This window comes from Lissotriton helveticus, chromosome 2_2 (genome assembly GCF_964261635.1).
Source record: "Lissotriton helveticus chromosome 2_2, aLisHel1.1, whole genome shotgun sequence".
Taxonomy (NCBI): Eukaryota; Metazoa; Chordata; class Amphibia; order Caudata; family Salamandridae; genus Lissotriton; species Lissotriton helveticus.
This window is the reverse complement of record NC_136060.1, coordinates 71,656,631-72,810,063: the sequence shown is the minus strand read 5'-3', so window position 1 is coordinate 72,810,063 and position 1,153,433 is coordinate 71,656,631. Positions and strand designations below refer to the sequence as shown.

At 45.9% G+C, this 1,153,433-nt stretch overlaps 2 protein-coding genes and 1 pseudogene across 3 annotated transcripts; 1 reads left to right on the top strand and 2 right to left on the bottom strand.

Moving 5' to 3' along the window:
• Window positions 1–40,170: 40,170 nt before the first annotated feature.
• FRG1 (FSHD region gene 1) lies at window positions 40,171–213,769 on the bottom strand. The gene is made up of 10 exons (XM_078678936.1): window positions 213,551–213,769; window positions 184,899–184,995; window positions 166,229–166,296; window positions 117,570–117,692; window positions 106,329–106,386; window positions 105,483–105,597; window positions 79,106–79,210; window positions 77,792–77,883; window positions 50,173–50,283; window positions 40,171–40,314 (listed from the first exon to the last, which is right to left on the bottom strand). The coding sequence occupies exons 2-10, from the start codon at window positions 184,958–184,960 to the stop codon at window positions 40,278–40,280; spliced, it is 771 nt and encodes a 256-aa protein (XP_078535062.1). The 5' UTR covers window positions 184,961–184,995; window positions 213,551–213,769; the 3' UTR covers window positions 40,171–40,277.
• A 208,755-nt stretch (window positions 213,770–422,524) lies between these two features.
• LOC144821270 (uncharacterized) lies at window positions 422,525–1,138,384 on the top strand. 2 transcript variants are annotated; one of them, XM_078678100.1, is made up of 9 exons: window positions 422,525–422,617; window positions 670,001–670,408; window positions 800,478–800,843; window positions 870,982–871,347; window positions 944,184–944,273; window positions 950,262–950,289; window positions 1,065,393–1,065,454; window positions 1,065,575–1,065,627; window positions 1,136,658–1,138,382. In XM_078678100.1, the coding sequence occupies exons 1-9, from the start codon at window positions 422,575–422,577 to the stop codon at window positions 1,136,772–1,136,774; spliced, it is 1,533 nt and encodes a 510-aa protein (XP_078534226.1). In that variant the 5' UTR covers window positions 422,525–422,574; the 3' UTR covers window positions 1,136,775–1,138,382. The 2 variants fall into 2 exon arrangements, with proteins under 2 accessions (XP_078534226.1, XP_078534227.1); XM_078678101.1 differs by lacking the exon at window positions 944,184–944,273 and having other exon boundaries at window positions 1,136,658–1,138,384.
• LOC144821731 (thioredoxin-related transmembrane protein 2 pseudogene) lies at window positions 453,480–454,191 on the bottom strand (annotated as a pseudogene).
• Window positions 1,138,385–1,153,433: the final 15,049 nt, after the last annotated feature.

The following is a 1,153,433-nucleotide window of genomic DNA, read 5'->3' as shown; positions in this document are numbered from 1 at the left end:
ATTGGTGAGATAATCCGACTACATTCTGAACGTTCCACCAATCTTTTTTTTTCCCCAGTAACACTGATCCTTTACCAACCTTGAGTAACTTTAGTAGGAGAAGAGAAGATGGAATCCCCCTTTCGCACCATAACTGTTTTTTTGATCAACACAATCTCCAATTTTGAGACCTGTGACATTATTACAAGGATTGTGTTTGTTTATAGACATCTTAAATTGTTTCATCTGAACTCTTGGTAAGACTTTTTCCTTAACAGTCAACTTAACATCTGGTTCTTTGTCACCTAGCTGATCTTTTAATTAATTAGGAAACAATGCGGAGTGAGGTTTTCTTCCTCTTAACATAAGAAATGGGGTAACTCCTGTGGTGCAATGTGGAGAAGAGTTCTATTCCCAGATTTTCTCTTTAAACGCAATTTGACATCAAAACAGGCAAAAATGGCCGTTTGTATACCTTCTTTTATCACCTTGATTCCTCTCTCAACAAGACCATTGGAGGATGGTGAATATAGCGCAACTCGCAAGTGTTTGAAGTCTTGATTAGCCAGAAATTGATGCATCTGATCAAACAGAAAGTATGTCCCATTGTCAGTAACTAAAGACCCAGGAGAACCTTCTATAGAACAAACTTGTTCTAAAAATGTGATAGTTGAGTCAGAAGAGGCAGAGTTTGTGAAAGAAAAATACAACCATTTCAAAAAATAATCCACTAACAGGATAACATATTTCATCTCCCCAGTAAGATTTACATAGGGTCCTGAGAGTCAAAACCCAACTTGTCCCAAGGAGTCTCAGGAAGAGCAACTGGGTGTAGAATACCTTTACTCAGTTTCCAGTGTTAACCTGATACCAGACACTCAGGACAATTGTCAAATGTGAGCTTTACCCGATTTTCCAAAGGCAACCACCAATTGTGTTCTTTGAAGCGCATACATGTCTTGGTTGTCCCAAGATGCCCTTTCTGTGCTTTGGCAATAATAGAAGGGCGCATTTGTGAAGGAGGAACATGCATGTCACCTCCCATAATCAAATCTTTAACCACAGAAAGTTCACTGGGAACCTGTGCAAACGTTTTCAATTAATTGTGTAAGCATCGAACAAGAGGCCAACCCACAGTAATGTATGTACCTAATTGTTTCACTATTTCATCTTCTGGATACGCTCTGTTCCACTCCTCAGCAGAGAAAATAACATCCTCATCTTGCAAAGCAACAATGTCATCAACGCTTACTACACATTCAATGTCATACAATTCACTTTCATCATCGAAATCAGATAAAGGCATGTCCGAAAGACAATCGGCTCTAAAGTTCCTACAGCCTGACACATGACCAATAGTAAATGTATATACATGTAGTTTGGATACAAGCCTGTCCAATCTAGCTAATCCTGTAAAAATAGAGACTAAAGGTTTGTGATCTGAGTGAAGTTCAAACCACCTGCCCCACACATACATTTTAAACTTCTGCACAGCCCAAAGGCATGCTAGAGCCTCACGTTCAATCGTGCTGCATTGCTTCTCAAAATTCCGAAGTGATCGAAGTGATCGAAGTGCCCTAAATACTTTAACTCTTGGGTAGCAAATTTACATTTCTCTCTTCTGACAGTCATACCGTTTTGCATGAGTATTGACAGTACGTTGTCCAAGATGACATTGCGTTCCTCCAAGGAATTGGTAGGCTTGTACACCTTGCATGTCAGCAAATAAGACACCCATGAGTTTCTAGAAAATGCTGGCATCTGGAGCCAACCCAAAAGGTAATCTAAGGTACTTGTAGGCACCAAATGGGGGTGACTAAAGCGGTCAGTTCTTGAGACTTGGGATTCAAACAATTTGGTGGTATACAACTGAAAACCATTTAGCTCCACCTAAATTAGCCAGCATTTCATATATTCTTGGCAGTGGATGCCATGAGGCACAGGGTCAAGACTGATTTGCATATGGCTGGGTTGAAACTGGAATGGCATGGTGAGCAAACAAATGATGGATTTAGGCCCACATCTCTGTACTGGGGTGAATGTATGACATTGTTCTGCATTCTGTCCATCAACTGTTGTTTTTGCAATCAATTAAAATGCTGGCATTAAGAGACCTCAAGTCGGCACATAGATGGATCTTGCCTGATTTTTTGTGTGTGACCACAATCGTGGTGGTCCATTGAGAAGATTCAAGAGGTTCTAGGATACCTTGAGCACATAAGTCTTTAAGTAGTTGTTTTAATTCCTCTGACAGATCACGGAACTTGGCGAACCTTGTGCACAAAAGGTTTGGGATTGGGTTTAAGTTTGATTTGATGGACAAAACCCTTGACAGTCCCAACTTAGTGCCTATCTAAAATTTCATTCAGTGGTGTAGTATTCTGATTTTATGGTTTTTCTCCTATGTTATCTTGTCCCTAGCTGCTCAGCCTGTGTGAGTGTTCTGAGTAGATTGTTGGTGTGTGGGCTATGGGTGGAACGCCTGGTTGACTGGATGAGTGATGACAGTTGGTGAGAGGGGCTGAGGAGCAAGCAGGCTGCTCCTGGTGGGGCTGTTAATGATGACTTAAAGGCTGCCCTACAGGACTTATATACCTCTTGATAAGGACTTACAGAGGATTTATACTACCTGTCTACTTACCTGAATAAACCTACTTGGATTACATCTTACCAGTGTGTCATCTTTACTACATACATTTTGGCGACGAGTTGGAGACCTCGCCACGCTGTACAGTTGGTACAAGTAGCCTGAAGAGACTTCAAGATGCCTTCCACAACATGTTGGGTAGAAGCTACTACATGGAAGAGACGACAGGCACACGCAACAGTAACAGGAGCAAGACTCTACAAAAAGGAGCCACAAGAGGCCTTACAAAGGGGACAAATGAAACCGGTACAACAAAAGCGCTGAGCAGCCCCACCAGTGTCCATTACATTGGACAGCCCCCACACAAGCGTGCTGTACCCTGTCTCAAGAGGCTACTTCAACCGGATACTTCATGGATGCTGCGCTGAGAGAGCTTTTGAGTACAGTAAGCAACTTCTGATACTTAGTGACACCGCGCATGGAAAGTTGTTTAGTGTGTTATGCTGCACAAACTCAAGCATGTTGTACTATGCGGACAGCCCCAACAATAGCGTGCTCTACTGTGTGTTTGTACATACACCTACGAGTCCTGCGCCATCAAGGGAAGCTTGCTCATTGAAAATGACTTTCTACATGTGTACACAATGCTTGGATGCAGCACATTTCATGATCTACATGCCCATCTGTCCTGCGCTTGGTCTATCTATTTCAAGATGTGGGCGCTACTTTGGAGGTGCCTGAAAAATGATTTTCGGGAGGTGTCTGCATATGTTTCCTCTTGCTTTTACACATCTACAAGAGCATACATATCTGCACTGGATTCCTACACAGAAACGTTTGCTTGAAATTTCCAAGCTCTAGGTAGCTGAGAACATTTTGTACTTTGTTGCTTCAAATGAAGTTGGCAGTGTGTTGAGGCCGTTTTGGCAAAGATCACGTTCTGGCCATCCACTCAACATGTACAGAGGCATGGAGTAGTTTGGCCACAAATAGTGAATTTGTGTCGGAGCATTGGATTGACCTTTGGAGGTAAGCCGTTTTCGTCTATTATTATGGCATCTTCTGAGCCACTTTTGAGCCAGCGCCAGTTTAACCGCTTCACACATATTCAAAAGAGTGACACGTGTCGCAACCAGCGTGCACACCTACCTGCATGCTGAGGACGCGCTGATGGCTCGAGGCGCCTTCAGTGAGGCTGAGTGCTGCTGTACGGGTGTTCTGCAGCACGGGTGTGCAGGGAGCCACCCGGTGCGACGTGACCTGCATGCAGCCATTTTAGTGTTGCCGTTCATTTCTAATCTATTGCATGTGCTCGGCCTCGACTTTGCCAATCACGTCTCTATCAGGTGTGGCATTTTTGTTGAAGTATTCAAGCCAACGAACGGCATCGTGGGCAGATGTTCTAAACAATGTTTCAGGTACTTTTTCTCTTTTCTCCATGTCAAAGGCAATCACTTATAGGACCTACATGTGGACAGTGTTCATTCTGCCAGAACGTTGAAACCTCATTGGAATGCTGCTTTGAAGGTTTTGGCTACACTTTTTTTTATTGTTTGCCTCCAGTCTTATCCAGGAAGCAAGTATCATGCAGGTACTTTACATTATTTGAGCATTTCTCCATTGGTAAACCTGCTATGAAAAGGAACTTTCGAAGCATGTCTAGTAAGACTTTGTTTGCACATATGTCCCTGATGAGAAGCAGTTTGTGGACACTGTACAACACTTAGGGGTCAATTAGGATGGCGGACGGATCGCCACCGCCATGCAGGCGGTCAGTGGACGCTGGTGACATTTGAAAGAGGTGGGGCGTAAAAGTCACAGGCAGTGCAATGTGGCGAGGGAGCGAGCTCTACCCTCCCCCCCCCCCCCCGAGAAAAATGTGAAAAAAGAACAGGCAAATGGTGCATTTTCAAGCACATTTCATACAGCAAGAAGGTTAATAAACCATTCTATATATTCGCACCTTTCATCTCCTTCCATCATTATCTTTCATTCTTTCCGTCATCACTCTTACTCCTACCCTTAACCCTGCACTTAATCCTAATTACGCTTAATCATATTTCACATATCTATTTACTCTTAGTCCTACAGTTACTTCTACTTACTTCTACTTACTCATACTTACAAAAATTTGCACCTACTCAGTCCTATTTACACCAAATCATACTTCCAATAAGTCCTACACTTCTTGCTCCTTTTCTTGCTTATTCCTGTTCTTACTAATATGCTGAAGCTTCACCTCGAATACATAATGTTATAGCAGTGAAGGCTCGCAAATTATACCAAATCTAAACTGTGACTGTCCAACTAGATAGGTACGGACTGGATGTAACCCGACTGAGGCAGAATCCAACGTTTATGCTTGAGGCAGGCACAGCATATCTTATTACTAGAAAAACAAGTTTTGTGAACATAATAAACTGTTTTAAAACTAAGAAGCAAGCCACTCTTGCTTCCAAAACGGAATGTAAATTAATGACATCCTGTTTTGGAATCAAGAGTGATTGTGCTTCTTTTAAAACAGTTTCTTATGTTCATCAAATTTGTTTTTTTAGTAATATGATGCGCAGTGGCAGTGCCAAATTTGATGAACAACATAAATTGTTTTAAAAGAAGCACAATCCCGTTTTGGTAGCAAGAGTGATTGTGCTTCTTTTAAAACAGTTTATCAACTGAGGCCAGGCCCAGGGGGGGGGTCGAGTGCTTCTGTAAAGGGCCTGGTGCATCCTGAGCAATCAAGAGGGGTATTATAAACAACGAGTCGTTTTATATGGGACTCTTCTGCCTCTGTTTTTCGTCACATTCAATTTGGCATTCACTGTATTTGTTGCTAGAAATCCGAGCTGCAATGTGAAGGGCATGCTAAAAAAATATGATCTAGTGAGGAGGAGAATGGGAAATTCTGGATGCGACCGAGTACATAGCGTTAACTGAGCCCACACGTCACTGCATAAGTAAATGTGCTGGATTTGTAAATGTGCTGGATTTGTAAAGCGCACGGCTGCCCGTGAGCGTCCCGGCGCTTGCTTAGGGAACCCGTCCTGGTATTCCCCTGTGAGAAACCCTGGCAGGGTGTCCACAAGGTGAAAGCCAGGCATCCCGCCGCGAGGGGCCGTAGTGGAGATTAAGCAAGCTATTGCCCAGAGTCGCAGAGTGTGACCCCGTGAGTTGAGTAGGCACCAGAGCGAGAATTGTCGAGTCCGTGGAATTTTTGAGCCGAGACCCGCCGGGGCGGGGAATCGAACCCTGGTCCACGGTCGATCTCAGCTTTCGGGTCTGCCGCCTCTAACCACTGAGCCACGCTTCTCCATAAGGATTCCAGTACGTTTCCACAGATATTTATTTTAACATTTGGCAAAATGCCTTGGCATGCGGCAACAAAAAATCAAAACTAGTTTCAACACAGTCATAAACTCTGCACAAAACCTTGCCTTGCAGTGCGCTCTGCTGTTGAATTAACCTGCCATTTTTTTTACCTTAAAAATGTCGTGTGTTTCGATCTAAAGCAGTTTGCATTGATATCTAAACTATCGAGACCTTTGTTCCCTTCATATGAAAGTTCTAAAAACAAACGCAACTACCTTTTTGAAATGGTCGAGCGAGTACAAACGTGTAGTCAATGCCAGCAACATCACTTATCATTTAAATGAGGAGATGCAGAGAAAACGATTACACGCCAGAAGCCACAACGGTCAAATGGTAGAAAGGCTGCGCATGCAACATACATCCACACACACTTATCTTCACGAAATCGAAATTACCTTTACCTCCGCTCCGAAAACATAATTACTGTCGAAGGCTTTTATTGAAAATGTCTTTTTTGATTTTTATACGTATTATAACTAACTCACATTAAAATCACAGCACAAAAGTAATTGTAAAACTTAACTTCCCGCCTTTAAGTTGGTTCCGACGAGACTCCAGACTCCCCAGACTCCCGCCATCTGCCTTTCGAATTCCCAGGGTGCTGCTCGTCAACAGGAAGGCTGCAGGGCAGCCTCCCTCCCCTCCACCGCGGCGTCTTTGATTGGTGCGGCCGGCTGCCCCACCCGCGGTATTTCTCTCTGTATGCTGCAGCATACAGAGAGAACAGGGAGAGTGGGAGGTGTTACTCGAGGGCAGGGGGGAGCGGCTTGCCCACTGTTAATACTGTCTGTTTGGGCAGCCTGACGCCGCCCAAACAGTATTAACAACAGTGTGCAAGCCGCTCCCCCTGCCCTCGAGTAACACCGCCCACTCTCTCAACCAGGAACTTCTGCTTTCTCATCGTGCGAGAAGGCAGAAACAAATGGTAGTTATTACGGTAATAACTACCATTTGTTTCTGCCTTCTCGCACGGCGAGAAAGCAGTGGGGGCGGCGCCCAAACGCCCCTATGGACGAGTCGCCACTGCAGGCAGTGGCGATCCGTCCGCCATCCTTGCCCATCCGCCACCTATTTCCCCCCGCCATATTACAATGGCGGGGGGGGGCGTGGCGGATGGGAAGACCGTCCGTCGTTTTTCCGCCGTGGACGCCTTGTGACCGCGGCGGAAAGGCTCTAATATGGTGGCGGTGTCTATCAAACACTGCCAGCCATATTAGGATGTGCTGGGGGCTATGCCTTTCCGTGGCGGCAATGCCGCCACGACAAGGCATACAGTCCTTGCTTTAGGGGCCCGTTGCGGGCCCCCAGGGTGAAGGGGGTGCACATGGGGGGTGCACATGGGTGGTACCTATGGTACCCCCCTGCGTTTCAAAATACAACATGGCAGGCACCGCGCGGTGCCTGTCATGTTGTGCTTTGAAACGCACAACATGCATTTTTAACACCGCCGCAATGTTAAAAATGCGGGTGCACCCGCCACTGTGGCGGGTGCATCCTAATTCCACGGAGGGGACCTCCGACCCTGTGGCGGACGGTCCCGTCCTCAGACAGGATGGATCCTAATTGACCCCAAAGTTTGAAAAACGACAGTAATGTATTTGTATGAGTTGTTTACAGCTGTTCCCTACCCCAGATGTCACATGGTGGGAGTGTTGCCACAAGTCTTACATAGGGGGTTTGTGTAATTGACTTTGACCTGGTTTAACTTGTTTTATAGATTGTTTCAGGGTTTTTTACAGTATGTAGTTTACAGTTTGGAGTAATTTTTACATACATGTAGATTGGTCACTTAATCACATTGTCCTGTGAACTGTATCCACTCTGTCCCTTACATGAGGGTTGGTTTGAGGTCACTGTCCCGTCGCTACTTTTTTACATTTTAGTTTTTTTTCTTCACATTTACATTACATTTAACCCTTCCGCAGGGTTGGTTTGTATGGGTTATGTCCCATTACATTATGTTATGGGTCATGGTCCCATTTACGCTAAACATGTTGCAAGGAGACACTTTCCTTGCGTGCGTAAGACACCTTGTGCCGCACAATCAATTTTGATGCAGGGTTGGATTCCCTGTGTACATAAGACACCTTGTGCTGCACGTTTTTTTTTGTGCAGGGTTTTGTCCATGTGTGCCTCCTCACACGGAGAACATTTACGTTAATGGTGGTGACGGGACTTGGGTTTTAGTCCCTTTAGTTCACTTGACTCGTCTCTCTACATGGAGAGCACGTACTTAACATTGTTGTCCGTTGTTAAGTTGGGGGCAGGATATTGAGTTTTAGTCCCTTTGGTCCACATGACTAGTCTCCTTTCATGGAGAACTTACATTTTGACATTTATTTTTCAAAATTGGAGGAGGGGGATGGGTATTCTGTATCCATCTTTCCTTCGTCTCTTTAGATCCTTACCCTCTCGTGATGCGGTGTTCCCGTCATCCCTGGGTCAGGGCTTTTGACTCTTATTTTAATAGTTAATTTCCACTTTATGATGCGGGCTGTGTTTCCTTCATCCCTGGTTTGTGGACTATTTACTATTGCTGTATTTTTTTGTTTATAGTTTAATGCATTGGTTTTGTTTATTCTTCTGTTCAAAAGAGAAAAAGTAATGTAGTATTCTGATGTTATGGGTTTTCTCCTAGGTTATCTTGTCCCTAGCAGCTCAGCCTGTGTGTGTGTTCTAAGTGGAATGTTGGTGTGTGGGCTATGGGTGAAATGCCTGTGTGAATGGATGAGTGATGACAGTAGGTGAGCGGGGCTGATCAGCTAGCGGGCTGATCAGCTAGCAGGCTGCTCCTGGTGGGGCTTTTTATGATGACTTACAGGCTGCCCTACAGGACTTATATACCTGTTGATAAGGTCTTACTGAGGATTTATACTACCTGTCTACTTACCTGAATAAACCTACTTGGATTACATCTTACCAGTGTGTCATCTTTACTACAAATGGTTCCTCAATGTTACTTACAGTTATGTCTGGAAGTTCTCCCACTCTAATAGGATTTTCTGAACCAGGAACCAAGTATAATCTCACTGTGGCTAAATCCTGCCAACCAATGATATTCTTACCTTTGAGGGCAACATAAACCTTAGTAGGTGATTCCCTACCTAAACATTGCACATTTGCATTGTAAAAGCCTAGCATGCCAATGGGTTTTTCACCAAATGCCAAAGGATTAACGTCAGGTGCCTACGGTGCCTTATTATTGCCCCACAACTCAAAGAATGTTGTGTCACGTAAAATGGTAATGGGTGAACCGGAGTCTGCCATGACCTGCAAAGGAAATTCATAAATTAATATTTCACAATTCGGACATGGAAGCTAAAATTCTGAGAGACGATATATATTTTTGAATTACTTCACCTGGAAGTTGTTTTAGTTTGACAAAGTTATTATTCCTTTCTAAAATCAGGCTTGGTACCTCAGTGAATTTTTTTCGTAATCTTTCAACAGCTTCCAAAAAAACATTCTAAGGATTATCCTCAGATTGACCGTGGGGTTCTACTGCAGGAGGCAGATTATCAAAATTTGTTGCACAGCGAAACTTAAACTGCCATACAAAAGTGCCAATTTACGTTCTGGAAAATAACCACCCGCATCAATAGCTACAATGTGGTTCTCAAATAAATGGAACAAATGTGCCCATTTTATGCATGGTTCCAAAGTGAGGACAAGAAAGGCGGAGTTTGTAATTTGATGAGAGGCAGCCATTCAAAAAAATTAACTTTAGACAGTGTGAAATGTAAAGAAACATCCAAGTGAAAATACTATTAACACAAGTACCAGTATAGATCCAGACTCTGCTTCAAAACTCACTTTAACTGTATTCGTTGCAAGCTACTTTACACAATAGCTTGTGCCATGTGGGGGAAAAAACTGCTTTAGAAGAAGAACCAGCAATTGCTTATGAACTGTGACTGACGTTGACTAGGGGCAGTCTGAAAATGCTTGCAATTTGGATTGGCTCTAAGCGCGGTTGACGTGAAGGGGAAGTCAGTGGAGCTGCAAAGGGCGATAGGGTGAGCCTCCAGAAGCGTTCCTTAATGTATCAAACAGCCCCAAGTGCTGACGCGAAGAAGAGGAAAAACGCACAGGGAATCGCACCCGACACAAAACCGCCACACCTCTGTAATCCATGAAGTGTCACTCTTTGAAGGAGACCCCTGAAGCAGGCAAGCTTAGCATACCCTGCAGACAGCGAAGATGAAGCGTTCCTAAACCAGGACGGGCCAGGCAGCCGAGGAGTCAGAAAGATGTGAAAATTAGATCATCAAAAGATGGGCTTGTCCGTCAGTGAAGAAGCCTCAATCGCCAAATGTGGTAAGAAGCACCAGAAACTTGAGGTTGAATGATATGAATTAATTCAGATAAATGGCTTCGCCCACGACGAGGTGCAACCGGCAGGCTGGGAGTGTAGAGTCAACTGACCCAGCAAGTGAAAACCCGCTCACCGCTGCCACAGGCTGAATACAAACATATCTGAAACATAGCAACACTGAATATAAACATGTTATGGTGGTGTGTCTCGAAGTGGAGCTCCCGAGGAAGAGCGCGAGCATGCTGCGAGACACACCACGGCCACGCAGTATACCACAAGTTGCATACACAATAGCAGATATGACAGTTCCACCTGGACCTTACACCCCTGGTCACCCTACTGGGCTTTTCAGCCCCTGAAAGGAGTGTGAAGATTCATTCAGATAGCTCTCCTGCTGGCGAAGAGATGCGTAGCAATGTGCTGGCGAAGTCTAAGGGTGCTGGATTATATTGGAGATCTGGTGCATTTCAATACCCAATGTGTGATCTACACACAGTTACAGCCCCCGTCTTCCCAGCCAAGAAATCTGGTGCCCCTTGACAAGGCCTGAACTAGTAATTCAGATACCCATTTCAGGATGTACGATGACAAGAAGTCAGCCCTTCCCTCGCCCTCTGACACTGCTAACCCATCACCTTAGCATAAAGCCTACACTTTTTATTGTTACTTCGCCTATGACTGTCCTGGAGAGATTACTTTTTTGAGACTACTAGAATTGAGCTCGGATAAGGTCTTATATTACCTTGTCGCTGAGAACTCATCTGTGGTTTTCTACTAAACATCTGCTCATTAGAACTCCCCGACAGTTCCGAAGACCTGAAAGATGCACAATCTGAAGGGAAAGGTTCCTTGTCAAGAGCCAGTGCTGAGTCACTTGAGCTTCAATTGATAGATTTCTGGATCTGGTGCTGCCCTGCTTGGTGTGGTAGTGCATTATGATCAAGTGGTCATGCCTTGAGAACCAGACCGACTGCTTTCAACTCTAGAACATTGATGTAATAAAGACGTTCATTGTCCGACAACAACCCCTAAACAATCAGGCTCTGGAGAGGAGCCCCCAACACACAAAAAAAATCTGATCAGCAGTAGGAAAAGGAGTTTTCTGAAGATGAAGGCATTTTTGAAAAATAGTAGACATTTTCTTCTCCCAAAGGCACATTTGGCCACATTCTGTGTTTAACACTGTTCCTAGACAGTCGCGTATTTGGACAGGAGTGAACAATGACTCCTGGAAGTGGTCTTGAAGGCTCAAAAGTTGCAGCGAAGTAATGGTATTGAATTCCTGAAGGGTCTTCCCTGCTGTGTAGGTTTTAATAAACCAATGGTTGACACAAGGGTAAATGTATTTCCTGTTTGCGGACATGAGCAGCGACCACTGATAGGCACTTTGACTTGGCTCAAAGAGCAGATTTTAAGAGGCGAGGCCTGTGTGCTGGTAATGGGAATTTGTTACTGCGGACTCAGGAAGGGCTTGTACTTCTTGGTCACTGGAATGTAAAACTAAACATCTTTTAAGTCCATACTAAAACGAAAATATGGTACTTAACTGGTTAAATTCCAGCCTGAGCAGTGACTAAGTCAAGTTGGGGTAAAAAAGCTCAGGTCAACAGCAGAAATGTCAGTATGTTTTCTGATGGAGGCCACATAGCTAAAAACAAAACTACACACACACACACACACACACACACAATATTCCTACCTTTTGGTGACTCAGTATTGCTATTTAGAATCTCACAAAATCTTGTACGTTGTTGCTGCGGATATCAAAACTTCAGTTTACGATGTCAGTGCATAGTTACAAGATCCATCAATGCATTTCCATCAGAGATAGTTTCAAAAGGGGTCTGGGGGAGGGGCCCCCCTCCCCTCCACCTATGCAAGTTTAAATTGCCAGAGAGGGGACTACAGTCTTTCTGCCTCCCTGGGGAGGGCCACTTAGAGACCCTTCCCAATCGCCCTCCTGGAGGATTAGAAAGCCCATTAGACACCTGATTTGGTTGGTATATTATTTTTAGGTCTCGCGCCTAGCGTTGCACTGCACAGCAGTGCTCACGCAGCGCGAGACATTTAGTAGGTGAAAAACGGGGATGTGAGGCTGCCCTAGGAATGGCACACGCACAAGCGTATGCCTTTCTTTCTGTGGCATGTTATTGGCCTTTGCGTGCGTAGTTTTTTGAAAGCCAGCACGCAATAGGCCAAAGGCGGGCGCGTTGTTCCTCCCACGGCCTATTTCTGTCTAATACGCGCTTGGTACACGCGATAGACACCAATAGGCCATGTGGTTTCAATTATCGTGCCCAGACACAGGCGCGATAATTGAAACCGAAACGATGGCTCGCTGTTGCGCGAGCCCACCATTCGCGGGCTGCTTTCGAAGGCTTTCACTTCCGCTTGTTCTATTAGGGTGTCAGCCTGCTGAAGACCGACCCGCAGAGGGGCTTGCTAGTGCTGCTGTACGGAGCTGTCCCACGGGGGTTGGCGGCCGCCGCGGCAGTGTCTGCGGTGCTGCTGGCCGCCCTGCTGTGCCTGAGCCTGGGGTGGCCGCCGCTGCAACCCGTCCTGCTAAGCCTGGTGCACACGGCCAGCCCCCTCTTCAGCACTGGCTGCGCCTTCTTCTTCCTTAGCGGCTGGCTGTCCCGGGAGCGGCAAGGCGGCGCGGGCCGTCTTGGACTCCTTGCGCCGCAGGAGGTCCAGCTGTGTGTCTCCAGGGAGACCTCCAGCACCTACTACAACAGTGGGAAGATGCCCCGGAGACCGTCTCTGCCTATTTTGCACCTCTAGACAGCAGCACTTTTAACTCATTCACTCACGGAAATACAGTGTATTTATTTCTAGATGGCAGCACTTTTTTTTTTTGTCAACATCTGTGTTATTAAGCTACCATACAGGGGAATGCACATGAAAAGGTGACACTTACATAGCGTTAAGCCTACAACCCCCAAGGGGCCGGCCGCGACACAACACTTGATGTACAATAGCTGCTTGTGTATGCAGGACCCGTAATTCTTTCGGTCGCATAGTCAACGTCCTGCTGGCGATCAGCTCGGGCAGCCATATGAAAAGAGCAGTACGTGCAATCGATCATGCCCAATTGTCACCACGCTTTAAACGCAGCCCAGAGGGATGAGCAACAACAAGTGGGGCAAACAGGGCCAAACAACAGACCAAGGCGGTCCAACACACAACCAGAGACTAGAGGAAGACAACAGAGAAAGTTGAGACAGAGTCCAGGGATAGCAGAGAGAAAGGTGGGAAAGAGGTAGTCAAGCTAGGGGGAGCGATAGGACCCAAGGAGTAACAGTCATCGGGACTCACAGTCACATCTCCATGTCGGGTTCACAGGCCATCAGTCTAGGGCGTTACGGGGAGTAAAGGGAAGCACAGCATCATCCACTAATCGCAGCGCTCGCAGCCTGGGGGGCATGTTTCTAGCATGTTCGCTTTTGCATAGATACAGCACTAGGGGCCGCCAAACTTTCTCAAAGCGTGTAGTGCGGGACTGTAGTCTCGCTGAAAGCATCTCCATAGTGATGACCTGCCAGAGTCTCCCAAACCATGCGGCAAGGGGGGGGGGGGGGAGTCTCCGCCTTTTTCCAGTAGAAGGCAATAAGTTGATTGGCAACGCCCAGCATTTGTAACGCTACACTCCATTCATTACGGGTCAGGGCTAGCAAATTGGCAGGTTTGATTCCCAGCAACGCTGTACTGGCTGCATCAGGCAAGGGAAACCCCAGAACCCCCCTTATGTGGCTCAGTACCTCTTTCCAGAAGATAGCGATCAGAGGGCAGGTCCACCATATGCGCAGGAAATCCCCAGGCACATGTTGGCACCTCCAACAACCGGGAGAGGAAGAGGGGAACATTCTGTGTAGACGCTGTGGTGTGTAATACCATTGTGTCATTACTTTGTACGCGTTTTCTTGCTGCGGTATGCTGTGGTATACTTTGGGGATGTCTCCCCAGAGGCGGGCCCATTGCGTCGGCAGAATATCCTCACCCAGCGTCGTATTCCATTTTTGCTGATACTGCTGGCAAGGGGGAGCTGGGGGGTGTTGCAGAATGTGGTAAATTCGAGAGATCAGGCCCTTCGTGTCGGTGCAAGAGCGTGCAAGACGCTCAAACTGGGTAAAGGTCCTAGTGGCCCCTGGATATATCGCGTCCGACAAGGCCCAATGACGCAATTGGAGAAATTGTAGTTCAGCTTCCAGCGGGAGTCGGAATTTCTCTCGACAATGGGCAAAAGTCTTAAGGGTGCCCCCATCGAAGAGATCTGTAAGGACCCGACAGTCACCTTGCGACCATTTACGAAAGGCAGTAGTGTGGTTAGCCGGAGGGAACCACGGGTTATCCTCGATAGGAGTGTGCGGTGAGGGGAAAGTCGTGAGACCTCTCCGTACCGCTGTCCTGTCCCACACATTCAAAACTGTTTTCGTAGGCACCGCCAAATACGCACTAGGGGACCGCCCCGCTTTATGAGTCCAGGCCAGATTCCAGACGGTGCGGCCCGTGACTGCCATGTCCATATGGAGCCACCCCTTCTCACTCCTCCTGGTGCCCCACTCAATCACAAACCGCAAGTGGGCGGCCCAGTAATAGTCCACAAAATTAGGGCACGCAAGGCTACCACGGTCTCGCGGGGCCAAAAGAAGTGCCTGAGAAAAGCGGGGTCTCTTACCTCCCCATATAAATTTAGTGCAGTCATTTTGCAGGGCTCGAATGTTCGGTAAGGGGATAGGCGTGGGAAGGCATTGGAACAAATACAGGAGCTTGGGCAGAATAGACATTTTGATAGCGTTCAGCCGTCCCAGCCACGAGGGATTAAGTGGTTTCCAGCGTCTCAGGTCCTCAAGGATGGTCTTACGGCAAGCTGCCCAATTAAGTGCCGACCAATCCTCCAGGGAGGGGGTCAGGGATAGGCCAAGGTATCGAATATGGCGAGCAGTCCAGCGATAGGGGCACAACTGTTCCAGCGAGGGGACGTCGGCTGGAGGGATCGTAAGGTTAAGTACCCACGATTTATCATGATTAATTTTCAGGCCGGAGGCGCCCTCAAAGGAGCGGAGCGCTGCATGGAGTGCTGGCAGGGTCTGTCGGGGTTCCGTGAGGGTAAGGATGAGATCATCGGCATATAGTGCCACTTTATGGACTTGTCCACCCAACGGAATGCCGTGGATGCCCGGGTCACGCCTGATCATATCCGCCAGAGGTTCGACCGCCAGGGCGACCAGCAGGGGCGAGAGGGGGCAGCCCTGTCTCGTTCCTCTTCCGATGTCAATTGGATCTGTCAATCCTCCGTTCACACGGACCCTAGCCTTAGGCGCAGCATAAGGTGCCATGATCCGAGCAACCATCAGTGGACCGAGTCCCATTTTACAAAGGACCGCTCGGAGAAATGACCAGTCCACGCGGTCAAACGCTTTCTCAGCATCCAACGAGAGGAGGCACGCCGGGATACGCCAATGGCTCGCCTTCCCCACCAAATGAGCAACTTTCCGTACATTGTCAGCCCCTTGGCGGCCACGAATGAAGCCCACCTGATCCGGGTGCACGAGGTCAGGCATGTGGGGATCCAATCTTTTGGCCAGCATCTTGGTGTATATTTTAAAGTCGGTATTAAGCAGCGCAATCGGGCGATACGACGAGCATAGCGCAGGGTCTTTCCCAGGTTTCGGGATCAAGGCTATTTCCGCCATCCCCATGTCCGGGGAGGGGCCTTGACCGGCATCAAAAGAGGCAAAAAGTCGGAGTAGGTACGGATTCAGCTGAGCCTGGAATAGTCGATAGAAGGAGAGCGGCAAGCCATCAGGTCCCGGCGTCTTCCCCAGATTTAGCTCCTTAATGGCCGAGGTCACCTCCTCCAGAGTTAGCGGCTCCTCCAAACATTCAGCCGTAAGGGGGTCCAGCCGCGTCCCGCTATAGTGCTCCAACACGGCCTCCGACATGGCGGGTGCCGGTGGGTCCGCCGTGTAGAGTGAGGTGTAATAGTCGTGAAACGCTCCCAGCTTATCCCCCGCCGTCGTCGCCCGAGACCCATCGGGGAGCTTCACGTTCGCTATGTGGGATCTGGCCGCTTTGACCCTCAGTCGCCTCGCCAATAGCTTCCCCACCTTGTCCCCTCCGTCGAAATGCAGCTGCTTCAGGGCCAAAAGGGAGCCCTCGGCCCTATTTGCACGTAATAGTCGCAGCTGGCCCAGCATATTTGCCAGGTGTCGCCGCGTCTTCAAGGTGGACCCCTCCTGATCTCACGTCACCGCCTCCCGCAAGTCCCTCACCAAGCCATCCTCCACCGCCCTTCCCTCTCGTGCCCTCGCAATCGCGAGGGAGGTAATGTGGCCCCGGATCGTGGCCTTAAAGGCGTCCCAGACCACCTGAAAAGGCGTCTCTGGTAGGTCATTGAACTCAAAATAGGAGGTAATGTCCTCTACAGACGCCGCATCTCTAAGGAGGTGCGGGGGTAGATGCCACTTCCGCTCTCTGGGGGGACCATTCCGTGGATCCCTGAGAAGTAGCTCCACATGAGCATGGTCCGAGATGGATATGTCCGACATCCCAGCATCAACCACATCATGAAGCAAATCATGGGACAGGAAGACATGATCAATGCGGAGTAAGAGCGGTGGGCGCTCGAGTAAAAAGAGTATTCTCTTTTATCCGGGGAGAAGTATCGCCATGCATCAAATAAACCTAGGTCGTCTATCTGCTTGCGAAGGGCCAGAGACATCGCCCCCGCCCCATGAAAGGAGCCCTCACTCCGGTCCATCTTTGGGCACCACACCAAATTAAAATCCCCCCCGAGGATAACAGAGGGCCCACCCCGAAGCACCTGGTCTCGCAAGAGATCTCGGAGGAAACGATCCTGTGCCTGATTAGGGGCGTACACATTGCATAGCGTAATGCGTCGAATTCCCACCTCGACAGTCACCTTGAGGAAACGGCCATCACCACTTCGAAAGAGCCTATCGGTACCTCGCCTGATGCCAGCTTTGGAGTAGTTTCTGTCCTGTAACTCCAGTTCTGTAGTAGGGGTATCTCTGTTATAGTCATAATCTAGTGAATAGTCCCGCCCATGTGCGTGGACCCCGGAGCAATCAAAAATAATCTCTTATAGTGTCAAAAAATGCAGAAATGCATAGACACTTAAGAGAGAATTTAAAGACAGATAATGCAGCCTAAAAAGGCTACACTGTCCAGTACTTCAACTAGAAATTCCACCATAAAATCCACAAAACAGCAAAGCCTGTACAGATTTCCCTTGCTTTACCAGCAAAATCTCTCAGGAATGATAGAGAGAAGAACCTGGACAGACAAGCCACATAGGCTGCCATTATGTGGCTCAAAACAGGATACTGTGCCTTTAAGAGAATCTTCCAGAACCTTCTCCCAGTATCCCAGAATGCATAGCAGGTCCAACTGACTTCAGTTCTTTTTGAAGGCGTAACACGCCAGACCTGTAGCATTCCATAAAGGAATATGTCTCTCTCCACCGGGGAGGAGGGAGGGCGCTTATGACTATAACAGAGATACCCCTACTACAGAACTGGAGTTACAGGACAGAAACTACTCCTTCTGTAGTAGGGGATCTCTGTGTATAGTCATAATCTAGTGAATAGAATGGCAAGCCCATCCCCACACCAAAGCGGCGGTGGAGAAAAGAGAATTAACGCCACTACAGTGCGAACAGATTTCGCAGCGAAGCCAGCCCAACCTGAGCGTCTGCCCTGGCATCAGAGTCCAGGCAGTAATGCTTAGCAAAGGTATGAACCGACTTCCAAGTGGCCGCCTTGCAGATTTCTGCAATCGGAACATTACGGAGCAATGCTGTCGTGGCAACCTTGCCCCTGGTGGAATGAGCCTTAGGCTTACCTCCTAAGATCTTATTAGCTTTTTGGTAACACAGCTGTATGCAGGACACAATCCACCTAGAGATAGACTGCTTAGAGGTCGCAAGACCCATCCTGACTGATCCATAATTGATGAACAATTGGTCTGACCTACGAATATCACTGGGTTTATCCAGATAAAATTTCAGCACCCTCCTAACATCCAGGGAATGCAAAGACCTTTCCGCTGGAGATGAAGGATTCTGAAAGAACGTAGGTAGAGTTATAGCCTGGTTGATATGAAAATCAGAAACAACCTTGGGAAGAAACTTAGGGTGAGTACGCATAACAACCTTAGCAGCATGAAATACAGTATAAGGTTCTTGGCAACACAACGCCTGAATTTCACTCACCCTGCGGGCCGATGTAATGGCCACGAGGAACGCCGCCTTCCAGGACAGGTGCTGCAACGAAGCCTTATGAATAGGTTCAAAAGGCTCCTTCATCAATCTGGACAGCACCACATTCAAGTCCCACGAAGGCGAAGGAAGCCTGACAGGAGGGAACACTTTCTTCAAGCCTTCCAAAAAATCTTTGATCACAGGGATCTGAAAGAAGGAAGTCTGTGAAGGGCATTTCCTGTAGGCAGTCAAAGCAGCCAGATGAACCTTAATGGAATGAACATTAAGGCCAGACTGCGCCAGATGAAGCAGATATGGAAGGATGACATCTTCCTTGCATGTAGTCGGGTCATAGTTCTTAGACTTGCACCAGATGCAAAACCTCTTCCACTTGTAAGCATAAGAAGTCCTAGTGGAAGGTCGTTTAGCCTCCTTCAGTATGTCCATACAATCCTCAGGGAGATTCAGATGGCCATATTGTACTATTTCAGGAGCCATGCCGCCAAACTCAAAGACGAGAGGTTGGGGTGCACCATCCGCCCCCAGAACTTCGTGAGAAGGTCCGGCCTGCACGGCAGCTTCATGTGAGGCAGGAGAGACCGGTGAAGCAGGTCCGTGAACCACCACTGTCTGGGCCATTCCGGGGCAATCAGTATCATCCGCGCCCTGGACTGGGACAGCTTGATGAGAACCGTCGGAATCAGGGGAATGGGTGGAAAAGCGTACAGAAAGCTGCTCGACCAGTTTATTTATTTATTCAAAGTTTTATATAGCGCGAACAAGATCCTTACAGATATCAGAGCGCTTCACAATGACAGGGTAGGGGCAGTAGAAATGAACAGAGGTAATGGGAGCAATGTAGTAGTCACTAACATGAAAGGATAATAATAAAATACATCAAACAAATCAATATACAGTCAGGTAAACAGGTAATATAACGGCACAAGTCATTGATCCCATTACAGAGGTGTTCAGGTACACCTTGGGTGTGTGGCAGGCTTATACCAGTGTTTTAGTATAGAGAGCGCACTGAGTGAGGGCATCGGGAGGGTGAATCAGTGACCCAATGTGTCTCATATATTGGTCGGTAGGAAGAAAGTAGCGTAGTAGTGTCACCATCAAGTAGAGGTATAGTGCCAAAGGACAAGGTGAGCATTGATACAAGGCAATGTAGAGTCTCTGATCCACCACCTATAAGGTTCAGGAGATCTTGGCCAGAAGGATGGTTTTCACCTCTTTCTTGAAGAGTGCAGCGGAGGAGATACGCCTAGTTTCAGGCGGGAGCGCATTCCAGATCCTGGGTGCCATTCCTGAGAAGGAGCGCTTGTAGGTTTTCTCTTTCCTGAATCTACGGGGTTTCAGGAGTAGATTTTTTGAGCTTCTATTGGACCTCGAACCTCCTGATATGGACAATTTTTGAGCGAGGTAGTTGGGTGCATTGTGGTGCACGGCCGCGTGTGTCATAACTGCAATTTTTAGTTGTATTCTGGCTTCAAAAGGCAGCCATTTTAGGGACTTTAAATCTGGGGAAATATGCGAATGTTTTCTTGAGCCAGTAATGAGTCTTGCGGCAGCGTTCAGGGAGGCTCTTAAGGGTGCTGTTGTGGATAGCGGGAGTTCGCTGAGGGTCACAATTCCGTAGTCGATTCGAGGGATGACTAACGCTTGTACAGCAGTTTGGAAGTCTTCAGTCGGGAGGAAGGGTTTGATTTTCCTCAGTGTGTTGATTTGGAAATTAGCTGCTTTTGTGGCTTTGCTGATGTGTTGCTGCATGTTGAGCTTGGCGTCCAGTGTGATGCCTAGGGATTTCGCTGAGTCCACGATGGTGGGTTGGACATTGAGTGCTGTTCGGTTGTTGAGCCATGTTTGGGTGGTGGAAATTTATTCATAGATTCAAGGTAGTGGTCAGTCAGTGATTGAACATCCGAGGCACCTGAAGGGGGAAGGAGGAGATTGCCGATGTGGGGAGGCAGAGTAGAGGCGTTGAGATTCTTCATGTCCCTTTTTCATGTTTTGGATTTGATTGGTTGAGCCGGGTTAGGTTTAACTTTTTCATTGATAAAGAAGGTGATAATGTGGTGATCTGACCAGTCGCAGGGTAGAATCGTCTCCAGTTGTGTACAATTCTCTTTGGCAATGATGAGATCAAGTATCGCGCCTTTGTCGTGTGTTGGTCTATCGCATATTTGGGTGAGGTCAAGTGCATTAAGGAAAGTTTTGAGACTATTCACCACTGTGTCTTTCTGGTCGTTCCAGTGGAGATTGAAGTCACCCAGGTAGACTTGGGTGGTCTGCCGACCGGCATTGGAAGTGATCATGTCCATGAGTTGTTGGGTGATTATGAGATTGTCACCAGGCGGGTGATAGATAAGATGTAGAGCACAAACTTGTTTGCCCTCGCTGGTAATGTCGAGGCAGAGGAGTTCACAGGAGGAGAGGGAGGGGGAGGTGACTTTAGTAACGGAGAGGTTGCTTTTAAAAATGCATGCAATTCCCCCGCCCGTCTTGTCTGAAGACCTGTCTAACCTAATGATGTGATAGTTGGGGGGGACTAGTATGTTCATAATCGGGGTAGAGGCTTCAGTGAGCCAAGTTTCTGTTAGAATGGCTAGGTCCAGATCCCTAGCTGAGACGAGATCTGCGATGTCGGAGGAGTGTCTCTGGGCCGATCTGCAGTTGAGTAGGATGCATTTGAGTTTGGGAGAGAGAGGGGTGGTCGAGCTTTCTAGAGTGAGGGGAACTTTTCTGAGGTTGTTAGGGACGGAACCTCTGTTGTTGAGTGTTGGGAGCCTCAGAGGGTATGTAAGGATTGTGGGTATGGGGATGTGTGTGCTGGGTATGTGTTTTACCGGACCCGAGCCATAAGAGCGTAGTAGTGAGCATAGGTCGCGGTCCGACAGTGGGTTGAGGACACGGCGGGGGCGGTGGGAGTTGTTGCGAACGGGGATAGTCGGCCAGCGCGGATGTCGTTGGAGGCGAGGGTATGTAGGGCGGGTGCGTCCTTTGTAGGGTAGAGGGATGATGGGAGGAGGACTGGGCTGTGATGAGAGCAGGTCTTTGATTGCGCGGACATCTTTTTTGATTTGTAGAATATCCTCTTTGACTTGTTGGAGGGTGGGTAAAGTCTGGTCAGGGCGAGCATTGGGGATGGCGAAGGTGGTGGGAGCCATTGGTGAGAGGTTGTGTAGTGAACTGGAAAGCGGGCAGGGAATCGAAGGGGGGGATATAATGGCGTTGTTGGCGGGGGGTGTGAGTGAAGCAGGCGGTGATGGCGGTGGGTGGGAGGCATAGGTAGTGCCGCCAGTGGGAGAGGGAGCCGGTGAGTGGAAGAGTGAGTGAAGGCCGAAGACAGTGGGGGAGACCGGAGGGTAGTGAGGGCTGAGAGTAGGAGGTGGGAGAGAGGGGGATGCTAAGGTAGGAGAGGTGGTATGTTCTGTGTGTGTTGTTGGGAGGGTGCGAGTGTTGTGGGTGGGAGTGGGGAGGGGCCTGGGGGGCGAAAGGTGTCCGCCGTGGGGGGTATGGGAGGGGGGGGTGGATAGGCTTCGAGTGGTGATGTTATCAGATGGTGGCGTGTTGTGGGTGAGAGTTGTTTTGTCAGGTGTGAGAGTGTCGCGGGTGAGAGTGGGGAGGGAGCTGGGGAGGGGGGGCGTCTGTCGTGGGGGGGATGGGAGGGGGGGTGGATAAACTCCGAGCGGTGGTGTGTACAGGTGGCGTGTTGCGGGTGTGGGTTATGTCAGGGAGGAGAGGGATAGGGGGGATGTGAGTGGGGGTAAAAGGGATCACGTTAGAGGGGCGGTTAGTATAAGAGGTGGCGGCGTTTGTGTTAGTCACAGCAAGTGGGCCATTTACTGGGGTGCTGGGGGAGTCTGTCCTTGGGGAATGTGGGGTGTTAACAGCGGGTGGGCTATTTACTGGGGTGCTGGGGGTAGAGGTGTTGTAGGTGGGGGCTGCGACGTCAGGGGTGATGGTGCTGGTGGAGATCAGGGTGGGGGTCCGCGGATTGGAGAGGTGCTCTTTGAACTTGGGGAACAGGTTGTCTAGTAGTTCCAGGTTCTTGTCCGTGGATTGAATAAGGACAATCCCGTTGTTATAGATAGTAATGGTAGTCCTGCCAGGGAAGAGGTGGGAAGGTGTGATAGAGAGAGTTAGGCCATGAGTTGTTTTCCTGGTGGAGGAGACGGTAAGTAGGGTTAGGAACGCTTTTCTCCATTGGGCTCTGCGTGAGGTGTGGAAGATGATATCGGTATTCAGGGCTCCATTGCCCGGTGAAAAGTAGGTGTCGGCAAAGGGTGTTTCAGGGTGCGACCTCATGAAGTTATGTTTAAAACGTTTAGTGGCTTTTTTGGTGAGGGTGGAGGGGTAGTTAATTCTAAAAGTGTGCTTGCCGCTGCGCTCCATTTTAGAGGCTGTAAAGTTGGGTGTAGGAGCTAGGGCGTTATAAGTGACACTAGTGAGCATCCAAAAGGGATATGAGGTAGCGTCCAAGAAAAGATATGAGGTAGCATGTATCTAAATCTAAATCACTGTATCTAAATACAATAATCACTATCAGATTCAGCAGTCGTTGTAAACATGGTCAGAATCAAAATCTAAATACAATAAACACAATCAGACTCAAAATACAACGAAAACAGGAAGTAGGAGATGTTAATTGGTGCAGTCCAAGGAGCGGAGTGGAATGAGTTCACCTTACCGCACAGGATGGAGACAGAAATATGTGAAGGGAGACGACGTAGCATAGGTATAAACACACTAATAGTAATAATACAGGTATGAGGTAGCATAGTAATAGTAGTAATAAGAGTATGAGGTAGCAGTCGGTGCAGTACTAGGATAGAGGAAGAAGGGTACAGCTTATAACAGTGGATAGTCTAGAGGTGTAATATTAGTGCTACACTGGAACAAGATACACGTATACAGAGTGAGGAGATATGTAGTTTTTAGAGATATGAGGTAGTTAACAGTGCAATACTATATTGAAAGTGCGAGGGGTGTAATATATATAAAGGAGTATAATATTAATGATATACTAGGTCAGAGTATATATACATAATAGATGTGCAAAGGAAAAGCAGCAGGAGTCAGAGAAGCCCCTAGTGAGCAGCCAGAAGTATATGAGGTATCCGTTAGTGCATTAGGTACATGTAGAGGTATAATACTGCAATAAACGGTAGATACTCGGTAATTGAGATTAGGAGAGATGGGAGATAGGGTGAGACCACTTCAAAATGGCCGCCAAAGTAGAGGAGATAGCTACGGCAGTCCTCTGTTAGTTTCTGTTGCTTTAGGCACAGGGAGGGTGGAGTCAGATTCTAGACTCTGTTTGAGCAAGACCAGATCCTCTCTTGCTGGGAGGGAGTCTTATCAGTAATATGGTATGTGTGGGGGAGTCAGAGTCAGACCTGGGAGCCTCGTGGGCCTCTTCACTGCATGAGTCGATTTATTGCTGCCCTTTTATGGCCACAGCCATTTTGAAAAAGGCACAAAGGAAAGAGGGGAAATGTGTGCAGGGTCAATAAATACCTTCTTAAAGTTCTGTCCATACAGACCCACGATGTTGCCAGCGGAGTGGTGCCAAGTGACACCTTTTTTCTGATCTAGAAATGGGGAAAGGACACACACCGCTGTTGCACCGCCTTCTGGTTGATGTGTGTGCGCAGCGTGTGTTTTCCCTACTGCCCCAGGTCTCAGGAGACAGCCATCTCCTCCGTCAGTGGTGGGAACAATAACTCTGCTTCACTTCACCTCACCTCAGTTCCCCGTGCAGAGGGGTAGGCTCTGGTCGGGCCGTTTTCCGATGTTTCCCACTGACCCGCGTGCATCATAGCTCCATTCCTGCTGTTCTCACCTCCGGTCACCTTCGGCTCCCGTCGTAGGGGCAGCACAGGCTCCCGCTATGCGTCGCTGCTCGTCCGGATCCCGCGCGTCCCGGGGCTCCCCTCAAGCTGTTCCTGTGGCAGCGCCGGCATTCGCTTTCTGGGCTCTGTGTCTCTGTGTTGTCCCTCCAGATCACCTCCGCCTCTGGCCAGTAGGTCGGACACCTCCGATGCGCCGCCAGCCAGCTCCTCTCGCAGGCATTCACGGACAGGCACAGCGCGCATCCGCCATCCGCCGCGTGAACCAGGCAGGAGTCACCACAGTCTTCCGTCCCTCACTGACCCGCAGCAGCCAGTCGAGGAGGGGGAAGGGGAGGCTCCAGGCGACGCACGACCCATCCGGGCGTCTGTGCTATCCTCCGGCAGGCTCCGTCCATCCGACTCGGACACCGCCTGAGTCCAGAGCCTCAGCAGCCTCAGCAATCTCCGGCGGACTCCTACCCGCTGTCCCGGTCTCCGCGAGCGTCCAGAAGCAGCCCGGTGGAGGAGTGGGTGCTCACAGGACTCTGCAGGACCTCCGAGAGTAGGTAAGTGTAGTCCAGTAATTGAGTCCAGTTACTTGCAGAGGTTCTGTACAGTTCAGTTCTCCATGCAGTTTTCGTCTTCTGTCCATGCACCGATAGCAGTCACAGGGGTCCCAGCCGCCGGCGCCGCAGGTCGGGTGTCTGGCACGATGTTAATTTTCACTCCAGTTACTTTTAGGACAAATCCAGTTACTCTGTATCATAATCCAGTTACTCGTGTTTTATTGTGTGAGCAGAGATGGGTGCTTTTGGGGATAAATCCAAGATAGGGATCCCGAGCACTGGGAGCTCCGGGCAGGGGCTCCTACCGGGCGGCCATCTTGCAGTTGATCCATAACGCGTTCCCCAGCGTCCCCTGCTGGTAGTACCTGGAGGCGAAGTCTCGGCATGTGCTGTTTTCGGCGGTGGCGAACAGATCTACGTCTGGCGTTCCCCACCTTGCGAAGACTTCTCCTAGTACTTCGTCGTTTATGACCCATTCGTGGTTTTCCTGAATCAGTCTGCTCAGTTCGTCTGCCTGAACATTCTGCACACCTGGCAGATGCGTGGCCGTTATCAACAGTCCTCGAGCCAGAAGCCAGTGCCAGATCGCCTGCGCCTCCTGTGACAGAGTGCGTGATCTCGAGCCCCCCTGCTTGTTGAGGTAATACATCGTTGTCGTGTTGTCCGTCTGAACAAGCAGAGAGTTGGTCTGAAAGGACGGATGAAAGGCCTTCAGTGCCAAGTGAACAGCTCTGAGTTCCAGGAAATTGATGTGGTACGTGGACTCCGTCGGGGACCACGTCCCTTGAATCTGTAGGTCTCCGGAGTGCGCTCCCCAACCCTGGAGAGAAGCATCCGTCACGATAGTCTGAGTGGGAATGTCGTTGTGGAAGGGAACCCCTCTGAGGAGATTCTCCGCTGAACACCACCACTTCAGAGACTGAAGAGCATGTAGAGACAGTCGTATCTTGTCGTCCCAAGATCCTCTCCTCTGGTCCCATTGATCTTCTAAGCACTCTTGCAGCGGTCTCATGTGCAGCCGTGCATGCGGCGTCAGGAAGATACAAGAGGCCATCGATCCCAGTAGAGACGACACCGTCCTCACTGTTGGAGATGGAGCGGCCATAAGAGCCTGAGCCTTCCGAAGGAGTGATAATCGTCCTCCTCCGAAGGAGACCCGCTTGCTGACAGCGTATCGATGGAGGCTCCCAAGTACTGGATGCACTGGACCGGAGTCGGGACAGACTTGGACATGTTGATGTGCAACCCCAGCTTGTTCAATAGAACGCACGTCTTCTGGAAGTGTGCTTGAGCTTCCGAGAAGGAGGAGGCCTTGATCAACCAATCGTCCCGGTACGGGTAGACAAACACCTTGTTCTTCCTCAGGTGTGCCGCTACCACTGCCATGCACTTCGAGAATGTCCTGGGCGCAGACTTCAGCCCGAATGGAAGTACCGTGTACTGATAGTGATTGGTGCCGACTTGAAATCGCAGAAACTTCCTGTGCTTGCATGCAATGGGTACTTGGAAGTATGCATCCTGTAGGTCTATGGCACACATCCAATCTCCTCGTTGCAACTGAGGGTAGATCTGATGCAACAACAGCATGCGAAACTTTTCTCTGCGAATCCACTTGTTTGCCTGTCGCAAGTCCAGAATGGGCCTGAACTCGTTCTTGTCCTTCTTGCGGACCAGAAAGAACCGGGAGTACAGGCCTCTTCCTCTTTGAGACAGAGGTACGTCCTCTATCGCCCTTTTCCTTAACAGGATATCGGCCTCCGCCTGGAGCTCGCGCAGCTGATACTGCGAGCTGACCGGGGGAATCGATGGAGGAGGGCTGGTGAACCGAAGACTGTATCCATTGCAAACAATATTCAGCAACCACTTGTCCTGAGTAATTTTTCTCCACTCTGCCAGAAAAAATTGAACGCTTCCCCCCACCGGAGCGGGTAACGGACGAAGGGGAAGTAACCACTCAGGGTCGAGACCCAGCCGGGCCCTTGTTCGCGGTAGAGGACTGCTGTCCACCTCTACCCCTCTGACATTTCTGGAAGGGCCTTCTGTACTGCTGCTGTTGTTGCTGCTGCTGTTGCCCAGAAGACTGTCCCCTTCCTCTACCCTGTGACCCGAACCGTCGTTGGAACTGGCGGTAGGGTTTCTTCTCTTTGGGCTTCTCCAAGCCCACAGCCGTCAGGGTTTCAGCCTCGACCTTCATTCTGGCCATTTCGTCATCTGCGTGTTCCCCGAAGAGGGTATCGCCGGAAAACGGCAGATTTGCCACTCGTTGTTGCGCTTCAGGCTTGAGCGACGTCAGCCGGAGCCAAGCATGGCGTCTCTGATTGATACCATGGCAGTATCCATGCGCGGCCAACAGGGAGATATCCGCCGCGGCGCTGATGGCCTGGTTCGAAACCAGCATCCCTTCTTGGACGATCGCCATGAAGTCCTCTCTCCTGTCACGCGGGACAAGATCCGCAAACTGTTCCCTGGAGTCCCACAGTGCACGGTCATACCGCCCCAACAACGCCGAGTCGCTGGAGGCCTTCATCGTCGTGGAAGACGTCCCACACGCCTTCCGTCCAGCCGAGTCAATCCAGCGGCTCTCCTTATCCGGAGGCACAGTGGAGGACGGGGAGGTAGCATGCAGTTTCCGAGCCGCCGTCACAATCACCGAATCAGGTACTGGGTCCTTCCGTAAGAAGGCCGGGTCCGACTCTGGAGCCCGGTACTTCTTGACAAGCCTGTAGGGAGCGGCTCTCACCACCGCCGGCGTAAGGAAGAGCTGTTCAGCAGGCTCGACCAATCCTGGCACCAAAGGCAGTAGGGGATGAGACAGGTGCTTCGTGTGCAAAGTCTCGAAGATCACAGAAGTCGTGGGCGTAGGGGCCGTCACCTTGATCCCCAACTTCGCAGCCCCTCTCAGGAGAACCTCCTGGAACATGCCAATGTCATCTATCGGAGACACCCTCGTCTCCGGTGAATCCGACAATGTAGGTGAATACGAACGGGTCCCAGAGGCCGAACGAGACCTGGACCTATGTCTCCTATGGCGATGTCTGGATCTCGAGGAGGATCCGTGTCCACTCCTAGATCTATCTCTCCTCCCTGAGCGAGACCTCGATCTCCTGGGTCTGGGACGCTCCGCCGGCTTCCCCGGCTCGGACGTCTTGGGCTTAGGAGGAACCTTCGACTTAGGAGTCTACTTCGGAGGTGTCGGAAGTCTGGGCATCGACACCGATCTCGGTGGAACCGGAGGAGGAACACCCGGTACCGGGGCCTGCGGTCCGGAAGGACGAGCAGGCAGAGGAGGCAATGGAGGAGGAGTCGGAGCCCTCGGAGGAGGGCCCCTAGGCAAAGGAGGAGGAGGTGTAATAGTCTTCTTAGGGGTATACACCTCTGAGTACGCCGTTCCCGGCGAGCCACCATCCCGTCCTGACTGAGGGGAGCCCCCTACAGTCTTCGGCCTGTCCTTACGACCCCCTGACGTCGAAGACCGGTGTTCAGACGTCGAACGTGGTCCCCTCGACGTCGAGCGGCCCTTCGGCGTCGTCCGGCTTCTATGCCTCGACGTCGATCCTGACCAGATAGACGATCCTCGAAACCTCGACGACGATCGCTTGTGCCTCGGCGTCGACCGCCTCGACCTCTTCGACTGCCTCGACGGCGACCTCGATCGCCTCGACGTCGTCTTCTTCTTCGCCGGAGACCCTTTCTGCCTCGACGGCGATCTCTTCCGCTTCGACGGCGGCCTTGACGACGAGGATCCCCTCGACGACGATGATGTCCTTGACGGCGAACGGCGGTGTCGCCTCGACGGCGAGCACCGACGCCTGGTCCGTCGATGCCGTCCACTCGACGTCGACGACGAAGAAACCGTCACTGGGTTCGACGGCGGCCGGTGTAAGCTCCTCGACGTCAACGGGCGACGTTTTCTCGACCCAGAGCCCTGTGGAGACTGGGAACTGGCCGTGGACCTTCCTCTCGACGTCGTGGTCGGAGCCACCGATCCAGACGGAGAAATAGGACATTTGCTGGACTTCCTGCCCCTGGGGAGCCCCCCAGAGGCCTCAGCATGAGCAGATGAAGCCCCAGCAGACCCACCTTGAGCCTTCAGCCTCCTTTCCTCGAGGCCCTGAAGTCTGATCTTCCTCCTGTCTTTCAGGGTCCTGCCAGAGAAGCCTTTACAGATCTCACACTTCTCTGGAACATGGGAAGAGGGCAGGCAGAGGATACACACCTCATGAGGGTCTGACTTAGCCATCTTCCTGGAGCACTCAGGGCATTTGTTGAATAAAGAAGGCATATTCGACAAAAAAAGAGTGCAAACACCAAGAAGAAAAGTCACAAAGTACTTTAAAAGTACTCAAAAACGAAATTTCAATGAAAAAACACCTAACAGCCCTAAAAAGGGAGAGCTCAATGCTCCAGGGTCCTGCTTGCAGGAGCCGGAAAAAAGAACTGAAGTCAGTTGGACCTGCTATGCATTCTGGGATACTGGGAGAAGGTTCTGGAAGATTCTCTTAAAGGCACAGTATCCTGTTTTGAGCCACATAATGGCAGCCTATGGGGCTTGTCTGTCCAGGTTCTTCTCTCTATCATTCCTGAGGGATTTTGCTGGTAAAGCAAGGGAAATCTGTACAGGCTTTGCTGTTTTGTGGATTTTATGGTGGAATTTCTAGTTGAAGTACTGGACAGTCTAGCCTTTTTAGGCTGCATTATCTGTCTTTAAATTCTCTCTTAAGTGTCTATGCATTTCTGCATTTTTTGACACTATAAGAGATTATTTTTGATTGCTCCGGGGTCCACGCACATGGGCGGGACTATTCACTAGATTATGACTATACACAGAGATCCCCTACTACAGAAGCACAGAATCGCCACCCCTGCTGTTTTCGTGGTTGCCGCCGCCCAATATTGGAGAGGGTATCTGGGGTGCGCCATGCGCCCAGTATCTGCCTGAAGAAGATGGGTCTCTTGCAAGAAAACGATATCTGGGTCATGCCGCAAGATATAATGCCATATCTGCCTGCGCTTGTTGGGCGAATTAAGGCCCTTAACGTTAAGGGACAAGATCTTAAGGGGTCTATCCACCTTACTCGCCATGGCAAGGAGCACTAGGATACGCAAGCATCACCAACCTCAACACATCACATACCACCCATACACCCCCGGCAAGGATCCCACCCTCCCCGACCTCACCCGTCCCTACGCCCACCCTCCCAGGTCCCATATAGAAGAGAAGAGAAGAGAAGAGAAGGAAGAAAAGAGAGAAAGAGGGGAAGAAAGAGAGTCGAACACAAAAACCAAACAGTCCACAGCCGTTGAGGCTGGAAGTATGAACCAGGAAGGTGTGGCCAACAGGGCCAGAGTTCGCTGTCCCCAGAATAGGGCATCCTACACCCTCGGGTTCGAATGTCCATCGGGATGTCACTCCCCAGGGGGCAGCTCCAGAGGGACATGGCTGACATAAAGTACTAGGAGGTATGGAGCCCCCACCCTCCTAGGCCCAGCATTGAGGGATCAGGAGCCCACCCGGGCCCTCCCCCCAACTGACAACCCCCGGCCCGCTGGTGGAGCATAGGACAACAGTACCTCGAGCGGAGTGCAGTAAGTGTCTCGCCATCATCACGGCGCAGGGGGACGCTCCTTGGGGGAGCGCTCCTCAGGGTCAGTTTCTGCTTCCTCCAAAGCTCTAATGTGGGCTATAACTTCCTGCCTAGCTTGGCTGTTCGTAGGCACATCAGCAGGTGGTGTGCGTCGTCTCCGCGGCACCGTGGTCCAATCCGGCCCAGACGGCGTTCTCTTGCGGGATGAGTGCTTAGAAGGACTCTCTGGAGGAGAGCCCGAGAGTTTGAGAAGTCTCGCCGCCTCATCATACGATCGCAGAGCTTTGCGTCTCCCCTCTCACTGGAAGATAAGTGCGAATGGATGGCCCCATTGGTACGGAATGTTCATGTTTCGCAGCTTCTCCGTCACCGGGCGGAAAGCACGTCGCCGCTTCAGGGTATTGGGCGCCAGGTCCTGAAAAATTTGGATCTTATGTCCCTGGTATTGCAAGTCCGGCTTGTCCCTGGCGCATTTCCAGATCTCTTCTTTCTCCACAAACCCTCGTGAGAATATCCGGGAGGAGGCCCGACCTCCCAGCAGGGGCCGCCACCCGATGTGCACGGTCAAGAGTGGGGGGCGACACGTCCTCGTCACCCCGCAAAGTAGCTGCGCCACATATTCCATCACGTCCTTCCCTTCCGCTCCGAGTGGCACGCCGCGAATACGGAGGTTGTTGCGCCGGCCCCAGTTCTCCAAATCTTCCTGCTTGATCTGGAGTTCAATGTTCTGCTCTTCCAGGGCTGACAGGCGTTGCCACAACTGTTCCTGGTCCTCCGTGCGTGTGTCCATAGTCCTTTCCAGGCTATCCACTCGATCTCCCAGCTCCGTGACCTCCCGCTTGAGTTCTGTGACGCACAATTGTACCTCCGTTCTCAGGGAGCCAATCTCTGCCTTGAGTTCAGACATAAAGGTGGCCATGAACGCCTGCGTAACTGGTGGGGAGTCCACCGTTCCCCTGGATGGGCCCTCTCCAGCTGCCGGCGCCCCCGTCTTGCCCCACATGGCTGTCACAGGATTATCTTTGGGGGCCGTCGTCTGATCTGCCCTAGTGCCCCTGTTCGTGCGCGTCATCGTCCACGCAGGCCAGGGGAGGTCGTCTCAGGCCGCAGAGCGTCACTGTGGGTTGAGGTTCCCGTCTGAAGTAGCTTGTGGGAGCAAGGCCAGGAGGGGGGGCCAAACTCAGTCGTGAAGCTCCGAGGGTAGCCCACACCTCAGATATCCGCGGGTTCAAGACCCCGTTCACTCGACTCCTGCAACGGCGAGGCCCAGCGCACCCTCCGCAGGACCCACCTGGCAACAGCACCCTATAGCCAATCACACTGTTTTAGAATGAGGCCTCCACTCCAGCCCCACAGTCCGGGGTCCGCGCTGAGGGAGTAGCCCAAGTCCTCAGTGCACCACTCCGGCAGAGCAACAGGCACCCCACACTGACAGGGCCCCGTGCACTACCTCTACCAGTCCCTCGCCGGTGGAAACGGAGGGGGAGGTCGCCGATGTCCTGGTCCCTCGAGAGGCAGCAGGGCCAGCAGGGGGGAAGATCGTCCCCGGGCAGCGCTAAGAGCAGCAGCTCACCTTCACCGCTCCCCGCCGCGCAAACCAGCTGGGCCGCCGTAGAACCGGTGTACCACTATGCGGATTCAGAAAATGGCGGGCGCCGTCCGCTTCGAGAAGTGCCCCGGGGGCACTGCCTGTTCCTGAGCGCCGTCCAGACCCCAGCCGTGGCGCAACTCCTCAACACCGGAGCGCAGCGGGGGACGGGAGCTCCCAAATGCAGGTCCGGACTGCGGGTCTCGTGCCTCCGCTCCGATGCCTTGAGAAGGCGGATGCCGAATGCGCCAGGCGTACGGAGCTACCGAGGAGTGTAGCCAGAGTGCCCTCCCTCTCGCAGGTCCGCAGAGACAGCGTCCAGCAGCCTCACCTCGCCGTGTGTGCAGAGAAGGGGTCGGCAGGAGTCCGTAGGCGCACCCGATGTGTCCCCAGGCTCGGCAGCAAGCCGCCTCCGCAGCAGCCCAAGATGGCGGACAGGTAGGCTGCATTCGCGCCAAGCCGGTCACTCGCCCCACAGGGTCTCCCCGGTCACTGCTGCACCGCCGATGGTCCCAAAAACGCCGCCTCAGCCAGCCAGCATACAGGGGCGTCGCAGGGGGGGCCCGGTCGCCCCTAGATCCGCCTTGAAGGCATATGAAAAGGCCAGCGGCGGCAGGAGCTCCGCGAGAGCGCGTCTGCTCACATCGCCAGTCTAGCCACGCCCCCGATGGCAGGACTTTTAATGCATTCACTCACGAACAAGCAATGTATTTATTTTTATTATACTCGTGTTATCATACGTATTCTGTTACCACCAGCGATGTCCCACAGCATATCTACTCGTTTATTGCCAGCGGCAGAATAACACCAACGTTATAAAAATGCTCAAATAACAACTGAACAGCCGCCCGCCGGACCCCAGCATTTAAACTGCATTGGAGTAAATGTGATTTAGGGTATTACCGTGTACCCTGCTATATGAACAGCAACAACCAAAAAAACTGCAGCTGTGCTCACTTCGGTTCACCCATTCATTATGCTATGCTCATGGAAGGGCTCGTATTTCTATACTTCACCTGTAACTTATTACACATTCTCATGGGCAGGGAGGCCTCGTTTTCGTAGCAAGTAGGGCACGATGCAAACGTAAAAAATGTGTCGCTTCCCATATCGAGATGGCCTGTGAGGTAGGCCTAGTGACAGGTGGGTGCGGCATAGTGGCCAGAGCAGCACCCTTTAGAGCCGGGAAACCAGGCTCGAGTCTTGTTGGCTCAACATCTTGTGATTCTGGGCATATCACTTAATCTCCTCCTGCGTAACAAAAATGAATGTGTCCATGTTTAATGAACCCGGTGCTCATATAAAGCTGTCCAATACCTTCGGGTCGAGTTTGCGTTATATAAAAATGTGCCAAAGCTTGGGTTCTATATGCGCCATTATGTCCCATTGGACCGGAAATGGGCAGGCTGCACTAGCTTATCTGCCATTCCATTAAATCCTGGTTTCTGTAAATCCGGGTGAAACATCAACCCCCCTCCATCTCCTTCGCGGGGACGCAGAAACTATTGCCCAGTAAGTGCCCCGCTATCAGGGTAAGTGGCGGGGGGCTCTTCCAGCCCCTTTTGTCCCCGCACAGCCAGAGGGTGCGGCGTGAAGAGCTGATAATGGGGTAGTGGAAGCGGCTTCAGGGGTCAGAAGAGGCCCATCAGCTGACAACGACTCAGACCACGGGGGCAGGGCAGGCCGTGGGTTCCATGGTGGTGGGGGCATGGCAGGCCGTGGGGGCAACCGGTGAGGACTCTGGAAAACATCCAGTGTGCGCAGAAGATGGCCGCACGTGGGAAGATAAACTTTAGAGTTCATAACACACAAGTATCATCCCCAAGTGTATTCCATCACTAAAGACTCATTAAGTCCAGCACTTGCTTTATAGTGCTGAGGAATTAATGAACTTCAGTATTTATGGTATCCTCATTTCACTTTTAATGCAGTCATATAATTTATGCCTCTGCTATAATTTCTCAGTAATGTTTCAAACACTCCTCAAAATCAAATGCGCACCACTGCTGTGGTTTGTGCTTTCTAATGACCCCTGATCGCTAGTTAGTACTTTGGGGAAACTCTACACATTATTTGTAAACCACTTGTTCCTACTCTTTTCTTATATGTGGCAACAACACTACGCTAACAGCGAACCTGTCCCAGCCTTGTTCTAAAAGACTGCACGCAATTGGCCCGAGGCGGGCGCATTGCTCCTCCCAAGGCCTATTGGTGTATTACGTGCTTGGTGCGCGTAATAGACTCCAATAGGCCATGGCTCGCAGTGGCGAGCGCACCACTCGCGGGCTTGTTCCCTGCTGGTTTCGTCGTCGCAGAGCGGGTGCTGTACGTGCCTAGCTTGGGCTTCTGCATTTTGGTTGAGCACGGCTGGAGGAGGCTGTCCAGCAACAGGTGCGTATTCTTTTACACTTTGAAAGAAACAAATGACCTTTTGAGCATGGACTGTTACGTTGCACATTGGCACCGGTACAGAGCATTGTTTGTCACCTCCCGGAAGGCCTGTCAGTGATGAGGGGGCGAGGGCGGGGGCTCATTCATTCAGGTTGATTTTGTGGCACTTTAAGTGCTGGTCTCTTTCAGTCTGTACTTGTTTTATTAACTTGCCTCCCAACGCGACTTAACATACTTAACAGATCACTCTCCGTCATAGGCGACTGCACTGAGAGCGCGGCTGGCTGACATCACTTTCATTTTTAACTAGTTACTTTCACTGCCTTGCTCCGCTATATAATTCTTGCCCCAGCACAGCACCGTCTCCACTACAGCCGCGCAGGGCTTTAGTTTTACTTAATGATTACACAGGCAGCACCTGTGCTGCCTCAATCACAACAGCACCAATAAAAATTAATAGCAGGCCCTCTCACCAATTCATCCTGATGGAAGCGAAAGGTGATCAAGCGTCTTACACATTAGTTCGACTGCCTAAGCTTAAAAGCAGATGTTACATCCAAACCGCAAAAAGAGTAACGTTTGCAGTAAACAACCACTGAAAGATCTCTTGTGCATAAATGCATTCCTACACCATGCATTTTCATTACGCTGGCAGCTTTCAAAGCTCGCAAACGATCTTTATTTTATTTACCAATGAAGTTTGACGAAACATCTGCATGAACCCGTTGTCTTTCCTGCGGGAAACAAGTACCTGCATTTTGTATCCGCAAAATGTTCCTCCCACCTCTTCCCTTTCCATTCTGTCCTGGCCTCGCCCGAGTACCCCTCAGGGAGTTCCAAACGGGTGTTTCCTACCACTGTCAATCCTGCAGCCCCAGAAGATAAAATGGGGGTTGGAGCAGGTCACCGGTGCAGTAGTTGTAAAGGGTTGGGTTCAGGAGCCTGCTGCGAAGCAGTAACCCTGTAAATGTAAATGTTTTTGAGCTTGTAAAGCGCACTGCTACCCGACCATAGGTCTCCTGGCGCTGTATAACTCTGGGGAACCCGTCCTGGCTTTCCCTGTGGGATGGTCCCTTGCTGGGAGTCCCCAAGGTGGAGCCAGGCATCCCTGGAATTGGTGGGGCCGTTGTGGAGATTAGGCAAGCTAATGCCCAGAGTTGCCGAGTGGAACCCCTGATTAGAGTAAGCACGAATCGAGAATTATCGAGTCCGCTGACCAAGGTCCACGACCCTGCCGCGTCGGGAATTGAACCCTGGTCCCTGGCCGACTTCTGCTCTAGGGTCTGCCGCCTCTAACCAGTGAGCCACAACCCTCATTCATCAGCACCCTATGCTGCCAGTGAGTAGGGGACACACAGTTTTGCCCTCTGGAATGACAGTGTGAGCGATGCAGACAAATGCAATCTAGAGCCTTATAAACTATAGTGCGCTCGAGTGCACAGTATTTTATTAACATGTGCCCGTTATTGTGTTGATTTTGCCCTGTCTTATGTGCTAGCTGTGCCTTTGGTTGTCAGCAGGAAAGTTCCCCTGCTAATGGTAGTAACCATGGCTGATGTGGGGAAGGAGTCAATCGTGGTTGCTGTTGCAGTGTGTGTACTCTGGCTACTATACAAACGCTGGGTCTGCATAATCTGAGTGCAATACTGTGTTGTGGTGTCTTGTAATGCTATGTGTGCACGCGAATTGCAGCGTTAGTTATGTTTTAGCTGTAGTGTTGTAGCACACGCTCATGAACAAAATGCAGACCACACCTTTTATAACAAGCAGAGCATTTATTTAACAGCTCTTCATAACACCTCTGAAAATAAGATTACCTTTCCCCTTGTTCTCTACATGCTGGTTCTCCTCCTTCCTCTGTACCTTTCCCACCACCATCTCTGCCGGAGTCTACCTCTTTCATTACCTTGCTGTTCAGTTTGATCCGTTCTTTCTTTCTTCCCCTCTTCCTTCATTTCTTTCTTTCTTCCCCCACTGTTGGTTCCTCTTGCTGACTTACTTCTACAATCTTTCAAAAATGTGCTAATTTCATACCCTTAAAGCCACTACATTTCACATTTCTGGTAAGTTTCCACTAGCGTGTTAAAGTGTTTGGTCTTGGAACTCTTTTCTTTTTTCCCTGCTCATGTTGAACATGTATGTTTTGTTTGCAGCTCCTCCTTGCTTAGGTCTAAAATTAAAGAGACCGTTGTGCATTTCTGAATTTTTTTTGTCAAAGCAACGAGTTTTAATTTTGTGTGAAGGCCACATTTTTTTGGAATTATATTTTCATCATTTCTAAAATTGGTAATACAATCCAAACAAATACACTCCTCACCATGCAATATAATTCTAATCAGCATAATTTCACCCAACGCCACACAATTCAACTCTACACATTTCCATTACATTACATAACATTTGATAACAAACCACATAATTAAACTCATCACAATTACACAACACACTGCATACATCCAATCCACACAACAGATTTCAACATCATGCCACAAAATTCAACAGCACACCACATAATTAAAGTCCACTACGTACCACAACACAACATACCATTCCACATTATTACACACCATAACAGACAATCCCACTCCACATAATTCCAGTACTCAATACCACATAATTACTGTCCACATAATTCCACTGCACATATGCCACATAATTCCACTCCACACATCCAATCCATACCACAAAATTCCACCACACACAATTCAACTAACAATTCCAATCCAACCCCATTTTTTTACATTACACAGGGCAACATACCAAACCAGAGCACCACCTTTCCCATTTAAAATATACCGGCACTTGGCGCCATGCTGCTGCCATGCTGCCGGACGAAATAATGAGCTAATCCTTCACTTTTATATAGGGAAAGGTAGATTAGCAGGGATGCTTTAGCTTTAAACGTGTTTGCTTAGAGCACACATTTACAGCAAAATACTTGTTGAAGCTCAGAGATATTTTTCCTCCTTGTAAATAGAGGCTCACTAAAAGTTATTTCGGTACTCTGCGCATTTAATAGCACATGTTAATATTACTACTCCCAACTGTACTGGTTTTATCACCGTAAACAGGATAATGATCTGAGTGAGTCCTGGGAGATTAACTGATTTGCCCACAATCACAGATAGTCAACAGATGCTGTAAATCAATCTGATTCTCAGTTCCAAAGTCGGCAGCTTTGGGAGTGTGGCCTATATGAATTACTAACTTATCAGAAGATGAGGGCTCACCTATATTGTCGATAATATAGGGATGGCAACCTGGCCATTGCTTAGCCCTTTGTTGGAATCTTTGTCATTCTGCTTTATTACATCCTAAATGCCCACCAGATCCCATGTGTCACTTCCATCCCTTTCTCTGGCTCAGGGAGCAGGCACAGATTCATTACATGTAATTGTTGTCCATTCACGTGCGCCTTAATTCAAGTGCTATTTAATTAAAGTGCAATTTTTTTACATGAGTTGCTGCTTTCCTCTCTCACCCACCACTTTCCATGTAGCTGATCGCTTCGCCCCACACCTCTGGTCTGGCTTGTTTTGCTTTCATTGGGATTGTTACACCACACAGAATTCCACAACTAACAATTGCAATCCAACCCACACACATCCACTCCACACCAAACTGCATAAAAAAAGCACATTGCCATTTACGACAATAGCTCCAACTCTCACAAATGCTAGACCTATTGCATTGCACATGCTTGTTTTAACATATAATGGGTGGGGAAAGACCAGCTTGTCCAGGCATCGTAATGTACTTCCATCCCTAAAGTACAAACAGTCTTTCTTCCTACAGGTGGCAGACTGGGGTATTTGTCCCCAATCTGTACTCCTGGGGAGGGGGCAGCTGAAAACCCAACAGAAACCAGGGCTGTATTTATTCATAAAAAAAAAAAAAAAAGTGGCGCTGGCCTGTTGAGGCATCAAGCCATAGCTCCCAACCCTAAAGCATTAACAGTTTTCACCATCCAATCAGTCCTTCAAGGGGAGGGGGGGATAGAGCGAAAGCAAACTAGACACCAGGGCTGTCTTATTGAAGGACATATTTTTTTTTTAAGTGGGTATTGAACCGGCTTAGCCTGGCATCAGGACATAACCCCTGCTCCTGAAGCCTCAACATTCTTTCTGCCGACCTAGTTGGCAAATTTATATATTTATCCCCAAGTCTGCTTAACACCATGGAGGTTTTTCTTCACATTAAAAAATGGGTCAGGCAGACCCATCTTAGCATCCAGCAGTATCTTTGGAAAGACCATGAGCGATCTACACGGATGTATGACGTTACAACGCAGGCTATTACAACGCCTGCCTTTACAACGCGGTTTTTACATCGCAAACCTTTACAACGCATAGCGCTTAGAGGTGCTGGATAGTGGTAAGTATAATTTTCTATTCCAACTCCAGTCCCCTAGGACACTATGGAAGGTGTTGGATAGAAAATTAAACTTATTCCCTATCCTAGAGCGCCCCTCAGCGCAATGCGTTGTAATGGTTTGCGTTGTAATGACCGCGTTGTAATGGTAGTGCGTTGTAATAGTTTCGTTGTAAAGGTTGTTCACCGATCTACACAAATTCTGTCTACCTTTAAGAAATGTATAGCTTTTTGGATTCATCAATGAGTTTTACACCCGCTTCTTCTACAAACTGCAAATAGGCAGACACTAGAAAAATAGGAATAATTAACAATCACTTCTAAAATTGGAAATCCATGCTATATTGTTTTTCACTCTGCATATTCCTGAAAGCGGAGTAGAGGGTGATCTTAGCACTGCAAACCTTTTGTTAATCTCATTCTTAGGATTAAAAAAACACATACTTTCTTGATAGTACATCGTCCCCATTTTTCCAAAAAACGAACAAAAACAAATAACATTTTCACTATATTCTTGGTTACCTTGAGGGGAATCTACAAGCACTGAAAGGTGTTAAAGCCACAACATGTGTAAAAGATATTTATGCTTAAGCGCAAACTGGCTCAAGCATCAAATACAAGGCACAGCAAGAGGGAGGTGGGTGGCTGAAACTTACATCAGCACCTAAGGGGTTTATGTCTGGAGGTGTGTATTTGAGAACCCCTTAATGATCTTCTAGGGAGGTCACAGGTGATTTATCATTAACTGTTTAATTCAGGCACACCAACACAGTGCCATTCTAGTTGTGTACTCACAAAAATCCACACAACAATCTCTCTACAGTGGAAGCCTATTACACTTTTTTGCTTAACTGATCGGCTTTCTTGATACTATCACACGTTACACCCATCTCTATATTTCCTAAAACACTCTCCAAATTGGACAAATACTGTTTAATAACATCCTAGCCCCACATCTTGTTTCAATACGTATGCCTTTAAACACTACTTTAAAGGTCTACTATAAAGTCTTCACGTTCTGTACAGAACGCCCATTGTTTCTGAAGCAATCAATCACAGTTCTCTTTGTAGTTTCCTTATACAATGGATCTAGTATGTCTGTAGTTGTAACTTCCAGGATGGAATTTGTGTCAGTGAACCTATCCTTGAAGCTCGTGTACAATTATAATTGTTTCCTCTGGATAGCAGGTTTTTTGTTGGCCAAGGGAATGGTAAACAATGATTGGGACGGGCACAACCACTAAAAAAAAGATGGCAGGGCTCATACATGCACATTTACTTTTCTGGTTAATTTTAAGTAACTCTCTCCCTCTTCACTTCAAAGCTCAGAAGAGGCTGCCCATCTGGAAGACACACTCAAAGAATCCAGGCAGAAAGAAAAACATTTATTAAAAGAAAAAAAGTATATGGCTTAATGCGTACTATTTACAGTTTCAGTTTGAAAGTTCATGACAAGATGGATCTTCTCTTTTCATTTGCAATATCTATCTGCTTTCAGTTTAGCTCGCCTGTAGAAAAAATAATAAATATGTTTATCAGAAAAATTTGAGACTACATGCAATCTTCATTTTAACAAGAACTTAATCTGCACCTTTCAACTAAAGTTTAAGATTACATACAGAGCAAGACTGGATTTCCTTGTGAGTCCACATTAATATCTAAGTCTGTATCAGATGTATTTAAGATTTTCAAGACATGTGAATGTATTCCTACTTTTTGTCAAGAATCACAAAATTGTGAATTACTTCTTTTCTCTGCCTCTCACCCATAATACACACTTCACGTCTGCGTGTTTATAGAGAAAGTATCATAATAATAAGAACAATAATACCAGTAAGTATAAATCACAGCAACTTGTCATCTTGGGCTCACAAAGCTCACCATGAAAAAAGTCAACATTGCTCCCAGTTGGTTTGTAAGGAACACGTTTATTAAGCTATGAAAGTTTTGATAGGAGTGGTGGATAAGTTCACATAAAGGTAAAACAATATTATTTAGATTAGGTGAGGGATTCCTGGTTTACCCTTGGTAAAGTGGCAGACACAATTATGCCGCCCTCATAGAAAATTCCAAATTGTGCATGTGATGCATATGTAGTGAGGAAAATATATTAGTTACATTTTCTAAGCAAAATCTGTTAAAACAAAATTAATGTAATGATTAATATAGCCATCTAGCCCGCTGTAGAGGGCTATACCGGCTACTAAAGGCCCTCTCCAGCGTTAAATGCCCGAGCCGAAGGCGAGGGACTTTAATAGCCGGTATAGAACAGGTACGAAGGGCTATAAGGCAATTAGAACATTCTGCCACTAGAGGGCAGAATGTTCTAACAAAAAAGAACAAAGTCTTATGGGAGCGTGAGGGGATTGGAATCCCCTCAGGCTCCTTGAAGCCTTTGTTCACATCCAGAGCTGTGAACAAAAACATTGGAATGTTGGCGCTCCAGGCTTATACCAGCCATTATAAGCCCGGAGCACTCCATTGTTTTCAATGGAGCTCCCAACATTCCAATGTTCTAAAATAACATAAAATTCTAATGTAAGTATCAGGAGGTATTTTTTCAAATGTCCCACACTAAACAATGGGAATTCATAATAAATGTAAATGGGATATGCAACACTCTCACCTAAGCACACTCTAAAGTAAACTGGTGGTAGTTAGATGCATGTTGCTGGTTCACCCTCATCAAAAAACATGGAGGGATAGATCTTAGGCACCCTTTGTGGCTGGCGAGTAATGGGAGCACAGTTGGTGAACACTTAGTGCTTCATGCTGCTAAAATGTTATAGCTGGAGACTGTTCTGAAGGTAAAAACTATTATGCAGTGAAAAGAGGATGGTATATACTGGTCAAATACTACTATTTCACGGTGCTGCAGTAGCATCAAACTTAATGGTCATATGGTCCAAAAGGGAAACCGCCAAAACATAGCAATCAAGATTGCATCTTTTGAAAGCAGCCTAGGCACCAGACCCAATCCCAACTTTTGGAAACTGTTTAGTAACTCCTTCTATGATGTTCCGGAAGTCTCTATACCTTCAGGAAAGTCTTCAACACCAGGCCACATGCCTATGATGTGGGAAAACGTCCAAAATTCCTATCAGTTCCACAAACAAAATGTTTGTGGAAGGGAGCAAATAATGGCCACAAAACCATTAGCCTGAGACATTTGGCTTGCAAAAGAAGGGTACACAGATTCATCCTTCAGCCAGACACTACCAAAGTGTCTGACAAGGTAGTGAGTATCTTCGTGATGGAGGACCTTGTCAAGTTCAACACTGGATGAAAATAAGGGTACAACGGGAGGAAAACTTTGTAAGATTACTGTTTTACGCTCAACTATTGTGTGAGTTTAACTTACCCTGCACTGAAAAGCATGTGAACACTTTGAAGGATAAGTTACTTACCTTTAATCCTAGTTCTCTTCCAGGGGTATCCTCATCAAAGTCATAAGCACTGAATATTCCCGCCCATGTGCGGGACCCCGGAAACAATATAAAAATATATATGTAAAAACACATATATCTCGCTCCACATATATGTACGTACATATATTATTTTTCTCACATCAATGCAGCCCCAAAAACTGAGGCTAAACAATGTAAACACATGTACATGTACTGCAATTAGTAATGAAGCAAAAAACACATTAGGTCAAATATACCTTAAACTTTGTGTTTTAATGAGTAAAACCACTCATAAATCCTGAAAATTGCTAATAAATAGACATTGTTAGCCCTCAGGCTGCATTGTAAAACAATAGCATAGAAAATGAAACAATTTTCAACAAAAACTGGCACCGTGCCTTTAAGGCAGCCATGACCCCAGGCTTCCCATCATGCCTCAGGGTTGACAGTTAGGTCAGTTGTTCTTTGCATAACCCTGAAGACAGGGCTCAACCATAGGATTGTAATAGTACCAAATCTCATTTACCTGGGGAGGCGGGTGGGTTGCTTATGACTTTGATGAGGATACCCCTGGAAGAGAACTAGGATTATAGGTAAGTAACTTATCCTTCTCTTCCAGGGGATCCTGATCAATAGTCATAAGCACTGAATAGAATAGCAAGCCCATCAACCACCTGCAGGTAAATGAGAAGTACATGACCCAACCATATCATAACAGCCAATAACTCAGCTGCTAAACAGATTCCTCAGGGAGGCCTGACCCACCTGGGTATCTGCTTTCGTGTCAGAATCTAGACAGTAATGTCTGGTAAATGTATGGACAGACCTCCAGGTCGCCGCTTTGCAAATCTCAGACATGGGCACATTATGCAGGAAAGCCGCCATTGCAGCTCTACCTCTAGTGGAATGCGCTTTAGGGGTAACCCCCAGAGGTTTTTGTGCAAATTGGTAAGCAAGTTTGATACACGAAACGATCCATCTGGAAATGGAACGTTTCGACGCTGCATGGCCAGTTCTGATCGATCCATAGTTAATAAATAACTGATCAGAATAGACTTGGACCGGTCTAGATAGAATTTTAAAACCCTTTTCAGGTCCAAAGAGTGTAAAGCCCTCTCAGCTGGAGTAGAGGGATTGGGAAAGAAAGTGGGCAGAGAAATCGATTGATTAACATGAAAATCTAATACCACTTTCGGCAGGAACGAAGGGTGCGTTCTCAGCACCACTCTATTCAAATGAAACACTGTATATGGTTCCTTGGTACAGAGAGCTTGAATTTCGCTCACCCTACGGGCTGACGTAATCGCTACAAAAAAAAGCCGCTTTACAGGAAATATGCTGTAAAGTAGCTTTATGAATGGGCTCAAAAGGAGGGCCCATCAACTTTGATAGTACTAGGTACAGCTCCCAGGGAGGAGAAAGAGGACGTACTGGAGGGTACACCTTTTTCAGACCCTGCAGGAAATCCTTTACCGCTGGCAACTGGAAAAAAGAGGTTTGTGAAGGTGATCGCCTATAAGCTGTTATAGCAGCTAAATGCACCTTAATGGAATTAAACTTCAACCCTGCTTTAGCCAGGTACAACAAGTAGGGAAGAACCGCTTCTTCCTGACCCTTCACCGGATTATGACCAGTCTGCATGCACCACATATAGAACCGCTTCCACTTGCATGCGTAAGAGTGTCTTGTGGAAGGACGTCTTGCTTCTCTCAGAATGGACATGCAGTCTTGTGGCAGTCCTAGATGGCCGTACTGAATGACCTCAGAAGCCATGCTGCCAAGCTCAGTGACGGATGGTTGGGATGATGAATCCTCCCGTTCATCTTCGATAACCGGTCTGGCCTGCATGGAAGCCTCTTGTGAGGAGATACTGACAGGTGAAGCAGGTCCGTGTACCAGGTCCGTGTACCACCATTATCTCGGCCAGTCGGGGGCAATCAGGATCATTGTTGTGCACGATTGGTTCAGCTTGCTCACCACCTTCGGGATCAGCGGAAGGGGTGGAAAGGCATACACAAATTCCCCTGACCAGTCGATCAAAAGAGCATTCCCTCTCGTTCCTGGTCGGTAGAACCTCGAGGCGAAGCTTGGGCATTTGCTGTTTACGTCGTCCGCGAAAAGGTCTAAGGAAGGACGACCCCAAGACTGGAAAATACCTTCCAGCACTTCGTCGTTGAGAACCCAGTCCTCTCTGTCTTCGAAGTGTCGACTTAGAGCGTACGCCCTCACATTCTGCTCTCCTGGGAGGTGGACTGCTTGAACAGACAACTTGCGAGCCAGAAGCCAATGCCAGATGCGCTGAGCTTCTAGTGATAGAGTCCTTGAGCGTGTTCCTCCCTGCTTGTTCAAGTAGTACATCGTGGTGGTGTTGTCTGTTTGTACTAGAACCGCTGCCTCCTGAAGCGAGGGAAGGAACGCTTTGAGGGCCAGGTGGACTGCTCTCAATTCCAGCAAGTTGATGTGGTAGGTGCTTTCTTTGGAAGACCATAGACCCTGCACTTGGAGAGGCCCCATGTGCGCTCCCCAGCCTTGTAAAGACGCGTCTGTGATTATCGTTTGTGCAGGAGGAGGTTGATAGAAGAGAACTCCCACCTGCATGTTCTGCTTCTTTGTCCACCACGGGATGGAAGCTCGAGCAACCTCTGACAAAGTGATCTGATCGTTCCAGCGAGCTGATTGCTGGTCCCATTTGTCCTCCAGATCCTGCTGAAGAGGACGCATCCGAAGTCTGGCATTCGGTACTAAGAAGATGCATGAGGCCATCGACCCTAAGAGGGAGGCTATTTTTTGCACTTTCTGAGTCCTGCTGCGAAGAACTTGCTGGCGTTTGAGCATTAAAGAAAACCGTCTCTCCTCCGAAGGAAACACTTTTCCTACTTCGGAGTCTAGCAGAGCTCCTAGGAAGTGAATCTTCTGAGTGGGTTGGGAGACAGACTTGCTGTAGTGGACATGTAGGCCTAGCCGCTGACAGAGCTCTATGCAGGTCTGGAATTGGTTCCTTACGTTGTCTGGGGAAGGACCTCTCAACAGCCAATCGTCTAGGTATGGGTATATGAAGACCCCCCTGTGGCGTAGAGCTGCCGCCACCACTGCGACACACTTCTTGAACACCCTGGGGGCCGACTTCAACCCAAACGGTAGGACTTTGAACTGGTAGTGGGAGGTCCCCACCCGGTACCGAAGGAATCTCCTGTGATCGAGCCATATCGGGACATGAAAGTATGCATCTTGAAGGTCCAGCGAACACATCCAATCCCCCTTCCTGAGATGTAGATATATTTGATGAAGCGCTAACATGCAAAACTTTTCTTTTCTGACATGTAGATTGAGTGTTCTCAGGTCCAGAATGGGCCTGTACTCCGCCTCCTGGCCCTTTTTTCGGACCAGAAAATACCTTGAATAGACTCCTTTGCCCCTTTGAGCCACCGGCACCCTCTCGATGGCTGATTTTTCGAGGAGTGTGGCTACGTCTTTCTTTAGCAGTTGTAGCTGGTGGCTCGACGTTGGCATCGGAGGAACGGATGGAGGTAGACGATGAAAACGAAGACAGTACCCATTCTGCAGCGTAGACAACACCCATTGATCTTTTGTAATGGCCTGCCACTCTGTCCGGTGATGTGCAATGCTTCCCCCCCACTGGAGTGGACAACGGCACTGGAGGAAGTGAAGACTCATTGTTTCTGCTGAGGCTTATTGAAGTTGTTGCCTTGGCGCTGATTCCCACTTCCTTTGGAATTGCGCTTGCCTCTATATTGCGATTTTTGTTGGCCTTGCTGGTTCTGGCCCTTCTGCCAGTGAGGGGTTTGAACCCTCTGCTTCGGAGAGCCCTTGTTGTCAGAACGGAACTTCTTCCGGAATTCCTTTTTCTTTTCAAGCCCCACGGCTTTAAGGGTGTCTAATTCCGTTTTCATCCGTTGCATCTCTTCATCAGCACTCGCCCCAAAGAGAGATGTGCCTGAAAAAGGAAGGTTTAGGATTCTGGCTTGAGCCTCAGGTTTTAATGCTGTTAGGCGCAACCATGAGTATCTCCTCGCTGTGATTCCATGCGCATATACATGCACAGCCAGAGTAGCTCCATCTGTCGCCACCCCTATAATCTGATTGGAGACCTGACTGCCCTCCATCAGAATCTCCTCAAAGTCCTTTCTATTTTCCTGAGGAAGTTTTGCAGAAAACCTCTGAAGCGAGTCCCACAGAGATCTATCGTATCTGCCCAGCAGAGCTTCCGCATTGGCGACCTTGAGGAAAGAGGCTGAGGTGTTACACACTCTTCTCCCCCATGAGTCTTGTAACTTGCTGTCCTTATCCGGTAGTACCGTGGGTGAGGAGGCCACCGCATTGGATTTTTTAGCCGCCGCAATGATAACTGAATCTGGTGGCGGGTCGGACTTGAGGAACAGGGGATCCTCTTCCGGAGAGCGATATTTCTTAAGAATCCTTGCTGGAACTGACTTCACCGTAGCCGGAGTCAGGAAGACCTCATTCACCGGATCCATGGTTTGGCTGCCGATCTGTGCTGCAGGGTTTCAAAGATGATCGTCGTCTTGACCTGCGGAGCTGTCATAGGAACTCCCAGCTTCAGGGGTCCCCTGCCCAAGAGGTCTTGGAACGAGAAAATATCCTCAGTTGGAGATATTCTCGATTGTGGGCTGTCTGTTAGAGTCGGAGAGTAATCCCTGTGAGAGGGTGACCTCGAAGAACTTGAAGATCTATGAGTCCGCCTTCCGCTCCTGGACCTAGATCTTCTCCTACTTGAGCGCACTCTAGAACGAGACCGCTCCCTGTGGCTAGATCTTCTCTTACTTGAGCGCACTCTAGAGCGAGACCGCTCTTTGTGGCGGGAGGCTTGTTCTCGATAAGCCCTCAAACGGTCCGCCGTCTCCTTGTCCTTGGCCCAGTGGTGAAGAGGTCTGTACCACCTTGGGGAAAGACGAACAGAAGGAGACTTCAGGGTGCGATCTCTCACTGGCGAATGTGTCGGAGGAGGTTGATCCGCTTGTTCCTGCTGCGACCTTGCAGGAGACTTGGACCTCTCCCTGTCCGAGGAGCTGACTTCCCCATCCGAAGATCTGTCACTGCGAGATGCCGAGGAGGATGAGGACAGGCTCACCAGAGACCGTCTAGAGCAAGACCTCGACCGACCTCTCGCATCCGAGACCCTTCTACTTTTGCTGGGAGGATCCTGTATCGGGGATTGTTCCACCTCCGCAGCCGATGCTGATCTTGGTGAACCCTGCTGAGACATCATGGCCTGAGGCTGGTCCAATGATTGACTCTCCCTCAAGGGTGATCTTCCCTGTGTTCTTGTAGGGGAGACATTCCCTGAATTCGAGTCACCCCATTCCCTGGATCTCTGCTGACCGGTCGACGGTGGCTGCTTCGACGCCGAACGCCGAGTAGATGAATGCCCTCTCGACGTCGACCGTGATCTCCTCGACGCCGATCTCCTGTGTGACGGCGGAGGATGCTCCGACGTCGAGTGCCGCTGCTCTGACGTCGAATGTTCCCTCAACCTCGAGTGCCGGTAACTGTCTCTCGACGGAGAACGTCTCGACGTTGAAGGTTGTCTGCCAGATGACGACGGAGGCTGCTTCGACGTCGAACGCCGAAGATCTGGCGACGACAGAGGATGCCTCGACGTCGAATGCTGCTGGGCTGATTGCGACGGAGGCTGCCTCGAGGTCGAACGCCTTTGACTAGTCGTCGACGGAGGTTGTCTCTACGCCGAACGCCGGTGTCCAGGCGTCGACGGAGAATGCCTCGACGTCAAAGCATGCAGATGCTGCTTCGAAGCCGGTTGGTCCGCCGTCGAGCTCCTCTGCTTCAACGGTGACCGACCCCTCAACGCTGTCTGTAGCGGAGGTACCTTGCTTTTCGACGCTGAAGACGTCTTCTTCGTCGCCGCCGACTACTTCTTCGACGCCGATCCCGACGCCGAAGGCGAACAAGTCGGGATTCCTCTCGACGTCGACCGCGTCCTGCGACTTTTCTGCTTCTTGGGATATCTTCCTCTCTCAGAAAGTCCATAAACACTAATTCTCTCTCTGTCTTAGAGAGTTCTGGTCGATAAAACCTGGCAGTGTTCACAGGATTTTGAAGAATGAGAGTCTGGTAGGCATAGGATACACACTGGATGAGTGTCAGTCTTGGCCATTTTCCTTCCACATGAAGGGCATTTGTCAAAGAGGGAAGGCATTTTGACAAAAAAATTACCTTTTTTAAGCCTAAAAAAGATAGCAGTAACACCCTAAGTCCAAAAGACGTCGAGTGAAATAAAAAAATGTAGATAAACTGGTATATTTTTTGACAGAAAGTCAAAAAGAAAGGGAGCTGTTTCACCAGGGTCCTGACTGAAGGAGCCGGAAAGAACAACTGCCTAACTGTCAACCCTGAGGCATGATAGGAAGCCTGGGGTCATGGCTGCCTTAAAGGCACGGTGCCAGTTTTTATTGAAAATGGTTTCATTTTCTATGCTATTGTTTTACAATGCAGCCTGAGGGCTAACAATGTCTATTTATTAGCAATTTTCAGGATTTATGAGTGGTTTTACTCATTAAAACACAAAGTTTAAGGTATATTTGACCTAATGTGTTTTTTGCTTCCTTACTAATTGCAGTACATGTACATGTGTTTACATTGTTTAGCCTCAGTTTTTGAGGGTTGCATTGATGTGAGAAAAATAATATATGTACGTACATATATGTGGAGCGAGATATATGTGTTTTTACATATATATGTTTATATTGATTCCGGGGTCCCTCACATGGGCGGGAATATTCAGTGCTTATGACTTAGATGAGGATCCCCTGGAAGAGAATCTTTGTATTTTACTTATGAAATCAAAATACTTTTAGAGGGAAAAAAGTTAGTAGACAGATAAATAGTATGCTAAATAGATTGCAAAGCAACTATTTAAATGAGTATTTTAAATTATATATCAAAAGGCAGCAAAGGTCTAAGCATGAAATTACACAAACATGGTTTTAGAAAAGCGAAGGCGTGGGAATAACACGCACTGCCGAGATTGCAAACAATTAAGGACCTGATTTAGAGTTTGGCAGAATGGTTACTCCATCACCAACATGACTGATATATCATCTGCTGTATTACAAGTGCATTATATTTAAAGGTGCTTGCAATACGGGTGACGAGATAGCGGTCACGTTTGTGATGCAGTTACCTGTTCTCTGAACTCTACACCAGGCCCTAAGTGCCAAACTTAAATGTTTGACACAGCTGAAAATGAGAGAGAAATAAAAGGTAACAAGATGAACTGTACAGGCAGGCGGGAATTAGGGGCCACATGCATCAAAAAAGAATTTTGTTATTACCAAATAACAATTTTTAACAAATCGCTATTTGGTAATCTCAAAATGCTATGTATGCAAGGAATCGCCAAAGATTTAGAGATTCCTTAATATTAACAAATAGCGGTTCACTAAATAGATAATCGCTATTAGGTAATGCTACTCTATTCGTTCCTATGGGCCTGGAGTGGTTTTGCATTAGCTAATTTGTCACTAAGTAATTGGTAATCACAAATTAGGAAATGCAAAGCCAAAAGGTGCCCAAGGGCCTAAGGCCCCCTGAAAACTTTTGTACTAGTACAATAAATAAGACAGATGGCACAGAAACAAGTATCTCCATCCTGCCCATTATAAATTGCATCTGGAGAGGGATTCGTTCTGTGAACTGTACATTGTAGGAAAACAGGTTGGAAACTGGAGGCTGGCATTTCAAGTTTGGACAACATTCCAGGGACTAGCATATGAAAACCTATGAATTAATGCATGCTAATATATCTTAAGAGTCCTCTTTTTGAGAAGTTTTTTTATGAGCCTGCACAAATGTGGTGAGTAACATACAACGTTTATTTCTGGACCAAAACTGCGTCCCATTTCCTTTACTTGATGAGCATCACACTTATTTGGGTAGATTTCAGTTTTAAAAGCACATTACCTGTCCAGCAATGTTTCATGGAAACTGCCTTCTTTCCTGGCTTTTTTAAGTTCCTTGCTGTCTTCTTTGCTCACTTTAAGCTTGCGGTCCTGAAAGCTTTGAAACTTCTTTCTGAAAAGTAATTGCAGCAAATTAAACTTTCTAAACTGATTGAGGTGCAATTATTAAAATAATGGCAGTGTATCAAGCGGCAGAATCTAGAGCTGTGGACTGTGTCTCAGTGTTTTTTTTTTTTTTTTTTTTAAACCTTTATTGTGCACAAAAGAGAGAACAAATACGGGCCTACAACCATCAGGCCGGCCACGAAACTTTAAGCACAGGTGCGAGCAACGCGGTCCCACAGCGGCATCAGGCAAGATAGCAGCAATCAGTAGCAGTTGCATTGAATAGAGTCATGTCGCCAAGGAAAAGGAGTATTGAAGGTTAAATTTTAAAAGTTGTGAAGAAATATAAATCAGTGAAGAATAAAATCAAGAAGATCTGAGTCCAGACATTAGTTACACAAACATGAGCAGGCAGCATCAATTTGAACAACATTAGGAAGAACACCCCGTCATTATGGCAGTACCATACAAAACAATAAGAGCTGCAGTCCACAGTTACGTACTACCCTCAGCGCCACCCACTCCCTACTAACCTCTAATGCAGACCCAGAACAGAAACCAGAACAAGAAAGCGCAGAAATTAGAAAAATAAGGCCCATAGAAACTAAAAAGGAAAATTAAATCTACCCCCCCACCCTGCAACAATCCGGAGGCTACGGCCTACCCCCCCCCCCCCCGGCAAAGTGCCTGTCGCCCAGTAAAGAAACCCGAAATACAGAGAAAGAATAGAAAAGAAGAAGAAAAGATAAGAAAAGAAAGCTATCACACTTGAAGCATCGGGAGGAAGAAAAGAACAAGCTAGTCTATCACTCCCGAAAAGAAAGGAAACGGGGGAGGAGGAGCCCCAACATTAACAAACTCTCGGTCCCCCAGCCATGTATAGCCCCCAGCATCAAGTGAAGCAATAATATCAAAAAATACACCACCAAATGAAGAATTGAAACAGATGCACCCCGGACCCCGAGCCAGTACTTGAATGATCACCCCGTCCATATGGGCCATAGCAGGATACACCCAGTCACACCCCACGTGCGAAATCACCAGAATGAGCAACAGTAGAAGAACAGACGTGGGGAGCCACGACCACTACATTCGCCAGAGAGGAGGCACAGTACGAAACATAACAGTAGTCCAACAAGAGTGAAGCCCCGGAGACCTCCATCTTTAAACCGGTCGCGAGCGACCACTACACTATGACGCCCAGCAAAAGCCCTCCCCAGTCAGGACAAAGGGACAAGATGGCCGCCGTAATGAGAGTGCAGACAAAGGAGAGCAAGATGGACGCTACCCTATACAAATAACCCCCATGTCACAATAAGCTTCCAGGACCAGCCAACAGGAACCAGAGAAACGTGGCGGAGCCGATATCCAGCAATAAATCAGGGTAGCCAGTGTATGACGCCGACTGTGCCATTGACAAAGGTCGCAACACCCGAAGGATGCCTTGATTGGAAAGCAAAACAACCACTAACTATAATAGAGACAGACGGGGGAAAACAATCTACATTGTAAATATAAGCCAAGCAGCCAGTACGTACCACATTCTAACCCCAATCCCCACCCGGCAAGACAGTGACACAACCAGGAACCCGCCCAACCCTGTACCGATTGTACACGCTCGGATACCGCCGACCCATTAAACATCCTACACCCCAATATCAATTACCAGAGAACTTCACCCGAGATATAATCATTGGGGAGAGACAGCAAAGAATACCCAGTGTCCCACACACATATCAAGTCTGTCTTAGCCTCCACCCGCCAGTATATGAATGCGATCAGGGGATCGTCTAGCCCTGGCCCGATCTAGGAGGCACTTTGGAACCCAACCAACTTGGCAGTTCACTGCAGTCCGCCTCGACGTGAAAACATGGCCGCCTCGAGGATGGGGGAGGCGCACCATCGTTGAGGGAGCTTCGCCTGTCCCCCGTAGATAGTAGTCCAACAACAAAATGTACTTCCAGAGCGTATAGATGACAAAAGTCACTGAACGACGAGACGGAACTAGTCAAGGAAGGAGCAGGGGACAGGGCAGGAGAACAGGCTAGCGATGCACTGCGCAGCCAGGCCGGTACACGAGGCAGACAGCCAGTCGAAGAACAAAGGGGAAACACTGTTGCAACAGCAGTGTCGACGAGCGGCAACAAATCTTCAAAGGCTCCAGCATTCGTTCCATCGGTTGACACAATAGTAACAGGAGGTAGCGAGGGGCTGGCAAGCTGCAACGAAGTCAGACCTGGGTCCTGTCGGGAGTGAACCCCTTGCGGTCGGCTCTCAGCAGGGATACATGCCTCAAGTTTCTCAAGCAGCACAGCATAGGTACGCCGCATCTCCGACCGTACCTCATTCAGGATATTCAACACCTCCCTGTAGGTGCAGTCCGGCTGCGATACTCGAGGTTCTCCAGCCTCAGTGGAGGGCTCAAACACGGTTCCCCGTACCAATGCACACGTGCCACCCCAGGAAGAGGTCCCAGCGCCATCTCCACCCCGTTGGTGATCAGGCATCGCCATCTTAGCAGCAGTCCACGGGGTGTTGGGAGGGGGGAGAGACGGGGGTCACAGTCCCCGACAGGGAAGTGGATGTTTGCCCTACAACACTCTACACCCCCTCCCGTGCGCTGCATAAGCAAGGGGCATCCGATGGTGCGGCGGGCAGCCAGGGCAGTTCGAGCTCACCGGCTATCAGCGCAGCTGAGAAGAAAGCAGACCGGCATCATGGCGGCCACAAACAAAGGAATCCGTGCGAGCCCTCACATATGCGTGCCGGAGCTGCTCCGTGCGATCTCGGCAGGACAGTGAGCGCAGGGCACGGGCCAGGCTGTAGACGGGCGAAAACACTCCTTCAGTACAGGCAGCCACCGCAACAGAGTATCTCTTCAAGACTGGCGAGGTCCGGCAGGCTCCAGGGAGCGGGCGGAGGTCCGGGGCAAAGACGATCCTCCCAGAGCTCGAGACTCCGGGCGGGCTGAGAGGCCAGAGGGACACCGTCAGGATCAGCTCCGTGTCCCGCGTATGTCGGGCGAAAGAAACCCCAGGATTACAGGCAGGATGTAGGCGCGGGTCTTCAGGGCCGGTGGAGCCGAGCAACCACACGTCCATTCAGGTCGCCATCTTGGCTCCTCCTCTGTGTCTCAGTGTTAATCAACATTATACACATGGTAAATGATGGAAAACACCCGAATGGTGTGATGTTGTTCTAAGGGTAAAACAATTAGTATTGCTTGGTTCACATTTAACAGCTGAGCAAAGTTTGAACATAGGGTCAAATCCATCCATAATAAGGAAGGCCTTGCCCAGTTCTTTTGCCAAGCTCCACATTTTGTAAACAATGTGTGTGATTTTTTTTTTCTTGAATTTTTCTTAATAGGAGAAACCTGATTTTTATTCAGTGCAACCTGTTCAACACGCTCTGGAAATACAATAAAAGCCAAAGGAAATAAAATAATCAGCCACACGCCACATCAGTAAAGTACATTTTATTTATATATTACATCAGCGGTATTGCTTCTGTCCCTCATCAAGTGATATGCAGTAATATCTGCACAAATTAAGTTTTGCACAAGCGTATTTATTTTTCTTGATTTTGGAAGGCTCTCAGGCAACACGGGGACATACTAGAGCAATTCACAGTACGCATCCTGTAATTAAAATAAGCAATTTCCATTAACCACTACCCAACGTGGATGGAAGCATTTAGAGCAAACAATAGCTATTTTACCTATATTGGCCAAAGACCAAAGTGCAACTGGATGCATCTATAAGAGATCTAGCAGCCATTTCAGACCAAATGTTAATGTGTGCAGAAGGTATCTAAGCCAGGTGTCTCCAACCCATCGATCGCAAGCTATCAGTAGCTCGCAGCCAGCTTCAGAGTAGCTTGCAGCATTAAGTTAATTTTTAGACAAGCACAGTGTCACAGTTTCCTTTTAAAGGGAAGGCTGTGTTTATTTACTCAAGTATCATCAAGCTGAAGATAGCAGGGCCTGATATTAGGCAGGACTCAGTCAGATTCATGACCCAGGGTGGGGCACAGAGGCGAAGAATTGAAGCACCAAGGAATTTTACTCTGAAATAAAAGTGCTCACCAACTGAATCTTGGAGCATTAGAACAAAATAATGTTTCTGAATACTTTCAAATGGAAGAAAATTAAAATGAGTTAATTTAAATAACTTCTCATTTTATTTTTCTCTTTTCTTCCATTTCGAAGTGTGGCATTTACAAAATGCAGGCATATTGCTCTCAGAGGCTAGTAGACACTGTGCCGTATTTGTGACTGAAACATACAGTCATGTGTTTTTAAATGGGAGAAATTTAGAATCGGCTTTAAAACAATTCAAAGATGGCTGCCGTGTCTACGTGGGATGCGGTGGACTAAGTGGCAGCCGGAGCCCTATAGCACTGCTTGACATTGACAGCCAATAGGTCTCCCCTTTGGGACCTTATAAGTGTTTAGTTGTCCAGTACAATATCCTTGGTGCAACAACATCAAGTGTTGCATGGCTAAACACTTATAAGGTCCCAAAGGCGAGACCTATTGGCTATGCCACTGCTTGTTTAGAATTGAGATGATAATGTTTTTCCTAGGTAGGTCATAAAAACTACAAAACATTACAAATGGAGCATATCCTGTGGAGACTTACCGTCGCAGCCACAGGGCAGAAGCCTCTGACCCTTACTCTGCCCCCTTGGATAGGCAAGACAGAGATGAAAGAGGTCAAACCGGTACCTAGCCAGTAGAAAACAGTCATAAGAGCTTACAAGCCCTAATAAAGAAGGTTCAGTAAGCTGCGTAGTTCTAAACATAATGAAACTACATACACTGGGCTTCATTAGCTCCTGGTCCTCCTTGGCTGCTGACTGCTGTCCAAAATAGGCCTCCTTTATCTGACCCAGATCCTTCATGCTACTTGATTCCGGATTTTAAAAAAAGGCCTGCTCTGACCAGACTACGAAGGCACTCCTCATTATATTTGAGCCACAGGATATGGGAGGGACGAAGGGCCATGCAATACTTTAAAAAACTATTTAATGTGGTCCCATTGCAGAGGCAGGTTTTCATTCATAATAAAAGGGGGCGAAAGGCCAACAGGTCGGCGAGATAGGCCATACCAAGTTCTTCATGGACGACAAAGGTTACAGTACCCTGAGGTGCAGCATGGAGCCGCCTTAAGAAGATATTTTGCGCTATTTGTCTTTATGAGCAATATAACCCCAGATTTCACTACATTACAACACCTTGGCAATACACTTGGCCCTATAAATCTTCAAGAGTGGCCCAACAGTCTCTTGCCCAATCTAGAGGCAAAGTTAAAGTCGGATGCGTTTTCCCGTGTAAAATACCCTTACTTTTGGCTTTTTAAAGGTCCCCAGTTGATCTTGGCATCCAGCGAAAACCCCAAGTAAGAAAAAACACTAGTCTTGGGGACCGGCGTGAACCCAACCATAAAGGTGTAGGACTTGCTCAAACGAGAGCCCACCTGCATCACGTAGGATTTAGAGTTGTTAGCCAACAAGTCGTGATCTTCAACAATTTTGACATAGGAGTTGGGCAGCCTTTGTAGCCCCCTCTCGGTCCGTGACATCAGGACGGAGTCGTCTACGTACAGTAGAACAGGCAGGCTGCGCTGTCCCACCTGATGATAGTCCACCTTAGACTCTACTAATACCTTCTCTAGGTTGATAATATACAGGTGAAACAAGGGGCCAAGATACAAACCTGTCGGACCCCTATCAGTATAGAAAACGGAGGAGTGACCTTGACGTCTTTAGTATACCGGACTTCCGCCTTCGTGTCTCCATGGAGATCTTGTAAAAAGAGAACAATGTCCCCAATTGAAAGCAAGATCTGCCACAGCTTCCTTGTGGAGCAGGAAAAGGGAAATCCGCCCTACTTGTTTCTCCAGAGCGCAGTTAACAGAAATCAGAAAACAGAGGGGGGAGGCTGCCCTTGGAAGGTGCAGGGAATCCAGCAGCGGCTCCTCCTTCTTGGCTGGGCGGTCTGGAACATGGAGCCCCCACTCAATGCAGCCTTTACCAAAAATAATGCAGAATCGAGTCCTGCGGCAAGTGAACTGTGCTTTTCAACGCACGCGGCGCGGAACATCTAGCAGAGGCTACTCCTCCTTGATTGGGCTGTCTGGGACATGGAGTCCGCCACTCAATGCAGCCTTCACCAAAAACAATGCAGAATCACGATATTGCATCATTGTAACAACAAGTGCTACAAGTCGTATACAATAGAAAAATTCATAAGGTCAGCAATCTGCAGGAAGTATCCGTCAGACATACAGCAACAGGAGACTCTCTAAGAGAAATGGCTCAAGGCCTATCATTCTCAGAACCAGCTTGTCAAGGGGTTTTACTAGGAACTGCAAGAGAACCACTTTTTTCTCTCTCATTAAGCAAACACATATGAGAAACTTTGCTGGAGCATGATCCACCTCAAGAACCGTGGCATGGATATAGCTTTTTTGGTGCCATGTTCCTTTTACAGTTACTCATTGCCAGACAAATGGTCTTGTGAGCTTTGGTTGGGTGAAAATCTCTTGCTGACCCTAGTATCATAGCAGGTGTTTGATACAGTAGGCGTCCAATGTCTGAAGTGTAGGATTACCTCGCTAAAGGAGTTTCTGTAGGACAGAGGTCCTGGATGTGCAGCAACAGAATTTTCCAGACACCATTCTGAAATAGAGGTTAATAGCCTTGAGATAGCTATGACTAAATGCCCAGTTCTTGAACACAGTACCTGGTGCGCACCAACCCTATAACAAACTACAAACAAAATAATGTCAAACAACCTCCTGCACCATGGATTACACAAAATACAGTCATTGGTCCTGCAGCACAGGTTCTTGCCCGTAAAGTGGTTGAAATTCAGTAAATTACAGAGAAAGCATGTAAGAATGGGGACCTAAGCCACACACATCATAATATTAGGAAAACAGGTGTTACAATCCAAGAGATGAATCAAGTTGTAGAAATGCCGCGGTTTAGAATGTCTAAGAACCTCCATGACCCAGGTACACCTCAATGTTATAGAGGCGAAAACGCACAATTGGAAAAAATCTACAAAAGTTGTACCTCTGAAGAATACTACTATTCATAATTCACATATTGTTGCCATTGTCGATTGCTGCCCTAAAGGAGGGATGCCACAAGAACATCACTGTTGATTGAGTCGGTTATTTGCATGCTCTACAAAATTATAAAATCTGTTCTGGCACTAAACAGGACTGAACACTATGGAGAGGCAAATAAAACAAGCATTTACAATGCAACGGTCTCGCCTTTGCAAAAGTTAGAGGTATTGGCATTGTAAATGACAAAATTTGTATTTATGTGTTGGTTTTGAAAACAGATAAATAAATGGCATTGTCCTTTACAATGCCCTTTACAATGCTAATAGCTTAATCTCTCGCAAATACCCCCCCCCACACACACTGCCACACAGAGCCACACACACTGCCACACAGAGCCACACACAGAGCCACACACAGAGCCACACACACACACACACAGAGCCACACACACAGAGCCACACACACACACACACAGAGCCACACACACACACAGAGCCACACACACACACACACAGAGCCACACACACACACACACACACACACAGAGCCACACACACACATACAGAGCCACACACACACATACAGAGCCACACACACACACAGAGCCACACACACACACACACAGAGCCACACACACACAGAGCCACACACACACAGAGCATAATTCCAAGAGCCAATTTAGTTAAAAAATTACTTGTGAAGAAGCATCCGGGGCACCGTGGGGACGCTAACAGCTCATTTGCTTACGTGCCCCCTCCCCCAATGATTTAATACGCTCAGCCTCCTGGTCCAACCAGTCATGGCCCACAGCCACTTTCTATCACAGTCTACTCCAACCAGTCATGGCCCACAGCCACTATCTATCAAAGTTAGCGCAGACAGACATGAACAGGGAATGTTTCGATCGATCTACAGACTGGTATTGCACATTCCTGGGTGGATCTTGTGCACTGGCACACAGGCGGGAGCAGGGACCCCGCGTAGACATGAAGAGGGAACGTGTGCTCTCCAGACATCTACTCATAGACACACCAAGTGATATAAACACACGGTAGCTAGTGACACACAAACAGACATCTACTCACAGACACATCAAGTGAGTGATACAAACCACACAGTACCTGTTGATACACAACTAGCAAGCACTGACCCACAGACTACTCTACCTTATACTGACACAGTCGGCGCCTACTAGACACAATCTACTCAGACACATCTAACGGTGCAAACGCTGTGCCTGGTGACCCCCTCGGAATCTTCTGACAAGGACACGTGTGCATGGGCGAACACAACCCTCAATACACCAATGTGGCGGTGTTGTGTCGGGAATTGTGGCGACTCGTGGTTGTGATGCTTTAGTTCATGAATATGGTATCTATCAGTAGACTTGTAATATAGCGCGTGGTGCCACTGCTCGGCAGTACTGCTGCTAGGCGCTGCACAGCCTGCTCAGGGTCACAGTGGCACGCGGGCTCGTTAGCCTGTACCCTGGGGCGTTGCACGAGTGTGTGCATGAGAAGAGCATATGTGTTGAGTGAGAGAGATGCGTGCGTTCGCCGTGACCCCTGCCGGAGCCTGCAGTTTTTCTCCCCAGCCCCCGGTACCCGCACCGACTAATGCCCCCCACCTATCCCCCTTTGCCCCCCCATACCTGGCACCTTGTCGGATGCACACATAATGTGAGCCGGAGTTAAGCGTCGCACATTACATGTTCGTGTCACCGTTGTCTGCTACAATGTTTCCAAAGCGCTAAGAAGTGGAGCCGAGGCATTAGGTGTATATATTAAAACAGACATTAATGGGTGCCTAATCTTTTGATATTCGGGGGACAACTTAGAAGAGTCTGTCTGGCATAGGGGTGTACATGGGGTCTACATGTCGCTCAGACCGCCACCCTGCCCGCCCCAGCCCTGCATGCATTTTTCTAGCGTCAAGGTTCTTACTCAAAATCGCAGTTTCTGCTCCGAACGCTATAAAAGTTCAAAAGGAAAATACAAAAATATGTCCTCTAAATCTTAAGACACGATTGTGGAAGCGTTGTAAATATGACTTGTCAGCTCGCCCGAACAGAGCTCAGAACACAAATAAAAGACACAAGGTACACGTCAGTAATTTAAACGATATAACATTGAAAACAGCGACAATGTTAAATACTCACCTTCATACATATTATTGCATATAGAATTATCAAACAAAACAGTGTGCCTAAAACTACTGCTCGAATGGCAAATAATTGTACGCAAGTCATCAATATATTCAAAGGCAAACTTTACCTTCTACGGAATGGCCATAACATCGGTGGAAGGCATTTATTTTATTCTTTTCGCAAATTTAATTGAATACTTAATAGCTTTTGATGAATAAATTTACAACGAGCGTCGCAGGGTATCTTTAAAAAAAAAATAGCACCATGCACAGAATTTAAAATGTTGGGCACAACTGCTATTTTAATTCCCGACGATTCTTATTTACTTTAATAAATAAAAAAGATGATTGCTATCTGCGTGGGTGTCTTTCTATCTATATATCTATTAGTGTGTGTCTGTCTATGTGTGTATTTATCTATGTGTGTATTTATCTGTGTGTATCTATCTGTCTGTGTCTATATACAAGTATGTGCGTGTGTTTATATATACCATAACGTCGGAGTCTTTGAAGAGCGTGTGGCACTCGCCGTGTTTACTCGCCCGCCGCTGCGCCTCCCCGGCTCCAGCACCGTTTCGCAGGTGGGTAATTGGCAAGTTAAATATTTGCCCTGCCTCCCTGGCAGGGGTCCCCAGGCCCCCTTGCTCGCTGCTGCTACTATCAGGTATCTGCAGTTGATCTCAGATCAAAGCGCCTCTCTGGCTAATAGTTGATGCCTTCCCATTGATCCGGCTTCGATGCAGGCGAGTTCTGCCCTAACACGAGCCGGGGGGCCCTGTGCACAGACATCCTCACAGCCCCCCCCCCGAAACCCCCCACAAGAATATGAAACAATGCGCCGAGGCTCGGAGAGCTGGGAAAAAAATGCATACCCTTTCAACTTCAGCAAACGCTGCCTCCAGATATCTAAATCGATAATTAATGACAGTGAATAATTTAAAATATCGATTTAACTTGCAACATATCCTTTCAGATTGAACAGATCTACCTCTGCGCCTGCTCACAAAGTCCCCCCTCTCCGCGTTTCGGGGCAGAATTAGCATTTTAAACGAAGGAGGTGCATTTTTTGTGTGTGTTGGTTCAGTGTTTGTTTACCTGCGGACTCCGCAGCGCTGTCGGATTTTGGGGATGAAATGAAGCCTCTCTGGTCAGGTGTATATTTTAAACAATATGGCTATGCAGCCAGTATTACTAACAAAATGTAATCAATACCACTAATTCATGCATCTTTTCCAACAGCACAGGGGAGCCATTTGCTCCCGATATGTAAAGTGCACTTATCATAGGCTCCAATTTCAGAAACAGCTAAGGGATGGACGTGTCCAACCTTCCAAAGTCAATCAGCCCAATGAATGAAGTATCAACAACAATCAGTCGTCGAAGTGGGGAAAAAAAAGTAGGGGAACTGTGGGTGGAGAATCGGGGGGCGGGAATAACTGAAGATTGAGTCAGTGGGCGGAGTCAGGGGTGTGTCTAGAAATAGCAAAACATACCAATTTTTAGTACGTTTAGCATTTCACTGACCAGTTACAGCTTATAACATTATTTAATTAAAACAATGGATAAACATGTTTATTTGAGGTTTAATTCAGGAAAAAGCAAACACTCATAGCGAATACAGGTTTATGTAAAGCGTGTGAAATATAAGCAGGAACAACATGTTACCTTAATGCTTTTACTCTCATTGATCAGAAATCCATGATTATTTTTTGTCTCAAACATTGAGGTCATGAATACAGGGCTCCTCCTGTACACATGTGTTAATCTGGGCTCAGAAGAGAAAGGGACTTTTCAGGAGAATCTAGACTCACGGAAACCCACAAAGGCTCCTTCATATTCATGTCAGCCAGCTAGCTGCTCAATCAGAATATAGCAAAAAGAACAACTGGTGGACAGAATGCAGAACAATATCATACATTCACCCCAGTACAGAGATCCAGGCCTAAATCCATTGTTTCTTTGCTAACCATGCCATTCCAGTTTGGAGCCAGCCATATGCAAATCAGCCTTGATCCTGCACCCAATGGGAACAGTCCAGCCCGAACTGCCAGGCCAGGTCCTCCCTGGACTGGAAACAAGCATCCTAGGACCGGTTTCGGGCTTTCAGCCTTCATCAGCCAGGATAGCTTGAGTCCAGTGGCATGGAGAGCACGGGACTCATGTCTGAGCATACCTGTCACATTCGGAGTGACAAATGCAAAAAGAACAATTGATGGGCAGAATGCAGAACAAGGTCATACATTCACCCCAGTACAGAGATCTAGGCCTAAATCCATTGTTTTTTGGCTCACCATGCCATTCCAGTTTGGACCCAGCCATATGCAAATCAGTCTTGATCCTGCGCCCAATGTGAACAGTCCAGCCAGAACTGCCAGGCCATATGTATTCAGGTGTCATTTCATTCGGGAAGTGAACACAAAGCAGTACCCACTGAACTATGCACATAACATATTGCTCTTTGATATGCATGGTACATGTTCTTGCAGCAGGCATATTACCCCTCTGCGCTACCTTAGATGAGTAAAACAGCCACTAGACAAAACATGCTCCCATCTCTCTCCAGCAGGTACATTGATCACCAAAGTTATCTTGGCACTTGTATTGTTAACCGAAACATGATGAATATACAAAGAACTTTGCAGTGTTTTTAAAACTCCTGCACTTATACAAAACCGGTCCCCCCAAACTAAACTGGCCCCCTACCCTTCCAGTCGCCCTGGGAAATGCCTGCTCCTGCCCTTCCACTGCTCCTGCTCGATCAACACTCCTGCTTCGTCAATTCCCCTGCCCCCTCCCTTCTCCTGGCCCGTCACTTCTCCTGCCCCGTTCACTACTCCCGCCCCGTTCACTGCTCCCGCCCCGTTCACTGCTCCCGCCCCGCTCACTGCTCCCGCCCCGCTCACTGCTCCTGCCCCGCTCACTGCTCCTGCCCCGCTCACTGCTCCTGCCCCGTTCACTGCTCCTGCCCCTTTCACTGCTCCTGCCCCTTTCACTGCTCCTGCCCCTTTCACTGCTCCTGCCCCTTTCACTGCTCCTGCCCGGTTACCACTCCTGCTCATGCCTAATCACCACTTCTGCCCCAATACTTCTACTGCTTCTCACTTCTCCTGCCCCGTCACCTCTCCTGCCCCGTCACCTCTCCTGCCCAATTACGTCTCCTGCGCCGTCACCTCTCCTGCCCAGTTACCTCTCCTGCCCCGTCACCTCTCCTGCCCAGTTACCTCTCCTGCCCAGTCACCTCTCCTTTCCTGTTGCCTCTCCTGCCCAGTCACTGGTCCTAGCCCGTCACTTTTCCTGCCTCGTCACATTTCCTACCCCGTCACTTTTCCTGCCCCGTCACCGCTCCTGTCTGTTCACTGCTCCTGCCCGTTCACTGCTCCTGTCCGGTCAGCACACCTGCCCGATCACCGCTCTAACCCCATCACTTCTCCTGTCCCATCACTTCTCCTGCCCCGTTCACTGCTCTTATCCGTTCACTGCCCCTATCACTGTTCCTGCCGGTTACCGCTCCTGCCCATGCCTAATAACCGCTCCTGCCCCTTCACTTCTCCTGCCCCTTCACTTCTCCTGCCCCATCAGTTCTCCTGCCCAGTCACCTCTCTTTTCCTGTCACCTCTCCTGGCCATAGTTTCTAAAGAATCGCTATGTAAAGTAATCAACATGAAGAGGATCAATGACCCAAAGCGGCACCTTGGTTAATCAATGATCCTTGCGTTACCAGCCCCATGTGCAGCATGTGAGGTGATGACCAAACTGAAGAATTCAAAATAATCTTTGTAAATAAAATTTGTTCAAAATAAATATTTATGTAAAGCGCCCACTATAATTTGTGCTGGTCTGGCTGGAATGATCTTCTATGGGTAGACATTTCCCCATTGTGGTCCTGCTTCATTTGCCTTCGGCCACTGAAATATTAAACCTAACATTTTATTAGAATAGAGAGGGAAGTTTCCCTTCCTGATACCTGTTCACTCAAGTGGTACTTCTCACACTGCTCCCCGAAAGTTTCGTTAGGCATATTTACTTTCAGTGTTACTTTGCACTGAGGAGCACAAAAGAGTCACCAGTGAGCAATCCAATTTAATGTTCTTGTGCCCTCAGATTCTTTGGTGATAACATTGTCTGTTGCAAACTATTTCAGTGCAGATGCCATCCAGCTGTATTTTATGGTCTCTAAATATTATGCTGCCTTTCTCATTGGAAAATACCGGTAGTGGAGGGGCAAGGAGTTTGTACTTGAATACCATTTTGTGCAAAACCGTTGTATTTTTGTTTAACAATGCAATTCAGACTCTGCTTGCTTTAGTAATCATTTATTATTGCTTTACACAGCTCGAATATATTTGAAATTATTTATTTTCGTACTCGTTGCTTAAAGGGTATATATTAGAGGGAAGAATACGAACCTAAACTGATACAACATGGTTCTTTTGTTTGGGGAAAGCTCCTCTGTAATCGCCAATTCCGATGTCGCTGACACTTGATATGCTAAAGGCAGAGGGCGGCGCATTGTCATTCGAAAGGGGTTAATCTGCCTCAATCGGAATGACAATGGGCCTGCCCTGGGTCTGTGCGAGCTCATGGAGGGGCTGCTGCAGCCTCGGAGTTCACAGAGAAGTGCGAGCAGCCCCTGAAAGCTGAAAGAAAAAAGTTATTGTTTATTTATTTATTTATTCAAAGTTTTATATAGCGCGAACAAGATCTTTACAGATATCAGAGCGCTTCACAGAGACAGGGGTAGGGGCAACAGAACTGAACAGACATAATGGGAGCAGTATAATAGTCACTAACATAATAGGATAACAGTAATGTACAGAAAACATACCGATATACAATCAGGTAACAAATAATATAAGACGGCGCAAGTCATTGATCCCGCTACAATAGAGTTCAGGTAAACATTGGATGTAGGGATGGCTTATAACAATTTCTTAGGATAGAGAGAGCACGGGGTGTGGGCATCGGGAGGGTGATTCAACCACCTAAAGTGTATCATATATTGGCCGGTAGTAGGAGAGTAGCATAGTAGTGTCACAATCAGGTAAGAATATAGTGCCAAGAAACAATCAGGTGAACAATAATACAGAGCGATGCAGAGTCTCTGGTCCAACATCTATAAAGTTCAGGAGATCTTGGCCAGAAGGATGGTTTTCACCTCTTCCTTGAAGAGTGCAGTGGAGGAGATAAGCCTGGTTTCAGGAGGGAGCGCATTCCAGATCCTAGGTGCCATTCCTGAGAAAGAGCGCTTGTATGTTTTTTCTTTCCGGAATCTACGAGGTTTCAGGAGTAGATTTTTTGTACTTCTGTTGGATCTCGAACCTCCCGATATAGACAACTTTTGAGCGAGGTAGTTGGGTGCCTTGTGGTGCACGGCAGAGTGTGTCATAACGGCAATTTTTAGCTGTATTCTGGCTTCAAAAGGCAGCCATTTTAGAGATTTTAAGTCTGGGGATATATGCGAATGTTTTCTTGAGCCAGTAATGAGTCTCGCGACAGCGTTCAGGGAGGCTCTTAGGGGTGCTGTTGTGGATAGCGGGAGTCCGCTGAGGGCCACAATTCCATAGTCTATGCGAGGGATGATTAAAGCTTGTACAGCAGTTTGGAAGTCTTTGGCTGGGAGGAAGGGTTTAAGTTTCCTCAGTGTGTTGATTTGGAAATTAGCTCCTTTTGTGGCTTTGCTAACGTCCTGTTGCATGTTGAGCTTGGCGTCGAGTGTGATGCCTAAGGATTTCGCAGAATCCACGATGGTCGGTTGGACATGGAGTGCTGTTAGGTTATTGAGCCAGGTTTGGGTGGTGGTAATTTTCGCCGGAGGTGAGATGAGTAGGAACTCAGTTTTCAGAGCATTTAGTTTGAGGTGATTATCGGCCAACCAAGATTGAGTGTTACTAAGTGTGGAATTCAGAAGTTTGACATCTTCCGGGGATCGTAGCTTTAGGTAAAGTTGTGTGTCATCGGCGTACATATGGAATTGAACATTGGATGCTTGGAGCAAGGCGGCGAGCCGTTCCATGACGAGGTTGAACAGTGTGGGGGAGAGGGAAGATCCTTGCGGAACACCTAGATCTGCTGGCACAGGTGTAGATAGCACATTGTCGATCTTGAACTTCTGAGACCGGTTATGAAGGAAGAAGGTAAACCATTTGAGAACAGTTCCCGATAGACCCATTCTAGTGCTTAGCAGCTCCAGTAAGTTCTCGTGTTTGACCGTGTCAAATGCTGAAGAGAGGTCAAGAAGGATGAGGAGGCAGGACTCATTGCGATCAAGGATTTGGATGGCGTCATCAATTATGTGTGTCATAGCTGTTTCCGTGCTATGTTTCGCTCGGAAGTCTGATTGAGGAGGGTTGAGGAGGTCAAATTGATCAATGTGTTTTGTTAGTTGGAGTTGGACACATTTTTCCAGCAGTTTGGCCAGGGTGGGGATATTGGTGATAGGGCGGTAATTGTTCAGGTCAGACGGGTCAGCTGTAGGTTTCTTGAGAATAGGCGTGACTTGCCCCACCTTGAGGGAGTCTGGGATGAGACCTTGTTGAAGGGAGCTGTTGATGATTTTGGTCCAAAGTGGGAGGAGCAGTGGGATGAAGTCTTTTACAGCATTAGCAGGTAGGGGGTCTATGAGGTGATTAGAGGGCTTCAAGGTGCAGAGCAGTTTGTGTATTGCTTCTTCCGAGTAGGTGTCGAAGGACAACCATGATGCATGATTTTTAGGTTGAGTGTTAGACATTCTGGTGTGGCTGGGGAATCGGCTTACATCCATGATGAGGTCATTTCTTATGTTGTCGGTCTTTAGCTTAAAGAATGCAGAGAAGGCTTCACAGTGTGGGGTGTCGCTTGTTGTGCTGTTTGATTGTAAGGGTTGTGACTTTGTTTGAGTTTTGATTAGTTCGAACAGCTTTTTTGGCCTGTTTTTAGCTTGGTCCACCTAGCGGCTAAAGAAGTCAGACTTTGCGCGCTTTATTTTCCTAAAGTAGGCATTTCTCTTGTTCTTAAGCGTTTTGAGATGCAGTGATGTGGGGTCAGATCTCCAGGTGCGCTCTGCCATTCGCATAGCACGCCTGTCATCATTGAGTCTGCCGTCATACCAAGGGTTAGAGATCTTGGTGGAGACTCTCTTCAGTTGCAATTTATTTATTTATTTTTATTTTGAGAGTTTTATATAGCGCGAACAAGATCTTTGCAGATAACAGAGCGCTTTACAAAGGCAGGTGGAGGGTAGGGGAACAAGGGGGCATAGTAGGGAGGTAGATCAACAAGATCATGTACATAGCACCAATATAGTATATAACATAGTACCAATATAACGTATAGTACAGGTATGAGGTAGCAGGCATAGTTGGAGCGTAGGTCATCAACAAGTTCATGTACATAGCACCAATATAGTATATAACATAGTACCAATATAACGTATAGTTACAGGTATGAGGTAGCAGGCATAGTTGGAGCGTCGGCCATCAACACGCTGTAAATAATACAGAGTAATATTATTATAAAAACTAGTACGTATAGTACGCATAGTACAGGTATGAGGTAGCAGTGCATAGTTGGAGCGAAGGCCATCAAAACGCTGTAAAAATAAAGAAGGACTAAAATACGTCAAAACACACGTGCATAGGAATATATAGGCAATATCATAACACAATACTGGTAATACTGTTCTTAATGTAAATCAAACGAATTTGTTCAAGTGTATTTAGCCATAAGGATACTTTTGACTTCTTTCTTAAAAAGAAGGGAGGAAGAGATGAGCCTCGTTTCAGGAGGAAGTGCGTTCCAGATCCTGGGCGCCATACCAGAGAAGGAGCGTTTGTAGGTTTTTTCCTTCCGGAATCTTCGCGGTTTCAGCAGAAGATTGTTCGTGCTCCTGGTAGTTCTGGACCCACCAGAGATTGTCAACTTATGAGTGAGGTAGCTGGGTGATTTCAAGTGTATAGCCTTGTGCGTCATGCAGGCAATTTTCAGCTGAATTCTGGCTTCCAGAGGCAGCCAGTTCAAGGCTTTGAAGTCAGGAGAGATATGCGAATGCTTTTTTGATCCAGTGATGAGTCTTGCAGCCGCATTTAGTGACGCTCTTAGGGGTGCAGTTGTCGTTAGGGGGAGGCCGCAGAGGGCCACGCTGCCATAGTCTATGCGAGGGATGACTAGAGCTTGTACTGCTGTTTGGAAGTCTTTTGCTGGGAGGAAGGGTTTCAGTTTTCTCAAGGTGTTTATTTGGAAGTTCGCCCCCTTAGTAGCCTTGCTGATATGCTGCTGCATGCTGAGGTTGGTGTCTAGTGTTATGCCTAGGGATTTAGTTGAGTCCACGATGGTCGGTTGGACATTGAGTGCTGTTAGTTGCTTAAGCCATGTTTGTGCGGAAGATATTTTCGTGGGAGGTGAGATTAGGAGGAACTCAGTCTTCATAGCATTGAGTTTGAGGTGGTTGTCAGCCAACCAAGATTGGGTGCTTCTGATTGTTGAATTCAGACTCAGGATGTCTTTGGGGGATTGTAACTTGAGGTATATTTGAGTGTCATCGGCGTACATGTGAAAGTGTACATTGGATGCTTGTAGCAGAGTGGTGAGAGGTTCCATAACTAGGTTGAACAAAGTAGGGGATAGGCAGGATCCTTGAGGGACGCCTAACGATACCGGTACTGGGGAAGACATTAGGTTTTTGCTCTTGAATTTTTGAGATCTGTTGTGTAGAAAGGAAGTGAACCAACAAAGCACATTCCCAGATAGGCCCATTCTTGATTTTAGGAGTTCGAGTAAGCTCTTATGTTTCACTGTGTCGAATGCTGAAGAGAGATCAAGAAGGATGAGGAGGCAGGTATTGTTTTGATCTAAGATTTGGATGGCGTCGTCAATAATGTGAGTCATAGCGGTTTCAGTACTGTGCCCTGCTCGGAAGCCTGATTGGTGTGGGTTGAGGAGATCAAACTGTTCTATGTGCTTTGTCATTTGCAGTTGGACGCATTTTTCTAGCAGCTTGGCGAGAGTGGGAATGTTGGTATTCGGACGGTAGTTGTTTAGATCAGTGGGGTCGGCTGTTGGTTTCTTCAGTAAAGGTGTAACTTGTCCAACTTTGAGGGAGTCCGGGATGGTTCCTTGTTGTAGTGAACTATTGATAATTTTAGTCCAGAGTGGGAGTAGCAGAGGGATGAAGTCTTTTACAGCGTTAGCAGGAAGAGGGTCAGTGAGGTGATTGGATGGTTTTAGGGTGCTGAGTATTCTGCCAATTTCTTCTTCAGAGTAGGTGTCAAAGGATGACCATGTCGCATTGTTTTTTAGTTTAATGGGTGTTATGCAGTTGGGTATTGAGTACAGGCTTGCGTCATTGAGGAGGTCGCTCCTTATATTGTCAGTTTTTTTGTTAAAGAAAGCTGCGAAATCTTCACAAGAAGGGGTAGTGCTGATAATGTCGACAGCTGGGGGTTGTTCCTTAGATTGAGATCGGATTAGTTCGAACAATTTACTTGGACGGTTTTTTGCTTGGTCTAGCTGGATTCTGAAGAACTCTGACTTTGAGCGTTTTATTTTCCTGAAGTATGCATTTCTCTTTTTCCTAAGAGTTTTGAGATGCAATGTCGAGGGAATTGATCTCCAGGTACGCTCTGCCGATCGCATAGCCCGTCTCTCTTCATTGAGACTCCCGTTGTACCAGGGGTTGGATATCTTCGTGGATACTCTTTTCAATTGCATTGGAGCGGCCTCATTGATTATTGTGGCCATGGAGTTGAGATAGTGGTCAGTTAGGACCTGAACGTCAGAAGTGTCGGTAGGGGGGAGTAGGAGATTGCAGCTGTTGGGGGGCAGAGAGTTTGGATTGAGTTTCCTCATGTCTCTTTTCCAGACTGTGGGCATGGCGTATTGCACCGGGATGAGTTTTACTTTTTCCTTGATGATGAATGTTATAATATGGTGGTCTGACCAGTCACAAGGTTGTATTGAGTCGAGTTGAGTGGTGCCTTCTTTGGAAATGACCAGGTCGAGGATCGAGCCTTTGTCGTGTGTCGGAGTGTTGCAAATTTGAGTGAGGTCAGAAGCGGTAAGGAAACTTTTGAGGCTATTAACTACTGCGTCACTGCAATCATTCCAATGGAGATTGTAGTCACCAAGGTAAATTTGTGTGTGTAGCCGTCCTGCGTTGATTGATATTGTGTCCATGAGTTGTTGGGAGAAGACGAGGTTGTCCCCCGGGGGGTGGTACATGATGTGTAACGAGCATACAGGTTTATTCTCACTGGTGACATCAAGGCAGAAGTATTCACAGGAGGTAAGAGAAGGGGCGGTGACTTTATTAATAGAGAGGTTGCTCTTGTAAATGCAGGCGATTCCGCCACCTGTCTTGTTGGGCCTGTCAAGTCTAGTGATGTAGTAGTTGGGGGGGACTAGGATATCCATGATAGGATTGGAGGATTCGGTTAACCATGTTTCAGTTAGTATGGCCAGGTCAAGGTTCCTAGACAGGATGAGGTCAGCGACCTCCGTCGAGTGTTTTTGGGCCGATCTACAGTTGAGAAGTGTGCATTTGAGACTGGGGGTGCAGGGGGAGGTGGAGGGTTCCGTAGTGAGAGGGACTTTAGTGAGGTTGTTGGGAACAGAGCCTCTGTTGCTATACGTGGGGTGCCTACTGGGGTTGGAGAGAATCGTAGAAATGGACCTGTGCGTGTTGGTTAAGCTGTTTTGGGTTGCCGGGACATATGTGCTGAGTAGGGTGTGTATGTCGCGGTCCGAGAGAGTCTTGATTGCGCGCTGGGGGCGGTTGGCGGTATTGCGAGAGGGGATAGAGGTCCAATGCAAGGAGCGATTAGGATGTGTCTTGATAGTGCGCTTAGGCCTGTAGGAGGTAATGCGAGAGGGGATAGAAGTCCCATGTAGGGGGTGCCTAGGATGTGGGGGGGAGTTGAAAATTCGTTGAGACGTGGTGGTGAGGGGGGGGATGGTCGGTGTGCGTGAGGAGTAACCCTTTGAGCGAGTGGAGCTCTTCTTTCACTTGGAGGAGGGTGGTCATGATTGTGTCCAGCGTGCCGTTGGGGATGGGGTTAGGGTCATTGGAAGGGTAATCAGTGACAGGAGGAGTGATACAGCTGCGGGACGAGTGGAGACTGGTCGTTGCAGGAGGGCAGGTGTAGTAATGGGGAGTGAGAGGGGGGGGGGGGGGGAGATGTTGAGGGGGGAGTGGGGTCCAGGAGTGGAGGGGGAGCTAAGGGTGGGGAGTGAACTGTTGAGGGAGGAGTGGAGTCTTGGAGTAGCGGGGGTGCAGGGGGGCGATGTTGAGGGTGGGGTGTAGGTCTGGACAGGATTGAGTGCCGAGAATAGGGGGGGCGCAGTTGAGGGAGGGGGGAAGGCTAGGCGTGGCGGGAGTGCACGGAGTGGGGGGAGATGTTGCGGAAGGAGTGTATGACAGGAGTCGTTTGAGTGGGGGTGAGGGGGGAGATGTTGAGGGAGGGGTGTAGGTCTGGAGTGGGTTGAGCGCCGAGAATGGGGGGAGCGCTGTTTAGGGAGGAGTGAAGGCTAAGAGTGGCGGGAGAGCACGGAGTGGGGGGGGATATGTTGAGGGAGGAGTGTATGACAGGAGTTGTATGAGTGCAGAGAGTAGGGGGGAGATGTTGAGGGTGTGGTGGGGGCCAGGAGGGGGGGGCAGGGAGTGGGGGGGGAGAGGTCATGGCTAGAGGGGGAGCTAGGTGCGGCGGGAGTGTAGGTAGTGGTGGGGATGGAGAGATTTGGGGGGTGTTTGGGATGGCATAGCGTCGGGTTGTGCGGGTCAGCGGCGGTGGGTCGTTCTGGGACGTTGGTTGGAGGTGAGGAGTTCTGGTTCAGTTGGATTGGGGTATGTGTGGAGGGCCGACGATTGGAGAGGTGCTCTTTGAAAGTGGGGAACAGGTTGTCGAGTAATTCCAGGTTCCTGTCTGTGGATTGCATTAGAATAGTCCCGTTGTTGTAAATAGTAATGGCTGTGCTGCCCGGGAAGAGCTTGGATAGTGCGATGGAAAGTGAGAGTCCATGGGCGGATTTCCTGGTGGTGGAGACGTTGAGTAGGGCAAGGAAAGCTTTTCTCCATTGAGCTCTGCGTGCGGTGTGGAAGATAATATCAGTGTTCAGGGATCCATTTACCGGTGAGAAGTAGGTATCGGCAAAGGGTGTTTCAGGGTGGGACCTCAGGAAGTTGTGTTTGAAGCGTTTAGCGGCTTTTTTTGTGAGTGTGGGAGGGTAGATTATTTTATATGTGTGCTTGCCGCAGTGATCCATGTTAGGAAGGCGTAGGGTGGGTGTGGGAGAGTGAGCAGAAGAGATGTGCCGGATCGCAGATAGATGCAGACAAAATGTTATAAAGATCCGTAGAAAGTAAGGCGTAGGGTGGGTGTGGGAGAGTGAGCAGAAGAGATGTGCCGGATCGCAGATAGATGCAAGCGTATAATACTACCAAAATAGTGTAACACAATACATATGCCCACAGCAAGTTAGTGCGTCAAGTGACCCTAATGCGCAGCCAGAAATAAATGAATGAGGTGGCAATCGGTGCAGGGTGAGTTAGATGCAGGTAGAAATATCCCAGGTACACTTAGAAGTATAATACTGCGATAAAGGCATACACTCCCAGGTACACGTAGGAGTATAGTACTGCAATAAAGGCATACACTCTATCACCAGGGGGATTAGGTGCATAGATATGTAAAAGTGCGCTGTGAATGACATTAGTCTCAAAGAGTCCCGCTCTTAGTGTAGGGTAACAGATGAGGTAAACAATGCACTCGAGTGTGGTGGTGTAAATACCTTTTTTTTGCTATTTCTGCTGCTGTTCAAGATGGCTGCCAAAATAGACTATAAGGCAGTATTGTTAGTCCTTTGTCCCTTTCCCTTTCTGCTGAGGGCGAGATAGTCCTATTTCTGTGTTGCTGCTTCCTAGTTGCTGCTTGGAGGGAAGGAAGAGACTTATCTTCCTTTTAGTACCCCTTGAACTCGTTGGAATGCATCCTCGCGTCCGAAGTAGGGGCGGTGGTGTGATTTATTACTTATTTGTTGCTCCTTTTATGGCCCCGCCATTTTGCACAAAGGAGACAATGGCGATGCACTCCAGCCAGCAAAAATCGTTAAAACTGGGAAATCCGGGCAGCGTGAGAGAGAGCCGACAAAGGTGCAGGGAGAGCAGCCTTCTGTGCACAACCCCCTATCAAAAGACTGGTGGCCGATCACAGCGTTCCTGGACCTGCTGCAGCTCCGTTCCCGCTAGCATCCTGTGGCAATGGGGCGACTTCGTTGACTATTGAATTCATAGAGTCAAGGTAGTGATTGGTCAGCGATAGAACATCCGAGGCACCTGAAGGGTGAAGGAGGAGACTGCCGATGTGGGGAGGCAGGGTATTGGGGTTAAGATTCTTCATGTCCCTTTTCCAGGTCTTGGATTTGGTAGGTTGAGCCGGGTTAAGTTTAACTTTTTCGTTGATAAAGAAGGTGATAATGTGGTGGTCTGACCAGTCACAGGGTTGGATCGCCTCCAGTTGGGTAGAGTCCTCTTCGGCGATGATGAGATCGAGTATCGAGCCTTTGTCGTGTGTTGGTCTATCGCATATTTGGGTGAGGTCAAGCGCATTAAGGAAAGTTTTGAGACTATTCACCACTGCGTCTTTCTGATCGTTCCAGTGGAGATTAAAGTCACCCAGGTAGACTTGGGTGGTCTGCCGACCGGCATTGGATGTGATCGTGTCCATGAATTGTTGAGTGAATGTGAGGTTGTCACCAGGCGGGTGATAGATGAGATGTAAAGCACAAACTTGTTTGCCCTCGCTGGTGATATCGAGGCAGAGGAGTTCACAGGAAGTAAGGGAGGGGGAGGTGGCTTTAGTAACGGAGAGGTTGCTCCTAAAAATGCATGCAATTCCCCCGCCCGTCTTGCCAGGAGGCATGTCCAGTCTAATGATGTGATAATTGGGGGGGACTAGTATGTCCATTATCGGTGTAGAGGCTTCAGTAAGCCACGTTTCAGTCAGAATTGCTAGGTCCAGATCCATTGTTGAGACGAGATCAGCGATGTCGGAGGAGTGTTTCTGGGCCGATCTGCAATTGAGTAGGATGCATTTGAGTTTGGGAGTGAGAAGGGTGGTCGAGCCTTCTAGAGAGAGGGGGACTTTTCTGAGGTTGTTAGGGACGGAACCACTGTTGCTAAGGGTTGGGAGCCTCAGGGGATTTGTGAGAATTGTGGGTATGGGGATGTGTGTGATGGCTATGTGTTTTACCGGACCTGGGCCATAAGAGCGAAGGAGGGAGCATAAGTCGCGGTCCGACAGGGAGTTGAGGACACGACGGGGGCGGTGGGAGTTATTGCGAGCGGGGATAGTCGGCCAGCGCGGGGGTCGTTGAAGGCGAAGGTATGTGGGGAGGGTGCGTCGTTTGTTTTGTAGTGGAATGGTGGGAGGTTGACTGGGCTGTGAGAAGAGAAGTTCTTTGATTGCGTGGAGGTCTTTTTTGACTAGTAGGAGATCCTCTTTGACTTGTTGGAGGGTGGATAAAGTCAGGTCCAGAGGTGTATTGGGGATGGGGTTGGTGATGAGAGCCGTTGGCGAGTGGTTGAGTAGTGAGCTGGAAAGCGTGCAGGGTACCGGGGGGGGATATGTTAGCGTTATTGGAGGGTTCTACGGTGATATTAGGTGGGATGGCATTCGATGTGTGGGAGAATTTGTGGGCGAGGGGTGTGGGCTTGGTAGGGGGAATGTGGGAGGCATAGGTAGAGACGTCGGTGGGAGACTGTGCCGATGAATTGAAGAGTGTGTGAAGGCTGGAGACAACGGGGGTGGCAGGAAGGTAGTGGGGGCTGAGAATGGGAGGGGAGAGAGGGGGGGATGCTACGGTACGGTGTTTTAAGTAGGATCATTGTTGCCGTCCCGGGATGCTTTTTTAAAAAGTAAGAAGTAGGGGAACGGACTGAAATAATTTTTAGAAGTAAGGGCACGCCGTGCCCTTCCGTCCCCGCCCACTTCTACCACTGACAACAATGCCATGTTGGTGTGAACAGCCCCTGACTGCACTCGTGCCTAGTCTTCACAGGCACGATCGCGCAAGTGCGACTCTACAGTCTACAAATATACGAGCGCCTTTTCTTTAATTTACCAATCCGAAAATGGTCTTGAAATTAAAACAAAAGTAAATAGTGAGCAAGTGAACTTACACACACACACACACACACACACACACACACACACACACATTTATATATAAATATAATTATAAAATAGGACTTCGGGGGGCGCCGTGTAATGGATGTCATTAAGGATAGGACACAATCGGTAGTACAGGGAGCCCTGGGAGATGAGCATTTGGGTGAAAGGAACTGAGGCACACACGCGAGGAGGAGCAACACGGAGCACAATGGAGAGCAATACAATGCGCAGGGAAAAGAAGTACAAGCGACAAAGCAACAGCATGGCATGATGGGTGCATACAGATGGGAGAGCAAAATACAGAGCAGAGAGAAGCAAGAGTGAGACAACTAAAAAACATGCGCTATCACGGGGTTCTTAAGAAAATATATATTTTTTTAAAGCAGCTCCCTAAAAGCTAGCAGTGAAGGACACGCACAAGTTACGCTTAGGGGAAAGGACAATGCAAGCTATCGAATAGAAGGCAAACGAGTGTGAAAATAAAGTCAACCGGTGATGGGCAACGGGTGGGCTTTCAAAGTTCTTGGTAATCTGACAATAGGTCTTTTTCAGACAGCTGGTGCTGTCTTGTAGGCTCGACCGAAGATAATGTGCGGCGTTGGGACAGCTGCTTGCAGTTTACAATGCAGCATTGAAAATGAAGTCTAGCTCCAAGGTACGGAGGACTATAGCCTCCAAGAAAATAGTATTTTAGCAAGTTGCACCCCCTATTCAAGTGCTATGTGCACATATGCAGCTCTGTATTTTGGCCAGGGGTGTGGGGGAAAACGGGGGGGGGGGGGGTGTTTGCACAGTTGTTGAAGCAAATCTATCTCCTGCTCTCGATTCTGACATATAGGATCACTTACCAGGAATAAGCACAACAAGCACACCATCGTGGATCATGGACCATGGACCATGGGGAGGCAGGGTGTCCCACCATTCTTGACAGGGCCGGTAGATTAAGTCGTAGATTGGGCGGGGGAAGCCTTCAGAGCTGAATGGGCTACCAAGACCCCCAACTAATCAGGAGCTCTTAGTGAAGGACTGCTTCAAATTATTTCCCCCCATGAACGATTCTCGTCCGACTCAACGATGCACAATGTCACCGATTATATTTCACTTGGAGGCGGGTGCTGATCTGCAGGTAGCCCGTCTAAGTACACTCCAATGACGACTATCCGTTTCTCTCTCTCGTCATAGAGGACTGGAGCTCGCTCACCATCGTGAGACTCCGGCCTGAAATTAATTACTAATCACAGTACTTAATAGGCAGGTCAAACATTTTATATACGCCATGAAGGATTGCGAAGTTCCCCATCCAATTCTTCTGTGTTAAAACTGGCAGTTCCTCAAAAATATGAACGGGAAAGGTGGGGTACGACGCTGTCAGGCACCCAGGAGGAGATAACTCACCGTCAAGTAGGTCTAGGGGAGGCATTTTTCAGGTGGATCACTTACCGTTAATGAATCCTTCCTGTTAAAAGCTGTGTGGTATTTAAGAAGAAAGGTGGTCACTTACCATCAGATGATGTCATGCGTGGCATTTCTAGAAAGTGGGCACATTATGGGCTCACCAGGGAGTCACTCACCGTCAGGTAGGTCCTCCATACACTCGAAAGTTATCTCGAACTGGAAAGGGTTGGCGAAAGGACACGGGTTATCCAGCACCACTACGTCTGGATCTGTACCTTGGCCATGACCGGAAAATGAACAAGTGTTCTAGCCCGGGAAACACCTACTGATGCCCGCGCAGCGCTAAGTAACTGCACTAATGTCGCGTATATTTGACCCGGTATAAATCTGCCGGGAACAACACGGTATTCTGGGGGGGTTAATCTGTGACCAGCAACGCAATTAACAAACAGGCTACGAGAACAGAGAAAGAATCTTCACCGCGCGCCAAAACCCCGAATACAAATAACAGACAAGCAGGGAGTGATGAGGAACACTTTCTGACTCCAGGAAGAGAGGGGGCCCGTGGAGAAAAATCCGGCATCTACAGAAAAGGCAGACTGGGGATCTGTGATGCCTACTCCCCTGAAGTGAGCAGCTTCCTAGAAGCATTTAAGGGAATCAGGGAACTTCCCCATAACGATCAAGATCAGCGAGAAGGCATCGGACTGGGAGGAGGGTGGAAGGGACGGGGAGAAATGCCGCGGCTGCGTGTCATCGGCTCTGGCAGGGCAGGGAAAGGCTGCAGGAGGTTCCTGACGGGAAACAAGCATTACGTGAACCTACCGCTCGCCCTAGCTCCTAGAAAAAAATGGCGGCCGCAAACATCCTGGGGGAAAAAAAATAAGACAACACCCACCGCCGCAATGACGGCAACAAAGGGGCGGGATGAGTAAAAATCGCCGGAACGCCCACAAATCTGCTCCCACAATGACTGACGCATCTTTGTTCCAATGGCTAGCCTCCATTTATGGAGCTAGCCAATGGAACAGAGAGGTGGGACAAAGCCCTAGACTACTTCTCAAAAGATTTCGCCTGCGCGAACTCTGCTGCGCAGCGGACGCCAGGCGAAACCTAAAAAGATGTGGCCACTAGCTTGCAATGGCCAAAACCTTCAGGAGTTTCCTGCATGTCATCTGATCAGAAGCACCTGAAAGGGAGCAGATTCCATTGCTGAGTGGCTAACACTGAGAAAGTTCGCTCTCCCAAATCAATACTTAGGTACTGCTAATAGGCTGGCATTGCTGTATTACTGGAAATGGCAGGTGCAAAACTTCCTCTCGTATTTGCAGGAGCATTGTATTTTTTGTGGTTATACAGTGCTTTCCATAACCCTTCAAAGGTCTAAAACACTTTAGATTGATAAGTAGCTACTCCTTATGAATAACCAGTATGGCGCTTTGTTAACTCCTATAGTACTACTTAAGTGTCACCCTGGGAAAAGCACGCATTGCTGTGAAATCAATAGCACCCTGGGATTCTCATTCGAGATTAAGGATTCGTCAACAATAGGCCCTTTTTTAGGAAGTTACATCTCCAAAGGCATACCATAGAAAAGAGAGGAGAAGCTGTCAAGGTTTTTCGTTTTCTGTCCCATCGAAATAGGCATTGTGGTTTGTGACATCCAAATCAATGAAGGAAAGTATTCATTGCCGCAATGAAAGTATGGACTAAACGTCTGTAACTTTGTCTACAATAATAGCACGATACTTACACATAATTGATTTCACACTGCTTAACGTTTCCTTTGTCTTCTTCTGGAAGATCATCCTTGGTTTTCATCTCTCTCTCAGTACAAGATCGAATCTAGGAATAAACAAAGTTTTGTAAGCACCATCTCTCTATGTACTTCTTAGCAACGTACCAACAGGAAGTGAGTGCAAAAAAAAGGTGACCCTTATTACTTACATTTCTGTAATGTGCATCTTAAAATCACATTTTCCATTCCTCTCGCTATCCTATGCACATCCTATCCAATTAATTATCCTACTGTGTTAGTGCAATATATTTTTGCAGTCATTTATAACGGTACAGTTAAATGCCGCCAGACCCTTTGCGATACACTCTTCAACTATTTAAGGACCACTTTCACTTGCCTTCTAATAAATGTAGTTTGTGTACTAAGTATGTTTCTACTTTAAGGAATTCAATCTGCGAAGACCGTTTTCTAGATAGCTACGGTCTACAAGAGCACCGATTATCTTTCAGAGCTACTTTTTTCACATTCAAATGTTAATTTCTCACTGAGGTGATTTAAGTAAAACAGCCTTTAATGTGGAAACTTAACAAATTTACTTTTATTTATAGAGTTAAAAAGGTTGAGTACTTTTTTAAAGTAAAGAGAGATAATTTGCCAGGTATTTATTAATTTGTTTGTAAAACACTGATAAGCAATGGGTCTCATCTGGTGGAGCCTTTCGAATCAATTGATAACCAAACAAGGAGCAAACAAATATGACGAAGAGCTCCTTTGACTGCACAAGGAGCCTACGAAAACTTCAAAATGTATACTACAACTATATGCAATGCAGTTCTACGTATAATAACTGAGATGGCATGGTGTGTAGAATAACGATGAACTGGGATGTCACGCAAAGTAATTGCCAGTGGCGAAGATTAATTCAAACTTTCCATCTATCACTTTGTGTACTTCATTATGTTGTCCTACGTACGATGGAACCCTTCCCTTTTGCACTCAGAGTTCACCTGACAAAAAAAAGCCATGAGGTAGAGATGTAGTTGTCTTTGCGCTGCCATGCAAAAAGAGGATAACCCCTGAATTCAACAATTTTCTGATTCAGGATGACACGCCCAAAGAGGACTTGGAAGATTTACTAGAAAAAAGCTCCAAATGTAAGTTCTACACGAATATTCAAACAGGTTTTCCACACGAAACCTTGATCCAAACTGAAAACCATATTTGGCAACATTGAATGCTGTGCACCATTCAGTGATTCGGAGTGCCTTTTCAGAAATAACTGGATGAAGCTCTTCATTTGTAAACATAAACGCTAGACATAAATATTACCTTGATCATTTCTTCTTCACCTGCAGTCCGACTTAGCGCCACAATATCTCCTTCTTCGTTGTAGCTGATAAAACAGCTGTTTGAGGCCATTAGAGCAATTTTACCCTGCATAAAACAGTGTACACGTAAGACAGATTTCACGAGCATTTTGGTACATGCATTTTAAAAGGAATCCCAAATTAAGATCGAAGAAGACTTCAAATTGAATGAAAAGGAGATGTGCCAATTCACAGTACAACAGGGAAAGTATTTAGCGTTTGACCTCCAAGAGTGCCTCTTGGTGCTACGAACAGGTAAGGGATGCTTACTGTGTATAAAAAAACAACAGTTATCAGTAGAAACTCTTTCATATGCCACAAAGGCGGAGTGAAATGTTGGGATTGGAACCTGTGACCATGAAATAAAACAAAGATTCGCAGTGGATGCATTACGCCACAGACCTAGGTAGATTGTTCAGTTAATACCCCATCTATAAAGACAGTGAAGGTAAAATAATTATCAAAATACTGCTAAACCTAAACCGTAGGAGCCGGAGAAAAGATTGTTCAGCAACTCAGCAACAGCTGGCAAAAAATGAGACCTTAAGATTTGAATAGAATTTTGGGAAGATGACAAACAGCTACACATAGTGCAGCTTAAAATACGAAACAAAACATTCAGTGAGTGAAGATGCCTGCAATTAACATTTTAAAAGTGAAATTCAACATATGGTAATATAGAAAGTTGGGAGTGCCTAAAAAGTGAAGGGTTTAATATTCAGGAGGGTGTCCCTTTATTAACTACCCAAAATGGTCAGTATCCAGGAACAACAAGAAACAATTGAATAAAGTAAAACGAAGCCAGAAACGGTACCTCATCTAATCAATTTTATTTAGTGGTTAAGCGAGTGAGAGAAAAATATGTACCTGCAACTTTTTGCCAACTTTAATATTTTTCATAGATACATAATTGAATATTCTCAGTTTTAAGGTTGGGAATCCTTGGTAGTCAATAATTACTTAGAAGAGAGTATACACTCAAAAAACACTGAAAACAGCCACATGCTATAGGCAACAAATTTACCTCAGTGTCTCATCTGAACTTTGGAAAAAAAGGTGAAAGGACTCAGCGCTCCATCTTCCCAGAGAGGCTGAGCTGCTTATATTCGCAGCTAGTCAACACACAGCAAGTGCATACGACTCATTACTGGGGAGGTGCGGTTAGTTGGTGAACACTACCTACAAATAAGTAACTTTTCTTCCCCAACATTGGACCGATCATAGATTCACATGTTTGAATAATGAGTACTACAGCTGTAAATGAACAATACACATGATAAAAAAGCATATTTGGGTTTATCTTAGTTAAAAAGACTGTGCAATACCCCTTGATCTACTGCTGTCTCAGATGTCTTCTGGATACAGAGGCAGTAATGCTTTGAAGACCAGGCTGATACTTTACAGGTGTCAGCAATCGGCACCATGTTAAAGGGACGCCCATGGCTGACAAACCCCTTGTGGCTTGAGGTAATAAGTTGCTTCTGAGATGTCTGACCAACATCTAATTGCAGAAAGCAAATTATGCTGAAATCCAATGAGCTATATATACACACACCTTGCTTTGATAAGCTGAGCCTTTGTCAGCACTGCCATACAAAGAGTGGTTTCGACTTTGTAAAAGGCTTTGCTCTATGAATGTAGGATTTCAGGTAGTGTACAAAGAACTATCCGGCACGGTGGATGGTTGTGGGAAGAAAGATGGCAATGTGGATTTTCTTGTTCAAATGGAATGATGATGGTACTTTGAGAGTGAAACGGGGGTTATGGGTAACTGTGAGAAGTTGGCCTGATGTGCAGTGTTCACTATTCTAGTGATCACTATATATCAGTCCAAACAACCCTTATTGATGATTGGTTGTAAGTCAACCTTATAGACCAGCTATCCGAGTAGCATGGATACGAGCAGTCTAAGGCTAAGATTCTAGAGGGCGTGTTAAGCCAGCTGTTTTACCATCACATTACCCCTTGAACACCAAGTGAAAGGACACCACACAAGTTGTTATGAAAATAAACAGTGTATTTATTTATAACAAGACTACCCTGGCTCTTTATGAGACAGGGAGCTAAGCACACAACAAAACTCTTACGAAAATACTTTAAGTTGCACAATTTACACAAATGCCCGAGGGGCACGAAAAACCATATACTACACAAGTGGAATGCGAATTACTAGCAGGTAAGTAACGATTCTCAGAGGCTTTAGAAACGCTAGGCCTACAATACTGAACACTCAGGTTAGGAGCAGGAGGCCTAGGGACGCCACGTGCAGAGTGGGAACTCTCACGCGTAAGGCGGGAAAAAGTCTATGGAAGCTAGAATTCACAAAGTTAGTGTTCTCGGGCGAACCCGACTAGGTAGGTCAAAAACGAAAGTGGATCTGGACCCTTGGATAGTGAGGCTATGCTGAGGCACCGAAATGCCGAAATTACCTAGCCCAGGGGCTGCGGCTGCATAGGTCTGAAAAGACGTTGGGATTCTTCGTTGACGAACCAGGAGCCTGAAGGAAAGGAGTTGCTGGCAGGCGACCAGTGAAGATTGTTCGGGTGATCCAAGCCTGAATCGAAGATGGATGACACCTGAAAGCAGAGGGGACCAAGTTCGTGACTACTAGCCAGTAGTCAGGTGGCACCAGGAGGGCACCGGATGGTAGTCACCTCGACTAGGTGAGTGGGTCGAAGCTGGGCTCTGCAGTCTCACGGACCAGGAGGCGTTGTCGGCGACCAGGATGGAGGTGCGAGCTGTCTCACGATGGATGATCCTCTCGACGTCGCTGGACCCAGGATTGGGGCAACAAGTCTTGGCAAATTCAAGCCCACGCGGTGGACCTAAAATGGCGTCTGGAGTGGACCAGGAGGGTCCGGGGTGCTCCTCTCTTGGAAGGGAGCTAGGGCCAGTCTGGAGCAACCAGACCAGCAGCAGTGATGTCGTCGTTAAGAAGGCCACAAGCCAGCGGGCTAGTAGCCAAACAACGCGGTGAGCAGCAAAAAGCAGAAGGGCCCCACGCAGATCGTGGAGATGCTGGGAGGCTGAACTTCGGTGCTGGGGCTGCTCAGGGTCGGGGCTTCTCGGACCCCAAAGCACTCACCAGAGAATTCCTCGGCGGTCGTGCTGGAAAGAAGTCGTGCAGTCTTGAAGATGGCCGGTCCCTCGAGGTCTCGTCGCACCCACGGTTCTCAGCTTAGCTGTAGAGGTGGGTAGAGGTCAGAGGTGCCAGGGAAGCCGGTTCTCGTCGAGCTGGGCAGTCGGATTCCGGAGGAAGGACTTGCAGCAGACCGCAGTGTTCTTAAGATGGTGCCTGCGGATGCAGGGTGACTACTCCTTAGTCACAAGGGAGAATCTTGAAGAAGAAATCTTGAAGTCCTTTCGTAGAAAGTCGTGTCTTGATTCCAAAGATGATCTAATTTGGAAGGGGGCCTGCTCCTACCTTTATCCTGCAAAAGGGGGCTGGCACGCGACTAAGTCCTGCCCTATGGGTGGGACTAGGAGGGGGGTGGTTACACCCCTCTCCTTTGGCGGGCTTTCCCCAGCTCAGGGTCTGGTGTGCCCCTGGAACTGGTTCAAGCCGGCCTATGCACAGTGAGCACCGGGGTGCCACTTGCAGTCACCTTCCTCTGAAGCCCTGCCTACCTAGAATACACAAAACCCTGTCTGGGACGGTGCTGGCACCGCCCCTGGCAGGAAACCCTTTGTCCTTGCCTCCTGCTCTGGGAGGACTCCCAGCAGCAGGAGGGCAGACTTGTGTCTCGGTGGCAGCATCCATTTTGTGGAGCTGAGGCTCTGTTTGACTTTAACCGGGGTTATAGGTTACCTACATGTCGTGTCCCTCTAGAAGGGTGGAATGCCAACCCCGTCGCCAGAATTGGCGAGGGGTTAGTATTCCAATTCGTATGACACCTTACTCGACATGTTTTGATAAAGCGATACCAGAGTTGGCATATAACCGCGAGGATTATAATGCACTTAAGAGTATATGGTATGCAATATCATGGAAACGGCTAAGGGATAGATCCCGAAAGCCGCAGACAGGCTCAGCTCATGCCAGAGCACCATCTCACACGATTCCAAGCACTCTGCCTTCAGGATTGTCAAGGCCTGCCATAGGAGTGACTGATAGGAGATCTGTGTGTCCATTTTAGGGTTAGATATAGGAATACTATATCTAAAGCAAAGGGTGATTACACCACCTTGCCCCAGCTGTCAAGCAGCCAGTTGTGTCTGTTTAGTTAGTCAGCCCAGGGGTGGCATAATACATGCTGCAGCCCCTGGGAGACTTCTGGGTACGCCTCAGCCCTGGGTACAGGGACTTAGAGAGGGCCCAGTGCCAATTCAGTACCGGAGTACAATTTGGATAGAGAGAACAGCTAGGCTGTGGGTCTGATTAGCAGGCCCACAGCCAGGGAAAGTCGTAAACCAGTGAAGCAAAAAGCAAAAATCTGGGTGATCATAGGATTGCAGACCCTACTCTCCTACAGTAACACTACTGTTTTCAGACTTAAGGTAAGGGAGCTTAACAGATACCACCCACTCTCCTGACTGATGTGATGGGGGCGGGGGGAGTAGCTATTTTCCTGGACAATGTCTACAGAGAAGATCCATGAATAAGTTCGAATTGACTTTTCATCACTGCTCCCTGGATGGTATTTAACTTCCAGGGTGGAAAGGGTTGGTGTAGAACAGTGATACTCAAAGTACGGCCCTCGGTCACACCACAGAACGTACTTTGTGGCCCCTGGGCAAATGTGTGCGAGTAACCATGATGTCAAATAAATCATGCCATTAGATCATTTCTACAGGCATGTGATACAGGATTCAAATTCTAAATCTGCAGTAGCCCGATTGAAGATTGTGATGCAGAACTTCACAGTAATGCTTGGTTGGCAGGTGAGAGTCGTAGGCTAACATGTAACAGGTAGAGGTGCATTATCTGATTTGGTGGCCTTCCCACAGTATTACATAAGCTTCAGGACATTTCATATAAAGCACCAGTCCATTTGTTAAGACTCTAACTTAATTGGTAAGGTGCAACAAAACTCAAGTGTATATGCATGCTCAATTGCTGCTAATCACCATATGACGGTGGCGTGGGAATGCCGATTCAATGAATTACCAAGAGGCGCACCTGACGGTAATTAACGATTAGAGTTTTGAGACTAGACCAGACCAGGCATATGACAGAGAAAAATAGGCAATGGCAGGGGGAAATGTACTGCACTTTTTATATAGAGGGCACATATCGACATTGACTCCCCAAGCCAATACAGCAGTAATCTAACAATGATCACTGTTCCAAGCAATGGGCCGGCATAAAAAGTTGGCTCCACAAACCCCATTATCGGTCTGTAGACTGATGCGACAGGTGGTTGTCGTAGAAGGATTTAATGGGTGCGATACACTGGAAATAACTTTATTTGTAAATGTTACGATTGATAGGGAACTTGAGGGATTCAAGATGACTTCTAAACACACACTTCTTTCTATAACTGTAAACTAAGCATACAATGAAGCCATATTTGGCCAACTTAAAAAACATCATCGCCTCTCCCCAATAAAAAGATAACACATATGGTCAAAATGCTAGTCATACAGAAGCCTCCCTCCCCCTCCAAAACAATTGGCCAAAACTGGAAAAAAGAATTTACACTGAATCTATAACTAGTGAGAAATCGTGGCACCATTCCCCCCCCCCCCCCCAGAGTTTTATATAGCGCAAACTACACCCAAAGGTATCAGAGTGCTTTACATGAGCACCAGCTGCATTACAGACGGACACATTAAATGTATTAGGCACGGCATTAAGTGATTTGCCCGTAATCACACAATGTTGAGTGTCCCTGCCGAGACTTGTACCCAGTCCGCAGCTTCGAGAGCGATCGCTCTAGCAGTCAGCTTACACCCTCTCCCCTCACCTTGGTGGACAAGCATATATATGCTTAAGGTGTTGAGAAGAAGTGGGAGATTTCCTGTACTCGGTGTGAGGATGATGTGTGCTTCAGAGATATTGGGAAGAGGGAGGACAAGTTCTGAGATTACACAGTCAGTCATACTTGATCCACACACTGCATCGCTAAATATCCTGCATGAAATAGATCTGAACAGATACATGAAAGCTTTTTATGGGACGTTTCCCCAGGAAAGACAATTGTATTGTGAGTGGGGAAGGAGGAGGTGTGGGGGTTGCGGCAACATGGGTTTTTAAGTTAAGAAACGAACACGAAAACAGTAGGTTAAGGAACAATAGTTTTATGTTCATAGTGTAAAAAAATACTTCATTAAAAGGTGGTTGCATCATAAAATAGGTTTGAAGGCGCTACTGATGTGCAGATGTTTTATGGGAAAACCAAACAAGATTTTATAAAATAATTCTAAGCTGCATTTTCACATATGTTCCATTACCGAAACTCACCCTCCGACACCAACTCACTCCTTTCATCAATCAGACAGTCTCATGCCCTTACACATGTTAAAAGAAAGCAAACATTTTCAATGCAAATGGTCTCGCATTTGCGAGAGTGTAAGCAATTGGCATTATAAATGACAATGCCTTTTATTTATGGTTTTTTAAAAGCAACACATATATAAAAGGCATCGTCATTTCTAATGCCAATAGCTCAAACTCCCGCAAATGCGAAACCACTTTCATAGTGACTGCGCCCCTTTCTTTAGATGCTGCTCACCGTATTCTGGTTCCAATGAGCTGTGTCTAAGGAAAGGGGTGCGTGCGGTCACCATTAAAGTGAAAGCTCGGTATGGGGGCACTTTCAGAAAAAAAAATATTAAAGAAAGTAAGTTTCTGTATCGCAGCAGCTAAAGTGAAAGCAGACCACACTGTAAATTAAATAAATAAAGAAGCGCAGTGGGTAAAATTAAAGCGGACCGCGCAGTGAATGAAATAAGGGCGGCCACTAAAGTGAAAGTGGACCGCGCTGCAAATTAAACAAGCATTGGAAATGCAATAGGTCTCGCAGCATTAGAGTTAGTGCTTTTAGAATTGTTTATGGTTTTTTTTGTAAATCTTAAGCATTTTTGTTTCCTGTAGCCAATGCTAAAGAATTAAAAAAAAAAAAGCCATAAACATTTCTAAAAGCTCTAACTCAAATGCTCCGAGACCTATTGCACTGTGTGAGGGTGAGGGGTTGAGGGTGAGTGAGGGTGAGTGAGGGTGAGTGAGGGTGAGTGAGGGTGAGTGAGTGTGAGTGAGGGTGAGAGTGGGTGAGGGTGAGTGAGGGTGAGTGAGGGTGAGTGAGGGTGAGTGAGGGGAGCGTATATGGAAGTATGTAATATGCAAAGTTTATGATATAAGATACAATCATGTAAGTGCCGAAGACTGACACTAGAAGTTTTGTAGGGACCCAGGACGAAGGGGAGGGGGAGGGGCCGTTGAGGGTTTGACATATTATTTGCTGTGATGAGAATTGTTATAACCGACTACAGGAGTGTAGTACAGATGCGAAAGTTAAAAGGGTGTTATTTATTGGCAGATTTGGGCTACCGACAGTAACATCGTAATGGACTTGTAAAATGTACAACATTTACGACACTCAAATATGTCCCTGCAAGACGACGAATAGGAAATGTTGGAGCCTGTTGCAAGTAATATTGTAAGACGTTTGTTGGAATTACTGTGCATGCTTAAGCCACGGTATGTAAGGTATAAACTTTGAAAAACAATAAAACTGTTTTTAAAAAAAAATGTTTGACCGACTAGGAAAGAAAATAATTTAAAAGGACGTGTTGCTTCTCGATTGACTAATCACCTGCAAAAAGTAGTCTCATACATTCAAACAGTTCTAATTACTTCGTATTGGATTTATTTGTTTTGCTTCTTGTATTTGACCAAACTGGTCAGATGTAAGTACATCTCATCACTCCGCATGCCAGACATTCTTACACCCAGGGTCGCACACCTTGAACTTAGCAACTCTGTTCAAGAACAAGTTTCAGCACATGAACCTTCAAGAATCCTGTTTAGCCAGTAATTGAGGAAGGTAGAAAGCATTTCATGAAAGCACTGGCTACATTTCTGCTCTTGGCAGTTATTATTATGATTAGCAGATTATGGTATTTTATCTTCATTGCTTCTGCCCCCGCTTCCCCTTTCCAAGCACAGACATGCATTTTCACTCCTCTAAAGCAAGCCTAAAGCAGTGTCTTCTGTTCTGTGGCCGTGCCACTGTTGTGCGGGATAAAGTTCATTTCCCGTGAAACGCGCGTTTAGAGCCTAAAAGTGCCTGACTTCAGATGCAGCGAATGTCCTTGAATAGACCTTTCAACCACGTACTCAACTACATAAATGAATACATAAGTGCACTGCTACAACAAATAATTAAGATGTTTTCAGGAGCAGATAGGAAGCGTGGAGAAAGGATCAGTAAAGAATAACGAACTTATTTTACCTGTATTTAAAAGGCAATCTGGCTATTCCTTAAATGCAGCCGCAAGTGAAATATTGTACAAAATACGTTCTTAAAAGACTAACTATTTGATTTAATAATCTGATTTATGATAGCCTAACAAGCAGAGAATGCTATCAGTTTAAATCTCGCGATACCTATTGAATACATTCAAGAATATAAAACGACTACAAATACCTTAAACTTTAACAAACAACAGAAAATACAAAGCAAGGTTCAATGTTACTATGTCTTCGGGAGACATTAATACAAGCTAGTTCCTCATGATTAAAACAAATACATTACAAACAACGGAACTTTAAAAACAAGACGGAGGGAAGAGAGGGGAGGGGGGAGGAGAAATGCGACACGGCGGGAAGGGGCAGGCAGGATGACTCAGGGGAGGGGGCGGAGCGGGGCAGAGCGGCATGTGTGACCGACTAGGAAAGAAAATAATTTAAAAGGACGTGTTGCTTCTCGATTGACTAATCACCTGCAAAAAGTAGTCTCATACATTCAAACAGTTCTAATTACTTCGTATTGGATTTATTTGTTTTGCTTCTTGTATTTGACCAAACTGGTCAGATGTAAGTACATCTCATCACTCCGCATGCCAGACATTCTTACACCCAGGGTCGCACACCTTGAACTTAGCAACTCTGTTCAAGAACAAGTTTCAGCACATGAACCTTCAAGAATCCTGTTTAGCCAGTAATTGAGGAAGGTAGAAAGCATTTCATGAAAGCACTGGCTACATTTCTGCTCTTGGCAGTTATTATTATGATTAGCAGATTATGGTATTTTATCTTCATTGCTTCTGCCCCCGCTTCCCCTTTCCAAGCACAGACATGCATTTTCACTCCTCTAAAGCAAGCCTAAAGCAGTGTCTTCTGTTCTGTGGCCGTGCCACTGTTGTGCGGGATAAAGTTCATTTCCCGTGAAACGCGCGTTTAGAGCCTAAAAGTGCCTGACTTCAGATGCAGCGAATGTCCTTGAATAGACCTTTCAACCACGTACTCAACTACATAAATGAATACATAAGTGCACTGCTACAACAAATAATTAAGATGTTTTCAGGAGCAGATAGGAAGCGTGGAGAAAGGATCAGTAAAGAATAACGAACTTATTTTACCTGTATTTAAAAGGCAATCTGGCTATTCCTTAAATGCAGCCGCAAGTGAAATATTGTACAAAATACGTTCTTAAAAGACTAACTATTTGATTTAATAATCTGATTTATGATAGCCTAACAAGCAGAGAATGCTATCAGTTTAAATCTCGCGATACCTATTGAATACATTCAAGAATATAAAACGACTACAAATACCTTAAACTTTAACAAACAACAGAAAATACAAAGCAAGGTTCAATGTTACTATGTCTTCGGGAGACATTAATACAAGCTAGTTCCTCATGATTAAAACAAATACATTACAAACAAATGAACTTTAAAAACAAGACGGAGGGAAGAGAGGGGAGGGGGGAGGAGAAATGCGACACGGCGGGAAGGGGCAGGCAGGATGACTCAGGGGAGGGGGCGGAGCGGGGCAGAGCGGCATGTGGGTGTGAAGAAGCCGGGCCTTTGAAGTGAAGCTAAGCTTCACTTCAAAGGTGTCGGAGGAATGCGGGCGGCTGTGCACGCGCTTTTAAGCTCAATGCACATGCGCATTGAGCTTAAAAGTCACGGGCACTGCAAGGAATCGCCACGATTCCTTGCAGTGTGGATAAAGAGTGGATAACTCGCAATACTCTCGCCTTGCTCGATGCGCATGCGCATCGACAGGCGAGACCTAAAAAGGAATATGCTACTTACCAGTATGCATCTGTTCTTGGCATGTAGGGCTGCTGATATTCATATCTGTGCATTGATCGCCGCCTAGTGTTGGGTCCGGATGATTGCACCTTGTTGTCCTGGAAGAGTCTTCGAAGTATCACGAGTTAGGTGGCTCCTGCCTCGGACTACAGTGCGCATGGGCATCCTCTCCATCCTTAGATTGTTTTTCGCCATTGTGGCAGAGATGGAGTGTAGTACAGTAAGAGATGTCCATGCAAATAGTGAATGCTGCAGCTGCGACAGGCACCGGGGAGGCGGGTGGGCGATATGAATGTCAGCAGCCAAAAACAGATGCATACTGGTAAGTAGCATATTCCGTTCGAGGCATGTGGGCTGCTGAATTCATATCTATGCATAGAATATATAGCAGTATCTCCCCTAGCGGTGGCCACCTGTGTCAACTGCAGCAGTCTGGAAAAGAGTTTTGAGAACAGCCTGTCCTACAGCAGCTTGCTGTTTTGAATGTACATCTACACAATAGTGTTTGGTAAATGTATGTGTGGTTGACCACATTGTAAAAAAAGGGTCACGGACAACCAATAAACAAAGATCCTTAAGTATTGCCCGGCGGTGTCGCCTCTTTAACCCACAAAATATTAATCAATGAAGAGGAAGGCGCTGGAGACTGGAAGGCAGGAAACAAGGGTTTATTCTCTCCGGAGAACACATCAGTTCGGACAGCAAGTATCGTCACGAGGTGCTCTAACCGCATCTCTGAGGCCTGGCCTCTTATACACAGGTTTATGATCTTTATTGCAGGTAACACATACTTGCAATGCTTTGAAGTATGAAAGGACATCCTCGGAATCTCCCCTTCAGGCCCGTTCCCACACACATTTACAGTTGAAGTCCCCACCCCGGTCACAACAGGTGATGATTATCGCGCAGCTGGACATTCCGCCGATTCACGGGATGTGTGGGGTTGATCGGATCTCATAAGGAGGGGGCTTTGATCAATTCGAGGGTCCTTTAATGGGGGAAGCTTCCTACTGTACGGGGGGGGGGCAATAAACAGTATCCGCAGGGCCAGGTGGCGGCCTGGGAACGAGGAAGACAAACGGGCACACAGGAAAAGGGGGTTTGTATCGAAGGGCCTGGGACCATGAAAGGAATGAAGGGAGGTGTCGCGCTGGGAACAGGATGGGATTCCGGGGCAGAGCTGCGCTGAAGAGGGGTTTACGACCCAAGGCATGTGAGAGCGGGGGGGGGTTGTCAGCGTGCGGGGGGGTGCCTGCGAGGTTGAGAGAGAGAGAGAGAGACGCGCTGGTTATCAGCGAGGGGCAGGGAGGCCATGGTGCTCAAAATGGCTGCCGCTTACGTGCACGAATGGGTTCAAGAAGAGCAAGATGGCGCCGATAATGTTGACGTTTGCGGCCTAACTTTTAACAGTCCTCCCTTTTCAACATATCTAGCCAACTTGCCTACTTAATGTCAATCTTCATCAAATTCCTAACCTCGGCATCATATAATGCTCCCATGCGTTCGTTCCCAAAGTCCACAGTCTTAGGGCAAATACAATTTGTACATAATGAACACAGAGGTGGCAGACATTGAATTCCTAAGCATAGACCGCATATTACAACTACAGGAATCAGGATAATGGTGAACAGTCTCCAGCCCCAGTTCTTAACGGTGTTCCAGAACCAACCACCAAGCGACCATTCTTCCTGATCCTGGTGGACTTCTGAAGAGAGTCTGTGACGATGTTCGATGGCTTTGTACACCGAGGGTGAGTTGTCCGGTATGTATGTACAGCAGCTGGACCCAATAATGCGGCATGCTCCACCACGGTCCGCAAGAACCACATCTAGGACAAGGCGGTTCTGGAGGGCCACCAAGCGGACCGCTTGAAGCTCGGCGGTGTTGTTAGCAAAGATACCAGCTGTGATGTTCATTGTTGTCTCAACTGCCTGAGTCAGATGTCGGATGGCACGGCTGTTTGCCATCGGGCCCCAGAGGGGAACAAGTCCCTTCATGGCATCGAGGAACTGCGCTCCTGTTGAGTCGGCTTGTTCAATGTCCTTGGCTCGTTTTTGTCTATGATGATTCGCTGGGGCCACATAAGTCGGAGGAAGGATGAAGGAGATAAAACAAGTGCCCCCCCAGCCTTTGGGGAGCCAGGTGTAGGCCTTTGTGCCGCAGACGAAATACATGTTTGGGGATGACACAAAGGAAGGTGGATCCGTGGAGTCCAAAGTTCTGGTAAAACGGCAAGCACTGCGGCCCACCAGCTGTGTCCCAAGTCCTTCTATGCACATGTGGCCTGTGACGTTGATGACTGACAGGGCCACAGTCAGAGTGGCAGCCGTTCGTTTCCGCAGGTAGGAGAAGGTGGGTCTGGTTGGATTGTTGAACACCTGCATTTCAATTCGTTCTTTAGCAGGGATGTCCATGTGGATTGAGTCGTTGGAGGTCTGCGGGCAGAAGTGTGTCTTTGTTTTGTTTCGCCAGACCCCGTGGAAGAAATGCGTTACGGTTTTGCTGGAGGTGGCATTGTCCTTATAGCTTTCTTGAAGGAGGATCAGCCAAGCAAGGCAGGAGCCATGAACTGAGAAGGGTGAAGGGATGAATGGTATCGAGTGTCCAGTGGCGTGGGGTAGCAACCCACAGATCCAACAGTTGGTGGCATTGGTGGCGAGATTGTGCTGGTGAAGTAGCTGTACGAAAGAGTTATTCCAAAACTCCTTTCGTCTCTCTCTGAGTTGAGGAGAGAGCGAAATCAGATAATGTTCCTTCATGGTGGTAGGCTGAGCAGTGGTCAGGAATGTTTCGTGAGCAGGTGCATTTTCTTCCATAATCCAGAGTGTGGTCATGAGGAGAAGGCAGAAAAGGATTGTGCTGAAGAGTGCAATTGTCTTTGAGCTGTGGAGTCTGTCTGTTCTTGGGTTTCTGTAGTGGGTATTTCCTGTTGCTTCCATCATCTTCTTATTTGGCGCTTCCATCATCTTCTTATCTGGCGCTTCCATCATCTTCAAGGTGCTCGGTAGCGGGCAGAACCACAGACTTCGTTTAGCTTCTCTCCGGGTGACCCTTGGTGGTGTTTAGGTCACCGTTCTGAGATTTAACTTAGTCCGTGGTGTACTTAGCCGAAGCTCCCTCCTTTCGACGCAGGAAATACCCTTCTCTGGATGGCACAGTGGGATCAGAGAATTTTGAAAGTTCAAGTGCTTCGGTATCAGGATAGCAGGTTAGTGACGGTCGGTCCTTGTTCAGGAGCTCTTCTTGGTTGTCTATGTTTTCTGTCGTGGCCAGGGTCGAGGAGACCTTCTTACAGTGGTGTGCGTGCAGCCAGTGCCGTTTCCCCTCCACACGAAGAGCCGTCCGGGTGGTGATTAACACTTGCCAGGGGCCCGTCCACCGGGGTTCCAAACTCTTCGACCGCTGAAAGTTTCGGATCAGCACGAAATCTCCAGGTTGGATGGCGTGACCCGGACCCCTGGAAGCATCGGGGATGGCCTGCTGCACCTGCTGATGAATGACAGACAGAGTTTCAGTCAATTTATACAGATAATCAGACATTAGGACGTCCGGGACGTCATGAATGGAAGTTGGTTTCGGTGCAGACCAGACACTCATGGGTCGGCCGAAAAAAACTTCATAAGGTGTTAAGTGATGTTTGGTGGGGGTGGAACGCATCGATAGCAATGCCAGTGGGAGGGCGTCTGGCCATTTCAGACCCGTGGTAGCCACTATCTTGGCCAGTTTAAGCTTTAGTGTGGCATTGTGTCGCTCAACAAGTCCAGCAGACTGGGGGTGGAAGACTGCGTGGAACTTCTGCTTGATGCCCAACCCCTTTAAGATGAGCTGGATGACTTCGGCTATGAAGTGGGGGCCATTATCGCTCCATAAAATACGACAAAGGCCGTAACGGGGGAAAAACTCCTTTAACAGTACTTTTGCAGTGGCCATAGCAGTGTTGTCACGGGTTGGGTATGCTTCCACCCATTTGCTAAATGCGCATACCACAACAAGTACATATTTCAGGCCTTGGCATCTGTCTAGCTGGATGTAGTCCATCTGCAGGACTTCAAACGGGTGATTTGGGACCCCAAATCCTCCCCGGGGTACTACAGTTCCTTTCCCGGGGTTGTGTTGCAGGCATATCAAGCATTGTTGGACTAGACGTTTGGCGGAGTCTGTGATTTTATCATTGTGCCAAACTCTGGAGACAAGTTCAATCATGGGGGCTGATCCTATGTGGGCAGGGGAGTGTGCCATAGTCAGTATGGGAATCAGGTACGAGTCAGGTAGCAACCATTTGTTTGTGTCTCTTGTCCGCCAGCAGCCTTCGTCATCTTTTAATCCCACCCGTGTCCATTCAGTCAGTTCGTGCTGTGTGCTAGCCATTTGAATGTCTCTAATAGTGTCCCTAGCGTCGGTCCATTTTTCTGCTTGTGACCTGGTCACGTACATATGTGTTGTCGTCCTATTTTCAGCTGTCGTTCGGGCAGTGATGTCGGCTAGTGCATTTCCCTGCCCAATAATGTCTGTCACCTTTTTGTGTGCCTGGCATTTGACGACTGCAAGCTTTTTGGGGAGAAGGATAGCTTCGATCAAGGCGGAGACTAGATCCCCGTGCACAATGGGGGTGCCGTGTGAGGTCAAGAATCCCCTTTCCCTCCAAAGGAGCCCAAAATGGTGAACCACCCCGAAGGCATACTGGCTGTCGGTGTAAATGTTCGCTGTGGTTCCTGCTGCCAGAATGCAGGCTCGTGTCAGGGCAATCAGTTCCGCTGCATGGGCAGATCGTTGCGTGATGCGGGCTGTCTCGACTACAGTTCGAGCCGTGGTAACTGCATAGGCAGCGGAAGTGGTGCCATCGGGGAGTTTGATGCAAGAACCGTCCACCCACAGCTCTCCGTCAGGGTCAGGAAAAGCCGTGTCTCTGAGGTCAACCCTACTTCTAGTCTGTTCGTCCGTAAGAGTCACGCAGTCATGTACAGGGTGCACATTGGGATCGTTCTCTGGTAAGGGTAACAGAGTTGCCGGGTTCAGTGTGGTGCATCTTTTCAGGGTGATATGGGGTGCAAGCAAAGTCAGTTCGTATCCAGTCAGTCGCGCACTCGTCAGGTGTTGCGTCTTGGTTTGGTTCAGGAGGGTGTCAACTGCATGGGGTACCAGCACCGTGAGGGAATTCGAGAGCACGATCCCCTCACTTTGTCGGATAGAGATTGCTGCAGCAGCTACAGCTCGAAGGCAGGCAGGCAAGGCTCTGGCTACAGGGTCAAGAGTGGCAGAGAAGTAAGCGCACGGTCGTTGCTTTGGGCCAATGGACTGGGTCAGGACAGATAAAGCGCACCCCTCCCTTTCGTGAGTGTAAAGGGAGAAGGGCTTTGTGTAATCGGGGGTACCTAGGACAGGGGCCGAACAAAGGGCATCTCGTAGTTCCGTGAAGGAGGTTTGACACTCAGGGGTCCAAGGGAGTGGGAAGGGGACGTCTTTAGCCAGCAGAGAAAGCAGCGGTTTCACAACGAGGCTAAAGTTTGGTAACCACTGTCGGCAGAAGGAGGTGAGGCCTAGTAGGGAGCGAACCTGTTTCTGGGTCTTAGGGACAGGAGTTTCGAGAATGGTTTGGATCCGGTCGGGAGTGAGTTTCCTTCCTTCTTTGGACAAAAGGTGGCCTAGGTAAGTGACCTGGGGTTGGCAGAATTGCAACTTCTTCTTGGAGACCTTGTGGCCATTTTCCGCGAGGAAGTGCAGGAGTTGAATGGTGGCTGTAACTGCTAATGGAGTGGTGTCGGCTGCCAAAAGGATGTCATCGACATATTGCACTAACACCACTCCATCGGGTAACTGGACTTGATCCAGTTGTCTCTTGAGGGCCTGGCTGTAGATGCTAGGGCTTTCTGTGTAGCCCTGGGGTGCTCGGCAGAACCTATATGAGCGGGCTTTTAGGGTGAAGCCGAAGAGATATCGGCTGTCTGGGTGGATGGGGATGGAAAAGAATGCGTTTTTGAGGTCAATGACAGTGAAGGTGGTGGCAGTAGAAGGAATCAAAGTCAGGATGGTGGTGATGTCTGAGACCACGGGGTACTGGGGTACCACCACTTTGTTGATCTCTCGCAGGTCAATGATAAAACGGTATGCTTTCTCATCTCCCTCTCCCTGTTTCTTGATGATGGGCAAGATAGGGCTGTTGCAAACGTTGCTAACCACTTCCTCTACCACTCCTGCGTCTATCAGCGACTGAATAATCTTTACCAATGCCTTCTCGCCCTCGGGCGATATCCGATATTGTGGAAGTTTTGGGAGTGTTGCGTCTGGTCGGACAGTAATGTGCACTGGGTTAATCAACATGCGCCCTACGTCCGAATCCGTCTTGGCCCACAGATACGGAGGCAGAGTATCAAGCAGGGATGTGTCAGCGTCGGTGATGGAAAACATGCGTCGGGGAGGGCAATGTCTAAGCAGAACGGGGTTGTCGTAAAGGAAAACTCGGACTCCGTCTTGAGAACATCTGATTGTCGCTCGGAAGTGTTTCAATAAGTCAAGTCCCATAATGGCGTCAGGGCTATTGGAGGAAAGCAAAAACGTGGTGTCAGTGGTGTTGTTTTCTAAGTCGAAGAGGATCGGGCGGACAAAGGGTTAGTGGAGGGCGTTCCATAGAAACCTGTCGATGTTATAAGTGAGCCAGACAAGGGTGCCCTTGGAATCAGTCGTTTAGATAACGCACTACGTGTTGCGCCAGTGTCTACCAGAAATGGAGACTTTGTACCCAAGACCTTAGCAGTGACGTATTGGCCTTGCTGGTCAACATAGAGCTCGACTGGATCCCTCCCTTGCCCTTGGCGGTCCTATGCAAAGTTGTGGGCGTCATCGTAGTCAGATTATTGGCATTGGTTCTGTCTGGGTCGATCAAATGTATTTGGTCTGCCTGATCTGTCGTTAGTCGCGTCATTTGGGGGCCCTCGCTGTTGTCCCTTATTTCTCGGTCCACTTGCTATGTCCTTGGGGTCTTTGCTACTGATTATTTCCAGAAGAACTGGGCACTGGGATTTCCAATGGCCCGTTCCTTTACAGAAAGCACACTGGTCCTCTCTAATGTCTGTACGTCCAATGTGGGGAGTCAAAGTGCGGTCCTGGGGAAGTGCAGTCTTAGGGACATTCGTCTGATAGTTTCCCCGGTATTAGTCTCGTCCTATAGTCACCCCTTGCAGTTGGGCAATCATCACCCTCTCTTTCAAGTCCTTCTTCTTTTTCTCTGTTGCTCTATCGTTTTCATTTTTCTGATGTTCATAATATTGGGCCATCTGGAGGATAGCCGTAGGTTTGGAGGCTGCCCAACTACTCTCGCTAGCCTGCAGTTTCTGGGAGACCTCCGGTGACAGACCCTTAACATAATTCTGGACAAACAGATGGTGTCCGGTTGCAGTGGTCATGTCCTGGCCGCTGTAATCGGAGAACACCGTTTCAAACCGGGAGAAGTAGTCCGATACATCCTCCTGGGGTTTCTGGCGACAGGCCGTTACTATCGACCAGTCCACTTTCTTTTCTGGAATCAGGGTTTTTAATTTCTGTACGATCTTATCTGGAAGGTCTAAAATGGGTTTCAAAGGCTTTTGTCCAGGTCCTCGTGGTTTATCAATGCCATCGAGTTGTGACCAGGTATGTCCAAACAGTTCAAGGTGGTCGACTTTCCGGATTTGCTTCCACACATCAGCTGGCAGACATAACCCGAAAAACAAGTCGATGTCAGCCAGGGTCATAATCGTTGAACCTAGGGCTGTACCCAATTCAGTATAGAAGGCAGTGGGGTTTTTACGTAGGTCAGGCAGAGATTTCCGGAATGTCAGAATCTCTTGCCGGTCCCATGGCTGGTAGACCCAGTTGTACACTACCCTTCCTTTTGCATCTTTGTGGTTTGCATCATCGTTAGTCCCTTCACCTTGTGGAGGAACCCAGTAAGGGGCAGCCTCTCGTATCGGCATCATGGTGTTAGATTGCTCAGTTTGTGGTTCGGTCGCTACGGGTGTCGTGGGTTTAGTTCCCGATTCTCGTTCCGTGAGGTGGCGGAAAACCTCAAGCGTACGCGTAAGGAGGTCCGTCACATCACACTCGCCCTCATCCCCGATATCGACCTTCCGGTACAGAGTCGTTAGGCTCTCGGGACCTTTGTCTCGATATCGGTCCTCGTATGCGTTCAAGACATGGTAACACAGTCGTACGGTAAAATGTCGTCTGTGACTCCCTGTATACGAGTTAAACATATCCGTGATGTACTCTTCATCTTCCTTCCTTTCTACCAGTGTCCTTGCTATCTTGTCAATCCCTGCTCGCTCATCTTTGCTTAGTCTGCTTGTTCTTGCAGAACCAACCCTTCGGGTCTCAGGGTCGCCTAACGTTGTCGTTTGCGTAGTATTTAATACAAGGAGTTCGGCCGGCACAGAGGCCATGGGGGCCGAAGCTGTGGCGCTACCCTCGTTTGTACCTGGGGGTGGTGGGTGCTGTGCTAAGGGTTGGGAAGGGGCATATGGAGGGGGCATGTAGATGATCGGAGGACTTAACAGCAGATCATCGTTGGCTCGTTGTTTCGAGGGTAAATCAGGGTAGAGCATGGAGGACGTTCTAACCGGACACTGGCTTGATGTTTCCATTTCTAGTTTCTGTTTGGCTTTCTCTCTTTCCTTTATCTCTTCTTCTAGTTTCTGTGCAGCTAGGTGGGCTGCTTTTCGCAGCTCTTTTCCCAACCTACTCTCAGTTTTCTTTTTACGTTGTTCAGTTTCTTTGCGCCACATGCCGAAACTATCAAGCATAGTGGGCGTTGTCTTGTTTTTGCCAAGGGCTGTTTCTAGCGCGTTTATTTTGTCATCATCAAAGGATCCTATCAGTGGCCACTGACTTTCTCGATCCTTTTTCGTATATTTATGCCACAGCTTGTTATAGGCTATAGCGATCAATCCATGCTTCATGAACATGTCCTTATTAGGGGTGCCTTCCAGTGGAGCCGGATGGTTCATCTCTAATAAGCGGTCCGGGCTAAACAGGCTACCAATCAGTGAGGAGAAGACAGGCATGACGGATCACAACGGGGACAAAAGTCAGCACTTCCTATCTTATCACTGCGTGCAAAGACTAGACAGAATATTTCTATTCTACGTTGTTTGCAGGTAGTGAATACCTCATGAACCAATATCGAATAGTCAACGTTCGGTCAATCAAACAATTCAGTGGGGAGAATAAGTAGGCCCGCAAAGGTCTGCGTTACCTACCCTTTCACTATCTGTAAAGAGGGGGGGGGGGGCTGCTCTTTCCTGTTTGCAGACAGAGAATCTCCAGAAAACAATCCGTGAACAGTAGTCCAGGTTCAAATACTTAATCAGTGGGGGAGAAAGATAGGCACGACGGCTGCGTTACCTATCCTTCACTGCTTGCAAAGAGAGAGCCTGTTGTTTCTCCGTTTGCAGACAGCGAATCTCCAAACAAATCGACAAAGAGTAATACTAGTATTTTCCAAACAATCAAACAATCATTTCGCAATTCGTCGTGTTTACACGACCTTACCTGGACCGCATGGACAGTTTCTTGTCTTCCGAATCCAGCGCCTGATCGTCCTCTTTTCTTCGTAATCCTCGCGGCACTCCTGATGGTTCCCAGTCAGGACCGTAGATCACTCGAGAGAGGTCTGTTCGGAACCAGTGAAGTTCGGATGATCGGCTGTCAGACGAGGGTCTATCGGACAGGTGCACTCCCGATCGTTGCAGTCATTCACTCTGTCGTCAGGACCTCTCCCACTGGATCCACGAGTCACTGATGGGCCCCACGTTTGGGACGCCAATTATAAAAAAAGGGTCACGGACAACCAATAAACAAAGATCCTTAAGTATTGCCCGGCGGTGTCGCCTCTTTAACCCACAAAATATTAATCAATGAAGAGGCAGGCGCTGGAGACTGGAAGGCAGGAAACAAGGGTTTATTCTCTCCGGAGGAGAACACATCAGTTCGGACAGCAAGTATCGTCACGAGGTGCTCTAACCGCATCTCTGAGGCCTGGCCTCTTATACACAGGTTTATGATCTTTATTGCAGGTAACACATACTTGCAATGCTTTGAAGTATGAAAGGACATCCTCGGAATCTCCCCTTCAGGCCCGTTCCCACACACATTTACAGTTGAAGTCCCCACCCCGGTCACAACAGGTGATGATTATCGCGCAGCTGGACATTCCGCCGATTCACGGGATGTGTGGGGTTGATCGGATCTCATAAGGAGGGGGCTTTGATCAATTCGAGGGTCCTTTAATGGGGGAAGCTTCCTACTGTACGGGGGGGGGGGGCAATAAACAGTATCCGCAGGGCCAGGTGGCGGCCTGGGAACGAGGAAGACAAACGGGCACACAGGAAAAGGGGGTTTGTATCGAAGGGCCTGGGACCATGAAAGGAATGAAGGGAGGTGTCGCGCTGGGAACAGGATGGGATTCCGGGGCAGAGCTGCGCTGAAGAGGGGTTTACGACCCAAGGCATGTGAGAGCGGGGGGGGTTGTCAGCGAGCGGGGGGGTGCCTGCGAGGTTGAGAGAGAGAGAGACGCGCTGGTTATCAGCGAGGGGCAGGGAGGCCATGGTGCTCAAAATGGCTGCCGCTTACGTGCACGAATGGGTTCAAGAAGAGCAAGATGGCGCCGATAATGTTGACGTTTGCGGCCTAACTTTTAACAACGTGGCTGCTCTACAGATTTCGTGTAAGGGAATGTTGCCCAGGAAAGCCATGGATGCCCCTAGCTTGCGTGTGGAATGCGCCCTAGGGGGAACTGTTAAGGTGCGTTTTGCTTTTAAATAACATATTTGGATGCACTTAACGATCCATCTGGCTATACCTGATTTTGAAATAGGGTTACGTTTGTGTTGCGGTGAGAAAGCAACAAACAACTGTTTTGTTTTTCGAAATGCCTTAGTTCTATCAATATAGTATAGTAGAGCTCTTTTGACATCTAGAGTATGCAAGGCCCTTTCAGCTACTGTCTGTGGGTTTTGAAAGAACACTTCTATAGTTTGATTTATGTGGAAATGGGATACCACCTTTGGCGTTAATTTAGGGTTTGTTCTCAGAACTACTCTATTTGCATGTACTTGAATGAATGGCTCTTGAATAGTTAGGGCTTGCAGCTCGCTAACTCTTCGAAGCGAAGTAATGGCAATAAGGAAAGCCACTTTCCAAGTAAGAAATTGTAGTTCGCATGAGTGTAGTGGTTCAAAAGATGTTCCCATAAGTCTGGTTAAAACGATATTTAGATTCCAGACTGGTGAAGGTGGGTGCCTTGGAGGAATTACGCGTTTAAGCCCTTCCATAAATGCCTTAATTGCTGGCACCCTAAATAAGGAAAGGTGTTGCCTGTTTTGCAGATATGCTGCTAACGCAGCTAGATGTATCCTGATGGATGAATAGGCTAAATTGCAAAGTTGTAGGTGCAAGAGATAGCAAATGATGTTTTGAGTAAAAGCATCAAGTGGGTTAATGTCATTGTTACTACAGTAAATGACGAAACGTTTCCACTTGGATGCATAACATGCCCTGGTAGTAGGTTTTCTTGCCTCCTTGATAATAGTCATACAGTCTGGGGGCAAGTTTAGGTATCCAAACTCTAGCTGTGTCTGCCGCGTCTAAGGCACATTTAATTGAGGCATTGGTAATGAGCTTTCCCTCTTGTATGAGTTCATCTGCCTGCTGATTGTAAGGATCAGGTAAGTGTTGGAGAATTTCTTCTAAACTATCGTAGTGCGCCCTGTCATATCTGGCCAGCAAGGCCTGTGTATTGGCTATCCTCCATGAGTTAGCTGCTTGTGCCGCCACTCTCTTGCCTGATGCCTCAAAGATTTTTGACTCCTTGTCTGGAGGAGCTGCCTCGCCAGTAGTTTGGGAATTTGCACGCTTACGTGCGTTGGATACCACTAGGGAGTCTAGGGGTAGTTACCCCCTGATGTATGTAGGATCTATAGGTGCAGCCCAATATTTCTTTTCAATTCTAGGGTTTATGACCCGTGCCCTAGGAGTGTCCTTAAAAATGTCACCTGCGTGCTTTAAGACGCCCTTCAACATGGGGAGTGTTTTAACATGTCTTTCAGATGTTGTCAATGTATCAAAGAGGAAGTCTTCTTCAATAGCATCAGAGTGCATATCTACATTATGGTAGGTTGCTGCTCTATCTAAGAGTGAATTAAAGGCTACTGTATCCTCTGTGGGTGATGGCTTAGTTGGGTATACTGCAGGCTCTGTGATAGGCAGGATCCCTTCAGTGTCTGGTTCTCCTCACCCACCCCATGGCTGTGAGTTGGGGTCTCCAATTGGGTTTTGTGGATAACCAAACCCCACATCTGCGTCATGATCTTCATGTGGGTTGCAGTCAGAGCGTGCAGGTGATGTTGGGGCATATGGAGTGGTAGGCATAGCTGGAGTAATCGGTTCAAAGAGTATAGGAGAGGTAGCACAGTCTCTCTTTTTCTTTAGTGGGATTCTAGAAAAGTCTTCAGTTGGTAGAGGTCTTTTCTTTTTTGTGTAAACAGTCACTTTACCAGTTTTTGGGTCAATATACAGTTTTGACCTCCACAGTTTTTGGCCTTGGTGCCGTAGCCTTTGGTTTTACTTTTTTCGGGTCGACGCCTCTTCTGGGTTCGACAGCCTTTGGTGGTTGGATTTATTTATTTATTTATTTATTTGCTGGTTTTTATAGCGCTTGAATCGACTCCAGATGGAGTATCTCTGCGCTTTTGGTGCCGGCTAAACAGGAGATGTAAATTGGAGCAGATGCTAGATCTCATTTTTAAACAGAACGGTTTTCAGTTGCCTTCGAACATAAATACATTATTAACAACAATATAAAAGAGGGCGGTGTGCTGAGACGTCATGGGTGGAATAGGGGAAGATCATTAAAGAAAATAGTGCACACCGACTAGATAAAGCAGAACCGTGTAACACAAGTTAAAAGTCCAGTCCTTATGAGAGGTTACAGATGCAGACAAGGTGATACCAAGGAGGGACTAGTAAGCCTATTCACAAATGAAAAGCAATGATTTTGAAAGATAGTAACAAAAGCCAATTGAAAAAATGGGCGGGAAATGGGTGGGGCTTTTATTCCATACCTCAATACAGATCGCCTCGCAGGGCAACACATGCGAAGCACAAGCTTAACCTAAAAAGAATCCTGAATAGCAACATACACTCTGAGAAACTCTCCCACCCACACATTCCTAGAAGTCCTCCTTTATTGTAGGGTGTGGCCCTTCATGTAATCATTTTCACTCTCTATAAGTCAAATGCTTCCTTTAGACTTTAAATGGTCCACTTGGAAAGCCTGCTCTCGCTCCCCAAAAAACAGGGTTCCTTCTATTAACTTCAATGGGATCACCAGCCATGAGCACCTAACATCACCCTTCTAGAAAACTAAATGAGTTGCGAGAAACTCATTCAACGAGACACTGCACTTGTTCAGATACTCAGTCCCATGTTCTTTCTCGCTCTCTGAGATGCAAGTGCATGCACGCACGGATATGCCAAAACAAATAATCGCTCACACGCCAGGCAGTTTAAAGACTCAGAACACATCTTCAGACACTAATCGGATAATGATGAACTGCTGCTGCGAGTGGCTCTGCACAGAATGTTGCTTCAGCAGTAGAGGAGGAGGTAGATAGTTTAGCTGATAAAGGGCATCTTTATTCGAATAGAGTTGCCTTTGGGCCATTTGCTAATTATAAAGATGGTTGAATATATTCCCCTTCCAAAACGCGGCCCATGTTTGGATTGAGAATGTAGCAAAAAAGTACATAAATACAAAAATAAATAAAATATCTAACTTTTAGAGCAGAAGAAGGCACCCTGTGAACAAAGTTACAAATTGCAAAGATGCTGCCTCTCAACATGTACTATTAGTAGGGGAATGTGGACGTCAACTTTCTTTGCCTTTTTGAAGCACTAGAAGTCAGGGGCAGTTAGTTGCAGTGGAAAAGAAAGGCATGCACTAGGTTAGTAAACCGGTTTAACTGAGCTGTGGGCCTGAAGACTTATAGACACATGAAGGAATGTTTCTGCTGAGTTCTACAAAATACAAAGCTTCCTTAAAGAGGATAATACTCGATAAAGTCAGGCTTGTTTTTATACTAGTTCGAAGTTTTTAAAAGCAGAATGAGCAAACATAAACCGTGTTACTAGAGGCCCATAAGTAAGAACAATTAAACGGGACAGTTGGCACCCGCATCTCAGAATGGAAACAGATGTAAGGGTTGGAGGGAATGCAACACCTGAGTGTCTCTTTCTTCAGCCACAGGACTCAGACACCCGGAGTTCAAGTACAACATGCAGACAAAGTAGAAAAGCTGCCACACACAGGTCTTTATTACCCAGTGACGGCTGGTGACATTTTAAAGTGGTGGGCATAAAATTGTCGTACTGCACTACAACCTACCGGTTTACATTCAATTTGTGCAGAATACTTTTGTAAAGACTGCTCAGATGAAATACATGTATTATTCTAACAAACTAACAACAGCCTCCACGTAAAATTAAAAATAAACAAACTACCTGGCACGCTCAAATATATTCTGCTAAATCATAACTGCGCGGAGCAATGGCAGAGAAAGTAGGAGGAAATACCGCAATTTCATCTGTCGCGGCAGGCAATGACAGGCGGGGGGAGGTGGGGGTAGCAGGGGTTCATGGGGTTCGCGGGAGAGGGGGGGAAGCGGGACGATAATTTCAATTTAGAAAAACGTAGCTTCCCCAGGGTCACAAGCTGCCGCATCAGCTCCTGCTGCTCCTAGCCGGGTCTGCGTCTTCCACCGGCAGCTTGCCAATCACAACGCTGCAATGGCAGCGTTGTGATTGGTACGGACGGCGCCCTGCCAGGCGCCTAATTTGAGGCCATTTTCTCTATGGAGGCTGCATGCAGAAAATGGGAGTGTGCGCATGACTAGGTTGGTCGGCCCCAGAGGGTCGACCAAAGAGTCAGGGCCCACAACAGTGGGCAAGCCACTCCCTCCTGCCCTCGAGCAGGATGGCCCACCCCAACCAGGCACTTCTGCTTTCTCAGTGCGAGAAGCAGAAACATAAAATGTAAATTAAATTACCACCATCGACCTCGCATTTGCCATTGATCTCCACGGACTGGTGTTGATCTATTACAACAATTACATTTAAAAAAAGCATACACCAACATGCATCTCAGTTCACGATTGTTGAAAAAAAGGGGGCACTTGCTATGTGTTTTTCTAGACTTGCTAACAATACCTAAATCCCGTCTCTGAGCATCTCCTTCACAACAGAGCTCTACTGAGAAGCTCACACACGTTTACAGTGCAGGGATTTGTCCACGCTGCCACTCGTATTAAAACGCAGATCAGGAGTTAGCACTTTAGGAAAGAGGTAGAGGGAGAGGGTTGGAGTCCTGGGGAATGAGGCTACAACACACACACCAGTGAATTGCATCATAGAAAACAAATATTTGCAATGCAATCTGTCTCGCATTTGTAAAAGTTCGAACTATTGGTGTAGTAAATTAAAATTGTTTTTACTCTTTTTGTATGTAGTGGAGTGATCACGCTGCAAAGGAATGTGCATATCTGCAGCCACACCAGCGTTACTAATCAATAACGAAAGCATAGGGAATAAAACAGGCTACGGTGTTTCAGGAAAGTAATACAAAAAAAGCAATAATGTAAAGCAATAAAAAAAAAAACAACGGCATTGGCGCTCATCATGGACTCTTTCTCAGAAGCCTAACTGGGCGCCAGTTTGATTTCCCACGCAAAGTGACACCTATGGATGCCGCTGCTTTCTGCTTTGTGGAAGGCCCCTGGTTCACAACAGTTGATAAACATTTGATACTCTGAGATCCTTACGGATGATTCCAGCGTGACAAAGGTTTGGAAATACCTATATTACATCGATTGCGTTTCTACTTACCTGCCTTGAAAAAGTCAAGATTGACGAAACACTTGTTGGCTGAATTCTTTCTGGAGGCTGTGTTTGTTTCCTTTTTAAGAGTCTGAATTGTACTCTAGATTTATCTACTATTTATATGTTAAAGTCTTCGTATCTTGTTTTTACTGTTACAAATAAAATGTTGATTTGAAGAACAGATGAGAGAGTACAACCAATTGTTAAAATTTTTTTTTAAAGAATTTACTCACATCTTGAAAAACTGGTTCCCACTGCTCTCTCGATCCTATCGCATCAGAGCGCCCAATAACCAGTCCTTCTGAATTTATTCCAAGATACTTTCCATAGCCCGATTTCAATGCAATTCTTTTGAATGATGGAGAAGAGACAGAATAGAAACATTTGAGAACATCAATAGTTTTAAGACAGGTAAGTAGCAAATTCAAGGTACTTAGGGGCCTATTACGATGACCAGTGAGCCAGGGACCGATCGCCGAAGTTGCAGCGGTCCCACCATGTGTATTAGGATGCGCCCCCAACACTGGCGGGTTTTTGCATTGTCCGCAGGTGGTGCTGTAAGCAGCACCTGCCGAAATGAAAAAAAGCATGTTGTGCATTTCCATGCACAATGTGACAGGCACCGTGCGGTGCTTGCCACCTTGTGCATGCAAATGTAGGGGTACCATAGGTACCCTCCAAGGCCACCCTCCCCCCCACCCCCAACACCAAGGGGGCCCGCAACGGGCCACCAAAGGTAGACACCACATGCCTTTCTATGGCGCCATGGAAAGGCCAAACTCTGCTGACACCCTATTGCCCAAGACCGCATGGCAGGCTATTGTAACGATTGCCTGTCTGCGGCCATTGTATTAGGGCGGGGGATAATTGGGGTGCGGCCGGGGAAAGATGTCGGGCGGATCTCGACCGCCAGTGGCGATCCACACGACATCATAATGGACCCCTTAGTTAAGGGAGTGAGAGAAGGCAGTGTTGATTTAATTTATTATGACATTGTATGGGCAAGACAATGAAGAATGTTTGCAGAATCATAAAACTCACTTCAAATTCATAGTAGAACATATAGTGAAGCCACTTACCTGGTGTCTGCTAACTTTATTGCTGTGAACTGCTCTGGAGGACTTGGTCCATCATCGTCTGTAAAAGATAGATAATTCATCTTCTTGGTCCTTACAGTATAGGAAAAACTTGACACCGTTGTATATCACCTTGAATATTTAGTGCCACATTTGTGATGTGCTTCATACTAACCGAGGTGCTTTTACTTTGGAAGCTGGGAAACAATTTAGAAATGAAGTGTAGCTTTCAACCAGGAATGAGACTTGCAAATTGGTAATTTTTCTACTACAAAGTCTCTTGCTATTTGCTCACTGCTTGTAAGCTCTACTTTTCTTCTACTTCTATTGCAAGCCCTAAAATTATCAACCGATAAATCACCAAGTTTGTGTCTGTTCTAATCTTTTAACAAACTGTGAAATGTACTAAGTGAGTCATAGTCTGTTAAAATGTATCATGTACATGAATAGAACAAGCATTTGCAGCAATAGGTCTCGCATTAGGAAAGTTTGAGCTATTGGTATTGTAAACGACATTTTTTATTAATGTTTTATTTTTGAAAATACCGAAATTAATAGCGTTGTCATTTACAATGCCAATAGTTATAACTTTTGCAAATGTGACACCTATAGCATTTGTAATGCAATATGTGTTGTATTTACGTGACTTACATGTATTGATATTACAAACAACAATGGGTTTTATTTTTTTTACAATAATTAATACTTAAATGAAAGTTATTATAATTTATAATGGCACTAGCTTAAAGTTAAAGCCTTACACCTCCCGATTGCAGGCATTCCAAGACACTGCCCTGTTGAAATTACTGATGACTTTCAATGTATTCTCCCGCCCCAATGACTTATCTGAGGCAACAACTTGTCTCCAACTTCTAACTCCTCCAATCACCGAAGGTGGCAAATAGCACTGTGGCTGGAGTGCTTTAAAGAAACTAAAATACACAAAGGTTGAAACCTGCGATGTACAAAATATCTTAAGCAAGGGCCACTATTCTCTTCAGAAAAGTGACAGAGCATGGAACTTGCAAGGTAATAAACAGAGATTTCTCAAATTATATTGTACTGTGGTAACATTGAATAACACCTTGCAACTTAATGTAATTAATGCATTTCTTAGAGTAGAGCCTTCAAATTACATTTTCTTGATCCATATTTATTTTTAATGCCATTTTCAAGTTTCCCAAACAATAGTGAGAGTTCAACAACGAAGTCACTAGCCGTATATGAGGATGCGTTCAGACCAGTGCCTTACAAACTTTAGAACCACAACCCACTTTTCAGAACGACAAACTTTTGTGAACCACCTATCTTTAATGGCTATGAGGCAGGCAATATTTTTAATGTAACAAAAGCATTGAGCGGCAGCACAACGTCATTTTCAGACCACACATTTTCTATTGAAATAGCCACTAAATTTGTAGACATAGTTTGACTGATTAAACTATATTGCACACACATGCTAATGTGTGGAAATTGGGTTTCAGTGGATTTTTATCATTAGTGCATCACCAAGTCTTGCTTTGCTTTGATCCGATTAAAATCTTTGCTACCATCACACTGCAGAACTAGAAAAAAAACGTGCTTGATTCTGAACGCGAGCAGTTCATTTAGAGGTATTTAAATGTTGTTGCACTACAATAATCATACAGCCTTTCTGTTCACATTCTCTGTACTTCAGCAAGATTGTCACATATTTTACCTTACTTTTCTTTCTCATATTGCAAAGTTAGAGTTTATAAACAACAATGTGTTAGATCAGCAATTTATCAGAAGACATATCCTGTCATTTGACCGATCTTTGAAGTGCAGCAAAAGTAACGAATTAAATACAGAGTTTAAAGGCATCTTTATGTATGTCTTGTACTTTCACTACCTACCCAAAAGGCGAGTAGCAATTCAGTTTGGAAAACACCGACTTCGATGAGTGACCATATCACACCGGAAATGCACTGAGCGACTAAGTTTAATGACTTAATTGAGGCAGACATTTTACATCAGCACAAAACGGCTACGGTAAAAGACAAGCATTTACAATGCAATGGTTTCGCCTTTGGAAAAGTTAGAGTTATTGGCATTGTAAATGACAAAATTTGTATTTATGTGTTGGTTTTGAAAACAGATAAATAAATGGCATTGTCATTTACATTGCCATTAGCTTAATTTCTGCAGTCACTCTGCACTCTCTAGCACTCCCTAGCACTCCCTACTCACTCTGCACTCTCTAGCACTCCCTAGAACTCCCTACTCACTCTGCACTCTCTAGCACTCCCTACTCACTCTGCACTCTCTAGCACTCCCTAGAACTCCCTACTCACTCTGTACTCTCTAGCACTCCCTAGAACTCCCTACTCACTCTGCACTCTCTAGCACTCCCTATGCACTCCCTATGCACTCTCCACTCCCTATGCACTCTCCACTCCCTATGCACTCTCCACTCCCTATGCACTCTCCACTCCCTATGCACTCTCCACTCCCTATGCACTCCCTATGCACTCTCCACTCTGCACTCCCTATGCACTCTCCACTCTGCACTCCCTATGCACTCTCCACTCTGCACTCTATGCACTCTGCACTCCCTATGCACTCTCCACTCTGCACTCTATGCACTCCCCACTCTGCACTCTATGCACTCTCCACTCCCTATGCACTCTCCACTCCCTATGCACTCTCCACTCCCTATGCACTCTCCACTCCCTATGCACTATGCACTCTCCACTCCCTATGCACTATGCACTCTCCACTCCCTATGCACTATGCACTCTCCACTCCCTATGCACTATGCACTCTCCACTCCCTATGCACTATGCACTCCCTATGCACTCTCCACTCTGCACTCCCTATGCACTCTCCACTCTGCACTCCCTATGCACTCTCCACTCTGCACTCCCTATGCACTCTCCACTCTGCACTCCCCACTCCCTATGCACTCTCCACTCCCTATGCACTCTTCACTCCCTATGCACTCTCCACTCCCTATGCACTCTCCACTCCCTATGCACTCTCCACTCCCTATGCACTCTCCACTCCCTATGCACTCTCCACTCCCTATGCACTCTCCACTCCCTATGCACTCTCCACTCTCCACTCCCTATGCACTCTCCACTCTCCACTCCCTATGCACTCTCCACTCCCTATGCACTCTCCACTCCCTATGCACTCTCCACTCCCTATGCACTCTCCACTCTCCACTCCCTCTGCACTCTCCACTCCCTCTGCACTCTCCACTCCCTCTGCACTCTCCACTCTCCACTCTCTCTGCACTCTCCACTCCCTCTGCACTCTCCACTCTCCACTCCCTCTGCACTCTCCACTCTCCACTCCCTCTGCACTCTCCACTCCCTCTGCACTCTCCACTCCCTCTGCACTCTCCACTCTCCACTCCCTCTGCACTATCCACTCCCTATGCACTCTCCACTCCCTATGCACTCTCCACTCCCTATGCACTCTCCACTCCCTATGCACTCTCCACTCCCTATGCACTCTCCACTCCCTATGCACTCCCTCTCCACTCCCTATGCACTCCCTCTCCACTCCCTATGCACTCCCTCTCCACTCTGCACTCTGCACTCCCTATGCACTCTCCACTCCCTCTGCACTCTCCACTCCCTCTGCACTCTCCACTCTCCACTCCCTCTGCACTCTCCACTCTCTCTGCACTCTCCACTCCCTCTGCACCCTCCACTCTCTCTACACTCTCCACTCCCTCTGCTCTCTCCACTCTCCACTCCCTCTGCTCTCTCCACTCTCCACTCCCTCTCCACTCTCCACTCCCTCTGCACTCTCCACTCCCTATGCACTCTCCACTCCCTCTGCACTCTCCACTCCCTATGCACTCTCCACTCCCTATGCACTCTCCACTCCCTATGCACTCCCTCTCCACTCTGCACTCCCTATGCACTCTGCATTCACTACTCTGCTCACTCACTACTCTGCTCACTCACTACTCTGCTCACTCACTTTGCACTCTGCACACTCACTTTGCACTCTGCACACTCACTTTGCACTCTGCACACTCACTTTGCACTCTGCACTCACACTCTGCACTCAATTTTATCAAATACCGAGGAGAGGGGACTGCCTGGAGTGTGCTTATGTGGAGAGAGAGGCCGCCTGTCTGAGTTAAAACACCCCGTCATTTCTGCTCCACGTAGCCTGGGAACGGTTAGTCGGACAGCGGGAGGGGATGCTGCTAAATTTACCGTGCAAAACCTATACAGGTGGAAAGTAACATCTACAGGGATGACGCAGTGTAAAATTTAATGTAAACAAGACAAACTGTCAGGGGAACAGTGTTGTACTCTGTGGACTCTTGTACGAATCCAAAAACGTAATTACGTCAATAAGCTCAACTTGACATGAACCAGGATTTCCACGGAACTGCTGTAAATCTAACCCAGCCAGACACAAACTCTCTTTTGCTCAATTGGTCTACTTAGCAAGGAAAAAACAAAGACCTTGACAAAAAATAAAAAATAAATCACAAAAATTAAGCCATTCTGTGAATCTGAGCCATCTTAGTCACATTGAAAGGGAATGGTGGCTTAAGAACTGATTTTTGTTGTTGTTGTAAAAATAAACTTTGTTTATAAAAAGGTTTAAAGCAGATACATTTTTTTTCCAATCTCAGAGGGTGGTATACAAAAGAATCCGATTAGGGAATGCGTGCAGGCACCAACCTTAGGAACTGATGCTACATTAATATTATGCAAGGGCGGCGCCACAAACTGTGGAACTAAATTGCCTCTGAAAGAATTAAATGACGACCACTGCTGTAGGAGAGAGAAAAATGGTAACACCTTGTTTGTCTATGATTCCGTTTGTAACAGTGCCGGCATATTCAAAGTGACTATCTATTAGAGCAACCTTGAAACTTCTGTGGTTTGTAACATTTTGTCCATGCTAACCGTGGTTCTTAATTAAAAGGAGAGGACCACTCAACAGCCAGCCTAGGAAAGAGGGCTGTGAGCGCCTTCAGTGACCAGAATACACGTCACACTAATTTCAATCCCATTGTAATCACCGTTCTACCCAGGGTTTGTGCTATGACCTTCCTTTCTTGAGCTGCCACAATCCTCGTACGACTGCACAAGGCACGTGTTGTGTATTTGACTTGATTTTGTCTCGCAGAAGTTCGTTAGATTTCAAGATAATCATGTTTCGCTGTTTAAACTTCGACTGTGAGCTACTCACAACCAAACGTTAACAGTTATATACAATAATTTCATGGCGCGCATTCTACTCTGTCGTCAGCATGGCGTCGCCGCAATTTGCAAACACGCCCCTCAAGCATGCGTTCAAAATACTTCTGGTGTAAACAATCACCCGCTCACTGGTAAACTCACCCACGAAATGTGAATTATTTAGCACCGAGCAAAGGCCGCAACTCTGAGAAGTTAGCAGCTCTCCCAGAAAACAAAGGTCTGCTATTATGAAGGGGGAAGAGTGTGCGTCAGAAGGCTGCCGGAGACAGGACCACAGGGTCCCCAGACCGACAGGGGTGCGCCCTCTCTCTGCCTGAGCCCGCGGAGACTCAAGTGTAAATTAAAAACAGCTGTCGCACTATCAAGAAAAGTAAACCAAACCCCTCTCCTACTGGCGGCAGTGGAGTTGTCCCCGCCCATTGTTTCTGTTCCCGTGAGTGCATTCTCCTGGGCTCCCGTGACTGACATAGGGGAACTAGGTATGAAGCATCCACTCAGTACACGGGGCAGGCTGCATCTGAAGCGGATGATTAAAATCCGTGAAAAAAAGATGTAAGTAAATGAGGAAGTGAATTTACACAGGGCACCAGTGCACTGCACACGAACGGTTGATGTACTCACCTCATTTTGAAGCTCTATCAATTCACTTTGCGGTCTGTGGTTACGGTTCAAAATAATGCACAAACAGGATGTCAGGGAAGCCCTTTGTCTGATGATCCCCTACGAACGGCGGTCTCGGAGCAGGGATAGTCACAGCTGGGCAGAGCAGAATTCAAAACACGGACGGCGGGAGGGGGCGGGAGTGGACACGGACGGCGGGAGGGGGCGGGAGTGGACACGGACGGCGGGAGGGGGCGGGAGGGGGTGGGAGTGGACACGGACGGCGGGAGGGGGCGGGAGTGGACACGGACGGCGGGAAACGTGCACAGGACAGCGAGGGGGGGGCGGAAATGGACAGCGCATCAGTGAAAGGGGAGGGAACGGAAAAAACGTAACTCCGCCCTGGGAAAAAATCTCGGGAACGCCCCCGAATCTGGTCCGGCCTTGACGGACAGATCTCTGTTCCAATGGCTAGCCTCCATTTATGGAGCTAGCCAATGGGACAGGGGGGCGTATTCCAGAGTCCTTACTAAAATCAAGAAATTTCTCTGGAGGCGGAGCTAAGAGCTCCGCCCTCCAGCGAAACCTAAAAAATTGAAGTTGTCATTTTCTTCCCTAAGTGGCATCTCCCACCTTACGTGTCTCTTTCATCACCATTAGGAAGAAGATGCCACCACTTTAATTAATCCCATTAAACTGGATCACAGTAACACTTGCCTTTAGTTCTCATCTTGAAAAAAACAGAACGTGAATTCCTCCAATCTTTACTCGCTCTCCTACTCTTTACTATCATTACAATGAGTCAGACACATTTCTTGCAATGCATGTATTTGCAATATAACCTCAAGGCGAGACGGAGAGTCCCTTTGCATTTACAAAGCAAGTGTATGCAAACTAATTGAATTGGCTTCCGACATAGGTTTTAAACACACATGGCGTCTCATCCGCACTCCTGGAAAGGTTCCCAGTTGCCTTTACGTGCACTTCGAAAACTGTTCGAGTGCTGGCTCGGCCGGAGACTAGCAGGCTATATTTTCCCTAGGAAGTATTTTTTGGTTTGCAAACCGCTCATAAACAGTGTGATTTTGTTATTTACGCGCAGGCTTCAGTCTCCAACAAGCTTTCATTAGTAGTTACAATAACTCACTGAATATCAAAAATACCCTTTAAAGAAATATCACGGTTATATCATCCACCAATATGTTTTGGTAAGTGCCCAAAGACAATACTAGAACACTTCGCCTGTGATTGTACAAGAGGGACTTAAGAGAAGGCAGAACAGAAGTTGTAAAAGGAGCTAGCAGATCGAATCCCAGCATCTCTGGGTCGATTCCTGTAGCCCTGAAGGTGGACACAATAATAACACACTTGCAGCATGTGGTGTGAGAAATGCAACTGACGCACAATGGTCACTGAAAACATCCGAACATAGTTAGCAATAGATCTACCAGGCACTCGACTTTCTAAAGAATCTATTCCCCATATCTTGACACAACAGAATTATCAGGATCGAAAACGTGACAGCGTTAATGGGCTTCAAATACCTTATCTTCTCAATGTATAGTGCAGTGAAGGGTTTATTTAACAATGGTCGATTTGATGGTTACATTGAACTGGGGCGATGATAAAGGAAGACTGTCATAATCTTGTATAAACAAAGTAAGTTTTAAGCTAGCAATCCTATTACAGGGCTTTTCGTTTATTGGAGTTTCACTCTAAGATATACGAAAAAACATAAAAACATTAGAGCGAATGACTTTAATCAAATGTTTAAGCCCTTGACGCATGCAAATGCGGAAAGCGTCAGGTGGGTAGCAATTCTGGGCCAAAGATTTGAAAATGTTGGGCTCGTATAAACGTGTAGAAATGGTGAAAATATGCAGACACTGAGCACAGTCATAATCAGAAAACAGAGCGATGTGATGGATTGAAAGCGTGGGAAGCCAACATCCTGCAGTGGAGGGAACAGATGTGCACAGATGTTCAGGGGAATGATATATTGCAGCAAAGTAATGAGGCGGTGAGCTGACTGATCTTTAGAAGCACTGTTGAAGCAAGTGACAAGAGGAAAAGTTCAGGGGTGTTCTGCATCGCCTGTGAAGCGAAGCGAGATCGATCAGAATGAGGGAAGTACTGAAAGGCTCTGACAAGTTGCATGTGTTCCCACTGAGTCTAGAAACATTGAGTGGACACGTCATAAAGGTATAACAAGTACAATAAAAACTCACCGCCGCAGCCCGGCTTGTACAGGAAGCCAGGCAACCTGTGTTGGGACGGGGGCGGGGCCGCAAAAAGACAGGAAGCAGACGGGAGCCTACCCCGCGCTCCTGTGCTGAAGCGCTCCTGTGCCTGTCAGCCGGAAGATTGCCGGAAGATTTGCGTGTCAGCTAGCGGGGCTCCCGTGCTCGTGGAGAGCCCCGCCTGCTGCTGAGGATGACCCGCTGCCTGCCGAAGGAGAGAGGGACACACGAAAAGAACTCGGTGAGTGGGGTGTGAGGGAAGGGGGGGACATGTGCGCGCGTGTGTGTGTGTGTGTGCGAGTGTGTCTGTGTGTGTGTTTGTGCCTGTGTGTGCGCGTGTGTCTGTGTGTGTCTGTATGTATGCATGCATGCATGCGTGTGTAAAAAGATCCGATGACTGGTGGGGAGATGTAAAGTGAAAGTAAGCAGCGCGCGTGTGGTGGCTGGCTGTGTGCGCACGCGTGGACGGAGGCGACGTGCGCGTTCGCGCACCCAAATCCGGCCGCTTTCAAGCTCGTAACACCCTCTTGTCCTTCCTCCCCTCGAGACAGACAATATTAGGTCTCCAGGTGGACACCTGCATCCTTTGGGTGCAGTTTACCAGCTCGACCTAAAAACAACCATTTATGAAAACCCAAATAATCTTAATCCTAGAGGAAAAACAAATTAACAGAAACAGTTTGATAAAATAAAATAGAAAAACAGGAACAGTTAAAGAACTAACAAGGTAGGGAGAAAATAAGCATTCTAAAAATGGGGACGGAAGGTGTTTGAAGGTGTATCCTGTTCAAAAACAAGGGGCAGGGAGAAAAGTCACATAACTATGGGTTGGTGCAAAACAGTGGAAAGTAGGCAAGAGGTTTGGTGGAAGAGGGGTGAGGAAAGAGGGGAACTCTTAACAGAAATATTAAAGAATATGTGAAAGGTTACTGAGTAAGAAGAGGTGGGAAGTGAAGACTTGAGAACTTCTATTTAAACAGTTTTGGTGCAATGGCTCCTCAGGCTTTGTGTTCTATAAATACAAAAATTCAATGAATTGTATTCTATGAATCTGCAGAACGGCCCAAAATAACATAAATGGTTCTCCTTAACCAAAAGTGGTCACCAAGGGTTAACCCTTGGGGCTAATAAACTTGTAGTGGGAAGACCTGAAGGTCAGATCTTGGTGCCCTCACGCACCCGTGAATGTGTCATGCTTCATCGTTATATAGTAAAAACAGTGGTTCCTGTGGAATGATATACTATGAGGTTATGATACATAAGCACAATCGTAATATAGAGGGTTAGATAATGGCAGAGCGCGAAGGAACCACTAACACACCAATTCCAGTGTCGTATATTTTTTAGATTTTTTAAACAATAAAGTTAGGAGTAAACTTTATTTATCAAAAAAAAATTGTGCATAGTGTCCCAAATGACAAAGGGAAACTAAACCTAAGTGACAATGTGAATATTATATACAAGGTTTCCAAAGTTTGTACAATTCGACCATTATCAAAACAATTCCATATGAACAGCAGCTATATACAATGATATGTGCTGGGAAAATGTTTCGCTTCTTCTGTTTGTCGACAGCGTTTCGACCCTCAAAACAATGTGGGGTCTCTTCAGGACTATTGATGAAGGGACATCTGAATTTATGATTGCGCAGCCTTGTTAAAATGATGTGTCACGCGTGAAGAATAGAGGAAAAGGGTTTACTCACATGAGGACCCGTCCGGGTATCAATGTGAGAACAGGCTGCCAATCCAATGGGGTATGTAGTTTGGCCAGAGGGGCTTTGTACCCGATCAAGCTGACTGACGCAGCTTTTTCTGAATCTAGACGCGGAGCGCTGTATCACTTTTCTAATCTTCCACCGAGAGAAACTCCCAGTGCATTGTCACTGTTAATCCACAAAGGGATTCTACAACGCTACGGCTGTGGCGTAAAATTATTAAGCCCCTCTGGTCTACCTACATACCCCATTGGATTGACAGCCTGTCCTCACATTGAGTACCCGGACAGGTCCTCATCTGAGTGAACCCTTTTCCTCTATTCTTCATGTGTGGCACACAGAAATATTGCTCCCAAGAGATTAAACTTAACGTGCAACTGTGGAAAATAATACAGTATGGGGATACATGTTCTGCTACCTCACCAAAATAAACAATACATTTGGTAAGCACTGCAACTTGGTTCATCCAGGAGAAGAATTTGGAATAGGAAAATCAGCTCCCACTGACCGACCAAAAACAATGCTGGAGCGATACTAATATTTTACATGTTTGCAAAAGAATGTACATCTTTTTGCAACAGCTCTTGTAGTGTGCTATAGTTAAGAGAGAATGTTGAATGGTCGTGGTTTTAACACTGTAAAAATGACACAAGTGACTGCCTAGAGAGTAGCTGCAATTAGTGGGTCTATTATTCCATAATTAGGTCTCGCGACCTATCGATGCGCGCAAGCGCATCGAGCGGAGCGAGAATTCATGTCCTGAAAATCCTCGTGAAACCAAGGGCTTCTTGCGCTGCGGTTTTCTTTAAGTTCACGTGAATCACGTGACAGCAAGCTCCTTCGTGCACGAGCTTGCCTGAGCCTTCTGCCCATCAGCCTGCCAGTTCTACTCCCCTAATTATTCACTTCACTTGTGACTCCCCACATCAAAGCCTCAGCCTCCCTCCCTTGTCATTTGCTTCCTAACCAGCCTGCCTCGCATAATTGCATCAGACCCGACACTTCAAAGGAATGCGTCCCCCCCCACCACCCAGAGCCACTTTCACGGCCGTGCATTTCTCTTCCCCCCCTCCCCACAGCAAAGCCAGGAGCTTCTTTTTAAATGCTTCAATGAGATAGAACAGAGATGGCAATGCGTTGCATGCAATGATACAGTTTAAAAACTCAATTCGGTTTTACTTTACGAGCCGTTTTCCAAGGTGCAACAGAGATGGCAATGCGTTGCATGCAATGATACAGTTTAACAAGCATTGGCATAGCCAATAGGTCTCGCTTGTGGGACCTTATAAGTATTTAGTTTTGCAGCACAATATCCTTGGTGCAACAAGGATATTGTGCTGCAAAACTAAATACTTATAAGGTCCCACAAGCGAGACCTATTGGCAATGCCAATGCTTGTTAAATAACAGTCACCTCACATAATATCTGTGGCCCACAGATTCACGAGGTCAGATAATACAGCTGTGAGTGTTTTCCTGAGACTAACCTTTGTGTGGCGCTCCGAGAGTGAAGAGGCCTGTGTCCAGTGCATGAATATACGCTCCCTGGTCCATCTCTATTGCCACTGATCCTGATATTTCACCAAAGTTTTTGATGGCCCACCAGATTCCTGAAAACATGTAGGAACATAAAGCAAAATTAAAAACCAGAACTTATTATTTAGGAAAATCTACTCCAATTTGCTTTTCACATTGATAAAAAGGGAGAATTGTTAAATGGTGTAGGTACATAGTTCCTACATAACATAAGGAACAAGCAGTATGAAAAGATGCCCCTGCGGAGACATTATATAACCACTTACATTTTCTGAATGTCATATGAAGTGGGTCAACGAGTAGAACCTGTTCTTTTTCCCTCACATACTTGAAACAATAAGCCTATGAACAAGTGGTGAAACATAAAGCTAGCCAAATAAAAGCAAAAATATGTTTAATATAAGCGACCAGCGGCAACCGCGCCAGGTCATCATATTATTTGAGCAGTGTGCTACATAAGCATCCCCACACAGTCACTTTTCAACAAATGACCACCTGGGAGTCTGGGGGTGAAGAGAAGCAGGAATTACATGGGGACTTCTGGATCTAATTATTTTTTGGAGTTTAGATACATTAACTGAAATTATTATTCTTTTTTTTTGTAAATTACGTTTTGTTGCCCATACAACAAATATACAGACACAATAAAGAGTAATTCACTATGGCATCGGTATTTAGCAGAGCATAAAACCAGTGGCAAATATTTTTTGCAAGTTACAGGAACAACAGTTTCATCTCCAGCACTGGCGTCCATAATTGCCAAATTGTTTCTATTGTCTTCTCAGCCGTCCAAAGACTCCTCCATAGGGTGACCTAGCGTGTTGAAACACGTTATGACTCTTACTCGAGATGTGTAACTAAGGGAAGCAGGGTCATGCACTGGAGAGAGCCAACATTTTGGAAAGAGAAGGGCAACTACAGTCTGTGTAGGAAGCAATACTTTAACTTTGGAACATGTTGCTCTCACTCTACATCATTAATAGGACATTGCCCGTGGTCCCGAGTCATTGTAAATTAACCATGGGAAAGCTCAGTGTAGCCTAAAATTATATTCCACTTTCTGGAAACATGAAGAAAGTCTTCTCAAAGACATATTTGGGATTTAGAAGATTGCAATGTAGCATACTGTACAGACGAGAACGTCCTCGGTATGGTGCACAGTCATGCTCCTTGCCCTGCGCGCTTAAGCTGCGAGTATCTGTTATCCTAGTTTTGGGATTTTGGTTCCAGCCTTACACTAAACCGGTGTGTGCACAGAGGCTTAGAACGTCTTGCACGTGAAGGGCAGGCCTATGTGACAACTTCATAAGATTGACTGTGTTGAATAACTGAACATTCATAGGTTCCAGAGATTCTGGATAAAGTAACCTCACCTGCACTTCAAGGTAGTAAAAAAGAGGTCACTCTCTGCAGTCACACTCTTAAGTATAAATGTTCATTAACACTGATATTAACACTAAAATGTCAGAGTGAGAGCTCTATTAACAATTTGGCAAGACAACTAATTGTAAGGTATGATGAACAATATGCTTAACAGAATGGGTGTGCATGTCCTACCATTAACAATTCTATGTTTCGTAATATGTACATCTAAATAAGATCTTTTTTTTTGATAATCAACTTTATTTGGGATTTAAAACAATAGACAAAGTTCATTGGGTGTAGCTCAATCAAATCACACAGCAGAATATTAGACAGAAATCTTGGGGAGCGGAACTCAACTTGCCAGTCCACAGTCATGGGTACAGGGGAAAGACAAGGGCTAGGAACAGACAGCAAAGCATCAGTCAAGGTGGTAGCAAATTAAACCATTTCCCCCAGATCCTGTGAAACAGGTCCGATGCCCCTTTAGCTTCAAATAGAGCCACCTCCTGGGTACCGCACCAGTCGACCCCCCTCCTCCATTTCCCCACAGTAGGCGGATCAGGCCGCGACCAGTGGCTCGCTATATCTCTTTTGGCCACTGCCAGGCAAGGAACCATCTAGGCCATCAAAGACCCCCAGAAGGAGTCGAGTCGGCTCGTGGGGAACCTCCCATCCCAAAGCACACGTTAGTTCTCGTTCCACCCCCTCCCAAAATCGCGCCAGCCCAGGGCAGAGCCACACCATATGGTAGAAATACGCTGGCGCAAAACCACATCTCGCGCAGTCCAGAGTGGGTCTCAAGCGGGCCCGATAGAGGCCGTCAGGGGAGAGGTAAGCCGCATGGAGATAATAGGTCTGGACCAGCCGGAGTTTTGCTGAGGTGGTCAGGGTTCTGGGCGCCATAAGGGCATACCTCCACTCCACATCCTCCACGGGTCCCACCCATCCCACCCATCCCTCCCATCGAGCGCGCAGCGCATCTAGGAATGCAGGGCCGTTGTTAATCAAGGACCGATAAATACGGGAGACCCCACCTCTCCCCAGGTCCCCCATCATCACCTGGGCCTCTAGCGGACTGAACTCCGGAAGGGAGACTGGGGATGGGAGGTGGGTCTGAAGCGCATGGCGCAACTGGAGGTACCTAAAGTGTTGGGTGTGGGAAAGAGCTTGATTCCGCTGTAGGTCCGCGAAGGCCCGGATGTGGTCTCCCACCCACACATCCCCCAGCACCGATACGCCCACCAAGTCCCAACGGCGAAAGCCAGTTAACGCCGCCACTTCCCGGAGCCAAGTACCGTGCCACAGGGGTGTCAGCCTGGTGAGTTTCCGGTCCCAGTTCGTGTGACGCAGAGCGGCGCGCCACCCCATAAAGACCGACCTCGTGATGGGCGCCATAGAATGGGGCACAGGACTACCGTAAAGGAGGGCCTGGATCTGTGGGAAGTCCATCTGCTCGAGCTCCACCCGATAAGCAGGTTCGGACCAGCCGCCCACGTACCAGTCATGGACAACGAGGAGTCTAGAGGCAATGTAGTAGAGGAAAAGATGGGTCATCCCTAGGCCCCCATCGGAAGGAGGGATACGGGCGTGTGCCAGCGAGATGCGCGATCGGCCGCTCCCCCACAGAAAGCGGGTCAAATACCCATCCAGTTCACGGAACCTGGCGCGGGGGATGTGGACAGAGGTGTTCTGCAGGGTATATAGGAGGCACGGTAGGACCATCATTTTAAACAGTGCACTCCTTCCTAGGGGGTTAAGTGGGAGCGACTGCCAGTGCTTAAGGTCAGCTTTCATACGGACAACCGGGGGGGCTATGTTCAGCGCCCACTCAAGCTCTGGCAACAAGGTTACCCACATCCCTAGGTACTTGACTGAGTGGTGCCGTAGGGGAATGTCGGACTGCCAATCAAAACAGTCCCTGGATGGGTGGAGCGGGACCAGAGTAGACTTGCCGGCGTTGAGTCGGAGGCCCGAGACCTGGTGGAAGGCCGCCAGAGACATCAAGGTCCGGGAACCCGAGGTCGCTAAATCAGCCAGGTAGAGAACCACGTCGTCCGCGTAGAGGGCAATTTTATCAATGTGGCTTTCATTCCACGCCCACTCACGGATGAGGGGGTCGTGACGGACGACGACAGCCAGGGGCTCCATCGCAAGCGCGAATAGAAGGGGTGAAAGGGGACACCCCTGGCGCGTGCCTCTACTAATCGGGAAGGTCTCGGAGAGCACCCCATTCACCAGCACCCGGGCGGCAGCGTAAAGAACCCCGACAAACCGGCGGAAAACCGGGCCGAAGCCCATCTCCGTCAAAACCTCCTGGAGGTAGTCCCAGCCCACTGTGTCAAAGGCTTTTTCAAAATCCAGGAAGAGGAGGGCTAGATAGGGGGAGAGCCGAGCACGGTGAGCCAGGGCCAGGTGGAGACGCCTGATACAGTGACGGGTGCCTCTGGCTGGCATGTAGCCACATTGGTCCGGATGGACCAAATCCCGCAAGAGAGGTTTGAGCCTTTGGGCTAAGATGGTGGCATATAACTTGATTTCAGAATTAATAAGGGAGATCGGACGGTAGTCCGCACAGGCCACCGAGGGCGGGTGGGACTTGGGGAGGACTACAATTGTGGCCAGGTCGGATTCAGAGGGGAAGGAGCCGGTACCTGCCACGTGGGGGAAGAGGGCCAGGAGATGGGGGGGCAAGGGTGTCCCGAAACGCGGCATAGTATTCCTGTGGGAAGCAGTCAGTGTCCTGCCGGAGAGGAGAAGGGGAATAGCATCTATCACCTCCTCCAGGGTGAAGGGCCGGTCCAGGGAGTCCCTGGATTCCTGCGGCAGAGAGGGTAGCCGAGCACCAGTCTTCTCCAGCAGGGAGGCCAGGGAGGCCCCGGCCGGTTGCCTCGCATAGAGGGTTGTGTAGAATCGGGCAAAGACGCCTGATATGGCCTCCGACTTAGTGTGTAGGGAGCCATCCGCCGCCCGAATCTCCGGAATGACCCGGTGGACCTTGGGGTAGGAGACGAGATTGTGGAGTGACTTGCCATTTTTATCTCCCCATCCGTAAACCCCCGCCACCGAGGAGCGCCACAGCATTTGGGCAGAGTCCAGGGAGATCTGCCGGATTTCGTAGCGAACCAGCGCAAGTTGCCTAGAGGGGTCTCTGCGGCCAAGGAGCGTGTGGTCCTCCTCCAGTCGCCTCGCCTTGGATTCCAACTCAACAAGACGGGCAAGTCGAACCGCACGCTTAGCATGTACGAACCCCCTCGCCACTCCTCGGATCACGGCCTTGCCGGCCTCCCAAAGGGTTCCAGGCGACGAACTGATCCCTCGTAGGCCAAAAAATATTGTGACAATTCCTGCTCCAGCGAATCCACCAGTTCCGGGTCTTGAAGGAACCAAGCGTTGAGACGCCACACCGCTCGCGGCCCCACTTGGGGCGAGCCAAGGCGGAGGGAGACAGGGGAGTGGTCGGACAGCCCTCGGGGCAAGATAGTCACTCCGGAGACGAGGCGGCAAACGGTGGCCGGGAGGAAGAGGAGGTCGATCCGGGACGGAGTGTGGTGGGCGGCTGATGTGTGGGTGAAATGCACCTTGCGAGGATTCAAGACTCGCCATGTGTCACACAGCCCCAGGGCAGAGGCCCATCCCGATAGGGCCGAAGCTAAGGCCACCCGGGTTGCAGAGGGGGTCCCAGTCGCATCGAAGGACGGGTTCAAGACGGCGTTGAAGTCTTCCCCCCACCACCGCCAAACCCAGCGGAAGCGCCGAAATAACACCCGTAAAGCAACGGAGCGTCGGTTGATGAAGAGCTGACGGGACGTACAGGCTCAGAAGGTTCAGGGGACAGCCATCCAACACACCCGACACCACCACATATCGGCCCTGAGGATCGGCGATGACCCGGATCAGAGTGAACGGCAAACTTTTCCGGAGGAGAATTGCCACCTCACGGGACCCACGCGTGAAACCTGCGTGCCAGACCGTCGCAAACCCACAGCGGGCCAGGAAATCGCATTGCGTACCCAGGAGGTGGGTCTCCTGGAGAAGGAGGGCGTCCGCCTCGTAGCGGCGGGCCGCCCGGAGGATGGCTGCGCGCTTAATGCGGTCTAGGAGGCCATTAACGTTCCAGGAGAGAACGTGGAGGGGTCTAGTCAGCACGCAGGCCATCGATGGGGGCTGGGGCATGGACCAGGCAAAGGCCTCCAAAGGAGGGCTTCAGGAGAGGAAAGGGGGGCCAACCATGCAGGGTCAGGGGGACCGGGCCAGGACCAGCAAAGTAGCAGTAACGCCTGGGGTCAGCAAAAAGGGGGGGGGCGGGGGGGAAGGGGGAGGGAGGAAATAAGGCGGATAAGGAGGAGGACGAGCCTGGGGACAAAGAGCATACAACTGCAGTGAAATCGGAAGGAGAGCTACAACCCACCACTTATAAGTGACAATAGCGCTGGCCGAACAACGGCGAGCTAGAGTTAGGACAAGGGGCGGCCCGTAGGCGGCCAAAAACAAAAACTGAAGCAACCAACAGAGGAGAGTCAACGGACTCCCCACCCACCCACACCCCACAACACCCCCCACCCTACACTTCGTAACAAGAAGCATCTGTCGCCCTAAATGCAACCCCACAACAGAAGACACCACACTCGGGAGGGTGGGTGCTAAACTAAAACGGTTAGCTGGGGGCTAGAACTATGACCAAGGTACCAATAGGGAGGACCCCCCTCCATGGTGCAGGATACAGTACAACAGTGCCAAACAAGGAATGTCACAATGGTAAAGGAGGAGAAAGACGGATGATAAGTCTAGAAGCAGGCCTGCGCCTCCAGGGTGCCGCAGGACGGAGCCAATGCCCCAGGCCACCAGGTCAGGAGAGCCAGAGCTGATGTAGGCCGCAAGCTCTGATCAAAACCAGCGCAGGGTTTCTCACACACGGGCCAGGACCCCGGGTCTCGGACCAACGGGGGGGGATCCCCCTCCACAATACAGGATGGAAACCAGCAGCGCCAAACGGAAGCATCAGGTGTCAGGTGGAAGAGGAAACGAGGAAAAGTCTTCAAACTGGCCCTCGCCTCCGTGACGATGCAGGAAGGAGTCCATGGCTCCAGACGTCGGGCCTCGGAAATCACGGGAGTGTCGAGCCCCAGGCACGACCAAGCCAGACTCGGCTCCCGCGATAGGGGCCTAGGCTCCAGGGCCCAGACAGAGATAGGTCAGGACGGAGTCGCGTTCAATTAAGAGTCAGAGACACCCTCGGTGCCGCGAAGCAACGGGCTTCTGGAGAGGTCAGTGTCCGAGACAGCACGTCGCAGGGTGTCGGCGGGCCCAGGAGCAGACTGTAGGTCGATCACAGACGGAGTCAGCGAAGGCGGGGCAGGGTCACGTTGTCGTGTCTCCGGAGAGGTCCGCTGGGCCCGGCGAGCAGGAGCTCCTCACCCCACGGGTCCCCCTCCTGCGGGACCCAGTCCTGCGCCACCTGGGCTTGGGTGCTGGATTGCTCGGGCGATCCGAGGGGACTCGGGGCGGGGAGCGGGTCGTCCGCAGCTGGAGTGGCCTCTCTTCCGTGACCCAGGTACACGCCGCCCGTGGGGAGTCGAAAAAGAGGGTCTGCCCCTGGAAGAAAACCTTGAGGCGGGCAGGGAAGAGGAGTCCATAGCGGATGTGCATCGCCCTAAGCTTCCGTTTCACCTCCTCATAGGAGCGGCGCGGGGACTGGACCTCTTTCGAGTAGTCGGGGAAAAACCATTATCCTGGAGTCTAGATGGTGTATTTGCCCTAACTCCCGAGCGGCCCTCAGGATGACATCCCGATCCCGAAAGTTGAGAACGCGAAGGATGAAGGGCCGAGCAGGGGCTCCCGGAGGCGGTTCGGGTGTCAAGGAGCGATGGGCACGCTCTATCGCGAACCACGGGGGGAGACTATCCTTTGGCATCCAGCCCCGGATCCAGTCCTCCAGGAAGGTGGCTGCGTCCGCCCGCTCGGCTCCCTCCGGGAATCCCAGGAGGCGCAGGTTGTTTCTGCGTGCCCTGTTCTCCGCATCCTCGGCCCGGCGGTGAAGCTCAGCGGTCCGTGATTGGAGATGAGCCATTTGGGCCTTGATGGTGGAGACGTCGTCTTCGACCGTGGAGATCCGGGATTCAGCCTCCGTGAGGCGCTCCGTGGCTTTGCGGAGGTCCTGCCGGATGAGAGACACATCGATCTTTACCTCCCCTATCTTGGCTTCAACCGATGCCTGCGAGGTCGAGATCGCGTGGAGGATAGTTTGCAAGTCCCCTCCAGCCGGTCCGGAGCCCGATGACTTGTCTGCGCCAGTTCCCCGCTCCACCGAGAGGCCTTGGACAAGGTAACTGCTTACTAACGCTGCATAGCGGTCATTCAGCATTTTAAAACTCCACTCGCGGATGCGAGCGCTGTACTTTTAAACTACCCGTTTTTTCCAAATCTTATTTTCTCATTTGTGTTCGTTTCCCCTGCTTTTAAATTGTCTAAGTAGCGCTTACTTGCACTTTAATCGGCTTCCTCACCGCCGCTTGAGCGGGTCCTTAGGGGTTCGTCATGCTGGGTTAGCAGACATTTTGGGGGTAGGTTGGGACACCGGTTGGGCGCCATTTTGGGCAGCGCTCTAGTGGTGCAGGCACTCGCGCAGGACCTCTACTTAAGACGGTCATCTGCGAGGAATTCTGCATTGGACAAGGTAACTGCTTACTAACGCTGCATAGCGGTCATTCAGCATTTTAAAACTCCACTTGCGGATGCGAGCGCTGTACTTTTAAACTACCCGTTTTTTCCAAATCTTATTTTCTCATTTGTGTTTGTTTCCCCTGTTTTTAAATGGTCTATGTAGCGCTTACTTGCACTTTAATCGGCTTCCTCACCGCCGCTTGAGCGGGTCCTTAGGGGTTTGTCATGCTGGGTTAGCAGACATTTTGGGGGTAGGTTGGGACACCGGTTGGGCGCCATTTTAGGCAGCGCTCTAGTGGTGCAGGCACTCGCGCAGGACCTCTACTTAAGACGGTCATCTGCGAGGAATTCTGCATTGGACAAGGTAACTGCTTACTAACGCTGCATAGCGGTCATTCAGCATTTTAAAACTCCACTTGCGGATGCGAGCGCTGTACTTTTAAACTACCCGTTTTTTCCAAATCTTATTTTCTCATTTGTGTTTGTTTCCCCTGTTTTTAAATGGTCTATGTAGCGCTTACTTGCACTTTAATCGGCTTCCTCACCGCCGCTTGAGCGGGTCCTTAGGGGTTTGTCATGCTGGGTTAGCAGACATTTTGGGGGTAGGTTGGGACACCGGTTGGGCGCCATTTTAGGCAGCGCTCTAGTGGTGCAGGCACTCGCGCAGGACCTCTACTTAAACCTGCCAATGGAAACGCGCAGCATTCGCGCCGGAGTCGAGCCAGAGTCAGGCCCGTCTGCGCCCGTCAGCGCTAAGGAAGCGCAAGGCGCTAGGAAGGTCTCTCCTTTATTGAGAGGAGGTCCGTATACTAGGAAGGAGTTGCTGAATGTAAGACAACTGCTGCCTTGTTGTAAGAGTGGCCCTTTTGACCCATTATGTGGTCCTTTCAGCTGTCCTTGTGGTAATTTTTCCTTTAGTTCCCCTACTCCTATTCTAGCGCTCTCCGAGCCTCCCAATGTTGCTCCCGCTCAGGCGGGGCCCTCTGTCCACCGTGAACTTAGTGTTTTACATTTGAATGTGCGATCGATGGTTAAAAATCACGCGGCCATCCATGGCCTCATTCTGGAGGAGGCTCCGGATGTTCTCCTTTTGACCGAAACGTGGTTGTCGGATGAGGCTACTGCCATAGTAAATCTGACACTCCCGCAGGGGTATTCCATTTATACCCACAATCGTAGTTCGAGGGGAGGGGGTATTGCTATGGTAGCTAAGTCGTGCTATCCCTGTGTCTGGAGGGCTTTGAATCTGGTTGGCTGCGAGAGCGCTCTTTTTTCGGTTATGATCAGCCATCAGTTCTCCTTTTCTGGACTTCTGGTATACCGCCCGCCTAGCAATGATACTGCTTTCAGGAAAGCCTTTCCTGAAGCAGTTGGTTCTTTGGCTTTGAGCTCGGCCAATTTCAGCATTTTTGGAGATCTTAATCTCCATTTGGACTGTCACATCACCCCATCGATTAACTGCTTTATTGTAGATATGGAGGCTTTACAGTTAAACCAGCTGGTCACCCATCCTACACATGTAGGTGGCCATATACTGGACCCCATATTCTCCAATTTGGTGGGGACCAAGGTGCTGCAGCCATGCCCTGTCGCCTGGTCCGATCATTTTCTGGTGAAGTTGTATTTTGTGATCGGTGACTCTCCTTTTAAACCTGCAGATAGGGTCACTTTTAAGCGCCCTTGGAGAAAAATGAAGCTGGAGGATTTTCATCGTTTTCTTGATGATAATCCGCTTGGGACATTCAATGAGGTGGAGCTTGGCTATGAAAGCCTTTGCGCTTGGATAAACCGGGCCTTGGACCCCCTGACCCCGGCTGCATGGAGCAAATGTCGTTTCTCTGAATCAAGTCCTTGGTACGATAGTGCTCTGTCGCTATTAAAGAAGGATTGCAAACAGGCTGAGAGGGCCTGGCGGAAAACCTATAAAGTTGGGAGAAAGGCTATTTATGTCGCCAAACTTAAATTTTATCATAGAGCCATCTGTAGAGCCCGTGCGGCCTTTTACTCTGAGGAGTTTAAAAATCCGTCGAAACTGATCTTTAAAGTCTTGAAAGACCTGACTGGGAAAAGAGCGTCTACAGCAGAAATTTGTTCTGAATCCCACTGTGAAGATTTAGCGGTCTTCTTCTTGGATAAGGTTCAGACCATTTATCGCTCCTTCCCCTCTTCCACTCTCTCGATCGAGACGTCTAGAGCTATTTTGCCCACGCAGACTCTGCTCTCTACTCTTACCTGTTTATCGGAGGAGGATTTTAACAGACTAGCTACTAAAGTAAAATCTGGTTCTCCTGCAGACCCTCTTAGACTGGCGCAGCTCAGGGAATCGTCCATTCTTCTTTTCCCTCCCCTGCGCCAGCTCATCAACCTGTCACTCTCCTCGGGTACTGTGCCAACCAAATGGAAACAGGCGGTAGTCACCCCGATTCTAAAGAAACCCACGTCAGACCCGGACAAATTGGAGAACTATCGTCCCATCTACTTGCTGCCTTGGGCAACAAAGGTAGCAGAGGCCCATGTCAACGGCCTGCTGTCGGAGCACCTCCATAGGGCCGAAATCCTAGATCCTACCCAGAATGGTTTTCGGACCGGTCACAGCACCGAGACGGCGCTGCTATCCATGATTGAACATCTGCGGTCAGTGTTGGACTCCGGTCGGACTGCGGCACTGTTGTTACTTGACCTCAGTGCCGCGTTTGATACGGTTTCACACTCGATCTTGATGCATCGTCTGGAACGGACTGGTGTCTCCGGCGCTGCTTTAGACTGGTTTCGGTCATTTCTAGCTGACCGTTCATTTAGGGTAGCGATCCCGCCCTTTGAGTCCAAATTCCATGCTCTCGAACAAGGTGTGCCTCAGGGGTCGGCACTGAGCCCCACTCTGTTCAATCTGTATGTGCAACCGCTGGCTGCGGTCGCAAAGCGTTGGGACATGAATATTATCTCCTACGCTGATGATACGCAGCTGGCGGTGACACGGAGTGGTAGTGCTGGCCTCGAAGCCCCCAAGTTTCGGGCTGGACTCTTGGCAGTGGCAGGCTGGATGACAGACAACTGTCTCCAGCTGAATGCTAAGAAGACCGAGGTGTTGATCCTGGGTAAAGAGAGCAGCCTCTGGGTGTCACTCCAACCGTGGTGACGGAGGTAAAAAATCTGGGTGTGTGGCTGGACTCTGCTCTTAGCTTCGATAATCATGCTCAAAAAGTGGCAGCAACTTGTTTTGGAATCTTGCGAGGGCTTAGACCTATTCTGAAATTCTTTGATGCCCCCACTAGGCAGCTGGTCTTGCAGGCCACTATCCTATCTCGGCTTGACTATGCCAGTTTGCTTCTGCTGGGGGCTAACCAGGCTGTAATTTCCAGGCTGCAGCACGTTCAAACCGCTGCCGCTAGAGCCTTGGTCGGCCTTCCGAGGTTTTGCTCTGTGAGGGAGACCATACGGTCACTACATTGGCTGCCTATGACACAGCGGATTGAGTTTAAAATCTTGTGCTTGTCTTTTAAGATTCTTAAACAATCTTCCCCCAAAATATTAGAGAATTTGCTTATCCCATATGTACCATCACGGGCTCTTAGGTCTTTGGGCCAAAACTTAGTTGTGGTTCCGCGATTTAAGCTTTGCCGAGCTGGGGGACACTCCTTCCGAGTTCTAGCTGCTAAGCTTTGGAACTTGCTCCCATTTCAGATTCGGGCACTGGATAATCTGCTGGAGTTCAGGAGAGTTATAAAAACTCACTTGTTCCCTTCTGTATCTCAGGTTCTCTGATTTCTGTTTCCATGCTTCCTGATGTTTTGTTGTGTTATGCTTTTACCTGTTCTAAGCGCCGGGACGCCCCTTTGCTGGAGCAGCCGTGCGCTATAAAAAATTTGAATAACATAACATAACACCGTAGTGAACTTGTCCAGGGTCGTCTGAGCCGCGGGCACAGCGACCGCGGGCGCCCGAGGCTTCCCCATGGTGCGGCGACCCTCCAAAACCAGGACCAGCGAGCCGAGGCAAAGACAAGCGCCACGATCCTCTGTGGCGCGGGTAGGATGTCGCAGATCAGTGCCCCTCACCGTCCGTCACACCGGGACTCTGAAGAGCAGGGCAGAGGGCAGCCACTATCCCAGACAGGCGAGGGCAGCACAGGTAGGTCCGGCGGCCCCGGAAGATCCGCCGCCCAGATGGGTTGAAGGCAGGGCGTGGTCCCAGGGATCGCAGCAGGCAGAGGAAGGGCGCCGCTTCTGTCGCAGTGTAGCGCCCTCCAACCAGGCGCAGGTCCACCAGCCGGAGCACCGCCTCACTGGCGCCAATGCCAGGACCCCAGGCCGTGCGCAGGGGGGGGGGGTGGGGGGGGGGCCTCAGGGGTCGCGTCTCAGCACAAAGTCTTCACGGCCCCAGGAAGAAGCCGGTGCGGGTAAAGCCCCCTGCAGGCGAGAGCCAGTCTGTGTACACCTCTCCAAGGTGGGACTAGGAGAAGGAGATCGGAGAGCGGGCGGACGCCCCAGCTCCCACCACCAACCGGGAGCAGGTGGGCGGCAGCCAGGCACAGCGTCCCCCCGGGGCGAAATGCGCAAGGGGGAAGGCAGGACAGCGCCCCTCACCAGGGTAGGGCCCGGGCCGCAAGTCAAGTTGGACGCAGTCTCTGGGGCACACGGAGCGCAGGGCCAGCAGCCTCCAGGCAGAGGCGGTGTAGCAGGACGGTGGTCAAGGGCCGCAACGTCTCTCACCTCGCCGGTCCGTGGTCCCCCAGGCAGGTGCAGCGGCTCCACTCCAGCAGCAGATTAAGCGGAGCCGCCGAAGACAACTCAGGACCGGCCCTCCGTGAGCAAGGGGGCACCGGCGCCACAGGCGTTGATGTGCACCGGTAGGGATCGGCGAGGGCGGCAGGCCGGATCATCTCAGGGGGCCGCCATCTTGGTGTAGTCCCAGGCACCAGGGTCTCGCATCAGGGACCCGGGGGGAGCATCAGACAGCCCCGGCCCCCGGCTCCGCAGCTCGCAGGCGGCTCCCCGTCCACCGCGGGGAGCCCAGTATAGCGCCACAGGGGTCTCAAGGAGGGGCCGCCACTACCCACGGGACGCACGGGGGGCCGCCATGTTGTCTCGTAGCCGATCGCTGCCGGCCAGCGGGAGCAACGGAAACAGCCTCCAGGATCCAGAAAGCAAGGAGCAGGGAGCGGCTGGGATGGCGATCACAGGCAGGCCATCAAAGGCAAAGGAAGGGCACCAAAACAGGTAGGATGGAGGCGGATGACGGACGGGGGTCCAGAGCACTCTTAAAGTGCGACCGCCATCTTGACGCCTCGGCCACGCCCCTAAGATCTTTTATACATAAAAATGTAACTACATTTAAAAAAAAAAAAAAAATTAACTACATAGTTCCCCTTTACGATCATAAAGATGATCGGACCCTGAGTTAGGGTAATTTGAATGCTGGGGAGAGCAAGTTGGCGGTACAATCCTTTCTGGGAACACGGACTGCGGATCACCTGGAGCATAATGAGATGCTTATTGAGATGATAGACATCATCTGATCCAAAAACTACTTTCTACATGATGGTTCCTGGTATATTCAAATACAGGGTATCGCTATGGGCTCCAGGTTACGAGCTTCCTCGTACGCTGGCCTTTTCATGGGCTGGTGGGAGAGGGAGCATGCCTGGGGCAAATATGCCTCCCCCTGGATGGACATGATTGTCTTCTGGGGGAGGTATATTGATTATATCATTTTGTTGTGCAAGGGTACATCGAGTCAACTCATTGAGTTTCACACATTTCTAAAACAGTAATCCCTACAACGTGCATTTAACAATCAAGCACAGCCACACAAGTATCGAATTTCTGGACCTTTTATTCTTCATAGAGGATAACACTACAGAGTACTATCTTTCGCAAGCCTACAGCATGCAATAGTACTCTGCATGCAATAAGCGCCCATCCTAAATCCCTAATTAGGAACATCCCATTTGCAGAACTGGTACGGGTCCGCCGAAATTGCAGCTCTGATGAATTTAGTGAGAATATCGTAGATGCTTAGAACAGGTTCAGACTTCGAGGTTATGGTGATGAGATTCTCAGGAAGGCAGACTAAAGAATGCAAAAATTCTCTAGGACTAGTACGTTAGTGAAGAAATCAGACAGGCAAACCAACAAGGTCTCCAACTCACATCTGGCTTTTGTCACACAATACACTGGCAACAGGAATAGACTCTTTAAAATTCTGAAGAAACATTGGGGACTGTTGTATGACACCCAGTTTAAGGAAACATGTAACGACCGTACCAAAGGTCACTTTCCGTAGGGGGAAAACTTTTAGAAATCTGCTCTGCCCCAGCTATACCAGGAGTGTCATAAACACAACCTGGCTCCCCACAGCTCCCAATGGATTTTTCACTTGCCAGAACTGCATTGTATGTGCTTTTGGGAGAAATAAGATCAAGAAAATCGGACATAATTCTAAGGAGTATGAGATCAGGCACTTCATAAATTGTAAGACGAAGTATGTGATATACATATTGGGCTGCGAATGTGAAAGGATATACATTGGCAACACCGTGCAACCACTGAAACAACGTATACAAGAGCACATACGTGCGATTAGGAACAATGATCTGAAATATCCTATGACTTTACCATATGGGGGAACAACATGGTGGCGATTGCAGGGTGTGGTTTCATGGCATTGACCATATCCAGGCGCATCCCCGTGGAGACAATCGGGACTTGGCCCTACGCCGCAGGGAAGCTGTTTGGATATGCCGTTTAAGATGTATCTAAATGGGACATAACACCGATGACGAAATGCATTACCATTTATGACAAGTCAGTTTGGGATATGTGTTTGCTTCTGTTTGCTCATCAGGTTTGCCAATACCTAAGGGGATTTATTGTCATCCAACGATGAGGGAGACCAGTTAGGGACTGTTTTATTGCTTGTCTCCTTTGTGTCAATGCTGTGCCAATTCCTAAAAGCGACCTTGTTGCTGGCTACTTGCGACCAATGCCTTATTCCTCTCACAAAATGCCAATATGCCGTATGGATGAGATTGCTGTTTGCTCACATTATGAACCCTCATTTGTGCTCATTTGCTATATAAAAAAAATTCTGAAATAACTGATATTGTTTTTCTTTCTGCCTTTCCCCATGTCTGGATTTTTGAACTGCCTTTCGGGTGTTAACATGTTGCAGTGATGCGATTGGTGATGGCCCAAATGATGAATCTCTAAAAATACTTTGTTCTATGCTAATGGGCATATATGTATTTCTCAAAACACCTCGTCTTTCCCTTCCTCTGCCAACTCACACTGTTTATTATTTTATTTTCTTCTTTTGCCCTCTGCTACTACTCTCTGCGAGTCCCCTAACCCACAAAAAACAACTGTGTAGGAGGGTCTATAGGGGAAACAAATTTAAAGACCTACTAAGTATCCTATCCCCCAATCCAACTGTAACACAAACACAAGGGATACTGTAGGTCTGTAATGGGCTCAATATTGTATGCCAATCGTAAAATAAAGCATGCATGGACTAGTGTCTGATCAAATAAGGAAGAATAAAGTGTGAGAACAGGACAGAAATACTCCCATCAGCCCACCGCTTGGCGGAATATCGTCATCTGGGATTTTATGTAAATAGACTGGTATCCGTTAGGTCTCTCACCTGATGATACAAACAGTGAAAAGAAAAGAGTGAGAAAAAATTACCTAGTGTGATGCCAAGGCAAACTACTTTATTAGGGGGGTCATCACAGGGGTAATATTAAAAGCAACAGTATGAGGATAGTATATAAACAAATATCACTATCAATCAGATGGAGCTGGTCGACATGTTTCAGCCTAAAAAGGCTTTCTTCAGGACCTATGATTTGAGATACTACTGCAACAAACACTATACAAGTGACCCCCCTAATAAAGTAGTTTGCCTTGGCATCACACAAGGTAATTTTTATCTCACTCTTTTCTTTTCACTGTTTGTTTCACTGCAACCTCTCCCATCTAGCCATGTTATCCACACATTTTCTTTGTCACTGGAGGATCTGTTTGTAGGTCTCCTCACAATATCATCAGGTGAGAGACCTAACGGATACCAGTCTATTTACAAAAAATCCCAGATGACGATATTCCGCCAAGCGGTGGGCTGATGGGAGTATTTCTGTCGTGTTCTCACACTTTATTCTTCCTTATTTGATCAGACACTAGTCCATGCATGCTTTATTTTACAATTGGCATACAATATTGAGCCCATTACAGTCCCCTAACCCAAACAAGATGTTTATGAATTGACTCTGCCTTATGGGTTAACATGTTGTAGTAATGAGATTGTTGAAGGCCCAAACGATGAATCTCTAAAAATACTTTGTTCTATGTTAAGGGGTATATATGTATTTCTCAAAACACCTGGGGCCCAATGTAGGTAAATATGAAAGACTGATTCCTAAACACCGAATTTTACCGATTCGGTATTTAGGAATCAGTATTTCACATGTAGCAAAAAATTCGGTAAAAAATACCGAATCGGTAATATTCGTTATTACCGAATCGGTAATACCGATTCGGTAATAAGGCATCACCTTCCCATTCATTCCTATGGGCCTGGAGGCCCATAGGAATGAATGGGAAGCCATTCACTATTACCGATTCGGTACCGAATCGGTAATAGGAGGAACCTATTCAAGGGTGGCAGGGTGTCACATTGACACCCTGTTGCACCCCTGATTCGTGCATGTGTGCACATGTGGCGCACATACATGCCCTAAGGGCATATATGTCTGCCACATGGCACTGAGAAAAAGACAAAAAATTGCTTTATTTAAGGTATTCGTTATTTACCACCAACTTGTAGTTGGTGGTAAATAACGAATCCTGATAGCAACAAGCATTGGCATTGCCAATAGGTCTCGCTTGTGGGACCTTATAAGTATTTAGTTTTGCAGCACAATATCCTTGGTGCAACAAGGACATTGTGCTGCAAAACTAAATACTTATACGGTCCCACAAGCGAGACCTATTGGCAATGCCAATGCTTGTTTATTTTTACAGGTAACTACAAAACAACTAAAGGCAACAACGTTAAGGGGGAACAACAAAGAGTGGGGGATGACATAAATAGAAGCTAGGAAGGCACGATAGAAAAAAAAAAAAAAAATGACAATGTGTGCTCTGACCTCATGGTTTACCCCCTTCAGAGTAGGAGAGATTTTGGGATAGAAGTTTCAGTACACAATGGGTGCAGGTACAATAGACGGGAAAAAACGGACTTCCGTTTTTTTATTGTGTGTATGTAAAGCGCTCTGATACCTACGGGTCAAGCTAGCGCTATATAAAAATTTTAAAATAAAATTAATAAATTATCGTACAGGTGATGCTATTTAAATATTTTCATATGTATTTAGGAATGTGCTGCTTATAACCTTTCGGACACTTAAGCACTTCGGGATTGAGTGCACATAAGAGAAAATAGACGTAATGCCGATATTCAGAAAATTAACCCATTCGCTTCTGCAAGCATAATGAGTGAGCCCAGCATTGACTTGTTTGAATGTGAAGCCTGCCAACTCACACGGCTGCCACAGTGTGCCACGCGATACCAGCAGTCTCCAGACGAAGAGCCGATATTACACAATGACCACAGACGAGCTGAAAGCCCTACACAAGGTTTTCCAGCTTGCGTGTAGAAACAATGCACAATTGACACCCATTACAGATTTTGCAGCTTCCCTGGGGCACAGAATCGTAGCTTCAGAAGTCTTTTGTTTCTGTTTTAGGACAGGGTATCAGTGCGAATGTTGTTTGATTATACGAGGACAGTGCCTGGCGAGTGTAGTGCTGGGATTCAATGGTAAACACACGCAAAACCTCCAGGACATATGTTTTATGCGAATGAAGCCTGACGGAGGCGTTAGCAAAAAAAAAAAAGCCTTTGATGCAGCAGGGGGCGGAGAGCAGGGGGCGGAGCGGGAAGAGCTGCTGGCGTGGGAGGGTGATTGATGGGATACAAGCGATTCCCTTAAGCAAAAGCAAATGGTGGGGGCCTGAAGGAGGAGGGGGTGCGAGGGATGAGTGAGGATGGGGTAGCAGGGGAGGGAACACGGCCTGGGGGAAGCTGGCTGGGGAGGGGGAGGAGAAATCCAAGGAAGGCTGTGTGCGGGGAGAGAGGGGAGGAGAGAGGGGAGGTGCTGGAGCTGAAAGTATGGCCGATAGGAGGGAGGGAGGCTGATGCGCGTTTGTGTTTGATCACGTGGTTCACGTGAACTTCATGAAAACGCCAGCAAAAAGCTGGTGGTTTCATGAGGATTTTGGCTACTTGAATTCTCGCTCCGCTCGATGCGCTTGCGCGCATCGATAGGTCGCGAGACCTAAAAATGCACTCACTTGAGTGCCACCTACATAGCTTTTAAGGATTCGGTAATTTACCGATTCCTTAGGAATCGGTAAATTACTGAATCCTTAAAACCTGCTTCCTACATTAGAAAAGGCTAAATACCGGTCGGTAATGGGATAATTACCGATTTTCGTCCGTTAACGACCGGTATTTAGCTACCTACATATGGCCCCAAGTCTTCCCTTTTTCTGCCAACTCACATTGTTTATTATTTTATTTTCCTCTTTTGCCCTTTGCTATTACTTTATGCGCGTCCCCTAACTCAAACGGGATGTTTATGAATTGACTCTGCCTTTTGGGTGAACATTGTTCACGGGGGATCTTTTATGATTGTTTGATGATAACGAATAGTTTCTTACCTGTCGGTGTAGTTTTGCAGCTTGAAGATCTTTCTGGATTCACTATGCTGTGCATTATTCTGCGATCTGGTGGTTGGGTCCGGAATCGTAGTCTTTTCTTTCTTGTTTTTTTTTTTTGTAGCCCAGGTGGGCGCTATCTTCGGATTCTTTTTTTTTGTATTGTTCTGTTTTTGTAACCTCTGGCAAAGTTTTATCTTCTTCAGTAAATAACTTCTTCCAGCTGGTCTTTCAAGGTGTCTGTTTTCAGTTTCTGTCCTTGTTTTTTACCACCTTCTTCTCCAGCCTCATCTTTCTGGCGGAGGTGGGTGGGTTCGCTAGTGAATCCAGAAAGATCTTCAAGCTGCAAAACTACACCGACAGGTAAGAAACTATTCGTTTTGCAGCGTGAATCTTTCTGGATTCACTATGCTGTGCATAGACTTTGTCGCGGTTTGTTATAGTTGTGGCGGCTGGGTGGAAGATGAGCTTTGTTTGTTGAAAATCTGTTGAAGCACCCTTTGTCCTACTTGTGCTTCCTTGTTCATCTGTATATCCACGCAGTAGTGCTTAGTGAACGTGTGCAGGGTAGCCCATGTTGCCGCCAGGCATATGTCTTGAATGGGTGTGTTAGCCACGAAGGCTATTATTGCTCCCTTTTTCCTAGTAGAGTGGGCTCGTGTCCCCTCTGCTAGCTCTTGGCCTGCCTGTTTGTGGCATTACTGTATGGTCTTAGCGATCCATCGTGCGATCGTTACCTTTGTTACCGGTTTCTCCAGGTAGCTGCTTGCGAAGGACACAAAGAACTGTTTTGTCTTCCTGTGTTCCTTGGTCCTTTCTATGTAGTGCATTACTGCCCTTCTAGCGTCCAGCATGTGCAGTGCCCTCTCTGCGCTTATTGTTGGCTTCTGGAAGAAGCTTGGTATTTGTATAGTTTGATTGATGTGGAACCGTGGCACCACCTTTGGCATACAGTGTGGGTCAGTTCTCATGACCACCCTATCATTGTGTATTTGGATGTAGGGTTCTTGTAGTGTTAGTGCCTGCAGTTCGCTCACCCTGTGCAGCGAGGTGATTGCCATTAAGAAGGCTGTCTTCATAGTTAGTAGTTGTAGTGATGCTCTATGGATCGGCTCAAACGGCGCCTTCATGAGCTCTGTCAGCACTAGGTTGAGGTTCCATGCTGGTGGTAGCATCCTCTTGGGTGGTGCGATCCTTTTCGCCCCTTCCAGGAACCTTTTCACAATCTGAGATGTGAAGAGGCTCTTCCCCGTTTCTCCTCTTGTGAATGCCACTATCACCGCCAGGTGTACTCTAAGCGAAGAGGAGCTTAGGGTCTTTTTTAGTAGGTGTGTGAGGTATCTTAACAACGTTGACTCTCTTGTTATTTTCTTGTGAAGTTTCTTCTTGTGGCACCATATTGTAAATCTCTTCCATTTGGCTGCATAGTGATTGGCAATCTATTATTAGAGATTACGATATCTTATCTATGCATGAAGCCTGGGATGTGAATGAAGTCACATTTGATGGGTACATGTGGGTTGTGCTAAAGGTGGCTTGGCGGCCTAGTTCAAAGTTAATATTGGTTGTAGAATTTCACTCATCCCAACAGAAATGCAAGAGGTTCAGGCTTTTAAACTGTCCTGGGGAAGCAAATTCAGGGTCTGTATGGTAAATGTTTATAATGATTTTTCAACCAAGGCTAATCCAAACTTCTTGGGATTGCCCTCACTGGTTGGTTCCCTAGTTGAGAAGGAGGAACAGACTGGTAAACCCTTTAATCTAGTCTCGGCAGGTAACTTTAATGCTAAGCTGGCTATTCTGCCCTCTTTATCACCTGCAATTTGTGATCCTATTGCAAGTTATGGATGCCAGGTGGCATCATTTATACTCGTCACTGGTGGCTTTTGAACTTGAAAATGTGGTCTCTAATTCCACCTCATCAGCAATACCAATTTCTTTTTTTTAAACAGATTTTATTGACTGCAAAAGAAGCATATGTTATGCAATGCTCTGCCATCCAGAGACAGTCGCCATTATCAATTTACCAATATCAATTTCAGTCATTTTCTATAATGAAACATAGTTACAAACAGAAAGATCATAGTTATGGAGCCCCCTGCACCCCCCCCCCTCCACCCACCCTCAAGACCCTCCTCCCCCCGCGCGCCGCTGCCTGCTCTACCTGTATCATGTATATCAAGGGTAATGTATGCCTTGCACACCAATGCGCCAACAGTGTTATCCTGGCTGCCAGTCCGTCAAAGGGGCTGGAGGGCATTGTCCTCAGGTGGCGGATCCAGCTCCAGTCCACGATAGTCCGCCCACCAAATTTTGTAGTGCTTCCGAGGACAGCCCCTAGCAACAAATATGGGTTGTTCCAGCCCCATACAGAAGTCCATCCCATTTTTCCAGGCCATTAGCGATGGAGCTCGGGGCGCCTTCCATGATTGTGCAATCTCTCTCTTCGCCAGCGTTAGTCCCAGAAAAAGTAAATGGCACTTATACCTATTGCCCCCTACCCCAGCCATGACATGTAACAGGACCAGCTTAGGTTCCCTCTGAAGCACCCAGGCCAGAACCTCATCTAGACATTGGAACACCCCATCCCAGAATCTCCGTAATGCCCTACAATCCCAGACCGTGTGCAGCAACGTTCCTACCTCCGTCCCACACCGAAGACAGTCGGGAGACGCTACCAAACCCGCCCTCCACAAGCGCGGTCTAGTGTAATATGTGCGGTGTAGGTATCTGAATTGGACAAGTCGCAGGACCCTCCAGTGCCTCCACCAAGTCTTCCTCATCTAATTCCCCAACGTCCTGTTCCAATGCAGTTTTAAGTCGTTGCAGGTCTGAGGAGCAGTGTCGCACCAGAGTTTGGTAGATACGTGACAGTTTCTTATCAAGCAACTCCCCCTTAAAGATTTTAGCTTCCAGCGGACTGAACTCAGGGAGTCGCTCCAACCCCGCAATGTATGGTGTTAGGGCATGACGGAATTGGAGATATTTAAAAAATTGAGTACGTAGCATCCCAAACTCGTCCCGCAAATTATCAAACTATTTGAGCACACAATCCGACATAACGTCCCCTAGGGTAGAGATGCCGATCGCATCCCATCCCCGGAAGCCCATCAGGTTGTCCATCTGGGGTAACCCGCCATTGCGCCATAACGGGGTTTCTTGAGTAAGGACATTCCACCAGCCCATCCTATGCAGAGCCTGCCTCCACACCTGAAAGACCACCTGCGTGATGGAATGAAGGGACCTCCTGAGCGGTGCTGAATATAGGAGTGTATGAACGGACGCAGTGCCCATCAAGGCCCTCTCAACTGCGTACGCAGGGACGCTCCTGTCCGCATACCACCAGTCATTTAGTACTAAAAGGTGGGATGCCTGATAATATGATAGGACATCCGATGTGGCTAAACCCCCAGTATATGTCGATAGAAAGCATGTCCCCAGAGCCACCCGCGCAGCGCCCCCCTCCCACAAGAACCCACTCAGCGCCGAGTTAAGGCGCCGGAACCAACCGGGCGAGATTATCAGTGGATGATTTTGCAGTTGGTATACCAGGCGCGGGAGCGCCACCATCTTAAATATGGCAGACCTACCAAGTATAGAAAGCGGCATCTTAGACCACACTTTCAAGTCTTCGTGAGTACCATCCCAGACCGGGGTAATGTTCCGCACTCGGGCTATGGCCGCATCTTCAGATAAAAATACTCCCAGGTATTTCACTCCGTCAGTGGCCAACTGGAGCCCTTGTGCCCAGTCCCCCACCGTCTGCGGACCTCCCAATATCCAAAGCGTGGATTTCCCGGGATTCATATAGAGGCCAGAGGTGTCGCCAAAGATTTGCAAGATACGCAGGAGTCGGGCCCAGATCGATTCAATTCAGTAAGGAAAAACCACACATCGTCAGCGTATAGGGCGATTTTATCCGTTAGACCCGCCGACCACCGAAATCCCTTAAGCTGAGCGTCTATACGCACCCATGCCGCGAGGGGTTCCATAGCGAGCGCAAATAAATATGGAGCGAGGGGGCAGCCCTGCCGCGTCCCACACCGGATCCGGAAGGAACGGGACCCCCCCACCCGCACTGAGGCCGTGAGATCCGTGTATAGGAGCCGCACATATGCCAGAAAACGAGGGCCGAGGATCAGGCGCCCCAATAGGGCAAACAAATATGTCCAGCTCAGGGAATCAAACGCCCTGTCCATGTAAAGTAAAGTCCACATTTGTAAAGCGCACAATCACCCGTAAGGGTCTCTAGGCGCTGGGGGCCGTCGGGAAGATTAAGCGAGCTATTGCCCAGAGTCACATGGTGCTGGGCTAACCTGCCGCCGGAGCCGGGGATCGAACCGTGGTCCCCAGATTCCAGCGTCAGTCGCCCTGGCCGCGGCGCCACACCTCTCCCACAATGTCCGCCAGAAACAGCGCCGCCTGCTCCCCCAATTGTTGCCACGCTGATATCGCGACCTGGGCACGTCTAATATTATGACAAGTGGCACGCTGTGGCATAAGAATCTATGACAAAATATCGACAGCAAAAATATCGAGGTACCAAAATATCCCAACAAAAATATCGAGGACAATAATATCGGGATCCTATCTCTAACAAGGTAAGTACAAAAATATCGAAAAAAATATATCGATGTCAAAAATATCGTTTTTTAAAAAAATATTGTTTTTTAAAATTTAAATAAAATGTAATATTAACAAAATAATACTTATAAATATAATAAACATAGTTAAAAATATATTATAATATTTAAAATGAATAAATAATGTAATAAAAACTAATAATAATAAAAATATAATACATAGTATATACTTAATTAATATTAACTCTAAAATAATTATTTTAATAACTTATAAATAAATGAAAATATAATAAATTACAAATAAATTTATATACATAAAATAATAATATAAATTACAATTAATAACAATGTAAAACTAATTAAAAAAATTATTTACATTTTGGATAGCGTACGGGTAAAAATTACTATTCCTACTCCAGAGAGTGCAACAGTAGGGTAAGTGTTGGATAGCGTAGGGGTAATAATTACTATTCCAACTCCAGAGAGCGCAACAGTAGGGAAAGTGTTGGATAGCGTAGAGGTAAAAATTACTATTCCCACTCCAGAGAGTGCAACAGTAGGGAAAGGGTTGGATAGCGTAGGGGTAAAAATGACTATTCCCACTCCGGAGAGCGCAACAGTAGGGAAAGTGTTGGATAGCGTAGGGGTAACAATTACTATTCCCACTCCAGATAGCGCAACAGTAGGGAAAGTGTTGGATAGCGTAGGGGTAAAAATTACTATTCCAACTCCAAAGAGCGCAACAGTAGGGAAAGTGTTGGATAGCGTAGGGGTAAAAATTAATATTCCCACTCCAGAGAGTGCAACAGTAGGGAAAGTGTTGGATAGCGTAGGGGTAAAAATTACTATTCCGACTCCAGAGAGTGCAACAGTAGGGAAAGTGTTGGATAGCGTAGAGGTAAAAATTACTATTCCCACTCCAGAGAGCGCAACAGTTGGGAAAGTGTTGGATAGAGTAGGGGTAAAAATTACTATTCCCACTCCAGAGAGTGCAACAGTAGGGAAAGTGTTGAATAACGTAGGGGTAAAAATTACTATTCCCACTCCAGAGAGTGCAACAGTAGGGAAAGTGTTGGATAGCGTAGGGGTAAAAATTACTATTCCCACTCCAGAGAGTGCAACAGTAGGGAAAGCGTTGGATAGCGTAGGGGTAAAAATTACTATTTCCACTCCAGAGAGTGCAACAGTAGGGAAAATGTTGGATAGCATAGGTGTAAGAATTACTATTCCCACTCCAGAGAGTGCAACAGTAGGTAGAGTGTTGGAAAGCGTAGAGGTAAAAATTACTATTCCCACTCCAGAGAGTGCAACAGTAGAGAAAGAGTTGGATAGCGTAGGGGTAACAATTACTATTCCAACTCCAGACAGCGCAACAGTAGGGAAAGTGTTGGATAGCGTAGAGGTAAAAATTACTACTCCCACTCCAGAGAGTGGAACAGTAGGGAAAGTGTTGGATAGCGTAGGGGTAAAAATTACTATTCCCACTCCCGAGAGTGCAACAGTAGGGAAAATGTTGGATAGCGTAGGGGTAAAAATAACATACTTATAAATAAATGTTTTATTTTAAATAATAAAAATATTAACTATTAAATAGATATAAACCATGTACAAATACCAATACATAATTATTAAAAACATGTGAACAAAATATATGTAATTAAAAAAATTAATGAAAATACCATTTAATATTTAATTAACAATTAATTAGCAATTAAATAATTAACCAAACAATTAATTAAAGAACATTATTACTTAATTACATTTAAATTACTTCCCACCCTATTCCCCTATAAACCCACAACCCGCTACAGAACATATTTATCAATTAATAAAAATTAATTACCAATTAATTAAAAATAATTACCAATTAATAAATATTAATTTGTAATTCCTACTAATTAATAATTAATTTAACATAATTAAACTACTTCCCACTCTATTCCCCTATGGACCCACAACCCGCTACAGAACAAATTTATCAATTAATTAAAATTATTTACCAATTAATTAAAAATAATTACCAATTAATAAATATTTATTTATAATTCCTACTAATTAATAATTAATTTAACATAATTAAATTACTTCCCACCCTATTCTCCTATAAACCCACAACCCGCTACAGTACTAAAATACAAAATTTTATTAAATTACATAAAAATAAATTAAAAATATAATAAATACATAATATACACAAAAATAATTTAAAAATCGATATTAGTAACATCGAAATTATTAACATCGATATTACGGACATCGATATTTAAAACTTCGATATTACTAATATCGATATTAAATTTATCGATATTACTTACCTTCTATATTTTGTCCCATCGATATTTAAACTTCGATATAATTGTATATCGATATTTAAATATCAATATTTTGTCTGCATACCGTGGCATAAAGCCCGCCTGGTTCGGGTAAACTAGGTCTGTAATGTATGGTTTAAGTCTATTGGCCAAGGCCTTAGCCAGTATCTTGGCCTCTGTATTCAGCAAGGAGATTAGGCGGTAGGACGCATGGCACTCCGGAGGTCTCCCTGGCTTTAGGAACACCACCACTTCCGCGTGTCGCCAGTCCGGGGGGAGAGTGCCACTCTCGCGCGCCTCTTCTATCACTGGGCGAAAATGTGCACTCAGCTGCGTCGCAAAGTGCCGAAAAAACTCACTAGGGAACCCATTAGGTCCTGGTGCTTTGCCGGTGTTCAATTCACTTAGTGCCGTGGCGAACTCATCGTCTGTCAGGGGACAGTCTAACACATCACGAGCCTCGTCTGAGACAGCCCTCGGTGGGAGATCATCAATGAATCGTTGTATGACCCCAGACTCTAGACACTCCCGGGGCGCAAACAGCTCCTCGTAATAATTAGCAAAGCTTTCAGCAAGTGCAGCTGGTTCTAAGATAGGTGCCCCATCGGGGCCCACTATCCGGGGCAGTGGCTGGGCATGCATGATGCCTTGACACAGGCGATGCAGCATCTTGCATGGTCCCCTACCTTTTGGCCCCCTTCACTTGGTGTCCCCCCCACTCCCAGTTCCTAAAGTTAAAACCCTCGGGATCTTCCTCAATTCTCAACTTTCTGTACACCCCAGGTCAGTTCGGTGGTATCCTCCTGTTTCTTCTCCCTCCGGACAATTAGGAAAATATCCCGCTTTTTCTCCCTCCCTGCACTTAAGATTATTGTGATGGCAATGGTGCTCTCGCGCCTCGATTATGGGAACATAATCTATAATGGCGCGCCGGCCTACGCTATCCACCGCCTGCAACTAGTGCAAAATCAGGCTGCCCGCCTGATCCATGGGCTGCCCAAATTCCACGGGCTACCCCTCTGTTGAAGTCGTTGCACTGGCTGCCTGTGAGAGTGCGGGCCCTATTCAAGCTAGGTTGCCTCACTTTTCAGGCCAGGATGGGCACTGCTCCTGAGTTTATTTGCTCAGCCATCGAGCCCTATTTGCCGGGCAGAGAACTCCGCTCTACCCATATGGCACTCCTGGTTACACCCCGTTTCAAGAAAAAGAAAGCTGGCGGGGCAAAATTTGCGGCCCTCGCACCTGTTTTTTGGAACTCCCTCCCTATGACACTCAGAACCTCATCCTCCTATTTGGAGTCCCGAAAAAACTTGAAAACATTCTTATTCTCCAGAGCCTTCGCTGCCTAGTTTGTCCTTCTGCTGTTGCCGCTGGTCGTAGTCCTTAAAGCGCCATGAAACCGCTGGGTATAAGTGCGCTCAATAAATGTTTTTAAATTCAAATTCAAAATTGTCGCCCCATTGGTAAATCCGACTGCGTGTAGCCAACCAAGCCTGCCTTGCCTCGTCTAGCAGTACCGTAGCATATTGCTGTTGCGCCAGTGCCAGCTGCCGCCTAGCTGGTCTGCCATCATCCTCCCATCCCCTGCGCTCCAGTGCCTCGAGGTCCGCCTCGCGCCGCACCAGGTCTCTATGCTTCTTCCTCCGCACCGCCGCACACCATGAGATATCTATGCCTCGCAATGTGGGCTTCATCGCTTCCCAAAGCGTCGACGGGGAGTCTACCGTACCTACGTTGATAGATAGAAAGTGATCAATTTCGCTAGTCATATGTGCGCGGTAGGTGTCTTGCATCAATTGCCAAGCCGACATTCGCCACCGCAACGGCTGCCAAGCGCGACCAGTATCAAGTACAACATATACCGGCGAGTGGTCGGAAAGTGCCCATGGCAGAATCTCCGCAGACAACACCCTATTAGCCAACACTCTCGGAACAAATACATAGTCCAACCTAGAGAAGGATTCCCGCAATGTGGAAAATATGTGAAGTCTCTATGTGACCCATGCTTATACCTCCATGTATCCACCCAATCGAGACCTGTGACCAAGGCCCGCAGTCTGGTAGCCGGGCCCTCCACCCCCCCCCCCCCCCCCCAGGTCCTGGGCGTCGGCAGCACTTCGCCATCTATCACACGAGATGTCCATGACGTCGTTCCAATCTCCTCCTACAATGGACAGAGCAGTGGGCATGTCAACCCATAGGGACAGCAGCCTCTCTACTAGTGGCCACTGTAAGGGTGGTGGGGCGTATACGCTGCCAAAGATTACCGTGTCCCCTCCAATTTCTCCCTGCACAAATATATATCTCCCCTGTGCGTCTGTCCAGGTGCATTTATGAGCAAAGGGGACCCTACGATGAATGAGGACTGCCACCCCCCTGGATCCCCTTGTAAACCCTGAGTGGTATGTGTGTGTGAATCCACATCGCTGAAGGCACAATGCGGTCGTACCAAGTAAGTGTGTTTCCTGCAATAAGAGTACGTCCGTCCCCCTCCTCCTAGCCCACGTAAATACTGCCCCCCTTTTCACCTTATCCAACACCCCCGCACATTCCAGCTCATGATCCGTATCCCACCTGGGCCAGCAAGCAGCAATTTTAGCGCGGACCCACCCTCCCCCCCCCGGAACCAACCCCCAACTCCCCCCCAACCCTCCCTCCCTCCCTCCCTCCACCCCGCACCTCCCAAACACGGAAGCACCTGTCGTGGTCGGATCATGGCCTATGCCCCAACAGGGAGCCGAGAACCACCTCCTCCAATGGATCCCCTCGCACCAGCCCATAAAGAACTAGGCTGTCTTTCCCTCCCCAAACTAGGCCGAGTGTGACTTCAAGCCTAAGCACCTGGTCATCTACATCAGACATAGAGAATGGACCTTGAGTCAGTTCCCTCATAGTCAAGGCACATCTTCCTGTTCTTCCGGCATAGCCTCATCCCGGTGGGAGGTCGACCCAGAGCGCGAGCCACGGCTCGAGCGCGATCTCCCACGGCGCCGACGTTGATTCCTGAGGCTTACCCTGGCAATACTGCTCGAGGAGGAGTCCGATTCCCCCCCTTTCGCTATGTTGGTCCGAATCTTCACGGTTTCATCCATCCACTGAAAAACCTCTTCTGGAGTGTCAAAGAATAATGTGCGAGACTGGAAGACGACCCGCAACCTCGCTGGGTAGAGCAATGCGTACTGAAGCTTCAGGCTCCTGAGACAAGCCTTGGCTGCGATGAAGGATTGACGTTGTTGCTGAACCAGTTTTGTGTAGTCCGGGAAGATGAGGATATTTGCATTCTCATAGGTAAGCGCGCCCTTCAGTCTTGCCTGCTTCAGGATAATGTCTCGGTCAGCATAGTTCAGAAATTTGGCGATCATTGGACGCGGACGTGCACAAGCCGGGGGCTTCTGCGTCAGCGCACGGTGGGCCCTCTCGACCACGAAGCAGCGAGAGAGGACATCTGCTGGAATCCAGCTCTCCAGCCATTGTGTCAAAAAGCGCTCCGCATCCCCCCCTTCACAATTCTCCGGAAAACCGACAAAGTGAAGGTTACTGCACCGGGCGCGCCCCTCCGCATCCTCAACTCTCAGAGCCAGGCCTTTCTGTATTTTCTCCAAAGCGAAGACTCTCTTCTTTAGGGTAGATACATCGTCCTCCACCTCTGATATACGCGTCTCCGCGCCTGTGATGCGTTCCACAGCGTTCCGCAGGTCTTGTCGAAGGAGCATAACATCAGAGCCGACTGCTCCAATTTTGGCATCCAGGGCGTCTCTTGACTGCGTAATTGCCGCCAAGAGCCCCGCATTATCCGGCACCTGTGCCTGTGGTCCCCCAGGGCCGACCGCCTCCGTGAATTTATCTATCGGCCCTTGTTTGCCCTGGCCTCCACCGGCACCGCCTCGCGTCATGCTGCCCGCGGTTCAAGGGATGACGCACCGGTCTCTACATGTCCTGTGCCTGCCGCAGACCCGACACCCAAGTGTGAGGCTGCCAACCGCTGATCACCCGCCTGAGGGGGGGGTTCCACCTGTCACCAGCAGCGCCGACTCTTACTTATCTGCGGCGTGTCCCCCTGGCAGGCGCTCACTTAAACTGGGCACAAGCCCCACTGTCACACAGGTCCAAGGCGCCGTTTCAGGAGGGGCCCCTCAAGACGGCCAGCGCTATGATATGTGTGCACCGGGGCCCGATCTGACCCCCGAGACCCCAGACTCCAACCGCCCTTGCCTCACTGCCTGTCACTGGACCATCCACAGCAGCAATTCAGCCCCGGAGGTTCTCCGTACTCCTCACTGACCTGGGTACTCGGCAGTGCCGCTCGTCCGTCCTTTCGCGCCTCCCTGCCGATCAGCGCGGCAGCGGAGACCTCACAAGATGGCGTCCCCTCTCTCCGGCTGCCCCCGGGCCGGGCCACTGCCTCAACCCGCAGCGTCGCCGAGTGTTTCTGTCGCCGTCCCGCAGGAGACGTGGCCCCCGAGATCTCCTGACTCCCGGGTGGGCAGTGGGTACCTGCTGCTCCGGTTCCCAACCCCAGCAGCCTCCGCCAGCCGGGCCGTGCCAAAATTGAGGCCCCTGCTTTATAGGCCCTGCCGGACTGCTCCGATCGCAGAACTCTGCCGGGTCGCTCTGCGACCATCGAAGCCGATTTCGGCGGCTCCTTTCGCCGTCGGAGGATGCCCCCGGGACCAGGCACCAGTACAGGTTCACTAGGTACCTTTTCAGATGACCAGGGCCAGGATTACAGACCAGGATAAGTGCTGGCTGGTCGGAGCTCACGCTCTACACGACCGCCATGCTCGCCGGCTAAGCCATGCCAGCAATACCAACTTTAACTCGGAGGGGAGATGGGACCACAATTAACCAATTGACTGTGTCTTCACATCTCGGAGCATGTCACTTCTGATTGGGGGAGGGAGGTCAGGGGGTGGGAGGGCATGTGAGGTCTAGCATTAGTATATAGTGGTCATAACCATTTAGTAGTGCAGATCGTGGGTCCTAAGAAGCATCGGCACACAACTGTTGGGAGCAGTCATGTGTTAACCACCAAGGACGCTGAGTGCATGTTAGTTTGGCGTTTTGCTCCCATGAAACTAGTTATGAATCAGGTCTTCAGCAGTATTAAAGCCCTAGTGACCTCCTGTACTCTGGATACCCAAGCCCTTATGACTGTACTTAGCCATTTTGTTGAAGCCTTACTATGCATTAAAGGTAAGCTAACTAAACCCATGGGTGGAGTTTTCCTACATGAGAAATCCTAGTTTGACAAAGAATGTAGAACGGCAAATAATATCCTGAGTAGGGCTCTAAAAAACATCCCAGAGACCAGAGTGTCATTTTAGCCTGTACAAAGGCATACATCTGACATGACAGGAGTATGCCTTGTAGGATGGCCTGCAGCAGAAAGGGTTTTGGGTTAGTAGTGATGTCATATTCTATGAATGGCTGGAAAGGACACACCTGACCAACACTGGAGGAATCTGCAGAAAAGCTTTTGGATGTAGTTTACCCATAGTACAATGTTCCACTAGTCACTCACCTACCTCCCCAACAGTCCTAGACCTTTTTCCCTACAATTTGTAGGCTTCAATGGTTTTCTAAGAATAGCTTGGTATTATTTGAGAGATCCGATAGACAAAAAAGTGTTGAGAAAACGGGACAGTTGGCAGTGAAAATGTTCAAAGTAAGACTAGAGATGTTAATTCAAGATGCTGATCCACACCTACCAAGTCCTGCTCAACCAAGGACCAGCATGCAGCAACCATTGCCCGAACTTCCACCAACCCTGCAGACACATGTTCCACCTCCCCCTCCCCCTCCCTCACGCACATCCCCACATCCGCTGAAGCAACAACGGAGAACACTCTTTCTTCTACCTCGCGACTAAATCCTGGAACAACCTCCCCTTCACCTCGATCTCTACTTGAATTCCAGAAGGCACTTAAGACCTGGCTGTTCAACGGAACTCACCTGAAGCAGGAAGACCATCAGCCCCTGAATACTCTCTCGAGTGATTAGCCGCTCGCTTAGAGGTTTCTTGTCCTGTGAGTCCTGCCCTTTGCTACAGGAGTAGCTACCTAGACTGTCTGCTGCCTTTTGGTTCCAGCGCGAGGTAAAGACCAGCTTCGTGGCCGCAGAGGAGGTGAGAGGCGCGGCCCCCGGGACTGCGAGGACCAGCATTCACCACCTACAGCTGGGTCCTCTTCCCGCGTGAGCCGCGCCCCCTCCCAGTGCCACGCCTCCAGTAAATCACTCTTTACCTCTCGCGGCCCCCGCTATGCGGGTGCCGCTCGCTTAGAGGTTTCTTGTCCTGTGAGTCCTGCCCTTTGCTATAGGAGTAGCTACCAAGACTGTCTGCTGCCTTTTGGTTCCAGCGCGAGGTAAAGACCAGCTTCGTGGCCGCAGAGGAGGTGGGAGGCGCGGCCCCCGGGACTGCGAGGACCAGCATTCACCACCTACAGCTGGGTCCTCTTCCCGCGTGAGCCGCACCCCCTCTCAGTGCCACGCCTCCTCTTTTCCAAATTGAACTTAAGTAAGCCCAGTAACGCGCATCGCGGGACGCGCATCGCGGGACGCGCGCGGGTCATAGCCCGGGGCAAGGGCGGGCCCGTTGTTGCCCGTTAGTGCCCGGTAGAGACCGGACCGGGCCACCCCCCTTGGTTCCTATTGCCAATTCTTCCATCTTACAGCACACAGGGTTTCTACATATGTCCACCATGCCTGGTAGAACCAGAAGTAAAACCAAAACCAAAACTGCCCTGGCTGTAGCTCAAATCACTGGACCGATAGACCAATTCATCTCACGGACCAACGAGGCAATTGATCATAGTATCTCTCTTCTGGAACGTAGAGTGTCTCTGGACCTCATGAAAGCAAAACGCTCGTCCTTGGGTCTTTTAGCAACTGCAGTATCCCCCATCCAGCAAACCCTACCTACCCCTTCCCTTACCTGTGACTGTTGCCGATATCAATACAGTCCCATGTACAGTTGATTTATCAGTAACTCAATCAGTGTCCGAATCATTATCATCAGATGACCTAGAGGTCAGCCCGGATCTAGAAGCCTGTCAAACACTCGAAAGACCAGAATCAACTATAGATAATTATCTTCGAGGAGTAAGGGAAGGAGCTATTCCTAAACAAGGTAACATGAATCCATCTGATAATACAGTAGCTCCTGTCATCCCTACGGGACATGAGAGGGAATCCGGGAGGGATCGATCCAACCAGTTAACGCAACCTGCACAATTAATGACAAATACTTCAACAGAAAACAATTTCTTATTTCCTCCTATTCTCATCGAGGACACAGATAACCCCTGTAAAATATGTAAAACTACATCCCAAATACTAACCTCAATTAAAGACCTTCTTTCTCAGCAGCTGAAACCTATACAAATTAGCATAAGGAACCTGGAAGCTCAATTAGCAATCCTATCACGTACATATTCCAGCACAAATCCACATTTAGCTAAGCAAGGGACAGGAAACGTTATTCACCCCCCAAAAGTATCTCACCAACCACAATCAGCTATAGCAATAAAACAACCTGTCCCGATTATCCCACCCTCTCAAAAACCAAAACAGTGTTCCAACACAAAAACTGCAAGATTCAATGCCTAGTGTACAAAAGCCCAAACCACTATGGAGTTGCCCCAACACACGCCCAGCACAGGTCCGGTAAAAACAGGAATAACTGGGAAAACAGCAGGCAATGTAACCATAAACCATACTATAAATAAATCGATACCTATACCCTCCAAATCAACGGTTACACCCCAGCTGATATCCAAAAAGACACCAAGAGTTAGGCGCCCAGTGCACCTCCCACCAGAGGCTACCCCATATACAATCATTCTTACAGGAGTACCTGAACTAACGGAAGGTATGACTGAAACTGCCTGGTCACTTAAGAACAAGGTCATGCAGTGGCTAAGTATAAACAGACCACTAGAACCACACCACTCTGGAGGGATCTCCACAGTCCGTAGAGTAATATGGGTAGGTGGAGAACCTAAGTCGATCCACGGAGACTGCATTATAGTAACTTGCAGAGATCCATCTACTGTGGACCACATTTGTTCATGGCCCTCACTGGAGAAAAAAGGTGGAATAGATGCCCAACACCTTTCTTTCTTCTATCCACCATTGAATACACATCAATATATTTCCACCTCGAACTGGCAGCACCCCCAAGAAGATCAGTGGAAACAGGTGGGATATAGTTATGGTCATGGAAATAGAAACAGAACTAGAGAATGGCATAAGCAGCCTTGGCAAGGTAGACCCTATCATCCACTGGAGGGCTGGCAGGGTTTTCCAATAAGAAACCGTTATGACTGCCTAGAGATAGTGGATTGACCGTCAAGGTCCCAAAAACTTAAGAGCAAGAACGTCCACATCATGCTTTCTCCACTAAACCCTAGATTACAGCCATGCCCACTTAAATCCGGAAGTCAAGTAAAACAAACTTCGCCTATTAATATGAACTCCAACCCCGGGAACATTGTAGATACCTGCCACACCATTACTAATGAAGCGATGACCAGAGTTTCGGTTATCCCTATGGATAGTATAGATCTAAATTTTCACCAGTCAAACGATCTGAGAGACACTATTAACTCTCCATTGATTTCGACAGATAGTCTTCCTAGTGAACCCCCCGTCCCACATGTATCCCTTGATCCCAATAAATTGAACCTTTCCATAATGTACTGGAATGTCGCAGGACTGTCTTCAAAAATAACGCTAGAATCATGGTCTGAAACAGTAAGGGAACATCAGGTACTCTGTTTTCAGGAAACATGGTCTATTATTCCAAAACATTTAACGGGATACAAAACCTTTTTCACCCCAGCAGTCCAGGGAGCCTTGGGCAGGCCTAAGGGGGGTCTTGTGATTTATGTCGCCAATACTCTCCCTTCTCTATCCATCAAAATGCTAAAAGAATTCCCGACCTATCAAATCATGCAAATACATTTCACAAACGATTGCACCTATATTTTTATTAATTACTACAATAACTCAACTACATTGGATTGTTTGACAATCCTAGTAGAGATTGCCACTTTCTTAATATCCCTGCAAAATGATTTTAACCAAAATACAGTACACTTAATGTGGGGCGGTGATTTTAATCTCTCACTATGTCTCAACCACAAAAGTGGAAACTGTGGGCTGCAAAACGAACATGGTAGTCCCATGCCCCATTTTGCTCACTCGACCTGTGGAAACAAGTTAAATAAAATTCTATTTTCTTTAGATCTGGACTTTGCAAATGAGCTAGTAGACCCACAGAAAGATTTTTCTCCAACTTTCCATGGAAGAGGCTTCCTAACAACTATAGACTATATACTGTCCTCCCAATCGATCAAGGGGCAACTAACCAACTTTGTAACTGGGATAAATGTAATGAGTGACCACTATCCAATCAGTATAAGAATCACCCCAAAAATGGCCAATGCACACCCTGCAAAAATGAGTCTCTTAAACCAAAACTCATTAACCATGAACAAACTGGATGGCTATACAGTCAAATGGGCCAAAATTGACCCGGTGGAAGTGACAGAGAAGATTCTTGAAAAATCTAAGCCTTGGATACTTGAATGCTTATCTTCAGATACTACACCTCGGTCAATCGTCAATAGCTTCCAGAACATCTTAGAAACAATTGGTAATGAACTCTTTGTCAAGTTAAAGAACATTAAGCCCTCTACTACGAGATGGTTCGACGCAGCTTGTCGAAAAGCCCTCTCATGCTTGAAAGAAGCCTTACATAGACCCATAAGAAACCAAGTGGAAATCTCTAACTTAAGAAAACTTTATAACCTAGCCAGACGGGAACGCAAAAAAGAAATTAAGCAAGACCTATGGACACAACTCCATGACAGCTGCCAAAGAAAGGATAGCGCCCTATTCTGGCAAGTTATAAGATCTCCTTTCCTGGCCGATAGTACAGAAGGTCAGCATCTAGATGTAGCAGTAACGGAGGATGACTGGGTTACGCATTTCTCTAAAATCTTCGGTCCATCCTTTCAAAATGCAACAGAAACAGGAACAGAACCAAGTGAAGCCCATACATCGAAGAATAACATCTATCCGATAAATATCCATTTTCATCATAGCGAAGTTATTAAAGCAATTAAGGCATCGAAACCAGGCAAGGCTACGGGCCCCGATGGAGTTCCAATGGACATTTTTCTCCATAACATAGAACTCTGGTCACCGATAATTACTCAGGTCCTGGCAGCAGTAACATCGGATGGGCTTTTTCAGTCATGGTCGACGTCAACCTTGTTACCCATCTTTAAAAAAGGCGACCGTAACGACCCAGCCTGCTACAGGCCAATCTCCCTTCTGGATTCCATGGGTAAAATTGCAGGTCGAGTGCTCCTGGACCGTTTACAATCTTGGGCCCAGGAAAATAAGATCATGACCGACCTGCAATATGGCTTCCAGAAGGGGCTTGGGACCGTGGAACAGGCCCTGAACCTTGCCCTTTTGACCGGGAAATATGTTGGCGCCAAAGGAGGTAACATCTTCCTCGTCTATGTCGACCTCAGTGCGGCATTTGACTGCGTCTAACATGGAAAACTTTGGAAAATACTCGGTGACCTTGGAGTGGATCCCCCTTTAATAGTCTTCCTTCGTGAACTTTATTCCAATGCTTCAGGGCGAGTCAGATACGGTACCAACGGTGAGCTGTCCTGCTCATTTCCAATAACAAAGGGAGTAAGACAGGGTTGTGTACTGGCTCCCTTCCTGTTCAATCTTTACACCAATGGACTAGAGCAGGCTATGCTGGAAGGGAGCCAGGATCTACCCCAGATAAACCACCGTCCAATACCGACACTGCTATATGCAGATGATTCAGTCATCCTGGCCCGTACACTAAATCAACTCCAGAAACAAATCAATAAATATAGCAGTTTTATGACCCTGCTACTATCGAAGATACCTCTAGAAAACAGTTAAAGTCAATGTGCTTGGCTCACCTGAGAGAGCTGCGAAATCAGGCAGAGATTACAAAAACTTCGAATGCCCAAATTTGCGCAATACAACCTCTCAAAGGTATGCAACCCTACTTGTCCTACTTTCTGTCAAATCACGAGAAATTCTTACTAACAAGATTTCGCTTTAATACTTTTTTTCGTTTAGTTTCTTTTCCTGAAATCCACAATTGGTCCCGCACGCTCATGAACTGTCCATGCGATGGAATATCTCCACAAACAACGATTCACATTATTTTGTTTTGCAAATATTACAAATCTCCACGAAAATCTTGGATTATTCCACTTCTTCGATCTAGTGGTGATAGACAGTGTTATTCTGCATTCCTCTTTCTGCAGTGTTTGGACTCGCCACATGTAGCTAAATTCATAGCGACTTTCCTAAAAGCCACTATCACAATACGTCAAAAACTTTCAAACTGAACAGAAACACTTAAATCATAAGTTTTTTCTTAAGTACCTTTTTAAACTTTGTCTTTCTTAAATTTATGGTTATGATGAAATCTTTTACTATGTACTTTTTATGATTATACAAGTGGTAATCGAATAAAAGTTATTGAACTGATTAGCCGCACTTTATCAATCTGACTTGATTTATTGTTATTGTGTATACCAATTCCAGGTAAATTTTGTGTGTTCTCAAATTAAAGCAGTTAAAACTTAAAGGGTCACTGAAAGTTTTTATATGGCAAACCAGTTGGACTTAATTTGATTCTTACCCATTTTTTGACATTAAAAAAATAATCATACTATTTCTAAAGTAATGTACTTCACTTTTAGATACCTGGACATATAAAAATAACATTCTTATATCAGACAGCTATACGTTTAGATATTTTCTAAAACCGGAGTATGGTGGGATAATTAGGGTGTATGACTAGATACAAGAAAAAAAAAACAGAGGCAAGTTAGAATAATGTAATATTTTGTAAGGACCAGAAGACAAACTCATGTCAATCTCTGAATTGCCAATTAAAGATTTCTAGCACTGATTAGAAGGATTCATATTTGTTGCAACCTTACCTTTATGGCATATCCAACAATGTCGGTTCTAAACGTTCTGAATAGGATTTCCCCCAGATTCTAGCTAGATCTAGGTCGAAAGGTACACACGCACAATCCAGTTGACAAATCAAACGGATCAGATGTACAACTCAGCAATGGGAGGTAGGCATATGCTGGAGTTGTTCAACACTAACATGGACGGAGGGTGAATGAATGATAGTCTAGTAATTGACTTTATTTTGGTTCATAGAACCACAAAAGCATATTATGCAAGGCCTGTACAATGTCCATAGACTAAAAAGATTTAAAATACAATGTAGGGCAAGTTGAATAAAATAAAAGTTAAAAACATCCAATAAAACAGTTAATTGGTACAAACTAAAAAGAATAAAATACAATGACCATACAAATATTGTTAAACATGTATATAGCAGCAGTTACATTTCCCTAAATGGCTTGTGTGCGGTTTGAGCCACGCCAGCCATCATGTCCCAAGAATCACATAATGTGCGTGGATCTAGGTCAAGTGCAAGAGAAGAGCATATACATTTAAAACGGTACTCCTTGTAGGAAGGTAGATGCCTGACTATGGTTGCCCCCAACTTTTTGCCTGGTGTTTTACTGGTTTTCTGACTTAGTTGACCTGGGGCCCTGCTATTCAGGACCCCAGGCCCACTGCTCTCTCTGTTAAAACGGATTCCATGTACCCTAGGTACATATCTGATTGGATACGGACTCACCTTATCAGTCCCTGTACAGTATACCTTAGGTATCCAGGGCATAGGTGTACCCAGGGCCTACCAGGGGCTGAAGCATGAATTATGCCACCCCTGGCTGGCCATCCAAAACTGACACAACTGGCTGCTTGACAGCTGGGGCAAGGTGGTGTAATCACCCTTTGCTTTAGATATAGTATACCTATATCTAACCCTAAAATGGACACATATATTCCTATCAGTCACTCCTATGGCAGGCCTTAACAATCCTGAAGGCAGAGTGCTTGGAATAATGTGAAATGGTGCTCTGGCATGAGCTGAGCCCGTTTGCAGCTTGCGGAACCAAGTCCTAATAGCTGTTCCATGATAACGCTATACCATATACTCTTAAGTGCATTATGTACCTCGCGGTCAAATGCTAACTTTGGTATAACATTATCAAAACATGTCGAGTAAGGTGTCATACGAATTGGAATACTAACCCCTCGCCAATTCTGGCGACGGGGTTAGCATTCCACCCTTCTAGAGGGACACGACATGTTGGTAACCTGTAACCCCGGTTAAAGTCAGACATAGCCTCAGCTCCACAAGATGGATGCTGCCACCGAGACACAAGTCTGCCCTCCTGTTGCTGGGAGTCCTCCCAGCGCAGGAGGCAAGGACAAAGGGTTTCCTGTCAGGGGCGGTGCCAGCACCGTCCCAGACAGGATTTTGTGTATTCTAGGTAGGCAGGGCTTTAGAGGAAGGTGACTGCAAGTGGCACCCCGGTGCTCACTGTGCATATGCCGGCTAGAACCAGTTCCAGGGGCACACCAGCCCCTGAGCTGGGGAAAGCCCGGCATGGGAGAGGGGTGTAACCACCCCCCTTCCTAGTTCCACCCATAGGGCAGGACTTAGTCGCGTGCCAGCCCCCTTTTGCAGGATAAAGGTAGGAGCAGGCCCCCTTCCAAATTAGATCATCTTTGAATCCTGAAACTACTTTCTACGAAAGGAACTCTCGACTTCTTCTCAAGATTTCTCCCTTGTGACTAAGGAGTAGTCACCCTGCAGCAGCAGGCACCAACCAAGCATCGCGGTCTGCTGTAAGTCTCTCCTCCGGATCAAGACTGCCCAGCACGACAAGAACCGGCTTCCCTGGCACCTCTGACCTCAACCTGCATCATCAGCCCAGCTGTGATCCGTGGGTGTGACGAGACCTCGAGGGACCGGCCATCTTTAAAGACTGCACGACGCTTGTCCAGCACGACCACCGAGTGACCCTCGACTGAGTGCTTTGGGGTAAGAAGCCCCGACCCTGAGCAGCTCCAGCACCGAAGTTCAGCCCCCCTGCATCCACGAGATCTGCGTGGGGCCCTTCTGCTCTTTACTGCTCACCGCGTTGTCCAGGTCACTTGCCCGTTGGCTAGTGGCCCTTTTACGACGCTCCACGACGACAAACACCGCTGGTCTGGTTGCTCCAGACTAGCCCTTGCTCCCCTCCAACAGAGGAGCACCCTGGACCCTCCTGGTCCACTCCAGACTCCATTGTAGGTCCACCGCGTGGGCTTGCATTTGCCAAGACTTGTTGCCCCAATCCTGGGTCCAGCGACGTCGACAGCAGACACCTTCGTGGGACAGCTCGCACCTCCATCCTGGTCGCCGACAACGCCTCCTGGTCCGAGAGACTGCAGAGCCCCGCAGCGCCCACTCACCTGGTCGAGGTGACTTCGTCCGGTGCCATCCTGGTGCCCACCTAAATCACTGGCTAGTGATTCAGAACTTGGTCCCCTCTGCTTTCAGGTCTTCTTCTTCCCTGATCCAGGCTTGGATCCCCACGAACTTCTTCACTGGCCGCCTGCCAGCAACTTCGTTCTTCAGGCTCCTGGTTCTTCAACGAGGGTTTCCGACGCAACTTGAACCCTATGCAGCCGCAGCCCCTGGGCTAGGTAAACCGAGTACTCCGGTGCCCCAGCATAGTCCAACACTCTAAGTGTTCGGATCCACTCTTGTTTTCGACCCACCTAGTCGGGTTCGCCCGAGAACAGTAACTTTGCAATTGCTAGCCTCCATAGACTTTTTCCCGCCTTACGCGTGAGAGTTCCCACTCTGCACACGAAGTCCCTAGGTCTCCTGCTAGTAATCTAAAGGTTCAGTAGTCCAGTCCTAGCGATTCTAAAGCCTATGAGAATAGTACTTACCTGCTAGTAATTTCGCATTCCACTTCTTGTGTATATGGTTTTTCGTGCCCCTCGGGCATTTGTGTAAATTGTGCGACTAAGTATTTTCGTAAGAGTTTTGTTGTGTGCTTAGCTCCCTGTCTCATAAAGAATCAGGGTAGTCTTGTTAGAAATAAATATACGTTTATTTTCATAACAACTTGTGTGGTGTCCTTTCACTTGGTGTTCAAGGGGTATATGTGATGGTAAAACAGCTGGCTTAACACGCCCTCTAGAGTCTTAGCCTTAGACTGCTTGTATCCATGCTACTAGGATAGCTGGTCTATAAGGTTGACTTACAACCAATCATCAATAAGGGTTGTCTGGACTGATACATAGTGATCACTAGAATAGTGAGCACTGCATATCAGGCCAACTTCTCACATTGGTGAGCAGCGGTTGGGATTTGAGCTTGCTGTTGTTTTACCACACGTATCCTAAGAATATCATTTGAAAGATCACATAAGTACTGAGGTACATATAACTTAGCTTAGAATACTCTGAGTTCTACTGAACCAGCTGTTGTAGCTCCTAGGGCCTAGCACACCCTAAGCTACAACTCTAGCAAGGGATCAGTAGGTAAACATATAGTGTAGGTAAGTGCACCACTTACACCTCACTAGAAAAGCATGTCTACCCAGGGAGAGTCTACTGAGACTCCCCTTGTGGTTATTGACCCTCCACAGGTCAAATCAAGATATGCAGCTCTCAGTTTCCAGGAGATGAGACAAGTGTGTACCTCCAGGAAACTGAAACAGGGGTCTAACCCCACCATTCCCTTTCTGATAGGTCTCTTAGAGACTTATGATGCTAGGAAAGCATTTCAGGGAGATGGGAATATGCCAGCCTTAGAGGGTACTTGCGGTGATCCAGACCTCCTTGACACTGAAAATGCAGTGGAGGAGGAGGATCAAGAGGAACTCTCTGGGGATGAGGCAGACAGGCCTGAACTAGTCAGCAGACTCACTAGGGCCAACTTAGACCTGCTTGGGAAAGGAGCTGGGGGCCCCCCAGTACTGACCCTAATCAGGCCTAACATTGGAGTTAGGAGAGATAGATCTCCTTCTAGGGACTCCAATAGATCTCTGCACTCTAATGCCTCTTCTCAGAGGAGAAGGAACTCTCCCCAGAGGAGATGGACTTCCCCTCAAAGAATAGAGCATGAAGCCAGAATGAGACAGGCTACTCTGAGGATTGAAAGGGAAGAACTTGCCCTGGCCAAAGAAAAGCTTGCCTTTGCTAGAGAGCAGCAGATGAGTGGGATAGTTCCCACTGGTGGCAGCAATATCCCAAGAGATAAAGAGAAGGGTTTAGATACTAAACACCTGACAAAGATAGTGCCTCCCTTTAAACAAGGGGATGACATCCAGAAATGGATGGCTGCTTTGGAGAGGGCATGCACTGTGCAGTGCATTCCCCAGAGTCAGTGGGCAGCTATACTGTGGCTCTCCTTTGATGGCAAAGGTAGACATAAGCTCCTCACTACTACAGTTGAGGATGCTAACAATTACCAAGTCCTGAAAAATACACTGGTTGATGGGTTTGGCTTAACCACTGAGCAGTACAGGTTGCTGTTCAGGGATACCCAGAAAACTCAGTCTCAGGATTGGTCTGACTTCGTGGATTGTGCCACTAAGGCTTTGGAAGGCTGGCTACTGGGTAGTAAGGTTACGGATTTCAAAGGATTGTATAATCTAATTATGAGAGAGCAAGTCTTAAATAATTGTCAGAACCAGTTATTACACCAGCACCTGGTAGACTCTGATCTGACCTCTCCACAAGAATTGGGTAAGAGGGCAGACAAATGGGTCAGAACCAGGATTAGGCCTAAGAACCAAGGTGGTGACCAGAAGAAGGAATCAACCAAGCCTCAAGAGAAGGGTGGGAATAAATCTACAGATCAAACCACATCAGGGCCCCAAAAATCCTCTGAGGGGGGTGGGTCCCAGAATCCTTCCAATGCCCAGAAGAAACCTTATTGTTATCCCTGTAAACAGGTGGGTCATTTGAAAACTGACAGCAGTTGCCCAAAGAACCACAATAAGGAGAACATACCCCCAAGTAACATTCCCAAACCTCCTGTTACTACTAGTAGTAATCCCCCAGGTGGTGGGAGTGCCCCCAAGAATTTGGGTGCATTTACTTTGGGAGTTCCTGGGGACTCTGGCCTAACCAGATCCCCTGACTTAGATACTCTTGTCTGTGAAAATGGCATGGGGTTTGCCAACTTCACTACTTGTCCCAACACTTTGAGCAAGTACAGACAGGAGCCCCTCATCAATGGTATAAAAGTTGAGGCCTATAGAGATACAGGGGCTAGCATCACCATGGTGACTGAGATTCTAGTCCCCTCAAGGCAACTTTAACCTGGTGCCACATACCAGGTGACCAATATTGATGGAGTACAGAGAGATCATCCCATGGCAGTGGTAAATCTCAGCTGGGGAGATGTCACTGGCCCCAAGAGAGTGGCAGTGTCATCAAACTTGCCTGTAGATTGCCTACTGGGGAATGATTTAGAGACCTCAGCCTGGGCTGAGGTAGAGCAAGAAACCCATTCCAAAATGGTAAACCTCCATGGTAAGGTTAGTGGGGCAGTGATAGCCACAGCCCCAGTCCAAGATGTCCTCCCTGAACAGGTCAGGAGGGCTGTGCCAGTCACAGCCCAATCTCAGACAGCTTCCTTCCCAGAAAAGGTTAGCAGGGCTGTGATGGTCACAGCCCATACCCAAACTGAGTCCCCTCCTGAAAAGGTTGGTAGAGTTGTGATGGCCACAGCTCAAACTCAGACAGATAATAGTGTTGTGAAGCCTGAAACTATGGATCACTCCACTCAGACAGAGAGCATTGAGGAGGAAGAGAAATCTCCCTCCCACCAGACTTTAGGAAAGGATCAGCCTCCTCAGGGAACTGATCTGACCCCTTGTGAAGAAACTGCCCCAGAGGTAGTCAGGCCTAGCCTGGCAGAACCCCTGATGTCAGTGGACCCTTCCAAGGTGGGACCCAGTCTGGAGCAGGTAACCTGCCCCTCTCTACCCTGCCTCAGTCAGCCCAGGGCTGTAGAGGTCAGGGAGGCCAGTGTTGGACCCCAAAGGGCCCCCTGTCCAAAAGAATTCCCCAATCAGCAGATTAAGAACACTGAAGCTAGTAGTCCTAGCCAAGTGAAAATAAAACAAACTCCTGAGAGATCCCCCTTAAAATTAGTTAGGGACCTCCCACAGATGGACACTGTTGGGCACAGCCAAACTAGGGACCTGAGGGCCCCAGACCTGACCTGTCCCTCCAGTAAGCCAAACAGAGGGACCCAGCCTCCAGCTTTAGGTAGCCAGAGGCTGCCCCTGAGAACTCATAGCAACTCAGTCCTGGAAAGAAAGGCACACATGGTAGATGGTGATTGGAGGAAGTTGAGCCCAACATTAGTGGAGTCTCACTTCAGTACTCCATCCCAGCACCAGTCTTTTACTTTGCCAAAACACACCACAGGTAGAGATTACCTATGGTGGAGACCCTCAGATACCCTTAGGGTGAGGGATTGCTTAGTGGACCATGAGATAGGGGGTAACCATGCCAGTGCTGGTACTTCCTTATATGGCCACTTAGGCAATATAGGCTTACCTGGTCAAGGATAGCCTTATCTCCTTTCGTTTGGGGGGGGGGGGGTTATGTAGGAAGGTAGATCCCTGACTATGGTTGCCCACAACTTTTTGCCTGGTGTTTTACTGGTTTTCTAACTTAGTTGACCTGGGGCCCTGCTATTCAGGACCCCAGGCCCACTGCTCTCTCTGTTAAAACAGATTCCATGTACCCTAGGTACATATCTGATTGGATACGGAGTCACCTTATCAGTCCCTGTACAGTATACCTTAGGTATCCAGGGCATAGGTGTACCCAGGGCCTACCAGGGGCTGAAGCATGAATTATGCCACCCCTGGCTGGCCATCCAAAACTGACACAACTGGCTGCTTGACAGCTGGGGCAAGGTGGTGTAATCACCCTTTGCTTTAGATATAGTATACCTATATCTAACCCTAAAATGGACACATATATTCCTATCAGTCACTCCTATGGCAGGCCTTAACAATCCTGAAGGCAGAGTGCTTGGAATAATGTGAAATGGTGCTCTGGCATGAGCTGAGCCCGTTTGCAGCTTGCGGAACCAAGTCCTAATAGCTGTTCCATGATAACGCTATACCATATACTCTTAAGTGCATTATGTACCTCGCGGTCAAATGCTAACTTTGGTATAACATTATCAAAACATGTCGAGTAAGGTGTCATACGAATTGGAATACTAACCCCTCGCCAATTCTGGCGACGGGGTTAGCATTCCACCCTTCTAGAGGGACACGACATGTTGGTAACCTGTAACCCCGGTTAAAGTCAGACATAGCCTCAGCTCCACAAGATGGATGCTGCCACCGAGACACAAGTCTGCCCTCCTGTTGCTGGGAGTCCTCCCAGCGCAGGAGGCAAGGACAAAGGGTTTCCTGTCAGGGGCGGTGCCAGCACCGTCCCAGACAGGATTTTGTGTATTCTAGGTAGGCAGGGCTTTAGAGGAAGGTGACTGCAAGTGGCACCCCGGTGCTCACTGTGCATATGCCGGCTAGAACCAGTTCCAGGGGCACACCAGCCCCTGAGCTGGGGAAAGCCCGGCATGGGAGAGGGGTGTAACCACCCCCTTCCTAGTTCCACCCATAGGGCAGGACTTAGTCGCGTGCCAGCCCCCTTTTGCAGGATAAAGGTAGAAGCAGGCCCCCTTCCAAATTAGATCATCTTTGAATCCTGAAACTACTTTCTACGAAAGGAACTCTCGACTTCTTCTCAAGATTTCTCCCTTGTGACTAAGGAGTAGTCACCCTGCAGCAGCAGGCACCAACCAAGCATCGCGGTCTGCTGTAAGTCTCTCCTCCGGATCAAGACTGCCCAGCACGACAAGAACCGGCTTCCCTGGCACCTCTGACCTCAACCTGCATCATCAGCCCAGCTGTGATCCGTGGGTGTGACGAGACCTCGAGGGACCGGCCATCTTTAAAGACTGCACGACGCTTGTCCAGCACGACCACCGAGTGACCCTCGACTGAGTGCTTTGGGGTAAGAGAAGCCCCGACCCTGAGCAGCTCCAGCACCGAAGTTCAGCCCCCCTGCATCCACGAGATCTGCGTGGGCCCTTCTGCTCTTTACTGCTCACCGCGTTGTCCAGGTCACTTGCCCGTTGGCTAGTGGCCCTTTTACGACGCTCCACGACGACAAACACCGCTGGTCTGGTTGCTCCAGACTAGCCCTTGCTCCCCTCCAACAGAGGAGCACCCTGGACCCTCCTGGTCCACTCCAGACTCCATTGTAGGTCCACCGCGTGGGCTTGCATTTGCCAAGACTTGTTGCCCCAATCCTGGGTCCAGCGACGTCGACAGCAGACACCTTCGTGGGACAGCTCGCACCTCCATCCTGGTCGCCGACAACGCCTCCTGGTCCGAGAGACTGCAGAGCCCAGCAGCGCCCACTCACCTGGTCGAGGTGACTTCGTCCGGTGCCATCCTGGTGCCCACCTAAATCACTGGCTAGTGATTCAGAACTTGGTCCCCTCTGCTTTCAGGTCTTCTTCTTCCCTGATCCAGGCTTGGATCCCCACGAACTTCTTCACTGGCCGCCTGCCAGCAACTTCTTTCTTCAGGCTCCTGGTTCTTCAACGAGGGTTTCCGACGCAACTTGAACCCTATGCAGCCGCAGCCCCTGGGCTAGGTAAACAGAGTACTCCGGTGCCCCAGCATAGTCCAACACTCTAAGTGTTCGGATCCACTCTTGTTTTCGACCCACCTAGTCGGGTTCGCCCGAGAACAGTAACTTTGCAATTGCTAGCCTCCATAGACTTTTTCCCGCCTTACGCGTGAGAGTTCCCACTCTGCACACGAAGTCCCTAGGTCTCCTGCTAGTAATCTAAAGGTTCAGTAGTCCAGTCCTAGCGATTCTAAAGCCTATGAGAATAGTACTTACCTGCTAGTAATTTCGCATTCCACTTCTTGTGTATATGGTTTTTCGTGCCCCTCGGGCATTTGTGTAAATTGTGCGACTTTAAATATTTTCGTAAGAGTTTTGTTGTGTGCTTAGCTCCCTGTCTCATAAAGAGCCAGGGTAGTCTTGTTAGAAATAAATATACGTTTATTTTCATAACAACTTGTGTGGTGTCCTTTCACTTGGTGTTCAAGGGGTATATGTGATGGTAAAACAGCTGGCTTAACACGCCCTCTAGAGTCTTAGCCTTAGACTGCTCGTATCCATGCTACTAGGATAGCTGGTCTATAAGGTTGGCTTACAACCAATCATCAATAAGGGTTGTCTGGACTGATACATAGTGATCACTAGAATAGTGAGCACTGCATATCAGGCCAACTTCTCACACTCCTGCTTTTTTTCCTGGGTAACCAGAGTGCATAAAGGAATTGCCTAATTCCAAAGACCACAACCTGAGTTGTATCAGCTCTCATGATACAATAGGCAACCCAGTGGTGTCTCACCCCCATAAAATACATAACGGTTTGAGCCATTTCCGTCCGGGCCTGACATACTTTGGGAAGAAGAATAGCACATGTTCTGTGTGCTCACTAGTATATTTAAAGAATTCACAAGCTGCTGGAGTAGGCCAGCAGCACTTCCAACTATTTATGAATTTATTGACTAGGAGAGTTCCAAGCCTACATTTTATATTAAGTGTGCTGGCAATTGGTGGTTGGATCTAATCAATATTCACTTCTTTGGCTGGGGAGGTTTTACAGGCTAGGAATGCTTCAATCAAACCCCCAGATTTAGCTTTATTATGATGTGCGTTTACTTTTTTGTCTCAAAACAGAGCTTTGACCCCTATCCTTGGTGCTGGACCAGATAGTGGCAGGGTTACTCCAATACCCACCTAGGCCTATGTTGTCGAGATGGCATTTGACAGACATGAACCAAGGGAGCAGATGTACTTTGGTGAGGATCAGGATATCCTCCACTGCAAGCCTATAGTGGTGGAGCTCTGGAGTAGATGACATCACCCAGTACAGGAGGGCTTTTAACATTACAAAATCTCCCACTCTTTTTTTGTCCTGTATCAAAATAGAACGGTAGCGCTGGTGGTTGCCCTAAACCTCTTAACAATTGCTGAGGCAGAACGTAACAGAACCATTTTTCTTTTCTCTATTTCTGATTTCCATGTCCTGCTATTCTCAATTCTAATCCCCAGGTAGTCTAATTTACTCCGCGCTGGAGGGGTTTACCTTTCATTAAGTAATTCACTCTGCATGATTTGTACTGGTTAAATGTCATGATCTTAGTTTTGGTGGTATTCCCTTCCAACCCACGAATATCACAGGACTCAGAGAATTTGTCAAAGAGTTTTTGGAGCCCAGATGGAGTTCAGGAGAGTATCGTCTGCGAAAAGAAGTGCTGATGGGATGACCTCCTAATTTAGGGGAATCGTGAACGCACTCACCCAAAAACACAACCACATCGTTGCTATGCATTGAAATACGAGTTGCCGCAAGTATGCACCCTTGCCTCACCCCTCTTTAGACTAATATGTGATCTGTTAAGTCACCACCCGGCCCCCATCTGACTTGCGCAGTAGTGTTGTCATGAAGTCTGATATGGGTGTCTAGCAGAGTGTGATCTATATCCGTTGTGGCCAAGGTGGACCAAAGGTGCGGCCACAGGACCAAATCAAAGGCTGCTATGAGGTCCACACAGGCCAGGTATGAGTGATCCCTGGAGAGCCTAAGATATTTTGCCACAATGAGGTTAAAGCAAAAGATTTTATCAACTGTACTCACCCTAGAGCGAAACCTTGCTGATGGTCTAGTTCAATAGAACTTTGTACTATCCGTATGGAGTGTTGCTTGGAACCTCAAAATTGAAGTCTCTTTTTTCATAATCCCGGACAACAAGGTACTTTTTTTCTTTTTACACAAGTATTACACCTCTTTCTTCTCGGGCCCACTTCTGAGTAATTAACGGTACCCTCAGAGCACATCAAAGGTCACACTCAAGGATCAGTTTCCTATGCCCCATTTAAACGTAACAACAAGCTTACCAACAACATCAGGCTTGTCTTCATCCTCGTCAGCTCTTTTTCTTTTCTTGTCCTTGTTCTTTTTTTTACTGCAAATTCAAAATGTTGAAGTGAATCGTCATGTGAAATCATTTGGTTATACATCCCAGGGCCAGCATCACTAAGAAGGTGTAGGGGACAAGTGTTCAGTGGCTTGTTTATTTTCTGGCAGAAAGCTACATATCAAAAGTAGGGGTAGGATGCAGCTATGCACATCTGGGTCAGGCATGAGACTGATATTGCCTGCCTATGGTTAGTGTGGCGTTACTTATTCCAATACCCCTCCTCCCCAGCAACACGATATGATCAATGTCCAGCCCACCGCTTCTCTTTGTAGAAAAGGTAAGTACTTTGATAGACAGAAACACAGAATTCCAAACACATTCAATAGTGCAAGAATACCACATTCACATGTGCAAGTCTTTGTACTCTCGGCAAGGGGAGGTCGGGGTGGAGGCAGCTCTGTTGGCAAGGCCTCCACCTGCCCAGTGTGTTCCTACTTTCACTAGGGTCCCCCGTACCAGGATCATAGTTGGAGGTAGTTCTATGGGTACAACTTATGCCTCCATCCACCGGTTTAGTCTTAGCACTCGGTCTTTGAGTTTGAGGTCTGTTCAGTCTCTCACCAAGCTCGCAGATGCAACTCTGGGCCGCGTTCGGCACTCCTGCAGCAGTGGGTTTTAACTAGTAGCAAGAATTCTCCAGGTGGCACACAGCAGTTTTCCTAGCAGCTGTGCATTGTCTTGCAGAGAGGGTCGCGGCAGGCGCGGAAACTTCTGTCGGTGCCTCTCTTCTAGGCGGCTGGCTACAGGTCGTGGCTCACTCCAGTACTCCTGTGGGCTCTTGACTCACAGAGCGGATCTCTCCAACTTCAGTGAGTACTGGGCACTTCTTCTTGAGTGCGATGGCCACACATCTGCAGATTATGATTCTCCGGCGCAGAGGATGCCAGGCACTGTCTTCAGCACCCACTGCTCTATGGCAATGACCTTGATTCTTCATGAGGAGCCCTCAGGTCACCTCTCTGGTCATTTAGCCTTTAGGATCATTACCAATCAAAAGGCAGACTTCGGCAGTGCTGCAGTCGAATTACACGGGCCACAAGCTGGCGCTTATCTCGGCTTCAGTCAGGCATACCACACGTGCTCACCACTCCAGATGCATTGATAGCTCTGGCAAGGCTAAATGATGAAGACTTCACTGTCCGGCACGGCCCAGCAGTACCACCATTCTTTCAGCGTACCATCTTAGGGAGTCTTTGTCAGAAAGACTCTACTTCAGGGTCAATTCCAGGCCTGGGCGGTAAAATCCGTTCCGCTCGCGGAATTTCGCGTTCCGCGGAGAATGTGAAACTGCCCCAAATTCTGCGTTCCGCTAAATTTTTTGCTTGTTCGCGTTCTCAAAATGCGTGTTCGCAAGATGTTTCTCCCCCCGAATACGCAAACAGCGATTGCGAACAGTTAAAAAGCATCCCGAACAAGCAATTCCGCGTGTTCACGGAATTTCTGTGTGTTCGCTGAGATTTTTTACCGTTTCACGAAGATTTGTGTAACGCGATTTGCGCAAATTCCACCCACCCCATGTAAATTCCAATACTCCCTTCCTTGATCAGCTCCTCCTGCAGGGTTGCTGCTTCTTCCCCTGGCTCACAAGCAGGATGTCTTGGCACGCAGGACAATACACTTCCTCCTACAGACCGGACTCCAGGCAATGTTCCCTCGCCTATGGGGAGTTGGCGCTCAGTGGGACACCAACCCTTGGCTGCACAGTAGTCTCGGAGTATTCAGTATCACCTCCTCAGCAGAAGAGTCTACAAAAACAATGGCTTTTGCGCTTGTGAAGATGTGTATTCAAGGTTTGCTTCCTAGGAACCGATTTGGGTCAGTTTCCCTTTCATGTGTCAGTCCACCTTCCAGGCCATGTCCGGTGTTCCATCCTCTTAGAATAGAATAGAATAGAAGTGGCATTTATAAAGCGAATGGCTACCCATGGGCTTCCCAGCGGTGAGGGTTGCATGCAGCTTCTGAGATTTATCTAGGAAATACCAGCTATACCTACATATTGTCTGGAGAAAGCAACCTCTCCTCCATTTTGTACACTGGTTCAGGCTGTGGGTTTCCAAAATGGAACCTGAAGACCTGTATCACTTGTGCATGGAGCACTATCAATCCTTGCAGACACGTAGACCAAACATGTACAAAGTACAGGATGTCTGAGTTCAGGATTATGGGTTCTTTATGAGCTGTTGAGCTTGAGATGATTGTTCCTGTAAGAATGCATTGATGTCTTAAAGGCTGTCACTATAATTCCCAAACCATGGTATGCTGCCACCACTGCACTCCAAGCATATAACCTGTGACAGGGACAGAAGTCACCTGTCACTATGGGGGGGGGGGGGGGGGGGGGGTGCACATTTAAAATAATATATATATACATCTTTATTGACATTTGAAACAATCTTACGATATCCGCACATATAGTTCCGTAGTTATACATTTGAGATTCCTGAAGCCTTGTGAGCACCAGGTTAATGAATTGAATACATTCCATACAGGTGCAATGTCCTCACCTTTCAAGAACTTAGTCCCATTATCATGTATGCTACCTTATCGGATTCTAGCCCCAACCAAGGGTCCTCTTGGATCACGTCCCTGCGCCTCAGTGCAAACCAATGTCAACAATTCTTAATCTGCAACCCCACCCACCCTCAACTAAAACACCCCCCCCCCCTGTCCATGTCTGGTGCCTGTCTCATGTATGGCGGTGCACATTGTGTACCCCTGCCGGTTTAGGACAAGGTATTGAACCGATCTTCGTCAAAGACCGGGCCTAGGTCAATGCTTGTACACTGGAGAAGTGTATGGTATAATCAACAAGCACTGGCGTTGCCAATTGGTCTCGCAGTAGGAAAGTTGGAGCTATTGGTTTTGTAAATGACATTTTATATTTATATATCGTTATTGGCATTGTCAATAACAATCTATAAATATAAAATGTCATTTACAAAACCAATAGCTCCAACTTTCCAAATGCGAAACCTATTGGCAACGCCAGTGCTTGTTCTTAGTTTAAAGCTTGGCAGTTTTTGTAGCAATACAGGGCATTTCGCGTGTACTTGATCTGTATCACTTTTCCCCCCATAATTGTGAGGCAGCTGTTTCATTTTGCAGCTGCGATAAAATGTGCCCTGGCACACGTGTTAATGCGTGTTGGAAGCAGCAGCATTGGTTATTTGTACCTGCGGCTTACTATTAAGTCAAATGCCTTGAGCGGCTATAAATAGTGCCAAAGGTTGTAGCTCGTTTTTTGGGCCTTTGCGTTATGTTATAGAGGGGCTATGTACTATATTTGATAGCCCCAGCCAACATTTTATGTTGTTGCTGGGGCCCCCTTTTCCAAATTCCCGTGTCTCTGCCTGTTCTCAGAGAGCATTAGAGGAATGCGCTCTTGGAGATAAGCTGATAATTTATAGGTGGGGGATGGCCTTCAACTCTGAAGAATCCCTTGTGCCTGCTTTGAAGTGGAGTGGGGGGTTTTATGGCCCTTCCCTCCATCTGCCGAGACGTGAGCAGCATATGGCGGCCCGCTCTAAGTGTTGTGTCCAGATAATTGCGGCTGTGGCTTCCGTTACTTAATGTTTTGTTGCAGTTTTATATAGAGTGAACTCAACCCAAAGGTATTGGAGCGCCCAACATGAGCACCTTTTATACTACACTAGGTCACTGTGTTATTTTAAAGGCACAGGGAGATTACTTGAATTGCCCAGAACCACAGGATGTTGAGCCAGCGCCTAGACTCGAACCCGGATCCCTAGTTGCGAAGTGGGCAGCTATGGAGTAACCACGTCCTCTCCGCATAACTTTTCAGGTTATGCTTTTCTCATGCGCGAAGCATTACTGCGGCAGAACGTTTTAGAGCTAAATGAGAACAATAAAGGACTAAGTGACCTCAAAAATGCCAGGAGCATCACATAAATCATTTCATATGTGTAAGAAAAACTCATTAATAATAAACACCTTACTGAGACTGTGAATTCGGTGGACACGTTAAACACAGTGACACTTTTATGGTGTTGAGTTTGGCAAACCTGTAATGGACATCCCATCCCTGACCGCCATGTGCTTCCTGGCTGCTACGCTCACTCCTGTCTCTAGCAGGAGCTTGCTCGGGCCTTTGGAGTCTGACGGTGAGGGCTGGGGCTCGGGCGCCCCTTTTCACTGTGCTCAGTGCAGCATCACTGAGGTTGAGTGGGTACAAGCTGCCGGCATGAGCAAATATAGACATGGAGTGGCGAAAAGGGCTCAATTAATCATCCAGCAAACTCTGCAATAAAACAAGTGAACCGCGCGTATGTTTTTTTTATTTTTACTTTTGAGTTTGTTCGCGTTTCAGTTTTCTAGTTATTTTTTATTTTTACAGATTATTATAGAATTATTTTAATGTTCCTTTGGTCTATTACACGCAACATCGAGAGGTAAGGAGGGGGTGAGGGCAGGAAAGCGAGTGAGTGGAAGGGGAATGTCTAGGGTGGGAGAGCAATAGAGACGAGAGTGAGTAGGTCAATGAGAGCGGTGCGGGAGAGACAGAGAGGTGAAGAGACAGTGTGGGTGACAACGAGTAATAGACAGAGAGGCACAGAAGGGACGCAGGAGAGGAAGCAAGGGTCACAGGAAAAAGAAAGATAATTATGGTGTGTGTGCCAGAAAGTTTAGAGCGAAAGATGCGGGAAGAGAGAGAGCGGAACACAGACGTTGAGAGATTGAGGGGTGACAATGAAACAGTGCGTGAGAGACAGAAAGAGGAAACGTGAGGATGAGAGAGAGTCTAGAGAAAGAGAATGAGAGAAAGAATCAAGGGGGTAAGAATCCAATGAGATAGAGAACAAGAGAAGCAAATGAAGCAGAGAGGCGACTGAGGGAGAATGAGTGATAGACGGAGATGAGGAGAAGAGGATAGGAGAGAGAGGAGGGAGAAGTGGGCAGAAAAAGAAAGGGAAATAATGAGAGTGTGATAGAGACACATTGACCTAAGTGCAAGAGATAGGACCTAATGAACGAGAGGATAACATTAAATAAATGCACGCACGGAGACAAAGTGAAATAATGCGTCACCAACACGTACCTGATAATGCAGAGCGGCCGGGAAACTGAAAGTACGGCCAAACAGCCATGATGCGTCACCAACACGTACCTGATAATGCAGAGCGGCCGGGAAACTAAAAGTACGGCCAAACAGCCATGATTAATTAGGGGAGGAGAAGCCGCAGAGCGCACGCTGGGCGAAGCCCTTTGATGTGCTGTGCGGCTGTTAAAAAAAATGCAATTAGGAGGGAGGGAGGCTGATGCGCGTGCTTGTTTGGTCACGTGATTCACGTGAACTCAAACAAAACCGCAGCAAGAAGCCCTTGGTTTGACGAGGATTTTGAGCACCTGAATTCTCGCTCCGCTCAATGCGCTTGCGCGCATTGATAGGTCGCGAGACCTAAAAACCAGGATCACAGGTATACAGTTTGGGCACCCAGGGCAGGGGAGACGACTGTACATCATGCAGGGGACATTCCCGTCCCAAAACACGCCCCTCCCAGATCGAACTACTCGGACCCTTAATTTGCAGTTGTACAAGAACGGAGGTCAGATCGTCAAACTCAGTGGGAAAGTCAATCTGCATGTTTGTTGTTTGATCTAGCCTCATGTTCAATTTAGAAATCTATGCTCTGTAATGAGATTGACCATCTTAACAACTTGGATTTTTTACTCTTTACTGCCATCAACACATAACTGGTTTGTGATTTCTTTTTACCACAAACTTAGTATCAAACAAATACAGGCAGACCCTTTGTAAACCCACACTCTTTTTCAATGACTGCCTAGTTCACTCAGGAACAACCTCCGGCTAATAAAAGCCACCAGATGCTCTCTCCCTTGGTCATCAAGTTGAGACAGTACTGCTCCAAATCCAGTATCCGAGGCATCCAGCTGCATTATAAAAGTGTTGATTATAATCGGGTACTTTTAGTACAGGTGCACTGCTTAGTGCTGTCTTCAGTTACACAAATGCCCTCTCACATTCCTCTGCCCAGATTACCTTCCTGGGCTGCTTCGTGGAGGTCAATGCAGTCAAAAGAGGCTTTATAGTCACATAGTTGGCTACAAAATTTCTGTAGTAACCTGTGAGTCCTAAATAAGCTCTTACTTCTTTCTGAGTAGTGGGCACTTCTTACTTCAACACAGCCTGTATTTTTGCATCCAACTGGCAATTCTACTCTGATCGCGGACGTGGTACATGACGTACACGTCATACGTTGCCCACGCTGTTAATCAAGTATTCGTCCAGAGTCCCAGTAGCGGCACCCCCCCCCCTCCCAGCGCCTTGAGACCCTACGGGTGAGTAGTGCGCTCTACAAATGACCTGATTGATTGATTGATTGAGTTCACCAAGAAAATCTCCTTCAAATACAGCTGTTTACACATACATGACATATGCAGTCAGGAACCACAATGGAGAAGAGTAGGCCATGGCACCATTGACAAAGTAAGTAACAGGGCATCAACTACAAGGGAATTATGACTTGAAAATACTCTTGCAATCTTGCTCTCTTTTAGTTTTGCCACTTCTACCCTCCTGTGTCCCCTTACATTGTGGCACAAATGGTCACTTCAAGGCATATTCCGGATTGTTTAAAAAAAGAACTATGATGAGATGGTTTGTCTTTAAAGATTTTGATTTTACCCATCTACAAATTGCAGTGCTGTGCGCCTCCTGAATGGTTATTGCATGCTATACTTATGGTTTGTGCTCTAGATGTGACCGCCAGCATAATGTTGCATACGTCCTCCTTTTGACAAACACTACTAAGGGTATGCAAACTGCATGGAGTGTTATGTGTATGTCTGTGCCTTAATACAATGCATGATTAGACCGTATTCATATACCAACTTTTATCATTGCAGACACTCTAAGTGTTATATGGCTGGGCAAAGTAAGCCTGCATGTATTTATTGTGCCATGCACGTAATTTACTGGACTGGTAGGGATAGGCCTCAACAGAGAATAAACAAAGGAGTTTGTCATAAGTCCTGACGAAAGCCTAGGGCCCCCAGTGGCCATTAAATGGAGTGAAACATGTTTACTTAGTGATGGATGTACAGACAATAAGATCCAAAAACATCCACATAGTGTTTTAAACCCTACCAAGGGCAGATCAAAGGAGCTCAAGTACTTTGCAGGACCCAACCGGTCCACAAGCTCATCAGCTCTGGGGATTTGATGCGCATCAGTCTAGGTAACTTCATTGAGGCTGCGGTAGTCAACACAGACCAGCAAGTCCGTAGAATCTTGCTTGACCAACAGCATCACTGGACTGGCCCAAGGGCTACGCAAGTGCTCAAACACCTTCAAGTTCAACATCTTGGCCACTTCTGCCTTGTTTCACTCCCAGAGTTGGTCAGATATGCGATATGTCTTTCTTTTGACATAAAGAATATCTCCTGTGTTAACCTCATAGGCACAGACAGGTGTTAAGCATGGAATCATTGAGAAAAGGTGTGCAAACTTCACTATCTCCTCCTTACACTGTCTGCTGATCAGGTGTTTACTCAGGGGCTAGGTGCGCTCATTCTACAGTTCAGCCCAATCCACCCATCACCCCTCATACTGTACAACAAGTTAGGAAGAGGCTCACTTTCTTCCTAGACTTCTTTCGACATAGCAATGACAATTCACCGTGTAATCTCTCCGGAGTTAAGGCTTACGTGGGTTCCCTTGTGGCACCTGGGTACACCAAGTGGTTGATTGATTGATTGATTGTGGGTTTCTAAAGCGCTAGAATCGACTCCCGAAGGAGTATCTCTGCGCTGTACACCGCTGGGGAACCCGTCCTGACTTTCCCAGTGAGATGGTCCCTACTGGGTATCTCCAAGGTGAAACCAGGCATCCCCGGCGTATGTGGGGGGCCTTTGTGGAGATGAGGCAAGCTAATGCCCAGAGTTGCCGAGTGTGATCCCTAGTTAGAGTAGGCACCAATGCGAGAATTATCGAGTCGGTTGACCCTGGTCCAAGACACTGCCGCGTCGGGAATTGAACCCTGGTCCCGGGCTGTCCTCTGCTCCCAGGTCTGCCGCCTCTAACCAGTGAGCCACACCATTCCACATCAGATACATTCTGCAGTACCTTGTAGGGCCCACACCATTTATCTTCTAAAGCTCTGGGAGAAATGAACTTCAGCACTAACACCCCTGACCTTCCTCGTACCCAGTGAGCATTGCCTTCTGGTCAATCCCTTCCCTCATCAGCGTTTGCCCAGCCTGACCCATGTATTGCACCATCAAATACCTAAGGACAATCCAACAGTCAGTCACCTCATTCTGTGGTGATTCTGAAGTTCCTTTCCAGCCTTTTCTTATCTAGGTGAGCAGTCCCTGCACTGAGTGTCCAAACAGAATTTTGAAGGGGATAAACCCAACTACCTTCTCGGAATCTGATGGTAGGCAATATGAGACATAGCAGGGGAAGATCCTACTTCCTTCCTAGGTTCTTTGGTAGAGTTCCCATCATACTCTTTAAGGATTTGTTTAACAGCTCTACTAACCTGTTGCATTGTCGATGGTACACCGTGAAAAGTGTTATGTTACACCAGTTTGCTCCCACATCTTTCTTATGTATGAGGAGATGAAGTTGGTCCCTCAGTTCGATAGTACAGTCTTTGGAAATCAGACCCTAGAAAAGAGCTCTAAATACCACCTTTCCAGTAGTGCTCCTCTGTGGTACCGCCTCGGGATACCTGGTGGCATGAGCCACCACAAGCAAGTTGTACGTGTTGCCTGATACAGAGGGTGGATCGAATGGACCAACAAATATTATTCTTACTAACTTGAATAGAACACCTACAATGGGTAGAGGCACTAACCTGGTCTCACCACCGACCAACCAAACAACTGGCAAGTAGACCGGTTCTACGGAACCACTTTGTTCTACTGGCCAAGGATACTCAAAGACACAGAGGATCCAACCTATCTAGTGTGACTAGATGTCCCAGATTAGCCTGGACAGTCCCAGTTTTTCAAAGACTGTCCTTTCATCCGGACACATTTTGCAAGTTGTTAAAGGATGGTCGCTGAACATGCACATTTATCACAATCCTCAGACCAGTGACAGAGTTTACTTCATCAAAGAGTCTCCTGCTGTGTTGCCTGACCGCAATTCACGTAGCACAGCAGGATTTAATGAAGTGGGAATCTGCATCTGCGAAGTCCATCACAAAGGCTGGGATCACAAGTATGTAGTGTTTGGTGAGGTTTGACAAATGTTCACAAAACTTTCCCAAAAAAGGTTTATTCACTGCAGGTCCAGCCTGTAGAGATTCAGGGTGATCTGTCATTGGGGGCCCCAAAACGCAATCTCCTCCATGCAAATTTCTATAGGAATATCGATACCACAAAAGCAGCTGAACGGAATTACACCAAATTTGACAGAAAGCTAGATTTGGTTCAGAAAGTAAGCTTTTTGTAATTTGGTGTAAATCCGTTCAGCAATGCTTGAGAATTTAAGGTTCACAGACTTTCTATATCTGTAAGCTTGGAATTCGCAGGAAAAAAACCCCAAAGATTAAAGTGAAGTTCTAGTAATATAGTTAGTGAAAATTTCAGTGAGAAAGTTACGTTTATGCCAAATAAAACACTGAGATTTACCAGTTATAGTTATCTCTAGTAACTATAACTCGTGCCTTAGGGCAACTATAACTTGTGCCCTCACCATGCATAGCTAATTATCTCACATATTGCATCACTCATGACATGTTCAATGACATCGTTGATAATAGCACTGCAACGTTTGCAAGGATATAATTGATGAAAAACTGTGCATGGTGATAATTTCTGACATAAAGCGGTCCACTCTTAACATGCGGTTGCCCTGCCTAGGTGTGCAGCTTGCACTGATGTAACACTAGTAATTCTTTGCAGTTTTAAAATGGCATTACTTGTGCCGCAAGTCTCCGTTTGTAAGACTGATACAGTCTGTGAGCATCTGTCAACGTAACCACTAATTATCCAAATACTCAATCACTCACCCATCCATTTAACCATAGATTCTCAAATTCATCCATTCATCCACAAACTTGACTATCACTTATAGAATATCAGACCGTTAGTTTGCCAATGCATGTTTGATGTGGAAAACATTTAACTGGCTTAGCTGAAAGTCACTTTTTAGGTCTCGCCTGTCAATGCGCATGCGCATTGAGCAGAGCGAGACTATGGGGGCTTAAACAAAGCTTACCTACACTGGCGATTCACTGGCGATTTGATGAAGTGCATGTGCACTTTTAACTCAATGCGCAAGCGCAATTAGTTAAAATGCGCGTGCACAGCATCAAATCGTCAGCTTAGTGCCGCCAGCAGCTATTCCCGCTCCGCCCCCCTGCTGCATCAAAGGCTTGGCGCTGTGCCTCAGCCCAGCCATTCTCCTCCCCTAATTACCCCCTGCGGCATCAAAGGCTTTTTCACGGCCGGCCGGCCGTGCTTTCAGTTCACGGCCGGCCGGCCGTGTCTCCTTTTCTTTTCTTTTTTTTCATTAATTGAATGTCTTCCAGCAAGCTCTCCTCATCCGTAGCTTTAGGTGTGATGACAGCATTTCCTTATAAGATTACTGCTCTCTTGGGAATATATGAGGGCAGGAAGCCTTCTGAATTCGGCTGATCATTATCAGAGAGTGTTTTGGTGAAAATACGGGACTTTTCTTATGCGCGCTGCTACAAAAGAGCTCAGCTCTCCTTAGCTACGGGAAAGCTGTTTGGCTTACTTCTGCTCGCTCAGCCAGCAATTGTGCCATGTGGTGTGTTTTTAGCTTTACTAGCTCTTTGGTGTGTACTGGCTTGCCACTTTGCTGGAATAAAGTACCAGCCATAACGCTGAATACGACTTTCTTTTAATTAGTTCACCAGTTTGCTGCCAAGTGAATTTGAGAGTAATAGTGGCAATCATGTTTGAAACTGCATAACGTGAGCGGAATAAGCTTGCAAGCCGCAATCACCCCACATCCACCACATCCACCACCACATCCACCACCACCTCCACCACCACATCCACCCTCACCCTCACTCACCCTCAACCCCTCACTCACCCTCACTCTCACTCACCCTCAACCCCACCCTCACTCACCCTCACCCACCCTCACTCACTCACCCTCACCCTCACTCACCCTCACTCACCCTCAACCCCTCACTCACCCTCAACCCTCACCCTCACTCACCCTCACCCACCCTCACTCACCCTCACCCTCCCTCACTCACCCTCAACCCCTCACCCTCACTCACCCTCACCCTCACTCACCCTCAACCCCTCACCCTCACTCACCCTCAACCCCTCACCCTCACTCACCCTCAACCCCTCACCCTCAACCCCTCACTCACCCTCAACCCCTCACCCTCACCCTCACTCACCCTCACTCACCCTCAACCCCTCACCCTCACTCACCCTCACCCTCACCCTCACTCACCCTCAACCCCTCACTCACCCTCAACCCCTCACCCTCACTCACCCTCAACCCCTCACCCTCACTCACTCTCAACCCCTCACCCTCAACCCCTCACCCTCACTCACCCTCAACCCCTCACTCACCCTCACCCTCACTCACCCTCACTCACCCTCACCCTCAACCCCTCACTCACCCTCACTCACCCTCACCCTCACTCACCCTCACTCACCCTCACCCACTCACCCTCACCCTCACTCACCCTCACCCTCACTCACCCTCAACCCCTCACCCTCACCCTCACTCACCCTCACTCACCCTCAACCCCTCACCCTCACTCACCCTCACCCTCACTCACCCTCACTCAACCCCTCACCCTCACTCACCCTCAACCCCTCACCCTCACCCTCCCTCACTCTCACTCACCCTCAACCCCTCACCCTCACCCTCACTCACCCTCACCCACCCTCAACCCCTCACCCTCACCCACCCTCACCCTCACTCACCCTCAACCCCTCACCCTCACTCACCCTCAACCCCTCACCCTCACTCACCCTCACTCACCCTCACCCCCTCACCCTCACTCACCCCCTCACCCTCACTCACCCTCAACCCCTCACCCTCACCCTCACTCACAACACATATTGTGTTACAATAGGTGTCACATTTGCGAAAGATAAAACTATTGGCATTGTAAATAACAAAGCTATTAATTTCGCTATTTTCAAAACAAGCACATAAATAAAAAATGCGTCCTTTACAATACCAATAGCTCAAACTTTCCTAATGCGAGACCTATTGCATTGCTGTGCTTCTCTCCCCTGCTGCACTCTCCTGCTCTCTAGAGATGTGGCCTAACGACCAGAGCTGCCATCTAAGTCACGTAAATACAAAACATGTTGCATTCCAAATGCTATAGGTGTCACATTCGCGAAAGTTATAACTATTGCCATTGTAAATGACAAAGCCATCAATTTAGCAATTTTAAAAACCAACAAATAAATAAAATATGTCATTTACAAGACCAATAACTCCAACTTTTCTACTGCGAGACCTATTGCATTTGCAATGCTTGTTGCTTTTGTGACCACAAAGAAACATTTAACTTGGAACCACCATTTAGGGCTCTACGATTGAGGCAATTTTTGTCTTATTGCATACCTCTTGGTTTTTGCCCTAGTCTCCTATGTTTGCTGTTCTGTAGAATAGCGGTCTGTCATACACAAACCAATTTTAATACGGTCTTAGTTTGCCTTTTTGGCATTCTTACAGTTTTTCTTTACGTTCTGATTATTTTATTTACTATTGTTTTGTGAATTCTACTCTCACTAACAACTCTTAACAAGCATTGGAAATGCAATAGGTCTCGCAGCATTAGAGTTAGTGCTTTTAGAATTGTTTATGGGTTTTTTTTTTTAAATCTTTAGCATTTTTGTTTCCTGTAGGCAATGCTAAAGAATTACAAAGAAAAAAAGCCATAAACAAATCTAAAAGCTCTAACTCAAACGCAGGAACATTAACTAATTCTCCCACAGTCACAGTATACAGAAAGCCTGTGCGGTTTCCTTTTAGTATAATGACTCCACCTTCTGAGTTGTTTTCTGTGAGTAATGTTGAGAGGTCCCCTCTGAGGTCGTTACGGATAATAACGGCAGCTTTCGGCCCTGCGTGTTGCCTTCCCTGGACACTTAAGTAGCTGGCTATGAGATTGTTGGTAACCGAGCAAATGAAAGGCGTTTGTGCACAGCCCTGGGAGTTGTCACAAACACACCTCTCCTCCCCCCAGCCTACCTCTCCCGACACCACACCCCCTCACACCACCGTGTTGATATGCAGGTAGAGGAGAGAAGCACTGAAGTGAAGCTTTCCAAACTGGGCAAACTGGTTTTGACGGTCCCGGGACAGTGTCAGAGTGGGTAAAAGAGGAACAAGATGTGGCGTGGTGCAGCCTTGCTTCTGCAAGATTAAAAGAAGTCGCACAGGCAATGACTCGTAACGTTTTTGTCACGAAATGAACTAAACAAAATAGAAAATACATCTCAGTCGCTAGATTTAAAACACAGACTTCATGCAAGTATTTATTTATTTGATCGTTTTTTATAGCGCAAACTTGACGGGTATCAGAGCGCTTTATAAATTTGCAGAGAGCAGCACAGTGATAGAAACAAAGTCATATATGAAGAAGAAAAATACAGGATATAGCACTTAGCACCCATAGAAGAGAGGGTGCGATTTACAATGTTCAAGAGCAGAGGGGATAACTCAATAAAAGCCAAAAAACGTGTGTCTGGTCACAGAAAGCAAGCTAGACGCAGCTGGGACATCGGACTGCCGAAAGGCTTATTTTTTGTTGGGACTGTAGCTCCAGCAAGAGACTTACAATGACAGTCAAATGGTCGGGTTAGGCCCCTAATAAAGTGCCGTGGCCAGGGGAGGGGTTGAAGCAGCGCGAGGGGGCAGGGATGCGAGGAGGAAGTCCTGGGAGGGGGGAGCCCGGGCGGGGCCGCATCTCTACCAAGTTAGCCGAGGGGACTGGTGGGGGTGGAGAAGGGGGTTGCTGAGGCCAGAGTACGGAGAGCGATGCGGGGGTGATAGTTTGTTTGTTGGTTTTGGTAGCGCGGACTTTGCAGTGGGTTGGCGGGGCGCGTCTCGATGGGAGCATTAAGGATGCGTGAGGAGAAAATTATAGGTGAAGGAAGGCAACGTTGAGTTGCGTGAATGAATAGTGACAATGGTGAGCAGCAAAAATACATGAAGTAGCAATCGGTACATTATAGGAGGAAAAGTGATATGTGTGCAGGTTTCAGAAGCGTACAAAGTGCAGGTAGAGGTACAATACTGCAATAAATGGCAGACACTTCAGAACAAAAATAGTGTAAATGAAATGGGCACCGCAATAAATTAAAACTAGTCAGTCACAACACGGGTAAAGTGTGGGCTGTAGTATTTCGCAACAGATTCGGGGAATGGAATTCACGGAACGTGTCACACAAAGATGCGCGATTATAGTAGGCTGGGTTGTGACTCGTACGAGTGGTATTGTACAGGGTCTGCGTTCACTCGAACAGAAAGAACGCTGCGGTCTTAAAGGTCTGATGCCTCGTGGTAGAGGAACAGTGGGGTCTCCTCTCACTTAGTGAGGTCTTGAATGTGTTTTAAAGTGGGCGGCAGAGCTCTTTAAGACTACCAATTTTCGCAGAAATCTTGCAATCTCATAGTCCTGTTTCACCCGTTTCAGACGTCGAGAGTGTGAACATGTTTAGAAATAAGCCTCCGCGCTGAAAGTAGAAACAAGGTCACAGCAAGATTAAGGGATTTGTCCAAAATCACGGGATGTTCAGCCAACGCTAGGACTCAGCTAGCGGCAGGCAGGCAGGGGAGGAGGGGGGAGGAGAGTAGGGGAGGCACGGCCTAGCGGCCGTGCAATCAAGTAGTGAGGGGGCGGAGCTGGGGGAGGCTGTGGAAGAGAGTAGGCAAGGCGACACGGCGGGAGGGGGCGGAGCGGGTAAACAAAGACGGACATGCACGCGCCCGTGACTTTTAAGGTCAATGCGCATGCGCATAAGCTTAATGCGCATGCGCATTGACCTTAAAAGTCACGGGCACTGCAAGGAATCGCCACGATTCCTTGCAGTGTGGATAAAGAGTGGATAACTCGCAATACTCTCGCCTTGCTCGATGCGCATGCGCATCGACAGGCGAGACCTAAAAATATAGCGGATGATCCGCCACAACTGTTGGCAGCTACCACACGTGTGCGGGTCAGTGTTCTGTTAAAGCATTCAGGGGCTTATTTATAAGCCCCTTGCACCGCCGGTACATCACTTTTTGTTACGCATAGGCAGCGCATTTTGCTTCCCTATATTTACATAAACAAGTAAGATATCAGCAGGATAAATATACACTAGAATCAATACTTTATTCAGAATGTCCAGCCGGACAAACAATTTAATAATATAATGAATCCCAAAACATGATTGAGAACAACAATGTAGTGGGACACAATCCTGTATCCTATAGGAAACATGACATATACATAACACACAAGGACATTTCAGGCAAGACAGGTGTAGCTTGTAAATTTGAATTGTATCAAGCTTAGTACAAACAGTCAATGGACTGTCACTCGGAAAGTTCCACTGAGGATATCGCGGTATACCGTGCACCGTCACGCCACCGAAGAGCTGGTGTTTACTTATTGACTCCAGGTTACATTTATGAGACACTCGTGTTTCTTTCTATCCAAGAACTGTATTTGATTGCAAAGTGCATTGTCACCCCGAAGACTTGGTTTTATCCTTGACCCCGGTCACATTGATGACAAACTCGTGTTTCAATTAAATCGCAAGATGTAATTGATTTTAAAGACTCGTCACTTGGCTCATTTATACCCTTGGATTCTTCTATCAATTGGAATTGGTACCTCAAAGCTCCGAGGCAATTTCTTACAAATCGGGCATGCACTATTCATTGTCCTGATGATGATCCTACTATCTCTTTAAAAGAATCGAAACGTCGTCGACCCATGTGAAACAGATTACACATTAATCCACTGTGTAAAAAAGTGCATTGACTGTTTGTACTAAGCTTGATACACTTCACATTTTACAAGCTACACCTGTAAACCTGAGGAATGCATCAGAATATTACGCCTCCCCAGGGGAGGCAAAACGAGGACAAATGTTTGAATATCTCTTAGTTTTTAGGTTTCGCCTACACAGCGCGCATGCGAAGCATAGGAGGGGACCTCTTGGAATCAATCTGCTTTTTGGGCCAAAAATGTGCACCCTTTGCATTGCTTTCAATTGCAACACGTGCACGTTTGGAGTTTCCCTTGCGGGAGCGAGCTTTGGTGACATCTGTTTGTAATTATCTTGCAAACAGATGGTGCCCCTGCTCGCTCCTGCAAGGGAAACACTGTGTGCCTGGCAGGCCATGTCACGCTGCCTGGAAGCAGAGTGCGTGCCATGAAGAAGTCCTGCTGACTTCCGCATACCCCGCCTGTGCAGTCCATTTGCTACCAGCCGTCGCCGCTGCTGGTCAGTCACTTTACTCTTATCTGTGGTTTAATGCCTGCAATGTCGCGTGGATCAGTGGTCGAGACCTCACTGCCCCTGGTGCTCGCTATACCTTTGTTGCTAAACAAAAGCTGCAGTTTGGCGAGTCGCCCTGTGGCTCCTCTCGTGGACGGGAGCGAGGCACATGGTCATCCGGCGTTCAGCGCGAGTGCACCACTTGCTTGCTTGTCTCGCTGCTTGTCTTATAAGCCTTTACGTTCGTGAAAGTTTGCAGCCTCGTTTGTTTGCAGCCAGGGAGCCCTGCCGTCCATCCGCGCAGCCATCAAGAGAAGTAAGTCTTCTCACTTTACTCCCATCTGTGGTTTAATGCCTGCAATGTCGCGTGGGACAGTGGTCAAGACCTCACTGACCCTGATGCTCACTGTACCTTTGTTGCATGGTCATCCGGCCTTCAGCGTGTCTATGTTCCCACCACAAGGAGGGGCCATGAACCAAGGGGGAGCATCTGCACGGGGTCCTCCAACATCGGAGGTAGAATCGGTGCACACATGCCGGTCCTCGTTCACAACAGCTCTCACATTCTCGCATGGGGCAGTGCTGATCCTCAAACGCTTGTGAAGAGAGAACCGCTGCCTCTCAAGCGCTCGTGAAGAGGGAAGCACTGGCTGGCAGCATTTTGAACGTAGGTGAGCAGGGTGAGGAGGCAAAGTTTGTTGGTGCTCTGTACAGAACTCCTCCGGGTTATTTCTGCGAGGCAAAAAGATTGTTTTTGCCCGCTCCTGTCCCTCTTCATTGCTTACGGGTGTCCTGCCTCCTGCCATGCTTGTAGTCGTTCCTCTTTGATCCTTTACCTAACTCTGTCACGCTGTCTGTCTCTTTTTTTGTTTTGATTTTGTGGCCTCCCTCTGTACCACGGTCTCTGTCATGCGGTTTGCTCTTGTCTGTCTCCCTATCTTAATTTCCGTACCACCTTGTTTGTCTCGCTTTATGCTCCTTGTATGTCTCTATTCCCCTGACCTCTCTATATGCCCTTCCGCACCCACTCTAGATACCCGCAGAATTTATGCATTTCCCCCTATCACCAGCCCAACCTAAAAGAACTACAAATCCCACAATACTCGTCCATTGAAGCAGCAGTGCACCCTGGAGCAACTTCACACTCTGGAGCAGAAGCTACCTTGAAGCACCCCAGCAGCGGAGGAAACTGGAGCACCCTTGCATCTGGTGCACTCTCCACCCTGGAGCTCCCACAACCTCGCATGTAAAGTCATACTTTCAGTAACCAAGAGTTCAGACTGTGTTTGTAGAATCGCAGATCAGAGCCAATTGCACTTACTTCTAGAGCCAGTATTCAGCAGTTACGTCTCATTGATACTCATTTATTAGCTGGATTGTACAAAGTTAAACCAGAAAACCTGAGCACATTGTATCTTCTTTGCTACCTGGACACGTTGTCTTCCGCACTTAAAATGTGTTATCAAGCAAATTATTTATTTCACTAAGAATATCTTTTTTCTTCATTATCGCATATGAAAGCACTTCCAGATATCTGAGTTCAGACTACCAGTTGTACATAAACTTTAAGTACTTCTCAATGTAATGCTATAATGTACCTATTACTGTCAAAGCTTCCAAATTAAAGAACAGCAGATGTTGTAGCACTCAGGATAATATGCTGCATGGCTAAATACTTATATGGTCCAAAAGGCAAGACCTATTGGGTATGCCAATGCTTGTTTATGCGTGCTGCATTCTGCAGCACACACAGAAAGAGGAAACCACCTCTCGTGGTTTTTTTGTGTGCAGGAAGTGGTCTCTTCCTACATGAAAATAACCTCCCCATATATGCGTTGGTGCATGGCAGCCAAGTGTGCGTCAGCGCAGAGTAAAGCACAGGGATGCGACATATTATTGTAACCATGTCGCATACCTGTGCTTTGAAAGTGACTCAGTGCGGGAGGAGCCAAATGGCTTGCGGTGCCGTGCTGAGTCACTTTCTTGTAGATGAGGCCCTCAGTTTGGAAAGAAAATCTGCAGCGCTATGTAGCAAAGGGTTGTCACCAAAGGATGGAAAGCTCAATGTCCTATTAAACAGAAACTCTGAACAACTGAGTATGGTACATAAGCCAAACAAAGTACAGCACCCATCGGCGCTGCATGCTTACCTTTTGTGCTTCATCCCCTTCAGCACCAGCTTGGTGGTTTTTATGCTTGAATACTCCGCCATTGTTGCTTTCGGTGATTCGTCTCTCACCTCTGCTCCTGCAAACAGTTAGCTTCGTGTTAAAGCAACCCAGTGTCACAACAAGGACATCGCTGTTCCCCGACTCTTTCAGCCTTTAGTCGCATCGGACACTACACGACAGGGCTGACTTCACGGGGTGAGAGCACACGTTAAAAGTTCCTACAAGAGGTCTAGTGCGAAGGCAGCTACCGCTGCTGAATAGCAGGGTTGGACAGGGACAAAAAATAAGCCCGGGCACACAATACATGCTTGTAGAGACCCACGCCTGACATTTGCACTTTTTTGTAACTATAGTGTTGCCATTAAGTAAATCTGCCAATGACAAATACGACTATAAGCCACCTTGTTGGCACTCATTTATCAACATAGAAGGATGACGCGGCCCCGCCCAGTGTTCAAGTGTTTAGAATACACAGTAGATCTAAGTTGCATATTCTATGCCATTACAGGAAGTGATACCGCGTGTTTTGATAGTAATTTACACCGAAGTGATATCATTTTAAACAACATTACGGCGAGTATCATGCTGCAATGTAATATTTAAAAAATGTTTGCCCAAAAGACCATATATTTAATAAAATAGCAAGCCTATGTCTGTATAAAGACATGTCCAGTTATCAGAGATTAAACGTTCAAAATAGACCACCTCTTGGGCCTAGTCAGTAATTAGAAGTGTTTACACCGTAGGTGTGAGCAATTCTACCAGAAATTTGATTGAACATTACAGAGTTTAGCTAGTAATTACCATTAATGCACTCAACAGTAATGAACACTAGTGAACCCAGCCAGCCTTGGAAATATTGGCCACAGAGTGTACTGGGCAGTACGGACTTCAGTTAACATCAATAACTGATAGATAAGATACGCAAACAATCACTTCGAAGCTGCATGACATACTCGTAAAAATTGCGCACAAGATTCCCTTTCTTACTCCCTCTCCCTTTCATATCTCAAACTTATAAACAATCTAAAAAATGTGGCAGTTCATGTACAAATGTTTAAAAAAAAACATGGAAATTACTGCAATCTTGCTTAAGCGTCTGGAAATAAAGCGAGATGGTGCATTAGAACAAACAACACAACTTGATAATATTTACAGTTTTGATATTTAAGATGATATTTTACATTTTTTCAGTGAGTAAGACAAAAATAGGTATGGTTTATACATTAATGGGAAAGGAATAAATACTCCTTTAGGAGTTATAAAAGAAAGTACCAGCTGGTGTACAGAAAATACTTATGAACCGCCTACAGCTGTTAAACGTGTGGCACCACAATTCACGTTTGCTGTCATTGCACATATTTTCTCTAATTGCAAATACAGTTGCATTATTTTAATATACCATGTTCTCGCAAAAACTGTGTTAAATACACCAAAGAAAGAGCAAGCATCAGCAATGCCCTTAGGTCTGGCCTTTGCATGACTGCAATGTTTGCAAAATGCATTAGAAGTTAAAAGCAAATAAAGGTAATAGCATCCAAAATCTTTATGTTTCGTTTTCATGCTTGAAAAAAGAAGTATTGTAATATGCCTCACTGCAAAAGTTTTTTTTTTAAACATGTAACTATAACACATTAAATACTAGCTACCAGCCTTAGCATGTAATTGGGCAACTTTTTAGGCAGCTATAAAGAAGCAAAATGTGGTCAATCACAGTAAAGAGAGCCAATAGCTGATGGGGACTGACCCATTGGCCCAGGCTGTGGTTGGCCGAAACAAAATGAGAAGGACTCCTGAACGGATGGATGATGAGGGGTCACTTAAAACCCTGTATGTATGTATTTTATTAATTTTTTTTTAACTGGACGCTGGCAAGACAGGTCAAGCTATCTCCAAGCTAGATAAAAATGTCACAGTAACATTTAAATGTAGGTTTTTCACCGAAGAAACGGTGTTAACAGCTCAGCATCCTTATTGCAAGTTTTCATATGCTTACTTATCTGTGAGGTGCAAGCACAATATTGGTGATATAGGTGGTCTCCATATCAACTGATGTGCAGGACATGCTGCGGCAGGGGAGGGTAGAGGGACCCAATGGCACAGTTAAAAAGAAAATAAATCAAGTGTGCACATTTCTAGTAGGTTTGTTCACCTCTGCAGCTAATATCGAATTTTTAGATAGTACTAGCTGAAGCATCAACAGGCTTCATTTCCGTAGAGTAGGTTTTGAGTTCTTATGTCTCTGAGCTCATATTACATGTGACCGAGACAGTACTTGCAGATGGCATGCTACGACTCTGTAGGAAATTCACCTTTAAGGAATTGTCATTGTGGATTTCTTTTTTTCTGGATCCTGTTTTTGCTGGACTTAGAACTCTGTCAGAATGTGGAATTAGATAAAATATGTACTTATCCATGGGACAGGTTGCTTCATAAATCTACTTGTCCTGTAAAAAGAAAATCCACGTATCCCTTTGATGCCATGTAGTGCAGCGACAAACTATGACAACATCTCATTATATTGAAGCTCTGATATTAGCCTTTCTAATTATGCCAGGGCTCATTCTATAGTAGGGTTTGAATTCTAGCAATTGTCTTATTTTGCCACATTTCCGCAATTCTACATATTGTAGGTAGCATTAAGCAATTCCAGGGTTGGAATGCCCTTTTGAGTCTGTGCAATCCTACTAAATTGCTTGTTTAAGGGGTTTTATTCATCAGCTTTTCTCTAATCTATTCCCATACTGAGAAACGCGGGAAATGTAATCCTGACAATGGCAGAAGTAAAACTTCTTCCGTTGGGGAAAAAAGTGGTCCGAGGGAAAGTGAACTTGTAAATGCTCAACAGATTTTCACAAGAGCAAATCTACACCTGCATATTTGCTCATACTAAAAAAAGCAGCTCACAGATATTTTCTGGTAGTACGATTTCCTTGACTACTTTTGTAAATTCTTCTGTATTCGTGAAAGTCGTAAATCTGCACTAAATCAGGACATATACCATGGGTCTAATTTAGGGATTTTCGTTAAGAATAGGGCTCCTAATTAGGTCTGGAGTTTACCAACTCCTTCTGTTTTTATAAAAAAACATCCATCCACTTCTGCTCTTTCACAAGGAGTACATTGACATGCAAAGTAGTCCTGTTCAGTGCCAGGGAGTACTGTGGCAATGTGTGTTTTAAACTGGAAACTGAGACACGAACTCTACACACAGGAACCGGCAGCATAAATCTCCATTTTATGCGGACTAACACATCCCCACGTGTCTCTAACTATTGAGACACCGGGATGGATCACCTTCAACTTTCCCGACTATATTTTGATTAACCCGTGTCGCTACCGGGTCGGAATTATCACCGGTACTGCGATTTTCATGACATTTTTGCCACAATACAGCCCTGAATAGTCACAATTGTACCACGTTGTGACGAATCGCATGTCGGCTGGTTTTTCTTTCTGTATTGATTTTAAAATCCCTATTAAGATACCCCGGATGTCGACCTTCATAATTTCTGCAAGAAAAGTTCTTTAATTTTGGTTTTCACAAAAAAACAATACCCCTATACGTGTGCACAGGACTTGGTTCTATATTTACTGTGTGGGTTTTGACCTACACACTTGCAAAGGTTGTTTTGTTTGGGTTTGTTCCCCCTGACCTGTCAGCACCGTGCTCATTCGTCCGCATCCTAGACTCCTTTGCCTACTTGCTAGAGCGCCATTTCTTCCTGTCCTTAATCTAAACCCTCCTCCGATACAATGCCTCCAGGACATAATGGGTGGCATTTCTGGTGTCCTTAGTCAATATTTAAGGTTGTTTAAAGTTCATAAACTTGGAGCAGGAGAGGTCAAAGAGGATTTGGCAATGACCAGACCAGTTCACAATGATCGGATCAACAGTGTGTATATGTTCTTTTCCAGAAATAACCAGGTCCAGAGAGGCGCTTTCAATATGCCTAGGTTTCAGGGAATGTTGGGTCAGGTTATTTTTTTATAGCAGAAATAAAGAAAAGGTTTGATGCTGGTTATTTCTGGATTCTCCATGTATGAGCGCTAAACCTCCACCACTTTTGCCTTCCCTGTCAAAGTGTATAATATCATAGTTGGGCATGATCAGAAAGGCCATAACTGATTATGAGGGACTTTCCACAAGATTTCTTTTGTGAGCATACATAGTTCTACACCTGTACCTAAGGAGTTCCTTCGAAATCTGGAGAGTCTTTGTTTTGTAAGGGAGTTTTTGCCCAAAGTCTTCCTCGCTCTAAATGGGAGTGCGTAAATTCCTGTTCAGAGTCCTTGTCTAAGGTCTACTGGTAGACAGCTGCTACACTCAATTTTGGGAAAGAGAAGGAGACACTCTGCAAGGAAGAGGTATGCGGTGGGGTCTGGGTATGTTGTTTCCATTTAGAGAATTGTGCTTCAGGTTTATTTTTTCAGTGTCGAGGGAGAGATAAATTCTATTGGGACGAGTAAGTGGTGGGGTATGTGTATGGCGTCCGAGTCTAGGGAATAGTGTTTCAAGATTTTAGTGGTCAGAATTTTCATTTCCAGGGAAAGGGGTTTGATAGTGTGTTACAACATTAATAGCTAACAATATCTTAGAGCGGGCAATTGTACAGGAATATGGGCATTTGCTGTTATCATAGAATACATGCTAGGGGATAAGATTCTTTACTACTGCAATTAGCAGGCGAAGAGAGAAGGTTATTGGCGGGGGGAGAAGAGTTACTGATAGTGTTGTTGGGGTGCCAGAGAAGCAAGATCAATGGGGATTTTATGGGGGAGGGAAGGAGAACACAGACGAGTCAGGAATTTTAGCATTCCATTGAGAGGTAGCAACACTGGCCATGGGATCTATAGCCTGACTAGAAATGATATGAAAGGTATTGAATACGTACACATAAAAAAATTCAGGATGCTAGTCCAGGGGCAGTGACAGCTGGAAGGGCTTGTTGAGGCTAGAGATACTTCAGATAAGCGAGGGAACTGGCAGTGGCAGCATCAGATACAGCAGCTGAAGGAGAGAAGGTGGCATGACTGTTAGGCCTGACCACAAAGAAATGATTCTGACCACTAAACCAAGACGAGTGGCTGCTTAAAGCGGTAGACAGTGGATGAAGAAGAGTAGGAGGCGGGGACTGGGCGTGTATCACTATTCAGAGGTATATTGATTCAATCTACATAGACAGGATTTGGAAAACTTGTCCTAGGAGGGTGACAACTGAAAGGGGTAATATTGGGACTAGGTCAATAGACTCAGCTAGGCTAGAGAAATTGACAGTATCACATAGAGCAGCCCATGAAGAAAAGACAAAGGTACTGTTAGTCCTGCCTACAGGTACAAGGATCGAACCACTAAACTAGGATGAGTGGTTGCTGGAAGGGAAAAGCAGAAAAGAGTTGGAAGACATGACTGGGTGTGGCATTGCTTTTGAAAAGTGGGTTAGACCGTTGGAGGAGGGAGGCGCATAGTATTTTGTTAGCTAAACAAGAATACGGAAGTGTAGTTCAAAATTTTCTACGTTAGTGTTGGATGCTTGTATCATGATCTTTTCATTGCTGTAAATCGAAATTGAGACGTGCAGATAAGATTGAGGAGAGTATTTGGCCATGGGGTATCTTATACTTCTAGTAATCTCCATGGATAATTTGAAGCGGGTAGTCCAAGAGGAACACTAAAAGAAAGAAGAATAGATTGTTCTACTATGGGCTGTAAAGGTCAAAAACCACTTGATCCGCATCTAATAGGGAGAGCATTAGTTTGATTTATTTATGCACTTGAGCTTTACATCTCTGTTTAGTAAGCCGATCAGCATGTATGAGGCCCAGTCGTCAATACTTTTCCTATTTGGGGGATAAGGTTGAAGCTGACTTCCTACATGTTTGGGGTGACACCCTGCCCTCCACTGAATGTGTTAAAGAAATCCACAACTTTTTTTCACAAGTAGGGAAGGAATTGTTCAAAGGCTTTACACAGTTTTGTTGAAACTACAGCTTCTTAATCAAGTTTCCTATAGTTGCCATAAAATAATTCCCAAGTATCCCCAGTGAAGCGTCCTAAAATTTCTTAAGATTAAGGAATACTCTAATGTCCTTAACCTGTTCGATGCTAATGACAAGGCCAGCTCGTCATGAGGCACGGTTGAGCTGTGCTTATGACGAGCTGGCCTGGTCATGAACAATGGTATTCTAAGAATGTTAGCGCAGGAGGGGAAAACCCCTTAGCAGCCAAGTTAATAACCTCTGAACTTGGTCCCAGAATAGAGCCATATTCATCCTCCACATCATTTTAAGTGGGACTGCTCCATATTGCAAACATCACACATACATGAGCTTGGATATAGATGGAAATGCCCTTTAAGAATAAATTCGCCCCAGAGCCATAAAGACAAGATCGGAGTACAAGAATTGTACTAATGAAAAGTACTGTAGCCCCCATCTGTAGGATGAACTAAGACACCCTACATCCTCTATGTCGTGGTCCTTGAATTTTGCTTGCAGGGCTTTAAACATGGCTCCTGTTGATATATTTATTTATTTTTATTTATTGACATTTATAGAGCGCACTTTTACCCGGAGGTGTCCTGGCTCTGGCGAAATACTCCGAAAGCGTATAAAGCGACGGGACTGCTGTAAAAACAGCCAAGTCTTAATGCCTTTCCTAAAGGTCATAAGATCGGAGGTGTTCCTCAGGGCAAAGGGCAGGGCATTCCAAGCCTTTGTGGCCTCCAACACAAAACTCTTGCCCCCCCATCGCGCTTTCCTTATGCGAGGGACTATGACCAGTCGCGAGCTCGATGATTTTAACTGTCTGAGGGGGTTGTACCAATGGAAATTATCTTTCAGACAGGCCGGTTCAAAGCCTTGGAGCGCCTTGAAAACCAGACCTCAACAACCGGATCAACTTCTACGCTCCCAAACGCCACCTCCGATCAGCCAACCACGCCCTCGCCGCCGTCCCCCGCATCCGAAGAGCGACTACAGGAGGAAGGTCCTTCTCCTACCTGGCCGCCAAGACCTGGAACTCCCTCCCGACCGACCTGCGCCTGACCCGAGACCACCTCTCCTTCAGGAAGAAGCTGAAGACCTGGCTGTTCGAGCAGTAGCGGCACCCCCCCTCCCCCAGCGCCTTGAGACCCTACGGGTATGTAGAGCGCTCTACAAGTGTCATTGATTGATTGATTGATTGACACAAGGCCTTAAAAGCAATCCGCTTTCGCACTGGCAGACAGTGTAATTTTGTGAGTTCGCCCGACACAGATGCGTGCTTTGGAATGCCCGTCAGGAGTCTGGCTGCTGCATTTTGCAGCACCTGCATCTTGTTAAGAAGCCCCTGTTGGGCATTCAGCAGCAGGCTATTGCAGTAATCCAGGCGGGGTAAGATCAGGGCCGTAACCACTGTCTTTTTACTGCTTTCGGGAAGGAAGGGGAATATCTTCCGCAACATTTTTAAAAGAAAATAAATTGAGGATGTTAAGGCATTGACCCGAGGCCTAAATGTGAGTTGATCATCTTTTAGAACCCCTAGGTTCTTGACCTTTGCCACTGGAAGGGGGGGAACACCCATCTCCTCTGGCCACCATTGCGGGCTCCAAAAGGCGTTACTTGCCCCAAATACAATGACTTCAGTTTTAGCGGTGTTCAGTTTCAGGCAATTTTCGCCCATCCACCTACCCACCGCCAGCATACATTCCTGAAATTGTAAGGCCACTCCTTCGTCCCTCCCTGGCAGCACTGATACCACAATTTGTGTATCGTCTGCGTAGAAGGTTAGACTGAAGCCGAACGACTTAATAATCGGGGCCAGGGGAGTGACATATATATTGAACAGAGTGGGACTTAGAGAGGAGCCCTGAGGGACCCCACATGGTAGAACGAAAGATGTTGATACAAACTCTCCCATTGCCACACTCTGTTCCCTATTAGTCAGAAACGCCTTCAGGAGATCCCCTGCTTTCCCCTGCACCCCGCAGTCCTTCAACCGGTCCATCAAAATCTCATGATGTACCGCGTCGAAGGCTACGGAGAGGTCCCAAACGACCAGTGCAGCTCTGCCCCCTAGGTCCATCACTCCTCTAATTTCCTCAGTTGCTTTTAATAAGGCAGGCTCAGTGCTATGGCCCACTCTGAACCCGTGTTGGGAGGGGTCCAGGGCGCCAGTTGTCCCCAGAAACATACTGCGTTGATGATTCATCATCTTTTCAATTAGTTTGGCTGGGAGTGGGAGCCTGGAGATTGGACAATAGTTGTTGGGATCCATTGTATCTAGATTTGGCTTTTTCAGCAGTGGAAGGATCGATGCCCGTTTCCAACATGCAGGAAACTCTCCGGTTGCGAACATATTATTGAAGATTGTTGTTAATGCTGCGGCAATAGGTACAGGCGCCAGCTTGGCTACTGTTACCAGACATGGGTCATATGGTGACCCTGATTTTAACCCATAAAGCATTTGTATAGTCTCTTCCATGCTTACAGATGTAAACTCATCTAGTCTGTCATTCCGTTGATCGTTCCCTTCAGGGTTCCGATATTGTGTTCGTGGGCACCTCCTCGTTAAGACCAAAAAAGCATTAAAAACGGTCTCAACTTTAGTCATGAAAAATGTGGCCAAGGCCTCAGACAGCTCTTGGCTGGGCTGAGGCCCTGCCACTTTGGGAGATACAAGGCTAGAGAGTGTTCTGAATAATTCTTTTGAACCGTTGATAGCCTGATTGATACGGTTAGTAAAATGCTCTCGTTTTGCTTGGGCAATCAGCTTCTTATATTCAAGAAGACTGTGTTTTAGGATCCTCTTGTCCATTTCCTTATAGCCTTTGCGCCATTCCCGCTCAAGCTTTTTACACCCTAATTCCGCCAGTCTGATGTCCTCAGTGAACCAGAGGGCTGATGGAACCTCCCTCTGCATGCATCCTCTTTTGGCTGGCACTAGGGTCACACTTGCTTGTTCTAGCCAACTCGTATAAACTAGCGCCGCTTCCTCCACATCTAGTGGAAGTTCCTCTTTAGATGCCATTAGGAGTTCCTCCAGATCTCTCCCTTCCAACTTGGTCCAGGCTCTGCTGATCTTTATTTTTATTTTAGGCCGGACTCTATATTAGTGAGCTTCCTAACAACAATACTAAGTTCTACTATTGCGTGGTCGGACCATGCAACTGGCCATGTTCCCGCAAACACCACAGATGGATGGTTGGAAAATAAACCATCCAACGTATGGCCGGCGCCATGGGTGGGTCCCACCACTAACTGTTTAAGATCAGCTCCTTCCATCAAGTCAAGTAAGGCAATTGTCTCAGGGTCACTACCATCCTCCAAATGAAAGTTGAAGTCCCCTAGTATCGTAAAGGTCTCCTCACACATACCTACTTCTAATAAGCTCCCCATTGCTGCAGAGAACGTGTTTTTCACCCCTGGAGGCCATTATAATAGTGATCCTTTAAATGCCTGGTGATTAAGAAGCGTAAAATTGAAAGATAGAGCTTCGCAGGCATCCATCAGTATAGGCTTAAAGATAGCCTTGATGGCACTTTGGTAGATCACCTCCTCTTTTCCCCTTCCTGTCTATGGCAGAGATATCCAGAGGGGGTGGCCTTCACTATGTCTGGCCCTGATGCAGAATCCATCCAAGTTTCCGTAATGAATGCTATCTGGATGCCTTGATCTATTAATAGCTCTGAACATTCCATGCTGTGTTTCACCAGGGACCTAGCATTAATGGATACACATTTGAACTTGTGCTCAATCTCCTTTCTGGCCCCCCTTTTCTCAACCCCTTTTCCTGAATAGAGGTCATAAGCCATCTGGGTAGAACGGTCTTACAGCCCAAGCCGGTTCTGACACTACGGGATGGCTCGTTACAGAGGTCTAAACGGAGACAGTCTGTCCCTCCGCACATGTCCCTAAGCCCCAGTAGCATTGCCTTGTCATACCTGATCAGGGGACCTTTACCTAGCATGGTCCCACCAGGGGTCCTGGCGCTGAGCGCGGGCACTCCAGCCCGATATTTATGCTTCCTGAGTCCCGAAACTAGAGCGCTGACCTTCGAGGGTCCTAATAGATGGCAGACCTTCGTTGTAGCGCGTCGGTACCCCCCCAGCACTAACACTTGTCCCCCGCACTGGACCTCCAATGAAATGACCCCAGTACTTCACAATAGGTCAAAAATTGTTTATTTTAAAACGTAAGCTTTCAATGTATTTATTTATTTGTTTGTGGGTTTGTATAGCGCTAGAATCACTCCAAATGGAGTATCTCCGCGCTTTAGGAACCGGTAAACAGCAGGCGTGAAAAAAGTGAGGTTAGAGATCATTTTTAACAGGATGGTTTTTAAAAGTTTCCGAAATGTGAGATGTTCTTTACATTGTCTCAGTGACAGAGGGAGTTTGTTCCACAGCTTGGGACCAGCAATGGATAGGGCTTTACCTCCATGTCCGGACTTCTTAGCACGGGAAACCACCAGAAGGAGGTCTTTGCTCGATCTGAGGGAACGAATTGGAACATAGGGAACAAATTTCTGTTCGAGATAGACGGGCCCTTGTCCGTTCAGGCACTTGTGGATCAAGCAGCAGATCTTAAATTTGGCTCTTTGTCGAATTGGGAGCCAATGCAGCTGTTCAAGTAGGAGTTTGGAGGCAGTTCTCGGGGGGGGCATTCAGAACAAGGCGAGCTGCCGTGTTCTGAATGACTTGTAGCTTAGCCAGTACTCCTTCGTTTACAGAGAGCAGCAAGCCATTGCAGTAGTCGATCCGACTAAGGATCAGTGCTTGGACGAGGGTTTTCTTAACCGAGTCAGGTAGTAGAGGGAAGACATTGCGAAGCAGACTGATGGTATAGAAGCATATCCCTGAGATGTAACTTGTGTGTTGCTTCAGTGACAGATCGTGGTCAAACCGAATTCCCAGGTTCTTCACGAGCTGTTTAGGTTCAGGGACCGCTCCTAGGTCTGACAGCCACCATTCGGGAGTCCATAGAATTTTTGCCTCCCCAAACAACATAACCTCCGTTTTGTTGACATTACATTGGAGGTAGTTGGTGGACATCCATTTTGCCACTGCCTTCATACCTGACGAAAAAGAGTTCCTAACCTCAGCGGACAGAGTTTTAAAAGGGAAAAGGAGCTGCGTGTCATCTGCGTATGATACGGGGATGATGTGCAAATCGTCAATTTTTAAAAGTTAGAGCCCCAGTGAGCGCATTTTAAACATGAGTTTTCAATGTGCAAATCGGCAATTTTTAAAAGTACTAAGCAGCCTCGAACCTGAACCGCACCCTCTCCTGGCTCACGCCTCAGGAGATTTCAGGCTGCGCGTGCGCTCCAGCCCGATCTTTATGCTTCCCGAGTCACGAAACTAGAGCGCTGACCTTCGAGGGTCCTAAAAGATGGCGGACCTTCATTGTAGCGCGTCGGTACCCCCTCAGCACTAACACTTGTCCCCCGCACTGGACCTCCAATAAAATTACCCCAGTACCTCACCATAGGTCAAAAATAGTTTATTTTAAAACTTAAGCTTTCAATGTGCAAATCAGCAATTTTTAAAAAGTACTAAGCAGCCTCGAACCTGAACCGCACCCTCTCCCGGCTCACGCCTCAGGAGATGACGTACTAAAGCCATTCCTGACCAGTACAACATCCCATGCAAATTAATGTCCCCTACAAGTATCACCTTGCCCCTTGCTAGTACACACAGTGTGGTGTAGTACACCTATTACAAAACCACACTAACCTATATTGGGCATATGTATTGATCAATGTAGTAGTCTGGCTTCTAAGCTGGGTGTACACTTTTATATAGCTACCCAAGGAGACCCTCTTTAGTTCGGTGCCTTCTCCGCAAATTCCCAGCTTACATAAAATGGACACTCTGTATGTTTTGGTGCTGTGCTGGCAGATGCCTAAAACTGCAAAGGGTAAGCCTCTAGAATCCATCAAAAGTGATCTTCCTGCAGCAGATGAGTTTCTTGTATGAAGATAATGTTCATGTCTTCACTACTAAATTATCCACACAATATGTATTTATTATTAGAGGAGCTGATACCCCTTACATAAGAGAGATTATCTTAAGTGCTTGAATTGCGTGGATATACTCTGTAGTAGATCTCATTGTATGTAAGTCACCTGTGCTGGTCTGTACCAAAAATCCCTTCCTAGCTACAGGAGATATGGGCTAGACCTCCCCCAATAATAAACAGCATGGGATTCCCGGAATTCGTATACAACTCCAAACCCCCAGAATTATGAAGTTAAAATAAACAAAAATATGAATATACTGTCATTCAAATCCTCTCTAGTGCATGCTCCTACCCCCTTCAAATTAATGCAAATAGGAGGTGTGCCACTAACCAATTCAAATCTCTTCTGTATATCAGATAACTTACACTGTCTTTACGAAGCAAATAAATCATCCCCATTTAGTGAGAGTTAAGCGATTTCATGCATGAGGATTCAAATAACTTTCCATTGCTGAAGAGTTGAGCCTGATGATGGATACTCAACTTAATTTCCCAGCATCTTTGTCTTGCTCGCCATCTTAGGCAGTCTGCCTGTCATCCTCAACCAATACCATCAGTCACATTTGATAAACTGGTTCTTCCGTGGGCTATGTCCTTCGCAGCTGTGATAAGTGGAGTGGAGAGGATGTGGTGCTGTGGCCAGAGCGGCTGACTCGAGAGATGGGGATCCCGGTGAGTCTTGGCAGCGCAGTGCACCATCCTGTGGTTCTATGTAAATCACTTAATCTCCGTTAAAAAAACCTAACCTGGATCCAGCCGATCTGGGTAACTATCGCCCTATTTCGCTCCTTCCTGGAATCAATAAGATAGCGGAGAAACACATCAACCATACTCTCTCCGAGTTGCTCGAAACCAACCATGTTCTTCACCCCTCCCAAACGGGCTTCCGCCCGGTCAAGGGACGGAAACCGCCATTCTATCAGTAGTGGAAGAAACCAGAAAAATTCTTGATGCAGGAGGGGCAGCAGCCATAATCCTCCTCGACCTGAGTGCGTCCTTCGATACGGTGAACCACTGTGTCCTGGTTCACCGCCTCAGGAGTATAGGAGTGACTGAACAGCCCTACTATGGCTGTAATCCTTCCTAGAAGAAAGATTATTGCAGGTCTTTGAAGGCGGCGCTAAATCACAACCCATCCCCCTACAGTAGGGAGTCACGCAGGGCTCTTCGTTGAGTCCTACCCTTTCTAATGTTTACATGGCCCCGCTGGCAGATGTTATAGCCCCCTTTGGGATTCATATGGTGACATACGCCAACGACACACAGTTGGTCTTAGCACTGAAACATCCTAACCAGCAGACCAATAACCTCCATTCCTGCCTAGAGGAAGTCGTCAAGTGGATGACTCTTTCACACTTGAAACTCAATGGGGAAAAGACCAGGCTCATGGTCCTCTGTAATTCTCGAAGTCTGCCACCAAGCACCATATGGCCTCCCTCTATGGGTCATATGCCGGTTCCCAAGACAGAGATTAAACGTCTGGGAATTTGGCTAGACAAGGACCTTAACTTCATAGTGCAGGCCAGGAAGACTTGCTACATGCTATGGCCTGCTAAGAATGATCCACAAAACCTCCCTCTTCTACCATTTCAAGCAAAAAAACTACTGATCCAGGCTCTAATTCTGCGAGGCTAGATTACGGAAATGCCTTTTATTTGGGCGCCCGGAACTCAGTGACCGCGAAACTGCAGGTTGTGCAGAGAGGCTACTTAACAAGACCCCCTACCGATGCTCAGCAAGGCCCGCACTACGCTCCCTCCAGTGGCTCCTGGTGCAGGAGAGAATCCACTTTAAGGCTCTCTGCGTGGACCCCTCCATTAACAAAGCCATGATTCGCCTCTACAGGGCAAACAGGAAACTTCGCTCAGATGATCTTCATCTTGCTGTGGTCACTAGGATTAAGAAAGAAAGAAGTGGCGGGTGGCTTTTCTCACTCAATGCATCCAGACTCTGGAATGCCCTTCCGTTGAACCTTCGTAGGGAACCAAATCACCTGAAGTTCCGAAAACAACTAAAGGCCTGGCTTTTCCCCTAGGGTATCTGTCCTCTAGTTGCGGTTTCAGTGCTGGGATGCTCCCGGTTAGCCATGTTCTACACAAATGCCAATTCAATTCAATTATACGGGATAAATTGTCATATAAATATGCTGCAAGAGTAAAAGGCAAAACTTTATGAAAATATAGTTCCACCAAAGTGCATATTAATAGTATTTCGGCAGGGGGAAACTGATAAGAGAAGCAGATGAGGAACAAGCATTGGTAAATGCAGGAAAATATGCTCAGCCAATAGAAATGGGAAAAAAGGGTATATGGCACGCCCAGGAACCAATGAGAAGCCAGGAAAGAGAGGATGGCGGATGTAAGTCCCTAAGTATATTAAAAACAATAACTTTCTCAAGTACAGCACACGCACTGTGCAAGCGAAACCTAATAAGTGGCATGTAGCAAGTTGAGATAGCAGTATTATATAGGTTATAAGTCCATCAGGACGTACATTTGCATGGAGCACATTTTTACCATGTTTTTCAACAATAAGCCTCACACCTCAAGGATGAAAATAAGCTTAACTCTAATGTGGGCCACATCCAAAATCTCAGCTTGCCCCACTTAAAGTGTGAGTAGTTTAGTCACTTAACTATTGCATTTTGATACGAGTATTTTTTTATATTTTAAAACTCAAATCAGAGAGCAAATAAAAAACAGACAAACACATTTAGTTTCCCTAAAAGCAAAAATATGTTTTGGTACCAAAAAACATTCAATGTCATAGTAGTCCCTGGCACTGGAAGGGAGTACTTCGTAGGTGGAGTTCCTTGAGAAAGAACAGACTGGTGTTACTCGTAGTATAGATACCCAATGACAGAGGAAGCCTGAGCCACTGCTTCATCCTGTAAGCTGTGGTGGGTGGACTAATGGATGAAGAGGGCTGGCAGAAAAAAATGTCAGTATATATATATATATATATATATATATATATATATATATATATATATATATATATATTACCTACTGGCGGTCGCCAGTAGGTATATATAGTTAGGATTTTTTCTCTATGGGTTTTTTGAAAATTCTATGTCTAATAACTTTGGCGTTTGTGGACGGAATTGGCTGAAATTTTCAGGAAAATGGCACATTTTGTTTCTGAGCAGCCCCTGAAAATTTTGGGGGGGTTCGTCAAGGGGGGGCCGAGAAAAAAGGGGGGTCCCAAAACGCGTTTTTCCCATGTTAATTTCCATAGGGCGGTTGGCCTCACTTTTAGCCCGAACGGCTGAATGGATTTGCACGAAACTTGGCAAAATTGTAGGGACTGGTAGCCCGATGTGCCTTTTGTAGGTCTCAATATATGTGCTCCAGTGGATTTTGAGAAATTAACGTTTAAAAAAAGATATATATCTGTAACAGCGGACCGGGCAGCGCTCTGGTTCGCTGACTTTTCGCGCAACGGAGCTTTGTGAAGCGAAGCTGATTGGTTCTCCGGCGTCTGTCAACATTCCAAACAGTCCGTAGCGGCCGCCATCTTGTCTCTCGGTAGGATCGAGAGACAAGAGGAGGCCAAAGCGAAGGGGCAAATGACCATAAGGGGGCATAGTACATTGTCGCTCACCCCCTAGGTTTGATGTGGAGGTTTTAAAAGGGCCCCGCGGGGCAAAAAAAAATAAAAATAATAATAATCGAACAGCTGAATGGATTTGCACGAAACTTGGCAAAATTGTAGGGACTGGTAGCCCGATGTGCCTTTGCTAGATCTCAATATATGTGCTCCAGTGGATTTTGAGAAATTAACGTTAAAAAAAAAGTATATATCTGTAACAGCGCACCGCTTCGCGTACTTTTCGCGTTACGGAGCTTTGCGAAGCGAAGCTGATTGGCTCTCCGGTGTCTGTAAACATTCCAAACAGTCCGTAGCGGCCGCCATCTTGTCTCTCGGTAGGATCGAACAGCTGAATGGATTTGCACGAAACTTGGAAAAATTGTAGGGACTGGTAGCCCGATGTGCCTTTGCTAGGTCTCAATATATGTGCTTCAGTGCATTTTGAGAAATTAACGTTCAGAAACAAGATATATATCTGTAACAGCGCTCCGCTTCGCGGAGATAAAATTATATGTGTATTACCTAGCTGTTGCTTTTGTTGATTATTTTTTTTTATTTTTTAAGGATTGTTTATTGTGTTTCATAATTTATTAAACTTTCTAACGCGGCGCGTCATATGACGCATTACGCGACAACGCAGGTCCAGAATATAGTCAAAATGTCTCCACCAACCAGCGGACGGCACACAACCCCTTTCAGCAGGCTAAATAGTTCTGTTAAATGACAACAGAAGGGACAGGCAACAAGAACCATCAGTCAAAGAGGGGAGGGCAAGTTCTTCTCTACCGGGTCACGTTGGAGCGCTACCGGAACTGATCGAATTGGTAGTCTACAGTGTTTCTGGATGTTTCAGACTGAAGCTGGCGTTAGCATGAGAGCACCACCATTTCGTAGCTCCGTCGTGGCCATTCCACGAGCAATCATGCTAGGCGCTCCCCACCAGAAGCCTGCGGGAGTCGGGGGCCCCCAAGACTTTTGTAGAATCTTCAAGGATGAGGGGACGCTTTCGAGAATGGAGCCCAAGCTCTAGCAGACAAGCGTCCGAGTTCCAAGGTGTCGCAGGCCCATTTAGTGGACCACGCCCAAATCTGAAGAGATGGCCGCCATTTTGAGAGTCCTGTGGCAGCCGCCTATCGCTGCACCGTAAGAGCGGGAGCAACTCAAGTACATGGTGAGCGAGACGCTGTAGTCGAAAGAGCGGGCGGTAAACAGCTGAATAGCGGAAGAGGCACAGTGTAGCAAAAGCGGGCTGAATGGCAAATGAAACGGAAAAGGGGTGCCCCACTACAGCGTGTCTTTAGGTGAAACGGATTGTGGGACAAGGTGAAGAATGGAAGAGTCACCAAAAGGAAAAAAGTTCCGCTTGACCCCGGGAGCCGGCCACCTATGTCGGGGGCGATCTCAGGCCACACCAGGGCAACACGACTTGGGGAGGGGGCCGGAGCCAAGCGCCCCCTCCGAGTCCGCGACATGACACCGTCCCTCGGGGGCCTCCGTCAAGCGGTTCAGGGTGGCACCGCATCACAACAGCCCCCACTTACTTTAAGAATAGTGAAGATGAAGCAATTGCAAATAGGCTTCAGACAATGTTACAAGCACTCCTCAAAACTTTGAACTTTCAGAGTGCATGAGTTGGGACAGCGAGGGGTGATTTGGTTTCTCGGACTGTTTTTCTGGTCTCTCACCACTGGCATACTTTAACGTTTTCTTGTTTCTAGGACATTAATAGGTTTTATCATTACGTTATGTTATCGTTTCTTTGTTTGTTGTTTAATAAAAGTTCATGTTCATCAGTGGCCTACTGATTTTCGTTTTCCTATTTTTTTCTTTCCAGGTTGTTTCATGGTAAAGTTTCTGTTAACAGGATACAGTGATCACTTCGTTATTATTGCATATGTCCTTTTCACTAGGGGTGCTCTCTGGTCGGGCCAGATGACGTATCTCTAGTAAATGGTCCGGGTGAAAAAGGTGCATCAATCAGTGGGGAGTAGATAGGCATGACAGATTACAACGGGGGAGAAAGGTCCGCATTACGTACCCTTTCACTACTTGCAAAGATTTTCCTACGTTTATTTGCAAACAGGGAATACCTCCAAAAAGAACTAATTCCCAAACAGTCAATGTTCGGACAATCAATCAATCAATGAGGAATGAAATAGGTACGACGTGTTAAAGGCTTGCGTTACCTACCCTTCACTATCTGCAAAGGGAGAGAGAATATTCCTATTCTTCCTCGTTTGCAGGTAGAGAAGATCCTTAAGAGAATTAACTTCGAACAATTCAATGCTCGATTGAAAAAATCAACAAGGGGTACTGTGAACACAAATGAACGCCGCTTATGTACATACGCATTGCTATTTTCAACAGGTTGTTCCTAATGTTTCTATTTTAGCGAGGTCAAAAAGAGATCCCATTAGTGGCCTACTGATTTTGCTCGATTCCTTTTGTTTTTTTACACGATTTTTCGCTATCTGCAAAGACTAAACAGAGTATTGCGACTCTGTGCTTGTTTGTAAATAGAGAATGAACCAAAGAGAACAATCAATCAAATGGAGAGAGAAGCAGGCACGACGTATTACAAAGGGGGCAAAGGGCTGCGTTAACTACCCTTCACTATCTGCAAAGAGAGAGTACTCCTAATAGAAATGAGGGGTGGGGGGCAGCATTCAAAGCAGATCAGTGTGCATAAACACAAAAATGTTTTTACTTACCACGTACTTGACATTCAACAGCTTATGATATTTGCTATTAAAAAACCATTGAAATTCACTGAAAAAACCATAGGTTATAGACCATATATAGTTAGGAATTAGCATTTACAAAACCTTGAAAATTCACTGAAAAAACCATAGGTTATAGACCATATATAGTTAGGAATTAGCATTTAAAAAACCTTATTTTACTCACACAAAACCATTGAAATTCCATATATAGTTAGTTGCACTAACTATATATCGCGCACCCGCAATCCACTGCTGATCATGTCACATATTACATCATTCATGACATGGTCAGTGACATCACTGATGACATCACTGATGACATCTCAAATGACATCACTGATGACATCTCATTTGACATCATTCTTGTGCTAATACGATAAACCTCTTCAGACTCTAATATAACCTTAGATACACTCAGTGTAAACAGACACTCACACACTGCCACTTATCCATGGAGTTACTCACACACCCAGTCAGTCATGCAAAGAAACAATCTCACCTCCATTTCTTCAACTATACAGTTAAACACACCTTACTTATTGAAACATATACTAACACATATTTACTCTCTTATACAATCCCTGATACAAGTTCACAATGATCGATACAACCACTCACTCATTCAGTGGCTCTCATGCACAGTTATTTATATATGCCAACTCTCACATGTACTGTGTTTTACATATGTACTTACTATGACATGTAGCATTGAGATATCCATTCACTCATCAATACACTCATGCACACAGTCAACTGCCCATGTAGCTGTTTCCACATGCACTCTTGAACTCATACACCTAGTGAATAAACTGCTCACACATCTATGCATAGAGTCACACACCTTCCAGCCACCCCCACACAAACTCAATCTCCCATAGAAATACTTGGGCAACCAATTAATAACACATATAGCCTCTCGTATAGCTAATGATCAACACATGCAGCAGTTTACAGAACAACAGACATAATGATGCACAAATTAAGACAGTTTAGTCACTAACCCATGCATTCAGTGAGACACATTTAATCACTCACTCATACAGTCAGTCATGCACCTACTAAATCCTTCATCCAGACACTTATACATCCACTCAAGACATATTTTAACTTTACAGAAAAATACAGTCACTGGATGTTGTCATCAGTGATGTCATCAGTGATGTCATTTGAGATGTCATCAGTGATGTCATCAGTGATGTCACTGACCATGTCATGAATGATGTAATATGTGACATGATCAGCAGTGGATTGCGGGTGCGCGATATATAGTTAGTGCAACTAACTATATATGGAATTTCAATGGTTTTGTGTGAGTAAAATAAGGTTTTTTAAATGCTAATTCCTAACTATATATGGTCTATAACCTATGGTTTTTTCAGTGAATATATATATATATATATATATATATATATATATATATATATATATATATATATATATAGAAAAGGGCGTGGCTTCGCCGACGACCGGAATGGCCGCGCTGGGCTAAAACTCTCCCGAACCACATAATCCATCCGGACACTTCCCCGGCCACTAATGCGGCCCAAACTTGATGAAAACCTGGCGGAACAGTGAGGCACCGGCTGGGCGGACTGAGAACAGGCATCCGATCCTGGAGGCGACAATATTCCTGAAGCTGTGCGGCGGTGCGGGATAGCGATACACAAGATGGCGACCTGACGAGGACTGCCATCCTCGATCACCGGTGGCAAAGAAGAGAGGCGATCAACACCTGCTGCTCGGAGGTGCGGTGGGTGAAGCGGAGGGCCGGTATAGCCAGAGCTGGGCCCTGAGCGGCGGGTGGTGTCTGGAAGCACCGCAGCGTAAACGGACCTCTGGCACGAGAATCGCTCCCGCGGCCGCCTCATCTCCATGCAGCAGCAGGGGGGGGCGGGCTCCATATTGGTGCTCGCGAACACTGGCTGGGCCGGAATCGCGGAGCTTAGCGGACGAGGGCACTAGCGCTCCTGAGTCCTGGAGGCTGCTGGGGCGCGCTGGGCCTTTCTCCGCCCCCTCCAGCTTCTCAATAACGGAGGAGCCCCCAGACCGCATTCCCCCTGCTGCAGCCTCGGACCGCCCGCCTCGCCAGCGCCACTGAAGACCCCACTGCCATTGTGGAGACCTCACTGAGTCCCTGCATCACATCTTAGTTCTGGGCCTCATCAAGGACACTGCATTTGCATCACTAACGGAACAATTCGGAGACGCGCTAGAGGGCAAGCAAGGGTCAGAACGACTCTCCTACACACATAGACCCACAGTTGTGTGTTATTTTTACATGTGCTACACCGGCGCATGCAGCGGCTGGCGACACGGCCTGACCAGGCTGGAGCTGCGCTTAAAATTGCTGTAGAGGTGTCATCACAGACGGCTACACCTCCGCTGAGGGTGTTCCACTGAATCATTCCACCTAACACCTCCCCATAGGCCCTCCAACAATTGCGTGGCATGGGCCGCAAGACTCTGAAACAACGCCAACTACCCTTTCAAAAACTTACGGACGCCAATCGAGACCTGCCTAGCGACATGGCGACTGGAGGGCAGACACCACATGCACCTGCGGAAGACACCAGCCAGCTGGGCCCCTTGCTGCTAGAAATGAGGGCGGGATTCAAGGCATTAGACATTCGCTTTGATACCCTGGACAAGCACATGGCAGACCTAGGGGCAAACATCCAGGTGCATGATAGGCGACTGGACGTGGTTGAGTCCCAAACATCCGACTTGGAGGACGGAATGTCCCAGACCCTAAAAAGGGTAGAACGTATGGCGCGCATACTGAAGGACGTAGCAATAAAAAATGAGGATTTAGAAGCAAGGAGTCGACGCAACAACATCCGCCTCGTGGGCGTTCCGGAATCCACATCCACTGGGCGCATGGACACTCTAGTGGAAACCATCCTGACTGACCTTTTTGGCAAAGAGGCATTCACCCCAGGCTTTGTGGTAGAACGCACGCACAAGTCGCTAGGGCAGAGACCCAACCCAGGTCTCCCACCCAGACCCATTTTAGCCAGGATAATGAACTTCAGAGATAGTCGCAGTGCAGTGTCTCTGGCCCGTGAAAAGGGCGACCTCACATGGCAGGTTTCAAAACTGTCACTATACCCTGACTTCACTGCTATGGTGCAAGACGCTAGAAGAAAGTTCCAGGGAGCCAAGGCTACACTCAAAAACTTGGGTCTAAAATATGGCATGCTTTACCCTGCCAGATTACGGGTGGAAGTTAATGGCCGCTCCTGAATATTCGAAAACCCAACGGAGGTGCAAGAATTCTGCCACACATACAAGCTTAATAATAAGTGCAACTCCGAGACTGCAACCTCCTCCCCCACCTCATAGTGGGTCAGATGCCAGCGCAGACCTGTTCTTAAGCTCAGTGATTTGTTCACTTTACAAGTACTGCCGCTACTTTGTTGGTTCATAATTATTATTTGGTTTTGTCTGAAAATAAGAAAGCATATTCTGTCATTGATTGCTGGTCCATGGATAGTATACGTCCCCACCGTTGGTGTACACCTCAGATCGTTTTGGTTGAGACAACATGTACCCCATTAGACTGGATTTTCAAATGTTTCAAGGTTTACGTGTGCCATGCAATGTACCTGGAAAATGGGGATTGCCTCTCTGAATGGGCAGGAAGGCTTGGTGGGGGGTGGCGGGAGGGGAATTAGAGTTCAAGCTTTGCACTGAGTTGAAGTTATCTTATATCACAGACGCTTTTGCAGGGTACAAACCTAGGTTATCCGTCACTATTGTACGAGACACACAGTCATGACGCACTTAGGTCACAACTCCGGCCCCTCAAGTGTGACTTAAGCCACATGGAATGTTCAAGGTTTAAACGACACCCGTAAAAGGAGGCAGGTGATACATTACCTGACCCGCCACAAGGTAGACGTCGCATTTCTCCAGAAGACACATCTCCCCCCTGGTGACTGGTTCCGTTTTGCATCCTCGCGGGGACCACACTGTTACTTCGCCAATTACAGTAATTAGGCTAGGGGCACAGTCATTCTCATACATAAACGACTTCCCTTCAAATGCCATTCAATCATATCTGACAATGCCGGCAGATTTGTGAATGTGGAGGGCACACTTTTCAACCCGAAGATTGCGATGGGATTTATCTATGGTCCCAACATGGACTCCCTTGATTTCTTTCACGCCCTCCACTCGAAAATGCTGCAACTGGGTTCCACACCTCTTCTCTTGGGGGGCGACTTTAACGTCACACTCAACCCGACATCTGACAGCACATCCACAGCCCCAGACCCTAAACCAAGGGCACGCAGAGCCCTGCACTCCTTATGCGATCACCTTACATTACTGGACTTGGGAAGAGTACGCGACCCAGTCCACACCACGTATACACATTACATCAGCGTAAGGGACACTTGGACACAGCTTGATTAATGGTTGGCCTCCCCTGAAATGTCTAGATGGTTCCACAGGATACAGACATTGCCCAGGTCGTATTCTGATCACTCCCCAGTCTTACTGGGGCTATTGGTTACTCGCCCAGAGGGATTTGAAAGGCAGTGAAGATTCCCGAACCGTGCTCTAGATGATGAAGTGTTTAAACAAGAACTCTATGTAGCCATAGAGGACTACTTTGACTTGAACACTGGCTCTGTGGATCCGAGGCAATGTTGTGGGAGGGTTTTAAGGCCTGTATGAGGGGCATTTGTATTTCAAAGAGCTCTGGGGTACTTCGCGACATACGTGGCACACTTTCCCGTATAAAGAATGAACTGACTACATTGGACACTGCACAGGCGGCGGCTACCGACCTGGCTACAACGTAAAGCAAGCAACGCTGCTCTTAGAGTACAAAGAGGTAGCTGACAGGGAAATACTCTACATGGGAAAATATCATAACGCTAAGGTTTATGGGGAGGGAGATCGCCCTAGCCGTGTCCTGGCACAAATGCTCCGACCTCCTTACGCAAAAGCGTACATCACAGAACTGCACTCCACGTCAGGGACTACGCTCACAGACCCTCTGCTGATACATAAGGAATTTAACTTATTTTAAGGCATTATACACCTCCAGACTAGGGTAAGACAGTTCCGGTCAAGAATCGTACCTTTCCGAGATAGCATTGGTATATTTGGAGAAATGTATGCAAGATTTGTTACAGTACCCATTACAGCGGACAGCATAAACGAGGCCATTACAGCCCTGAACCCATCCACAGCCCCCGGATTGGATGGATTTACAGGCGAATTCTACAAAACCTATAGAGACCTTTTGATTCCCCGACTTTTAGATGTTTATGCTGAACCACTAGAAAGGCAGTAGCTCCCTCCTAACCTACGAGAGGCAGTTATTATTCTGCTCCCTAAACCAGGCAAAGATCCACTACACTGTAGCTCCTATAGACCCCTATCACTGTTAAACTTAGACTATAAAATCCTTGCCAAGGCATTGGCATGCCGACTTTCACTACGTATCGAGTCTATAACATCCCGTGCGCAATCGGGTTTCATTCCCCACAGATCCACTGCCTTCAACCTCCGCACCCTCTTAAACACCTTACACAGAATTAACCCGGAAGTTCCCGCAGCGGCAATCCTACTAGACACTAAAAAGCCTTAGATTCCATAAAATGGCCCTTTTTTCTTTCCATAAAGCAACGCATGGGAATGGCCCAGGGATTCGTTGCCACCACTGTTTTGTTATACACAGAACCTACAGCTCGGCTCCGACTAAACGGCGCCTTATCGTCCCCCTTCGCATTATCTCGTGGCACGCGACAGGGTTGCCCCCTATCCCCTGTACTGTTTATTCTAGCAATGGACCCAATGATAAGACACTTTCAGGAACAACACAGGGGATTGCCGTTTAACACAGGCCCGCTATTGGTTTCCTTATACGCCGATGACACCATCCTATACGTCTGGGATCCCCAAAAAAACTTGGACCCTCTCCTAAGAGAGATCCTCCGATTTGGCACCTTCTCAGGGCCGGGGGTAAACCGGCATAAATCAGTCATATTTCCCCTCACGGCTAGCACAACCAGATGGGTCCTGAAATACCCTTTGGAATGGTGCGAGGACTCGGTAAAATACTTAGGATTCATAACCATCTTGACACGGACCAGATTATACGCCGGAATTATGGAGTGGCCAGCTCCAAATTGGAAGCACAAATTGCCTCCTGGCTTAAACTTCCCCTTTCCATGGCGGGGCGAGTTGCACTGGTAAAAACGATTGTACTCCCAAAGTTTTTATATCTGTTTCATAATATACCAATCACACTCACTAACAAATTCTTCGCAACTCTGAGGTCGCACCGGATTAGACTAGTCTGGGGCGACAGGACACCCAGAGTAAAATGGCAGGTGATGACACTCCCCTGTGACCAAGGAGGTTACGGGGTCCCGGACCTTCAGTTGTACTTTCTGGCTGCACAGTGTAGTTTTGCGCAGACATGGTACCATCCAGACGCAAGGATTAAGTACCTACGCCCAGAATCTGACTTTATTCTGCTTACACACTAGACACTGTGCTGCCCACTGGTATCCCTAGAGACCCCAAAGACATACCGCCAGTCTCCACCACTAGCTGGGCATGGCTTAAGCTGTGCCGTATCACACACACACAAACATTGTACTCCTCCTCTCTTCCGCTACCCAATGCCCCTTTCCTACCTATAACGAGCGAAAAACTGGTACAAAGGACCTGCACTAAATTTAACATTGCCATGATGGGTGACCTCTATCCGGCTGGCCACATGTTTGACCTGGAGGATATGTCTACCTTTTCAATTGCCACGTTCATGGACCAATTTATTCTGGCCCGATTACGTTCTGCTCTGCGAGTCCAGCTTCCCGACTACCCACTAGAGCCTCCCTCATTTCCCCCCTCACATTGGTGATCACTAGCAGCAAGGGGTTCCATATCATATCCCACCTATATAGGGGGTGCTCTGACCTGATCCCAGTGGACGATGAAAGACTGCGTAGCGCATGGGAACTGGACCTAGGCAACCCAATCACTGATGAACAATGGGCGGCTTGCTGCAGAGTTACTAGAACAGTGTCCCTCAACAGCAGACATAAACTGATCCACTTTAACAAGTTTACGTAGAATTTATATTACGCCAGCCTGTATGCACAGAATAGATCCCACCAGACCACATTGTTGCCAGCGTTGTCATGCCCCACAGGCTGATTTCTCACATCTCGCGTGGACTTGCCAGCGAGTCCACACTTCTTGGGAGGCAGTACACAAACTTTTTAATAAAGGATACAGATTCCTCTGGTACCTCTGCCCGAGATAGCCCTCCTGGGATATGTGGTCCAGATTCCCATAAAAGTGCGCAGGTTCGTCACTATCTTCCTACTCTTAGCCAAAAGAAAGGTTACGATTTATTGGGGTAGTAAGAGGGCACCGACGACGGCTGGCTGGCTCCAAAGCCTTGCGACCTGATCCATGAAGAGCGATCTGCATGCTGGCACTATTCCGCCTTCTTCCAGACCGAAAGACGTATGGGGCCCTTTCTGCAATTTCCTCACGACACAGCAGCGAGATCCCCCCTCGCTACGGGAACAGGGTATTGTACCGACAGGAGTGGGTTAGGGAAATGAGCTACATCCATACACACACCAGGACACACTTCACGTATGCATACCAAACGGGCCCATGGATAGTGCTGGTATGTGGGGGTTTGGGAGAGAGCCGTTAGACCGTAACGATGATGAACCTATGGACGGAGTTTAATATATGTCAAATATAATATTGTCACCACTTGATTGTCCTACTGTGCCTTAATTGACCTATTGTACTGATTGTGTTTCAAATGTACCCTATATATACTGCAATTGAACTCTGTGCTCTGCTTTACTTTTCACAAAATGCTAAATAAAGTTAAAAAAATATAAACATAAAGATAAATAGAGAGAGAGATAGAGAGAGAGAGAGAGAGAGAGAAAAAACGAGAGGTCTTGGCTCACGACAATCACAGGATGTGAACAATTTCGGATCCTGTAGTTTAATCCTGAGGAAGAACGGTTATCATATGGAAACATTCTGGTGAAACCACTAATTTAGATATGCTAGCCAATTTGACCATGAACTAAAATAGATTCAGTAGTAAGTAGAAATGTGATGCTGAAAATAACTGCTGTCCAAAAGATCCTGTCTGCAGTTTAAAAAAACACCTTGGCATCTCAACTATAACGTTGAAATAAAAATAAAAATTCCTCGAATCTCTCTTCAGATACTCAAGTTGCTTATTGACCTATGTGGGCACTTTCAATTAATTTACCATCAATAAAACAGAATATACAAAAGATACTCCCCGTGAAGTAAGCCCACCACCAAGGGAGATACCGGACAGACTGACCTGTCCATTGCCAGCTTTCTATCTCTAGAAAAAAACTTTGCTCCTATAGGGTTCGCCTACTTCAGTCTTTGCAAGCAAGAGGGACTGTAACCATCTCCAGCTGCAAAGACCCACACAAAGGTCCTTGACCCACTTACTACACATATGATTGACCAATGCTGATCTCTGGCATAGTGGCACTTTTTCTTTAAAAAGAATGACAATGCTGTTCTTGACAAAACCCCACCTACACCGAGCAGCACAAAACGAAATTTCACCCCATTGCAAAATTAATTAGGGTTAGGAAATCCGCTACAAAAAAAGCTGTCAGTCTGCCACTAATGCATATCTGAAACACCATATTTTAGATGCCTACCAAAAAAGCAGAAAAAAGGGAATCCAGGAGGATATCAGATACAGCAGGTATTACTGAGCAGGATCTGATTGGCCCCAGTAAAATATGCTCAATTTGTCCCGTGAGCCACACCAGAACACATTCAGCAGCCACCACAAGTTGTCTGCTTTCCTTTCGGAGCAACAACCAACAGACAGAGAATCAGCTTTCTTATTTTTATGTCCGGCTAAGCCCAAAATAAAGGCCTGATTTAAAGGACAAACCGCATTCCTTTTGTGTGATTAGCATACTCGCTGAGCACTACCTGCAGCTTAATACTTAGATGCCAATACAAGATATTGAAACAGAGGCACATATCATGTTATCACTTCACATGTACTTAAAAGAAACTAGGATTTGGAATCAAATTTTTTACGTTGTTCAACCCCAGTATGTAGGAGATATCCATGCACTGCAAGACTGCCAGATGCATTTGTCTGTATGCATAATTACATTAAAGAAAATTAAGTAGTACTTATGTATTTTACTACTAACCAAAGGATCAATTTTAGTAACCTTACAATAATGGGAAATGGAGAAAAAATATTAGGGTTCTAAACCTGTGCCTTGCAAGTTACATGCAGATCCTGGATGCCGGTACACAGCTCACTTTGTCATTTTAGAAGGACTACAACTTATGAACTGCATCAAAAGAATATCTGTGTTAACAGCAGTAACCAACTTACCTATCTAATTAAATACAAATCTACAACCTGCATGTTACACTGTACTTTGCAGCAGGCGTATTAACACTTTACACTATTTTATGAGTCCAAGTAGGCAAAATGCAGATCTCTACAGAATATGTAATGTACCTATTTCCTCCTAAAAACTGCTGGACACACAAACATCTTTACAGCATGGGCTGGAACCCTGCATGATAAAGAAACACACAGGCAGGGGCGTAGGTTTAGGGGGCTGGGGTGTTTGTGGAGTTACACCCACCTAATGAATGTATTTTCTTATAAATAGATGGATACAGGTACTTTCAGTCGGGTATGGTTAGAGGTCTGTCGAATTTCATCAGAAGTGTTACTTGCACACAGACAAAAACTCACACACTCAGTTTTGTAAGTCCTACTAAATTCTGGTTATTTTGCAAATCACCTCTCCCTTTTCACTTTCCCCTAGATCACTCTCATGCACACAGCTTTTCGTATGATGCATTTTAACATTATGCCACCGTGATTGTTGGAAAATCTGAAGACCCCCCCCATCCTACTGACCAATCTACGCCCCTGCATGCAGCCTCTTTGTGACCAAATAAGTAGGCCATAGCAGTTTTCATGTCACATTTGTCCTTGTTGTGACCATTTAAATATATATATCAATTTGAATGCATTTCAATTACTCCTACCCTTGTAACTCCACCACCGTTTCGCTGCCAGGAACTGATCCCCAATTTATGGGTTCCCGGAATATATATTTTTCATTTCCAGCACTACCTACTGTGCAAGCTTTCATCAAAACGTACAATGGGGTAGTGGGATCACATTTATATGAGTTTAGGGATACGCAGTCCCCTAAAAGTTTAGAGTGGGAGGCTGCTGACGCACGGTGCAGTCCAGACAAAATCGAACATACTCACTAATATTCGGTACGTTCACAAGATTCACAGGGGTCTTCTAGCTGCCTCAAACACGAACTGCAGACAGACAGGCGAAATCATATAGCGAAGAGTCAAATAGTCAGAAAGCAGGGTGTGCAGCAGCAAAATCCTGGGCCATAAATAAAACAGGTACTGTAAAGATTGCTCTCGCGTGGTATCCCCAAACCTCCTCTCTACTTAACCCTAGGTACAGTCTATGGAGCAACGTAGCCAATGAGCAACCGATAAACAAACACCACTAGCCAATCACAGCACATCAGTTATTTCAACCAATTCAGGGCCATCACACTTTCCCGCCAGTACTGGAATATGTCTAGTCCTACTTCATTGGTCACCAGTATGTGAGTGACTGCCAGTCTGCCAGGACACGGACCCATTTTTTACAGTAAAATAAAAGTGCACGGTACCGGCGCATCAGCTCAATGAAATGGTGTTCGCGGGGCAAAGGGACCGCAGTGACAGAATAGCTCAAGTTCGGGGAGATTTAACATGTTTTAGGCAGCGCAGGAGTGGGAGAGAACTGTGGAGGAAGGAAGCGGGACGTTTCCATGGATGTGTACAGTTTGAATTGAAGTATGCATTAAATGCCAAGAGGGGATGTGGGGTAAGGGGCAGGGGAACCAGGTTCGAGTCTCGCCTTTGGCTCAACATCCTGTGATGCTGGGCCAATCAATCACTCTGTAATGTAACACGACAATACCTTTGGGTCGAGTTTGGCTATATAAAACTGCAAAAAATAGAAAAGAATGCACACATAATTCAGGCGGGGGAGACTTTCTAACATTCTCAATCCTAAAAGGACCTCATTTTCAATCAATCAATCAAAGCATTTATATAGCGCACTACTCACCCAGAGGGTCTCAAGGCGCTAGGGGAGGGGGGTCCGCTACTGCTCGAACAGCCAGGTCTTGAGTTGCTTCCTGAAGGCGAGGTGGTCCTGGGTCAGGCGGAGGTGGGTCGGGAGGGAGTTCCAAGTCTTGGCGGCGAGGTAGGAGAAGGACCGTCCCCCTGTGGTGGCTCTTCGGATGCGGGGGACGGCGGCGAGGGCGTGGCCGGTCGATCGAAGCTGGCGTTTGGGAGCGTAGAAGTTGAGGCGGCTGTTGAGGTATCCTGGGCCTTGGCTGTGTAGGGCTTTGTGTGCGTGGGTGAGGAGACGGAAGGTGATTCTCTTGTTGACCGGGAGCCAGTGCAGGTCTCTCAGGTGTCCGGAGATGTGGCTGCGACAGGGGATGTCCATGATGAGTCGTGCTGAGGCGTTCTGGATCCGCTGGAGTCTCTTCTGGAGTTTGGCAGTGGTTCCGGCGTAGAGGGAGTTGCCGTAGTCCAGACGGCTGGTGACGAGGGCCTGGGTGACCGTCTTCCTGGTCTCGGTGGGGATCCACCGGAAGATTTTACGTAGCATGCGCAGGATGTTGAAGCACGACGAGGAGACGGTGTTGACTTGTCTGGTCATGGTGAGGGAGGAGTCCAGGATGAAGCCCAGGTTGCGTGCGTGGTCTGTTGGTTTGGGTGCGTTGCCTAGGGCGGGGGGCCACCAGGAGTCGTCCCAGGCGGAGGGTGAAGATCCCAGGATGAGGACTTCCGTCTTGTCCGAGTTCAGTTTCAGGCGGCTGTTCTTCATCCATTCGGCTACCTCTTTCATCCCTTCGTGAAGGTTGGATCTGGCGGTGGCGGGGTCGTTGGTGAGGGAGAGGATCAGCTGGGTGTCGTCAGCGTAGGAGATGATGTTGAGGTTGTGCTGGCGTGCGAGGTCTACGAGGGGGCTCATGTAGACGTTGAAGAGGATTGGACTGAGCGAGGAGCCTTGAGGAACGCCGCAGATGACTTCGGTGGCTTCTGATCTGAACGGGGGGAGGCGGACTCTCTGTGTCCTTCCGGCGAGGAAGGAGATGATCCACTCCAGTGCCTTCTCCTGGATTCCGACGTTGCTGAGGCGCTATACTAGTGTACGGTGGCAGACGGTGTCGAAGGCCGCGGAGAGGTCTAGGAGGATGAGGGCTGCTGTTTCTCCGTTGTCAAGCAGGGCTCGGATGTCATCGGTGGCTGCGATCAGGGCGGTCTCGGTGTTGTGGTTGGCCCAGAAGCCAGACTGCGAGAGGTCGAGGGATCCGTTCGTCTCGAGGAAGGCGGCCAGCTGCTTGTTGACGGTCTTCTCGATGACTTTTGCAGGGAACGGGAGCAGCGAGATGGGGCGGTAGTTCTTGAGGTCGGTGGGGTCGGCTGATGGCTTCTTGAGTAGAGCGCTGAGTTCGGCGTGCTTCCAGCTCTCCGGGAAGGTGGCGGTGTCGAAGGAGGTGTTGATGATGTCCCGCAGGTGGGGTGCGATGACAGCGTCGGCCTTGTTGAAGACGTGGTGAGGGCAGGGGTCGGTCGGAGATCCGGAGTGGATGGAGTTCATTGTGCGGGCGGTGTCTTCTGTGCTGATCGGGGTCCAGGCGCGGAGGGTGGTGGTGGGGGGCGGTGGTGGTTCGGTCGTGGCGTGCGTCGGTTGAGTGCTGAAGCTGTTGTGTATGTCCGTGATCTTGTTGTAGAAGTAGGAGGCGAGGGAGTTGCAGAGGTCTTGCGACGGGGTGATGTCGTTGTTTCCGGCGTTGGGGTTGGAGAGCTCTTTAACGATGTTGAAGAGTTCCTTGCTGTTGTGTGCGTTGTTGTCCAGTCGTTCCTTGAATTCAGTTTTCTTGGTGGCGTGGATCAGTTGGTGGTGTTTTCGGGTGGCGAGCTTGAGGGCAGTCATGTTGTCCGGTGTTGGGTCTCTGCGCCAGGCTCTCTCGAGGGCTCGGCAGCTCTTCTTGGAGCTCTTGAGTTCGTCGGTGAACCATGGGGCTTTCTTGCTGCCGGGTCTGCTAGGCGGGGTCCTCAGGGGGGCGAGGTCGTCTGCGCAGTCGCTGATCCACTTCGTGAGGTTGGTGGCCGCTTGGCTGGGGTTCGTTGTGTTGGTGGGTGGGTTCTTGCTCAGGGAAGTGGCGAGCTGGTCGGCTGTGATCTTGTTCCAGCTTCTGCGAGCAACCTGTTGCTGGTGGTGGTGGATCGTGGTCCTTCTGAAGCTGAAGTGGACGCAGCTGTGGTCCGTCCAGTGGAGTCCGGTGGCGTGGCTGAAGGTGATGTCCTTGCTGGATGAGAAGACGGGGTCAAGTGTGTGTCCGGCGTAGTGGGTGGGGGTGGTCACCAGCTGCTTAAGACCGATGGTGGCGAGGTTGTCCAGCAGGGTGGTGGTGTTGTGGTCGTTGTTGTTCTCCAGGTGGAAGTTGAGGTCCCCGAGGAGGATGTAGACAGCGGAGGGGAGGGCGTGCGGGCTGGCGAAGTCGGTGATGTCCTCGCTGAATTGTGTGCGTGGTCCCGGGGGTCTGTAGATGAGGGTGTCTCTGAGGGTGGTCTTGGGGTTGATGTGGACCTGGAAGTGCAGGTGCTCGGCGGGTGCGAGGGTGTCGTCGGTGTTGGTCGTGATGCGGATGGTGTTCTTGTGGATGATGGCGATGCCTCCTCCGGTCTGGTTGACGCGGTCCCTCCAGATGATCTTGTAGCCGTCTGGGATGGCGATGGCGATGTCGGGCGTTGAAGATGCGTTCATCCAGGTTTCCGTGAGGAAGGCGACGTCTGGGGCTGTGGTGTCGAGCAGGTTCCAGAGCTCGACGGAGTGTCTGTGGACGGAGCGGGTGTTGAGCAGGATGCATTTCAGGTGGCTGCTGCTGATGCTCGTCTTGGCCGGTGCTGGAGCAGTGCAGGACCGGATGCAGGTGAACTTGCAGGAGTTGCAGCAGAAGGGTCCGTGGGTGCGTCTCGGGGTGGCTCGGTAGCAGCCCGGGAGTCGGCCGGCGTTGAGTGCGTTGAGTTCAGTGGCGTTGTAGGTCCGGCGGGTGGGCTGGGGTCTGCGGGAGCCAGGGGTCGTGGCACTGGGCGCGGTCCAGGCGCAGACGGGCTTACCTTTGGCGCACCTTCGGCGCGTAGTCGGCGCGCCCGCTGCGCGTGCGCACGGTCGCCATTTATGGCGAAGTGCAGGGAGGGAGGAGCAGCTGGGAGGCGGGATCGGGGAGGAAGGGGGCATGTCTCCACTCCCGGCGGCGGGAAGCGGAAAGCGGGGAGCGGGGCGGGTGGGTGCAGGGGACAGCAGCGCGGGGGGGGATACTAGCACAGGAGACAATGTAAGCAGCAAAGATACAGTAACAATATAAAGTCACAAGGATACAGTCAATAACGAACGAAGCTACACAATGGCACAAATGCGGCAAAACAACCAGCGGGGGGCGTGGCCCGAGGGCGGGAAGGCTCAGCGAGGCTGAGAATAGCGGCAGGCAGGGGAAACACGCAGCAGCTGGTGGCCGTGCGGCGCGGGGGTGTCCTGCGAGTAGGTATTTTCATGTAAGTCAGCGGGGAAAATACAATCTCCAACTTATTTTTACAAAATGTCCCTCTTTCCAGACTTAAGTACCCACTATGCGATCTAACCCGCTCTGGTTATATGACCCCCACCAGAGGCGCACCTAGAGTCAAATTTCGGGAGGGCTAAGAAAAGATTTCGGTGGGGGCGTGTAATGAAGACTGCTTCATGGTAGATTTGTCTAATAGTATGTTTAATGCAAGCAGGTACAAAGAGTAGCTCCCAATACAACGATGTACCACAGATAACTAACATCCACTATTCTGGAACCCCATGACATAGTCAATAATGTAATAAAGAATCACATACCTGTAACTATGGTTACAATGATGCAAGGATGCCGGATGTATGACGTTACAACGCATACTTTTACAACGCCTACCTTTACAACGCGGTTTTTACCACGCATACCATTACAACGCATAGCGCTTTGGGGTGCTGGATAGTGAATAGTTTAATTTACTATTCCAACTCCAGTCGCCGTGGATAGTAGGGAAGGTTATTGGATAGTAAATTAACCTATTCCCTATCCTAGAGCGTCCCCAGAGCAATGCGTTGTAATAGTTTGCGTTGTAAAAGTTGCGTTGTAATGGTAGGTCGTTGTAAAAGTTTCGTTGTAAAGGTTGTATACCAAGGATGCCACATCTCCTTTCTTAATATAACTTCTAAAAATAGCAAGATTATAAGCAATAAATAAAAGTCTAAGATCCAAACTATAAATATAAGAATGTGACAGGTGTGCTGCAACAATAATAATAGTGCAAGTAAGAATCTTGATACACAAAATGCAAAGAAAGGTATATATGATAAATGTTTATAAATGTAACACAATAACACACCCTAATCCCCCCCTACAAAAGTAATTACATTACATAACTTCTGTATTTAACCAGTACTTTTGTAACTCTCCCAGCTCGAGTTGTGTTAGACATATTTTCTACATTTCCTTGAAAGGAAGAAACATCACCTGAAGAATGTGGTTCAGGAGAATCCACAACAATAGAGGATGATGTATAATCGGTGCTGGGAGGTTTACGAATACTTGAAAGACTATTGGAAACTGGAATAGAATCCATGACATCATCCCACATCCATAAAAATGAAGTCGAAGAAGCCAAACTTTTTACTTTGAAGTTAGAATTCTTATATAAACTCATCCTGATGTAATGCCAAGTGTTTCCATCACTAAGTTTGGCTGATTTTGAATAGGGCAACATAACCTGTAAAGGTGAAGAATATTTGCTTAGACCTTTTCTAACTTTGCTCGGTAATTTCATCTTAACCCAATCACCAGTTTTAAATGTAAAATCGTTAGCACTGTGCATTTTGTCAAATTGATTTTTCCCAGAATCATGCATTTTCCTCATATTGGATCTTACAAGTGCTGGAGACCATTTGCTAGGGATCTTTTTTACATTCCATGCAACATTGTCTTAACTGTCTCTTAAGATACTAAAAGGGCTATAACCAGTTCCTGTCGGAGTAATTCTATAAGCCCATAATGTTGCCAAAAGTTCTTTTTGCCATTCTTTACCCACATTTATTGCAGCTTGAACACTTCCCATTATAACTCTATTAAATCTCTCTACACAACCATTACCAGCTGGATTATATATGGGAGTGTATTTTTTTTACAAATTCCGTTCCTTTCTAGAAATTTTCCATACTTTTCCGATGAAAATTGAGGACCGTTGTCACTCAAAATTTCTTTTGGGATTCCTTCTCTGATAAATAGGTTTTGTAAAAAATTGATAACATGTTTAGAGTCAAAATTCTCTGTGATATCCACTTCAGGACATTTCGAAAAGACATCCATGACCACTAAAATATGTTTATTGTTCCCATCTTTGTCTTCAATGGGACCTAGCCAATCAATGCATACATGTTCCCACAGATTATCTGGAAGTGATCTTAATCCAAGAGTAGGTTTTAAAGTTTTTAATGACTTGTCAGAGTCGCTGCAAGTGGAACATTTCCTGACAAAATTCTCTGTGTCTTTATCTAGACCAGGCCACCAATATAGCAATTTAATTCTTGATTTTAATTTAGATATTACCAAATGGCCTTCATGATTTATCTTTAAAATCCTCATCCTCAAAACAGAAGGTACAACAACTCTCTCACACCGACAGATATAGCCATTATCATCGATAGATAGTTCTTCTTGTATTTCCCACGTAGCTTTTAATTCACCATGAAGGTCGTTTTTGCTGGGCCATCCTTTGGTGATAACATTTTTAGCCTTAGACAAATCCGTGTCCTGTAAAAATCCATTGTCCCAATCTTCTTTGGATATAGCATTTGTTTTATTAAAAACCACAGCCACACTGACATTTTCTGTTTCTTCACTTGGGTTATAATTAGGGTTCCCGGTTTTATGGTATTTATTTTTTTGCCATTTCTGTCTGTATTTATCCATATTTATTTTTTGGGCATTTTATCTGTATTTATCCACATTTATTTTTAAGACAAGCGGAATGCAACGCTGCAGCCAGTATTTTTCCACATTTATGTAAATTGACAATGCACACATGCATTCGGTTGTTATTGGTCAACACAATACATTCATCGGAAAACTTTGCCATTCGCAGAATGTCCCAAATACACTTAAAAGTGCTATCACAATCCATTTGTCTCAGAGCCTTGCAGTTTCTGACATATGCAAGGAGTGCTACATCCTCTCCCCCACTGAACACCATTCTGCCCCACTGAGAGAAACTCACACTCCCTTCAGCTACAACCCAATCGTGTCCCGCTATAAACACCTAGAAGCAACTCAATTCAAACTATGCACTAGACAAGAGTAATTTGCTGCCTGAAAAAAGTAACAACATTCAGGCAAAATTAAACACTCATAGGGAATACAATTTAAAGCTTTTACACTCATTCAGAAAGCTAAGGACATGAAAAGAAAAGGAGCGCTTGACTGGCAAACTCTGTAAGGTGGCGCTAATGTGTTTGGGTGTGAATAAAACCAATCTGGCCACTTTGCAACTACTCTGTCTTGTTTTATTTAGTTATGTATTTTTATTATTCGTTTTTGTAAACCCTTTTTCTCTCCTGAGGCCGCGTTTTGGAATAGAAAAATGTCAAGAAAAGACTTTTGTAAGACAAGTGTCCTTTTTTTGGATCCATTTCACTGGAGAATGAATGTCAGAAAGGAAAGGAAAGAACAGTCACAGTGTTCTGCAAGTGAGGAGGAGCGCAACAAAGAGGGAGTAAGAGGAAGAAAGAGGGGGGTACAGCAGAATTGGACACTGTCTTTGTCATCTCCGGACAAGAAGGAAGAGACAGCAATAGTTATGGGCTATGGAGTCTGGCCAAAAACTCTGCAAATACTCTGCTTCTGAGTCTCACTTAGTTACACCCTCTTCCCTGTGTGTGTCTGACTGAGCCCTGCCTTCCAGCGCAGCCCGGGCCGAAAGTACAAGAATTGGGTTTCTTCTCTCCGGTGCCCACTTCCCCTTGTCCACCCCAGGCATGTCTGAGAGTGAGGTCGCCGCCCGAGACAAGGGAAGGGAGGGGCTGAATGCGGTGTGTGTGAGAGTGATTCACCTCTCAGGTGGGGCGCTGAGAACAATGCAGGCCCCCTGGCGCTGGCAGCCGTGGATCATCTGGGAGCTCAGGGCACTGTGCCTCCTGCCATGACCCCCCATTGTGCAGGCACTTACTGAGCGCTAAAACAATTAACAGGAGTAGCAGGCATTGTGAGAGTGAGACGGAGGGGGGCTGCACACAACACAGTCCGAGGAGCTGAAGAGCTGAAGAGCTGAACAGGACAAACAGCAGCACCAGAGTGAATTATTTAGAAGTAGCCCATCTGATTACGCTCGAATCTGTGTGCCTCGGGCTCAGCTCCATGAGCTACCTTCCCATTCCTGCTTTTGCCCCCCCCCCCCACAGCATACGCCACTGACTCCAGCCCAAGCCCCCCGTACTTGCCTTTCTTTTGAAACGGTTGGCCAGGCTCACTTGAGGGGCGTAGCGGAGCCCCAGACATGGCTGGGGCAGCTAACAAAAGGCCAGCAAAACTAAAGCTGGTTTTTCGCTTTACTGAAGGCAGCCACAGCCCTAGAAGCAGCAAGAGGGCGTGACGAGGCAACTCTGCTGGAGCACAGCAGCGCGCAAAATGTACTAGTATTTTCCCGTTTTTACATATAAATACAGACAAAGGAAAACATGTTTTCCGTCTGTATTTACATGTAAAAATCAGTTTAAACGGAAAACTGGGAGCCCTAGTTATAATCCTGACAAACAGGTGATCTACTTAAATAATCAGCTACTTGGTTATTCTTTCCTGGAAGATACTCGACCTCATAGTTAAAATCAAATAACTTCAAACTCATTTTTGCTATACGTGGCATAGCTTTGATAATTCCATCAGAAGTTTGAACCTTGAGTAAAGGCTTGTGATCAGTTTGTAGGGCAATTTTTGTTCCCCAAGCAAATTGCCTAAACTTGGTCATTGCCCAAACAGTGGCAAGCATTTCCTTTTCAATAACAGAGTATTTGACTTCTGATGGAGATAAAGATCGTGATGCGAAAGCTGTTGTAATTTCTTTACCATCTTCATTAATTTGTGATAGCACAGCCCCCTAACCTCTGTCACTTGCATCAGTCGTGATGCTTGGAGCTAAATTGTCAAAAGCCTGAAGCGGAAATGCATTTGCAAGATCTGCTTTTATATTTTTAAAATCAAGTTCCAATTCTTCGTTCCACACAAATTCATTCTTAACTTTTAAGAGTTGCCTCAAGTTATATGTTTTCATAGCAAAATTCTTAATACATTTTTAATAAAATTCAGTCAAACCTAGGAAGGATCTTACATCATATTTTGATGTAGGAGCAGGTGCTTTCTCAATTGCTTCCATCAAATTCTTTTTAGGAGAAATTCCATTACTGCTGACTTGATGCCCTAGGTAAGTTACAGAATTCATTCTAAATTTACACTTTTTAAATTCTGCAGTCAACCCTCTCTCCATTAATTTCTCCAGAACAATTCTCAATCTCTCGTTATGCTCTTTTAAATCACGTCCCATTATCAATATATCATCCTGAAAGTACGTGATACCCTTGATTCCTTTAAATAACGTATGCATCAACCGTTGGAACACGGCAGCAGCAGAAGCAAGACCAAATGGCATCCTTATAAATCTATAACACCCAAAAGGTGTAATAAATGCCGTCAAACTTCTGCTGCTCTCGTGTAACTCCACCTGATGGTAAGCTGAGGTCAGGTCTATCGTTGAGAACCATTTCACACCTTTTGTTTGAGAAAGAAGTTCTTCAATTTTTGAGAGAGGAAATTTGTCTATTATTATGTTTTTATTGAGATCCCTCAAATCAATGCACGAACGAAGACGATTGTCAGGTTTGCGCGCAATAACCAATGGAGCTAACCATTCTGCGCTCTACTGGTTCAATGATCTCTTTTTTCCCCAGTAAATCTAACTCTTTCAATACGTTGTATCTGATACTCATGGGAATGTTCCTGGCTTTATGACAAATGGATTTGTTGTCCTTTTTTAAAATAATTTTGTGGGAAAATCCTTTGAGTTTCCCAACGTCGCCTGTAAATACTTTGGGGAATTCCTTAGTTACACATTCAATGAATTCTTTATTCGGATCATCAATAAGCATGACTTGATAATTTGCTTTAGGATTTAGGATAATCCCAAGCTCCCCTTGGTCTATCCACCCAAGCACAGATGGACCTTTTTCAGCAACGTAAAGTTTTCCCATGGTAGACCTGTCTTTGAATTAAAAAATGTCCTCAACATACCCTAGCATGGGAATTCTTTCTCCAGTGTACGTCACTGGATGAATATCTGAGGGTTTTAATTCTTTGTTGATGACTTGTGCAAACCCTCTGTCCCATACAGCTCTTTGGACTATAGTATAAGGAGATCCAGAATCCGCAACTATTTGAATATCCACCCCACCTATGTTGATATTACGTACAGGTTTCTTTTTACCTGTTGTGTTTACATTTAAGACAACATCCTCAGTATCATCAACATCTAATATACAAAGTATATCTTCATCCTCAGAACTCAAATCATTGTTACTGTTATTTTCATCTTTTTCATCAACATAACTTATGTGTTTCTTTTGATTTTTGTTAACACGTCTCCTACATACTTTAGAGAAATGGCCAAGAACACCACAATAAGTGCATTTGAATTAATGGCAGGACATCCTTTTTCAAAGGCATTGTGTCCAGAATACCCACATCTATAACATGTATTCTTGTTATCATTACTGTTTTTTACTTTATGATTGTCTTTCTTATTATCACGATAATTGTACTTCTTACCGTCAAATTTTTTCCTTACTTTAACATTAGCAACAACATTGTTTTCATCATTTTTCTTTAAGGCAACCTGCGCACATCTCTTGGACATCTCAGCTTTTTTGATTATGGCAATTATTTCATTAAGGGGAGAATCTCCACAAACCCATAATTTTTCTTGAATGGATGGATTATTGCAATGCGTTACAAGTTGATCTCTAACAAAACTATAGTGTAGATTGCCAAATTGACAATGAATTGAGAGTTTTTTCAAAGAAGACACATAATCCTCTATAGATTCAGATTTTTTTTTGTTTCCTCTGAAAAAACTCATATTGACTTATGCCCACACATACAGTAGGTTGGTAATACCTGTCTAAATAAGCTAAAGTGGCTAAAAATACATTAGCGTGTTATCAGTATTTGTTTTCTTTTCCATCTGTAAGTAAATCCTTATGCCTTTTTGGTCCAAAAGTATGTAATAGCATCTTTTTTTTCCATGATGGAGAAAACACTTCATCATTTTCCTCTTCCAGGGCTGCAATATAATTTCGAAAGTATTCCTTCCAATCAATCCATTTAATAGTAGGCTCTCCGGGTCGTGGAAGGAAAGGTAATGGTGTAACTAGTCCTGTGGATTGTGATGCCATATTTATATATTGTATCCTTCAAGTGAAAATTAGTGTAGGTCTTTCCCTTAAGTAAGAATATATTGGAATATCACCAAATGTCTTTCTGCTTTAAAAGGAGTAAAAAGTACTTAGAAATATTTGCCCTTTGTAAAGTTTTACTTTATATTTAATAAAAAAATGGTTACCAGAGCTTCAAGCTTGTTATCCGATTGTATTTCCTTTTAATGCAAAATATGTCGATCAATAATTTTTTCCTTTTTGTTGACTGCGATCCGCAGACACTTCTCACAAAATGGCTGCTGCGTGAGGTTTGACCTCAACGCGATGTCTTCATTGCGCTTCACGCGGTGTTCTATTGCTGACGTACGGCTCGATGCAGAGAAGCGGTGAAGCAAGTCAGAACACACAGCGCTCGCTCAACTATGGAATGCCAGCTTGATTTGAAAGATGCCAGAACCACAACGGCTGGTAAGGACTCTTCACAACATCCAAACTAAATAATTATGAAAAATGAAAAGAACGATGTTTACTCACAAAAGTCTTCGGTGAGCCTTTAAGTGAAATGAGCCTTTTAGTGAAAAAGCGTGTCTTCTTCGTAATGAATAAACAATCAGTCTGTTGTAATTCGCAATATAACAAGGATTCGGTATTATAAATACAAGTTAGATTTATTATGATTATAGAGATCAGACAGTGTATACACTGCAGGCTAAATCTATCTCCCAATGAGTACAGTTACAGAATAGAACATCACTGTTATGGAACGTCAAGGAGACATCAGAAGATGCAGTTCACTTAAAGGGATATACATATATATATCTCATATATTATTAATTGAGGTTGAAGAACATAAATACAAATGACTATAAATAAATACATTGACTATGACTAAATGTATATTCTTAAAATCATTTAAGAATATAACACATCTTCCTCTTTTATATCTTAAGATAGACACTTCATATTCTATAAAGCATAAAACAATTGCATTGACAGCACTCTAATGACCTATAACATTAACCTAAAAAGTCTCCACATATGTAATCTTCTAAATACCTAGGAGGTCACCTTGGCCTTTGAGTTCTATGACCACTCACAGATCCATCTCCAGAACTCCATCTGCATCGGATGTGCACCTCTCACTAGAATCTTCTTGCGGTGTATTTGCACCATTATTGCCATTCATGAAATCTTCCATATAAAAATGTGGATTAAAATCACAATCAACATCAGACCCCCCTAACCATAGTGTCTTTTGCATTACCTTTCTTGTACAATGCAACTCTTCTCTTTTTTTAAATATTTTTTTACAAGAAGTCATTTTTTTTTATTTATGTAATTTTGAACACATCATATTTGTACAACGGATGCCTATCCAGGCAAATAACATCAGCATGTTACACTCATCGAACTTCAACACAACAGAGCCAAAGGTCACATCATACGGTATGTAAGAGCAAGTATCATTCATACAGCAGAGGTACATTGTCTAGTGCAAAGTATAAAAGCATTTCCCACGTCCAGTGCCCCACATTTAAACCCTTCTATCTGGGCATCGCAAGAAATGTTAGACAAGGAATTCACAGTGGTCATGTTCCGGTAGAGTCCAGATCCACACAGGTCAATAAATACTCCCGGAGAGGGGCCCACACGTCTCTGGGCCTTGAAGATAGTGGGAGCTCTTCGGCATATGTCTCTAGCTGGTCTCAACAATATACCATATCCTTCAACCAATTGTCCACCTTAGGATGCAGTCTACTATCCCATGTAAATAGGATGCGTCGTTTCGCCAGTAGCAAGGCTAGATGCACGAATCTACCCATCATACCATGTAGTTGGGGATCGTGACCCAGCAAACACAGCGATGGAATGTTTTGTAGGGTTAGTCCTGTCATTACAGTGATAAGTGCTAAAACCTTTTCCCAGTAAATAAAAACTGGCTTGCACTGCCATGCTAAATGTATGAAACCGGCCTCCCCTATCCCACATCGCTTACATTCAGCTGAGGCCCGGAGGCCAATCTTCCACAACTTGTGAGGAGTGTAGTATGTCTGATGAATGAATTTGAGGTGAATAATGCGGAGGTTACTGTTTGATGTCAACCTCCCCGTAAGTGAGCATACCTTCAACCAGTCCTCCTCCGTGATGGGAGGATATATTTCAGTATTCCAGCATATGAGGCTAGCCCCAGAGTTTAGTGGTGTGTCCTGTTGTGCTGCTTTGTATAGTTTAGTGATCAGTTTCTTTCTCGTCGGGGTCGTAAGTATTATCTGCAGGGCCGACAGTGTCTCCGGTTCAGCCGGGAAGCAAGTGTAGTGGTCCTGAATTGCTCGCCTCAAGCGATAGCAAGTGAACTGAAATAGCAGTGTAGGATTTTGTATATATGACAAATCGTCTCTGGTAATGTATGTGCCCTCTGGGAATAAATCACTCATCCACGTTATGCCTGCCTCACGAAGTGCTTGTATAGATCCCTTGTCTTGAGCCACTGATAGTGCTGCGTGTCCCTCTATAGGCATGGCAGGGGCATATAAGGGGAGTTTTTGCGTCCGCCGCCCAATCGCTTGCCAAGCCGCTATTGTGGTATTCAAAGCATTTATTTCAGCCCTGGGAATATGTCTCTGGGTGTGCGTTATAATTCCCATCTGGTCCATGAAGCACTACTGCTTTTCCATTGCTGTTCTGCCTCATTCCACGATGAAGTGGCTTTGCATTGCCTGGTAGTATCTTGTAATCACAGGGACATTCAGGCCTCCCCCTAGCATTGTACCATAAAGGAACATCTTGTGCAGGCAAGGTTTTTATACCCTCCTATATAAATGTATTTATCCCTAGTTGCAAGGAACGGATGGTGTGCTTAGAAGACGTCAGCGGCAGGGATTGAAATATAAATTGGAGCTTAGGGAGAAGGTCATCTTTATAGCTGATATTCTCTAAAGCCAGGAGAGTTGAAGCCAGTGCCATTTAGCCAAGTCTGCCTGGATTTGCAAACTAAGGGCAGAGTAGATGATCTCCACTTTCTTGTCTACAGTGCGAAACTGTTGGATCCCCAGATATGGTATGGTTGACCCAGTCCAGCCCATGTGGAATGCGGTGTGATGGTGCTCTTCATGGAGCATGGGGAAATGACAGGTTAAGTATTTGGGATTTTTGGAGATTGACCTTGAACCCAGATATGGCCCCAAAGTGGCGAAGTTCCATCACAATGGCAGGCAGTGATGACTTTGGCTCAGTGAGTGTTACGATAAAATCATCAGCATAGAGGCTGATAGTGTGCATAGTCCTTCTGAAGGGAATGCCTGTGATGTTGGGGGCTGTCCGAAATGTGTGTGTTAGTGGCTCCATGTAAAGGTCAAATAGGAGAGAGGGGAGAGCGGGCAGCCTTGTTGCGTTCCCCTCTGATTGAGAAAGGGACTTGACAGCACCCCATTTACCCTCACTGTGACCTGGGAGGAGCTGTAGACACTGAATCCATTGGGAAAACTTGTCCCTGAAGCCAAATGCTTCACAGTTGCGAATAAGTAGGGCCAATGCACTCTGTAGGATGCTTTTTCTGCATTAATGGCAAGAAGCAGTGCCTCCTTCTTAGACCAGTGGATTTTATCAATGAGGTAGAGGATACATTTAGTGTTATCTCCACAGTCCCTATTTGGAATTGAGCCTGCCTGGTCAGAGTCGATCAAGCCGGACATGAGATGATTGAGTCTATGTGCTAGGATGCTCGTGAACAGTTTGGCACCCACATTGAAAAGGGAAATAGGTCTGTATGAGCTACACAGTGTTTTATCTTTGCTAGGCTTTGGAATGACTGTGTTGCAGGCATAAGTTATGTGGGCTTTGGAGTAAAATGTGTAGTCTTTAGCAGTAGGGTGGGATTGCCTTCACACATCTCCCAGACCACACTCGCTCTCTCAACCACCTCGAACCTCCAGCTGAGAAACCCCCAGTTTGAATGAAGCGCTAGCCTGACCAGACCAGTCCATGTCATTGTTCATAATGAGGTTTAGCCCACCGTCCACAAAAATGGCTGTATCTGGGGATTGCAGCGCTTGTATCAGGGCTCCCTCAATAAAGTTTTCCTGTTGTTCATTAGGAGCATAAATGGAGGCAGATGTAATATGGAGGTGTCCTATTGATGGAGCAAGGTTTCGTGGAAAAGAAACTTGCTCGGATACGATCCACTCATTAACACACTAACAAGGTTATAACTCATGTATCGTGAATGACTAATACGCACCACAGGAACACGCCGGTTACTGACGCTTGCGTATGTGTGTACTAATGCGGATAACAATGAAGATGGACTAACCCGCTTTAAACGGTTAACTGTTGTGGGCATGCGTCAACTACATGTACGTAGTATGACGTATTAATGCTTAGAGGGAAATTCTGGCGCATGAGCAGAAGATACTAAAATGGAGTCTTGAAGACTCACGTGCATGGCATCTGCTTACTTGAAACGAAAACAAGCTATTTTACTAATGCTAATGCAGGTAAAGTATTAATAAATAAAGGGGAACAGAGTAGAGGTGGGTGGTCTACAGTGTATCCACATTATTTGTGAAATTAATATTTGTCTGACTTTATCACTAGTGCGTATTTGGGCCTCTTTTGCATAGCTGGATTGAATGGAGTGATGTGAAGCCCGTGCATGCCCATTAAGTAAAGCCATGAAGGGAATGACTGGACATTTGAAAGGCACCCAAGATTGAGTGTTACAAGAATGGGAACGGATGGTGAGGAGTTCAACGAAGAGGACTCCTTTTCAGAATGTTAATAAATTGTTTCAAAGTGAACTAAAAGATGTATGAGAACTACATTAATGATAAAAAATTAAGGGGATGGTTTTGCGAACAATAGTTGAACTAATTTTAATGACATGTAAGTATGGTGTGATGGAGCTTCCCCCTTGCCTGACCAATCATATTTCGTATTTTTACGATATTGAAACTTTAGTGGGTGAAACATGAAGAACAAACGCTAAGATAGCTTTAGTTGGTTAGAAAGGGGTGAAGAGACTCAGACACAGATGCTGCAGGAGATGCTGTTGCTGGGAGATATGCTGTGAGATGCTGATGTAGAGCCGAATGCAGAACCTGAAGCAAACTTTCTATCCTAATTTAATTGGGTTAGATCAGAAGATCGCAGAAGAATCTCGAGGAGGAAGAGAGTGTCAGAGAGGGGTGTGGCGCAACCATCGGTATTCTAGAGAGGTCAAATATCCTGTCCTGAATCTTACTCTCCTCACCTATCCCGAGCGACCCTTATCAGCCCTTTGGCCAGGGGGTTGGTGTAGGAAGGTGGCTACCTGACTATGGTTACCCCAGATTTTTTGCCTGTGTTTAGCTGGTTTTTTGACTTAGTTGACCTGGTTCCCTGCTAATCAGGGCCCCAGGCCATCTGCTCTCTCTGTAAAATGGATTCCATGTACCCTAGGTACATACCACAATTGGAAATGGACTCCTTGTCAGCCCCTGTATAATGCACTATAGGTGCCCAGGGCATAGGGGCCACCAAGGCCTACCAGGGGCTGCAGCATATCTTTTGCCACCCCTGGCTGGTTCTTAAATTGACACAACTGGCTGATCACTCAGCTGGGGTAAGGTGGTGTAATCACCTCTTGCTTAGATATAGTATACCTATATCTAAACCTATATCTGGACACATGTAAACCTGTGAGCCACTCCTATGGAAGGCCTCATCAATCCTGGAGGCAGAGTGCGTGGTTTTTATGTGAGATGGAGCTCTAGCATGAGCTGAGCCTGTCTGCAGCTGTCGGGAACAACTCCCTAAGCTGTTTCAGGATAATGCCATACCATATACTCTTAAGTGCCTTATAATCCTCGCGGTTAAATAGCATCTTTGGTTTGGCTTTATCAAAACATGTCGTGTAAGGTGTCATACGATTTGGAATACTATCCCCTCGCCAGTTCTGGCGACGGGGATAGCATTCCACCCCTCTAGAGGGGTAGGACATGTTGCTTTACTTAAATGCAGTTAATTTCTCCAAAGACCTTAGATCCACAAAATGGATGCCTCTGCCACAGACAAATGTCTGGACCCCTGCAGCTGACCGAAACTCGGCCAAATGGGTCCTGGACAAAGGGTTTCCTGTCACAGGAGGGTGTCACCGCCCTCCAGACAGGAGATAGTGGATTGTAGCAGGGAGGTTTGAAAGAAACCAGACACTGCTTGGGGCGCACAAGGCTGCCCCTTGCATAATCCAGCCAAACCGGTTCTGGGGCACTCCAGCCCTCGTGCCAGGGCGGCCTGGATCAAAGGAAGGGGGTGTATCTACCCACTTCCTGGGTCCCACCCATAGGGGGGGACCTAGCAGGTAATCACGCCCCCCAGATTCGAATAAGAGTGGGAGCAGTGCCAATGCACATCAGATTTCCTGGAAGAAACATTAGAAACGAAACTCTGGACCCTTGGACCTCCATCTCAACGTGGAAGCCCGAAGAATCTCCCTTGTGGTCAAGGAGTGACCACCCTGCAGCAGCAGGCACCATCCAGCCCTCGACGTCTACTTAGTTGCAGTTCCCGCCGGAACTCGAGCGACTGAGATCGACGAGATCAAGCTTGCCTGCCTTCCAACAGCCCGATCCACAGTCCCTGCAAAGCTGAGACCCGTGGAGGCGACCGGAAGCGTGGGGCACGCCATCTTGAATTGACCACGAGACGCTGACCGTGCAGCCCACGAGTGACCCTCGAAGCTGTGCACCGGGGTTTGAGAAGCCCCCACCCTGAGCTACTCCTGAGCCGAAGTTCAGCCCTCCACACTCAACGAGTGCTGCGTGGGGCCCTTCTGCTCCATTTGGCTCAACGCGTTGGCCCGGTCACTTGCCAGCCGGCTAGTGGTCCCTGTGCCGACGAAACTACAAAGAAGACTCGTGAATCTGGTTGCTCCAGATCCGCACCAGCTCCCCTGAAAAGGAGCCCCGACTCTGACCTTCCTGGTCCGAGTGAGAAGCAATCTTCCGATCCCGCGTGGATTGCTCTTGCCAAGTGTTGTTTGCTCCAAACTTGAAGCCGACAGTGCCGACGGCGAGAGCCTGCGTGGGACAGATCGTGACCTGCTCCTGGACGTCGCAGATGCCCCAGAGCCCACGTGACAGCGAAGAGAAGCTCCTCGACGACCACCTGATTGCGCCCGACATTGCCTGGTTCCGTCCTGGTTCCACCCTGGTCACTGCTGAGTGACCCAGACTCTGTCCCCTCTGCTTTCAGGTACCCTTCGACTTGAGTCCACCCTTGGACTCCACCGGACACTTCATCTTCAACCCGCCTGCAGCCATTTCAGCTTCAAGCACCAAGAGCCTGCGTGTCAAAACCCGACGCCACTTCGACCCTGTGCACCCACTTCCTGTGGGTGAGGTAACTTTGCTCCGCCGGTGTTCCCACACTGGTGTACATCTCTAGGGTCTGTGACTTAAGTTTTGTTCCTCTAGGTTCAGCGGAAGTGTCCTTAAACTCTAACTTTACACTTTTTACGCACCATTGGTTAACATTGGTGCATGCGTGCGCTTTCCGCACATCTCCCGAATCCCGAGGGCCATTCCCGACTTCAGCATTGCTTGTCCTGACTGCTCCCAGCGATTCCCTAGGCCCTAGGCCTAACCACTGCTCGAGTGGCATCTCTTATACCACTTGTTTAGTATATGGTTTGAGTGGCCCCCTGCCCTCATCCATAATTGTGCAACTTTGTATGTTTTAACAGTGCTTTTGATTTAACGCTTGTGCCCCTTTATTCATAAAGAATACTGGGGATTGTTTTTAGTAATAAATACATATATTTTTATAATATATACTTGTGTGGTGTCCTTTCATTTGGTATTACAGGATTGTATGTGGTAAAACAGCTCGCTTAACACGACCTCTTAAGTTAAGCCTTTAGGCTGCTTAGTCCATGCTACCCCTAGGATAGCTTGTCTAATAAGGTTGACTTACAACCAGACACCATAAGGGATTGTTTGGTCTGATAATAGGTGGTTCCAGAATTGGAAACATCACCTATCAGGCCAACTTCTCACATTGGTGAGCAGCGGTGCGGATTTGAGCTTGCTGTTGTTTTACCATTGCAATCTTTATATCAAATTGAAAGATCACATCAAGTACCTCTAGGTACATATAAATCAAAAGCTTAGCATATTAAGTTCTACTGAACTTAGTAGTTGTAGATTAAAGGGATTAGCACACCCTGACTACAACTCACTAGCAAGGTACAGTAGGAAAACACTTAGTGTAGGTAAGTGCACCACTTACACCTCACTAGCAGTCATGTCTGACACAGGGAAAGCCTCAGGGTCTACTCCTGTGACAGTTGACCTTACCCAAGCAACTTTCAGCTATGACAAACTAACCCGAAAGGACTTGGTTGCCTTGTGCAAATCAAGAGGGTTAAAAAGGGGCAGAAGTCCCACCTGCCAAATCCTGGTAGGCATCCTAGAGCAGGATGACTTAGAAAGGGCGAAGGAAGCTTCCCTAGAGACAGGAAATGGAGGGAACCCCCCTGTAACTGACCCCCCTCAGGAGGAGGACGAGGAAGAAGAAGAGGAGGAGGAGGACTCAGAAGTTGAGGACCCAGAAGATCAGGATCAGAGGGGTAGCCAGGTCCAAGTTGCCAGGCTTAACCAGGCCAACTTAGACCTACTGGGGAATGGAGAGGGCCAGCACCTCCCCAAATCCCATCATGTTATTCTCCCAGGCAACAGAAGAGTGAGATCTCCCTCAGGGGACTCTCATATTTCTAGTGCCTCCAGAGAATCACAGAGAGGCATGACTGCTTCTCAGAAGATTGAGCATAGGGCTAGAATGAGGGCTGTCAAACTCCAAATATAGAGGGGGGAGGTAGCCCTGAGTCAAGCTAAACTTACCTTGGCTCAAGCTAGACTTACCTTGGCAAGAGAGCAGAAATTGAGTGGCTTAGATGCCACTGGTGGCAGCAATATTCCTAAAGAGAAACCCAGGTCCTATGATAGTAGAAACCTGACAAAGATTGTGCCCCCCTACAAGGAAGGGGACGACATCCACAAGTGGATAACTGCTCTTGAGAGAGCCTGCATGGTACAGCAGGTTCCTGAGGAACAGTGGGCAGCAATCTTATGGTACTCCTTTTCAGAGAAAGGGAGAGATAAGCTCCTCACTGTTAGACATGAGGATGCAAACAATTACAAAGTCCTGAAGAGTGTTCTGATAGATGGGTTTGGCTTAACCACTGAACAGTACAGGTTGAAGTTCAGAGACACCCAGAAGACACAGACTCAGGACTGGACTGATTTTGTTGATTGTGCAACTAAGGCTCTGGAGGGTTGGCTACATGGCAGCAAAGTACATGACTTTACAGGATTGTATAATTTGATTATGAGGGAGCAGATCCTAAGTAATTGTCAGAACCAGCTCTTACACCAGCACCTGGTGGACTCTGATCTGACCTCTCCCCAAGAATTGGGAAAGAAGGCAGACAAGTGGGTCAGAACCAGGATTAGGCCTAAGAATCAGGACAGTAACCAGAAGAAGGAGTCTACCAAGCCTCAAGATAAGGGTGGGGATAAAAATAAAGAAAAGACTTCCCCAGGGCCCCAAAACTCCAAGAATGGGGGTGGGTCCCAAGACACTTCTTCAACTGAGAAAAAGCCTTATTGTTATGCCTGTAAACAAGTTGGGCATTACAAAACAGACAACTGTTGTCCCAAGAATAACAATAAAGAGAATATACCTCCAAAGCCAGCTCCAACACCTCCTGTTACTGTCAGCAGTAATCCCCCAGGAAGTGGGAGCACACCCAGGAATCTGGGTGGGTTTACTTTTGGAGCCCAGGAGGACCCTGGCCTATCCAGGTCCCCATCCCCAAATGATCTTGTTTATGAGACTGGCAGGGGGTTTGCCAACTTCTCTGATTGCCCAAATACTTTGAGCAAATATAGACAAGAACCCATCATCAATGGTTTGAAAGTTGAAGCTTTTAGAGACACAGGGGCTAGCATCACCATGGTGGCTGACTGTATAGTCCCCTCTAAGCAACTTTTACCTGGTGCCACATACCAGGTAACAAACATTGATGGCATCAAAACAAATCATCCCATGGCAGTAGTAAGTCTCAGCTGGGGAGGTGTCATTGGCCCAAAGAGAGTGGCAGTGTCATCAAACTTGCCTGTAGACTGCCTACTTGGTAATGATTTGGAAATCTCAGCCTGGGCTGAGGTTGAACAGGAAATCCATTCTAGAATGGTAAATTCCAATGGAAAGGTTAGTGGGGCTGTAATGGCTACAGCCCCAATTCAAGATGTCCTTCCTGAAAAGGTTGGTAGGGCTGAGAAACTCTCTGCCCCATCTTTAGCAAAAGCTCTTCCTGAACAGAATAGCAAAGCTGTTATGATAACAGCAGAAACCCAAACTGAGTCACCTCCTGAAAAGGTTGGTGGGGCTGTGATGGCCACAGCCCAAACTCAAACTGATATGTGTGTTGTGAAACCTGAAATGATGGATAACTCCACACAAACTGAGAGCATGGAGGAGGAAGAGAAATCTCCCCCTCACCAGACTTTAGGACAGGATCAGCCTCCTCAGGGAACTGATCTTACCCCTGATGAAGGAACTGCCCCAGAGGTGGTTGGGCCTAGCCTGACAGAACCTCTGATGTCAGTGGACCCTTCTCAGGTGGGAGCCAGTCTGGAGCAGGTAACCTGCCCCTCTCTACCTTGCCTTAGCCAGCCCAGGGCTGCAGAGGACAAGAAGGACAGTGAGACCCAGAGGGCCCACTGTCAAATAAAGCACCCCCATCAACAGATTAGGGGCACCAAAACTAGTAGCCCTAGTGAGGTGAAAACTTAAAAAACTCCTGAGGGAGCCCCCTTAAAAACAGTTAGGGACCTCCCACAGATGGATTCTGTTGGGCACAGCCAAACCTGGGACCCAAAGGGCCCAAACCTGAACTGTCCCTCCAGCAAGCCAAACAGAGGGACCCAGCCTCCAGCTTTAGGTAGCCAGAGGTTGACCCTGAGAGCACAGTGCAACTCAGTTAAAGAAAGAAAGGCACACATGGTGGAAGATAATTGGAGGAAGCTAAGCCCTAAATTAGTAGAGCCTCACTTCAATATTCCATATCCAAACCAGCCTTTAACTTTGCATAAACACACCCAAGGTAGTGATTCCCTATGGTGGAGACCCTCTAATACCCCAAGGGTGAGGGACTGCTTAGTGGACCATGAGACAGGGGGTACCCATGCTAGTGCAGGTACTTCCTTATATGGCCACTCAGGCAATATAGGCTTACCTGGCCAAGGATAGCCTTATCTCCTTTCGTTTGGGGGGGGGGGGGGTTATGTAGGAAGGTGGCTACCTGACTATGGTTACCCCAGATTTTTTGCCTGTGTTTAGCTGTTTTTTTGACTTAGTTGACCTGGTTCCCTGCTAATCAGGGCCCCAGGCCATCTGCTCTCTCTGTAAAATGGATTCCATGTACCCTAGGTACATACCACAATTGGAAATGGACTCCTTGTCAGCCCCTGTATAATGCACTATAGGTGCCCAGGGCATAGGGGCCACCAAGGCCTACCAGGGGCTGCAGCATATCTTTTGCCACCCCTGGCTGGTTCTTAAATTGACACAACTGGCTGATCACTCAGCTGGGGTAAGGTGGTGTAATCACCCCTTGCTTAGATATAGTATACCTATATCTAAACCTATATCTGGACACATGTAAACCTGTGAGCCACTCCTATGGAAGGCCTCATCAATCCTGGAGGCAGAGTGCGTGTTTTTTATGTGAGATGGAGCTCTAGCATGAGCTGAGCCTGTCTGCAGCTGTCGGGAACAACTCCCTAAGCTGTTTCAGGATAATGCCATACCATATACTCTTAAGTGCCTTATAATCCTCGCGGTTAAATAGCATCTTTGGTTTGGTTTTATCAAAACATGTCGTGTAAGGTGTCATACGATTTGGAATACTATCCCCTCGCCAGTTCTGGCGACGGGGATAGCATTCCACCCCTCTAGAGGGGTAGGACATGTTGCTTTACTTAAATGCGGTTAATTTCTCCAAAGACCTTAGATCCACAAAATGGATGCCTCTGCCACAGACAAATGTCTGGACCCCTGCAGCTGACCGAAACTCGGCCAAATGGGTCCTGGACAAAGGGTTTCCTGTCACAGGAGGGTGTCACCGCCCTCCAGACAGGAGATAGTGGATTGTAGCAGGGAGGTTTGAAAGAAACCAGACACTGCTTGGGGCGCACAAGGCTGCCCCTTGCATAATCCGGCCAAACCGGTTCTGGGGCACTCCAGCCCTCGTGCCAGGGCGGCCTGGATCAAAGGAAGGGGGTGTATCCACCCACTTCCTGGGTCCCACCCATAGGGGGGGACCTAGCAGGTAATCACGCCCCCCAGATTCGAATAAGAGTGGGAGCAGTGCCAATGCACATCAGATTTCCTGGAAGAAACATTAGAAACGAAACTCTGGACCCTTGGACCTCCATCTCAACGTGGAAGCCCGAAGAATCTCCCTTGTGGTCAAGGAGTGACCACCCTGCAGCAGCAGGCACCATCCAGCCCTCGACGTCTACTTAGTTGCAGTTCCCGCCGGAACTCGAGCGACTGAGATCGACGAGATCAAGCTTGCCTGCCTTCCAACAGCCCGATCCACAGTCCCTGCAAAGCTGAGACCCGTGGAGGCGACCGGAAGCGTGGGGCACGCCATCTTGAATTGACCACGAGACGCTGACCGTGCAGCCCACGAGTGACCCTCGAAGCTGTGCACCGGGGTTTGAGAAGCCCCCACCCTGAGCTACTCCTGAGCCGAAGTTCAGCCCTCCACACTCGACGAGTGCTGCGTGGGGCCCTTCTGCTCCATTTGGCTCAACGCGTTGGCCCGGTCACTTGCCAGCCGGCTAGTGGTCCCTGTGCCGACGAAACTACAAAGAAGACTCGTGAATCTGGTTGCTCCAGATCCACACCAGCTCCCCTGAAAAGGAGCCCCGACTCTGACCTTCCTGGTCCGAGTGAGAAGCAATCTTCCGATCCCGCGTGGATTGCTCTTGCCAAGTGTTGTTTGCTCCAAACTTGAAGCCGACAGTGCCGTCGGCGAGAACCTGCGTGGGACAGATCGTGACCTGCTCCTGGACGTCGCAGATGCCCCAGAGCCCACGTGACAGCGAAGAGAAGCTCCTCGACGACCACCTGATTGCGCCCGACATTGCCTGGTTCCGTCCTGGTTCCACCCTGGTCACTGCTGAGTGACCCAGACTCTGTCCCCTCTGCTTTCAGGTACCCTTCGACTTGAGTCCACCCTTGGACTCCACCGGACACTTCATCTTCAACCCGCCTGCAGCCATTTCAGCTTCAAGCACCAAGAGCCTGCGTGTCAAAACCCGACGCCACTTCGACCCTGTGCACCCACTTCCTGTGGGTGAGGTAACTTTGCTCCGCCGGTGTTCCCACACTGGTGTACATCTCTAGGGTCTGTGACTTAAGTTTTGTTCCTCTAGGTTCAGCGGAAGTGTCCTTAAACTCTAACTTTACACTTTTTACGCACCATTGGTTAACATTGGTGCATGCGTGCGCTTTCCGCACATCTCCCGAATCCCGAGGGCCATTCCCGACTTCAGCATTGCTTGTCCTGACTGCTCCCAGCGATTCCCTAGGACCTAGGCCTAACCACTGCTCGAGTGGCATCTCTTATACCACTTGTTTAGTATATGGTTTGAGTGGCCCCCTGCCCTCATCCATAATTGTGCAACTTTGTATGTTTTAACAGTGCTTTTGATTTAACGCTTGTGCCCCTTTATTCATAAAGAATACTGGGGATTGTTTTTAGTAATAAATACATATATTTTTATAATATATACTTGTGTGGTGTCCTTTCATTTGGTATTACAGGATTGTATGTGGTAAAACAGCTCGCTTAACACGACCTCTTAAGTTAAGCCTTTAGGCTGCTTAGTCCATGCTACCCCTAGGATAGCTTGTCTAATAAGGTTGACTTACAACCAGACACCATAAGGGATTGTTTGGTCTGATAATAGGTGGTTCCAGAATTGGAAACATCACCTATCAGGCCAACTTCTCACAGTTGGTCTTTCACACCATCCTTGGTAAATTTAATTTCTCGTTATTTGCAGATGTTCTTTTCTCTCTGTCCTCTCCCTTTCTGAACATTGAGTATTGCTTGAGTCCGAAGTAAATTTTGTTTGTGTTAAACAAATTGAATTTTCTCTCTTATGAATGTTCGTGACTGCACTGTATTTTGGAATGCATCTAATTTAGATAAGATTTTAAAACTTCCCAAGTCTTTGCTAATTTACTTTAAATGAATAAGTTAGAATTAGAGTTAATTATCACCATCAACTAGTTCACCGAATGGTCCATTGACCAGAGGAAAGAACTTCTCGATCAGTGAAAGGTTAGTTAGGAGTACGAAATAACTAATCCTAAACATTGTGAAAATAAACTCGACCCCAGCGGTTTTCCGCACTGTGAGTTTATGGGCCCAGGTGAGTATATGGTAGTGGAGTGTCTGTTGATGTTGAACCACTGGATCACTATCAGTATGCGATATGCTAGCATCTGCCTCTTAATCTCGATTAATTTACCCACTACCTCTCTCTGGAGGCCCCTTGAGAGCAATATAACCACCCCTTCCTTCTTCGCCTGTCCTGACAATCAAAATTGGAGAGGAAGCCAGCGTGACTTCATCGTATGCTTATCCAGTGGCGTCTCTAGGGGGGTGCGGACCGCACCGGGTGTCACCCCATCTTGGGGTGACACCAATCTACTACATTCACTGACTACGACTACTACCTGCTTTAGTGCAAGAAGAAGTGCACCACCGTCACCACCCCGGCCCGTAGCTGATCGCACGTGCCCCAGACATCTGCATTCTGCACGGATGGGTCACAGTCACTGTCACACACAACAAAGGGTTTGCAATTGTTCTGAGACTGTGAGTGAGTGTGATGAAACCGAAACCGAACCCAGTTATGCATGCATATACCAGGCAATGGCATGACTTAGCTCTGAACTGAATAACTATACTTCGGACACGGAAATATATGCAGCTGTTTGGGCACAGCATGACAGCAACAATTCCCGGAAAGGTTCCGAGTGCACACATACATTCTTTAAAGAGAGACAAGCACACAGCACATACAATTCCTTCTCTCTAGACATCAGGAGCCTGTGGTCTCCAGTATTTGAAGTTTAAGTAGGCTCTGTATCATTGGATGTTATTTTATATAGCTGCAAGGCAAAACTGTGCTTCATTTAGAGATCATGATACCATTCAAAAAACATAATGACGTTGACGACGAAACTTCTCTTTCACCCATTACTCAACACTTGGTTTGTGACCCTCACTTTCTTTTTTTCATTGACGTACTCGGCCTCCGGCCTCCCTTTCGCAGCCACTTTTATTGACCTCCTGATGTACCTCCTCTCTTATTCACTTTTTTTTTCTACTCGGTCCGAAGTTAATTTATGCAAGTTAAGAATCGCTGTCCTAAACACAATCCGTCCACACTTCAGAAAACAGTAACAATACATTTCTAATGGTGTCAACAGTGCAGTACTAAAATAGGGCATGTTAAATGTTGATTGCCAGATGTGCTGAAAACCCATTGCTTGCCAAATTAATAAAGTGTAGGCCACAACTCCCTGAAAAGTAAAAATTATTTAAATGTCAAAAACAATTTATGTATGAAGAATTAGAACTCGAGGCACTGTCCTTATATTATACACACACACAAACACACACAATTACTTCACTACTGCTACATACTCCCGGAAATCCATTTTGTAAGCAAATTCTCGCTGTAAACAGTAGCTGAACAACTTAAAAGATACCAGAGGACAGCCTGCCACATCATTCGAAAGACCAGCAGGGAAAGTTGTAACAATCACGTGCAAATCTTATAAAAAAAAGAACACAGCCAAATCGAAACTTGATAAGCGCCAGAGTCAGAACTTTAGTACGACAGTGTTAACTTGAAGGCTCTGCTTCAGTTTTATATGTAATTTATCTTTTCCCCTGCATTTGGTGTGGATACATTCTCGCTGTGCACAACAAGGTCCGAATAGACAAGATTCAGAAACAGACCAGCACCAGACAGGAACATCATGCTCTATGATGGATGTACTACTTATGGAATGTGTTTAGTGACTGGGGGGGTGTAAGTCTTGTATCGCCTTTCTTGCACTGTTCTTTCAAGTGATGGCAACAGGTGGAGGTGTTGCAAAAGAGGTGCCGGGTGCTTTAAGGCACTAGTTCTTGGGAACAGGATCACCTTAAAAGAGCTTTTGTTCGTGGAATAATGTGTGCTTGTGCAGTGTTGGACGGTGCAATGAGCAATTCACCTGTCCTGGCCATGTCCATCAGGATGTTCTACATCTTCAACTGGGACCCTGACTGCCTGGCACTCTCAAGGAACTTAGGCGAGATGTGCTGTAGCATGAGGTGGCACTTTAACGGGCCCTGTCTTCGGTGATCCTATGTCCCCTGCCGTGATAATTTTAAATAGGGTCAGGCCAGTCATAGGCTTAGATGATGTCGTCCTTATGGGTGTTGAGCCTACTGTGGTGAAGGCTGCTATATGTATGTTTGTGGGAGATGGATTGGTGGAGTGAGCATGAGATTTTACTGAATTCTTACCCGGGCGTGTGTGCCACTCAGTTTTAGATAGGGAAAAACTGTTCAGGTTTTTGTCTCGCGGCCTCCTCTGTGCCTGTAATGGTCGCTGTGACTGAAAGGACAACAATGTTGCGATAGGAAATTAATGTACCGTGGCAGCGAATAGGGCCAGCGGCATTGTTGTTCAGAGTTCAGACTTTCAGTTTCACAGTCACTCTTGCCCAGCAGTTTGGGTCCCAGGGCCGTCAATCTTAGCCCTACTACCAATCACGTGACGGCCCTGGGACAGCCACTGCGCGCTGTGCGCAGTGCGCAACTGCACCTGCTGTTCTTAGCCTCTGATGCGTCACGGCGGTCACGCGCCCGCCAGGGAGAGTGCGTGCGCGGTGCGGTGGTGCGACTGTGCGTCGTGAGAATAAAGAACAATTAATACCGATGCCACGAGTCACGACGACGACATCAGAGACCACCGGTCCGACTCCAGACCGGCACTATTGCTGTGCTTGTGTCTCTCCCCTTCAAATTTGGAACAGTAAGAGACTGCTGTCACTAGTAGAGAGCGAATAGTATAATTATTTTTAATGTATAATATACTGTATATATCATATGCATGTCCATGAAGTAAGTAGTAGTAAGTTAAAAATGTGGCAGTGCAGTGGCACACAAATGAAAACACGGCCCTGAGGGCAGGGCCCTCTTCGGGCGGGTGCACCTGCCACTAGCCAGGCTCAAGCTGGCTTTCTTCCTATGCTTCCCCACACATGCCCTTTTCGAGTCAGCCCAGCCCATCCCCGCCGCCAAAACTACAAACTTGCATATTTTTATTGCCCAGGCAGGCTTGATAATATGCCCCTAATTCTCTGCAGACACCTGCATATATATATTCCTTAATTATTTTGAGTCTATAACTGTCCCTGAACCTGTTGAGTATTTTTATGTCCGGCCAGAGGATATTCTGCTTCTCCACACATTGGGTGTGGTATGTATGCAGATAACACACAGAGGGCCTCCCTCATATCTGATTGTACCTAACACACCATGGGCTTCGTTTCACTAATGAGTTCTGTAGTTCTGTGAGTTCTCCGACCTTGTTGAATTAAATGTTTCTTCTATGGCCTTTGTAAATATAGGAACTAAATATACAAATGTTACTAAGGATTCTGTATGGTCCCGTTATTTGCCATCTGTGTCCACTGGCAGACTCGGAACGGAGGAGGTCCATGCGGTAAGTCGTGAGGGGGTGACACCATGAGTTACCCGCACCGGGTGACACCAACCCTAGTGACGCCACTGTGCTTATCCTTGGCCAGTAAAAGTGTCTCCTGGAGTAGGCAGATGTCACCTCCACTAGCTCTAATAAAAGTATAACAGCAGCCCTCCTGATTGGTTATTTAGGCCTCTAACATTGAGGCAGGTGAGCTTAACCTCCATAGTATCAGAACATTGTGCAAGCGATGGGGGTTTCCCAAGCTACAGCACCTGGGAAGGGAGTCAAATGAGGGCTTGAGAGCTGGGACTCCAGAGCCATGTGTCAACATAATAACTAACACAACAGTATCAGAAGAAAGCCCATTAACAATGGAAAAAGGCAAGCGGGGCATGATCCGGTTACAAAAGTGGTGACAAGCTTCCTGGGAAATGAAAACTAGTGGGTCTGCTCCACTGCCTCAGACATCACCCTGTGTCTGGCCGATGCTCCTCGTGATAGAGTCTGCCCTCCACAGCGTGATCATAGAGTTCAGTCATGTGACATCCAGGTAAGTGACCATCAAAGCCGATCTCTATTCCATGGCCGCCATCTTTTATCGGCCGTGAGCTGGGCTGTGGGACTCACGCTACCGCAACAATTCTCCGCAGGTGTAAAAACCTCTCAGGCACAGATCGGCGATTACTGTATTTCTTGGGCTGGGATCAATTGGGGTTGGGGCCCTGGTTCTCTGCACCATCCTAACAGCCTGGGTGACGTAGGAACGCTCTGCATGTCTTATCCTGCTGATATCTTGGTCATGGATGCCTCTCCTTGGCTTTATCTTTTGAAGACAGTTTTGGCAAGAAATTGATGCGATCTCTTCCTGTGCAGATGGAGAATGCAGTGATGTGACATCCTGTGCAGAAGATGTAGTGAAAATCATGGTCTTGTCTTGTAGATCACTAATATTGTGTGCACTTTCAGCTAGGGCAATTCTATTCAATCTACGCTTGCGAGTAAAGTGTTGAGCGATGTAAATCATAAGTGTGTCACACAACGGGTTAAAGCAGTACTTTGCTTCTTCAGTGTGGTTTTCCGTCTACATTGAGGGAGCAAGAACAATGTAAACACTACCTAGAGCTCCTGTGACTCAGCACAACGTATGGTGTTGTGTGGATTTTATGAGATATGTACGATTGAATGTTGAAATAACGACGGCAGAAACTGTGCTACCGAAATATTGTGGCTAAATATTGAGGACCAAAATATTGAAAAGCAAGTGCATATACGTAAGCATAAATTTACTATTCTTAAAACCAAATCTACGTAGCCTGAAGGTGTCTAACATCAAGGTACATGTATGTGGATTTAAGGCATGTAAAGCTGTACTTGCCATTATAAACTGACCTTCATGAAAGTGTATTGCTCGTTATTTTGTCCACCATATTATGGAGTCAATATTAAAATGGATTATCATATGTACAGGATACAGGTAGGATCGATGTCACATGCAAACATCGATGTACAGATTAGTCACGCAATCTTTGAGAGTTCTGTTCATATCGACAGGAAGGTCGCTCTAATGGCTACCTTTATTTCAAGCTGAGCCGGGACACTGAAGGGACTCTATTATTCAGGCTCTTGCGAAATGGATGTTTAAAAAAATGGATCCTTTTGCGAAAATTGCCTGCAGTATTAGATCTCAAACCCTCTCAGATTTCCAGTGAACTAAAAAATAAAATATATATGATTTTAATGTATCCACGTTTATGGGTTATCAAGGAAAAAAGCAGTACCTGTGGTATTGCACCACACACTGCATCGGTTGATTTTTAGGTCGAAGCCTGCGTTGCAGCGCATGAGCTGTTGCAGGCGAGAGTTCTTGTAAGCATGAAGGGGCATGAAACCACGCCCCTTCTGCCATTGGCCGGCCTCGCAAAATAGAGGCCTGCCATTGGACAATGCCCCTGTTTGGATGATTTGTCCACTATACTCCCTCCTTTTGAAGACTCCGTGACCTGACTTCTGGTGTCGCAAGCCGATTTCCTGAAACATTGCTATGGCAACCACCAGGCCGGTCACGGAGTACTGGAGGGGAGGGATTCAGTAGCTGTTTCCGGCCCTTTTTTTTTTAATGCGTACGGTTTTCGGTCATTGTTACCTTAGTCTCCTTGCTGGAAGGAGGCATTGCAGTGGTTGTATATACATATTATACCCTTTAGGAGTTAGAGGATGGACCCTCCTTGTTTTCCCTTGACACTGTCTTTTGTGGTTTCCCGTAGCCAGTAATGATTTCTATAATCTCCCTTCACTCTAGCATTTGCCTGTATTATCTATTATATTATTGTTCATCGTGTGTTTCGTGGATGGCCTGCAAATATGGGGGTGCACGTTTTGATTACATCGGCACCTGAGCTCCAATGACCCATCGTGCTGGGATGCTGCCAGTGAAACACTTGTCTGCTGACAGTGGACTGTTGGGCACCGATTTGCATTTGATTGGGGTGTTTTTGCACCACAGACAGCATGGGCCTTTTTTTGCACCGGACTACCCGGTGTGCATTTTTAGCTCTGGAATTTCTTGAACACCAGAATCTTCGCATTATTTATTTGTGGAGCTAAAATGTGTCTGATTAAATGTGGATGACGTAAAATGGTTCGATGCATACAGAAAGCAACATGTGATAATGTATTTTCTATGACCGGTGAATTGCCGGATATCCCTTAACAAAAAGGACTGGGCCTGGCTTCTGATAGCAGTGCTGGGAAATGCGTTCACTCAATCCCCATATTACACTGGGGTGACATCGGAGCAAACTCCTCCTCACTTCCCGGGTTTATCTTAAAGCTAGTGATTGTTTGTAACTGCATTGGCTAAAAAGCTATAAGGTTCAGTGGGTTCACAGACAGTTCTGTGTGTAGAAGGTATTCCATAGTTAACTTCTGTGTCTGCGGACGTCTTCCATAATCAGCAGTATTTGAGCCGATCAGGGCAGGTTCGACTTTCAGGGCACTGCACACAGCTGCCCCCCCGAGAGATCTCTGTCCCGTCTTAATCTGGAAGGTCAAAGATGGCTATCTGCAGTGACCCCAGCTCTACTACATGCCTGCCTGGTCGCCTCCAGGCAGCCTCACCTATGAACCTTCCCAGCAGTTCCCACCTTGAGAATAAAACGATGTCATGATTCTGGAACATTCGTCTGCATACATACCTCCTGGGCCCATTGTCCTTTTATCAGCAGACCCTCTCCATTACTTTGCATGAAGACTTTCTTCCATATTTAGCCCCATGGATTAATTATTACTTTTTCTGATGTAGCAGCTAGATGGAAAACTTGTATAATTTAGAATTTTCCTTTGGAACGGTGCTTAATTTGTTTATTTGGTTGCTGACGGCTGGCACACACACTCGTTTTGGGATCAAGACAAATATGTCATCATCAGACCTTGACACAGTGGTGGCAGAAACCCATTGGTGACATGGATCCCTCTAGCATATAACATGTCCTAGCTCATGTGAGATGTGCCACACAACACGTCTCCGATTTCTGACATGCTGTTTTATGCCTAAACATGTCACAAAAAAAAGAAAAGATCAAAAAACGGTCACACGCTGTGACCATGTGTCACATTCCAGACTGGGGCTTCAACCCCACTGCAGAGGGAGCGAGAGAAAGGCAGAAATGGGGAAGAGAAACTTGCAAATGTAAAACGATAGGAAGCGGAGGTGAGGGGAGAAGGAGACCCCAGTGGATTAAAAAATAAGCCATACTGGCTATTCAGCCGCAGAACTGGCAGTGCGCTCCTAGGCAGAACTTTTGGGACCCCGCACTTATGTTTTTTTTCTAGGTCTCGCCTGACCCAGCGTATGCGCTGGTCTGGCGAGACTTTTAATGAGGGCTCAAAAAATGCTACCATGGCCAGCCTAGAGCTACAGTGCATGTGCACGGGTGCGCGCTTAGGAGCAGAGGCGCCATATGGCAAACCTCGTCATGATCATTAGGCGCCCGCGAACACTTTCACTTTCGCCCGCGATCACTTTCGCGGCATCCCTTTGATGTTCTCGTTCAAAGAACATCAAACATCAAAGAAAATGTTGTTGTGTTAATGCTTTTCTGCACCCGTTTGACTTACAACGTGCTTTCTCTTTCCACAAAGTAGATGTTTGTGTTCTTTTATTTTGAGATGTTTTTAGTGTTACTGTTTTGTGACTTATGGAACATTAAGAAAATGTTACAGTGAAACTGTACAACGTTCACAGTGTTTATTTCTGATCGCAGCGGCTGCTTCATGTCCGTTGCACCATTCAGGGAGTCCTTTCGTTGGGCTTTCATGAGGACATGACATACTCACACAACCACACAACCACACAACCACACACACACACACCCACACAACCACACAACCACACACACAACCACATACACAACCACACACACAACTACACAACCACACACACAACCACACAACCACACACACAACCACACAACCACACACAACCACACACACACACAAAACAACCACACACACAGCCACAAATACAACACACAACCACACACAGCCACACAACCACACATACAACCACACACATAACCACACACACAACCAGAAACACAACCAGAAACACACACAGAACCACACACGCACAACCACACACACACACCCAACCACACATCCACACTCCCACCCACAACCACACCCGCATCCACACACAAACACACACACACCCACCCACACAACTACACACACACATACACACAGAACCACACACAACCACACATCCGCACCCACACCCAACCACAAGCACACACGCACACAACCTCACACCCAACCACACACACAACCACAACCACACACACAACCACACACACAACCACACACCCACACACACAACCACAACCACTCCCACAACCACACACACACACCCAACCACACACACAACCATAACCACACACACAACCACATGCACAACCACACAAACACAACCACACACACACACACACACAACACAACCACACCCAAACACACACACAAACACACCCAACCACGCACACACACAACCACAACCACACACACAACCACAACCACACACACAACCACACCCACAACCAACCACACCCACAACCACCCACAACCACACCCAACCAGCCAACCACACAACCACACACACACCCCCCCACAACCACACACACAACCACAAACAACCACAACCACACACACAACCACAACCACACACAACCATACACACAACCACACACAACCACACACACAACCACACACACAACCACACCCACACACCAACACCCACACACCAACACCCACACAACCACACACACACTCACCACCAACACACTCACCACCAACACACACACAACCACACACACACAACCACACACACAACCACACCCACAACCACACACACCACAACCACACCCACCACAACCACACCCACACCCACACACACAACCACACCCACACACCAACACCCACACAACCACACACACAACCACCCACTCACAACCAACACCAACACACACACAACCACACAAACAACCACACTCACACAACCACACACACAAACACGTAACCACACATGCAACCACACACGCATCCACACACGCATCCACACACGCATCCACACACGCAACCACACACGCAACCACACACGCAACCACACCCACAACCGCACCCATACACAACCACAACCACACACAACCACACACACAACCACAAACACAACCACAAACACAACCATAAACACAACCACAAACACAACCACAAACACAACCACAAACACAACCACACACACAACCACAATCCCACACACAACCACAACCCAACACACAACCACACACACAGCCACACACAACCACAACCCCCCACACAACCGCACACACAGCCACACACACACACACACAGCCACACACACACACAGCCACACACACAACCACACATCCGCACCCACACACACACATACAACCACACACAACCACACCCACACACCAACACCCACACACCAACACCCACACAACCACACACACACTCACCACCAACACACTCACCACCAACACACACACAACCACACACACACAACCACACACACAACCACACCCACAACCACACACACCACAACCACACCCACCACAACCACACCCACACCCACACCCACACACACAACCACACCCACACACCAACACCCACACAACCACACACACAATCACCCACTCACAACCAACACCAACACACACACAACCACACAAACAACCACACTCACACAACCACACACACAAACACGTAACCACACATGCAACCAATCACGCATCCACACACGCATCCACACACGCATCCACACACGCAACCACACACGCAACCACACACGCAACCACACCCACAACCGCACCCATACACAACCACAACCACACACAACCACACACACAACCACAAACACAACCACAAACACAACCATAAACACAACCACAAACACAACCACAAACACAACCACAAACACAACCACACACACAACCACAATCCCACACACAACCACAACCCAACACACAACCACACACACAGCCACACACAACCACAACCCCCTACACAACCGCACACACAGCCACACACACACACACACAGCCACACACACACACAGCCACACACACAACCACACATCCGCACCCACACACACACATACAACCACACACACAACCACACATACACATACACACACACACAACCACACCCACACAACACCACACCCAACCACGCACCCACAACCGCACCCACAACCACACCCACACAACCACACCCACACAAAACACCACACCCAACCACACCCACAACCACACACACAACCACACCCACAACCACACAACACACACAACCAACCACACCCACAACCACACCCACAACCACACCCACAACCACACCCACAACCACACCCGCACCCACACCCACACCCACAACCACACCCACACAACCACACCCACACAACCACAACCACACACAACCACACACACAACCACACACACAACCACACCAAGCATTGGCATAGCCAATAGGTTTCACCTTTGGGACCTTATAAGTGTTTAGCCACGCAACAGTTGATGTGGTTGCACCAAGGATATTGTGCTACATAACTAAATACATAGAAGGTCCCAAAAGCGAGACCTATTGGCTATGCCAATGCTTGTTCCCAATGAACTGGCACATTAAGGTGGGCGGGCAGGTACGTATGACTCAGAACTTCTATTACAGATTTATTCATGCATCTCTTTTCCAAAATGTGAAATGGCTTAAAATAACGATTGCAGTTTAGAGTTGGCCAGATCAGAGAGGCCATTGCATTTGTTAAAAGATGTACATGCAATGAACGAATTATACGGACGTGCCAAATGAGCAAATTCAGAGCAGTTTCATATACTAAAACAGTGTTGATAATTTACAGGGCAGACCGAATTGTATTTTCTTAGCAAACCTGATTGTATCAATAGCAGTGCTCTAACTCCTCATTGCACCCGTTCAAGAACAATCTACATATTTGTCCTGGACGAAATTGCCACAGTCATGCACACCACTTCTACGGAGATGATGAGACTTTTTGCCATCATCCGAAGCAGTCGACCCTCTTCCTAACCAGATTAATAATACTTCCTACAACTTCAAATCGTTTTGTCCTGCCTATACTCAAATATACACCCTGTACCCCAAATACATAATTACTAATTCATTATTCACCCTCTATACCTGGGTAAATAGTCAAGGAAGACTGGCCACTGTACTTCGAGCACACTACTACTAACAACACAGAGCTTATCTTTCGGATCATCTGTACATCCAGACCCAGCCACCCTTCCTGTAATTGACGATTCTGTCATCATGATGGCTCCTTCTGGACTCCCAGGAGCTTTCCTGCATTCCACTGTTTATGGTATATGTGTCGTAAAAAGCAAGCTGAAGGTGAAGCAGTTGGTTCTCGGTTAGCCCAGAGCTCTACCTAGTCTAAACTACATTAACCCCTCCATGTGCCCAAATTGGAAGTATCCCTCCATCAGTTCTTGGATGGCACCCTGTGGTACTGTGAGGTACCTTTGGCAGAGGACTGGTGCTTAAAATGCATTAACAGTGGGATGTGTACTGTGTGGTTTGGACTGAACCTCTCCAAAATGGAGTTAATTTTCCTCAGTAACTCAAAGCCCAATTCATACTGTCAAACCTACTTAACATGGCCAAGGACGATCGTACAGAATTCCTGTTTTCACACAGAGTTCCTAAGAAGAGCTTGTAGCATCCTCCCCAGCCCTGTAGCATGTAAATGACTACGCCACATATGGAGTTCTGTAGCGCACGTCTTTATTCTTCAGAGTGCAACTGTTAACTGATTTGTGATATGTTGCCAACTTTACTTAACCACACCTATGCATACCTCAACGCATACATCACTCCTATTGAGTCCTTCGGGAACCAGAAGGGTCCCGTGAAACAAATTTATACAAGACTCCACAGAGCTGTGGGGAGAATTGTGAACTAAATATAAGACAGAAGGGAGAGCATTTGTATGCTGAGCATTGACTTAGTAAAGAATGACATGAACAAGGAGGTAAACCTGTTCTACTGGCTATGAAACAGCCTCAGCCACTCTCAACCCTCTTGGCTAACCACAAGAAGGGGGCATCATTAAGGACGTATTTAAAGGGACTCTCTTTAGCACACTATCCGTCAACCAAAAGTTGCTGGTACAAGTCTAAGCTGTCCCATCCCCTTTCTCTCAGGGCCTAGTATATCTGCATTCTACCACACAAATGGACTAGACTGAGTAGCGTGTTCGTATTTCCAGTCACCAGCCCCACAGACTCAGATTTCATAACTCAATCAAAACTTGTAATCAGAGATCATAAAGTGTGAATGATTAAAGATGGATGTGCGTATGTCTTGGGATTGTAGCTGGTTTGCACAGTGTTTGGTGGGCTATTACCTCTCTGAACTTTTACTCAAGCTGTTACCAGTATGACATAAGTGATCAAACATAAATAGATTCCAAGCACTTAATGGAGACCGGATTTTACCTTGATTTAGGCATTGCTCTGCTTTGAATTTCAGACACAAACTGCTTTTTAAAATGGCTTTCAGAGTTTTGATCCAAGTGAAAACATGAAATGAGGCCTGGTCAGATGCTTCCAGTCTAATGAAATCATGTAAAACCATGCCCAATTATTTAATTCACGGTTGTTTGATTGTGTTTATTTTAGATTTAACCTCACGATAGAATATACATTTAATTTAGAAAATGTGTTTTTAACTTTCACAGTAGCATGTATTTGTGCTGAATTAACACGCATTTTACAGTGTAGAAAGGATGAATTTGCTTGGTCAGGCTCAGATTACTGCTTGGTCTTGAAGATAAGAAATGGAATGTGCTCTTTCCTGCCGGCTTTCATGAAAAGACCTTTCTTATTATTTACGCCTCCTGTTTCTGTCTTTTCATGAAAAGACCTTCAATTGTTGCATACTTTTATCTCCATGCAGTTGTTTAAACAAAGCTTTGTTCACTTTATCACGTAGAGAGAAAACTGCAAAGCACACATTTTTCTTCTTGATTATTATAGTAAGTATTCTCTGTTTTCGCATGATTAATACTTTTTGTTGGAGAAAATATAATAGTTTTCAGGATGTGAAGTCATTTAGCACAAGACTCAAATGTGTTAAAAGAACTCACCTGATTGATGATGTGTCCAGTCAGCCCATGTGGTGTCGATGTGTTTTGAAGCTCCTATTGGACAAGCTAGGAAGACCAAGTCACGTGTATTTTGGATAGAAATATTGGTTGCTAGCTGAGAGGTGTAGCCTTTGCTCATTTTTTGTTTTAGCAGGACGCGAGGCAGAACACACAGTTTTTTTTTTTTAAGTACTGCGGAGAGAGAAGAGAAAGATAGGGCAATGGGCAGCTCCTGAGACAGAGAGGCAGAGATGACCAGCGCAAAACCTGTTTTATGCTTTGACTAACTGGATTTGTAAAGACTTATTTGTCCTATGCATTTAATTTCTCTTTATAGGAGATTTTTGCTAATTATTAATTATTGATTAGCCTTGCAAAACACACTCTAAGAGTTACGACTGACATAGAAACAGGTTTTTCTTCCTTTATGGAGTGCCTTGTCTGCAATCTATAATATGTTCTGTATTCATTCTATTTTTTCCTATTTTTCCATTCTGTAACCTGATTGATATTTGATTAATGAATAAAGAGTCAGAGAACTTTGACTTTTGATTAGAAAATAAAACTCTTTAAAACTACTCACAACTCTCATTATTGCCTTAAATATTATTTGCATTTGGTTTTTCATGTTTATGCAAAGTCTCCTGATGGTGATCACACGGTGGCAAAGGTCCATTCCCTTTAAGCGGTAAACAAGAGGTAATGATGTGTTGCATTGAGAAATTACCATGAAATTACCCCTACATCAGACTCTTGAAGAAGTCCAATAGAGTATTTTGAGTTCCAAAAAATGTTTAAGGATTCCGTTGTGTTCCAATTCAGTTATTATGTTGACATGTATTCAGCAAAAAGAGTAAGCGTTGTTACAATACACAGCCGATACGTGTTTCATTACACATGTGACTTCAAGGCTATTGGTAATAGAATATTTTTGAGAGACAATTTATAAACCGTCCTAGTAATCTAGTCCAGAAATCAAATTGTGAGATGAGTAGTTATTTAGAAACAATGACGGACACGACATAGGAGTGGAAGTAAAGAGAGAATGTGAATCCCAAGTTGATTTACCAGTAAATATGGGGATAACCTGGTCAAAGTAAGTAGGATAGATAATTTCTAGGTCTGTGACCACTTTACTGCAAAGAATAACTCAAGCACGAATATACCTTGATGTCGACTACTCAAAACACTCTAGACAGTGTCCCTGATGTGTTGCAAGTGATACACCAGAAACCAAAAAGGTAGCACAGAGAGTAATTAAAAAACATTTATGCAACCATGCAGTGAGAACAGCGGGCAATCAAAACCATACCATACGCATGACAAGGAAACATGTAATTGGAATCTTCGTAATCTCTTAAGGTATAGGAGACTGAATCTGCACGAGTCATTTCCTCGTAATTTTTTCCAGATATTTTCACCCACATTCAGCCCAAATAAAGCTGGAGATCTTTCCTTGTAGTTCATGAAACCCCTCTTTCTGGAAGATAAGGGTATAGCACTGAATAAAAAAAATTCACTTAAGAAGAATGATCATTTTCAGGAAGTTTATCTATCCACGAGTATGAATGGTAAGTAAGCCCATCTCTTCAATTATTTACTACCTTCCAGCAGTGTTTTTTTTAACAAATTAATTTGTATTTTTAAGAAAAGATCATGACGCACAGTACATTTCCAGGTGAAGCAGTGTGAAGAACATAAAATGGAGAGCACAGCTCACGCCACCCACCCAAGGCAATTAGTACAACTGAATTACAATCTTGCTCAGAGCGTACATAAAAATCACCCTCCTCCTCATACAACCCCCCCAAAAAACGTAGTCAACTAGTTGAAAGGTCAGTTCTTGATTAGCCCTCTCCGGTATCTGTTGGATGTCGGATGCCCTCAGAGTCCTGGACATTGTCATGTGAAACGCTCCCGCCCATTCAAGACGCCGTATGTAAGTAGTAAAGGAACATCACCGGACGTCGAACTTGGCCATTCGATCTCGTATAGGGGCAGTTAGCTTTTCCATGGTGTAAAGTGACATAGGGCCATATTACACAAAGTGCCCTGGGGGTACAACAGGTGTTTGCGCCTGCTTTACTTTGGTATTACAGAAGAGGGTGCAGACGCTTGTGTAGCACCTTCTGTAATACTGAAAGCGCTGGCGCACATACATCAGCAGCACTTTCTCAAAAGGGCGTTCCCTCATTTGCGTGGGGGCGTTGCTCAATGCAAATGAAGGAATTGCATTGCTTTTGCGCCTGTACTGTATTATAGACGTGGGCTTAGAGGTAAAGAAACTGTCAGGGGGCGCACTGATTGCAGTCCTTAGGAGGAGGGAAAAGGGGTCCGATGGATCCCCAAGACATCCTCTTGCAGGTAATGGCTGACGGTTCCAACTGCAAGGGGCTCGCTAATCCCCTTTAAAATGCCTGCACAGTGAAACATAGAGCAGCAGTTTCAAAACCGCTCCATTTTTCACTTGAATGTGCTTCCCCCAAGCCAGCACGTGTCTGTGGCTGCCCCCAGGGCCGTTCATTCCATGTAATAGGGCCCCAAATCTTTCCACGCCACATCCTCAAGGAGGGAGACGGGGCTGTTTCCAGAGCTGGGCCACACATGGTCGTGCTGCTAACAGCAAATGGAAAAGCAGGCGGCCCTGCGAGGTCATCAAAGGGAAGAGTCTGTCTGCCCCTAGATCCCCTAGAAGGATCAAGAATGGATTGAACAGTAGTAAAACATTTGCAATAGCTTGTATTGTACTTTGGTTTTCTGCCCAAAAAGTATGGATCATAGGGCTGGACTATCAAGTGTGCACAAATGTGCCTCGTTCGCCACACCCCTTCCAACATAAGTCAGAGCCTCCTAATATCTTTGCAAGTCTTACGGGCATGAGGTACCAACAAGTTAGTATTTTGTAAGAGTTTTCTTTGTAACGAAGGCAGATCAAGGACTTAGCAGCTCTGACATGTGGCTCCCCATGTGTCATTAGATATTTCAGCATCTAATTCCTTTCCCTATTGCAGTACATAATAATGTCTTTTGTGCGGGTCAGATGTAGAATATATTGGTACAACCACAATATGCTTCCACGGCGGTTGTTATTGAGAGGGATCCAATTGGTAGGCTGCCTCACTGGAGAGGCAGTCATGCCGGGGGCCTATCCGCCCAGTGAAGAGCCTGACTTAACTTATAGGTGTCTCGTCTAGTCAACGTGAATTCGGCGGCCAAGTCTACTTGTGTGTGTAAGTTGCTCTTGTCATAAAAGTCAAGTAGAATAGGAGATCGGCCCTGTATCCACTTAAAGGAGCCAAGATTGACCCTGCCTGGTGGAAAGTCTGCATTATGTGTCAATGGGGTAAGCTGAAAAGGGTAAGTCGGAAATGCCCTACGCCGTCACACTTTCCTCTATTAAGCTAGCAGCATAGACGTTAAAGGCAGGCGCTGGGGGGCCTCAGGCCATGCTGATAATGGGAGCCATAGAAGCCCCAATAGAAGTGAGGGGGGGACTCTTGCTCCACTTGGACCCATGGTATACCATTGGGGTCAACATTCCAGTCAAGGGAGGCATAGAGCTAAAATGTGGGTTGACACATTTGGGAAACCCAGGCCACCCTGTGCTACAGGTCTGTATAGGGACGCTTTTGTACTCTCTATGACCTGCCACCCCACACAAAGTTGAGCATTGTAGTGTAAATCTGCAAGTGGGATGCTTGAGGGAAAACGAGTGGGAGGGTCTGTAGGACATATAGAAGGCGGGGCATGAAATTCATTTTCTGACTGTTAAGCCTGCCCAACCAAGAGATCTCCAGTTTCCCCAGTGATAGAGGTCCTTGAAGAGGAAAGTGAGGAGAGGGGGATGTTACTAGTGTAGATGTCTCTTGTATGGGGTGGGAGACGAATTCCGAGGTAAGTAGTGACTGACGTTTCCCACTGGAAAACACTTCCCTGGACAGGGTCTCTGAGGCTGTTCTGGCAGTCCGGCACTTCCATACCCTGTAAGTTTGAGAAGTTGATCTTGAAGCCTGACACTTGGGAGAAGGAGTCCAGCTCCTTCATCAATGCAGCCATAGTAGAAGCCGGGTCGGTGATGAAACAGAGGATGTGATCTGTAAAAAGAGCCAATGTATGAGCTCTACCATTGACTGTCACGCCGTGTATTGCGGATTTGATTAAATTCTGGCCACTAGATGCTACATCATGAGGGCAAAAATCAATGCTGACAAGGAGCATCCCTGTTGTGTGCCCAGGTAAGTCTGATTGTTTGGGAAAAGGCGGTGTGTATTTTGAGTTTGGCAATACACGTATGATATTGGCGTGAATAGAGGTTTTCATTTTAGGACCCAGGTGGATCTTATCTAGAACCTTAGTGAGATAACTCCAGTCGACCCTTTCAAACACCTTCTCAGTGAGACAAGAGAGAGGAGGGCAATGGGTTGCTTCCACCATTCAGTAACCTACATTAGGGCCACCGCCAATCGTGTATTATTGTTTGCCTGCCGGTTGCGGATGAAGCCAGATTGAGTCGGTGCAATTATAGAAGGCCAGGATGATGCAAGCGGGCCAAAATGAATGAAACAAATAGTTTCACGCCGCAATTCAACAATGCAATGAGCGTATAGAAGGAGTATTGGGTGGCGGGTTTACCCGGCTTTAGGGGGAGAGTAATATGAGATTCCAACATGGTATCTGTAACTACACCGGAAACCAAAAAAGAATTGAATACTTTTACCAAGGGCTCAATCAAAAGACAGACGTAGACTTTATAAAATGTGGCTGTGTATCCTGCAGGGCCAGGAGCTTTACGTGAGGGGAGATTACTGATTGCAGGCCGGAGCTCATCTGGGGTAATATCCTCCTCCAGAAGGTGCAACACCTCAGCTCTGTTGGGGGGGGGCATATGTAAGTAGATAGTCCTCTTGGTGCTGAGCATCACGACATTGGGCTTGGTAGATGGTGGAATAGTAACGATGAAAGACACGGATTATATAATTTGTCTCCAATTGGAGACGACCTTCATCATCATTTATGTCTCTGATGTGATTGCATGTGGAATGGATGTGCACCTTGTGTGCATAAAAGGCTGTCTGCTTTATACCCTTTCTCATAGTAGGTTTGATTGATGTAAAGCAGCTTTTTGGCGGCCACTTTCATCAGAAGATGTTTGAGTTCACCCCTATGTAGGCATAAGACACTCAGGGTTCTAAGAGAGCCTCCATCCCCGTGTCTCGCCTCTTACTGTTGGATCTGTGTCCCTAATTCCTGTTGTTGAAGTTCAGCTCTGCATTCAAATGTCTCCACATCGGAGATAAGTTTGCCCCAAAAGACTACTTTTACAGTGACCCATTGAGTCCTGGACACACAGCGCTGGTGTCATTTTCAGGGAAGTAGCGTTCGATAATATCTTTGATGCAGTTGTGTAGAGCTGGGTCGCGAAGCGTGACTTCATTGATGACCCATGGTCTGGGAATGGGCCATTATGGGACAATTGGGCTTAAAGTCAGCAAAACCTGGGCATGATATAAATGACCCCAGCATCTATCTTAGAGTCAATCAGTCTAGATAGTAGCGACTGAGAGACTAAGAATTCGTCCAGTCGGTGACATGTTTTATGGACATTAGAGTAAAACTTATAGTCGCTCTCTTGGGGGTGTTGGTGTCTCCAGGTGTCTGTGAGGGTCAGGTATAGAATCCTTTGACAATAGAAAACAAACATTAGCATAGCCAATTGGTCTCGCCTTTGGGACCTTATAAGTATTTAGTAATGCAGCACAATATCCTTGGTGCAACAACAATTACTGTTGCTTGGCTAATCCCTTATAAGGTCCCAAAGGTGAGACCTATTGGCTATGCCAATGCTTGGTTATGTCTGCGGTGGGTGCACCTCGCTAAGATGGCGGCAACAAGGTCGTAAGAAGTTGAATGACATATCTGGAGGTTTGGCCAGCCTGCGGCAGCAGCACAATACACTGCAAGAACTTTCAGATGACCGTCACGGTGCCAGCAGACATTGTGGTAGGCTCTAGGGTCGCATATAGTTCATCGATTTGTATGTGATATGCAGATTGGCTGTATTTTAGCTTGTGAAGCCAGCTTAGCAGCATGAGGCGTAGGGGCAGTGCTGGTTCCTTTGCTGTGTAGTCCGACCGGGGCAGAATTCAATTGGGTGAGGTCCTCATTCATTTAATTATCGAGATTGCCAGGCGTTACTAAGACATGGTGGTGCGTCAGTGTTGTCGATGCCACTCCAAGTTCCCCGTGGCCTACTAAGTGCAGCCCATTGATCCGACTGAGGAAACAGTCTAACCAAATAGCTCAGTGTGTTATTAGCTCACTGGTGATAGCTATGGGGGGAGCTTGTTGGGGACTGTTCCCATAGGGAGACTGGTCAAGGCTGATTTGTATGTGACTGGGTGTAAACTGGAATGGCATGGGGAGAAAAAAAATGAGGATTTAGGCCCAGATCTCTGCACTGGGGTGAATGATTGACATTGATCAGCATTCCGTCCATCAAATGTTCTTTTTGCATTTGTCACCCCGAGTGGGATGGGTATGCCCAGACGTGTTTCTGTGTTCGCCATGACACTGGAGTCAAGCTAGCCTGGCTGATGAGTAGCGATACCCAGAAACCGGTCCTAGGAGGTTTGTTTCCAGTCCAGGGAAGTCCTGACCTGACAGTTCGGGCTGGACTGTTTCCATAGGGAGCAGGGTCTAGACTGATTCACATATGGATGGGTTTAAACTGGAATGGCATGATGTGCGAAAATAACGTTGAATTTAGGCTCAGATCTCTGTACTGGGGTGAATGTTTGACAATGTTCAGCATTTTCTTCATTAATTGTTCTCTTTGCATTTGGAGAATCAAATGGTCATCAAAACTTGCCACCGCAATATGACATTTTTGCAGAAATGCTGTTTGCGGAATATTGCAGACAGGGGTAGAAACAGATAACTTATGGGGCAAAGGTAGTGGAAATGGCACTAACATTAGGCAGTGTAAAGAGCATCCCGCAAGGTAAAAAGCCTGGATGTTAACCTCTGCCAGCTTCCTTCTTTCCTCGCTGTGGCTTCAATCCAGAGGATAAAGGGGGAAGACCACAGATGCTCTCAGCCCTGCATCTTGTCTTTCAAATTAAAACAATCACTTTGTATCTCGTGGTGGTGGCAAACGTACTCCCACCCTGATTAAAAGAAAAGAAAAGACAAGCATTTACAATCCAATGGTCTCGGCATCATTAAACGTAGAGCTATTGGCATTGCTCATGTCATTTCTTTTTTTTTCTTTAAATCATAAATAAATGGCATTGTCATTTACATTGCCAATACACAGCACTCTGCACTCAACAGCACACACCGCTCTGCACTCAACAGCACACACCACTCTGCACCTGCACTCACTGCTCTGCACATGCACTCACTGCTCTGCACCTGCACTCACTGCTCTGCACACTCACTCTGCACCTGCACTCACTGCTCTGCACACTCACTCTGCACCTGCACTCACTACTCTGCACTCACTACTCTGCACTCACTACTCACTACTCTGCACTCACTACTCTGCACTCACTACTCACTACTCTGCACTCACTACTCTGCACTCACTACTCTGCACTCACTACTCACTACTCTGCACTCACTACTCACTACTCTGCACTCACCACTCACTACTCTGCACTCACTACTCACTACTCACTACTCTGCACTCACTACTCACTACTCTGCACTCACTACTCTGCACTCACTACTCACTACTCTGCACTCACTACTCACTACTCTGCACTCACTACTCACTACTCTGTGGAGAAGTGTGGCTCACTGGTTAGAGGAAGCAGACCTGGAAGCAGAGGTCAGCCCGGGACCAGGGTTCAATTCCCGGCTCGGCGGGGTCTTGAGTCCTAAAATGTCCATGGACTCGACAATTCTCGCTCCGGTGCCTACTCAATTCACGGGTTCACACTCTGCGACTCTGGGCAATAGCTTGCTAGCTTGCTTAATCTCCACAACGGCCCCTCGCGGTGGGATGCCTGGCTTTCACCTTGCGGATACCCTGCCAGGGTTATCTCACAGGGGAATACCAGGACGGGTTCCCTAAGCAAGCGCTTAGAAACCGCTTGGTGATTTGCGCTATATAAATTCCTGTACATTTACTCTGCACTCACTACTCACTACTCACTACTCTGCACTCACTACTCACTACTCTGCACTCACTACTCACTACTCTGCACTCACTACTCACTACTCTGCACTCACTACTCACTACTCACTACTCTGCACTCACTACTCACAACTCTGCACTCACTACTCACTACTCACTACTCTGAACTCACTACTCACTACTCTGCACTCACTACTCACTACTCTGCACTCACTACTCACTACTCTGCACTCACTACTCTGCACTCACTACTCACTACTCACTACTCTGCACTCACTACTCACTACTCTGCACTCACTACTCACTACTCTGCACTCACTACTCACTACTCTGCACTCACTACTCACTACTCTGCACTCACTACTCTGCACTCACTACTCTGCACTCACTACTCTGCACTCACTACTCACTACTCTGCACTCACTACTCACTACTCTGCACTCCCTACTCACTACTCTGCACTCACTACTCATTACTCTGCACTCACTACTCTGCACTCACTACTCTGCACTCACTACTCACTACTCACTACTCTGCACTCACCACTCACTACTCTGCACTCACTACTCTGCACTCACTACTCACTACTCTGCACTCACTACTCACTACTCTGCACTCACGACTCACTACTCTGCACTCACTGCTCACTAATCTGCACTCACTACTCACTACTCTGCACTCACTACTCACTACTCTGCACTCACTACTCTGCACTCACTACTCTGCACTCACTACTCACTACTCACTACTCTGCACTCAACACTCACTACTCTGCACTCACTACTCTGCACTCACTACTCACTACTCTGCACTCACTACTCACTACTGTGCACTCATTACTCACTACTCTGTACTCACTACTCACTACACTGCACTCACTACTCTGCACTCACTACTCTGCACTCACTACTCTGCACTCACTACTCACTACTCACTACTCTGCACTCACTACTCTGCACTCACTACTCACTACTCTGCACTCACTACTCTGCACTCACTACTCACTGCTCACTACTCTGCACTCACTACTCACTACTCTGCACTCACTACTCACTACTCTGCACTCACTACTCACTACTCTGCACTCACTACTCACTACTCTGCACTCACTACTCTGCACTCACTACTCACTACTCTGCACTCACTACTGTGCACTCACTACTCACTACTCTGCACTCACTACTCTGCACTCACTACTCTGTACTCACTACTCACTACTCTGCACTCACTGCTCACTACTCTGCACTCACTACTCACTACTCTGCACTCACTACTCTGCACTCACTACTCACTACTCTGCACTCACTACTCACTACTCTGCACTCACTACTCACTACTCTGCACTCACTACTCACTACTCTGCACTCACTACTCTGCACTCACTACTCACTGCTCACTACTCTGCACTCACTACTCACTACTCTGCACTCACTACTCACTACTCTGCACTCACTACTCACTACTCTGCACTCACTACTCACTACTCTGCACTCACTACTCTGCACTCACTACTCACTACTCTGCACTCACTACTCTGCACTCACTACTCACTACACACTACTCACTACTCACTACTCTGCACTCACTACTCTGCACTCACTACTCTGTACTCACTACTCACTACTCTGCACTCACTGCTCACTACTCTGCACTCACTACTCACTACTCTGCACTCACTACTCTGCACTCACTACTCTGCACTCACTACTCTGCACTCACTACTCACTACTCACTACTCTGCACTCACTACTCACTACTCTGCACTCACTACTTACTACTCACTACTCACTACTCTGCACTCACTACTCACTACTCTGCACTCACTACTCTGCACTCACTACTCTGCACTCACTACTCACTGCTCACTACTCTGCACTCACTACTCACTACTCTGCACTCACTACTCACTACTCACTACTCTGCACTCACTACTCACTACTCTGCACTCACTACTCACTACTCTGCACTCACTACTCACTACTCTGTACTCACTACTCTGCACTCACTACTCTGCACTCACTACTCTGCACTCACTACTCTGCACTCACTACTCACTACTCACTACTCTGCACTCACTACTCACTACTCTGCACTCACTACTCACTACTCTGTACTCACTACTCTGCACTCACTACTCTGCACTCACTACTCTACACTCACTACTCTGCACTCACTACTCACTACTCACTACTCTGCACTCACTACTCACTACTCTGCACTCACTACTCTGTACTCACTACTCTGCACTCACTACTCTGCACTCACTACTAGTAATATGAGATTCCAACATGGTATCTGTAACTACACCGGAAACCAAAAAAGAATTGAATACTTTTACCAAGGGCTCAATCAAAAGACAGACGTAGACTTTATAAAATGTGGCTGTGTATCCTGCAGGGCCAGGAGCTTTACGTGAGGGGAGATTACTGATTGCAGGCCGGAGCTCATCTGGGGTAATATCCTCCTCCAGAAGGTGCAACACCTCAGCTCTGTTGGGGGGGGCATATGTAAGTAGATAGTCCTCTTGGTGCTGAGCATCACGACATTGGGCTTGGTAGATGGTGGAATAGTAACGATGAAAGACACGGATTATATAATTTGTCTCCAATTGGAGACGACCTTCATCATCATTTATGTCTCTGATGTGATTGCATGTGGAATGGATGTGCACCTTGTGTGCATAAAAGGCTGTCTGCTTTATACCCTTTCTCATAGTAGGTTTGATTGATGTAAAGCAGCTTTTTGGCGGCCACTTTCATCAGAAGATGTTTGAGTTCACCCCTATGTAGGCATAAGACACTCAGGGTTCTAAGAGAGCCTCCATCCCCGTGTCTCGCCTCTTACTGTTGGATCTGTGTCCCTAATTCCTGTTGTTGAAGTTCAGCTCTGCATTCAAATGTCTCCACATCGGAGATAAGTTTGCCCCAAAAGACTACTTTTACAGTGACCCATTGAGTACTGGACACACGGCGCTGGTGTCATTTTCAGGGAAGTAGCGTTCGATAATATCTTTGATGCAGTTGTGTAGAGCTGGGTCGCGAAGCGTGACTTCATTGATGACCCATGGTCTGGGAATGGGCCATTATGGGACAATTGGGCTTAAAGTCAGCAAAACCTGGGCATGATATAAATGACCCCAGCATTTATCTTAGAGTCAATCAGTCTAGATAGTAGCGACTGAGAGACTAAGAATTCGTCCAGTCGGTGACACGTTTTATGGACATTAGAGTAAAACTTATAGTCGCGCTCTTGGGGGTGTTGGTGTCTCCAGGTGTCTGTGAGGGTCAGGTATAGAATCCTTTGACAATAGAAAACAAACATTAGCATAGCCAATTGGTCTCGCCTTTGGGACCTTATAAGTATTTAGTTATGCAGCACAATATCCTTGGTGCAACAACAATTACTGTTGCTTGGCTAATCCCTTATAAGGTCCCAAAGGTGAGACCTATTGGCTATGCCAATGCTTGGTTATGTCTGCGGTGGGTGCACCTCGCTAAGATGGCGGCAACAAGGTCGTAAGAAGTTGAATGACATATCTGGAGGTTTGGCCAGCCTGCGGCAGCAGCACAATACACCGCAAGAACTTTCAGATGACCGTCACGGTGCCAGAAGACATTGTGGAAGGCTCTAGGGTCGCGTATAGTTCATCGATTTGTATGTGATATGCAGATTGGCTGTATTTTAGCTTGTGAAGCCAGCTTAGCAGCATGAGGCGTAGGGGCAGTGCTGGTTCCTTTGCTGTGTAGTCCGACCGGGGCAGAATTCAATTGGGTGAGGTCCTCATTCATTTAATTATCGAGATTGCCAGGCGTTACTAAGACATGGTGGTGCGTCAGTGTTGTCGATGCCACTCCAAGTTCCCCGTGGCCTACTAAGTGCAGCCCATTGATCCGACTGAGGAAACAGTCTAACCAAATAGCTCAGTGTGTTATTAGCTCACTGGTGATAGCTATGGGGGGAGCTTGTTGGGGACTGTTCCCATAGGGAGACTGGTCAAGGCTGATTTGTATGTGACTGGGTGTAAACTGGAATGGCATGGGGAGAAAAAAAATGAGGATTTAGGCCCAGATCTCTGCACTGGGGTGAATGATTGACATTGATCAGCATTCCGTCCATCAAATGTTCTTTTTGCATTTGTCACCCCGAGTGGGATGGGTATGCCCAGACGTGTTTCTGTGTTCGCCATGACACTGGAGTCAAGCTAGCCTGGCTGATGAGTAGCGATACCCAGAAACCGGTCCTAGGAGGTTTGTTTCCAGTCCAGGGAAGTCCTGACCTGACAGTTCGGGCTGGATTGTTTCCATAGGGAGCAGGGTCTAGACTGATTCACATATGGATGGGTTTAAACTGGAATGGCATGATGTGCGAAAATAACGTTGAATTTAGGCTCAGATCACTGTACTGGGGTGAATGTTTGACAATGTTCAGCATTTTCTTCATTAATTGTTCTCTTTGCATTTGGAGAATCAAATGGTCATCAAAACTTGCCACCGTAATATGACATTTTTGCAGAAATGCTGTTTGCGGAATATTGCAGACAGGGGTAGAAACAGATAACTTATGGGGCAAAGGTAGTGGAAATGGCACTAACATTAGGCAGTGTAAAGAGCATCCCGCAAGGTAAAAAGCCTGGATGTTAACCTCTGCCAGCTTCCTTCTTTCCTCGCTGTGGCTTCAATCCAGAGGATAAAGGGGGAAGACCACAGATGCTCTCAGCCCTGCATCTTGTCTTTCAAATTAAAACAATCACTTTGTATCTCGTGGTGGTGGCAAACGTACTCCCACCCTGATTAAAAGAAAAGAAAAGACAAGCATTTACAATCCAATGGTCTCGGCATCATTAAACGTAGAGCTATTGGCATTGCTCATGTCATTTCTTTTTTTTTCTTTAAATCATAAATAAATGGCATTGTCATTTACATTGCCAATACACAGCACTCTGCACTCAACAGCACACACCGCTCTGCACTCAACAGCACACACCACTCTGCACCTGCACTCACTGCTCTGCACATGCACTCACTGCTCTGCACCTGCACTCACTGCTCTGCACACTCACTCTGCACCTGCACTCACTGCTCTGCACACTCACTCTGCACCTGCACTCACTACTCTGCACTCACTACTCTGCACTCACTACTCACTACTCTGCACTCACTACTCACTACTCTGCACTCACTACTCTGCACTCACTACTCTGCACTCACTACTCACTACTCTGCACTCACTACTCACTACTCTGCACTCACCACTCACTACTCTGCACTCACTACTCACTACTCTGCACTCACTACTCACTACTCTGCACTCACTACTCTGCACTCACTACTCACTACTCTGCACTCACTACTCACTACTCTGCACTCACTACTCACTACTCTGCACTCACTACTCACTACTCACTACTCTGCACTCACTACTCACTACTCTGCACTCACTACTCACTACTCACTACTCACTACTCTGCACTCACTACTCACTACTCTGCACTCACTACTCACTACTCACTACTCACTACTCTGCACTCACTACTCACTACTCTGCACTCACTACTCACTACTCACTACTCTGAACTCAATACTCACTACTCTGCACTCACTACTCTGCACTCACTACTCACTACTCTGCACTCACTACTCTGCACTCACTACTCACTACTCTGCACTCACTACTCTGCACTCACTACTCACTACTCACTACTCTGCACTCACTACTCACTACTCTGCACTCACTACTCACTACTCTGCACTCACTACTCACTACTCACTACTCTGCACTCACTACTCACTACTCTGCACTCACTACTCTGCACTCACTACTCACTACTCTGCACTCACTACTCTGCACTCACTACTCTGCACTCACTACTCTGCACTCACTACTCACTACTCTGCACTCACTACTCACTACTCTGCACTCACTACTTTGCACTCACTACTCACTACTCTGCACTCACTACTCTGCACTCACTACTCACTACTCACTACTCTGCACTCACTACTCTGCACTCACTACTCTGTACTCACTACTCACTACTCTGCACTCACTGCTCACTACTCTGCACTCACTACTCACTACTCTGCACTCACTACTCTGCACTCACTACTCTGCACTGACTACTCACTACTCTGCACTCACTACTCACTACTCTGCACTCACTACTCACTACTCTGTACTCACTACTCTGCACTCACTACTCTGCACTCACTACTCTGCACTCACTACTCTGCACTCACTACTCACTACTCACTACTCTGCACTCACTACTCACTACTCTGCACTCACTACTCACTACTCTGTACTCACTACTCTGCACTCACTACTCTGCACTCACTACTCTGCACTCACTACTCACTACTCACTACTCTGCACTCACTACTCACTACTCTGCACTCACTACTCTGTACTCACTACTCTGCACTCACTACTCTGCACTCACTACTAGTAATATGAGATTCCAACATGGTATCTGTAACTACACCGGAAACCAAAAAAGAATTGAATACTTTTACCAAGGGCTCAATCAAAAGACAGACGTAGACTTTATAAAATGTGGCTGTGTATCCTGCAGGGCCAGGAGCTTTACGTGAGGGGAGATTACTGATTGCAGGCCGGAGCTCATCTGGGGTAATATCCTCCTCCAGAAGGTGCAACACCTCAGCTCTGTTGGGGGGGGCATATGTAAGTAGATAGTCCTCTTGGTGCTGAGCATCACGACATTGGGCTTGGTAGATGGTGGAATAGTAACGATGAAAGACACGGATTATATAATTTGTCTCCAATTGGAGACGACCTTCATCATTGTTAGACGGGGACCGGGAGGGCCGGCCGAGCACAGTGATCGCACAGACAGGTAACTTCCCCCCCACAGATGGACACCACACAAAGATTAGGGTAACACCTTTTATAGGCACTTCGGGTAGTAGTGTGGTACGATACAAGGCGATCAGGACACGATGATCCTCTCAATTCTAGTCTCTAGTAAGGGAAGGGGGTAGCGGGACAGTCTTGGTACCCACGGGTACGGGTGTGTAACGGTGATAGCTCACAATCCTCGAGCTCGGTGTTCGGATGGGTCAGACCGCGGCAGCGCCGGCAGGTCCCGAAGAGGTCGTAGGTGGCAACGGGCCGCGGCAGCGCCAGCAGGTCCCAACGAGGATGAAGGTTACAACGGGTCGCGGCAGCGCCAGCAGGTCCCACGAGAATGCAGGTTGCAACGGGCCGCGGCAGCGCCAGCAGGTCCCAACGAGGATGGAGGTTACAACGGGCCGCGGCAGCGCCAGCAGGTCCCACGAGGATGCAGGTTGCAACGGGCCGCGGCAGCGCCAGCAGGTCCCAACGAGGATGAAGGTTACAACGGGCCGCGGCAGCGCCAGCAGGTCCCACGAGAATGCAGGTTGCAACGGGCCGCGGCAGCGCCAGCAGGTCCCACGAGGATGAAGGTTACAGAGGGCCGCGGCAGCGCCAGCAGGCAGGACAATAGTTCACAAGGCAGGGCTGTGGCAGCGCCAACAGTCCGTCAAGGATGAGTTCGTCGCGGTGTCTCTCGACTCCAGGATACAACTGCCTTCCTGTCCTGGGGCTGCCCCAGTTATAGGTCTGGCGCCCTTTGATGTCCGGACCCTCGCTCTTGGAGGTCGGGAGGTCCGGGATGAGGGAGTCCAGACACCCAGCAGGGGGGCGGAGCCAGCGCCCGAGGAGGCTGGGGGTGCTCGGCACCTGGCGGGGGAGAGCCATCGACACTTCGTACTCCCATTGACCTGCCAAGTGGGCCGTTCACCTCCTGGGTGGAGGGTGGTGCCGGGATGTCGGGGCCTGGCCAGGCCCAGGGTTGGGGTCGGGCTGAGGCCGCGCGGCCGCGTGGTGCCGTGTCCAAGATGGCGGCTGGGCCGGGCAATGGTGCTGACGGTGGCCCGGGCCCTGTCCTGCGGGGAGGGAGCGAGCCCTTCATGTGGCCTGTCCAACATGCGTCCCCCCCAGCTGAAGGCGGGGAGAGTCACCCATCTTCTTGGGGACTTTCCTCGTCGAGGCGGAAAAAGCGGGACAGGCCATCCGCGTTGGCGTGGTCTTGGCCAGGGCGATGTTCCACAGTGAAGTCCATCCCCTGCAGGGAGATGGACCATCGCAATAGTTTGGGGTTCTCCCCCCGCATCTGCATGAGCCATTGCAGGGGCCGATGGTCCGTCTGTACCCGGAAATGGGTTCCGAAGAGGTACGGCCGGAGCTTCTTGAGGGCCCATACCACCGCGAAGGCCTCTCGCTCAATGGTGCTCCAGCGCTGTTCTCGGGGCAGTAGGCGTCTGCTGATGAAGGCCACTGGTTGGTCCACTCCCTCGGGGTTCAGTTGGGAGAGGACGGCCCCAATACCCTGGTCGGAGGCATCGGTCTGCACGATGAACTCGCGGCTGTAGTCGGGGGCCTGGAGCACAGGAGCGGTGCACATGGCGGCCTTCAGCGTCTCGAAGGCTGCTTGACAGTCGGGAGTCCAGTTGACTCTTTTTGGGTGGTTCTTAGACGTGAGCCCCGTGAGGGGCCCCACAATGCTGCCATAGTCCCTTACAAACCGCCGGTAGTATCCGGTGAGCCCCAGGAAGGCTCGGACCTCGGTTTGTGTCTCGGGGGGTTGCCAGGACTGAATGGCAGCTACCTTGAGTTGGAGGGGGGCCACCAGACCGCTCCCCACTTGGTGTCCGAGGTAGGTCACGGACCCCTGGCCGATTTGGCACTTGCTGGCCTTTATGGTGAGGCCGGCCTGTTGGAGGGCCTGCAGGACCTCTCTGAGGTGGTGGAGGTGATCCGTCCAGTGGCGGCTGTATACCGCGATGTCGTCCAGGTAGGCGGCGCTGAATTCTTCGAGGCCTGCCAATACCTGGTTCACCAGTCTTTGAAAAGTGGCTGGAGCGTTCTTCATGCCGAAGGGCATCACTCTGAAATGGTAGTGCCCATCCGGGGTGGAGAAAGCGGAACGTTCTTGGGCTCTGGGGGTGAGGCCGATCTGCCAGTAGCCCGCTGTCAGGTCGAAGATGCTTAGGTAGCGGGCTGCCCCCATGCGGTCGACTAGTTCATCTGCTCGGGGGATAGGGTGAGCGTCGGTTCGGGTGACCGCGTTCAGACCCCGATAGTCAATGCAGAACCGGAGTTCAGGGGTGGTGCCCGGGGCCGCGGCCTTGGGGACCAGGACGACCGGGCTGGCCCAGGGACTGTCCGAAGGTTCGATGACTCCGAGGGCGAGCATCTTGGAGACTTCTTCTTGGATGCATGTACGTACCCGATCCGGTACTCGGTACGCCCGGTGTCGAACAGGAGGACTATCCCCCGTGTCCACGTCGTGCAGACACCAGGAGGTGACTCCGGGTGCGAGAGAGAACAGGTTTGCGAACGGCAGCAGGAGGGCCCGGCAATCTTGACGCTGCTCTGGGGTCAGGGCCTCAGAGAGTCGGACCCCGTCCACCGAACCATCTCTTTCCCGGGTCCTCAGTAGGTCAGGGAGGGGCTCGGAGTCTCCTTCTGCGCCACTGTCGGTAGCCATCAGCAGGCTGAGCTCTGAGCGCACGAAGTGGGGTTTGAGTCGGTTGGCGTGGAGGACCCGGAGGGGGTTCCGGGGGGACTCCAGGTCGATGAGATAGGTGACGGGGCTCCTGCGCTCGATCACCTTGAAGGGCCCCGTCCATTTGTCCTGCAAGGCACATGGTTCGATGGGGGACATCACCCATACCTGCTGACCCGGTTCAAACTCGATGGAGGAGGCATGTTGGTCGTACCACTTCTTCATGTCCTCTTGACTGGCCTCCAGATTGGCTTTAGCGATCTCCCTGAATTTCCGGGTCTGATTACGGAGGGTCAGGAGGTATTTGTAGACGTCCGGAGGGGTCTTTAGGGGGGCCATTTCCCATTCCTCCTTCACTAGGCTGAGAGGCCCGCGAACGGGGTGTCCGTACAGGAGTTCGAAGGGGCTGAAGCCGAGGGACTTCTGGGGGACTTCTCGGTAGGCGAAGAGGAGGCACGGTAGTAGCACGTCCCACTGGCGGCGTAGGGGTTCTTCCAGCCCCATGATCATCCCCTTGAGGGTGCGGTTGAACCGCTCGACCAGTCCGTTCCCCTGGGGGTGATAGGGGGTGGTGAATCGGTAAGTGACTCCGCACTGCTGCCAGAGGGATTTCATATACTTTGAAATAAAGTTCGTACCCCTGTCGCTGACGACTTCCCGGGGGAAGCCCACTCGAGAGAAGATCCCCATCAAGGCTCGACCCACTACTGGGGCTGTTATCGTACGAAGGGGGACCGCCTCAGGATAGCGGGTAGCGTGATCCACCAGGACCAGGATGAAGCGATGTCCCTGTGCTGTTCGGGGGTCAAGGGGCCCCACAATGTCTATTCCCACCCTTTCGAACGGGGTGGTCACCACGGGGAATGGTTGTAGGGGGGCCTTGAGTTTGCGGCCGCTCTTCCCACTGGCCTGGCAGGTCGGGCAGGACCGGCAATGGTTGGATACGTCATTTCTCATTTTGGGCCAAAAAAAGTGAGTCACCAGGCGGTGGTAGGTCTTGTCTTGGCCCAGGTGCCCGGCCAGGGGGACATCATGGGCTAGGTTCAACAGGAAGTCTCTGAAGTGGAGGGGCACCACCAGCACTCGCCCGGCCCCCAGTTCTGCGATTTTCTGTTCGCTGTACAAGAGATCATTGTCCCAATAAACCCAGTGGGCCCCGGTGGTGTCTCCTTGGCTCTGGGCGAGCGCTTGCTGTCGCAATCCCTCGAGGGAGGGGCAGGTCTTTTGCTCCTGCCGGAATTGTTCCTGGGTGGGCCCCCCTTCTTGACGCCACTGAGCCAGGTCGGGAAGCTCGGGGGGCTGTGTGGACCCCTCTGGGGTGGGGTCCGGGTGGTCGGTCTGGAGGAAGTCTTCTTCTGGAGTGATCGAGGGCGGAGGTGCTGCCCATTCTGGTTCTTCTGGTCTAGGGATGGTGCGGGTGGCCATGGACCGGGTGGTTACGCACGCCCAGTCCGGGAGACCCAACATCCCCAGATGCTCTCTTCTTTCCACAGCGGCCCACGGGGAGCTCTCGAGATCGTTCCCCAGGAGGCAGTCTACGGGGGCATCGTCACGGACAGTTACTTTCAGCATGCCGGACACTCCTCCCCATTCGAAGGGGACGCAGGCCATCCGACACAGGCTCTCCGAGTTATCTGCCGATCGGACGGGGCAAAGTACGTTTGGTAGGATTTGTTCTGGGGTCACCAGGTGACAGCGGACGGCCGTCACACTGGCCCCGGTGTCACGCAGGGCCTCGGCCTTGCGCCCATTGATGCTCACCCATTGGCTGTACTTCCGAGTGTTGGCGGTCAGGGGAGTCCGCGGGACCATGTCTCTTCCTCCTAGGCATGCCAGGGTCATGGCGGCGGGTTCCCACTCGAACTGCTCCGACTCATAGGTCTCCGTGTCTTCGGAGACTTGTTCTTCTCCCAGGGCGGCGGCCGCCATCTGGCGGGGCCCGGGGGCCTGGTTCTTCGGGCAGGTCGGGTCACTGGCATAGTGGCCGACTCGCTGGCATCGATGACACGTCACGTTAGCTCGGAACCCCGGGCGCATCGGGGGGTTTCCCCGGCCTGCTGGGGCCGGGGTGGCGTTAGTGGGTGCGGCCGGGGCGGCGTCTCTGCCCCGGCCCGGGCCTCCTCCTCCTCCTCGGGGACGATGGTGACCTTGGTTGGTTCTGTTCTGCTCATTCGGCCCACTCCGGGCCACTCGGGTGCTCTCCCACCGGTCAGCCTCGGTGGCGAGCTGCCGGGGTTCAGTCAATTTACTGTCGAGGAGGTGCTGCCTGAGCTCGACAAAGCAGTTGTTGGAGAGGTGCTCCCACACAATGAGATTGAAGAGTTGTTCGTAAGTGGTTACGTTGTTACCCTTGATCCACCCCTCGAAGGCTCGGCTGAAATAGTTCACGTATTCCAACCACGTCGTACCTGGGATCCGGGTGCAGTTGCGGAACCTCTGGCGGTACATTTCGGGTGTAAGTCCATATCGACTGAGGAGGGCGGCCTTCATGTGGTCATAGGACGTCATTTGATGGTCCGGAAGCTGCAGCAGGGCATCACGACCCTCGTTGACGAATCTCCCCCATAGACCGGCTCCCCAGTCACTTCGAGCGACCCGGTGGGCGGTCATGGCAATTTCATAGGCCTTGAACCACTGCTGTATGTCGTCGTTCCGGTGATATTCTCGGACCACATCCTTGGGGATGTGGACCTTCTGCTCGGTAGGACCCGGGGAGTGCGGTTGCTCGGGCACCCCTAGGTTTTTGTTCAGTTTGCGTATTTCTATCTCCGCTAGTTTGCACTCGTGCTCGTATGCCAGTCTTTTTTCTTCGAGGTCTCTCTGTCTCTGTTTTTCCTCTCGCTCTTCTCTGAGCCGTAAGTGTTCTAAGTTTATTTTTTGTTCCGCCAGTTTCAATTCTCCGTCTAATCTGAGTCGTGCCAAGTCTAACTCGTGTAATCTATTTTTTTCCCGCTCTTGGATCTCTTCATGGGAGGGGCCTGTTCTCCGTTCCTCCGTCCGGGTGGTGTTGACTTCCGGGGCTGCGGGGTCCCGGGGGGTTGCGGTATTTGTCTCTGTCCAGGCCTCTAGGGCGTTTTTGAAGTCTTCTTTTGTGCTTAGCCCGGTGGTAGCAATGCCTAAGTCCATGCAAAATTGTTTGAGCTCTCGGTGGTTGTATTCTTCCAGCTTTTCCATCTGGAACTTCTCCGCCGATCCGCTCTCTTTGGTCGTCATTGTGGTTTTAGTCGTAGGGTGAGTTACTGTCTGTACGGTACGCGTTGGTTCGGATCGCGCCGCTAGCCACCAATGTTAGACGGGGACCGGGAGGGCCGGCCGAGCACAGTGATCGCACAGACAGGTAACTTCCCCCCCACAGATGGACACCACACAAAGATTAGGGTAACACCTTTTATAGGCACTTCGGGTAGTAGTGTGGTACGATACAAGGCGATCAGGACACGATGATCCTCTCAATTCTAGTCTCTAGTAAGGGAAGGGGGTAGCGGGACAGTCTTGGTACCCACGGGTACGGGTGTGTAACGGTGATAGCTCACAATCCTCGAGCTCGGTGTTCGGATGGGTCAGACCGCGGCAGCGCCGGCAGGTCCCGAAGAGGTCGTAGGTGGCAACGGGCCGCGGCAGCGCCAGCAGGTCCCAACGAGGATGAAGGTTACAACGGTCGCGGCAGCGCCAGCAGGTCCCACGAGAATGCAGGTTGCAACGGGCCGCGGCAGCGCCAGCAGGTCCCAACGAGGATGGAGGTTACAACGGGCCGCGGCAGCGCCAGCAGGTCCCACGAGGATGCAGGTTGCAACGGGCCGCGGCAGCGCCAGCAGGTCCCAACGAGGATGAAGGTTACAACGGGCCGCGGCAGCGCCAGCAGGTCCCACGAGAATGCAGGTTGCAACGGGCCGCGGCAGCGCCAGCAGGTCCCAAGAGGATGAAGGTTACAGAGGGCCGCGGCAGCGCCAGCAGGCAGGACAATAGTTCACAAGGCAGGGCTGTGGCAGCGCCAACAGTCCGTCAAGGATGAGTTCGTCGCGGTGTCTCTCGACTCCAGGATACAACTGCCTTCCTGTCCTGGGGCTGCCCCAGTTATTGGTCTGGCGCCCTTTGATGTCCGGACCCTCGCTCTTGGAGGTCGGGAGGTCCGGGATGAGGGAGTCCAGACACCCAGCAGGGGGGCGGAGCCAGCGCCCGAGGAGGCTGGGGGTGCTCGGCACCTGGCGGGGGAGAGCCATCGACACTTCGTACTCCCATTGACCTGCCAAGTGGGCCGTTCACCTCCTGGGTGGAGGGTGGTGCCGGGATGTCGGGGCCTGGCCAGGCCCAGGGTTGGGGTCGGGCTGAGGCCGCGCGGCCGCGTGGTGCCGTGTCCAAGATGGCGGCTGGGCCGGGCAATGGTGCTGACGGTGGCCCGGGCCCTGTCCTGCGGGGAGGGAGCGAGCCCTTCATGTGGCCTGTCCAACAATCATCATTTATGTCTCTGATGTGATTGCATGTGGAATGGATGTGCACCTTGTGTGCATAAAAGGCTGTCTGCTTTATACCCTTTCTCATAGTAGGTTTGATTGATGTAAAGCAGCTTTTTGGCGGCCACTTTCATCAGATGTTTGAGTTCACCCCTATGTAGGCATAAGACACTCAGGGTTCTAAGAGAGCCTCCATCCCCGTGTCTCGCCTCTTACTGTTGGATCTGTGTCCCTAATTCCTGTTGTTGAAGTTCAGCTCTGCATTCAAATGTCTCCACATCGGAGATAAGTTTGCCCCAAAAGACTACTTTTACAGTGACCCATTGAGTCCTGGACACACGGCGCTGGTGTCATTTTCAGGGAAGTAGCATTCGATAATATCTTTGATGCAGTTGTGTAGAGCTGGGTCGCGAAGCGTGACTTCATTGATGACCCATGGTCTGGGAATGGGCCATTATGGGACAATTGGGCTTAAAGTCAGCAAAACCTGGGCATGATATAAATGACCCCAGCATCTATCTTAGAGTCAATCAGTCTAGATAGTAGCGACTGAGAGACTAAGAATTCGTCCAGTCGGTGACACGTTTTATGGACATTAGAGTAAAACTTATAGTCGCGCTCTTGGGGGTGTTGGTGTCTCCAGGTGTCTGTGAGGGTCAGGTATAGAATCCTTTGACAATAGAAAACAAACATTAGCATAGCCAATTGGTCTCGCCTTTGGGACCTTATAAGTATTTAGTTATGCAGCACAATATCCTTGGTGCAACAACAATTACTGTTGCTTGGCTAATCCCTTATAAGGTCCCAAAGGTGAGACCTATTGGCTATGCTAATGCTTGGTTATGTCTGCGGTGGGTGCACCTCGCTAAGATGGCGGCAACAAGGTCGTAAGAAGTTGAATGACATATCTGGAGGTTTGTCCAGCCTGCGGCAGCAGCACAATACACCGCAAGAACTTTCAGATGACCGTCACGGTGCCAGCAGACATTGTGGAAGGCTCTAGGGTCGCGTATAGTTCATCGATTTGCATGTGATATGCAGATTGGCTGTATTTTAGCTTGTGAAGCCAGCTTAGCAGCATGAGGCGTAGGGGCAGTGCTGGTTCCTTTGCTGTGTAGTCCGACCGGGGCAGAATTCAATTGGGTGAGGTCCTCATTCATTTAATTATCGAGATTGCCAGGCGTTACTAAGACATGGTGGTGCGTCAGTGTTGTCGATGCCACTCCAAGTTCCCCGTGGCCTACTAAGTGCAGCCCATTGATCCGACTGAGGAAACAGTCTAACCAAATAGCTCAGTGTGTTATTAGCTCACTGGTGATAGCTATGGGGGGAGCTTGTTGGGGACTGTTCCCATAGGGAGACTGGTCAAGGCTGATTTGTATGTGACTGGGTGTAAACTGGAATGGCATGGGGAGAAAAAAAATGAGGATTTAGGCCCAGATCTCTGCACTGGGGTGAATGATTGACATTGATCAGCATTCCGTCCATCAAATGTTCTTTTTGCATTTGTCACCCCGAGTGGGATGGGTATGCCCAGACGTGTTTCTGTGTTCGCCATGACACTGGAGTCAAGCTAGCCTGGCTGATGAGTAGCGATACCCAGAAACCGGTCCTAGGAGGTTTGTTTCCAGTCCAGGGAAGTCCTGACCTGACAGTTCAGGCTGGACTGTTTCCATAGGGAGCAGGGTCTAGACTGATTCACATATGGATGGGTTTAAACTGGAATGGCATGATGTGCTCACTACTCTGCACTCACTACTCACTACTCTGCACTCACTACTCACTACTCTGCACTCACTACTCACTACTCTGCACTCACTACTCACTACTCTGCACTCACTACTCACTACTCTGCACTCACTACTCTGCACTCACTACTCACTACTCTGCACTCACTACTCTGCACTCACTACTCACTACTCACTACTCTGCACTCACTACTCTGCGCTCACTACTCTGTACTCACTACTCACTACTCTGCACTCACTGCTCACTACTCTGCACTCACTACTCACTACTCTGCACTCACTACTCACTACTCTGTACTCACTACTCACTACTCTGCACTCACTACTCACTTCTCACTACTCTGCACTCACTACTCACTACTCTGCACTCACTACTCACTACTCTGCACTCACTACTCACTACTCACTACTCACTACTCTGCACTCACTACTCACTACTCACTACTCTGCACTCACTACTCACTACTCTGCACTCACTACTCTGCACTCACTACTCTGCACTCACTACTCACTGCTCACTACTCTGCACTCACTACTCACTACTCTGCACTCACTACTCACTACTCTGCACTCACTACTCTGCACTCACTACTCTGCACTCACTACTCACTACTCTGCACTCACTACTCACTACTCTGCACTCACTACTCACTTCTCTGCACTCACTACTCACTACTCTGCACTCACTACTCTGCACTCACTACTCACTGCTCACTACTCTGCACTCACTACTCACTACTCTGCACTCACTACTCACTACTCTGCACTCACTACTCACTACTCTGCACTCACTACTCACTACTCTGCACTCACTACTCACTACTCTGCACTCACTACTCTGCACTCACTACTCACTACTCTGCACTCACTACTCTGCACTCACTACTCACTACTCACTACTCTGCACTCACTACTCTGCCCTCACTACTCTGTACTCACTACTCACTACTCTGCACTCACTGCTCACTACTCTGCACTCACTACTCACTACTCTGCACTCACTACTCTGCACTCACTACTCTGCACTCACTACTCACTACTCTGCACTCACTACTCACTACTCACTACTCTGCACTCACTACTCACTACTCTGCACTCACTACTTACTACTCACTACTCACTACTCTGCACTCAATACTCACTACTCTGCACTCACTACTCTGCACTCACTACTCTGCACTCACCACTCACTACTCTGCACTCACTACTCTGCACTCACTACTCACTACTCTGCACTCACTACTCACTACTCTGCACTCACGACTCACTACTCTGCACTCACTGCTCACTACTCTGCACTCACTACTCACTACTCTGCACTCACTACTCACTACTCTGCACTCACTACTCACTACTCTGCACTCACTACTCACTACTCTGTACTCACTACTCACTACTCTGCACCCACTACTCACTACTCTGCACTCACTACTCTGCACTCACTACTCACTACTCTGCACTCACTACTCACTACTCACTACTCTGCACTCACTACTCACTACTCTGCACATCTACTCACTACTCTGCACTCACTACTCTGCACTCACTACTCACTGCTCACTACTCTGCACTCACTACTCACTACTCTGCACTCACTACTCACTACTCTGCACTCACTACTCACTACTCTGCACTCACTACTCACTACTCTGTACTCACTACTCACTACTCTGCACTCACTACTCTGCACTCACTACTCACTACTCTGCACTCACTACTCTGCACTCACTACTCTGTACTCACTACTCACTACTCTGCACTCACTGCTCACTACTCTGCACTCACTACTCACTACTCTGCACTCACTACTCTGCACTCACTACTCACTACTCTGCACTCACTACTCACTACTCACTACTCTGCACTCACTACTCACTACTCTGCACTCACTACTCACTACTCACTACTCACTACTCTGCACTCACTACTCACTACTCTGCACTCACTACTCTGCACTCACTACTCTGCACTCACTACTCACTTCTCACTACTATGCACTCACTACTCACTACTCTGCACTCACTACTCACTACTCTGCACTCACTACTCACTACTCACTACTCTGCACTCACTACTCACTACTCTGCACTCACTACTCTGCACTCACTACTCTGCACTCACTACTCACTGCTCACTACTCTGCACTCACTACTCACTACTCTGCACTCACTACTCACTACTCACTACTCTGCACTCACTACTCACTCCTCTGCACTCACTACTCACTACTCTGCACTCACTACTCACTACTCTGCACTCACTACTCTGCACTCACTACTCTGCACTCACTACTCTGCACTCACTACTCACTACTCACTACTCTGCACTCACTACTCACTACTCTGCACTCACTACTCTGTACTCACTACTCTGCACTCACTACTCTGCACTCACTACTCACTACTCTGCACTCACTACTCACTACTCTGCACTCACTACTCACTACTCTGTACTCACTACTCTGCACTCACTACTCTGCACTCACTACTCTGCACTCACTACTCTGCACTCACTACTCACTACTCACTACTCTGCACTCACTACTCACTACTCTGCACTCACTACTCTGTACTCACTACTCTGCACTCACTACTCTGCACTCACTACTCTACTCACTACTCACTAATCTGCACTCACTAATCTGCACTCACTACTCTGCACTCACTACTCTGCACTCACTACTCACTACTCTGCACTCACTACTCTGCACTCACTACTCACTACTCTGCACTCACTACTCTGTACTCACTACTCTGTACTCACTACTCTGTACTCACTACTCTGCACTCACTACTCTGCACTCACTACTCACTACTCTGCACTCACTACTCTGTACTCACTACTCTGCACTCACTACTCTGCACTCACTACTCTGCACTCACTACTCACTAATCTGCACTCACTAATCTGCACTCACTACTCACTACTCTGCACTCAGTACTCTGCACTCTCTACTCACTACTCTGCACTCACTACTCTGTACTCACTACTCACTACTCTGCACTCACTACTCTGTACTCACTACTCTGTACTCACTACTCACTACTCTGCACTCACTACTCACTACTCTGCACTCACTACTCTGTACTCACTACTCACTACTCACTACTCGGCACTCATTACTCACTACTCTGCACTCACTACTCACTACTCTGCACTCACTACTCACTACTCTGCACTCACTACTCTGCACTCACTACTCTGCACTCACTACTCACTACTCTGCAATCACTACTCTGCACTCACTACTCTGCACTCACTACTCTGCACTCACTACTCTGCACTCACTACTCACTACTCTGCACTCACTGCTTGTTAGAAAGGCGACCCGGGGGAGGCAGAAGATGTCTGACTGACCACCCCTAGGTCCGCCCCTCCGTCGAGAAGTAGCCGAGCGTTACCGAGAGGCCTCCTGAATGAGGGCCCTCTCCTAGGATCGTACAGCAGAGTAATCACAACACTACAAACGGACACCACACAGGAGGTCAAGTTCTCAAGCTTTTATAAGTAATAACGGTTGCGGGTTCTTGGCAGTATATACAGCTGGATCGAGGGATCCGTAAAGTCTCGGACAAGGAGGGTAAGGTAGCGGGACAGTCTTACTCTGGGCGGAGGAAGGGATACCCTACGTACAGCTCTCAATCCTCGAGCTGGGGGGTTCCGAGAGGTTCGAGCAGCGGCAGCGCCAGCAGGCTTGCAAGGGGGTTTAGCGAGGTAGGCCGCGGCAGCGCCAGCAGGCTCTCAGATGGTTCAGCAAGGTAGGCCGCGGCAGCGCCAGCAGGCTCTCAGATGGTTCAGCAAGGTAGGCCGCGGCAGCGCCAGCAGGCTCTCGGATGGTTCAGCAAGGTAGGCCGCGGCAGCGCCAGCAGGCTCTCTGATGGTTCAGCAAGGTAGGCCGCGGCAGCGCCAGCAGGCTCTCGGATGGTTCAGCAAGGTAGGTCGCGGCAGCGCCAGCAGGCTCTCTGATGGTTCAGCAAGGTAGGCCGCGGCAGCGCCAGCAGGCTCTCTGATGGACGTCGGTTACAGGAAGGATGAGTCGTCTGGTGTCGGCCGTGACAGCGTCAGCAGGGCTTCCAGTCCAGGATACAACTGGCGTCCTACTCCGGGGCGGGCCCAGATATAGGACGGAGGTCCTTTGATGTCCGGACCCTCGCGCCTGGGGGCCAGAGGGGCCGGGATGATGGTGTCCAGACACCCAGCAGGGGGGTGGAGCCAGCGCCCAGGGAGGCCAGAGGGCGATCGATACCAGGCGTCCGGGGACGGCTGGAGGGCCATCGAAACTCCTCTCCCTCCGGGATCTGTCGAGTGGCCACTCGACCACCTGGGTGGATCTTGGTGCCTCGATGTCTGGGCTTCGCTGGGGCCGAGGCTGGGGCCGAGGCCACGTGGTCGTGACGTGGTGGGCCCAAGATGGAGTCGGGCCCGGCCTCGTGCTTAGGTCGTGAGGGGCCTACGCTGGGGCCAGGCCGATGATGGGGATCCAGGATGGTATCTGTGGTGTTGGGGCGTGCAGGGTCGGGCAGAAGGGGCCGCCCGAGGTCTGGAGGAGGGCTGATGTCGTCCTGGGCCCGCCATGCGGGAGGGGTAGGACCACGCCATGAGGCCGGGTCCAACACTGCTCACTACTCTGCACTCACTACTCACTACTCTGCACTCACTACTCACTACTCTGCACTCACTACTCACTACTCACTACTCTGCACTCACTACTCACTACTCTGCACTCACTACTCACTACTCTACACTCACTACTCACTACTCTGCACTCACTACTCTGCACTCACTACTCTGCACTCACTACTCACTACTCTGCACTCACTACTCTGCACTCACTACTCACTACTCTGCACTCACTACTCACTACTCTGCACTCACTACTCACTACTCTGCACTCACTACTCACTACTCTGCACTCACTACTCTGCACTCACTACTCACTGCTCACTACTCTGCACTCACTACTCACTACTCTGCACTCACTACTCACTACTCTGCACTCACTACTCACTACTCTGCACTCACTACTCACTACTCTGCACTCACTACTCTGCACTCACTACTCACTACTCTGTACTCACTACTCACTACTCTGCACTCACTACTCACTACTCTGCACTCACTACTCACTACTCTGTACTCACTGCTCACTACTCTGCACTCACTACTCTGTACTCACTACTCTGCACTCACTACTCACTACTCTGCACTCACTACTCACTACTCTGCACTCACTACTCACTACTCTGCACTCACTACTCTGCACTCTGCACTCACTACTCTGCACTCTGCACTCACTACTCTGCACTCACTACTCACTACTCTGCACTCACTACTCACTACTCTGCACTCACTGCACTATGCTTCGGACTATAGAGTTTTAGAAAGTGTGGTGGAAGATTCCATGATACCAGCGTGCCGAACCTGGGTGTCATAGACATAGAAAAAGACTGCCCATGTGCCAACCTGTGTGCTGAGTGCAGAGTGTGAGTGCAGAGTGTGAGTGCAGAGTGTGAGTGCAGAGTAGTGAGTGCAGAGTGCAGAGTAGTGAGTGCAGAGTGCAGAGTAGTGAGTGCAGAGTAGTGAGTGCAGAGTGCAGAGTAGTGAGTGCAGAGTGCAGAGTAGTGAGTGCAGAGTGCAGAGTAGTGAGTGCAGAGTAGTGAGTGCAGAGTAGTGAGTGCAGAGTAGTGAGTGTAGAGTAGTGAGTGCAGAGTAGTAAGTAGTGAGTACAGAGTAGTGAGTAGTGAGTGCAGAGTTAGTGAGTGCAGAGTAGTGAGTAGTGAGTGCAGAGTAGTGAGTAGTGAGTGCAGAGTAGTGAGTAGTGAGTGCAGAGTAGTGAGTGCAGAGTAGTGAGTAGTGAGTGCAGAGTAGTGAGTAGTGAGTGCAGAGTAGTGAGTGCAGAGTAGTGAGTAGTGAGTGCAGAGTATTGAGTACAGAGTAGTGAGTAGTGAGTACAGAGTAGTGAGTGCAGAGTGCAGAGTAGTGAGTGCAGAGCGCAGAGTAGTGAGTGCAGAGTGCAGAGTAGTGAGTGCAGAGTAGTGAGTAGTGAGTGCAGAGTAGTGAGTGCAGAGTAGTGAGTGCAGAGTAGTGAGTAGTGAGTGCAGAGTAGTGAGTAGTGAGTGCAGAGTAGTGAGTGCAGAGTAGTGAGTAGTGAGTGCAGAGTAGTGAGTAGTGAGTAGTGAGTGCAGAGTAGTGAGTGCAGAGTAGTGAGTAGTGAGTGCAGAGTAGTGAGTAGTGAGTACAGAGTAGTGAGTAGTGAGTGCAGAGTAGTGAGTGCAGAGTGCAGAGTAGTGAGTGCAGAGTAGTGAGTAGTGAGTGCAGAGTAGTGAGTAGTGAGTGCAGAGAAGTGAGTTGTGAGTGCAGAGTAGTGAGTAGTGAGTGCAGAGTAGTGAGTGCAGAGTAGTGAGTGCAGAGTGCAGAGTAGTGAGTGCAGAGTAGTGAGTAGTGAGTGCAGCGTAGTGAGTGCAGAGTAGTGAGTAGTGAGTGCAGAGTAGTGAGTGCAGAGTAGTGAGTGCAGAGTAGTGAGTGCAGAGTAGTGAGTAGTGAGTACAGAGTAGTGAGTAGTGAGTGCAGAGTAGTGAGTAGTGAGTGCAGAGTAGTGAGTGCAGAGTAGTGAGTAGTGAGTGCAGAATAGTGAGTAGTGAGTGCAGAGTAGTGAGTAGTGAGTGCAGAGTAGTGAGTGCAGAGTAGTGAGTAGTGAGTGCAGAGTAGTGAGTAGTGAGTGCAGAGTAGTGAGTGCAGAGTAGTGAGTAGTGAATGCAGAGTAGTGAGTACAGAGTAATGAGTAGTGAGTGCAGAGTAGTGAGTGCAGAGTGCAGAGTAGTGAGTGCAGAGTAGTGAGTAGTGAGTGCAGAGTAGTGAGTGCAGAGTAGTGAGTGCAGAGTAGTGAGTAGTGAGTGCAGAGTAGTGAGTAGTGAGTGCAGAGTAGTGAGTAGTGAGTGCAGAGTAGTGAGTGCAGAGTAGTGAGTAGTGAGTGCAGAGTAGTGAGTAGTGAGTGCAGAGTAGTGAGTGCAGAGTAGTGAGTAGTGAGTGCAGAGTAGTGAGTAGTGAGTACAGAGTAGTGAGTAGTGAGTACAGAATAGTGAGTAGTGAGTGCAGAGTAGTGAGTGCAGAGTAGTGAGTAGTGAGTGCAGAATAGTGAGTAGTGAGTGCAGAGTAGTGAGTAGTGAGTGCAGAGTAGTGAGTAGTGAGTGCAGAGTAGTGAGTGCAGAGTGCAGAGTAGTGAGTGCAGAGTAGTGAGTAGTGAGTGCAGAGTAGTGAGTGCAGAGTAGTGAGTAGTGAGTGCAGAGAAGTGAGTGCAGAGTAGTGAGTGCAGAGTGCAGAGTAGTGAGTGCAGAGTAGTGAGTGCAGAGTAGTGAGTAGTGAGTGCAGAGTAGTGAGTAGTGAGTGCAGAGTAGTGAGTGCAGAGTAGTGAGTAGTGAGTGCAGAGTAGTGAGTAGTGAGTGCAGAGTAGTGAGTAGTGAGTGCAGAGTAGTGAGTGCAGAGTGCAGAGTAGTGAGTGCAGAGTAGTGAGTGCAGAATGCAGAGTAGTGAGTGCAGAGTAGTGAATAGTGAGTGCAGAGTAGTGAGTGCAGAGTGCAGAGTAGTGAGTGCAGAGTAGTGAGTGCAGAGTAGTGAGTGCAGAGTAGTGAGTAGTGAGTGCAGAGTAGTGAGTAGTGAGTGCAGAGTAGTGAGTAGTGAGTGCAGAGTAGTGAGTGCAGAGTAGTGAGTAGTGAGTGCAGAGTAGTGAGTAGTGAGTGCAGAGTAGTGAGTGCAGAGTAGTGAGTAGTGAGTGCAGAGTAGTGAGTAGTGAGTACAGAGTAGTGGGTAGTGAGTGCAGAGTAGTGAGTAGTGAGTGCAGAGTAGTGAATAGTGAGTGCAGAGTAGTGAGTGTGCAGAGTAGTGAGTGCAGAGTGCAGAGTAGTGAGTGCAGAGTAGTGAGTGCAGAGTGCAGAGTAGGGAGTGCAGAGTAGTGAGTAGTGAGTGCAGAGTAGTGAGTGCAGAGTAGTGAGTAGTGAGTGCAGAGTAGTGAGTGCAGAGTAGTGAGTAGTGAGTGCAGAGTAGTGAGTAGTGAGTGCAGAGTAGTGAGTAGTGAGTGCAGAGTAGTGAGTGCAGAGTAGTGAGTAGTGAGTGCAGAGTAGTGAGTAGTGAGTACAGAGTAGTGAGTAGTGAGTGCAGAGGAGTGAGTGCAGAGTGCTGAGTGCAGAGTAGTGAGTAGTGAGTGCTGAGTAGTGAGTGCAGAGTAGTGAGTAGTGAGTGCAGAGTAGTGAGTGCAGAGTAGTGAGTGCAGAGTAGTGAGTGCAGAGTAGTGAGTGCAGAGTGCAGAGTAGTGAGTGCAGAGTAGTGAGTAGTGAGTACAGAATAGTGAGTAGTGAGTGCAGAGTAGTGAGTGCAGAGTAGTGAGTAGTGAGTGCAGAATAGTGAGTAGTGAGTGCAGAGTAGTGAGTAGTGAGTGCAGAGTAGTGAGTAGTGAGTGCAGAGTAGTGAGTGCAGAGTAGTGAGTGCAGAGTGCAGAGTAGTGAGTGCAGAGTAGTGAGTAGTGAGTGCAGAGTAGTGAGTGCAGAGTAGTGAGTAGTGAGTGCAGAGAAGTGAGTGCAGAGTAGTGAGTGCAGAGTGCAGAGTAGTGAGTGCAGAGTAGTGAGTGCAGAGTAGTGAGTAGTGAGTGCAGAGTAGTGAGTAGTGAGTGCAGAGTAGTGAGTGCAGAGTAGTGAGTAGTGAGTGCAGAGTAGTGAGTAGTGAGTGCAGAGTAGTGAGTAGTGAGTGCAGAGTAGTGAGTGCAGAGTGCAGAGTAGTGAGTGCAGAGTAGTGAGTGCAGAATGCAGAGTAGTGAGTGCAGAGTAGTGAATAGTGAGTGCAGAGTAGTGAGTGCAGAGTGCAGAGTAGTGAGTGCAGAGTAGTGAGTGCAGAGTAGTGAGTGCAGAGTAGTGAGTAGTGAGTGCAGAGTAGTGAGTAGTGAGTGCAGAGTAGTGAGTAGTGAGTGCAGAGTAGTGAGTGCAGAGTAGTGAGTAGTGAGTGCAGAGTAGTGAGTAGTGAGTGCAGAGTAGTGAGTGCAGAGTAGTGAGTAGTGAGTGCAGAGTAGTGAGTAGTGAGTACAGAGTAGTGGGTAGTGAGTGCAGAGTAGTGAGTAGTGAGTGCAGAGTAGTGAATAGTGAGTGCAGAGTAGTGAGTGTGCAGAGTAGTGAGTGCAGAGTGCAGAGTAGTGAGTGCAGAGTAGTGAGTGCAGAGTGCAGAGTAGGGAGTGCAGAGTAGTGAGTAGTGAGTGCAGAGTAGTGAGTGCAGAGTAGTGAGTAGTGAGTGCAGAGTAGTGAGTGCAGAGTAGTGAGTAGTGAGTGCAGAGTAGTGAGTAGTGAGTGCAGAGTAGTGAGTAGTGAGTGCAGAGTAGTGAGTGCAGAGTAGTGAGTAGTGAGTGCAGAGTAGTGAGTAGTGAGTACAGAGTAGTGAGTAGTGAGTGCAGAGGAGTGAGTGCAGAGTGCTGAGTGCAGAGTAGTGAGTAGTGAGTGCTGAGTAGTGAGTGCAGAGTAGTGAGTAGTGAGTGCAGAGTAGTGAGTGCAGAGTAGTGAGTGCAGAGTAGTGAGTGCAGAGTAGTGAGTGCAGAGTGCAGAGTAGTGAGTGCAGAGTAGTGAGTAGTGAGTGCAGAGTAGTGAGTGCAGAGTAGTGAGTGCAGAGTAGTGAGTAGTGAGTGCAGAGTAGTGAGTAGTGAGTGCAGAGTAGTGAGTAGTGAGTGCAGAGTAGTGAGTGCAGAGTAGTGAGTAGTGAGTGCAGAGTAGTGAGTAGTGAGTGCAGAGTAGTGAGTGCAGAGTAGTGAGTAGTGAGTGCAGAGTAGTGAGTAGTGAGTACAGAGTAGTGAGTAGTGAGTACAGAATAGTGAGTAGTGAGTGCAGAGTAGTGAGTGCAGAGTAGTGAGTAGTGAGTGCAGAATAGTGAGTAGTGAGTGCAGAGTAGTGAGTAGTGAGTGCAGAGTAGTGAGTAGTGAGTGCAGAGTAGTGAGTGCAGAGTAGTGAGTGCAGAGTGCAGAGTAGTGAGTGCAGAGTAGTGAGTAGTGAGTGCAGAGTAGTGAGTGCAGAGTAGTGAGTAGTGAGTGCAGAGAAGTGAGTGCAGAGTAGTGAGTGCAGAGTGCAGAGTAGTGAGTGCAGAGTAGTGAGTGCAGAGTAGTGAGTAGTGAGTGCAGAGTAGTGAGTAGTGAGTGCAGAGTAGTGAGTGCAGAGTAGTGAGTAGTGAGTGCAGAGTAGTGAGTAGTGAGTGCAGAGTAGTGAGTAGTGAGTGCAGAGTAGTGAGTGCAGAGTGCAGAGTAGTGAGTGCAGAGTAGTGAGTGCAGAATGCAGAGTAGTGAGTGCAGAGTAGTGAATAGTGAGTGCAGAGTAGTGAGTGCAGAGTGCAGAGTAGTGAGTGCAGAGTAGTGAGTGCAGAGTAGTGAGTGCAGAGTAGTGAGTAGTGAGTGCAGAGTAGTGAGTAGTGAGTGCAGAGTAGTGAGTAGTGAGTGCAGAGTAGTGAGTGCAGAGTAGTGAGTAGTGAGTGCAGAGTAGTGAGTAGTGAGTGCAGAGTAGTGAGTGCAGAGTAGTGAGTAGTGAGTGCAGAGTAGTGAGTAGTGAGTACAGAGTAGTGGGTAGTGAGTGCAGAGTAGTGAGTAGTGAGTGCAGAGTAGTGAATAGTGAGTGCAGAGTAGTGAGTGTGCAGAGTAGTGAGTGCAGAGTGCAGAGTAGTGAGTGCAGAGTAGTGAGTGCAGAGTGCAGAGTAGGGAGTGCAGAGTAGTGAGTAGTGAGTGCAGAGTAGTGAGTGCAGAGTAGTGAGTAGTGAGTGCAGAGTAGTGAGTGCAGAGTAGTGAGTAGTGAGTGCAGAGTAGTGAGTAGTGAGTGCAGAGTAGTGAGTAGTGAGTGCAGAGTAGTGAGTGCAGAGTAGTGAGTAGTGAGTGCAGAGTAGTGAGTAGTGAGTACAGAGTAGTGAGTAGTGAGTGCAGAGGAGTGAGTGCAGAGTGCTGAGTGCAGAGTAGTGAGTAGTGAGTGCTGAGTAGTGAGTGCAGAGTAGTGAGTAGTGAGTGCAGAGTAGTGAGTGCAGAGTAGTGAGTGCAGAGTAGTGAGTGCAGAGTAGTGAGTGCAGAGTAGTGAGTAGTGAGTACAGAGTAGTGAGTAGTGAGTGCAGAGGAGTGAGTGCAGAGTGCTGAGTGCAGAGTAGTGAGTAGTGAGTGCTGAGTAGTGAGTAGTGAGTGCAGAGTAGTGAGTAGTGAGTGCAGAGTAGTGAGTGCAGAGTAGTGAGTGCAGAGTAGACTCACTACTCTGCACTCACTACTCACTACTCTGCACTCACTACTCACTACTCTGCACTCACTACTCTGCACTCACTACTCACTACTCTGCACTCACTACTCGCTACTCTGCACTCACTACTCACTACTCTGCACTCACTACTCTGCACTCACTACTCTGCACTCACTACTCACTACTCTGCACTCACTACTCTGCACTCTGCACTCACTACTCTGCACTCACTACTCATTACTCTGTACTCACTACTCTGCATTCACTACTCACTACTCTGCACTCACTACTCTGCACTCACTACTCACTACTCTGCACTCACTACTCACTACTCTGCACTCACTACTCTGCACTCACTACTCACTACTCTGCACTCACTACTCACTATTCTGCACTCACTACTCACTACTCTGCACTCACTACTCTGCACTCACTACTCACTACTCTGCACTCACTACTCACTACTCTATAATCACTACTCACTACTCTGCACTCACTACTCTGCACTCACTACTCTGCACTCACTACTCTGCACTCACTACTCACTACTCTGCACTCACTACTCTGCACTCACTACTCACTACTCTGCACTCACTACTCTGCACTCTGCACTCACTACTCTGCACTCACTACTCTGCACTCACTACTCACTACTCTGCACTCACAACTCACTTCTCTGCACTCACTACTCACTACTCTGCACTCACTACTCTGCACTCACTACTCTGCACTCACTACTCATTACTCTGTACTCACTACTCTGCATTCACTACTCACTACTCTGCACTCACTACTCTGCACTCACTACTCACTACTCTGCACTCACTACTCACTACTCTGCACTCACTACTCTGCACTCACTACTCACTACTCTGCACTCACTACTCACTATTCTGCACTCACTACTCACTACTCTGCACTCACTACTCTGCACTCACTACTCACTACTCTGCACTCACTACTCACTACTCTGTACTCACTACTCACTACTCTGCACTCACTACTCTGCACTCACTACTCTGCACTCACTACTCTGCACTCACTACTCACTACTCTGCACTCACTACTCTGCACTCACTACTCACTACTCTGCACTCACTACTCTGCACTCTGCACTCACTACTCTGCACTCACTACTCTGCACTCACTACTCACTACTCTGCACTCACAACTCACTTCTCTGCACTCACTACTCACTACTCTGCACTCACTACTCACTACTCTGCACTCACTACTCTGCACTCTGCACTCACTACTCTGCACTCACTACTCACTACTCTGTACTCACTACTCACTACTCTGCACTCACTACTCACTACTCTGCACTCACTACTCTGCACTCACTACTCACTACTCACTACTCTGCACTCACTACTCACTACTCTGCACTCACTACTCTGCACTCACTACTCACTACTCTGCACTCACTACTCACTACTCTGCACTCACTACTCTGCACTCACTACTCTGCACTCACTACTCACTACTCTGCACTCACTACTCTGCACTCTGCACTCACTACTCTGCGCTCTGCACTCACTACTCTGCACTCTGCACTCACTACTCTGTACTCACTACTCACTACTCTGTACTCAATACTCTGCACTCACTACTCACTACTCTGCACTCACTACTCTGCACTCACTACTCACTACTCTGCACTCACTACTCACTACTCTGCACTCACTACTCTGCACTCACTACTCACTACTCTGCACTCACTACTCACTACTCTGCACTCACTACTCACTACTCTGCACTCACTACTCTGCACTCACTACTCACTACTCTGTACTCACTACTCACTACTCTGCACTCACTACTCTACACTCACTACTCTGCACTCACTACTCTGCACTCACTACTCTGCACTCACTACTCTGCACTCTGCACTCACTACTCTGCACTCTGCACTCACTACTCTGCACTCACTACTCTGCACTCACTACTCTGCACTCTGCACTCACTACTCTGCACTCTGCACTCACTACTCTGCACTCACACTCTGCACTCACACTCTGCACTCACACTCTGCACTCAGCACACAGGTTGGCACATGGGCAGTCTTTTTCTATGTCTATGACACCCAGGTTCTGCACGCTGGTATCATGGAATCTTCCACCACACTTTCTAAAACTCTATAGTCCGAAGCATAATAGGCACAGGACCAAAAGAAGGGTAGACATTTGCTTAAAATAATCTTATTGTATTTATGAGAAGCAAAAGCGAGACTGTGAAATGTGCTGAATATCAGTTTGTTACGAATCAACAGAGTGGAGTTAGAGAACCAAGAAATAGTAATTTAAAATCCGGGTTAGAAGGAGTAGTAATCATAAGCTGAGGATCAACGGGAAACAGCGTGGCGGGCGCGCAGGAGACGCAGTGTGGGCTTGCACATCAGCTGAAGATCGCCGGAGAAGACACCGAGTCTGCCTGCTGCCCTGACTGACCCGCTGCGGAGGGAAAGAGCCCGGTGAGTGGGGGTAGAGGGGGGCGGCAGAGAGGGAGTGGGCAGAGAGGGAGGGTGTGTGTGTGTGTGTGTGTGTATGCATGCGTGCTTGTGTCTGTCTGTGTGTGTCTGGGCGTGCCTGCCTGCCTGCCTGCCTATGTGTGTGCGCGTCCACAGACCCTGGTAGGCTCGTGCACCGCTCTGTCCTCCCATGAGAGCTGACTCGAATGCAATAGGTCTCGGCCGAGACCTAAAAAACGCTGGGGTGGTGGCTGATCCCCTCCCGGCTTACAGTTCTAGGTATAGAAATGACAAAAGTGCGGTTACTGTGGAGAGAGAGTAGAGCCCAATTGCACATTGGTCGTGCCGTAGACAGGAGCCCCGCCTTCTAAAGCTATAGGTCGTGCGGCATACATCGTATAAAGGCCAAAAGCGCTTTGGTTTTATATCCTTTGCCATTTTATTAAGCCTACGACGGAGCTTTATGGCGTGTGTTCGGCGAATTATGTTCCCAACTTGCGGCTCTCAGGGAAGCAGTCGGTTATTACTTGGTTAGTAGTGCAGTTCGTCTCCGATTTGCCAATTTCAATGTGATTTCTTATTGCTTTGTTCATAAATGTGGGCATTTAGCCAAAGGCCTCATTGCGAGGGGTGTCTTCGGCACAAGTAATAGAAGCTGATAACATGTACTGGGACGACGACAATCTACGTTTTATTTCAAATAGCATGACCGCACATATCTCGACACGCCAGTTCATGTAGAGCAGTAATGAAGCGTGGCTTCTTGGCACTGTGCTGTGACTCACAGGCTCTTCGGGGGTTCGGGTGCCCGCTCAGGTTGTGTGGCTTTGTAAATCTGCACATTTTAGGCAGGTATTAATAGCTCTGGAAACTAATGTCCTTTATTTATAGCCTGGGATTTTTTTTCGATCAGGTTTGAAAAGAATTTGCCTTTCTTTTGCCTAGAGCTTGTTAACACAACATGGTTGCTTCGCAGCACTGCAATTGCCTGCAGTTATTACCAAATTCAAAGGTATTTTTGCGCGAGTGTGCAGTAACCTGGCAACCTTACAGCCCAGAAGAACATCATTCACATAGCACAATGGTGGGTGCAAGTCAGCTGTGCTACATTGCTTGAGTGTGAAAAAATGTTCATCCCAATGCATAGCAAGATGTAATTGGCGGCGTCATATAAAACAAAAAAAAGTAATTATAGCTCGACGCCAAGTGTTGCGCTATGATGAGCTAGCACCGTCTTTTAATAGACTACGACTCGTGAGATACACCCTGCACTGCCAATTTCAACAGGAGGACAACTGGCCAGGGTGCCTAATTTTACAGTAATTACATAGGTAATCGTTGGCATATAACCCAACAATCCACCTCCACGTCTTTGCTCCTAGCATTAGAATTTCAAACAAAGCCAAGTCACACTATTTATTAGCACTGGCTTTGGTTGAAGAGCTGTGGTTATTTGCATTGCCTCTGCTCCGTTATGCCCTCTTTAATATACATTATACGGTGGGTGATGTTCCACGACGCTAAGCCACTTTGCGCATAATATACAATGCATGATCTTCTGATGCCATCATGTGGCCACTTTTGATATTGCAAGCATCGGTATAAACACACTGGCATGATAATGCTTGCACTCGTGCTTGTGCTGCCATCCACTACAGCGAGCAGCTGCACACACAGCCCCGGCTAGCAGTGGAGTACCTGCAGGGCGGTGACGTGGGGAGGTGCAGGGTGGGGGGCGAGGGGGGTTAGTAATGTATGGATTACGGAGCTTCCCATGTAAGTAAACATTTAAATAAATAAAACGAATTTCGTTGAGTGCACCGCATCCCCAAATGCGATGCAGTTCGCGCAACAAAATTCGTTTATTTATTTAAATGTTTACTTACCTGTAAAACTCCGTAATCCATACATTACTACCCCCCACCCTGCCCCGCCCACTCACCACGTCACCGCCCACTGCCGGCCGTGGCTGGGCACACAGGCCATATGTTTTCAATTAGCCCGCGTGCCGCTGCTTGCTCCCGCTAGGCAGACTGAATTCTAAAGATCATTTCCTAGAGCAGCGTTGCCTAGGCGAGACCTAAAAATTAGAGGGGCCCCTTGCACCAAGAGAACAGGGCACTCAAAGACCACTGCAGGGGTGTAAGACAGGCCCTCACAGCCCCCGTGGTGCAGGGGGGGGCCAAGCTCCAGGGGCCCCCTCGCCACTGCACTCTGGCCAGAGAGCTTCTGATTGAGCCCGGAGGGGTCCCCTCTTCGTACTATGCCGGGATGCAATTTTCGTTACTCCAGTGCCAGTAGGATAAGGAGCTCTCCTTGGAAACAATGTGTTACGCACTAGATTCAATCAATCAGCCACACCACCCAATCTTCCCCACCCGCTCGAGGTCCTGCTTTAAAAAAAACACATACCACCAAGGTGAAGGTTTACAAAAAGATTTAATATCTTAAAAATCATGTGTACGTGCTCAACAATTGTGTTGTATCATCATAGTACATCAGTGGCGGCTGGTGACATTTGAAAGTGGTGGGTGGAGACTGATAATCATACTGCACCGTAGAGAGGGGGGGTAGCGAGCAAGCCCGAACCCCCCAAGGAGGGTTCGGGGGGATTTCCCCCCGAGAAAATTTTGAAAAAATAGTGGAAAAATTGAGCATTTCCAAGCAAATTTGAGAAAGCAGGAAGGTTAATAAAGCAATTGTGAAAGTGCAGGTATTACATTATTAAAGAGCTGTCATATAACATACTAGGTAGCTGCTTATTCAGTATAACAACATAGGGAGCTTCATAACAGACTTCAAGATACAATGCTGAGAACCTCACAGATTGTTTTTATTTAAACTGCAAACAACAAAACAAACAACTTTTTTGATTTAAACTGCAAACAACTTTCTTCCCATAGGAGGAATGTCTCTCTACATAGTTGTTGATGAGCTTATTTTTTTCATGTAGAATAGTTCCAAAATCTTATTTCAGTAATAACAAGGGTGGCAGACCTTAATGTATACGTGTGGTTATGGCACACATTGTAGTTGTTTGCCTAAGCGTTTGTTTTACAGTATTTTTCGAGTCTGACTTTTTACTGGTAGTAGATGCACCAGATTTTTATTCTGATAGACGGACTTTCATCTTTTCCAGATTAATTTTTTTTACCGTTTGTTCCTGTGCTAGACGGACTTTCATCTTTTCCAGATTATTTATTTTTACAGTTTATTTATTTTTTACAGTTTGTTCCCGTGCTGTCAATAAGTGTGCGTTGTCTGGGGGATGGATTGAAGTAAACCTCTGATGCTAAGGGCCAAACCAGAATAGGTTGCAATGTGACAACATGTTTATGGATGACACATATAAATGTGTATTCAAATTCATGTTAACATGTTACAGTACTCGTGTGGCCATATGCACTGTCTTTGCACCCGTCTTGGATTTCTGCAGTTTCTCCAAAGAGTTGCAGACCGTGGGAAATAAGTCTCAGGTAATGTCTTAGTATGGCTGAATCCTATTGTACACTCGTCTGTATCACGCACTTCCCAGTCCCTCATTTGCTAGCCACATGCATTCATTTTTTCCCAACTTCTCGTTGTCTCCCTCCAGTTTGTCTTACTGTTTCTCTCCCTTTCATTCATGTTGTCTGCTAATCGTCTTTCTCTCTCGCAATCTCTCTGGCCCACTCGTACCTTTTTCAGACTCACTATCTCCTTCTTTCATAGCACCTACAATTTAGCTGCCACTGCCCTTCATTCTCTCTGTGTCCTTCCTCTCCCCGTGCTCTGCCTGTTCTATGCCTGTGCCTCTCCGCGGCTTGACCTGCTCGGTGGATTGTCGTCTTCCATATCTGCCTTTCCCCTCCTGTTTCTCACCGCATGATCTCGGTCTGCGGCACTCTTCTTCCTCAAAGCCTGCCATCCTTTCTCTCTTACTCCTTCTTTGTGTCTGTTTCTCAGGCAGTTTCTGCCTTCTATCTCCCCTCCTCTCCCTCCTTCCCTCTCGTCCTCCCTCTCCCTCTCCCTCTCTCCGTCTACCTCTCTCCCTTTCCCTCACTTCCCTCACCCTCTCTCCTCTCTCACCCTCTCCCTCTCTCTCTCCTCTGCCCCTCTCTCTCCTCTCTCCCTCTTTACCTCCCCCTGCTCTCCTTTTTCTCCCTCTCCCCATCTCCCCCTCTGCCTGCTCTCCTCTCTCTCCCTCCCCTCTCTCTACCCTCTGTCCTTCACTCTCGTCCTCCCCCTCTCTTCTTACCCTCCCTCTCTCCCACTACCCTCTCTCCCTTTCCCTCTCTTCCCTCTCCTCTCTCCCCCTCTCCCTTTCCCTCACTTCCCTCTCCCTCTCCCTCTCTCCCTTTCCCTCTCTCCCTTTCCCTCTCTTCCCTCTCTCCCCCTCTCCCTTTCCCTCACTTCCCTCTCCCTCTCTCCCTTTCCCTCTCCTCTCTCCCCGTCTCTGTCTCCTCCCCCTCTCTTTCTCATCTCTCCCCCCTCTCTCCTCTCTCTCTTTACCCTCTCCCTGCTCTCCTTTTTCTCCCTCTCCCCATCTCCCACTCAGCACCACCACAGCATCACTCAGCACCACCACAGCATCACTCAGCACCACCACAGCATCACTCAGCACCACCACAGCATCAGTCAGCACCACCACAGCACCAGTCAGCATCACCACAGCACCAGTCTGCACCACCACAGCATCACTCAGTAACACCACAGCATCACTCTTCACCACCACAGCATCACTCTTCACCACCACAGCATCACTCTTCACCACTACAGCATCACTCTTCACCACCACAGCATCACTCAGCACCACCACAGCATCACTCAGCACCACTGCGCCATCACAGCATCAATCTGTGCAACCATTCAACAACAACTGGTTCAATTATGTTCTCTCAATGTTTCAAGATTTATTACAAATGTCACAAAAAGATGTTAATATTTGACTTCTGTTCTTGGATTTTCGTCACAATAAAATACACTGAACATAATCTTCACAAAAGTTTTTTACAAAAGTTTAAGCTATTGCCATTATAAATTACAATCACTTTTATTTAAGTATTAATTACTTAAAAAATTAAAAGCCATTGTTATTTGTAATATAAATACATCTAAGTCACGTAATTACAAATCATGTTGCATTACAAATGCTATAGGTGTCACATTTGCGAAAGTTATAAATATTGGCATTGTAAATGACAAAGATATTAATTTAGCTATTTTCAAAACCAAAACAAAAATTAAAAAATTGTCATTTACAAGACCAATAGCTCCAACTTTTCTAATGCAAGACCTATTGCATTTCCAATGCTTGTTACAGGAGCACTCTACAACATACTTCTATGCTCTACTAAGAGGACAATCTCTTTATTTCAAAACCATTGGTCCATTTTACAAGGGTAAACATTACATCACACTTGATGGAGCCCTCTGGGGAGATAGTAGCAGGATACTTATAATATGGTTGGGAGAGAAGCCCATCAATGATATTGGATGATTGGTATCTACACTGTGTTATGGCCTGTTGCGCTCGCCTTTCAGCTGCGGCGCTTCACTGTGTGGCAGACAGTGGCACATTAACATACTCAGACTCAGTTGGTTGCAATGCCATTTACACAGATTTACACAGCTAATCTGTGAAAATGCCTTAGTACTACCCTTCCCTAGAGTATGTGAAATATTTGCTTCCCCTTTTAAAATACTCCAGTATTTAAACTCCTCCACAATATATGCTTCAAGAATGTTATTATGTAAAGCTCTCTAATGTGTACTACGTCTTAGTGCATCAATATGTAATAGAAGCACACCTAGGGGGTTTATAATTAGCAATATCAAGCAAACCACACTGTGCCATTGCATTGTCTTTAGCAGCACCAGACCAGCATCACTCAAAGACCCGCTGGTCTAGTCTCTTCCCTCAGTTCACAGCCAAGGGCTTCGTACATCTTTCATGTCAGGCTTCAGTGTGACAGATTGACTTTTCCCAGACGAATAGCCATCATTATTTCATTTCCAAAAGGCCTGCTTTGCCACACTCACCATTTAAGTGAACGGGGTGAGCAGGGCACGGTTGTTTCACGGACTATTAACTGCTCACATAACAGTGCACTAAATTAATTTCAGGTCCCGCCTACTGTTGGCTAATGGCAAAATGTTCCTAATGGCAACACAGACTTAAGGGCAGCGTACACATAAGTGCAGATGATTTAATCATTATTCAATTAACGCAGCATAGAGAACACATTTGTTGTGTGTGCAAGGGGATAACTACAGCACAAAGCCATGTCGACTGCATGGACAAGGGAAGGCCAGTGTGGCCTGGCACAGAATGTGGCTGACATTGGATCTGCTCTTGGATTTCAGCCATTAAGATGTGCATGGTAGAGCTTTGCTAGGAGGATATTGCGTAAGTATAGATCCCTAAGACAGATACAAAGTTTAAGCCAACAGTTGGGCACGGTTCTTCCACCCCAATGCTTTGCAACCACTTACCAATCGTTTGGCCAGCAGCATACTACATCGGTTACAGGGCCGTTTTTTTTTACATTACAACATTGTCCTTTCTGTCTGTCCTTTCCTTTCGTGGTTCCTGTGTCCCTCTGCTATCTATCTTCCTTAGCCCTCCTCCCATCACCACTAGTCTATCCCATTCATTCCCCCTTTCCCACTCTCACCCCGTCTGTCTCCCCCTCACTTTCTTCCTACCCCCCTCCCCACACCCCCTTGCTCCATCCTCTTCCCTCCCCTTACTTCGATCCCTGTTCTCTTCTTCCATCACTCTTCCATTACTCCCTTCCTCTCTCTGCGTTTCCCTGCTCTCCCGCTCGTTGTGCCGGCCCTCAGTCAGCTCCCACGCTCTCTTTCACTGTCCTCCCCCTGCTCCCATCATTCTTAGAGTTCCACGTGCCACAGGCGCACCGTGTCTCAGGTGTCTCATTAGACAGGTATTCCTGGGTAACCAAAGCACGCTCAGCTGGTAGAGTCCGGTGCATCACGTGACATACAAGCATCCATCTTAAGATCAGCTTGCATGTGCCCGGCTGCCCCCCGAGGCAGAGTCAGGGAGTTTGTGCCTTCTCTCTTCTCCTCAGCAGGTCCTGCTCCAGCCCCTCCCCCAACCCCCACTAACCTGGAAATCTTAATAGACATCTCTCGACTCTTACTTAACTGCCAATGCTCACACGTCATTAGCAATACTTTCGACTTTTTAACCCACAGCATGTTGCATTCTGGAACTTGTAGTTTCACTGCTAACAGAGGAAGGAATCATTCTAAAAATTCCAGCATTCTAAGTGCTGCTGGCTAAAAAGCCCAGACTCACCGAAGGTGTCACACATGGCATGACGTCACTTGGCGCCCATGTCCGCGCTCCACGTTAAAATTATATCAGACACAGACGCAGAAAAAAAGTCTCAGCGATGATACTATCGTTATTAAACAGTCGTTTTCGTGCGGGATAGTTGTGGAACTGTTGACATTTTAGGATTTTAAACCTTGTTCTACTGCTCTTAGTTAAAAAGCGCACGGCAACGTTTTCAAGGAAATGTTTGCCCTGTAATGACGCGCGACTTCCCTCCTTTATTATCGACATCGAGACCAAAGTTTATGAATATCTGTCTCAGACCTTCACCGTGCTGCCTCTCACCTTCGTGTCTCCTTGGCATGTCACAGGGCCTGCTTGGCGCTCTTCCAGCAGCGCGCTGGTCTCTGCCGCTGTCTGGATCCTTCCAAGGCCCCTCGTCTGGGCGCCTCGATATCTCCTGCAGCCTGTGTCCCCCACGGTCCCCTTTCACCAACCTCCCCCCCCTCACCCACTGGCACTGCCCATTACGTCCTGCCACCGTGCTCTCTCGCTGACTGCGTCATGGTCTGCCACTTTCACTTTCTGCAGCAGTGCACCACGCACGGTGACGTGACGGACAGCGTAGAAATGGCCAATCACCTCGACATGGCTGGAATTAGCCATATGGTGATTGGCCATACAGTGCGGTCCCTAAGCAGAGCAGCCAACAACCACGGGCGCCACCATCCTGCTGCAGCAGCCAATCCTGGCGCAGCGTTAACAGCAACACTGCGCCAGGATTGGACTACGAGCAGGATACTATCTGCCCATTAGGAGACCGGGGGCCCCGGGTCCCTGCCTGGCAGTCCCTGTGTCTCGAGTAGCATAGAGGGGGGGGGGAGGGAAGGTCTACTACAACGCGCATGCGCGGGCAAGTAGAAATTTGTAAGACTCCTGGGTTCCACATGCGCATTGTTGCGCTGTCTACTCGGAGTCTCCGACTGCTCTGTTGTGCGCTGCCTCCTCCTGTCACTCTCTCCCTCAGCCCCGCCCCCCACGGCCCACTTCCTATACGATACCCGATTCTGTCGGGCTTTTCCGGGCAGCAGGTAGCGCGCAGTGCGCTAGATGATTTATTTATCAGACATCGATCGATGCATTTTTTAAAAAGCCTTTAAATGCATTTGTGGCGTGTGGGGTCGTCCATGGCTAGTGGGGCAACGCCCCAACGCCCCCAATGGACGCACCGCCACTGTAGTACATGTAAAAAACGGTATCAGTTAAAAACAGTATCATATCACATCAGTTAAAAAACACTCCCTTCTTGAACCCGCCTAACAGTATCAGCGCAACAAGTCACATAATGAAAAAAAAAAAAAAAAAAAAAGCAATGGGAGCACCCTCAGAGACAGTATTGGTAAATCTGTTACAAATGCTGCTTCGTTATTGCTTATAAAACATATATTCTGATGAACTGAGTATTTCTCATCTGTGGTCCCCGTTGTAGTCAGATTCAACGTATAAAACGCGTCAACACATTTTGGTGGATTTAGACAGATTTCAACCCCCTCCTTTAGGGCAAAAGATTTGGGTATAGACCACCTTCAGATTAAAAATGTCAATTCATTCAATATCACGTTATCCAGTAGATGCCATACAATATTATTGTTATGTATATTGTAGCCGGGTTGGATTTCCTCACTCCTTAGAATTACAGGGCCTCTGCAAATATGTAGCCTTCTATTATTCCTAGGAGTCACCCCTTAAAATAGACCATGGAATGTGCTCACATGTGTATGGGTGTATGCCTCATGTCACACCAAGTTCTCACTCGGGATAGGGATAGATCTCTCCTAATCCTCAGACTCTCCTCAATCCTGATTTTTAAGCACACCACCTCTGCCACAGATATTCTCAACGGGGTGCTGATTCTCACCGATTTTAGCTACATGCAATATGGTTTGTGAGGATTGTTTACACTATAGCCTTAAAGACTGCTCGGGCTGTGGGGCTTCCTCCAACATCCAAGGGAAGCTGTTAGGGAACATTTTACAACATTATTAAATAGGAAATTGGTCTCTATGATTCACAAATCTCTGGGTTTTTATCAGGTTTGATTATTAGGGCGATTTTGGTTTCCTTCCAGGGGGGAGGGAGTACAAGTCTCTTCCAGAAGATTTCTCAAAATAGGCTAGTCATGATTGGTGTCATTATGTCTCCTAGTACTTCGTACAACTAATTCTGTAACCCTTTACGTACTATAGACTTCCCTTACTTCCCCTCCTTGACCACTTCTTGTTGCTCAATTCCCTTATTTAAGGCTGTGGCTTGAGCACTTGAGGTATAAATACCATCAATTAAAGAGCTCGGTTAAAAAAAAAAAAAAAACAGACATGGGCTCCTCGATGAATTAGTTAGAGGAACTGACCTTTTACAAGGCTAAGAAGAAAAGAGAGATGGCAACATGGTACTGGTCGATAGTAAACCTGGCAGATGGGGATTTCAAGCTACCAACGGAACTGTAGGGAGGAAACCTGCCCGAAAACCAGTACAAGATACATGGTATGTATCAATGACTACTTTATATGGTACAGTCAGACCTGCCTTTTTAAAAAATAAATCATCTGTTCACTCAATATAGTGTATATTGGACTCCATATAGGCTGGAAAAGATGAACAAGAGGAATTCTACCATGTGTGCAAAGTGGAAGCTGACGATGTCCATATGTTTCTGGAATGCCCACCCATAAAGGTCCTATTGGGAAGCTGTGGGTAAGAGATATTTTGCAAAAGGAGATCAAGGTAAGCTTGATGCTGTTTATTTTTGGATATCTGAATGTCTCAGACATAACTAGTGAATGCAAAAGAAGGCTTTTTTTTATTTGAACCTTCTTGCCAGAAGGGAGATTTGCGAGAAATGGTTGCACCGTGAAGAATATCAAGGAGATGGACGTTATGGACTGATCAAATCTGAGAACAAGGATGTGGCAACCTCAAATTAATTGGGTCAGCATGGTTAACCGCACCATCTTCACAAAACACTGCTAAAAGATTTTTCAGGGAGTGCTGAAAAACATGAGGCTTGTCCAATGATTACACCTAGCTCCGACTATGGCACTTGACCTTTGTCGCATAAATCCGATCTATCATCTCCTTCCACAAATGAGATACGGAACATCCAGCCCCCCGGATGTGATAGAGTATGGTGTTTGTGGTGAATGAGGACAAAAAAAACCTGAACAAAAATTTTCTTCTGACCCTGCTCAAATAGTCATTTTATCTGATGCACAACACTGGAAATAAAGGCTTGGCTGGTACTAGAATAAAAAACAATCGTCATTGCGGCTTTTAAAAATTTGCATCGACTTATAGTTGGAGTACAGTGCACACCAGTGCTCAAGGGAGGCTGAATAGACACAACTTCAGTAATTTTAGAATATGTAGATTGTCCCAGCAGTCGAAAGATGCAGAAGTAGACCAAATATATGTTTTAAATTACAATGCATAACTCTTTTAAGGTGATGGGGGTGGGGGTTAGCAGTTGTTCAGATGTGAGCCTCCCTTGTGAGTCACACCCAGTAAAATTGGATATTTGTCTGACAGCCACCTGTAGCCCAGAGAATTCCCAAGAAGAGGCATGGGTGCAATCCGAAACTAAATCTGAAACAGAGGAAGAGTATTTGGATTCTGAGTCTCAATGGCTGGTCTTGTTAAAAGAGTCTGAGTCTTCTGTCAAATATATGCCCTGCTGATTTAATCTGCTAACCTGATATCCTGGATTGTACACAAGACTTTCATAGGTAAAAGATAAAACAAGGATTAGAATGTCAGTACACCAGAGGAAACATAAAAACAAGAGGAAAAAAATCTTACAACAGATTTGGTTTGAAGAAAATGATGAAAACAAGTTCTTCTGGTTGAAGACTAAGAAGTAGCCAGGAATCTGTGGATGAACAGGTAGAAATGGCTGGAATAGGAACGGATAATCAAAGTCAACTGGAGCGATCATCCAAGTGAGAAATCAGGAAAAGTTAGATGCACACAATACTCTGGTCTGCTCTTTATATACTCTAAAAAACATATGACCTCGGCAACGAGAAACAGGAAGTAAAACCACTCCATCGAGAAATAGGAAACATAAAAAGATCCCATCCACCAGATCATAGCCATAGATAAGACCTTGAGGGGAATATATAGAGTGGCAGAAACAACTTCTAACATGGAAGGAACTTAAGAAGAGAAACTCTTAAAGCTGCAAGTTTTAAAAATTTCCAAACATGTAGCTTTTTCGAGTTTGGTCAGTCAGGTGAGCTCTGTTGGGGAAATTGAGGGAACATGCAGACAATGCCCTCGAAGGATGACCATGATGAAGCAGGCTGCTGCCTACGATAGAATGGAATCCTGTCCGTGTAGCAATCATGCTCCCTCTCTGCCTAGAGAAAAAAATCATGAGTGCCCTCCAACATTAACCCTACGTGCTAATAAAAAATGTCAGCATTGTTAATGCTCTGGTAGCTTGATGCAGAAAATACTAACGAAAACGGGGAGTGGAGGGTCTAAGGGAGTTTAAAGACCTACCCAGGCTATCATCCCCCAATTTCCATACTGTGAAATACAAAGAAACCTGGAGGTCTAAGATAAGAGAAAAAAAGTCAAATATGTACTCTAAACTCGTAAGACTAGATGCCGCTGAGGTACAAGGTAAATAACCAGTAAGTCTTACCCAGAGTTAGTAGCCCAACGCATACAACCACCAGCAAAGGTAGGTGAAACCCAAGGTCCAGAGATGGATTCCCATCAAAGTCTTGTTAGTGATCTAGTGTTATCTGTTCATCCAAAGGTTGGGCTAGAGTGTCTAAGTCATTGAGACAGCTTGTAGGCCCACTATGTAGGACTGGGAACATACCCACGATTACTTGTAGACCATGCGTGTGATCACTAAATGGGATCAAGTGCAGTGCAAAAAAAGGAAGTGTGTATAGTGAAGATTAAAAGTAGAATAAAGAACAAACAGCAAAGATACTTTAATGGCTGTAAGCCTTTTTCTGATTAAAAACCAGAACAGCGCAAAAAAGCAGTGTAAACAAATATCTGCTTGTGGGCCGACATGTTTCTGCCATAAAGGGGGGTTGCCTTTGTTGCAGACCATGCCTACATATTTGAAGGACACTAAAGACATTTTGAGGGTGATTCCGGAGATTGACTTCAATGCAGAGACAGACCATCTTGTCTCGCTAGATGTAGAGTCCCTTTATACCTCCATCCCCCAGGATGAGACTCTAGAGACGATCTTGTCCATCCTGGATGGGGCCAACTTGGAGTCAATAACGCCTGTTTCCTTCATCATGGCTCTAGCCAGGATTGCCATGAAAGAGAACTTCTTCAAATATGAGAACACCATATACCTGCAGGTATCAGGGACCAGCATGGGAAGTATTTTCGCTCCCAGTTTGGCGAACCTATATGTTCACGTTTTCGAACAGGAACAGGTTCTTACCATCACTAATCCCTTTCATTCACACATCCACTGGTGGAAGCGCTACATAGACGACATCCTCGTAGTCTGGTGCGGTGATGAGCAGTCTATTGTATCGTTCCACCAGTGGCTAAACACTCGCAACCAGTTCCTGAGATTCACAGTTGAAAGTAGCAAAGAAAGGATTTCCTTTCTTGATCTTTCGATTTATGTTACTCCAACTGGTCTAGAAACTGAGCTATATAGAAAATCTATGGCCAGAAATTCATTGCTACTGTACGAAAGCCAACATCCCAAAGCCCTTAGGGATAATTTGCCACATGGGCAATTTTTGCGAGTACGGCGCAATTGCTCCACCTCTGAGACCTTTCTCAAACATGCCGAGGGACTTTCCCGTCAGCTACAGGCAAGACAGTATCCAAAAAAACTGATTAAACTCTCGTGGAAGAGGGCGGCTAATAACCACAGGGAGGCGCTACTAGAAGCACCGACAGCCAAGCCTCCTCTTGACCGTCTTACATTAGTGACAACGTTCAATACCAAATCTAATCAGTTTCAACGTATTGTGAGACATCACCGGAAAGTTCTCAATTTTGGGAACGATAAGATCGAACAATCCCTCTTTGCATTTAAAAGGTCCAGTAGTCTGAGGGACCGGCTGATACATACTCGACCCAGGGAAACTCCAAAAAGAGCGGTAGGGACACTCTGGGATTCAGTGGCAGTTACCGGACATCACCCATGCGGGAACTGCTCTGTCTGTCCACAGACGTCAAAGGTCACTCGGATAGACATAGGAACAGATCGCCCTTGGGTTTTGAAAAGTTTCTCTAACTGTAATAGCTCACAATTGATCTATTTACTTACCTGTCCTTGCTGAGAAAAATACGTAGGAATGACTACAAGAAAAGTTCGGACAAGGATGCTAGAGCACAAGAGTGCGTTTAGATGCAAAAAAAGTGTTTCCTAGCTCACAAAAATTTTATTGAACACAATCACACTGAAACTGATTTTACATGGACAGTCCTGGAGAAGCCCTTTATACCCTCGCATATCGGGGATATATCAAGGTATCTGTTCATTAGAGAACAGAAATGGATCTTCAGATTATCCTCAGATTCGAGGTCTCAACGACGAAATACCCTGGACCATGTTGTGACCAGCTTAGGACACACCGGTGAGAGTAGACAACCAACCTGTTTCCCATGAGGGGATTCTTTCCTGTATTCAAAAACCGTAGCACTTCTTTTTTGATGATTTACATTAACTAAGTATTAGCAGAGGTTACATTGCCTTGAAACCCTTTCATGCTAGTAATTGGTAGTAACCTTTACACCATCTGTATGCTACCCAGTTTAGCTAGAAGGTCCGCCTCCTCATATTGTCCGACTACTTAAACATCTAATAAGCATCAGACTACTAAATGGTCCATCCAACCATAAGAGTGTCTTTAACGCAGTAACAATCATATCAGCTTCCTCACTGTTTGTGAGTAAGAGGAACGGCATTACTTAACAATGTAGCATTTACATCATACTACAATAGAGTCTTTAGACGCGGTCATATTATCAGTCTGTACTACCATAATATACGAGGGCATTTTACAATACATCACGCCTATGTAGGACACACAAAAGCTTTATTTGAAGACGCTCGTCATGCACATATTAACAGTAGACCTTATTTCTATCAAATCTTGTCCATACGACACAGTAAGGGATCGAACTCCCGATGTTTGAAAGATAAAACTACAAATCCCACTAGTATGACGTCATTTTGTAGTACGTCCCCCTCTCGCGAGATTACGCTGTGTACTATCCGCGAGTTTTTGCGATGCCGGTATGCATCTCCTCGCTGGTTCGGGGACTAAGCAATTTTGAAGCATGCGGCTTGTCAGAAGCTTCACCTTACCTGGTGAGCCTTACAGTTTCTCTTATCCTTTGAATAAACGTTTACACAGAGCACTCGATTAAACGAACAACGAGCGCTCTGATTGGCCTTCAGCCAACATATGTTTTCAGCTGATCTTGGAGGATACGCCCTATAAGAGACATCCTTTGCTCCTCTCCCGTTGCCTCCCCCAACCTCAGGAATCGACTGAGGTAACGACGGAGAGGTGAGCAATGGTTTAGTCTATGGGTTTATTCTTCCAAAGAGTGTTCTTAAGCAGATATAGCAGGTAGAGAGATCTACTCTGCTCATTTTTGATTGCTAAGTCAGTAAGTTTGTGGGTGAGCCTAGGAGACAGATGCTTGTGAGGAAGGGCTCTAAAGTTAAGACAAGTTGCAAGGGACCCTAAATCTATGGAAAGGAGCAGTCTCTTTTTCCTTGTATTTGAGCAACCCTTTTTCTTACCTTTTTAGAGCGTGGCCACCCTTACCCTGAGCTTGGTCCAGGCGAGGTGAGGTAAGGTAATATCCCCCGTCATTATGGGTGAGTAAGGAACCTATGATGCCTTTTACAGTTTATTACTTTTTTGATAAATATATAGAGTTATACCTAATGTACTTACACCATTTTGCATTTCATTGTAGGTGAACAAGACACCATTTGACATGGATGAATAGAAATACATATTCTTTATGGTTTTACTTTATCTATGGTTTATATTTGTAGTTCGCACTAGCAGTTGCAAAACAACCTTATTAGAACAGAGGCCCTGAAGAAAGCCTTGGGAGGCAACCCCCCTTTATGGCAGAAACATGTCGGCCCACAAGCAGATATTTGTTTACACTGCTTTTTTGCGCTGTTCTGGTTTTTAATCAGAAAAAGGCGTACAGCCATTAAAGTATCTTTGCTTTTTGTTCATTATTCTACTTTTAATCTTCACTATACACACTTCCTTTTTTTGCACTGCACTGGTCCCCATTTAGTGATCACACGCATGGTCTACAAGTAATCGTGGGTATGTTCCCAGTCCTACATGGTGGGCCTACAAGCTGTCTCAATGACTTAGAGACACTCTAGCCCAACCTTTGGATGACCAGATGATAACACTAGATCACTAAATAGACTTTCATGGGAATCCATCTCTGGACCTTGGGTTTCACCTACCTTTGCTAGTGGTTGTATGCGTTGGGCTACTAACTCTGGGTAAGACTTACTGGTTATTTACCTTGTACCTCAGCTGCATCTAGTCTTACGAGTTTAGAGTACATATTTGACTCTTTTTTCTCTTATCTTAGACTCCCAGGTTTCTTTGTATTTCACAGCTTGATGCAGAACTCAGGACAGTTGCTAAGCGAGCTCCTGAAAAAACTCCCAGAGTCGGACAGGAAAGGGCATGATGTTGTGGTTAAGGTCGTTTACCCTTTTTAGGTTTTCAGAACTTCATGTTTGGGACACTGAGACTTGACCCTAGAGCATGGCAGAACTACACCACTGGATATGAAAGAACCTTTGCTAACTGCAAGAAGTCAAAGTCAAAAAGTTTTATTTGCCTAATTTGTTAAAATTGTTACAAAATTCACATAATAAATAACAGTACAATTTTATTATTAAAATGCTAAAATTGTCTCTCAGCCTCTGTTTTGTTTGTGGCAGCGTTCATGAAATCCGAGGGTTGGAGTTACCCTTTTTGCCCGCCAGCTGGGAGTCCTCCTGTTCTGTTAGTTCTAAGAGTTTTCTTGCTTCTGCCAAGAATTTAACTCCACGGCATGCTAAAATAACTGCAAGAAGAAGGCAGTGTTAACAAAAGTGGGGGAGTCAGCCATTGTGGCAAACAGAGTTTTAGGAAGCAAGAACTCAAAATAAGAGAGAAGACTTTCCATGGAAATCAAGCTTGGCAGCAATATGTTTGGTTCAGCCTCGCTCTCTGTCGCTACTAAGCAGATCCTCTTTGTCAATGTTGCAGCAGGATTCTTACCCAGGTTTTTCTCTTACCAATCTTAAGAATCCTTGGTTGACTGTACTGTCTGGTCTGCTAAGAAATGTGAATGGAAGAACAACAGGTTCATAATAACTTTAGAAACAACCAATTCAATACAACCAAGAACCACTGAATAACATTTAGGGGTTTTGTTACAAAGCCAAAAATACCTGAATATAGGCACCTCAGTATGAGGTTGAGAAAATAAACAGGCACTAATACAAACATAATCCTACGCAGAAGTCTCATACGACTTAAGATGATGATTAAAGTTATCTCTAAAACCATTAGACAAATGATGACAGTCCCTGCTTGAAGCCTTGACAGTATTTATTCAAAGGAAAGAAAAGAAAGTTAGTCTGTCCCTACAATAACACTAAGGTGGCATCCCCACCGAGCATCCCTCCCAAGCAAGAGAATAAGGTGTCAGCAGTGAAGACTTCCTAAGAAGTACACTCACTTTCCATAGGTAAGTAGCCTAAACTACTGAGCTCGTTCTAAGATGCTCCTTCTATTCTCCTGCCCTGCTCCTTCTAAACTGCAGTAAAACTGACTCCAACTGACTCTCCTCCCTCGGGACACTGTCCATAATACAAAATCCCCAAAACGTTAAACACGCCCCTTCGGCAGGTCTTCAGGCTGTGCTTTTCCACTGAAATTGCATCCTCGTCCAAAAAACGTTCGTGTGTCCTTGGGTCCCAGGCACCTTCTCTGCCAAAAGTATCTTCTTTGCATTCAAATACTTTCCCACATCTCTCGCTCCTACCATCCTAACTCCTAAAACAAAGAGTTATTCTGCCCAACTAAACGTGTGTCATTGCACCTGCAACAGAAATGCCTGTGAACGAATTAGCCTTGTACACACACAGATCTACAATGCAAAATTCGACTAAGAAAGGAGCCATCCCAAGGAGAAATACACTTTCAGGCCTACAATTTCTTCAAGAAGCTAAGAATCAGAGATAGGCCTCTTATTAATGCTTTCATGCAGTTAGGCCTTTACCCATCTTAAACACATTTCTAGACTACATTATAAACATTAGATTCAAAATCATGTTAATGCATTGCAATTTACTCACAATAAGCGACCCTACTTGTGCAACTTTTAACATGGTGCACGTTTAAACCTAATGCAACATCTCATACGTGAATCAATAATTTCTACATTACTTAAGGCACTTTTCATGTTAACACTACATTTGTTTCCAAACGATAAGAACACTCCTAAACAATCTAACATCATTTTGGTTAATTACTACGTTTCTAAAGATCACACATTAGTTCAATCCTCTAAATATACGGGTGCTGACTACCCATGATTATGACGCACGCCTACAATTTTCAGAACAACATGGCGCTATCATCAATCATCACTGAAATACAGCACAGGTGCTATCTAGTCTCTCAGTTTCAGTCACAGGAGCACTAGAAGCAGATAGCAATAATGCATCGAACTGCTCCATATCGAGTTATCAAGAAGAGCTCTTATGAGCATGCATTGCATATCAGGGGATAATCAGCAATTGTTATAAACCCCACCCGTATAGTCATCAAGAGATATAACCAATATGCTTAGTTTGACGCATCATGAGTTATAATTTTCAACACCGATTATATAACATTCAAAAACGTGCAACCACTGTAACCACCAAGACACTGCTCTCATAATCTTGGAACTGACCGTGCAAGTCTGAAGGCACAGGTCACTTCTTAACTGGAACCAATTGTAAAGAGGTGCACTCCTCCGCAACGCAAGGTTTGTGTGCGATAAAACGTAAAGAAAATACTTCTTTCACTAGTGTTAACATCAATTGGTGTTTTCAGTTTCCATCCTAAATGCCCTCCACGTGGCAATCCTTTTTTCTTCAATACTGGTATTTGTAAAACTTGGGTCTACTTCTATGAATGAAGTTTAATTATTGCACAAGGTACGAGTGAGGTGAGTACATTTTTTGAGTAGCTCAGCTTCCAGGCCAGCAATGAAAGTCTCGGAATTTGTATACATTTTAGGGAAGGGTTTAGAGTGCTAAGAGAGGAGGAAGTTTGCCATATATTGATTATGTGTATATGATTTGTGGAGCATTCACGCATGGGATTTCTTGGTGCTTTTTACTGTAGTGCAAGCGATTGTCGCAAAGACAGTGAAAAAGTTCCAGTGTTTGAAGCAGAAGAGTTGGGGTAGAGTCAAGAGACCTTGGAAGAGAGTTGTTGATTGAGTGAACGAGCACATGAGTACACTTGCCTTCCCACTGAATACAATGGCCAGAAAATGCTTTGTGAATCGGGCCTCTATATTCATGTGTAACCCAGATCTACGACAGCAGCCTGGTACAACTTATCATAAAACAGTGTTTTGTGATTAAGGCCCATAACCTTGCAAATTGTTGCAATGGACAATCAAAACAGTACGAAAAAATACAGGAAGAAAGCCAGGTTAAAGCATCAGGTGGCAAACACGAACCAGGTGACGCGTCCTGTACCACCCAACGGCAGGCAACATGATATTTTAGAAGGTGCAGGTGAATGGCAATGCACTCAATATGCTACCAAAGTCATCACAGTCAAGTGTGGATAAGCCTTTGAGACATGGTAGGATCCGTTTTTGGTAACACATTTGATAGTAACAGGCAGAGTTGACTGTACACATTTTTGGCCTAGCTATAGATTAGCATCCAGTTGGACCACCAGATTGCTCAGTAACCTCACTGGAAGGGAACAGGCACCTTCTAGAAATAACGTCCCCTAAGTCCAAGGGACCCCATTACTGTAGAGCTGTTGTTCTCATTTAAGTGCCTTGGATGGCCCTAAATTTATTATTATTTATTTATTTTTTAAATATTTTATTGAAGCGTGATAAGCAATCCACAGTGGAAAAAAATCAATAACATAGCAATTACCGGAATCATCAGATGCCATATATAACATCGCGCGTTGAAAACTGGTGTATTCATCAGGATTGCGGAGTTATCATTGAAATGATACAAGGGTAACGTTTTGAAATACAGCAACAACAAAAAAGCATAAAACAGAAGTACAAAACATAGAAATGTAAACCAAAAATAGAAATCAAAAACAAAAAAATCATATCTACGAGATTGCAAGACCAATACAGTCAGCCAGTTCGCAATGTGTCAAATACCACCATGGGCAACAGTAGTAGTACAGACCCAACAAATGTCACCCAACCCCCGGCATCTCTTGAAATGGGCATCAAGAAATCACAAACACAGGTGAGCATTAATATGAAAAGGCAGTGAACAGTACAGGCAGTCGTAACCTGGTATACTGCCCGGAGCGCCGGCCTGAGCGAGCCAATGTCGGGGGCGCGTCCAATCTGCATAGGAAACTCGTGAGCAATGAATGGTTGTCGGGACGCTACAATCGTTGTAATGGACATAGTACCAACAGACGACACACACTCAGCTGTTTGGAGCATGGGGCAAGCGCAAGTAGCCCTCACAACAAGGTGTTGTCGAGTGCGGCCACTAAGCAGCTCTTGCTCTAGCCCACCCCAGTTGGCGTGACAGGATGAAGCGACTGGGAAGGAGTTTCCTGAGTGAGTTTCGCAATGTACTGTTGGTATGGACCCCAAATGTCAGTTGGGCTGGAAGAAGTAGGAAGTTGTTCCGAATATTCGACACTATTCACGTTGCTGTAGGCCACACTCCTGAGCCATGAAGCGAGCGTCGGAACGCGTCGTGCGCACCAGAGCAGTGCCACCTCCCTTTTGGCCAAGAGGAAGCAAATGGATGCCAATCTGCGAAGATGGCGGGGGAAATTTGTAACGTAGCCCAGCAACGCAATTTCAGGAGTAGCACTCAACGTCAATCCTAAAATGTCGCCCAACACCCGGTGTACCTCTAGCCCGTAAGTGTGTAAATTAGGGCAGGTCCAGGACAGGTGCGCAAAGTCCGCCTGCAGGGCATCGCATTTGGGGCAGCAGTGGGGCCTACTGGTGTCAATTCTGTAAGCAAGCGCCGGGGTGTGATACATCCTTCGCAAGAATTTAAAGTGTATGAGCTTGTGTCTACTGTTCATGGATACATCTCGGGTCACAGTACAACTTGCCTCCCATTGGTCGTCCGAAATCGGCGTGCCCAGATCTCGCTCCCATGCAGCGCGCACCACCCCGTCTGAAGCTGGAAGAGAGGCCAAGCACAGTTTGTAGAGTTTGGACACCACATGTGCCCCTGACGTGTTTTGTATTATAAATGTAAGTGCGGGGTTGTCTTCAGGGGGAAGGGGGAATGTGGGAAATTCAGCTCGTAACATCGAGCGGAGTCTCATTAAAGTGAAGGCATCCGTGAATGTTCGGTCGGTGAAGCGGGAGTCCTCTGTCAGAGAGAAAGCATGACCATCAGGGAACAGGTCGCCAATCGTGAGTAGTTGGAATTTGGACAGCGTACGACGAATCACCGACTCGCCGGTAATGGGGAGCCAGTGAGGGTTGGGTAAAGGAAGAGCAGAGGAATACAATTTGTTTATGTGTAGTAATCGCCTCAGCTTGTCCCAGGCCCAGGCAGTGGTGGACAGCGGGTGTATGTCATGTGGGTCACGAGAGAGGCCCTTGGGGAGGATTGCGTTAAGTGACACTGGGAGCGCCGCATCAGCTTCCGGTCTCAGATGTGGGATCCTAGAATCCGGGTGAAACCAAGGGTGTGCATACAAACATTGCACGACCAAGTAATAAAGATAAAAATCTGGTACCCCAAATCCTCCTCTCTCATATGGAAGAGTTAATGTGCGCCAGGCCACACGGGGGTTTTTACCGCCCCATACTAACCGTAACAGGGCAGTGCGTAGTTGGGTGAAAAAAATCTTGGTGAGAGGGATCGGGATGTTATTGAAAAGGTACAGAAACCGGGGGAGGACTACCATCTTGACCATAGCAATCCGGCCAGCCATGGACAGAGGGAGACGGAGCCACCGGTCCGTATTATCTTCCAAAAAATCTAGGGCTTGTCCGTAATTCAGATGAATAATGGACACTGTGTCAGGGTGCACGTGGATCCCCAGGTATTTAACAGAGTCCTCGCACCATTCCAGTGGGAAGGAGCAAGGCCACCGTGTGGTGGCGGGGATGAGCGGAAACAGCTACGATTTGTGCCAGTTGACTTTGAGGCCGGAGTATTCGCCAAAGCGAGCAATCTCTGACAGCAAGGGTTGCAGGTTGACCTCTGGGGTACGGACATATAGGACCATGTCGTCTGCATATAGCGAGACTAAGAGTGGGACGGTGCGGAATTGGAGCCCCCTGTGGAGATGTTTCTCCTGAAAGTGTCGCACAAGGGGGTCCATAGCAAGGATGAAGAGGAGTGGGGATAAGGAGCATCCCTGCCGGGTGCCTCTAGAGAGGTTAAACCTTTCAGTGATGGTGCCATTCAAGCGAATGCGAGCCGTGGGGGCAGTATACAGCAGCTCAACCATGGCAACAAACATCGCGGGCATGCCCATCCGCCACATCACTGACAGGAAAAAAGGCCATTCCAGAGTGTTGAACGCCTTTTCGGCGTCTAGAAATACAGCCGCCACCGGAGTGGAGGGGTCGATCCTATGTAAGACGGAGAAAAGCGTACGGAGATTCAGGAAGGTAGACCTATGGGGGACAAAGCCGGACTGGGCCGGTGACACAATAGTATCCACCAGCAGCGCCAGTCGTATCGCCAGCACTTTGGCCAAAATATTATAGTCGAGGTTGAGGAGCGAAAGCGGTCGATAGGAGCCACAGACCGTGTGATCGCGTCCCGGTTTGGGCAGCAAAACAATGACTGCCTTACGGAGCGTTGGAGGGAGAACGCCGGTCTCCAAAGCCTCCGCATATACTTCGACAAGTCTTGGTACCAGTTCTTCCTTATATTCTTTGTAAAAGTCGGCCGTGAAGCCATCAAGACCAGGCGCCGAAGAACCCCTCAAGGAGTCAATGGCTTCAATTATAGAGTCCGGTGTGATGGGATCGGGCAGGAAGTCTTGCATGTATTTCTCTAAGTACACCATGGCAATTTCATTAATATACGACCCTGGGTCTTGGCGGTCCCCTGGTAGGGCGGAAGTGTAAAGGCGGCGGTAGTAAGCCAGAAAGGTATCACATATATCGGGGGTGGAAAAAAGGTGTGTGTCCTGTGAGCCAATTATGTCTGTGATGTATGCAGCTTGTCATGGTGGGCGGAGCAGCTGAGCCAGTAATCTGCCCGGCCTATCCCCTTCACCATATTGGCGTGCCGTGTGGTACTTGCCCAGGAACCGCAGCTCCCTGTCCCCTGCTTCCCTGAACTCAAGGAGCAGCTCAAGTCGCTTAGCCTCGCGGGTCGGCGAGGGATTAGCGAGAATCTCGTCCTCCACCGCCAATAACCCGGCCGCCACTCGGTCCAGAGTAGCACGGACCTCACGCAGAGCCCCAACATGCTTGGTGATACAGACTCCCCTGATGGTGGCCTTGAACCCCTCCCATAACGTGGCCCAAGTGGCCACAGAGCCAGTATTGATGTCGAAATAGTCCTCAATGGCAGTATGGATCTCCTCAGTAAAGACCGGGTCCGCAAGGGCTTTACCCGGGAAACGCCACTGTCGTTCGTACCCACCCATCCTCGGTACCGCCAGGGTCAACATCACTGGAGAGTGGTCAGAAAGGGTGCGCGGAAGTGTGCTGAGATCAACCACCCAACCCGCCAGGCCCGGAGAAAGTAGCCAATAGTCAAGTCTTGTGCTGGTGTTATGGAAGCTGGAGTGGTGAGTAAAAGCGGGTGCGTGAGCATGCAGTCTGGCCTCCACATCTAGCAGAGAGAAGTGTGAGCAAATAGCAGCTACCGCAGCGCGAGCATGTGGCTTGCGATCTGGGGAGGACGACGTACTATCCCTGCCAGGGTCCATCAATAGGTTGAAATCGCCTCCCAACGCCAGCAGCTCTATGTCCGAGTGGAGTAGTGTTAGATGCAGGTCATGGAAACAGGCAGGGGAGTCAGTATTAGGGCCATAGACCCCAACCAAAGCAACTTTGTGTCCATACAACACACCAGAAAGTAGCGCATATCTGCCTTCTCTATCCACCTTACTGTCCGTAACTACAAAGGGAATTAGTTTGTGGACAAGGATCGCAACCCCCCGTGCATACCTACTGTAAGTGGAAAACACTCTATGAGTCCCCCAACCCCTAGCCAATGAGGCAGTATCTGCCTGCACCAAGTGGGTTTCTTGTAGGAAGAGGATGTCCACCCCATGACGGTCAGCATATTGCAGAACCTGTTTGCGTTTTCGAGTGGTGTTCAAGCCACGAACATTCCAGGACATCAACTTAAGCCTGGAGGGACCAGACTGCAGACCTAGCCTGGCCATATCGCTAAACCAAGAACTGTAAATGATGGGCATGCAGCTAACAGGCCGATACCACAAATCTCGCAATCAAACACAAATATAAAATTCCTCAAAGAAAACATACACCCCATCCCCCACCCACCACCCAGGCTCCCAACACCCCAGGAGAGGCAGAACCCAAACAAGCTGTAAACAGCTGTGACGAACACAAATAGCAAGATGTACATCGTAATAGAACATATCTGCCAACTAAAAGATAATAAACCCCAATAGAATCTGAACAAACAGGCATTCGCCATAGGGGGTGTGGAAAAGTAAATTTTGCCATGTTCTGTGTCCCTACGTGTTCCCCATCTTATGTTATGTGTGCATGATTAATATGCATATGTATTCCCATGATCGATTAAAGACGCAATTACAGTTGTGTCCATCTCTAGTATGCCAGTTTCCAGTCCTCGTGAAAGCTACAAGTATTAGGCCTATGTAAAGTTACGTTGCCACGTTTCTTAGTGTGCACGTTATTTCATTGAAAAGTCCCCGTTTCTAGGCCTCAAAAGGGCCCGGACACCAGATTCAGCTCCTGTCTCCTGAGCCCTCGCTGAGGAGCGATACAGCCCCCACCTGTATTCCTGACCCTTCACTTACTTCCTGCCTCACAGTGCCCGGCTCGGCCTGGCTCTGCCTGCTAGTCTGCCAAGAGTATGTTATGATTCTAGTTATCAGTCCAGCCCTCCTTCTCTGCATTCCTTAGCTACTGAATCGCATCAATAGTTTCAGTCATCGTCTAGCCTTTACGTCTCCATGTAAGAGAAATACTGTATTAATGGTCATTTAATATTCTTCAACACGCACTACATGTAGAATAATGCATGCACCAGTCTTAGAATCTGTTAGCCTTTACCCCGATAACTTCTGGATTCTATCAACATGTTCTCTAAACATCAGATACTAGATAGTGTTTAGGTACATGTCGCCCTGACTCTCCAGACTTCAGTCTCTGCTCCTAGCGCAGAAGTCATAGCCCCCAGCTTCTCGTAGTAACACGTCATTGTCAGTTTACGCGCACCACTAGGTTAGAGGTCCCGGCTCCTTAGGTAGCCCCTCCATGTTTCCGCCCCATTTATGACATATTCTGTTACGTTTACATCACATGTCTATGTACACGCCTCCTGTTACACCCACTTTCACCCTTATCTTTCGCGACTGCTATTGACCACACCCACTGCTCCGCCTATTGTATGTATTGTAATACATTTGTTTTAGTATATATACTTGTGCACTGTTATTAAATGTTACGCCGTCGTCCCGATTCCGATCCTGCCCCCGGCAGCGCTGCCATCCTATTCCTGTGCAGGTTGTCCTGTTCCTGTCCTTCATGCTGTATTAAACCTGCAAACTCCTACTACCTCGAATCTTGACTCTTATTTATTGAGCTATCTGTTATTACTATATCCAGTCAAAAATAGATCCGGTATTATTTATTTATATACCACATAATGGCGCCCGAACAGGGACTTGCCCTTTCCCCACGCGCCGGTGAAGCCACGTATGCCCCCTGACCCTCTGCAGCCGTGACGGAACCATACCGTGCACGTGCAGATATTTCTGCTTCAAGTATCCCTCAGGCCCACGGAGGAGACGGAGGTTGCGGTCCAGCATCCAGACGAGGCGGTGGAGGAACGCGGCGAGTCCCGACCAGAGCCCAAGCCGAGAGTCCAAGGTCCGAGGTATCCGGAGGCCCACCTGTAACTGAAGTCCGAAGTTCGTAGTCCGGCGTCGAAGCAGTCCAGTCCAGTCTGAGGCCTTCCGTTCTTGCTGCCCGGTGAGTACCGTTGCTGGGGTAGTATCTAGACAGGGTCAATCTAATTGACTCTGGTCCGTGGGTTTGGTGGTACACAGACCCAACACGAAGTGTCCACTCCGGTGGATGCGGGTCCTGACGTGTCTCTTTATGAGACCGGTAAGTTTCGTACTGTTTCAACAGTGCATCTAGTCTCTGTTCTAGTCAGTTCTGTTCCCGAGAAAATTCATGTATTCTGTTTTCAGTATTCCAGGTAGTATTTTGTCAAAAACTGTTATTTTAAATGCCATTCATGTACTTTAATGTCGTGGTATGAAAGTGGTGTAATTATCGTGTTCATTGTGTATTGTACTGTGTCTAGATTACAGTTCAGTCATGCCTTTGTTTTCCAAACTACGTCAGTTAAAAACCAGAAAAGGTCTGTTAGAAGAAGCAGTTCGTGTCCCGCCTAGGGACAGTCCAGGTCATTTTATGTATCAGAAGCATGGCATAAGTGCCATATTATATCTAGATTTATGGGTGGAGTACACCAAAGAGTTAGAAGAAAAGTATAGATGGCCCGTATCAGGTACGTGGGATGCCGAGTGCATCATGCGAGTAGAAGAAGCATTATGGAAAAAGAAAGCCAGACAGTCACAGAAAGATGCCATCGAGTTATGGCGCAAAGAATCTCATAAAAGAACCGAAAAAGAAATCAGAAAGTCAGAATTAAGTAGAGAATCCTTAGAAAGAGCGCAAGAAAAGGAACTAATCGAAATAGGTGAACGAGTTAAAACCGAACAGTCAGACAGACAGAGGAATGCCCTCATTAAGGGTATGTATCCTCTTCTTGCCGAGGGCTTGCCAAAAGCAACCCCGGAAGCATCCAGTAATTTTCCGCCACCCTTAGTTCCGATCAAGTTACGTCACAAACCGACCGCAGCTGATATTTTTATTTCGTCCTATTTGGACGACACAGTCCCGGAATATGCAAATCCTGTTCCGCCAGTTCCTGTAAATAATGCAATTCCTGCTCCTCCAGACACCGGGGCACCTTTTGCAGTACCTGCTACGGTACCCCCGGTCCAGCCCATAGTACAACTTCCCGCCACATCAGCCACTCTGCCAGCACGAAGAGTATCAGTCGACGATTCTAGTTTAGGGGCCGCAGGAGGAGGTCCTCCTGGTACCCCGCCACCACACCAACGTGTAACGTTAGTCGAGTTACATGAACGTGCGTTACAGCGTACGCCCAAATATAAGTCAGTTGCAGACATCCGACGAGCTCTTACTGAATGCCGCTATGATCCAGTCACAGGCGATGATAGTACGGTTATATATTCCATACGTGTAAGACGGGTGACTGGGTATTTGGACACCCTACCGGATATGAAAGAAGATCTAGACAGAATATATCGTTTCATCCGTACAGGGGATGATCCAGAAAGTATTGGCGAAGCCATGTCTCAAAGGAAAGCTGAGATCCAGCTCATGATATTAAAGTTTCTGATTAATTGTTTAATAAGGGAACAAGATTATCCGACCAAAGATCCGGCCGAAATGAGAACCCTGACAAGGTGGAGTGATAATATAGCCGAGGGTAAGCACAGAACCATCAGTAGTATAGAGAGTATGTACAAGAAAATTCGTAAGGAAATAATAAGGTTACACGAACAACGTAAAACAGCACAAGTAAGCGAGAAAGAGAATGACTCTCCTACAGAAGAGGTAGAGGACGAGAATACCGCCAGAATAGCGTATGTAGGAAAATCTAGATTTCCAGACCGCCATTTACGCCTAGAACACAAGAAAATCTTTCATTATCCAGCACCGGAACAAGGTTCTCTAGAACAAGTATTTCAAGCTACCGATCACATTTTGAAATCACGAATCGGTTATAGTGAATTAAGTACTATGCATGAGCAAGGACTAGTCCGATCAGCAGTCCGATGGGTTACTGATTCTACCACTTTTCCAGACGAAATAGTGGCACAAATGTTTCTGAAATTGCCCCCAGCCGAGCAACGACTGGTGGGTATGTATATGATTCAGCACCTCATCACATTGTATGAGGGTCAACATTCTGATCCAGGTCCGTTACATGATGTCCTGAACGAGTTACTCCAGTATAGATGGAAAGGTTTAGGTACCGATTTAATTAGTGTCATTCTAGAACAGCGCCATAAATATAGTATGTTTTTGAACCCGCATTTTGTTCATGTCTCACCTCCAGAAAGTAAACCGTTTTACATAGATAGACAGAATCCGTTACGAGAAGTACACCCAGTCAGGACAGCAGATGGTGAAATGCAACGAGTATTTGTTTACACCCCGATTACAAAAATGGAACTCTTAGAGATGAAGAAATTAATTCCTTGTCATGACAAAGATCCAGCAGGGTTCCACCGAGAATTAAAGGACATGCTCCGTATGGGAGAATATACGTATCCAGATATAATTAAAATGTTAAAAGTCCTGTTGCCTGTGGGCATATATGAGAAACTCAAGGAAAAAGAATGGGAGGTGGGAGAGAAAAAGATCGATTGGGCAGTTCTAGAAGCTGAAGATAAGATACGAGTACCAGGTACTGGTCTTGGAGAGAAATGTAAAGAATTACCTGAACTATTAATACAAGTTTTGCCAAGATTACTAGCCACTAAAAAGGAAGACTGGGATGCAATCTCAGCCTGTAAACAGAAACAAGATGAAGATACTAGTGATTTTTATTCTAGATTTGAAAAATGTTTCATTATAAACAGTGGCTTGAAGACGAGTAGCGAGTCATACCCTCATCTTTTTGTTACTAAATTAGTCGAGAATTCAAGTCCACAAGTTAAAAATCGAGTTTTGAAAGTCGAAAGTACATGGCAAGCTAGTACCCCGTCCCAGATGTTACAGATGCTCCAGTATCACCAGAATAGAATCAGAGAAGAGCAAGAACACGAGAGAAGACGTATGAAAGACACGAAAATGAAAGTACTAGTTGCACAATCTATTCCACAAGACAGTCAGAAGAGGGGTCCGAATCAAGCCAGTCATCCTGCAGCTCCCGTTAAAGGGACATGCAATTATTGTAAACAGCCAGGTCATTTCATAAACGAGTGTGCAGTTCTGAAACATAATATAGCCACTGGTAAAACTAAAGAAAGACCACGTCCGCCTAGACAAGAACAAGTTTCACAGACTTCTCAGCCACAGAATGCACAACAGACAGTTCCAGCACCGCAGCCTATTGCTGCAACACAGCATGTTACACAGCAGATGTATCAGTATGCTCAGACAGAGTATCCAGAGTATCAACAGTACTCATGAAACAGCCTAGAGAGGGAGGTAGGCTTGCCTCTCATCGAGATTCCTGTAGATCAAGAAGGTCCCTATGTACACAGTCAAGTACTAGGGAAAGACAGAAAGTTTCTGATTGATACAGGGGCAAGTAGGACTACCATAAGTCACGCCGAAGTTCCAGGGGCTCCGCTCTCAGGCTCAAGAAATGTTTCCCTTGGATTTTCAGGAAAGCCTATTGTAAACGAGATATCTAAGCCAGTTACTTTAGAAGTAGGTCCATTGTCCCGCACTACTGATCTATTACTTACGAATTCATGTCCAGAAAATTTGTTAGGCATTAAGACACTGAAAGAATTAGGTGCAGTTATTTGCTGCTCCCCAGAGGGAATACGTTTATTTTTACGTGACTTCAAGGGTCACTATGTATTACGAGATTTTGATCCGAGATTGTCTAATGTTCCGCAGCATCTATGGGCGCAAGGTCCAACTGATGTTGGTTTTATGCAAATCACACCCCATCGTGTGACTCTCAAGCAAGGTATAGTCCTGCCACGAATCAGACAGTACAGATTACCACCTGAGGCTGTAGCAGCCTTATCCAAAATTATTGACGAGCTCATGGCTCAAGGAGTAGTTGTAGAAACTGACTCCAATGTATGTAATTCTCCTATCATTCCAGTCATGAAACGTACTGATCCAAATGCACCCCCAGTATATCGATTAGTGATTGACCTTCGAGAACTCAATAAATGTATTATTCCCCAGTACCCAGTTGTTCCAGATATTTCATCCCTATTGACAGCCATTGATTCTGAGGCTACATTTTTCACAGTCATAGACCTCAAAAACGCATTTTTCAGTGTCCCCATTCATCCAGATAGCCAGTACCTTTTCGTTTTTTGTTTAAATGGAAGGAGCTATAAATTCACACGAGCTCCTCAAGGTTTCACAGAAAGCCCTAGTATTTACAGTCAAGCACTTAAGAGACAACTAGACAACATTCACATGCCAACAGACACTGCCCTGCTCCAGTATGTCGATGATCTACTGATCACAGCCCGTTCTGAACGTGCTTGCGAGCGAGCATCACTTACAGTTCTGTATTTTCTAGCTGAGATGGGGCACAAGGTGTCCCCTTCGAAGCTTCAATTCTGTGTCCAGCAAGTGATCTACTTAGCCCACTTACTGTCCAAGTGGGGTAGGCAGTTGACACCCGATCGTATCCAGTTAATAGCGAGTCTTCCTCAGCCCAAGACCCAGAAGGAGGTACGTGCTTTTATCGGCCTTACTTCTTATTGCAGACAATGGATTCCTCAGTATGCATTTCTAGCTAAGCCACTGATACAGTTAACGACACAGGAGGCAGCCGTATCGACTGTCCTCCCTTGGACATCTGAACATACACTTAGTTTCAATGAGTTAAAGAAAGCCTTATGTCAAGCTCCTGTTCTAGCTACACCGAACTACAGTAAGCCTTTTACACTTTTTGTCACAGAACGTGATGGTACAGCATTATCTGTTCTCACGCAAGATCAAGCAGGACAATACAAGCCCTGTGCTTATTTTTCGAGCACATTAGATCCAGTAGCCCAGGCTCTGCCTGCGTGCCTCAAGTCAGTTGCAGCCACAGCACTAGCTATCAGACAAAGTGATTCCATAGTATTAGGACATTCCTTGACAGTACAAGTTCCACACTCCGTGGAAGTTCTTTTAAACCAAACACAGACTCAGCACTTGACAATTGCACGTTTAACAGGTTATGAACTGACACTGTTCCAGCCACACATAGAAATCAGACGCTGCAACGTTCTAAATCCTGCTACACTGTTACCGTCAGTTAATTCGAATCCTGCCACACATGACTGCGTGGAAGTAGTCAACACTATGACTAAGCCAAGACAAGATCTGACAGATATTCCATTACCAGATCCTGACCTGACACTTTATGTGGATGGTTCATGTATGAGAACAAGTACAGGAGAACTAGTAGCTGCGTATTCAGTGACTACTGACACTGAAGTTATAGAAACACATCGTATTGACACCCTGTCTGCTCAAGCAGCAGAGCTAGTTGCTCTGACACAAGCCTGCATACACGCCAAGAACCTGAAAGTTAATATTTACACAGATTCACGCTACGCATTTGGAGTCGTACACGACTTTGGAGTGCTCTGGCAGGAGAGAGGTTTCATGACTTCTCATGGAACCAAGATTCAGCATGGTCTCCTTATTCAAGCTCTGTTAGATGCCATACATTTACCAACATCTATTGCTATCATGAAATGCAAAGCACACACGAAAGTTACTGACATTATTTCTCAAGGTAATGATCTAGCAGATCGAACAGCCAAGCTTACAGCACAGACTCCAGACATGTCAGTTAATCCGACACAAACACATACTCCAGAACAGACTACTTGTATGACAGTTAAGGACCCTACTCAAGATGTCATAGATATCCAGTTACATGCTACTCCTGATGAAATCAAGAAATGGTCCGAACAAGGAGGGGTCCAGACAGATCAGGGATGGGTAACGAAGGGAAAAGCCACATGGTTTCTCCCCGACTCTATGGTTCAAGTCATTATTAATACCGCACATAGTCCAGCACATTTAGGAGAAAAAGCCATGTTAGACAGTATCCAGAACATTTGGTTTAACAAGCATTTACGAGCTGCAGCCAAGCAGAAAGTCCGGACTTGTATGATATGTTGCCAGTTCAATCCAGGTAAAAGTGTCCCGGTGGAACAAGGTGGATTCCAGCCCCCTGACCACCCTTTTGAGGTCCTCCAGATGGATTATATTCAGATGGAGCGATGTCGAGGTTTCAAGTATGTCCTTGTAGTTGTATGCGCTTTGTCCAGGTGGACAGAAGCATATCCAGTCCCAGATTACACAGCCGCGACCACTGCCAAGCAGTTGGTTCGTGAGTTCTTCCCCCGTTATGGACTCCCAAGGGTCGTATATTCTGATAACGGCCAGCCATTCTCATCTGAACTGATGAAAAACGTTTCCCTGTTGTTAGGATACCAGTGGAAGTTCCATTGTGTACGCCATCCTGAAGCAGCCGGTCTAGTAGAGAGACATAATCAGACCCTGAAAATCCGCATTGCTAAAATCTGTCAAGAAAAAGGTGTAGACTGGTTAATAGCTCTGCCAGTCGCTCTGTTTTATATGCACATGGTCGCACATTCCAGATCAGGTCTGTCCCCGTACGAGGTCGTATTCGGCCGCCCCCCTAACATGTGGGGTACACCTAGACCCCGAAGTATTACAGATGTTTCAAGTAATATGCTGACAGATTACCTAGCTTCCTTGATGTCTGCCCTACACTCTTGTCGTTCACAGGTTGCCGCCGCATTTCCAGACAATACCGAGGTGGCACCGCATGAAATCGTTCCCGGAAGTCTGGTTCTCGTAAGGAACTTTGATCGTTCAAGTCCGCTGGAGCCCCGCTGGAAGGAGCCCAAGCAAGTTCTCCTGGCCACCCGTACTGCCGTCAAGCTGGAAGGCAGGAAGGGCTGGGTGCATTTGTCGCATGTAAAGAAGTTTTATGGACTAAAGACTGTTTCCAAGAACATTTCCGAGGATTTTAAAGACTGCCAAAGTACTATTCTCAAGGACTGTCCCGCAAATGACATTGATACGAAACCCTCCCTGTTAGAGAAAACTCCGCAGCAGGAGTATAAGTTAAAATTAAGGTCTAATAAAATAAGTCAGCCAGTTTGATTGTCTAAGTCCTCCCCTAGGTGAAACGGTTAGACCGGTTTCTGACATGTATGAAATAGACCCCAATAGAGAGAGAGTTAGTGAGAACTCTAAAAGTTGCATTATTGTTTTATGTTTTCTGCTATATCTCAGCCTTATGATTACCTGCACGAGTTATGCATTTTATTTATGTTTTCCAGTTTCTCATGTAAATAAGTCTTCTAATACTACAGTAGAGCATACGTTTAGTGATCTGCCTCCTCATGAACTATCTTATCGTCTTGCTATGCGAAATAATTCCTTTATCCGCATGTTACATTATTCACACCAGACCAGCAATGCCACTAATTGTTGGGTGTGTGGTCGACTCCCCCCTTTCCAGACACCGAAGGGAGTTCTGCCACTGTTTCCTTATCCATTTTCACATAACGGTTCGTGTGGAGCATGGTCCACGTTAACGTCATCCTCAACAGATATGTCTTTTCTTAACAGTACATGTTTTCCAGACAAGCAAGGTCTTCCCCACAGAACAGGGTTAGATCTAGAAAATGAAGTTTATAATTTGGGTAATTATTCTTCGAATTTCATGGTCCTGAATGTTCAGTCTGATACTACTCCAGACTTACCTGCTATGTCAGTACTACCAGTCAAAGGTGAATTATGTGTCAGAAAGAATGGTTCCGTACATGTAGGACATAGTGATTGTACTACTATTGTCAAGTATAGTGACAGTGGGAAATCTATTTTCAAAGCTTCACGTCATTCTTATTTTGTTTGTGGTCAGACCGCATATGTTCGTCTGCCCCTCGATTGGGAGGGAACCTGTTACATTGCCTTCCTACTGCCACCAGTTTTTCTAGCCCCACCTGACTATCATAGGAACTCCCACCTAGTACATACTAGACACAAGAGAGACCTCCCGATTGTCGATTATACTGAAACTGCTCTAGAGCAATACATAGACATCAATAAAGGTGTCTTTCCCTACTTAGGTACTGTCGTGAATAGTAAACTGATACGTAGATTAACCAGAACACTTGAAGCAGTAGTGATTGAGACTACCTCTGCTCTAGGTAACTTAACCGAAGAGCAATCTTCCATGAGAATTGTCGTGCTCCAGAATCGTCTCGTCCTTGACGTCATACTGGCCGATAGGGGCGGGGCATGTAGAGTCATCGGATCTAGTTGCTGCATTTTCATTCCTAATAACGCGCCGTCTGTTTATTCAGCTATAACCAGACTCCATAAAATTGCCCATCTGTTACACCAAAATCCAGGCACCTGGACATGGTCCGGTTGGTTCTGGAATATAATTTCCGCCTGGGGATGGAAAGTGTTGTCCTTTCTAGGTATTGCAGTAGCGATCATATTCAGTTGCTGCCTCTGTATACAATGTGGCCCTGCGATTTGCGGCATTTGTGCTACCTCTTGTATTCCTAGTCCCGAGTCCCGTTCTAAATCCAGTTCCAAGAAAATTCGAGACGAGCAAATGATACTGTATGAAATAATAAATGGTATCATGAATATTGATGTTTCCTGATGGAAACGTAGTGACAAGGAGGGAATGTGGAAAAGTAAATTTTGCCATGTTCTGTGTCCCTACGTGTTCCCCATCTTATGTTATGTGTGCATGATTAATATGCATATGTATTCCCATGATCGATTAAAGACGCAATTACAGTTGTGTCCATCTCTAGTATGCCAGTTTCCAGTCCTCGTGAAAGCTACAAGTATTAGGCCTATGTAAAGTTACGTTGCCACGTTTCTTAGTGTGCACGTTATTTCATTGAAAAGTCCCCGTTTCTAGGCCTCAAAAGGGCCCGGACACCAGATTCAGCTCCTGTCTCCTGAGCCCTCGCTGAGGAGCGATACAGCCCCCACCTGTATTCCTGACCCTTCACTTACTTCCTGCCTCACAGTGCCCGGCTCGGCCTGGCTCTGCCTGCTAGTCTGCCAAGAGTATGTTATGATTCTAGTTATCAGTCCAGCCCTCCTTCTCTGCATTCCTTAGCTACTGAATCGCATCAATAGTTTCAGTCATCGTCTAGCCTTTACGTCTCCATGTAAGAGAAATACTGTATTAATGGTCATTTAATATTCTTCAACACGCACTACATGTAGAATAATGCATGCACCAGTCTTAGAATCTGTTAGCCTTTACCCCGATAACTTCTGGATTCTATCAACATGTTCTCTAAACATCAGATACTAGATAGTGTTTAGGTACATGTCGCCCTGACTCTCCAGACTTCAGTCTCTGCTCCTAGCGCAGAAGTCATAGCCCCCAGCTTCTCCTAGTAACACGTCATTGTCAGTTTACGCGCACCACTAGGTTAGAGGTCCCGGCTCCTTAGGTAGCCCCTCCATGTTTCCGCCCCATTTATGACATATTCTGTTACGTTTACATCACATGTCTATGTACACGCCTCCTGTTACACCCACTTTCACCCTTATCTTTCGCGACTGCTATTGACCACACCCACTGCTCCGCCTATTGTATGTATTGTAATACATTTGTTTTAGTATATATACTTGTGCACTGTTATTAAATGTTACGCCGTCGTCCCGATTCCGATCCTGCCCCCGGCAGCGCTGCCATCCTATTCCTGTGCAGGTTGTCCTGTTCCTGTCCTTTATGCTGTATTAAACCTGCAAACTCCTACTACCTCGAATCTTGACTCTTATTTATTGAGCTATCTGTTATTACTATATCCAGTCAAAAATAGATCCGGTATTATTTATTTATATACCACAGGGGAAGCAACGCTACCCCATGCGGGCAGCCCAGCAGAGCGTCCAACGAGGTATTAACACATAATTGAACCCACCAGAGCAGAACTCTCAACTACCATACAGAAGGAACCTAGAATAGAGAGCAACTGGGTGATCAGCCTAGGCCAGTTTCAGCGAACAAGTCAGCACTGGCCTGCGTGTCAGACTGAGGTCGAGAATGAGGCCTAGATCCGGGAGCCGAGCCCTGTTGTTTCTTGTAGCCATGGCAGAAATCTTGGGCCTCCGCCGGAGATTCGAAGATGCGAAATCGGCCGTTCACTTCCACTTTCAGCCGTGCCGGATAGAGCATGCCGTATTTCAAGCCGAGATTGCGGAGGGCGGCCTCTACACTAGTGTACTTCCTACGTGCCTTCTGCACCATGAGTGTGTAGTCCGGAAAGAAGGACAACTTGCTTCCCTGCCACTGCACCTCTCACATCTCGCGTGCGGCGCGGAGTGCAGCGTCACGGTCCCGAAAGTTCATAATCCTGGCAATGATGGGACGAGGTGCTTGCCCAGTGCGCGGCCTGGGTCCTAAAGACCTATGTGCCCGTTCGACGACAAAGCCAGCTGTGAAGGTGTCTTTTCCGAACAGTTCGATGAGGAGGTGTTCCACAAAGGTATCAAACCGGCCCGTGGCAGTTGTCTCCGCCACTCCAAGGATTCGAATATTGTTCCTGCGGCTGCGCGCTTCCAAGTCCTCATTCTTAATGGCCACATCCTTAAGAATTTTTTTGACACGTTGCAGCCGTTTCAGTGTTTTGGCGGCCCCGTCTTCAACATCGGAGATTCTAGACTACGCCAAGTCGAGGCGGCGGTCATGAACTTGCACCGTGGGGCCAATGTCTGACAGTTTTTTCTCTAGGGTATCGAAGCGAGTGTCCAGGGCCTTGAAGCCAGCGCGCATTTCTCCCATCATGGCGGCTACCATGGACGCTGCATCGCCACCGTCCGTTGAGCCGGCAGCACCAGAGGCCGCACCAGGCAGGGGGTCCGTGGTGAGGAGGGGAGTCTTATCGAAGCTGAGCTTCCTCTGGTTAGGATCTCTTTTCCCCATCTCCAAAGCCGTGTGGAAAAACGCTGCAGCCGCAAATATGGCGAAGGTGGCGGACAGCCAGTCAGAAAGCAGGGTCCGATGCACAACTCGGCGGCCCTACCACGGTGCCACCAGAGTGTGGACAGGCCAGGCGATGGTATAGGAAAGAAGGCAGGACCCAGTCCCTGGGCGTGTGGTTCCAGAAACCAGCGGTCGGGAATAGCCAACACCGCAACCTCAGAGCGGGGCCCTCTCCTGAACGGACGCGTCGCCACACTGCGCGCAGCGAGGCAGGGAGCAACCCTCTCTCGGTGACCTCCACCGGAGGAAAGGGGAGATACACGGTCTCCCAGCCGGCATGCGAAAGGCGGGGCTGCCGTGTGCAGCCGGAGAGCGCCGCCAGTTACCCCAGCCGCCCCGCTCCCAACCCCTACCGCCACCGGCCAAGCCCCACCGCCACCGCCCGAACTCCAGCACGGGCCCAAAATCGAGGCCCCGGCTCCGGCGCTGCCCTAGGCCGTAGGCACACACCGGGAGCCAGGCGCCCCAAAAACGGGAGCCGCGGAGGAAGGGAGATGCACGCGTGAGCCCAGGGGAGGGAAAAGCGGAGGAAGGAAGCACAGCGGCCCGGGGCCGCGCCGCACTCACCCGGCGCACCAGCGCAGAAGGGAAGATGGCGCCGAGGTCCAGAGGCCTTGATTCCCCTCCGCCGTTTACGCAGCCTAGGTTGCTCCCGCGGCGTGGAAACTTCGCTCAGCTGCCCAGGGTGCCATCAGCAGTCGGCTCCGTGCATCTGAAGTTTGAAGTTTGAAGTTTGAGTGCAGCCATTACCAACGTAGAATTAAAAAGGTGACTGGTGAAGACTCTTAAAAAGGAACTAGTGTGGAGTACTCTGCGGGTAAGACTGGTGCATAACCGTCGAGTGCCGGTGAACGGGCATGGTGTTGTGGCAGGAGTAGCGGATCACATCCCGCTCGCTGCCGCTGGGTGCCCACCTGTAGGAGCTTCACGGCAGAGCGGCCATTTCGTTCGCCGCCATGGCCACGCCCCCGTGAGAAGACCGATGGCCCTAAATTTGACAAATATATTTGTGGACAACAAGGGCACCCAATTAAGTCAGCAAGGGACCTTGGGAATTGATTCTTTAAGGCAACAACAGTTCCTTACAAGCATAAGAATAGAATCAAATAAATATAGACGAAATCATTACTATATTAGTTTGACATGTCCAGACGGACAGAGGTCTACAGAGGTCTACTATTTACTTATTAAAGATTGAAGTACAAGAATTTCTCACAATATACAAGGCGGGGCACAAGCCTGTACCCAACTTAACGGACATACAGCATAGGCAAAAAAACAAAGGGCTTTTAGGCAAAAGCTTAGCGTTCTGTTATACTGTTGTTGTCAGTTTTAAATGAAACACAGAACAATACTAGCACCTTTACACTTCAGAAGGAAAAAATGAATTTTTACAGTTGCATAAGGTGCATATATTTGTTGACGTCATTTCGATTCGTATTTAAAATCCACAAATCATCATCAGGACATATTATACATGCCTAACACTAATAAGCCTCAATTGCCTCTGGGTAAATGGGAAGGGAAGGAAAATACAATATGTAGTCATTAGGAGGATTCATGGAGTGTATATACATACATTTGAAGTTTGAGTGCAGCCATTACCAACGTAGAATTAAAAAGGTGACTGGTGAAGACTCTTAAAAAGGAACTAGTGTGGAGTACTCTGCGGGTAAGACTGGTGCATAACCGTCGAGTGCCGGTGAACGGGCATGGTGTTGTGGCATGCGAGCCTAAGTTAGGATGAAGTCCAGTGGAGGTTATGGGTGGTGACTGAGGGAAAGGAGTGCCGGACAGAGTCACAGGCGAGCGGGACTTATCTACACAGTACCGGCACCGAGAATGCGTCTAGTTGCTGATCCCAGAACGAAGTGGGGTTCCCGGGGGATATAATAGGCCGTGATAAGGAGCAATCGAGGTCTAGAAACCTTACCATGGGCAGGCCTGTGGGGCCCAAGGCCGCGGTTCCGGACGCGGTTACGGGGTTAGCGTACCTGTAAATAAAGCCTAATGTCAGGGTCGAGCTTAGGGGTGAGGGAGAGAAGGACCGCGTATACAAGGGGAGCAGGCTTATCGATATGGAATGCGAAAGAAGGAGCGTGAGTATTGCCGGGATGAGGCGTGTCTGATCGCTTGGAACCTGCAACAGCGCAGGGTCCTCGAGGGAATGGTTCAAAGTTGAGCGTCAAAGAGGCCAGGGTAAGGCGTATATGAGTGCACTGTGGCTCATGCCGGTTCGGTGACCTGGAAATAAAAGGTGGTTGTAGGCAAAGGTCAAAGCGATATATGGATCTTGTGAGAAGAAAGTTCGGCCGTGTGGCGGGATGACTTACCGGTCTTAGTGATGCGAAGGCTGCTCGATCGTAGTGCAGTTGGTGTTTGGGGCATGTGTGCTCTATGCTCCTTATGGGTAGCACTCGTCCCTGATTGGTCAATTAACCATGTGATTGAAGGAAGAGGGTTGTGAACATAGACGAGGGGTGAATGTGACTGTGGCGGCCATGTTAGGACAGGTTAATTCCAAAGAGAGGGAGCTTGTTGCCGGTTGGTCGAATTTGGACGTGACTAATCATTCATGAAAAAAGGGCGTGAGTAGGGTGCAGTCCATGATATTAAGAGAGCGTATAGTCATCAAAACCCTACATTTTATTTAGGGAAGACAATTTAGTATATTGTGTAATTGTGAGAAATTCTTGTACTACATTCTTTAATAAGTAAATACTAGACCTCTGTCCGGCTCGACATGTCAAACCAATATAGTACCGATTTCGTCTATATTTATTTGATTCTATTCTTATCCTAAATTTGACAAGACATTGGGTAGACTCTCCACTAGCCTCAGTAACCTGTAATCATGAGTGGGTAACCACCAATCCACTGCAATTGACAGGTCTTGGAATGATCGATTTTGGGGAGTACTTACTGTATCCAGAGGCCATACCTATTGGCCTCATCATCTAAAATGAGCCCAGTGGCTTGGGTATGGCGAGGCCCCTTTGGATATTTTTTAATGAATGGACATTTGCCAAAGACGTGGTGCATTCCGTTGAACACTCGAGAGACCTAGTTGCTGTTACAGACTTGAAACGAAATCCCTCGCGGGAAAAAACATGGCTTGGCTGAAAAACAATTAGCGCCACTAAAAGGATCAATAAAAGGAGCTCTCCTTTAAGAAACATTCACAATATGCTGTTGAATATGTGAAAATCAACACTCAGAAATCCAGTCCTAGCCCTGAAGAGAATCCTGTGTAATACGGCAGGATTCAAAACGAGTTGGCATAAAGTACCTAAAGGGGTCAAGTTTAGGTTAAGATTTTAAAAACGACAAGGAAAATATTATATTTAAAATGAATACCCTTTGTTGTTTGAGAAGTCTATACCCCTGTGGTTTTTAATCTGTTTTTGCCATTCTGAATGTGATGGGCACAGATTACCCTTTCGCATTGCTCCTGAGGCGTGAGCCGGGAGCTTAGCTAGCGCTTCTTACATTATTTAGCTGCATTACTGCCATTGTTTTTATCCCACTCTTGTTATTCAATTTTCACGTGTTCTTACCTAATTGCGCCGTTTTTAAAGTAAATTGTTTTGCTGTTGTCCTCAGGGGAACGCTTTTGTGGCAAGGGTGGGAGGACTCTGTCCTATTCGGGCAGGGGCTCCAGCAGCCGGTTGCGGTTCCCCGGTGTGGCTGGAGTGTGTCCGCCATCTTGGGGAGGTACTGCTGTGTTAGCGGGCTATTGATTGCAGCCTCGCCTGCCTGTTCATCTCCTTTACTACTATAAATGCGGACACTTAGGTACCCGCGCAGCGGATGCGCGCTGCAAGCCCGTCTGTGCCCGTCCGCGCTGGGCCGTCGCCTGTCGCCAGGACCCCTGCATCTCTCACAGGTGAATCTCTTAGTTATACATGGGAAGAGCTTCTGGGTATGGCCTCCAAGTGCCTTTCGGCACCTTGGGCTTTTCAGGAGCCGACTTTTGAGTGCAAATTCTCTGCTTTTAAGGTGGATTCTGGGGAGCAGTTTCTAAGTTCACCCAGCTTCCCCGAATACAAGTTTTTTAGCCTCAACTGTCGCTTTCTGGTGAGGCACCATGCTGAGGTATTTGACCTCTTAATAGATGAGGGCCCTGATGCCCTCTTCCTGACAGAAACCTGGCTTACCCAGGAAACAGTGGCGAAGCCATGGTTAGCCCTCCCTGATAGCTACACGCTAAACAGTATCAACAGAGAGGGGGCGGTATCGCTGTGGTGGCTAAAGAAGCCTATGTGGTTAGCCTGGCCAAAGAGGGAATAGCGGGCTGTGAAAGTGCTCTGTCTAAAATTAAGCTTAGCTGTAATCTTACAATGTCCGGTCTTTTAATCTATAGACCCCCTGGGCCATCTGGAATATTTCAAGAAGATCTAGTGAACAAAATCGGACAATTGGCCAGCAAGGCGGCAAACTTTACCATCTTGGGGGTTCTTAACCTTCACCTTGAGTTAGAAGGGAAGGCCGAGATCGCCAGCTTCTTGGCGGACTTGGAAGCCTTCCAGCTGCCGCAACATGTCCTTAAGGGTACTCATGTGGCTGGTCATTTGCTGGATCCCATCTTTTCCAATCTTGGTTGTTTAAAAATCTTCTCCCCGGTCCCTCAGGCTTGGACGGATCATTCATTGGTGACATTCTCTCTGCAGTGGCTGGGTAGAGTTGATGTGGCCCGCCCAGCCTCAGTGGAAAAACGGCCTTGGCACAAGCTAGACCATGATGTGCTTGCTACTTGGTTAGCGGAGCATAGACCCCAACTTCCCTCAGACATCGAGAGGGCGAACTTGTGTTTTCACGATTGGCTGGTGGCCGGTTTGGATAGCTGCATCCCGGCCAAACGGGGAGGTAAAGGACGCGGGCCATCGAACCCATGATTTAACGACTCACTAACTCAGGCAAAGAAGGGGTGCAAGCAGCTGGAGTGTGCCTGGCGCCGCTCTTATGAGGCTTCTGCAAAACTAGAATATCGAGCGGCGGTTAAGGAATACCATAAGCTGATTCGTAGAACGCGGGCGGAGTTTGTAGCTAATAAAATCTTGGCTAGCTCCGATCCCGCCAAGACCATTTTATCCCTGCTCAAAAATATGAAGAGTGCGGGCGCGACTAGTGCCTCCGCTATAGACTCTAACCATCAATGCGAGGCATTAGCACACCACTTTGTGAATAAAGTGGAGCTGATTTATCAGGGCCTATCTAACGAGACTATTCCTATTGAGAACGATGTGTCTGGAGGGGCGGACATTATGGAGGGCAACTGCCTGTCATTGTTCTCTTTGTTGACGCCCCAGGAATTTGAGGCCTTGTGCTTCAAAATTAAGTCTGACTCCCCAGCTGACCCGTTGGAATCTGCCCACTTCCGCCAGTTCCATTCATTTATTGCCCCCGTGTGTCTAGAATTGGCCAATTTGTCTCTGAAACTAGCTTCTGTCCCCAGGGCGTGGAAGCATGCTAACGTCATTCCATTGATAAAAAAGTCATCTCTTGGTTGGGAAGACTCTGGCTACTATCGCCCTATATCCCAGCTGCCTTTCCTGGCCAAACTGGTGGAAGCGCATGTGAACTCTATTCTGTCCAAATGTATTGATGAGTTTAACATCTTTGATTCATCTCAACATGGGTTTCGCCCTCGACATAGCACCGAGTCAGCGCTCCTGGCTGTAACGGAATTCATCCGGAGTAGGCTGGATGTGGGAGACTCCGCGGCCGTGGTCCTATTGGACCTAAGTGCCGCTTTCGATACGGTGTCTCATGTGATCCCTCTTGAACGCCTCCATGCAGTTGGAATTATGGGCGGTGCCCTGGATTGGATCCGGTCCTTCTTGGTAGGGTGGTGCTTCCAGGTTTTGGTGCCACCTTTCCACTCTCAGGATTATGCCCTGCGCCAGGGAGTATCTCAAGGCTCTATCTTGAGCCCCCTTTTGTTTAACCTTTATGTGAGACCCATGGCGGAAGTGGCTAGAGGCAGGGGGCTGTCCTTGGTGTCATACGCTGACGACACCCAGTTGGTGATTGCCTTTTCTAAAAACTGCTGTGCCAACTTGGAGAAGTTTAGGGAGGATTCGTCGGTCATCTCGGATTGGATGAGGGCTAATTGTCTTCAATTAAATGCCAGCAAATCCAAGATCTTACTGTTCGGGAAGGACCAGGAACTCTGGTCCGAACAGTTATGGCCTGACCATCTTAAACCTGCCCCATCACCCAAGGAGGCTGTCAAAAACCTGGGTGTCTGGTTCGATAATGGATTGACATTTGAGAAACAGACAAAAGCTGTGGCCACTGTTTGCTTTGGGCTCTTGAGAGGACTCAGACCCTTGCTTGGATTTTTCCTCCCAGAGTGCGCCAGACTATCGTGCAGGCCTCCATTCTTGCTAGGCTTGACTATGGAAACTCTCTATATCTGGGTGCCAACAAAGCTAGCATTAAATTCCTGCAGAGGGTTCAGAATGTGGCGGCGCGTCTGTTGGTGGCTCTACCTAGATCTTGTTCGGTGGCGCATGTGCTCCCCAAGCTTCATTGGCTGTCCATCGAAAAGCGCATTCAGTTTAAGGTGCTGTGCATCTCTCATAAAATCTTGTTGCACCAAGCCCCTGCTGGGTTATCCTGTTCACTGAAGCCCTATATCCCCAGACGTGCTTTGAGATCTGCCGACCGTGGGCTTGTCTGTGTCCCCCGAGTTTGGAGAGCGAGGGCTGGGGGCCGTTCGTTTGGCCTCTCGGCGGCTAAACTCTGGAACTCTCTCCCAGCGCACATTCGAGGTATCCCCAATCTCTTGATGTTTCGCAAGACCATAAAAACCTGGCTGTTTCACATTACTAATGTTTAGGCGCCTGCAGGTCTCCCTGTTTTCTCTTTGGTTTCTGGTTGCGCTGGGACGCCTCGTCTCTAAGGCAGCCATGCGCATTACAAATCCCAAATAAATAAATACAAATAAATACGTTTGCAGAAGTTATATGCTTAGTTTTATTTCCAAAAGCCATCAGAGGAGTTTCCAATCAATATCAGTACATATGTAGTCAGGGTTATGTTTAGTTGATCGTGAACATCTTTATATTTTATGGGAATGGCGTTGCAAGATGTTGGATGGATGTTGACCACAGAAAACATGGAGGGCAGACTATGCAGTGCTTCTTTTCCTCTCCCATTACTTTCTCTGTGAGACCTGTTTGTTAAGAATATGCAAGGTTTCTCGCCTTTGCAGGTCCTTGGAGGTTTCCACGACCGTTTGCATGTCGGTAGTGGCCACTATTTTGTATTCTGAAAAGATGGTAAGGTGTTTTCTTCCCCAAAGGGCACACCTTTGAGGAGCGAAGAAGCACTGTTGACTTTACATTTGAAGGATGCTCTGCTTGTTTGGCTGTGCCTGAAATCGGAAATATAAATTGTGGCTCCCCTCAACCTTACTAAGCATATTCTTTAAAACAGATTTGCGTGGACCATGTCCCTGATACTTCCAGAACTTGAAGCTCAATGTTGCCTGTTTCCTCCTAGGATGGAGCAAGCCTAAGGACCTCTCCTGTGAATTATGGCCTAACACCACATTGGCTATTAGGACTGCAGTGCGCACTACTTTAGTAATGAAATTCAAAAAAATTCTAAGATATTTAAAGCATTTGACCAATGTTACATCATATTATGAACATTTATTTTTCGTCATCTCAAATCATGAACGTAAACATATTCAAATTTACATTTCTTAAACATATAAATCAATATTCACAAAGTCATTAGAACCACCACCCAATGCATTTCGGGACATCTTTGTCCCTTCGTCAGGGGTTCCAGTAGTCAACTGTAAAAGTAACAAGGAAACAATATAAAAGCGATGCCCACTTGCAAACAATAATCACAATCACCATGATATTTCAACATTGAATGTCTGTTACAGCGTTCACATGAATGTTATTTTTATACACACTACATGTGTTCCAAGCTACTGTCATCTGAAACACGACATATATACTCTAGCAGCGTGCAAGAACTCATGCTAAAAAAAGCCCAGCCACCAAAAAGTGCCAACGTTAGAAAAACATACCTCGCAAATATTCGGAGAGTTATTTCTGTTAAAAAGAAGTCAAAACGTCACTTCTACCACTACCAACAAACACTGAAAAAACGATCACCATTGTTATACTAGCTAACCGCTCACCTTTTTTAACCAATAATGACTCTTAATCCAAACAGCCAATCTCGTGGTCAGATGCTGACTCTGAAACAATGTAATGACTGAAATCAGTACCAAGTCCCTTAACTCAACAGTGCCTGATGCGTGTGTTCACCAACAGTTGCTTACCTCTATTATGCCGGTAAATCACAACGAGAGTCCGTATATCTAATCTTCCGTGCCTACAAAATAAACGTAAAGGTAACATAAATACCTTCAAAATATTCCCCGCTCGAAACCTTTATCCAAGTGAAAACCTCCTCACATACCTCTGCAAACGCCGAGAACCTTTCTGAAACATCCGCCTAGCTGTCTGATGCACTTCCGTGTCATCTTTCCAAGCTTATACCAATCACTGCCAGTCTCCTTCATAGACATAGATGACAGACTGTACTGGACTACGACTTCACCGTCAAAAAACTACAAAAAAGTCCGCTTATCACCGCGCTCATAATTTAACTCTTAGTACCTTAATTTCTCGTCAGTCAAAACAAAGATCCCCACATGTTCGTAGGACTGTCATCTTCTGACAACAAAGCAAATTCCTCATTCACCGCCGGTGTGTCTCTACTCACCATCAACTTTATCAGCAATAAAAAATTGCTGTTTAAATAAACCTGCTTCACCGTGACACAATGAAAGGAAAAAAGAAGGAAAAGGAAAAATAGTGTGATAACAAAGAAAAAATACAATAAAGTGAACTAAATACTTCCTGCCTCCTATTTACACCTGAACACGACTATACAAATCGTGACCTGCCTGCTATTTACAACTTTTGCTGCCAACATCAGTATATATAGCTTTTGAAACCTTTGAATTTTAGTTTCCTGTGTGTAATGTGATCATGTGATTTTATCGGATTCCTTAAGGCAACTTGAGGCTGTCCTCATGCCATAATTATCAAAGAAAACAACTAAATTCAAATTTGTCATTGAGACCCCCTGGGGTCAAAGTTTGGAGTTTTTTGATCCAGAAAGCCTCTCTCTGGAGGAGTGCCTGCTCATTATCTCTCCCTGCATACCGAACTACTGCTTCGATTATCTGACACTTCATCTGTGCGATGGTGTGTCGCAGTTCAATCCAATGTGCTGCCAGTGGAGACGTACGATTTTGATTACGTATCCTACTCTTGTGCTCTGATATTCGTATTTTAAATTTCCTTGTGGTTTTGCCAACATATAATAGCCCACATGGACATTTGATGGAATAAACTACGAACTCAGTGTTGCAATCCGACGTATGATATAATGGGATTTTTTTACCAGTTCTAGGATGCAGTAATGTGGTCCCCAATATCATATTGTTACAGTTGTTACAATTCCAACATTTCATGGTGCCCCGAAATGAGCCACTTTTTAGTTTGGCTTTTGCTGGTTTTGTTAAAAATTCTTTCAGATTTTGGGCTCTAGAGTATGCGCATAATGGTTTCTCGCTAAACAGATTGCCAAAATCTGGTTCAACTTCCAACAGTTCCCATCTATGCAGTAAGATCTTTTTAATGTCCCTCGAGGCAGATGAATACTTTGAAACAAAAATCATCCGGTTCGTGGTAGTTTTTTCTTTTTTGGTCAATAGTGAACTTCTTGTCATGTTTTTTACTTTACTCAATTGACTATCAAGTATAGGTTCTGGATATCCTCTTTGCATATACCTTTCCTTTTGTTGAATTAAGGATGCAGCACAATCCGTTTCATTCGAAGAAATCCGTTTGATCCTCATGAATTGAGATGTGGGTAAATTGTCTATGAGATTTTTTGGATGAAAGCTGGTATACAACAATGCATTGTTTCTATCCGTTGGTTTCTTAAACACCTTGGTTTCTAAGGTTTGCTCCTTCAGTTTTACCACAACATCCAGGAATGAAATTTCATCATGATGAATCGTTGAAGTGAATTGTATCCTTGGGTCTATCTGATTAAGCCGGGTGATGTTACTCCTGAGTAAATCTTCGGATAGACGCCAAATTAGAAAGATGTCATCGATATAACGTCGAAAGAACACAAGACCTTCTTGCCATTGTGAGTCCAACATTATATGGTCATGTTCATATTTTGCCATGAAGGTATTGGCATACATGGGTGCCCCTGGAAAACCCATAGATGTTCCGTTCATCTGATTGTAAAAGACATCTTGCCACTCAAAATAACTGTTCATAAGGCAAAACTCAAGTAGCTGTATCACAAAGCATTTCTGGCTGTCTGATCCCTCTTCCTGAAGAAGTGCCCATTCCACTGCTTCCAAGCCTGACTGATGTGGAATAGATGTATATAATGCCACGACATCTATCGTGCATAGTATCCAATGTTCCTGAGTTTTAGGAATCGCTGTTAAACTCCTCAAGAAGTCCGAAGTGTCTTCAATGTAAGTTGACCATTTCTGCACAAATGACTGCAGAAAATGATCAATGTATCTCCCTGGATTTTCGAAAATTGACCCACAGCCAGATACAATGGGCCGGAAAGGCGGATCCTGAAGATTTTTATGGATCTTAGGTAGGAAATAAATCCTAGGACGTCTTGGGTGATTTTGCTGTAAATATTTCCTGGTTTTCTCATCAATCCAATCCAGTTGTACTGCTTGCTCAAGAATCCTATCAAGAATTTGAGTGATTTCGCTGGTGGGATCTTGGTCCAACTTAAGGTACGTATTTTCATCCATGACGTGTTCAGTCCCTTTGTTCAAGTAAAAGTCACTATCCATCATGACAAGCCCCCCTCCTTTGTCAGCCTTCTGGAAACTGATGGTTTTGTCCTGAGATAATCTTTGTAGTGTTCCATATTCTGCACGAGTCATGTTTCTCAACTTCCTTCTATATTTCAATTTCTGCAAATCAATCTTCACCAAGGTTTCAAAATTGTCTAGCGTCTTATGAGACACTGGAGCTTGAAATTTACTTTTTGGTTTGAAAATAGTTGTTTCTTGTGGTGCAACATTTGGACACACATTAGTGAAAAAGTGGCGCAATCTCAACAGTCTCATAAATTTAAAAAACGAAACTTCAGTTTCCAAATCTGTGGTGTGGTATGTACTCACGAAAGAGGTACCCTTGTTTAGTACTCTCTCTTCAAATGATGTTAACTTTTTGGTGGAGATATTGATTATGAGAGTTTCACTTGACTCCTCAATCCGGTCTTTTGTTTTGTTTCTTTTTCTTTTCCCACGTCTTGTCTTTTGTCTGAATGTCTTGATGTGGAGGGATCCGGTGGTTTGGTCAAATCCAGGCCTTCTTCTAAAAAAGCCACTGTAGGGATACTTTCAGAAGATGCATCAGCATTTGAAGTAGAACCTTCTCCTTGTCTTTGGTTACTTGATTTTTGCTTCAAGTGTGAACTGGCCGATGGCCTTGATGTATCTGTGTCTTGATCTGACACTCCACTTTCTTCAGACGATTGGGTTTGTGATTGAGGTTTCCTTTGGGTATATCTTCGCTGAGCATATACCTCAGCCCATGTGTAAGCTTCATTCAGCTTATAATCAATAGTATCTCTTTTGAATTTCCTCAGTTTCGTTTCTTGGAGCTCTTTTCCATATTTGTCAAGCTTAATTTCCATTTCTGCCAGAAAAGATTCCCATGGTTCTGCTTCCATCCTTGCTGCCAAATCCTCTTTGATGTGATAGATCTCTTCCTCCAAATCTTTAATTGTGGTAGATAATTCCTCAATTAATAATAAAATCAGATCTAATGAGCATTTATTTAAAATGCTATACCATTTTTCCATGAATTTGCTGTTACTATGTAATCGAAATAACATTGGCCTGATGGCCAGTCTCAGACCTCGCGGAATCCTTTTTACTCTATGATACTGGATTAAAGTTGAGGCGTGTAGTCTTTGATTCAATTCACGCCTTGTCAAATATTCAAGTTGACGTAACTGTTGCGTCACAGTTCCACTTTGGGCATCGAATTTTTTAGCTTCCTTGATTAGATTATATATTTTATCTGCTTCCTCCGGTGTATATGATTTAGTTGGAGCTCTATTTTCTGTGATTGAAGAAATACTTTCAAAAGACATTTTGATCCTGGTGCTGACAATCAATTTTTAGCAGAGAGTCATAGAATTATATGTAGATGATTGTCGCACACTTTTTTCGAGCTGTAAACTCTATTTAAACGGTATGTGTGCAGCTCTGCATTAATACCTGCTGAGTATTACTAAACTGTGAATTATGGCCTAACACCACATTGGCTATTAGGACTGCAGTGCGCACTACTTTAGTAATGAAATTCAAAAAAATTCTAAGATATTTAAAGCATTTGACCAATGTTACATCATATTATGAACATTTATTTTTCGTCATCTCAAATCATGAACGTAAACATATTCAAATTTACATTTCTTAAACATATAAATCAATATTCACAAAGTCATTAGAACCACCACCCAATGCATTTCGGGACATCTTTGTCCCTTCGTCAGGGGTTCCAGTAGTCAACTGTAAAAGTAACAAGGAAACAATATAAAAGCGATGCCCACTTGCAAACAATAATCACAATCACCATGATATTTCAACATTGAATGTCTGTTACAGCGTTCACATGAATGTTATTTTTATACACACTACATGTGTTCCAAGCTACTGTCATCTGAAACACGACATATATACTCTAGCAGCGTGCAAGAACTCATGCTAAAAAAAGCCCAGCCACCAAAAAGTGCCAACGTTAGAAAAACATACCTCGCAAATATTCGGAGAGTTATTTCTGTTAAAAAGAAGTCAAAACGTCACTTCTACCACTACCAACAAACACTGAAAAAACGATCACCATTGTTATACTAGCTAACCGCTCACCTTTTTTAACCAATAATGACTCTTAATCCAAACAGCCAATCTCGTGGTCAGATGCTGACTCTGAAACAATGTAATGACTGAAATCAGTACCAAGTCCCTTAACTCAACAGTGCCTGATGCGTGTGTTCACCAACAGTTGCTTACCTCTATTATGCCGGTAAATCACAACGAGAGTCCGTATATCTAATCTTCCGTGCCTACAAAATAAACGTAAAGGTAACATAAATACCTTCAAAATATTCCCCGCTCGAAACCTTTATCCAAGTGAAAACCTCCTCACATACCTCTGCAAACGCCGAGAACCTTTCTGAAACATCCGCCTAGCTGTCTGATGCACTTCCGTGTCATCTTTCCAAGCTTATACCAATCACTGCCAGTCTCCTTCATAGACATAGATGACAGACTGTACTGGACTACGACTTCACCGTCAAAAAACTACAAAAAAGTCCGCTTATCACCGCGCTCATAATTTAACTCTTAGTACCTTAATTTCTCGTCAGTCAAAACAAAGATCCCCACATGTTCGTAGGACTGTCATCTTCTGACAACAAAGCAAATTCCTCATTCACCGCCGGTGTGTCTCTACTCACCATCAACTTTATCAGCAATAAAAAATTGCTGTTTAAATAAACCTGCTTCACCGTGACACAATGAAAGGAAAAAAGAAGGAAAAGGAAAAATAGTGTGATAACAAAGAAAAAATACAATAAAGTGAACTAAATACTTCCTGCCTCCTATTTACACCTGAACACGACTATACAAATCGTGACCTGCCTGCTATTTACAACTTTTGCTGCCAACATCAGTATATATAGCTTTTGAAACCTTTGAATTTTAGTTTCCTGTGTGTAATGTGATCATGTGATTTTATCGGATTCCTTAAGGCAACTTGAGGCTGTCCTCATGCCATAATTATCAAAGAAAACAACTAAATTCAAATTTGTCATTGAGACCCCCTGGGGTCAAAGTTTGGAGTTTTTTGATCCAGAAAGCCTCTCTCTGGAGGAGTGCCTGCTCATTATCTCTCCCTGCATACCGAACTACTGCTTCGATTATCTGACACTTCATCTGTGCGATGGTGTGTCGCAGTTCAATCCAATGTGCTGCCAGTGGAGACGTACGATTTTGATTCCGTATCCTACTCTTGTGCTCTGATATTCGTATTTTAAATTTCCTTGTGGTTTTGCCAACATATAATAGCCCACATGGACATTTGATGGAATAAACTACGAACTCAGTGTTGCAATCCGACGTATGATATAATGGGATTTTTTTACCAGTTCTAGGATGCAGTAATGTGGTCCCCAATATCATATTGTTACAGTTGTTACAATTCCAACATTTCATGGTGCCCCGAAATGAGCCACTTTTTAGTTTGGCTTTTGCTGGTTTTGTTAAAAATTCTTTCAGATTTTGGGCTCTAGAGTATGCGCATAATGGTTTCTCGCTAAACAGATTGCCAAAATCTGGTTCAACTTCCAACAGTTCCCATCTATGCAGTAAGATCTTTTTAATGTCCCTCGAGGCAGATGAATACTTTGAAACAAAAATCATCCGGTTCGTGGTAGTTTTTTCTTTTTTGGTCAATAGTGAACTTCTTGTCATGTTTTTTACTTTACTCAATTGACTATCAAGTATAGGTTCTGGATATCCTCTTTGCATATACCTTTCCTTTTGTTGAATTAAGGATGCAGCACAATCCGTTTCATTCGAAGAAATCCGTTTGATCCTCATGAATTGAGATGTGGGTAAATTGTCTATGAGATTTTTTGGATGAAAGCTGGTATACAACAATGCATTGTTTCTATCCGTTGGTTTCTTAAACACCTTGGTTTCTAAGGTTTGCTCCTTCAGTTTTACCACAACATCCAGGAATGAAATTTCATCATGATGAATCGTTGAAGTGAATTGTATCCTTGGCAGCACATTGGATTGAACTGCGACACACCATCGCACAGATGAAGTGTCAGATAATCGAAGCAGTAGTTCGGTATGCAGGGAGAGATAATGAGCAGGCACTCCTCCAGAGAGAGGCTTTCTGGATCAAAAAACTCCAAACTTTGACCCCAGGGGGTCTCAATGACAAATTTGAATTTAGTTGTTTTCTTTGATAATTATGGCATGAGGACAGCCTCAAGTTGCCTTAAGGAATCCGATAAAATCACATGATCACATTACACACAGGAAACTAAAATTCAAAGGTTTCAAAAGCTATATATACTGATGTTGGCAGCAAAAGTTGTAAATAGCAGGCAGGTCACGATTTGTATAGTCGTGTTCAGGTGTAAATAGGAGGCAGGAAGTATTTAGTTCACTTTATTGTATTTTTTCTTTGTTATCACACTATTTTTCCTTTTCCTTCTTTTTTCCTTTCATTGTGTCACGGTGAAGCAGGTTTATTTAAACAGCAATTTTTTATTGCTGATAAAGTTGATGGTGAGTAGAGACACACCGGCGGTGAATGAGGAATTTGCTTTGTTGTCAGAAGATGACAGTCCTACGAACATGTGGGGATCTTTGTTTTGACTGACGAGAAATTAAGGTACTAAGAGTTAAATTATGAGCGCGGTGATAAGCGGACTTTTTTGTAGTTTTTTGACGGTGAAGTCGTAGTCCAGTACAGTCTGTCATCTATGTCTATGAAGGAGACTGGCAGTGATTGGTATAAGCTTGGAAAGATGACACGGAAGTGCATCAGACAGCTAGGCGGATGTTTCAGAAAGGTTCTCGGCGTTTGCAGAGGTATGTGAGGAGGTTTTCACTTGGATAAAGGTTTCGAGCGGGGAATATTTTGAAGGTATTTATGTTACCTTTACGTTTATTTTGTAGGCACGGAAGATTAGATATACGGACTCTCGTTGTGATTTACCGGCATAATAGAGGTAAGCAACTGTTGGTGAACACACGCATCAGGCACTGTTGAGTTAAGGGACTTGGTACTGATTTCAGTCATTACATTGTTTCAGAGTCAGCATCTGACCACGAGATTGGCTGTTTGGATTAAGAGTCATTATTGGTTAAAAAAGGTGAGCGGTTAGCTAGTATAACAATGGTGATCGTTTTTTCAGTGTTTGTTGGTAGTGGTAGAAGTGACGTTTTGACTTCTTTTTAACAGAAATAACTCTCCGAATATTTGCGAGGTATGTTTTTCTAACGTTGGCACTTTTTGGTGGCTGGGCTTTTTTTAGCATGAGTTCTTGCACGCTGCTAGAGTATATATGTCGTGTTTCAGATGACAGTAGCTTGGAACACATGTAGTGTGTATAAAAATAACATTCATGTGAACGCTGTAACAGACATTCAATGTTGAAATATCATGGTGATTGTGATTATTGTTTGCAAGTGGGCATCGCTTTTATATTGTTTCCTTGTTACTTTTACAGTTGACTACTGGAACCCCTGACGAAGGGACAAAGATGTCCCGAAATGCATTGGGTGGTGGTTCTAATGACTTTGTGAATATTGATTTATATGTTTAAGAAATGTAAATTTGAATATGTTTACGTTCATGATTTGAGATGACGAAAAATAAATGTTCATAATATGATGTAACATTGGTCAAATGCTTTAAATATCTTAGAATTTTTTTGAATTTCATTACTAAAGTAGTGCGCACTGCAGTCCTAATAGCCAATGTGGTGTTAGGCCATAATTCACAGTTTAGTAATACTCAGCAGGTATTAATGCAGAGCTGCACACATACCGTTTAAATAGAGTTTACAGCTCGAAAAAAGTGTGCGACAATCATCTACATATAATTCTAAGGACCTCTCCTGGCCTGTCCAGTAGCTGCTGCTGGCTTGTCTGCATGGAAGCCCCAACCTCACCAAGAAATGCAGAGATGTGGACACATTGCCTAGTAGTCTTTTTCTCACCAGAGATCTGAGGGGGCTGCCTCATAACATCTATACCATCAAGTGCCAGGGAGATATGTGATCACTCTGATCGGCATGCCCACTCTATCAGTGCAGTACCTGTTATTGTTTTTGTTGTCTTCCAACCCTTCCTTCGCTGAGAGGTCCGGCAATGTGTTTGCCAGAAGGATCACAACATATCTGAGTAGTACTGGGGTACCATGTGTGCCCTTTGATGTCACACCGTTTCCTTGTGTCCCCTTCATCAGGAAGCTGCTGCTCCCTCATGAGTATGGAGCCACCCGGGTCCCTAAATTGCAAGATATTCTTCTATTTCTTGGTTTAACTGAGATGGAAATCCAAGACTACGGACCCCCCCAATTAAAAAAATAGCCATTTTTCTGTGAAGATTTGCTTTAATTTCCCAAACTCAAAGCATTGTTATTTTCCATTGCATAGTTACTATAACGTTATTGTTTGATCATTCTAAAAGTTTTCAGAGTATGCAATCATCAGAATTGCTAACATCAAAGGTTCGTAAACCAGATACAAAGTTTGCAGTTCTGGCTGGAGAATTAGGTTTAGATATTACATTATACCGAGCGTTGCATGAGATTGAGTAGGCATTGACAGTGACTGTATTGTATTTAATTTTTCATGTTTTTCAGAACAGTTCCAGTGTTTGTGATCATCTGTAGTTGCAAAATATATATAAGGTCTCATGTACTAATATTCCAAATAAAAATTGTAAATTGTGAATAATAATGATTCACAATTTGTGATTTCTTATTTGGGATGCAATATATTATATTCGGTAGAAATGGTCGCAATTTGAGCACTGAATTCTACTGAATGCAGTGGTATTTTGTGAACCAATCTATGTATTAATAGGTTAGTTAACTAAATAGTGCGTTGCAATTGGTCACAATTTGACCTAACTCAATATTATGCATGAGGAAGGTCGCAGATTGCAACCCACTACGATTGGCTAGAGTCACAGAAATGCGATTCTGCAGGGGTCAGTAGACCTATACGTCTGTGACTGCTTTTAAATAAAGTAATTTTTTTTAAATTTAGCCCATGTTCCTGAAAGGACAACAGGCTGTGTTTAAAAAAAAATTACAAACATTTTTTAGGAGTGGCCAGTAATCCCAGGAACCACTGCCTGCTCCTAAAAAAGTTTTAGTCCACATTCACAAATGGGCCGGGGTCCCTTTCCTGTTTGCACATGCTTACCACTTCCTTTGCCTTTGTGGTAAACTATTAATGTTTTGTGACCGAATTTTACTTTGTAAAACTTTAATACATAACTTAAGGAATCGGTATTTGGAAGGGCCACCCTTTACATGCCCCTTCTAAATACTGGCACAATATTTATGCTCAAACCCCAATTGCGATTAGGTAACATGTTACCGAGTCTCAACTTAGGATTCATACATTTAAAAATGTCATTTTGCAGTTGCAAAGGCTCCGATTTGACCTTTGCAACTGAAAAACACCTTTGTACATGAGGCCCATAGTGTTACCACTGTTTTGTACCACATTGACAATGTTCTGTATTGTGATTTCTGTACATTTACTATGTGTTGCTTTACTATTTGTGCTTTTGATCTATCATTATTACTGTGTAAACATTTGTGCACACAGGCATTGGTCTTGCTCGACCTGTCGGTGGCATTCGATACAGTGGATCATACAATTTTAATGGATAGAATGGCGGCGGTATGTCTGAGAGGAACTGCCTTAGAATGGATGAAATCCTTTCTGAGGGACCGCACCCAATCAGTCAGGCTTGCACCCTACAGCTCTGCCACAGTCATTACCACCAGCGGGGTACCACAGGGCTCTTCCCTGTCCCCCCACCTGTTTAACCTCAATATTCGCCCCTTGATTCGTTCCGTCCAAGAAAGGAAGGTTAAGATCTACAATTATGCAGATGACATGCAATTGATTGTTTCAATTGACAAGACTGGCTGAATCACAACCACCTTACATTGAACTCTGATAAAACAGAGACATTCATTTTCAACAACAGACTACACCATTGGACTCCAACACACTGGCCGGATACATTAGGAGCTCCACTTATCCCTAAGAATTCTGTAAAGAGTCTCGGCATCCAAATTGATGCTAACCACTCTACGCAATCCCAGATAAACATGGTTACGTCATCCTGCTTTTATCAGCCGAGGAACTTCAAAAAGATCAGGACACTTTTCACTAGCGAAACAAACATGGTAATCATGATGGCTATGATTCTGTCTAGGATAGACTATGCCGATGCTATCTACCTAAGTCTCCCCATCAACCAAATCTACAAGCTTCAGATGATACAGAATCAAGCTGCTAGAATCATTTACCAACAACCGAGACACTGCCATACAAAGCCACTGATGAAGCAGCTTCATTGGCTTCCCATGGCACAGCGGACCATGTTTAAGACAGGCTGTATTATCTGTATTATCTTTAAAGCAATCTATGACAGGGGCCCCAAATTTATCTCTATGAAGATATATCCGTACCTCCCTAAACTGAACCTCAGATCGGCACAAATGAACCTGCTGACTGTTCCAAGATTTAAGCGCAAAAGAATGGGTGACTCACGATTCTCTATGCTGGGCCACCAATTCTGGAACTCCTTGCCGATTGAGATCAGGCATACCTGGCTTTTCACTCAGGCCTATTGCTAGATACAACTTCTGGGGTGGCTCTTAGCCAAGAGACCCTTGGTGTACGTGCGCTCAATAAATTCCCTATAACATTACAAAACATACTAACATAACATTTGTATTCTGAGTTATTATTAGTTATTATTAGTGGTTGAAGTAGTAATAACAGCAATAATAATGATAATAATGGTGGTGCGCCTTTACAAAAACGCATTCCGTGTCAAAACATTGACATCCTTATTGTAACTGTGAAGGTGTCTTATACTGTAGCATGACCCAACTGCACACCAACGTCTTTGATCTAAACCAAAATTGCTCGACTGTGTGTACTTGATGAATCAACTTGGGTTGAGATACCAACTTTCTCTCACAGATTGAGTATCCAGCGTTAGCAGTTAGGAATGCCAGCAGCAGTGGCCCATGCAAGTATGAGCGGTGGGCCATGTTGGAGGGAGATTCTGCAGATGACCATGAGGGGAAAATAAATAAATAATATTTCTTCCCTCGTCATCTGTCAAAATCACCCCCACCCGCACCCACTGCCCCACCACCTGCACAGGCCTCTGCTGAATGCCAGCACTCTCGCCTTTAGTGGTGCCTAGTTGTGCCTTTCACAGCAAGAACTTGGGAAAGAGCCTGACATTCACAGATCATAATGCCAGAAACTGCAGAGATCATCCCTATTGCTGACAATCATGAGCTCTGTTAGACCTGCCATCTTTGGTGTGTTTTTCACCTGCCATTGTGCCTCTGACCACCTGTTTTTGACTGTGTGCTGCCTTTCGTTTTTGCTGGTTTTAGGACTCTGGGCACTTTACCACTGATGACCAGTGCTAAAGTGCAAGTGCTCCCTTTGTAAATTGTATCTGTAATTGGTTTACCCATGATTTGCATGTTTGAATTACTAGCAAGTCCCTGGAAAAGTGCACTACGTGTGCCGATATCCTGTAGTTCAAATGCTACTAGTGGGACTGCAGCACTGATTGTGTGACCCACATGAGTAGCTCTGAAAACATCTCAGACCTGCCACTGCAATGTCTGCGTGTGCAGTTTTAAACTGCCATGAGGACCTGGCCACTGCATCCACTTGCCAAGCCCAAACCTTCCCATTTATTACATGTGAGGTAGGCCCAAAGTAGTCCCATGGGTAGGGCGCAATGTATTCAGCGCCCTCTCCGTTGCCTTGGAAAAGGTACGGAACCGGAAACTCACTGTAGCTTTCCGTGTCACAGCCGGGCTTGGCTCCGCCCCCAAACCTACCGGGCTTACCGCAGCAGCACTTGCCCCAGCTTCCTGAACCACGGCCGGGCTTGGCTCTGCCCCCAACTGCGTGATCGACCGGCCGGGCTTGGCTCCGCCGGTCTGGAAAAGACCACAGTACCCAGGATCCCTCCTAGCTGACGCCACCATCCAGCGCGCCAGGAGGCGCTTAAAGCAGCGTCAGGTGCGGAGTCCCTGTTGCTCAGCGGTCTTGCTTCCAGACTCACTGCAGCTTTCCGTGTCACGGCCGGGCTTGGCTCCCCCCCAAACCTACCGGGCTTACCGCAGCAGCACTTGCCCCAGCTTCCTGAACCACGGCCGGGCTTGGCTCCGCCCCCAACTGCGTGATCGACCGGCCGGGCTTGGCTCCGCCGGTCTGGTAAAGACCACAGTACCCAGGATCCCTTCTAGCTGACGCCACCATCCAGGAGGCGCTTAAAGCAGCGTCAGGTCCCTCGTCCCACGAGGACGCGTGCGGGACGCACCGGACGAAGCCCGGACGAAGGGCGGACAGTCTTAGACAGTCCGAGACTGTCCGCGACTGGACTGGGCCAGGACCCCTGCCTATTCGGGCACAGAGATAGATCCTTGAAGTAAGACTGTATTGTTTAATTGATTGTTTTGCATCAAAGGATATTATTTGACTCAGCCTCTACTATTTTATGTATTGACTATTCTTTGGCATTAATCCCTTAATTAATCTGTGTGATTGTATATTATGCCTAAAAAAATTGCAGCCCCCGCGTCCAATACGATGGAAAACTATCTGGTTCAGGTGGTAACCAAAATTAACAGTGAAAGAAGGCAGTCGTTAGGGCTGAGTCAATCTCCCATTCTTTACCCCCGAGCCAAAACTCTGATTCACCATCGATAGTTGTACCATTGCATTCTGCCAACAGCGACGCCCCTGACATTGATCTTCATGTTAACGAAATTTCTGACCAAAGCGCACTGTTGGTGGCTGATGCCGATACGGATGCTAAAATTGACCCTGATACACAGGTGGATGTGATAATTGAGCAAGCCCCCCCCCCCTGTGTCTGCAACTAGGTCAGCCAGGATATGTAGAAAAACACAGCCTAAGCGTGGGGACTACGATCTGGGAGGAAAAGGTTTACACCGCCAATAAAATCCAAGGAAATAAGTATGGATCATGAGGAGGATAGTGCCAGGTAAACCATGGATGATGAGCTGTTTGATAGGATAGCTGATATGTTTGACTGCAAGATAAAGGCTATTATTAAGCCACTGATGTGTAAAATTGATAAGCTCACTGCCGAGGTAAAAAGATCGGGTGGGGTCCAGAACAAGATAGCTGAGGAGGGAGGAGGAGCTACGCTAGCAACCAAGATGGTTGCGTAAGCTCCCGGCTCCGCCGACCTCCGCCAGCAGCTCGTATATCCTGCTATCAATCCTGAATTCGCACCAGACTCCCGGGTTCATGAAGTATTTCTGCTTCTAAAGGTGTGATCCCGAGCTTTTTATCTTGTCGGATGCCGAAGATACGCTGTGTTCCCGTTCTCGGCCTAACATCATGTGGAAGCCGGGGCCTCGATTTCTAGCTTATCCGGGTTGGAGTTGATCAACATCGGCCGCTGGACATGGACTGAGCCCGGTCCCCCGAAGTGCACCGTAAATTGTTTGGTTTGGATGCTGACACTGTGAACGGTCTACACCGTGGAGACAACAGCGTGCCCCACCGGTTGCCGTGTTCGGGGGTCCGACGCCCGGAGACCCTGCTACCCTCCCGGGGTCGACGGGCCGGGGCCCTCGCTGCCGGCGAAGGTGTCGATCTTGCACGACGGAGAGCGCTCATTGTTGTCATCGGATTCGCGTGGCCTGTTACCCCGGAGAAGCCGGCCTCCGGGGTTCGTACCCTGCTCTGCCTCTTCGTGAGAGGAGATGAAGCGGGCGGAAGGCACGCCGTCGCTACAGGCCGTCATGGTCGCCATTGAGGCGCTCCATTCACAATCCTCCGCTGTACTCCGGACACTGATCGTGCAAGTGGACGGTATCTTGGGACCGGTGCACGACTCTCCGTTAAGTTCTCATCTATCTGTGGTGCCAGCGGTGCGATGTACGCCTGAGACCGAGGCCCCCGAGCAGAACCCGGATTTAATGTGTTTTGTCGGCCCCCAATTCACAGCCAGCGAGCCCGTGATTGTCGCTAGCGTTCCCTGCTCGATCATGCTGCCGCCTCGTACAGATATGGACAGTCTTCTGTGCTGTAACAAGTTCCTCAGTGACTGTTGGAGAGATTTGTTATTTCTGGACACTTTCCCTCGATCGTTTCGTGGATATCGTGAACTTCTTTCCGGTTGTCGATCCTGCAACACTGACGTGGACTTTAACGAACATTCTGCCTTTTTCCTTGAGATGGTGGTTCAAGTGCAAAAGACTCTCACGAAATACCGTACCGGCCAGGGTTGAACTTGAGGGCTTGGGTTTGAAAAAATAGCTTGATTCACTGCCGGGATTGTCACATGTAACGTGATGGGAGTTGGGTGGTGCTTTGCTACACTCCCCCGATTGGTTTGTATATTTCGCTATATGTTGGTTTGATTATGTCTCGGGGTGGTCGCTGCTGGCGGGGGGTACGGGAGACCGGGGGTATATTTGCTTTTACGACATTCCCTCCTCCATCTTTTTCCCTTCCCTGGGGTTTGTTTAGTGGGCGACAGGCACGCTGCTAGTGGGGTTAGGTCGTAGCCATCCGCAGGGGTGCAGGGTGGGGGGTTGAGTTTTTTTATTTTTTTTTATTTTATTTTGTTCTATGACCTTTCTTTTTCCCTTTTCCCTTCTTCGCAAGAGATGTGGCATATTCTCCTGATCTTTTATTTTTCATATCTGGGTGTTGAGTGTCTGATTTCATATCCTGTATTCTGGATGGGCGGGATCCGATGACGTTTGCTTACGGTTATCTGTACAGCATTGTTTTACCTCAGCTCTAAGCTGGTATTGATGTCTTTCAGATGCCTATCCTTGTTGTGTATTTTCTGAATTGATTTGCCCGTCCTCCTTTACGATATGTTCCGCCAAATGATGCCCGATGTTTATATTTCTACTCTTGTGTTATAATTAATAAAAATATATATATAAAAAAAAAGATAGCTGAGGAGGTGGGTAGTATGACAACCCTAGTATCAAATTTAGCTGACATAAATAACGAGCATACTGCGAGTGGGATAGAGGGCAGCGGAAACGCCGCACTGACTATCCCCCCTGGGCAGGTACTAGCAAATCCAGATAATGAGGCAGCGATAAGAGAAGACCTTATATTAAGACCAACTGTATCAACTGCACCATGCCCGGAGATAGTTTCTCTCCAACTTATAGCAGAGGCTTCACCCTTGGTGCTGGTGTTGGCCAATGTACCTGTCTTGCCACCTGGCCAGTCAGAATCTGTTCCATCTCTGACTAGCAAGGCACTACATTGGCTGTCAGGTAATATGCAGATGGCTCCATGGGGGAAACAACAGCTAGCTGGGGAGATCAAGACGGCTAGGAGGGTAGCCTGGATAGGGAACAGACCAAAAAGGTTTAAAGGTGATTGTGTGGTGTTGAATTTCTCTAACACGGCTGTATTACCTAATGTCTTGTCAAACATCCTCCCCCCCCAACGTAGGAGTGGATCTATTATTCCCCTCACCCTTGAATTTTTCCAAGGCGAGCAGAAAAGTGTGACACACCCGAATACTTTAAGGCCTAGGCAGAACGCATGGGCGCATAGATCGGATACGGGTGCTTCTGTAAATGATTGGGGGATAAGATCGGGAAATAGATTTGGGGTGGCACACTCTAATACTTCAAGGCACAGGTGGAACACAGGGGCATATAGATGGGATGCGGGTGCTCCAGTAAATGATTGGGAGATAAGATTAGAAAACAGATTTGGGATACTGTCAGGCTTAAACGACTGCGATTGACTTCAGAGGGGCCATATCATGGCATGCAGTATAGCATCTGATGACCCTATAGCATGCGATTCTATAATTCAGAGAACTGCCTCTACAAATGACATTCTTACGAATAAGATAAATAGGATGGAAAACTGTAATATACTTGAGGATCTAGAAAGGTTGAATTGCGTTGGTCCAACTCTAAACCTTAATGTTCCTGACCCATCCAACTATCAAGGGCAAGAATCGCAAGAATTTTGCAGCGATATTAGGCAATTCACTGGCTAGTGAAATATCTTTGCCTATATTAGATGATGAGACCCAATATACTCTTAAGGCTAAGCATCCATCTATCTTAACGACTTGCGCCGTTGATGCAGTAGATGCAGATCTACCAATTCTAGTTGCTCCTGAGAGTACTATTATGGCCTCTGGGCATGCGACCTGTAATAAAATAAGGGAGGCTAGGCTAATCTCTTAGAACATCGCAGGAATAAAAAAGAATCTGCCAGATCCAGCTTGGCACCAATATCTTGATAGCGGGGACCTTATTCTGTTCCAAGAAACCTGGGGGCTAGAAAATTACTATAAAATTGGATATAGGTCCTTTTTTATCCCAGCTGTTAACATACATGGCGGCAGACCTTCTGGGGGTTTGATGGTTTGGGCCAGAATTACAATGGGGGTTACATTTAAACAAATAGACTAAAAAAACCCCGATATATTGATCTTAGAATTAAAAAAACGCAAAGGACCCACACTCTATGTGATCAATATTTATAGTAGACCGCATAACTCATGTACGGAGTCACCAGTAATAACGCAGTTATGTAATATTATCTCGGAGCTTGGTCATAACCCTATGTTAATTATAGGTGGTGATTTTAATAGGAATTTGGAGCCCATTTTAGGTCTGGAGGATGTTCACAAGGACGAGGATAGTGTTAACAATATCCCTTATGTTGATGCAGAGCATAAAGTCGCCTGCACAACAAGTGCCCTACAAATTCTAAGCATGACACTAGAATATAGATTACGTGCATGTAATGGGCGATTTCCCTCCGACTGTCCTACCCGACCAACATTTGCTAGAGGGGTTTGTACAAGCCATCTAGATTATATCCTAGTCTCCCTGGCCTTATGGCCAATGCTAGTGGATATAAAGGTGGACAAGCGTACCGAAAGTGACCACTTTCCACTCTCCTTGTCCGCTCAAGACTCACTTTTTATTCCCTCTAGCGCAAAAGGTAGTATGGACTCTATACCCTCACATGAACCTATAGAATCCAACAATCGCAGGTGTCTGAAGTGGCCTGCGGTGTTGGGCAATGGGGGCACGGTTAGGAAGGTCTATCAACTTTTTGTTAAATATGACTCCACTAGTTGATGCTGACGCCGCTATTGCTAATTCCCTCGTCATGGAGACCCATGGCCAGTTTATTTCTGAACTTGGCATTGTTCTGACAAAGGCGGTAAAAAGGAAGGACTCCGATCGCCGGTCTCCTTCACAGGAAAATCCTTGGTACAACCAAGCTTGTAGACGAGCTAAAACAGATCTTATCAAAGCCGTGAAAGGAAACCAATTAGATATTGTCAGAGCTAAGAGGACACAGTATAAAAAAACTGTCCAGATAGCCAAGATGGAATGGGACAAGACAGTCTGGTCGGATTTGCTCGAGGCCTGTAAACTAAATGATCAGACCTCTTTTTGGAGCCTCATCGCAAGGGGCACGAAAGGGGTTACAGCGGCAAAAGACAGATTTCTTGAAGAAAGTACCTGGGTTAAACACTTCTCCTTGCTCTACTCCTGTAAGGGAGAAGAGGAAGATTGTGTAATAAAACAAATTAGGTTAGCTCCATATGAGAATCCTTTAACTTTTAACTTAATGGAGACCATCTTAGCAATTAAGGCGGTGAAATCGGGTAAAGCTCCAGGTCCAGATACAATACCCGGGGACCTCTGGAAGCATGAGGATTTTATTTGGGCTCCTTATATTAATTTACTTACAAATAAAATAACTCGAGGGGCCCCAATCCCGGAGACCTGGAGGGGCGCAGAAATCGTGAATATATTTAAGAAAGGCGATAGGTCCAACCCATCTCATTATCGACCTATTAGCTTGATCCATGTGCTGCAAAAAAAATTCTCCCGCCAACTTCTTAGTAGGCTTAATGCATGGGTCGAGGACCATTTTATTCTTACAAAGTACCAGGCTGGTTTTAGACCTAGTATTAGTACAGTGGACCAGGTTTTTAGATTTTTATGTTTAGTTTGGAAATATATTAACATAAGGAACTCCCATATGTATGTGGCCTTCGTCGACCTAAGAGCAGACTTTGATCTTGTTCCGAGGGGGAAACTTTGGAGAACGCTAAATGATATGGGTGTCCCTCGGAACATTCTCCAACAACTGATCAGACTGCACGAACATAATTTTGCAAGAGTCAGATGGGGGCCCAATGGGGAGTTGAGTGAGAAAATAGACATAGTGAAAGGAGTTAGGCAAGGATGTGTCATGGCGCCTACTTTATTCTCCCTTTATGTTAATGACATCCCTGACACCCTCTTGGGCTGCGAGCATGACTCTCCCAAGCTGTGTGGTCAAGCCGTTCCGGCAATATTATTTGCGGATGATACCATTTTAATTTCCCAAACCCCTAAAGGACTCCAGAACCTTCTTAATAAATTTAGGTTGTACTGTCAGGACAAGAAGCTTGAAATTAATTCATCCAAAACTAAGGTCATGACAATCAACCCACATAAAGGTTTTAATAAAACTTTTTCCATAAATAATGAAAAAATTGAAGAAGTCCAAAGTTTTAAGTACCTGGGTATCACTTTAGATAGTAAAATATCTTGGAAATCCCAATTAGAAACCTCAAAGATCAGACTAGTTCAGAATCAAGCTCCTATTTTAAGGAAACACAAAAATAGTCATTATAAATCAGTAACCCCAGCAATTAGTCTGTTCAAATACAAAGCACAATCTGCTTCCTTTTATGGTGCAGAACTTTGGGGACATATTTCGAAAGGCACGTTCTTAGTTCAGGAAAACAAATTCATCAGACAGCTGCTAGGTGTACCTGTTTCCACTCCCCTTACCCCGGTTGTATGGGATCTTAATTTTCGCCAATCAGATGACCACGCTGCATTGCGCCCATTGTTATACTGGGTTCGCCTCTGGTCCACTGACGAGTTAGTGCACTACAGAGAGGCTTTAAAGGAGATAATGGCAATAAAAAATTCCACATGCTTAATATGGTTGGCCTATATCGAAAAGTGGTTTATAAAGTTGGGGTTAAGTAGTTTTTGGTCAGACCCGGATTCGATTACCAATAATTCTAAGACATTGCTAAAGAATAGGTATTGGGAATACATCAAAGACTCTGTGCTGAGAAATCCCAACCTGGGGATTCTGACCCTCAGGTTCTTTGAATTAAAAATGGATATGAAACTAGAATCCTTTATGGACGAAATCTACCCACCTATGGCCAAATCGTTATACTTAAAATTTCGCTATAGTGCCCTTCAAATTAAATCTAGGACTTCGAAATGGCACTGCAATAAAGGACCAGGAGGTAGTACTGGATCTGATTTATGCGAATTATGCGAAATGGGCCTGAGGGAAGATGAGTCCCATGTGCTATTCATATGCCCCGCTTACTTACATGCGAGGAAAAAATGGTTAAAACCCATATGCCAACTCCTGGGCCTTCGCCACATTAAAGATGGCGAAAGAGTGTTTAAAGGAGACACTGCACGCCCAATAGTATTCAGTTTGAGCCGCTTCCTCCTGTCAGCAGCGTTAGTCAGGAAGAGAAAAGGCCATAAAATGTAAACTGAGAGTTGGCACGATTGTAGTCTAGCAGCTGAAATGTATTCTGATTTGTGACCTATTGTATCTGAACTAATTGTACATATGTAATCTTTATTGGAACGTGTGTGCAATATGTAATTATAAATGTAACCGAACTGTTATTCTTATTACCAAGTGGTGCATGTAATTGAATTTGATCTAGAGTTATACTGCAACTCAAATTAGAATAATGACAATAGGAATTGGCCTGATCTTAGTGTTCCTGGTGCCTTGTTTTTATTGTCCTATAGTATTATTTTACATTTAATGAATTGCTATTTATTAAGTGTTCCTCGAATATGTGTGTTAATTTACCTGAGAAGGATTTTGCTGCTAGTTCTTTTTTTTTTTCTTAACCCGGTACTGTGTAGATACATATATTGTATTGTAATGTTTACAATGTATTGTATTGCATTCTTTTAAGGTTGTTTAACCGAAATAAAGAATAATGAAATGAAATGAAATTTAAAATTAGGACATGTATGTTGGTGTTTTACATGTCTTAATAGTGAAATACTGCTAATTTCGTTTTTTAATATTGCAAGCCCTATCTCTCCCGTAGTTTATCATTGGAGCTGTCTTGTAACATTTTACAAGTGTATTTTCCAATTGGGAACTAATAGAGATTTGGAGTTTGTGGTCTCTGAACTCATAATTCAAAAATACATCTTTTTGTGAAATTGTTTTTCAAATTGCGTGTTTGAAAATGTCACTTTTAGAAAGTGGCATTTTCTTGCTTTACCATTCTGTGCCTCTGTCTGTCTGGGGAATCCATGTCTAGGTTAGGATGACAGTTTGTTTGTGCATTCAACCAAGACAGTCACACAAAGGGAGAAGATGTGTGCCCTGTATATCCTGATATCTATCACCAGACTGATGGGTCTTCCTGAGCTAGAATGCCGGGAGGGGTTGTCACTGAATAGGACTGTGCCTTTCCTCACACAAAGCTGTCTTCAACCTCCTATAGTGTGACTGAGGCCAGGTCAGGGAAAGGCAGAGTCTTATGCATTTCAAAGACTTTCCTCTGAAGTTTGCCTACTTCAAAGGCAGAAAGCGGTATTGGACCTTTTACTTCCCAAAATCAGAACACTTGTGGACTGAGTACAGTCTGCCAGGAAGAAGGGCTGGGTGCTGTAGGAGTGACTGACACTCTGCCTGTGGCTTTGTTGTGCTAGCCTGCTGCTTGCTGCTTCTGTCTTGGGAGTGAAAGGACTGGACTTTGCTTTCTGAATCCTGCTTCCAAAGTTCTCCAAGGGCTTGTGCATGTTGCCCTCCTGTGAAGAAGTCTCAGGACCATTAAAGACTTCACCTCCCAGTACCTGGGCTCTTCTGCTGAGAGTCCTGATTTGCCAAATAATGCCAAATGCAGTGCCTGGGCCCTTGGAAGTGTAATCTGGTTAATTTAAGAAATAAATCTATGCATTAACTCACAGCACCTGTTTTATTGATGCATCACTTCAGAATATTGCCGCATCACTGCTGCCTGCCCTGAATCGTGGTTCCCGATCAGCGCATCAACCATGACTGCTGTCATGACCATGACTGCAGGCCTCAGCTCTTCATCACAGCTTGTCATAAAAATCACTAGAGTGTGAGTTCTGACCACTGTGTCACTGCCATCTGTGGCACCCGGTTTGTCTCAGCACCTGTATGCAGCTGGCAAATCACTGCAGCACCTGCATCACTGCTGTCGCATCGACGCAGCATGTCTGGATTTTTGACGCATTGTCCTTCGATGCCATCTCTTCTTTGACGTTGCCCAGCAGTGAGGAACAGAGCACACTGTGTCCGGAGATCAATGCATCACCTCCCCTTCCAGTAAGAAACCAATGCATCGCCTCCCCTGACAATAAGGAAATGACGCATCACCTCCCCTGCCTCTTAGTAAGGAACCGATGCATCACCTCCCATGGCAGTAAAGATCCAACGCATCACCTCCCCTGGGAGTAAGGAATCAATGCATCGCTTTGCTTTTTGGGCACCTCACCTTACCCCGGCCTGTTTCTTCTTTTGAATTTTGATGCATCCAAGGTACTTTTTGCTAAAATAAGCGCCTCCATAGATGTCTATGTATTGAACTTATTTAGCCTTTGAAAGGTGATACCTTTACCTGCGTATGTTGGATTTCTTTAATTTTTGTCTTGTTTTTTTCTGATAAATATTGGCAATTTTTCTAAACTGGGGGAGACTCCTTTTTGCAGGTTTCACTGTGCTACTGTGTGGGGATGTACAAATGCTTTACACATTGTCTCCCAGGGGTTAGCAGGGGTTATCTTAGCTGTGTAATCCCCTTACCCTAGGTGCAAACCACTGCAACTAGAGACCCCATTTCTAACAATCTAATTTTTTTTATTGTTCAGCTTGAGCCAGTTGGCGACCACTCAGTCACACCAGTCACATATCTCTACTGAGGAAATGTATCACTTTCACCTCTCTGTTGTCACCCATACATTAGAAAATCTTGATGTTGTCAGGCTAAAAGTAAAAATGGAAGTCACATGACCAAATGGGAGGTACAAAAGGCTCATTACAGATGTGGAACAGTCCATGAGACAGAGAGTATATTCTTGGGACAATACACCGCCGTAGGCTTTTTGGTTCAGAGTTAAAGGAATGGAGTAGGATGGCTTTTGCACAGTTAGCTCAGAATGACCAATAACATTTTAGGATCATTGCAGTCATATCTGAGGTAGGGAGGCTGCCGCCTCAGATGCCATGGTATTTTGCGGCAAATTCTACTGACAAATATAAAAGAATCACAAACAGGCTTGATTATGGCAATTCACTATTACTTGCCGCAAATGAATGCCACCTCAGGAAGCTGCAGGTCTTGCAGAATACGGCAGCGCGCCTTGTCTTGGATTTACCTCGAAGATCCCCCTCCGCGCCGTGTCTAAAAACTCTACACTGGCTTCCTGTAAAAAAACGGATCATGTTTGAAACACTATGTATGGTACACCAACATATGTATGGAAGGGGCCCAAAATACTGGACCCAAAAACTCACATGGTACGTGCCAAGGAGACAGCTGAGATCAAGCACTGAGTCATTACTGACCCCATTAAGAATTCAAACTGCCAGGAATGGAGGTCGCGCTTTTTCCTTCTTGGCACCATCCTTCTGGAATAAAATGCCTCTCAGTCTGCGCACAACCTCTGAACACACTAGTTTCCGAAAGAAGCTTAAGACCTGGCTTTTCTGCTAATTTTAGCTGTTTACCTTTCTGTCAAAACAGTCTGCATGCGCCATGAGACTCTTTGGACGTGATATGTGCGCAATACAAATATCCTGACTTGACTGTGTTGACGTTATCAGTTCAGTTCTTAAACTTTTTTTCGATTTTACAAAAATCACAAAAGTTAAAACAACATATACATAAAAGTCAAGTGGGACAATCCAACGAGTTTTTTAAAAAGGACAATTGTGAATTAATTTCATTTAAGAGCGAGCACCATATGTATTCATAGTAAAACAATAAATAAGTTAAAAAACTTTAAAACACTTACATGCTGGGCAGCCTGAGTTGGGAATCTACTTTGGACTTAGAGCTTACAATGGAAGCATCATGTCTATACAAAAAGTGCATAGTGCTTAATTCAGAAGGCAAGGGAACAGGACATAAGATGGACAATTACCTAAGCCTCTTCTCATTCCATCGGATCACCCACACCCAACCTAGGAACTTTGCTGTAAAAACCACAACCGGTCCATCCGCTGTTGTTTTGAGGATTCTAAGAGCCTCAGTACTGGACCTGGTGCCCAGGTTGGCGCATGTGGGTTTCAACCATCTGGATCTTGGTTTACAGTATGCTGGACAGGCAAAGAAAATATGACCCAATGTTTCAGTCATGTCTAGACAGAAGGGCAATTGCTAGTTTGTGAGTTACACCATTTGGCAGTGAAAGCATTGATAGGTAATGTTCCCACCCTAAACTGATGGAATAATTTCCTGTCAATCAATCAATTAATCAATCAGAGTACTTGTAGAGCGCGCTACTTTCCCGTGAAGTTCTCAAGGCGCTGAGGGGAGGGGGGGTGCTGCTACTGCTCGAAGAGCCAGGTCTTGAGGAGTCTTCTGAAGGCGAGTAGGTCTTGGGGCGGTTGTATGCAGGTAGGGAGGGTGTTCCAGGTCTTGGCGGCGAGGTAGGAGAAGGATCTGCCACTGGAGGTCGTTCGTTGGATGCGGGGGACAGCGGCGAGTGCGAGGCTGGCGGAGCGGAGCTGGCGGGTGGGGGTGTAGAAGCTAAGTCTGCTGTTCAGGTAGGCTGGTCCGGCATTGTGGAGTGCTTTGTGTGCGTGGGTGAGGAGCTTGAAGGGGAACCTCTTGTCGACGGGGAGCCAGTGTAGGTCTCTCATGTGGGGGGTGATGTGGCTGCAGCGGGGGACGTTGATGATCAGTCAGGCAGAGGCATTTTGGATGCAATGTAGTCGTCGTAGGTGTTTGACTGGGATTCCTGCGTAGAGTGTGTTCCCATACCCTGCTGCAGACGAGGGCCTGTGTCACCGTTTTTCTTGTTTTGCTCGGGATCCACTTGTAGATCCTGCGGAGCATGCGGAGGGTGTTGTAGCAGAAGGAGGAGACAGTTTTGACCTGCTTAGACATGGAGAGGGAGGAGGTGAGGATGAAACTTTCTTGCAGAACTTATCTTAGAAATAAGAGGAAAGAGGTCACCTGAATAGAAGAAGACATAAAAAAAGTAGAGATGGACAGGAGGTGCATTGCAGAAGCCGAGAAGCAGCAGGAAAATAAAGTCAGACTAGTGAATCTAAAAGACCAATTCGATACTGCCCTCCAAACAAGAGTCATGAAGTGATGGGAGGTTAGCAAATTAGCCCACTTCGAATATGGCGAGGGGGCAGGGAGGCTTCTGGCATGGAAAGCAAAAATGGATAGAGTGCGTAACCTGGTCAAAGAGATTATAGACAGTAACAGTAAGAACATTTTATCCACCGACAAAGAAATAGAGGGTGCCTTTTACGACTTCTTCAAGACACTATATATGGAAGACAGAACAGTTAATAAACTAGAGACAGAGGCATGGCTGAATTCATGTATGCCCAACCCCTTGGACACTGTACAGCAACAATCCCTAGAGCAAGAAATCACTCAAGAAGAGGTTAAGAGAGCTATTCAATCTAGTAAAGGGGGTAAGGCTGGGAATCCAGACGGTCTCCCTACAGAGCTCTTTAAAAACCTGGGGAAGGTCCTAATCCCAGTAATGATCCAGCTCTTTAATGAGATTTTAAGCAAAGGGGAGAGACTGCCGGATTCTTGGGGTGAGGCTACGATCACTTTAATTCTAAAGCCTGGGAAAAATTCAGCGAGTTGTGAGTGGTATAGACACATATCACTACTAAATGCGGACCGTATTATCTTTGCTAAGGTCCTTGCTGACCTGCTAGGTGCAGTAGCAGGTGATATGCTTCAACTTGACCAAAAAGCCTTTGTTAAGGGTAGAAACTTGTTTGAACTTACATACAACTTCATTGGCACAATAGACCTTGCCACAACATACTCACTTCCTCTTGCCACCATGACCCTTGATGCCACCAAGGCTTTCGATAGAGTCAACTGGATGTATCTGGCAGCTGTGCTAGAGAAATACAACATTGGCAAGAACTTCTGAAGAGCCATCCAGTTGATATATTGAGACCCATCTGCCAAAGTATTGGTTAACGGCAAACTCGCCAGTCCAAATAAGCAGAGGGACTAGACAGTGTTGTCCCTTATCCCCTCTTCTATTTAATCTGTACATTGAGCCATTTGCTCAAAGATTAATACAAGAGGTAAATATTGCCCCTTTTAGGCATGAAGGATGGGAAAGAAAAGTGGTCCTGTATGCGGACGACATGCTGGTTCTTTCCTCTGACCTCCTAACTGCCTTTCCCTTAGTAATAAAGCACGCCGAAGATTTTGGTAGGATATAAGGGTACGAGGTCAATGTAAAGAAAACAGAGGTGATGTCTTGGAATATGAGGGTGAGTCAACATCAGACTAAAAGAGAGATGAGGTACCTGGGTGTAAAAATAGTACAAGACATCAATAAAATTACAGAGATTAATCTATCTAATGTCACACAGGAATGTTCACAGCTCATGAAAACCTGTGCCTACCTACCTCTTTCAATTTTTGGAAGGGTGAGCCTTGGTAAAAAGGATTGTGCTTCCAAAAATCACCTTCTTCTTTAATGTCAGTCCACTACACTTTTGCTTGCCTTCTGTAGATAAGCTTCAGCAGGCTATCAACTCCTGTGTATGGGCCTATAGAGGAGTTAGAATAGCATGGAAGAAATTGAGGTGTAAGAGGGAGAAGGGTGGTCTGTCCCTCCCAGACTTGCAGTCCTATGCTTAGGCCTTCCGACTGTCCCACTCGAGGATGCTGTTGAAATCACCAGATTGAGAAGGGGTGGTGGCAATGTTTCAGCAATGCTAAAAGGCGCCAACTTGTCTCAGGAGGGCATCATGTTTAAGTATGGAGATCCCAAGTTTTTTTTAAAAGATAAGACTATAGGTACTTCAGAGTATGGCCAGAACTAGGGCAAGCATCAGATGAATGACCGCCCTTAGCTACTTTAGTAATCTTGCCCCTCTCTGGGATTCTCCCGGAAGCTTGCCTAAGGGCTAAATTAGCGCAGCCACTTAGGGAGGCAGGTCTCAGTGTTTGGGGAGAGCTAGCACAGAAAGGCGCACTTTTACCCTGGGAAGCCCTCCTTGATGGTTTGAGAGGGAGGTCTTTTGAAATTTAAGTATATTCAACTCCAAAGCTGCGCCCAAAGCATGAAATCCCTGGTGGGCACAGGAAACGTGTTGGAGGAACAGTTGGTGAAGAAACCTAGGGGGAGAGACCTAGGGGGAGAAAAGAGGTTTCCGTTTGGTATTGAACAACTGAATAGGTGATATATGGGGATTTCAAACTTGCAGAAGAATTGTGGGGCGCCTGTCTGCCAGGAGAGTACTGGGATCAACTTTGGCAGACATTCTTTTGCACCCTGTTTCGCACAGTAAAGCCGGCCTGGCTAAGAAGGAATCATCTATTTTCAATTCACAGGGCCTACCTTACTCCTCAAACGTTGTCAAGGATGTCGAAGGGACCCCCTGTGAAATGCCAGAAATGCGGTCAGGAGAGTGCATCAGATAGCCACATGGTCCAGGAGTGTCCGACTATCCTTGAATTCTTGGGTAAGGTTGGTGATACAATTTCGGCCAACCTTGGTCACCAAGTTGAGGTAAGCCTCTCTACAATAATTTTTGGAATCTCAAATGAAGGTGTAGGTCCGGCTAGAGCCTTCCTCTTCTATCCCATACTACTAGCCAGAAGAGAAATGTGTCGAAGATGGGTTGAACGCTCGCCTCTACTACACTCAGACTGGTTGGCCACCCTTATCTCGATATCTAAATTTGACCTGAGAGGAACCCAGACAAAGAGGAAGAAAGCCCTTTGGACACCCCTAAGGTTAAACTCAGAGACAACTAGCATAAATTAGATCTGTGTTTGTCCTAAAATGGAAAAATGTGCCCTATGATTAAACCTCTTGGGAACTCTCTGGACTGTGATGGGCAAACCCACCCCGTCCACCCGCCATCATAAGCATTTGCCGGTAATTACTGGACCATATTTTGAAAGTGGCCTTACCTGTTTGGGATTTTAGCCTTCCGGTACGCGGGTGTAGCTGTAATAGGGAGTGATTTTCATTAACATATAATTATTATTACAAAAATAACTAAATTACTTGCCACCCATTACCCCTAAAACTCGAAATCACACACCTTAAATCAATTACATAATAACTCTAATTGATTAACAATTAATTAATTTATATTTATTAACAACAAATTATTAATTAATTAATAATGAATTAATTTACACATTTAACACTATAGCATCTCAATTAAATAAATAATAATAAATAAAAAATGATCCTTAATTTAATATAATTAAATTACTTCCCACCCTATTCCCTATGAACCCACAACCTGCTGCGGAACTAAAACATGCAAAATTCAAATAAAAAAAATATGATCTACTAACATTTTTACATATATATAAAAAATATAAACAATTATTAATTAATTAATGAAGAATTAATTTATAAATGTAACACTATAACATCTTAATTAATTTAATATTAATAAATAAAAAAGAATCATTCATTTTATATAATTAAATTACTTCCCACCCTATTCCCATATAATTCCACAACCTGCTACGGAACTCAAAAACGCAAAATTCAAATATTTTTTTTTAAATAACTGTTAAAAATGTAATACATGGGGGAGGAGCCAAGATGGCGATCGGAACAGTCGCATAAACGCTTGGCTCCGAGGGCCCTTCCTCCCCGCACGTCTATCCTGATGATAATCCTGAGCGAGGCTTGCTGATTTACGTTGTTAAAGAGAAGCGATCACTTACCATCTGTTTCTGGGGCTCCACCGTGCAGTAGATCCGAAGAACTGTCCCCGTCTCCTTGCCGGCCTTCGTGGCGCTGATGCCGGGGCCTCGAGTGCAGAGGTTGCCCAGCAGTGTTCGTAGTGTTGGCGTCCCTGGTCGAGATGAGAAGCCGGTCGGTGGGAACCTGAGAGCCGCGAGCCAGGAGAGTTGGTACCAACCCCCTCCCAATAGTGGGTTGCCCCGTGAACCCGAGATGTCGCCGAGCCGGTGAGAGGCCGTGTTGCCCGGTTCCCCTTGGGGGTGACGGCATGTTAATAGTCCCGTCCGGGAACCGGCGGTTGGCTTCCGGCGAGCTGCGGGGAGCGCACCCGGCCTTTTGTTGACTCTCCTTTCTGCACCAAGCGCCGGCTATAGGAGTCCAGCCGTGGGACCTGTTGACTCTGGTGGTCGGACTGGACTCGGAGGTGAAGGGGAAGCGACGGAGAGCAAGATGGCTGCAATGGCGGATGGCGTCTTGGAATGCACTCCTCCTGGGGACGGAGAGACCGCTATACTTGAGACCCCCGGCGTTCGCCTACATGGGGAAACGATTACGCGAAGCCGCGTACTGGCTGCACTGATGACCCTGCGGACTGCTCTGCTCCGGAGAGCCCGGGACTTGGAAGGAAGGATCGCCGCCATTGCTGACCCGCCATTTTGTAACGTAGTGGTTTGCCCCAGAGTCGGTGCCGACGTGTTTCCTTCTGCTGCATTGTCATGTTCCCCGGATGAATCTACAGTCTTGAAGGCACAAATAGATTTGGTTCCTGAGCTTATTGTCATCCCACCTGTTCCGCAACTGGTGGTCTCATCGGGGCCTTTTTCTGACCAGCAAGTGGAGAAGCCCCATCAATCCATGGTACCTGAGGCCCTGACAGTGTTGCTGTGCTTCCCACATCCTGTGCATTCCCTTCCGTGCTTGGCGGACCTGTTTTTGGACTTGGAACTGTTGGTGGTATGTGTATTGTTGCATTTCGGCCTCCGCCGTGCATCGTCAGTTGTTTCTCGATGGCTGGGACGATGTTGGGCTGCGGCGCTACCTGGTCTGCCCGGAACGATTGAACCTTTTGTATCGAATTGTCTCCCGATTGCAAGGCTGTTTACCATTGCTATTATTAATAGAAGGGGCCAGGGGTGACCTCGCTTGGGACTTGGAGGGACTTCTTACTGGTGATTACAGGACATGTTTAGTGGGGCTGTAATTGATTGCGTTTTATGTGCTTGCTGATCGTTCTACTTTTCTATGGCTTCTGTTTATACGATTTTAGTATGCGGGGTTGGGAGGGACCGGATATCCGAATCGCCGGCCCTTCTCCTCATATATTTTTCTTTATTGTCTTTCTCTCTTTCTTGTCTTTTATTTCCTTTCTTCAGGGTAATTCTGGGGCGACAGGCACGCTGTTAGTGGGGTAGGCCATAGCCATTACGGTGATGTAGGGTGGCGGGTGTTGGGGGGGTTTTGTTATTTTAGTTTGTTTTGTTCAATGGTCCCTTTCTCTCTTCCTTCTAGTAGGGTTGGTTGTATCTCCCTCTTTCACCCTTTCTTTGTCCGGTATCTGTACTTGCCTCTATTTTATTGTCTCGGGAGGGTGGGTTTTCCATATGATGTTCTCGCTAAATTGCTTGCCATGGTTTGACCTTTACTCCTGGCCTGCATTCGGCGGGCGTAGTGTGTTTTAGGCCTTATTGCTCATCATCGATTCCCGATTGCGTGGAGGGATGTGCCCCTCCCGTCTCTTCTTGTTTATTGTGTAGTGTGATGCCTCTGATGATATAGTTGCAGCTTCTTCTTCAATATTATAAAAATGAAACCTCTCTTATCCTTGTGCTTCGCTGTGCCTACAACCATGTATTAAGACTACACCGTGATTACTCCTTGAACCGTAACCATTTGCAATGCTCCTGTTTCTATCTCCTGAGTTTGCGGCCGGCCCCTGTGGTTGTAGGCCTGCGCCTGTACTGATTTGATTGCCTCAATAAAGGTTTTGAAAAAAACAAAACAAAAAAAAAATGTAATACATAATATTAAAAAATATAAACAATTCTTATACAAAAAAATCACACACATTTAAAATATATACTAAAACACATAACATTAATGAAAAAAATTAGATATTTTTAACAACTATAGTTTTTACAAACGATATTAAGTCGATATTCTTGACTACAATATTCTTGCTGTTGATATTTCTCACTCACGATATTTGTGACTCGATATTTCTGCCACTCAATATTTTTTACTCGATATTCTGTCTCCTCACCATATACAGCATAAGCTTTCTCACAAGGCTGGCAACAGGCAAACAGTCAGCAAAATTACAGATATGTATAAAATTACAATTGGCCACACCATGTACAACCCCTCTTAAGAAGATGTAACAAGGATTTTCACAGTGCTTTTCTTCTACCCCCAGGGTTTACCCATGGGGATAACCAACAATAAACACTTGCATGTATTGTTGGTACTTAATACTTGCCCACTACAGCAATCTGTTAGATCGATATAATAAAGTATCTGTCTACATTCTTTAACAAAGTGCAATGACAAGCAACCCTTAAATACCTATTGGCTTTAAGAAACACTTTTCATAATGAATAGGACAGACCTATTGAGTTTATCATAACATTTCATAATAAGCATATCAGGCCTATGACATCAGACATACATTTTCCAATTGAGGCATGTAGCCTATAACCTGTATTTTAAGATTATCACCATAAACAGCTCAGACCTACTGAATTCTGCATAAACCTTTCGACACGGACATCCTCTGGAATTACAATCCACCCCTCAAGGCCTATTGATTTAAACATATCGGTTTCACAATAACTAAATCAGGTTTAGTGTGTTTTTCTTGATTTTCCACATTAAAAAGATTAGTCCTAGGGCCTCTGACATAACTTTGTACAGCGTACCAGTCATGCCGATAGCATTTACTATTGGCTTGGTACCATAACCAACTCTTGCCTTCTGTAGCTATTTTATTGGTATGCAGTTCTAAAATAAAATATATGTGCAAATATGTACAAAGGCAATGTTGGAAAAAATATACAACCCTTCCTAAAAACACATAACAAGGCTTTTCAAAGTGCAGATATTCTACCCAAAGGTTTGTGACTGAAACCCTTGGCTACTATGGTAAACTTGAGATTCCATGTAACAACATTCCTCCCTAAAAGCTTTAACCCAGTGAATTGATAATCCACCCATAAATGCCTGTTGGCTTTAACATATCATTTTCCAAATCAATGTGAGTCCTACTTCCTTTGTCATCATTTTCCATAATAAAAAGACCAAGCGTATGTCCTTGATCATTGTCTTTTCACAATAACCAACTAAGTCCTGCTATAGTAAGCATAATCTTTACCACGAAGCAAAACATGCAATACGAACACTTTTTCAGCAGAAGCACCCCAACTTCTGCCCAATCACAGCCTGTACTCAAGAGAACCAACATCTGGGCGGAGCCAAAGCCCCTCTCTCAGTAGTGCTTCTTAGAGCTTTTTTTCTGAGGTTCACATAAGGTTACTATGGATGCGATGTCAAGCCAGAACTAAAAATGACTAAACAAAAACATAACGTCTTGAAATCATGATGTATTGTTTTCCTTATAGACTACAGGCCAATGCTTATGCTTGCTGCCTTCAAGCTGTGCTAGACTCTTTCCTGAGAAGCTCAATCAATTATTTTCGAATTTTGTTTATGCATTGGTTACGTGGGAATCTACTCCAATAAATTCATTAAATCCCCACCCTAGTGATCAGTCCTTAAGTGGGAAACACTATCACAACTTAGCTGTTTTAGAGAACATCAGGCCCCATTAGTGTTGTCTCGGTGTCAGACAGTGACTTTGCCGAGAACAGTGTAGCTTCGTTTACTTATTCTTGCCCATTTTGACTCTGAGAGAACCTTAAACTACCAAATGTAATTCCTTTGTTGTTATGTTTGGCGAGTTTCTTTTTGTCTTTCATTCATTTGTCACGGATGTGAAAGTATGATTTCACCATTTGTACACTTTTTAACAAGACTCAAACCACAGCCTCTAGCGCGGCCTTGCTGACTCACTGGGGTGAGGCGGCCCAAAGAGAACCAGTTACTTTGCACCAAGTTCCCTATTTGCCCTCAATGTTTCACAATACCCTGATTTAACTGCTGTTGTACTGAGCTGAGCTTGTCACCAAAAAACAGAAGGCCAGTTTCGGACAGAACTGGGTCTCCCTCATTACTCCAGGTCCGAGAGCTTGTCTGTGACCGACTGCCTGGCAAAGGACAGCTTATAAAGTCAGCCTGCGAAAACATTGTTGGCAGCTGATTTCTATATTAAAACTCACAGGCACCCACACTGCAACTGAAACATCTAATAAATGCTGTCCATAAAACCTTCTCCAGAGCTCAAATACAGTGGCATAATGCACAATCATATGGCCCCCTGCAGAATGTACCGAGGGGCCCGATTTCCCTACATTTCACAAATCGTTCGTTCACTCTGGGCTAAATGGGGCCCAGATGTTAGCTTTCACACAGATCGCGCATACACAGGTGTGGGTGTACACGGATGTAAGGACATACACACAGATATCCTTACACACACACCAAGGCACTCATACACAAACAGGTTAGCACACAAACAGACCTCAACACATATCAACATGACACTGTTGCGGGTGTTGCTGCAGTAGACACCACAACCCCCGGTAATCCATCAGTTGAGCCCATGAGGAGGGGCGCCAGATGCTTAAAAGCGCACTCTGCCACCCGGACATGGGACGCCGTTGCTTGTGTTGCTGCAGGAGGGCCCACCATCCCCATATAACCCATCTTTTGCGCCCAGGAGGAGGAGCTCTAGATGCTTAAAAGGATGACTTGCCACCCGGGTGCAGGACGCTGATGTTGGTGTTTCTGCAGGGAGCACCAAAACCCTCATAATCCATCTGTTGAGCCCAGGAGGAGGGGCTCCAGATGTCTAAAAGTTAGCACTGACACGTGGGCGCAGGATGCGTCGGGGCAAAGAGCGGCTCCGTCTGAGCCCATCAGAGCTTGAAGGAGGCTGGGCTGTCACCCTTCTTGGCTTTTCCATCCTAAAGTACTTTTTGTCTCAGCTTTCCAGGGGTCTGTGAGCCACTAAGTGGTGTATTTTCTTGCCCTAGTTTTGTTCAGTAAAGGCAAAAGGAAAATTACCAGCACCTTATCAGCATCCACTCAGTGGCGGATCCTCGGCTAAGGCAGAGGAGCGTCGCCCCACTACTTAGCATTGAAAGAAAGGAAAAATAAAATGATAATTACTTGATGTAATAATCATTTTGTTTGTTCCTGCTGTGACAGCGTGGGGCAGGGTGGGCTCCTCTGCTCAGAGAGCAGGGCAAGGGAGGAGTAGTGAGTACACTGAAGTGTGCATGACACTTTAGCCGGCCGTCTAGGGCTGGCCAAACAGTCAAGCGCATTTAGCATGTTCTCCACCCAGGCTGCATTATAGCCTGATTGGAGAACATGCCCAGGGCCCCAGTCCCTGTCTGAATGCTGAACTGTGGCACTCAGACCAATCACAACTGAGCCAATTACAATGCTGCATTGCAGTGTTGTGATTGGTTATGGGGAACCAGGCTGCTTCCTGTTCGGCCACGGGGAGGAGAGATGACGTGGGAGAGAGTGACAAGGAGGTGTCTTTTTCTTTTTTTTATATCCCCTAACTGCCTCGCCCCCTACCTCAATAACCCAGATTTGTGCCGGCCGCCACTGCATCTATTCTCTCAGTGAAATGTACATTGATCGGATGTTAGAGAGAGTAGTGGAGGTTATTAACAAAGAAATTGCCCTAACTGAGAGAAGACTTTCTATGAGTTTTCGGCCTGTCTCAGCTCTGCTAGCTAATACTTTGCCCCCACCTCATTTTTAGGCTGGTCCTCTAACACGATAGCTAGTGGTATTATAAGTGCTCCCAATAATACAGTGGCCAATATATACAGCCTCCAGCAGGTGATTTTTCCAAAGAGGGCCAAGTTGGTTTCCCAGATTAAAACAAGAGAGGCTTTCAGCCAAACAAGCCAGGAACTGAATCAGGGCCTGACTGCTCCTTCTCCGATTGCTGAGATGGGAGTTTCCAACTCAAGTTAATTTATTATTGATGTTTTTATGAAAGATCGTTTGACTAAGCTTAGGGCACTTTTACAAGTTGAACACTTCCCCCTTTTCGAGCGTCTAAAAGCTTTTGAGTCTCAGTTAGCATCTCTTCCACAGCAATCCTCCCATATTCCTCCAGCCACTTATGCAGACACTTGAGTTGCGCAATCTATGTCGACTGGTCAGCCCAACCAGCTCAGCATCTATTCCTCTGGAGACGCAAGGTAGTAATTCCAAGTAATGACTGTAGCAGCTCTGCATCTCTGGGAACGGCTTTAATTCTAACTGCCAGAAACCAGTCCGTCAAATTCCAGGGGAGTTAGCCTTTCAATAAATCCCCAATGTGCTCGAAATGTGGCCAATAGGCTTGTCTCCAAGCCTAGCAGGCCCATCATAAACCTTCCTCTTGCTGCTTGTCCTTATGTGGTGATTCTTGCAGGAGTTCCCCCTTTACGGAGAGATTAGGTACAATCTTATGAGGAGTTATTCAATAAATTATTGGTTTGGCTCATTCGAAACAAGGGCTTTCTCTTCTCCTTGGTGGATGACATCTTACTAACCTGAAGGATAGGGTGGATTGTCCCTGCAAAGCAGATATCCAGGGTGACTGTGTCATTGTAAACTTTAGGTCCGCTTACATGATGCAAATTCTGCTGTTTGTGTCTTTGAATGAAGCTACTGCTAGGAGCAGCATTGCCTTAGTTCGTCTAGGTTGTTTTTTATAAACCCAGGCCCTCTCCTTTTCTAACACAGAAGCATTTCACAGTTTATGTTCCCAGTAGACCACATACTCTGAAACCGAAGCCTCATATACGTTCGAACAGGTATCCAAACCTTCATACTGTGTAATGGATCACATTTGTGTGCCCACACAGCTAACCGCTTTGAGGTCCTGTCGGAGATAGACTGACTCCCAGAGGATACCGAAGTATACTCTCTCACAGGAAATTCGGAGGAACACAGTGTGTGTTGGAGAAGGACCTACAGTCTCTCGAGGGCAGGTCCAATTGCCCTTTTTCCTATTGACCTTAAACATTGCGGGCCTCAAGGACAAGATCATTGACCCGGGATTACGTAACTTTCTTGCTGCATACAATTTTAAGGCTTTTCAGGACACCTGTCCACCACTTCTATTGCATGTGCTGGCTTTGCCTGCTACTCTTGCCCAGTGACTCATTCTTCACGAGGAAGAGCCGAGGGCCATCTCTCCCTATGAGTACAACTGAATCTAAATGTTGATGTAACAGTGTTAGAAACAGGAGGTTCTACCTTTCAAGCTTTGCTTTTTAAGGATAATGAGAGTTCCTTCTATTTTATCTGGTGAACATTTATAGCAATGATTTCCTAAAAGCTAAATACGTTCAGGGTACACATCTGTTTTCCTTTTTAAATCACTGGAAGCCCTGAGGGGGATGACTTCGCATAAACCAAATTTTCCTCTGTGTGGGCCAAGGTACCAGTTGATACTGAGGGCCAAGGAACTGGGGGTCTCTCAGATAACCACAGTAGCGAGCTTGGACATTATTATTCCGCTTGTAGACCTTGTCAATCTGTTTAAGGGACACAGTTTCTGCCTGGGCTCCTTTAGAGGGTGTGTCCGGGTCTCAGTTATTGATTATACGGTGGTAACCAGGTGTTTTTAATCATGGCTGTCTAAGAGCACATAATGGAAATGAAGTGGGGGAACCACAATGCTTTAATTACAGCAGACAGTTTCCCTGACTAAAACCCCTGCTGTATCTATACCGGTCACCAACCACTCTAATGATGGCATTAGACTTGTTTGGTACTTGAAAGATCCCTACACTACTCTGAGTCATCTTTTAATGGAACATCAGCAAGCATTTCAATGCTGTCTGGTGGACGTCCTTGGGGCCGATCTATTAACTCGCAATGACTGTCTGTTCCTATGCATCAGGAATCATTTGTTGAAGCCCATCCGACCTACCCCGACTGTCCTTTCTGGTTTGATAGTCATTGCTCAAGCGACAATCCACGATTAAGGAAGGTATGTTTGGGAACACCTAGATATTCCAGGGAGATCCGCGTGGCCAGGTTGCCCTGTCACAACATTTTAAAGTCTAGAAAGGAGGCCCTTAACAAAAGGGATTGGGAAATTTGAGCATTGATAAACAATAGCAATGTATTTTGGGATACTGTTAACACGTTTAGGCAAATGGGTGCCTCGACCAACAGTAATTGGAGTGGTCCTGGTCACAACCTGCATAAGAACATTTCCTCCATCTCTGAGGATCTTGGATATTGGGGATATTTCAGGGTCATGCCTGTTCTTTGCTGTTAGGACTTGATGCCATTGTGCTTCTTGTTAGTTCCGTATGCCAGATGCGGAGTAAGATCCTTTTAGTAGTACACCGGGAGACAGTGGCTCCAGCATCACAGTTTCTGTTTATGTAGAGATATTCTGCTCTGTCCTCCCTGACTTCCATTCATGAATGCTTCCCTCCAGCCACTCAGTGGATCATCTTTTGAGCCCTTTTCCGCTTCAGGAAATTGTTATTGATACCTCCGTGTTAGGATAGGGTGCTCATGTGGGGAAGAAGATGGGCTAGGCCCTTTAGTCTCAATGAGGAAACATATTGAGCCATCTATCACTGGAGGAACACGAATAGTGATTGCATCTTCAAGTGACGGACATGATCTTTGCTCTACTGGGATTCCAATTTAGAGATCTTTGCAACACTTGTGAACAAGAAATGCCCTATGTTATGTGTCTGGTAGTTCTCACCATGTGGTTCACTAGGTTCACGTTTCAGTTTAACCCTCTTCTACTTCCAACCAGAAAAGATCTGCTTTTGCTGAAATTTGGTTGGGTGCTCCACCCCAGTCCTCAAACATTTTGTCCACCTGTATTGAGCTTGCATGGTATTGTTTGTAGGCCTTCTGCCTGCCGGCAAAAGTAGTGTATGCCATCTTGACTACAGGCTTACATCTCTTTGTACCTTGCCTCTCTGATGTTCTGCATGTGCTCTGGGCCCTGAATTTGACTACACTCCTGATTGGCATCTTCATCGTAGCTATTAGTGCCTATTATATGGTATAAAAGTGTACCCAGGGGCTGTAAGTTAAATGCCACTAGTGGACAGCAGCATTTAAATTGGCAATGCAAAGTATGTCTCCAGTCCAGCCCCTACAGAGTAGGTGTGCTATTTGCAACTATTATTATTTATTTATTTATTATTATTTAAAAAATTTGTATAGCGCGGCTGTCACCTTACAGGCATCCTGGCGCTGAGATATCTCCAGGGGGGGAAGCACGGGGGAGCAGCAGTACAGTGGCCAGCAAGTTAACATTTAGAAAACAGCCAGGTTTTGACACGTTTCCTAAAAGGAAGGAGTTCTTTTGTATGACGATATCTAGGGGCAGACTGTTCCAGAGTTTAGCAGCCGCAACTCTGAAAGATCTGCCTCCGGTCCAAACTTTTTAAAATCTCGGCACTTTTACAAGGCATGCCGTTGTAGAGCGAAGTGCTCTGGTTGGAGAGTACCAGTCAAACATGGCTTGCAGAGAGCTGGGCCCAAGTCTATGCAGGGCCTTGAAAACGAGACAGAGGGATTTAAAGGCCACTCGCTGTTTCAACGGGAGCCAGTGGAGTTAGGCCAACGCTGCTGTGGCCGAGGATCTCCTCGGCCAACCAAGGGCCAGTTTAGCAGCGGCAGATTGTACTCTTTGAAGTCTGTCTAACAGCAAGGCTGGAGACTCGAGTAGCAGCGCATTGCAATAGTCGAGGCGACTTAGAATAGTACACCTGACTATTAAAGCCCGGGCCTGTAAGGGAAGTAGTGGCAGGATCTTACGTAGAGATCGAATGAGGGCCGAACAGGTGGACACTGTTTTCGCAACCTGGGCTTCCATGCTGAGTTTGTTGTTCATCATAACACCCAAGTTGCGAACAGTAGTGACCGGCTGCGGTTTTTCCGAGGATTCTGGGGGTCAAAAATCCATCTGGAAAGGGCGAGGGATCTGGCTTCCGGCACAGAACAAGACCTCAGTTTTGGAGGCGTTAAACTGCAGTGAGTTGTTGTGTAACCAGCCAGCCGTGTCTCGCAGACAGTCATGAAGGGATTTCAGAGGAATTGATTCCTCACCCTCCCAAGAGAGGATGAGTTGAGTGTCGTCTGCGTAATTGATAGCCTTCAGCCGGTAAGATTTTATCAACGTGATCAATGGTTTGAGATACACGTTAAATAAAATCGGGCTGATGGACGAGCCTTGATCTACCCCATGAGATACCTAACTAACAGTGCACCTGGCCAAATAAACATTTAACCAGGCCTAAACCTTCTTTTTATTACTAATAAGTCACCCCTAAAGTAGGCTGTAAATGCCCATAGGGCAGGATGCATGGTATTTAAAAAGTGGAGCATGTATGTTGTATATTTTGGATGTCTGACGGAATCATGCATTCTGTTGTAACGCATGCCATTACAACACGCCCCTTACAGTGCAAATGCCATTACCCTGCATAACCTTTACTACGCATGCCTTTACAATTCATATGCCTTTACCACGCATGCCTTTACAACAAATTTTGTTGCAAAAGCATGAATGGCAAATAAATATGCATGGTAAACGTTTTACAAGCAATTATAAGTATTTTCCAGGTCAGTATAAACCCTTTCTATATAAAAATATATTAAGGCGCTATGAGGTAAGGACCACTTTGTGCCCTTTTGTTTGAAAGTTTCTGTTTCTCTCTCTTTTCTCTTTCTTGACATGCTGACAGGCTTGTGAAAGAATTAATTAAATTAATTAATGAATTGTGGGTTTCTAAAGCGCTAGAATCGACTCCCGAAGGAGTATCTCTGTGCTGTAGACCGCTGGGGAACCCGTCCTGGCTTTCCCTGTGAGGTGGTCCCTACTGGGTATCTGCTAATCAAGGGGGGGAGTAGGAAATGTCTGACCCTTCAGTTTCCTTATTTTAATGCAAAAAATCAAGTAGGGAAGGGTCACTTGTCCTGCATGAACCAGGGTATGCAGTAAATCTCACAAAGGTGTCTCCAATAAAAAACCCTCATGCACGTGTTGGGTAGCGTGGTAAGCGGTGTATCTTGATTCTCCGCTCTTTACACACGTGTGTGCATAATCATAGGGTTAGTTTCGGTATGCAGCCTCCACCAGGAGGATCTTACCCTTGGTTAAAAACAGTAGTGACCCAGTGATGTGGATGATGTGCAGAAAAAATTAAAAATCACCCGGATAGCCAGAAAATGAATTTTATTAGATCTGGGTTCGGGTGAATCCCGTGAAGGAATGCTCGAAGACTGTGCGTTCTGGTGAAAAATATTAGGTTTTCAGGGCGCACGAGCATTAGTGAAAATTAAAAATGGCCGACATGTTTCAGCCCTCTGCCGGGATTCGGATTTAGGGGCTTTCTTCAGGACCAAAAGTGGTAGGTGAGAGTGATACTAGTTTACTAAATTTTAGCAAGCAAGTGTTTAGAAAAGGGAAAATTATCAACCTGTTTCCGTTCTTCAAGGTCGCGATGTACCTGTAAATCAGATGTGATATATATATACAAACAAAGGGGTAAGGGAGACACATAGTGTAGTAAATTCACTACTTGACAACACAAATTGATGCCACTTAAAATGGCAATACTTCATAACACCCAGTAATTGGCAGTGTCATCTCTCTCTTTCTCCAACAAACGTGTACCATGCAAAAAGAGGGTTCTGTAGTGATGGTGTGTCCTACAGTCATGCACGGCAAGGTAAAGCTTGAATGTCTCCTTTCGGTCTCTTAACCGCTAATATCAAAAAAGATGTCATCAGGCTCTTTGTAACATGTGTACTGTGGTAAAGTCTCATGCAATAACAGTATGAATTATGTGCAAGATCTAGTTAATCGTATTTGTGGCATGCACGTTTCTGAAGAATTCAGCTCATGACGTGCGCACTTTGGAAAGATCTAAAAACGCCCATGCCGTTTTAATAATCGCGCTAGAAAACATACCTGAAGTGTATGTCAATTACACCTCCTTCGGGTAAGACAAGGGCTTCGAGGGGGCTAGATGTAGAGGAACGCGTAAATGTTAGCAAGATGGGATGGATAATACTTGCGGTTTTGTTGCTGAGTTGGGTAGAAATCGAGTACCTAATGCTTCACTCCTCGCACCTTGCATTAGGCTTCAGCTGCCTCTTGTGACCCGGAAGTAACTGGGCTCCTCTTCCGGGTCGCACTTAAAGTCCCGGGTCCAAAGTAATAGAAAAGGGACTAGCTGTTTTACTGCTGTGTGGAACGTCTGAGTTTTCGGAAAAATACCACAAATAAAAAGGGGAAATGGGTTAAATTAAATTGGAAATTTTGTATGGGCTATTTAGATTAAGGTCATCAAAATTATCCAAAGCGATTTGTGTGAGGATTTTTTATTCGGTAAAGCAAGTCTGTTATTATGACTCTAGGACTTGTGATTATCTGCTGTATTAAGGAAGTCATCCAAGGGACCATTAGGTGGACTGAATGAAGATGCTTAATTATCATGTCGTAGTCACAGATAGGTGAAACGTTGTGTGGTCAGCTATACACTCGGATGTTGGAGGGGGCCACATTGGTACTTTAGAGGCTGTGAGAGAAATATAAGGTCATATTAATGCTTCCATAAATGAGTGAATGAGATGTCTTGTGTTTTAAGTTTATAGTTCTTATCTCAGCACACTCAACCAGGAAATATTATCATTCAGACCTCTCGTGTCTGTCCCCAATCGATGTATCCAACGTTGTTCCTTTTCATAAAGGATCCGTTCTGCATTACTGTCCTTTGTCTCTAACGTTTCAAGGACGACCCAATTAAGTTCGTCCACTGTGTGGTTCTTTTCTAGGTAATGACAGGCCATCTTAGTTGTACTCTTTTTACATTTTACGTTGCTCCGGTGTTCCCCAATCCTTTCTTTTACTTTTCTGCACGTCATCCCGATGTAGTTTAGGAGACAAGGGCAGGTTATCATATACACTACATGACTGGTGTTACAGTTAGTGTGTCTGCGTATTTTCCATTTGAAATTGGGAAGTAATTGTAGTTCTTTTGTTGGCTGAGTCAAACTGCAAACTGAACACGAACCGCAAGGGTAATGTCCAGTGATCGGAGGATTCCCCCAAAGATTTGTTCTTTCCTGTTGTTTGACAGGAGGTGGTCTTGTATGAACTAAGATATCTTTTAGATTTCGGCTCCGTCTGTTGGCAAATCTTGGTTTGGGCCAAGAAAGAGTGCCGGATGTGAGAATCTTCCAGTTTTTGTTGATGATCTTCTTGACCTTGTCAGTTACTGGACTGTAGGTGGTGACACATGTAGTTAGGCTCTCTGGTTCTGTTTTTGTTGTTGTCTCTAGTAGGCCTTCTCTGTTTTGGTTATGCGCTCGTTTCTTGCACTTATTTACCACTCGCCTTGGGTAATCTCGATCTTTTAGTTTTTCACACAGGTCTTCTGCTTGGGCCCGATATTCAATGTTCTTACTACAGTTCCGCCTTAGTCGTAAAAACTGGCTGTAGGGGAGATTTTCCCTCAGAGGACGAGGATGAAAACTCTTAAAGGATAAGAGACTGTTCTTTGCTGTTTCTTTGAAAAAGGTGCGTGTTTGTAGATATCCAGCTTCTGCGTAAATCGTGATATCAAGAAAGTCTATGCTCCTCTTGTCTGCATTATACGTGAACTTTAAGCAGTTGTCTCTTGTGTTTATCCAGGTATGGAAATCCATGAGTTCTTCTGCGTTTCCTTGCCAAATTAGCAGAATGTCGTCGATAGACCGCTTCCAGAGCAGTATATGACGAATGTAAGGGTTGGATTCTGTCTGAATATGTGTCCCTTAGAAGGTACTCACATATAAACCGGCCACGCTTGGGGCAAATGTACTGCCCATCGAGGTTCCATGGCATTGTAAGTACAGGGTCTCCTTATATTGAAAGTGGTTCTCCGTGAGGGCAAGGCGGCAACATTCCAAGACAAAGTGCCTGGGGGTTTTGTGTGGCCAGTCTGTGTCGAAAAGGATTTTCTCTAGCATCTCAAGCGTCTCTTGTTGGGGTAGGCTCGTGTAGAGACTCTCTACATCGAGTCCTACCAGCATCATAGAGTCAGGTGAGTATGGGACATCCTTCAGTAGATTCAACAGATCTCTGGTGTCTTTTAGGTAAGTTGGTGTTTTCTGTACCATTGGTTTTAAGTAGTGGTCCGCAAACTGTGAGAGGGGCTCTAAGACTGACCCGATGCCTGAGACGATTGGTCTTCCAGGGGGTGGTATTCGGGCTTTATGTATTTTCGGCAACGAATAAAAATAAGGAATTTTTGGATTCTTTGTTACCAGAAAATCAGCTTCTTTTTTGGATAGCCAGTTATGGGCTTCTGCTTCCTCAATCATCATCCTTATAGTGGTTTGTAACTTTTTGTTGGGATCTGTAGTAAGTTTCTTGTAAAACTTTTCGTCTGACAGTAAGTCAAGGCACTGTTGGTCGTAGCCGGCAGCAGATAGTATGACTACACCTCCCCCTTTGTCAGCTGGCTTGATTATGATTTGTCCATCGTTTCTCAATTCATCCAGTGCTGTCTGTTCTGCTCTTGTTACATTTTGAAAGGGTCTCTGTTGATTTAATGCTAATTTGTCTATCTCTCTCATAATTGCTTGCTCAAAAGTGGCAATTTCAATTGGAATTTGAGAGTTCAGTGGGCAGAAGGTGGACTTATTTCTCAAGGATGTGTCACCGTCTGGGATGTATTTTGGTTGATCCTTGAAGAAGGCTTTCAACTTCAGTGTACGGCAAAATTCTGCCAGTTCACATTTCGTTTTAAAGATATCGGTTTTGGGGGTCGGGACGAATCCTAGGCCTTTGTTGAGGATGTCTTCTTGTTCTTTTGTCAAGACCTTGTCAGTTAAGTTCACGATGAGGGAGCAGTGTTGGCTTTTGTTACGCTCCTCGTTTGAACCTGACGTGTTTGGTCGGACCAGGTTATTCCTCGTTTCTTCCCTCGTAGTTGTTGAGGTTGGCCCCTCCCTAAAAAAGGAACCCTGGGTTGGAAATTCAGTCCTTGTTGATGAGGTCCTTGTTGATTCATTGGAGGGGGGCCTGGGAAAAAAGGGTTCATCCTGCTCTGGTATTGAGGATTGAAAGGTTGGAATGGGAACCCTTGGTGATCCACCTGAAAAAAGGGTGGACACCATGTGTTCCGGCCTCTTCGGTTGCCTCTCCTGTTTTGTTGTCTACCCCTATTGTAGTTGGGGAATTCGTCACCACTTTGATCTGACCCATCAACTGAGGATCCACTAGTTGACCCATAATTTGATGCATTGTCATTAAATGTGTGATCCTTATTACTATAAGGGTGGACGCGTTCCAAAGATAACCTTTTCAGCTCTTTCGCCAGCTTTTGTAGCTTTGTCTGGGTGAGGTACTCCTGGGTATCTTCCATCTCTTTATTTATTTCTTCAAGTCTCTTTTTGTAAATGGTTACATTTACTGTGTTGTTGAGTTTGGTTTCTAAAATTTGAATTTTTACAGTGAGTTCATCTGTTAGTCTCGTTGCAGTTTTTATAATTAGGACTAAATAGTCCCTTGTGCACTTCCAGGATATGGTGGACCAGTCTTTTCTAAATGCCAGGTCTTTCAGAAAAATTCTAGGGGCATTGGTGACCCAGAGGCCTCTGGGAGCCGCATTGACCCTCAAATACTCTGTCATGATGATGCCGTGGACGGCGGTTCTTACTTGTTCTTTCTTTGTCTCAGTCAATTCATCCCATTCTGTGGTGCTCGCTAGAGTCTGAGTGAGATCACTGTCCAAAAAACGAGGGGGTCTTGCTAGTATTGCATCGATTTCTTCAGTTGTATAACTTAATCCGAAGTTTTCAGCCATGGTTGGTTCGTACCAAGGTACGAAATACTGGGTATCTCCAAGGTGAAACCAGGCATCCCGGTGTATGTGGGGGGCCGTTGTGGAGATGAGGCAAGCTAATGCCCAGAGTTGCCGAGTGTGATCCCTGGTTAGAGTAGGCACCGAGGCGAGAATTATCGAGTCCGCTGACCCTGGTCCACGACCCTGCCGCGTCGGGGATAGAACCCTGGTCCCGGGCCGTCCTCTGCGTCCAAGTCTGCCACACCACTCTACTCTCTAGAATGGTCAATGATGCCTGCTCAACTGCTGCATGAGGGGGTGAGGGCCAAGTACATGATCCTAGTTCATTGTTAGGGTATAAACACAGGCGGTGAGCCCTTCTTTAGGGAGACTCAGAGTTTCTAGTATTCATGGAGCCTGTCTGCTCTCACCAGCTGTAGTGGGGTTGTGGTAGGTAGACAACCATAATTCAGTGTGTGCTGTACATGCAAGTTTCCTGTAATAGTAGGAAGCTGGAGATATCATAAAGAAAAAGTGTAATGACTTAGAAGAACACATTTCCACATCGCTCATCAGCTACAGCACATTCAAGGGGGAAAAGATAAAGTTTAAATCAGTAACCTATATTGTTTATAGTATAGCCTGGAACCTGGCCACATCTTTATATCAGCGAGGAAATGGCAAACAAAAGTGCCTCTTTCTCACCTCTGTGTCCTTCTTGGCCTTGCATGAAGCGAGATTAGTTTATAAGCAATCTATTGTTTAAAAAATCCTGGCTTACCTTCCACTTCAGTCCCTCGATGTTAGCATGGAGGGAAGGAAGTGTACCAAAAAAGACATTATGTGGAGCCAGTATTTGCTAATGAGGAGTAATTGCTTACTTTGTCTTACTCCAAATGACAGGACATGGCTACAGTTGCAGTAGCTGCAGCCTTTGCCGTGCTGGCGTTCCTCCATCAACATGCCTAGCTCTTTAGTCTTCGATTGAAGGTGAAGATTAATGTGATCCTTTACCCTAAGGGAAGTATGTACAAAGAGATAAACTACCGGAAGTGGTTTTGCATATTTGAAAATCGTTGGGTTTTCAGGATGCTGAACCAGAAACTACTTATGATTTATACACCCAACGTGACATCCCTGCTACAGTTACTCTTTCTGTGTATATGATCATGTGGGGTATGTTGTAAAAAAAATAGAAGGACATTGACAAGACAGGCATTCCCCATTTACTACATAGGTGATATAGACTTGCTAACTTTGAAGAGGTTCATTAAGTGAAAAAAAGTATTCCATCCTTGCCAGCATGGCGACTTCATAGACCAATTTTTCCATCTGGACTGGTACTTGTGCTGCCTATGCTGCAAAACCATGTTAAAGGATTTCCAAGTTCTCTTTGAGCGCATGAGGAAAGATGACGCTCTGTCTCCATTATTCAGTACCACAGACATTTTAGCACGTTTCCTTTCTGACATCATATATGATCTGCAATCCTAAGCTATGGCAGCTTAATTCGCCAAATCGTGGCGATGTCTCTTGAGGCTAAAACTCCAGAAATTGGTAGGGGACAAAGGACTTTGATTTGCCATTCCCAGAGCCTTTATTTTTTGGGCCACATCTTAAAGGACTCATTCATAAATCTGCTAAGCAATGCAAATTCTTCAACCCTTTCAAGTCCTTCCTGTTTGCTCAAGGGGGTCAAGAACATCACCATCCCTTTCACAGTCAAGCCCCAGCTGGGGCTTTAAACTCTAAGGGTCATATTCACAATGAAGTGACGGAGCGCAGCGTTAGTCTTGTTGGCTTAACGCTGCGCTCCGCCACTTCAGAAAGGCAGGACTGCACCTTATTTACAAGAATACGGTGCAGCCCTACACTTCCCCATGCTCTGGCACTAGTTGCAGCTGCCTAGCCCCAACGCAGGCACTCTTGCACCTTTGTGCAAGGGTTCCTGTGTTGCAGGGAAAGATCGTTTCTGTGCAGGAAGTTTTCCCTTCCTGCCCAAAAAACAATAACCATTGGCGTTTTGTAACTTCTATGTGCTGCAGAATGCAGCACACATAAAAGTTGCAACATGCATTTTTTAATAGATTGTTTATGTTCCTAAGATTGTTCCTGCACATAAACAATCAATGGCGTTTTGCTGTTTCTATGTGTGCTGCACTATTCAGCACACATAGAAACAGAAAAAACGAGGAGAAATAAAGTATTTCTTCTCATTTCACCAGGGTAAGACCAGGTTTTTTTGTCTTAATTTTGGCACTGCTCCATTTTTACGCCACCCTTGTAAATATGGAGCAGCATCAAAATCAATGGGTGTTGCTGTGGAATGCCCACCGCAACACCCATTGCCCTCCCCTTTCACTCTAAGTTTAGCGTGAAAGGGTGTCTTATTTACAAGGCAACGTTAAGTGACTTAACGCTGCCTTGTAAATAAGGCAAAGTGAATCCCACCACTAAACATCAATGTAAGAAATTGGAGTATTGTTTGTGGGGGCTGGGGTGAAAACCCACCTCAATTAAAAATCAAATCCTTGTCAGGGTGAGCCAAGTGAACCTCTTTTTATCCCTCTGGTAGCTTGAAACAAAAGCAGTCAGGTTTAAGCTAGAGGCAATATGTAAAGTATTTACACAGCACTCAAACAGTAATAAAGTGAAAACACAAAACTCTGAAAATCCCACAACTATTTAGAAAATAAAGTTAATTGTAATACATAAAATGAGACTAAACCAACAAGAATCCAATAAGTAGATATGGACTTTTACAGTTTGAATTAAAAATGTATCCAAAAGCCTAAATGGCCGAGATAAATGTGGTTATCTGGTTGCGCTAGATGGGTCAAAGTCAAAATTCAAGGCCGACCACGATAGAACACAGGTTGGATATAGAGACAAGACTCACCCACGTTGAAAGTTTACCTTCTGACTTAGAAACATTTATGGAGGAAAAGTGGGTGTCAGCAAGCTGTTGGTGGAGGTAGTTCAAGGTGACTCCATGGGGGCAAGACAATGACAGGTTGCTGAAGAACAGGGTCCCAGTGCTTTTGCCAATGACAGAGGGAAAGCTCTGAGCAGGTAAAGTCTGAAGTTTGTGTCCAGAAAGGCCTCGACGCCTATCGGATGCTGCATGACATAGGTCTCAATAAGTCCTCTATGTTCGTTCTAGATACCTTTCGGGAACTCAGATCTTCAGCGGGGCAAACCTGCAAGCTAAGGATTACTGCTGATTCAACCTCAATGATTGTGGCTTGACAGCGATCCCGGTCTGAGCCCGTTCTCGAGAAAGAGTGATGGCAACACTTTTCTAAGTTCCACTTCTTGAAGTTTGAGGACAGGAGAAGGGCACTCAAACATCAGCTAATAGCCCAGGACCTGAGGAGCACCGCTTGGGGGGTAGGACTCACACCAATACAGCCCAGCAACTGAGTTCAGGGCAGGTCTAGTTGGAACTGGTCAGGTGGGCACTTAGAGTGAGAGAGGTGTCTGGAAGCCTGTTGTGTCCCTGCAGTTCAAAGAGGAGGTCAGTCAACCTATCCTTGAAGTCACTTCTGGGGACCTGGGTTCAAGGCAAGCAGGTATCAGATAGCATGGCAGTCCTTCTTCTGATCTCCACAGGTCTAAAATATTAGTTTCACATTATGCAATTCTATTTCATTTCAATGCAAAAATCAAGTTACTTATTTTTTTCCACTTGACTCTCTCAAAGATTACCCCAAGGTGTAATAAAGGGGTAGAGATTCAGAGACAGAATAACACAGTATTGTCAAATCTATGACTTATTAGCTACTAGGGACTTCATTTAGTGGACATTATGAAATGCAACACTCAAAATAACCCAATGACTCACTGACCACAACATGATTAGCTCCTCCTACATTACCTCCCCACAAGACCCCACCCCCACCATGCTGGCATCAATGCGGCCCTCTGGCACACTACATACTTTGTGGCCCCAGGGAAAATATTTGTGAGCACCCATACTCTAAAGACTAACAACAAAATCTTGAATATGACTCTTTTGTGAAGTGGCAGCCAATGGAGTCTATTTAGTGCCTCCGATGTGGTGCTCCTCTTATAAGCTATAACACCACCCTATCTGTCGTGTGTTGAACCATCTGAAGCCTGTGGATTAGCTTTTGAGAGCAGCTCACAAATAAGCTGTTGCAGTAGTTGAGTCTCAACAAAAAGAGGGCAGAAGATACAGTTTTCCTAGCTGTAAGGGGCAGAAAGGGAAAACAGGTTTTTAGATATTTAATCAAGCTGAGGCACATCTTTGCTGCCGCCATCACTTGAGGTTGGAAGGATAATTCTGTGTCAAACTTGACCCCAAGATTCTATGCTACTTTAAACGTGTCTGATGGTAGAGAGACAGAATTTGGCCGTCATCATATGGGAGAGAATAGGTTTGATTTCCCAAAAAGTAGAATCTGTTTTTTCTGAATTGCATTTAAGATGATAGTTATGCATCCATAAAATGACATTAGAAAGACCAGTATGAAAGTTGAGTTCAGACCTAGTTGATCCCTTACCTAGAGAGAGGATCAACTGTGTGTTGTCCGTGTAAAAGCAGTTGCAATTCCGAAATTCCACATGGTTGCCCTAGGAAGGGCAACCATGTGGACATCCCCAGAAGAGATCTGCTCTATGACATCTAGGAAGGCACTGCTTGAGTCCTATAGAGAATTCAAACTGGTTCAACTATGGAGGGGAACAAGCAGGGCTGCCTAACTTCCAAGTTCTTGGAATTAAAGCAGAGAATAGGCTTGAAACGGCCCTAGATTACATTCAACCGCTTTTAAAGAAGAAACTTTTTCTTCAATTCAGACATGGGTTGCTCCCGCTTCGATCATTTACTAACAAGTGGCAGGGCTCCCACACATTAGCGTGTCCAGGGTGTGACCTAGCTGAGGAAACTGAAATGCACGTTCTTTTTTTTCTGCCCCGCCTATGGAAAGATAAGGTCGCAATCGTTACTACAAGTGTGCCGGAACATTGGGAGTAGACACTGTAAAGAGGCGTTCAGGCTTCTTCAGTACTAAACCGTCACCCCTATTGTGTTTTCCATCTCAAGGTTTTTATACTCCATGTGGTGCACACGTAGAGCCATTATTAAGAAAACTCTAAAAGAAAACTCTTGGTTTAGCAATGATTAGAACCTACTTCATTTTATGCACCTACCAGAGCTAAGTGGTATGCATATACTGCACTCTATGTTTACCCCCATCGTAATTAATTCTCAGTCGAGGTGTTTTTTAATCCAACAATTTTAGCTGTTTTCTTAATAACAATACTTTTTATATCTATAAAGTTATTGTAGTTACAAATATGTGTTTTAATATTTGATTGTAATAATTTATCTATATAATATTTGCCACTGCTCTCCCTTTCCCTACCCAATTTAGAAGTTATATATATATATTTTTTTTTTTCATATTGCACATTGCACTTTATTCTGCAATATTATCATACTACGCTTAATGTGGAAATTATATATTCTATGTATTGTGGATAGGTGTGGCACCGTGGCTAGGGCGACTGACTCCGGAATCTGGGGATCACGGTTTGATACCCGGCACCGGTGGCAGATTAGCTCAGCACCATGTGACTCTGGGCAATAGCTTGCTTAATCTTTCTGATGGCCCCCAGCGCCTAGAGACCCTTACGGGTGATTGTGCGCTTTACAAATGTGGATTATTATTATTGCACTACATCCTACTAAAGGACATGGAGTAGGCACGGGGGAGTTAACTTGAGAAAGAAGTCAAAGTCTGCTTACCAGAAATTTTGCAATTTATATAGCTTTGTATGATGAAATTAAATATTGCACCGTACTGTATCTTGTTATAATGTTTTGCACTGTTTTTATGATTTTATGGCCTATGGCCGAAATAAAGCTTTCTTTGACTAACTGACATTTAAGATGATTGTTATGCATCCATAAATTACATTAGAAATACAATTTTGAAAGTTGAGTTCGGACCCAGTTGATCCCTTGCCTAGAGAGAGGATCAACTGTGTGTTGTCTGTGTAAAAGGCAGTTGCAATTCCGAAAGATTAAATCAGAGAAATTAGAGGGGTAAGTTAGACATTGAAAATGGTGGGACTGAAGAATGACCCCTGTGGTACACCCCTTGTGATCGTTGTTTCTGCAGAAGAAAATTCAAGTAGGATGACTGTCTCCTATCAGTTAGAAAATATCTAATCCAGGATAGGGCATTGTGGCAGATCTCTGTATAACGGATTCACTGGAGGAGTATGTCATGTGAGATGGTAAAGTGTTATGTGAGATGGTAACGAACGCTGCGGAGAGATCCAACAGTATCAATACCGTGTTGTGTCCAGAGTCCAGGGTCATTTTAATGGTTTCTGAGATCTCAAGGAAGGCTGACATGATGGAGTGTTTAGGCCGGAAGCCAGATTGTTGTGAGTAAAGAGAATTGGAACTTTCAAGAAAAGTGATGAGTTGCTAATTCACAATTCTTTCCAATAGTTTAGATAATACGGGCAATAGGGTGATGGGCCTGAGAATTGTCAAAGTGGAGGGTCCACTAAAGGCTTTTTTTTGTAAAGGCTTGACGACTACAATTTACCAAGCAGAGGGGACTTCTGATGTGGCTTGTGGTAGTGTTTGGGATCTGATCAATGAGTGGATTGACAATATGAGAGCACAGCCTTACATAGAGAGGACAATTTGGAACTCAGGAAACACCTTATTGCAGTGCACTGGGATGCTTTAATTGCTGATTTTCATACTGATGTGCCCTCTACCCCACGAGTTATTGACTCCAATGCGGATGGGGATGATGCAGCAGGGGAAGAGGATCATGTAGCAACTCTTGATGACAGGGATATCACTCTGGCACACCTTTCCTAGTTGTAATGAACTATCCACAGACGGTTAGCACATCAGTAGGGCACACCGTTGGGGGAGCCTATCCTTACTCACAAGTACATGTGACCGGCACACGGAAATAGAGAGATGCGGCTGGCTGCTTGGACAATGATCATTTTTATTGGTAGCCATATACAAAGTGTATGTTGTAGAATGTTGTTTTGTAGTAAAATTGTTTAACTCTGTAATCAAAATATGCCGTAAAAGGGAGCCTTTGTTGGTGTTCACCATGACAATTATTGCATGTATACCAGCACTGTATTATTAGACTCTGTGCCATGGCATAGTAGGTCACACAATGTACATGTTTTTGTTGTGCGGTGTTATCAAAATGTACTAAGCCATTGCTAAAGTTATATGTATTGTATATATGTTCAATAATATCTGAAAAAACAATCAAACAGATATAATCATGAGTGGATTGATAATATATATGGACATATGGAGGATGGCTGGTGGACATGCCCGTAGGGTGAGCCTGATTTACAGGAGAGAATTGTTTGACACTATACTTTCAGAGAAATCTCTTTGAATGTGGGCAAACTCGCATTGATACCATTATGAGGGGAGTTAGGAGCAGTGCAGCATGTGGGATCAGTCTTAGGGGTTTATTGAATCCCTGCTGTAAAGCCAGGAGCTTCTCTTCAAAAAAAGGTTGCGATCCGGTCACAAAGTACCTGAGAGGGAGGGCTTGCTCTGGAAAGAGGTTTAGGCTGCTGGCAAGTTTTGGAGATATCAAAGACAGTTTTTGGGTCCTGGTTTGCCTCATCAATTTTTGTGGTGTAATATAATTTTTTTGTAGTCATGATCAGCTTGTGAAATGCTTTCTGGGCCTTTTTAAAGAGGGACAGGTAGTCCACATTGTAGGTCAAATGCCATTTGCGTTCGAGTTCTTTGCAACTGTGTTTTTGTTTGAATAGAGCCAGAGACAACCAGAGCTGGGATTGCTTTGGGTGTCGATTTCTGGGGCGGATGGGAGGTACTAGTTCCATAGCTGTATCTTAGTACCATGCTGTAAAGATACAGAATAACAACTGGATAACCCAACCTCCTAAAGAAGTTTAGGCATACCACTATAAGGCATACAAGAAGTTCAGTCACCGCAATACAAACGATCGCTAGCAGAATTTGATGTTTAGAGAAGAGTTTCTGCTTCTCTCTTCTATACATGAGCAAAGTTTAAAGTCATCTGAATTTAGGTCCATACTAAGGAGGAATGTTTTAAAGCCTAAAGGATCTAAAAATCAGGGAAATGCAGAAAAATAGGAAACTGTGGGGAAGTGCAGGAAGGTGTCAGCATTTCAGAAGCTCAGTCAAGATTCTTCTTGGGATAGGGGTATACGTGTTATCCTAAGCCACAATCAGCAAATAATCAAAGGGAATAAACATAGAGGTCTAAGCCTCTCAAAGTCCAAAGGAAAGTGCTGTGTCATAAAACAGTGTGAACATGAGTTATTTCCACCAGAATCTCCAAAGTAACAGCCCTCTGTTCACATCATTAGTGGCTCCATTGTCCTTTCCATTCGCACGTTGTAAGCTGAAACATCAACAATTTCTCTCATGCCGAACATGGGAACGATATTGTCCACGATTATCTGTGGCCTCTTGTTACATTAATAAAGGGCCACTCTCAGTTGACGCTCTCGTTCTACATGCTCCTTGTTAAGGTCCTTTTCTCAGGCTCTCTGTCTATCGCCAGTACAGTATTGTATCTAATCTCAAGCTAACAAACCATGTGAATGTGCCTGCAAAGAAAAGACACACAACAGAAAATGGAAAACACTAGTTTGTACAGAAAGAAATACGGGCCTAGTCATGAAAAGTTTAACATATTAAATCAATGGTGCACATTCAAAATGCGGTTGCACATTCAACCACAAATTAATAAGACAGTCAGCACATTAGATTCATGTTAAAGTTTCATAAAGGTGCAATAACTTTGAGTACACATCTCTAAATGTGACTAAGAAATAAATGATAAATACATCAGTGAAACATTAGCACACACATTCCATAAAACCTGTTAGTTTCTTAATTAAATATATTTTAATTGTGTGAGGATAGTTTCTATCACATTTCTAAGACTGAAATTCATTTTAATACTATTAAGGCACACATTGTATATATGAGTCTTAAATTCTACAGTGAATGCACATCAGGAAGACATCAAAGGCATCACATTACATTTATAATGTTAGGACACACTGAATAAGTAGAGATAAGTGCAGCTAAGTATTGTGTTTTTGTGATGTGTAAGGGTGGAGCCAAAATGACATTGCTCCAAATTCTTGGAAAATGGCCCTCTCTGAAGGGTCACCTAAAATGTTTGCCTTCCTCATCTTCTTTGTCTGACCTTGTTTTTGTTGGCTTAGAACTCTGAGTACGTTACCACTGCTAGCCAGTTCTAAAGTGCAAGTGCTCTCTGTATAAAATGTGGTTGCATTGGTATATACACAATTGGGGTATATTCTATCTGTAAGTCCCCAGTCAAGTGCACTACCTGTGCCCAGGTTCTGTAAATTAAATACTGCTAGTGTGCCTGCATCACTTATAGTGTCACCCATACAAGTTGTCCTTTAAACACATCTCATGCCTGTCACTGCAGAGCCTTTGTGTGCAGGTTTACTGCAACTTGGACTTGACATTTAAAACCCTTTGCCATGCTCTAAACCCCCCCCCCCCCTCCCATTTATTACACATGCCACCTCTATAGTAGGCCCTAGGTAGCCCAAAGAACAGGGTGATGTGTAAATTAGAGGTAGGGCATGCACTTTTAAGTGTTGCATACCCTGGTAGTAGAACACACCTACATTCATCTTTTACTACTGTGAGGCTACTCCTCCCATAGGAGAACATTGGGAATTCTTTAATACACTTTAACACTGAAATTCCTGATTAGAAAGGAGTAGCTGTACCATGTTTTATATCTTTGGAATGGTAATGATAAATCCTCTTTACTAGTAAAGTTGGATTTGACATTACTATTTTAGAAATGCCACTTTTAGAAAGTAGACATTTCTCTGCTCTTTAAGCTCTGTGTGCCTACAACATGTCCCCAATACCCACCTGGGATGGGTGACAGCTTCACCTTCTGCATTTCTTCTAGACAGCCACACATACAGGAAGAAGGTTAGGTGTGTCTGAGCACTCATTGGCTTTCTGATGGCCTTCTTGGGCAGGAAGGGAGGGAGCAACTGACACTTGTACCTGAATAGGCATTGTCCTGTCCCCACATAAAAGGCTGATTACCACCTCCTGATAGTGTAGTGCCAGGGCTGGGAAGCAAGGACCTCTGTTCACTTCAAAGACCCTTCTTTGAAGTCAACCCCACTTCAAAAGCACAACTGGGTATAAGTACTGGGTCTCTGACCCCTCCAAAGCAGACACTACTGAACCTGTGAAGAACTCTGATAGGAGGAAGGACTGCTGTGCTGCTACAAGGACTGCCATTCCGCTGGACTGCTGCTCTGAAAGGACTGCTTTTCTGCTGGGTTGTGCTGCCCTGCTGTCTGCTACCCTCTGCCCAGCTGAAGAAATGACTGGATACATCTCACTTGAACCCAGGGTGACTCCAAGGTTATGCTGCCTTGCCCCTGTTCTGAAGTCTCAGGGACTTGAAAGACTTCCTGCAACCCTACAACAGCCCCTGGACTCTGCCATCTGTGGGTCCCAACCTGTCAAGTATTGCCAACCCAGTCCTGGGCCCTGGGAAGTGAGTTTTCTGTGCTGAACCAGCAGAATTGATGCATTGTCTCCATTGCGCCAAATTAAACCGGCTCATCCTCTCCGACACAACACATTGCTCCTCAAGGACATCACTTTGATGACAGTGCGGCTCTACAACGACAACAGACTGAGCAGCTTGAAGACGATTCATCCCGTGCATCGCAAATTAGTACAGTGTGTTGCAAAGGTCACTGGTGCCAGTGAGTACGATACAATTATAGGGTTGAATCTTGGTGTATGGGTGGGAGGGGTAAGTGGCAGGATATCAGTTCAAAATGGGATAGTCTGTGTCAGTTCACCTCGGTAGTGTGCTGTGAGGCTGGTGTCACACGGCGACAGCAACATCCATACCCTTTAATCCAAAGTCATGAGCTTAAGTGACAGGAGGTAGTCTCGCAGCAGTTGCAAATGCTCTTTGACCTGGGTGTCAGACTGCAGCTGAGCATATAGCTCACTGGTAGTATCGCAGTATGTTAGACTTGTTAACTAGGCTGTGTCTTTTGTCAAGTATTTGCTTCCCCAGTGAATGGTTATCCCTCATTTGGCTAGTTACAATGCAATACCAGTAAACTGTCGGACCCCCCTAGGTATATCCCTGACATAACCCACCCAGGCCAGCAAAGGGTCTGGTGCAAGATCAATACCAATCATGATGAAGAGCCAGGAGAACATGGCCCTCCAAAGGGTCTTGATGTGACAGCATGTTCATGTCAAGTGTTCAAAATTGGCCCATCAACATGGCACTTGAGGCAGCTAGAGGATCTGGTCGATTTATTTGTGACAGTGTGCTAGGTGTGACATAGGCTCTACTTAGGAATTTGTAATGTATGAGCTTGTGGCTGTGGTTGGGTGAGACTAGTTGTATTTGGGCGCAACAAAAGAACAACATTTTGTCAGTTGGGGGGTTCCCAGGTTGTTTTCTCAGAGCTCCCTAAGTTTCCTGTCACTCTTCTGCAGAAGAGCCACAATGGTGTGGTAAAACTTGGAAACAGGTCCCCTCCCATCATTGTAATTCAGCACTAATGTCAGCAGAGGGAATCTGTGCCTGTAGGGTGCTGTGAATGCATCTCAGGATGAAGTGGTCCATGTGGGGGTGCACATAGCACCATCTGCATAGGAGAAAATTTGGCCGTCCGGGAAGAGGTAACGGAAGGTATGCAGGACATGTTTTGACAGTGTGCGCCGTACCAGTTTCTCTTGGGTTATGGGGAGTCAGTGATCATCCAACAGTAGAAATGCTGGGGAATAAAGAATTCTGCCCCCATTAGCCGAATAAGTTTCCTCCATGGCCAGCTAATGGTGGAGAGGGTCTGGATATTCATGGGGTCCAGCAGCAACCCCAAACGGAGTATGGAGCGTAGAGGTGTTGGAGCTGCTTGGACAATTTCTGGCTTGAAGTATGGAAGGTGTGCGTCCGTGTGGTACCAGTGGCAGGCAAACTGACATTGCGCTGCTAGATAGTATAAGTGGAAATGTGGATACCAAAACCACTGTGGTCTTATGGGAGTAGGAGGGTGTCACAGTCAATACGGGGATGCCGGCCAACCCAAATGAGCCTTAGTAACAGACTCCTCAGTGTAGGAAAAAGGCACTGTTGTGGGTTATAGGTATGTTTAAAAAGAGGTATAAAAACTGAGGGAGCACAGAGAGGTGGAGACAAAGCCATCGTTCTATCTGTGTAGTCAATTAGTCCAAGGCTGGGCCGTAGTTCAGCCGTATTACCTGCTCTTTGTCGCGATGTTAGGTAAGGCCCAAATATTTAACCGGGCCATCACACCAAGCCAGGGCAAACTTACATGTAATAGGTGCTGTGTCATCTGTGAGAGGGAAAAACTCAGATCTGGCCCAGTTAATGTTAAGACCAGAGGAGTCACCAAACCGAACAATCTCAGAAAGGATTGGAGGTAAGTTATCTGCAGGGTGGCGGACACATAATAAAATGTCATCTGCATATAGAGAGAGGAGCAAGGAGCCAAGCTTGAAGTGGAAGCCATAATACAGATGTTTTGCTTGGAGATGCCGCACCAGAGGGTCCATGGCAGTGATGAAGGACAGCGAACATGAGGGGCAACCATGTCGGATCCCTCTGACGACAGTGAAGGGAGCCGTTAGGGTGCAGTTGGCCTGAATCCGTGCCACAGGTTGAGAATATAAAAGCATGATAAGTGAGATGAACCGGGGCACACCCTGCTTGAGGAGCGTAACTCGCAGAAAAGTCCAGTCCAATAAATCAAAGGCCTTCTCCCCGTCCAGCAGGGCCTGGCGGCCGGGACATATGGTGTGATTCGATTCAGCACTGAAAAAACAGTGTGCAAGTTTAGTGATATGGAGTGGTGCGAGACTAACCCCGACTGGATGGGGGAGATAATCTGGTCCATCAAAAGAAATAGGCAATTTGCGAGAATCTTAGCAAGTATCTTGTTATCGAAATTGAGTAGCAACGGTGGATGTTAGAAGCCCCAATATTGTGGGTGTGGGTTATCACTGCTTCCTGGAGTGTCTGGGGGAGTACCGCTTTTTCAAGAGATTCTGCATAGATGGTAAGCAGGTGGGGGAAAAAGATGTTTAAAGATTTTATAAAAGATTCCGGTAAGCCCGTCTAGACCGGGGCCTTAGACCCATGTAGTGGGTCGATGGCTTGCACTATCTCCTCCCTCCAAATCAGCTCACTGATGAACTGCCTCTGAACATCTGTGAGTCAGATCATCGCTATCTTTGCGAGATAATCCATCAGACCGGCAGTGTCGTCTGTCAAACAGGAAGTGCACAGGTGTGTGTAGTACCGGAGCAATGTGGTAAGAACCTCACCATTGTCAGTCACCTGCTCTCCGTCAGCCGTTTGTAACTCTGGAATGCAAAAGTTGTCTCTAGGCCGTCCGAGCAACCTGGCCAATGTGTGGCCTGGTCACTCACCCTCCCCATAGATATGGCCCCAAGTAATGTGTCTCGTGCTCAGCCAATTCTTGACATTCGGCCAGGAGAGTGATACGTTAGTGTAGTTGTAGCCTGTGGGGTGGTTCAGCGTCTGCGTGGTCAATGTCTATATATTCAGTTACTATACGAGTCAGGCTATTGCGTCTGTCGTGCAGTACCCCAGCGCGTTTATAGATGCACACCCTGTGGATATAGGCCTTGAAGGCCTCCCAGAGGGTGGCCTATGTGGCGACGAAGCAAACGTTGAGCTTAAAGTACTCCGCTACCGCTGAGTGGAGTTCATAGCGGAATAGTACACCTTGTAGTGCAGTGCACGGGAAGCGCTATTGATGCTCCAGGCCCCCACCAAAAGGGATAAGCAGAATCATCTGGACTGGATAGTGATTGGAAAGTGTGCACACAAGGTGTGTAACAGAGTTCAACCATGGGCAAGCGTGGTGGAGAGTCGCCAGTAGTCTATACGAGTCCACGTGTCATTGGGTGCAGAGAAAAATGTGTATGCCAGGGTGGAGGCAGGGTGTAGACGTCCAGGGTTTCGGAGTAACTAGGTTTCACAGGTTGCTGTGGACCTGCAATAAGCATGACTTGCCAATAGGTGAGGCAACGGTGGTGTCCAGCAGCAGGTGGAGTAGAATGTTGAAGTCGCCACCCATTATTTATATGAAAAGTTACACATCACGAGAACGTGACCCTCACCAGTATCAGAGCGCTTTACAAGCAAATCAAGCCACAAACATATATATATATATCGGTCAAACATGGTCTGTTTGCATATATCAAAGAAAAAAAAGTTTGTTCAAACAGGAAAAAAAAATTTACTCTAATCTAGAAATGTGTTAATAAATTTAAGTTTGACTTGTTTCTTGAAAGATGTGGTTGAGGTGATCATTCTTATTTCAGGGGGGAGAGAGTTCCAAATACGAGGGGCAATGCCAGAGAAAGCTCTGTTGTAGGTTTTCTTCCTTATGAATCTCTGTGGTTTTAGCAGAAAGGTGCTGGAGCTTTTAGAGGATCTTGCACCTCCCATAGTTCAAGCTTGGGGTATTAAAGTGTAAAGCTTTATGAGTCATGCATGCAATTTTCAGTTGAATTCATGCTTTTTGAGGAGCCATTTCAGGTCCAGAGAGTTGTGATTGTTCCTTTCTGATCCTGTGTTGAGTCTTGCAGCTGAATTAAGGGAAGCCCTTAATGGGGCTGTAGTTGATCTGGGCAGGTAGGAAAGGGTTGCGCTTCCATGTTCCAATCTGGGACTCATGAGAGCTTGCACGTCAGATTTGAGGTCTTTTTGGTGGAGGAAGCGCTTTAGTTTTCTTAATATGTCCAAATGGAGTTTGCTTCTTTGGTAGTGGTACTTATGCGACTTCTGCATATTGCGGTTTTTGTCAAGAGAAATTCCTAGTGATTTTGCTGAATCAATAATTTGTGATGTGCAATTGAATGTGGTTAATTGCTTCATCCATTCATTGACAGTGTGTGGCTGACTCAGAGGGGCGATTAAGAGGAATTCCGATTTTTGAGTGTTAAGTTTGAGGTGATTGCATGACAGGCAATTTTGGATAATTTGAAGTATAGGATTGTGGGCTTGTTAGAAATGGGGGTCTCTAGTTGGAAGATGTAGGTGCCTTTGTCCAAATAGGGACCCTTGCTTCTAGTCAGAGTAAGGGGGATACACTCCTAAAATAACCCTTGCTCACCCCCTTGGTAGCTTGGCACGAGCAGAAAGGCTTATCTCAGAGGCAGTGTGTAAAGCATTTGGGAACACATACAGTAATACACTGAAAACACAACAAATGGACACCACACCAGTTTAGAAAAATAATAAATATTTATCTAAACCAACAAGACCAAATACGATAAAAATCCAACATACAATACTCTTCAAAAATAGTACGTATGCAAAAAAAACTTCAAATTGCAGGAAAATCAATAAAACACAGTCCTTCCTACTCGGTAGCGTTGTGGAGTGTGGTGCCCTCAGGACACGGTGCAAGCAGTGGCTCGTTGATGGAGTCGGTGAGACCAGGGTTGAGTTGCGAACCAAGGCATTGCTCTAGGCGGTGCTTTCAGGACACGGAATCCTGCAACGGACTCGACGACAGAATCGGTTACCCTTTTTCTTCTGCAGAGAAAATCAGAGACGATGCCCACAGACATGGTGAGGTCTTTGCTGTTCCTGCGACCTCTAGAACAGGGTGCAATCTCAGTTCAAGCCCTTGGAGATCTTTTCTTCAAGCAGGGGAATAAAGCAAGCAGCAAAGTTCTTTTCTCCTTTCCTTGGCAGCAATTAGCCACTGCAGGCCAACCTCAGACAGCAAACAGCACAGGGGCAGTGTTCCTCCTCAGTTTCTCCTTGGCATAGGTTCCTCTTGATTTCCCAGAAGTGATCTAAAAGTCTGGGGTCTGGGCCCCTCTTTTTATACACAAAAATCATTTGTACTCTGAGGGCAGAGAGTGTATGTACCAAGCCAAAACCAGTTCTGTCCTCACCTGTCCAGCTTCCTGGCAGGAGGTGGAGACAGCATTGTTGAAGGCAGACCAGGGCCATTCAGGTGAAAGGAAATCTCCTCCCCTACTCTAAATGCAGCCCTGGTCTATTCAGCCCAGCCCTGACTCAGCAGACTTCTGGATCCGCTGCCCCTCTCCAGCCCCTGTCATCCAAAAGCCAGACATGAAATACACAAACCTAGCAGAGGCACACTGGATGGTTAGGTAAGAAAATACCTACTTTCTAAAAGTGGTATTTTCAAACACAGAATGTAAAAATCACCCTGATTAAAAGATGCATTTTAATATTCTGAGTTCAGGCATACTAAATTTCATTTTTTTACCTTGTTCCCAGGGCCAGTTATGGGTATAAGATGTTATAAACAAACTCCCCATTTTGTCCTGTGGGAATACATAGCCTTGCAATAGTGAAAAATGAAATTGGCAGTATTTTACTATCAGGACATGCCTCACAGATCAGATGTCCTACCTTTCACATACAATGCAGCCTGCCACAAGGGGTACCTTGCGCCTACCTTAGGGGTGACTAATATGTACAAAAGAGAAGGTTTAGGGACTGGCAAGTGTGTGCACTTGTCAAGTCGACATGCAGTCCCAGACTGCACACATGCTCTGCAATGCCAGACCAGAGTCATATTTTACAGGCTGCTTCTGTGGGTGGCACAATCAGTGCTGCAGCCCACTAGCAACATTTGATTTACAGGCCCTGGGCACACACAGTGCACTATACTAGTAAATCAAATATGTCAATCATGGAATCACTAATCCATAACAATAATTTACAAAGGGAGCACTTGCACTTTGGCACCGAACAGCAGTGGCAAACGTGCCCAAAGCATTGAGACCAGCACAATGGAGTCCAACACACAGCAAAAACATAGGAGGCAAAGGCAAAAATGCAGGGGAGACCACATCAATGGTGCCAGGTCTAACAGGGCTCATATGTCTTCAGGGGATAAGATTTTTAAGTACAGTTGAATATCATCAGCATTCAGGTGATAGTGGATGTTGGATGCATTCACTCCATAAGTAGGTTAAAGAGAGTGGGTGAGAGGGAGGAGCCTCTTGGGACCCCGATTATGAATGGAGCAATCTTAGAGAGGGACTGATTTACCTTGAATTTTTGTATTCTATTTTGAAGAAAAGAGGTAAACCAGTTTGGTACTGACCCTGAGATTCCCTTCTTGTGTTCAAGTAAGTTAAGTAGATAATCATGCTTAACTGTATCAAATGCTGAGGAAAGGTCCAGGAGCATGAGTAGGCATGATTCTTTTTGATCCAGCATGCATTTTCAGAGCATTGTTTATTATATGTGTCAGAGCCATTTCCATGCTATGCCCGGAGCAGAAGCCAGATTGGAATTGGTCGAAAAAATAGCATTGCTCAATGTGGTTACACAGTAAGGATGGGCATCAAATTCTGTTCCGCTCTCGGAATTTGCGATATTTAGGGAATTTTGCGTTCCGTGGAGAACGCAGAAATGTCAAAATTTCTGCGATCCGTGGCATAGCGTAGATTTTTTTTATGTTCGTGCTTTAAAAATGCGTTCTCGCGCGCGCGCTCGACTTACCAGGATTCCTGCTTTTGCTGATGAGTTTTCCCATCCGTTCACGTGTGCCACGAGATGTTGGTAGCCGGTCACGCTATCCCGTGAGAGTTTGCAATCGCGAACACTTCATTTGCCGCGCCATCAGACACTGGTGAGAGTCTGCGATCGCGAACACGTCATTCACCACCGTGAGAGTGACCGTAAGATCGCAAACACGTCATTTAGATGCACCGTTCAACATCCGCCGGAAGAGTGGTGTAGCTCGCGATGCCAAACACGCAAAATTTTCAATCTGGAGAAGAAGAATATCTCAACCAGCATAAAATCTTCTGTAACTGATGATTTAGATGAAAAAAACTCCTCAGATTGACATTTGGCTATCCTTTTTTGTGCAAGGAGTCCTTTTTTAAAATAAACTTTTTGGGGAGAGAGGGAGGAAGTGCCACAGAGTCTCCAACTTCCTGTTCCTGTCCAGCAGGCTCCTCCCAGTGCTTTGTCCATCTCCTGTTCATTCTGCCTTTGGATTCTGAGCTGGAAGGATCACTCTTTGTGTCTGCTGCATCATTATCATTGGATTTTAGGACTTTTGAATTTGATATTTTATAAGTACGTTGGTGTTATTGTTTGTTCGATTGGTGCATTGCAGTTGCTACAACTAACATTTTGGTACTTATCATTATTATTATTATTTTTAAATTGTTGTGGGTAGCCAGTAGGCCCAGAGCTAGTCATGGGTGGGTGCATGATAAAGCAACTGTTCCTTTGGTGTGTGTTGATGAATTTATTTCAAACATCATTTAGGGTATTGATGGCTTGCATGCATTGCAAAATGTCTTTTTTTGGTGGTATTTCTGTTTTTGGGTGTGTGTTAAATAAATGTATTTGTTGTGTGTGGCATGTTGTTGTGTACCTTGCAGACGTTGTTTAGCTCTGTGGATTATCGTTTTTGCATTTTATTGCATTAAAAGGGAAAGCAGTGTGGTGTAGCATGCATCCTTGGCCTGGCTATTATAGGCCTTTTGTCAGTACATTGTTTTCCAGGCCTCCTGCTTGTTGTTTGTGATTTGCGAGTGTCCATGTGGCTGGTGGCCATTTCTGGTGGGAGTTATTAGTGTGCTGCGTTTGCCATATAGGTCTGCATGTTATTCCTTTGTGGCCTAGGCTTCTTGTTGTTGTGGGCCTGGCCATGAGGCTGGCGGCCATTTTGAAGACAGGCAGTGTGTTTTTTGCATTAGGCCTGCATTGTCTGTCTTCAGTTCCTTGTAGTTGTGTTGGCCAGGCCATGTGGTTGGTGGCCATTTTGAAGCCCGGTGGTGCGCTTTTGCCATAGGCCTGCAAGATTGTGGCCCAGTCTGCCAACTGGCCTTTCATCCAGTAGGCTCAGAGGTAGTCACAGGTGCATGAAACAACTGTTTCTGTGTGTTCTGTTGAATTTAAACATCATTTAGGGCATGGATGGCATTGGCTTGAATTGCAAAATGTGTTTTTGGTGGTATATCTGTTTTTGGGTGTGTGTTAAATAAATGCCATTGTGTGTGGTGTGTTGTTGTATAGCTTTCAGACCTTGTTTAGCCCTGTGGATTTTCGTTTTTTCATTTGTGGTTTGGCATGCATTCGTTTACCTGGCTATTATAGGCCTTTTGTCAGTACATTGTTTTCCAGGCCTCCTGCTTTTTGCTTGTGATTTGTGAGTGTCCATGTGGCTGGTGGCCATTTCTGGTGGGAGTTATTAGTGTGCTGCTTTGGGACAGACTGATTTGCATATGGCAATGTCTGTACTGGCGTGGCAGAGTGGGCTAAAGAACGGTGATGGATTAAACCCAGATCTGTTGACTGGGTGTGAGTGTTTGATTGGTTCAGATGCTCCGTCCATCACCATCCCCTTTTGTACCACTTTGTTCGCCATAAGTTGGAAGGGTATGCTCAGACGTGAGTCCCTTGCTCACTTTGCCACTGGATTCAAGCAAGCCCCGCTGAAGATGGCTGAAATGCCAGAAACCAGTCCTAGGAAGCTTGTTTCTGGTCCAGGGAAGGCATGGCTTGGCAGTTCGGGCTGGACTGTTCCCATGAGGCACAGGGTCAGACTGATTTGCATATGGCCATGTCTGAACTGGGGTGGCAGAGTGGGCTAAAGGACGGTGATGGATTAAACCCAGATCTGTTGACTGTGTGTGAGTGTTTGATTGGTTCAGATGCGCCGTCCATTACCACCCCCTTTTGTACCACTTTGTTTGCCATACGTTGGAAGGGTATGCTCAGACGTGAGTCCCTTGCTCACTTTGCCACTGGATTCAAGCAAGCCTGGCTGAAGACGGCTGAAATGCCAGAAACCGGTCCTAGGAAGCTTGTTTCTGGTCCAGGGAAGGCATGGCTTGGCAGTTCGGGCTAGACTGTTCCCATGAGGCACAGGGTCAGACTGATTTGCATATGGCCATGTCTGAACTGGGGTGGCAGAGTGGGCTAAAGAACGATGATGGATTAAACCCAGATCTGTTGACTGGGTGTGAGTGTTTGATTGGTTCAGATGCTCCGTCCATCACCACCCCCTTTTGTACCACTTTGTTCGCCATAATTTGGAAGGGTATGCTCAGACGTGAGTCCCTTGCTCACTTTGCCACTGGATTCAAGCAAGCCTGGCTGAAGACGGCTAAAATTCCAGAAACCGGTCCTAGGAAGCTTGTTTCTGGTCCAGGGAAGGCATGACTTGGCAGTTCGGGTTAGACTGTTCCCATGAGGCACAGGGTCAGACTGATTTGCATATGGCCTTTTTTGAACTGGGGTGGCAGAGTGGGCTAAAGAACTGTGATGGATTAAACCCAGATCTGTTGACTGGGTGTGAGTGTTTGATTGGTTCAGATGCTCCGTCCATCACCACCCCCTTTTATACTACTTTGTTCGCCATAAGTTGGAAGGGTATGCTCAGACGTGAGTCCCTTGCTCACTTTGCCACTGGATTCAAGCAAGCCTGGCTGAAGACGGCTGAAATGCCAGAAACCGGCCCTAGGAAGCTTGTTTCCGGTCCAGGGAAGGCATGGCTTGGCAGTTCGGGCTAGACTGTTCCCATGAGGCACAGGGTCAGACTGATTTGCATATGGCCATGTCTGAACTGGGGTGGCAGAGTGGGCTAAAGAACGTGATGGATTAAACCCAGATCTGTTGACTGGGTGTGAGTGTTTGATTGGGTTAGATGCTCCGTCCATCCCCACACCCTTTTGTACCGCTTTGATCGCAGTAAGTTGGCAGGGTATGCTCAGACGTGAGTCCCTTGCTCACTTTGCCACTGGATTCAAGCAAGCCTGGCTGAAGATGGCTGAAATGCCAGAAAACGGTCCTAGGAAGCTTGTTTCCGGTCCAGGGAAGGCATGGCTTGGCAGTTCGGGCTGGACTGTTCCCATGAGGCACAGGGTCAAACTGATTTGCATATGCCATGTCTGAACTGGGGTGGCAGGGTGGGCTAAAGAACGGTGATGGATTAAACCCAGATCTGTTGACTGGGTGTGAGTGTTTGATTGGTTCAGATGCTCAGTACCTACCACCCCCTTTTGTACCGCTTTATTCGCCATAAGTTAGCAGGGTATGCTCAGACGGATTCCCTTGCTCACTTTGCCACTGGATTCAAGCAAGCCTGACTGAAGACGGCTGAAATGCCAAAAAACGGCCCTAGGAAGCTTGTGTTCGGTCCAGAGAAGGAGTGGCTTGGCAGTTCGGGCTGGACTGTTCCCATGAGGCACAGGGTCAGACTGATTTGCATATAGCCATGTCTGAACTGGGGTGGCAGAGTGGGCTAAAGAACAGTGATGGATTAAACCCAGATCTGTTGACTTGGTGTGAGTGTTTGATTGTTTCAGATGCTCCGTCCATCACCACCCCCTTTTGTACCGCTTTGTTCGCCATAAGTTTGCAGGGTATGCTCAGACGTGAGTCCCTTGCTCACTTTGCCACTGGATTCAAGCAAGCCTAGCTGAAGACGGCTGAAAGGCCAGAAACCGGTCCTAGGAAGCTTGTTTCCGGTCCAGGGAAGGCATGGCTTGGCAGTTCGGGCTGGACTGTTCCCATGAGGCACAGGGTCAAACTGAGTTGCATATAGCCATGTCTGAACTGGGGTGGCAGAGTGGGCTAAAGAACAGTGATGGATTAAACCCAGATCTGTTGACTGGGTGTGAGTGTTTGATTGGTTCAGATGCTCCGTCCATCACCACCCCCTTTTGTACCGCTTTGTTCGCCATAAGTTGGCAGGGTATGCTCAGACGTGAGTCCCTTGCTCACTTTGCCACTGGATTCAAGCAAGCCTGGCTGAAGACGGCTGAAAGGCCAGAAACCGGTCCTAGGAAGCTTGTTTCCGGTCCAGGGAAGGTATGGCTTAGCAGTTCGGGCTGGACTGTTCCCATGAGGCACAGGGTCAGACTGATTTGCATATGGCCATGTCTGAACTGGGGTGGCAGAGTAGGCTAAAGAACAGTGATGGATTAAACCCAGATCTGTTGACTGGGTGTGAGTGTTTGATTGGTTCAGATGCTCCGTCCATCACCACCCCCTTTTGTACCGCTTTGATCGCAGTAAGTTGGCAGGGTATGCTCAGATGTGAGTCCCTTGCTCACTTTGCCACTGGATTCAAGCAAGCCTGGCTGAAGATGGCTGAAATACCAGAAAACGGTCCTAGGAAGCTTGTTTCCGGTCCAGGGAAGGCATGGCTTGGCAGTTCGGGCTGGACAGTTCCCATGAGGCACAGGGTCAAACTGATTTGCATATGGCCATGTCTGAACTAGGGTGGCAGAGTGGGCTAAAGAACGGTGATGGATTAAACCCAGATCTGTTGACTGGATGTGAGTGTTTGATTGGTTCAGATGCTCAGTACCTACCACCCCCTTTTGTACCGCTTTATTCGCCATAAGTTGGCAGGGTATGCTCAGACGGATTCCCTTGCTCACTTTGCCACTGGATTCAAGCAAGCCTGGCTGAAGACAGCTGAAATGCCAGAAAACGGTCCTAGGAAGCTTGTGTCCGGTCCAGGGAAGGAGTGGCTTGGCAGTTCGGGCTGGACTGTTCCCATGAGGCACAGGGTCAGACTGATTTGCATATAGCCATGTCTGAACTGGGGTGGCAGAGTTGGCTAAAGAACAGTGATGGATTAAACCCAGATCTGTTGACTGGGTGTGAGTGTTTGATTGGTTCAGATGCTCCGTCCATCACCACCCCCTTTTGTACCGCTTTGTTCGCCATAAGTTGGCAGGGTATGCTCAGACGTGAGTCCCTTGCTCACTTTGCCACTGGATTCAAGCAAGCCTGGCTGAAGACGGCTGAAAGGCCAGAAACCGGTCCTAGGAAGCTTATTTCCGGTCCAGGGAAGGTATGGCTTAGCAGTTCGGGCTGGACTGTTCCCATGAGGCACAGGGTCAGACTGATTTGCATATGGCCATGTCTGAACTGGGGTGGCAGAGTGGGCTAAAGAACAGTGATGGATTAAACCCAGATCTGTTGACTGGGTGTGAGTGTTTGATTGGTTCAGATGCTCCGTCCATCACCACCCCCTTTTGTACCACTTTGTTCGCCATAAGTTGGCAGGGTATGCTCAGACGTGAGTCCCTTGTTCACTTTGCCACTGGATTCAAGCAAGCCTGGCTGAAGACGGCTGAAATGCCAGAAACCGGTCCTAGGAAGCTTGTTTCCGGTCCAAGGAAGGCATGGCTTGGCAGTTCGGGCAGGACTGTTTCCATGAGGCACAGGGTCAGACTGATTTACATGGCCATGTCTGAACTGGGGTGGCAGAGTGGGCTAAAGAACGGTGATGGATTAAACCCAGATCTGATGACTGGGTGTGAGTGTTTGATTAGTTCAGATGCTCCGTCCATCACCACCCCCTTTTCCACCACCCCCTTTTGTACCGGTTTTGCCATATAGGCCTGCATGGTTTTCCTGTTGGCTTACTGCTTCGATCCATCCCCTTTGCCAGCAGCAGCTCCCTGAATGATGTGATGAGCAAATAATTTAATGCCAAACATGATCCACTTTCATTACATTTGTCTTTTTGTTGTTGTTCTTCTTTCCTATCCTTCCTGAGAGTGTAGTGTACACAGAATACCATGAAAGCCCTTGTTGACAAAGTCTCACAAATGGCTACACTATATCTTTTATTTGTTTGTTTGTATTACTAGTAATCGAACCACAACATGAAATGCAACATTTCACTGATGTTCTTCTCCTGGCTTCTTTGATTTTAGGTGTGCAAAAACACAGAGGAGGAGATGTCATCATCATCATCACCCGTTGTACTGCCAGACAGAAGTCCTGCTGCGTACCACGTCACTTCCACGTGTGACCACTGACATCTCTGCAACTTGTGGACCTGCATCCTGCTGGCATCTGAAGATGGGCCCAAAGAAAGCTAACAGGTCTTCCACTACCAAGAAAGATGTCAGTGACAAGAAGGAACAGAAAAAGGAAGTGGCAATTACCAAGACTTGTGTGCCACCTCATGCGTTTTTTGGGAAAACAAATATTGTGCCTGCAGCAGCGTTGTCCAGGGACCAAGCTGGGAGCAGCTCCTCCGCATCAGCGGCCCAGCCCCACCAACCTGGGCCCAAGCCCATGAGTGTCGCAGAGGTAGCCAGTCTACTAACAAGCAGCGATGTTGAAATGTCATTATTGCAAAGTAGTACACAATCAACGCAGGCGGAAACTCAGCAGATAAGTGGGCAGCAGCAGGCGTAGCAGCAGCAGCAGCTGCAAGAAACGCAGCAGCCGCAAGAACAGCAGCAGCTGCAAGAACAGCAGCAGCCGCAAGTACAGCAGCAGACGCAAGTACAGCAGCAGCTGCAAGAACAGCCGCAACCGCAAGAACAGCAGCAAGAACAGCAGCAAGAACAGCCACAACAGCCCACAATAGTAGATGTTCCTCCTGAAGTAGGAGCATTTCAGGAAATCGAGCTTCCTGTAGACAAAGTGGAGCAAGCCACTGTGTCAGAATATCCATTGTCTTTCAGACCCCCAGCAAGGAAAAGGAGGGTTAGTCCATCATCTTCTTCTTCAAGTCCCGCTTCTGATGATCAAGATGCCACTTGGAAGCCACCAGCTCAGTCTGAGAGTGATGCATGCCACAAGAAGACAAGGCTAGTGAAAAGGAAGGTTCCAGAAAGCCTTAGGGTTATGGAGGTAGATGTACAAGCGGGGAATGATGATGATGACGAGCCGGTCATCACGGACATCACTCCCTGCCCAAAGGAGATGGAGACCAATATTATTACCCTATCCAAAATGGCTGCAAGGGATTTAGCACGGATACCACTAAGAGAGGTAACACCAACACTAACTCCAGCTTCCATATTTGCATTTGAAAAGGGCCAGCAGGAACCTACATCCAGCTCAACCACCACCTCAGTAGGTAGTGGTAGTGTAGCTGCACAGAGTCACATTCCAAGCCCATCCTCCAGTTCATCTGGTATTGAAAGTGGGCACACCTAGCAGCGCCAGAAGGTTCTCCTCCCCAGTTTGGGACTTCTTTTCGGTTGCAGTAAGGAGGAGAACATTGCTATATGCTCAATTTGTCAAATTGCTGTTAGACGGGGTAAGCTTGGTACAATCTATGGTACCGGAGGCCAAACAAGTCATCTCAAAATACACCACAGTATCCAGTGGGAGGCTCGCCTACTTCGCTTAAAAAAAAGTAAAACTCAACCCATTGCTGTTGTTGGGGATGAAGAATTAGGGGAAGATATGATCGCGGTGTAAGGTGAACAAGAGAGAGATATTTCTAGCCCTGTCCCCTAGTGGTACCACCCACATCCTCAGCAACATCTCAGTGGCTCCGCAGTAAGAGCCCTACTCAGAGTCAGACTGAGACACCAAGGTGGCTGAGTAGTAGTACTGCAATGAAAAAAAGTGTGTCGTTGAGCCTAACTGGGTTCAAGGAAACAGCTGCACCACAAAGGAAAATAATCCAGCCTACCATTGAGAGCATGCTTATGTTGGAGGGGCAGTACCAATGCAACCACCCAATGGCACGGTTGTATATTGCGAAGCTGGCTAAAATGTTTGCGCTGGACCTTCTCCCTTTTTAGGTCTCGCCTATGCAGCACACATGCGCTGCATAGGAGAAAAACCTGTAGCCATCGGCACAGCTTTGGGGTCAAAAACATGCATGCGATGCATTGCTTGCAATGCAAACACGTGCACGTCTGGCGATTCCCTTGCGGGAGCATGTGGCACCGTATGGTGGCGCCATATGGTCACCATCATCGTGCCTTGCTGCACGCCCCTGCAAGGGAATCGCGCAGGGCCCCTCCCCCTGCTGACGCGCGCTTGTGCTGGTTTTATTTTTTGTCGGCAGCAGCTGATCTATGTCAACAACAAATCCGGCCTCCACGTTAGGCTATTCCGCCGCCGTTCATGGACGGTGCAGGAGATGTCAAGTAAACTGCTTTGCTGGAAGTGAGCTCCGACACTCTCATTGTTCATGACAAGAAGGCAGTCTACTCCTGTTGAGCCCAGGTTGCTGGGGACGTCAGAAGCTGCTCAGAAGCATCCTGTTTGCAAGGGGTGTGAGGAAGCTTAGTTGGCAGCAGAGGCTTCGCCAGGTTTGAGGATGCTGTACTGCAGACCAGCTGTGGGAGGTTCCTGGTAGCTGTACTGGTGGGCGGGCTGAAGGTGTCCCTTGGGCTATCGGAAGAGTTAAGCAGTGGGTAAAGGCTTTAGTGATGCTCTGCTGGTGACCACAAACAGAGTGTGGTGTGAGGAGGCCATACGGGTCAGCACGGGCTGTAGGCGGTGTTTGAATTCCCCACTGGTTAGTATAGACTGCAAAAACTGCAGGGTGCTTTACGGTGGAGCATGGGCTACCACAGAGGCTGATGAACGCTGGCTAAAAGGGTCAAGCAGAGTAAACTCTGCGTGCATCACGTACGGTAGTATTTGTAAGAGTTGTCTGTTGGTGAGCTCGGGTGAATGACCTGCCAGGGTACTCTTTCGGTGCACATGTTCTAGGATCTGCCAGGGTGCTTTGTTGGTGATACAGGCTGTATAAGCTTATTAACTCTCATGGGCTGCGGGCAGTACAGTAGGTAACGACTGCATCAAGTAGGTAGTAGCGTGGGCACAAGCTGCATACGGTGACAGGTGCATCCATTTAGGGGCCCAGTCTGTAGAAAGTGCTAGGCATCTCAAATGGCTTGCACAGACCGCTGATTTTGGCAGGCTGGTGACAAGCCACAGGGGTAGCAGGCAGCCTCATTGATGGGACGGGGTGGTATGGAGTTCCCTGGTTGGCATAGATTGTACCTCAAATTGTAAATATGTTAAAACCAGCAGTGTGTAATGTGATGTAAGGTGGAGTTATAGAGCGCTGCTCGTCACCCATGAGGGTATCAAGGTGCCGAGTGCTGTTGAATAATTTAATGTATGTTCTCATGGAGAGGACAGAATAGTTCGATAAAAAGGGCATTTTACTTTGCTTGAAAAGCCGCTACAGCACCGTAGACAAAAGTCTCTCTCTCCCAAGGGGCACACCGGCTTGGATGTCTCGAGTCAGGTTTATCGGCCATTGAGCTCTGTAGCAACCCTTCAGTCTTTTCGTGATTTCGTGATTCTTTACTAGAGGCCTTTTGCTTTTTTGTCTGCCACAATTCTTGTTTAAGGAAACTGGCTCCGACCGCAAACTCTATCGCCATTTTTTAAAAACTCTACTTTTAAGGCGTTCTGTATGCTATGAATTATTAATAAGGTGATGTGGTGCTATCAGACGAATTAGAATTTATTTGTGCAAGCCAATAACGAGAATGTATATACAACAGTAACAGCGTTTGATGCTTGAAATGTAATAACCTTATGTAAAGTGACACTGTTACCTTTTCCCTAAAAAATTATTCTAAGGTCCATTTAGTGGTAAAGTAGACCAATACTGCATGGAACAGTTAATTGTGTTTAAAGTACTGTTCTCGCAGAAATGAGACAATGGAACTGTTAAGATTGCCAAACATTTCTGAGTATCGGAAAATCTCCTTTAACGCAAGCTGTTCTCGTTCTGGAGTGGCAATGCAGGTCGTTATTTAAATTGCTTATCTGTAGTAGTTACATATCCTTTGCTTTAAAGTAAATCAGTCAATATTTTGCACAATAGTCCCTGGTGTGTCGCTGGCAGATCAGAGGTGGTGCTAGAGGTGATCTCCCCTTTGGTGTTGGCGAAGAAGACTCATGGTCCACAGGTCTGTTGATCGGTGTTATACTCTGTGGGGCCGAGAGGATTCACTAAGCCCAAGAAGTAAAAGTCTGAAATGTACTTCCACATTGTGACTTCCACATTCGGAATTGGTTGACTTTTTTAGGATTCTGAACAGACGTTCAGAAGTATTTCTGGAAATCTGTGATAGTCACACTATTTACAGGCGTGGAATATCCAGAAGTGTAAACAATGCAGAAACGTTACATGCCTTTTTTTCTCTACATACAGAAACTACTTTTCTCTGAGGTAAAGCCCATTGCCCTGAACTCCTAATAGATTTGGGATCGTTTGCTGCCCTTTTCCAATCTGGAAATGCATTCATTTTTTGCACTTCACAAAAAGATTTCTGTGTGCATGTTTAGGATGGTAAGGTACCTGCAAATTGTTTATGAATGCCAGTAATGTACACAGCCACTCTCCTTAAATGTCCACATTCTGTTGCGGATCAAGCATATAAGAATGCAGAGAATCCATAATAGTGACAGGAGGAAAATTTCACTTTTCCTAAAAATATGATTCATGATATAGATGACACTGTGGCAAATTTATTCTTAAAACTTTGTGAAACAACCCAGACATTATCATGTTTGTAGCAAATCTACCTTCTCTGCATGGTGACCCCAGATCTTTCACCTTTTTCTGGACCCTGTTTTAGCAGGCTTTGGCACTTTATGCACTTCATCACTGTTAAAGAGTAGTGAAGGTCCAGTGCTACCCCTCTAAAACATGTGCTGTAAGTTGGAACTCTCTTTATGGCTGTAACTTCCATATACGTTCATTGTAAATGCCACCTAAAGTGCACCTGTGGCATGCAAAGTAAATGTTAAGTGTGGACTGCAGAGTATACTTACTCCATCCACAAATGAGACATATTTCTGCCAGGTGTACCACTGTTTTCTGGCTTGACTTCAGTTTAAATGTAGTGCATTGATTCATAGCAGGGAAAGCTGCCTTTGCCTAGTTGATGTTGATGCCCAAGCTAAAAAAGAGGCAGAAGAGGTTCTTAGTGACAAGATTTCATGGCGAGTGGGTTTTTAATCAGCTGCCAACTTTTCAGTTTGCTTTTAGGAGATATTTTTATTGTCGTGTTTGCATATGTGTGATATTTGCATGTTTTATGTGGTCCTATGTGTCGTGCTCATGAAGGTGTTAAACTCTGTTATTGTTTATTGTAAACATCTCTCCGATATTGCAACCTAATTGTCTCACGAGTTGTAATAATTCATACCTGTAACAATATTGCACATATCACACACAATTTGACGACCCTCTTATCCCATACTCACATTTTGGGCAACTGTCTGGGAAACATGGAGGCTTTGGGAAATAGTAGCCAACATATCCCACCCAATAAGCACACTCAGCATTTACAGTACTGCGCATTCTGGATCACTGTTTTATCTAAATACCAAGGAGATCTTATAGTCAACTCGCAACATCTGTATTATCCCATACATTATTATCTACCTAGATACATCTTCCAAAAACAAGAACATACTGAATGACCTCTTGCATAGTTGCTAAGTTTCCAGATTACTTATGTGTGACATTTCCAAGAATTAGTGCGTTTATGAGTGACATTGTAGTTCCACATGTGACACTTCGATGGACTCTTTCTCACAAGTGAAACCAAGGAATAAGGTGTATTTAAAGAGATACACAGCAGACATTACCACTTTTTGAGCAGTGGGAAACCATACAGAAGACCTAGAAACTGCTGTAAAACCACTGAAACGGAGGGTCCCTAACTGATTTTGCCTTTCTGAAGCGATATTACTCTAGTGATTTCTAGAAAGGGCCTAGACACATTGAGTGCTCCCTGATCTCTTTTTGGAGAACTGATCAGACCCTTATTCTGCAGTGAGGATGGTATGCTAGACAAACCTCTCAGTGGTTACTCAGAAAGATTTACATCACTCAGTCATCGTTAGGGTTAAGATGAGAACAATATTTTACCCTTGTTTCACCAGGTATTTTTAAGCCAATGCAGGTAAAAATGGGGAAAACCCTTCTGAACTCACTTTTTTTCCTTGTAATATAAACCCTCAGCTCCAAATAGATTAACAGTGTTTTTGAGTTGTCTAAAATTTTTATAAACGAGTTTTAAAGTAAACCATCTTGACAGAAGCAATGCGTTTAAAAAACCCAAATAATACAGAATGACTCCGTATATTCTTGAGGCTTTAAACTGTTTCAAACACCTGTTATTTTTCTTTGCAAAAAGTAGCAGTCACTGATAGCCTAACAATCCTCAGGCAGGCCCTAAATTAGAGGCGCACAAACCTTTCATATTTCACACCCTGGCTGAAGTCAAACAGCTTTGCTACCAGCTTCTTCTCATTCTGATAGCTCCTGCACTGAACGGGTTTTATATTTCAGGTCCCATCTCGCAGCAGGCCGCGGTGCTACTCGGTGTCCCTCCCTCAGATAGCGCCCTGAAGGCGGGATGGTGCATCAAGCACTTCATTTTTTCCTGTGGATAGTGAAGTGCCGCTCAAGTGAACCCTCCACGACTGTACAGGAAGAAGAGAGTGAGCACGCAGTCGATCACTCAGTACCCGGGAGGAGACAGTGACTTACTGAGTGCATCACCACCTTAACATCAGCACAGCATCACTCTCAACATCAGAACAGCGTCACCTCAACATCAGCATAACGTCACCTCAACATCAGCACAGTCACCTCAACATCAGCACAGCACCACTTCCGCACCTGTACAGCATCAACACAGCTTCAACTCATCTTCACTTGAGCACCAGCTCAGCACCACAAGTTAAGCATTGCTCAGCACCACCTCAGCATCACCAGATCATCACCTCCGCACCAGCACACCACCGTCTCAGCACCACCTCAGCATTTCCTGAGCATCGCCCCTGCACCAGCAAAATACCACCTCAGCAACACCTCAGTCTGCCCTCTGGAAATGTTGATTCTCCCCTAGTGTCCGTCCGCTGCTTATGTTGTAATCAGGTACTATTTCCCAACTTCCACCCTCCTTTTGTTAATTTCCCCCAATTAACAAAAAAAAGCTGTACCAAACAAGCATTAGTACAGACAGGAAAAAGTTGCCAGCTTTGCAAGGACAAAAAAACTAGAAGGCTTTTTTATGTTAATTCTTTTTTATTAGGATTGTTCGGTTGTACATAATGTCTTCTTGGTTATATATAAGGTAACAACAAGCATTGGCATAGCCAATAGGTCTCGATTTTAAACCTGTATAAGTGTTTTGCCATGCAACAGTTGATGTTGTTGCACCAAGGATATTGTGCTGCATAACTAAATACATATAAGGTCCCAAAAGCGAGACCTATTGGCTATGCCAATGCTTGTTCATTTGTGGAAGGGGTGGGTTTCCTTGAATTTGTGTCAATCATCTGCTCTAAATGGAAGGTTCCCAGCTGGTCCTATTTCGCCAGGAGTTCCTGTTCCAGCACTAAATCACGATGTGCTGGAATTGATTGGACAAGCTTTTCAGCAGAGTGCTGTTCACAGTATCCACCTGACAACAGACTTGTGGACCAGTTGCCAAGCCACTGATTACATGTGCATCACTGCACACTGGGTCTCTTTTGTGGGGGTTAGAGATAAGCTATCTGAAGTAGGTGCTGTTGACATAGCTGAGATTTTTAATGCTACTCAGAAACATGCAACTGTAGCCATGTTCCCCATGAAGAAATCTCATACTGCTGTAAACATTTTGGAAGAGTTTCACATGAAGGTCTTTGAATGGCTGCGCCCAAGAGGGCTTAAGATTGGTTTTGTTTCCACATATAATGGCAGTAATGTACTTTAGGCCATGGTGATTGGTTTCTATTTCAGGGTCCCGTGTTTGGCACACTGCATTAACAATATAGTTCAAGACTTTCTGAAAAAAGAAGCCATAGTCAGCAACTTACTGACCACCGCCGAAGAATATGCACTCATTTCAGCCATTCTTTTAAAGCTCGGAAGCAGCTGAGGATCATTAAACATGACTATAGAATGCCAGTCAAAGCACTCATCCAGGAGGTGGCAACACGCTGGAACTCAATTTATTACATGATTGACTGTCTGTTTGAGCAGTACAGACCAATCAATGAATATGTGATGCGAAGAGGGGATGCTACTGTGAAAGGCATGACCCTTCAGATGGACCAATGGTGCCCAGTTAAATGCCTGACTGAGATGCTTTTTCCTTTCAAGGTCTTCACACGTGAGGTCAGCAAGGAGGGGTGTACTATGGGCCAAGCTATTCCATTGTTGCACATGCTAGAGAAACAGCTGAAGGAGGTGTCTGAAGCATACAAAGGTGTAGAGGAAAAAAAAGAAGCATATGAGTTGGCAGAGAGCTTATCCCATCGCTTAGCTGACAATACAAGGGGGAAAAACAAGATTTTGTCACAAGAAGATTACATTTGTGCCACAATTCTGGATCCACGGTCCAAATTGGCACTGAAAAGTAAGACATTAATTCCTTTTTCAGAAGTGGATGTTGCCCAGTACAAAACGTGGATAACTGAGACAGCCAGTAAGTTGGAAAATGAACGGCTGGTAATTAAAAGCCCACTACATAAACTTACAACAAGTACTGAAGCAGGGCATCCGGCGTCAAGTTCAACTTCGTAGCAGTGCGTTTGGCTCAGAACACTCACCAACACTATCGACAACAGCAAGAACCGGATCATCAGGCCCAGTAAAAAGGATTGGTATTTACAGCAAGTACTTGGTAGGTCCAGTGCTGATGCAAAGAAAAAAGAGGCTGAACAAATTGTAGCACCCCTGAACATTGAACGGATGGTCCAGGCCTATCTGAATGACCCAATAGAGGTGTACACTGATCAAAACCCATTGCGGTATTGGTATGGGAAAAGGGGCCAATGACCACTGCTCAGCAGGCTAGCGATAAACTATCTGGCTTGCCCTGTTGCAAGTGTCTCTTCTGAACATGTTTTCAGTGCGGCTGGTTCCATTGTAACATTGAGAAGGATCATTCTCTCGCACACAAAAAAACATGGAGAGGTTAACCGTGATCAAAATGAATCAGCACTTTATACCACCGAATTACATTATACACGAATTAACGCAGTAAGATGAGGACAGCAGCTCAGGTGACAGAAGTAGAGTGTTAGATGATGATTACCTATTTCTGGTTGAACCCCCAGAGTTTGAAGACAAGCTATACTTCCCTGACAACTAGACTTCCACTTCTAACTGTTTTCCTCCTTTATATACTGTTTTTATTTGTCAAACCTTTCCCCCAAACCCGCTTCCCAACCATTCATCAAACCCTAACGCTCTTCCCCCGGGCTGTGTGACTTATTGAGGTGTGACTAAATTAAATGGACACCAATAATTTAATAGAAGAATTGGGAGTGCACAGGGGTAATACAGATTGGATACACCAATAATTTATCACACGCTTGCTGGGGCGGATGTGGCAAAAGCAACACTAATTCAATTTAAGGCAGGACGAGGATCTTCTTCTGCTTGTCCACCCATGAGCAGTATGTTTGAGAGGTCATTTTTTTACCAAAGGAACCTAATCCATCAGCATTAATTGCTGGCATCAATTGGATTTGTTGTCATCCTCCTACACAGCACTAACGGTTAGGCTTGTGTCTAGTGTACTGTAGGCCTAGTCGAGTGACTCGACACAACTAGAGTTTGTAACTCTATGTACTAGGCTATCCCCGTCACCATTATGTTTTATTGTATTTTTGCATATTATTATTTGGCAGTAAGTTCTGTACTGTACTTCGTTCTACTACTCCTCCAACAGTCTCTCTCAGGCGACTGACTGTCTCATTTTCTTTTTTTTTCAAATGCTACTGCCAGTGTATACTACCACTACCACCACAACCATGGCATGTTGGGAAAGAAAACCATCATTCATCACCATGCAGCCATCGCTATGCCTAAGTTAAACATCAAGCACAGGTAAGAGAAGACGTTTGGGGGAGGCATAATTAATACTGGGGATTTTTTCATTCATTCAATTTCACACACCCCTTTGAGCCCAGCTTCAGAATGCATAGACTAGGAGGAGAGACTGACAGTACTAGTAGGACAAGTCACTCAGTCAGGGCTACCGCATCTATCTGTTTGTGTCTTACAAAGTCACCAATTATTTAAATCAAACACTGGCTGTGGCCCTGCACCAGCAAGGAAACATGAGTGACGTAAAACAGTAACCCCACCCACAAAACATTAACAACATCATATGTAAAGTATAAATATATAATTAAATCCCCTAACAAAAATAAACTATGTAAAAAATCCCACAACAACACCTGACCCACCCCTCTTTCTAACCCCAACCAATGTCCGGAACGAAAAAGTCCAACCTATATGAAATGTCCAATTGTCCAAAGAAAGTTAACCCCAACGCCCGATTCCCACCCACCAAAAGAAGAAATAAAAAAGGGGCAATCAACAGGGTCTTATCGGCGGGTTCGCCTCTCCAGGAGGACATGAACTTGCTCCTCTAGCCGGGCCATGCAGCGCTTCAATATGTGGCAATTGCATCCACGGGGGGCAACAATGATATTAAAAGAGGGGCACCGGCGGGCAACAGTGCCAGACGGTGGTGCCATAACACTGGAGGGGGGGTGGTTGGGACCCAGGGCATTGGAGAAGGCTGCAGCTGCCTCCTCCTCCTCCTCTGCCAGAACCACCAACCACCGGTGTTCCCTTTGTATGGCTTCCAGTTTCCGGTGCCAGGCCTTGGCTGCCATCTCCTCCCTGTCCCGTTTCCCTTTGGAAGGAGTAGCTAAATCAAGAAGAAAAAACAAGACTATTGTAAAATATACTCTTAGCAAAGCAGTAAGACAAATTAATTCTACACATAGTGGCACGGTAGCACTAGCAAGCACAGTACATAACTTTTGTGGTATGTATCTATCCTCCCACTTCCTCGGCCTCTAATATTTGTGGGAATTTCAGGCATTCAACCACCCATGCATCTGATTCCTATCAGCCACCTATGCATGCATGCATCCCACGTATCCTTCTCTGCAGTCATAAATATTAAATCTCGCCCGTCCTTCTTCCTTCTTCCTTCCACCCTTTTTTCCCTTTTCGTTCAACCCATCCATCAAGGTCATCTGATCTGACTTTTAGTCTTCTCCATAAAACTTTCACAGCTGAGTTGAAGTCAGATAGAAGAGGCCATTGGTTACTCAACACTCCCCCCGCTAATGCTTTTACTAATGCTTTTACTAATGCTAAGTAAAGGGTGTCTTCAACCATTCACAATAACTTCTTACTTAATAAGTCTCAACAGTACAGTATACAGTACACCCTTGCAGTGAGTATAATGTCAATAAGTAAGGATTAGGAATATAACTTACCACCACCCACCCTGCTGCTCCTCCTGCAACTGCAGCATCCTCTCCTCCCTCAGCAGCAGCGTTGCCTTCGCTGCTGGCCCCGGCACTGGTGGTCGGTAGTACGCCTAGAAAAAACATTACACATTTTTTAGATGCCATATACACCCCCCTATTTTTCACTAGCAAAATTGAAAAAAAAGTTAATACATACATATACAACATACATCACTAGTACAAATCAGGTAGTAGAGTAAGTAGACACTAGTAGTGTTATGTGGACCCTAGGGTCATTCTAGTCTTTACTTAGTTAGCCCAAGCCATGCAACCATTTTACCTTTGTGTATTTTATTTTTGCGCATGTTACCTCGCAGCTTATTGTGTAAGACGCCTTTGAGCCCACATGAGCTCAAACTGCTACTGTCTGAGCGCTGCGTACAAGGTCGAAAAACATGCCACTTTGTTATGGAGTTCTGGTGTTAGTCCATATTGCTTATCCATAAAAATGCTACACTTTTTGGCACGATTGAGAAATGCTGACGCGCACCATTTTTCTCATAATAGACGGATGATTCCCTTCTACGAACCAGAGCTTTGCAGAGCTTATGATGTAACCAGTACTAGGTTCTTCTAAGGTGGGGGTCCCCAGAATTCGCTCAGAGATCTTCATTTATAATGTTATATAAACTATATTCCTACCAAGGGGAGGGTGGTGCATCCACCACTGTTCAGTTATCATGATTTTGTCTTTTGTCTTCTATGGACTTGTAGTGGTCGTAAGTGTAACTAAGTGTAACAATGTTTATTGTTTTAATCTTATGCATTTTGCTGTTGGTGCTGCATTTTAGAACAATGTATAGCGCTTGTAAGTTGAAAATAAACCTTTTGCACTTACATAGACTCAGTGGTATTTGATCTGAACTTACACAAGTCAGTGAGCGAAAGGGTGTGCATGTGCATTGCTTCCTCGACTGAGAGGTCAGGAGTGTTATGTTCTGGGTTGTCTACTCATTGGATGTCGTGGGGGGGTTCTGAGAACTAATAGTAATGAGATACTATAACTAGTCAGCCAGGGGATTGTGGTGGGTTCTGATTGAGGTGTGAGGAAGGTCCAACCTCCCATCACCAACGTCCTATTTTCTTGTGCAAAGATCTGAATGTGCAGAATCCCTACAACAGTAGTAGTATGTCGGATCCAATTGAAAATAGTAAAATCTGGTTGGGCATTTTGTTGGTGGGAATTGTCGAAAAGTCTCAAGATTAAGAAAGCCTCAAGATTAAGAAGACTAGAAGTAGTAGAAGAGGACAACTCAAAGGACTGAACTCAATGGCTAGAGCTATTGGTGAATCTGAGTTTTATTTAAAACCTTTTAAATAAAAAGTGTCCAACTGGGCAAGCTTAGCTACAGACAGACTAATAGTAGTAGTACAGAGAATCATAGCAGAGGCAGTTAGAGGTAGGGATAACAATAATTTAGAAACAAATAGTCTAGATCGGAGAAGAATTGGTAAAAAATAGCATTAGGAAACAGAAACAATAGTTCGTAAAAAATATGGTGCAGTAAAAGTTAGGCAATAATAATTATTAATATAAACAGCAGGAAAACTTACTGGGGCCAGCAGCAGAGCCCTCGATAGAGGAGCGTTCTTGGTCCTGTTCCTGCTGTCCCTGGTGTCATAACAATCACAGAAGATTTTTAAATGTATTTGCCTGCAAAGGAAGCAGCAGCATTCTTGCTGGACGGAAAAACAAATATATTCGCAATATGTAACACAGAGCAGAACAGACACAAAGTAGGAATATTATATAGCTACTCACCAAGCCCCGGGACCTCCACTCATAGCAGGTCTAGCAGGTCCTGCTCCCGGTACATGATATCGGACCACCGGTGCATCAACTGGTTATGGGGGCGCCGGACACCAGAGAAGCGAAACACTGCCCGGCGCACCGTTCCCCAATGCTGCCAATGCTCCCGGAGCCCGTACCTGAACCCAGGCCTGCCGCCTGCTGCCAGGGTTAAGGGGAGGTGGCGCTGCCAAAAAAAAACAGTGCGGCCACCTCCACCTCACCGAATAAGTCCTGTGACTGCACCCCGCGTTGGCGCCGCCTTTCGCAAGGAAGGGGGTCGCAGCTCAGGCTACGAGCCCTGCAGCCCTTTTCCATGGTTCTGGGTAGGACAGGGGGCGGAAAATAAAAAGTAAGAATGAAAAAGTAAGTAAAAGAAATGAAAAAAACAGGTAATAGCAAACGTAGTGAAAAATACACAAAAAGTAGAAAAAAACTCAAAATATAGAATCAGGAAAATAGAGAGATGGATATTAAATAAAAAACATCAAAAAAAAGTTTCCAGAAACAAAGGATTGAAAAGATAGCAGGAGGATTGAAAAGCAGGCCCAGATCCATAGCAATAGAGTGAAAAACAAGATGGCCGCGCCCATTGCGATCGCATGGGCAAGTTTGCGCGATATTTCCTCCTCGAGCATGCAAAAAGCATTGCGAACATGTAATACGTGTTCTCGAACAGGAAATACTTATCGTGAACGGGCAGGAGCATGCAATACGCGACCCGGAACAGGAAATAAGCATCGCGAGCGGGGGCGAGCATGCAATACGCAACCCGGAACAGGAAATAACGATTGTGAGTGGGCGAGACAAGTGAAAATAACATGGCCGTGCCCATTAGCGACCACATGGACAAGATAGCGATATATTTTCCCTCGAGCACTCAAAAACCCATTGCGAACGGGTGGGACAAGCATCTCCGCGGAGATTTCGCCTACTCGCGGAGATTTGTTACAATTTCGTTGAGATTTGCGTAACGCGACTACGCAAATTCCGCACCCCCCTATTACACAGATGGATGTGAACACATTTTTCAAGAAGCTTCAAGAGTGATAACATTTTGAAAACTGAGCTGAAGTTGTTGAGGTTGGTTGGATCGAGCAATTCTTTTTTTAGAATTGGTGTGACCTGATTTGAGGTAGTTATGGATTTTAACTTGTACAAGTGAGACCTTTACAATCTTGGTTCAGAGTGGAAGTATGGACATTGGGATCTTGTTGAAGAGGATGGGGGGAAGAGGCTTGATGAAGTGGTTTAAGGGTTTCAAGTTTGTTAGAATTTGGAGGATTGCGTTTTGATAAATTGCTACGAAAGAGCTCCAGGAAGCGTTGGTTTTGAGGATGTGATCTGGAAGGTACATGGACCCATCCATCAATGTGGGGGGGGACTTTAGTGATATGTTGAGTGGTAACAATGCTGCAGAATTTTCTTAAGTCCGTTTTCATGTTGTTTTCAAGGAAGAAAGCAGCAAACTCTTCACATTTGGGTATTGGGATGGATCCGACCAGGTCGCGGTTGGGTATGTCACTAGATTGATGCTTGACCAACTCAAATAATTGTTTATGTCAGTTTCTGGCTTGATCCTGTTGGTTTCTGAAGAAGTTTGCTTGGTATTTCTAATACATTTGGAGTAAGTATTCCTATGAGATCTTACATGTTTGAGATGTTCAAGGGATGGAGAAGATCTCCATATTCATTCTGCTGGTCTCAAATTACGTCTTTGTGCTTGGGGTAGGATTATACCAAGGTTGCGAGCCTTTGGTCAATCAATCAATTAAGGAATTTTGAAGCACACTACTTACCCGTGAGGGTCTCAAGGTAGTGGGTGGATAGTCTTTTTAGTTGTATGGGTTGCAGTTGAGTCAAGAATATTCTGCATAGAGCCAGTATACTGGTTAGTGAGATCTTATACAGTTTGCATATCATCTGGGGGTATTTGGATGTTATTATCGCTGAGGGATGTCAATTTGGCCAGATTGATATTTCTTGAATTTCTTTTCCACATTTTTAGTTTGAGTTCTTGTGTAGTAATTGATCTAAAGGGTATAGAGATGAGGAATGTGATGCGATGATGGTTAGACCAGTCACATGGGAAGATAGATTCAAGTTGGATAGAATAATCATTGGCGATGATAAGATCTAAGGTCGCACCCTTGTTGTGAGGGGCTGTCACAGATTTATGTCAAGTTGAGGTCAGTAAGAAATGATTTGAAGCAGTCAACTATATGGTCATTCGGATTCTTCAAGTGGAGATTGAAATCACCAAGGAAGATTATGATGTGATCAGTGTCTTTGTGTCCAATTAGGGATAGGAGTGTTTGAAAGAAATCTGCGTAATCAATATTAGGGGCATACACATTAAGCAATAGTATTCTTTGTCCTGCCAGGGACCCTGCCACTATGACGTCATGACCGTCCTCGTCCAGGGACAAAAGGGGAGGCTTTTATGTATTAACATGCAAACAACATGCAAGTAGGTACTATAGCTTGAGAAAGCATCTGTGGGGGCCCCATGAGGAAGCTAAAGTGTAAAATTCCCAGTAGGGAGATGTGTCACCTGTAGGAAGGTGATCTGTGTGCCATGTTGGGTGAAATACGCAAAGACGTGCTTTCCATTTCAGAGCTTATTGAGGCCACTGATATTCCAAGAGAGAATGGAGAATTCCGCCACTGACTTCCCAGTATTGCATGTCGTCTCAACCCAACAGCGTAGTCATAAAGTGCCAACATTTCTCTTATACAGTTATCTTTACTGTGAATAAATGTAAACCTACTAAAACATACTATGAAACAACTGCCACCGGTGCCCCCCACCTACACCTGGCAACAACAAGCCCAGTGAATCCCTGTATTGGTGCCTGAAGAAGCAGAAACCCCTAGAAATTCCCAGGGTAGTATTCATCTGGGGGGGGCAGGGGAACACTGTGGTGAACAGGCCCCAGTTACGGCATAGTCTGCAGGAGGGGAAGATAGTAATGGGTCACATAGTTATCAACAGGGGTTTGAGATTCGGGGTGACGTCTTGTGGGGAGCCTCAGAGTGTTTTACGTGAACTGCTCAGGGGCAGTCCAGGGAGGATGAGGCCAAGGTCCATGACCATCTGGAGGTGTTCATCTGAAGTGAAGAGGTCACCACTTGTCACGGTATGCATGTCCAGAGTAGTGAGCTCAGTCGTGCTACAACCATTTAGGGTTTTTTCTTTCGCATGTTGTTTACAGAAAGCAAGAGCCTCAGTCGAGGGTTCAAAGAAATGGAGTTTACCATGAACATCAACTCAATGGCCCGGGTAGAGCATCCCATAGCGTATTCCCAGCTTAAACTCGGTGACTTAAAGTCAGTGAATTTGTGACATGCCTCCTGCACCTCCATTGTGAAATCTGGAAATAAGGAGATAGTGGAATCCTGGTAGTGCAATGGGCCATGTACATGTGCCAGTCTCAGCACAGTGTCTTGAGCCCTAAAATTTAGAAGCCAGGCAATTATAAGATGCGGCGGAACGACCGGAGTGGGGCTTGGGCTGAGCGACCGGTGGACCCACTCCTCAACGAAAGTTGTGGTGAAGTTTTGGTGCCCAAAGAGTTTGGTGAGCAGGTGTTCTACAAGTATGTCGAGGAAGCCTGTGTCGGTGGATTCCACTGTGCCGAGAATGTGGACGTTGTTGCAGTGGCTGCATGCTTCTAAGCGCTTGTTTTTGATGGCCACTGTTTTGAGTAGGCACTCCAGCTTCTTCAACTGTTTAGCAGTCATCACTGCCCTGTCCTCCAAGCCCAATATGTGCTCCACAATGCCATCAAGTTGAGTGTTTTGGCAGTCCATTCGTTCCCCCATGCGGTCTAGTTGGCTGCCAAGGGTATCAAAATGGACACTGATGGATCAGTAGCCTGCACGGAGCTCTGCCATGAATGTGTCAGTGACGGTCTGCTGCTCAGGATACAAACCCTAGCTGCCCCACACCCAGCTCCGGGGTGGCCCCCGACCTGTCAGACATCCTGCGCCCCTCAAATGACAGCTTGCGCTGCTTGGGGTCACCTCACACCATGTCTATGATGGGACCCTTGGCGGAGAGACGTGGACGGCAAGGCTGGTTTAGTCAATGGGAGTTTATCGCCACTGTCCACAAAGTGTTCCACCCCATATGGTGCGTGAAGGGAGGACCCAGTCAGTGTTGCTGCTGGTCAATGTCAGCAGGAAGAGTGAGACCTGATTCTGGCAAGTAGCAGGGAGACGGACCGAGTTGTGAGACGCCTCTATCAGTTAAATAGAGCCCAGGCGGCAGTTACCAGGAGCGCAGCGAGGACTGGTGGGACGCACCCGGTAGGCCTGAGTCATGGAGGCGCAGTGGCAAATGCAGGGTTCCTGGGCAGGTACTGGTGCACAAGCGGGGTCAGCTGCCACGCGTGGCAATCCCTGCTACAGCAGGGGCATCTTACTGGCAGGTGATGTGTGCAGTAGGTGCTACAACCAGGTCAGTTCGCTAGGAGCAGGGTGTCAGGTGTCTCTGTACCGCTGCATTAGGGTGCCATAATTTAGCACAACGGCGTCTACGGGCCTGGTCCAATGTGCAGCACGGCCCCCAGATGTCACGTCCGAATGGCTCCCCACTGTGTTATCGCAGGCGGGGAGAGAGATGGTGATAGGAGCATCTTGGACAGCTCGGCGAGGCCAAGCGTTCTTGTGCCTCAGGCTCACCCGCGGCCCCTGTCACCTCCAGGCCTCCGAGTCATGGTCCGGGCCACTTGTTGCTCTGTGCCAATCCGGTGCATGGACTGCGCTCAGAAACCCCAAGCTGCTAAATTGAAGGTTGAGTATGGCTGAGGTTGTTGGAGGGCACTCCTGATGTTTAGGGATGCAGATTGCGGCCCATTCCCAATGCGACGGGGCCGAGTTTGTTGGAGCTTCAAGGCCACATGGCCACGCACCTGGTGTGGAGTATTTTGTGGTGTTTTCATTGTGTTACTATGAGTGTGTGTTGCACAAATACTTTACACATTGCCTCTCCAGATAAGCCTGAGTGCTCTGTGCCAAGCTACCAAAGGGTGAGCAGGGTTATCTTTTAGTGTGTATCTAGTGTTCCCTAACTAGGACTGTGGTTCCTGCTTGGCCAGGGTGCATACCTCTTCCAACCAGAAACACAATTTCTAACAGTAATTAAAACATTATTACATACATGCCATTAGTTATGGGAACATTTCATGTTAAACTTATCGTGTGACCTTTTAAATGCAGATTTCATAAATAACATACACTTGCATTTGGAGGCTCAGGACTGACCTGAAAGTTTTAGGAAGGTACCTTCTGAAACTGAATCTGTCTTTCAGGATTCGGCTGCTCAACTGCAGGTTTATCTGAGTGCTTTTTTTGCCCCAAGGGTAAATGGGTGCTTTTTTCACAATTCTACAGCACACACAGACATATTTTGGAAGAAGTGGTATAATGTTGAATATCCTTTTGACTCTACATTGGCTGTGTCTTTAACAGTTACATGTAAGATGATGACCATGATGCAAAGTGCAGAATGCATTAAAATAATTTGCTCGATGTAAAAGTTTTAAAAAGTCGTAAGTCCACGAATAACGTCAGTTCCTGTATTGTACTACAGTAGTCAGCGTCACCCGAGGGTATAGACTTGCTTGCTAGCGGACAAGCGGTGGGTGAATAGATGTCTCTTGAATTTAAGAATGACTGTTCATTGCAGATTTTGGTTCTCTTATAGGGTATATTTTTCATATTCCCGTGGCATTATAGCTTATTCTGTTTCCCGAGGAGTCTTAAAGCAGCTTTATTCCTTCTCCATTAAGGAACGCCTTCATAAACAAAGGCTAGGTCATCCTTTTACGTCTATGACAGAGGAAGTGGATAGTTATTTTGCTTGTTCTGTGAAGCTCATGAGTGGTTTTATAACTAGTTCCTTCTCTGAACACCATGTGATTACAAAAATATAAATAGAGTTGCTGTTTAGGCCGTGAGCCTCGCTTCTTCGAATAAGTGAAGCTCATAGAGGAAATTGGGCTTTTCTGGATGTTGCAAGCCTGTTTCAGAAAAAGGGTAATGCTAAAAAAAAAACAGGGAGGCTGAAGTAAACACTCCCACACGGAAGCAAGTTTAGCATTTCTTCACTTCTGATGGCACTCTTCTGAAATATTTCCCATCTGCAATCTGAAGTAGCACCATGGCTGTCCCCCTCACTCTCCTGCTGCTGACAGCACTTTGTGGTGAGTAGCCACACACATTTTGAGATGGCAGAGCGTTTATGTTTGTAATGCGTGTTCTGAAAGTGTTGCCCGTATATAGAGAAGTTTAGATTATGTGACAGAAATGTAATGAGCCTGTCCTCCGGGTATTTCCAGGCCTTTCGATTTGGTGTCTCCGAGTGCATTCCTGTGGACATCCGAATGATCTTCTCAGTCCTCGCTGTTTTTCTACCGTTCCAGTCTATTCTACTCATTTTTCTTCATTTTCATGCTCCTTTTCCCATCATCCTTCATACTGAACCCTATTAACAATATGCGGAACTGGTGATCAATAACGCAAATTCAAACTAACAAAGGTCTTGGTCCTAGTTACTGAGTTCGAACCAATTTTAGAATTTGCTCTTTTGGCAACATATGCACTTTTGGGTTGAACAAAACTCTTATTATTTTAACTTTATTAAGTTCCAGATTATTCTATTTATATATATTCTAAAGGGTCCTTAGTCTTCAGTCAATTGGTGTTCTCTTCTCTCAAACCTCTTCAGTTCCCTTTATCCTTTCCAAGAGTGCTTAATAAAGCATTACAGGCCCCCTAAGTAATTATCATCACTCCTACACAGCACCCCCCCTGTCCCCACAAAAAATAAAAAATTTGGAAAGGGCATAGGATGCCTATTCGGTTAGGTTTGTTTATTGTACAGTTAATAAAAACTCACAATGTAAAACATGCAAATGTATAAAAGTAAAACCATGGTTACAGTTAAAATATAAGAAGAGCTAATTAAGATCTTAAAAGTCACGATATGTTTTGGTAAAGGCCATAGAGATTAAGGGAACAAAGTACTCCGAGGGACTTAGCACAGCTTTGGCTTGGCTAGTGCTTTAGGTGAACCATGTGACTGTTTCTTGAGTCTTTTAGCCACTACATCAAAGAATTTTGTTAATCTGCAGTTTAACTGAGTCACTTCAGAATTAAAACACAGTATCACAGCCTGCCTGCAACTTGTTATGCCCTTCTGGTTCCATAGGACCCGAAGTAGGGATCGCCTTATGTCCATGAGGTTCGAACAGATGTAAATTATGTGAATAAGGTCCTCTTTTCCTGATGAGCAGAGTTGGCAACAGTTTGCTGAGCTTTCCCTTTTCCAAGGTGCCAAATGTGGTAGTATGGGTATAACACCAAGGCGCATGTTTAAGAACTTATTTTTTATTGTCTGCGTGAGGCCCATTTTTAGATATTCTTGTGGCTTCAGAGCGTTGTAGTCTTTCAACACGGCCCATCCATGGGCCCTCTTAGCCAGGGTGTCTTTATCCTCTATAGATGAAATCATCTTGGTTACTTTCGTTACCACTTTTTTGAAGGTTTTGAGGTCTGTCGATGACTCCCAGAGGTTTGTTAATCGCGAGATCTCCAGTGATTCTTGAAAATAATTCCTTGCGGGTGAGTTGTCTCTAGTGGAAAGTTCCGTCCAAAGTTGGGCGTTTAAGGATCCATGGTCAGCATCTCTTATTTTCCGCCAACTTTTAATATATGCACCTCTTCTCTCCACCGTTTGTTTCTGTAGCCCGAATTCGAGGCGGATTTGAGTGGGCGATGTGTAGGTAGGTAGATGGAATATTGCCCTATATGCACGACTAATGGTGTTGTCAAGTGTTGTGGCGTCTTTTCCTTGCATGGATTCGCTGCCATACGTGAGTATGGGTAGTAAACGCGCTCTTATCACCTGCAGAAGGGGGTCCAATGACCGGTCTGGGAGAGCTTTCTTCAAGGGCTTTATCGACAGATAGAATGTTGTGCCCTTCCGACAAATGGCCTCTAGTTGGTGCCTGAATGAGCCTCTACTATCTATAAGAACGCCTAGGTATATATAAGTGGCTACCTGATCTAGCCTCTGTCCATCCAGAAACCAAGCGAGTTTCCTTTTTTTGTTGTAATTCATTGTCATAACTTTTTTTTATTTAAGTTGATATTTAGTGAGTTGTTTATGGAAAATGTGTTGGTTGTGTCCAAAAGATGTTGGAGACCAATAGGAGACCGGCTAATGAGGACCAAGTCATCAGCATATAAGAGGTTTGAGAGTGTGGTGTCGCCCAGCCGCGGGGCATGGGATTTTTCTCCAGTTCACCAGGGAGATCTGCGAGAAAAAGGTTGAACAGCATAGGGGCTAGGACGCAGCCTTGTTTCAAGCCTTTGGTGGTGCTGATTTGCCTTGAAATGTGCGTACCGGAGCCCAGTTTGATCTTAACCCAGGTGTTGGTATGTAGCATAATCAGCTGCTGTAGGAGTGGGCCTGGGATCCCCCATCTTTCCAGCTTCTGCCAAAGTTTGCTCCGGTCTACATGGTCGAACGCGGCGCTATAATCAATAAAGCACAGAAATAATGGTGGATTTTACCGCATTTGTCAGAAGAGTTAGCGCCATGATGTTGGTCGCTGTACCCTGGCCTCTGCAGAATCCGGTTTGGGTAGCTGGAATGATGTGCTTTACGTTTGCCCAGGACAAGGCCCGCATAATACTTTGCCTCAGTATCAATTAGGGCTATCAGTCGATAGCTGCTTGGGTTGTTCCTTTCACCCTTTTTATAAATCGGGTTTATTATGGAGCCACTCCAGGTTATTGGCCATATTACTGTTTCCCTTATTTCCTGGAAGACTGGTGTCAAGGTGTTACTCCAAAGGTCAGCGTCTTGTTTATATATTATTGACGGGATCCCATTAGGGCCAGGGGCACCCTCGAGTTTGCCTTTTAAGATTTGTGTCCTGATCCTAGCCGCTATTTCTGAGTGTATGTTTTCCTCTCTATTTATAATTGGTGCGAGTCTTGTTGTTGCTTCCTCGTCCAGTGTTGCGATGTAGTGCAGGGGTAATTTCCTTGTGTGGACATTGATCGCTTCGTTGTTGAATATGCCAGTTTTGTCAGAGCTCTGATGCAGACCAGTTGTCCGGGCTCCGCCTCTGGGTGAGTACCCCGCTAGGTTTTCGGTATTGAAGTGAGCTGATAAGTAGTTTGCCCAGTCTAATTAGGAGATGTTAGAGTTGATGTCTTTGTGACCTTGCCGTTGGAGGGTGTGAATTAATTTCCAGAATCTGGTGCTGTTCTTCTGTTTCGAATTGTGTACAATTTTTACCCAGAGGTTGTCGTTCAGTTGCCTTTTCCTTTCCCAGGTCTTCTTCTTTAGCTGTGCTCTTAGAGTGCGCAGCTCCTTTTGCGGAGCTTCATTGTTTGGATCTTTACGGAGCTGTCTCAGAGTCTGGTTTATTTCCCGTTTTAATGTTTTTATCTCTGGTGTTATTACTTTTCCGACTATGTTCCGTGGTGTGTTCCCTTTTTTCAGTTTTTAGCTCTGTGGCGTGTTTTGCTCCGAGTTCCATTATGAATTGTCCCCAGGCATCTAGTGGGTTTTAGTCTGAGCTAGACATCTGGTGCATGATTGGTTTTGCACTGGTTGATAATTCCTCAGCCGCGTCAATCTTACACCTTATTCGTCTGTAGTTTGAGGTGTACTCTGTACCGATGTATCTTCTTTCTGCTACTTTGTTCCTGCAGGACATGCATAGTTTCACTTCTAATGGCAGATGGTCACTTTGGCCACTACCACCCTCCTTGAACGAGCTGATTATTTCAAACAGTGGTAGGGTCGCGAGAATGAAGTCGAGGTGAGAGGAAGTGCTTGAGGAGAAATATGGTGGAGCTGGTGGTGTATCCACTGCGAATCAACCATTGAGTACTCTCAAATTTATCTGCTCGAGGTTTATCAATAGCTGATTTGAGCATTTTGTATGTTTGTTTGGAGAGGAATGGATTGGTTTGGGATTTCCCACGCAAGGTCCATTTCCTTTGTCATATCGTCGACTGGTTTCTCTCTAAAGAGATGAAGGTGGAAGTCACCTGCCACAAGTATATTCTCCATTTCCCTTTCCTCCATAAGTCTTGCCAATTCGCTGAAGAGTTCCCTTGCCCCTGATTGTCTGTGCTTCGGGTGTATGTATGTATTTATAATAAATAGTGGTTGAGTAAGCTGATTATTTATGGTTGTTATAGCTAGTGCCTGAATCGCACTGAGGGAAGTTATTTTTACCGTAATTTCTTCAATTTTTCCGTTAGTTGATATTGAGGCGAATGACGCCAGACCGCTTGAGCTGTGGCCATAAGATGAGCCTCTGGTTGCCGGATGGATGCCTATTCGAGAACCCTATAGGGCTCTAGATTTGAGAAGAGAGAAAAAAGTGAAGGAAATGGAGTAAGAAGTGACGAAAAGCAGATGGGTCATAGAGGCAAAAAGCCAAGCAGACATGGTAGAAAAAGAATGACTGACTGTGGCTGATGTTCTTCGGCTGCCATCTTGGCCATGCTCAGTGAACAACTCTCACTGCACTATGAATGCTGGAAAGTTGATAGACATTTAAAGCACTTGGAATACTTTACTTAAGTCACTGACAAACTAACATGGAATAATGATCCCGGGTAAATTAAAAAAATATATCTTGTTTTATGTTTTAAACATTTGACACACAGATTTGAGAAAAAGTGCTTAAATAAATGAAAACAAAATTAAATTGTTTGTATATTTGCGTACGGACTGTGAATTGGACTGCATAATGCACATATGAATTGTGAATTCTGTATAATGACACTGAAAATAAATTTGTTTTATACTCGGATACTGTGCTGGACCTACTGCACTAGCTTTCACTTGTGGTTTGTCTTGTGTTACTTCTGTTTAATTGGGGTCCTAGCAGTTAATTGTCCTCTGCATTGGGTACAGATGTTGAGCTGTATATCTTGGTGCTATAGGTATCTATTTTACTGATGATCAATTGGAGTGCGTATTGAGGTGTTAGGAGTAAATTGGGGTGCACTGGAGAGGATTCAAGTGAGTTGAGTTTTGTACTGAGGATGCTGACTCTATGAGAGCATTAGAGGTGTTGGTTATGAATTAATGTGCTTCTGTTCTCACGACGAACTGGGAATCAGGATGAGGGTCTAGCAGTTTCCCACTGTGCTTTTGGGGAAATAGTGGCATGTCATTGTGGTATTAGCAGGCTACTGCGTTGTATTCTTATTGTTGGCTGGATATTTTATTGGGCGTGGTTAAAGTTGTGTTACAAATTGGGTTCTAGGCCGACTGGTGTATGAGTCAATGAAAAAGAGAAGACCCCAATTGTTCCATGTATGAGCCCTAGTCAAATAGCAACTACATCCTAATCAGGGCAAGAGGCAGGCAAACCCTAAATTAACCTGCGCTCACCCTCTGGTAGCTTGGCACAGAGCAGTCAGGCTTGTCTTTTGAGGCAATGTGTAAAGTATTTGCACAACTCTTCAAACAGTAAAACAGTGAAAACACTGCACAGAAAGATTCTACACCAGGTTAGAAAATTAGCTCTTAATTTAATGAATAAAACAAGAACAAAATGACAAAGATCCAAAAGGTGTGACTTGATATATGAATTTTTAAAGAATAAACTGTAAAATAGTGCTTAGAAACAATGAGTGTTTATGTGGGATATATGGAAGCATCGGACGAGTACAAAGTCAAAAGTTCAGGCCGACTGTGATTCAGCAGAGGCTGGATACAGGGACTTACTGAGGTCCTCTGAACAAAAGTACCCTAATCCTCGCTGCGTTGACGTCTCAGATGTGGGGTGCAGCCGAAGCGATGCTTTGGTGTTGATCCACGTAGTGGTAGCAATACTTTGGTCCTGATCCGTGCTGCAGCAGCAATGCATTTGCTCCGATTAGCAGTAAGCTGTGATCTGGAGATTCGGCGCCAAGACAGTTGTCAACAAGATGCGAGGACCTTGCGCTGAGACAAATGCTTATTCCGTAGGCGATGCGTCTGTGCCGATCCTTGCAGCAAAGGTGATGCTTTGGTTCCGATCCATGCAGCAGAGGCAATACAGCGGTTCTTAGCTGCGCAGAAGCTGCAATGCGTCAGTTCAATAGCGTTTGCATCTGTTCTGCTGAAACAAACATCTCAGGCCCACTTCCAATGGTCCAGGACTGGCGGACACTACTTGGTAGGGTAGACGCACAGATGGCAGAGTCCAGGTGCAGAAGCAGGGTGGTTGGAAGTCTTATGTCCCTGTGACTTCAGATCAGTAGGCCAGTCAGCTAGCCCTTGGAGTCAGTCTGTGTTCAAGTGATGCAGGTCCAGTCCTTCTCACCCAGGGCGGGAACCAGCAGGCAGCAGGGCAGCACAGCAAAGCAGGAGATCAGCAAAGTAGCAGACCAGCAGAGTGACAGCCCTTTCATCAGCACAACAGTTATTCTTCCTGGCAGAGACTTCACAGGTCCAGAAGTGTACTGGAGTGATGGTGTCAGTGGCCATTTTTGCCTTTGAAGTGGTTGAGACTTCAAAGACTGATATTTGAAGTGCAATGAGGTCATCCCTTCCTGTCCTGGCTCCAGACTCACTACAGGGTGGTATGCAGTTCTTTGTGCGGGGACAGGACACAGCCTGTTCAGGTGTAGGTTAGGCTGGGTCCAGCGTTTCTCTTCCAGCCTTCCACGTTGGCCTATCAAATCAATCAATCATGGGTTTGTTAAGTGCAGCTACTCACCCGAAAGGGTCTCAAGGCGCTGGGGGCAGAGGGGCACGCAGCTCCTGAATGCTCACAGAGATTCGTCGAAAAGGTCAGGTCCTGTGGTCCTTCAAGACCCTTCAAGGTCCGTGCAGCTCCTGGATGCTTGCGGTGATTTGTCAAAGAGCCAGGTCTTGAAGTCCTTCAGGAACTTAGAGAGAGTTGGTGTCTGACGGAGGTGGAGAGGGAGGGTGTTCCATGCTTTCGCCCCGTGGAAGGAGAAATAGCGGCCTCCTGTTCTGGTCTTTTTCATGCATGGCACCATCGCAAGGGAGAGCTGGGCTGAGCGGAGGGATCTTTGTGGTGCGTAGGACGAGAGGTGGTGGTTCATGTAGGCGGGACTGGTGTTGTGGAGGGCTATGTGGGTGTGAATGAGAAGTTTGAAGGTGATTCTCTTCTCAATGAGGAGCCAGTGTAGTTCCTGCAGGTGTTGAGTGATGTGGCAGTGGCGCCGTAGGTTGAGGACTAGTCTGGCGGAAGCATTCTGGATGTTCTCGAGTTTGCTGGTGAGGTTCTTGTTGATCCCGACATAGAGTGCTTCGCTACAGTCCAGTATGCTGATGATGAGGGCATGGGTGATGTTTTTCCTGTGTTTGAGGGGAATCCAGTTGAAGGACTTACATAGGAGACGGAGGGTGTGAAAACAGGATGAGGTGATGGCGTTGATTTGGCAGTCCATTTTGAGTTCGGAGTCCAGAATAATTCGGTGTGGTCCGTGGGTGGGTTTCTGAGGGTAGGGGTCACCAGGTATCATTCCAGGCATCGGGGTGTGGGCCTCTGATGAGTATTTCAGTTTTGTCTGTGTTAAGTTGTAGGCAGCTGTTCTTCATCCACCTGACGACTGCTTCCATTCCTTTTTGAAAGCTGTGCCTGGAGATGTTGGGTTTGTTGGATAGGGAGAGGATGAGTTGAGTGTGATCTGACGATGGATACGAGCGGGGCCATGTAGATGTTGAACAGGGTGGGGCTGATGGAGGATGCTTTCGGGACTCCGCAGGTTGTTGGTGTGGGATCAGAGAGGAAAGGAGGGGGTCTGACTTGCGTTATGCGGGAGAGGAATGAACGGATCCAGCCAAGGGCTTTGTTCTGGATTCCTGCGTCGTGGAGTTTGCGGGCTAGCGTGCGGTGTGAGACTGTGTCGAAGGCCTCAGAGATGTCTATGAGGATGAGGGCCACAGTCTCTCCTCTGTTGAGTAGGGAGCAGATGTCATCTGTTGCGGTGATAAAGGCTGTTTCAGTGCCGTGGTTCTTCCTGAAGCCTGATTGAGAGGAGTCAACGATGTGGTTTTCGTCAATGAAGGAGGCGAGTTGGCTATTGACAGCTTTTTCCATGACTTTCGCCGGGTACAGAAGTAAAGAGATCGGTCTGAAATTCTTGAGGTCTTTTCAGGAGAGGGTTGATCTCGGCTTGTTTCAATAGTCATCAGGGAAGGAGGCGGTCTTGAAGGAGTGATTAATGATTCTTTGCAGCTTGGGGGCGATGACGTCTGCGGCTCTGTGGTAGATGTGGTGGGGACAGGGGTCCCAGAGTAGGTGGTCTTCATAGTCTTTAGGGTGCCTTTGATGCTGAGGGCGCTTCAGCTGACCATTGTCGGCTGTATGGTGCAGGGAGCGGTGGGTGAGGGTTCCTCCTGGATGTTGTTGTTGTCGAAGTTGTCATAGATGGTCCTGATTTTATGACAATGGAATGTGCTAAGTCTGTCGCAGAGGTCCTGGATGTCGGTAGTCTCACTTTTAGGTTGGGAAAACTCTTTGATGATGCAGAAGAGTTCTTCACTGTTGTGTGCATGGGTGGAGATTCTGTCCTGGAGTGCTTTATTCCTAGAGTACCTGGTGAGTTTTTGGTGGGCGGTGGTGGCTGCTTTACAGTTGTCGAGGTCTGCTGAGGTTTTGGATTTCCTCCACAGGTTTTTAAGGAATCTGCTGGTTTGTCTAGAATTCCAGAGTTCAGTGGAGAACCAGCTGACTTTCTTGGCATGAGGGTTGGAGGATTTCTTGCAGGGGGCGATGGTGTAGGCGCAGTCTGTGGTCCATTTGTGTAGGGTAAGGGTGGCGGCAGTAGGGTCATCATCTGTGGTGGTAGCAGCGGAGCTGCTGAGGGAGGAGTCGAGCTGGTTGTAGGAGATCTTGTTCCATTTCCAATTCCAGATAGATAGATAGATAGATAGATAGATAGATAGATAGATAGATAGATGTGTAGCCCCCAATATGTGCTCCCCCTAAAAATCATTTCATGAGACGCCACAAACTCCAAAGATACACCAGAATGCATGTTGCTCAAAACTGCTGCTATCCAGAACAAATATATAATTAGCACTCAACCCAGACTACTACATATTGCCAATAGCCCATCAACATATGACTAAATAGCACTCAACCCAAATATATATATACTAGCAGCCCTTACCGACATTGTCCGGGGATGAAATGTAGTGTGTGCAATGTTTGTAATGGTAAATCCTAATTTATGTGGCGCAGAGTGAATTCCGCGGTTTTGAAAGCCGTGCCCGTTTTTTTAGGCCTGCCCCCTCTGACAATGCCGAGGCTCACAAATGAGTAAAGGTTTGTTTTTGTTATCGCCGCAAGTACTGTGAGTGTTATCAGTAATGGAGCGTGAATGAGCGCGCACATTGAAATCCAAGACCATTAATTTTGTGTTTTTTGTTTTGGCCCAGGCCCCTCTGACAACGGTGACGGCCACAAAGGCGTGAATGTTGCGCCGAGTGAATTCCGCGCTTCTTAAAACCGCGCCCCTTTTTTTAGGCCAGCCCCCTCTGACAATGTCGAGGCTCACAAATGAGTAAAGCTTTGTTTTTGTTAGCGCGGCAAGTCGGCAGTTAGCGCGGCAAGTCGGCAAGTACTGTGAGTGTTATCAGTAATGGAGCGTGAATGGGCACGCACAGTGAAATCCGCGCCCATTTTTTATTTGTTTTTTGTTTTCGGCCATGCCCCTCTGACAACGGTGACGCCCACAAAGGAGTAATGTGAAGTGTAGTTTGAGAAGCCCATCGCTACTTTGACACGCCCATCGCTGACAGCATGACGCCAACGCCCACAAGGGACTACTTTACCCCTAAGGTTGCTTGACCTTTCTAATGTATATAGTGGCCAGCTGTATAGCCTATGTCCATCTGCTGAAACTCCCCTTTACAAGGCTGTATTGGGTGTTGTGGCTGGTGCTGTACTTCTTGAGATTACCCGCCTCAAAGGTTTCAGCTCTCTCTTTATAATAGTAGTATAGATATATATATATATATCCTGCTCCTGAGTACACCATTAAAGCCGAGGAACTCATGGGCGGGTGCCCGATCGTGGCGGTGTGACCGCGAAATATCTCCACGCTACCAGTTCTGTCTATTTAAACAGAAATCGAGCACACAGGAAGTTACCGTTGAAGCTGGTTTATTTGGCAAGATGCATGATAAGTAACACACGCGTTTCGGAATCAATCCTTCGTCAGTGTCGATATATATATTGCAATGAAAGTCAGTTAGACAAAATATTGTGTGTGGCAAGGTACGGTGTTAGTTTTTCCGCGTCCCCTCCTGTCACAGCCAGCAGCTATGGTGATGGGGCTCAATGAGGGCTAGGACAAATAGTGTTGGGACTTGGGCTCCATCTGTTCGCACCTCTAGAAGCGCTACTTTACTTCAGCTCTTTACTACAATCTTACCAAAAGTTACACTCAATGACAACTCTGAACTGGATTCTAAATGCATCTTAAATTGAGTACCTGGCTGTTATAGAGCCTGTTTATTCCTCTGTATTTTTCTCAAGTTATTTGCATCACTTCTCGATTGATCTCGCTTGTTACTCTCCGTGTGCATGGTACTTAGATATTATTCCTCATCTTTCCATCTATTTTCCACAGTTCCTTAAGGACACCATTATTTTCTATTGATTCAATCTACTCTTCTGCTAAAATTCCTATCCCTGTCCTCACAAGATTTTTGTTCACTTGGTTGTCTTTGATATAGCCATTATAGCTATAGCTATTCTAACTGTACTACCTTTTCTTTGTTGCTGTTTGCCTACCTCTTCTTGTCAGCATTCTGCCCAATACCATGCACTATCCACATACCTGCTTTTGCATCTAAAGTTAATGATGTTGTCCTCTTTTCTTACTTACCACTCATCTGTTATATTTCTTCTGGCTTATGACAGTCTTTGAAGTTCTCAATTAGTCAATATGTGCTTTAGTCTTGTTTGTGCCCATTTAAGCTGTTAGACCTTTCCCGATGAACTCCTCCTCTCATCCATATTAGAGATGCTTCTGTGCATTATCCCAATACCATTTTAAATTGAATTTCACTCAACTTGAGTAAGGAGGGAATATGAAAAATATTGTGTTTTGACTTTCCCTTAGATTTTTTAGCTACGCTCCTTTATTGGTTTTATGTGTGTCCTGCTAAAGTCATTTTAAACTCTTCTTCAGTGCTCTACAGTATTTATGTGGGAGCAGTGTCTTACGAGGGCACATTAGGAGCGCATACCTTACCTGTAGTAACTATGGATTACATCTTTTCCATGGATCGGTCGTCACCATATCACTTACTTTTTGCTTGCTCGGTACCTACCACAACCATGAGCTTTGGATTCCTTTACTCACATACATCCACACCTAAGGCTTAGATGAGATTATTTGATCAATCTGCCCACAGTATTGGAGAAGGTCCCCTCCCCCCGTACTGATATTGTCCCGGCTCATTAACACTAGAGTCTTCCCTGGATGGTCCTCAGCTCTGGGAAAGACTCTCTGCTTATGGAAAACTCAAGAACTGCATGGTCTCTCGAGAATCTAAGGAGGCATACTAGCTCTTTATTGAACCCTTGCATGAGTTAATGTGGCGGCTTTGCAGAGCTCTTCCAGAATAAATGAGAATCATCCTTTGCTGGAGATAGGAGGTCTGCTAGCCTCACTATCAACTTTTGGAAAGACCAAAAAACTAAGGGTTAATGCTAAAAAAACACTGGATTGTAAAGGTCGCCTTTTCCTGGAACCGTCTGGTTTTTTTTTAAAGAAAGTAATACAAAGCAGAAAGGTATGCAGTTCCTAGTGAAAACTGTAGGTTGATGTGTGGTTAGTCTGTAGTGGAATACACATTAGGGGCAGGAGGAAATTTCCTCCTTTTGGAAAGGGACCCTCACACACCCTCCACCAGTGGGGTGTCTTGCTTCATTATCAGGTCTGCTCCTTATCGGGTCGGCACTGCAATACCCGATCTACGCCCTTCACGGGGCCTTTTAGAGGAGATCTTTTTTCCTTTTGCCATAAGGTGCAGTGTGTGTGAGGGCACTAGTGAGTGTAATTGTAATAAGTAGAGGAGTGAGATTAAAACATATGGTAGTGGTCCACTTAGAACTATTTTAAAGATTGTGGCCACTCACCTGCAGAAAGTAATCCATGAAGATGGGAAGGTATAAGTGAACACTGCTGCCAAATGCTCTCTTTTTAGTGCCCATGAAGTGAAAGAAGCAAAAAGATGACGGGTGGATGCTTGAATTGATCTCAGCCTCTGGTAGTTACTATGGGCTGCATTCTACATCATCATCCATCCTGCAGTGAAGACACAAAAGAAGATGCCTCTGCTGCATTAGCAAATGCCCTGTCTCATTGCCACCACGAGCGGTGGCCTTTATCCCCATAAGGAATAACAGATTAGGGCCAGCATCCTGGAGAACACTGATTTCCCACTGCAACATGTACTAGCTTCACTTGACCATCTCAGAGGGTCCCTCAGAAATTATATTATCCTTTTCCCTGTGCAATCAGTGAGGGTCTCAGGAGGAACGTACAATCACATTCCACAGCCAACAGGGATTGGACATCCACCTTGATGAAGTTCCCTAAAGACATTTTAAATTGTTCCTCAGTTCGTAAGACCCTGACTCTAAGGCCCCCAGTGACCTTTTCTGAAAGGTTGTGCCCCCTTACACCTAAGTTCTCTCACCTAGACTGGTTATATCAATGTTCATGCTCGGTCCTAAGCTAAAAGCCCCCTCATTTTTTCTAACCTATTTATTGCCTACCAGGCTTCTCAGCAGGTGCCAGGGTTCATCCTTTACTTATTCTTTGGTCAGTCCTGTTAGCTACTAAAGATCTATCATGCCGCCTCAAATGTATTGATCGAGAACATGAAGCCATAAAGATGCAAACTGGCTTTTGGGAACACATCTTTCTACCCTTACATAGGAATAATAATGTAAACAGGTTTGCTCCGGGACCCTGGAAGCGAAGCATTTTTACACTTCCTCACAAATAAGGAACCCGCTATCCAGTGTTTTGCTGACTCACCTAGCCAAATGGATGGTGTAAATTGAAAACCAGGTTTATTTCTATAACCACATAAGAACTCGGCACTTGTTTTCTACCTCCATAAACTGCATAATTCTTGTCTGTTTGTGCTGCTGAGTAAATATCAGAGGGATCTCCCTTATTATTGCTTTATCTACTACTGCACATCATTTGATTGAGCAGGTCGCAATTTACTGTAGTCCTACTGTCTGGATATAGGGATAGATTAGGCTTTATTTTCTGTAAACCATTTGTGGTATACTTGTTTATCTTAATACAAAATTGGAACATTCAGCACTGTGTACCAGGTGTTTTCCCAATAAAACAAGTGGTTATACACAGGCTTATATTTTTGCCCTTACTTTCTATCTCTGACCTCCTCTTGGTTTTGCAACAAATTGATGTACTCCCTGGAAATCAAGGATCCTGGCGGATAACACCATTAATATAGATCCGATTTCGGTGGATTTGTATTGGGCAAATAAACTGGAGCTAGATTATGGAAACAATAACATTTTGGAGTCCTTGTCGAAGGTCCAAATAAATAACTTGGTTTAAAATTACATTGAGCAGCACAGTATCTGTGTGTTGATGTTGACTCTAAATTGTTATAGGGAAACATTTAGATGCAACACATCAACAAATCTGCTAAGAATTTTTCATTTTCGGTATGGTGGATACAAGCTATCCCAATTATGTATGGGTTTGAGGAATACGTTTTACTTTAATGGTCCTAACGGTTGATCCATGTGCATTGACCACATTGGGTAAGAGTTTTCAAGTTTTGAAGAATCCGTGAAACACCTTTTGTTACTTTCTGTACCTCAGCTTCAACCAGATTGGATAGCCTTCCCTTTTGAATGACGTATTTCCGCCTCATGTTTTTGAGAGCTGTGCATTGGCATACCAATGCTCCCTCTTATTACATGTGAAAGAAGAACTTGATCAGGACTTGCAAACAGACTATTATATATATCTAGCATGTCTAAAGTACTGTCTGGAGAACAACATTTTTCTCTGACTTACAGAATATTCAAAGAATTGGTGAGAGTGTTGAATTTGATCTCTAACAAAAACTTTATGAAAATGTTTTTAATTATGTGAACATTATCTCAGTTGGTTCTCCGGAGAGATATTTGGTTGAACTCTTGAAACCTCTTGATCCCGAATTGGGAACCCCTTTTAAAGGATTTCTTTCTTTTGTACTTACCGTTCTATGCATAGGGAAACAGTGGTTGTGTCAGTATCCTCTTGGCACCACTTTCAATCAATCAATCAATCAATCAGGGGTTTATAAAGCACACTACTCACCCGTGAGGGTCTCAAGGCATTTTTTTTGGGGGGAGGGGGGAGCTCCGGATCAGTCGAAGATCCAGGTCTTGAGGTCCTTCATGACAGTTTGTAGGGTTGGGGATTGTCTGATGTTCACGGGGAACAAGTTCCAGGTCTTGGCTGCGATGTGGGAGAGAGCTCTCCCGCCTGTTCTGTTCTTGCGGATCAGGGGAACCTCTGCCACGGTGAGGTCGGTGGAGCGGAGGTTCCTCTTGAGTACGTGGAAGGATAGTCTCTCGTTGAGGTATTTGGGTCTGATGTTGTTGAGGGATTTGTAGGCGTTGGTTAGGAGCTTGCAGGTAACTCTCTTCTCGACCGGGAGCCAGTGAAGATCTCGTTGGTGTTGAGTCATGTGTTCATCGTGTGGAGTCCCGAGGACGAGTCTGGCAGTGGCATTCTGGGTGGTTTAGCGTCTGTGAAGGAGAGATCTGTTGATTCCGGCGTATAGGGCGTTGCCGTGCCCAGTCTGCTTGTTATGAGCGCGTGGGTGACAGACTTTCTGCAGTCAGGGAGATCCATTTGAAGGTCTTGCGGAGTATGCGCAGGCAGTTGAAGCACGTGGAAGTGACGGCATTGATCTGGCGGTTCATGGAGAGGGAAAAGTGGAGGATGATGCTGAGGTTGCTTGCATGATCTGTAGGCGTGGGTGGGTTCCCGAGGGCAGGGGGCCATAAGGAGTTGTCCCAGGCTGAGTTGCAGGGCCCGAGGATGAGGACCTTGGTCTTCTCCGAGTTAAGCTTGAGGCAGCTGTCCTTCATCCAGGTTGCTACGTTCTTCATTCCCTCCTGAAAACAGAGTCTGGTGTCGTCGGAGTTCTTCATGAGTGTCCTCTGCGTAAGAGATGATGCTGAGCCCATGCTGTCTGACGATGGCGGCGAGGGGGGCCATGTAGAAGTTGAAGAGCGGTGGGCTGAGAGATGTGCCCTAGGCCACTCCGCAGTTGATGTCAGTGGGCTTAGAGAGGAAGGGAGGGAGTCTGTTCCTCTGGGTTCTGCCGGAGAGAATGGATCGGATCCAGTCGAGGGCCGCTCCTTGTATCCAAGCGTTGTTTAATCTGGCTGCAAGGGTGCGATGAGAGACGGTGTTGAAGGCTGCGGAGCGGTCGAGAAGGATGAGGGCCGCGGTGTGTCCCTGGTCAAGTAGCATGCAGATGTCGTCTGTGGCGGCGAGGAGAGCGTTCTCGGTGCTGAGGTTACTGCGAAATCCGGACTGGGAGGCATCTAGGATGGAGTTCTCTTCGATTAAGTTGGTCAGTTGAGCGTTCACGAGTCTTTCAATGACTTTGGCTGCAAACGGGAGGACAGAGATAGGCCGCTAGTTCTTCAGGTCCTTTGTGTCGGCCGGGGGCTTCTTGAGGAGATGTTTAACCTCCACCCGCTTCCAGTCGTCTGGTAAGATGCCGGACGTGAGGGAGGTGTTGTTGGTCTGTCCAAGTTCGGGTGCGATGGTGGCTGTGGCCTTGTGGAATATGTGTGGTGGGCAGGGGACCGTGGGGGCTCCTGAGTGGGTTTATGCATAGTCGTGGTGATGTGTTTGGCGGTCCTAGGTTTCCAGGTTGAAATCGTTGGCTGATTGGCCACAATGGGGGTGTGTGCTGTCTCTAGTTGGTTCTTTGAAGTTTTCGGTGCAAGTATGTGCTGAGTTTGTCGCAGAGTTGCTGGGAGGGTGTGACGTCAGTGGCTTCGCTGGGTGGCTTTATGAGCTGTTGGATGATGCTGAACAGTTCCTTGGTGTTGGTCGAGTTGGCCTTGATTTTGTCCTTTATTTGGTGTCTCTTATGTGCTGGTGGTATTCATTCAGGGCAGACCTGTGGTTGTTCTGTGCTTCTGTGTTTTTCTGGTTTCGCCAGGTTTTCTCTAGGCATCTGCACGAGTGTCTGGCTTCCTGTAGTTCTGTGGTGAACCAGGCGGCCTTCAGCGGGCGTTGCTTGGCGGGATGCCAGAGGAGTACGAGTGTGTCAGCGCAGCAGGCGATCCAGCGGTGGAGGTCTGTGGCTGCTGAGTTGGTGTCGGTCGTGGAGCTGGGAGGGTCTTGGCGTATGGTGGTGTTGAGGAGTTCTTCTATGATCTTGCTCCAGTTTCTTTGTGGGGGTCGTGGGGCTGGTTTGGGTGCGGCGGTGGTGTTGAAGGAGAAGTGGACGCAGTGGTGGTCCGTCCAGGGCGGCTGGGTAGTGTGGCTGAACTCGATGTTTGTTCCTCCTGTGAAAGTGGGGTCAAGAGTGTGTCCAGCTCTGTGTGTAGGTGTGTCGACCAGCTGCTTCAGTCTGAGGTTGGCGAGGCTGTCGAGGAGAGTGGCGGAGTGGGGGTCGTTGTGGAAGTTGAGGTCCCCAAGGAGGATGTAGTCCATGGAAGTGATAGGGTGGTGCGTGCCTAGCTCGGCAATGGTGGTTGCGGACTGGGTGCGAGGGCCCGTAGTCTGTAGATGAGGGTGCCGCGGAGCGTGGTCCTGGGACTGGTCTGGATCTGTAAGTGGAGGTGTTCTGTGTTGGAGTGGTGGTCGTTCGTGCTGGATGTGGAAAGTCAGAGGGGTGTCTTGCGTGCGATGGGGAATCCTCCTCCTGGGCGGTAGAGCCGTTCTTTTTTCTGGATCTTTTAGCGGTCTGGGATGGCAGTTGCGTTGTCGGGGCTGGAGGTGGTGTTGGTCCAGGTTTCCATGTAGAAGGCCACGTCGGGCGAGGGGGTGTCGATCAGGTCCCAGATCTCTACGGCGTGTTGGTGGAGGGAGTGCACGTTGAGGTTGACGCAGGTCAGGGTGTTGGTGGTGCGTGTGTCGGGTGGGCCTTCGGAGGTGGTGGTGGCGTTGTCGAGGGTGAAGGATCTGTGGCAGGTTCTGCACAAGAACTCTCCCTGGGTGGTGTTTGGTGCGGTTCTTACGCAGCCGTGTGCCTTTCGGGGTTGAGTGCATTGAGGGTGGTAGAATCGTAGCGGTGGGTCATGGTGGAGCCAGTGTTCCAGGCGCTGGTCGCGTACGCGTCGCGGACAGGGGCAGACGTGCTTGCCTTAGGCACGCCTTTGGCGTACCTCCTGCGCGACTGCGCAGCGGTCTGCATTATGTAGGGGAGGGGAGGGACGCTCAGCTGGGAGGTGGGAAAACAGGTGTGGGGAGAGGGGAGGGACCGTGTAAGCAGTGGCGGGAAGCGTGGGATGGGGCGGCGAGAGGGGGGTGAAAGGCAGAAAATAAGCCGAAGTCCAGATAAACAGTGCAGGTGAATGCAGGAAAAAAACTGAAATCAATCATTCAAGGAAATTAAGTACACAATAATTCACCAAAATGAGCCAGGAACACAGGAGTACAAGCACAAAAAGCAGTACATAGGCGTCAGCCGCCTCAAACCCATGAGTCAGGGGACTAAAGGCAGCAGCAGATCGCAGGAGCTGTCGGGGACAATGCAGGCCTGTGATCGAGGTCCAGGTCTTACACTTTTTTAGAGTCTCTGTGCACCTGTTATAAAATACATTTAAATAATATAGTAGCATTAGCAAAGCCAATAGATCTTGTCCCCTTACACTTGTGCACTCACGTATTAGCTTTGCAAATGCTGTTTTGCCTTCATTTCTACCAAAGAAAGTGTAAGGTGGCTGCCCTTGCATACCTATGGATGGTGGTAGGCGTGTAAGGGTAATCAGAAGAAAAAGCCCTACAAGATGCCACCTCTCTCTCTCTCTCTCGCTCTCTCTCTCTCTCTCTCAAACACACACACACACGCACACACAGTCTCTCTCTCTCTCCCTCTCTCTCTCTCTCTCTCTCTCTTTTTCTTAAAGCATAAAAAGGAAAAACACCCCCGAATGGTTGCCTTGTATGCCCATACGTGCACCCACCTTGGAATAGTTGTTTTTAAAAATGGTTGTCTTCTGATACAGGAGCAGCCAAAGTGCGAGGAGGAGCAAGGGAGTCAATTATTTGAATAATGAAAGTGGGGGATGAGAATAAGGAGGGGAACTGGAAGAATAAAATTAAAGAAAGGAAAAGGAAAATATTGTGGAGGTGAGCGAGTGCTGGGGCATAGCCAACTATTTAAATGAAAAGTGTAGGGAAGCATGGAGCAGGGAAGGTAAGGTCAGAGAAAATAGTTCCTCAGGCACCATAGTTCAGGGGCCTGGTGCCGGCAGGGAAAGAGTATCAAAGATTTGATCAAAACACAGTGAGGTTGAAATGATTCATGGGCAAGACAAGTACAACAAGCATTTGCAATGCAATAGGCCTCGCAGTTACGCAAGTTTGAGCTATTTGCATTGTAAATGGCTAAGCCTTTTATTTTGTTTTTGGATTTTAAAACATAAATAAAAAAACATTGTCATTTACAATGGCAATAGGTTACACTCGTGTAAATGCGAGACCTATTGCATTGTAAATGCTTGCTCATATGTATTTTAAAGGTAATATAGATACACAGACCATAAGGTGCCTTCTGACCCAAATTAAATTATGAGATATGTCAATAACTTCAGATAGCTATTTTTATAAAGGGACTCGTCTTCATTGAGCCCTTATTATTCTAGACATATATTTTGTTTGTATTTATTTTGAAGGCACTATAAATATAGAAACTCCGAGGTGCTTCCAATCCTAATGGGTTCATGATACATACCAAGAATTACCAAAGACTTAACTAAAAATAGTCGTTCATCTAATGGGCACAGGGTGCGGTTTAGCTTATGCTATTTTAGACATCTAAGTCATGCGGCAGCAATGAGACTCCTATTGTATCTGATGCGTCCTGTACAGCCAGCTTGTTGCCAAGCCTGCGCCTGTTATGCGCAATTCTTGACCTTTGCTTATGTGGTGACAAAAACCTTTTGCTGACACAATTCTCACTGACACTAGAGCCGTCCGCATTCATGCTAAGTGTGAGAAGTTGGCCTGATGTGCAGTGTTCACTATTCTAGTGATCACTATATATCAGTCCAAACAACCCTTATTGATGATTGGTTGTAAGTCAACCTTATAGACCAGCTATCATACGAGCAGTCTAAGGCTAAGACTCTAGAGGGCGTGTTAAGCCAGCTGTTTTACCATCACATTACCCCTTGAACACCCAGTGAAAGGACACCACACAAGTGTTATGAAAATAAACAGTGTATTTATTAGAATCACAACAACCCTGTACTCTTTATGAGGACAGGGTGCTAAGCACACAACAAAACTCTTATGAAAATACTTAAGTTAGCACGTTATACACAAATGCCCGAGGGGCACGAAAAACCATATACTCTAAAAGTGGAATGCGAGATTACTAGCAGGTAAGTACAGTACTAATAGGCTTTGGAATCGCTAGGACTTGACTAGGGAATCGTTAGATTACTTCTAGGAGACCTAGGGGACTCGGGTGCAGACTGTGCACTCTCACGCGGGATGCGGGACAAAGTCTATGGAAGCTAGTAAAGGCAAGGTTAGTGTTCACGGGCGAACCCGACCTGGTAGGGAGAAAACGACAGTGGATCCTGACCCTTGGATAGTGAGGCTATGCTGGGACACCGAAGTGCCGAAGTTACCTAGCCCAGGGGCTGCAGCTGCATAGGTCTGAAAAGACGTCGGGAATCTCGTTGCCGGACCAGGAGCCTGGAAGAAGGAAGTTGCTGGCAGGCGACCAGTGAAGGAAAGTTCGATGGATCCAAGCCTGGATCAAGGAAGAAGGAAACCTGAAAGCAGAGGGGACCAAGTTCTTGAATCACTAGCCAGTGATTAAGTGGGCACCAGGATGGCACCGGGCGAAGTCACCGCAGTCAGGTGAGTGGGCGCTGCTGGGCTCTGCAGTCTCTCGGACCAGGAGGCGTTGTCGGCGACCAGGATGGAGGTGCGAGCTGTCCCACGAAGGTTCTTGCTGTCGACGTCGCTGGACCCAGGATTGGGCAACAAGTCTTGGCAAATGCAAGGCCCACGCGGTGGACCTAAAATGGCGTCTTAGCCGGACCAGGAGGGTCCAGGGTACTTCTCCGATGGAGGGAAGCAAGGGCCAGTCTGGAGCAACCAGACCAGCAGCCGTGTTGTCGTCGGGCGTCGTTCGGAAGGCCACAAGCCAGCGGGCTAGTAGCCAAACAACGCGGTGAGCAGCAAAAAGCAGAAGGGCCCCACGCCGATCGTGGAGATGCTGGGGGGCTGCTCTTCGGTGTTGGAGCTGCTCAGGGTGGGGGCTTCTCGGACCCCAAAGCACTCACCAGGAAATTACTCGGTGGGCTTGCTGTGCAGAAGTCGTGCAGTCTTGGCGATGGCCGGTCCCTCGAGGTCTCGTCGCACCCACGGTTCTCAGCTGTGCTGTAGAGGTGGGTAGAGGTCAGAGGTGCCAGGGAAGCCGGGTCTCGTCGAGCTGGGCAGTCGGATTCCGGAGGAATGACGTGCAGCAGACCGCAGTGTTCTTGGATGGTGCCTGCGGATGCAGGGTGACTACTCCTTAGTCACAAGGGAGAATCTTGAGGAAGAAATCGTGAAGTCCTTTCGTGGAAAGTGGTATCTTGATTCCAAAGATGATCTGATTTGGAAGGGGGCCAGTCTCTACCTTTATCTTGGAAAAGGGGGCTGGCACGCGACTAAGTCCTGCCCTAGGGGTGGGACCAGGAGGGGGGTGGTTACACCCACTTCCTTGGCGGGCTTTTCCCCAGCACAGGGTCTGGAGTGTCCCTGGAACTGGTTCAAGCCAGCCTATGCACAGTGAGCACCGGGGTGCCACGTGCAGTCACCTTCCTCTGAAGCCCTGCCTACCTACAATACACAAAATCCTGTCTGGGACGGTGCTGGCACCGCCCCTGGCAGGAAACCCTTTGTCCTTATATCCTGCTCTGGGAGGACTCCCAGCAGCAGGAGGGCAGACTTGTGTCTCGGTGGCAGCATCCATTTTGTGGATGCTAAGGCTCTTTCTGACTTTAACCGGGGTTAGGGGTTACATACATGTCGTGTCCCTCTAGAAGGGTGGAATGCTAACCCCGTCGCCAGAATTGGCGAGGGGTTAGTATTCCAATTCGTATGACACCTTACTCGACATGTTTTGATAAAGCGATACCAGAGTTGGCATATAACCGCGAGGATTATAATGCACTTAAAAGTATATGGTATGCGATATCATGGAAACGGCTAAGGGATGGATCCCGAAAGCCGCAGACAGGCTCAGCTCATGCCAGAGCACCATCTCACACGATTCCAAGCACTCTGCCTTCAGGATTGTTAAGGCCTGCCATAGGAGTGACTGATAGGAGATCTGTGTGTCCATTTAGGGTTAGATATAGGTATACTATATCTAAAGCAAAGGGTGAGTACACCACCTTGCCCCAGCTGTCGTGCAGCCAGTTGTGTCAGATTTGGATGGCCAGCCAGGGGTGGCATAATACATGCTGCAGCCCCTGGTAGGCCCTGGGTACACCTATGCCCTGGGTACCTAAGGTACACTGTACAGGGACTGATAAGGTGACTCAGTATCCAATTTAGATATGTACCTAAGGTACATGGAATCCATTTTACAGAGAGAGCAGTAGGCCTGGGGCCCTGAATAGCAGGGTCCCAGGTCAACTAAGTCAGAAAACCAGCAAAACACCAGGCAAAAAGTTGGGGGCAACCATAGTCAGGGATCTACCTTCCTACATAACCCCCCCCCAAACGAAAGGAGATAAGGCTAGCCTTGCCAGGTAAGCCTATATTGCCTGAGTGGCCATATAAGGAAGTACCAGCACTGGCATGGTTACCCCCTATCTCATGGTCCACTAAGCAATCCCTCACCCTAAGGGTGTCTGAGGGTCTCCACCATAGGGAATCTCTACCTGTGGTGTGTTTTGGCAAAGTAAAAGGCTGGTGCTGAAATGGAGTACTGAAGTGAGGCTCCACTAATTTTGGGCTCAGCTTCCTCCAATCATTTTCCACCATAGAGGCCTTTCTTTCCAAGACTGAGTTGTTTTGGGCTCTCAGGGTCAACCTCTGGCTACCTACAGCTGGAGGTTGGGTCCCTCTGTTTGGCTTACTGGAGGGACAGGTCAGGTTTGGGGCCCTCAGGTCCCAGGTTTGGCTGTGCCCAACAGTGTCCATCTGTGGGAGGTCCCTAACTAAATTTAAGGGGGCTCCCTCAGGAGTTGGTTTTATTTTCACTTGGCTAGGACTACTAGCTTCAGTGCCCTTAATCTGCTGATTGGGGAATTCTTTTGGACAGGGGGCCCTTTGGGGTCCACCACTGGCCTCCCTGACCTCTACAGCCCTGGGCTGACTGAGGCAGGGTAGAGAGGGGCAGGTTACCTGCTCCAGACTGGGTCCCACCTTGGAAGGGTCCACTGACATCAGGGGTCTGCCAGGCTAGGCCTGACTACCTCTGTGGCAGTTTCTTCACAAGGGGTCAGATCAGTTCCCTGAGGAGGCTGATCTTTTCCTAAAGTCTGGTGGGAGGGAGATTTCTCTTCCTCCTCAATGCTCTCTGTCTGAGTGGAGTGATCCATAGTTTCAGGCTTCACAACACTATCATCTGTCTGAGTTTGAGCTGTGGCCATCACAACTCTCCCAACCTTTTCAGGAGGGGGCTCAGTTTGGGTGTGGGGTGTTACCATGACAGCCTTGACAACCTGTTCTGGGAAGGAAGTTGTCTGAGATTGGGTTGTGACTGGCACACCCCTCCTGACCTGTTCAGGGAGGACATCTTGGACTGGGGCTGTGGCTATCACTGCCCCACTAACCTTACCATGGATGTTTACCATTTTAGAATGGGTTTCTTGCTCTACTTCAGCCCAGGCTGAGAGCTCTAAATCATTCCCCAGTAGGCAATCTACAGGCAAGTTTGGTGACACTGCCACTCTCTTGTGGCCAGTGACACCTCCCCAGCTGAGATTGACCACTGCCATGGGATGATCTCTCTGTACTCCATCAATATTGGTCACCTGGTATGTGGCACCAGGTAAAAGTTGCCTTGAGGGGACTAGACTCTCAGTCACCATAGTGATGCTAGCCCCTGTATCTCTATAGGCCTCAACTTTTATACCATTGATGAGGGGCTCCTGTCTGTACTTGCCCAAAGTGTTGGGACAAGTTGTGAAGTTGGCAAACCCCATGCCAGTCTCACAGACAAGAGTATCTAAGTCAGGGGACCTGGTTAGGCCAGAGTCCCCAGGAACTCCCAAAGTAAATGCACCCAAATTCTTGGGGGCACTCCCACCACCTGGGGGATTACTACTAGTAGTAACAGGAGGTTTGGGAATGTTACTTGGGGGTATGTTTTCCTTATTGTTATTCTTTGGGCAACTGCTGTCAGTTTTTAAATGACCCACCTGTTTACAGGGATAACAATAAGGTTTCTTCTGGTTGTTGGAAGGATTCTGGGACCCACCCCCCTCAGAGGATTTTTGGGGCCCTGATGTGGTTTGATCTGTAGATTTATTCCCACCCTTCTCTTGAGGCTTGGTTGATTCCTTTTTCTGGTCACCACCTTGGTTCTTGGGCCTAATCCTGGTTCTGACCCATTTGTCTGCCCTCTTACCCAATTCTTGTGGAGAGGTCAGATCAGAGTCTACCAGGTGCTGGTGTAATAACTGGTTCTGACAATTATTTAAGACTTGCTCTCTCATAATTAGATTATACAATCCCTTGAAATCAGTAACCTTACTACCCAGTAGCCAGCCTTCCAAAGCCTTAGTGGCACAATCAACAAAGTCAGACCAGTCCTGAGACTGAGTTTTCTGGGTGTCTCTGAACAGCAACCTGTACTGCTCAGTGGTTAAGCCAAACCCATCAACCAGTGCATTTTTCAGGACCTGGTAATTGTTAGCATCCTCAACTCTAGTAGTGAGGAGCTTATCTCTACCTTTGCCATCAAAGGAGAGCCACAGTATAGCTGCCCACTGACTCTGGGGAATGCACTGCACAGTGCAGGCCCTCTCCAGAGCAGCCATCCATTTCTGGATGTCATCCCCTTGCTTAAAGGGGGGCACTATTTTAGTCAGGTGTTTAGTATCTAAACCCTTCTCTCTATCTCTTGGGAGATTGCTGCCACCAGTGGGAGCTAACCCACTCATCTGCTGCTCTCTTGCCAAGGCAAGCTTCTCTTTGGCCAGGGCAATTTCTTCCCTTTCAATCCTCAGAGTAGCCTGTCTCATCCTGGCTTCATGCTCCATTCTCTGAGGGGAAGTCAATCTCCTCTGGGGAGAGTTCCTTCTCCTCTGAGAAGAGGCATTAGAGTGCAGAGATCTGTTGGAGTCCCTAGAAAGAGATCTATCTCTCCTAACTCCAAGGTTAGGCCTACTTAGGGTCAGTACTGGGGGTCCCCCAGATCCTAGCCCAAGCAAGTCTAAGTTGGCCCTAGTTAGCCTTCTGACTACCTCAAGACCTTTGTCTACCTCGTCCCCAGAGAGTTCCCCCTGATCCTCCTCCTCAACTGCATTGGCAATGTTGGGGAGGTCTGGATCCTCAGAGGTTCCCTCTAAGGCTGGCATGTTCTCATGTAACTGAGAAAGCTTTCTGGCATCATATGTCTCTAAGAGACCTATCAGAAAGGGAATGGTGGGGTTAGACCCCTGCTTCAGTTTCCTGGAGGTACAGACTTGTCTCATCTCCTGAAAACTGAGAGCTGCATATCTTGAAGTGACCTGTGGAGGGTCAACACTGACCAGGGGAGTCTCAGTAGATTCTCCCTGGGTAGACATGCTTTTCTAGTGAGGTGTAAGTGGTGCACTTACCTACACTATGTGTCTGCCTACTGATCCCTTGCTAGAGTTGTAGTTTAGGGTGTGCTAGGCCCTAGGAGCTACAACAGCTGGTTCAGTAGAACTCAGAGTATTCTAAGCTAAGTTATATGTACCTTTAGTACTTATGTGATCTTTCACTGGATATTCTTAGGGCATGTGTGGTAAAACAACAGCAAGCTCAAATCCCAACCGCTGCTCACCAATGTGAGAAGTTGGCCTGATGTGCAGTGTTCACTATTCTAGTGATCACTATATATCAGTCCAAACAACCCTTATTGATGATTGGTTGTAAGTCAACCTAATAGACCAGCTATCCTAGTAGCATGGATACGAGCAGTCTAAGGCTAAGACTCTAGAGGGCGTGTTAAGCCAGCTGTTTTACCATCACATTACCCCTTGAACACCCAGTGAAAGGACACCACACAAGTGTTATGAAAATAAACAGTGTATTTATTAGAATCACAACAACCCTGTACTCTTTATGAGGACAGGGTGCTAAGCACACAACAAAACTCTTATGAAAATACTTAAGTTAGCACGTTATACACAAATGCCCGAGGGGCACGAAAAACCATATACTCTAAAAGTGGAATGCGAGATTACTAACAGGTAAGTACAGTACTAATAGGCTTTGGAATCGCTAGGACTTGACTAGGGAATCGTTAGATTACTTCTAGGAGACCTAGGGGACTCGGGTGCAGAGTTTGCACTCTCACGCGGGATGCGGGACAAAGTCTATGGAAGCTAGTAAAGGCAAGGTTAGTGTTCACGGGCGAACCCGACCTGGTAGGGAGAAAACGACAGTGGATCCTGACCCTTGGATAGTGAGGCTATGCTGGGACACCGAAGTGCCGAAGTTACCTAGCCCAGGGGCTGCAGCTGCATAGGTCTGAAAAGACGTCGGGAATCTCGTTGCCGGACCAGGAGCCTGGAAGAAGGAAGTTGCTGGCAGGCGACCAGTGAAGGAAAGTTCGATGGATCCAAGCCTGGATCAAGGAAGAAGGAAACCTGAAAGCAGAGGGGACCAAGTTCTTGAATCACTAGCCAGTGATTAAGTGGGCACCAGGATGGCACCGGGCGAAGTCACCGCAGTCAGGTGAGTGGGCGCTGCTGGGCTCTGCAGTCTCTCGGACCAGGAGGCGTTGTCGGCGACCAGGATGGAGGTGCGAGCTGTCCCACGAAGGTTCTTGCTGTCGACATCGCTGGACCCAGGATTGGGCAACAAGTCTTGGCAAATGCAAGGCCCACGCGGTGGACCTAAAATGGCGTCTTAGCCGGACCAGGAGGGTCCAGGGTACTTCTCCGATGGAGGGAAGCAAGGGCCAGTCTGGAGCAACCAGACCAGCAGCCGTGTTGTCGTCGGGCGTCGTTCGGAAGGCCACAAGCCAGCGGGCTAGTAGCCAAACAACGCGGTGAGCAGCAAAAAGCAGAAGGGCCCCACGCCGATCGTGGAGATGCTGGGGGGCTGCTCTTCGGTGTTGGAGCTGCTCAGGGTGGGGGCTTCTCGGACCCCAAAGCACTCACCAGGAAATTACTCGGTGGGCTTGCTGTGCAGAAGTCGTGCAGTCTTGGCGATGGCCGGTCCCTCGAGGTCTCGTCGCACCCACGGTTCTCAGCTGTGCTGTAGAGGTGGGTAGAGGTCAGAGGTGCCAGGGAAGCCGGGTCTCGTCGAGCTGGGCAGTCGGATTCCGGAGGAATGACGTGCAGCAGACCGCAGTGTTCTTGGATGGTGCCTGCGGATGCAGGGTGACTACTCCTTAGTCACAAGGGAGAATCTTGAGGAAGAAATCGTGAAGTCCTTTCGTGGAAAGTGGTATCTTGATTCCAAAGATGATCTGATTTGGAAGGGGGCCAGTCTCTACCTTTATCTTGGAAAAGGGGGCTGGCACGCGACTAAGTCCTGCCCTAGGGGTGGGACCAGGAGGGGGGTGGTTACACCCACTTCCTTGGCGGGCTTTTCCCCAGCACAGGGTCTGGAGTGTCCCTGGAACTGGTTCAAGCCAGCCTATGCACAGTGAGCACCGGGGTGCCACGTGCAGTCACCTTCCTCTGAAGCCCTGCCTACCTACAATACACAAAATCCTGTCTGGGACGGTGCTGGCACCGCCCCTGGCAGGAAACCCTTTGTCCTTATCTCCTGCTCTGGGAGGACTCCCAGCAGCAGGAGGGCAGACTTGTGTCTCGGTGTCAGCATCCATTTTGTGGATGCTAAGGCTCTGTCTGACTTTAACCGGGGTTAGGGGTTACATACATGTCGTGTCCCTCTAGAAGGGTGGAATACTAACCCCGTCGCCAGAATTGGCGAGGGGTTAGTATTCCAATTCGTATGACACCTTACTCGACATGTTTTGATAAAGCGATACCAGAGTTGGCATATAACCGCGAGGATTATAATGCACTTAAGAGTATATGGTATGCGATATCATGGAAACGGCTAAGGGATGGATCCCGAAAGCCGCAGACAGGCTCAGCTCATGCCAGAGCACCATCTCACACGATTCCAAGCACTCTGCCTTCAGGATTGTTAAGGCCTGCCATAGGAGTGACTGATAGGAGATCTGTGTGTCCATTTAGGGTTAGATATAGGTATACTATATCTAAAGCAAAGGGTGAGTACACCACCTTGCCCCAGCTGTCGTGCAGCCAGTTGTGTCAGATTTGGATGGCCAGCCAGGGGTGGCATAATACATGCTGCAGCCCCTGGTAGGCCCTGGGTACACCTATGCCCTGGGTACCTAAGGTACACTGTACAGGGACTGATAAGGTGACTCAGTATCCAATTTAGATATGTACCTAAGGTACATGGAATCCATTTTACAGAGAGAGCAGTAGGCCTGGGGCCCTGAATAGCAGGGTCCCAGGTCAACTAAGTCAGAAAACCAGCAAAACACCAGGCAAAAAGTTGGGGGCAACCATAGTCAGGGATCTACCTTCCTACACTAAGGTTCGCCATTTCTAGATCACAGGCCATAGTAGTTACGACCTTGTATCCTACAGCCAGATTAGGGTGTTTGTCGGATCACAGTTTGATCAGATGTTGGTGTGACCTGTCCCTGTTTCAGTCTTCGATTATCAATGAGCACCACAAAACCATCGTGAATATGTGACAACTCTTTTGTATCTGTTCATATTTTCTTTTTCCTTGGGTTCCGAGGGAGGTTGACATAACTCAACTATAAGCTGACCGAGCGGCCGCCGCACGATAAACAGAGCATGAATGTAAATTTGCAGCCTCAGTGTGTGCATCTGTCATGCGTCTTGAATGCGTTCCGGTGCATTTACATTCCACACATTGTGTCACCTTCTTGGCAGCCTCTGGGACTGACACCGGAGTTGCATCTTTCAATCACCGGCCTGGCAGGATACAAGGCGCGTTAGTGACAGGGCCGGACTGGGAACCTAAAGCAGCCCTGGCAAATTTTGCCAGACCAGCCCCGTCCAGCGCGTAGCGAGCGAGCCTGACCGATACTAGGAGGGTTCTCCCCCCAAGAAAATTTTGCAAAACGACAGACCAAAATGGTGAATTTTACAGCCCATTTTTCATTACATATTCAAATGATATCAACTTTCAAAGCACAGTAAATAGTAGATGATGACCTTAAAGAACATCAGGTTACGCACCCAGTCAAATGTACCCATAGATATTCTTTCAGAGAGCATCAAAAATAGACACAAGTAGTGAATCAGAGAGCACAAACTAAAAGTGAGACCAGCCCCTATACTCTCTAAATCATGTACTGCCAAATAATTGAGTAAAAGATCCCCCTAGAATCCAAATCTATCTCCGATCTGGCATCTAATAAGTATGGTGAAACAGTTGATTCAGACAGATTCGGAGCAGCCCCCAATTTTGCATTGAAATGGCCAGCCAAAATCATATTGAATGGCAAACCCAAACATGAACCTGAACTCCTATTTGTCAATATATCCACAAAATACCTCAACTGGGAAAAGATATCTAAATGAAAAATGGTTATTATAAAAATGTACTAGAACCAGTGCTTAATTTGAGCCGGGGCTTTCTGGTGCTAATCACCAGCACTTAATTGGTTTCCGGTGCTCGGCACCAGCACCTAATTGTCAGCACCATACTGTCGCCCACCACACCAGACAGTCAGGGCATCAGTATCTAGGCCTCCTCCCATATGACGTGACGCTGCCCCCGAGCCTCCAGAGTGTGCAGTGCTGAGCCCAGTCAAAGGTAAGAAATGCATTCACCCTGACAGAACCTTAAGACTAGCTAGATCACGCGAGGATGAGTTCAGGCCTGGATGAGTTGGTATAGATGACACGGGTTTGCGCAAGCCTATTCAAACATCTTCAGGATGTCTTTAGTAATGCAGAGACAACCTGCAACGTAAATGCAGGCACCACCACCACATAAATCAATCAGATCTGGCAAGCGCACCGATGCAAAGCACTCACCTGCGGGCGGCAGTACAGACATGGGAAATTAAATTACTGGATGTGCCACTCTCTTTCCAGGCTGTCCTCCTCTCTGGCATCTCTCTGAATGCTGCCTAGCTCACCTCAGTCACACGCACTTTCCCAATGCACATGAGAATTAGCAGCAGAGCCCAACCCCACCCTAAAAAAAATAGCGACGCGGAGGCGGTGACTATGCGCGCTGCCCTCCGCATCTTCTACACAACAAGCAACATCATCATCATGGTGGTCAGGTGACACAGCATCACAAGTCAGGTGGTGACGTGACATAGGTGTGTACTGTGTAATACCCATGATTTAATGAACTCCTCTGAAGGGAGCAGTGTGACAGGAGAGAGACATATTATTGCTTCTACATGAAACCATCTCGGTATCACACCCATTCAGTTCTCCCTTCCATTCTTCAACAGTGCTGTGATCACAACCTGTGATTCAGCAGCACCGATCCCATCAGAGCCAGGGGGATACTGGGGCCCATCAGAAGTAACACCACAATAATGTCTATGGCAGCTCTGAAGGATAGAGATGAGAGTGCAAGGCCATAAGAGGTGAACAAGTAATAATCTCAAGCACTTCATTATACTCCTCACCAATGGTTGTCAGCCTGGCACACAGCCCTTCACATTCCAAGCAGCCCAAACAACCTATCCAAAGGTGCAAGACTCACAATTCTGTTGAGCATTCCTCCTGGCATCAAGGAATGAGGACTAGGGGAGGGAAACCCCATACTGCAAAGTACCCTAGGGCATGCTCCTAGGTAGAGGTGAAGCAAGGAAGACTACAGCAAGGTCCAATAAATAAAACATACAAAGGTGGCAGCGCAAGACAACGCTTTAGGAGAGGCAGCCAGTAGAGGGCAGATAATCAGCCAGGTACATTTTTCTTGCATTTGTAAGTTGCTCCGTAGGATTTCACATTTGTAATTTGTTTCCGGTCTTCCCATTTGCTCCAAACCTCACTGCCTTCTTCATTCACAATGGAACAAATAAGGAATTGCATATTTTCCAGAGTAGCACGGGGCAGCTCATGGGACAGGCCACCCACGCAGTCCAGCAAAAGGATTTTAACAACGAGAACTATATTTACAGAAACCGGGGGCCCACAGATTGAGAGGGCTAAAAGAGAATCTAAAACACACAAAAAAATAACTTCTGACCGGACTGCCACTCACTCAAACATTCTGTACCCTAACCCCGCAGCCCCACCCAATACATACTAATTTCCCTACTACACATACGCCAGGCTCTGGGAGAAAAAACATTTATAATGTAGACCCAATCCTATTTCAGGTGGAGAAATGAACCGTTCAGTAACGAGGACACGGAAAAGGAGAATGCTGTGTCACTCAGAAGGGGGTGTAAATAGAGGGCTCACAGACATTTGTAAAGACTCATGAGGGAAACCCTGTGCTCCTTGCTTAGTGCACGTTAGTCATGTAGGGATGGGGCAGAGGCCGGACAGACATCCGTTCAAGCCAACAGGTGAAGAAACAGAACATAAATAGACCAAAACAAGTTAACTATCCCACCACCAGGCAGTGCAATAATCAGTAGACCACCTCGCCTCACCCGACAGGGAGGGAGGTAAGGCCCACTATGATACTGAAAGAGGTGACAAGCTATGGAGAGGAAGGGGATGGTCCCGTTGGAAGCATCACTTGTCTTTCTTGCTTTCATCTGAGGGGTTCTCGCCAGGTTGGGATTCGGGCTCCTCCTCTTCCATAATCTCCCGTTGCTTGGGCAGTTTCTTGTATTTCTGGTACGACTCGTTCAGGTTGAACTCCCGGATCACGTTCTCCTCAGAGAAGCTCCAAGATACAGCCCTCCCCTTCTTGTCGACTTGTGGCCTCCACAGCACTTCCTTCCCACCCTGGAATAAAATCAGCGAGGGAAGCTGCTTTGTGAGAGGAGACGTGCTGACATAAAGGTGCTGACATCCGAGTAGCGTCCAATTTCAGGCCAGCACAGTTGTACTTTAGGGAGAGGTCTGCATACGCAGGTGCGAATAACTGACATTCTGGAGACCAGTTGGCAAAGAACTCCACGAGCCAGGTCACCCGTCGATCTTTATCAATCTCCTCATCGATTGTCTTGTTGTTGAAATATTTGATATATTCTGGTCCCATGTAGAAAGAACACTAGGCACAGGGTGAGATAGAGCAGTCCCATGAGGATGTCCAGACGGAAGAAAAGAATTGCATTGGCCACTTTACTGAACATGAAGATGTTCCCCATGTGTTGCTCAATGATGATGGAGCGCCGGTTCTTCATCATGACGATGGCGCTGAGGAACATCAGAATCTCGACCTCCCTCCAGTCAAAATCGCAGGAGTTGCCGTCCTCGAGCTGGGTGGGCAGTCCCAGGGACAGCGGCGGCACCTTCTGCACCAGCGGGAAGGCGAGCGAGAGCAGAGCCGAGAAGAGGTAGTAGCTGGGCGGCACCAGCCATCATTAAGCATTACTGTATCTGCTGAAGCATGGTGCCTCTTCTTGTTTTGGCGTTGACACGTCGGATGGTTCTGCTTACTCAGAAGTCACAATTTCGTTTTTTGTCGAGTCACGGTATGGGTTTTGTATTTTCTGACTAGGCCCAAACATTGGCTGGTTTTACACAGTCACAAGTTGGATTTCGGTTTTTGCTGTCACGCTACAGCACAAGTCTGCACAAACAAACATCGCCGGTTTTGCTCTGATTTTCGCTGAGTCACGAAACCTGATTTCCCAGTGAGTCATGCTTCCCGAAACTGCCCACCAACCCCAACCCGGATTCTTGCCGAGTCATGGTGGGGTAAAGGGAGGTGAATTTACATGCTCTATCCATACCAACCTTTTATAAGAGGACAGTGGAAGTTACAAAAAAACATAATCGGAGAATGTACTTCCCCCAAGAGCTTCTATTGAAGCAGATGCGATTCTAAGCGGGAGACCGCCGAAATATAGCAAGTTTGGGTTTAAATAATCCTGAGTCTCCCGTCTGAATCGGGTTCAGTGGCATGTATGCAGTGCACCGCACTGTACTGGTCCCCTAAAAAAGGTGTCCTATTCAGGTGATACATTGAATACACTAGCTTGTCTGAAGCTCGAGTATGTTGTACATACGATATGTTAATTACTTGAAATATGCAGTTTTTGCATCAACTGTCTCTGGTTATCGTATTCTCTCTCAGGTCTGTCTCATTCTCTCGCTCCGAGGTCTATCTTGTTAGCTCCCTCTCTTGTCTATCTTGTTCTCTCTCAGGCATGTCTTCTCCCCTCTATAACGTCGGTCTCCTTCCCTAGCAGCTCTGTCTCAGCTTTCCAGGCGTGAGCCATCGCGTGAGCTGCGGGCCGACTTGAGTACAGCAGGGCGAGCAGGGGCGCGAGGACTACCATGGTACAGGGTTACTGGACTGGAGCAGGGGGTGACGTCATCACGCAGGGAGCGTGTAACACATTATAGGGCCGGGCGGCGCGGCGGCCTAATCAAAATTAAATAATTTATTTGAAATCTGCGCGGCACTGCCAGCATGAGTTCTGCTGGCAGTGCCGCGCTGATTTCAAATACATTATTTCATTTTGATCAGGAATCGTGCTCCCGTTCATACAAGCCAGCGGCCCGATTGTGCTTAATCATAGCTGCCAAGGTTTTCAGATTGCTTATGTCGACATTTTCAGAATTTCACTGTAATAATGAGTGACATTCAACGACTATGAGTGACACTTTCTCGCAAGCAAATTCAAGCAATGAAAACATGGAAAACATATATAAATTTCAGAAATTACACACATTGAGCAATGAGAAACTTTAAGAAGATCTTAAAACTGCTGCAAAACTAAGCTAGTGCCCTTATAAAAGCGTGTTGATTGGAAGCAGAGCCTCACTGCAGCCAAGCCCCAGGTTCGGGGGGGGGGGGGGGGGGGGTTTAATGGTAGGGAGGGGTGTGAGAAGGCTACATATATGGTGGTGCTACCTGGAGGCTGTGTGTTGCTGCAGCCAAGCCTTAGGTTCAGGGGTTTTGAGGGAATCAGAGGGTTGTGGGAAAGCATCATACGCCCAAAGTAGGACTAAGCCTGTGAGCAGCAGGCAGTGGTACATATGCTCTAATCTTATTCTCCAAGAATTACACACAAAGTATTAGCATGAGATATCAGAAAGAGATACCCACTAATGATCATATTTTTTGGAGTGAAACTGGAAAAACTGGGACAAATCCTTGATTCTTGGTGTCACCAAATTGTGTGATCCTAGACAAATTGTTTATTTCACAACCTTGTGTAGGTTCATTATCACATGTAAGAGTGCCTTGTGACATGTGTCATACAAAAACATTTTTGTACAAATTGTGATGACTACAACTAATTGTGCAATAACGTTTATTCATATATTTAAGTTTGACTGTACTCTGCACATGTATAACATGTCACAGATATTGTACAAATGAATCAGAAGAAGGGCAAGTATTCTGGGATTACTAAGTCTATTCTAAATTACACCATGGCTAAAATATTGCCAGTAAATGACCACCGCACAAAATAAATGACATAAATTGTTTTTTGAGGTACAAACTGGACTTGTTCGTTACTTTTTGTTGCGGTTTATATAGCATGCATTGCAGCACTTTACATGAGCAGCAGTTTTATTAGTGAAGATCAAATTTGGTTTTAGGACCAGGAAGATTAAGTCACTTGTGAATATTTACACGATGTTGAGCCAATGCTCAGTCTTGAACCTTGTTTCTAAGTTCCAAAGTGTGCAGCTCTTGTGGTAATACCACATGCTCTCCCATGTCTTGCGTTTGATTTAATGGCCTACAATGTTACTCCAGCTGTAACGGGAATCTAGTTTGCATATAAGTAGGTACACATGAAAACTGACTTACCAGCCCTCCCATCTCACAGTCAGTAGAAAAACACGCCATGCAGATTGAAAACAGTGCTCCCTGTCCCATGAAGTGAATGCTTCTTTCCTTGTGTGTTCCTGTGTTTAATGACTGCTCCCCTTTGTGTCTGCTGCTCCTGCCTCTTGCCATAACCTCGATGTGTGCTTCCCACTGTACCCACCGGGGCACCACCACTGGCTGCCGTCAGGGTCGGATTGGGATCACAATTCGGCCCGGGCACTGACGAAAAAAGTGGCCCACATTCAAGAGGCGTGGCCCATATTTAAGGGGCGTGGCCCACATTCAAGGGGCGTGCCCTTTCATGAAACACCATTTGCACAGACAAGGAATGAAAGGGGGAGGATACTGTTCTTGCACAGGACACAGGGCCAAGGTGACAATGGCCTACATGCTGAGCAACTAAAAAAAATAGCAAGGCCCCTTTCTGTCACAAAATTATTCCAGCTCTCCAGCACAGGAGCACCTGAAAAGCAGCAAAGCCCCCGCTATTACTAACCTACTTAGCCCTCCCCAGACCTTCAGCTCAGGAGCACATGAACAGAGGTAAGGCCCCTGCAATTAGTAAATTAATCAGCCCTCCAGGCCTCGGGAAAATGTCCTGGCAGGGGAGCACAAAACACAGCTTTCTGGGTCATCCAAAGTAGCCATGTAGCCAGGGGGGAGGCTGAGGTGAAGCTGGTGCATGGGAAGTGCCTTCCCAGTGTGTTCTGGCAGTTTGAGTGTTTACCATTTACTGTAGTATTACCCTTGTACCTGTGTATGGTACCCGTTTCTCTGGTATCACACTGTTTGCTACCTCTCACTTTTGTTTGCTTTAGATACTTGCACAAGTGCCACCATTGCCTACGTAACGTTTGTTCTTGTGCTGGAGTGTCTGTCATTTATTGCAGTATTATACCTCTACTTGTACTTTGTACGCTTTTGTAACCTGCACACATATCACTTTTTCCTCCTGTAATGTACCGATTGCTACCGCATGTATTTTGGTTGCTCACTAGTGTCACTTTTGATTCATGTAACTTAACGTTTGCTTTTGTAAATTGTCCACTTGTAATTTTTCTCCTCATGTATTATTGCTGTTCCTAGTGTGAAGCGCTTTGACACCTTCTGGTAAAGTCCGCGCTATATAAAATCGCATAAATAAATAAATAAAATAAAAAAATTCCAAACATCACCTGGCCCCCACAGCAAGACCCATTCTTCCTCGCCCACTATGCCCTGAATGTGAAGGGCTGTGGGCGAGGTGTTAAGACTAATATCGGTTCTGGGCTGCATGGGCCCCAGGGGGGGCCGAGGTGAAAATGGCTCAAAGGCCTGAGAAACACCTGGCCCCCAGGGAGGCCGATTTTTGCAAACAATCACCCCTCCCCAGCCCAGCCTCAGCTTGACTGCTTGGCAGGGCAGGGGTGAAGGAGAGGCCAAAGTTGACAAGCGCTGTCCGGCCGCACAGCGAGGCTGCTTTCATTTTCTCTGTCTGTCTCCGTGCACTCTGTGGGCCGGTTTTTTTCTCCCCTTTCCTAGTCCACTCTCTGTGGACTGGGACAGGGGAGAAAAAAACGGCCCACAGAGAGCACTGAGGCACCGGCCCTTCGGCCCATGCCCGAATGCCCGCCTTGCCAATCCGCCCCTGGCTGCCGTCGACCAGCAGCTTCAGAAACAAAACAGTCATTAAATCGTCTTGGGCGTAGGGAGCACCGGAGCATGTGAACCATCTTCGCTATGCAGAGGCTGCGAGGCACTCCAGCTCCGACTTTTGTGAGCGCACAAAAGTAGCCCCAAGTGCAGGCCAGCACGGAAAGCAGCTACAACTTATTTAATTGAACAGGCGAGCCCTTGCACCCCGGCCCGGTTAATCAACAAGACGATAGTTGTAACTATAAGATATTTTCCACGCAAGACCGACGCAGGATTCGCCTGTGTGCCTAGAGAGGGGCTAATTTCAGGAATGTTTCCCCACACTCTCGTGCTGTGTGCTACACTAAATTTAAATACAGTAATACCAATAAGAGCAGGCGTGCGTACGTTGTCTGTGCTTGGCTAATTAGCGTACATGTGTGTCCCGTTGTTTTTGTGTGTATTGTGTGTCAACTTTGGGCGATGGATACATCAGGGGTAGGCTGAGCACTTACTTTTATGCAGCATCTAGAAGGTAGGCAGGCTAGAGCCAACTTGATTGCCTTTGCAACCCAACTCGGACCCTGATGAGGCGCTGCCAGCCGCAGGGCATGATTGAGGCTCTCGTGCAAACAAGGCCAGCAGGCAGCCAAAACACACTATTGCAGCACAGCTACCTGCCCCTCGGAACTCACCGGGTAATAGCTCAGAGTCTTGCAAGTTAATAACTCCAGTCGGGTGACGGGTCCCCGGCCGCCACTTCTGACCGACTTCACACTTCCTTCCTGGAAAGGATGTGAGGTCATGATACCCCCACACAGCGCCGCGCTGGCGGCACAGCTAACGCTCGGGAAGGCGCTGGCAGATTGCAACATTGTAGCACTGTCAGGCTCTCACCCAGCGCGCGATCGGATCTTTAAGTGTCTCCAGCTAGCAAGTCTGTGGGAAGCTGATCTGAGCTGCAGCCAGCCACAGGTGTCTAACGTCTGTGTTCTGTTGTTGGGGCCGATTTGGACGGTCGGTCCAAATCGGCCCCAACAACAGAACCGGCCTCCGGTCACAAAACCAGCCCTTACCCCTGCCAGCCTACCGGGGGATTGCCCGGTGCCCGGCATGACCAGTCCGGCCTTGGTTAGTGAGCTGACTCCAGCCGTCATGATCATACCCGAAGCGGGAACCCATGCTGTAGGGACAGGGGTGGCTGGTGACATTTGAAAGTGGTGTGGCGTAAACTAATTTGCATATTGCAGCGAGCGAGCGCAGCGAGTGAGCCCGAACCACCTTGCATCCATCCATACATCATTCATGCATCCACCCACCCACCCATCCTGCATCCATACATCATTCATTCATGCATCCACCCATCCATCCACTCATCCAACCTGCATCCATCATTCATGCATCCATCCACCCATCATGCATGCATCCATCCATGCACCCACTCTCCCTGTTCAATTTCCTTTGCTACGGCTCTTAGAAACTGGCCAATCACGTTTAAGCTGGGTTCCCCAACTCCACCATCTAATATCTTCACATTAATTTTACCCTTACTGTAAACATCCGTGGTCTCTTTGGAGGAAAACTGACCTGACAGGAGTCTGCGATATAAGTTTGTGATTTACATCCCCACTGAACTTTTTTCACACTGTCTACGGTTGATTAATAGCTACATTGCACACATCCGTACAGGGTGCACTCTTTACTTAAGACTGCACGCTTTTCTTCTTTCAGCACTGCAGTGCTGTCGGGCATCTTAAACAAATAAAACACGTCAAAACACTTTTTTCCTCCTTACTTGCGTGTGGTCACTCTTTTGCACAGCTCGTGTCAACAGGCTGCCATGTCCGCACTAATTGTTTCCATATTTCAGACAATCCTGGCGCTGCAGGGGCACAGGTTACTCTACGCCCAGAGCACGCCCATTAGGAGACCGAAGGGCTCCTAATGGGCATGCGCAAAAAAGCACGAACACAAGTGCGCATGCGTGGGCACGGGTAAAAAATTTACCCTCCGTCCCCACGCATGCGCATTCGTGTTGCTGCCTGCCTGGTGACAATCATGTCAATCAACATGACGCCTCCCGACGTCATGCTGAGTGGCATGCATTGTCAGTTCTCCCTTGGTGTCTCCTGCGGGCGGCTGCGGGCGGCTGCGGGCGTGGGGGCGTAGCACCGCGCCTGTTTAGGGGTAATTACTGCACAGCCATGTTTTGCAATTTTCAGGAGGTAAAACAGACTGAATGTTTGCAGACTAAAACACCCATTCTGAGTTTGAGCAGCCCAGAACAAGGCTAAACATGCCCACTCTGTGTGATGCCCATTCCTAAGTCCGAAATGACGTGACAATGTTGCTGCAGCTGGTAAATACAGCATCACACGGATCTGTATTTACCGCCTGCGGTATTATCGCACCAAATTTCCTGAGAATTTTTAATGAGCCGTTACGAATAACGCGCACTGCTGTGGTGATCTCTATGACCCAGCGCTTTCCCCACGCTCCTTTCACAAGCACCTAACGCACCTCCAGTACCAGTACCAATCGCCTTAAGGCGCTTCTGTCACCCTCATTCGCTCATACAATGTTCATTCGTTTTACCTCCGGGGGATTCAGCCGTCTGCGCCTCAGGCAGTCTTCTCAAGTCTTTGCCAAACTTCAGACAGAGAGAGAGAGAGGGGGCGGAAATGGTTTCCTCGCCGCTCCTTGAAGTGTGAGCAAGCCCCTGATACCGGGTCTGGCCACTGAGGATGTGGCCACTGACAAGTTCACAGGGCCATAGTTTAAGAAACAGAAGGGAACATTTTCCCCTTTCAAATCTCCCACTACCCTGTGCTCCCTCTTCCTCCTCACACTGCCCCCTCCTCCATAGGGAACTGCTCTCACCCAAAAAATGAAAGTGTAGATCAGCAATATGCTCTTCAGGCAGGTGATGACCGGCTTGGTCTGTAATCGACTGGAAGGTGACGACATGACGTGACCTCGTCTACCGCTGAAAACAGAACTCTAACTCCTGCACTCCTCTGCCCGGGACTGTCGCCGTCACTGAGGAACTGGTTGCTCACCGCAGGCTTGGACATACTCTACAAAATCTAAGCACCGAACAAGGGCAAAAGACTCGTGAATCTTCAATTAAAAAAAATTGAAAATAAGCACTGTCCCATAAAACACCAAAAGATTTTCGATGTAAGATAATAGAAAGAACTCCCTGAATCCAAGGACTGGGGTGATCGGCAGCACAGGGGCAAAAAGAGGGCGCCGTCCTGAAATATAAAGCTGTTGCCAATGCAGAGAATAGTAATGCTTATGGCATCTGTGAAGTGGGCACCATGCTAATGATAATAAGCGCTGCAAGTGGTGATTTTCAGCAACGGGCGAGACAGGGTAACCGGTCTCTGCCGGCAGTTATTCAGCCTTAGGCGAGGGCATGAGAGACTACCTGCACAGCCCTCCGTTCCTGTCCAAGTGGTGCCGCTGTGATGCTGGAGCCCTTGATTGATTGAAATGGAGGGGGGGGAGAGAACGGTGGGTGGAGGAGCAGAGTAAATAAATACAAGAATGAAAGCAGAACCAGCGCAGTGCTCATGAAAGAGAGCCGCGCTGATAAAAATACCTCATACAGCACCACAACCCCCTCTGTGACTGAGGGGGAGTGAAAGCAGAGAGGGTGGGGTGGAGGAGCATAGGAATCACACAGCAAAAACTAGCCAGCTGCTCAAAAGTCTCCAATTACAAAGGCAGGCTACAGCGTGAAAAACAGATGGCACACTGCACTTCAATTAAAAGAAGTGCAAGCAGAGCGAACTAACACTGTAGTTAGGCGCCGCTGTATCGGGACTACAAGGAAGTTAGCGAATGACCCACAGCTAACAGAAAGGGATATAACAACAATGCCACTAGTAAGCCAATAGGTAGCGGACAAACAGATTACATGAAGTTTAAGCCAACATACAGATTACTTTAGGTCTCGCTGAGACAGCGCATGCCCTGCCAAAGGCGAGACCTAAAAATAGGGAGGAAGGCCATTGAATCCTGAGCAGGTAGCTGAGGCAGTTAGGAAAGCCATTGAATCATGGGCAAGGGGAAGATCAAACACCTAAAAAGCAGGCCTGGCCTGTTCCCTCACAATGCAGATACTGAAACCACACCAGTAGGTTGAGCCAAATGTTATGTTTTATCTTTTCCTATCAAACTTTTTCTTACCTATTTATGAGGTGCTTCTTAAATTACAAACTGGAGAAGGGCCCTGCAAGAGGTTTTCCTGCGGTCCCCCTAAAACCTTTCAACTGCTTTGCTCTGGGACCCATAAAACCATTCAACAGGCCTGGTATGATTACACTGACGGAACGTGGGCACGTTTGATTTCACCAAAAATATAGATTTTGTACCAAAACATTACAAAATGTTTACTATATTCTTTTTTGTGTCCTTATTTTGTATAATTGTGAGCTAATTATCAAATTAACTATGAACCCCTTACCCTCCAAAACGCACTTACACGTTGAATAAGAGGGGAACAAAAAGAAAAGAAATAAAAGATATTGCTGTGTGGCAATTCAAATTTTGCTGAAAATGTCCAGGAGTTAAATAAACACACACACTAGTTCAGTAATATAACTCTAGCACAGATGTCCTCATCACTCTCAGGTGGCTGCATGGTTTTAACAGACTTTCATGCCCCACCTAAAAGGCAGGAGCGCCACCTCATGTGATAATCACAGTTCATGTCACTAATTAAACCTGAGGTAACCCCTTGGTAGCTATTGCACAGAGCAGATGGGCTTAACTTAGAGGCAATGTGTAAAGTATTTAGGCAGTACTAAAACAGTATTAAGTTGAAATGCAAAGCAATACAAATTCCAAAATTAGAAAAATATAGATTAAAATGTAATAAACAAAAACGCAATAAGGAGAACTGGAGATATGATTTTTAAAGTTTTAAGTAAAATAGCCCCAAGAACCTTAAAGTGCTAATGAATGTCAATGGTTATGATAGATTGGGACCTAGGCGCAATTTGACGCGGACCGCAATGGAGCACAGGTCAGATGCACCAATGAGGTTTGTCCTGTCAAGGATTTAATCTTCTGATTTTAGTCTTTCAAGTCCCAATCCACCACATGAGTACACTTCTAAATCTTCCCAGGACACCAGGGAAGGCACTTAAAGATGCACACAATGTCAGGCAGAGACCATTCCAGGTTGAGGTGCCACTGATCCGCTGGGCAGTTATAGGAAAGGCCTCCTGTAGGTTGCTGCATCTCTGTAGCTTGAACAGGAGGTCAGCCATATGATCCTTTGAGTCCACTTCTTTGTCTTGGTACAACAGTGAGCAGGTCTGGTCCTTTAGGGCTCTTCTCAGGTCTCCGACAGCAGGTTCTGATTTTCCACAGGCCAAGGAGTGCTCTGAAGTGGGTTGCTGAAGAATTTACGTTAATGTCAGGCTCAAGCTTGTGGGTGAGAATGATACCAGGGGATGCTCTAAACCGTTGATTTAAGGTTCCTAGAGCTAACCCAACCCACTTTGGGCATTTTCAAGATTGCTGAAGTCTTCGGCCACACTAAACTTGGGCTCTGAGGTCTGGGGGTATGCGTAGTGAATATTCTATGGTAAACCCAGTGTCTTCCTACATCTAACACTAAAATCCAGTTTAGGCAGTTTCTGTACCCCATCCAACAGAGAGACCGAAGTCTGGTAAAATCAAAGCTGAGGTTTCAACAGCCAGACCGTAGATACCCACAACATGTTTTGGCATTCTGTTTCCCTTCTTTGTTGAACACACCCAAATGTTTTATGTTAAACCCCAGCAGACCTGTCAAGCCGGAAGTGGCAATCAATCAAGATTTGACACTCCAATGTCAAAGAGAATTCTCAAAGCTCCAACCCAGTGGTCTCTCCAAGCCACTTCTGGGGCAGCTTTATGGTGTTTGGCTGACTAGAACGACAAAAAAGGAAGGCAGTCCCGTTTGTGAGCTACATCGGCCTGTGACAGTGGAGGACCCTGATAAAATATTTAGTAAGGTCCTTGCTTGGCCAACCCTTTGAAGTGCACCCTGGGACTGAACACAGGCCCCAGACAATCCAAGGGTCAAGGTGGAGGAAAATACTTCCCCATACCCAATGTTCATTGTTCCTGTCCTGGAAGCAGTACACTGTTCACCACAGGAGGGCCACCAAGCTGCCAGGTGACATGAATATTCAGTGAAAGGCATCCAGAGGATTTAGGCCGGCAAAATGTAATTTAAAAAGTACCTTTTCCATACTAGTTTGAAAATATTCTATTTGACCATTTAATTGGATTTTGTTTAACTATTAAAAAGAGTCCTTGAAATATTTCTGTAACTATTACCAATCTGATAGTAGCATTATAAGGTGTTATAATGCAATCCCTTGTTTCTTTATGGAAGCAACTGGCCTTGCTACAGAGAACATAGCTTTTATGATTTTTCACTGTAAGGGCTTATGGAATACTGAACTTCTACGTGTCTTTCTTTTAAATACTATGTACCATACTCTTTGGGCAATAAGGCCTACCTTAGGGGTGACTTATTAATATTTAAAAGGATGGGTTAGGCCTGCTAAACTGGTGTAGTTTGACAGGCCTAATTGGCAGTTTTAAACAGCAAAACCAGGTTTCAGTGGCAAACCTGAAAGCATGCTTTACTCTGTCACTATAGTAGTTATGACAAAGAGTGCTCCAGCCCACTGGTGACGTTTAACTTACAGGCCCTAGATAGACTGTGGGTACCATCAGAGGCGCAACTAGTGTTAAATTTCGGGGGGGGGGGCTAAGAAAAAATTTCGGGGGGCTGAATCTTTAGGCAATCGGCAGAGTCGAGCTGAAGGGGCTCTTAGAAGGGGTGAAACAACAACAAAGCTCCAATAACATGCACAAGGTCTTTTAAAGACCTGTTAAGTTCCCGGGATGTGTCTCATCCCGGGCTGCCACACACGACGGGGGGGCTGAATCCCTTTCAGGCCAATGGGTGTTGCGCGCCTGGGTACCATATATTAGGGTCTTACAGATAAGGTAAATATTCCGATCCGGAGTGTACCAATTTTAACATGTTGAAAGAATGAGCACAAGCATTTTATCAATGGATATCAGGGGTAAAGTGCACAGAGTTCAATTGACAGTAAAAATAGAGCTCTGCACAAAGGCCAAAATGAAAATTGGGGTGACCTGCAGAAAGGGCAAATTTCCAACACCGCCTACCTCCTTTTACCTCTGCCTGCCAATTGAAACCTAAAATACCCTTACCACCAATTATCACTACCCAGTACTAAACCCCAAAACCCCTTAGTACCCGGTACCCTTAACCACGTCTGAATGCCTAAAACACCTTTACTGGTCTTACGATCTTCTTTCTTAACCGACATCTGAAACCTAAAACTGCTTTAATAGAATTTAAACCCAAATTTTATGTTCAGAAATGGTTACAAAAAGGGAGTAGAAGTGCTGATAAAAGAAAAATGCATGGCTCGGAAACAAATGGCTAATGATTCCACTTATAAGTGTATTTGGAACATTCTGTGATTGGAAACATGTCCCACATTGTAAATGTATTTTAATTTAAATAACATATATTAAACCTCAAATAAGCATGTCCATCCTTTGTTTGAATTAAATAATGTTATAAGCTGTAACTGGTCAGTGAGATGCCAAACGTACAAAAAATGTGTATGTTTTGCTCTTTCTAGCCACACCTCTGACTCCGCCCACTGATCCATTCTCAGATTATTCCCGCCCCCTGATTCTCCGCCCACAGTTCCCCTACTTTTTTTTCCCCACTTCGACCACTGGAAGGGAGTGAGTGAGGGGATGAGAGAGGGAGTGAGGGAAGGGGAGTGAGGGAAGGGAGTGATGGAAGGTGAGGGAGGGAAGGGGAGTGAGAGAAGGGGAGTGAGGGAGGGAGTGAGGGAAGGGGAGTGAGGAAAGGGGAGTGAGGGAGAGAGGGAAAGGGAGTGAGGGAAGCGGCGGAGTGAGGGAGGGGGTGAGGAAGGGGGTGAGGGAAGGGGAGTGAGGGAACGGGAGTGAGGGGAAGGGGAGGGATGGAGGGAGGGAGTGAGGGAAGGGGAGTGAGGGAAGAAGTGAGGGAAGGAGTGAGGGAGTGAGGGAAGAGGAGTGAGGGAGAGAGGGAAGGGGAGTGAGGGAGGTTGTGAGGGAAAGAGAGTGAGGGAGGAGGTGAGGGAAGGGGGTGAGGGAAGCAGAGTGAGGGAGTGAGGGAGGGGGAGTGAGGGAAGGGGAATGAGGGAGAGAGGGAAGGAGAGTGAGGGAAGGGGAGTGAGGGAGGGAGTGAGGGAGGGGGTGAGGGAAGGGAAGGGGAGTGAGGGAAAAAGTGAGGGAAGGAGTGAGGGAAGAGGAGTGCAGGAATGTGAGTGAGGGAGTGAGGGAAGGGGAGAGAGGGAGAGAGGGAAGGGGAGTGAGGGAGGGAGTGAGGGAAGGGGAGTGAGGGAGGGAGTGAGGGAGGGGGTGAGGGAAGGGGAGTGTGGGAGGGAGTGAGGGAGGGGGAGTGAGGGAAGGGGAGTGAGTGAGAGAGGGAAGGGGAGTGAGGGAGGGAGTGATGGAAGGGGAGTGAGGGAGGGTTGGGGGAAGGGAAGGGGAGTGAGGGAAGGGGGTGAGGGAGGGAGTGAGGGGAGAGAGGGAGTGAGGGAAGGGGGGTGAGGGAGTGAGGGAAGGGGAGAGAGGGAAGGGGAGGGAGGGAGAGAGAGAAGTGGAGAAGGGATGGGGAGAGAGGGGAGTGAGGGAGGAAGTGAGGGAAGGGGAGTGAGGGAGGGAGTGAGGGGAGGGGAGTGAGGGAAGGGGAGTGAGAGAAGGGGAGTGAGGGAGTGATGGAAGGGGAGTGAGGGAGGGAGTGAGGGAAGGGGAGTGAGGGAAGGGGAGTAAGGGAGGAAGAGAAGGAAGGGGAGTGAGGGTGAGGGAAGGGGAGTGAGGGAGGGAGAGGGGGAAGGGGAGTGAGGGAAGGGGAGTGAGGGAGGGAGAGTTAGGGTGAGGAAGGGAAGGAGAGGAAAGGAGAGGGAGGGAGAAGGAAGGAAGGAGAGGGAGGGAGAGCGAAGTAGAAGGAAGGAGAGGGAGGGAGAGCAAAGGAGAGGGAAGAAGAGAGGGAAAGGGAGTGAGACAGTCAGAGTGAGTGAGACAGAGGAAGACAGGGAGGGAGAGAAGGAGAGAGAGGGAGATAGCGGGATGGAGGGAGGGAGGCAGATATATATATATATATATATATATATATATATATATATATTCACTGAAAAAACCATAGGTTATAGACCATATATAGTTAGGAATTAGCATTTACAAAACCTTGAAAATTCACTGAAAAAACCATAGGTTATAGACCATATATAGTTAGGAATTAGCATTTAAAAAACCTTATTTTACTCACACAAAACCATTGAAATTCCATATATAGTTAGTTGCACTAACTATATATTGCGCACCCGCAATCCACTGCTGATCATGTCACATATTACATCATTCATGACATGGTCAGTGACATCACTGATGACATCACTGATGACATCTCAAATGACATCACTGATGACATCACTGATGACATCATCCAGTGACTGTGTGTTTCTGTAAAGTTTAAATATGTTTTAGATATTGAAGAATGAGTAGATGTATAACTGTCTGGACGAAGGATTTAGTAGGTGCATGACTGAATGTATGAGTGAGTGATTAAATGTGTCTCACTGAGTGCATGGGTTAGTGACTAAACTGTCTTAATTTGTGCATCATTATGTCTGTTGTTCTGTAAACTACTGCATGTGTTGATCAGTAGCTATATGATTAACTATATGGGTTATTGATTGATTGTCCAAGTATTTGTATGGGAGACTGAGTGTGTGTGTGGCTGGCTGGGAGGTGTGTGACTCTGTGCAGATCAATGTGTACTTGTATCAATGATTGTATAAGAAAGTAAGTATATGTTACTATATGTTTGAAAATGTAAGGTGCTCTATGTTTAACTGTATAGACAAGAAAATGGAAGTGTGATTGATTCTTTACAGGACTGACTAGGTGTGTGAGTAACTCCATGGATGAGTGGCAGAGTGTGAGTGTCTGTATAGGTGTATGAGTGCATATGATAGTGTTGTAAAGATGAGTGATTGTATGTATGAATGATTGTATGGGTGAATGAGTGAATGTGTGTGTAGACGTAGGAATCAGTGAGTACGTATGTAGTAACTAGTATTGGTGTGTCAATGGTTTCAAAAATTATACTCTGTATTTAACACTGGGTGAAACAGAGGTTATATTAAAATGTGAGGAGATGCATTGTATTGTCACATGAATGATATCATCAGTGATGTGGTCATTGATGTCAAATGAGATGTCATCAGTGATGTCATCAGTGATGTCATTTGAGATGTCATCAGTGATGTCATCAGTGATGTCACTGACCATGTCATGAATGATGTAATATGTGACATGATCAGCAGTGGATTGCGGGTGCGCAATATATAGTTAGTGCAACTAACTATATATGGAATTTCAATGGTTTTGTGTGAGTAAAATAAGGTTTTTTAAATGCTAATTCCTAACTATATATGGTCTATAACCTATGGTTTTTTCAGTGAATTTTCAAGGTTTTGTAAATGCTAATTCCTAACTATATATGGTCTATAACCTATGGTTTTTTCAGTGAATTTCAATGGTTTTTTAATAGCAAATATCATAAGCTGTCGAATGTCAAGTACGTGGTAAGTGAAAACATTTTCGTGTTTATGCACACTGATCTGCTTTGAATGGTGCCCCCCCCCCCTCATTTCTATTAGGAGTACTCTCTCTTTGCAGATAGTGAAAGGTAGTTAACGCAGGCCTTTGCCCCCGTTGTAATCCGTCGTGCCTGCTTCTCTCTCCATTTGATTGATTGTTATCCAAGTATTTACTGTTTTAGAATTAGTTCTCTTTGGTTCATTCTCTATTTACAAACAAACACAGAGTCGCAATACTCTGTTTAGTCTTTGCAGATAACGAAAAATCGTGTAAAAAAAAAGAAAAGGAATCGAGCAAAATCAGTAGGCCACTAATGGGATCTCTTTTTGACCTCGCTAAAATAGAAACATTAGGAACAACCCCTCATGACAAATACAAAACTAGTGAGATGAACTGAACTCCACACAATGATGGCTGCAAAACAGCTCGGCTCCGCCACCCACCCCGCCCAAAATAACGATAAAGAGCGGCTGCCATGATTGGTTGCGGAATGGCCACAACGGAGCTACGAAATGGTGCTGCTCTCATGCTAACCCCAGCTTCGGTCTGAAACATCCAGAAACACTGTAGACTACCAATTCGATCAGTTCCGGTAGCGCCCCAATGTAACCCGGTAGAGAAGAACTAGCCCTCCCCTCTTTGACTGATGGTTCTTGTTGCCTGTCCCTTCTGTTGTCATTTAACAGAACTATTTAGCCTGCTGAAAGGGGTTGTGTTTCGACCGCTGGTTGGTGGAGACATTTTGACTATATTCTGGACCTGCGTTGTCGCGTAATGCGTCATATGACGCGCCGCGTTAGCGCATCCGGAAGTCATCCGGGGCGCGCAGCGCGTAACGTAAGCATAACAAGTCATGTGACTTGTTAATAAAACTTTTCATTGGTTCATTTTACTTTTCTTATTCTAATGATGAAAGCCTTGGTCATATCACCTAAAAATTACGCTTTTAATTACTTCCGAACATTATTTTCTCTTAAATATATGTTATAATGTTCCAGGCTAATGTACTTTCCCGGAAATTTTACAACTGTCCTGCAAGTAAAATATATTCTTTTTTCGAGAAAAAGAGCGTTTCTTCGTCCCATGACGGAGCCGTTGAGCAAAAGAGGGTCGACCTGCTGTCTTAGTCGCCGATACGCCTGAATATGAGATTCTTATCGATCACTTTATGTTGCAGGAATAGAAAACACAACAGCCCTTGACCATTTATCTTTACTGCGTTCCTTCGTATTATACCTTTTACCCTTCATGTAATTGGTCTGCTTTATTTCACTTGCCTTTTAATGATTCTAAAACAGTGACTATTATTAAAAACTTTACCAATGTATACACTACTACCATGTTTTCTTTTAAAAACCTTTATTGTGAAAATTTCATTATACAAATACGAGCCTATAACCACGTGGGCCTGCCACGGAGCAAACTGTAATCGTATATGATGAATAGACATTTACACTGTAGAGGAACGTAACGGGCGGGCCATTAGGTTGCAAAAACTAAGGTGTCTAACAGTTACGGAATCGGTGGACGTACATTTTATAATTAAAATACGACAGGGCCAGTTACAATAAAATTATCTAGATATACATTTGCGGGCAAGTACCATGGGTGACGTTAATTCGAATTTTCAACAGTACAGTAATCAATAACACATCAGAACTTAATATCAATAGGGATGTCGAAATATTCAATCAATTCTCGTCCCCGCCCGCCATGTGCTTCAAAACTGCATACGTATCTCGTGATTTCAAGGTTCTGCAACCAGTACACAACAAGGAGTTACGAGTCCCATTTATTCCGGCGCCATTTTGGGCGAGGACGGGCAGGTCCAGGATATAGTCAAAATGTCTCTACCAACCATCGACTATGATGATGTTCATATGCTGTATTTATTAGAGTAACACTCATCTGCCCACATGAAATTAATTTACCACAATCTAAACATGTCATTTTAATCTTTCCAAAGTTCTTCTAAATATTTGGGACCGTTTCCCTTGCCTCTGAAGCTCTCAGTGCCACTTCTTTGATGAATGTACTAGCAGGTCAGGGGTTCTCCTCCAAATCTCTCTTTTATGCAGCACTATAATTAATTGGTGCCACCTCTCCATATGACGATGCATGGTATAGTTACCACAACTATATATTTTTTCGGTTCCTCTGGAGAGTTCATCGTGGCAGATGAAGCGTGTAACATACCGGGCATTTACCTTTTTTTGCATGTACAGGAAAGGAAAAAAAAATCGAGCGTTCGAGTTCTTAGGTGTCCCAGGGCCATTTTAGTGGACCAGGCCCAAATCCAAAGAACAGCTATCTCACAGGCTAATGGGGCGACCCACGCCGAGTTTCAGCATTGTAGGATGACCACACAAGTACAGCAACTTGCTAGACATCACCTCGGTGCCATCCGGATCTCGGCGCCCCACTGCAGATGAAGTGCCTCTCAACTATGAAACCACCACGGTGACATCCGGATCTTGGCGCGTTGTGCTGCCTTCGGCCTATTCGCACATCGGTCCGCTACTGACGCCATCTCACAGGCTAATGGGGTGACCCACGCCGAGTTTCAGCATTGTAGGATGACCACACCAACTTGCTAGACATCACCTCGGTGCCATCCGAATCTTGGCATCTCAACGCCTAGTGGTATCTTCCATACAGAAAATATTGTTACGCTGCCTTTGGCCCCATTCGCACATCAGTCCGCAACTTAGACATCACCTCGATGCCATCCGGATCTTGGCATCTCAGCGCCTTGTGGTGTCAGTCAGAAAATATTGTTGCGCTGCCTTTGGCCCCATTCGCACATCAGTCCGCTACTGACACCATCTCACAGGCCAATAGGGCGCCCCACGCCGACTTTTACCATTGTACGATGGCCACACCAGTGGCACAACTTGCTAGACATCACCTCGGTGCCATCCGAATCTTGGCATCTCAACGCCTAGTGGTATCTTCCATACAGAAAATCTTGTTACGCTACCTTTGGCCCCATTCGCACATCGGTCCGCAACTTAGACATCACCTCGGTGCCATCCGGATCTTGGCATCTCAGCGCCTTGTGGTGTATTCTCTTCAGAAAATATTGTTGAGCTGCCTTTGGCCCCATTCGCACATCGGTCCGCAACTTACACATCACCTCGGTGCCATCCGGATCTTGGCATCTCAGCGCCTTGTGGTGTCTTCTACTCCGAAAATATAGTAGAAAATATTGTTGCGCTGCCTTTGGCCCCATTCACACATCAGTCCGCTACTGACACCATCTCACAGGCCAACAGGGCGCCCCACGCCGACTTTTACCATTGTACGATGGCCACACCAGTGCCACAACTTGCTAGACACCACCTCGGTGCCATCCGGATCTTGGCATCTCAGCGCCTTGTGGTGTCTTCAAATCAGAAAATATTGTTGCGCTGCCTTTGGCCCCATTCGCACATCGGTCCGCTACTGACGCCATCTCACAGGCCAACGGGGCGCCCCACGCCGACTTTCAGCATTGTAGGATGGCCACACCAGTGCGGCAACTTACTAGACACCACCTCGGTGCCATCCGGATCTTGGCGCGTTGTGCTGCCTTCGGCCTATTCGCACATCGGTCCGCTACTGACGCAAACTCACAGGCCAACGGGGCGCCCCACGCCGACTTTCAGCATTGTTGGATAGCCACACCAGTGCGGCAACTTACTAGACACCACCTCGGTGCCATCCGGATCTTGGCGCGTTGTGCTGCCTTCGGCCTATTCGCACATCGGTCCGCTACTGACGCAAACTCACAGGCCAACGGGGCGCCCCACGCCGACTTTCAGCATTGTAGGATGGCCACACCAGTGCTGCAACTTGCTGGACACCACCTCGGTGCCATCCGGATCTTGGCGCGTTGTGTTGCCTTCGGCCTATTCGCACATCGGTCCGCTACTGACGCCGCCTCACGTGCCAACGTATTTTCTCCGCATTTTATACCCTATGCCGCATAACAGGTCATGTGACTTGTTTATAAAACTTTTCATTGGTTCATTTTACTTTTGGTTTCCTAATGATGGAAGGCATGATCATGTGACCTAAAAACAACACTTTTCATAGGATGAAAACTTTTTTTTTTTCCCAAACGATGAAAGCCCCACCTTGTTTCTGGATGTTTCAGACTGAAGCTGGCGTCAGCATGAAAGCACCACCATCTCGTGGCTCCGTCGTGGTCATTCCGCGAGCAATCATGGCAGCCGCTCCCCACCAGAAGCCTGCAGGAGTCGGAGCCCCCAAAACTTTTGATGAATTCTCAAGGCGGAGGGGACGCTTTCGAGAATGGGGTCCAAGACCTAGCAGACAAGCGTCCGATTTCCAAGGTGTCCCAGGGCCATTTCAGTGGACCAGGCCCAAAAAGGAAACAGCCTGCCGCCATTTTGAGAGTCCTGTGACAGCCGCCTATCGCTGCACCGCAAGAGTGGGCGCAACTCAGCTGAATTGCGGCTTTTGACACAGTGGACCAAAAACGGACGGAATGGCAACTGAAACGGTAAAGGGGCGCCCCACTACAACAGATGACACTCCACCTGGAGAGGCCCGTTCACGCCGCCTCCCCCGGGGCGCTCCACGCCGTTATTCGGAGCAGCATTGTAGGATACCAAAACCAGTGCAGCAACTTACTGGACATCACCTTGGTGCCATCGTTCTGCTGCCTTGGAACTATTCGCGCAACAGTTTGCTACTGATGACCCACCCCCCGCGACGCCCCATGCCGTTATTTGCTGGGTGGCAACTTACTAGACATCACTTTCGTGTCATCTAGATTTCGGCGCGTTCTACTGCCTTGGAACTATTCGCACAACAGTTTGCTACTGATGACCCACCCCCCGCGACGCCCCACGCCGGAAATCTGGACGTTGTGCTGCGTTGGGACTATTCGCACAGCCGACCGCTACTTCGTTGTTTTTCCCTAAAAATGTTTATATGTTATTACTATTTTTGTTTTCTTGTATATATTTATAAATTATTAAAGTTTTATAATCTTACTACTTTGTCGGAGTGCTATATATTTTTAATGTGACACATAATTGTAAAAACTTTGATGTACAAACAGTCATCCCTGGAATCTTCCGCTTCAGGCTCGGTCCCCTCCCCAATCACAATACAGGATGGTTTTCAGATAATAGCAACGCTTCTGCTGTGACGGATCTCATCGAGTGTGGGCCTTGATCTACTATAACTCCTTTGAAGAGGGGTGATTCTTTACAGCTGTGGCCATAAACTACATCTGCAGGGCTAGCTGATACCCTAGGACCAGCCTGGACAATCGGACACAGAGGAAAAGGAGTGTCAGAGGGTGCGGTAGTGAATAGGGCGAAAGGGAGGTGTCGGGCGGGCACAGGGTGTGATTCTCAGGGAACAGCAGCGCAGATGGGGGAGGTTTATTACCCATGCATAAGACAGAGAGCGGGGGTGACCACTGCCTGGGGGAGATGCTTGCGAGGGTGGGGAGCCATGCTAAGGATCGACAGCGTGCACAGAGTGGGTCTGGTCAAGGCATCTAAAATGGCTGCCGTGCACGACAAAAGTGTGGCATTTGAAAAAAGACAAGATGTCGCAGACAATGTTTTTCAACACTTCCTGATTTCCTTCGAATCGAACGTTAACAGACGTTGGGGCATATTACCAAAGTTAAGCGATATTTATCCCTAACGATGCTTAGCAACGATTTTTTTACCGTCAGAAATTATCGCAGATAAACCTTGCTATTATCAAGGTTTATCGGAAATACGATAAAAAACGACCGCAATGCATTAATATCGCTGAAAACTCAGCGATATTCATGCATTACCGAGCTAATGCTCTTAGCCATGTTATCCACCTCCCATTGGATAACATGGCTAAGAACTGCTCAGGGCAGGTGGTAGCTTTTGGAGATATTCGCCCTTATCTCGAATATTTCCAAAAGTTGATAATAGGAGATAGCGATGTTAGCGACTGTTTCCAGTCGCTAACATCTTGGCATGCCCACTTTGCATGTCATTAGTGATAAATATCACTCACATGCAAAGTGGGGCCCAAGATGGTCGCTATCTTCTACTAGCCGTCGCTAACTGGTGTTAGCAACAGCTAGGTAATACACATATAATTTTATCTCCGCGAAGCGGAGCGCTGTTACAGATATATATCTTGTTTCTGAACGTTAATTTCTCAAAATGCACTGAAGCACATATATTGAGACCTAGCAAAGGCACATCGGGCTACCAGTCCCTACAATTTTGCCAAGTTTCGTGCAAATCCATTCAGCTGTTCGATCCTACCGAGAGACAAGATGGCGGCCGCTACGGACTGTTTGGAATGTTTACAGACACCGGAGAGCCAATCAGCTTCGCTTCGCAAAGCTCCGTAACGCGAAAAGTACGCGAAGCGGTGCGCTGTTACAGATATATACCTTTTTTTGAACGTTAATTTCTCAAAATCCACTGGAGCACATATATTGAGATCTAGCAAAGGCACATCGGGCTACCAGTCCCTACAATTTTGCCAAGTTTCGTGCAAATCCATTCAGCTGTTCGATTATTATTATTTTTATTTTTTTTTGCCCCGCGGGGCCCTTTTAAAACCTCCACATCAAACCTAGGGGGTGAGCGACAATGTACTATGCCCCCTTATGGTCATTTGCCCCTTCGCTTTGGCCTCCTCTTGTCTCTCGATCCTACCGAGAGACAAGATGGCGGCCGCTACGGACTGTTTGGAATGTTGACAGACGCCGGAGAACCAATCAGCTTTGCTTCACAAAGCTCCGTTGCGCGAAAAGTACGCGTAGCGGAGCGCTGCCCAGTCCGCTGTTACAGATATATACCTTTTTTTGAACATTAATTTCTCAAAATCCACTGAAGCACATATATTGAGATCTAGCAAAGGCACATCGGGCTACCAGTCCCTACAATTTTGCCAAGTTTCGTGCAAATCCATTCAGCTGTTCGATTATTATTATGTTTATTTTTTTTTGCCCCGCGGGGCCCTTTTAAAACCTCCACATCAAACCTAGGGGGTGAGCGACAATGTACTATGCCCCCTTATGGTCATTTGCCCCTTCGCTTTGGCCTCCTCTTGTCTCTCGATCCTACCGAGAGACAAGATGGCGGCCGCTACGGACTGTTTGGAATGTTGACAGACGCCGGAGAACCAATCAGCTTCGCTTCACAAAGCTCCGTTGCGCGAAAAGTACGCGTAGCGGAGCGCTGCCCAGTCCGCTGCTACAGATATATATCTTTTTTTGAACATTAATTTCTCAAAATCCACTGAAGCACATATATTGAGACCTACAAAAGGCACATCGGGCTACCAGTCCCTACAATTTTGCCAAGTTTCGTGCAAATCCATTCAGCCGTTCGGGCTAAAAGTGAGGCCAACCGCCCTATGGAAATTAACATGGGAAAAACGCGTTTTGGGACCCCCCTTTTTTCTCGGCCCCCCCTTGACGAACCCCCCCAAAATTTTCAGGGGCTGCTCAGAAACAAAATGTGCCATTTTCCTGAAAATTTCAGCCAATTCCGTCCACAAACGCCAAAGTTATTAGACATAGAATTTTCAAAAAACCCATAGAGAAAAAATCCTAACTATATATACCTACTGGCGACCGCCAGTAGGTAATATATATATATATATATATATATATATATATATATATATATATATATATATATATATATATCCAAAAATGAGTTTGCCCCCATTCAGAGAAACCACTTCAGGTAGGTAAAATACGTGTTTAATTTGAAGAGAGCTGCAAAACGCTGTGAAGAAGTGGTCACCAAAATTACAATTGTCTTGCCTGACGCGTTTCATGCGCAAAGCGCATTTCTTCAGAGGCAGTCGATCAGCTACTCACAGCATGAATTGTCTTTTTTGCACCTTGACCTCGTGTCTTAAAGGGCGTGGGCGCGCCCCCAGGCATTCTGGTAAAAGTAGTCCTTTAAATGCTTAACTCGAGTGAGTTGCTCCTTGTAGTGAAATGGATCCAAATTTAAACCACAGTGGGCTGGGCGACTTCAAACAGCAGCAGTAGTCTGCACTGTGATGCTTTCTCCAACACAACCTTCCTGCCCTTCACTGTGCTGCCTCGCCTGACGCTGCACGGGTCCATGAAGCCATGGTTGGGTTTTCTCTACGACCGGGACTGGCCGTTAGTAGATCCAAAAATAAGTTCGCCCCCATTCAGAGAAACCACTTCAGGTAGGTAAAATACATGTTTAATTTGAAGAGAGCTGCAAAACGCTGTGAAGAAGTGGTCACCAAAATTACAATTGTCTTGCCTGACGCGTTTCATGCGCAAAGCGCATTTCTTCAGAGGCAGTCGATCAGCTACTCACAGCATAAATTGTATTTTTTGCACCTTGACCTCGTGTCTTAAAGGGCGTGGGCGCGCCCCAGGCATTCTGGTAAAAGTAGTCCTTTAAATGCTTAACTCGAGTGAGTTGCTCCTTGTAGTGAAATGGATCCAAATTTAAACCACAGTGGGCTGGGGCGACTTCAAACAGCAGCAGTAGTCTGCACTGTGATGCTTTCTCCAACACGACCTTCCTGCCCTTCACTGTGCTGCCTCGCCTGACGCTGCACGGGTCCATGAAGCCATGGTTGGGTTTTCTCTACGACCGGGACTGGCCGTTAGTAGATCCAAAAATAAGTTTGCCCCCATTCAGAGAAACCACTTCAGGTAGGTAAAATACGTGTTTAATTTGAAGAGAGCTGCAAAACGCTGTGAAGAAGTGGTCACCAAAATTACAATTGTCTTGCCTGACGCGTTTCATGCGCAAAGCGCATTTCTTCAGAGGTAGTCGATCAGCTACTCACAGCATAAATTGTCTTTTTTGCACCTTGACCTCGTGTCTTAAAGGGCGTGGGCGCGCCCCAGGCATTCTGGTAAAAGTAGTCCTTTAAATGCTTAACTCGAGTGAGTTGCTCCTTGTAGTGAAATGGATCCAAATTTAAACCACAGTGGGCTGGGGCGACTTCAAACAGCAGCAGTAGTCTGCACTGTGATGCTTTCTCCAACACGACCTTCCTGCCCTTCACTGTGCTGCCTCGCCTGACGCTGCACGGGTCCATGAAGCCATGGTTGGGTTTTCTCTACGACCGGGACTGGCCGTTAGTAGATCCAAAAATAAGTTTGCCCCCATTCAGAGAAACCACTTCAGGTAGGTAAAATACGTGTTTAATTTGAAGAGAGCTGCAAAACGCTGTGAAGAAGTGGTCACCAAAATTACAATTGTCTTGCCTGACTCGTTTCATGCGCAAAGCGCATTTCTTCAGAGGCAGTCGATCAGCTACTCACAGCATGAATTGTCTTTTTTGCACCTTGACCTCGTGTCTTAAAGTGTCTAACCTTCCCTTTTATTGCATGTAAGTCACCCCTAAAGTAGGCTCAAAGTATGCCTATGGGTAGGGTGCAGTGTATGTGAAAGGTAGGACATGTCCTGGTGTGTGTGACATGTCCTGATAGTGAAATACAGTGTATTTCATTTGTTACTGTTGAAAGGCCATCTGTCCCATAGTATAGAATGGGAGTTTACTTATAACATCTTATAAGTATAACTTCCCATTGGCACAAGATGGGAAGATGGAGTTTAGTACGCCTGAACTCAGAATATAAAAATGTATCTTTTAGTAAAGATGATTTTTATATTGTGTGTTTGAAAATACCACTTTTAGAAAGTGGGTACTTTCTTGTTTAGCCATCCTGTGTGCCGCTGCTGGGTTATGGATTGACTGTCTGGCTTTGCAGTGACAGCTGCTGGGGATGTGCATTCTCTTCAGACAGCCACTGGAGGGGTCGGGGTGTGTCCTGCCTTTCCTGGATGTGTCAGGCTGGGTTGAATAGACCTGGGCTGCATTTAGAGTAGTGGGAGGAGATTTCCTTGCATCTGAATGGGTCTGGTCTGCCTTGTACAATGTTGTCTCCACCTCCTGCTGGGAAGCTGGGCCAGAGAGGACCACATTGGTTAGGACTAAGCACAGACACTCTCTGCCGAAGAGAACAAAGAGAAATGCAGTATAAATTTTGGGGCCCAAACCCCAAAACTTTAGAACTTGCTGGAATCAAGGAACCTGCCAAGAAGAAGAGCTGGAAGAACTGCCAGGAAGAGTACTGCACCTTTGCTGCATTGTTGCTTGGCTGAGTTGGGCTGCAGCTGCTGCCTCTGCCTTAGGCAGTGAAAGGACTGGACAGAACTTTCTTTACTTGTTGCTGAGTATCTCCAAGGGCTTGAAATAGAGCTTGCCTCCTGTTCACAAAGTCTCAGGGACAGTCAAGACTTCACTTACCTCTGGGTACCTCCTCTGGAACCATGGTTTCAGTTGCCACAGAAGGGGAAAGCAGCCGACACCATTGTGGGCTCCATGTCCTGAAGGCACTACAGAGGGCACCACAGACCTTCGCACCACAACCCTGGTCTCACCGACGGCCGCCACCGAGCAGCTGCTTACACCGCGATCTGGGGGTATTGCACTCCGCACTTCCTCGCGTCACTCCACTGCCCTGGTCTCACCAAGGACATCGCTGCCTGCTGACCATGGCATCCATGACCGCATCGTGGTTTAGGGGTACCGCTCGTAGATTACACGATGCACCGCCCCATCCCACACAGCAGTCTGGGCTGACTGATGCTAGTTACAATCAACCGGCACTGTCGCTTGCACCATGATCTATCAGCACCGCAGCAAGCACTGCCTCACTCCGCACTGTAGCCCTGGTCTCATTGACGCCGCTGGACGACCGCCACCGAGCCGCTGTCTGCACCACAACTTGAAGGCACCACATGCTGCACCTCTACACTTCACATCGCAACCGCAACAGTTGCCGCAACCGTCCCGCACTGACGCAGTCAGCCAGAACCAAAGGTACTGTTTACGAGTCTGCTGACACTTAAGCCGGTCCACACCAACGTGGTCGGCTGGAACTTTTGGATTCTGTTGTTTTCAGCACTGTGGTAGCACCGGAAGGAGCTACCAACTTCAAGGAACCTCTTTTTTGAGTCATACTTGCAAAGTACCTATTTTTGATTACTATATGCTGGTCTTTTATCGTTTTGGTCTTGTTTGCACAGATAAATATTGTTTATTTTTCTAAGACTGGTGTGGTGTCCTTTTGTAGTGTTGTCACTGTATTACTGTTGGTTATGTGCAAATGCTTTACACACTGCCTGTGAGATAAGCTGGCTGCTTGTGCCACGCTACCAAGGGGGGGAGCAGAGGCTATTTTAAGAGTGTATCCCCCTTATCCTGACTAGAAGGAAAGGCCCCTATTTCGACAAAGTGGCAAACCATTGCCAACTAGAGAGCCCCATTTCTAACAATATATGAAACCGAGGAAATATCCTCTGGCTGATCAGGAGCATTCCGACGCTCAGGAATATTAATTCTTCTGACATAGTACCCCATAATGTGTCCCAAACACAACATCTCCAGGTGATTCTAATGCTGAAACAACAATAGTTACTTAGCACTCAGAGGAAATAGCCAAGGTGGTACTGATGAGTAAACCACACTTTGAGAAGTGAGGTATCGATATAAGAGGGCATGCCGAGGAAGTCTATCCACACATACTTTCGAGGAGACCCCTGCCTGAGTCAAGTGCATCCTCCCTACGTTCAGCATTCCATTCTCCATCTTACTCGATTCTCAGGAACTCTATTGGTACACATTGGTCAATTGTCAAGACAAAGGAGTCCCAGCCAAACACACCCACAAACACATGCACTCCATGGAAACTCTTAGTTGACAATGGGAGTTGGCTCCCATTTGCCCTAACCAACAGAGCCACAGGGTGAATCAAATTCACATAAACGCAAAAGACTAGTAACACAGAACACACCAAAGCCCTTTAACGTTGCTCTTGGAATGTGTGCGGTTTAAACAATTTATTAAAACTGCCCACAGTACTCAACTTCTGAGATAAACATCACATTATCTTGCTGAAAGAGATCTGGGTCGAGGACAAAATCCCATTAGTTGGATGTATTGAATTTAATACCTCAGCAGAAAAAGATACTTTAAGGGGCCAACCAAGGGAGTCCTGTCAATTCATATCTCGCAAGTCTTAAAGGCTAAGACCTCCCAGCTGGACTTGTCTTATCCCTAGGGTTCAAACTGAGGTACTGGGTTTTTAAGAACCGGCACAGAACCGGTAACCCAGCGGTGTCAGGGTACACCCAGAGACCTCGGGTTCTTCCTGATCCAGACCACAGAAACTCAGAGTCTTCTAGGTGAAATCAAAGATCGATTTATTGGCTGCAACCAAGGTAACAAGTGTCCTAGAAGTACAACACACGGGGAAGTATATTCTCAGGAGACTGCTCGAATTTACAAAGTCAGGCTTCTCTCTTTATACAGAATATTCGGCTTCAGGCAAACATTCTTCGAATTTGCAATATATCATTTACAGGTTTTGGTTACAAAGGAAAAGCAGAGTCATGATGACATGTACATATTTCACGTCGTGCTGCCCACAACAAATCACCCGGCAAGGCCCAACATTTCATCAGATATCGGTGGATCCCCAATAAAACAGGCACCTCCCCACCATAAAGTAAGTGAAGCAAAAAGAGTAGAGACAGATGTTAGCAAGATACGGCAGGTGTGCGCGCTGAAATGGTTTTATGGCTTGTTGAGCCTTGATGTTATCTTGTTCTGCCACTGGGAGGGGAACTGATCTAAAGAGTTCGGCCTGGGAAATGGTTCCAACTTGCACAGGTCATAGAAAAGTCAATTAAGGAGTATGTGTCCTTGTGGAATTGAATTCAGCTGGATTAAGGCCTATGTAAAGGGCAACACATAAATGGAAGCCAAAGGTTTAGAACGCAAATGACGATTTCGAGGTGAAATCGTCACTCGAATATGCTGAAAATATCTATACATGGTGTGCTCGTCATTCTCGGTCTTTTGATACCAAATTCGTCATGTTTCGACGAAGTTTTAATTCTCGAGTCCAGAACGATTACATGAATCCAGAATTTTCAGAACCACAAACCCTCCTTTTGCCCTTACATAGGCAATTAATCTATCCTCATGTTAATCTGAGTCCAGATCTATATTCCTAAGGTCATTGAGATGTTGCTGTAACATCATTCTAGTACTCAGTTCATCTCTTGATACAGGCTTCCTTACACATGATGTGACGCAAAGGCCACATATTGCAGGAGCACACTGTATGCATAGACAGAACAGGAAAAGAATGGCTAAGACCATCCCAATGACCATTAGAATTTTCCATCCCCAGGCAGATATCAGTTACCAGAACCATCCCATTAACGACCAATCTCCTTTATCCACATGAATAGATTCGGAAATCTTATGTAGTTTGGAGATGGCCTGGTACACTGTTATTATTATTATTATTGTGAAATTTATAACGCGCTCAGTTACCCAGGGGCATCCCGGCGCAGGACACAGCGAAGGAAAAAAAAAAAAAAAAAAAAAAAAAAAAGACTCAAACTCAGCCATTACACCGGAAACAGATGGGTCTTAAGGAGTTTCCTAAAGTGCAAGATGTTAGGCTCTGAGCGTATCTTAAGGGGCAGGGAGTTCCACAGTGCCGCTACTTGCACCGAGAAACGCCGGCCACCCGAACGAGCTCTTTTAACTCTGGCTGACTGAAGCAAGTGTTTTTGGTCAGAGCGAAGAGCCCGTGTGGACTTATATGGACGTGCCATATTAATCAAAATGGAGGGGCCCCTCCCATGCAGGATTTTGTGTGCAGTGCATAAGGATTTGAATTTCACCCGCTCCTTAACAGGGAGCCAGTGAAGAGTTTTCAGGGCCGGAGCAGCTGATTGTCTCCTAGGGACCATCATCAGCAGTCTAGCGGCTGCATTCTGAACTTGTTGGAGGGTCTTAAAAGTCGACTCCGGGGCACCGAGGAACAACGCGTTCCCATAATCGAGTCTAGACAAAACAAGACCACGGATCAGAAGTTTCCTTGATGAATCAGGGAGCAACGGTAACACCTTGCGAGCTGACCGCAGCAGGCCAAAACAAATCCCCGCTGTCTTCCTGGCGTGTGTCCTGAAGGACAGATCTTCTTCCAACCATACTCCTAAGCTCTTGATCTCCTTCTTAGGAGATGGTGGAGCGCCCAAGGACCGGGGCCAACAACTAGCTATGAGTGAAGGCCTGGATTTACCAAGCAACATCAGCTCAGTTTTTTCTCCATTGAGCTTTAAAGCAGAGTGGGACATCAACCGATGTACATTGGCAAGACAGTCGTGGAGAACCTCAGGTCGTTCCGTCAGCTGGGTCAGACCTACTACCAGCTGAGTATCATCAGCATAGCTGATGATCTTCACACCTGAAGGGGAGACCACTCTTTCAAGTGGAGTCATATAAACATTAAATAAAGTAGGGCTCAAAGATGAGCCCTGGGGGACTCCACATTGAAGAGGGAACGAGGTCGACTGCTCTGCCCCTTCCCAGACTTGATAAAAACGGTCTGAGAGGAAGGACTCAAGCCACTTCAGTGCCATTCCCGTAATGCCCACCTCTGACAGACGTTGGAGGAGCACCTGATGACTAACGGTGTCGAAGGCAGCACTCAAGTCCAGGAGGATCACTGCCACTGACCCCCCTGAATCAAGAATGCTCCTTGCTTCCTCCACCACTGCCAATAAGGCCGTGTCCGTCCCCTGACCAGGGCGAAAGCCAGTCTGGGAGTCTCCCAACAAACGATGGAATTCAAGATGGTGTGAGAGCTGGCGATTAACCAATTTCTCTGCAATTTTAGAAAACCCGGGCAAAAGTGAAATGGGCCTAAAATTGGCCAAATTGGAAGGGTCCAAGCCCGGTTTTTTCAGCAGTGCTTTAACAACTGCTTTTTTCCAACTCTGGGGCACCGTACCCTGAGAGAGGGAAAGATTGATAAGGTCCGTAAGCGGGGTGGAAAGAATGTTGGCCACTTGTTTAAGCCATTTCATAGGCACCGGGTCACTAGGCGACCCACTCTTCATTACTTTCAGGACTTTTACAACCTCTTCCTCTGTAAAAGGGCCAAAGGAGGACAGCTCAAAAGGGCATGTTACTGGGCCAAAACCCACCTCCAAGATCTGTGACGTCACCGGCAAAGAGGACAAGATCTTCACTATTTTAGAGTGGAAGAAATCTGCCAACTCCTCACATTTTTCCTGAGGGTTACCATGCACGACTGGAGGGACCGAAGCCTTCAGAAGATCCTTAAAGATTTTAAAGGATTCCCCTGAGGAGTTACTCGCCCTATCAATCCTGTCACTGAAGTAGCTAATTTTCGCGTCCTTCAAAGCAACTTTGTATTTCCTCATGGCTACCTTATAATCTTGCCGGCTCTCTTCATTCCACTCTCTCCTCCATGCCCGTTCCAATCTTTTACAGATTGTTCTCAGACACCTAAGTTCAGGAGTGTACCAGGGAGCGGAACCAGTTCTTCTTTCCCTGGTAGGCCGTTTCTTTTTCGGTATTATTAGATCAAGGGAACTGGTCAGCCAATTTTCCACGTGCTGGTCAGCTGTAATTGGGTCAGAGACAGGAGGAGGACAGGTTCTCGCCAACTCAACCGCCCAGCTGTCCACTGGCAGCCTAGACCATAGCCGCTCAACTGTATACCGTCTGGGTACAGGATCTCTCCCCTTCTCCAACTGCCACCTAAGGGGGACTAGGCAATGGTCTGTCCAGGGAAGCGTCAGGGGCGGCAGGGCCTGTAGGTTCTCTGAATTAGAGAAAGCCACATCCAACTGGTGACCCTTGTTGTGGGTAGCTCCGATGTTAATGAGCTGCAGGTCAAGTGCTCCCAACATGCCTCGTAGGTCTCTCGCCACTGCATCGCTCGGATCTTCAAAATGCAGGTTGAGGTCCCCAAGGACTATAAAGTTGGAAGACGCGGCGGCTAATTGTTTAACCGACTCAAGAAAAGAATCAGTGAAATTCCCTATCGCTGCAGGAGGCCGATAGACGAGAAGGCCCGCAATAGAAATGGTAGGAGAGATAAGTAGCGAGAATTGACAGCCTTCACAGTTATCCATGCCGCTATCTAAGGCTTTACACGTAAATTTATCTCTGTACAAAATGGCCACTCCTCCCCCTCTCCCGACCGGCCTATCTAAATGAAACATAAGATATCCAGGAGGAAGGGCTTGGACAATATCAGGTCCTGAGCATAGGGTCAGCCAAGTTTCAGTAAGAAGCAAGGCGTCTAGACTGTGGTCCAGAATCAACGAATTAATTTCCGTGGCGTGACAGGGCAATGACCTGCAATTAAGCAGAGCCATAGAAATTTGAATGTGTTATTTTGACGAATTACCGGAGCAACATAAGGAGCAGTTCTTAAAGGGGACACCTTCTGCCCATTGGTAGCCGCAACTAGGGTCTCTAGGAACGCGTAGCGAAAGTAAAGTGTTACTGGAGTACCTGCGAGTAGGATCCGTGAGTCCGGTCGAGCTGGGCAGAGTAATGCGCCCTATGCCCGTCTGGGCCCGGACGGGCCCAGACGGGCTTAACTCTGGCGAGACTCCGGTGACGTTCCGGCGATGACGCTGCGTGATGACGCTGCGCGTCAGCATGGCTGGCTTTATGCTCGCCAAGCGTCAATAAACTAGAGCGCTGACCGCGCCGCCGGCAGTGTACCCCCTCCCAAAATGGCCACCACAAACAAGACAGTGGGCAAGGGACCCGCGATAACGCGGTGTTCTCACAATTAGAGTGGGGGTAAGCCTAACAGCCGTGCAAGTCTGCAGATGGCCTCAGGTAAAAACAGGGGAAAAAGGTAAACTAAGAAGCAAAACAAAATAGGCAAAAAGGGGACGATTAAAACAGAATTGAACAGAGCAGAGTTGCAGTAATATGCTGTGAGCACCAAGTCCTTCCTAGAGCGCTATGAATCAAGATGTTAAGGGCGCTCACCTGGGAAGAGCCTGTCTTTATGCTCGCCCAGCGTCAATAAACTAGAGCGCTGACCGCGCCGCCGGCAGTGTACCCCCTCCCAAAATGGCCACCACAAACGAGACAGTGGGCAAGGGACCCGCGATAACGCGGTGTTCTCACAATTAGAGTGGGGGTAAGCGTAACAGCCGTGCAAGTCTGCGGATGGCCTCAGGTAAAAAACAGGGGAAAAAGGTAAACTAAGAAGCAAAACAAAAGAGGCAAAAAGGGGATGATTAAAACAGAATTGAACAGAGGAGAGTTGCAGTAATATGCTGTGAGCACCAAGTCCTTCCTAGAGCGCTATGAATCAAGATGTTAAGAGCGTTGGAGCGTTATCTGGGATGAAAACGCAGCAACTCGATTGGATCAATCTACATACCCCACCTCGGTCTGCAAGTATGACATCTAGAGCGACCCTGTTCTGAAGGGTCATAAGTCGATCCGACTGGAGCTCAGCAGTCAAGTTACTAAGGGCACCAGCAGTTTCAATCACGGTGGACTCAACTACCCTTGTCAATTGCCTAATGTTCCTGCTGTTAGCCATGGATCCCCAGACGGCAGAAAACCCTTTGCAAAGTCCCCAAATTCTTGACCTGCAGTGTCTTCTTCACTCAAAACACCTCTAACTATCCTTGTCCTGTGGTAGTCTGCCGCTGCTGTGTAGGTGGGAGGCAACAGGAAGGAAACAAAACATGAGCCCGAAAAGTCAGGGGGCAACCATGTATAGGCTCTGTCGTGGCAGATGAAATAGGTACCCTTAGCTGCTAAAAACGCGGGGGAAGTCTGAGATCCAAAAACATATGTTTTAGTGCAGATACTCTTCCCTAACTGAGCCCTGGGATTCGTGCCATTACCTTGCAGACACAGATGACCCTGATGGGGTACAATCCATATCGGGGATGATCTCTTGGCTTGCTGTTTCTCACTCAGTGTAGCTCCATATCCAGTCATGTTCCATCCTATGTATAATAGCGTCTCATCTCTCGGGATAGTCTCATAAAAAATACCTTCCTTAATCATGTCTACTATACCCTTGACTAGAGCACTTTTTCTAGGATTGTCTGTTACAGAACGCAGGGGGTAGATTTCGTGTGCATATATGAACATTGTCCTATATGCCCATACAGAACCATTATGACTGAATGGCAGGACCAGATAAGGGATACCTTTATCCGTGGTGTGAGGCATAAGACCGCACACCCAACAGTTAGTTGTGTTCATTACAAGTTGGTGTTGGTGTAACAACTGAACAAAGGAGTTATTAATGAACTCCAATCTCCTATTTGATTCGTGGTCAGGCAGAGGGTGGAAAGAATGAGAGGAAACAGTGGGAGGAGGTATGGGTGATGCAGTGGGTGCAAATATTACACGAAAAGAAAATAAGACATAACTTATCAAAAATATCATTATACTGAATAACATAGAAATACACAATATTATAAAACTTTTCCTTGTCATCACGTTGCACAATTTGTGCTTAAAATTCGTCCGTTTGGCAGGTCTCTCCACATCGGGAAACTCCATCCTCTCTAAAGTGCTGCCCGCGGTGGGAGGTTGCCTCTGCTAAGGGATGCTTCTGTCAGTCTAGGGCAACTCCCTTGGACCAACCAGAACTACCGACCTAACGTCGTCAGCTGCACCCCAAAGACTTTAATCAACTGCGGCCCTAGCAGCGGAACCCGGATGGCGGTTCGAAAAACAAAAATAAGCAAGTTTCTTAGATGGGAGAGCTGCACTTTCAAAAATAGTATTTGGGAGGAGAAAGAAATATCTTTTTATTAGTCCATGGATCTTGGTCTCAAATTGCAAAAAGAAAGTGTTTTATTAGTTCGTTTTCCTCGGTCTCAAATTATATCGTTGTTTTCCAGGTATTGTCTGATCCTGGAACAAAAGGTCAGGCTCTGTAGTGTTCAATCGATTGGGTGGCGGCACAGCCTTGTGCAAAATGTCTTCACTTTCTCGCTCAAAGTCAGTTCTCTTTACATGCAAGTCATAAAAAGGGACGGCATGTGACACGGTATCAGGTTCTGGGTCAGCGACACCCTTCTGGACCCACTGGTCATAGGGCAGAGGGAAAGGGATTTTCTTACAATGGATCCCGTGGACCCAGTTGGCCTTCCCCTCTACCCGAACGGCTGATCTTGTAGAAAGAAGGACGAGGTGAGGCCCGGTCCACCTGGGCTGGTCGTTCTTCGTTCTTTGAAAGTTGCGGACAAGAACCCAGGAACCAGGGTCAATGGCGTGACCCGGAGTCTCAGAGACCGGAGGCAGGGTGTTGTGGACCTGTTGATGCAAAACACGCAATTTAGCCGTCAATTCATACAGATAATTAAGCAAAATAGGGTGTTCAAGCTCGCTGAACTTAGTGGGTCTAGGCACTCCCATATGTTGGCTGGCCGGCCAAAAACTATCTCATATGGACTAAGTTTCACTCGTGAATGCACAGTCATTCTAGTGGACAGGAGTGCTAAGGGTAGAGCGTCAGGCCATTTAAGACCTGTGCTCGCTTGGATTTTGGCCAGTTTAAGTTTTAAAGTGCCATTGTAACATTCTACTAATCCAGCTGATTGGGGGTGATTTGCAGCGTGGAACTTCTGCCGGATACCTAGCCCTTCACACGGCCCACAAATTCGCTTCCATTATCAGACCAGACCATTCTAGGCATTCCAAACCTGGGGAAGTACTCTTTCACAAGGGCTTTTGCTGTGGACAAGGCAGTATTGTCTTTTGGGGGATAGGCTTCTACCCATCTTGAGAAGGCACAAACAACAACGAGTACGTATTTTAGGTTGTTGCACCTCTCCATGTGGATGAAATCTAGCTGCAAAACCTCGAACGGATACGTAGGAGGTGCAAAATGACCAACTGGAGTTGGGGTTCCCCTACCAGGATTGTGTTTCAGACATACCATGCAATTCTTGACAACATTCTCTGCACACTTGGGAATCCCTGAATTCTTCCATACTGGGGCCAACAACTCGCAAATCCCTTTTACGCTGATATGAGCCATTCCATGAGCCATTGTAACCACTGCAAGCACATATGCATCGGGTAACAACCATCTCTGATGCTCTGATAATTCAATCCAACAACCATTTGCATCCATTCTACCCGTACTTTCTCTCCACGTGCTCAATTCTTTCTCTGTGGCCTCAGCTTGAATGGACTTCACACTCTCTATTGTGTCTTCACATATTCCAACATCACCAGTCCATCTTGCAGGGCCTGCAACATACATTCGGCTCATTACATTCTTTGCCGTTTCTTTCGCGATCTCATCAGCAAATGCATTTCCACGACCTATATCATCAGTCACCTTCTTGTGAGCACTACATTTCACAATCGCCATTTTCAGGGGCAAGGTCAGTGATTCAAGAAGCTCATTCACCAACTGACCATGCTGAATCTTAGCTCCATGTGACGTCAGGAACCCACGTTCTCTCCACAATCGCCCAAAACTGTGAGCCACTCCAAATGCATACTGACTATCAGTGTAGATAGTCACTTTCATTCCTTTGGACAATACACATGCTCTCGTGAGTGCAATCAATTCTTCTGCTTGAGCCGAATTATGTGGGACACGTGCAGCTTCAACAACTGTATGCAAAGTCGTGACAGCATATGCTGCAGTTGTGTCACCACTCGGGAGCTTAAAGCATGAACCATCCACCCATAATGTACCATCACATTCAGCAAGAGGAGTATCGGATAGATCTATTCTCCCTTTTGTCTCTTCCTATGTTCTGAGAAGGCAATCGTGCTGTTCTGAAACATCTGATTCCTCTGCAATTGGCAACAACGTAGCTAGGTTCAAGGTACTGCACCTTTTTATGTGCACATGACTCGCTAGTAATGTTAATTCGTAACTGGACAGTCGAGCACTAGTTAAGTGCTGTGTCTTGGTTCTATTTAACAACGTGTCTACTGCATGTGGGACCATCACGACTAGTGTATTATTCATTACTAGACCAGCAGACTGTCGAATAGAAACAGCTGCTGCTGCTGTGGCTCTTAAACAACTTGGCAATGCTTTAGCTACCAAATCCAAGGTTGACGAAAAATAGGCACATGGACGCTGCCTACCTCCAAATAACTGAGTCAACACAGACAATGCACAGCCCTCTTTCTCGTGGACATATAATGTGAAAGGCTTACTGTAGTCGGGGGTACCTAACACAGGAGCCGAACAAAATGCTGTGCGCAATTCGAGAAAACTTTTCTGACACTCTTCAGACCAAGGAATGGGATTGGGTGTATTTTTGCACGTTAATGCCACCAACGGTTTGGCTAATAACGAAAAATTTGGAATCCATTGTCTACAGTACGATGTAATGCCCAAGAAAACACGCACTTCTCTCTGTGTTCGTGGCACATTTAAGTTCGCTATTGCCTGAATTCTTTCTGGGGTCAGTTTCCTTCCCTCCTTCAATAAGAGGTGACCTAAGTAGGTCACTTCTTGTCGGCAATATTGTAGTTTGGAAAGTGACACCTTGTGATGAAGTTCACACAGATGACGCAATAATGACAGCGTTGCCTTTTTACAAATTTCCTCAGTGTCTGCAGCAATGAGCAAATCATCCACATACTGTACAAGAGCAGCACCTTTAGGTAAAACAATCGTATCAAGCTGTGTTTTTAGAGCTTGACTGTATATTGATGGACTTTCACAGTAGCCTTGAGGAGCCTGCTTAAAGCGGAAGCTGCGACCTCCTAAACTGAAGGAAAAAATATCCCCGCTCTCCTCAGCGATCGGGATGCTGAAGAAAGCATTCTTCAGATCAATCACCGAAAACCAAGAGGCAGATGCTGGAATCATAGTTAATAATGTGGTAATGTCGGGGACAACTGGGAATTGTGGCACAACTATTTTATTCACCTCTCTAAGATCAATCACGAATCTGTACACAGGTGGCTGAGAAGGGTCAGTTCGTTTTAAAACAGGCAGAACAGGACTATTGCACACGTTGCCTCGTGTTTCTTCAATCACATCCTTTTCAATCAATTCGTAAACGATCGCTAGCAAAGCTTTGTCACCTTCGCTCGAGATTTTGTATTGGGGAATTCGTGGCATTTTAACGTTGGCTTTCAATGTTACAACATATGGTGGAATTTCTAAAAGGCCTACATCATTAGGACCAGTAGCCCAAAGAATATCTGGAAGAAATGACAATTCTGCTGGAAGTTTATCCCTCGACAAATACATGGGAGAAACCACTTTCTTGCCTAAAGTGAGCTGTACTCCTGAAGGAGAACAGTACAAAGTCGCATACAATCCTTTTAACAAATCCAATCCTAGCAAGTTTTCACCACAACCTGTTGTCAGAATGAGGGGTGCTTCGAATTCGCAAGGACCAACAGAAAGAGACAAAGGGTCAGAAATCGGATTTCTAACTGGGGCGCCAGAAAAACCTACAGAAACGTTCATTTCGCCAGACAAAGGTGCGCCAGGGAGTTTGGAGTGCATAATAGAACTCTTTGTAGCACCAGTATCCAACAGAAAAGGTTCTGACACACCTGATGTAATCACCTCAACGTAAGGTCAACTCTGATCTATTGGAACTGAAACAACTCCCTCTCTTTGTCTATGGCTGTCCTAGCAATCATTACCCTCCAAATACTCGTTTTCTGTATAGTAATCATCAACGTAGTACTGAGCTGTCCTGCCAGAGGCGTTGTTCTGCTGATCGAACCTATTTATAGAATTTTGTGGTGGAAGGGGACGTGCGTTCTGGGGGACGTTTCCACGTCCTCTACCTCTAGGCGCTTGCTGAACACCACGACCTCTTACACCAGAAACACCATTTGCACGTTGTAACAAAATAGGACAACTATACTTGAAATGACCTTCTTCCTTGCAATATGAACACTGGTTGGGGCCTACAGGGACACGTGGCTGAGTGTACTCGGCTCCTTGCGAGTTCCTCTGATACTGTTGCGGGTGCTGAAAATTATTCTGATAGTTATTCTGACCATTATTATTTTGATTACCACCACCACGTGGCGGATATGCTTGCTGTAGCAAAACCTTCGTTATCAGCTCTTTAGTTTTCTTTTCTACTCTATCTTTCTCGTCCTTGTCTCTATTTTCGTAATATTGTGCAGTAGCTAATATCTGCGCTGAAGATGAGACTGCCCAAGAACTTTCTGAATCCTTTAACTTTTTACACAATTCTGGAAGCAGATTGTGCACGAATTTATCGACAAACAATCTCTGACCACCTTCTGTGGTCATATCTTGACCGCTGTGGTCGACAAATGTTTCTATAAACCTGGTGAAGAAATCTGAGACTGTTTCCTCTTTCTTTTGCTTGCATGCAGATAACTTATCCCAATTTACACGTATTGCAGGTATTATCGTTTTCATGTAATCAACTATTCTACCAGGGAGTTCTGCTATCAAAGGCTCAGGCTTAGCACCACCAACTTGTCGGGCATCTGCAGCAGCAATATTAGCCCATGAGTCACCTAATTCCTGATCATGATCTGTATGACGAATTTTACCCCATAAAGGCTGTGGAACAACATTCCCAAATAGCATATCGATATCGGCTAAATTCATTATACATGACTCAGCAGTCTGTGACAACTCTTTGTAATACCCTGCAGGATTTTTACGCGGATCAGGGAATGTCTGTTTAAGTGCTAAAACTTCAGCTCGCTTCCATGGGACATGTACCCATACACGCTGAAAGTGTGGCAGAATAGGTGGGTTAACAGTTGTGTCGCCCTCTCTCCATTGTGGGGGGACTTCTCTCATTGGGTATTGTCGCGCCTTTTTCCTACTAGATGCACCAGGCTCAGATTGTGACCCAGAACTGCTCCCCTTACTCCGGTATGATAACAATATTTCAACCGCTTGCTCTACATCGGGACCTACAATCATGCCCTCTCCAAACCTAAACCGGACACGACACAATTCTTGCGGGTTGCATTCCAGATCATTGTCTTCCAAATCTTCGCAAAGGAAAACACACATCTGTTCAAAAACATATCTCTGCGTCGGTGCTTCCCATTGATGGAAGACGTCCATGACAGACTCCACATCATACTTTACGGTGTCCATAACCCATTTCCGTGTTAAACGATTCAATGAGTCTCTCTCTTGATAGTCAGGCAGTCGACTTCGCAACTGTCTTCGTTCCATTTTAGGGGTCGTAGTAGGCGACCCGAAAAGAGGTGAGAAAAGGTTAGTGACAGTGCTGGCCATTTTCTGCCAAATGGAAGGTGAAACTGAAGGAAGAACAGGTGGAAAAACGGGGTGAGATAAGGCAGGGGCAGAGATACTAGCAGAGGGGGCATCAGGAGAAATAGAAGGAGCACTGGGCAAAATCGTAGAGGGAGCATTAGGAGAAGTAGAAAGCACAGTAGGCAAAATCGTAGAAAGCACAGGTGAAACAGGTGTGATCGGTGGGCCTTGAGGAGGCTGCACCATAGGGACAGGAGCCAGCTGGAGAACAGCTGGTGAGTGCTGAATAGGAGGAATAGGAGGCACAGGTTGCACAACTAAAGGTTGCGGGGGTGCCGTGGCATTTTGCGCATAGGGGGTGGCGAACTTAATAAATGCGACATTAATGGATCTTTTTCACGCTCTTTTGCTGCCTCTTGCTGAAGAGACGGCAAAACTGGATAACATTTATCTATTGCCATTTTACGTTGCCTGTGCAACTGCTCACTCATCTGCTCTTCTTCATTGTCTTTAAACTGCATAGCAGCTTGCATTACTGAGTTTCCCCCTTCTCTCCTATTTTTCTTAGCTAATTTGATTTCTTTTTGTTTGGCCTCCTTACGCCATAGGCGGAAAGAGTCAAACATAGCCGGCCGGGCTTTCTTTTTGAACAGTTTAATTTCAAGGTTATCTAAGATTTCGGTATCAAAACTACCATATTGGGGCCATTTTAAAACACCATCTTTCCTTGTGTATTTGATCCACACTTCATTGTATGTGATGGGGCCTACCCCATGTTTCACATATAACTCGTAAGTTGGAGTTCCAACCGGAGGAACCGGACATGAGTCCTCCAATCGGGAGTCCCTATTATTACAACCAAGACAAAACAAATTTCCAAGTCTAAGACTCGCCATCTTCGCTCTCTAGTCTAGTTCCAAACTTCAAAGGATTATCGATTACGATATTTTTCGTGAATACACGAGTCCTTCGGTTTTGGTGCTTGCAAGTACCAACAATTATCCCAAAGGATACCCAAGACTAAGACCAACTAAGGACTGGGAGGCGCTCCACTTATACTTAACTGAGATATCGATGACGTCACCAGAAGACTCGTCTTAGTGTTTCGCTCTACCAAACTTCAAGGGTCCAAATCAGGGCGATAGCCAGGGCAGCAGTCCTTGTAGCCGTCGGGAAGCGGGGAACCTCGCAGCAAAGACCTTCGGACCACGTCGACATGCAGGGGTCGATGAGGTGGTTGGCCGTCCTCCGGAATTTTCACACGAAGCTCCTCACGAACCTCTGGCTGACTGGTACCACTGGAATCGCCCCAAACGTTGGGCGCCAGCTGAGGTACTGGGTTTTTAAGAACCGGCACAGAACCGGTAACCCAGCGGTGTCAGGGTACACCCAGAGACCTCGGGTTCTTCCTGATCCAGACCACAGAAACTCAGAGTCTTCTACGTGAAGTCAAATATCGATTTATTGGCTGCAACCAAGGTAACAAGTGTCCTAGAAGTACAACACACGGGGAAGTATATTCTCAGGAGACTGCTCGAATTTACAAAGTCAGGCTTCTCTCTTTATACAGAATATTCGGCTTCAGGCAAACATTCTTCGAATTTGCAATATATCATTTACAGGTTTTGGTTACAAAGGAAAAGCAAAGTCATGATGACATGTACATATTTCACGTCGTGCTGCCCACAACAAATCACCCGGCAAGGCCCAACATTTCATCAGATATCGGTGGACCCCCAATAAAACAGGCACCTCCCCACCATAAAGTAAGTGAAGCAAAAAGAGTAGAGACAGATGTTAGCAAGATACGGCAGGTGTGCGCGCTGAAATGGTTTTATGGCTTGTTGAGCCTTGATGTTATCTTGTTCGGCCACTGGGAGGGGAACTGACCTAACGAGTTCGGCCTGGGGCAATGGTTCCAACTTGCATAGGTCATAGAAAAGTCGATTAAGGAGTATGTGTCCTTGTGGAATTGAATTCAGCTGGATTAAGGCCTATGTAAAGGGCAACACATAAATGGAAGCCAAAGGTTTAGATCGCAAATGACGATTTCGAGGTGAAATCGTCACTCGAATATGCTGAAAATATCTATACATGGTGTGCTCGTCATTCTCGGTCTTTTAAAACCAAATTCGTCATGTTTCGACGAAGTTTTAATTCTCGAGTCCAGAACGATTACATGAATCCAGAATTTTCAGAACCACAAAACTGGATGACTGGTCCAAGGACACAAACAATGCTTTATTCAATTTGAATATTTATATCGATCCATCGGCAGAAGAAAAGTGCAAATTTGAGGCCAATCTACAACTGATATTAATGGACTTAAACCAGGATCACACCTCAGTCGATTCATATTATCAGTTGCCTTTAACGTAAATATTTTCCACAATCAGAACGGGGATGTATTCGTCATTGAAGACGACTCAATGTGGCAGACCCCGGAACAGCTTCAACCCACAGAGGTTAGATACAGCAAAATTGGTATGTCCATCCTTACGGCATGTACCAGCATGGGCATACGGGTATTTAAAGGGAAATTTCGAGAGAACCAGCCACCAGCAAAAACGAGAATTACTATTAAGGCTAATTCCACAGTTGATTACTCTTTGGTGCCCCTATGCTAATTCAACTGGATAACATCTTTTAGAATTGAGTTACGCCTCGAAAGTGACCCCTGTCCCAGTTAATCGGCGTAAGGCCAATTACTAGCTTCCATCCAAAAGTTGCACCACTCCAAAATCTAGTCACAACGGAAAAACTGAGAAGGCTGCAATAAAAAGGTCCTATCTCAAAAGATATAATTTACCATGGTGCTGTCTTGACATCTTCAAGGCAGTAACCCCATGCAAGACTGGGATTCACTTGTTTATTTATTTATTTATATCATTTATAAGTACATGAATCTCCACAACCGGGGTATCTCCGCGCTCTGATGGCTCTTGACCCCCAGACGGGAGGGTCAGAACAGTGACATTTTTAACAGCTTTCTGAAGGATAGGTAGTTGGTTCAGAGACGTAGGTGGATGGGCAGTTGGTTCCAGTATGATGGGGCCAAATAGGAGAAGGATTTCCCCCCCAACCGTGCCTGCTTAATGCGAGTTATAAGAAGGAGATCTTTGGCCCCTGAGTGGAGAGTCCTGGAAGGGGAGTATCTGACCAGTTTGTCGGTCATATACCTTGGTCCCATGTTGTTTAGGGCTTTATAGACCATACAGCAAATTTTGAAATTAATCCTCTTACGAATGGGTAGCCGGTGCAGTTTACGGAGTGGGGGGGGGAGTGAGGCGGTTCTGGGGGGGGGGGGCATTGGTCACTAGTCGGGCTGCCGTGTTCTGGACTTCTTGCAGTCTGTTTAAGGAAGATTCCTTAGCTGAAATCAACAGAGCATTGCAGTAGTCCAGACGTCTTAAGATCAATGCTTGTATCAGGGTTTTCCTTGTGGATGCTGGGAGTAGGGGGAAGACTATGCGAAGAAGGCTGTGGAAGTATGTGGAAGCAGGCCCTGGTGGTTGAGGTGGCATGCTCCTCCAAGTTTAACTTCTGGTCAATTTGGACCTCTAGGTTCTTTACCACTTGTTCGGGGCCTAGTTCTCCTGGCCACCAGTTGGGTGACCAACTTGTTATTGCTTCTTTGAATAGCATAATTTCAGTTTTCTCAGCATTCAACTGAAGGAAGTTGTTACTCATCCAGTCAGTAATGGTTTTCATGCCTTCCGAGAAGGTGGTCTGATTGCTGGTGTTATTCTTGTCAAAAGAGAGAAGCAGTTGTGTGTCAACGGCATAGGCAATTGGTATGAACCCTGTGTTTCTCAATAGGTTTGCAAGCGCGGTAACATAAATGTTAAATAGGGTCGGGCTCTGACATGACCCTGGGGTACTCCCTTAGTAACATTGGTGGTCTGTGATCTAAAAGGACCGAGGTTGGCGGTTTGAGTTCTCTCCGCCCAGAAGATTGTCAACCATTGCATAGTATCAAATGCTGCAGACATGCCAAGCAGTATAAGAAGTATTGCCTGACCATTGTCTGTTAGCATTCAGATGTTGTCTGTGACTGTCACCAATGCCGACTCTGCACTGTGTCTTTGTCGAAATCCTGATTGTGAGGGGTCAAGGCAATTGGAGGATTCTATGAAGCCGGATAGGTGTTTATTAATGTGTTTCTCTAAAAGTTTACTTAGCAGGGGGAGTAATGAAATGGGGCCGTAGTTAGTGACATCATCCGGGGGAAGTTTGGCGTTTTCCCTGATGGGCAAGATCTAAGCTGCTTTCCATTCCTTGGGGAGCCTGCCTTCTTTTAAGGAGCTATTTAAGATGGAACATATGGGGGCTATGAGCTGATTGGCGAGCCAGCTGGTGGTCTTGGCTGGGATCCGGTTTGAAGAAGAGCCGGATTTTATCTTTTTTTAGTAAAGATTCTGTTTCCTATGGGGAGAGCAAAGGAAATTGCTCTAGTTTATCCATACTAGGCGTGGTAAGGGGGGTTCAGATATGCGGCATGATCGGGAGTCTTTAACCTCAGTGATCTTGTTGTGGATCTTATCTATTTTTGATGTGAGATATCCTGCAATATTGTCAAAGAGTCTGATATGGGTCTTCTTCCGTCTTACATGCTTTAGGGTTGATGAATGATTTGAGAACCTGAAATAGTGCTTTGGGGGAGTTATCTGCCTGATTAAGTAAATTTGAAGTATGCATTTTGCGGGCAGTTTTCAGTTTACTATGGTATTTGGTTAGAGCAGCTTTGAATCTTTCTTTGCCATGGGGGTTGTGTGTTTGTCGTCAGTGTCGCTCTAGTTTCTTGCATAGGCTTTTTTCCGATCTGAGATTTATGTTGTACTAATGTGTCTGGGGCGTTTGGAGACTGAAGGGGGTGTTTTTAGGTGAGCCAGCGTGTCTATTGTGCTTAATGCTTTCCTGAAAAGGCTGTAAGACATTTTTCTACATTGTCGGAGTCAGAATACTGTGGTGGAACAAAGGTGTCAAGGAAGAGAGTGGGTGTCAGTTTGTGCCACTGTCTGTATTGCCTAGTAGTATGTGTTTTATGTGCATTATGCTCTTTTGGTCCCATTATGCGGAATTAAATCTGACCATATGAGAGGGCTAGTTGTACCGCAGACAATATTGGGCGAGTTTGATAAGATTTAATCTAATGTGTGCCCTGCTACATAAGAGGGTTCATTGTTGAGTTTGGTCAACTCAAGTGTGGATAGCTCTGTCAGAAGGGTGGAGGCATGCAGATCGCTAGGATTGTCTCTATGTACAGTCGGATCTCTGAGAAGCAGAACATTTTTAGATGATATGATGTAAGGGGAGATCAAGTCCATGAGTAGGGTGACAGAATCGAGGAGCGGTCCCGGGGAGCGATATACTAGGGCCCCTTTCCAAATAAGTTATGCATGTAGATCAACTCTGAACACAAGAATTTTTATTTTATCGCTGTTTAATTGATCTAAAACTGTGACTTTGATGGGGTCTTTGTAAATAATAGCCACTTCTCCCCCTGCCCTGAGTGGTCTATCCAGTTTTTGGATATGGTAGCCTTCGGGTAGCGCTAGTGCTATTGCTATACTGGATGACGGTTTGATCCATGTTTCCGTCAAGAACCCGATGTGGGGAAGGGAGGTGGAAAGCATGTCCCATATATTAATGGAGTGTTTGGGGAGCGATCTAACATTTGCTAAAAAACAGTCCCAGCTTTCAGTTTTACCGTTGGTATGTGCGGGACAAAATTGTTTATTAGTGCGGTGTGAGTCATCAATTAGTGAGTTGGCTATTAGTGCATTGTTCCTAAGATTTGTGGGTAGTATACTCTGATATCCACAGGTTCTGCAAGCAAAAGGGCCCTCTACTTCTATTGGGAAGGTGCACATATTGGTTTCTTGCCTACCAAGCCGGCATTGTGTGTCTCTAATATTTAATATGTCCTAGCTGGTATACCTAAGGCCGGTTACTGGGATGTTTGCCTGTACCCTGGCAAAACCGGTAGGGGTACTGGCTCCTGGTGATGTCCAGGCGCGATGGCCGCAGACGGACTTGCCTTAGGCGCACCTTTGGTGCGCCAGCAGCGCTCCCCCTGCACGTTGGTCCAGTCATCTCACTTTATTGTAACAGGCATCTGAACTGCTGACCTGGGATTGAGGATCTGCTTGGCTCCCTCCACTCAAACGGAACAATCCACGGTGGAACGGGGAGGCACCCCACAGAGTGACATGTAAGTGCAGGCAATATTGTCAAATGAAGAAAGCCTTAAAATGAGACTGATAAGCACAATTGTGAATTTTAAAACAAGTGATTATTTTTAAAGGAAACGCGTGACTCCTAAAAAATGGGGGACTTCTAAATGCGAGTGCAAAGCAAGTATTCAACGGGTTCTAGGAGCCCTTTCCCAGGCACTCCAGGTGCTGTAGTATCGAGTGTGCTGTGACTGTCACCTGTTTGGTGGTCTCAAGCGCGTCCACTGTGCTTCGGTCCAGCCATCTCACTTTTTGTTGCTACGCTGCTAAGTACATTTCCTATCACTCTGTACCATACGGGGTTTCAACAGGGCCCTAAGAACCAAAAATCTGAATCTGAATGGGTGTGTCTCAAGCTATAAAAATAGCAAAAAACAGCATGAACCACCTACAAAAACCAGTTAGCAAGAGACCGGCTGACACACCAGTTAAAGAAATTCAATCAACTCAGACAGGGGTATAAAAAAACCATATGGCTGGCCAAGAAGGCAAACACTGAAGGCTAGTGGGCAAGAATACTCAACAATTGTAAAAGTAAGTATTTAAGCCAATTCTGAAGGGCAGTTGAGAAATTAGAAAGAGGTTCACATGCTGCTAAGAACGTCAGCATCAGTTAGTCAGCTTAGGCGCAGTGTTTAGTAGCACACTGTAATATCAGACAAAAAGACTTAGCAAAAACAACTCCTTGCAAGGACGTGCCTATGTCTCCATTAGCGCTGGACATGAACGAGTTAGACGGAACAAACTTCCACACAAGAGAGATTGAGTATTAAAAGTAAATCAGATGGAGCCCCAGGGTCGAGCAACCTGCTCAACGTCCTCTTCAAATCAAGTTCGGGGAAATGGGCAAACTACCTAGCCCCATTGTACAATTACTGTTTCATCTTCAATCAATGCCAGATTCTTAGCATATTTTGGTCAACTACCCCATCCTTAAAGGCGGAAAAAAAATAGCGATCCCTCAAATTATCTCCTGATTGCATAGATAATGAGGCCAAATATTATGCTGGGCTTCTACTCCGTGATCAGAATATTTGGCCGCAGTATAATTCTATGCAACCAGATCGACTTTCACCCTGGGATGGGCACTCTGATCAATTTGACAGTATTAGTACTGACAATAGGAAAAGCTCAGAAACTCAAAAGTCCCTTGTATGCTTGTTTTGTGGATTTGAAGACTGCTTTCGATTGTGTAGTTAGGATAAACCTCTGGTCCAAACTTGGAGCTTGGGGATTCCAGAGAAGCTACTGAAGGTTATCCAACAGCTCTACACTGATTTGTGGATGCCGATAAAAACAGGAGACAGAACTAGGGTCTCTCTTAAGATATAAACCATAAAATGCCTTAAGCAGGGATGTCCATTATCCCCAGTACTGTTCAACATCTTCCTGGCTGACCTAACAGAAATCCTGGACCAGGTAAATGCTCATGCACACCAACTAAGGGGGGGGGGGCCATTAACGAGTATGTCTTATGCTGACAATATAATTCTTCATAGCAGATCTAAGGTCGGCCTACAACGGCTGTTGGTTAAACTTATTAACTATACCCTCGCAATTAATCTGGACATCAACCTCACAAAACAAAAGTGTTAACATTCAACAAAACGATCAAGAATACAGGGCCCTGCTATTTCAATAACTACAAATTAAAAGGGGAGCAAGCCTACAAGTACCTGGGAGTGACAGTTGACTCAAACTGCACTTTTTAAGGGCATAAGGAACAAATGAAAGCAAAGGCAGGGTCTCTCGTAGCTGCTTTTCTACCCCTTCAGAAGAGAATTGTAGGCAACTCACTTCTCCCCATAGTAGAGGTTATCAGAACAAAGCTATGACCCACCATAGCCTATGGCTGTGAAGCACTATGACTGGCCTGAATTTGAATGGCTTGAGTTACTAAACCTTAACACCTACAGGCAGCCTTTCTGACTTCCCCGGACAGCCTAGCCAGCACAAATTAGGATTAACAGCCTGATTCATCATTCTCCCGTTTTGCGAGCCCCTAATAGCGATTCATAAGGAATCGCTATTAAAAACTTGCAAAACGGGATTCATGTAGGAATTGCTAAATAAATTGCGATTCCTACACATTCCTTATTTGCGATTAGCAATTAGCTAATCGCAAATAAGGAATAACTCCCCATTCATTGGGGAGTTATTCCTTAATTGCGATTAGCAATTAGCTAATCGCAAATAAGGAAGCGATTTCAAGGGTGCCAGGGGTGTCCAAAGGACACCCTGTAGCACCCCTGAAATGCAACATTACACAGGTGTTGCGCACACACATGTCCAAAGGACATGTGTGTGTGTAACATGCAAAAGAAAAAAATGCACTAAAGTGCTTTAATCTATTTTTTCGCTATTTACCACGAAGTCAGACTTCGTGGTAAATAGCGGCCAAATATAGCGAATTCGCAATTTAAAATTGGTTGATGAATTGCATTTAAGGAATCTCTAATAGAGATTCCTTAAATGCAATTCCTCGCACAATAGCGAATTCTATAATAGCGATTATTGCATTTGGGATGATGAATCCCAAATGCAATAATTGCGCTCGCAAAGGGCCAGATTCTCAGAATCTGGCCCTTTGCGAGCCGATTTCCGTTTCATGAATCTGGCCATTAGTTCGGTCTAGTGGGGCAAAGATATGCAAGACAAGGCGCTGTTGTCAAATTCTGCTATAAACTGAGAGCAGCTAAGGAAGACCCATCAGATCAAAGGCTATGGATTAAATTGCCTACAAATATGAGCCCACATAGTGACTAAATACAGTCAATTATAGTCTCCTTGCAAACAAACAAGTTATGGGAATTCCCTATCCCGTTTTAAGTCATTAGGCAATGTGGTAATAAAATTACGTGTGAGCACTCGCTTTGGAGGACAACAACATCTTCTCAAAGCGTGCTCACTCTTGGATAAACATCCTGTCCTACAAGACTTTAGCGCATCAGGAATATCTAAGCCTCACCTATCTATTCAACAACAAATAAAATAAATGAGTTTGCGCCTGGGAGATTTTCTAATTTTGGTCCTTTTACCCAAAATGGCTTGCAAAAGGATTTAACAAATCCTGTAGATTTTGCAATCAAGCTTAAGAAACAATCACGTACATTTTCTGATCCTGCCCAGCTTTCTTAACAGAGCGATTGCAATAGTACAGCAATCCTTTAACACACTGGGAGCGAGGACTTGTTGGCAAGTAATTATAGCTTACTAGCTTACCCGATGCGCGTTGCTGCAATCTGATAAGAAAGGAAATTCAAGTAAACTCGTTATGATAACATTCAATTTACATTGTGTCATTTTTATTAAAACTTATTCATTTTAATATGGAAAACATTTCTAAGTGTCGTTTTAATTTAGTGCTTGTGGATACACAATATTTTCTGTTTTTCCGTCTGGTGCGTACACGAATAAATCAGAAGGTTTTCCGACGCATGAGCTGGCCACATACAGTTGTCCATGTGAGAAGCACGGATTCTCCAAATCTAGTCCACACACTTACAGCGATTGTCCTTGTGCTTTGTTGATGGTCATTGCAAAAGCGTGTCGCACCGGAAACTGTAAACGTTTGAATTCAAATGGCATATCTGTTGGGATCATTGGAATACGTGGCAACAGTACATCTTCCCCCTTGAATTTCCCATTCAAAATTGTAGCTTCGATGACATTGTTCATCATCTTTTTCACCGAAAGTCTTGTACTGTTGCAAAGTCGCAGTGGAAAATTCAGTATTCAAAAGATTATGAGGGCCCTGGGGGGCCGATCTTTAAAAAAAACTTATGCCAGAAACCTTTGCGGGTGTGTACTCAACAACTTCCCAAAGTTTCATGGCGATCGGATTAATGGTGTAGTAATGCATAAAGGACAAACAGACAGACAGACATACATTCGTTTTTATATTTATAGATTTCAATGGGAACAAGCTGAACCTTCCGACAATCACATTTTGAGACAAGTCACAAACAAATAGCAACAAAAAACAAGCAAAATAAACCAAAAGACCCTGTGTAAATTGCAGTTGGCTTCACTTTGATGTCCACATGGAGGAGTGCTTCATGAGTATTTCTGTCGTTAACATCATAATACCTTAAGGTGTGGATTTTAGGATTTCTTTTTATAGTAATTTAATTTCTTTTTTATTGTGTTCCTTTTTAATATGCAATGGTTTTTATTAATTAAGCATATTTCATAACATTTGAATTGTTGAGCATAGCTGTGACATTCCAATGCATTATGTCATGTGAAACACTTTGCCATAGGAAGAAGAAATCAGTCAAGTCCATGCAATGAGATAGCTTCCAGAAATGACCCTTTTATGCTCATTGCTCATCGTTGTTCATCCTGGAAGTTCTTAGGCAAAGTCACCAAACTACTTCTGATGGACTCACTTGGAATACAAGCATTAGGCAAGTTTCCCGGGCTAGGCCCATGAAAATTACATGAATGTGTGCTGCACTTATATCAGATGCCGACAAAGCTCCACCTTACCTATGGTGAACATAAAGTGAATGTGGCTCACTTTGGGGTTTATTTATGAGCCCCTATGTCACTTTTGCGTTGCTGTTGCATCAGATTTTGTAACGCAGCAATGGTGTAAAATATGCACCACGGTGCACCCTATTTACAAAGTGACGCATCCAGGCAGATGCGTCACTTTGTAAAGCCATGCACGACATTATACCTGACTTAGGCATAATGTATACAGGGTGGCCGCTACCTCTCAAGTAAGCCTTGTAGAAGTGGTGCAGTGAAACCTATGAGATTTCAGTGCACCACTTCTAGAACGCCAATGCGTCAAAACCATACGCTTGCCTCATGGCAGGCGTAATGGTGACGCGGTGCCATAGGCATAGGCTTACCCAAGGCATGGCTGGAGCTGCGTCATCTTTACAATGCCACTCCAGTAAGTGATTGGGTTTTGTACCGACAGATGCATCACGATTTCTGACACATCTGTCTTTCCTTGTGACATGAAGTGCCATACATTAAATACTGCGCATCCATCATGTCGCAAGGAGGGCGCAGAGAAACTGACGGTTCGATGCTGATGCGTCAGTTTCTCACAAATGAGGCCCTCTGTTTTTACTACACGCTGACATTTGTTACCTAAGATGTTCAAACACATCTATGTTGTTACACATTCCCCGATTTACTACCCCTATGTCATCACTGCCCCTTCTCATGCTACCTCCTTTGCTGCCCAATCTCATTGCCCTCCTCTTACCCTACCAGAGAATGATTTTCTCTTCATCCATCCATGTATTCACTTACACTTGTAACCATCCACTCATGCAATCTATCTTTTATGCATGTTTTTAATCCTCTCACAATCCCATCCATTCATTCAACAATAGAGTTATTCTTTATTTTTTATAAACAAATGTTATTGATTTTGAATTAAATACATGGTCTGGAGGGCTGAAATATAAAGGAAGACAATCACAAGAGAAAAATGCATAAACAAAGGCAAATACCTGCACACCTCGCCATGTCCCACAACCCACCCACTATATAGCAATAAGATACATAACAAGTCTAATAATCAGCTCGTTCGAATTTCATCAAACATCAGCTGTCTCATAGAATGGACAAGTTCTAACTCATCTGCCTCTATAATCCTCCCAAGCCTGCCATATCTTGGGATGTTTCTGTGGACAGCCTCTAGCATTGTACTCTGCCACCTCCAGGCCCATGCAGCGGTCCATCCCTTTCTTCCATACCGCCAGGCACTGGATGGGGTCGCAACCTTTCACTACCTCGCTATGTCTCATCTCGCTAGTGTCAGGCCCAGAATCAATAGTGACAACTTATACCTATTGCCACTCAGAGTGTTAATGATTTGGAGGAGAATAAGCTTTGGGTCCATCGGAATTGACTTCGACACAACCCTGTCCAGGCAAGATGTCATTCCATGACAAAGCTCACCACTGATTCAAGACTGCCCTAGTCACCGCAAGAAGATCACCACTGCTGCCCTCGTTTTATAGATATGAGACAAGACGGGTGTCTCCCATTGCCAATCGCTGAGATGCAAAGGTGGGGTCACCCTGGAGGTTGTACCACCAGTCATTGATGACCAGCAGATGCAGAGGCGGGGTCACCCTGCAATTTGTACCATCACTCATTGATGACCAGCAGATACGACACACAATAATATGATTCAATATCATCCGTAGAGATACTCCCACACTAAGTAGATTGAAAGAATATACTGAGGGCAACACAGGAGTCCCACCCTCCGAGAGGAAGCCATTAAGAATGAAATTCAGTTTTCTGAACCAGTGCTGTGGAATGTCAACAGAAGATTCTGCAGCTGATATAGAAACCTGGGGAATGACAAAAATTTTTAAATTGCAGAACTACCAGTCAGGGATAGAGGCAAGACCGACCAGATCTGAACATCTTCTCTCAAATGAGCCAACGCAGGCTCTGAGTTACGTGATCACCCCAGTGCGGCATGCGGGGACACAACGACACCCAGGTACTTGAAGCCACCTGAGGCAATTTGCAATCCCGACACCCAACCAAAGTCTTGCGGACAACTACATGCCAGAAACTTGGTAGATTTCTATGCATTGATGTAAAGACACAAGGTTTCACCAAAAATATGCATAATCATGTAATGCCATTCTATCAGAGAGCCGTTTCCCCCACTCAAAACCATGTATCTGAACATCCATCCTCACCCACACAGCCAGAGGGTTCATGGCAAGAGCAAAGAGCAGGGCAGACAGGGGATATCTCAGCCTCGCCCCCCCGCTGTATACGAAACAGATCTGGTCTGGCACCAGCCACCTGCACCATTGCTGTTAAATCAGTGTTATAGCAGTCTGAACTAGGAAATAAATCAAGGGCCAAAAATTCGGTGATGAAGGACTATAAACAAGCACTCCCAGCTCACGGAGTCGAATTCCTTGTGGTTATCAGCAAGAAAAACTGCAGCCGGTCCCTCCAATCTATTGGCTAGCACCAACATGCTATATAGACGCTGAATGTTACACTGAGTGGCACAACGAGATATAAATCCTGATGCACCAGATCAGGAATTAATCGCACAAGCCTATTCGCTAGTGCTTTCGCTAGAATCTTAACCTCAAAATTCAAGAGGCAAGTTGAGCAATATGAGGAGTGTTCACCAACCAGCTGGCCAGGCTTAGGGAACACCACAATGTCAATGTGTTGCAAATCAGGCAGCAGAGCGGTGCCAGCAGCTGCAGAATGAATCACCCACAGCCTGTGCTCCTGGAGTTTAGGCATGTAGGCTTTGAACAATTCGCAGACAAACACATTAGACCCTGCGGCTTTCCTGGGTTACAACTCCACCGGAGTCTCCAAAAGATCCTCCCCAGCAAGCACACTCTCCAATCAGCCAGGAGAGGGTTCATAAGGGAATGGAATTTACAAAGTCTACTATCTATTTCTGTGATAAGACCTCCTTCACAGCGTACACATCTTCGAAATGGGCAGCAAAACTGCAAGCTACTTCCCTGGGATCGGTGACCAGTGTGCCATATGGGTCACGAATGAGCGGTGTGGAAAAAGAGTGACAAGTAATCTGGCTTAACCTGTGTAGCATTTTACTCGACTTCTCTCCCCATTGGTGTATGCAGCTCTGGGCCACCTGCCAAGACTGATTGGCCTCTCCCACCAGAGTTTGCTAGTTTTGTTGTTGTGCAAGACCCAATTGTCTACATCCCACGTGCCCCTCCTCCCGGCGACTCTGTGCATCCAAATCCTCCATCTGGAATTCAAGATCCACCAAGTCCTGCACCTGACATTACAGCTCCCTCATAGAATAAATAATATCCGCCCTGCAGTGTGTTTTTCAGAGCCTCCCACAGCATTGCCCGAGATGTTAGGGAGCCACGCTATGTGTAACATAATCCTCAATAGAGCACTCTATATGTAACAGATAATCTCAGTTTTGTCAACTCTAAGGCGAGAGAAACCATCTGAAAACCGGGCGCTGACAGCCCACTCGGATACAAATAACCACCGGCGAGTGATCAGAAAGACCCCTCACCAAGAGAATGGCATCTGAATCTAGAGGTATGTATGTGGGATTAGAAAGTGGTCGAGGCAGGAAAAGAAGCTGTCTGCTGTGGAGAAAAAGGCGTACTCCTTCCCCCGGAAGGATGATGTGTCCTCCAAACATCAACCAAACCCACAGCGGTTGCAAAATAAGACTGGTGAGTTTTCCCAGACCCCATGGGAGGTCCATGTGAATGCCATTGGTCCATGACCCCACTCCAATCTCCCCCTAACATCGTGAGCTCCTCATGAAGGTCACCCCATAATCTGGTTAAGAAGGGGAGATACAAAGAAATGTGAAAGATTTGCCATATAATGTGCCTGTAATTGCCATGTATCTGCCCTGTTGGTCTACTCATGTCTTAACATGCTGGAATGCAACATGATTTTTTTGTTAGAATGCTTGTACCCCTGAATCCCCGCATGAACCCAGAGTGGAAAACTTGAGTGTAGCAAAACCGGGTCAGACAAGAGACCTTGTTACCTACAAGATGTGAAGTAGCAGAATATCTGCCCCTATCCTCCTAGCATGTTTCAGAACTGACCCCCCTTTAATCTTGTTAAGTAAGCCATTCACATTCCACAAGACCACACGCAGCTGGTCTGCAGAATTGCCGATTGTAGAGCTACTAATGATGCACTGGGGCAGAGTTCCCGGCAGATAGGGTGTGTAGCGGGAAAGCCGCACTGCAGGTTTGCTGAACAAAAATAATGATGATAACAGAAACAATTTCCAAACTGCCCCTGTACTCCGAAAACAAGAAGTATCTGTCATAGGGCAAACCACCGCGAGGTCCGATCAGGGAACCCTGTTAGGCCTCTCCCAATGAAACCCCATAGCCAACAAAGAAAATTAACCAGGGAGGCTAAAAATACCACCCTCAAAGTCTTGCGGCCATGAATGTTCTGGACCACAGAAGTTCGCTGTAAACAACACAAGGATCAATTTCTCTTATCAGTGTCATAAAGGAGGCGATTTGCTAATAGCTAATATCTGTGGTTCCGGGGGTTCCCCACCCACAGTCAGGGCCCTCTCATCTGTCTGGGAGCTCCTCCAGGAAGAGCAAGACCTGTTGCGCCTCTTCGCTTGGGTTTTAGCTTGCCGGTTGCATCTGTACCCTTGAGACGAGTCAGAATCTATGTAGGGGGAGTGTGTGGATTCAGATGAATCATGTCATCGGTCTATTGAAAGACTTCCCGTGTGTCTCAGAGTAGAGGGTCTGTGAGTTGTAGATGACCTTTCATCTAGCTGGGTGCATGAGCATGTACTGAATTTTGAGGTCACAGAGTCGATGCTTGGCTTCTAAAAAAGGATTGTCATTGCTGCTGCACCATCCTGGTGTTATCTGAAAAGATCATGATAGTGTGAGACTGGTAAGTGATCTTGTCTTGGAGCCGAGCTTGTTTGAAGATAGTAGCCCTGTCCATATAGTTTAAGAACATAACAATCACTGGTTTGGTCCAGCCCCTGGAGGAGGATGTAGCATAAATGCTCTGTGGGCCCATTCACTGATGAAGCAGGAGGACAGGGCCTCTGAGGGCATCAAAGAGTAAAACCATTGGTCTAGGAAGCGTTCCATCAAAGGACCTTCACACCCCTCAGGAAAGCCCACAAACCTCAAGGTATTGCAGCAAGCTCTGCCCTCTGCATCACCTACTCAACTACAGCTTCTTGGTCACAACAATAAGTTAAGTCACTGTCTGTTGTAGGGTGTTAACAGAGTACTCCACCCCAGAGACCCTGTCCTCAGCCTCCGTAATCCGCTCGATGGCGTTCCTGAGATCTTGGTGTAGCAAAGTAACATTGATACCCAATGTTCCAATTTTAGCATCTAGCATGTCATATGACTGAGTGTTTGCCACCAGGATCTTAGTTTTGTCCCATTTGGGCCATCTTGTCTGCATGCCCCAGAAAGAGATGAGGGCCCCCAGGATGGACATATTTGTCTAAAGTATTCTGTTTGGTGTCTGGGGAGTGGGGGGGTTGACTTTATCCTGGTCATGTTGGCGAGAGTGGCAGGGGACATAGCAGCCTCCACACTGCAGTATGTAGCACCACAGTCAACCCACTTGACCCCCACCGAGTCCTAGCACATGAGGCGGTAGGAGCAGCCAGAGTCTAAGGCCTTCCTTGGCTGTGGCAAAATGGGAGTCTCCACGAAGGACCAAGGGAAGGGCAGTAAGGTCCAAGAGGAGAGCAGGAGAGCAATACCACTGCAGACTGCACAAAGACTTGGCCTGGCTGCCTTTGCCGTGAACACAGCCTTTCCCAGAGTGAACCCCTAACAGAGTTACATGTCAAAACCATGAATGGGTCTTTTAGGACACCAAGGAGTGGGCGCAGGAAGAGGAGGAAATATACAGTAGAAATCACCACATCAGCAACCAGTCGCAGCGACCTCCTAGGCTCCTCACAAAAATCACTTATGCTACAATTCACCCCGGGGTCCCCAGCCTCCTCACCAGCATATATCGTTGGAATCCCACAAAAGGCACTGCAGCTGGTGCATGGTCCGAGGTTCATCGTCCCGGCATACCAATCTAGGCCACTGAGTGTTATCACAGGTCCCAGAGAAGTTGTTGCTTCCAGCAGAGGAGTCCAGGGAGCCCCCTATGTCCAAGAGATGGGGGGGTTTGAGGAGTGAAGCCACCATTGTCCCCCCCCACATCAAAAAACCTGAGGAGGGGACCTTCCACTCCAACAACAGCGGCAATGTTTCGGGCGCTTTGCCAATGTCCTCTGGGGGCCCACCGTTTCCTCTCTGGTGTATAGTGCAGCCTCTCAGGAGAGTTTAGGAGAGCAGGAGTGGAGCCTGAGCCTCGCTCTTCGCCGCGTCCATCCTTGGCCACAAAATGACTTCGAGCTCCCAGCCGCCTGATGGGCCAAGACAGAGCAGTTGCCACAGTGGGGGAGTCAGGGGCATCTCTCCAAGCCAGGGGAGCAGGGAAACTGCCAGTGGCACCCTCCGCAGCCACACCTTGGCCCCAATGCCAAGGAACTGTAGTCTTCCCCGTTGTCGACCCCCGTGTAGTGCCAGTCAGCACTGGCTGGTGCAGTCCACTCACCCTGGCTTAACTGCTGCAGGGGCTCCCACTAACACCAAACCTCACCTCTGGCATAAGTGAATCTGAGCAGTTCCCAGCCAGTCAATTCTAAAGCGCCTCCAGCTCGATGTGGGCCTGGATGATGGATAAGTGCAACTGAATGGGGCAGCATTAAGGGACAGCAGTCAAGCCATGCCCCCCCATAAAATTCTTCTTCTCCACCCCATCATCTATCCCTACTACCATACAAATAAACAGTGAGTGAAAAGGTAGTTTCATTTATAAACCAGACCAACTGACTTGTATGCTGTACACATTCTATGTTATGTGTGGTGTTTGATGATGACAGGAGGTCACAATAGACAGCTAAAACTGTCTCTAATCAGAAAAATGTGTAACCTTTGTAAAGTGAGCTAGAAAAATAGAGTAAGGTAAAATCTCTACCCTCTGAAACAATTAACGTAACTAGATGAGCATGCCTTCTAGCGCATGAGCGCTTTTTATACTTTTAATCTCACAACCGTAAACAGGTGCTGCTGCCTGGCAACGGAGTGCTGGACTCGCCCCTCCCTCCCGCCTCGGTCTGACGCCGGTGACTAGCACCGTTTGTGCAGAGGGCGTGGAGGGTCCGAGCCAGACACTTCCGGCAGGGAACAGCAGCGCTCTAGTTGTTGGGACGCTGGGGGGGATATAAGGCACTGGAGCCTGGAGCCTTGTGTGGTAAGTGGACAGTGCAGTCCCTACCGCTTTTTGCTCTGGCGCTTCTGCGTGTTGCTCGCATGCCTTCTAGCGCATGAGCGCTTTTTATACTTTTAATCTCACAACCTTCTTCTCCTCACCTGGCTTTGTGTTAGCTGCTAGGTACAGCGTGATTTCTGCAACTTCCGCATTTTGCTCGGTAGAGCCTCCGTAGGCGGACAAACAGGTGCTGCTGCCTGGCAACGGAGTGCTGGACTCGCCCCTCCCTCCCGCCTCGGTCTGACGCCGGTGACTAGCACCGTTTGTGCAGAGGGCGTGGAGGGTCCGAGCCAGACACTTCCGGCAGGGAACAGCAGCGCTCTAGTTGTTGGGACGCTGGGGGGGATATAAGGCGGATGTGCTGTCGGCAGCGCAGCGGACGAGCGCAGCGGGCGCGACGAAGGCGCGCCGGAGTTGCGCCTGAGTTAAGCCCGTCTGCGCCCGTCTGCGGCCGACAGCGGTCCAGGGTCAGTCCCCATGCCCCTTTTTCATGCCGCACCACTTGGAGTCGAGAGGAACTTCTTCTCCTCCGTGGAGAGCTGGGTGGACTATGTCCACACAGCATCAAGGCAGGAAACCACGTGGGCTGTAGCCATTGTACTTATACCTTCGACATCAGCAAGGCTCAAATCACAGGCCAGCATACCTTGATATGCGGCCTGTTGAATGTACGCTCCCTACGCAAACACTCTCTGGACAGTCATGACCTCCTCAGTGGTAAACCATGGGATCTGTTTTTTCTGACGGAAACTTGGCTTGACCAAGACTCCATGCCGGAGATTATTGAAGCCATTCCAGAGGGCTACTGTCTGTTAAGATTAGACAGAATACGGGGGAGAGGGGGTGGCATAGCCATAGTTGCTAGACAAGACTATCAATGTCAGCTAGACAGCACCGTGATTGACGACAGCGAGGCTGGTGCCTTTTCCATCTCTATCAACGGCTATTTCACCCTGAAAGGCCTTCTAATCTTCCGCCCTCCGGGCTCCACTGTAGCCTTTATCGAGAAGCTAGTGGAAGGCGTTACAGAAGCCGCGCTACGCACGGATAAATTCATGGTCTTAGGAGATCTGAATTTACATTTAGACACCCCTACGGATAGGGTGGCAAGTGATTTCTGTAATACGATGGCTAGCTTACAGTTCGAGCAGAAGGTGTCGTACCCCACCCACAAGCTGGGCCACCTTTTGGACCCAGTCTTCGCAAACTGGAATCAAGTTAACGCCCAAATCCCGATTTCCATCCCATGGTCTGACCATTTCCTCGTCCCTTTTACCATCGAAATGCAGGGACCTCGCCCCAGTGACCCCCCCGCCGACAAACATCCTAGGCGGAGATGGGCAGCGTTCTCCCAAGCCAAATTCGATCTGGCATTAACTGAGAAGGGCCATCCTGGGGGCGATGGGGTTGATGAAATTAATACCAACTTGAACCATCGCATATCGGAAGCCCTGAATTCGGTGGCACCATTGGGTATGGCGAAATCGGGGGGCCGAGTGCAAAGATCGGCACCTTGGTTTAATGCGGACCTGCGAACGGCCAAAGCAGCATGCAAACGTGCTGAAAGGCAATGGAGGATTGCCTATGCAACTCGGGCCAAAACAGAATATATTGATTGCAGGCGCATTTACCACACTTTGATTAGGAAGGCCAAATCACTGTACTATTGCAATAAGATAGAGGAAGCAGAGCAGTCCACCAAGGAGCTTTTCTCTATTTATAAGTCTATTGCAATAGGCAAACCAGCCGCGGTGCCTAAGAAATTATGTACTACGGAGGGTTGTAACCAGATTGCTGAGTTCTTTGCAACAAAGGTTACCAATATCTATCATTCCTTCCCCCAGAGGACAGATAGCGGCCCTATTTACCCGGAACCCACTAGAATGAAAGGGGAACAACGGTTATCCACGTTTGTTACTCCCCCCACTGCGGAACTCCTCCGTGTTTGTGGATCAATAAAAACCGGTTCCCCTAGAGATCCGACCACTCCTAGTCGGTTAAAGGGTAGCTTGCCAGTACTTGAGCCCTATGTGCGTCATCTAATGGACACCTCCTTTGAGTCCCAGGTGGTCCCGAACGCCTGGAAGCAGGCAGTGGTACTTCCTCTGCAGAAGAAGGCCAACGTCAGTTTCGAAAAACTGGACAACCTCCGTCCCATCTCCCTCCTGCCCTATATGGCTAAGGTGGCGGAAAAAATTGCCAATATACAGCTGATGCAGCACGTGGAGAGGGCTTCGCTACTCCACGACTCGCAATTTGGCTTCCGCCCCCGTCATTCGACGGAGTCTGCTCTTCTCGTGGCGGGGGAAGCACTAAGACAGGGTGTGGATGAGGGCCAAACCATGGCACTGATCCTTTTAGACCTAAGCGCAGCGTTCGACACTGTAGCTCATTCCACCTTGCTACAGTGTCTGAACGAAGGAGGGGTGACAGGAGCTGCGCTTGGCTGGATCACGTCCTTCCTGTCTGACAGGAGTTTTCAAGTCAGGCTAGGGGAATGCTACTCCAGGGAGATTAAGTTGGGCCAGGGCGTGCCTCAGGGCTCGTCTCTGAGCCCAACCCTATTTAATATCTACGTCTCCCCCCTGGCGGCCATCGTGGAAGGATTTGGTCTTCGTCTGGTGTCCTACGCCGATGACACGCAGTTGGTCATCTCCCTATCGCGCGCGCCCAGTCTTGCAGCGGACATCTTCAGGAACTGCATGCAAGATCTTGCTGCCTGGATGTCCGCAAACTGCTTAAAATTGAACGGCAGCAAGACTGAGGTGCTCGTGGTGGGGAGTGGGCCGTCTGCATGGTCATCGGCGTGGTGGCCGCCCTGCCTGGGTGAGGTCCCAGTCCCCTGCCGTGAGGCCAGGAACCTTGGTGTGTGGTTGGACAGGGACCTTACCTTCGGCCCACAGGTCGGACGGGTGGCGGGGGTATGCTTCAGTGTCCTGAGAGCCCTTAGGAAAGTGTTAGATCTGCTTCCCATCTCTGCTCGAAAGACGCTGGTGCATGCCCTCGTCACCTCCCGACTTGATTACGGGAACCTGCTTTTTCTGGGGGCCACGGGTAGGGTCATGGGCCGCCTGCAGGTCCTTCAAAATGCGGCAGCACGGCTGGTACTTAGGCTCCCCAGGAGGTCTTCCGCTAAACCAGCTTTGCGGGCCCTCCATTGGCTCCCCATTGAGAGGAGAGTGGAGTTTAAGGCCCTTGCCACTTGTCACCGCATCTTGAGCGGCAACGCGCCTAGACCGCTCCAGAACCTAATAACCCACTACGAGCCCACACGCAGTCTACGGTCTTCTCAGACTGGGCTGTTAAAAGTCCCCAGAGTATCAAGAGCACGCATGGGGGGCAGGTCTTTTAGATACCTTGCTCCCAAACGTTGGAATGCTCTCCCGCTGGAACTGCGACTTGAACCCTCTGAAGTCCTGTTCAGAAAAAACTGAAAACACATCTTTTTAGCAGATAGCCTTTTGTGGGAGGAGGGGGGACAGCTACTTCACTTATCACAGCGCGGGGACACGCCAGTGGCGTAACCAGGCGCTTAATAAATGCCCAAAATAAAAATAAATGAATACAGACTCATTGACAGGTGTTGGTGCGTGCCATAAAAACATCCACGTTGTTCATAAAGAAATCAACAGGGTAATTGTAGAGAAGATCCATAGCGAATCCTAGTACTGACAAAATAGGCAAAAGATGGGGAGGTTCAAAAGGAGATGCCATTCGAGAATAAAAGGGGTTGACGTCTCAAAGACCTAAGAGGGATCAGGGATAAACATGCTACAGGGATGAGGGAAAGGTTAGAGGGGACGATGAAATATTGACATATGCAGAGATGGAAAGGTAGACCACGACAGAAGACTAGACAGCATCACCGGCACATTGTATATAGGGTCATCACTGAGTGGCAGAGCAATCAATCTAATCAAATGAATTGATGTTTAAGAGAGCCAAATCCCATTGACCATTAAGAACACAACAACCATGTTCTAATGAACCTCTACTATACTATGCTCAGTAAAGCTAGAAGTAAATAATAGCATATTTGAAAACATGACAGATTAGAGAAGTACTGATTCAAACATGTTCCAAGACAAGGAAAAAAAATTAGCAGGTCCCTGTACCAGCAAGCCCTTGCACCAGCTCCCATTGTTGCACCCTTGCAGTTCTCTCTGATGCTGCCACTTTGTGCTGCTGCCGCTCACCTCCCCGCTTGCCACTGATCGCTGCTCCCACCCATTTACTGTATTCAGCCCAGCTGATTATCTATCTCAGTACAGCCTTTTCTGCATGGTATAGCTACTCGTGTTAGCGCTGCCTTTGTTTTCCTGTATAGATTAGTCATCTGTGTAGCCTTTTTTCCCTGTATAGCATGTTATTATAGCCTGTGATTTCCTGTATAGATTAGCCATCTGTATAGCCTTATTTCCTTGTATAGTGTAACATTCTAACGTCTACCCCTTGTAACTGTTGTTTTTCACTCTCACTGTTGCACTTGTTTTGTTTTTCTGCTCTGCAAGCTGGCCCCACTCACCGCTCACTTTCCTGCCGTTTTGAAGCTCTTGCCTCGCACCACTCAGCGCCTCGCCCTCCGCCCAGGGCCTAATGAATGGAGGACACAGGGCGGCCACGCTGCCGGTGTTTCAATGGCAAGCCTTTTTTCCGCACCTAATGCTCAGCGCCAGGAACCCTGGCCCTACTGACACCCACAGACACTCCGCCGCAGAGCTCCGAGCCCTGGACCCCATACACTGCAACAACAATTGCTGCATCGCATCTCCTCAATCCATGGTAGGCCCTTTCACCTACTGCTGCTGTCTCTCTGCCTGCAACTCCAGACATCTGGCCTGCACGGAAACCCCCACCACACCCACCCCACCTACCGCGACCACCACAGAACTGCTCCATTGCTTCCTGCTCAATGTCCGTTCACTTTTCAAACACACCACTGAAATCTGAGACACCATCGCCACCATCCCTCCTGACATGATCTTCATCACAGAAACCTGGCTCAACTCCTTCTCAACCCTGGACATCACCACCGCAACACCCAACGGCTACAAGATGATTCACCGGGATTGCACCAACAAACATGGAGGAGGCATTCCCATCATCCACAGAGAAACAATCTGCTGCACCACCACTGAAGATAGCACCACACCGATCATGGGACACCTCAACTTCCAACTCCTAACTGTAGAAAATAATTTGTATACTCTTTGCTTCTTTTTTCTTCTTCTTTTTATTTCGTTCACGGCATCCCAGCATAACGGTTTCTCCAAGCCACTGAGATCAACCTTCAACTCTGAAGGAATCTACCTTACATTCTAATTTTCACTTGGAACTCTACACATCTCCCTTACAATACCAATTAATAAGAAATTCAAACAAATTCAAAATATAAAGGATAACTGCAATAATGTACAAAATGACATGAACAATGAAATTCGATCATAAAATGGTAAAGAAATGCAGTGTAATCAACCACTATTAGATGAAGGTTGATTCACCTTACAAATGTCACCATAACTCCATGTTGATCCATCAAAAAGTGCGACCACATTGCGTTTCACTTCTTTTACTTTATGCGGACTGGTAAATTTGCTCTCTCCTTTGTAAACAATTCCTCCTTTTCATACTACCACCCAATCTCCTACATGTATACATTGTGTGTTTACTCTTTTGGTTTGATCATAGTATATCTTGGCTTTGTCTTGAAAATCTGAGACTCTATTTTTGATGACTCTGCGATCCACACATATCTCATGAGGATCAGATAACCACACTGGACATTCTTTTCTGGCAGGTTCTCTTCCTTTCAATGTCACAAAAGGTGATACCCCTGTTACAGAATGTGGTGTTATTCTATGTGCCCACACCAACTTTCTTAACTCTTCACACCAAGGAAGTAGATTGGACAATGAAAGTTGAATACAATCCATCACCATTCTATTAATCCTTTCAACTAGTCCATTAGCTTGTGGTCTAAATAGTGCGACTCTCTCATGGGTGATTCCCATTAATCCAAGATAACCAGTCATTTCTCGAGAAACAAATTGAATGCCATTATCAGTCACAAGAGTGCTAGGAATTCCCTCATCCATGAAAACTCTTTCTAAGAACTCAATGACATTGGCTGTAGTAATCTGCTCAAAAGTATCCAAGGCAAACCATTTAGTATGATAATCAACAACAATCAGAATAAATCTACTCCTTATCCCCAATTTAGCCACAGGACCAATAAAGTCAATGGCCACTTTTTCCCAAGGCCTCATGGGAATTTCAGGGCTTTCCAAGGGTGGTTGCCTGACAACTTTAGTTTTGTCACTATTTGCACACGCTACACATGTTCTAACAACATTTTCAACATTACCATCCATTCCGGGCCACCAGTAAGATTGACGCACTCTTCTCTTCGCCATGTATCTTCCTAGATGTCCCTCATGGGTTAAAACAACAATTCTGTTACGAACTCCCACAGGAGGAACAATTTGACTTCTTCTCATTACCTTATCTCCCACAACATTCAGCTCAACTCTTAATTTATAAAACTCCATAAGATCACTGTTAAGAACATCATCTTCACATCAACCATGAATTATTCTACTCCTCACCTCCGTCAATACAGGATCACTTTCCATGGCCAATTCCCACTCTTCTGAATTCAAAGCCATTCCACTCTCATTGCAATCTGCAATCACTTCTTCTTCTTCAGTTTTATCACCAAGCAACTTGCCCTCTCCAATTTCCTTATTAATCAGAGGCATCCTTGATAAACAATCTACAATGACATTCCTACTGACTCTAATATACTCTACTTCAAACTTGAAGTCAAGCACAGATAGAATCCATCTAGAAATTCTCGGGGTAACATTTCCTTCCATTCCACGACCAACTTTAAATATATAAGTAAGTGGTTTATGATCGGTACTCAACTTAAAAGGAATGCCCTACAAATAGAACTTGAAATGTTTTATGCCCAAGCAACAAGCAAGAATTGTACAAAAATGGGGGCGACCCTGTGTACCTCAGAACCTGGGTATATCGTAATGAACAAAGGAGGTTCTGTTGAGTTTCTGATTCATTTTAATAGCGCATTTAAATGTCACAAGCGTAACTCAAACTGCCTAGATGTAGAGAAATATTTTACAAACAATAAGGCACATGACTCAAATTGCTGTGTAATGTGTAGGTTTTATCCAAATAGTAGCATTCACATTCTTCACACATATATTAATGGCAGTCAATACAATAAAAAAAATCACAAAATGGGTGGTGGTGAAGTGACAATAGTGCTCAGTGTTCAGTTGTGTGCTATCTATACAGGGTGGTGATTTTTTTTTTACAAGTGGATAATGGGCCAGATAATACAGGGAAATGCAATAGGGCTGCCGGATGATGATTCTTTCCCCGGGCAGCGCCTTTGGATGATCCGGGCCTAGTATGGTTGTCGACGTTTCAACCCAATCTATGCTCCCTTGGGTAGTCAAAAGAGGGTCTTCATCAAGACGGGATTGGGCGGGGGAGGGTGAAGGACAGCCTACAATTTAAGAAAGGTGGAGTTAGGTAGTTTAATATCTGGCAGAGATACGATTGGGGAGCAACAATCGAGTGGCAACGGGCAGTAGAACTCACCCGAAAAGGACCTCCTGGAAAGAGACCTGGTATCACGATCAGTGGTGGCCCAGACGGTGGTAGTCTACAAGGTAGAAGGGTATACATGTTGTACCTGTGGGTTGTGCGAGCATATCATCAAACATAAACTCTTACTAAGGAGGTGCTCCTAAGTCTGGGTGCCCCAGCCTATTTTACATGGGGCAGAGGTCACCATGGAGAGACTTAGCTGGAATACCACGCATTTTAATAATTGTGAGCTTCAAATGGGGTTAAAATAATTCCAGGTACAAGCAGTGCTATAAACGTGTCATAATTACAGAGAGCAGCTAGGAGTTCAGCTGCTCATCCGAATTGAGTTGCAAGGACGGAGATATAAACGTGCCATAGGAACACAGCGAGCTGGTAAGAGTTCAGCTGTGCATTTAAATTAAAAGGATCAGGGTCTGTCTTATGCAGGGGGCATGGTGCAGACATGCTAACACGCATGGGCGCGAGAGAGCCTAGTCATGCCTGGGATTGTAAATTATGGTCGGCGTGTTCGAGTGGATGACACATGTCTGATTAGGTGCGGGCGCCATCCACTTGTAAAAACATTTTTTTCACCACCCTGTATATATTGCACACCACTGAACACTGAGCACTAATATCACCTGACCACCACCCATTTTTTGACTTTTTATTGTATTGACAGCCAATAATATATGTGTAAAGAATGTGAATGCTAATATTTGGATAAAACCGACACATTAGACAGCAATTTGAGTCATGTGCCTTATTGTTTGTAAAATATTTCTCTACATCTAGGCAGTTTGAGAAACGCCAGCAACAAGCAAGAGCTTCCCTCTCAATGACCAAATAAGAAACCTCCGCTCCTCTCAACCTCCTGGATGCAAATCCAATCACTCGTTCTTCACCATTCACACTCTGCATCAACACTGCGCCTAAGCCAACTCCACTAGCATCAGTTGCGAGATAAGTTCTCCCTGATACTTCAAAATGCCCCAAAGTAGGTGCCAACCCTATGCACTTCTTATTTTTTTTAAACGCTTCTCTACAACAATCATTCCACACAAATAATGCATGCTTTGCCATAATCACTCTCAACGGTTTAACAATATCAGTAACATTTTTACCATACTTTGAACACTACTCAGCAAGATCGAGAAAAGATCTCAATTCATCTTTATTTGTGGGTTTAGGCATATTTTCAATGGCCTTGACAAAACTCTCCTCGGGCCTCACACCAGAGGCATTGAGGACATGCCCCAAATATATCACTTCCTTCCTTCTCAGTTGACATTTTTCTCTCTTAATAGTCAAACCATGAACCTCCAATCTTTTCATCACCTCATCAAACAGCACATCATGATCTTTTCCATCCTTTCCTATTATGAGGATATTGTCTTGGAAACACATGACACGATCCATGACTCCAAATATATTTTTCATCACTCTCTGAAAGACAGCAGATGCCGACGCTAATCCGAACGGTATCATCTTATAATGAAAGACCTCTAGTGGTGTTACAAATGAGGTTAAATGGCATGACCCCTCATACAGATTCACTTGGTGATATCGGACGACATATCAAGTACACCAAAAATGTATCCTCCCCCCATCACTGCAATGGTTTCAGAAATGTTAGGAAGGGGTTGTCTATATACCCAAATGCTCTTGTTTAGATCACGCAAATCCACACATAAGCACATTTTTTCTCCTTCCGTAGGTGCAACAACGACAGGGGCCAACCATTCAGATGCCTCAATAAGCTCAATTATGCCTTGCTGTAATAATTTATCCAACTCTTTTCGGAATGGTTTTCTCATCATGTTTGCCACATTTCTCACTCTGTGTACTACAGGTTTGACTCCCTTCTTTATTAATATTTTGTGAGAAAATCCCTTCAATAATCCCAATTTATCAGTAAAGACTTTAGGATATTTTGACATTATGAGATCATCATTAGTATCAACGGCGTCAATATTTCCCTGAAATTCCACCACCATCCCTGGTTCCTTAGCATTTGGATTTATTATAATATTGAAATCCCTCTGATGACGCCAACCCAAAAGATCTGACCCAAAATTAGTCACATACACACGGCCAAATACTCCTTCAGACTTAAATTTGAGGGTCATCTACTTCATTTCCAAAATCTCAATCCTCACCCCACCGGATCCTGCTGCTTTTATATCTGGTTCAATCAAGGATATGTTTTTATCCATTCCACTTTTTAGTAAGGAATGCATCGAAATTAATGTATATAAGCCTCCTGAATCTGCCAGTAATCTTAATTGCTTACCATTCACAGAGACCATACAATGAGGTTTTTCTAATTTGTCAACACTCTCCAACTTCACTCCATATTCTCCCTTTGGTTGAATTCTTCCTTTCACAACATCAATGTTTTCCTCCCCATCAATGGATAGAAACATTTCATGAACATTTTCGCCAGTATCATCAACTTCTGTTCCAACTTCATGTATCTTCTTCTCACGTACGTTCCTACACATTTGTGCAACATGTCCCCTAATGCCACAATTTCTACATATGACATTCCTCGCCCCTTACCTTAAGCTAGATGCTATATGTCCTGGAGCCCCACATCTAAAACATTTTATTTCTCTAGCATTTCCTTCATAACGCATTGAAGAGTTCTCAAAATTGTGCGCTGGTTCTCTATGAACATTTAGTTGTTTATTTTTCATATTTTCTGGAGTCTTTATTTTGACCTTATTTTCATCCAATACTTCAGCGACCATTTTACACTGATCATTAGCTTCAAATTCCTTTATCCACTATGCTGTATGTTCCATACTCTTTGCAATCTGACTAGTTTCTTCCAAGTTATTTTCTTTCATTAACACATTTTTCTTAACATCTTTACTCTTGGTACATCTGACAATTGTTCAAACTTACATGTTGCCGCCAACCCTCTCAAGGCAGCAACATATGATGCAATGTCCTCATTGACTCCTTGAACTCTAGAAAAGAATTTATGTCGCTCAAGAACAACATTTATTTTCGGTGTAAACTGCAAGTCTAACATTTGTAATGACATTTCTTACACATTGCACGGTTGTCCATCCCCCATCCCAAGGAGAGTACTGGAAGTTCTTCATATACTCTTCAATCTTCTACACCCAAATGATGTAACAATATTGCTTGCCTGCGCCATGGTCCATATTTATCTCCACTACTAGGCAATATATAAGTTAAAAACAATTTCTTTCACTGTATCCATGGTACAGGAGGGTCACCTGGAGTAGATAAGAATGGTGGTGGTGGTGATGCCATAGCTTGATCTGTCATACCTGCAAAAAAAATTTAAATAACAAAATAAAATAATAATCTAATATAATTAACTAACAAAATAAATTTAAAAAATTGACTTAAACAACAATCCTGTTACGATTGACTAAAATAACAATGTATTTTCATGCCAAGATAGTTGCTTCGGTTTTAATAAGGATCATTCCTCTAATTCTTCCTTTTTAGGTCTCGCGACCTATCAATGCGCAGAAGCACATTGAGCGGAGCGAGAATTCATGTCCTCAAAATCCACGTCAAACCAAGGGCTTCTTGCTGCGGTTTTCTTTAAGTTCACGTGAATCACGTGACCAAACAAGCACGCGCATCAGCCTCCCTCCCTCCTAATTGCATTTTTTTTAACGGCCGCACAGCACATCAAAGGGCTTCGCCCAGCGTGTGCTCTGCGGCTTCTCGGCTTCTCCTCCCCTAATTATTCATGGCTCAGTTTCCCGGCGCACGCATTTGTTCACATTTTTGTTCTTGCCTTTCATCTCCTACCCGTCTTATCCCATTGTTAACATTTCCGCACCTCCGTCCGTCTGTCTATACGTCTCTGCTTTATCGCAATCTGCCTTTTCCCACAAGCCTTTCTACTCTGTGTTCGCACTCTGCCTCCTCAGTTTCCTCCGCCTCTGTTTCAGTGCCAGTCTTTCTTTTGTGACCTTCTCCCCCCCCTCTTTCCTTTCAGTCTACCCTAATTTCTCTTTCGTCATGTGCCTATCTTTCCTATTCCTCGGCCTTGACCCTCTCTCCATCCTGTCTCACTTCCTCTGCCTCTTTCTTAGTCACTCTCCGACGTCTCTGTTTCCCCCCTTCGAATCTCCATCCTGTCTCACTTCCTCTGCCTCTTTCTTAGTCACTCTCCGACGTCTCAGTTTCCCCCCTTCGAATTCTGCAGAGATGCCACATAACACATCCAAACCAGACTCTGCATAACAACACACCCACTCCAATGTCACATATCATTTGCCACCCAGACCCCAGATAACACATCGAAGCCAGACTCTGCATAATAACACACCCACTCCAATGCCACATAACACAACCCACCCAGACTCCAGATAGCAGATCCAAACTCGCAGCCTCTGCACCAGCCCTGCCCGTGAAATATGTTCTTTTACATACATTTTTCCCTTCTATTTTTTTTAATTCTAATTGTTTTCAACCACGTTTTTAGAGTTACTTTTTATAGCAAGTTGTTTCATCATCTTGTTCAGCTTTAGAATTCACAAAGGTGACAGTTTTGTAATGGGCTGTGGCAATTTCGCTTCCTAAAACTTCCGAGAAACGCACTTTTGTTTTCCAGCTAAAAGTATTGTATTTCTAACCAATCTCCATGGGGAGGGGTCTGTATACTCGAGGGGGGAGGGAGTGACGTCAGCCTGCACAATTTGACACAGCGGACGGTGTGGCAGGCCGCAACCTCACTTCAAGAAGGAACAAGCTCTGGCGTTGCCAATAGGTCTCGCAGTAGGAAAGTTGGAGCTATTACAATTGCAAATAACAATGCCTTTTATTTTTCTTTTAATTTTAAAAACATAAAGGGCTTTGTCATTTACAAAACCAATAGCTCCAACTTTCCTACTGCGAGACCTATTGGCAACGCCAGTGCTTGTTTTTTTTAGAGTCCCAGAATGCACTGCATATGGAAGAATCTCGAGCCTCAGGTAAGATGTTTTTCACGCACACATGTCTTAGAAATATAGATCATGTACTGTTGTGTCTTGTACTGTTACAGCATGTACGAATTTTGTGAAGATGTTTTTCATGCGCAACTTCAAAACATCATTCTTCACGCGCATAGTTCTTCACACACGAGCTCCCATTACAGCTTCTGTTAGTTCTGAGGGGACGTTCTTCACGTGCTGTTAGCACACTCTTGCCTCACAGCGCGACTTCAAAAGATCATTCTTCACGCGCATAGCTCTTCACACACGAGCTCTCATTATAGCGCAACTTTTAACACATTAGCCTCTTGTCTTCATGTGCGCATGCCATCTTCACGCACACATCAAGTTTAAATCACAAGCACATTAACTCTCAAACACGAGCTCCTTCTCTCGCATTTCCATCAGACAGTTCAGATTCAAACACAGCTCACAAGCTCCCTCTTGTGGCCGTAATGATACTTCAACTACTATTAACTAACAAGCATTTACAATGCAATGGTCTCGGCATTATTAAAGGTAGAGCTATTGGCATTGCTCATGATTTCTTTTTTTTTTTAAATCATAAATAAATGGCATTGTCATTTACAATGCCAATAGCTTAATCGCTCGCAAATGCATGACCTATTGCATTTACACCCACACAGAGCCACCCAACAAAGCCACCCACATACATACAGAGCCACCCACACAGCGCAGACAGAGCCGCGCACACAGACAGAGCCGCGCACACAGACAGAGCCGCGCACACAGACAGAGCCACGCACACAGACAGAGCCACGCACACAGACAGAGCCACGCACACAGACAGACAGAGCCACACACACAGACAGACAGAGCCACGCACACAGACAGACAGAGCCACGCACACACACAGACAGAGCCACGCACACACACAGACAGAGCCACGCACACACACAGACAGAGCCACGCACACACACAGACTGTGGTAGGATGGCGCAGTGGTGCAGTGGAAGGATGATGCAGTGGTGCTGTGGAAGGATGACGCAGTGGTGCTGTGGAAGGATGACGCAGTGGTGCTGTGGAAGGATATCGCAGTGGTGCTGTGGAAGGATGGCGCAGTGGTGCTGTGGAAGGATGGTGCAGTGGTGCTGTGGAAGGATGGCGCAGTGGTGCTGTGGAAGGATGGTGCAGTGGTGCTGTGGAAGGATGGCGCAGTGGTGCTGTGGAAGGATGGCGCAGTGGTGCTGTGGAAGGATGGCGCAGTGGTGCTGTGGAAGGATGGCGCAGTGGTGCTGTGGAAGGATATCGCAGTGGTGCCATGGAAGGATGGCGCAGTGGTGCTGTAGAAGGATGGTGCAGTGGTGCTGTGGAAGGATGGCGCAGTGGTGCTATGGAAGGATGGTGCAGTGGTGCTATGGAAGGATGGCGCAGTGGTGCTGTGGAAGGATGGCGCAGTGGAAGGATGGCGCAGTGGTGCTGTGAAAGGATGGCGCAGTGGTGCTGTGAAAGGATGGCGCAGTGATGCTGTGAAAGGATGGCGCAGTGGTGCAGTGGAACGATGGCGCGGTGGTGCTGTAGAAGGATGGCACGGTGGTGCTGTAGAAGGATGGCGCGGTGGTGCTGTAGAAGGATGGTGCGGTGGTGCTGTAGAAGGATGGCGCGGTGGTGCTGTAGAAGGAGGGCGCGGTGGTGCTGTAGAAGGAGGGCGCGGTGGTGCTGTAGAAGGAGGGCACGGTGGTGCTGTAGAAGGATGGCGCAGTGGTGCTGTAGAAGGATGGCGCAGTGGCGCATTGGAAGGATGGCCCAGTGGTGCTATGGAAGAATGGCGCAGTGGTGCTGTGGAAGGATGGCGCTGTGGAAGGATGGTGCAGTGGTGCTGTTGAAGGATGGCACAGTGGTGCTGTGAAAGGATGGCGCAGTGGTGCTGTGAAAGGATGGCGCGGTGGTGCTGTAGAAGGATGGCATGGTGGTGCTGTAGAAGGATGGCGCGGTGGTGCTGTGGAAGCATGGAGGAGTGGTGCTGTAGAAGGAAGGCGCAATGGTGCTGTGGAAGGATGGCGCGGTGGTGCTGTAGAAGGATGGCGCGGTGGTGCTGTAGAAGGATGGCGCGGTGGTGCTGTGGAAGCATGGAGGAGTGGTGCTGTAGAAGGAAGGCGCAATGGTGCTGTGGAAGGATGGCGCGGTGGTGCTGTAGAAGGATGGCGCGGTGGTGCTGTAGAAGGATGGCGTGGTGGTGCTGTAGAAGGAGGGCGCGGTGGTGCTGTAGAAGGAGGGCGCGGTGGTGCTGTAGAAGGAGGGTGCGGTGGTGCTGTAGAAGGATGGCACGGTGGTGCTGTAGAAGGATGGCGCAGTGGTTCTGTAGAAGGATGGCGCAGTGGTGCTGTAGAAGGATGGCGCAGTGGTGCTGTAGAAGGATGGCGTAGTGGTGCTGTAGAAGGATGGCGCAGTGGAAGGATGGCGCAGTGGTGCTGTGGAAGGATGGCGCAGTGGTGCTGTGGAAGGATGGCGCAGTGGTGCTGTGGAAGGATGGCGCTGTGGAAGGATGGTGCAGTGGTGCTGTTGAAGGATGGCGCAGTGGTGCTGTGAAAGGATGGCGCAGTGGTGCTGTGAAAGGATGGCGCAGTGGTGCTGTGAAAGGATGGCGCAGTGGTGCTGTGAAAGGATGGCGCAGTGGTGCTGTGAAAGGATGGCGCAGTGGTGCTGTGGAAGGATGGCGCAGTGGTGCTGTGTAAGGATGGCGCAGTGGTGCTGTGAAAGGATGGCGCAGTGGTGCTGTGAAAGGATGGCGCAGTGGTGCTGTGAAAGGATGGCGCAGTGGTGCTGTGAAAAGATGGCGCAGTGGTGCTGTGAAAGGATGGCACAGTGGTGCTGTGAAAGGATGGCGCAGTGGTGCTGTGGAAGGATGGCGCAGTGGTGCTGTGTAAGGATGGCGCAGTGGTGCTGTGGAAGGATGGCGCAGTGGTGCTTTGGAAGGATGGTGCAGAGGTGCTGTGGTGGGAGCTACACTAGACGATTATTCCCATGTGCTCATTCATTAGCAACAAGCACAACTATATGTCAGTACTTCAAAAGCTAAGCAGCATGCACCTGTATCTGCAAAGGGACGGCGCTCCACTCCCCGATACCATATTACACCTTTGGCTCCGGGCGCCTCAGAAACATAGGTCCGAGGCTCGGGGTGTTCTGAGAGGTGGAATATATATACCCCTGCCTCCTGGTGCCCCCAACAGCTGAATATGCCCCCGTGTTTCCTGGTGTCCTGTGCGGGGTGGGGATGAGGGTTGGCTCCGCTTATCTCTCGCTTCTTAGTTCCCTTGCAGGGGGGGGGGGGCGCTGCTGCAGCGCTGCTCTGTCCCACGGTTCCTAGAGCCCTGAGAGGGGAGAGGCTTCAAGGCACAGGGGGCGCACCTGGCTCCGCTACCTCCGCGCTTCCTAGTTCTCTTGGAAGGGCTGGGCATGGGGTGGAAGGAAGTGGGGGATAGTACACATTGAGACCCGGGGAGAAGGGGGCTGCAGGTACGTCGGCTCGCTGTTAAAAGCCCTGCTCCCAGCCCTTACTCACCCGCACCAGTCAAGTGTCCAATTTGGTAAGCCGCAATCGCTACCGGGTGCAGATGGAGAACAGTGCATCACGGGAGCTCCAACGTCTATGCCACGGATCCGTGCAAGGCCGCCTCATTCACAGGAGACACGGAGGGTAGCGCACTGTACCTCGGACCGCCACTCCGCCGTGGCCCAAATCGTGAATCCGAGCCTGTGAGATCCCTATAGCCCGCGGGGAAGCTCTGCTGCATTCTGGGGCAGCGTGTGACTTTCTCTCTGCAGCAGTGACTGGGGCAGGCGGGTGTCAGCAGGAGTGCTACAGGACGAGGCCCCGGGCACTACGGACTCAATAGCGAGTGAACAAATTAAACAAGCATTTACACTTCAAAAGAAAGCAAAGCGTCGTATGCCAGCTCCATATTTCAAGTCACGATCCTGGAACTGCTGAAGGGCAGAAGTGCACTGATAGAAGCGGGGTCATTGATGTGCCTGAGAGGACGACTTCAGCTAAACATGCCCCCGTGTTTCCTGGTGTCCTGTGGGGGGGGGGTGAGAGGTGGCTCCGCTTATCTCTCGCTTCCGAACTAGGAGGGGGGGCGGGCGCTGCTGCATGGCAGCGTTTACTAATGAAGAGGCCGGGAGTGTAACAAAATGCGCGAGCGCCTATACAGTAGCCAAACAAAATGGAATATAGAACATGAGAAGCAGAAGGGGAAACAGGATTAAACTAGAATTACCGGCACTGCAGAGTTTTGGGAAAGCCTGTCAAAGTGGCAAATCCCGCTGTGGCGTAGTCGGGTGCCATAATGCGATCAAAGAAAATGGCTACCGTGCTGTCCTGTTATCGAGTATACTCGGCGAGAGGTCTGGAGAGAAGCCCTTCGCGGCAGCGCGGCGGCCCCTTCAGGTCACTGCAGGCGGTGGTCAGAGCGCTTCACAATAGGAAGAGAAATGATCCATGAGACGAGTGAACACGTTAAGTTACATTAGGCAAAAGTGACAATTGTGAGCAAACAAAATCTAAGAGGTAGCAAAGGGTACATTACAGGAGAAATAGACTGGGACCTCGGCGAGAGGCAGGGTGTAACGCCCATCACTAGAAAAGGGGCGGGGCTGAAAAAAAGAGAGAGAAACGCCCCCGAATCGCGTTAAGACGGGGCCTGAACTGAGTGACGCCCCTCTCCTCCAATGGCTGGCCAGCATTTACGAGGCCAGCCAATGGAGAAGAGGGTGTGTTCTAGCCCCCATACTAGACAACATAAAATCTCGGACTCCGCCCACTGCGTGGGACGCTAGTCCGAGACCTAAAAAACAAATCAACCATGAATTTACAGCACAGTCACTCACGGTTAGCAGTTCTCCCTATCGGTACGAAGGTGTGGAAAAAAAAATCACTTCTGTTATAGGCTTTCCAGCATAACAGCGTCTTCAACAGCCTTATTTAAATTTCGACATCCAGGGGTGGAAATGCTGTAGTCTGTCCCCTGCCAGACCAACTCGTCGCCATGTAGAAAATAATTTGTATACTCTTTGCTTCTTTTTTCTTCTTCTTTTTATTTCGTTAACAGCATCTCAGCATAATGGTCATCTTCAATCCACTGAGATCAACCTTCAACTCTGAAGGAATCTCCCTTAAATTCTAAGTTCCACTTGGAACTCTACACAAACCTATTGCAGAACCATCAGAGGCACCCTCGTCTACAGACCCCCAGGACCATACCTCAGCTTCTGCGATGCCGTCCCAGAATTCATTGCCCCTCTAGCTATTGACTCCTAGCACTACATCTTCCTCAGCAACCACAACTTCTACCTCGATGACCCCAAAGAAGCTAACTCCACCAACCCCATGGAATTAAGCATGAGCACATCGGACCAACTCAACTGGTAATCAACCTCACACAGCGCAGGACATGCACTTGACCCAATTTTCACATCTAGCAACTGAGTCAAGTACAGTCATGTCACCAAACTCACTTGGACTGACCACACCATTGTCCACTTTACCATCGCAAGATCCCCGTGCACCACCATCAGGCCCCCAGCCCCTTCCACCACAGCTGGAACAAAGTGACAGAGAACCAATGGATCCTCAAGACCACCAAGTATGATGCCGCAACCAACGTGGAACAGGCTATCCAGAACTTATTTACCTGGATCACCAACTGCGCCGACAGAGTTACCCTCACCAAGCCAGCCAAGTCCAGCAGATCCATCAAACATGCCTGCTGGAATACACCAGGACTCAAGACCATAAAACACATCCGCAAATGGCTGGAAAGAAGATTGTGCGCCAGCAGAAATCCCACATACTGAGCCACCTTCAAATAAGCCCTCAACCGCTAACACCTTAAGGACAGGAATAAAGACACCCTGGCAGACCGCATTGATGCAAGTGCCAAACACAGCAAGGAACTTTTCAGCATTGTCAGAGAGTTTTGCTGTTCTTCAGCCATTGAGAACATGATCTACCCCTTCCCAGGAACTCTGCGAAGCCTTGTTGAACTATTTCCAAAACGAAATATCCACCATCTAAAGCAACTTCGAACCCAAAACCACTGAACTGAACAAACTCCTCACACCAGTAAATGCCACCAATCAATCAATCAGTCAATCAGGGGTTTATATAGCGTGGCTACTCACCCGTATGAGTGTCAAACTGCTGAGGGGGAGGGCTGCTGATCTGTGTGGGTGCAGGAGTTCATTCGAAGAGCCAGGTCTTGAGATCCTTCCTGATTTGGGTCAGCGAAGGGGATTGCCTGAGGTGGAGTAGCAGGGTGTTCCAGGTCTTAGCGGCAAGGTGAGAAGTATCTTCCTCCGGTTCTGTTCTTGTGAATCCGTGGGATTGGGGTCAGGGCCAGTTGGGCGTAGCGAAGATGTCTGGTGGGTACGTTGAATGAGAGGCAGATGTTCAGATATACTGATCCTGCGCCATGTAGAGCTTTGTAGGCATGTGTGAGGAGCATGATGGGGATTCTTTTGTTGCATGGGGAATGGTGGAGTTCTCAAAGGTGTTCAGTGATGTGGCTACGGCGGGGGATGTTGGGGACCAGTCTGGCTGCTGCATTTTGAATGTTCTGTAGTTTTCTGAGGAGTTTCTGGATGACACCAGGATAGAGTGCGTTGCCGTAGTTGAGTCTGCTGGTGATGAGTGTGTGGGTGACCGTCTTTCTGGATTCTGTGGGGATCCATCTGAACGTTTTTCAAAGCAGGTGGAGTGATTGGACGCAAGATGAGGATATGGCGTTGATCTAGCAGTTCATTGTGAGTGAGGAGTCCAGTATGATGCGAAGGTTACATGCATGGTCCATGGGGGTGGGCTCCCAGTGTGGCAGGAGTTGTCCCAGGCTGAGGGGGTGGGTCCCAGTATGAGTACTTCGGTCTTGTCCGAGTTGAATAAAGGCAGCTATCTTTCATCCACGTGGCAATGGCCTTCATCCTGCTGTGGTAGTTAATTTTGGCGGCTGTGGATTCGTTGGTGATGGAGAGGATCAGCTGGGTCTTGTAGGCGTAGGAGACGATGTTGAGTCCGTGATTGCTGATGATGGCAGCGAGGGGCGCCATGTAGATGCTGAAGAGGGTGGTGCTCATGGAAGAGCCCTGGGGCACTCCGCAGTTGATCTCTGTAGGTTCTGAGAAAAACGGAGGTAGTCCAGAGCCTAGCTGCAGATGCCGGCATTGTGGCATCTCGTGAATAGGGTGCGGTGGGAGATGGTATCGAAGGCATCCGAGAGGTCCAGTAGGATGAGGGCTGTGGTTTTGCCTTGGTTGAAGAAGGAGCGGATGTCATCGGTGGCGGCAAGAAGTGTGGTCTCGGTGATGTAGTAGCTTCAGAAGCCAGATTGGTAGATGTCCAGGACGTGTTGCCCTTCGATGAACTCAGAGAGTTGGGACGCTGATGGCTTTCTCAGTGACCTTGGCTGGGAAGGATAGCAGGGAGATGGATCTGAAGTTCTTGAGGTCTGCCTTGGTTGGCAGATGGCGTCTTTAGCAGGGGGTTGATCTTGGTGTGTATCCAGACATCGGGAAAGGTGGCGGTCTCGATGGAGCAGTTGATGGAGTGGCCAAGGTCAGGGGTGATTGAGGTGGCTGCTCTATGGGAGATGTGATAAGGGCAATGGTCTTGAGTGTGTCGCCTGTGGTGAGCGGAGTCCAGTCGAGCAGGATCTGTTGGGGTGCGGCGTGCTTGCGTGCTGTGGTTTCTGCTGTGATGGGAGGGTCTTAGGTGTCGAAGCTGTCATAGATCTGGCTGATCTTGTGGTGGAAAAAAGGTGCTGAGTTTGTTGCAGAGGTTTTGGGACAATGGGATGTCTGTGGTCCAGCTGTTGTGCCTGGCAAACTCCTTGACGATGGTGAAGAGTTTTTATCTGTTGTGTGCGTTGGTGTTGATTCAGGGTTGGAGGGCCATTTCCTTTGTGGTTTTGAGGAGGTGTGCATTGATGGCAGTTTTGACAACCACCTACTTACTATATGGCAATAGCTCACCTCACAGCAGGGTGGGCGTTTTGCACTTATAGCACCCAGTATGACAATATTGTTTGGTGCCCCTCCCCCGCCCCCGTGACCTCCTCCAAAAATGCCCTCAGTACCACGGGGCAAATGTGCCCCTCATCTCTCCATAGCAATTCTCTCACATACATTTCATTTGTTTTAAAGCATTGGTAAAGGCTCACTTTACTTATAAGAATGTATATTCACCCTAACGACCCCTCTTTAGCAAGATTGTGAACAAATAATAAAAGACTGGGGGGGGGGAACATAACGTCCTAAGCTATTTTATACACTTTGCATGCAACACTTTGATGACAGTTGTTAACAGTCACTGTTCTGTAGTAGAGTTGTATCTTGTGAACCTGGTAACAAAAGGATCTCTGTGACTAAAGCAGTAATCCACTCAGCTATCCACATAAAATAAAGATCTGTGCTCTGCATGATACGCATTGTTTACAACAGTCATGTTAACACTCTGCACTACTTTATGGAGAGTTAAAAAGGCCCTGTAATATACATATAAAGTGTATTCCTCTTTAAAGTTTAGAATGTTCTTTCAGAATTGTCATATGCCACTAGAATGTCTTGCCTTTAGAAGTTTGTATGCAACAGTTGTTACTTAGCCTCTTATTACTTATGAGCTCTTTATGTGGGCTCCTCCCTCATTAATAACTTACAATAAATACTTAAGTTATCTTAAACTCCTGGAGTTCCTGTATTATTACTGGCGTTCCCCACACAACAGGACCCTTGACAAAACTCAGTTCTCTCTCTCTCTAGTAGGAATGTTAACCACAAGAGTCATCTTAACAATGTTATTGTAGCCTGGAAGCTGAACACACAAGGCACTCTGAAACAGGTGTTTTTAAATCGTGAGTTATTGCTGAACACAGTGCTCCCACGAGGCCAGCTCCCGTTCCCTAGGTCAGCACCCAGTGTGGCTGCACCAGATGCACTGCGCTGAAGCCAGCCCTGCCTCACAGAACACAACAGACATCATGAACTCCATCCATGGTGGAGCAACCAAGGATCCCTGCTCCCACCACTTCTTCAACCTCAGGAGCAAGGAGATTAGCCATGAACTCACCTCCATCCTCAACTCATCCATCACCATGGCTGCGTTAACCCGCTATGTAAACACGCAGAGGTCTGACCCCTCCTCAAGAAACCCTCCACTGACCCCAGTGAACTCAAGGACTACCACCCCATCCTACTGCTCCCCTTCCCAGCTAAGGTACTCAAGAAGGCCATCAACCTCCAGCTCACCGAACACCTGGAGAGAAACAACCTGCTGGGTGCCTCTCAATCCAGTTTCTGCGCTAACCACAGCACCAAGACCACCCTGATCGCTGGCACAGACAACATCAGAATACTCCTCGGCCTGGGTGAAACAGCTACCCAGATCCTCCTTGACCTCTCAGCCACATTTGATATAGTATCCCACCACACCCTCACCAACAGACCACATCAGGATCCAGGGAGACACCCATGAATGAATCACATCCTTCTTCGTAGGATGTACTGAGAGAATCCGCCTTCCACCCTTCAACTTAGAACCTCTGTGGCGTCCCTCCAGGTTCATCCGTCAGCCCCATCCTGTTCAACACATACATGATGCCTCTGACCGAAATCGTTTGAATCCATTGCCTCAACATCATATCCTACTCAGATGGAACCCAGCTCATCCTCTTGCTATTAGAAGACCCCTCCAGCACTAGATCCAACTTCCACAACGGCATGTGTGTTGCGGGCTGGATGAAGACCAATAGCCTAAACTCTAAACGGACAAGACAGAAGTGCTGATCTTTGTGAAAAACACCTCCCCATTGAATGACACCTGGTGGCCCTCTGAACTCTGACCCACACTGACCAAATGTGCCCGTAACCTTGGCATCATCCTGGACAACAAACTCACAAAGAATCGCCAGAGTAACCCAATTTCCGCTGCCTGATTTCACACACTCAGCATTCTCCGGAAGATGTTCAGGTGGCTCACTTTCAGCACCAGAATAACTGTCACCCAAGTCCTAGTCACCAAACGTCTGGCCTGCGGCAACCCACTTTATGCTGGAATTACCACCCAACTCTTTAAGAGACTCCAGATGATACAGAAATCTGCCACCATATTCATCCTCAACTCCCCCATACAGACCCACACCATTCCCCACCTTAGGAACCTCCACTGGCTCCCTGTCTAGAAAAAATGCCTTTTCAAGATACTGACACACCCCTACAAGGTCCTCCAAAACCATGGACCAGCATACATAACCACTGCCTGAACTTCCACCAACCCTCCAGACACCTGCACTCTGCCTCCCTCGCCCACACTCCCAACATCCGCCGAAGCCATGGTACAGGACGTTCCTTCTCTACCTCGAATCCTGGAATTACCTTCCCCTTCACCTCTGAACATCAACCTCCCTCCCGGATTTTAGAAAGGGACTCAAGAACTGGCTTTTTGACTGAGCCCAAAGAGAACCAACTGCCTGAATACCCTCATTAGTGATAGCCGCACTATACAAATCCAAGCTGATTGAACTGTAATGTGATAGTGAAGCATATATTTAAAATACGGCTTTCAAATTCTGTTTCTTATAGTCTTATAGTTCACGATCCTTGCGTCCTCCCTTCCCACCAGTCCCAAAATCAGAATCGTGCTTGCTGATACTTATACCTCAACACTTCAACAAGATTGCCACTCACTTTATAAAAAAGAAAACTGAAATGCTCTGTAAAATTATAGGGAAATCTATATTCCCTGGGTCTTAATTCACAATGCAAGTCAAGGATGATTCCTAAGGGCGTTCATCCTTCTGAATTTCAATTATTTAAATGCTTTAGGTGGATTTAAACATAAATCCAGATGTAAATAACTAGATCACAAATTACACATTTTGTTAGTCATTACTTGGAAGAAAAAAGGATTTCGAAAAAATACATTTGCAATTGATTTTGTCAGTCAGTCAAAAAAAAAGCTTTATTATCGGTTGAAAACCATAAAAGCAGAACACATTGGTAAATTTACAGTTTGGCCAACACTAAAAACTTTAAAAACATTATATACACAATAAAAGTAAAAGAATATGTGAGCATGAGAAATTAAAACAGGTGGTTATATACAGACATAATATGGGTAGTTGTGTGTTACAGATCCCAAGTAAATTCAAGGGGGTGTAAAATCAATTAGGGCAAGATGCGATTTAATTTTGGCTCCTCTAGTACACCACATCGAAAACAGGTATCTAGAGTTCGCGAACACAACCAAAGCAGAGGAATCATATTTTAGCAATCTAAACACCTCTCTATCGTCCCTAAAACCCTTAGATTTACATAACCGCAAGATCCATTTTGCTCTAGCCTGGGAGTACAAGGGGCAGAAGAGCAGAACGTGCAGATCTGTCTCTTCGGCCTGTTCGCACCCCGGATATAGGCTTAATGCGTGTTGAGCCATAGACCACTTATTTGTTACAGCCCTCACGGGAAGACAGCTGTGCCTAAATTGGACATATAGTTTCTTCGCCAGAGGGGGCTGGATGTTATCCAAGAATTGCTAAAAAAGGTACACATCCTTTATTTCTAAAAAACTTCTTTTGAGCCTACCAAGGGATGGTTTCACTAACAACTGGTCCAAATGGAATTGGTTAAGCACTTTAGCCAGTAATTTCCTATGTATCGAGAGGGAGGAAGATTCCGGAGTAAGCCACAAGTCCCCCCTCCCCAGGTCTTGGCAAAGCTGTTTTACATGCATAAACCAAGGGATTTTTCCCACACCTCTCAGTGTCAGAAGGTAAGTTAATTCCTCCCGGTAGTTAGAGAGCTCGGGTGTTGCCAAAAGCCTCCTCCAATAAAATAAAGATCGATTAGGGATGATTTCATGTAGCGGGACCAACCCTAGGTCAAGCCGAAGTGGAATCAGGGGTGTGCTCTGTGGGAGTCTCATTAGACGCCTAATAAAACTATTCTCCGTAATGGAGAGCGTTGTGGTGTTAGCATGGCCCCAGAATTCAACCCAATACAGCGCTCCCCCTCTCCCTGTGCTTTGTAAATTTCTAATGGTGGTCCCAGAATTTTAGACGAGCACTCATTATGGACCCTGAGGATACCTCCAATAGATTGGGATAACTTCATGCTAGCCTTAGCTATATGGCACCCCCATTCCATCTTATCATTCAGAGTTACCCCTAAGTATTCGAAGGTGGAAACTCTTTCGAGTGCAATGCCATCCATCTGGGGGAGGAGACAGTTGGGTGAATTGGAATTAAAACCATACATTTTGTTTTGGAGAGGTTAATCTCCAAATTTCTGAGTCGACAGAAGGAGCAAAAAGCCTCCAATGTCCGCTGGATACCCGAGGAAGTTTTTGATAATAGAAGGGTATCATCAGTGAACATTAGGGCTGGGATTTTTCGGGATGCCAGGCTAGGGGAGTCTAAATCCTTTGTGCCCAAAAGTTTCTTCAAAATGAGGAATTGTGTCTCCCTCCATCCGATTCATGCATAAAGTGCTGGGGGACACCCCGGTGGGGGCATGCAAAGTGAGATCGTACTCCCGAAGGAAGACATAAAATGAACACTCAATGTTCTGACTACTGGGCAGAGAAATTCTCAGGAGTTAATCAAGGGTCTAATGAAACGTTCTGCTCCCCCGTTAGCTTGCGGCCAGCGAGGAATGATCTTCCGATGATGAACACCTCATGAGGTGAGGTACTCAGTAAACTCCTGACTCGAAAAAGGAAGACCGTTGTCAGCCCTGAGTTCATTTAACAGACCATGAGCCGCCATGACTTCTCTACCTGAGATATGGTCTGGCTAGGAGCCATCGATTCCAGAATCTCAACTTCCGGGTACTTTGAAAAATCATCCATTATCACCACATATGTTGGCCATCTGTTAGGCTTCCAATAGCACTCGCTCTGTACCACGGAATAGGGGCAATTAATTCAGTAATGTTATGTGCAGGCGGCCAGTCCGAGCCAGCAGCTTGACACATAGAACATTGTCTCACTGTGCGTTTCATCCATCATCCAAACTATGGAACCAGACCTTACATTGGAGCCTAGATTTTATCTTCACTACTCTTTGATGGGCAGAGTCAACTAGATCGACCACCTGCTTTTGCAATAACGTTGGAAATACCAGGTGAGGACCTCTTAGTAGACACCCTTCAGGAGAAACAGCAAGTTCATGCTGGACATTAGACATTATATAATGACGACAAATTCAAATGTGAGTCGTCAGTTCGATAAGAGGCATTGTGGGTGAGAGTGTGCCAATTCCGGAAGCCACAGCTGATATTGCTAACTGAAGACAATCATCAGACCGCGTAGCACCTATAACATCCTCAAGAGAGATTGGCAGAGGCCTGGACCGCTAATTGCTGGTTTCCTTGCCTGCCGGTTTTCCTTGTTTGCCACTGTTGCGGGACTGTTGTGGGACCACTGACACCAGAATCCTTTGCTCTCCCAGGAAGGGAGTACACAGCACCACCCACGCTCTACAAGAGCGCGCCTGGCCCCCGTAGCGCTGGAAGCGCTAATGGCTGGTTTCCTTGATTGCCGGTTTTCCTTGCTTGCCACTGTTGTCGGACTGTTGCGGGACCACTGACACCAGAATCCTTTGCTCTCCCAGGAAGGGAGGAGTACACAGCACCCACGCGCTACAAGAGCGCACCTGGCCCCCGTAGCGCTGAAAGCGCTAATGGCTGGTATTCTTGCTTGCCGGTTTTCCTTCGCTTGCCACTGTTGAGGGACTGTTGCGGGACCACTGACACCAGAATCCTTTGCTCTCCCAGGAGGGAGGAGCACACAGCACCCAAGTGCTACAAGAGCATGCCTGGCCCCCACAGTGGGGACACGCGCGGGCCTAGGACGGGCCCGTCTGAGCCTGTCAGAGACTGAAAGAGCCCGGGCCGGGCCAGGTAATTTGACATATTGTTTCCTTCTGTACATCTTTTATGAGTTTCCCGGACATATGGTGTTATAGGCCTGTGTTGTATGGGCCTAGTTGTTGTAACTGACTCATTGCTACATAGTGGGTTTTGCAATGAGTAAACGCAAGTCGTTAACAGGGAAGAGGGTGGTGGGAATGCTAGATGCTTTCTTGTCACGGGCAGAGTCTGCATTAATAGATGAAATTGCTCTAACTAAACAAAGACTCTCCCTTAAGCCTTTAACAGCTTCGTCCCATTTGCCACCGCTTACACATGAGACAAATGCACCCCAAGTGACAAATTCTGAGGTACTAAATTCGTCCCAGCCCCCCCTGAACCTGATATAGAAAACTCTAACTTACGTGAGGTTCAGGAGTCATCTCCTGTACTAAATAGACCCAATGTCACTGCTAGAGGCCAAAATGTGAGAAATATGCAATCAAAGAGCATTGCTCCTCCTGAAAGGAAGAGAAAGGAGCAGTTCATTATTAAGTATAAAGCACAAGGTCGTGAAGCCATGAGGAGTGTGAGCGAGCTAAAAAAGGACTCCGTATCCCTTACCAATTCTAGTGTAGGCAGTAGCGACCACATAGCTTTTGATCAAGGAGTGTGCTGGATAAAGATGGAGGAAATAGTCTAAAAATGATTACAGCCTCTCCAGACTATGCTGACTAATATAGAGGGGAGGTTAATTAGTCTGGAAAGCCGCAAAAACTTCCCACCAGAAGAGAATGAAAATGGTGCCCCTTGGAGGTTTAATACATCCCTTGCCAATATGATTGGTGGCTCAAATCACCCCCAGGTTAATGTCCAGTCGAGTGACCTATTGCCTCGACAAGAACTGATTCCCCAAGCCTCACCAGGCAATGCAGCACACCTAAATACTTGGAGTGTAGAAGCAGTCCACGCATCAACAATTCGACAGAAGGGTTCTCAACTTAAGCAGGGTGGTCCTCGGGGTGAGGATAACGTTCGACCTGAACCCAGATGTGCTATAGCAGCCCAACAGGGCCATACGAGGGAGTTTGGTGAATAGAGCCAATCAAGGGTGGGTACCCATAAAGGCAGTAGGGGACAGTTTACGTGGTCCCAGGGTACTACACCTTCCGCTTGAAGCTACTCCGTTCACTGTAGTGTTGGCAAATGCTCCCCCTTGCCACCAGGAGAGACTGAACACTGGTCCACTTTGAGAAATAAAACCTTGTAATTCTTAAGCGGGAAGGCAGGATTGAACACCAAGCCTTTTACCGAATTTAAAATGGCTCGGCGCATTTGATGGGTCGGACCGTCTAACAAATCTTTGCCCGGAGATTGTTTGGTGTTGTCCTTTAGAACTACATCCCTAGTTCGTCTAATTCTATATAGGATGGGACACTGGCCGGTTAGAAGCAAGGGGATAAGTGTGGTTCCTTTGGTTTTTTTCTATCAACCCCCCAGATCACCACAGAACCCCTTTAGGGAGGGTTCGGTCCTGGGCAATCTCTAGGGCAATCTCAACACAGCTACACTGTACCAACTTAGAACTATTGCGAACCCCTCAACAATCTGGAAGATATTGACTGACTGCCTCCCCTCCCCCAGCATTCAGACTTGGGTGGCAGTTTGGAACCGGGTAGTGCAGAGGGTGTGTAGATTAGGCTCTAAGCATAGGAAGTATTAACGTGGTGAAAAGTACAACTCATACCCAGATGGATTTTGACTCTGTAGGGGGAAATGACAATCGAGTTTTATTGGCTCAGTGTATTGAGCAAATGGCCCATTGTATTAGCCCACGGGTGCCAATTTGCATTGACCTAAACATCCCCTTAGCTATGTTGCCTAGAAGCCCTTGCCTCTCCCCGTAGACTCCACTTGAAGGATTACCTCATGGAATATTGCAGGGCTGCGTTCCAAGATTCAAGATCCTGCCTGGTGTGAGGTCATGTCGGAAGGGAAAGGTTCGGGTCCTGTGTCTGTACTGGCTTGGACCACTCAAATATACTAAACAAAGAAGATGCCAGACAGGTTGCATATAACAGACTCACGACTCAGATATCAAAGAGTATTTGAAAGGTACCTTGAAGTGACATAGTATGTCACTCGTAAATAGTTGCAATGTTGCTCGAGTAGATGTAGCTCAAATGGAGGTAGCAGTGCAATCAGGGGTCTCTCGTGTGTCGTATTTCTATAACCAGACACAGGTGAGCATCAGAAAAAAGTCTCATGTCGAATAATTTAAAAAGTGTGGACAATATGCACGGGAGCCTACCTTAATGGAATGACGTATGTACTGCGAAGGAAAGTCAGGCGCGGTCCCCCGATAATTAACAGGACCAGACTGGGCTTGGGCCAACCTACAAGGAAGATTGGAGTGCTCGTTATCACTCTGAGTCATTACACGGGAGTCATACGGTGCTGTGTGCTGAGAGCGGCTAAAACACTCACCGTAAAGGTGGCGGCCAGCACACGAGCCCAGAAGTCCCTCTATTAGCGTCCGCTGGTATTGTTCAACCAAAGTTAGTAATCCTGCAAGAATCAAGGACCAGAGTTTTTTTTTGTTTTTTTTTGTTTTTTTGGTGTGAAAGATCATTTATTTACAAAGAGCTGCTTTTTTTTTTTTTTTTTTTTTTTTTTAAAAACCTTTATTGAAAGACACGTAGAAGTACAAGCGCAGGCCTACAACCACAGGGGCCGGCCGCAAAAGCAGGAGAGTCAAAAAGAGGCAACATCAATGCGTACAATAGAAAGAATACAGGATAGACGTGAAATAAAGACGTTAAACAGTCAGCGCCAGGATAAAAAATGTTTCATTTTACATTTTATAGAGGAGGCAGCAACCATATCTACCGGGCGTCACGCAACATATACAGAAAACGAGGGGGGGGGGCGGGAGGGAGACAGCCCCCCACGCAATCAAATAACCCTAGTAGGGCGAAGCCCAAAGACATCCCACGCCCAGCAAAGGTTCAAAAATAAAGGACAAATGTCAGCAAACAAATAACGTGGACGCCACATGTACAGCCTTCCCGCCCCGGAAAAGGAGAAAGTGCGGACACGTACGAAAGAAAGGAGTGAAAACAAAGGGACATAGCCCACCCCCTGAAAAAGCAAAAAGGGACCATAGAATAAAACAAACTAAAATAACAAACACCCCCCCCACCCTACATCACTGTAATGGCTACGGCCTACCCCACTAAACAGCGTGCCTGTCGCCCAGAGTCACCCGAAATATAGAAGAAAGAGAAAGGGAATAATAACAAAGAAAGAGAAAGAAGAAAGAGAGAGAAGGAGAGGAAAAAGAAGGACAGGAGAGGAGAGGAGCCAGCGATCGAAACATGGAATACTACCCCACCCGCAACAACGGATCACCAATCGAGGTCGAAAAGGACATTGAAAAAAGCCCACACAAGGATGAAAAACAATAACTAACCAAAATAATGAGGCCTGGAGATGCCATTTAAAAGGGTCCCACAGGTACTCCGGCACAATCACCCCTGTCCACTTTTATGAAGAGTCGAGCTTCCAGACCCCGCCACGGCCGAAAAGCAGAATGATACAGTGGGTCCATACCAGTCCAGGAAGGCCAGTGGGATCTCCGCAAAACACCGTCCCGGCCAACAAGAAGCAACCAGGAGAACTCGGCAGCAGTCAGAATGCAAAAGTACCTCAACGATCCACGTGGCCAAGCACAATATCTGGGCTGTCCAGCACGAAGCAGAGAAATCAGGATGTAGGAAACACTGCAGCATCGGCACCGGGTCCACATGATCCCATAGAATCAAACACCCAGCTGGAGATCCCAACACAGCAGCCGGAGAAGTTTCAACCATTACAATTCGGAAAGACGACACCGCGTCACAAAATGGCGGAGCAGCCATGGCGGAGATCCGCGACTCCAAGTCTCGGCATTTCAAGGACAGGTCGATCCCCAGAGCAGCCAGGGCAGACAAGACAGCACTCCGAGTAGGGGCCGCCCGAATCAAACGAGGGCTGGAGAGAACAAATGCAGCAACTTCCCTGTCTCCAGGAGAAAGACTCTCCGAGGGGCCATCCGCCATCTTAAGCACAGCGCCCGCCGCCATCATCGTGGGCGCCTCCAAGTCCACCAGGAGCACCGGCGGCCCCAGGGCACACAACCGATCCGCGGCGGATGGCGCTCGGCGGAGAAAGGAGAGTCACCAGAAGAACGGGCGTGCTCCCCACAACACTCGGGGGGAGCCCAGCACCGGACCCCGGGCGGGACAAGCAACAGGAGTGGGCTACCCACTTGAGGGGTGCCGGACAGCGCGGCTTCTCTTCTTCGGGCCGGCAGGCAATCGGACATACGGGGTGGCCCACACGCGGGGGTGGGTCCGCTCCAGGGCTTCCGGCCCGCGGCTCTCAGGCTCCCAGCATCGGGTCTCTCCACCGGTTCCGGACCGCCGGTACTCCGAACATCTCCGGGCAAGCACAGCACTCGAGGCCCCGGCATCAGGGCCGGGAAGGCCAGCAAGGCAACAAGGGCAGAACGCCGAAATGACTGCATGCCAGAGCCCCGGACAAGGATGGTAAGTGAAGGCTCTTCCTTGGTGACCAAATTCGGAACACCCCGAACAGGATGAAATACAGGATAGGTGGCGGGGAGGAAGAAATCACGGAGCGAGGCGGTTATGCGACTGTTCCGATCGCCATCTTGGCTCCTCCCCCCAAGGACCAGAGTTTTAATACACATGTAACCTCCTGGTTCTTGCAAGGCGCTTCACGCGGAGAGAGGGAACTGGCACTTACCAACTGATGACGAGCAGTCAGAGCGATCTGTTCGTTGCACTCGATAGCAGCGTTCAGCTTAGGAAAGCCGCGCGCAGTGAGTTTAAAGTTAAAGGGACCGCGCTGGGTCACATGGGTGTCCGGGGCTGCTGGGACATGTAGTCCACAGTGCCGGGCGGTTAAACCTCGGAGTTAGACGTCAAAGACATGACGCGGAAAGCCTGGTGAGGGGCTAAAGAGGACCTTGCACTGCAACACTCCATTTAATTATTGCCATATACTCTCTCAAAACGCAACGAGACACGCCAGAACCGAACACCTCACGGACAGCATTGCTAGTGGGGAAATGAGTTAGAGGGCACAAAGAATGTACAAGTTGTTTATTTCAGACAGATCGTTCAATCCGGAGTGGGCTGTGTCAAACTTAAGTATTAGATATGCTTCCCTCTGAGACAGGCGGAGGTCGGGATCACCTCCTCCCCCTGCTCTGATCACTGAGAGCACAGTCCATTTCAAATCGTCCGCTTTGTGATTTTGCTGCTGAAAATGAGCCACCAACGGAGCTGACAGAACTTTGTTGTTAATTCTGGACCGGTGTTGAATGATCCGTTGTCTGACTTCTTGAGTTGTTTTTCCAATGTACACCTTTTGACAGGGACATTGGATGGCATACACCACATACTTGGTTTTACAATTGGTGTGTTCTTCGTGCCGCCAAAATTTCTTTCCGTCAGAAAACAAAGAACCTTCAACTGTGAGGTTGCACACTGAACAGGTGCCGCATTTTCTGTGACCCTTCACAGGAGTAGCACCGAAGATCGTGCTCTGAGTGTCACGCTTTTTTTGTGGTCTTGTTGATGTAATCAACTGTCCTATGCTGCGATTCTTTTTTAGTGCAAAAAGAGGTGATCCCACATCCGGGAGAACTTCTTCTACTAGGTGCCAAGCGTTACGGATAATTTTCTGTAGTGGGTGGGTGTGGGGTCCAAATGTGGATACACAAACCATCCGCTGGATAGGTGGCTTAGATCTTTTTTCTAGCAGATGCTCTCTTGGTGTCCACCTGGCTCTCTTCATGGAGTGTTTGAGAAGCTTTTTGGGGTAACCTCTATCATGTAATTTTTTGACCAGGGCTTGGCCGTGGATGTCGAACTCTTGGATTCTGGAACAATTCCTTCTGACCCTAAGAAATTGTCCATAGGGAAGGTTGTTCTTAAGGCTCCGAGGGTGGTAGCTTTTAAAATGCAGGGCGTTGTTTTTGTCCGTCTGTTTTTGGTATAGAGTGCAAACCAATCCGTCCGTAGTAGCCTTGACTTCCACATCTAGAAACGGTAATGATTTGGAGTCATAGGTGAGGCTGAACTTGATGTCAGGGCTCCGGTTGTTCAGCCAAACATGAAACGATTCCAATGATTCTATTGATCCGTTCCAGATGCACCAAACGTCATCAATATATCGCAGCCATTGCTGGATATGTGACTTGTACGGATTATTGTTGTAAACGAACCTCTCTTCGTATTGCCCCATATAAAGAATCGCCATTTCAGGAGCAAACGGACAGCCCATTGCTGAGCCTTTGATCTGCAGGAAAAGCTCATCCTCGAATACAAAATAATTTCTCTTCAACGCAAGTCCAGCGAAGGCTAAAAGTAGCTCAGTAGCCTTCGCTGGACTTGCGTTGAAGAGAAATTATTTTGTATTCGAGGATGAGCTTTTCCTGCAGATCAAAGGCTCAGCAATGGGCTGTCCGTTTGCTCCTGAAATGGCGATTCTTTATATGGGGCAATACGAAGAGAGGTTCGTTTACAACAATAATCCGTACAAGTCACATATCCAGCAATGGCTGCGATATATTGATGACGTTTGGTGCATCTGGAACGGATCAATAGAATCATTGGAATCGTTTCATGTTTGGCTGAACAACCGGAGCCCTGACATCAAGTTCAGCCTCACCTATGACTCCAAATCATTACCGTTTCTAGATGTGGAAGTCAAGGCTACTACGGGCGGATTGGTTTGCACTCTATACCAAAAACAGACGGACAAAAACAACGCCCTGCATTTTAAAAGCTACCACCCTCGGAGCCTTAAGAACGACCTTCCCTATGGACAATTTCTTAGGGTCAGAAGGAATTGTTCCAGAATCCAAGAGTTCGACATCCACGGCCAAGCCCTGGTCAAAAAATTACATGATAGAGGTTACCCCAAAAAGCTTCTCAAACACTCCATGAAGAGAGCCAGGTGGACACCAAGAGAGCATCTGCTAGAAAAAAGATCTAAGCCACCTATCCAGCGGATGGTTTGTGTATCCACATTTGGACCCCACACCCACCCACTACAGAAAATTATCCGTAACGCTTGGCACCTAGTAGAAGAAGTTCTCCCGGATGTGGGATCACCTCTTTTTGCACTAAAAAAGAATCGCAGCATAGGACAGTTGATTACATCAACAAGACCACAAAAGAAGCGTGACACTCAGAGCACGATCTTCGGTGCTACTCCTGTGAAGGGTCACAGAAAATGCAGCACCTGTTCAGTGTGCAACCTCACAGTTGAAGGTTCTTTGTTTTCTGACGGAAATAAATTTTGGTGGCACGAAGAACACACCAATTGTAAAACCAAGTATGTGGTGTATGCCATCCAATGTCCCTGTCAAAAGGTGTACATTGGAAAAACAACTCAAGAAGTCAGACAACGGATCATTCAACACTGGTCCAGAATTAACAACAAAGTTCTGTCAGCTCCGTTGGTGGCTCATTTTCAGCAGCAAAATCACAAAGCGGACGATTTGAAATGGACTGTGCTCTCAGTGATCAGAGCAGGGGGAGGAGGTGATCCCGACCTCCGCCTGTCTCAGAGGGAAGCATATCTAATACTTAAGTTTGACACAGCCCACTCCGGATTGAACGATCTGTCTGAAATAAACAACTTGTAGATTCTTTGTGCCCTCTAACTCATTTCCCCACTAGCAATGCTGTCCGTGAGGTGTTCGGTTCTGGCGTGTCTCGTTGCGTTTTGAGAGAGTATATGGCAATAATTAAATGGAGTGTTGCAGTGCAAGGTCCTCTTTAGCCCCTCACCAGGCTTTCCGCGTCATGTCTTTGACGTCTAACTCCGAGGTTTAACCGCCCGGCACTGTGGACTACATGTCCCAGCAGCCCCGGACACCCATGTGACCCAGCGCGGTCCCTTTAAATTTAAACTCACTGCGCGCGGCTTTCCTAAGCTGAACGCTGCTATCGAGTGCAACGAACAGATCGCTCTGACTGCTCGTCATCAGTTGGTAAGTGCCAGTTCCCTCTCTCCTCGTGAAGCGCCTTGCAAGAACCAGGAGGTTACATGTGTATTAAAACTCTGGTCCTTGATTCTTGCAGGATTACTAACTTTGGTTGAACAATACCAGCGGACGCTAATAGAGGGACTTCTGGGCTCGTGTGCTGGCCGCCACCTTTACGGTGAGTGTTTTAGCCGCTCTCAGCACACAGCACCGTATGACTCCCGTGTAATGACTCAGAGTGATAACGAGCACTCCAATCTTCCTTGTAGGTTGGCCCAAGCCCAGTCTGGTCCTGTTAATTATCGGGGGACCGCGCCTGACTTTCCTTCGCAGTACATATGTCATTCCATTAAGGTAGGCTCCCGTGCATATTGTCCACACTTTTTAAATTATTCGACATGAGACTTTTTTCTGATGCTCACCTGTGTCTGGTTATAGAAATACGACACACGAGAGACCCCTGATTGCACTGCTACCTCCATTTGAGCTACATCTACTCGAGCAACATTGCAACTATTTACGAGTGACATACTATGTCACTTCAAGGTTCCTTTCAAATACTCTTTGATATCTGAGTCGTGAGTCTGTTATATGCAACCCAGTCTCACCATTGGTCACCACACTTACACTACTTTGTCTTATTATCATTTTCAGTTTTGGCTTTCGCCCAGTCCGTGTCCTGAGGAGAACCCATACTAACGTGGTGGTTCGAAACGCGTTGACCTTGAGCCTTGGAAAAATAATAAGGGTGCCACTAGGGTTGTTCAAATCCACATTGTGTGTTCCCTAGTTGTGCAACCCCCATATTTGTTTTTTTGATCTCAGGCTCTAGTAAGACAGGCAGGCATTTCCTTGTAACTCGAGGCCCGCTTGTCTTCTGTACCCAATAGAAAGGACTGGTTCCTAATGAGAATGTATCGTTAGGTATATGATTGTGTATTGTTTTGTGTTGCCTGTATCAATTTACACATATTTTCTTTGAGCACTTGTACAGTGTATTATTGCACAGTATTGCACATCTGTTGTTTATATGTAATTCTTTCACTGTTTGATGACTATTTCTGATGACATATTTTTAAAGTGAGGAATGTTTTTCTAAAAAATCAAAAACTAAAATAAAATAGACTACCCTCCAGTACATTTTGACTGAGTGGGAACAAAAAATGAAAAAATAAAATCTGTCTGGCATCTTCTTTGTTTAGTATATTTGAGTGGTCCAAGCCAGTACAGACACAGGACCCGAACCTTTCCCTTCCGACTTGTTTGTTGAGCGGGCGCATGCTCGCAAGGTTTTCACACGTATAATGTTGTGTGCAGCCTTATTCGATTAATTGGACTCAGGCCCATTGGATCCTGAGCTACTAGTATGTCTGAAAGAGATACGTTGTCCTTCAGTGAGGATCATATTCAGAAACTCCTTTCAGACTCCACACTCTTTTCATCTGTCAAATTGAGTAATACAGCAAAACAGCTTAATGTTTCAGACAAACTTATAAGATTACAAAAGAAACACGTGAGAACCGAACTACACGGACACTTTTTACTTGCTAGTCTAAAAGCCGGGGTTATCCCCTGGGGCTTACAGATAAAAAATGTTCCTGTCATATTTACTGATGACCCAGTATACAGAAAGGGATTCAGCTGCATTAGTACTAAATGCAGCAGGGATTTGATGGTTCATACCATTGAGACGGCACAGAGAATCTGCAAAAAAGAAGAGGAGGAAATTGAGGAACAGCTCCAAGCTATCAAAGACAACCACACGGATACAGAAGCCAAACAATTGTTGGAAAAAATAGAAAAAGAATTGGCTACTTTTAAAGATCATACCATTAATTTCAAGACAACCAAGTTTGAAAAAGAACTGAAGAATTTTAGTCTTGAAGTGGTTTATCCGTACCTCAAAGACGATTTTTACACGCGTCAAGATTCCACCAGGTTTTTGAACACTTACCAAGGTAGGTCTAGGAAGAAGTTTTCCACATTTTCCGAGACATCCTCTTCTGAATCCACTGGAGATTCGGATGCTGGTGAAGGTCCCTCCAATAGAAATACCACAAAAAGACCTTTTTTAGGACAGGGCCAGCAACAGAAGAGAACCAGGTTCAAGCCCCAATGGGAAATGACAACACGGAAACAACACTACAAGTCCTAACTAAATCTTCCATCATTAATCTTTCTAACAAAGTGTTATCTAGCGCTGAAAAGGAGGTCCTGGAACTGGGACTTTCATTTGTACCAGGCACATTTATGGACTTCACTAAAATCAAATTAGAAATGATCGAATTCTTCAGGAAGGTTCGTCTTAGGTGGTTCTTCCGGGACTCTCCTGATCAACTCCAAACTGAAGCTTTGGGACTGAGGAACAAGTCATCTTTTTGCCCTCCCAATCATAACACCTCGAAAAACATCATCGCCTTCGAACGTGCAGTTATGTCATCACTGAACGCACTGGAGAAGAAACGTCCCTATGTACCATCAAATCTTACAAAGGAACAAAAAGAAGCTATTCATGAGTTGAAGAATCAACAGGACGCAATCATCAGACCAGCTGATAAGGGTGGTGCAGTGGTCCTCTGGTCCAAGGAGTTGTACAGAACGGTAGGAAGAAGCCATGTATACAATCGAGAATGGTACCGTCCCATCACACAGGACCCTACAAGCCAAATATCACAGGAAGTCAAGCAACTTGTCCATGACGCCAGAGAGAAAGAAATACTTGGCCCCAAGGAAGCAGAGTATCTAATTAAGAAGTACCCTAGGGTGCCACACCTGTACTTCTTACCCAAAGTCCATATAGATGCTAAGACACCTCCTGGCCGCCCCATAGTGTCTGGGTGCGACTCCGTCCTGGAGCCTATTTCCAAATTTGTGGATGTCTTTCTTAAACCGCTAGTAGTCCAAGTACCATCATACCTGCGGGACACAATGGACTTCATCAACAAAGTAGAAACGCTACACTTCGATCCTTCTCAGCAGTTGATGGTGGCGATGGACGTTGCGTCTTTGTATACGCAGATCCCGCAGCAAGATGGACTCGATGTTCTGGAAATATATTTGGAAAAGAGGCCAAGACCACACCGGGTCCCCACTGAGCTACTTTTAGCATTCGCTGGACTTGCGTTGAAGAGAAATTATTTTGTAATCGAGGATGAGCTTTTCCTGCAGATCAAAGGCTCAGCAATGGGCTGTCCGTTTGCTCCTGAAATGGCGATTCTTTATATGGGGCAATACGAAGAGAGGTTCGTTTACAACAATAATCCGTACAAGTCACATATCCAGCAATGGCTGCGATATATTGATGACGTTTGGTGCATCTGGAACGGATCAATAGAATCATTGGAATCGTTTCATGTTTGGCTGAACAACCGGAGCCCTGACATCAAGTTCAGCCTCACCTATGACTCCAAATCATTACCGTTTCTAGATGTGGAAGTCAAGGCTACTACGGATGGATTGGTTTGCACTCTATACCAAAAACAGACGGACAAAAACAACGCCCTGCATTTTAAAAGCTACCACCCTCGGAGCCTTAAAAACAACCTTCCCTATGGACAATTTCTTAGGGTCAGAAGGAATTGTTCCAGAATCCAAGAGTTCGACATCCACGGCCAAGCCCTGGTCAAAAAATTACATGATAGAGGTTACCCCAAAAAGCTTCTCAAACACTCCATGAAGAGAGCCAGGTGGACACCAAGAGAGCATCTGCTAGAAAAAAGATCTAAGCCACCTATCCAGCGGATGGTTTGTGTATCCACATTTGGACCCCACACCCACCCACTACAGAAAATTATCCGTAACGCTTGGCACCTAGTAGAAGAAGTTCTCCCGGATGTGGGATCACCTCTTTTTGCACTAAAAAAGAATCGCAGCATAGGACAGTTGATTACATCAACAAGACCATAAAAGAAGCGTGACACTCAGAGCACGATCTTCGGTGCTACTCCTGTGAAGGGTCACAGAAAATGCGGCACCTGTTCAGTGTGCAACCTCACAGTTGAAGGTTCTTTGTTTTCTGACGGAAAGAAATTTTGGCGGCACGAAGAACACACCAATTGTAAAACCAAGTATGTGGTGTATGCCATCCAATGTCCCTGTCAAAAGGTGTACATTGGAAAAACAACTCAAGAAGTCAGACAGCGGATCATTCAACACCGGTCCAGAATTAACAACAAAGTTCTGTCAGCTCCGTTGGTGGCTCATTTTCAGCAGCAAAATCACAAAGCGGACGATTTGAAATGGACTGTGCTCTCAGTGATCAGAGCAGGGGGAGGAGGTGATCCCGACCTCCGCCTGTCTCAGAGGGAAGCATATCTAATACTTAAGTTTGACACAGCCCACTCCGGATTGAACGATCTGTCTGAAATAAACAACTTGTACATTCTTTGTGCCCTCTAACTCATTTCCCCACTAGCAATGCTGTCCGTGAGGTGTTCGGTTCTGGCGTGTCTCGTTGCGTTTTGAGAGAGTATATGGCAATAATTAAATGGAGTGTTGCAGTGCAAGGTCCTCTTTAGCCCCTCACCAGGCTTTCCGCGTCATGTCTTTGACGTCTAACTCTGAGGTTTAACCGCCCGGCACTGTGGACTACATGTCCCAGCAGCCCCGGACACCCATGTGACCCAGCGCGGTCCCTTTAACTTTAAACTCACTGCGCGGCTTTCCTAAGCTGAACGCTGCTATCGAGTGCAACGAACAGATCGCTCTGACTGCTCGTCATCAGTTGGTAAGTGCCAGTTCCCTCTCTCCGCGTGAAGCGCCTTGCAAGAACCAGGAGGTTACATGTGTATTAAAACTCTGGTCCTTGATTCTTGCAGGATTACTAACTTTGGTTAAAAAGATACCAGCGGATGCTAATAGAGGGACTTCTGGGCTTGTGTGCTGGCCGCCACCTTAACGGTGAGTGTTTTAGCCGCTCTCAGCACACAGCACCGTATGACTCCCGTGTAATGACTCAGAGTGATAACGAGCACTCCAATCTTCCTTGTAGGTTGGCCCAAGCCCAGTCTGGTCCTGTTAATTATCGGGGGACCGCGCCTGACTTTCCTTCGCAGTACATACGTCATTCCATTAAGGTAGGCTCCCGTGCATATTGTCCACACTTTTTAAATTATTCGACATGAGACTTTTTTCTGATGCTCACCTGTGTCTGGTTATAGAAATACGACACACGAGAGACCCCTGATTGCACTGCTACCTCCATTTGATCTACATCTACTCGAGCAACATTGCAACTATTTACGAGTGACATACTATGTCACTTCAAGGTACCTTTCAAATACTCTTTGATATCTGAGTCGTGAGTCTGTTATATGCAACCCAGTCTCACCATTGGTCACCACACTTACACTACTTTGTCTTATTATCATTTTCAGTTTTGGCTTTCGCCCAGTCCGTGTCCTGAGGAGAACCCATACTAACGTGGTGGTTCGAAACGCGTTGACCTTGAGCCTTGGAAAAATAATAAGGGTGCCACTAGGGCTGTTCAAATCCACATTGTGTGTTTCCTAGTTGTGCAACCCCCATATTTGTTTTTTTGATCCCAGGCTCTAGTAAGACAGGCAGGCATTTCCTTGTAACTCGAGGCCCGCTTGTCTTCTGTACCCAATAGAAAGGACTGGTTCCTAATGAGAATGTATCGTTAGGTATATGATTGTGTATTGTTTTGTGTTGCCTGTATCAATTTACACATATTTTCTTTGAGCACTTGTACAGTGTATTATTGCACAGTATTGCACATCTGTTGTTTATATGTAATTCTTTCACTGTTTGATGACTATTTCTGATGACATATTTTTAAAGTGAGGAATGTTTTTCTAAAAAATCAAAAAATAAAATAAAATAGACTACCCTCCAGTACATTTTGACTGAGTGGGAACAAAAAATGAAAAAATAAAATCTGTCTGGCATCTTCTTGGTGTGAGGTCATGGCAGGAGTCGACATATTGGTTTTACAGGAAACATGGTGCTTAGTCCCCCCCATATCAACAGTTTTAAGGCAATTGATACCAGTGCAGTCAAAGGTTTAGGGGGTAGACCCAAGGGTGGACTCTGCACATACATTTCCAACATGCTGGAGATAGAAAGTATAGCCCTTTGTGCAGGGGAACGTTACTATCACATACTGGAACTCTCTTTGAGTCCACTCAATGCATGGTCCTGGTAAATTTTTATACTATCGTTCCATCTGGGGAACTGGGTACTGTAATTGGGAGTCTAACCAGGATATTAACTTTTATCCTTAATGTGGGCATCAAAGACTGTATGATAATTTTGTTGGGGATTTTAATTGTACCTTATATAACCATGTGGATATCAGATTATGTGGACTTGAGAATGATGCCGGGGTGTAACACACACTTTTGTCACACTTTGTCGGGCGATTTGTTTAGAGCTCCTGTTTTCTAATGAACTGGGTTTTATGAATGACTTTGAAATTCTCCCTATACCCATGCCTTGTACTTTTAATGACCGTCGTCTGGGATCCACAAGTGATTTAATCCTAGCCTGTACCTCATTTGCAGCAAGGGTACCTTCTTTTAGTGTTGGGGACAACGCTATGGGTGACCACTTTCCGCTATGTCTTGAGGTTATGCTGCCTCCCCATAGAACGGGGAAGGTCAAACAAAATTATCCAGTATTAGGCAACCTTGAATTGAGTAGTAAGAATGGTTATGCCATACGGTGGTACCATGGTCTAAAGTTGATCCAGAGGTGATGATTGGAAATTAATTAAGAACTGTAAACTGGATTTTGCTAACTGTTTGTGTGAGACATCTTCCTCCGATAGCATTGTTCATTCCGTTCTAGCTATAGGTAATGAGATTAGGAGATTATAAACTGCTAATCATCGCAACAAGAGTAAAGACTATGGGTGGTTTGATAAAAAATGCTCCCAAACGCATTCAAACTTGAAGTATGAGTTGCATAGGCAACCCAGATCCCCCAACGGGGTCAGACGGGCTAGGGTGGAGTATAAGCAGGCAATTTTAGATAGAAAACGAATCCTGCGACAGAAAATATGGAAACACTCCACGCAGCGGCCCAACAAAAGGATAGCACAGTATTTTGGAGAGCAGTAATCGTTCCAGTCTTACAAGAGGTAGATGGTCCATCTATTGAGATTGCAATATCTGAGGACGTCTGGGTCAATCACTTTTCTAAGGTGTATAATGGAAAAGACAATCCAGATTCTCAACCTCCCGTAACTCCCCCAGCTCAGATTAATAAGGGAGGGCTACAAATAACCCTGGATAAAGTGCACAGAGCCCTCTCTCGTAGCCTAGGGGGTAAGGCTCCAGGACCAGTCGGAGTGCCAGTTGATTTATTTAAAGCCAACAACTCACTCTGGGGGCCTATAATAACCCAAGCTATAAACGATAGTATCAAGACATCAATACCAAAGACCTGGGTGTAATCTATCATCGTTCCAATCTTCAAGAAGGGGGATCGCCATTACCTAGGGTGTTATAGGCCGATCTCCCTACTTGACTCAATGATTAAGGTGGTAGGACGTGTGATCCTGGAACGACTGCATGACTGGGCGGAAGAAAAACAGATAATTTCTGATTTGCAGTACAGCTTCCGAGAAGGGCTAGGCACTACAGAGCAAAGCCTTAACCTATCTATTTGTATAGGTAAATATATACGGGCAAAAAAGGGTTGTTTGTACCTGGTGTTTGTGGATCTTACCGCAGCCTTTGATTCTGTAAGGCACGGGAGACTGTGGGCGATCCTAGCAGATATGGGGGTGGATCCAAATATTTTAGCCTTCCTGCAGTGTTTATATAGAGGAGCCTCTGCCAGTGTCCGCTATGGACAGGGTGGGGAACAAACTAGATCTTTCCCCCATCAGAAGAGGGGTAACGCAGGGTTGTGTCCTGGCCCCTTTCCTTTTTAATTTGTATACAAATGGCCTTGGCAAAGTACTGCTTAACCAGGGTTAAGATTTCCCTCAAGCTGGTGGGTGACCTATTCCAGCCCTTCTTTACGCGGACGACGCGGGCCTAATGGCGCACACGCAAAATGGCTTGCAAAAGGCCCTGGATACATTTAATGATTTTATGAAGGACTTAGGGTTAAGCATTAATGTCTCTAAGACATTTATCATCAGATGTGGCAAAGGGATCTAGAGGGTGAGGGACATTTTTGTGGATGGAAACAAGTTAGCCTCCACCAAGAATTTTACTTATCTTGGCATTCTAGTAAATCAAAAGGATACCTGGTTTCAGATGTTAAACGCGAAAAGACTTGCGTTTACTAGAACGACAGCCCTAGTCTCCTTTGCCAAGAAATTAGGGATGAAGCCACCGGCTTTTGCAAATATACAAAGCAAAGTGCATCACAGCTACAATGTATGGTGCAAGTGTGTGGGATTTTGTTAATACCTATCCACTACAGCTGGTGGAGAATTATGTTTTGCGTTATATTCTGACAGCCCCCCCATTCACGCCCTCCTATATATGCCATGAGGAGCTGGGTCTGCCCTTTATTTCAGACCTCATCAAATTGGAACCAGTGCTTTTATGGCATATAATTTGGACTAAGGAGCAGACCAAGTTGAATAGAGAGATTTTAAATGATAGAATGAGCTTGGATGGGGGCGCCAAGATCCCTTGTATTAAATATATACGTAATTTTATGAAAGACCTAGGGCATCCGGAATACTTTGCTGACCCCGTTACTATGCTATCAGTATCGAGAAAGACCCTAAAGTTAGAGGGTCTTCAATTATTGAGTGCAATACGACTGGCAGAAGAAGTGCTAAAACCTAGCGTTAGGCAGCATCAATTAACGCTTACCTGTATGGGGATGTAACCCTACTTGTTATTGGTCCCAGGAATTTTTGATAGGATGCTTTAAACAAGATTTAGACTGGGAGTCGTCCATAGATTAAATGCCCAAAGTCAGATACGCAAGATTGGGCGGTCAATCCATTTCTGTTCAAACAGCTTGATCATGGAATTCTCTGCCGCTTTCTTTGAGAGCTTCACCCACACTGGCGGGGTTCAAAAAAGGGCTCAAAACCCACTTATTCAATCTCAGCATTTAATTTCCCCCTTTGATTGATTTCTCTGGTCAATCTCACATTTCGCGCCAGGATACTTTGCAGTAGCAGAGCGCGCTACAAAACATTTTATAACATAACATAACATAACATAACATAACATAACATAACATTATTGTCAACACCAACTATGAACGACTGGTCACGAACTCTGATACTCTGTCCGTGTGACAACCACTCTGAACAGTCCACAATCCATTTAGTCCTATTCTGCAAATTTTACGTAGAGTTGAGGAAAATTTATTTACTCCCACTTTTAAAACATTTGGACGTAAGACAATGTCGCCCAGATTTTATCTGGTTGCAGCTTCTGGTAGATGAACACACTGCGTGGAGGGTGGGCAAGGTTTAATAAAAGGTGATCCAGCTGAGGAAAAGCATGGTATTTGAGGTGTAAATTATGGGCACTTCCTCTCCTGATGGTGCTGGACTTATTTTTGTGTAATTATATCGAAATCTGTTAAGCTTATAATAAAAATTGTATTTGTTTTTATTGAATGTGCTTTTATGATTGGTATACTAACAATCGCATAAAGCCTTCCTTGACTTGACTTGACCGCTCCACTACCAAACACACATGCTCCTCCACATCCTTAGTGTTTGATGCTTCAACGACGGTGGCAGGTCTTGCATGCCTAGAGAGATAGTCAGCTGGATTTTGAGACCCTTCTCGGCACACTACTGTTTAATGTTTTTCCTGTAGCGGAAGGATCCATTCCTCGATCCTGAGAGGTGGTTTTGATGAGGACCCTGTAAACAAAGTTATCAGTGGTTTGTGGTCCATGTGAACAATGAATGGTTGTCCATGAAGATGAAGGTGTAAATGGCGACATCCCCAATGGACCGCAATGGCTTCTTTCTCAATGTGAGAATATTGCTGCTCAGGTTCTCTTAGAGCACAACTGGTGTACACCACCGGAGCCCATTCACAATCATTCTGTCTTTGAGAAAGCACTGCCCCCACGCCAGTAGTGCTGGCATCCACAGACATCTCCAAATTACGGCCAGGGTCAAAATAATCCAACATGGTTTGTACTGAGAAAGCTTGTTTGGTCACTTGGAAAGCTTCCTCTTGGGCGGGCGCCCATCTCCACACCACACTTGTTTTGGTCAGTCCTCGAAGTGGAGCTGTGAGAGTAATCAAGTTCTGAATAAATTAGCCACACTATGTGACCATCCCTAAGAAACTGCAAATACCTGCAACACTGGTTGGCACCAGAACTTTTGCAGGATTGGCACGGCCCCATTCTCAGAGAAATGGTGTCCGTAGAAACCTATCTTCTTTTGGAGAAATGCACACTTCTCATGATGTAGAGTGAGAGTATTGGCCTGCAATCATTTGAATGTTGCCCTCAGACTGTTAAGATTTTGTTCGATGGCCAGGGCAGGCACTAGGATGTCATCATTGACATTGATGACCCCATCAAGACTAGCCAACACACCCCTGAAGGTATCTTGAAAAACGTCTGCCACACTTGACACCCTGAAACTGAGCCGTTTGTACCTCCTGATGTCCACATGAATGGAGAAAGTAGTTATGGCTCTTTATAAAGGAGCCAGCAGAAGTTGATGGTATCCTGCTTGGAGATCCATCTTTGAGAACCATCTTACACCACTCATTACCGCCACAATATCATCCATGGTGGGTGTCAGGTGGCTTTCACGCATGATGACCATGATAGATAAGCACATGTAGGTGCAAAACGTAACTTCACCAGACTGTTTAGGCTTGCGGGCTATCACAATTGGGGAGACCCAGGGCGTAGGGCCTTCTACCCTCTCTGTGATATCAGCCTGCTCCAGCTTTCTCAGTTCATCCTCCAACTTCAATCCAGATGAAAGACCACCCGGCGATGTCTCGGTGTGATGGGATGGATCGACTTGTCTAAGTGGAGGTGTATGTGGTGGTCATTTGGACACCCAATGCCTCGGAATAGCTGTGAGAATTTAGTCAGCAGATTGTCCACAATTCCTATGTGCACACTGAAAGCAAAAGAGACTAGGTGAAGTTGTTACGCTGTTCGGCAGCTCAGCAACATTCCTGAGCCACTCTTGGTGACATACACCTTGGTGACATACACCTTGGTATGCATTGAACGAGACTCATGCAAGATCTCTATCTTAAAGACGTGGGAGTTGCATGAAGGACCCATAGGTAAACACTTGCGTGCCAGTGGGACGCATGACAGGCTGTAGCAGGCGAGTTTTCAGTGCAGGCTGTGCAAGAATGTTTATTGAAGCTCCCTTGTCAGTCAGGGTCGGTATTTTGTGACCCGGCAGGAAGACTGTGCACTTCGTGATGCTCTGTAGGGGGTACTTTCCTGGCTGCATAGAGTATATGACGTGTGCCGCCCCTTCCACATCATCGTCATCATCATCCATGTACTCTTCGTCATCTTTAGCCCCAGGTGTCTTCATGACATTGACTGACTATGGTTTTTTTGCCTTTTGAGATGTAAAGGATCGACAGACTATTGCAAAATGATTTAGTTTGTTGCAGGTGGATCATCTCTAACCCGGTGCAGGGCATGACCCCTGACGAGGGTAGGGTCCCACGCATGTGTAGCATACCTTGTAACTTGTAGCAGGCTTGGAACAGGTCTTCTTCTTTTCTGCCCCCATGGTCGTCACACTTGACTTGTCGTTATATAGCCGCTTCCATGTGCGCAGCGTGCACCTTAGAAATTTCCTTCGACCATTCCACCGTGAGTATGTTGGCCATGGACATTATTGTGACCTGTAAAATATTTTCCCTCAGCTTGACAGATATGCAACCCTGTATAAACTGTGCACGAATCTTATCTTTCACATCAGACAGCATGCAGGTCCTAGCAAGTTATCTTAGTCGAGCATGAAATTGTCCACAGATTACCATGGAAAATGCCTGACCTGGCGTAGGAAGAACCGCATGTAGTCAAGATTTGCAAGCAGTTCAAAATGCGCCGCTAGGGCTCGCTTCACGCTTCAAAGCAGCGTAAGGAAATGGCGTACCAGCCTCCACCACAGACTTTCCCAGGTTATGAATGGTGGAACCCCCTGGATGCAGGAGCATTGGGCTACGTCTACCGTTTCTAAGGCCTCAGCAGCAAAGTAGTTTTCCAGTCTCTCTCCCCCGTCTTTCCACTGTTCCGCCTGCACAGATGGGGGTCTCTCAACGACAAAAGGCCCAGGGGCTGGTATCAATAGTGGCTGCTACCGAGCAGTATGGTGGAGCAGAAGGAGTTAAGAAAAAATAAAAATTGACTTACCTGCTGGCCGCCTCTTCTCCACCAACCCCTTCCATTGACGCAGACAGGCAGTGGGAGCCTGTGCATGCTCTCCACACATGCTATGCATTACAGTCCAGTGGAGAATATGTTAAGTGCGCATGACTGTTTGGCCCAGGCCAAGATGGCCGGCCAAACTTTCATGCGCACTTAGAAGGTGCTCACCATCCTCCCCCTGCTCTGTGGGCAGCTCCACCCTGCACCATTGGAGCCTACTGAAAAATAAAATGGTAATAACGTGGTGTTATTATAATTTTAATTTTCCTGTGAGGCGACGCTCCTCTGCCTTAGCGAAGGAGACGCTGCTACCTGGTATTGAAGTCTTCTCAGATAACCAGGTAGCCTATGTGCAGGAAGAACAACAGTGCAGCAAAACCCCACTGGAAAACATAGGGCGAAAGGGACACCCATGAGGCGGAAAGTACACACTGGGGGCAGGGAGTTAAGCCCCACCCATGAATACCAGGAGACACACTTGTTACAGGTCTCTATGAGGCAGCAGACGTCAAACAGACAGCAACAAGATTCTCACCCCCGTTGAATAGCAGGCAGCAGAGAGCTCTCAGCAGACCAGGTGCGTACCCGACTCCACGGTGCCACATGCAGTGCAAACTGTAGAACAGTGAAGGTTTTGGATCCAACAGCTGCCCAACCCGGATCTCAACACCAGGAAAAACAGAACAGGGTGGCTGGACAGGAAAATTAACAAGAGAAAATTTCAGTCGCGTAGTCAATATGTACCACGTGACCACCGGGTAGAAATCCCAAACTAAATTTATTTTCTTTTTACTCAAATTTTAAGAATTCAAAAGCACGGACACAGACAAAACAACTGTTACAACAGTGAGTTCGGTGATGACGCTATGTACACATATACAAGTTTTACAAATTTACAACACTTGCAAAGATGAATCAAGCAGGACAAATGAGCAGGACACACCAAAACAATACAGAATTCAGTTAACAACATCAATTGTCATTATATACAGTGCAAAAACTTCCGAGTGGAAGGCGAGTATGTGACCAGTCCATAAGTGTGTAAGACCATGGGACAGGCGGGGAAGGTGGAGTACAGTGCCTGCCTGTCAACCAAGCCTGTGGCTAATTATTTATAACGGGTTTGCCCGGCTAGGATCCACAGTGACTGATGAAATTCTATCCTAGGGGCATCCTTAAGGTTTGCCACAGGGTGGAAATGTCATTTCCACCCTGAGGCAAACCTTAAGGAAATGACATTTCCACCCTGTGGCAAACCTTAAGGAAATGACATTTCCACCCTGTGGCAAACCTTAAGGATGCCCCTAGGATAGAATTTCATCAGTCACTGTGGATCCTAGCCGGGCAAACCCGTTATAAATAATTAGCCACAGGCTTGGTTGACAGGCAGGCACTGTACTCCACCTTCCCCGCCTGTCCCATGGTCTTACACACTTATGGACTGGTCACATACTCGCCTTCCACTCGGAAGTTTTTGCACTGTATATAATGACAATTGATGTTGTTAACTGAATTCTGTATTGTTTTGGTGTGTCCTGCTCATTTGTCCTGCTTGATTCATCTTTGCAAGTGTTGTAAATTTGTAAAACTTGTATATGTGTACATAGCGTCATCACCGAACTCACTGTTGTAACAGTTGTTTTGTCTGTGTCCGTGCTTTTGAATTCTTAAAATTTGAGTAAAAAGAAAATAAATTTAGTTTGGGATTTCTACCCGGTGGTCACGTGGTACATATTGACTACGCGACTGAAATTTTCTCTTGTTAATTTTCCTGTCCAGCCACCCTGTTCTGTTTTTCCACATGCAGTGCAAAGCCACGATGAGCAGAGTAACTTGCACACCCTGTAAGATCCACTTCAGGCAGAAGAGAAGGTCGTAGCAGCATGCAGCGAAGCCAGGAGCAACAAGTAGCACTCCCCGGCCACCAGCAGTCAGGCAGCACAGCACCGCTTGCCCTGACAGGGTGTGACGTGCTGCAGGTGAGCAACGGGCCAAAGCAGGGTGCGCTGGCAGGGAAATGAAACTCCCACTCATCACCAATTTGTTGTGTTGCGGCACACTTAGATCAGAAGGGCACAGCGTATATGTATAATGGAGCCAATACGTTACTGTAGTTTTCTGGACTATGAGGTCCAAGCCCCAGGCCCTTTATTCCCTTCCCCATAAACATCATGACCACTACTGTTTGGTCATGCGTGACGATGAGAGGGGCGCCGTGCATATGTATAAAAGAGCGGACACATTACTTTTGTTTTCTGGACCACAAGGTCCCGGCTCGGGCCTTTTCGTCCCTTCCCCATACACATTTTGACCACTACTATTTTGGACATGCGTGATGGGGTTACTCTTTAAACTCCCCTCTCCTGGGTTTCTAATTGGTACATTCCAACCCCAACACACCAAACACTATACCCTAGGGCAGAGGTCTTCAAACTTTAGTCGGCCGAGCCCCCCCATCTAAACCTTTTTACACGTCCAGCCCCCCCACTGCCACTACCACCTGACAAAAAAGTTCTGGAAGCTGGCTCGTTGATGGGCATTCCCTCCTGCAGAGCCCAGGTTGTATAGGGCAAATAATATAAAATATAGTAAGAGTGTTTAGTAAACTGAAGTTTTTGAAGTGCATGTGCTTATTCTAAAGTTCAAATGAAAAGTCTCCAAGAAAAAAATTAGCACTAAAAATTTAGGATAGATTAGCAAAAATACTCCCAAGGGGTGGGAGTGCATGTTTTTTTCCCCAGAGACAATGTGTGGATGGATTCTTGCTTCTGCCATCCTTAGGTTGTGCTCCACCGTCAGTCTTGAGCAGTGCCTGGAAATGGGAGTGCTCACAACATTTTGCAATATATTTTTTGTAATTTTATATAGGGCAAACATGACCTAAAGGTATTGGAGCATTTTACAGGAGCATCTTTTACATTACACAAGTACACATTCATTTTTTGTAAGCACAGGGAGATTAAGTGATTTGCCCAGAATCACAGGATGTTGAGCAGACATCAAGAATTGAACCTGGTTTCCCAGCTCTACAGTCATCAGCTCCGGCTGTTGTGCCACAGCCTTGCCCCTAAACAAGATATCAGAAAAAGAAGTTCCACAAAACATGCTTTCTGACACAATTGAAAAATCTATGAGTATGTGGAGTATGGTCAGGTTTTGCCATGTAAGTAGGAGGCCAGCCACAGTTTTCCAAGAAGACCTAGGGGACATTTGCATCATACACATGTGATATAAGTGATTCAAGAGGATATATACATCTTTATTCTCTAGCAGCATCAAGAGTCAATTTGTTAGCATAGTTGGCTTATAAAGAAGATCGCCTTCCAAAGCTTCAGAAATAGCTGCACAAGAAAACATTTAAATTTGGTCTACGAAAGAAGCGAGGACAGATGGTAGGCACACTTCACACTATTTGTAATATTTGACTTGTGGACTCAGCTCTAGGGATTGGAACATGTTAAACAAGCACCAGCTACTTTAATCAAGGTCAAATTATACTTTCTTTGTAAGTCACTGGTAAATTAAGTAATTTTACCCAGGATCACACAATGTTGAGCCGAACCCAGGACTCGAACCTGGGTCCCCAGAACAAAAGGCAGCACCTATGGCATTGATGCCAAATCCACTTCTCCTTGAAATATCCAACGTTCCCACTAGTATTGGGACGAAGGGGAAAGGAGCGAGGCTTTAAAAAAATAATACAAAAAGCTCTTCACTCTTACCTGCCAGAGAATGGAATCTTCAAGAAGGATGTAACCATTGTAAACTCCTTGCAGTGAAACGTACTTCCGACGTGGGGTGCCACTAGACAGAACTTCGGGGGGGGGGTGAGGGGGGGGGTCTAAGATTCTCAGACAGGGCTGGCCCTAACACTGAGTGCACATGTGAGATGTGAGAGGGACAGGTCAGTGTAGTGTCGCATGAGCAGGGTGAGTAGTGTGCTTGTGTGACTGCAGGGTGAGGTACAGGATAAACAGCTCAAGAGTATTGTGAGTGCAGAGTGATCACTGAGAGTGCATAGTGCGGTGTGCTCATGTGACCGCAGGGTAAGTGGAGGGAGTACGGTGTGAGTTCATGGTGAGTGGCATAAGTGCAGTGTGGTCACTGTGAGTACAGGGTGAGAGGATGGGTTGAGTGAATAGTGATCAGTGTGAATACATTGTGATCCCTGTGAGTGCAGGGTGAGTGTGAAAGTGAAGGACGAGAATGAGGAGTGAGTTGTCTGAATGCCGGGTGCATTCCCAGACACAGTTGAAGTTACTCAGCATGTTATTGAGGCCTGGCATAGGGTTTCAGATACAAGTTAAACTATTGCTTTATGGCATTATGCAAGGTCCAGGGATCGAGGGTGGAGGAAATAAATATTGTGCTCACCTGCAATAAACTTCCAGTCTTGTGATTAGGGTTGCCAGCTCATTATATTGATGTCCCAGAAGGTACAAAAGTAAGCAGTCACCTAACGCCTATTTTCAGCACTGATAGGTGCACACTTAGAACATAAAAATACATAGAACGCATTTTTAATTGTGTTCTAAGGCTGCCTGAATGATCTAAGACATATAAGTAAAGGGAACAAAGATTGAAATGTCACATTACAAAGGAATGCATACTATTTTAGTTATAACCCTATTTAGTGGCAAGACAAGGCCTTTGCAGGCTCTTTAAACAGCACATGCTGGCATTATTATTTTGGTAACCCTACTTTATATTCCGTTTCATGAAATGCATTCTCACATTAAGGCAGTACAAAGTAAAATGCAGGAATAGGCAGTGGGGTCACAGGGGGTACTGGAACCAGAAAACAAACAGCCTCTTTAATCAGTTTACAGAGGTATATAAATATGCACATGGGGCAGATTTACAAGCCCCTTGCTCCACTTTTGCATCACTTTTTCCATGTTAAAAGTGACGCAAAAGTAGCACAAGGGGCTTGTAAATAAGCCCCATGGTTTTTAACAGACGCACACTGCCCATGGGCTCAAAAGGCTTCAGCATGCCTCCCTCCCACCCCCACCTGTCGGCTGAGACAAATTCCCGGGCACACACACAGACAGTTTTGGAGCTGCCAGCCAAGTAATTCCCAGGTCTTTAAAAGACCATTTACGCTTAATGAGGCTTTGTTGTTTTCCACCCTTTCTTAAAGCCCCTGCATCTCCAGGACCATGAGAATTACCCCCCTCACCCCCCCCCCGCAATCGTGGTGCCTCTGGCCTTTAAAGACCTGTTTCCCTTGAGACTCTAAGCCAAGCCCCCAGCAGCTGGAGCTGCAGCAGCCAGGGCTGAGATGCACGTCTTCGTCTCGTGCCTGGAAGTAACAATTTAGGGTGAAGTGCGTGCCCCCCTGAAGGTATGCGGCACCCCCCCAGGGGGGGGCGCCCCACAGTTTGAAGACGTATGCCCTAGGGCATCCAACAGAAATGTGTAGCTGCAAGCTAATGTGAAAATTATGTAAAATCTGCCCTAAATCAGGACACTTAGGGCACCACCCAAAAGGCATGAATCCGAGAGGACTTGAAGAAGTCATATCACAGTGCAGAATACAGGTGTGTTAGGAAAGTATTCTCTTATGGAACAAATGTCAATCGGCAAGGTATTTGGAGAGCTGAAAATCTGGACAAGCAGTTTTTACAGTGAGTTACTGGATAGATCTGCCAGTCATTTCAGGATTCCTTGTTGTTGCTTCTACTTAATAGTGAAAATTCTCTTGGGACAGTTTCGGTACCAGGGATCCAATATTGATTCATGTACTACTAAAAGCCTCGTGGATTTGAGGAAGTTGTAGAACAACTCCTGCTTGAAGCAGTTCTTTACCCAAGCAAGGACTAAGGGAATATGTTGCTTCTGATCTAATTATTTAAACGTTGATTTATGAGAACCAACATTTTGCAGCCAGGAAGAGTTTCACATTCAAATCTGGTGACTGAGTCCTCCTTTTTTAGGTCGAGCATTCGAGACCTCTTGTATATACTTTAGTTTATACTTATATGTGTAAGTACTTTGTGGGCTCTGGAGATCAGCCCACAAACGGACCCTTGACCCTGTCACCAGGTAGGTCACCCCCTCAGCCACCACACGGTCCTCCTGTGTGACGCTACCCCTGCTGCTGCCACTCGCTGTGCCCCGGTTTGTCCTTTGGTTTCCTCCGCGTTTATTTCATTTTTGTTCATTTATTTACTGTGTGCCCATTGTTGCTGCCTGTCTTTCTGCCAGCCCCGCCGTATTTTGTGCCCTTTTGCCTTCTGTGCCACCCTCCCGCTCCCCCCTCGCTTTCTCCCACCGCTGCGTCCCCTGCGGCCCCACCCCCCTGGGCCCCCATTCGCCGCCCGCCCCCGCCTCCCAGCTGCTCCTCCTTCCCTCTTCCCCTCATATGGAGGCCGCGCAGTGGTAAAGGGAGCGACCCTTGACCCTGTCACCAGGTAGGTCGCCCCCTCAGCCACCGCATGGTCCTCCTGTGTGACGCTACCCCTGCTGCTGCCACTCGCTGTGCCCCGGTTCGTCCTTTGGTTTCCTCCGCGTTTATTTCATTTTTGTTCATTTGTTAACTGTGTGCCCATTGTTGCTGCCTGTCTTTCTGCCTGCCCCGCCGTATTTTGTGCCCTTTTGTCTGCCCCACTCCCGCCTCCCAGCTGCTCCTCCCTCCCTCTTCCCCTCATATGGAGGCCGCGCAGCGGCCGCACCGCTGGTGCGCCGTATGAGTGCCTAAGGCAAGCCGGTCTGTGCCCATCCGCGCCTGGACCGCGCCCAGCACCAGGACCACTGGCCCCCGCCGAAGCCAGGAAACCTGACTGAGATACGACACCGCCGCCCTCCACGCACTCAACACCGGCCGACCATCCACCTGCTACCGAGCCATCCCAAGGCGCACCCACGGACCCTTCTCCTGCCAAGCTTGCAAATTCACCTGCCTCCGAACCTACACCCCACCCTCCGGACCAAGCAACAACAACCACCTCAAGTGCATCTCACTCAACACCCGCCGCTCCGTCCACAAGCACTGCGTGGAACTCTGGGACCTCCTCGACAAAACAGCGCCGGACGTCACCTTCCTCACGGAAACCTGGATGAACACCTCCTCAGCCCCCGACATCGCCATAGCCATCCCAGACAAGATCACCCATAAGGAAAGCGTCAACCAAACCGGAGGAAGAATCGCCATCATTTACTGGAACACCATCAGCGTCACGACCAACACCAGAGATGCCCTCACCGCCGTCGAACATCTGCACTTCCAGATCCACACTGACCCCAAGACCACCCTCAGAGGAATCCTCATCTACAGACCCCCGTTGCCCACCCACACAATTCAGTGAAACCATCGCCGATTTCATCAGCCCGCACGCTCTTGCCTCATCAGACTACATCCTCCTAGGGGACCTGAACTTCCACCTGGAGAACAATAACGACAACAACAACACCACCCTGCTCGACAAGCTTGTCAACCTCGGACTCAGGCAACTGGTGAACACTCCCACCCACTACGCCGGCCACACGCTCGACCCCATCTTATCCGCCAGCAACCACGTCTCCTTCAGCCACTCCACCGGACTACACTGGACCGACCACAGCTGCATCCATTTCACCTTCAAGAAGACCACGACCGCCGGCAACAGATCCCCCGCAGAGGCTGGAGTAAAGTCACTACAGACCAGCTAACCACGTCACTGAGCCAGAACCCACCAACCGACAGCACTGACATCAACGAAGCAGCCCGCAACCTCACCCAGTGGATCACCAACTGCGCCGACGCCCTTGCCCCACTGAAGAACTCCCCAGGCAAGACCAACAACAGGAAAGCCACATGGTTCACCGACGCCCTCAAAGAATCGAAGAAATCTTGCCGAACTCTCGAGAAAACCTGGCGCCACGAACAGACGACAGAAAACCTGACAGCTCTCAAGAACGCCACTCGCAAACACCACCAGCTGATCCGCACCACCATAAGGACATCGTTCAAAGAGCGGCTGGACAACAACACACACAACAGCAAGGAATCTTCAGCATCGTAAAAGAGCTCTCCAACCCCAGCGCCAGCAGCAACGACATCGCACCGTCGCAAGACCTCTGCGACTCCCTCGCCACGTTCTTTCACCGCAAGATCGCCGACATACACGACAGCTTCGGTGCCCAGACCCCACCTCCAATCACCAAAACAACGCCCCCTACCACCACCCTCAGCGCCTGGACCCCCATCAGCACTGAAGACACCACCCACGCCATGAACACCATCCACTCCGGCTCTCCCTCCGACCCATGCCCTCACCACATCTTCAACAAAGCCAACACCATCATCGCACCCCACCTCCGGAACATCATAAACAACTTCTTCACGTCCACCACCTTCCCAGAGAGCTGGAAGCACGCAGAGATCAATGCCCTTCTGAAGAAACCCACAGCGGACCCTGAAGACCACATCTCTCTTCTTCCCTTCCCTGCAAAAGTCATTGAGAAGACCGCCAATAAACAGCTGACCGCTTTCCTCGGGGCAAACGACTCCCTCGACCCATCCCAGTCCGAATTTCGAGCCAACCACAGCACCGAGACCGCCCTCATCGCAGCCACCGATGACATCCGGACCCTGCTTGACAACGGGGAAACAACCGCCGTCATCCTCCTAGACCTCTCAGCCGCCTTTGATACCGCCTGCCATCGCATCCTAATAACCTGCCTCCACAACACTGGGATCCAAGGAAAAGCCCTGGACTGGATCACCACGTTCCTCTCCGACAGAACCCAGAGAGTCCGCCTCCCTCCCTTCCACTCCGCGGCCACCGAGATCATCTGCGGCGTTCCCCAAGGCTCTTCGCTCAGCCCAACCCTCTTCAATATCTACATGAGCCCCCTTGCCGTCATCGCACGCAAACACAACCTCAACATCATCTCCTACGCCGACGACACCCAGCTGATACTCTCCCTCACCAAAGACCCAGCCACCACCAAAACCAACTTCCAGGAAGGAATGAAAGCGGTGGTGGAATGGATGAAGCTCAGTCGTCTGAAACTGAACTCAGACAAGACAGAGGTCCTCATCCTCTGACCATCCCCATCCGCCTGGGATGACTCCTGACTGCCCACAGCGCTGGGCACCGCACCGACACCTGCGGACAATGCACGCAACCTGGGATTCATCCTGGACTCCTCTCTCACGATGACCCAGCAAGTCACCGCCATCTCATCCTCATGCTTCAACACCCTGCGCATGCTCCGGAAGATCTTACGGTGGATCCCTACCGGAACCAGAAAGATGGTCACCCAGTCCCTCGTCACCAGCCGATTGGACTACGGGAACGCCCTATACGCAGGAACCACAGCCAAACTTCAGAAACGACTCCAGCGCATACAGAATGCTTCTGCACGACTCTTCCTCAACATCCCTCGCCACAGCCACATATCCGCCCACCTGAAAGACTTGCACTGGCTCCCCGTCAGCAAAAAGATCACATTCAGGCTCCTCACCCACGCTCACAAAGCGCTCCATAACATGGGCCCGAAAACCTCAACAATCGCCTCACGTTCTACACTCCGACCCGCCAGCTCCGCTCCGCCAGCCTCGCCCTCGCCGCCGTCCCACAGATTCGCAGAACCACCACCGGAGGAAGATCGTTCTCCTACCTGGCCGCCAAGACATGGAACTCCCTCCCAGCCCACCTACAACTGACCCAGGGCCATCTCACCTTCAGGAAACACCTCAAGACCTGGCTATTCGAGCAGTAGCAGCACCCCCCTCCCTTCAGCGCCTTGAGACCCTCATGGGTGAGTAGTGCGCTCTATAAATACATTGATTGATTGATTGATTGACTTGTCTGCTTCCGCTTAGGGACTTTTTTTCTGTTCAACTGTCTCTATTTAACTGTCTTGATAGAAAACGACCAGTAGAGATCAGTAAATTACCAGAATTGCTTACTGCTTGTTCAACTGCCTCTATTTAACTATCTTGATAGAAAACAACCAGTAGAGGTCAGTAAAATACCAGAATTGCTTTCTGCTGAGGGACTTTCTTTTCTTAATTTTTCTGGCAACTGCCTCTATTGACCTTTCTTGATAGAAAACGACCAGCAGAGGTCAGTAAAATACTAGAATCACTTTAGCATTCTCTAGATTCCAGTCCATACAAATTGTCTTCTACAAGCACTAGTAGACAATAATATTTTTTACAAATCTTGTATTTTCAGTGATATGACCACCGAAGGCCCTGATTTTATATTAAAAACAGAGCTTTGGACTGTACCATTTCCAGCTGGAGGCAATATTTCTCTCCATGTGTTCCCATACCTGGTGTGTCACGCAGTTTGATGCTTACTTTCTCTCCATGTTAAAGAACAGTAGATGTTTCAGCACCCAGGCTAATGTGCTGTATAGCTAAATACATATAAGGTCCCAAAGGCGAGACTGATTGCATTACAAATGCTTGTTTAGTGTTCACAGCGTGCGATTTTCGAAATAAGAGGGTTTGTGAATGCGAAATGCCTTTTCACTATTTACAAAAATCCTTTTGCAATTGGGAAACGTCTTTCTCATGTATAAAGGAGTTTATGTGACCCTGCTGGACCACCAGTATGGAGTGGGCATGAAAGAGGCATGCCTAACCTATCTCCAATTTGGAAAGGGATGTATTAATGGTTTGTGATTGCAATCACAGACCCAAACCAGAGGTTAGATACTGACGCCTCAAAGGATATTGTACCTGATTTCCAACGGGAAACTGTCCTGTAAGGGTATCTTTTCCTTTGGAAATCATGTTGCCAGCCTGTGGGTGGGGAGCAGGCAGTGGCCCAGTGTTTCCAATATGGAAATCCAAATGGAAGTCGGCTGCCCATTGCAGGCCTTCACCAGATTGCGACTTGCAAAATTAATATTGATTAGGCAGGTAATTTGTTACCTGCTGTGAATGGACAATTTGAAAATTGCATTCCCAATCGCAGTTGGTGCAAATTGCAAATTGCACATCCCTGGTTTTCGACTGGCAATAGTACATTAGGTCTTAGGCTGTGGAAGGGACGGAGAGCAACTTAAGCTCTGTGTGCGTGCATTACATTACAGCAGCGTTGTACCCCTTTGAAAGAAGAGCGTGGCTCTTCGGCAGGCAGCATGTGTTACTATTTGTTATCACCATAGAGACGATGGCAGCATCCCGCATCGTAATCCAGCAGCTCACCAGCATCAAAACCCAAGTCCAGGTCTAAACAATTCATAGTGACTATTTGAAAGCAACTTCATTGGTACGCGTTCCAGCTGCACATTTTACAAGCAACACAAGCTAAACAATCAATCAATGCATAAATAAGGCAAGTATAATACTGACCTTTGCATTTGATGTGTAGCTGAGGAGCCATGACACAGAACACTTGAAAATAATGTACAGTGAATGCAAAAAGAAGAAGCGGAGGCGGGAAGCTTGGGTGACTTCCTAATTATGTGAAGCAATGATGCATTGTGGTGATTCTGGGAAAGTGAGGGTTTAAAGTAAGGGCCCCGATAAATGCAGAAGTGGTGTGGAGCGTGCAAAGCAAAGCCATGCAAATCAATGGCATTTACTCAGCGAGGAATCGGTGGTTCTTACGGAGGTTTCAAGAACTGGAACGTGGCCTTTTTCTACAAGTCTCAATGCTACAAGAGTGAGTTTGAGTGCAAAATGAGGGAGGATGGCTTGCCTGAGTCAAAGCTTCTCTGTATAGGGACATAGAGAGCTGGCATGGGTTCACAGTGATAAACACTTAGACGAGCTCCCCTACCATCAAACACTAATATCAGGAAACAGTTGTGGACAACGCCGTAGCACACACTGAAGTTAAAGTTTGGCCTTTGCTGAGCCCATGAATGGAAGCCAGTCCCAGGGGCAGAGGGTGCTGGCAGGTGTTCCATTGATAAATACTTAGGGGCCTAATCACAAGCTGCATTTTATGGTACATTTAGTAGTAATGCAATAGTACTAATTAGCGCAGTACAAAATGCTAGTCACTGACCTATGTGTCGGAAGTCTATGCCTCCGCCTCTTCTATCTTTTATGTTCAGAGTTCTCTGCTCGAGTTGCAGAGATCGCCATACATGTAGGTATACATTTTAGTAATAAGTGTGGGAGGGACAAGGGGAAGTTGCTGTAAAATGGGAAATACTTATGACTAAAGGGGAGGGGTAAAGGGAGGAGTAAGGATGTGTTAAGGGAGGAGTAGAAAGGGGTTGACGGAGGGGCAACCACTCACAAAAGAGTAAACCCATTCCAATTCACAATCTGCAATTCTATATTACCTACAGCCCAAAATGGCCAAAAAAGTAATAAATGTAGTCCAGCTCAGAGGTGCAGTAAGTCCAGCACCCCCCATAGCCACTCACATGTCTACAACACCCTCCCATGGAAAACAGACCCTCCAGTGTGAGAAGTTGGCCTGGCATATGCTGTCCACTATGCTAGTGGGCACCTTGCACCAGTCCAAACGACCCTTATTGATGGTAGGTTTAAAGACAACCTATATAGAAAGCTATCCTAGTGGTAGCTTGGAGAGCAGCCTTCAGGCTAAGTCTTGAATGAATGTAAATCAGCTTGTTTTACCAGTTCATAATCACATGAATGATCAAATGAAAGGAGAACCACACCAGGTATACATATAAAATATATGTATTTATTCTAAACACACCCCTCTAGTCTCTTTATGAGGCTAGAGGCTAAAGTACAGTACAATTACTTAATTAGCACACAGTAAATTAGCACAGTATACGTTTGCCCTACGGGCCTAACAAACCATATACTAAGAAAGTTGTATCAGTACCGCTGTGAACATAGAGACAAGGCCTAGGGCCTGTAGAACCGCTGGGGCAACCAGGAACCACCCAAGGTAGGGACAGAGCTGGCCCACGGGGGACGCATGCAGTGTCTAAACACAGCCGCAAATCACCATTAACTTCTATGTAGAAAGTCCCGAGTAGATTTTTAAAGGATAAGGACACTTAGGAGTGGACTAGGAACAACCCCCTTCAGTACTGGACACTTCAAGAGTCAAGACTCACGGGAGCACCGAAGAACTCTTGTTACCTCACCCAGGGACGCCGGGTGCATAGGTGTCTTTTCGTGTCGGGTTTCGTCATCATTTCCTATGGAGAGCTGCAAAGAAGTGCTGCAGGCAACCAGATGAAAAGTGTCCGGATGGATCCAAGGGTGGATCGAAGATCTGAAGAACCTGAAAGCAGAGGGAACAGAGTCTGGGTCACTAGCCAGTGACCAGGAACGTGACAAGAAGATGCCAGCCGATGTCGGGTGATTTCTGGTGATGTAGGTTGTGGTAAATGAATGATGCAAAGTCCACTGTGTAAGTTAAGATCCTTTATTGCAAGTTCCTTCTAAGTCAGGTAGACAGGTCAAGATCAGAAGTAAACCCCTACCAGGAGCCAGCTGTTAGCAGCTCAGCCTGAGATGACCAACTGCCACAGTAAGTTAGAGAGAGGCACTGTGAGCCAGAGGGATACCCAGGCATTCCATAATGTCACAGATATCATAGTACAGTCTATCCAGAGAAGAACAGTGGAGAGGACATTTACTACACATCCTCTTCCCTTATGGAATAAGAACAGAATAAAGAAACGATCGGCAAAATACCTCAAATGCAACATCAGCACGAAAGTACAAAATTGAGATGAACCAAAAGTAATAATGTACGACATGAGATGACGTTAGCATGAGATATCATTAGCAGAGAAATGAACAAAGATAACAACATTATGTCACTATATGCCTCATCCCCCTCCCTTAACGAAACAGAATGGCTTTGAAAAAAAACAAGACAAACAGCTAAGTTAGCTGGTAACACTCATAATCTCCCCAGACATGGGTACACCACAGGGTAAACACCCTAGAAACAAAAATGAGTGTAGTCTGGGAGAGACACAATAGGGGTAAGATTCAGTTTAAGATAATCCAAGAGAGCAAACCCCTTTCACAAGAATTCACCCAAAAAAAAAAAAAACTACCCCTGATAAAGATATGCTGCGTATGACAAATTCACAGCTCAAAATCTTACCAATAAGAAACCCTGGCCAGGAGTTGCAAGAAGGTAGACTTCGACCAGAACATAGTGCACAGACAATCTCCACAAAAAGCAGGGAACAGCGCAGAGTATGGAGAATGGACTACTCGCAAACCCTCAACCTCCCCTGAAAAGGGTACACCGCAGAGCAAAAACCCTGGGAAGAAAAGTGGGGCATGGACTACCCACAAACACCAACCTCCCCTGAGAAGGGTACACCGCAGGACAGTAATCCTGGGAATGAAGATGGACATGGACTACCCACAAACACTCAACCTCCCCTGAGAAGGGTACACCGCAGGACAGTGATCCTGGGAACAAAAATGGGGCATGGACTACCCGCAAATACACAACCTCCCCTGAAAAGGGTACACCACAGGGTAAGGACAATAACCCTGGGAAGAAAAATGGGCATGGACTACCTGTCAACACACAACTATGGGGCATGAACTAACCACAAACACTCAACCTCCCCTGAGAAGGGTACACCGCAGGACAGCGATCCTGGGAACAAAATTGGGCATGGACTACCCGCAAACACCCAACCTCCCCTGAAAAGGGTACACCACAGGGTAAGGACAATAACCCTGGGAAGAAAGATGGGCATGGACTAGCCGCAAACAGACAACCTACCCAAAATTTGGGCAAAAACTACACACATATACACAACAATGGGGCATGGACGACACCCAAAGACCCAACCTCACCTGAAAAGTTACACCGCAGGACAGTAATGCTGGGAACCAAAAGTGGGGCATTGACTACCCAACAACACACAATAATGGGGCAATGACTACCCACAAATACCCAACCTCCCCTGAAAAGGGTACACCACAGAATAACAGCCTTGAGGACATGAATTGGGATTGACTACACGCAAACACCCTGGAAAACCAAGATTACAACATCCCCTAACACCCCGTCCAACACGAACAAAAGCATCGGCACACTCAAAACATGCAGCAAGGTGTTGACCAATACAAAACATGCAGCGAGATATGAACTACTACTGTAATTAATGAACAACATCAGCTCCGGTGAGCGATCTCTCACCCGGGGTCCACGCACACAGCTCCCTGCAGTCAGCGCTGAAACTTGCCACAAAAATGGAATGTCACCCAGTCTCCAAATGTCAGGCAGTCTCAAAAATGCAACATGTGAAGACAAGTCGAGAGTTCTGATTCTCCTCTTCCCTCTCCACTGACACATCTCGTGTTTCACATGTCGGCCAAATTGTACGCACCTTGTAAATAAAATGTGGCAGAGACCATACAGGCTAAACTCTTCCGTAGGCAGACAGCACCACGTTTCCCGAAACCACCATGCCATGATTGCCAAGGTGGACTACATACAGCAAAGATGACCGGCAAGCTGAGGCATTGTCCAAAAAACACAAAATGGCGGCACGCCTTTTGACGCTGCGCCGGATGGCTCAAGGCACGTTTGTGCACTAACGCGTTGCCAGGCAGCTGGAAGCCAGGACGTCACAGAGAAGACGGAGGCATCACTAGACCGGTAAGACTGTGACCGGTAAGAGTATGCGTGCAGAAAGGCTCGTGACATTTTCAAAATGCGGCGGTTCAACTCCCATGAACCAAACCGCATTGTGAATAGACAAGAAAACCAATAAAAATGCCCTCCACTCACCGGCAAAAATATTGTCCAGTGCTGCGCCGAGTCTCCTTCCAATAAGCGCCCATTTGAATGCGCTGACCAAGAATAGCACCGGTCCCCGAATGTGCTCCCTCGGAACGGCGCTGCCAAGGCACTCAATCACTGGGAAAGTACCGAGTAACCAGTGAAAAATGTCACCACAAAGATGCCAAATTGAAACTGCCACGCTGTTTTCAGCCACCCACAAACTTGAGTACAAGTCACGCCTCTCACCCAACCTGATGCCTTCCTCCAAGGTGCTGGGTCGATTTGAAACAAAATGTCTCTCCAGTAAACGCCCGTTTCCCCACACAGGGCAGACACAGGCAGAGTAGGTAGAGGCTGCTGTAAAGTCTCTTAGAACTCAATGCGCACAATTTGCAAGCTGTCCATAAACAAGCAAACATCATGATAAAAACACACGCCCAGGGTGCAGGCTGTCCAGGTGGAATAGAACACTGGTGGGGTCAGCTGGGCATTACCTTTAGTTTCAAGTTTTTGAGAGTTCTTGTAGACAAAGGTTCTTTTGCTTATGATTCCTTGGTTCCTTAGTTTGCCTTTCTCAATAATTCACACGTAGGTTCATCCAGTACAAATCGTCGCCAAGTTGTGGTAAATGAATGATGCAAAGTCCACTGTGTAAGTTAAGATCCTTTATTGCAAGTTCCTTCTAAGTCAGGTAGACAGGTCAAGATCAGAAGTAAAACCCCACCAGGAGCCAGCTGTTAGCAGCTCAGCCTGAGATGACCAACTGCCACAGTAAGTTAGAGAGAGGCACTGTGAGCCAGAGGGACACCCAGGCATTCTATGATGTCACAGATATCATAGTACAGTCTATCCAGAGAAGAACAGTGGAGAGGACATTTACTACATAGGTGAAGCTTGACTTTTCAGCCACGAGGACCAGGAGGCGTCGACGACAACCAGGAGCTGGATTTGAGCTGTCCCACATCGGATGTCGAGTGCTGCAGCGTCGGTATCCAGATTGGACCCAACAAGTCTTAGCAACAGCAACCCATGCAGAATGCAAAGATTGGATTCGGTGCAGACCAGCAAGGTCTGAGGGACTCACCCTTTGGAGGGGAGTCAGGGCACATCTGGAGCACCCAGGAAAGCCCAAGAAACAAAAGAGATTCCCTCTTGAGGAAGCACCAGTCGACAGACCAGGGATCGCAAAGGGGCCTCGAGGAGAAATGCAAGAAGCGGGCCCACGGAACACTTGTGGAGTGTAGGCCCACAAGCTTCGGTGCAAAAGGTGCTCAGGGCTTGGACTACAAGTAGCCCAATGCACAACTTTGGGAAAGCTCAGGAAGTTGATGCACTAGCAAATGTGCTGGATGTCCAGGAGTTCCGGTCCCACGTCTCTCGTGATGGCTGCAGGTCTCAGCTTTGCTGGGGACTCGTGTTGGCCTTGGAAATGTCTGGAAGTCTGTGTCCTGAGTCGCAGATTCTTCGGGATCCGGCAGGAGCCTCGAAAATGCAGACTGGCAAGATGCTTCTCTGGTGCCTGTTTGAACATGGGAGTCACTCCTTGAACCCAAGGGAGATTTCTTCCGTCTTCTAGTCGTAATAGAATGTCGAAGGTCCATGAGTATATATTGGAGAGATTCGTCCACGATAATCTAAAGTCCTAGGGACTGGGTTCCTATACTTATACTAAGTTTAAGGGATGGGCTAACTCTAAGGACCCACCTATGGGAGGACCTAGGGAGGGAGTGATTACACCCCTTCCCCTTTGTCCAATTTTGCGCCAGAGCTGAGGCTGAGTGCCCCAGCAACCGGTTTGAACTGGGAAATGCACAGGGACACCTTGTGTGCCCCAGGCACTGTCTGAAAAGCATTCACTGAATGCACCCACCCTGCCCCAATACACTAAAGCCTGTCTGGGGAGGTGGTTACACCTCCCTGTGACAGGAAACCTATTGTCCAGGCTTCCCTTGCCAGAGTTTCGTCCAGCAGCAGGATGTCAGACTCTTGTCTGTGGCAGCAGCATCCATTTTGTGATGCTGGGGCTCTGTTTAACTTTTACCGGTTAGACCAGTGTGTACATGTCTTCTCCTTCTAGGAGGGTGGAATGCTACCCCCGCCGCCAGGACTGGAGAGGGGAGGGTGGGGTAGTAATTCAAAGTGTTTGACACCAAAAATGACATATTTTGATGCAGCCATTCCAAAGTTAGCATTTACCCGTAGGTTATAATGCACTTAAGAGTATATGGTATGGTTGTATCACAGAACAGCTATAAGGAAGGGATTCTGAAAGCTGCAGAGGGGCTCAGCTCATGCTAGGGCACCCTCTCACACAAAACCAAGCACTCTGCCTCCAAGGATTGTCAAGGCCTGCCATAGGAGTGACTTATAGGTTTATATGTGTCTGTCTTAAAAGGTAGATATAGGTATACTATATATAAGTAAGGGGTGCTTACACCACCTTATCCAGGCTGCAAGAGCAGACCTGTGGTGCCATTTTGGAAGGCTTCCCAGGGGTGGCATAATACATGCTTCAGACCCTGGTTGGCCTCTGGGGTACCTATGCCCTTGATACCTAAGGTACCATATACTAGGGACTCCCAAGGGTAACCCAGTAACCAATTTGGAGTGTACCTAATGTACATGCAATCAGTTTAGAGAGGAAGCAGCTAGGCTGGAGTTCTGGTTAGCAGGGCCCCAGCCAGACTAAAGTCGATAAATCAGTGAAACACCACAAAAAGTGGGGGTAACCATAGTAAGCAGATCCTACTCTCCTACATCCAGGATTTAGCGATTTGCAGAAACTTTCTCAGGAAACACTTAGGGACAATGCCATAGCACGGAGAGAAGTTAAAGTTGGCCTCTGAATGGAAGGCATCTCCAGTGGCACGGAACCTCTCTTGGGTGACATGGTAACTAAAGAATGCTACAAGGCTGAAAATGGTGGGAAATGAATTTCTTGATATGTCAAACAGACAAAGGTGACTAATGAAGTCTTCCAAATAGTCTAAACCACTGTCTATTGCTTTGGGTAGTATTCCAATCCATTGTTTTTTTAACACTCCTTATATAGATGGCATCTGACTTCACTCCCAGAGAGATGTCACTGTCCCATAATGCACAATTTATTTGTATGAGGAAATTCAATATATGAAACAATGCATGTTTTTACCCCTAAGTCCCCACTCTGGAGAGGTAGCCACGATTAAAGTGTGCGTTCTAGAAAAACATGGCTGTTGATAACACTTCCTGGTGATTTGCCAGACTTGAGGAGCGGCCTTCTCGTCCCCTGGAGACCGCAGCCTGTAGTATTGAGTGGACCTGCCTGCTCGCGGTGAGGAGCCGTGGGCTAGTCTCGGCATGGAGAGGCCTGGCTGACAAGACTAGGCTGATCGGCGATGGCATCTGGACCTGGTCTGAAGCGGAGCCACTTGCCGGGACAGCACCTGGGGGGCCTATCGTCTGTCCTCCAAGCTCACACTGCACATAACCGAGGGGTCGAGTACTATGGAGCACGTTGAAGCTGAGTTGGCCCTCCCACATCTTGCTGTCATGGCCATTTGAGTGATGGCGCTGAGTCCTATCAACCTTTTCTGTCTCTTACTGTACCGCAGATTGTTAATGGGTGATCATTTGTCTTTTGGTTTGCTGCACTATGGGGGGAAACCTTCACATCGGGTGGGGTGGTGGACATGATGTCACTTTATGCCACCACACATGAACATCCCTTGGGAGATGAGGGGTGCATGGCAATACATCTAAGTGTGATTGACTGAGTGCCCCTTGGTGCCTTGGCCTGGGTATGGTACCAGAGGAAACGGTGTGTTTTTGTTTAACACATTTGTTTTCCTTCGTTCAGGGTAGATTGGTTACTATATGAAGGCACTGAATCATGATATTAGGTCACTTCACATGGGAGATTCTGCTATTTGTCCTTTACAATGGGTGGAGATGCTCAGAGTGGCCCACTGCCCTACAATTGTAAGACATGGAAAGTGAGGGGTATGGCTAGCCATATTAAATGGTGTTAAATGGTACAGGGTGCACATCTACTTAAAACCATGACAAATGCACTTCGCTGGTCTGTAGGAGACACATCTGATAGTGGCTGAACTGTTGAAAGTCCGTAAAAGGTGAAAAGGCATATTGGTACGGACCGCTCACTCTGGATACGCCTGTGGCATGCTATTTTGGATTACCCCGGGGACCCCCTTTACAGTCCATTACACCAAAGTGGACTCAGAGGGCAGATACCTTATAGCTGAGGGTGCACTAGGTGGGGAGGCATTGTAGTTGATGGCTATATTTTTTTTAAATAATAATTTTTATTGTTATTTTCTTTTTAAGTGCATAACCAGTACAACGCAATCGTTATGGCATAGTGCAGTCTGTATACAAAACATATGCTCAAGAGAATTGAGAAAAAGAGGTACATCACTGTGAAATATTGCAGTCACATATGTATGGATTACAAAGAGAAAAATCAATGAAATAAAAAATAGAGGTGGAAAGAAACATTCTTTAAAAAAATGCATTAGATGAAGAATCAATAAGGCAACAGTGGATGCCAAAAGGAGCAAAGCATTTCTAAACAATGACATAAATGGGTGAAAATTATCGGGGAAAAATATCTAAAACAGTGGGTGCACTCCTTCATAGTGATGGGATAGCGTAACAAAGGTGTAACGGAGCCAGCAAAGATTAGCAAGAGCAAATAGAGGAGATACAAAACAGAATGTAGAATGGGGGGAGAGTAAAAGGAGAAAGATATGGTGTGCACATATGCCTATGAGGTGGATGGAGTTGCTGGGGTCTTCTCGCGGATCTTTTCCAGGAGCCCATCCCATGTTCTATCAAGCATTTGCAATGCAATAGGTCTCGCATTTACGCGAGTTCGAGCTATTGGCATTGTAAATGACAATGCCTTTTATTTATATTTTAAAAACGAACGCAAAAACAAAAAGGCATTGTCATTTGCAATGTCAGTAGCTCAAACTCGTGTAAATGCGAGTCCTACTGCATTGCAAATGCTTGGTTAGGTAGAATTACCTGCCTTTCACCACAACAAAATCAAGCCTCGTGTGACGTGCCTGGCTCTAGTCCCGCCTGTGCCCCTCACGCAGAAGAAAACAGCAAATTAATTAAATAACCAAGCTTGGCCGCTAAAATGAAAGCAGCCCGCGCTGCAAATTAATTAAATAAACAAGCGCAGCCGCTAAAGTGAAAGCGGACCGTGCTGTAAATAAAAAAAAATAAAAAAAATAGTGCTGTTAGCCATGATAAAGCAGACCATGTAGCATGACCAGTAAAAGGTCCACTCATTATGAGCGGTAACAAATGGAGACAAGGCGGTACCAAGGAGGGACTAAAAAGCCTATTTCCCAATCAGAAGCTAGCATTCAAGAAGGACAATGACACAAAGCCAATGACAAATATAGGAGGAGAGTGGACGAGGCTTCCACAGCATAACCTACTACAGCATGCCTCGCAGAGCGAGCAGCGCATGCGCGCTGCCACTAGGCTCGACCTAAAAAGGGATATTTACGGACTCCCTTCCTCGTCCCTGTGCAGCAATGCACTCTTGGCCTGAGCCCAAGCCTGCTTAAAGAGTACCCACAGGGAGCACACTGAAGGGTTTGCCGCTTTCCAGTTCCGGGTAATCAGGCGCTTCACCAGAAGGAGGGCTAGGTCATTACCATTTTATGTTTTTGGTTGCATCGGTTAAGTCCCAGGATGCAGAGGTCCCTTGCAATGTGCTAAGTGTGTTAAGACGTCGTGCCAGTTTATGGCCAACAAGGGACAGTACCAGAGCATGTGAAATGGACCCAGATCTAGTGTTAGACAATGGGGGAAGGTAGTATAGGTGCGGTGAAAATAGCAAATTTTACTGGGAGTCAAGTAGGCTCGATTTAAAATATAAAATTGAATCAATTTAAAATGAGCATTGCGCGACACCAAGGAAGGGTATGCTAAAATAGCCAGGCAATCACCATCTGAGCAGGCGCTACCAAGGTCCGTGTCCTAGTGTCCATGCAGTGTGGCAAGACGAAGTGCCCTGTGTATGTACAAAGCACTGGCTATTCATCAGGTATGATGTCCACTCACACCCAGTATATGTAAGTATTGCATAATTAAATGTTGCAGGGGTTCCTGTTGTATCTCACCCCAGTAGTCATTGCGTCGATAAAGGAGGCATGTAGTAGGAACTGGCCTGGTGGGAGCTCAGTGCTAGACATTAGGTCTTCTATTGGAAGGAGAGATCCATCGTTCTACAGGTCACCTACACTGTGTCGGCCCGCTTCGTGCCTCAGTGTTAGTTCTCTGATGGCAGTAGGTATGCATCCTCGTGGCATGCCAAGCAGCGGCAGTGCTGGGTCATGTGGCATAATCGACTTAGTGAGGAGTAGTGCCCTGTGGTAACACCGATAAGCGACTTGGAGAAGAAGGCTGTTTGGCGGGGAGCCCTGGCAAGTTTTTGAAATAGGGTTAATATATGCTCCAAGTCGCAGGAGAGGAGATGCGAGGCAGTGTAAGCAAGATTCGTGCCAGCAAACTAGTGCAACACCCACTGAAGTTGGGAAGCCAAATAATAGTGCTCAAAATTGGGGACATTTAGTTTGCCAGTTTCCATTGGGAGGCAAACTGTAAGCATCACTTCTCTATGACACGTCTTGTGCCAAATGAGGTCGCCCATCATGCGCTCCAGGGAGTGGAAAAAAGGTTGGTGTATAAAGAGTGAGAGGTTGGTGAAATAACACTGTAGCCACGGCAGGACCACCATTTTTGTCAGAGGCACTTGTACCGGATGTATGACATTACAACGCATGCTTTTACATCGCATGCCTTTACAACGCGGTATTTACAACGAATACCTTTACAACGCATAGTGCTTTGGGGCGCTGGATAGTGAATAGTTTAATTTACTATTCCAACTCCAGTCCCCGTGGATAGTAGGGAAGGTGTTGGATAGTAAATTAAATCTATTCCCTATCCTAGAGCGCCCCCCAGCGCAATGCGTTGTAATGGTTTGCGTTGTAAAAGTTGCGTCGTAAAGGCACTGCGTGGTAAAAGTTGCGTTGTAAAGGATGTTTCCCCTCGTACCACCACTGACAGCGGTAATGACTGCCAAAACGACATCTGTGCATGTTTTGCTGAAACCGCACGGACCAGGTCGCCTTCTAGGAGGTCTTACGGTTTATGATAAATGCAAATCAATAAGTGGCAAAATGTTGCAGTCTGCCACTCAATTTTGATGCCAATCACCCTGTTGTGTGTTGCCTGCTATAGCCGAAAACAAGAGAATATTTGTTTTATTCCAGACTGCAGGATTTACATACCAGAATGTATCTCTTAATTGCACTGCCGAGATAGCTCTGAAAGCGGTGGGTGCTGAATACTTAAGCCGAACGTTATCCAATCACAACTCCCTCAGCCTGACACTTAACTGGGGCATAATGTGGCCTAAGATATCTTCTTGCCGTCTACCTACAGAGGCACTTTAGGATACCCCCTTTAGAGCCACAATTAAAGACAGTGCTGATGACTAATTTGCGGAGAATACAGGAACAGAATCAGACACCACAAGTGAATGGGACGCTATTAAGGTGGTAATAACGGGACTTTGCATTAAATCCCTTGACAGGGTTAGATTGGTTCTTCTAAGGGAACTGAAGGTACTTGAAGATTAAACCCTTGCTCTAGAGAGTCAGATGGTGTCAGATCACACTATGGCCCAACATCTGGCTAAGATTATGTCGGACTGAGGGGCAACCTTTGACTATAGGTAATCAGTATCTAGGTAACACATGGTGGAGGAAGAGGCTGGGAGGATGCTTGTCTGGCTCCTAAAAGTGGAAATGCCTAGAACTTTGATTGGTGTAATGCGGAATTTACGGGGAGTCGTGGTGAACACTCAGGGCGATGTCAATCGAGCATTTATGGATTACTATAGTAGTCTGTGTCAGACCTGAAATCCTTGGTGGGGTATTCCCCCAAACGCTTTGCCTTCACCCCTCCTGAATTCACTTGTGTTGACATTGGAACTCTGTGCACTTTACCACTGCTAACTAAAGCTAAAGTTCTTGTGCTCTGCCCCTAAAACTTGGCAAAATTGTCTTACACCTGATTGGCACATTTAACTTCCTAGTAAATGGGACTACATGTAAACAGGGCCAGTAAATTAAATACTACTATTGGACCTGCAGCACTGATTCTGCCACCCACTTAAGTAGACTTCTAAAACATATCATAGGCCTGCCACTGCAGCCTTTAGTGCAGTTTTAAACTGCCATTTCGACCTGGCAAAATAAACCTCTTGCCAGTCCTAAACCTTCCTTCTTAATACCCATAAGTCACCCTTAGGGTAGGTACTAAAGGCTCATAGGACAGGTGTTTATGCTTTACATGTCCTTTAAAATCCTAAATTACTTTTTCTATGTTGTAAGGCTTATCTCTCCCAATGACTAACACTGGGTTACCATATCACAGTTAATGTGATAATTTTGGATTGGGATCAGATAGAGATATGCTGTTTACACTGACATTAATTGTAATTTAAAGCCTTCATCAATGTTAAAGTCAGAATGTGAGTCAACCAGATATTAAGTTCTGAAAATGCGACTTTTAGATAGTTCGTAACTTCTTGTCCTAACCATTTGTGACTTCTGCCAGTGTCCTCGGACACATGGCTATAAATGGCTATGCTATTGGAGTTTGTGTATTCCTTTCAGACAGTGACACAAAGGGGACTTAGGTATGGACTGGTTGTGCCAGATGGCTTAGGGGAGGATCTGTGGGACAGGACTCTTCAAAGGGCTTGCCACCAGCACACAAAAGAAACTGACACTGGTCTTTCGCGACCCCAGACTTCTTGGAACCTTGACAGGGGAAGAAAAAACTTTTCAGGTCCAGATGTGGGGGCATTATAGGGCAGCTTCAACTTCAAAAGCTGGCACCAGGTATAAATATTGGGCCCTCTGAGTCATTCTCTAGTACAGTGCTGGACCTGTGGAGATTACAGAAGAATGACTCACTTGTTACCTACAGGATTGCCCTGCTATTATCAGAGGACTGCTGTGCTGCATGAGGATGTCCTTGCTCTCTGAGAAGTAAGACTGTACCTACTCCCTTCATACCAGGCTATCCTGAGGGATTCCAAGGGTTAGTTGGCTGACCTCCTATCTGAGTTACAGGGACACAACAAGCTCCAAATGCCTCCCTTCTACTGCACAGCTGACCTGCTACAACTGGGTCTGCCTGGCCCTGCAAGTGGACATGCCTGTGCCTAGTTGGCCACTGCTGGAGAGAGCGCCTAATCCTGAAGTGATGCCTTTCAAGGTCCTGGATCCTTAGCTGGCATCAGTTGAGTTCCTCCTGTGCAGAAAGGTGAAATCCAGACGTTTTTGGGCTCTTTCTGAATGGGCTTGTTCACGCCGAGACTCTGCCACCCACAACAACTGCCAGCTTTGGCTATCTCAACTCCTCAGGCTACGGTGTCTGCTAGCGACCACCGGCAAAGTGGATCTGCACTTCGCACTACAGCAATGACAGCCAGTGGTGGCTGCCAAGATCCGACTGGATTTTTGTGCTATAGTGTCGCCTATCGCAACACTCTCCCTGCTCTTTGCAACCTCCTCCTCCATGATGGAACTCTTCGCGCCGAACTTTGACTTGGCGATGTGATTAGCGCAAGGTAAGGGGTTTTATTTTTTTTTAAAATTTAATTTGACCTATTCTGTTGTCTGTTGACTTCGCCCCACGCCTCACCACCCCACCGCTATCACCTGTGCTGGTCCCCACTGCCTTGCTGCCGACTACGTCCTTTAAATATTGGGTGTTTATATTTATATTCTTCAAAAAGACTTAGTGGATTGGAATATAGGATGGGAGGTGAGTTAAGTGTGATGGTCAGTCCCCTTTTGGAGTGTACTCCTGTTGTCACACAGGGGTATTTATCTCAATATCCAAGAACCTAATTCTTCCTCGACTGCGGTACTTTTTTCAGCGCTTCCTATGCTACTTTAAAGAGGCTTTTTTCAAGAGCTTCAGTCATTGTTGATTGGATTGATTTGAGGCGCTGGTAGGCGACGGATTGCATTGGCGACATTTTATGCTACTATATCAGAAGGCGGTCTGGGGTCTCTTAATTATGGGCTCTACTATGCTGCAGCACAGTTGGAGTGGCCGATGTGGTGGCTGGGTTATGATCCCAACCTAAAACTGGGAGCATCATTCACCACCAATCATGGTACAGGAGTGCTGGAATGGCTTATGGAACCAGGCGAGAGTTCGGGGAGGGACGGGGGAATATCTTGATTAAGGTAGCCAAAAGCAGAGAGAAAACATATGGTCATTTAGATGGTGGTCGAACTCCCTTCACACTGGAGCTCCACTTGTTGCCGCGTGGTGGACCCACAGGACGATTACATGTTTTGATGTTTTGATGATTTAATAAAGATAAATGGACTCCGACCTGGAATTTACTACTGTATTCGGCACTGTCTTGCCATTTTCGGCTAACTTAGTGTCAGACTCAGGATGCTCTCAAGGCCTTACCAGTTGAACTAGTGCTTCTGTCCCATGGGTGTAGTAGGTGGACAGTAATGTTTCCCTATGGTGCATTGCTGCGCTATAATGGATTGAAAAAAATACATATTGGGGGTGGTCCGAGACTCAAATTGGACAGAACTTTGAGATAGCAACTGGAAACAGTTACTACTGATGGTTAAGAGCATTTCTAAAAATGCTCAATTAAAATATACACAATTCATTATCTTCCACTGAATGTACTTAATACCCAAAAATGATTGGGCACATCTACCCAGGCGCTTACCATGAGTGTCCACAAAGTGCTGAGGAAGAGGCTGACTTCTTTCACATGGTGTAGACATGCTCAATCAATGATTGATATTGGGATGAGGTGTTATCACAGGTCTTAGCTAGTACCGGCACTTTGACACACAAGGAAGCCTGCACTGCCTTTTGCCCTGACCACATGAACAAAGGCAAGTATATGCCTGAAAAATGTATAGTTTTAGCACTGACACGCACCAAATGGCATACTGCCATGATTGGAAATCATCAGCAGCACAACTGGTGGGGATGTGGCTTAAATATATGAAGAAATGGGTGTACACAGGAATAGATGTCCTAACTAAGGTCTGTTTGGAGACACTTGTTTTGGGAAAGGGTTGCATAGCTGGAAAAATGTGAAGCAAAGTCTGACGAACGGCCGCTGTGAAAGTAATTCTTGCTCTTTACGGGTACACAAACTGAAAGGACCATACATGCTCCTGTAATACTATTCATATTCTCCTATTAGTTATGGAATAATAATGATGTAAGTGGGTTACTGCATTGCATGGTGCCTTCCTTTCTACCTATATGTGTTGCTATTACTATAGACACATATTTGACACAGGTATTGGGAATAATACAAAGCGTTTGATCATCCAGCTAACATAATAGGAACAATTCACGTTTGAATTTCTGAATTAGCAATCCAATCTAATCTCGTGCTCATTGATTTATGCTCATTACTAATTTATTAACTAATAATCCTACTATAACTGCGAATCCTGTATAAGTAGGAAGACTGTCTGTTCTGTGTTAACTAGAAGCGTATAGAATTGAGAGTAATAGATTTATAGTTTTTCTACTGAGATATTATTTCATACAAATGTTCTAAGGGTTTAAAGATAAAAAATAATTAAGTGATTGAAACGGACATTTGTCTTACTTAGGGTATGTCTTTGAAAATGCATTTTACTCTTGGTGACTCTTCAGGCCTTAATATCAAAACAAATTTATGCTCACTAATTTTATTGACAATTGGCAGATATCCAAGAAAGGAAAGGGACCTGCATATTGGGTATGGATAAAACAGGTAGATACTGTGAATGCATTTTGAGAATAAGTCTGCTAAGCTTAAACATTCCAGGAATTTGCTGTAATGACCATACTTTGTAATTCAGTACTTAGGAGTGCAATTCAGAATGTTTGGTTAAAGACCATGTGTTCATAGTGATGTCTCTTCTGCCCATTATTTTTAATCAGCCTTTTTTATTTTAAGCTTGATCAAGATATCTTACTTGTATCTTTCATTTTATTGTGAATTGTAATCACAGCCTCCCAAAGAATTAAGCATTTTACCATAACATTCAGAGCAATCATCCATTTTTACTAATCCAGAGATGTGTATTTAAATTTTCTTCTTTTGTATTAACAAAATATTACAAATTTCAAACTACCATTATACAATTATAAAAAGCTGTCAATATATATTAAAGCAGACATCCGTCTCATTCACACTTTAGCTGTCATACAAACCTATATTTATATGAAGACTAAACACTTTCAAATGCCAGTCTAACAAGACATTATTCCCATTTCGCTGATGTTTTTTTATCGACTCAGTACACAAAGTTCAGCAACTGTGCCAGTTCTTACCTTAGTGTATTGTCAATGATCCCATGGGTTAAAATATTAAATCTTTACATTGACAATCTACAGAAAAACAAGGTAATATCTTCAAGTCAAACAAAACAGTTTACTGTGTGGTTATTTCAAAATCTAGATTATGGTAACAAATAGCTTCTGTGTTCCTTTTTCATGATGTCTAACCTAATTACATATGAAACGTTAACCCCTTCCATGCTCATGACGGAACGGTTCCGTCATGAGCTACGGTTGAGCTGTGCTCATGATGGAACCGTTCCGTCATGACCACGCCCGTTTCTATTACGCCCAGCACCGGAGGGGGAAACGCGGTCGCACGGAAAAGGTTAAACCATACTCTGTTTTATTGCCTCATCAACTTCAAAAGTATAAAGCGTCTTGTCTTAGCTTCACTGGAGAAATTGTTACACAGAAGACAGCTTTCAATGAGTCCTTGGCTTCAAAGTCTGGTGTCAAATCTAAGAATTAGTGATTTCAGCCATCCATCTTTAGTGGCCAGAACACATATATTTGATACATCCTTATTTGTGGGGACGTTCAGCCTCTTTTTAAAAATTCTGCACTCAAAAACCCAGTGTTATGTTCTAAAAGGTTATGGAAACCATCAATTACCATAATTGACAATACCCGAGGAATGCGAAAACCTATGTAGTAACCTTAACATCATAGACAAAACTCACAACAATGCATCATCAAATTGGCAATGATGTGTTGGACTTTTTATATTTTGATTTGTTTAGACATCATAAAAATATTGATTGACACAATCAGATGCTACATTGTAATCCCAAATCAAGATATAGGGCCAACCGCTGGATTACACTGCCGGCGGTCGGAGTGATTTGGGTGAAATGAAAGACTGCAGACTCTGACAGGGTTAAGGAGCCCTTTGGAGCGGCGGTCAGACCGTAATCCCTACAATGGGGGAGGTGGATGCGTAGGCACTGCCATAGGGATTACAAAGTCCATTTCCCTCTGCCTTTACATGGCGGTCTGACCGCCATGTAATCGGACCACTATGTAAAGACAGACAGAAAGGATTTTGGAGGACCCTAGCAGGGCCCCTGTCACCATGGGCCTCCGCAATAGGGCCAGAGGGGCACACGTGGTGCCCCCCAAACATCCGTGCACACTGTGTCAGCACCACTTGGAGCCTGGCACATGGTTCATAGATGTTCAAAAACGTCCCTTTTTCCATTACAGATTGTGCTGAGGCCCTTTTCTGGGCTGCAGTACAAGCCTCAATAGGAAAAGGGCTGTTTACAACCGCCTGCATGGCGGTTGTATCGTAATTGGGCTTTCAGGCCACTGGATTCAAGCTAGCCTGGCTGATGAGGGCTGTTAGCCTATAATCGATCCCAGGATGCCTATTTCTGGCCCAGGGAAGACATGGCTTGGCAGTTCGGGCTGGACTGTTCCCATGAGGCACAGGCTCAAGACTGATATGCATATAGCTGTGTCTGAACTGGGGTGGCGAAGTGAGATAAAGAACAATGATGGATTCAACCCAGATCTTTGACTGGGGGTTAGTCCCATGCCTGAAATTATGCATCCAACCGCCATCGTAATGAGGCCCATATTCATTTAAAGTGTGAAAGTTTGGAAGCATAACAAATTAAAATAAAAATATCTTAAATTGCTAAAAACGGGTACTAAGTGATTCCTCTGAATGGTATTTTTATACATAACGTTTTGGAAGTGATTACATTCTAAAATAAAATTAAGACAGAATTAAGATATTTGACTAAGTCTTAAAATGAAAAAGTAAGCTTTGTGAAAATGAAATATGAGAGATGTAAATATATATAATAAGAATTTCTAGATCCTAGACACTCTTCCTCATAAGGCTAACCTGATAATTGATGGTGCTTACTCAATTATATATAATAATACAGTGCCGGAACTATTCTGAAGATAATTGATGCAGGCATGATGTATGTTATATTCAGAGACTTTGGAATTATGTAGTAAGGGGATGCACCAATTGATCTGACAGGCTTGAATTTATTATGTGGCAGTATTACTTCATTATTTTGAAATTATCACATGTTAACACTGTCCGGGCCAAGGGTTCACTTCAGTACTGTCAGCTTAACACCTAAATACAGCAGGCAGCAACTGAAAGGCGACTAGTTAAGCTTGCACAGGATCTATCACAGCTTGGCAAATGCGTAGCACTATTTTTAGTAACTTGTGAGCTAGAAATTATTTTCGTTAAAATCAGAAATGTATGCAGCAGATAATGGATTATGGGGCAAATGCAGCAAGTCCCTAAATATGCAAGAAACGTTACAGCCATAGAACAACATAGTCCCAATGGCCCTGGCTATTTAAACGGCGATTTCCAGTTGGCCAGATAAAGTGTAGTTATTAAAAACAATATATTCAGGATAATTCCTAGCCGTAGAAATCTGTTGTGCTTCAACAGTGAATTAATATGTGAAGAAGAGGGAGGACAACCTGGCTTATGTACCGCTATTTATATTGGCGGTCAAAACAAACAAAGACTATTAAGTTCATGTTTTTAGTGTATAAATCACAGTTCTTAACATGTTCCACACATTATTTATAAACATTTCTCTCATGTCTGAGTTGAATACATCACAAATACAATACATGTGAAATGCTGAAAGGATACAAAGTGATGGAGGAAAAAAATGAATTAATATCGCAGTTCAAATGTGCTGTCAGACGTCATCAAAACCGTGAAACACATTACACAAAAGACTCAATAAAATTACACCAGCAAAACATTGGTTCAACTCGTAATACAATGCAATTCCAAAGAAGCCCTTTGACTTGGCGTATTTATGGGAACTGCAGCCACACGGGGGAAATACTTCTCTGTGGGGTGCTCTTTACATCATGCACCCTCTCCAGAGGTCCAGCATTTTCTGGAAACCCTTTGTGGCAAAATACAGAAAATGCTGACGTGTTTCCAATCCCGGTTTAAAGTTTACAGGATTTTCATCAGGGCTAGGCAATTAATTAAAAAGGAATTACCTAAAACTTAGCATCCCTCTTGTTGTGTGAATTCACCTATTTAGTAGTTTATATAATACCTAAGGGTAAAGTTGTTGCACATATCGTGCGGCATATGTTGTTCCAATATTTCAGTTTTCAGGACCTGAAAAGCACGGCACTTTCAATCAGTAAGCCTGCTAATGTTGCTGTTTGTTTCATTAGATAAAATATATTTTGACGTTACACTTTAGGTTGTTTTAGGCCAAGGAATGTGGACAGGTTAATTCCTTTTGTTGTTTACGTTGATCAAGTCATTCTTAAGCAATGTTGAATATCGGCAGTTTGCCTCACAGACTGCAAAGAAAGAAATAATGGGCACTTTAACCTATCAATGAGCCATGTATGTTCATGAATGAAAAGCCATAAAACGGGGAAGGCACTTACTGGCATATGAAGTCGGAAAATTAATTAAATTCAATTCAGCAACTCTCGGCCATACGCGCTTGGTTTCTGAAAACATATATGTAGTAGACAAAATGTAATGAAACATGTTGAGATGTGCAGCATCTATCCAATGTGGCGAACCCCTTCCTTTGCATTGTGAACAAGAAACATTGAAATTCAGAAATGTTTTTAAAATGTTGCTTTTTAATAAACTTTATTTGTTTTTTAGATTTTGTATTCTTTTTGACTATGTCAGTCTGGACAGCACCAAGACATTTCACATTGACGAGCTAGCTAAAACCAATAAACTACTGTAAAATAACATAAGAAGTGCCTTAATTCACTGTTGAGGAAACCTAGGGGGTTATCGTTCAACAGAAGCCAGGTCTAGACGTATACACAACATGTGAAGAAGAGGGAGGACAACCTGGCTTTTGGTTTATGTACCGCTATTTATTTTGGCGGTCAAAACAAACAAAGACTATTAAGTTCATATGCCTTTGTACCCTGTTAGTATTCCCTGATAGTATTCCCAGCATCAAAGAAGCGATGGGATTTGACATCTGGGAGCCTATGCAGTCGGAGTCCAGGATCGGAGGAGAGAAGAGCAGCAGCTAAATGGTATTTTAATTATTTTTAGTGGTGTGTTTAGTTTTTGGTTGTATTCCCTCCCCACCCCCATGGCTCACTGCAAAGCAATGATAGCAGCCGCCACTGCCAATTTACTCCAGTTTAGGAAGGGCCTGAAGACCTGGCTTTTTAATTCTTAGTCTGTTTTATTGTCTACTGTTTTTATTATTTTTCTCTGTTGTCTTCCGTTTTTAGCTGTGTTGTGTTATTCTGAGCTGCTGGTGGAAAGCGTCGGGACACTCTTACCGAGTAGCCGTACGCTATATAAAAACTACATAACATAACATAACATAACATAACACTGCTGCTTACCTTGTTAATTGTCCGTATTTCTAGGATTTCAGTGGAATCAAGCCAAGTCACAGCCATGGTAGTTGTGTTTTGATGTAGATTTTTAGTTGTCACAATAAGTATGACGGGAGTGTGAAATTATGTATGCTCGAAACAGGGAAGATAGCCTTTGTAGGAAGTTTATTCAGAGATAAGGAGAGCCGTCCTCGACACAGGGAAGATAGCCTTCGTAGTAAGTTTATTCAGAGATAAGGAGAGCCGTCCCAGCAGACAGGCGAAGGCAAAGGTAATAACTGCCAACAGGAGAACACTCACAGAGATACATTACATTCTCAGTGACACAACAAGGTTCTATATTGCATAATACACATCACCACACCTCCCCCCTTTTAATGAGAAAAACAATAAATAACAAAATAAATAAATACAAAATGTAAACTGGGAGAGATAAATAATGAATAAATATAAGCTAAACAAAATCTCGTAATTTTCTAGGTCTGACTGCCACTGTGGTACTTTTCCTAACCTCATTCCCCTCTGAAACATTCTTGAAATTTACATTTCTTGGAGAGCCAGAAGAATCTTTAGCAATTTGAGAAGTACACCACCAATTGCCATTGGACAATCTAACAGCATTTCTACGAGTATCCACCACTTGTTGGGAATCTAAAAACGTTGAATAACCTTTTTTAACTGATACAGGATTCTTAACTTTGATCCAATCTCCTATTTGAATATTGTGAGAAATTTTCTTTCCAGGTTTAATATATTTAGAACAAACATCAGATGATTTTTTGTAAGCAGTATCCCACATATTGCTCATATTGCCACCTTGATGAAATTTTTTTACCATCCAGAAAGGATATACCTGCGAACAAGCTTTCCTCCCTCTCATGAGCTCAAATGGTGTGTAGTTGGTAGCAGAATGAGGAGAAGTGCGATATGACCACACAAGATCCTTGACTGCCTTAAATACACAAGTCCTAGACTTGAAAGCTGCTTGAACACACTCTACAACAACTCTGTTAAACCTTTCTGTTTTGTCATTGCTTTGTGGATGATATAAAAGAGTTCTAGTGTGTTTGATACCACATGATTTAAAAAAAAGAATTCATTTCATGTGAAATGAATTGAACTCCATTATCAGTCAAAATCTCTTCTGGATAACCTTCTCTCAGAAATATTTTGTTCAAGCAATCAATAACACTCTTAGAATTCGATATATTGATTGGTTCAACTTCTACCCATCTTGACAGGTGATCGATAAGAACCAAAAAATATTTTGAGTTATTAGGGAGAACATGAAAAGGTCCCAGAAAGTCCATTCCCAACTTTTGCCAAGCTCTACCAGGAATAGATACCTTAGACTCCATAACGCCTTCTAAAACTAGTACCTTGTCACTGGCATTACAACGTGGACATTGTTTGACAATTTCATCTACCTGATAATCCATTTTAGGCCACCAAAAATCAGATCTCACTTTTCTTTTGGTAATAGTAGAACCAAGATGACCCGAATGTGCTGCTAAAAGGATTTTTTCTCTGTAACACGAAGGAGGGACTAATTTATCACCTCGGACAATTATACCATTTTCCATTGAGAGTTCAGTACTAATCTTCCAAAACATTTGAAGATCAGGAGAAAGACATTTCTCTTTTGGCCATCCCCTTCTTATAAGTGAGGAAACGTCTTTAAGAACAGCATCATCATCAAGTTTTTTAATCCAATCATCTTCTAGAAAAGATATGGATTCTTGACAGACATTAGCCACAAAACACTGCTCTACTTCCGTCTCCCAATCTTGTTCATCATTATCAGAAATAGGAAGTCTAGAAAGGCAGTCTGCCCTGCTGTTAATTCCCCCTGATATGTATTCCACGCTAAAAGTGTATTCGAGTACGTTTGTTGACAATCTTGCCAAACGAGCTGTCGTACGTTTAACATTTTTTCCATTTAAAATAGCCACTAATGGTCGATGATCCGTTTTGAGAACAAATGACCTACCCCACAAATATGACTTGAATTTCTCTACACTCCATGTACAAGCTAAGAGTTCTTTTTCAATGACCGAATATTTCCGTTCAACAGGACGGTGAGTGCGAGAAGTAAACCCTACTGTGTATTCCTTCCCTTCAAAACATTGTGAAAGAACTGCACCCAGTCCGTACTCACAAGCATCAACAGTGACAAAAGTCTGTCTACCTTCAACAAACGCTTGTAAGGCCGGAGCTGAAAGTATATGTTCTTTGATAATTTGAAAACCTTTCATACACTCTTCTGACCAAACAAATACTGCCTCTTTTTTTAACAAGGACCTGAAACACTCAGTGGTTTTTGCAAAATCTTTCATACATTTAGCATAAAACTCACATAAATCGAGGAAGGACATGAGTTGCTCTCTATTCTGGGGAGCTGGTGCTTCAATAATACTTTTAACTAAACCCAGTCTAGGTTTAATACCTTTTTCAGAAATGATATGTCCAAGATATTCAATCTCTTTAGTTTTGAAAATACATTTACTCTTTTGTAGTGTCAAACCTCTATTCTCTAGCACTTTAAAAACGTCATCAATTGCTTGGTTATGTTCACTTTCTGTTTTTGTGAAAATAAGAATGTCATCCTGAAAGACAACTACGTTAGGATTGTGAGCAAACATTTCTGACATGAGTCTTTGGAAGACTGACGCTGCCGATGCTAGTCCAAAAGGAAGACGACAAAACTGAAAAACACCATCTGGAGTGACAAAGGCAGTGAGATGTCTAGATTGAGGGTGTAATCCTACCTGGTGATAGGCAGCTTTAAGATCAAGTTTCGTAAACCACGAAGATGACCCTACTTTGGCAATAAGATCTTCGATACGCGGTAGAGGAAACGCATCAACCTAAATGGCTTCATTGAGAGTGCGTAAGTCAACACACATTCCCAAATCGCCTGACCTTTTTTTGGCTAAAACAATGGGAGAAAGCAAGAGGGTGGACTCAACTTTTTTAATAATCCCTTGATTACACAGAGTTTGCGCATGTTTTGAAAGATCACTTCTGATACTTAAAGGGACATTGCGTAACTTGTGTTTAGTAGGAACAACATTGTCCTTAACTCTGATAGAATGCTGAAAATTGGTGATCTTTCCAAGGCGATCTTCAAAAATTTTACTACATTTTTGTTCCCAATCACCATCGATATGAGTACTGGATGTAGAGTCAGTCACCGAAGTAACAGAAACATCTTGTTTAAACTGTTTGTCAATGAAGACCGGATTAGCTAATCCAGGCTTAATAGTCAAACCAATTTCAGCTTGGTGGATAAGACCAAGAACATTAATTCCTCGTCTGGCCACATACACTTTCCCTTTGATGGTCACTCCTAAAACATTAATGTTAGCCCAGAAATATCCGAGTAATTCAATCCTACTTCCTTCAAAAGCTACAGTAAGAACATCCGGAGGCAATAAACTTTTACCAGGCCAAAAGTTGGTGTACTTATCTTGTGATACAATGGTGATACGTGCACCTGTGTCTACAAGCAGTTGAACATGATCTTTCTCAATGATAACATCAACTTCAGGATCAGAAATATGTTGAGAATCTTCTTTATCCTAAGAATTTTTGACCACAACAACATATTCCTGATGCATGATGTCCTCATGTGAAAGATCACCTTCATTTGAAAAATTGTCACCATCGTCATTAACACCATCGTGATTAACAACACATCTAACATTTCCTCTTACATTTCCTCTTCTACCTCTCATGCAAATTTTGGCAAAATGTCCCATTTTACCACACTGACCACATTGTTGATTAATGGCAGGACAGTTCTTAAAAGAAGAAACATGAAAAGATGAACCGCATCTATAACAGAAGGTATACACCCGTTACAACGCATCTTTTACTCCGCACTACCATTACAACGCGACTTTTACTCCGCATACCATTACAACGCATTGCGCTGGGGGGCGCTCTAGGATAGGGAATAAGTATAATTTACTATCCAACACCTTCCCTAGGGTCCACGGGGACTGGAGTTAGAATAGTAAATTATACTTACCACTTTCCAGCACCCCAAAGCGCTATGCGTTGTAATGGTATGTGTTGTAAAAGTCGCGTTGTAACGGTATGCGGAGTAAAAGTATGCGGAGTAACATGGTACATCCATAACAGAACATCCTAGAATCAAATTGTCTGCTCTGTGCAGAGAACCTACCACCCCTAGATATATTAGGCCTTCTGAAATTACTACGTGGAACAAAAGGAGTTTTAGTTGCAGAAGTGCTAGAAACAGCACCAGAGACTGTGGTATTAGATATAGCTGTTTCCAGTTGCTTTACATCTTCCATGGAAGTTTCTATGCTTTTAGCAATATCAATGGCTTTATCTAAAGTGGGATCTTTGCACGTAAGTAATTTCTTTTGAATTTCTTTGCAATAACATCGTGCAACAAGCTGATCTCTAATGAGTTGTGACGTGAAACTGTCAAACTCACAATTTGCGGCCAACATCTTTAAAACAGTTATAAAAGTATCAATGTTCTCATCACTTTTTTGCATTCTTGTGAAAAACTTATACCTATGTACCACTAAATTTTTAGTTTTAGTAAAATACTTTTCTAATTTTGCTATAGATATCTCAAAATCATCTGGATCTTGACCTTCAGGGGGATCATATGGAGGTAAATGGACAAAAACATTTTGACCTTCAACCCCCAAATGATAATACATAAGGTTCTTTTTTCTTTCTGGTCTATACCTTTGGCCATCAATTGCACCTAAGTACGCCATGAAAGACCTAATCCATAATTTCCACTCTAATGGAGGATCACCAGGTACTTGCAAAAACGGTGCAGGTGGAGTGACACTTTGCATGCTGTAACAAGAAATGTCTTATGTGATAGTGATGTGATGGTTAATTTGCTTGAAGATCTTGTGTGTGTATCACAGTAGAAACACACAGTAAAAATTGTTGAGAAAATGTCATGAAAAATTAAAGTCCGAAGAAAAACACATGAAACACAGATGTAGTGTAGTTCTCTGCTTTCTCTTATATAGTCTCTTTATAGTAATGAATTGTGCTGGTTATAAGGAAAAGTATACTTAAAATGACCACTAGATGGCAGAATAGGATATTGTAAAATGTAGATCAAACGTAAATCCCACGAAGGAAAATTCGTCGATCTGAGCAGAAGATATTGTCAAAAATAAATGAAATAAATAGGAAATATGACACGCAATGTAACTGTGCGTATCAGTGAAGTGCCAAATAAAAATGGATGGATTGTTGCCAAGTGTATCAGTGTATACTTTAAAAAGCGGTGAGAAATAACGCGCTTATGCCCTTAGCGAGGTAAATTATACTGTCGGGAAAGCTGTCACTTACTACAGACAACTGGTGATGACTGCAAGACTCGACATCACTTTCCTCGAAGTGGCAGCTTGAAATGACAGCTTCGGTTGATGTCGGTTGCTATGGAGACATCAACAAAGCAAGAATATTAGAAAATGGCTTCCCAGAACAAATGAGGCATGTCAATGCGCCAAGACGTGAAGATAAACTGTGATAGGTTGAGGATGCGTAGCTGATGGTTACGTCATTTAGCTGCGGATCGACCACGTCATCATTTGTATGGACGCAGCGCCAGCGGAGGATCTCTTCAATAACGAGCGTTAAGGTGAGAGACAGATCGTAACCAGCAAATAAAACTTGAAAAGTCTTTTTTTTTGTGTGTTAGTAAACACCAAGAAATTCTTTGAAGAAAAGTAGTGGATTTCTTCGGATTATTCCTTTTTTCTTCTTCTTTAATGTATAAGAAGTGATGACAGACAGAAATAAATTACGTAAATAACTGCTGTTGAATGGGCACGGCTCTCCAATTGAATTCTATTAAAAATATTGAAAATGTACTCACAGTTGTGCGCAGTAAAAAAAAAAACGGCTGAGTAATTGTAGAAAAACGAAGATCGGCACATCGGCACAGATAGAAAGGATTCTTCCCAACAATGTGAAAGGGCCGTACAGTAGGATATCCCGTCCTCAGTCGCCAATGAAATGATGTATGCTCGACACAGGGAAGATAGCCTTTGTAGGAAGTTTATTCAGAGATAAGGAGAGCCGTCCCAGCAGACAAGCGAAGGCAAAGGTAATAACTGCCAAAAGGAGAACACTCACAGAGATACATTCTCAGTGACACAACACTGTTCTATATTGCATAATACACATCACCACAGAGTGTTAACTGTTGATATAACTCCACTGTGAGATGAGCGTGTGCTTTTGAGCAGATGGCTTGTAGGTCGTCTTGAGATGAAAAATAGTTTCAACAGTATTTTTGGTAGCTTTTTCAGAGGTACAACAGCTTGGATGAGCTCTTTGGCTACAGGCCGATTGATCTCAGCCTAGAACAAATTGCGCATTTCTGAGGTTTTATCTTGAATAATGCCCCACAGAAGCTGCTTGAAGAAGGACCCAAGCTCCGCTACTGCTATCTTGGCACATGGAGAGAGATAACGTGCATAAAGCATATAGGGCCAGATGTACGACCCGTTTTTGCATGCGCAAACGGGTCTGTGACCTGTTTGCGCTTGCAAAAACCCTACAGGGCAATGTACACACACTATTTAGCGAGTCGCAATGTATTTGTGACTTACTAAATAGCGTTTGCGACTCACAATTAGGAAGGGCGTTTTAAGGGAGTCCCTTCCTAACTGCGACTCTGAGCCCTATGTATGACTGTTTTGCGACCGCAATTTATCACCTACTTCAAGTAGGTGATAATGCAGTCGCAAATAATGCAGTCGAAAATGAAGGGGGTCCCCAGGGGAAACCTTCCCCTTTGCAAATGCATGCAGCAATATTTTTTAAGGACAGGCAGTGGTCACCGGGACCACTGCCTGCCCTTAAAAAATTAAACAAAAATGTTAATTTTCTTTTTTTAAATGCATCCCGTTTTCCTTTAAGAAAAACAGCCTGCATTTAAAAGAAAAAATGCTTTATTTAGAAGCAGTCCCAGGCATGGTGGTCTGCTGAGCCCATCAGGCCACCATTGTCAATGGGGGTTGCAAAATGCGAGTGCCTCATGAATATTGCATAAGCCTCGCATTTTTTGACCCCATTGGGAATTGCTAATAGTGTCTCTGACATTGTTGTACGTTTGGATTTGCGACTCGCAAATTGCGACTTGCTATTTCTTGCAATTTGCGAGTCTCAATTCCAAATGGTCATACATCTGGCCCATAATCTTGACAAGCCAAATTAAACTGAAGGTGAATTTGGGCCTGCACTGTGCAAGTTGGTAACTGGCAAACATGTCTCTAACCCTGACATTTTACCAGATCCAAACAGTAAGATAGACGTTTTTGATGCACAAAGGAGCAAAATGTGAGAGTGGGCATCAATTTGCAGTTGATAACTGCAAGTTGCAGAAAGGTCCGGGCCCAAATGTTTATTAATGATGCACTGAAAGGCAAAAATGGAGACATTTGCCAAAGTAGCCAATGCCTCATTTGCACAGCTGGATGACCTTGGTCATTTAACCCAGTACTTAATTTAGGACAGTGGTTTCCGGTGCTCAGCACCGGCATTTTATTGACAACACCGGGGCTTGTGACACTCTGCCACAATGTGGAGCTGTCTGGCTAATTTAGAAATGACCACAGCAATAGTTAGTTATTAATTCACTTTACATTGTAAATGACTATTACCTGCTACCTAGGCCATTCTTATAGCTTTGGCAACCTTTAATTGTCCGAATTATCACTCTTGTAAGAGTGTGATGGTTAGTAGTTGTGTTGTTACTATTTATTTATTTATTTAGTGTTTTATAGAGCGCGAACCAGACCCGCGAGGGTATCAGAGCGCTTTACAGGAGTATCAGGTGGGATACAGAACAAAGGGGGGAGGAGAGCCAATGGATAGGGAAACAAGTAGATACAGTAGGTGGCAAAACAAACAATCATAATATCAGACTACTATAAGGGATAGGAGCAAAAACGATGCAATAAACTAGAAAAGCAGTCTCATCACCCTGAAAGATTGTTCAGAAGTGCAGGGTGGGTAACATAAGGGGAAGCAGCCAAGGAATAGTACAGTGATGATAGGTAAAGTCAGGTTGAGGGGGTGATTGTAGCGGGAACTTTAGGAAAGGAATTTGCCCATTAGGAAAGTTTTGGTCTCATTTTTTAAGTGAGCTAGAGACGTTAATCTTCTAATGGCGGGTGGGAGTGAGTTCCATATTCTTGGTGCGGCCCCAGAGAAAGCCCGATTGTATGTTCTTTTTTTCTTGAAGCGTGCGGGTTGGAGAAAAAGGGCTCTGGCGGACCGGGAGTTTCTGGTTTCTCCAGATAACACAAGTTTCTGTGTGAGAAAAGCAGGGAACTGGAATAGAGAGCCTTGTGGGTGATGCAAGCCAGGTGGAATTGGATTCTGGCCTCAAGAGGAAGCCAGGTTAGAGCTTTAAGGTGGGGCGTGATGTGGTCGAACTTTTATAGCCAGTTAGAAGTCTGGCGGTGGCGTTGAGGCAGGCTTTCAAGTGTGCCAGAGAGATCTTGGGTAGGCCTGCGAGGGTGGAGCAACCATATTCTAGTCTAGAGATGACTAAGGCCCGGATTGCCGATTTTAGATCAGGGGGGTCGAGGAAAGGTTTCAGGCTACGTAGGTAGTTCAGGTGATATGGCCCCACATGTTCAGGTTGCCGTCTAAGGTAATTCCCAGGGATTTAGCAGAGTCCACAATGGTGGGAGAGCAGTTTAGCGCTGTGATAGCCTTGGTCCAAACTTGAATGTCTGTATTGGCGTTGGGTGGAGAGATTAAGAGGAACTCTGTTTTTTTGGCATTGAGTTTAAGCTGGTTAGATGTGAGCCAGTGAACAGTTTGTTTCAAGGCCTAATTAAGGGAATGGATATCCTCTGGAGAAGAGATATTGATGTAGAGCTGTGTGTCGTCGGCATACATGTGGTAGGAGATATTGGCAGTACGTAGCACCTCTGAGAGCGTTTCGAGGTAAAGATTGAAGAGGGTAGGGGATAAGGTTGATCCCTGGGGAACTCCATCTGGGATCTGAGAGTAAGCGGATAGGTTGCCTTTGATCAGGACTCTCTGAGAGCGGTTCTGGAGGAAGGATCAGAACCAGACCAGAACGGTGCCATCCAGGCCCATCCTAAGTTTGAGGCGATTCAGGAGAATTTTGTGGTTAACCGTGTCAAAAGTCGAGGATAGGTCAAGGAGGATCAAGAGATAGGTTTTGCCTAGGTCAAGGGCTTGAAGGGCATCATCCACAATGTGAAGGAGTGTGGTTTCCGTGCTGTGCCCATGTCTGAAACCAGATTGCTAGTCATCTAGAAGGTGGAAGTTGGATATGTGTTGTGGCTCAGCTGTTGCTGCACACAGTTTCCAGCACTTTAGCTAGGGGAGGGATGTTAGTGATAGGTCTGTAACTGTCAGGAGAAGCAGGATCTAAAGTGTTTTTTTTAGAATGGGGACCACCTGGCCGGCATTGAGAGAGTCAGGAATTGATCCCTGTAGGTTGAGAGGAGTTGATTATAGTCGTCTAAGAAGAAATGATAGCCTGAGAAGCAGAGGCAAGGCAGGTTGAGGGGAGAGGGTCGTTGAAGTGATTGTTTGGGCTGAAGGAGGAAAGAATTTTTGATATTCAGTGTTCATCATAGACTTTGAAGTTGGACCATAACGCTTGTTTTTTTGAGGGAGGTCTCGGAGGGCAGCGCTGAGTGGGGAGGAAGAACCAGAGGGGTTTGGGAATAGGTAGCAGACATGAGTTCCTTTCCTAGGGCAGAGATTTTATCCCAGAAGAAGGAGGAGAATTGCTCGCATGGGATTGTAGAAATAGGGGTTTCTTTGGAAGATTTAGCAAGTTTGTTTGATTGTTGTTCGACCAACTCTAATAAATTGCGAGGTCTATTCTTAGCTTTATCCAGTTCAGCTCTGAAGAATTCTTTTTTAGAGTTGATGATTTTTTTGTTATAGGCGTTTCTGGTCTGATGGAGAAGTTTAAGATGGTCTGCGGAAGGGTGCTTTTTCCAGTTCCGCTCTGTTTGTCGGAGGGATCCGTTGAACCATGGTTTCCTGTCTTTGATCTGTTTTCTTTTCAGTTTTAGCGGGGCAAGGTCATCGATTATATTGGCTATCGTTGTGGAATAATGTTCATTGTCGACCGTGGTGATATGGGCGGGAGGGGGAGGTCAGTTGCACAGCGGGCAGCCAATTTCTCGTGATCAAGGTTCTTGGTGTCCCTGATCCATCTTTTGGGGATCACCGGTTGCGGTGTCCATGTCTTGTGAGTGCCAGGAAGATGGAAGGTGATAGCGTGGTAGTAAGACCAGTCGCAGGGATCTATGGAAATGAGTTTGACCGCATCTTGACCTTGGAGATGATCCAGTCTAGAATGGCACCTTTTGAGTGAGTAGGGAGGGAGCAGGCTTGGGTAAGGGCTTGGTCAGCCAGGAAGTCTCTAATCACAAAAACCAACCTGGGGGTCTAAATGGGAGCTATTGGTGATCCCTAGATACACTAAACTCCTATAGAAGTGAGCAAGTGTGCAAGGTACTAGAGCAGGCTTAGCACCTTTGATAAAGATAGAAATACAACCTCACAGTCATATGACCCAATGCGATTGCTTGAACAGACCCATACAGAGCAAAGTAGGATTCCCATCAACAAAGTGTAGATCAAATGTTTATCATTTGGTCATCCTGATTGGGCTGGCGTGTCTCTTGATCTATAAGACCATGCCATGCCTCAAACTCATCCGGGTCAGACCCTCAATCGCCGTGATGGCCATAGAACTATGATCTGGATGGGAGATAGTGCAGTGCAAAAAGGAAAAAGTGGTGTATTTAAAAAAGGATAGAGCAACAATAAGAACAAACTTTAATCAACATTGTTCTCTCCCTTATTAAAACCAAGCAAGTGAAGCAGTTTAACCAAATAGCTGCATATCAAAAGGCCAACATGTTTCAGCCAAACTGGACTAATTCCAAAGGCTTTCGTCAGGGCCACAGTTCTAAATACTTGCTACTGCATTTCAAAGGTGCAACAAAAAAAGGATATCAATGTGCAAATAAAGATTAGTTTTCCTCTGTATCAACTTGGTGTATCATCCATCCGCATTGTACAGGGAGTATGCCTCACCTCTCCTGGAAACCTTGCTCAGGAATAGAAGGAGGTCCCGCTCTGTCCGTCGCAACCCCCTGGCGCTCCTCTGAGCTCAGTGCCAAGAAAAATGTCATTGGCGTTCTGGGAGGCCTTGGCTGTGATGATTTCCATGAGGTAGTCTGTGAAGGTGTCATTCTTTCCTGGGACCTGGTAAAAGATGTGCAGTCTGCACTGAAGGGAGGTGTTGTTGCAGACAGATAGCCTGATCTTCGAGAGATGAGCTCAGAGAGGTGCAAGAGGTTTTTGAGGTCAGTGAAGGACTTGGAGGTACTCAAGGTTAATTCAGTGGCTTTGTGGTGGAGAGTGTCCAAATCCCTAAAAGAGGGGTGCTCTTGCGGGCAGGGGGCCGGCGGTGAGGGAACGGACTTGGTGGAGAGTTCAGCAGGCTTAGTAGTGTGGCTAAGACGACCAGAGTCATGAGTTCCAGTATCCCCGCGGAAGGGAGGATTTAAGGTAGGGGGTTTAGGGAGGCTACTGATGGCTTGTGTAGGTGGCCTGGTAGACGGGCTATTATGTCTAGAGGGTTGAGCCAAGGAGGGGGGGGGGGTCAGTAGTCTTAGTAGTGTGGCTAAGACGACCAGAGTCATGAGTTCCAGTATCCCCAAGGAAGAGTGGATTTGAGGCAGAGGGATAGGGCTTAGTAGTGTGGCTAAGACGACCAGAGTCATGAGTTCCAGTATCCCCACTGTAGGGTGGATTTGAGGTAGAGGGTTTAGGGAGGCTACTGATGGCTTGTGAGTGTGGGCATGTAGACGGGCTAGAATGTCTAGAGGGAAGGACCAAGGGGGTGGTGTCAGAATCCGTAGGAGAGGGATGGGAATGTGGAATGGAGGTAGGGGGTAAGGGCTCGTCAGCGTTGGTAGGCGCTGGAAGCATAGTAGGGGGCTCTGTCGGTCTGTGTTGGGAGCCCTGTCGTGGATGGCTGGAGAGAGGGCAAGTTCCCTTGGAGGTTTTGGAGGGGGGAGGTGCAGGGGGAGCGAGGATGAAGGGGGGTCGTGCACATGTTTTTTAAGGTGAGGGAAGAGGTCCGCAAATTTGTTGAGGACTTTTGGTGGAGCTTGGATCAGGATGATGCCGTTTTTGTATAAGGTAATGGTGATGTCAGCACGCAGGTTTGCAGAAGGTGCGATTGTGAGCTGGCTGCCATTTGGAATGGTACTGGTATTATGTACGTTGAAGAGGTTCGAGAGTGCGTTGCGCCAGACGGAGGTTCTCCTGGATTAGAAGATAAGGTCATTGATGATTGGGCTCTTGTCCGCAGTGGATCGAAGGTCAGAGACTAGGGTCTCAGAGTGCCTTTTCAGGATGGAGTGTTTGAAAGATTTAGCAGTGGGTTTTTTTAGGTTGGGAGGGTAGATAACGGTGTAGGAGTTGTCGCCTGTGGGGGTCAGACCAGGCCCAGCCATGTTGGGAGTGTGGATACTCACGTCCAGGAGGATTGTTGAGAGTGGTAGGTCGAAGTCCCCAATAGGTCTGTCCTATGTGCAAGAATTGTCTAGTGCGCAATAATGCCAAGAGGAGTTACCCCCTCTAAAAGGTGCAAAATGTAGTGAAGGTCCGGAGAGACAGGTCAGTTGGGTTAGTATATTCAGATATCAGTGGGGGTATTAAATAAATGAATAAATAAATAAATAAATAATTCCAAGCATCATTGGCAGCATTGCAGGAGCAATGTGTGGTAAACCTGACACTTATTTTTTCACAAATTAAGCACTGATTTGCCATACTCCTAGATATTTGATATTAGAAACTCTTTCGATTTTCTGGCCATTAACATGTCAAGGTCGGTACTTTTTTTTGCAAAATCTTTTAAATGCAAGTGCTGTTATGCATAAAAGATTGACATCGGTTCGATTGCCCTTTTGAAAACCTGTTTGTGTGGCGGGGATCATTGGCTTATAATTCACTCATTCCTCAAATTCTTTATTCAGGATTTTCACAAAGCATTTCCCTTCCACATCCAGGAGGGCGATCATGCAGATGTTTTCTGCCTTGTCAAAAGAGCCCTTTTTAGGTCGAGCTTTCAAGACCTCTTGTATATACTTTAGTATATGCTTATTATATACTTATATGTATATGCACTTTGTGGGCTCTGGAGATAAGCCCTAGGACTTGTCTGTTTCCGCTTAGGGACTTTTTTTTCCTGTACAACTGCCTCCATTAACTATGTTGATAGAAAACGACCAGCAGAGGTCAGTAAAATACCAGAATCACTTTAGCATTCTCCAGATTCCAGTCCATAGAAATTGTCTTCCACGAGCACCCGTTGACAATATTTTTTTCAAATCTTGTATTTTCAGTGAAATTACTACTAAATGCCCTGATTTTATATTTAAAAAAAAAACTTTGGACTATACCATTTCCTGCTGAAATGCAATATTTCTCTCCATATGTTCCCACACCTGGCATGGCACGAAGTTTGGTGTGGATTGGAACTAGGAGAGAGCTGCCAGCTCCTCAGCACCTGTTTCCAAGTTAAACAATCATAAAACAGGACGGTCAGTCATTTTGACCAATCTGATTTTGCAGGCTTGAAAATGCTAGCTTGGAGACCATTTGGACAGAGAGTACCTGACGAATGTGTTGAGCCCCAGGTATTAACAACCATGTCCTACTTAATTAAATCCAGGGTTTTGCAAGGGGCGCAGGCTCTAGTCACATCTTGGTTGGTCATTGGCGCAGGCAGCGGAATAATAGGGTCAACATACCATGAAGAGATATATGTTAACCATCTGGATGCTCAGATGTTAAATCATTCTCTATAAGGCTGGATCTATGACAAATTGTGAACCATTAGCCATAATTGTTTAGAGAGAATTTATTGCTTGGAGAATAGCCTTCCATTGAACATTCTGCGCCTGCTGTTTTTCTCCATACATGCTGCATCGATCATTTTTTGCATAGGATTTTAAGTTTCTCCTTCACGGCTGTATTTGCTCTATCCTTGTGTGCAGCTCTCATGCTTCTATTTAGATGTCTTTTTAACATCAAGAGAGCTTGTTTTTTTGGAAAACATAGGCGATCCGAGCATTGGGCCCACAGACCTGACCATGAAGGGGCAAGAGATTTTAATAGACCATTAGTGCATTTGTGCCAACCTTCAATTCATTCTTCAGATTCTCTTTTTGAGGACAGTAGGTACTCTTGTATTTGCTCGATCTGATTGACATTTGAGCCACCAACCATCGGATCCTTCTGATGATTTCCATGTCTGATTGATGTTCCAGCATTGGTTCTTTTTGCAAAGGGAATGTGTTCAAGTGGAAAGAACAGGACAATATGGTATGCTCACTTAAAAAAGTATGGTCAATTTTCAAATTAGAAATGCTGAGTCGTTACCCACATGTAGTCAAGTGTTGTCTATCTTTGGTGTGACATATGCCTATATGCAGCATCTTATTCAGTGCTGCTCCTGCCATTCAGTGATCTCAAACCTAAGTCATTTAGAGCATTTGTTAGCGTAGTACAGAGCTTTGAGCTTCTAGTGGGAAAAGTTACACTTGAAGGCAGATTTTTCCATAGTTTATCCTCAATATACAACCATTCCTGATCATTCGGATCACTGAAACAATATCGATGACACAAATATAGAACTACCTAAATATCGAGTAAAAAATATAGAATACAAAAATATCGACTTCCTATCTCCAAACAGGTAAGTACAAAAATATTGAATCAAAAATATCGTTGTAAAAAATATAGATAGTCAAAATATCGAATTTTTTTAAATGCTTTAAAGTAATAAAAAATTAATGAAATAATAAATATAATTAACTTAAACATACCTAAAATACTTAAATAACCTTAAAATTAATAAATAATTAATGTAAGTTAAAAAATACATACAAATGGATGTATTAATACATATATATATATATATATATATATATATGAACGTAATATTAATAAAAAATATAAAATATTATTACCGTAGGATAGCGGAAAAAGTAGAATTTACTATTACCACTCCAGTGTGTGCAACAGTAGAGAAAGCGTTGGATAGTGTAGGGGTGAAAATTACTATTCCCACTCCAGAGAGGGCAACAGTAGGGAAAGCGTCGGATAGCGTAGGGGTCAAAATTACTATTCTCACTCCAGAGAGTGCAACAGTAGGGAACGCGTTGGATAGCGGGAGGGTAAAAATTACTTTTTCCACTCCAAAGAGTGCCACAGTAGGGATAGCGTTGGATAGCGTAGGGGTAAAAATTACTATTCCCACTCCAGAGAGTGCAACAGTAGGGAAAGCGTTGGTTAGCGGGAGGGTAAAAAGTTACGATTCCCACTCCAGTGAGTGCAACAGTAGGGAAAGCGTTGGATAGCGTAGGGGTAAAAATTACTATTCCCACTCCAGAAAGTGCAACAGTAGGGAAAGTGTTGGATAGCGTAGGGGTAAAAAATACTGTTCCTACTCCAGAGAGTGCAACAGTAGGGAAAGCGTTGGATAGCTTAGGGGTAAAAATTACTATTCCCACTCCAGTGAGTGTAACAGTAGGGAAAGCGTTGGATAGCGTAGGGGTAAAAATGACTATTCCCACTCCAGAGAGTGCAACAGTAGGTAAAGGGTTGGATAGCGTAGGGGTCAAAATGACTATTCCCACTCCAGAGAGTGCAACAGTAGGGAAAACGTTGGATAGCGTAGGGATAAAAATTACTATTCCCACTCCAGAGAGTGCAACAGTAGGGAAAGCATTGGATAGCGGGAGGGTAAAAATTACTATTCCCACTCCAGAGAGTGCAACAGTTGGGAAAACGTTGGATAGCGTAGGGGTCAAAATTACTATTCCCACTCCAGAGAGTGCAACAGCAGGGAAAGCGTTGGATAGCGGGAGGGTAAAAATGACTATTCCCACTCCAGTGAGTACAACAGTAGGGAAAACGTTGGATAGCATAGGGGTAAAAATTACTATTCCCACTCCAGAGAGTGCAACAGTAGGGAAAGCGGTTGATAGCTTAGGGGTAAAAATTACTATTCCCACTCCAGAGAGGGCAACAGTAGGGAAAGCGTTGGATAGCATAGGAGTCAAAATTACAATTCTCACTCCAGAGAGTGCAAACGGAAGGGAAAGCGTTGGATAGCATAGGGGTCAAAATTACTATTTCCACTCCAGAGAGTGCAACAGTAGGGAAGGCATTGGATAGTGGGAGGGTAAAAATTACTATCTATTCCCACTCCAGTGAGTGCAACAGTAGGGAAAGCGTTGGATAGCATAGGGGTAAAAATTACTATTCCCACTCCTGAGAGTGCAACAGTAGGTAGGCGTTGGATAGTGGGAGGGTAAAAATTACTATTCCCACTCCAGTGAGTACAACAGTAGGTACAGCGTTGGATAGCGTAGGGGTAAAAATTACTGTTCCAACTCCAGAGAGTGCAACAGTAGGGAAAGCGTTGGATAGCGTAGGGGAAAAAATTAATATTCCCACTCCAGAGAGTGCAACAGTAGAGAACGCGTACGATAGAATAGGGGTAAAAATTACTATTCCCACTCCAGTGAGTGCAACTGTAGGGAAAGTAAATACTTCATATATCAATAATAAATACAAAAAATAATAATACCAATTAAAAATTAATTAAAAATAATTACAAATGTAATATAATATAATAATTAATCAAATAAAAATACAAATAAAAATGATGTATTAATAATCATTACCTATTAATACAAATTAATTACCAATTTACAATTAATTAATTGGCAAATGAAAAATAATTAACAATTAATTAAAAATAAATACCAATAAATACATTTAAAAATGTAATCAATTATATTTAAATTACTTCCCACCCTATTCCCCTATAAACCCACAACCCGCTACAGAAAAAATAAAATTAACATAATTATCAATTAATCAATTAATAAAAATGAATTACCAATTATAATTTAATTAATTACTAATTAAAAATTAATTAACAATGAATTCAAGATAAATACCAATAAATACATTGAAACATTTAATCAATTATAATTAAATTACTTCCCACCCTATTCCCCTATAAACCCACAACCCGCTACAGAATTAAATTACGCAAAAATTAAATACCATAAAATTAATTACTTAAAATAAATTCTAAAATAAATATACGCTTTTCACACATATACTATCATAAAAAACACTTTATTATAAAAAAAGATATATTTTACATCTATATTAAATACTTCGATATTTTGACTCTCTATATTTATGTAAATCGATATTAACTTACTTACCTCAAATTAGATATTTTTGTTGTCTATATTCTGTCCATTACATTCGATATTTTTGTTGTCTATATTCTGTCCATTCTATATTTTTGACTCGATATTAATGTAATTCTATATTTTTTACTCAATATTTTGACTGTATACCCTGATCATTCATTATCGTTAGCAGGTTAGCATTGAAGTCATCTGCTAATAACCACATTGAGTTCTAGTTGCCAGGTCTTAATCGGTTAAATGGTCAATTAAATGCTGTCTCCCTTTTCTTAACCAGATTGGGATTTATATATGTTTGTGGCATGAAGAAACTCCGTAAACCTTTGTACCGTCATTGTAGTAAGTTTAAATATAATGATAACACCATTTAATTTGGCCACGATAGTGGTGATAGGTATAATTAATTGCGAACATATATTGAGATGCCCCCAGAAGGAAGACAACCCTTAACTGACCTTATTGCTGAAGATTGATGCTCGGTGTAAACTTGCAAAGGGATTGAGCTTGCTTGCCAAGTCTCTTGTAAACAAACTGTTGTAAATAGAAGTCCTTGAGCCAGGAGTATAAATCAGGTTACTTTTATTCAAGTTGAGTTGCAGGTCAAGTTATTTAGATGAAAAGGTAAAACCCCACCAGGAGTGACCTCCCTGTCACTCAGCCTGCCTGCGCCAACTGCCAGTTGACACACAGGCCAAGCCCCCAACATTCCATGATGTCACCAAGCATTCTGGCAGTGACACCATGTGAGCCACAGGGAAAACCCAGGCAGGGAAAAGAGACATAGATAAATATAACACAAACTATATAATAGGAGCATAGGTTTTTAAGTGTTCGAGTGAGAAGGTTAAGTTGTTATAGCTCCTAATGTTTCATCAACAAAAATTTAACATGTTAGAATGCCATATTGAATTGACCAGGCCCAGTTATCCATCATTGCACTAGCTAAACAACAAGCACGTGCCTTATTCAAAATCTTTACTCCTTACTAAATCACTCAGCGATTTTTGGTGAGGTGTGCTCTCTAGTTGTCCAATGGCCTCTCACAGACCCAACTTCTTGAAGGTGTGGAGTTTTGTTCTATAATGATCTCTTGTGGTTTGCCCAGAGATTTCAAAGATCGATGGGTATTTCTTGCAAATAGGTTCGAAGATCATTATCCTCCATTATTCAAGCTTTTATTTTTCTGCATAAATTAGGTGGCCAATGTTTTTATCAAAAAAGCGGATTTCAGTTCTTTCATTAGGTTGATTCTTTAGCCCCACAGTAAAGGCTAAACAATCTATATTGTTAGAGGTTATGTTCTTCAGACTTGGATAGCTTCAAATAGCTTTAATACATTTCCCCCATTCCATAGATCTTTGTTACCACATAAAACATATTCAGGTTATAGTATGATGCTGTTTGGGCTGCCCCTTTCTGTATCGACTGGTCTGGTCCTCCGATTGTAATCTAAAGGGTCTCCAAAGTCCCCTGAGCTGTTGCTTAGGGGCCTGTCAAACCACCCCAATACTGCCTGATACCAAAGAAATCAGGCAGTCGAGGGAGATTTTCCAGTGGCTTTGCCTTTTGTGAGGCGCTATCAGCAGTGTTTAACGTCGCCTGAGTGGTCTGGACAGATTCGCGACAAAATGTACGCAATGGCGTAGATCTGGTGGAAGGTGCCATTCCAGGAGTATATGTTCGCATTAGCTTGTCTGTGTTCTGTGGTAAAATTAAATTGACTCATTACTCAGTTTGTAAAGCCTGTGTAGACTAGCACTTGATATCGTGGGAGATGTGCTTGTTTCCTTGTTCTGGATAAGAAGACTCCGCTCCGCAGTAATAGCAGGATTGGTTAATTGCTACAAATCCCCTAATCTGGGCACACACTTGTAGGAAGGAGATGGGACATTGGAGATGCTGTGACTGTAATTGCTCGTGATCTCAGGATCCAAGCTATTATTAGTGTCTTCATACAGTGGATCTAATTTGAAGAACATGGGGGAAAAAGTTGTTGAGATTAAGCCTCTTTTTTTTTAACTTTTACTGAGTTTTCGTAGTTGTTTTTTTATTCTTTCTTGGTATAATTTTGAAGCTGTACACTGTTAGTTTTGACTTAAGTGGCTGGCTCAGGTGAAACAGATCTAGTTTCCGTATTGTTCCCTTTTTGTGTTTGCCTCTCGGTGCTGGGGATAACATCCAACCCTTCCTGGGCATGAGAGATTATTTGAGCCTGATTTGTTGGAGTGCTAAATGTTTGGAGTGTTTAAGGACCTGTACCTTCCTCAGTTCAGACTTTAGGAGAGATCCTAGAGGAGTGATGGCCAGTTTGTATATTTTGGACCTCCATCTCAAGTCAGCAGTTAAAGATGACATGATCGTTGGTGGGTTATCTAATATTTCCAGGAGATGAATGCAGAAGCACCTGGCTTCTTTATCAGGCATTGATTGTTGCACTCAAATGATTAATGAATGTAGTTTATCTAATGTATGAACAATGCCTGTGACGTATTCTGCCAAGTTTTGCAAGATAACAATTTGAACATCAGGTTTGTCTGCATGCATCACAATCTCTCTCTCTATTGAAGAGATGGCTTTTTCCATTAATCTCCACCAGACGTTCTCTCCACACAAGCTTTTACTTGATGTCCCAGCTTGGTGTGAATAACTAGCAACTGATGGAGAGGCTGTAGAGGCCTTTGTTGCTAGAGATGTATAAGTTCCAAGTCTTCCAGTAGCACACTGACTTTGGCAGATAGGTCCATCTAGGTCACCATTGAAAAGTGGGATGGTACACTCTAGCACTGGTTGAAATGTAACCTGCTTGATGGGAGAAACAGGAGAAGCACATGCGTTGATTATCTTCACTATGGGAGATAGTGGAACCTTGTTCACTGACTTTGTGTCCAGGGCAGGTTGCCTTAAGGTTCCCAGAATATGGCTGTGCTTCTCCATTAGAGGGTGATGTATACTTGACTCAAAAGAAGGAGAAAGCCTACCAGTGTCGTCTAAACCTGGATCAATACAGAGGCCCTAGGGTTAATGGTGAGATGGTCCAATAAGATTAAGCTAACAGCATTAAAATAAATCATTATTAAGGAACAATCCTTGGATGGAAGTACCTCATTATCCACAAGTCTCCCACTCCCAGATCTTGCATTTTTATATCATGTGATTCTAGGTCAAAATTAGACATGATAGATTTGGTCAGCTCAGGAAGTAGTGATGTCTTCCCCCCAAGTCACTACCATCATTGTGTTATGCTAGCATCTTGGGTGCCAACACCTTTGAACACTCAGGCTCCCTAGCCTGTAATTCCATTGTGGTGATGATAGGAAGATTCTTGTTTTGCACCGCTGGAGAATTTACTTTGAACAAAGAATTGTGTCCTTACATGTTTGTGCTAGCTTTGGGTTTTTTGCTCTTCTCTTTATTGCTGTGCACTAACAAGAAGCTGCCAGTCTCATTTATGTCAGAGATAGAGCAGGCAATCCTCTCCCCTGGACTCCTTGAAGGGAAACAAGTGACAAATAGCAATAAGGTATCTTCTGGAGAGTGCAGCGGCAAATGCTAGCCCCAAGAGAAAAGCACCAGCCCTTTGGACCCCATCAGGAAACATCAACGATGCTCAGCAGGTTTCTATGGCCAATTACCCTCTGTCAAGATGCAAATGATAAACCAAATGCCAAGTAGGCATACCTTTGAAGGAAGGGTGGGTAGAGGAACGTGATTGAGAGCTACATCATGTGCCGCAAGCTGCACCCTGGACCTAGAGGGCAACCTATGTGGGACATGGGCTCTTCCCTCTGCCGTGGCCGCTATCAGCCACTGTGCTCACTTCCCCTGAGTCATCTTGTGGCACAAGTGCAAGCTGGTAGAGCGGTCTCACACACCTCCATGGCAACTCGTCAATGAGCTTCTTCGTAAAAGACGTGTTCTCTCCTACAACCAGCTTCCTTCAACTCCCTACTGCTCTCAGCAGCTGGTTTCAGCTAATAATGTCCACAACAGTGGCATGCTCAGGGCAGGCGGGGCAGGCAGAGTGACAATGTGGCGATGTAATCAGTGGTATGGAGTATGGAATATGGAGCAATGTGGAGCAAGTAAGGCAAGACCCAGGCAAACTTTATATCTAATAGATCAGGCTGGGAACCTCCTGGTTTCAAAGTTATTAACAAGATTGGTTAACTAAACTATGTGTACTTGATTAATCTTCTAGTATTAAACAATCTCCCCTGCTCAAGACTCCAGCTTTCACCAGACCACACCTCTTGCGCTAAAGTAAATTTTTAATACTATACTATCTCAACTTTGTCTCTTGCCTGCATATGTAACATCTCCACTGCTCCTCTGCCTCTAGAACTCCAAACTTGATCACTTATTCTTACTTACAAGAGTCTAGAAATCTGTAGGATCAAATGAAGCGAAATATGTAGATCCAAAAAGGTATACATTGGTATTTAATATCTGTTCTATGTCTGACGGTGCTGTGGAAATGCTATATACCTTGAAGACCAAAAAGGCTGCTGCAAAAAAAAGAATATGCTCCCCTAAGTCTACGGGCAAAAACCAAGCATGATTAAGTTTGGAGTGGGACAAAAACATTACTTTTTAGTCTGTAGGTTTTAGGTGTTCACAGTTTGCAAATTGATCTGTTATTGTAATTTAACTATTAGAAGTCTCGTTATGTGTTGTTATTACAGTGCCAAGAAGGTTTGCAAACACGTGCTAAATAAACTAATTTAAGATAATGTACCACAAAATTGGTTTTCTTATCTCTGTATTTATTGGGCCTTATCATATTCTTTACAGTGTTTAGCTTATGTATTCATTTCCCCTTCCCTTCTTTATTCAGTTACTTTAATGCAGACTAGACTACTGTAACAGCTTATAGGCACGGACCTACAAGTCTGTTCTGGAGAAATTGAAGATAGTTCAACATGCGACCGCCCGCCTTGTCCTAAAAATACCTCGAGATTCTTCAGCCTCAGCATCCTTAAAATCCCTACATTGGCTGCCATACATAAAATAATACTCTTCAAGATCCTGGTAATTATTTACAGAGCTTTTAGGTAATCAGGACCCAACTATCACAGGGCCAGAGTTAAACCGTATGTGATGCAGCGCCTCCTAAGATCCTCATCAGCAAATCTCCTTACCTCACCCAGCTTCAATCTGATCTCTAAAGGTGGCAAATCAGTGGTGGTCCTAGGGACGAAAGTCTGGAAATCTTTACCTACCCATCTCCGGTTCTCTCAGAATCTGTTTTCAGGAAATTCCTTAAAACTTGGATCTTCGGAGCCACAGATGTCTAGTTCTTTCTCTCATCTGATTTTGCAGAATTCTCTGCTGCTCTGCTCTGTTTTCGGCCCATCATAGTGCCATAATGCTCCCTGGATTGACAGCTGCCCTCTACAAATTCTATCATGCATACATCCATGTGTTCTCTAGAACCTTTTTCCTTCTACACATTCTCAAACCGTATACATTCTCAGTCATTAAGTCAATTACTATGTTGTTTTCTCCTCGCTGCGTTCTGCAATGCTCTCTCCTTCCCAGGGTTTTGAGTGGGATGAAAAAAGTTTTTTAAGTGGCATGGCCTATATAATTAAGGGTGTGCTTAAACATGTAAACTACATTTCTGTGAATCCTATAGTGTGCCACCAGACTGGTATTTTGGTTCCTCTCTGAGCTTTTTGTTAATGCATCATATTATACAACTGACATACACCTAAAACCAGCCAGGCCTATTGGCTTTCTCAATGGTTGTTAGCTTTTTAAAATACATAGGTAACAGCAACAATCGTGTTCTAAATAATACTAAAAATGTTTCAATTCTGATATTGTGCCACTGAATTCAACATTAGTGAGGTCTTTGTTAGGGGCAATGATCCTCAGAGTGTTTGAATCATTTTCATTATGTACACTCTACTTTAAACATGGGCGCCCTTTTTCTCTCCACATCGCATATCTTAAGCCACATCTCTTTCCTCTTCAGCATCTTTGGTTTGCTCTCTCTTGAATGCACTTCTTCCATCTCCTACACTTCACCAGTCCCCAAACACACTACATACCCACCACGCACTGCATTTTCTTTAACTTTTGCCGTAGCAATATTTTGGCATATGTGTACCTCCTTTACACACTTACACAATATCAGAATTGCATATGGAATCGGTAGCCATTGCTTTTTGTGCTCTGTACTGAGGCCAGGGATTTTGATGACCAGGTATTCCAAACAACTTTTTGACTTGCTGACAGGCACTGTAAGAAACTTGCCCTGCCTTCCGCCTCAACTCCAGAGCTCTTATTCGTGGTCCGCTATAAACACCTGGAGGCGACCCAGTTCAAAGTGTGGGTTATACGAGAGCAACATGCTGCAAGAGGAAAACATACCATGCTGGAAATAGCTAACACTCTTAAGGAATGCAAGTTCAAGTAAAACGTGACATTTAAACAGGAACTAAATCGCTCTTTTGCGCTCCCAGAGAGGCAGAATAGTGTAGGAGCCCTATATATTCCTTATTAACAAGTAGCAAGGGCAGTAGCATTCCCAGCTTGGGGTTATGAGACTGGACAATGGCGGCCACTTTTTTTGCTTAGTGGTGACGCGGTGGGGGGAATACATTACAAGCAACAAAAAAAAACGCACAACAAAAACATAACTATAATCCCACTTACCTGCCACTTCAAAGGCTGAAGCCTTCCTTCTCTTCTCCGATCCTGGACTCCTGCTACGCAGGCTCCTAGATACAAAATCTCAGCACTTCTCTCATGCTGAGAATACTAGTCCCATCATGAGAGAAGCTCTGGTATTGGTCTGAGAGTCTTCGTTTGCCCCTCAGACGGTGCATTGGAGCCTAAGGTGTTTTTCCAACCTAGCTGCGCAACACAGCTGGGTTAGAGAAACTTAAGCGTGCATGTGTGTTTGGCGGGCCTAGGACGGCTGGCCAACCGCACATGTGGACTTAAAAGTGCTCACCACTCCTCCCTCTGCTATGCCTCTCTAAAAGGATTACCTGGCCTAGCCCAGCCCAGGGGAAGACTCTGTCATCAGCAGTAAGGCAAAAAAAAAAAAGATAATAAAATAGTATTATTATTATTTTATTTGTACTCTTTTAGCAGTAGTGCGATCCTTCTCTGCCATTGGAGGAGCCGCCCCTGAGACTAATGTTAGAGAGGGTTGTTCACATTCTGAGCCTAGCTTTAAATACATTTCCCTCTGTCCATGGCCATAACACCTCGATTGCACCCATCCCAGTCTCATACCCCCAATCTACTTTTTTTGTTTTGTGGAATACCACAATGATTTCCTGGAAATCCTTTTGGCAACTGTGACACCTAAATGATGTCCATGGTGTTCAACGTGCTCTTGCGGCTCAGAGGTGCCAAATGTAAACCATCTAGTCGAAAAAATGGAGGAATCACAATTTGAGGGCCGATTATGATGTCGGGCAGGAACCATCCTCCAAGCAGTCAGAATCTCCTCGACCGCGTCAGAGCCCATCCAACTGACTCGGTCGGTTTACATGCCCACCGCCCGATACGATGTTTGTAGTCGGAATGTAAACCCCGCGGTCATTCCAAATCAGTTTCCAGCGTCTCGCGGAGTATCCGTGTCGGTCAGAACCACATCGTACACCCATATATACAACCTTTTTGCCCTTGGGATCACAATGTCGATTCCTAACAGCCTTTCCGCTTAGGCCTGCCCCACAAGGAAAAGCTGTCAGAAAGTGACTTTGGGGGCCACTGGCTGGGCCTCCTAGGCTCCGCGGCATACAGTTGATGGCTAAGGGGGTACCTAAGGGACCCCCCTGTAAAACCCTGCCCTGTGTGGCAGGCCCCATGGGATGCCTGCGACAGGGTGCAGGATTTTCCGCAAACACCACATTTCCCCAAAAGAGCTTGTGTAATGGTCGGCTGTCGGCCAGAACACTAGCTTGCATAGAGAATAATGGGACTCCCAGTGAACAGTATTGGGTCAAATCATAATCCAGCGGTCGGAACCGCCGACCGCAAGTCCGTCGGTTGGTCGGTCCGTTGGTCCCGATTCTGAGTCAGTTTTGGGCGGAGGCTTGACGCCCGACAACTTAATTGGCCCCAAGGTGTATAAACTAATGTGTATTCACATGCATACCATTTGTCTCGAGCAGAATTATCATTAGAACTGTCTTCATTTCATTCAGTATCAAGGTGCAGCATTATTTTTTAAGTTTAGAATTCATGTATTTACTTTTAATACAATGCTGCTCTATATTTTTTGATTGGCCTCACAGTAATAGGAAAATACAACAAACAAAGGTTTATCTATATCCTTTGCATTCGATGATTTGTGGACTGGTCAACCCATGGCTGGGCCGACGTAGGCAGTCGACCATGTTTAAAATGTATGGCTGCATTTGCATTTTTTTTAACGCAAATTCGAAGCTGCCACCATGATGCACACTGCTTTGGTGATATAGTTGAGGATAGGTGAGCCAACCCCAAGTGATATGAGCTGTTTGCAATTTTAAGGAGGTAGTCTTCAGAAAAGAAGAAATCAATATCCTTAGATGGCTAGGAGTTTTTATTCAGGAAAAAGACCAGAAGACATTGAATAGGATAGACCATCCTAAATATGCTGGCCTACAGGCACTGTTTACATGATTGGTTACGGGGGAATCAAATCGTTTTGACTTCAAAAGTTCTTTTGGAGTGTATCTGCTACATTAGAAGGCTGACACTATACATCATTTGTAAAATTGTTTTTTACTTCACTAGTTGTGAAGAAAGCAATTCTCTGGCTCCATGCGGAGTATTGTTACATGCCCTCGCATGCATAACGCAAACAGAGAAAAAGAGGCTGAAAGGGGGCCACGTCTGCCTCTCAAGATACTACAAAATGCAAAGGATGGCGTGGTGTCCTTCTATCCCAAAGCCTAGGAGAATTATCAAGGCGACACAGAATCTACTGTTTTAATTTTTTCAGACTAGATGCCTTTATGTCCCCTACTCAAAGTGGCAATTACAAAAACTGGACGAGGTGGGCTCACTCACGTAATGTGACATACTTCATCATAGACATTAAAAAGTGAAGTAACTGTATTTGAACACAGTGTAAACAAACACCAAAATATATATAACAAGTGTTTCTGTTTTTGTCAAAACAATACAAACTTTTTCTAATTTTTTATAATCATTTATTTGATTGAAACGGACACTTCTTGTGTTAACATTCACTGATATGTGTTCAACTATTTGTGAACAAATTACAAGCTTTAATGTATTCTTCAGCAAAAATTTTAAAAAAAGAATTATAAAACAATGTTTGATCTTTGTGCCAAATGCATTTCGGGACCTAGTCCTTTCTTCAGGGGTTCATCTGTGAAGAAACAATAACAAGTACAGGGGTTTGCCTCAAAATAAGCAATGTCTCCATAGAACAAATGCCAATAATATATTGTGCTCTTCCAATGGTAATTTTCACCCTTTACTCGTGGCTGCAATACACTTTAATCCTACAGAAAATGTAAAATATATCGTGCTCATAACCACGCAAATCATGCCAGAGCGACCGACTCCTAAATAAGTGAAATGAGAGGCCCCCCGCGTCTAGAGGAGGGGGGCCTTTAGTGACATTTCGTGCGAGAGGCGGCAAAAGAGAGGCAGGGCCAGTGCACAGGGGAGTGGGAGGGGCCAACAGGAAATATGAGGAGTTAGGGTAGGCTCTTAGTGCGTCACCTAGATGTGTAAATCAAAAGACATAAGTCAATCTACATCACTGATCACCTCTGAACACCCCTCCCACATACCCTACCCAACTCCCCCTATGTTCCCCCAAATGTATTTCATTTTAAGTCAAATAAACGTACATTTTCGAACCCACGCCTCTAGAGAGACTGGAGATTGGAGACTAAATCCTGCCCGTTAGACCGCTCGGCCACAAGTGGCGTATTATATTTGGGTGTGTTAGAAGCGGCTGTCTCTAGTTGGCAGAGGTATACACTTCTGACAAATAGGGACACACCTTTTCTAGTCAGGGCAAGGGGATCACACACTTAGATAACCCCTGCTCACCCCCTTGGTAGCTTGGCAAAGCAGACAGGCTTATCTCAGAGGCAGTGCGTTAAGCATTTATGACCACATACAGTAATAAAGTGAATACACTACAAATGGACACGACACAGTAGTATTATAAAAATAAGGATTTTTATATAAGGCTTAGCACAAGACCAAATAACGACAAAAATATACCACAGTCTTAATAAATACTCTTGGAAGGAAAAATAATAGTTCAAGCACGGTTTCTTCTTAGCACAAAGTCTTTAGTATCAAAAGCAACTCTTCTTCTCTAAAACACAGTTCTTGGCAACAATGTAACCCACACGGGAGTCACACGACGTCGAGGCAAAGTTAGTCCAAAGGTTCGGCGTCGACCACGAGGAGCGCTACGTCGAGCCCGGAGTCGCACAGAACCCCACAACACAGTACCTTGGAAAAGTGAAGCACTCGATGATCAGCGGTGTCGAGATGTCCGGCGTCGCGTCTTCGGCGTCGATCGGGCCTCGGAGTCGGGGCGATCTGCAGCGGCGTCGACCGAAGTCAGGCGGGAGCAGCGCTCACGAGATGAAGCAGGATACGGCGTCGTCGATGTCGATGTTGCAAGAGTGAGCAGCGCTCACGGCGTCGAGAGGGCTCGAAGTCGATGCGATCAGCAGCGGTGCAGACACGAGGTCACTTGGAGCTGGAGCCAAACTCACTACTCACTGGCGTTGTTGCTGGCGTCGATCGGGCCCGGCGGCCGGCGTCGAGGAAGCGGGACACTGGAGCCGTTACTCACGATGTCGAGCTGGATTCGGCGGCGTCCGTCGGCGTCGAGATTGCTGGATTCTTTCAGAGGTGCTGGATTCACAAGTTCCAGCAAACAGCACTTTAAGCAGATGAAGTCCTTTAGCCCTGTGACTTCAACAGGAGACTGGCACTCTTCCAGCCCTTGGAGATTTTCTTAGCAAAGATTGAGAGTACACACACAGTTCCTCTCTCCTGGTTCCTTGGCAAAAATAAAGAAGCAATGCAGGATTCCCCCAACAAACAGCACTCTGGCAGAAGGGGTAGGCAGTCCTTAGATCAGCAGGCTTCTTGTCCTTGGTTCAGGTTTCCTTGTCAGAAGTGATCTAAATTCTTGGTTCAGGGGTCCTTCTCTTATACCCCTTTTTGGCTTTGATCCCTTTGTCCATGCAGGGGAATTTCCCCCCATCTTGGGTTTGTTGTGGGTGTTGCCAGGCCGAAGCACCTGGCCTATTCACTGTGCAGGGCAGAGTCTTCAGCCGCCCAGCAGGAGCGGAGCCAGCATTGTCACTGGCAGGGGCAGGGCCATCAGTTGCCCGGCAGGAGGTGGGCCAGGAAAGTCCCAGGCAGGCACAGAGTCATCAGCCGCCCGGCAGGGGGGCGGAGCCAGCATTGTATCAGGCAGGGCAGGCTATCAGGAGCTACTCTTCCCCTACTCTCAATGCAAATGTCCCACTCACCCCACACTGACTCATTCAGACCTCTGGAGCCACCCAGCTCCTGTCACACGCACACCAGAACCAGCAGAGACCGGTAGACAGTTAGACAAGAAAATAGCTACTTTCTAAAAGTGCTATTTTCAAACACAGAGTCCAAGAACCATCCACACAAACGGATGCGGTATTAAACCCTGAGTTCAGGGATACCAAACTCGACATTGCACCATGCTCCCCGAGCCCGCTAGGATTATAGCATTAATAATCCTGGCAGCCCATTCTAACTGATGGAGAGCAGGTTACCTTACAATAGTGAAAAACGAATATGGCTGTAATTCACTATTAGGACATGCCAACCTTGTCAGGCTTGTCCTACCTTATGCTTACAATGCACCCTGCCCTTGGGCCTACCATAGGGGTGACTAACATGAAGTTAAGGGAAGGTTTAGGGACTGGCAAGTAGGTGTACTTGCGCAGTTTGCGTGACAGTACCAGACTGCACGTGGTCTAGCAATGGTAGACCTTCAGACATACTTTTACTAGGCCGCTCTTGTGGGTGGCACAACACGTGCTGCAGGCCCACTAGCAGCATTTGTATTTACAAGCCCTGGCACTCCCGGTGCACTCTACTAGGGACTGACAGTAAACCAAATAAGCCAAACATGGAATTCAATCAATACAGCAATTTCACATAGGGAGCACTTGCACTGTGGCACTGATCAGCAGTGGCACAGTGCCCAAAGCATTTACCAGCAAAAACATCGTAAACAGAGGAGGCAAACAGAAAAAATGGAGGAGAGACTCATGCCAATGATGCCAGGTCTAACACGTGTCCCCTCCAGCTGAAATGTGGGGAGAACTACCCTTACCCTAGGGAGTCCTCTTCACTAAGGCGGAAAAATCTGGACAGACCATCAGCATTGGCGTGATCTGTGCCAGGGCGGTGTTCCACCGTGAAGTCCATCCCCTGTAGGGAAATGGACAACCTCAACAGCTTTGGATTCTCACCCCTCATCTGCATCAACCATCTGAGGGGCCTGTGGTCTGTCTGAACCCGGAAGTGAGTCCCAAACAGGTAGGGTCTTAGCTTCTTCAGCGCCCAGACCACAGCAAATGCTTCTCTCTCTATCGCACTCCACCTCTGTTCCCTGGGAAGTAACCTCCTACTGATGAAGGCTACAGGTAAGTCTCGGCCCTCTTCATTCACCTGAGCTAGAACAGCCCCCATGCCATGCTCTGAAGCGTCCGTCTGGACAACAAATTCTTTAGAAAAGTCGGGGGCCTGGAGTATGGGTGCTGTGCACATTGCAGTTTTCAGGGTGTCAAAGGCCGTCTGACAGGCGTCAGTCCAGATCACAAGTCGTGGCTGCTTCCTGGAAGTCAGCGAAGTCAAGGGGTGCACAATGTTACCATAATCCTTGACGAACCTCCTGTAATAACCCGTGAGACCCAAGAAGGCTCTCACCTGAGTCTGGGTTTTGGGCGGTGCCCATGCCAGGATGGTATCAATCTTGGGTTGTAGGGGGGCCACCTTGCCGCTCCCTACTTGGTGCCCCAAGTACACCACTGAACCCTGCCCAATCTGGCACTTACTGGCTTTGATTGTGAGGCCAGCTCTGCGCAGGGCCAACAACACTTCCTGGAGGTGGCGCAAGTGTTCCTCCCAGCTGGCGCTGAACACTGCGATGTCGTCCAGGTAGGCGGCACTGAAATCCTCCAGTCCAGCCAAGACCTGGTTGACCAACCTCTGGAAGGTGGCAGGGGCATTCTTCATCCCAAAGGGCATAACCCGGAACTGGTAGTGCCCATCTGGTGTGGAGAATGCTGACCTCTCTTTTGCCCCATCAGTCAAGGCGATCTGCCAGTACCCAGACATTAGATCAAACGTACTAAGGTACCGGGCAGCCCCCAACCGATCTATGAGCTCATCAGCTCTGGGGATGGGGTGCGCATCAGTCTTGGTGACTGAATTGAGTCCTCGGTAATCCACACAGAACCGAAGTTCCGGTGAAGCACCAGGCGCGGCAGCCTTTGGGACCAAGACCACTGGGCTGGCCCAAGGACTGCTGGAGGACTCAACCACCCCTAAGGCAAACATTTTGGAGACCTCCTCCTTGATGTATGCTCTGACCTTGTCAGTCACTCTGTAAGCCTTGTGCTTTACATGAGTGCTGTCCCCGGTGTCCACATCATGGACACACCACTGAGTGACACCAGGAATTAAGGAAAACAGATCAGGGAATTGTCCCAACAATTGGCGACAATCCTGCTGCTGTTCAGGGGTCAGTGTGTCAGAGAGGACAACACCATCCACTGACCCATCTTGCTCTTTTGCAGACAGGAGGTCAGGAAGAGGCTCACTCTCCTCCTCCATTCCAGCATCTGTAGCTAGGAGCATGCCCACTTCGGACCTTTCTAAGTGGGGCTTTAATCGGTTGACATGCAGGACCCGCAAAGGGTTCCTGGGAGATTCCAAGTCCACCAGGTAGGTGACATCGCTCTTTTTCTCCACAACCTCAAATTGTCCAGTCCACCTGTCCTTGAGCGCACAAGGTTCCACAGGGGACATGACCCAAACTTTCTGTCCAGGCTGAAGCTCTACCAGAGTGGCCTTCTGGTCGTACCACCGCTTCATCTCCTCCTGGCTGGCCTCCAGATTTGCCTGAGCAAGATCTCTGAAGCGCCTGGTCTGGTTCCTAAAGGCCAGCATGTAACTGTATACATCCTGGGGAGGTTTCCTGGGAGATTGCTCCCAGCCTTCTTTGACCAGACTCAAAGGTCCTCTTACCGGGTGTCCATACAAAAGCTCAAAGGGGCTGAACCCTAGAGACTTTTGTGGCACCTCACGGTAAGCAAACAACAGGCATGGCAAGAGGACGTCCCATTTACGCCTCATTGGTTCTTCAAGACCCATAATCATGCCTTTAAGGGTACGGTTGAATCTTTCAACCAACCCATTACCTTGAGGGTGGTAAGGAGTGGTGAACTTGTAAGTTACCCCACACTCCTTCCACAAAGACTTCATATAGTTGGAAATGAAGTTGGTGCCCCGGTCTGACACCACCTCTCTGGGGAACCCCATTCGGGAAAAAACACCCATCAGTGCCCGTCCCACCACGGGGGCCGTCACTGTTCTGAGAGGGATGGCTTCCGGGTACCGTGTGGCATGGTCCACCAAGACCAGGATGAACCTGTTGCCCAGGGCTGTCTTGGGGTCCAGGGGCCCAACAATGTCAATCCCCACCCGGTCAAAGGGGGTACTGACCACGGGAAAAGGTTGGAAGGGAGCCTTCTGCTTCCGCCCGCTTTTCCCACTTGCCTGGCAAGTTTGACAGGTCTTGCAATGGATATCTGTATCCCTTCTCATCTGAGGCCAATAAAAATGGGTGACAAGCCTGTCATAGGTCTTGTCCTGCCCCAGATGTCCAGCTAACGGAACGTCATGAGCCAAACCCAGTAGGAAGGCTCTGAAGCGCTGGGGTACCACCAGCACACGGGCTGACCCAGGCTCAGCAGCCTTAGGCTCGCTATACAGGAGGTAGTTCTCCCAGTAAACAAAATGTGACCCTGACTGATCACCTGAGGTTTGGGCTGAGGCCTGCTGCCTCATACCCACAAGAGAAGGGCATACTTTCTGTTCTGCACAGAATTCCTCCCTGGAGGGACCACCATCCTGCTGCCAGTGGGTCAGCTCGGGCAGGTCTCCCAGTTCAGCAACTTGTTCACCTGTGGGTTCCAGGGCATGCCCCTCAAGGCCTGCCTCCTCCTGGACCACGGGAACTACGGGGGACGGTTTCCCGCGCCCCCTGCCTCTTCTCTTCACAGCTGGGTACTGGGCCATACTTTCAGGCTCCGGGACCCCATCAACACCCTTACTTGCTGTCATGGATCGAGTGGTTGCACACACCCACTCTGGCACACCCAACATTTTCAAATGTGTCTCCCTCTCCACCTTAGCCCAAGGGGAGTCTTCTAAATCATTGCCCAGGAGACAATCAACAGGCATGGCGGGCCTTACAGCAACTTGAAGAGTACCTGAAACTCCCCCCCATTCAAAGGAAACTTGAGCTACCTCATACTCTCTCTGGGAGTTGTCAGCAGCTATCACAGGGTAGAATGCATGGGGAACAACCTGCTCTCTGGACACCAAGTGACACTTGACAGCTGTCACACTCGCTCCGGTGTCTCTGAGAGCTTCCACTCTATGGCCATTAATGGTCACCCACTGCCTATATTTCTTAGTGTTACTAGGCAGAGGGGGTGGAGGGACCAATTCCATGTCTCCTAGAGAGACCAGGGACATCTCTGCGGGACCCTCCCCTCCATGGGCAACCATCTCCTCCCCTCCCAGGGCTACACTCGCCAACTGACGGGGAGCTGCACGTGGTGGTGCAGTAGAGTTCTTCAAGGGACACTGGGGATCATAAAACCGGTGTCCCACCTGCTTACAAGCGAAGCAGGTCATTGGGCCCCTACGAACAGGTTTACCTGTCGGGGCCTCTGATTTCTTCTCTGGGGGAGGCTGGGAACCCTTCCCTTGGTTCCCTTGGGGATTACTTTGGGGCCCTTTCTGGAACTCCCTCTGTTTACCCTTGTCCCCCCCCACTCTTCTGCTGGGGACCCTGCCCACCTTTGGCTGAGTCTCCCACTGGACCCTTGTGGACCCTGGTACTGACCCAGCGGTCCGCCTCTTCAGCAAGTTTTCTAGGGTTAGATATCTTGCTATCAATAAGGTGCTGGCGCAGCTCTGGAAAACAGTTATTAGACAAGTGCTCCCAAGCAAACAAATCATAAAGAGCATCATAACTTTCCACTTTGCTGCCCTTTACCCAACCATCCATGGCTCTGCAAAAATATGACACATATTCCACCCACGTCGTACCAGGCAATTTCTTACATTCTCTAAAGGCCTGTCTGTATTTTTCTGGGGTTAGGCCATACCTTAACATTAAAGCATCTTTCATATGAGCATAAGACATCCTATCCTCAACAGGCATGTCTAACAGGGTATCTCTTCCCTCATTCACAAAGCGACCCCACAACCCCGCTCCCCAATCCTTCTCAGGGACCCGGTGGGCCAACAATGCTAACTCATATGCTTTAAACCATTGACCAATATCCTCATTCTTCTGAAAATCTTTGATCACATCTTTGGGAAAATAAAACCTACTTTCTGCAGGCACAGATGGGATGCTGCCACCAGAGGGATTCAATTCTAACTCTTTAGCTTTGAGCTCCAACTCCCTCATCCTGGTATCACGCTCAAAAGCTAACTTCTCTCTTTCAAACTCTAACCTTTTGATCTCCATATCAGCTTCTCTCCTGCCTCTTGCATTCTCTATCTCCAACTGCCCATCTATCTTAAGTTTTGCCATTTCCATGTTGTATGCTCGCTCCTTCGCCCTTTCTTCTCTTTCTTCAGGAGAAAGACCTTTGGAGGAAACACTGCTGCCAGGAGGGGATGTGGGCCCATTCACTGGCACCTCCTCCTCCCCTTCCCCTGTCAGTACCACCACCGGATCAGAGGGATCTCTGGCCTCTAACCAGGCCTCCAATGCTTTGAGATAATCTGCTCTCCTTGAAATGCCTGTGGTAGGAACTTTCAGCTGCTTGCAAAAGGATTTCAGCTTCTTTAACGGATAGTCGTTCATCTTACTCCTATCAAATTCCTCCACAATAACAACAGCAGGGACTCCGGCATCACTCATGGTCAAAACTGGCAGTTTCAAAAATCAAGTTCCAGGAAATTTGGAGAACAAAAATAGAATATCCAACCAAAACAGATTGTGGCTGCGCTATGGTCTGCTTTCACTATGTAGCGCACACTAATCACTGCACATGGGTCATAAATGCAAAGTTCAAATCCCCACCGCTGCCACCAATGTTAGAAGCGGCTGTCTCTAGTTGGCAGAGGTATACACTTCTGACAAATAGGGACACACCTTTTCCAGTCAGGGCAAGGGGATCACACACTTAGATAACCCCTGCTCACCCCCTTGGTAGCTTGGCAAAGCAGACAGGCTTATCTCAGAGGCAGTGCGTTAAGCATTTATGACCACATACAATAATAAAGTGAATACACTACAAATGGACACGACACAGTAGTATTATAAAAATAAGGATTTTTATATAAGGCTTAGCACAAGACCAAATAACGACAAAAATATATCACAGTCTTAAGAAATACTCTTGGAAGGAAAAATAATAGTTCAAGCACGGTTTCTTCTTAGCACAAAGTCTTTAGTATCAAAAGCAACTCTTCTTCTCTAAAACACAGTTCTTGGCAACAATGTAACCCACACGGGAGTCACACGACGTCGAGGCAAAGTTAGTCCAAAGGTTCGGCGTCGACCGCGAGGAGCGCTACGTCGAGCCCGGAGTCGCACAGACCCCCACAACACAGTACCTTGGAAAAGTGAAGCACTCGATGATCAGCGGCGTCGAGATGTCCGGCGTCGCGTCTTCGGCGTCGATCGGGCCTCGGAGTCGGGGCGATCTGCAGCGGCATCGACCGAAGTCAGGCGGGAGCAGCGCTCACGAGATGAAGCAGGATACGGCGTCGTCGATGTCGATGTTGCAAGAGTAAGCAGCGCTCACGGCGTCGAGAGGGCTCGAAGTCGATGCGATCAGCAGCGGTGCAGACACGAGGTCACTTGGAGCTGGAGCCGAACTCACTACTCACTGGCGTTGTTGCTGGCGTCGATCGGGCCCGGCGGCCGGCGTCGAGGAAGCGGGACACTGGAGCCGTTACTCACGATGTCGAGCTGGATTCGGCGGCGTCCGTCGGCGTCGAGATTGCTGGATTCTTTCAGAGGTGCTGGATTCACAAGTTCCAGCAAACAGCACTTTAAGCAGATGAAGTCCTTTAGCCCTGTGACTTCAACAGGAGACTGGCACTCTTCCAGCCCTTGGAGATTTGCTTAGCAAAGATTGAGAGTACACACACAGTTCCTCTCTCCTGGTTCCTTGGCAAAAATAAAGAAGCAATGCAGGATTCCCCCAACAAACAGCACTCTGGCAGAAGGGGTAGGCAGTCCGTAGATCAGCAGGCTTCTTGTCCTTGGTTCAGGTTTCCTTGTCAGAAGTGATCTAAATTCTTGGTTCAGGGGTCCTTCTCTTATACCCCTTTTTGGCTTTGATCCCTTTGTCCATGCAGGGGAATTTCCCCCCATCTTGGGTTTGTTGTGGGTGTTGCCAGGCCGAAGCACCTGGCCTATTCACTGTGCAGGGCAGAGTCTTCAGCCGCCCAGCAGGAGCGGAGCCAGCATTGTCACTGGCAGGGGCAGGGCCATCAGTTGCCCGGCAGGAGGTGGGCCAGGAAAGTCCCAGGCAGGCACAGAGTCATCAGCCGCCCGGCAGGGGGGCGGAGCCAGCATTGTATCAGGCAGGGCAGGCTATCAGGAGCTACTCTTCCCCTACTCTCAATGCAAATGTCCCACTCACCCCACACTGACTCATTCAGACCTCTGGAGCCACCCAGCTCCTGTCACACGCACACCAGAACCAGCAGAGACCGGTAGACAGTTAGACAAGAAAATAGCTACTTTCTAAAAGGGCTATTTTCAAACACAGAGTCCAAGAACCATCCACACAAACGGATGCGGTATTAAACCCTGAGTTCAGGGATACCAAACTCGACATTGCACCATGCTCCCCGAGCCAGCTAGGATTATAGCATTAATAATCCTGGCAGCCCATTCTAACTGATGGAGAGCAGGTTACCTTACAATAGTGAAAAACGAATATGGCTGTAATTCACTATTAGGACATGCCAACCTTGTCAGGCTTGTCCTACCTTATGCTTACAATGCACCCTGCCCTTGGGCCTACCATAGGGGTGACTAACATGAAGTTAAGGGAAGGTTTAGGGACTGGCAAGTAGGTGTACTTGCGCAGTTTGCGTGACAGTACCAGACTGCACGTGGTCTAGCAATGGTAGACCTTCAGACATACTTTTACTAGGCCGCTCTTGTGGGTGGCACAACACGTGCTGCAGGCCCACTAGCAGCATTTGTATTTACAAGCCCTGGCACTCCTGGTGCACTCTACTAGGGACTGACAGTAAACCAAATAAGCCAAACATGGAATTCAATCAATACAGCAATTTAACATAGGGAGCACTTGCACTGTGGCACTGATCAGCAGTGGCACAGTGCCCAAAGCATTTACCAGCAAAAACAGAGGAGGCAAACAGAAAAAATGGAGGAGAGACTCATGCCAATGATGCCAGGTCTAACACGGTGGAAATACCTTACCAATCACCTATCAGTCGCCTAGTCTAAACCTTGTTTAGGACATAAAACATCGTTTTTGATGTTCAGTCGTAAGGAAGGACCAGACTGCATCAGGGGTGAAGGTGCTTTATCGGGCAACATGCGCGGGATGGTTGAGGCAGTATGGCCGGCAGGCAGGACCCGGGGCCAGAGAGTGTGTTAACTGTGGAGAACCACTGGGTCGTACCCTCGTCCATCTTCAGAAAAACACAAACATTTCTGCTTTGTGTCCCAGGCCACTGAGGAAAGTTTTCCAGGCGCAGACGTGCACAGATGATACTCGGACTCCATTTTGCACCATCAGGCGATGATCCAGCACGAGAGTGAAGCAGACAAGGGAGCAATAAGGAGGGAGATATCTGAGCACAGGGGCGAAGGGGCATGGGGGGCTGCACGAGTGAGATACATAGGAAGTGCAGGGTAGGGAAAGAAGGGAGAATGAGGTGGAATGAATGATAGACAGCCGTGTTTACTTGCTAAACGTGTCATTAGGTGCGGGGATAGGGAGACATCATGGTGGAGGTTTTGCATTTCGAGATACAGGGTTGGGGAGCGTGCTCGTGGCGCCTATGTGATTTAGGCCGGTGGTTGCGCGGGAGGGAGTCGCCGCGCTGGACGGGCCTTTGGATGGAGTGGGCTAGTAGCTGCTGCTCTGCAGTGACCTCTTGACACAGGGCCAAGTTAGGCGCAGTCGTGTTTTGTTTGGCAGTTTCCACCTTGCTGATTCCATCAATAGGCAGAATGGACACGCCTCGTTAGCCGGTACATGGTATTTTTAAAGACGTATGAAGTACTCGGGTACGGCTGTGTGGGGGCCCAGTAAGCCGTCTCAGCAGGGCTGAGGCACATGACGGGGCTGAGGGCACATTGAAAGGTGCATATGGCAATTTCTACCACAAAGGGCCGGGTAGGGGTCAATACGCTCAGCGGAGAGCAATGTTCGAATTTAGTCCTGCCACTGGTGATGCCCCGGTTACTTACCGGTAATCTTCATTACTCCGAGTCCATGTCTTCCTCGCCACAGTAATATACATATGAGCCTCCGGCTCCACACAGAACTCCAAGTAAATTAAAAGAGCAGCGCTCTAGTCTCCCCTCCCTCCTCCAATAGGGCCCCAGAGGCTTCATCCAATCCTATAAAAGGATACAGAACAACCAGCCCAGCCTGAAAACCCAAGCCGCAAACATGAAGCCACCACCAGGGCCGGGAGGGAAGGGAAACTATACTGTGGCGAGGAAGACATGGACTCGGAGTAATGAAGATTACCGGTAAGTAACCAGGGCATTACCTCCTCGTCCTGTCTTCCTCGCCACAGTAATATACATATGAGCCGATACCAAAGCAATCAGCTTCATGTAAGGAAACAGACCACACCATCAGTGCAGCGAAACATATTTTAATACACAGAGGCACAACAACCCAAAAAATGGACAACCTCTTAAGGCACCCCAGCAGATAAAACAGAAGATGCAAAAGAAACAGAACCCCCACCCCCAATCTGGAGGCGGTAATGGGACATGAAGGTATGGGGAGAAGACCACGTAGCAGCCCTATAAACATCCTCCATAGACACCCCTTTGAAAGAAGCCCAGGATACAGCAACAGACCTGGTGGAACGACCCTTAACAGGAAGAGATGGAACCACAGAGACCGAAGCATAAGCCAAAAGAATGGCTTCCTTAATCCACCGACTGATCGTGGACAGGGAGGGCTTCAGACCCTGACGTGACAAACCATAATTCACAAACAAGCAGTCAACCTTACAAAAGGAAGAAGTGGGAGACAAGTAAATCAGCAAGGCACGACGAACATCTAAGAGGTGCAAAAGGGACTCCCCAGCCGAGGAGGGATCAGGACAAAGAACCGGAAGAACCACCTCGGCAGACCGGTGAAAAAAAGAATCCCCCTTAGGAACAAAAGTGGGATGAGGGCGCAAGACCACACGGTCTGCCAAAACCAACAAAAACGGGGCAGAACGAAGGAAAGCACCCAACTCACCCATACGCCTGGCAGAGGCAATCGCCACCAGAAACACCACCTTGAGAGTCAAAAACTTCAAGTCCACAGACTACAAAGGTTCGAAAGGAGCCAACTGCAAGGAACGCAAAACCAAAGGTAGGTCCCAAGGAGGAGGACACATGATAGGATGGGGGCGCTGGAAAGAAAGAGACTTAAAAAGTCGAGCAACCAACGGAGAAATGGAAACCAAAGGCAGGACATGAAATGCCCGAATGGCGGCCCACTGAGCCCGAAGGGTCGAAATGGCCAATCCCAACACAAACCCATCGTTCAGAAAGTCCAGAATGCGAGCCGGATCCAAAGAATCCAACGACAGCCCATGAGCAACACACCAAGAAGCAAAATGATCCCAATGCTTGGCGTAAGACTTAAGCGTAGAAGGCCTCCGGGACTGCTGAATGACACCAGCCACAGCCACCGAACAACCCTCACGCATCAGAGACTCCCTCTCAAGAGCCAGGCCCGCAGACCCAGGGAACGGAACACAGGCAGAGGAAGAAGAGGACCCATCAGAGGATACGGCACGAACGGCAAGGACCAGCCCGGAGACACAGCCAATTCCCTCAGAAGGGGAAACCAAGGGCGACGCTTCCAACAAGGAGCAATCAGAAGCACCAACGACCCCTCCCTCCTGATCTTCTGTAACACAACTGGAAGCAGGGGAACAGGGAGAAATGCATACAGCAGACCCTCCGGCCAAGGGAACGAAAGGGCGTCCACCCTCCAGGCGTCCCGGCAAGGCATAATCGTGCAAAAACAACGGGTCAGGGCATTGTCCTGGGAGGCAAACAGGTCCACAATCGGACAACCAAACATCACCTGCAACCTCCTGAACATCCACCTCGTGAGAGACAAGGACCCCATGGAAGGAAACACCCGGCTCAGACAATCCGCCACAGTGTTCTCCGCACCAGGCAGGTAGATGGCAGACAGGGACTCCAGATGCACCTCCGCCCAAGAACCAATCCGACGAGCCAGGCAACTGAGGGAGCGAACCCTGCACCCCCCTTGATGGTTCACATAAGACATCACAACCTGATTGTCCGTCCGGTTCCCTGAACAAGATCTGAGAAGTCCAACAGACCCAGAAGGACGGCCTTCAGTTCCTTGTAGTTGGAGGAACATGACAAAACTGACTGAGGCCAAATCCCTTGAGTCGCCGAAACCCCCAGAGTAGCACCCCATCCCAGCAGGCTGGCATCGGTAGTGACCACGCGGGTGGGAACAATCAGAAAAGGGCGGTACATCAAACTAACTTCCCCCAACTAGATACCACAGGACAAGGGGAACCGCTAAAGCAGGAACCCCGTCCCACTCACCTGACCAGCAGGGAAAACACAGCACTCGGAGAAGTGCAGAAAAAAAGAACAGGCTGGGCTGGTTGTTCTGCATCCTTTTATAGGATTGGATGAAGCCTCTGGGGCCCTATTGGAGCAGGGAGGGGAGACTAGAGCGCTGCTCTTTTAATTTACTTGGAGTTCTGTGTGGAGCCGGAGGCTCATATGTATATTACTGTGGCGAGGAAGACAGGACGAGGAGGTAATGCAAGCTGCATAGCTAATTCAATAAAATCCACGAGTATGCAGGTAGTTTTGTTAGACATAGAGATGATATGAGCAGTGCTAAAGTGGGCTACCTCAGTGAAGGTTTCAAACGCTAAACTGCAAGCTGGTGCGCAATCACATGTTTAAGTGACGTCTTCAAAGTTGAATACAGATACATGATTTCACGATGTTAGCTGTGGTGTTTGTTTCATAGGACCTTGCCAGCGTACCACCAAAATATGCAAATTAGGTGTTCCCGGAACTCCATAAAATATCAAGACAATCACGCTAATCTGCTCATTCATGCTGGATCTACAGCAAAGGGCTCCGGTTTACAGTGTAAAAAGGATAGTGGAGTAGTATTACTTTCGCTTTTGGAAAGCAAAGCTTTTACTGGGCTGCTTAAAAAAATTATTCGGTCATGGGTTTTCTAGGTGCCACCTGTGAAAAAGAGTTACAGGTTGCCTGTCTGTTGCAGTCGAGATGATGGCAGACGATTTCTTAATGAAGAGTCGGAAAAAATGAGTCACTGTGGTTTCGGGGGAAAAATGTGACTCACTCCAAAGGTGAATCCTGCCATTTTCAGGTTGCATTCCAATATTATTTCAAAGGGGTTATTTGGTGCAGTTATATGAACAACAATTCCGAAATAATTGTGTAGCAGACGATGGTTTTGGGGATGCATAGTTATGCAGACATCTGCAGGTTTGGTGGCGCAATAAACGTAAGTGGCTACAGATTGTAGGCTTAGTTATATTATAATTACACTCACCTAGGGTGCGGAGGTAGCTAACTGTTGGTGGCACAGGGGCATCCCCGGCTAGGTGTGAGTCATTAAGAGAGCTAGCAAATGACTAGATCATCTCCCCAGGGAACACTACCAAATGCCTATACAGTTCATTATCCCGTGAAGGAGGTTACAATTTAGGGTTAAAAGCTCATCCCAACAATGTGCGGAAATATATTGGTGACATAATCCCTGGGATTACTTTGCGACATAATCTTCAAGCAATGTGGGGAATTGTGCCAGTAGTCCTTAGTGAGTACTGAGGGGCGCAACACAAATTTTAAAGCTCATCCCAATAAAAGGTGGAGATTCATTGGGTCTTGCTTAATTGCCAAATATTTCTATGCAGAAATTATCTTTTCTTTCAAGGAGCTCCAAGCTCATCCCAATGCAATGTGGAGACTCATTGGGTCTTGCCTAATTGCCAAATAATTCTATGCGGAGCAGCTCCTTTCTTTTCAACTACAGCAGTCTCTCTTAAGGGAATTATGGTGTACAATACAATTCACAAAGAATGGGCCTTGGGAATGAAAAGAATTAAAAAAATAATCCCAATAACAGGTGGCAATGTATTTGTGATGTAATCCACAGGTAATGTGGGGAATGGTGTCAGCAGATCAGAGTGAGGAATTATGGTGTACAACACAATTAACGGAGTGGACTTGGGGAAGTAAATACTGAATGGCCAATTATTTATGTGCAGAGTTTCTCATTTCCTTTTAAGCGTCGGCAGTCTGTGGGGAGGACTGGTGGTGTGCAACACAATTATCACGGAATGGGCCTTGGCATTTCAAAAGTGCATCCCAATATTGGTTGGCGATTTATTTGTGGCATAATCCCCGGGCAATGGGAATTGCAACCAAATCAACAATTATTAGGGTTGCTTTGGTCAATGGCCACAGTTTTCTTTCCTTTTACGTGTCAACAGTTTTAGGGAGGGCTAATGTTGTGCAACACAATTAACATACAGTGGGCAGAGCGTAGAAGTACAAGCCAGTAAAAGTCCTACACATGAGGGTCTTTTGAAGGACACAAAATATGCAGCAGAGCTGAATCATTTCTACTCACATGGGTGTGCCAGTTTGTTTAAGGGGAGTACGGCTGATGCTAACAGGTGAGGGCATTGGGAGCCTGGTGGCTGGCCTGATGGACAGTGGATTGTCATATGGATGGCATAGGCAGATTAGACGTAGAGCCGCTGGCAGTGCTGGGAACAAAAAACTTAACAGCTGCTATGCAGGAGGCGCAATTATTTCAGGGGTTAAGGCATTCCAAACATGCAGGGTGTTGTCTTCAAAGGTGTGATTTAAGCACGGTGTGGGTGACGCAGAGGGTGATTACATAGCTCACGCTTGGGGATGAGCAGCTTCAGAGTGTATAGGAACTACAGCTTTCTTGCCGGGGAGCTGCGAATGGGTTATACACATGTACTTTTTACAATATATTTATAAGTGCACCTTTAAAGGAGTAGATCACCAAACACTGGCAGCTTGTTTTCTTTTTCTCCATATGCTGGTGTGAGGCGCACTGCTCTGACATGGCGGTAACTTGATCTCCGGACAGCAACTGGCAGAACCTGCAGGATAGCCAACATTCAGTACCGCACACGAGAGTGGAGGAGTTTGCGTTCGGTGTGGTAGTACTTTAATAGTTGCTTTGTGTCCTGTCATGGAACATGCCATGGTGCAGTTCATCATCATGAGGGAGCAAAAGTGCAGAGGGTAGCGCTTACCATTGAGGGCGTAAGGAATGTGGCAAGGTAATTACTTGGGGCATAGTTGCATGTATGTAGAATTGGATGGATAAGGGACAAAAGCGGAAGGTTCCCTCTGGGCGCTCACACACTAACAGTTCGGTGCTGGCTATAATGTATGGGGAATACCCCTTGGGTCACGGAGAGCGGAGCATGATCAATTAGCCTGGTGCTGGGTGTTGGGAATTACCACGGATAGAGCAGGTACCAGTACTACTTGCACTTCATAGGCAACTTCTATCTGGTTAAGCAGTGCAGTCTATACTGCAGCGGTAATGGTTCATCTGTGCTAATTTCATGGCGCATGTGGGCGCGTGATGTAGCATAGGCTAGGTACTGTGTCCTGCAGGCCTGATTAAGTTTATTCGGCACCAATTTCAAGCAAAGTCAGTTATTGGTGCAGTAGGCGGAAAGCGCCATACAGGGGGCCGATATGGTCCGGATCGATTGCACACAGGTTACCTGGTTGAATAATGTTCTAGGGGGTTGTGATGCCACTGCTTAGTTTGTTGGGCGAAAAGGTCGTGCAGTAGCAATGGGGCAGTTTGGGAGCCTGTGCCTCAACCAAGGGATATAAAATATATGCCTTCCATATTGTAGATGGCATTTGCTGGGGAGGCATTGATATCTCAGTACATCGCGTTGCAGCAAGTTTACACTCTCCATAAATAAGCCAACAATAACAGACTGGGGAGAGTACAAAATTGGTTATTTGCAGGAGTCTCCTGGGGATCAGGAATGCAGGAGTTGCATAATTCATCTACACTATATTGGGGGCCTTAGCACCAGATCTGGAAGGTGAAGCAGCTATTGGGGGGAGGGCGAGAGCGCCAGTTGGCTCCTCGCCCTGTGGCGGGGTCCCAGGCAAGAAAAATGGCGGGGACTCCTTTTTTGGCAGGGACTGGCTCATCCTGGAACAGGGAGGGCAGTCAATGGGGCTCCGGGCTGGTGGGAGAGGGGGCCGTCCTGCTGGTGGTCCTGGACTCTACAGCCCTACCCGAGATGCCGGTGCTTGGAAGAAGCAATTTGGTGAAATCTGGTTGAAAGCTGGTGCGCAAGAAAAGGCGCAAAGCAGTACCAGGTGGCCGCGTCTAGGGGGTAGACGATGGGTAGTTACCTGGAATGGAAGTGAAGCAATGGAGATGGGTTGTGGCCTGCTGGTACAAATGTAAATTGTAAATGTAAATTGATACTTGTATAGCGCACTACTCACCCGCAAGGGTCTCAAGGCACTTGTACGAATACCGCTGTGAAACCCATCCTGGCTTTCCCTGTGAGGTGTCCACTCCTGGGCACCCCCAAGGTGGAGGCCAGGCATCCTTAGCGTTGTGGGGGCTGTTGTGGAGATTAAGCAAGCTATTGCCCAGAGTTGCAGAGTGGGACTCCATGATTGGAATAGGCACCAAGGCGAGAATTATCAGGTCTGTGGAATTTTGAGCCCAAGACCCGCCGTGGCAGGTAATTGTACCCTGGTCCCGGGCTAGACCTCTGCATCATGGTCTGCCGCTCTAACCATTGAGCCACACTTCTCCACAACCCATCCTGGATTGTAAATACAATTGTAACCTGTGGTGCAAACGAATACTGCACAACCCAATGTTTTTCAATGTGTGTTGGAGTATACACATTTAAACCATAAATAGTACATGACCATACAATGAATTCATATAGAAGAAAATGTGCTAAAAAGTGTCCCAATAAAAAAACTATACAGTTTGACACACTTGGCGATAATAAAGTGCATTTTGCAATCTTCCAAGAGATGGGCCTAGGCAAATCATATCTCAATCCTCCCAAATCAAACTGCCTGGGAGTCACTAGGACAAGAACATATCTAGTACAGTGCCAACAGAGGTTTAAAACTTAGGGCCCCATTACGATTGCCGGAAGGTCCTTCACCTCAATTGTACCGCGATTTTCCCCTGCCACATTAGGATGGCAGAGGGAATCGCGATCGGACCGTGGCGGTTGCAAAGACTGTGCTCCATGGGTCCACCTAAAGCAATCTAACATATTGCCTGGCTGACGGATCCGATAGCCCTAAATTGTGGCGGTGCCTAGCAGGCACCGTCCACCAAATTAGGATGCTTGGTATTGCAGGCCTTTCCATGGCAGCGTTGCTGCCATGGAAAGGCTGGTGGGGATGCCTGACGGGGCCTGTTGCGGGCCCCCCTTGTGTTGAGGGTGTACTTGGGGGTTACCCTTGGTACCCCCCTACATTTCACAGCACTACTTGGCAGGCACCTTGTGGTGCCTGCCACCTAGTGCTGTGAAATGCATAACATGGCATTTTAACATCGCGGCAGCACCCGCTGCAATGTTAAAATGCAGGATCTGTCCGCCATGGTGGTGGTGGCATCCTGATCAGGTGTGCAGGACCGTCGCATGCATGGTAGACGTTCCTGGTTTACACCAGGATGGCGGACGGACTCCGTCCGCCATCCTGATGAGCCCCTTATTTCATCAGAAGTTATTATCATTAAAACTGTTAAAAAGGAAGGAATAGAATAGAAATAAAAATTAGAAACAATGCAAGTTCTAGGGCCGCAATGGCTGCTTTAGAAAGATCCATTATACACACCACATAGAAATTAAAAAACAGGATACAGCAAAGACAATAGAGGCTTGAGTATCGTACTTTAGGACTCTGAGTGCCTTCACAATGTACAAAGCCTAGGTTAATGATGTATAGCCAGGGCAGAAAAAAAGACATGTGCCTCTGTCTCTTCCTTATAAATACAGGCAGGACTCCCTCCAGGTAAGGTTTTGAACCATTTGTTCGAAAAGGCACAGAGCGGGAGAGTCCCAAAACTGAATTGTATGAATAATTTCCTTGCCAGAGTTGATTGCATATCATTCAGGAAAGATTCCATAATGTACACATCCTTGATTTTCAGGAATTCGGCTGTCACACTTCCGGATGACGAGCTTTCCTGGATGACGGCAAATTTATGCCTCCTAAAAGATTTTACCAATTCTGTCTGTGAAATTAAAAGGCTTGATTCTTAAGGATTACGCCATAGGCCTGCTTTGCCCAGCCTGTTACAGACATCCTTTATGTGTGTGAACCAGGCTATTTTGCTAATACCCGGGCTGCTTAATAACTCATCTAGCTCAGACCAATAGGCGGCCAGTACCGGGGTCACCCACAATCTATGCCAGAAAGTTACAGGCCTAAGGCCGATCTCTTCCCCAATGGGCCTAATGCCCAGATCCAGGAATAGGGGGTGAGGGGAGTGCTAGGGTGTAGACCTAACAACTGCCTCATGAAATTATTCTCTTCCCTTGTTAAGGCTACTAGCGGTACTATGCCCCCATAGTTCTGCCCCATATTATGCTGCACCCCTTGCTTGTACTTTGTAAATCTCAGCTATTGGTCCGGCTGATTTATGGGTGGAAGTTCTGTACATTTTTGCAATTCCTCTGATGGTCTGAGCAAACCTAAGGCTTACTTTAGCCTCCTACGGTCTGAGCAAGCTTAAGGTCTACTTTAGCCATTTGCGGCCCCCACTCCAGGTTTTCTGTTAAGGTGACACCTAAGTAGTCGAAGACCGACACTCTTTCAAGAATAGTGCCATTCAAACAGAGGTTAGAGTAAGATTTATTAGCAGGATTGAAGACCATAAATTTGGTCTTCTGTGTATTAATCTCCAACCCCCTGGATTTCCAGAAGGCAACAAAGCCGTCGATAATCTGCTGGGTTCCCATAGGCGACTTTGAAAGTAAAAGAGTGTTATCAGCAAACATCATTGCTGGAACCTTACCAGACGCTATCTTAGGGGCATCATTATCCTTGACCTTCCTGAGTTGGTCGACCAGTGCATTAATAAATAAGCAAAATAAGGTAGGTGCGAGCACGCACCTCTGCCTTACCTCTCTATTGACCGGAAAGCGGGGTGTTAGCTCACCATACCTCACTTGAGAAAAATTACCTGCATGCAATCTCATCAGTATGCTAAGGAGGTAGGGGGGACCCCGATCTCTAAGTATACCCCATAGTTTGGCCCTAGGCACAAGATCAAAGGGCGACTTAAGATACACAAATATTAAGTAGAGGCTGCCACCCTCTATTGTAATGGTTTTCCAGAAACTAAGTTGTAGTCTGAATATCTTGTCAACGGTAGATGTGTTTTTCCTGAATCCTGCTTGGTAGGGGCTCAAGATATCTTGTTCTTCCATCCACGCCTGAACAGTCTCTGGGTAACGTCGATCAAACTGATCGGCCTATAATTAGTGGATAGAAGAGGTGAACCCTTTTTAAAAACTGCAACAATTTCTGCCCCAAGCCAAGTATCAGGGAACTCCATGCCATCCATAATAGCATTATGGGGGCGTTGCCTGAGGCGTTAAGATGGCGGTCGCACTCTAAGAGTTCTCCGGAGCCCTCCGTCATACGCCTTTTATCCACCCGCTATCAGCTGACATCGGACCCTTCTTACGGTCAGCAGGGGCCCCCTGTTTCCGCAGCTGTTCTCCGGTCTCGCTTTTCGGCGGATTGGAGCGCCCGTTGCCTCAATTTGGCCTCCTTCCCTCCGAGGCCTTACAGGGCTAAAATGGCAGCCTCCTCGGCGACCTCTCCCGGCGCCTGATGGCCTAGACCCTGGCACTTCATTCCTGAGCCTCCCTTACCGCTCTGAGGGCCGGATGTGCTCACCTGTTTCCTGTGCTGCCCATGACCTGGCTGCGTCCTAGGCTGAGTGGGGTGACGTCGAGACGGTGGCCGAGGCTGCCGTGTGGGGCCGGTATTCCACAAAGAAGAGAGCGGTGGAGGAGCAGGCACGACCCAGCTGTGTTGGAGGCTTTGCCGGTCACCTGCAGATGCCTGCTATTCCTGGAGTGCTAGCAGCAGCCAGGGGGGCGCCGGGCTCAGCTGCCACTATCGGTCAGCGGCGTAACAGACCTGGGCCCCTTTTCCTTCCTCCGCGGACCCGATCTCCTCCGCCCCATCTACTGGAGGTGGGGGGTCTGGCCTGACCTTCCGGAGACTGCATGTCGGTGCCCTGCATCCTGGCCCGCCGAGGCCCACCGGGATCCTTCAGAGACCTGCCGTCCCTGGGGGAGCCCTGTTGTGGCCCGGTGCTGCACAGCCTCCCGCTCCGCCTGCTTCAGACCCTCCGACCTCTCCTGGGCTGTGGCGGCACTGCGTCCTCGTCTTTGCCTGTGGAGTGGTTTGGCCCTTGGGGCGACGGTGGACCGGCTGTCCTCTACCGGCAGACCGTTGGTGAGTGGGGTGCTGGCCGGGGTCCGGCTGATGGATTGAGGGGTGGTGTTGGGGGCGGTGTGGTCACTGTGGGCCCCCCCTCACTGCTTTACAATGCATTGCTGCCTCACAAGACTGGAGAGACCTGGCCCATGCCCCTTGTGGACACCTTCTCTGGTATCAGTGGTCCCGGCCTCCATTGTCAAGGCCCTAAGGCATTGGGTCCACACTGTGTTTCCCAAATTGCTCCTGCAGCTGAGGCCATTACCATATCCATGCAGTAGGAGCATCCATCTTCACCATGACTATGTTCTGGTCATTGTTTCTTACCCTAACTCCCAGACATCTCTGTATTTACCTGTTGCATAACTATGCATGCAGCCGTTAGCGAGTCTCATATCCAATTACATGGAGGGGTCCATTTCTGCCACGTTCATGTCCTGCTAACTGTTTTAGCTTAGCACTCAGACTCATTTGTGTTGCTGTTTTAGGGTGTTCCCTTTTTAGGGCCAGAGATGCTTCATTTTTGGAAGTGTAGGGAGAAGGGTGTTGGGGGTGAGGGAGGGTGGGTAGACCGTTGTCTCTTAATTGTTTATTGTTGTTGACCGCCTACGAGCCGCTGTTCTTTGTTTTCCTTGGTAGCCATCTATGCGCACATGCCACTGACGACGACTTGAGACTTCACAGACCGCGCAAATTTCACCCCCAGACCCTGGACGCGGGGCACTAACTTCCTTGGGACCCAGGTCTGCCTGCATTGCCCCTTACAAACACTTCTTGCCCAGATGGCGTCCACCTTACATAGACCCCTCCACATTCTGTTGTGGAACGTCAATGGCAGTGCCCAAAGCCATGCGCCTGTTATCCTTTTCCTACAGGAAACACACCTTCTGGGCTCTCACTGCACCTTCCTTGCCCGTTATGGGTTTGACAGTGTCTGGCACTCTGGCTTCACGCAGGGTTCCCGGGGGGTGGCCATATTGCTTCGTACGGGTCTCCCCTTTACTCTGGCACAGGCTGAGACGGACACACAAGGCCACTATGTGGCTTTGACTGGCAAGATCATGGGGCACCCTTTTAATTTCTTGTGTATCTACATCCCACCCCCCCACAGCACCCTCAACCCTTCGACGTCTCACACTTGTAGTTTCCACCTTTCCTCAGAGTCTGACGGTCATTGAAGGGGACTTCAATGCCATTATGCAACCTTCTCACAACCGACAGGTGCTCCCTCGGCATCCCGCCTTGCCTCTGCTAAGCACCATTCTGATTGGTCCTCCACCCTGGGTCTCTGCGATGTGTGGAGGGTGTGGAATCCATGTCGGAAAGAATATACTCACACTTTGGTGGCCCACCATACTCACTCTCGTATCGACCTGCTCCTGTTGCCAGCCCCCGACTGTTAATTGATGTCAGTGGCTACTATCCTACCCCGAGGCATCTCAGACCGCTCTCCTGTCTCTGTCCACCTACAGAATTCTCCCGATGGTGTTCGTACGACTTGGCGGTTGAATGCTTGGTTTCTGCAGGATGCAGAATTCGTTGAATCTCTCGAGCAGGAACTGTGGCAATATTTCTTGATTAACACGGGATCGGTCTCCTCACCGGGTACTTTGTGAGAGGCCGGCAAGGCCACTATGCGGGGGTGGCTAGAGGCCTGGTCCACGCGAAGCACAAGGCGCATGCTGCTCGCCTTGTACAGCTAGAGGCCCACGCTGCACCGCGTTGCGCAGTTGGAGGCGGCCCAGGCTTATACTGAAAACACGGATTCCGTCCGACAGCTTGCACTGCTCCGTGAAGAGATCTGTCAGATCTCGCTGGAATCCGCCAAAATGCTATAGAGCTCCTCTGTGGCTCGTGTATACAGCTGGGGTGATAAAAATGGCAAATTGCTTCACAACCTGGTCTCATACCCTAAAGCCAACCGCATTATCCCCGAGGTTCGTGATGCGATCGGCGTTCATCACTTCACCTCGCGAGCTATCGCCCAAGCCTTTGTGGGCTATTACGCTAACCTCTATGCGACCCGACCTCCCGAAACCTCCCTGTCGGAAACAGGGACCCAGTTGCCCCTCCTCCCTCAGACGGTCTCAGAGACTTTGGACCTCACCCCAGAAGAGATACATGGGGCCATTTCGCTCCTGCCCTCCGGTAATACACCAGGCCTGGACGGCTATCCCCAAGAATTCTATGCGACTTATCGTGACATGTTGGTCCTACACTTATTGGACTTGTTTAAACATGTGGTGGACACGGGGTCCTTTCTTCCAGAGATGGATGTAGCCACCATTGTGGTCCTCCCAAAGACACAGCCACCCTCCTTTGCCTGTGCGGATTACCGCCCTATTTCCCTCATCAACACCGAGGTGAAAATCTTTGCCACTACCATGGCTCAGCGGTTCTGCCACTATTTGCACGATTTGGTCCATCCAGACCAATGTGGTTTCATGCCTGCCGAGGTACCCGGCATTACATACGCCGCCTCTACCTCGCACTTGCACACCGCCATTTTCTCACTCTGTATCTGGCCTTGCCTTTCATTGACTTTGAAAAAGGCATTTGAGAGGGTGGGTTGGAGCTATCTGGAGGACGTGCAGAGGTGTTGGGTTTCGCTCTTCCGTTTCGGCGTCTTATACGTTTCCTATACTTCAGTCCTAAAGCGAGGGTCTTAATTAATGGGGTGTTCTTTGAGACGTTCCCCATTCGGAGGGGCACCCACCAGGGTTGTCCGCTCTTGCCTCTCTTATTCGCGTTAGCAATGGAGCCTCTGGCCTCTCTCATACGTCAGAATCCCCGCATCCGAGTCTGGGCCTGGGACTCTTTTTGGGTCGACAAGGTCGCCCTCTACGCCGACGACGTCCTCCACTTCCTAGCGGACCCCGAGTACTCTGGTTCACGGTGCTTGGACGCCCTCTCTGCCTTTGAACGGGTATCAGGCCTCCGGCTCAACCCGGCGAAGTCCACTCTGGTTCCCCTCCACCCGTCCTGTGCCTGCTTCGACTGGCAAACGACCATTCCCCTGCGTAGGCAGTCCTTAAAGTATCTGGGGGTTTGGGTTGCCTTGCTTCCAGAGCTCTGAATATTACCCTCCTGGTTACCAAAACCAAGGCGGACCTCAAAAGATGGCAATCCCTTCCTCTAAACACTCTTGGCAGAAGTGCCTTTTTTTAAATGATGGTTCTCCCTTGTTTTTTATATATTCTACAGAATATTACCTTCCATCTCCCGGGGAGTTGATTTCGTAAGTTTGACAGTATCCTTACCTGATTTTTATGGGGGGTGGGGAAGATCACGAATGTCCCTGGCACACTGCTGCATTCCTCCCTCTGACGGGGGCATGGGGGTAACCAACCTTCACCTTTACAATCTTGCCACGAGACTCATCGTGATTCATGACTGGTTCGCAGGCGGCTAGTCCAACCCGGCGTACCAGGTAGAACTCCGATCACTGGATTTCCCGCAGCTCCAAGCCTACTTTTCCGGGACTCCCATACCGCGGGTCCTTCCCCCCAACACCCGGCAGTTCTCTTGGCTTGGCGCATGGCCCTGCGCGACACACGATGGGATCGGAAACTTACCAGGCAGACGCACTTGTGGTGTGGTGTTTGGCTACGGGAGGCTTCGTCTCTCTGGGACTTCTGTCGGTGGGACCGCATTGGGATCTCGCTTCTTGGGGACGTCTGGGTTGGAGACCACATCAGAACCTTTGTTGATTTACAGCAGCACTATTCCCTCCATTCTTCCCAATTTTATAAATATCTACAGCTGAGGCATGCCCTTCGAGTGCATATTCCATCTCCCACCTCCTTCCCTGAATTCAGTCCCATCAAGGCCCAAGTGATGATGGGGAACCTGGGTAGAGGGGGGGGGGTTTCGCGGATTTATCGCTCCCTTGTGAGCAATGGCCCGCTACTCTAGTGTTGCTACGTGGCCGCTGGGAGGGTTGGCTGGGCCCCCTTGAAGATGCGGATCGGAGAGACGCTCTCATGCCCCCAAGACCTTGACAACCTCTTCCAAGGTGCGTCTAATCCAACTCTACTACATACGCATAGCATACCTCACTCCTGCGCGCCTATACAGCGCCCGTCTGCGGCCCTTCCCGACCTGAATGCGATCGACCCACGCCCCTGCGGACTTCTATCACATGATTTGGCAATGCCCTGTCCTTGCATCATTCTGGGTGGGAGTAGAACTGGAACTTACACAGACCCTGGGGTGGACAGTTCCCCATGATCCACTGCTTCTGACCCTGGGTGTGTTTGATGGCCTTGATGGATCTCGGGCCGATAAGCGTTTCCTTGGAACAGCGGTGGCGGTGGCGAAGCGTGATATAGCTGCACTTTGGTCTCAGGCCAAGCCCCCTACTATACGGAAATGGAGACGGTAGTGGATTGGTGTTGAACTCAAGAGGAGCACCTGTTTGAGGCCCGGGGCTGCCCAGAGCTTTTTGGCAAGATTTGGGGTAAATGGTTCAATCTAGTGCCCTAAGGGGTGTCTGTGTTTTCTGTAATAATTATAGGTCTCTATCATCTCTATTACAGCTGTATCCTATTCATATAATGTGCTGGATTTTTCTACCAATGTATTTTGTGATTTGTTCTTTAAAGATCAATAAACTTGATTATAAAAAAATAAATAAAAAAATAGCATTAAATAAGACCCACAGATAAGGTCCCCATATTTTTGGTTCCCCCCAAAAGAGGTCCCCATGTAGTTTGTCCAGGCCTAGTGCTTTGACGAAGGGAAGCTTTCTAATTGCAGTTAGCACTCCGAACAGAGTAATCCCTGAGGCCGCCTCCTGGGCAAACCCAGTGATCACTATGGAAGGTTCATCAGTTAGGGCCACAGCTTCATTGGTGGTGTATAAATGCTACGTTTTGGCTCAATGGCTTACTTCCAGTCGGTATCACTTGAGCTAACTATGGTCCAGAAAGTTCTTCAAATCTTTATTGGATAAGGCAGATGTAAGGGCCTCCCATCTGTCCAATTCCCAGCTCTTTTTTGCTTGCTGGATGCTGTCTTTGTACAGCACCCGGTTTAGTTTAGTTTGATGCTTGTCCTTTACTTTGATGGCTTCTAGCAGAGCCTGTTTGGCTTTTTGGCATTTGACATTGAACAAAGATCATTTAGACCGTATATTCGCCCTATGAGGTACCACTGGATAAAATACATCTACCATTTTAGATGTTAAGGCTGCGTGCAGGGTTGCCACTCTCTCAATGGTTGATGGAATACACTTTGCAATAGTGGCCTCCCACATATGTATTAAAATCGGGATTACTAATTGATTTACTGGGGCCATCTTGTCAGGTGATTGTTGAATTAGACCCCACCTTATTTTCCTTCTATTGTTTGTTAGTATGAGTCCACTGCCCTGAGATGTGCGAGTTGCCTTAGAATTGCTATGACCCAGATTTGGCATCTCGAAATTCATGGTCATGACAGCAAAATCAGGAACCGTTTGCCAAAGCATTGTCTCCACTAGGATATAATTCAACAGGGATGAATGACCTACTCTGTTGAACGTTAGCTGCCCTGGAATTTCCTATTTTGTGCAGCCATTGCACGCTCTTAGGTAGAGAGTTAATGTAATTGAATTAATCTGAGGTGCCAATGGGACCAGGCTTTGATAGGTTGCATTTTTGGATCTGGGATTAGTGATCGGAGATCCTCCTCAATAGGAATGGTATTATTTAAATCAGCGAGGAGTTCAAATTGGCAGTTAAAGTCACCCCCAACAATCAACCATATGCTTGGATCAACAGTGGGAATAAAGAGGCTCAGGTGGTCTAATGTCACAGATTCGGATCACTGAAATAATATCGACTACCAAAATATCGACTACCCAAAATATCGACGAGAAAATATCTACAACCAAAATATAGAGTTTGTATGTACAAACAGGTAAGTACAAAAATATCGAGTACAAAATATCGTAACAAAAATATAGTTGTAAAAAATATCGACTTTAATAAAAACAATGTTTAATTACATTAATATAAAAAATTAATTACTAAAATATAATTAACAATACTTAAAATAACTTTTAATAATTAAATAATTAATGAAAGTAAAAAAATAATATTTTTTTAATCATATTTCTTAAAACATATATATATATATAGTAACAAAATTTAATTAAATAATAGCCAATATTATTAACGTACAAATACAAAAGAGTAAAAATTACTATTCCCACTGCAAAGAGTGCAACAGTGGATATATGACGTTACAACGCAACTTTTACAACACACTACCATTACAACGTAAGTATTGGTAAGTATATAATAATTTTTTTTAATTTAAATTATTTAAAATTATTTAAATATAATTTAATTTAATTTCATTTCATTAAATTAAATTAATATAAATTTAATTTTACTTTATTTTTACACTGTACCCCTGTACCCCTGTACCCCAAAACTGACCCTGAACCCTAAAAAAACCCTTTACCCAAAAACCCAAAACTGACCCTGAACCCTAAAAATACCCCTTTACCCAAAAACTAAAAACTGACCCTGAACCCTAAAAATACCCCTTTACCCAAAAACTAAAAACTGACCCTGAACCCTAAAAATACCCCTTTACCCAAAAACTAAAAACTGACCCTGAACCCTAAAAATACCCCTTTACCCAAAAACTAAAAACTGAACCTGAACCCTAAAAATACCCCTTTACCTAAAAACTCAAAACTGACCCTGAACCCTAAAAATACCCCTTTACCCAAAAACTAAAAACTGACCCTCAACCCTTAAAATACCCCTTTACCCAAAAACTAAAAACTGACCCTGAACCCTAAAAATACCCCTTTACCCAAAAACTAAAAACTGACCCTGAACCCTAAAAATACCCCTTTACCCAAAAACTAAAAACTGACCCTGAACCCTAAAAATACCCCTTTACCCAAAAACTAAAAACTGACCCTGAACCCTAAAAATACCCCTTTACCCAAAAACTAAAAACTGACCCTCAACCCTTAAAATACCCCTTTACCCAAAAACTAAAAACTGACCCTGAACCCTAAAAATACCCCTTTACCCAAAAACTAAAAACTGACCCTGAACCCTAAAAATACCCCTTTACCCAAAAACTAAAAACTGACCCTGAACCCTAAAAATACCCCTTTACCCAAAAACTAAAAACTGACCCTGAACCCTAAAAATACCCCTTTAATTTAACATAATTAGCAATTAATCAATTAAATTCAATTAATTACCAATTACATTTTAATTAATTAACAAATATTATTTAATTACCAATTAATTAAATATTACTACCAATTAATACATTTACATATTTAATATATAATAATTAAATTACTTCCTACCCTATTCCCCTATAAACCCACAACCCGCTACAGGAAATACATTATTTTAATTTACATAATTAGCAATTAATAAATTAAATTAAATTAATTACCAATTAAATTTTAAATAATTAACATATAATATTTAATTACCAATTAATTAATTATTACTACCAATTAATAAATTTACATATTTAATTAATTATAATTAAATTACTTCCCACCCTATTCCCCTATAAACCCACAACCCGCTACAGAATAAAATTACACAATAATTTAAAAAAAATCATTAATTAAAAATAATTATAACATAAAATGACACTTTTCACACATATTATAACATAAAAACACTATAAATAATTACATATTATATAAAAAACGATATTTTTTACTTTCGATATTATTTACAGTCGATATTACTTCACTTACCTTAAAAACGATATTTTGGCTGTCGATATTCTGTCCTGTCGATATTTTCTCCAAACGATATTTAAAACTCGATATTCTGTCCAAACGATATTTTGGAGTCGATATTATGTCTGTGCACCCACAGATTCCTAGCTAAGGCTAACAGGTCTACAGTAAACATTTATAAGAGCAATTTTTCTCTTTGGGGAAAAGTTAAGAACTACACACTGGATGTAATTTCACGGGGTAGTCAACTGTTCAGCTCTGCAGCCCAGATGCGAGCCTACTGAAATGGTTAAACCCCCTGATGGTCTACCCCTACCCCCGAGGTAGCAGGGATATTAAATGAAGCAAAACCCACCCTCAGATGGTCTTCCCGAGCCCAGGTTTCCTGGAACATGCATATCTCATATTTGTCCACAAAAGCCTCCAGTCAGGACAAGACAGTTTGCTTTTGAGTCCAGCAACTTTCCAGGATAAGACCCTCATTGTGTTGTGTTGCATTGCACGTTCTTTCTAGAGGTATACTCAAGTTCATTGATGTTAGAGGTTTGAGTGTCCCTCATTTGGGTAGTGAGCTGGGTGTCTGGTGACCTCTTGGGCAAGCCTTCTCTAGGTGTTTTACTCAGGGGAGCGGGTAATGGGGAAAAGTGCTCCTGGAATATGTACCCCTGCTCCTTCTGGGCCAGTGGTCTGGGGTGTTTCTAATCAATGGTCCTTGCCTATTGCCCCTAACCCAGGGCAAATTGTCTGTGCGAGATAATCCCAGCTATGATCTTCCATTCCTATTTCCAACCGCTGCATTACAGGTCTGGAGTCAGAGTCACTATTTGTCAATCTACCTCCTCCAGAACCCCAAATCTGTTGTTTACTGGTATGTTAAATAATAAGGGTCTGGGGGGGCATCCCAACTGTCCACAGTTGGAATGCTTAGTGGCCATCTGCATGCTTCTGGGGCAATATGAGCCCTAGATGGCATTTGGTAGAGGGTGTGAAAAAATCCAGTGAAAAGGGCGTAATCCTTGTGAGTGGCTCCTGGTGGCATGTTTTCAAGTTGAGTAGGCTACCCACGATTTGGGGATTTTTAAAGTTTATGAATACACAATCCCCTTGCATTGTTTGTCATCGGTTTCCCACCCAGCCAACTCTATGGACCATTAGGATTTGCCCTGACCTATTGTAGTAAAACTACTTGTGCCTCGCTAACCAGAACAGACATTTTTTCCTAAAGTCCAGTTGTGTTTCCCTCTGTTCATTTTTACTTGCGGGAATTCCTAGCTTTATAACTACGTACGGGAAACATGCAGGGGGTAGATTTATGATCGGTAAGTTGACTACTTCAGGCCTACCAGCAATGCATTTGTCCCTTACCAACCCACTCACAGTCTCCATGGGTCCATGTAGAGGGGACGGTTTTTATCCATGCCCCTCTTTGGGGGTACTACTTTTTTTTCTCCTAGCCTCATGGTTGGGACTCGTGCCTGCCTGGTGGTTGTTGACAATCGGGTACCTTAACTCTTGGGATGTGGTGTGGTCTAATTGCTGTGCACACCCAACCCATCCGTAGATATCAGGTTTAGAGTATCCACCTGGCAGCCAAAATCAATCCCCCTTACTGCTACATGGGTAGTACTTGTATTGGTATTTACTTGCCAATGTTACCCCATTGTTACCACTTTATCTATGCGATTAAGTAGGAGGGCACGTTCTTCCCTTACAATGGCTCTGAGTTGGTTATGTAGGTCAGTCAGCAGATTCAATGCCCAGGTAGGACAGTCACTGTCTAGTCTAGTAGGCGGAGGACAACTTGCATTTGGATCAGACTTCTTACAATCCTCTGCACCGCATGATGGGTCCTCACTTGTTTTCTTTCTTTTAGCTCCCATCCCAGATACATGTTTACGCTTCCATTTCTGTGCAATACTTGTGGCATTTCTACCCTTATGTGCTACTTTTTTTGGTGCAGCTTCTAGGAGTGGGTGTAAAGGTGGATCAGATAAAGGGCCTGAGATGACAGTTTGCGAGGTACATGAGTCAGACACTGGAATGCATAAATCGGGAGTGAGTGACAAGCGCCTATAGCCCTCTGTAACATCCTGTCAATTGAAGTTGGTGGCAATGAGGATATCGGGGTAGCTTTAGGCTTTGAAGGACAGGTACACTTCCCCATTTTTCAGCCTAAACCGGCCTATGTCACAACCACCCCAATATAATCACTCTACAGGTGTCCCAAGTTGAAATGTAATCTGTACAATCAGATGAAAAAATAGTTAATAATGGCCCATATGATAAATGGAACAAGGAGGGGAACATGAGGGATTTTAATAGCCAACAATTATGTGATTATACTACACTCGCCAATCTACTAGGGCTTGCATAGTAGTCTAGTTGTAGGCAGGCAGTTTAATAATTAAGATTCCAATGATCATGTGAAGAATAAATAGTCCCAAAACCCTTGCAGTATAAAGTAAAAGTCACAAATGTTCAAAGAATGTTTCCTTTTTAACCCGGTGCAATCAGGAGCAGTTGATGACTGTTAACTTGATTGAGTTTGTACATGTACTTAAATAGATACCACTTCCAGGAAAAACTAAATGAATGCAGTTAAAAGTTAATTAGTACAAGAAGTCCTACCCACCAGCCAACACAGAAAGATGAATCCAAGGGGGGTGGACCTTCCTTGCCTCTTCCTGTCGCTGACCGGCGGAGACCGGCCCGCCCTTGGCCCAGGCACGCCTGCGCGAGTCCCATCCTGCTGGAGTGTCAGGCCCTTTTCAAACACCTCCAGGTGTGAAGGAAGTCAGCGGTGGCACTCACGCTGCAAAGGATACCGGGATTTGTGGTCCCCGGGACCCTGGGGTCACAATGCACTTGTCCCATGCTGAGAGCTTGTCAGGTCCTTTTCAAACACCTACAGGTGCAAAGGAAGTAATCGCCGGCACTCACGCCGCAAAGGATGCCGGGATTTGTGGTACCTGCGGGCCCCCGGTGTCTCCGTGCACTTGTCCCGCGCTGTGGGGAGTGTCAGGCACTTTTCAAGCACCTCCAGGCGTGAAGGAAGTCGCGGCGGCACTCACGCCGCAAAGGATGCCGGGCTTTGTGGTCCCCGGGCCCACAGTGTCTCCGTCCACTTGTCTGCACTGTAGGAGTGTCAGCCCCTTTTCAAGCACCTCCAGGCGCTAAGGAAGTCGGCGGCCACACTCAAGCCACAAAGGATGCCGGGATTTGTGGTCCCCGGGCCCCCGGTGTCTCTGTGCACCCCTTAACAGTCAACACGTCCCATCTTAGAGTGGTGTGCAAAATAAACCCCAATGATTATCAGCGCGAAATCTGAATGATGAGCAATGAAGCCTGCTCTATAACACAGTGTGAAAATCAACAATGGACCCTACATCAGGGACCACAATCAACACCGCTTAAAATTGCTGATCAGCGTAATGCTTGACAATGATCCTTGCCAGTCCTGTAATCATTTATGGTCCTGAGCAGTGTTAGTCACCAGTAGTGTGAGCCCTCAGCAGTTCTTACTCACCCATGCATTGAATTTCTTATAATACAATATAAGTCATGGTTATCAAACTCAATAGTGATATGATAATTGCATGTTTACAATTTTTTTTCAAAAGTTCTGTAGGATAATACATGAACATGTGATTTAAAAAAAGTATATGGAAACCATTTGAAGTGTGACCATTGTTAGGACTGATGCAATTATAAAAAAAAAAAACGTGTCCAATTTGTCATTAAAAAGACCTTTGGGGTGTAATGTATCTAACTTTCTAATCCAATGTATTTCTCTTTATAGTAGAGACCTTGTGGTATCTTTTCCCGGTGATTTTTCCAGCACCTCAATAACTTAGAAACGTAATTGAGAGATAATAAGCCATGCTTCTAGCCAATACACTGCCAAACTTGATGTCTTGTTTTGATTGCGGAACCTGTTTTTATGTTCAGGTATTCTTGTTTTGATTCTGCGCTCCATTTTGCTTAAGTACATTAAGCCATACGGGCATTGAATGCCGTAAATAAGGTTACTTGAGTTGCAGTCCGTTGTATGCAATAATGTTATGCTCTCCCCCGTTTTATGGTGAACAATGTTAGAACCAGTTATCACATTGCTGCAGTGTGTGCAATTCAAGCATCGCTTTGTTCCTTCTGACAGCAACGCACACAACAGCAAAGAGTTCTTCAACATTTTGAAGGAACTCTCCAACCCCAGCTCCAACACCAACGACATCCCACCTTTGCAAGACCTGTGCGACTCCCTTGCCACCTTTTCCCATCGCAAGATCGCAGACATGAATGATTGAATGCATACGCACTTATATAGCCCATGGCTACCCGTGGGGCATCCCGGCGCTTCCTTTCACCACACTTATTCAACAGTAATCAAGCAAAAAGAAAGGTCTTCAGCTGTTTCTTAAACCTGAGATGGTCAACTTCAAGGCAGATGGAATCAGGAAGCTGATTCCAAAGCCTGGCTGCGTTATAGGAGAACAGTCGTCCTCCAGTCCGAGACCGTTTAACCTTTGGAACTGACAGCAGTTGTTTATTGCTAGATCTCAGGTGTCATATAACTACACCAAGGGCTGCAACAAGGCTGGCCTTTTACCCGAGATGCACTTATGGACAATGCACAATGCTTTAAACCTAACCCTATCCACAACGGGCAACCAATGAAGTCGTCTGAGAGCTAATTTAGCTGACTTATGCCTAGGGATACCCGTCAAAAGTCGAGCAGCACAATTCTGTGCTGTCTGCAATTTCCCGATAGTTCCCAGTGGTGCCCCCAGGTAGACTACATTTGCGTAGTCCAACCGTGAAAGGACCAAGGATTGAACCACCATGCGCCTGGCTTCAGATGGCGGAAGGGGAAGAATCTTCCGCATTGTCCTAATCAGGCCATAACAATTAGCGGCAACCTTACTTGCCTGAACTTTGAGATTCAATTTACAGTCCAACCAGACCCCAAGACTCTTAATTTGTGTCTTAGGGACAGGAGGCGCACCAAGGCAGGGCGGCCATAAAGAATCCAGATTGTGAGGTGCAGCATGTCCAAGAATCATCATCTCTGTCTTTGTGCCATTTAATTTAAGAAAGGACAGATCCATCTACTCAGAGACCTTCACAAGACAACCCTCCAAGCCTGAGTTTGAAATATCTTGCCGATTAAGGCCTACCACTAATTGAGTGTCATCCGCGTATGTGACAGTGTGAATCCCCCAGGGAAGTACCACCTGAGCGAATGGCCTCATATAGATATTAAATAAGGTGGGACTCAACGATGAACCCTGCGGGACACCACACTGCAACGGCCTCCGCTCAGAAAGAACGCCTTCTTCAAAGACCTCAAAGGACCTGTCCGAAAGAAATGACTGTAACCATTTAAGGACAGTTCCTCCTACACCCACCTCCCTAAGTCTTTGAATCATTAAATAATGATTCACAGTATGGAAGGCTGTGCTGAGATCTAGTAAAATAATTGCAGCGCAGCTTCCAGTATCCAAGATCTTCCTAGACTCTTCAAGGACCACAAGGAGAGAAGTCTCCGTGCCGTGGCATCGCCTGAAGCCAGTCTGTGTCGGATGTAGGTGGTTTTTCTCCTCCAGGTGACTTGTCAAAACTGCATTGACGTGTCTTTCTGCCAGTTTACTCAAACCAGGCAACAGAGAGATGGGCCAATAATTAGACCAATCATCGGGGTCTAGGTTATTCTTCTTAAGCAGAGCTTTAACTCTGGCTTGTTTCCACAAACCCGGGACCTGTCCCATTGAAAGGGATGCAGTTATCACGTCCAATATCACTGGGCAGACTATCTCTGATACTAGATTCAGAGTAACCGGGGGGGGGGGGGGGGGGCTGGATCAGCCGGTGCTCCCGATTTTAGCTTGTGCAAGGAATCCTGAAGTGACAACAAGGTAAGGGGGGGGGGGGATTTCTAACATAGTTTGTCGTGCCGGTAATAATAATAATAATAATAATAATAATCCACATTTGTATAGCGCACAATCACCCGTTAGGGTCTCTAGGCGCCGTCGGGAAGATTAAGCAAGCTATTGCCCAGAGTCGTATGGTGCTGGGCTAACCTGCAGCCGGAGCCGGGGATCGAACCCTGATCCCCAGATTCCAGCGTCAGTCGCCCTGGCCGCGGCGCCACACCTCTCCCAGGTAATGTCACAGGTAATGTCACAGTGCTACCATAGCCCTGTGCTGGAAGCTTTATAAATGGTATGAATTTTAGTAAAAAAGAAACTAGCTAGCTCCTCACAATGACCTTGGGCATTATCATCAACAATTGTACACGTAGGGAGGGTAAGGAGGGACTTAACAATTTTAAAAATTCCAGTAGGAGAATTTGAGGCTGAGGTAATTTTTTCCTGATAATACCTAGTCTAAGCATTTTTTATTTCATTTTTATAGCACTTCATAGCTTTCCTATAAATGCTTTTACTAGATTCTGAGAAATCATTCCTCCATTTCCTCTCAGCTTGCTTACATGACTGTTTTAACTGTCTTAGATTATGTGTGTACCATGGTTACTTATTAGAACCTATTTGATGACAGACCTCTTTTTTTGGGACAACAATATCCAAGGAATCCTCCAGCCAATTATTGAAGTTCTCATTTGCTACTCCAGGATCCTGATGAGACACTGGGATCGTATTTCTAAGATTAGACGCCCACTCCTTAACCGGAAGTTTCGACCAGGCACAACCAAATTTTTTAGTTTTGACAGAGTATGGAAGTGTTTCTAATAAAGTCCAGCTAAAAGATAGTAAAAAATGATCGGACCATGGAACCAACGTAGATTCCCCGAAGATAATATCTGGAAGATTGGTAAAAAGAGGGTCAAGCAAATGTCCCAGCCTATGGGTAGGGCCCATCACTATTTGCTTAATATGGGAAGTTTCCAGATAGTCTTAGAGATCCTGCGTTACAGCAAGGTCAGGGTCATCAAAATGCAAATTCAAGTCACCCAAGATGGAAAAATTCGAGGAAAGACTAGCCTCGTAGGTAACTACCTCTGGTAGCTCCTTACAAAAATTGCCTACTGGTCCAGGAGGATGGTAAATTAGCATGCCTGAAAAAGTAGAGGTAGAGGAGAAACTTATTCCAAATACTAAGTTTTCACAATCAGCTAATTGACCCGGATTAGCTCTACATTTATACACATCTTTATAAATGATGGAATTCCCCCACCCCTTCCGCCAGCTCGATCTAATCTGAATATGGAGTAATTAGAAGGGAGGGCCTGGACGATCTCAGGATCAGAGTCCTTATCAGTCCAGGTTTCCATGAGGAAGAGCACATCTGGGTTCCTTTCCTCCAGGAGTAGGTAGATTTCCCTAGCATGTTTTACAAGGGAACGGCAATTGAGTAAGAGCAGGGAGATAGATTTTTCTTCCGCCTTGCCAGAGACCCTCAGAGGAACACCTAATGAAGGTTTACCATTAAAAGTGCACTGAGGACAAGCAAAATTCTCCTCTTCTGGCATTAGGACAAGCATGCAGTCCAGTCTACTCTCACCTCTGATTTTGTAAAGTTGCTCCCTGCTATATGACCGCATCTCGGAGGGAAAACGTGCAGGGACTCCTGCCCCTAGCCCCGTCCTGGCGCGGACGGGCGCAGACGGGTTTGCCTTTGGCGCGCCAGCTGCACGCGCCCGCTGCACGCGTCTGCTGCGCGGCCACGGCATCAGCCCAGTTTTATCGCTGCGTCTGCCTATGGGCGTGCGTCGGGCGTGTGTGCAAGGAAGCTGGAACGCTGACTCCACTTCCTGCCCACACCGATCTTCCCCGGAACCCTCAGCCAGCTACATTTCCCCCGAGAATGCGTGCAGTGTGCTCAATTCCCCGTTACTTTAAATAAATAGCGGTAAGATCTTTGAATTTTCAGTATTAAAAACAGTATTAAAAACAGTTTAGCAGAAAAACAACAACATTTCTAATCACGGACGAAATTTTGACAAGAGTATGTAGACGCGCGACCACGGCATCAGCCCAGCTTTATCTCTGCGTCTGCCTATGGGCATGCGTCGGGTCGTGCGTGCAAGGAAGCTGGAACGCTGAATCCATTTCCTGCCCACAACGATCTTCCTCGGAACCCTCCGCCAGCTGCAATTCCCCCGAGAATGCATGCAGTGTGCTCAATTCCCTGTTACTTTAAACAAATAGCGGTAAGAGCTTTGAATTTTCAGTATTAAAAGCAGTATTAAGAACAGTTTAGCAGAAAAACAACGAAATTTCTAATCACCGACCAAATGTTGACAAGAGTATGTAGACGCGTGGCCACGGCATCAGCCCAGCTTTATCTCTGCGTCTGCCTATGGGCGTGCGTCGGGTTGTGCGTGCAAGGAAGCTGGAATGCTGAATCCACTTCCTGCCCACACCGATCTTCCCCGGAACCCTCCGCCAGCTACAATTCCCCCGAGAATGCGTGCAGTGTGCTCAATTCCCCGTTTCTTTAAACAAATAGCAGTAAGATCTTTGAATTTTCAGTATTAAAAACAGTATTAAAAACAGTTTAGCAGAAAAACAACGAAATTTCAAATCACGGACCAAATGTTGACAAGAGTATGTAGACAGCTTGACAGCTTCAACGCCACGACCGTCCTGACAACCACGGAGACATCCGCCCCCACGGCCAACATCTGCACCGACCCCCTGCTCTCCTGGACCAACATAACCGATGACAACACCATCAAAATCATGAACACCATCCACTCCGGATCTCTGTCAGACCCATGCCCAAACCACATCTTCCACAAAGCCAGCACTATCATCACACCCCATCTCCAGAAAGCGATCAACATCTCCTTCGAAACAGCAACCTTCCCGGAGAGCTGGAAGCACACCAAGATCAATGCCTTACTCAAAAAACCCACGGCTGACCCCAAGGGCCTCAAGAACTTCCGGCCCATCTCCCTGCTCCCGTTCCCAGTGAAGGTCATCGAGCAGACGTCAGCAGACAACTGACCCGCTACCTCGAGGAGAAGTGCATCCTGGACCCAACCCAGTCCGGGTTCCGCAGCAACCACAGCAACGAAACTGCCCTCATCGCCACCACCAATGAAATCAGGGCCCTACTGGACGACGGGGAAACTGCGGCCCTCATCCTCCAGGACCTGTCAGCCTCCTTCGACACTGTCTGCCACCGCACCCTATGCACATGCCTCCACGACGCTGGAATGCAAGACAAGGCTCTGGACTGGGCCATCTCCTTCCTCTCCGGCAGTACCCAGAGCATCCGCCTCCCCCTTCGGCTCCGAAGCCATTGAGATCATCTGCGGTGTACCCCAGGGCTCATCCCTCAGTCCAACATTGTTCAACACCTACATGGCACCGCTCACCAACGTCGCCCGACTGCACGACCTCAACATCATCTCCTTTGCTGACGACACCCAGCTGATCCTCTCCCTCACCAAGGACCCCCTAACCTCCAAAACCAGCCTCCACGAAGGAATGAAAGCCATTGCCGAGTGGATGAAGAACAGCCGACTGAAGCTAAACTCTGACAAGACAGAAGTCCCCATCCTCGGCTCCACCCCCTTGGCCTGGGAAGACTCCTGGTGGCTGACCGCACTGGGAACAGCCCCAACACCCACCGACCACGCACGCAACCTAGGGTTCATCCTCGACTCTACTCTCTCCATAACAAAGCAGGTCAACGCTGTCTTGTCCTTCTACTTCAAAACCCTCTGCATGCCCCGCAAGATCTACAGGTGGATCCCCACAGAAACAAGAAGAACGGTCACCTAGTCCCTCGTCAGCAGCAGGTTGGACTACGGAAACGCCCTCTATGCAGGAGCCTCGGCCAAACTCCTGAAACGACTTCAACGCATCCAACACGCCTCTGCACGCCTGATCCTCGACATCCCTTGCCGCAGCCACATCACACCCCACCTGAAAGATCTGCACTGGCTCTCCGTCAACAAGAGGATCACCTTCAAGCTCCTCACCCACACACACAAGGCACTCCACAACACTGGACCAGCATACCTCAACAGACGACTCAGCTTCTACACCCCCAACCACCAGCTCCGCTCCACCGACCTCGCCTTTGCCACAGTTCCTCGCATCCAAAGAGCGACCTCGGGTAGCAGATCTTTCTCCCACCTCACCGCCAAGACCTGGAACACCCTACCCATCATCCTACTGTGGAAAAGTAAATTTTGCCATGTTCTGTGTCCCTACGTGTCATCCATCATATGTTATGTGTGCATGATTAATATGCATATGTATTCCCTATGTTCGATTCAAGACGCAATTATAGTTGTGTCCACCTCTAGTATGTCAGTTTCCAGTCCTCGTGAATACTACGAATATCAGGCCTATGTAAAGTTACGTTGCCACGTCTCTCAGTGTGCACGTTATTCCATTATAAAGTCCCCGTTTCTAGGCCTCAAAAGGGCCTGGACACCAGATTCAGCTCCTGTCTCCTGAAACCTCGCTGAGGAGCGATACAGCCCCCACCTGTATCCTCGACCCTTCACTTACTTCCTGCCTCGCAGTGCCCGGCTCACCCTGGCTCTGCCTCTGAGTCTGCCAAGAATATGTTATGATTCCAGTTATCAGTTCAGTCCTCCTTCTCTGCATTCCTAAAGCTACTGAATCGCATCGATAGTTTCCGTCATTGTCTAGCCTTCACGTCTCCACGTTAGAGAAATACTGCATTTAATGGTCATTTAATATTCTTCATCACGCACTACATGTAGAATAATGCATGGTCCAGTCTTAGAATCAAGTTAGCCTTTCCCCTCCTGACTTCTAGTTTATATCAACATGTTCTCTAAACATCAGATACTAGATACTGCTTAGGTACATGTCGCCCTGACTCTCCAGACTTCAGTCTCTGCTCCTAGCACAGAGTTCATAGCCCCCAGCTTCTCCTAGTAACACGTCATTGCTAGTTTGCGCGCACCATCAGGTTAGAGGTCCCGGCTCCTTAGGTAGCCCCCTCCACGGTTTCCGCCCCATTCATGACATATTCTGTTACGTTTGCATCACATGTCTATGTATACGCCCTGTTACACCCACTTTCACCCTTATCTTTCGCGACTGCTACGCGTCACACCCTTTGCTCCACCCACTGCTCCGCCTATCATATGTACTGTAATGCAACTGTTTTACTATATATGCTTGTGTATTGTTATTAAATGCTAGCGCGCTCATCCCAGATCCAGCCCCGGCAGCTGCTGGGCCCTGCCATCCTATTCCTATGCAGGTTGTCCTGTTCCTGTCCTTTATGCTGTAATAAACCTGCGAAACTCCTACTACCTCGAATCTTGACTCTTATTTATTGAGCTATCTGTTATTCATTTATACATTCAAAAATAGGGTATTATTTATTTATTTACCACATAATGGCGCCCGAACAGGGACTTGCCCTTTCCCCACGCGTCGGTGAAGCCACGCCGACCCCCTGACCCTCTGCAGTCGTGACGGAACTCTTCTGCGCACCGGCAGATATTTCTGCTTCAAGTATCCCTCAGGCCCACGGAGGAGACGGAGGAGGCGGTCCAGCATCCAAACGAGACGGTGGAGGAACGCGGCGAGTCCCGACCAGAGCCCAAGCCGAGAGTCCAAGGTCCGAGGTATCCGGAGGCCCACCCGTAACAGAAGTCCGAAGTTCGTCCGTCCGACGTCGAGGCAGTCCAGTCCAGTCTGAGGCCTTCCGTTCTTGCTGCCCGGTGAGTACCGTTACTGGGGTAGTATCTAGACAGGGTCAATTTAATTGACTCTGGTCCGTGGGTTGGTGGTACACAGACCCACAAACGAAGTGTCCACTTCGGTGGATGCGGGTCCTGACGTGTCTCTTTATGAGACCGGTAAGTTTCGTACTGTTTCAGCAGTGCATCTAGTTCCTGTTCTAGTCAGTTCTGTTCTCGAGAAAATTCATGTATTCTGTGTTCCGTATTCCAGGTAGTATTCTGTTCGAACTGTTATTTTTAAATGTTCTTCATGTATTTTAATGTCGTGGTATGAATGGGGAATAAGTATCGTGTTCATTGTGTATTGTATTGTGTCTAGATTACAGTCCAGTCATGCCCTTGTTTTCGAAATTACGTCAGTTAAAAACCAGAAAGGGTCTGCTGGAAGCAGCAGTTCCGGTTCCGCCTAGGGACAGTCCAGGTCATTTTATGTATCAGAAGCATGGCATAAGTGCCATATTATATCTAGATTTATGGGTAGATTATACCAAACAGTTAGAAGAAAAGTATAGATGGCCCGTATCGGGTACATGGGATGCCGAGTGCATCATGCGAGTAGAAGAGGCATTATGGAAAAAGAAAGCCAGACAGTCACAGAAAGATGCCATCGAGTTATGGCGCAAAGAAGCTCATAAAAGAACTGAAAAGGAAATCAGAAAGTCAGAATTAAGTAGAGAATCCTTAGAACGAGCACAAGAAAAAGAACTAATCGAGATAGGTGAACAAGTCAAAGCCGAACAGTCAGACAGACAGAGGCATGCCCTCATTAAGGGTATGTATCCTCTTCTTGCCGAGGGCTTGCCAAAAGCGACCCCGGAGGCATCCAGTAATTTTCCGCCACCACTAGTTCCGATCAAGTTACGTCACAAACCAACCGCAGCTGATATTTTCATCTCGTCCTATTTGGACGACACAGTCCCAGAATATGCAAATCCTGTTCCCGCTCCACCAGTCCCTGTAAATCAGGCACTTCCCGTTCCTCCAGACACCGGGGCACCCTTTGCAGCACCTGCTACGGTCCCCCCGGTCCAGCCCGCCATACAAGTCCAGCCCGCATTCCAATTTCCCACCCTGCCAGGACGAAAAGCATCAGTTGATGATTCTAGTCTAGGGGCCGCAGGAGGAGGTCCTCCTCGAACCCCGCCGCCACACAAGCGTTTAACGGCAGCCGAATTACATATGCAAGCATCACAGCGTACGCCCAGACTGTCTGTTGCAGAAATAAGAAAATCCCTTGCCGAATGCTGCTATGACCCAGTCCCAGGCGAAGATGATATGGTTTTATATTCATTACGCATAAGAAATGTGGCCGAGTATCTAGTCACCCTACCAGATATGAAGGAAGATCTAGACAGAATATATCGTTTCATCCGTACAGGGGAAGATCCAGAAAGTATTAGTGATGTCATGTCCCAAAGGAAAGCTGAGACCCAGCTCATGATATTAAAGTTTCTGATTAATTGTCTAATAAGAGAACAAGATTACCCGTCCAAAAATCAGGCCGAAATGAAAGCCCTGATGAAGTGGAGTAATAGTATAGCCGAGGGTAAGCACAAGACTATCGGTGCTATGGAGAGTATGTACAAGAAAATCCGTAAAGAAATAATAAAGTTACACGAACAACGTAAAACAGCACAAGTAAACGAGAAAGAAAGTAACTCTGATACTGAAGAGTTAGACGACGAGAATTCCGCCAGAATAGCGTATGTAGGAAAACCTAGATTTCCAGATCGCCATTTACGCCTAGAACACAAGTCTATTTTTCATTATCCAGCACCAGAACAAGGTTCTCTAGAACAAGTGTTTCAAGCTACCGATCACATTCTGAAATCACGAATCGGTTACAGTGAGTTAAGTACCATGCATGAACAAGAACTAGCCCGATCAGCAGTCCGATGGATTACTGATTCTACCACTTTTCCAGACGAAATAGTGGCACAAATGTTTCTAAAAATGCCCCCAGCCGAGCAGCGACTGGTGGGTATGTATATGATTCAGCACCTCATTACATTGTATGAGGGTCAGCACTCTGATCCAGGCCCGTTACATGATGTCCTGAACGAGTTACTCCAGTATAGATGGAAAGGTTTAGGTACCGACTTAATTAGTGTCATTCTAGAACAGCGTCACAAATATAGAACGTTTCTGAACCCGCATTTTGTTCATGTCTCACCCCCAGAAGGTAAACCATTTTACATGGAGAGACAGAATCCGTTACGAGAAGTCCACCCAGTTAGAGGAACGGGTGGCGAACTAGAACGAGTGTTTGTTTACACTCCGATTACAAAGATGGAACTTCTAGAGATGAAGAAATTAATTCCCTGTCATGATAAAGATCCAGCAGGGTTCCATAGAGAATTAAAAGACATGCTCCGTATGGGAGAATACACGTATCCAGATATAATTAAAATGTTAAAGGTTCTGCTGCCCGCAGGGGTGTATGAAAAGCTCAAGGAAAAAGAATGGGAGGTGGGAGAGAAAAAGATCGATTGGGCAGTTCTAGAAGCTGAAGATAAGGCACGAGTACCAGGTACCGGTCTTGGAGCGAAATGTAAAGAATTACCAGAATTATTAATACAAGTTTTACCTAGATTATTGACAACTAGAAAAGAAGACTGGGATGCAATCTCAGCCTGTAAACAGAAACAAGACGAAGATATTAGTGATTTTTATTCTAGATTCGAGAAATGTTTTAGCATCAACAGTGGCCTCAAGACAAGTAGTGAGTCATACCCTCACCTTTTTGTTACTAAATTAGTCGAGAATTCAAGCCCACAAATTAAAAATCGAGTTTTGAAAGTCGAAAGTACCTGGCAAGCTAATACCCCGTCCCAGATGTTGCAGATGCTCCAATACCACCAGAATAGGATCAGGGAAGAACAAGAACACGAGAGAAAACGTATGAAAGACACGAAAATGAAAGTACTAGTTGCACAATCTGTTCCTCAAGACAGTCAGAAGAGGGGTCCAAATCAAGCCAGTCATCCTGCAGCTCCCGTTAAAGGGAACTGCAATTATTGTAAACAGCCAGGTCATTTTATAAATGAGTGTGCAGTTCTGAAACACAACATAGCTACTGGTAAGACTAAAGAAAGACCACGTCCGCCTAGACAAGAACAAGTTTCACAGATTCCTCAGCCACAGAATACGCCACAGACAGTTACAGCTCCGCAGCCTATTGCTGCAACACAGCACGTCACACAGCAGATGTACCAGTATGCACAGTCTGAGTATCCAGAGTACCAACAGTATTCATGAAACAGCCTAGAGAGGGAGGTAGGCTTGCCTCTCATCGAGATACCTGTAGATCAAGAAGGTCCCTATGTTCACAGTCAAGTATTAGGGAAAGACAGAAAGTTTTTGATTGATACAGGGGCAAGTAGGACCACAATTAGTCACGCCGAAGTTCCAGGGGCTCCGCTCTCAGGCTCAAGAAATGTTTCCCTTGGATTTTCAGGAAAACCTATCGTAAATGAAATTTCAAAGCCAGTTACTCTAGAAGTAGGTCCATTGTCCCGTACTACTGATCTGTTACTTACTAAGCCATGTCCAGAAAACCTATTAGGCATTAAAACACTGAAAGAGTTAGGTGCAGTTATATGCTGTTCCCCAGAGGGAATACGATTGTTCCTACGTGACTTTAAGGGTCACTATGTATTACGAGATTTTGATTCAAGACTGTCTAATGTTCCACAGCACTTATGGGCGCAAGGTCCAACTGATGTAGGTTACATGCAAATCACACCCTATCGTGTGACTCTCAAGCCAGGTGTAGTGTTACCACGAATCAGACAGTACAGATTGCCACCTGAGGCTGTAGCAGCCTTATCCAAAATTATTGACGAGCTCATGGCTCAAGGAGTGGTTGTAGAAACTGACTCCAACGTATGTAATTCTCCGATCATTCCAGTCATGAAACGTACTGATCCAAATGCACCCCCAGTATATCGATTAGTGATTGACCTACGAGAGCTTAATAAGTGTATTATTCCTCAGTACCCAGTTGTCCCAGATATCTCTTCCCTATTGACAGCCATTGATTCCGAAGCCACGTTCTTCACTGTCATAGACCTCAAGAACGCATTTTTCAGTGTCCCTATTCATCCAGACAGCCAGTTCCTTTTCGGATTTTGTTTAAATGGAAGGAGCTATATGTTCACACGCGCTCCTCAAGGTTTCACAGAAAGCCCTAGCATTTACAGTCAAGCACTTAAAAGACAACTAGACAACATTCACATGCCAACTGACACTGCCCTGCTCCAGTATGTCGATGATCTCCTGATCACAGCCCGTTCTGAACGTGCTTGCGAGCGAGCATCCCTTACAGTCTTGTATTTCCTAGCCGAGATGGGGCACAAGGTGTCCCCTTCTAAGCTTCAATTCTGTGTCCAGCAAGTGGTCTACTTAGGACACTTACTGTCCAAGAGGGGTAGGCAGTTGACACCAGACCGTATCCAGTTAATAGCGAGTCTTCCTCAGCCCAAGACCCAGAAGGAGGTACGTGCTTTTATCGGCCTTACTTCTTACTGCAGACAATGGATTCCTCAGTATGCATTTCTAGCCAAGCCACTGATACAGTTAACGACACAGGAGGCAGCCGTATCGACTGTCCTCCCTTGGACATCTGAACATACACTTAGTTTCAATGAGTTAAAGAAAGCCCTATGCCAAGCTCCAGTTCTAGCGACACCGAACTACAGTAAGCCTTTTACACTTTTCGTCACTGAACGCGAAGGTACAGCATTATCTGTTCTCACACAAGATCAAGCAGGACAATACAAGCCCTGTGCTTATTTTTCGAGCACATTAGATCCTGTAGCCCAGGCTCTGCCTGCGTGCCTCAAGTCAGTTGCAGCCGCAGCCCTAGCTATCAGACAAAGTGATTCCATAGTCTTAGGACATACCTTGACAGTACAAGTTCCACATTCCGTGGAAGTTCTTTTAAACCGAACACAAACTCAGCACTTGACAATTGCACGTTTAACAGGTTATGAATTGACACTGTTCCAGCCACACATAGAAATCAGACGCTGCAACATCCTGAACCCTGCTACACTGTTACCATCAGTTACTTCGAATTCTGCCACACATGACTGTGTGGAAGTAGTTAACATTACGACAAAGCCAAGACAAGATCTGACAGATACTCCGTTACCAGACCCCGACCTGACACTTTATGTGGATGGTTCATGTATGAGAACAAGTACAGGAGAACTAGTTGCCGCGTATGCAGTGACTACTGACACCGAAGTTATTGAAACACACCGTATTGACACCCTGTCCGCTCAAGCAGCAGAGCTAGTTGCTCTGACACAAGCCTGCATACACGCCAAGAACTTGAAAGTTAATGTTTACACAGATTCACGCTACGCATTTGGAGTTGTACACGACTTCGGAGTGCTCTGGCAGGAGAGAGGTTTCATGACTTCTCATGGAACCAAGATTCAGCATGGTCTCCTTATTCAAGCTCTGTTAGATGCCATACATTTACCGACATCTATCGCTATCATGAAGTGCAAAGCACATACGAAAGTTACTGACATTATTTCTCAAGGTAACGATTTAGCAGATCGCACAGCCAAGCTCACAGCACAGACTCTAGACATTCCAGTTAACATGACACACACTCCAGATCCGATTACATGCATGACAGTTAAGGACCCTACACAAGATGTCATAGATATCCAGTTACATGCTACTCCCGAAGAAATCAAGAAATGGTCCGAACAAGGAGGGGTCCAGACAGATCAAGGATGGTTAACGAAGGGTAGAGCCACATGGTTTCTCCCCGACTCTATGGTTCAAGTCATTATTAATACCGCACATAGTCCAGCACATTTAGGAGAAAAAGCTATGTTAGACAGTATCCAGAATATTTGGTTCAACAAACATTTACGAGCTGCAGCCAAGCAGAAAGTCCGTACCTGTATGATATGTTGTCAGTTTAATCCAGGTAAAAGTGTCCCGGTGGAACAAGGTGGATTCCAGCCTCCTGACCACCCTTTTGAAGTCCTCCAGATGGATTATATTCAGATGGAGCGATGTCGAGGTTTCAAGTATGTCCTTGTAATTGTATGCGCTTTGTCCAGGTGGACAGAAGCATATCCAGTCCCAGATTACACAGCCGCGACCACTGCCAAGCAGTTGGTTCGTGAGTTCTTCCCCCGTTATGGACTCCCTAGAGTCGTATATTCTGACAACGGCCAGCCATTCTCATCTGAGTTGATGAAGCATGTTTCCCTTTTGTTGGGGTACCAGTGGAAGTTTCATTGTGTACGCCATCCTGAAGCAGCCGGTCTCGTAGAGAGACATAATCAGACTCTGAAAATCCGTATCGCCAAAGTATGCAAAGAAAAAGGTGTGGACTGGCTGGTAGCTCTACCAGTTGCTTTATTTTATATGCGCATGGTCGCACATTCCAGATCAGGTCTGTCCCCGTATGAGGTCGTATTCGGCCGCCCCCCTAACATGTGGGGTACTCCTAGACCCCGAAGTATTACCGATGTTTCAAGTAATATGCTGACAGATTACCTAGCTTCCTTGATGTCTGCCCTCAACTCTTGTCGTTCACAGGTTGCCGCCGCATTTCCAGACAATACCGAGGTGGCACCGCATGAAATTGTTCCAGGATCCATGGTCCTTGTCCGCAATTTTGACCGCTCAAGTCCGCTGGAGCCACGCTGGAAGGAGCCCCGACAGGTCCTCCTCACCACCCGTACAGCCGTGAAGTTGGAAGGTCGCAAAGGCTGGGTGCACCTTTCTCATATAAAAAAGTTTTATGGACTGAAACCCGTTTTAAAGAACATTTCCCAGGATTTGAAGGATTGCCAAAATATTGTTCTCAAGGACTGTCCCGCAAAAGACAATGTTACTACACCCCCCCTGTTAGAGAAAACTCCGCAACAGGAGTATAAGTTAAAACTCCGGTCTAGTAAAATAAGTCAGCCAGTTTGATTGTCTAAGTCCTCCCCTAGGTGAAACGGTTAGACTGTTTCTGACATGTATAAAATAGACCTCCATAGTGAGAGAGTTAGTCAAAACTCAATTCGATGTATCGTTTTTCTATGTTTCATATTGTTTCTCAGCATTATGATTTCCTGCACCAGTTATGCATTTTTCTTGTATTTCCCAGTTCTTCATGTAAATAAGTCTGCTAATGCTACAGTAGAGCACACGTTTAGTGATCTGCCTCCTCATGAACTCTCTTACCGCCTCGCTATGAAAAATAATTCTTTCATCCGCATGTTACATTACTCACACCAGACCAGCAATGCCACTAATTGTTGGGTGTGTGGTCGACTCCCCCCTTTCCAGACACCGAAGGGAGTTCTGCCACTTTTTCCTTATCCATTTTCACATAATGGTTCGTGTGGAGCATGGTCCACGTTAACGTCATCCTCAACAGATATGTCTTTTCTTAACAGTACATGTTTTCCAGACAAGCAAGGTCTTCCCCACAGAACCGGGTTAGATCTAGAAAATGAAGTGTATAATTTAGGTAACTATTCTTCGAATTTCATGGTCCTGAATGTTCAGTCTGATACTACTCCAGACTTACCTGCTATTTCAGTATTACCAGTCAAAGGCGAATTATGTGTCCGAAATTATGGTTCCGTACATGTAGGACATAGTGATTGTACTACTATTGTCAAGTATAGTGACAGTGGGAAATCCATTTTCAAAGCTTCACGTCATTCTTATTTTATTTGTGGTCAAACTGCATATGTTCGCCTGCCCCTCGATTGGGAGGGAACCTGTTACATTGCCTTCCTACTGCCACCAGTTTTCCTAGCCCCACCTGATTATCATAGAAACACACATCTAGTACACATTAGACATAGAAGGGAGTCCCCAATTATCGATTATACTGAAACTGCTCTAGAACAGTATACAGATTTCAACAGAGGTTTCTTTTTCTTTATAGGACCTATCCAGAATAGTAAGCTAATCCGTAGGTTAACCAGAACCCTCGAAGTTGTAGTAAATGAGACTGCCTCTGCTCTAGGTAATTTAACTGAAGAGCAATCTGCTATGAGATTTGTCGTTTTACAGAATCGTCTCGTCCTTGACGTCATACTGGCCGATAGGGGCGGGGCCTGTAGAGTCATCGGATCTAGTTGCTGCATTTTCATTCCAAATAACGCACCGTCTGTTTATTCAGCTATAACCAGACTCCATAAAATTGCCCATCTGTTACACCAAGATCCAGGCACCTGGACATGGTCCGGTTGGTTCTGGAATATAATTTCCGCCTGGGGATGGAAAGTCTTGTCCTTTCTAGGTATTGCAGTAGCGATCATATTCAGCTGCTGCCTCTGTATACAATGTGGCCCTGCGATTTGCGGCATTTGTGCTACCTCTTGTATTCCTAGTCCCAAGCCCCGTTCTAAATCCCGTTCCAGGATAATTCGAGACGAGCAAATGATACTGTATGAAATGATAGATGGTATCATGAATATTGATGTTTCCTGATGGAAACGTAGTGACAAGGAGGGAATGTGGAAAAGTAAATTTTGCCATGTTCTGTGTCCCTACGTGTCATCCATCATATGTTATGTGTGCATGATTAATATGCATATGTATTCCCTATGTTCGATTCAAGACGCAATTATAGTTGTGTCCACCTCTAGTATGTCAGTTTCCAGTCCTCGTGAATACTACGAATATCAGGCCTATGTAAAGTTACGTTGCCACGTCTCTCAGTGTGCACGTTATTCCATTATAAAGTCCCCGTTTCTAGGCCTCAAAAGGGCCTGGACACCAGATTCAGCTCCTGTCTCCTGAAACCTCGCTGAGGAGCGATACAGCCCCCACCTGTATCCTCGACCCTTCACTTACTTCCTGCCTCGCAGTGCCCGGCTCACCCTGGCTCTGCCTCTGAGTCTGCCAAGAATATGTTATGATTCCAGTTATCAGTTCAGTCCTCCTTCTCTGCATTCCTAAAGCTACTGAATCGCATCGATAGTTTCCGTCATTGTCTAGCCTTCACGTCTCCACGTTAGAGAAATACTGCATTTAATGGTCATTTAATATTCTTCATCACGCACTACATGTAGAATAATGCATGGTCCAGTCTTAGAATCAAGTTAGCCTTTCCCCTTCTGACTTCTAGTTTATATCAACATGTTCTCTAAACATCAGATACTAGATACTGCTTAGGTACATGTCGCCCTGACTCTCCAGACTTCAGTCTCTGCTCCTAGCACAGAGTTCATAGCCCCCAGCTTCTCCTAGTAACACGTCATTGCTAGTTTGCGCGCACCATCAGGTTAGAGGTCCCGGCTCCTTAGGTAGCCCCCTCCACGGTTTCCGCCCCATTCATGACATATTCTGTTACGTTTGCATCACATGTCTATGTATACGCCCTGTTACACCCACTTTCACGCTTATCTTTCGCGACTGCTACGCGTCACACCCTTTGCTCCACCCACTGCTCCGCCTATCATATGTACTGTAATGCAACTGTTTTACTATATATGCTTGTGTATTGTTATTAAATGCTAGCGCGCTCATCCCAGATCCAGCCCCGGCAGCTGCTGGGCCCTGCCATCCTATTCCTATGCAGGTTGTCCTGTTCCTGTCCTTTATGCTGTAATAAACCTGCGAAACTCCTACTACCTCGAATCTTGACTCTTATTTATTGAGCTATCTGTTATTCATTTATACATTCAAAAATAGGGTATTATTTATTTATTTACCACACTACGGCAGACCCAGGACCTGCTTACCTTGCAGAAGACACCTCAAGACCTGGCTGTTCAAATAGTAGCAGCATTTCCCCCCCCCCCCCCTCCCCCAGCGCCTTGAGACCCTCACGGGTAAGTAGTGTGCATTGATCTTGTGTATGCATGTAAATGTTTTGACTTAAAGATAAAATTAAAATCTGGTTCATTCTGTAAGAGTTCCCATCTTGTGTTTATAATCCTCCTCATGCCCGCTGAAATGGTAGAGTATCTAGATACAAAAACCTGTTGAGTTTGTTTGGATTTTTCTTGTTTTAACAATACCTTGCTTCTGCCCATCTTCAAGACACGTTCTGTGAGCTCCTCTAGAGCCTTCTCAAGATTCCCTCTGTCTAAGTATTCGAGTTTTTCAGCATGCATACTGTGTTCACCTGTCTTGTGATCTGAACATTTTTTTTATCCTTAGAAACTGAGGCAGGGGGTAAATTCTGTATTAGCTTCTACGGGTGAAAACTCCTATACATTAGAGCATTGTTTCTGTCAGTAAGTTTCGTGTATACCTCAGGAAGAATTTTGCATTGTATGTCAAGTATCTCTCGTTTAATTTTTCTGTGTATTTTTCTGGCAAGCCATAGGAGTGCCATATCAAAATTAATTAAAAATTGGGATTGGAATTGGAATTGGTGTATCCCTCAGTGTGAAATCTTGTCTCTGACTTGACTACTAATACATCCAAAAAGGAAACCTTGGTGTCATCAATAGTGTGGGTGAACGGAAACCTGGGATTATATGTTTAGCTGTTGTATCTTCTGTTCAAGAGTTGCCTTTGACTGGGTCCAAATTAGAAAAATGTCATCAATAAATCTGCAGTAAAATGTTAAATTATTGCTCCATTCCGGATCTTTGAAAATCTACTCATCTTCAAACTTAGCCATACATGTACTGATGTTCGTCAGTGCTCCTGCAAATCCCATCAATATACCCGTCAACTGTAGGTAATAGGTTTCCTGCCATTGAAAATAGCTGTGATGTACACAAAAATGAAGTTCCAATATGAAAATGTTGTCTGTTCTAATACTTCTAATATTCGTTTGTTGTAGTAATGCCCACTCTACTGCATCCAACCCTTCTGAATGAGGAATCGAAGTCTTTAGAGCTCTATGGTACAAAGCAACCAATTCTCTTCATCAAGTGTTGCTAGAGTTTGTAACTTCAATCAAAACCTGTGGTATCTTTCACATACAAACTCAATTTTTGAACAAAGGGCTAAAGGAACCTGATTATTAAATGCCAGTGTGGCTTAATGTAATGATATTTTTTCAGTCAACTGCTTAACATATTTATCATAGGGAGTGCACTACACACTTCCATAGGTCTATGCTTTAACATAGTCCACCTCGTCCCACCCTGGGAGTACTTAGATATTACTTATTTTTTCTGAATTGCTTTGGTCCAGTTACTATCTACAACTACCCCAGGTGATATCCATACCCCAAAATTACCTAGCAGTATTTTTAATCGTGCCCAGGATGCCGCAGCAATAATGGATACTTTTGTGGGAGTTCCCGTGTCTTAGTCCGTCCTGGTAGTACTACCTTACTAGGGTGTCATGAGGTGGCCTAAGATGAAGCATGACACATTACGTGAGTGAGCCCATCTCGTCCAATTCTTGGAATTGCCACTCAGTAAAGGTCAACCACGTCTTGATCACAATTTTTTTAATCAAATCTCAGTACCTTAAAACCTATTTTTCAGTTTTTTAGTGACATGCTTTAATTAAAAAGAAAACAAACAGACCGAAACTCCAACGGAACGTAACTGTCTTGCCACTGATGTCGGTGGTTTTTGCATCATTGCATGTTATTCTTTTGTGTGCAAGAAGGTGGAGCATTCTTACAAACTGCTTCTGTGCCATAGCTGGGTGCTTTGAGAAACTGTTTTTCACGAGGTCAGTAACACTGGTATGTGTCACCTTCCCTATCCTCTTTCCGCAGGGCCTGTTGTTGCTGATAGAGACTTCTGCGTGGAACAGCCTGAATCCCTCCGTGTGCGGTTTGGGGAGTCGGTCACCATCCCCTGTACCTATTCCTACCCCTGGGGGTTGGGCCTTGCCAAGGTGGTCGAGGTGTCCTGGAGACTCACCACAGGGGATCGCTGCGGGCAGTCTCCATTCATCTATAATTACACGAACACGAATCTCACCACGCACATCGACCAGAAATACGAAGGCCGTCTTACTCTAGTAGGAAATGTTCTTGACGAGCGATCTGGTGCCATCCAAATAAACAATCTCACGACCTCGGATACTATCGGGAGATATTGCTGCCGAGTAACCATATTAGAAGGACTTCGTGAACCGAAAATGTGGCAGAACAAGCACGCGACACAACTGGTGCTTGCAGGTACGTACAAAGATGCATGCACACCTGGAAAGATGTTCCTGTCATGAAGACACGAGGGTATGTCATCAATGTGTTGTTTACTATACTGCATTGGGCCGTGTGACATAAAGAGAAAATGCTAATTTATGGCATGGTCTGTGACAGTTTTTGGTTGACTGGTTTTAAGTAGTTTGAATGCTGCTTTTTTGTTGTTGCAGTTTTATATAGCGCGCACATGGCCCGAAGGCATCAGAGCGCTTTACAACTGCAGCAGGACAAACGTGTACAGCGAGTTACAGTGATAGCTAATGCCAGAACCCCGGCTAAGGATGGGGCCTCATCCACTGTCATGCTAGACAGCATCGATGAAAAAATAGACAAAGTGCTTCAGGATCTTAGGAAAACCCCTGATAGGCACAGACTCTACTGGTTACTGCTGAGATTAATCCCGTGCCGTGCCTACAAATGTGATTTGTGTAAGCTGGCATGATGTTGTTACCCCTCATTCTCGAGGCACCAGGGAGGGTACTGTCCCTAAGAGGAAAAGAGAGATGCAGCACGGGGGGGGGGGGGGGGGGGGGGCAAAAGGGCGAAAGTACTCAAGGGACAAACCGCCGCGCACCCTGAACTCTTAGGTCCAGCGGAAACCATGCCGGACCCTTTTGCTCTCGTAAGAACCAGGGACGAACCACCTCAATCCCATACTGTGGTGCAGAATATGGCACCCGCAGCTGGGGATCTAGTAAATACCAGGGATAAATACGTTATCCAATCCCTAGAAAAAACCTTGAAAACCCTGATCGACCCGCTAGTTGCTAGACTAGATTGTATTGATCGTAGGTTGCACAAAATAGAAACGGTCACTGGGGGTTTGGAAGAGCACCTTAAAAGCACAGGCAATACACAGAAGTTGCAGAAACTAGGGGGGGAGGTGTCGTTCCATCTAATCTCCCCACCTTAGTGACAACCCCCGTCCAGATTCCTTCCTGGCCAGCACAGAGCTCTGAGAACGGTGTAACGGTTAATACTACTGGGTTGGGGTCAAAGGCTGGGGCGAATCCTGGGCTCACTAATGTAGAGGGCAATAGAATGAAGAGGCGCAAGGCAGTCAACTTACCCCTGAGGCAGCTCCCTATGTGGTTGTTTTAGCAGGAGTGCCCACACTAAATGACTCGGCAGCAGAATCTTTCTCCTCCCTGAAAAACAAGGCTGCAAACTGGCTGAATGCCCATAGACCGCTCCCCCCCCACATCACAAGTGAAATTATAATGGTTAGAAGAGTTTCCTGGGTGGGACACACCTCCCCAAAAATTAAGGGGGATTGTATTTTGGTAAATTTTCGGAACACTGGGATCGTGTCGCATATCTGGAACTGGTCGGGTGGTGCGGCTGGTACGCTAATTCAGGCACTCCCCTTGGCCTTTTTTTACCCACCCCCTAACATTCATACTGAGCTAGATTTTGATGAGGGTTGTACAAGGGTGGGACAAAGGGAACTTAACAGGGACTACAGGAACAATTTTTACGATTACTCTCTGTTCAAAGACTACTCCCATACGAACAGCTACAGCTGCCTGGATCAGGTTGACTGACTACCCAACGAAGCCGCCCCAGGGGCTCGATTGGAGGGTGTCTTACCGCAGCACAGTGCCCAGGAACTAATTAGTAACCTGATTACCCACCCAGAGTTACCATCCACTGTCCTATCAGACTATACTATCGAAAGCCAAGGCGTGGGCCAAGACTCACTGACCATTGTGCCTAGGCCCCTTTCTGATGTGGAACTTACTCCACAAATTGAATGCCCACAACCAGATAGTACAGGTTTAAAAATTCTTTCCTGGAACGTGGTGGGTCTTTGTAATAAACTGGACTGCCCTAAATGGGGCTCTTTCATAGATATGAATGACATAAGCCTCTTTCAGGAAACCTGGGCAAGGGAAGACCATTTTCGACAGGGCTTTGCCTCTTACTCAGTACCTGCAAAGTGGGGTGGGAAGGGTAGACCTTCAGGGGGACTAACGATTTGGGTCGGTGTACACCTGGGTTGCCGCGCTAGGGTCATGCATACCGCATCAGAGGATGTGCAATGCGTGATCTTAGAATGGCTGAATGGCGCTAAACTCGCCGTGGTCAATATCTACTCTAGACTCATGAGTATCACTGCTGAGTCAAGAGTATAGAAGATTTATCCGCTTTTCTAGTTGAGTTCCCAGAGGGAGTTCCCTATGTGATAGGTGGAGATTTCAACTCCCATTTTGAGCCACTTCTGGATTTAATGGATGGAACACCTCAGGAAGAGGACGAACACTGGAATATCCCCCGGGTGGATAGTCCCCCTGCCAGGTCTTGGGCTCCTTTACCAGTACAAATTATGACCCTGCATTAAGATATTCAATAAGGGCTTGTAATGGACGTACAAAATCGGACAGGCCTTCTAGGTGCACCTTTAATAAGCCTGGCCAGGAATCACGCCTGGACTATATCTTTGTGGAAACAAGCGCATGGTATAAGATCCTCAATTTTAAGGTACCTAGAGGAGAAAGCGATCACAACGCATTGATCCTGGACCTTCAATCCCCTAGTACTTCCAACAATCTCCGCCCTACAGAGTCTGGATCAGACAATAGGGTGGTCCTATCAAGTAATAGAAGGAGACTAAGTTGGGACAAACTGGTTACGAATCCTGACTTAGTGGCAGAGTTATATGCCTTGGTAATTCCGACACTGGAAGCGGATGGTACCTTAAATCTCCAGCACCCCTCGCTTGAAGCACATTCTAGGTTGGGTGACCTTAACACGGACTTTGTTAATTCTCTAGCGGTGGTCCTGAACCCTCCACGTTTAAAAGGGAGAAGTAGTGCCAATAAACCCTCCTGGTACAACAGGGCCTGCAGAGTCGCGAAATCGCGGCTCCTTGAGGCCCTGAAACACAACGGAAATGGAGAACTCATAAAAGAAAGGAGATCAGTTTACCGGCAGTTAATACATCATGCTAAATTGGAGTGGGGGAATGAGAATTGGGAAAAATTAACTTCTGCACTGGCAACTAGAGATGCTCGGAAGTTATGGCATATTGTAATTACAGGCTCGGCTGATGATGTCCCAGGCATAGCACCCAACATCGCTGCGGAGGTCTGGGAAGCTCATTTCCATACCTTGTATTCGGGGGAAAACTCGGCGGAGGATCTGGCTCCCTCAGGAGCAACATATGGTTCTATGGCCGAATCGACCACCCTAGACTTTTCAGAGGGTGAAGTTAGGGTAGCCATTTCCAGGCTTTCTGCCGGTAAAGCCCCGGGGCTGGATGGGGTGCCCGGCGACCTTTTTAAACACGAACCAAGGGTATGGGCGCCTTACTTGAAGCTTATCTTCAATGCAATTCTGGGGGGCATTGCGGTTCCTAGTACTTGGCTGGGAGCGGAAATAGTCCCTATCTTTAAGAAGGGCTCTCCCTTGCTCCCAGCCAATTACAGGCCAATTAGCCTCATTGATGTGTCTCAAAAGCTCTTCTCGAGGCTAATATTAGACCGCCTTCTAGATTGGATTGAGGAATTTGACATTTTAAGCCCCTACCAAGCCGGGTTTAGAAAGAGGGTATCTACCACAGACCAGTTATTTAGATTAAACCTGCTTTTCTGGAAAACTGTCGAAATCGAGGGCGGCTCACTATATACTGTCTTTGTTGAGCGTTCTCTCAGAAATGGGTATTCCACCTCCCCTTCTGGGGATAATAGTACGCCTTCACACTGGAAGCTTTGCGCAGGTCAGGTGCGGGAAGGATGGTTCATTATCATCCAGATTCCCCGTTGGCAGGGGGGTAAGACAAGGGTGCGTCTTGGCGCCCACCCTGTTCTGCCTCTACGTCAACGGGGTAATCGCGCACCTGAATGCCGTCCCCAACACCGACGCTCCAAGGCTCGCTGGGTCCAGGATCTCTGCGATCATGTTCGCAGATGACACTCTACTACTCTCTAAGACCCCCATGGGCATCCAGCGAGTTTTGGACGGTTTTGTGTCTTTTTGTCAGGACAGGGGGTTGGAAATCAACACTTTGAAAACGAAATGTATGATTTTCAACCCCCCAACAACGACACGTCCAACCCCAGTCATAATCGGAACTGGACTCGAAAGAGTCCAGACATTTGATTATTTAGGTCTTACCTTGAATGAAAATCTGACCTGGGTCCAACATCAAAGAAAATGTCTAGCTAAATTAGCCCAAAAAGCGGGAGGCATCCTAAAGTTATATAATAAATCTTTGGTAAAACCAATCGGCCCTCCTTTGGAAATTTATAAACTGCAGGCCCGTGGTGCGGTCACATATGGGGGCGAATTGTGGGGCCATAAGTCTGTACCCGCGATCTCTGTTGCCGAGAATAAATTCCTAAGACAATTGGTATCTCTCCCTCCCTCAACACCACTGTTGCCCCTAAGGATGGATCTGGGTCTTCGTCCAATTAACGAGGAATTGGGTGTTAAACCCTTGACTTTCTGGAGGCGCTTGTGGGCGACCCCGGAACTCATGCATTATAGGCAAGAGCTGATAGAGGTGCTAAGTCTTCCCAATGCGCGGAATATCACCTGGCTGAAATATACCAGAGAAGAATTCGAGAGATTAGGCCTTCCTTTAATGTGGTCTGACCCGGAACGCGCGTGCACCACTTGTGCGCGCAAGTACATTGTTAATTTATATCATCAAAATATTCTCAGTACCACTATATCGAATGTTAATGTGGGTTCACTTTCTGGCATGTTTTTTACGATCAAAGATTTTTATAAATTTGAAATTGTATTCGACAATGTTAATCCAGCTGTTTTAAGAAAACTATACCTACAATGGAGACATGGCTCTTTACCGATCAGAGCACTCACGAGTAAATGGTGTGTACTTACTTTGAAAAATTGCCCTGCTTGTATTTCTGAGCTTGAAAATGAATTACACATTGTGTTTTTTTGCCCTGCTTATCGGTCACCCCGAAATAAGTGGATTATTCCTATCTGTAGAAGCTTGGGGATTAGGCGCTGTTTTCAAGCTTTTAGAATACTTAAAACCGATCTTTCTCCTCTTACTGTCCTAGCTGTATCTAAATTTCTAGCAGCTATGTGGAATATTAGAAGGAAAGCTGAGAATGCTACGGGTAACAGGACTTAGTGAAGAAAGGGTCGAGTACTCAGATCTCTTTTATCTGAACTAGCGCTTGAGGTGCAGGGATTTTAAACGACTATATGTTTACTTATGTTCTAGGTTATGCTTTTACTCTGATGATCTAATACACCATGATGAAATTATTGACTTTTTAATGGTTTTTCGTGTACTGTTTTAAAATGTAATTATTGATTAACTGTGAACTCTTTTATGACAACACTGTCGAAATAAAGATGATAATGAATGATAGAATTCAGAGATTTGCATCAGTAGATGCGAGTAGGACGATTGCGGCAGATTGGTGAGAGGTCGTACACACTTCAGGCATCGATTGATATGGAGTCACAACCAAGGTAGTTCGTACCCTGGTGCAGCGAGTAGTTAAGTAAGGTCGAGGGTGGTTAAACAAGCTATCTGTCAAATGGGAGGAGCTTGCGGTCCTTTTAGAAGGGGACTGGGCAGTTGGTTGAGGGAGGCTCTGTTTTATTAAATTAGACTACTGTGAATAGTTATTTGTGACTGTACCTTTAATGGGACATGCTGTTCTTGGCTGAAAATAAAGCAATGTATGTTGATATCCCTAAAGTAATTATAGACCACAACAAGAAACAGCATAGTAACACGCGAAACGAAAAATACCAACCAAACGAAAACGTTACAGAGTACAATGCAACAAAACAGAATGTAACACATCAACCACATTACAACACAATAAAAACATTATGTACTAATGCAGCACAGAAAACATAATGTGACAAAAACACAGTAAATCACAGCCAAGTGCAACACAACAAACGCAACACAGCAAATAAGCACAAACAAACGTCTCGCCACAACCATTTTCACAAATCTGCTTTCATAATACAGTGGTGAAGGTGTTTGCACCAAGAGCTGCTTTACTAACCAAACCATAAAGGACATGTAATAGCGTCAACCCCAAACTTTTTTGATCCGACTCGGCTCGGTAGTAGAAGTGAAGAGTATGTTTCATGAAAATGCTCACCTGCACATGGCACAGGTGTGTCCTCGTTTGTATGTCCAATGCTCATACATTTAACTTATAATGTCTTCGCATTTGAGAGTGAGCTGCAAACAGAGCTTCCAGGAACCAAAGAGAGGCAATCACCGCACACTACTCTGTTCTCTCTTCTGCAAAGACATACCTCTGGGAAATTCTGATTTTTCACAAAAAGAGGCGCACAGCTGTGCCCTCCACCAAGGCACACCTTCATGAAATAGCCCGTGGTCTCACATGCCCGCTGAATGGCAAATATTTGTAATAGAGCAGAAGGAAGCGTGTGGATAAACTAGGCCTGGGCGTGAAACTCTGCCCTGCTAGTCGAGTTTGCTGAGTTTTTCCCCACTATGCGCGCCCTGGATTTACATTTGATGCATCATACATATGGTGAGTAAAATGGTGAGAAAAAATGAGATATATACATATAGCATTTCTGGGACACTTTGGGGTATTGAATTACAACTCCCTATGTTGTATTTGTTATTAGACAGTGAGATAGTTGACCTTGTGAGTGCATCAAGATATGTCCTGTGATAGATGGGTTAGGGTCTGAACATAGTTACTTGATAAGAACACATCTTATCATCTGTTTAACTGAAGAAGTGAGTCCCATGAGATCATGAGAAGGTATGTATATCATCTCATGAATTATATGTCACATAGGTGTATCACAATTAGAGCAAACACAACAATTTCGGGAAGAAAAGGGAAGGGGGGTAGTGAGTATACAGGTACGAAAGTAGTATTGTGGTGTCCTAGATAACGATCCCATTGTGTAGCCAGGGGAAGGGGTGATGCTGTTGTGTTCCATGTATCTATCTTGCATTGGCCAAACTTCCTTCGATACTTAGGCCCACATGCATCAACATTGCCATTTGCAATTCCTTATTAGCGAAAAATAAGGATTCGCTATTAAGGAATCGCAAATGGCTATGCATGAAGAAATCGCTAAAAAAATAGCGATTTCTTAAAATTCCTTAATTGCGACTCGCAAATTGCGAATCGCAATTAAGGAATACCTCCCCATTCATTCCTATGGGCCTAGAGGCCCATAGGAATGAATGGGAAGACATTCTCAATTTGTGATTCTCAATTAGAGAATCGCAAATTGAGAATGCAATTTCAATGGTGCCAGGGTGGTGTCAAAAGGACACCCTGTTGCACCCCTGAAATCTGCCTATATGTACATCTTGCACACACACATGCCCCAAGGGCATGTGTGTGTGTAAAATGGAACTTTGAAAAATGCACTTTAGTGCATTTTTCAAAGTTTTTGCAAATTACCATGAAGGTCAACTTCATGGTAATTTGCTCCCCCTATAAGCGAAATCACAATTTTTTTTAGTTTGATGCATCGCATTTAAGGAATCTCAATTTGAGATTCCTTAAATGCAATCGCAATTTAAGTAATAGCAATTTTGCGATTTCTAAAATTGCGAAAAGTACAAAAATTATGATGCATCCCAAAAGTTCAAATTGCATTCGCAAACGGCCGATTTTTGCAATTCGCACCATTTGCGAATGCAATTTTCAATGATGCATGTGCCCCTTATAAGTTGTTCGGGGATTCAATCATCCTGGGAGCTGTGTGCTCCCCTGAGATAGGTAATTCAGGCCCACCATGTATATTGAGATATACCGGAGAGTGCTTTACATTCTGATAGGATAATTTCACCTCAATTGCAAACATAAGGTCTAACAGGGCCATGTGATTGGGCTTAATAGCACACACACTCACATTGACACTCACAGAGCAGTCGAAGAGGCTCACGTGTCCAGGATGATTATTGGGAAGTTTAGGAGTGATAAATGATGTTGCTAAATGGTTCCGGGTCGTGGACCAATAAGAATTCAGGAGGTGGCAACTGAAGAACATATTGTCCTGGAAGCCTGCAGATAATTTACATTTCCAACAAGCGTCACTTTCTCAGAGCTTTAGTTTATGTAGCCTGGCTGGAGTCCAGTGGAGAAGGTTCATGGTAAAGATTTTTGATTGTAGGAATGAAGATGCAAATTTTGTTGCATAGTGCAGTCTTACCAATTGTTGAGCATTTTTTATCTGTGATGTGATCGACAATTCCTGGTTCTAAGGGCCATATGCATGAACACATTTTCCCATAGACACAGAATGGGCAAAACCCTTTGATGCATCTGGCCCAATTTTAGTGATCATTTTTGTGTTGAATGGGGTCTGCATATAGTTTTATATATTTTTGAAGCCATATGTCCTGAGGAGTGTTATGTAATCAGTCATGAGAGGTTAGTTGGATCTTCATCATGCTTAATGTAGACAATTTTACTTTAAGTATTAGGAAACTGTATTAGAAATCTAAGTTATAAAGGTTACACAATCTTTACAGCTCTGCTAAGGAACGTCGACTTTTATTTGTGTCATTTATTAGAGTTATGCCTTTAGAAGCGCACATTGTGCCTACATTATCAATAGTCTCTGCCTTGAAATTGGGATTGTGCCAGAGTGATGCTAATTTGTAGTTATGGATTGAGTTTGGTAGGCTTTTGTCTAATAGTTTGAGTGCATGTTATGTTATGTTATGTTATATGGGGATTTGTATCGCGCTCAAATACTCTAGAATGTCCTGGCGCGTGCGCAGACTGTGCCAGAACGGGCAGAAAAATTAAATAACCATTTAGAACAGATAGGTTTTTAAAGTTTTTTTAAAAAGGCAGAAGTCCTGAATATGTTGTAACTCCACGGGGAGAGCATTCCAGGCAGCAGCTGCTTTAACAGAGATGGGCTGGCCACCCAAACGCGCCCTACGGAACCATGGGATGACCAGCCGGCGCTGAGTGGCAGATCGTGGAGGGCGGTTTGGCTTATACAGAACAAAACGTCTCCTAAGATACGCTGGCCCTTGACCATAAATGGCCCTATGAGATAGAATGAGGGCCTTAAATTGCACCCGCAGGGCCACTGGTAGCCAATGCAGATCACACAAATGTTGCCGGACACTAGATCTCCGAGAGATGTTGAACAGGAGTATAGCCATGGCATTCTTTATGATCTGGAGTTTCTTAACCAGATAGCCCGGAATGCCAATGAACAAAGCATTGGCATAATCGAGGCGGGAGAGGATGAGGGCACGCGCTACCATTTCTTTGGCCTCCCTCGGAAGCAGGGGAAAGAACCCTCATAGGGCCTTGAGGGTGATGAATGAAATGAAATGAAAGGGGATTTGTATAGCGCGGCTGCTGCCCGAGGGCGTCCAAGCGCTGAGTAGAGGGCGTGGTACTCTGAGGGAAGTGGGGTAAATTAGTTTCTGAAAAGGAAAGTTTTTAGATCTTTACGGAAGGACGAGAGGATAGGGTTGGATCTTAACGGAGGGGGAAGGGAGTTCCAGAGTTTGGCGGCATTGAGCGTGAAGGACCTGCCTCCTGCTCTAGACCTTTTGATTCGGGGAACTGCGGCAAGAGATGCGTTCATTGATCGGAGTTGTTTGCCGGGGCAGTAGGGGATGAGAAGAGAGTGGTTGATCTCAGGGTCGGCTTTATGAAAGGCTTGATGGGATATGCAGAGGGCCTTACATTTTATTCTTTCCCTAACAGGGAGCAAGTGAAGTGACCGGATCCCTGCTTTGGCCTATTCTCTGCGAGGAATCTGGAGTAGGGTACGTGCTGCGCAGTTCTGGGTCCGCTGAAGTTTTTGCAGCACGTATTCAGGGGCCCCCAGGTAGAGGGCGTTGTTAAAGTCAAGCCGGGACAGGATGAGGACCTGAATGACAACTTGCTTGGCTTCAAAAGGCAGGATCCGAATGATCCCGAAGCAGATTGCTGAGGTTTTTGTTGCCTGGGTGTTGAGGGTAAGAGATTTGTCAAGCCAGACTCCTAGACTTTTGATGTCCTCCTTCGGGGTTGGAGGTGGGCCTAAGCTGGAGGGCCATAACTGGTCGATGGTGGTGAGAGAGGGGGGACCGAGAAGCCTGATCTCGGTTTTTTTCACCGTTGAATTTTAATGAAGATGCCGTCATCCATCTCCTTACATCTTCCATACAGGCAGCCAGGTTGACTTGCGGGTGCCCGCTGTTCTTCTGTGCCAGGGAGACCACGAGTTGAGTGTCGTCCGCATACGAGATGATTTTGATACCATATTGACGGACGACCCCAGCCAGCGGTCTCATGTACACATTGAACAGCGTGGGGCTTAAGGAAGAGCCCTGCGGTACCCCACAGCTCAGAGGTCTGCTGGTGGAACAGGAGTCACCGTCGAAGACCTGGAAGGTCCTTCCGCTCAAAAAAGATCCTATCCAGGCAAGAGCGTCTCCGGAGACTCCCAGATCGGATAGTCGGTGCAGCAGAGTTTTGTGGAACACCGTGTCAAACGCGGCGTTAAGATCGAGGAGGACAACTGCCACTGATCTCCCTCGATCCAAGATCCTCCTAGATTCTTCCATTACGGCTAGAAGAGCCGTTTCCGTGCCATGTTTAGGGCGGAATCCTGTTTGGGTGGCATCCAGTAGAAGGTTTTCTTCGAGGAATTTTGTGAGGTGGAGATTGATATGTTTCTCCAGAATCTTGCTTGCCCAGGGTAACAGGGAGATGGGGCAGTAATTGTTAGGGTCATTCCGATTGAGATTGGGCTTTTTCAATAGTGCTTTCACCCTCGCCTGTTTCCAGGAGGAAGGTACAACTCCCTTTTGCATGGAGCTGTTCAATAGCTTCATGAGGGTGGGGAGGATGACTTGGCTAACCATGGTCATCGTGCGGGGGGGTGCTGGGTCGGAGGGAGAGCTTGATTTTGTCTGTTGCGCGAGGGATTGGAGTGATTCTAAGTCTAATAGTGGGAAGTTGCTCATGTTTACTCGCCGGAGGTGTTCTATTGCTGTCGGAGGCTGGGGCTCACTGGCGCTGGGCTCGGGGCCGGAGGCTATGAAGGACGAATATATCTTGTTGATTTTTTGATAGAAAAAGTCGGCTAGGTCGTTGCAGCGAGCTGTGGGATTATCGGCTGGGACTGCAGGGGGGGAAATTTTGGAGAGGCTTTTGACTATTTGGTAAATTTCTCTAGGCGTGGATCTAGCTGACATGAATTTCTCTTTATAGTAAGTGGATTGAGCTGTAGTAATTTCAAGTTTGTACGCCCTTATGGCTTCCCTATATCTGATTTTGTCAGAGGTGACATAATCCAGGCGCCATTTCCTTTCAAACTTTCTGCACTGACGTTTTTTTCCCTGAGCTCTTCCGAGTACCAGGGGGCAGTTTCTCGTGCTCTTTTTAACACGGTTGTCCTGCTGGGGAGAATAGAGTCGATGGAGTTCTCGATCCATTTATTGAATTTCCCACTGTCGATTATGGGGTTCTGGGAGAGCGAGGGTTTCGAGGCAGCCAGTGAGTTCGACCACTGCTCTAGGGGGAGCTTTGACAAGTTTCTCATTTTTCGTGGGATGGGGGTATGGGGAGTGACTTTGTGGGTGGACCAGGTGAGGGGGATAAGAAAGTGATCAGTCCAGGGGAGGTGTGTGATGGTGCCAACCGAGACGTTGGGACAGTTGCTAAAAACAGGGTCAAGCAAGTGACCTTTGTTGTGAGTAGGGGACCGGATTAGTTGCTCCAGTTGGATAGCGGCCAGGCTAGAGACTAGCTTATTAGCGGTGCTGTCAGTACAGTTGTCAAAGTGAATATTAAAATCGCCCAGTACCATGAAGTTGGAGGAGGTCATGGCAGATTCGACCGCTTGCGAAGGTAGTGAGGAGTGGAAGTGATTCAGTCGGCCTGGTGGGCGATACACGAGTATCCCTGTTAGGCTGTCGTTGGTGGTGAATTTAAGGCAGAAAGACTTGCTTTCACAGTCTGGGATTGGGTCCGGCGTACAGTGGCACTGATATAGGGATTTGTGGATGATTGCGAGACCTCCTCCCTTTCCCCGTGTGCGGTCCCTGCGAGCGATCTGGTAACCCGAGGGAAGTGCTTGAATCACGTCTGGATCGCATTCTGGGGTTAACCAGGTCTCGGTTAGTAAGACGGCGTCAGGATTCCGCTCGTCTATTAACAGGAAGATTTCTGTGCTATGTTTGGGCAGGGATCTGCAGTTTAGGAGGAGTAGGGTGTAGCTTTGCTGTTCCGGTTTGTACCGAGCGGGGTTGAGCCTAGTATCACAGTGTTGGCAGGAGGTGGGAAGGTCCAAGGGGTGGTGGCGATGATGGCAGCAAGCTTACGTGGGGGGTTTTTATTTTGAGGAGGGTGGTAGAGCTATATTGAGTCCTAGGAGGGAGACCAAGGGGGGTGGCCCCTGTCCCCTGTCGGCCGCGGACGGGCGCAGACAGGCTTGCCTTTGGTGCGTTGGCGGGGGAGGCACATGTTTTTATGTAAGGGGAAGGGGCGTGGCCTCACGACTGTGGGCGTAGCCTGTGGGCTTCAAACGAATGGCGGCAAAGATATCTCCAACCCGCGGCAGCGTTTAGATCGGCTGCGCGGGGAATATGAAGTAGGTAAAGGCGGGAGAGTGCTCAGGGGGAAGTGCACCAAGATAAAAACAGTCAATATTCAATTTAAGTACAGTTTTAAAAATGAGCGTGCTCCCGGCTTCCGCCTCAGGAGTATGTAGCCTCTAATGCGGGCTCTGGCGTCAGCGCGACTTATATAGTGGTCCGGGGGGGCGTGGCCTCACGGCCGTGGGCGTGGCCTGTGGGCTTCAAACGAATGGCGGTAAAGATATCTCCAACCCGCGGCAGCGTTTAGATCGGCTGCGCGGGGAATATGAAGTAGGTAAGGGCGGGAGAGTGCTCAGGGGGAAGTGCACCAAGATAAAAACAGTCAATATTCAATTTAAGTACAGTTTTAAAAACGAGCGTGCTCCCGGCTTCCGACTCAGGAGTATGTAGCCTCTAATGCGGGCTCTGGCGTCAGCGCGACTTATATAGTGGTCCGGGGGGGCGTGGCCTCACGGCCGTGGGTGTAGCCTTTGGGCTTCAAACGAATGGCGGCAAAGATATCTCCAACCCGCGGCCGCGTTTATATCGGCTGCGCGGGGAATATGAAGTAGTTAAGGGCGGGAGAGTGCTCAGGGGTAAGTGCACCAAGATAAAAACAGTCAATATTCAATTTAAGTACAGTTTTAAAAACGAGCGTGCTCCCGGCTTCCGCCTCAGGAGTATGTAGCCTCTGTAAGTTTTTTAATATGATCTTCAAACCGTAGATTATCCCCAAACCATACCCCCAAGTTCTTCGCCGGATCACCCACAGAGCTGGGACAAGGAACATTGGGAGGCCACAGTGATTCTCTGAAGGCAGGGGGGAACTGACCATATAGGAGTACCTCCGATTTTTCCTCGTTGCACTTAAGTTGGGCATGTGCAAGCCAGCGGAAAACAGATGAAAGGCAGGTCTGAGCGATCTTGGTATCCAGATCCGAACCCCTCAAAGTAAATAGCAGCTGGGTGTCATCCGCGTAGGCTATCATTTTTGCACCCAGTTCCTCCGCAAAAAAATCAGGGGGGTCAGATACATATTAAAAAGCAGAGGGCTCCGCGTGGAGCCCTGAGGTACTCCCGTGGAGAGTTTCCTCACAGAGGACGAGTGGGGGGGCACCCAGACCTGCTGAGTACGGTTGTCTAGAAATGATTCTATCCATTCCAGAGCAGAGCCGGCAATGCCAATAGATGACAGCCAGGCAAGAAGAAGTTGATGGGGCACCACATGTGCAGTGTCCGTGAATATTTGTTGAGAATGCATAGGTTTCCTTTTCGTCATTGTAATAATAGAGGTGGTGTTAAAGGGGGAATGAAATGAACATTCTATTTCAATCCAGTGGGGATGATTGAAAGTGGCTGGGAGCAACCAGTAAGCCTCTTGTGTGCTAGGAAGGCAGTTTAATAGAGATTCCAATCCAGGAGGTTAGAGCCCCCATCCTCAATACTTAGGGGCCGATTATGATGTTGGTTGGAAAGGTTCTGAATGGGATTCGACTAGTTTCTGAATGGCATTCAGAGGAATCGAGTAGTTCGGAGACGATGCGTACAGGTCTACGGAATGCGTTTCCAACCGAGCAATTACGATGTCGGATTTGGACAGCCTTTTTTAATCGGTTATTCCGACACGATCAGCTGTTGGAATCTGACTTTGGAGGCCTGTAGCAGGCCCCCTTTCACCAGGAGACTTCCGAATGGGGCCCGTGGAGGTACCCAAGGGACCCCCGCTTTCCAACCATGCACTGTGTGACAGGTACCAATGGGTGCCCACCACAGGATGCACGATTTTTCTCAGCCACCCTTTCTTCAATTGGAGCCTTTGTATTCGGTCAGAATACAGGCTCCCATTGAAGTCAATAGGAGTCCGACCGAAAGGCATTCGGAACCATTGAAATTGGTCGGTCAGACTCCCCGAATCCGATTTGGTCGGAAACCATTCTGAGACCGAATTGGTCGGAATGCTTTCTGACTGACATTGTAATCGGCCCCTTAGTCTAAGAACCTTATAGGCGATCCTTGCTCTGTTGGCACTCAAATGAAATTCAATGTTATTTTATCTTACAATTTAAAGAAGGCTGGGGAGAGTTGCAGAGGTAACATGAATGATGCAAAGTTTACTATTGGGGCAGTCATCATTTTAAGTTTTTGGAGTCTGCCCCACCATGAAATTTGCTTAGGAGAACAGGAAGACAGCAGGTTTGTAACCTTAGAGATGGTTTGGGTTTTGTTGTGTAGTACCTTTTCAGCTAAGTCACTTAAGAAATGCCCATGAGACTTTATTGAAGGTCTTTTCTGCATCGAGTGCAATGTCCACTGCTGGTAGGGTGTAACGTCGGACCATTTCTATTGTATGTATAAATATTGTCTCTGGCAGAGTTGTGAATAAGTTTACAGATGTATGGTTCTAATCTTTTGGCTAATTGTTTTGCAAAGATTTTGGCATTTTACAGTTAAAACTCACTCTGTGATCCCACATAAAAATGTCTGGAACATTTTATTTTTTCAGCTAAATTTGAGGTTTGCAGGGGATCCCGAGTAGGAAAACGTCAGAGGATCCATGCAACCCATACCTCACTGGCCTGCCCAGGGTGTCTAGTTTTCAGAAATGTGAAGGTTTGGTAGGTTTACTTATATGGCCGCGACCCCAGGGCCAACAGAACAGGTACCCCTCCCACCCCCCCTGCAAAACTAGATAGTATTATAGGTAATTTCGAAGTCTCCACAGTACAATTTTGGGCATTTCCTGTTGCAGCCACTGTGCTTACCCACACAAGTGTTTATTGGAAGACTATGGGGAATGCATGGTGGGTGGAACCTTATGGATCCACGCAGATTCCAGAACTTTCGATCACAGAAATTGAGGGAAATGTCCTTTCTTTACAAAGTTTGAGGTTTGCAAGGGATTCTCGGTAACAGAACCTGGAGAGAGCAACACAGGTCACTTCATTCTGGATTCCTCTAGGTGTCTAGTTTTCAAATATGTATAGGTTTTCTAGGTTTCCCTAGGTGTCGGCAGAACTAGGGTTCATCTACGGCTAGATACTTTGCAAAAAAAGGATCAGTTTTCACTGTAAAAATGTGGTGGGTCCACATTGAGTTTTGGGCCGTTTCCTGTTGCGATCACTAGGCCTACCAATACAAGTGAGGTACCATTTTTATCAGAAGACTTTGGGGAATGCGGGGTAGGTGGAAGTTTGAGGATCTGCGCAGATTCCAGAACCTTTCCTCACAGAAATGTGAGGTTAATGTGTTTTCTTTTTACAAAGTTTGAGGTTTGCAAGGGATTCTGGAATATCAGAACCTGGTGAGAGCCAGACAAGTCACCCCATCCCGTATTCCCCTGTGTGTCTAGTTTTAAAAAATATATAGGTTTTCTAGGTTTCCCTAGGCGTCGGCACAGCTAGGTTTAAAAATTTACAGCTAGGCCCCCTTGCAAAAAAAAGGGTTGGTTTTCACTGGAAAAATGTTGAGTGTCCATGTTGTGTTTTGGGCCGTTTCCTTTTGCGGGCACTAGGCCTACTCACAGAAGTGAGGTACCATTTTTATCATGAGACTTAGGGGAACACAGAATTGTAGAGCAACTGTTATTACCTTTTAACTTTCGATGGATTTCTGCCTCCAAATGCAAGACAATGTGTAAAACAGTCACTTTGAACATTGTCCTATAATTCACATGCTAGAATTGGTACCCACAATTTTGGAGATGTGCAAATAGCTACTGTTTCCAAAACTCCATATGTTTTTCCTATTTCAGAAAGATATAGGTGTCTTTCATACCATTATTTGACTTTTTTATTTTCCCAAATGAATTGCTATATACCCGGTACAATATAAAAAACCATTACAAGACACTGCTCAGCTATTGGCTCTGTGTTCCTCGGGTTCTTGGTGAACCTACAAGTCCGATATATCCCCACAACCAGAAGGGTCCAGCAGATGTAACCGTATATTTCTTCCTAATATTTGTCATACTTAGAAGAAGTTACAGGTGAAAACGTTGGCACAAATGGCTTTTTTTTTTCAACATTTTTAATTTTTCCTATTTTAAGCTGTTCGTTTCTATAAAAAAATACCCTGAAGGATCCACACAAATGGTCCCTTGTCTACTTTTCAGAAATATATAGCTTTCCAGGATCCATTATTGCTTTCATACTCATTTCTACCATTAAGTAGAAGGAGGTTGAATGCACAAAAAATAGCAAAAATAGGCTATGTCCCAGTAAAATGCCAGAACTGTGTAAACAATGTGGTTTTATGACAATAGTCTGTTAGTCCCTGAAATTGGTAAGATGTTGTTTTCAGCACCACAAGTCCTTTATTGATACCATTTGCAGGGAAAAAAAATTCTTCTGCAGCACCCCCCCCCAACATTTTTTGTGCTGTATTTTGGCTCATTTTTGGGTCTCCTCCAGGGGAATCAACAAACCCTGGGTACCTTTAAAATCCCCATGGTGTTGGAAGAAAAGGACGCAAATTTGGCATGGAAACCTTATGTGGTCAAAAAGTTTCAGGGGCCTAAGCGCAAACTACCTGATAGTTGACAAAAAAAGGTTTTGCATAGGGGAAAAAAGGCCTAGCAGTAAAGGGGTTCAATTTAACATGTGGGTTGTGGGTTTTGAATGAGTACAGGGTGGGAAATCAATAATTATAATAATTTAAAAAGGATTTAATATTATAACTAATTACTTAATTAATAATTCATTATCTAAATTGTCTAATATATATTTTGTTTGGGGGAGTTTTGTGGTTCTTGCATGCGTACAGGATATGTAGGAAATTATAATTGATACCCGTTGTTAATTTCTAATAATGCAAATATGTAATTAAAATATTGTTCATGTTATATGTGTGAAATATATTTGTCGGAGTAAAGGGTGGGAAGTTAATTAAATATAATTAATTGATTCTTAATTAATTAGCAATATGAATTGTTTAATTGATTAATAATTATGTAAATTCATTAATAATTGTTTTTAGTTTTATATATTAGATGTGAGTCATTTGTTTTGTATGGATAAAGGGTGGAAAGGTAATTAAATGTAATTCTTTTATTAGTAGTTAATCAGTATTCATATTTTAATAGATAATTAATTATGTAAAATGTGTACATTTAAAAATATATGTTAGATTTGTGGTGTGTAGCTTGTAGAGGTATAGAGTAGAAAGTTGTGTTAGTAATAACAAAAAGAGTAATATATAAGTTTGAAAACCTTCTTTCTCCTGGAATCCATAATTTCATCCTTGGTGGAGTCGTCTGCATTCGATTAAGATGATCGTCTCCCCTATTCTTTTATATCTTATCTCTAAGCTACAATTTCACATACCCAACTTTTTTTTTTTTAACTTAAGTCGTTACTTTTTTCCTTTTTATGGCACACAAAAAATGTGTGTGGCACTTTCTTTTTTACAAAAACCCAAAGCCATTGGGGGAATGACTTTCCAGATTTTTTGGCTATCATAGAGCTTATTCCTTACAACAAGCTGCTCTTTGTACTCTCGATGCAATATTACCACTCTCGCCTTTGTGGTTAGATCTTGAACAGGTTTTTGTTAAGCCCTTCTCTTTCAAGGAGGGCTTATCTTTTTCCTCTACAAACTCGCTCCACCTTTTACCTGTTTTTAAAAATGCTATTTCGCTACTTAAAGCCACCTTTCACCCGACCTATTTAACTCCTTTCATATTTCTTGAAATGCCGATATGGTATAATTCTTGAATTCAGATTAATAATAGACCTCTTTTTTGGTGCACATGGAAGGAAAGGTGTATGATGTGGGTTCATCATCTCTTTTCTAATAATGTTCCTATTTCTTTTCCCTGATTCTGCGAAACTTATCAGTGCCCCAAATCCTTTTACTCTCATTTTCTTTAACTTTTTGAAAAAATATCCTTCATTGTGGTTTTCATAATACATACAGAACATGAAAAGATATGCCATAAAAAAGACGTAAGAGTTATCAGTCCCTCCACATCCCCCCCCCCATGTCCTTCCGCCCCTCCCCTGGTCCAGGTTTCCTAACAGAAATAAACCAGTTTTCCCTTTGATAAAGTGCTGCATTAACCATGATATAATAACTACATATCTTCATCAAATACAATTAAATCTTCATTGCATATCCCAATACACATCGGGCAGTTATATTTTAAAAGTGTATTCATGCTATTAATAATATTTCACCCCTTTGGAAGATACCTCTTCTATTCTCCAGGAAGTCCTCCCTTCTATCATTGCCGTCTTAAGATTACCACCTTACCCTATACACCATTTGCCTCATTAGTTCCCAACTCCTCACCTTTGCGGAACCACCTTCTCAAAGGTGCCTACATTTCCATCCCTCTTTTCTATGCTCTGCGCCCCCTCCTAGCATAAACTGCTGTTTCCAGCTGATATACTACCAAGAATCTACCCATCCACTGTTGGTCCATTGGTGGGACTGAATCCAGCCAATGGGTGGCTAAACAAAGGCTCAATGCCGAATTAGCAATATATAGGAATACCTGCGCCTGTCTGGGTAATGAAGTATCACTCACCCCTAGTACGATCAACTGTGGTGACATATCTATTTGACATTCCAATTGTGATTCCAAAATGGCACTGACATCTCTTTTAACAGTATCCAGGCTGGGGCAAGATGCAAACATATGCATACCATCAGCTAAATGGTAGCCCCAGCGAGGGCAGGATGACCCAGCCAATCGTCTCCATTTTTCAATCTTAGCCAGAGTGAAGCACAGTTTAAACCATGTTTTAAAACACTGCAGCTTGAGGTTGGCCGCAATGAATGATGTTTGGGCTAAGTGTAGTAAGACTTCGGCTACTCTAGATCCCACCTGTAGTAGTTACTGCCAGTGATCATAATGCTTGCTTAAATCATCCGGCATTATCTCATTCAATATCTTATACATCCTACCAAGTATGGTTAACCCTTTTAGCAGCACCTCCACCAGTGTCACCATGGTGAAGCCGCAGCGCCCCCATCCTTTCTCACTAAGAAATCTCTTGTGTGGAAATATTTGAAGAATTGCCTATTCTCCACCCCATATCTAACCTTAATCAGATCAAATGGTACTACCCCGTTTCAACCATAACATCACCAATCATCCTTACTACTTTTCCATACCAACATTTCATATGTCCGTCATTATAATTACCAGGGAGTGACTCATTATTGTACATGGGGGTATAGGTGTTAATAACTCCCAAACCAATGCTTTATCCGGACCACAGTCCAAACCTTAAATGCACAGATCAGAGTCTTAAACTTAACCCTTTTGCAAAATGAGTTCGGTGTGACTCACTAGCCTCCCTTCCTAGTAACAGCTCATATATTGAGGCAGAAGCTGCCCCATCTGACCTAGCCATTTCTCCATTGAGTAAGACAGCCATTTTATATAATATTGAAGCCCAGTGATATAGCTAGAAATTAGGAACAGCCCACCCACCTCTATCCCTTGGGAGAGTAAAAAATGTCAGTACTCTTCAAGGACGGCAATTAGCCCATGGGAATCTAGACACCAGCTAGTTCAAGGACTTAAACCAACAACTGTCTATGATCAAAGGAATGGCCCTAATAAAATATAAATATTTTAGCAAAAACACAATTTTAACCAAATTGCTTCTCCCAACCAGTGTGAGTTTCAGGTTGCCCAACCAAGCAAAATCCTTTTTAAAAATTTGGGCGTAGCGGGCCCAGATTTATTTTGATTTTATTTTTACGTCTGCCATAATTTGAACCCCAAGATACATCCCCTTCTGTACTACCCGCAGATCATTCAGCTGTAAACCCATTACTGATCCCAATTTGAGTCTTACTTGGGTTAAGCCGGTAGCCAGAGATATGCCCAAAGACGTTGGCTTCCTTTTCAATTTCTACTAGTGCGCCCTCAGGGCTAGGAGTGACAATCGCTAGATCGTCGGCATGGGCCAAGATCTTTGTATCCCCCCTGTTCCTATGAATTGCTAAGATCTTGTTATTACCTTTGATCTTTCTGATTAGCAGTTCAATGTATGAAGCAAACAGTAGGGAGGAACAAGGACAGCCCTGGAGAGTCCCCTGACTAATCAAAACTAGATCCGACATCTCTCCCATTATCACTACTCTGTCCACTGGGTCATTGTACATCATTGCAAAGAAAAGGCCAGGAGACCCTAACAAAAGCTTTCTTTGCATCCAGCTTCTTATAAAATTCCCCAGGGATAGAGTCTGTTCCTACCGCCTTCCCTATCGCAAGGGACTGGATCATGCCCCTAAATTCTTCCTCCATGAAAGGTGCCTCTAGTGCTTTCCTTTCCTCTAGCAATACGTTCTCCCGTGGTAATCCCGACATATAATCCTCTATTTCTTTTTCCCCATAGTTGGTTTCTTCCATATAGGTGCTGATAAAATCGTTGGAAAGCAGCCCGTATATCCAAGGGTTCAGAAACTAGGCCAGCCAAGGAATCCTCAATTTCCTCAATTCCCACCTGAATTACCCGCTGTATTGTACGCAGTGCAAAAAGGTGTCCCACTCTCTCATTACATTCGTACATTTTAATATGCCAGGCCATATATTTTCCTGCCGCTTATTTCGCTGATATATCCAATTTGTTGAATTTATTAGAGACACTTTTGTTTGTGCCTGACCAATATCTCCCCTTTTTGTGATTACCCTCACCAGTTGTGTTTCTGCTTCTAGTAACTTTCTATACAACTCCTGCAGATTTGTTTTTTTCTTCCTCTGAGATGTCCAAACATATCTTAATGTTTCCCCTCTTACCCCCGCTTTTAGGGCATCCCAAACTACATCCAACCTTGCGCTTCCCCTATTCTCAGCTATAAACCTTGGGATCCAGTTCCTCATATATTTGATATACTCCTCGTCATAGAGGAGTGCTCGATCAAAGGTCCAAATAAATGATGGTCTATTCTCAAAGATGTATAAACTTATTTTTCGTTCAAAATAGATAGTGCCAATAGTCACAATATATAACCAATATAGGAGCAAAAGCAAAAGCAGAAAACGGGTGTATATAAGAAAATATATTTTATGTATTTTCAAAAATAGGGTACTGGAAAGTATATCAACTCAGATTTGTACTGCAAGAGGCCGCGAACTTCATAAGAGGTCCATAGACCATCTGCCCTATTTGAGAAAAGTCGGATGTGCTGCTTCGATAACATTAAGACTGCTTGTCATTATTCATCTTCAAGTAAAGCGACATTTATATGCCCCAGCTTTGACTCATGTCGATCGAAAGATTTGTGATTCATTTTGAAATTGTCTTCGACTGTTGGAGTCACCATTTACAGACTGCTATAAATAATCAGCACTCTGCTCACCATAAAGGGGTCAACCAGTATATTATCGTTAGTCCTGAAGATGGTCTCGGCAATCAATTTCTAGAGACCGAAACGTCGACCAACGCTTTTTCTTTCACTATTCTGTATCCATTACAACAAAGAAGAAAAACATATACAATTGTTACAGAGAAGTTGTTGTGAATTTGTATTGTTTGCTTCTTGTAACATTGTTGATATACTTTCCAGTACCCTATTTTTGAAAATACATAAAATATATTTTCTTAAATACACCCGTTTTCTGCTTTAGCTTTTGCTCCTATATTGGTTATATATTGTGACTATTGGCACTATCTATTTTGAACGAAAAATAAGTTTATACATATTTGAGAATAGACCATCATTTATTTGGGTCTTTAATTGTAAATTATAAATAATTTCAAAAGATCATTAGTTGGTTGGTTGATTGCTTTATTTCGATATGCATATATCATAAAAGCATTACAAAAAATATAAAAACAGCACATCGTAAAAAGACTTAACATTTAAAATATGAAAATAAAAACAGCAGTTAATCAGAATAAATTAATTAAAAATGGATTAAATTGATATAGAAAGTCTTTTTAGTCGAATCAACCAGGCCCATTTAAAAAATTTAGACACAGCACAGACAATGGGAGGGGATGTGTCAGTTAATAAAATCCGAAGGGCCACCAAATACTGTCGAGTGCCCAATTCTCTACATAATGGTTTAAGCCAGCGTGATCTGGGGCGCACATAGTCCGGGCATTCAAAGAGGAAATGTGCCACAGTTTCAGGTTTATCGGGACAAGAGGCACAATAGCATGATGCCTGCTGAGACATATTCCACCTTGAGCGAAGATCAGCAAGGGGTAGAGACCCTAGTCGAAATTTAATATAAAGAGCCCGGTCCATGGCAAGGGTAATAATGTCCAAGTAGGGCTCGAAGGCAACAGTGTCTTTGATTTCCAAATAAGCTGCAGTTGCCTTGCAATGGCGCTGATTGTTGAGGAGCTTGGCAGAAACCCATTCCCAATACAGTTTTTTTAGGGACTCCTTTGGGGGAGCAGAGCGGTCGAGCCAGCAGGACCCCAATCCTAGGTCCCCTAGCAGGTGTTTGATATCCCTAAGCCATTTGATCTTCTGCCAGCAGTCTAAACACATCACCTCAGCCAGCCCATCTGCATAAGATTTTAACTCAGGGACCCTCCACAAGCGAGCCCAAAGCAGTAAAGGACGGAGACGGGCATGGTCCTTAATTGATTTGCAACCAGCATCCATTAGCACCGGGACTGTCGGGGTGCTCATCGGAATGGCAAGGAGGTCCTTGATAAACTTATTCTCTGCCTTGGTCAGAGACTCCATGTTGCCTAGACCCCATAGTTCCGCTCCATAGAGTGATGCGGATACTGCTCGGGCTTTATAGATGTCTATTATCGGAGCTACACAATGTTTTGATGAATTACTGTACTCCTTCAGGAGGGCCCCCCCCCCACCCTTTTGTGGCCAACTGTCATTTTGTTGATATGGGCAGTCCAGCTCATGGCATCACTCAGACGAATTCCCAGATAGTCAAATTCTGCCACTCTTTCAAGGGGGATAGAATTCAAGATCGGGGGGCGGCCAATTTTGCGTGGAGGGTGCATGATTAAATACTTAGTTTTGTCCACATTGATTACAAGTCCTCTGGTAGTACAACAATCCTGGAAACGGTTCAGGAGCTTCTGGAGGCCTTGGGGAGTTTTCGAAATGAGAAGGGTGTCATCGGCGAACAACAATGTGGGAATTTTTACGCCACCCAGTCTGGGGGCATCTGCTGGCTCACCAAGCAAGTGCTCCACCACCCCATTTACGTAGAGAGAAAATAGGGTGGGGGCCAGAACACAGCCCTGCCGGACACCCTTCTCAACCCTAATCTTGTCGGTCTTTTCCCCATTCAGCCCCATCTAACCTGTGCATAGTTGGTATTATGCAGTTTAATGAGGAGGTTTAGAATGTAGGGGGGCATCCCTAGACCATACAACACCCTCCAGAGTTCCTCCCTAGGAACCAGGTCAAAGGCAGTCTTCAGATCTATAAAGGCCAAGTAAAGACTGCCTTTGCCTAGCTCCACCACCTTCCAGTAAAGTAACAGGAGCCTAAACGCTTGCTCGATGGTTCCTGTTCCTGAGCGAAACCCAGCTTGCATATCAGATAGTATGTGGTTGTCATCCACCCATTGGAGGATCCTCCCCAGGATTGCTTTACCCGCCACCTTCTGCGTCGAGTCTATGAGGCAAATAGGCCTGTAGTTCCCTGGTAGGTCCCGACAACCCTTTTTAAAAATTGGAACTACCTCTGCCCCTTTCCAAGACTCAGGCACAGAACCTCCCTCCATAATGGCGTTGAGAAGGGTCGAAATCAATACCCCCCATTCGCTTGGATAGGCTCGAAGAAGGTCCCCTGGCAACCCATCCGGGCCAGCAGCTTTTAGAGGCGTCAAGGATTTAATCATATTCGTGACCTCCTGTGCAGAAAACAAGTCCATATCTCTATCCAAGGTATATGGCGGAAGGATGAAAGGATCATTGAGTGAACCTTCAACAGCAGAATAAAGCGTCGTGAAGTGGTTAAACCACGTCTGGGCAGTAATAGTACAAGGCCTCAGTGTATCAACAGGACGGTTCCTACTGCCCACTAAGTCCCAAAACCCTTTGGCGTCTCTCCCTCGACTAGCAGCCAAGAGGTCCTGCCAATAATTGTCCTCCCACTCCTTCTTTGCATTTTTTTGGCAGAGAGAGTAATACCTTCTTGCCTCCCTGGTCCTAGTGTGTGATTTGGATTTGACTGCTTCGACGAGCAGTGTCTTGGCCTCCCTGCACTTGCGGTTGAACCAGCCCTGCCTGGCCCATGGACAGAGTTTCCTCCTATTGGCTCTAACTGGGACAACAAAAAGATCGCTAATGGCCTTAGTTAGGCTCCGGAACCTAACAGTCACCCCCAGAAATCCATCCTCAGAGGAGTCAAGGTTATCTAAAGCTGCCTCTAGGAGTTGCCTTATAGTGGAAGTTTTCTCCACTGAAAGCGATAACTTAACCCACTTTAGCCGTCGCATGCAGTTGGAGACCGATGTCACATCCGGGGCGGGGGTACAAGCGGGTCCACTCCCTATGCCAGTTAGCCACCCATGGGACAGTGTGAGCGAGAGGAGGTTGTGATCACTCTCGACGGAGGGTATAATTATCATATCTTTTACCATACTCCAAAGGTTTACGTCAAGAAGAAAATAATCTATTCTTGATGTATGCCCAGGCCTGTTGTATGTATGGGCTCCCGTTTTGTCAGAACCAGTCCTACCGTTGGCGGCCCTCAGATCAAACTCCATTGTTAGAGAGTTGATCTGGAGTACCACTTCTGACCATTTTTTAATTGGGCTAAGTTCTAGGGCAGGTATCCCCCACCTAGTGTCATTTTCCTCTTGGTCTTGTGTTACCTCAGGGCTAAGGGGCTCAAAGGTGCAGTTAAAATCACCCGCAACCAAAGTACAGTGCTTGTGTGGTGAAGATCGAAGCAAAGCTTCCAGGCAGGCTAAAGTTGGAGATTCTCTTCCCCCCTTCGTACCTCGAGCATAAATATTGAAGATATTTAAGATAACTCGTCCCTTAGAGTTTTTCAAGGTGATGTTGAGGAGGTCCGGGCATTTAGTATCATACTCCTCCACCCTGCAATTGAGTGCTGAAGCCACCCAGATGAGGAGGCCACCCGAAGGGCGACCCCTGCCAGTTTCTGAGTAAACAGCTGGTGAGAAGTGAGTAGAATACCCTGCCTTGTGTAGGGGCTCTATGCTCCAGGTTTCCTGGAACAGGCATATGGAGTATTGCTCCACAAGCGAGTTCCAGTCGGGCAGGGCCAGCTTCCTGTCTAGGCCGGCAACATTCCAGCTGAGAACCCTAATTAGTGGGTCCGCCACAGCCGCAATGCTACAGGTCTCGACTGGACCAGGGAATTCCACAGCACCCATAGTAGCGCAAGCATCCGTAGGCTCACGTGGCACCCTCCCCTCTCTTGGGTCTCCTGTGATCTCAAAGACAACCTGTTCTTCTGGTAAGTTCAGAAGAGCATTATCTTTGGCAATAGGGGTGGGCTGGGCATTAGATTGCCAAACCACCCGAGCCTCCTCAAGGGGATCACAGAGTCAAAAGCCCCAGGTACCCCAGCTCGATGTTGGGAAGGCTGTGTGCATCTGCGCTACAGTTGAGGCTGGGTGCCGATGGCCATAAGCATTATTTTGGGGTGGGAACACGGGATGGATAACTAGGGGGTTCGGAGCCGGCCGCGGGTAGAAGAATGTTAAGTCCACTACTTCGACACCGGGGACAGCCGAGGCTCGCCCTAGACTGCATATAGAGTTGGCAGCTCTTATGTCTTGGAAGTTGACCACCACACAATCCCCCTCAAATAATTTTTTGCCCTGCCCAATCCAACCCACCCTGCGTACACCAAGAATCAGACCACCCATGCCCAATGGAAGGGGTTTGATCATTAGTAAAATCCCTTGAAGGTACCTTTACCCTATTACTTTATCTGGCCGAACCCTCAAGGGTATATTGGGTTGCCCGCTTCATTGTACTATCAAAGGTCCAACGTGATATGGAGGGTTTTGGTATTTGTGTTGAGATTTCTAAAACCAGCGAGTTGTGGTTAGACATAATACAAGGGAATTTGAAAATACGACATGTTGACAGTACCCCCTGGGACACAAAAAAATAGTCTAGTCTGGCGTGTGTCTGATGTGGGGCGGAAAAGAAAGTATATCCCGAGTACCGGGGTTCTTGCGTGGCCCACACATGTGTTAACCCATGTGTCATACATAAGTTAGCTGGAGATTTGAAGATTTTGTGTTTACGACCACGATATGAACTTTCCCCTAGCTTAATATTACTGGAATTCATATTGATGTTAAAATCCCCACATACTATTATGGGAAGCGGCCAGCTGACTAGCTCTGTGTTTAGCTAGATAAACAACACAGAGCCATACACTGAGCATAGCGTAAAAAAATTACTGTCAATACAGCATTGAGTAATGACTCACCTGCCCATTTGATCCGACTTTGAAGGTGGGAATCTGGTTGTGCCTTTGCGAGCCATTATAGCGACCCCTCTTGTACGTGTTCCTTGAAGTATGCTGGAAACCAACTGATATCCTGCAAGTTCTGCCACCTTCTGTCTACCTGCTACTACTTGTGTCTCCTGCAGACACACTATGTCAGCCTTCAAATATTGGATATCCTCATTAATTCTTATTTTTTTTAAGGGGGTTATTTAGTCCACAAATATTAATAGATGCAATTCCTAATTTACCCATTCCCTTTTGGTGGTCATTAAAAATGTCTGCCTATTTCTTATAACTACAAATGCCTTCTCATCAAATTCAGCCAACTGGACCAGCCCTTCACCAACCCCTCCCCCACCCCCACCTCCCTCCCAGCCCTTCTCCTCCATTCGCCCCATATCCAGGTAAGAAAGGTCCGTAGACCCTTGTGATGCCTCCTGCAGAGTGCTGCTTCCCATCGCCTCCCGCCATGGCTCCGCCAGACCAAGCGTGGAAAACTCAATTCATGCTATTTTAAAGACAACAAAAAGAAAAAGCAGAAGGAAGAGAAAGAGGCTCGCCCAAGAAGGAAACGAAAAAAAAATGCAACCGTAGTAGTTCTTGGCCGATTTCAAAATCGCTGCTAGGTTCTTTCTATTTCCCTGTCTCTAAAATTTCACGTAGGAAATCTTGTGTCTGTATTTCCGAGGAAATACCCTCTTAATTCCCTTGTGAATATTAATCCCCGCCGGGCTTAGTAAAAACACTTCACACCATAAATTTGAAAAGGCATGATCAATTGCCGAAACCTCCACTTTCTTTCCAGAGTGGTGTGGCAGAAATCTGGCCTAACAAAGAAGTTGTGCCCTTCGGCAGATCGTCTTGCTTTGGGCCTCGCTTTATCAAATACTGTTAGTCTCAGGAGGAAGTTCCCGAAAAATGGCTCTGGCTTCTCATTGAAAGCATTCTGCCCCTTCCTCTTTTTAAGCATAAGTGGAAAACGGTGCACTCTCTGTCTGCACCTGTGTGTCCCAGTCCCAGGGTGCCAATTCGGGTAGACCCTCTTTCAGTAGACGTAGCACAAACCCTCTGATGTCCCCTCCATCAGCATTTTCTGGTATACCCAAGAGTCTCTCAAGTACTTCTTCAGCCTTCCCTTGGCCGGCAAAAATCGCAGGGATCACCTGCTGTTTGGTGGTCTCCGCCTCCTTGCTGGGACGCTGATCTAAGTGTTTCTATTTGGCCGTCTCTGCCTCCTTACACCCCGCTGAGGGAGTAGCGTCTCCTGCCTTCCTTTCGAGCGGAGTCTTCCGGGCTGTAAGGTTGCTGCGCAGGTTGCCCACAGCTCCGGCAGCTCCTCTCTCTAAGCGGTCCCTGGGGGGCTTGAGCTGTTTTGGTGACATAATACTACTTCGAAGTTGGCATCTGCCTTCGCACCAGCCGATTAGAATTCTCCACACAGCGCCTAGCAGCAGGTAGGCAAGTTCGCTGGTTCTGAATGGTATTCTTCCCTGCTTCAAACCTCCAAGTGCAAGCTCTTTGACAAGGGATCATCTAGTATGCGTAGTTAATAGCCCCCTTAAACCAGACTATTCATATCATACTTTTACACGGAGGGGTAGATGGATGGCTCCTGCAGCAGCTACAAAGCCGCCATCCTGCCTCCCACCAGAAACGTCATTTTCTTTTACTAATGAAAGTGGTACTTGATAGTTATTTTGCCCTTAAAGATCCTTCTTTTAAACTGGGTCCTCTCTCTTTGGGATTTGCTGAGTTTGGGGCACACCAGTAGGTGAGGGGGGGAAGCACTGACACGGACAACCAAGTAGTGTGATAAAGGCCGCTTTATTGGCATCAGGTGCACCTACAACAATGCCCCACCTGGCCTGTGCCGAACAAAACTACTGCTCACTAAATAACAACTGCCTGACAGCCCCCCACCCCCACCCCTAAAGTTAACCCCAACATTGCAACAAAATTACAACACATCCGCTCAACAACCTACTCCTCGACTGAATGCCCCAGTGACCTCCATGACCTCACCCCCGCCTACCATACAGTCCCCAGGCCTCCAGCCAAACCACCCTGTCTCCTTAGGAAAGCGCCCCAGGAAACGCACCTGGTCCAGCGACACCACAACAGCAAACCCTAACCAGTGCACCATCGACCAACAAAACCCCTCCGGACCAGAAAGAACCCCCCGCCAGCAAAAACAAGGGGGAAAAAACACAGGGAGGGAGGGAGGGAGCACGAAAATCCTAACGGACCCCTGGCTGCTGTGTCACTGCACCACGAAACAGAGTGTGGTGACACAAAATGGCCGTATAAATACCGGCCAAGCCCAAAAAGCCCAACCAGCCCAAACCTCCCGGAGACCCAGCTACGGAGTACCCCGAGTGACAGACTTCCTCCCCCCCCTCCCCTGGTGCCCCAAACTTCCCCGGGGGGAAGAGCCTCCCGCTGGTCGGCCACCCCCCAAATCCCCATTGGGGCACACCAGTAGGTGAGGGGGGGAAGCACTGACACGGACAACCAAGTAGTGTGATAAAGGCCGCTTTATTGGCATCAGGTGCACCTACAACAATGCCCCACCTGGCCTGTGCCGAACAAAACTACTGCTCACTAAATAACAACTGCCTGACAGCCCCCCACCCCACCCCTAAAGTTAACCCCAACATTGCAACAAAATTACAACACATCCGCTCAACAACCTACCCCTCGACTGAATGCCCCAGTGACCTCCATGACCTCACCCCTGCCTACCATACAGTCCCCAGGCCTCCAGCAAAACCACCCTGTCTCCTTAGGAAAGCGCCACTCAAAAGTCGCTTACGACTTTCGACCCCCCCCCTAGGACTCCTGCCTTCTGGGATACCGGAGCACCCCCAACGCCCCATCCAACGCCTCCTTCAGCTGGACTATGTACAATTCCATGCCATACCTGGACAGGTGAACCCCATCCTCCCGGAAAAATAGACCGCGCCATAGCGCAACTCCGGGTGCTCCATCCTCCCCTCCCTGGCACAGAAATCCCTCATCTCCCGATTGATCTTCCTCCGTGCCCTGTCTATGGCTCCTGGGCGCTCCGCTCCCCTCCACACCCGCCTGGGGATAAACTCGGACCAAATAACATGACAGCCCGCCCATTGCGTCCTAATTTTCCTCAGGTCCCTCTTCATTTGTTTGAGCAACGCCAGCCCCTTGCACTGCACCAAATCGTTCTCGCCCAGATGAATCACCACCACATCCGGACACACCCCCCTTTTCACCACTGTGTTCAACAAGGGCATCAACTCATGCCAACGCCTACCCCCTTTCCCCCTCCAATGACAACGGTACAGCCTGGCATCCAATCCCAAATTGAGTGTCCGATGTCTGTCCCACTCCGCCTGTTCAGCCCTTTTGACGAATGAGTGTCCCACAATATATACATTCAAAACAGCCACTTCCGGCCCCGCCACAGCACCTGCAAAGACACACATATCAAATTCGGGAATTACTGGTCCAACACCCCATCCGCCTCCCTCAACCGCACATACGTCCGGTAGCAATCCGACTTCCACCCTCCCAGCCTCTGTATCTCCTCCTTACCCACAACCTCCTCCCCCACGCCGCTGGGCACACCCCCTCCCCGCCGCCGGGCCCCAGTACCACCCAAGTCCCGACCCCCCGCTGGTCCGTCTTCGAGCGCCGCAAACGCACCGCCACCTCCTGTGCTCGCAACTCCACATCCTCCCACAACACCCCTCGCCTCCCTTTTGCGCCCGGCAACTCCGACACCCGAAACGCTCCAAAGAACAGCCAGGACATCAGGGTAGAAAAACGCACCACTTCACCCTCATCCCTGCACACCGCCGGGAGCGCGCCAATGACTCCTTCGAGCAACCCCACCGTGATGGGACATCGCAGCCGCACCTTCGCACCCCGCTCTCTCGCCCACCCCTCCAGCAGCCGGGTCCCCAATTCCCCAGCCGACGGAGGGTAACCCCACCACATCTTTCCCATGAACGCCACCGCCGACAACTTGCCTGCAATCGACACCCGCGACAGCCCTCTGTCCATAAGCGCCAGCATGAACCTTACCACCTGTTCTTCGCGCCGCCACCGGTCCCCTCGCCTCACCGCACCTGACTGCAGGAATTCCTCCCACGCCTGCTCGTATGCCTTCCAAGTCGATACCGCTACCGACGCCTTCAACAACTGAAAGACCCGGCCTCGCCCATCGACCACAGGTCCTCCGGCACCGGCGTCCTGACTTCCTCCGCCGTCGTGGCTAGCCCATGGAACCTCTCCCACTGTGAACGAGACAAACCATCTGCAATGTCATTGTCCATGTTATAAGTTAGTCCTCAGGATCGGTTTGTTGATTGGTAAGCCCACCTCTAAATCGAGCCAATGCCTGAATAGCCGTAATGGCACAGAGCGTTGACTGGTTTAAGTGAGGGGATAAATAGAAAAGATCGGGAAGGAAAGGAAGGGGACAGCAGGGAGGGAGATCTGAAAGACACAAACAGAACATACGCATAAGAATAGTTTCTATGCTTGAAACATCACAATGCTCCAGAAAATACTATAAAGGGCTATACCTGTAAAAGAAGAATAAAGCCTTGTAGATGTGTAGAGGCAACGTAGGGGTTGATACGGTGTAACTAAAGTAATGTACAAAATACAAGAACACATGTGATATACTTGGGAAAGAAGATCCAGCGTTCATATACAAAACCTACTATACATGACATATGAACATACCTAAGTATTGACTCCACTAAACCTCACAGGGGAAGAGTGTAGCCCACACCTCCAGAACCCCTGTTAATAGAAGAGTCAAATACACAGTTAACACCTGAATCAAAGTTAAGCAAATAGCCTTTCCACACAGTTTATATGCCACACACAAAGCTCCACTGGAACTCCTGAAGTTCACAACACCAACTAATACTTCTTAGCTGGGTCTAAGGTTTCATCCAATGCACAACAAAGAAACCAGTACAGCAATAGATGCTATCCAATGTCTGATAGCACCTAAAAGAACCACCACCGTTGGCCGAAAATGCCAACCGAGACACATCCAAAGAACACCTAAAATAATAGTTCCGGTAACACGATAACTCCTTTATTGCCAAATCCCCAAAGCAAACAGGAACCAAAAGGCAGCAAACAGCGTTCTGCTGCGAAGCACTGTGGTGCAAGCACCCTTACCGCACCAGGACCAAGGAAATCCGAATCAGAACTGCATCAGGACAGGAATACCCGACACCGATCCCCGGCTGCCATTCTCTTTAAAGAAGTTCCTCGCGAGAATGCAGCGCGTAGCGAAGGATCTCGGGAACTGTAGTTCTATCCCGGAGCATTCCGGGAAATGTAGTTTGCGAACCCCGCGATCGTGACAGTCCACTCCTGGAACGTGGCGCGCCTGAAACAGAATGTCATTCTCCAAGCAACGCAAAACAAACACCCTCATCAACTTCAGCACCTGCGGGTCCCCGAGCCGACTGCCTGTTCACCACCTGCACGACGGCCATGCTGTCCACTCGAAACAGCACGCGCCTGTGCGCCAACGCCCCCGACCACACCGTGACCGCCAAAACAAACGGGAACAACTCCAAAAACGCAATGCTCCTCCCGCCTGCCTGCCAGTGCTCCGGCCACTGCTCCGCACACCATTTTCCCTCCCAATACAAACCGAAGCCGCCGCAGCCCGCCGCATCCGAGTACATGGTAACGCCCCACTCCCAGTCCTCTGCCGGCGCCATGGGTACGCCATTGAACCGTTCCAAGAACGCCCGCCACATGCGCAGATCCTCCTCATTCCCGCCGAGAGGCGCACATGGTGATGCGGCAAAGTCAAACCGGACAACGCCAAACCCAATCGCCGGCAAAACGTTCGGCCCGCCCGCACCACGCGGCAAGCAAAATTCAAATGCCCCAACAGCACCTGCACCTCTCTCACCATCACCTTCCTCCTTGACAACATTCCATCCACCAGAAACAGCATTGCTGACCTCTTGTCTTCCGGTAGGCGCGCTTCCATGGCGACCGAGTCGAGCTCGATACCGAGAAAGGACAACACCGTACTGGGACCGCACGTCTTCTCCGGCGCCAGGGGAACCATCATGCCGCTGACAGTCCGCCGCTCCAGGCCGTCCCACCAGGAAAAAGTCATCCAGATAGTGTGTCACTGACTCCGAGCCTGTGCGCCTGGAAAAAACCCACTGCAGGAACGAGCTGAAACGCTCAAAGAGCGCGCATGAAATGGAGCACCCCATCGGCAACGCCTTGTCCACAAATATGAGACCCTGAAACTGGATCCCCAACAACTGGTGATCCACCGGGTGCACCGGAAGAAGTCGGAACGCCGACTTGACATCGCATTTGGCCATCAGAGCGCCCCTGCCCGCCGCCGAGACGAGTCTCCGCACCACGTCCACCGACGAGTAAGTCACCGACGCCAAATCTGCCGAAATGTAGGCATTGACCGACTCCCCTTCCGGCCAAGACAAGTGCTGTATCAGTCCGAACTGCCCCTCCTTCTTCTTGGGCACCACCCCGATGGGGGAGATGATCAAGCCCGGCAGCGGCGGTTCCGTGAAAGGGCCCGCCATCCGGCCTTCCCTGACCTCTTTGAACAGTTTCTCTCTCACAATGCCCTTGTGCGCGTTCACTGACTTCAGATTGTCCGCCCAGCGAGCAATCCGAGGACCCTCGTACCCCAGTCGAAACCCCTCCCGGAAACCACGACGCAGCACTGCAGCATCCTCCGCCCGCAGATACGCCGCCAGCCAGGGCTCCATCCGCTCGATCCTAACCGGCGTACGAGCCTTTGCCCAAAGCTCCTGCTCCCCCCCTGCCTCTCCCCTCCCCCCAACCTGTCCCCCTCTGGCTGGACCACCGCCCTGAGCGGGCTGCTGCCCCTGGGGGCCCCCGAGCCCCCAGCACCGCAGAGCCGGGTGCCGCCTCCCGCATGTCGAGCACTCGTGCCGGAAACGGCAAGCCGCCCGCCCGCAGGCTCCTCTATTGAAATCCCAGCAAGCCCCGACTGTGGCCTGGCTGCCAGAGTCTCCCTGCCCCACCCCCCCGAGGGTGGGGCGGGCTGCAAAGGAGGGCGGCACCAGCGGCAAACCGCTCGCCGTGTAAATGGTGCGGCCAAACTTGGCCCCTCCCATCGTCTGCTGGTACAGATCCGAATCCAGCTCCCCCCATTGCGCTTCCGGGTCCGCCGCCATGCGCGCCCGGAACTCCTCGTCGTAGTGGGACCATGCGAAACCGCCGTACGTCACCTGTGCCCTCCGCACCACGTCCATGTATTTGAAAAGCGCGATGGATCGGTCCGGAAACCTCTCGCAATACACGCTCGCGTATATGAGGAACGCCGCTGACCAGTTGTCCAGCGTCAGGGGTACCTTAGGGCGCCTAGCTAACTCCTGCTCTTCCTCCTTCGACCCCTCCTTGGAAGTCAACTCCCTGTGGAGAAGTTTTAAAATGTCAATGTACTCCCCTTTCCAGATTTTTTCCCTCGTCGCCGCCGAAAGATGGGCCCCCAGCGGCTTGGTCAGCCCCATGTACGGCAACTTACGCACCGGCACCACGCAACTCTCCTCCCCCCCGCCGACTCTTTCTCACCAACCGCCACCGACCCGCCGCCGGCGCTCGGCCCCGCTCCACCCGGCGCCGCGCCGTCCGTGCCCACTCCCGCGTCCTGCACGTACCGTCCCCGCACCAGCCGCCATCCATCTTCCCCTTCGCCCCCAGTCCCCACCGAAACCTGCACACAGCACCGCTTGCCACTCCCCACTCCGTCACCCGTCTTACCTGGCGTCAAGGTCGGCGTCCTTGCTGGATCCCGCCGCCTAACCAATGGAGCTGAGGGGGCCGTCACTCTGGGCACTTCCTGCCTTGCTGGCACCTGTAATACACTGCTAACAACATTACAAGACCCCCCGTCCTCCCGAATCTCTCCTTCCTCCTCCGACTCTCCATCAGCCGGCTCCACACCACCCCAGCCCCCCACTTGGGGTTCCAGCCAGCTCAAACCCGCTCTCTCACGACACACCCGCATCAAATCCATCAGGTCCACACTCCCACTCCCATCCGCCACACTCGCAGTCCAATCAGAAGTATGCGCATCCATCCTCACTCCCCCACCACCGGCGGCCGGAAAGACCCTTCGAGGGGGGGCCGGCGGAGACGAATCCCGCCTCCATTCGCCGTGGTCGTGAACTAGGTCCCTCGCTGGAGCTCGGCCGCCCGCACCAGACAGAGCCGGCCCATCCTCTTGGTGGGTTGGAGCCGCATGCTGCTCGCCCGAGCGCCTCGCAAACAGCTCCTGCCAAGGAAAAAAGGTGGAGTCCAGCATGACAGGGTGAAAAAACCCCCTTCACCCCCCCACGTGATACCCCCTCCCCCACTCCCCCATCCCATCGCTGCCCCCATCCTGCCGAGTGACCTCCCCGCCGCGACGGGATCCCCCCGCCACCCAGGCCCCACCCCCCTCCCAATCCCAATCCCCCGGCCCTCCCCACCCCCCGAAACCCCAGCTCGGCTCGCACCCCCCCACACCCCAGACCCCCGTTCCCCCCCTGCCGCACCCCCTCTCCCCTCCCCCTTGCCGCCACACCCCCCTGGCCCGCCACTTCCCCCCGCACCCCCAATGCTCCCACCAAACCAACCCCACAGCCCCGGCCCGCCCTCCCGCCCGCCGGATCCCCTCCTCCGCGCACCCCCCCCACGCACCTCTGGCCTGCCACCCCCCTCCGACTGGCCCACCCCCCACCCCTCCCCCGCCGCTCCGGTGACGCCCGCCTACTCGGGCCCACCATGCCCCCCCTCCTCCGAGGATGTGGAACTCCAATCCAGCTCTGTGTCCGTCCCCCCTCCCCCCCTCCACGTCCGTCTCTTCAATCAATACCGGGGAGACCGCCCCCCCTCCCCATCCCCTCCCCCACCCGCCCCCCTTGCTCAGCGCGCCTCAGCCCTGCCCCCCCCTCCCGCACCGCGTCCCCCCTCCACCACATTTTCCCCACCACCCACAGCCCCCCGGCCCCCCACCCGCCACCTGCATCTCTACCTGAACCCCCACCTCCTGCCCCCCACCCTGCCCCCCCAGGTCAGCCACTACCTCGTGGGCCGCCCCTCCCCCCCCGCCCTCCTGGCATCTCCCCCCTCCCCCCCACCGCCTCCACAAACCTGAGGGCACGCTTCCTCCCTTTTCGCCCGGCCCTCTTAGACCCTCCCTTCGCCTTCCCACGCGGCGCTGCCTCCTTGCGCTGTCCCCCGCCTGCCGCTCCTCCGCCACCCCTCCCGCCCCGCTGAGCCTGCCGCGGCCGCGACCGGGGCGGCTCGCGCGCCACCACAGCCGCAGCGGCGCCGTTGGCAGCGCGCCGCTGCGGCCTTACCTGGAGGTCGGGCCGCACGATGTCCATGCGGCCCGCCTCCCACAACAGCCACAAAGCCTCGGCAACCCGGGGATCAGACGACGCCGCCTTCCCGCACCAGCGCACACACCTCCTGGGCTCAACAAAAACCACGCACGACCACGCACTCAGTACGCCCACAGCTACGTGCCGCCTCGCACAATCCCACCACGAAAATCCTAACGGACCCCTGGCTGCTGTGTCACTGCACCACGAAACAGTGTGCAGTGACACAAAATGGCCGTATAAATACCGGCCAAGCCCAAAACAAGCCCAAAAAGCCCAACCAGCCCAAACCTCCCGGAGACCCAGCTACGGAGAGCCCCGAGTGACAGACTTCCTCCCCCCCCCTCCCCTGGTGCCCCAAACTTCCCCGGGGGGAGAGCCTCCCGCTGATCGGCCACCCCCCCAAATCCCCATTCTCAAAACTGCTCTTAAAGCAGTTGTAATCTATAAATGGCTTTTGTTGCCGGATCCTACTCGAGCCAAATCCAAGGTCGAACTTTTAAGGGAAACAGATTTGGGTGTAAAAAGGCAAGTTGCATTTTGGACTAAGATCTGAGCCCGTATTTATAAAATCTCTAGATCAGCCAGTATCACTCAATCCCTCTTTTTTATTTACCACAGATTACATTATACTCCTACACAATGTTCTAAGTTTTCTTCAGATGTCTCAGCGTAGTGTTGGTCCTGTATTTACCCTTAGGCTGATTTAATGCACATGTTATTTAGGTGTCACAATACAATTTTCTTTTGGTACAGGATATGTTTCAAATTCGAAAAATCTTTCATATACACCACTCTTTTAATATTCTTTATTTATTTTCAGGTACATTGTCTGAATCTATTCAACCCTCATTTCCTAATGATAAATTAGTGGATATTCTATTGGTGATTGCATTTCAACAAATCCTCTTTAATTGGAAATTCTCAGCTGAATTATCATTTAAAGCGTGTTGGGACTCTGTTTGCTCATGTCACAAATTAGATACTATGTATATGATGTTCTTCCTCACCTAATGTTCAAAGGTTATGGTTGTCTCTTACTGTATTTCTTACACAAGCTGATGTTAATGTGTCACATACTGGTCCTACATTGTCTGAATCTTTGTATCCTCCATGATTAATGTATTCTCTGTCTTTGTTTAGTCCTGTATTTGGCAGGATTATTGTAGCTTTTAAATGCATATAGTAGTTGTGCTTGTTTCTGTTGACATGGTACAAGATATATCTTGTACAATATTATATTTATATCTAGACAGTTCCCCCCTATTTTCCTCCCTCCCCTCTCCCCCCTCTTCTCCCAGAAATGTATAAAGACTTTAGTTTTCTTTTTTTATAGATGGTTTATTGTTGATATCTGCTTGCTATTTTGTTCTTTATTCTCAGATGTTATTATATCTTATTGTCTTTTAGAAAGTCTTTTGAAGAGGTAAAAAGAGTAATATATGTATTTTTATTGTAATTTATCATTGTATGATTTAAGTGTGTTATGCCTTTTAATAGCAAGTAATATTGTATTTATTGGTTGCTATTATTATGATAAATGATTTTGGTATTTTGATCAAAATAATATTTGTATTAACATATAATTTCCCGGGAGTGGCAATAGTTAAATTTACTCCTCCGCAATCCAACACTTTCCCTATTGTTTCACTAACTGAAGTGGGAATAGTATATTTTCCCCTCCATAATCCAACACTTTCCCTACTGTTGCACTGATTGGAGTGGAAATAGTTCATTTTTCCCCTCTGCAATCAAACATTTTCCAAACTGTTGCACTTATTGGATTGGGAATAGTGAATTTTACCCCTCCGACATTCAACACTTTACCTACTGTTGCATTGACTGTAGTGGGATTTGTGAATTTTACACCTCCTGAGTTTGAAACTTTGTCTAATATTTATAAGTTGTTGTGGGTATAATATATGTATTCATTTCAAACTTTTGTAGTTTACTTTATATTGTTTAAACTTATATTAATATGTTTTTGGTTATTTAAATTATAATATTTATAGTTATTAATGTTTTTAATATTTTATTTATTTTTAGTAAATTCAAAATTTTTATTTTGTTTGAGTTTTGCATTTGTAATTAAAATTGTTTGTTTTTTAAATATTTAACTTTATTAGATACATTTATTTATATTTATTTTGATGTTATTACATTAAAATAGTATTAAAAAATATAATACATTCAAAATATCAATTTAGTTATATATTTAAATTAGAGGTATGTAAATAAAAATATGTATATATATATATATTTATATATATATATATATATATATTTTCCAAAAACGCCTCTCCGTTCAAGGACGCCACTCCGCAAACAGGTTGGTTAACACACCTTTATTGTTCCACAAGCTGCACAATACGTCTGTTTTCAACCTTCCCCAACGCGTTTCAAAGTTAACAAACTTCTTCCTCAGGGGGCAGCCACTGATAAAACACGGAGCTCCATCTATTATTTTCCACTAATTGCATGCTAATCTCAAGTGATGCATGCTGGAAGATGTAGCCAGTTATTCCCCTCCATTAGGGTCCATGTATATTTACCAGTGATTTTTCAGCGTTTCAATGTTCATTTACAGCCCTCCGGTGGGCCCCAGACATGAGGTGCAGCGTGCCTCTTTCCACGGACTGTTTGCGCTGTTTTCACGGCCGTCACAGTAAACTGCCATGCAGACCCGCTTCCTCATTTCTTGGCAGGCGGTGCATCCTCCGCAGCTGAGACTGCCGCGATTAATGTTTTCCAAAAACGCCTCTCCGTTCAAGGACGCCACTCCGCAAACAGGTTGGTTAACACACCTTTATTGTTCCACAAGCTGCACAATACGTCTGTTTTCAACCTTCCCCAACGCGTTTCAAAGTTAACAAACTTCTTCCTCAGGGGGCAGCCACTGATAAAACACGGAGCTCCATCTATTATTTTCCACTAATTGCATGCTTATCTCAAGTGATGCATGCTGGAAGATGTAGCCAGTTATTCCCCTCCATTAGGGTCCATGTATATTTACCAGTGATTTTTCAGCGTTTCAATGTTCATTTACAGCCCTCCGGTGGGCCCCAGACATGAGGTGCAGCGTGCCTCTTTCCACGGACTGTTTGCGCTCCGCAGCTGAGACTGGCGCGATTAATGTTTTCCAAAAACGCCTCTCCGTTCAAGGACGCCACTCCGCAAACAGGTTGGTTAACACACCTTTATTGTTCCACAAGCTGCAAAATACGTCTGTTTTCAACCTTCCCCAACGCGTTTCAAAGTTAACAAACTTCTTCCTCAGGGGGCAGCCACTGATAAAACACGGAGCTCCATCTATTATTTTCCACTAATTGCATGCTAATCTCAAGTGATGCATGCTGGAAGATGTAGCCAGTTATTCCCCTCCATTAGGGTCCATGTATATTTACCAGCGATTTTTCAGCGTTTCAATGTTCATTTACAGCCCTCCGGTGGGCCCCAGACATGAGGTGCAGCGTGCCTCTTTCCACGGACTGTTTGCGCTGTTTTCACGGCCGTCACAGTAAACTGCCATGCAGACCCGCTTCCTCATTTCTTGGCAGGCGGTGCATCCTCCGCAGCTGAGACTGCCGCGATTAATGTTTTCCAAAAACGCCTCTCCGTTCAAGGACGCCACTCCGCAAACAGGTCTGCATGGCAGTTTACTGTGACGGCCGTGAAAACAGCGCAAACAGTCCGTGGAAAGAGGCACGCTGCACCTCATGTCTGGGGCCCACCGGAGGGCTGTAAATGAACATTGAAACGCTGAAAAATCACTGGTAAATATACATGGACCCTAATGGAGGGGAATAACTGGCTACATCTTCCAGCATGCATCACTTGAGATTAGCATGCAATTAGTGGAAAATAATAGATGGAGCTCCGTGTTTTATCAGTGGCTGCCCCCTGAGGAAGAAGTTTGTTAACTTTGAAACGCGTTGGGGAAGGTTGAAAACAGACGTATTGTGCAGCTTGTGGAACAATAAAGGTGTGTTAACCAACCTGTTTGCGGAGTGGCGTCCTTGAACGGAGAGGCGTTTTTGGAAAACATTAATCGCGGCAGTCTCAGCTGCGGAGGATGCACCGCCTGCCAAGAAATGAGGAAGCGGGTCTGCATGGCAGTTTACTGTGACGGCCGTGAAAACAGCGCAAACAGTCCGTGGAAAGAGGCACGCTGCACCTCATGTCTGGGGCCCACCGGAGGGCTGTAAATGAACATTGAAACGCTGAAAAATCACTGGTAAATATACATGGACCCTAATGGAGGGGAATAACTGGCTACATCTTCCAGCATGCATCACTTGAGATTAGCATGCAATTAGTGGAAAATAATAGATGGAGCTCCGTGTTTTATCAGTGGCTGCCCCCTGAGGAAGAAGTTTGTTAACTTTGAAACGCGTTGGGGAAGGTTGAAAACAGACGTATTGTGCAGCTTGTGGAACAATAAAGGTGTGTTAACCAACCTGTTTGCGGAGTGGCGTCCTTGAACGGAGAGGCGTTTTTGGAAAATATATATATATATATATATATATATATATATATATATATATATATATATATATATATATATATATATATATATATATATATATATATATCAAAACAAAACCCTTTCAGGCATAGAGTGATGCATAAATTATGCAAAAAAGAAGGAGAGAACTCTGGGTAGGTCTCAGTTTAGGTGGAAAGCAGTTCCTGTTAGAGCACTCTCAACACCAGCGACACTCTAGATCTGCTCACCTCAAATGTCTGTTTTTCTATCAAAGTTTTTAAGCATAGGATTAGCACAGTGCTATCCACGCCGAGATAGAAAATGACAAAGTCTTTTGCCATTTAAACAGCAAAGTCTTTAAGCATAGGACTAGTACAGTGCAGTCCTTGCCGAGCTGTAAAATAACAAAAGCCATTTATCACTCCAGGCACAATATTACAGCTTTGAATTGGTAAAATACCAATTCAAGCCAACCTGAAATGAGTAAAAGCAACCCCTGACACAGTGTTTCGCTCTAATTAGAGCTCTTCAGAGAGGTATAGCTTTGTCCAGACACAAGGGAGCACCCAGTATTAAGTCAAAACAAAACCCTTTCAGGCATAGAGTGACGCATAAATTATGCAAAAAAGAAGGAGAGAACTCTGGGTAGGTCTAAGTTTAGGTGGAAAGCAGCTCCTGTTAGAGCACTCTCAACACCAGCGACACTCTAGATCTGCTCACCTCAAATGTCTGTTTTTCTATCAAAGTTTTTAAGCAGAGGATTAGCACAGTGCTATCCACGCCGAGATAGAAAATGACAAAGTCTTTTGCCATTTAAACAGCAAAGTCTTTAGGCATAGGACTAGTATAGTGCAGTCCTTGCCGAGCTGTAAAATAACAAAAGCCATTCATCACTCCAGGCACAATATTACAGCTTTGAATTGGTAAAATACCAATTCAAGCCAACCTGAAATGAGTAAAAGCAACCCCTGACACAGTGTTTTGCTCTAATTAGAGCTCTTCAGAGAGGTATAGCTTTGTCCAGACACAAGGGAGCACCCAGTATTAAGTCAAAGCAAAACCCTTTCAGGCATAGAGTGTCGCATAAATTATGCAAAAAAGAAGGAGAGAACTCTGGGTAGGTCTCAGTTTAGGTGGAAAGCAGCTCCTGTTAGAGCACTCTCAACACCAGCGATACTCTAGATCTGCTCACCTCAAATGTCTGTTTTTCTATCAAAGTTTTTAAGCATAGGATTAGCACAGTGCTATCCACGCCGAGATAGAAAATGACAAAGTCTTTTGCCATTTAAACAGCAAAGTCTTTAAGCATAGGACTAGTACAGTGCAGTCCTTACCGAGCTGTAAAATAACAAAAAACATTTATCACTCCAGGCACAATATTACAGCTTTGAATTGGTAAAATACCAATTCAAGCCAACCTGAAATGAGTAAAAGCAACCCCTGACACAGTGTTTCGCTCTAATTAGAGCTCTTCAGAGAAGTATAGCTTTGTCCAGACACAAGGGAGCACCCAGTATTAAGTCAAAACAAAACCCTTTCAGGCATAGAGTGACGCATAAATTATGCAAAAAAGAAGGAGAGAACTCTGGGTAGGTCTCAGTTTAGGTGGAAAGCAGCTCCTGTTAGAGCACTCTCAACACCAGCGACACTCTAGATCTGCTCACCTCAAATGTCTGTTTTTCTATCAAAGTTTTTAAGCATAGGATTAAAATACCAATTCAAGCCAACCTGAAATGAGTAACTATGCTTAAAAACTTTGATAGAAAAACAGACATTTGAGGTGAGCAGATCTAGAGTGTCGCTGGTGTTGAGAGTGCTCTAACATTTATGCGTCACTCTATGCCTGAAAGGGTTTTGTTTTGACTTAATACTGGGTGCTCCCTTTTGTCTGAACAAAGCTATACCTCTTTGAAGAGCTCTAATTAGAGCGAAACACTGTGTCAGGGGTTGCTTTTACTCATTTCAGGTTGGCTTGAATTGGTATTTTACCAATTCAAAGCTTTAATATTGTGCCTGGAGTGATAAATGGCTTTTGTTATTTTACAGCTCGGCAAGGACTGCACTGTACTAGTCCTATGCTTAAAGACTTTGCTGTTTAAATGGCAAAAGACTTTGTCATTTTCTATCTCGGCGTGGATAGCACTGTGCTAATCCTATGCTTAAAAACTTTGATCGAAAAACAGACATTTGAGGTGAGCAGATCTAGAGTGTCGCTGGTGTTGAGAGTGCTCTAACAGGAGCTGCTTTCCACCTAAACTGAGACCTACCCAGAGTTCTCTCCTTCTTTTTTGCATATATATATATATATATATTACCTACTGGCGGTCGCCAGTAGGTATATATAGTTAGGATTTTTTCTCTATGGGATTTTTGAAAATTCTATGTCTAATAACTTTGGCGTTTGTGGACGGAATTGGCTGAAATTTTCAGGAAAATGGCACATTTTGTTTCTGAGCAGCCCTTGAAAATTTGGGGGGGGTTCGTCAAGGGGGGGCCGAGAAAAAAGGGGGGTCCCAAAACGTGTTTTTAACATTGAGTTTTCCATAGGGCGGTTGGCCTCACTTTTAGCCCGAACGGCTGAATGGATTTGCACGAAACTTGGCAAAATTGTAGGGACTGGTAGCCCGATGTGCCTTTGCTAGGTCTCAATATATGTGCTCCAGTGGATTTTGAGAAATTAACGTTCAAAAAAAGATATATATCTGTAACAGAGGACCAGGCAGCGCTCCGGTTCGTGGACTTTACGCGTTACGGAGCTTTGTGAAGCGAAGCTGATTGGTTGTCCGGCGTCTGTAAACATTCCAAACAGTCCGTAGCGGCCGCCATCTTGTCTCTCGGTAGGATCGAGAGACAAGAGGAGGCCAAAGCGAAGGGGCAAATGACCATAAGGGGGCATAGTAGATCCTCCCTGACCCTCTAGGTTTGATGTGGAGGTTTTAAAAGGGCCCCGCGGGGCAAAAAAAAAAAAAATAATAATAATCGAACGGCTGAATGGATTTGCACGAAACTTGGCAAAATTGTAGGGACTGGTAGCCCGATGTGCCTTTGCTAGGTCTCAATATATGTGCTCCAGTGGATTTTGAGAAATTAACGTTCAAAAAAAGATATATATCTGTAACAGCGCTCCGCTTCGCGTACTTTTCGCGTTACGGAGCTTTGCGAAGCTGATTGGTTCTCCAGCGTCTGTAAACATTCCAAACAGTCCATAGCGGCCGCCATCTTGTCTCTCGGTAGGATCGAGAGACAAGAGGAGGCCAAAGCGAAGGGGCAAATGACCATAAGGGGGCATAGTAGATCCTCCCTGACCTCTTAGGTTTGATGTACCATTTTGCCAAGTTTGGTGTAATTCCGTTCAGCCATTCAGGCTGTAGACGTATCTAAATGTCCTATGGAAAATTGCATGGGGAAAACACATTTGAAAGTGTTGAAATTTAGAACCAATTAAAATGTTACTTTGGTTTTGTATTTGTGTGTGATGAAAGTTAATTGGTTATGTATATATCTAAAATGAGAGGAAACCACAGCCATTTTGTGATACTACTGTCTGAGGTACATTTGTGAGGAATTTTTGGTGGTCAATTGCTGGTGTTTGATTTACACAGTACTAACACTTCTCCTACTTTTAAAAAGGTGAGTTGTTAATTTGTAAGGGGAACTATGTTGTACACTTGAAGATAATTTGAAAAATGTTTTCTGTTATTTATTTACAGTCCTTCTGTTATACTAAATACTTGATAAAGTTAGTTTTATATTATGTATTACTAAAAACGATAAATGAAAGTGATTATTTTTTTCTGCAATTTACAGCAAGCAATTTCAAAATAAAATGGCTCACAATGAAGAGACCGTGGCAATTTCTTTTGAATTATCCACTACATGTATTGAAATTGAGAGCACCAATAATGAAATATTGTCACAGGGAGGAGATGACTTGAATGATTTTTTTGATCAATCTGTTGATGGCGAATTTATCGAATGTTTGGAGACCATAGAGTTAGAAGAATCATCATTGCAGACTTTTCATGAGGAGATTCCAGATGAGATGATTGAAGAGGAAATTCCTGATGAGGACATGTTACTAGTTCTTTCAAATTTTGAAAATTCAGAAGAATACATTTATATTTAGAAATCAAAAATTGTTTGAGACATTATTCATTTTTATTTTTAATTTATGAGGTTGTAGCGAAGTGATTGTAGTATAAAATGAGACTTATAGTATAGAGTGCAACATTTTTATGTTACATGGTAAGTTTACTCATATTTACTTCCCTTCTCCCACTATATTATCTCCAATGTGTATTTGACATCTCTTCTTCATCTCCGGCCTCCTTTCTCTCACTGTCTGTCTCTGATGCATCTTATCGCTGCCATTTTGTGTAATTACAGAAGAGAGTAAAAAAAAATAGTTCGGAACTTGAAAAGGGGGCAAAGTAGAGTACCCCTCACCTCCTAGGCCTTCTCAGGCGGTCCCAAAAGGATCAGTTTCTGCTTTCCTGAGAGATTATGGTATGAATTCCATATACCACAATAACTTGCATTACAACATGCAAGATATCTATCTCCTATTACCAACTTTTGGAGATATTCGCGCTAAGCGCGAATATCTCCAAAAACTAACACCTGCCCTGAGCAGTTCTTAGCCATGTTATCCAATGGGAGGTGGATAACATGGCTAAGAGCATTAGCTCGGTAATGCATGAATATCGCTGACTTTTTAGCGATATTCATGCATTGCGGCCGTTTTTTATCGCATTTGCGATAAACCTTGATAATAGCAAGGTTTATCTTCGATAATTTCTGACGATGCTTAGCGGTAAAAAATTCGTTGCTAAGCATCGTTAGAAATAAATATCGCTTAACTTTGGTAATATGCACCAACGTCTGTTAACGTTCGATTCGAAGGAAATGAGGAAGTGTTGAAAAACATTGTCTGCGCCATCTTGCCTTTTTTGAAATGACACACTTTTGTCGTGCACGGCAGCCATTTTAGATGCCTTGACCAGACCCACTCTCTGCACGCTGTCGATCCTTAGCATGGCTCCCCACCTTCGCAAGCATCTTCCCCAGGCACTGGTCACCCCCGCTCTCTGTCTTATGCATGGGCAATAAACCTCCCCCCATATGCGCTGCTCTTCCCTGAGAATCACACTCTGTGCCCGCCCGACACCTCCCTTTCGCCCTATTCACTACCGCACCCTCTGACACTCCTCTTCCTCTGTGTCCGATTGTCCAGGCTATCAGCTAGCCCTGCAGATGTAGTTTATGGCCCCAGCTGTAAAGAATCACCCCTCTTCAAAGGAGTTATAGTAGATCAAGGCCCACACCCGATGAGATCCGTCACACCACACGTGTTCCTACTATCTGAAAACCATCCTGTATTGTGATTGGGGAGGGGACCGAGCCTGAAGCGGAAGATTCCAGGGATGACTCTTTGTACATCAAAGTTTTTACAATTATGTGTCATATTAAAAATATATAGCACTCCAACAAAGTAGTAGGATTATAAAACTTTAATAACTTATAAATATATACAACAAAACAAAAACAGTAAAAACATTTAAACAACGAAGAGACCGTGGCAATTTCTTTTGAATTATCCAATACATTTATTGAAATTGACAGCACCAATAATGAAATATTCTCACAAGGAGGAGATGACTTGAATGATTTTTTTGATCAATCTCTTGATGGCGAATTTATCGAATGTTTGGAGACCATAGAGTTACAAGAATCATCATTGCAGACTTTTCATGAGGAAATTCCTGATGAGGACATGTTACTAGTTCTTTCAAATTATGAAAATTCAGAAGATGTTGCCTGGGTGCCGCACTGATTTGGGTATCCGGCGTGGAGCGTCCCGGGGGGTGGATTGTCAGTAGCGGTCTGTTGTGCGAATAGTTCCAAGGCAGCAGAAAGCGCTGAAATCTGGATGTCACGAAGGTGATGTCTAGTAAGTTGCCGCCCAGCAAATAACGGTGTGGGGCGCCGCGGGGTGAGTGAGTCCAGTAGGCACCACAGCTATACTTACCGGCATTGCAGAATTACTGCTGGGGACAATGCCTGTGCTGTAGCAGGGTCACAGCAGAAACAAAAAGGATTCTGTTGAAGATGTTGTTGGTTTTCAATTTGAAAACAGTTCTGGTGTCAACTGCTATGCTAATGTAGTGGTTAATGTTTTGTTTTCTCTAGAAAATGTAAAAGAGGGGGAAGCAGTCCATAGTTCCGGTAAAAGGGCAAAGGAAAGGATCGGTGGTTTGAACTATCAGTCAAAAAGGGGAGGGGGTGCAACAATTTTTCCTACCGGGTCACACTGTGCTTTCACCGGAACTGAGGTCTGCAGGATTCTAGTCATTCAAACTGAGGCTGGTGGCAGCATGGGAGCGCCGACGTCCCGCGGATACAGTTTCGTCACTCCACGGGCGATCATGGCAGTCATTCCCCATCGGGGGTGTCTGCGGGGGTCGGAGACTCCCGCGGCTCCTCTAGAATCTTCAAGGTCGTGCAGGACTACGGTGGTGGAGTCAACCAGTGACCGGGCCATTTCTTTATGCTGGGCCCGCTCTTGCCAGGTCGACCGCCATTTTGAGAGTTCGGTAGCTACTGGCGATCGTGGGGTCAAATGAGCGGACGGGCTCCACCCTGCCGGGCGAGACGTTGCAGCATCGCCACAGTGGAAGAACCCTTTTCCGGGCGCCTGGAGCGCTGAGGGTGCAGCTGGGAAGCCTCCACCTGGGGAGGCGGGAGAGGCCTGTTCGCACCGTCTCTCCCTCCCAGTGCACCCCACGGCGTCTCGCTTGACATTTGTTATGGCCGGACCAGGCGATGAGGATGAGGGGGTGGGGGGTCGGAGGCATGTGCAAGACATCCCCCCCCAGTGTTGTCGCAGCCATTATAAAAGAAAGAAGAAATGTCCCGTCCGTCTTTGGGCCGCACCTCCGGTGGATGGCGGCCGGACGCCCTTTGCTCTGGCCCCATGAACGGGTTCCTTGGCTCATCGGCTGCAGCCGGATCCCGTCGGCCCCAGCCCCCGGCCGTTGGTGGCCGGACCGGGAGAGAGTGTGGAGGGACAACCTGCAACTCTCAAGGGCCACCGCGGCCGGACTGGGAGAGAGAGGGGAGGGTCGAGGACAGCGACATTCCCCCCCCTGAAACTCTCCAGTGTTGTCAATCCCCCTGGCCGGGTCCCGCTGGCCTCGGCCTCTCCTCCGGCTACACCCTACGTGATGATCTCCTGGCCGAGGCGTGGCAGCAGGACCCGCCTTATATGTGTTGCTTCCGGCTGGGCGTAGCCGAAAACCTGTTGCCCTTTGGAAGTTTCTAGAATGGGGCGGATGTCTGCTGACTTCTATCTTTCCCAGTTTGCCGTTATTTGGCCGTGGCAGGCGGTGGGACAGACACGTTTTGGGGCAGTGAGGGGCGATGTTTTCAGGTTTCTTATTACGGGCTTACTTCTAACGTTTCTTGTTCCTAGGACAATAATAGGTTTTATCATTACGTATTGTTATCGTTTCTTTGTTTGTTATTTAATAAAAAGTTCATCAGTGGCCTACTGATTTTCGTTTTCCTATTCTTTTCTTTCCAGGTTGTTTCATGCTAAAGTTTCTGTTAACAGGATACAGTGATCACTTCGTTATTATTGCATATGTCCTTTTCACTAGTGGTGCTCTCTGGTCGGGCCAGATGACCTATCTCTAGTAAATGGTCCGGGTGAAACAGGTGCATCAATCAGTGGGGAGTAGATAGGCATGACAGATTACAACGGGGGAGAAAGGTCCGCATTACGTACCCTTTCACTACTTGCAAAGATTTTCCTACGTTTATTTGCAAACAGGGAATACCTCCAAAAAGAACTAATTCCCAAACAGTCAATGTTCGGACAATCAATCAATCAATGAGGAATGAAATAGGTACGACGTGTTAAAGGCTTGCGTTACCTACCCTTCACTATCGGCAAAGGGAGAGAGAATATTCCTATTCTTCCTCGTTTGCAGGCAGAGAAGATCTTTAAGAGAACCAACTTCGAACAATTCAATGCTCGATTCAAACAATCAACAAGGGGTACTGTGAACACAAATGAACGCCGCTTATGTACATACACATTGCTATTTTCAACAGGTTGTTCCTAATGTTTCTATTTTAGCGAGGTCAAAAAGAGATCCCATTAGTGGCCTACTGATTTTGCTCAATTCCTTTTGTTTTTTTACACGATTTTTTGCTATCTGCAAAGACTAAACAGAGTATTGCGACTCTGTGCTTGTTTGTAAATAGAGAATGAACCAAAGAGAACAATCAATCAAATGGAGAGAGAAGCAGGCACGACGGATTACAACGGGGGCAAAGGCCTGCGTTAACTACCCTTCACTATCTGCAAAGAGAGAGTACTCCTAATAGAAATGAGGGGTGGGGGGCAGCATTCAAAGCAGATCAGTGTGCATAAACACGAAAATGTTTTTACTTACCACGTACTTGACATTCGACAGTGTATGATATTTGCTATTAAAAAACCATTGAATTTCACTGAAAAAACCATAGGTTATAGACCATATATAGTTAGGAATTAGCATTTACAAAACCTTGAAAATTCACTGAAAAAACCATAGGTTATAGACCATATATAGTTAGGAATTAGCATTTAAAAAACCTTATTTTACTCACACAAAACCATTGAAATTCCATATATAGTTAGTTGCACTAACTATATATCGCGCACCCGCAATCCACTGCTGATCATGTCACATATTACATCATTCATGACATGGTCAGTGACATCACTGATGACATCACTGATGACATCTCAAATGACATCACTGATGACATCAATGATGACATCTCATTTGACATCATTCTTGTGCTAATACGATAAACCTCTTCAGACTCTAATATAAACTTAGATACACTCAGTGTATACAGACACTCACACACTGTCACTCATCCATGGAGTTACTCACACACCTAGTCAGTCATGCAAAGAAACAATCTCACCTCCATTTCTTCAAATATACAGTTATACACACCTTACTTATTCAAACATATACTAACACATATTTACTCTCTTATACAATCCCTGATACAAGTTCACAATGATCCATACAACCACTCACACATTCAGTGGCTCTCATGCACAGTTATTTATATATGCCAACTCTCACATGTACTGTGTTTTACATATGTACTTACTATGACATGTAGCATTGAGATATCCATTCACTCATCAATACACTCATGCACACAGTCAACTGCCCATGTAGCTGTTTCCACATGCACTCTTGAACTCATACACCTAGTGAATCAACTGCTCACACATGTATGCACAGAGTCACACACCTCCCAGCCACCCCTACACAAACTCAATCTCCCATACAAATATTTGGGCAACCAATCAATAACACATATAGCCTCTCGTATAGCTAATGATCAACACATGCAGCAGTTTACATCACAACAGACATAATAATGCACAAATTAAGACAGTTTAGTCACTAACCCATGCATTCAGTGAGACACATTTAATCACTCACTCATACAGTCAGTCACGCACCTACTAAATCCTTCATCCAGACACTTATACATCCACTCATTCTTCAATATATAAGACATATTTTAACTTTACAGAAACATACAGTCACTGGATGTTGTCATCAGTGATGTCATCAGTGATGTCATTTGAGATGTCATCAGTGATGTCATCAGTGATGTCACTGACCATGTCATGAATGATGTAATATGTGACATGATCAGCAGTGGATTGCGGGTGCGCGATATATAGTTAGTGAGTGCAACTAACTATATATGGAATTTCAATGGTTTTGTGTGAGTAAAATAAGGTTTTTTAAATGCTAATTCCTAACTATATATGGTCTATAACCTATGTTTTTTTCAGTGAATATATATATATATATATTCACAGAAAAAACCATAGGTTATAGACCATATATAGTTAGGAATTAGCATTTACAAAACCTTGAAAATTCACTGAAAAAACCATAGGTTATAGACCATATATAGTTAGGAAATAGCATTTAGAAAACCTTATTTTACTCACACAAAACCATTGAAATTCCATATATAGTTAGTTGCACTAACTATATATCGCGCACCTGCAATCCACTGCTGATGATGTCACATATTACATCATTCATGACATGGTCAGTGACATCACTGATGACATCACTGATGACATCTCAAATGACATCACTGATGACATCACTGATGACATCTCATTTGACATTACTGATCACATCACTGATGACATCATTCATGTGATGATACAATGAACCTCTTCAGACTCTAATATAACCTTAGATACACTCAGTGTAAACAGACACTCACAGACTGTCACTCATCCATGGAGTTACTCACACACCTAGTCAGTCTTGCAAAGAATCAATCACACCTCGATTTCCTCAACTATATAGTTATACACACCTTACTTATTGGAACATATAATAACACATATTTACTCTGTTATACAATCCCTGATACAAGTTCACAATAATCCATACAGCCACTCACACATTCACTGGCTCTTATGCACAGTTATTTATATATGTCAACTATCACATGTACTGTGTTTTACATATGTACTTACTTTGACATGTAGCACTGAGATATCCATTCACTCACCAATACACTCATGCACACAGTCAACCGCCCATACAGATGTTTCCACATGCACTTTTGAACCCATACATCTAGTGAATCAACTGCTCACACATCTATGCACAGAGTCATACACCTCCCAGACACCCACACACACACTCAGTCTCCCATACAAATACTTGGGCAACTAATCAATAACCCATATAGTTAGTCATATAGCTAATGATCAACACATGCATCAGATTACAAAACAACAGACACAATGATGCACAATTTAAAACAGTTTAGTCACTAACCCATGCACTCAGTGAGACACATTTAATCACTCACTTATACAGTCAGTCATGCACCTACTAAATCCTTCATCCAGACACTTATACATCCACTCATTCTTCAATATGTAAGACATATTTTAACTTTACAGAAGCATACAGTCACTGGATGTTGTCATCAGTGATGTCATCAGTGATGTCATTTGAGATGTCATCAGTGATGTCATCAGTGATGTCACTGACCATGTCATGAATGATGTAATATGTGACATCATCAGCAGTGGATTGCAGGTGCGCGATATATAGTTAGTGCAACTAACTATATATGGAATTTCAATGGTTTTGTGTGAGTAAAATAAGGTTTTCTAAATGCTATTTCCTAACTATATATGGTCTATAACCTATGGTTTTTTCAGTGAATTTTCAAGGTTTTGTAAATGCTAATTCCTAACTATATATGGTCTATAACCTATGGTTTTTTCTGTGAATTTCATTGGTTTTTTAACAGCTAATATCTGTAGCTGTAAAATGTATTCTTCTTTAAATCCAAAAATATATTTTATATGTTTATGAATAATTTTTTTTTAAAATATTTTTTTTTCTTCGTTCCCGCTTCGCGAATCGGGAAGCTTCCCGTTAGCTGACCTTGATGCCGCGAAATAGACCGCGAGCCGGTAAACGTTTCTTTACCGCAAGTGCCGCGTTAGAAAACAACATCGTGACGCCTCCCGTCCGCATGACGTTCCACGTTGTCGCTTGATACGTCATATGACGTGCTACGTTAGCAAACTGGTACGCGAAGCGAATGCCAAAGCGCAGGTTTCTGGAAGCAAACCGGGAGGCCCTGCAAAGCGCTTAACGTAAACACAGCAAGTCATGTGACTTGGTAATAACACTTTTCATTGGTTCATTTCACTTTTGTTTTCCTAATGATGTAAGACTAGGTCATATAATCTAAAATGAACACTTTTGATTGGTTGAGAACTCTTGTTTTTCCCAAATGATGAAAATCCCTCCTTCTTTCCTCACTCTGACTTTCATCATTGTGAGAGAAAGACCCTTTGTGATCACTGAGCAATGGCTTCTTTAGTAGCTTCAGCTGGTGCTTCCCCACCACCTCCACCACATCCAAGGAAGAGTGGACCACCTGCTCAAGTTGTAATTCAACAAGAAGAAGAAGAAGAGGAACAGGAGGACGAGCACGAAGAGAGGCAGTTTTTGCCTGAGCAGCCCAAGACGTCTCACCGGAAAGAAAACTTCATTTGGCAATTTTTTAAAATTCCCAAAGGTCAGAAAAAAGTAAATGCAAGATACGTAACTTGCCTTATATGTCAAGATAGACTGTCCAGAGGGACCGACAAAAAATACAGTTTCGGAAACTACACAATGCATCGCCATATGACTAGGTGGCATCCTAACAACTACAGTGCTGCACAGTTTCGGAACGACCTAGATAATCTCCCTATTATGGCCAGAAGATCTGTTGTACCGGAAGTAACGGGACCAGAGGGCAGGGAGATGGTGCCAAATATACAAATGAGATTTGGTGAAGTAAAACACACCTGCGTATTTTGCGATGGATTCATTTCCTACGGAGAAAGAAGCATCACTCTGATCAACAGAGCTATTGACTATCATATGCAAGTTTGTCCGAAACGCCCAAAATAATAAATACTTCTTTTTTTTGTTTTGTTGCTCCTGTTGAGCCCTTTACAATGAATCGTTTTCATTGCCCCCTCCAAGAAAAACCCCAAAAAATATAAAACTGTTCCGAAAAATTCAAAAACAGTAAAAAAATGTTCAGAAAAATAAAAAAAAAAGTTCTTTTCAGAACTACCTCCCCGTTATTAAAAAATTGGTACAATATTTGGAACTGTGCCAACCTCTATTTCTCTTAGTTCGCTTCCTAGTTCGCTCGCTGGTACGCGAACTGGAAGCGAACCAAAAACAGTAAGTATAAGGGAAGGAAACACACACTTATGTTAAAAGAAAGACAGCTATAGGGGAGTAAACTAGAGATACTATTACCCATAATCCACTACTGATGATGTCACATATTACATCATTCATGACATGCTCAGTGACATCATCAGCAGAGGATTGCGGGTTTTTTGGCAACATGCCTTATCCACGGTTTAATAACGCTGCCTTTTGCTTTATATAAGTTTTCAAATTGTATGAAATATATACCAATAGGTCTTTATGAACCTTTAGGTAGTGCTTTTGTTCATGAGGTCTGGTCGCTTCCATACACATACAGATGTTTCAAAGATGATCAAGAAGTTTATCTGAATGGAGAGGAATGCACTGAGACGCCAGATCATTCACTAATGTGTAGGCACATACAGTTACACGATTCATGCAACAAACACCGACCAAATATGGCTTGCGTGTTGCAAGGCACGCCAGTTCCTGCTATCATCCCCACGTTCAAGTTGTTGGAAAATGGTAGTTATTTGATGCTCAATAATGAAGATTGTTCTGAGTTAATTAAAAAGTATTCCTTTTATCGTAACAGTAAGTGAACGGGTTATTTGCTGCAGAAATGTTCTATTTCCTCCCACACATGAACATAGGGAGTTTTCAATCTGGCCACAAATACCAACCTTGGGACACGTTTCAACGGCATGACAAGAATAAGAGCTCTTTTGTCTCAGAGAGAGGTGGCCTTGAGTTCGGCCCGTGAAACTTTCGTACTTCACATAGCGAACACCCGTACACAGGTTTGCCTTTCAATTTCAGCAACATGTTTCCGACTATCTTTAACGCATCCTCCACAAAATCCCTGGCACACTTTTTTAAAGTTGTTACCAGTGGTCTCGTGACTTCATTTGAGAAAATCTTTGGAGTCATCCCTGCTCCCTTTCATTCCATTTTCTCCACTCTGGTTCGTGGATTGCATTTTTACTTGCATTACCAGCGGACGCTCTTGTGCTTTTTTACATTTTTAAATATGGATGTCCCTCCTATGCAACCTCCGACCCTGCAGCTGCTGACACTGTTCCGCAATCGCATGCTAGAATATTATGGCACAATGCCGTTGGCGATATTAAGCACGGCATATGGATTATCTTTTCGGTTCTCCTACTTCACCTGTGTCCAGCCTGTATTTCACTGCCTGACCTGTGATTTCGATTGGGCCATTGATTTGTGTCTCTGCGGACCGGTTTCTCCTGACGTCGACTTTAATCAGCTGATGACTCCTATCATTACTCACGAGTTGATTTGTCCTGGCGAAAGGATTATGGCTGTGGCATTGATGCATGGACTACTTGGTCCCTGGAATTTACTGGCGGCAGCACAGTCTTTCTTGGAACACAGCTTTCTTGAAAACCCACCGAGCTGTCCTCTGATGGTGATAGAGGATCCGGTGCTGGGAGAGCACGTATGTTCTTTTCCGCTTTTAAATTGGATGGCTGAACTGTTTTCGGATGAAGACGGTGACTTCCTATTGGAGGCTGTTGCAGCTTATTTTGCATACACAGTTATGTCATAGACCTTTTTCATGTTTGATATGCTGAGTACTAGCATTTCATTGACAATTCATTGACTTATTTGTCAAGTTTTTATTATTTACCTTGCCTATTGGCTTAAGACTCGATAAAGTACTTGGCTGTTTTATTTTTCTTTAGCATTGAATTTTCCTAGTTTTTAATGCTTTACCTTGCGGACCGTCCACATATAAACTTGCAATCTGCTCTCATGAGATGGCACTTCTATTATCTTATTCAGTTCGTTTCCGGATCATGAGGAGGTGTCATCTAGGTCCTGGATATCTTTACACCGTGTTAAGTTAGCATGGGCTCATTACCGGTTTAAACGCCATTTTTCCTTTTTTGCAACTTCTGCACACGACACTTAGTTGTTGCTTTAGCTTTCCACCTAGTAGTTCATCGTGATTTACATGAGAATAATATGTTATTGGTCTACTATCTGCTTTACTTGTTAAACTATATCTGTACAGCGAGTGCTAAAGTTTCAAGAACAACACGATACAGAATTGTTATGAGGTCTGATCTCCACGACTTCATACTCATAACATAAGTGCAACTTCTGCCAATTCTGGGCATGAGGCGGGTTTTATATTGCTTTGCCGAACACACATACACAACAGTTGATGCGGTTCACATGAAGAGAGAGCTGGTGTATGCTGATGTGATTCCTTCAAATCTAAGACACTAAAGTATGGACACGCCCTAAACCAACACAAAGAGACCTTCTTAGCAAATAATATAATATGTGTATTAGGGAGGGTGAGATATAAGCAGCCGCGGGCCGTGGAGGGAGTTACGATGGGGCAGGGAGGCGGGGAGGGGGAGAAGCAGGGTGGAGCCCTCTCTACCTTGCCCCTCCCCCTCCCCGCCTCCCTGCCCCACCGTAACTCCCTCCACGGCCCGCGGCTGCTTATAAGTGTTGCTAACTCTTATTCATTTACAGCATGTTAACATACTGTCACCATTCGCTTTTTATGTACTAGTAACTATGCTGGTAATTTTGCTACTGATAATATGTGTACTTGTATTCTCCACCCTGCTTCTCCCCCTCCCCGCCTCCCTGCCTCACCGTAACTCCCTCCACGGCCCGCGGCTGCTTATAAGTGTTGCTAACTCTTATTCATTTACAGCATGTTAACATACTATCACCATTCACTTTTTATGTACTAGTAACTATGCTGGTAATTTTGCTACTGATAATATGTGTACTTTTATTATCTAAGGTACTACGCCTGAGAAGACGGCATTAGTAAATAAACATTTCAAATACACATGTGTTCTTCTTAACTCCATGTTCTGGTTTCTAAGAAATATATAACGACCGACTGTTCATGAGTTCCACGTATCCTGAGGTACTATAAGTTCATATTCTGGATTGTCTAAACATTGAGAGTTTGTTATATCCAATGTGACACTGTACCTAGCTTGCTAAATAGTTTTTGATTACTAACGTGAGTTTTGGGACACCCTAATTCGCCGAGGTTCCAATCCTCTGTCCACAGTTCTGTGTGAGAACAGAAACCCTGCGACAGGGGCACCCCCGACCCTTGCTGGAGCTTCATCACACTTGCGATACAACTCCAGCAATGCGCCACCTTTACGGCACAGATACATCACGCATCTGTGCTGTTTTTGCCCCATGATGCGCCGCATTGTAAATGCAGCACACCATAGGTGACGGAACAGCGGCACAGAATGACTAACACATCCCTGGTGATGCACCAGTCATCATAAATCTATCCCTATGCTTCTTATCTTGTTAGAGATGAACCGCCATATGTATCATAAAAGTTATTTGCATTTCCTAAATAGCGAACTTTAAGGAATAAATAGCGATTCTTTACCATTCCTAGTTTGCGATGAGCTATTTGCTAATTAGCCGAATGTAGCCCAATGAAGCCCAATGTAGCCCAATGTAGCCCAAAGATGGCCGCCAGACACACAAAAAAACAAATGTAGCCCAAATATCAGCCAGATGTAGCCCAACTATAGCCCAGTGACAGAATGACCAATCAGCTTCGCAAACCTCCGTTACGCGAAGCGGAGCGCTGTTACAGATATATATCTTTTTTTGAACGTTAATTTCTCAAAATCCACTGGAGCACATATATTGAGACCTAGCAAAGGCACATCGGGCTACCAGTCCCTAATATTTTGCCAAGTTTCGTGCAAATCCATTCAGCCGTTCAATTATTATTTTTATTATTTTTTTTTGCCCCGCGGGGCCCTTTTAAAACCTCCACATCAAACCTAGGGGGTCAGCGAGGATCTACTATGCCCCCTTATAGTTATTTCCCCCTTTGTTTTGACCTCCTCTTGTCTCTCGATCCTACCGAGAGACAAGATGGCGGCCGCTACGGACTGTTTGGAATGTTGACAGACGCCGGAGAACCAATCAGCTTCGCTTCACAAAGCTCCGTTGCGCGAAAAGTCCGCGAACCAGAGCGCTAACCGGTCCGCTGTTACAGATATATATCTTTTTTTAAACGTTAATTTCTCAAAATCCACTGGAGCACATATATTGAGACCTACAAAAGGCACATCGGGCTACCAGTCCCTACAATTTTGCCAAGTTTCGTGCAAATCCATTCAGCCGTTCGGGCTAAAAGTGAGGCCAACCGCCCTATGGAAAACTCAATGTTAAAAACACGTTTTGGGACCCCCCTTTTTTCTCGGCCCCCACTGGACGAACCCCCCCCAAATTTTCAAGGGCTGCTCAGAAACAAAATGTGCCATTTTCCTGAAAATTTCAGCCGATTCCGTCCACAAACGCCAAAGTTATTAGACATAGAATTTTCAAAAAACCCATAGAGAAAAAATCCTAACTATATATACCTACTGGCGACCGCCAGTAGGTAATATATATATATATATATGTCCAAAACCTCCTTCCAAAAAAAAGAACAGGGGCCACACGAGGGGAAAACCTTATGGAAGAACTTTATTTGTTGTTTGGCGAATGCATTTCGGCATAATCTCTGCCTTGTTCAGCGCCCAAGCGTCCAGGGATATTAGCAGCCAGGTAATGGTGAGTTCTGCCTCCTGCTCGTTGAAATAACTTAACCGCTCCGCCCCCTGATGATTGCCTGCTCACCTGTGTAGTATCACGGGAATGGGGGTGAACTACACAGCCCAGAATCCTGTGTTGCGGCTCCAGGTAGGTGATGCAAGGGGGTGAAATAAAAACCAAATGGTAGTGCGGGGATGCAGGAGACGATGCGTGCCATTAAAATATTCCTGCTTGTAAGTCCAAACAAAGTCCCTCCTCAGTCCCCCTCACCGCTTCAGCCCCTGAAACTAGGAATTCTTTTGGCGGGGGCTATATATATATATATATATATGTATGTTTTAATTTCTTTAAATAATAATTGCTATATTTTTCAAAACAATTATTAAATGTATTTTATTTTCAGTTTTTTATTTAATATTTAATTTAATTAATGTTTATTTAAATTTATATATATTTAGAAATCGATATTTTAGACTATATTAGTGAAAACAATATTTTTTCCCGATATTTTAGTGATTTTAGTCGTAACTATATTGAGTCAATATTTTTGAGTCAATATTTCTGTATATAGATGTTTTTTGACTCAAAATGTCAGTGAACCCACATCTTCAACCCATCACTTCCACACTGTTAGGACTTTTTTCAATCTAATTTGTATTTCCTGATAGAGGAATTACTGGCACATGCATCAAAGCTTTTTGCGATCGCAAACGGTGCGATCCGCAATAATTGTCCGTTTGCGATCGCAAAATTAGCCTTTGCAATGCATCAAGGGTCAAGGCCCTCGCAATTTGAGAATTCGCAATTAATTGCGAGTTCTCAAATTGTGATTGCATTTAAGGAATCGCATTTTGTGATTCCTTAAATGCAATGCAGAACCACTTTGAAATAGCGATTTCGTTACTAGGAAATTTGCAAAAACATTAGTGCATTTTTCAAAGTTGTAGGATACACACACACATGTCCTTGGGACATGTGTGTGTGCAACATTTGTGCACAGATCAATTTCAGGGTTGCAACAGGATGTCCTTTTGACACTCTTGCACCCTTAAAATTGCATGCGCAATTTGCGAGGACCTATTGGTACTCGCAAATTGCGCATGCAATTTCCCATTCATTCCTAAGAGCCTGTAGGCCCATAGGAATGAATGGGAAGCCATTCCTTATTGGCCGACAGTCGGTAATCCCAACCTCCAAATTAGGATCCGACTACCTTGGAGGCGGTCGGAACCATGCCTCTTTGCACTGAGGCTTGTGCTGCGGCCCTGAAAATGGTCGCAGCACAAGCCCCAATGCCAAAGGGCATGTTTTTAAGCATCCCTGGACCCTGTGGTAGGCACCTCGTGGTTCCTGCCACTTGAGGAAGTGATGTTTGTGGCTGGCTTCATAGCAGATGCCACGGAGGGATGGGTGCAATACTCGGGGGCCCCAGAGTTCATTTTTGACAACCTTTCAATGGCAGTCAGACCGCCATTAAAAGGCCATTGCAAAGGGCCATTGTAATCCCTATAGCAGTGCCTGAGCACCCCCACACTGTCAGGATTATATTTTGACCACAGGGCCCATGGGCTCTCTGAGCCCGTCGGAACCTCAGTTGGTGGTCCCTCACCCATGCAGTCAAACCAACCACATTGTAATACGGCGCTCTGACCACTGCTTCAGAAGTTGTGAGAAAGTGCCCTCTTTCTGCATGGTTGGCCACATTTTTTTCTGAACTGCTGATGTACTTTGACTGAGTGTGCCCTGGGCTCCTGCCAATCAGGTACCCAGGGCCTATGTTCTTTCCCTAAAACTGCATCGCAGACCACACCCTATTGGCCACAGTTCAGTCCCTGATAAATGGTACCACAGGTACCCAGGGCACTGTGACCAGGGAATGCCTCTAAGGGCTTCCGCACCTATTGTGCCACCCTTAGAGGTCCTGTACCTTTACACACACACTCTGCCTTTGCAGGCTGCATGCTTTGGTGCAGAACAAAATGAAGATACCTGTGTGCTATGCCTACAACCTACTGTCCTGGTATTGATCAGCCACCCCCCTAGCTGGGTGTATCATACCAGTGGTGAGGGTACAGGTGCAATTCTTAGACATTGTAAGTGCAGTGAGGCCATTAAGTGTATATGGTGCTGGGAGTTTGTCATTATGAACTCGACAGTACCATAATGGCTTTACTGAAAACTGAGAAGTTTGGTATCAAACTTCTCAGCACATTAAACCCACACTGATGCCAGTGAGGGATTTAATGAAAAATGCACATAGAGTGCATCTTAGAGATGTCCCCTGAAAAATAACCTAACACTAGTATCCAAGCTAAGTGGCTGCTCCCCAGCTGCCACCACCAGACATGGTTCTGGACCCCTGGGTCGAGATCCTGCTTCTCTCCGGGTTCTGAAACAATGCACATCCTGGGACAAGGTGCCAAGCCTCCTCCCCCAGGATGGGTAGGGTCCACGAAGGGAAAGCATTAAAGGCTTGCCACCTTTGTGAGCTTTCCCAGGCCTCTTGCTGCTTCCAGCAACTGGTCACCACCGGTTCTGACCCCCACTTTGGACGGTAGAACCGGCGGTAAAACCAAGTGAGGAAGGGAGGTGCGCCCACCTCTGTCAACCCCACCCCTCAAGTGAGGGAGGCAAGGTGAAGTGCAACTCTTAGTCCCCACCATCTTGCAGATGGGTGGATCCAACCAACAAGAGTGTGGCATATGCCCCCTCCCACTGGAGGGGGTATATAGGGGGTGTACCCACCCCAAGGAAGGGACCCATTGGTCTCAACCTTTTACTTACCTGTAACACCCCTAAATCTTACTGACCCCAAGGAAGGGACCCATCGGTCTCAACCTTTTACTTACCTGTAACACCCCTAAATCTAGTATTTAGGGGCTCCCCTGAACCTTGCCTCCTCAGACAAGCAACGACCAAGAAGAAAAGAAGAAGAAAGACCAAACAGCCGTGTCGAAGCTAAGAAAAGGAAGACACCCACTGACTTGGACCCAGCTCTGCCAGCCTGTCCCCACCTCGAACCTGCATAAGGAAAACTCCAGTGTGTCCTGCTGCCACCAACCTCAAGAACCCCGAGGACCTGCCCTGACTTCCAAGGAAAAGAGGTTGTCTCCTGTGAACACCGGATTTGTTCGCCAACAGACTTCAGCTTCGGCGAAATCCGCAAGTCTGTACCACTCTGCACCCATCGTCCACGGGCCGAGTTTGAGTGTCCCAACACTATGAGGAGGTCTTCCCGGCAATCCTGACCTAAGATCCAGTGATCCCTGGACGGCCTCAAGCCTCCAGCCGAAGCCTGTATCCTCAATCTGGAGGGTCCCCCCCAACCAGGACTAGGAGCTGGTAAGAAGATCTGACCCTAAAAGACAGCCCTGCACCCGTTGCCCCACGGCCTTGGGTAGCCCAACTGTTGGTGTCTAGCCAACCCCCACCATCCTAACTTACCTCTCCAAGTGGTGGTCACACCCAGAAGACCTTCATCCCCGAGCCTGCAGTGTGTTTGCAAACCGGAGACTCCCCATTGAAAGTAACAGGTCCCCCTATGACAAAACAGCACCCTGCACGCGGCCGACCGAGTGCCGGTAAGGGTGTACCTTTGGTACTAACTTGAACCCCCATTTGCCCTGTGCTAAAGTCCATGAGCTTTGGTGCCACAACCGAGTGGCCTGCTCATAAGCAACCACCAACCGGAGGCCCCTGTCTCACATTGGATAACATTGGTCTCAGCACTGTGCACCTGGCCGCCCTAGTGCCGCTGAGGGCGTACAAGAAGGCATGCTTGACCCTGGGGGAACCCTTGTTCTAACCCCAGAAAACCAACTCCCACAACAAAGTGCTTGCTGTTAACTGATAACACAATTTCCTCCCATAGGATAACATTGACTGTTTTCTATGAAAAAGTAAATCTATAAAAGTCTCTAAAACGGTATACAAATAACCAAAATGCTATTAGTTACCTACGGGAAATGTCCCAGGGCAGTATCCAGGTATACTACACTGTGTAAGAAAAGTAATCTGTAAAGTAATTTACTTGACATCCTATTGAAAAGGCAATACAAAGTATATGTACTATATGTACTATAATTCAAAGTATTGCATTACCAGTAATTATACTCTAATCAAACCAAAGTATTTATACAACTGCAATTCAAACGGTATTATTACTGCAAAGTATAAATCACGTACCTGTGCCAGTCTTGCTTGGTTTTAGGAAATAAAATAACTAAAAGAATATTCATAAAAAAATGAATTGGTCAGAGTTCAGTCTCTGAGTGTGTAAGAATCATTTGCTGATTGAGAGTGTACAACAAATGCTTAACACTACCCTCTGATAAAGCTGTAAGATTCAAGCAGCTGAAAGAAATACTCAGAAGGCGTATTAAAGAAGTAAATTGCAGGTTTATTGCAAGAGAAAGAAGAAACGCATCCAGTCTCTCCAAGCCAGTCCAAGTAATCACCAGGTTATATGAACACTAACATTCCAACATCTAAAAAGAACCATAGGTAACCATAGTAATGTTAAATAACAAATGGTGAAAACAGGGTCATGGGGAAATATTTAAAGACCCAACTCACAGGCTGAAATCCCCTAAACAACTATCTAAACACAAAAGACAGCCCGGGGGTCTAAAGGGAATATATATAGTGGTCCCTCTATTCACTATGCTCCTATATAAGTGAGCAAGAATGATTACGCACTAGACCTCGCTTAGTGCCTCAAAATAGAAAATAGGATGGAATTATAACCTCATGGCTCTATGATTCACCGCGACCGATTGAATGGACCCCTCCAGAGAGGTAGGATTCCCATCAATGTCTTATGTAGATCAAATTGTTATCATTTGGTCATCCCAAGCTGGTTGGTATGTCTTCTGATCAATAAGACCATACCTAACCACAAAACTCGTTGGGGACAAGCCCTCAATCACTGTGACGACCACAGAGCCATGATCTAGATGGAAAAAGTGCAGTGCGAAAAAAAGAAGTGGTGTGAATTAAAACAGGATAGAGAAACAATAAAAGAAATTTTAATCGGCATTGTACTCTCCCTTGTTAAAACCAAACAAGTGAAGCAGTTTGGAACAAATAACTGCTTTTCAAAAGGCCAACATGTTTCAGCCCTAAACGGACTAGTACCAAGGGCTTTCGTCAGGGCCACAGTTCTTAATCACTCGCTACTGTCTTACAAAAGTGTAAAATAAAAGGATATCAACATGTGAACGTGGGATCAATGCTCCTCTGTATCAATTCGGCGTATCGTACATCTGTAAGGAACAGACAACATACATTGGGATCATGAAAGAGGTAAATAAACCCTAAACTACCATCCTAATAGTGATTAAAAACATTCTTTTGTACTCACCCATACTGTACAGGGAGTGTGCCTCACCTCTCCTGGAACCTAGCTCAGGGTAAGAAGGAGGTCCCGCTCTACAAAAGGTAAGGAGGGGGTGTGTGAGTGAAGAAGAGAAGAAAACTAACATATACTCTCCTAAACTCTGCAGCAATAGCCACCCTCAACTAATCCCAACCTCTTGGAGTTCAGTTCAGAAAGTTTCAAAAATAACAGGGACTGAAAGGGCTACAGGACCCTCGAGTCCCCCCAGTCCCTCTCCCAACAAAACTGCCAATGTTTGTTAAGTTTCTACCACTAGAAAGGGATGGCCCACCACCCTCCTCCAAAGTATTGTTTAAATGGTCCAGAGTTTCTTGTTCCCCAAAACCATCACAATTTAAATCTCTCTACCACTATAAAACTGACCTGTCCATCGCGACCTCGTAGCGCTCATCTGAGCTCAGTGGGAGGCAAAGACCGGTAGTTGAAGAGGGTTCATGTACTCCCAAAGCCCGGAAGTGGGCGGGGCCATTGAAGTCAAAATCACCTTCATGGAGAATCAAAATCTCTTATAATTGCACCTCTCTTATTGCAATATTTGCCCCCCATGTCGCGATGTCAAGTAGCCACAGAACAGGGAAGAATCTGCCCGAGTTCAATGTCCCTCGAAGAATGAAAAAACGAAAAAACGAAAGGCTGCCACTCGCGTAGTCTCGCGATAGGTAAAAGCGGGACTACCGAGTGACATCACCCGTTTGGTGTCTGTAGTTCCCTGGCCAATGTAGCGAAGGAAAAAGGAGTGTGTGTAAAACACAATGAATACAACGGTCACTTGTGGGCAGCGGACCTGCTGGGAAGCAAAGGGATATCAGCACAATTTAGTCATCCTGGCGTTCTATCGGCCAATTTTGTTAGGTCGATGTAGCCTGATTGTTTTGAGGCGAGATCCCATGAGAGTCACTAATGGCCTACAAGATGACATCATTCAGCTTGTAATTGTAGTTCGTACATAAATATGCTACCAATCAATAGATCCTTCGTACCTATATTTAGTGGGGCGCTCCTTACGCACATATTAAATCATAAAAAACTTAACTGATATATTTCTTTTTGTATATAAATTGTAGAATTAGTGCATGAACTACTGGTATGTTCTACTCGATGTGAATGGTCTAGTGAAAACAGAGCTTCATTCTATGTGTGTGCAGGCAAACATTTTGCTCTAGTTTGGATAATGTTTTATTACAAACATAACTGCTGCTAAAGGCTTTTCTATAATACGTTAACCAAAGCAGTTACTTGAGATCTTCAATGGTATCGATTTATTTCTAGCTTTGATTAATTACATATAGTATGCCAGCAGGTGTCAAGTTGCTATGATGCATACTCCTAGATGGATTACCTGTCATAGTGACAAAACGCCAAACCTCATTCATTGTCTCTGCATAAAGTGGGAAAATATACATAGTCCAGAATATGGCTGGAGTAAACCTATCAAGCATAATCCAAACTAAACAGTTCCAAAGACTGATGCAGGTTAGTTCAAGGCTACCCAAGGGATTTCATCGTTCAAACCCCGAGTATCCGTAGATAATTTATATATCCACCTCTGTTCTTTTAAAAAAAGGAAATGTGATATATCACTCATATGAGATGGAATGTGAGGTTTGTCCAGAACAGTCCAGGTAAAATCTGACTCGGAATGGTTAAATTCCAGGAAGTGTTTGGTCAGCTTGGACACTGTTTTTTTGCACCGGAATAAGCTTTTATGTTCTTGCATTCTGATTCGCACCTTTCGGGTCGTCATGCCCACATATTTCTTATCGCATGGGCAAGTTATTTGATAAATCAAATTGGTGCTGTTACAGTTTGTGAATTGTTTAAGCACCCAAGGACGATCTGTTCCTATATCTACTTGTTCTGTCCGTGATGTCTGGACACAAGGGGTTAGATGCAGTCAGGATATGCTGCTGTTCGAAAGCATGGACATACAGATTCGCCAGGCTAGGGGCGAAAATGCTGCCCAGGCTGGTCCCAGAGGTCTGAAGAAAGATATCATCTTCAAATCTGAAGAAATTATCTTTCATGGCTATCTTCGCCAAAGCCATTATAAAAGACACTGGGGTGATCGAATTCAATTCAGTGGAGGATCCTAAATGCGAGCAATGACAAAATCGAATTCCCTTTGTTTGCATTTAAGAGGGCTACGAGCCTTCGAGACAGGTTGATTCATACCCGCCCGAAAGATATACCAAAAAGATCGGTGGGTACCCTGTGGGATCTCCCAGCAGTGACAGGGCACCATCCCTGTGGGTCTTGCTCAGTCTGCCCCCAGACATCACGGACAGAACAAGTAGATATAGGAACAGATCGTCCTTGGGTGCTTAAACAATTCACAAACTGTAACAGCACCAATTTGATTTATCAAATAACTTGCCCATGCGATAAGAAATATGTGGGCATGACGACCCGAAAGGTGCGAATCAGAATGCAAGAACATAAAAGCTTGTTCCGGTGCAAAAAAACAGTGTCCAAGCTGACCAAACACTTCCTGGAATTTAACCATTCCGAGTCAGATTTTACCTGGACTGTTCTGGACAAACCTCACATTCCATCTCATATGAGTGATATATCACATTTCCTTTTTTTAAAAGAACAGAGGTGGATATATAAATTATCTACGGATACTCGGGGTTTGAACGATGAAATCCCTTGGGTAGCCTTGAACTAACCTGCATCAGTCTTTGGAACTGTTTAGTTTGGATTATGCTTGATAGATTTACTCCAGCCATATTCTGGACTATGTATATTTTCCCACTTTATGCAGAGACAATGAATGAGGTTTGGCGTCTTGTCACTATGACAGGTAATCCATCTAGGAGTATGCATCATAGCAACTTGACACCTGCTGGCATACTATATGTAATTAATCAAAGCTAGAAATAAATCGATACCATTGAAGATCTCAAGTAACTGCTTTGGTTAACGTATTATAGAAAAGCCTTTAGCAGCAGTTATGTTTGTAATAAAACATTATCCAAACTAGAGCAAAATGTTTGCCTGCACACCCATAGAATGAAGCTCTGTTTTCACTAGACCATTCACATCGAGTAGAACATGCCAGTAGTTCATGCATTAATTCTACAATTTATATACAAAAAGAAATATATCAGTTACGTTTTTTATGATTTAATATGTGCGTAAGGAGCGCCCCACTAAATATAGGTACGAAGGATCTATTGATTGGTAGCATATTTATGTACGAACTACAATTACAAGCTGAATGATGTCATCTTGTAGGCCATTAGTGACTCTCATGGGATCTCGCCTCAAAACAATCAGGCTACATCGACCTAACAAAATTGGCCGATAGAACGCCGGGATGACTAAATTGTGCTGATATCCCTTTGCTTCCCAGCAGGTCCGCTGCCCACAAGTGACCGTTGGATTCATTGTGTTTTACACACACTCCTTTTTCCTTCGCTACATTGGCCAGGGAACTACAGACACCAAACGGGTGATGTCACTCGGTAGTCCCGCTTTTACCTATCGCGAGACTACGCGAGTGGCAGCCTTTCGTTTTTTCATTCTTCGAGGGACATTGAACTCGGGCAGATTCTTCCCGGTTCTGTGGCTACTTGACATCGCGACATGGGGGGCAAATATTGCAATAAGAGAGGTGCAATTATAAGAGATTTTGATTCTCCATGAAGGTGATTTTGACTTCAATGGCCCCGCCCACTTCCGGGCTTTGGGAGTACATGAACCACCTTCAACTACCGGTCTTTGCCTCCCACTGAGCTCAGATGAGCGCTACGAGGTCGCGACGGACAGGTCAGTTTTATAGTGGTAGAGAGATTTAAATTGTGATGGTTTTGGGGAACAAGAAACTCTGGACCATTTAAACAATACTTTGGAGGAGGGTGGTGGGCCATCCCTTTCTAGTGGTAGAAACTTAACAAACATTGGCAGTTTTGTTGGGAGAGGGACTGGGGGGACTCGAGGGTCCTGTAGCCCTTTAAGTCCCTGTTATTTTTGAAACTTTCTGAACTGAACTCCAAGAGGTTGGGATTAGGTGAGGGTGGCTATTGCTGCAGAGTTTAGGAGAGTATATGTTAGTTTTCTTCTCTTCTTCACTCACACACCCCCTCCTTACCTTTTGTAGAGCGGGACCTCCTTCTTACCCTGAGCTAGGTTCCAGGAGAGGTGAGGCACACTCCCTGTACAGTATGGGTGAGTACAAAAGAATGTTTTTAATCACTATTAGGATGGTAGTTTAGGGTTTATTTACCTCTTTCATGATCCCAATGTATGTTGTCTGTTCCTTACAGATGTACGATACGCCGAATTGATACAGAGGAGCATTGATCCCACGTTCACATGTTGATATCCTTTTATTTTACACTTTTGTAAGACAGTAGCGAGTGATTAAGAACTGTGGCCCTGACGAAAGCCCTTGGTACTAGTCCGTTTAGGGCTGAAACATGTTGGCCTTTTGAAAAGCAGTTATTTGATCCAAACTGCTTCACTTGTTTGGTTTTAACAAGGGAGAGTACAATGCCGATTAAAATTTCTTTTATTGTTTCTCTATCCTGTTTTAATTCACACCACTTCTTTTTTTCGCACTGCACTTTTTCCATCTAGATCATGGCTCTGTGGTCGTCACAGTGATTGAGGGCTTGTCCCCAACGAGTTTTGTGGTTAGGTATGGTCTTATTGATCAAAAGACATACCAACCAGCTTGGGATGACCAAATGATAACAATTTGATCTACATAAGACATTGATGGGAATCCTACCTCTCTGGAGGGGTCCATTCAATCGGTCGCGGTGAATCATAGAGCCATGAGGTTATAATTCCATCCTATTTTCTATTTTGAGGCACCAAGCGAGGTCTAGTGCGTAATCATTCTTGCTCACTTATATAGGAGCATAGTGAATAGAGGGACCACTATATATATTCCCTTTAGACCCCCGGGCTGTCTTTTGTGTTTAAAACATAGTAATGTGACATCAGGAAATAGGCAGAATACCACACACCTTCCCCCTTTACACAAAATAAAATAACAAGAAATTACAATACATAGGGCCCCATTAGGATGGCGGGCGGATCGCCCCCACCAGGCCGGCGGAAGCCACCGCCGGCCTGGCGAGTCGATCTGCCCGCCATCCGTGCTGGAATGACCCCCCGCCTATTATTATGGCTGGGGGTCTGTGGCGGATGGAAAGACCGTCCGCTGCTTTTCCGCCCCGGTCGCATTGCGACCGGGTGGAAAATGGTTCTATATGGTGGCGGTGTCTATCAGACACCGCCAGCTTTATTAGAATGGGCATTTTCCAATGCCTTTCCGTGGCAGCATTGCCACCACGGAAAGGCATGCGGAGTCTGCTTTGGGGTGGCGGGCGCATCCTACTTTCACCCATGGGACCCCCGCCTTTATGACAGGTGGTCCCTATCTACGATTGAATGGGGGGCGGGCAAAGTCCGCCCGCCATCCAAATGGGGGCCATAGTCTTTTAAATAATTAGGCTTCTTGACGACCCTTGAAGAAGAACATGAGGAAACAAAAGAATCATTACCATGCTTAGGATTAGAAATAGAATTCTCACCCATCACAGGACCAGAATATACAGAAATTCTATTAAGATTTCAGATTCTGTGATCTTGAGTTCTTATTGCATTCTTAAACACTTTAACCACACGTATGGGAGAAGAAAACTTGATTTTTGAACCAGGATGTCTGACAACAACTAAGTCACCAGATTTGACCAATGTATTCTTCACAGACTTCCTAACATCAAAATGTAATTTCCTATCCAAGCATTTAGCTTCTTCTTTTTTCCGCCTGTCCAGAGAATTTTCTTTAGGACACAACTTGTAGACAGACTCTTCTAAGAGTCTCACCCAAGATGGTTCAACCAGAGTGCAAGGCGTCCTTCCTCTGAAAAGAGCATATGGAGACTTTCCAGTAGAACTGTGAGGAGTTACTCTATAATGTTATACTAACTTTAGAACTTGCTCCTTCCAGTTGAGACCAGAGGATTTGGCCCAAGAAATTGTCTCCTTCAAAACTCTATTGAATCTTTTAATCATACCATTGGGCTCGGGGTGGTAAAGAGATCACTTCTTGTGCCTAATTCCTCTGTTCTTCAAGAAAGCTTCCATTTCTTTAGAAAACAATTGCCCTCCATTATCAGTATGATTGGATTCAGGGAATCCTTTCCTCGCTATAAGAGTCTCCAAAAATGTTATGACCTGAGAAGTTTCAATGCTAGTCGTGAATTAAACTTCAGGCCATCTCGAAAATAAGTCCAAAAGTACCAGAATGAATATCTGCTGACCATGATAATATATAGGCCCAACAATGTCCAAAGCCACATCCTTCCATGGACCACGAGGAAGTTATCTGACAACCATGGGTTGAACCCTGACTGATTTAGATTTCTCACCAGAGGCACACACCATACAGTCTCTTACAACTCTCTCAACATGTATATCCCCCTTATGGATTTCAAGGGGAGGTACAAGTCTTGACCCAGGCAAAAGTATATCATCAAAGACAGACATTTCATCTTTGACACCCCAGAACTTAGAGGCTTCATCAGAGCCCTGTCTTTTTGAGTGCCAACCTTTATGAATAAGGGCCACCACCTCAGACAGACCAGGATCAGAAATTAACTTAAGCCGCCATTGCTCCTTATTGATAATTTCTTCAATCATTTGACAAACATGAATTTCACTGTCATCCCAATCATCAGCAATAATGTTATCAGGGGAATCCACAACCAACATTGAAAGGGTATCAACAATAGTATTCTCAACTCCAGGAATGTATCTAATCTCAAAATTATATTCCTGAAGAGCAATAACCCATTTGCTTATTCTGCTTGAGACCTGATCAATCCCTTTCTTAGTAAAGGTTTCACATAGGGGTTTATGATCAGTTTTGACCAAAAATGTAGTCCCCCAAAGAAATTTCTTAAACTTTCTAATCGACCAAAAGACAGCAAGTGCCTCACGTTCAATAACCGAATAGCGAGACTCTGGATCTTTGAGCCCACGTGAAGCAAACATTATAGTTTCCAAACCATCATCACCTTCTTGTTGGAGAACAGCTCCTAACCTCTTGAGACTTGCATGGTTGGTAATGATTGAAGGCTTAGAGGGATCAAAACTCCTAAGTTTGGGAGCATTACAAAGCTTACTGTTAAGTAAAATAAACAATTTATCACAATCAGCATTCCACTTAAATTCTGATCCTTTTCTTAAAAGATTCCTCATATTATTCGAAAGTTCAGCAAAACTCTCAACACATTTATTATAGTATTTAATCATACCAAAGAAATTCACAAGATCAGATTTAGGAGTAATCCCTTCACCAGAGATTGTGTGGCCTAAGCATTGAATTGAAGAAGTACCAAACTTGCATTTTCTAGATTTTATGGTAAGATTAGCTTCTTCAAGTTTCTCCAGGACAACATTAAGCTTGTTTTCATGATCATTGTTATCCCTACCAAAAACTAAAATGTCGTCCTGATAAACACACACACCCTCACACCCCTCAAGTATCTTGCCCATTGCTCTCTGAAAAACAGCGGCTGCGGATACAAGGCCGAAAGGCATCCGAACAAATCTGAAAGTCCAAAACGGAGTAATGAAGGAGGTGTAATTCCCTGAGGGCTCATCCAATTCAATCTGATGATAGGCTGACGCTAAATCAATTGTACTAAATACTTTAGCATCACCCAACAAAGTAACCAACTCAGATATGTTGGGAAGGGGATAATGGCCAACTACCACACATTTGTTAAGTTGTCTTAAGTCAATACACAAACGAAGGGACCCATCAGATTTGCGAGCTGCCACTACTGGGGAAGGCCAATCAGTACCGGAGACTTCGTCAATAATTCCACCTTCCTTGAGTTTATTTATTTCTTTCTTCATTTCATCCCTCACTTTTATAGGGACATTTCTAACTTTATAACAAACGGGCTGGGAATTAGGACGTACGGGAATCTTTAATTTAAAATCTTTAACACAACCAAGCTCATTTCTAAAAACCTTGGGAAACATTGTTTGATGCGACTTTCTATGGAAGAATCTGAGTCAATGAGGACTGTCGTGTATTCCTATAGGTTCTGAATCGATCCCCCTATTCCTGACCCTATTCTGGTTAAACTAACTATCAAGTTAACTAACAGTCAGCCCATGAGGCAAGACAAGCCCCCATGATGCAGATACCGTTATCTGACGCAGTCACACTACGGCACAGGAACGTGTTATCTGATTAGATCATAACGCTTGAGATCTAATTAGACAAGCGACATTCCTCCAGCCCCTGAAAGGCATACGACGTTCTCATAACAAATCAAACCTATGACAACCTGGGAAAAACCCTGCGGCCATTGTTTTGATTTCACAGAGAACTTTAGTAAAGAATGTGCTAACGAGCAAGTCGTATGACATCTTTATTGACGTATCTATGTCCATCCTTACGTCAATCTCGGCACCTTTAAGGTATAAATATTACCGATCTTGCCCTATGCAAACACACGCGTGGTGACAAGACGGAGCAGCCACACTTGCCGAAGCCGAGAGCAGAAGCAGACCCCGCTGGCAGCAGCCCCGCCTTCCTGACGCGCTGAGAGACGCGCTGCTATCTCAAGCCGAGAGACCCAGCACCGGCGCTTCCGGGTAGCCCTCGCAGGCAGCCTGGAATATCGAGAGCAGAGAAAGAGATACCATTCCTCATTCATCCTAAATTCCAGGTACAGAACTGAATAACCCCTCACAGAGAATTCTTTAGTTATTCACTTGGCAAAAACAAACTTAACTTAAACTGTAACTTTCTATTCCCGCCCACGCATTAGACTTAGGTCAGGTACACGGGGTAGGCGTATTTAGAAACACCAGTTGAGTACGTTTAGTCAAATGTATATGTGTATGTAAATATATTTTAATCATTTTAAACATCATATGGCTCAGAAACCATATCAATGTTTCTACAGTATTATTTTATACTATTGCTTTTAATGTATGCACTTTACTTAACTATAAGTATTGCAATAATATCGATCCATTTCTCATGTATGAGAAAAGAGACTGATCAATAAATAACACCTTTTTATTGAACACGCCCGTCTCTTCCTTTTCTCTACATTCTGATGAGACTAAGAAGGCACGTACTGACTGAGTAAAATAATTGCCTTGTGCTCACACGACTCTCGAGATTGACTCTTGATTAGGGGAGAGCAAAGTTGTCATGTTCTATGGTTGTCAGAAACTAAATCCCTTCTTGTCTAATCAGGGAAGTTAATTCCTCCTTGAACATTCGAGAAAGTTTCTAGCGAACTCTGAGCTACGCTGGCAAACCCAAAAATTAAGTCTAGTATCGACAGTAGTAGACCTAGTTAACGTCTGGTCTAGGCCTTTACTGCTGTAGGTATTATTCCAATGCGCAGAGCCTATTGGGAAGATAGGAACTACATTACATGGCGCCCAACGCGTTTGGAAAGGGCGATAAAACTAACGTAAGACATTTAGAGTAACTCAGTCGTGCTTTCTCACTCAGACCCCTTTTCCCATTATACTCCAAAGACGTCTGGAGTGGGTGAAAGGTTATATCCTCCAAAACCTCGCAGGAGGGAACTCCTATGTATGGTTCTTGGTATAGTCAACGTTGAAGGATACACTGTTCCAAAATATTGTGCATCTAATCTCTGTTTCCATAAAGAAACCTGATCTGCAAACAGCTATAATACCATCCGGTCAGTAAAATGACTGAAAGTGATGATGAAAGAGAAGCAGTTAGATTAGCAACTGAACTCGCAGATGCTGATGCTACCATGCAAGCAGCAGACCCAAATATAACACTCATTCCGGTCATTAAAAGGAGATCTATAACCTTAAAACTTATAGAAAATGGACTGACACCTAGAGGTGGCACAGTCATATTCGTAATCGAGGCACACGAATATCGGCAGACAGAGGTATATTATTCATGGATACATTTTCCAGCAGCTAATGCTGTAACAAAGTACTTCCACTATTACAAAGTAGAGGAACCTCCTAATGAGTACACTCCTTTCGAGGAGGTGGAAGTACCACTCAAATTCCAAGAGCATTTGCTCTTATTTGATGGCGCCCTAATACATAACAATCACATTACAAGGCTCGGTCCTTTAGGAAGACCAGGAGCAACGTGGCCGGTCTTAGCCGGATACACACCACATCTAGACATCGAAAGAATGCCTGCAGCAGAGCTGTTAATACAGCTAAAACAACTACTAAAAATTCATAGACAATTAGTTCAGTATGTAATGCGGACTTCAACAATTCAGCCAGCGATTAAACTTCCACAGCTGACCCCTCACCAGGGGAACACAAATAAAATTACACCACAGAACATCCAATCCTGCCTAGGTAAAGTTCCAGCTAAACGGGAACAAATACCATTCTGGTTGGCACAGAAAATTACCCAAATAGAGGCGGTGTTTCCTGACACCACCCCATTAGAAAAACACAGGATTCTGACTATATGTCTCCCAATGGGAATCGCACCACACATTGAGGACTGTGACACTTGGGGTACAGTCTTTGCTTCCATCTACACAAAAACGCACGGTGTTCCATCCATTTCGGTAATACCAGATGTGCTAAAACAAATTCAAGATGAATACGGTCCAGAACCTGCTTTAACTCTTGGTATGAAATTACTAAAAGACTTCAAGCAGGTCTCGGCTATATTATTAGCCAACATAAAAGGTGAAGCAGCAAACGTGGCGATCCGCCAGAGGTTAAAAGAGACAGATATAGCAGACCAACCAGCTGAAATTGCCAGAATCATAGAAAAATCCTATGAAGAACTAGGCAGAGATAGTCTAGGTGGAATACCAGTAAAACCGCAACTGACTACAAGTCCAGAAAAAATATTTTTTAATAATAATTCACCAAAAAAGAACTGGGATGGAAACAAACAATCCAATCCTAAAGAAAAGAAATTCCAGTCCAGAGGAAGGTCTCCTAGGCGAAGAGAGAAATCTCCAAACCAAAGACAGAGGTCACCGCAGAGTGACCCCTCTGGGAATAGATATAACCTTAGAAATAGGGATAATATTAAAAAACCTGATAGATATCAAGACATTGATACACGTCCCTCTCAATCTTTTCAGACTTCCTCGCAGAAATCGGAAAGAAGAGGACGATCAGAAGAGCACGCCAAGTCCAAAGACAAGGAACCTGCTCAGCTAAAAAAGAAATTACAATTTCCAAAAAAGAAGGTAGCCAGTATCAAGGTAGTTAACAATGCCGAGAATACTGAGGACACAACTGAAAAACGGAGAGTGGGCTCAGACAATGCTAGACAGCGCAGCAGAGGTGAGCATAGCTCGCAAAGTCCTTATGAATCATCTGGAGACAGTGGACACGAATGAATATCTTCAAGTGGAAACTGCAGACACCAGAGTTAGCAAGCCCCACAAGATATACGAGATAACATTACGTATAGAGGGAGATAAGACTAGGAAAATAAGGGGACTATTTTGGGATAATCTCTCCAAGGGCTATGACATCCTTCTAGCTGAAAAAGACTGGCCACCAGAGTTTGTCAGGGAGTGCCCTCATGGCGAAGAGGTAATTATGCCTGCCTTCTCGAATCAAATCCCGATTCATAAAAAATATACACTTGCTAGAAAGTGGGCAGTGGCCTTAGCACCTGCTTTATATAAAAATCATGTAGGATGGGATGAGGATTCTCCTCCTCACAAAATCCAGTTAAAATCACAACCTACTGCACAAAGGCAGTACCCAATTAAGCAAGAAGCTAAAAAACAGGTAAATGAAATACTAGATCAGCTAGAATACCAGGGGGTGATTGAAACTTGCACCTCACAAATGAACAATCCTTTGTTTCCGGTCTCCAAACCAGACAATTCATATCGTCTAGTTTTGGATTACCGACACCTTAACACATGTTGCAAAACTTTTGCAGTGCAAAACTCACACAGTGCTGCACTAATGAATAACATAGTGCGCAAAAAATACAAAACAACCTTGGACATCTCCAATGGATTCTTTTGTCAAAACATAGCACCAGAGAGCAGATATTTAACTGCATTCTCAGTAAATGGCACTCAAAAACAATTCTGTCGGTTAGCCCAGGGGTACAAGAACAGCCCGGGGGTATTCTCAGCGAGAGTAACAGAATTACTACAACTATATGATGATGAAGCATTATCTTATGTCGATGACATTTACTTAACAGATGATGACTTGGAGACTCACTTGAAAAGAGTGAACACCATAATACTTGGGTTCGCTGCAGAGGGTTACAAATTCAACTTCAAAAAATCCAGAATTGCCCATCTGACGGTCCTATTCTTAGGATATGAGTTATCAAGTGAAGGCAAAAGCCTGGCAGACAATTTCCTAGAGAAATGTGCCGTAATCCAAGCACCTAGAACACTAAAAAACTTACAGTCGATTCTAGGTTTCCTAAATTTCGGAAGAACATACATTGCAAATTACGCAGAAAGGGTCAAACCCCTTTATGATCTAATTAAACCAGACTTTAAAAGATCCAGTTGGACTCAAACACACACAGAAATTTTGAGATCCTTACAAACAGACATGCTAATTAAAACAAAATTAGAAACACGTGATAACACACGCAATCTTGTGATTCGAGTCATCCCAGAGAGATGCGGATTCACATACCTGACCTCTAATGAGGGAGAAAAGGTACCAATTGCATTCAAATCACACTTGTACACTAAGGCTGAAATGAAATTTAGCCCAACGGAAAAAATTCTTACAGCAACACAGACAGCTATAGCAAAAGAACGAGCCCTGGCACAAGGTAAACGAATAGTAATTGTGACACCAATACCAGCCTTAGAGGCGGTAACAAAAGCAAGCATTCCAAATGCTAAAGCACTCCATCCGAGATGGATACAATGGGCTAACTCTCTTGCTGCAACAGACGTGGTGTACGAATTTGACCCTTACTTAAAAACACAAGAATTTCTCCAATATGAATTTGAATGTCCTACGCCAACCGAAATTCTGCCTCTAGATCACTACGGCTGTATAATATATACAGACGGATCAGCACAACCCGCAGTAGGGGGTAAACAAGCTTACAGTGCTGCGTGCGCGATTGTTAAAGGTCGTTGGCACGAAGGGAAATTTAAACCAACCCTCACTAAAACACAATCCCTAGGAGATTGTACAGCTCAGCGAGCTGAACTACTAGCATTCAAGATGGCGCTTGAAAATACCGATCGAGAATTCCCCACACTCATAGTGTGCGATTCGTATTATTGCGTTCAGTCTTATAATGAATACTTGCAGATCTGGCTTCAGAACGGTTTCAAGGATGCGAAAGGTGGCACAATCAAGCATAAAATGCTCTGGGAACAAGTAGCTCTTTTACAAAAAGAACTACCAAAGACTCACGTGATACATACACTGAGTCATCAACGTGATGGCGTTCACGTTGCAGGGAATTCATTGGCTGATGAGGCCGCGAAGGCAGCTGTGCAAACGGCTTCCGTAGCTGCCGTCACCCGGTCAAAAACAAAAATAGACAGCGAAATATTACAAGCTGTCAGCACTTCAGAAAAGGATTCGATAGAACCACTCCCTAAAGGCTTTCCAGTAAAATACTCATACATAACTGATGCAAACAATGTTCCTTTTGCTCAAATCCCTGGAGTGGGGGATAGGGCAATTCCAAACATGGAACATAGGTTAGGACTAATAATAGCGGCACACGAAGGGCTTGCTTCTATCCATGCTGGCGTCTCAGCCACAGTATCATTATTAAAACAGAGATACTGGTGGCCACAAATGAGAAGACAAACAAGGAACTATGTTCTAGAATGTGAAATATGTCAAAAAATGAAAGTATCAACGGTGAGACGTCCAGCTCAGACGCCCCTTCTAATCTCGGATAAACCATTAGCCTGTGTTTATCTAGACCACTGCGGTCCCTTACAAAGGGATGGTAACTATAAATATATCTTGGTTGCAGTGGACTCATGCACGAGATTCATATGGATGTGGCCCCAGCGAACGGCTGACGCCAGAACTGTTATAAAAGATTTGCGAGTCTTTATCGGCACATACGCAATTGGCATGCTGCATTCGGACAATGGTCCTGCTTTTAGCTCTCGGGCTTATAAGGAGGCCATGGTCAGCATGGGCGTGCAATTGCGGTACTCTTGTCCATTTCACCCTGAGGGGAACGGAATTGTTGAAAGAAAAAACCGTGACATAAAGCAATCTATAACGGCAAAGGTATTAGGTTCGGGAGCTGGGTGGGTCAAACATCTAATAAGTGTCCAACGTAGTCTAAATAACTTGCCAAGAAATTCTCTGAAGGGATTCAGTCCGTACGAATTATTATTTGGAACTAGGATGATGATCTCTGACCTTGATAGTCAGACTTCAGTGGTGAAAGAAAAAACCTTTGATGTCAAAGACCGTTTGGCTATTTTGCAGGACTTAAACAAAACAAGAAAAGACCTGAGCAACATACAGTTGAAACAACAGCCAACAACCACTGAAGAATCACCACCTGTCCCAGCAAGACCTGTCTGGATTCCAAAAGTCGGGGATCTAGTCAGGGAGAAGATCGCGGTAAAGAAGGAATTTGGGCCTTCCTACAGAAAAGCAGTTCCTGTCTTGTCTGTCAACGGGACAAGATCAGTTGTACTACCGCCACTTGCTGGAAAAAAGGAGAACCGAGTTGTATCCATCGACCTGGTAAAACCACAACATGTGGCCGATAACAAACAGTAGGCCAAGTGGACTCCCAATAAGTAGCAGAACACCAAGGTTTGCTACCAGTACAGAGGTCCTATCAAAAAGGCTCATCACATTCGAAACGCCTGCAGAAGAACAAGAAGGACTATGCAACAATGCAATAGAACTCAGACCTCTGAAAACCCAAATAAATCAATCAATCAATCAGTGACACTTATAAAGCGCGCTACATACCCGTAGGGTCTCAAGGCGCTGGGGGGGGGGGGGGGGTGCCGCTACTACTCGAACAGCCAGGTCTTCAGCTTCTTCCTGAAGGAGAGGTGGTCTTGGGTCAGGCGCAGGTCGGACGGGAGGGAGTTCCAGGTCTTGGCGGCCAGGTAGGAGAAGGACCTTCCTCCTGTAGTCGCTCTTCGGATGCGGGGGACGGCGGCGAGGGCGTGGTTGGCTGATCGGAGGTGGCGTTTGGGAGCGTAGAAGTTGACTCGGCTGTTGAGGTAGCTCGGGCCTTGGTCGTGTAGGGCTTTGTGTGCGTGGGTGAGGAGGCGGAAGGTGATTCTCTTGTTGACGGGGAGCCAGTGAAGGTCTCTCAGATGTCCGGAGATGTGGCTGGATCGTGGGATGTCGAGGATGAGTCTGGCTGAGGCGTTTTGGATCCGCTGGAGTCTCTTCTGGAGCTTGGCGGTGGTCCCGGCGTAGAGGGCGTTGCCGTAGTCCAGTCGGCTGGTGACGAGGGCCTGGGTGACGGTCTTCCTGGTCTCTGTGGGGATCCACCAGAAGATCTTCCGTAGCATGCGTAGGATGTTGAAGCACGCCGAGGAGACGCTGTTGACTTGCCTGGTCATGGAGAGGGAGGAGTCCAGGATGAAGCCCAGGTTTCGTGCATGGTCTGTCGGTTTGGGTGCGGTGCCCAGGGCGGGAGGCCACCAGGAGTCGTCCCAGGCGGAGGGTGAGGAGCCCAGGATGAGGAATAAAGACATTTAGCAGAGACAAACCAATCTATACTGAAGTACCAAGTGAAAATGCAAAAAACAAAAATCCTGAACCAATTGGAACAATTGACAGAACTGCATCCGGTTACTTCATCAACTTCGATGATTCCTCTGACGGCTTCAGTGAATCAAAGACACAGCCATCATCAAAATCCTTTAAAGACAAAGCGAAGGAACTTTTGAAACAACTGAAAGAAACATATCTGATTTCTCCATGGATTGAATTTTGGGTGGGTTTTGGTGCATTTATCCTCATACTTTGGCTCATCATGGTATTTACTTTGGGACGCTTCATTGAGGGAAAATATGCTAAAATGGACACAGCAAGTCAGAACATCAACTTGATCCTCAGACCACACACATCTTCACACGTCGAGAAAAGAGAACTTTCTTCAGAACTTTCTTCAGCCAACTTCACAGCCAATCCGATACCTGGTGGGGTAGCCTGGGACAACACTGACTATGAAATTTATGGTCCGGTCGAGATCCTGAAATATCCACACCAAATCAAGATCTCCTTGAGTGATTTTGCAAAACCAAACTCATTTGCTGATGATTGGGACTTCGAAAGCATTAACAACATGATGTCTGACTTAGTAATGTCTGCTAAATTTACAAAACATGATTATTTGCAAGGTTCTACAAATTATGATAGTATGTATTGCTATAACCATTATGGTAACCATTTTTTACATAAATCTGCACAACCTAGAAATGTTTTAAATTATAATCAATGGGAACATTGTGCTACACCTCCAAAAGGGAGCTCTAGAACCGTGTATGACAAATATTCATATTTTTCAGGTTTTAACACAAGTAATGCTGAAACATTTTATTTTAAATTGTCAAACAAGACAGGGATGAAAACCATGATAACCAACACAAAATTGATTTATTCAGACTCATTCTTTGAACAAATGAATACTTTTGGATTTGATTATTGGGACAAAAATGTTGATTTGAAAAGTGTTTGGGGTACAAAAGAATGGCAAGTACAGGGTATAGAAGCTTTGTTTAGAGCCTGCATGATCCCAGAACAAATGATATTTTTAAATGACACTGTTCAACAAACCACCTGTCTTGGCTTAGCCAAAATCAAAGATTTAAATAAACCGTCTATTCCAAAGCCAACAATGTTTAGCAATAGCTCTGATACAGATGAAGAGATAGACGTAAACCAGATATTAAACCAAAACAGAACACATCCTGATTGGAAACAATGGTTGATCTGGCCCACAGATACAAATAACTGTCAAGACAGATTCCTGAATAAAACACAGGGGTTCAAAATGACCAGGCCAGACCCAAGATATCCCCAAAGACATCACCCAGGGATAATAACAACCTACAGTGTGGGCAAATTATGCCTTCAATGGCTTCAAACTTCCACACTGCCTGAAATTAAGCAACACCTAACTTTACTTACTGATGGTGCTGACTTGCGTGATTTCATTCTGGGACCACGCAAACAGCGTCAAAAGCGTTTCATAGCAGCCTCTGTATATGCAGCATACAATGAGGCCTGGAAGGTTACTCAAATTGAAACAGCAGAAAGAATACGGGAAATTGACCGTATCAATTTGGAAAAATCACTTTCTGTAGTGGACAATGGGTTAATGACTCTGTCCTCCAGAATTTTTTCATTGGACAGCATTGTGTCTTCAGCAATCGATATATTATCGCAAGACTTACTGTTATTACAACATGGTCAGTCACAATTGCGTTCTATTGTACAGCTTGGCTGGACGTTACAAAATCTGCGTTCAGGCTATGTGCCTTGGCGTTTAATCAACACAACGTCACTATTCCAAATCTTTAACCTTACTGATAGACAAATCGGTATGGCGCAAAAGGGTGCTGATTATACAATCTTGAGCATTGAAAAACTAGAAAGATTACCAATGACAATGTCAGAACGACCTGTCAGTGAATGGATAATACACAGAATCATAAATATTCCAATCTCAACCTTCAGGTTTCAATACTGCCAAAAATATATACAGGCTGGCATGTACGAGAAATTGGGTAAAGGGTACCTTAAAACAACTTGGAACCTTCCCTATTCACATGCATGTGTCAGTAATAAAGGACAGAAAGTGTTTCTTAGTGGCAACAATTGTGCTATGTCACTAAGCGGCACGCTTCTGTGTAACGGTATTAGTTTGCACGGAGCCTGTGAAGGGAATTCATACAACCTTTCATGTCACCAGCAAGGCGCACCTGCAACTGAAATAGAACCATTCTTTCAAAGACTCTATAATGGGAGTTACATTCTTATTGTAGACCGCAGATGTTGTAGTCTTATGCCCGGGACTCCTTATCTAGTCACTACGACGGCGAAGGTCAAGTGCTGTGGACGTTCTTTGTTCCCCAGCTCCTTTCCAGACAGGGAGGCAAGGGCATGGCCCAATTTGAAAATTACTTCTATTCGAATAGATACTTTAAGCAGAATGAAAACAGTGCTTCTACAGACGCCTACAAGGCTCACGTCATCAAAAGAAACGTATGATCTACAAGTCGCAAGGACGACTGCAGAGATACATACATTATTATCAACTAATTCCCCCGTACATTTCGCGGAAATCCTGAGCGAAATCTTAAATATTTCTGATACCAATGGGATCTCAGGGGTATTTAAGACAGTATTTTCGATGGCATTAACACCATTCAAAGCCATACTGGGTATTTTTCCAGATTTCGTCCATTCGATTTTTGGCGGACTTCCCTTGATCCTGGGACTAATTGCAGGAATCCTATTCCTAGTCCTTATTTTTCGTTATGGCAACCCATGTCACAGATCAAACTCTCGCGACAATGGAAGATACGATCCTAGCCATTGGATACCGGGACCGGATATCAAAAATCCTGGGACTCTCCCGGCTTAGAGACCTGAACATGACTTGGTTTCTATCATTTCGACCAATGTGGCAAAGGTGTGTTTTACCTGTACTAAGGTGTCTGCTATGCGGAGAAGAATGCATGTTAGACACCTGTCTGACGCTACAATCGGATGCGCCAGTGGATGCAGATACACTGTTGGTTCCTACCAAGGTTCACGCTTTGTGCTGCCCTCAAAGGCTGCCAATCCTGATGACGGCATTCCTGGAATCTTCACCACTACGATTGAAGAGTAGTGAAGTTCAAGATGAAAGCAGCATCGAACAGGTACGACCTTCTGTCAGTGATGCAAATCAGAATGTCAATGGAGACAATCATGCGCATGAATGCATGGTTACACCTATTTCCGACTTAGTGGAACTTTCCCATGAAGCTGTTGACAGTTTTTTCGAAAGCCTGAATGATATGATGTTCTCTCCAGAACAGAAATAGAGACTTTTGAGTAAACTCGCACACGGCGTTCCCTGAATTCGGCCTTCAACTTTAAAAATAAAGGCACATGAACAATTACAATCCAGTTCACGGACAGCAATTTTCAGCAACCCCCTGAAATATTTTCCCATATTTTTTCCGGGACACTGATCTTCTGCTTAAAGTAAGAAACTATTCCTAGAGAACTAAGATTTCTATTTTTAGATACTTTTTAGACTTTAGCTGCCCGCTGGTATGTTCACAAACATTTTATTATGTGATGAAATGGTCTCGAACTTTCTTTCTGTATAGCCATGTTAAGAGCCATTTCATGTGTATTTCTCAAATACCAAATTAGCAATAATGCATACAAATGCGTGTTTACTTTTGCATTTAATTCATAGCTTAAGTGCATACAAAATATATGACTGCAATTTTTCAGTATATTTGAAAATTTCAAAATGCATTTATGTATTTTGGGGTGGTAAGGTATACATTATTCTCTATAGTATGTTGTACTATGTTATACTATGCATAAATTAGTAAATATGACCATAGTTAGCGTGGATTGGGTGTCGTGTATTCCTATAGGTTCTGAATCGATCCCCCTATTCCTGACCCTATTCTGGTTAAACTAACTATCAAGTTAACTAACAGTCAGCCCATGAGGCAAGACAAGCCCCCATGATGCAGATACCGTTATCTGACGCAGTCACACTACGGCACAGGAACGTGTTATCTGATTAGGTCATAACGCTTGAGATCTAATTAGACAAGCGACATTCCTCCAGCCCCTGATAAGGCATACGACGTTCTCATAACAAATCAAACCTATGACAACCTGGGAAAAACCCTGCGGCCATTGTTTTGATTTCACAGAGAACTTTAGTAAAGAATGTGCTAACGAGCAAGTCGTATGACATCTTTATTGACGTATCTATGTCCATCCTTACGTCAATCTCGGCACCTTTAAGGTATAAATATTACCGATCTTGCCCTATGCAAACACACGCGTGGTGACAAGACGGAGCAGCCACACTTGCCGAAGCCGAGAGCAGAAGCAGACCCCGCTGGCAGCAGCCCCGCCTTCCTGACGCGCTGAGAGACGCGCTGCTATCTCAAGCCGAGAGACCCAGCACCGGCGCTTCCGGGTAGCCCTCGCAGGCAGCCTGGATTATCGAGAGCAGAGAAAGAGATACCATTCCTCATTCATCCTAAATTCCAGGTACAGAACTGAATAACCCCTCACAGAGAATTCTTTAGTTATTCACTTGGCAAAAACAAACTTAACTTAAACTGTAACTTTCTATTCCCGCCCACGCATTAGACTTAGGTCAGGTACACGGGGTAGGCGTATTTAGAAACACCAGTTGAGTACGTTTAGTCAAATGTATATGTGTATGTAAATATATTTTAATCATTTTAAACATCATATGGCTCAGAAACCATATCAATGTTTCTACAGTATTATTTTATACTATTGCTTTTAATGTATGCACTTTACTTAACTATAAGTATTGCAATAATATCGATCCATTTCTCATGTATGAGAAAAGAGACTGATCAATAAATAACACCTTTTTATTGAACACGCCCGTCTCTTCCTTTTCTCTACATTCTGATGAGACTAAGAATGCACGTACTGACTGAGTAAAATAATTGCCTTGTGCTCACACGACTCTCGAGATTGACTCTTGATTAGGGGAGAGCAAAGTTGTCATGTTCTATGGTTGTCAGAAACTAAATCCCTTCTTGTCTAATCAGGGAAGTTAATTCCTCCTTGAACATTCGAGAAAGTTTCTAGCGAACTCTGAGCTACGCTGGCAAACCCAAAAATTAAGTCTAGTATCGACAGTAGTAGACCTAGTTAACGTCTGGTCTAGGCCTTTACTGCTGTAGGTATTATTCCAATGCGCAGAGCCTATTGGGAAGATAGGAACTACACTACAGGACCGTGCTAACAATCTCCTTTAATTTGATCGGGGAGGAGATGCTGGGATCAAGCATCACACCTAGGTCACCTTGGTGGAACCAGCTAATGAACCCAGAGAGTCCGCCTCCCTCCCTTCCACTCTGCGTCCACCAAGATCATCTGCGGCGTACCCCAAGGCTCCTCGCTCAGCCCAACTCTCTTCAATGTCTACATGAGACCCCTCGCTGCATCGTCCGCGCACACAACCTCAACATCATCTTCTACGCCGACGACACCCAGCTGATCCTCTCTCTCACCAAAGATCCAGCCACCGCCAAGACCAACCTCCAGAAGGAATGAGGGACGTCGCAAACTGGATGAAGCTCAGCCACCTGAAACTGAACTCGGACAAGACGGAAGTCCTCATCCTGGGACCATCCCCATCCGCCTCTAACGACTCCTGGTGGCCCACCGCGCTGGGCACCGCACCGACACCCATGGACCATGCATGTTACCTGGGATTCAGATTGGACTCCACGCTCACACTGTCATAACAAGTCAACGCCATCTCATCCTTATGCTTCAACACCCTGCGCATGCTCCGAAAAATATTCAGATGGATCCCCACCGAAACAAGAAGAACCGTCACCCAAGCCCCGTCACCAGCCGGTAGGACTACGGGAACGCCCTCTACGCAGGAACCACAGCAAAACTTCAGAGAAGACTCCAGCGCATACAGAATGCCTCCGCTCGCCTCATCCTCGACATCCCTTGCCACAGCCACATATCCGCCCACCTGAGAGACCTGCACAGGCTTCCAGTCAGCAAGAGAATCACGTTTACGCTCCTCACCCATGCACACAAGGCTCTCCACGACATAGGCCCCGACAACCTCAACTGACGCCTCACGTTCTACACTCCATCCCACCAGCTCCGCCAGCCTAGCTCTCGCCACCATCCCACAGATTCGCGGAACCACCACTGGAGGAAGATCATTCTCCAACCTGGCCGCCAAGTCCTGGAACTCCCTCCCCATCCAACTTCGACTGACCCAGGACCACCTCACCTTCAGGAGACACCTCAAGACCTGCCTGTTCGAACAGTAGCTGCACTTCCGGCTCCCCCCCCCAGCGCCTTGAGACCCTCACGGGTGAGTAGCACGCTTTACAAATGCTATGATTGATTGATTGATGATGCTGTCACACTTTTGTGAAACATAGATCTTTCCTGAAACATATCGATCCTTGTATTCAATAAGACCCATAAAGTAACCTTTAAGTGGAATGGGTTCCCCTCCATAAGCTAAAGGACGGATATCTGGCTTAAGAAGAGTTACTTTGTGAGCTAGTCTGTTCTCAAAGAAAACTTTTGAGATATTCGTAATCTTTGCTCCAGAGTCAGAAAGTACTTTGGTAGATTCTCCCTCTACGTGGATAAAGTCTAGGGGGCAGGATTTAAGTTCTAAACTACAACCAACCTGAACCACAATTTGTCTGCATACAAAATCCTCCTCACGAATATCAGATTCTACACGCTTCACATTAGAGGAGGGTTTTTGGTCTTGCATACAATAGAAAGATGACCTTTCCTTTTACATTTTGAACATATTACATTTAAATCAGGACATTTACTGTTATTGGCAAAATGCCCAACCTTGTCACATCTGAAACACTTAGGCATAAAGTTGTTTTTCTTGGGTTTTACAGAGCGGTAGACCTTAGGTAAGGTATTCACACCTTCTTTAACAACATGAACCGTAACTTGTTTATGTTTTTTTAAAGTATCCACACATTTTAAGGAATGTTCAACTCTTTTCGCAACCTGTAGTACTTCATCTAATGAAGATTCATCTCGCAGCCAGAGTTCTTCCAGTGCTTTTCTATATTACATCAGAGCATGAATTGATCTCTGATTCTCTCATCTGTCAAGTCTCCACATTTACAGGAAGAAGCTAACTTCCTTAACTGAGTGACATAACTTTGAACAGTTTTACCCTCATTCTGTACTTTTTTTGCAAACTGATAACTTTCCAGTATCGTACTAACCTTGGGTAGATAGTGCTTATCAAGTTTTTTAATGCAGATTTTGAATTCATTAAGATCCTTGGCTTCATTATCTGAAAGTTCAGGCAAATGATCGAAAACATCTTGTCCCTCAGAGCCAAGGCAGTGGAGAAGACGAGAGGACCTGCGTTCAACACTAAGACTAACAACGCAAACTCTGGCATAACGTTCGAAAACCTTTTTCCACTTTTGCCATTTTAATGTTAGGCTCTCCAGGTGACATTAAAAAGAAGGGCGGCACTGTTACATTTTGCATGCTTGATGAATTTCACACAAAATTGCACACTAAATAAAAATTTGTCAAAAGAAATTCACAATGTCACCAGAGAGCAAAGACATGTATAGAAAAATATGAATAAATAGAACAAAACGCAACCTTCAAATGCAACCAAACTTTCAAGTTACCAAGGATAAATCATTACCTGAAACTGTGCACTTAAAATTTAAAAAGTTGAAATACATGTATACATCACAGATATAATACACATAGTAAAATACCATACAAGCGATGGCATAAATATTGTAAATAAAAGAGTGTTGTGTCACTGAAATAACACACGCAAGCCATAGACTAAATTAGGAACACAAAATAAAAGTGTGCTTGTCACTGATGCGGAACCTAAAAGCACTTAGTTGCAAAAGACATGTAATTAAAACCAAAAAGAGTGCGTGCCACTGAAATGACATGCGATCCAACGTTTACCTTGGCATCACAGGAGAATAGTGTGCGTGTTACTGATGTGAAACGCAACCACAAGGATGAAGAGTGTGTGTGTCAATGTAAAACACATGTAAGCCGCCGTCTTCCTTGGCAAGACGCAGCTAGGCTACCTCAAGATGGCTGCCACATACTACGTAAAGTGCGCAATGACGTCAGCCTCAATGTCATATAATGAGAAAAGAAGGAGGAGGCCAGGAACGAGAAAATGCCAACGTTCCAAGCGCCAGGGACACAAGGATACAGCCCTCACCAACGAAGGTAGGAGAACAACCATCATCCAATTCAAAAGATGCAAACAAATGAGATAACATGCTATTCTTGTAGTGCGATAGGAAACACCCACCGTGCACCGCTGTTTACATGGGTACAGCAATTCCACAAAAATAGCTCCCACAGCGATAAGACATGTCGCAATCACCGATTTAATGAAAGGACAATTAGGTTAAAAAGAAACGCTGATTACATGGGCACAGCAATTCCATGAAAATAGTACCTCCACAGCGATAACACATGCCGCAATTACGGAGTTCATGAAGGTAGAATTAAGTTAAAAAATAAACGCCAAAGCAGGTACAGGAATGAATAAGGTTACATCTAACCGTTGAATAGGGAGATGACAGAGACAAGACCGCGTTGGCTATCAATCACACAGGCAGGATAACAAGGTGAGAAATGCGGCGAAAGCTCCCAGTCTCAGGGTCATGCGAGGACTCCCAAAATAATAATATAAAAATGACAGTACCTTGGGTAGGAAAGTCCATTCACTACCAGTAAGTTTGAAAGTAAAGGTAAGTGGTAAGTTGCTGTTGGGTCCTTCTCCTCTTCCAGCTGCCGACTACGCCAGTGTAAGATTCAAGCAGCTGAAAGAAATACTCAGAAGGCGTATTAAAGAAGTAAATTGCAGGTTTATTGCAAGAGAAAGAAGAAACCCATGAGGTCTCTCCAAGCCAGTCCAAGTAGTCACCAGGTTATTTGAACACTAACATTCCAACATCTAAAAAGAACCATAGGTAATCATAGTAATGTGACATCAGGAAATAGGCAGAATACCACAAAAGCCTTACTGCTCGCCCACACTAACACAAATAGGGAGTAAGGTGCTATCTACTTTTACCTCTACTTACCTTTGGGGATCCACTGGACTCTGTGCACACTATACCTCACTTTGGTACAGTATATCGAGCCAGCTTCCTACAGATGTCAGTGAGACTGACATTGACGTGCCATCGGTGTCAGTCCCATTGATATCCTAATGAGGCCCTAAGTCTCTATAGCAATTCAGGTCTCACTTGTAGGAGACCCTGTCAATATCATCTGCAATGGTTCAACTGTATAACCTTGACTATTACAAGAGACTGGGTCTTGCTGGATTTTCAGTTGTGAGAAATCCAATTTAAACTGTGATTCAGATGTGTTGTCTAGGAAGGCAGAAACCTCTGTTTAATCCCAGAAAATCTTTGTCTGACCTATGGACGTGATTCAAAATTTAGAAGGGCTGAAAAGTGCATTTGGAATCCCCATGTCCATCAGTCTTTTTCATAGGGATTATAAGCCTTTTCGGCGGATGACAGTTTCTTTTGCATAGTCTTGAGATATGGAAATCTTGTGGTCTAGCCAGTTTACCACTCTTATTCTTCTCATTTGAGCTTAAATTTGCTCAGTGTGTTGCTGTCATAGTGATTTGAAGATCAAGGGTCATGGACATGACAAATTCTTAGGCTGAAAGGATAGATCCCGGTGGGCTCTTTCGATCTCAAAGTCTTTGTTGAAAGAAATTTGTAACACTTACAGAATCCAAGCGATTAGCAGGTCAACCACAGATTTGAACTGTTTTTGATTCCCTCTGGTAGTCCAAACATATAAAGTTTCCTCCTCTGATTTCTATCTTTAAGATCTGTAATTTCGTGTTTAAGATAAGGTCACTGATCATTCTAAGCCCTGAAGATGTTTGGATTAGGCTTTATTGTAATCTTTGATGGAGCGTATTCTCAATTAAGCATTAGCGATTGATATTGTTAAGTTTCTTAGTTCTTTAGGGATCCCAGTAACCTTGACCTGAAGCAGATAGGGGTTTGTTTTGATGCTTTTGGCTATTTCAGGCACCATATTCAGTTTTTGTAGAATGGCATACAGTGTGGAGGAATTGTCTGTTTTTCCTTTCACTGGGGACTCTCAAATATGAGGGGATTGTTTTGAGTGTTTCAGACTAGGTTTGTTTTCTCTCTCTTTCATTTTGGTTTCTATAAGGTCTGACATGATTGAGGTTATAAGACTGGGCAAAGGTGTCCCAATAGGTGGTCACCTGTACCACTATCCAATACCAATATCTGACTTCTTAGTGGTTTATCAAGTTATTTGTCTAGCTATCCTTCTGAGATGAAGACCTCCAAATGCCACTGCTGAAAGCGTTACATCCAATTTACAGTATGCTAGTGGCACTCCGATTTATTCTGCGTTGATTGGTCATGAAAAGAGATGCAAAGTGTGCAGACCTTGACTAAGAGCTTAACTGAAGCTTACGTAAAAGCAAAAGCTTACTGTCATCCGAGTCTTGAGGCTGTTTCGAGGCTTAAGTGGATTATTTTATCCCCAATAGGTGATCAGGGCGTGGGGGACCGCTGAGGGACTGCTGTGAGTAAGCCGGTCTTCACCCTTTTTAATTGTGTGTAAGATTGGGCAGAGTTGTTGCAAGGGTTCTTGTTTATGGGGTAAGTCGGCAAGGACACACAGCATGGACCGCCATAGTGTCAGTTGAGCCAGATTTTAAAAGTCAGGAGGGAAAGAACATCATTAGGCACTCAGCGAGTTGGGTCCAATTGCAGGCCACTCTCCGCATGTCTCCAAAAAGGACTACTTCTCTGTCTGGTGACGCAGAGGTGATCGGGAATCAAGGGACCACCATAGGTTTAGGCAATCGCCGTCATATTTAACTGCTCTTGGGATTAGGCGCGGGTGAAGAGGAGCTGCAAGCTGCGGGATTCGTACAATAAGGAGGTCCGCAGGTATGCTTTGTTGATCTTCACAGATTCTCCAGTATTGTATCTTTTATAGATTCACATGCTTGAATCTTCCCCGAAGTCATATCGAGTTAGTCTCACAGTTGAATTTCAATAGCATTTAGTAACTAGTTAACGTCATTCAAGAACGTCCAAACTCCAGCCAATCACAGCACAGACCCAGAGTATCCATCCCGTGCAGGGCCAACATACATCTGATTTCTTACCGCACGTCGTGTGTTAGGGAGTCACCCTGAGCTCTTCTTAGTCACAGTGTTTCTACCTTGACCTTTTCAACTTCTGCCAGCAGTTCCTTTTTCTTCAACCATCTCTTCAGCTGAGGTACTGTTGGAAGTGAGTGTACCTTTTTTCTGTCTTTGCTGCAGATTGTCTGAGTCTAAAAAAGGGCTATTTAGGCCCTGCAAGACTTGTGGAAAGTCCAGGCTTTTCTCTTAGGATCCACATAAGGAGTGCCTATACTGCTTATATCTGGATCATAATCCCAGGGACTGTAAGTACTGCCAAACTTTCTCCTCAAAAACACTCATGGATCATGAGGTAAGACTGCTCCTCTGGCTACAAATGAGAAAGTCTGTGAAAGATTCAGACTATGAGAGTGAGGAGAGGGCTCATACCTAATCCAAGAACAGGAAGGAAGTAGATCCTCCTTCAGTTCAGAGATATCCAAAGAAATCCAGGTCTCAGAGTAAGAAATCATAAGTGAAGAAAACGGCTAAAAAAGAGCAGCCTGGCTCATCTCATGCCCAAGATCTGGCTCTGCGCCTCCATCTGCGCCATATACTCCCTCACAAAAAATCCACCTGTTGACAGCCTCGTCGATGAAGCATAATCCGTCTGCGACCGCTGGATCTTGTACGCCATCGATGGTATCATCGGCGCCATCTACTATGTTGATGGTCAGGACAGACGGCTGTAGCGCATATGAAGACGACGGTGGTGATGTAATCAGTGGTCATTGTGATTACTTTAATGTCGACGAGAACTTCACCGTCAGCTCAGCGCCGCGCCGTCGATGAGCGTCCCTGCCCCGTCAAGGAGCGTCTCCACCCCGTCAGTTCAGTTATTCATGTCGTTGACGATAATGTCTACAACTCTGTCGACAGACCCGTCAGCGAACAGGAATGACATGCCTGTTCCAAAGGCAGTTCCATCTCTATTGCAGGATTTTTCTAAAATCTCACCACTGCCTCCTACTCGCCTCTTAGACTTCAAGGAATCAGAGGATGAAGGCCCTTGTGGACCCGCATATAGACCATCCCAACTTAGCATCAAATGCCAGGAATCTGACGACAAAGAGGTGCTGAATGACCCTTCTGCGTATACAGAGGGGGAATTTTCATTCTCGGACAGAGGACGCCTCAGGAGCATTATCCTTATGATGAACAGGAGGAAGAGGAACGTCAGCAGGAACCCTCCATCAACATCCCTATTTCTCTAGCCAAGGACTTGCGTCTGATGCTCAATTACTTTTACAATTGTTTCCCTTAGGCCAATGTTGTACAAAAGCCAACTCCTGCACAGGAGAAACCTATCGTCATTTCAGATCAGCAGGCTACGCCGGCTATGCCGGCAACGCCGAAGCAGAAATCCTTACCGTCCTTGCAAATTCCCTTTCAAACGCTGGACAGTGGTGACCTGCAGTTAGAAGAGGGAGAGCTGCAGCTTGCGACGCCTTCTATACGTGCTGTTCGACACGGAGTATTCACGCACACATAGGCATCCACTTTAAAGCGGAACGTGTTTGCTCGCAATGTGGCCGTGTTAGGATATTCCAACACTACATGCACAATATCCGTGATATATACTGATTATCAGTATTCATGTTTATGAGATTTTGAACATCTCTATTTTGTACATAAGTGGCCACGTACATATAATGCCGTAGTTGGATGAACAACTTTGAGATAATTATCTTTTGGATTTCCCAATTATTTTGACTATACACAACTATTCATGAAGGTGGGATTTACGAATCGTCCTAAGATGACTATGGACGTCAAACTTTAAATATACTGTTGCGCCTAGCTGAATTACATATGGAGTCTTAATTCAGCCTGTGTGGTCAATAGGAATCCAGCTCAAAAGTCTATATTTCAGTGCAATAGATGGTTACCTGATGAAGGCACGAATGCCGAAACGCGCGTAGTCCACATCTACCGCACTGCCTCTATCAACTCCACGTCTATCGTATTTACTTATGGAATTAATTCATTTATGTTGATCTTTGTCAAATGTACTATGTGAGATCAATGAACTCGTTTTTAAAAAGATAACATTTCATAAAACAGAAGAAAATTTGAGAATGAATTTGCAGAAAATAATAAAAAGGAATATATTTTTCTAGATCTGTTATTGTCTATATAAACTCTATATTAGTGGTTACAGTTTACTACAGAGAGATGTAGAATTGGTGTTGTTCCCTATGTATAGCTTGTGTATTAGATATATAGGGGTCCCCTGTTTCCTAAAGGGCTGCAGTTGGATCCAGATGTTCACGACGAATGGATAGACTATGTGGCACACACACCCCATTCTCCCATTCTCCCACTCTGCGATGGCCGATTCTCTTCCAGCAGATATTGGCGGTTTTCACAAGCTTTTAAAGCCGGTGTTAAAACGTTTTTATCTCTTAATGTCAATCAAGAAGACAGAATGCTTCTTATACGACTTCAAAGCCATCATGCAGCACTCCACTAGAGCCATACCCATAGTGGACTTCCTTCCGCAAGGAGGCCTTAGGCGGATGAAGACTCCAGCTTCTGTGCCTGCCGAAACTCGATAAACAATACAGAGCACCTGAGGACTCTCCTGCATGTCTTATTGGCCATCCAAAGCCTAAAGGGGGCAGATTGAATAATATTGGACAGATATTCTCCACGCTGGCTGCAACAGCCATTAGGGCCTCCCAAGCCATGGCCATCCACTTGAGGTATGACCGGCAGATCTGGTCAGAAGTTTCCCCCTGCTGGAATATCTGCCCAAGGATAAGAAGAAAGAGGCAAAGGATATACTCTCAGAGGGAGACAGAGCCTCATCAGACATCATCGATGTGGTGCTGGACATCTCCTCTACCGCCTTTAGGCAAATGACGGGTGCTGCTGTGTGCGAAGGCAGGGATGGCCGAAGGCAAGCACATTCCACCCAGAAGTCCAGGCTAGAGTAGTGGATATGCCGTTTGATCGTGAATATCTCTTCGGCAAGCACGTGGATGAGGCACTACAGTCTAATAAATCGGACACTGACACGGCTAAATCCTTTGCTAATTTGCAACAAAATAAATGTTCTTTTTGAGGACAATTTCTATCTCTGCCCCAGCTCCAGCAGCATTTTTAGGCCTACTATCAGCAGGGATTTTGGCCACAATATTCTGCACAGTCCTTTCGCCTGACTTCCACGGCAGCATACATAATAGCACCAGCACGCAGATGAACCGTGTCTGGAGGAAAGTCTCACGATGCAAACAGGACACAATGAAAAAATACAGGCACCCGTCACTCTAGTCCCACTTCAATTGGCTCAAGCTTGCTCCAAATTCTTCTCTCAATGGAAGACCGTTTCTTCCGACAGATGGGTGTTAGAAAACTTTCATCATGGTCAAACCCTGGAATTTCTTTAATGGCCTCCGAATTTCCCTCTCTGGAAAACTGCTCACCGCCATCTGGCACTTCTCAAAAAAGAAACCAGTTTGCTTCTCGCCAAGCAAGCAATCTAAGAGGTGCCACGCAGTCAGCACAAGCTAGGCTTTTACTCTCATTTCTTTCTAATAAGGAAATAGACAGGAAAATGGAGGGAAAATTATGGACCCCAGGTTGTTGAACAAGTTCATCAAAAGCCAGCCATTCAGGATGTTATCGTTTCCGGAAATTCTTCTTCTCTTGGACTTGGGGGATTATATGACCTCCCTGGATCTCCTAGATGCGTACTTTCATATTCCCATACATCCGAAGCATCGTCGCTTTCTGAGGTTCTAGGTGGCAGGGTGCCATTACCAATTCAGAGTGCTGCCTTTTGGGCTAAAATTAGCAACCAGGGTTTTTACCAAGTGTCTGGCGCCAGTGGCATCCTTTCCTCAATGTTCCAGACACCAGGGTTTTCCCTACCTGGATGACTGGTTTGTCAAAGCCCCATCCTTTCAAGGCACCAAAGAGTCTACCAGAGCCTGACCTTTACTTATTTTCTCCCAGAGTCTCAATCTCAACAGAGAAAAGTCCTCTTGCCTTTCTTTCAGGTCGCTGGTGTTCCTGGGAGCGATCTTGGATACCTATCGCTCAATGGCCTTTCCCACAGAAGAAATAATTTCTCGTCTACAGAGGATGGCACAGTCCCTCTCTTCACGAAGATGCGTTTCTGTAAGGACTTACTTGTCAATGTTGGGTCCTGCATCCTGTTAATCCCACACTGCTGGTTGCAGATGAGACCTCTACAGGAACAGCTCGAGTCTCAGGGGATTCAATATGGAGGCTCCTTCGACGACATTGTCTCAATCACTCCAGAGATGGCCGTAGCGAAGTCCTGGTGGTCAATCTTTCTCAAGGTCTGTCCTTCCTCCCAACAAAGCTAGAAATGGTAATGACAACAGATGCTTCCATGGAAGGATGGGGAGCTCACCTCCAGGAGATTCAAGTCCAAGGGAGGTGGTTGGATCAAGAGACATTGTGTCACATAAATCTGTTGGAACTAAAAGCAATCTTTCTAGGACTCCGATTATTTCTGCCAAGAATAAGGGATCACCGATTCACGTCCGCACAGACAACACAACCACCATGTTCTATCAGCAGAAGTAGGGTGAGGGGGCCAGGTCTCAGGCCCTGTCAAGCCCAGCACAGCAGATTTGGAAATGGCTAATAGACCACAAGATATCTATGCAAGTACAACACGTTCGAGGAGTACAGAACAAATGGGCTAATTCCCTCAGCAGGGACACGAAACAGTGTTACAAATGGGAGCTAGATACCAATCAGCTAAGATGGGTATTTCAGTGCTGGGGATTACCAAGCATAGATCTATTTGCTTCATCACTCAACAAAAAATGCGAATTTTACACCAGCAGATTTCCTCAACCAGGCTCTTTGGGGAAAGCCTTCTATTTTTCCTGGGAAGGGACATTCGCTTACGCCCGTATCCGCTCATTCCGAAAGATCTACAGAAACTCAAACGGGAGCCCTGCCACATTATTCACATTGCCCTGGCATGGGCAAGTAAGTATTGGTACATTGAGCTGTTTCGCCAATCAGAGTCTTCGCCAATGCGTTTCCAACCAGCGGAGCATCTGCTCTACATGGACCAAGGCCACGTGGTTTATCCACTGATTTGCACGCTTCAATTGTCAGCTTGGCTCCTCACCACACAATAAATAATCTTCAACCGCAAGTCGCCGGCAAACAAATCTAAGCTCTGCAGCTCCTGCCAGAGCCAGATTTTGATGATTTACTTTTGGCCTCTCTACAACAGTACCAGAAATGTAACAAATTGGCATATAGTAAAAACAACTTTAGGAAATGGTATTCGATTTGAGCTTTGGGGTTGCATATTACACCGTGCAATTACTAATCACTTAGTGATCTCTATGAGTAGGTTTCACACCCAAAAACTGAAAAGGATATGAATCTAGCTTTGAGGACATTCAGGAGGTGCTTAACAGAACATTTGCAAAATGTAATAGAGATGAATTATATCACTCCCTTAATCATGAAACTATACCCACCAAATATTTATATGAAGTTGCCATAGAAATGTCTCCTAAATTGATGGTTGCCTAGGGGAAGAGTTTTCTTCTTCATAAATGATTATTCATATGTTTAATTTTACTTTTAATTTCTTCGCAAAAATTACAGCTACACATTTCCATATGATTAAATGGCAACATGTTTGAGTACTACTGCATCTGTAACAGTCTTGAATGCACACTGGGGCAGGCTGATGACTCGATTCAATCTTTTTCTTGGCCTTTGTCAGATTGTACTAGGATTTTATAGTGACATTGATTTCTGCAGCATAGCCCAACAATCCCAGCCAGGGTAACATCCCTACTACCAACACTAAAATAGAGAAGGGTGAAACCCTCCAAGAGAGACAACCCCACTGGAAGTCTAGCTGCATCGTCTGAATCTTCAGTAGCAGAATGGAGTCATCTGTGTAAGAAAAGGAAATATAAAAATGAAAGAATCTGCCCAAATTAGGGTCTGGAGTATTGATGAGGTATATGTTATTTGAACGTGACATGGCCTAATGTGAACTGCAGAAGATTATTGTTAGACCTGGCAACATTGGCGTGAGTCTCCCTTCCATTTTTGACGGATTGCCTCCTCTGTTTTAATATGTTTTTGCTGGATTTATGCTTTGGGCACTGTGCCACTGCTAATCAGAGCCACAGTGCAAGTGCTCCCTATGTTAAATTGATATACTGATTGGATTACATGATTGGGTTATTTGATTTATCTGTCAGCCCCTAGTACAGTGCACCATGTGTGCCCAGGGCTTGTCAATCAAATGCTGCTGGTGGGCTTGCAGCACTGGCTGTGCCACCCACAGAAGCAGCTTGTACAGTGTGTCTCAGGCCTTCCATTGCAAGGCCTGTGTGCAGTCTAGCACTGCCATGTCGACTTGGCCAAGTGCACCCACTTGCGAGTCCCTAAACCTTCCCTTTGCTTCATATCAGACACCCCTATGGTGGGCCCAAGGGCAGGGTCCATTGTAAGTATAAGGTAGGACATGCTCTGATGTGTGTAGCATGTTCTAATAGTGAATTACAGCCATATTCGTTTTTCACTATTGAAGGCTACCTGTTCTCATAGGCCAGAATGGACAGGAAAGATTGTTACATCCTTACAATCCTAACTGACTCAGGGAACACGGTAGAAATTCGAGTTTAGTATGCCTAAACTCGGAATAAAATAAATTTTTTAGTAAAGTTTATTTTAATATTCTGTGTTTGCAAATACCACTTTTAGAAAGCAGGTATTTGCTTGCCTAACCATGTGAGCCTGCCTCTGATGAGTTGTGTATTCCTTGTCTGGGTTTGTGAGTGACAGGGCTGGGGAATTCCAGGAGACAGGCTGGGACAGCCCAGTGGTGAATAGAGAGATTTACCCCCAGATGGGAGGGAGGTGTGCACCTGGGACCTGAATAAGGCTGGGCCTTCCCTCTCCAATGCTGGCTTCACCTCCTGTGGCTTGTCTGATGTCTCTGCCCTGCACTGTGAAAGAAGAAGGGGAATCATGTCAACAGAGTACTCCAGAGCTGTATCTTCCCTCCCCTGTGCTGGCTCCACCTCCTGTGGGGCGTCTGATGTCTCTGCCCTGCACAGTGAAAGGAGGAGGAGAGTCATGTAAACAGAGTGCTCAGGAACTGGTTTGAACTAGGTAGAGGCCTCTCTGCCTTCAGAGAACAAAGGATATTGGAGTATAAATATTGGGACCCTGATCCCAAGAAATTAGATCACTTCTGGAACAAGAAACCTTTCTGCCAAGGAGAAGAACCAAGGAAGCTGCAGGAGTTTGGACTGCCCCTCTGCCAGTGTGCGTTTGCTGGGTTGGCCTGCAGTGGTTGCTTCATTGCTAAGGGAAAGGAGAAGGAACTTTGTAAGGACTTTCATCTACAGAATATTCTCCAAGGGCTTGAACTATGCTTGCCTCCTGCTGAAGTCTCAGGGACAAAAGACTTCACCTCCAGCTCCCTCCTAAATTTACTTGCTGGGAATTCTGACTCCAGTCACTTGCGTGCTGCTGGGAGCTGGAAGCGCGACGCATCGAGAAGAAGCGTGTCGTCGCCGCAGCTGAAATCGCCTCAACGCCGGAGAAGCGAGTCTTCGTCGCATCTCCCTGGAAGCGTAGGTTCGTCAAAGCTGTCTGCTGGCGCATCACCGGAGAAGCATGACAACATCGAGAGAGTCGCCATCGCATCACCGGAGAAGCGCGTCGCAGGGCCGGTCGTCGCTCCAAAGTACAGAGTCGTCGCAAGGCTGCCAGGGCTTCATCGCATCGTCATCCTATCGCCGTATCAAGGGCGCCATCTTCTCACATAGCAACTGGATCATCGCATCGCATCAAGGCGCCATCTTGCGCACCGCAGCGGACCCGCAAGTCGAGAAGCTACGCATCACCTTCGCTCTGGTAAGGCTCACGACGAGTCCCCTACTCTGCGCAAGCATTGAGGCAGGACGCAACAGTTCCCCCGGATCACGGAACCGACGCATCTCCCCTTTTGCGAGTCCTTTATTAACTTTGTGTATCCCATCCAGGTACTTTGTTGAGAACTTTGTCGCATTTACTAACAACTTGAATCAAGAGACTTTAATTATCTTTTAAGCAACCTAAAGTGTAGTATTGTGGATTTTTGTCGTTTATGGTTAAGTCTATATAAAGAATACTTTTTTTTTATAAAACCTGTGTTGTGTCCATCTGTAGTGTTTTCACTGTATCACTGTGTATATTCACAAATGCTTAACACACTGCCTCTGAGATAAGCCTGTCTGCTCGTGCCAAGCTACCAAGGCGGTGAGCAGGGGTTATTAAGGAGTTTAATCCCCTTATCCTGACTTAGAAGTAAGGGTCCCTATTTGGACAAAGGTGATAACTATTGTCAACTAGAGACCCACAGATCTAACAATTATGATGCTCATAAACGCTGTGTGGGAAATGGCCCTTTCTGCAGGGTCACCCCCAAACTTTATGCCTTTCTCATCCCCTTTTTGCTGAATTCATTTTTGATGGCTTTCGGATCACTGCTAATCAGTGCGAAAGTGCATGTGCTCTCCGCCTAAAAAATGATAGTATTGCCTTATCCATGTAGGAAAGTGGGTTTCTATTGCAGTAACCCCCCCCCACTTTTTGCCAGACTACTCATGCACTTTTTCTTGGTGTGCCCTGGGTCCCCTGACAATCAGGTTCCCAGGGCCTGTGTTCTTTCCCCAAAACTAATCCAATTGGCATCTCTGGCAACAGGTCACCCCTGGTAAATGGTACCACAGGTACCCAGGGCACTGTGACCAGGGAAGAACTTTAAGGGCTGCAGCAAGTATTATGCCACCCTTAGAGGCCCTGTACCTTTACTCACACACACTGCCTTTGCAGGCTGCCTGTTTTGGTGCAGAACAAAGTAAAGAGTCGGTATGCCACTGCCCTGGCATAGATCAGTCACCCCTTTAGCTGGGTGCCCTATGCCAGTGGTGAGGGTACAGGTGCATGAGCCCTGTACCCCCACAGTGTCTAAGTCCATTCTTAGGCATTGTAAGTGCAGTGCTTCCATTAAGAGTATATGGTGCTGGGAGCTTGTCATTACGAACTCCACAGCACCATAATGGCTACACTGAAAACTGAGAAGTTTGGTATCAAACTTCTCAGCACATTAAACCCACACTAATGCCAGTGTGGGATTTAATGAGAAATTCACACAAAGGGCATCTTTGAGATGCCCCTTGAAAAACGACCAGCCTCTGGTGGGTTCCCTGACTGGTACACACCAGCCTGCTGCCACAAGACATGTTTCTGGACCCCTAGGGTGGGAACCTATGCTCCCTGAGCCCAGAAACAAAGCCTTTCCTGGGCAGAGGTATTCACACCTCCCCCAGGCCAGGAAGAGCCATCTGTGGCAGGGGGCTTCAAAGGCCTGGCAGCCTTTGTAATGTGACCCCCAGCCTCTCCTGCTATCAGGAGCAGGCCCCCTTCCTGACTCCCCTCCCTTTTGGTGGGAAGGCAGGCGGGAATAACTAGCCAGCTCAGGAGGTGTGCCAACCTCTGCCACCTCCACCCCTCAGGTGGGGGAGGCGAGGTGAAGCCCACTCTCCAGTGCTCGCCATCTTGCAGATGGCAGGCACTCCCCAATCAGGACTAGGGATTGTGCTCAATCCCCCACGTGGGGTAAGCACACCAAGGTTGTAGTCACCCTAAGGTCAGTAGCCCATTGGCTACTGACCCCAAAACCCTTAAAACACCCCCTAAATACAGTATTTAGGGGGCAACCCTGAATCAAGAAGGCAGATCCTGCAACAATAAGAAAAGAAGATAAGAAGAAGGACTGAAGAGCCGTGGAGAGATAACAAGAGGACGATGCCCACTGAATGGCTGGCCCCAGCCCTACCAGCCTGTCTCCCCTCGAACCTGCGCCTGCGAAAACCCCGGTGTGTCCTGCAATCAGCAACCTCAAAAATCCCAGAGGACCTGCCTGCCTTCACTTTAATGACTGAATCTCCCGTGAACACCGGACTTGTTCAAACTGCGGCTTCTGGCTCTGGCCGGTCACCGGAAATCCATCCCACTCTGCACCAGCCGAACCCGGCCCGAACTCGAGCAGAAAAAAACCATGAGGAGGTCACTCCAGAGGATCCCCCCTACCGCGATCAGAGCAGGTAAGAAATTCTGACGCTACAAGGCACCCTTGCACCCAACGCCCCACGGCCTAGGGTGCCCAAAACGACGGTGCTTAACCAACCCACGACATCCCAACTTACCCTTCGAAGTGGTGGTCGCATCCAGAAGATCCTCGTCCCCGAACCTGCAGTGTTTCTTTGTACCGGAGGTTCTCCATTGGAAACCACAGGGCACCCGACCTCAAAACAGCATCCTGCACCTGGCCGCCCTAGTGTCACTGAGGGTGTACCTTTGGTGCCACTTTGGTCCCGAACTTGCCCTGAACTAAATCCTAGGAGCTTTGCTTCCACAACCCCGTGGCCTGCTTACCAGCAGCCACCAACCGGAGACCCCCTATCCTCCATAGGATAGCATTGGGCCTCAACACTCTGCACCCGGCCACCCTAGTGCCTCTGAGGGTACAATCTCAGTGCTTCACTGACCCCAGAGTCTAACCCCAGAACCTTAACTGCCACAGTCGATTACTTACCTACAAACCGATAACCTGTTTTTCCTTCTTAGGATAACATTGACAATTCTCCTTGCAAAAAACGAGTTGAGTTTTGAAAACTAAAGATATTCTTTAAAAATCGTAGAAATAACCAAAACGTGTTTTCTTACCTGTTTCCAGGACAAGCCTGTTAGACCTGTCTGCCTTTGGGTAGTCCCTCCAATTTATTATTTATTTTGTCCCCTTTTTGCCCCTCATACCTTCATCCCTTTTTGTGTCCACTGGATTATTTTTTGCGGTGTTGTCCTAGGGGTTTGATGCTCTTTTGCCCTCATAGTTTTTTACCTGAGGCCTAGGTGCCTTTTCTGACTGGAGAGTATGGGACCCACAAAATGGTCGCCATTAACTGCCATAACGGTCACCCCTGGACAGGACCCATAGACTAGAGTAGGGACTTTCCAGAACCTTCCGGTCCCTTCTGGACCTTCTGAGGCCACCCTATATAAGGCCAGCTGTAGTGCAGCCATTTTGACTTTTCAGAGAAGGCTAGCTGGAGTAAAGGCTGTAGCATAAGGTGGGGGTAGGATAATCAGAGGGTTGATCTCCCAGTGTAGGGACGCTTCCTTACTGTTTCACCACCCCTTTCTCCTTGTAGTTACCGACCTGACCCTGCCAGAGGAAATCCTGGAGACCCTGGGCGCATATCCCCATCCAGCCCCCAGAAGAAAGATTGGGTGAGGAAGACTGAACTGGAGTGTAACTCCGATTATTGCCCAGTAAGAAAGGTCCTGATTTAGACTCAAGGAATGGAGGATTAGACCAAAGCAGGAATTGTAGTGGAGGAGAGAGAAACCTGTGAGCCTGGTCAGTCGCCACAAGAACTAGGAGAGAAATAGGCGTCATCTGGTATTTCAACAGAATCCCCCCTCTCTGTACCTGTGGTAACAAACTGCCACAATAGGGGTAGTGGGTTCATCCTGGACGGAGGCTAAAGCCAAGTGCCTGGGGCAGAAACGCTGAGTGGTTTGGCCGTGTAGCGAAGGCCACTCCATGCTTGCTTAGACTGGTGACTGTGGTTGGAAGTTCGCTTTGGGAATCCCTCCCTCGAACTGCGCAGGCCCCGCCGAGTGAACACGGGTCCTGGAGCGAGGGCGGAACTAAAGGAGGAGGTTCACCGGAGCTGAGCAGGCTCTGTCTTTGAGCCGCTAATCTCGCGCGCATGCCCGGTCAGACCGCTTCCCTCAAGGAAGGCGGAGTCAGCCCCTGAGGAGGAATCGGGCGGGAGGCGAGCATCGGCTCCCTTCAGTTTGTGTGGCCTTTTACCCCGCGCCAGCTCTACCCACGAGGGGCTGGAGTAGCGGGTGAGGAGGGTCAAGCGGCCGACTGTTACACGCTGAGCCCCCCCCCCCCCCGGTGTGAACTTCCCTTCTCCAGCGATCCGAGACTCTGGCCCAGTGGGCCCAACGCTGAAAAGTAAGGAGTGTGTGAAGGGGGGAGAGTGAAGGATGTAGATCTTATGATCGAAGGGCAGAGGGGCGGAACCTAATGGTTGGCCTCACTAAGAGTGAACTAAAACTGTCAGAAGCCTTAAAGACTTTCACAAGGAACCTGATTGTATTAAAGCTGATCTGGAACGCTGATTACGTGGTGCTGAGATATAAACATCCTTGTGACAGGTCTAGAGAAGAGCTTATTCAGAATAGTAGAGTGGGGGGTAATTGGTGTTAACCAATCTTGGAGGTCCAAAGACTCCCTGAGCTTGTAAGGTGGCAAGACACTATTCCTGAGAGCCTATGAATTGTACCTTAATGCTGATAAATTGTATTGTAAGAACTCTTCTAAAACAATTGTAACTGGTAGAGACATGGACTAAATGTATTTTTCTGTACTGACTAAGGATATATAGTGGAAAAGAGAACCTAGTACTATTTTTATAAAACAGCACGTATTTTTCCACAAAATTTGGTGCAGTGTCGTTTTTAAGTGGAACTGCATTGAGTTACTGCTGGGTGGTATGCAAACTTCACACTTGTGCTTCTGGATATTGACTGTCTTACCCTAGGCCAGGCTACCCTATGAGACTTGGCAAAATCCAGGTCCAACATATTGGTGTCTAGCGGTGGGATGAGAACTGTGGTTGCGACTACTCTGCAGTAACTAAGTGTAATCCACTGACCTACACCAGGAGTTTTCTCCTGGCGGCCTTCCTAATTTTTACTTTTGCTTTTTCCAAATTCATTTCTGGTGGTGGGGTGGAGGTAGCTTCAGATTGCCCTTGTAACTCCATTCTTTTTGTGTGCCTGTCCCTGATTTGCCTTCAGCAAAATGGAATTTGCGTTGGAAGAACTGGACACTTATTCTGTGGCCCAGCTTAGGGACTTTTGTCAACAGATGGGAGTGTTCTTTAAGCGGAGTACCAAGAAGGGGGAGCTCCAGACCAGCTTGAGGGCTTGGGTGGCAGCACATGGAGAAGGGAAGGAGAAGGAAGAGGGGACGGACCGGGACACAGTCATAGAGGTAGAGGGATTGTTCCATCCTGAGATGGGAAACCTACTTCCAGGACCAATGACCTACTCAAGGGGGGGCAGTAGTGTCTCCGGAGGAAGCTTGACCGAAGCTGAACTAACAGACAGGAGGGAAAAAAGGAAGCTGAAGTGGGAGTTAGCCAGGTTAGAACAGGGGAGGGAGGAACAGAGGATGGCTCATGAGCTTAGACTAAAAGAGCTAGAACTCAAGGCTCTACAGTTAGGACTTGCCAACTCTCCAAATGGTGGCAGCGAAACCAGAGAACCAACCAGGGAGTCCAGACCATACCTGCCTAAGGATATAGTTGCCAGCTATAGTCAGGGGGACGATATAGCCAAATGGCTGGCTGCCTATGAGGTCTCCTTAAGAGCCCATGGGATCCAGGAGAAACACTGGGGGGGTGGGTTGTACAAATACATGCCTCCTACTGGTCGGGACACCTTGTTAGCCTTAGAACCGGAGGAGCAGACCAACTATCCCATCATGAAGTTAGCATTGATCTGAAAGTTTGGGCTAACCCCGGAGAAGTATCGCCAAAAGTTCAGGGGGAGCCACAAGTTAAGCACCCAGAACTGGGTGGATTTCCTGGACTATGCGAGGAAGGCATTGGAGGGCTGGGTACAGGGCAGTGGGGTGAAGGACTATGAGGGTTTGTATGACCTTTTTCTTAAAGAGCATCTACTCGAGAAATGTTTTCCCGAGCTGCGCCAACACCTGGTGGACAGCAAGCTGACCAACCCCCGGAAGCTTGCTGAGGAGGCGGACATCTGGGCAAGTACCCGGGTGTCCTCAAAGGGGACAGGAGGGGATTCCCAAAAGGCCGGACAGGGCGCCCCTCAGAAGAAGGAGGGGGAGATAAAAAACGGGAGTTCTCTAAAGGTCCCCAAAACAGTTTTCAGGGAAAGGGAACAGGTTTCACCCCTAAGGCTAACCCGCCCAGAAATCCTCATCCTGGCCAGAGCCAGCAGCCAAGGGTTGTCCACTGTTTTGAGTGTGGTGGTGTTGGACATTATAAGGGAGATGTCAGATGCCCAAAGAGACCACCCCCACCCACCGGAGGAAAAGCCCCGGGAGTAGCTAGTGTAGCGCTCGGGGAGGAGTTGCCCCTAGATAAGGGGGGTGAGTGGGCGGGTGCCACCTTAGTGTCCCTGGGAGAACGGGAGATGGTTCCTAAGATCCAGGTGCCCCCAAATACTACCAAGTATGGGCAGTGGATCACCATCAATGGCCAGAGAGGGGTGGCTCTGAGAGATACAGGAGCCAGTATGACTATGGTGAGAAGTCAACTGGTGTCTCCAGAGCAGGTGATTCCCAATGTACTCCACCCCGCCGCGATGGCTGACGGCAGAATGGGCCACTACCCTGTGGCCGAGGTTCCCTTTGAGTGGGAAGGGGTTGCAGGTTCACTTCGAGTTGCCGTAAGCCCTGCCGTGCCAGTCGATTGTCTGCTGGGGAATGACATGGAGCACAATGCTTGGAGAGAGGTGGAATACCGGACGCATTCAGAGATGCTGGGTGCACCTGACTGGGCCTGTGCAAGCACAAGGTCTGCGACTGCCCAGAGAGGGAGTTCGCCCGGGTTGCAGCCTGGAACAATGGCCCAGCCCGCTGCCAAAAAGGGACAGACCCGAAGACAGGAGAAGCCTGCTTCGGCTTCCACACCCCATGTGACAGATCGGCCACCTGCAGGGGTGGTCCAGGAGTCCGTGGAGGGGGAAATAGTCTCCCTGGAGAACCTACCCATCCCTGCTGAGTGGCATGTGGAGGGAGGGCCTACCAGGGAGGAGTTCTGTAAGGGCCAGAAGGAGTGCCCTACCCTTGAGGGACTGAGGCGACAGGCCGGGGCCCAGGCAGCAGGGGACGTTGCGGGACACTACCACATTTACTGGGAGGCGGACTCCTCTACAGTGAACCCAAGGTACCCTTACCTGGTTCATCAAGGGCCTTGGTAGTCCCGCAACGGTACCGAGCCTTTCTGCTGGAATTGGCTCATGAAATTCCCTTGGCAGGACACTTAGGTCAGGACAAGACCTTTGCTCGGCTTGTCCCCCACTTTTACTGGCCTCAGATAAAAGTGGCGTCTAACACCTACTGTCGGACGTGTGTAACCTGCCAAGCCAGTGGGAAAACAGGGGTGAAGCTGAAAGCTCCCCTGGAACCACTTCCTGTCGTTCGCACCCCCTTTGAAAGGGTGGGCATCGACATTGTGGAGCCATTGGATCCACCAACAACAGCTGGTCACAGGTTTATCCTGGTTCTGGTGGATCATGCCACCCGGTACCCAGAGGCAATTCCTCTGAGGACTGTCACTGCACCTGTGGTGGCTAGGGCCCTGATGGGGATCTTTACCCGAGTGGGTTTCCCCAAAGAAGTTGTGTCCGACAGGGGGACCAACTTTATATCAGCGTACATGCGGGCAATGTGGAAGGAGTGTGGAGTGACCTACCGGTTCACCACTCCCTATCACCCCCAGTCAAATGGACTGGTAAAAAGGTTCAACAAGACCTTGAAGGGCATGATCAGAAGTCTGCCTGAAAGCCTGCGGAGGAAATGGGACGTCCTCCTACCCTGTTTGCTATTTTCCTACAGGGAAGTGCCACAGAAGGGAGTGGGCTCCAGCCCCTTTGAGCTTCTGTATGGGCACCCTGTACGCGGTCCTCTCAGCCTGGTGAAGGATGGATGGGAAAAGTCTCCCAGGAAACCCCCCCAGGATGTGGTGAGCTACATGCTGGCCTTCAGGAGCCAAATGGCGAAGTTGTGGAAGCAAGCTTCTGACAACTTGGAGGCCAGCCAGGCAGTCATGAAAGAGTGGTATGACCATAACGCTCACCCGGTGGAGTTGGAGCCTGGCCAGAAAGTGTGGGTAATGGAGCCTGGAGAGCTAAGTGCCCTCCAGGATCGCTGGACAGGCCCCTTTGAGGTGTTAGAAAAGAAGGGTAAGGCCACCTACCTGGAGGACCTTAAGACCCCTCGACAGCCCCTACGGGTGCTACATGCTAAACGACTCAAACCCCACCATGAGAGGCCCGAGGTCATCTTAATGATGGTGACTGATGGAGGAGAGGAAGCGGAAAGCGAACCTCTCCCAGACTTGTTTTCGTCTCAGGAAAAGGATGGGTCGGTGGAGGGAGTGATTCTCTCCCCATCCCTATTTCCTGAACAGCGAGAGGACTGCCGCCAGATACTGGAGCAGTACTCTACGTTGTTCTCCCTTGTCCCGGGAAGGACCCACCTGTGTACCCATGATGTGGACACAGGAGACAGCCCACCAGTGAAGTCAAAGACCTACCGGCTGTCAGACAAGGTGAAGGCTAGCATCCATGGTGAGGTTACCAAGATGCTAGAGCTAGGAGTTATAGAACCTTCCAGTAGCCCCTGGTCCAGTCCGGTGGTTCTAGTGCCAAAAGCAGCTCCACCAGGCACCACTCCAGAACTGAGGTTCTGTGTGGATTACCGGGGACTGAACTCAGTTACCAAAACTGATGCTCATCCGATCCCTAGGGCGGATGAATTAATTGACCGGCTGGGAGCTGCCCAATACTTGAGTACCTTTGACCTCACTTCAGGGTACTGGCAGATCTCCCTGACAGATGGAGCAAAGGAAAGGTCAGCCTTCTCCACGCCTGAGGGACACTTCCAATTTTGTGTGATGCCCTTTGGGCTCAAGAATGCCCCTGCCACTTTTCAGCGGCTGGTGAATCAGGTCCTCTCCGGAATGGAGGGTTTCTCCGCTGCTTACCTGGATGACATTGCTGTCTTCAGCAGCAGTTGGGAGGACCATTTGCAAGCAGTTCTCCAGGCCCTGAAACAAGCTGGCTTGACAATCAAGGCCAGCAAATGTCAGATTGGGCAGGGGTCGGTTGTGTACCTTGGACACTTGGTGGGTAGGGGAACAGTGCAGCCCCTCCAGGCAAAGATTGAGGCAATCATGGCCTGGGAACCCCCCAAGACCCAGACTGAGGTCCGAGCTTTCCTGGGCCTCACAGGTTACTACCGTCGCTTTGTGAAGGGGTATGGCACTATTGTAGCGCCCCTCACAGAGCTTACCTCAAAGAAACAACCTCGACGGGTAGTTTGGACAGAGGCTTGTCAGCAAGCTTTTGAAAAACTGAAGCAGGCAATGTGTGCAGCACCGGTCCTGAGGGCCCCAGACTTCTCCAAGGAGTTCATTGTCCAGACAGATGCATCAGAACATGGCATTGGGGCAGTGTTATCGCAACTCAATGAAGAGGGTCTGGATCAGCCTGTAGTCTTCCTGTCCAGGAGACTACTTCCCCGGGAACAGAAGTGGAGTGCAATTGAGAGGGAGGCTTTTGCGGTGGTGTGGGCTCTGAAGAAGTTGCGGCCATACCTGTTTGGCTCGCACTTCCTGGTTCAGACTGACCACCGACCCCTTCGTTGGCTGATGCAAATGAAGGGGGAAAATCCCAAGTTGTTGAGATGGTCCATCTCCCTACAGGGAATGGAGTTCCGGGTGGAACATCGGCCTGGAGTGGACCACGCCAATGCAGACGGTCTCTCTAGGTATTTCCGCCTTAGTGATGAGGACTCCCAAGGGGTTGGGTAGCTCTCCCCACTTTCAGCTGGGGGGGACGCGTGTTAGACCTGTCTGCCTTTGGGTAGTCCCTCCAATTTATTATTTATTTTGTCCCCTTTTTGCCCCTCATACCTTTATCCCTTTTTGTGTCCACTGGATTATTTTTTGCGGTGTTGTCCTAGGGGTTAGATGCTCTTTTGCCCTCATAGTTTTTTACCTGAGGCCTAGGTGCCATTTCTGACTGGAGAGTATGGGGCCCACAAAATGGTCGCCATTACTGCCATAACGGTCACCCCTGGACAGGACCCATAGACTAGAGTAGGGACTTTCCAGAACCTTCCGGTCCCTTCTGGACCTTCTGAGGCCACCCTATATAAGGCCAGCTGTAGTGCAGCAATTTTGTCTTTTCAGAGAAGGCTAGCTGGAGTGAAGGCTGTAGCATAAGGTGGGGGTAGGATAATCAGAGGGTTGATCTCCCAGTGTAGGTACTCTTCCTTACCGTTTCACCACCCCTTTCTCCTTGTAGTTACCGACTTGACCCTCCCAGAGGAAATCCTGGAGACCCTGGGCGCATATCCCAATCCAGCCCCCAGAAGAAAGATTGGGTGAGAGAGACTGAACTGGAGTGTAACTCCGATTATTGCCCAGTAAGAAAGGTCCTGATTTAGACTCAAGGAATGGAGGATTAGACCAAAGCAGGAATTGTAGTGGAGGAGAGAGAAACCTGTGAGCCTGGTCAGTCGCCACAAGAACTAGGAGAGAAATAGGCGTCATCTGGTATTTCAACAGAATCCCCCCTCTCTGTACCTGTGGTAACGAACTGCCACAATAGGGGTAGTGGGTTCATCCTGGACAGAGGCTAAAGCCAAGTGCCTGGGGCAGAAACGCCGAGTGGTTTGGCCGTGTAGCGAAGGCCACTCCATGCTTGCTTAGACTGGTGACTGTGGTTGGAAGTTCGCTTTGGGAATCCCTCCCTCGAACTGCGCAGGCCCCGCCGAGTGAACACGGGTCCTGGAGCGAGGGCGGAACCAAAGGAGGAGGTTCACCGGAGCTGTGCAGGCTCTGTCTTTGAGCCGCTAATCTCGCGCGCATGCCCGGTCAGACCGCTTCCCTCAAGGAAGGCGGAGTCAGCCCCTGAGGAGGAATCGGGCGGGAGGCGAGCATCGGCTCCCTTCAGCTTGTGTGGCCTTTTACCCCGCGCCAGCTCTACCCACGAGGGGCTGGAGTAGCGGGTGAGGAGGGTCAAGTGGCCGACTGTTACACGCTGAGCCCCCCCCCCCGGTGTGAACTTCCCTTCTCCAGCGATCCGAGACTCTGGCCCAGTGGGCCCAATGCTGAAAAGTAAGGAGTGTGTGAAGGGGGGAGAGTGAAGGATGTAGATCTTATGATCGAAGGGCAGAGGGGCGGAACCTAATGGTTGGCCTCACTAAGAGTGAACTAAAACCGTCAGAAGCCTTAAAGACTTTCACAAGGAACCTGATTGTATTAAAGCTGATCTGGAACGCTGATTACGTGGTGCTGAGATATAAACCTCCTTGTGACAGGTCTAGAGAAGAGCTTATTCAGAATAGTAGAGTGGGGGGTAATTGGTGTTAACCTATCTTGGAGGTCCAAAGACTCCCTGAGCTTGTAAGGTGGCAAGACACTATTCCTGAGAGCCTATGAATTGTACCTTAATGCTGATAAATTGTATTGTAAGAACTCTTCTAAAACAATTGTAACTGGTAGAGACATGGACTAAATGTATTTTTCTGTACTGACTAAGGATATATAGTGGAAAAGAGAACCTAGTACTATTTTTATAAAACAGCACGTATTTTTCCACAAAAATTTGGTGTAGTGTCGTTTTTAAGTGGAACTGCATTGAGTTACTGCTGGGTGGTATGCAAACTTCACACTTGTGCTTCTGAATATTGACTGTCTTACCCTAGGCCAGGCTCCCCCATGAGACTTGGCAAAATCCAGGTCCAACAAAGCCCCAGTGCTGAATCCAGGCATCCAGCCCTGAATTTGAAAAAGTAACGCAAAAGTAACGTACCTGCAATTTGTTGAAAAAGCCTACATTTCAATGTACTGTGTTTGCTGAGTGTTACAATCTACTACATTAAATGTCAATCAAAGCAAGTACAATTTCTACTGAATTTTCGAACTGTATTCAATCAAGTAACATTACTGAAAAATATTTAATGCTTACCTCTGCCAGGCTTGCTTGGTTCTAAAATTAAAACAACAGTATATTTATTTGTATACAAAACCAATTGGCCTAGAGTTCAGTTATTGGGTGTGTGAATTTATTTGCTGCCTTACTGCTCTACCAAGCTACAACAATTAGAGAGAAAGATTATATCTAACTTTAGCCTGTGCCTACCTCTGGGGGCACTTGGACTCTAAAAACATACTGTACCTCACTATGGTGTAGTACATATAGAGCCAGTTTCCTACATTAGTGGATCAGTGGTGGGATACACAACTTGCATTTGTTGGACTACCTGGTTATCTCCTGATCACACAACAGAGCTCTTAAATTGCCTTTAGAATTCTGATTTTTACAAATTGGCATTTTTACCAAACTACTAAAAGTCTTGTTAGGGCCTTGCTTAAGTCCCTTTAGAATTTTAGAAAATAAAAAGTCACTGTAGTCACGGATAGAGGGGTTATACCTTTTTTGTTAGAATGTCTCAAAAACAGAACCCAACTATTAGTGAAGATAACCATAATGACATACAGGACATGGTTGGGGAGCTTGACCTCACCCTTTACCTTCACTTGTCTTTTCAGGAAGTAAGGTCCTTATGTAGAATTAAAAACATATCAATGGGCCCACATCCAACCAAAGAAAGGCTCCAGGAGCTGTTGGTTGAGTATGCAAAGGTCCACCCTTCTGAAAATGGTGATGACCAAGCAGAAGAGGAAGGAGGTGAGGAGGATGGAAATAGGTACCCACCTCCATCACTTCCTAGGGAAGACAGGGTCCCTGTACCCTTACTTCCAAGAGTTAACCTCTGGGGGCCTAGAGGCCACACAGGTGGTTCAGGTCCTGATGAGGACAATGAGGGCAGCCTCAATGAGGAGGACAGCCTTTTAGCAAGGCGGGCCAAAATATTGGATCTAGAGTCCAGACTCCTCACTCTAGAAAAAGAAAGAAAGGAGATGGGTTTAGCACCCATCAATGGTGGCAGCAATCAAAACAATAAGGCTAGAGAGCAATCTTATGATTGCACTCCTTTGGGAACTGTTCTCTGGTAAGCGCAGAGACAGACTCCTGACCATGTAGGGGCAGATGCCGGGTCCTATGACCTCATTAAGAGCACTCTGAGAGATTTGGACTCACAATTGGGGAGTACAGAATTAGATTTAGGGGGCTCATAAATCCCAAAAACAAACCTGTATTCATTTTGTAGACTACTCAGTAAAAGCACTAGGTGGCTGGTTAACGGGAAACAATGTGTATGAATTTAATGGAATTTACAAACTGTTTATGAAGGAACACATATTAAGTAATTGCACTGATGAGAAGTTGCATCAGTATCTGATAGACCTCGGTCAACCTTCTCCCCAAGAATTGGGAATGAAGGCAGACCACTGGGTCAAAACAAGGGTAACTAGGACGTTCACTGGGGGTGACCCAAAGAAAGGGGTTACAAAGCCTCCCCAGAGGAAAGATAGTGAATCCCTTAAAAATAAAAGCAAGGAGTCCCAGGTAGCCCCCCAAAAACCTGTCCATGAGGGTGGGCCCAAAGACACCACACAAACTAAAACAGGGTACCAAGGTAAAAATTGGGATCCCAACAGAGTACGGTGTCACAACTGTCAAAAGGCAGGACACCACATCAAGAACCCTAGCTGTCCTGAAAACAAAGCCCCCAGTGTAGTTCCAGGGGTCACTAGTGTAGCTCCAGGTGTTGTCAGTGTAGCTTTGGAGGATGGTTCTTCAGATGAGGAAGTCCTCCTAGCCTTCAACTGGAAAATGGGCCCAAAAAGTGAGCTGGAAATTCCAGAGGGGAGTAGAAACTTCCACCACCTACTGGTGAATGTACTCCCAGCCACTGCCCTGAGCGAAACCTGTACGAGTCACACTGAGGTGCATGACAGGTTAGAACTCCCACACCAGTATGTCCCAGGGGAAACAAGAAGAATATGGGCTGTGGCTGTAGTGCCCCTAGTAATAGCTGGGTCCCTTAGATGCAGTAAAGACCTCCCCCTTGATTGTCTCCTGGGGAATGACCACTCTGAAGTTGGTTTGAGCCAAAGAGAGGTACTGGTCCAATTCAAGACCTCACCCAAGATACTAGGGGTGGCTGAACCTGCAGTTAGTGCAGCTAAGCCCCAAAAGAAAAAGAAGAAGCAGGGTAGGAAAGGTGGGCAACTCTTAGCCACAGTTCCAGTGGGCCAGGGAGAATATATCTTAGTAAGGGAGAACTCCAAAAGTGGTACTGGTAAAGTCCCACATAGCCAACAAAAAGACCTGACTTAACAGGCAACTGTCTAGCCGGAGTTGGTGGCAGAACAAAGGGTGGAGGAAGGGTGATCACTACCAAGTGTAGTGACCCCCCACCCTAAAACAGCAGACAGGAAGCCAGAATGCAAAGAAGCCGGTAAGGTAGCCCCTTCACTTACCAGTCAGGAGGTAAAGGTGTGATTCTGGGCACTGACAGCTGTCAGCAGCCTCTGCTGTGTGTTAGCCTTCATGACAGCACTGTCCTTGGCATGGTGGTCTAGCCCCCTGCCAAATAGTAAGTTAGGCCCCCTGACCATATTGTTCATGGTGGTGTTGCTCAAGCTGTGGGTGACCTCTGTGGGTAAGCTGGGCTTTGCCGTGGCTAAGTTAGAATTTGCAGAGGTGGGCACCTCTGAACCCAAACTAGAAAGATGGAGTGAAGACACTAGAGAGCTGGGAAAGGAGCATTGGGAATTTGGTCCTGAAACTGTTGAGGTAGGCCAGCTCCACAAAGGGACTGACCTGGTCAGAAAGATGTAAGGCAGAGTAGGCCCTGCAACTTTCAAACCACTTCCTCAACTCTTCCTCGCCTGAAAGACTAGGAAGACTCTCCCAGCTTTGACAGAGCCTCCTTGCCTTTGGGCTGGGAGGGGCTTGTGTAGGAAAGTGGGTTTCTGTTGCTGTAACCTCCCCACTTTTTGCCAGACTACTGATGCACTTTTTCTTGGTGTGCCCTGGGGCCCCACCAATCAGGTTCCCAGGGCCTGTGTTCTTTCCCCAAAACTAACCAAATTGGCTTATCTGGCCACAGGTCAGCCCCTGGTAAATGGTACCCAGGGCAGTGTGACCAGGAAAGGCCTCTAAGGGCTGCAGCACTTATTGTGCCACCCTTAGAGGCCATGCACCTTTACACACACACACTGCCTTTGCAGTCTGCATGTTTTGGTGCAGAAAAAAGTAAAGAGTCGACATGGCACACATCTGTGTTGCCATGCCTACAACCCACTGCCCTGGCATAGATCAGTCACCCCTCTAACTGGGTGCCTTAACCCAGTGGTGAGGGTACATGTGCATGAGCCCTGTACCCCTACAGAGTCTAAGTCCATTCGTAGGCATTGTAAGTGTAATGCTGCCATTAAGAGTATATGGTGATGGGAGCTTGTCATTATGAACTCTACAGCTCCATAATGGCTACACTGAAAACTGAGAGGTTTGGTATCAAACTTCTCTGCACATTAAACCCACACTGATGCCAGTGTTGGATTTAATGAGAAATGCACACAGAGGGCATCTTTGAGATGCCCCCTGAAAATCGACCAGTCTCTGGTGGGTTCCCTGACTGGTACACACCAGCCTGCCACCACGAGACATGTTTCTGGACCCCTAGGGTGGAAGCCTAGGCTCCATGAGCCCAGAAACAAAGCCTTTCCTGGGCGGAGGTGTTCACCCCCCACCCCAGGCCAGGAAGAGCCATCTGTGGCAGGGGAGCTTCAAAGGCCTGGCAGCCTTTGTAATGCAACCCCCAGCCTCTCCTGCTATCAGGCGCCGGCCCCCTTCCTGTCTCCCTTCCCTTTTGGCGGGAAAACAGGCGGGAAAAACTAGCCAGCCCAGGAGGTGTGCCCTCCTCTGCCAACTCCACCCCTCAGGTGGGGGTGGCGAGGTGAAGCCCACTTTCCAGCGCTCACCATCTTGCAGATGGCAGGCACCCCCCAATCAGGACTCGGAATTGTGCTCACTCCCCCACGTGGGGTGAGCACACCAAGGGTGTAGTCACCCTAAGGTCAGTAGCCCATTGGCTACTGACCTTAAGACCCCTAAAACACCCCCTAAATACAGTATTTAGGGGGCAGTCCTGAACCAAGAAGGCAGATCCAGCAACAACAAGGAAAGAAGATAAGAAAAAGGACCGAAGAGCCGTGCAGAGCTAACTAGAGGACAACACCCAATAAATTGGCACCAGCCCTAACGGCCTGTCTCCCTTCGAACCTGGCTCCTGCGAAAACCCTGGTGTGTCCTGCCGCCAGCAACCCCAAAAACCTGTCTGCCTTTACTTCAAAGACTTAATCTCCTGTGAACACCGGACTTGTTCAAACTGCAGCTTCTGGCTCCAACCAGACACCACAAATCCAGCCCACTCTGCACCCGCCGAACCCGGCCCGAGCGGAAAAACCCATCGAGGAGGTCACCCAGGCAATTCTGATCCAAGATCCGGCGACCCCTGACCTGCCTCAAGCCTCCAGACGATGCCTGCAGTCTCAATCCAGAGGATCCCCCTACCGTGACCAGAGCTGGTAAGAAAATCCGACGTCCCCTGGCACCCCTGCACATGACGCCTCACTGCCTTGGGTGCCCAAACCTATGGTGCCTAACCAACCCACAACATCCCAACTTACCCCTCGAAGTGATGGTCGCACCCAGAAGTTCCTCGTCCCCGAGACTGCAGTGTTTCTTTGTACCAGAGGTTCTCCATTGGAAACCACAGGGCACCTGACAGCAGAACAGCACCCTGCACACCTGGCTGCTCCAGTGTCGGTGAGGGTGCACCTTTGGTGCTACTTTGGTCCCAAACTTGCCCTGAGCTAAACACTAAGAGCTTTGCTCCCACAACCCTGTGGCCTGCTTGCCAGCAGCCTCCAACCGGAGACCCCCTATCCTCCATAGGATAACATTAGGCCTCAACACACTGCACCCGGCCGCCCTAGGGCCACTGAGGGTACAATCTCAGTGCATCACTGATCCCGGGGGACCCCTGAGTCTAACCCCAGAACCTTAACTCCCACAGTCGATTACTTACCTCCAAACTGATAACCTGTTTTTCCTCCATTGGATAACATTGACAATTCTCCTTCCAAAAAACGTTTGTGTGGAGTTTTGAACACTAAAGATATTCTTTAAAAATGGTATAAATAACGAAAACGTTTTTTCTCACCTGCAGGGCATGTCCCAGTGCTGAATCTAGGCATACAGCCCTGAGTTAGAAAAAGTAATGCAAAAGTAACTTACCTGCAATTTGTTGAAAAAGCCTATTAATTTCAATGTACAGCTCCAAAAAATTTCCAAGTGTGGAGTTTTGAAATCTGAAAATATTCTTTAAAAATCGCACGAATAACAAAAACGCATTTACTCACCTGTTTCCAGGGAATGTCCCAGTGCTGAATCTAGGCATCCAGCACTGAGTTAGAAAAAGTAATGCAAAAGTAACTTACCTGCAATTTGTTGAAAAAGCCTATACATTTCAATGTACTGTGTTTGCTGAGTGTTGCAATCTACTACATTAACCGTAAATCAAAGCAAGTACAACTTCTTCTGCATTTTTCAACTGTATTCAATCAAGTAACTTATTACTGAAAAGTATCTAATGCTTACCTCTGCCAGGCTTGCTTGGTTCTAAAAATAAAACTGTATATTTTTTATACAAAACCAATTGGGCTAGAGTTCAGTTATTGAGTGTGTGAATTCATTTGCTGACTGAGTGGGTACATCAAATGCTTAACACTGTCCTCCGATACTGCCTTACTGCTCGACCAAGCTACCACAATTGGAGAGTAAGGTTCTTTATAACTTTAGCCTCTGCCTACCTCTGGGACAGTTGGACTCTATACTCACTTTACCTCATTTTGGTGTAGTGTATATTAGGCCTGGGTGGAATTTGCGTAGTCGAGCTACGCAAAACTCAGCAAACGGTAAAAAATCTCCGCAAGCACGCAAAAGTTCTGCAAGCACGCGGAATTGCTTGTTCCACCCGTTCGTGATGCTTTTTTCCTGTTCGCGAACGCTGTTTGCGTGCTCGGGGAGAAATATCTCGCAAGCATGCATTTTGAAAGCGCGAACAAGCAAAAAATTCCACGAAGCCGCAGATCATGGAATTTTTGGCAATTCTGCGTTCTCCGCGGAACGCGAAATTACCCAAATTCAGCAAATTCCGCGAGCGGAACGGAATTTACCACCCAGGCCTAGTATGTATAGAGCCAGTTTTCTACAACCCACAATTGGCATATTTCATTTATTTATACGGCCCTAGTGAATTGCATTATAAGTGCCTAAGGCCTATAAATTGATACTAATGAGCCTGCAGTACTGATTGTTCCACTCACTAGCCTTTCCAACATGCCTCAGGTCTGCCAGTGCTAAGCCTGTGTGTGCAGTTGTAAATGGCCATGTGGACCTGGCAAGTTAACCCTCTTGCCAGCCTCAACCTTTCCTTTTCAATACATATCAGTCACCCCTAAGGTAGGCCCTGGATAGCCCAAGGGCAGGGTTCAGTGTATTTAAAAAGTAGGTCATGCACTTTTAAGTTTTACATGGCCTAGTAGTGGAAAACTCTTAAATTAGTTTTTCACTACTGCAATACCTATCTCTACAATAGGATAACAATGGGATTACCATATTACATTTTATAAGTGTAATTTTCAATTGGGATGAGATTGGACCCCCAGGTTTTGTGTCTCTTGAATCACAATTTAAAATCAGAACTTATGGTGCACTCGGATTTTCAATTGTAATTCTGAAAATGCCACTTTTAGAAAGGCTTTGAACATTCCCTCTAGACAGCCACACACAAACAGAGCTTAGATGTGACTTGATGGGTCTTAATGGGCCATTAACTGGCGTGAAGGGGTAGCAGAGCTGAACACTGCCTCACTTACACCTGAATATGCTGTGTACTGCCCACAAGCAAAGGGTTGCTTACCTCTCTGTTGTTAGTCTAGAGCTAGGGCAGGAAAGAAAGGGAATTGTGCACTTCAAAGTCATCTCTGAAGTCTCCCCCACTTCAAAGGCCCAACTGGGTATTAGTACTGGACCTCTTACACCACCAAATCAGAAAACTTCTGGAACTGAGGACATTCTACCAAGAATAAGGACATCTGTGCTGCCAGCAGGGACTGCCACCTTGGTGAACTGCTTTGCTGTGTTGGCCTGTTGCCTGCTCCTTCTTGCCTGAAGGTCCTACATCTCTATATCCCAGCACCTACGTTTTTCCAAGGGCTTGTTGGCTTGTCTCCTGTTTCTGAAGTCTCAGGAATATTAAAGACCTCTCCCTACAACCAGCCTCTGGACTCGTTCTACTGTGAGTCCTGCTCTGCCAAGTAGTGCCAATCCAGTCCTGGGCCCTTCGATGTGATTTTTCAGTGCTGCAATCCAGAACACCCATGCATCACCGATGTTGTGTCAGTCGGAACCAGCGCATTTCCTTTGAGACCAATGCATCACTGCTGCTGCATGAACCGCACTGATGTTCATCGCATCTTGACTCTCGATGTATCTTCGATTTTGTGCAGCTAGGAACTGACGCATCATCTACACCTGCGGAATCAACATTGACGCATCACCTCCTTTGCTCCACGCATTATACTAGAAATTGGCGCATCCAAAGTACTGTTCGGCAGGCCAGGGCTGGTCCCTGTATCTGACCCGCACTCCATCGCAGTCGGCCTGACCTTTTCGGTTTGTCCCGGTCAAGTGCGACCAGATCTCCCCGGTTGGTGTCCTTTGTTTCTAAGCACAACAAAACAGTTTATTCTTTAAAAATTCATTTTGTGACCTCTACTTATTGAATATTTATCGTTCTGGTCTTGTTTTACTCATAAAAACATTGGTCATGTGTCTAAACTGGTAGGGAGTCTTTTTTGTTTTTTCACTGTGTACTGTGTGTTGTGTGCACAAATACTTTACACATTGCCTCTTAGTTAAACCTGACTGCTCTGCACCAAGCTACCAGAGTTTGACCGCAGGTTAATTTGGAGTGTGTTACTGACATACCTGGACTAGGATTGTGGTTCCTGCTTGGACAGGGTGCATACATCTGCCAAGCAGAAACCCAATTTCTCGTATTTGTGCAGCTCATTCAGTGATTGGTGTACACTACTATCCATATCTCAGACCAATTCGAACAATTTTAAATTTCTCCTGATTCGCATTCTCCTGATTGGCATTTTACATTTTTCCAAAATCATTTCACTGTCCGGAGAAGCAGCTTCTACACCTGCCAGAATAGATTTTGAGCTGGCATGGCTGAACCAGGAGGAGGATGAGAAACTGGATGGTGATGAGGAGTTGGACCAGGATTCACTGGAGAATCTAGGTCTGCCTGTGTGGCAGAGGGCTAACAGTCTGAAAGGAGAGATGGTTCTCCCAGGGCAGGGAGACAGCGTATCATTGAAAGGCCTGTCCCCAGAGTAGCTGAAGGACAGGTGGGAGGAGAAGAAATTAAAATTGGATATTGCTAATCTCACTTTGGAGGAGAAGAGATTAACTCAAGAGGTGAGCCTGAGAAAGCTGGATGTAAAGTCCGGGAGGGCTGAGTCCATCGAAGATGGTGGCAGCATTTCATCAGTGTCTGACAAGAGAGTACACATACCCAAGGGTCTGGTGGCTAATTATGGAGTGGGAGGTGACATAGACAGATAGTTTAAGCCTTATGAGATTGCTTTACAGATGTGTTAGATCCATATGGGGGCTGAAGGAACTAATCTGTGGAAGCATATCCCCACTGAAGGGAGGGACACTTTACTGGCCCTAAATGGGAGTAAAATGATGAGGAATCCCTCCATGAAGGATGCCCTGAGTAGAAAGTATGCTTTGACCCCATCAGAGAAATACAGACAGAAGTTCAGGCCTCGTCAGAAATGATCCCCACAGGCCTCAGTGGATTGTGTTGAGTCTTTTTGCAAGGCACTGGATGTTGGGTGAAGGGCAGTGATGTTGAGGATGATCAGGGGCTGTATAACTTGATTGAAAAAGAGCACATGTTCAGTATTTGTTTTCCAGATCTGCTCCAACACCTGGTTGATAGTAAGATCATTGTTCCCAGGGAGCTTGCTAAGGAGGCAGACCTCTGGATCAGTACTAGGGGCCAATAGAAGGTACTTGGGAATGACCCCAAGAAGTATGGTTCATGCTCCCTTCAGCAGAGTGAGGGGGAGTTCAAGGGAGAGACACAGACAGGTCTGAGAGTAAGGGGGAGGAAAGGGTTCTCATGCTCCTTCTGAAAACCAGAAAGGAGGTACTGATGGGCGGTGGCCCAGGGCACCCCATTTCCAGCCTCACTGCTTTGATTGTTCCCAGCTAGGGCACAAGCAGGGGGGCTCTCTCTGTCCTAAGAAACCACTCACTAGTGGTACTTCTACTGAGATGGCCAATGTGGCCTTAGGAGTAAGAAGTCCCAAGGGGCAGGTCATAGACCATGACAGAATCTCCCTTATGTGGGAGGTGTACTCAGCGGGTAAGTTGGTGATCCCGGAGGGTGAGATTCGTCACTTCGACCAGGTGAAAGTTAATGAGGTCGCAGTCACTGCTCTGTGAGACACTTGGGTTAGCCAGACCATGGTTGTGGAAAGGCTAGTTTCCCCAGAGTAGTACACCGGTCAGGTATGTAGGGTGATGCAGGCCCAGGGGCAGGACTTTATCCACACAATGGCCCTGGTATCCCTGTAATGGGGTGGGGAGGTGACCTGGAGGATGGCCATAGTTAGTCCCTAAATACCTATAGACTGCATTGTGGGGAATTAGTTGTCCCTGGGCACCTGACAGTTCCATTTTTTGGGGGTGCCACTTCTAAGCTGAGGGTACAGGGCTCCAGATGGAGGGGCAGGGGGAGGAAGAACGTACTTGTCACTTGTTCAGTCTCAGACACTGGGTTGAAGGGCCAATTCCAGGATACCACCCCTAAACTCATGGGAGGTGAAGTGGAAGAAGGCTGCAAGGCACCCGGGGCTCCTGCCATCCAAGTCTACGAAAACCGCAGAGGTCAGAGACCCCTGGATGGACTGGGGCCTGGCTATGGACACTGACAGCTATCTGGGATCTCTGTAGGTTGTTGTCCTTATAGACAGAATTTCCCCTGGGTTTGGTACAGAAGTCAGAGCCAAGGGGTGGATTGTTCCATATCAATTTGGTGGACATGGCGGTACTGCCTGCCTGTTTAGATGCATATGTGAGCAAATGAAGGTTAGGTGCTGCACAGATGGGGTCCACAGTTGAGAAGTATTCCCAATGGGTCAGGACAGTGCCTCAGGAGAGTATAGACAGAAGGATTCACTGAGTTCAGTAAGGCACAGAACTGACAAGTGCACCTGCAGAAGTGGGCCATTGTCCAAGTTGTATCACCTTAGCATGGAAGTCCATCAAGGTATTGATTAGTCTACCCTGGCTTTCAGTGGCGGCTGGTGACATTTGAAAGTGGTGAGGCGTAAAGTTATTGTGGTACTGCAGTGAGGCAAGCACACCCTAACGCCCTACGAGGGGTACAGGTGTTCTCCCCCGAGAACATTTTGAAAAAAGAGTGGATAAATGGGGCATTTTCAAGCAAATTTGAGGACGTAGGAAGGTTGATAAAGCACTTGCGACAGTGTTATGACAGGATCTGTAACAACATCCTTATATCCATCAACTTCACCCCAACACCAGTACAAACACACATTCAAACACTAGTATCAAGTACACACATAAAGCACGAGTCACAAACATTTGTTTAGGCTTAAAGACCTGTACACAAAAAAGTATACAGAGACCGCTGCAGCTGCAAGCAGACGTGAAATACTCGATTTACTCACAAAGTGAGCAACACAAAACCCGCAGCCAGACATACTAAGCCCGGTGCCACCTCACAAGCACCCCTGGTCACACCTTTCCCTTTCTGGGGGCTTCCAGGAGACGCGCTGGGCAGGATGAGGAAATACTGAGTGCTTGTCCCAGCAAGTCGAGTTTCTTTCTGTGTTCAAAAATTGCCACCTTCCTTTTTCTGCCTCCCACTCATTTCTGTGTTTCGGTGTCTTTGTGTCTCACACCCTTCACCATCTCTGCCACCCTCTCCTCAGCTGCCCTCTGCACTTCCCCCTCACCTTTAGGTCTCCCCCATCACTCTTTCTACCTCCTGTTTTCCCCCTTACCGCTTTGCCTGAATTGCACCCTCTTTCATGTTCATTCTTTCACTCTCTCCTTGCTGTCACTCTTTCCACTCACCTTTGCTCTCCCCCTCCTCTCTGTGAACCTCTCTCTCTGTCACTGTCCTCTCATAGCCACTCTTTCCACTCTCATTCGGCCCTTATGAATCTCATCTCATGCTCTTCATCTCCATCTGTGTCACTCTCACCTTGCTGTCACTCTTTCCACTCCCTTTTGCCCTTCCCTCCTCTCTGTGAACCTCTCTCTCTGATCTCCATCTCTGTCACTCTCCTCTCATTGCCATTGTTTCCACTCTCATTTGACCCTTATGAACCTCATCACACACTCTTTAGCTCCATCTGTGTGACTCTCCTTGCTGTACTTCTTTCCACTTCCCTTTTTTCCTCCCTGCAAATCTCCCTCATCTGCATCTCTGTCACCACCTCCCATTGACACTTGTTCCCCTTCACTCTGTCCCTTTCTCCTCTCTGTGAACTTCTCTCTCATCTCCATCCCTGTCACTCTCCTCTTATTGTCACTCATTGCACTCCCCTCTGTCAATCCCTCCTCTCTGTGAACCTCTCTTCTGCACTCCCTGTCCCCCTCCTTTCATTGTCACTCTTCTTTGCGCTCCCTGCCCTTTCCATTTCTTGATCCGTGGCTACTTCTGCCCACTCTTCCTTTCCCTCTCTCTCTTCTCCTACGCTTTTATATTTACTCCCTGTTCATAGTACTAACTGGCACTGACATCATTTTGTAGCCCATGAGTTTATCCAGCAGCCGAGCCGAGCTACTTTTGAGATAACACACTTCCTGTGACCGTACTCGCAGGTTGTGACTTTGGAGAAAACTTGTAAATTAATGGTCTATTCAGGTTTGCCGGTTTAGAATGCAGTACTTTTCTTCGGGATACATTTGAAAAATGTTCATGTGTATACAAAGCTTCAAGATTTTTTTTAAGGGTTAGACAACCTTTGTATGTTTAAATCAGCAAAAGATTTACTGATACAGCACCCCGTGCCCCCACAGTACAATTCGCACATGCCAGCACGCGTGCTCTTTGCATGCTGAGTATGCCCAGTGTAACTGCTGCAGGGCCCGGGGTATTAGTTTCCACAGCAGGGAGACGTGTTTGTTTCTGTCTGCCGGGTCTTATTTCATAATAGCGCTCGTGACGAGCAGCAGTTTTTGGCTTCCAGCGCCTTGAACCATCCTTGGATCGTGGCGCTGAGTGGGAGGTGATGGGCCACTTTGCACGCTTCATATGCTGCTATGCAAAACATGGCGGCGTATCTCCGAGCGGTGGATGGCTCTGCTGGCAGTGCCCAGCTGGCAGGCCTGGCACCGGGGGCTCTCTACATCTCGAAGAAGAGGTGAACACCACCTATGGCAGCGCAGAAACAACGCAAGAGAAACTCAGGTGTCTCTGGCACTAGACGAGTTTATAATTTAAGAAAAAAAGATTACCAGACCAGGTCCGTGAGGCGCCTCTCTTCTTCTCGGCCGGGTCCGTTGGCGCCTCTTCTATGGAACAGCACTGGTTGGCAGCCCCTCTAAGCCAATACTGACGCTGCTCCAGCAGCGCCAGCATTGGCTTAGAGCAGGGTGACTCACCGCCCGCCTGCCCATTAGGAGACCGAGGTTTGAGCCTTTGCTCAACCCTCGCTGTCCTAATGGGCATGCGCCACCCACACTAGACGGTAGTGCGCATGAGTGGGCACGGCGAAAAAATGTGCCAACCTTCACCCAGCATGTGCACTGCTGCCTGCTGTGCGCTCTGCGCCACCCCTGGTCTACTGCATGTCAGTCACTCAGCAGCATGATGCCGGACCGCCCACCCTGGGTGGTCCGAGTTCATGCTGACTGACATGATTGTCAGACAGTTCTCCCTCGGTCTCTCTGAACGTAAGTAAACTGAGTCAGTTTACTTAAGTTTAGAGATGCCGAGGGAGTTGCGGGTGCTGGCGGCTTGTGGGGCAACGCCCCAGCGCCCTTAATGGACGCACCGCCACTGCTGGCTTTAGGTCAGCAGGAGGTTGTGTTGGAAATTGTCCTTTCTACAGGGCCATCAATAACCCATTGCCTTCCTCCTCCCCTATTTGCTGAATTTGTTTTTATAGCTTTAGGACTCTGATGACTTTACCACTAATAACCAGTGCTAAAATGCATGTGCACTCTTCTTAAAACATGTTAACATTGGCGTATTCACAATTGCTATATTTAATGTACTTAAAAGTCCTCAGTGAAGAGCATTACATGTGCCCAGGTCCTGTAAATTAAATGCTAGCATTGGGCTTGCAGCACTGATTGTGCCACCCTCTTAAGTAACCTTTCTAAAATGACTCAGGCCTGCCACTGCAAAACTTATGAGTGTAGTTCTAAACTGACATGCCAATATGGCCAGTTAACCCTCTTGCCAGGCCCAACCTTTCCTTTTTAATACATATAAGTCACCCCTAAGGTAGGCCCTGGACAGCCCAAGGGCAGCTGCAGTGTATTTAAAAAGTAGGACATGGTCTTTTAAGTTTTACATGTCCTAGTAGTGAAAAACTCGTACATCAATGTTTCACTACTGCATGGCCTCCCATAGATGCAATACTCCCATAGATTAACATTGGGATTACCTTATTACATTTTATAAGGGAAATTTCCAATTGGAAAGCTACGAGGACCCCCAAGGTTGGTATCTCTGAAATCATAATTTGAAATGCTAACTTATGGGAAAGTTAGATTTTAAATTGTAATCCTGAAAATGCCCCTTTTTAGAAAGTTGGTGTTTTCTTACTTAAACCATTTGGTACCTGTCTATGAATACATGTCTGGGGTTGGTGACAGCTGGTATTTTTAGAATTCCCTATAGACAGCCACATACGAAAATGGAGCTTAGGTGTGAATAATGGGTCATCATCCACATACTGATTGGCCACCCTAGGCAGGATGGGAGGGAGGAGCTGACACACTTGACCTTTCCTTTCCCCACACAAAGAGCTGCTTACCCACTGTAGTGAGTCTGGAGACAGGTCTGAAAGGGCAGAGACTCTGTGTACTTCAAAGGTATCTCTTTGAAGTATCACCCACATCAAAGGCACAACTGGGTATAAGTACTAGACCTTAGACTCCACCAACCCAGTACACTTCTGAACATGTGGATACTCTGCCAGGGAGAAGGACTGCTGTGCTGCTGAAAGGACTGCCACTCTGCTGGACTGCTTCTCGGCTTGACCCCTGCTCTGCTTTGCTGACCTGCTGCCTGCTGCCCTCCTTGCCTGGGAGAGAGAAGAACTGGACCTGCATCTCGCCAACCAAGAACCAGAGTGACACCACAGGCTTGCCTCCAGTTAGAAGTTACAGGAACATCAAAGGCTTCCAACCCATCTACCTACTGCATGTGGACTCTGCATCTGAGAGTCTTGCCCTGCCTAGTGGTGCCAATCCAGTCCTGTGCCCTTGGAAGTGGGTGTAGAGTGCTGCTCCAGTAAAAACCCATGCATTGCTGTCATTGAATGGTTTAGAACTTTCTCTTCTTCCTCAATGCTGGCACATCACCGCTGCCACAAGGACCAAGGACATCGCATTGCAGTCTGTGCGGCTTATTTCCAGCGGTTTTTGATTTATCCTTGGCTTGTATGGCTCGACGACACATCACCTACATCTTGGGGATTGAGGATGATGCATCTCTGACTTGCGCAAATCAGAACTGATGCAGTGCCTATATCTGAAGGGTTCGACACAACGACACATAGCATTCCTCTGTGCCTTGCATCTTATACTCGACATTGACACAACGGAGGAACTGTTTTAGCGGGCCAAGGCTAGTCCTCGTATCTGACCCAAGCTCCATCATGTTTGGCCTGAACTTTTGGATATGATCCAGCCTAGTGCGACCAGATAGCCCTGGTTGGCGCTTTATGTTTTTAAGCACGGCATTTAAGTTTATTCTTTAAAATTCATAACTCTGGTTATACTTATCGGATGTTTGTATTTATTGTCTTATTTTGTTCAATACATTAAGCTCTTTTTCTAACTAGCTGTGGTATCTATTTGAGTGGTGTTTTCACTGTTTTACTGTTTGAAGTGTTGCACAAATACTTTACACATTGGCTCTTAAGTTAAGCTTGATTGCTCTGGTTCAAACTACCAAAGGATGAGCACAGGTTCATTTGGGTGTGTATCTGACTTACCCTGACTAGGATTGTGGTTGCAACTTGGACAGGGTGCATACCTCTGCCAACCAGAAATCTGGTTTCTAACAGCAAAACAACCCATTTAAAATAATTATGACCAGGACCACATCACATAATGTGAGAGCTTGGAGTGCTAGGTTAAGAAAGTCTTTACCACAGTTTTGGGTTGTCTCGTGGCTTTAGTAGATGAAGAGCTGGAACAGCTCTTTTTGCCACCTGAGACAGTGGTAAATATTGCTTATTACAGGGATTTTTAAGGCATGTGCTGCTTTTGGCTGGAAATGTAGCACCATTTATTGACCTATTTAACCAATAACCTTATTTTCTAGTTGGTGGAACAAAGGCAGAGAAAGCCGACGAATAAGCATACTGGTGGTTGTATTCTAACATATATATATATAGTGGTTAGCACTAATATTTTCCCATTTTGGAGCCATCAACATAGCAAATACTATGATTAGGCAATTTAACTCTACTTATTTTATCTTTGAAAGGAGCAAGGACTAAGTCAACTTGGCAGACCTAATTTTAGTGGGTGGCGCCCACCAAAACTCATGTTAGAACACATGGACTTCATTTGTTTAAATTCCTTAACATGCGTGCACAGACTGCGTCAAACAACTTTAGTTGTGCTTGGCTCTGTAGCAGTATCGCTTCCAGCACTGTATTGGCTGTGGCTGCATGGGACCCCACTAGGCTGCAATGCTGTCTTGGAAAATCTCTCAGGGTCTTTTAGAGTCTGGCAGGCAGCCCAACGCGGTACAAAAGGGGGTGGTGATGGACAGAGCATCTGAACCAATCAAACACTCACACCCAGTCAACAGATCTGGGTTTGATCCATCACCATTCTTTAGCCCACTCTGCCACCCCAGTTCAGACATGGCCATATGCAAATCAGTCTGACCCTGTGCCTCTTGGGAACAGTCCAGCCCAAACTGCCAAGCCATGCCTTCCCTGGACCAGAAACAAGCTTCCTAGGACCGGTTTCTGGCATTTCAGCCGTCTTCAGCCAGGCTTGCTTGAATCCAGTGGCAAAGTGAGCAAGGGACTCACGTCTGAGCATACCCTGCCAACTTATGGCGAACAAAGCGGTACAAAAGGGGGTGGTGATGGACGGAGCATCTGAACCAATCAAACACTCACACTCAGTCAACAGATCTGGGTTTGATCCATCACCGTTCTTTAGCCCACTCTGCCACCCCAGTTCAGACATGTCCATATGCAAATCAGTCTGACCCTGTGCCTCATGGGAACAGTCCAGCCCGAACAGCCAAGCCATGCCTTCCCTGGACCGGCAACAAGCTTCCTATGACCGGTTTCTGGCATTTCAGCCGTCTTCAGCCAGGCTTGCTTGAATCCAGTGGCAAAGTGAGCAAGGGACTCACGTCTGAGCATACCCTGCCAACTTATGGCGAACAAAGCGGTACAAAAGGGGGTGGTGATGGACGGAGCATCTGAACCAATCAAACACTCACATCCAGTAAACAGATCTGGGTTTTATCCAATACCGTTCTTTAGCCCGCTCTGCCACCCCAGTTCAGACATGCAAATCAGTTGACCCTGTGCCTCATGGGAACAGTCCAGCCCGAACTGCCAAGCCATGCCTTCCCTGGACTGGAAACAAGCTTCCTAGGACCGGTTTCTGGCATTTCTGCCGTCTTCAGCCAGGCTTGCTTGAATCCAGTGGCAAAGTGAGCAAGGGACTCACGCCTGAGCATACCCTGCCAACTTATGGCGAACAAAGCGGTACAAAAGGGGGTGGTGATGAACAGAGCATCTGAATCAATCAAACACTCACACCCAGTCAACAGATCTGGGTTTGAACCATCACCGTTCTTTAGCCCACTCTGCCACCCCAGTTCAGACATGGCCATATGCAAATCAGTCTGACCCTGTGCCTCATGGGAACAGTCCAGCCCGAAATGCCAAGCCATGCCTTCCCTGGACCGGAAACAAGCTTCCTAGGACCGGTTTCTGGCATTTCAGCCGTCTTCAGCCAGGCTTGCTTGAATCCAGTGGCAAAGTGAGCAAGGGACTCACGTCTGAGCATACCCTGCCAACTTATGGCGAACAAAGCGGTACAAAAGGGGGTGGTGATGGACGGAGCATCTGAACCAATCAAACACTCACACCAGTCAACAAATCTGGGTTTGATTCATCACTGTTCTTTAGCCCACTCTGCCACCCCAGTTCAGACATGGCCATATGCAAATCAGCCTGACCCTGTGCCTCATGGGAACAGTCCAGCCTGAACTGCCAAGCCATGCCTTCCCTGGACCGGAAACAAGCTTCCGACGACCGGTTTCTGGCATTTCTGCCGTCTTCAGCCAGGCTTGCTTGAATCCAGTGGCAGAGTGAGCAAGGGACTCACGTCTGAGCATACCCTGCCAACTTATGGCGAACAAAGCGGTACAAAAGGGGGTGGTGATGGACAGAGCATCTGAACCAATCAAACACTCACATCCAGTAAACAGATCTGGGTTTGATCCAACACCGTTCTTTAGCCCGCTCTGCCACCCCAGTTCAGACATGCAAATCAGTTGACCCTGTGCCTCATGGGAGCAAAGCGGCACAAAAGGGGGTACAACAGCATGCCAGCCACTACCATGGAAGGCCACTTGCCAAATAGAGAAATGCCTGCCAGCAAAGCGACACTCTCTGTGCCTTCAGTGGAGCTCTTAATGTGATGGCTCCACTTAAGGCATTGATCCTTGCCAAGCAGCCACTGTTTGTTGCACCCACTAGGGAAACCAAGAGCTTGTTTCTTTAAGAAAAAATAATGACCCTGGTTAGTAGGAATTTTTCTCCCAGCACATCTGAGTAATTTTTGGATTTCCCTGCCCGCCTGCAGCCACCATACATTGCATGGCAGTTCCAGGCAACGAAATATTTTGATGGTCGTCATGTTATAAATAGGGGTGGAATGTTTAGGGGTAGTGCTTCCACTCTCACACATTCTAAATAACACCCTTTAGCTCATCATCCAATTGAAACTAAAATTCAGGGTGAAGTAAGCATTTTTTTAGAGACATTTGGGAGCTCAATGTTGTAGGGAATCTCAAGTGTGATGTCATTATTATTAGATGGACTTTGATGTAAAGTGTATTAATTCTAGCGTCTTGAGACACTAAGACAGCATGTGTTTGTGCTCTTACTGACATTAATGCCATTTGGAAAAGGTGGAGAGTCTGTTCTTGAGGGGCTGCAGGTCGATTTCGCTGTTATTTTTGGTCTGTGTGTTTATTGCTTTTCTCTCCCAAGTGTGCCCCTTCCACTTCTGCTGTTTACACAAGCAGGAGGCTGCCTCCTCACGTAAAACTAAAATGAGCAAGGGCCTTTGAAATCTAAAATTTTGGGTTTGCATGGATAGTCAAAGACAGATGGTTAACATAGGGTCGGATTATTTGTTCTTGAGCTGTCCAGGCAGAAACCCACCAAGTGCATCATCTGTGACTCTTCCACGTGCATGTCGCCAGCCTGGCTAGGGTCTGAGCCATGATCTGACTAGTGAAGGCCCAACTGGGTCTCATCCTTCTTTGGTAAGCCCTTGCCATCACACCATGCCGAACAGGCAGATAAAGGAACAAATGTCACTTTTGAAGGAGAAGGTGGTGTGAAGACATAAGGTACGAATCAGATCAGCTAAGTGTTAAGAGCCAACAGCAGTCTGCACCCAAGCTGAGTTGCTCTGTAACTGAACATACTGAGATATGCACCATTTAGTTAAATATGCCTAACGCCTCACCTAGGTATCATATTTGTGCAGTATGCATCCCTCTTCTATTAAAGGTTGTCCTCATACTATTTCAGGAGTGGAACCTTTAGATACAGATCTCTTCAAATGCAAATGAGTTCTGACCTGTCCCCTTAGGCCTCAAGCAGACAAGGATGTGTTTGGACACCATTTTGATACTGGCCCCTAGTCCTCTTCTCTTACACAAAAGAGAGCTCTGACTTTGGGCCTTAGTTGTGCTCTGTCAAGACAATAAATGTACCACACAAAGGGAGGGTGGTGTGCATGCTGATATCTGCTGCAACTGGGATGTGAGTTCCCTAAATAGATGGAAAGGGTGTACTCGGAAGGTAGATTTATTTTCCTATGTAACACTATCTTCTCCCCAACCACCCAGCTTCCCATTTGCTTCTCTCCTCTTATTATCTATTTTCTTTCTCTCCTTCTTTGCGCTCATATACCCTCGGGTCTTGTTGGTGCTAAGCAAACTCAGTAAATACATTATTACATCTGTAACCTTTCACAGAAAATAATAATATTACCTGGCCAGGAATAATTCATTGAGGTGACCTAGCTGCAATCTGATGTTTCTAGAACATTTTCTTTGTGTCTTTGATAATATTGTCCCTTTTCTTTTTCACTAGATAATCCCCCCTCCCACGTCATTCAGCTGGATGCCATTCCTGCCAGAGTTGGAGGATCTGTCACCATTCCCTGTGGATTCACGTACTCTGGGAAGCTGGATTTCAGCAAAGATCTCAAAGTTAGTTGGAATGCGGGGTCAGGGGATCTCTGCCTGAACTTTAGTAACATCTACAATCAAACTAATAACTACATGCATCATGACTACAGAGGTCGCGTTACACTAGTTACAGACCCAAGGGGCAATGGGACAAGTTCCCTTCACATAACAGGTCTGACGGTAAATGACAGCAAGAGGTACTGCTGCAATGTGATGGTGAAGGACAAATGGATTTCAAGTTCTCACGGCACAGAGCTTGTTGTTGGAGGTAAACATTGATTTTCTTTTTTAATAACCATACATTTTCTGAATGATTACAAGTATGACTGGAAGGTCTCAATCCGCAGTCATGACAGATATAACGAGAATAAGCCAAGTCCTACAGTAACAAAAATTCACAATGCCATTTAGGACTATAAATATATTTTAAACCAAAATGTACAAGAGGAATACTTTTTATTGTATACAGCAAGAAAGATGTAGTGCTCTTGGTGAGGTAACCAACGCTCAGTGTGTTGCATGTTCTTGTGCATTAGAGGTAGTTTTAGGTGGGACCTCTTTAAGGGTTGTGTTATCTTTTTAATGTCATTCTTCAGACAGTTTCATTACTTATGTTCTGGATCTGGACTTGTGGAGACTTGGGAGCTGACTGCCTTGACTGAAGGCAGGTACTCGGCTGTCTTCCCAATACATCTTTAAAACGTTTTCCTGGACTCACTGGATTTACAACATGGTGCAAAGCATGTTAAAAGTATAATGATCTTTACGCTTGACTATTGGAAGTTAGGAGGGGTGACATATTGCAACTCTATTTTTAAGTCAACATTACATTGACATAACATTTACACCACCTTGCAGTTTTCTTAATATACCCGTTTGTGTTCACATTTTTCACATTTTGATTATAGTTTGTTTTTTATATAGTGCTGCTCTTACTCTAGAGGTGTTGATGAGTTTTGCAGTTTACAAATCTTGGGACTTGGATTCCTGGAAAACCAACTGGTATGGCTAATTTATAAGTTAAATGGCTTTTTTATCAATTGATGATATTGTGTGAATGTGAGAATGAGTCAGTTATAGGGTGGGAGAGTGAATGCATGGATCATTGAGTGACTGAGAGCATGGCTAATGAATGGGTGAGTGAACAGATGAATGGTTGAGCGAGTCACCTGTGAAAAAATGACACCAGAGCCATGCTTAAATTTGATGGCTAAATGAGAGGTCAAGTCACTGAATTTCCTGCACATCAAAGTGGCCACTTCTTGGCTCTTAGGATCTCTACCTGTTAAGAGTGAGGGACTCTGGTATACCCGAATGAGGGACTTGGCGATTGCCAAATGTGTTCTTGTACATAGGAAGCTGCATGCTATTGTATCTCAAAGAATAGTACTTAATTTGAGATGGTGGTTGCTGGTGGGGACCACTGGCACCTTTTTTTGCGGACCAGCACATCTCTTTCTGCAAGAGATGGAAAAACAAACAAAGTAGAAAGATGGAAGAAGAGAAAAACGGATGAGCCATCAGGAAGTTAGAAGGCAGAATCCTGTTAGAGTGAGTTAGAGGGACAATGAGGATCTGGTAGTGGATTAAAGATGCATGAGGTGGATTCAAGACTACCAGCCTTAGTATTTAGTGTGCCGACATTTAATTGCAAAAGACACCCAAATGATGGACGGAATGCAGCAAGTTTCTGATCAGAGCTTTGGGCGGCGGCATTTATGGCGTTACAAATTAAGCACTGTCAAAGAAGTGTGAAGTTTAGACTGCGAGATTTCTCAGTGAGTACATTGCTCTCTGCTGAGACCTGGTGTCACCTATTCACATCCAGACAAGCCTAATTTAACATTTTATCCTTTTGAGATTAGGAAACTAAATACACTTAAAATGGGTCAAATTAACACCTGTTGAGTGCAGTGCTTCAAAACATCAAACCTGAAATTCAAATTAGAATATAATATATAGAAAATTGTTCTGGATACACAGGCATTTTGAAGAGCTGGTATGAATTTAACTTTGCATAAGAATATTGTATTGTGCCTCACTCTACTGACGAGTACCAAATTCGAGGTCTGGTATTCAGTGAGCCACACCAAGCAGAATGGGAATTATTCATCAATAGTTATGCATAGGATTTGAGGCACTCTGCCTGATTTCCCTAGTAAACTCCCATGCTGGTCCCTGAAGCACCCACTGAAGATGATGTTCTATTTGATCGCTGAATGATTGTTACTAGGGATCGTTTAAGGTAAGTGCAGGTTTCAGCCCGTGTGTCCTGTAAGAGAAATTGCTCGGGCTTGTTGTCCTGCCTGTGCTCAAGAGCTGGTAGCCCCCATTGGAGATGACTGTAAATGAATGTACATACATTGTATGTTTGAAGCATGAACCTTGGAAAAAGATCCAGTCAGCACACGATTGATGGGTAGCCGGTATCTACAAGCCAGAGTGGAATGTTACTCTATTTTGATGTAGTGTTCCTTTAAGACAGTTATACTCAAAGTACGGCCCGGGGGCAGCATGAGGCCCTCTTGACATTTATATGCGGCCCTCCTGGTGAACAACAGCCCGAGCTGCTGTTTAATTGCTGAGCACTAACATTCAGAAAAAAATGTAAATAAACAGGCAAGCATTATTAACCTACAAATAAATGCTTGCCCATTTATTTAACATTTTGTGTACCCCCTTTTACAATCCTTGACACACCCAGGACCCCTATTGCCACCCTGCTGACATCAGTACGGCCCTCGGTCACACCATAGACCCTACTTTGTGGACCCTGGGTAAATCTTTGCGAGTACCCATGCTCTAAGAGATATGTCTTCAGCTCTTTCTTGTGGCCTTTTTGGGAACTTGTTTTTTTAAGTGATAGGCTCATATGAGAGCTTCACTTTTGAGCTGGTAGTTCCCTGTGCGGCAGGTATCACCTTCTGCTAAAAGATGGCGTCTACATTTAGTAAGTGATAGATCAGTTCACTGATAGACTTGTGCGTTAAATTAGTTTCTTCTTAGCTCAGAAGATCTGAATGAATGAATGAATGAATGAGAGGACTTATAAAGTGCACGGTTACTACTTGAGTATCCCGGCGCTAGGTGTGTGGCAAATATAGAAGTCAACGACAATCTATTCTTTAAACAGGTGGGTTTTCAGTTGCTTACGGAACGGTTTTATGTCTGGTAGACTTCTGAGGGAAAAAGGAAGTTCATTCTAGTCTTTAGCCACCAGCAGTGAACAGGCTTAGCCACCCCACATTTTCTTTTTTTTGCGTGGGATGGACAGAAGATGAGCCATCTGCGAGTGCAGTGATCTTGGTGGGCAGTAGTTGTCAGTCTTCGTGGCTGATAGCTGGTGCCTGTTTTGTAGAAGGCCACTGTTAATGCTTTAAAGATGATCCTCTTCTTTACAGTGAGTGATCAAGGTGTGTTTTGAAGGATTAAATAATCATTGAATAGCCAAGTTCAGGACTTTTTGTAATCTATGTGTCAGGTAGTCTGGAAGTCCTTTGTACAGAACATTTGCATAGTCTAGTCTGGATAAAATCAGTGTGTGGACAACTGTTTTTGAGTGAGCTTCCAAGGGTGGAAGTTTGATGAATTTCCTTAACATCCTAAGAATTCAGCACAAACTTTTGACTACGGTTATAATCTGAGATTTGATAGATAGGTAGGACAGTGGAACGGCCAAGCCGTTGTCCAACCTTGGATGGGGTCTGATCCAAATAGTAAGACCTCTGTTTTGTCTGGGTTGCATTGTAATGTGTTGGATTTGACCAACTCAACACTGCTGTCATGCAGGCAGCGAAGTTTATTTTAGCCATGTAGACATTACTGTTATATGTTAGCAGCAGTTGGGTATCATCCGCAAAGGAGACACCTGGATACCCAAGGATTTGATGAGTTAGGCCAGTGGTATCAGATGTATATATTCAAAAGAGTAGGGCTCAAGGCTGAGCCCTGAGGTACACCATATTTAACAGCTTTTGTTTCTGAGCGGAATAGGTTGAGCCAGTCCGCCTTTGTCCCCTTTGTTTTTAAAAGAATCCTAGCCAGGCTAAGGCCTTACCTTCCAACCCAATAGAGGTGAGGCGACATAGCAGGATCTCATGTGAGATCAGGTTGAAAGCTGCTGAGAGGTTGAATAGGATCAGTGTGGCATAATGTCCAGCATCTATCGTGAATTTAATGGAGTCTGTGATCTCCATCAGTGCAAATTCAGTACTGTGACGGGTTCTAAAACCGGATTTTGAGTGAAGATTAGAGGTTTGCAAAAATGTAATTAGCTGGGTGTTTACTGGTTTTTCTAAGATCTTAGAGACTCCGGGAAGCAAAGATATTGGTCTGACATTCGATAGTATTTCCGGGAAATTACATATGCCTTTTTCCATGCAGGGGGCACTCTTCTAGAGTCAAGGGAAGTGGTGAAAAGTTCTTGGTAAATGGAACCCAAAAGTTCTAGGTAAATGGAACCCAAGCTAGTCCCTACCAACTTCATAACTTGTGGTGGGAGGGGAAGCCAGATCTACTTTTGAATACGTTCTCTTCCAGTTCCTTAGTTGTTGGGGGAGAAATAGCGATAGTTTGTCCTGTGCCTTAGGTATAGGGAGCTCAGGTTGTTTTTGGGGGCCATGTCTTTTAGTAAAGTGAGGTTATCTTGATTTATTTGTATTTTGTCCTCGAATAACGAGCTTAAGAGAGAATACAAAGAGGCACTTGTCTCAAGTGGTGGTGCATGTTCTTTGGGATCAGTGATGTTTGAGACAATATTAAAAATTTCCTTTGCGTTATTGTTTGCCTTTTCAATCGTGTTCGAGGAGTAAAGTCAGCATGTAGCTTTCAAATTATTGTGGTACTTGCTCATTGCCTCTTTGTATCAGCATTTCTCATGTTCTTCATGGTGTTTCCGCCAGAGGTTCTCAATTTTTTTTGCATCTCCTTCCTTCATCAGCAATTTCAGAAGTGAAACAGTGGGCGGAGTGCAGGTATCTATTGCTTTTCCTATTGAATATAAAAACAGTTCTATTTGCTGCATCAGTGAGCCAGTTGCTCACTGTATCCTCATCATGTATTATATTGCCTGTAAGACTAGGTTTGGTAGCCTCTAGTGCCTCTTTCAGGAGAGAGATGGCTTCTTTGACCCAGGCATGGGTCTTGTGTGTAGTTTTCATTCTCCCTATTTTTGTTGTTGCAGACCAAGACCATGAGATCGGTAGTACGAAGTGGTCGGACCAGGTACCCTCCTGTGGTATGCCTACATCCAATGTGGTGTTTGTTAAAATATCATCTAAACCGTGTCCTGCTTTATGGGTAGGACTATTTATTGTTGTTGAAAGATTGATGTCTGATAATGATTTCAACAATTAGGAAACAGGGTTGTCTAGGGGGTTGTCCAGCTAACTATTAAAGTCCCCTAAGATGGTAAAGATTGTGTAGTTAATAACTTTGTTGCCCAGAGCTTGGGAGATGGAATTAATGAAGTCTCTTGTGTGGCCAGGGGGTCAGTATACCAAAGCTCCTGCAAAGGAGCATTAGGCTGAGGGTGAGATAATGAATGCCATAACTTCAGCCTTTACCATATTGTCTACCTCAAATGTTGTACATTTTAGTGACTTTTTCAAATGCTATAGCTACCACTCCACCCCTCCTACCCTCTCTATCTAGGGGAGACAGCCGAAATGTGGGGAGAGAGCTGATTGTAGGTCAGGACAGGAATCTTCTGTTAACCACGTCTCAGTCATGAGGAGAACATCTAGATGCTCTTCCTCGATTGAGGCATGTTTAGGGATTGACTGTACATTTATGAGTGCAGCTTTAAGTCTATTGTAGGTGACCGGAGTTCACGTTTATATTTGATTCCAGTGTTTAATGGACTTTAGGGAAGATTGAAAAAGTGGCAGGAAATAAGGCGAAAGCACTCGGTGAGTAGGGGCTTAATACATTGCCTGGGACATTTGTTGAGCCGATGTACCACTGCCAAAGAGTAGGTAATTTGAGGTCTTACGTCTGACTAAAACCACCTTGGTGGCTGGCGCTGGCAGAGGTGTAGCTAGAGCTTGTGACGCCCGGGTCTATCCCTCAGATTGCCACCCCTGGGGGGCTGGGGGTGCTTGGGAAAAAGGACGGCGAGCACTTGAAAGAATTCCGAGAGACACATAGTATCGCCGCTAATAGTTACCTCGATCATGCAAGTTACATGCACATACATGACACGGTCCAAGGCTACACATTTGAATAAACCGGTGACTGGCAGTACAAAAGAGAACACACAGACTGCATGATCTATCTGGGGACTCAGAAAAACCGCATGTGACATCCATCAGAGAGCTGCGTGAACAATTACCTGGTAATCCCCTCAGCACAATGCAAACATGCACATACATGACACTGTTCAGAGATCCATCATCTACAGCTGACATTAAATGACCATACATCATGCTCCCCCCATTAAAGCAGTGGAGACCTGCACAAACGAGATGTGCTCTGGGGACCCAAAACTATGGTAACAGTGTTGAAGCCTGTGATTCTTTATCTTTCAAAAACAGCAAATTAAATATTCACAGGGAATGACTCAATGTGTGCCCTTAGAACTAAACGCAGCACAAAGGGGTCAGTCAGCTCCACCTTGACAACACAGACCGGATACAAAACCCACTCTGGTGGCCCAGAGGCAACAACCAGGGGTCGCGTCCTGTCATTACTTCTAAGCAGCAGCAACCAACTCCCTGGGAATGTAAAGACATGCTCCTGGGACCCAAAACCAGCTTGTAATAGTGCATCTCTCCTTTATAGCAGCCTCAGCACACACATGGAGCACAGCCTGGCAGGGGGCCCAAAGCTAAAAGACAGGGAGGGGCGACACATTATCATCACAATCCTTAAACACAGCTGTAGGGGCCATGGGAACATGTTCAACTCTATCCAAGGCCCGGGACAAACTGTTCCGGCGCTGCAGCACTCCTTGAATATTCAGAAGAAAGAAGAAACATTACATTTTTCTGCGATTTTGTTTTCACATTACTTTCATGGTAACCAACAGTGTTAAAAGTCTACAAGAACAGTACAATTATAATAAAGTGTCAAGTACAGAACGGCAAGGCTTGCACACTGCCGGGTGGGGGTCACCTTCAGCCCCTGGGGTGTGAAGGGAGGGGAGGGGAGGGGGCCATCGACCGTTTAACTGCAGAGGATTAGGACAGTCAATCAGATCTTTATCAATAGCCTGTCGTTCGGTTCCAAAGATCGCTCTGGCCTCTTCCCAGATGAGAAGCCTGGGGTCCTGCATGCCCACCTCAGAATCTGTACCCCAAACATGGTGGGAGGGCCCCCTGCACAAGAAGGGTGAGGGGGGAGGGAGACAGACATGAATTCATTATAGTAAATTCACTGAAAACAACACTAAGGTTAATATGACTTTATTGTTAGGTCTTGTAATAAGATAAAAAATATTATTTTAGTTTGCAGCCCCTCTTAATACACACCAAAAATTCAACAAAAATTCAAAATGATGTATAGGAAAGTAAATGAAAACACAATGTTTATTTTTTCAAGTAAAACCTAAATCCAACATTCTAAAATTTTATTTTTCTTGATCTTCGATAAGCAAAATCATCGATGTCATAGTCGAAGTCTACTTCATCACTCAGTTGTTGTTCTATAGACAGTATGGCAAGATTTCCTAAACGTAAGGCACGCATGGTAGATCTTAGGTAATTCTTAATCAATTTCAATTTAGAAAAACTCCTCTCACAACTAGCAACACTTACAGCAATTATGAGGAAAATTTGCAGTAGTATTACAATAACTGGAATGGAGTTCTCAAGACTGTATTTTAGAATAAACTGCAAAAGTTCAAGGGGACTGTCCTTCCATGTCTCTGTTTCGTGTTGCGTAGCAGCAACAGAAATAAAACTCTGAAGTCTTTTTCTCTCAACGTGGAACTTTTCCTCATTAATGTCATCATGATAATGATCTAGTTGACATTTGTATTCATCATTCAAAAGATTCGATGGTGTAAGGAAAGCATATTTTTCAGCAAGAACATGAAGTTGTTGAAATCTTGTCGTGATTTCTTGGATCACTCTGTCCAGTGAAGAAAACATTTCTCTCCTCAACTCAGTTTCGTATGACAATTCAGCATCTCGTGATTCTTCACCTGCCATTAGTTTCTTCTTTCTACACCGACGATCCATGACTATCCCAAGATCATCACAAATTTCTTTGGCGTAAGCTACTGAATTGTTAACTAATTCAAACCTATTTTCAGTTAGAAAGACTTTTAAAGCATTGAGTTTTATGTCACATTGTTGTATATTTAATCCTTTGGTTTGGAGGTAGACCTGAGTGTCGTTAATTTCTACAAGGATGGATTCCCACAGGCCAAGAAAGCACAGGAAGGAAAAAGATTGTAAAGTAACAAGCAGCACACCAGCATCTGACCTGGTAACTCTATTTTCTTCTTCACCAGTTAAACGTTCTACAGCATTTAAGGTTTTTGAGTAATTCTTTTTTACAACACTCACAGCATCTCCCCGTGCACTCCACCGAGTTTCTATTACACGCTTGACACTTTGACCAGTGACTGAAGTCAGAATATCCCAGCGATGGGCCGAGGAAGAAAAAAACACGAACAAACGCTCCACAGTTCCAAAAATGGTGACAGAATTCACTGCAACAGAAACTGCATGTAAACCAGCCAAAGTCAGTGAGTGGTTTGTACATGCGATAAATTCTGCTTTTCCATTAATTTCCTTGATGCGTCTTTGAACTTCAGTATGTTGACCAGCCTGAGGTTCCGTGAAAATCGTCACGGTGTTTTGGGCACCGAATATGGACGAATTTGGTATCTATGAACCGTAAATGGCGAGTTCGGTAAGTGTACGCGTTTTCACTACACTACCTGGCTTGGTTCGCCTTATTTACGTGTTTCTACATCTGAACCCGTGGGTTCCATTTTAGATACGGCATCCATTTTGTTTCTTGCCCTCACGTAGTCAGTGAACAGGCAACTGTCCGCACCGTGACCTTTTAGTTCCCAAGCCATACGGAAGACGCATATTCCTTTCATGCGCCTTTATGACCGGAGGAATGACACTGCAGAGGCAAATGGCTCAGCTTGAGGGTAATCTTGCCGTACCGGCCTATTGTTTCAGCCGTGCATGTGCTGGGATCAAGCTCTTTGATGCTATGATCATGTTTCCAATATTACCCCCACACTCTTTTCTTAAGGTGTGCCTGACTTCCTAGCAGCTGTTCTTGTCTCTTTACTCTTGCTCATTTACAACTCAAGTGGAATGTGCCTAACGATGGGAAGATGTGCTTTTACAGTTGGGAACTGGTAATGTTACTGTGATTATGTTCCGGAGTTCTGAAAGCATGAAAGCGACCCCTTTTGAAGTTTATTGTGGGAACTGAGTTGTAACCTTTTGTTCACATGTTGTGCAATGGCAAAATATTGTATAAAAGAGAGCGACTCACATATGCAATTTGAAGCAGACTCGTAGAACCTACACGCTGTTGTACTTCTAGTGACTTTTGCCTCCCTGCAGTAATAAACTCTGATCTTTGACGCCGAAGGAAGTCTCCCGTGTCTCTGTCACTTGTGCGCCGAAACAGGTATCCCACGAAGGTTATAGGTGTTGTTCCCTGGCACCGCTGGGCCTTAAATAGCTCAGTCCTTCAGTTGGCGCCCAACTCGGGGCGACATCGACGGTACCGGTCCAAAGCCTGACGATTGTGAGGAACTTCGTGTGAAATCTCCGAGGAAAAGGTGCACCCCGCTTCATCGATCCCGTTGTCGAAATAAGTGGTCCGACGATTTTTTCCCGCGAAGATTCCCGCCTCCTGACGGCTGCGACGGACCGATGCCCTGACTGTCGACCTGTTTTCGACGCCCGGTGTAGACCTTTCGTACGGCGAGACGATAGACGGGCCTTCCTGGTGACGCCATTGAAGTTCTCAGTTAAGTATTTGTGGGTCGCTCCCAGTCCTTAGTTGTTGTCGAGCTTTTTTAAGCTTTGTTGTATGCATGGTTCCATTGCATTTGTGGTTCTTAGTTGTTGGTCCTTACTTGTTATTTGACAATTGCAATTGCCAAAAACCGAGGGTTTTGTTTTTCACGAAGAATTTGTGTTTCGGTAACCCTTGAAGTTTGATACTACGTTAGTGTGCACGATGCCTAGCCATAGTGGATTTCTTGGTTTTCTTAAATGTTGCAACAAGGATTCCCGGTTGGAGGACTCGTGTCCGATACCTCCAGTTGGAACTCCGATATATGAGCTCTATAGTCGACATGGGGTGGGTCCTATTATTTATAATAAATATTGGGTCCGTTACACGAGAAAAGATGGTGTCCTTAGTTGGCCACCGCATGGAAGTTTTGAACTTGCGATTTTAGATAATCTTAATGCTAAATTATTTAAAAAGAAAGCTAGGCCAGCTATGTTTGATTCTTTTCGGTTATGGCGTAAAGAGGCCAAGCAGAAAGAAATCAAACAGCTTAAAAAGGATCGAAGAGAAGGTTTCGTTCCGATCATGCAAGTTGTACAACAATGTCAGCGAGATAAAGAAGAGAAAGAAATAGAAGTTTCCACTAGACTACATCACATGAGGATAGACAAATGTTATCCGGTCTTACCAGCTAGTCTTGATAAGAAAGAAGAGGATTCAAAGGAGGATCCCCTGTTAGCGTATTTGATGAAATCGCCACCTCCTTATGCACAGGGTGCTACAGCCCCTATAGTCCCTCCAGTAGGCCCGCCTGTCGTTCCACCTGTTGTCCCTCCTGTTGTTCCGGCGACCGCTGGTCAGCCCGTTGTTAATGCTACGTTTGTCCCACCACCTGTTCTTATTCCTACTGCACCTTTGCCTGTACCCCTTCAACCGCTAGTTTCTGCTACTTCGACTGTCTCGTCTGTCTCTACTGTTCCTACGTTCACTTCTAATATTGTCGCTCCTGTTCTTTTTCCTACTTCTCCTTCTGCTCGTACCCGTATCCCTAATACTGTTGCTACGCTCTATTCACCACTATCTGGATCGATACTGCCACCCAGCGTTTCTGAAACTTCTCAGAGACGAAGTCAAATCCCTGGTGGAAGGGAGAGAGAGACGTTAGTGACAATGGCACATAGGTGGATAAGACATCCTGTTAATTACCCTCCACGAGTGGTCTTCGACACGTTTTCTCAGTTTAATGAACCTACACAGAGATTTGTGTTCGAAGAGATGTGTAACTTTTTGAGGGAGCAATGGTATAATGATGATCTAGATACCGTACCGCCCGACATGATTGAACTTCAGAGTCAATTTTCAAATGGTATGATTGTAGGTGGAGATGTACGACGTGCCTTAGAGCGATTGTTAGCCCATAGGTCAACAGTGCCTTCTCGAGTGTCGTTTGATGACGACTCTGAGAATTGGAAAGCGGCTCCTGGTCAGTATCCTATGAGGGAGGTTCCGCCAGTATGGATGCCAGGTGATCCTGGTGCTGCCCCTCCGGTCCCTCCACATTTCCAAAGAGTTTGGATACACCTCCCATGGAAGCGATCAGAAGTCTTACAAGTCAAACAGTCCTTGCCTGATCCACGCAAGAATCCGGCGGGTTACTACAAGGAGTTGTCTCAATTGGTAGATGCTACCATTATGAACCTTGCCGACATCGACATGCTGTTTGGTAATGTTGTACCACAGCCGGTTTGGGCAAAAATTCGTCAGGAAAATCATGCGAATGAGTTAGGCGGTGATTGGGCTACAATAATAGCGGCTGATGGCCGACAAGTTGGTGGGGCTAAGCCTGTGCAGGTAATTTCGGACCTGCCCCAGAGAATAATTACGCTCATGAAAACGCTTATGCCGGCGATGAGAGTAAACTGGGATAAATTATCAGCTTGTAAGCAAAAGAAGGACGAGAGTGTCTCCGATTTCTTCACTAGGTTCGAAGAGGCATTTGTCGATCATAGCGGTCAGGATATGGGCACTGAGGAAGGCCAACGTTTATTTGTCGATAAATTCGTATTAAATTTGTTGCCTGAACTATGCAACAAATTGAAAAATTCAGAAAGTGCATGGGCTGTCTCAACCACTGCACAGATATTAGCAACGGCTCAATATTATGAGAATAGGGAGAAAGAAGAAAGTGATCGTGTAGATAAAAAAACGAAAGAGCTCAAAATGAAGGTTTTGTTGCAGCAAGCGTATCCTACACGTTCGAATCAAAATGAGTCGCAACAACAATATAGACCACAATCACAGTCCTCCAGAACACAGCCACGTTCTGACTCCTCTGACTATAGATCTACACTTGGGTATAATCAGTGTGCGTATTGTAGAAGGGAGGGTCACATAAAATACGACTGTCCCGCTTTGCGTGACCGTCTTAATGGTGTATCGTCACGAGGAAGCCGTGGTGGTCCTCAGCAGGCATCTCGAGGTAGAGGCCGCGGTACTATTCACAATCAGAATGATTGCCCTCAGAATTCATCAGATACGAATAATTGTTTTGACCAGCGAAATGCGGGGTCAGTTAGATCTACACAATATCATGTGGACGATTACTACGTTGAACATGAGACTGTTGCAAACGATCATTACTAGGACAGCCACCGACAAAGAGAGGGAGTAGTATCAGTTCCGGTTGATCAGAGTGGGCCTTACGTCGCAGTAGCTACTTCTGGCGTAGTTGAGCCTTTTCTGTTAGACACTGGTGCGACGAAAAGTTCCATCATGCATTCGAAACTCCCTGGCGCACCTTTGTCTGGCTTAACAAATGTTTCCGTTGGATTCTCTGGCGCCCCTGTTAGCAATCCTGTTTCCAGCCCTTTGCCACTTACGATTGGCCCTCGTGAGCTGGAGGCTCCATTGATTCTATCTACTGGTTGTGGTGAGAATCTTTTGGGCTTGGATTTGTTAAAACGGTTATATGCGACTTTGTATTGCTACCCTGAAGGAGTGGAGCTTACATTAGGTCAAAGAGTAATCTCTCCTATGTACTTGTCGATCGATAAACTCCCACCGGAATTGAGCTCCCTTCCTGCGTCTCTATGGGCCACAGGTCCCAATGATGTGGGTCTCTTGGACATCCCACCTTATATGATCAAGCTGAAACCAAATGTGCGACTGCCACGTATACCACAGTATCGTATCTCCATTGAGGGAGAACGGGCGCTATTAGCGATTGTACACGATCTGATCAAAAAGGATGTCGTTGAAGAAACTCGAGGAAATGTGTGTAATAGTCCTGTACTACCAATTTTAAAACGCACTGATCCATCTAAACCTCCTGTGTACCGTTTCATAATCGATTTGAGAGAGGTGAATAAAATCGTGATTCCACAATTTCCCGTGGTCCCTGATATCACGGCTTTGCTGACCCTGATTCCAGCTTCTGCCTCCTGGTTCACGGTGATCGACCTAAAGAATGCTTTCTTTAGTATCCCGATCGCTGAGGAAAGCAGAGACCTATTCGGATTTTCATTAGGTGGTCGCAGTTTCAGACTAAAACGCGCACCACAAGGCTATTGTGAAAGTCCGTCGATCTATAGCCAGGCACTTAAAAGCCAACTGGATGCATTTGTGTTACCGACGGGTGCGGCTTTGATTCAATACGTTGACGACCTCTTAGTGGCAGCTGATACGGAGGCTATTTGCAAAACGGCTACAGTATCACTATTGCGCTATCTACATGACTTACATCACAAGGTGTCACCTTCCAAGTTGCAATATTGTTGCAAAGAAGTAACCTACTTAGGTCCCTTATTGTCAAAAGAAGGGAGAAGGTTGACCCCAGAGAGAATTGCAGCGATTTCTCGAATGACTGTGCCTAAAACTCAGAGAGATGTACGTGCCTTTCTAGGTATTACGTCATACTGCAGACAATGGATCCCAAATTTTTCACTATTGGCGAAACCATTGGTAGCTCTCACGTGCAAGGATGTTCCGACTCCTTTGCCATGGACTGAAGAGTGTCAGAGAAGTTTCTCTGAATTACGTGATGCGTTGTGTTCGGCTCCTGTGTTAGGTACTCCTGATTACAGTAAGCCGTTTACACTGTACGTTCACGAGAGGGATGGTTGTGCGTTGAGTGTTCTGGCGCAACAATTTGGTGACAAACAGCGCCCATGCGCATATTTTTCTTCGACCTTAGACCCAGTAGCTAGAGCTTTGCCGAGTTGTTTAAGAGCAACAGCGGCAGCCGCGGCGTCCATTCGACAGTCCGCAGGTCTGGTCATGGATAATATGCTTACGGTGATGGTTCCGCATGCAGTTGACACTCTCTTGAACCGAACGAAAACTCAACATTTGATGAGCGCAAGGTTGTCTGGGTATGAGTTGACGTTACTCGCTAGTCACATACGCATAAAACGATGTAATGTGTTGAACCCAGCAACATTGTTGCCGATCAACATGGAGTCAAGTGGTGAAGCACCACATGACTGTTATCTGAGAACTGAGGAGGAAACAAAGGGTCGTATTGACCTGAAAGCTACTCCATTGGTAGATCCCGATGGTACTTTGTATGTGGATGGTTCCTGTTTTAAGTTGCCGAATGGTGATGTGACGACTGCGTATGCTGTAGTGACATTGAGTACGGTTGTAGAAACTGCAAGATTGAGTCAGAATTCGGCTCAGGCTGCTGAGCTGATCGCCTTGACAAGAGCGTGTGTGTTGTCCAGAGGAAAACGGGTGAATGTGTTTACCGACAGCCAGTATGCTTTTGGTGTGGCGCACAGTTTTGGGCGATTGTGGAGAGAAAGAGGATTCTTAACGTCGCATGGCACGAAGATTCAGCATGGTCAGCTTGTGAACGACCTTCTAGATGCACTTACATTGCCTAAGCAGGTGGCAATAATCAAATGTAGTGCGCATCGGAAAGTGACGGATGATGTTGGTCGTGGTAATGCGTTTGCAGACGAGATTGCTAAGGAGACAGCTAAAGATCTGACAAATCGAATGTATGTTACGAGTTCAGTGAGATGGCCAACGGAGACTAGTATGTGTGAAGACACAGTTGAGAGTGTGAAGGGAATACAGAATGAGGCCACTGAGACGGAAAAGACTAAATGGAAAGAGAGCACGGGGAAGTTGGATGAAAATGGATGTTGGGTTGATTTGTCAGAAAAACAGAGATGGATGATACCAGATGCATATGTGCTCGCTGTTGTTACAATGGCTCATGGTACAGCACACATAAGCGCAAAAGGCATATGCAAGTTGTTGTCTCCTGTATGGAAGAATGATGGTATTACTAAATGTGCAGTGAGAGTGGTTAAGAATTGTATGGTGTGTTTGATGTATAATCCGGGGAAGGGCACTCCCACTCCACCTGGTCATTTTGCCCCTCCTACATGTCCTTTCGAAGTTATCCAATTGGACTTCATCCATATGGAGAGATGCAACAATTTGAAGTATGTGTTGGTTGTAGTATGTGCGTTCTCCAGATGGATTGAGGCTTACCCCCTTAAGGATAATACTGCCCTATCCACAGCAAAAATTCTGCTCAAAGAGTATTTCCCCAGATACGGCATGCCTCGGATTGTATGGTCGGACAACGGAAGTGAGTTTGTGGGAAGTGTGATGAAGAGTGTGTGTCGTGGCTTAGGTATAGTACAGAAATTTCATAGTGCTAATCATCCTCAGTCAGCGGGTTTGGTGGAAGGATACAATGGCACCCTGAAACTGAAACTTGCAAAAATTCAGGCAACAACTGGTTTATCATGGCCAGATGCTTTGCCTCTAGCTCTCTTATCGACCAGGGCAACTGTGCACTCTCGAGTAGGGCTTAGCCCATATGAGATTGTGTTCGGCCGCCCTGCTAATATTTGGGGAGTCCCGAGACCTAAAGAATTTGATAGAATTGAATATCCTATGCTGATTGATTATCTCCATGATCTGACTGCTAAATTGAGTTTGATTCATCAACAGGTCTTTGAGGCTCTGCCGTCACAAACAGAGGGTCCTGGTCATTGGCTGCAACCAGGGGACTGGGTCCTCACCCGTAACTTCGGACAAAAACGAAACCTTGAGCCGAGGTTTGTGGGACCCTTCCAGGTGCTACTGGCAACAAGGACGGCGGTTCGGCTGGAGGGACGGAAGCATTGGGTGCATGCCACCCACACCAAGAAAGTCCCGCTTCCTTTGCCGGCGGATACTTGGATAATAAAGGGTTTTTCCTCGTCCGAGACCGACGCTCCACAACGCTTTGTCCCGTTCAGCGAAGCTCAGCCCATATCTGACACCCTTGTTGATTCCCCTCAAACAATTTCCTTTCCATCAACCTTGAAAACTTCAAGTGCTGAATAATTGTCTGAACAATCGAACACTCATTTGCCATCCAATTCACTGTTTGAAGATCAGACACGCCCTGGGAGCAGCCGATACTTTTTTCGCCCACGCACAAAAGACTAATAAAATAATCTTTTTTTTTATTTTTGGATCCCACAGTAACCCTGAACATTGTGGACATTTTATATGGTGTACCTTTTTCCCTTTTCCGTGCAGCCAAGAACCTTATAATAAATTGAATGTTCAATTTATCTAGAACCTATCATCCGGGTTGGCCGTAGGGCAGTGCGGGTACTTTCTTCTGGTTAGCAGTTATCGACACTAGGTCGGTTTCTTTTGTCAATTTCTGGGAACTCCTGGGAATTGATGATCGCTACACAGAACGAAGTGCGTCAAGAACGTCGCGGACGGTCGTTAGAGGATGACATTTTCTAAGCTGTCGAAAAGAGAGAAAATGTCGGCGCAAAGATCTGCATTAGATAAGGTGTTGCGTACAAAATGTTTCTTACTACAGGTTTTCATGTTGTTCCTAACTGTTTCTATGCTGCTGGTGGGTGGAGTATATTATGGTTTTCAATCATTACTGCCTTCTGCCTTGCCTACCTCTCCTTCTCATGATCTAAATTTCGTCTCTACTGTTTCTCCACATTCTTTTCACATACTGCCCCAACATGAGCAAGTCAGACGTGCGGAATTTAGAAACAATTCTTTTGTGCAACTTTTGCATCAGATGGTGGTAAATACTACAAATTGTTGGGTGTGTGGACTAATGCCACATACCATGGACAGGGGTATCCCGTATTTTGTTCTTCCGTACAGTCCCCAAGGGTCAGCTCAGGCATTCCAAATCATGTTCCATAGTGCACTAGATTCCTACCCCCACCGAGAGCCACGCTCAGCAAGCTTTGGTCCTGGCCCATACCATAAGTCTCTGGCGACAGCGATTGCTGATCTAAATAGAGACATTTTTGATCCTTCACTTATCCCAGAGGAGGAAGTGCAGGCCTACAAGTACCTTAGTGAGGCTGAGTATAGTATATCAGTGGGTGATAGGCAGCTTAAAAGCTCATCTCCAATCTGGATTGTACCTCACCTAGGCCACTTTTGTCTGCAAGGTCATGGCCGAAATCCAAGAGCCCAGCTTGGGAAGAGCGCTTGTGTGGATACCTACGTTCTACCGATGCTCTCTTCCCCCGTCTTCTTAACTGCCAAGGGTACCTATTTTGTATGTTATGATCGAGCATATACGTGGTTACCTCATGACTTCTCGGGTACCTGCTATATTGCAAATCTCTTGCCTCCGACCTTCACTGTTGCCTCAGATTATCACAGAGCCAGAGTTCAGAGAGGTGTTATTAGCAAAGAAGATACTGCCGGTCAAGAAGCAGGAGACTTCTTTAAGGGTTTCCTACCCATTTGGGGCCCTATGGTCAATAGCAGAAATCTGAGACAGTTAACTCGTGTAGTAGAGTCAACTGCTAACATAACCGCAAGTGCCCTTGGTAATTTGACAGCAGAGCTTCAAGCGGATAGGCTTATGACGTTACAGAACCGTATGGTTCTCGACATTGTTCTAGCAGATAGAGGAGGTGTGTGTAAGGTCATCCATTCGAGCTGCTGCATATTCATACCTGATAACGCTCCAACGGTTTATCAAGCCATCTCCAAGTTGCACAAAATCTCGGAGTCCATACACGTGGACGAGGGAGATTGGACGCTTCTAGGATGGTTTTGGGGCCTGATGTCGACCTGGGGTTGGAAGATTCTGATGATTATAGGGGTTGTTGTGACGTTCCTGTTCACGTGTTGTCTTTGTGTACAGTGTGGTCCTGCCTTATGTGGCCTTTGTGCTACAACGTGTATAAGAAGGCCGACTGTTTCCAGAGAGGCATTGATGGATAGAATAATGTTCCAGCAACACCTGAATGATCTGATGAATATCGAGATCGATTCTGATTTCGACTAGTGCTTGCCTACATGAGGGCAAAAGGAGCGTCTGAGGTTCCGTGAAAATCGTTACGGTGTTTTGGGCACCGAATATGGACGAATTTGGTATCTATGAACCGTAAATGGCGAGTTCGGTAAGTGTACGCGTTTTCACTACACTACCTGGCTTGGTTCGCCTTATTTACTTGTTTCTACATCTGAACCCGTGGGTTCCATTTTAGATACGGCATCCATTTTGTTTCTTGCCCTCACGTAGTCAGTGAACAGGCAACTGTCCGCACCGTGACCTTTTAGTTCCCAAGCCATACGGAAGACGCATATTCCTTTCATGCGCCTGTATGACCGGAGGAATGACACTGCAGAGGCAAATGGCTCAGCTTGAGGGTAATCTTGCCGTACCGGCCTATTGTTTCAGCCGTGCATGTGCTGGGATCAAGCTCTTTGATCCTATGATCATGTTTCCAATATTACCCCCACACTCTTTTCTTTAGGTGTGCCTGACTTCCTAGCAGCTGTTCTTGTCTCTTTACTCTTGCTCATTTACAACTCAAGTGGAATGTGCCTAACGATGGGAAGATGTGCTTTTACAGTTGGGAACTGGTAATGTTACTGTGATTATGTTCCGGAGTTCTGAAAGCATGAAAGCGACCCCTTTTGAAGTTTATTGTGGGAACTGAGTTGTAACCTTTTGTTCACATGTTGTGCAATGGCAAAATCTTGTATAAAAGAGAGCGACTCACATATGCAATTTGAAGCAGACTCGTAGAACCTACACGCTGTTGTACTTCTAGTGACTTTTGCCTCCCTGCAGTAATAAACTCTGATCTTTGACGCCGAAGGAAGTCTCCCGTGTCTCTGTCACTTGCGCGCCGAAACAGGTATCCCACGAAGGTTATAGGTGTTGTTCCCTGGCACCGCTGGGCCTTAAATAGCTCAGTCCTTCAAGCCATCACAGCAGCATTATCATATGCATGTCCTCTACAATTTTGAATATCAATTCCGTTGCTTTCTAAATTCTGCAAAATCATAGTTGAAATATTCTCAGCGGTTTTACCTTTTGTTTCAATGAAATCGACAAATGATTCCACAACCATCACTTTATTTCTATTGATCATAACGTAGCGTACAACTTGGCTCGTCTGATCCTTATGAGAAATATCAGGGGTGCTGTCGAATATCATAGAAAAAAACTTTGCTTCTTTTACTTGCTCAATAACTTTGCTTCTTACTTTTTCTCCCAAAATGTCTATAAACTCATTCTGAATAGTAGGCGACACATAGGATTTAGCATACTTTTTTCCCAGCTTAATTCTTACAGTATGCTCACGTAGCACTGGATCGTATTTCGCCAACAAATGAGCTAATTCTAGAAAATCGGCTCTATTTCCGGTTGATTCATGTTCATCATCAGTCTTGCAAAGAATTCCTTATCGTTGACCCCGTAAAGCCAAATTAAATTAAAAACCTTTAAAATTCACTGAAAAAAACATAGGTTTCAGACATGTTATAGTTAGGAATTAGCATTGAAAAAACCTCAGAAATTCACTGAAAAAAACACAGGTTTCAGGGGTGTTATAGTTAGTTGGACATTTCACTCCTACAAAACCATTGAAATTCCCCTGTTATAGTTAGTTGTACTAACTATAGCGCACGCGCCCGCAATCCACTGCTGATGATGTCACATATTACATAATTCATGACATGGTCAATGACATCACTGATGACATCACTGATGACATCTCAAATGACATCACTGATGACATGATCCAGTGAATGTGGTTTGGTTCGATATTTAAATATGTGTTATATATATATAGCTATCTGCCTTGAAGTCTGAATTGATGTATAAGTGTCACAATTGAGAATTTAGTAGCAGAGTGAATGACTATCTAAGTGATTAATTTAAAGTGTCTCACTAAATATATGAGATACTGATTAAAATTTGTAAATAACTGTATCACTCTATCTCTTGATGTGTAAAGTACTACATAAGTTGGTTACTAGCTATGTGACAGTGTAAATGAATGTGTGTGTGGTTGGGTGGGAGGTGTGTGACTGTCCAAAGATGTGTAAATAATTGATTTAGTAGGTACATGAGGTTTCGCTGTATGTGGAAACAGTTGTTTGAGTGAGTGATTCTCTTTATGGGTGTGATGATGAGTAAATATATTTAAATGAGTAAATACATTTCTCAATAATACATGTCCAACAGACTAGAAATAGAAAAGGCAGTGTATGTGACAGTTGTTGTATATAAATAAGTATACATGAGACTCAGTGATTGTATGAGTGTTGTATGGATAACTGTATACTTGTAATAGTGATTTTATAGCACACTAAGTATGAGTTACTATCTACATGAATAAATAAAGTGGTCTTTGTGTAAGTGTGTACCTTAGTAAATTTAAGTATGAACAATTGTTTGCATAAGTGAGTAGCATAATTGCATAACTGGATATAATGTAAGCTGGTGTGTAATGTTGTTGTAGGTGTGTAAGTATATTTAATAGTGTTGTATTGATCTTTGTTACAATGTATGAGTGAATCTATAGGTAAGTGTTTACATGTATGTGTAGATCTAGGAATCACTAAGTGGCTTTTTAGAAACTTGTATTAGTGTGTCAATGCTTTCAAGTTTTAAAAAGTTATATTAGTGAATGATAAAATGAATCAAATAGTCACGTGGATGATCTCATCAGTGATGTCATTTGAGATGTCGTTAGTGATGTCACTGACCATGTCATGAATGACGTAATATGTGACATCATCAGCAGTGGATTGCGGGCGCGTGAGTTATAGTTAGTACAACTAACTATAACGGGGGAATTTCAATGGTTTTGTACGAGTGAAATGTCCAACTAACTATAACACCCCTGAAACCTGTGGTTTTTTCAATGAATTTCTGAGGTTTTTTAAATGCTAATTCCTAAACATAACATGTCTGAAACCCACGTTTTTTTCAGTGAATATCAAAGGTTTTTTAAATGATAATTCCTAACTATAACATATCTGAAACCTATGGTTTTTTCAGTGAATTTCAAAGGTTTTGTAAATGACAATTTTTAATTATATTTATTCTTATATTTTTTTTTTTTATACTGATTTACCATTTTTTTTAAACTATTTATTTTTAGATATTTTATTTTTTAAAATACATTACATTGTGTGGCCCCGTTCATTTTACTCTTTTTGGCCCCTGGACACCATCCCCTAGAGCCTGATCTGCAAATCTAAATATACTCATTTTTTTTTTATAGGAAGGGGTTTCCTATGGAAGAAAATACAAATTACTTATAAGTATACTTAGAACTACTTTTCAGGGTCAGTGCTGGGCTAAAATATGCAGCACTGGTTTCTCTCCTGATAACAAGTGAGTAAATGGGAATTCGTTGTTCGGATGATTTTAGGTTAATATTTTAAAGTTCCAAAACTCCACACTTGGAAGAATTTACAAGTGAAACTAGTCAATGTTAGCCTATGAAAGGGAATTTACGTAACATGTAAATAGTTTTATCTTTACCTTTTCTTACTCAATAACACATCCTGCATCCAGCACTGCTGCCTCTCCTCTAAACAGTTGAAAGAATGTTAATTACCAAAGACTCGCGGAAGCCCACGTCTCTTTTTTATTTATATCGCTAGAATGCGCGGATCATACGGGCACCACGCGATTTTACCCAAAAAAATGTGTGCACCCCCTAAGCAGACCTAGAGGATCAGAGTGTGTCTACCCTCCCCCTTTTCACGTTTCAAACACACATTTCACACGATTCTTCAGCCTCCCTTGTACCAAGGCATAAAATGGCTGCCAACAATTTCTGGTTTCGAATGTTGACAACCACTTGACAGCCAATTAGAATTCAGCGTGTGATCGGAAGGGTGTGCTTATGGTACGATGACGATCCGTGCAGATGAGCCTCAATTACTTCTCTTTTATCAATGGGCAGAGGTGTCATTCCCTTTCCCTCGCTGGGGCCGGCCCATTAACATAAGCTTATTGAGTGGGGGCGTGGAGCCTGACCAAAAGCGGCCTCACTTGTATACAGGTGTGTTTCACCAGTGCAAGCTAATCCGTGCATTTTTCTTTAAAAACTTCGCCGAAGCAATATGCAAATGTGGGCCAATTTTTTTTATCGCGCCCTGGACGATTTTTAATCACAATCAAACCCTGTCCCAACTCCATCTGTGTACGTACCCACTAGGAGTTGCCTTCACTTTGCGCATGCATGTCTGTGGTAGCGCATGCATGTTAATGCTACGCATGTGCACAATACGTTCCACTGTCTGGCTATGTACCCCTAACGTATTTCATTTTATTTGCGCATGCTCAATTACAACATGCCCAATCACAGCTCTCACACCCAGTGACATCATGCTCAACCAATCATCCTTCTGCAAAGCATTTATAAGCTGCCAACCTTCTTGAACTTTTCCTATGCCGCAGTCACAGCCATTGATAGTGTTCATATCCACTTCTTCGTAGGTGAGCAATTTTTTAAGAGTAATTCAATTAATTAATCTGAACGATCTGTAAATACCACGTAAAAATGCAAATTTTTCTTCGATTTGACAATGTTGTTTTTAAGCACGCTTTCCTGCTTTTTTATATCGTTAAAGTTGACTTCGTAACTTTTGTTTCTGGGCAAATCGCTTAATCCTGCCGCGTTTCTTTACTTTGGCAAGCGCCACGTGGCCGTTCCCGCACCAGTATGCTACGTGCTGTTCAAGTTAATGCAATGTAGTTTTTCTCGTGTAAGTAGTGCGTCACGTGCCCCATGCATTGCAAAAGTAATGTTTTTGGCAATAGTGTATTTTAGCACTTATTCCTCCAATATCTTGCCATGGTTGGCAATGTTTTTGGGCAAATCACTTAATCCTTCCGCCTTTAATTTTTTTAAGTAGTGCGCCACGTGCTGCTTCCTCCTAATGCACTGCACATGTAATTGATTGGCCAATGTTGTATTTTAGCACGCTCTCCATGTTTTTTAATAACGTTAAACTTGATTTGCTATCCTTTATTCTGTGCAAATCACTTTATCCTGTCACGTTTCTTTAATTTGCCAAGCGCCACGTGGTCGTTCCCGCAGCAGTGTGCTACGTACTGTTCAACTTAATGCGATATAATTTTTCTTGTGTAAGTAGTGCGTCACATGCCCAATGCAAAATGGGAAATCATTAACAAACCTCTGTTTGACGACCCCAGTGATATTGCACTCGGCACTAACATCCCAGAGAATGAGTGGGTTACTCACTTTGGTGCTATTTTTAAAAGCAATGAGCAGCAGGCAGAATACGATCCTTTGTCTCCTAAGGAGAAACTTTTGTGCTTTTCAGTTAATGAAGTAGAGAAGGGCATTCAAGGGTTAACAAGTAACAAGGCCCCGGGCCCGGATGGTTTGCCTCCGGACCTTTTTAAATATTGTATCCCACTATGGGCCCCTGTCCTCACAGCTGTAGTAAATGCAGCCACGGTCTCTGGATGCCCAAAGTCTTGGGGGGCATCGACCATAGTACCCGTGTTTAAAAAGGGTGACCGCAGAAGCCCGACATGCTATCGTCCAATATCTTTAATCAATTCTGTAGCCAAAGTGGTAGGGGGTGTAATCCTGAATAGACTAACTGCATGGGCAAACGAAAATAATGTCATATCCCCGATACAATATGGCTTCAGACCTGGACACTCGACAATCACCCAATGCCTGAACCTATATTTGATCATAGGAAAATATACTATGGCCCGGCAGGGAACAGTCCACATGGCCTTTATGGACTTATCGTCCGCATTCGACTGCGTGGACAGAGGCAAGTTATGGGTCACTTTATCAAAGATGGGTGTAGAGCAGAATTTAATTAATTTATTGGCTGACCTGCACTCTGATACTAGAGCTAACGTTCGATACACCCAAGACCTGAAAGTGACGGGGGATTTTAGAATTAATCGCGGTGTGCGGCAGGGATGTATCCTAGCCCCATTCCTCTTCAACCTGTATATCAATGAGTTAGAGGAACATTTGTTAAAAACAGGGGCAGATTATCCATATGTAGGTCAGAAAGGCGTCCCAGTCCTGCTTTATGCGGACGATGCTGTCCTCATTTCCAGGACAGCAATCGGCCTCCAGAAACTTTTAAATTATTTTTTTAAATTCATGGAGTCCCGAGGCTTAAGTATCAATAACTCTAAGTCTTATGTTATGAAGACAGGCCTGGGGCTGCGAAAAACCAATCTTTTTAACATAAACAGGGAAAAAATTCCAAGCACCAAAACGTTCTCATATCTCGGGGTCCTCTTTGATCACCAATTATCCTGGGGCCCCGCTATATTGAGAAAGAAGGGCGAGGTAACGCGTGTGAACGCGGCTATACTCAACTTCGCATGTAAAATTGGTAACAGCCCGGTCGCTGCCCTGCTTAAATTATACCAGGCAAAGAGCACTGCCGTTGCCTGCTACGGAAGTGAGCTTTGGGGCTATAGTCGGCTGCGAGATCTGGAGGTTGCTGAAAATAATTTCCTGAAGCAGTTACTGAGGCTGCCAAGGGGAACAGGTAACTTCCCTGTACATGAGGAACTAGGGGTGTCCTACCTAAGCGACAGAATAGCAGTTAACCCCCTGGTGTGTTGGATGAACTGTTGGCTAAATAGTGACATACCGCTTACTCATGATATACTAAAAGAAGCCCTAACATGGGAGTGTAGGTCCAAGGTTCCGTGGCTGAAGTACATCTGTGATTGTTTTACCGCAATAGGACGGGCTGATTTGTTTCTAATACCAAACTCTATTACCAAATTGGATGTCACTCTTGTGAAAAACACATTTCTGACAAATAGGTACTTAGCTCGGGAAGAGGTTGAGTTACAGAAAGACAGTGTTAGGAAACATGCATCACTCAAAAGCTGTCTTCAAATGGAACCATATCTATCATGGCCCATGACAGGCTATGAACGCTATTTACTAACAAGGTTCCGTTTTGATTTGTTTCACCTCTTACTGGCAGTACCGAGTGGAGCCCATCGAGGCCAAGTGCTGCCAGCTTGCGGCTGCGACGGAAAGTCTCCGCAAGACCTGGCGCACTTTTTATTTATTTGCCCTTTTTATACAGTACCCCGGAAGTTATACTTAAAACCCTGTCTCAAGGAACTGAAATTTGCACAGATTAAACCAGCACTTTATTACCTTCAACTCCTGAACTGTGACTGCACTTTGTTTGTATGTTGCTTCATGAAGTTAGCTATAAGATTCAGAAAAAGTATGGAGGGATAATAATGTTGCTGCTGTTAGGTATAACGCAAATTTTTTATCTTTGCTATAAGTATTTATATTTTTAATGTGTATATTCTGCCTGTTATTCGTGTTTTATAGCGTTTACATAATCTTGTCTCACATATGAATTGGATCACCTGCTTTTTTAACTGTATGTTTATCAACTGTGCTTTTATGATTGTACAACTAACAATCGAATAAAGTTATTTGAACTTGAACTGAACATTGCAAAAGTAATGTTTTTGGCAATGCTGTATTTTAGCATGGTTTCCAGCTCTTATACCTCCAATATCTTGCCTTGGTAGTCGATGTTTCCGGGCAAATCACTTAATCCTGCCGCCTTTAATTTAATTTTTGAAAGTAGTGCACCACGTGCTACTTTCTCTCCATGCACTGCACATGTAATCGATTGTCTGAAACCTATGGTTTTTCAGTGAATTTTAAAGTTTTTGTAAATGACAATTTTTAAATATATTTATTCTTATATTTATTTTTTTGATACTGATTTACTATTTTTTTTAAACTATTTATTTTTAGATATTTTATTTTTTAAATCACGTTACATTGTGTGGCCCCCCTTCTTTTTTTTTTTTTGGGGCCCTGGACCCCATCCCCTAGAGCCTGACCCGCAATTCTAAATGTATTCATTTTTGTTGATAGGAATGGGATTCCTATGGAAGGAAATACAAGTTACTTGTAAGTATGCTTGGAACTACTTTTCAGGGTCAGTGCTGGGCTAAAAGATGCAGCACTGGTTTCTCTCCTGATAACAAATGAATAAATCGGAATTCGTTCTTCGGATGACTTAAGGTGAATATTTTAAAGTTTGAAAACTGCACACTTAGAAGAATTTGCAACCGAAACCAGGCAATGTCAGCCTAGAAAAGGAAATTCACTTAGCAGGTAAATAGTGTTATTATTACTTTTTCTTACTCAGGGGTGGATCCTGAATCCAGCACTGCTGCATCACCTCTAAACAGTTGAAAGAATGCAAATTACCAAAGACGCGTGGAAGCCCACATCTCTAATTTTTTTTAATATCGCTAGAATGCGCGGATCATACGCGCACCCCGCAATTTTACCAAAAAAAACCCTCCCCCTTATCACGTTTTAAACTCACATTTCACACGCTTCTTCAGCCTCCCTTCTACCGAGGCATAAAATGGCTGCCAACAGTTTAAAGTTCCGAATGTTGACAAGCACTTGACAGCCAATTGGCATTCAGCGCGTGAACGGAAGGCTGCGCTTATGGCACGATGGCAATAAGTGGAGTATCCGTATTTAGTTTTTGTATGGGAAGGGTGCCGCGTGACCCCCCTCCTGTGGTCAATTCCGGGCACCGAGGTCGCCACCCCTGGGGCATGGCTAACTATCTATTATTATTTTATGGAGGAAGCCACTTCAAGGCCCCAGGGACCCCATTCCCCGGGGACGGCCTTTTAAAAAAAATGTATTATGGTTGTCACCGTTGGGGACCTTGCGAGGGTCTTCAATTCCCCCACTGTCCCACCGGCTCCCTGCCTCCTGCGGAAGCCGGTGTTCTATAAACATCCGAAGTCCATCTGTGTATGTACCACCTAGGAGTTGCCTTCACTTTGCACATGCACGTTTGTGGTAGCGCATCCGTGTTAATATTACGGATGCGCACAATACGTCCCACCATCTGGCTATGTACCCCTAACGTATTTCATTTTATTTGCGCATGCTCAATTGCAACATGCCCAATCACAGCTCTCACACCCAGTGACATCATGCTCAACCAATCATCCTTCTGCAAAGCATTTATAACCTGCCAGCCTTCTCGAACTTTTCATATTCCGCAGTCACAGCCATTGATAGTGTTCGTATCCACTTCTTCGTAGGTGAGCAATTTTTTTAAGAGTAATTAAATTAATTAATCTGAACGATCTTTAAATACCGCGTAAATGCAAATTTTTCTTCAATTTGACAAGTCGTTTTTAAGCACGCTTTTCTGCTTTTTATATCGTTAAAGTTGACTTTGTAACTGTTGTTTCTGGGAAAATCGCTTAATCCTGCCGCGTTTCTTTAATTTGGCAAGCGCCACCTGGCCGTTCCCACACCTGTGTGCTACGTGCTGTTCAAGGTAATGCGATGTAGTTTTTCTTGTGTAAGTAGTGCATCACGTGCCCCATGCATTGCAAAAGTAATGTTTTTGGCAATAGTGTATTTTAGCACGATTTCCAGTTTTTATACCTCCAATATCTTGCCTTGGTAGTCGATATTTCCGGGAAAATCACTTAATCCTGCCGCCTTTAATTTTTGAAAGTAGTGAGCCACGTGCTACTTCGTCCCCATGCACTGCACATGTAAGCGATTGGCCATTGTTGTATTTTAGCACGCTCTCCATCTTTGTTATTAACGTTAATCTTGATTTGCTATCCTTTGTTCTGTGCTAATCACTTAATCCTGCCACGTTTCTTTAATTTGCCAAGCGCCACGTGGCCGTTCCCGCAGCAGTGTGCTACGTGCTGTTCAACTTAATGCGATGACGTTTTTCTCGTGTAAGTAGTGCGTCACGTGTCCCATGCATTGCAAAAGTAATGTTTTCGGCAATAGTGTATTACAGCACAATTTCCAGCTCTTATACCACCAATATCTTCAATCAATCAATCAATCATGACATTTATAGAGCGCACTACTCACCCGTAGGGTCTCCAGGCGCTACCTTGCCTTGGTAGGCGATGTTTCTGGGAAAATCACTTCATCCTGCCACCTTTAATTTTTTTCAAGTAGTGCGCCACGTGCTGCTTCCTCCCCATGCATTGCACATGTAATTGATTGGCCAATGTTGTATTTTAGCACGCTCTCCATGTATTTTAATTACGTTAAACTTGATTTGTCCCCTGTTCTATCGCATTATACAGATATCTCAACCATGGGACATACTGGTCACCACAAGCTGTTTATTCCTGCCAATGCACTATTCCAGATGGTGGTCAACCACTCGACATACCAGATCCACTGACTGCTCTCCATATGCTATCACCCAAAAATTGCAATGGACCTAATGGAGTTATCAGGTTTGACCTCAACATTTCATGTTAGAAAAGCATTCTGAGATAAGCATTTGTGAATTTCATGTGTTTGCAGCCAGATAACTGTGCTGTTGTCATGTTTTGATTCTGATATCGACAAAAGGAAAAAATAAGCAAGTCCTGCCGATTTTATTGGCCAACCATGTCATTTCAAATTGAACAATGTATGAGTTATAATTTGTCTTGCTTCTACAAATATTTTTATAAAAATATAAATCTCCATTGTAATAGTCTTATAGACGTTTGTTTCTGCAACCCTTATGTTTCTCATTTAAATATTCGGTATATGTTTTCAGCCTGCACTTCAAATACAAAGTGAAAATGTTGGTTTGTATTTTTTTATTTGAAGACTTGTCTTTCAATTTTTCTTGATGTTTATTTCTCAATTTCTAGATCATGGAAGTCCAAAAAGGGTTCTATCAGATCAAGGCCAGGAGTTTGTAAATGAAGTGAGTGATCAATCTCGGCCGAACATTTGTATAATGCAATGCTATTTCCTATTTTGCTTGCCAAATATAACCTCTGATGATTGCTTTTCAACCCCAATCCTATTGAGAACAAATTTTTTTATGTACATTAAAATTAATCTTGGACATTTGTACAACATATACATTTGAACTCTTTTTCAGTTTGCAGAATGTTACATAAGTCAACATTAAATTTCTGTGCTTGAAGAAAGTATATCCTCCTGTTCCAGCTGATTACACCGATGTCTCAAATATGGCATGAACTAGTTGTCTGAAGCCATAGAGATTCATACATTTTTAATGGATAACGTTAAGGTAAATACTCTCAATATGACTAGTCGACGGAGTTAAAAAGTAACAGATATAAGTACTTGAGGAGTTTTTGGTGGCAGATAATGTCCAATTCACACTTGTACAGAGGTGTCTCATACAGGGTGGATCTCTGTATAACTAATGGATGATTAGGTATTAGGATGGCATACAAAGCTCCCAACCTTCTTACTTTTTCTCTTAAAGGGTTCCAAATTGGGGACGAATATTCAGCTGTGCAGTAGAGTTTGATGGTGTTGCTCCACTGGTACTTGGGCCTTCTCATGAAGCAGAAAGAGCCTCTCTCAATCTCCTTAACTCTTCCCTTCCAAAGTTGACCGGATTCTTAGTCTGCAAGTACTTCCGCATACTTGCAGTTCCACACCAGTACTCTTTATTGGGGTCTCCTCTTGAAAGCAGTCTTGCATATCCGGCAACTAACCAACCAAAGCGGAATTCAAGTTGTGAACTCTGTTGGCCACAGTGTTTACACAAGGTAAGCAGAGTGGCCTAGATATACAATACCTCAAATTAAATGCATTAGAAATAAAAGAGCTTATTTACAAACTCCCTGCGCCACTTTTGCATCACTTTCAAATTGACAAAAGTAACACAAAAGTGGCACAAGAGTTTTGTAAATAAGCCCTAAAAAATCAAATCCTGCATAATGACTTGATCTCTCACCTAATTCTGTCTCATCTCTGAATCATTTTAAAGACCTGTTCATCTGTAATATAAATATGACGCAGTAGGCACTTCTATACAGACACCGTTTGAATGCAAGTCTATAAGATAAGTGAAATCTATCAGGTACACTGCACACATTAAAAAAATAGTAAATATCGTCAAGTGTTACTTTGACTTGCAAAGTTTTACCTCATTTAGTCACATCGATCTAATTTTAAACACTAATTTTCGTTTTTTGTTTTGCAGATTAACTACAGTACTTCTATTGGAGTCCATATTATATGTTGTTTGTTATATTGTTTTGTTAAAGTTATGGTTCTAGTTATTTATTGTATTATCATTTAATTATATTTCCAAATATTTATTGTTTTAATAAAAGTTAATTAAAAAAAGTACATACGTCTTTTTTTTTGTGGGGGTAGCAGTCCTCATAGAAATGATATTTATAATTTGAAGAATAATTCTGAGGCTAACTCTTCACCAGATCTTTACCAGAGTGTATAGCTACAACTTACGGTTCCAATTCAAAAGTTTTAAAAGTACCACGCCATTGGCAACATAGTGTGATGAACGTCTAACCTCTGTGCTCACGTAAGTGTTCCATGAACTGTTACTATGGTAACAGGCAGAAAGCCGTTTGGGGGTAGGGTTAAAAGTTACTGGCTGTACAGAAACCGTTATTTTCACCCTGGATCCTCTACATGACAGAAAGGAAAGTAAAGTATAACAAAACACTGTGTACCAGATTTACAACCCCGTTGCACCACTTTCGCATCCAACCGCCCCAACAAAATTCCGAGTATGTGGGCCTAAACGACCCCCCTCAAGCTCCGGGAATCACCACCCTTGGATTTGTGTATTACAGGAGGCACACAGCGTGGCCCTACGCCTGGTGCCCTCGAGGGTCCTGGAAACTACTACGACCGGCTCCTGCAGTGTCCCGAGGTGCCTACCCCCCGTATACTGCTGTTTGCTTTGACAGAGCGGGACTCTCGCGACTCCCGCCCTCCCACAGCAAACATAGTTTGCATTTTGAAAGACAGAGCAGTGAAATTTGTGTTCACTTTCAAAATCCAAAGCAGATTGCATTTCCATATACAAATTAGCATCTACCCATGCAAAAAAAGCAATACTGGCTCCCGAAGAACGCAAAAGTTCATCACACAATGTTGCTAAAAAAACAGCAAGTGTGCTCGACTTATCAATATACTACCGTATCCTACGTAATGTTATTTTCAATTACGTTCTGATAACCAATAAGAATCATGCTTTAAAAAAACAGAAACATGCACCCTAGTTTTCAGTATAGAATGTTGTCAAACAACCAATCATTCTTTTCTGTTTTTCAACACTGCATCTTATCCTCCATGCTACGTTTTTTCCAGCGGCAAAATACGCGAATCCCATGACTTTTTTTGTAAAAAAAATGTCCTTACTTTTTTTGCCCTACGGGTCCTTATGAGACCCCCCTGAGCAGGCCTAGGGGCTCAGGGTGTTTTTACCCTGCCCCTGTTCACGTTTTGCACACATATTTCACTGACTTCCGCAGCCTCGCTTCTATCGAGGCACAAAATGGCTGCCAGCAGTTCCTGGTTTCGAATGTTTACAACCGCTTGACAGCCAATTAGAATTGAGTGCGTGATTGGGACGGTGCACTTATGCTACGATGCCAATCCTCGTACAATCCGCGGATCCACCGCGCCCATAGATATATAAATAACTTTAACCATAATTTTCTCTGAAACTACTGAACACATTGACACCAGATAAGCTAAAGGCACAAGTCGGAACTAAGGACTACCTCTCTGCCAAATTTGGTGTAATTCCGTTCAGCCGTTTGGACTGTAGCCGTGACTAAAGGTCCTATGGGAAATTGCGAGGGGAAAACACGTTTTGGGACCCCACTTTTTTCTCTGCCCCCGCTTCACCAATCACCCCAAACTTTCAGGGAAGGAGTGGAACTGAGCTGGCCAAAAGTTTGGAAAATTTCAAGAAGATTCATCAATCCACGGCAAAGTCATTCCAAATAGACTGTTGCGATTTTCCTATGGATAATAGGTCCTAACTATAACTACCTACTGGCGACTGACAGTAGGTAATATAACTATAATATATATATATATATATAATATATATATATATATATATATATATATATAAAACTATATATATCACAAACGAAGGAGTGTGCCTTAGTAGTAATGCCACATATGTTGGTAAGTATCTCTGTAGCTTTTATTGCAGTTTGCAGGTACAACTTACTATCTCCTCCCACAGTTCGCCATTTGCTTTTCGGGCCACTGCTCTTGTTCACTGGCTTATTCAAAAACAGTCCTCACAGCCAGGTGGACTATTTACCATATACCCCGCCTTTCATTGCTCAGTGCTTGCTGGGTATTGAAGTCCTTTCCATTTCTCCATAGTGGGTGCTGGATGGAATGCTTGAATTTAAAATGTACTTCCCATGTGGGTTACATGGAGGAGAAGTTCCAAAGTTCCTGCTGGTTTCTAGACTGCAACACTGGATTTACCACCACCAAAACGGCCCTCAATTTGTAAGCGCCATCGGTCCGCTGTCATCGCGGCAGGGTGTTCCTGTGACGAGGCTTGCGCCGCAATTTAATCACAAACAAAGAAGAGTGCCTTAGTAGGAACGCAACACAAGTTGGTAAGTATCTCCGTAGCTTTTATTGCAGTTTGCAGGTACAACTTACTATCTCCTCCCACAGTTCGCCATTTGCTTTTCGGGCCACTGCCCTTGTTCACTGGCTTATTCAAAAACAGTCCTCACAGCCAGGTGGACTATTTACCATATACCCCTCCTTTCATTGCTCAGTGCTTGCTGGGTATTGAAGTCCTTTCCATTTCTCCATAGTGGGTGCTGGATGGAATGCTTGAATTTAAAATGTACTTCCCATGTGGGTTACATGGAGGAGAAGTTCCAAAGTTCCTGCTGGTTTCTAGATTGCAACACTGGATTTACCACCACCGAAACGGCCCTCAATTTGTAAGCGCCATCGGTCCGCTGTCATCGCGGCAGGGTGTTCCCGCGACGAGGCTTGCGCCGCAATTTAATCACAAACGAAGAAGAGTGCCTTAGTAGGAACGCCACACAAGTTGGTAAGTATCTCCGTAGCTTTTATTGCAGTTTGCAGGTACAACTTACTATCTCCTCCCACAGTTCGCCATATGCATTTCAGGCCACTGCCCTTGTTCACTGGCTTATTCAAAAACAGTCCTCACAGCCAGGTGGACTATTTACCATATACCCGCCTTTCATTGCTCAGTGCTTGTTGGGTATTGAAGTCCTTTCCATTTCTCCATAGTGGGTGCTGGATGGAATGTTTGAATTTAAAATGTACTTCCCATGTGGGTTACATGGAGGAGAAGTTCCAAAGTTCCTGCTGGTTTCTAGACTGCAACACTGGATTTACCACCACCAAAACGGCCCTCAATTTGTAAGCGCCATCGGTCCGCTGTCATCGCGGCAGGGTGTTCCCGTGACGAGGCTTGCGCCGCAATTAAATCACAAACGAAGAAGAGTGCCTTAGTAGGAACGCAACACAAGTTGGTAAGTATCTCCGTAGCTTTTATTGCAGTTTGCAGGTACAACTTACTATCTTCTCCCACAGTTCGCCATATGCATTTCCGCCACTGCCCTTGTTCACTGGCTTATTGAAAAACAGTCCTCACAGCCAGATGGACTATTTACCATATACCCCGCCTTTCATTATATATATATATATTCAGATAGAGGTGCAGATTTTTTCGCCTCTAACTAGCCCGAAGATAGACATTCTTCTTAAAACTATGCACATGCTCCAGCTGCAGAAATCATCTGAATCCGCTCAGCTGTGCCAACTAAGCCTTGCTTTCTTCAGTGATAGGGTTCAAGGTTGTCATCTATCATCTATATATATAAAAACAAAAGTATGTCTGTCTGTCTGTTTGTCCTTTATGCATTACTACACCTTCATCCGATCACCATGAAACTTTGGGAAGTTGTTGAGTACACTCCAGCAAAGGTTTCTGGCATACATTTGTTTTAAATATCGGCCCCCCAGGGCCCTCATAATCTTTCGAATACTGATGTACGCACCAGACAGAAAAAAAAAAATCGTGTATCCACAAGCACTCAAATAAATAAATAGAATTAAAACGACACTTTGAAATGTTTTTCATATTAAAATGAATGTTTCAATAAAAATGACACAATGTAAATTGAATGTTATCATAATGAGTTTCCTTGAATTTCCTTTCTTCGGAGATCGCAGCAAAGCGCGACGGGTAAGCTAGTCTATATATATAGAAACAAAAGTATGTCTGTCTGTCTGTTTGTCCTTTATGCATTACTACACCATTCATCCGATCGCCATGAAACTTTGGGAAGTTGTTGAGTACACTCCCGCAAAGGTTTCTGGCACAAATTTTATTTAAATATCGGCCCCCATAAACTTTCGAATACTGATGTACGCACCGGACGGAAAAACAACAAATCGTGTGTCCACAAGCACTCAAATAAATAGAATTAAAACACCATTCATTTGATCGCCATGAAACTTTGGTAAGTTGTTGTAGTACACTCCTGCGAAGGTTTCTGGCATAATTTTTTTTTAAATATCGGCCCCCAGGTACGCACCAGACGTAAAAACAAAAAATTGTGTATCCACAAGCACTCGAATAAATAAATAGAATTAAAACAGCATTCATCCGATCGCCAGGAAACTTTGGGAAGTTGTTGAGTACACTCCCGCGAAGGTTTCTGGCATACATTTTTTTTTAAATATCGGCCCCCGGAAAAACAAAAAACCGTGTATCCACAAGCACTCGAATAAATAAATAGAATTAAAACGACACTTTGAAATGTTTTCCATATTAAAATGAATAAGTTTCAATAAAAATGACACAATGTAAATGGAATGTTATCATAACTAGTTTCCTTGAATTTCCTTTCTTCGGAGATCGCAGCAACGCGCGACGGGTAAGCTAGTGTTCTATAAAATACAGTGAGTTTATTCACAGTGAAAATAACTGACCAGAGAACAGCTTACAGTTTCTGTGCTCAAAAACTAGCTACTGCAATACAGGCGTCCTCTCGAACTCGAACGGTGTGTGTTCAATTGGCCAGCTGCAACATGCCCGGTTTTCAGGCTTGTATTTCCCTTTGGTTACTGATTTTGAGTTATTCTGTGGTTTTGATAGCTGCTGAGAATTCACGCGCACATTCCCCAGAAGCAAGTTGAGGGCTGATTGCGAGATTGTGAGAGTCAGGGGCTACAGTTCAGCAACTTTTTTTTTTAATAGATCTTTTTATTGAATAGTTGCTCAATGTACAGCAAATACAATTGATAGATTGTTCGCTCAATGTACATCGTAAAGAAGCAAATCGCAGGACAAGCCCTAACACTATAGGTATCAAGTGGAAAGTCTCAAAAGTAAACAAGCATAGATATCACATTCGGGTAAAACTGGAATAATGGCCCGGGTCCATCCCTCAAGGTGTCATTCCTCATCTTCTCACTTATTGGCCTCTATAGTTACACCAATTATCCCAAAGTTCTGCCATCTTGATGTCAGGTTCACGAAGGACAGTGGCCAATGTCACCAGACATGAACCACAGACTTCAACTCACTAGCACCTTTCGGCACAACATAGACTGTAGAAGGGAGATGTTAAAACCCAGATATAAAATGGGCAATTTACATCAGATGAATACCAAATCTACGGCCGGTCAGTGACATGCAAGCACTTTGGCTACCTGCTGCGGTCCTCTTGTTTGCCGTCCCAGTGTGGCCACATAACAGAGGGGGGTGCTGGCAGGATTGTTTCTATTTGCTGCCCCTGTGCGGCCGATTGAAGAGCGAGGGGAGGGCGAATGCTCTCCCGAGAGCAGCAAGTAGGAGCGGGGGGAGGCTGCCACCCACAAAACTTGTGCACCTGGGGCGGACCGCCCCCGACCCCCTTTGCTACGCCACTAGGGCTGGTTAACCCCTACCCTCGCAAGACAGGTAAAGCATGGTTTATTTATATTCATAATATACACCTGTATTCTTAGAATGCAAGGATGTTCTCATGCTATTCAACGCCTCTGCAACATCTGGTATTATTATCGGTTTGCAAAGCGGGTCAAGCTTCTTGTCTAATCCCAAGAGGTCTAGGCCTGATTTGTAAAGAAGTGTTTCTCAAGTTTTTAAAGGTATATGCCAGAAAGATGACAGTCTAATGTGCAGATTTAAAGGAAAAGATAGTGCACCTTCCAAGGACAGCATACCTCCACCAGGCAACACTGACACAAAAAACGACAGCATCTAAGCACTAGCATCTTATCACCATATAGGGGGAAGCCACCTTGATCATTTGAGATGCATTGTGGGCCTCTTTTTAGAGTTTGCAGTTTGTTGTGCCTGGGCTAGTGCAAATTTGCACCTTTTATGTATCTTTTTAATTTTTGCTTTGCATTTTTTGATATAGTCAATAAAGATTTGCATGGTGATTTTCTGGTTCCTATTGTGCTTACATGTTTTCAAACTGACTTGAAAGGAAAGTGTGGGAAATTGGGATTCCAGATAACATTTTGGGGGCTGACCCTGCATTGTGGGCCAGGTCTATAGAAAGCATTTGCTAGCTTTGGACTGCATGTCCATTATTCTTCTTGCCGTGCCTTTCTCCTTTACGAGTTCATTTTGCAAGGCCACAAAACCCTTTACGCCTGTTTGAAAATGTGCTTTCCTTTGTATGGAGACCTCTATTTTACACACAAAAACCATAGGCAAAAAGGGACTCGATTTAACAAAGAGACTCACGTCCTGGCAAATATTACTCCTATGCAAGGAGTCCCATGTACTATGTCCATAGGTGGCTTTGTCATGTTTTATCTCTTTGGAATGGTAGGGATAAATCCTCTTTGCTAGTAAAGTTGGATTTAACATTACTGATTTAGAAATGCCACTTTTAAATCGAAACGGCTCATCCTTTAGAAAAACACAATAGCTGATTACTGGCTGCCACAAGTGCACACGCTTAAAATCAGCGCAGTAATTTTTCCGCGATGATGAAAGTTTCACCGAAAATGTTTACTCTTCAGGTTTCCTCCCACTGACATAATTGTCCTGAAAAACGTGACATCAACGTTTTTTGAGAAGCACAACAAGTGCACCATCACTGCTTCAGGTTACACCGTGCCTCAGCCCTGAATAAAATCCTGTGATTTCTCTTCGGCATTGGAAACGCATCTGCATTTCCACCTTTTTTGGCCACAAAGGGCATTTAGAGAAGCTTTGGATCTCTGAAGACGGTTCTCAAAATTAAATGTACCCCCAAGGAGTAGTATACATCCCTTGTGGCAGCAGTCCCATACATTTTGCCAAAGTTGTAGGGTCCTTTGGAATTGCTCTATATTATTTGTACTAACAATCTGCTGGTGTAATTTTGTATATTGTTTTAGGGTCAGTTTATTAAACCAACAATCATTGTCCATGGATAAAGTAAACGGCTTCTCGGTAAAATGGTCTGAAGTCGACCCAGAAGTAATTACCGGCAAAGTGATATCCCGAGCCCTTCCATGGATGAATAATTGTCTGGCAACAGATTCTCCACCCCAGTTGATTATATCTAGTTTTCTGGAAATTATTAAAATTATACGGGCAGAATTGTTCCGTAAACAAAAATCCAGAAAAATGGACTCTAAAGGTTGGTTTAACTCAACCTGCCGCAAAGCTTTAACAGACCTAAAAACCTAAAAAGAGCCCTCCATAATCCAGACAGAGATCTTGCCGAGATAGTTAAACTTAGAAAGGTTTACAAATCGGCACAGCACAACTGAAAAAAGGAAATAAAGAATAATCTATGGGCCCAACTACATGAGAGCTGCCTACATAAAGACAGTTCTCTGTTTTGGCGTACGGTCAAATCACCCTTTTTGGTAGATGCCACATCTTCCCAACATCTAGATGTGGCAGTGACGGCCGACGAGTGGGTGACTCATTTTTCAAAGATATTTGGTGGCCCCTCCGCAGATACTACAACTATGGCTCAGGTGGCAAGCGAAAGCACCGGGGACCAAATATTTCCCATCGACCTTCACTTTGATCACAATGAGGTCATTAATGCATTGTCATCGTCCAAAACTGGAAAGGCCCCCGGCCCGGACGGGGTTCCACTAGATATCTTTGTAAATAACATGGAACTCTGGTCACCACTCGTCACCCAGGTAATGGCTGCAGTTACAAAAATCGGCCTAATAGATTCTTGGTCTTCCTCTATCCTGCTCCCAATCTTTAAGAAGGGCGAACGTAATAACCCAGCCTGCTACAGGCCCATCTCCCTCCTGGACTCCCTGGGGAAAGTCGCTGGCCGGCTGATCTTGGAACGTCTCCAGGATTGGGCGTCTATGAATAACATTCTGACAGATCTCCAATATGGCTTCCAGGAGGGACTTGGCACTGTTGAACAAGCACTAAACTTAACCCTTCTGATTGGTAAATACGTAGGGGCCAAAAGAGGAAACCTATATCTAGTCTATGTTGATCTCAGCGCAGCATTTGATTGCGTGATACATTCAAGGCTGTGGTCTATTCTTTGTGAATTGGGGGTAGATCCTTCTCTAATCCAATTTCTCCGCGAACTCTACTCGGATGCTACTGCTTGCGTGAGATATGGGATTGGCGGCGAACTATCCCCATCCTTTCCAGTAAACAAGGGAGTTAGACAGGGTTGTGTCCTGGCTCCCTTCTTATTTAACCTTTATACTAACGGGCTGGAAGCGGCCATGTTAGAAGGGAGTCAGGACCTTCCATCCATCAATCACCGCCCTATTCCCGCGCTGCTTTATGCGGATGATTCTGTTATTCTAGCAAGAACATTAATTCAGTTATATGCTCTCTTTGGGGCTGAAAGTGAATAAAAGCAAAACCTTTGTTATGCACATCGGCCCCAAGGCGAAGAACCCCAAACCAGTCTTTATTGACCAAGTCAGGTTGGAACGCACCAGGGAATATCCTTATTTAGGAATTTTAATGGACGACCGTTTATCCTGGAAACAAGCCATGATAAGCAAAAAGTTACCTTTTCAGAGAGCAACATCTGCTCTTGTTTCCTTCTCGAGAAAATTGGGTAAACCTGCCCCAGACGAGTTGCTTAAAATCTATCACGCTAAATGCCATAGCGTAGCAACTTACGGCGCAGGGGTCTGGGGTTATGCCCCTGTAGACAACCTACAGAAGGTACAAAACGGGTTCTTAAAATATATATTGGCACTTCCCCAGAGTGCCCCAATATACGGTTGCCACATCGAGCTAGGTATCGACTACCTGACAGATAACATCAGATGCCAGCCGATCCTGTTGTGGCACCGTATTTGGACCAAAACGCAATGCCATCTAACCCGCACACTGATCACCGATTGCTTAGCTCTAACAAATTGGAGCAAAATCCCCTGGCTACTATATGTCTCCAATTTCCTCAAGGATTTGAACTGTACTATTTACTTCTCTGAGCCTATGACAATGTCAGAAATCACTAGGAAAGACCTGAAGAATCTTTGTTTAATCCACCTCAGAGATTTGCATCTTTCCCTAAGAAGTATTTAAATCATCCAATGTACAGATTCTATCGGTTCAGACAGCTCCTTGTATTCAGCCTTACCTAACATTTTTTCTAACTAACTACGAAAAATATGTTTTGACTAGGTTTCGATTTAACTCTTTTTTCCGCCTTGTTACCTTTCCCAACCAACATGACTGGTCGAATGATTTAATGAAATGCCCATATGACGGAATATCATCCCAGTCTTCAATGCATGTAACTTTGTTCTGCAGATATTACGAGCTCCCCCGCAAGCGATGGATCATTCCCCTTCTTCGTAAAATGGGCCTGAGAACCTGCCGGCCCGCTCACTTGTGCCTGCAGTTTCTAGATTCACAATACGCTGCTAAGTGCGTAGCCTGCTTTTTAAAATCATGTTTAAAAATTCGCTGTAAAGTTTGAGCTTTCGTTAACTTGGTTTCTTGTTCTCCTGTACAGCATTTTAATGAAATATGTTTATAAAGGTTTTTAAACGATTAATAGTTTTTAAATTGAATCAAAATACTGAGATTTTAATATGTATTGCAATATTTTTTTGTGTGTTTGTACTTTTTATGGTTCTGCTATGTGATAACCGAATAAAAGTTTTGAAACGTATGTTGTTTAAAGACCTGTATATTATTTATGATTGCATATGATTGCACAGTTTTTTTCTCACACTGGTTTGAATTAATGTATGCACTTTATAAGTATCACAGTTGTTGTGTAATAGATGTGTATTTGACTCAGACATGAGTAAAATGTTCTTTAAAGATGTTTAATATTATGAAATATTGTGATTAAGACACTCGAAGCGTTAGAACCTATGGTCTTAGCTTTTGCCTGCTTAAACAAATAACGGCTTGACAAATCGACAGCCAGAATTTTCCTTTCTGCTTCATTGTACATTTAAAAAATGGGCATTTCTCTGCTCATACTGCTCTGTGCAACTGCAGCCTGACTCCATTACACGTCTAGGGTGGGTAACAGCTTCCCTTTGAGCATTCCCTCTCGACAACCAGAAGCACAGGAAGGTTAGGTGTGTCTGAGCACTCATCTACTTTCCGCTGGCCCTTCCTGGGTAGGAAGGGATGGAGAAGCTGACATTTGTACCTGAATAGGTAGAGTCCTGTCCACACACAAGGGGCTGATTACAGCCTACTGATAGTCTGAAGCCAGGGCTGGGTAGAAAGGACCTCTGTGCAGTTCAAAGATCCTTCTTTGAAGTCACCCACATTTCAAAGGCACAACTGTGTATCAGCACTGGGTCTCTGACTCTCAATTCAGACACTTCTGGACCTACAACTGGACTCTGTCAGAAGAACGTCTGTGCTGCATCAAGGAGTGACACTCTGCTGGACTGCTGACTTGGAAGGCCCGCTTGTCTCTTTTGCTATCCTGCTGCTCTCTGACCCTTTCTGAGGAGAGCTGGATTGTGACCTGCACCAATGTGATCTCCAAGGCCTGGTCGGCATTCCTCTTTTTGTTCGAGGCTCAGGGCTATTAAAGTCTTCCCCCAGATCTTGTGCCTGGAGATGCATTAAAGCTCTATGCATCTCCAGCCTGCGTGTAGCAGAACTGGCACATAGACCCTGTTGTTGGAGTAGAATCAGTGCATTCCATCAGGAACCGCAGCATCAAATCTGGAAACACCAATATGGAACCAACACATCGCTGCCACTGCGAGAAGATAGTCGTATTGCCCTTATAGCATTGATTATTCCGGTGCATTGCCTTCGGAACAGCTGCACTCTAAACCGGCGCTTCGCTCAACAAACCCTATGCATCTCTACCTTTGTGTAAATAAAATTAATGCATCACCATGACTGCAGATTTGAAATTGATGCATCTCTCATCTGCACCACGCATCTCGCTGTCGCGACCAGGGTCAAGGTAATCTGTTAACTCAGCCTGCTTGGCTCCTGTCTCCGGCCTGCGCTTTATTGCCCTCTGTTTGAACTGTTGACTTTGCCCTGGTCCAGCACAACCAAATAACCTCCATAGGCGCTTATTGCTTCTACGTGCTAGAGCTCTTTTTATTCTTTAAAAATTCACAAAACAACTTCTACTTATTGGATTTTTTTCATTTTGGTCTTGATGTATTTATAAAATTATTGTTTATTTTTTTAAACTTTTGTGAAGTCTTTTTGTGGTGTTTTTATTGTATTACTGTGTGTGTTGCATAAATACTTTACACATTGCCTCTTTAGATAAGCCTGACTGCGCTGTGCCAAGCTACCAGAGGGTGAACACAGGTTATCTTTTAGTGTGTATCTAGCTTACCCTGACTAGAGTGATGGTCCCTACTTGGACAGGATGCACAACTCTGCCAGACTAGAGACCCCATTTCTAACAATCACATATTATTGCATTACAGGAGTTTTTTTGTGTGTAAATACTGTGTGGGCAGTGTGATAAGGGCAGGATATGAGGGGGGAGAGAGAAAGAGAAGGGGAGAGGCATAATTGAGAAGGCACACACCTTGCTTTATGGTTAAGTTCTTTGGGAGTTTTCATGCAGCCGCATCAGCGTGGCCCTGGCTCCGTTATGGTGTGAGATTTGTGATATTTAATTTTGATTCTATTAAAGTTAGGTATATGTGCCAGTCCGTGGAGGTTGCTGTGCCGGGCAGGTGTGCAGCGTTGGTTTGGAGAATTTTGCGTTCTGCTACTAGCGCCCTACAGAGATCTGAAAGCCATTTGTGTATGCTGGGCCCTACTGCCTAATTCCAGGCCATGGCCAGCTTGCGCTTGGCTAGGCCTAGCGCCAGGTCCAAGAAGTTGTTATGCTTAGTATGAAGTGTAGCCCCTGAGCAGACACTGTGGTGTCTGTTACTTCGCACAGCTTCTCAGACACACAGCCCCGATACGTTGTCAGTTGAGGGCAGCTCCAGACCATATGAGGAAATGTAGCTTCTAGTGTCTGGCATCTGTGGCACTTTGTTTTTTTTTTGTAACTCTTTTTATTATTGATAAAGAACAAACAGACAAGGCAATAAAAAGCAGTACAGCTGGATATGCGTTCAAGGAGGAAGGAAAGTGCATTACAGTATAATACAAAGAATCATTAGTGCAGGAGGGGGGGGGGGCAGGGGAGAAACCAGAGTCAAAAAACATATAGGCTAAACAACACTAGGAATGTCGGGTCAGGGGGAAAGAGGAACATCCGGAATATCTGCAAGGGGAGGTGTGCATATATCTCCACGGTAAGAGTTCCATTGACCCCAGATTTTACCCCACTTCTTAGGTCTGCCTCGCGCCACATACACCGTCTTCTCTCTAAACATACACCAGTCCATGTTCTCCTTCCAAGCAGAGACCGTGGGCGGCCTCTGGGAACCCCACAACTGCGCAATGTCTCTCTTGGCAACCATATTCCCAAGGGTCGCCCACTGCGTCTGTGCCACATCATAGTCATTCGGTTCCCATACATTCAACAGACAACGCCTGGCTTCAGGCGACAGCGCGACACCCGTGACCTCCTCCATTACAGCATGTACTCGAGTCCAAACGGACAGAACGAATAGCGAGTGCCACCTCGTCAACCGAAAGCGCTGCGTCCATCAAGTCTCTATCTGAGTCTGACAGACAAGGTAACACAATGTCTCGCAACAACAAATGGGAGTCTTCCTCAGGTCTATCAGAAACTGGGGAATATACATCTCGAAAATGTTCAGCAAAACACTCGACAATCTCAACAGGGTCAGTCACTCGCACTCTATCAGTTCTCTCAATCACAGGAACCACACGACTCGCCCTCTCCTTTCTATCTAACCACGCAATCAGTTTCCCAGCCTTGCCTCCCACATCATACAGCCGTCCCTGCTGCTCTCTACTCATAACTTTAGCAGCGTATGTTACCAATGCCCTATAATCAAGTTGTTTGAGACTGAGGACATGAACCTTGTCACGAGTAATACCTAGCTCCAAATCCCCTTCCAGCTCAGCTATTTCGGTCTCGAGGCAGACCACTGCCTCATTTTTGCTTTTCTTGGCACCAGCAATTAACGATAGTGCCTGTCCACGGATAACCATCTTAAATGCCTCCCACAGTGAAACAGAGGAGGACACCGACCCCTCATTCTCAGCAAAATACTGATCCAGAGACTTGACCAACTCAGCCCGGGTTTTGGGGTTACGGAGATACCAGGGATTAATCGGGGCCATCCGTCCCTCAGCACCCATCTTCGTGTCCATCAAGAGCCACAGTGGGGAGTGATCTGAGATACCCTGAGCCAAATGTCTAACTTCCCTAACTGACGAGGCCTGTGCTGCAGGCATCAAGACATAATCTAGTCTGGAGTGACTACCGTGGGCACCCGAGTGGAAGGTGTATTGTGCCTGTCCCGGATGCATCAACCTCCAACAGTCTACTAGTCCCAGCGTCTCCAGAAAGCCACTCAGCCAAGACTGTGATCTCGTGAGGTCCCTGGGGGGATACCGATCTTCCCTACCGGAGACGGCAGAATTGAAATCTCCACCCATCACCAAGATGCCATCTGGTAGCCCCAGAACTACCCGCCCCAAGTCAGCAAAAGTCGTAGTCTGCAGACCAGGTGGGACATATACAGAAAGCAGTGAAACAGTCTTCCCCTCCCACCTACCAGTGAGAGCAGCATAGGGCCCCCTGTCGTCAAGGATTATGTCGTCTATCTCCAGGGGGAGGGAGCTCTTAACTAGAATACCCACCCCCTAGAACCAGTAGTGAACCCAGAATGTACAGCAAGACGATATCCTCGCCGATTCATAGCATAACAAGTGTTTCCGATCAAGTGTGTCTCTTGCAATAACACTACATCAGGGGAGAGGCGTCTCAACAGTTGCAACACTACCCCACGTTTTATCCTATCCCCCAACCCGTTAACATTCCAACACAGTATTTTCAACCCCCTACCCCCATCCCAGAAGTGGATGCAGAACCCACCCCATAGCGAACACAACACCCAGATCCAGAAGTAAAACAATACGTTGCCTTGAGAAAAAATGAAACACACCCAAACCCCCCCACCCCCCAACAGAATCCCAATACAACACCCCCTACCCTGCACCCCTGCATTAGACTCAAAAGCCACCCCAACTTGCAGTGTGCCTGTCGTCCTAACATTAAACTAGTGTACAAAAAGAAACCCGGAGGAGGAAAGAGTCCCACTCCCCCCGCCACCCCTGGGTGTTCCACCATAAGTCACGCAAATATAAAAGTCAGCAAACCACAGCTGTATGTTATGCACAATGTACAGAAACCAAAAACCACTGATCATTCTTGCTCCGATGGGCCACCTTCAGCTCCACCAGAATGTTCCGTGCGATCACGCCGCGTAGGCAATGCATCAAGCCAGTCACTCACTCTCTCAGGGCGGTCAAAGAAAAACGTCCGATCCTCATATTCAACACGCAGCCGTGTTGGGAAAAGCATCGCGTATTTCAAATCCATGTCCCTCAGTCGTCGCTTCACCCCCTGAAACCCCATCCTTTGCTTCTGAACGAAGTGGGTGAAGTCCGGGTAAAAGCTCACCGTAGTGTTCTCGAACTTCATGGGGCCGCCCACCTGCGATGCCTGCAGGATAGCGTCTCTATCTCTGAAGTTGAAAATTCTGGCGATGATCGGCCGCGGAGGTGCACCCGGCTTCGGCTTCTCACCTGGCACTCTGTGCGCACGTTCCACCGCAAAGAATTTACTCAGGCCTTTGGGGGCGAGGTGATTTAGGATGAGGTCCTCCACAAGAAGGTCTGCAGCGGGTTCTTCCGATTTTTCAGGGACCCCAATAATACGTACATTATTGCGTCTGGCCCGACTCTCAAAATCCTCCAGCCGATGAGCAAAAAGATCATTGGAGGATCGTAAGTTGCGAACCTCCGTCTGTAGGTCAGACACATCAGTCGTGAGGCTGGAGGTCTTTAAATAATCTAAGGATTTGACCTTCTCGTTAGTCTTTGATAAGTCCACTCTGATCAAGTTGACGTCAATGGCCACAGTGTCAAGCTTAAGGGCAAGAGCCTCATATTGCTGGCCAATGGAAGTCTTCATACCATCAATGGCGCCCATGACATCCTGTAGAGTGAAATCGGCCAACGCGGCGGGGCCTTCACTTGCCTCTTCCAGAGTCGTACTCGCGCCACCGGGGGACCCCTTGGGTTGGGTATAACGATCCATAACATTCGTTTGAATAGTACCCCCCCGGAGAGTGTTCTTGGTTTTTCGTTTCTCGCTATCGGGTCTACCCGCCATATTGGGCAATGTGCCCCAGAGGGGCCTTTGAGACCTGGTGAAAATGGCTTCACACGATTCACCCACCGGTATCTCCAAGAGCGAATTTCAGCAGTTATTTTGCAGCAACCATAAACACGCAGCCGTTGGCACACAATTAATTCACGGGGTCCGGCTGCACCTCAGGCTACCAGATCGGTCTTGAGATAGGATGAGGCCAAAGACCCAAAAACGAAACCGAAATTCAACTCCAAGGCTGTGATCAGAGCCCCGCAGGCCGTTGTTGTTCAACTACTGCCTGGGCACTTTAACAACTCGAGCCCAGTGTAACTGTAAATCGGGGCCACAAAAGTTCCAAGTGTCGTAGTTGCGGTTCCCGGAGTCCAAATCAATTTCTGAAAGCAGCTATTATATCAGCTGGGTTGCGTCTTCAATAACCCGTCATCGTAATCAGGATATGATTCACGATAAATGCGGGAGGTGGCGAGGGTCTCGGGAGCCCTGTGCTCACGGGGCCATCTCGGATGCGCGCGAAGCTCCTCCCCCCCCTGTGGCACTTTGTTGATGGTAGTCGCATACATACGCACCAATCTATGTGGGTTTTAATATGTATGATGGAGATAGTTAAAATGCGTATATTTAATTCTGGCATTCATAGATATCAGTTTGGGCAAACCAATGGTTTGTCACCATTGCTTATCGGTGATTGTGGTGACTGTCAGCGCTGAGGCCCAGTATTCGCATCGCGGTGCCAGTAGGAGCTCTGCGTCTGGTCTTAAGGAGCTACATAATGTGGTAATCGCTCTCCTACCCATTTGGTGTGTTAATAGTGCCTGTACTGTGCTGGATGTTGTGGGTTCGACCCAAGTGTTCCCCCATGTCTGCAATTGTGCTGTATTTGGCCCCCGAGGAATCTGAAGGAGTAACAGGTCAGTGAGTGGGACTTTTGGCAAACACTGCCTCAGCTCTGTGGACAGGTGCTTCATTGGGAATAATACTGATTTACCCCAGTTTACTTTCATGCCAGAAATGCGGACAAGCTTGTCCAACAGATCCGTCAGATCTTGTAGTATCAAGATTTGGCCGCGGAGGTAAACCAAAGGGTCGTATGCGCAAAGCATGACAATATGCCATTGATTGTATGCCCTTATTTCCCAACCCATGTTGCAACTGCGGAGTGCACATGCCAGGGGTTCCATGGCTAGGACGAAAATAATTGGTAACAGGGGGCAATGCTGTCTGGTGCCCGTTCTATTGCAAGGGAGGCTGAGTTGAACCGTCCTGTCTTTACTTGAGCTTGTGGTGCTGTGTTTAATATGGACCCATCTCAAGAACTCAGGACCCATGCTGTATTTCGCAGGACCTCTCGTAGACCTCCTACCCATGCGTATTAATGCCTTTTCAATATCCAGAGAGGCTATCCACGGCAGTATCTCTTCTGTGCATGCCCACTCAAACAACTTGAAGAGTTGACATAGATTTAAACCTGTATTTCGTCCATGGATGAAGCCATTCTGGGCAGAGTGTACCAGCAGTGGTACTACATCTAGTAATCTATTGGCCAGCATGTAACCCAGAATTTTATAATCCGAATTTAGGAGGGATGAGGGACGATATGAGGCCATCTGGAGTGGGTTTTTGCTTGGCTTGAGCAGTACCACCAGTATCGTCTCATTTAGGGAACGCAGCAGTTTGCCTCCCCATAAATGGTATGCAAGCGGGGAATCAATTGAGCGCCTCCTGCCAATTGTTGTATAGCTTCAGAAATCTCTGTGTCTCTTATGGGGTTCTTGAGAGCTGTGTATTAGGTCTGCGTAATCTCTGGGAGAACTATATTCTCTGGGAATTGATGTAGCTCTTGTCAATCATACGCAGGGAAGGGCCTTGTAGGGAGAAGCATAGTACTTATGGAAGGATCCATTGATTTCTTTTTGCGTGTTTACTAGACAGCCATCAGTGTCATAAATAGCTGTGATGGGGGGTTGAAATGTTCAATTTTTCAACAGCCATGCCAGGATTTGCCTGCCTTTTCCCCTTATGTATGCTGTCTGGCCAAATATTGCTTGTAATCCAGGGCAAATAATCTGTCTAGTGTTTCTTTATAGTATAATTTGGCTTTGGCCAAAGCAGATGCAATATGTGGGTCAGTAGGGGAGAGGCTTTCGCAGCGCTGAATATCAGTTTCTAAGTCTTGTAGTTTTTTGTGAAGGGACATGCAAAATCTATATACTACTTTGATTGTGTGTCCATGCAGGACCAATTTATACACATCCCACTCCATACCGGCATGGGATGCTGTACCTACGTTGTGTTGAAAGTATGATGCGATTGATTGTGTAAGGGAGGCATGCAGCGGGCATCCTTGAGTGCTTTCAGTGGGAGGTGCCATGTCATAATGCTGGTTTTAAGGGTGCCCCACGTCAGCTGTAGTTGTAGGGGGCTATGGCCAGACAATGCGTGTGCTGATTATTCCGCGTGGAGCACGTTGGGCATGGCTGTGGCGGAACAATCAAATTGCGTTGATTCCCGTGTGCAGATCATGCATACCTGAGTTGTGAAAATATACTCGCTCCGTGGGGTGATTGTCCCGCCAGACAAAGTGCAGGTGCACATTATCCGCCCAAGCCGGCTTGTGGTGTGCCAGGCCTGTAGAGTGTGCCCCTGGGAGTGGTGGGCATGATCGGTCTAGGTCTACATTCTGCGCACAGTTAAAATCTCCCACCAGTACTCAGGCGCCGTTGGGTCATGTAGCAAGGAGGGGTAAGTGCATGCAGAAATGTGGACTGTCCTGAATTTGGCACGTATAGTGAGATTAGTGCAATCTCCCTAGTATTGCATAGTATCCATTTGGGCCTATGCATGTGTGTAATATATTTAGCGGGGTCCCACGTGCAACCCATATTAGGGCTCCCCTAGCATACACAGAAAGTAGTCCCTATGATTGTACCTCTCCAAAGCTTGCAGTGAAGTGAGTGTTTGCGAGGTTGAATGTGTCTCTTCCAATAATGCAATTGAGGCCTTGCATCTGCGTAGATATTGATATACCGTGTGTCGTTTGGTGCAGCCAGTTAGTCCCCGGACATTCCAGGTTATTAACAGTAAATGATTAGCCTGCATCCCATCTGCTGACAGTGCACCGATACAATGGTGAGCTAACCCCAAGGGGGATACGATTTGTGTGCTCCCTCCTGATGTGTATTGGAATCTTCATTATTGTGCTGTTTCGTGCACGCTCCTCGTGTAGCATAAGAGGTGTAACAAAATGGACAAGGCTTTTTGAGCATTGTGAATACCCAACTCCAAGTCCCAGGCCAATATGTCAACGGGCGTTGGCCATCTGCACTGAACGGCAATCGTACTTTTTTTTTTTTTTAACTTTATTTTCAGTTTTAATGACACTGAAACATACACAGCTATTCAACCCCGCCTCCCCCCACCCCCCTTAAGCATCATACATAACATTTGGTCACAGTTCGATAGGGTCAACATGACACCATATAGGGCTGTACATCATCAGAAACAGCAAAAAAGCAATTATAGCATGAATTCAAGGATTACAGACATTGTGAAGGTAGATTAGGCACGCCCAAAACTGTACCCACTTCAGGCCTCTTCCCCACTCTCCCCCCTACCTTCCCCCTCCGACTCAGACCCCGGGGCGGAGAACAATTCACCACTAGTTCCCTCCGAATCACTATGTGAGGAGTGTTCGTCAGTATTAAATGCCGCTATGCACATAATGCGCCATGCTAGCAGATCCTCCTGCAGTTTCTCATCCTTCCGGGTGGCCTGCATGTGTGTTTCCTCGGCCAGTGTCCACTCCCTCGTGTCCCGAAGCCAAGCGTCCATCCCAGGGGCCCTCTGTCCCATCCAAGTGATGGCCACTCTACGCCGAGCCAGCACCAACAGGAGCTGTAACAATTTAAAGGGAGGCTTCTTCCGTCTGGGTTTGGGTACCAAGCCCAACAGGCAGTGCAGGGGGGACAGTCCAACGCGAAGGCCCGTCGCTGTCGCTATACGAACAACTACCTCCGACCAGAAACTCCCCACCAGCGGACACTCCCATGCCAGGTGTAAGAATCCCGCAGCCCCCTCTCCACATCTAGGGCAATTGTCCCTCCTGTCATTAGCAAACCGACACAGCGATTTCGAAGTAAGGTAGGTGCGGTGCATAAAGTTGAAGTGAATGAGCTTGAAGCGAGCGTTACAAGACACCCGCCGCGTCAAGAGCCCTATTTGCCTGCGTTGTCCCTGGTCCAGAGGAGCCCCCAGGTCCACCTCCCAGGCCGCCCACGCCGGCGGAACCGGAGGAGCGGAATCACGCTTCATAGCCGCATATAATAAAGTGATCAGCCTGCGTCCTTTGCCACAGGATAGCAGGATATGTAATGTGTTAGTCATCGGGGGTATCTCCGGGCACTGCGGCCAAACCGAGCGCACGACCGAACGCAGCCCCTGATAATGCAAGTATCGACCCCTCCTGAGGCCGAACGACTCCTCCGCCTGCTCATAGGTTAGAAAACACTCCAAGGGGTACAGGTCGGCAAGGACCTCACATCCCCCCTCCCTCCACGCCTGGAAGGACATGTGCTGTTCCAGTTCCACCATAGGTGCCAAGATCCAGATCGGCAAGTCCCGGTGAAACGGGGCCTTGCGCAGCACCCTTTCGATAAAGCGTTGCCAAACAGCAGCAGTCTGTCTCACCACATAGGGGAGTGCCTTGTCCGAGCCGTCCCCTCTCATCAATGCCACTCGGAGCTCCTGTACCGAGGCTCTTCCCGCCAGCAATCGCGACTCCCACGTGTCCGTGTCCACAAACCACCGAGCCGCCGGGAGGAGCTGCGCCACATAATAATAAAGTCATTGTTGTCTAAAATAGATTACACTATGCCTATATCACATTAGTGTCTATGGAATGGCAGCCTCGACGAAGAGCCCGGAGACTCTACGTGAAAAATTAATATTAGGCAGCTGGTGTGGAACCACCAAGGGAGCGCGGAGGCTCAAAACGGGTCTTTGTCACCGGGACCGTTTCATTATGAAATTCGGGTTCAGGAAAATATCTTCCGGCTTTGGGTGGAGTGCACGGTCGCACAGTTTGGAATTTGAGAACAGGAGCTCGATAACTGGTCTGTCTGCTCAATGGCAAAGATTAGACAACAATCACTTATAAATTTCTCCTGAAGATGATGCCCTGTATTTAAAAAGGTGGCATTGAAACGTCGTCGACACTTACGCACCATATGCAATATGAATAAGCAATATTGTTATGTGTAATGGTGTCTAAATGCATATCCAAGTCTGTTTCACTGAGTACAAGCTTACAGACATATGTGTACTTTGCCTTTGGCCATTTCTGTGTTTGTTGGTTTGTCTTATGTTTTGTGGGTCACGGCTGTGCCCACTTGTAATCTTATGCTCTCAACCAATTTTATGAAGACTCTTACATTTGATAAATAAATCCATGTCCGGCTGGACATAAAACATACTACCTATCCAGCGTATGTTTATCCTTTGATAGTATTTCTTCTTCCAAAATAGGGACCATTGTTCTCTAGAATACGACATTACCCAAGGTCCCTATGGTATACCTTTTGGGTTCCCTTGTCTTTTTGTAACAGCATAATAATAAAGATCCAATCGTGGGGCCTCCAGACCCCCTCCTCAAAGGACCGCACCACAGTTCCCAGGGCCACTCTACTGCGCCGCCCCGCCCAGAGGAGGGACGTGAGCAGTGTGTTCAGGGTCCGAAACACCCTAGGGGGGAAGGGGACACAGGGAGTTTTGAAGGACATACAACATCCTAGGCAGCATCACCATTTTGGCGATCGCTAGCCTCCCCATGAGTGACCGGGGTAAGGTATTCCAAAATGATATGGATTGCCGGAGGGACCAAATCCGTCTGTTACTCCCTGGTCCGTGTTTCGTGCTGGATGTGCGGCAACCTTTGTAGGTTCATCGTCGTATTGCGCCCGGGGAGAAAGCCGCACTGGTCCTGGTGCACTAGGTGCGTCATATGAGGAGCCAGCCTGTTCGCCAACAATTTCATAAGAAATTTAACGTCCGAATTTATCATTGTAATAGGCCGATATGAGGAGGGATCATGTTTGTCCCCCCTGGTTTAAGGATCAGACAGATTTCCCCCTGGGCCATGCTCTGCGGGAGTTCCTCCCTTTTAAACGCCTCGAGGAAGACCTGTAGAAGGAGTGGGGCCAAAATGTCCCGAAATTCTTGGTAAAACTCAGCGGGATACCCGTTGCTTCCCGGGGACCTAGCACGCTGGAGACGGGCCAATGCCCCCTGAACCTCCGGCAATGTGAGACAGGCGTACAACTCCTCCCTATCCAAGTCCGAAAGGGTCGGGACAGGAAGTCCCTGCAGATAGGGGGAATAAGAGTCCTCAGTGACGTTCGCGTCCGCGGAGTATACCTGCTGCAGGTGGGAGCAGAGGACTCCCAGGAGGGTCCGTTCAGAGTGAACCAGCTCGCCGCCACCGTCCCTGAGGGCCATAATGCGCGCGGGGGTCCGGGGGCGGACAACTCCCGGCCCCCATTGCACCATGCAAGCCACCGGAGAATGGTCGGACAGAAAGCGGGTTTGATGTGTTATGTCAACCGTCATGGCGGGGTCAGTGTTCGCTATCAATACTCTGTCCAGGCGACTGTGTGTATTGTGTGTGAGGGAGAAACATGTGTACACCTTCTGTGACGGGTGCCTAAGGCGCCAGGCGTCCACGCCCCTATATTTCCCATCACTTCTTTCAGCTGCTTGGTCATCCGGGGTTTAGTACCCGCCCGTGGTGGGAACCTGTCTAATTCGGGATCAAGGATGCAATTAAAATCACCGAACCAAAGCAAGGGGGTGTCCAGATCATGAACCAAGGCGTTTTGCAGAGACCCATAAAAGAGCGGATCATCTGTGTTAGGTGCATAAGAATTCAAAATCACCAAGTCCCTGCCATCTAACTTGGCCCTAAGAAGCAAGTAGCGGTCCTGAATGTCCACCTCCATATACTGGATTGCGAACGGTACCCCGGGCGCCACCCAAACCAGGACCCCCCTAGCATATGTGGAAAAGGACGAATGAAAGAGCTGACCACGCCACTTCTTCCCCAATCTCTGTGCTCCGTCGTCCCCCAGGTGGGTCTCCTGCAGGCAGGCAATGGACACCTTGTGTTGTTTAAGGAAGTAAAGGACTCGATATCTTTTAGTGCATGTTCCCAATCCCCTCACATTCCAGCTCATGAATTTATACCCCATGCTTTCCAGTAAAGTTCACTCTGTTTTGCTAAGCCAACTGATGAGTATGCCCCCCCAGTGCCTGACCCATGCGACCAACAATGCCAATAACTACCCCCCCAACATCCTCAACTCAAAAACTGCTCCCCCAGGGGCGTGGCTAAGATGGCGGCTCGGTAGGATGTGATCCGCGGTGGTTCCCGACACCCGTTCCCCCGACAGGGAATTTCGCGGACCGTCGCCACTACCGAGCCAGCCACCATCAGCGGACGGGGTCGGCACTTACCGCAGTGCTGCAAGGGCCGGGTACGGCGCCCGGTGACGGCGGGAGGTGCCGCGGAGCAGAGGCTGTCCGCCGCGGCAAAATGGCGTGAAGATAGAGCCGGGGCCTGTGTACACGGGGCCCCGGGGAGGACTCCCGCGGCGCTCCTGACCCCGGAGAGGAGGGATCGGGGACAAAGGCAGTGATTGCGGAGGCTGGGGGGCAGGCCTCGGCTGCGGCTAAAGAAGAGCCGGGCGGACCCCCGGCGGATTGCGGTGTGCCGGGCCCGCCGGCTTCCTAACACTACTCGTGGCCCCGGCCTGGGCCTAGTCGCGGCGGGCGCGACCTGGTCTCTTGGTCGGCCCGAGCGACTAGCGAGCTGCCAGGTGAGGAGCACCGGAGACCAGAGCAGCGGCCTGCAGGAGAGCTGGCGCAGGGCCGGGGGAGCGGACCCCCAACCCCCCCCCACCACACACGTGAACTACCTTGGCCCGGGTGGAGGGCTGTAAGCACCGGCAGGAGGTGGGGCCCAGGCGCTCTGGACGCAGCGGACTACGGCACACAGTAGGCGACCGGGGGCGCGGCCGTGAGCCCCCCCATACAAGCGCCCAGCAAAGAACGCTCCACGAACGGGACCCTCCAGGGGCCAAGCGGAGGGCCTAGCCAGCAACAGCGCCCGACACCGTACGTGAGATCTGCAGGTGGAGGTGTCAGGGGGACAGAAGCTCCCCGGAGAAGAAGAAAGTGAGGGGGCCGCGGGCTGGGCCGCCCGGGACCTGAGACTCGGCAGGGTGGGGTAGTATTGGCCCGGCTGGAGGCGCAGAGGGGCCTGCTGCCTGGGAAGTGAGGCACAGAGACCTGACCGAGACGCACGAGAGGATAAGCCGGGCCACAGCGGGGCCTCAAGGACAGCCCAGGGGAGGCTGTGCGTCACAGGGACGGAGGCCTTGGGAGGTGGAGGCCTGAGAGATCCAGCGGGCTCCTGGGGGGGGCCGCGGGCGCCATAGCCAGCGATACACGTCAGAGGGAGCTGCATCGCGAGGGCCCCCGGCCGAGGCACGGAGAATACAGCGGCAACCGCGGAAAAGACCTGAGGCGCTGAGTGTACAAAGGCTGCCCATCCACTCACCGGCCCAGACACGCCGAAGAAGTCTGCGGCCCAGCAGGGGAATACGGCTCGGCTGCGGCCCCAACCGGGACCGGGAACATTATGGCGTCCAACAACCGCAAAGGCAACCGCAACATATCTGACATGCTGGTCAAAGGTTCCTCCAAAGGCGACAAAACACCAGACAAGCCGGCCCGGGTACCTCCCCCCGGGGGGAAGGACCGCACAGAAGGCGAGGCCCGGCGACCAAGGCTTTCATGGAGGCCCTCTTCACCTCCCTTAAGGAGGACATCCAGACCTTCCGGCAGGAAATGACCGGGGAATACAAAGAACTCAGGCGCGATGTCGACGAACTGGGGGAGAGAGTGGCCGCCAACGAGCTCTCGGGCCAAGCCAGGAGCGAAGAAATAGAATTCCTCCGACAGGAGATTGTCCGACTCCACGACCAACAGACAGACCTCCAGGCCCACACGGAGGATTCGGAGAACCGCTCCAGACGAAATAACATTCGGGTCCGGAACGTGCCACCCAAAGCGAAGGGCGAGGACGTGGCTGGGTACCTACGAGCGCTCTTCCAGATGGTACTGGGCGAAGATGATAACTTTGAGATCCGCATCGACAGGGCCCACCGAGTGGGCTTGGCCCGGCGGACACAGGGCCCCCCCCGGATATCTTGGCCTTCCTGCCGGACTATCCCCTTAAGGAGCGCATACTGAAGGCGGCACGTCTCAAACAGCCCCTTCGTTTCCAGGATCACAATGTGGAACTTTTCCAGGACTTGTCGACGATTACCCTGCAGAAGCGGAGGTCATTTAGGGCTGCCACAACTTTCCTATGCAAGGAGGGGGTGCCCTACACCTGGGGGCACCCTTTCCGTCTCATTTTCAAGTGGAACGGCGCCCTGCACTAACTGCGCTCCCTACGGGACACCTGCGCAGTCCTAGACAACCCATATGAGGAACCGCAATGGGACGACGTGGGCGAGGGACGGCCTTCGGGGACTGCATCTGGCTCCCCTCGGACGACGGGGGACGGCTGGCAGAAAGTGCGACGGGGCAAGCAGCAGAAAAAGTCACTTAAGCCTACTCCCGACACAGTAGCCCAGGAACAGGCAGCGGCGATCCAAGTGGTATCCAAAGACACTGGTGCCGACTCGTGAGATGACTGCAGCGACGATCAACATCAGCTAAGTTTGACTCCTGGTCGGGGGGGGGTCGGGGGGCCGAGAGCCGCCATTGCCACACACCCTTACTTTGACTCATTTACCACGGGCCTAGACTTTCAAATGATTGTCCTGGGACTATGTTCACCAGTTGGGGGGGGGAGGGGGAGGGGGGTGACTGTTGGGGGGGAGTTGGGGCCAGGGCGGGGGTGGGGGGGGAACTCGGTGTGTTCAATACGGACTTTGGCCAGGCGTCCTAAGGGGAGGTGGCTCAGGGCCCACACTAAGGCATGCGAGGCGCTCACACACTCATGACAGTTGACAGCATCCGTATCCTCTCCCTTAATGTAAAGGGGCTTAACAACCCTATCAAAAGGAGGGCTGTTCTTTCGTTTCTCGAAAGATCCGGGGCGGAACTTTGTGTATTACAGGAGACACACCTCTTAGCAAAAGATTGGCACCGCATGAAAGCGAGAGCCTTTCCCCACCAATTCTATTCCACGACTACAGAGAAAAAAGCAGGAGTGGCTATTCTAGTGGCCAAGCATTTTAGGGGACGGGTGGGGGACAAGGTAGCCGAGATTAGAGGCAGACTCCTGGCGCACATGATCCATATAGGCACATCTTCCTTCACACTGGGCTCTATCTACGCACCCAACACTAAACAGGAGGCCTTTTTGAAGGGGGCGCTGTCCGAAGGCCTGTTGGGGGATATGAGGCTTGTTCTGGTGGGGGGGGACATAAACTTGGTCATGGACAACGTAGTGGATAGGTCCGGGAAGAGGTTCGGGGACACGGGGGCACTTTCGGAGTCGGGGAGGCAGTGGCTGAGAGACCGGGGGCTGAGAGACGTCTGGCGGGAGAGGCATCACACCGCCCCGGGATACACTTTTTACTCGCATGTGCACCACACCTATGCTAGGATAGACCACTTTCTGGGCTCCACAGAAATGATCCCCATGATTCAAGACATTGACATCACACCTGCAGCGCTTTCAGACCACGAGGCGGTGGTCCTTCAACTGACAGTCCCGCGCACGCCTCCACATAGGGGCAAGTGGCGACTCCGGGAAAACCTGCTCTCCCACGAGGGGGTGGTACAGCGTCTGTCACGAACCATAGCCGGATACCTGGAACTGAACGACACGGGAGAGGTAGCCCAGGCGACACTGTGGGGGGCACTCAAGGCGGTCGTTAGGGGCAACATCATAGCGATTGCGGCGGCCAGACAACAAGGAGCGCACGGACCGGAGGCGGGAGCTGGAGACGCAGGTGTTAGAGCTAGAGCGGGTTCATGGCCGGACAGGCGCTCCCCGGATATGGCGCAAACTGAAAGCTGCCAGGGCACAACTGGCGGGTCTGGACCTGGACAGGGCGGAATATGCGGCGCTCCGTCTCCGCCACACGTACTATGTGGGGGGGGGACAGGACTGGCCGCTTGTTGGCTAGTAAGCTTAAGGCCAAGACTGTTTGCTCCCAAATCCCCGTTATAAGCGGAGACGGGGGCGAGGAGGTTCGAGAAGACGACCACATTGCGGAGGCGTTTCGGGCCTTCTACGCTAAGCTTTATGCTGCTGACCCAGACCTGAGGGGGGAGGAGGGGAGGGCCTACCTGGAGACCGTGGATGTCACGGCTCTCAACGACACGAACGCCAAGGAGTTAGATGCCCCTATCCGCCTGGAGGAGGTTATAGCGGCCATAGCCCGACTGAAACCCCTGAAGGCCCCGGGCCCAGGCGGCTTCTCCGCGGGCTTTTACAAGGCCTTTTGCCCTCTCTTGGCGCCGGTCCTCACGAAACTTTTTAACTCGTTTGGGGCCCGGGCTCGATCCCGAAGGAGATGCTGGAGGCTGAAGTCGTAGTCCTGCCGAAGCGGGACAAGGACCACTCGCGATGTGCAGCATATCGGCCGATATCGCTCCTCAATCTCGACCTCAAGCTCTTCACGGGCATCCTGGCCTCCCGTCTGGGCCCTTGCCTGCCAGGCATCATCGAACCGGACCAGGCGGGCTTCGTCCCCTCCCGGCAGTGCCCGGACAACACTAAACGCATCATGCATGTCATAGACAAGGCTAACTTCAACGCCTCTGATGCAGCACTGCTGTCGGTCGACGCCGAGAAGGCGTTTGACAGGGTGGAGTGGAGTTTCTTGGACCATACGCTGACAAAATTTGGGGTGGGCCCCCGTTTCCGCTCATGGGTGGCGGGCTGTTATACGTCACCGAGGGTGACGATCAAAGTCAATGGGGTGAGCTCTAAGCCCTTCGACATTCAGCGGGGCACGCGGCAGGGCTGCCCGCTCTCGCCGCTCCTGTTCGCTCTCTACATTGAGCCCTTTGCCCAGAGAGTTCGGAACAATCGCTCCATCACGGGGATCAAGTTTGGGGGGGGTGGAACAAACGATGAGCCTATACGCGGATGACATTCTTGTGGCGGTGGATAGTCTGAGGGTCGCTTTACCGGCCTTCCTAGCGGAAATGGAGGCGTTTGGAGCGGTGTCGGGCTTCAAACTGAATGTACAAAAGTCTGTGGTCCTTCCGCTGGGTAGCAACACCCGGCCGGCTAACAGAGAGTCGCTGCACATAGGGGGTCTGGAGGTAAGCACCACGATACAGTACCTGGGGATAGACTTGACGTCAGCGACTGCCCAGATGGTCGAACTTAACTACACCAAGCTCCTGTCCCGTGCCCAGGGCGACATCGCACGGTGGAAACAGCAGCCGCTTTCGTGGCTGGGACGAGTGGCCGCCATCAAAATGTCCCTTCTGCCCAAGATCCTGTACTTATTCCAGACCATCCCGGTCACTCCCCCATTGGGGATGCTGAAGAAACTGCAAGACGTTCTTAACCACTGTGTGGGCTAACAAGAGGTCCAGGATGAGACGCGACTTGGTCACAAGGGTTACGGCAGAGGGGGGCCTGGGCGTCCCAGACTTGTGGCGCTATTTTCAGGCGGCGCAGCTCAGATACCTGCTGGAGTGGTCTAGGCCGTCTTCAGAAAAGCACTGGTTATTTCAGGACAGGGCCATGGCGGGCCTGCCCCTATGGAAGGTCCCCTTTTTGTCACGACCGGATAGACCAGTGTACCTCAAGAAATCCCCTATTACCAAAACTCTCCTACAGGTATGGGACGCAACCGCGGTTCCGAGGGGCCTGACGACTTTCCCCTCCCCCATGACGCCCCTGTGAGATAACCCGGCGTTTCCCCCAGGCAGGTCTCCAGGCTCGTACCTCCAATGGCGACAATCTGAGTGCCGCTCTGCGGGCCACCTGTTTGATACAGAGGGCTTTCTGACGTGGGACATAGTGATGGCGGACTACACACTTGACAAGCTGCTCCGCTGCCAGTACTTCCAACTTCGGCATTGGCTGACCCACGCGGACGTGGCGCCTCTGGCCAGCCGCCCGCTCACCCCATTTGAGAGGTGGATTATGACCAAAACATCGGACTCACGGTCCATTAAGGAACTCTTCCTCATGCTGTCCCCGCCTGCCCCCACGGAGAGGTCTGCCGGACAGAAGCGGTGGGAGAGGGAGCTGGGGCGCGCCCTCTCTGACAGGGAATGGCAGGACATATATTACCGGGCTCACCACACGGCTAGAAACACGGCTAGCAAAGAGGCGGCGGTGAAGATCGCCTATTATTTGCACTTAACCCCGGAACGACTGCACCGCGGGAACCCGAGCAAAGACCCCAATTGCTGGAGAGGGTGTGGACAGACGGATACTATGATACACATTCTATGGGAGTGTACCGCGGTGCGGGAATTTTGGGAGGCAGTGCTTAAGGACATCGACACCCACTTTGACACCGACATTCCTCGCTTCCCTGCTTATGCGATACTGGGGCTCCCCAACAGATTGACGTTCCCACTCAAATCCATTAGGGGTAAACAGATGGGGTTGGCTATGGGGGCGGCGAACCAACACATCCTGTCGCTCTGGGGAACTACAAGGAAACCCACTCACACGGGGTGGTTACATAGACTGTGGTACATCATGGGGATGGAGAGGATACAGGCCTCATTAACACAGACATCGGAATCATTTAGAGAGGTGTGGCAGCCACTCATCTCCCTGCTCTCCCAAGAATTCACGGAACTCACATGCCCGAAGTATCTCAGGGTTCTGAAACTGGCGGAGGGATTCCGCGACGAGAACACCAAAGGAGACCGCAAGGGTTAGGCTGCACCCCGTATGGACACCTCTGGGCGCTACATGGAACACACCGAGTGGGGAAGGCGGGGGGAGGGTTGGTGGGGGCGAGGGTCGAGCACGGTTGGGGAATGTTGGGATGGGTGGGGTTCCGGGGGGGGGTTGGGTGGTAAGGAGTTCCAAAGGTCAAGACGAGGTTTGTCTAACACCATACGAGCATGCATGGACTCCTGGCAACCCCTCGTTTCACAGGTGGCAGGTTCGAATGTACATTGCATCCGGGGGGGTGCTGCAGCTTTGTTCTTCTCGTTTACTGTATGTATGGTATTGCTTTGTGGAACTCAATAAAAAGACATTTGATAAAAAAAAAACAAAAAACTGCTCCCCCCACCCCCGAGCAATACATCAGCAACCAACAAACACGCCAACATGCCCTTCTCCTGCTGGTGCCAGGACGTGCACAGGCTCCCCATCTGCCCAACGAGGCAGGTCAACTCAAGCAAAGAAGGAGAAAAAGCCCCCTCCCCACTATCCCCCACCCTCCCAACCCCCTGCCAAACCCTACTGCATACACATAACTTACACACCGGGCTCTCTCAGTCATCACCGGCTCTAACTCAGGCAACCCCACAGGCACTCACCCCCCAACCACTGCCACTCTTGAAGAACCCCCACCCGAGAGGCCCCACCACCAAAGGATATGTTGCACGGGTGCCCCGCCATGGCAGGGCCCCCGCCACCACCTACGGATCTGTTCTGAGTCTGATACACAGCCATCTCAGTCCATACGTCCTCCTCAATGGGGACCAACGGCCTGAGAAGTTCCGGGCCCCCCAGTTTCAGGGACCGCCACAGCCGTGAACACCATGCTCTCCGCCGTGCCTTGCAGCGTTTCCGAAACCAATATGTCCTCCTGCTCCTGTGGCTTCAGAGCCTACGGTTCGGCTCCTGCCTCCGATCGGGCCAATAGCATTGCTCCATCATTCCCCACAGTAATTATGTGGCCCCCCTCACTGTCTGCAGCTTCGGAGCGGCGTCTCCTCCTGCCGGAACGCTGCCTCGGCGGGCGGGTCCCCCAGCGCTCACGCGGTGCCCCCCGTTCACCTGGTGGGAGGTCATCTCCCCTGATCTCCAGCCACTCCCACACCTCCTCCGGAGACAGAAAGAAATGCGCCTTCCCCTGGGACAGCACCTTAAGTTTGGCAGGGTACAATAGCATATACTGCAGGTGCATCTCCTGGAGCTTCCGTTTAACACCCAGGAAGGATTTCCGCTGCTCTTGGACTTGCTGGGTGTAGTCCGGGTAAATGGAGACCCTACTATTTTCGAAGGTGAGGTTTGCTGTTTCCCTCGCCGCTTGTAGTATACAGTCTCTGTCTCTGTAATTTAGGATCTTAGCGATGAGGGCCCTTGGCGGGGCACCCGGACGCGGCGGGGGGACCAGCGCCCGATGAGCTCTCTCTATAACAAAGACCTCAGAGAGGCCCCGCGAACACAGTGATGTGCGTATCCAATTCTCTAGGAATCGTTCCGCGTTGCCCGCCTCTGCCCGCTCCGGCACCCCAAGGACCCTGATGTTGCTGCGGCGCGCCCGCCCCTCCGCGTCCTCCGCTCTTCTTTCCAGGGCTCCCGTCGCGGCCGTCAGCTGAGAGACTGTCTTCCTGAGGGAGGCCACCTCACTCTGTAGCTGTGCTATATTACCCTCAGCATCGGTGACCTTGTCCGCAACTTTACGCAGGTCCGTTCTCAGCAAGTTAACATCTATGGAGACCGTCTCTATTTGGCGCTCCAGCGCAGTGTGGGACCCTTGGATCGCCTTAAGCAACTCCGCCCTGGTGGGCTCGCCGGGGGGGGCCTCCGCACCCTCATCCTGCCCCGACTGCCTCGTTATCCGCTGCAACGCTAACCGCTGGGTGGTGTATTGCGTAATTGTGTTGGGCTGCGTAGTGCGGGGTGTCCTATCTTTACGCATTGCCAGAATGCCGGGTCTCCGACCCAAAGTCCTGAGGAGTAAGTAGGGCAGGTCCTTGAACGCCTGGTCCGCAGTGGTGCAGGGAGTCAACCCAGGCCCCAGCCTCGATGCACAGCTCCTCACCTGCGTGCGCCCCTCATCTACTGAAGAACCACCACCAGCCAGAGGGCGCCCTCCAAAATGGAGTCCCAACCGCCCAGTCTCGCAACCACAGCCAGGGCCCAAACACACCGCCACAACCCCTGCCCAGGAGCGGGGGGTAAACTGTAGGATCCCTGCTTCAGCGAGCCCCTAGGCGTGAGGGGCACGCACTGCTGTTTCCCACACTTCGGGAGCGCCACCGACTGCCACCGGGGGGAGGCCTCCGCTCCCAGCGCAACCCCACCCGGCATAAAGAAGCACACAGTCAGGGAGCCCCCCGACGGAGGCTCCCACCAGGGTGCGAGGACGTAGTCTGTTACCCCCGGAGTCCATGGCCGCAAAGACCACCCAGTATGCAGGACCCCACGTGGGCTAGGCTCTTCAGCCGCAGCTCAAGTCTGTCCCCGCACGATGCTCCTACCCGCATCCACGGGCCTTCAGGACAAGCTCCCCACATCAGCTGGAAGTCCACTGGGGGCGCCCAGGCAAGCGCTCCCAAACAAGCCGCAACGGGCCACTCGAGGGTAGGCACCTCCCGATGACAAAGGCCGCACTCACCGGGATCAATGCGTCGCCTCCAGGGGTTCAATGGCCGCAGCCCAGGATCCGCCTCCGGTGCGGGACGCTCGCAGTGTCCCCCTCGCAGGCAACGCGGCAATCCGCTGGGGCCCCCGAGCCAGACAGGGCCCCAGCCCTCAGGAACGCACCACCCGGGGCAGGCACTCACCCCTAGGAAACAGGGGGAGGGGCAGCGGGAATCAGGGCCAGCCGCGGCACACACCAGACCGGGCACACTTAGCCCCAGCAAAAATTCCTCAGAGAGCTACTGAACCGGAGCCCCAGTTCGCAGCGGGGCTCCGGCGTCCGATGGTCAGCGCCCAGCTGCGGGGTCCTCAGGCAGCCTCCAGCGCCCGATACTGCCTCTCCGTCACTTGCTCGGTATAGGCCTCGATCCCCGACCCTGCGTGATCCGAGGTCCGGGGCTGCACAATTGCGGTAATCTCCGGGGCTCATACGCCGAAATTCACTTTCTCCAGTGGCCAGTCGCATCCGGGGCACCAGCGACCCCCGAGATCAGGTTCCAGGAGCCCAGCCAGGATATTAAAGCAGAATTTCAGGGTTTATCGGCCGGGAGCTGGTGGAGCTCAAGTCCTGATGGCCATGCTGCGTGGCCACGCCCCCCGACGGCAATCGTACTTGATAGTAAACAACAAGAAAAGGAATACAGGAGGCAAGATAGCAGGTTTGAGAGTGAAGAAAATGTAGAGAGAGAGAGTAACATCCTTATAGTTCTATATCAGACACTTATCGTGAGAGGGGGGTAGCGGTATGTCAGCTTCGTTGGGCCCGCTGAGATAGTTCTTGCTTGCTAGGGCCCTGGTTTTTCACGCATCCTTGCACCGTCTTCCTGGGCTATGGAGCCTGTACAACCCCCTGGTAGTGTCTGGTTGTGCTGCTGATTGTGACTTATTGGTCGTCAACATTAGGTCCTATTAAGTCCCCGCGGTTTGTGGAGTCACCACTGGGCCTCCACCCATGACCGCTGTTTGCTTCGAGTCTGTTATTTGAAAGTCTTGCTCTGGTGTATTGTCCCCCTTCAATCCCGCCTGCAAGGAGGAGCCAGAGTTTACATGGCTTTCCACATATTCGGCAGCCTGTGCTCTCTCCCTGGCTGCCTGGGCTTGAGTGGGGCACTGTACCCGTCCTCTGCCTTGGGTTATTTGCTGCCTCCTGTTCTTTCACTTTTGGTGAGGTTCCGCTACTGTCCCTAAGTTGTGTGCCAGCTCATTTTGCTCTAATGAGCCCCAAGCTTCCTCTTGGGCGGAGAAGAAAATGGTCCTCTCATTATGTTGGATTTGCAGCGTGGCTGGGAATTGTAGAGCGTATTTTACATCGTGACTCTGAAGGCAACTCTTAACTTCCAAACAGGAGGACCTGCATCACTGCACAGCCAGCATGTAGTCCGGGTATATGTGGACAGTGGCGTTCGCAAACTGCCATGGGCTGCAGGCTCTCGTCACTTGTAGGATGTGGTCTCTATCTCAGTAGTTGAACAGGTGCTCCACCACCGGTCTAGGGGACTGCTAGAGCGGGGAGGCCTGCCCGGCACTCTCTGGCCGTACTCAATGGAGGAAAATATAGCATTTACCAATGAGTATTTTCTCTGAAAATAAGGTTTCGAGGTATAGCTCCATGCTGTGTCCCTCTGCATGCTACGGAAGGCCCACTATGCGCACATTGTTCCTACGGGACCTCCCTTCTTGGTTCCCCTGCTCGGTTCCGCAGATATTACACCTCTTTTTGTAGCACCTTGATTTGTTCCTAGGTCGACGGCAAAGTGGGTATCCTGGTCGCCAGCATGGATTCTATTTCCTCGACCCTGTCTTTCAGTTTTTCAGGATCTTAGTGCATGAGTCCCATCTCCGCATACAGTGTGTCCATTTTTGGGTCCAAAGTTGTTTTAATATCCATTATTGCTGCCATTAGTTCATCGAACCGGTGAGAGTGGTCTGTTGGGTCTGACGTTATTGCTTTCAGGATTTGGGCAGGATCTGCAGCATGCTCCATCTGATTTCATGCGCCCCCAGCCTAGGGCTGCAGTTTATCTGCCTTTGACTTAACCATCTTGGAGAGAGAGGTGGACGTTTTGTGCTATTTTTGAGTGGAAAAATGGTCGAGGGTCCTCTGGAGATGTTCACACAATGTCAGCCATGGCCATACAGATATGTTTCCTAACAATGGGCCCTGCAGTCATGCGGCGCTGTGACCTGTTGGGATTAGCCGTGAACTGTATAGAGAGCAGGCCCAGCCGCCTGCTCTAGCCTACCGCGCCGCTCCAGATACAAACACTACGCTTCAGGAATATGGAGGAGAGTGTGGGTATTCCTTGGAGGAGGAGGAGTTCAATGTCAGATCATCTGTGCCGTGTTTATTAATGCTGTGGGGGCACCCCACAGCAGCGGGCTGTTGACTGTTCTGATTGGGTCCCTGGGGCACACATGTGACTGTGGGTGGTCTGTGGCATCCCGATTGCTGCTGGCCTTTGTACTTGCTGGTGGGGCGGGTCCCAATCAGGCTAGTGGCTTTTTATTACATGGCGTCCCCCGTCCATGGTGAGTGAACACAACGGGGAGGAAGGGTCAGAGGGAAAATATTTAAAGACCTACCCAGGGTGGAGTCCCCCTACCAGTAAATGTAAGAAACAAAGAACACACACTGGGGGTCTAAAGCTGGACCTAATACGCTCCAGACGACAAACTGACAAAAAAACACCGCTAACTAAGTCAGTGAGTGTTTGCCAATACTATGTAACAAAAAAATTTACGGGGTGTTTATAACCATGACCTGTGCAATGGGATTCACTTCAAATATAGAGTAGACCCATACAGAGAAAAGTAGGATGTCCATCAACGTCAGATGTAGATCATATATTCTCATTTGGCCATCCAGATAGGAATGGTATGTCCCATGATACCTGGGACTGGTCCATAACCTAGATTTGTCTGGGTCTTATCTCCAGATGCAGTGAAGACCATTTGAGCAAAAGGATCGTGATGGAATCTGGTGCAGTGCAAAGTAAATGAAGTGTAGTGAGGTTAAAAAAGGATAGTAGATCAATACAAAAGCTTTAATATAACTTGATCACTCCCTTAGTAAAAACAAGAACAGTGCAAAGATGCAGTCTAAACAAATAACTGCATTTATTCGGCCAACATGTTTCAACCTAAGGGGAACCAAATCCCGCGGTTTTCTTCAGGGCCACAGTCCTTAACGTTTGCTACTGCGTATCAAAAACGGTGAAAAGTAACTAAATCAAATAAAGGATACACCTGTGTCGTGATAAATATCTTTCAAACCTCTGTATCAACCAGTGTCGATTTTATCTGTTCATGAAAACAAAACAGAGATATTTTACGTGAATCCCAACAGTTGAAATGCTTCCAGGTCACTATTCTGCACTAAAAAAACGTTAGTTTAATAACCACTTTGTACTGACCTGTGTTGTACAGGGAGCAAACCTCACCTCTCCTGGAACCTTGCTCTGGATAATATGAGGCCCTGCTCTAGAAAAAGGTGAAGAAAGGGATGAGGAAGTAACTTGGGATAACAATAACCTAGTGTACCTCCTTCCTGGTCTAATACCCTTATAAGCTTTACACCTTATTGAGCACTAAAACAATCTCTGACTGTGAGACAAACGGACCCCCGCCCCACCTAAGTCAGAAGGAGCCATCTCCGGGTCTTCACTGCTGTGTTAGACACAGAAAAATGTATAGCGACTGATTATTTTACTAACCAGGGTGTCGTAAATCAAAGGGTAAACACTCTCTATGTATTGATGGACAACAGATCGGTGACAAATCCTTCCCAGTATCTGTTGTCTCATATTAGAAGATATGACAGCGCGAGGAGAGAGAGCAGGGCTCGCTGCTGTGTCTTGCCAAAAAATGAGTTGCGCCTGATTAAAATACTACACAGCGTATCTTAACTCAGAGGGTAGCAGGTAGAAAAACACTCGTGATTGGCTAATTTTGATAATCAGTACTGCCAAACGAGTTGCCGACCAAATTCTGGTTGAGATACAGGTATTGGAAGCAGCTATTAGAACTACTGTCCCGCCAACTGTTTTTAAAAAACAGTTAGACGAATCCAACAAAACTAACAATGAGTTTAGAGGTCCGATCTTACAAGCTAAGATCGAAAAATTTAAAAAAGATCTTGCAAAATTTAAACACGACGTGGTATACCCTTATACGAGTGACTCATATAAACCACCTGATTTCAGGAACAGCGGCAAAAGGTATGGCTCAAACTACTCAGGCTCCAGCTCAGGATCAGACAGTGATCCTGACACCACCAACAACCCACCATCCATCATGAGAGGGAGAGGTCGATAACAACGTTTTCAGAACTATAGAGGTCAACCCACCGGCCAATTGCAACCTTGGTGGCCACCCTCTAACTGGGGTCCACCAGTTCAGCCACAATACCCTTTTCAGCCACATATGGGTCAATTTCCTGGTTACCAATCCAACTATGGAATCAGTCGCTATACATTTTTCTGTGTCTAACACAGCAGTGAAGACCCGGAGATGGCTCCTTCTGACTTAGGTGGGGCGGGGGCCCGTTTGTCTCACAGTCAGAGATTGTTTTAGTGCTCGATAAGGTGTAAAGCTTATAAGGGTATTAGACCAGGAAGGAGGTACACTAGGTTATTGTTATCCCAAGTTACTTCCTCATCCCTTTCTTCACCTTTTTCTAGAGCGGGGCCTCATATTATCCTGAGCAAGGTTCCAGGAGAGGTGAGGTTTGCTCCCTGTACAACACAGGTCAGTACAAAGTGGTTATTAAACTAACGTTTTTTTAGTGCAGAATAGTGACCTGGAAGCATTTCAACTGTTGGGATTCACGTAAAATATCTCTGTTTTGTTTTCATGAACAGATAAAATCGACACTGGTTGATACAGAGGTTTGAAAGATACTTATCACGACACAGGTGTATCCTTTATTTGATTTAGTTACTTTTCACCGTTTTTGATACGCAGTAGCAAACGTTAAGGACTGTGGCCCTGAAGAAAACCGCGGGATTTGGTTCCCCTTAGGTTGAAACATGTTGGCCGAATAAATGCAGTTATTTGTTTAGACTGCATCTTTGCACTGTTCTTGTTTTTACTAAGGGAGTGATCAAGTTATATTAAAGCTTTTGTATTGATCTACTATCCTTTTTTAACCTCACTACACTTCATTTACTTTGCACTGCACCAGATTCCATCACGATCCTTTCGCTCAAATGGTATTCACTGCATCTGGAGATAAGACCTAGACAAATCTAGGTTATGGACCAGTCCCAATGATCATGGGACATACCATTCCTATCTGGATGGCCAAATGAGAATATATGATCTACATCTGACGTTGATGGACATCCTACTTTTCGCTGTATGGGTCTAGTCTATATTTGAAGTGAATCCCATTGCACAGGTCATGGTTATAAACACCCCGTAAATTGTTTTGTTACATAGTATTGGCAAACACTCACTGACTTAGTTAGCGGTGTTTTTTTGTCAGTTTGTCGTCTGGAGCGTATTAGGTCCAGCCGTCCCCCGTCCATGGGCAGCCTCCTCTGTGGTTTAGCCACCCGACGCTTTTCCTTACTGGAAATGATCGTTGTTTCAACTGCACATGCCTGCCCATGAAGAGGCCAGTCGCAATCCCACGAACCTCTGCAATCCTCAGCAGATTATTGCACTTTGACACACGCCGATCTGCTTGTCTGGTAGGTCACTTCATTCCGGGCAGTTCCTGCAGCACTCATCGCCTGCGGGGCGTCTCAGCGAGCCCTCGCTCCACTGGGGCACACTCAAGAGCTGGAAGAAAGAACAAACCCTGCCGAGGATGGAAAGGCCCTATACTAGGGTCCCAGTTACTTAATTACCCTTATGGACCAGAGGGCAATGCCAAATTAGACAATTACAACATTTGTATAAAGTCCATTTTTCTCTTTATTTTTTCATTTTTATCATTTAAAACACACAAAATTACAGTTAATTCAATCTCTGGTAGATAGGCAAGTTCATCATACAAAATAGCAATTCATAAATAATTCATGATTCACAGTGAGCTCCCGCACATAACCACACATACCTCATCAGTCATCAATCATGACACCAATCATACAACATCATTCATACTTCTTGTCTCTAGTTAAAAACCAAATCATAGTACGCAAATGCCTGAATAGAAGGTCGGGTGGAATTACACTTTAAATATAAGTGGGCTAGATCAGATAGAAAAGGGGCGATCCAGCACATGACAAAAGATCACTTTCTTTGACACCATAGACGCCTACGCGCGTTTCGGTGAAGCGGCCACATCAGGCCACACCTTCATCAGGGCCAAAAGGTACCGTGGGGAGGGGGAACAACACTATGGAACAAATCGGTCTTGATCTCAAGGCCAGAGGGTGTAGTGTGGATTAGAAGGGACTACACTAGTCTTCCATGGAGAGATATTGATATGTGGGTCCGGAAGGGCTTATGGGTGTTCTTCCTCAGGTCGGATACGCTCCTGGGGTGTTCATTAGTTTGTATCACAGGGAGCTGTGCTCACACGGATAGTAGGGATCAGTCTCAAGATTTGTAGGCAGATCAAAGGCAGTAAGCTCTTCCCACGATAGCAATTCCTTTTAATTTCACTGAAGATGAGGAGTCCTCAAGGCTCAGGATCAACGGTATTCGTTATTCGGATCGATAAGAGTGAGGTCGTCTCCAAATATTCTCTGTTTAAGGCACAATCGTTTCTTTCAGTTTAAATGTCCTGATGGGGGTGCGATATCCAACCGAGTTGCAGGGTCAGAGTCTCCGTTTGCTGCTCCTGTCTCAAATGGTCGTCAAGCCGAGCCGCCGCCTCATTTCGGAAAGCCGGGCTCAAGAGCACTCAAGAGCTGGGCCACTCTCCACCTGTAGGTCTGCCTCAGCCGCGTCGAGACTGAGACTCGGTTGCGAGGCTGCGGCGGGTGTGTCACTGAAGCCACAAACGGTGCCGCATGGTGTAGGGGCACCGCGTTACTGCTGCAGGTGGTTTATAGTTGGCAATTGTGCTTCTGGTGCAGGAGTTTTAGCAGCCTGGGTGCAGAGCTGCTTGAAAAGCATCTGCCGTGGCCATCATCTTGGCCAAGCCCCATCGCGTTACAGGAGAGGTTAATATGCCAATTAGGGATTAGTCAATTTTTACATGTTTTGGGGTCAGAGCACATACACTGGACATTGGACAGCAGTACCCCAGTGTGCAGAATATAAAAACCAGCAATAAAATTCAGCACCAAATGTGGCTGGCATTGCAAAAAGGGGCCTTTCTCACATTTAGGTACAGGGGTAATGTCATGATTAGTTGTTAAAACTAGTGGTGGTGTCCAATGCCTTAGTCAATTGACTACCTTATTAGGTGTTCTGTCAATGTGTTTTAATTGCATTTTCTCCCTGTGTTGTGCCTATTTTTAAGCTCCCTTCCAATATTTTCGGGTGATGGGAAAGAGTGTGAAGTAGATTGTGGGACCTCTTTATAGGCTCTCGGGCAGTAGTTGATTTATGAGAAGTATCCGATCTGGACTCTGTTTAGCATTTCTGTTTTAGGTCTTAAAAACGATTTCATTCCATTTGGATGAAGGAGTTATTTATTTTGTAAACTTGTCTTTTCTAAGGTGCCAGTAATTAGCATCCAAGGTTTACTCCAGGGGTTGGTAAAGGGTGTGGAGCTCAAATAGAGTATTAAACAGTAATCAGAGCTCAATCCGTAGCTGACCTATATATTTTGAAAGGGATTTATTTAGAGGATCGGATCATGGACCTAAACCCCCAAAGTGCCTATGGGCTTCCTAAGTGTTCTGCAAAGTGACAATTGATATTGAAGCCATCTCATCCAAACCAGATTACATAATATCAAACCACCATGGATAAACAGCTTCACATCTGTCTACATGGGTAAACGTCACATGTGCCATATTTTGCAGTGTATTCAAACAGGGTAGATATTTTAAACAGAAAACTGCATTATAATTGAAGATGTTGCATCATCTCTTGATTTATTAATTTGACTCTCAAATATTGTTCCAGATCTAACGCGAATAGAAGGGTATAAAGTGACGCAGCCGGAGGTCATCGAACCACAGCAAGATCTGTTCACTGTGAACTGTACCTTCACGTACCCTCAAGACAAAGACCCCCTGTGGATCGGGGTGTACTTAGTGGACGGTGTTGAGTGGGAGAAAATCATCCGCTACCCAAGCCAAGAGTCTATCAACCTTGGTTATAAAAGAAACATTTCGGAGCTGAGCAGCAGCATTTCTCTTCCGGTCAACAATGTGGCAGACATTGGCGCTAAATCAATTTACTGCTTGGTGGTCTTCAGGTTCTGCAAAGAAAACAATGGCTTCACATCTGTGATCCAGCTGGGACCAGGAACGAGGCTGGTAATGAAAGGTAAGGTTTGAAGACATGATTTGCTCAACTCCCATGTTTAGCTTTCGGAAGCAATTTTGAAGAAAATTAGTAATTTTAAGAGTCTTAGTCACACAGCTCTTTCTGTGCCCCACCCTAGTAACCACCATTGCCCACTCGTTTAAAGCTATTGTTTGAGTTTTGGGGCAGTGCTGCTTCACGGTGGAGTATCTTTGGTAGCAACTGCTATTTACCACCTGGGTCCCATGGCCTCAGTTACTGTATACTGGTATATACTAGTACACGTATATACCAGTTGCACTTTTGTATACTTGACTCCCCCAGGTTCCAGGAGGTGGGGTAGGGTTGAAACTCTTTTAAAATGTTTACTAACAAAGAAACTAAGAGATTATGGCACATTCCGAGGCCAAGATAAAACCCATTTAGGTGCTATGTTGCTCATGTAGTTAAGAAACTATATTTCAAATACCATAACCATTGAAAGTCAGCATTAGGTTACGAATCCGGTTCTTGAGGTCTTGGCTATCCTTGGAAATCTGTTGGTTACATGTCATTTTGCTGTGATTTATTGAGCGCTTGTCTATTGTAGGTTTCTTAGCAGTAAAAAACACAGCAACTGCACACAGAGCAGAACAAGACTAACCCGCTTTAGGGAAGAACCAGGTTTACTGGGCACATGCGAAAATCCTATGATTAGTTATATCACACAAGTAATCCGGGAATTAACTAAATATGCTTTCTTATTTGACACCACTGAAGTTGTATAAGGATTGGGCAGGCATGCTGCATACATTTAAATCTTTGAATTATGTTACAATGAAAATCTACAGAAAATGATGCATTTAGGTGTAATGATGTGAACAGTCTAGTAGCCCGAGAAAGAGAGTCTCGCGGTTGTATGGGCTTGCGAGCATTTTCATGTGTTCATCTACGGCAAACATTTCACGATGATTACGGACCACCAGGCGCTTGTCACCATCTTTGGTAATCCCAAGGCCACGATGCCACCTCGCATTGAAAGGTGGGGTTTACGCCTGCAGGTATACACCTACACAATCATACATAAACCAGGAAAGGCAGAGAATCCTGCGGACTACATGTCCCGACACCCTCAAGCATCCCAGGCCTCACTTCCTTCAATAGCTGAAGAATACATACACTTTGTGGTAGGCTTAGCCCGACCACCGGCAGTCCCCTTGGAAGCGATACAGGAAGCCCCTGCGCAAGACAACATTCTTCAGAAAGTAGTGCGCCGACTGCGCACACATCGCTGGAGACATGACAGTGAGGAGGAAAAGAGTGATCCTCAAATCCGTCAAGAAATGCAAGCCTTCGGACATGTCAGTGAAGAGTTGTCCCCCTACCTCAGAGGGGCTCCTACTGAGAGATCATCGGATTGTCATCCCGAGGCAGTTACGTCAAGGTGTGATTAACCTCGCCCATGAGGGTCATCGTGGAGTTGTTGCAACAAAGAGAGCTCTCCGGGAGCGAGTATGGTTCCCACTACTTGACTAAATGGTGGAGCTCACCTTGAAGGACTGCCCCCAGTGTCAACTAGTGAAGCTCCTCTTCAAATGACTAAACTACCCAGTGGGGTATGACAGGAACTTGCCATGGACTTTTATGGACCACTCCAGTCAGGCAAATACGTATTGCCTATCATGGATGAATACTCGAGATTCCCAATAGCCCAGTTTGTGTCTTCTACCAACGCCTCCAGCACGATCGCCATACTAGACGAAGTGTTTGCCGCATGGGGTGTTCCCAAAGAACTCAAAACAGACAATGGTCCCCCCTTTAATGGACATGAGTTCAGTGAATTCGCAAAACATCTCAACTTTCGACATCGCAAGGCCACGCCTCTGTGGCCACAAGCCAATGGCACCATTGAACGGTTCATGGCCACCTTGAAGAAGACATTTCAACAAGCCACCTTGGAAAAAAGAGACTTACAAGTGGCTCTCAATGAGGTTCTAAGAGCCTATCGAACAACACCACATGCTACTACCGGAAAATGTCCTGCCACTCTCATGTTGGGGCGACCCATCAGAACACGGATCCCGACATGGGAAGGAGCTCTACAACCGGTGTCTCCGACACGTGTCCATCGAGAACTAGCGGTGGCTGATCAAGCTGGCAAGAGCAAAATGAAATCGTATGCAGACACTCGACGGAAAGCAAAGTCTCCATCTCTTCATACAGGAGACTGTGTGGTGGTCAAACAAGAACAGTCAAAGAAAACGGACTGTAGATTCAAAGATGAACCTTTGACTATCACTCAGCAAAAGGTTACCATGATTACTGCAGAGTCTGAGAACAGACGGATCACCCGAAATGTGTCCCATTTTCAAAAATGTACCCCAGCCATGAAAGAGGTCCTTGACAGAGACACGGACCAACGAGATGCAGAAGGACTTAGTCAACTGGGTACAACACAGAGACCTTATCATCAGACAGAAGCTGCGTCCGCAGATATTGGAGTGAGTCTACGACCTCGAAGAGACATACACAAGCCCAAAAGACTGATTGAAGTACTATAATCAAGTCAGTTTGTTTCTTTTGTTAACAAAGGGGGAGATGTGATGATGTGAACAGTCTAGTAGTTGGGATGGGAGGAGTTACAGGGTTGGAGGAAGAGGAGGGGCCGGGACAGGAAAGAAGTTAGTTGAAGTAGGGACAGGGACGAGGTAGGAGTGTCAGAATAAAGCTCCTGAAATTTATATGAAGTGTCTGTCGTCTTTACATTCAAGACACTACATTTAGGGTACCAAATAACTGAGTCAAATGTCCAGTAACATGATAAACAGGCTTCAGTTCTCAGTGATGGGGGACAATGTACAGAGTTTAAAGGGGTATCAGTTATTGTTCTAACTGGTCTCTAAAGTCAAAACGGACTACTAGTGCTGGAAATGGGCAAGCACTGTAGGCCACCCGAGGAGTACTACCATTTAGCCAGTATTTCATGAAAGGCTAGTTGGAGCAGTGGTCGAAGTGGGCGGGATCGGCTGTGCACAGCGTTCCCCTACTTCTTTAATTTAATACAGTCCGTTCCCCTACTTTATTATTTTAGATGTGCGTCCCAGGACGGCCGAAATAGTCCGGCCGTTCGTGGCTGATCAAGGACGGTCGGGCACAGAAGGAAAAGGGCTGTCACTGCCTTCTTGCCCAGAGAAGTCAAGGACAGTAGCACTTCTCCTGCTCCACCGCTAGCAGCCCCCCCCTCTTTCTCTTATTCTATACCTTTTTGTTGTGCTCCTGGTCAATTGTTGAAAACCGTGACTTTTCTTTCCTCTGCTTTCCTTCATTCGTTCCCCTGTGAAATGGATCCAAAAAAAGAGGAAACACTTTTGCTGCAAATGTCTTTTTCTGACATTTTTCTATGCAGCCTCGGGAGGAGAGAAAATAAGGTTTAAAATTTGAACAATAAATACACAACTAAATCAGGCAAGAGAGAGTGGTCGCAAATTGGCCTGATTGATTTTATTCACCCCCAAAAACATTAACGGCACTTTACAGTGTTTGCCAATGAAGCGCTACTTTTCTATTCTCATCTTTCTTTGAACAGCATTTTTCCCCAAGTGGGGAATTGTGCCATTCATGGAGGTACTGCAATACCTGGTTGATGAGTGGATTGGAAAATGTTTAATGTGATCCTTATCAGTTGTTTTCCATAATTTAGTTCATAAAATGTGTACTGTGGCTCTGTGTTCAGGGATGTGGTCTTTTTAAACCATACTGCCTATGTTTTGTAAGGATATAAGAAATGGACACTGAAATGGGTCCCTTCCGAGCCCTGTAGTCATGTGCGGCGCCGGACTGGCCATAGCGGGCACCGGGCAATCCCCCGGTGCGCCGCACGTTTGGGGGCCAGTTTTGGGCCCCTGGGGGCCGTTTTTTTTACAGGGTAGTTTTTGCAGCATCGCTGCAAAATCGGCCCTGTAACAAAATCGGACGAAAACTGGCCCCGGGAAAGAGCTCGGCGGCACCCCCAAACCCCCTCCCCCCGAGTGGGGAGGGGGGGGGCGGCCTAGCACTTTGTTGGGGCCAGTTGTGGTTCCCAGTTGGGCCCTGGTCATGTGCTTAACTTTTCAGACAAAAACGCTCATTGATTTCTGAATAATGAGCGTAAAAGTGTTAAGTTGCATTCCCTATGAGCGTTTGCTTTTTCCAGAATGTTGTTACTTTTTTCAGCCAGCGTATTACTCTTGTCTAGCTTATAATTTGAATTGAATCTCATCTAGGTGTTTATAGAGGGGTACAATTTGGTTGTAGTTGATGGCAGTGCTAGTTTCTCTCAGTGGGGCCGTATGGTGTCAAGTGGGGGAGAAGGTGTGGCACTATTTTGGCCAGAGATGGCCAATTTGAAACTGGGGAACCAGGTTCAGCCTTTATGACCAGTCCACCAGACCATTCTCCTGAGAGAGCACATTCCCCAGCTAGACCTTAGAAGGCCCGCTAGACCGTAAAGCCCTGGTGTCTTAGCACAGCAGGTGGACCCTAGGGGGGCAAGTGTGGGTTATTCTTCAAAGCCTGTCCCCCACAATCCATACTGAAGTTTACTTCCAGTCTTGTCGGTAGGCATACGAAGAAGCACACCCTAGAGCGACAGTGACTCTGTTCCTGAGGTCCCAGGACCCTTGATGCCGGTCCGCCTCACCCATTGGTACCTCCATTGGCCTTGTTTCAGCAGTAGTAGCTGCAACTCATTAGGGCTCGGCAATGCAGGATTTGCATGCACACCAAAAGAAATTCACAAACTTAACAGTCTCTTTGCTTCATGCACAAGAAATTTTAAGATGCTGTCTGCTTTGAAGTCCCTGGAAGTATGCAGCAATTGAGGACAAAATTCTGCTGCAGTGTTAACTAAATTATGCAGCAAGAAAAAGGCTGCAGCGTAATGCGGTATATTTCCAGATACTTTATTATTTTGACATTTTTACACATACTAACAGTCTCTGCAATTATTTTGACTTGTTGGTACCAGTTCAACATACAAATGCGGCAGTGAAAAAGGTAACCACCTTTGTATATGGCCCTTCACTTCGCAGCAACACAAGTCACAGTTTTTGTAACTTTTGATGCGTTTGAGCTACAAACAATGTATTAGTTAAAAGCGTCAGATAATGAGGCAGATGATGTATTATGTATCAAATATGGCAGAACCATAATTATGTGGAAAACATTTGCAAAATAGAATATTTTGCCATTCATGTTTGAACTGCTTTTGTGGAAAAGGGGAGGAAAAGAGCTGATGACAGAAAGTGCACGGCTGAGAGACAAATGGCTTGTGAAAGCACTTTGAAGAGTATTTGGGACATTCTGTGATTGGATACGTATCCCAATTTGTGAATGTATTTTAATGTCAATTTGAATTAAATACCGTAATAAGCTGTAACTGGTCAGTGAAATGCAAAGCAAATACTAAAAATTGGTATGTTTTGCTCCTTCTGGCCACACCTCTGACTCCGCCCACTGCCCCAATCCTCGGGTTATTTCCGCCCTCTGATTCTCCGCCCACAGTTCCCATACGTTTTCCCCCCTCTTCGACCATTGAGTTGGAGACATATTTTTCATGGGCCCCCACGGGACTTAGAGAGCTTGCTCCAGACCACATACCCAGTCTGGTTCTCAGAAGCAGATGAGAGTTAGGTTTCTAGACCTAATGTGTCTTTACATTGTATATTTCTAGAATTATAAAGGCTAAGGAAATTCCCGAATCTAAACATCTGTCCACAGCCAATTGGACATAATGCTAAGTCCTAGAGTGAAACAGAAAACTGTGCGTTGTTCTCAAGTTTGGAAAGGAGCTCGCACAAAGTGAGGATGATGCTAGGTTAGACAAGTCAGTTCAAGCTTGTCAGTTTTTGAGTCATGGAATGTCTTGTTCAGCTCCTTGGCCTCTTAGAAGTAAGTCTTCATGTTGTTCTGGCTAATGGGGCTGTGAAGCTCTTAGGACTCCCGGGTGGCTGACATTCGAGACAATTCAGACGTTAGCCACCTGGACGTTGCTTCTTGCCGTCTGTTAGGTCTCAACGCCTCTCTATGTTTTTGAAGTAGAGCTTCTGCAGAGGTTGAGGTGAATACAACCTAGCAGTACTCGTCTATTTTATCGAAATCTGGTGTTAGTGGTTTAAAGTTGTGGCCAATCAGGTTCAGGTGCCAGTTTTAAAATCCATAAACCCCTCCAACCAAATTGATGTCCCTCATTTTTAGTTCTGGTAGTTGACTTGAAATAAGCATTAGTTGATCGAAGATGGGTGTGAATATGTACAGGCTAATCACATTTCTGATCTTTCAAATCAGTGACAAATAAGTTCCTACCACATGCTATTTCACCTTTGCTTGAAATCTATGAAGGATTGTAAATGACAGGGGTGCAGGGAGTGGTGTCAGAAGAGTAGTTTAGTTTTCATCATTCCATGTATTACCCGGATGTATTTATCATCTATTAAAGTTCAGGGAGAGCAAAATGAGTGATCATGTTAGTCCTATTCTTAGAGGCACCTGGCAGCCAAACTATTTAAAAAGTGTTGCATTCTGAGTTTATTAGTTTGATAATCTGCTGCTGTCGCAGGAGCCATAGGGCTTCATTATGACTGGATAATTCCAATTTGTGCGTAAACCTATGTCACCTATGTCTCTGGAGTCAGGAGTGTTAGTTATGTAGACTTTATCACACTTGGTAATTCCGCAGTTCTAAAAGGTTCACACGCTTGTTAAATTTCAGTTGGTCAGACCTGCTGGAATTTACTGGGTGAAGAGGCCAGGTAATTAATGTGACATTTGGATTTTGGTGCCAAAAAGAACCAAAACCTCATGGTATTCTTCACTTCTCCATTAATGGGAAAAAACACAGATAACGTGTGGTTTATTGTATCTGAAAAAATCCAAACCCCTGGGTGTTGAATTTTATTAGGTTTAATAAATACTACATACCACTCCAGGACTTTTACATTCAGGCCTCAAGGACGAAATGGTTGGAGAAAAGAAGAAGGTGTGATGAGAGGGAAATGATGAGAAAAATGCAGAAATGGGTTAAATTGATGGGGAGGGATTGTGTAAAAAGAGAGAGGGAAATATCGAGAACATACCACCAGAAGAGTGATGAAATGTCTAAGTTAAATATATGCATGTAAGTATAGTAATAAAAAAGAATGTCTAACATCGTAGGCCTTGTTTAGAAATGTACGGAAAAAAATAGATTCATAAAACAATAATAATCCTTAGTAGGAAGGATACTTTGAGTGTATCTGTATGCCTGGTAATAAAACAATCAGCTCAACCACAATAAGATGATGGACGGGGTGCTCAAAGTTTTCAGACTCTCACCACCAGTCAATATTAGATCTGGGTTGAATCCATCATCGTTCTTTTGCTCACTTCCCACCCCAGTTCAGACCCAACCATTTGCAAATCAGTCTTGACCCTGTTCCTCATGGGAACAGTCCAGACCGAACTGCAAAGCCAGGTCTTCTCTGGACCGGAAACAAGCGTCCTGGGACCAGGTTCAGGGTAACACCCCTCATCAGCCAGCGTAGCTTGTATCCTGTGGTAAAGTGAGCAAGAGACCTATGTCCGGGCATACCCTGCCAACTTAGGGTGAACAAAGCAAACACAATAAGACGATGGATGGATGCTGATAAAAAATCAGCACCATCACCTAAGAGAGGAGAAAGAATGATTATGTTGCACGAATATTACAGACCATTCTCTTTAGTCGATACGTTCCTGCGTGCTTTGGAAAACATTCTGGGCCTCATATACAAAGGGGTTTTGCAGGCTCCAAATACCTTTTTAAAATATATCAAAGACCTTTTATGAATTGAAAATAATTTCATCTCATAAAAAGACTTTTGCAAACCATTACGAACCACAAATAGAAGGGTGGCTAGAAAGAAACTTCCCCTCCTGTTTGGGTTCAATTGTTGCTGCAAACCATTCAAAGGTTACTGACTCCCAAGCTGAAGTGATAACTGATTCATAAAGATGAAGGTGTATATTTGGAATAGCTTCCTCTTTTGCAATTATGTTGACAACCTTGAGGAAAGCAAGCATAGATCCAGGGGACAAGTGACAGTTCTCCCTAAAGTATGGCCCTTTAATGGACAGAAGGTCCTATTTAAAAATGAAATGCCTAATTCACAAAGTTAACTTATATTTTTGAGTAATTTACACTTTTGAGTAAGTCTACAATTTTTTGTCTATTCACAAAATCTGAGTGTAAATGTACTCAAAAAGAGTAACTTACACGTCTTCACCAAAATAAAGGACTTGGGGGCTATTCACAAGCTGCAGGGCACTCTTTTGAGTAAGTTTACTACTTTGGCCTATTCACACAATCTGAGTGTAAAGCTACTCAAAAGTGTAGGAGTAAATTATAAGTGTAACTTACTCAAAATTATAAGGTACCTTTGTGAATAGTCCCCTTTTATGGAGCATGTATACAGTGTCCTATGTAGTTACTGACATTAAAAAACCTAGAAGGAACATCAAAGATAACTCAATATACACCATTTCTGCACAAATGTGTCTAAGTAAATTAAAGTAACCTAATGGTCCTAGCGTAGCAAGGTTGCCAAAGGCACTAATGCAAGCACTGAAAATGCACTGACTTCTTCTCCAGACAGCTCCTCAAAACCCTCAGCAATAACGGCACTTTATGAACATGACTCGCACCTGCAGCCCTGCCCTCTTCTTTGCCACCACCACCACCCACATTTACATGCAAGCTAGTAGAATGAGATAGCTTATTTTTTCACGAAAGAATCCTTCAACGAAAAAGAACAATTGATTGATCCGTACAGTATCGCTTATTACTAACATATGTTATGCATCACTACAGCAATTGCAAGAAATTAGTTAAAAATAGTATATGGGTGCTAACTTTGTTTTAATTAAGGTAGTGAGGCCAATATTTGATAACACGCCCTTTCACAATTAATAAACTACCATTTTGAGGTTTCTCGGCACTAGCATAATATGGAAATGGCTCTGAAATACATACATGATTTCACATATGCAATGGGGGTGTGGCTAGCCAGACAACATGGTGGACGTGCCTTGTTAGAGCTCCGTCCTTCGACTCCCAGTTCTCTTGAAATTATTCTCCAGAGGTGCCCTTTCGTGCCCACACTGCGTGGAGTGAAGGTGGGGGTGCGATGAGGAGCCCCGGGGGCTCAGCTGTTCCAAATTTGCGGCTGCGGAGGCGGAGATAACAGATGGCCTCTGGCAGCGTTGCCCTGCAGGGGAAAGGCGCGAAAAGCACCAGGAGGTTCGGCGCCCACAGGTGAGCCTTGCTGTTGCTGAAGCACTGCCCGGGCACCCCGCAGACTTGGCCAGGTGTTGCCCTCCTGATGGATCGACGGGCCCTGTGGTCCCGTACTGCTGGCTGCTGCTGAAGTGGGAGGAGAGCGGAGGTGAGGCCCTGGCGACATCGGCGGACGGCGGGCGGCAACTGAGAGGCCCAGGCAGGACTTGCACTTGTGGCCCGGGTGGGCGGCTGCGCCCAATTTGGTGGAAGCCGAAAAGCCTGCGACTGGGGGCGGAACAGCGCAGTGGAGAGCGCGGTGACCCTTGAGGCCTGCGAAGCCGGGGCCTTGCGTCTCACTCAGGGCCTGGGGCCTGTGGAGCGGCGCGACCTCGCCGACTTGCTGTGAGACGCCATATTGCTGGGATCGCTGGAGCGACTGAGACATGGCCCATATGTGGTGAGGAGCGGGGCCTGGGGGCGGACTGCGACGCTTGTGTGGAGGTTCTGCCGTACAGCAGGGGGTGCCCGCCCAAAGCCGGGGGCGGCTGTGGTGGCGCCTGGAGGCCCTTGGTGGCGATTTGGAGGCAGCGGAGATAGGGCACAGAGCACAACAAGAGCAGGCCGCAGAGGTGTGCTGGAAGCTGAAGGGTGAGGCCCCTGTCCTTGTGCAGGCTGGTTGGACGGCCCTCTGGCCTGGGGCTCAGGACCTTACTTGTGAAGAGTTACCATGCGGGTGCTGCTAATGCTGGGGGCAGGCATGGAGGAGGCCATTGGGGATCACTGAGTCAGCGGCTGCGACGGTTTGGGGCTGCTGTCCTTGTGGTACGGACAAGACCCGGGAGACTCCTGACTCTTGAGGCCACGTGCCGTGTGTGGCGCCGGGGGGGGCAGCCCATCAGCGGAGACACCTGTGACTGGGCCGTGTGGCTGCTGCATTGGGACACTGAGACGAGACTCACTGACACGGGCAGAACGGTTGCGGCGAGACACTCAGGGGCCTGGGGGCCATTTTGGAATAGGCGCCATCTTCGTTGTCATCACAGTCAGTGCACCCTGCTTCTACGGCACAACTCTGCATCAGGCGCTGGGAAGGCATCAGGAGTTCGGGGCTGCGTTGGGTGTGCTGGACTCATCCTCCTGTGCTGTTGAGGCCCCTGCTGCCTGGGGGTACAGGTCAGGAATGGGTGCTGCTTGCTGCTGAGGGGACACGAGCGAAAGAGTCCCTGGAGACGGGGTGGATGGCGGCCTCTCCATGGGCTACGAGGTGATGGTGGGCTGCCGGCTGGGCCGTCCCCGGGGCCGACACGGATTGCCTGGCGTCACGGCTTCTGGCGGCGACAGCATAGGCTTTACTTGAACAACTCCCCCCATCACTACCGGCGCTGCTACTGGCCTGGTGGAGTGATTCTTCCCCTACATTCAGTGAGTTTGACATCACGCGTGGATGCCTACGGCACAGCAGCTGGTAATGGGCAGGCTTAGGGATAAATCCCAATCTAAACAGCAGCGGGCGGGCGACCCAGGCCCCACGCACAGACATCGGAGCGACAACATGGAGCCGGCGGCGGCCCTTGCGGCCAAGATGGACTCAGTATTGGCGGCAGTGGAGCGCATTGGCACCACTTTGGAGCAGACTAAAGTAAGTATGGGCGTAAAATTCGTTCCGCTCGCGGATTTTGCGGATTTTTGGCAAATTCGCAATCCGCGAACTCTCGCGAATTTACTGAAAATTCGCACGAAGCGGATTTTTTTGCTTGGTCGCGATTGACAAATAGAATATTATACAATTTTGCGGCGCGCGGCGCGCGGCGTTCACTTACCGTCATTCAGCGTTTGAAGAGTTGTTTTTCTCCATGTTTGCGTGTGCTGCGCCATTTTGGATCTTGCTGCGGGATCCCGCGGGAGTTTGTCGACCGCGATTACGTCATCGCGGCTTGCCACCTTACACAGCGAGAGTTTGTCAATGCGAGTACGTCATAAAGGCCCGTGATCACGCATCGCGGGAGTAAACACTTGCAAACACGTAGATGCGGCGGGCAGCGACAATCTCGCAATTGCAAATTGCAAAATTTGCAATTTCGCACAAGAATTCCACCAGCAGTCAGCATAAACCTTCTGAAAATGATGATTTTTATCAGAATAACTCCTCAGGTTGACATTTGCCTGCACTTTTTTTCGCAAGGAGTCCATTTTGGGGGGGGGGTGTGGGAGGAAGGAAGTGCCCCACAGTCTCCAACTTCCGGTTCCTGTCCAGCAGGCTCCTCCCAGTGCTTTCTTCATGTGCTGGTCACTTTGATTTGGAACTTGACCTGGAAGGATTACTTTTTGTGGATGCTGCTGGATATTTGGATTTGAGGCCTTTTTGACTTTCTTTGGATCACTTTTGGATTAGAAATTTCACAAGTAAGTTTGTTTGGGGCATTACAGTTGCTGCAACTACAATTTTGGAACTTTTTCAGAACATTAAATAAAAAATATTGTGGGTAGCCACAGTAGTATCCAGTAGGACCAGGGTTAGTTATGGGTGCATGATACAACTGTTTTGTTGAATTTCAACATGATTTAGGGCATGGATGGCATGGGATTGTGGTGATTTTTGTGTGTTTTTCGATTTTTGGGCTGTTGTTGGGGCCTTTTGCCCAGGGGTACTCAGTGGTGCATGAACTGAGTCTTTCTGTGGGGTCTCTTTAATGTAAACATCATGGACGGCATGGATGGCATTGGATTGTGGTGATTTTTGTGATTTTTTCGATTTTTTGGGGTGTTGGTGGGGCATGGCCATGTGGGTGGGGGCCATTTTGAGGACTGGTACAGGCAGGGTCTGGCCATGTGGTGGGGGTCTAGAGGCCATTTTGAATCCAGGCAGTGTGCTTTGTGCCATAGGCCTGCATCCAATGTGCCTTGCTTTTATCCATCATTCCCAGGGTTACTCAGTGTTGCATGGGCCTAGTCTTTCTGTGGGGTGTCTTGAATGTAAACATCATTGAGGGCATGGATGGCATGGGATTGTGGTGATTTTAGGGTGTTTTTCGATTTTTGGGCTGTTGTTGGGGCCTTTTGCCCAGGGGTACGCAGTGGTGCATGGACTGAGTCTTTCTGTGGGGTCTCTTTAATGTAAACATCATGGAGGGCATGGATGGCATTGGATTGTGGTGATTTTTGTGTGTTTTTGATTTTTTGGGGTGTTGGCGGGGCATGGCCATGTGGGTGGGGGCCATTTTGAGGACTGGTACAGGCAGGGCCTGGTCATGTGGTGGGGGTCTAGGGGCCATTTTTAATCCAGGCAGTGTGCTTTGTGCAATAGGCCTACATCCAATGTGCCATGCTTTCATCCATTATGCCCAGGGTTACTCAGTGGTGCGTGGGCCTAGTCTTTCTGTGGGGTGTCTTGAATGTAAACATCATTGAGGGCATGGATGGCATGGGATTGTGGTGATTTTTGTGTGTTTTTCTATTTTTGGGCTGTTGTTGGGGACTTTTGCCCAGGGGTACACAGTGGTGCATGGACTGAGTCTTTCTGTGGGGTCTCTTTAATGTAAACATCATGGAGGGCATGGGTGGCATTGGATTGTGGTGATTTTTGTGTCTTTTTTGATTTTTTGGTGTGTTGGTGGGGCATGGCCATGTGGGTGGGGGCCATTTTGAGGACTGGTACAGGCAGGGCCTGGCCATGTGGTGGGGGTCTAGGGGCCACTTTGAAGCCAGGCAGTATGCTTTGTTGTGCATAGGCCTGCACCCAGTCTGACATGCTTTCATCCATTATGCCCAGGGGTACTCTGTCACTGGTGCATTTTATTGGTCTTTCCATTTTGGGGGGTGGGTATAATAAAAATGCTTACTTGCAAACTATTAATTGAAGCGCTACATATGCAACATTTATTTAACTGATGTTCCTCTGGCTTCGTTTGCTTTTAGGTGCAGAAAGATGAATCATCAGCCTCATCGTTCCTCATCAGTGCCAGGAAGAAGTCCTGCTGCGGTGTGTGCAGCACAACGTCACGTGTGGCCACAGACAACTCTGTAACTTGTGCAACTGCGGCCTGCTGTTCTGACATCTGAAGAAGATGGCCCCCAAAAAATTTGCCCGTAGCTTCTCTAGCAAGAAAGTTGCCAGTAAGGAGCAGAAGAAGCAAGTGGCGCCACTTACCAAGGAGACTGGTGTGCTGAACGCCGCATTTTTTGGGGAAAAAAAGTACGCCTGCAGCAGCAGCAGGGTCTGCTGGGGAACAAGCTGGGAGCAGCACCTCCGCTCCATTGGGCTCAGTGCCACCACCACCACGCCAACTTAGGTCCAAGCCCTTGAGTGCTGCAGAGGCAGCCAGTATAGTTGTTCAATCACCATCGAGCAGTGATGTTGGCTCATCGCAAGAAAGTAGCAGCATCCCTCAATCAACACAGGTTGTTGTAACTCATCTGACGAGTATTCAACAACTACAGCCGCAACAACAACCACATGTGCAAGTAGTACAAGCCCAAGTACATGTGGAAGGAGAGGCTGCGCAAGGAGAGCCGCAAGCAGAGGTGCATGGAGTGGCACAAGTGCCCACAATAGTTGTTCCTCCCAAAGTAGGGGCACATCAGGAAATCGACATTCAAGCCGAGGTATCATATGAGAAAGCCACTCCTCCTGATGATTCATTGTCTTCCAGATCCCCAGCAAGGAAAAGATCAAGGATGTTGTCTACATGTTCTTCAAGCCCCCTTCCTTCTGATTATATGGATGAACATTGGGAACCACCAGGCCTGTCTGAGAGTGAGGCACACTATGATCTGACAAAGGTAGCTAAGCGTAAAAGGAAGGTCCCCGAAAGTCTCAGAGTTATGGAGTGTGATGATGACTCTGAACAAGAAGTGGCGTATACTCCTGCTGATGAAGACTCTCACGACGACGACGCAGTCATCATAGACGTCACTCCAGCCTCAGCGGGCATGCAGCAAACAGACATTTTTACCCTATCCCGAAATGCTGCTGAGCGTGATGATGGCGACGTGGCAATGGGACCACCACGAATGCAGTTAACTAGTACACCACCACCTACAGCTTCCATATTTTCTCGCCAGAAGGGACCTCCATCCACCTCGACCTCCATTTCCTCAATTAGTGGTGCTGTAAGTGCACAACATACTAAATTTCTGCAACACACATCCTCCAGTTCATCTGGCATTAGCAGCATTCCCAGTATCGCCTCCTCCACCCCCCACAGACATTTGAAGTCCGCAGTTTGGGACTTCTTTAGTGTTAGCCCAACAAGGGAAAACATAGCCATTTGTACCATTTGTAAGGTTCGAGTTAGCGGTAAGCTTGGTACCAACTATGGTACCAGAGGCCAGAGAGGTCATCTTGAGAGACAGCACACTGTCAAATGGCATGCGCACCTAAGGGAGATCAAGGCAGACCGAATTGCAAGTCAACAAATTGTATCCGATGATGTTTCATCTGCTGATGATGAGGAGGAAGCATCAAACATTTCTTCACTTACACCCAGTACCCCTGTCAGCAGCACACCCCCTGCAAGATATATGAGCCAAACTAAGAATGTGGGAGAGAGTGAGACACCAATGCGAAAAAGTTCATCATCACTGAGCGTAACTGGGTCGAAGAAGTCATCATCATCCCGTACAATGGTCCAGCCCACCATTAGAAGCATGTTGTTTTCAGATGCGCCATTTGAACGCAACCACCCAACGGCGCGTCTGTATAACACTAAGCTGGCTAAAATGCTAGCACTGGACCGTCTCCTTTTTTCTTTTGTGGAAGGGGTGGGTTTTCTTTAAATGGTGGCAATGCTCTGCCCTAAATGGAAGGTTCCTAACCGGTTCTATTTTGTCAGAGTTGCGGTTCCAGCACTACATGAAGATGTGCTGGAGGTGATTGGGGCAGCTTTGCGAAGAGTGCTGTTCACACTATACATCTGACAACAGACATGTGGACCAGTTGTGCAGCCACTGATTACATGTGCATCACTGTACACTGGGTCTCTTTTTCAGGGGTTAAAGCAAAGATAAACGCAGGTGTTGACACGGACAAAGTTTATAAAGCTGCTCGGAAACATGCAACAATAGCCATGTTTGCCATGGAGAAAAGTCATACAGGAGAAAACATTTTGCATGAGTTTAACACAAAGGTCTTTGAATGGCTGTCCCCAAGAAAACGCACGTTTGGTTATGTTTCCACGGATAATGGCGCCAATGTAGTTAAGGCCATGGATATGGGTAACTATTTCAGAGTGCCGTGTTTGGCACACTGTATAAACCTGGTTGTTAAAAAATTCTTGAGTGAAGTAAGTCCAGTCTCCGAGTTACTGACCACCTGCCGAAGAATGTGCACACATTTCAACCATTCTTTTAAGGCACGGAAGCAGCTGAGGTGCCTGCAACATGAACGTAAAGTGCCAGTGAAAGCACTCATCCAGGAGGTGGTAACAAGTTGGAACTCAACCTTCTACATGCTTGAGCGTCTGTATGAGCAGTATGCGGTAGTCGATCAGTATTTCTTTAAACTGGGTACACCTATGATAGACATGAGGATACAGGTGGAGCAAAGGGAGCTAGTTAAAAGCCTGACAGACATGCTTCGTCCTTTTGAGGTCTTCACGCGTGCAGTCAGCAGGGAGGACTGTAATTTGGGAAAAGCTATCCCATTGTTGCGCATGCCAGAGCACCAACTGAAGGCGGTGTGTTCTAAGTTTGAAAAATATGGAAAGGAAGAAGCATTTGAGTTGGCAGAGAAGTTATTAAACCGCCTACTTCGCGATGATCGTCTTGAAATGATCCACACACAACAGCATTACATTTGTGCTACTATTCTGGATCCACGGTACAAAAAGGCAGTGGCAGGCAGAGTATTCTTTCCTTTTGATGACGCAGATGTTACAAAGTACAAACATTGGCTAGCTGTGTCAGCCACTCGGTTTGAAAGAGAACGGCAGGAAATTGAAGGAAAAGGCAGTACATCAGCATCAGCAGGCCATCCGCAGTCAAAAAAATCCACTTCTGCATCTGTGGCTGTGGCAGAAGTGAGTGATTTTCCCTCTCAGCCGTTAACGACACCAGCAACCGTATCATCTGCACCAGACACAACAGTAATATTGTGTGAAGCAGAGGATTGGCTAACTCAGCTTGGGTTTGCTTCTCAAATGGTCCCAGAAAAAAGGTAAGCAAAGTGGAGGAACCCTGGAGAACCTTGAGTCGATGGTGCAGGCCTATCTGAATGACTCAACAGAGGTCCATGTTCCTCATGACCCATTGGCGTATTGGCATGGGAAAAGAGATGTGTGGCCAGAGATCACCAACCTGGCTATAAATTACTTGTCTTGCCCACTCGCAAGTGTGTCTTCTGAACGTGTTTTCAGTGCTGCTGGTGGCATTGTAACTTCCAAAAGGTTCCGCCTTTCGCCCAAAAATGTGGAGAGGTTAACAATGATCAAGATGAATCAGCACTTCATACCACAAAATTACAAAATACGAGAATGCACGCAGGAAGAAGACGAGGAGGACACCAACTTAGATGAGGGAAGTTCTTCCCTGTTAACTGACCTACTCCCGTCTGAATTAGCAGAGTTTGAGGACAAGCTCTTCTTTCCTGACACAGAGCCCTGAAAATGAGTCAATGAATCACTAACTTTCTTTTTCGTCCTTATTCACTTTTATTCCTGTGTGTCTGTCTTTCTTTGTTTTGCAAAATCTATATAAAAAAACTTTAATCACCTAATCACAAAAACAAGCCCATCAGCAGAACTGTCTTCACTTATTTGCTTATTGATTTGAAGGTGCCGCAGTCTGCATTCCTCAGGTTCACAAGTTCACAAGAACATGCTCCTCTGTCCTCCTCTTCTAGACTCCTATTTCCCTCAAAGCAGATGGCTGGATTACGCCCAATGAAGAAAGACTCTGTACTTGTGGGGGTGTTCTATTTCTTTGCGGGTGAGTTGACGGGTCTGGGGCATTGCTGTGAAGGTCTAATACCGGATAAAAGTGGTTTGGAGAAAATCGGAGCAGAAAAAGATTTTGCGCTATCTTTGGGGTACTGTTTGGCGGGCTTTTAGGTTGTTGTGGGTGGGTTTTGGGGTCTGGGAGCACTGCTGGCACAGTCTAATGTTGATTGCATTTGTTTTTCAGGAAATCCATGGTGGAAAAGGGGAGTTAGGGCCTACCTGCACAGCGTATTTGGACAGAATTGAAGGTAGTAGGCCCATATTTGCTTTTTGCCTGTTTGGGGGTGTTCTGCTTTTTTGCGGGTGGCTGCAGGGGTCTGGGGCCATTGCTGGGAATGTCTAATACCGGATAAAAGTGGTTTGGACAAAATCGGAGGTGAATTTTTTTTGCGTTTTTTCTGACTTGCTTGTCTTTTAGGTGCTGTTTAAGGGGGTTCCGGTGTGTTTGTGGGTGGGTTTTGGGGTCTGGGAGCACTGCTGGCACAGTCTAATGTTGATTTCATTTGTTTTTCAGGAAATCCATGGTGGAAAAGGGGAGTTAGGGTCTACCTGCACAGCGTATTTGGACAGAATTGAAGGTAGTAGGCCCATTTTTGCTTTTTGCCTGTTTGGGGGTGTTCTGCTTTTTTGCGGGTGGCTGCAGGGGTCTGGGGCCATTGCTGGGAATGTCTAATACCGGATAAAAGTGGTTTGGACAAAATCAGAGGTGAAAATGTTTTTGCGTTTTTGCTGACTTGCTTGTCTTTGAGGTGCTGTTTGGGGGGGTTCCGGGTGTTTGTGGGTGGGTTTTGGGGTCTGTGAGCACTGCTGGCACAGTCTAATGTTGATTGCATTTGTTTTTCAGGAAATCCATGGTGGAAAAGGGGAGTTGGGGCCTAGCTGCAGAGCGCATTTGGACTGAATTCCAGGTAGGCCCAAAGTTTTTTTAAGTGTGGCTTTTCCCGGGTTTTGCCTTTTGGCTTGTTGGGGGGTTAAACTTGTTTTCGCCCGGGTTGACAGTTCTGGGGCCATTGCTGGGAAGGTCTAATACCCGAAAGAAAGTGTTTTGGAGACAATCCCTGGGGGAAAAAGTTTTTGCATTTTCTGAGATTTCGCTCACTCTACCGTTTTCGGGGGGGTGTTTGTGGGGGTTCCTGGTGTTTGTGGGGGGGTTTGCGAGTCTTGGAGCAATGCTGGGTATGGATACTTTTGCTTGCTTTCAAGTGGTTTGAATACAATCCATGGTGGGTAAGGGGGGATTTAGGCCTACTTTACTTTCAAAGTACGTTTTGTCACCATTTTCTACTAGGCCTCGTTTTTGGAGATCTGATTGGGGGTCTTCTACATTTTTGCGACTGGGTTTAGTAAGGGTCTGGGAGCACTGCTGGGAAGGTCTATTTTTGTTCTAAAACACAGTTTACAGTACACCTAGCTTGAGGGGAAAGATCCGCTAAATTAATTCGCCCATACTTATTTATCCTTCAAAAGGAGACTCAGACAGAGTAGGCACTTTCAAAAATATTGTACTGTCTATTAGGAAACTCAAAGTGTGACTTTTTGCACTACACAGCGTACATACCTTATATTTATTTGTCAGTGGTGTTCTAATATCACTTCCTGTTTTTCCATCAATAATTACAGGCCGGGTTTCAGCCTGTGCAATGGGAAAAAAAGGATGAAGTCAGGCTTCACATTAGCGAGCCGCAATTCAGCATCCGCCAGGCAGGCAGTGGACAGGGTGTCTTCTGGTCACCAACATTGATGGACGGAGCGTTAGATGGAATGGAGGAGTCCCGCTAATAAGAGGAATGGTTGGATGCATGCAACTTACCAAATTCAACAGGACAGCTACAACAACATACAGTATCCGTTCTTTTCTAATTATTTTTTAAGTAATGTTATTGCTGTGAACTTCTATGAGTGTGACTCTGCATTTCTTTGATCTCTGCTTCTAAATTCATCCCTACAGCCATTCTATAGGTTTTACTTCTGCTATTTTTTAAACCTAATTTAATGTAAGAAGTGTTTCTCTGAGTGCAGAGATAGGCAAGTGAAAACGCATAATTATTACTGCAGCCCTGTACTGTCGCATTCTTTCATTCACGGTTGTCGAAAGTACTACTTACTTTTCAGTAACCATGCATGCAGTAGTGCATGCACTTCCTTTATGTCACTTAAAAGATTTATGGATAGCTTTGTACCCAAAGATTTGTTTATCTTCAATTATTGTTTGTCCATGCTGTGCATTTTTTTCTTCTCTCAACAAAACTTTCCAAAAAACCCCAATTCCCATCCATTTTCCAAACCCTAACCCTCTTCCCCCGGGCTGTGTGGTTTTGATTGATGTGTGACTAAATGACAGCAATAATTCCACACACTTGCTGGGGAGGATAAGGTCATAGCAACAGGCTGGTGAAGGAATCCGAGGATATATTCTTACTCAGCTTGACACTGAGTCACTATTGGCAAATGAAAGCAGATTTTCATGTGCGCCATCAACTTGATTGGTCATCAAGAACATCCTCCTCCTAGACGTGGCAAATTATTACGCTGCTGTGTCCTTCACCTTCAGTACTATTTCTTGTAGTAGTAGCCAATGTCAAAGAAATTCAACGCAAGTACTAGTTATACTTTCAATACTTTACCATTTGTTAGGCTACATTGTGGCACTGTTCTAGTGTACTGTCACCTGCTATATTCTCTATCGTACCGTTCTAATGCTACGGTAAGGACAAACAAGGTTTCATTTTATTTTTTTTCAGATGCTGCAACTGCCACTGTGTAACACCACAAGTACCACCGCAATGATGACATTTCATCCGCCCAGGATTGCCAACCTTAATCGCCATTTCCCGTGCAGCCAGCCCTGTGCCTAGCCCTATTTCCAAACACAAATTACAGGTAAGATAAGCGTTTGGGGGGAGGTAGTATAATGGAGTATTAGGAGAGACGAGAGACTGACGGTCCTAGGACTATTGAATTCACTGACTCTGTGACAGGCACTTAGTTTTGAAAACATTTGGGCAATTACTAGTACTTACACAACTTGAATCAAGATGCCACTTAAGTTTCAGGAAAACAAACTTACTGTTAAACCCCCACCCACCAGCCTCAAAAGCAGTAAAAGTATGCTAAGATAAAGTTTAAAGTATATTTATATATCCCTAACATAAATAATCTCCCGCAAGACCCAACCCACCCTCCCTCCCGAACCCCAACGAATGTCCGTGAAAACTAAGTCCAAAAAAGTAGAAAACCCAACTCCCAAATTCCCACCCCCCCAGAAGTCTTTAAAAAAGGGGCAAGGGACAGTCTCCTCCTACTGCTGGCTGCTGTTGACTTTTCGGGCCAGGTCGGCATGCTCCTTGCGGAGGGTCTCGAGCAGGGTTTTGGTGTTGAGGAGCTCCTGCTCGAGGTAGGACACTCTAAGTGAAAGGCGGTGCACGCGTGCCTTGCACCTGCTGTGGGGGGGCAGCTGATTTCTTTGCTGCTCGGTGGTGGCGGGTGGCTGCGGTACCCCGGCTCCGTACCGCTGGAGACCTGCTGCGCTGACTGGCTGACCCAGGGAGCGCGGAGGAGGATGCATGTGTCGCCGTGGATGTTGTCGACGTACTCTGCGTGTCCTCCTCCTCCTGGGCCACCAGCCACCGATATTCGGCGACAGTGGCCTCCAGCCTCCGTTGCCGGGCCATTTTAGCCAGCTCCTTCCGTGTTGGTTTGGAAGGAGCATCTATATGAAGAAAGAAAGACATAGTCTGTAACCAATGCTCTTTAAGATTAACACAAAATGATTCAGCAGAAAGTTGTATCACAGTAGAACTAGCAACTTGCAAGCGCAGTAAATAACTATTGTGGCCAGTATCTATCTAACCTCCCACTTCTTCATCCTTGCTCTAACATTAGTGGGAGTTTAAGGAATCAATTCTACGAGCACTATGGACTCACTCCATTAGAGTCGACTATGACAGTATACCAGTCTTATTCTTCTTCTTCTCTCTTGTTTAGCAAAATTGGTACGTTAACTCCTGCAAGCCGGCATAATGCCAGCGCAGTCAACTTGCACCCGAGAAAAACAGACGCCCGCCATGATGAGTGACACAGACTTGCGTTACTGTACCAGTCCAGTACATGCAGGTGGTAATGCTCTTACTTTCCAATTACGGGTGGCACTGAGAATACTCTGTTACAAGGGCTACTGCTTAATTAATTTAACTTTCACCCTACAGTGCCAATGAATACTAGAAAAGTAAAATGAAGAAGATAAATAATCTGGTTATCTATCACTGCACATGGTATGTATTTGCTTACATATGGGATGACTTTAGGTGCTTTGCTTTTTATTGAGTGAACAGTGATACATCCACACATGAATGACCGAGTTCTACTGAACTTATTAACAGAGGTAGTGAGTGGCCATCGTAATAGCCGGATATATGCTGTGCTTGCAATACAAACTACTGCTACCATTCATGGTAGTATTCGGACAAAATTACAACTTCTTTTCCTTGCCTTTCCTACACTGGGACGGACGTGCGGGTGCGGTGTTACATGCTCTTCAAAGTAATACTTAGTTCATCCAGTGACCGTCTACTCTCTCTAGATACACATATGCTATCTAAGAGTCAGATAGTACCATGATCCAGGCATCCATCCATTCAAACTATATGTCAATCATTTTTCTTCATGTCTCTCATCTGGACAAACCTTACGTTTTCTCACGGGAAAACAACCTTTTCATTTTATTTGGGAAACCGCAAGCCATACATCCGTGCTTGACTTGTATTTGAATTTCAACCAAAGCATATATTGCGCACACATACAGTTTCTGTTTCACCCACCCAGGCTGTTCTCCTTCCACCCATCCTTGCTTCATCCTTCACCCAGCCATGCATCATATTCCTTCCCAGCCACCTCGGGCACCAATCAAACACGTATCATTCTTCTTTGTCAGTCATCATTACTTTTAACTTGCTCGTCCTTCCACACTTACTTACACCCTTCTTTCGCTTTTCGGTCATCCCATCCATCAAGTTCATCTCAGATCAGATTTGGATTCTCGAAAAAAAATTCACCGCTGAGTTGAAGTAAATTTAGAGGAGGCTACTACCTGGTTGATTAAAACTTTGATTTAAATTTGAAAGTCTGCTTAACAGTATAGTAACTTAACTGTAGAACATATATACTACACCCGTGCAGAGAGCACACTATGCAGTCTGCAATCTCATTAAGTGAGGAATATAAGAGCTTACCATTGCCCGCCACTACCGTGGCAACCCGCACAGCAGTTTCGTCCGGCACTTGCACCGGCCCAGCACCAGATGTTCCACCTACAAAGTACATTTAAGAATGTTAGATGTCATAGACATACACCACTCACTAGTATTTTGTCTAGGAATGAAGAAATGTGAATACAGAAACCAATCTAATAATTTGTGACTGTCTACTCTAAAGTAAAAATGTCCCTTTTTCCAGGGAAGGGTGTTGTCTTGCTGCACTTTTTGGCACAACTGATGAATGCTTGCTTTTTAACACACACCATTTTTCTCATAACAGACAGAAGCTTCACTTCGAAGAACAAATCATCATCACTAGGATGGAGTGACCAACGATTCAGCACCAAAAAGAAAAATTTAAGTTCAAACCAGGTGAGGGCTCGGCTCGCCCACAATAAATGTGTGAAATAGATCACTAAGCACTTTTCCATTTTTAATCAACCGTTTATGTTTCATGACAAGCTTGATTTTAATAAATATTTTTACTTTTAATAAAGCTTTAAAACTTAAATAGACTCTGTGGTTTTTGGTCAAGAGTGAATGAGCAAAAGGTTTTGCAATTTGTAAGCATGAGTCCGTGCTTCTGACACTTCTGGACTCTGACTCCGTACTCTTGTCCTGCGTTGGATAATCATCATTGGGGATCAATCATCGATGAATTCGGGAGCTAAATGACTCTGCCACACTATCTAGTCAGTAAGGAGATTGGGGGTTCTTCAAAGTCTGATATCACTGAGGTATGTGGAAAGTCTACCTGCGCCTATTATAATGGATAAACAATGCACTATTTAGTGTCCATAGTTCTGTTTTTGCAGATTTGTCCCTGCAACAGTAGTAGTATGGATTGTCCTCCTATCCAAACCAAAAGTAAAGTAGTATCTTATTCTTTCTTGGTGGTCATTCACCTTTTTATTGTTGGTAATTGTCAAAACATAAACATTTAGAAGACTTGAAAAGACATTTTGGACAATCCCAGAGGACTGCACTCAGTGCATAGAGCTATTGCTGACTAGAATGGGAGTTTCTTTTAACATCTTTTGCCAAATGTGCAATCTTAGTTAGCTACACAGACAGACTAATAAGAATAATCTAGTAATACCACAGGGAGTCATAGTAGAGGCAGGATAAGAATTTAGATACAGTCTACAAGAAGATCAAAGACGATTTAGAAAAAATCGAATGAGGAACGCTAGGAAAAAATAGGTACTCTATATTAAAATTAAAACTTACCGGGGCCAGCAAAGGAGCCCTCGCCTGACGGATCCTGGCCTTGAACAGCAGCAGCAGCCGATGACCCCTCCTCCTCTGTCCTCTTGCCCCTGGGGGGAGCTGATGTACAACATGAAAGAAAGAAAGACCCGAAAACATGGATGATTGTTGTCAACCAAATCAAACATTTCAAAAGAACAATAACAAAATATTTTGGCGAAATAGCAAATAGACAACTATTCCACGGGATATATTGACCTATCTCATGTGGTCTACTACGATATTAGTATTGCTTGATTTGCGGACCGTCGACTTGGAAAGTTTTGTAACTCACTAAACAAACTACTAAAAAGGTTCGCCTAGGACTGGCAGGCAGCAGTCCGCAGCACGCGAAGTGACAGACAAACTCCATCGTGATTGCAGATCAGCGACAACACTAAAAAGTTTCCTACTACATTAACCAGTCATTAAAATACTCAAACTATCAATCCACCACCACTATTTCTTCTTATTGCCAGGTGTACAAAGGAAGGACTGGACTTGAGTCTGTAGGGGCAGATTTACAAGCCCCTTGCGGCTCTTTTGCTCCATTGTTGCGTGACTTTTGTGACGCAGCGGCAGAACAAAAAAGGTGCCATGGTGCGGCGTATATTAACAACGTGACGCATATGGGAGATGCATCACGTTGTAAAGCCCTGCGCCATCAGGGGGCGTTCCGGCGCAAGGGAGGGCGTTCCTGCGCAGGAACGCATCCTAAAAGTGGCTGAGGGAAATCTACAAGATTTCAATCAGTCACTTTTAGGACAATGATGCGTGACTCAAACCCTGCGCCTGCTTGAAGGAGATGTACGGCTTGACGCAGCATTGGGGAGATAGGGCACCCCAGAGCATTGCTGGAGCTGTGCCATCGTTGCGTTGCAACTCCAGCAATGCGCCGCCTTTACGGCACAGATGCGTAACGCTTCGGTGACGTTTTGGGCCCATGGTGCGCCGCATTGTAAATACGGCGCACCATGGGTGGTGGTGGCGTGGCGCACAATTACTGGCACATCCCTGCTACTTTGCAGGGATGCGCCGGTAATTGAAAATATGACCCTTAGTGTCTAGCATTACGCAGTTCTTTAAACTACACTCATACATAATTTCTCAGGCCAATGAAATGAACACAAAATCGAAAACAAATAAGCATAGTAGCAACGCTACTGAGAAGGAGAGCAGTGCTCCTGAAATGCACAGAAGATTTTGAAATATAATGTACCTACAATGTAATAGGCAGCATTATTGCTCTTGGTAAAAAACAAAAATTTGCAATATAATAACACACAGAGCAGGAGAAAACAGAGTAGTGATGAAATAGCTACTACTACTCACCAAGCCTGGGGATCTCGATGCCGAGCAGGTCGAGCAAGTCGCGTTCCCGGTCCAGGAGATCCGTCCAACGGTGGGTGGCCTGGTTGTAGGTGCGCCGGACCCGAGAGTGTTGATACATGGCCCGGCACACCTTTTCCCACCACTTCCGGCGCTCCCGGAGCCCGTAGCTGCTAGCGATCTTGCCGCCTGCCATGATGGTCCTGGGGAGGCGGCGCTGGACATAAAACACTAATGCGGCCACCTCCTCCGCGCTAAAGATCTCCCGGGCTGTGACTTGCTCCCCCCTCAAACGCCCGCACGGGACCCTTCCCCTTCTCAGGCTGCTTCCCGGCTCCCTTTACCATGGTCTGGGCAGAAAGGAAGGTAATAATAAATAAGAAATAGAATAGGGAAGAAGAAAAGAAAAGAGTTTAAAAAAGAAGTTTAAAATTAACCAAAAGTAGCAGAAAACACAAAAATATAGAGCTAGAAAAATAGAGGGATAGATAATAAGTAAAATAGATTTAAAAAAACTTCAAACAAGCAAAGGATGGCAGAGATTGACAGAGGATACAGAAAGCATGCCCAGAACCATAGCAATGAATGAAAAAGAAGATGGCCGCGCCCGTTCATGACCGCGTGGGTAAGTTTGCGCGAGATTTCCCTCGCGATCACGCGCGAACTTGTACTAGCGAGCCGCACACTTTGCGGGATTACACATAGCACCCGGAAACGGAAATACATCACGCAAACAAGATGGCCGCGCCCATGTACGACCGCGAGGGTAACTTTGCGCCGTTGCGCTACAAGCGGCTCGCTAAAACGCACAAAACCACGCGAACTAACACGCCGCAAAAAAACAAATCGCATATTCGCACGAATTCGCGGCTTCCGAATTCGATCTTGTGCAAATTCGCGCCCCGCGAAATCGCAGAAAAACCATTTTTGCAAAACTGAAAGCACTCAGCAGGTGCAAAAGTTCAAACTCATCATTAGTAACCATTCCCTGTCGTGCTTCCTGAGGGGCCCCTCCAGAGTTCAGTTGCCTACTTGCAACTATTCTATGATCCTGCTCTGACCCTCACAGCAGGCTCAGAGAATAGCTACAAGTATGCCACAAAGGTCCTGTTAAAAAAAATTACACTTCTACAGAAAGCAATTACAGATAAGGAAGCAGGTGCCAGACTGGAAGTTCAAATTCAGTGACACATTAATCAGCCCCTAATTCATTCATGTCAGTTGAGGCAGGGCAGGTATGCTAACGAATTTTACAAAACTGAAAGCACTTAGCAGGTGCAAAAGTTCAAGCTCATCATTAATGAGGAAGCACTTACAGCTAAGGAAGCAGGTGCCAGCTCAAATTCAGTGACACATTCATCAGCCCCAAATTAGTTCATGTCAGTTGAGGCAGGGCAGGTGTGCTTTTCCCCCCATAATCTATAGTGATGAACCAGAGGGTGGCATGGGTGAGCCCGAGGGTGGCAGTGGTGAAACAGAGGGTGGCAGTGGTGAAATAGAGGGTGCTGTGATGAACCAGACGTAGAAACAACATGGTCGCGACCGTCGCTACCCGTCAAGTAAGTTCGCGTTTGCGAACTGGTAAAAAACCCTCGCGAAATGGCAGAAACACTTGCAAACACAAAAAAAATCCACAAAGTTTGTGAATTTTGCAGATTGCGAATCCGTAAATACGCAATTTTGCGAATTGCAAATTCGCTAAATTCGCCCATACTTAGACTAACGTGTCGCTAGAAGCCCAGATAGATAAGGTCACGTCTGACTTTACCCTATTGCATGCAGACCACCGCAGGTTGTCGGTGTCCATCACCGCGCAGCGTCAGTCATTCCAATAACTGCAGCCTGTGGTGCAAAATCATGCCTCAGCACTTCAAGATATAATCAACAGGGTTAACGTACTGGAGGATCGCATTGAAGACGCAGAAGGGCGCTCCCGGCGCAACAACGTTCGTGTAGTCGGACTTCCGAGGGAGAAGAAGGGAAAGACCTGGAGCTGTATACCGAGAACTGGTTGCGGGAACTCTTACCCCGGGGATCGCTGTCCCCCCACTTCGTGGTAGAAAGAGCGCACAGAGTGCCAACGCAGATGGTGAGGCCTGGGGCCCGGCCTCGTCCGTTCCTTTTCAAGCTTCTTAATTATCGCGACCGGGATGTGGTGCTGCGTGAAACCAGGAAGTTGGGCAATCTCAAAGTGGGGAACAGTGAGTGATGTTTTTTCCGTATTATATGGCGGCAGTGCAGAGGAGGAGAAGCACATACATGGCTGTGAAGAGGCAGCTGAGGGAACTAGAACTGCCCTACTCTTTACTGTTTCCCTCACGCCTCTGAGTGGTCACAAAGTACGGTGCCCGTTTCTTTGATGCCCCATCGGACATCTGGGACTGGCTGAAAGAGACGGGACAATGGACGGGAACGAGACCCTCAGGCCCGGAGGAGAGTGGGTGGCAGGTGCAGAGATCGAGGAGGCGCAGGCGGAGGGGGGTTCATCGGGGTGCGGGCCTGGGTCAGGCCGCACCCAGCCCGGAGAAGATGCGACTGGAACGGCAAGAAGCTCTTGAAGCAGTTGCAACCTTAGGAGCGGTGAGCACCGCTGGCCGCCTGGATACCCACCCGCACAGTGACCTGGACTTAAGTGGCTTGTCATCTCCATCTACCGTGCTTTCGAAAGACATAAACGCCCCAAATGGCTGACCAGATCATGTGACCGAACAATGGACTTTGGCGACCAAGCAGGAGATCCTGTCTCTGAATGTTCTCTCATCTATATCCTTCTAATAATGTTGTTATGCGCGCTGCCGCTATGTGTTTTCTGCCAAATGTGTTTGCGCTGCCTTGTGATAATGTACAGCTCAGTGTATGCAGGTGTGTTTGCAGGCCCGCAGTTGAACAGCGCTGAGTGATTTCTACATGCAGGGGCTCCTTCGCTGGCAACTCACATCGACTCTGCGCGTTTAACCTTCCAGAATTTCCACATGCACCTTTTGGACGCCTGGGGGGTCTGAGGCAGGAGCGTAACACAGCTTGATTGTTGGCTACACACTCACCCGAACAGCCACTGTAATGGACCAACACCTTTTCTAAGTGGTGGATCTACTTTAAGTTTGGACGTATGCCCCGTTGGGAATTCGCCCATTCAGTTACACTGTTTGTCATTGTTCTCATGTTTCAGTTGTGACACACTGATACCCCTTCCCTGATGGCACTCATGGGCCCCCCTCCGGGGCGTCTCCCCAGACCCTCTGCGGGTGCGCGGCATCCTGACACATGACACACATTATTATAATGACTTGAAACATCTGCGGTATGCACACCCCATCATGCCGCTACTCTGTCTTTTCCTATCTGCAGCGACACGGGGTGGGGATTGTCCTCCTTCAGAAGACGCACATGACTCAGTTGGAACTCGATAGGCTCCGGAGACGCTGGAGGGGGCAAATTTATGGTACAACCTTTTCTGCGCATGCGCGTGGCACGCTGATTTGGGTAAGGGCGGGTTTCCCCATCGTATGTGAAGACGCCCAAGTGGACCAAGAGGGGAGGTACTCCCTAGTGCGGGGGAGGCTGAACGGTCAGGAAGTTCTGCTGGGATCACTCTACACCCCTAACACGGACCAGCCCTCCTTCCTGGCGGACTTGAATCAGGTCCTTCACCCATATGCTGGCCTCCCCCGGCTGCTTGGCGGGGACATCAATATGGTGCTGGACGCACGCCTAGACCGATCTTCCCCCCCCACCGAGCCGCAGCTGTGATGTTGAATGTGCAAGCATTCCGGGACTGGCTCTCACACTGGGAGGTATATAACCTATGGCCCGCGCAGCACCCTGCCGACAGAATATACTCCTACTACTCATCAGTTCACGACTTGAAATGAAATGAATTTGTACTTATAAAGCGCACTGCTGCCCCAGCAAAGGGGCGTCCTGGCGCTGTACTCATACTGCTGTGGAACCCTTCCTGGCTTTTCCTGTGAAATCTCCACTCCTGTGCACCCCCAACGTGAAGCCAGGCATCCCAGCACTGTTGGGGCCGTTGTGGAGATAAAGCAAGCTATTGCCCAGAGTTGCAGAGGTGGACCCATGATTAGAATAGGCACCGAGGCGAGAATTATCAGGTCCGAGGAAATTGAACCCAAGACCCGCCGAGGCGGTAATTAAACCCTGGTCCCGGTCCAGACCTCTGCATCAGGGTCTGCCGCTCTAACCATTAAGCCACACTTCTCCACTTGCATGTCTGGTTAGACCGAATATTTGACACACTGTCAATGCTCCCGCTCTTGGCCAAGTCAGAGTATCTGGGTAGAACACACTCCGATCACAACCATCTATGGTTCCAAATTAGCTGGGAGGCGGACTGCCCGCCTGTGCCCACGTGGAGGTTACAGCCGGCTGCGCTCGAAGACGCTGAGTTCCGCTCTTCACTGGGCACAGCCATCCTAGCCTACTTTGAGGACAATGCAGGGACGGTGAGCGATGCCATGGTGGAGTGGGATGCACACAAAGTAGCCATTCGGGTTCATTGCATGGGGGCCACGTGGAACATACGTAAAATATTGTCTACTTCCCTGACACGCCTGGAATCTGAGCTCCTGTGGTATGAGAGGGAGGGTGAGGGGACTGGTGAGCACTCATGTATGCTAACCGACCTTCGTGAAAAACATGCAGTTCTCATGGAGCAACTGAGGTGCCACAATTACGCGCCACATACGACTAGAACACATGCCAGAGCGGACAGAGCTGGTCCACAGTTGGCCTGGTTGGCACAGAGAGCAGGACGCGGTGCCCCAATAGGAGCCATTTGCACAGTGGGAGGGGAGATGGTGTACACGTAACGCGAAATACATCGTGCCCTGACTGACCACTATAAGCAGCTATACACAGCCCGAGGCATCAGCCCCAGACACGTGCTAGACGAGTTCCTAGATTCTGCTCCTCTGCCAAAGGCCCCTGAGGAATACAGAGACGCGCTTAATGCCCCCCTCACGCTGGAGGAAGTGGGAGACGTGATTCAGACTATGGTAACAGGGAAAGCCCCAGGGCCGGATGGCCTGCCTGCCGAATACTATAAGGCAAACAGGGAAATCCTCACGCCCTTGCTCATTCAGTTGTACAATGCAGCAATTGACGCAGGCTCGTTTCCTCCATCCATGCGAGAGGCATTCCTGGTATCATTGCCCAAACCGGACAGAGACCCCGCACCTCTGGGTTCATATCGGCCTCTGGCAATGCTTAATGTGGACTATAAAGTCTTCGCAAAAATGCTTGCAGAACGCCTAGCGCCAGTGGTCCCCCGATTAATACATCCGGATCAGAATGGATTTGTGCCAGCGAGATCCACGTCCCCGAACCTCAGGAGGTATTTTAGGGTGGCGGCTGAGGCAACGAAGGAATGGCCTAAGGCAGGGTGCCTGGTATTAGACCTGGAAAAGGCCTTTGACTGTCTGGAGTGGGGTTACCTGTCTGCGGTGCTAGCGCGATAAGAGCTGGACGTAGATTTCCTACAGATGGTTAACCTCCTTTACCGTAATCCAGTCGTCCGCATAGGGCTGGGGCCCTATTTCTCGGGGGCTGTGGCAGTGGGTCGGGGCACCCGGCAAGGATGTCTCTTGTCCTCGCTGCTGTTCGCGCTGGCTATGGAACCCCTGGCGGCGGCCATGAGACAGACCCTGGGAGACGGCATTCCCTTGGGTGATGCTATCCATCAGGTATCCCTGTATGCCGATGACCTGTTGGTATTTGTAAGGGATGTGGGATGCATACCGGAACAACTAGCTTGTTTGCTGCGTCAGTTCGCGGATGTCTCGGGGCTCCGGGTGAATGCAGGTAAATCCTGCCTTTACGCATTCGGCGATGGGGTGGAGGATCCGGGGGCTATGCCTTGATGGCATGAGAGTCCTATGGAAGGCTGACACATTTAAGTACCTAGGGATCCAGATCTACCGTTAACCGGCCGACTTATTTGATGGAAACCTGGGGCGGTCGGTGGCAGCGCTTAGGTCTCAGATAGGCTTTTGGTCCATGCTCCCGCTGACCACCATGGGCAGAGTGGCCCTTGCCAAAATGGTCATGCTCCTCTGCCTCTTGAACTACTTTGTTAACCTGCCTTTATTTATCCCGGCCTCCTCTTTCTCGACACTAAACGCGGTCCTGCGGGACTTCCTCTGGGGTACGTCCTGGCACCGACTGGCGCTGGGGAAATTATTCCTACCCACGGACAGGAGAGGATTGGCTGCTCTCTGCTTTGAGCATTACTACCTGGCTGCGCAGCTTCAATGGATTGCCCGCTGGCTGGCGGATAAAGGGAGACATGATACAGCTACGGGAGAGCCGCCATACTCTCTGGAGCGTGTCACTAAACTTTGTCACCCACTGTCGGCGCCTGAGCAATCTACCCCGTTACTGCTTGCGGTGGCGTATAAATGCTTCTGCAGAGCACTGTTCCTCACATGAAAGGTGCTCCCACACGTGCCTCCTATACCTGTAGAGGGTTACCCAGGTGGCGAAGGGGTTCTCACGCGCCCCATGTTAGAGCAGTGGCGGGAGGCGGAAGTCCAGACACTGGGTGATCTCTATAGGGTTGGAGAGTTGGCGACTTATGAGACGCCGGTCTCTGAAGATGGGCTTCCCCCTGGGGGTTCTTATTACATCGCTCCCTTGTAGCGAAACTGACGGCCAGGTGGGGGGATGTCACGACGGAGCCTGAACAGCACCTAACCATGCAATATCTCCATGTCTTGGGGAGGGGTAGGCATCTGGTTCGATGGTTTGTTGCGTCATTACGGATGCACTCGGAGACCAGTTTGGCCCCACTCCGAGGCAAATGGGAGCGGGATTTGGGAAGGGCCCTCGCCGATAAAGAATGGGAGAAAATTTGTGAAAGTCCGGTGCGCATCCCCAGAAACATGCGCTTTCGCCAGATCCAACTCTACGTTGTTCACAGAGCCTACCTCACACCTGAACAAATCAACAAGTACTTCCATAGATCTGACGTGTCCTGCCCCAGGTGCGGTGAAGTGGATGCATATCTTCTTCACCTTTTATGGCGCTGTCCTGGGTTGGGCACCTACTGGAGTGCCATCAGTGAGCTGCTTAGGAAATATACCGGGCGTACTATTCTCTTTAATTGGCTCGAATACATTTTGCATCACTTCCGGAGACCACCGAAAGACAAGGTGTCGTCCCGTATTTTAGACCTGGGGATGGTAGTGGCAACGCGTCTCCTCACGAGGAGATGGAAGGCGCGTGACCCGCCTAGTGTGCAGGCATGGATTTCTTCTCTCCAGGCATGGGCCCGGGTGGAGTGGACTGCCCTACATAGAGAGGAAACGGTGGGGCTCCGCAGGGAACCAATGGCAGAGCGCTGGGAACACATGCTTAACACCCTACAATTGCCAGATGGGGCTATAGATGCGGGGGCTGCGGGGGATTAGATAAGCACTCTTGGGGTTTGGAGTATACCGTGGGCTGTTCTCCTGTCTGGCTAATACACCTACTGACCCACTGTGCTGTATAGGTCTGCAGCATAGGAGCAGTTGTGTTTGGAGGTGCATGCGCGTGCTGGGGGCCGGGGGGGAGGAGGGGGCGAGAAGGGGATCAACATGAATACGTATCTGTGATTTTGCCGCTGTTCTTTTTGTTCTTCTACAGTTGTTGCATAAACATAATTTCTGTGTGTAGGTCCAGGATGGTGGGGTCCGCCCAAAACCCTGCTACTACGGAGGGCTCATTGCAAGGACAGATATGGACCTATCTGGTCTTGCCCACTTAGGCACCCAACGTTCTGGCCAGTTGTGGGCGATTATTCTTTGCTTCTTAGATACTACTTCTGTAACAGTGTGGCGCCTAATTGTCATGTTATTATGTATATGAATGACCAATGGACATGACCAAGTTGCTGTGCCGATTCAATTGATGCTCATACTGTATTGTTATAAAATGTTCAAATGACAATAAACAGATTTGTAAAAAAAAAAATTATTTCACATATGCCATTTTCCAAAGTAACGCTTTAGTGCATTGCCTTCTGTGCCACTGAGAAAATTAAAGTGGGTGAAAAGGAGCGGTCGGAGTGCATAAAAAAGGTATAAGAACTGTGATGCTACATGCAATGGGGGCGGGGTCAGTGAGTGTGGGGTGGTGTCAAAGGTGTGCCTACAAAAACAAAATATTCTTTACGTTTTTTTGGTCTTTTACCTGAGCTACAGTTAAAATAACGTGCATCTTAAATGAGAGATACATTTTATTTGTTCATCATGCATAGTTAATTAAAACCATTACATGTTCAGAAATTCAAAGAATAAACACATTAGAACAATGCCGAATGATATACAGTACATTTCTTTTTCATTTTGGCTGAACCTGACTAGCGTTTAAAACTGCACTGTAACTATACTGTACTGTCCAATAAAATAATCAGAGTAAATATAAAAGACCACTGGAGCCTACTAGGATTGAAGCATTAATATGCTTTATCTCCTGGGGGCCACCAGGCTTTGTAAAGTGCAGAAATGTGCAAAAAACTGTCTGGGCAAACTTGATGGAATCTGAGTACCTCGACCTATATCCGCTCTTGCTTACCCAGTTGAACTTGAAGTACCAGAATATCTAATGCATCTGGGCGACTTGATTATTGATGTGCGATTGCACTTTGAAATTGCTCAAAAGCCTTTGTGATTTATACTGATCCAGCGATTAATTTTCCATGTAGTGCCTGGAATTTCAATGGTTTACGATTATTCTGCTTATCCGTAGACATTTTAAAAAGTTACATTAACTAGTGGGAAATCCACTTTAGTACATTATGAAACCTCTGTCAGTTAATGCACCGCAGAGGTCTAAGCGTAACCAGAGAGCCACAGAATTAAATTTTGGATGGTGCAGTAGAGAATAGAGATTTGTGTTTTTAGTACTAAGACGTCCCATCCTGTGACAGAAAGCACTATAATTATGTAAGTTGTTATTTTAAACTTGCATTACACACAGCATTAGATAAACTGCTACAAAATGCACAGAAAGTTTTAAGATAAAATGGTCATTCCAAAATATAGATTTTAGTAATACCCAGACTGTACGTAATGCAATTGTTTTTATATAACTGTCCCTTAAAAGCACACACTTCAAGGCTCAGCTCAGCACTACCATTAAAAGAATAAATATTTGCTACCACAAACCTTCCAGTGACTCCATCAATTAAAGAAGGTACAGGCTCCAAAGCACCTTTTGTATTTGAAGATTAACTAGTTGAGCACATTTGCATTTCTTATAGGCAAGCAGGCACCCTGGCAAGAAAGCTTGGTACTTGTTTAGCTGTCTTCCTGTATCGATTTCACAGAACAGGAGACTCCCTGAATGCCATTTCAGCTGAAGCATTTAAAGTATGAGAATTAACCGCTCCAGGATGGTTGTCATTTCACAAAAAGTAGGGGAACGTTTTTTCATAAATTAAAAAGGTATGATCACATCATGCACCTCCAAACCTGTCCACTTCGACCTCTGGTTAAAAACCGTGCACTGTGGAGCACATTCAAAACCCTGAACTAGCAGTATAATTCAGCAGATGCAAAAGACCACATCTCTCTTATCTAAGCCACGGGGGCGTAACACAGGCCCCCGCAGCCCACGCGGGCGTAACACAGGCCCCAGCAGCCCACGCGGTGTGGGGAGGTCCCTAGCTCCAAGGGGCCTCCATCGCACTGAATTCTGGCCGGGAGAGCTCCTGATTGAGCCCGGAGGGGGCCCCCCTAAGTACCGTGCAGGGAGGCCCCCTCATTTTTTGTTACGCCGATGCTAAGCCACTAGGGGTGTGTGCTGTTTGGGCCTCGATGTCTATTTCGGCTCTGAAGTAAGCATAGAGACAGCTAGTGCAAGGTCTGAAATACAAGCCAGTCCCTTTTACAACCCATATACCGTTTGAAAAAGATTGTTTCGAAAAATGCAGGCTCATCATGAAGCAAACTTTAAAAACCAAACTTCAGTGGTTCACAAACAGTCACAGATTGCCCGAATCTCCACCTTCCATAGCCAAATTCTTCACATATTTATTTTATTTTATTTTATCTAAAGAGTCTTATATAGCGCAAACATGACCCTTGGGTATCAGAGCGCTTCACAATTACATGAGGTAGGTTAGAGATACATCTTGTATAGCAGAACGTTTTACAGTGATATGAGGTAGGTTAGGTATGCAGCTGTACAGTATTAGCATAATATGAACAGTGACATCATTTAGGATACAGCTTGAAGTCAGAGATAGCATATATATATATATATATATATATATATATATATATATATATCGAGAACTTCGCTGCTGCATCCAAACAAGCTGGAGACAAGAAACGAACCGGACCCAGCCAGGTGTGTTCAGCGCAAATTTTATTCGTGCAACCTTAAGTTCGCCATGACGCGTTTCGGGCCCTGGAGCCCTTGATCACATGACATGGTCAATTTTAAAGGTGTAGGTAATAGTCACATGATTCCGGGCCTATAGAGCTAAACAACATACTACAGCCTAGTCCATATCATCTTCTCTATACATCAAATAATTATTACAGTAAATATTCTTCATTTCATCATATTTACACATTTTACATATTCCTGTTCCAGATCTGTATACAGAATTCACAATATATAGATAAAATATATATACACAAAAAAAAATATTTATATACATATAAATATGTGCAAAGTTGCTAAATATAAGACAATGGGTTAAAATTGTAACTCCATAATTCATTATATATACACCTTTTTGTGTTTATCAAAAATAGACCCTATATCAATATATAATATATTAATTTTCCTTGATCTTATTTTCTTAATAAAGATTTTTGTGGAAATCTCCCTTTTAATGTGGAGATAATTACTAAACTAAAATCTATCTAGTCTGGACTGTGTCATACAGGAAGAGGAAATGACATAATACATTGCCCAAGTGGGCTTTTTTTTAGAAAGATAGAGAGTTGATGAATTAAAGCCCAAGTGGGCAATGATTATGGACTACTGCTACTATACTGCCCGGGGATACATAATATAGCCTATACCTTAATATTTAAAGAAAAGAAAAGAAATGTGAATTCCCATAGTGACAAATTGAATCATAATATTAAGTTTAAAAAGCAGTTAATAATGTTCTGATCTAAGGTCAAATCTTCCGGATTCTAAGATTGGGCAAAGGCATCTGGACACCTTGTTGTTACATGTGTATTTTAGTTTCATAATTACAAACATGTATACAAATCTTCTGTCGCATTGAGGCCACCTGGTGTTTTGGTGTCGAGCTATAATATATATTTTGTTTCAAGTAACCTTAAGTGTGCTTCCCTATTGCCCCCTCTACGTAATGGCAACACAATATCGATAGCAAAATATTTGAGGCAATTCAAGTCTCCTCTGTGGCACAAGTTGACATGTCTTGCCACAGGGTAAGCTTCATCTTTGTTAATTACAGCTCGCATATGTTGGAGTATGCGCTTATGTACTTGTAGCTTTGTGCTACCTACGTAACATAGTCCACAGGCGCATTCCAAAATATAGATGACATAATCAGATTTACATGTCATTTTCTTAGTAATTGCGATCGGAGCCTCACTGAAAGGGGATTTATAAGCTGTTTTATTTTTTCCTATGGTGCATGCCTTGCACACAGCACACTTTAAGAAACCTTTGCTTTTTTTGAGCCAATTATCCCTATTTTGTACCTCCGGGCTACTCTTCACCAGCATATCATTCATAGATCTTGCCCTACTATATGTGATTGCTGGGTGATTCGCCAAAGTTTGGCCTATCACAGGGTCCCCTGTGATTATAGGCCAATTTTTTCTGACAATCTTTTGTATTTGTCCATGTTAGCGACTGTATTCAGTAATAAATCTGGGTTGATTACCCAAATTATTAATTGTTTCATTTTCTACCTCTGTGGTAACCTCTGTGTTAAGAGGGAAGTTAACTTTATTGGCTCTTAGCATTGCCTTCTGTACCAAGCTCTCTGCATAGCCTCTCTCTAGAAACCTCGTTTTGCTAGCGTTCTGTGCTATTAAACAGGCATTGTCAGTACTGCAAATTCTTCTAATCCTCAGCATCTCCCCGTAGGGGATACTGCGGATTAGATGATTTGGGTGTTGGCTGGACGCATGCAAGACCGCATTGCCCGCAGTTTCTTTGCGGTGCAATTTGGTCTGCAATTTACTGTTCTCCACATAGACTTCTACGTCCAAAAAAGTAACACTATTCTCACTGATTGTACCTGAGAATTCAAGATTTAATTCATTTTCATTGATATCCGCAATGAATTGTTCTGCTTCTCTAGATGACCCCCTGCAGATGATAAAAAGGTCATCTATAAATCTGTACCATGACACCACTTTACTGGTTATGACCTCTGCAAAGGCAACCCCGAGGACTTGCTCCTCCCACAGCCCCATGTGTAAACATGCGTAGCTGGGGGAGAGAGCAAGCCCCCATTGCCACCCCTCTCAATTGATGGAACATTTGGTTCTGGAAGAGAAAATAGTTATTTTTCAAACAAATTTCCAACATTTCCATAAGCATTCTGTTATGCTCCAACATGCAGACTGGTCTCTTGTTTAAAAAATGTCCAACTGCTCTTAAACCATCAACATGATTAATACTCGTATAGAGAGCAGTCACATCTAGTGTGATTAAAAGGTATTCAGTGTCCCACACTATTGTTTGAATTTTCCGTAAAAAGTCCATGGCGTCTTTTATATAAGATGGCAAAGATTTTACAAAATCTTGAAGGAAATGATCGATATAACGGGATACATTTTCATATGTCCCACCCCTTGCCGAAATAATGGGCCTACCCGGCGGTTTACTGCTGTCCTTATGAATCTTTGGAATTAGGCAAAATACCGGGATTATTGGGTAGTTTGTTTTCAAAAATTTCAGTTCATCTCCACTCAATAAACCTTGACCTCTCCATTGGTACAACTTGGTATTGAAATTTTCCCAAGCCAGCTTAGTCGTTTGCCAATCACTTCTACTGTAACATTGCCTGTCATTTAATTGTTTCAACGCTTCCTCCAAATATGAATGCATTGGCCAAAGGACAATATTGCCCCCTTTGTCCGATTGCCTAATGACTATATTATTGTTGTCTTGGAGTTTCTTCATTAGGCAACCAAAAGAATTGTTATATTTCAATGTTTTTTTGTCCTCCAATTTGGTTTTCTTATATAGTTTTTTGATTTCTGTTGTTACCAAATCACTGAACACATCAATGTTGTCGTGTGCCATCACTGGATTATATGTTGATTTGGGCTTGAATGGTGTATTTCCTGGGCTATTGGTTTTCATTGTGTTCTCAGCCTCCTGAGTACCATCAAAATTCCCCTCATTCAAGAGATCTACCAAATCACACTGTAACTCATATTCCCTTACTGACATAGTTGTTGCTACCACGTTCCCCCCTGTGATGATGTTAGGTGGGCTACGTGTTTTGTGCTTGTTGACCAGATATAGTTTCCTCAATTTTAGTTTTCTCACAAACTTAAAAAAATCCATTCTGGTCTTTGCATAATTAAATGTGCATGGTGGGCAAAATGATAACCCCAGTGATAGCGTACGTATTTCCCTGGGACTCAGTTGTATATCGGTTAAATTCACAATTGTCATGTTGTCACTTACTTGTGAATTCATCGGCGATTCCATCTTTTGTAGGTTTTCTTTTTTGTCGCCTGACTTGTTGTTTGATTTGGCTGTCCTGCATTTCCTCCGTTGTTTGCGCTTGAGGTTGTTCCTTTTGTTGCGCTGGAGTTTGTGGCATGGGATCTTAATGATTGTTTGCGGTCGTGTCGCAGGCATTCCACTTCCTGACCTAACGACCGCTTTGTAAACCCCAACTGCCCAACTGTTGGACGTTGCTCAGCCTCCGAATCACTACTGGGTACTGGACTGACGTCTGTAGAAGAAATGGAAAAACGTTCCTGGCTAGTGGTTGCCTGTATCGGTTGTAGTGGTTTATTTGTTACCTGGGGATCATACTTCTTTAAGAACGTATAAATACACCCATTCTGGTAATCCAGTTTGTCCCTCTGAAATTTAAAGGTTTTTCTTTTTTTAATTATTTATTATTATTTAATTATTTAATTATTTCTTCTTCTTTCGCTAGCCGTATTAACATTTCATCTCTCATTTTCTTCTCCAATGCATCTTCATTGAGTGTCTTATATATATATATATATATATATATATATATATATATATATATATATATATATATATATATATATATTACCTACTGGCGGTCGCCAGTAGGTATATATAGTTAGGATTTTTTCTCTATGGGATTTTTGAAAATTCTATGTCTAATAACTTTGGCGTTTGTGGACGGAATTGGCTGACATTTTCTGGAAAATGGAACATTTTGTTTCTGAGCAGCCCCTGGAAATTTGGGGGGGGTTCGTCCAGGGGGGGTCGAGAAAAAAGGGGGGTCCCAAAACGTGTTTTTAACATTGAGTTTTCCATAGGGCGGTTGGCCTCACTTTTAGCCCGAACGGCTGAATGGATTTGCATGAAACTTGGCAAAATTGTAGGGACTGGTAGCCCGATGTGCCTTTTGTAGGTCTCAATATATGTGCTCCAGTGGATTTTGAGAAATTAACGTTTAAAAAAAGATATATATCTGTAAGCGCGCTCTGGGCAGCGCTCCGGTCCGCGGACCTTAAGCGTACCGGAACTTCGCGTAGCGAAGCTGATTGGCTCTCCGGTGTCTGTCAACATTCTAAACAGTCCGGAGCGGCCGCCATCTTGTCTCTCGGTAGGATTGAGAGACAAGAGGAGGCCAAAACAAAGGGGGAAATAACCATAAGGGGGCATACTAGATCCTCCCTGACCCCCTAGGTTTAATGTGGAGGTTTTAAAAGGGCCCCGCGGGGCAAAAAAAACAACATTTTTTTTTTGTTTTTTTTGCGTGGGTAGCGCCCGGTCCGCGAACCGGGAAGCGTTCTGGGCAGCGTACTGCAATGAAAAATGAATGATAGACTTTTCAAATACTGTATGTTAATTGATTGTTGGTTTTGTTGATTATTTTTTATTTTTTTTATTTTTTAAGCAATTATTTATTATTGTGATTGTGTTTCAAAATTTAATAACATTTCTAACATTTCACTGTCTGAAATGTCGTCATTTTCATTGAACATAGCTTGTAATCTATGAGGGTGTAAAATGTCCTCATTTTGAAGGAGGTCATCCACTGCTTGCACACATTGCAGTAGTTCTTGGTCCCAAGTTTCATCCATAAATTCTATATAATTTGGATCAATAAATTCTTGGCTGCTCTCTTGCAGGACAATTTGAAATGAAACTTTCTGTTCGCCTTCCATGTTGCCTGAAATTTGGATAAAAAAAATATATATTAGTAGAGATAGGGCACTGTTGGGATTAATTTTAGATAGGCATTTTTTAACAGAGAATTTATCTTTGGGCAGTGTATAGTATCAGAGTGGAAGTAGGAATATAAAAAAGTGTATGTGATTTAACGTAAGTAAATTCATAATTATAAAAGAGAAGCCTAACTCCATCCATAACTATAACAGAGAAGTCTATCTAAATCTATAACTACTACAGAGGGATAGTATATAACTATCAGAAAAAGTTTACCATATTAACTGATAGTGCACAATATACTTCAGTTTTTAAAATAACAACTTACCTTTACAAAGAAGTTGAAGTGATTAGTGAAAATCCAATTGAAATGTACACCAGGAAGTAGTAGTCAAAATGGCTGTGTTCCCTTCTCTTCCTTTAAATATATTCAGGTACATAACCAATCAAATGTCAGGTAAAAAAAGTAGAAAATGAAAGTAACATTTTAATTGGTTGTCAATTCCAACACTTCAGATGTGTTTTGAGAAGTAATTTACCTCAGGGTATTTAGAGAGGTCTACAGGCTAAATGGCTAAATGGAATTCCAATCAAATTTGTGAAAATGGTAGGGATTGGTATGTAGTATGAGCTAATCTATATTTGGTGAAATTGTCTCCAGTGGCTTTTCTGTAAACTACTTTCCCACCTTTTTTGATGGTGCGCTTCCCAGGGAGCGACCCGGTACGTGAACCGTTGAGCGCCCCGGTTCGCGAACCTTAAGCGTTACGGGAGTCCACCATTTTGTGTTTCGGTCGAATTAAGATACAAAATGGAGGGCAAATAATGTTCAGAATGGGTAGAAGGGGGCACGGTAGACTTATCTTGACCCCCTAGGTTTTGTGAGGGTGGCTGAGGAGGCTTATATGTGCGAAAAAAAAACATTTTTTTAAAAAATTTCGCGAGGTTAGCTCCCGGTTCGCGTACCGGGTAGCGCCCCAGGGAGCGTACTTTGTTGAAAATTAGTGAAAAATGTTACAGTAAAATAATAATTGTGAGTGATCAGATGTAGGGTAGCTCTGAGAAGAGCTTTTGGGTTTATGGTACATTTAGGTACTTATAAGTAGGTACCAATGCACAGTCTTAAATTCAGAGTGAAAATTCTGTTGCCCTCATCTGAGAAGTGAACTCCATCTCCTCTGTAGATATCTTGCATGTAGTAACGCAAGTTATTGTTGTACATGGAGCCCATTCCATGGTCTCTCATGTAAGCTGAAACAGATTTGTTTACATGCTTCCTCGACTTCTCAATTTGTGGACAAAATTGGTTTGACCACCTCCATTTCTGTCTTTGGCATATATTTGAATATACCAAGGCAGTCTGAGGAAAAAGTGCCATTAATTGCTCAAAGGTGTCCTTTAAAAGCATTTCCAGACCTACCCCAGTCAAAGTGCCCAAATCATTACCTCCACAGTGCACAATTAACAGGTCAGGTTTGGGCAAATGCATAAAGGTTTTCACCAATGGTATCAATTGGTGACATTTTAATCCTCTGTGGCCAAACCACTTAATTTCCACATCTTGTAAATTGAGGTTAGGTAATTTTCTGTTCTCAGCATACCTGTGAGCCCAGTGGATATAACTATGTTCAACAATCCAGACAGAAAACATGGTGAGAGAAGGTTCTCCTGCAGTCAGATGAAGTGTGGCAATGAAATGGCAGTTGAAAAAATGAGAGTTTAAAATGAAAAAAACTGTGGAGTTTCTGTGTTCATGAAGCAGTAACAGTGATTGGTGGATTTTGATTGCTGAAAACAGAAAGTTAGGGTGCATGGATGAGTTATTTGAAAGATGTATTTTGAATGGTCAATAAAAAATCATTAAATGAAAGAATGCACTGGATATGCAGGTGCACTGAGAGTTCAGAGTTCAATTGCAACATTGTTGTGTGAACTTGCAAACACCAGAAGTCTTCCAAGAGGTGGTTGCCATGCAGAAAAGGCATGAAATGCCAGAGGGGGGAAGGGTTTTCATTTGAAAAAAAGTGAGGGAAGAGTTTTGATTGGGTGACATGAGAGATATGTGTGAAGAATTACAGCATTTCTGTGCTTTTGATAGCTGCAGACTCTGGAGTGCATACCTTTTGCTCTGCTGAAGACAAATTGGTGTGTTTCTGAGACTGTTTTCAAACTCAAAGTATTTGCTAAGGTGAGAAAATATTTCTTTAATTTAGATAGAGAATAGTGTGCTTTAAGGAGAAAATTATGAATTATGTGGCGCAAATTGCTTGTAAATATGCTCCCACCTGTGCATGGAAAATTTAGATTTTGAATGTTTGTGTTACATAGCCATGTTAAAAGTGATACAAACATGCTGCAAAGGCAATCAAAAAACGCTTTTATGTGTCTTAAGGACATTTTAAGTAATTTTCCCATGTGCAGTGTTTTGAAATTATGATTTGAAAATCGTTTTTGGGGAAAAGGAATTGTTTTTAAATTTATGACAAGGACATAATGGTGTATGCCTCTTTATAAGGCAATTGACTGTCCCTGATGTTATTTTTCCCATTTTAATGTAAGACCTTTCTCTGTGGCGCAAATTGCTTGTAAATATGCTCCCACCTGTGCATGGCAAATTTAGATTTTAAATGTTTGTGTTACATAGCCATGTTAAAAGTGACCCAACCATGCTGGAAAGGCAATCAAAAAACACTTTCATGTGTCTTAAGGACATTTTAAGTAATTTCCCTGTGGGCAGTGTTTTCAAATTATGAATTGAAAATCGTTTTTGAGGTAAAGGAATGTTGTTAAAATTTATGTGCGCCATATGCCCCCAAATTTCTTTTTCAGGGGTGCAGCAGGGTGTTCTTGAGACAACCCTGCACCTTTGGAAAAATTCCTAATTTGCGATGAGCTAATTGCTAATCGCAAATTGCACCTTCATTCATATGGGCATCCTGGCCCATGGAAATGAATGGGTAATTTGCAATTAGCAATTTGCTCATTGCAAATTTGGAATGGTAAAGAATCGCTATTTATTCCTTAAAATTCGCTATTTAGGAAATGCAAAATAGTTTGATGGTACATATGGCGGTTGATGTCTAACAAGATAAGAAGCTTAGGGATACATTTATGATGACTGGCGCAATGAAGTGGACATTACTTACTTCATTGGTAGAGCTTTACATGTATTATGTCCTCTGTATTCTTCATCAAGCGTAACTTTAATCTGCAATCCTGAGTAGGCCTCACCTTAAACAAACCTCTGGATAGGCCACACCTTATCGTCATCCTGAATTAATCATTTAAAATGCTAGGGACACATTTATGATAGGTGTATGCCTCTTTTGCGGCACTTACAAAACACTGTCCACGGGGAAATGACTTAAAATGTCCTTAAGACACATGAATGTTTTGCAATTTTTTTGGGTCACTTTTAACATGGCTATGTGACTCAAACAGTCAAAATCTAAATTCACCATGCACAGGTGGGAGCATATTTACAAGGAATGTGCTCCATGGGGAAAGGTCTTATAATGTAATATGGGAAAAATGACATCAGAGACAGTGAAATGCCTTATAGAGAAGCATACACCATTATGTCCTTGTCATAAATTTGCAAACCATTCCTTTTCCCCAAAAACGATTTTCAAATCATAATTTGAAAACACTGCACATGTGGAAATGACTTAAAATGTCCTTAATTCAAAATTTGCTATTCTTTATTTTGCGATTGCACTGAAGGATTTGCAAATTTTGCGATTCCTTAAATGCAATGTATCAAACAAAAAATATGTAAAAAATAACATTAAGGATTTGGAAACTACCACCAACTTCTAGTTTGTGGTAATTTGCGAATTCTTTTCAAAAAGCATTTTTTTCCAAAAAACAAAAGGTGCCATATGACGCCAATACATGTCCTTGTGGCATGTATGTGCGCCATATGCCCCCAAATTTCTTTTTCAGGGGTGCAGCAGGGTGTTCTTGAGATACCCCTGCACCCTTGAAAAAATTCCTAATTTGCGATGAGCTAATTGCTAATCGCAAATTGCACCTTCATTCCTATGAGCCTCCTAGCCCATGGAAATGAATGGGTAATTTGCAATTAGCAATTTGCTCATTGCAAATTAGGAATGGTAAAGAATTGCTATTTATTCCTTAAAATTCGCTATTTAGGAAATGCAAAATAGTTTGATGGTACATATGGTGGTTCATCTGTAACAAGATAAGAAGCTTAGGGATACATTTATGATGACTGGCGCAATAAAGTGGACATTACTTACTTCATTGGTAGGCCTTTACATGTATTATCTCCTCTGTATTCTTCATCAAGCGTAACTTTAATCTGCAATCCTGAGTAGGCCTCACCTTAAACAAACCTCTGGATAGGCCACACCTTATCGTCATCCTGGATTAATCATTTAAAATGCTAGGGACAGATTTATGATAGGTGTATGCCTCTTTTGCGCCACTGTGCGTCACTTTTATGATGCAGCGGCGGTGCAAAAGATTTGCTATGAGGCGACAAAATTACAAATTGATGCATTTAGGCAGATGTGTCATGGTGTAAAAAAAACGTGCCACATGAAACCGATGCAGCAGTGATGCAAAAGATGCACCATGTTGCAAGACAGGCCTCACTTGGGGCCATATGTATCAAGCTAATTAGCATTCGCAAAGATCAAAATTCTGCGAATTTCGGCCTTTGCGAATGCTAATTAGACAAATGGTATGTATCAAACAAGTTTGATGCAAAATAAGGAATAGCAAAATTTGCTATTCCTTATTTTGCGATTGCACTGAAGGATTTGCAAATTTTGCGATTACTTAAATGCAATGTATCAAACAAAAAATATGTAAAAAATGGCATTAAGGATTTGGAAACTACCACCAACTTCTAGTTGGTGGTAATTTGTGAATTCTTTTCAAAAAGCTTTTTTTCCAAAAAACAAAAGGTGCCATATGACGCCAATACATGCCCTTAGGGCATGTATGTGTGCCATATGCCCCCAAATTTCTTTTTCAGGGGTGCAGCAGGGTGTTCTTGAGACACCCCTGCACCCTTGGAAAAATTCCTAATTTGTGATGAGCTAATTGCTAATCGCAAATTAAACCTTCATTCCTATGAGCCTCCTAGCCCATGGAAATGAATGGGTAATTTGCAATTAGCAATTTGCTCATTGCAAATTAGGAATGGTAAAGAATTGCTATTTATTCCTTAAAATTCGCTATTTAGGAAATGTAAAATAGTTTGATGGTACATATGGCGGTTCATCTGTAACAAGATAAGAAGCTTAGGGATACATTTATGATGACTGGCGCAATAAAGTGGACATTACTTACTTCATTGGTAGGCCTTTACATGTATTATCTCCTCTGTATTCTTTATCAAGCGTAACTTTAATCTGCAATTGTGAGTAGGCCTCACCATAAACAAACCTCTGGATAGGCCACACCTTATCGTCATCCTGGATTAATCATTTAAAATGCTAGGGACAGATTTATGATAGGTGTATGCCTCTTTTGCGCCACTGTGCGTCACTTTTATGATGCAGCGGCGGTGCAAAAGATTTGCTATGAGGCGACAAAATTACAAATTGATGCATTTAGGCAGATGTGTCATGGTGTAAAAAAAACGTGCCACATGAAACCGATGCAGCAGTGATGCAAAAGATGCACCATGTTGCAAGACAGGCCTCACTTGGGGCCATATGTATCAAGCTAATTAGCATTCGCAAAGATCAAAATTCTGCGAATTTCGGCCTTTGCGAATGCTAATTAGACAAATGGTATGTATCAAACAAGTTTGATGCAAAATAAGGAATAGCAAAATTTGCTATTCCTTATTTTGCGATTGCACTGAAGGATTTGCAAATTTTGCGATTACTTAAATGCAATGTATCAAACAAAAAATATGTAAAAAATGACATTAAGGATTTGGAAACTACCACCAACTTCTAGTTTGTGGTAATTTGCGAATTCTTTTCAAAAAGCTTTTTTTCCAAAAAACAAAAGGTGCCATATGACGCCAATACATGCCCTTAGGGCATGTATGTGCGCCATATACCCCCAAATTTCTTTTTCAGGGGTGCAGCAGGGTGTTCTTGAGACACCCCTGCACCCTTGGAAAAATTCCTAATTTGCGATGAGCTAATTGCTAATCGCAAATTGTACCTTCATTCCTATGAGCCTCCTAGCCCATGGAAATGAATGGGTAATTTGCAATTAGCAATTTGCTCATTGCAAATTAGGAATGGTAAAGAATTGCTATTTATTCCTTAAAATTCGCTATTTAGGAAATGCAAAATAGTTTGATGGTACATATGGCGGTTCATCTGTAACAAGATAAGAAGCTTATGGATAGATTTATGATGACTGGCGCATCACCAGGGATGTGCCAGTCATCCTGCGCCGCTGTTCCGCCACCCATGGTGTGCTGCATTTACAATGCGGGGCATCATGGGGCAAAAATGGCACAGATGCGTGACGTATCTGTGCTGTAAAGGTAGTGATTGCTGGAGTTGTATCGCAAGTGCGATGCAGCTCAAGCAAGGCTCAGGGGTGCCCCATCTCCACAATGTTGCGTCAAGACCTATGCCTGCTTAAAGCAGGCGCAGGGTTTTGACGCAGCTTTCTCCTATCTGATTGTAAATACGGCACACCATGGGTGGCAGAGCAGCGGTGCACGTTAACTGGTGCATGCCTGGGGATGTGCCATTTAACATAAATCTGCCCCTTTACATTTAAGTATGTGCAGGGGACACAGAGTTGGTGAGGCTTATCCAAGGTTAAGAAGAGATGAGTCATGTTCACTGAAAAATTAGACATAGGCTTCACCTGCTCAGCATCGCTGGACATGGCTAAATAATAGCTGCAAAATGTTACTCTTGTTAAACAATTTTACTATTATAATCTCTGAGATTTGTCTCTTACTCTGCAACATCTCATTGTTGTTATCTTTCTTTAAAGATAAAGACAACATCAACATGAGCGACAATCTGCAATCAGTTGATTTTGACCTCATCATTGAACTTGTAATTGAAACATCAGTGGATGTTGATCCCTTGGATGATTTAAATCCTGAGGATGAAGAAGAGCGTGATGAGGATGCAGATTTGTCCGAATTATATGACATAGGGTGGGAAGCTGACCTGCTTGAGCCTATGGAACTATAAACATTTATTTTTAAAATTTATAATAAATAAAAAGTAAAAGTGTAAACTGTTTAATTTAAAAATAAAGACACCTTCAAAAACAGGTTATGTGTAGTGTCTTCAATAAAATATTAAAATATGCTCATAAAATTAGATCAGATTCACATATAAAATAGCACAGGTAACATGAACATAAATTCCATTTCTTTTCTGCTATTTCTGTATTGTAAATTTGCCAAGGACTAAAAAATCTTCTATTTAAAATGTCAAGTAGTGTGTTAAGTTTTTGATCACTGTTATTGATTTACTGTTTGGTAATAGTGGTTAATAACATTTTTTAATATATTTTACCACAGATTCAACTGCAGATCATTTCAACATTTCACCATGCCAACGAAAGAAAGAGAGAGAAAGGCTGCAAAACGTCAAAGACAGCAGGTGAATCAAAAGAAGCAGCAGTCCTCTAACAAAAAGATTTGTCAAGTCACGAAGAAAGCACCGGGTAAGAGTACAAAAACATTCATAAGAAATATGTGTAGTAAAAAAAATATTACTACAGAAAATGTTTCAGTCCATAAAAAGAGAACCAATTCAAATGGAAAGGAAAGGCCAATCAAAAATGTTACTGCTAGAGCAAGAGATAACTCTGTGCATGATAGTAGAAGGAAACAACAGTTTAGGGACATTCGTAAACGAATGTTCCGCAACAGGATAATTGGCAATTTGTTAAAAAATATTAAGAAAGGTCAACAGAAAGTGGTTTTTTATAAGAGAAAAAAAAAAGTTGAGAAAGTTATTGATCAGGCATTTGAAATTAAACGTAAGTTATTTATTTTGATAATCAATAGAATTAGGAAGCTAAACAAGGCAATTTATGATTTCAAAAGAAATAGTAGATGGAAGAGAATAGTTAATCGTAGTAATTTTTGTGAAGTTTTTTCTGGAGAATGGATTCATAGTTCAAGCTGTGAGGCATTTTTTAATGAGGAGAGTTATTTCCAGGATAATGATTTGGTGCATGCAGTTGACACCAGTGGTCGTGCTTATGAAGTGAAAGATGGTTGTCCAGTTGAAAAAGAAAAACTTGTGACAACAGAGGCAGAAGAGGTGTTAGGTAATGAGGTTTTAGGAAGACGTGCTAAGGGTCCTGTGTACACCTGGAAGTGTAGTAGTATTTGTAGTGTGCGACAGGATTCCATCAATTTGCTTTGTGATTTTGTACGGTCATTTAATAAGAAAAGTTTGAAGCAGAAAATAAGGTTGTTGCAAGAATTAGATCCTTGCAGAGTGAGAGAAGTGACAGGTTTGCATGGTCATTCACTGGCTTGTCTTTCCAGGAGAGTATGCCAGAGTGTTTTTCATCATTTCAGAATGCTAGCAGTGCATCATAATAAAGTGAGGAAATTAGTTAGAATGTTGTATTATGTTAAGAGTCCAGCAATTATGCTTAAACAATTATGCGCTGCTCTTTTGCATGGTTCTGAAATAGATGTGAAGAATATATGTGAAGAAATTGAGTTTTGTTACTTTGGAAGTAAAGAGGAGAATGTTGAAATTGACCAAGAAGAAGCGGGTAATGTGGAAGATAGTGTACAGGTTTCCAGTACAGATAATTTCCAGAGGGAAATTGTCACATTTCAGGTCAAATCAAGTGAGAGGCCAAATTTCACTTGTGTGTGTTGTCGACGCACTTATTATAAGAATCAGACTAAGTTAGTGGATTTATATGCAAAAAGTGAAAGGGAAAATAATAGTGAATGGAAGGATTTTGCAACATACTTGATGGTAGAAAATTGTTTTGATTTGGGATTGGATCAACGTGTGTGTACTTATTGTTGTTGCAAATTAAATCAAAACCAGATGCCTGCTAGAGCAGTTCATAATAATCTGGAATTGGTTGAGATTCCTTCTGAATTGAAGGATTTAAATACTTATGAATCTATTTTGATTCAAAGTATCCATCCCTTTCAGGCTATTGTAAGAATGGAGCCAAAGACAGGGAAATTGCCTCCATCAGATTTACAGAGAGGATTAAAGGGAAGAGTTGTTTATTTGCCTCTAGATTTGAAGAAAAACATTAACACAATTGGAGTAGAAAAAGTGGAAGAGGAACCTCTGGTTATCTTAGTTAATGGGGTTCCGACAAAGAATAAGAAAATATGGCAAGATTTAGTAGATGTTAGGAAAGTTAAAAAGGCAACATTGTATTTGAAAAAAAATAATAAATACTATAAGAATGTATATGTTGCAGAAGAGGAAGAGGATAGCGATTTGTGTGCTGGTCAAATTGAGAAAGTAGAACCCTCTACTAGTGAAGAAATATATGAACATTATAGTGTTCATCCTTTGCATTCCAAGGAAGTCATGGGGAATGCTATTGAGTTGTTTCAAATGAAACAAGCCAAAGGGAGTCCCATTAGTGTTTGGGAGGAAAGTTTGGAAGCTCGGTGTTTCCCACAGCTTTTTCCAACAGGTCAGGGAGGAAGATATGATGAGCGACCTCATCAAATTCCTGCTTCTGAATACCGGACTTTGCGATTGTATGCAGGAGATGCTAGGTTTCGACAATGCATTCCTTATTTGTTTCATCTCCTGTTTGAAAGCGATCTGTCTGGACTGTCATATGCAGTGAACCACATCTTGAAAAGTGGTATACACATGCAAAACATCTCGGCAAGTGACTTTATGGATAAAGTCAATGTCCAAGACAGTATTTTGGATTCTCACCTGATTAATCTCATGGCGTGTCAGCGTGGTACTAATGAGTACTGGTACCGTCGTCATGGTGATTTAAAATGTATGCTGAGGAACTTAGGTACTCCCACATGGTTCCTCACTCTGAGCTGTGCCGAGTATGGCTGGGAAGACTTACTTGAATTTCTACGAGAGGCAAATGCTAACGTAGATAACATCGAATTCAAGACACCCGGAGAACTGTGCTCTTTGGATCCAGTCAATGTATGTAGGTACTTCAATCATAGATTTGAAGCTATGATGTCTTTCATCATGAATAAGAAGAATCCACCTCTTGGAGAGGTGTTGGATTTCTTCTGGAGAATGGAGTACCAAGCAAGAGGTGCTCCTCATATACATATGTTGCTGTGGATCAAGGATGCACCTAAATTTGGAACGGATCCAGAAGACTCAGTGATGAGTTTCATCCAACAGTATTCTACGTGTGCTGTTCCAAACGCAAAGGAGAAGAAAAGCCTAAGAGAAAAAGTTCTGCGTTTCCAAAGCCATCGATGTGGAAAGTACTGCCGTCGTAAATTCCGAAACAAGGACAAGTTCTACACCAAATGTCGTTTCGGCTTTCCACGACCGGTGATTTCTAAAGGAAGAGTAAACAGTTTGATGTCTTCGCTGCGACATAATGTCATGAAGAAATCACCTAAAAACACATACAATTTGAAGAGGAACGAAGAGTCCAAGTACATCAACGACTACAACCCGGTGATTTTGTCCATGTGGAATGCTAACATGGATATACAGTTTGTGGCTGATAACTGTATGGCTGTGGCTCGGTATGTGACGTCTTACATCACCAAAAAAGAGAAGACAGAATTGAAGGATATGTGGGAGGACATTTCCCATGAAAAGAGCCTCAGCAAGAAGTTGTACAGTTTCAGTCTGAAGATGTTGTCGCATCGGGAAATTGGAGCTTACGAATGCTCTGACCGGTTGTCTTCAGCAAGTCTCTATGCCAAGTCCAGGAGTATCATTTGGGCGAGTCTTGGTCTTGCTGCAACGCGTAATCGAGTTCTGAAACCTGTGCGGGAAATTGAGTATTTGGCGGAAAAGGAGCCAAACAGTACCGACATTTTGAAGACCAACATGTTGGATACATATTATCCAAATAGAAGCAGTCACCTCGACAATGTTTGTCTGTATGAGGTTCTTCAAAATTACATATTCAAGAGGAACATCAAAGAAGATACTGAGAAAGGAGTGTATGCTGTAATAGGAAGTGAGGGATGTCTGGTCAAGCAAAGAAAATGCCACTTGGTAAACCATCGAAAATTGAGTGGCGAATCTCCTGAAAAAAAAGGAGTTTTTCTATTTAGCACTTTTGCAACTTTTCAAGCCTTGGCGTGCAGAAGAGGAACTGCTTGGAGATTTCCTCTGTTACGAAGACTCTTTCAATGCCGCCAAGGAGACCATAGAATGTCCTGCTTTTCCCAAATATGTAGAAATGTTGAATGTGGAAATTGAGCAGGAAGCAACGATTGCAGCCGAGATTGCCAGAGACAGTTCTCAGGACAGTCAGAGTTCTGCTTCATTGAGTCAGGATCCACTAGGAGGACCTGTTATCGAAAATGAAGCTGCCACTGCCATGAATGAAGTGGAAAGAGCCATGGCACATGCTCAGGAGGATGCGGTTAACTTAGAAGAGTTGGAAAGACAACTCAACGTTGAGCAGAGGAAAATATATGACGAAGTTACCATGCAAATTGATCATGGATTAAGTCATGACAAGAAAGAGTGCTCATGTACGTCGTTGAAGCCTGTCCGACTGTACGTGAGTGGAGAAGCGGGAACTGGAAAAAGTTTCCTCATTAAAGCAATTTCATGCTATTTGCAGGAAAGGACAGAGTCATCGCTGTCTTGTGTTGTCACCGCTCCAACTGGACTGGCAGCACATAACATTAAAGGGATTACTTTACATCGTTTACTGATGCTGCCAGTGGAGCATGACAACACATTACAATATCACAAGCTATCTGGAGATGCTTGTTTTGAAGTTTCAAGAATCTTGAGGAAAATGAAACTTCTTATCATTGACGAAGTAAGCATGGTTTCTAATGTCATGCTTGCCTTTGTGCATTTGAGAATGCAAGAAGTTCTCAAAACAGAGTATGATGTGTTATTTGGTGGCAAACACATCATTGTTTTCGGAGATCTTTTGCAGCTGACACCAGTGAAAGGGCAACCTGTGTTCAAAATGCTCACGCATGAAGATACCAGGAAGTGCCTAGGCAGCATTGGCAACGTCAATATATGGTTAAACTTCAATTATGCTGAACTGCATGAAAATATGCGTCAGGCGAAGGATGAAGTTTACAAGACTATTCTACAAGATGTTAGAATTGGAAAAGTGACCGAGCATGGGAAAGAAGCTTTACATGCACGATTACTGTCAAATTTATATCCAGAACAAGATGTTGTGCCTGAGAATATTTTTCAGAAAATTACTGATAAGAAATCTGGAATATGTTTGATGCCAACTCTTGCAGAATGTGCCATCTTCAACAACAAAATGTTGCATTTAGAAAAGCAAGAGATTGTGAAACTGGAAGCTATTGACAGAGTAGAGCATATGGGATCAACAATTATTTTGTCTGAGAATCTGAAAACAAAATTGGATTCATTAGAGAAGAGTATATCTAAAACTGCAGGTTTTGAAAAGACTCTGAATGTGTGCTTGAACTGCCGTATAATTTTAAGAAGGAATTTACATGTTGAAAGAGGTCTGGTAAATGGATCAATGGGTAATGTTGTTGATTTTGTAAAATACAGAAATAGAGATGGAATTGAATTTTTAAAAATTAAATTTGATGGCATTGAGGAAGTACAGCTAATTGGTCGTTGCTCTGCTAGATTTTTGCTTGTAAAAGACTTATATGTTCGCCGTAAGCAGTTTCCTGTTTGCTTGGCATATGCGGTGACAATCCATAAATCGCAAGGTTTAAGTGTAGACTGTGCATTGGTGAATATTGGCAGTTCTGTGTTCAAGGAGGGTATGGCATATGTGGCATTGTCACGAGTTAGAACTTTATCGGGATTGTACTTGATTGAGTGTGATGTCACAAACATTTGTGCGGATCTAGATTGTGTTAAGGAATACAATAGGTTAAGAAGAGAGTATGCGCCACATTTGCCTCAGTATCCTTTGTTTGAGAAACGTGTGGTAGGCCGGAAACGAAGAAATGTGACCAATACTGGGGAGGTTGTAGCAAAAAGACGAAAAGTCGATGAACCTAAAATTACAAGCAGAAACAAAAAGGATTCTGTTGAAGATGTTGTTGGTTTTCAATTTGAAAACAGTTCTGGTGTCAACTGCTATGCTAATGTAGTGGTTAATGTTTTGTTTTCTCTAGAAAATGTAAAAGAAGAGATTGTGGTCAATTCTGATCAAAGATTTTGCAGTTTGTTAAATTCTGTGTTAGAGAAATGTAGCACTGATAGAACAAACATAGAAAGTGTGTCTGAAATTCGAAATCTGTTAGACAGATGTTCAGGCCAAACACAATTCTCTCAAAATATTCAGCAAGATTGTCAGGAGTTTTTAATGTATATGCTTGATGTATTGCATGCTGAAGGTGTAGATGTAGATCAGCTGTTTGGGCTTTCTTATCAATGGCAGCATGACTGCGAGAACTGTATGGTATCAAGTACTACTAGTGTAGACTCAGAAAGATTTATATATTTAACTTTGCCAGACAGTAAATCAGTCTCCTTTAATAAGCTAGTAAAAGCAGCTGATCACAACATGGAGTGTAGCCAATGTAAATCTGAAATGATGTCCACATTATTTATACGAACATATGGCCAGTATGTCATTTTAATGTTCCAACGATGTAGGCCTGATGGAACAAAATTGACAACTTTAATTAAAAATTTTGTAGCTTCGCAGTTGTCAATATCAGGAAGGACTTTTGTTACTGCAGCAATTATATATCATGACGGCCCTTCAATAACATCAGGACATTACACAGCTTATTTAAAGTCTAGAAATGGCTGGTCATTCTGCAACGATTCTGTTTTAATTTTCACAAAAAAATTGCCGTATGACCTTAAAAACTCTTACCTGGTGTTTTTAAAACCAAAATTTTAGGGAAATAATCTCGGGATGTGCTCTGTGGAATTTCAAGAAGTTCTAATGGCTCCTACACAATTTGGCCTTGAGGATAAGTGTAGTTCAGAGACATAACTTCTAACCATAAGACTGGACGTCATGGAGAAATAAGTGCACTTTGAATGAGTTCAGAAAAACTATTTCTTTTTATAAGCTAATTGAAGCAGCCAATCAAAACATAGAGTAGAGGGAATGTAAGTCTGCAATGCTGTCTACTGTTTTACATTGCTTTGTGATTGAAAGTGATGTAGAGAATTAAATAATTGTACTAGTCATAGAGTTAGTGTAAGTCTGCTTCATAGTAAGCAGTATCAGTGTCATAGGAAATGTAGAACATGACTGAGCAAGAAGAGGAAGATATTACTATTCCTGGATTGTGAAAATGATCTTCAACATTTTAATTCTGAAAGTTGCAGAAATGCCGAATGACGGGATTGGCTTACAAGAAATCCAAGAGTTATAAATGGCTCTGACAAGATTTGGCCTTGTGGAAACTTGTGGTAGAGAGCAAGAAGTCATTTATTGCATGTAACATGTTTTTAAAAACGATGGAGATTTTCTTTCAGAAAATGGCGGGCTGAAAGTAATAACAGCACAACAGAGTGTAAGCTGTTCATAGGACATCCTTTGACGTCATGGAAAGTAAGTTAACTTTAAGGAGTTCTGAATTCTGATTTGTTATGTTGTATGGGTTTTTTAAACACAATCATTTTGATTGTGTTTTTTTTTCCCCGCTGTTATATGATGAATACCTTCAAGTCACTGTTTTTAGTGAATTTTGATACATTCTGAGAACAGCAAAAATAAACCATTTAACATGTATAATTAATCCTGTACTGTTTGCATTTATGATGTATATGTAGAACTGTGTAGGAGGCATGGAGAAGGTGAGGCTTCTGTAAGTGTCAAAGTTGTTGCATGCAGTGCTGCGCTTCTGCGTATTCTTTCATATGCTAGACTACATCTGCACAATGAGATACCTAAGCAAAGGAAACACAAGTGATGTGATTGTGAAATGAGCAAAATAAATTGCACGTATTTCATTTACATCACCTGTGTTTCCTATCATTACGAAGCACATTGTGTAGATCAAGTTTAGGTCTGTCCAGGGAAACATAGGAGGTTTGGACTTTGTTCAAGAGTGCAGTGGACATGACTCACTTCATTGGTAGACCTTCACATATATTATGTCCTCTATTCTCTTCAACAACTCGAAATTTCATCTGCAACCCTGAGTAGGCCTCACCTCAAACAAACCTCTGGATAGGAGACATCTTATTGGCATCCTGAAGCAATTATTTAAAATTTTAGTGTCTTGCGACACTTTTCTGAGACAACAGCAATGCAAAAGATGCACCATGTTTTAAGATAGGCCTCACTTCATCTGCATCAAGATACTGTTAGTTTAAAATGTATATCTTTAGGACTGTGTAGGGGGCCTGGAGAAGCAGAAGCTTCTGTAAGTGTCAAAGTTGTTGAAAAACTGTTTGTCCTTCAATCTTTTCCCTTGTCTTTTGTAATTTTTAAATACATGTTTTAATATTTTTCAAATGTTTGTTCTCAGATTGAAAGTATAAAAACAAAAAGTGAGTAATTTAACGACAATTATAAGGTAAATGTTTTGTACTCTTTTCGTTACATTTCTATCTCATTTAACTTCTATTAGTTCCACTGCTTCATTTCTTTAACCCTCAGTTTCCTGCCTTTGCTACTTCCCTCATTCCTTTCTCTATTACCTACTTACTGAACTCCTTCCACTCTTTTTCTCAGTCCCTCTCTTCTCATAGTTCCTCACTCTTGTTCACTCACTCCGTCTCTATTACTCTTAGTGTCTTTGACTGATCACTCTATCACTATTTGTTCATAATGCTTTCTCTGTGTAGTTGAAGCACACTAAGGGGCATATTATGAACACAGCCAATAAAATTATTGCTCTTTTTATTGGCAGAAAACTGGTGCAAAAGTGGTTTTAGCGGCAGTTTTCTGCCGCAAAAGCAGCTTTAGCGACACATTTCTGCCAATAAAAGCTGCAAAACTTTTATTGCCTATGTTGATGATATGGCTCTATGTTACTTACATTTCTTTGCTATTTCAATTAATCTTTTTCTGTTATTTTTTGTTTTCTGTTTTCTATTTTTTCTCTCTGTTATTCCTCATGTTTTAATCTTATTTTGAACATTCACTCACATTCTCCAAGAAACTCTTCTTTGTTAATGTTATACTCTCTTTTTTTTTCTTTCACTTCGTTATCTATTTTGTTTTTCACAATTATACCCTCTTCCGTCTTTTCTTCGGTAAATAGATCTATTAAACAGTATCTCTTCTTTACTCCCTATAGCTGTCTTTCTTTTAACATCACTCTCTGTTTACTTTCCTTATACTTACTCTTTTTTTTTTTTTTTAATTTTTTGGTTAGCTCCCGGTCCGCGTACCGGGAAGCTAACCGGGAAGCGAACCAAAAGAAATAGAGCTTGCCAGAGTGCTAAACATTCTAGCAATTTTTTTTGAAAGGGAAGGTAGTTCTGAAAAGAACTTTTTTTAAAATATTTTTGTTGTTTTATATATTTTTTTTATTTTTTGAACATTTTTTTGTTTTTTTTGTATTTTTTGAACGATTTTATATTTTTTGGGGTTTTTTTTGGGGGGGGGAAACAACAAAAAACAGGCATTGAAAAGGGCTCAACAGGAGCAAAAAAAAAATTACTGGGGGCGGTTAGGGCAATTATGGTGTTCATACGCCAGGTTGATAGCATTTATGCTCATATTGCCACATGCTAACAACGCACGACAGTGCATACAAGTGTGGATCATGTGGCCAAAATTTTCTTGTATGTTTGGCACAGTTTCCCGTGCCTCTGCTGGTGTCAATGAAATGGATATTCTTGATCTGGCCACAGGAGTTGATCTTGGATTTTCCTGCAAATCCCGTATTTCCGCCCGGCTATAATTGAGTGGATGCTTCCTTGTCATGTGCCTGTGCATAGTATGGTTGCCATAACTATATTTCTTATCCGTCCCTCTGGATAATTTTTCTTTACAGATGAGGCAGGTGACATACCTCGCATTCACTTTTTTTTGGCCAGGAGGGATCGAATAAAACTGCCAGATGAAACTGGCTTTCTTATGGGAAACCCGGGGCACTTCTTCTAAGAACTGTGGTTCTTCTCCCTCCTCTTCATCCATTTCTTCCTCTTCCTCCTCAGTGTTGGTCATCACCTGGGGAGGTGGTCCTCTCTTCCCATGAGGAGGTGGAGGTGGTGGTGGGGGTCCACCAGCTGAAGCAACTACTGAAGCCATTTCTGATATAGTAATAAAGGTCTTCCTCTCACAATGATGAAAGTCAGAGTGAGGAAAGAAGGAGGGGTTTTCATCATTTGGGAAAAACAATACTTCTCAACCAATGAAAAGTGTTATTTTTAGGTCACCTGACCTAGCCTTACATCATTATGAAACCAAAAGTGAAATGAACCAATGAAAAGTTTTATTAACAAGTCACATGACCTCTCACGCTCATGTTACGCGCTGCGGAACGCGCCCCGGTTAGCTTCCGGGTCGCTGAGCTTCGCGCCTCGGTCCGCGCCCCGGGACACTTCCGGGTGCGCTAACGCGGTACGTCACAAGACGCATTACGCGGCAACGCGATACATCGCGCTTTCGCGACGCGCCGCGGATCGCTTCCGGAGAGCAGTGATGTCATCAGTGATGTCATTTGAGATGTCATCAGTGATGTCACTGACCATGTCATGAATGATGTAATATGTGACATGATCAGCAGTGGATTGCGGGTGCGCGATATATAGTTAGTACAACTAACTATATATGGAATTTCATTGGTTTTGTGTGAGTAAAATAAGGTTTTTTAAATGCTAATTCCTAACTATATATGGTGTATAACCTATGGTTTTTTCAGTGAATTTTCAAGGTTTTGTAAATGCTAATTCCTAACTATATATGGTCTATAACCTATGGTTTTTTCAGTGAATATATATATATATATATATATATATATGAATCAAAAGAAACTGCTCAAGAGATACAGACTTTGTAAAAGCAGCACGAGAGAGTATGAGTAGGTTTCAAACCGGAGGGTACAATAAAAACCTCTTAGAGAACACTTTTAAAAGGGTAGAGAGAATTCCCCGAGAACAGCTACTTAAAGAGAAAGACGAGAAAACCAAGAAAGCTGAAAAACATGGAGGAAAATTCAGACTGATTACCACTTTCTCAGAAGATTCAAACTGTTTGAGGAACATATTGAAAAGGAGCTGGCACATCCTAAAGACTGATCAAATTATAGGGAAAGATATTCCTATTTCACCCTTAATCACTTTCAGGAAAGGAAGATCAATTAAGGACAAAATTGTACATAGCCATTTGGCTGATAAAATAGATACAACAGGAAGAATCAGAGACATGCCGGGCTTTTTCCCTTGCGGCAAATGCAAGGCATGTGAGAATAGCAAAAGAGTAACTACATTCGAGGTACCAGGGATGAGTGAGAAGAAGAAAATATCAAAATTTCTCACGTGTCAGACCACCCATGCAGTATATTGCCTCACATGTCCATGCGGACTAAAATACATAGGAAGTACCGTAAAAAATGTTAAATTGCGAATACTTGAACATCAACGCGCGATCGTAAACAAAGACTTCAATTACCCTATAGCGAAACACTTTGCCATCAAGCACAAAAGCAAAAGAGAAATGTTGCAATATTTTGTACTAGATTGTGTACCTATAGACCCAAGGGGTGGAGACAGATTGCGGAGGCTGAGAAGGCTGGAGTCCCGCTACATAATAGACCTACAAACAAAAGCCCCCACAGGTCTAAATAGGAATGAAGAATTATCATCTCACTTAGGAAAACAATAGAATAAGAAAGGATGCCCCCCTGTGTAAACGACTTCATACCCTGTGAGAAACGCCGATCCACGGCTTAATAACATGTATCACCAATAATGACGATATAATAGCGCCTCATGCACTGACATTAGGGCACTGTAAATTTCAAAAATGAATTACGAACCTGGCTTTTATTTAATTATTTAAATTGACCAGGAGCAAATGCAAATTCTATATGAATGAATTTCAATGTGTATCGTCGATGGGAAGGTTTATAAAACATTCAGACTGTAATATACAATGTGAAATTGACTGCTCACAGGGTTTGAACCCAAGTCCTCTTTCTATACACATGCCTGAAATTATTAAATGTTTTTTTAAATCTGCTTCCTTCCGTGTCAATGGTAGACACTGACGAAGGAAAACCGAAACGCGTTTGTCTGCTTAGTGTTTGTGAATAAAGAACGAACCTAATACTTCTCCTACGAGTGCCGGATTTTCTTTACTTTCAAGAGAAGATAATCGGAGCGGTAATATATATATATATATATATATATTACCTACTTGCGATAGCCAGTAGGTAGATATAGTTAGGATTGTTTTCCATAGGGAAATCGCAACATTCTATTTGGAATAACTTTGGCGCCGGTTGAGGAATCTTCCTGAAATTTTCCTTAACTTTGCCTCGCAACGCTCCGGTCCTTCCCTGAAAGTTTGGGGGGGGGATTTTTCAAGCGGGGGCCGAGATAAAAGGGGGGTCCCAAAACATGTTTTCCCCATGTTAATTTCCATAGGGCGGTTGGACTCACTTTTAGCCCGAACGGCTGAATGGTTTTCCACCAAACTTGGCAAAATTGTAGGGACTGGTAGCCCGATGTGCCTTTGCTATGTCTCAAGATATGTACTCCAGTGGTTTTTACGAAAATTAACTTTGAAAAATATATATTGGGCTACATTGGGCTATATATATGTTAGAGCCCAATTGTAGCCCAATGTAGCCCAATGTAGCCCAATGTAGCCCAAAGATGGCCACCAGAGACAAAAAAAACCAAATGTAGCCCAAATATCAGTCAGATGTAGCCCAACTATAGCCCAATGACAGAATGTCCCAGAGTGTTCTAAAGAACAACTAGAGTGCTAACAGTCTTACTTATGACAAAAGTATGGCACACCTGAAGTCATCTTCATTGGAATAAAGTGTTAACACTTAAAACATTTAATTTGCAAAGGAACAAAATGAGGGGGTTCATTTTGCCATAGAAATTATGATTAGTGCTGAAGAAAGAAAAATTTGGGCACATTTTGAGTGACTTCTCAAATCCTCATATATTTCATTAAAAAAATTCTGATATGCAGTCTCCCAAGATGGCCACCAGAGACAAAAGAGCCTGTGCTTAAAAACTCTGTTAACAAAGCAGGCATTTGAGATTTAAAAAACGTTTTAATATATAAAAACGTTATCCGCTAATAGAAGTAGCATTTAAAAAACCTTGCGAATTCAATAAAAAAACCATAGGTTTCAGGCCTTATATAGTTAGGAATTAGCATTTAAAAAACCTTGTGAATTCACTGAAAAAACCATAGGTTTCAGGCCTTATATAGTTAGGAATTAGCATTTAAAAAACCTTTGAAATTCACTGAAAAAACCATAGGTTTCAGGCCTTATATAGTTAGGAATTAGCATTTAAAAAACCTTGCAAATTCACTGAAAAAAACATAGGTTTCAGGAGTTATATAGTTAGGAATTAGCTTTTATGTGATGTGATGTCACTGACCATGTCATGAATGATCTAATATGTGACATCATCAGCAGTGGATTGCGGGTGCGCGAAATATAGTTAGTACAGCCAACTATATAGGAGGAATTTCAATGGTTTTCTATGAGTAAAATGTCCAGTTAACTATAACACCACTAAAACCTATAGTTTTTTGAGTGAATTTAAAAGGTTTTTTAAAAGCTAATTCCTAACTATATAACTCCTGAAACCTATGGTTTTTTCAGTGAATTTCAAAGGTTTTTTAAATGCTAATTCCTAACTATATAAGGCCTGAAACCTATGATTTTTCAGTGAATTTGCAAGGTTTTTTAAATGCTAATTCCTAACTATATAAGGCCTGAAACCTATGGTTTTTTCAGTGAATTTCAAAGGTTTTTTAAATGCTAATTCCTAACTATATAAGGCTTGAAACCTATGGTTTTTTCAGTGAATTCGCAAGGTTTTTTTAAATGCTAATTCCTAACTATATAAGGCCTGAAACCTATGGTTTTTTCAGTGATATATATATATGTATGATTTCTATATATGTCTATCTTGTAACCAATAAAGTTATTGGAACTGCTTACTGTACAAGATGTATTGGGATTTCCTATACACATAGTCCGAGTCTCTTTTTTCGTGGATTCAACATCCACGAGTCTCAAGTAGTATAGTTTTTTTTTTTGAAATATATTTTTATTGCAGAATCAGGAAGAAACACAACCAACAAACCAACCCAAGTACCAGTGGGTCCCATCATGCAGCATTATAGCAACGTAATACACAGCCGATTAGCCCACATCCCGGAGGCTGGGCGGCGCGTCAATGAAGCAGTTCGCTGGAGGCACCTCGGTGCATGCCCAATGCAGGACACGGGTCAAGTGCAGCACTTCGTTTCTGCGTTTATCCCAACACAACCAACCACCTCCTCCCCACCCAATCCCAGGTCACTGCAATGTCATATCACAAAATCAACACGACTATGTTCCTGGGCCATCCGGTTCCGGGAAGTCGCTGGCAACCCACCCCACCCCACAACTCCTACTCTAAACCCCCCCCCCCAACTGCTGCTAACGCGGGTATCTCCAAGCCCCTCCTGCTCTAGGGTGACAACTATCAGGAAGTTGTAACGAACAAGCGGTCACATGGAATCCTTGTTCATAACTGATCAGTCTCGTCGCCGTCAGTTAAGTGGTCCCTCAATGCCTGCACCACCATCTCCCATGACCGTGCCAGATCCAAGCTCCTCTCATTACCCGTTCTAGTCGCCTGGCGCATCCGTGACACACTCTCACAGCCCGACCACTTCACCAACTCGTTCCTCCACCTCCGTACAGACGGCCCCTCTTTAGACTTCCAATGCCAAGTGAGTTCTCGCTGCGCCAGTATCAGACCCAACCCAATGAATTTACTCGTCACCTTGGTCTTTTTGGTATGCGGGAACCAAAGAAGCAGGCACGCGGCCATGTCAAAGTCCACCTCCCGATCCGTGACAGCATTCAAGAGGTCCCCCACCTCGGCCCAGTAGTCTCCTAACCTCGGGCAACCCCACAGCATGTGGTCAAAATCTGCCCCGGGCTCCAAACATCTCGGGCACATGGCGTCAGGCACCTGGAAGTGTCGACGTAACCTCTCCGGGGTCAAATACGCCCTATGGAGCACAAAATAATGCACCTGTTGGAATCTCGCATTCCTTGTCTCTTTCCAGGCCCTGTGTAGCACCTGACCCCAAACAGAGTCCGGAAGAGGCTTACCGATGCTGGCCTCCCAACGCGACTTCAATTCGACCAACGGAGCTAGACCCTCGTTCAGCATCCTATTGTGGAGGCAGGTCACCGCCTTGACGGTGCCCGCAGCCATCACCACATATTGGCACACCGCCGACACCTCCGGTTCAGCCAATCCGCCCCCCCAGTGCTTCCGCAGAGCCGCGACCACCGCCGCATGCAGCAAGAAGGAACCATTCGGCAGGCCGAACTGCTCCTGCAACGTCTGGAACGGGGCCAACGTCCCATCCACATACAGGTCACCTACCATCTGCAAGCCCAGGTCCTCCCACTCCAACAATCGGGACCAATCACCCCCGTGCGGCAAGACAGTGAGCATACCCAACGGAATCTCCGGGGCGTACGGCCGGCGCTTCCCAGCCCTTTTCATATATCTGTTCCAACACAATCTGAGGGTCCACTCCTCCATCGTGACTTCCCTACTGGCCAGTCTCTGTTGCATCACGATAGCCGACAAGACCTGCCTCTGAACGCCGACCCCCCGGCCAACCTCGGGCCCCCTGAATTCTCTGGCCACATTCTGCGTCAGGACCTGGAGCTGCGCCGCCAAATAGTATAACTCGTAGTCGGGGACGGCCATCCCTCCCTCACACTTGGGTCTCAGCAGGGTGGTCAGTGCTACCCGTCTGCGACCGTGGCCCCAGAGAAAACCAGTCACCATCGTCCTCAGCTCCCTAAAGATGCCCTGCGGGATCCACACCGGCAACGTTCTAAAATAGTAGAGCAGTCTCGGGAGTGCTACCATTTTCAACAGCGCCACTCGGCCCAATACAGATAACGGGAGGGAGGCCCAGAAGTCCATACTACCTCTCAACGCCCTAATGCAGCGTCCCACATTCCCCTCAAGGAGGTCCGCTGTGGCATGGTAGATGCGTACCCCTAGGTACAGAAAACAAGACGGTTCCCACATCACAGGCCTCGTGAGCTGTGGGCAGAGCGTGGCCTTCCGCAGCGGAAACACACAAGTTTTAGTCCAGTTCACCCTGAGGCCTGACAGCCTCCCAAATCTGCCCAGCATATCCACCGCGCCTTCCAGAGCCCCTCCAGCGTCCGCGAGGTACAGCAATAGGTCGTCAGCGTACAACGATATATAATGCGAGTCAAGTCCCTGCGCAATCCCGTCGTAAACAACTCCCAGCCTTGCCTGTGCAGCTAAGGGTTCCATCGCCAGAGCAAAGAGCAAAGGGGATAGCGAGCAGCCCTGCCTCGTGCCCCTACATACCGGATAAACCGAGGAGACCAGTGTCCCTAGCCGCACCCGTGCCTTGGCCGATGAATAGAGCACTCTTGTCCAGCCTCGGAACCCTTCCCCGACCCCGAACTTCAGCAGCACACCATCTAAAAAATCCCATTCCAGACTATCAAACGCTTTTTCAATATCAACCGCCAGCACCACCGGGCTCGGATCCGACAAGGCAGCACTATCAATGACCCCGATCAGCCGACGGATATTCATCGAGGTACTCCTGGAGGGGATGAATCCCGCCTGATCCCTATGTACCAAAGAGGTCATCAATGGCAAGAGACGGGTGGCCAGGATACGGCTCAGAATCTTATAATCCACAGTCAACATAGACAACGGACGAAAAGAAGCGACATCTAACGCATCCCTGCCCGGTTTCAGCAGGGGCACAACCAGCGCCTCCGTCATAGAATCAGGCAGTCGCCCCAGCTCTTTCGCCTCCGCATATACAGCCTGCAGCCTGGGTGCCAGTACTTCGATAAATTTGGCATAGAACTCGATCGGCAGCCCATCCACCCCTGGGGTCTTATTCCGCGCCATATGGCTAATCGCCCCTCTAATTTCGGCCAGGGTGACAGGGCCCCCTATACCCTGGGCTTCCTCCTCATCCAATACCGGCAGAGGAATCTGATCTAAATAATCGCTAATGTCCGCGGCCTCCACTTCGAGGTGGCTGGTATAGAGGCCCGTGTAGTAGGATTGAAAGCGCTCCAGGACCGCGGACTGCGAGCAAACCACCACCCCATCTCCCTTTCGTATACTCAGCACCGAACAACCCCTAGGGTTCGGATCAGCCAACTTCGCAAGGAGCGTGCCCACCTTATCACGTTCCTCATGCACTTTCACCGCATACAACTTATAGTCATAGCACCGCAGTCTCTCAGTCTCAGTCGCCACCGCTTCCTTAGCACGCAACAGGCTGTCCTGCAGCTCAGGCTTCTCCGGACGCTGCAGTTCCACCTCTCTCAGCACCGTCTCCGCTTTCGCGAGGTCAGACAGCACAGTTCCCCTCACAGTCAGAAACCGGCCCATACATATCCCCCTCACCACCACTTTCATCGCATCCCATTCATTCGCTCTGGTCGCCGTCGACCCAGCATTGACCGCGAAATAGTCGTCAATGCCTTGACGGACCGTATCGCAGAACGCCGGGTCCTCCAACGTCTCCGGACGGAGTCGCCATGTGGGGACCGCCGATCTCGCCAACTGCCACTGCACCGAAATCAGCAGCGGGTTATGGTCCGAGATGGTTCTAGACAAGTACTCAGTGTGCCGCACCACCCTCGCCAAAGACTCGCAACACAGCACCGAATCCAAACGAACATGCAGATCATGCAGCGCCGAGAAATAGGAGTAATCCCGAGTGTCGGGGTGCTGCGCCCTCCATACATCCACCAAGCCCCATCTTTCCTGCCAGTCCCGCCTACGGGTTGCAAGTCTGCGCACTGGGGAGTCCACCAAAGGCGGGTGAGACCTGTCCAACTGCACATCCGTAATAGAGTTAAAATCCCCTGCCAGGAGGATAGGGCCTGCCAAGTAGCACGCCAGTGAGCGCGACAAGCTCTCAAAAAAGTGGGCCTGCTCAGCGTTGGGGGCATAAATGGTACACAGCACTACTTCCCTTCCATACAGCCGTCCCTCCACCACTACATAACGACCCTCCGGATCTATTTTCTGACTCGTGACCTGGAATGGCGTGCCTGCTCTGACCCAGATCAACACTCCCCTGGCAAACGCCGAGTAAGTCGTGCCAAACACCTGGCCCCGCCACCTCCTCTGCAAAGCCCCGCATTCCTGCTGCGTCAAGTGAGTCTCCTGAAGCATCGCTATCTGGACGCCCCGCCTCACCAAGTAGGCATGCACCTTGTGGCGCTTGACCATAGTACGAAGACCCCGGACATTCCATGTGACACATTTCAAATTAGGTAACGTCCCCATAGAGCATCAAACCCAACAGTAGCACACGCCAAGAAATGTAACCCGCATCGCAGCAATTGTACAACCCCCTCAAAACATCCCCTACAACACCCACCCTCCCCTTCCCCAGGACAGGGCCTAGTAACCCAGCTTCAGCCCCGTTCCAAACCTCAAACACCCCACACATCACACTAATCTGTGGTCGACACCACAGAAGACCTTAAGGGTCTGATGGGGACTATGGAGCCCCGAACCAGGACGACAGAGCAACCACCCCGCGCCCATAGCCCCGTGCTGCCAATGCGGCCCCATACCTGGCAGTCCAATAGAAGTCAGGAGCGTCCAGGCCATGCCAAAGTCCAGCCGCCACAAGCCTCATCCATTAAAGATACCATTGGATGTCTGTGGAGTAACCTCCGGCCCCTGCGCTCCCCCCACCTCCGAGTCCTCATCACCAGTCTTCAAACCTTCACTCTCCGAAGCCGAACCCCTGGAGGCGTCCTCTTGCTGCGACCCCGTTATGCTCGCTGTGGCCTCCAACGCACTCCGTCTATCGGCCAGCATTTGCGCCTCTCGCTCGGCCCGTTGGCGTCGATTCCGGGAGCGGATGCGCTGCGACTTCCTGACCCTGACCGGCTGTTCCCGATCTCTGGCTGGCCTGTGCGCCCGATCCGTCCCCGCTCGATACAGTTCCAGCCAGGACCAAGCTTCATCGGGCGTTTGGAAAAATTGAGTCTTGCCATCAACGACGATCCGCAGCTTGGCTGGAAAAAGCAAGGAATATTGAATCCCCTCCTCTCTCAGCTCCTTTTTCACCGACAGGAAAGAAGCCCTGTTCCGCTGCACTTCTTGCGTGTAGTCCGGAAAGATTGTCACCTTGCTGTTGTCCACCTGGAAGGGCCCACGATCTCTCGCCTTCTGGATCAGCAGATCCCGATCCTTATAGTGCAGCAGTCTGGCCACCATCGGCCGAGGCGGTCGGCCCTCCAAGGGAGGCTTCGCGGGTACCCTATGTGCTCTTTCCAGGGAGAAGAAGGGGGAAAGGCCCTCAGGCGCCACCACAGTGCGGAACCAGTCTTCCAAATAGGCCACTGCATCATCCTTCTCAATCTTCTCCGGAAGCCCCACCACCCTCACGTTGTTCCGGCGGTTGCGGCCTTCCGCGTCCTCCACCCTACGCTCCAAGGTCGCCAGTCGATGGACAACGTCATCGAGTTTATGCTCCGCCGTGACCACCGCCGGTTTCAGTTCCTGGAGCAGTTGTTCATTGGATTTCACCCGGTCCGAAAGCTTGGCGTGGTCCGCCCGCAACAGGCCGAGCCCGGACGCCACCTGCGCAATATCCTGGCGCAGCTCCTCCTTCGTAGCGGTGATCGCGGCCAAGATTGCATCAAGGCGGAGGTTGAGCCTCTGTTCTTGCGGCGAGGACTCCGTCTGGAAGCCGCCAGCCACGTCCTCCTGCCTCCGGCTCCCCAGTCCAGATGGCTCGGCGTCGCCATTCCCCTGTGCGGCCATCTTGGATGCAATTACTCGGCCACACGAGCAGCCCCTCCGGACAAAGGCGAGGCCCACCAGAATAACCCAGCTGAGCACCCCCTCAAGCGCACCAATCTTCAGGACAAGCGGGGGTTCGCGGCGTCAACTGCACCCCACGCACAGTCCTCCGATCAGATCCCGGCTGGAAGTGCGCTCCACGGTGTCCCGCAGCCACTCAGGAAACACCCACAGACCACCAGGGCTAAGGGGAGCAGAGTCCACGAAAGGGGCGGACAGCGAATCTGGCGAGGCCCCGGGCTACACCGGCCCCCTCGTGACACTACGCGCCGTAGGGCCCAGCACCACGCCACCGGCTCGGCGCGTCCTCACCGCCCAGCGGGCGGGACCCCCGCCTCTGATCGGGCCGACAGCCACCTCCAATCCACCGGGCCACGGGATGTCGAGGCGCCGTGGGCGGCCGCCCCCCCCAGCTCCCCACCGGCCAGTTGACCACTCCTATGACCCGTCGGCCCTTATGGTGTGTCGACCAGTGTGTGGGCGGCCTCCTAGGTCAGCAGTGCCCTCGCTGGCCCAGCGCAAGTGCAGGCTCCGCTCCTCTGCCGTCCCAGTAGCAGGTGGGGGAGGGGCGCCACACACGCCACATACACCGGCAATGCTCCGCCGGTCTCCCCTGCGGCGCAGGGTCCGCTCCGATGGGCCCCCGCTCTGCACACAGCTGCTCAAGTGCTCCTCCGGAGCCTATAACCGCCCCAGTGCGCCACACCGCTCTGCTCCCGGAGCTTTCAGGGAGTCGGCGCCGCCATCTTGGCTTCGTCCGCTCGGCAAGCGCGCCGAGCACCAGGTCCGCCCGCAGCCACCGGCCAGGGTCCCGACGGAGCCAAACGCTCCTCCACCGGTCACCAGCCCCCTGGACCACGAATCCCGCCGCCAGGCAGCTCGGGGCGACGGTCAACAGGAGAAGAGACGGGGCATGGCGCGGAGCAACTCGCTCACGCAGCCATCCCGGTCGGCGCTGTAGCCACGCCCTCAAGTAGTATAGTTATCGAGTTATCGTGGAATGTTATCCCCAGTACAACTGGTAACTTTTATCTTTACTTAACATTGTTGATCTTTTTGGACATATCAATATCATGGTGTTAGTGATGCACTGTCTTGCCTAAGGCAGGAATTTACTCATTAGGAAGATCTTCGCTTCCCTTTTGAATGTTGCCGTGTTTGGAAATTTCCTAATGTTTGGAGGGAGTGAGTTCCATGATTCTGGAGGCTGCTCCGAAGAATGCTCTATCATATGTTTTCTTCTTCCGGAAAATGGGTGGTCTCAGCAACAGCTCCTTGGCACTCATGGCAGGTCTGCTTCCCCCTGACAGCTTAATTTTCTGGGCTAAAAATCTTGTTGTTTTGTAGTGTAGCGCTTTGTGGGTAATACATGCCATTTTAAATTGAATTTTGGCTTCGTAAGGTAACCAGTTTAACGCTTTCAGGTATAGGTGGATATGGTCGAATTTCCTTGATCCGGTGATGAGTCTTGTGGCCGCGTTGAGACATGCTTGTAGTGGAGCTGTGGAAATTTTTGATAGACCTGCTAAGCTTGTGCATCCATATTCAATCCTTGAGATAACTAAGGATTGGACTGCCAATTTGAGGTCTGCCGTAGAAATGAAAGGTTTCACTTTTCTAATGTAGTTCAAGTGAAATCGGGCACTTTTTGCCATTGATTTGATGTGGGCTTTCATGTCTTGGTTTTTATCCAGCGTGATTCCTAGCGATTTTGCCGAATCCACTAGAGTAGGGGTGCAGTTTAGTGCTGTGATCAGTTTGTTCCATTCCTTCACTTCTGTGTAGTTCTTTGGTGGTGAGATTAGTAGGAATTCTGTTTTTTGTGCATTTAGCTTCAGATGGTTCCTAGTTAACCAATGTAATGATACTTTTAAAGCCTCGTTCAATAACTTGATGTCCTCCAGAGACGCGATCTTGATGTAAATCTGTGTGTCGTCCGCGTACATGTGGTAGGATATGTTAGCCTCTCGGAGAATTTCTGTAAGGGTTTCGACATACAGGTTGAAAAGTGATGGAGATAGTGTCGATACTTGAGGGACTCCAATTGAATTTGGGCATGTTGGGGATAGCGTCTGGTTGACCGGGAATCTTTGCGTTCTATTCTGAAGGAAGGATTCAAACCATTTCAGCACATTTCCAGACAAACCGATCCTGTCATGAAGCCTGGCTAGTAATTTTTCATGATTTACATGTCAAATGCTGATGACTGGTCAAGAAGGACTAGTAGACATGTTCTATTTTGATCTATGGCCCGTAGCGCATCATCCACAATATGTAGGATCGCTGTTTCCGTGCTTTGGCCTGTTCTGAATCCCGACTGACAGTCGTCCAGCACCTTGAAATTGGTTATGTGATGGCTCAGTTGATTTTGCACACATTTCTCGATTAATTTGGCAAGTACTGGAATATTGGTTACTGGGCGGAAGTTATTAGGTTCTGCCAGGTCTACTGTAGGTTTTTTGATGATGGGGATCACTTGACCTGTTTTCAGGTATTCTGGAAGGATCCCTTGAGAAAGAGAGGCATTTATTATTTTTGTCCATACCGGGATGACGATATGGCTGATTTTCTTAAGGCATTTAGAGGGTAGAGGGTCATTATAGTGGTTATTAGGTTTGATTATCCGAGAGCGTTCTGGCGATGGTATTCTGGTCATATAGCTTGTTTTTTGTCCCTTCACTTTTCATTGTCGTGGTGGCATTGTTCAGAGTGGGTAGTTGGTTGGGAAGGTTGTCGGGTGCCATCCTGAGCTCTCTTCCAAGTGTGTTGGCCTTGTCCGTGAAGAATGTTGAGAATTCTTCACAACTCAGTTGGGTTTTAAGTAGTTGCATGAACAGATTTGGCCAACCTATTGGATTGTTGCTTTAAGATCTCGAATAGTTTTTGTGGTCTGTTTTTGGCGTTATCCAGTTCCGATCTAATAAATTCCTTTTTTGAATTAAGGATCTTTTTGTTGTACTCGTTTCTGATTTTTCTGAGGAATTTCAGCTCGGGGGATGATGGGTGCTGTCTCCATTTTCTTTCAGCAAATCTTAGTTTTCACCTATCATAATTCAGTGTCCCATTGATCCAGGGATTTGTATTCTTCTCTGTGACCCTTTTCAGTTTTAGTGGCATGGTGGAGTTGACTAAATTCGTTACTGACGTAGTGTAGTGATCCGTTAGATCGTTCGCATTCTGCAAGTTCGTAGGCGGATTTAGGTTCTTTTCACATCTTTCTACTAGTAGATCAATATTAGTGTCTTTGATGTCCCGGGTCCACTTCTTGAGTTTGATGGGCTGCGTGGATTTGTTCTTTTTCAATGTGTGTATCAGGGAGGTTATGGCGTGGTGATCCAACCAGTCGCATGGTACAATTGAGTGGATTGAAGTATCCTTGTTTCTTGATATTATCCAGTCCAATGTTGCTCCTTTCGAGCGGGTTGGCTGTGAGCAGGCTTGGATGAGGTTTAGCTCATTTAAAAAGTCTTTAATAGCATTGACCTGTTTGTCATTATTATCATCCCAGTGTAAATCAAAATCACCTAGGAATGTGTTATTGGAGTGAGCATTAGAGTTAGCCGTGGTGATCCCCATTAACTGGTCTATGAATGTAGCATTATTTCCTGGTGGGTGGTAAAGCGCACGCAGGTTGCACCTTTGATTGTCTGTCGATCTTATATTGAGACCTAAGTATTCACAGGATTCGAGTGGGTCAGATTGTATTTGGCTGACCTCTAAATCCAATCGATGAATGCATGCTATACCACCTCCTGTCTTTTTTAGTTTGTCTAATCTCACAATGTTATACTGAGGGGGCACCAGAAGATCCATGAGTGGAGAGGAGAATCCCGAAAGCCCTTTTATGTGGCACACTTGTTGACTTCAGTACAGACTTTGAAGGAGGATTGTGGGCTTTTGTGGGAAAACCAGCTGCCAGGAGTATCAATGTAGGTTTGTATCACAACGTAGGCGGCAGTGGTACTGAAAAGTGGCCTAACAACAAATTTGTAGAGCCCTCCTGCCGAATTTGGTGAGGTGCCCTTGAGACTGCCTTGAGATTTGACCAGATACTAATAGGAACCATCCATATGCCTATTCTCACTTAGCTGTTTTTTAATCTATCCACTGGGGACACTAATAAAGGATTGACTTCTTCATCCAGGAGATAGTTTTGAATCACTTTTCCCATTTTTTTGCCCTCTGCCCCTCACTCTACCTACATTGGATGACTTAAAACACCTCATGCTCCTCTCCTTTGGGAGAGTTGTGGCCCATACTGGGTGCCTTGCGGTCCCAGTGTTCAAGAGAGAACCAATTGATGAAGCATGTCACCTTCAGGTTAGTGAGGGTTCTCGTCTTAACACTTGTGTACCTCACCTTCACAGACAATAATCATTTTATAGTGTAGATACACCATCCGGTTACCCTTTTGTGAGTACTGATGTCTCACAGAAGACCATAGGCCTTAGCATGAATGGGGGCCCTTTAAGGGTAGCGGCCCTCCTTCCAACCCAGGGACCTTCTTAACACCCCAGGTCTTGAAACATGGAATGTCCCACATGTTCTGGGAGTTTGTTCACAGAGCAAGGGTGACTTATTTCTGTCTTGGGCTGTTGCTGTCCACATGACAATCCCAGCAAACCCTAAGTAGTGCATCCCTGACAATTTCATACTCACCAGCGGGTGTACTGCTCAGGTGGTATTTCAAATAGTGGCGCTGGATGAAGTACCTCTAGATAAGACAGAAACATAAGCGTCAGTGACCCTTACATGAGACAGGAGATTGTTATTTATGTTTAGGGCTCATGTCTGGTTCATCATGAGAGAGACCTCCCTTAGTGATGCCAGCAGCATTCATTTCATGAAAATTCAGTGTCTGTAAAAGTGTCTGTAAAAGTGTAGAGGGAACTCAGTTGCAAAAGTATGAGTGAAGTTAGGAGGAAACTGTAAGTGTTGCAATTGATTATTCTGGAGTTATTCTATCTTTACACCAGTTTTATCCTTGACATGTTAAGTATCTCTTTGTATCTCTTTGTTGAAAATGGAAAATGGAGAAATCTTCACTTGCTTACAATTGGACTCTTGACATATCTTATTTAGAGCTGAGAGAGGAGCCTTCCTCTCCACTGCCTCCCTTGGAATGCATGAGTGAGAGTGAAGTATCCATGCCTTTTCAAGATAGAGATCATCCAACTATGGGCAAAATAGTCCATGTAGCCTTTGTGAGCTGGAAAGTTTTATGAACGTAATCAGTGTGATCCAGCCATCTTAGGGAGGCTAGCAGAACATACATATCTGGCTGAGCAGTCAGTAAATGATGTGGAATTGTTAATTTTTAAAATACGCTCTATTTTAGTCCATTTTTTGATTTTCACTTTTGTTTACTGTTCTTACGCAAGTAATTTAATTAATTTGTTAATATTTCTTACAGAGACATTTACAAATATCATTATTGGGATTGCTGCCGTCTGTGTCTTTCTCCTGATTGTAATCCTCACTGTTCTGTTTCTGAAGAAAAAAGGTACGCCATTGTTTATTCAACAGTCAAGTACATGAAATCAGGGGCTGCTTTCGGCATGTGCAAGCTGTGCACCTGCACAGGGCCACCAAATCCCAGGGGCCACCACACCAATATATATCCTTAATATAATAATTCTCTGAGGATGGATACATATTTGCATGGTGGCCCCAGTGGCAGGGATTTGACTGCCTCCGGCTCTGTTCCACTTCCAAACACCCTGACCCCCCTCCCCCTCTTCACTGGCCTCCGCGCCTGTGTTCCTCCTGGTTCCTGATTGGCTTCTTTTTTTCCCTACCCACTGCTGGCCCGCTGGTACAGGCATATATAAGCCACGGCCACTGCCATCCTTTCATTTCCTGTTTCTCTTGCGCGAAAGCAACTATAACCTTTTCTTCTCCTGGCGGGCGAGTCGCCTTACAAGTTTATCTCTGTTTTTTATAAAGTACTGGTGTTAGAGCAATAGTCATAGTTAATATCTGGTGGGATAGGAGGCACACGACATTCGCATACCCATTGCAAACAAAATTAAGAGATTTCGAGTACACAAATCTGGTTATTCTAAACGAAAGAGAAAGGCGGCTCAGCAGGCTTTCGTAGCGTCACAAGAAGGAGCAATCCTGAACTTCACACCCAAGGGAATCCTAAAGATGGGGAATCCTCCAGCCAGAGAACTGCTGGTGCACTAGGTAAGGCACCATATTCGATATGGTATCGATATTAATGTTTCCGGGCAAAGAGCCACCAATTCTTTCTCTGTGTGGGGGCTGTGGGTACGGGGCCCCTGTCATGGCCCTGGCACTGCAGCCATCTTTGCCAGTCCCTCACGTCATGTGTCACAATACCCTACTCCTCCTAAATTTTATTGTTCTGAGACGAATTCGGAAGGGTAAGAGCAGCCGCAGGTACTGGTCATCTAACGCCTTTTCTGGACGTTTTTTAAAACACCTTCCTGACTCAGGAAGGTGTTTGTTTTTTTTTCTTTTTGTTTTTTTCCACATTTAGCGGTCTCCCTTCCCACTGTCCATGTGTCGCTGCAAAGCGTCCCTGCGTGTCTATTTTTGTGGACTGGACTATGAATCTTGAGGAGTGGTGCATTAGAATCCCTGTACCACGTGACCCCCTAGTGAATTCTGAGTGGACGATCATACGGTAGCCTTTCCTGTCTAGGGCCTGTGTTGCTGTGCCTGTTAAGTGCGTTTCTTGTAGTAGGACCAGGGCTGGACTCAATCTCCGTATACTCTGCAATACTAATCCTCGTTTGACCTTGTCCCCCAGGCCCCTCACATTCCATGTCATGAGGCTCAACGGTGTCACCTGCCCTATTATAGAGTCCCCCCTCTCTGCGTCAGCTCGTGTGGTGCGTGCCATAGCGTCTGTGTTTGTAAGTACCAGTGTGTCGTATTGATTGAGTTCTATTGAGTTGCCAGATTGCCGCCATACTATGCGCGTGTGCCATGTAATTCCATTCTTGACCAGTGAAACATTCCATCAAGTGCAAAACCACCCAACCCCCAACACCCCCCCTCCCTGCCCCCCTGCTAAACGGACTTGGAACTGCCCGCCCCCCCAACTCAGCAGAGTGCCTGATCCCAACCCAAAACACAGTACTTGCTCGCTGGGGTGAAGGACTCTCCGGAGTCGGCGGCCCCCCTCCTCGGCCACGGAGGACCTCTGCCCAGTGTCCATGGCGGCACATCAGGTCAGCGTTACTTTTGGCCTAGAAGGCAACATCAGGAAGTCATTGTTCTCCGTTATCTTCCGTTTCTGGTATGTCGTTCAGAGGTGAGTGTAGTTCTGCTTCTCCTCCGGACGACTGGGAGCCCGGACTTGATCCGTTAGTGCGGTGCTTGTTCGGCCTGTTAGAGCGACGAGGTTGGCCTGCTGGTCTCCAACCCTCCAGCCATTCCTGAGTCGCCTCCGGATTGTCGAAAAACCACGTTTTGTTGTCTGCCACTATTCTCAGCTTGGCTGGAAAGAGCATTGAGTAGAGAATCTCTCTTGCCCTAAGTTCTTTTTTCACTTCAAAAAAGGTTCTCCTCCTCCGTGCGACCTCTGCCGTATAGTCCGGAAAGAATGCCAGTATGGAGTTCTGGATTCTAATGGGGGGTGAGTTCCTTGCTGCTTGTAGGATCGCATCCCTGTCCCTGAAATTGAAGAGCCGAGCTATGATTGGCCTTGGGTTAGCGTCTGTTTTCGGGCGTCCCCCGGGGACTCGGTGCGCCCTTTCCACTGTGAAGAAGTCGGAGAGACCCTTAGGCTGGAGGCTTTGTTTGATCAGTTCTTCTACGTATAGGTCCATCGCTCTCGTGTCTTCCGATTCCGGAACCCCTATTATGCGGATGTTATTCCGTCTCGAGCACCCCTCCTGGTCATCCAGCTTGTCACGCAATTCCTTGTTTTCCTTCGAGATCCGTTCCATACTTATTTGCAGTCCTGAAACATCTTCCACCAACGATTTGGTCACTATTTCCATTGTGTTCACTTTTTCCGTCATTTTATGGAAGTCTGCACGTATTAGTGTAATTTCCGCTGAGATCGATCCCACTGTTGCCTGCACCTGGGTGAGGGCCCGCATCACATCGTCCAAGGTCACTTTCTTGCCTCCCGCCGTGTCCGCGGCTTTGCCCGCCTGCATTTTCGCGTCTGGTGGGGAGGAAGTATTTTTATCATAGGCGTATCTTTCAAGACGGGATTGTGCGGCTCCGCCTGTCGGCCCCTTACCGGCCATCCTGGCGGTCACGTCCGTCACGTCCCGCAGAGGCTGCCCGTTGCGGATAATGTCTCCAGTGGTGTTGAGTCTGTCGGGGAGCAACCCCTGTGGAGGCCTTCAGCTCTGTGTAGTGGGTCGGCCAATCACAATGTCCGCTGGTCGACTGAATTTGCCCCCCTTCTTGCTACCAAGCCACTGGTGGGTGTGATCCTTGCCTTCTGCCTCTCCCAGTTAGCCGCCAATTCTCAGTCTACAGAGCGTAATTGTGTCGCCTGACGTTCCGCTGTGTCCCCTTAACCACGTTTTCCCGGTGCGCGGTGTTTGCGGTGATGATAACTGGTGCGAGGCAGCCCCCTGATATCGACCCCGCCGCGTCCCTTCCTGAGCAGCAATGGCGGGCGCCGCCTGCGGTTGTTGCCGTTTCTATGCCGGTGGCACTCTGGTCACAGCAGGAAGGCACCAATGAGTCTGTCTCTGGAGATGCGTGTGCGGCGCTCTTCAAACGCCGTGCGCGGGGGCCCCGTCGTCTGCCATGCACATCGCCCTATAGCAGAGTAGAAGCGTCGAGATGCGTGTACCCACGCCCCGGCGCGGGAGTCTGTGGCACCATTTAATACCGCCGTACCTGATGGGGTGCGGGGCCCCGAGAAGATGGGTCCGTGCTCGGGAGGCAGCACCTATGTTGCGGTGACTGAGTCTGGGTAGGCGCCGGCTTGCCACCACCTTCAATTGCACCCCTGCCCGATGGGTGACCCGGGATCTGTGCCCTCTCTTACCGGGTATTTAATGGTCTGTGCGATGACTTCCGCTGTCTTCCGTCGGTACTATCGGGTCCCATGCAGGCTGGTGCGGGTCTCTCGCTGTCACCCACCCCGGGCTCTTCCGTGCTCCGCGTCCAAGATGGCGGCTCCGGCCCCGGAGGTTGCGGGGTTGTCCGCCTCCGTACGCTGTCTGGGTGCGCTCCCGACAAGCGCCTTAAGTCCGGTGTTAAAGCTGGACCGCAGATTTCCCTGTCGCCTCGAGCTCGTCCTCGGGTGGGCGCTTCCGGTGCTATCTCGCCCTGCTTATAGCACTTCCTGTCCGCTCACCGCGTCAGGCAACTCCCCGGCTTCAAACCTTCTTAGCGGCCCGCGCGGGCTGCACTCTGAACTTCACTTCCCGTCTTCGGATTTATGTTCCGCTTGCCTCTGTTTGTGCCGCCCGGTCCTGGGCGTCGGTACCTTCCCGCAGGAGATTGTTGTGTTACGGATCAGTGGTCGGATCGTCGTGGAGGCCGCTTCAACCGCGGAGCTCGCCTTCTATGCTACCGCCATCATCGGCTGCTAGCCACGCCCCCAGGAAGATGTTTTAATAAAACGTCCACAAAAGGCGTTAGATGACCAGGTAGGGAGCCCCGGAAGCTGGCTCCACCCCGCCCGGACCCCCTGTTCCGGGGCCCCCTACCTACGCTACCTGCCCAGGGCCTCCATGAGCCTAGAGCCGCCCCTGATGAAATGCAGGCTGTCTATAAAAAATGTCTTTATTCACTTTCTTACCAGCCTTAATACAGCAAAATTACCCAACAACAGCATCTGTTCCCCATCCATAACAAACTTCCTCCCCGCAACCACATAGTTGACAAGAGCAACATTCAACATGATTAAATGTACATAGATTGCATTGTGTTGAAGGGAAAGGATACATAAGGTAGCCAAACGCAAACGTGCACGTTATTACAGTAGAAGGAAGAGTACAAACACAGATTTATTGACGCCCACTTTTGCTCGTAATTAATATTTTCTGCACATGGCGCAGAGATTCCTATTTAAATTTTTCAACCATAAACTGTATTTGTCTCGTAAACGTTGCCATGACTCCGCTAAAATGTACTTGTCAATATATAATGTCACATGAAGAAACTACTGAGGCTTTACATTCCACTGACCATTTGTGACGTCCCAAACATGTTCTGATACAATGCAGCATTCCCTGTCTAAGAGATCAAAGTCAGCGGAATGTAAGCTTCGAAAACCCCTGCCTGTGACGTCACAAGCGCTATGGAATGGGCCCAGAGTGCTGTTTGCCTCCAACATTGAAAAGAGTTCAACTCCCTTAGTGGGAAAACAGTGCACTGTTGTCCTTTTGCTTTTTTGGCTGATAACTAAAAACAAACCCGCTTTCACCTATCTCTATATTACCCAAGGAAATGTAATCATATCACATATGCAGCCACTCTGTTTACCCAAAATGATCGTCACATCACTCTGGAACCTAACTTTAGTGATGCTTAGGATCTCCATATAAGAATCCACATACAAAAGGATCCACTTACAAATATACCCCTTGAAATGCAACGGAACATAAGAGATACTAAGGGCCATATGTATCAAAGCCAAATGGGTTCGCAAACGCCGAAATGCGAATTTCGGCGTTTGCGAACCCATTTTAGCTAAATGGTATGTATGACACAATTTGGCTGCAAAATAAGGAATCGCAAAATTTGCCATTCCTTATTTTGCGATTGCATTTAAGGAATCGCATATTTTGCAATTCCTTAAATGCAATGTATCAAGGAAATAAAATTTCCAAAATGCCCATAAGGAATCGCAAATTACCACCAACTTCTAGTCGGTGGTAAGTTGCGAATTCTTTTAAAAAAGCATTTTATTAAAAATCCAAAGGTGCCATGTGATGCTCATACATGCCCTTAGGGCATGTATGTGCGCCATATGCCCACACATGTCATTTTCAGGGGTGCAGCAGGGTTTTCTTGAGACACCCCTGCACCCTTGAAAATATTCTCAATTTGCGATTAGCAAATTGCGAATCGCAAATTGAGAATAATTTCACATTCATTCCTATGGGACTCCTGGCCCATAGAAATAAATGGGAAATTAGGGAATTTTAAGGAATCGCTAAGAAATAGCGAATTTCTTCATACATACCATTTTGCGATTTCTAAATAGCGATTCCTTAAAAATCGCTATTTAGGAATCGCAAAAGGGTATGTTGATACATATGGCCCAAAGTTTTTGGTGATGGTGCTATGAAATGAACGTATCGCTTGACTCTCCTCTTATTATAGTTTCTAATTCGGGTAGACTGTACACCTGGTTGGAGGTCATAAAGCTGCCTCCCTGAAACTCCTTGAATATGAATATTTGTCTACAACTAAATAGGTACACTCACTGGAACTACAGTGCAATTATACTCATTGATAGTGTTGTGATTCTACAATTTTATATATACCACATAATGTGTCTTAAATTTAATGTATATTTCATATTTCCTTTCTACAGGTCTCATATGCAAAGGTTCCAAAGAAGTGTAAGTTATATTTACATTCTAATATTGTTTAAATGCCCAAGGCTCAGGGTGCTTGTAAATGTCTTAACTCTAGTATAGCATGATACTTATTTTTTTTTTTTTAATTTAACTTTGTTTATACCGCAATCTTTCTGGACATACCTATGTCTAGTCACTGCCAGATGCAGAAAAAATGTGGATTAATCATTGAATTTTTCAGTTGAGTGAATATGGCCCAAGGGCATGGGAGCACTTTAGAAATTAGCAAAAGACTCTACAACAAACGCTAATAAACAAAAACAACGTGAATCATAGATGAAATGCTGTAGATACAGCTGATCAACACAAATGCCATCTTTTAGCCGACTTTCAGGGGGCTATTAAGACTTGTTTCCTCCGTGTATGATAAAGTTTATTCCAGAATCCCGGTCCAGGTACAGATCATCTTTGGCCTCCAAGAGATTTCCAATAAACAATAACAACTTAAATCATAGATGAAATGGTGTGGATACAGCTGATTAACACAAAAGTCATCTTTGAAACGACTTTGAGAGGCTATTAAGGCTTGTTTTCTCAATGTATTAAAAGAAAGTTTATTCCAGAATCCCGTTCCAAGTACAGAGAATCTCTGGCCTCCAAGCAATTTCCATTTTATGAAGATAAGGAAAGTACTTCGTGGTCAGTACCTTGAGAGATGTTGCCTGAGATTTGAGGGAGCCATGCCCTGAAAAGCCTCTATAAACCAAGGTCGATAACTTAAAGTTAATCTTGTATTGACAAGCAGTAAGTGAATTGATTGTATTAGATGGAAGACACAATTCATTTTGTGAAGGTGGACTGCACTGAAGTGTTTTGCAAACCCTGGAGGTGCACCACTTAATATTCCACAAGTCCACCACAAAAAGCATCACCAAAGTTCATTTTGAAATGATCTACGACTCCAACTACAATCTTTCAACAGTAAGAGGTGGAAGGATGATCAAGCTTGAACCTACACACCATAGTCAATCAATCAATCAATCAATCAATCAATCAGGGGATTATAAAGCGCACTACTCACCCGTGATGGTCTCAAGGCACTGGGGGCGGGGGGCAGCTCCGGACCAGTCAAAAAACAAGGTCTTGAGGTTCTTCCTGAAGGTGTGCAGAGTTTACGAGCATCTGATGTTCACGGGGAAAGCGCTCCTGGGCTTGGCTGCTATGTAGGAGAAAGCTCTCCTGCCCGTTCTGTTCCTACTGAATCGGGGGATCGTGGCCAGTGCCAGGTCGACGGAACGGAGGTTCCTCTTGGGTACATGGAAGGATACTCTCTTGTTGAGGTATTTGGGTCCGATGTTGTAGAGGGATTTGTAGGCGTGGACGAGGAGTTTGAAGGTGATCCTTTTCTCGACGGGGAGGCAGTGTAGGTCTTGCAGGTGTTGGCTCATGTGTTTGTGGCGTGGTGTTCCTGTTCCGAGGATGAGTCTGGCAGCGGAGTTCTGGATGGTCTGGGGTCTGTGTAGTAGGGTCTTGTTGATTCCGGCGTACAGGGCATTGCTGTAGTCCAGTCTACTGGTAATGGGTGCGTTGATGAAGGTCTTGCTGCAGTCTGGGGGATCCACTTGAAAGTTTTGCAGAGGATGCGCAGGCACTTGAAGCTGGTGGAGACGATGGTGTTGACTGGGCAGTTCATGTAGAGGGAGGAGTCGAGGTTGTTGCTGAGGTTTCGTGCGTGGTCTGTGGGGGTGGGTGGATTCCCGGGGGCGAAGGCCACCTGGTGTTATCCCATGCAGAGTTGCAGGATCCAAGGATGAGGACCTCTGTATTCTCTGAGTTGACTCTATCATGTTGAGAAGTAAGTTATCTATCTGAATCATAGATAAAAAGAAGCATTTTTGGTTTACAAAATGTATTTAGATGCTCAACAGAGTATGAGGAGGAGTGAAAAATACTGGGGACACAGATATGTTCTGCCCTGGGAAAATCACTTCTGTCTTGGATGAGCTTAATTTTAAACTCCCGATGCCAATATGTGGTTTTAAAAAGGTTTAAGATCTCCATCGCAAAGGCATTTGGATGCTAATAGTTAAAGAATTACATTTTAGTGTCTACTGGTGTTTCAATTGGAAAATGGTCATATGTAAACATTAGAGTAAGGGATAAAACGCATTTTCTTCATCTTGTATTGCATGTTCAACCTACTTTTAGTCTTTTCTGACCTTTGGTACGACTTGCGCATTTGCTTTTGTGCTTATGTTTTGAATCGTTTGCTTAGCTTGTATTCAAAATGTGTGTTTCTTTTTTCAAGCACTCTGACATCTATGGTCTAAATGTTTGCTATAACTGACAATATAGAAATAAATAAATAAAATAAACTTTCTTCTTTATCTTTGCTGCCATGCTGGTCCAGCAAACGAAGAGTGTTTATTTAGGCTCTCTCTAGCTATTGATGATTTGTTTAGGAGCGGTGTCACCATTCTTTTCCTTAAGCATGGCAGATGGTATTCCATGGGTCAGTGAGCTGACAATAAGTTTCAGCACTATGGGATCAATACCCTTTACATGGTTCTTGGCAGCTAAGGCTGTAATCAAGTCTTTACACATATAGGTATGATTAAGAGAGCAAAAAAGGCTCAAACAATTTGCCAAAGATCTTTCCAACATGAAGGACATTGGATAGAGCAGTATTAGATTCTTGTAACCCTCACACTAGACAATGTGGGCATGTGAGCCTGTAGTAATGACAGCGAAATAGCTGGCATTTTCTTCCGATCACCATTATCTTTCACAGCTGTCAGTGCAAAGGTGTGTGGGCGATTAGTGTCCTTCTTCTGTGTGATAGGAGAGGCAGTGTCAGTGTCCCAGGTCTCTAGGAAGTCCAAACATTTTTCCAGCTCATCCAGATCCTGATACCCATGAGGGTCAAGTAAACTGTAACTCATTTCTTTCTTTTTTTATCAAAGGCCATAGAGCCAGGAACTTTTTCTTGAAGATGTTAGTTTCTGACAAGACATTCCAGAAATGGAAATCTTCTGCCCCGTGTATTGATTGTTTAGCAGTCTGTAAAATCTGTCTGGTCTGATTCTGGCGCCACAAACACAGGGTAATTGGCCTGGTGGCAGTAGGAGTAACTGCTCTCTGAGTGCGGATTCGATGGGCACACTAGAACGCCAAGGCATAATAAAACTGAATGCTTAATAGGAGTGTGATCCATTGTTTTAGGAGATTTTGCATGTTATCTCCTTCTTCCTTTTTCAGAATACCAAAAATTTGAACTTTTCTCTCCTGTTGTGGTGTTCAAGTTCAATCGTTTTTTACCGAAGGTTCCAGACAGCTGGACCCCAAGCTATGGGACCACAAGGAGTTTCTCTTCCATGTCCAACAATCTGTGTTCTCATGCATCCAGTTTAATTTGAAAGGTTGCAAGGTTGGAATGCATAGCTTTAAATTCCTTATGTGCATCCATAGTTACCTGCTCCACTGCCTGCACTGAAACCATGATTGTTTTCAATTCTATTATGATCGCCTGCAAGGTGGTAGAGGAGGCATCTGAACGAGGTTGCTGCTGCATGGTGGTGATTTGAGCATCCTTAATTCCTTCTTAAACAAGCATTTGCAATGCAATAGGTTTCAAATTAGTGAAACTTTTAGCTATTGGCGTTGCTAATGCAAATTTTTGTTTTGCTTTGTTAACAAATATTCCAGCAGTAGTATAAGTATTAAAAAAAAATCCTGTAAGCATGGAAAGAGTGCAGTACCACAGGCTGTTAATAGGTGCCCCTGTGGAGTTTTAAAGGGACCTCTATTAGTCACATAAAGTACTGCACCTTTAATGTAATTATAAATAGAAAAATTGCAGCTAGGCATACGTTTCCATTTGTTTTTTATTTGAAATTCGATTTTTGCTAGCTTGCATTTTAAAAAGACACCATTTAACTCCTTGAGTGCTGGTGACGGAACCACTCCGTCACCAGCCACGGGTGGGCTGTGCTAATGACGGAGTGGTTCCGTCACGGGCCGGCCTCCGCGCCTGTGTGGCGAGTTCTATTAGGCCGGCGGGGCCGTGACGGAACCACTCTGTCATTAGCACAGCCCACCCGTGGCTGGTGACGGAGTGGTTCCGTCACCAGAATCGCAGCGCCGTGCGGCTCCTCCTCCCCCCCAGCGCCGCGGCGGAATTACCGCCGCGGTCAAGGTGTTAAATAAACAGCAATGGTGCATTATAAAACGCAAGCTAACAAAAATCGTACTTCCAATAAAAATAAATGGAAACGTATGCTGAGCTGCAACCTTTCTCTTTAAAATTGCATCAAGGGTTCAATAACTTATGTGGCTAATAGAAGTCCCTTTACAACTCCACAGGGACACCTAGTAACAGCCTGTGCTACTGCACCCTTTCCTTGCTTCATGGAATATATTTTAGTACTTATGCTACTGTTGGTATATTTTTTAACCAAACAAATAAAATAACAAACATTAGCATTTGCAATTCTAATAGCTCAAAGTTTCACTAATTTATCTTGCAAACACAATCTGCAGAACGTTGAAAAGACGTGCTTGAAATTGGGTATCTGTGTTGACTGGGTGCGGTCGCCTGTTTTCCTGTCAAGGTCTTTCCTAAGATCTCCCATATGAGTTATCTCTTGAAGAGGCAGGAGGAAATGTGGTAGATTGAATCTAAAAGTGCATTCCCTTTTATACACTCCACAAACTGTACATATTTTTAGAATGGAAAAACAATTACAAATCGTTACATTGGCAAGAAAATTGTTTTTAGTACCTATCCAATTAGATGTTCCTACAGAACAAAATTAAGTGGCATGACTGAAAGAGCAGCGCAAATAGATTGAATCACGACTGATCCAGTATCAGTTTGAAAAATCCAAAATCTATTTTGGAGAGACATTTCTTAGACGTTGGATTCTCAGGATGTTTGGGACAGAACAGGAGTCCTTTCAGAGGTGCAAATAAAGCAAGTGGAGGAGGTTAAGACTGGGGGGGGTCTGCACAACATCAAGTTCTTCAGCAAATACGAATGTGATCTCAGTGATAAACAAACCAATAACCAGGGCCACTGGAATTATGTGGCAGGCGAGGGCCAAATTAAGTGGCAGGGTCGAATAACTTATGCAATCAGAAAAGACAAATTATGTGGCACATTTCATAATAGTATTACTTCATTATTTTTACACTTGCTAACACTGTTAGGTCAATAGAAATGATTTAACACCTATATATAGCAATAAGCAACAAAACGGTGACCAGTGAACCTTTGTAAAGTCTGTTCCACTGCGCAGTAGCATATGGTGCTGTGTTATTAGTAATTTTGAACGGTTGAACTAGAGACAATTTTTCTTGTTGTTGAAATCTGCAGAATATACAGCAGATGATGGGTTGTGTGGCAAATGCGGCAAATTCAAAATTATGTGAAAAATGCCATGGCCAAACAATCTCATAATTCCAGTGGCCCTGCCGATAACCTGTTACCACCCCCAAAGCACTAGTGATAAATGCACACGCCGAAGTGCACAAGCCTGTAGTGACAATCCCTGTGATTGCAAGAATGTTTGTTTATAAACAGGTGTGTGTGTGTGTAAATAGCTTCATGAAATACTCTGTATAGCCGTACAAAATAAACATGACACACGCATATCTTTAAGTACACGTTATTGCAGTTATAAATATGGCCATTGTCAATGGGAAGAACACCCCCTAGACACTGCACACTGAGGAATACAGTGCACCAGTCAACCCTTCAACATCATAACTGCAGAGAAGCAAAACATGCACATGACCTGTCTTCATGCAGCACCATCGCACTTGCATCACTCGTCTTGTTTGCTTCCTTGCTGAGCAGCTTTATCAGTAATGCATAATAAGCAAAGATGTACTCTGCCATATAGTAAGCACATGTACAAAATACCACGTAAAACCAATGGAAAATAGCACACATAGGCGCCAAACAATAACCCATGCTATGGACAGGTGCAATGACCAGGAACATTAATAGGCATTGCTATGTACTTGTTCCTTATATCAGCGATGGTGTCCTGCCAATATATAACAATCCTGCAGTCCCTTCATGCACAGCATGAGACAGCATAAGCCCCAAAATCTCTCCAATTTGGAACCGATCTGTGACAATGTTACATGTGTTTGGTCTTGGCCTGTACTTCGACAAGCAGGGCTACTTAATACAGAATTGAGGTAGTATGTTTCCTGAATTGTGTGTGGCAGCTGACCTCCCGCCTGCCTGAGTACCAAAAGCTTTACCTGCCAATGCAAAATGTTACATGGTCAGCGACTAGCTGCCGCCTCCCCCCCAATCCGGCACCCAATACCCAGGAACGTGGACACGAGACGTCTTTACTTTTTGGAAGGCGGGCGCTAGTCGCCCGGCCGTATTTATTAAAGTATGAAATTAAAAAAGGTTTTTAATTGCATAATCAACAATTTATACAAAAATTCAGCAGGACATTTAGGTACATAATTCTTAGCAACAAGTTTGAGAGCCTGACTTTAACAAAACTCTAATACATGTTGTTTCCTAACTTAGACTAAACATCCTCATCTAGAATTTTTGTACATTTCTGGCCATATGGCAGGGTCACTACCGGTGTCAGGTCCTACAAGCTGCGCCTCCCCTCTGGATGTGCGCATGCGCAGTGTTACCCCGGGAATTGCCCGGTCTACGCCCTGAACTCCATTTACCCACTAAAGGAGGGCCCTTACTCTGCGCCGGTGGCGTCATGAGTCCACGCGCGCGGGGTGGCTACCAGCCTAAGGAAAGCGTGAACTACTCCTACCCGCGCTCCTTTGCTTTGCAGCATCCATTACCTTGCCCCTGGAGTTCTGGGAGTGGCCCGCAGGCCCCTCCCCCTGGGCGGGAACCTCCATAGGATGATGCCCGCCCCCTCAGACCTCAAATATGTGCTCACCGATAATGACCTTACCGCATGCCCCATACCTAATAAATACGACGACCTAAGGGAAAAAATTCTAAAGAACAGCTACACTGGCTAATAAATAACAGTATCAACGTATAGCTACAAAGGGAAAAAAGGCCTAAAGACACTTAGCATCAAATACAATTCACTTCACACATGACTTGCTAAAAGGGGAAAATATTCCTAGACAAAAGCATCAACAAAATATACCAACAGTTCCTTCTCTATTACCCTGTGAGACCCGTTGACCGTACCTTCAAAACTTACCATTCAACCAGACATAAGAACTGCTACAAAACTTTTTGTTCCAAGGGATGGTGGGTGGGAAAACAAAGCAGCCCCGAGCGCGGGGCACACCGTTACGGCGAGGGAGCGTCCAGGGACAAGGGGGTCTCCTGGGCGCTCCCTATCTCTTTATTCCCGAGGGGCCAGGTGGCCCCTCCCATAGCCCGCCCCCCCTGACCCGGACCCACTTCCCAGGATCCGGGTCAGGGAGGCCGCCAGCCAATCGGCGGTGGGCCGCGCCCCCCAGGGCACGCCCCCACCGCCGAATGGCGACAAGGGAGACAGTGGGGGCGACGGTCGCCGCGCCGCCATGCGTGCGGGGGGGCCGAGGGCCCCCCCTTTTCACATGGTCAGCGACTAGCTGCCGCCTCCCCCCCAATCCGGCACCCAATACCCAGGAACGTGGACACGAGACGTCTTTACTTTTTGGAAGGCGGGCGCTAGTCGCCCGGCCGTATTTATTAAAGTATGAAATTAAAAAAGGTTTTTAATTGCATAATCAACAATTTATACAAAAATTCAGCAGGACATTTAGGTACATAATTCTTAGCAACAAGTTTGAGAGCCTGACTTTAACAAAACTCTAATACATGTTGTTTCCTAACTTAGACTAAACATCCTCATCTAGAATTTTTGTACATTTCTGGCCATATGGCAGGGTCACTACCGGTGTCAGGTCCTACAAGCTGCGCCTCCCCTCTGGATGTGCGCATGCGCAGTGTTACCCCGGGAATTGCCCGGTCTACGCCCTGAACTCCATTTACCCACTAAAGGAGGGCCCTTACTCTGCGCCGGTGGCGTCATGAGTCCACGCGCGCGGGGTGGCTACCAGCCTAAGGAAAGCGTGAACTACTCCTACCCGCGCTCCTTTGCTTTGCAGCATCCATTACCTTGCCCCTGGAGTTCTGGGAGTGGCCCGCAGGCCCCTCCCCCTGGGCGGGAACCTCCATAGGATGATGCCCGCCCCCTCAGACCTCAAATATGTGCTCACCGATAATGACCTTACCGCCACAGGCCAGCATTGTTAACCGACGATCTGGCCTCCCCCTGCCTAGACCTACCCTAGAAAGTTCTCACTCTAGCAAAACCTTCCAACCAGGCCCAGACCACAGGCCCCTTCCTTCCTCCGTCAAATGGACTCCCCTTACCAGGTAGGACAAATACACCCATGTTGGATCATCTGGAACCGAGGGGGGCTTGAAATAATTTGTCCCACTGTGTGTTGATCCTCTTTATCGAGTGATTCAACGCCCTGACCGGGTCCTTGCCACCACGGGATCAGTTGAGACCCTACCACTGTGCCACCCGGGCAAGTCCTGAAGACCCACCCACAGTGGAGATGAACCCATCAATGAGTATTCGCCTCCCCAGTTTGGCCAATCCAGTCCCCCCTAGGTGAAGTATCACCACTGACAGGGGGTCGGGCTGCTGAGCTAAAAGTCCCTGAAAGCAGTTCCTGAACTGACCATGGCACAGACCCTCAAACCAACTCTTCCCTGTCCTGCGTCCGGCCCGTTGTTTGTGCTGGCACATTTTAGCTCCTCAACTTCTGGTGAGGAGTTCCTCCCCTGCGTGGCAGGTTTGAGAAACTGCAAGAACCAGAAAAAGACCAAGAAAACCTGGGTAACCATTCCCACTTCCACCTTAGGGAATGGGTAACACTTACACCTGCCAGCAATACTTGGGCCCTTGGTGTCCTCTTTCTCGACGTATGCTTTCCTTTTGACGTCCACCCACTGATGATGTTGCGGTGTGGAGCACTCCTCAGATATCCGCCCTGGACCCAGCCGTGACTGACGGAAGCATCCCTTGAGCTGTCCACCTGTTGCAGCTGTTGTGATGTGGAGCACTCCAGATGTCCACCATGGACCCGGCCATACATAAATGAAAAAGATAAACACAAACCATTAGTGTTTCTGGCGATAACTGCTGTACACGTGCTAGTCTTACATTGCCATCACTTGCTAAGCTTTAGATAAGAGTAGCGCCAGCTGCATACTCATTGACACTTCCGACTGTAAGTGTTAAGCATAGCCTCAGTTTGTGTCCCATGTAGTGTGACTGAATTAGTGTTACGGAGAGTGCCCTGTAGAAAGACCTTTATTAGGAATAATCTCCCGTGCGCAGTACAGTGATCAAGTGGCAGTGCCACAATATCCCGTATGCAGTACAGTGACCCAATGGCTATGCCATGGCACATGTATGGCTACTAAAAAAAATTCCGCTGTAGACCAGGACATCACCTCCTATTCCTTATTTTCCACCCACGCCTTTAGGCCATAGGGTCTATGTTAGAAAAGGCCAGACTTTTTTGCCAGTGCAGCATCTAGGGCTAACAGGGTTAGCACAGCCCTAACTATGCCAGGCTGGAAGCTGACCCAAAGGGGCTTTTACGCTCGCCACCTTGGCCTCTGGTCAATATCATCCACGGCAACCGTACATGATCCCACACATCTCCAGAACTATGTGATGTCGCCACTAGGTTCTTGGGCACTTTTTGGTGTGACATCAGGGTGTGTACCATTATCCGGACCCCGAGTAGTTTTTCTACAGGCTCCAGGCCCTGTCTCTATGCCATTCGTGGTTCCCCCACCATATTTTTCAATATATGGCTTTGGTACACCCCTAGAGCTCAACGTATATGGTGCTAAATTACTGTGTGCCATATAGGTTTTCACACTGTAATTATTCGCCTCAAATCTCATTATAGGCTCACGTATATTGTGCCAACTTACTTGTGTGTTAAATAAGTTTACTGACTGCAATTTCTTGCTTCTAGCCTCGGAAAGCAACTAAAGGGGTGTGTTTAGAAAAATTACATATATTTGCTGTTATACTCCTGTTCTTCCTTCATTTACTCATTCATGATATTAAAGACTGGTAAAACAAGCTGTTCTATATTCCCTCAAGACTTAACCTGAAAGCTGCACGCAATACAGCTAACCCTAGGATAGCTTACTAATGATGTTGACTTTAACCTATCATCCCTGAAAGGTCGTTTGGACAGGTGCCATGTTTGGACTGGTGCAACTTCCCCCCTAGAATAGTGAACAGCACCTCACATGGTAATTACCTCCCCAATGAAATCGGTCCATTGTTTGGCTTACTGTTTTGGCTTGGAAAGGGAAGTGGGACCTGGGAAATTGGCTCTCTCAGTCTCGTCAAGCCCTACCCCTAGATGTCGTTAATCCCCAGGATGACCCCGGGCGAAGGTGGTATACCCTATTCGTGAATGGTTCCATGACTGTTCTAACTATCACCTACCTGATACCAATGATAGTCGTTCTAGAGTGTCAGAATTCGACTTATGTCAATGGCTGTCCCTTGCGTGAGAGACATAAGCAGCAACCATGGCTCAGATAAAGTATTGCAAGTGCTTAGAGGACATCAATATAGCAGCCCAGGAAAGTCAACATCCATCCTATTCTCCAGGTGAGATTTAATGTCCCATGTAGCGTCAGCTCTGATTTTGACAATGAGTTTTCCAAAACTGAATTCTGAAGCAGCATTTTCCACTGTTTCTGACAATACTATGCACTCTGCGAAAACAATTTGCCCCTGGTTGGCAAAAAGCCATTAATAATCAATTTAAAGGCAATGAATTGCCGTTTACATCACCACTCCTTAAACAAATGCTCTTTTTAGGTTAAGCCTATATGCAACAGCTAATGCAGTTACTAGGCAGCATTTTATTTAACTCTACATGTAAATCGAATGCAGGATTTCATACCACACTCCCCGGGGTGATGTATATGGAGTTTTACCCAGATGGCAGAAGAGTTAATCACAACTTGAATTTTTACAGACCTATTGCTTTCTGAAGTTCGAGCTCACCTTCTTGTCGGGCTCCCCCCTGCCAACCCGGGCACCAACAATGTGAATTGAAGACCTATACGATGCCTCAGACCAGGGGTGCATCGGTAATTAGGAAGCTATTAACCTCTCTCTATAGGCCCCACATCAACATACTCATGCCGCAGAAGACTCACATGGACAATGGAATAAGCCACCCCGTGGCGGGAACCTATGCACCCAACTGCAATAGTGTAAAGACCGGTGTGTACAAATGATTTGGAACAGAGATGCGAATTAATATCGTACCCATCCAATAGGAGGCCTAGAGTGTCTGCCTTATTTCTCACACCCAGGTGGACAGAACCTAAACATTCTAACGGCAACCATAGCCCCTTGTTAGCTGTAGATCATATAAACAGTAGGCAAATCATTACGGTACAACAACAAATGTAGGTTTAGTTAGATCATTTTAGCTAGTGGCCCGTTTACTAGGGTACAGGTGAAAGGAAGAGGCCACAGTATTCTAGAAATGTTCTAACGCACGCATAGGGAAAAACCTGTTAACTGTACAAAGCAGATTAAAAAACATCTCTAATTATATATATCAGCGGCATGGAAAGCACAATCAAGGTACTTAAGTCAGGTGATGTCGATAGCTGGCACCTCTGCACTGAACATTGACAGCATCATGTGCAAGCGCAGCTGCTCATGCTAGGATTGGCTGGGAAATTGGCCACCCCCCAATCCTGGGCCACAATGGTACCTTCCATCATGGAGGAGTGCCGGCCCACACATAAGGACATGACAAAGTAAACTTGCAAAATAGACCTTATTTTAAATATGCTGGGTTGCATTTTTACATATTTTGCAACCACGTTGCTTAAATATGGAATTTCCTACGCTTCCGAATGCCCTAAAGTTCGGCTGCCCTGTTCCTCGGAGCAATAAAATGCAAATGGTATTGCGTTTGTATTTGGCGTCTGTATAATTTCAGCACTCAGGGGGGGAAGTGTTTATAAATGCATTGATCCTGCGGAAAGCCGGGCACATTACATCAACTTATAAAGTCACCGAGTGCGAGCGAAGTCTCAGCCGCCGTATCACTTAAAGAGGCTCCACGTCCTCATCCTGTTTAGAAAATAGTTTCACTCTTATTCAGCTGCTCGCAGCACGAGCTCTGCCAGAGCTAGCAGGGGAGGGGACAGTTCCCTTCATAAAAGAACACTGGCTTTGAACAATTTTGAGAATTTTGAGAATTGTTGGACAGTTTGTCACCTGGAAGGATTGAAGATGCTTGCGAGCGAGGGCACACATGACTGACACAATTGCAGACGACTGAGTGTTATGGGCTGTGAGTATAAAGTGTCCTTTAGTTTCGTGTGAAACATGTAAAGCCTTTGTAACTAATGGTGCATGCTACCAGGAAAGGGGGATTTCCTTTTCTTAGGCAGAAGTTATTTTCTGTGAACGTTAGGTCCCAGTCACTCTTTCCCGTTTCCACCCGTCTGCGCGCTAGAGAAGCGGAAGCGCTGAAGCAGCGAGGGACCAGACAGATAAATATAAAGTGCATTATTTCTGGACTCTTTTGGCTCCGTGTTTGACTGGGTATTCCTAAGGCATGCATTTCCTTTAAGTCTAAAAGACTATAATATCAAGTGGTACTATTATACTGCTCATTTTATTGGCTTCCGAAGAATGAAAAGCTGAGAGGACAGACAGGCATTTTTACTTCTGGCCTCCTACCTCTGGGGTCGATTTAATAAGGCATATGTTGTTGTCTGTACATTGTTGTAGTCAGGCAAACGAGAACCGACATTCTGTAGGGCAAAAACTAAGTTGAACGCTTAAAATGCATATTTCGATGTACATTACCTAGTTTGAAATTTTTAGTTTGGAATTGTTAACTGTCTACGGGCTCGTGAGAGGCTAGGATATGGTTTACACCAGAATCGTGATTCTAATTAATGTACACAAAGCACACGCTGCCACATTTTTACCGGTAGGAAATGTTGGACCGTGTAGGCAAACTGCACAATTACAAAGGCGCGCATCATTGCACAAGTACTGAGCGTGCGCACCTCAAACGGGAGAAAACTCAAGCTATTAATTTCTCCACCCAGCCTTGTAGTGTAAAATGTTGTGGAGGCCACTACGTAAGTGTGAGCCCCCCAGCAATAGACCGTCACTCTGCACTGCATACATTTATCCTACACTCTACCCGGCTTCTGCTGAGATGCAGTGTTTCCCTAGACACCGGACACATGACCCAAAATGACAAAGTCTTATTCACAGCTACAATCCACCCCACCACAGCGTTTCGTGTTCAAAGCTCACCCAAACACGAAGGGGGAGGAGGGAGAACGCGGGCCGGACAAAAGAACCAACAGAGAGACCAGGGAGCAGCGAGCGTCCACTGCTTGAACAGCGGAAGAAAGACCAGTCAGCCTCTGGACTGCCCCCGCCAACAGCACTCGCACACCGAAACCCGTCCCAACACTCGACGGCCCGTCTTGTGACAAACCCAGGATGGCGCCGCATCCACCAAGCCACAGTCTCGGCTCCGCACATGGGGCAGAAAAATTACACGTGGCACGGCCACTCCGCCTCCGATCCGACCTAGGATCCCGCACAACCCACACCCACTGCACACAACTGCTCCGCCCCTATGAAGGGGCTCCCTCACCGTGCTCCGTGTCTGTCACATGTCGCGACATCCCCGTCCATGGCTCCGTGGGATTGTCCGGCTGATGACTCGGGACCAGGAAAACAAGAAGACCGTCGGAGCTGGAACCCTCGTCGATCCATCGTCGCTCCGGCTCTGTCCGTCCCAGCGTCGTCCCGCCAAACCTGACCTGCAAAGAGGGGACAAAGAGGAAAAAACAAAGCAGCCCCGAGCGCGGGGCACACCGTTACGGCGAGGGAGCGTCCAGGGACAAGGGGGTCTCCTGGGCGCTCCCTATCTCTTTATTCCCGAGGGGCCAGGGGCCCCTCCCATAGCCCGCCCCCCCTGACCCGGACCCACTTCCCAGGATCCGGGTCAGGGAGGCCGCCAGCCAATCGGCGGTGGGCCGCGCCCCCCAGGGCACGCCCCCACCGCCGAATGGCGACAAGGGAGACAGTGGGGGCGACGGTCGCCGCGCCGCCATGCGTGCGGGGGGGCCGAGGGCCCCCCCTTTTCAGGCCGCTCACATGGCTTTATGATGAATAGCCCCGAGGCCAGTGGAGGTTAACTCATGCCCTCATCTTTAAATGACAATCACAAGGGCCCCTATGTCATATCTGGCATGTTGGCAGGTTAACTGAGCAATTTAGTTTTTTGGGATCCAGTCCTCATCTGAGTCTGTGACAGGGTTAAGCTGCCAGGCTGTCTGCGCCGTCTGCATGCCATATGCTCACGTTTACCTTTGATTCAGGCAATCGGATTTGTTTCATTGCTCTTGTAGAGAAGCCGTAGATAATACACTATCAAGTCTACTTTATATGTACTGTGTGAAACAATTGCAACTCTTGTTGTTTTGTTCCGAGGCCGAAGCGATCCCTTTCTCCCCTGACATCTGCCTCCTGTAGAAGCTTGTTACCTGTCTGACATCGGTCAGCGAAGCCAGTTTACTTCTCGGTCTGCCGTCCTTTCCCGATCGCCTGCTAAAGAAATAAAATAAAGGCGTGGCTCTCCAAACTTTTTTTTTCTCAATATTTTATACCATTATACTAAGCAGTGCAGCATGTCACCTGTGCCTCGCTGTTTATTACAAGAATAAAATATTGAAAAATAAAGTTTGGCGAGCTGCGCTTTTTGTTGGAGTGGGGTGAGGTGGGGCTTGAAAAAAGCCAAAAACTAGTGTGTCCAGCGGCGCCACATAAAAGAAAGTGGCGGCTTGGTAAACTCTATTTTTCAATATTTTATGCTTTTAGTAAGCAGCGCAACATGCTGCCTGTGCTGCGCTGCTTATTTAAATCATAAAATATTATAAAAATAGAGTTTGGCGAGCTGCGACTTTCATTGGAACTGGGTGATGGTTACCAAGACGAAGGTGAAAGGCACACTTTTGCTGCAAAAAGACAAGTGTTCTAGCGTGGGAAACTTTTACTGATGTCCGCTCAGTTCGCAAATATTTGACGCGGTATAAATCTGCCAGGATTGACACGGTACACTGGGAGCATTAATCTGTGACCGGCAGGGCAATCAACAACTAGGCTACAACCACAGAGAAAAACTCTTCACTGCTCGCCAAAACCCCGAATGCAAATACCAGAAAAGCTGTTGCCATTGTGAAAAGAATACAGTGCTTACCAACTAATGAAGGAGACAGTGTAACACCTCAAGTAAAAGATCAAGTCCTGATGGGCGGTCCCAAAAGGAGAGAGGGGAGCAACAAGGAGGGACTAAGAAGCCTCATTATCAATTGGAAACAAGCGTTTACCATGGACGAGGACACCAGCCAATGAAAAATATGGGCGGGGCTTCCACACCACTTCTAAAAAATACCCTAATACAACATGCCTCGGGAATCGTGCAGCTCATGCGCTGCAACGCTAGGCTGGTGTTGTTGGTGAGAATTCTGGATGAAATAAAGAATCAATGCACTATTTTACAACAACAAAATAATTGTCTAAGGCAGGTCATCCAGAAATACTTTGGAATGGAGACTGTATTATTACATTCGTTGTATAAGGAAATTAAATGAAATACCAGTATTTGTAAAGTGCACAGCCACCTCTGAAGTGATGTCCCAGCACTGGGGGCCCTCGGGAAGATTAAGCAAGCTATTGCCCAGAGTTACATGGTGCTGGGCTAACCTGCTGCCGGAGCCGGGGATTGAACCGCGAAGACTGTACTCTAGAGTCAGACACCCTGGCCGCTGCACCACACCTCTTCCATCTATAAGGGAGCCAAGATCTCTCACATGAGGATGGACTTGCCACTTGTGCGAAAGTAGTGAGCACTCACATCCACCGTCTAGTGTCAAAGAAGCTCCTGCAATGGTGTGCTGCAGCCACTTTAGTGCTTCTGTCGAGGTGTGAAAGAGAAAGAACTCTATGGTGGATAATAGGTGGGATTCTCTCTCAGCAGTTTCCTCAACACTCATTTGCAAAGTAATTGATCTCGCCTTTGGGACCTATAAGTATTTAGTCATGCAGCATATTATCCTGGGTGCCGCAACATCTACTGTTTTTTAACATGGAAGCTTTGACACTAATAGGCACATTATCACACTGCTTTTATGCTGATACAACTCTTCCAGCCATCCAGCCTATAGTTTAATAGATTCATGTTTTTAATTTTTTAAATATATATTCTTCAGCCTCTCGACCTAAAAACAAAAGAAAGCATGCAAAACCAAGAAATGAGGTATCAGGGCCTCTCACCCCAAGAGCAGGAAGGAAAACAAAACAGATGGCTTTATTTTAATATTCCTTGAAATTAAACTTTGCTGATTAATTCCAAAAACATTGGGAGGTGAGGGAAACACAGTGTTCTTTCGGTGTAAAGGTGACAGGCAGTGAAAAAGGTTTCGACTGAGTGTGGTGGGGACGATGCGACTGAATGAAGCATTGTACAAATGTATTTACCCTTTACAAAGACGAAAGGCGACAAGTGGAAAGTGATTATCACCAGTTATGTACAGATTGACCTTACTTTAAATATTATTCCTAATTCGTCCCACGGTTGGGGGTTGCATAAAGTAACACATTTAAGAGGAGAATGAAAAAGGTATCATTTTCTTCAAGAAGCAGTGGAAGTGGTAGCTCAACATGCACACCTCCGTGGAGGGGAGGAATAAGGGCTTCGGGTTGTGTTAGATTTCTACAAAAATAAGAATGACAATCTTTTACCTTTGGGACAAATTCTATATGAGAGGGGATTCGTAGAGATTTAGAACATTTCAGATAGCTAAAACAACAATGAAAATACAATTGTGAACACAGAATGCAACAATATGACAACAAATCTAACATCCAATGGAAATCAAGCGAATCACTCGGTTGAAGGTGGTACTCAATTAACAAACAAAAAAACACAATTTGAAATCATAAATCCCACAGACTGTATGAATGAGGGATTTACGTGATTATTTTGTTGCAATGCTTGATGCATTTAATTTGAGGACATATAAATGAGCTTTACAGACCATGCATCACTGATGCTTAGATTTGTTTATCTGAAGTTCTTCCAACCCTCTTATCTAGAGGTGGGACTGTGTGAAGGGCTGTCATTTACTACAAAGAGATGGCTAAAAACTACGCGACTCCCCGGTTCACCCTCTTAAAACACCCAGTGACCGGAGCGATGTTGGATAAATGACACCAACTGCGGGGCCTGCTGTGAGGATTCGCTCCCAAATCCTAGTCGGCCTCTATCAATTCAAAATCTATAATGTCCTTATCAGCAACAGCAGGCATGTCAGAAGGGTTAGTGAGGCTGGAGGGCAAATCGTTTGTCGGTCATCTCATTCATTTATGATCCAAGGAACTGATCGTTTTTTAGGAAAACGTTCTTTTGGGAATGAGAACAAAAAAGAGATTTGATGCCGCCTAGAGGTGTTAGCTACATCAAGATACTAAATGCCAGGCCTTTTGTTTTATTAATTACTTACATGTTGTAATTGGACAACAAGGCACCCAAATGCACCTGGCCTGCTTCCACTTGTGCTATGTTATGATATGTGTATTTTTACAGTGCACTATCATGTGTGAGGGTATCTTGGTGCTGAGCAGATTACTGAGGCTAGCATTGATGTGACTTGGTTGGAGAGCCAGGTCTTCAGCTTGTTGCGGATTTTAGGAACTGATAATGAGGCTCTAATGTAGTGTGGGAGGTTGTTCCATGCCATGGAAGTGATGTATGAGAAGGCATGACTTTCTGATTTACTTTTGCGTATGCGTAGGAGATGTACAAGTGAGAATCTGGCTGAGCGGAGTTGCCTGGATGGTTAGTGGAACTGCATGAGGTTATTCAGGTAGGCAGGGCCTATGTTATGTAATGCTAAGTATTTGTGGGTGAGAAGCTCGAACTGTGTACTCTTTTGTATTTGGAGCCAGTGAAGTTCCCTCAGGTGTGGTGTGAATTGAATTCGGTGTGAGAGGTTAAGGACTAGTCTGGCTGCTGCTTTCTGGATGGTCTGGAGTATTTTTAGGAGTAGGTTGGTGATTCAACCACTCAAACGAAGGGGACCCTGGTTACAATATAGGTAATGACCAACAGGGGAAGTACAAGGATTTAATAGAAAAACAAAAGGTTCTCTACCTGTTTAACTCAATAAATGCAAACGTCACGAATTATAAAAACATTACCAGTGCATATCTCAGGTTAATAGTGACACCACAACAGAAAAATTGGAATTATCAAAACAACTTTGTATTATAGTTTAATACTATGATGCATAACATTATTTAAATATAAATATCCAAACACATCCCACAACACATTCACTCAAACCTCAAACATACCTTTTTGTAAACTCACATTCTCGCACGCCTAACAATATCAGACATTCAACCAAATACATCAATATGTACATATATAGAACCCCCCCCAATAAACTTAAGGTTACATGTGAGGCCTAACAAAATATACAGATATGCCTCAAAAAGAACAATATCAGCACCTAGGAATCAGTAACACAATAAAGTAATAAGCATAAATGAAATTTCATGAGTTGGTAAACATTCTTGAAGGATACATGGAGGGGTTTTATCCATCAAAACTATTCCACGTGTGGAATCCAGTGCCGATGCGCATTTGGGTATTAGAACCCAATGTGGTTGTCACTTTCCTCAGGGCGCAAAATCCAGCTAGACAAAAACTGTGGGATGTGCCTTAACGAAAGACTGGAGCACAATCAGTAAGTTGGAAGTATCGGGTGAAATTCAAATAGGCTGGGCCGTTCGTCAAATGCGGTCATTCAAATGAATAATTCTGTATTAGGTCCACAGCAGAAGCAAAGGCTGAAGAGTGGAGAGTGGAGCAGGTATGGCGGGAGCTGCAGCCGTATAAGTATGATAACAAGCAAATAGTGAAAAGATGAGCTGACAGGTCTGAAGCTAGAATCGGTCGTTCAAGGTACAAGGTCCCTGATATGGAAGTCAGCTGTACCCCTCAATAAGTAAAGGGAATCCTAGCGGCAGCAGAATTTCAGCCTGAGCAAAGGGCAGCCCACTGGTAATGGCGCGATAGGTACTAGAAGACACATAGGCAGCTCAATGATCGGTTTCATGGAATGCGTGTCAGAATGATGGCATGATGGCCGGACCGATATCGAAGCTCCGCACTAAGGGGCACATTACGATCGCGGTTTTCCCGCATCCTCCAGGCCGGCGGAAGCCACCGCCGGCCCGGAGGATGCGGGAAAACCACTGAGGAGGCACAAAAGACCCACTGCCAAATTAGGATGGCGGTGGGTCTCAAAATCGGTCTGCAGCTTTTCTGCCGCGGTGGGAAAGCTCTAACATGGCTGGCGGTGTCTATCAGACACTGCCAGCCATATTTGGATTGCGGAAAACAGATGCCTTTCCGCGGCGGATTCTCCGCCGTGGAAAGGCATACGGTGATTTCTGCAGGGGCCCGCTGCGGGCCCCCAGGGTGTTTGGGGGGGGTGGGGGTGCACATGGGGGGTACCTATGGTACCCCGCTGCATTTGCGTGCACGAAGCGGCAGGCACCGCGCGGTGCCTGCCGCTTTGTGCATGCAAATGCTAAGCATGCATATTTAACCTTGCGGCGGGTGCTGCTTCAAGCAGCACCCGCCGCAATGTTAAATATTGAGGATGTGACCGCCAGGCTGGCGGTCACATCCTAATTGCACTGGAGGGACTGTCGCTGCCCCTGCGGACGGTCAATCCTCCTCTAGGGTGGCGGATGGACGCAGGTCCGTCCGCCATCCTAATGAGCCCCATAGCTAGGTTGGTGATTCATGAATAGAGGGTGTTCCTGTAGTCCAGTCAGCTTGAGTGGTGGTTTTCATGATGCTGTTGTTAGTCACTTGAACACCTTTTTCAGCATCCTCGAGGTGTGGATCATGATGTGGCAACTGTGTTTGCTTGGGTGGAAATATCCAGCATAATGTTGATTATGATTCTGAGGTTTTTTGCTTCTGTGCTGGGACTGGGGGTTAGTCTGAGGTCTGCAGACTACCAGGTGGAGACCCACGGCAAGGCATCTTTTCCAAAAGTCACTACTTCTGTTTTGTCCAAGTTCAGCTTAAGACAGTTGGACTTCATGCAGGAGGCCACTACGGTCATGCACAAGTTGAAGTTGTTCTTGGTGTTGGGTGTTTTATCTAAGAGGGACAGCGTCAGTTGTATTTCATCAGCGTAGGTGAGTATGTCGATGTGACGTGCAAAGATGACGTCTGCCAGCAGGTCCATGTAAATGTTGAAGAGGGTCAGGCTTAGGAAGGAACCTTGCGGGCATTACAAACGAGTTTCCAGGTTTCTGAGGAGTATGGTGACATGATAAGAAATTGGGTGCTGGAGGGCGAGGCTGTGGATGCCTGCTTTTTGCAGCTGTTTGATTAGTGAGATGGGAGACTGTTGAAGGCTGCAGAAAGGTTAAGAGGATGAGGATTTTGGTATCTCCACTGCCAAGGATTATTTGGAAATTGTCCATTGCTGTGACAAGGGCTAACTCTGTGGTCTGAATTCTGACCATGTGGTGTCATCTGTTGACATATTTTTCTAGGATCTTGGCTGAGTATTGTAGGTGGGAGATGGTGGTTTGCGAGCTTAGCAGGGTCTGCTGAAAGCTTCTTCAGGATGGTGTTGATGACTGCATGCTTCCAGGCTTCTAAGAAGGTGGCTGTATTGATGGAGGTGTTTAGGATGGTGGTAAATGCTTTGCAAATAGGGATTGAACCCTTGTTAAAAAAGTGGTGAAGGCAAGGGTCTGACATTGCCCGGTCCCCGAGTGGATGGTCCTATGATTATTGTTGTTTTTCTGTGGTGATGGTGCTCCATGAGATGATGATGTTGCTTTTGCCCAATAGAGGGAGACTTATTGTAAGGTTGACAGGTCCCAGTTGTGGTTTGAAGTTGCTGTATATGGTTGTTATGTTGCTGCAGAAAATGTTTGAGAGGTAGTTGTACAGTTTGTGGGCTGGGGTGATGTTGCTGCTGGTGTGTTAAAGCTCTTGTGACAGACCTGGACAAAAGAGAGCTTTAACTGCACTTTATAATGTATTTTTAACATGTAACAATTGAAAGGCAATTTCTCAGCATATTTAAAAAAGGGTAACATAGGTGGTGGAACCAGGCGCTGTGAGGCCTGGCCGAATCCCAATAGAGCTGCCAAGCTCTGGTTGTGTGATTATAGAGTCTGCTGTGACTGATGCAGTCAGGACATGAGCTATTATGCCCTGGGGGACACTCTGATTCTGTGGCTATGTCCCAGAAGCTGTCTGAACTGTACACATTAGTGTCCCAGGAACTGTGGTCTAAGGTGCAAGGATAATGAGCTCTGACCCTACTTTTTGTTGCAGACAGGGTGTGCTGCCCCAATGATTGCCATGGCATTGGGGTGTTTAAACCACTAGTGGGCTAATGGGCAATGGTTTGCGACAGCGCTTCCCCCTTCCCTGCATCTCTGTTGCGGTCACGGGGCACAGAGGCCTACTTGCTACTCTCGGATCAGTGTTCCAGAGGGTCCACAGGCTCAAATCCCACTCCCCTTCTTTACAGGTGGTGCCAAGGCCTTTTTTGACCTGCTTCCTGAGACACCAGCAGGCGTGACAGATCATAATAACTGCAAAGCAGTATGGCCCCTACCAGATTAATAATTATAACATTTACTTCCCAGCGGATTATTCTCAAGTCACTAACCAAAGCGAAAGCTGTCCTTGGCCCTGCGCCCATGCTTACAGAAATGGCCTGTTGGAACTGACCACAATGATCATCACAGTTCAAGGCAGGATGAAGGAGTACAATGAACCAGAGGATTTGGAGAGATTACTGGATGCCCTGGACACCTCAGCTATTGACACAGTGGTAACACCAGACTCACACTCCCTGCATGATAAGAATGAAGGCCACCCAATCGGCGATCATGAAAAAGGCCAGAGGCAGGACAAATTGTTACTCAACTGTGGTTGTTGGTGAGAAGGCACATATCACAGGGCCAAAGCCAAACTCGGGACCAATATTAGTTACCTTTAAAGTTCTGATGCAACACGGGTGACCTGTACTCTATTATACAACACTCTTCTCCACTCCACTCCAATTTATAAATGTTTCCTAGACTCTACGCTATGCCACTTCAATGTATACCACCACACGCCACTCCACTGTATACCACTCAGTGCTACCATATTCCACTCTATGCCACTCCACTCTTCTACACTTCACTCTGCGCTATTCCACTGTAAGCTACTCAACTTTACTCCACTTTATGGTAATCCACTCTTCGCCCTTCCAGTGTACACCACTCTACACCACTCCATTGTATGCCACTCTCCTCCACTCTTTATAACGCCACTCTATAAAAGTCTACCACACATGGCATTCTACGACAATCTAATTCACTCTATCCCTCACTCCACTGTCCAACTACATACTACACTTGTGCCAGTACACTCCAATATACAACACTTTATTCCACTATACACCACTTTTCTATATGACACAGCACTCCACTCTAGTGTATGAGAGCACACTCCAATTCATAAGAGTTAACTATCTACTCTATGCTAGTATACTCCTCTCCATGCCACTCTACTGTACGACACACCAATATACTCTATTGTACTTTACTCCACACTATGTTGCGCCACTCCACTAGACTCTACTCGCCTGTACAAGACTTTACCTCACTCCATGCTATATATAACAATCCACTCTATACAGCTCTATTGTTTCACAAACTACTGTATTTTATGCAACTCCACTCTTCAAAACTTGACTACACTGCATGTCACTCTCTGACACATTAATCCTGTCTATACCTTCACTCTACTGTACAACACTGCCCTATACTGTATGCCACTGTACATAATTCTACTCCATTCTACTCTACAATACTCTAGTCCACTATACAACGCTGCAAGCAATTCTTTTTATGCCACTGCACCCCACTTTACTCCACTCTACACTGGCACAGTCCTCCATTCTACTCCACTACTTCACTGTTGCCACTCCACTCTATGCCACTTTATGCCATTGTACTCTATAACACTGTATGTTAATCTACTGTACCACACTCTAAAAAACTGTACGGTACTGTACACTTCTCTACTCAACTATATTGTATGCCACTCGACTCCACTGTAGTGTACATCACTTTCCACTACAGTCTACTGTACGGCACACTACTCCACTTTATGACACTTTACTATATGCTGCACCACTCCACTCTAATGCACTCCACCCCACTAAAGTCTAAAACACACCACTCCACTCTATGGCACTTTACTCCACTCTACAGTACCCCACTCCAGTGTACTTCACTCCACTTTACTCCACTCTACTACCCTTTATCTCACTCTACTATACTCCAGGCTCTGCCGGTCCACTATCTGACATTGTATTCCAGTGTATGGAACTTCACTCTACAACACTATACTACACTCCATGCTACTCTATGACACTCTTTTCCACTCTATGCCTACCCACTGTACGCCACTGTACTACACTAAGTGACACTCGTCGACATGCCACTCGACTTCTCTCTTCGATACCCCACCCTGACGCAGAGAATCTGCTGGGAAAGTAGTACTGGACCTTGGGATGACAAGATGTCGGAGTGTAGGGACTGAATCTCTTTACAACCTCAGTATCTGTTGGCCCAAATCCTGGCTAGCTAACAGTGCCTCAACTGAACTCCTAACCTTCCAAGAGTAGCAGGTGATTTCGGCAACCTTGAGCAAGCCACTCTAATCCCCAAGGGAACCGAGGAAATAGATCATCATCTTTCGTCTCTTACTCATGCCCTTAGTAAACAAAGGAAAGACACATTGAAAGTTTACAATAGATTTATTGAAACTATGGTAGTCTCTTATGAAGCAAATGTCCTGCGATAAGTAGGGAAATACAACTGAGAAATGTAATCAACAATGCTAGCAGGCTGTATACAATAAACATCCAACCATGGCAAATTATCTATTTGTCTATGGCTATCCTTACTGTGTAAGCAAAGGGATATATTAGCGATCTCCGGGATTAGCACCAGACCTGGTGTACGTGGTCTGCATCATGAGTGTTAACTCAGCTTATGCAAGGGTGCATGTCAGGCTCTGAGTGCGTTTGTACCAGGACAGGTCTCTATGCCACAGTTTATATGATCAAACTGCAGTGTTGCAAAGCTGTAGCTGTGCTATTGTGCTATGTCTAAAACGTTAGGAGCTGTTGGTAACCGACCAGAAAACAATACAAAACTGTGTTATGTATTCTAGATGACCTTGTACGAAATGTGCAGATAGAATCCGAAGAAGTTCCTGAATATCAAAACAACATGTGCAGCGTATTTCTAAAATAATGGCACAAAAACAAAAGTGTTTTGGGTGGATATGCAAACTGAAGCAGCCTATAACAGCTAATATGTTAGACAAAGGAAGAATCAAAGTGCACTCAAAAGAAACATCACTCCACCCCCTCCTTGGTCGGGAAAGTAACTTAGCGAGTAACAAAAGTAATGCATTTCATAAGTCAAGCAAATTCAATGCAATGCTGATAAGCATACAATACAAATTTATATACATAATAAAAATGGAACAGGAAAATGGGACAAATTAGGTCGAACTGGCAACCAAGATTTATTTCACAATATTAATGTTTAGTGAATCCAGAATGGAGTCAGTCTCTGCAGAAGATTTCTGTAAAGCCTCATTTAAAACTTCCAAAGAACAGACATGACCCTCATTATCAACTGATGCTGAGGAAGTAGTATGTTATCCTGCATCCATTTATTAGAGCTGGAATTTGGAAATCTTTGTACTGAGGCATCTATTTCCCCAGTAGTACAACATACCATTCCTCTGTAAAACTCGCTGTCCCACTCTACCATACTTGACGCCACTATATGAGGCACCATGTCACTATACTATATAACTCTTTACCACATTATACAATACACTACTACACTCTACTGTACTCTACTCTATTCCAATCAGCAATACTCCACTCCTTGACAATATGCTTTGCAACAGTCTCCTCCACTGTATTGTGCAACACTCCACATAACAATTCTCCACTTGTGATACTGAATTCTATGTTTTGAAACACATTTTTATAACAAATTAATAAACACCATTGAATTCAATGAAAAAAGCTATGGTTAAATCTTGGTTATAGTTAGGAAAATGTATTTTCCCTTTACAAACCAAGTTTAAACTGCACAAACATCTAAAAGTTTCTAGTTACAACTTTCATTTACAATTTATCCACCACCTTCAAATTATTATCAGTAGCGGACCGCATTACACACTCTTATCAGTTTGCTAGTTAGAAAACACTCACCATACCTTGCCATTCTACCATGCCTTGTGTTCTCACAAATAATGATACTCCACTGTACAATACTACACTGTACGATTCTCCGCCACTCTACTGAATGACACTACACTCAACAAGACTGAACTATACAACACTCTACTCCACTGAACTCCACTCTATGCCACTACACTCTACAACACTCTGCTACACTCTATGCCACTGTACAACACTCTACTCGATGATGACACTCCACTGCACTCTACTCCATCACGCTCCATTTCATGACACTCAGCTCTACTGTTCAACACTACACTGCACAGCACTCTGCTCCATTCTCCAATACTCCACTCCATGATATGACACACCACACCACTCTACTGTATCACGCTTTACTCCACTGTACACTGCATCAGTCCATTCTTTTCAACTCCAATCTATTCCACTCTATAATACTCCACTCTATAACACTATAATCTACAGCACTCTTTACTGAACTGTACCACACTCCACTTTACAACACTCCAAGCAATGACACTCCACACTGCGTTTGAAATACATTTTTATTAAAAAATAAAAAAAACTTTAACATACAATGGATAAAGAAACAAGGTTAAGGATAATTTATAGTTTGAAATACCTTATATATTCTTTCTATTCACACCCAAATAAAAATAACCAGTTTATAATTCATGCACCACCTTCAAATTACTATATGTCACACACCATTGAACAGACAGTTGTCACCTCACTTACCACACTACATTAATTATTATGCATGCCTTTTGTATGCACTATTTATACCCTTGGATACTATATCACATGTGAAATCATAGCATTCACTTACAACTTCTCAAATAACATTATTTGTCACAAAAGTGCCTGGTAGAGTGGTGAGTTATCGCTAGTGTCCTCTGGTTAGCAAGCTGAAAAGAGTGTGTAAAGCGGTCCGCTACGTAAATAATTTGAAGTTGGTGGATAAATTGTACATTATACTATAACATCAGAATTATTAAAGTTTGTGTAGTTTGAACTTGATTTGTATGGGGAACTAAGTTTACCTAACTACAAATAACATCTAACCTTTGTTTTTTCGTTTATATATATATATATTCACTGAAAAAACCATAGGTTATAGACCATATATAGTTAGGAATTAGCATTTACAAAACCTTATTTTACTCACACAAAACCATTGAAATTCCATATATACTTAGTTGCACTAACTATATATCGCGCACCCGCAATCCACTGCTGATGATGTCACATATTACATCATTCATGACATGGTCAGTGACATCACTGATGACATCACTGATGACAGCTCAAATGACATCACTGATGACATCACTGACGACATCTCAAATGACATCACTGATAACATCTCAAATGACATCACTGATGACATCACTGATGACATCTCAAATGACATCACTGATGACATCACTGATGACATCATCCAGTGACTGTGTGTTTCTGTAAAGTTAAAATGTGTCTTACATATTGAAGAATGAGTGGAAGTATAAGTGTCTGGACAAAGGATTTAGTAGGTGCATGACTGAATGTATGAGTGAGTGATTAAATGTGTCTCACTGAGTGCATGGGTTAGTGACTAAACTGTCTTAATTTGTGCATCATTATGTCTGTTGTTCTGTAAACTGCTGCATGTGTTGATCAGTAGCTATATGATTAACTATATGGGTTACTGATTGATTGTCCAAGTATTTGTATGGGAGACTGAGTGTGTGTGTGGCTGGCTGGCTGGGAGGTGTGTGACTCTGTGCAGATCAATGTGTACTTGTATCAATGATTCTATAAGAAGGTAAGTATGTGTTAGTATATGTTTGAAAATGTAAGGTGCTCTATGTTTAACTGTATAGACAAGAAAATGGAAGTGTCATTGATTCTTTAACAGGACTGACTACGTGTGTGAGTAACTCCATGGATGAGTGGCAGACTGTGAGTGTCTGTATAGGTGTATGAGTGCATATGATAGTGTTGTAAAGATGAGTGATTGTATGTATGAATGATTGTATGGGTGAATGAGTGAATGTGTGTGTAGACATAGGAATCAGTGAGTGCGTATGTAGTAACTAGTATTGGTGTGTCAATGGTTTCAAAAATTATACTCTGTATTTAACACTGGGTGAAACAGAGGTTATATTAAAATGTGAGGAGATGCATTGTATTGTCACATGAATGATATCATCAGTGATGTGGTCATTGATGTCAAATCAGATGTCATCAGTGATGTCATCAGTGATGTCATTTGAGATGTCATCAGTGATGTCATCAGTGATGTCACTGACCATGTCATGAATGATGTAATATGTGACATCATCAGCAGTGGATTGCGGGTGCGCGATATATAGTTAGTGCAACTAACTATATATGGAATTTCAATGGTTTTGTGTGAGTAAAATAAGGTTTTGTAAATGCTAATTCCTAACTATATATGGTCTATAACCTATGGTTTTTTCAGTGAATTTTCAAGGTTTTGTAAATGCTAATTCCTAACTATATATGGTCTATAACCTATGGTTTTTTCAGTGAATTTCATTGGTTTTTTAACAGCTAATATCTGTAGCTGTAAAATGTATTCTTCTTTAAATCCAAAAATATATTTTATATGTTTATGAAAATTTTTTTTTTTAAATATTTTTTTTTCTTCGTTCCCGCTTCGCGAATCGGGAAGCTTCCCGTTAGCTGACCTTGATGCCGCGAAATAGACCGCGAGCCGGTAAACGTTTCTTTACCGCAACTGCCGCGTTAGAAAACAACATCGTGACGCCTCCCGTCCGCATGACGTTTCACGTTGTCGCGTGATACGTCATATGACGTGCTACGTTAGCGAACTGGTACGCGAAGCGAGTCGCAAAGCGCAGGTTTCTGGAAGCAAACCGGGAGGCCCTGCAAAGCGCTTAACGTAAACACAGCAGGTCATGTGACTTGGTAATAACACTTTTCATTGGTTCATTTCACTTTTGGTTTCCTAATGATGTAAGACTAGGTCATATAATCTAAAATGAACACTTTTCATTGGTTGAGAACTCTTGTTTTTCCCAAATGATGAAAATCCCTCCTTCTTTCCTCACTCTGACTTTCATCATTGTGAGAGAAAGACCCTTTGTTACCAGTGAGCAATGGCTTCTTTAGTAGCTTCAGCTGGTGCTTCCCCACCACCTCCACCACATCCAAGGAAGAGTGGACCACCTGCTCAAGTTATAATTCAACAAGAAGAGGAAGAAGAGGAACAGAACGACGAGCACGAAGAGAGGCAGTTTTTGCCTGAGGAGCCCAGGACGTCTCACCGGAAAGAAAACTTCATTTGGCAATTTTTTAAAATTCCCAAAGGTCAGAAAAAAGTAAATGCAAGATACGTAACTTGCCTTATATGTCAAGATAGACTGTCCAGAGGAACCGAGAAAAAATACAGTTTCGGAAACTACACAATGCATCGCCATATGACTAGGTGGCATCCTAACAACTACGGTGCTGCACAGTTTCGGAACGACCTAGATAATCTCCCTATTATGGCCAGAAGATCTGTTGTACCGGAAGTAACGGGACCAGAGGGCAGGGAGATGGTGCCAAATATACAAATGAGATTTGGTGAAGTAAAACACATCTGCGTATATTGCGATGGATTCATTTGCTACGGAGAAAGAAGCATCACTCTGATCAACAGAGCTATTGACTATCATATGCAAGTTTGTACGAAACGCCCAAAATAATAAATACTTTTTTTTTGTTTTGTTGCTCCTGTTGAGCCCTTTACAATGAATTGTTTTCATTGCCCCCTCCAAGAAAAACCCCAAAAAATATAAAACTGTTCAGAAAAATTCAAAAAAAGTAAAAAAAAATTCCGAAAAAAAAATAAAAAAAATATAAAACAACAAAAACAATAAAAAAAAAAGTTCTTTTCAGAACTACCTCCCCGTTATTAAAAAATTGGTACAATATTTGGAACTGTGCCAACCTCTATTTCTCTTAGTTCGCTTCCCAGTTCGCTCGCCGGTACGCGAACCGGAAGCGAACAAAAAACAGTAAGTATAAGGGAAGGAAACAGACACTTATGTTAAAAGAAAGACAGCTATAGGGGAGTAAACTAGAGATACTATTACCCGTAATCCACTGCTGATGATGTCACATATTACATCATTCATGACATGCTCAGTGACATCATCAGCAGAGGATTGCGGGTTTTTTGGCAACGTGCCTTATCCACGGTTTAATAACGCTGTCTTTTGCTTTATATAAGTTTTCAAATTGTATGAAATATATACCAATAGGTCGTTATGAACCTTTAGGTAGTGCTTTTCTTCATGAGGTCTGGTCGCTTCCATACACATACAGATGTTTCAAAGATGATCAAGAAGTTTATCTGAATGGAGAGGAATGCACTGAGACGCCAGATCATTCACTAATGTGTAGGCACATACAGTTACACGGTTCATGCAACAAACACCGACCAAATATGGCTTGCGTGTTGCAAGGCACGCCAGTTCCTGCTATCATCCCCACGTTCAAGTTGTTGGAAAATGGTAGTTATTTGATGCTCAATAATGAAGATTGTTCTGGGTTAATTAAAAGTATTCCTTTTATCGTAACAGTAAGTGAACGGGTTATTTGCTGCAGAAATGTTCTATTTCCTCCCACACATGAACATAGGGAGTTTTCAATCTCGCCACAAATACCAACCTTGGGAGCAGATTTCAACGGCATGGCAAGAATAAGAGCTCTTTTGTCTCAGAGAGAGGTGGCCTTGAGTTCGGCCCGTGAAACTTTCGTGCTTCACATAGCGAACACCCGTACAGAGGTGCAGACCCTTTTCAATTCAGATTTGCCTTTCCATTTCAGCAAGATGGTTCGGACTATCTTTAACGCATCCTCCACAAAGGCCCTGGCGCACTTTTTTAAAGTTGTTACCAGTGGTCTCGTGACTTCATTTGAGAAAATCTTTGGAGTCATCCCTGCTTTCTTTCATTCTATTTTTTCCACTCTGCTTCGTGGATTGCCATTTTTACTTGCATTACCAGCGGACGCTCTTGTGCTTTTTTACATTTTTAAATATGGATGTCCCTCCTATGCAACCTCCCGCCCTGCAGCTGCTGACACTGTTCCGCAATCGCACGCTAGAATATTATGGCACAATGCCGTTGGCGATATTAAGCACGGCATATGGATTATCTTTTTGATTCTCCTACTTCACCTGTGTCCAGCCTGTATTTCACTGCCTGACCTGTGATTTCGATTGGGCCATTGATTTGTGTCTCTGCGGACCGGTTTCTCCTGACGTCGACTTTAATCAGCTGATGACTCCTATCATTACTCACGAGTTGGTTTGTCCTGGCGAAAGGATTATGGCTGTGGCATTGATGCATGGACTAATTGGTCCCTGGAATTTACTGGCGGCAACACAGTCTTTCTTGGAACAGAGCTTTCTTGAAAACCCACCGAGCTGTCCTCTGATGGTGATAGAGGATCCGGTGCTGGGAGAGCACGTATGTTCTTTTCCGCTTTTAAATTGGATGGCTGAACTCTTTTCGGATGAAGACGGTGACTTCCTATTGGAGGCTGTTGCAGCTTATTTTGCATACACAGTTATGTCATAGACCTTTTTCATGTTTGATATGCTGAGTACTAGCATTTCATTGACAATTCATTGACTTATTTGTCAAGTTTTTATTATTTAGCTTGCCTATTGGCTTAAGACTCGATAAAGTACTTGGCTGTTTTATTTTTCTTTAGCATTAAATTTTCCTAGTTTTTAATATTTTACCTTGCGGACCGTCCACATATAAAGTTGCAATCTGCTCTCATGAGATGGCACTTCTATTATCTTATTCAGTTCGTTTCCGGATCATGGGGAGGTGTCATCTAGGTCCTGGATATCTTTACACCGTGTTAAGTTAGCATGGGCTCATTACCGGTTTAAACGCCATTTTTCCTTTTTTGCAACTTCTGCACACGACACTTAGTTGTTGCTTTAGCTTTCAACCTAATAGTTCATCGTGATTTACATGAGAATAATATGTTATTGCTCTACTATCTGATTTACTTGTTAAACTATATCTGTACAGCGAGTGCTGAAGTTTCAAGAACAACACGATACAGAATTGTTATGAGGTCTGATCTCCACGACTTCATACTCATAACATAAGTGCAGCTTCTGCCAATTCTGGGCATGAGGCGGGTTTTATATTGCTTTGCCGAACACACATACACAACACTTGATGCGGTTCACATGAAGAGAGAGCTGGTGTATGCTGATGTGATTCCTTCAAATCTAAGACACTAAAGTATGGGCACGCCCTAAACCAACACAAAGAGACCTTCTTAGGAAATAATATAATATGTGTATTAGGGAGGGTGAGATATAAGCAGCCGCGGGCCGTGGAGGGAGTTACGGTGGGGCAGGGAGGCGGGGAGGGGGAGGGGCAGGGTGGAGCCCTCTCCACCCTGCCCCTCCCCCTCCCCGCCTCCCTGCCCCACCGTAACTCCCTCCACGGCCCGTGGCTGCTTATAAGTGTTGATAACTCTTATTCATTTACAGCATGTTAACATACTGTCACCATTCGCTTTTTATGTACTAGTAACTATGCTGGTAATTTTGCTACTGATAATATGTGTACTTCTATTATCTAAGATACTACGCCTGAGAAGACGGCATTAGTAAATAAACATTTCAAATACACATGTGTTCTTCTTAACTCCATGTTCTGGTTTCTAAGAAATATATAACGACCGACTGTTCATGAGTTCCACGTATCCTGAGGTACTATAAGTTCATATTCTGGATTGTCTAAACATTGAGAGTTTGTTATATCCAATGTGACACTGTACCTAGCTTGCTAAGGGGTTTTTGAGTACTAAGGTGAGTTTTGGGGCACCCTAATTCGCCGAGGTTCCAATCCTCTGTCCACAGTTCTGTGTGAGAACAGAAACCCTGCGACAGGGGCACCCCCGACCCTTCCTGGAGCTTCATCACACTTGCGATACAACTCCAGCAATGCGCCACCTTTACGGCACAGTTACATCACGCATCTGTGCTGTTTTTGCCCCATGATGCGCCGCATTGTAAATGCAGCACACCATAGGTGACGGAACAGCGGCACAGAATGACTAACACATCCCTGGTGATGCGCCAGTCATCATAAATCTATCCCTATGCTTCTTATCTTGTTCGAGATGAACCGCCATATGTATCATCAAAGTTTTTTGCATTTCCTAAATAGCGAACTTTAAGGAATAAATAGCGATTCTTTACCATTCCTAGTTTGCGATGAGCTATTTGCTAATTACAAATTACCCATTCATTTCCTTCATTTCCATAGGGCGGTTGGACTCACTTTTAGCTCGAACGGCTGAATGGATTTCCACGAAACTTGGCAAAATTGTAGGGACTGGTAGCCCGATGTGCCTTTGCTATGTCTCAAGATATATGCTCCAGTGGTTTTTACGAAAATTAACTTTGAAAAATATATATTGGGCTACATTGGCCTATATATATGTTGGAGCCCAAATGTAGCCCAATGTAGCCCAATGAAGCCCAATAAAGCCCAATGTAGCCCAATGTAGCCCAAAGATGGCCGCCAGAGACAAAAAAAACAAATGTAGCCCAAATATCAGCCAGATGTAGCCCAACTATAGCCCAGTGACAGAATGACCAATCAGCTTCGCAAACCTCCGTTACGCGAAGCGGAGCGCTGTTACAGATATATATCTTTTTTTGAACGTTAATTTCTCAAAATCCACTGGAGCACATATATTGAGACCTAGCAAAGGCACATCGGGCTACCAGTCCCTAATATTTTACCAAGTTTCGTGCAAATCCATTCAGCCGTTCGATTATTATTATTATTTTTTTTTTTGCCCCGCGGGGCCCTTTTAAAACCTCCACATCAAACCTAGGGGGTCAGCGAGGATCTACTACTCCCCCTTATGGTCATTTGCCCCTTCGCTTTGGCCTCCTCTTGTCTCTCGATCCTACCGAGAGACAAGATGGCGGCCGCTACGGACTGTTTGGAATGTTGACAGACGCCGGAGAACCAATCAGCTTCGCTTCACAAAGCTCCGTTGCGCGAAAAGTACGCGTCCTGGAGCGCTGCCCGGTCCGCTGTTACAGATATATATCTTTTTTTAAACGTTAATTTCTCAAAATCCACTGTAGCACATATATTGAGACCTACAAAAGGCACATCGGGCTACCAGTCCCTACAATTTTGCCAAGTTTCGTGCAAATCCATTCAGCCGTTCGGGCTAAAAGTGAGGCCAACCGCCCTATGGAAAACTCAATGTTAAAAACACGTTTTGGGACCCCCCTTTTTTCTCGGCCCCCCCTTGACGAACCCCCCCCAAATTTTCAAGGGCTGCTCAGAAACAAAATGTGCCATTTTCCTGAAAATTTCAGCCAATTCCGTCCACAAACTCCAAAGTTATTAGACATAGAATTTTCAAAAATCCCATAGAGAAAAAATCCTAACTATATATACCTACTGGCGACCGCCAGTAGGTAATATATATATATTATATATATATATATATATATATATATATTCAATGAAAAAACCATAGGTTGTAGACCATATATAGTTAGGAATTAGCATTTAAAAAAGCTTATTTTACTTACACAAAACCATTGAAATTCCATATATAGTTAGTTGCACTAACTATATATCGCGCACCCGCAATCCACTGCTGATCATGTCACATATTACATCATTCATGACATGGTCAGTGACATCACTGATGACATCACTGATGACATCTCAAATGACATCACTGATGACATCACTGATGACATCTCAAATGAAATCACTGATGACTACATCCAGTGACTGTATAATTCTGTAAAGTTAAAATATGTCTTACATATTGAAGAATGAGTGGATGTATAAGTGTCTTGATGAAGGATTTAGTAGGGGCATGGCTGACTGTATGAGTGACTGATTAAATGTGTCTCACTGAGTGCATGGGTTAGTGACTAAACTGTCTTAATTTGTGCATCATTATGTCTGTTGTTCTGTAAACTGCTGCATGTGTTGATCATTAGCTATATGATTAACTGTATGGGTTATTGATTGGTTGCCCAAGCATTTGTATGGGAGACTGAGTGTGTGTGTGGGTGGCTGGGAGGTGTATGACTCTCTGCATAGATGTGTGAGCAGTTGATTGACTAGATGTATGGGTTCAAAAGTGCATGTGGAAACAGCTGTATGGGCGGTTGACTGTGTGCATGAGTGTATTGGTGAGTGAATGGATATCTCAGTGCTACATGTCAAAGTAAGTACATATGTAAAACACAGTACATGTGAGAGTTGACATATATAAATAACTGTGCATAAGAGCCAGTGAATGTGTGAGTGGCTGTATGGATCATTGTGAACTTGTATCCAGGATTGTATAAGTGAGTAAATATGTTTTAGTATATGTTTGAATAAGTAAGGTGTGTATAACTGTATAGTTGAGGAAATGGAGGCGTGATTGATTCTTTGCATGACTGACTAAGTGTCTGAGTAACTCCATGGATGAGTGACAGTCTATGAGTGTCTGTTTACACTGAGTGTATCTAAGGTTATATTAGAGTCTGAAGAGGTTCATCGGATTATCACATGAATGATGTCATCAGTGATGTGATCAGTAATGTCAAATGAGATGTCATCAGTGATGTCATTTGAGATGTCATCAGTGATGTCATCAGTGATGTCATTTGAGATGTCATCAGTGATGTCATCAGTGATGTCATTTGAGATGTCATCAGTGATGTCATCAGTGATGTCACTCACCATGTCATGAATGATGTAATATGTGACATGATCAGCAGTGGATTGCGGGTGCGCGATATATAGTTAGTGCAACTAACTATATATGGAATTTCAATGGTTTTGTGTGAGTAAAATAAGGTTTTTTAAATGCTAATTCCTAACTATATATGGTCTATAACCTATGGTTTTTTCAGTGAATTTTCAAGGTTTTGTAAATGCTAATTCCTAACTATATATGGTCTATAACCTATGGTTTTTTTCAGTGAATTTCAATGGTTTTTTAATAGCAAATGTCATAAGCTGTCGAATGTCAAGTACGTGGTAAGTGAAAACATTTTCGTGTTTATGCACACTGATCTGCTTTGAATGGTGCCCCCCCCCTCATTTCTATTAGGAGTACTCTCTCTTTGCACATAGTGAAGAGTACTTAACGCAGGCCTTTGCCCCCGTTGTAATACGTCGTGCCTGCTTCTCTCTCCATTTGATTGATTGTTATCCAAGTATTTACTGTTTTAGAATTGGTTCTCTTTGGTTCATTCTCTATTTACAAACAAACACAGAGTCGCAATACCCTGTTTAGTCTTTGCAGATAACGAAAAATCGTGTAAAAAAAAAAAGAAAAGGAATCGAGCAAAATCAGTAGGCCACTAATGGGATCTCTTTTTGACCTCGCTAAAATAGAAACATTAGGAACAACCCCTCATGACAAATACAAAACTAGTGAGATGAACTGAACTCCACACAATGATGGCTGCAAAACAGCTCGGCTCCGCCACCCACCCCGCCCAAAATAACGATAAAGAGCGGCTGCCATGATTGGTTGCGGAATGGCCACGACGGAGCTACGAAATGGTGCTGCTCTCATGCTAACCCCAGCTTCAGTCTGAAACATCCAGAAACACTGTAGACTACCAATTCGATCAGTTCCGGTAGCGCCCCAATGTAACCCGATAGAGAAGAACTAGCCCTCCCCTCTTTGACTGATGGTTCTTGTTGCCTGTCCCTTCTGTTGTCATTTAACAGAACTATTTAGCCTGCTGAAAGGGGTTGTGTTCCGACCGCTGGTTGGTGGAGACATTTTGACTATATTCTGGACCTGCGTTGTCGCGTAATGCGTCATATGACGCGCCGCGTTAGCGCATCCGGAAGTCATCCGGGGCGCGCAGCGCGTAACGTAAGCATAACAAGTCATGTGACTTGTTAATAAAACTTTTCATTGGTTCATTTTACTTTTCTTATTCTAATGATGAAAGGCTTGGTCATATGACCTAAAAATTACGCTTTTTATTACTTCCGAACATTATTTTTTCTTAAATATATGTTATAATGTTCCAGGCTAATGTACTTTCCCGGAAAATTTACAACTGTCCTGCAAGTAAAATATATTCTTTTTTCGAGAAAAAGAGCGTTTCTTCGTCCCATGACGGAGCCGTTGAGCAAAAGAGGGTCGACCTGCTGTCTTAGTCGCCGATACGCCTGAATATGAGATTCTTATCGATCACTTTATGTTGCAGGAGTAGAAAACACAACAGCCCTTGACCATTTATCTTTACTGCGTTCCTTCGTATTATACCTTTTACCCTTCATGTAATTGGTCTGCTTTATTTCACTTGCCTTTTAATGATTCTAAAACAGTGACTATTATTAAAAACTTTACCAATGTATATACTACTACCATGTTTTCTTTTAAAAACCTTTATTGTGAAAATTTCATTATACAAATACGAGCCTATAACCACGTGGGCCGGCCACGGAGCAAACTGTAATCGTATATGATGAGTAGACATTTACACTGTAGAGGAACGTAACGGGCGGGCCATTAGGTTGCAAGAACTAAGGTGTCTAACAGTTACGGAATCGGTGGACGTACATTTTATAATTAAAATACGACAGGGCCAGTTACAATAAAATTATCTAGATATACATTTGCGGGCAAGTACCATGGGTGACGTTAATTCGAACTTTCAATAGTACAGTAATCAATAACACATCAGAACTTAATATCAATAGGGATGTCGAAATATTCAATCAATTCTCGTCCCCGCCCGCCATGTGCTTCAAAACTGCATACGTATCTCGTGATTTCAAGGTTCTGCAACCAGTACACAACAAGGAGTTACGAGTCCCATTTATTCCGGCGCCATTTTGGGCGAGGACGGGCAGGTCCAGGATATAGTCAAAATGTCTCTACCAACCATCGACTATGATGATGTTCATATGCTGTATTTATTAGAGTAACACTCATCTGTCCACATGAAATTAATTTGCCACAATCTAAACATGTCATTTTAATCTTTCCAAAGTTCTTCTAAATATTTGGGACCGTTTCCCTTGCCTCTGCTCTGATGCTGTCAGTGCCACTTCTTTGATGAATGTACTAGCAGGTCAGGGGTTCTCCTCCAAATCTCTCTTTTATGCAGCACTATAATTAATTGGTGCCACCTCTCCATATGACGATGCATGGTATAGTTACCATAACTATATTTTTTTTCGGTTCCTCTGGAGAGTTCATCGTGGCAGATGAAGCGTGTAACGTACCGGACATTTACCTTTTTTTGCATGTACAGGAAAGGAAAAAAAAATCGAGCGTCCGAGTTCTAAGGTGTCCCAGGGCCATTTTAGTGGACCAGGCCCAAATCCAAAGAACAGGCCGCCATTTTGAGAGTCCTGTTGCAGCCGCCTGTCGCTGTAGCATCAAGAGCAGCCGAAACTCAGCTGAATGGCAACTGAAACGGTAAAGGGGCGCCCCACTACAGCAGACGAGCCTCCACCTGGGAAGGCCCGTTCACGCCGCCTCCCCCTCCCCCCCCTTCGGGCACCCCACGCCGTTATTCGGAGCAGTATTGTAGGATGGCCACACCAGTGCGGCAACTTGCTAGACATCACCTCAGTGGTAACCGAATCTCAGCCCCTTGTAGTGTCTCCTCTTCAGAAAATATTCTTGCGCTACCTTTGCCCCATTCACACATCGGTCCGCTACTGACGCCATCTCACAGGCTAATGGGGCGCCCCACGCCGAGTTTCAGCATTGTAGGATGACCACACCAGTACAGCAACTTGCTAGACATCCCCTAGGTGCCATCCGGATCTCGGCGCCCCACTGCAGATGAAGTGCCTCTCAACTATGAAACCACCACGGTGACATCCGGATCTTGGCGCGTTGTGCTGCCTTCGGCCTATTCGCACATCGGTCCGCTACTGACGCCATCTCACAGACTAATCGGGCGCCCCACGCCGAGTTTCAGCATTGTAGGATGACCACACCAGTGCACCTTACTAGACACCACCTCGGTGCCATCCGGATCTTGGCATCTCAGCGCCTTGTGGTGTCTTCTATTCAGAAAATATTCTTGCGCTACCTTTGCCCCATTCACACATCGGTCCGCTACTGACGCCATCTCACAGGCTAATAGGGCGCCCCACGCCGAGTTTCAGCATTGTAGGATGACCACACCAGTACAGCAACTTGCTAGACATCATCTCGGTGCCATCTGGATCTTGGCATCTCAACGCCTAGTGGTATCTTCCATACAGAAAATATTGTTGCGCTGCCTTTGACCCCATTCGCACATCGGTCCGCAACTTAGACATCACCTCGGTGCCATCCGGATCTTGGCATCTCAGCGCCTTGTGGTGTCAGTCAGAAAATATTGTTGCGCTGCCTTTGGCCCCATTCGCACATCAGTCCGCTACTGACACCATCTCACAGGCCAACAGGGCGCCCCACGCCGACTTTTACCATTGTAGGATGGCCACACCAGTGCCACAACTTGCTAGACACCACCTCGGTGCCATCCGCATCTTGGCATCTCAGCGCCTTGTGGTGTCAGTCAGAAAATATTGTTGCGCTGCCTTTGGCCCCATTCGCACATCGGTCCGCTACTGCCGCCATCTCACAGGCCAACGGGGCACCCCACGCCGACTTTCAACATTGTAGGATGGCCACACCAGTGTGGCAACTTACTAGACACCACCTCGGTGCCATCCGGATCTTGGCGCGTTGTGCTGCCTTCGGCCTATTCGCACATCGGTCCGCTACTGACGCAAACTCACAGGCCAACGGGGCGCCCCACGCCGACTTTCAGCATTGTAGGATGGCCACACCAGTGCTGCAACTTGCTGGACACCACCTCGGTGCCATCCGGATCTTGGCGCGTTGTGTTGCCTTCGGCCTATTCGCACATCGGTCCGCTACTGACGCCGCCTCACGTGCCAACGTATTTTCTCCGCATTTTATACCCTATGCCGCATAACAGGTCATGTGACTTGTTTATAAAACTTTTCATTGGTTCATTTTACTTTTGGTTTCCTAATGATGGAAGGCTTGATCATATGACCTAAAAACAACACTTTTCATTGGATGAAAACTTTTTTTTTTTCCCAAACGATGAAAGCCCCACCTTGTTTCTGGATGTTTCAGACTGAAGCTGGCGTCAGCATGAGAGCACCACCATCTCGTAGCTCCGTCGTGGTCATTCCGCGAGCAATCATGGCAACCGCTCCCCACCAGAAGCCTACAGGAGTCGGGGGCCCCCAAAACTTTTGATAAATCCTCAAGGCGGAGGGGACGCTTTCGAGAATGGGGTCCAAGACCTAGCAGACAAGCGTCCGATTTCCAAGGTGTCCCAGGGCCATTTCAGTGGACCAGGCCCAAAAAGGAAAGAGCCTGCCGCCATTTTGAGAGTCCTGTGACAGCCGCCTATCGCTGCACCGCAAGAGTGGGCGCAACCCAGCTGAATTGCGGCTTTTGACACAGTGGACCAAAAACGGACGGAATGGCAACTGAAACGGTAAAGGGGCGCCCCACTACAACAGATGACACTCCACCTGGAGAGGCCCGTTCACGCCGCCTCCCCCGGGGCGCCCCACGCCGTTATTCGGAGCAACATTGTAGGATACCAAAACCAGTGCGGCAACTTACTGGACATCACCTTGGTGCCATCGTTCTGCTGCCTTGGAACTATTCGCACAACAGTTTGCTACTGATGACCCACCCCCCGCGACGCCCCACGCCGGAAATCTGGACGTTGTGCTGCGTTGGGACTATTCGCACAGCCGACCGCTACTTCGTTGTTTTTCCCTAAAAATGTTTATATGTTATTACTATTTTTGTTTTCTTGTATATATTTATAAATTATTAAAGTTTTATAATCTTACTACTTTGTCGGAGTGCTATATATTTTTAATGTGACACATAATTGTAAAAACTTTGATGTACAAAGAGTCATCCCTGGAATCTTCCGCTTCAGGCTCGGTCCCCTCCCCAATCACAATACAGGATGGTTTTCAGATAATAGGAACGCTTCTGCTGTGACGAATCTCATCGAGTGTGGGCCTTGATCTACTATAACTCCTTTGAAGAGGGGTGATTCTTTACAGCTGGGCCCATAAACTACATCTGCAGGGCTAGCTGATACCCTAGGACCAGCCTGGACAATCGGACACAGAGGAAAAGGAGTGTCAGAGGGTGCGGTAGTGAATAGGGCGAAAGGGAGGTGTCGGGCGGGCACAGGGTGTGATTCTCAGGGAAGAGCAGCGCAGATGGGGGGAGGTTTATTACCCATGCATAAGACAGAAAGCGGGGGTGACCACTGCCTGGGGGAGATGCTTGCGAGGGTGGGGAGCCATGCTAAGGATCGACAGCGTGCACAGAGTGGGTTTGGTCAAGGCATCTAAAATGGCTGCCGTGCACGACAAAAGTGTGGCATTTGAAAAAAGACAAGATGGCGCAGACAATGTTTTTCAACACTTCCTGATTTCCTTCGAATCGAACGTTAACAGACGTTGGGGCATATTACCAAAGTTAAGCGATATTTATCCCTAACGATGCTCAGCAACGATTTTTTTACCGCTAAGCATCGTCAGAAATTATCGCAGATAAACCTTGCTATTATCAAGGTTTATCGCAAATACGATAATAAACGACCGCAATGCATTAATATCGCTGAAAACTCAGCGATATTCATGCATTACCAAGCTAATGCTCTTAGCCATGTTATCCACCTCCCATTGGATAACATGGCTAAGAACTGCTCAGGGCAGGTGCTAGCTTTTGGAGATATTCGCGCTTATCGCGAATATTTCCAAAAGTTGATAATAGGAGATAGCGATGTTAGCGACTGTTTCCAGTCGCTAACATCTTGGCATGCCCACTTTGCATGTCATTAGTGATAAATATCACTCACATGCAAAGTGGGGCCCAAGATGGTCGCTATCTCCTACTAGCCGTCGCTAACTGGTGTTAGCAACAGCTAGGTAATACAGATATAATTTTATCTCCGCGAAGCGGAGCGCTGTTACAGATATATATCTTGTTTTTGAACGTTAATTTCTCAAAATCCACTGAAGCACATATATTGAGACCTAGCAAAGGCACATCGAGCTACCATTCCCTACAATTTTGCCAAGTTTCGTGCAAATCCATTCAGCCGTTCGATTATTATTATTATTTTTTTTTGCCCCGCGGGGCCCTTTTAAAACCTCCACATCAAACCTAAGAGGTCAAGGGGGATCGACTATGCCCCCTTATGGTCATTTGCCCCTTCGCTTTGGCCTCCTCTTGTCTCTCGATCCTACCGAGAGACAAGATGGCGGCCGCTACGGACTGTTTGCAATGTTTACAGACGCCGGAGAACCAATCAGCTTCGCAAACCTCCGTTACGCGAAGCGGAGCGCTGTTACAGATATATATCTGTTTTTTGAACGTTAATTTCTCAAAATCCACTGGAGCACATATATTGAGAACTAACAAAGGCACATCGGGCTACCAGTCCCTAATATTTTACCAAGTTTCGTGCAAATCCATTCAGCCGTTCGATTATTATTATTTTTTTTTTTTGCCCCGCGGGGCCCTTTCAAAACCTCCACATCAAACCTAGGGGGTCAGCGAGGATCTACTATGCCCCCTTATGGTCATTTGCCCCTTCGCTTTGGCCTCCTCTTGTCTCTCGATCCTACCGAGAGACAAGATGGCGGCCGCTAAGGACTGTTTGGAATGTTTACAGACGCCGGAGAACCAATCAGCTTCGCTTCACAAAGCTCCGTTGCGCGAAAAGTCCGCGAACCGGAGCTCTGCCCGGTCCGCTGTTACAGATATATATCTTTTTTTGAACGTTAATTTCTCAAAATCCACTGAAGCACATATATTGAGACCTACAAAAGGCACATCGGGCTACCAGTCCCTACAATTTTGCCAAGTTTCGTGCAAATCCATTCAGCCGTTCGGGCTAAAAGTGAGGCCAACCACCCTATGGAAAACTCAATGTTAAAAACACGTTTTGGGACCCCCTTTTTTCTCGGCCCCCGCTTGACGAAACCCCCCCAAATTTTCAGGGGCTGCTCAGAAACAAAATGTTCCATTTTCCAGAAAATTTCAGCCAATTCCGTCCACAAACGCCAAAGTTATTAGACATAGAATTTTCAAAAATCCCATAGAGAAAAAATCCTAACTATATATACCTACTGGCGACCGCCAGTAGGTATATATAGTTAGGATTTTTTCTCTATGGGATTTTTGAAAATTCTATGTCTAATAACTTTGGCGTTTGTGGACGGAATTGGCTGAAATTTTCAGGAAAATGGCACATTTTGTTTCTGAGCAGCCCCTGAAAATTGGGGGGATTACGTCCAGGGGGGTCGAGAAAAAAGGGGGGTCCCAAAACGTGTTTTTAACATTGAGTTTTCCATAGGGCGGTTGGCCTCACTTTTAGCCCGAACGGCTGAATGGATTTGCACGAAACTTGGCAAAATTGTAGGGACTGGTAGCCCGATGTGCCTTTTGTAGGTCTCAATATATGTGCTCCAGTGGATTTTGAGAAATTAACGTTTAAAAAAAGATATATATCTGTAACAGCGGACCGGGCAGCGTCCCAGGACGCGTACTTTTCGCGCAACGGAGCTTTGTGAAGCGAAGCTGATTGGTTCTCCGGCGTCTGTCAACATTCCAAACAGTCCGTAGCGGCCGCCATCTTGTCTCTCGGTAGGATCGAGAGACAAGAGGAGGCGAAAGCGAAGGGGCAAATGACCATAAGGGGGAATAGTAGATCCTCGCTGACCCCCTAGGTTTGATGTGGAGGTTTTAAAAGGGCCCCGCGGGGCAAAAAAAAAAAATAATAATAATAATCGAACGGCTGAATGGATTTGCACGAAACTTGGTAAAATATTAGGGACTGGTAGCCCGATGTGTCTTTGCTAGGTCTCAATATATGTGCTCCAGTGGATTTTGAGAAATTAACGTTCAAAAAAAGATATATATCTGTAACAGCGCTCCGCTTCGCGTACTTTTCGCGTTACGGAGCTTTGCGAAGCTGATTGGTTCTCCGGCGTCTGTCAACATTCCAAACAGTCCGTAGCGGCCGCCATCTTGTCTCTCGGTAGGATTGAGAGACAAGAGGAGGCCAAAGCGAAGGGGGAAATGACCATAAGGGGGCATAGTAGATCCTTCCTGACCTCTTAGGTTTGATGTACCATTTTGCCAAGTTTGGTGTAATTCCGTTCAGCCATTCAGGCTGTAGACGTATGTAAATGTCCTATGGAAAATTGCATGGGGAAAACACATTTGAAAGTGTTGAAATTTAGAACCAATTAAAATGTTACTTTGGTTTTGTATTTGTGTGTGATGAAAGTTAATTGGTTATGTATATATGTCAAATGAGAGGAAACCACAGCCATTTTGTGATACTACTGTCTGAGGTACATTTGTGAGGAATTTTTGGTGGTGAATTTCTGGTGTTTGATTTACACAGTACTAACACTTTTCCTACTTTTAAAAAGGTGAGTTGTTAATTTGTAAGGGGAACTATGTTGTACACTTGAAGATAATTTGAAAAATGTTTTCTGTTATTTATTTGCAGTCCTTCTGTTATACTAAATACTTGATAAAGTTAGTTTTATATTATGTATTACTAAAAACGATAAATGAAAGTGATTATTTTTTTCTGCAATTTACAGCAAGCAATTTCAAAATAAAATGGCTCACAATGAAGAGACCGTGGCAATTTCTTTTGAATTGTCCACTACATTGATTGAAATTGAGAGCACCAATAATGAAATATTGTCACAAGGAGGACATGACTTGTATGATTCCATTAGATTGATTGAAATGGACAGCACCAAGAATGAAATATTGTCACAAGGAGATGACTTGAATGATTCCACTACGTTGATTGAAATTGAGAGCAGCAATAATGAAATATTGTCACAAGGAGGAGATGACTTGTATGATTCCATTAGATTGATTGAAATGGACAGCACCAATAATGAAATATTGTCACAAGGAGGAGATGACTTGAATGATTCCACTACATTGATTGAAATTGACAGCACCAATAATGAAATATTGTCAGAAGGAGGAGATGACTTGAATGATTTTTTTGATCAATCTCTTGATGGCGAATTTATCGAGTGTTTGGAGACCATAGAGTTACAAGAATCATTATTGCAGACTTTTCATGAGGACATTGCTGATGAGGACATGTTACTAGTTCTTTCAAATTTAGAAAATTCTGAAGAATAAATTTATATTTAGAAATCAAAAATTGTTTGAGACATTATTCATTTTTATTTTTAATTTATGAGGTTGTAGCGAAGTGATTGTAGTATAAAATGAGACTTATAGTATAGAGTGCAACATTTTTATGTTACATGGTAAGTTTACTCATATTTACTTCCCTTCTGCCACTATATTATCTCCAATGTGTATTTGACATCTCTTCTTCATCTCCGGCCTCCTTTCTCTCACTGTGTGTCTCCGATGCATCTTATCGCTGCTATTTTGTGTAATTACAGAAGAGAGTAAAATAAAATAGTTCGGAACGTGAAAAGGGGGCAAAGTAGAGTACTCCTCACCCCCTAGGCCTTTTTAGGCGGTCCCAAAAGGATCAGTTTCTGCTTTCCTGAGAGATTATGGTATGAGTTCCATATACCACAATAACTTGCATTACAACATGCAAGATATCTATCTCCTATTACCAACTTTTGGAGATATTCGCGCTAAGCGCGAATATCTCCAAAAAGTAACACCTGCCCTGAGCAGTTCTTAGCCATGTTATCCAATGGGAGGTGGATAACATGGCTAAGAGCATTAGCTCGGTAATGTATGAATATCGCTGAGTTTTTAGCGATATTCATGCATTGCGGCCGTTTATTATCGCATTTGTGATAAACCTTGATAATAGCAAGGTTTATCTTCGATAATTTCTGACGATGCTTAGCGGTAAAAAATTCGTTGGTAAGCATCGTTAGCGATAAATATCGCTTAACTTTGGTAATATGCCCCAACGTCTGTTAACGTTCGATTCGAAGGAAATGAGGAAGTGTTGAAAAACATTGTCTGCGCCATCTTGCCTTTTTTGAAATGCCACACTTTTGTCGTGCACGGCAGCCATTTTAGATGTCTTGACCAGACCCACTCTCTGCACGCTGTCGATTCGTAGCATGGCTCCTCACCCTCGCAAGCATCTTCCCCAGGCACTGGTCACCCCCGCTCTCTGTCTTATGCATGGGCAATAAACCTCCCCCCATCTGCGCTGCTCTTCCCTGAGAATCACACTGTGCCCGCCCGACACCTCCCTTTCGCCCTATTCACTACCGCACCCTCTGACACTCCTCTTCCTCTGTGTCCGATTGTCCAGGCTATCAGCTAGCCCTGCAGATGTAGTTTATGGCCCCAGCTGTAAAGAATCACCTCTCTTCAAAGGAGTTATAGTAGATCAAGGCCCACACCCGATGAGATCCGTCACACCACACGTGTTCCTACTATCTGAAAACTATCCTGTATTGTGATTGGGGAGGGGACCGAGCCTGAAGCGGAAGATTCCAGGAATGACTCTTTGTACATCAAAGTTTTTACAATTATGTGTCACATTAAAAATATATAGCACTCCAACAAAGTAGTAGGAATATAAAACTTTAATAACATATAAATATATACAACAAAACAAAAACAGTAAAAACATTTAAACAACGAAGAGACCGTGGCAATTTCTTTTGAATTATCCAATAGATTTATTGAAATTGACAGCACCAATAATGAAATATTCTTGTCAGTAGCGGTCTGTTGTGCGAATAGTTCCAAGGCAGCAGAACGCGCTGAAATCTAGATGGCACGAAAGTGATGTCTAGCAAGTTGCCGCCCAGCAAATAACGGCGTGGGGCGCCGCGGGGGTGAGTGAGTCCAGTAGGCACCACAGCTATTCTTACCGGCATTGCAGAATTACTGCTGGGGACAATGCCTGTGCTGTAGCAGGGTCACAGCAGAAACAAAAAGGATTCTGTTGAAGATGTTGTTGGTTTTCAATTTGAAAACAGTTCTGGTGTCAACTGCTATGCTAATGTAGTGGTTAATGTTTTGTTTTCTCTAGAAAATGTAAAAGAGGGGGAGGCAGTCCAAAGTTCCGTTAAAAGGGCAAAGGAAAGGATCGGTGGTTTGAACTATCAGTCAAAAAGGGGAGGGGGTGCAACAATTTTTCCTACCGGGTCACACTGTGCTTTCACCGGAAGTGAGGTCTGCAGGATTCTAGTAATTCAAAGTGAGGCTGGCGCCGACGTCCCGCGGATACAGTTTCGTCACTCCACGGGTGATCATGGCAGTCATTCCCCATCGGGGGTCGGAGACTCCCGCGGCTCCTCTAGAATCTTCAAGGTCGTGGAGGACTACGGTGGTGGAGTCAACCAGTGACCGGGCCATTTCTTTATGCTGGGCCCGCTCTTGCCAGGTCGACCGCCATTTTGAGAGTTCGGTAGCTACTGGCGATCGCGGGGTCAAATGAGCGGACGGGCTCCACCCTGCCGGGCGAGACGTTGCAGCATGGCCACAGTGGAAGAACTCTTTTCCGGGCGCCTGGAGCGCTGAGGGTGCAGCTGGGAAGCCTCCACTGGGGAGGCGGGAGAGGCCTGTTCGCACCGTCTCTCCCTCCCAGTGCACCCCACGGCGTCTCGCTTGAGATTTGTTATGGCCGGACCAGGCGATGAGGACGAGGGGGGGGGGTCGGAGGCATGTGCAAGACATCCCCCCCCAGGGTTGTTGCAGCAATTATACAAGAAAGAAGAAGTGTCCCGTCCGTCTTCGGGCCGGGCTTCCGGTAGATGTCGGCCGGACGCCCCTGGCTCTGGCCCCATGAACGGGTTTCTTGGTTTATCGGCTGCAGCCGGATCCCGTCGGCCTCAGCCCCCCGACCGTTGGTGGCCGGACCGGAAGAGCATGTGGCGGGACTACCTGCAACTCTCAAGGGCCACCGCGGCCGGACTGGGAGAGAGAGGGGAGGGTCGAGGAGACATTCCCCCCCCCCTGCAACTGTTCAGCGTTGTAAAGGCAATCCCCTGGCCGGGTCCCGCTGGTCTCGGCCTCTCCTCCGGCTACACCCTACGTTAGGATCTCCTGGCCGAGGTGTGGCAGCAGGACCTGCCTTATATGGGCTGCTCCCGGCTGGGCGTAGCCGGAACCCTGCCCCACCTTGGAAGTTTCCAGAGTGGGGGCGGATGTTCTACTGACTTGCATTTTCCCTAGTCTATCGATTTTTTGGGCGTGGCAGGCGGTGGGACAGCGAGGGGTGATTTGGTTTCTCTTACTGTTTTTCTGGTCTCTCACCACTGGCATATTTTAACGTTTTCTTGTTTCTAGGACATTAATAGGTTTTATCATTACGTTATGTTATCGTTTCTTTGTTCGTTGTTTAATAAAAGTTCATGTTCATCAGTGGCCTACTGATTTTCGATTTCCTATTCTTTTCTTTCCAGGTTGTTTCATGCTAAAGTTTCTGTTAACAGGATACAGTGATCACTTCGTTATTATTGCATATGTCCTTTTCACTAGGGGTGCTCTCTGGTCGGGCCAGATGACGTATGTCTAGTAAATGGTCCGGGTGAAACAGGTGCATCAATCAGTGGGGAGTAGATAGGCATGACAGATTACAACGGGGGAGAAAGGTCCGCATTACGTACCCTTTCACTACTTGCAAAGATTTTCCTACGTTTATTTGCAAACAGGGAATACCTCCAAAAAGAACTAATTCCCAAACAGTCAATGTTCGGACAATCAATCAATCAATGAGGAATGAAATAGGTACGACGTGTTAAAGGCTTGCGTTACCTACCCTTCACTATCTGCAAAGGGAGAGAGAATATTCCTATTCTTCCTCGTTTGCAGGCAGAGAAGATCCTTAAGAGAACCAACTTCGAACAATTCAATGCTCGATTCAAACAATCAACAAGGGGTACTGTGAACACAAATGAACGCCGCTTATGTACATACGCATTGCTATTTTCAACAGGTTGTTCCTAATGTTTCTATTTTAGCGAGGTCAAAAAGAGATCCCATTAGTGGCCTACTGATTTTGCTCGATTCCTTTTGTTTTTTTACACGGTTTTTCGCTATCTGCAAAGACTAAACAGAGTATTTTGACTCTGTGCTTGTTTGTAAATAGAGAATGAACGAAAGAGAACAATCAATCAAATGGAGAGAGAAGCAGGCACGACGGATTACAAAGGGGGCAAAGGGCTGCGTTAACTACCCTTCACTATCTGCAAAGAGAGAGTACTCCTAATAGAAATGAGGGGTGGGGGGCAGCATTCAAAGCAGATCAGTGTGCATAAACACGAAAATGTTTTTACTTACCACGTACTTGACATTCGACAGCTTATGATATTTGCTATTAAAAAACCATTGAAATTCACTGAAAAAACCATAGGTTATAGACCATATATAGTTAGGAATTAGCATTTACAAAACCTTGAAAATTCACTGAAAAAACCATAGGTTATAGACCATATATAGTTAGGAATTAGCATTTACAAAACCTTGAAAATTCACTGCAAAAACCATAGGTTAGAGACCATATATAGTTAGCTGGACATTTTATTGACATAAAACCAATGAAATTCCATATATAGTTAGTTACACTAACTATATATCGCGCACCCGCAATCCACTGCTGATGATGTCACATATTACATCATTCATGACATGGTCAGTGACATCACTGATGACATCACTGATGACATCTCAAATGACATCACTGATGACATCTCTGATGACATCTCATTTGACATCAATGACCACATCACTGATGATATCATTCATGTGACAATACAATGCATCTCCCCACATTTTAATATAACCTGTGTTTCACCCAGTGTTAAAAAGAGTATAATTTTTGAAACCATTGACACACCAATACTAGTTACTACATACGCACTCACTGATTGCTACGTCTACACACACCTTCACTCATTCACCCATACAATCATTCATACATACAATCACTCATCTTTACAACACTATCATATGCACTCATACACCTATACAGACACTCCCAGTCTGCCACTCATCCATGGAGTTACTTACACACCTAGTCAGTCCTGTAAAGAATCAATGAGACTTCCATTTTCTTGTCTATACAGTTAAACATAGAGCACCTTACATTTTCAAACATGTACTAACACATACTTACTTTCTTATACAATCATTGATACAAGTACACATTGATCTGCACAGAGTCACACACCTCCCAGCTAGCCACACACACACTCAGTCTCCCATACAAATACTTGGGCAATCAATCAATAACCCATATAGTTACTCATATAGCTACTGATCAACACATGCAGCAGTTTACAGAACAACAGACATAATGATGCACAAATTAAGACAGTTTAGTCACTAACCCATGCACTCAGTGAGACACATTTAATCACTCACTCATACATTCAGTCATGCACCTACTAAATCCTTCGTCCAGACACTTATACATCCACTCATTCTTCAATATGTAAAACATATTTAAACTTTACAGAAACACACAGTCACTGGATGATGTCATCAGTGATGTCATCAGTGATGTCATTTGAGATGTCATCAGTGATGTCATCAGTGATGTCACTGACCATGTCATGAATGATGTAATATGTGACATCATCAGCAGTGGATTGCGGGTGCGCGATATATAGTTAGTGCAACTAACTATATATGGAATTTCATTGGTTTTATGTCAATAAAATGTCCAGCTAACTATATATGGTCTCTAACCTATGGTTTTTGCAGTGAATTTTCAAGGTTTTGTAAATGCTAATTCCTAACTATATATGGTCTATAACCTATGGTTTTTTCAGTGAATTTTCAAGGTTTTTTAAATGCTAATTCCTAACTATATATGGTCTATAACCTATGTTTTTTTCAGTGAATATATATATATATATATATATATATATATATATCTTTATTCGATTTTGAAACAAAATCATAAAAGCACAACATTCACATTATATATATAATAAATACATTTTCAAACAGTAGTGAAGAAGAGGAAGGTAAATGACAGATTCCACATCCAATATATATATATTCACTGAAAAAACCATAGGTTATAGACCATATATAGTTAGGAATTAGCATTTAAAAAACCTTATTTTACTCACACAAAACCATTGAAATTCCATATATAGTTAGTTGCACTAACTATATATCGCGCACCCGCAATCCACTGCTGATCATGTCACATATTACATCATTCATGACATGGTCAGTGACATCACTGATGACATCACTGATGACATCTCAAATGACATCACTGATGACATCACTGATGACATCTCAAATGACATCACTGATGACTACATCCAGTGACTGTATAATTCTGTAAAGTTAAAATATGTCTTACATATTGAAGAATGAGTGGATGTATAAGTGTCTTGATGAAGGATTTAGTAGGGGCATGGCTGACTGTGTGAGTGACTGATTAAATGTGTCTCACTGAGTGCATGGGTTAGTGACTAAACCGTCTTAATTTGTGCATCATTATGTCTGTTGTTCTGTAAACTGCTGCATGTGTTGATCATTAGCTATATGATTAACTGTATGGGTTATTGATTGGTTGCCCAAGCATTTGTATGGGAGACTGAGTGTGTGTGTGGGTGGCTGGGAGGTGTATGACTCTCTGCATAGATGTGTGAGCAGTTGATTGACTAGATGTATGGGTTCAAAAGTGCATGTGGAAACAGCTGTATGGGCGGTTGACTGTGTGCATGAGTGTATTGGTGAGTGAATGGATATCTCAGTGCTACATGTCAAAGTAAGTACATATGTAAAACACAGTACATGTGAGAGTTGACATATATAAATAACTGTGCATAAGAGCCAGTGAATGTGTGAGTGGCTGTATGGATCATTGTGAACTTGTATCCAGGATTGTATAAGTGAGTAAATATGTTTTAGTATATGTTTGAATAAGTAAGGTGTGTATAACTGTATAGTTGAGGAAATGGAGGTGTGATTGATTCTTTGCATGACTGACTAAGTGTCTGAGTAACTCCATGGATGAGTGACAGTCTATGAGTGTCTGTTTACACTGAGTGTATCTAAGGTTATATTAGAGTCTGAAGAGGTTCATCGTATTATCACATGAATGATGTCATCAGTGATGTGATCAGTAATGTCAAATGAGATGTCATCAGTGATGTCATCAGTGATGTCATTTGAGATGTCATCAGTGATGTGATCAGTGATGTCATTTGAGATGTCATCAGTGATGTCATCAGTGATGTCATTTGAGATGTCATCAGTGATGTCATCAGTGATGTCACTGACCATGTCATGAATGATGTAATATGTGACATGATCAGCAGTGGATTGCGGGTGCGCGATATATAGTTAGTGCAACTAACTATATATGGAATTTCAATGGTTTTGTGTGAGTAAAATAAGGTTTTTTAAATGCTAATTCCTAACTATATATGGTCTATAACCTATGGTTTTTTCAGTGAATTTTCAAGGTTTTGTAAATGCTAATTCCTAACTATATATGGTCTATAACCTATGGTTTTTTCAGTGAATTTCAATGTTTTTTTAATAGCAAATATCATAAGCTGTCGAATGTCAAGTACGTGGTAAGTGAAAACATTTTCGTGTTTATGCACACTGATCTGCTTTGAATGGTGCCCCCCCCCTCATTTCTATTAGGAGTACTCTCTCTTTGCACATAGTGAAGAGTACTTAACGCAGGCCTTTGCCCCCGTTGTAATACGTCGTGCCTGCTTCTCTCTCCATTTGATTGATTGTTATCCAAGTATTTACTGTTTTAGAATTGGTTCTCTTTGGTTCATTCTCTATTTACAAACAAACACAGAGTCGCAATACTCTGTTTAGTCTTTGCAGATAACGAAAAATCGTGTAAAAAAAAAAAGAAAAGGAATCGAGCAAAATCAGTAGGCCACTAATGGGATCTCTTTTTGACCTCGCTAAAATAGAAACATTAGGAACAACCCCTCATGACAAATACAAAACTAGTGAGATGAACTGAACTCCACACAATGATGGCTGCAAAACAGCTCGGCTCCGCCACCCACCCCGCCCAAAATAACGATAAAGAGCGGCTGCCATGATTGGTTGCGGAATGGCCATGACGGAGCTACGAAATGGTGCTGCTCTCATGCTAACCCCAGCTTCAGTCTGAAACATCCAGAAACACTGTAGACTACCAATTCGATCAGTTCCGGTAGCGCCCCAATGTAACCCGATAGAGAAGAACTAGCCCTCCCCTCTTTGACTGATGGTTCTTGTTGCCTGTCCCTTCTGTTGTCATTTAACAGAACTATTTAGCCTGCTGAAAGGGGTTGTGTTCCGACCGCTGGTTGGTGGAGACATTTTGACTATATTCTGGACCTGCGTTGTCGCGTAATGCGTCATATGACGCGCCGCGTTAGCGCATCCGGAAGTCATCCGGGGCGCGCAGCGCGTAACGTAAGCATAAAAAGTCATGTGACTTGTTAATAAAACTTTTCATTGGTTCATTTTACTTTTCTTATTCTAATGATGAAAGACTTGGTCATATGACCTAAAAATTACGCTTTTTATTACTTCCGAACATTATTTTTTCTTAAATATATGTTATAATGTTCCAGGCTAATGTACTTTCCCGGAAAATTTACAACTGTCCTGCAAGTAAAATATATTCTTTTTTCGAGAAAAAGAGCGTTTCTTCGTCCCATGACGGAGCCGTTGAGCAAAAGAGGGTCGACCTGCTGTCTTAGTCGCCGATACGCCTGAATATGAGATTCTTATCGATCACTTTATGTTGCAGGAGTAGAAAACACAACAGCCCTTGACCATTTATCTTTACTGCGTTCCTTCGTATTATACCTTTTACCCTTCATGTAATTGGTCTGCTTTATTTCACTTGCCTTTTAATGATTCTAAAACAGTGACTATTATTAAAAACTTTACCAATGTATATACTACTACCATGTTTTCTTTTAAAAACCTTTATTGTGAAAATTTCATTATACAAATACGAGCCTATAACCACGTGGGCCGGCCACGGAGCAAACTGTAATCGTATATGATGAGTAGACATTTACACTGTAGAGGAACGTAACGGGCGGGCCATTAGGTTGCAAGAACTAAGGTGTCTAACAGTTACGGAATCGGTGGACGTACATTTTATAATTAAAATACGACAGGGCCAGTTACAATAAATTTATCTAGATATACATTTGCGGGCAAGTACCATGGGTGACGTTAATTCGAACTTTCAATAGTACAGTAATCAATAACACATCAGAACTTAATATCAATAGGGATGTCGAAATATTCAATCAATTCTCGTCCCCGCCCGCCATGTGCTTCAAAACTGCATACGTATCTCGTGATTTCAAGGTTCTGCAACCAGTACACAACAAGGAGTTACGAGTCCCATTTATTCCGGCGCCATTTTGGGCGAGGACGGGCAGGTCCAGGATATAGTCAAAATGTCTCTACCAACCATCGACTATGATGATGTTCATATGCTGTATTTATTAGAGTAACACTCATCTGTCCACATGAAATTAATTTGCCACAATCTAAACATGTCATTTTAATCTTTCCAAAGTTCTTCTAAATATTTGGGACCGTTTCCCTTGCCTCTGATGCTGTCAGTGCCACTTCTTTGATGAATGTACTAGCAGGTCAGGGGTTCTCCTCCAAATCTCTCTTTTATGCAGCACTATAATTAATTGGTGCCACCTCTCCATATGACGATGCATGGTATAGTTACCATAACTATATTTTTTTTCGGTTCCTCTGGAGAGTTCATCGTGGCAGATGAAGCGTGTAACGTACCGGACATTTACCTTTTTTTGCATGTACAGGAAAGGAAAAAAAAAATCGACCGTCCGAGTTCTAAGGTGTCCCAGGGCCATTTTAGTGGACCAGGCCCAAATCCAAAGAACAGGCCGCCATTTTGAGAGTCCTGTTGCAGCCGCCTGTCGCTGTAGCATCAAGAGCAGCCGAAACTCAGCTGAATGGCAACTGAAACGGTAAAGGGGCGCCCCACTACAGCAGACGAGCCTCCACCTGGGAAGGCCCGTTCACGCCGCCTCCCCCCCCCCCCTTCGGGCACCCCACGCCGTTATTCGGAGCAGTATTGTAGGATGGCCACACCAGTGCGGCAACTTGCTAGACATCACCTCAGTGGTAACCGAATCTCAGCCCCTTGTAGTGTCTCCTCTTCAGAAAATATTCTTGCGCTACCTTTGCCCCATTCACACATCGGTCCGCTACTGACGCCATCTCACAGGCTAATGGGGCGCCCCACGCCGAGTTTCAGCATTGTAGGATGACCACACCAGTACAGCAACTTGCTAGACATCCCCTCGGTGCCATCCGGATCTCGGCGCCCCACTGCAGATGAAGTGCCTCTCAACTATGAAACCACCACGGTGACATCCGGATCTTGGCGCGTTGTGCTGCCTTCGGCCTATTCGCACATCGGTCCGCTACTGACGCCATCTCACAGACTAATCGGGCGCCCCACGCCGAGTTTCAGCATTGTAGGATGACCACACCAGTGCACCTTACTAGACACCACCTCGGTGCCATCCGGATCTTGGCATCTCAGCGCCTTGTGGTGTCTTCTATTCAGAAAATATTCTTGCGCTACCTTTGCCCCATTCACACATCGGTCCGCTACTGACGCCATCTCACAGGCTAATAGGGCGCCCCACGCCGAGTTTCAGCATTGTAGGATGACCACACCAGTACAGCAACTTGCTAGACATCACCTCGGTGCCATCCGGATCTTGGCATCTCAACGCCTAGTGGTATCTTCCATACAGAAAATATTGTTGCGCTGCCTTTGACCCCATTCGCACATCGGTCCGCAACTTAGACATCACCTCGGTGCCATCCGGATCTTGGCATCTCAGCGCCTTGTGGTGTCAGTCAGAAAATATTGTTGCGCTGCCTTTGGCCCCATTCGCACATCAGTCCGCTACTGACACCATCTCACAGGCCAACAGGGCGCCCCACGCCGACTTTTACCATTGTAGGATGGCCACACCAGTGCCACAACTTGCTAGACACCACCTCGGTGCCATCCGCATCTTGGCATCTCAGCGCCTTGTGGTGTCAGTCAGAAAATATTGTTGCGCTGCCTTTGGCCCCATTCGCACATCGGTCCGCTACTGCCGCCATCTCACAGGCCAACGGGGCGCCCCACGCCGACTTTCAACATTGTAGGATGGCCACACCAGTGCGGCAACTTACTAGACACCACCTCGGTGCCATCCGGATCTTGGCGCGTTGTGCTGCCTTCGGCCTATTCGCACATCGGTCCGCTACTGACGCAAACTCACAGGCCAACGGGGCGCCCCACGCCGACTTTCAGCATTGTAGGATGGCCACACCAGTGCTGCAACTTGCTGGACACCACCTCGGTGCCATCCGGATCTTGGCGCGTTGTGTTGCCTTCGGCCTATTCGCACATCGGTCCGCTACTGACGCCGCCTCACGTGCCAACGTATTTTCTCCGCATTTTATACCCTATGCCGCATAACAGGTCATGTGACTTGTTTATAAAACTTTTCATTGGTTCATTTTACTTTTGGTTTCCTAATGATGGAAGGCTTGATCATATGACCTAAAAACAACACTTTTCATTGGAAGAAAACTTTTTTTTTTTCCCAAACGATGAAAGCCCCACCTTGTTTCTGGATGTTTCAGACTGAAGCTGGCGTCAGCATGAGAGCACCACCATCTCGTAGCTCCGTCATGGTCATTCCGCGAGCAATCATGGCAACCGCTCCCCACCAGAAGCCTACAGGAGTCGGGGGCCCCCAAAACTTTTGATAAATCCTCAAGGCGGAGGGGACGCTTTCGAGAATGGGGTCCAAGACCTAGCAGACAAGCGTCCGATTTCCAAGGTGTCCCAGGGCCATTTCAGTGGACCAGGCCCAAAAAGGAAAGAGCCTGCCGCCATTTTGAGAGTCCTGTGACAGCCGCCTATCGCTGCACCGCAAGAGTGGGCGCAACTCAGCTGAATTGCGGCTTTTGACACAGTGGACCAAAAACGGACGGAATGGCAACTGAAACGGTAAAGGGGCGCCCCACTACAACAGATGACACTCCACCTGGAAAGGCCCGTTCACGCCGCCTCCCCCGGGGCGCCCCACGCCGTTATTCGGAGAAGCATTGTAGGATACCAAAACCAGTGCGGCAACTTACTGGACATCACCTTGGTGCCATCGTTCTGCTGCCTTGGAACTATTCGCACAACAGTTTGCTACTGATGACCCACCCCCCGCGACGCCCCACGCCGGAAATCTGGACGTTGTGCTGCGTTGGGACTATTCGCACAGCCGACCGCTACTTCGTTGTTTTTCCCTAAAAATGTTTATATGTTATTACTATTTTTGTTTTCTTGTATATATTTATAAATTATTAAAGTTTTATAATCTTACTACTTTGTCGGAGTGCTATATATTTTTAATGTGACACATAATTGTAAAAACTTTGATGTACAAAGAGTCATCCCTGGAATCTTCCGCTTCAGGCTCGGTCCCCTCCCCAATCACAATACAGGATGGTTTTCAGATAATAGGAACGCTTCTGCTGTGACGAATCTCATCGAGTGTGGGCCTTGATCTACTATAACTCCTTTGAAGAGGGGTGATTCTTTACAGCTGGGCCCATAAACTACATCTGCAGGGCTAGCTGATACCCTAGGACCAGCCTGGACAATCGGACACAGAGGAAAAGGAGTGTCAGAGGGTGCGGTAGTGAATAGGGCGAAAGGGAGGTGTCGGGCGGGCACAGGGTGTGATTCTCAGGGAAGAGCAGCGCAGATGGGGGGAGGTTTATTACCCATGCATAAGACAGAAAGCGGGGGTGACCACTGCCTGGGGGAGATGCTTGCGAGGGTGGGGAGCCATGCTAAGGATCGACAGCGTGCACAGAGTGGGTCTGGTCAAGGCATCTAAAATGGCTGCCGTGCACGACAAAAGTGTGGCATTTGAAAAAAGACAAGATGGCGCAGACAATGTTTTTCAACACTTCCTGATTTCCTTCGAATCGAACGTTAACAGGCGTTGGGGCATATTACCAAAGTTAAGTGATATTTATCCCTAACGATGCTCAGCAACGATTTTTTTACCGCTAAGCATCGTCAGAAATTATCGCAGATAAACCTTGCTATTATCAAGGTTTATCGCAAATACGATAATAAACGACCGCAATGCATTAATATCGCTGAAAACTCAGCGATATTCATGCATTACCGAGCTAATGCTCTTAGCCATGTTATCCACCTCCCATTGGATAACATGGCTAAGAACTGCTCAGGGCAGGTGCTAGCTTTTGGAGATATTCGCGCTTATCGCGAATATTTCCAAAAGTTGATAATAGGAGATAGCGATGTTAGCGACTGTTTCCAGTCGCTAACATCTTGGCATGCCCACTTTGCATGTCATTAGTGATAAATATCACTCACATGCAAAGTGGGGCCCAAGATGGTCGCTATCTCCTACTAGCCGTCGCTAACTGGTGTTAGCAACAGCTAGGTAATACAGATATAATTTTATCTCCGCGAAGCGGAGCGCTGTTACAGATATATATCTTGTTTTTGAACGTTAATTTCTCAAAATCCACTGAAGCACATATATTGAGACCTAGCAAAGGCACATCGAGCTACCAGTCCCTACAATTTTGCCAAGTTTCGTGCAAATCCATTCAGCCGTTCGATTATTATTATTATTATTTTTTTGCCCCGCGGGGCCCTTTTAAAACCTCCACATCAAACCTAAGAGGTCAAGGAGGATCTACTATGCCCCCTTATGGTCATTTGCCCCTTCGCTTTGGCCTCCTCTTGTCTCTCGATCCTACCGAGAGACAAGATGGCGGCCGCTACGGACTGTTTGCAATGTTTACAGACGCCGGAGAACCAATCAGCTTCGCAAACCTCCATTACCCGAAGCGGAGCGCTGTTACAGATATATATCTTTTTTTGAACGTTAATTTCTCAAAATCCACTGGAGCACATATATTGAGAACTAACAAAGGCACATCGGGCTACCAGTCCCTAATATTTTACCAAGTTTCGTGCAAATCCATTCAGCCGTTCGATTATTATTATTTTTTTTTTTTTGCCCCGCGGGGCCCTTTTAAAACCTCCACATCAAACCTAGGGGGTCAGCGAGGATCTACTATGCCCCCTTATGGTCATTTGCCCCTTCGCTTTAGCCTCCTCTTGTCTCTCGATCCTACCGAGAGACAAGATGGCGGCCGCTACGGACTGTTTGGAATGTTTACAGACGCCGGAGAACCAATCAGCTTCGCTTCACAAAGCTCCGTTGCGCGAAAAGTCCGCGAACCGGAGCGCTGCCCGGTCCGCTGTTACAGATATATATCTTTTTTTGAACGTTAATTTCTCAAAATCCACTGAAGCACATATATTGAGACCTACAAAAGGCACATCGGGCTACCAGTCCCTACAATTTTGCCAAGTGTCGTGCAAATCCATTCAGCCGTTCGGGCTAAAAGTGAGGCCAACCGCCCTATGGAAAACTCAATGTTAAAAACATGTTTTGGGACCCCCCTTTTTTCTCGGCCCCCGCTTGACGAAACCCCCCCAAATTTTCAGGGGCTGCTCAGAAACAAAATGTTCCATTTTCCAGAAAATTTCAGCCAATTCCGTCCACAAACGCCAAAGTTATTAGACATAGAATTTTCAAAAATCCCATAGAGAAAAAATCCTAACTATATATACCTACTGGCGACTGCCAGTAGGTAATATACATATATATATATATAGGGAAATGAAATAAATGGTGAACTTTTAACCCCGCTGTGTCGCCTCAATCTACTTCGTGAGAGGGAGATTAGCTACGGAATATATATATATATATATATATAATATGTAGGTAATATTATAGCCTTGTCCCCGCTATAATTAATCCTGAGACAAGGAGGTTGTTGCGGTTGGGGACTCAAGGGGGCACCTGACATTGGGACAGCTGGATTTTGGGGCTCAAACGCAAAATTGCTCCACTCCGCGCATTTCCTGCCAGCATAGTTTGGTGCATGCTGGAACCTGTAGGCGCAGAACAATATGTGTCCACATGGAGGTCAAGGCGTGGTGGAACTTTCCTATGGGGCGGAGCAATTTCTCAGAAGCAGGAAGGGGCAGGATATTTAAATCTGGAATACTCACCTGCTTCATGAATGCTACACCCACGGCGCTGAAGAAGGCAGAGAAACGCCGAAATGCATTCGCCACAGCGGGTGTAATTGAACTTCTTTCTTCCATCTGTTCCTGATTAAAGGTGTCTCCAACGTCTCCCCTCAAGTTGGTCTTTTCTTTTCTTCGTGGAGGAAAGTGGATGCACATTCATAACGCGATTACCAGTGACGCGTTACAAAAGACTCCTGCAGCATAAGCGGCTCTGCTTCCTCACTGGAACCACTTCGGTGCTTTTTTTCTCCTGGGTACAGGAATTAGCAGAGTCCACCTCTAAACCTCAGGACGAACAGAGCGGTGTAGGTGCCATTGGACATCACGCTGGGCGAGGTAATATTATAGCCTTGTCCCCGCTATAATTAATCCTGAGACAAGGAGGTTGTTGCGGTTGGGGACTCAAGGGGGCACCTGACATTGGGACAGCTGGATTTTGGGGCTCAAACGCAAAATTGCTCCACTCCGCGCATTTCCTGCCAGCATAGTTTGGTGCATGCTGGAACCTGTAGGCGCAGAACAATATGTGTCCACATGGAGGTCAAGGCGTGGTGGAACTTTCCTATGGGGTGGAGCAATTTCTCAGAAGCAGGAAGGGGCAGGATATTTAAATCTGGAATACTCACCTGCTTCATGAATGCTACACCCACGGCGCTGAAGAAGGCAGAGAAACGCCGAAATGCATTCGCCACAGCGGGTGTAATTGAACTTCTTTCTTCCATCTGTTCCTGATTAAAGGTGTCTCCAACGTCTCCCCTCAAGTTGGTCTTTTCTTTTCTTCGTGGAGGAAAGTGGATGCACATATATATATATATATATATATATATATTCCGTGGCACTTTGAAATACCAAAAGGGCATTTGAAAAAGGATTACTTCCAAAACGCGTCATGCCCGGATTTTAATAAATGGTGTTTTTGAACAAACCCTTGGTGCCGCCTCGAATCTGAATCGTGAGAGGAGGATTGGCTGCGGAAATATTGGCGTGCGCCCACCGGCACGCGGGGAAGGCACCTCCCGCAAGTGTTAGGGGAGTCGCTACTGAAGACTTCCCGACCGCCTCGCATTACAGGAGCGGAGGAGAAATGCTGCCAAAGGTCGTCCATACTACAATGGAGGGGTGTTGGTACTTCAGCAACATCCACGATCTCAGCCGCCGATGGAAGTGGGGGGCTGGGAGCGAGGGTCATGAACAACGGACAGAGCCCAGAACAAATACCTCAAGCCCCGACCTGGGAAACACTGCCACTCGGAATTCCAAATGGAAAATCAAAACCATGCCGAGAATTGGAGTTAACAGACAGCGTGATGGCAACACTGCATGCTGGGAGACGAAGTTCCAAGAAGGAAGCGTTGTGACTCCATGCCATGTTTTACCGGGTGCCAAACACTACTTCAGTGAGTTGGATGTTATAAATGGACACACTGGGGGACTGGGAGTAACAGTGGCACTTTGAAATACCAAAAGGGCATTTGAAAAAGGATTACTTCCGAAACGCGTCATGCCCGGATTTTAATAAATGGTGTTTTTGAACAAACCCTTGGTGCCGCCTCGAATCTGAATCGTGAGAGGAGGATTGGCTGCGAAAAAAAACCCGAAAAAAATAAATAAATATATACCAAAAAGTACAATATTACTTCAATTAAATCTGGCAATAATATCTTAAAATGTACCAACACTTTCCCCTATTTAGGGCTGTTGTTTTCCAACTCAGGCTCATGGCAGCCTCACGCTGCCCATGCGAGGAATAAAATTAGTAAGTCAATTAATTCAATTTTATCTCTCCGACAACCCAAATTGGCTGATGTTGTGACACCCCTGCTTAACATTTACCGTACTCAATGCCAGCCAACTGGGACATATGGAGCAGAAGTGTGGGGTTATTCTAACACCACGACTCTCCAGTCGGAGGAAAACAGATTTTGCAGGAGGGTGTTGGGGGGAGTTCCTAGTGCCCCTACATTTATTTGTCACAACGAACTGAGGTTGCCATATATTGTTGATTTCATAAGGTCCAGGCCAGCTCTTTTCTGGATCAAAATATGGTTAAATCCGGCAGCATCCTTAACGCGCAGCATTATATCTGACTGTTTGTTAAGTGATAGATCCCATCACATTCCCTGGTTAAACGCAGTTAAAACTAGCCTGCAGAGCGTGGGTCAAGGTTCTTTATTTAGTTCCCCCAATTCCATTGTACCCGCCCACAAGAATAATATCAAACGGGCATTGTTTGCCTCATATAAAGAGGAACGTATGAGCTTAGAATCCAGTAAACCTGTTGTCATTAGATATTTGCGTATTATTGACCCAGGTAGTGATAATCTGGATAGTTTTTACAGATACCTATCAACACCGTTAGGGAAGTGGAATCGGAGCCTTTTGTTTAGGTTTTGGGATGGAAGTATAGTAAATTTGCTTAGCTTCCCCCTTGGCTATAACAAAGGACTCGAAGAATTGGACTGCCCCTGTCCTCATGGTGGAAAACAAAGTCTGTTGCATTATCTCTTCTTTTGCGGCCATTACAAACTGTATACTTGTAAATATTTAATTCCGATTCTCCGCAAATATAACCTCAGAGACTACAATCTCGCATTAAAATTTTTCCAAATGTTGCACATTGATGATGTTATATATACTGTAAGCTGCTTTTTAAAAGCTTGTGTGAGATCGAGGGCCACTATGGAATATGGATAATGGATAACAGTATTGTGTAACCTGACGCATCCCTTGCATTTTATTAATCTGCTGCAAATTGACTTCAGATTGAATTGTATATGTGTTTGCATATAAATGATCATTTTTGGAAAACATAAACTGAACTTGGTTATTAAGTATCCCAGAGATTATTGTCCCTATTTTTACTATGTATTTTGCACTTTATATTGGTACATTGCACTTTATGATATATATGCTGCTTAGGCCCTATTTTATAATTCGTTTTTAATTTTTAAACATGTTTTTAATTTGTTTTTAATTGTATTCATTCTGTATGTACTTTTATGGATGTACTAAAATCCGAATAAAGATCATTTGAACTTGAACGTGATATATATATATATATATATATATATATATATATATATATATATATATATATTCACTGAAAAAACCATAGGTTATAGACCATATATAGTTAGGAGTTAGCATTTACAAAACCTTGAAAAATTCACTGAAAAAACCATAGGTTATAGACCATATATAGTTAGGAATTAGCATTTACAAAACCTTATTTTACTCACACAAAACCATTGAAATTCCATATATAGTTAGTTGCACTAACTATATATCGCACACCCGCAATCCACTGCTGATGATGTCACATATTACATCATTCATGACATGGTCAGTGACATCACTGATGACATCACTGATGACATCTCAAATGACATCACTGATGACATCACTGACGACATCTCAAATGACATCACTGATAACATCTCAAATGACATCACTGATGACATCACTGATGACATCTCAAATGACATCACTGATGACATCACTGATGACATCATCCAGTGACTGTGTGTTTCTGTAAAGTTAAAATGTGTCTTACATATTGACGAATGAGTGGAAGTATAAGTGTCTGGACAAAGGATTTAGTAGGTGCATGACTGAATGTATGAGTGAGTGATTACATGTGTCTCACTGAGTGCATGGGTTAGTGACTAAACTGTCTTAATTTGTGCATCATTATGTCTGTTGTTCTGTAAACTGCTGCATGTGTTGATCAGTAGCTATATGATTAACTATATGGGTTACTGATTGATTGTCCAAGTATTTGTATGGGAGACTGAGTGTGTGTGTGGCTGGCTGGCTGGGAGGTGTGTGACTCTGTGCAGATCAATGTGTACTTGTATCAATGATTCTATAAGAAGGTAAGTATGTGTTAGTATATGTTTGAAAATGTAAGGTGCTCTATGTTTAACTGTATAGACAAGAAAATGGAAGTGTCATTGATTCTTTAACAGGACTGACTACGTGTGTGAGTAACTCCATGGATGAGTGGCAGACTGTGAGTGTCTGTATAGGTGTATGAGTGCATATGACAGTGTTGTAAAGATGAGTGATTGTATGTATGAATGATTGTATGGGTGAATGTGTGTGTAGACATAGGAATCAGTGAGTGCGTATGTAGTAACTAGTATTGGTGTGCCAATGGTTTCAAAAATTATACTCTGTATTTAACACTGGGTGAAACAGAGGTTATATTAAAATGTGAGGAGATGCATTGTATTGTCACATGAATGATATCATCAGTGATGTGGTCATTGATGTCAAATCAGATGTCATCAGTGATGTCATCAGTGATGTCATTTGAGATGTCATCAGTGATGTCATCAGTGATGTCACTGACCATGTCATGAATGATGTAATATGTGACATCATCAGCAGTGGATTGCGGGTGCGCGATATATAGTTAGTGCAACTAACTATATATGGAATTTCAATGGTTTTGTGTGAGTAAAATAAGGTTTTGTAAATGCTAATTCCTAACTATATATGGTCTATAACCTATGGTTTTTTCAGTGAATTTTCAAGGTTTTGTAAATGCTAATTCCTAACTATATATGGTCTATAACCTATGGTTTTTTCAGTGAATTTCATTGGTTTTTTAACAGCTAATATCTGTAGCTGTAAAATGTATTCTTCTTTAAATCCAAAAATATATTTTATATGTTTATGAATAATTTTTTTTAAAAATATTTTTTTTTCTTCGTTCCCGCTTCGCGAATCGGGAAGCTTCCCGTTAGCTGACCTTGATGCCGCGAAATAGACCGCGAGCCGGTAAACGTTTCTTTACCGCAACTGCCGCGTTAGAAAACAACATCGTGACGCCTCCCGTCCGCATGACGTTTCACGTTGTCGCGTGATACGTCATATGACGTGCTACGTTAGCGAACTGGTACGCGAAGCGAGTCGCAAAGCGCAGGTTTCTGGAAGCAAACCGGGAGGCCCTGCAAAGCGCTTAACGTAAACACAGCAGGTCATGTGACTTGGTAATAACACTTTTCATTGGTTCATTTCACTTTTGGTTTCCTAATGATGTAAGACTAGGTCATATAATCTAAAATGAACACTTTTCATTGGTTGAGAACTCTTGTTTTTCCCAAATGATGAAAATCCCTCCTTCTTTCCTCACTCTGACTTTCATCATTGTGAGATAAAGACCCTTTGTTACCAGTGAGCAATGGCTTCTTTAGTAGCTTCAGCTGGTGCTTCCCCGCCACCTCCACCACATCCAAGGAAGAGTGGACCACCTGCTCAAGTTATAATTCAACAAGAAGAGGAAGAAGAGGAACAGAACGACGAGCACGAAGAGAGGCAGTTTTTGCCTGAGGAGCCCAGGACGTCTCACCGGAAAGAAAACTTCATTTGGCAATTTTTTAAAATTCCCAAAGGTCAGAAAAAAGTAAATGCAAGATACGTAACTTGCCTTATATGTCAAGATAGACTGTCCAGAGGAACCGAGAAAAAATACAGTTTCGGAAACTACACAATGCATCGCCATATGACTAGGTGGCATCCTAACAACTACAGTGCTGCACAGTTTCGGAACGACCTAGATAATCTCCCTATTATGGCCAGAAGATCTGTTGTACCGGAAGTAACGGGACCAGAGGGCAGGGAGATGGTGCCAAATATACAAATGAGATTTGGTGAAGTAAAACACATCTGCGTATATTGCGATGGATTCATTTGCTACGGAGAAAGAAGCATCACTCTGATCAACAGAGCTATTGACTATCATATGCAAGTTTGTACGAAACGCCCAAAATAATAAATACTTTTTTTTTGTTTTGTTGCTCCTGTTGAGCCCTTTACAATGAATTGTTTTCATTGCCCCCTCCAAGAAAAACCCCAAAAAATATAAAACTGTTCAGAAAAATTCAAAAAAAGTAAAAAAAATTCCGAAAAAAAAATAAAAAAAATATAAAACAACAAAAACAATAAAAAAAAAAGTTCTTTTCAGAACTACCTCCCCGTTATTAAAAAATTGGTACAATATTTGGAACTGTGCCAACCTCTATTTCTCTTAGTTCGCTTCCCAGTTCGCTCGCCGGTACGCGAACCGGAAGCGAACCAAAAACAGTAAGTATAAGGGAAGGAAACAGACACTTATGTTAAAAGAAAGACAGCTATAGGGGAGTAAACTAGAGATACTATTACCCGTAATCCACTGCTGATGATGTCACATATTACATCATTCATGACATGCTCAGTGACATCATCAGCAGAGGATTGCGGGTTTTTTGGCAACGTGCCTTATCCACGGTTTAATAACGCTGTCTTTTGCTTTATATAAGTTTTCAAATTGTATGAAATATATACCAATAGGTCGTTATGAACCTTTAGGTAGTGCTTTTCTTCATGAGGTCTGGTCGCTTCCATACACATACAGATGTTTCAAAGATGATCAAGAAGTTTATCTGAATGGAGAGGAATGCACTGAGACGCCAGATCATTTACTAATGTGTAGGCACATACAGTTACACGGTTCATGCAACAAACACCGACCAAATATGGCTTGCGTGTTGCAAGGCACGCCAGTTCCTGCTATCATCCCCACGTTCAAGTTGTTGGAAAATGGTAGTTATTTGATGCTCAATAATGAAGATTGTTCTGGGTTAATTAAAAGTATTCCTTTTATCGTAACAGTAAGTGAACGGGTTATTTGCTGCAGAAATGTTCTATTTCCTCCCACACATGAACATAGGGAGTTTTCGATCTCGCCACAAATACCAACCTTGGGAGCAGATTTCAACGGCATGGCAAGAATAAGAGCTCTTTTGTCTCAGAGAGAGGTGGCCTTGAGTTCGGCCCGTGAAACTTTCGTGCTTCACATAGCGAACACCCGTACAGAGGTGCAGACCCTTTTCAATTCAGATTTGCCTTTCCATTTCAGCAAGATGGTTCGGACTATCTTTAACGCATCCTCCACAAAGGCCCTGGCGCACTTTTTTAAAGTTGTTACCAGTGGTCTCGTGACTTCATTTGAGAAAATCTTTGGAGTCATCCCTGCTTTCTTTCATTCTATTTTTTCCACTCTGCTTCGTGGATTGCCATTTTTACTTGCATTACCAGCGGACGCTCTTGTGCTTTTTTACATTTTTAAATATGGATGTCCCTCCTATGCAACCTCCCGCCCTGCAGCTGCTGACACTGTTCCGCAATCGCACGCTAGAATATTATGGCACAATGCCGTTGGCGATATTAAGCACGGCATATGGATTATCTTTTCGATTCTCCTACTTCACCTGTGTCCAGCCTGTATTTCACTGCCTGACCTGTGATTTCGATTGGGCCATTGATTTGTGTCTCTGCGGACCGGTTTCTCCTGACGTCGACTTTAATCAGCTGATGACTCCTATCATTACTCACGAGTTGGTTTGTCCTGGCGAAAGGATTATGGCTGTGGCATTGATGCATGGACTAATTGGTCCCTGGAATTTACTGGCGGCAACACAGTCTTTCTTGGAACAGAGCTTTCTTGAAAACCCACCGAGCTGTCCTCTGATGGTGATAGAGGATCCGGTGCTGGGAGAGCACGTATGTTCTTTTCCGCTTTTAAATTGGATGGCTGAACTCTTTTCGGATGAAGACGGTGACTTCCTATTGGAGGCTGTTGCAGCTTATTTTGCATACACAGTTATGTCATAGACCTTTTTCATGTTTGATATGCTGAGTACTAGCATTTCATTGACAATTCATTGACTTATTTGTCAAGTTTTTATTATTTAGCTTGCCTATTGGCTTAAGACTCGATAAAGTACTTGGCTGTTTTATTTTTCTTTAGCATTAAATTTTCCTAGTTTTTAATATTTTACCTTGCGGACCGTCCACATATAAAGTTGCAATCTGCTCTCATGAGATGGCACTTCTATTATCTTATTCAGTTCGTTTCCGGATCATGGGGAGGTGTCATCTAGGTCCTGGATATCTTTACACCGTGTTAAGTTAGCATGGGCTCATTACCGGTTTAAACGCCATTTTTCCTTTTTTGCAACTTCTGCACACGACACTTAGTTGTTGCTTTAGCTTTCAACCTAATAGTTCATCGTGATTTACATGAGAATAATATGTTATTGCTCTACTATCTGATTTACTTGTTAAACTATATCTGTACAGCGAGTGCTGAAGTTTCAAGAACAACACGATACAGAATTGTTATGAGGTCTGATCTCCACGACTTCATACTCATAACATAAGTGCAGCTTCTGCCAATTCTGGGCATGAGGCGGGTTTTATATTGCTTTGCCGAACACACATACACAACACTTGATGCGGTTCACATGAAGAGAGAGCTGGTGTATGCTGATGTGATTCCTTCAAATCTAAGACACTAAAGTATGGGCACGCCCTAAACCAACACAAAGAGACCTTCTTAGGAAATAATATAATATGTGTATTAGGGAGGGTGAGATATAAGCAGCCGCGGGCCGTGGAGGGAGTTACGGTGGGGCAGGGAGGCGGGGAGGGGGAGGGGCAGGGTGGAGCCCTCTCCACCCTGCCCCTCCCCCTCCCCGCCTCCCTGCCCCACCGTAACTCCCTCCACGGCCCGTGGCTGCTTATAAGTGTTGATAACTCTTATTCATTTACAGCATGTTAACATACTGTCACCATTCGCTTTTTATGTACTAGTAACTATGCTGGTAATTTTGCTACTGATAATATGTGTACTTCTATTATCTAAGATACTACGCCTGAGAAGACGGCATTAGTAAATAAACATTTCAAATACACATGTGTTCTTCTTAACTCCATGTTCTGGTTTCTAAGAAATATATAACGACCGACTGTTCATGAGTTCCACGTATCCTGAGGTACTATAAGTTCATATTCTGGATTGTCTAAACATTGAGAGTTTGTTATATCCAATGTGACACTGTACCTAGCTTGCTAAGGGGTTTTTGAGTACTAAGGTGAGTTTTGGGGCACCCTAATTCGCCGAGGTTCCAATCCTCTGTCCACAGTTCTGTGTGAGAACAGAAACCCTGCGACAGGGGCACCCCCGACCCTTCCTGGAGCTTCATCACACTTGCGATACAACTCCAGCAATGCGCCACCTTTACGGCACAGTTACATCACGCATCTGTGCTGTTTTTGCCCCATGATGCGCCGCATTGTAAATGCAGCACACCATAGGTGACGGAACAGCGGCACAGAATGACTAACACATCCCTGGTGATGCGCCAGTCATCATAAATCTATCCCTATGCTTCTTATCTTGTTCGAGATGAACCGCCATATGTATCATCAAAGTTTTTTGCATTTCCTAAATAGCGAACTTTAAGGAATAAATAGCGATTCTTTACCATTCCTAGTTTGCGATGAGCTATTTGCTAATTACAAATTACCCATTCATTTCCTTCATTTCCATAGGGCGGTTGGACTCACTTTTAGCTCGAACGGCTGAATGGATTTCCACGAAACTTGGCAAAATTGTAGGGACTGGTAGCCCGATGTGCCTTTGCTATGTCTCAAGATATATGCTCCAGTGGTTTTTACGAAAATTAACTTTGAAAAATATATATTGGGCTACATTGGCCTATATATATGTTGGAGCCCAAATGTAGCCCAATGTAGCCCAATGAAGCCCAATGAAGCCCAATGTAGCCCAATGTAGCCCAAAGATGGCCGCCAGAGACAAAAAAAACAAATGTAGCCCAAATATCAGCCAGATGTAGCCCAACTATAGCCCAGTGACAGAATGACCAATCAGCTTCGCAAACCTCCGTTACGCGAAGCGGAGCGCTGTTACAGATATATATCTTTTTTTGAACGTTAATTTCTCAAAATCCACTGGAGCACATATATTGAGACCTAGCAAAGGCACATCGGGCTACCAGTCCCTAATATTTTACCAAGTTTCGTGCAAATCCATTCAGCCGTTCGATTATTATTATTATTTTTTTTTTTGCCCCGCGGGGCCCTTTTAAAACCTCCACATCAAACCTAGGGGGTCAGCGAGGATCTACTACTCCCCCTTATGGTCATTTGCCCCTTCGCTTTGGCCTCCTCTTGTCTCTCGATCCTACCGAGAGACAAGATGGCGGCCGCTACGGACTGTTTGGAATGTTGACAGACGCCGGAGAACCAATCAGCTTCGCTTCACAAAGCTCCGTTGCGCGAAAAGTACGCGTCCTGGAGCGCTGCCCGGTCCGCTGTTACAGATATATATCTTTTTTTAAACGTTAATTTCTCAAAATCCACTGTAGCACATATATTGAGACCTACAAAAGGCACATCGGGCTACCAGTCCCTACAATTTTGCCAAGTTTCGTGCAAATCCATTCAGCCGTTCGGGCTAAAAGTGAGGCCAACCGCCCTATGGAAAACTCAATGTTAAAAACACGTTTTGGGACCCCCCTTTTTTCTCGGCCCCCCCTTGACGAACCCCCCCCAAATTTTCAAGGGCTGCTCAGAAAAAAAATGTGCCATTTTCCTGAAAATTTCAGCCAATTCCGTCCACAAACTCCAAAGTTATTAGACATAGAATTTTCAAAAATCCCATAGAGAAAAAATCCTAACTATATATACCTACTGGCGACCGCCAGTAGGTAATATATATATATTATATATATATATATATATATATATATATTCAATGAAAAAACCATAGGTTGTAGACCATATATAGTTAGGAATTAGCATTTAAAAAAGCTTATTTTACTTACACAAAACCATTGAAATTCCATATATAGTTAGTTGCACTAACTATATATCGCGCACCCGCAATCCACTGCTGATCATGTCACATATTACATCATTCATGACATGGTCAGTGACATCACTGATGACATCACTGATGACATCTCAAATGACATCACTGATGACATCACTGATGACATCTCAAATGAAATCACTGATGACTACATCCAGTGACTGTATAATTCTGTAAAGTTAAAATATGTCTTACATATTGAAGAATGAGTGGATGTATAAGTGTCTTGATGAAGGATTTAGTAGGGGCATGGCTGACTGTATGAGTGACTGATTAAATGTGTCTCACTGAGTGCATGGGTTAGTGACTAAACTGTCTTAATTTGTGCATCATTATGTCTGTTGTTCTGTAAACTGCTGCATGTGTTGATCATTAGCTATATGATTAACTGTATGGGTTATTGATTGGTTGCCCAAGCATTTGTATGGGAGACTGAGTGTGTGTGTGGGTGGCTGGGAGGTGTATGACTCTCTGCATAGATGTGTGAGCAGTTGATTGACTAGATGTATGGGTTCAAAAGTGCATGTGGAAACAGCTGTATGGGCGGTTGACTGTGTGCATGAGTGTATTGGTGAGTGAATGGATATCTCAGTGCTACATGTCAAAGTAAGTACATATGTAAAACACAGTACATGTGAGAGTTGACATATATAAATAACTGTGCATAAGAGCCAGTGAATGTGTGAGTGGCTGTATGGATCATTGTGAACTTGTATCCAGGATTGTATAAGTGAGTAAATATGTTTTAGTATATGTTTGAATAAGTAAGGTGTGTATAACTGTATAGTTGAGGAAATGGAGGCGTGATTGATTCTTTGCATGACTGACTAAGTGTCTGAGTAACTCCATGGATGAGTGACAGTCTATGAGTGTCTGTTTACACTGAGTGTATCTAAGGTTATATTAGAGTCTGAAGAGGTTCATCGTATTATCACATGAATGATGTCATCAGTGATGTGATCAGTAATGTCAAATGAGATGTCATCAGTGATGTCATTTGAGATGTCATCAGTGATGTCATCAGTGATGTCATTTGAGATGTCATCAGTGATGTCATCAGTGATGTCATTTGAGATGTCATCAGTGATGTCATCAGTGATGTCACTGACCATGTCATGAATGATGTAATATGTGACATGATCAGCAGTGGATTGCGGGTGCGCGATATATAGTTAGTGCAACTAACTATATATGGAATTTCAATGGTTTTGTGTGAGTAAAATAAGGTTTTTTAAATGCTAATTCCTAACTATATATGGTCTATAACCTATGGTTTTTTCAGTGAATTTTCAAGGTTTTGTAAATGCTAATTCCTAACTATATATGGTCTATAACCTATGGTTTTTTTCAGTGAATTTCAATGGTTTTTTAATAGCAAATGTCATAAGCTGTCGAATGTCAAGTACGTGGTAAGTGAAAACATTTTCGTGTTTATGCACACTGATCTGCTTTGAATGGTGCCCCCCCCCTCATTTCTATTAGGAGTACTCTCTCTTTGCACATAGTGAAGAGTACTTAACGCAGGCCTTTGCCCCCGTTGTAATACGTCGTGCCTGCTTCTCTCTCCATTTGATTGATTGTTATCCAAGTATTTACTGTTTTAGAATTGGTTCTCTTTGGTTCATTCTCTATTTACAAACAAACACAGAGTCGCAATACCCTGTTTAGTCTTTGCAGATAACGAAAAATCGTGTAAAAAAAAAAAGAAAAGGAATCGAGCAAAATCAGTAGGCCACTAATGGGATCTCTTTTTGACCTCGCTAAAATAGAAACATTAGGAACAACCCCTCATGACAAATACAAAACTAGTGAGATGAACTGAACTCCACACAATGATGGCTGCAAAACAGCTCGGCTCCGCCACCCACCCCGCCCAAAATAACGATAAAGAGCGGCTGCTATGATTGGTTGCGGAATGGCCACGACGGAGCTACGAAATGGTGCTGCTCTCATGCTAACCCCAGCTTCAGTCTGAAACATCCAGAAACACTGTAGACTACCAATTCGATCAGTTCCGGTAGCGCCCCAATGTAACCCGATAGAGAAGAACTAGCCCTCCCCTCTTTGACTGATGGTTCTTGTTGCCTGTCCCTTCTGTTGTCATTTAACAGAACTATTTAGCCTGCTGAAAGGGGTTGTGTTCCGACCGCTGGTTGGTGGAGACATTTTGACTATATTCTGGACCTGCGTTGTCGCGTAATGCGTCATATGACGCGCCGCGTTAGCGCATCCGGAAGTCATCCGGGGCGCGCAGCGCGTAACGTAAGCATAACAAGTCATGTGACTTGTTAATAAAACTTTTCATTGGTTCATTTTACTTTTCTTATTCTAATGATGAAAGGCTTGGTCATATGACCTAAAAATTACGCTTTTTATTACTTCCGAACATTATTTTTTCTTAAATATATGTTATAATGTTCCAGGCTAATGTACTTTCCCGGAAAATTTACAACTGTCCTGCAAGTAAAATATATTCTTTTTTCGAGAAAAAGAGCGTTTCTTTGTCCCATGACGGAGCCGTTGAGCAAAAGAGGGTCGACCTGCTGTCTTAGTCGCCGATACGCCTGAATATGAGATTCTTATCGATCACTTTATGTTGCAGGAGTAGTAAACACAACAGCCCTTGACCATTTATCTTTACTGCGTTCCTTCGTATTATACCTTTTACCCTTCATGTAATTGGTCTGCTTTATTTCACTTGCCTTTTAATGATTCTAAAACAGTGACTATTATTAAAAACTTTACCAATGTATATACTACTACCATGTTTTCTTTTAAAAACCTTTATTGTGAAAATTTCATTATACAAATACGAGCCTATAACCACGTGGGCCGGCCACGGAGCAAACTGTAATCGTATATGATGAGTAGACATTTACACTGTAGAGGAACGTAACGGGCGGGCCATTAGGTTGCAAGAACTAAGGTGTCTAACAGTTACGGAATCGGTGGACGTACATTTTATAATTAAAATACGACAGGGCCAGTTACAATAAAATTATCTAGATATACATTTGCGGGCAAGTACCATGGGTGACGTTAATTCGAACTTTCAATAGTACAGTAATCAATAACACATCAGAACTTAATATCAATAGGGATGTCGAAATATTCAATCAATTCTCGTCCCCGCCCGCCATGTGCTTCAAAACTGCATACGTATCTCGTGATTTCAAGGTTCTGCAACCAGTACACAACAAGGAGTTACGAGTCCCATTTATTCCGGCGCCATTTTGGGCGAGGACGGGCAGGTCCAGGATATAGTCAAAATGTCTCTACCAACCATCGACTATGATGATGTTCATATGCTGTATTTATTAGAGTAACACTCATCTGTCCACATGAAATTAATTTGCCACAATCTAAACATGTCATTTTAATCTTTCCAAAGTTCTTCTAAATATTTGGGACCGTTTCCCTTGCCTCTGATGCTGTCAGTGCCACTTCTTTGATGAATGTACTAGCAGGTCAGGGGTTCTCCTCCAAATCTCTCTTTTATGCAGCACTATAATTAATTGGTGCCACCTCTCCATATGACGATGCATGGTATAGTTACCATAACTATATTTTTTTTCGGTTCCTCTGGAGAGTTCATCGTGGCAGATGAAGCGTGTAACGTACCGGACATTTACCTTTTTTTGCATGTACAGGAAAGGAAAAAAAAATCGAGCGTCCGAGTTCTAAGGTGTCCCAGGGCCATTTTAGTGGACCAGGCCCAAATCCAAAGAACAGGCCGCCATTTTGAGAGTCCTGTTGCAGCCGCCTGTCGCTGTAGCATCAAGAGCAGCCGAAACTCAGCTGAATGGCAACTGAAACGGTAAAGGGGCGCCCCACTACAGCAGACGAGCCTCCACCTGGGAAGGCCCGTTCACGCCGCCTCCCCCTCCCCCCCCTTCGGGCACCCCACGCCGTTATTCGGAGCAGTATTGTAGGATGGCCACACCAGTGCGGCAACTTGCTAGACATCACCTCAGTGGTAACCGAATCTCAGCCCCTTGTAGTGTCTCCTCTTCAGAAAATATTCTTGCGCTACCTTTGCCCCATTCACACATCGGTCCGCTACTGACGCCATCTCACAGGCTAATGGGGCGCCCCACGCCGAGTTTCAGCATTGTAGGATGACCACACCAGTACAGCAACTTGCTAGACATCCCCTAGGTGCCATCCGGATCTCGGCGCCCCACTGCAGATGAAGTGCCTCTCAACTATGAAACCACCACGGTGACATCCGGATCTTGGCGCGTTGTGCTGCCTTCGGCCTATTCGCACATCGGTCCGCTACTGACGCCATCTCACAGACTAATCGGGCGCCCCACGCCGAGTTTCAGCATTGTAGGATGACCACACCAGTGCACCTTACTAGACACCACCTCGGTGCCATCCGGATCTTGGCATCTCAGCGCCTTGTGGTGTCTTCTATTCAGAAAATATTCTTGCGCTACCTTTGCCCCATTCACACATCGGTCCGCTACTGACGCCATCTCACAGGCTAATAGGGCGCCCCACGCCGAGTTTCAGCATTGTAGGATGACCACACCAGTACAGCAACTTGCTAGACATCACCTCGGTGCCATCTGGATCTTGGCATCTCAACGCCTAGTGGTATCTTCCATACAGAAAATATTGTTGCGCTGCCTTTGACCCCATTCGCACATCGGTCCGCAACTTAGACATCACCTCGGTGCCATCCGGATCTTGGCATCTCAGCGCCTTGTGGTGTCAGTCAGAAAATATTGTTGCGCTGCCTTTGGCCCCATTCGCACATCAGTCCGCTACTGACACCATCTCACAGGCCAACAGGGCGCCCCACGCCGACTTTTACCATTGTAGGATGGCCACACCAGTGCCACAACTTGCTAGACACCACCTCGGTGCCATCCGCATCTTGGCATCTCAGCGCCTTGTGGTGTCAGTCAGAAAATATTGTTGCGCTGCCTTTGGCCCCATTCGCACATCGGTCCGCTACTGCCGCCATCTCACAGGCCAACGGGGCACCCCACACCGACTTTCAACATTGTAGGATGGCCACACCAGTGTGGCAACTTACTAGACACCACCTCGGTGCCATCCGGATCTTGGCGCGTTGTGCTGCCTTCGGCCTATTCGCACATCGGTCCGCTACTGACGCAAACTCACAGGCCAACGGGGCGCCCCACGCCGACTTTCAGCATTGTAGGATGGCCACACCAGTGCTGCAACTTGCTGGACACCACCTCGGTGCCATCCGGATCTTGGCGCGTTGTGTTGCCTTCGGCCTATTCGCACATCGGTCCGCTACTGACGCCGCCTCACGTGCCAACGTATTTTCTCCGCATTTTATACCCTATGCCGCATAACAGGTCATGTGACTTGTTTATAAAACTTTTCATTGGTTCATTTTACTTTTGGTTTCCTAATGATGGAAGGCTTGATCATATGACCTAAAAACAACACTTTTCATTGGATGAAAACTTTTTTTTTTTCCCAAACGATGAAAGCCCCACCTTGTTTCTGGATGTTTCAGACTGAAGCTGGCGTCAGCATGAGAGCACCACCATCTCGTAGCTCCGTCGTGGTCATTCCGCGAGCAATCATGGCAACCGCTCCCCACCAGAAGCCTACAGGAGTCGGGGGCCCCCAAAACTTTTGATAAATCCTCAAGGCGGAGGGGACGCTTTCGAGAATGGGGTCCAAGACCTAGCAGACAAGCGTCCGATTTCCAAGGTGTCCCAGGGCCATTTCAGTGGACCAGGCCCAAAAAGGAAAGAGCCTGCCGCCATTTTGAGAGTCCTGTGACAGCCGCCTATCGCTGCACCGCAAGAGTGGGCGCAACCCAGCTGAATTGCGGCTTTTGACACAGTGGACCAAAAACGGACGGAATGGCAACTGAAACGGTAAAGGGGCGCCCCACTACAACAGATGACACTCCACCTGGAGAGGCCCGTTCACGCCGCCTCCCCCGGGGCGCCCCACGCCGTTATTCGGAGCAGCATTGTAGGATACCAAAACCAGTGCGGCAACTTACTGGACATCACCTTGGTGCCATCGTTCTGCTGCCTTGGAACTATTCGCACAACAGTTTGCTACTGATGACCCACCCCCCGCGACGCCCCACGCCGGAAATCTGGACGTTGTGCTGCGTTGGGACTATTCGCACAGCCGACCGCTACTTCGTTGTTTTTCCCTAAAAATGTTTATATGTTATTACTATTTTTGTTTTCTTGTATATATTTATAAATTATTAAAGTTTTATAATCTTACTACTTTGTCGGAGTGCTATATATTTTTAATGTGACACATAATTGTAAAAACTTTGATGTACAAAGAGTCATCCCTGGAATCTTCCGCTTCAGGCTCGGTCCCCTCCCCAATCACAATACAGGATGGTTTTCAGATAATAGGAACGCTTCTGCTGTGACGAATCTCATCGAGTGTGGGCCTTGATCTACTATAACTCCTTTGAAGAGGGGTGATTCTTTACAGCTGGGCCCATAAACTACATCTGCAGGGCTAGCTGATACCCTAGGACCAGCCTGGACAATCGGACACAGAGGAAAAGGAGTGTCAGAGGGTGCGGTAGTGAATAGGGCGAAAGGGAGGTGTCGGGCGGGCACAGGGTGTGATTCTCAGGGAAGAGCAGCGCAGATGGGGGGAGGTTTATTACCCATGCATAAGACAGAAAGCGGGGGTGACCACTGCCTGGGGGAGATGCTTGCGAGGGTGGGGAGCCATGCTAAGGATCGACAGCGTGCACAGAGTGGGTTTGGTCAAGGCATCTAAAATGGCTGCCGTGCACGACAAAAGTGTGGCATTTGAAAAAAGACAAGATGGCGCAGACAATGTTTTTCAACACTTCCTGATTTCCTTCGAATCGAACGTTAACAGACGTTGGGGCATATTACCAAAGTTAAGCGATATTTATCCCTAACGATGCTCAGCAACGATTTTTTTACCGCTAAGCATCGTCAGAAATTATCGCAGATAAACCTTGCTATTATCAAGGTTTATCGCAAATACGATAATAAACGACCGCAATGCATTAATATCGCTGAAAACTCAGCGATATTCATGCATTACCAAGCTAATGCTCTTAGCCATGTTATCCACCTCCCATTGGATAACATGGCTAAGAACTGCTCAGGGCAGGTGCTAGCTTTTGGAGATATTCGCGCTTATCGCGAATATTTCCAAAAGTTGATAATAGGAGATAGCGATGTTAGCGACTGTTTCCAGTCGCTAACATCTTGGCATGCCCACTTTGCATGTCATTAGTGATAAATATCACTCACATGCAAAGTGGGGCCCAAGATGGTCGCTATCTCCTACTAGCCGTCGCTAACTGGTGTTAGCAACAGCTAGGTAATACAGATATAATTTTATCTCCGCGAAGCGGAGCGCTGTTACAGATATATATCTTGTTTTTGAACGTTAATTTCTCAAAATCCACTGAAGCACATATATTGAGACCTAGCAAAGGCACATCGAGCTACCATTCCCTACAATTTTGCCAAGTTTCGTGCAAATCCATTCAGCCGTTCGATTATTATTATTATTTTTTTTTGCCCCGCGGGGCCCTTTTAAAACCTCCACATCAAACCTAAGAGGTCAAGGGGGATCGACTATGCCCCCTTATGGTCATTTGCCCCTTCGCTTTGGCCTCCTCTTGTCTCTCGATCCTACCGAGAGACAAGATGGCGGCCGCTACGGACTGTTTGCAATGTTTACAGACGCCGGAGAACCAATCAGCTTCGCAAACCTCCGTTACGCGAAGCGGAGCGCTGTTACAGATATATATCTTTTTTTGAACGTTAATTTCTCAAAATCCACTGGAGCACATATATTGAGAACTAACAAAGGCACATCGGGCTACCAGTCCCTAATATTTTACCAAGTTTCGTGCAAATCCATTCAGCCGTTCGATTATTATTATTTTTTTTTTTTGCCCCGCGGGGCCCTTTCAAAACCTCCACATCAAACCTAGGGGGTCAGCGAGGATCTACTATGCCCCCTTATGGTCATTTGCCCCTTCGCTTTGGCCTCCTCTTGTCTCTCGATCCTACCGAGAGACAAGATGGCGGCCGCTAAGGACTGTTTGGAATGTTTACAGACGCCGGAGAACCAATCAGCTTCTCTTCACAAAGCTCCGTTGCGCGAAAAGTCCGCGAACCGGAGCTCTGCCCGGTCCGCTGTTACAGATATATATCTTTTTTTGAACGTTAATTTCTCAAAATCCACTGAAGCACATATATTGAGACCTACAAAAGGCACATCGGGCTACCAGTCCCTACAATTTTGCCAAGTTTCGTGCAAATCCATTCAGCCGTTCGGGCTAAAAGTGAGGCCAACCACCCTATGGAAAACTCAATGTTAAAAACACGTTTTGGGACCCCCTTTTTTCTCGGCCCCCGCTTGACGAAACCCCCCCAAATTTTCAGGGGCTGCTCAGAAACAAAATGTTCCATTTTCCAGAAAATTTCAGCCAATTCCGTCCACAAACGCCAAAGTTATTAGACATAGAATTTTCAAAAATCCCATAGAGAAAAAATCCTAACTATATATACCTACTGGCGACCGCCAGTAGGTATATATAGTTAGGATTTTTTCTCTATGGGATTTTTGAAAATTCTATGTCTAATAACTTTGGCGTTTGTGGACGGAATTGGCTGAAATTTTCAGGAAAATGGCACATTTTGTTTCTGAGCAGCCCCTGAAAATTGGGGGGATTTCGTCCAGGGGGGTCGAGAAAAAAGGGGGGTCCCAAAACGTGTTTTTAACATTGAGTTTTCCATAGGGCGGTTGGCCTCACTTTTAGCCCGAACGGCTGAATGGATTTGCACGAAACTTGGCAAAATTGTAGGGACTGGTAGCCCGATGTGCCTTTTGTAGGTCTCAATATATGTGCTCCAGTGGATTTTGAGAAATTAACGTTTAAAAAAAGATATATATCTGTAACAGCGGACCGGGCAGCGTCCCAGGACGCGTACTTTTCGCGCAACGGAGCTTTGTGAAGCGAAGCTGATTGGTTCTCCGGCGTCTGTCAACATTCCAAACAGTCCGTAGCGGCCGCCATCTTGTCTCTCGGTAGGATCGAGAGACAAGAGGAGGCGAAAGCGAAGGGGCAAATGACCATAAGGGGGAATAGTAGATCCTCGCTGACCCCCTAGGTTTGATGTGGAGGTTTTAAAAGGGCCCCGCGGGGCAAAAAAAAAAAATAATAATAATAATCGAACGGCTGAATGGATTTGCACGAAACTTGGTAAAATATTAGGGACTGGTAGCCCGATGTGTCTTTGCTAGGTCTCAATATATGTGCTCCAGTGGATTTTGAGAAATTAACGTTCAAAAAAAGATATATATCTGTAACAACGCTCCGCTTCGCGTACTTTTCGCGTTACGGAGCTTTGCGAAGCTGATTGGTTCTCCGGCGTCTGTCAACATTCCAAACAGTCCGTAGCGTCCGCCATCTTGTCTCTCGGTAGGATTGAGAGACAAGAGGAGGCCAAAGCGAAGGGGGAAATGACCATAAGGGGGCATAGTAGATCCTTCCTGACCTCTTAGGTTTGATGTACCATTTTGCCAAGTTTGGTGTAATTCCGTTCAGCCATTCAGGCTGTAGACGTATGTAAATGTCCTATGGAAAATTGCATGGGGAAAACACATTTGAAAGTGTTGAAATTTAGAACCAATTAAAATGTTACTTTGGTTTTGTATTTGTGTGTGATGAAAGTTAATTGGTTATGTATATATGTCAAATGAGAGGAAACCACAGCCATTTTGTGATACTACTGTCTGAGGTACATTTGTGAGGAATTTTTGGTGGTGAATTTCTGGTGTTTGATTTACACAGTACTAACACTTTTCCTACTTTTAAAAAGGTGAGTTGTTAATTTGTAAGGGGAACTATGTTGTACACTTGAAGATAATTTGAAAAATGTTTTCTGTTATTTATTTGCAGTCCTTCTGTTATACTAAATACTTGATAAAGTTAGTTTTATATTATGTATTACTAAAAACGATAAATGAAAGTGATTATTTTTTTCTGCAATTTACAGCAAGCAATTTCAAAATAAAATGGCTCACAATGAAGAGACCGTGGCAATTTCTTTTGAATTGTCCACTACATTGATTGAAATTGAGAGCACCAATAATGAAATATTGTCACAAGGAGGACATGACTTGTATGATTCCATTAGATTGATTGAAATGGACAGCACCAAGAATGAAATATTGTCACAAGGAGATGACTTGAATGATTCCACTACGTTGATTGAAATTGAGAGCAGCAATAATGAAATATTGTCACAAGGAGGAGATGACTTGTATGATTCCATTAGATTGATTGAAATGGACAGCACCAATAATGAAATATTGTCACAAGGAGGAGATGACTTGAATGATTCCACTACATTGATTGAAATTGACAGCACCAATAATGAAATATTGTCAGAAGGAGGAGATGACTTGAATGATTTTTTTGATCAATCTCTTGATGGCGAATTTATCGAGTGTTTGGAGACCATAGAGTTACAAGAATCATTATTGCAGACTTTTCATGAGGACATTGCTGATGAGGACATGTTACTAGTTCTTTCAAATTTAGAAAATTCTGAAGAATAAATTTATATTTAGAAATCAAAAATTGTTTGAGACATTATTCATTTTTATTTTTAATTTATGAGGTTGTAGCGAAGTGATTGTAGTATAAAATGAGACTTATAGTATAGAGTGCAACATTTTTATGTTACATGGTAAGTTTACTCATATTTACTTCCCTTCTGCCACTATATTATCTCCAATGTGTATTTGACATCTCTTCTTCATCTCCGGCCTCCTTTCTCTCACTGTGTGTCTCCGATGCATCTTATCGCTGCTATTTTGTGTAATTACAGAAGAGAGTAAAATAAAATAGTTCGGAACGTGAAAAGGGGGCAAAGTAGAGTACTCCTCACCCCCTAGGCCTTTTTAGGCGGTCCCAAAAGGATCAGTTTCTGCTTTCCTGAGAGATTATGGTATGAGTTCCATATACCACAATAACTTGCATTACAACATGCAAGATATCTATCTCCTATTACCAACTTTTGGAGATATTCGCGCTAAGCGCGAATATCTCCAAAAAGTAACACCTGCCCTGAGCAGTTCTTAGCCATGTTATCCAATGGGAGGTGGATAACATGGCTAAGAGCATTAGCTCGGTAATGTATGAATATCGCTGAGTTTTTAGCGATATTCATGCATTGCGGCCGTTTATTATCGCATTTGTGATAAACCTTGATAATAGCAAGGTTTATCTTCGATAATTTCTGACGATGCTTAGCGGTAAAAAATTCGTTGGTAAGCATCGTTAGCGATAAATATCGCTTAACTTTGGTAATATGCCCCAACGTCTGTTAACGTTCGATTCGAAGGAAATGAGGAAGTGTTGAAAAACATTGTCTGCGCCATCTTGCCTTTTTTGAAATGCCACACTTTTGTCGTGCACGGCAGCCATTTTAGATGTCTTGACCAGACCCACTCTCTGCACGCTGTCGATTCGTAGCATGGCTCCTCACCCTCGCAAGCATCTTCCCCAGGCACTGGTCACCCCCGCTCTCTGTCTTATGCATGGGCAATAAACCTCCCCCCATCTGCGCTGCTCTTCCCTGAGAATCACACTGTGCCCGCCCGACACCTCCCTTTCGCCCTATTCACTACCGCACCCTCTGACACTCCTCTTCCTCTGTGTCCGATTGTCCAGGCTATCAGCTAGCCCTGCAGATGTAGTTTATGGCCCCAGCTGTAAAGAATCACCCCTCTTCAAAGGAGTTATAGTAGATCAAGGCCCACACCCGATGAGATCCGTCACACCACACGTGTTCCTACTATCTGAAAACTATCCTGTATTGTGATTGGGGAGGGGACCGAGCCTGAAGCGGAAGATTCCAGGAATGACTCTTTGTACATCAAAGTTTTTACAATTATGTGTCACATTAAAAATATATAGCACTCCAACAAAGTAGTAGGAATATAAAACTTTAATAACATATAAATATATACAACAAAACAAAAACAGTAAAAACATTTAAACAACGAAGAGACCGTGGCAATTTCTTTTGAATTATCCAATAGATTTATTGAAATTGACAGCACCAATAATGAAATATTCTTGTCAGTAGCGGTCTGTTGTGCGAATAGTTCCAAGGCAGCAGAACGCGCTGAAATCTAGATGGCACGAAAGTGATGTCTAGCAAGTTGCCGCCCAGCAAATAACGGCGTGGGGCGCCGCGGGGGTGAGTGAGTCCAGTAGGCACCACAGCTATTCTTACCGGCATTGCAGAATTACTGCTGGGGACAATGCCTGTGCTGTAGCAGGGTCACAGCAGAAACAAAAAGGATTCTGTTGAAGATGTTGTTGGTTTTCAATTTGAAAACAGTTCTGGTGTCAACTGCTATGCTAATGTAGTGGTTAATGTTTTGTTTTCTCTAGAAAATGTAAAAGAGGGGGAGGCAGTCCAAAGTTCCGTTAAAAGGGCAAAGGAAAGGATCGGTGGTTTGAACTATCAGTCAAAAAGGGGAGGGGGTGCAACAATTTTTCCTACCGGGTCACACTGTGCTTTCACCGGAAGTGAGGTCTGCAGGATTCTAGTAATTCAAAGTGAGGCTGGCGCCGACGTCCCGCGGATACAGTTTCGTCACTCCACGGGTGATCATGGCAGTCATTCCCCATCGGGGGTCGGAGACTCCCGCGGCTCCTCTAGAATCTTCAAGGTCGTGGAGGACTACGGTGGTGGAGTCAACCAGTGACCGGGCCATTTCTTTATGCTGGGCCTGCTCTTGCCAGGTCGACCGCCATTTTGAGAGTTCGGTAGCTACTGGCGATCGCGGGGTCAAATGAGCGGACGGGCTCCACCCTGCCGGGCGAGACGTTGCAGCATGGCCACAGTGGAAGAACTCTTTTCCGGGCGCCTGGAGCGCTGAGGGTGCAGCTGGGAAGCCTCCACTGGGGAGGCGGGAGAGGCCTGTTCGCACCGTCTCTCCCTCCCAGTGCACCCCACGGCGTCTCGCTTGAGATTTGTTATGGCCGGACCAGGCGATGAGGACGAGGGGGGGGGGTCGGAGGCATGTGCAAGACATCCCCCCCCAGGGTTGTTGCAGCAATTATACAAGAAAGAAGAAGTGTCCCGTCCGTCTTCGGGCCGGGCTTCCGGTAGATGTCGGCCGGACGCCCCTGGCTCTGGCCCCATGAACGGGTTTCTTGGTTTATCGGCTGCAGCCGGATCCCGTCGGCCTCAGCCCCCCGACCGTTGGTGGCCGGACCGGAAGAGCATGTGGCGGGACTACCTGCAACTCTCAAGGGCCACCGCGGCCGGACTGGGAGAGAGAGGGGAGGGTCGAGGAGACATTCCCCCCCCCCTGCAACTGTTCAGCGTTGTAAAGGCAATCCCCTGGCCGGGTCCCGCTGGTCTCGGCCTCTCCTCCGGCTACACCCTACGTTAGGATCTCCTGGCCGAGGTGTGGCAGCAGGACCTGCCTTATATGGGCTGCTCCCGGCTGGGCGTAGCCGGAACCCTGCCCCACCTTGGAAGTTTCCAGAGTGGGGGCGGATGTTCTACTGACTTGCATTTTCCCTAGTCTATCGATTTTTTGGGCGTGGCAGGCGGTGGGACAGCGAGGGGTGATTTGGTTTCTCTTACTGTTTTTCTGGTCTCTCACCACTGGCATATTTTAACGTTTTCTTGTTTCTAGGACATTAATAGGTTTTATCATTACGTTATGTTATCGTTTCTTTGTTCGTTGTTTAATAAAAGTTCATGTTCATCAGTGGCCTACTGATTTTCGATTTCCTATTCTTTTCTTTCCAGGTTGTTTCATGCTAAAGTTTCTGTTAACAGGATACAGTGATCACTTCGTTATTATTGCATATGTCCTTTTCACTAGGGGTGCTCTCTGGTCGGGCCAGATGACGTATGTCTAGTAAATGGTCCGGGTGAAACAGGTGCATCAATCAGTGGGGAGTAGATAGGCATGACAGATTACAACGGGGGGGAAAGGTCCGCATTACGTACCCTTTCACTACTTGCAAAGATTTTCCTACGTTTATTTGCAAACAGGGAATACCTCCAAAAAGAACTAATTCCCAAACAGTCAATGTTCGGACAATCAATCAATCAATGAGGAATGAAATAGGTACGACGTGTTAAAGGCTTGCGTTACCTACCCTTCACTATCTGCAAAGGGAGAGAGAATATTCCTATTCTTCCTCGTTTGCAGGCAGAGAAGATCCTTAAGAGAACCAACTTCGAACAATTCAATGCTCGATTCAAACAATCAACAAGGGGTACTGTGAACACAAATGAACGCCGCTTATGTACATAAGCATTGCTATTTTCAACAGGTTGTTCCTAATGTTTCTATTTTAGCGAGGTCAAAAAGAGATCCCATTAGTGGCCTACTGATTTTGCTCGATTCCTTTTGTTTTTTTACACGGTTTTTCGCTATCTGCAAAGACTAAACAGAGTATTTTGACTCTGTGCTTGTTTGTAAATAGAGAATGAACGAAAGAGAACAATCAATCAAATGGAGAGAGAAGCAGGCACGACGGATTACAAAGGGGGCAAAGGGCTGCGTTAACTACCCTTCACTATCTGCAAAGAGAGAGTACTCCTAATAGAAATGAGGGGTGGGGGGCAGCATTCAAAGCAGATCAGTGTGCATAAACACGAAAATGTTTTTACTTACCACGTACTTGACATTCGACAGCTTATGATATTTGCTATTAAAAAACCATTGAAATTCACTGAAAAAACCATAGGTTATAGACCATATATAGTTAGGAATTAGCATTTACAAAACCTTGAAAATTCACTGAAAAAACCATAGGTTATAGACCATATATAGTTAGGAATTAGCATTTACAAAACCTTGAAAATTCACTGCAAAAACCATAGGTTAGAGACCATATATAGTTAGCTGGACATTTTATTGACATAAAACCAATGAAATTCCATATATAGTTAGTTACACTAACTATATATCGCGCACCCGCAATCCACTGCTGATGATGTCACATATTACATCATTCATGACATGGTCAGTGACATCACTGATGACATCACTGATGACATCTCAAATGACATCACTGATGACATCACTGATGACATCTCATTTGACATCAATGACCACATCACTGATGATATCATTCATGTGACAATACAATGCATCTCCCCACATTTTAATATAACCTGTGTTTCACCCAGTGTTAAAAAGAGTATAATTTTTGAAACCATTGACACACCAATACTAGTTACTACATACGCACTCACTGATTGCTACGTCTACACACACCTTCACTCATTCACCCATACAATCATTCATACATACAATCACTCATCTTTACAACACTATCATATGCACTCATACACCTATACAGACACTCCCAGTCTGCCACTCATCCATGGAGTTACTTACACACCTAGTCAGTCCTGTAAAGAATCAATGAGACTTCCATTTTCTTGTCTATACAGTTAAACATAGAGCACCTTACATTTTCAAACATGTACTAACACATACTTACTTTCTTATACAATCATTGATACAAGTACACATTGATCTGCACAGAGTCACACACCTCCCAGCTAGCCACACACACACTCAGTCTCCCATACAAATACTTGGGCAATCAATCAATAACCCATATAGTTACTCATATAGCTACTGATCAACACATGCAGCAGTTTACAGAACAACAGACATAATGATGCACAAATTAAGACAGTTTAGTCACTAACCCATGCACTCAGTGAGACACATTTAATCACTCACTCATACATTCAGTCATGCACCTACTAAATCCTTCGTCCAGACACTTATACATCCACTCATTCTTCAATATGTAAAACATATTTAAACTTTACAGAAACACACAGTCACTGGATGATGTCATCAGTGATGTCATCAGTGATGTCATTTGAGATGTCATCAGTGATGTCATCAGTGATGTCACTGACCATGTCATGAATGATGTAATATGTGACATCATCAGCAGTGGATTGCGGGTGCGCGATATATAGTTAGTGCAACTAACTATATATGGAATTTCATTGGTTTTATGTCAATAAAATGTCCAGCTAACTATATATGGTCTCTAACCTATGGTTTTTGCAGTGAATTTTCAAGGTTTTGTAAATGCTAATTCCTAACTATATATGGTCTATAACCTATGGTTTTTTCAGTGAATTTTCAAGGTTTTTTAAATGCTAATTCCTAACTATATATGGTCTATAACCTATGTTTTTTTCAGTGAATATATATATATATATATATATATATATATATATATATATATATATATCTTTATTCGATTTTGAAACAAAATCATAAAAGCACAACATTCACATTATATATATAATAAATACATTTTCAAACAGTAGTGAAGAAGAGGAAGGTAAATGACAGATTCCACATCCAATATATATATATTCACTGAAAAAACCATAGGTTATAGACCATATATAGTTAGGAATTAGCATTTAAAAAACCTTATTTTACTCACACAAAACCATTGAAATTCCATATATAGTTAGTTGCACTAACTATATATCGCGCACCCGCAATCCACTGCTGATCATGTCACATATTACATCATTCATGACATGGTCAGTGACATCACTGATGACATCACTGATGACATCTCAAATGACATCACTGATGACATCACTGATGACATCTCAAATGACATCACTGATGACTACATCCAGTGACTGTATAATTCTGTAAAGTTAAAATATGTCTTACATATTGAAGAATGAGTGGATGTATAAGTGTCTTGATGAAGGATTTAGTAGGGGCATGGCTGACTGTGTGAGTGACTGATTAAATGTGTCTCACTGAGTGCATGGGTTAGTGACTAAACCGTCTTAATTTGTGCATCATTATGTCTGTTGTTCTGTAAACTGCTGCATGTGTTGATCATTAGCTATATGATTAACTGTATGGGTTATTGATTGGTTGCCCAAGCATTTGTATGGGAGACTGAGTGTGTGTGTGGGTGGCTGGGAGGTGTATGACTCTCTGCATAGATGTGTGAGCAGTTGATTGACTAGATGTATGGGTTCAAAAGTGCATGTGGAAACAGCTGTATGGGCGGTTGACTGTGTGCATGAGTGTATTGGTGAGTGAATGGATATCTCAGTGCTACATGTCAAAGTAAGTACATATGTAAAACACAGTACATGTGAGAGTTGACATATATAAATAACTGTGCATAAGAGCCAGTGAATGTGTGAGTGGCTGTATGGATCATTGTGAACTTGTATCCAGGATTGTATAAGTGAGTAAATATGTTTTAGTATATGTTTGAATAAGTAAGGTGTGTATAACTGTATAGTTGAGGAAATGGAGGTGTGATTGATTCTTTGCATGACTGACTAAGTGTCTGAGTAACTCCATGGATGAGTGACAGTCTATGAGTGTCTGTTTACACTGAGTGTATCTAAGGTTATATTAGAGTCTGAAGAGGTTCATCGTATTATCACATGAATGATGTCATCAGTGATGTGATCAGTAATGTCAAATGAGATGTCATCAGTGATGTCATCAGTGATGTCATTTGAGATGTCATCAGTGATGTGATCAGTGATGTCATTTGAGATGTCATCAGTGATGTCATCAGTGATGTCATTTGAGATGTCATCAGTGATGTCATCAGTGATGTCACTGACCATGTCATGAATGATGTAATATGTGACATGATCAGCAGTGGATTGCGGGTGCGCGATATATAGTTAGTGCAACTAACTATATATGGAATTTCAATGGTTTTGTGTGAGTAAAATAAGGTTTTTTAAATGCTAATTCCTAACTATATATGGTCTATAACCTATGGTTTTTTCAGTGAATTTTCAAGGTTTTGTAAATGCTAATTCCTAACTATATATGGTCTATAACCTATGGTTTTTTCAGTGAATTTCAATGTTTTTTTAATAGCAAATATCATAAGCTGTCGAATGTCAAGTACGTGGTAAGTGAAAACATTTTCGTGTTTATGCACACTGATCTGCTTTGAATGGTGCCCCCCCCCTCATTTCTATTAGGAGTACTCTCTCTTTGCACATAGTGAAGAGTACTTAACGCAGGCCTTTGCCCCCGTTGTAATACGTCGTGCCTGCTTCTCTCTCCATTTGATTGATTGTTATCCAAGTATTTACTGTTTTAGAATTGGTTCTCTTTGGTTCATTCTCTATTTACAAACAAACACAGAGTCGCAATACTCTGTTTAGTCTTTGCAGATAACGAAAAATCGTGTAAAAAAAAAAAGAAAAGGAATCGAGCAAAATCAGCAGGCCACTAATGGGATCTCTTTTTGACCTCGCTAAAATAGAAACATTAGGAACAACCCCTCATGACAAATACAAAACTAGTGAGATGAACTGAACTCCACACAATGATGGCTGCAAAACAGCTCGGCTCCGCCACCCACCCCGCCCAAAATAACGATAAAGAGCGGCTGCCATGATTGGTTGCGGAATGGCCACGACGGAGCTACGAAATGGTGCTGCTCTCATGCTAACCCCAGCTTCAGTCTGAAACATCCAGAAACACTGTAGACTACCAATTCGATCAGTTCCGGTAGCGCCCCAATGTAACCCGATAGAGAAGAACTAGCCCTCCCCTCTTTGACTGATGGTTCTTGTTGCCTGTCCCTTCTGTTGTCATTTAACAGAACTATTTAGCCTGCTGAAAGGGGTTGTGTTCCGACCGCTGGTTGGTGGAGACATTTTGACTATATTCTGGACCTGCGTTGTCGCGTAATGCGTCATATGACGCGCCGCGTTAGCGCATCCGGAAGTCATCCGGGGCGCGCAGCGCGTAACGTAAGCATAAAAAGTCATGTGACTTGTTAATAAAACTTTTCATTGGTTCATTTTACTTTTCTTATTCTAATGATGAAAGACTTGGTCATATGACCTAAAAATTACGCTTTTTATTACTTCCGAACATTATTTTTTCTTAAATATATGTTATAATGTTCCAGGCTAATGTACTTTCCCGGAAAATTTACAACTGTCCTGCAAGTAAAATATATTCTTTTTTCGAGAAAAAGAGCGTTTCTTCGTCCCATGACGGAGCCGTTGAGCAAAAGAGGGTCGACCTGCTGTCTTAGTCGCCGATACGCCTGAATATGAGATTCTTATCGATCACTTTATGTTGCAGGAGTAGAAAACACAACAGCCCTTGACCATTTATCTTTACTGCGTTCCTTCGTATTATACCTTTTACCCTTCATGTAATTGGTCTGCTTTATTTCACTTGCCTTTTAATGATTCTAAAACAGTGACTATTATTAAAAACTTTACCAATGTATATACTACTACCATGTTTTCTTTTAAAAACCTTTATTGTGAAAATTTCATTATACAAATACGAGCCTATAACCACGTGGGCCGGCCACGGAGCAAACTGTAATCGTATATGATGAGTAGACATTTACACTGTAGAGGAACGTAACGGGCGGGCCATTAGGTTGCAAGAACTAAGGTGTCTAACAGTTACGGAATCGGTGGACGTACATTTTATAATTAAAATACGACAGGGCCAGTTACAATAAATTTATCTAGATATACATTTGCGGGCAAGTACCATGGGTGACGTTAATTCGAACTTTCAATAGTACAGTAATCAATAACACATCAGAACTTAATATCAATAGGGATGTCGAAATATTCAATCAATTCTCGTCCCCGCCCGCCATGTGCTTCAAAACTGCATACGTATCTCGTGATTTCAAGGTTCTGCAACCAGTACACAACAAGGAGTTACGAGTCCCATTTATTCCGGCGCCATTTTGGGCGAGGACGGGCAGGTCCAGGATATAGTCAAAATGTCTCTACCAACCATCGACTATGATGATGTTCATATGCTGTATTTATTAGAGTAACACTCATCTGTCCACATGAAATTAATTTGCCACAATCTAAACATGTCATTTTAATCTTTCCAAAGTTCTTCTAAATATTTGGGACCGTTTCCCTTGCCTCTGATGCTGTCAGTGCCACTTCTTTGATGAATGTACTAGCAGGTCAGGGGTTCTCCTCCAAATCTCTCTTTTATGCAGCACTATAATTAATTGGTGCCACCTCTCCATATGACGATGCATGGTATAGTTACCATAACTATATTTTTTTTCGGTTCCTCTGGAGAGTTCATCGTGGCAGATGAAGCGTGTAACGTACCGGACATTTACCTTTTTTTGCATGTACAGGAAAGGAAAAAAAAATCGAGCGTCCGAGTTCTAAGGTGTCCCAGGGCCATTTTAGTGGACCAGGCCCAAATCCAAAGAACAGGCCGCCATTTTGAGAGTCCTGTTGCAGCCGCCTGTCGCTGTAGCATCAAGAGCAGCCGAAACTCAGCTGAATGGCAACTGAAACGGTAAAGGGGCGCCCCACTACAGCAGACGAGCCTCCACCTGGGAAGGCCCGTTCACGCCGCCTCCCCCCCCCCCCTTCGGGCACCCCACGCCGTTATTCGGAGCAGTATTGTAGGATGGCCACACCAGTGCGGCAACTTGCTAGACATCACCTCAGTGGTAACCGAATCTCAGCCCCTTGTAGTGTCTCCTCTTCAGAAAATATTCTTGCGCTACCTTTGCCCCATTCACACATCGGTCCGCTACTGACGCCATCTCACAGGCTAATGGGGCGCCCCACGCCGAGTTTCAGCATTGTAGGATGACCACACCAGTACAGCAACTTGCTAGACATCCCCTCGGTGCCATCCGGATCTCGGCGCCCCACTGCAGATGAAGTGCCTCTCAACTATGAAACCACCACGGTGACATCCGGATCTTGGCGCGTTGTGCTGCCTTCGGCCTATTCGCACATCGGTCCGCTACTGACGCCATCTCACAGACTAATCGGGCGCCCCACGCCGAGTTTCAGCATTGTAGGATGACCACACCAGTGCACCTTACTAGACACCACCTCGGTGCCATCCGGATCTTGGCATCTCAGCGCCTTGTGGTGTCTTCTATTCAGAAAATATTCTTGCGCTACCTTTGCCCCATTCACACATCGGTCCGCTACTGACGCCATCTCACAGGCTAATAGGGCGCCCCACGCCGAGTTTCAGCATTGTAGGATGACCACACCAGTACAGCAACTTGCTAGACATCACCTCGGTGCCATCCGGATCTTGGCATCTCAACGCCTAGTGGTATCTTCCATACAGAAAATATTGTTGCGCTGCCTTTGACCCCATTCGCACATCGGTCCGCAACTTAGACATCACCTCGGTGCCATCCGGATCTTGGCATCTCAGCGCCTTGTGGTGTCAGTCAGAAAATATTGTTGCGCTGCCTTTGGCCCCATTCGCACATCAGTCCGCTACTGACACCATCTCACAGGCCAACAGGGCGCCCCACGCCGACTTTTACCATTGTAGGATGGCCACACCAGTGCCACAACTTGCTAGACACCACCTCGGTGCCATCCGCATCTTGGCATCTCAGCGCCTTGTGGTGTCAGTCAGAAAATATTGTTGCGCTGCCTTTGGCCCCATTCGCACATCGGTCCGCTACTGCCGCCATCTCACAGGCCAACGGGGCGCCCCACGCCGACTTTCAACATTGTAGGATGGCCACACCAGTGCGGCAACTTACTAGACACCACCTCGGTGCCATCCGGATCTTGGCGCGTTGTGCTGCCTTCGGCCTATTCGCACATCGGTCCGCTACTGACGCAAACTCACAGGCCAACGGGGCGCCCCACGCCGACTTTCAGCATTGTAGGATGGCCACACCAGTGCTGCAACTTGCTGGACACCACCTCGGTGCCATCCGGATCTTGGCGCGTTGTGTTGCCTTCGGCCTATTCGCACATCGGTCCGCTACTGACGCCGCCTCACGTGCCAACGTATTTTCTCCGCATTTTATACCCTATGCCGCATAACAGGTCATGTGACTTGTTTATAAAACTTTTCATTGGTTCATTTTACTTTTGGTTTCCTAATGATGGAAGGCTTGATCATATGACCTAAAAACAACACTTTTCATTGGAAGAAAACTTTTTTTTTTTCCCAAACGATGAAAGCCCCACCTTGTTTCTGGATGTTTCAGACTGAAGCTGGCGTCAGCATGAGAGCACCACCATCTCGTAGCTCCGTCGTGGTCATTCCGCGAGCAATCATGGCAACCGCTCCCCACCAGAAGCCTACAGGAGTCGGGGGCCCCCAAAACTTTTGATAAATCCTCAAGGCGGAGGGGACGCTTTCGAGAATGGGGTCCAAGACCTAGCAGACAAGCGTCCGATTTCCAAGGTGTCCCAGGGCCATTTCAGTGGACCAGGCCCAAAAAGGAAAGAGCCTGCCGCCATTTTGAGAGTCCTGTGACAGCCGCCTATCGCTGCACCGCAAGAGTGGGCGCAACTCAGCTGAATAGAGTGGGCGCAACTCAGCTGAATTGCGGCTTTTGACACAGTGGACCAAAAACGGACGGAATGGCAACTGAAACGGTAAAGGGGCGCCCCACTACAACAGATGACACTCCACCTGGAAAGGCCCGTTCACGCCGCCTCCCCCGGGGCGCCCCACGCCGTTATTCGGAGCAGCATTGTAGGATACCAAAACCAGTGCGGCAACTTACTGGACATCACCTTGGTGCCATCGTTCTGCTGCCTTGGAACTATTCGCACAACAGTTTGCTACTGATGACCCACCCCCCGCGACGCCCCACGCCGGAAATCTGGACGTTGTGCTGCGTTGGGACTATTCGCACAGCCGACCGCTACTTCGTTGTTTTTCCCTAAAAATGTTTATATGTTATTACTATTTTTGTTTTCTTGTATATATTTATAAATTATTAAAGTTTTATAATCTTACTACTTTGTCGGAGTGCTATATATTTTTAATGTGACACATAATTGTAAAAACTTTGATGTACAAAGAGTCATCCCTGGAATCTTCCGCTTCAGGCTCGGTCCCCTCCCCAATCACAATACAGGATGGTTTTCAGATAATAGGAACGCTTCTGCTGTGACGAATCTCATCGAGTGTGGGCCTTGATCTACTATAACTCCTTTGAAGAGGGGTGATTCTTTACAGCTGGGCCCATAAACTACATCTGCAGGGCTAGCTGATACCCTAGGACCAGCCTGGACAATCGGACACAGAGGAAAAGGAGTGTCAGAGGGTGCGGTAGTGAATAGGGCGAAAGGGAGGTGTCGGGCGGGCACAGGGTGTGATTCTCAGGGAAGAGCAGCGCAGATGGGGGGAGGTTTATTACCCATGCATAAGACAGAAAGCGGGGGTGACCACTGCCTGGGGGAGATGCTTGCGAGGGTGGGGAGCCATGCTAAGGATCGACAGCGTGCACAGAGTGGGTCTGGTCAAGGCATCTAAAATGGCTGCCGTGCACGACAAAAGTGTGGCATTTGAAAAAAGACAAGATGGCGCAGACAATGTTTTTCAACACTTCCTGATTTCCTTCGAATCGAACGTTAACAGGCGTTGGGGCATATTACCAAAGTTAAGTGATATTTATCCCTAACGATGCTCAGCAACGATTTTTTTACCGCTAAGCATCGTCAGAAATTATCGCAGATAAACCTTGCTATTATCAAGGTTTATCGCAAATACGATAATAAACGACCGCAATGCATTAATATCGCTGAAAACTCAGCGATATTCATGCATTACCGAGCTAATGCTCTTAGCCATGTTATCCACCTCCCATTGGATAACATGGCTAAGAACTGCTCAGGGCAGGTGCTTGCTTTTGGAGATATTCGCGCTTATCGCGAATATTTCCAAAAGTTGATAATAGGAGATAGCGATGTTAGCGACTGTTTCCAGTCGCTAACATCTTGGCATGCCCACTTTGCATGTCATTAGTGATAAATATCACTCACATGCAAAGTGGGGCCCAAGATGGTCGCTATCTCCTACTAGCCGTCGCTAACTGGTGTTAGCAACAGCTAGGTAATACAGATATAATTTTATCTCCGCGAAGCGGAGCGCTGTTACAGATATATATCTTGTTTTTGAACGTTAATTTCTCAAAATCCACTGAAGCACATATATTGAGACCTAGCAAAGGCACATCGAGCTACCAGTCCCTACAATTTTGCCAAGTTTCGTGCAAATCCATTCAGCCGTTCGATTATTATTAATATTATTTTTTTGCCCCGCGGGGCCCTTTTAAAACCTCCACATCAAACCTAAGAGGTCAAGGAGGATCTACTATGCCCCCTTATGGTCATTTGCCCCTTCGCTTTGGCCTCCTCTTGTCTCTCGATCCTACCGAGAGACAAGATGGCGGCCGCTACGGACTGTTTGCAATGTTTACAGACGCCGGAGAACCAATCAGCTTCGCAAACCTCCATTACCCGAAGCGGAGCGCTGTTACAGATATATATCTTTTTTTGAACGTTAATTTCTCAAAATCCACTGGAGCACATATATTGAGAACTAACAAAGGCACATCGGGCTACCAGTCCCTAATATTTTACCAAGTTTCGTGCAAATCCATTCAGCCGTTCGATTATTATTATTTTTTTTTTTTTGCCCCGCGGGGCCCTTTTAAAACCTCCACATCAAACCTAGGGGGTCAGCGAGGATCTACTATGCCCCCTTATGGTCATTTGCCCCTTCGCTTTAGCCTCCTCTTGTCTCTCGATCCTACCGAGAGACAAGATGGCGGCCGCTACGGACTGTTTGGAATGTTTACAGACGCCGGAGAACCAATCAGCTTCGCTTCACAAAGCTCCGTTGCGCGAAAAGTCCGCGAACCGGAGCGCTGCCCGGTCCGCTGTTACAGATATATATCTTTTTTTGAACGTTAATTTCTCAAAATCCACTGAAGCACATATATTGAGACCTACAAAAGGCACATCGGGCTACCAGTCCCTACAATTTTGCCAAGTTTCGTGCAAATCCATTCAGCCGTTCGGGCTAAAAGTGAGGCCAACCGCCCTATGGAAAACTCAATGTTAAAAACATGTTTTGGGACCCCCCTTTTTTCTCGGCCCCCGCTTGACGAAACCCCCCCAAATTTTCAGGGGCTGCTCAGAAACAAAATGTTCCATTTTCCAGAAAATTTCAGCCAATTCCGTCCACAAACGCCAAAGTTATTAGACATAGAATTTTCAAAAATCCCATAGAGAAAAAATCCTAACTATATATACCTACTGGCGACTGCCAGTAGGTAATATACATATATATATATATAGGGAAATGAAATAAATGGTGAACTTTTAACCCCGCTGTGTCGCCTCAATCTACTTCGTGAGAGGGAGATTAGCTACGGAATATATATATATATATATATATAATATGTAGGTAATATTATAGCCTTGTCCCCGCTATAATTAATCCTGAGACAAGGAGGTTGTTGCGGTTGGGGACTCAAGGGGGCACCTGACATTGGGACAGCTGGATTTTGGGGCTCAAACGCAAAATTGCTCCACTCCGCGCATTTCCTGCCAGCATAGTTTGGTGCATGCTGGAACCTGTAGGCGCAGAACAATATGTGTCCACATGGAGGTCAAGGCGTGGTGGAACTTTCCTATGGGGCGGAGCAATTTCTCAGAAGCAGGAAGGGGCAGGATATTTAAATCTGGAATACTCACCTGCTTCATGAATGCTACACCCACGGCGCTGAAGAAGGCAGAGAAACGCCGAAATGCATTCGCCACAGCGGGTGTAATTGAACTTCTTTCTTCCATCTGTTCCTGATTAAAGGTGTCTCCAACGTCTCCCCTCAAGTTGGTCTTTTCTTTTCTTCGTGGAGGAAAGTGGATGCACATTCATAACGCGATTACCAGTGACGCGTTACAAAAGACTCCTGCAGCATAAGCGGCTCTGCTTCCTCACTGGAACCACTTCGGTGCTTTTTTTCTCCTGGGTACAGGAATTAGCAGAGTCCACCTCTAAACCTCAGGACGAACAGAGCGGTGTAGGTGCCATTGGACATCACGCTGGGCGAGGTAATATTATAGCCTTGTCCCCGCTATAATTAATCCTGAGACAAGGAGGTTGTTGCGGTTGGGGACTCAAGGGGGCACCTGACATTGGGACAGCTGGATTTTGGGGCTCAAACGCAAAATTGCTCCACTCCGCGCATTTCCTGCCAGCATAGTTTGGTGCATGCTGGAACCTGTAGGCGCAGAACAATATGTGTCCACATGGAGGTCAAGGCGTGGTGGAACTTTCCTATGGGGCGGAGCAATTTCTCAGAAGCAGGAAGGGGCAGGATATTTAAATCTGGAATACTCACCTGCTTCATGAATGCTACACCCACGGCGCTGAAGAAGGCAGAGAAACGCCGAAATGCATTCGCCACAGCGGGTGTAATTGAACTTCTTTCTTCCATCTGTTCCTGATTAAAGGTGTCTCCAACGTCTCCCCTCAAGTTGGTCTTTTCTTTTCTTCGTGGAGGAAAGTGGATGCACATATATATATATATATATATATATATATTCCGTGGCACTTTGAAATACCAAAAGGGCATTTGAAAAAGGATTACTTCCAAAACGCGTCATGCCCGGATTTTAATAAATGGTGTTTTTGAACAAACCCTTGGTGCCGCCTCGAATCTGAATCGTGAGAGGAGGATTGGCTGCGGAAATATTGGCGTGCGCCCACCGGCACGCGGGGAAGGCACCTCCCGCAAGTGTTAGGGGAGTCGCTACTGAAGACTTCCCGACCGCCTCGCATTACAGGAGCGGAGGAGAAATGCTGCCAAAGGTCGTCCATACTACAATGGAGGGGTGTTGGTACTTCAGCAACATCCACGATCTCAGCCGCCGATGGAAGTGGGGGGCTGGGAGCGAGGGTCATGAACAACGGACAGAGCCCAGAACAAATACCTCAAGCCCCGACCTGGGAAACACTGCCACTCGGAATTCCAAATGGAAAATCAAAACCATGCCGAGAATTGGAGTTAACAGACAGCGTGATGGCAACACTGCATGCTGGGAGACGAAGTTCCAAGAAGGAAGCGTTGTGACTCCATGCCATGTTTTACCGGGTGCCAAACACTACTTCAGTGAGTTGGATGTTATAAATGGACACACTGGGGGACTGGGAGTAACAGTGGCACTTTGAAATACCAAAAGGGCATTTGAAAAAGGATTACTTCCGAAACGCGTCATGCCCGGATTTTAATAAATGGTGCCTCGAATCTGAATCGTGAGAGGAGGATTGGCTGCGAAAAAAAACCCGAAAAAAATAAATAAATATATACCAAAAAGTACAATATTAGTTCAATTAAATCTGGCAATAATATCTTAAAATGTACCAACACTTTCCCCTATTTAGGGCTGTTGTTTTCCAACTCAGGCTCATGGCAGCCTCACGCTGCCCATGCGAGGAATAAAATTAGTAAGTCAATTAATTCAATTTTATCTCTCCGACAACCCAAATTGGCTGATGTTGTGACACCCCTGCTTAACATTTACCGTACTCAATGCCAGCCAACTGGGACATATGGAGCAGAAGTGTGGGGTTATTCTAACACCACGACTCTCCAGTCGGAGGAAAACAGATTTTGCAGGAGGGTGTTGGGGGGAGTTCCTAGTGCCCCTACATTTATTTGTCACAACGAACTGAGGTTGCCATATATTGTTGATTTCATAAGGTCCAGGCCAGCTCTTTTCTGGATCAAAATATGGTTAAATCCGGCAGCATCCTTAACGCGCAGCATTATATCTGACTGTTTGTTAAGTGATAGATCCCATCACATTCCCTGGTTAAATGCAGTTAAAACTAGCCTGCAGAGCGTGGGTCAAGGTTCTTTATTTAGTTCCCCCAATTCCATTGTACCCGCCCACAAGAATAATATCAAACGGGCATTGTTTGCCTCATATAAAGAGGAACGTATGAGCTTAGAATCCAGTAAACCTGTTGTCATTAGATATTTGCGTATTATTGACCCAGGTAGTGATAATCTGGATAGTTTTTACAGATACCTATCAACACCGTTAGGGAAGTGGAATCGGAGCCTTTTGTTTAGGTTTCGGGATGGAAGTATAGTAAATTTGCTTAGCTTCCCCCTTGGCTATAACCTTAGCTTCCCCCTTGGCTATAACAAAGGACTCGAAGAATTGGACTGCCCCTGTCCTCATGGTGGAAAACAAAGTCTGTTGCATTATCTCTTCTTTTGCGGCCATTACAAACTGTATACTTGTGAATATTTAATTCCGATTCTCCGCAAATATAACCTCAGAGACTACAATCTCGCATTAAAATTTTTCCAAATGTTGCACATTGATGATGTTATATATACTGTAAGCTGCTTTTTAAAAGCTTGTGTGAGATCGAGGGCCACTATGGAATATGGATAATGGATAACAGTATTGTGTAACCTGACGCATCCCTTGCATTTTATTAATCTGCTGCAAATTGACTTCAGATTGAATTGTATATGTGTTTGCATATAAATGATCATTTTTGGAAAACATAAACTGAACTTGGTTATTAAGTATCCCAGAGATTATTGTCCCTATTTTTACTATGTATTTTGCACTTTATATTGGTACATTGCACTTTATGATATATATGCTGCTTAGGCCCTATTTTATAATTCGTTTTTAATTTTTAAACATGTTTTTAATTTGTTTTTAATTGTATTCATTCTGTATGTACTTTTATGGATGTACTAAAATCCGAATAAAGATCATTTGAACTTGAACGTGATATATATATATATATATATATATATTCACTGAAAAAACCATAGGTTATGGACCATATATAGTTAGGAGTTAGCATTTACAAAACCTTGAAAAATTCACTGAAAAAACCATAGGTTATAGACCATATATAGTTAGGAATTAGCATTTACAAAACCTTATTTTACTCACACAAAACCATTGAAATTCCATATATAGTTAGTTGCACTAACTATATATCGCACACCCGCAATCCACTGCTGATGATGTCACATATTACATCATTCATGACATGGTCAGTGACATCACTGATGACATCACTGATGACATCTCAAATGACATCACTGATGACATCACTGACGACATCTCAAATGACATCACTGATAACATCTCAAATGACATCACTGATGACATCACTGATGACATCTCAAATGACATCACTGATGACATCACTGATGACATCATCCAGTGACTGTGTGTTTCTGTAAAGTTAAAATGTGTCTTACATATTGACGAATGAGTGGAAGTATAAGTGTCTGGACAAAGGATTTAGTAGGTGCATGACTGAATGTATGAGTGAGTGATTACATGTGTCTCACTGAGTGCATGGGTTAGTGACTAAACTGTCTTAATTTGTGCATCATTATGTCTGTTGTTCTGTAAACTGCTGCATGTGTTGATCAGTAGCTATATGATTAACTATATGGGTTACTGATTGATTGTCCAAGTATTTGTATGGGAGACTGAGTGTGTGTGTGGCTGGCTGGCTGGGAGGTGTGTGACTCTGTGCAGATCAATGTGTACTTGTATCAATGATTCTATAAGAAGGTAAGTATGTGTTAGTATATGTTTGAAAATGTAAGGTGCTCTATGTTTAACTGTATAGACAAGAAAATGGAAGTGTCATTGATTCTTTAACAGGACTGACTACGTGTGTGAGTAACTCCATGGATGAGTGGCAGACTGTGAGTGTCTGTATAGGTGTATGAGTGCATATGACAGTGTTGTAAAGATGAGTGATTGTATGTATGAATGATTGTATGGGTGAATGTGTGTGTAGACATAGGAATCAGTGAGTGCGTATGTAGTAACTAGTATTGGTGTGCCAATGGTTTCAAAAATTATACTCTGTATTTAACACTGGGTGAAACAGAGGTTATATTAAAATGTGAGGAGATGCATTGTATTGTCACATGAATGATATCATCAGTGATGTGGTCATTGATGTCAAATCAGATGTCATCAGTGATGTCATCAGTGATGTCATTTGAGATGTCATCAGTGATGTCATCAGTGATGTCACTGACCATGTCATGAATGATGTAATATGTGACATCATCAGCAGTGGATTGCGGGTGCGCGATATATAGTTAGTGCAACTAACTATATATGGAATTTCAATGGTTTTGTGTGAGTAAAATAAGGTTTTGTAAATGCTAATTCCTAACTATATATGGTCTATAACCTATGGTTTTTTCAGTGAATTTTCAAGGTTTTGTAAATGCTAATTCCTAACTATATATGGTCTATAACCTATGGTTTTTTCAGTGAATTTCATTGGTTTTTTAACAGCTAATATCTGTAGCTGTAAAATGTATTCTTCTTTAAATCCAAAAATATATTTTATATGTTTATGAATAATTTTTTTTTAAAATATTTTTTTTTCTTCGTTCCCGCTTCGCGAATCGGGAAGCTTCCCGTTAGCTGACCTTGATGCCGCGAAATAGACCGCGAGCCGGTAAACGTTTCTTTACCGCAACTGCCGCGTTAGAAAACAACATCGTGACGCCTCCCGTCCGCATGACGTTTCACGTTGTCGCGTGATACGTCATATGACGTGCTACGTTAGCGAACTGGTACGCGAAGCGAGTCGCAAAGCGCAGGTTTCTGGAAGCAAACCGGGAGGCCCTGCAAAGCGCTTAACGTAAACACAGCAGGTCATGTGACTTGGTAATAACACTTTTCATTGGTTCATTTCACTTTTGGTTTCCTAATGATGTAAGACTAGGTCATATAATCTAAAATGAACACTTTTCATTGGTTGAGAACTCTTGTTTTTCCCAAATGATGAAAATCCCTCCTTCTTTCCTCACTCTGACTTTCATCATTGTGAGATAAAGACCCTTTGTTACCAGTGAGCAATGGCTTCTTTAGTAGCTTCAGCTGGTGCTTCCCCGCCACCTCCACCACATCCAAGGAAGAGTGGACCACCTGCTCAAGTTATAATTCAACAAGAAGAGGAAGAAGAGGAACAGAACGACGAGCACGAAGAGAGGCAGTTTTTGCCTGAGGAGCCCAGGACGTCTCACCGGAAAGAAAACTTCATTTGGCAATTTTTTAAAATTCCCAAAGGTCAGAAAAAAGTAAATGCAAGATACGTAACTTGCCTTATATGTCAAGATAGACTGTCCAGAGGAACCGAGAAAAAATACAGTTTCGGAAACTACACAATGCATCGCCATATGACTAGGTGGCATCCTAACAACTACAGTGCTGCACAGTTTCGGAACGACCTAGATAATCTCCCTATTATGGCCAGAAGATCTGTTGTACCGGAAGTAACGGGACCAGAGGGCAGGGAGATGGTGCCAAATATACAAATGAGATTTGGTGAAGTAAAACACATCTGCGTATATTGCGATGGATTCATTTGCTACGGAGAAAGAAGCATCACTCTGATCAACAGAGCTATTGACTATCATATGCAAGTTTGTACGAAACGCCCAAAATAATAAATACATTTTTTTTGTTTTGTTGCTCCTGTTGAGCCCTTTACAATGAATCGTTTTCATTGACCCCTCCAAGAAAAACCCAAAAAATATAAAACTGTTCAGAAAAATTCAAAAAAAGTAAAAAAATGTTCCGAAAAATAATAAAAAAAATATAAAACAACAAAAACAATAAAAAAAAAAGTTCTTTTCAGAACTACCTCCCCGTTATTAAAAAATTGGTACAATATTTGGAACTGTGCCAACCTCTATTTCTCTTAGTTCGCTTCCCAGTTCGCTCGCCGGTACGCGAACCGGAAGCGAACCAAAAACAGTAAGTATAAGGGAAGGAAACAGACACTTATGTTAAAAGAAAGACAGCTATAGGGGAGTAAACTAGAGATACTATTACCCGTAATCCACTGCTGATGATGTCACATATTACATCATTCATGACATGCTCAGTGACATCATCAGCAGAGGATTGCGGGTTTTTTGGCAACGTGCCTTATCCACGGTTTAATAACGCTGCCTTTTGCTTTATATAAGTTTTCAAATTGTATGAAATATATACCAATAGGTCGTTATGAACCTTTAGGTAGTGCTTTTCTTCTTGAGGTCTGGTCGCTTCCATACACATACAGATGTTTCAAAGATGATCAAGAAGTTTATCTGAATGGAGAGGAATGCACTGAGACGCCAGATCATTCACTAATGTGTAGGCACATACAGTTACACGGTTCATGCAACAAACACCGACCAAATATGGCTTGCGTGTTGCAAGGCACGCCAGTTCCTGCTATCATCCCCACGTTCAAGTTGTTGGAAAATGGTAGTTATTTGATGCTCAATAATGAAGATTGTTCTGGGTTAAATAAAAGTATTCCTTTTATCGTAACAGTAAGTGAACGGGTTATTTGCTGCAGAAATGTTCTATTTCCTCCCACACATGAACATAGGGAGTTTTCAATCTCGCCACAAATACCAACCTTGGGAGCAGATTTCAATGGCATGGCAAGAATAAGAGCTCTTTTGTCTCAGAGAGAGGTGGCCTTGAGTTCGGCCCGTGAAACTTTCGTGCTTCACATAGCGAACACCCGTACAGAGGTGCAGATCCTTTTCAATTCAGATTTGCCTTTCCATTTCAGCAAGATGGTTCGGACTATCTTTAACGCATCCTCCACAAAGGCCCTGGCGCACTTTTTTAAAGTTGTTACCAGTGGTCTCGTGACTTCATTTGAGAAAATCTTTGGAGTCATCCCTGCTTTCTTTCATTCTATTTTTTCCACTCTGCTTCGTGGATTGCCATTTTTACTTGCATTACCAGCGGACGCTCTTGTGCTTTTTTACATTTTTAAATATGAATGTCCCTCCTATGCAACCTCCCGCCCTGCAGCTGCTGACACTGTTCCGCAATCGCATGCTAGAATATTATGGCACAATGCCGTTGGCGATATTAAGCACGGCATATGGATTATCTTTTCGATTCTCCTACTTCACCTGTGTCCAGCCTGTATTTCACTGCCTGACCTGTGATTTCGATTGGGCCATTGATTTGTGTCTCTGCGGACCGGTTTCTCCTGACGTCGACTTTAATCAGCTGATGACTCCTATCATTACTCACGAGTTGGTTTGTCCTGTCGAAAGGATTATGGCTGTGGCATTGATGCATGGACTAATTGGTCCCTGGAATTTACTGGCGGCAACACAGTCTTTCTTGGAACAGAGCTTTCTTGAAAACCCACCGAGCTGTCCTCTGATGGTGATAGAGGATCCGGTGCTGGGAGAGCACGTATGTTCTTTTCCGCTTTTAAATTGGATGGCTGAACTCTTTTCGGATGAAGACGGTGACTTCCTATTGGAGGCTGTTGCAGCTTATTTTGCATACACAGTTATGTCATAGACCTTTTTCATGTTTGATATGCTGAGTACTAGCATTTCATTGACAATTCATTGACTTATTTGTCAAGTTTTTATTATTTAGCTTGCCTATTGGCTTAAGACTCGATAAAGTACTTGGCTGTTTTATTTTTCTTTAGCATTAAATTTTCCTAGTTTTTAATATTTTACCTTGCGGACCGTCCACATATAAAGTTGCAATCTGCTCTCATGAGATGGCACTTCTATTATCTTATTCAGTTCGTTTCCGGATCATGGGGAGGTGTCATCTAGGTCCTGGATATCTTTACACCGTGTTAAGTTAGCATGGGCTCATTACCGGTTTAAACGCCATTTTTCCTTTTTTGCAATTTCTGCACACGACACTTAGTTGTTGCTTTAGCTTTCAACCTAATAGTTCATCGTGATTTACATGAGAATAATATGTTATTGCTCTACTATCTGCTTTACTTGTTAAACTATATCTGTACAGCGAGTGCTGAAGTTTCAAGAACAACACGATACAGAATTGTTATGAGGTCTGATCTCCACGACTTCATACTCATAACATAAGTGCAGCTTCTGCCAATTCTGAGCATGAGGCGGGTTTTATATTGCTTTGCCGAACACACATACACAACACTTGATGCGGTTCACATGAAGAGAGAGCTGGTGTATGCTGATGTGATTCCTTCAAATCTAAGACACTAAAGTATGGGCACGCCCTAAACCAACACAAAGAGACCTTCTTAGCAAATAATATAATATGTGTATTAGGGAGGGTGAGATATAAGCAGCCGCGGGCCGTGGAGGGAGTTACGGTGGGGCAGGGAGGCGGGGAGGGGCAGGGTGGAGCCCTCTCCACCCTGCCCCTCCCCCTCCCCGCCTCCCTGCCCCACCGTAACTCCCTCCACGGCCCGTGGCTGCTTATAAGTGTTGATAACTCTTATTCATTTACAGCATGTTAACATACTGTCACCATTCGCTTTTTATGTACTAGTAACTATGCTGGTAATTTTGCTACTGATAATATGTGTACTTCTATTATCTAAGATACTACGCCTGAGAAGACGGCATTAGTAAATAAACATTTCAAATACACATGTGTTCTTCTTAACTCCATGTTCTGGTTTCTAAGAAATATATAACGACCGACTGTTCATGAGTTCCACGTATCCTGAGGTACTATAAGTTCATATTCTGGATTGTCTAAACATTGAGAGTTTGTTATATCCAATGTGACACTGTACCTAGCTTGCTAAGGGGTTTTTGAGTACTAAGGTGAGTTTTGGGGTACCCTAATTCGCCGAGGTTCCAATCCTCTGTCCACAGTTCTGTGTGAGAACAGAAACCCTGCGACAGGGGCACCCCCGACCCTTCCTGGAGCTTCATCACACTTGCGATACAACTCCAGCAATGCGCCACCTTTACGGCACAGTTACATCACGCATCTGTGCTGTTTTTGCCCCATGATGCGCCGCATTGTAAATGCAGCACACCATAGGTGACGGAACAGCGGCACAGAATGACTAACACATCCCTGGTGATGCGCCAGTCATCATAAATCTATCCCTATGCTTCTTATCTTGTTCGAGATGAACCGCCATATGTATCATCAAAGTTTTTTGCATTTCCTAAATTGCGAACTTTAAGGAATAAATAGCGATTCTTTACCATTCCTAGTTTGCGATGAGCTATTTGCTAATTACAAATTACCCATTCATTTCCTTCATTTCCATAGGGCGGTTGGACTCACTTTTAGCTCGAACGGCTGAATGGATTTCCACGAAACTTGGCAAAATTGTAGGGACTGGTAGCCCGATGTGCCTTTGCTATGTCTCAAGATATATGCTCCAGTGGTTTTTACGAAAATTAACTTTGAAAAATATATATTGGGCTACATTGGCCTATATATATGTTGGAGCCCAAATGTAGCCCAATGTAGCCCAATGAAGCCCAATGAAGCCCAATGTAGCCCAATGTAGCCCAAAGATGGCCGCCAGAGACAAAAAAAACAAATGTAGCCCAAATATCAGCCAGATGTAGCCCAACTATAGCCCAGTGACAGAATGACCAATCAGCTTCGCAAACCTCCGTTACCCGAAGCGGAGCGCTGTTACAGATATATATCTTTTTTTGAACGTTAATTTCTCAAAATCCACTGGAGCACATATATTGAGACCTAGCAAAGGCACATCGGGCTACCAGTCCCTAATATTTTACCAAGCTTCGTGCAAATCCATTCAGCCGTTCGATTATTATTATTATTATTTTTTTTTTGCCCCGCGGGGCCCTTTTAAAACCTCCACATCAAACCTAGGGGGTCAGCGAGGATCTACTATTCCCCCTTATGGTCATTTGCCCCTTCGCTTTGGCCTCCTCTTGTCTCTCGATCCTACCGAGAGGCAAGATGGCGGCCGCTACGGACTGTTTGGAATGTTGACAGACGCCGGAGAACCAATCAGCTTCGCTTCACAAAGCTCCGTTGCGCGAAAAGTACGCGTCCTGGAGCGCTGCCCGGTCCGCTGTTACAGATATATATCTTTTTTTAAACGTTAATTTCTCAAAATCCACTGTAGCACATATATTGAGACCTACAAAAGGCACATCGGGCTACCAGTCCCTACAATTTTGCCAAGTTTCGTGCAAATCCATTCAGCCGTTCGGGCTAAAAGTGAGGCCAACCGCCCTATGGAAAACTCAATGTTAAAAACACGTTTTGGGACCCCCCTTTTTTCTCGGCCCCCCCTTGACGAACCCCCTCCAAATTTTCAAGGGCTGCTCAGAAACAAAATGTGCCATTTTACTGAAAATTTCAGCCAATTCCGTCCACAAACTCCAAAGTTATTAGACATAGAATTTTCAAAAATCCCATAGAGAAAAAATCCTAACTATATATACCTACTGGCGACCGCCAGTAGGTAATATATATATATATATATATATATATATATATATATATATATATCATCCTCTCCGCTTCCTGAGACACCCAGGAATTCCTCCACTTGGCAAGCAGGACGCGGACACGGACCAGTTAGGTACTGTTAGTTCTTTTATTTGCAGGAAAAAGTCAAAGACGTTTCGGCTCAACGGAGCCTTGTTCACATGACAACGTTACCCTATATACATTGTAGGATTTTCTAGCAAGTGGCAAAGCTCTTGCCACCCTGTATTTCCCACTTTTCCTGTGATTAAAAATTAATATCCCATGTATTGGTAGACCTAACAGACATAGGAACAGACCTAAACTGTAACCATGTGAAGACCACATTGACACTACACTTACTTAACACAGTCTATGTTTTGACCAAAGTTTTCACCCCCTTAGAATATTGAATTTTCCCTCAAAGTAATGTAATAAAATGTTGTGGTTTTAGCTAAGTTTTATGTTTACAGGGCCTTCTAGGAAAGGAAAGGTAGTGAGATTCACCCAAGCCTCACCTACCAGGACTTCCTTGGGTATCTAGCTTTCAGTAAAATCTGAGAATGGTAGGTTTCCCTTTTTACCAGCCAACCCTGAGTTCAAATTCCACTGAAATGATTGAAATTCAATGGAAAAATACTGAGATTTCTGGGAAGTTTGGAAACACTGGGTAGCAGGATTTTTGTCAATCGCCACCAATTCTGGAACTTACAGTCACAGAAATGGGAGAACATTCTATGATTTTAGCCAAAGTTTGATGTTTGCAAGGCATTATTGGTACGAAAAAGTAGTGGGATCCATGAAAGCCACAAATTGAGTGTCAATTTTTTTTAAACGTCTGGGGTTTGTAGGTTTTTCTGGGTGCCGGTCGCCCTGAGCCGAAACGCCACAGCTAGTCACATCCCCAGAAATATTGAAATGCTCAATAAAAATCTTGATATGACCACTATGCATTTTGGGGTCTTTCCTGTCATGGGTGATAGACCTACTCACACAAGTAGAGGACTGTTTTGATGAGGAGGAGTGTGAAAACATTGGGTGGTGGCACTTTTGCTGCTTTTTACAGATTCTACAACTTCCCCACTCAGAAATCTGAGTAAAAGCTGTTATTGTAGCGACGGTTTAAGGATTTTAGGTCATTCTGAGTAAGAAAAAACATTGGGATCCATACAAGCGACACCAACTTGAACTCCCTTAAGGTTTCTAGGTGTCATAACTGCCTGGGTGCTGATCAACCCTGGGTCCAAATACTGTACTTGTCCGCATCCCCAGAAATATGGAAGTTGAAACAAAACGTTTTTATGTTTCCATGTTGCCTTATGAGACTTTTCCTGTCATTCAAATTATAGGCCCACAAGTGGAGTCTGTTTTTATTGAGAAAATAGAAGGAACACAAACTAGTAGAACATTTGGTTTCCAAATGTAAGTTAGTGTGGAAGAAGAAACACTTATTACAAATTGCTTTCCGAATCACATTACTTTGTGATTCTTGAGCATATATTAAAAATGCACAGAATTCCTTAAAACCAGTTTTTCATTCTTTAGATTTTACTTTGTGAATGGATGCATGATTGATACACAAGGAACAATTATTATAAGCTGCAGTCAGTTGATGGCTCTTTGTTTTGCCTTTTTTCGGACAAACCACAAACACTATATATCCATGCAACCAGAAGAGTCTGATGGACATAACAGCGTATTATTTTTGTAGAACAGACATGAGGGGAAAACATGACAGATGAATTTATTTTCACAGATTTCTATTTTTCCTACTTATTTTCATTAGTTTTTTATTTCAATGGTTAATTTAAAGCATTTTCATTTACTGCCCAAAACGTCTGGGCAGGTATCTAATATAATAATGACCTTTAAAGTTCAAAACAAGAACCAATATTAGAAAAAGGGTAGATCCAGAATTCATCTCTTAGGTGCTTGAGGCTTCCTCCTCCCACCCCAAGTGTTGAGCCCTTGTACTGATGTTTGGGTTAGTTCACTCTTTGGCCATCATAACTTTTTTCCCTCAAATGACATTCAGGCGAAATGCACACTTGTTTCCCCTACATGTTGACTATTCTAAATGTGACTAGACTTTGTAGATTCCCCAAGGCAAAAGCAAAAAAATGGGCAAAATGTTGAAAAGTTTTTTTTTTTTTTTTAAAGTGCTGTGCAGGAAAAACGTTAAAAAAACATCAACAAAATGTTCACTTTTGCTAAGATTGCTCTTTTTCCAGCTTTCAGAAACCACCAGAGTTGTAAATCATTTTTGCACCACAAGTTTTGCAGTTTTCTCAGTTGTGGTAAATATATCCTAATGTTGCAGTTTCTACCTACTCTCAGTTTGTAGGAGAAAGAGGAGTGAAGCCAATTGGTGAACTTGGAAAGCTCTACATTTCTAGTAAAGGTAGTCACAATTTTAACAAGCATTTGCAATGCAATAGATCTCGCATTAGGAACGTTTGAGCTATTGGTATTGTAAATGACACATTTTTTATTTATGTGTTGGTTTTGAAAATAGCGAAATTAATAGCTTTGTCATTTACAATGCCAATAGTTTTAACTTTCGCAAATGTGACACTGTTGTGAACGAAGCACGCTTCACGAGTTTACTTATAAATATATTAACAAGATATTTTATTATGAACGCTAGAGAGTAGTTGGTGTTCCCATGATAGCTGACAAACAATTCCCACAGAATCTAATGAACTAGAACCCACCTCACATAAAGGTCTAAACAGAATGTTACAATTAAAGTGAAAGATACATAAAAATGACATATGAGATTACAACAGACACCTATAGCATTTGCAATGCAATATGTGTTGTATTTATGTAACTTAGATGTATTGATATTACAAATAACAATGAATTTTAATTTTTTTAAATAATTATTATTTAAATAAAAGTTATTGTAATTTATAATGCCAATAGCTTTAACTTTTGTGAAGATTATGTTCAGAGTATTTTATTGTGACAAAAATCCAAGAACAGAAGTGAAATATTAACATCTTTTTGTGACATTTGTAATAAAGCTTGAAACATTGAGAGAACATATTTGAACCAGTTGTTGTTGAATGGTTGCACAGATTGATGCTGTGGTGGCGTTGAGTGATGTGGTGGTGACGAGTGATGCTGTGGCGTTCAGTGATGCTGTTGTAGCGCATAGTGATGTTGTGGTGCCCCTGAGTGATGCTGTGGTGCCCCTGAGTGATGCTGTGGTGGTGCTGAGTGATGCTGTGGTGATGCGATAGATAGAGTGAGTGCGATAGATAGATAGATAGATAGATAGAGTGAGGGAGATCGATAGATAGATAGAGTGATGGCGATAGATAGATAGACAGACAGATAGAGTGAGGGCGATAGATAGATAGAAAGAAAGATAGATAGGGACTGTCGGTGATAGATAGATAGAGGGGGATAGATAGAGTGAGGGCGATAGAGTGAGGGCGATAGATAGATAGAGTGAGGGCGATAGATAGAGTGAGGGCGATAGATAGATAGAGTGAGGGCGATAGATAGAGTGAGGGCGATAGATAGATAGAGTGAGGGCGATAGAGTGAGGGCGATAGAGTGAGGGCGATAGATAGAGTGAGGGCGATAGATAGATAGATAGAGTGAGGGCGATAGATAGATAGAGTGAGGGCGATAGATAGAGTGAGGGCGATAGATAGAGTGAGGTCGATAGATAGAGTGATTGTTGTTGAATGGTTGCACAGATTGATGCTGTGGTGGCGTTGAGTGATGTGGTGGTGACGAGTGATGCTGTGGCGTTCAGTGATGCTGTTGTAGCGCATAGTGATGTTGTGGTGCCCCTGAGTGATGCTGTGGTGCCCCTGAGTGATGCTGTGGTGGTGCTGAGTGATGCTGTGGTGATGCGATAGATAGAGTGAGTGCGATAGATAGATAGATAGATAGATAGAGTGAGGGAGATCGATAGATAGATAGAGTGATGGCGATAGATAGATAGACAGACAGATAGAGTGAGGGCGATAGATAGATAGAAAGAAAGATAGATAGGGACTGTCGGTGATAGATAGATAGAGGGGGATAGATAGAGTGAGGGCGATAGAGTGAGGGCGATAGATAGATAGAGTGAGGGCGATAGATAGAGTGAGGGCGATAGATAGAGTGAGGGCGATAGATAGATAGAGTGAGGGCGATAGAGTGAGGGCGATAGATAGAGTGAGGGCGATAGATAGATAGATAGAGTGAGGGCGATAGATAGATAGAGTGAGGGCGATAGATAGAGTGAGGTCGATAGATAGAGTGAGGGCGATAGATATATAGAGTGAGGGTGATAGATAGAGGGAGATAGATAGATAGATAGATAGAGTGAGGGCGATAGGGACGAGAAGGTAATCATATCTGAAGAAATGATTTTTTTGCTACTTATAACATAAAAAGGTTTTTGCACAATCGAATATTCAAGATCTTCTGTGCCCAAATATATATATCCATCCACGTGTTTGATTTTTTTCGGTTTACAATGGACCTTTTAGTACAATTAACATTAACTGCACACTTTCAAATAAAAAATCATACAATCTAACAACAGAACTTCTAAGAAACATATTGAAGAATAATTAGGTAAAAACATTCCACTCAAAGGTGTAAGCAAGCAGATCAATGAATCATGAAATGCAGCTCAACTCAGCAGGAGACAAACCCCAAGATTAGAAAATGTGTTTGCCGCATACGCAGATGACCCAATATTCCACTACAGGGGCTTTCTCTTTGTGGCAGGCACCACCAAAATGATAGCCAAGGTAACAAGTTAATTGCCGCAGAATGGGGACTAACGGAGGGTCAGTTTTTTAGCGAGCAGAATTCTGCACAGTATTTTATTTTTCATAGGGTTTAATGGTAGTAGGAAAGTGTAACTGATGTCATGGGGCGAGTCGGGGATCTGGCAGGACTAGATAAGAAACTAAAGAAAGCTGGTTGGAGGGAAAGCATTATATTCTCCCCCTGTGCTGATATGAGGTGGGGCAGGGCTGCATTGAATAACAAGCCAATGACAAATATAGGTGGAGAGTGGGCGGGGCTTCTATTCCATACTACAATACAGCATTCCGCAGAGCAGCACATGCGCTGCCCAGGCTTGACCTAAAAAGGGCTGCGATTTGAGAGCATCTGACAAGCAATTTCCTGGTATACATGTGGGACTGTAGCACTGCTGTCTGCTAAAGCTCCCTTTCTTCTGACCTCTACATGATTACGCGCCCTATGCACAACTTTCCATGGCAGAAATAAAAGTGTGAGTTAAATATGTTTGGTGATCAGCCCTGAAAGCCTGGAAGACAATAGAACATTTATCAATTGTTTGCGCCAGGAGCAGATGACATGACCTTAAGTTACACTTTGTACGCTCTATCAGTGGCGGCTGGTGACATTTGAAAGTGGTGAGGCGCAACATTATTGTCGTACTGCACTGTGGCGAGCGTGCGTAGCGAGCGATCTCGAACAACTTACGTGGGGTTTGGGGGGACTCCTCAAGAACTTTTTGAAAAAAGAGTGGACAAACTGCATTTTTAAGCAAATTTGAGGAAGCAGGAACTTGACAAATGGCATTTTTATGAATTTTTATGAATTCAGTAATCTACAGCAAACAGATAACACTGACACAAGGTAGGTTCTATGTCAACCACGGTAGCCCTGTAGTTATAAAAATGTAATCACCGGTGAATTTTCTCTCTGCTCCATTATTTCACCAGAAAAAAACAAGTCTAAATTGTAATAACTTGCTTTTGTGTAGCAATTGCTACCACGATCTCGATATATCCTAACAATGAAAAGTAACATTGGTACTATTTCCCAATCAATGGCATTCATTTTTATAGTATCTGGGATGATGAAAGGCTGAACAGGCCCTACTGGGATTCTAAAGAATGGTCCAAGGCTTTACTGACATTTCTACAGGAGCGTAAACTCACCCAGCACTGATGATAGCCTATGCCCTTGGCGCTAGATGACAACTCTCTCTACTTCTAGCCAGGGTGGAATATTCCAGAGTTCAGAAACTTTATCCAGCCTCCCAAAATATTTAACACTGCCTGCCCCACTACCAGAAACAATAGACGCTCAGTACACCTCGCCAGTTCGTTTGGCGCCACACAGGAAATAAACACATTAATTAAATATCTGTGAGCCCTATTAACACTCCTAATAAAGATTGAACACAAAACTGTCATAGTGAAGACTCTTTAATTGGGGTGAAATCAATGAGCGTGCCGTGCTGTACATAGCTAAACACCACTGCTAACTTTGTAAATCAACTTTCACTGTGGCAGGTCTGTGCATGCATGTGCACACACTTCTATCTCAATATTAGGTTTCGAATCAGTCAAACAGTTCAATTACGACTCACAGAGTTCACAGTATTAACTAAATAATTTTCTCTCGATCAGTGCCCATCCTGTACTGATGGAGCACACCTATAATTAACCTTTTAGTAGGACATGGGTAATTGTGGATCTTGTTGCATAATGCACACCTGAGCCCACTGTGATGCAAATAAGCTACAGGACAACAGGGCATCCTGGACAACTCAGAAGTACTGCAAGAACATTTCTCACGCTGGGTTAGCAATGCAAACTGTACATTTTGTCTAGGAGGGAGGCGCTGGGGCCCTGGGGGTGCTCTGGAATCATTCTCGCCTCATTCTGTCTGACCTCATTGCATGGCACTCAAAACCACGGGTCCCATTCAGCTGTTGCGGCGGGCATTTTCTTTCTGGTTTACATCATGCAAACGAGCTCCTGCCTTTCACTGCCCTCAATTTCAAGCTCGATCCTAGCATTGGCTCTACAAATAAGGATTTTGTGTTTCCAAAGCCAGAGAAAATATCCATTCCTATCGCATCTAGTTTATCTTTGTTCTCGGCATACATACAAGACACGCGCGAAAAATCCAACATGCTATCACCAATTGAAAAACTCAGTTTTGGTTCTTGCCTCCATTGAAAGACAGACCGGGGTCTTCAAACAGTAGGTCCGCCTAGCTCTAATGTGCAGCTCATAGTGCAGGCCTGCACTCTGAATGGTACATTCACTGTAACTGGGCACACTGTCCTGGTCTGAGTCAGCGTACCCAGTTATGCGTACGTCGTGGCATCCCGGGTGCGCAGCTAAGGTCAATTTGCAAATGGTGTATGAAACACTGCGCGCATAACACGGAAAACTGAGCACGGTAACCAGATCAACACGGACTGTTCAAAACGTGCCACATTTACAAGGCCTGTGCAATGCATGTCTTGAGTAAATATTTTCCACAGAAGACCAAGCATATTATCCGGCGATGTAATAAAATGTCTACATTTGCACCAGAGGCTGCCTTGGCCCTTATATCTAGAGTGATTTCAAACTGCGCATCTTTTCCAAGGATATTTCAAACAGGACCATGCATAATTGAGCACTAGTGTGAGGAAGTCTTCCATATAGTGCAGTCAGTGGCGTAACTTTGCCAGCAAAATTGGAGGGTGTAAGTTTTGGATTGCCGAACAATCACGCTGGCATATCTTGATAGAATGCAGTCAGCATACCAAATTCTTTCACTTTCACACAGCGCGCTGCTGCGTGTTTTTTTATGTTGTAGTATGAAACTAATGTAGCACTCTGTGTGAAAGTGAAAGAATTCGGTACATCAACTTCTGTTCTGCGTGTTGGCAAGTGATCAACGATTTGTGCACATGACATTTCTAATACTTGGTACTTTTGCTACCTCGTGTGAATAGTAAATCAAAACTGCGGCATTTACCCCTCTCTTTTTAACTCGCGCACTGCATGCAAGCCCAGCACAGATGTTAAACACGGGTGAAATGGGGTCTCTCGCCACGCTTCTCATTCCTTCACATGTAAGAGACCAAGCTGTTCCAGCGCTTTCACGAAGGCATTAAGGCAATGATGATCACCAGAAGTCCAGAACCACTATCATTTGCTCGCAGTACTCGGAGGGGGGTGGAGGGGTAGGGGATGGTCACGCGGGGAGAAGATTAAAACCATACGGAAACATAACGCAGCAATTACCGATACGGGCATTTCACCGGAATCTGCATAAATTAGAACCAGGGGGAGACCGGAAGTCCCGGCTTCGATGTCCAGTGGTGGGGGGCTGAAAAGAGGAGTAGGCTGGGAGAGGTGTATGTCAGCAGCCTCTGGGGCTCGAGGAGCACAACGAGAGGGGGGGGCACAGCACAACCTTCCTCCAGAGGAGGTCGGGGGAAATGGCAAAACAAAAGCGCCGGCAAAAAAAAAAAAGAAGTAAACGCCCACCTCCGAATGACGATAAAAAAGGGGCGGGACTTAAAAAAAGAGACAGAAACGCCCACAAATCGCATCAAGGCGGGGAAAATAGTAATTGACACACATCTCTTCCAATGGCTAGCCTCTATTTACGAAGCTAGCCAATGGAAGAGAGAGGTGGAATAAAGCTCCACTGTTGAAGTCATGAAATCTCGGCTCCGCCCCCCACTGCTTCCGCAGTGGGATGGTAGCCTCGACCTAAAAACGACACCATCCATGACATTTGCTCCTGCTTTGAATTTTAAAAGCAACAATTGGAAATGCTCTTTTTTCAGTACTGAAATGTTTATGGCATTTAATGTTTTGTTCACAGAAAGAATGAAGCTGTTTCTCCGGTAGAAGTCCAACTTAACACACTGACTGAACATCCAAAAAGTAAGATTCCTATATATTCTTTAATCCAATAGCTGTGTTCATGGTTGAATAGGACCGAATGTTGCAGTTCGACAAGTTAAATCAAGTCATTTGAATATAATTGTATTTTTTTATGTTTAGATTCTCAGAATCCAGTCAATTCAGATGTTTCACGAGTCAGTAATGTACAAAAGGTAAGACAAAACGGCTTCTTCTGAGACATAAAACAGGCACATTTTTCTGAACGCACACTGTTTAGCAGAACCTGTACTCAACTGTTAAATCTGATACAACAGTTTGATTTTTTTTTACAACAGTTTGATTTCTTTTATTAGGCTAAACAATGCATCACATTACAAAACATATATTTTGAAAGCAGATGCAAGGACAAATAGGACATAACTCATTTAAGGTCAGTTCAGAATTCCTCAGGCAAGAGGCCCACAAAGCGTCCTCCCTCCACTACTGAAGTATGCTGAGGATCTTGAATTCCTGTCTCTCATGCATATCTGCCTAGCCCTAAGTTTGCAATTCCACAGCTCAAAAGCACATTTGATCTTAAGTACCATTGACTTTTAGCTTGCTTCAGTAGTCTGGGGCCTTCAGTTTAATGACTGCTGTATTCTGAACTGCTGCCAGGCCGTGGTGTACAATACCCCCGTAGCCCCTGTGGTCCGGGGGAGGGGGACACAAGCTCCAGGGGCCCCCTGCTGGCACTGTGCATTGGTGCAGGCCCCTTGACTGAGACTTCCTGGTGGGTCCAGAGTGTGGGAGGCCCCCTGCACGTACTTTGCAGGGGGACACCCTCAAGTTTGACAACATCACTGCTGCCAGTGTCTGTTGTCCTGGGAACAAACTTTTGAAATAAGGGCCCCTGAAAAGGTAGGGTCATTTGAGGCTTTGAATTAGACATGTCTAAAATCCTTTGTCATTGGTTCATTTACTAAAAGCTTCATGGAGACCCTGCTGAAGGAGCCCTATTATCCAGATAAAAAATAAACCTAAAAAATATTTCAACAAACACATAAAAAATATTTATTATTGTTAAAATTATATAAATAATAAAATAATACTAGGAAATAAATAATACTACACATCAATTAAAAAAATAATAACACTATACAGTTATAATATAAAAATTCAAAAAGCATAATACTATTCTTTTTATTGAATTTTAAAAATGTGAAACCATAGAACAACTTTTAACCAGTAAGCAGACACCACACTGTCGCAGATAGAATGAAAAGAAAAACAATGCCATATTATCCCTGCAGTATACATGAATCCCATTAAAGAATATTTGCATAAGTGTGCCACCCAACATAGATATGCAACGCTTCATTATTATATTATATAATAGATCTTCACTATATCTGAGATTGCCGTCTCATACTCTGGAGTGCTTTCGAAGAAACCACGGCACTTGTTGATTAGCTTCTAATAGATTCAATGAATTTAACATAGTTCCATCCAGAACCTGTTGGAGGGTCAATCTGCTTTCGGTGTATGGCAATATTTTGTTCAGCAAATACAAGACTGAACCTAATTAGTGTCCTCTCTCTCTCTGTGTAACCTTCATCTTCCATTAAGCCAAGTAAGGCCATGTTAGGGGTCAAAATGAGAGGCCTGCCCATCACAGCACCAAAAGACATGGAGCTCACTTCAGCTCCATGTAGCAGGAAGAAAGTCCTTTACTGCTACTACACCGGATACACTACAGAGTTGGGCTTTTATTCATGTGCCAAAGGCAGTGAGGGGTCAGATGAATGTGATCAATGTTATCTGAATAGAATGAGTCCAAACCGTGTCGAGACTGCAACCTCTCAAGGAGCCATACCTGACATGGCTCTTCAAGACAGCAGTTGTTTAGAACTAATAGTCGCATTCTTGCACTTGACGCCTGTTTTTCCCCAGTTGTTTTAGCGCCAGGACACCCCTGTGTCTGGGGGTAGCTGTTGCGCTTAATAAATCCCAGTATTATTATTATTATTATTATTATTATTAAATTCTTAAAAAATGAAATATTATTCCTGGTATCACAATATTTTTGACATGATATTTGTGTCCAATTATATTTTTGCAACAATATTAGGAAACACTGGTCCCACAGCTGAAAATAATACAATCAATACAGATTAACTAAATGGGCTTTAACCATTACTTACAATAACTAACTTTAATAAAAAATCGTTCACTTTGTGACAGCTCATTGGTGTATAGTGAGAAATGTGCTCTAACATGTACTGATGAGATAAGTGTATTCTCCCTAATACTTCAATGGCCTTTCTCGAAGTTTTAATTTGACTTTTTCCTTTTTGCCTCACGATCCAAAATTGCAATGAAAACAATATAATTATCTTTAACATTGGCTGGCACTATGTTTGGGCTATGCACTTTAATGTAAGCATAATCTTGTATAAATCATGATTATTAGGTTTCGTGAACTCTTAATACAGATGATCTCCCAAATACACTGAGCTAGTTTCTCATGTGACTTAACATATGTAAAAACATATCATGGATACAATTCTCATGCAGATGACCACCCAACCCTTATTAGCATAACTCTCAAAAAGTTTATGTGGATTACTTGATAATTAAATTACATAATTGCGATGGGGCATTACTGAGACTGGTACATTCTGTATGATGTTTGTACAAAATTGGTCTTACATATAAATTACCTGGAGAAAGGTTGGATTAGTGCACTCCCACTCAGCCAAGGAAGTACTCAGAAAACTGACAAACACTTTGAACCATACTTCTATAGCCCTAAGTGTTCTAGAATGGGTGTTGTAGATGAATGGCCTTACTCCTCTTAATATGTTTTAAGTCGGCTAAATGGAACATTTTACAGCATACCATGTTGTGAATTTCTAATGAAATAACTTCCAGATGGTTCTGACAGTGTTATCATGAACTGATCGTGCTGTGAATGTACTGAGTAGGACTGACTCCAGAGGTGTGGGGGACTTCCTTGCTTCCCTTTCCCCCTTTGTATATTTCCATCTTTCTTTCTAATCCACTTTTTCCCTTGGTCACATCTTTACTTTTTCTTATCATCATTTGTTTTTCCCTGTCTTCATCACTATACTTGGTTCCTTTGGCACCACTTGACTCCTGTTTTCTAAAAGGACGAAACAGGACGGGGGATCCCTGAGCTAGTAAGCGCGCAATGTAAGCTCTTCGGCAGGTGAGGTGGTGTATGTACTAAAAGCCCCTCTACCTTGGACCTCATAAGTGGACCCCTTGGACACAAAAATAGAAATCTGGGGTTCCGTATTGAACCGTTTAAGAATATACGGCAGTTCGGAAATGGGGATTATTCAAGTCCGTTTAAGAAGGGGGTCCAGTAAATAGACCATTCTTCGAGTCTGCAAAAGAAGTACAAGAATAAGTGCAAATATCAACTCCCTTTTATTCAGTTTATAACAATCAAATATACCACAAAGAAAAGTGAACATAATGACTGTCTTGATAAAGATGGAATAACCAGATATCCATCGAAACGCGTCAACACATTTTTATACATTATCCCGAGGACAAATTAGACCTGTAGATACAAAATAGAGTATATGCATCCAGGCTAATCTTGCTAAAATTATTCCCAGGGAATTGTTGAGTTAAAAGACAAAGCATACTGTCTATCATTGTTCGTCCTCCCTATTTTTTAGAGTTCTCTGTGGTAAAAGTGTCATAACATATTATGTTATGTCTTGATTTGATGAATCGTATTGTTTTTAGTTATGCTGAAATGATGCATTGTGTTTTATTATATGTGTTTTTATAATAATTGTGTCCTTTAATTATATTCACATGTACTAAAGAAATAAATTGACTTGTTTGCACTGCATGTTATAGTAGTGTCATTGTTTGAGTGTTTCAGGGACTTTGAGTGAGATGTTTTTTGAGTTTATCTATGTGTTTTATAGGAATTAAGAATTCCACTATTGATAGGGGGTTCTTGTTGATTGAGTGAATCAAGGGATACTTAGTTTTTTGTACCACTTGACTCCCACCACTTAACTTTTTCATATAGTCCTGTAAACTGTTATGTTTAAGCTTATGTTAGAAAGGGGCCCATAAAGCACTAATTAGACTTTAGTGTGACCCAGCCTGCCAGGCCATCAGTTCCAATGGCCTTTAGCTGGTGAAGACAAATGTCCCTGTGAGTCCGGTTTAGTCTAACTTACACTAGAATCTCTATAGAGTGCACCAGCATTACTTCTGCTGAACAATCACCACACTGCAAGCACTTGCATTGTTGTCCTCACAAGTGCTACACTTACAACCCGTTTAATGGTTTTCCCATTTTTGGGATTTTGCTTCTACCACTTCTGTGATCTTATTTTTACCTTCTTTCTCTGTGTCAGTGTGTGTTTCTGACACACAGCCCTGTTGTTGAGGGGGCTGACAACCATGGGTGCTTTACTATTCCTTTTATTCATCAACTCTTTACACAAACATCAATCTTATACTTGTGGAACAGGCTGGCAATTTTTAAGGTCTGGTGTTAACCAAGATCTTTCAGCCTGCTCTCTTCATCTATTGGTCAGTTGTTTTGACACTCACATTTTGCTTCCGCCCACTACAGCATACAGCATGGAGCAATAGGTCAGCCTACTTAAGTCACTGATTAACTTTCCCTACAGTGACAGTGTTTTTGTTTTTTACTTTAGTGTTGCCCTTGTGTTTAGAGCCTGATGCGATAGCAGGACACTTTCTACCAGCTCTATATGCACAGAACACATTCACGCTCTATCAGTTCTGGACTCCTGCAAATTCTGTTGTAAATTCCTTTTTGGAGTACCCTTTGTTTATCTGACTGCTGTTTTTTTTACACCAGTCAATTTGTACCCATTTGAAACTGTTCTCTATTAGGTAATCCTATTTTATATGCACGCTGTACACAGAGTAGAACACGTTTATTCTGGACTCACTTTCACCAATGGCTTAAAAGAAAACTTTCTCAGGAAGAAAACTGACCATTTGTGTATTTGATTTGCTGAGTCATAACCGTTTCTTCATTCTTTTCTTTCTTTCCGTTATTGCTTTCCTTTCTTCTACTTACCTTCTCTCTTGTGTTCTTTCTTTTCTTATGTTAATTTATTTTTATTTCTTCCCTTTTATGTTTTCTTGCTTGTTGACTTTCATTCCATCATTCTTTCTTTCTTACCATCTTTCTTTCTGTCTTTCCTTTTTCTTTCTTCCATTCTCTCTTTCCTTTTTATTTCTTTCTTCCATTCCTTCTTTCTTGTTCCCAACTTTTTTATGCCTTCTTTCATTCATACCTTCTTTCTTTCTTTCTTTCTTTCTTTCTTTCTTTCTTTCTTTCTTTCTTTCTTTCTTTCTTTCTTTCTTTCTTTCTTTCTTTCTCTCTTTCTTTCTTTCTTTCTTTTCTTCTGTCTTCCGTTCCTTATATTCTTCCTTCTTTCATTCTTTCTATTCTTCTTTCTTTTGTTCCTTCTTTTTCCTATCATTCCTCCTTTTTTGTCTTGTTCCTCCTTTTTTCTTTCTTTCTTTACTGTTCTTTCTTGACTTTTTTGTTTTATACCTCCCTTCTGCCTTCTTGGCTTCTTGTTTCATGCCTTCTCTTCTCTTCTCTTCTCTTCTCTTCTCTTCTCTTCTCTTCTCTTCTCTTCTCTTCTCTTCTCTTCTCTTCTCTTCTCTTCTCTTCTCTTCTCTTCTCTTCCCTTCCCTTCACTCCCCTGCCCTCCCAACCCCCTCACCTCCCCTCCCCTCCCCTCCCCTCCCCTCCTCTCTTCTCTTCTCTTCTCTTCTCTACTCTCCTCGTCTCGTCTCTTCTCTTCTCTTCTCTTCTCTTCTCTTCTCTTCTCTTCTCTTCTCTTCTCTTCTCTTCTCTTCTCTTCTCACATTTCTCCCATTGCTTATGCACTGAGAGGCAGTGCACTGTCCTTTACTCTCCTCGTTTCATCACTGAATAGTGGTGCATAAGCCTTTGCCTGTTTAGTTCTTGCCTAAAAGTGGCACCTTTGCCTTTTTACCCATATTTACTTTGCCTTGGCATCTGAAGCAGTACCACCCCTATTTTCCACCGTGCCCTTCCAATCAACTCTTTCATTTCCTTTGTTGTAGATAGCAGGTGTCCAGCCTGTTCCCTCCATTTGGTATTCAGGCTTCAAAATTCTCACGTTCCCAGTACATGGTTTTGCCTTGTGCGTGTATGTCCCTGCCTTTTTGATCCCTATATTCATCTTGTTATATAGCCCACTTGTTCTCAGCCCTTCTTCCTCTGCCATCCCTCCCGAGCACCTGCCTAGGAAATGTACCCTTTGCTCTGCCCATGGCTTCCAAAGATTCTTCTTTAGCTGTCCCTTTGTGGATGCTCATATGTTTTCCTTCTATGCTTTTGTTTTCCCCTCTCCCGCTATTTTGCTGTAACTGGACCACATGAATAGTAGTAAGGTTTACTGTCATCTCCTCTTCCTTGTGGGAGAGGGACATGCATAGTGGTATGGATACAGCTTGCCTAAGATGTTAGCATAATCCAATCTGAAATGATCTATTGACCCCTGAGGGTACATGGTGGGGTGCAGAATAGGCAATCAATCAATCAGGGATTTGTATGGTGCAACTGCTCACCCACGAGGGTCTCAAGGTGCTAGTAGATGGCAGATATATTTGGGTCCTCTTATTATTATTATTATTAGGAAGCTTGTGAAGTGCTATGGTTACTCCAAACAGAGTGTCCCCATGCTGGGACATCAATGAAACCCAGCAACCCTCCCATGCTAACCAACTTCCTACGAAGAACTCCAAACAGAGAAGGCACAGAGTTACACCCGAAGGGTGACGGGAGAACCAGGTTTTCAGTTTCTTACGGAACATAGACTCTGACTCAGATGTCCTCAGATCCACAGGGAGCTCATTCCATGCCTTGGCTGCCAGGAAACCAAAGGATCTCCCGCACCCTGGGAACGGTCATTCTAGCACTGCCGAATGATCTCAAATCACAGGCGGGCTGGTAGACCGTAAGGAGGGGGAGTAGAAAACACAGCCCCCTTTTCCTAACGATCCTATGACTGTAGCATAAGGCCTTAAAGCTGACTCTGGCCTGGATTGGGAGCCATTGCAGTTCTATCAGAACTTCTCCCACGAGGCCCTCCTCTGGATATTCAAGATAAGCCGGGCTGCGGCATTTTGGACCTTCTGCAAGATGTTCAGGTTTTTTACAGTCATCCCTAGATACAGAACATTGCAATAATCAAGGTGAGACGTGACCAGAGCTTGTACAATAGTTCTTTTGACATCCAGGGGGAGGAGGTCCAGAATCTTACGTAGCATTTTAAGAATGCCAAAACATGTAGAGATTTGCTCAGAGAAGGAGAGATTTTCATCGAACCGCACTCCCAAATTTTTCACCTTGGCTTTCGGTACTGCACTAGGTCCTTGTTCCTCCGGCCACCAATGCTGCAACCACAGAGAGGGCTGTTTACCAACAACCATCACCTCTGTCTTCACTATATTCAGCTGGAGGCAACTCAGTCTCATCCAGTCCATAAGCTCCCACAGGCAAGTTTTGAAATGGGCAGCCCTTCCAGATTCCTTTTGTTCCAGGGTCACAATCAGCTGAGTGTCATCAGCATATGACACCAGCTTAATTCCATGTCTCAAAATAATATTTGCAAGCGGCGCATATAAATGTTAAACAGGGTGGGGCTGAGAGCTGATCCCTGCGGCACCCCCATGGTTCAGAGGACAGACTCTGGAGCTAAAAGGGTGTTGCAGGAACTGGAAGGATCTATTCTCCAGAAAGTTCTTCAGCCAAATTCACGTGACACCTCCGATCCCGACCTCCTGTAACTTCTCAAGCAGGACCCCGTTGGGCACTGTGTCAAACGCAGCACTTAGGTCTAGCAAAATCAAGTCAGTGGTGCAACCTTCATCGGCCGCAATCCTCAGCACTTCGGCCGCCAGGAGGAGAGCGGACTCCGTACTTTGCATAGGTCTAAAGCCAGACTGGGTATCAAGAAGAACCCGCCTCTCTTCCAAAAACCTCGAGAGTTGACCATTCAGATGTTTCTCTGCAATTTTTGCTACATAGGGGAGTAAAGATATGGGTCTTAGATTTTCAGGGAGAGCGGGGTCCAATGAAGGTTTCTTCAACAGTGGGACCACCATGGCATATTTACAGTTGCTGGGAACCCACCCCAAGCTAAAGGACAGGTTCAGTAGCGAGGTGAGAACAGGGCAATAATTTTCTTCCCTAGTTGCAGAAATTTTGGATGGGCAGGGTCCAGAGGTGACTCAGATTTCACAGCATCCATAAGCCCAAGGGACTCATTTTCCGCCAGAGGACAGGGGGCAAACTTAACCTCGGTCCACAGTGCCTCCATTCCAGGCACGGGAACATGACTCCTACTACTTTCTGGAAAGGTGGCATATATCTTATCAATCTTATCAATGAAATAGTCAGCGACCTTATTACAATAATCCGTAGAAGCAGGGAGCGCAGCTGTCACCCGTTCCATAGAGGATAGTTGTTTCACTACCTAAAAGATGGTCTTAGTAGAATTTTTAGCTAGCTCAATTTGCCCTGTATAGTATTCCCTCCGCACTCTCCTGATCTGATGATGGTAGAGCTTCAGAGCCTCTAAATATTTCTCTCTGTTTACATCCTGATAGCTCTTCCTCCACTGGCGCTCAGGATGCTTACAGGTGGAAATCATTTGTGCTAGTTCTCCCGAGAACCACTTCGCAGAGGCAGATACACGCCCACTTTTACATTGTTTCAGCGGTATCAGGGAGTCCACAGCCTCCATCATCCAACTTGATATTAAGTTATCAGCTCTCTGGATGTTGTCTCCTAACTCAGAAGGACAGCCAGCCAGTGCCTCTTCAAAGGCATCCTGGGTTAATGTGGCCCATTTCCGGACCAATATAGGTTTGGAGCACCGACCCTGTGAGTGAAGGGCCTGACCTGGTGTCAGTATACTAAAAGGCAGTAGGTAGTGGTCCGACTAGGCTACAGGGACTGGCGGTACAGCAACTGTCTCTGTGCAATTTGTGAAAATGTTATCTAGTGTATGGCCTCTATTGTATAGACCTATTGTTTAAAGGCCCAGAGCCTGAAGTCCTAATAACATCTCAGCCGATCCTTTACAGCCTTTATTTTCTAAGCACATATTAAAAACCCCCAGTAAGAGAAAGTTAGAGTAGCGAAAGGCATATGGGGGTAGTATTTCCGGAAGCTCATCAATAAAGGTTCTCCCCGGGTCAGGAGTTCTATAAATAAGGTGCCCAGACACAGATCTTGAGCTAGTGATATTCAGGCTAAAAGATGCTGCTTCGCAGCTAGAAAGCGGGAGTTTATCCAGTTTAAGCTGAAGATCTCTCCTGAAAATCACGGCAAGATCCGCCCCCTCTGGCCAGACCTGTCCACCCTAAGAATCGCATAACCTTCAGATATGGCATCCAGAATGTGTGATAAATTGTGGGTTTGGAGTATACAGGTGAAGGGCGCTCAAACACTGCGTATATGGTATGGTGATGGAAATAAGTGAAACTCTAGTAAAAAGGTGCTGACAGTATAGAGGAAAACCCTGTAACCTCTAACTAATATTTAGGCATGAGATGCCATCAAACAGGCATTGTCCTGTTTGATGAAACACGTGTCGGCTGGCGTCTGTATATCCGAAAAAATAACCACATAAAGCACAAATTCTTGGATTCACCAAACCACCAGTGTCATCTTTGTTTGTCCTTGAATACCAGTATACCAAAATTGTATACTTGACGTGTGCATAGTACCTGTTTGCATGGCGTCCAGAATATCCAGGGCGGACGTCTCGTTGAACCAGGTTTCAACTAGGAATAGTATGGCTGTTTTTTGGTCATTAAGAAGATCCCAAATTTCTGTACTGTGTAACCTAAGCGATCTACAGTTCAAAGAGAGACAGTGTAAAGGGGTGCTAAGTGTTCTTAGCACTTCCCTTTTACCCCTTGCTTCCACATCAGGTGTCAGCAACAAAGTCACAGTACTCACAGTCCCTTTGCCTGCCACACGCATGCAGAGAGTGTAGACAGACAGTGTCCACTGTACATCTGAGGGCCAGAAATTCTTCAGCGGTGTTTATTTTCCTAGGCTTCGTAAGAGAAACAGGGGTCCTGGCCCCTGGCGCCGTCCAGGCACGGACGGGCTCAGACGGGCTTGCCTTAGGCACGCCTTTTGCGTACCAGCGGCGCGCCCGCTTCGCCTCCACTTGAGCAAGCGCTTTAATAGCGTGAGCGTTGGGAGCACTAGACTGCGCCACACTTAGCCCCGAAGAGAGGATGGCAAAAAGGAAACCAATGTGGTACAATGCGATGCCCTCTACAACAATCGGCTCACACTGCGGCAGAACGCGGCAGAAGTACCCTCGGAAGATAGCCACCAACCGCAGCAGGCTACCCCCCCCCCCCTTACACCACCAACTGTGCAAATGTGTCGGTAAAAAAACAAAATTCAATAAACGAAGTTTAAAAAAGTTAAAAGAGCAACGTTATTAATTAAAAAAACACTCAAGTGCAATTGCAACAGTGTAGTAGCAGCAACATAGGATCATTAATTCAGCACAATCGAGGGCAGCTCAGGACTCACCAATGTCAGCTGCACGCCCGCTTGAGCATGGGCTGTGTGAAAGAAGAAAAAATACATATTGCTGACTGTGAAATCAATTGGGCTTTCACTGACACACCAAGATTTTTAACATCATCTCAAATTATACATGACATCTAGTACTTTTCAAGCCTGTGGGTTTAGTGGTTGCATCCTATTTTTTATTTATTTTGATGTTACTGGGATTTGACTGGACTATGGCTACACCAAAAGGGGATTCCCAGCATGCTTGGTAAACTGGTACAAGATGGAAAATTAGAACAGCCAATTCTTGAGCTGTTTTTGGAAAGTTTGTAGGTGATTGAAGAAAGTTAAATTCAATGGAAGGTTGTTCTAGAGCTTGAGGCCAGTCAACTTGTTTTGCCAATTTGAGCTGTGATACGGTGGCCACGCTAAGTGGAGCGGTAGATCTTCAGAAGTGATTTCAGGCACAAAGGTCCAGTATCATTCAGAATTGTATGCTTGACACAGTGTCTTAAACTAGATCCTTTTCTCTTTGAGGAGCTAGTGATGGCTACGCTGCAGCTGACTAGATGTCGAGTGAGCTTTAGGAAGATGTCCAAGCAGTCTCTTTACAGCATTTTAGAGTAATTGAAGCCTCTTTCTGGATGTTATGTTAATTGGAGTTTTATTGAGCGCTCAGCTACTCATGCAGAGTGTCCCGGCGCTATCAGACTCAACACAACACAGCCGCCACGGTAAAGGAAGATTATTTTCTGAACAGCCACGTTTTAAGATCTTTCCCGAAAGACAGTAAATTCTCACTCTTTCTTATTGACAGAGGCAGTGCATTCCAGGCCCGGGGTGCAAGATATTTGAAAGAGCGACCGCCGATCCAAGCACGCCTAATTGCCGGGACAGTGGCCAGGGACAGAGACGCCGAACGTAAGGCTCTGGACGGGTAGTGAAATCCCATCCTCTTCCTCAAATAACAAGCACCAGTGCCATGGAGTGCCTTGAAAGCAGTGGTCAAGGCCTTAAACTCTATAGTTTTTCCAAATCGGTAACCAATGGAGGGATTTCAGCAGTCCCGCATCATGGGCCCTCCGGCCAAGGCCAAAGACTGCTCGGGCAACTGAATTCTGCACCACCTTTAAGCGCGATAGGAGATACTCAGGAAGACCGAGGTAGAGCACGTCAGCATAGTCAAGCCTAGATCCCACCAGGGCTTGCACCGTGCTCTTCCTGTGGGCAATGGATAAGAGGGGGAGCATTTTTAGTATCCCAAAGCATTGTCCAACCAGGCCTAGCATCTGAGGTTTAATAGTCCAGCCGTTGTCGATTTTAACTCCAAGATTCTTAGCCAACCTGGTGTCGGCAGAGGGAGGGTACATAGCCGCCGGCCACCAGGACTTCCAACAGGGGTCTGGTGGACAACCAAAGAAGAGAACCTCCGATTTGTCAGAGTTGCATTTCAGCTGGTTTTGTTGAAACCAGCATAAACCAGCACCCAGACAGCTCTTAATGAGATCACCGTCGAAGTCCTTGTTCTTACCACAGGTGAAGAGAAGCTGGGTGTCATCGGCGTAGGGGACAATCTGGGCACCATATGACTCGGCCAGCGCCGCCAAAGGGGACATATAGATATTAAAGAGAGTGGGGCTGAGAATCGACCCCTGAGGGACTCCCACCTCCAGATGCGGCACCGCAGCCGAGTACAGAGGGGGGCCCTCTTATGGTTAGAGAGAAAAGACTCGAACCATCTGAACACCGTTCCCCTCACGCCAATCTCCAAGAGTCTAGCCAGGAGACGGTCATGGGGAACGGTGTCAAACGCCGCCGACAGATCTAACAACACCAACAGTGCTTTCCCTCCATTGTCCTGCGCCTCCTTGATTGCTTCCGACACCTCCAATTGAGCCGTTTGTTTCAGTGCTCATGTTTGACCGAAAACCGGACTGGGTGTAATGGAGGACACCGTGTGACTCCACAAAGTCCGCTAGGACGGTCTGCACATGCTTTTCCGTCACCTTAGCCAGGACCGGGAGCAACGATATAGGCCGATAGTTGGCATGAATGCTCAGGTCTAGTGACGGCTTCTTTAATAGAGGGAGAACCAAAGCTTGCTTCCAAGCAGGTGGCACTACCCCTGTCTCAAGAGAGTGATTCAGAATTGGATTGACAATGGGGTTAATGACCTAAGCCATTTTAGCTAGGTGCTTGGCGGGACAGGGGTCCAAAGGCGAACCAGATATCATTTTAGATAGAATTTCCAGCGAGACTTGCAGCTCGATGGGAGGGAAATTCGCCAGAATGGGCTGTCCCGCAACGGGCAGGAGGGGAAGGGGCCCCATATCAGAGACAGCCACCATTGCAACAGGAGGAAAAGTTCCCTGGATGCTTACGATCTTATTAGCAAAGAAACTGGCCAGTTGAGTAACCCAAGGTTCCGAAAAGGAGCACTTAGGGGAAATAGAGGCCGGAGATGTGAATTCCTTCACAATCAAGAAGATTTCTTTGCTGGTGTTGGTGGCCTCCTCAATCCTCCTGGCAGCCTCCTGGATGAGTCAGTGATACCAGGATATAGTATGTTGCTATAGTCGAAATGTGACATAATGAGGGCTTGAATGATTGGCCTCTGAGTGGACAATGCACAGCTTCTCAGATTTTTCTTCAGTCTCCTGGGCATGCCAAAGCAGCAGGCTGTCCAGGGGCGACTCCTCCATCTGAGTGCAGAAGCATCGCCCCACAAAAAAAAGCCCCAGTCCAGAGCTGAATAATAAAATGGTAATACAGTTTATTTATTATAATTTTATTTTTCGGCAAAAGTATTGAGTGACCAGACTCGGCGGGCCAATGCTGCCAAGTGGCAGCAGGGAGCTGTGAGCTTTAAAATGTGCATGTCTATTTGGCCGGTTGTCTTGCGACGGCCAGCCAGACATGCACATTTTGAACTTCTAAGACAGCTAGTTTAGATTAAGTGCAGGCTTCCAGTGCTCTTGATACGCTGACTGAGGCCGCTCCCTCCAATCCTGGTGCTGCTCATGCTGGTGAGAGCAGTGCCAGGATTGGTTAGGGAAGTTGGCTGGGTTCCGCATTGGAACCTGCCTTCAGAGAAGACTGAAGGAGAAGGCCACTTCACACAGGAAGGTAAGTGCATTTAATGTATTCCATTTTTGTGTCCACCTGCCTCACCACCCTCTGTACATGCCAGATGCCACTGAGGGTGTCACTGTCTTTAGTTGTGTATCAAAAGATAGTTTAGCAAACTGAACATTTTGACAATGACTCACCATTTCAGAAATACAAAACAGCAAGTTTGGTATCCTGTGGCACTTCTATCCAGTACTCAGTCTTTCTTCATTGACTGTAAACCAGACATTAAGGGGCATATGTATCAAAAGATTTGTTTGTCGCAAATGCTGCGATTCGCAAAATAGCAGCGCTTGCGTCAAAAAATTGGAAAATGCGACGTATCATTTAAATCGCATTGCAAAATTAAGGAATCGCAAATTTTGCGATTCCTTAATTTTGCGTCAGCATTTAAGGAATCGCAAATTGCGATTCCTTAACTGCTATGTATGAAGCACCCAAGTAGCGCGATTTTTAATTAAGAAATCGCAAATTACCACCAACTTGAAGTTGGAGGTAAATTGCGATTTCTTTCACAAATGCACTTTTTGCCATTTGTGAAGGTGCCATGTGGCGCACCTACATGCCCTTAGGGCATGTATATGCGCCATATGCGCACACATATAAATTTAAGGGGTGCATCAGGGCGTCCTTATGACACCCTTGCACCCTTGAAATTATTCTCAATATGCGATTCTCAAATTGCAAATCGCAAATTGAGAATAACATCCCATTCATTCCTATGGGCCTCCTGGCCCATAGAAATCGATGGGAAATTATTTCTTAATTGCGAATTCGCAATTTGCTATTCGCAAATAAGGAATATTAAGAAATTGCTAAAAAATTGCGATTTTTTTTAGATGCATACCATTTTGCAATTCTCAAATTGCGATTCTCAAAAAATCGCTATTTGAGAATCGCAAATAGGTATTTTGATACATCTGCCCCTAAATTCCTGGTCTTTCTACTGCCCCCCAGTGCACCGGAACTCTAAGTTACTGGACCCGCAATAGCCTGATATTTACATTTTAAGACTTTTTTGTAATTAATAAAATGGATTTTGGGACTAAGGTTGACCCTAGATGGCAGGTGAACTCGAGTAACAACAGCATTCTCTGCACCATTCCTTTCAGAAAATATTCATGTGAGGGAAGGTTACCCAAGGCTTTTGTGGTCTTTAATTCTAAATAAGAAAATAGCCCCTATCCCAGTGATTAGCTGGTAAATAGAAAGCCGAAATTGGGGTAGCATGTGGCAAACAGTGTAAGTTGGTTAACACACATGGAGTCGTGTGTGGCCCATAACAAATGCAAGTAGGTTGGGCGCAATGATCAGGTGGGGAGGTAGGGCTCAGGGGCAGACATTGTTAGGGTCTTGGGGCACAGAACGAGTTGCCATGTTAATAGTGCTAGGACCAGGGCACTTGAAGTGATACTCAAAGACAGCCAGTGTATGGTGGGGCACAAAGCAACCTGAGGTGCATAGACAGTATAGTGGATGAGGTACCCATAACAGTGCCGGGGAGTGGGGGTGTCAGAGTGTGTGAAGATTCAGACAGACAGCCAGTTGGAAGGTGGGGCTCCAAAAGTGTGCAAAGCTTGGTGCACATGCATAATGCTTAGAGCGCGGTGATTAGTAAAAATGAGGATTTATAAGCACATCGGTTCCCGAGTAGAATACTGCTCATGTTAGAGAGGTTCAGCGACTCGTCTGGGGTATACGCGCTATGTAAATGCAATAAAAGACCTGTTCAGTAGTGAGTAAGGTGCCTGTTGACAGTGTGGCGAATGTGAGGCTTGTAGACAGAGTATGGAGGAGCCTCATTCGCATGCATATCCAGTGGATTTAACCTGAAACCAATAAAGGGTCGGGATGCTGAGTACTGCATTGTTACAGGGCATGTTCAAGACATTAGTGTTTAGTGATTGGCTCATGCAACCCTCCTGCATAATAAGCATGCTGCTTCTGCATAGCCGCACAACATTAGGTATTAATAAAAATATATGATAAATAATTTAGGTATCATTTAATAAAAAATATATATGCTTTGTATGTTATAGGTTAATGTGAGCATGAGAGTATATGGGCATAATGTCCCTTTTACGGAGTTCTCTCTGTAACCTCAAAGTCACTAGTTCCGATCCTAGTGAGAAAATTCAATGTGCTAACATACCAGTTGCAGAGATATGTGTGTATCCTGCAGATCACAGATTATTATTCAGATGAAAACCCCATGGCCTGGGACATACATTGGGGAGATTTGTGTGTTATCTATTGGTCCCAGGATCCGGTGACAGTGAGAAGGGTCAATAGGGTAAAGGACTTCTTTGTACCTAATATGTCACCAGTTCCAGTCTTAGCAGTATAAATCCCTTCCCAGCTGTGCGTTAACACTAAAGCAGCAAGGGTTAATAGAGGGAGTTCGAGACACCAGACAGATTCAAGCAGTTACTCCTAACGTGCTCCAATGTTGCGTTCATGAAAACTGAAAGCCAAGCCCATACTCCACACCCTACCCACAATCAGGGTCCTTTGCCTTAAATTTACCACTACCATGTGTAAAGGCCAGTCAAGCTGGGGCAATCAGCTTCAGTTAGACAGAGCGTGACGTGACATGTGACTGACTCTGCTCTTTAAAAAAATATATATATTGAGGGATAAGGTTTCAGACATCATGATTTTTTACTTTGGATGAAACGTCGAAGCATAATTTAAACATTTAAAATCAGCTTGGATATTATAAATCCTTTGTTACCAAGCAGCCCCTCTACAGTGCTTCTGTGTTAAGCTGATTTCTATACAAACACCGCTGGTCCGATTGAAGTGGACTAGAAAAGGTAAGGTCGGCACAATGGACGACAACTTGAATCAATATTTGGAACCACGGTTTCGCAAGTGCTCGAAGGATGTACGTGCCCAATGGGAACTCCTCCTTTCTGCCTGTTGCTAGAAGGTGTTTTCACAACACTTTCAATTAGGCGAGGACAACTGCAAATACAGATCTCCATCAGTCGCTTGACAGGATTTCCTCTAGATGTGCTTCCGGAACTCCTGCTTTGATGTCACCCGAGTAAACGCATGCAAACTCCGTTCACCACTGGTATCTATAGCCCTCAACAGCTCAGCAATGCCCATATCCGAGTTAGCTGCTACCAACAAAGGAGAACTTCAGATAATGCCTGGCTTTCTTGCCAGCAATCATCGTTACACCAAGGAGCTTTATCAACACTTTTTATTTATATTTTCTATTAAGAACACAATGCTTATCCGAAGATAAGCAATGATAATGTGTTCAATAAATAATACAGTAAATCTATTCAATATTTGTCAGAGTGGATATGAATGGTTGGGGGGAAGGCCAACCACAGACAATATATATATATATTTTTTTGTTGTTGCATATTTATATAGCGTGAACTCGACCCGAAGGTATTGGAGCGCTTTACATGAGCACATATTTACATTACACATTCAGGCATGGGGAGATTAAGTGATTTCCCTATCAGTTAAAAAATGCAGGGGTGTGCTTTACAATGATACGGCACACCCCTGCTTGTTCCCTAGCACTGGCGCTAAATTCAGCTGCCTAGCGCCAGCACAGACACCCTTGCACCATAGTGCAAGGGTGTCTGCGTTGAGTGAATGGTTGTTTATGTGCAGAAAGGTGTCCCTTCCTGCACATAAACAGTCACTAATGGTGATTTGTAACTCATATGAGCGCTGATTGTGCAGCACGCATTTAAATTGCAAATCATCATTTTTTTTAATGATTGTTTATGTGCAGGAAAGGACACCTTAATGCACTTAAACAATCATTTGTGGCAATTTGCTCCATCTTTCTGTGCTGAACAATGAAGCGCACATAGAAACAATAAAAACGAGGAGAAATAAATAATTACTCCTTGTTTTGCCAAAACTAGGTTTTTTTAAATCTTAATTTTGGCGCTGCCCATAATTACGGCAACCTTGTAAATACGTGGCAGCATCAGAAAGCAATGGATGTTACGGCAGACCACCCACCACAACATCCATTGCCCGCCCCTTTCACACTAAGTGCTGCATGAAAGGGGCAGTTATTCACAAGGCGGCGTTATGCCACCTTAAGTGGATTGACGCCGCTTTGTAAATAATGCAAACGGTTTATTGCCACAGGAACGTCATAAAAAGTGACATTCCTTTGGTGATAAATTCTTGTAAATATGCCCCTGAGTATCAACAGGAATCATGGTGTGCAGAAATACACCCCACCAATGCCTCCATTGTTCCCAGGTGACAGGAGGTGCTAACCAGTGCTAAAGTGCTTGTTCTCTCTCCCTTAAACATGGTAATATTGGCGAATCCTCAGTTGGCATATTTGATTTAGGTATAAGTCCCTAGTAAAGTGTACTACTTAAGCCCAGAGCCTGTAGATTAAATTCTACTAGTGGGCTTGCAGAACTTATTGTGCCACCCACTTAAGTGCCCTCTAGCCAAGGCTTAGGCCTGCCATTGCAGAGCATGCCTGTGCAGTGTACACTGTCATTTCAACCTGGCACAATAAACCATTTGCCAAGCCCAAACCTTCCCTTTTTATACATATACTCCATGCTTAAGGTCGGCCCTGGACAACCTAGGCAGGTTGTAAAGCATTTAAAAGGCAGGACATGAACTTTTACATTTTACATGTCCCAGTAGTGAAAAACTCCCTAAGTAATTTTTCCCTACTGCAAGGCCTATCTCTCCCATATGATAACATTGGGATTACCTTATTACCAGGTCCACTGGAATTATACAGCAGGAGGGGAAGGGATTATGCGGCAGCGTTGAGCAAATTATTAAGGCAAGACTTTCTGGGCATTGGTTGCATCGCATTAGTGCCATTTTAATACCCAAATAGAGCAATAAGCTACAGAAAGGTGATCAGTCCATCTTTGCAAAGGGACTTCCACTGCACTGCAACATGGGTCGCTGCTATTTTAATAAATTTCAAACCATTTGAGCTAGAAACTATATATATTTTTTTTAATCTGCAGATTATACGGCAAATGATGGATTGTGTGGCATATGCAGTAAATCTACAATTATACTAAAATCGTCACGGCTGCACAGTTTCATAATTCCAGTGACCCTGCTTATTACATCTTATGAGTGTGAGTCACAATCTGGAAGAGGCAGACTTTTTAAGCTTGGTGTCTCTGGAATCTCAATTTCAAATTACAAGTTTTGGTGAAGTTGGATTTTAAATTGCAATACTGAAAATGCCACTTTTAGAAGGTTGGCATATTCTTACTTTAACCATTTGGTGTCTACTGCTTGCCTCTGATCACTTGTCTGGGGTGGGTGACAGCTGCGCTTTGTGTATTCTCCATAGACAGCCACACATAATGGGAGATTAGGTGTGAATTAGTGGGCAAATCCTAGGAGGATGAGAAGGAGGAGCAGGACCCAGCCTCACTGACACTTGATTAGGCTGTGACCTGTGTCCACACAAAGGGTTGCATACCCACCTGTAGTGAGTCTGGAGCCAGGGCAGGAAGGGAGGACCTCTGTGTACTTCAAAGGCATGTCTTTGAAGTCTTCCCCACTTGAAAGGCACAACTGGGTATAAGTGCTGGGCTTCGGACAACACCACTAGATTACACTTCTGAACCTGTGTAGACTGGCTGGAAGAAGGACTGCCATGCTGCTGAAGGAACTGCCACTCTGCTGGACTCCTGCTTTGCTATGCTGCCCTGTTGGCCTTCTGCCCTTCTGCCTGGGTGAGAAGGACTGGGCTTGAATCACTAGAACCCAGAGTTACTCCAAGGGCTAGCTGACTGGCATTCTGATCAGAAGTCATCTGTGAGTCTCCCCTGCCAAGTGGAGCCGCCCCAGTGCTGTTGCACTGACGCATCGCCGTTGCTGTGTGGAGCAGAACCAACGCATCGCCTCTGCTGCTGGATGATAGCCATTGCATCACCGCTGCCGCATGGATCAGACCCCATGCATTGCCTTTGAAACCACCACTGCAAGAAGCTCTTCCTGGCGCAAGCTGCTGGCATCTCTATTGAGGGCAGCCTGGATGATGAACCTTCGCATCGCAGTTCACTGCTCATCAAAGCTGACGCCTCGCCACTGCTACGTGGATCAGGACCAGCATATCGTCATCACTGCGTGTGTCAGCACTGAGGCACCAGCTTGACTTACCACTCATCCTCAATGTTGACGCACCTAAGATTATGGTACTTTTATTCAGCGGACATCATTGGTTTCCTGTATCCAGCCTGTGATCCATCGTGGTTTGCCTGAACTTTTGACTTTGCCCCAGTCCAGCGTGACCAGATATCCCAAATAGCGCTTTCTGCTTCTAGGCGCTATTTATTCTTTTGTCGTAATGATCTACATTATGGCAGACAATGGTTCAGGCAACCCCACATCAAAATGTTGTGAGTACCCAGCTAGGTGAATACCATCTGCCACGTTGAGTTTTACATTTGTGGCATTTTGGTGCCACAAACTCATCTATCCGACTGCTCTTCAAAAGGATGTAAGACCCCATGGTGAAATTACAAGTAAGAAAGTTAAGGATGCAAGCCAGAGGGGGTGCATGATATAGGTATGCATCGCATATGTAGGAGGCTCCTTTTGAGAATGTCGTAGATAATGCCCATAAAGAGCGTTATGGTCACTGGCGGCTGCCAGATACAAAAAGTGGTGGGCGGGGTGAAAGGGAGCTGAGGGGGAGTATGGGAGGGGGCACACTGGAGGGGAGAACGAGGGACTATAATAATAATAAACACATTTTTTATAGTAAAACTTACCTGTTGCCTCCTGCATCGTGCCTCGGTGCTGGCTCTTCCGTGTCCCAGCAGACACTGTGACTACGTCACAGACTCCCTGTCCAATCCCGGGGTTTGGCCTGAGCGGGCAAAAAAGATTGATTGAGGACCTGCTAGCCAGGGGAAGCGTTAGATATTGGAAACATGTAAACTTTCCTTCTTAGACCAGGTTAACCCTGACCAGATTGGTAGAGATCACCAAATGAATCTATACTGGCGATCTTAAATGAAACAACAATAGGATGGTCTACAGAATCCCATCTGAGATTAAGTCCTTCTTGAACACCTAGTGACGTGGTGTAGGAGCAGGTGATAGTAGGATACAACAAAATGCACATGTGTTGCTTAGTAGTATTGTTCATGTTCCTGGACTACTATGCCTACCCTTTTGTAAGAGAGTTTTAGAAAGTTCCATTGTGCCCTGGGCTGCTCGCTTGCACATATAAGTCATGCAGGCAGAATCATGAGATTCAAAAATATGGTATTATTGACTCCTATACAGATATTACAAAATACAAAAGAAACATTTGGGCAGCGCTATAATTCTATTATTTTATTAGTGATATTTCCCTGATTATGGAAAGTGGAAACCAATTTTTTCTTCGCAGCCCCATCAATATTCCTCTTTAGCTCATTTAAGTTTATGTGTACCATCATAGCCAATTAGTGAATGGAAGTCATATAGAAGGGAACTTAAAATCCATCAACTTGGTGGACTTGGGGAGCAGAAAGAAATTAAGCGTCAATCAGTTTTACATAACCATGAGTATTGGCTAGATCTAATGAATTCCCGACAACTTGGCAATATTTACACCGAGCTCCCTTAGATAAATAAGGGCTCTTCTGCCCTATAGGTATAGTAAAGATCCCTGCATGGAAAAAGCAAGATCTCTGATAGCATTGGATTCACCCACACTGTATCCAAGTGGCTTCTGTGTGATAGCGAGAATCAGAATGGAATCCCTGTATCCTTATCTTATTCTGTGAATGGTGATGGGGTCAGACACTGCCCCTCTGACTCTTACTTAACGTAGTAACCATTCATGAGTACAATAGATCAGCTACCTGGAGCAGAAGCTCCCGATGCTCCTCTAATATACCACCTCCAACAGCAAGACCCAATCTAAACAACCAAAAGCCTTTTCAGCATCAAGAAACACCTCAGCAGCTTTCGTTGTGTGCGAATATGGTGAACGAGGGCAAAGAAGGTCAATAAATTGTGTGTGGTGCCCACACTGGCTTGAAAGACAGGCTGATCCTGGCACAGAGGTCCTGGCAGTAGTAGTATCCGTCTGTTTATTATCACTCATGCCAATGTTTTTTACCATCTATATTTCTTAAGGGTAGAAGTCTACAATTAGAAGAATGGTTGCTGTCTTTGACTGATTTTGGGAGTGTGATGAGACCTCTTGAAATTGAAAAATTAAAAGAATGCTTGTTTCCAAATGAATTTGAATAAGGAAGAGAGATTGGCTATCCAAACATTACACACTGATATTAATGTGTTAATGAAACCCTCTGATAAGGGCGACATTAACCTACTAGAGGCTACAACATTCTGCTTGCAATGAGATTATCACTAACGCACAGTATAAGGTTACTATAACTAACTACATTGCATATTGTGAGATTTAATGGAAAATGGTATTTTGTATATTGTAGAAAACTAATTTTTTTTAAATGAGAAACTGGTGTTACCGTGTTTTTACCTCCTGAATAAAGCTGACAAACGCCCTACTAATCCTCCAGGCACATCAATTTCAGCTTCAGATAGCCATCTACTTAAGAAAATACCACGTATATTAACCATTTTTTGTTTCTGTTTATCTTATCTTTGGGCCTGATTTAGATCTTGGCGGAGGAGAATGCTCTATCAGAAAACATGACGAATATCCCAGCCGCCGTATTAGGATTCCATTATATCCTATGGAGATTGTAATACGGCGGACGGGATATCCATCACGTTTGTGACAGAGTATTCCATCTGCCGGGATCTAAATAAGACCCTTTGTCCTCATACTGCAAGGGCAGTACTCGCTTTCTGAGAAAATGTCACAATATTGGTTTGGAACAAATGTTCAATATCAGTATATTAGTATTTAACATGAAAAAGGACTATGGGCCACATGTATCAAGCCTTTTTCCCGTTTGCAAACGGGCAAATACTCCGAATTTGCCCGTTTGCAAATGGGAAAAAAGACTTTTGGGATATATCATGTTCTGAGCACTGTACCACTGCTAAAGTGCATTTGCTTCTCCCCTAAACATGGTAACATTGGTGTATATACAGTTGGCATATTTAATTTACTTGTCAGTCCCTTGTAAAGTGGTATACCATATACCCAAGGACTGTAAATTAAATGCTACTTGTGGGCCTGCAACACTGATTGTGCCACCCAGATACGTTTTTTTCTAAACATGGGTAGTTTTACTGCCACTTTGACTTGCCGTTGAAAACCTTTAGCTAAGCCTGAAACTCTCCTGAGGTAGGCCCTAGGTAGCCCATAGAGCAGGCTGCTGTGTAAGTAAAAGGTATTAATACATGTTTCATCGCAGATAATTCGTAATATCATGCACTCAATGCATTTCAGGCAAAAGAACATTCTCCAGGGGCGACTATAATGTAGAGAGATACCCATCAGCAAGCCATCAGCAGTGGTAGTGAAAAACACGCAATTTTGTTTCCACTACTGTGAAGCCTGCTCCTCCCATAGGTTCACATTGGGAATTCCTCAATACTCTTTTAAGCTGTTCTTCTTGATTAGACAGGAATGATTGGGTCCTGATTTATATCGTTGAAATGGTCACGGCAAATCCTCTTTTCTGGTAAAGCTGGGTTTCATATTACTATTTTAGCAATGCCACTTTAAGAAAGTAGACATTTCTCTGCTCTTACAGCTCTGTGTGCCTGCAGCCTGTCTCTGCAAACAAATGATGGACGGAATGCTGACAATGCAAACATTCTCCCTCAGTCAAAAGATCTGGATTAAATCCATCGTTGTTTTGCCCACTACGCCACACCAGCTTGGACCCAGCCATATGCAAATCAGTCTTGACCCTGTGCCTCATGGAAACTGTCCAGAACGAACTGCCAGGCCAAGTACTCCCTGGACTGGAAACAAGCATCCTGGGGTCGGTTTCAGGGTATGTCACCCTTCTTCAGCCAGGCTAGCATGAATCTAGTGGCACAGTGAGCAAGGGACCCACATCTGGGCATACCCATCCCACTTAGGGCGAAAAGTGTTACAGCAAACAAATGATAGACGGAATGCTGACAATGCAAACATTCTCCCCCAGTCACAAGATCTGGGTTAAATCCATTGTTCTTTTGCCCACTACGCCACCCCAGTGTGGACCCATGGGAACAGTCCAGACTGAACTGCCAGGCCAAGTCCTCCCTGGACCAGAAACAATCATCCTGGGACCGGCAGTTCGGGCTGGACTGTTCCCATTGGGTGCAGGGTCAAGACTGATTTGCACATGGCTGGGTCCAAACTGGTGAGCAAAAAAACGATGGATTTAGGCCCAGATCTCTGTACTGGGGTGAATGTATGTCATTGTTCTGCATTCTGTCCATCAATTGTTCTTTTTGCATTTTTCACCCCAGACGTGCTCTCCATGCCACTGGAGTCAAGCTATTCTGGCTGATGAGGGCTGAAAGCCCGAAACCGGTCCTAGGATGCTTGTTTCCAGTCCAGGGAGGACCAGGCTTGGCAGTTCGGGCTGGACTGTTCCCATTGGGTGCAGGGTCAAGACGATTTGCGTATGCTGGGTCCAAACTGGAATGGCATGGTGAGAAAGAAAACAATGGATTTAGGCCCATATATCTATACTGGGGTGAATGTATGACATTGTTCTGCATTCTGTCCATCAATTGTTCTTTTTGCATTTGCAGCCTGTCTCCAACACAGGTCTGGGGTAGGTGACAGCTACACTTTGTGAATTTCCTCAAAACAGTCACAAACACAGGAAGGTTAGGTTTGTCCAAGTACTCATCTTCATTTTTATAGCTCGTCCTGGGCCGGAAGAGAGGGTGTGGCTGCCACTTATACCTGAATAGGCAATGTTGTGTCCCTACACAATGGGCTGATTACCCTCCACAGCTAATCTAGAGCCAGGGCTGGTACGAAAGGACTTCTCTGCATTTCAAAGACACTTCTTTGAAGTCACTTCGACATCAAAGGCACATCTAGGTACTGGTGCTCTGACCCCACCAAATCAGACACTTCTGGACACTTTAACTGAACTTTGTCAGAAGAACTGTCTTGTTGCATCAAGGACTGAAACTCTGCTGGCCTGCTGATCTGGAAGACCTACTTTTCTACTGTGCTACTCTGCTGCCCTACTGCCTGCTGCTATCTGACCCTGCTCAGGGAGAGCTGGACTCTGTCTTGCAGCTGAAGTGATCTCACAACGGGCTTGTTGGGATGCCTAATTTTTTACTGAGACATAGGCTTATCAACATCTCTACTCCTGCTCCTGTGCTTGGTACACTGGAAGTGGACATTGATACTTTCACCAGAGAAATCAGTGCATCTCCAGTCTGAATATAAAGGAAATGGCTCATCGACCCTGTTACGGGAGTAGAAGCGGCGCATCACTCTCGGAATCACCTTGGGAGCCTGACGCATCAGTACCTCACATCGCTGCTGCAGCAGTGTGGAGAGATCGACGCATCCCCTCAACTTCATGGAGAAACCCGGTGCATTGCACTTCAGTACCAACACATCTTGTCTCAGCTCCTCGTCTTTAGAACTGATGCAACGCCACCACTGCATGGAGAAAACCACATCGCTCGTCTGTATCCTGCATCTTGCTGTTTTGACCAGGATCAAGGTACTCTGTTCACTGGGTCTGTGTGGCTCTTTTTCCTGGCCATTGCTCAATTGCTGTAAGCCTGAACTGTTGACTTTGTCCTAGTCAAGCGTGACCGTGTAATCCCCATAGGCGCTTATTGCTTCTCAGCAAAATACATATCTCAACTTCTGCTTATTGGATTTTTGTCATTTTGATCTCGATTCATGTATAAAATTATTGTCTCTGTGCCAAACTACCAGAGGTTGAGAGCAAATTATCTTTCAGTGTGTATCTGACTTACCTTGACTAGGTTTGTGGTTAGTGGTTCCTGCATGGACATAGGTGCATACCTCTGCCAACCTGAAGCCCAATTTCTAACATTGGTGATCAGCGGTGAAGATAGGACTTGTGTTTGTTTAATATCCTATAGTAACTCATTGTTTACTACTACTTTATACTAAAGAACAATTAAAACCCTTTTTCAACTTTCCCTTAATTGGCTTTTTGATTTTTTGGTAAAAACATGTCTCTATCTGGAGAAGCAGCAACTGCACCTGTAGTAATTGATTTTGAGCCGGCCAGGTTGGAGACCTATACTGTGTTCCAACTCAAGGAATTTTGCAAGGAGGTTAAACTGTCCACTAAAGAATTCATCAGGAAGGTGGAGCTCTAGAAGGCTTTGAGAGCCCGGTCAGAGGCCCATAATACAGGGATTATATCCCCAGAGGAGTAGGAGCAAGAACTTTAGGAGGAGGATAAGGAGCTGATCCTAGAGTCTAATGTGGATCTGGGACTGCCTGTGGAGGGGACCACCACCTTGCCGGAAGCAGTGGAAGTTCCCAGAGCAGGGAGCAGCTTCTCATGAAAGCACCTGTCCCCAGAGGAGCTGGCAGACAAGGGAGAGGAGAGAAAGCACAAGCTGGAGCTTGCTAAGTTAGAGCAGGAGCATAAACTTGTTTTGGTTGAGTAAAAGCAGACCCTAGAAAAGAGGAAGCTTCCCATGAAGGAGAGAAAGATGGCCCATGAACTAAGCTTTAGAGAGCTGGACATCAGAACACTTCAGGTGGGGGCCAGCAGTAATGATGGCAGCATACCTGCAGTGTCCCTTAGTAAATCAAGAATCTGTATACCCAAATACTTGTTGCCCAGTATGTTGTGGAGGATGACATAGATAAGTGGCTTGTAGCCTCAGAAGTAGATTTTAGGGCCTCATTACAATGGCGGTGGGACCGTCATCAGCCATCAGTGACGGTCCCAATGCCATCGGACTATGCTTGTACGCCCACCGCGCTATGATGGGGGGCAGAAGGAGGGTGGTCAAAGAGACCCACTGCCACGGATCCAACAGGATCAAGGAGCCTATCAGACCGCCTGAGGCACAGTAATCCCTTCAATAGGGGCGCCCGCCTTCCCCCAGGCCCTCTGCTATGGGCCCTGTGGGGCACCTATGGTGCCTCCCTACATATCCCTGCTCCATGTGGCAGGCACCACATGGTGCCTGCCACATGGTGCAGGGATATGCAAAATGTGTTTATTTTGTACTGCAGCGTGTGCTCCAGCCTGCAGTGCATGCCGCAATTCAAAATAAATGCATTGTGACAGCCTTGAAGGCGGTCGCATCCTAATATCGATGCCGGGACCCACGTCCACTAGTCGAGCGTTCCCGTTCCTGACAGGATGGCGGTCGGACAAAAGTCCGACCTCCCTCATAATGAGGCCCTAAGATGCACAAATTCCCAGAGGAGTCCTGGGGGGTCGTCTATTGCGGTACATGCTTACATTGGGGAGGGATACACTCCTAACACTGGAGGTAAGGGACTGGACATGCTACACTGCTATGAAGGCCATCTTATACAGCAAGTTTGGACTGACCCGAGAATAGTATAGGCAACAGTTCAGGGGCAGCCAGGAGATGGCATCACAGACATGGATGGATTTCTTAGATTATTTTAGCAAGGCACTAAAGGGCTGGGTAAGGGGCAGCAAGGTAGATGATTAATCAAGGCTGCACAACTTGATTTTGAAGGAGCACATGCTTGATATTTGTTTTCCAGAGCTGCACCAACAACTGATTGATAGTATGCTTCATGACCCCAGACACATGCTGAGGAAGCAGACATTTTGGCCCGCAACAGAGTGTCCAAGAAGGTCTTAGGGGAGACTCTCAAATGGGTGGTCAGGGTTCCTATCAAAAGAAAAAAAGGGGGATATAAAAAGGAGTTATCTCACAGCCCCCAAACACCTCACAGGGGAAAGAGTCTCATTCGCAATCTGGCTACCAGAAAAGAACTACACTGACAAGAGACTGCAGCCTAAAGCGCCCAAGTGATATGAGTGATTGGAGTATGGGCACTACAAGGGGATCCCAAGTGCCCAAAAAGAGCGCAACCTCCCACTGGAGGAAAAGTCCCAGGGGTGGCTAGTATAGTGCCTGGGGAGGAGTTTGTCCTAGTAAGTGGGGGAGTTCTGTGGGGTTACCCTAGTATCCCTGGGTGATTGTGAGGTGATTCCTAAAATCCATGTGCTGGCAAATACCACAAAGTATAACCAGTTGGTTACCATCAATGGGCAAGGTGTTGAGGCTCTGAGGGACACAGGTGCCAGCATGACTATGTTAAGAAGTCAGTTTGTGTCCCCAGAGCAGGTGAGAGGCAGTGCATTCTACCAGGTTGTGGTGGCTGACAACAGAAAGGGTCACTATCTAGTGGCACTTGTTCCATTTAAGTGGGGGGGGGGTCAGGTCTTATGAAAGCGCCAGTGTGCCCTGCTATGCTTGTGGACTGTTTGTTAGGTAATGGCCTTGAGTACACTACATGGAAGGAAGGGGATGTTAGGGTTACCTGAGTGGATCTGTGGAACCACACATTCCCTGGCTTCTGTCAAAAACAAATATTATAGATTGTCTGACAAGGTGAGGGCCAGCATTAAGGAAGATGTTCCCAAAATGTTAGAGTTGGGGGTAGTAGAACCCTCCAGTAGCTCTGGGTCCAGACCTGGGGTACTGGTTCCAAAAGCTGCTCCACCGGGCACCACACCTGAAGTCAGGTTCCGTGTAGACTCAATTTAGTCGCCAAGACTGATGCTCATCTCATACCCTGGGCTGATGAGCTGATTCTTACATCAGGGTACTGGCATATCTCCCGAAAGGAGGGAGCAAAGGAGAGCTCAGTCTTCTCCACTCTAGGCCACTATGAGTTTAGAGTGATGCCCTTAGGACTCAAAAATTCCCCTGCCGCCTTGCAGAGGTTGGTAAACCAGGTCTTTGCTGATATGGAGGCCTTGAGTGCTGCCCATCTGGATGACATAGATGTCTTCAATAGCAGTTGGTAGGACCACCTTTTTCAACTCCAGGGGTAGTGCTTCAAGATCTGCAACCGGCAAGCCTGACTATTAAGGTCAGTAAGTGCCAGATAGGGCAGTGGCCTGTGGGGCAGCTGTTAGGCAGGGGTAAGGTGCAGCCCCTCCAGGCCAAGGTAGATACTATAATCTCCTGGGTAACCCCTAAAAGCCAGACTGAGATCAGAGCACTCTTAGGCCTCACTGGGTACTACAGAAGATTTGTCAAGGGATATGGTGCCATTGTTGGCCCCTCGACAGAGCTGACTTCTTAAAAGCAGCTCATGAATGTGATTTAGACAGAGGCATGCCAAAAAGCATTTGACTCTTTTAAGTGTACAGCCCCTTTACTTAAGGCCCCTGACTTTTGCAGGGAATGTATTGTTCAGACAGATGCCTCAGACCATGCTATAGGGGCAGTACTTTCACAACTTTTTAAAGAGGGCTTACACCAAGTTGTAGCCTTCATCTCCAGGAGGTTACTTCCCAGGAAACACAGGTAGAGTGCTATTGAGAGAGAAGCTTTTGCTGTGATCTGAGCACTGAAGAAGTTGAGACTATACCTGATTCAGACTGACCACATGCCCCTCATGTGGTTGATGCAAATGAGGAGTTAGAATCCAAAACTGTTGAGGTGGTCCATTTCCCTACAGGGTATGGCCTTCCGGGTGGAATACAGACCAGAGGTAGACCACACCAATGCTGATGGTCCATCCAGGTTTTTTTCTGCCCTAGTAATGAGAACTTCCTTGAGGTTGGGTAGCTTTTCCCACTTTCAGCTTGGAGGTACACATGGTTGACCTGTTATCCTGAGGGTGGCCTTCCGCCAAACCTTTTGCCTGCTTACTTCCTCTTTTTGATGTTTCTTTTTGATGATTTAGGACTCTGAGCACTTTACCACTGCTGACCAGTGCTAAACTGCGTGTGCTTCTCCCTTAAACATGGTAACATTGGTTTATACACAATTGGCATATTTAATTTACTTGTAAGTCCTTTGTAAAGTGGTATACCATATACCCAGGGCCTATAAATGAAATGCTACTAGTAGTCTGCAACACTGATTGTACCACACACACACACACAAGTAGCCCTTTATACATGTCTCAGGCCTGCCATTGAAGAGCCTGGGTGTGAACATATCCTGGTAGTGAAAATCACCCAAATTCATATTTCACTACTGTGAGGCCTTCTTCTCTCATAGGTTAACATTGGGCCTTCCTTAATACACTCTTAAGCTATAGTTCTTGATTAGAAAGGAGTAGCTATATCATATTTTATATCTATGGAATTGTAATGACAAATCATCTTTACTGGTAAAGTCGGATATCACATTACAATTTTAGAAATGCCACTTTTAGAAAGTGGACAAGACCCTGCTCATATATCTTTGTGTGCCTGAAGCTTGTCTCCAAGGATCATTCTTTGAAGTCACTCCCACTTCAAACCACATCTGGACGCTGACCCCAACAAATCGCAGACTTCTCGACCTGTAACTGAACTCTGTCCGAGGAATTGCTGTACTGCATCAAGGGCTGACACCCAGCTGGACTGCTGATCTGGGAGACCTGCTTTTCAGCATGTCTGCCCTGCTGCCTGCTGCTCTTTGATCCTGCTGGAGGAGAGCTGGGCTCTGCCTTGCAACTGAAGTGATCTCCAAGGCCTCCTTGGTTTGCCTCCTGTTGCTTGAGACCCAGGGCTATTAAAGTCTCTACACCTGCTCCTGGGCCTGGTTCACTGGAAGTGGACCAAGATATTTGAAACAGACAAATCACTGCATCTCCACGCTGCGTGTAGCAGAATCGGTGCATCAATTCTGTTGTGGGAGTAGAAGCAACGCATCACTCTTGGAAGCAACACATCTCCTTGAGAGGCCAATGAATTGGAGCCGTGCATAACCGCCTAAGCATCCCTTCGACTGCCTGGAGAAACCTGGTGAATTGCACTTTGGAACAAACGCATCTCAGCTGAACGATTCATCTTCGAAACTGCAGCATCACCACCACTGCATGGAGAAAATTGATTCATCACCTCGACTGTGGGCTCGACATAGACGCATCGCTCATCAGCACCCCACATGTCGCTGTTGCGACCAGAATCAAGATACTCTGTTCACCGGACCTATGTAGTTCTGGTCACTGGCGTGCGCTCCATTGCACACGGCCTGAACTGTTGACTTTGTCCCGGTCAAGAGTGACCAGATAACCCCCATAGATGCTCATTGCTGCGGAACTCTAGAAACACTTTTATTCTTTAAAAAATCATATCTCGACTTCTACTTATTACATTTTTGTTGTTTTGGTCTTGATATATTTATTTATACAATTGTTGTCTATTTTTCAAAATCGGTGTTGAGACATTTTGTCGTGTTTTCATTCTGTTGCTGTGTTGCACAAATACTTTACAGATTGCTTCTTTAGATAAGCCCTACTGTTCTGTGGCAAACTACCAGAAGGCGAGGACAGCTTATCTTTTAGTATGTATCTGACTTACCCTGGCTAGGACTGTGGTTCCTGCTCGGACAGGGTGCATACCTCTGCCAACCAGAAACCCAATTGCTTGCATACCTGCTTTTCCCCCAAATCATTACACAGATTTAATCATGGTGGGAGGAGCAGGTTGTCTGAACTGGGGCCAACAAGGAGTTTACCAGACATATTCTCTTTTGGATTAGGTCAATCGAAAATCTTTTCATTTTATATAATGGTATTATTGAAATGCTTGTGGAATTTGTGAATAGACTGAATGAGAATGATCACAATTTGAAAATAACCTACAACATGAGCAACAGAGAGTTTGTAGAGCTGAAGGTTACAATTAAGGACTTGTAAATGACTACCAACCTATACAGAGAAAGGACAGCTGGTAATAGTCTCCTACACGCATGCAGCCACCATCCCAAAATGTTATTAATAGTTTGTATTCCCTATGGTGAGCTACTGTAAGCCAAATACAATTGTAGAGCTCAGGTACTCTACATTCAGCGCACCTTAATACTGATGAGAAACTGGTAATCCAAACCACTGTTGTTTTGACTTTATTTGAATTGAGTATCCCTGACATTTACTTACACCCGAGGCTTGCTCTCACATTGCAGATATGACACGTATATCATATTTTAATTAATGTATGTAGGTATATTCTGCATACATCTATTAACATATTAGCCCACAGGGGTGCAATGTTTCACAGTTTTTATGTTTTTATTGCTTTGACGCTTTTGCATTTAATTAATTATGTCATCATGAATTCAACTTGCTAATGACTGCTGTCTGCTTGGGCTATATTAAGCTTGATCTTTTTGCTGAAAGGTCTCAATTATTGCATTTTGCCTTTTATTTCATTATGAAAGTAATTCTGGAGATGATTTGGCACTGCTCCTACTTCCCCCTTTGTTTGGTAATTAGATTACTTTATCCTTGTGCATTCCCTTCTTATTGTATATGGTAGGTTCTGTATACGGAAGAGTTCTTATTTGTCTTTTGTTTTTCAGACATGCTGTACACGTGTGTTGTTGATTCCTACAACCAATGTATTTGCATATTTTATACCTACACATGTCGTAATTTACATTTATTTATTTGTAAATAGCATGTAATATCTATTGGATGTTGACAGTGGATCTTGAACTATGTCTTCCATGGATTGGATTGTTTATATTTCCATTGCGAAATTGTGGTATTTAAATTTGAGAAAGGCTACTTTGCTGAAACACGTTGTATTCTTCACTTTGAAAAAACACCTTGGAATAAATATTCTGCAAGAGCTTCCTTACGACTTATATATATATATATATATATATATATTTTTTTTGTAAACAACAGGCAAAGACGCGGCACTCCTCTTGAACACGATAGTTTATTTTAAGGTCTCTTTGCAAAAACTCCTACGCGTTTCGAACTAACGTTCTTGGTCACGGCAGTGTTCTACAAAAGTCCCTTTTCACTTTCCACCATTTATACTATTCACTCAGTTTTACAAAAATGAGGAATTATGGGCCTTGTAGTTTATACATTTAAACGTATGTTTTTCAAGATAAAACAAACAAAACATTCATGTTGGGATTCACGTGTGGGTAACATTCCTTATAAGAAATGTTCTAACATAAATTTTATAACAATAAAATTATATGCTGACTATTAAATTAAATTCGCAATTATAGTCCATGTTGTGCTTTCACAGTAAACACTTTTCATCAAGGACCTATTGATATAACGTTTGCGTTATACTACGTTCATGGCTGAGTGCCCCATGTCCCACACATTTCCCTTAATTCTGCGTTTTGGCCCGTATTGTGTTCCTTCACACAGGATTGTACATAAGGTCAATGATCAGTGTTTTTCAGAGGTGTACATGCATCTCCTCGTCTGCGTTCAACCCTCTTGGCTGTCTTGTTTTGAACTTAATTATGAGTTTAGACTCCAAACGTCTCAATTTCAGAAGTCTGTCTCCCCCTCTTTCCTGGGTGGGGATAGATGCTAAACCCAAGTATCTTATATCTTCCCAGGTTTTGTCCGTGTGTGTTTTGAGGTGTTTCGCCATGGCATAGTTGTTGTCACTGTTTTGTATTGCCCGAATGTGTTCTAAAATTCTCTTCTTGAGAGGACATTTGGTACTCCCAATGTATTCTTTCCCACATTGGCACCTGAGCATGTATACAACGTAGGAGGACTCGCACGTTATTTTTGTTCTGATTATGAAGTCTTTGCCTGAGGGGTCTGTGATGGATGTTGCATTTTGACCTATTCTACATGCTTTGCATGTTTTGCATTTGGTAAATCCAATGTTTCTTTTCTGTAGCCAGTCTTTTTGCTTCGTCAGTGAGAAATGGCTGTTTACCAGATGGTCCGAGAGATTTGGCGCTCTCCGATATGTTATTAGAGGGCCAGTTCCAATGTCATTTCCAATGTCCGGATCCTTCATTAAAATATGCCAATATTTTGCCAAGATTTTTCGGATTTTATAACTTTCTTTGTTATATGTTGCAATCATTCTCGGTTTTTCTACATGCTCTGTTGTTTGTTTGTTTTCTTCAGGTTGTTCAATTTGTTCTGACTCTTTAGGTTTTTCCAGATTTAGTGTTTCCAATCTTGTTTTACATTTCGCTTTTTCTTCCCCAGTGGTTACATCTCTATGTTTATAACCTCTTTCAAGAAATCTTTTTCTCGTATCATCAAATTTCATTTCTAACTCCTCTTCTGTTGAGCAATTTCTTCTCATACGGAGAAACTCCCCGTAGGGTATGCTTTTAACCAATTTTTGGGGATGGAAACTTAAACCATGCAGGATGCTGTTTGTTGCCGTTTTCTTTCTGTGGGTAGTTGTCTCAATTTTGTTGTTCTGTACAAAAACTTTAATGTCCAGGAACTCAATTTCTTTCTGACTTATGTTATACGTAAACTTTAAGCCAACATCGTTTTCATTTAGTACATCAAAGAAGGTTTTGAACTCCGATGTGCTTCCCTTCCACAAGAGAAACAGGTCATCTATGAACCTCACCCAAAGTGCTACTTTGGCCATATATTGGTCGTTTTCTTCTCTCCAAGCTATGCTCCTCTCCCACCACCCCATCATGAGGTTCGCATAGCTTGGAGAGAAGGAAACTCCCATGGCTGTTCCACACCTTTGCTGGTACATTTTGTGGTTGAATAAGAAGACATTGTTGTATAGGCACATCCTGATCATTTCAATTAGCATTTTTGAATGTTCTCTTTCTGTAATGGGTCTTTGTTTCAGAAAAAACTCTATGGCTTTGATCCCAATTTCATGGCTGATGGAGGTGTAGAGTGACACCACATCTATCGTTACCAACGAATAGGTTGGATGCCAATCAGTATTCATGAGCACTTTTAAGAAATCTCCAGAGTCTTTTATGAAAGATGTCAGGGTAGGAACTAATGGAGCAATAAAATAATCCACATAATTTGCCACATTCTCATACAAACTGCCACAGCTAGATATTATCGGTCTTCCAGGGGGTTTGTTGAGTGTCTTATGAACTTTCGGTAAGAAATATATCGTGGGTATGATTGGATTTTCCACCATTAAATATTTCTTTTCATCATCTGTTAGAAGGCCGTTCTGTTTCCTGATAGAGCTGATACAAAAAATAACAGATACTGAAGAGGAAATATCAGCACTGAAAGAAGAGAATGCCACAACTAAAAAACTGAGAACGGAGATGAATAAAAATCTGGACAAACACGATGACGAGGTCCAAAAAAGAAAGGAACGCAAATTCCGTCGCGATGAGGATGATTATAAATTTGGTACAATCTTGACCTTCGCACGGAAATTCGACACAGCTAAAAAACAATGGGATGAAACGAAGAAGGGAACTACTCACCAAATGAGCGGGTCGGAGTCGGAAATAAGTGATGGGGAACAAAGAGCAACAGGAATACGTAGGTTTTCTTTTTTAGAGGAACTAGAACTCTTGTACCACCAACAACAAACGCCCCAATACATTCCAAGTGGTCGCGGACGAGGGTTCCAGCGACAAAGAGCAAGAGGAAGGGGTACTTACTTCTCAGGAAGACAAAACACAAAACCCGAAGAAGCCAGAAACACAGGAAGCAGATACAACCTGAGACCGCGGCAAGCGAGAAGCTGAGTCGGAAAACCAAACAAACACCGAACTTAGTAATCAACTTGTCAAGATACAATCTCCAAAAAGAAGAAATAAATCTACTAAACAAAGGATTATCCTTCTGTCCAGAAACCCATCATGATGAAGTAGACACTAAAATTGACATATATAAATATGTGAGGAAACTGAAACTAAAGAAATTTTTCAGTAAAACATCAAAAACAAAAGACAAAACATCTGATAAACCCGGCGAAACAAACAAAGACCCTGAACAGACAACTACGAGCAATGAATATAATATTGAGGATGTTCCCCACCTCCGGATTGCATACGAACTGGCAAATGAAGAAAGTGGATCCCAAATAACTTCCACACAAATACTAAATGAAATGGAAATAGTGACAGACAAGCATAAAAAATCTCCTTTTAAACCACGATCTAAATTCTATCCAGTTCTCCATCCAGGCAATAAAATCGACCTGTTTCATGACCTTGTAATAGGAGACATAGAGAAAATGACAAACAACTACCCTCGGAAAAAAGAAAATCTGTCCAAAAAAGAAAGAGCAGCGATACAAACTTTGAAAAACAATGCCAATATCGAAATAAAACCAGCCGATAAGGGGGGAAACATCGTCATAATGGACAAAGAACATTACATAGAAGAAGCCCTAAGACAATTGACTGTGAAAGAAAATTATGAGCCTTTAAACACGAATCCAATCCCAAAATTTATAACAGAATTGGAGAACAAGCTCAACACATGGAAACAGAACGGCCTTCTAACAGATGATGAAAAGAAATATTTAATGGTGGAAAATCCAATCATACCCACGATATATTTCTTACCGAAAGTTCATAAGACACTCAACAAACCCCCTGGAAGACCGATAATATCTAGCTGTGGCAGTTTGTATGAGAATGTGGCAAATTATGTGGATTATTTTATTGCTCCATTAGTTCCTACCCTGACATCTTTCATAAAAGACTCTGGAGATTTCTTAAAAGTGCTCATGAATACTGATTGGCATCCAACCTATTCGTTGATAACGATAGATGTGGTGTCGCTCTACACCTCCATCAGCCATGAAATTGGGATCAAAGCCATAGAGTTTTTTCTGAAACAAAGACCCATTACAGAAAGAGAACATTCAAAAATGCTAATTGAAATGATCAGGATGTGCCTATACAACAATGTCTTCTTATTCAACCACAAAATGTACCAGCAAAGGTGTGGAACAGCCATGGGAGTTTCCTTCTCTCCAAGCTATGCGAACCTCATGATGGGGTGGTGGGAGAGGAGCATAGCTTGGAGAGAAGAAAACGACCAATATATGGCCAAAGTAGCACTTTGGGTGAGGTTCATAGATGACCTGTTTCTCTTGTGGAAGGGAAGCACATCGGAGTTCAAAACCTTCTTTGATGTACTAAATGAAAACGATGTTGGCTTAAAGTTTACGTATAACATAAGTCAGAAAGAAATTGAGTTCCTGGACATTAAAGTTTTTGTACAGAACAACAAAATTGAGACAACTACCCACAGAAAGAAAACGGCAACAAACAGCATCCTGCATGGTTTAAGTTTCCATCCCCAAAAATTGGTTAAAAGCATACCCTACGGGGAGTTTCTCCGTATGAGAAGAAATTGCTCAACAGAAGAGGAGTTAGAAATGAAATTTGATGATACGAGAAAAAGATTTCTTGAAAGAGGTTATAAACATAGAGATGTAACCACTGGGGAAGAAAAAGCGAAATGTAAAACAAGATTGGAAACACTAAATCTGGAAAAACCTAAAGAGTCAGAACAAATTGAACAACCTGAAGAAAACAAACAAACAACAGAGCATGTAGAAAAACCGAGAATGATTGCAACATATAACAAAGAAAGTTATAAAATCCGAAAAATCTTGGCAAAATATTGGCATATTTTAATGAAGGATCCGGACATTGGAAATGACATTGGAACTGGCCCTCTAATAACATATCGGAGAGCGCCAAATCTCTCGGACCATCTGGTAAACAGCCATTTCTCACTGACGAAGCAAAAAGACTGGCTACAGAAAAGAAACATTGGATTTACCAAATGCAAAACATGCAAAGCATGTAGAATAGGTCAAAATGCAACATCCATCACAGACCCCTCAGGCAAAGACTTCATAATCAGAACAAAAATAACGTGCGAGTCCTCCTACGTTGTATACATGCTCAGGTGCCAATGTGGGAAAGAATACATTGGGAGTACCAAATGTCCTCTCAAGAAGAGAATTTTAGAACACATTCGGGCAATACAAAACAGTGACAACAACTATGCCATGGCGAAACACCTGAAAACACACACGGACAAAACCTGGGAAGATATAAGATACTTGGGTTTAGCATCTATCCCCACCCAGGAAAGAGGGGGAGACAGACTTCTGAAATTGAGACGTTTGGAGTCTAAACTCATAATTAAGTTCAAAACAAGACAGCCAAGAGGGTTGAACGCAGACGAGGAGATGCATGTACACCTCTGAAAAACACTGATCATTGACCTTATGTACAATCCTGTGTGAAGGAACACAATACGGGCCAAAACGCAGAATTAAGGGAAATGTGTGGGACATGGGGCACTCAGCCATGAACGTAGTATAACGCAAACGTTATATCAATAGGTCCTTGATGAAAAGTGTTTACTGTGAAAGCACAACATGGACTATAATTGCGAATTTAATTTAATAGTCAGCATATCATTTTATTGTTATAAAATTTATGTTAGAACATTTCTTATAAGGAATGTTACCCACACGTGAATCCCAACATGAATGTTTTGTTTGTTTTATCTCGAAAAACATACGTTTAAATGTATAAACTACAAGGCCCATAATTCCTCATTTTTGTAAAACTGAGTGAATAGTATAAATGGTGGAAAGTGAAAAGGGACTTTTGTAGAACACTGCCGTGACCAAGAACGTTAGTTCGAAACGCGTAGGAGTTTTTGCAAAGAGACCTTAAAATAAACTATCGTGTTCAAGAGGAGTGCCGCGTCTTTGCCTGTTGTTTACAAAATTACTTGGGAGACACGTTCCCGGTCTCCAAACGCGTGCACCAACCAATGGAGTTCCCTCTGCTACGGGGATATTTGTGAAGAATATATATATATATATATATATATATTTCTCGAATTTTTCTTGCTTCTGCAGAAAAAACACAGCACTCTGAAGGGACAGGTCCAACAGTTTCTTTACTCAGGAAACAAACAATAAACGCATTTCCGCGTGCAGCTGTCGTCAGTGTCAATGACATTTTACCCATGAGCTGTTAATAAAGTTACACAGCTTAGTGGCAATAAACAAGGGACTAACCCCTCTGCATATACCACAGCACCATTTTGGAGTGTGTTTTCTCCCATTAACATTCACATAAATGTTATTCAACCGTGAATCAGTTCATTTATACACGCAGAGGGTATACAGACATTGAAAATGGAACATACCATACAATCTGGCCGTGGATCGGCTAATGTCCCTCGTAAGTTTATCCACATGGTTGTTAACTTTATCAATCACAGCAAAACTGATAATTCATTCTTCTAATTCATTCCTTTTCATCAGAATCAACAGTGTTCAGCCAATCTCAAAATTGTCTCAAATATTTTCTCAATAAATTTCGAAACAATTAGTTAATTACTTAATCTAATGCATCACAGTAATCACTGTATCATAACACAGACAATGAAAAATAAAAGTCAATATTTCAGATGCCAGAGTCACATTGCAGCATACCAGACAATATATCATACAGTTTTCTCTATTTACTTTGCTAAGTGAACTGCCATCTCCTCACCGCTATTCAAACCTCTGGGATATTTGGTCGACAGATCTATAATATGTCTTGACTCCAGCCTACGCAGCCGTCTGAGGCGGTCCCCTCCCCTTACATTCTGTAGTACAGAGTCCAATCCGAAGTACTGCAGCTTACTCTTATCCTTCCCATGCAGTCCGCAAAATGCCGGGCTACCGGATACGCAGGATCTGCCTTATCGATAGCTCATAAATGTATGAGAATTCTCATTTTTAATTGGTTGATTGTGCTCCCAATGTAGCGTAAGTCGCATGGGCAGACCAAACAATAGACCGCATAGGAGGTGCTACAAGTGATGAATTTTTGTATCTTGATGGATTTCCCTGTATCAAATATCTCATAGGTGAGGACCCTTCTGCTAGCTGCACAGGCCTTACATCAGCCGCAGGGATAAAATCCCTTCATTTCCCTCAAGGTATTAGTCTTGGGAATTGGTTTCTCTAGATGGCTTCTCACCAACATACCCCTTAATGACCTTGCTCTACTAAAGGTCACCAAGAGGTGCGGTGGTAAGTCGTCCTTCAGCACACTATCCGTCAGGAGAATGTGCCAATTCTTCCTCAACATTGCTCTCAACGGATTGGCCCCAGAGGAATATGGGGTAACCATCCTGAATTTCCCCCCTTTGGTGAGTTCACTACTGGGAGTTTTTTTGCCCAAAAGTTCTTTCCTTGGGATTCTTCTCACTTTTTTAAGAGTGCTCTGTAGTAGTTTCTCATCATACCCTCTAAGACTAAAACATGCAAGGCACTCCTATGCAGCCGCCTCGAAGTCCTGGTCCCTCAAGCTGTTTCTACGAAGTCTTAGTAGTTCCCCATAGGGTATGCTTTTAACCAATTGAGGTGGATGACTACTGCTAGCAAACAAAATAAAATTACCAGCGGTTTCTTTTCTGAAGAGTGCGGTATGGATTTGGCCACCATCAATAAACGCCCTCAGATCTAAATAGTCCACTGCCACTGGACTAATGGATCCAGAGAAGTGCAAATTGTAATCGTTGTTGTTCAGGATCTCAATATATCCTTCCACCGTATTCACTGCCCCATGCCACACAATGAATTGATCGTCTATATAGCGGTACCAACGTACAACCTTACCACTGTCTTGTCCCACCCTGAAGCTCCTGGGCACCTGCTCCTCCCACCAGCCAACGAACAAGTTTGCATGGCTGGGGGCAAAGCAGGTGCCCATCGCCGTCCCACAATTTTGTCTGAACAGTTGTTCTTCAAACAAAAAGATATTGTTGGTGAGGCAGAATCCCAAGATCATCGTGTTATGCTGCGCAAAGCGCAGTTGCCGTTGGTCAAGATAGTGCCGGACCATATTCAAACCATGTTGGTGCTCTATCGATGTATAGAGACTGGTAATGTCCAGCACCATCAGTAAATAATCAGAGTCCCAGGTAATGTCCATGATCTTATTAAGGAAGTCCTTAGTATCCTGAATGTAGGACTCAAGATTAACCACAAAAGGGAACAGGACATTGTCCACAAATCTGGACATGTTTTCAGTGAGGCCATTAATAGAGGAAACTATCGTTCGACCAGGTGGACATACACTGTTTTTATGAAGTTTTGGGAGGTGATAAAATGTGGGGGTCATCGGATTGTCACTTCGCAGGAAAAGATGCTCGTCCCTGCCCAGCATAGACAAACCATACCATTTACGAATTAGTATGTCATACTCTTTAATACTTTGATGGTATGCTTCATTGCTGCTTAACATGTAGTATTTCTCGTCCGATAACTGTCTGATTGCTTCTTGTTGGTAATATTCTCTGCTGAGTAGAACTACATTTCCCCCTTTGTCGGAGGTTTTCACTATGATGGTATTGTCGTTCATCAGATCTTGCAATGCCATCCTCTAGGCATCGGTTATGTTACGACTATTCGAATTTGTAGCATTTCTGTATCTCAGCAGATCATTGGTCATTGCCTCAGTGAAAAGGTCTATCGCATCCCATGGTGTTTGCGGGATGAAGACAGAAACTGGTTTAAAACGGCTCTCTTCCCTTTCTTGGACCACTCCTTGTAATATTGCTCGCTGAGCCATGTCCATAGTACTTGGAATCTTAAGTCCTCGAGGGCCTCCAGACCGGGTAGATCCCTACTGCTCAACATGTCTGTTGCTGTTAGTCTGGTTCCTTGTTTGGTCCAATCTTTGATATGTGGTCTCAGCTTGAAATATTTATGAAGCTTCAGCTTCCACGTGAACCGTAAGAGGTCAATTCTCTCTATCTTTATATATATATATATATATATCAAGCTCCAAATTTCTTCATATCTAACAAAGAAAAAACGAACTCGTGGGGGGACGTTAAGGCAAACTTTTAATTATTATTTTCTGCCAAGCAAACAGACGCGTTTCGGCGTGTAGCCTTCTTCGGTGTTAGCATCACCGCGCGTCGGACATGTTAATAAAGTTTTTTGTTGTTGTTTAACATGGTCATAGACAAAGGACAACAAAACCACTGTGAGCAGCGTGGGCGCCATGTTGAAACGTATTCTCCTCTTAGTTATATAGCCATGAATCGGCACCGACTTTCAATTCGTAATTACGAACAATAAATCAAAACACAGAGGTGCAAAAATAATCTTGCCGTGGATCGGCTTATGTCCCTTGCTAGACCCTTATAAACACATTACATAAAACGAAAGCAGACAAAATCTGATCTAATTATCAAATCAAACTTGAAATAACACTAAGATTTCAGAATCAAATCTTCTAATTACAGATATATACAAATATATACAGTGCATCGATAGTGGCTTTAAGTCCATACTCTCACAAAGCATTCATTCATGGAATGTTAGAATATAATTATACAAATTTGAAATTTCATAATAGAGATAGCTAATAACTCGAAATAATCATAGAATAGCCATTCTATGAAACCAGGTGAACAGCAAGCTCCTCCCCACTGTTCAGGCCCTTGGGAAATTTGGTGGACAGATGGATAATATATCTGGACTCCAGACGCCGCAACTTGCGCAGTCTGTCGCCCCCTCTGATTGTATACGGGATGTAATCTAGACCAAAATACTGTAGCTTACTTCTGTCGCTCTGGTGACTTTCGGCAAAATGCCGTGCGACAGGATAAGCTGGATCTACCTTATCAATCGCCCTGAGGTGTTCCAAGACCCTGATCTTCAATTGGTGTATGGTACTACCTATGTAGCGTAGGCCACAAGGGCAGACCAAGCAGTAAACTGCATACCGTGTACTGCAGGTGTTAAACTTTGTAATGGTCTTGGTTAAGCCTGCATCAGGTATGTTGTACGTAAGAACTCTCTTGCTCGCTGTGCAAGCCTTGCACCTGCCGCAAGGGAAAAAGCCCTTCATGTCTTTCAGAGTGTTAGGTCTCGGTATATCCTTATCTAGATAGCTTCTCACCAGCATATCCTGTAACGACCTAGCTTTTCTAAATGTAACCAAGGGAAACCTGGGTATGTCATCCCTGATTACATTGTCCGTCATCAGGATATGCCAGTTCTTATGCAACATATTTTTTAGGTGATTGGCCTCAGGCGAAAAAGGGGTGATCATGCGGAATTTACTTTCCTGTCTTGGGGTGTTTGCCCTCAATTTCTCTTTGAGAAGGTCCTGCCTGGGGATTTTCCTAACTCTTTGTAGAGTATTTTCAAGTTGTTTCTATCGTAACCTCTTAGATTAAACCTCCCAATGCATTCCGAGGCAGCCGCCTTGAAATTCTGTTCTCTGGAGCTATTCCTCCTTAATCTAAGGAGTTCACCATAGGGTATACTCTTAATCAACTTCGGTGGATGGTTACTGCTAGCGTACAGGGTTGATTTACCGGCCGTAGTTTTCCGATACAATGCCGTATGTAGTTCACCATTCTCAATGAACACCCTCAGGTCCAAGTAGTTGACTTCCACCGAACTAATTGAACCAGAGAAGTGCAGGTTGTAGTTGTTATCATTCAAGACATCGATCTATCTCTGAGCAGTGTCTATTGTCCCTTGCCACACAATGAACAAGTCATCGATAAATCAATGCCATTGTACAACCCTGCCGCTGATATATATATCAGAGGTGTAACTGTGGTTAAGTCATTAAGTTATACTATCTATAGGAAAGGTAACTATTATTATTGAATCTGTACTAAACTTAGTAAATAAAAGTAAATTCACTTTGGGTTCTTAATGGCAAGTTTTGTGCAGATCTGTCAAATGGGGACCTAACAGTAGTGGGGGGCGAAAAGTGAAATTTCCTATTAACTCCCACAGGAGTTAAAATGGGAAGTTATTTGCTCCTCCACACAGAAAAAACAGTTCACAGAATTACATCAAACAAAGCATGTAAACGGAACTTTATTCAAAGTAGTGCCTTAATTTGGTTTGGTGTAAACCTGTTCTATAGTTTTTTAGAAATTTGTATTTCAAATCAAATCAAATATAACTTTATTCATTTTGCATTTAAAAATCACAAAAGCACAGAGTATAAAAACAGTTTAAAAAACAATTAATGATAAAAAAAACATGCAAATAATGTAGTAAAAGAGACGTATCTACAAGGGTATACAGTTCTTGGGGGATTGGATTAATTCATTGAGATCCGGTATCTAATCACATTTTTTTTAAACGATGACATTAGATACATGATCAATTCTTCTTCTAACATTTGTAATCTGACAAAGGCCGGTCTGCATTGTCTCATGCCCCACTTTTCAACATAGGTATTAAGAATCTTTTCCTCGGCAGGGAATAACATTTGCAGAACAATACACAATGTAATGTCGATTGCACTGACGTATCATCACAGGGGCACAGAATCAGACTTTTAGACCAAGAGTTTATCTCAGGAAACGTGACTAGTCTAAAGAAACTCCTCCCCTGAAGCGTGTGAGTAACATACGGGAATAGCTACTATGTGTAAGAATCAAATGTCGCTGATTCCCCTGACCATGAAGAATCAGTTGGTTATCCATGACTGAGGTCTTGCCTTTCTCTATCAGCCATCGTTTATTCTCTAGAGAGTGAAGGCAAATTTCTTTTGACTTCTTCCTTGAAATTACCGCTAAACAAGATGGAGAGTCAAAATATTCAGGACGCCCAATGTCAGTTAAGAATTCCTTTACATACATGAGCCAATAGATATTACTAGCCCCATCAAGATTGAGACAGTCCATAATTATATCTCTGTTTAGACTAGTCTCATCGGAAGACCATACCTTGTGCCATAAAAGAATAGGATTTACTTTAATAAGATCTGAAATATAGTTCAATCCTAATTCTTGGTGGCACACATAAGTAGAGGTAGACCCATGGACTGCTAAGAGGTAGCGGAGAAATGCATACTCACAAAGCTGTATATTGTGGGTGCCCGCTACCCCCCATATACCTGCGCCATATATTGCAGTTGATACACATTTGGACTTATATATATCAAGTAGCACTGATACAGGTCTGCCCCCCAGCTTGTTAGCAAAATTTCTCACAGCTCCAATTGCACGCGAGAAGGCCAGTTTCCTTGTCTGAGCTGCCGCAGACCAAGTCCCCTTTTTATCAAAATTAATCCCCTTTGAACGGACTTTGCTGCCTGCACCAGGACGCTTGAGGAGCGCGGCGGTCCTGCTGCCTAGCTGACCCTTTGCCACCACTTACCCTACGACTCGCCGGACCCGCTTCGCGGGTCCCGCAGCGCGTCGCTTGTTGGGAGGCTGCACAGAGGTTTCCAGGAGGAGCGCGGGGACAGGCGAGTGAACCAGCGGGGCTGCGAGCACAGGCAGGGGACTCCAGTGTCCAGGAGCCCCTGCGCGCCCAATCAGCAACACCTGGGCTGCTCTCCCCGCTGGCCACGCCCCCCCGCCAACGGAGCTAAAAGTGGGCTTTGCCTTAGAGCCTGTGGGACCCCCTTTGAACGGACTTTGCTGCCTGCACCAGGACGCTTGAGGAGCGCGGCGGTCCTGCTGCCTAGCTGACCCTTTGCCACCACTTACCCTACGACTCGCCGGACCCGCTTCGCGGGACCCGCAGAGCGTCGCTTGTTGGGAGGCTGCACCGAGGTTTCCAGGAGGAGCGCGGGGACAGGCGAGTGAACCAGCGGGGCTGCGAGCACAGGCAGGGGACTCCAGTGTCCAGGAGCCCCTGCGCGCCCAATCAGCAACACCTGGGCTGCTCTCCCCGCTGGCCACGCCCCCCGCCAACGGAGCTAAAAGTGGGCTTTGCCTTAGAGCCTGTGGGACCCCCTTTGAACGGACTTTGCTGCCTGCACCAGGACGCTTGAGGAGCGCGGCGGTCCTGCTGCCTAGCTGACCCTTTGCCACCACTTACCCTACGACTCGCCGGACCCGCTTCGCGGGACCCGCAGAGCGTCGCTTGTTGGGAGGCTGCACCGAGGTTTCCAGGAGGAGCGCGGGGACAGGCGAGTGAACCAGCGGGGCTGCGAGCACAGGCAGGGGACTCCAGTGTCCAGGAGCCCCTGCGCGCCCAATCAGCAACACCTGGGCTGCTCTCCCCGCTGGCCACGCCCCCCCGCCAACGGAGCTAAAAGTGGGCTTTGCCTTAGAGCCTGTGGGACTCCCTTTGAACGGACTTTGCTGCCTGCACCAGGACGCTTGAGGAGCGCGGCGGTCCTGCTGCCTAGCTGACCCTTTGCCACCACTTACCCTACGACTCGCCGGACCCGCTTCGCATCGCTTGTTGGGAGGCTGCACCGAGGTTTCCAGGAGGAGCGCGGGGACAGGCGAGTGAACCAGCGGGGCTGCGAGCACAGGCAGGGGACTCCAGTGTCCAGGAGCCCCTGCGCGCCCAATCAGCAACACCTGGGCTGCTCTCCCCGCTGGCCACGCCCCCCCGCCAACGGAGCTAAAAGTGGGCTTTGCCTTAGAGCCTGTGGGACCCCCTTTGAACGGACTTTGCTGCCTGCACCAGGACGCTTGAGGAGCGCGGCGGTCCTGCTGCCTAGCTGACCCTTTGCCACCACTTACCCTACGACTCGCCAGACCCGCTTCGCGGGACCCGCAGCGCGTCGCTTGTTGGGAGGCTGCACCGAGGTTTCCAGGAGGAGCGCGGGGACAGGCGAGTGAACCAGCGGGGCTGCGAGCACAGGCAGGGGACTCCAGTGTCCAGGAGCCTCTGCGCACCCAATCAGCAACACCTGGGCTGCTCTCCCCGCTGGCCACACCCCCCCGCCTATCACCCAATGAACGCATAGTTGTAAAGTCATAAGGAGCGCAGTATCTCCGCTTCGCGGGAGTGACCGGGAGAAGCCCGGGACAAGGGCGGGACCGTCTGTGGCCGTCCGGGGCCGAAGGAGGCCGGGTCGGGCCCCCCCCCTTTGGTTTATGCTCTTGATCCAAGGAACTTGTTTGCTACAACCCACGGTGATCTATAACCCTACATTTGAATGATGCCGTCCCCGGCCAAGGAGAGCACACCATTGAAGCCGGCAGGAGCTAAAAGCAGGACATTAGAGAATTATTTCTCACGGGCTGGGGGGAGGGGGATAAAGAGTGTAACCTGTCTCGGTTAAGAGCAGAAAGGAGACGCTCAATAGATAATCTCAAAAATACACCTCTCGGAGAACAATCTACTACTCCCAGGGAGGAGTTGTCTTTTATAGATGATGTCCCACTCCTGTTGAGGGATCATATGAACACTACACCAGCAGAAGCTATGATCATTGCCCCAGCTACTAGCCCTAGTTCCACCAGAGTGACCATAGATTTAGTCTCCCAAGCAATCCCGGTCCCTAAGGCTAACACGAATCCACCCATATCAGCAAGCGTCCAAAGAACTCATGGGCCCCCCCCTAATAAACGTAGAAGGAAGTCGAAGGGAGTACAGGGAAGGAACAAATCTAAACTTCCTCGTTTGGATTTTGGGAAGTCTGTTGTTAAACTGCCTGTAGTAGCGGCAAAGCCACAGGTTGATTCTCACCCCATACCTATTGCTCAGGATAACCCAGCCCCCGCCCCGATAATAAAGGTGGGAACTAATATTGCTAACCTCCCCCTATCTGTTGTTCCTCTGGGGAATTTGGAATTCTTGCTGAGGTCTCTATTATTACCAATCAGCGAAAGTTTAAAAAAGATCGAGACTAGACTAGCTGTTTTGGAGACCGCAGTAGGTAGTCTAAAAATCCCAGCTGAGCACCAGGAAGGGAACTTAGCACCCAGCTCTATTGTTTCAGCCCCCGAACAGCCGGTAAATAGATCTGTAAATATACCCCCGTCACATGCAGTAAATATGGTGGTCTCACAACAGCCCGCAAAGAATAATTCCGTGCCAACCAGGCCCTCTAATTTTAATATCCCTATTCCCCCCTCTGGCCCGGTCAATTTGGCACAGCAGGTAGACAGCACTACACTGATCCCCCTAATGAAGCTTCCCCCAAGACCACGCACGCCCAATCTACCCCCCGAGACCAATGATTTTACTGTTGTCTTGGCAGGAGTTCCCCCACTTGAAGTAGGGGAAACTGAGGACTTTTGTGCCTTGAAAAGTAGGGTCATTAAGTGGCTTAACATAAATAGACCTCTCCCGTTACACCTTAATAATGAAATCATAATGGTAAGAAGGGTACCATGGGTGGGGAGAACCCGAAAATCTATTGCTGGGGATTGCATATTGACGAGTTTTAGGGATACAGATACAGTGACCTATATTTGCCAAGGGGAAAACAGATCTAGGGAATACACTATTCACACCCTTCGGGTGTCTTTCTTTTTCCCCATTAGTCCAGCCCTACTGCAGCCGCAACACAAGCAAAACAACTGGGAGAGGGTGGGCAGGAGGGGGAGACACCAGGTTCCTAATTACAGACCATCATTAGCCCGTCAAGAATCACCTCTGTATACCTATAATCGGTTTAATGGTCTGAATGATTTAGAGGGGGTTGATTGACAGAAGGACAATGCCCCTCAGTGTCACATGGAAGAGAGTGCCCAGGCAGAGGCGGTGGGCGAGTGGAGCCCTCACGCCCAACTAATTGTAACGTCTGGCATAGGGAATCCAGGGTACGATGAACCTAATGCTACATCAATAGAGTGTTCAGGCGGGGGGTATGGGCTGGCCACGCAAGGGCTGATACAGGAGACTTTATTATGCCAACAGGAGGACTTAAAAGTGCGTGGGGAAGGCATGAGACTGATTTCCTGGAATGTTGCGGGGATAGCGGGCAAATTCTCCAACAAGGAATGGGTTGATTACATTAGAAACTTTCATGTTGTATGTCTCCAGGAGACATGGGCGTTGGCAAGTGATTATCATCTACAGGGTTATAAATGTTTTTTTGTTTCCGCCCGAAAATCTACATCTGGGAGAGCAATGGGTGGCCTGTCCATCTACGTAGATTTAGACCTCCCAGGTAACTGGTCTTCCCCAGATTGGAGCTCACATGGGATCCAGGTAGCTCGGTTTCTTGGGAAGGGGCTAAGGTTCTCTGTTTTTAACATCTATAACTCTGAGTCAGTAAATAATTGTATCCCCCTATTAGCGGATTTAGACCAGAGGTTGGAATTAGAAACAACATCTCAAAATAAGGGGCAGCCCTACGGGTTATTAATAATGGGAGATTTTAACTGTCATCTCTGCCCAGCACTGGTCAAGGCAAACTCAAACTGGTTGCAATGTCCACTGAAAAAGGGGCCGCACTTTTCTCACACATCCACTGGATCGACTCTGGACCTCCTACTGCTTAAGTATGACTTTGAACATACTATTAATATGATCGATCCTCAGTCAGACGGCACACTCCCCCCAACCTTTAAGGGTAGGGGTTGCGCGTCCTTTATAGATCATATCTTGGTCTCGAGATCCCTGATAAATAAAATAATCAGGGTAGGGATAGAATGGAGCAGTTTCAGCGATCACAATCCGCTGGTATTGGTGCTCTTGTATAGGGTGGGGGCCGGCACCAATCCCCGTGGTATAATCGAGGAGAAGGTCATGGACCAAGGAAGGCGACTGAAATGGTCCAAAATAGATGGGGCAAAGTTTTTTAAAACCCTGGGGGACAAGGGCTTACATTCCATTAACGATTGCCTAGATCTAGAAGTTCAGGGAGCAACGTTATTGGGGGCATTTGAGCCGATTGCCAACTTGATTGATAGCCTACTTAAGTCCGGTGCACCCTCACGTAGCCTGGTCAACCCTCGGTGGTTTGACAAAGACTGCTCTAAGGCTCTAAGGGAGCTTAAATGCTGCCTGAAGCAAAAACCGAGGGACCCCCAAAAAGTTAGGGCGTGCAGAGTGAATTATAATAAAGAAATCAAAAGGAGGAAATTTGCACTGCAGGCTGAAGCGTGGGCAGACTTAAGAGAGGCAGGGGAAAGAAAGGATCTCGCAAGTTTCTGGAGAATTATTAATAGTCCGACCTTTCAAGAAAAGGACTCCCCAGATATTGGGGCTAACATCCTCCCTGAACAGTGGACAACACACTTTAGAGGCTTATATAATTATGAGTCTGGTACCTCTGTAGAACCATCGGTAACTACAAGTCAGATTTCCCCGGTGGTATTTTCCCTCAAAGAGATCACAGTAGGGATGGAGGGTTTGACTAAGAATAAAGCTCCGGGCCCGGACGGGATCCCCCCTGACCTATTCCTTAGTAATATACACTTATGGGCCCCTTTGATGACCAGGGTCATAAATACTGCCATCTCTTGTGACCTTCCGCCATCGTGGTCAAAAGCAATTATTGTCCCAATTTTCAAAAAGGGCAATAGGGATGACCCTAAGTGTTACCGGCCAATCTCCCTGATTGACGTATCGGCCAAACTCCTGGGTAGGGCAATTTTGAATAGACTGTCCGAGTGGACCGACGAGAATAACATCGTCTCGGACACCCAATACGGGTTCAGGACAGGGAGGTCCACTAGCGACCAGTGCCTGAACCTTTATATGCTGACTGCCAAATACACCTTGGCCAGTGAAGAACCTATTTATATGGGTTTCATGGACTTGGCAGCAGCATTCGACCACGTCAACAGAGGAAAGTTATGGGACCTGATGGCAAGCATGGGGATTGAGAGTGGCTTAATCGCCATATTAAGGGAATTACACACTGACACCACGGCCAGGGTCCGATTTAATAGGGAGGGAGGTCTGACTGACCCCTTTCCATGTAAGAGCGGAGTCAGACAAGGCTGTATCCTCGCACCTTTTTTGTTTTCGCTTTATATTAATAATTTGGAGCAGTTCCTTTTGGGTTTAAAAGCTGATTGCCCTAGGGTCGGGCAGAGACATATCCCTGTCCTGCTTTACGCGGACGACGCGGTTTTGATCGCACGCACTCCGCGAAGTTTACAAATTCTGATAGACGGGTTCGTTAAATTCATGAGCACCCTGGACCTATCTGTCAACCTGGGGAAATCTTATGTGCTCCTGGCTGGCAAAAAACCGTCCTCTAAGTTCATCTATACAATTGGTACTCATATTGTAGAGGAGGTGAAAACGTTCACCTACCTGGGAGTGACTTTTGACGGTGCTTTACAGTTTAACTCCCTGGTGACAGAACGTTGTAGCAAAATGATTGCCTCCAATGGGGCAATAGCAGGCTATGGCAGGAGAGTAGGTCGTTGGAGCCCGGAACAGGTAGTGAATTTGTACTGCTCCGTAACATGCTCAAAAGTAATTTACGGGGCAGAAGTATGGGGATTTGTAAACACTAACAAAATCCAACAAGAAGAAAATAAATACTTGAAATCTGTTCTGAGGGTACCATCCAGCACCGCTGGATTTATAGTACATAGGGAGCTTGGGAGGCCTTATCTGGATGACCTGTTAAAACTCAGACCAATTGTGGCCTGGTTAAAAATATGGGCTAACCCAGAAGCGCACTTAAGTAGAGAAATCTTACTGGATTGCTTAGACAGGACCAATTGCATGCGTATCCCTTGGCTCAAATATGTGAAAAAAACCCTCGAAGATTTAGGCTTCGGAAACCTCTTCACAAACCCAACAACAATCTTAGCCCAGCATAAAAAACAAATAGGGGAATTTTTTCTAGAGCGGAAAACCCGAGAAAGAGCTGAGGCAGAAATACTTAAAAAGACTGTGAGGGCACATAACTTGGTGAAGAGTGTGGAGGGTATGGAGCCTTACCTGTATCTAATGCATAACGCACAGGACAGATTCCTTATGTGTCGTTTTAGATTAAACTTATTGCCTTTTGTGTTGGCTTCACCAGCAGGCTTTTCTATGTCAATTGAGCAGAAGGGACCCTGCGGCTGCGACAACAGGTCTCCGCAGGACTCGCTTCATTTTGTTTTGCTCTGTCCCTACTATTCTATGCCCAGGCGCAGTTTCCTTGTAAATATTTTAAAAAATGCCCATCAGGAACATGCTAGGGATGCATTAGTCTTTTTGCAAAAAGCCTCCGATCCCCTTACCTTGTGTTGTGTAATCAATTTTATTAAGGTTGCTGTCCGATTAAGGATGACCAGGGGCTAGTTATGAAAGTGCTCTTTCATCAATCGTATGCTTATGAATTGTATACAGATATTTTATCTATGTTAACTTTGTACAAGGATCATGTTAAATGTTTAATAATCTTTTACTAATGTATGTATGTTTGTGCTTTTATGGTGTTTTTTAACCACCGAATAAAGATTCTTGAAATGAAAAATGAAATGAAATCCCCAAGTAAGAAAAAGTATTCGTTGTGTCCACTTTTGTGTTTGAAAGAAAAATCTTACATATTGGATTTCTCTTAGTGGTACAACACATTGTAAAAGTCTTACTTATATTAATTTTTAGACCCCTGTCATTCATATAATTAGAGAAATTAGTCAGCAATCTTTGCAGGCCTACCTGAGTCTGTTGCCATTATCACTGCATCGTCTGCATATAATAAAATGGGGACTGGTTCATTGTTAACTTGGGGATAATCCTGTTTGTCTTGGATAAGGTGAGAAGCTACACTATTTATATATAGGTTGAATAGAAAGGGAGCGAGTATACATCCCTGTCTTACTCCCTTTTTTATAGGGAATTTGTTAGTACATTCACCTTGATTCCCAAACCGCACCCTTGCCCCACCCCCCGATATAACTCTTTAATAAGATTCAGCAGATTGATGTCAATACCTAGTTGCAGAAGTATGGCCCATAATTTATCATGATTCAGGCAGTCGAATACCGAACTTAGGTCGACAAATGTTAGAAATAATTTCTCTTTTTTTGCCGCCACATATTTTGCTATGATCAGGGATAGGTTCAAACCTTGCTCAGTAGAACCTAATCCTGACCTAAAGCCATATTGGAACTTCGAAAGAATGGTTTTCTCTTCCACCCAGAGTTGAAGTTTATTAAGTATTACCCTCCCGGCCACCTTCATTAATGAATCCATTGAGGAAATTGGGCGGTAACATTTTGGTTCATTGCGATCGCCTTTCTTGAAGATTGGGATCACAATTGCCTCTTGCCATGTTGGAAGAAACCCATGTTTTTACAGCTATTTAACACATTGGTTAAAAGTGGGGCCCATAACTCGCTCTTGGATTTATATGTGTCCACTGGCACCCCATCTGGGCCTGGAGCTTTCGCTGATGCGCTCTCCTTGATGGCTGTTTCAACTTCTGGTAATGAAAATTCGATATTAATCGGAAATTAACCCCGGGCCACAGTTTCATCACCTCCAATCTGGTCTATACTAGCTTCGTCGGTTTAGTCATCTTTTCGATAAAGATCAGTAAAGTAGGTCACCCACTTATCTTTGGAAATGGCCACTTCCATAGAGTTAGTATTAGTATCAGAGAAAAAGGGGGCATTTACCGCTTTCCAGAACCCTGTGTTATCTTTGAGCAAGCAGGCTTGATGTAATGCCTGCCATGCCTCCTGCTTTAATTGGTTCTTGCATGTTTTAATTGCATGTTTATATGTGGTTCTAGCATGCCTTATTTCAGCCACATTTCTTGGTACACTTTTAAGCACCGTCAGCAGATGTGCATGGGCCTTACTGCAGGGCCGGTCAAACCAGCCTTGCACCTTCTCTTTCCCTTTCTTCAGAGGCCTGTGAGGAGATTGTTGATTTCCGCTGAAATATTGTGGAAGGCCTTGATAACTAAAATATGGTCATTGTTCTCTGAGAGACATGTTTCAAAGTCTTGGTAGTTATTTTTAACAAGGGTTTCCAGAAATGATGTGAGCTCTACTTTGTTCTACTTTATTGCATAACCGTTCTTCTTTGCAAGGCTCAATCTATAAGTATATAGATTATCTATAAGATCATTTTCTTTAGTAGTGTTCTTTGCAAAGAGGAGAGAAAAAGTGATTGGAAAATGATCACTCATTGCCATATCGCATATTTTATGATTAAGAGCGTGACACGAGTGACGATTAGAAATCAGTGCAAAATCTATTACTGATTTGCAGCCCCTGCCAATAAATGTGGGTTCAAAAGGGACCGGTGGAATACATAATTCATTTACGAAACCCAAGTCTAAATGAAAAATTAGGTCGTTTAGTTGATTCCCCAGCAACGTGTGTACAAAGTGTGTGCTGGGGCCATCTCTGCCGATATCCAAGCTGCAAATGTCCAAATGACTATATGGGCACAAAAAACAATTAAAATCGCCCAGCCATAGGACACATCAATCGCCCGGGTCCTTCTCTTCAATATTCCGCAGGGTTTGGGAAATGTCTTCAAAGACCTTACTAATTTCCACTGTCGGGATGTTATTATAAAAATTAATCAAAACCGTTTTTTGATTTCCACCCTAGGTCATCTCCAAAATCTGATAATAAGCAGAATCAGTATTTGATCCCGTTATTATATAATTCATAAGATTTTAAACAAAAGTGGAAAGACCCCCTTTATTTCTCCCCCTTACAGACTGTATTGCTGGAGTATGGAAGGTTCGGTAGCCGTTAATATGAATGGCCTCCCGCTGCCAGCTTTCCTGGAGGCAGATGATATAAAAGTCTTGTATAAAGGAAAGACAGCCAGGGTCCCTGATCTTGCTTGATAGCCTGGCGACGTTCCAGGACAATATTTTAATACTAAGCCCATTCTCTATGTCCCGCACTTTTCTTCTATCTGTATCATTTTAAATTTCATTACTGCAGACTAAAAACTGCTGGCTACTTGCTGGGGCCTGTTGGTCATTTCCCATAACCATTTCCCTATCTTTACTTATTGGAGTTGGCTATAACCTGCCAGGGGTATGGCATTTATACTGTATGTGTTGGGTATGTGTTCCTTCAGTTTCAGAGTTAGTGTTTTTATCCATTTTGTAGTTAGCAGCATTGGTTTTATACCATCCCATGTCTACGTTGAAAAATTTCCTATCACCATGTTGTCTATTCGAATCTTTTTCCATCACAATATACCTGTAGTTGGTGGGGGGAGCAGTGCTGGGGATAAGTCAATCGACCATTTCAAGTGCACTAAATCTATTGCTGGTTGGGAAACCCAGTTCCAAGCCATATCCCTCACACTCAAAACTGCCCTTTGAGGGTTTTATACCATTCCAGCCATCCCAAGCTTTCCCCTGACCATATCCCTCATGTGCATGTGCAGAACTGCCCCTGAAGGTTTTTACACCGTTCCAGCCTTCCCAAGGTCTCCCCTGGTGGGCAGGATTAAATCTGTGCATATTAGGGCTATAGAAATATGTTAAGTCAAGAGGCTGAATTCTCGTCCTCAGGGTATGTGGCCACCCTCCACAAATGTGTTGTACAGCTTGCGTATTTTCGAAATTTACAATGATACAGTCCCCCGAAATGTTTTTCCTGCTCCCACCCACCCAACTTACTCTGCGTACAAATAAGATCTTACTACGTATGTGATTGGGTAGTGGTCTATTGGCATTGAACCTGTGTATAGTTTTATTTTTCAACTCAACAAACGATTCCTGGCTACCTATACCAAGTTCAGGGACACCTGTCAAAACTACAACATAGGCAAAGGATTCTGGTGGTAAATCTACATTTGGGAGCAGGGGACCATGATCATCTTTAACATTAATTTCATTAAGATCTTGTCTACCCTTCCCTTTAATAGTACCCCCACCTGGTGTAAGATTTGTTACACTAGCAGTCTTAACTACATCCGTGGATTCCTGAACATTTCTAGATTTCTTGTTTGGGTGTCCGCCCTGTCCAACGTCAGATAAGGTGCCTTTAGTCAAATCGAGTACAGGTATCTTAGACATAATCACGGGTATCTGTACGTTGGTTGTTTTATTGTGCGGAGGATGGATTTCTTGGATCAAAGTTGCAGCTGTTGAAACATTCTTTTTGTGAAGTTCAAGGTTGGATAACGTTAGTTGTTTGAGTTTTTTCAGGCTTTCTTCAATACCCTTTAATCTGTCTACAATTGTTCGGATAGAAGATGTTACGAAACCTTCAACTTTTGTCCAGAACCCCTCGTCCAGAACTAATGGAGTGCCACCTAGGGTGTTTATACAATGAGTGTTCGCTGGCTGCAATGGTATTTCGGGGATAATATGCGCTGCTGAAGTTTGAGCAAAACTTGTGTCTTTGGTCCCTTTTATTTTTTTTCCCCTTTTTGCGCCTCCTCCAATCTTCCTTTTTGGTATGGCTTCTGATGTAGGACCCGGAAGAGACAGTTTAACCCCTGATCGAGCTAACGTAGATGCACGGGTCGATACCCCTTCCGACACCCTGTTCTCCTTATTAGTGGTGCTAGATAACTGCCCATTAAGGAGCTCACCTACCCGGTTGCTTAAATCACTGTCCGAGCTTATAGCTGATGAATTATTAATAACAGTTGCAACTTCATGTCGTTCCGGCGTTTTAGATTGCGCGATATTGCCCAGGGATGACCGTTTCGTATGGGCCGGCTCTAGGGAGATCCTACGCTCTGTCAACTCGATTTCTCGAGCTAGCACTGATGTAGCTCTGATAATCAATTGATCCAGCGTGCCCGCCACTGAACCTCCAGTAGTGGCTTTGGTTCCTCTTCCTGGGCGACCAGTCATTATAAAAACGTCTGCAGTATAAAATTGAATAAGATAATAACTTACTTATTTCATAGATTCTCCGCCCTTAGTGGGGTGGCCCAGCCCAGCCTCTGCGGCCTCGAACGGGCTGAAACGGGCCCGCCCTTGGCCCGGGCTTTGCCCGGCGTGCCCCCGCACGTCCTGCGACGCGTGAGGTGGGTGTGCTGAAATACGGCAGGCAGAAGTGGGCGGGAAGAGGACCCAGCTGTGTTCAGCGCTAAGGCTGCTGGTCCTCGCAGTCCCGCTACAACAATCCTGGATGGCAGGGCTTCAGATGTAAAACACTCAACAACAAGTTCCCAGTCAGCAGAGCACTCTAGGCACACTGGCAGTCTCCTGGTAAGTAGAAGTTCAAAGGTGAAGCTAAAAACTGCAGCGAGCGGCTCCCGCGAAGCGGGGGCCGCGAGCAGTTATGTGCGGCAGGCAGGAGTGGGCGGGAAGAGGACCCAGCTGTGTTGAACGCTAAGGCTGATGGTCCTCGCAGTCCTGCTACAACAATCCTGGATGGCAGGGCTTCCAATGTAAAATGCCCAACAACAAGCTCCCAGTCAGCAGAGCACAATAGGCACACTGGCAGTCTCCCGGTAAGTAGAAGTTCAAAGGTGAAGCTAAAAACTGCAGCAACCGTAAATTTGTATTTAAAAGTGTTCAGGTCTTGACAAGAAGAAGTTACATTTTAGAGATATCCGTACCATTAATTTCCAGATCCTCCTTTGAGTAATTAATCCATTGAGGATTGAGAATTGAGAATCCAGTTAAAACACATTAAGGCAAATCATTGGGTGAGGGAGATTTTACTCCAATCATCCATTGTGCACCCTTGAATCAGCCTGTGAGGGAGCTTTCACTTCCTTCATACATTGTGGACCCTTTAATCTGGTTGTGGATTTAGGAATCCGCTGAGCTTAGATGAGGTGAATTTACATAAATGCAGAAAATAAGGCATAAGGTGGCAAATTTAACCTATTCTGAACCCCCCCAGGTCCAAATAGGGTGGGGTGGTTTAGAAACTTCCCTGGTGATAAAAAACTATAAGGATTTTTTTTATTGTGTGTATTCATGAATCTAGTACATTTATTCAGTGCCCTACTGCTGCGATAAGCCAATGACCACATGTAGTGTTTGGCTGCACATTGCAGAGTGGGAGTGGGGCATTGTCGCAGTCCAGGACCAGCAGCCAACACAAGTTATGCATGGGTGCAGCTGCAGTTGGCTGCCCGTGGAAAGTTGAGCACACACAGTGGCTGAGCACCCAAATGCGCATGGCCAAAATTGATGCATAGTGAGGGTTGGCCACCCATGAAGGGTTGGCTCCCTGCGGAGTGTTGAGGCCCTGCAGCCAACATTCCTTCTGTAGGAAAGTGGGTTGTTAATAGGTGGGATTATTCCACCTCAGCTAGTAATAATGCCACAATCACTTATAGGTCCAGTCAAGTTTCAATCAATATATCCTTGCTCAACCCTTGGTAGTTTAGCAAACAAACAGTCAGACTTAGCTTGGGAGACAGGAATGTGTAAAGCATTTAATACTACAAAAACAGTAATAAGTAGAAGACACAACACAATAAAAATACAACGCAAATTTATAAAAATAGAGAATGTTTTTATTTTCAAAACAACATAAAAATGATAAAAATCCAATTTAGAGAGCCTAGAAATATGCATTTTCAAAGATTAAATAAAAAAAAATGCATTCTAGCGCCAAGAAGCTTCGGGTCGGATAGAGGGCTAGGTCCCGGTCAACAGTTTACTTTCAGACGTAGGGCTTGATTTAGATCTTGGCGGACGGGTTGCTATATCACAATGGTGACAGATATCTTGTTTGCCAAAATATAAATCCCATTCTATCCTATCGGATATTTATTTTGGTGGACAGGATATCCGTCACCATTGTGACATAGTAACCTGTTTGCCAAGATCTAGATCAGGCCCTTCGTCTTTTTTTTAAGCTTTTCTCTAAACGGCGAGTCCTCGGGTTCCTCCGATCCAGAGTTCAGTTCGATAACTGCAGCCTGCTGCAATGTGATGCCTCGATGAGCCTGAGCCTCTGGAAGCCTTTGCCCTCGATGTTCACAGCAAGGAGCACTGGAGCTTTCAGCAGGACAAACCAGCTAGTCAAAAATGCAAGTCAGCACTGCGGCTGACTCTCGACTTCGAACCAGTCTCCTCCTGGAACGTTTCTGGAAAACTTTGTTGAAAGTTTCCAAACTTTGATTGCTTGAAGTTCCTTGTTTCCTTTGGGGGGAATAGGAGTCCAGTTGCACCAACCACATGACACAGAGACTCTGAATTGCCTCTTAGGTGGGGCTAGGACTCAATTTCTCACAAAGCACCTACACCGTCAAGGAACATACAGTTGCATTTGGTTAGCTTGGGAGATCCTCTATTTGATTGACAGGTTTCTTCATGCAGTGCTGTTTTACATGTTTCTGATCATGGAGTCCACTCCTTTGAGTCGAGCAAAGTCCTTTCTTGATGGAAGAGTGTGAGTGCATCAGGTGCAGTCTTTCTGAGTGCAAGCCCTCTGTGGTGCATCAGGTCAGTGCTTCTTGTTCTTTTGTTCCAGGCAGTGTGAAGAGCTTCTGCAGCTCTGCATATTATTCCTCCATTCTGGCCTTGCAGGAGGGGGGACACCTTAACAAATCAGAATACAGCTGCCCCCTCCCTGCTCTGACCACTGTAACATATTTGTGACTTGGAATGCATTATTTCCCCAAAAAAAACAGAGAAAATCTTTTCTGTGTGTGTGTGTGTCTGTGTAGCCAACCCAGTGTGGCTAACAACTGACTACAATCCCCTCTAACATCCCCTCTCCTAATTTAATTAGGGGGGATTCCACCTGGCTAATAATCATGAAAGTGGGGGAGGTGGGTCCTGTGACATCTGTTTTCTGCAGAGGCTTCTGTCTTTGAAGTCCTGTTTATCATCCCACCCCCTTCTTCTCACTGGCTTCTCCAGGTAGCACATCTCCTTCCACAAAATGGCTGTGTTTTTGCAGCCCCAGGCCACTTCACACCTACTCAGGTAGCAGCTTGGCTCAGACTGTGAAAAGGCTGACCAATCAGAAGAGGCTGCTATAGGCCTGCTTTAGGTAACTTTGGGAAGTAAGCTCTAAAACAACTTTCTTGTAATTGTTATAATAAATCTGACCATTGCAAGATATTTTGATACTTATGATGGTATTGCTAGCTAGATCCAATTAAAATATACTTATGTATGCCTACTACCCCTCCTGGGGTATAGGGCATCAACAAGGACTCCCCAGTTAACTCTGTCCTCAGCCTCGAGGCCTCTGAGCCAGGTGTTTCTTGGCCTTCCCCTTTTCCTTTTTTCTTTTGGGTTCCAGTTCAGAGCTTGCCTGGTGGTGTTTGATGTGGGCTTATGGAGGGTGTGACCTATCCAGCTCCAGTGTCTTTTCATGAGTTCTTCATGAGCAGGGAGCTGCCACAGGTCGTTGTTGCTGATGGTGTTTGGCCAGCAGATTTGGAGGATTTTCCTTAGGGAGGTTTCGATTAAGGTCTAGACTTTGTTGGCAGAGGTCACAGTTGTCCTTCAAGTTTCAGAAAGACTGATTTTACGTTGGTGTTAAAGAGCCTGATCTTGGTTTGCATCGTTGGGTCCTTGGAACTCCAAATCTTCTTTAGCTGAATTAATGCAGCCCTTGCTTTGCTGATTCTTGCCTTCACATTGGTGTCTGTACTGCCCTGCTTGTCAATGACACTGCCCAGGTAGGTGAATGCTCCAACCTCTTATAGTGCATTTACCTGCAAAAGTAGCTGCAGTTGTGCTGCCAGTGTTAGCCTTGGCCAAGTTGTACCCCCGCATACTCAGTGAGTAGCACTGATGCTAATGTCAGCAGCTAACAGAGATCTGATTGGATGGGAAGCCCAGGGTCCCAGAATCATCACAGCGACCTTCTGCAAAGAAAAAGAGGATCAAAATTAATGTTATCCAAGTACTATGCATCTACAACTGACAGCAAGGAAGAGGGAAAATAACAATTTTGCAGCAGACTCCAGCCCATCCTAGAGAAATACCTCGAAATAGACAGCACCATACTAATGGGGGACCTCAATGCCAAGATTGGAAGTGACAACACTGTGTACGCAGAAGTCATGGGCAACCATGACCTTGGTGACATGAACGAGTATGGTGAAAGGCTTGCAGATCTCTGTGGCCAGAACAGTTTGGTGATAGGCAGTAATGTATTCCCACACAAAAGAATACACATGGCAATGTGGGTGTCACCAGACCATTCAACAAAGAATCATACTGACCCTGTCTGCATTGCCAAGAGGTTACGGAGATCCCTGCAGGATGTGAGAGTGATGAGAGGAGCAGACATGACAGAGGATGCAGAGACCCAGTAGAATGTCAGTGGGAGAAGATCAAAGAAACAGTGACACCAACCTGCCAGGAGGTACCGGGTCACAAGAAACACCAGCATAAAGAATGGCTCTTTACTGAGACTCTCCGCAAAATGCAAGACAGAAAGAGAAAGAAATCTGAAGTCAACACCAGCTGAACAAGAGCAGAAAAAGCAAAGGCTTAAGGCGAATACAATAAAACCAACAAGGAAGCACATAAAAACTTAGAGCTTGCAAGTGAAGATTCATCAATGGTCCTCCCACAGAAACCCAGGAAGCAGCAAGTCATGGAAACTTGAAAGAACTCTGCAACATAACAAGGAAACTCTCCAGCAGATACAGCAAGCCCGAAAGACCAGTTAAAGACAAAGTTGGGAAGACAGTCATGGGTAATGAAGGCCAACACCGAAGATGGGTGAAGCACTTTGAAGGACTGCTGAACCAGCCCATGCTGCAGTGTCCGCCAGACATCCAGCCAGCCGACAAGGACTTGCCCATCGACTGCAGCATACCAACCAAGGAAAATGATGGCAAGTCATAAAACATCTGAAAAATGGGGAGGCTATAGGACCCGACAACCTTACTGCAGAGGCACTGAAGGCAGACATTGAAACATCAGTAGATATGCTCCACCTCATGTTTGGTAGGATCTAGGATGAGGAAAAGATGCCTTCAGACTGGGAGGAGGGAAATGTCATCAAGATCCCAAAGGAGGGTTACCTTAGTAACTGCACAAACTACAGAGGCATAACTCTTCTATCAACCCAAGGCAAAGTGTTCAACAGAGTCTTCATGAACAGAATAAAGAAACACGATGCTCAGTTGTGAAATCAGCCAGCTGGCTTCTGCAAAGATAGATCCTCTATAGACTAGATTGCAACACTGCGCATCATTGTTGAGCAATAGAGGGAATGGAACTACTCCCTCCATGCCAACTTCATACACTATGAGAAGGCATTCAACAGTGGCCGGAGAGACCCTTTGGAAACTCCTCCACCACTACGGTGTGCCAGATAAATTTGTGAGAATCATCAAGACACTTACAAGGGAATGACCTGCAAGATAGTCCATGGAGGATAACTCACCGAGGCCTTCCAAGAGTGGACCATAGTCTGCCAGGGTTGTTTGCTCCTGCCTTTTCCCCTTTTTGTTGGCCATAGACTGTATCATGAAGACATTTATAGCAAAGAGAAGAAATGGGGTTCAGTGGACACCTTCAATGCAGCTTGACGACCTGGACTTTGCAGATGATCTTGGCCCTACTCTCCCATACCCATCTGCAGATGCAGGAGAAGACAAACAAGGTGGCAGCCACGGTTGTATGTGATTTCATAGAAAAATGATTTCATGGAATATTATTACTGAGAAACCATTTCATCTAAATTGTTTAATGGAAATTTTTAGAATTGACTAGCATGTATTTTTTCATAGACACCAGATCATAGAAAGTCGTTTTGGTTGAAATTGGCCTTTGAATGCTTATTTATTATGTGAAAATGCAATGGATGAAGGTCTGTCAGAAACATTTTTGTTGGAGATATTTATTTCAGTGCTTTACTTCAGGGGACATTGTTTCATATTTATAATGTCTACAATGTCAGGCATTTACTTTTCTGAATCATCACCACCCGTAAACACCATCGATCCCTGCCCGCTAAAACCCCTGACCACACCTAAACAATGATCATCCCTGAAGCCTAAAAGCCCTTTCTACACCAAAACATAACTCACGACCCCTAACCCCACCCATCCTATAACCTAAAACCCCATTATATGCCTAAACCCCACCAATCCCATACCTCTTTAAACACCGCAGCATATCCAAGCATTACCCTTTCTCAAACTTTAAAAAACCCTCACCATCCTGAAACACCAGCCACCCATTACCCATAAGAACTCATCACCCATACTACTCATCCCTGAGCCATAGAACCCCTTTCTACATCTAAACTCCACCCATTCCTTAATCCTTAAAACTCCTCACCGCTCTAAACTCTACCCCATCCTGAACCCTAAAATCTCCTCACCACCCCAGCTGCTATCCATAATGGAAGCCTAAAAATCCTCACCAACCCTAAACTCAACCCATCCATAAACCCTAAAACGTTTTGACATCCATACTCTCTGCCCATCCCTGAAACCTAAAAACACCTAACACACTTAAACATCACTCATCCCGAACCCTTAAAAGCTCTCACCATTCCTACACTGCACCCATCTCTGAACCCTAAAAACCTAATTCTATGCCCAAACGCCAATTATTTCTGACCTCTAAGAAGCCTCTAAATAGCCTAAACATGATCCATCCCTAGCCCAAAAATCACACAGTATTTCTAGACTCCAACCAAGTTTAATGTAATTTTGGATTTGCTTTAAAATTATGCTTACTTTAAATGCAAAATGTTTCATTAAAAATGGTTTACCATGATTTGGTTTCCTTCATAGTGGTTTCTATGTATTCGTTTCTCTATGAATTCACCTACTACCGGCAGCCACATCAGCACAATGCAAAGATAGACTTTATTAAATGTATTAAATCCTCCCGCGTGTTAGCCTATAGGGCTAGAAGCACTACACTAGGGAAAAACAACATTGGCTGTTTAAGAGCATGCAGTGGCCTGACTAAATTTGACCAACCAGGGCAGTTCACATTTAACAGAGTAGGCCAGGCTTCTCTTATCCACTATTTTCTGGTGGAAACAAGACTCTGGGGAAAAGTCCATTGGTTTTTGCATTGAACAAAGATAGGATAGTGACTACAACGCCTTGATCTTGACCCTCAAACATTGGGACCTGGGCATTGCCAAACATTTCCCTCCAGTCGTCAATTCCCACAGTGCTCTAGTGGTGACTAACACCAGAGGAAACCTTAGATGGGCCCACATCCAACAGTGTCCCGCGAAGCTAGCTAAAATCTATCAGCCAGCAGCGCCATCACTAGTTGGAATGTGGGAGGCAGTCTATGCGGAGGGTGACAGCACGGATCTAGATAGGATAGGGAAAATACACTCTGAGCTCTCCACGAAACTGGGGGAGGTTTTCTTCCCGGTAATCCGTGCCAGAGAAAATAGTCATAATAAGTGCCCCTGGTTTAATGACCAGTGCCGCAAGGCAAAGGCGGGATCTCCTGGAGGCAGTTAAGGCTAACGTCAGGCCGCAAATCAAATCTATATAATCAACAAGAGAGGGAGGGTTTGGGAGGTCACTCTTCAACCCCTATTCAATATGATGCAACAACAAAAGAGTACCTACTCATAAAGACTATAAAGATACAAGTGACATAGTCCCTACTTACTAGAAACCAAACTTAGAAAATTTATGTGTTAGGAAATAAGGTCAACAGACTGAAAAAAGAAGAAAAAGTTATTTCTTAAAAGAACCCTCACTCACCCTAGTGGTGACATGCTTCATCATGGGGTTCCCACAGGAGTGACCGAGTGCGCCCCTGTGTGCTACAACGCCTGCAATTGCAGCGGAGCAGGTTGTCTTGAACGAAGTGTCTCAACGAAAAGCGAATGGTGATGTGAGTGAATACTAAAAGATCACAACTGGACCCAGACCAACTTTATTAGTGGACCAATTGCTCACATTAAAAAGAGTGAGGACACAAAATGGTTTTTGATTAGAACCATTGTGTCCTAAAGTGGGTGGTCAACATGTTTCTGCTGTTTGATGCTTATTTAGCTCAGCTTTCTTCAGGACCAGTGGAAAAATTACTAAAAAGCCCCCTGAGGTCCACGTACGCTAAGGCGTGTCCACTCCGTGAGGACAAATGTGAAAAATCAAGGAAAAAATTATTATTATTTTCCTATGTGACTCACGGTTTTACCCGCAACATGTACTCCTGGAATTAGCCTGGAGAGTATCTGTGAATTAACAAAAAACACATATCAGCATTATTTGTTTAACATACAGTCTTATTGACCTACAATCTTAATGACCCAAAGGGTCAGAACCATCTGAATCTAAGGGAATAGCCATAATTTTAATCTCTGTTTCCCTTAGTTCTTGGGTGACCAAAGAACACGACTAATTTGTTGTCGATTTCTCATGCTCGCCTTTTAAATTGAAGGACTTAAAACTTTACAACATAACTCCTGAATAATGGTAGTTAATCACTCCTAAGGCTCACAAGGAGTCATGTGAAGTAACTTGAAATTCAATGTAAAACCCCGTTAAAAAACGGAACCAAAGCCCTAGTCAAAGAGCCTACAGAACCGGAGTCATAGAGAAATTAAGGGCTTAAAATCAACATACACTTACATCGCTCGTGGTTTGAGCAAGCCACATGGACTTACAGAGCGGCAGTGTCTTCACGCTGTGCTCCGTCTAACGAAAAAGAGCAAAGAGTAAAGATAGAGGCTGGTTACGATACATCTATTCCCGCACACTCTATCACCATATTATGCCATGTCAATGCGAAGAAAGTACTTACTGCGTGCCCGAAGAAAGTACTTACTGCGTGCCCGCAGTAAGTATTTTCTTCGCATTGATATGGCATAATATGGTGATAGAGTGTGTGGGAATAGATGTATCGTAACCAGCCTCTATCTTTACTCTTTGCTCTTTTTCGTTAGACGGAGCACAGCGTGAAGACACTGCTGCTCTGTAAATCCATGTGGCTTGCTCAAACCACGAGCGATGTAAGTGTATGTTGATTTTAAGCCCTTAATGTCTCTATGACTCCGGTTCTGTAGGCGTAAGTACTTTCTTCGCATTGATATGGCATAATATGGCGATAGAGTGTGTGGGAATAGATGCATCGTAACCAGCCTCTATCTTTACTCTTTGCTCTTTTTCGTTAGACGGAGCACAGCGTGAAGACACTGCCGCTCTGTAAATCCATGTGGCTTGCTCAAACCACGAGCGATGTAAGTGTATGTTGATTTTAAGCCCTTAATTTCTCTATGACTCCGGTTCTGAAGGCTCTTTGACTAGGGCTTTGGTTCCGTTTTTTAACGGGGTTTTACATTGAATTTTAAGTTACTTCACATGACTCCTTGTGAGCCTTAGGAGTGATTCACTACCATTATTCAGGAGTTACGTTGTAAAGTTTTAAGTCCTTCAATTTAAAAGGCGAGCATGAGAAATCGACAACAAATTAGTCGTGTTCTTTGGTCACCCAAGAACTAAGGGAAACAGAGATTAAAACTATGGCTATTCCCTTAGATTCAGATGGTTCTGACCCTTTGGGTCATTTAGATTGTAGGTCAATAAGACTGTATGTTAAACAAATAATGCTGATACGTATTTTTTGTTAATTCACAGATACTCTCCAGGCTAATTCCAGGAGTACATGTTGCGGGTAAAACCGTGAGTCACATAGGAAAATAATAATATTTTTTTCCTTGATTTTTCACATTTGTCCTCACGGAGTGGACACGCCTTAGCGTGCGTGGACCCCCGGGGGCTTTTTAGTAATTTTTCCACTGGTCCTGAAGAAAGCTGAGCTAAATACGCATCAAACAGCAGAAACATGTTGACCACCCACTTTAGGACACAATGGTTCTAATCAAAAACCATTTTGTGTCCTCACTGTTTTTAATGTGAGCAATTGGTCCACTAATAAAGTTGGTCTGGGTCCAGTTGTGATCTTTTAGTATTCACTCACATCACCATTCACTTTTCGTTGAGACACTTCGTTCAAGACAACCTGCTCCGCTGCAATTGCAGGCGTTGTAGCACACAGGGGGGGGCACTCGGTCCCTCCTGTGGGAACCCCATGATGAAGCATGTCACCACTAGGGTGAGTGAGGGTTCTTTTAAGAAATAACTTTTTCTTCTTTTTTCAGTCTGTTGACCTTATTTCCTAACACGCAAATCAAATCTGCCAGGGCTAGAAACCAAAGGTCGATCCAGCTGGGGAAAATGAACTGGGAACAAGAAAGGTGGGAAATGCTCAGGAGCGCTCTGAATGACAAAGACTTGAAAACCTTCTGGGCAATAGTGAGCACGGGTGACAGGGAAGGGAGACCGGCTATTGAGCCCAATATAGCCCCCCAGAAGCTTGGGAGACCCATTTTGGGTCATTATATTCCCATGGGGACGCTGGCTCTGATAATATTAGCACCACCAGCACGGTATCCGAGGCACCCCCAGTGGGGGAAATGGAGATCACTAGCACCGAAAGGAGGAACGGCATTAACAAGCTCCAATGCAACAAAGCCCCAGATTTAGACGAATTGCCGGGGGCTTGTTCCACGAAGAACCCTCAATATGGGTTCCATATCGGTGTGCCTTATTTAACGCGGTTCTGAAGGGCTCGAATCCTCCTGACACTTGGTGAGGGGCTGTGATTGTTCCCATATTTAAAAAAGGTTGTCCCCTCACACCCTTCAACTACAGGCCGATTAGCCTAATTGATATCCCCTAAAAACAGTTTGGTTGGGTGCTCCTGGACCGCCTTCAGGGCTGGCTGGAAGAAGAGCAAATATTAAGTCCCTACCAGGCCGGCTTTAGATCAAAAATGTCAACCGTTGACCAGATATTTAGATTACAACTACTTTACTGGAAAACGGTGACTATAGAGGGTGGCAGCCGCTATCTAATATTTGTTGATCTGTAGTCAGCCTTCAACCTTGTACCTAGAGAAAAACTCTGGAGGGTGCTGAGTGACCTAGGGATTCCTCTATACCTTTTAAATGTCATTAAGAGGTTACACCTCAATAACTTCGCACAAGTACGCTCTGGTAGGCACAGGGAACTTACTTTCCGTTTCCCTGTTCAAAAGGGGGTACGACAGGGATGTGTTTTAGCTCCTACTTTATTTTGCCTTTTTATAAATGGTCTTATCAATCATCTTAAAACAATTAAGGACAATGATGCCTCAGGGAAGGTCCCTGCGCTGATGCTCGGAGACAATACTCTGCTACTTTCAAAATTGCTTATGGGCATTCAGCGTATTTTAGATGGTTTTCAAATTTTTTGTAAGTTAAGAGGGCTGGAGATCAATCTAGCTAAAACGAAATATATGGTCATCAACCCTCCCCACACAACTCGCCCAAATCCTTCCCTACATGGCACTCCTCTAGAAAGAGTTAAGATATTCGATTAACTAGGAGTTACCTTGGCAGAAAATTTTGAATGGGGTCCACAATTGGATAAAGCAAGGTTTAGATTAACACAGACAGTGGGTGGCATAATGAAATTGTACATATCCTCAACTTTTAAACCAGCCCCCCCCCCCCGAGGTGGAAATCTACAAAGCCCAAGCGAGGGGTGCCACACTTTATGGGGTGGAGTTGTAGGAGCATTGCCCTTCTGGCAATCTGATAAAGGTGGAGAACAACTTTATGCGCCAGCTATTAGGCTTACCGCGCAGCACCCCCCTAATTCCCCTTCGCATGGACCTCGGAATGAGGCCGCTTGATGAGGAAATTGCCCTGAGACTTCCAACTTTTTGGTGGAGGTTGTGGGTGACCAGAGTTGTCTGACTTTAGGGTTGAGCTAACTGAGCTTTTAAACATTTGTACTATAAAGAAAATCTCATCGTTCTGCCATATAAGGGACCTTGCCTCCAAGTTGGACAAGCCGGATATCTGGAGTACGCCCAAGACTTTGTGTACTAAGCTTTCCAAGTTGGACCTAGTTAATTCCTATAGAGCAGCTAATCTAATGTCCATCCGAGAATGCACCTCCAGTGGTCGTTTAACTGCAGATTTTCTAATGGTAAAGGATGTATACAGTAGGGAAAGCTTTATAGACTTTGCTCAACCCCCACTGGCTAGGAAACTGTACATACAATTGAGACTGGGGACTCTTCCACTGGCTGCATACACCAGTAAATTGGTGAGAGAACAAACGGGTGAATGTCCTGCATAAATACAAGGCAGAATCTAAATTACTTATTTTGCTCCTCTGTCCCGCCAATTGGCTGCCGCACAAGTGTTGGTTAATCCAATTATGTAAACATTTAAGTTTTGTGCGGGCTATGGAGGCCTACGGAGTCCTAAAGTATGACACTCACCAATTGTTTTTGCTGTTTCGCGCTTCTTAAATTGTATGTGGCACATTCGCCGGGTTTACGTAAAGTAGTTTTCAGGGGGTTGAAGAGTTGTATGAACCGCCGATTGGCGAGCATGCTTTTAGCCAGGCCTTACACCTTGCATCGCTGTCCCACCGTCCCTTTTTAGTATAAATTTTATAATTTGTCTATTTCTATAGGGATGGTTGCTTTTAACAATTTTATCAACGATGTTTTATTTTAACTGGCTTATGTCACAGCATACGATTTCACATCCCTGCTGTACCTATGTATTGTGCGTTGTGTCCCTTTCATTTGTGGGCGGACTATTGTACAGAGGATCCTGGTCAGCACTCACTGTTTTTAACCAAACGTGTTTATTATTTATATTTAATGATGCACTTTAATGGTCCCAGAGGCCGAAATAAATTATTAATGAATGAATGAAAAACAGCATTGGCTGTTTATCCCTACCAGGGCACACAAAACATCTTATATTGGCTTTGCTTTTTATAACAATGCACCCTACCATTGGGTTACCTATGGCAGACCTTAGAGGTGAGTTATAGGTAATAAAAAGGTAGCTTTGGACGTTGGAAGTACTTTTAATTTCAAATTCGAATTTGGACATAGTTTTATTTGAAAACCAGTTTGCAATGTAGGCCTGGCTATGAAATGACACCAGACTCCACAACAGTGCATACTTAAGTCCACTGTGGTCTCCAAACCTAAATGCCCTTCCATATACTAGAGACTTACTGGTAGATTATCTTTGCCAATTAGAATTACACCATTTACACCATTTACCATATACTTTTAGAGGACTAAGAATTGGCCATGGGCCTGGTTAGTAGATACCAGGCCTCTTTCAGTGTCGGAAACCACCAGCATCAGTCACAAAATGGGGGTGATCAGGGCAAAATGGGTGGCTTGCCTACAGCTGTACTCAACCAAAGGCTGCGACCAAACCCATCAATTGTTGGCTGCAGGGCCTGACCGGAGGTCAAACCACACTGTCCACGGCCAAAGTTTGTTCACTACAGGTGTTGGCCAGCATGGACAGTTATGACAAGGGGGGGTGGGAGGCCATACCCTGCAGCCAACACCCACTGCACAATGACAAAGGCCTTGTGCAACTGAGTTAGGCCGCATGTGAAGGATTGGATGCAGGGCCAGGCCAGAGGTCAGACCCTATGGCTAGTACCCCATTTGACACAGCTGAAGGCCTTGTGCAGTGGAGTTGGACGCAGGAAATTCTTGGATTATGATTTAAGAATATCACTGAAAAAAATAAAGGTCATCCCACTGGTCCAACCCCTGACGACCCAGGAAATGCTGGACGCAGAGCTTGGCATGAGACCAGGCCTTATGCACAATCTCACTGCTCATGGCCAAAGACTCTAAGCAGCGAGTTGAACACATAGAAATCTTTGTATATGATCAAGAAATCCCCAAACTTCACTGCAAAAAAACCAAAGATTCATGGTTAGCTTTGCCCACCACTACCTAGACAGAAGTTGCAATTCTGCCAATATAGCGGATGATGCTTTAACAATTGTTTTTTACTTTACATTCTCATACCTGTAGGTTTAGTTTTCTAGTGAGGAGAGTGCCAGAATGCAATGTAAAAGAATGGAACTTAATATTCCACTCATACCTCACATGGGCAAATGGAGAGCTCTGCATAATTGTAACTCAGATCTGTACCATGTACAACCATCCCAAATTTCCATGAGAAAGCCCACGGACGTTCAGCATGCCCCTGAATGCACACAGTAACCCGAAATATCTTTTAACTTAAATGAACACCTGTTCCACATGTTTACATGAAAGGAACAACTTCATTATCCAACCCCTTAAATAACTGCCACTCAGTATGAAATTTGCCATTTCTTTTTTCTCTGTCGGTCTGCTGCAAAATTGTGTGTCCTTTCTCTATCCTTGTCATCTCTCTCTCAGGGGTAGCTCCTCCGCTAGGGCGGAGGAGTGTTGCCCCACTGCTCTTTGAGCAGGAAAAATAAAATAATAACATAGTTCGGGCTGAGTTAGGGTGGGGCGGGGCTAGAGGCACAGGGCGCGGAGTAGTTTGCACACTCCAAGTGCGCATGACTGCTTGGCCGGCCGTCATGGCCTGGCCAAACAGTCATGCACACTTTGCATGTTCCCCATCAGGCTGCAGTACACAGCCTGGTGGGGAACATGCCCTGGCCCCTTTTCCCTATCTGAGCACCGATCCACGGGCTCAGACCAATCACAACTCTGCATTGCAGCGTTGTGATTGGCTTAGGGGGAGCAAGTCACAATGTGAAAGCTTTGGGGATCCTGGGTGCTTCCTAGTTCTGGATCTCCTGGAGAAGTGGAGGAGGGATGTGGCCAGCAAAAGAGGTAAGTGACGTTTATTTTTTACTATTTTGTCCCCTCACCTTCGTGCTCCCAACCCAGGCCCCTCCACCCTCATTCCCTGCCAGACGCTACTGCTCTCTCTGTTTGGATTTGGAGAATCAGGTGACATTAGATAATGGGTAATATGGCCCAAAGTACAAGGAGGAATATGTTAATGCCCTTCAATCTGAACGTCACTCTTGGCCATGGATCCAGAGGCAAAATGAAAATGGGAGCTGCACAGGGGTTGTCCCCTGCACTTTCGAATTGAATTGCTGAAAACTTCATCTAGGTAATAAAGAGGGAAACAAAAATGTGCAATATTAAACTAGCACCTTTAACGATCCAGATGTTAATGACTTTGCATAAAATCACTTGTGACTATGTTTTGTTTTACATGTTTTGTTCATCTAGGTAGTAAAGAGGGAAACCAAAAATGTTCTATATTAAACTAGCACCTTTAACGAACCAGATGTTAATGACTTTGTATAAAATCACTTGTGACTATGTTTTGTTTTACATGTTTTGTTCCCAAAGGTGGAAGATGGCCTTCTTTATGCCGCTTTAAATTTGGACAATGCCAAAAGTAAGGTTTCCAGAGCCCAGCCTTTGCCTCAGGAAGAAACCGTCTACTCAACAGTGAGGATGAAATAAGACAACTTGGAAATGGCACTCTTGGCGTGTGTTTGTAAATATTTAGTGTTGTTCTGCTGAAAGTACAAATGACTGAACCTAAAATATAAACGCATTCATTGAAAATGCATTCTTTTGCTGAGAGGTGGAGTTGACCACCTCTTAAATGATCCACCCCAACTTCACCCGTGTAGGATCTCTTCTGAATCACACTCCCCTCAGCATTTAACTTACCTATCGCATTGATTTAGCCACTGTTGGAATCTTCAGGTCCTTATTTAAAAATTGGGACCGGATGTCTTGATTCACAGTTTGTCTTTACTCCACTCTCTGCCCTTTATGTGCACGTGATTATTCACTAACAAGACACGCTATTTGACTTACCAATACGCACTCTAGCCACACCCACTCTCACAGCAGCCTCTGCATCCCATACTCCAATCTACCTTACTGATCCGCGCACACACATACTCTCACCTGACCCTTGCCCTCTTCCTCAAGCATGTATCCACCTTTTTCCTTTAAACTGATGTCACCTCATTGCCAGCATCTCTTTTTTGGTTTCTCCAACAACTTCAACTCTGGCGAAGTACAGATCTTCTACCCCTTCTGATACTCCACCCTCATCTCACACCTTATAGATATCCCCAACTTTGAACTGTCCGCCCCTCTAACGACAAATTAATCGGATCCTGGAATAAGTTACTTGCAAGGATCAGGTTCCCATGCTTCCTATCTTCTTTGAAGTTACACTTTAACACCCTGCTCCTCCACCAGGCACTCCAATGTGCAATTTAAGGCTGACATCCTTTATCCCCTCCATCCTACTGCAGGCAGGTCCCAGTTATTCAGTATTAACATTATCTGCACACAGATCACCACTTTCATATTCATAAATTGCTGATACATTTTGTGGCCCTCATTAACCGCTCACCTGCCTCCATCCGTTTCCATGGATAACATCACCAGCTTGGCTACATGAACCCTTTTCAATCTCAACCAATACACCTTCTCACCCCTGCCACCACCAAGATGGCAGTGTTCAAACTTATTGACCTGGTTTCAAGGCAGCATGTGGCACCTCACCTTTTTACCCTAATGAGATACGTGCAACATGAGCTTTGCGACCCACTAATAACAATACCTATCTATGCCTGTACCACCCTCTTCTCCATTTAGGTGTAGGTCCTTTGAACAGCTTGGATGTTTCAACTGCATCCTCTTGCCAGTGAATCTACCCTTGATACAATCAGTTCATCCTTAGGACCCATCTTGTTGCACATCTGCCCAGCAGTCTCGAGGCTCTCTATCTAAGCCAGCCTTTAATTATGATGTGAGAATGCAACCTGAAACTATAAACTGGAATTTGATACTTTGTTGTACCACTGTGTTACTTTTTACAGAATGTTTGTTCAGAAGTGTATATTTCAAATAAATACCATTGATATTGAGATTTTTGGGGAACATGTTTATCTAGTGAAATATTTTCTGTGCTACATCTGGCCAGCAGCCCCTCTGAAAAGGAATACAGTGCCACATCCTAAAGTATACAGATGATATATCTTTGTCGGAGATGAAGGATACTTCAAAGGAGTATGCGATGGAACACTTAACTGGAGCACCAATGGTTCTGAGGAATTTTGGCTTGTTTTTTTCTTACGTTACTATTGATTATTTTACTTAACATATACCACACAGTAAGCATCATCCATATCGAAGAACAGCCAGATGCAACTGTCTGTTATACAAGCTGCGGAATATATAAGCAAAAAAACAGATACAGCCACAATTATAGATTGGACAAAGAAGCCCTGGCACGGATGAAGTAGAAGAGATTAAGAAATTCAGAGTCGGTTGAAGTGGTTGGACAAAAAAAAATGTGTTTTAAGACCGAATGCATTGGCGGCAAAAAAACGTATGATAAGATATGTGAACTCTGGAATCAAGATTACACAATCAAGAAAGAGAAACAAAAACAGCAGCGCAACATTTTTAAAAATTATTAGCAATCCCAATAGGGCTGGTTTCATTATATGGCACACAGACAAACTAAATTACAACCTCACACAAACAACAAACAGAGTAGAAAACCTGCCAACTCTACAGGCAAACATACACACGCAAGAGTTGTAAAAGAGTCACACATGCTTAAACACACACATGGGCAAACAAACATCACCAAGTTACACATTGTTATATAGTAGATAATTCACAAATGAAGGAACTAAAGTAAAGTCAATTACATATTTATTTTTTACATGTATAATGCAGTGACAGATCAAAATGGGAAAGGATTAACATTCAACGCACACCACGTGGTTTTCCTCTCAGAAAATATTAAGACTATTGACTTCTACAAAAAAAATATGACCCTTAAATTGGTTCAGAATATCTGTTTTTTAGCTGCTTTGATATGCTGTATAAATGTGCTTTTCTAATGTAATTTCCTCCTGAACTATTGACATCGTAAACTATTAAAATAACAATGGTTAATTTCCCTAGTACTGATCATTTTTTGGATGACTGATAATATTTTGGATGACTTCCAAGCCAGAGGACCTAAAGTTGAGAAAGAAGGAATAACAATTCTGTAAAAATGCATGCATTCTCTACTAGCTCAATGGTCCATCTTAAACAGAAAACGTCTTAATAGTCTGCTATAAACACGTCACTGCATACATTCAAAAGTTATAAGCAACACTGAATATTTTACAGAGAAACTACAAAACTGCATGATAAGCAAATATTCAGAAAACAAGCAAGGCTAAGCGAAATGATGAATATGTTTGGCTACATTATTGAGGTCCCTTCCGATTGTTGCTCCGAAGCTAAAAAATGTAGGTCTTCCAAGTCAGAAAAAGCTGGACAACCTACAAGGAACAAAAAAATAAGGAAGATGCACTCCCCTTCCTTGGCTCACCCATGAAACTGCCATATGCCTTAGTTCAGTGACAAAACTCCGTCCGTTATTGGCGACAGTTAGGGTCAATCAATAGTTGATAAATGTAATGATTCAATGACCAACCAGTGGATGAGGGAGAGACGGCTCAAGGTACTGTCTCTATAAATGACGTTAGCTCTGCGAGACAGCGGAAGCTGGCAAACTAGCATGCTTACTGTCTGTGGTATACAAAATTGCTTAAAGAAAGCAGTTATTTTGATCTTTGTATTCCTAAGAGAAAAATGGAGAAAGAAATGAAGGCATGAAAAGATTACTTGGACTTGAGCCAGATGCTTGCAGATTATTAGCACACAATGTGTCCTTTAGAGATATTACATGTGCATTGACCAGAGACCTTCTAGTTGTCTACTCCGAAGAACTGATATTTCTCGAACCGTCTCATGAGACATCTATTAGGCACAAGAAAATGAAGAAAGTGGTCCAGGGACCAAAGAAAGAAGGTGTCCTGGCTCAAATATTTGGCAAGACTTAAGGTGTATGTATGCATTTGAGAATGCGGCCTTTGCACAAACATTATTCGCAGAAATAAGCTTGGAGTCATATATATATATATATTTTTTTAAAACCTTTATTGTACAGAAGGCGCTCACAGATACGGGCCTACAACCCACCGGGCCGGCCACCACAATAAAATGACATACAAGACAATACAGGAGCGACAACAGGATTTCTAAATAGCTCATATGAAGGCAAAGGTAACAAGTCTTCGAGCCGCCATCACGGACAGGATAAGAGTAGGTTAATTTTATAATAGAAAAAGGGGGTTTCGCAGGATAATGACAATCTGTAGAGTCCAGAGGGCCGCGGTGGGCCGTGAGCAAGCCGAAGTTTCGAATACAGGAAAAGACCAAAAGAACAGTCACATTTTGGCAAAGGCAGAACGTGAGTCCCACATCAATAACAATCACAATCGCTGCTCAACGCCCTCCCACCACTACCATGGCACATAATAGTAAAACAGCGAAAAGTACGCTTACAAAACTAAAAGCCCTCCGTTACAGCAACCCAGGAAAGGAAAAGAAAAATGAGGGGGGGGAAAGGGAAAATAAGGGAGGAAAAGGACATCGGAAAAAAGGAGGGGGAAAGTGAGGGCGCAGCGTCAGTGCACGCCCCCCACGGCCAACAAAGCACCCAATACTAAGTCGGCACAAGGAACTAGTGGCAACAGGAGAAACAGATGCGTAGTAAACCGTGACAGCAGACATACCAAAAGGGCCATGCCAGCACAAACACCCCGGGGGGCGACGCGCCGACACCGCGTCACGAAATTAGGGGATACATAAGAGCCATAGAACCAAAAGAGGAACATAGGAAGATACAATAAAACAGACCCCCCCACCACCCCGCACAGCCCACCCTGCACCCCTGCAGAAGGCTATGGCCTACCCCCCAGCAGCGTGCCTGTCGCCCTAATTAGAACCCGAAATATAGAAGAAATATAGAAAGAAAGAAGCACGTAGATAAAAAAGGGGGGGGGGAGGGAAAACAGGGAAAAAACAGCGGGAGAGGAGCCACAGAATCAAAACCCCTTCGGCTCCCACCCCCCCGCCCGAGAATATTCAGAGCCCACGGGAAGATGGTATATACACGGATAAGCTCAAGGAACGTTAAGAAGTATCAAACCGATTCATACAATTATAAACGGATCACCCAACCATACCACAAAATAACAGTCAACAGAGGCAAGATCAGCTCAACCCTGTCCTCGTTTTTCGCAAACTGTAGTCGTCCAACGAAGCAGGAACCAGATCACATGGAAACGGAGGTGAATAACAGGGAGTCGAATCACAAATACACTCAAGTCATAGCGATCGCGACACGGATGATCCAGTAAGTACAGTAAACCTCAGGCAAAGCAGGCACAGTTCCGAAGAGAACACGGAGAAAGCCGGTCCAGCGGCACAGTCACAGGATCTTCGTTCGGCCATGTGAGGCAAAAGAGGAAAAGGAGACCCATCAAGGGCGGTCCAGACGGGATCTGGCTGGCGAACCTCCGGAGCAGAAGGAGGCACAGGATGAAGAAGGGCAGCGGACATCCGTATTTCCACACCAACAGCAGCCTCCAGGTCCACGACCCCAAGGAAAGTTCCAGCAGCACACAACAGAGATGAAGCCGCACAAACCGGAGGGGGCCCGGCAGGCCCAGCCAAGGGACCTCCCTCCAGGATAGCGATAGGTGCGGTCATGGGTGCCCCCAGGAGCGCAGGGCGGCGAGGATGTCGCCGAGTGTAGGCTCACCTTTGCAGTATTCAGAACACGTGCCGTGCGGCGGATCCGCATCGCCGGTCCCAGCAAGGCCGAGAGTCATGGGGCCCGCCGCCATCTTAGAAGCCCGGCGGGGCCGCTGCAAACACCAACCCCCGCCCGGATACCAACGGGGCCAAATAGGATACCGGCAGCCACCGGCGGAGGTGCCACCAGGGCAGGAAGAGGGGCCACCAGAAGAAGGCGATGCGCCGGCACCCCACACGCCGCCGGCACCGTTCTCCGAGCCCGGGCGGAGGAACTCAAAATGGCCGGGTCGGAGAACAAAGGGGAGACGAGCCAGATGTACAGTTAACCCCATCCATGGAAGGCAGCGCCCCAACACCAGGCCGCAGGACCGCCGGACCAGGCCCGGGGGGCCGCAATCGGTCTATTAGCACATCGGCCTCTCCGACCGACTCCACACCACCACCAAGGGCCGGCCACCGCACCCCGTCCAGCCCGGGCGCCGCCAAGGAGTGCCAGGCCCGGCCGCTCCGGAGGCCCCGAAGCAGACAGGGGCGTAACTCAGGATCCGTGACACCCAGGAACCACCGGAGCAAACGGTAAGCGCCTGTGAGGTATCGTCGTTCCACTGCACATCGTAGAATACTTCCCGGGGCAGGATAAAGTACAGGATAGTTGTTGCAGACAGGAGAGTGAACGGAGCCGAGCTAAAACGCGGCCATCTCGGACGCGAGCTTGGCTCCTCCCGGAGTCATATATTTTAACGTGCTTTTGCATAACCACTGTAGGGCATCATACAGTCTGTTGACTGTTCACAGTTATGCAATTCATGAACTCCCTTTTTAGGCAGTTCCAATGTTTTAGAAGCCCCAACTCAATCGTTTTTTGTTTAGACTTTTGGGTGGTACAACTAAACACTGAACAATGAGCACTGGCTTCTCATAATTGTGTGGTGACACCCATGGATTGAAGTCCTGCATTCATGAAAAGTATTGTTGTTTTAACATCTGTATCTTACTGTCCCTTTGTGGGGGCATTGAAGCACTTACCCACATGGATTGCTAGTTATATCACTCAGGATGTGTGGTTGGAAGAGTGTTGTATTTATTTTGAACCTATGCAGAGAGTGTTTTCATATCGTGTCTGATAACTACTGATGTGTAGTTATCCAATGCAGCACTTGACAGTGTAATGGCTAAGGAAAGTGAGACAGACAAGACACACTGCGCATTTTATAATTTTATGGAATGCTGTCATCTCTGGTTAACTCCCGATAATATATGTGTACCTTTTTCAAATTATCAATCCAGTGTCTGCTGCTGGCTGCGGCAAGCGGTCATCCAACCTGAGGTTTTATGTATCCGAAGAAGGTAACAGGCGTACAGAAAGAGTGAAGTCAGCCAGGCGTCTCACTTGAGGGATGGTGCTACAATCCTCCGTTATACTGTTGTCAATATGGGCGTCAATGTAGACTGATATGCCAAAATGCACCGCATTATGTTAATTGTTTATAACCTTAACTTTATAAGATGTCAGTGTTCAGAGTATGCCACTATTTGGGATATGCAAAGATTATATTAGAGCCCTCCAGTGACAGGAGCATAGCAGATCTCTTCAGTGATAACAAATCAGCTTCATTGATATTAAGATAATATTTGTATCTCACATCAGGGCCTGTTTTGGTCCCCTCAGAAGCCGGCACCCACTGTAGGATTGGCTTTTCAGGCATTCTGCACTACCAAATGGGCCAGCTTGAAAGGGCCAGTGTGTGGGATGGTGTTTTTGGTCCAGCCATTGGCCACGAGACCTAAATAAATGTCCCACTCCCTGACCCTTTCAAGCTGGCCCACCTAGCCTTCCCTAAAGACCAGTCCATCACTGATGACACCAGTAACGCCCACAGGGTCGCGAAATGAGTAAGGAGTGAAAGAGGATGATGGGTGTAGAGTTAAGGAGAGGGACCCTTGCTTAGAGGAAGAGGCAGAGACAAATCAGAAACAGGTGATCAAATAGATCAAAGCAACTCGAACAGAAAAACAGCAGTTATCAACTTAGGGTTTGTTTTTTCTACAAATGTTAGCGTTTGATAGGGCCCAATTTTGAGACACATTTCAGTCGCGGGACTAACATGACCCCATACATTCTTCTTCTTTCGATTGAGAATGTAATAAGGGTGACCACCCCTTGATACCACTGCTGCTATGCAAATAAAATGGAGGTCCTCGGCGTAAAGTAGAGTTTAGTGCTCAGTCTTCTCAAGAAACAGTCAATATAAATTGAATGAACCCTGACAAAGAAATGATACAACACAGATTGAATTACACAAAAACCTTCAACAAGCAAATACAAATTCAAAAGAAAATCAGCATCTAGCACAACATAAGTAAGACAAAGTAGAGGCTTGAGAAGCAAACGTGAAGCAGAATTTAAACATAATTCACCTGCCTTTAAATGGGTCTCTTTTGTTGAGCTGTGCATGTCGGCCTGGAAGTAGTTTTTTGTAGATTTGCTTTGGGGCTGCAGATTATGGGATCTCCATATTCTTTTCTGACACATAACATTCTGATTTCATTAGATGTCAATGTTTCCCATGCAATGCATGCGACCTAAAATCGGTTTGTAAATAGTCCTTTTAAGTCTGCTTGGACAGCAATGCTACTTCTAGACCTTATACGAACACAATAAAAAGAGCTCTAAGAAGCAATACAAAGAGAGGTACTTTGTCACCGCCCTAATATTGTTCTTTTTCCTTACTATAATTGATAGAGAGGAAATTGTGGGTTTCCACTGAAAAAATTACTACTTGTACGCTCAGTGCAATAGGCCTCGGTTAGTAATGATGATAAAACAATAATCATCAAAGCTATAAGCCAGATTGGGTCATTCGAAAATGTTATTTCAGATGCCATAGGTCTGATCTGTTTGTTATGAAACGTTTTAGCAAGCAAGCAGGAGGTCTTAATTATTTATGTATTGTAAAAAACATGTTAAATCTGATATACCTTTATGAAACTGCTTGCCAAAAAAACATACAAACTGTCTTTACATTGTTAACTCTGACACATGCAATATGAAAGGATTTTACATTCCGAATGCATTACAAACACTACGTGAATGGGCTTTACATTTTGAACTATGTTACAGATGTGTCCCTTTGTTGGCCCGACCACAGTAAATGGTAAGTATCTTTATATTCATGCTAGTGTAGACTTTGGGGCTGCCTAAAATGTATGATTGGCCTCTTTAGGCAGAGACCACAGGGCCATATTTATGCTAAAGCCAATAGACTTATTTTATTGATTTTTAAATGTTGTGAGAAATGCAATAGGCCTCTATTTTACATTACAAATGACTCGAGAAATTCTTCTTCCCTAATCCTGCTCATCATGAACAACGTTATGTGACGCAATTAAGGTTAGAGTCTGTTGGTGAGCAAATTGTTACTTGGTAGTTGGTACCACACAGATAACAGAATACAGAGTACCAAGTTAGTTGCCCCCTGTGAAAGTTATTTGGGTACCATGATTTGTACCCTGCAATCATATAGGGCCTGTTAGGAGGGGTTTCAATTTAAAACTCCGCTTAAAATCTTGTACATATTCATGACTTTGTGCGTTGTTTTTACATGCGGTTTTATAACAGTACCATTCCTTTTCAAATAAGCATTAGCTGAATATTGATTTATTGTCAATTTTGTATTTGTCTAGCCCACATCACCTCCCAGAGTCAACATTGGGCTTCTCTGCATCATTATTCTATTACTCTGATATTCAAGTGCTAGAAGGGATAGTCGGCCCCTAGTTTGAGGGACCGAGTTACAGAGGCTCCAAAATAACAAAGGAGAAAGACTCTTATAGACATTAACTACTCACTTCTCAGGGATTCACAGTTTTCACAAATACGAGAGGAGGGCGATTTTCATTGTGATGCCTGATAAATACAAATGGAAGGGATTTTTTTATTGTGAACTTCTTACCAAATTCCATGCACATAGTTTTATATTGAGAACTCTGTAACAAATACAACACCAAAGACTTTTACATTGTGAGCTTTCAGACAAACACAATAAGAAAGGGGTTGTCAAATCTGACACTTGCAATAGGAAGCAGTTTTACAGTTTGAGGGCCCCCGACAAGTTCAGTAGGAAAAGACTTCACATTGAGAACTCTCTGTGAAATGTAACAGGACATTCTTTTGCATTGTGAACTCTATGATCAATGTAGTAGGAACTGGTATTATATTGTTTTACATAGTAAACTCTGTGGCAGATACAATAGGAAGGAGTTTGACATGGCCAACTCCAGAATAAACATTATAGGAAGAGGCTGCACATTTTTAACATGCCGCGGTCTGTCCAGGTAGCCGCAGTTTGGCGGTGGGGCACTGTAAGAGGGGATTTCGAGGCACAATGAGAGGAAAAATTAAATATTAAATCTTCCCTCTGCATCGTCCCTCGATATCCCTCCTTACACGGCACCACTGCCCTACCGCTGTTACCTGCACGGACCTTGGCTCTTTTTAACTATATGAAAATATGATAGGTCATGGATGTGAGAAGTTGGCCTGGTATATGATGTCCACTAATTAAAGTGGCAACCTTACACCAGTCCAAAAAACCCTTATGGTGAAATCAAGAGGTCAAAGATAACCTTAGAAAGCTTTCCAATTGGTAGCTGTGGAGAGCAGCCTTCAGGCTTAGTCTAGAAGGAATGTTATGTAGCTTGTTTTACCAGAATGCAACCGTACTGTATTGGTTAAATGAAAGGAGAACCACATAGTAGTTATAAAAATATGTATTTATTATTAAGACACACTCTAAATACCTCACAGAATCGCTGGGATCCCAATAAACCACCCAAGGTGAGTTAGGAGGGACCCCACGGAGGACGGTTGCAGTGTGAGACCACGACCGCGTGCTATGTACAATTCAATGGTAGAGTCACGGTTGCAGTTTTAAAGTTAAAGGACCCTTCCCAGTGGATTACGAAGAAACCCTTTGGATCATAGGAGGTTCAAGAGCCACTCTACTCATGGATACTGTAGTACCAGAGTTAGCTATCCCAGGGAAGCCGGGTGAATAGGACTGAAGTGGTTTTGGAAACCGCTGCCAATCTCAAAGGAGGACTTTAAGGAAATGCAACTGCGGGAGAGAAGAAAAGTGCCCAATGGATTCCAAGGGTGGATTCTTGATGAAGAGTACCTGAAAGCAGAGGGGACAGAGTCTGGGTCATTCAGGAGTGACAAGGGGCTCGGTAGACTAATGCCCACCGATGTCGGGTGCTTCAGGTGTGATGGTGGAGACCTTGACTCTAAAGATGCACGGACCAGGAGACATCAAGGACAACCAGTAGCCAGATATGAGCTGTTCCATGAAGGATGTTGAGTGCTGAGGGGTCGGTTTCCGGCGGGAGCACCAACAAGCCTTGGCAGCGGCAACCCACAAAGAAGGTCGAGTAAGGGTATGGTCTGGCCCAGCAAGGACCAGGAGACTCACCACCAGAATGGAAGCCAGGGTAGGCCCAGCGCAATCAGGGAAGCCCAGGAAAATCAGTGTTGTCCCTTAAATGGACCCACAGGTCAAAGGCACAGGAGTTGTGAGGGACCTTTAGCAGTTTCACAAAGTAATAGCTTGCAGGGCACAGAGTTCGAGGAGGTCAAAGTCCTTTGTATGAAATGTGCACAGAGGTTGGGGCTATCGATAGCCCAATGCACTTGGTTGGGGAACACCAACAAGCACATGTACTTGCAAAATGACACAGTGCACAGGGGTTCGGGTTATGTGGTCCCCACAAGAGATACTGGCCTCAACTTGGTGAGGGGACAGCTCAACCTCAAGGAACATAGGAACCCACCTCCTGACTTACTGGAGCCTTCAGAGGTCGCAGGAGCTCAGGATCAGCAGACGGTCAGTTGCATTACGGTGCCTGCGAATGCAGGGGAGTGACTCCTTCACCCCAGGGGAGATATCTTCAACTGCCCTTGATGCTCCACTGGTTCTGCATGGAGCCTTTATGGTGCACGGGTACAGCCGATGCTTTGAACAGAGAGGGAGATGAAGTCGAGCCCAGTCGAAGTCCAGCAAACTCCAGAGTGTCCAGACGGTCGAAGATCAGTGGTTTCTTGTTCAGAATCTTGTCCACATTGAATCTAGGATCCTACAGCCAGGTAAGCACTCAAGTACCCATGGGAGAAGGTTGGACAGATTCAGGGGACCCTCCTGACGGCAGGGTCAGGACAGTGGGGAGGATACTCCCCTGTCCTTTGTCCAGTTTTGTGACAGAGCAGGAGCCATCGACTCCCAGGACTGGTTTAAACTGGACTATGCACAGGGACACCAAGTGTGCTCCTGGTGCAGACTTTCAGGCACTTTGGAAGTGCACCCACCCAGCCCCAGTACACTAAATCCTGTCTGTGAGGTGGTCACACCTCCCTGTGACAGGATGCCTATTGTCCTGCCTTCCCCTGCTTGAGGTTGGTTCAACAGCAGGAGGACAGAAATGTGTCTCTGGTTAGCAGCAACCATTTTGTGCTGCCAGGGCCGAGAAGGCTGGTACCGGGAAGACCAGGGACCCCACTAAACTCACTTCAGAAGGGTGGAATCATACCTCCCTCACCGGATACCAGTGTGGAGATATGATTCTAAGGTGTTTGATACGAAACACGACATGTTTTGTTGCAGCCATTTTCAAGATAGCATTTTGCACAAGCATATAATGCACCTCTCCCTATATGTCTGGCTGGAAACGGACAAACCTGGAGAATGGCATACAAAGGCTGCAGGGGTGCTCTGCTCATGCAGGTGCACCCTCTCACATAAAACCCAGCACCCTGCCTTCAGAATTGTCAAGGCCTGCTAGAAGGGTGATAGTTTTAAGCATAGTGACCTAGAGATATAGTAAACCTATATCTAAAGTAAGTGGTGCATGCACCATCTTACACAGTCTGCTATGGTAGGCCTGTAGATCCATTTTGCATGGCCTCTCATGGGTGGCATAATACATACTTCAGCGAATGGGAGGACTCTGGGGTCCCTATGCCCTGGGTACATGTGTACCATATACAAGGGACTGGCAAAGGTACCTCAGTATCTAATCTGGAGTGTACCTAAGTACATGGCAAAACATTTTAGGGAGAAAGCAGATAGACTGGGGTCCTGCTTAGCAGGATCCCAGCCAGACTATTTAAAAACAGTGTAACATCAAGCAAAATGTGGGGTTAACCATAAGAAGCAGATCCTACTTTCCTACAATGGACTTACATTGTGAACTCTCTGCAAAAATGTTTGGTGTTACAATGCTAATCTTACCTTCTGCTTGCATTGTAACAGGAATGCTGATATGTGTTACTCCCTTTTGAAGAGCCTAAGGAACATTTCTTCTTGCCTTTGATTTGAAGGGAGAAGGTTAGCTCTATCTTAACCTGTTTCAATTACAGGAATACAGTTTTACTCAGGGAACCTAAATATCTCATCTTTAGTCTTTGGATTGTGCAAGATGCAGCTGCCATGTCGATTACTTAAGTTACCTCAGCAGGTGTTTGATAAATCCAAGTTGGACTACTTCCACAGGATACCAGTAATTATACAGATCATCTGTCAGACTCTTACCTTGAGTGCCAGATTTTCACAGGAGCAGATGACTATCTCCCAACTGCAGTTGCTAGTACCAACAAATGGATTTGCACTGACACCCACAGAGGGGAAAGAGGAATGGGATAAGAAAGCGAGACCGCCTTCGAAATCAAGAATCTGCCAGACCTTCACTTCTTGGGGTATCGTCTATGGAAACATGGTGTGCACGTTTCTTTCCATCCTGGGAAGTGCTTTGACAGAACCTGCCGTGGAAAGAGATGAAAGCAACTTCAAACCTTTGTTAACACCACACAACAGTTCTCATTCACTGATTCACACGCACTAATCTCTTATCTACCTGAAATTCTAGTAGGCTAGCCCCACTCTAAATGGTGGTCTTGTGTATAACCTATTAATTCCTGAACTTGAATAGTCCAAACAACAGATGAATTTCTCTGGGTGACAAATAGGAATACTGTGAGACTGGACGTAGGAAAATACTCAAGTGGAGTTTGAGGAAATCTGAAATGAGCAGAAGGAGTCACAATTACTGTCTCTAAATAACAAGTCTTTACCTCCGCAGTAACTTGAATTGTCCAAAGAAACACTCCATAACACAACTCTTGATGAAGAATTGGAGTTCCTTAGTGAAGAAATGCTATCTTCATAAAAATGGGAAATAGCCATGGTGTGCACACCTGTCCGTGAAGGCGGAGTCAAAACTTGGGAATTGCAGACACTAGTCTTTTCTTCTCAGAGCAGGCGCGAAGGTTGAACACTGATCTCCCATCTCATTTGACGGTTGAAGAGTGCGGCTCCCCGAGCTCACTCGCGAGAGGAACTCTCCAGCTCGAGGGCTTTGAAAGAAGGATAGAACGTGTGTGTATAGTTGGATGGCGGCCGCCATCTTGGATCATCTTAAAACCTGTAAGGGCTATTAAAAGCAACAGTCTCCGCAAGAGCAGCCATAGATGAGGACACTGTCACAACCATCTGGGATAACAGGCAAATCTAAGTCTTTTCTGCTTAGGTGGCAAATGAGCGGGCTCGCAATTGTTTTCCTGACATAATTTTTAAGACACTTTGCTTGGTTCACAAGGCACTTGCTGGCGATTGTCCTGAATAACCCAGCTTTTGGCTTCAGTACAACATGCCCTCTTATATTTTTTGTTTGTCTTCTCATACTGTATATGACAGGAGCAACCCTTATGCCAGAAAAACCTGGGCATTCAGAACATACTCCAAACAATGGTTAATCTGAAATAAATTTATAAAAAAATGGCAAAGAAATATATTCTAAGCATACAGTTAATGTAGTAAAACCACAAGTACACTCTAGCCTTGAGGGTGCTCTTAATTAAACTAGAGAATTATAGTAACCACACATGTAGTGTAGTAATTTGGAGACCACATAGAAATTGTACAAATGTCACATGCAAGGTGCTATAAGCAGACAATATCAACAAATGTGTACGGTGTCCAAAGGTAAAAAAAAACTACATAGAAGTGAACGTGGATAATTTTTTGTACAGGCAACAGTTTTCATTATGTGTTTATAAAGCACACATATGTGAATCAAAGAAAATGGTGAATTCTTATAAGCCAGGGATAACTAGTGCACTTTGGTACCAATGGAGTTCTCTTCAGGACAATGAGATGACAGGGACCTCTATGTGGGTAACCAATGAAATTATGGCTAATGAAGGAAGGGGTTTCCTATTTTTGATAGACTACAGAAATAACAGGAATATCACCTGATTAAAGAGTAGTCACAAGGTCATGAGTGGATGAAGGAACCTGTGGGTGTGATATTAAAGGTATTTCCTGCAATGTTGCATAAGAAGGAAAATGGAATGGGTTTGAGTTAACAGAGTACACACCAGTATGTGTAAGAGCTTCAGTGACACACAAAATGTGATAGATAAAGTGTAGTGACTCAGTTGTGAGTGCAACCTGCAAGATTATCCAACCATTAATGGGGTAATTCCTGCAGCATTAATATTAATTTATGTCTGTTAACAATTGAACGTACCAAGTGGTGTCGCTGTAGGCAATTGGTGTGTGCTTCGAGCCCGTGGGTAAGTTGCTGATGACTAAATCAGTCTGAAGGAAGGAAGTGGGGGAATAGTGCACAATCAGTATCTCCAGCAGTAAATTCTCAGTGCCATGAGGAGGACCAGTTAAATACATGTCTGCCTGCCAGAGCTAGGATTGGCACATAGGGAACTGTCTCTTGGCGCATTAAAGGCTCAAATTGTGAATGATTCTTGAAAAAATAATTAAAGTGTACTTATTGTGGTAATTAAATGTACAAATTATATTGTGCACAATTTAAAAGAACAACACAAATGGAAGACAAACTATTTTAGGGGAGAACCAGTCCATAAACATGGCTGCCTGCCAGGATGAAGCTAGGGACTTGAGGGAAATGTCTCAGGGCACAATAAAGGCTCACATAGTAAATACATTGGGGAAAAGGGGAAATAGGGTGTACCTGGAATGGTGATTAAAATTACAACCAATATTGTATGTAATTAAAGATTAGCAACAGAAATAGAAGACAGACTGTCTTAGTCTTCAGTGTAGAAAAATATCCATAGATTTGCAGGGTCATTAGTTACATTCACAAATTTGCCCAATTGCAGCTTAAATAATCAGCATGAGTTACAGCTGAATTTCCGGTTCATCAGGGTCATTATTCTCAAGAGGAGATTGAGAGTCACCATCCTCCATTGAGCTCAGACCCCTTGAGATAGGGTCACAGTGATCCCTACAGTGTTATTGATTGCATTTGCAGAAATGCTCAATTACATCTGTAATTATGGTTGTATAGTTTAAATAACCAGTATGGGACGTAACTTGAATCCCAGTGAGTAAGTATATAGTTCATTATATCAAAAAGAGATGGAGTTTTGCCATTTCTCCTTTGAGTTCAAACCTATTACCGTCGAGTGACAATGGAATTTATTGGCATTCTAGCCATTTCAGAATGGCACAGAGGTTTCATCCTCTCTCAGGTAGGCGGGCTTGTCAGTCACTTGCCACCTTGTATTCTCAGAGTTGTGGTTGTACTTTGTGTAGTGAGACACAAGTGGGGAATTGGCAACTTGTGATTGATTGCACCATGTGTGAACGTTATGGTATTGGTGGTGAAAAGTAATGCAGTTAAGACACTTGAAGTGGTCTTGTATAGATTTGGAAACCCCAACTGTCTTCCAGCATGCAATGCTGCTCATTGACTTTCCCTGCTGAGTGCACCACATGGTCTTTTATGTTTTCCCTCTCTTGTAGGAAATAATTGTACCTCAAGGGACGTTATTAGCTTGAAGGACAAGCCAATGCTTTTTGATTATTTTAACCACCTGGTTGATATGGGGAAGAAGGTAGGCTTTTCTTGTCTAGTCTTCAGTCTTGATTTCAAGAGTTCTTCCATAGGGGAGAGCCAAGCCCTTTTTTTATTGCTGACGTAACTAATTTACGGGAGTAGCCCCTTTTTACTAATTTGAACATGAGAATGTTAGCCTCAAGGCCATCATTTTACTTATGTGTATTTCTTTTCATAGTCTATAGAGACTCATGAATAGCTTCCCCTCGGCATGCCTAATCATTAGGTCAAGGAAAAGTATCATTCCATGATGGGATTGTTCATAAATTTTAACTTGGGTTGAATTGTGTTGAGATTTTCTATGAAATTCCCTAAAGAATGTTCCCACACCATGAAGACATTGTCAATGCACCTCTTCTATCACATCACCTGTGGATTGACTGGGTTGGTGTTAATTGGGACAAGCTGTTGTTCGAGGTGATCAAGTAGTTTTTTGAGGGAGCAATCTCAAGAAGTTATGTGATGTACTCAGTAGGGATCTATGTTGGTCATGGTTTATTGTTTAGTGCTTTCTTGAGGACATCTCTGCTTTCTAGTTGGGGGATAGAGATT

Excerpts from the sequence above, each read along its gene's own strand:
- FRG1 (XM_078678936.1), bottom strand. The coding sequence starts at position 184,960 with ATGGCGGAGTATTCAAGCATAAAAACCACCAAGCTGGTGCTGAAGGGG. Across the intron at positions 117,693-166,228 it reads AGACAAGCCTGATGTTGTTG|GAATCTGGTGGGCCATCAAA; the intron begins GTAAGCTTGTTG and ends ACATGTTTTCAG. Across the intron at positions 40,315-50,172 it reads CATGAAACATTGCTGGACAG|GCGAGCTAAACTGAAAGCAG; the intron begins GTAATGTGCTTT and ends TTTTTTCTACAG.
- LOC144821270 (XM_078678100.1), top strand. The coding sequence starts at position 422,575 with ATGGCTGTCCCCCTCACTCTCCTGCTGCTGACAGCACTTTGTG. Across the intron at positions 871,348-944,183 it reads AACGAGGCTGGTAATGAAAG|AGACATTTACAAATATCATT; the intron begins GTAAGGTTTGAA and ends TATTTCTTACAG. Across the intron at positions 944,274-950,261 it reads TCTGTTTCTGAAGAAAAAAG|GTCTCATATGCAAAGGTTCC; the intron begins GTACGCCATTGT and ends TCCTTTCTACAG.